General features: G+C 40.0%; 14 protein-coding genes, 1 long non-coding RNA gene and 5 pseudogenes across 42 annotated transcripts; 8 read left to right on the top strand and 12 right to left on the bottom strand.

Annotated features, from left to right (window-relative positions):
* Positions 1-12,470: 12,470 nt before the first annotated feature.
* On the bottom strand, positions 12,471-37,948 carry LOC309817258 (RE1-silencing transcription factor-like; the record flags this gene model as incomplete). Of its 4 annotated transcripts, XM_082645396.1 has the most annotated exons (5): positions 12,471-18,085; positions 23,880-23,963; positions 29,072-29,975; positions 36,617-36,819; positions 37,648-37,756. In XM_082645396.1, 3 exons carry the CDS (start codon positions 29,964-29,966, stop codon positions 16,131-16,133), a joined length of 2,934 nt encoding a protein of 977 aa, XP_082501522.1. In that variant the 3' UTR covers positions 12,471-16,130. The 4 variants fall into 4 exon arrangements, with proteins under 4 accessions (XP_082501522.1, XP_082501523.1, XP_082501521.1 ...); XM_082645397.1 differs by lacking the exon at positions 36,617-36,819 and having other exon boundaries at positions 37,648-37,948; XM_082645395.1 differs by lacking the exon at positions 37,648-37,756 and having other exon boundaries at positions 36,617-36,956.
* LOC309817279 (EKC/KEOPS complex subunit TPRKB-like) lies at positions 30,014-31,717 on the top strand (annotated as a pseudogene). Its single transcript has one exon. The product of its transcript is annotated as an EKC/KEOPS complex subunit TPRKB-like (transcript).
* Positions 37,949-79,340: 41,392 nt separating the features above from the next.
* Positions 79,341-79,680, bottom strand: LOC309815927 (acyl-CoA-binding domain-containing protein 6-like; annotated as a pseudogene). Its single transcript has one exon. The product of its transcript is annotated as an acyl-CoA-binding domain-containing protein 6-like (transcript).
* Positions 79,681-110,708: 31,028 nt separating this feature from the next.
* Positions 110,709-117,053, top strand: SPINK2 (serine peptidase inhibitor Kazal type 2; the record flags this gene model as incomplete). The annotated part of the gene is made up of 4 exons (XM_082642998.1): positions 110,709-110,773; positions 111,400-111,463; positions 116,123-116,232; positions 117,008-117,053. 4 exons carry the CDS (start codon positions 110,709-110,711, stop codon positions 117,051-117,053), a joined length of 285 nt encoding a protein of 94 aa, XP_082499124.1.
* Positions 117,054-177,813: 60,760 nt separating this feature from the next.
* LOC309795512 (high mobility group protein B3-like) lies at positions 177,814-178,488 on the bottom strand (annotated as a pseudogene). The gene has a single exon. The product of its transcript is annotated as a high mobility group protein B3-like (transcript).
* Positions 178,489-213,606: 35,118 nt separating this feature from the next.
* On the top strand, positions 213,607-235,193 carry HOPX (HOP homeobox). Of its 3 annotated transcripts, none has more exons than XM_082609362.1 (3): positions 213,607-213,739; positions 228,028-228,184; positions 234,395-235,193. In XM_082609362.1, exons 2-3 carry the CDS (start codon positions 228,041-228,043, stop codon positions 234,470-234,472), a joined length of 222 nt encoding a protein of 73 aa, XP_082465488.1. In that variant the 5' UTR covers positions 213,607-213,739; positions 228,028-228,040; the 3' UTR covers positions 234,473-235,193. The 3 variants fall into 3 exon arrangements, with proteins under 3 accessions (XP_082465488.1, XP_082465487.1, XP_082465486.1); XM_082609361.1 differs by lacking the exon at positions 213,607-213,739 and adding an exon at positions 227,477-227,556; XM_082609360.1 differs by lacking the exon at positions 213,607-213,739 and having other exon boundaries at positions 227,483-228,184.
* A 24,803-nt stretch (positions 235,194-259,996) lies between these two features.
* Positions 259,997-269,030, bottom strand: LOC309796352. The gene is made up of 3 exons (XR_014292430.1): positions 268,291-269,030; positions 261,771-261,935; positions 259,997-260,397 (listed from the first exon to the last, which is right to left on the bottom strand). It is a non-coding gene; the product is annotated as an uncharacterized lncRNA (long non-coding RNA).
* A 10,541-nt stretch (positions 269,031-279,571) lies between these two features.
* SPMAP2L (sperm microtubule associated protein 2 like) lies at positions 279,572-317,191 on the bottom strand (the record flags this gene model as incomplete). Its single annotated transcript, XM_082642993.1, has 6 exons — positions 279,572-279,975; positions 283,358-283,486; positions 285,587-285,652; positions 296,543-296,573; positions 316,408-317,099; positions 317,169-317,191. 6 exons carry the CDS (start codon positions 317,189-317,191, stop codon positions 279,834-279,836), a joined length of 1,083 nt encoding a protein of 360 aa, XP_082499119.1. The 3' UTR covers positions 279,572-279,833.
* On the top strand, positions 304,003-304,740 carry LOC309794719 (small ribosomal subunit protein uS17-like; annotated as a pseudogene). Its single transcript has one exon. The product of its transcript is annotated as a small ribosomal subunit protein uS17-like (transcript).
* A 4,672-nt stretch (positions 317,192-321,863) lies between the features above and the next one.
* Positions 321,864-337,091, bottom strand: ARL9 (ARF like GTPase 9). The gene is made up of 2 exons (XM_082608958.1): positions 336,811-337,091; positions 321,864-322,376 (listed from the first exon to the last, which is right to left on the bottom strand). The coding sequence occupies exons 1-2, from the start codon at positions 336,856-336,858 to the stop codon at positions 322,197-322,199; spliced, it is 228 nt and encodes a 75-aa protein (XP_082465084.1). The 5' UTR covers positions 336,859-337,091; the 3' UTR covers positions 321,864-322,196.
* A 4,938-nt stretch (positions 337,092-342,029) lies between these two features.
* SRP72 (signal recognition particle 72) lies at positions 342,030-369,006 on the bottom strand. Its single transcript, XM_082611047.1, has 19 exons — positions 368,694-369,006; positions 366,691-366,811; positions 364,321-364,444; positions 362,879-363,022; positions 362,688-362,799; positions 360,878-360,909; positions 359,491-359,615; positions 359,340-359,397; positions 356,919-357,050; positions 355,917-356,045; positions 354,677-354,749; positions 352,653-352,717; positions 351,274-351,369; positions 350,315-350,418; positions 350,110-350,187; positions 349,744-349,881; positions 346,993-347,030; positions 344,265-344,424; positions 342,030-343,448 (listed from the first exon to the last, which is right to left on the bottom strand). Exons 1-19 carry the CDS (start codon positions 368,800-368,802, stop codon positions 343,271-343,273), a joined length of 2,016 nt encoding a protein of 671 aa, XP_082467173.1. The 5' UTR covers positions 368,803-369,006; the 3' UTR covers positions 342,030-343,270.
* Positions 369,007-373,288: 4,282 nt separating this feature from the next.
* PAICS (phosphoribosylaminoimidazole carboxylase and phosphoribosylaminoimidazolesuccinocarboxamide synthase) lies at positions 373,289-423,808 on the bottom strand. 4 transcript variants are annotated; one of them, XM_082609322.1, is made up of 17 exons: positions 423,412-423,808; positions 418,323-418,409; positions 416,343-416,777; positions 415,115-415,204; positions 410,304-410,375; positions 409,107-409,478; positions 408,714-408,779; positions 406,511-406,647; positions 402,315-402,381; positions 397,621-397,818; positions 391,168-391,346; positions 385,025-385,204; positions 384,815-384,928; positions 383,881-383,964; positions 382,753-382,933; positions 380,838-380,996; positions 373,289-375,878 (listed from the first exon to the last, which is right to left on the bottom strand). In XM_082609322.1, the coding sequence occupies exons 1-17, from the start codon at positions 423,791-423,793 to the stop codon at positions 375,712-375,714; spliced, it is 2,970 nt and encodes a 989-aa protein (XP_082465448.1). In that variant the 5' UTR covers positions 423,794-423,808; the 3' UTR covers positions 373,289-375,711. The 4 variants fall into 4 exon arrangements, with proteins under 4 accessions (XP_082465448.1, XP_082465449.1, XP_082465450.1 ...); XM_082609323.1 differs by having other exon boundaries at positions 416,343-416,726; XM_082609324.1 differs by lacking the exon at positions 409,107-409,478.
* On the top strand, positions 403,026-440,694 carry PPAT (phosphoribosyl pyrophosphate amidotransferase). Of its 2 annotated transcripts, XM_082609347.1 has the most exons (12): positions 403,026-403,336; positions 425,631-425,697; positions 430,132-430,338; positions 431,348-431,460; positions 431,564-431,709; positions 432,237-432,309; positions 433,413-433,564; positions 434,033-434,160; positions 435,123-435,344; positions 436,546-436,666; positions 438,079-438,171; positions 440,101-440,694. In XM_082609347.1, exons 1-12 carry the CDS (start codon positions 403,209-403,211, stop codon positions 440,289-440,291), a joined length of 1,641 nt encoding a protein of 546 aa, XP_082465473.1. In that variant the 5' UTR covers positions 403,026-403,208; the 3' UTR covers positions 440,292-440,694. The 2 variants fall into 2 exon arrangements, with proteins under 2 accessions (XP_082465473.1, XP_082465472.1); XM_082609346.1 differs by lacking the exon at positions 440,101-440,694 and having other exon boundaries at positions 438,079-439,904.
* A 6,814-nt stretch (positions 440,695-447,508) lies between these two features.
* AASDH (aminoadipate-semialdehyde dehydrogenase) lies at positions 447,509-484,686 on the top strand. 3 transcript variants are annotated; one of them, XM_082609302.1, is made up of 15 exons: positions 447,509-447,752; positions 449,032-449,306; positions 449,398-449,518; positions 452,866-453,191; positions 462,470-462,662; positions 470,027-470,268; positions 470,639-470,745; positions 471,278-471,450; positions 471,870-472,062; positions 473,115-473,230; positions 474,745-475,093; positions 477,782-477,945; positions 479,151-479,273; positions 480,112-480,243; positions 481,927-484,686. In XM_082609302.1, the coding sequence occupies exons 1-15, from the start codon at positions 447,624-447,626 to the stop codon at positions 482,317-482,319; spliced, it is 3,036 nt and encodes a 1,011-aa protein (XP_082465428.1). In that variant the 5' UTR covers positions 447,509-447,623; the 3' UTR covers positions 482,320-484,686. The 3 variants fall into 3 exon arrangements, with proteins under 3 accessions (XP_082465428.1, XP_082465426.1, XP_082465427.1); XM_082609300.1 differs by having other exon boundaries at positions 474,301-475,093; XM_082609301.1 differs by having other exon boundaries at positions 447,512-447,561; positions 474,301-475,093.
* Positions 447,793-764,518, bottom strand: CRACD (capping protein inhibiting regulator of actin dynamics). 4 transcript variants are annotated; one of them, XM_082609279.1, is made up of 10 exons: positions 619,059-619,099; positions 548,855-549,026; positions 526,395-526,530; positions 518,486-518,650; positions 515,746-515,814; positions 513,335-513,517; positions 509,914-512,680; positions 493,920-494,110; positions 493,100-493,262; positions 447,793-448,346 (listed from the first exon to the last, which is right to left on the bottom strand). In XM_082609279.1, exons 3-10 carry the CDS (start codon positions 526,434-526,436, stop codon positions 448,249-448,251), a joined length of 3,678 nt encoding a protein of 1,225 aa, XP_082465405.1. In that variant the 5' UTR covers positions 526,437-526,530; positions 548,855-549,026; positions 619,059-619,099; the 3' UTR covers positions 447,793-448,248. The 4 variants fall into 4 exon arrangements, with proteins under 4 accessions (XP_082465405.1, XP_082465406.1, XP_082465407.1 ...); XM_082609280.1 differs by lacking the exons at positions 447,793-448,346; positions 526,395-526,530; positions 619,059-619,099 and adding exons at positions 484,774-491,102; positions 633,081-633,229; positions 764,094-764,518; XM_082609281.1 differs by lacking the exons at positions 447,793-448,346; positions 619,059-619,099 and adding exons at positions 484,774-491,102; positions 633,081-633,195.
* Positions 553,367-554,110, top strand: LOC309792722 (coiled-coil-helix-coiled-coil-helix domain-containing protein 2-like; annotated as a pseudogene). Its single transcript has one exon. The product of its transcript is annotated as a coiled-coil-helix-coiled-coil-helix domain-containing protein 2-like (transcript).
* An 8,807-nt stretch (positions 764,519-773,325) lies between the features above and the next one.
* On the bottom strand, positions 773,326-860,564 carry CEP135 (centrosomal protein 135). 7 transcript variants are annotated; one of them, XM_082609230.1, is made up of 26 exons: positions 860,337-860,563; positions 856,752-856,908; positions 854,658-854,848; positions 853,376-853,543; positions 851,020-851,161; positions 849,027-849,111; positions 839,357-839,485; positions 837,223-837,438; positions 834,538-834,603; positions 831,869-832,007; positions 828,445-828,668; positions 824,727-824,879; positions 823,672-823,824; positions 818,924-819,001; positions 812,172-812,323; positions 806,135-806,250; positions 805,906-806,060; positions 805,425-805,480; positions 803,101-803,269; positions 802,135-802,245; positions 801,666-801,851; positions 795,372-795,581; positions 794,035-794,237; positions 793,022-793,126; positions 790,636-790,746; positions 773,326-773,344 (listed from the first exon to the last, which is right to left on the bottom strand). In XM_082609230.1, the coding sequence occupies exons 2-25, from the start codon at positions 856,889-856,891 to the stop codon at positions 790,647-790,649; spliced, it is 3,447 nt and encodes a 1,148-aa protein (XP_082465356.1). In that variant the 5' UTR covers positions 856,892-856,908; positions 860,337-860,563; the 3' UTR covers positions 773,326-773,344; positions 790,636-790,646. The 7 variants fall into 7 exon arrangements, with proteins under 7 accessions (XP_082465356.1, XP_082465353.1, XP_082465351.1 ...); XM_082609227.1 differs by lacking the exon at positions 773,326-773,344 and adding an exon at positions 778,977-779,527; XM_082609225.1 differs by lacking the exon at positions 773,326-773,344 and adding an exon at positions 782,870-783,143.
* Positions 860,565-889,247: 28,683 nt separating this feature from the next.
* EXOC1 (exocyst complex component 1) lies at positions 889,248-954,816 on the bottom strand. The gene is made up of 18 exons (XM_082611694.1): positions 954,681-954,816; positions 949,106-949,239; positions 945,224-945,354; positions 937,772-937,931; positions 932,909-933,096; positions 930,631-930,858; positions 930,290-930,422; positions 929,337-929,446; positions 920,063-920,212; positions 914,716-914,821; positions 903,679-903,842; positions 902,927-903,034; positions 901,313-901,389; positions 900,554-900,782; positions 896,809-896,992; positions 894,729-894,928; positions 892,075-892,269; positions 889,248-890,414 (listed from the first exon to the last, which is right to left on the bottom strand). The coding sequence occupies exons 2-18, from the start codon at positions 949,227-949,229 to the stop codon at positions 890,262-890,264; spliced, it is 2,640 nt and encodes an 879-aa protein (XP_082467820.1). The 5' UTR covers positions 949,230-949,239; positions 954,681-954,816; the 3' UTR covers positions 889,248-890,261.
* Positions 954,817-979,345: 24,529 nt separating this feature from the next.
* EXOC1L (exocyst complex component 1 like) lies at positions 979,346-994,178 on the bottom strand (the record flags this gene model as incomplete). Its single annotated transcript, XM_082611097.1, has 3 exons — positions 979,346-979,612; positions 985,286-985,416; positions 994,058-994,178. The coding sequence occupies 3 exons, from the start codon at positions 994,176-994,178 to the stop codon at positions 979,346-979,348; spliced, it is 519 nt and encodes a 172-aa protein (XP_082467223.1).
* Positions 994,179-1,028,205: 34,027 nt separating this feature from the next.
* On the top strand, positions 1,028,206-1,084,157 carry LOC309793050 (uncharacterized protein). Of its 3 annotated transcripts, XR_014291857.1 has the most exons (5): positions 1,028,206-1,028,370; positions 1,032,765-1,032,813; positions 1,035,475-1,035,549; positions 1,061,913-1,062,001; positions 1,083,950-1,084,157. XR_014291857.1 is itself a non-coding variant. In XM_082603212.1 (4 exons), the coding sequence occupies exons 1-4, from the start codon at positions 1,028,249-1,028,251 to the stop codon at positions 1,084,073-1,084,075; spliced, it is 372 nt and encodes a 123-aa protein (XP_082459338.1). In that variant the 5' UTR covers positions 1,028,206-1,028,248; the 3' UTR covers positions 1,084,076-1,084,157. The 3 variants fall into 3 exon arrangements, 2 of the variants coding, with proteins under 2 accessions (XP_082459338.1, XP_082459339.1); XM_082603212.1 differs by lacking the exon at positions 1,061,913-1,062,001; XM_082603213.1 differs by lacking the exons at positions 1,061,913-1,062,001; positions 1,083,950-1,084,157 and adding an exon at positions 1,042,399-1,042,737.
* Positions 1,084,158-1,153,433: the final 69,276 nt, after the last annotated feature.

The following is a 1,153,433-nucleotide window of genomic DNA, read 5'->3' as shown; positions in this document are numbered from 1 at the left end:
TCACTGTCCATGCCCCCTTTCCGGAGACCCTGTGCAGCCCGTCACTGCCAGGGTCCCGGGATCCAGGGACGGCTTCCCTGCGAGAACGCACAGCGCGCCTCGGGCTGGTGCAACGTCACGCCGGCCTCGGCCGCTGCAGGCTCGCCCCGCACTCCGTGCCCCTCCCTCCCCCCCGGCCTGAGTGAGCCAGAGTCCCCGAAGCGGCTGCTCCTTTAACCCTGTCCTGTCTGAGCGAAGAACAGACGCCCTCCGGCGACCTACACGCAGAGGCGGGGCCAAATCCAAAGCTAAGACCCGGGAGCTGTGAGAACAAAGAAGAGAAAGGGAAATCTCTCCCAGCAGCCTCAGAAGCAGCGGATTAAAGCTCCACAATCACCTTGATGTACCCTGCATCTGTGGAATACATGAATAGACAACACATCATCCCAAATTGAGGAGCCCGGAGTCAGTGCTGTGCCTCTGAGGTGGGAGAGCCAACTTCAGGACACTGGTCCACAAGAGACCTCCCAGCTCCACATAATATCAAACGGCAAAAATCTTCCAGAGATCTCCATCTCAACACCAGCACCCAGCTTCACTCAACGACCAGCAAGCTACAGTGCTGGACACCCTATGCCAAACAACTAGCAAGACAGGAACACAACCCCACCCATTAGCAGAGAGGCTTCCTAAAATCATAAAAAGTCCGCAGACAACCCAAAACACACCACCAGACGTGGACCTGCCCACCAGAAAGACAAGATCCAGCCTCATCCACCAGAACACAGGCACTAGTCCCCTCCACCAGGAAGCCTACACAACCCACTAAACCAACCTTAGCCACTGGGGACAGACACTAAAAATAACGGGAACTACGAACCTGCAGCCTGCAAAAAGGAGACCCCAAACACAGTAACATAAGCAAAATGAGAAGACAGAAAAACACACAGCAGGAGAAGGAGCAAGATAAAAACCCACCAGACCTAACAAATGAAGAGGTAATAGGCAGTCTACCTGAAAAAGAATTCAGAATAATGATAGTAAAGATGATCCAAGATTCTATTTCCAAGATCCAAAATCTTGGAAATAGAATAGACAAAATGCAAGAAATAGTTAACAAGGACCTAGAGGAACTAAAGATGAATCAAGCATCGATTAAAAACACAATAAATGAAATGAAAAATACTCTAGATGGGATCAATAGCAGAATAACTGAGGCAGAAGAACGGATAAGTGAGGTGGAAGATAAAATAGTGGAAATAACTGATGCAGAGCAAAATAAAGAAAAAAGAATGAAAAGAACAGAGGACAGTCTCAGAGACCTCTGGGACAACATTAAACGCACCAACATTCGAATTATAGGGGTTCCAGAAGAAGAAGAGAAAAAGAAAGGGACTGAGAAAATATTTGAAGAGATTATAGTTGAAAACTTCCCTAATATGGGAAAGGAAATAGTTAATCAAGTCCAGGAGGCACAGAGAGTCCCATACAGAATAAATCCAAGGAGAAATGCGCCAAGACACATATTAATCAAACTGTCAAAAATTAAACACAAAGAAATCATATTAAAAGCAGCAAGGGAAAAACAACAAATAACACACAAGGGAATCCCCATCAGGATAACAGCTGATCTCTCAGCAGAAACTCTACAAGCCAGAAGGGAGTGGCAGGACATAATTAAAGTGATGAAGGAGAAAAACCTGGAACCAAGATTACTCTACCCAGCAAGGATCTCATTCAGATTTGATGGAGAAATTAAAACGTTTACAGACAAGTAAAAGCTGAGAGAGTTCAGCACCACCAAACCAGCTTTACAACAAATGCTAAAGGAACTGCTCTAGGCAAGAAACACAACAGAAGGAAAAGACCTACAATAACGAACCCAAAACAATTAAGAAAATGGGAATAGGAACATACATATCGTTAATTACCTTAAAGGGAAATGGACTAAATGCTCCCACCAAAAGACACAGATTGGCTGAATGGATACAAAAACAAGACCCATATATATGCTGTCTACAAGAGACCCACTTCAGACCTAGAGACACATACAGACTGAAAGTAAGGGGATGGAAAAAGATATTCCATGCAAATGGAAACCAAAAGAAAGCTGGAGTAGCAATTCTCATATCAGACAAAATAGACTTTAAAATAAAGACTACTAGAAGAGACAAAGAAGGACACTACATAATGATCAAGGGATCGATCCAAGAAGAAGATATAAAAATTGTAAATATTTATGCACCCAACATAGGAGCACCTCAATACATAAGGCAAATACTAACAGCCATAAAAGGAGAAATCGACAGTAACACAATCATAGTAGGGGACTTTAACACCCCACTGTCACCAATGGACAGATCATCCAAAATGAAAATAAATAAGGAAACACAAGCTTTAAATGATACATTAAACAAGATGGACTTAATTGATATTTATAGGACATTCCATTCAAAAACAACAGAATACACATTTTTCACAAGTGCTCATGGAACGTTCTCCAGGATAGATCATATCTTGGGTCACAAATCAAGCCTTGGTAAATTTAAGAAAATTGAAATTGTATCAAGTATCTTTTCTGACCACAATGCTATGAGATTAGAGATCAATTATAGGAAAAGAGCTGTAAAAAATACAAACACATGGAGGCTAAACAATACACTACTTAATAATGAAGTGATCACTGAAGAAATCAAAAATGAAATTAAAAAATACCTAGAAACAAATGACAATGGAGACACGATGACTCAAAACCTATGGGATGCAGCAAAAACAGTTCTAAGAGGGAAGTTTATAGCAATACAATCCTACCTTAAGAAACAGGAAACATCTCAAATAAACAACCTAACCTTGCACCTAAAGCAATTAGAGAAAGAAGAACAAAAACATCCCAAAGTTAGCAGAAGGAAAGAAATCATAAAAATCAGATCAGAAATAAATGAAAAAGAAATGAAGGAAACGATAGCAAAGATCAATAAAACTAAAAGCTGGTTCTTTGAGAAGATAAACAAAATTGATAAACCATTAGCCAGACTCATCAAGAAAAAAAGGGAGAAGACTCAAATCAATAGAATTAGAAATGAAAAAGGAGAAGTAACAACTGACACTGCAGAAATACAAAAGATCATGAGAGATTACTACAAGCAACTCTATGCCAATAAAATGGACCACCTCGAAGAAATGGACAAATTCTTAGAAATGCACAACCTGCCGAGACTGAATCAGGAAGAAATAGAAAATATGAACAGACCAATCACAAGCACTGAAATTGAAACTGTGATAAAAAATCTTCCAACAAACAAAAGCCCAGGACCAGATGGCTTCACAGGCGAATTCTATCAAGCATTTAGAGAAGAGCTAACACCTATCCTTCTCAAACTCTTCCAAAATATAGCAGAGGGAGGAACACTCCCAAACTCATTCTACGAGGCCACCATCACCTTGATACCAAAACCAGACAAGGATGTCACAAAGAAAGAAAACTACAGGCCAATATCACTGATGAACATAGATGCAAAAATTCTCAACAAAATACTAGCAAACAGAATCCAACAGCACATTAAAAGGATCAGACACCATGATCAAGTGGGGTTTATTCCAGGAATGCAAGGATTCTTCAATATACGCAAATCAATCAATGTGATACACCATATTAACAAGTTGAAGGAGAAAAACCATATGATCATCTCAATAGATGCAGAGAAAGCTTTCGACAAAATTCAACACCCATTTCTGATAAAAACCCTGCAGAAAGTAGGCATAGAGGGAACTTTCCTCAACATAATAAAGGCCGTATATGACAAACCCACAGCCAGCATCGTCCTCAATGGTGAAAAACTGAAACCATTTCCACTAAGATCAGGAACAAGACAAGGTTGCCCACTCTGACCACTCCTATTCAACATAGTTTTGGAAGTTTTAGCCACAGCAATCAGAGAAGAAAAGGAAATAAAAGGAATCCAAATCGGAAAAGAAGAAGTAAAGCTGTCACTGTTTGCAGATGACATGATACTATACATAGAGAATCCTAAAGATGCTACCAGAAAACTACTAGAGCTAATCAATGAATTTGGTAAAGTAGCAGGATACAAAATTAATGCACAGAAATCTCTGGCATTCCTATATACTAATGATGAAAAATCTGAAAGAGAAATCAAGGAAACACTCCCATTTACCATTGCAACAAAAAGAATAAAGTATCTAGGAATAAACCTACCTAAGGAGACAAAAGACCTGTATGCAGAAAATTATAAGACACTGATGAAAGAAATTAAAGATGATACAAATAGATGGAGAGATGTACCATGTTCTTGGATTGGAAGAATCAACATTGTGAAAATGACTCTACTACCCAAAGCAATCTACAGATTCAATGCAATCCCTATCAAACTACCCCTGGCAGTTTTCACAGAACTAGAACAAAAAATTTCACAATTTGTATAGAAACACAAGACACCCTGAATAGCCAAAGCAATCTTGAGAAAGAAAAACAGAGCAGAGGAATCAGGCTCCCTGACTTCAGACTATACTACAAAGCTACAGTAATCAAGGCAGTATGGTACTGGCACAAAAACAGAAAGATAGATCAATGGAACAGGATAGCAAGCCCAGAGATAAACCCACGCACATATGGTCACCGTATCTTTGATAAAGGAGGCAGGAATGTACAGTGGAGAAAGGACAGTCTCTTCAATAAGTGGTGCTGGTAAAACTGGACAGGGACATGTAAAAGTATGAGATTAGATCACTCCCTAACACCATACACAAAAATAAGCTCAAAATGGATTAAAGACCTAAATGTAAGGCCAGACACTATCAAACTCTTAGAGGAAAACATAGGCAGAACACTCTATGACATAAATCACAGCAAGATCCTTTTGGACCCACCTCCTAGAGTAATGGAAATAAAAACAAAGATAAACAAATGGGACCTAATGAAACTTCAAAGCTTTTGCACAGCAAAGGAAACCATAAACAAGACCAAAAGACAACCCTCAGAATGGGAGAAAATATTTGCAAATGAAGCAACTGACAAAGGATTAATCTCCAAAATTTATAAGCAGCTCATGCAGCTCAATAACAAAAAAACAAACAACCCAATCCAAAAATGGGTAGAAGATCTAAATAGGCATTTCTCCACAGAAGATATACAGACTGCCAACAAACACATGAAAGGGTGCTCAACATCTTTACTCATTAGAGAAATGCAAATCAAAACTACAATGAGATATCATCTCACACCAGTCAGAATGGCTATCATCAAAAAATCTAGAAACAATAAATGCTGGACAGGGTGTGGAAAAAAGGGAACACTCTTGCACTGCTGGTGGGAATGTGAATTTGTACAGCCACTATGGAGAACGGTACGGAGGTTCCTTAAAAAACTACAAATAGAACTACCATATGACCCAGCAATCCCACTACTGGGCATATACCCTGAGAAAACCATAATTCAAAAAGAGTTATGTACCAAACTGTTCATAGCAGCTCTATTCACAATAGCCCGGAGATGGAAACAACCTAAGAGTCCATCATCGGATGAATGGATAAAGAAGATGTGGCACATATATACAATGGAATATTCCTCAGCCATAAAAAGAAACGAAACTGAGCTATTTGTAATGAGGTGGATGGACCTAGAGTCTGTCATACAGAGTGTAGTATGTCAGAAAGAGAAAGACAAATACTGTATGCTGACACATATATATGGAATTTAAGAAAAAAATGTCATGAAGAACATAGGGGTAAGACAGGAATAGACACAGACCTACTAGAGAATGGACTTGATGATATGGGGAGGGGGAAGGGTAAGCTGTGACAAAGCGAAAGGGCGGCATGGACATATATACACTACCAAACGTAAGGTAGATAGCTAGTGGGAAGCAGCCCCATAGCACAGGGAGATCAGCTCGGTGCTTTGTGACCGCCTGGAGGGGTGGGATAGGGAGGGTGGGAGGGAGACGCAGAAGGGAGGGGATATGGGAACATATGTATATGTATAACTGATTAAATTTGTTATAAAGAAAAAAAAAGAACGAACTTAAAAGGTTAGGCAGAAGACAGACACGTTCTCAATACTGTCAGAAATCAAAGGCTCCTTTTCATAGTCTATGTCTTGTAACATCTCATTTACTGTCTTGCAATGAGATTCATATTTAATAAAATGTCCCCATACACCGAATTTAAAAAAAATAATGTAATGCCCTAACCAAAATATAAGAGAAATAAAAGAAATTTACAAAAAAACCACTACACTCCAATAAAAAATTTTAAAAATACTAATTATTTTTTAAAAAATAACTACCCACATAATATAGTCGCTTATCTAAAAATGCCAGCTTATGCTATCTCAGAACCAGGCATAAGTAGAATCAGGGAACAACTGCCTTACCCTACTTCACTTTCATCTCAAAAAGGTGAAGTTCATCTCACTACTGCTAGTAAACTTCTCATGATCATCAGTAAATATAAACTGGTTAGATGTTATGATAGAGAGAAGGCTGCTTAAAGAGTGACCTCTATATCATGTTAATATAATTAATACATTATCATAAATTGAGAACATTCAGATCAGGCTGAAATCCTTTTCACCACCACTCCTAATTGCTCCTTGCATTTATTACAGCACCTATTTCCCCACATAAAATTCTTCACTTAATCAGAAAAGCAGTGTAACAAAGACCTGCCACTTCCTACTTGTGTGCCTTCAGGCAATTGGCTTGTCTGTAGGAAGCAAAGTGGGAATAACAACCCACTTTTTAGGGATGTTGAGAGGATTCAGAGTTAATGGGATGTGCTTAGAAGAGTGCCTGGTACTTAGAAAAGGACTACTCCTAAATGCTAATGTGGGATCTCCAGTTCTGTGCAAAATGTTTCCCAATTTTTTCTGGTGTCCCCAGGGTTGGCTCCCATGGGTCGTGAATAAGGCCAGCCCGCTCTTACGTGAAATCAGCCATTTCCTTCCTCCCCAACAACAGCTCCCTTCAGTGGAAATTCATACTTGTGCACACAGGACACAGAGCAGAAACATGCAAGTCTCACCACTCCACTGTTGCTGCTACTAACCTACAGAAAAATCACGTTCATTAGTGTCCCTATCTCAGCACTTCTAACACACTAGTGCAGATTCCTGCCCTTGCCTCTCTCTGGTCCCTGGGTACTGCAATCACTACAGCTACCTCTGCTACTGTTAACTGCAAGGCCTCATGCTTACTACGAGGCAAACTTGCCTACCTCATTCTCAGTACCTGTAAGATGTGCTGTATCTCATCAGAAAAATCTTTGGTCTTAAATGAATTGAAAGGGAAAAAAAGAAAAATCTTTGTCCTGCCATGCAAATAAAACTCCTGCCGGGATCCCCACACTGGTCCACTAGACATGGCAAAATTCCAGCTACCATTGTAGCTCATGCTCAAGCAGGGACCTCTGTCTTATTAACTTGCAATTCCTTAATATACCATCATATGGAGAATTCATTTCCCCCCAGTAAAATTAGCTGAGTACCAAGGTGCTATTCTCCTATCATATCAATGGTGAATGTTAAATGAACATGTTACTCATCATTCTGTTACTTTAAGCAACACTAAATTAAACATCCATCTTCTGTATTAAAAAAAAAAAACCACCTTGAAATAGAGTGCAAGACTTGATTACTATTAGCAAATCTAAAAGTTGTTCTACTTTAAGAACATAAGCATAAACGTAACTTGTGGGCTTCCCTGGTGGCGCAGTGGTTGAGAGTCTGCCTGCCGATGTAGGGGACGCGGGTTTGTGTCCCGGTCCGGGAAGATCCCACATGCCGCGGAGCGGCTGGGCCCGTGAGCCATGGCCGCTGAGCCTGCGCGTCCAGAGCCTGTGCTCCGCAACGGGAGAGGCCACAACAGTGAGAGGCCCGCGTACCGCAAAAAAAAAAAAAAAAAAAAACCACATAACTTGTAAGGTTGTAAGATCCTTTGGATCCCCTGAACCACTCACTCCACTTGGTGTCCACTCTCAAAATACTTCCAGATGGTCAATTTTCGCTATAATCAGTGATTAAACCATGATACTATGAAATATTATGCAACAGTTGTAAAGAATAAGGAAGATCCTTAACTAGGACAAAGATCCTCAAATTCTACTCACTGCAGAATATCAATAATCTGAATTATGTAAAAAGTATAGAAATCAAGCATTTCAATATGCATACACATATGGAGGTTAAGAGTTAAGAGCAGATCATTAACAGTAGTTAATTCTAGAGGAGAAACAAATGAGAGTAAGAGGATTAGTAGGAAGAGAGCTAGTCGGGATGAATTTTAACTTGCTTGAATTTTGAGTATGTAGTTGTACTTGCATTATGTCTTTTAAAAATTAGAGCACACCAAAAAAGAAATGAAAGGTGTGGTATTTTAAAATCAATAAAAGAATTAAGACATCATTCTCTAAAATTGCCTTCTGGTGGTAGAATCTCTACCACTGGCAAATTTCTACTTGCAGTTTATCTCTTAAGGCATTCCATCAAGCTTTCATAACTTTTATTGTACTGTTACGACTTAAGCACAGAGAAATGTAGTATTTCTGAGTTTCAGTCGTTCAGTGTGATACTCAAACTGTAATAGTCTCGTTTAGCTTAAAAGGGCACCCCCCGGGCTTCCCTGGTGGCGCAGTGGTTGGGAGTCCGCCTGCCGATGCAGGGGACACGGGTTCGTGCCCCGATCCCGGAAGATCCCACATGCCGCGGAGCGGCTGGGCCCGCGAGCCATGGCCGCGGAGCCTGTGTGTCCGGAGCCTGTGCTCCGCAACGGGAGAGGCCACAGCAGTGAGAGGCCCGCGTACAGCAAAAAAAAAAAAAAAAAAAAGAAAGGGCACCCCCCACACACACTGAACTGGGGTAAAGTGAATAACTCAGCACATGAAACAAGAACCTAGGTCTACAGGGAAAAGAGAAAGCTGTTTTTGATAGAGAATACCAGTTACCATAGAAGATATATAATTGATTTAAGCAAAAATCAGTAGATGCTAAAATCAATGGCTGTGTTGAAGAATAAGATCGTTTCACTATATCATCCTACAGAATATTAATTATAAAGGGAAAAAAAACTTTCCGGTTGAGAAATGTGGTGGACAACACCTTAACCAAATAATAAAAGTTAACACAACCAATAATGGCATCATATGCGTTCTGATGTAATGCACCAGTACTTACTATTCCTGCAAAGATGCATAAGCTGAATTGAAGCATGAGGAAAACAATTAGAATAACCCAAATTAAGGAACATTCTTTAAACAGCTGGCAAACGCTCTTCAAACCCTTAATGTTGTAAAGGAGAAAAGCATAGAGTTGTTCCAAATTAAAGGAAACTGAAGAGATGTGACAACTAAATGCGATGAGGGATTAGGAACAGGGAGATTGTTGAAGGTTAATATTAAGACATTTGGCACACTTTGAATATAGACTGTGTATTAAAGACTACACCCATCTTTAAAGTCCTGAATTTCACCATTATAAGAGAATGCCCTAATCCTTAAGAGATAAACTGAAGTATTCAGAGATGAACAGGTATGCTTGCAACTTAATTTCTGGGGGTCCACCACATAATACATACATAATAAAAAGCAAATGTGAGTAGTGGATCACAATAAGGGGTACACAAGGGACTCCCCTGGTGCTGCGGTGGTTAAGACTCCGAGCTCCCGATGCAGGGGGCCCAGGTTCGATCCCTGGTCAGGGAACTAGATCCCACATGCATGCTGCAACTAAGAGTTCGCATGCTACAACTAAGGAGCCAGCGAGTTGCAACTAAGGAGCACACATGCTGCAACTAAGACCTGGCACAACCAAATAAATAAAATTAAATTAGAAATTTAAAAAATAATAAGGGGTACACAAGAATTCCGGGTACCATTTCTGTAACTTCTCTGTAAGTCTGAACCTTTCTCAAAATAAAGTTTCTTTTTTTTTTTTTTTTTTTTGCGGTACACGGGCCTCTCACTGTTGCGGCCTCTCCCGCTGCGGAGCACAGGCTCCGGACGCGCGGGCCTAGTGGCCATGGCTCACGGGCCCAGCCACTCCGTGGCATGTGGGATCTTCCTGGACTGGGGCACGAACCTGTGTCCCCTGCATCGGCAGGCGGACTCTCAACCACTGCGCCACCAGGGAAGCCCTAAAGTTTCTTTTTTAAACTTATTTATCTGGCTGCGCTGGGTCTTAGCTGCAGCACACGGGATCTTCATTGCAGCATGTGGGATCTAGTGCCCTGACCAGGGATCAAATCCAGGCCCCCTGCATTGGGAGCACAGTCTTAACCACTGGACCACCAGGGAAGTCCCAAAATAAAGTTTCTTCACTAAGTCTCTTTCTCAAAACTATTTCCTGTTACTTGGGTGAACTCTCCTTGACTTGTTAATGCATCCAGAAAAAAAAATCCTACTCTATGAACAGAGATTTCTGCATTATCAAAATCTTTAAATTACCACTACCATTGTATTATTAGTTGAAATCAAGGAAGCACACACACACCAAGACACCACACACATAATTATTCTTGGCCTGGGCAATTAAGAACTATTTGCCTTTGCATGGGCCAGATGCTGTTTTAGGTGCTTGAGGAAAGCAGTGAACACAAAAGCATTCTGACTCTTATGGAGATTTCAATATAGTTGAGTAAAGTAGTGGACACAAAAGTCCACATATAACATTAAAACTCCACTATTTTGCAAGACATGAAGACAAGCAGGTGGATTATACAATTTAATAATGTCAAATAGAAGCATACTGGGCCTCCCTGGTGGCGCAGTGGTTGAGAGTCCGCCTGCCGATGCAGGGGATACGGGTTCGTGCCCCGGTCTGGGAGGATCCCATATGCCGCGGAGCGGCTGGGCCCGTGAGCCATGGCCGCTGGGCCTGCGCATCCGGAGCCTGTGCTCCGCAACGGGAGAGGCCACAACAGTGAGAGGCCCGCATACCGCAAAAAAAAAAAAAAAAAAAAAAAAAATAGAAGCATACTATATATTTAAGGATACTTACTCTGTTATCTAGTGGAAAATGTCTTAATATTAAAACTACATGCCAAGCACTAGGCTAAGTGCTCAATAAAGATTTAACACGCAAAACCACTCTATGGACAGAAGTACCATATGCCCCCATTTTCTGGACGAAGGAAGAGGTTTAATAAAGTTAAAAATGATTTGCCCAGTTACAGTAGTAAGGAAGAGAGGTCCATTGTGAACCCAGCTCTAATTGCAAGGGCCACAGAGCACCTCATACAGCAAACATCGAAATCCCTTAAAAAGGCTATTTCGTAACACAAACTTTCCCTGATTACCAAACATTAGCACATTGTTTTAGCTGCTTCACCAACCTGCTTTTATGGAGCTGAGGATGAGAGCTGTAACGTACCCTAGAGATCATACTACTGTACCGTTAACTCTACCTACAAACTAGTGTCAAGCCCTGACTGAGACCATGGGCAGAATACAAAGAAAGGATGGCCAACGGTTAAGTGTAAACGGATGATACATATAAAAATCATAACAGGGTGAGCCTCTGAGAAAGGAGTAGCAAGGGACTGGAGAAACACACTAATAACCCTTCTTTCATTCCTTAAAATAACAAACCAAGTCACACATCAGTAACATTTATATATTCATGATAAATTCCCCATATATCCTTGCATTAGGCAGAAACTTTCATGCTCCTCATCACTGATTCTACCATGCCAATAAAACAAATGCTTTGAAACTCATTTTGCTTTGTTCATGATAAGGACTCTTGCAAGAGGGGGAAGCAAGAGGGGGAAGAGAGTGAATCACACTCATCGGTTCAACAAGAAATATCCTTTACTGACAGCTTCCAGGTCACTTGCTGCATCAGGACAGGCTGCAATCCGGTTGTTTTGATGCTTTGCATCACTTTCCCTTTTCCCTAAAGTCCACAAAAATACCGAAGCCTTCAACATACAGCACCACTGTTTATGTGAACTAACAAAGGAAAGAGAATCTTACTAGAATGTAGCTTATCACTTTTTCATGGGTTTCATATTCTTCTCAGACTTCCACTGAATACAGTAAAATCATTAAAATAGTGCCCGGGCTTTCAGTGAACATTCAGTGTAACTCATTTTATTTTCTCTTCAGTGCATCTTTTTCCAATTATGAGTCAAAATTTACTAATACCAGGCCTGCAACTGAGAAGGGACATGTACATTAAAACTGTTAAAGGGACCTGTACTTGGGAAGGAATTACTACGTAAAATCTCCTATAAATTGTCTGCAGGTTGTTTTTTCCCAACCTTCACCTCTGCCTCCCAAAAAGCAAATTATAGAAAGACAGGCTTTAGACTACTACCCACTGGGATTGTTAACTCAAACAAAAACATCTGCCACAACCTTTCTACCTACCATGGGTTATCCAGGGTAAAAGATTTTGAAAATTAATACACTTGCAATTCCAGCCAAATAAATTGAGTTCCTTGATACCTGATGTACCAATAATAAACAAAGGCATAAAATGCTTTTTAAAAGTTTATTTCAACATAACTATACTTACAGAAATACACTCATATTGGTTATTAGAACACAATTTAATTTAACCTACACAATTTGGACCAAAAAACTTGGTACATGGTTTGCTTTAAAAAAGAAAGAAAAAGCATTTGCAATCTGGTTTATTTTTCCATCTATTACAAATGTATATAAAAGATCCACCATCAAATGCTGCTAAAGCAAACAGCATGAACCTTGAGAAATTAAACTTTGGTTTGTCTCTGAAAAATAACACATATTGCACTGTAAAAGTTTATAAAACTGGTGCAACAAAACATTGTTGTAATGTTTCAATGCCAGTTCACAAAGTTCGATAACTAATGGATGTTGATGAGGGTGGGGAGAGCCTATGTATACATGTGAAAATATAAAAGGTATCCGATCTAGTTAATATTGCATGTAGATCACAAGTTTACTCAAATTAAGATTCAGATAATTTCTTAAATCTGAATTAACAAAACCAGTCCAGTTCATCTGCTGAGGTCAACAAGGAAACTGCACAGTAGCTGTTTTTCTGATTTGTGCAAAAAAGAAAATGAAGTTTCTTCCCCCAGGTTTTCAGTCTAGAACTGAAACTACAGGAAAGGTATTCCTTCCACTGTCAACATTCATGGGGTGATAGGCGATGACTCAAGCTTAAATCTGAATTAGCACTCAGATGAGAAATAGTTCCCAAAGTTAAAGACCACATGACTTTAGAAGTGGCTCTAGAGGGAATCTCAAGTCATGACAAAGATAAAATGGCCCTTCTTGGGAGACCAGAGTAAAACACCCATAGTTGTAAGAAACCTTAACAAAAAATGCAACCCTTTGTGAATGACACCTCAATTTAACTTTAAAAAAAAGGCAGCCCCATAGAAGCAGCTCTGAAAAGAGGAAGAAAATATAACTTAAAATACCTTGAAAACCAATGTGAATATAGGTTCAGAAGATAGTTAAAAGAGATATATTTTTATAAGACTACCAAGGATTAGGCTTATATTCTAATATTTCAACTTTTGCTCTAGTACTAAACATCAATCTACAAATAACATGTTCACTTTTCATTTCTTTATCAAAAGGGGAAATTCTAGCTTCAATCCTATCCAGTGGAGGGTACACTGAGAAAACAAAAAGATTCAAACAGTTCCATGCAAATATCACATTTTTCAAATGGAAGAACTCCCAGCTAGACCAGAAGTTCTTATTACTAATGCACTTTTCATTGAAACAATTTTTAATAAGAACAAATACATGGCATTAAGGTTCAGAACCTAATATAGGCCTGACAATCAAGTCCTTGTTTTCTGGAAGAAAGGCCTCAAGTCCACTCAATTTCCAGTAACAATGTTTTCACAGATCACTTTCATAATAAGGAGTTTTAGTTTCCTTCATACTTTTGTTTTTGGCATTCTAGTCTTAAAATCTAGATAAGAAAATTAGTCCAATTCCCCAGAAGTCAGATTTTTTTTTTGAAGTATCAAAGAATCCACAAAACCTCTTCCCAAAACTGATTCCCAATTTGTAATTTGTACTTAACATGAATCTTTTCATGTATACTGTAAAAGGTAACTTATATAAAATGTACCCATGAATATTAAAAAATAGTTGTTAGAAAGATTTAACTAGCCTTATAATTTAAGTTTTAAAACATAAATATTTGCAGCTTGATCTTCCATTGACAATGATTGTCGGAGCTTAGAATTCATCATTTACAAATCCCCAACGTGCACACAAAACACACACCATAACACAACTTACTCCTCATGTCTTGAGAGAATCTTCTGCTTCTTTAAATCTTTGGCCTCCCAGTCAATTCCAAGTTCAAATGTCTTTTAACTTGGACTTCACTCTCAGAATTTTAACAAGTTTTCCACCCATACTTCAATACTTTTTCTAATCTTTCCTGTTGCACTGCCAAACTCTGAAACCTGCCTCAGAGATCATCAGACAAAAGAAAATCAATGAAATATAAAGTGGTTATTTCAGAATAGAACATGGGAGAACTGGAATTGTTCAGGGTTCCCTATGGGGATCATACTTTATTGGACTACTATGAATAACTGCTGTCAACAAGAAAAATCCTTTACTGGATTCTTTCATATTCTTTGGTGACTGGCCAAAGAACCTACCAACAAAGTTTGGAAGTACATACTCTTCCATACAAAGTGCCCCACAGGAACATGAGAATAGCTGCAGCTCATTTGAGTCCTCGCCTGTAGAAAAAAGGCAGTCACAGGAACAGCTAGGACACCCACTAGTTGGTGGAGATCCCTGAGAAAGTGTGATTTTTTTTTTATCTGGACTGAATTTAACTTTCACCAGCCTTTTTCACTGTATTCACAGGAAGTAGCAGCTGGTCTACCAGCACTCATACTACCTTTCTCATCCTAGGTTTTCTGTATAATCACTATGGCTTTGGAATCTCACAAACTGATATCCTGTATAACTTGAAGGAGTAATTATGCCTCCTAATTCCAGATTTGCAGTTTCCAAATAAAAATTACAGTTCTTTATTCAGCGGAGTAGACATAAAAACACCAACCATCTATGAAAGAGGTTTTCCTCTAAGATATGATTTAACACCATACATTTAGGAAGTAGATGTACTAAGACAGGTCAAAAGTTTACTTATGGTTGGTATTTGAGATAAAAATCCATTCAGTATAGACCTAGTGGCTTATTTATTGTAAAGTTCAAACTGAGAGCTATGAATTCATTATACACATTTAAAATAAATAACTTATATGAAATGCAGAGTCTGGCATAGATATGAATATCAAAATCAATGAATTTAACCTGCATGTTTCATTTGCTCAGAAATTTGCACACACTAATATTCTGCAAAAAAGACAACTGCAGCAAAGGAAAAAAGAAAACTGCCCTTTGGCAAACAAGATTAAAAGCATCCCTCCAAAGAGGAAAAAATAAAATGCAAATATATGTATAAAGTGTTACTGTTCAACAAAAATGCTAGTTCTAGAAAAAAATGTAACTGCATAGATTAAAAAAAAAGTGCAACATCTTAAGCTATTAAAGCAACAAAATAAAAAAACACACCAAAATCAATGTTTTTACGACGATTAACATATACACAAATAAGAAATACGTATTGATCAAAACTCAGGAGGTAAATACCTGGGCTGATACACTGTCCATTGTTGTAAGAACTTCTCTTCAATTTAAATGTCTCTTTTCATCTCTAAAACAATTTTAAAGTGCTAACTTTATATAAAGCAGGCAAATTCTTCAAGTAAGTTGCTATTTAAGTATGCCAACTTTTACAGAGCTAAACAAGGAACTAAGAATAAACTAAAGTGAAACAGGAGTAGACATGGGGAAAAAACTCAAAAGTTATAGTTGAACAAATCAATAGAATGCTCTAATACCACCTTGGCCCTCTTGGTTCAATTAAAAGCAAAAGCTAACAGATTTAGCTGGTTTATTACATTAACTCCCTTGGATTTGCTAAAATTTGTACATCATTAGGTACACGGAGTCCTAGGGAAAAGAATGTCACTTAAAAATCAAGATTGGATACTAATTAAAGCAATTTTTTAAAAACAAAAGGTTGTCGATTACTACAAATGAATACAAAATGTCACAGACCTTACAAACTAAGAACTGAAGCCTTGCCCAACGTTTATTTACTCCTGCCCTTGAGCTGCCTCTTCAAGGAAGTATACATTAACCAAATGGCGATTGAGGTGTTTGCTGTAATCTTTTTCCTTTCTAAAAGAACGATCACAGAAGATACAAACAAAATCTCCCTCGGCCACTTTGACTGCCAAGGCTTCCTTTCCATTTTTTCTACTAGTCTCTTGTGGAACTGGCCGAGCCCCATTCAATCCAGAGTCATCACTATCCTCTGACATGTTGTCACTTAGGTCACTTCCATCATGACTGTGGATGCCTTCGTCTTCATCCATTTCCTGAGACTCATTTACTGCCACGGTGACAGGAGGTGATGCCACAGTAGCTGTGGACGCTGCTTCACATTTTTCTAGCGGTAGAGGAAGAAGTGGTGGTGAAGTTGGTTCTTCAACCGCCAAGTCTCTGCCAGGGGGATTCTCTGTTTTCTTCTCATCAGTGTCCATCTTCATTTCACAAAGCATAGTGTCAGCCTGATGTTTACCATCTAAAGTTTCAGCCTCTGGCATATTCAAGTTTTGTTCAGAGGATGAAATATTGGCAGATGCCTTGGTAACAGCAGCAAGACCAGCTAGACTCTTATCTGCCTCTTCTGCTTCCACTTTTTGAAGAGGAGCTTCTTTATGTCCTTCGTCTGAAGGCACTAATTTTTGGTCTTCTGACTCTTCCTCTTTTAAGTTTTCCTTTGGCAGAGGTGGTGATGGTGGTAAGAGATCCTGTGCACCGGCACTTTCCTTTAGAAGCTGCCTGTCTTTAACAGGCACTAAGCCAACTTCAGTAAGGACTTGCTCCTTCTGTGCCATTTCACTCTGCAGGTTGGACTGTTCCTTGCCATTATCTTTTTGAGGAGAACTTTTGGGGATCGGCTCCATGGGAGGAGGAGGAGGCTCCGCATGAAAAGGCCCCTTCTGAACGACCTCGACCTCAGCATGCCGCACAGGGGGAAGAGGTGGAGGAGGAGATGGGGGGGGAGGAGGGGGAGGAGGAGGCGGCAGCTCCGTCTCAACAACCTCGACCTCAGCATGCCGCTCGGGGGGAAGGGGAGGAGGAGGAGATGGGGGGGCAGTGGGAGGAGGCTCCGTCTGAACAGGCCCCCCCTCAGCAGACTCCATGGGAGGAGGAGGCTCTATCTGAGTGGGCCTCCTCTGAGCAGGCTTGCCGCTTTTTTTACATGATTTACTTCTCAGAGTTTTCTTCTTTGCACTGTTTTTCATGCAAATACTTTGCTTTTTATTCTCCTCTACTTTGCTGTCACCCTTTGGCACTTCCTGACTATTTCTGGATTTGCTTTCTGTCTTCTTTTTCTTTTTTGTCATAGGTTCCTCATCAACAGTTTCTTGTAAGGAACGGGCTTCAGCTTCTGTCTTCCTTTTGCTTTTCTTGCTTTTACAGCTTTTTTCGGCATTATTTCCTGGGTGCACGTCCATTTCTTTAGCTTCCAGTGCCGATTTGCGAGTTCTGGTAGTCACTTGGCTTGAGGCATTACTACAAGGCTTTTTCTCTTTTGAAACATTATCTTTTTTCTCCACTTTTACAGACCTCTCGTTTTTCTTCCCAGTCACATCCCCCTTCATTTTTGTCTGCTCTGTTTCTGTTTTCTCATTGGTGATTTTGTTATCAGGCAAGTCAGCCTCTCGCTTTTTGGTTTTCTTCAGTTTCACTTTTGAGACATCCATGGTCTTATTAGGACAAGTAGGATGCTTAGATTTGAAATGATACTGCAGATTACACTTCTTGGAAGCTGCGTAGTCGCATACAGGGCAGTTGAACTGCCGTGGATTAACATGTAGCTCCACGTGTTTTTTGAAGTTACTTCTATCTGCTGTTTTGTAGTCACAGTGTGGGCAGTTAAGAGGTTTAGGCCCATTGTGAACCTGTCTTGCGTGACGGGTTACTTCATGTTGATTAGAGGCCACATAACTGCACTGGTCACACTTAAATGGCTTCTCACCTGAAGGTAAACAAGAGATATTGCAGAAGGCATACATTAAGAAATGAATTCAAGATTTACTCAAGCATACTTATAAGGAATTGGATATATATTGAAAAACAAAAAACAAAAAAAACTCACAGAAACTATTTCTTGAAGACTTTATCATGCAACTCATATTTACCATATTTATTTGTATATCTTTTCTCCATCTCTTGACATAGATTCTCATATCAAATGGAGGAATAATTATCTCAGTTAATCATCATCTTCTAAAAAGTTCATCAAATACAGATTCATCAAGAAGCACACAACAGGACTTCCCTACCATTCCAGTGGTTAAGACTCCGCGCTCCCAATGCAGGGGGCACGGGTTCGATCCCTGGTCGGGGAAGATCCTGCATGCTGAGTGGCGTGGCCAGAAAAAAAAAAAAAAAAGAAGTACACAACAATTATTGGCAAAGTGACTTGCGCTCTTGATGTTAATTTTGGGACAAGGGCACTAAAAGAGAGAAGGTAATTTTAAAGGCTTTTGTTTAGTTAAAATGTATAATGGAGTAGAACATAAAACTCCCATACATTTCAGATAAACCTTGAGACTTCAAAAGAAATATTATACACTACAGGCTACACTCCCAGACCTTCCATGTGAAAGTTTTAAAACAATTCTTGGCCTCAGGGAGCAAAAGGCTTTTTTTTTTAATTTAACCCTTTTGTCCATCGTGGCAAGAGCTGAGTCAAGTTTCACTCAGCAAACTTTTCCAATGCCAGAGTTGCTATTCCACAGCAAAAATAAAACAAGTCAGAAATCTTTCCTTGATTTTCTCTCACTTCTTCTAAAGAATGGGCAAAGAAACTAGGTAAATGAAAAGGGGCATACAAATATATATGGTATATAAAATAAGCACAAAAAGTCATAATCACAGGTACATACAAGACCAGAAGCCCACCCCCAACCCCCAAATTAAAGGCATTAAGATTAACTCATTCTACCTGAATACATACCCATCTAGATCACACTCTAGCAAATATTACCAAATGGTATCCATACCCCACTGGTCCAATGGAATGCATAGCAGAAAAATGGAAATTGACATTTATGAAAATTCATCTCTCAAACATTCTCAAATTCACATCAAATCTTATTTAATTTTTTTCATAAAGCAAAACTACTCAGACATGAAGTAAAACCATATAAGTGGTAAGCTTTACATGATTAAAAAATGTCTGATGATAGAATACTCGATCACAAAAACAAAAACTTATCCGCGTATGTCAGATTGTAAATGTAGCTAACTGGACAACTCTTCTCCACATTAGTCCACTAACAGATTCATAAATGGAGGTTTCTAACAACATGCTGCATTAGTCTACACCTGGCCCTATCTTGTCCTCTCCATTGAATGACTTCAAAGGAGACAAACATTTGCTTAACATATATAGACACAGAATGGGGAAAAGATATGTGACATAACAGTTAAGAATTTGTTCTACAGTAAGAATACCTGGGGGGATCAAATATGAGCTCTGCAAATTACTGTGAAGTCTTGAGCAAGGTACTGAAAACTCTCTAAGCCTCAATTTCCTCATCTGTAAAGTATTCTTAAGTGTTGTGAGCTATAAATAATCTAATCCACATAGAGCTCTTAGCAAAGCACAGATAGCCAAGCAGTCAATACACATTACCTGTAATGCATCACTTTTGGAATGGCTGGTAAGTTTTAGAATGGGTAAACAAAAGGGAAGATTTCATGTGTTTATCCTGCCTTACCATATAAACCCTACCTCTCAGTAAACAAAGAGTCGATGAATGGAGCTGGCCTCTTTAGGAAAGTATTTGTGCTCATAAAATAATTAAAATGAAAATGGTCATTTTTAAGTCCTAAAGAATGAGGGTATTTACACAGCCAGCATCAAGCAAGGTGCAGACCTCCATGTGTGAAATGGTCAGGGAATGGGAGTTCGTAGGACTCTGTTTAAACAGTGATGGCATCACTTAGTTGCTTCATTCACCCTACCACATTTTTGCTTTGTTGCCGTTAACCTCTTTCTTGTATTGAAAGATCTATTCATCAAGTTTAGTTTATTAATATCTAGCTGAATGAAAATTCTTTTGCCCTGAACCAAGAGTAATATTTACCTGTTTTTGATCTTTATAAATGTGTCAGATATCTATTTTATTCTTCCTAAATTAATTTATAGAGATAAAGGAAATTCAAAAAGGGAGTTTTACAAGCTTTACACATTCTTATCAAGAAGAGCCCAGAAAGAGTAACAAGGGAACTTTTAATTAAAGAGTAATAGGGGGATATTACTCAGCAATAAACACAAAGTTCTGATAATACAACATGGAATGAATCTCAAAAATATTTTACAGAAGGATGTTACATTTAAGTCAGAGTATCAGTTGAGGGGGGGACTATGGGAGTACTGACTAGAAAGGGTAAGGAGGGAACTTTTCTGAAGGTGGTAAAACATTTCATGTCTTCACCTAGATGGTAGTCAAACAAGAGAAAACATACATAAGGTCACTGACCTGTATACCTAAGATGTGTGCATCTTCATGTGTATTAATTAAACCTTAATAAAATACTATTTTTAAAATTATTCTAAAATTCACAAAAAGACTCAAACCACAATATGTTTCAAATACTTGACGAAAGGAAAATAATTTGTGCTGAAAAAAATATTTTTCCATCTTAAAGAGTAGTCGATGGAGGTGGAACTTGGCAAGTTGTTAGTTTCCTTTAACAAACATCAATTATACTCATAATGGGAAAATATTCAAAATGAACTCCTATGCTGGCAGGACGGGAGAACTATCCAGTGTCATACCTACAAAAACATCATAAACTGGATGTATTTCCTCCAGGATGAAATGGTAGCATATCCACTCAGAATAGGAAATGGAGAGCTGTGGATTATGTCAGGATCTCTAGACTACCCAAGTGAGGATACTTCAAAACCATTAGTTACAAACACCAATAAAACGCAGAATAACACCAGATTAGGTTAGTGTGTCTGTATATTTCACCAAACCAATAATCTGATCCCTTCTTACTTTGGCCTCAGAAGACCTACCCTAATGGAAGTGCTCCAAGGAAATAACCAATGTGGTTTTGCTTTACAAACCAATTTGTCATTTTAGCTAAAATGTACCAACTCAGCAGAGCCTAGTCTCTTCCAGAAATAAGGGACTGAGCATACACTTCTCTTCCCTAAAATACATTCACATGAACAAGGAAGTGAATGCCCAAGGTGACCTATAAAGATCAGACTCAAGACCACAGAGAAAGCATCCAAGATATTCACTCCATGCAACCCAGTCAGAAAGACTACCTACTCAATTTGACCACACTTAGCCTCACTTAATTTGCAAGTGTTATTATCAGCAACTTCTAAGAGAAATACTAAAACATAGGATCGTCTGGAAATAATTCAGCACACTCATACACAAAACAAACTAACCATGTTTGTTTCCTGTTTGTGACTCACAAATTACTGGCATACAATAAAAGACAATGGTTCTGCTCTCTCCATACTCTGTGCTATGCTGTAGTTTCTTGAGCCATTTTCTGTGCCATAATATTCTTTAAACACTGCTGATGACTGAAAATGAGGGTAGGGGAGTCGCGGCCAAACCCGAGCTCTTCTAAATTGGAAGAATGACAATTAACCTTAGATAAAAAACTTATCTTCTCTAAGCCAGTGTCCTAATCTATAAACTGGGATTTAAGTATTCTAGAGGTACCAAGATTATAGATAACAAATTCCAACTTTTAGGTACCCAGCATGCATACAATAAACAGTAACTGCTACTCATTATTATAACACTTTTTAAATACTTGCTGTACTGTAACAGCAACTACTAAAAATCACCTTTAAAATATAGCAGACAAAAGATAACAGTAACCAATGCAAAATCATTCAGGCAATCATTATTGTCTGGTGTAAAACACCATAGATAAAAATTTATACAGTGACAAAAGTATTATAGATTCAATGAAAAAAATACAAGTGTGTTGTCATTCTGATCCAGTGACACAAATATTAGGTCAACCAGATATGACTTCAAGTGAGACACATTATTATCTACAATTCAAGCATTTAGATTTAATTTCCAGTGTACAAGTTATACAACACACAGGGACAGAGGAAAAGCTAAATGATACCATGAGAAAGCAAGTTAACACAAATCCAGAAGAGGGGACATTACAGAGGAAAAATGGCCATATTTCTCCAAGGCCTTAGTTTCCCCATTTGTAAAATGGGGACAGTAACAGAACTTACTCATCATGAGACAGTTATGAAAACAGAAATGATCCAACTCATGAAGAGCTCTTAAATATTTTATTTAAGGGCTAGAGCACAGGTATCAGTAGGATATGATGGCCTACCCTCAATAAAGCAACCATATTACCCACAGAAAATGAAACCAGGAAGCACCCAAAAGTAATACTAAAAACAGGTTTCTGGTTAAGTGACTCAATAGTTTAGGAGACTGAGAAGAAACATTCAAAGTATAAAACTTGACAAGCATGTAAGGTCAAGTTGAGCCAGTAAGCATGCTGTGAGCCCTCATAGCTGCTCAAATTAGAATTCATACTATAATCAAGTCTTACTCAATCACTGACTTAAAACAGCAATACCCAATAGAAATAAAATGCAAGCAACATAGGTAACTTTAAATTGTCTAGCAGTCACATTACAAAAGTAAAAAAGAGGTAACATTAACTTTACTACTTATTTATCCCAATATATTCAGTATCATGCCAACGTGTAATATTAAAAAATAGATATTTTACATAATTTTCTTCATACTGTTAAATTCAGGTGTGTTATTTATACATCTCAATTCAAACCAGCCACATTTCACATGTGGCTAGTGGCTATCCAATTAGACAGCACAAACTGTTAACCTAAGGTAATTGGTAATTGTTAACTTAAGGGAGTTGGGTCTACATACACTTTGGTAAACAGCAAGATTTTAGCATACCTCCCCCACAGGGGTATATATTCTAAATTTAGGAAGAGAGTACTCTGATCAGATGTGACTGTTCACCCAGGGTCAGTGTGGCCAAAATGAAATAATTAGCCATTCAAGACCACTATGCTTTTTAACTTTGCCATCTACCTACATATTTTGCTAATGGGGACCAATTCTGGTGGTGATCATGATAATTTCAGTCACTAGAGGGGATATAAATCTCCCACTTGTTATAGCCCTGCATTTTATCTATTATAGGTTAATAAAAGGGAATCCTGGATTATTTATCATTCTTTAAAGTTTGGCTTTTATAAATCAGTCCTCAGATGCCCTATCAACTGTCAAGAGAATGAAGCCAAATTTAAGGACCTGAGCAGGTAGCTAAGAAGGAACCCTTGGAACCTGGCAACCACACACTATGAAACTTGGTGTTATACTCTGTTGGGGATGCGGAGGGAGAGTTGGGAAGGAGTGTAAGAAGGCAGAGGTTGCTCAAAAAGGATAAACCAGCCTTGGTCTATGATAGCAGTTCAACTTTTATTACATCATGGAACTTGATGAAGGTCTGATGAAAATTAAGGACACTCCTCCCAGAAAAAGTACACACATACATTTATATTTAGTTTTGGACATTCCACCTATAGACTCCCTGGTTAGGAATCTCCATTTAAATACAGCTCCACACTAGTAGACCACGAATTTTTAACTCTAATTTCAAAACTATATTATAAATGAACTATAAATAAGGACTCAATTCCAAGTCTAGAAGAACTTTCTTATAACGGTAGTTAACCAAAGATGATAGAAACGTTCCCATTTCTTACCAACCTGAATGAGTACGCATATGTCTGGTTAAATGAGTCTTCTGAGAACTTGAGTAAGGACAAAGTTCACATTTATACGGACGTTCTCCTACAGAAATATAATGATTAGTGTTCAAATATGATAAAATAATGCAATTACAATTCTCACTAACAATATACACATCATTCAGTACTGAGCATTTTTTAACAAGGATTTCTTTTTTCCTGTCCCTGGCAAAATGATCAATTTTTATCATGTATTAGAAAGATTATTCAGAATACACCTAACTACATTATTTTAGCTTTGCTGACAAAAAAATACCATTGGCTTTCTGAATTCTCACAGCCCTTTTAATTTTCACAGTAATGCTACATGTTATTACATTAAATATTAAGAACTGAAAAAGTATCTTAGATCAGGTATAAAATTAGAATTATCCTTTTAAAAAAATCCATAACATTGTAAATCAACAATACTTCAATAAAATTAAAAAAAAAATCTACCCAAATTTTCTGATGCTATGACTTAGGTAACTTTTTTTTTTTTTTTTTGCGCGGTATGCAGGCCTCTCACTGTTGTGGCCTCTCCCATTGCAGAGCACAGGCTCCGGATGCGCAGGCTCGGTGGCCATGGCTCACGGGCCCAGCCGCTCCCGGCATGTGGGATCTTCCTGGACCAGGGCACGAACCCGTGTCCCCTGCATCGGCAGGCGGACTCTCAACCACTGCGCCACCAGGGAAGCCCAGGTAACTATTTTGATCCTTATAAATGATAAATCTACCATTTGAAATTGTTAGCTTAAAGCAATAACACTTTTGAGTGGGGAAGCTGTTGTTTTAAGCTAAAAATTTCAAGTGGTAGATAGAACTTTTATAAAATAGTCAGCCCAGTGTTAAAACAAGTTATAATCATAAGGCCACAGGGACTAAGAGCAACTGAAGATGAGAGGCCAGTGATTTACTAAAGAATTTAAGACTCAAAGGCAGGAAACGTGTATTTTTTAGAAACAAGTTGTCAACCACAAAACATATCAAAAAACCAGCTTGCTAATTTGTTTTCATATATTCTTTAGCCACAAGGTAATAATTATGACCTCAGGCAAGCTCCCTCATCTGTAAAAGTAATAGTACCTTCACTTCCTAGAATTGTGAGAATTTAAATCAAGATAATATATCCAGAGCATTTAACACGGTGCCTGGCACATAAAAGCCCTCAATAACCATCAGTTATTATTTTGTCTACACTATAAGTTACAGTAATAGATGTGTCTAAAAAAATGGGATAAGGAAAAGACGAGTACAAAAAAAAAAGAAAGAAAAAAGAGAGAATGCATTGATGATGGGACTTCCCTGGTGGCGCAGTGGTTAAGAATCCGCCTGCCAACGCAGGGGACACGGGTTCAAGCCCTGGTCCGAGAAGATCCCACATGCCGCGGAGCAACGAAGCCCGTGCGCCACAACTACTGAGCCTGTGCTCTAGAGCCTGCGAGCCACAGCTACTGAAGTCCGCGCGCCTAGAGCCCGTACTCCGCAATAAGAGAAGCCACTGCAATGAGAAGCCCGCGCACCGCAATGAAGAGTAGCCCCCATTCATTGCAACTAGAGAAAGATAGCGAGCAGCAACAAAGAAGCAACACAACCATAAATAAATAAATAAATAAACAAACAGAATGCATTGATGACTGTGAAATGTGTTCCTAGTAACTATTCAGCTGTTATTAGCCAGTAGCTATAGATTAGCTGTAAATACGTTATAGCAACAAAATGCCTACTTTGACCTAGAAGAATTTTAAAACAGCTTAAAAAATGTTGAATGTATTTCTGTAAAGAAGATACATACGGACTTCCCTGGTGGCACAGTGGTTAAGAATCTGTCTGCCAATGCAGGGAACACGGGTTCAATCCCTGGCCCAGGAAGATCTCATGTGCCGCAGAGCAGCTATCTAAGCCCCTGTACCACAATTACTGAGCCTGCACTCTACAGCCCGCGTGTCACAACTACTGAAGCCTTTGCACCCTACAGCCTGCGGGGCACAACTACTGAGCCCACATGCTGCAACTACTGAAGCCCAGGTGCCTAGAGACCGTGCTCCACAAGAGAAGCCACCGCAATGAGAAGCCTGCACACTGCAACAAAGAGTAGCCCCTGCTCGCTGCAACTAGAGAAAGCCCACGTGCAGCAACAAAGACCCAATGCAGCCAATAAATAAATAAATAAGTTAATGGAAGAAAAATTTAATACCCTTACAGATTAACATGAAGAATCCACTAAGGATAATTTACTTTAAAATTCTTCATAACAAAATAGATTTCTTCTATCTGTGCAACTCACCAAAAAAGGCATAAATACTCTAGAAACACTAGTAATTTTTCAGTCATACATATAGGCAAAAATGTCATTTTTTAAAGTAGAATTTGTGTACTCCAATAAAAATTAATTTTAAAAAAAGTAGAATTTGTGAACTGGTTAAATATCAAGTCTATAAAATGAAAAATCTTTTGACTGAAGACTCAAATGAAAATCCTCAGCTCCCTACCATGATAACTATCTATAGAAATGAGATTCGGAACTTTGAATCTTAGTTGTATGTGACAATGAGCACATCACTTTAGGCTTTCAGTAAACACTTACCCTGTTTTCCTCAGTAAATTGTTCTGAAGATAAGCAAAGAGTAGAAGAAAGCACCTAACACTGAGCCCTCAATACAGGAACATAAGAGACCCACTAAGTGAACTTGAAAAGCAGGCTACCTAAGTGAGAAATAAGAAACAAGCGATTCCTGTTGATGATCATTTCTTATCTCTGCTCTTCAGCACTAGCTGAATTTTTCCATAAATACAACTTCAGAACCATGCATTTAATACCACTGATACTCTCAGAATTTACATAATCAAAATACTATCCTTCTGTTATACACCAACAAACTGTTTTGAAATTTTTTTCTTTTAAATAAACCACAAATTAGGTAATACCGGGGGGAAAAGCTTTTTAAAAGTATTAAGACAGGGACTTCCCTGGTGGTCCAGTGGTTAAGAATCCACCTTCCAATGCAAGGGACATGGGTTCGATCCCTGGTCCAGGAACTAAGATCCCACATACCGCTGGGCAACTGAGGCTGAGCTCCACCAACTAATGAGCCCGTGTACCACAAATGCAGAGCCCACGTGCTCTGGACCCCTGCACCACAACTAGACAGAAGCCCATGCACGGCAACGAAAGATACCACATGCTGCAACTGAGACCCAACGCAGCCAAAAATAAGATAAATAAATAAATAACTTTTTTAAAAAATGTATTAAGTCTAAATAAGTTTACCACTAAAATGTGAAATGAGATATGCACAACCAATGTTAGCTATGTACATCATAACCTTATTGTGGAAATATCAACTTTAATGTGGAGAAAAAGTAATGAATGATGAAGTATATAAAATACAGCTATTAAAATTAGTCACCTGGACTGTAATTAAGTGAAAATAAACCACTATAAGAAAAAAAATTAAATGGCAAAAAGTAGAGATACTACTTTAAAAAAAAGTATACATAAAAAATCAGAAATATACAACAAAACTGAAATTTTTCCAGTTCTCTACATTTTCCTTTTTTTTTTAATTCTAAAAATGTCTTAAATCAACTAACTTAGACTCACTGTTGAAAACATTTTTAGATTTGGGGCATAGGTTTTAAATTGTTCAGTGACTCAACAATTTTGAAAGTATCAAAATATAACTGACACCAAAAAAATCAAAATTTAATAAGATAAAGACACTGGTCATATTCTTTTTTTTAATACTTTTAAAAAATATATTTATTATTTATTCAGTTGGCTGCACTGAGTCTTAGTTGCAGCATGCGGGATCCAGTTCCCTGACGAGGGATCGAACCCAGGCCCCCTGCATTGGGAGCAGAGTCTTAACCACTGGACCACCAGGGAAGTCCCAACAATGGTAATATTCTTTATGTTGACTTGCATGGTGGCTATGAGTATGTATATTTGTAAAACTTCATCATTGTCAATAATACCTCAATTAAAAAAAATTCATAAAGGTGTACACATAAAAGTCATGCACTTTTACCATATGTCACAGTTACTACCTGAAAGCTCTACAGATTATGGCCAATTCTAAATTAGGCCCCAAGGTTTTCACAAAACTGTGAAAGGACATAAAGTACTTATGGCTAAAGAATATATGGTATCTGGGATTTGTTTTATGATATTGCAGGTCAGGTCAGTTTAGTCTAACAGTTTGTTTAATTAAAACTGTTAAGTGATTAATGGTGTAGGATTCACAGGTAACTCTCATTTCCTATGCCATGTAATTGTGAAGTGTTTGTACTTTTTTACTTTTGAAATAAAATGGTTTTGAAGCCTGGAGACAATCAATCACAGGTTACAACAAATTCCAAAGAGATTGCAAATTCTTTTACATAACTAGATTTTAAAGTTTTAAATTACACAGAAGCCATCTACTAGGGCTTAGGAATCTTGCTACACATGGTCTTCCTTATAATGGAATTTCATCTGCAAGTTTTCTTGTTTATGTCTACCACTTAAGCAAAGCAACATCAATTCCTCTCCTCAGTCTCACTGACGCACTTCAGCATGGGGTTCAGTCCTGCAGAGTGACAACTACTGCAAAAGGGATCTGATGCAAACAGCATTCCACAGCCCCTTTTCACTTCTGATGCAGAGTGCTAGGTTACCCTATCCATTTTGTTCAGACCAGTAATCAGTCCTCAAAGGTACCAATTCGTATAAGGAAAATGTTAACATAACTATCAGTAGTTACAAAGACTGTTTTTAAAAAATGAAACCCCTTAATTACAAAGATTTGAAAGTCAATTTAAAAGTGAATAATTAAGGGGTGTTGGGGAGAAATGGGGAGCAACCACTGAGTGGGGTTCCTTTCGGGGTGAAGATGTCCTAAAATTGATTGTGGTGTTGGCTGCACAAGTCTGTGAACACACTAAAACCAATGCATTCTAACTTTCAATGGATGAATTGTGTGGGAGTGGAGTACATCTCAATAAAGCTGTTATTTAAAAAACCGAATTGCCAAATATGACAAAATATTAATAACTCTTGAGTATAGGTGATGGGGGCCCATGGGTGCAGCGGGGCATTCTCTTTACTTCTGAGATGTTTGAAATTTTTCATTTTTAAAGTGTTTCATTTGGGGGGTAGCGTACACTTATAAACGAGAAAGGTCCTCTTACCTGTATGAGTTCGAACATGCTGAACATAATTGTTTTTTCTGTCTGAAAAATAGTTGCATTTTCCACACGTGTATACTTTCCTTGGAAAATGGTTTCTCAAGTGTTTCCTCCAGTGATATTCGCTTACTGTGGTGTACGTGCAAATGATGCACTTGTAGACTCGCTCATTGTCCCCGGCTCGGGTGTGGTGTTTCAGGTGAGCAGTATAGTGATCATAGCGATTGGTATTGTAGCCACAGCGGTCACAGCGAATGGGGCCCTTGGAGAAATCTCCCTCTTCCCCAGTGGAAGAGCCGCATTCCCTGGCTTTGGCTTGCTTCTCTGCACTTTCCTCCACAAAAAATTTCTTGGCACTATGAACTCGGATGTGATGCACAAACTGTTCTTCAGATTCTGCTTCATACTGGCATGGTTTACAGCGAAAGGGCTTGGTCTTCAAGTTCTTGCATTTGTCCTCTGCTACAGGTGTTTCCCGAGGAAGATCTTTATTTGCGCTGTACGGTTCTGAGGCAGCTGACACCTCAAACACAGGCCGTGGTTGGACAACACTGAGTTCCAAACTCTCCAGTTCCACGTTTTCCAGCCCACTGGGCTCGCCTTTTACCTCAGGAGACTCCTCAAGTCCTTCTCCATCACTATCTGAAAAGTTGTTATCCCCAACAGGCATCAATTCTGCCATCTGTCTTTCTTCGCCAACCAGGTAATCACAGCAGCCGCCGTTTACTTCCCCAGTTAAGGCCACATTTGCCAACATGATGAGCTGAGGCGCAGCCAGTTCAGCTCTGGAGAGATCAGGCAAGTCATACATGTCGTTAGGCAAGGCCATGCCCATGGTGCCACTGCCGGTGAACAGACCTCCTCCTCCGGAAGACTGCCCCATTACCTGGGTGGCCATAACGGTGTTCTGCATTCAAAACAAAACAAATAACACGAAAGCACCAGTGTAAACACAACTTTTACTGGTCTAAAACCACAACATCACTGTAATTCTTCGTAACTTAAAAAAATACATTTTCCCATATAATCTTTAAACTCAATCAGTTTCATCAACTACTGAAAATAAGCCTTTAAAATATGTTTGTAATTCCAAATTCTCTTTACTGCAGTCATCAAAAAAATTTCTATGACCCTCTACAAAAAATTCTATCAAGCGTTTGACACAACTCATCCATCAACTAGGTCTACCACTGGCTTGCCTTCCCTCAAGCACTTTTAATTTCTCTGGTAGAAAAATATAAGTAACCTTCATTTTTAGTGTTAATTAAAATTATATTTTATATTCCATACATGAATTCCATACATAAATTCCAAACATGCTGTCCTCCCATCTCCTGCCTCAACAGCTTACTGGTCTGAATCAGAAAGGGGAAAAATTCAAAAGCCAACCATTAAGTATAGTCTGGAAAGTAGAAGCCTGTAATAATTGGCCAATGGATTAAATCTCATATGAACTCAACTACCTCCAAAAGAATAAACTACAGTTGACCCCTGAACAAGGGGCTAGGGGCACTAACTCCCTGGTATAGTCTTAAAATCTGAGTATAACTTTTGACTCCACAAAAACTTAACTACCAACAGCCTACTGTTGACCAGAAGTTTACCAATAACATAAAGAGTAGACTAACACATACTTTGCATGTCACATGTATTATATATATTGTATTCTTACATACTGTATTCTTATAATTAAGTGAGCTGAGAAAAGAAAATGTTATTAAGAAAATCATAAGAGGGGCCAGGCTGGGCTGGGCTGAGCGGGAACGGGAGACTCAACCCCAGCACCCACGACTGTGATTTTCCAGGTGATGCCTTCATTTATCCAACACCTTCCGAGGCCTGGTCCTGGGATGCAGCCTGGCAATAATCAGCTCAGTCTCTCCCTTTGAGGGCTGACAGCCTAGCAGCGATACATCATCCTGATAAGCCTGTTGACTCACCAAAGTTGTGACAAAGTAGCTTGCAGAATAGGGAGCTAGTCCTGGGGTTCTGGGCCCGCTGAATCCTGCTTATCTATGAAATGCAAGTTAACACATCAGCTAGACCTATTTCCCAAACACAGGGTGACCCTTCTGTTATTTAATGATGTAAAAAATGGTTGAGAATAAAGGCCATGGAAGGTGACATTGATGGCTGGTTAATAAACCCTACAGGACTGTCGATCCATTTCAGATACTTGTGGCAGCAAACAAAGCAGTTCACCTCTACAAACTGGGAAAAATGAAGACAAGAACTCTATCTATTGAAATTATTTTCAATCTTTCCCCAAATAACAATACTTCAGAGGCCTTGAAAAAATTTGGTACCTCGGCAAATGACACATCAATTCTAACTGCTTATATTGAAGAGGGAGAAAAACAAATAAATCAAGAAGACCTAACATCTCCGATAGAAGGTCAAAAGTTTCTCTGAAAAATCTCCCAGAAATAACACATATTACAGAAGTCAAAAAGATATATAAACTATCTTCACAGGAAGAAAGTATTGGGACATTATTGGATGGTATCATTTGTAGAACGTCAACAAAAGATGTTCTGTGAAATGGGGACTTCCCTGTCGGTCCAGTGGTTAGGACTCCGCGCTTCCAATGGCGGGGTGCAGAGGCGCGTGGGTTCAATCCCTGCTCAAGGAACTGAGATCCCACATGCTGTGCAGCGTGGCCAAAATATAAATTGGAAAAAAAAAAGATGTTTTGTGAAGTGACAGAGATATTAAAAATTTTTAGCACTTATAAAAAGAAAATCATAAGTGAAAATATATTTAAAGTACTGTATTTACTGATACCATAAGTTTGTGTACAACATGTGTATAAGACATCCATCTTGTCTTATATGATACAAAATACTGTTGATGGTAAACATATTACTAACACTAGACATCAAAAATGAAAATATGAAAAAGAAGTTCATACTTATTTACAGGTATAACATTTATGCACTGACAACAAAGAAGCAGCAATATGATTGCTTTACGGTAACCTAATATAATCAACACGATTGCATCCCGGTAGTGTACATGCAAATGAATCTTTATAAAAATTTTATGGCATATAGTATTACAGTTATATTCATCATACAGCATTGGAAATGTCACATTTTTTTTAAAAAGCCACTTACCTGAGATGACAGGCTGATACATAGTTTGACCAAGTAGGAGAGAGAAAGGCATACTGTATGGTACTATAATTTTTGAAAGCAAAGTTACAAGACAGTAGGAAAACTAACACATAAAATTAATTTTATATTAAATATCAGTCACCTTATACCAATGTAAGGATAGGCTATCCACTTCAATACAGGTTTTGCACACCATGTTCTACACAATGAACCTGTAGGCGATAAAGATGATGACACAATAACGTCTCAGGGTTCTTGCCATAAAGTTACTAGATTTTCACAAGACACTCACACACAACAGATTAGTTCATTAACTGTACAGTATGATGATTATTTACTATTCATTAAGTGGAAGTGGATCATCACAAAGGTCTTCATCCTACTAGTCGTCATTCACACTGAGTAGGCTGAGGGGAGGAAGAGGAGGGGTTGGCCTTGCTGTCTAAGGGGTGGAAGAAGTGAAGGAGATGAAGGGTAAGGCAGGAGAGCCAGGCATACTCATATAACTTGATGGAAATACATCCTAATTTTTCTGTCTGACTTTTTTGCTTTTTTTTATTTCTCCCAAAATGTTTCTATGTGGTACCAATCCTTCCACGCTTTGCTTTAGTTTTAGTGCCTGTATCACAGAAGGTCCATGCTGTGAAAGGAGTCAAAAACAGTCTTGAATAATCAGAACCCTTCTGCCAGATTGTCAGTTTGTTTCTGGCACTGCTTCTTCTGCATCTTATTCCTCATCATCTGGCGCTGGTTCGAAAGCACTCATCTCCATCAAGTCATCTTAATTCCTCTGATGTGTTTATTAGCTCTTGAATTTCTCCAAGATCCCTATCTTGAAACCCTTCACCCTCCACCTTTTTTCTTTTTCTTTTTGCCATATCCAGAATCTCATGATTTCCTTGGTTGGCTCTGTTGTAAATCCTGTAAGTCATGCACAACATCTGGACACAGTTTTCTCCAGCAGGAATTTACTGTTTGGGGCTTGACAGTCTTCACACTTTTCCTATAACAACAGCCAACTTCAATCATGTAATCCTTCCAGACTTTCATGATGTTCTGTCAGGGTTCCCCTTCCACAGCACTGACAATCTTTCCAATCTTTCCATAGACTACCACATGTAATGAGCTTTAAAGACTCCCTAATCTAGAGGCTGAATTAGAGACAGTTCTGTCTGGGGGAAAGCAGACCACTTCAACATCATTAATGTTGAACTCACGGGGTTCTGGGTGGCCAGAGGTATTGCCAAATCAAAACTACTTTAAAAGGCAGTCCCTTACTGGCAATGTATTTCCTGACTTCAGAGACAAAGTATCAATGGAATCAATGCAGAAGAAGGGTTCTCATTGTCCAAGCCTTCTTGTTGTACAACCAAAAGACTGGCAGCTGGGGACTTCCCTGGTGGCACAGTGGTTAAGAATCCACCTGCCAATACAGGGGACACGGGTTCGATCCCTGGTCTGGGAAGATCCCACATGCCACAGAGCAACTAAGCCCGTGCGCCACAACTACTGAGCCTGCGATCTAGAGCCCGCGCACCGCAACGAAGAGTAGCCCCCACTCACTGTAACTAGAGAAAGCTCACACGCAGCAACGAAGACCCAATGTAGTCAAAATATATATAAAATAAATTAATTAAAAAAAAAAAGACTGGTGGCTGGTTTTTATCCTTTCCCCTCAAGGCTCGGGGGTTAGCAGCTTTAACATATAAGGGCAGTTCTGATCCTAAACCCCTGCATTTGCACAGAAGAGTTAGCCTATCCCTTCCTGCCTTAAATCCTGGTGCTCATTCCTCTTCCTAATAAACGTCCTCTCATTTTTTTCCATAATAGGGCACTTTTGTCTGCATTAAAAACCTTGAAAGACTTGTGGTTGCCAAGGGGGAGGGAGGGTTGGGAGAGCGATAGAGTAGGAAGTTGGGGTTAGCAGATGTAAGCTATTATATATAGAATGGATAAACAAAGTCCTACTGTATAGCACAAAGAACTACATTCAATATCTTACGATAAACCATAAAAAGAATATTTTAAAAAAGCATTTATATATATGTATAACAATCACTTTGCTGTACAGCAGAAATTAATACAACATTGTAAATCAACTATACTTCAATTAAAAAAAAAGTCATTGAGGAAAAAGAATAGCAGCCTGAACAGGTTTTTTTTTTTTAACTGAAGTATAGTAGATTTACAATGTTGTGATCAATGACTTTCTTTTAATATTTATTTATTTATTGGTTGCGCCAGGTCTTAGTTTCAGCTCTCCAGCTCCTTAGTTGTGGCATACAAACTCTTAGTTGCGGCATGCATGTGGGATCTAGTTCCCTGACCAGGGATCAAACCTGGGCCCCCTGCAATGATCTTATCCACTGTGCCACCAGTGGATTGGGAATTTGTCTGCTGCGTCTTAATTGGCAGACACTACTTCGGTTATCTTGACATGTTTTAAGCTAAATCTCTTCCTAAAATTATCAAAACAACCTTTGCTGGCATAAAATTCTCCAGCTTTAGATCTTTTGCCTTCCTTTTGCTTTAAGTCATCATATAATGACTTTGCTTTTTCTCAAATCATATTTAGAGTCCATAGGTATGCCTTACTTATAGCAATCCTGCACCAACGTAAAAACTGAATTTTTAATTCGAGATAAAAAGGTATTTCCCAGGGCTTCCCTGGTGGTGCAGTGGTTGAGAGTCCGCCTGCCGATGCAGGGGACACGGGTTCGTGCCCCGGTCCGGGAAGATGCCACATGCCGCGGAGCGGCTAGGCCCGTGAGCCATGGCCGCTGAGCCTGCACGTCCAGAGCCTGTGCTCCGCAACGGGAGAGGTCACAACAGTGAGAGGCCCGCGTAACGCAAAAAAAAAAAAAAAAAGGTATTTTCCCAAACATGCAAGGTTTTCAGGCCTGCTGGTGTAGGTGCAGTGATGACCTCACAAATTTCCTTTTTTTTTTTAACCATTGGTCCTTAGGGTCAATTCATTTATCTTGAAATGGTGGGCAACCTCAAGTGCGGATATCAATCTACCCCAGTACACATCAAACAATTCAACTTTACTCTGCTTCTGGGGAGCACTTCCAGCATCAGAAGTGACACTATGGGGTCCATGATGTTATTCAAGGTTTCTGGTATTGCACTGAACAGGATGAAAAATATGCGAGAACCGTGAGTGGTGACTTTTTATTGTCACACAATTTACCGGAGAGACTGCTCACATGGAGATGATTACCTCACGTGGCATTTTAAGCAGATACTTGCAACACTTGAGCTCACCAAAATTAACAAGAGGTGACCACAAAATTATTACATTAGTACAGTATGTACTACAGTTAATTTTAAGCAATTATGATTTAATAATGAATCTTTATGTTTGCACTTCTGTGAATGGCACTCATGTGTGGTTGGTTATGAGTTTGTGTGCGTTGTCTTGATAAATTTTAACCTCTTATTAGATTTTTGTTATTTTATGGCAGCAAATGATAAGAGACTAGTATCTACATATATTTTACATATTAATAACATGTTTCCTAATTTTTTATATTAATAGGCTACATGGTTCATCTGTTAATTTTTTCAAAATATTGCAAATCTCCAAAAAATTTACAATATATTTCTTGAAAAGAAGCCACGTATAAGTGGACCCGCAGAATTCAATCATGTATTGTTCAAGGATCAACTATATTATTAAAAGTACCATTTAGTTTTTTTCCCTTTCTTTCTCTTTTTTTTTTTTTTTTTTTTTTTTGTGATGACGACCTGTTAAAAAATAAAAAAAAATGACGGACTTTTTCTCCTGTGAAAAGAGAAGTTTGGTGTATTTAAGAGATCACAAATCAAAGTAAAGAAACTTTCAAATCCCCATATAAAATAGCCGATCAAGTCATCTCCGCAATCAGCAACTTTCTTGCATTGCGCTTGACTTGGCCCACTTGCCTACCGGGGCCATTACAAGATCACCTTGAAAACATGTTGGGCTTTTTATAAACCGTCTTCACACTTTACTTTCCAATCTAAAAGGTGTTATTCACAAATTAGGTGTTCTCCTGCAAATTAGAAAAAGCAAAATAGGTGGCAAAGGCTAAAAAAAAAATGTTAAACCCAAAATACAAAAAGTAATCCTGTCTCACCCAAGTGCATAAACACAAACCCGTTGAGTCATAGGTACCAACAAAAGTTGGAATCAAATGCCATCACACAAAGCAAACGCTGTCCAAGGGTTTAACATAACAGCCCAGACTACTCGGTCATTTCTAATTCTTCCCAAACCCTAACTACCATCCCCAAAGGGATTTTAACGTTGGTCGGGAAGACTGTCCAAGCACAGTCCGAAAGCCCAACGTGCTGCGCGAATTCCTACGTGCTGCTGCCACCAGCTCCTGCCTCGGCGGCGGCATTCCTAACTGAAATAGGCATTCGGCCATTTTCTCAAAATACGTACCAAACACAAAGCAGCTCTTTGCAAACTCGGGAGCTCTCGCTTCCTCTCGGCTCGGCCCGCTCACTGCACCACTGACACACCAGTTGCCGCCACACTCGTCCTGAACCTTTCCCTGGGCTCCCCAACACTCAAGACTGCAAGACGGGCAAACTCGGGGTGCCGCTGGGCCAGGCCAAGTCTTCCCCAGTCCAGGCTGCCCCCTCCTGGCCCGCGCGCCCGAGTCCGGGAAGAGGGAGGAAAGTTACCGCGTCGCCGCCGTCCCGGCTGCTCGCCGGCCCCAGGCTCGCCCTCCGCAGGGGGCCGAGGAGCCGCCGCGAGCGCCCTCCCGAGGCGCCGGGCCCCGAGCGCCGGAGGGGGCCCCCCGCGCCCCGGAAGCTTGCGGGTTCACTCCCCCACGGCGCCCCGCGGGACGCGCGCCCCGGCCCCGCCGACGGCGGCGGCTAGGTGGCCCCGCGCAGAGGGCCCCGGCGGCGGGGCGGCCCGAGCGCAGAAATCGCTGTCCAGCCCCATTGGCAGAACCGCCCGAGCCCCAGGCTGACTCAACCCTCCCGGCCGCACTCAACGGCGCCTTCCGGCGAAAGGGAGAGGCCGCAGAGGGAGGGGGCGGGAGGGCCGCCGGCAGGCAAGGAGCTGCGGCGGGACCTGGAGCAGGAGCACGAGAGGAAGTTTCAGAACTAGGGCCCCAAGCAGCTCCGCTCCTGGCCTCAGGACAAGACTCCCAGGGACGCCCAGGCCCGCGCGGAGGCGACAGCCCGGCCTCAACGGGAGGGGGTCCCGGCGCCGCGCCGCTCCCCACCAACGCCCCCGGCCCAGCCCCCGGACCGCGACGATGTAACCCGATCCCGCTCAGCCGCCAGTCCCCGCCCGACGCGGCCGCCACCGCCGGAGCCACAGTATCTGCAAATCAGCCCTGGACAGCGCCTCGCTCCGCGTCCTTCCGCGCCCTCCCCCTCCCGCGGCCACCGCCGCCACGACCGCCCGGCCGGCCCGCCGCCCCCACCCGACCGTCTCCCAGACCGCGCCACGCTTACCGGCCTTCCTGGCGAGGAGGGGCGACGACCCGCGTCGCCGCTCCTTCTCGGACTACTTTTCTTTGTTGCTGGAGTTTCGGGGGAGGGGAGGAAGAGGGCGGAAAAGTTGGACGCTGGGGCAGTCGAGGCCCGCGAAGACCCAGGAGAGGGGCTGCAGAGAGTGTTCAGGCCTCCGGCTCTCGCCCTGCCGTCCCGGCCGCCGCCGCCGCCGCCGCCGCCGCCTGGGGCCCCGGGCCTCGGCGGCGCTTGCTCTGCTCCTGCGCCGTGAGCTCTCGGGAGCCGCACATTCCAACACAGAAGGCTGCGCCGCGAACCCAGCCCGCGCCGCCGCCGCCGCCACTCCCGGGACACGCCCCCTCCGCCTCCCGCGCGCGCCCGCGGGACACGCCCCCTCCACCGCCCCCGCGCGTGGCCGCCTGGTGCGCCCCGCCCCTGGACGAAGGAGGCTGCTCTGGGCCCCGGCTGTGCTGGGGGCGCGCCAAGAGGTGCCGGTCCGTAATCTCCCCAGACCCCCAACTCTGACCTTTAGGTCTAAAGAGAAGAGCGCTCCGCTCCCATTCTTGGTTTCCTTCATAAACTAACAACAGAAAAGTTATCCCCCAGCCCTGGAGTGCATGCACGAGGAAGGCGCTGTTAAAAGAAAAATCTACAGACTTTGACCATTCTCTTTAGAAGGACTGTCACCCGCCCTTTCAAGTCTAAAGCGCTCAAAAATACCTTTCAGAATCTCTTCAAGTCTCCACCCATAGCCACCCTTAACCAATTAAGCTTCGTTTTAAGCTTCTTTAGAAAAAAACAAAAAAACTATATATATATATGAACTGATTGAGGTTTTTTTTCTTACTGTTTAAAATTTGGAAGGCATATATATATATATATATATATATGTAAGGAAAAAAACCTCAATCAGTGAGTTGTAAGAAGAAAATGTTTCGGGAAGATCGTGGACCCAAAATTCACGAATGAGGACGGAGGGGACAAGTCCCTAGACACAAAATAGCAGGTCACTGCTGAACCTTCGAAGCACTATTTCAGTGTAGCAATTACCGTCAGATTACAGAGGGTAAAAAGGGTGTTAAACGCATGGCAGCTGCTTCGTGAGCAAGTGTCCCATAGTAACCTGCTTCCACGTTTATAAAGTGGGGTAACCATGCATGTTACCTGATACATAGTAGTATGCTAGAGAGAGAGGGAGAGAGAAAGTAGTTTCATGCACCCCTTCTTTTCTGTTTTCACCAGAAATGCTTTATTAGTTTGCCTCTGATACCTTAAATCACAGCTCTTCTCAGAAAATTAGTGGCTCCCTTTAAACCTCTTAGTGTAGCATTCAAGGCCCTGGCTAACCAGATCTAATTAAGTTGGACTATCACTAGTATTATAATAAAGGTAGCAGCAAGTGCTAGGAGGCTTCAGAGTCGGAAGATAGTTTCTAACCAAGAGGATCTAGAAACTTGTCACAGTAGGTGATTATCCAGTCTGGTCCTGGAGAATTAGAATTTCAACAGGTGGAAAACAGAGAAAGGAACATTTCACACGGTGAAAACAGCAAGCCTCAAAATCCATCCACTGAGGCTTCCCTAACTCTTTCTGGAGCTCCCCCAGTTCCTTCTCTTTTCAAGTTCCTTCATTTGTCTTGTCTAGCTTATGTGAGAGCTTCCAGACTCCCTACTCCCCTGGTCTACTCCTCAGTAGAAATGTTTCCCTAAATCTAGACAATATATTATTAATTTTGCAGTGTCAGATGCAAGATGGAATGAAGGCGCCAATGTGTTTTCCAAAGGTTTTGATTCTTAATATCAAATGCAAGCCCTCTCCATAAACCAAACTTGAGAACTATTCATTTTCATTGAACCAAAGAGAAAAAGAAATGCAGAAAGGAAGGAAAAAAGAAAGAAAAAGAGAAAGAAAAATGAAAGAGAGGAAGGAAGGAAACAAGGAAGGAAAGAAGGAGGGAAAAGAGGGAGAAAAAACTTTTGTAGGACTGGTACAAAATCTTCAACATTTATTCTTTTTTAAAAAATGTATTTTTTTTTTTTAACTAAAATCTAATTTGAGGTTGCATGGCTTTTTTAGATGCTATAGCCCAGGGAACAATTCTGGCCTCAATCAATACCTCAAAGATATATACTTTCTTTCCTTTTTTCATGTCCAAAAAGGCAAAAATGAAACACCTTTTTCTTTTCTTTGAAACATCTTTTTAAACTTACTAGGTAAATGTTCATTTCCTCAGTCTGACTGTTACTGGAAATGTTTTATTAATTGCAAATTTATTCCCACATATTGTGATGCAAATAAATGAATGGAAAATCAACAGCTGCATTCATTTAAAATTAGTAGAGGTCCTTGTTCAAGAGATGGCATATTCAGAGTGACCCAAATTATCCTGACATGAAGGTCACAGGTCAAATTCAAGGCCAAGTTACAAATCAATAGGAACTCTCCTTGGGGGAAACTAGTGTTATAAACTTGAATTCTTAATTGTTTTTCAAGAGGTTGTATTTTACTTTGCTTCAAGCAAAATTTAAGGTCTTCTGCACAATAAAGACTTTAAAATCTCAATGAGTTCTGGTTTTCTTATTTTGAGAATATGGATTTTTCCCATATATTTAATTCATCATTAAAAAAAATTTAGGGCTTCCCTGGTGTCGCAGTGGTTGAGAGTCCGCCTGCCGATGCAGGGGACACGGGTTCGTGCCCCGGTCCAGGAGGATCCCACATGCCGCGGAGCGGCTGGGCCCGTGAGCCATGGCCGCTGAGCCTGCGCATCCGGAGCCTGTGCTCCACAGCGGGAGAGGCCACAACAGTGAGAGGCCTGCGTACCGCAAAAATAAAAAATAAAAAATAAAATAAAATAAAATACTGAAGACCCAGGATTGACATTTTAATGTACAAAGCTCATCATCAGTTTAGGGGAAAGGGGACTTGACTCAAAATACAACTTCTCTCAGCCTTTCTCTTCCATTGAGAAACAGGCAAAATGCTTCTAGTCTGTGCTCCCAAAGTGCCATGGGAAATGTACTTGTGCACATACTTTCTTTCCCATGTCTTTCTGACATGACCATGAGGACCTTGAGACAAAGAACTGTGTTATACGTTCTCCACATGATCTTATTCCTGACAGTCAAGAAAATCAAACATCTGACAAAGTGTAGCAACCCAGCCAAAGTTAACTGGTTTTATCAATAAATGTTTCTTTGATGAGTGAACCTGTATGTTTTCCTTATTTGTCTTCAAATTATCACTTAACCTTCCAGAATGGCTGAAAGTAAAACAGCGGGCGATATAAAGTGCTGATGAGGATGCTAAGCAACTGGAACTTCATATATTAATGATGACAATGCAAACTGTTACAAATGAGACAGGAAGGGGACAGGGCACAACCTTTAAAAGAATGACACCCTGAGGACACGACAGAAACTGGTTAGAACCAGCTAGGTCCAAGATGGCAGACAAGTCAACTTCCACTAGACCTTGAGCCTCAGTATATGCTCACTGTAACACATCAGCATGCTAAATGACACACCCACAGGCACTATGACAGTTCCAAGGCTGACTAGAAAAGGTCATAAAGTGTGTGCTGGCCCAAATCCTGGAAATCCCCACCCCTTCCCCCAAATAGCTGGAAACTCCTCCCACTTATTAGCCTATGAGATTACCCACTCCTATAAAAACTGACAACCTCATACCCTGGAGCCGCTCTCCCCTTCTGAGATGCCCCACACTCTGTCTATGGAGTGTGCATCTCCCTGAATAACCTTCTTTCTCTTTACTATGGCTCACTCTTGATTTCTTTCCTGCACAAAGCCAAGAACCCACACTTGGTGGCCATCCCAGGGACTCGCCTGCAACCTGGAACATGACCATCCTCTCTTGCCTCACTCTCTTTTCCTGCAATACAACCATTTTGGAAAACAGTCTTGAAGTTTCCTACAGAGACATATAGCATATAATCTAGATATCCCATTTCAGAACAGAACTGAAATTTCATGCTATGCAAAGACCTGGTAGGGGAGTGTCCAAAAACTGGGAACAGCCCAAAAGTCCAACTGGTGAATGGATAAAACAACTTTAATACACTCACACAATGGAATAAAGTCTCAGGGAATTAAAACTTTTCCTGTACTCTCTTTAGTGATTGGGATCTTTCAAATTCAACTGATAAAAGACAGATTAGCAAAAGATAACATTCAATCACCGTATTTTTGTTAAGGTATGTAGAGGGTGCAGAGAAAAGGGTGACTCAAGGGGCAGTTAGAATTTGGGGCTTATATACCATCTTAATAGGGGAAGGGGAGGGAGAGAAAGACACTTATGGGGAAACAAATGAGTTCTCAATAAGGGAAAGGGAGGGAGAAAGGGCATTCATGGGAAAACAAATGACTTTCTGGAAAGATAAATGGGCCTCAGGAGAACAGATGGGAGATAGGATAGTTTTGTGACAATGTTTGTTTACATGTGGTGTGGAGACTTCTCATGGCTCTTGATAAGAGTCAATCATCCCTGGTGGATCCCAGGGATGGCCTCTAGTGGAGGGGATTTGAGTTCATGTTAGTTCTGTTTTTAGGAAGATAAGTAATTTCAGGAACTCAAATGCCTTCTGCTAAAAGTAATTTTTATATGCCACAGTGAGTGGGTATTACTGATCCTTTATATATCAATAAAAAGGAGCTAGCTACTAATAGAGGCAAACTACACAGATGAATCTCAAAAGCATTATGCTAAGTGAAAGAAGCCAGATACAAAAGGCTACTTATCTTATGATTTCATTTATACAGCATTCTGGGAAAGGCTCTAGAGATACAAATGAGATTAGTAATTGCCAGGAGCTGGTGGTGAGGCAAATGGATTGACTATAAAAGGGCACAAGGCAATTTGGGTGGGTGATGTAAATGATCTATATCTTGGCTGTAGTAATGGATACCTAACTGTAAAAATTACCCAAAATTCATAGATATGAACAACTTAAAAGGGTAAATTTTGCTAAATGCAAATTATACCTCAATAAACCTAACTTGAAAAATGTAACTATAAACAATAGAGACTCTTGATTTATTGGGGTGTTTTGGTTATTTGCATTATTTTGGTAAGTGTTCCAAATCTTTTCACAAAATATTGTATCCAAGGATGTTGATTTTCCTCCTGATAGAGTCTCTACTAATTTATACTATAAAGTCACTTCTTATCCTTAAAGCTGCTTTATTCAACAGGTATTTATCAAGCATCTTCTCTGTTTAAGGTAAAAAGTGGTATGGGGTGGAGGGCAAGTAAAGTATAAAATAGGTTTTGACATTCACCAAACTTATGATCTAGTTTGGGAAATAAAACATACCCTGCTTTAGTAAAAGCACAAACAGTAAGAGTTTTTAGAGTTTGGAGGAGAAATGGCTTCTAGCTAGGCAAAGGTTCAGAGGAGTATTTATTTCAGGAAAGTAAGCAACTCATGGGCAGTTTATAAGCAAAAACTCCAAAGTCTAGAGATCCGTTACCTTAAGGTCTTTTTTTTAAATAAATTTATTTATTTATATTTTTAAATTTTATTTTTGGCTGCATTGGTTCTTTGTTGCTGTGCGCGGGCTTTCTCTAGTTGCGGCGAGTGGGGGCTACTCTTCGCTGCAGTGCACGGGCTTCTCATTGCGGTGGCTTCTCTTGTTGCAGCGCACGGGCTCTAGGCACGTGGGCTTCAGTAGTTGTGGCTCACGGGCTTTAGAGCACAGGCTCAGTAGTTGTGGTGCACGGGCTTCGTTGCTCTGAGGCATGCGGGATCTTCCCAGACCAGGGCTCAAACCCATGTCCCCTGCACTGGCAGGCGGATTCTTAACCACTGTGCCACCAGGGAAGTCCCCTTAAGGTCATTCTTAATGTGTCATCCGAGAGGAAGGGAGACTGGTCCTCTGCTGAAAGATGAAGAGGCAGGAGAAGGGATGCAGGAAACTCAAGTAAACCAGAATGGCAAAGCAGCTGGAGTTGGAGCAAATCAGGACTGAAAATAAAGTGCATGGCATCAGTCTAGAACAGATACCATTTTAAGCATGGGCTTGGCTTGCTCCAAGGAAGTCTTAAATAAGCAGTGATGAAGTCTGTTTGGAAAACAAAACCAGACCACTGCAAGCCAATCACAGCTGTGGTTGTCAACCATGAAACCTTATCCGAATTCAGTATACTGATTTGGACAAAAATGAAATCTAAATTCCTGTGCTGTTGAAGATAGATAGATTCTATCATAAGATAGACTGTTTCCATAAGAAGCCAGTCTGCATATAACCTAGAAAAGAGGAAAACAAAGGGGGGAAAACTGGCACTGTTTACCTAACACTGTCCACAGAGCATTGAGATACTGAATCTGGCAGATAGAGGTGCATCATCCAGGTTTAGGACAAGCATAGTTCACTTGGTTTTTTTGGCTCCGAATAGATGTGAAGATTATCTCTCCTGACATTAAGTCCATACTCACAAAGTCACTTAATAGCTAATAACATATACTGTCCATACTTTGATTTCAAGCGACAATTATGTCAATAACAACTAGTATTCTCATTTTTGCATTTCCTCCTCCTACTCTCCCCCTAACGTCTCTTACTATATCTCTTCCTTTTCTCACTCTCACTCACTGGGCTCCAGCCACACATGCCTTGCATAGTGCTGTACTAAGGCCTTTGCAGATGTACTTAAATGAAGGATCTTGAAATGAGATCATTCTGGATTATCTGGTTGTGTCCTAAATCCAATGACAGGTGTCTTTATAAAGCACACACAGGGGAAAACAGAGAAGGCAATGTGAAGACTGAAGCAGAGATTGGAGTGATGTGGCCACAAGCCAAGGAATCTGGCAACCATCAGAATTTAGTAGAGGCTTGGAATGGATCCTCCCCTAGAGGCCATTCAGAGGCAGCATGGCTCTGCTGACACCTTGATTTTGGACTTCCAGCCTCAAAAACTGTGAGAGAATAAATTTCTCTTCAATTCTAAGCCAGATCAGCCAACCCTACAAAGGTTTATGCTCCAAGCTTTGAAAAATGAATTCTAAGACAAATTGACAATGGTTGAATGAAAAGACTATAAATACATTATGTCAACTTAATGCATAAATTTAGCATTTATTAAATGTCATTATATCTTTTAAAAAATTTATAGGCTAGATTTTCTTACTTTCCAAGAAACCCTGAGTATGCTGAATAATTATTGAAAAATCATAGCTGATAAATAAGTTACTTATAGTCAAGTAATTTTCAGAGAAAAAAATGTTAAATTATTACTCTTTTGTATTATATATATTTGATGTAGGTGCATTTGAAGTTGATTGGTAGGATGTAAGATAGGGTTTTGCTTTTCAAAATGCAAGTGTGCCTGAGGCCTCAGAGGTCTAGGCTGTTCTTTCCCAGAATTCCTTAGGAGTGACATAAGTTGTTTACATGTGCTGGAGGAAAAAGAAGAAAAAAAAAAACCTATAATTGACTTTGGGAGGTTACTACATTGACCATATTTTCATCTCATTGTAAAATAATTTCAAAAATTGGATAGAGGGTGAGAAATACTTTAATTTTCTACTTTCTATGCTCCCAAATTATTCAACTCTTCCCAAAGGATGTGTGTACTTTTATAATTTAGAAAATAAGAATATTTCAAGTAAAATAAATTCATCATGGAACATTTTACAACACTTTGTTTAGGGAAGTCAAAATTGTTACAACTTTTGGGGGAATAATTTGGCACTACCAAAATAAACACACACACACACACAGAAAAACCTTTTCACCCAACATAACCTCCTAAGTGCAAAGAGATTAATAAGAATGCTCAGTTCAGTGTCTTTAGTAAAACTAGGGTCAAGGGCTTCCCTGGTGGCGCAGCAGTTAAGAATCCGCCTGCCAGTGCAGGGGACACAGATTCGAGCCCTGGTCCGGGAAGGTCCCACATGCCGCAGAGCAACTAACTCCGTGCACCACAACTACTGAGCCTGTGCTCTGGAGCCCGTGCTCCACAAGAGAAGCTACCGCAATGAAGAGTAGCCCCCGCTCGCCACAACTAGAGAAAACCCGCCTGCAGCAACAAAGACCCAACGCAGCCAAAAATAAATAATTTAAAAAAACAAAAACTAGTGGTCAAAATATTAACCAGGATTATTTTGTGAAATGGGCTTATGGGAGGGTACTTTCAACAATATGCATTTCTATATTATGCAGCTTATAATGTTATATTCAAATTATAGGGTTCAAATTTGCTTATAAATTGCTTCATTCACTTAACAATTATTCGGTACTTACAGTGTGTCAGGTTTTACTCTTTTGAATCTTCCCTCACCAATCTAAGATTGGGATGAAAAAATAATTTGTAAAAGGAGAGAAAGTAAGATGACTAACTGAATGTTTTGTGGGTACCAAGGAATCTACAGGGTGCAGAAAGACAGGGTAGAAGATAAAATAGAGGGTGCTATTTGAAGAGTTCCTTGATCACAATCCTAAGGAAAGCCTGCCACACCAGCTTCTTCAGAAAAGAAACTGAAAGCTAAAGCTAATTCCTTTAACTGTCAACCACCACCTTCCAAGATCCAGAGATTTCAGACTGAAAGTCAATAGAATTACCTCACCACTCACTCACCTTCCATATAATTGTTTTAGTGAATATAAACTGTTATCTTTGCTTTCTATATTCGGAAGCTATTAAATGAGTAACAGTCCCCAGCTTAAATAGAACAAACCCGGAACTTCTTCAAGTTTAACATGTAATATAATTCAAAAATAGACAACTATGTGGTCACTCATGGTGGTTTATGCAGACAGCTGTGGTGACATTGATTACTCAATGTCAAGGAACAGTTAAGAAAAAATGACGTTCAGTGATTAGGGAATGTGGGACCAACACAGACTCACTTTGTTCTCACAAAATCCCCTGTATAAAAAGTATGGATAAAGATAATTCATGTATGGGGACCCAGAAAATGGAGGCCGCCCCAGCAGCCCGGCCCAGGTCACAAATCTAAACCTAAGTCAGCCTGCACTTCCAGGAAACGCCACACTCTCAAGGAAACTTAACACACACAGATCACAGTCCTCTAGCTGAGCTTTAGCTAGCTCACCTTACCCTGGAAAATAGGACCCTCTAGGCTTATAAAGAAATCGCTGACCTCCTAGGCAATCTTGTTCTGTTTCCTGTTGCCTCTTCTAAGCTCTGTAAAACTCACTGTAGCCCGAAATTCCTTGGGAAGAGTGCTCCACTGTCTGTGAGGCAGTGTACTCCCCAATCCAGGGATGGTTTTCCCTTGAATACCGTTCATCGAACTCATTACTAAATTGTATTATTTTTGTCATTTTGTTGCAGGAAGGGGGACCCCTTCTAGGGCCCAGGAGTGGGTTATTGTTTAATATTCAGAACTGAATTGTCCAAGGAGACACATGTGCTGGCAAAGCAAGAGACTTTATTGGGAAGGGAAGCCCGGGCGGAGAGCAGCAGGGTAAGGGAACCAGGAGAACTGCTCTGCCACGTGGCTCGCAGTCTCGGGTTTTATGGTGATGGGGTTAGTTTCCGGGTTATCTCTGGCCAATCACTCCCACTCAGGGTCCTTCTTGGTGGTGCGCATATCGCTCAGCCAAGATGGATTCCAGCCAGAAGGGTTCTGGGAGGTTGGTAGGACATATGGACTGGCGTCTCCTGTCTCCTTTTGACCTTTCCCAAATTCTCCTGGTTGATGGTAGCTGGTTAGTTCCGCATTCCTTACCAGGACCTCCTGTCATAAGATAAATAAAGCAACCTAGGGCTTCCCTGGTGGCGCAGTGGTTGAGAGTCCGCCTGCTAATGCAAGGGACACAGGTTCGTGCCCCGGTCCGGGAAGATCCCACATGCCGCGGAGCGGCTGGGCCTGTGAGCCATGGCCGCTGAGCCTGTGCACCCGGAGCCTGTGCTCTGCAACGGGAGAGGTCACAACAGTGAGAGGCCCGTGTACCGCAAAGAGAAAAAAAGAAAAAAAAGCAACCTCAATAAAAGATATGTGTCAATGGTATATGGTAGAAGGAATATGAGCTTTGGAATAAAAATCCCAGCTCTGTACATTTATTATAAACTGTGTGCTCAAGAAAAAGTGTGTAAAAATTCTGATACTTGTTAAGAAAAATTATCCAAAACATGGAAATAAGGCAAAAAGAAGGTTGTGTATCATTCCAATGTCACACTTCAGGTCTATCTTAACAGGCCCACCCGAGGATGATTTAATTCTCTAGGGAAATGACCAATTTTTGTCATGCTATTTCATTTTGATTAGGCCCAGGTTCTGGGAAATTACATGTTAATGTGAAGACTTTTGCCTGATAGAGGGGCAAATGATTCCTCTCCAGCTGAAACGATACCTCCAAATGGCTACAATTTTAGTGCCCTGTAGGACATTAACTAGTTGTGTCTCTCATCTAGCAAATTTATTTAGCATGTCTTTCCTGGCTGACTTAAATGGTCTTTGAAACAGCTTTATTGTCTGCCAGTTCCCTTGCTGATAAGTTAAACAAATCTCTCTCTCTCTCTCTCTCTCTCTCTCTCTCTCTCTCTCTCTCACACACACACACACACACACACACACACACACACATCTCTGGGAGTCATACTTTAAATTTGGGCAAGTAGCTAATAAACATCATTTTCCTTACCCCTTGGTCTCCTCTTTGTAGTCAATGTCATGTGAGAAAAGACCTTTTCTTTGGCTGAAGATTTGCCCACTCTCCACAGCTTATGGAGCTTATTTTTTCTGCTTATACGATACAATCAGGTTTAGTTTTGAACATGCGAGGTTTAAGATGCCCATGAAACACGCCAGTGGAGATGTTAAGGAAGTTCTAAGCTTAGAGTTCAGGGAAGAGGCCTGGGCTGACAATGTAAGTTTGAGAGTCATTTGCATCATCAGGAAGGTATTTACAGGGTTTCCCTAGTGGCGCAGTGGTTAAGAATCCACCTGCCAATGCAGGGAACATGGGTTCGAGCCCTGCTCCAGGAAGATCCCACATGCTGTGGAACGACTAAACCCAAGCGCCACAACTACTGAGCCTGTGTTCCAGAGCCCAGGAGCCACAACTCCTGAAGCCCGGGCGCCTACAGCCTGTGCTCTGCGACAAGAGAAGCCACTGCAACGGAAGCCCGCGCACCTCAACGAAGAGTAGCCCCCGCTCACTGCAACTAGAGAAAGCCTGCGCACAGCAACAAAGACCCAATGCAGCCAAAAATAAATAAATAAATAAAATAAATTATTTTTAAAAGAAGGTATTTACAGTCATGAGGATAAACAGAGAGGGATGAAGGAGTGGGGAAAAGAATGAGAGAAGGAATAAAGACTGACACAGAGTTGTTGACATGATACAATACCAAATTGGAACTACAATAATTTAGAGACCCACAGAGGATGAAGAGGTAGCAAAGGAGACTGGAGAGGGAACAGAGACATCAGAGAACAAAACAGTCTACTGTCAGAGAAAACAGAGGGCTGGGTCAAATGCTGCTGAGAGGCTGTGTCAGATAAGGAGTAGAATGCATGTATTAGATATGGCAACATGGAAGACAGCCAGGACTTTAAAAATGTTGCTTAGTGTGGAGTGATGACGACAGATGCCCGGCTGGATGTGAATGGGTTGAAGGGTAAATGGAAGCTGAAGATGTGGAGACAGTACAAGTAGAAAACTTATACTACAGACGTACCTGAGACTTCTGGAAGAGATTTAGACTCTACAAACATTAATTACTTTCCTAGCAGGTTCTTGATGATCTCACCAAAGTGAAATCCAACAAGATTAAATGCCTGGTACACACCACACTGTACTATGTTATAGAATTCTTGAGAGCAATACTTGAGGAAGTTTCTACTCAAGTAGAATGTGGGTTCTAGACCCTGACTATCTGGGCTCAAATCCTAGCCCTTTCACTAACTAGCTAAATGACTTTGGCAATTACTACAACTCTGAGTCTCAGTTTCTTCATCTATAAGTGGGCGTGGATAACAGCATCTACTTCATTAGCCTGTTGTAATGATAAAAAGTATTTAGAATATGCCTTCAAATAGTAAGTGATGAATAAAGGTTACCTTTATTATTATCTTTTCCAAGGAGACAGTTTAAGTAAGGAAATAGTTAAAGAGATTTATAAATACAAGGTATTAAGTGTCATGATCAAAGCAGGCATTTGGGCTTGCAGGATCTTAGTTTTCTGAACTGGGGTCAAACCTGTGCCCCCTGAAGTGGAAGCACAGAGTCCTAACCACTGGACCACCAGGGAATTCCCAAGGACTATATGGGTTTTTTCTCATGATGACCCTATGAGAATATACTGCAAAGATATCAAGGCTTAAAAAGAATCAGAGAAAAGATGTTGCAGTTTGTTATGGAATCCAGAAAGCTTCCTTAAATAATTTTTCTTGTATTTTACAAAACTGTAAAGCCCTGGGAGTTTGTAACTTTGAGATCATATGTATCTTGAGCAAAGTTTATTATCCTATGCTTGATGAAATTTCTCAACTTGCATATTACTGCCATGAGGGAGGGAGACAGAAAGAATTTGCTAGGGCCTTGTTGCAGTTTTCTGGCTACTTTCCCCAGTGGTGGCTTGTGTGTTGTTAGCATAGACTCCTACTTAGCAGTAAAGGAGTGATAGTAAACCAACCTAACCAAGTTCCTCCTTGTTTAAAGCCTATCATTGTTTCTCCACAGTAAAGCCCTCACTAAGTCCTGGTTTAAGATAGTTTCTATTCATATTCTTTTCATTCTTAAATGTCCGCTTATGAAAAGTCTTCCATTAAGTCCCTGCTTTTGAGAACTGGTCCCACCGAGTTTTAAGAATTCTGTGAACTAAAGTCTCACACAGAATGTATTTCATGGGCCAGCAGCACTGTTATCACCTGAGAGCTTGTTAAGAATGCGAAATCTGAAACCCAACCCAGACCTACTGAATCAGAAATTGCATTTTGACAAGCTGTCCATGCACATTAAAATTTAAGAGGCACTGTTATAAAAGAGGTAAAAGGAACTTAGGAAAACTTCAGGAGAATTTTTCTGTGCAAAATATCTTAAAGCAGGGCAAATTAAAACTAAATCTACCATAGAAATGTTTTCCAAAATCAGATTTTTTCAAAATCAGATTTTAAGTTCAAAACAGAAGTTGTGACATGTGGTATACTCATACCAGTGACTTGCTAAAGAGCTGAAGCTCCTTTTAAAGTATTCAACTTTTTTCAGAGAGCTGGACTTTCATATTGATAAGTAGGACTTAAATAATGACAATGGAAAGGACACATTCTTTATTTTAGACTCAGCCCTGGGAAAAAGTCATCTCCAAGAACACAATTCAAGTAGAAGAGTTGAAATGGCTTCTCTTGCCATATCTTCTTTTTTTCTTGCCAGAATCAATGGTAGCTACTTTTAAAACCGTTTTCTATTTCTAAAGAACTCATCTTTCACTGCTTGTAGACAACCTAGAATTCTCTATGACAATTTGTTCTTGTACTATTCCACACAATCAAGAGTTTGATAATTTTGTTTGTTTGGTTTTGGTTTTTTGGCCGTGCAGTATGGGGATCTTAGTTCCCCGACCAGGGATTGAACCCACGCCCCCTGCAGTGGAAGTGCGGGAGTCTTAACCACTGTACTGCCAGGGAAGTCTCAAGAGTTTGATAACTTTTAAATTTCCTTTCTATGAACTTCTTGGTTTCAAGGAATTCTTTGTATCCACTTCTACCTGCAACTCTATTCGTCAGGTTTGCAAGCACATTTTTTTTTCTTTTTTTATAAATTTTATTTATTTATTTATTTATTTATTTATTTATTTATTTATTTATTGGCTGCATTGGGTCTTCCATTGCTGTGCGCGGGCTTTCTCTAGTTGCAGCGAGCAGGGGCTACCCTTCGTTGTGGTGCGAGGGCTTCTCATTGCTGTGGCTTCTCTTGTTGCAGAGAACGGGCTCTAGGCACACAGGCTTCAGTAATTGTGGCGCAGGGGCTCAGTAGTTGTGGATCACAACTCTAGAGTACAAACTCTGTAGTTGTGGTGCACGGGCTTAGCTGTTCCACAGCATGTGGGATCTTCCCGGACCAGGGCTCGAACCTGTGTCCCCTGCATTGGCAGGTGGATTCTTAACCACTGTGCCACCAGGGAAGCCCACAAGCACATTTTAATTTCATGTCTAGGAAACAATTTGTCAATTTTAAATAATGTTAATGGTAGGCTCAGAAAGACATTGAGAAGTTCATGATGATGAGCGTAGCTTACACTAACATGGGCATATTTGAAAAGTGATGAATTAATGGAAGTCAGCAGGAGCCCAAAGTACAACTTTATCCCAGTATGGCTGGCATCTTCCTTTATCTTACTGGGATATGGCCAAGAGTGGAAACCTGGAGCGTTAGGATCTGAAAAAGGAGTCCTTGATCCTTGACTAATTGTAGAGGTGTGATGGGCTGGGGATCAGGACACCTATTAAACTGTTTAAAAATTCATAAAGAGGCACTATCAATTGTCTTAAAATTTCAGTTATTTTCCCCAAATCAGGATGCATTCAAGGTGAGTGTTTTATTCCAATATAATTAAACTAATATGTTGGATTAGACTACATTATGCTCATCCTTGTGAAGCACTGTCCTGGTGTCATTTACTGAGCATACTGCCCCAAACAAGCCAATAATCTTGACTCCCCATTCCCTACTCTCTCAAAGCTCCTTGTAAGTAGAATGAACATGATTTTTAGAGTCAAGAAATCTGAGTATACACCCTAAAGGAGCCTCGTTTTTCTCATTTGTAAAGTGGATTGATAATACCTCTTAAATAAGGTAGAATTAAGACTAATCCATACAGCCAACAGCCCATAATCATTACTCAGTAAATGTTAGTTCCTTTCTCTGGCAGTGGTAAAATATCTTAATCCTTCAAGAAAGATGCTAGGGGCTTCCCTGGTGGCGCAGTGGTTGAGAGTCCACCTGCTGATGCAGGGGACACAGGTTCGTGCCCCGGTCCAGGAAGATCCCACATGCCGCGGAGCGGCTGGGCCCGTGAGCCATGGCCGCTGAGCCTGCGCGTCCGGAGCCTGTGCTCCGCAACGGGAGAGGCCAGAACAGTGAGAGGCCCGGTTACCGCAATAAAAAATAATAATAAAAAAAGAAAGATGCTGGGTGTGGAAGGCGGAAATGGTTTATGAAAAACAGCCCCTGGGGCACTGTTAACACCCTAAGGATGATCTTTTTTCTCTACCTGCCCTCTGAATTCTCCAGATGCAGCCTTGCAATATTAAGAATCACTTTGCCCACAGCTTGTGAACAGTTGAGATGAAACTGCTACCCAAAACCATGAGACGATGGGCATAGGTTTTAGAAAGGAAAATCATATATTTCAGTGTAAGCAAACCCTTGGAAGTTCCCTTTGCTCTCAGTATAGCCTTCAGCAGTGCCTGCAGCCTCTGGCACCATGGATACCTCCTTTACTGAGGCAATAGTCTCCATTGTTATGCGCAGCATCCCACGGTAATTGACAGCTACACGGTTTAGGAGAAGGAGGAAGGCCACAGAACAGACATCAAAGGCAATTATCGCAAAACCCAGCTTGCTGTGAATGGAAGCGGTCACTCAGAATGTCATTTTGGAAATGAATTCCCTGGACAGATTAAAAATTTTAATAGTCACCAAAGTAAAAACTTGACCCAGGGCTTTCTATGAAGACGTTTTGACCAAAGGCATACTAGCACATGCTTCCTGGGGTTGAGTATTTCCTGATTTGCAAATATACTCCTTCCTGGTACCTCAAAAGCTGTTTGATTACATTTCCAAAATAGTGACATCTGTTTTTCATTCCATAGTAAGTTCATACATTCCTTCCTGCCAACTTGCAGCAAATAGCTATGAAGCACCTACTACGTGCAAAACATTTCTTCAGGTAATATGAAAATTTGACCATAGGGAATTCCCTGGTGGTCCAGTGGCTAGGGCTCTGTGCTTCCACTGCAGGGGCACAGGTTCAATCTCTGGTGGGGGAACTAAGATCCCACAAGCTGCACAGCACTGCTAAAAAAAAAAAAAAAAAAAAAAAATGACCATAGAGGTGGGCAGGGGAACAAATTAATGCAAACAAGAGATCTTAAATTAATTATCATCAGATCTTAAATTAATTATCACCCTGTCAATTATTTTTGTCAGTATGGCTCTAGACCATCAGGAAAAATTTCTCCCTAGGTGGCCATAAAATCTGATAGATGTTTTGAAGGTCCCAGAGAACTCAGCTCCTTCTATTTTCTTTGTTCCTAATATTGGGAAATAGATCCCTAATTCAAACAGTCTCTCTCTTTTTTTTTCAGTATCTTATATACTTATATATTAGTGTATATACTTCTCAACTTTTTCTGGTAAGACACCTACATATGCCTAAAACTGAGATCCCTATACCTCATTATTTTACAACTCCCATTTTTCATTTAACAATATACAGTTGATCCTTGAACAATGCTCAGGTTAGTGGTACCGACCCTCTGTGCAGTCCAAATCCGTGCATAACTTAAAGGCAGCTCTCTGTATCTATGGTTCCACATCCATAGATTCAACCAACCACAAGTTGTGTAGTACTGTAGTACACGTTCACTGAAAAACCCACACATAAGTGGACACGTTGTTTAAACCTGTGTTGTTCAAGGGTCAACTATACTCTAAAGATCTTTTCAAATCAATAAATATCCAAATTTGTATTTTTTCTTCATACTACATATCACTAGCTAAAATGAAACATTCTATTATGTTGCTTATCCATCCTCTCCCTATTTCTCTTGACTGTCATGTTCTCTCACCATAATGCAAGCAGAGAACTTGTCGGCTGCTCCCCAGGTCTGAAATACTGCCTGGCAAATAGTAGGAACTTCATAGATATTTGTTAAAGTAATGATTGAATAAATAACAAAAAATTCACTTTAAATGTTAAGGTATACACAACACTGTAAAGCAACTATACTCCAATAAAAATTAATTTTAAAAAAGTTAAGATATAACCACTTTATTTAAAGCAACTATACTCCAATAAAAATTAATTTTAAAAAAGTTAAGATATAACCACTTTATTTAAAGCAAATATACTCCAATAAAAATTAATTTTAAAAAAGTTAAGATATAACCACTTTATTTAAATTTTTTATTTTTCTGAACTTGTGGTTTACTCCATTTATTTTTATTTATTTATTTATTTATTTATTTATTTATTTATTTATTTATTTATTTATTTATTTATGGCTGTGTTTTGTCTTCATTTCCATGTGAGGGCTTTCTCTAGTTGCAGCGAGCAGGGGCCACTCTTCATCGCAGTGCACAGGCCTCTCACTGTCGCGGCCTCTCTTGTTGTGGAGCACAGGCTCCAGACGCGCAGGCTCAGTAGTTGTGGCTCACGGGCCTAGTTGCTCTGTGGCATGTGGGATCTTCCCAGACCAGGGCTCGAACCCATGTCCCCTGAATTGGCAGGCAGATTCTCAACCACTGCGCCATCAAGGAAGCCCTGGTTTACTCCATTTTAAAATAACATAGGGGAGGGGCTTCCCTTCTCTCGTGGCACAGTGGTTAAGAATCCACCTACCAATGCAGGGGACAGAGGTTCGATCCCTGGTCCGGGAAGATACCACATGCCACGGAACATCTAAGACTCTGAACCAAAACTACTGAGCCTATGCGCTAGAGCCCATGAGCCACAACTATTGAAGCCCGCACCTAGAGCCTGTCCTCCTCAACAAGAGCAGCCACTGCAACGATGAAACCCGCGCACCACAAGTAAGTGTAACCCCCACTCCGCCGCAACTAGAGAAAACCCGTGCGCAGCAACAAAAACCCAATGCAGCCATAAAAACATCATAAATTTAGAAAAATAAAGGAGGAGTCAAGATAGCAGTGTGCAGAGATGCAGAGTTAGCTCTCCCCACAACTAGGGCGCCTGCCGGCCGCTGGTGGGAAACTCTGACCCCCAAGAAGATGGGAGGAACCCCAGAGTGAACCGGTAAGATGTAGGGAGAAGTGGAGGCCAGACAGGATCGGCACCCCTGAGGCGGGGGAGATCAGGAGAGGCAGGTGGGAGGGGCTCTCTGGGAAGAGCAGGAAAGGAGCGGCAGGCGATCACCTGGCTCACTCGGGCTGGGGAGTCTGCTGAGCTCCCAAGCCGGTAGCCCCCATCCAAAGCCCCATCCAGGCTGCGTGGGCCCTGGGGGCATAGGAGGGAGGCTGGGGAGATCAGGAGAGGCAGGCTGGAGGGACCCTCTGAGAGGAGCGGAGGGCAGTTGCCCCACCCACTAGGGGCCCAGGGAGCCTACAGAGCTCCCAAGCCGATCCCCTGCCCTCCAAGCCCCCTCCAGACTGCATGGGTCCTTGGGGGCATAGGAGGGAGGCCGAGGGGATCAGGAGAGGCAGGTGGGAGGGGCCCTTGGGGAGGAGCAGGAGAGGAGTGGAGGGCGATTGCCCCGCCCCCTTGGGCGTGGGGAGCCTGCTGAGCTCCCAGGCCAGTACCCTGCCCTCCAAGGCTCCTCCTTCCCCTTCCCTCCCCCACATTGGTCCTGGAGGCATAGGAGGGAGGCTGGGGAGATCTGGAGAGGCAGGTGGGAGGGGCCTTCCCAGACCCCTGGCCAGAGGAGCAGGAGAGGAGAGGAGGGAGTTTGTCCTGCCCACTCGAGCCCAGGAAACCTGCTGGGCTCCCAGGTGAGGTCCCCTGCCCTCTGAGACCTGGGGTGGGGGCATGCCTGGGCCCCATCTGTTCCTTGAGCCTAAGTGCCAGCCCCCAGAGCCCCAGGGCCTTTTCCAGCCCTGTGCGTCCTGAGCACTGACCCTGGCAACGTCCAAACCTCACCCTTGCTTAGGCCCCGCTCTCCACAGCCAAGTCCCCCCGCCTTTTTTTCCTTTCCCTCCAACTCTTTTTTACTATTCTGGTACTGATGTACCTTCCGGTTGTTGATTCATCTATATTTTTATTTTTACATTCTTTCTAACATATCTTTAGTTTCCTAGTATAATTTTATTTTTTACTTTGTTATTGGGTTTTTTTTTGGTTTTTTGGCCACCCCGTGCAGCCTGCAGGATCTTGATTTGTGAGCCCGGGCTTGGGTGGAAACTCCTGCGATGGGAGCTCTGAGTCCAAACCACTGGACTAACAGAGAACCTCAGATCCCAGGAAATATTCATTGGAGTGAGGTCTCACAAAGTTCCTAATCTCAGCACCAAGACCCAGCTCTACCCAACAGCTTAAAACTCCAGTGTTGGAAGCCTCAGGCCAAACAACCAGTAAGAAAGGAACACAATCCCACTTATAAAAAAAACAAAAATATGAGAAAGCAAAAAAAATAGGTCACAGAAGAAGGAGCAAGGTAAAAACCTACAAAACCAAATAAATGAAGAGGAAATAGGCAATCTACCTGAAAAAGAATTCAGAGTAAGGATGATCCAGAATCTCGGAAATAGAATAGAAGCATGGATTGAGAAAATATAAGAAATGTTTAACAAAGATCTAGAAGAACTAAAGTACAAACAAACAGAGATGAACAACACAGTAACCAAAATGAAAAATACACTAGAAGGAATCAATAACAGAATAACTGAGGCAGAAGAACGAATAAGTGAGCTGGAGGACAAAATGGTGGAAATAACTGCCGAGGAGCGGAATAAAGAAAAAAGAAATAATTGAAAATAATTTAAGACGATCTCAGAGACCTCTGGGACAACAATAAATGCACCAACACTCGAATTATAGGGGTCCCAGAAGAAGAACAGAAAAAGAAAGGGTCTGAGAAAATATTCAAAGAGATTATAGGGGAAAACTTCCCTAACATGGGAATGGAAGTAGTCACCCAAGTCCAGGAAGCACAGAGAGTCCCAAATAGGATAAACCCTAGGAAAAACACACCAAGACACATATTAATCAAACTAACAAAAATTACATTCAGAGAAAAAATATTAAAAGCTACAAGGGAAAAACAAAAAATAACATACAAAGGAATCTCCATAAGGTTACCAGCTGATTTGTCAGTGGAAACTCTGCAGGCCAGAAGGGAGTGGCAGGATATACTTAAAGTGATGAAAGAGAAAAACCTGCAACCAAGATTACTCTAACCAGCAAGGATTTCATTCAGATTCAGTGGAGAAGTCAAAAGCTTTTCAGACAAACAAAACCTAAGAGAATTCAGCACCACCAAACAAGCTTTACAACAAATGCTAAAGAAAATTCTCTAAGTGGGAAACACAAGAGAAGAAAAAGACACACAAAAACAAACCCAAAACAATTAAGAAAATGGGGACATCCCCGGTGGCATGGTGGTTAAAAATCCACCTGCCAATGCATGGGACACAGGTTCAAGCCCTGGTCTGGGAAGACCCCACATGGCACAGAGCAACTAAGCCTGTGAGCCACAGCTACTGAGCCCATGTGCCGCAACTACTGAAGCCCACATACCTAGAGCCTGAGCTCTGAAACAAGAGAAGCTACAGCAATGAGAAGCCCGTGCACCACAACGAAGAGAAGCCCCCACTCACCACAACTAGAGAAAGCCTGTGTGCCGCAATGAAGACCCAACAACGAAGACCAAACGCCACCAAAAATAAATTAATTTATTTTTAAAAAAAGAAAAAAGAAAATGGTAATAGGAACATACATATCGATAATAACCTTGAATGTAAATGGATTAAATACCCCAACCAAAAGACACACACTGGCTGAATGGATACAAAAACAAGACCCATATATATGCTGTCTACAAGAGACCCACTTCAGACCTAGGGACACATACAGACTGAAGGTGAAGGGATGGAAAAAGATATTCCATGCAAATGGAAATCAAAAGAAAGCTGGAGTAGCAATACTCATATCAGATAAAATAGACTTCAAAATAAAGACTATTACAAGAGAAAAAGAAGGACACTACATAATGATCAAAGGATCAATCCAAGAAGAAGATATAACAATTATAAATGTTTATGCACCCAACACAGGAGCACCTCAATACATAAGGCAAATGTTAACAACCATGAAAGGAGAAATCGACAGTAACACAATAATAGCAGGGGACTTTAACACCCCACTTACACCAATGGACAGATCATCCAAACAGAAAATAAATAAAGAAACACAAGCTTTAAATGACACAATAGAGCAGATAGATCTGATTGATAATTATAGAACATCCCACCCAAAAGTGGCGGAATACACTTTCTTCTCAAGTGCACATGGAACATTCTTTAGGGTAGATCATATCTTGGGTCACAAATCAAGCCTTGGAAAATTTAAGAAAATTGATATCATATCAAGCATCTTTTCTAACCACAAAGCTATGAGATTGGAAATCAATTACAGAAAAAAACTGTAAAAAACACAAATATATGGAGGCTAAAGAGTGCACTACTAAGTAACCAAGAGATGACTGAAGAAATCAAAGAAGAAATAAAAAACTACATAGAAACAAATGACAATGAAAACAGAGATGATCCAAAACCCATGGGATGAGGCAAAAGCAGTTCTAAGAGGGAAGTTTATAGGAATTCAATCTCACTTCAAGAAACAAGAAAAATCTCAAATAAACAATCTAATGCTACACTTAAAACAAGTAGAGAAAGAAGAACAAAGAAAACCCAAAGTCAGTAGAAGGAAAGAAATCATAAAGATCAGAGCAGAAATAAATGAAATAGAAATGCAGAAAACAACAGCAAAGATCAGTAAAACTAAAAGCTGGTTATTTGAGAAGATAAACAAAATTGATATACCCTTAGCCAGATGCATCAAGAAAAAAAGGGAGAGGGTTCAAATCAATAAAATTAGAAATTAAAAAGGAGAAATCACAACTGACACTGCAGAAATACAAAGGATTATAAGAGACTACTACAAACAACTATATGCCAATAAAATGGACAACCACAAAGAAATAGACAAATTCTTGGAAAGGTACAATTTTCCAAGACTGAACCAGGAAGAATTAGAAAATATAAACAGACCAACCACAAGCACTGAAATTGAAACTGTAATCAAAAATTTTCCAACAAACAAAAGTGCAGGACCCGATGGCTTCACAGGCGAGTTCTATCAAACATTTAGAGAAGAGCTAACACCAATCCTTCTCAAACTCTTCCAAAAAATTGCTGAGGGAGAAACACTCTCAAATTCATTCTACAAGGCCACCATCACCCTGATACCAAAACCAGAAAATGATATCACAAAAAAAGAAAATTATAGACCAATATCACTGATGAACATAGATGGAAAAATCTTCAACAAAATACTAGCCAACAAAATCCAACAGCACATTAAAAGGATCATACACCATGATCAAGTGGGATTTATCTCAGGGATGCAAGGATTCTTCAATATATGTAAATCAATCAATGTGATACTCCACATTAACAAATTAAGGAATAAAAACCATGTGATCCTCTCAATAGATGCAGAAAAACCTTTTGACAAAATTCAACACCCATTTATGATAAAAACTCTCCAGAAAATGGGCACAGAGGGAAACTACCTCAACATAATAAAGGCCATATATGACAAACCCACAGCAAGCATCATACTCAGTAGTGAAAAACTGAAAGCATTTACACTAGGATCAAGAACAAGACAAGGATGTCCAATCTTGCCACTCTTATTCAGCATGGTTTTAGAAGTCCTAGCCACAGCAGTCAGAGAAGAAAAAGAAATAAAAGGAGTAGAAATTGGGAAAGAAGAGGTAAAACTGTCACTATTTGCCGATGACATGATACTGTACATAGAAAATCCTAAAGATGCCACCAGAGAACTACTAGAACTAATCAATGAATTTGGTAAAGTTGCAGGATACAAAACTAATGCACAGAAATCTCTGGCATTCCTATACACTAACAACGAAAATTCAGAAACAGAAATTAAGGAAACACTCCCATTTACCACTGCAACAAAAAGAATAAAATACCTAAGAATAAACCTGCCTAAGGAGGTGAAAGACTTTTACTCAGAAAACTATAAAACACTGATGAAAGAAATCAAAGCTGACATAAACAGATGGAAAAATATACCATGTTCTTGGACTGGAGGAATCAATATTGTGAAAATGACAATACTACCCAAAGCAATCTACAGATTCAATGCAAACCCTATCAAACTACCAATGACATTCTTCACAGAATTAGAAGAAAAAATCTTACAATTCGTATGGAAACACAAAAGACTCCGAATAGCCAAAGCAATCTTGAGAAAGAAAAATGGAGCTGGAGGAATCAGGCTCCCTGACTTCAAACTATACCACAAAGCTACAGTAATCAAGACAGTATGGTACTGGCACAAAAACAGAAATGTAGTTCAATGGTACAGGTTAGAATGCCCAGATATAAACCACACATATGTGGGTACCCAATTTATGACAAAGGAGGCAGGAACATACAATGGAGAAAAGACACCCTCTTCCATAAGTGGTGCTGGGAAAACTGGACAGCTACATGTAAAAGAAGAAAATTAGAACACTCCCTAACACCTTACACAAAAATAAACTCCAAATGGATTAAAGACTTAAATGTAAGACCAAACACTATAAAAGTTTTATAGGAAAAATACTCTTTGACATAAACCACAGCAAGATCTTTTTTGACCTTGAGTAACTGGAAATAAAAACAAAAATAAACAAATGGGACTTAATTAAACTTAAAACTTTTGCACAGCAAAGGAAACCATAAACAAGACAAAAAGACAACCCTCAGAATGGGAGAAAATATTTGCAAATGAAACGACAAAGGATTAATCTTCAAAATACACAAACAGCTAATGGAGCTCAATATCAAAAAAACAAACAATCCAGTTAAAAAATGGGCAGAAGACCTAAATAGTCATTTCACCAAGGAAAACATACACATGTCCAAGAGGCACATGAAAAGATGCTCAACATCACTAATTATTAGAGAAATTCAAATCAAAACTACAATGAGATATCACCTCACACTGGTCAGAATTGTCATTATCAAAAAAGCTAGAAACAATAATGCTAGAGAGGGTGTGGTGAAAAGGGAACCCTCCTACATTGTGGGTGGGAATGTAAATTGATACAACCACTATGGAAAACAGTATGGAGGTTCCTTAAAAAACTAAAAATAGTACTACCATATGACCCAGCAATCCCACTACTGGGCATATACCCTGAGAAAACCATAATTCAAAAAGAGACATGCACCACAATGTTCATTGCGGCACTATTTACAATAGCCAGGACATAGAAGCAACCTAAGTGTCCATCGACAGTTGAATGGATAAAGAAGATGTGGCACATATATAGAATGGAATATTACTCAGCTATAAAAAGAAACAAAATTGAGTTACTTGTAGTGAGGTGGATGGACCTAGAGTCTGTCATACAGAGTGAAGTAAGTCAGAAAGAGAAGAACAAATACTGTATGCTACCACATATATATGGAAGCTAAAAAAAAAAAAGAAAAAAGGTACTGATGAACCTAGTTTCAGGACAGGAATAAAGAGGTAGGCATAGAGAATGGACTTGATGACATGGGGTGGGAGGACGACGTGAGAATAGCATCGACATATATACACTACTGAATGTAAAATAGTTGGCTGGTGGGAAACAGCATAGCAAAGGGAGATTGCCTTGGTGCTCTGTGATGACCTAGAGGGGTGGGATAGGGAGGGGATATGGAGACATGTGTATGCATATGGCTGATTTACTTTGTTGTGCAACAGAAACTAACACGGTATTGTGAAGTAATTATACTACAATAAAGATCTATTAAAAATAAAATAATAAAATAAATAAATTAAATAAAATAGGGGAATTCCCTGCCATCCAGTGGTTAGGACTCTGTGTTTCCACTGCAGGGGCATGGGTTCAATCCCTGGTCAGGGAACTAAGATCCTGCGGGCCACACTGTGTGGCCAAAAAAATAAATAAAATAATATAGAAGATATACTCTTGGGACTTCCCTGATGGCGTGGTGGTTAAGAATCTGCCTGTCAATGCAGAGGACACAGGTTCGATCCCTGGTCCAGGAAGATCCCACATGCCTCGGAGCAACTAAGCCCGTGTGCTACAACTGCTGAGCCCACCCGCCACAACTAATGAAGCCTACGTGCTCTAGGGCCTGCATGCTGCAACTACTGAGCCTGTGTACTGCAACTACTGAAGCCCGCACACCTAGAACCTGTGCTCCTCAACAAGAGAAGCCACCACAATGTAAAGCCTGTGCACCGCAATGAAGAGTAGCCCCTGCTCGCCACAGCTAGAGAAAGCCCACGTGAAGCAATGAAGACCCAATGCAGCCAAAAAAAAAAAAAAACCACACTCTCAAAAGCATAAAATATTTAAGTAATAAAAATTAGAAGGCTTCCCTGGTGGTGCAGTGGTTGAGAGTCCACCTGCCGATGCAGGGGACATGGGTTCGTGCCCCGGTCCAGGAAGATCCCACATGCCGCGGAGCAGCTGGGCCCGTGAGCCATGGCCGCTGAGCCTGCGCGTCCAGAGCCTGTGCTCTGCAACGGGAGAGGCCACAACAGTGAGAGGCCCACGTACCACAAAAAGAAAAAAAAAATTGGAGAAAAAATTATTTTCACACGTAGGGGACACGGATTAGAGAAAGACCTGAATGATCTCCAAATATAAATTCGGAAAAGTAGAGAATTTGATTTTATATAAGCTGTTCTAAAAAGTTAACCAGAATAACCTGAAATCTAACTTTTTTTCCCAGGAAATTATGGTAAATCTTCCCAATGACTGAAATTCAAGGAACATCCAACACCTGAAATGACCAGAAGAATCACTGACTGACACATGGACAGATGAAAAAATTTGAATATCATAGTTCTAAGCTCCATTACATATTCACTCGTTCCTGTTGTCTGCTTGCCTGCAAATATGAACTTCATTATGCCTGACTCACAATCCTACTTTGAGTACAGATATTGTGGAAACATGGAACTTATAGGCTGCAAGGGGCTGAAGTTCTTTCTTCTTGAGAATGTGTTTATAGATCTCTGTAAATGAGAAACAGAGAACAGCATTCTTCTTTGTTCTTTGCCTGGAACAAATGAAGTTCAGAGTAGCATGCAAAAATCAGAGAGAAAATGGGACTCCACCACAATAATAAGAACTCTGGATTATTCTGTGCTTGTTGATCATCATTAAAGATATCTGTGTATGGCTGCACAAAACAAAACAAAAAGCAAAAAGCAAAAAAAGCCCTTCAGAGATAAGAAAATTTCCCTTCATATTAACAAACATTTACTGTGGGTATTCTCAAGGTGCTGTAAGGAATTCAAAGATGTCCATGACAATACTGCTGCCCTGGGCCCCTGTCTTTGTAATCTTGGGGAAGATAAATCTGAAAACCAGGCACATACGAAAGGAAAATGTGCGGCCCCTTGTTACAATATTTTTAAGAATTTCAAGTTAGTGACAACAGAGCATAAAATCAAGCTCAGGCCCTTCTAATTGCGGGGCCCCATGTGACTGCACTGGTCACACAACCATGAAGCTGTCCCTGAAGAAAACAACAAATCATTAAGACAAAATAGAATGAGAAATGCACAAGGTGCTGAGGAAATAAGAAGGGGATAAGCCATTAGGCACCCATGCTACCGAAAACAGGCTGAAAGATTATACACAAAAATGCCAGTACCTCCTCTAAGGGCAGTGGATGTGGGGCTGAGGAGGGTAGTGTCAAATGAAAAAAATGTGCAACCAAAAAGTTGAGAATTATGTTTTATTCGGTAAACTTGCTGAGGACTTAAGCCCAGGAGACAGCCTGTCAGATAGCTCAGAGGGACTGTTCCGAAGAGGTAAGGGAGGAGCCAGGATATACAGGAGTTTCTGCAAAAAAACCCAAAAACCAACCGACCAACCAAACAAAAAAACCCAGGTAGTTGGAACATCAAAAGATTACTGTTGGGCCTCCCTGGTGGCGCAGTGGTTGAGAGTCCACCTGCCGATGCAGGGGATACGGGTTCGTGCCCCGGTCTGGGAGGATCCCATATGCCGCGGAGCGGCTGGGCCCGTGAGCCATGGCCGCTGGGCCTGCGCGTCCGGAGCCTGTGCTCCGCAACGGGAGAGGCCACAACGGTGAGAGGCCCGCATACCGCAAAAAGAAAAAAAAAAAAAAAAAAGATTACTGTTAATTAGAGAAAACCTGACAACTCAAGTTAATGAATATGGTGCTTTTCTATGTATGGGAGGATGCAAGAGTCTGGGCTCATTGAAATCATTCCTTTGATATGCACCTGAACTATCTAGGGCCTGGATCCTGCTTTTCTCCAGGGTCCACAGTGGGAGGATGGCTGAAGTGGCTGATGGCTTGATGGCCCCAACATCCTTTGTTTACTGATATGACAGGTGAAATTCTTCATTCACAGTTGGGAGTTGATACAGAAGGCTTTACTTTTTGGTCTCTGTACTTCTGTACTGTTTGAATCTTTTACCATGAGTGTGTATTTATGTATTTGTAATTCAAATAAATGACTTAACTAAAGGCTACAGCCAGCCTGTTCCTTTTCTTTTCAATGAAGTATAGTTGATTTACAATGTTGTGCCAACAGCCTACTGTTTCTTTTTTTCTTTTTCTTTTTAATAAATTTATTCTTATTTTTTGGCTGCATTGGGTCTTCGTTGCTGAGCGCGGGCTTTCTCTAGTTGTGGCGAGCGGGGGCTACTCTTTGTGTGGTGCACAGGCTTCTCATTGCAGTGGCTTCTCGTTGTTGCGGAGCGTGGGCTCTAGGCACACAGGCTCAGTAGTTGTGGCTCGCGGGCTCTAGAGCTCAGGCTCAGTAATTGTGGCACACGGGTTTATTTGCTCCGCAGCATGTGGGACCTTCCTGGACCAGGACTTGAACCCATGTCCCCTGCATTGGCAGGCAGATGCTTAACCACTGTGCCACCAGGGAAGCCCAGCCTACTGTTTCTTAATGGTTATCTCAGGAGTCAGTAGGAGGACAAATCTTTGGTAATAGTTCTCTGTTTCTGCACGAAGTCAAACCTTAGTGCCTTAAAACAACAATAAATATGAACTAGTTCAGACAATGTCAGGAATTTGGGAGAGCTCTACCTGGTTGCTTCTGGCTTGGGGTCTCTCACGAAGTTGTGGTCAAATGTCAGCTGGGGCTGCAACCTCATCTGAAGGCTTGATGGAGCTGGAGGATCCACTTAGAAGATGGCCCACTCATATGAGTGGCCCACTTGGTACTGGCTGTTGGCAGATGCACTGGTTCCTCACCTACTCAAATGTCCTTATGACATGGCAATTGACTTCCCCCAGAGCAAGTGATCCAAGAGAGCAAGTCAAAAGCTACAATGTGTTTTATGACCTAGACCAGAAGTTGGCAAACTACAAGTGACGGATAAAGCCACCCTGCTACATTTTTGGAAATAAAGTTTTATTGGATCACAGCTGCAGTCATCATTTACTTATTGGTTGCTTTCATGCTACAGTGACAGAGGTGAGTAGTTACAATAGAAACGTTATAGCTTGTAAAGCTTAAAATATTTACGACATTTACTACCTTTTACAAAAATGTTTGTCAACTTTTGACCTAGCCTTGGAAGTCATGAACAATTACTTCCACGGTATTCTATTGGTTATAGAGATAAACCCTGATACAGTGTGGGAGAGGACTATACAGAGTATGAATAAGAGGAGGCAGGGATCATTGGGGACCATCCTGGAGGCTAGCTGCCACGTTCTTCCCCTCCTAGGGGCTCTCTAATAACTGTCATTGCAATTGCCACCTCATATGGTAACTATCTGTTTATGAGTCAGCTTCCCCCACTATGATACTAAAGCACCTGGAGGCCTGAGCTACGCCCTGTTCTGTCTTTGGGCCTCAGTGCTAGCACAACAGTGCTTAAGGTATAAGAGTAGCAAGAGCTCAATAATGTTTGTGGGCTGCATTCCTGTAAATTGGGAGTGTCAGGAAAGTTTGACTTCATTGGGCAGGGAGCATTCAAACAAATCTTGAAGGAGGGGTTTGATTTAAGTAGAGAAAAGAAGACAAAATAAGGAAGACAGATAAAGAGAAGACAGAAGAAAACATTAGATAGAAGCAGCAGTACAGCTATTGATTATTTGCCTGATGAATTATCATAATCTGCCCTTCTTAAAAGCCTGTGCACTAATCAGGATGCTTTTGGTTGCAAATGGCACAAGCCAAAGTGGAGGAGAATCAGGGAAGGGTAGAGGTGCAAATGTGTCTCAGGGCTGCCATGGAACCAAACTGTAATGTCACAGGAATCCCTTTCTCCATGTTTTTCCTGCTCTTCTCTCTTTATGTGGTCTATACAGCCTCTGGTTCAGTATTGTAGTGCAGAGGCTGACCCAGGAAAGACTTCTTCTCTAATGCTGAATAGAAAAATTCTGGGAAGGGATTCTGATTGGCCTGGATTAAGTCACAGACCCACTCCTGTGATGGTAGTTGAGAGTTGGCAGAGGATGGAGGTACTTAAATTGGATGTGCCTACAAGAACCCTCGACTTGAGTGAGAGGTGTACTACTTCCCCCAAAGAAGCAGGATGCTGTCAAAAAAGGAAAAGAGGAGTACTGGGTGGGCAAAACAGTAATATTTACTCTATCAGTGGCTTCCATTATCTTTTTGAGCCAGCAAGAAAAGGCATTTGATCATTAGGAAACACTACATGTATATAGTACTTTGGGTTCCCTGGGAAGCAGATTTTGGATCGAGAATTGCATGCAGCTTGTTTATTGGGGAGTGCTCTAGAAGCAGTACCTGTGAAAGAACAAGGGACACAGGACTGGGCAGAGGGAGAAATTGAACTGTGATGCTCCTGCAACCTAAGTGAAGCTTCAGTTGATTACACAGAGTTCTGAAGTTGGCTTGTCAGTGGTGTCCCAAATTGTGGCAAGAGTAGGGTGACCAACCATTCTAGTTTGTCCAGTATTGAGAGGTCTCCCAGGACACAGGACTTTCAGTTTCAAAATCCCCAGGCAAGCCAGAATACATCTAGGAAGGCTGGACCTCTGTACCTACCTCCCAAATTGATGAGTCATTGGATGTGGGCTTTCCTTGGGGAGGGACCTTAACCCTGGGTGACTCACCTTCCTCAGAACAAGGGAAATTTCTGGGGAAGGACTCAATTCTAAGCAGTTAGTCAGCAGCAGGCAACATTCCTGGTAACTGGGGAGTGTGTGCGTAATCACAGATGGAAAAATCTGGAGAGTACACTACAGCATCTACTACAATATATGAAACTAAAACTATGTTTCAGGAAAATATATCTACTCTTGCTATGTGTGATATATTCTGATATTTTCTATTCTATTCCATTAAAATATATACTGGCCCTCTGAACAGGCATTTCACAAAAGAAGATATTCAAATAGCCAATAAACATATGAAAAGGGCCTCAACTTCATTAGTCATCAGAGAAATGCAAATTTAAACCACAATGCAAATTCTACTGTATACCCAGCCAAATGGCTAAACTGAGAAAAACAATGCTAACTGGGCTCCCCTCGTGGTGCAGTGGTTGAGAATCCATCTGCCAATGCAGGGGACACAGGTTCAAGCCCTGGTCCGGGAAGATCCCACATGCTGCGGAGCAACTAAGCCTGTGCGCCCCAACTACTGAGCCTGTGCTCCAGAGCCCTCAAGACACAACTACTGAGCCCACGTGCCACAACTGCTGAAGCCCGTGTCCCACAACAAAGAGTAGCCTCTGCTCTCTGCAACTAGAGAAAGCCCGTGCACAGTAACAAATACCCAACACAGCCAAAAATAAAAATAAGTAAATAAATTTATTTTTAAAAAAACAAAAACAATGCCAATTGTTAGCAAAGATATGGAGCAACTGGAATTTTCATACATTATGGGAGTATAAATTGGCACAAGCCAAAAACAACTAGCATTATCTACTAAAGCTTAGTATACATATACACTTTGACTCAGCAATTGAGCTCCAAGGTACATACCCAACAGAAATGTACATATGGTTACAAAAAATATCCCAGAATGCTCATAGCAGCTGAGGCAGATCTTATTTTCCAAAGACGGCTGTAAAAATCTCTCCTGTTGCATATGCTTTCCTATATGTGACCTGGAGACTCTTCCCTAGGAGAGGTAGGGTCTCTGCCTCTTCCCTCTGAACCTAGGCAGGCTTGTGACTCATCTGGAACAATAGAGTGGTGTGTAGGTGATACCATGTGACTTCTAAAGTTAAGTGAATGGAGGGTAGAAGAATATGCCACCTAACAATGTATCACTGGACATTAGGATTCTTTGAGCTGAAAGTAATTGAGAAAAAAGAAAATATAAGAAAAGCTCTCTGCCTTTTACTTTCATAGGACACTAATTTGTTTTTGTTTTTTTTATAAATTTATTAATTTTTGGCTGAATTGAGTCTTTGTTGCTGAGTACGGGCTTTCTCTAGTTGTGGTACGCGGGCTTCTCATTGTGGTGGCTTCTCTTGCTGCAGAGCATGGGCTCTAGGTGTGCGGGCTTCAGCAGCTGTGGCTCGCGGGCTCTAGAGCACAGGCTCAGTAGTTGTGGTGCACAGGCTTAGTTGTTCTGTGGCATGTGGAATCTTCCTGAACCAGGGCTCGAACCCGTGTCCCCTGCATTGGCAGGGTGATTCTTAACCACTGTGTCACCAGGGAAGCCCAGGACATAAATTTGTAATGATGTCCTCTCTCTCCTCTCTACCAGGAAGAACAGAAGTTAATAATCACCAGAGACAATGGCAGACCTATCAGTCCAGCCCTTATCTCCCGTTAGTTCCCCCATATATTTACGTTCCCACAATGTGCTGTCCTAAAAACCTGAAGTCATTTTCATTTCTCTTGTCAGTTCTCTAAAAATTTATTGTTCTTTTGTTGAGATGCTATATAACCCAAGTTCCAACTGCCCTTTAAGTTGCTCTTCACGGAGTGTTCTCATGTGTATGTGCGCTGCACGTGATAATAAACTTTTGTTTTTCTCTGTTAATCTGTTTTTTGTCAGCCTAATTTACAGGGTTCCAGCCAATGAACCTAAGATGGGTAGAGGCAAAACAGTTTTTCCTCCCCTACATTAGAAAAAGCCACGCAGCTTCCTCCTTGTTCCTGGGGACGGTCATGCTTGGAATTCTGAGCCATTGTGTAAGAAGTCCAGCTGCTCTGAGGCCACCATGCTGTGTGGAAGCCAAACTACGAGGAGAGTCCACACATAGGTGACCCAATTGACTGTACTCAGTCTTAGAGTCCTCTTAGCCCCGGTGCCAGATGTGTGCTGGCGCCACCGTCAATTCACCCCCAACCATTGAGCCTTTACAGCTGAGACCCCAGACCTCACTGGAGCAGAGATAAGCCATCCTCAGAGTGTCCTTTCCAAATTCCTGATTCATAGAATCTGCAAACATGATAAGATGGTCCTTCTTTTACACCACTATCTGTAACGGTCCCAAACTGAAAACAATGCAAATGTTCATTAATAGTAGAACAGATAGTTGCAGTATATTCTTATAATGGAATACTCTATGGCAATGAGAACTACTGATACACACAACAACATGGATGAGTTTCACAAATATAAGGCTGAGTAAAAGTAGCCAAATAAAGAGAATATATACCATAAGGTTTTATTTATATGAAATTCCAAGAAGACAAAACATATGTTTAGTGCTAGAAATCAGGCTAGTGGTTAGCTTTGGAGGGAGGCAGTGACTGGCAGGACATGTGAAGAGGGTTTCTAAAATGCTAGCCATGTTCTGTTTTTTCACGTCAACTTGGCTACACGGGTGTGTCCATTCTGTAAAAACTTATTGAGTTCGACACTTTTTTTTTAAAATTCTGGCTATTTGTCTTTTTTTTTTTTAATTTGGCTCCTGCAGAGCCAACTGTTGGCTGCCTCCACTGACAAAGGCTCTGGGGAAGACTATCCTTTCCCTTCAAATCAGGATTGAATTGGAGTGTGACCCTAAAGAAGGCAGAAATATCTTGGTGTTTTAAGAATATGGACTCAAGTATTTGATAGACATGCATCAGGTTAAGTTAAAATTAATAAAAACATTTCTTTAGAACTTATGTTGTGCTAGCATTTTATGTGTACAGCCTCATCTATCATCAGAACAAACCTATGAAGTAACTTAGTTACTAGGACTATTTCCATTTTTAAAGAGGAGGGAATTAAGAACTGGAGAAGTTAAATAACGTGCTGGAGTTCCCAGTGTTTATAAATATCTAAGGATGGAGCCTGACATATTACTTTATTTTTTGAGTTGCCTGAATACATGGGAAAACATCATATTGAAGCCTGGGAGATATGAAACTAGTCAGCCAAGAATGAAAGAGTTTACTGACACTGCTAAGTTTCTTGGCCGAAGGCAAAGTTAGGTTAGGAATACATAAATCTGGGGTTTGAGTTTCACCTCTCTTTGACTCATCTTTGACTAAGTTATGTCATTTCAGTTTTTCCTTTTGTATTATTATGTCTGTTTTTCTCCTACAGATCACTGCTTTTACAGAAATGATTGAGTTCTTTGTCCTTTTAGATCTTTGTATGACTGGTTTCTTTGTATTATTTAGGTCTCTGGTCAAATGCTACCTCCTCAGAAAGCCCTTTCCTAACCACCTTGTCTAAAAGATCCTCCTTGTCACTCTCACTTTTTTTTAAAATTCTTTCTTAGTTTTCTTCTAAGCAATTTTCAACACTTGAAACCATATTACTTACTTATTTATTGCCTGTTTCATCCATTATAATGTGAGCTTCTCAAGGGCAAAGGTTTATCTGCTTTGTTCACCCAAATCCCCAGTGCCTAGAATAGTGCCTGGAAGGAATGTACCAGTTGCTCAATTAGTACTAGGGAAGGAAGGAAGGGAGGAAGGAAGGGAGGGAGGGATGGGAAGGAGGGAGGGAGGCAGGAAAGGAAGGAGGGAGGCAGGAAAGGAGGGAGGGAGGCAGGAAAGGAGGGAGGGAGGCAGGAAAGGAGAGAGGGAAGGAATCAAATTCCAAAGCTCCTTAATGTTGGTCTCTAGCTCAACACTACGTAAAAAAGGGACTGGTATAAAGACATTTGAGGACTTTGAGATGGTATTTTGTGTTTCAGACTGTATTGGTAATACTAGCTGCTATAAGAGATAAACCTCCCAAAATCTCAGTAGCTTGACACAAAGAACTTATTTCTCACTCACAAAATAGTCTAATGCAGATGTTCCTGGTTGGGCAGGTTTCCTCCAAGTATCGATTCAGGGACTCAGTCTCCTTCCATATGTGGCTCCTTCCACATTCCAAAATGTGGCTCCCAAAGTTGCCCTGGGAGTCATCTCCCTTCCCATCACCTGGGAGGGTTCAAAGGCAACACATGGAAGTTTTAATGGGCCAGGCCTGGAGGTGCTACATATCACTTTTGACCACATGCCACTTGGCATACCTAAGGGCAAGGGAGGTTTGGAAATATAGTTCAGGTGTGTATCTAGGTGGAGAAGGAAGCGGGTTTAGTAAGCAGCTAGCTGATCTTTGCCACTGTGGTTAAATAAGTTGGTCTCTGTTAGATATCTATAAATAAAGAGTTCAGAGTAAAATCATTCACTACTGTATATTTGTGTTTATAATATCTGGAAACCATTTATTTCAGAGAATTTCCAAAGTCTCCATCTATGACAAAACCATTCCCTATTCTCAAGATCTGCCTTTTATATTCTCTGGGGAGAGGAAAGAAAAGAGAAACTTGAATTTGATTTTTGTAAAAATTCCATTTGTATCTAAATTGCTTTACAAGATTGTGAAATGTTTACATATAAACTATAGCTTGACTTGATTACAAAACCTGCCAGAGTTGTCCCCAAAGGTGTGGATTTTGTAACAGTGTGGCAGTCAATAATGCAAAATGCATTTCTGAGGGTTTGAAACTTACCACCTAGAAAAGAATGGATATCTAAAAAATTTCTAAATTCTAAGTTAGGCCCAGGTAAAGCCTGGAGTTTTCACTCAGATTGTCTTACCATAACGTTTTTCTTTTCTTTCTTTTTTTTTTTATTATTAGGATATAGTTGTTTTACAATGTTGTGTTAGTTTCTACTGTACAGTGAAGTGGAGTTCCCAATAATGTTTCTTTTCTAATAATTGAATACTGGTTAAGACTATAAGCTGCAGAAGAATGAGTTTTAATCCATTGGTGAGAGGGGTAGAAAGGTGATACTAGGAAAAAAACTAATATTTACTGAGGCTAATTTGTCAGGACTGAGCTAGGCACTGTGCCCATACACTTGACTTCCTTTAATCCTCACATCAACACTGCAAGGAAGGTAGCGTGATCCCAGTTTTATCGGTGAGGACCCTTTGTCTCTGGGAGGCTAACTAGCTTACCTGTGGTCTCAAGCCAGCAAAGGACAAAGCTTGGATGTGAGCTGAGGTATATCTGCCACCAAAGCCCACACTCTTGACTAGAGCAGACTGGGAAAAAGAATGAAAATGAAGAACTTGGGAAATGAGCTAGAGACCAACACTAAGGAGCTTTGGAATTTGATTCCTCAGTCTTTTCTTTCCTAAGAAATCCCTGGAGGTGATTAATTCCTTTGTATCTCTGTTAGCCACTAGCTCTGTAGAAAGACTGAAGTCACATGCAAGGTTAGAACTTCAGATCCTAGTACCAGCTCTCTGATATTTCTGGTCACTTATTGAAATCACCTTGCAGGGAGTTTTTCCAAACGAGTTGTCTGTGGGGACAATCAAGTTCTAACTCAGATTCTGACTGGGAAGTTTTGGCCACCCTGATCACACCTCCATGGGAAAAAATGAAACTGACAGATTAAGGGAGCAATTCCAAGAATAATTTTGGCATTCAACTTAAGACTGGAAAACAATTTTCCTTCATATTTGGGCAGGGAAAATGCCTCAAGGACAGTAAAAGCCTGCAGGAGAAGCCAGCTGAGAGCCCTTTTTCCTCTTTCCCTCTGCCAGGGTTCATGTCTGTAAAACAGATGAACTATTTGTTACCTTCCTGAGCTTTTGCTCAGCTGTTTATAGCAGACCTGGAAATATGCACATCATAAAGTTAAAAATTAAGCCATTAGCAAGACTTCAGAGTGAGAGAAACAAGGAAATACTTGTACTTTACAAGTATAAGAAATAAACTAAAATTCCAACCTCAACTATAAGGTAAGTTTTTTGAACCCTAAGAAATATATTTTGCAATACTGAAGGTATCATTTTTGGAAAAGCCACACCTTTTGAGTCTACTTGGGTTAACACTATTTTCAAATTATCTTTCTTATAGCCATGATATAGAGTAAAAAGAAGATAAAGAAACAACTGTGCTAGGGACTTCCCTGGTGGTCCAGTGGTTAAGACTCTGCACTCACTCCCAAAGCAGGGGGCCTGGGTTCCATCCCTGGTCAGGAAACTAGATCCAGCATGCCGCAACTAAGAGTCCGCATGCCTCAACGAAGATCCCACGTGCCGCAACTAAGACACTAAGACACTTAGTTGAGTTCTCTCAACTAGGACACTAAGACCTGGTGCAGTCAAATACATAAATATTAAAAAAAAAAAAAGAAAGAAAGAAACAACTGTGCTAAAATGTATTCCCTGTAAATTGGTACAGTCTCTTTGAAATCTTGATGAAGTATATACACTGGAAACATTTATCAAAGTTATAATACAAAACTACAAACTTTTTGACTCAAATTTCAGATTCAGGAATTTATATTATAGACATACTTGCACATGTACTGATATATATACATGGTTATTCTGCACCATAGTTTATATAAAGGCAAAAGAATGGAAACAACCTGTGTCTATAGAGGACTAACTTAATAAATCACAGTATATGTGTACAATGGAATCGTAAGCAGCCATTGGAATGAATAAGGAAGCTAATATATAATGTACTGATATTAATGATCTCCAGGATATATAGTTAAATGAAAAAAGCCAAATGCAGAACAGTGTGGAAAGTATAGACAAAAGTCAACTTGTATGGGGTGGTGGTGGGGGGGGATATATAAGATTTTGCTTTATATGCAGAAACTATCTCTAGAAGGACACAGAGAAAATTACAATGTTGGCTACTTCAGAGAACTGAGTAGCTGGTGAGGAGACTTCTCAGTGTCTGCTCTTTTTATCTTTTGAGTTTTCAACTATGTTAACAATTTTAAACTTATTTATTTATTTTTGGCTGCGTTGGGTCTTGGTTGCTGCACGCAGGCTTTCTCTAGTTGCAGTGAGTTGGGGCTACTCTTTGTTGCGGTGCGCGGGCTTCTCATTGCGGTGGCTTCTCTTGTTGCAGAGCACAGGCCCTAGGTGTGTGGGCTTCTGTAGTTGTGACTTTCAGGCTCTAGAGCACAGGCTCAGTAGTTGTGGTGCATGGGCTTAGTTGCTCCGTGGCATGTGGGATCTTCTCAGACCAGGGCTTGAACCCGTGTCCCCTGCATTGGCAGGCGGATTCTTAACCACTGCACCACCAGGGAAGTCCCTATATCAACAATTTTAAAGGATTTTTGAAAATTGAAACTATTGAGAATTTTAACACATAACAAAATAGTCATAACCAATAGTTTCCTTAATAATATGATTTATATTTTCCTTTAAGGAAATAATAAGAATTGTGGAGTTATACATTTACCCTAACACCTGGACATTTTAAAGCTATCTTTACAACAACTTTGATTCAAAGAGAAATCCAAGACCAAACTGAAAAATGTACAGAACATAAATAAAATTTCTAGATATTTACATGGTCTCAAAGTGACTTTGCATGGATTGTTTATCTGTTGCCAAGGAGTAAAAGTATAATATCAAGTGGTGAAACTAAACAACACCTTGACTGGGTGATCAAAATTAAAATCACCAATGAGAGGCAGACAGACATATTTTGACACCATGAAAAGGACACAAATCACTTGTGGGAATGTAAAACCAGAATCTAATCATGAGGCAACCCAAACTGAAGAACATTTTCTAATAAGTGACTTGTATTCTTTAAAAACTTTCAAAGTTATGAAAGACAAAGAAAAGCTAAGGACTGTTCCACATTAAAAGAAATTAGAGGTGCCTTCAAGATGGTGGAGGAATAAGACGTGGAGATCACCTTCCTCCCCACAAATACATCAAAACTGCATCTACATGTGGAACAACTCCTACAGAACACCTACTGAACGCTGGCAGAAGACCTCAGACCTCCCAAAAGGCAAGAAACTCCCCACATACCTGGGTAGGGCAAAAGAAAAAAGGAAAAACAGAGACAAAAGAATAGGGACGGGACCTGCACCTCCTGGAGGGAGCTGTGAAGGAGGAAAAGTTTCCACACACTAGGAAGCCCCTTCACTGGCGGAGATGGGGGGATGGATGGGGGAGAAGCTTCAGAGCCACGGAGGAGAGCGCAGCAACAGGGTGCAGAGGACAAAGCGGAGAGATTCCCATACAGAGGATTGGTGCCGACCAGCACTCACCAGCCCGAGAGGCTTTTCTGCTCACCCGCTGGGACGGATGGGGGCTAGGAGCTGAGACTCAGGCTTTGGAGATCAGATCCCAGGGAGAGGACTGGGGTTGGCTGCGTGAACACAGCCTGATGGGCCTATTGTGCCACAGCTAGCCGGGAGGCAGTCCAGGAAAAAGTCTGGACCTGCCTAAGAGGCAAGAGACTATTGTTTCAGGGTGCACAAGGAGAGGCGATTCAGAGCACCGCCTAAACGAGCTCGAGACAGGTGTGAGCTGTGGCTATCAGCATGGACCCCAGAGACCGACATGAAATGCTAAGGCTGCTGAAGCCACCAAGAAGCCTGTGTGCATGCACAGGTCACTATCCACACCTCCCCTCCCGGGGCCTGTGCAGCCCACCACTGCCAGGGTCCCATGATCCAGGGACAACTTCCCCGGGAGAATGCACGGCGCACCTCAGGCTGGTGCAACGTCACGCCTGCCTCTGCCGCCTCAGGCTCACCCCACATTCTGCATCCCTCCCTCCACCCGGCCTGAGTGAGCCAGAGCCCCCTAATCAGCTGCTACTTTAACCCCGGCCTGTCTGGGTGGGGAACAGACGCCCTCAGGTGACCTACATGCAGAGGCGGGGCCACATCCAAAGCTGAACCCCGGGAGCTGTGCGAACAAAAAGAGAAAGGGGAATCTCTCCCAGCAGCCTCAGGAGCAGCGGATCAAATCTCCACAATCAACTTGATGTACCCTGCATCTGTGGAATAACTGACTAGACAATGAATCATCTCAAAATTGAGGCGGTGGACTTTGAGAGTAACTGCAGACTTGGGGTTTGCTTTCTGCACCTGATTTGTTTCTGGTTTTATGTTTATCTTAGTTTAGTATTTAGAGCTTATTATCTTTGTGTTTATTGCTTTGGTTGCTCTCTTCCTTTATATATATATATACTTTATATATTTTTTTTTCCTTTTTCTCTTTTTGTGAGTGTGTATGTGTATGCTTCTTTGTGTGATTTTGTCTCTATAGCTTTGCTTTTGCCATTTGTCCTAGGGTTCTGTCTTTCCTTTTTTTTTTTTTTTTTTGAAGTGACACAGAGGTTTAGGATGTTATTCACGTACATACATAAATATCAATAATGTTATATCACTACTTGGAAAAAAGTTCAACATCCATAATCATTTAAGAAAATGCAAATTAAAACAACAACGAGCAACAGATTTTAAACTAATTCCATTAGGGTAACAAAATTATCCAAATTGGTAAAACTGTAGTGAAACAGGCACTATACTAAGTTAATGGCCCTCATGGTCTTGTAAAATGGTATTACTTTATTTTGAGCCCTTTCTTTCTATTCATCAACATCCTATTTGATGAAACAAGAACAAATTCCTCCTTTTTTTTCAAGTGAAAAGCCACAGAATCCAGTAAAAGTTAAGAATATATCTGGAAAGCAATATTGCAATCCTACCAAGACCCATAAAAATATTAGCACACTTTCATTATTTTAACCATTAATACAGCTTCTGGATATTATAAGAAAAAAGATACAATTCTGAATTATAGTAACTTTGTATAGGTTTCAACCGTAATTCTTTTTCTGTTGCTCATCTTTACGTGAAATTAATGTTTTTGAATTTTTAAGATAGAAATGTGAATCAGGATATAGTTTCAGGTATATAAGTCCCTTTTCTGTTATTTTCATGAAGTAATTAAAAATCTGGCCCCTATGATACTTTCAAGATCACTTGGCTCTGGTCCCCTCTCCCATGTTTATCTGGTTTCTTTTTCATTTTGTCTTCATTGTCCTTGTCCTGCTTGACTTGTTCTGCAGATTCCTCTCAGTGTGAGGCTGTGTACTGGAAGGGAAGTTTTGGCTGCTTAATTCTGGAACTCTAGAGCTCCAGACAGCTCTAGAAAACCTTACCATGAACCCCCTGTACTCTTCACCTGTGGGCAAATATAGGCTTCTGCCATTCTCAGGCCAATTAGACTCTCTACTGTTTCCTTCTGCTTCCTCCTACAGAGATGCCAATGCTACACAAATCTTGGAGCTGTTGATAGTTTGTCCCTAGTTTCTCTGACCAACTAGGTTTTGTTACGGATATTGCCCAAGTGCTTTTGGTTATGCTATCCTAGTTATTCTGTTAAGGATTTGGGAAAATTCAAAAACTATGCTACAACCACTGTCATCATCCCCGAATTCCGATAACTCTGAATGATTTTTGACAGAATGCATGAATGGGAATACACAAATGAATAGGTTAGTATTGCTAAACTCTTTCTATTCCATTCTCTTTTCCATTACTTTTGCCTCCATTCAACCAACTATCTTAATAAAATGGATGATTTCATGAAAAAGAGGTGCAGAGACTGATGAGGCAAGACGTTTAATGAATAAGGACTATAAATTGGTAAAGGAGTGAACTACTCAGTTAACTGAAAGAAACAATTCCTATTCATTCCTCCTTGATGTTATTCTGCAATATCTGCATGGGTCAGAGACAGTTACTTAAGATACTTTTTTTTTTTTTTTTTTTGTGGTACACGGGCCTCTCACTGTTGTGGCCTCTCCCATTGTGGAGCACAGGCTCTGGACACACAGGCTCAGCGGCCATGGCTCATGGGCCCAGCCACTCCGCGGCATGTGGGATCTTCCCGGAACGGGGCACAAACCCTTGTCCCCTGCATCAGCAGGCAGACTCTCAACCACTGCGCCACCAGGGAAGCCCACTTAAGATACTTTTGATTATTGTCAGGGGTCTAAAATATACTTCCTGGGGAAATGCTACTTTATTTATCTTTCTATGCCCCATGTATTGCAGTCCTGAGATAAACTGCCTGTCAGTCTGTTTTTAGCTTATACTTAAATAAGATTAGCCTTACAGAGGCAAGGAAATTCTTATTTTGAGCCCTTTCTTTCTATTCATCAACATCCTGTTTGATGAAACAAGAACAAATTCCTCCTTTTTTTTCAAGTGAAAAGCCACAGAATCCAGTAAAAGTTAAGAATATATCTGGATATTTATCCTCAGGAAGTTTCTTCTTGAGTGGTTTTTTTTTTTTTTTTTGGCTGTTTGGTCTTCGTTGCTGCGCATGGGCTTCTCATTGCGGTGGTTTCTCTTGTTGTGGAGCACAGGCTCTAGGAGCGCGAGCTTCAGTAGCTGTGACACACAGGCTTCATCAGTTGTGGCTCACAGGCTCTAGAGCTTGGGCTCAGTGGTTGTGGCGCATGAGCTTAGTTTCTCTGAGGCATGTGGGATCTTCTCAGACCAGGGCTCGAACCCGTGTCCCCTGCATTGGCAGGCAGATTCTTAACCACTGTGCCACCAGGGAAGTCCTTGAGTGATTTTTAATTCCCAAAAGAACATAGTAATTTAAGTTTCCATTTCAAGAAGCTGAGGATTCCAACTTGGATCTAATTTTTTAACTACGGCAATATACTCCTGCATTGCTCAGCTGGGGCTTGAATCACCAAGTGCTTTCCATGCTTCCCTGCTTGTACCGGGCATACAGGTACAAGAGCTGCTCCCTGCTGGCCCCTTGAACCAGGCCTTGGAAGTGCACGGCAGCCTTCTCAAACAGCTCTGTCAGGCTCTTGGAGGCCTCGGTCTCCGGGCTCTGGAGGGATTCCACATCCCTGGAGTCATCCCCTGAGTTCAGGTCTCCATCGCTGTCACCCGTGGTGGCTCCTGCAGGCAGGAATGGCAAAGCCATGTGACCGCATGTCTTCTTCAGATGGGGTTTGATGCCAGCTTGGGGGCCTGGCCCACGAGTCTTGGTCTTGAGCCCGAGCTCAAGTCGGACCCAAGCTCACTTACTCGTGTTCCTCGCATAACTCTGCCTCCCTCTCTCCCCCTTCCCTCCCTGGGCATGTGAGGCGGGCTCCACCACCCTCTGCAGCTCTCCCCCACTGCCCGGTCTCTTCCAGCTACCCCTGGCTAACAGCGGACTCGGGATAGGATGGGTCCCTCCAGTGGCACGGCCTTGTTTTGTTTTTAGTATAGTTTTTATTGCTTGTTATCACTGGTGGATTTGTTTTTTGGTTTGGTTGCTCTCTTCTTCCTTTCTCTTTTTTTATTACCTTTTAATTTTTAATAATTTAAAAAATTTAATAACTTTATTTTATTTATTTGTTTTCATTCTTTCTTTTCTTTCCTCCCTTTTCTTCTGAGCCGTGTGGCTCACAGGGTCTTGGTGCTCTGGCCAGGTGTCAGTCCTGAGCCTCTGAGGTGGGAGAGCCGAGTTCAGGACATTGGTCCACCAGAGACCTCCTGGCCCCATGTAATATCAAACAGCGAAAGCTCTCCCAAAGATCTCCATCTCAATGATAAGACCAAGCTCCATTCTACGACCAGCAAGCTACAGTGCTGGACACCCTATGCCAAACAACTAGCAAGACAGGAACACAACCCACCCATTAGCAGAGAGGCTGCCTAAAATCTTAAGTTCACAGACACCAAAACACACAACAGGACATGGCCCTGCCCACCAGAAAGACAAGATCCAGCCTCATCCACCAGAACACAGGCACAAGTCCCCTCCACCAGGAAGCCTACACAACCCACTGAACTAACCTTACCCACTGGGAGCAGACACCAAAAACAATGGAAACTATGAACGTGCAGCCTGCAAAAGGAGACCCCAAAGACAGTAAGTTAAGCAAAATGAGAAGACAGATAACTACACAGCAGAGGAAGGAGCAAGGTAAAAACCCACCAGACCAAACAAATGAAGAGGAAATAGGAGGTCTACATGAAAAATAATTCAGAGTAATGACAGTAAAGATTATCCAAAATCTTGGAAATAGAATGGAGAATATACAAGAAACATTTAACAAGGACCTAGAAGAACTATGTCAAAGAGCAAACAAACAATGATGAACAACACAATAAATGAAATTAAAAATTTTCTAGAAGGAATCAATAGCAGAATAACTGAGGCAGAAGAATGGAAAAGTGACCTGGAAGATAAAATAGTGGAAATAACTACCACAGAGCAGAATAAAGAAAAAAGAATGAAAGGAATTAAGGACAATCACAGAGACCTCTGGGACAACATTAAACACATCAGCTTTCGAATTATAGGGGTCTCAGAAGAAGAAGAGAAAAAAAAGGGACTGAGAAAATATTTCAAGAGATTATAGTTGAAAACATCACTAATATGGGTAAGGAAATAGTCAATCAAGTCCAGGAAGTGCAGAGAGTCCCATACAGGATAAATCCAAGGAGAAACATGCCAAGACACATATTAATAATCAAACTATCAAAAATTAAATACAAAGAAAAAATATTAAAGGCAGCAAGGGAAAAGCAACAAATAACATACAAGGGAATCCCCATAAGGTTAACAGCTGATCTTTCAGCAGAAAATCTGCAAGCCAGAAGGGAGTGGCAGGACTTATTTAAAGTGATGAAAGGGAAACCTAGAACTAAGATTACTCTATCCAGCAAAGATCTCATTCAGATTCAGTGGAGAAATTAAAACCTTTACAGACAAGCAAAAGATAAGAGAATTCAGCACCACCAAACCAGTTTTACAACAAATGCTAAAGGAACTTCTCTATGCAGGAAACACAAGAGAAGGAAAAGACTTACAATAACAAACCCAAATCAATTAAGGAAATGGTAATAGGAACATACATATTGATAAATATCTTAAACGTAAATGGATTAAATGTTCCAACCCAAAGACATAGACTGGCTGAATGGATACAAAAACAAGGCCTGTATATATGCAGTCTACAAGAGACCCACTTCAGACCTAGAGACACATACAGACTGAAAGTGAGGGGGTGGAAAAAGATATTCTATGCAAATGGAAATCAAAAGAAAGCCAGAGTAGCAATTCTCATATCAGACAAAATAGACTTTAAAATAAAGACTATAACAAGAGACAAAGAAGGACACTACATAATAATCAAGGGATTGATCCAAGAAGAAGACATAACAATTGTAAATATTTATGCACCCAAAATAGGAGCACCTCAATACATAAGGCAAATGCTAACAGCCATAAAAGGGGAAATCGACAGTAACACAATAACATTAGGGGACTTTAACATGCCACTTCCACCAATGGACAGATCATCCAAAATGAAAATAAATAAGGAAACACAGCTTTAAATGACACATTAAACAAGATGAACTTAACTGATATTTATAGGGCATTCCATCCAAAAACAACAGAATACACTGTCTTCTCAAGGGCACATGGAACATTCTCCAGGATAGATTATATCTTGGGTCACAAATCAAGCCTCGGTAAATTTATGAAAATTGAAATCGTTACCAAGTACCTTTTCCGACCACAATGCTATGAGACTAGATATCAATTACAGGAAAAAAATCTGTAAAAAATACAAACTCATGGAGGCTAAACAATACTCAACTAAATAGCCAAGAGATCACTGAAGAAATCAAAGAGGAAATAAAAAAAATACCCAGAAACAAATGACAATGAAAAGACAACAACCCAAAACCTGTGGGATGCAGCAAAAGCAGTTCTAAGAGGGAACTTTATAGCAATACAATCCTACCTCAAGATACAAGAAACATCTCAAATAAGCAACCTAATTTTACACCTAAAGCAATTAGAGAAAGAAGAACAACCCCCCCCAAAGTTAGCAGAAGTAGAGAAATCATAAAGATCAGATCAGAAAAAAAGAGAAAAGAAATGAAGGAAATGACAACAAGATCAATAAAACTAAAAGCTGTTTCTTTGACAAGATAAACAAAATTTATAAACCATTAGCCAGACTCATCAAAAAAAAAAAAAAAAGAGAGAGAAGACTCAAATCAGTAGAATTAGAAATGAAAAAGAAGTAACAGCTGACACTGCAGAAATACAAAGGATCATGAGAGGTGACTACAAGCAGCTATATGCCAATAAAATGGATAACCTAGAAGAAATGGACAAATTCTTAGAAAAGCACAACTTTCCGAGGCTGAACCAGGAAAAAAATAGAAAATATAAACAGGCCAACCACAAGCAGTGAAATTGAAACTGTGATAAAAAATCTTCCAACAAACAAAAGCCCAGGACCATATGGCTTCACAGGCGAATTCTATCAAACATTCAGAGAAGAGCTAACACCTATCCTTCTCAAACTCTTCCAAAATATAGCAGAGGGAGGAACACTCTCAAACTCATTCTATGAGGCCACCATTACCCTGATAGAAAAACCAGACAAAGATGTCACAAAAAAAACTACAGGCCAATAGTACTGATGAACATAGATGCAAAAATCCTCAACAAGGGCTTCCCTGGTGGCAGGGTGGTTAAGAATCTGCCTGCCAATGCAGGGGACATGGGTTCGAACCCTGGTCTGGGAAGATCCCACATGCTGCGGAGCAACTAAGCCCATGTGCCACAACTACTGAGCCTGTGCTCTAGAGCCTGCAAGCCACAACTACTGAGCCTGCGTGACACAACTACTGAAGCCCATGTGTCTAGAGCCCATGCTCCACAACAAGAGAAGCCACCACAATGAGAAGCACACGCACTCCAACAAAGAGTAGTCCCCGCTCACCACAACTAGAGAAAGCCTGCACTCAACAAGGAAGACCCAACACATCCAAAAATAAATGATAATAATAATTAAAAAAAGTCCTCAACAAAATACTAGCAAACAGAATCCAACAGCACATTAAAAGGATCATACACCACGATCAAGTGGGGTTTATCCCAGGAATGCAAGGATTCTTCCATATACACAAACCAATCAATATGATAAACCATATTAACAAATTGAAGGAGAAAAACCATATGATCATCTCAATAGATGCAGAAAAAGGTTTTGACAAAATTCAACACCCATTTATGTTAAAATCCTTCCAGAAAGTAGGTATAGAGGGAACTTACCTCACACAATAAAGGCTATATATGACAAACCCACAGCCAACATCGTTCTCAATGGTGAAAAACTGAAACCATTTCCACTAAGATCAGGAACAAGACAAGGTTGCCCACTCTCACCACTACTAATCAACATAGTTTTGGAAGTTTTAGCCACAGCAGTTAGAGAAGAAAAAGAAATAAAAGGAATCCAAGTCAGAAAAGAAGGAAAATTGTCACTAGTTACAGATGATATGATACTATACATAGAGAATCCTAAAGATGTTACCAGAAAACTACTAGAGTTAATCAGTGAATTTGGTAAATTTAGTAGCAGGATACAAAATTAATGCACAGAAATCTCTTACATTCCTATACACTAATGATGAAAAATCTGAAAGAGAAATTAAGGAAACACTCCCATTTACCACTGCAACAAGAAGAATAAAATACCTAGGAATAAACCTACCTAAGGAGACAAAAGACCTGTTGGCAGAAAACTATAAGGCACTGACGAAAGAAATTTAAAATGATACAAACAGATGGAGAGATATACCATGCTCTTGAATTGGAAGAAGCAACATTGTGAAACCCACTATACTAGCCAAAGCCGTCTACAGATTCAATGCAATCCCTATCTAACTACCAATGGCATTTTTCACAGAACTAGAACAAAAAATTTCACAATTTGTATGGAAACACAAAAGACACCGAATAGCCAAAGCAATCTTGAGAAAGAAAAACGGAGCTGGAGGAATCAGGCTCCAAGACTTCAGACTATATTACAAAGCTACAGTAATCAAGAGAGTATGGTACTGGCACAAAAACAGAAATATAGATCAATGGAACAGGATAGAAAGCCCAGAGATAAACCCACACACAAATGGTCACCTTATCTTTGATAAAGGAGGCAAGAGTATAGAATGGAGAAAAGACAGCCTCTTCAATAAGTGGTGCTGTGAAAACTGGACAGCTACATGTAAAAGAATGAAATTAGAACACTCCCTAATACCATACACAAAAATAAACTCAAAATGGATTAAAGACCTAAATGTAGGGCCAGACACTACAAAATTCTTAGAGGAAAACATAAGCAGAACACTCCATGACATAAATCACAGCAAGATCCTTTTTGATCCACCTCCTAGAGTAATGGAAATAAAAACAAAAATAAACAAATGGGACCTAATGAAACTTCAAAGCTTTTTCACAGCAAAGGAAACAATAAACAAGATGGAAAGACAACCCTCAGAATGGGAGAAAATATTTGCAAACAAAGCAACTGACAAAGGATTAACCTCCAAAATATACAAGCAGCTCATGAAGCTCAATACCAAAAAAACAAACAACCCAATCCAAAAATGTGCAGAAGACCTAAATAGACATTTCTCCAAAGAAGATATACAGATTGCCAACAAACACATGAAAGGATGCTCAACATCACTAATCATTAGAGAAATGCAAATCAAAACTACAATGAAGTATCACCTCACACCAGTCAGAATGGCCATCATTTAAAAATCTACAAACAATAAACGCTGGAGAGGGTGTGGAGAAAAGGGAACCCTCTTGCACCATTGATGGGTGTCTAAATTGAAACAGCCACTATGGAGAGCAGTATGGAGTTTCCTTAAAAAACTAAAAATAGGGCCTCCCTGGTGGCGCAGTGGTTGAGAGTCCGCCTGCCGATGCAGGGGATACGGGTTCGTGCCCCGGTCTGGGAGGATCCCATATGCCGCGGAGCGGCTGGGCCCGTGAGCCATGGCCGCTGGGCCTGCGCATCCGGAGCCTGTGCTCCGCAACGGGAGAGGCCACAACAGTGAGAGGCCCGCATACCGCAAAAAAAAAAAAAAAAAAAAAAAAAAAAAACTAAAAATAGGGCTTCCCTGGTGGTGCAGTGGTTGAGAGTCCGCCTGCCGATGCAGGGGACGCGGGTTTGTGCCCCGGTCCGGGAGGATCCCATGTGCCTTGGAGCAGTTGGGCCTGTGAGCCATGGCTGCTGAGCCTGCGCGTCCGGAGCCTGTGCTCCGCAACGGGAGAGGCCAAGGCAGTGAGAGGCCCGAGTACCGCAAAAAACAAACAAACAAACAAACAAACTAACTAACTAAAAATAGAACTACCATACGACCCAGCAATCCCACTACTGGGCATGCACACTGAGAAAACCATAATTCAAAAAGAGTCATGTACCACAATGTTCACTGCAGCTCTATTTACAATAGCCAGGACATGGAAGCAACCTAAGTGTCCACTGACAGATGAATGGATAAAGAAAATGTGGCACATATATACAATGGAATATTACTCAGCCGTAAAAGGAAATGAAATTGAGTTATCTGCAGTGAGGTGGATGGATCTAGAGTCTGTCATACAGAGTGAAGTAAGTCAGAAAGAGAAAAACAAATGCCTTATGCTAACACATATATATGGAATCTAAAAGAAAACTGGTTCTGATGAACCTAGGGGCAGGACAGGAATAAGGACACAGATGTAGAGTATGGACTTTAGGACATGGGGAGGGGGAAGGGTAAGCTGGGATGAAGTGAGAGAGTGGCATGGACGTATATACACTACCAAATGTAAAATAGCTAGTGAGAAGCAGCTGCATAGCACAGGGAGAGCAGCTTGGTGCTTTGTGTCCACCTAGAGGGGTGGGATAGGGAAGAGATATGAGAATATATGTGTATGTATGGCTGATTCACTTTGTTATACAGCAGAAACTAACACACCATTTGTAAAGCAATCATACTCCAATAAAGATGTTAAAAAAATCAAAGAAAAAAAGAAAAAGTCACAGTTACTAATGGACATAACGGATTACAAATCACAACTGCAGTAATGGTAAAAAGGGAGCAAAAATTGCGTGCATCAAAAACTGAATTTTGCAACCCTACAAAAGGTGTACGTGTGCTTAAATAAAGACGTGAACCTTCAAAATAAATAAATAAATAAAATAAAAGAGACATAACAACTAAATTCAATGTGTCATCCTGGACTGTGTCCTGAACTAATGGGGAAAATAATATTGTAAAGGATGTTGCTGGGATATTTTGCAAAATTGTAATATGGATTATAGATTAAAGTAATGTACCAATGGTTATATACAAATATATTCTAAAGAAGTACGTGTAATTGTAGTAAGAGGTAAAGGAGTGTGATGTATGCAACTTATGAATGTTTCAGGAGAAATAATATTGTGCAAAATTATTCATCCATAATATGTGCTTTATAGAGATAATGAATTATAAAACAAATGTGGGAAAATGATAAAAGTTGATCGATTCATTTTATTGTACTAATTGCTACTGACTTGTTCACTTTAAAATGGTTACTTTTATATTATGAGTTTCACCTCAATGAAACAAAATGATGGATTTGAGTAAAGGGTATAAAGGGTATACAGAATTTTTCTGTACTATTCTGCAACTTTTCTGTAAGTATAAAATTATTTTAAAGTAAAAAGTTAAAGAAACCTGTATGTATCAATTAGGTTCCAAGAAAATTGAAACCATAGTAGGTAGCTCAACAGAGAGAATTTAACTTGGAAATTAAATTAGTTATACAGACCTTAAAGGTCTGAAAAAAAGCAAAGGGACACTGAGGTAACTCTGAGGTAAAGCCTGCAGGTAGCATCTGCCATGTTCTAGGAAGGGCTCCACAGAGCTGAGACTCAGGGCTCTGAGGGCTACAGTGGTTCAGAGAACCTGGAAAAATGTCTGGAGGCTGAAACTAGCTGCTGCTTCTGCCAGGGTAAAGGGGCATTGTGGACCAAAGTCCCTGCTTCCCCCTCCTGCCTTCAAGTCTCCCTATAGTGCCCCCTATTGGCAGAACCTAATAGCAGCCAGCTGACAAAGAATGAATGTAAGCTGTAGAGTTCTAGTCCCGCCATCACAAAGCCCAGCCTAGAGGTTTCAAAACCACTAACATATAGGACTCAAGCTAGTTGGAAAGCAATTCTTTCTGGGTTTGATAAAAGCTTAGCAACAGGCACACTCCACATATCAGAATTCTGAGATGCATAAAAAGCCCAGCTCACGGGCTTCCCTGGTGGTGCAGTGGTTGAGAGCCCGCCTGCCGATGTAGGGGACATGGGTTCGTGCCCCGGTCCGGGAAGATCCCACATGCCGCGGAGCGGCTGGGCCCGTGAGCCATGGCTGCTGAGCCTGCGCGTCCGGAGCCTGTGCTCCGCAATGGGAGATGACACAACAGTGAGAGGCCCGCATACCCCCCCCCCAAAAAAAAGCCCAGCTCAGAAGAAAATCATAGTCTTAAATATGAGTGTTATGAGTGTTAGACTCATAGAGCCTATTCACATTATTTATAGTAGTTATGTTCTATAAAGTGGCCACAAACGCTACATTAGTGAATACTGAACCATTGCTCTAGGGAAAATACAGGGCTAGTTTCCTATGAGCCTCTGGTCACAACATTTCTGTCAAACAATTAATACATAACCTAGTTTTATGGATATTTATGTTTAAAGACACCTTATTTAACATATACTTTTTTTGCGGGGGTGGGGCTGTGCAGCATGTGGGTTCTTAGTTCCCTGACCAGGGATCGAACCTGCACCCCCTGCAGTGGAAGCTCGGAGTCTTAACCACTGGACCACTAGGAAGTCCCCTAACATATACATTTTTTTTTTTTTTTTTTTTTTTTTGCGGTATGCGGGCCTCTCCGTTGTGGCCTCTCCCGTTGCGGAGCACAGGCTCCGGACTCGCAGGCCCAGCGGCCATGGCTCACGGGCCCAGCCGCCCCGCGGCATGTGGGATCCTCCCGGACCGGGGCACGAACCCACGTCCCCTGCATCGGCAGGCGGACTCTCAACCACTGTGCCACGAGGGAAGCCCACGTATACATTTTTGATTGATTAACATTGAACTCATGTTCAACAGCACTATAACTCATGCCTGAGTAAAGCTCATCTATCACATGTGTTTTCTCCTTAAGGCTCATCACAAGTTTCTTGTACTTGGGAATACTAGGCAATAGTTCAGTACTTAACCTGGGGGGGGTATAAATATGGAAATCATCACCAAAAAACACAAAAATGTGGCACTAGATAGACTGTGGAAGGGACACTTTATAGTATGAGAGCTAAAACAAGAAGGCAGAGTTTCACTTTGTTCAACCCCATCTGGGAACAAACATATCAGCTGACTGAAATTTTTTGCTGCTCTGCATGTCTGTGAATGATGTGCAGCCTTCTTGTATAGCCTCAGGCAAAAGTACCTGAGGATCAACTGTATATAAGTGCAGTAGAGAGTTCTGACATGAATCCTAGTGGTCCCTGCCTCCCAGAATTCACACCCTTGTGTAATCTTTTCCCCTGGAGTGTGGGCTACACGTAATGATTCCCTTTTAATGAACAGAACTTGGTGACAGAGATGGATTGAAGCTTCCTTTTGTCATTAGGTTTTTGTAGGGGAGGAAAAAAATCTTTTCCTTCTACCCTTCTAAATTCTAGCTGGAACCTCTGTACCAAAAGACAGATTAACAAGAGAAAAACTGAAGTTACTAACATATATATCTCATATATACATGGGAGAGACTCAGGGAAAGAGTAACTCCAAGAGGTGGCTTAGAAATGTGGCTTACACAGCATCTTCAACAAAGAACAATAAATTTGTAGAGAAATGACAGGACAAAGGAAAATGGTTTTAGACTTCCAAGGAAAGGTAAATATATGGGGAACCAAAGGCAGATAAAGGCTAGTTAGTAAAGTTGGTTATGTAGATTCCTCTGGTGACATTTTTCCAGGTTCTCTGAACCACTGTAGCCCTCAGAGCCCTGAGTCTCAGCTCTGTGGAGCCCTTCCTAGAACATGGCAGATGCTACCTGCAGGCTTTACCTCAGAGTTACCTCAGTGTCCCTTTGCTTTTTTTCAGACCTTTAAGGTCTGTATCAGAGATTCCTCTCTGATAATTTTTATCTTTCCTGGTAGAGAGAGGAGAGGGACACCTTTGAAAATTTATGTCCTGCTTTTAGGAAAATAAGGGAAGGGCAGAGAGCTTTTCCTGTATTTGCTTCTTCTCAATTGCCTTGAGCTCAAAATGATTTTTATATCAAAGAGGCAATATTTTGGGGTGACAAATTCTTGCTGTCTTCATTACAAAGGACTGACTTTCATCTTACTGGTGTTTTTGTCCCTGGCTTTTCTCCCATGCCTACCCTGATGGAGAAGGCTTCCTGTCAAGGAACTAAGGGCAACCTCAGACCAACAGCCAGAGAGGAACTGATTCCTACCAACAACCACTGGGTGAGCTTGGAAGTGGTTGTGTCCCAGCTGAGCTTGGAGATGACTGTGTCCTGGGCTGACACCTTGATTGCAGCCTCACAATAGACCCTGGAGCAAAGGGCAGGTGAAACCTGGATTTCTGACCCACAGAAACTGTGAGATAATAGATGTATGTTATTTTAAGTCACCATGTTTTAGGGTAATTTATTAGCAATAATTAGCAATAGATAACTCACACAAGAAAAATTAAATAAATTAGGCATTGAATTTTTCAAATTTAACAGAAAAACAGAATAAACCTAAGGAAAGCAAAAATAAAGGATGAATACAAATATTAACATATTAGAGAATTGAAAAATTGTAGAACTAATAAATAAACCCAAGAACTGAATTCTTTGAAAAGCAACAAACTGCTAACCAAAGAAAAAAGAAAACAAAATGATACACAAAATAAAAAATTAGAATGGGGAAATAAGCACAGATATAGAAAAACATTTTTAAGTACTTGGTTCAAATTTGTGCATTATTAAAAGATATTACTCAGTCATGAAAAACAATGAAATAATGCCATTTGGAGCAACATGGATGTACCTAGAGATTGTTATATTAAATGAAGTAAGTCAGACTAAGACAAATATTATAGCATATCACTTATATGTGGAATCTAAAAAAATAATATAAATGAACTTATTTACAAAACCGAAATAGACTCTGTGGAAAACAAACTTATGGTTACCAGAGGAGATAGCAGGGGGTGGGGGGGAAGTAAATTAGGAGTTTGTGATTAACATATACACAGTATTATGTGTAAAATAAACAACAAGGACCTACTGTATAGCACAAGGAACTATATTCAATGTCTTGTAACAACCTATAATGGAAAAGACTCTGAATTATATATATATTATATAATATATATAATGTATATATAATTGAATCACTTTGCTGTACACCTGAAGCTAAAATAACGTTGTAAAGTAACCATATTTCAATGAAAAATGGTAAAAAAAAATGAATAAAAATGAAAAAAATCTTTAAGATAAAATGTTTATTTCACACCTGATTTTCTTCCTTTTCCCTATGGGGTAGTCAGTTAATGTAAACTTGGGCTTTGTGGCTTTATCCTGACCATTCTCTATAATTCAGGATGAAACTGGCTAAAAGTCTCCCAAGAGTAGTATTCTTCAACCTGCATGTTTACAACCTATTAAAGGTTCATGAAATCTGTATAGTGGATCTTGACCAGAATTTTAAAATAGAATATAAAAATCTGAGCACATAATAAGGGTAAATATTGTTTTCATAAAACTTGTACTTCTGTTTTGTGTGTGTCACCAAGTTCAAGCTCGCTCTGCTTGCTGCACAACAGGCCAATAAATCGGAGACGAGGTGCTGAGGCAAGGAATACGACGACTTTATCCGGAAAGCCAGCAGACCGAGAAGATGGCAGACTAATGTCTCAAAATAACCATCTTATCGGGGTTTGGATGCCAGTTTCTTTTACAGCTCAGAGAGGGGGAGCAGATTAGGAAGTAAAGTAAAAAGGCCATACGTTTTGCAATATCCCCTGGAATGGCCAGCCTCGGGGAGGGGATGTGTTAATTTCTTCTTTCTTGCAGCCATCCACAGGTGGACAGGGTCTGGATGTTTCCCTGAACAAAGGCACTTTGGTTTAACATTCAGACAGAGGGGCAGGGTTCCCCGAGGCAGGCCATTATGTAGAGACAGTATCCTTTTCGTGAACAAAAGCAATGGGAAGCAAAGGTTAAAGTAAAAGAAACAGATCCAACATGTGGTCAGATTTGGCTCTTCCCTGTTACATGTGTGAGTGTGTGCACCTCAGTTGCTGTGTAAAGTGTATTTCTAACTCTTTGTCCACTTCAAAAGTGTTTGAAAGCCACTAGTGCACAGGACTCAGGGTACATGGAATGTAATCCTATACACACAAATGACTCCCGAGAGTATCTTTAATTGTGAACCCTAGCACCAAAACAGGAAGGTACAACTTTTCTCCATTAAAATGTATACCACAGCCTTACAGCCTTCAAATTCTGACTCATTTTTTCCAGGGGTTAACTTTCCTTTCTCCACCTGCTGCATAATGTCATTGATGATTTCCATCTGTTCCAATGGTCTTGTATTTCACAGCAACCCCTAGACTTCTTCAGTTTTATCCATTTAAAAATTATGCTTGCATGTTTTTCATATTGAGAATCTGTTCATTTCTTGCTACATGGTGGATTCCTGAACTTTGACTGTGCTATTTTTCCATTAGTTTTAAGTTATATAGTTTTTTCATATTGAGTCTGCCTAAAATACACAAAGACAAAAGAAAAATGTTGAGGATCAAGTCATCTCACCAGTCCTTTGGGTTGTCCTCGCCTCCTACCTTAATTCCTTCTGTCTGCTCTTCTCTACTCTCTTCCTAAGTATTGTACTGAGGAGGTGTTCACGTTCCTCTCTCTCAGCCTTTACTCTGGGGGAAGCCAGCAGCCATGGTGTAAGCAGCTCTATGGAAACACTTGCATGGCAAGGAACTGTTGACTTGGCTGACAGTCAGCAAAGACCAGAAGCCTAACAACAGCCACGAGTGAGCTTAGAAGTGGATCCTCACCTAGTCAAGACTTGAGATGACTATATTCCTGACAACATAATTGCTTCCTTGTGAGAGATCCTGAGCCAAAAGACCCAATGACACCGGATCCAGGTTCCTGACCCACAGAAACTGAAATGATGTTTGTTTTGTTGTTTTGACTTGCTATGATTTAGGGTAATTTGTTACACAGAAAAGGGAACTAATCCAGGGGCAATTCACCGATTATTTGAGCTTTGGTTGAAGGCGTGGCTCAGCCTCCATTAAGGCTACTGAAAAGAGCCAGACATGGTCTGCCCTCAGTTCCTCGAGAATATGGGCACGTGTGGGCTCAGCTTATTCAGAAACAGCCTGGGATTTAGTGACCTAAAGATGTAGGGATCGATCGTTGAGAAATGATTCTTCACAGTGGCTGCTCTGAGTATCCCACAATAGAGGGAGCTAAAGGCAGCTTTTTGGCCAGACTGTTCCTGCAGTGAATCTTGGTCTCTGGTCCTCAATTTTCCTAACTGTAAAATGGACATAACAGTTCCTATAACATATGGTTGTTTTGAGAATTACATGGATTCAAAATATTAAAAGTACTTAGGTTAGCACGTGGCATACATTTGTGTTGACTTTTATTATAGAAAGATTATCTGAAATGGGGAGATTCAATGGAGGAGTTCTGAGTAGCAATGTCCTGCTTCACCACCTCCAAGTCATTCAATCTCCCCAGCATAGGAGAGGCTTCAGATGCCCAGGGTAGTGTGCTTCTTCAGGGCTGAGTTGCTGACACACCTCACGCTGAGAAGTGGGATCAGGGCATCCCCAGGTTTTCCCTTTGTCTATCCCAAGTAGCCAATACTTCCTGAGGGCTTACTGTGTGACCAGCATTAGTCTACCTGCATGCCTTTTTTGTATTAACTCATCCCAGCAACCTTGTGTGGCAGCTATTCTCTATTTTACAGATGAGGAAACTGAGGTACAGAGAGGTTAAGTAACTTACCCAAGGTCACACAGCTAATGAGTAGCAGAGCTTTGAATCTGGGCAGTCTGGCTCCAGGCTGTGCTCCTAAACACTCTCAGGTGAAGAGGTTCCGTCCTACCAACCTCAATGGGGGCTCAACTCAAGCACCCAGTAACCACCTCATGTGCTGCTCAGTGTCATACGCTGATATAATGGCCCCCAATGATATCCACATCCTAATGTCCAGAACCTGTGAATGTCACCTTATATGGCAAAAGGGACTTTGCAGATGTGGCTAAATTGAAGACTTTGAAAGGCAGACACTACCCTGCATTATCCAGATGGGTCTGAACATAGTCAGGTGTCCCTATAAGAGGCGGGCATAAGGGGATTTGAGTACAAAATAGCAAGTAGGAGACCTGAGGATGGAAACAAGGGGTTGGATCGATTTGAGGAGGGTGCCAGGAGTCAAGGAATGCAGGCAGCCTCCAGAAATTAGAAAAGTTAGATTCTCCCCTACATCCCTAGAAAGAGCCAGACCTGCTAATACCTTGTGTTTGGCTCAGTCAAATTGATTTTGGACTTCTGACTTCCAGAAGTGGAAGAGAACAAATGTGTGTTGTTTTAAGCATGTGGTCATTTGTTACAGTAGCAATAGGAAACTAATAGTCGCCAACTCTGAGGGGGCCTCATTTCAGGGGTCATGGCATTGGGGCAGGGACTGCAGGCAGTCCTGTCTCCCTTCACCCCTCCCCCAACCCCAATCAGTCATCTGTCAAATCAACTGTCAGCTGCTTTCATTCCTTCATTCACCTATTTATTGAGTGCCTCTTAGGGTCGAGGTGCCATTGTAAGTCCTGGGCTTATAATAAGCAGTAAACAAGACAGAAATGCCATCTCAGGGCTTCCATTCCAATGAAGGAGAAACATACACACACGCATACACAAGTGAAGAAACAAATACTCTGAAGACAGTCATCTGTTGAGTTAGGCCTCAGTCATCTCTCATCTGGGTAACCTCACAGACTTCTAGCTGCCTCCTCGTGGAAGAAATACTCGTCTGGTTCCTATTTGTGTCAGATCCCATGTGATGCACCTTCATTCTTGCAGTCCCCTCACCCCAACCAATGCATTCAGCCCACCACAGAGGAATTTTCTTAAATGGCCCACATGCCTGAGGGATCAAGACCAAACTCCTGAACGTGGCTGAAAAGATCCTTCACCCTTTGGACCCTGCGTTCCACTTCAGCCTCATCCCACCCTCCCCTTGCCCTGCCTGACTTTGCCCTCCAGCCTAGCTGACCCAATGGTGTTCTTAGCTAGGCTAAGACCCCTCTGTAGGCCTTTGCCTGTCTACTTCCTGCCTGGGATGCCCTTCCCCATTCCCTTTCCAGAAAGCCTTTTTAGGATCCTCAAGGCTGGGATGGATTTTCATGGTACTTGGGGAATATCCCAAACATAGCACCTACCATACAGTAATATGTTTACTTGTCATTTTCCCTCACTGATCTTCAAGCTCCTTGGGAATAGGACTGACCACTTTATACATCTTGGAATTGTTAGCGCACCGTAAAAATCTCCAGGCATGCAGTAAGCCTTATATTTTCTTAATTAACCACTGTGAGTGTGGATGTTTTACAAAATAACCATAGGAGTGAAGAGAAAGAAGTCATTCATGAGGGCTAGGTGTGCCTTTTGGAGAATGTTGAAATTTCAGACACGCTTCATGGAAGCGCCAAGGCTTGGCAGGGCTTTTACATGCTGGCAAACTGGAGACTGGTTTTTGGAGATGAAGGTGTGCTTAGGAGGCTGGGGAGGAGGCTGAGGGGAGGAAGCTTAACCAGGGTGAGACAGTGGCTTTAAGCAGGAAAGTTTCAAGGAAACAGAAAGGTTTTTTAAAACCACCTTGGTGAGGTGCATGGGCCTTAATTATTAAGGTGTCAGAAAACTGCTGAAGGTGCATAAGTGGCTGGGCTTCTTTGGTGTATTGGACAGGTCATTACAGAAGTAGAAGATCATTCTCCAGAGACATGTTAAAAGAGACACTTTTAAACGCTCCATGTCTGCCTGTGTAAACACTCATCCTTGAGGGAAAGAACAGGAACAGCTCTTCCTTTATTTGAGCCAGGCTGCTTTAGAATGGCTCAGACTGTCTCAGGGAGGAAGAAGGACCCAGAGAGCTGGCAGAGAAGGGCTGGCCCAGGGCTAGGAGGCAGTTGAGCCCCCAGGAAGCCAAGATGCTGGAGGTGAACCTCCAAAGAGCTCCATGATTCTGTGCTCTTGTCAGAAAAACAAATATCGTATATTAATGCATATATGTGGAATCTGAAAAAAATTGGTATAGACGATCTTATTTACAAAGCAGAAATAGAGACACAGATGTAGAGAACAAATTTATGGATACCAAGGGGGAAGGGGCAGTGGGATGAATTGAGAGATTGGGATTGACATATAAACACTATCGATACTGTGTATAAAATAGATAACTAATGAGAACCCACTGTATAGCACAGGGAACTCTACTCAGTGCTCTGTGGTGACCTAAATGGGAAGGAAATCCAAAAAAGAGGGGATATATGTATCCGTATAGCTGATTCACTTTGCTGTACAGTAGAAACTAACACAGCATTGTAAAGCAACTATACTCCGATAAAAATTAAAAAAAAAATCCTGAACTGGGATGAGCATCTTCATTGTGTGTTTAAAGTTTGTTTACTCCCTGTGGCTGGTTCTTTGATTGCTGTGCTTCAGAATATTTGCATAAGAATGTGACATAATGGGACAATAGTTACACAAACCCCCAGGTGGGCTGGTTTCCAGACAGAATTGGAGGATTGACCTTTAACCCTTCTGGGAATCTCTACAGCAACTGAATGGACTGCAGAGCTTATTCAAAAGATGGGCTGGGGGGCTTCCCAGGTGGCGCAGTGGTTGAGAGTCTGACTGCCAATGCAGGGGATACGGGTTCGTGCCCCAATCTGGGAAGATCCCACATGCCGCGGAGTGGCTGGGCCAGTGAGCCATGGCCACTGAGCCTGAACGTCCGGAGCCTGTGCTCCGCAATGGGAGAGGCAACAACAGTGAGAGGCCCGCGTACAGCAAAAAAAAAAAAAAAGAAGATGGGCTGAGTGGGGCCTGATATGGGTTTCTCTTTTAATTGTTTTTAGGCTGACAAGGAGATAAGGGAGAGAGAAATCTCTCTTTTGCGCCTGCACCAGCATCCCCTCCCCCTCACTCTGGCCTGGCACACTGCCACTTCACTCCATACCCCCCAAGTGCTCCCACTAAAAGGACAAGATCCCCCCTCCTCCAGTTGCCATGAAAAGTAGCCTTTTCCCAGGGGCCAGAGGTTTTTGGTCGTTCCTGGTCTGTGACTGTATCCTGAAGCCAAATCTTTTCCCTGCCTCTATGTCATAACCTCACCAACCCCACGTGGTGTCACCTCACTCAACATTTCTTCAAAGACTTGGTGTTGTTGAAACAGAAGGGAAGGGGTCGGGGCACAACCTCTGAAAGAATGACATAGCGGGAGGACATGACAAACTGATTAGAACCAAATGGGTCCAAGATGGCGGACAAGCTGAATTCCAATAGACCTTGAGCCTCAGTATATGCTCACTATAACACATCAGCAAGCTAAATGACACACCATGGTGGGGGGGCGGCATGACAGTTCCAAGGCCGACCATAAGGATCAAAAAGTGGGAGGTGGTAGGCATAGAGGGAAATTTCCTCAACATAATAAAGGCCATATATGACAAACCCACAGCCAGCATCATCCTCAATGGTGAAACGCTGAAAGCATTTCCACTAAGATCAGGAACAAGACAAGGTTGTCCACTCTCACCACTCTTATTCAACATAGTTTTGGAAGTTTAGCCACAGCAATCAGCGAAGAAAAGGAAATAAAAGGAATCCAAATCAGAAAAGAAGAAGTAAAGCTGACACTGTTTGCAGATGACATGATACTATACATAGAGAATCCTAAAGATGCTACCAGAAAACTACTAGAGCTAATCAATGAATTTGGTAAAGTAGCAGGATACAAAATTAATGCACAGAAATCTCTGGCATTCCTGTACACTAATGATGAAAAATCTGAAAGTGAAATCAAGAAAACACTCCCATTTACCATTGCAACAAAAAGAATAAAATAACTAGGAATAAACCTACCTAAGGAGACAAAAGACCTGTATGCAGAAAAGTATAAGACACTGATGAAAGAAATTAAAGATGATACAAATAGATGGAGAGATATACCATGTTCTTGGATTGGAAGAACCAACATTGTGAAAATGACTCTACTACCCAAAGCAATCTACAGATTCAATGCAATCCTTATCAAACTACCACTGGCATTTTTCACAGAATTAGAACAAAAAATTTCACAATTTGTATGGAAACACAAAAGACCCCGAATAGCCAAAGCAATCTTGAGAACGAAAAATGGAGCTGGAGGAATCAGGCTCCCTGACTTCAGAGTATACTACAAAGCTACAGTAATCAAGACAGTATGGCACTGGCACAAAAACAGAAAGATAGATCAATGGAACAGGATAGGAAGCCCAGAGATAAACCCACATACATATGGTCACCTTATCTTTGATAAAGGAGGCAGGAATATACAGTGGAGAAAGGACAGCCTCTTCAATAAGCGGTGTTGGGAAAACTGGACAGCTACATGTAAAAGAATGAAATTAGTACACTCCCTAACACCATACACAAAAATAAACTGAAAATGGATTAAAGACCTAAATGTAAGGCCAGAAACGATCGAACTCCTAGAGGAAAACATAGGCAGAACACTCTATGACATAAATCACAGCAACATCCTTTTTGACCCACCTCCTAGAGAAATAGAAATAAAAACAAAAATAAACAAATGGGACCTAATGAAACTTAAAAGCTTTTGCACAGCAAAGGAAACCATAAACAAGACCAAAAGACAACCCTCAGAATGGAAGAAAATATTTGCAAATGAAGTAACTGACAAAGGATTAATCTCCAAAATTTATAAGCAGCTCATGAAGCTCAATAACAAAAAAACAAACAACCCAATCCAAAAATGGGCAGAAGACCTAAATAGACATTTCTCCAAAGAAGATATACAGACTGCCAACAAACACATGAAAGAATGCTCAACATCATTAATCATTAGAGAAATGCAAATCAAAACTACAATGAGATATCATCTCACACCAGTCAGAATGGCCATCATCAAAAAATCTAAAAACAATAAATGCTGGAGAGAGTGTGGAATAAAGGGAACACTCTTGCACTGCTGGTGGGAATGTGAATTGGTACAGCCACTATGGAGAATAGTATGGAGTTTCCTTAAAAAACTACAAATAGGGCCTCCCTGGTGGCGCAGTGGTTGAGAGTCCGCCTGCCGATGCAGGGGATACGGGTTCGTGCCCCGGTCTGGGAGGATCCCATATGCCGCGGAGCGGCTGGGCCCGTGAGCCATGGCCGCTGGGCCTGCGCATCCAGAGCCTGTGCTCCGCAACGGGAGAGGCCACAACAGTGAGAGGCCCGCATACCGCAAAAAGAAAAAAAAAAAAAAAAAAAAAAAAAAACTACAAATAGATCTACCATAAGACCTAGCAATCCCACTACTGGGCATATACCCTGAGAAAGCCATAATTCAAAAAGAGTCATGTACCAAAATGTTCATTGCAGCTCTATTTACAATAGCCAGGAGATGGAAACAACCTAAGTGTCCATCATCGGATGAATGGATAAAGAAGATGTGGCACATATATACAATGGAATATTCCTCAGCCATAAAAAGAAACGAAATTGAGTTATTTGTAGTGAGGTGGATGGACCTAGAGTCTGTCATACAGAGTGAAGTAAGTCAGAAAGAGAAATACAAATACCGTATGCTAACACATATATATGGAATTTAAGGGAAAAAATGTCATGAAGAACCTAGGGGTAAGACAGGAATAAAGACACAGACCTACTAGAGAATGGACTTGAGGATATGGGGAGGGGGAAGGGTAAGCTGTGACAAAGCAAGAGAGAGGCATGGACATATATACACTATCAAACGTAAGGTAGATAGCTAGTGGGAAGCAGCCGCATAGTACAGGGAGATCAGCTCGGTGCTTTGTGACTGCCTGGAGGGGTGGGATAGGGAGGGTGGGAGGGAGGGAGACACAAGAGGGAAGAGATATGGGAACATATGTATATGTATAACTGATTCACTTTGTTATAAAGCAGAAACTAACACACCATTGTAAAGCAATTATACTCCAATAAAGGTGTAAAAAATAAATAAATAAAATTTTGCAAACCTAAAAAAAAAAGTGGGAGGTGGCCCAATTCCTGGAAATCCCCACCCCTTCCCAAAATAGCTGGAATACTCCTCCCACTTATTAGCCTATGAAATTACCCACCCCTCTAAAAACTGACAACACCACACCCTGGTGTTTTTCTCACCTTCTGAGATGGCTCACATCTGTCTATGGGGTGTTTTTCTCCCCATGCTTTTCTCACCTTTTGAGATGGCCCACATTCTGTATGAGTGTGTTTCTCCCTAATAAATCCACCTCTTATCTATCACTTTGTCTCTCACTGAATTCTTTCTGTGATGAGACATCAGGAACCTGAGCTTCATTAAGTCCTGAAAACAGGTGTGTGATCTCACTTGGAAGACTGTGGGTTTTGGCTGGGTTGGAGTCCCAGCCACATGGGTTCAAGTCCCAGCTGCATGGGTTCGAGTCCCCATCTGAGTTTTGGGTGGGTTCAGGTTCAAGGGTTTTGACCAGGTTCGAGTACCGGCCACATGGGTTCAAGTCCCAATCTGAGGTGCACAGTTTCATTGTCACCAAGGTCACTGCAGTGGGTGTTACTAGTGAAGTTTTTTGTGAAATTTTAGCCTAAAAAATAAAACCCTTCATTTTGATGTGATGGAGAATGTTGGGCTGTACCCCACAGGCCTACAAGGCCTGTACTTGCCCAGCTTCTCTACCAAAGAAAGAGCCCGGAATCAGCGACAGACATCAATGATTTAATGGATGGGGGGAGCTTATGCATCTGAAGCAAGGTCCTGGAGTGAGCCCCCACCTTGTGTGTCCTACGGCGGGCAGGACGTGGTGACAGTCTGCGTGGGGAGGGGGAAAGGAGGTTACCAGTTACAGGGGTAATTAAGTCAGGTTGGCTCATCAGCAGGGAAACCAGCAGAGAGGCCCACCCCTCACCGCCCCTTTGATAAGAACAATCACTAGCTGGGGCTGCGGCAAGAACCTATGAAGGTCGGTCAGGTGAGTAGGGTATAGGTGAAGCAGGTACTGGTCATCAGGGGATGTATAGAGAGCAAGAGAACAGCCATCTTGGGTGGCCTGACCATACAAGAAATATAGAATGCTTAAATGTAACTGTGAGGAAAATTGGGGATCATATACATCTTTCCTGATTTGGGCCTCATGTAGAAGAGATTGCTCATCACTAATCCATGCGAGCTTTACTGCCTTCTCAGGGCTTCACGGAAGGGGCACACAGGTCTCTTAGTACTCGAGACTGTGAGATCCTCGAAGCTAGAGGCTGTGTCATATTTATTCCTGGCACGGCCTCACAGCTGACATTCAGTGAGGCTGTTCCTTTACTTAGGAGAGAAGTTGCCCATGTTCTCTGGGCCAACTTTTCCCTCACACCCTTCCCTTTCTGCATAAGTCATAGACTCAGGTCTCCCCCCTGCAAAATCAGACCAAACAAGTGTCCCCATAATCCACTACACTCCTCATCCCACTTTCTCTCACTTGCCCCTGACATCAGCCTTAGCTCCTGTTTTTTTTTTGTTGTTGTTGTTTTGCGGTACGCGGGCCTCTCACTGCCGTGACCTCTCCCGTTGCGGAGCACAGGCTCCGGATGCGCAGGCTCAGCGGACATGGCTCACGGGCCCAGCCTCTCAGCGGCACGTGGGATCTTCCCGGACCGGGGCACGAACCCGTGTCCCCTGCATCGGCAGGCAGACTCTCAACCACTGCGCCACCAGGGAAGCCCTTAGCTACTGTTTTTTCCCTGTCGTTCTAGGAAAAAAGAGAGCGACCAGGCCCACTTGTCCTATTTCCCAACATTCTGACATCTGCTTTCCATTTTCATTACTCACAGAAACTGTCCTCGCTGCATTCATCAGTAGCCTCTTCGTCGACAAACCAGCAAGGCCCCGATTAGTCTCTTCACAGGCGTTGCTGTTGATTATTTCGCCTTGACATGCTGCCACCCTGGCCTCCCCAACAACACACTGTCCTGGCTCTGCAAGGACCTTCTCAGGCCACCTCTCCCCTTCCCCGCGTCGGAGCCTCCCTTTAGTCCCCCAAACACAGGTGTTGCTAAGGGTTCTAATGCTGATCTCCCCCGCCTCCCTCCCATCTAGAGCCTTCCTTGCTCCTCAACGTGTTCCATCTGGACCAGCAGCATTGGTTTCATTGAGAGTGCTTAGAAACGCAGAATGTTAGGTCCTACCCTGGACTTCCTGCATCAGAATCTGTATTTTATTTTATTTATTTTTAAATTTATCGATTTATTGTTTTTTATTTTTTTGGCTGCGCTGCGTTGGATCTTCAGTTGCTGCGCACGGGCTTTCTCTAGTTGCAGTGAGCCCGGGCTACGCTTCATTGCCGTGCGCGGGCTTCTTGTTGCGGTGCTTCTCTTGCTGTGGAGCATGGGCTCTAGGCACGCGGGCTCCAGTAGCTGTGGCGCATGGGCTTAGATGCTCCGCGGCATGTGGGATCTTCTCGGACCAGGGCTTGAACCCGTGTCCCCTGCATTGGCAGGCGGATTCTTAACCACTGCGCCACCAGGGAAGCCCAGAATCTGTATTTTAATTCAGATCCCCAAGTGACTCATCTGCACATTAAAGTTTAAGAGGTGCTGGTCTATGGCAGCACTAAGCAATAGAAATATGTGTGCCACGTGTGTAATCTGAAATTTCTAGCAGCCACATTTAAAAGTGAAAAGAAACGTGAAATTAATTGTCATCATAGTTTATTGAACTCAATAAATACAAACTGTTATAATTTCAACGTGTAATCCATATAAAAATCATTGAAATAGGGCCTCCCTGGTGGCGCAGTGGTTGAGAGTCCGCCTGCCGATGCAGGGGATACGGGTTTGTGCCCCAGTCTGGGAGGATCCCATATGCCGCAGAGCGGCTGGGCCCGTGAGCCACGGCCGCTGGGCCTGCGCATCTGGAGCCTGTGCTCCGCAACAGGAGAGGCCACAACAGTGAGAGGCCCGCATACCGCAAAAAGAAAAAAAAAAAAATCATTGAAATATTTTACACTCCTTTTTCTGTTAAGTTTTTGAAATTCGATGTGTATTTTAACCTTACACCACATCTCACTTCACACCAGCCACATTTTCAAGTGTTCAATAGCCACATGGCTAATTCCTACAGTATGCAGCTCTAGAGTTTAGCTTGCAGATGAGAATTTAAGGTTAAAGTAAAAAAATCTGTGAGTGAACCCAGCTTCAGCACCTATTAGCTTTGTGATCTTGAGCAAATTACTCCTCTGGTTTCCTTTCCTCATCATATGAACAGGAAATAATGTTAACTATTTCACAAGGTCGCAGTGAAGATTAGAGATAACATATGTAAAAGTACATAGCTATTACTTGATAAATGGTGACTATTAATACTCTCCTCTATTTTCTGGGCTTTATCTAATTATATGCAAATTTTGCCTCTTTAATAAGTGACACATTAATCACCATCATTATTTTTTTCATAAATGTTTCTTACAATTTAATGGTAAAACTGTTAGTGCTTCTCCATGTGCTTTTTAGTAACTGATTCAAAATACAAACAATTTAAATCCTTGCCTCCTCAGTTAGATGATGGCATAGACTGTGGAGGTTCATATCCAAGCTGCATCACTTACCAGCTGTGTCTCAGTTTCCCCATCTAAATAGGGCTAAAAATACTCTCTATCTTATGAGGTTTGTTGTGAAGATGAAAGGAATAAATACATAGAAATTCCTTGCACCAGTACCTGACCCATAGAAGGCATTACACAAGTTATAATGTTAGTGAAGGACCTATTCACAGTAACAATTATGAAGAGTTTGGGGATATTGGAAATGCTTAAGTTAAAATATTAAATAAAAGAAACAACCCAAAATGGTTTTTATAGTACAATCACAGCTATATTAAAATCAAAGTAGCTTAGAATTATGGCTAGGAGTAAGACACCAAATATTAATTTTGATTGTGTTTGGGAGACAGAATTTTTTATTTTTTTAATATTTGTTTATTTGGCTGTGCCGGGTCTTAGTTGAGGCATGCGGGATCTTTGTTGCGGCATGCATGTGGGAATTAGTTCCCTGACCAGGGATCGAACCCGGGCCCCCTTCATTGGGAGTGAGCACAGAGTCTTAGCCACTGGTCCACCAGGGAAGTCCCGGGAGACAGAATTTTGAGTGATTTTTTTCTTTGTGCTTTTCTAAATATGTATTAATTTTATAATGAGGAGACAAATTAACTTTATTTCTGAAACTGCTTACTGTTGAGAGCATGGGGTCTGGCATAATATAATGCTCCCTGGTGTTCCCCTGAGGGCCCTGTGGTGTGGTGAGTGAAGCAAGTCAGACAGAGAAAGACAAACACTGTATGACCTCACTTACACATGGAATATAAAAGAAACCCAAACTCATAGAGATAGAGAATAAAAATGGTGGTTGCCAGGGGCTGTATGGGTGGGGAAATGGGGAGATGTTGGTCAAAGGGTACAAACTTCCAGTTATAAGATGAGAAAGCTCTGGGGATCTAACGTACAGCATGGTGACTACGATTAACAATACTGTATCATATACTTGAAAATTGCTGAGATTATAGATTTTAAATGTTCTCATCACACACACACACATGCAATTTGTGATTATGTGAGGTAATGGATGTGTTAACTATTTTGTGGTAATCATTTCACATATATTATGTGTATCAAATCATCACACTGTATACTTAAACTTGTACAATGTTATATGTCAGTGATAGCTCAATAAAGCTAGAAAACAAAATAAGAAATAAGGAAGAAAAGATTCACTTCATAGATTTCAGAGAAGCAAATGTTAACTTTATTTAAACTTTTAAAAATATTAAAACAGGGAATTCCCTGGTGGTCCAGTGGTTAGGACTTGGTACTTTCACTGCCAGAGCCCAGGTTAAATCCCTGGTCGGGGAACTAAGATCTCACAAGCTGTGCAGCATGGCCAAAAATAAATAAATAAAATAAAATAAATAAAAATAAAACCCAAAATTCTCTGGGTTCCAATTCTGGCTACGCTTTCACTAGCTGATGACCTCAGTTAACTTGCTTAACTGCTCTGTGCCTTGATTTCCTCATCTATGAAATGAGAATAATAATTATACTTAATTCATAAGAGTTGTTGTGAGGATTAAGTTATATAATACCTGTACAGGACTTAGGAAAATGCCTGGCACATAATCACAGTGTTTTCAATAATGAAGATGAAGATGAAGAAGGGGAAGGAGAAGAGGAGAAGAAAATGGAGGAGGAGGAAAGGGAAGAGGAGAAGGAGAAGGAGGGGGAGAAGGTTTGTATTAGTGATGTGTGCCTCCCCTGGGTTTGAATCCTGATTCCTACCGAGGTTTAAATCTAAGGCTTAAATTCTCTAAGCCTTAGATTTCTCATCTGTAAATGGGATAACAACACAGGCAATATGCACAGATCACACAAAATTGAAAAGGGGGGTGGGCTCCCTGGTGGCGCAGTAGTTAAGAATCGCCTGCCAAGTCAGGGGACACGGGTTCGAGCCCTGGTCCGGGAAGATCCCACATGCCACGGAGCAGCTAAGCCCGTGCGTCACAACTACTGAGCCCACGTGCCACAACTACTGAAGCTCGCACACCTAGAGCCTGTGCTCCGCAACAAGAGAAGCCACTGCAATGAGAAGCCTGCGCACCACAACAAAGAGTAGCCCCTGCTCGCTGCAACTAAAGAAAGCCTGCGCACAGCAACGAAGACCCAACGCAACCTAAAATAAATAAATTTTAAAAAATTGATACGGGGAATAAATAAGATCATTCCTGTATAGTGTCTGAAGCACAATAAGCTCAATAATATTAAGTGTTTCTAAAAAGTTAAAGCAAAATGGAATAACAATGTCTGCTTCATAGATTATTGTGAAGATAAAATGAGAGCTCTTCGAAAACTAAAGTACCCTAAAAATGAGGCATTAGTTAAAATGTCAATTCATTTCCACTAGATGGCAGTAGACATCACCAAATAGAGCTGAGCCCAACTAAACAAAGAGCTGAGGGAGAACACGAATACAGGATAGTTTTCATAGTTACTTACTTGGCCTAGTCCCACTTCTGTGATTATGCGGGAATGTGGATGAAGGGCATATGTTATTTCAAATGAGTGAACTACCTGCTTGGGCTTAGGAATCTTTTTGTTTGATGTAGACTGTATTTTCCAGACTAGACCTGGACTGAACCAGGGAGTATGTCACAGATCAACACTGACACACAGATAGAGGAGGCAGAAAAGAAACAGATCTGCCAGTGTACTAACTTGTTGTGCCTCTTTGGGCAAATTATTTCTCATCTCTAAACCTCTCATTAAGGTTTGCTGAATAGCCACAAAAATTTGTATGTATTGTAGAATCAGTCGATATGTCAAAGGGAGTTTCTCAAGGGAAAAAAAATAATCAGTAAATAAATGTTCTCTTACTATACGAGGTGCTGTTAGAGGTCATTGATGAATGAGTCTCAGAATAACCTTTCTTTTTTTTGCTAATTTCTTAAAATATTATTCTTGTAATACAAAATGATACTTTTAATTTTTTAAACACTGTACATGTTGTATTAGTTTGCTAGGGCTCTCCTAGCAAAATATCACAGACCAGGTAGCTTAAACAACAAAAATGTATTATCTTACAGTTCTGGAGGCTAGATGTCAAAGATCAAGGTTTGTTTCCTTCCGATGCCTCCGTCCTTGTCTTTCAGATGGCCATCTTCTCTCTGTGTCCTCACATGCTCATCCTTCTGTGTTGTCTGTGTCCTAATATCTTTTTATAAGGACACCAGTCATATTGGATTAGGGTCCACTCTAATGACCCCATTTTAACTTAATTAAATCCCCAAATATGGTCACATTCTGAGGTACTCGGTGTTAGGACTTCAACGTAACTTTGGGGCAGAGACCCAGTTCAGCCCATGACACATGCACTGTTTGTTAAGAAAGTAGCAGTGGGCTGCTCGTACTCCATCCCTCTTGCCTCATTTTCCAATTCCTGGAAGAATCCAGTTTGTACCCTTTTTTTTTTTTTTTTTTTTGCGGTACGCGGGCCTCTCACTGTTGTGGCCTCTCCCATTGCGGAGCACAGGCTCCAGACACGCAGGCTCAGCGGCCATGGCTCACAGGCCCAGCCGCTCCGCGGCATGTGGGATCTTCCCAGACCGGGGCACGAACCCGTGTCCCCTGCATCAGCAGGCGGACTCTCATCCACTGCGCCACCAGGGAAGCCCCAATTTGTACTCTTTTAACTAATTATTTGACCAGTTAACTTCCCATCTCTAAATAATATGTATATAATGCCTCTTCTTGGTTTTTCAGGTTTAGATTTCATCCCTTGATTTTTACTATGAAAGACGTAACTCTGTCATACCTCCCATCACTCGCATCACCCACATACACACATCCTCGCCTCCCATTCTCCCAAAATAGTGAATCATACTTTTGGATAGATCAATGACTGAACAACTTTGAACAACTTTGTTTATCCTGAAGCCAATTACTGTCTTTTTTATTTGCTTAGTTTTCTATGTACTTGTTGCACATCAATCCCTAAACTTTACCCCTTTGATGTCAATCTCATCTCAATTACTGTAAGACACATTTCTTATTCTATCTACTTCCTCCTCTAGAACCTGCCTCCAGGGGCCTCTTGCTTGTTCCATTCTGGATTGGCTGAACTCTAGGACTGCTATACTGCTGCCTAATAATTCCTTTGCTTCTCTCTTGGGTTGGAATTCCTGTTTCCTGGGTCCTATGTCTTCCTCTTTTTGGTCTACTTTCCTGTTGTGATGTCAGTTTAATATTTCAAAGATTTACTTATTCACCAAATATTTATTGAGCTTGTGTCAGGCACAGTGCTAGGCACTAGGGTTAGAGAAGTAAGAGAAATAGAAAATGTCACTGCCTGTAGGCTCGTGATGTCCAGCTCTGAAACAACACAGTGGCCAATGTGATGTGAGTTTGGGGCAGGTGCCTAATCACTTACAAACTGAATAACTGTCTTTGTTACAGATGCCATCATGGAGAAGATGGCAAGAGACAAAAATTTATTGAGTCCACTGTGTCCTAAGTTCTTTATGTACATTTTCTCATTTAATACTCCCAAGATTCTATTATTATAATACCCATTTTATAGAGGGAAGGCAAAAGTGGAAGCTCTGAGATTCAGAGCTTGTAAAGTAACTTGCAGAGCAAGTATCTGACTCCAAAACTCTTTACAGCCATGTTATACTAAGAAATGAATGCATGCAAAACGAGAAATCAAAGTTTAATTCCTTCTTAACCAAAGAGCCATTTTGTTTATGCATGCTGGTGGTTTGCTTTTTTTTCCTGTGGACCATACTTTTAGGTAAGCTAAGGTCCCGACTCCGTAGGAATCCATTTATTCATTTAACAAATATTTGTTGAGCAGTACTCTTCTAGGTGCTGGAAGTATGCCATGAACCAAAAAAGAATCACTCCCCTTTAGGAACTGACATGAGGATGTCATAAATAAATTTTTTTAAAAAGTCAAGTTGAGATAAACCCCATGGGGGAGGGAAAATAAGGCAGGCTAAGGAGAATAGAAAGGAGGGGCACTATGGTTTTATAGGATGGTCAGGAAAGGCACTTCTGATATGGGGACATGTGAGCTGCAACAGAAGGAAGGGAAGGAGGGAGCTCCATAGATATGTAAGCAGAGAGAAAGGCAAGTGCAAAGGCACTAGGCTGGGAACAGGGAGCCCGGTGGGGCTGGGGAAGAGTGAGTCAGGGGAGGGCAGTAAGAGACCAGCAGAGGCCTTGGCGGCCATAGTAAGAACTTTGGTTTCCTCCTAAGACAACGGAGGTGGGAGGATACTTGAGAGTTTTTGACATGATCCCCAGAAGACTCAGAAGTTTCATAGGCTACTAACTGCCCACCTCTGGCTCCCCTTTCATAGCAAAACTCACAAGGACTGTCTACACTCTCTGTCACCACTTTCTCACCTCATCCCTTCAACCAGGCCATTTGGGCTCTGGAACCCATCACTTCCCTGAAAAAGATTTTATCAGGGTCGTCAGTGACTACAATCTCGCCAAAGCTCACGACAATGCTCAGTCCTCCTAATTCCCAACCATGCAGCAGCAACTGACATGGTTGCAGTGCTGCTCCACAGTTCAGCAACCCCAGACTCTAGCTTGGTTTTCTTCCTCCTTCACTGGCTTGTTCCTTGTTCTCCATATCTGTCAGAGTTCTGCACATAGTAGTGCCCCAGGGCTCTGACCTCTGACCCATACGGTACTCTTCCCCTGGGCTTTGGGTCAGCATACCATTGATATGCTGATGACTTCTGCATTTATATCTCTAGCTCCAAATTTGTAATTCCAACTGCCTTGTCCACATGTCCACTTGGAGGTCTAATAAGCATCCTCTCCAAACGTTCTTCATCACAGAAATGGCATCACCACACATCCACCTGTTCAGGACAAAATCCCTGGAAGCATCCTTGATTCTTCTCTTCACTCCAATTGGTTCTGCCTCCAAAAGACGTCCTGTATCTGACCACATCTCACCAGTCCCCTGTTAGCCACCATCCCTTGCCTGGATTACTGTAAAAGCCACTGAATTTCTCCACCCACCCCCCGCCTCCACTCTTACCTATCTCCTCCATTCTTCATCCAATCTCTTAAGACTTAAGTCATATCAGGGCAATGCCCCTGCTTAAAATCCTCCACTGGCTTCCCACAGCAACAGGAACAAATCCAAACCCCTTATCATGGCCTACATGACCACACATGTTCATGACCTTGTGGTTCCATCTCCCTCCCCGTTCCCCCTCCCTCACCTAGGGCTCCAGCTGAACACACTGAGTTGGTTCCTGCCTCCAGTTTTCCACACTCACTTTTCCTTGAGCCTGGAATACTTGTCCCCAGGGTCTTCACCAGGCTTCCTTCTCATCCTTCAGCTTTCAGCTTAAATGCCACCTCTGAAAGGCCTTTCCTGACCTCCCAATGGCAAGTCTTCTCCTCCCCCCTCCCAACTCTCTAGCACCTAATTTTCGAAATTATTGTATTCACTTGTTTTGGAGTTCCCTCTGTTACCTCTCCCCCAACACCTACACTGGAAAGCTTCCAGACAGCAGGGACGCCTTTGAGTTCAGCCCCAAACACTGCTTGGTACAGAGCAGATGCTGAAGAAACTGAGGTTGACTGAGCGCCCACAAGCTTATCCAGGGCTCTTACAAGGTTCTTGTTTGATGCAGGGAGAGGTGGCCCCCTAACTGCTTACTCTCATCCTCAGCGGGGTGAGGAGATGGGGGGCTAGCCACCACCCCTCCTCTGCCTTCCCCTCCCCTCCCCCCACGCGTCCTTTCCTGCCCCTCCCCCCTCCTCCTACCTGCTCCGTTCCTCCTTCTCCTACCCGCCCCTCCTTCACCCCACCCTGTCGCGTGTCCGACCCGAGGGCGCTCTCCGTGTCGCGCGGGCGCTGGAGCGCAGGGACCCGACCGCCGGCCGCGGAGGGAGGATGGCGCTCGAAGCACTGCGCTTGGGGCTGTTGCTCCTGGTCTGCTGGGACTCGGCAGGTAACGCTCACCTGTGGGCCTGCTCCGCGGAGGACCGGCCAAGGAGTTACCGAGAGGGGGTCTCACTGGCGACTGCCCCTGCCCGGGTCCGGGCGGCCTTGGCGCCCCTCCGCGCACCCGTTACTGGCGGTTGCAGGCCCGCCCCGCGGTTGTCTAGGGACAGGAACTTGGGGGTGTGCGGGGCTGGCGTTGTGAAGCCAGCAACCCTCTTTAGTTCTTGCTTGGGCTTCGTTCCCAGCATCTTCTTAGCGACCCTGCTGTCTGCTCTTTCTCCCTTAAAGCAGATTACCTGGAGCCCAAGATTGGGAGTTGGGTTTTTATGTACCAGGGGCCCTACGGAACCTCAGCAGGAGATGTACAGGAATCAGGAATTGTGAATGCCAAGTGCGCCGGGCACTCTGGGGCTCATGAGAAAGAGCCCTTAGTCCAGCCAGACTTGATGCCCATTTAAAATGGAGTTAAGGGCTTCCCTGGTGGCGCAGTGGTTGAGAATCCGCCTGCCGATGCAGGGGACACGGGTTCGTGCCCCGGTCCGGGAGGATCCCACATGCCGCGGAGCGGCTGGGCCCGTGAGCCATGGCCGCTGAGCCTGTGCGTCCGGAGCCTGTGCTCCACAGCAAGACAGGCCACAACAGTGAGAGGCCCGCGTACCGCAAAAAAAATGGAGTTAAAGTAGTAACACCTAATGTCAAATTTTGCATTTATTACCTTGAGCCACACAGGAAACGAACATCGTGAATTATTGAGTTTCTTCTCTAACTTTTATTCGGTAGCTCCAAAGTTTCTCAAGCAATCCTATTAGCGTGGTCAGTTACGGAACCGGTACCAAATGTTCTCTGTGTGCCTGCTAGGAGAGGTGCCAGAACACAACTGAACATACTTCTTAGGGGGGGTTCAAAGAAGCTAGGCATCGGAGGGAAAGGGAGACACATGGCCCGTATAAATTACAAGCTGAATTTTAAAAACCCTTATGAACAAGAATTGACCTTAATTAACCCCATGCTTTAAAGTGTCTGTTTCCTTCTTGCAGCCTCTTTGAACACTCAGTTTGCTCACCCTTCAGAATACAGAACAGTAAGTAGGAAACCACTTGTATTGTTTCTACTGATAACAGTGAAGCCCTCAACAGTTTGGGTTGGGGGCTGGTTTTCAGGTCTGACCTGCCACTTTCGAAACAGTGGACTGCTTCTTTAGAAACCATATTCTCAGGCAGGCTTTTTGATACGGATCACAATGTAAAATTTGGTTGACAATAGCTCAGGCCTTGAAGGCCTCAGGGCTTTGTTTCCCTAATAGTTACACCTTGTACTAGACATTTTATGTATATTGTCAAATTAAATTCTGTGTAAGCAAGGGAAGGTCAACCAAATGAGAAGAAGCAAAAGCTTCTTATTCAGAGCTTGTTGAAGCAAGTGAATCAGGCATATCACCTGCATTTTTGTCAGAGACTCAAAGGCAGAGGAGTGGGAAAGCTTTAAAGTGGGAAAAAGGGAAAGCATCAGGTGTGCCCTGATCAAGGCTGTTGGCATGGGGAGGCTGTAAGTGGGTAACTAAAGGCAGGAATCCTATGTGATTGGTTAGGAGGGCATATTGGCTTTCTCTGATTGGTCCTAAGTTGGAAGCAGGAACAAAAATTTAGGGAAACTATCAGTTATTAATCAAGGCCTGGCCATTTTGGCCAATTGTTACAGAGCTTACTGTTTGGCTTATTGGACTGTCACTAGAGATTACCATCTGACTTCTGACAAGTCTAATTTATAGCAGGTTGGCTTCTTGGGTCGGTTATTCTAAGTAATGGGTTGGTTTCCTAGGCAAGTTGCTACAGGTTATGGGTCAGAGTTCTATTTTAATATCTGGCCTGACACTGTCCATTTGTATATGCAGTCTCTCAATTCTCACAATGACCTTGTAAGATAGATAGATATTATTATTTTACATATGGGTATATTGACCTCAGTGGGTTAGGTAACTTTGAGTATTCAATTCAGTGTAGACCTTTTCCAGGAAATCTTCCCACTCTGTTTTTTTTTCCTCCAAAGCAGATATAAATGCACTTTCTCCATGCTTCCATTCAAACTACACTGCATTATCATCACCACCATGCTAGTGTAGGGAGGAAAAAAATCTTTCCTCTACCCTTCTAAGTTCTCAGCTGGGGCCCCTATAACAAAGGACAGGTTAACAAGAGAAAAATAAACAAACGTTTATTAACAAGTGCATTGTGCATACACATGGGAGCACTCAAGAGATGAGTAACTCAAAGAGGTGGCTTAGAAATCTGCCTTATATAGCATCTTTACCAGAGAGCAATAAGTTTGTAGATAAATGACAGGACAAAGGAAAATGGTTTTAGGCTTCCAAGGGTGGCAAACAGTGGGAAGATAAATAGTGGGAGGGAACTAATGAAGTAAGGTTTGTTTGCAGATTCCTCAGGTGCCATTTCTGGACTGATAAGAGTCTAGAGTCATCTCCACTAAAGGAGAATTTATATCCTGCCTTTAGGCAGAAAAGGGGAAGAGAGAGAGAGCTGCATATTAACTGCCTTTAGCTCAAAATAATTTTTATGTCATAGAGCCATATTTTGGGGGTGACATATTCTGATTTTCTTCAACACTAAATGTTTAGATACCATTTACTATGTGCCAAGCACTGTTCTGAATTCTTTATATAGAATAAGTCATTTAATTTTTTTTTGGCCACACAGCAAGGCTTGTGGGATCTTAGTTCCCCAACCAGGGATTGAACGCAGGCCCTTGGCACTGAAAGTGCGGAGTCCTAACCACTGGACCACCAGGGAATTCCCTCATTTAACTTTTTACAGCGCTATGAAGTTGGTACCATTATTATCCCCTTGGTCAAGGTCACATGGAAATGGTGCAACTATGGGTCCAACTCAGGCATTCTGACTCCAGATTGGTGCTCTTCACTAGCCCATCATAGCACTGAATTGTAATTGCCTGTCTTCCCCTAGGAGGTGGTATACTCCTGTGGTCATGGATGATGTCTTATTTGTTATTTGGTACCCAGTCTTCAGCACTTAATGGGTGCCCAATATTACTTTTGATCAGATGACTCAGTTTTCTTGGGTTTGATTTTCTTTCAGAAAATGGGGGATAATAACAGTAAAAACTCAATCAGGCATCCTGCATTTAAGCAGACTCACATACGACCCTCTCCTTTCTCTCCAAACGATTCCCACAGCAGATCGATTACTCACTGGTTATAGATAGGTTACCTTCTTGCTTAACTACCCTCCTGTATGCCAGTAAAGTTTATTTTCCATCAGTAGTGTTATGTGCTGACCAAGACTCAGGTGTGTGTGTTCACAAGCCTATTATGCCAGTTGCCAGTCCTATTTTAATTAAAAATGTAAAGACAGCATAAACATAAGTGTAAAGAAATAAAGCTGTTTATATGAGAAATGTGTCAAATGCTTTTGAAAGACTTGCTGAAAGACAAAATGCTAAAAACAAATTGAATTAGGTATAGGTAAAACAACTGAAAATAATTGGGGAATTATTTTTTTAATTGTACATTACCTTGCTGTGCCAGTGTCTATAAAGTCTTACCATATTTAAAAAGGGGCAGTTTTACACCCCAGCAGACATTTAGACTGTCATTTTGATTGTTGTGACCAGGGAGTTGTCACTGGCATCTAGTGGATAGAGAACAGAGATGCTACTAAACATCCTACGGTGCACAGCCTCACACAGCAAAGAATTATCTGGTCCAAAATATGAATGGGGTTGAGAAATTCCATTTTAAAGAAATCAAAACAAGAAATCATAGGTGATTTATTGTGGGTATGACTTTTGCAGTGTTAGTGCACAGAACTCTAGTTGAAACATTCATAGGAAAAGTCTCATGTCTTGTGTCAGGTAGGATTAGATTCAGCTGCAAGAAACAACAACTCAAAATAACAGCTCGCAGAGATGCCATCTTAGGATGTGGCCTTTGTCTTCCTGGTCTGTAAGATAAAAAGTAGAGCTCCATGCACCCAGGAGCAGGATGGAGGAATGGACAAAGGAGAATAAAAATTGGGAGAAGCAGAGGACAGGTACCAACTTTCTTTTAAAGGAGGTTCCCAGACGCTACTACACAATAATTCCACTGGTATTCCATCAGCCAGATCTTGATCATGTGGTCATACCTAGCTGCAAGGGAGGTTATCTTAGTGTAGGTAGCATTACAGCTGGCCATGTGCCCTGTCATTGCCTTACATCAAAAGAGTGGCAATTTTATTTTAATTTACATGTTTTAAGATAAAATATTTAGGGTATGTTATATTTTTTGTACTGTTTACATGCTTTAATTGACTTTTTCAGTTAAATGACCAAGAACCACTTGTCCCAATCTCATTGGATAAGAGGGCATCTACTCTCCTGTGGAAGCCCTGGAAGGCATCATCTTAGTGAGCCTGGAGCTGCAAGAAACACATCAGGCTCCGAAATGGAGATAGAGGGCTGAACGGAGGATGGAAAGAGTCAAAAAATTCCTTTACTTCAGAGTTTGGTCCAAGGCCAGCCCTGCTTAGCACTTTATAAATCCAGATAATGTCAGTAGAAATGTGTAATTCAGTTATTAAGAGTGCTAAACAGTGTGACTTACTCTGAAGTGAGGAAAGGTAATCACTATTTACTAAAACATACACGCACACACAAAACAGAAATACAGCAGGCCATATATTTAACCTGTTATTAAAGTGAGACTCTGCACACCATGGTGTGACTATTGTGACCATTTCTAGTCCTGGCCCTGCTAGAGACTAGTGGCTGTGCACAAGACATTTTACCTATCTGGCCTCAATTCCATGAAATCTGAGGGTTGAGTTCCATGACCCCATATCGGTTTCTTAGGGCTGCCGTAATAAAGCCACAAACCGAGTATCTTACACAACAGAAATGGATTGTCTCACAGTTCTCAAGGCTAGAAGTCCAAACTCAGGGTGTTGGCAGGGTTGCTTCCTTCCGAGAGAGGAAGTTTTCTTCCTCTCGCCTAGTATCTGGTAGCCTCAGGCATTCCTTGGCTTGTAAATGACATTCTCTCCATGTCTTCACACAATCTTCCCTGTGTGTGTGACTCTGTGTCCAAATTTTCCCTTTTTATAAGGACACCAGTCATATTGGATTAAGGCCAATTCTACTAACCTTAAGTTGATTACCTATATAAAGACCCTATTTCCATATATGGTCACATTCTGAGGTACTGGGGGTTAGGACTTTAACATATCTTTCTGGGTGGACATAATTAAACCCATAACAACACCTGAGATCTAATTCTGAACCTACTGCTTTCTTTAATGCTGTTGCTTAAATGCCAATATCTTAAAAGTCCAGACAGGATTCCCGAGTGTGTCTGGGCATTATGCCCAGGGATTAGGTGGAATGTAACAGGACATTCTCATGGAGGTGGTAGTGAAGAGCAAATTATGAAGCTGGAGGATAGTAAAGTAGGTTTGGTGACATATCTTGGACATTCATTTAAAAATCAGCCAGACAGAACCTCCCTCTGAGGTCCTTTTCTTAACATAGCAGGTATTGACCCATTGCTTCAACACTGCATCTGATTTTTGCATTAGAAAAACTTTTTTGTGTGTGTAGAAAATAGAAATATTTCTGTAGGCTGTTTCTAGGAAATCTAGGGAAACTTGGGACTTTGTCCTCCCATCAGCTATTTTGTGATGAGAACGTCTCAAGTTATTCTCCAATTTCTGTCTTCCTTTCCCTTTTCTAGCCAAACTGCGATCAGTATGAATTACCAGGATGTCCCAGGGACTTTAACCCCGTGTGTGGAAGCGACATGTCCACGTATCCCAATGAATGTACTCTGTGCATGAAAATCAGGTAACAATTTTACAGTATAAACTAGCCAAGTTTTCTTTAGTTCTTATCTTGCATTTTGATTACTTAGGAAGTTGTGACTCTTGGACATAAGAATCAAATGAGACATAAGTAGTTCTATTTTAAGACTGACATTTTAAAAGACACAGACTCCTTCAGTACATTTTCTAGGTCAAGGTTAGAGAATGAGGTGAGTGATTAATCAATTATAGACCAAATAATGAAGTGATGTTACTATCCAGGGATGGGTAGTTTCCCAAAATTAAGAATATATTTAGTAGTTAAACTCTGTGGAGTAGTAAATGTTCTATTAAATTCAGAGGGCATGTACAGGCGACCTACACAGCCTCCCCTACTGGTCAGAAAACAGATCTTAATAACTCTACCTGTTAGAATGCTCAGTAATAAGTGTATTGATATTATACCTGATGCCCTTCATGTAACTTACCTGACCAGCTCAGCTGATCATGACTCCCCCTCCAGGTATGCTGCTTTGTATTTCAGGGGTCCATTCTCTGAACTCAGTCTTCAGGAAATTACTAGGTCTTCTCAGAGTGACTCTTTGGGGATAGTTCCTTGTGCCATTGGTTTAGGAAAAAAATGTCAGAGTTGGGCTTTCGCCCTCATAATTTCCTAGATTTAGCTTTAAAAATGACTAATTAAGTGTCATCCTGGAAAGAATCTAATGTATAATGAAATGGGTCTTTTTAATACAAAGAGGGGGACAGTTTCAATATGGTAGGTAATAAATGTGTTTTTATGGTTGTTCATTTTGCAGGGAAGATGGTCATGATATTAAAATAATCCGAAGTGAACCATGCTGATGGAAGAGTTCACAGAAGAGAAATTGGAGAAACCACCTTTAACTGCACACTAAATGAATTTCATCTTCCCTTTTTCTCTTTTCCTATGTTACTTTGTGTGAAATATGTTAACCCACATTTTCTGAGATGAGGTATGGAAGAGAGCCATGGACTGTGACTAATAATTAAAACAAACAAACAAAAATACTTGTTTCTTGGCTTTTGCCCCTTGAGTTAAGTTTATTGCCCAGATGACTTATGTGTTGCTTTATTTAGTTGGAATAAAATCAGCATCGTATTCAATTACCACTATTCCCTGTTGAATATCCATTCTCACTGAGCAGCCTCATGTGGCTCTTTCCCTCTGAGGCAAAAGTGAATTTCACTAAGGGAGAAGTGGAGTCATTTTTTTAGAGGGCAAAGTTTATTCTCCTTCACCATTTCCCTAAATCTTGAATATGTAATGTATGCGTAACTGGTACAGTGTTCTGCATGGAGCAAATAATGTGAGATGAGACACTGGAGCTGACTTTAGCCTGAGCTGGTAGAGTCCAAGAATCATGCAGGTAAAAATACTTATAAGATTCCATAACTCCTTTCAAAACAGTGTTCTTTCAGGGTTAATGCAGGAATTTGCCTTTTCCCTTTTTTTAGGACACTGATTCTCAACCCTGGGTGATTATCCCCCAGGGGACATTTGCGACTATGTCTGGAAGCATTTTTGGTGTCACAACTTGAAGGGTGGGTGCTCCTGACATATAGCGGGTAGAAGCCAGGGATGCTGCCAAACACATCCAGCTCCCAACAACCAGGAAATTTTCAGTCCAAAATGTCAGTAGTGCTGAGATTGAGACATCCTGTGTCAGAGTTTGATGTAACATAGAATAGACATAGGGACTTCCCTAGTGGTCCAGTAGCTAAGACTCTGCGCTCCCAAGGCAGGGGGCCCGGATTTGATCCCTGGTCAAGGAACTAGATCCCACATTCTGCAACTGAGAGATCCTGCATGCCACAACTAAGACCTGGCTCAGCCAAATAAATAAATAAAATATTTTTTAAAAAAAAGAACAGACATAGCAATAACAAAAGTGACCTAAGTTTAATTTAGAAAGATAGTGTTTTCCAGATAGAGGATTTTGAGTCATGTCCTGGGTTTAAGTGCATTCCAGGGCCAGGAAACTGTGAGACCGTGAGGCAAGAGGTGGCTGGGAGAGTGTGTAGTGAAAAGAACATGGCTTTGGGGGATGGGCTAAATGTGAATTTGAATTCTGATTCCAACACTTACTTGAGCTTCTGTTTTCTTATCTGGAAAAGGGGGATAATGCTCAACCCATGGAGCTGCTGTGAGGAAACTGCTCAGCACAGCACTTGGCACATGGAAACCACTGAAATAGTAGCTACTGTTACTTAAGTACCCCTCTTAGGGAGGAAGAAACTGAGGCCTGCAGAGGCAAACCAACTTGCCCAAGGTTATAGAATACATGCAAAACAGTCTGGACTAGAAGCCTGGTCTCCAAATTCCCAGACCTCTGTTCTTAAATGGAATAGAGGCAATGAAGTGGGAAGTTGTATAACATAAATGTGCCACAATTACATTATGTCCTGTAGTTATTTTTGGCTTAAAAGTTTTATAAAAGTGATGTATGATTTTCAGAAAGTTAAAAAAGTACACAGAGGGCTTCCCTGGTGGTAGAGTGGTTAAGACTCTGCCTGTCAATGCAGGAGACACGGGTTTGAGCCCTGGTCTGGGGAAATCTCGCATGCTGTGGAGCAGCTAAGCCCACGTGCCACAGCTACTGAACCCTGTGAGTCTAGAGCCCGTGCTCTGCAACAAGAAAAGCCACCGCAATGAGAAGCCCGCACACTGCAATGAAGAGTAGCCCCCACTCACCTCAAGCAGAGAAAGCCCACGCGCAGCAACGAAGACCCAACGCAGCCAAAAATAAATAAATTTATTTTTAAAAATACACAGAAATATATTTAAAAAGTGAAAGTCTTTCCCATACTAGCCTCCAGAGGTGACCAATATTAACCTTTTGGAACACAGTCTCCGTAAGTATGTGGTGTATGTAAAATCACACACACACACAGAAACACACCCCTGTCCTGTAAACTTGTTTCTCTCCTTATATTTGTTTTTTACGTCAATATACGTAGTTGTTCTTTTTAAAAGCTACACTTAAAAGTATTTTATTGTGCCATAAGTTACCCAGCTCTACTGATCTGTATTCAGATATTAGGAGTCTCATGGTTGAAACTGGAAGAATCCCAATTCAAACTAGCCTTAGGTAAGGAGGAAATTGGCCCATTTAGTCATATTTGCAGAAGAGTGGGGGGATGGGGGGCCGTTAGCCTCAGAGGGTGCCTGGGACTAGGGCCTCTAACCCATCAGGACTCCCTGTCTCCTCATGTCTCATCTCTGTTTATTTCAGCATAAACAGCTTCCTTCATAGACTAGCTTTACCCCCTGTGTGGGAGGCAGAATTGGCGGCTCCAGATCATATCCTAGCAGCTTCCTGACCTGACAGGAGATGAGTCTTTTGTAACAGCTCCAGGTGAAAACATCTGCCTGAGTCACAGCCCCACCGCCTCACTACCTGAAAAGAAAATGACCCTTTTCTGGGCCAAGACAGATCGGTTCACGCTGGATCACACACCCACCCTTCAGGCCAATTGCTGTAGTCACAGGAAGTAGGGTGATATGTGATTGGTTCAGCTGAGATGAGCACTTGGGTGCAATGTTCCCAGAGGGAAAAATTCAAGAAGAAAAAATATCAGTAGATGTTAACTATAGGTTGCTTACAGTTTTTAATGATTATAAAACTATTTCAGAGAATATCCTTATAAATACATTCTTGGCACTTGAATGTTTATATGTATATATACACATGATGAAAATAACAAAACTATTTAGAAGAAAATTATGCTCATGTAGCATACACTAATCATCTGTTTTGCCCAGCAACTCTTCCTTCTTCTGCTCCAAAAAAGCACTGTTTCTGCTTCCCACTCTCCTTCTCCACTCCACTCCAGACTTCTGGCTGAATGGAGCTGCTGCCTTCTTACAAGATCCTGTATCCCTGACCCTGGTGATAGGTTGAAGGGTGAGCACCTGGTCTAAATTAGACCAGTCATGACCAGTAATAATCCCCCCTACCCTGGTCACAGAGATTGGTCTGCAGTGGGTTTCTGACCATTCAGAGTTCTTCCTCAGAGAAGAGCCCTTTTCCTTTTAGGTGGTAGGATTGAGAGTCTTTGTCACTGAAAGCTGCTGGAAGCCATGATCCCTCACTACAAAGAAAGACTGCAGTAGGACAGCATGAAGCCAACATGCCACAGAAAGCAGAGACCTGAGATCCAGAGAGTCTTGGTGGAGCTCAACATTCTGGTTCCAACATAAAAGACCCAGAATTGCCCAACTAATACTGAGGAAAAAGAACAAAGCAGGAGGCATAACCCTCCTAGGCTTCAGACAATACTACAAAGCTAAAGTAATCAAAACATCATGGTAGGGCTTCCCTGGTGGCGCAGCAGTTGAGAGTCCACCTGCTGATGCAGGGGACACGGGTTCCTGCCCCAGTCCGGGAAGATCCCACATGCCGCGGAGCGGCTGGGCCCATGAGCCATGGCCGCTGAGCCTGCGCATCCGGAGCCTGTGCTCCGCAATGGGAGAGGCCACAACAGTGAGAGGCCCACGTACCGCAAAAAAAAAAAAAAAAAAAAAAAAAAAAAAAAAAAAAATCATGGTATTGGCACAAAAAGAGACATATGGATCAATGAAATAGAATAGAGATCCCAGAAATAAATCCACAAACTTAGGGTCAGTTAATCTTTGACAAAGGATGCAAGAATATATGATGGGGAAAAGATGGTCTCTTCAGTAAATGGTGCTGGGAAAGCGGGACAGCCACATGTAAATCACCCTCACACCATACACAAAAATAAACTCAAAATGGATTAAACACTTAAATATAAGACATGACACCGTAAAACTCCTAGAAGAGAACATAGGCAAAACATTCGATGACATAAATTGTATCAATGTTTTCTTAGGTCAGTCTCCCAAGGCAATAGAAATAAAAGCAAAAATAAACAAATGGGACCTAATCAAACTTACAAGCTTTTGCACAGCAAAGGAAACCATAAACAAAACGAAAAGACAAACTATGGACTGGGAGAAAATATTTGCAAATAATGCAACCAACAAGGGCTTAATTTCCAAAATATACAAACAGCACATACAATTCAATTACAAAAACCAAACAACCCAATCGAAAAATGGGCAGAAATCCTAAATAGACTTTTCTCCAAAGAAGATATACAGATGGCGAAGAGGCACATGAAAAGATGCTCATCATTGCTAATTATTAGAGAAATGCAAATCAAAACTACAATGAGGTACCACCTCACACCAGTCAGAATGTCCATCATTAAAAAGTCTGCAAATGGATTTCCCTGGTGGCACAGTGGTTAAGAATCCACCTACCAATGCAGGGGACATGGGTTTGATCCCTGGTCCAGGAAGATCCCACATGATGCAGAGCAATTAAGCCCGTACACCACAACTACTGAGCCTGTGCTCTAGAGCCTGGGAGCCACAACTACTGAGCCCATGTGCCACAACCACTGAAGCCCACGCACCTAGAGCCCGTGCTCCACAACAAGAGAAGCCACCACAATGAGAAGCCCACATCCTGCAATGAAGAGTAGCCCCCACTCGCTGCAACTAGGGAAAGTCCATGTGCAGCAACAAAGACCAAATGCAGCCAAAAATAAATAATATAATAAATAAATTTTTTAAAAGTCTTCAAATAATAAATGCTGGAGAGGGTGTGGAGAAAAGGGAATCCTCTTACACTGTTGGTGGGAATGTAAATTGTTGCAGCCACTATGGAGAACAGTATGGAGGTTCCTCTGAAAACAATAGAGTTGCCATGTGATCCAGCAATCCCACTCCTGGGCATATAACCAGACAAAACTCTAACTCAAAAAGATACATGCACCATTATATTCATAGCAGTACTATTCACAATAGCCAAGACATGGAAACAATCTAAATGTCCATCAACAGATGAATGGATAAAGAAGATGTGGCACATATATATGGAATATTACTCAGCCATAAAAAAGAATGAAACGATGCCATTTGCAGCAACACGGATGGACCTAGAGATTATCATATTAAGTGAAGTAAGTCAGAAAGAGAAATACAAATACCATATGATAACACTTATATGTGGCATCTGAAATACAACACAAATGAATATATCTATGAAACAGAAACAGACTCAGACATAGAGAACAGACTTGTGGTTGCCAAGGGGAAGGGGAAGTGGGGAGGGAAGGATTGGGAGTTTGGGGTTAGCAGATGCAAATTATTATATATAGGATGGATAACCAACAAGGACCTACTGTATAGCACAGGGAATTGTATTTAATATCCTGTGATAAACCATAATGGAAAAGAGGATGAAAAAGAATATATATACATATATGTATAACTGAATAACTTTGCTGTACAGCAGAAATGAACACAACACTGTAAATCAACTACACTTCAATAAAATTTTTTAAAATTTGGTTCCAGGGCTTCCCTGGTGGCACAGTGGTTGAGAGTCCGCCTGCCGATGCAGGGGATGCGGGTTCATGCCCCGGTCCGGGAAGATCCCACATGCCGCGGAGCGGCTGGGCCCGTGAGCCATGGCCGCTGAGCCTGCGCGTCCGGAGCCTGTGCTCCGCAACGGGAGAGGCCACAACAGTGAGAGGCCCGCGTAGCGCAAAAAAAAAAAAAAAAAAAAAAAAAAAAATTTGGTTCTAGGCATTAGGGTTCCTGGAGCACCCTTGTTTTCTACCTTGCCATAGCTCATTCTTAGTTGGTCAACTTTTCCTTTGAATCTGTGAGCTGGCCCCCTGCCCATTCAGGATCCCCCCACACCTTCCTTTTTATTTTTCTTCTCCTTCTTCTTCCTCTTTGTCCTCTTCCTCTTCTTCTTCTTCTTTTTTGCTTACAGCAGTTTGACTTGGGTTGTTAAAAGAAACTTGTCTACTAATAAATTCAAGCAATTCTTAAGTGTGTGAGGTGATAAAACAATTATTGCCCACTACAGTGAGCATGGAAGACTTTTATATTCAGGAAAAAAACTGATAATAATGGTATTTCAAAAAGAAACTCAAATGTGTAAACATGTGTTATAAAGATTTTGTTGCAGTGTTGTTTTTTTTAATATTTATTTATTTATTTGGTTACATGGGGTCTTATTTGTGGCAGGCAGGCTCCTTAGTTGCAGCACGTGTGCTCCTTGGTTGCAGCTCCAGGGCTTCTTAGTTGTGGCATGCGAACTCTTAGTTGTGGCATTCATGTGGGATCTAGTTCCCTGACCAGGGATTGAACCAGGGTCCCCTGCATTGGGAGCACAGAGTCTTATCCACTGTACCACCAAGGAAGTCCCTGCAGTATTGTTTTTATGACATTGAACTATCAATACTTCTGTGCTTTTCTGTACAACCTTCTATTATTATAAAACATCTATACATATACATCCTGTAAACTTGCTTTTCTCCCTTATATTAGGTTTTCATATTAATGTAGTTTCCTCTTTGTAAAAGCTACATAGTGTTCCGTTATATTATTGTGTCATAATTTATCCGGTCTCTGTTCTGTATTTGGATTGTTTATGAGAATTCTCTTGGTTGAGTATAGTTCCCTGTGCTATAAAGTAAGTCCTTGTTGGTTATCTATTTTATATATAGTAGTGTGTATATGTTACTACTTCATTTTTAAGAAGAACGTTATTGTATTCTATTATACAGACATACAATGATCTATTTATGCAGTTCCCTTGTGATGGACAGTTAGGTTATTTTTCATTTTCCACCATCACAAATAATGTTTCACATATATCCTCCTTTATTTTTGCAAGCAATCTGTAGGATAAATTCATAAGACTGGAATCACTTGGTTGGAAGACAAACAAATTTAAACTGTTGAAAGAGACTGCAAAATTTCTTTCTGAAAAGGTTGTGCCTATTTACATTTTCTCTGTGGTAAACTAGTGTGGTTTACTAGTGGTAAACTAGTGCCTTTCTTTTTGTGCAATGGAAGCATATTTACATATTCTCTGTGATAAACTAGTGCCTGGTCTTCTTTTCTTTTTGTGCAATGGAAGCTGCTCAAATATGCATACTCAGAGTTGTACTGAAAACTCAGATTTGTATCCACCCTTTGTTGAAGAAGTCTCTTTTTTTACCCTTTTAAAAATGTTCTCATTATAAAAGTGATACGTAATCATTAGAGTCACCCAAAGTAAGTGGAGAAAAGAAGAGCCCACCAGTCCATGAAGAGTTCAGAAATAGAAGCTCCCAGAGGACAGAGTTCTTGCCAGTCCTGCTCATCATGGTAACTTCAGTGCCTGGGACAATGCCTAGCACAGCACATATTTGTTGATTAAAGGAAGAAAAAAATAGCCCGGGAGGCTTCACAAAATAATGACAACAAAACCACTAACCTCCCTGAATTCCTTCCTTCCCCCGCAAACAGGCAAATAAATACACAACCCACACACCACAAAGGAAACAAGGTTCTGACTCTCGGCCAACAGTGAATTGCAATTTTTTCCTTCATTATTCTGAAAAAGAGAATGAGACTGAATATCCAGATGATCTTGAACAAACTCTTGGAGCATATCTCAAACTTGGTTTAGGTCTTTTGTTAAGTATCCAGTTTATATCTGATTATTCCCTCAATTATGCCATGAACATTTGTGGATATCTGTTATGTACTGAGCACTGGGTCTACAGTGATGAATGCAATGTAGCCCTGTTCATGCAGAGCCTATAGGATCATACTCTTAAGTTTCTCTGAAAAGCAAACAACTCTCATTTCTGGAAACTAAAAACCTGATGTCTGCTATAAACTATAAATTCCATGAGGCTAGAACACTTACCTGTCATCTTCTCTACTATATTCCTAGCTTGACATACAGCAGGTGTTTAATACCTATTTGTGGGCTGGCTACCTTAAGTCAGTTCCATTCTGTTGGCTCCAGTATTCTATGGCCAGATTTAGGAAGGTAAGAGTATTCTGAACAGCAGGAGAGTCTGAAATTCAGGCGGTAAAGCAGGTTGCAACAGTCAGAAAGAAATCACTCTCATTCAACCTCCAGGGACAGCCACTTCCTCACCAGGTGCAGGACGTGCACCAAGGCCATGAGCCTTGACATAAGTGATCTACGTCCTAGTTTACTGGAATATTTGATCAACAATATTTATTTTTAAGGAAGCACTTTGTTTTATTCGTTTTTTTTAAGTATTGGGGTGGCCAATATAAAGTTATTTTGACACACTCTTGTTGTTTCTTGGCTGAACCAAACACTTTTTCTGCCTGTGAAGCCCAAGTATAAAATACATATTCCTAGAGTTTGAACTGGTACAGACTTAGGTATAACCGGTCCAATGTCATTTACAGATGAGTAAACTGAGGAACAATTGGGTTGAGAGTTGCCCAAAATGGCATTGTCTCTCTGGATCTGATTGGTAGACATCACAGTGATAATGATCGCTAATCACTGGCTTGGCATTAGCTTTCAGTTTTGTAATTTCCCCTTCCCCCCCTTTAGGAGCAGGCAAGGATGGCAGAGAGCTAGAGGTGATAGATGGGAAGTACAACTGCAAAATTCCTTGGGGCATGAGGAATTCTTTCTAATAGTCTCTATCAGAATGAAATGCTCAACTGAGATGGCAAGAGAAACCACAAGCCAGAAGGATTAGAGCCATGAACCTGATACAGTTACTTGTGGCCTTGGTTGGCTTTCTGTGTCCTCAGCTCTGATGAGCTGCACTGTTGGGCTGCACCCTGCAGGCCTGTACCCTTGTAGTTGCCCAGCCTCGAGACTGAATAAAGAACCGGGAGACAGTGACGGAGCCATCAATCGTTTATCCCGTTTATCAGACAGGGGAGCTTACATGTCAGAAGCAAAAGGGTCCTGGAGTGACACCCTACGGTGGACGGCAGACTGCAGGCAAGACATGGCAGGAGAAGGAGGCTACCATTTATAGGGGGAATTGACATCGGTTTGGCTCGTCAGTTACCAGGGAAACCAGCGGTTGCCGCAGGGGCAAGCACACAATTAGTTACTGATTAAGCCCTGTAATTAAGAGGATCGGATAGTCCTGTGAGTGAAGCAGGGACCTGTTGAGCAGGGGATGTACAGAGGAAGAGAAGAGCCATCTTAAGTGGCCTGACCATACATGCATCTCGAGACATGTGGGCCTCATCTTTTACTCTGCCCTCGCATGCCCTAGAGTATAGCACCCTACTCCACTGGTGCTGGTCAAGCAGATCTCTCTGGACCCTTCAGATTATCTCCTCAGAGCAGTCTAAAATGCAAATCCCACTAAAATATACGGGATATATATTTTCCACCATCTTGATCTAGATTTGAATCTCATATATTTCAAAGAATACAAATGAATTTAAAAAGAAGAGCACCAGGGTTTCCCTGGTGGCATCCACTTGCCAATGCAGGGGACACGGGTTCGAGCCCTGGTCCGGGAAGATCCCACATGCCACAGAGCAACTAAGCCTGTGCACCACAACCACTGAGCCTGCACTCTAGAGCCCCGTGAGCCACAACTACTGAGCCCGCGTGCATATGCCTAGAGCCGGTGCTCTGCAACAAGAGAAGCCACAGCAATGAGAAGGAGCCCGTGCACCACGATGAAAAGTGGCCCCCGCTCACCGCACCTAGAGAAAGCCCACGCGTAGTGATGAAGACCCAATGCAGCCAAAAATAAATAAATAAGGAAATAAATGTAAAAAAAAAAAAAAAAAAAGAAGAGCACCACCCTAGGGGTTTAAAAGAAAATTGAACAGACATATGTTTCCATTACACGTTAAAGTTCTTTAAAATGAACATTTATTTCCTTTAACCGTATTTCAGTTCAACTTGGAGATTCTCTTCCTTCTAAAGGAGGGAAGGACCTCCTGCTTTCCCCATCACAGGGAGGGGGCGGAGCATCCTCTAAAAGCTTGGAAGTGAGCTGGCCCTGGCCAGTCTTGCGGGAGGAGTCACTTTACATACAGACTTCGGAAGCCTTCCCCGAAGAAAGAAGAGAAGAAGCTTGGAGCTTAGGTTAATATCAGAGATGCACATGACCTGGGGAATCTGCATGTGATGCCAGTTGAGCCTCAGAAAGTCAGCGCGACCACAGAAATGCCAAGCAGGGAGAAGGCTCTGCTGGACCAGCAGTTGGAGTGAGAATAAAAACAACCGGATCACAGGGCCAGACCCTGCACGATCCACGTGACATTGGTCTAATCCAGTTATCGCCCACTGAAAACGCTTTATTCAAGCTACTTTGTGAAGTTTCAGAGGATAAGAAGAGGCTACAGCAGTGTGTTCACCAGGAAGGACATAGATTGACACTCACTGGAGGTTACATTCACTAATTCCCCTACAATCTGAAGGTGAATGACATAATTCTTGGTTCTACTCAAGAGACAGGATTCCAAGCCCAGGAGGCAGTGCGTACTGGTGGAGAGAGAACACATCTTTTTTTGTTTGGGACTCTGATAAGACTTTGGCTTTGATTTTGTTTTGCCCTCTTCCCAGCTTTGTGACCTTGAATGTGATCAAGAGTGCCCATTTCCTCTCTCTTAACAACTCTCCATTGTATCATTTTTTGGCCTCATTATAAGTCAAATTAGGTAGAAAAAATTTAAAAATAAAATAAGTAAACAAGGGCTTCCCTGGTGGTGCAGTGGTTAAGAATCCACCTGCCAGTGCAGGAGACATGGGTTCAAGCCCTGGTCCGGGAAGATCCCACATGCAGCGGAGCAACTAAGCCCGTGCACCGCAACTCTCACTCTAGAGCCTGAGAGCCACAACTACTGAAGCTCGCGTGCCTAGAGCCCCTGCTCCGCAACAAGAGAAGCCACCGCAATGAGAAGCCCGTGCAACCGCAATGTAAAGTAGTCCCCCCAGCCCCCCCTCCCTCCAAGGGGCAAAGAAACAAAGACCCAATGCAGCCAAAAATAAATAATAAATTTATAAACATAAAAATAAATAAATAAAAGGAAGAGCACCAAAAATAGGGCACGGATTACAAGCATGTTAACATGTAGAAATGTGTAATAACAATAAGAGACTTTGAGGTATTATAATTAATAGCTTAATATTCAATAGACTTTTTGGTAAAGTTGTTTAAACTTATACAGCATTATTTTGTATATATGCATAGTAATAGCCATTTGCAGTTGCCAATAACTGGGTCATTTAAATGACCAAATTACATAATTCCCATAGGCTGTCTTTACAGAAAGAAGTTTTTTTTTAGGAAGTTTTATTTTTCTATGTTGAAAGTGATAAAATGTTCATATACGTTTTTTTAAAAGTGATATACAAGAAGTAGGTGGACTGTGGACATTTTTCCTGTAGAATTAAAATGATCTGTGGATCAAAAAGATTGAGAACTCTTGAGAAAATAAAGGATCAGATAAAGCAGCTAAAGATACAGTCAATTTCCTCCCAGCACATTCTAGGCCACAGACTCTCTTTGACACCATCACCCATATTTATATTGTGTTATATACACATGTGTTATATGACACATGCAACAAACGAGATATAGAAGGAAGGGTACTTGGAGACACAAATGACTCATTCTCAGCTCTCTTTTTTTAAAATTTATTTATTTTTGGCTGCATTGGGTCTTTGTTGCTGCACATGGGCTTTCTCTAGCTGCAGTGCGGAGGCTTCTCTTTGCAGTGGCTTCTCTTGTTGCGGAGCACGGTCTCTAGGCTCGCGGGCTTCAGTACTTGTGGCTCGAGTGCTCTAAAGTGCAGGCTCAGTAGTTGTGGCGCATGGGCTTAGTTGCTCTGCGGCATGTGGGATCTTCCCGGACAAGGGCTCAAACCCTTGTCCCCTGCATTGGCAGGTGGATTCTTAACCACTGTGCCACCAGGGAAGCCCCTCAACTCTTCTTATAATGCCTTTGTTTCTACATTCTCCATAGTTGGGGGGAAGCAACATATCTATACAGCATTTAGAAATATGACCAACATCTGAAGCATTTGCCAATGACTGGATCATTTACACTGCTAAATTACCATAACTCCCACAGTCCATCTTTAGAGCAAGAAGTTTTATTTTTCTGTCTTGAAAATGAGATAATATTTAATTTAATGTGTCTAATAGTTGCATTCACTACAGTATTCTTAATCCATAGAATTGAAATTACAAGCAAAGTTTATGAGATTCTATGATCTAAAATGCTATCCTTTACATTTAAAATTTTGTAGGAAAAAAGGTCAATTCTGTTTCATAGTACTCTATCATATTCAAAAGCCTATTTTCTTACTGTGGAGAAGAGATCATGTTTACATAACATTTATGATACAATTAGATTTCATAGTTCTGTTGCTTTCTTTTTCTGTCCTGAAGTAAAATTAGGTTTCCTTATATGGAAAAAGATTTTAAAAGTCAGGGAAGAAATACATCAAAACATTAACAAAATTAAATAATTTTACCCAAATTTTTCTTCAAGGAGTATACACTACTTTGATAATTATAATAAAATATTCCTTTTAAAATTTGTTTTTTTTAAAGAACAAAGAAAGGTTTTAATTTAAAAAGCCATGAGATGAAAGGAAAATTTATTTGAACCAACAAATCTAAGGGCCAGAAAGAGCCCACCAATAATCTTTCACAGACTTTTGCCAAGTGTTCTCCCCGTCACGGAATAATTCCTGGCCAGTGCTGAGCCACCAGGGGGCAGCGGCTCCCTGGGAACTGGCACTTGCTGGCAAATCATGCAGTTCAGCGTGAAACCAGCTCAGTCATGTGTCTCTAGTGCATTGCCACTGGCCTGGGAGAGTCACATTTCACTTGCAAACTGCTTTTAAAGACTCCTGCTTTGATTCTTTGAAGACACTGTTTCTATGAATAACACCGAAAGAATGGTCCAGTTGGAGCTCATGTGGGGTCAAGGACCTAGGTGAAATGCTGACAAATAAAAGGTTTTACCCTCTGGAGTAGGGGTTAGGCAAATGCTCTCAGATTGTGGCTGGAAAGGGTGGAATTTGAAAAGCTGCCAGAGGAGGAGGGTGCAAGCTTAGGTGACCTGAGCAAAAAAGCTCTGGCCCGACAGACCTAAGAGAAGACGGCTCTTCCGTGGTGGGCAGGTTTATGCAGAAGCTTCCAACCTTTCTTGTCTAGGTTTTCTGCCTCCTGTCCCTCTCTGGTTCAACGTCTTTCATGCTGACTAAAACTTCTGCCCTGGTGACCATATCCATTAATTCAGAAAATCTGTAATATCCAATATTAGCTTGACTATTTACAGTTTCCAAAGTCTTTCATAATTTATAAACCACTTTCATGTATGTTTATCACCCACCATTTGAAATGCTTTGACTTTTGACACCCACTTTAGTGAACTTTATTACTGGAAATAGACTCCATCATACTGACCAAGGCTAATACAAAAAAACCAATGAAAAGCTGGGAACCAAGTGCCAAGGACATCGCATTAGCCTGGCAACACAGACCAAGCTGCAGGGTAAACGGTGTGATGTGGGCAGAATGGAAGTGTTAGAATCTGGGTTATGGAGCTCAGGAATGAATTCCTTTCTGAAAAGGAAGGGCAAGATGGCACTGTAGAAGCATTTGCCACTCAAAGACTTTCAGAGGCATCCATGCGCATGGATCGACAATGAATATTTGTGAGACTGATGATCCTAACTTGCAATGTCCTTTGTTCGTCTTTGGAGGAGTAAAGAAATCCTTTGTTTGCCATAGGGTGATTTATTAGGGAAACTTGTCCTCCTAAACCATATATTTTGATAAATTGTAACAAGCCTAAGCTATGCAGAAGAATCTCACAAAAGAAGCATCTACTACATAGTTTTGAAGGCTGTGTGGCTTTATATATTTAATAAAGGCACATATATTTGGAGGCGGGTTTTTTGTTCTATTTTTGTGATCAATTTTATAATTTTTGTGATAGGAAACAGCATTGTGCTTATAGGAATTCAGGGTTAAATTCATGATGGCTTCTCTTTTGATTGTCAACCAGGAATGATTTGGTTGAAAGTTGGGGGTTGTTGTATTTCTATTCTATGGCTTAGGAGAAAATCTGAAACAGGTTAAGTGTCATGGTCAACCAAAGGGCACAGCAGATCTTTTGACTCTAAATCTGGGATTTTTTTTTTTTTTAATCACTGCGCTCTGAAAATATCTCACTCTGTTAAGGAAATCCTATCACCAGACCACTTTTGCTTCATCTCTCTGCAGTGGATTTGGTGGCTACTGTTTTCCAATTTTGAACCTAAAAAACCAAGGCTCCAAAAGCATTTGGTGTTTTCTTATTCTTTTTTTTTTTTTTTGGCCGCACCACATGGCTTGCAGGATCCCTGACCAGGGATCGAACCCGTGCCCCCTGCAATGGAAGTGCAGAGTCCTAACCATTGGGCCGCCAGGGAATTCCCAGCATTTGGTGTTGTCAGTGCTGCTGAGTGAGGAGTTTCTTACTTAGACCCTGTTGGGAAAAACGTTGGTCTCTAAGTAGGTGGCAGCACTTGGGTGGTTTATTATTTGTTGAGAATCAAGCATGTGCTCGGTCCAGTAAAATGACGCATGGTACAGTCTGTGCCTTCTATAAGCCACCTTCTCAGGCTCCTTGGCTCATATCATAGACAGAGAATAAAATAAGCAACAGACCAAGGGGTGTAATGTGACTCTTAGAAAGTTGTTGTTAAATAGAAATCACATTAGCAGCAAAGTAAATCAAAGCACCTTGGACACATTTTATACACTTAACCAAAACTTAGAGTTAATATTAGGTCCATAAAATAATAGTTGGTAAGGCTAGGATTAGCAACTTCTCTGTACCCTTTCAAACTGATTCTCTTTTGGGACAGATCTTCCTTTCACTTTCTTCAGCTCTCTTTCTAAGGACTCCCCAAAACATATACCCCACTGACCTTCTACAAGTGCCTGAACATCCACTTATCATCCATCTTAATAAACTGCTCTCTCTTTCACATTCTTCTTTTAATGTGCAAATATCCCATAGAAAGGTAATATATTAAATTCTTAACCCAGGGATGGCAAATTCTAGGCACACTCCCGGTCTATGGCAGACATGCACGCTTTCTCAAGGAGTCTGGAGTTACATTCTCAACACAGTGCTCCTGGCAGCCTATCCAGGCTAATCAAAGTTGGCAGATGATCTGAAGCCTCTTTGGCATCCCTGTTGTAGAAGTGTAAATTGAATGAATTGATAATACCATATCCCCTTGGTAGGTTCTAGAAGCAGGGAAACTGGATAATAAGGGCAAGAGAGGAGCTATTATGGTCAAGCTTGTTCTACATCACAATTTCACCCCAGGCTCTTTGCCCAATACTACTTTAATAGCAGAAATAAGAAATCAGGGTGGCTGATCTACAAAATAAAAGTTGTGGGACATTTACTTTATAATAGTGGAATACTGTCAGGCCTTCCTAAATGGGTAACTATACATCTCCAAACAGCTCATTCATCAAGACTTGCACACAGATATTCTTCTATCCCTAAGCCAAGTGAAGCTCACACATAGTGGGCCTGAAATTGAATGGAAAATCTTGAGCAGCTACTGCCAAGGGGAGTTTGATGGTGTCACCCAGAAATAAACAATGAGGTCAACATCTCCTGCACACTGGGGGAGATTTTCCAGGTGTTGTGTTGCTTGAACTACCTTGAATTTGTTCTCTTCCTACCAAAAGTCAGTCTCCATGACCCCCATAATATAAAAGCAGAGCAAAAATCATACAGAGAGCGAAGTCCTTTTAAGAGAGTGCCAGCTGCAGCTGGCACATTACAGAAAGCACCTTGAAAGTGAAGGAACCTCCTGATAAATAATAACAAAATAGTGAAGGCTGTGAAGGTACATTCAATTCTGTTCTTGGTCTAACATTTTGAATATTGCAGAGAGACCAAATATTCAGTGGTGAGCATAAAAGTCTTGCATTGTTCCTTCCAAAAAAGAATGGGGACTTCCCTGGTGGTACAGTGGTTAAGACCCTGCGCTTCCACTGCAGGGGGTGCGGGTTCAATCACTGGTCAGGGAACTAAGATCCCACATGCTGCACAACCAAAAATATTTTTTTTAAAAAAAGGTCTTCAAAAAAGAATGATGTAGCCACTGAAGAGTATTAGCAAAAAATATAGACTTAGTTGACAGAAAATGGGGTGGTGGGACTTCCCTGGTGGCACAGTGGTTAAGAATCCGCCTGCCAATGCAGGGGACATGGGTTCAAGCCCTGGCCTGGGAAGATCCCACATACTGTGGAACAACGAAGCCCGTGTGCCACAACTACTGAGCCGGCGTGCCACAACTACTGAAGCCTGCGCGCCTAGAGCCCGTGCTCCATGACACGAGAAGCCACCACGATGAGAAGCCCGTGCACTGCAACGACAAGTAGCCCCTGCTCGCCCCAACTAGAGAAAGCCCATGCACAAACGAAGACCCAATGCAGCCAAAAATAAACAAATTTATTTTTTAAAAATGGGGTGGAGGGTTTATATTGGACCAAGAAAGAAGAAATATTTACATTAGCTTCACCTAACTAAGGTTTCATCTGTTCCTTAGTGATAAGTAGTCATATTCTATACATAAAAATCATATTTTTTGAAAGTCATATTTTATAGTATTTTTGTGTTTTTCATTCTTAGACACATTTATTGATATGTGTATTTAAAAAATATGTTTTGTCTTTTTCTAGAAAGGACTTAAAGCACCGGATATGCATGTGCCTATGTGTGTTTTTGGATGGATGGACAAATGGACAGTTGATAGAGAGATGGATATGTCTGACAGGTCATTTAGGTAAGGTTAGTTGAGGCAACACTGTCCTGTACAAGACCTCTATGAGGTTTAGACAAGTCAGTCTCCTGAGTGTTAGAGAATATTCTGAGAGCTTTTAAACCATTTTGCCACACTCAGGGATATGAATTAACTTAAATACCCAAACATACCCCTCATTTCACATGGGGTCTAGAAACCCTGTGGGAAAGAAGTGGAACCCAGTAGAGTTGCAGTTCAGACATGTAGAAATTGTACCTATGGACTGTGACCCTAGAAGAAAGGACTAGAAGGAGAGAAAGTAGGACCTTCTAGTAGAGCCAGCTGGACTGAGCATCAGGACTTGAGACTGTCCCAAGGAAGCAGTGTTCTAGGGGCAGCTGGTCTTAACTACCTTAGCTGCCAGCTCCTTCAGGGACAGCACACCTGCCTAGGAAGAGGAAGTCATAGTGCAAAGGAAAGAAAAGAAAGAACCATGTCACAAGAAGCTGCAAGTTCAGTCCTGGGAACACTTTTCTGCTTGGTGGGGTGTCATGAAATAACAGGGCCACTGAAACAGATGGAAGGCTTTTGCTACGGACTCTGATTAAATGTGAGACGAATACCCCCTCAACCCTATGCGGCTTCTGAAACTTGGGTCACACTTGTCACCTATGGGTGTGTATATATATTTGTTTACATTACTAATTCAACAATTCTGTGTTTAGTTCACTTCAAAGACCAGTTCACTTATTTTCAACTCATTCCTCTTTTTGAAAGAATAAAGTTAAAAACAAACCAAATTTTGTTATTGTAGATCTGTGATTCTTATTTATTTATTTATTTTTGGCTGCGTTGGGTCTTCGTTGCTGCACGCGGTCTTTTCTCTAGTTGCAGTGAGCGGGGGGCTACTCTTTGTTGCAGTGCGTGGGCTTCTCATTGCAATGGCTTCTCTTGTTGCAGAGCACGGGGCTTCTAGGGGCTTCAGTAGTTGTGGCTTGCAGGCTCTAGAGCGCAGGCTCAGTAGTTGTGGTGCACGGGCTTAGTTGCTCCCCGGCACATGGGATCTTCCCAGACCAGGGCTCGAACTCGTGTCCCCTGCATTGGCAGGTGGATTCTTAACCACTGCACCACCAGGGGAGTCCAGATCTGTGACTCTTAAACTCTAGTTTGCATCAGAATCACCAGGAGGGCTTGTTAAAAAAACAGGTTGCTGGACCTCACCCCCAGAATTTCTGATTCTATAGGTCTAGGGTGGGCTCAAGAATTTGTGTTTCTAGTAAGTTCCTTGGAGATGCTGATGCTGCTGGTTAGGGAGAATACTTTGAGAATCACTGCTGTAGATAATCTTCTGGACCTGGGAGTCCTTAGCTGAAGTATTCTGGAGACCAGATTGACACTTGAGATAGCAGCCCCTTTTATAAGATAGTATCTTAACAAAGTGCATTCCTGGACAGGCAACCCTTCTAAGATTTTCCAAGTGTTTTTACATCTAATAATAACAGATCTAAGAAGACTCCTTCTTACATCCTCCCTCAAATCCTTTGCTTGACCCAAATCCTTGCAAAATCATATATAATGTATATTTTCATTACTGTTTCAGCTTCAAACTTGATCACAGCAAATAGGAATGAAGAACACTTGATATTTTTCCAACGTCTGGTATTTGAAACTTGTTATCCAGGGCATCACGATTTTTTGGACTAAGAATATCAGTTTGAACTTAGAATAAATGGAATTCATAAACTTATGGAAACTGTGCCACAGTTTCTGACCCCCAAATCTAGATGCATCATCTGATGCATGGTTTAGTATATGTGCTGTCAAAGCGAGCACCTGATGTATAGATTAAATACGTGTTTTGAAAATACAGTAGAATGTTTAAAATTAGAACTCTCCAAGAATATCCTGGACATATGATTGTCTTACATATGAGAGTTGTTCATTTATTAACTCCTTAGTACATACTTATTGAGTCCCATGCCAAGGATGGGGCTAGGTGCTGTGAATACAAAAATAAATAAGGACTAGACAGGACTGTGTCATAGTTGAAGCAATTCTGGAGCCAGATTGCCTGAATTCAAGTCTGAAATCTGTCACGTACTAGCTTGGCAAGTTACATAACTACTTTGTGCCTCAGTTACTTCACTTGTAAAATGAGAATAAAAATTGCACCTATCTTATAAGAGAGATATGAGAATTAAATGAGTTAACATTTGTAAAAAGCAGAGAATACTATCTGGCATATAATATATGTTTTATAAATATTGTCATATAAATACACCTGTCTGTGTCTTTAAGAAGCTCACAGTACTGAGGCATAAAGAGTGACATGGGAAGAAGCAAATACAATGTAATGTAATAAATGCTATAATGAAGGTATGAGTGAAGTCCTGGACTTTTCTGTACTGCCACATGGACTATGGTAAACTCTCTGGACTGCATATGCTTGTCATATTGCTTCCCTCTCTAGAACCACGCTGGAGAAAATTCAGCAAGTTTTTAACCTTCCTTTTTATAGCTGCTGCTATGAAAACAACCACCATTATGCTAACATATAATTACCAAGTAGTTTTCAAAAACCTCCTATCAAATGTAAATGATAGTGAAACTCAGTTAGGAGACCATCTCCTTGAACTTTATAGGGTGCAGTTTATGTGAAAATAGGATTGGGCAACTGTTCTGCAGTCGAAAATCTGGGTAGGACGCCAAATGAATTAGATGTGGCAATAACTTGTAGAAGGAGGGTAGCCAACCTACCCTGGTTTGCAAGAGACTTTCCCAGTTTTAATACTAAAGGTCCTACTTCCCAGGAATCTCCTCAGTCTCGGGCAAGAGTGTAAAATCACTACAACTGTTTTGATGGGAAATGGAACTTTAAAAAGAAAAGATAAAATTAATATAATGTTACAATAGAATACTAGTCAGCCATAAAAAAGAATGAAATAATGCCATTTGCAGTAACATGGATGGACCTAGAGATTATCATACTAAGTGAAGTAAGTCAGAGAAAGACAAATACCATATATCACTTACATGTGGAAACTAAAACACAATAAAAATAAACTTATTTATGAAACAGAGGCAGACTCACAGACATAGAAAATAAACTTATGGCTGCCAAAGGGGAATAGGGGTGGAGGAGAGTTAAATTAGGAGTTTGGGACAAACATGTACACACTACTATATATACAATAGATAAAAGACAAGGGCCTACTATAGAACACAGGGAACTATATTCAATATCCTGTAATAAACCATAATGGAAAAGAATATGAAAAAGAATATATACGTATGTGTATATATCTATATCTATATATATCACTTTGCTGTGCACACAACATTGTAAATCAACTATACGTCAAATAAAAACTAATATGATGTTATATGTCAATTATATCTCAATTAAAAAATAAATTAAAACCTGCATGTTGCAAAAGCACTATTTCAAGCCTCATACAAAAGAAAAAAAAAGTAAGAAAAAGAAAATACAACTGCTGGGTCCCTTGGATTGGGGATAACTGGAAAGTATAGTAGAAATCAATAGATATTTACTGACTATCCATTGAGGGGAGACACACATGTTCCTGTCTTGATAAGCTACAATCTGATTTGAGGAACAAGAAATGAACCAGTATAAAGTTAAATCAAATACATTTACATGTCAGTTCAAGATAATAAGAGAAATGATGGTACAAAATGACTAATGACCCATAAGTTTTCCATTTTAGAATTGCTCTGGGAATGGAGTTTAGAGGAAAGGAAGAGCCACTGGGAAACTCATAAAGTGGCCCAGCCTCACAATGGTTACAAGAACTGGTGGGACTTTGATACGCAGTGAGGAAGGGAGGAGCCGTTACAGGTGGATGGTACAGCACAGGCCAACCACAGGAGTGGGAGAAGCATAACACAAACTCAGGGGACAGGGAACGGCGTACTTAGAGGAGGTGGAGGAGGGAAGGAGATGAGCGGAGAGATGAACTTAGTATTCACACGAAGCTCTGCAGTAGCACACATTCTCTTAAGCTGGGGTTGGAAGACCGTTTGTCAAAAGACCACTCTCTTTCCCTTGAGTGAAGAAATACTACCTTTCCCTCTAAATCTTTCTATTTCTATTTTCTTTCTTTTCTTTTCTTTTCTTTTTTTTTTTTTTTTTGCGGTACACGGGCCTCTCACTGTTGTGGCCTCTCCCGTTGTGGAGCACGGGCTCCGGACGCGCAGGCTCAGTGGCCATGGCTCACGGGCCCAGCTGCTCCACGGCATGTGGGATCTTCCTGGACCGGGGCACGAACCCGTGTCCCCTGCATCGGCAGGCGGGCTCTCAACCACTGCGCCACCAGGGAAGCCCTCTATTTCTATTTTCTATAGAAAGATTTCCGAAGTCTTTCTAAGTTTAAACCCTAAATAGAATGGATATAGTAGCTCCTTGTTTTGGTCATCTCGTGTTGGGTGACAAACCACCCTAAAACCTGCTGGCTCCCTCCCAGCATGATGCTCTCAGGGTAATCAGCCCTCCTCCTTAGGAGCTGGCTTCCCCCAGAACACGGAGTGTCAGAGCAGAAGCTCCCAGGCTTTCTTTAGTTCTAGGCCCCAAACTGGCCCGGCATCACTTCTGCCTCATTTTTTGGGGTCAAGCACGTCACGGGGCCATCAAGAGTCAAGGAGAGGGGTCTACATGGGGTGTGAATGCCCAGAGGCCTGGTCCATCTGGGGTTACCCACATGGCAGCCTACTGCGCTCCTCCTGAGGCTTCTATTGCATGGCTCTTCTGTCAAATCTCTCTTTCACAACACAGATGTTTTACCTAACATTTAATTTTATGCACCTCTGCTTAGAGGAAGAAGGCAGCCAGCAATCTGCCCCCAGGGAGAACAGAACCTAAACAGGAAGTTAGGTCTACTGAGTCTTAAAAGGGACAGCTGTGTAAAGATTGATCCAGGCCCTGAAGCTAGCTGGGTGGAAGCCCAAGCCCAGGACAGAGGATCTGGAAAGGGAATCTAGTGTTTGGATTTGAGACATGAGGGCTGGTCAGCAGCCCATGTACTTCTGGCAGGAGCGCCATGGGGTTCTTGTTCACATCTGCAGGGAAAGGTACCGCAAGCAGAGGATTCGCCTTAGTCATCCCCAGGGCACTGGCTACCGTACTGTTGGACATTGGAGAGCGCCCCCCACCCCTGCCAAGTGAAGTCAGACTCTGGCAAGATGGGGAAGATTTGAGCCTAAGAGAGCTGTCATGGATTCCTGGGTCAGTTGATGCCAGATGAATTTTATCCATGTGTCATTCTGCAGAGTTTTGTAGGATTATTGACAGTAACTCTTTGCATTGCTTTCTTTTACCTTCCTCCTCTCCCCTCCTCACCCCCACCCGCTAATCTCTTTTCTTCAAGACACCAGGTGCAGAGTTGAGGTGAATAGGCACCTATCTCAGAACGCATTCGCATCGACAGACTGTGCAAGGCCCTTTTCTTCTGTAATATTTGCTTTCCTCCATTCACACCAGCCACCCATTCCCATTGCCTGCCCCCTGCAGACATTCCCCTTGGATGTGATCGAGATGTGCTGTTGGATGTATATACATCTTTGTAACATATGGAGTATTGTTGTGTGTTTGTGCTTAATATACATAAGCAAGAAAGGGGGAGGGGAAAGTATCAAGGGGCCTGCCAGGTGAGCTGTTTCCCCCTTTGGTGGAGCTTTGCAGATGCCCTGCTCAACAACTACTGCTCTCATCTCGGCAGCCAGAACAATTCACAGAAAACAGAAAGGCTGGAGAAAGGAGGCTGGCTCGGCTCCATCCCATCTGCATCTACTTCCTTAGGAGCTGAGATCATAAAAAGTAACCACAAGGGACATTCACTGTAAATGTGCTTTCACCCTAGAGGGAACATGGCCACATGATCTTGGGATAATTTTTATTTTTTTGGCCATGCCGCACAGCTTGCGGGATCTTAGTTCCCTGACCAGGGATGGAACCCATGCCCCCTGCAGTAGAAGTGCTGAGTCTTAACTTCTGGACTGCCAGGGAATTCCTGATCTTGGGATGATTTTAAAAGCAAGGGAAGAGCAGGGAAGGGGTAGGGATGGACGACTTGTGAACATGGACTACAAGTAAGGGGGAGGGGGGTTTCCCTTCACATTTCATTTCCTTCCCACCTTCCTTAAGGTATGCAACTTGCCATCACTTGAAAAATATCCTCAGAGTGTTGTTGGTAAATGAAAATGTTTATAAAGTAAATCCAAATTTAAAGATAAATTTTTGAGGAATACTTTGTATTCACCACATAAACCCCAGTGAAGGAGGAAATATTTCAAGGTGCTAAACTAAAAAAAATAACAGGAAACACTCTCTCCAAGTTTACCTCAGCTGTGCTTCTGTCCCAGTTATTGAACAAGTGTTGTACCCCTTGCTGTACCTTAGAAACAGATGTACAGTCACTGATTGTAACTTAGGTGTCTTTGGGAACAGTGCTAAACTGCACCACTAGCTTTCCTGGGTCTCCAGCCTAACAGACAGCAGATCTTCTCAGACTTTTCAGCCTTCGTAATCATGTGAGCCAATTCCTCATAAGAAATCCCCACAAATCTCTCTCTGTCTCTTTCTCTAACTCTGTCTTTATCTCTGTCTATCCTATTTATTCTGTCTCAGGAGAACCTTGGCTAATACAGTGGTCTTTGGGGGGAATTGCTAATATTTTCATTATCCTGATTCTAAGATGCCAATCCCAGCAATGCAAATTTCTCTTGATTTCTTTTCAATATTTTTTTCTGTCTAGATATTAGCGTGGATTTATTCTTACACACCCATTCATTCTTGTACCTGCAATTATCTCTCGAGCACAGTGAAGGGACATTTCACCCCCGTTGTTTCTCCCCCTGTGCAACCTGCAAGAGGAGTCCCTGGGGGCCTACTTACCCACTGCATTTGAAGCTCTAGTACTAAGGTCCTGCTAACCCTATACTGAACTGAACTAGTGATTGCATTGTTTTCCTGATGTAGAATCAACAAGCATTTCCTTGGCTCTTGGCAAGAGCTTACTTTACTATTTACCAACTCAGAGGCTGAGAAATTGGCAGAGCCATTGGCAGGAAAGGTGAAGAGCAAAGAGGTGTTAAGTTTCCAGAGACACCTAAGTTACAGTCAATGACTGTACAGTTGTTTCTAAGCAACAGCAAGGGGTACATCACTTGTTCAATAACTGGGACAGAAGCACAGCTGAGATGAACTTGGAGAGAAACAGATCTTTACCCCATTTGAGAAGACCCAGTGAAATAGGAGGACAATGGGCTGCTCTGACAGTCAATCTTTTTAGGAAATTCTGAGACACACCTTCAGGTCCTGCTTGTCATAGCCATACCACAGCCATGAATGTTTCTTTGCTTTGGAAATTGAGAGCTACTTCCTGCAGCAATTAGATTTAATTCAGCAGTATCTTCTCATCAGAAAACCCAAGCTTCCAAGGTCCTTGTCTCCACACCATTCACTTGGCTCCAACAAATCAATTTTTTCTCATTGCTCTTGGCAATTGGGTGTATATGTCTAATTTCTTCAAGCCAACATATATTTATTAGTCTCATAATTACATAGTTCTCTGCATCACAAGCTCAGGAAGCAATTTGGTGAGTTGGCGCATGCCCCAGTGTTTACATCTATTTAGTCCAATTCAGCTCTCTTCGTGCTTAGAAAAGCACCAACTGATCCAAGACAAAACTGCTGCCAAGCAGGCCAGGATAATTCCCACAGTGCCAATGACTACTGTCAGGAAGTGGCGGGAAGGGGAAAGCATCTCTGTCCTTTTGTCCCAGCCTTACCAGATCCAGAACCAAATCCTATCCATGCACAGGCACAGTAGCTCCAAGGCAGCACTGCAAAGTCCACCAAGAATCTGCACCCCACATTTCTCTATTCTTTTCTCTCTATTCATGGAGTCCCCTTCCCAATCTCCAGGTACCTGTTACTCTCTTCTTCTCCACCTTATCACCTCTTTTTTTTTTTTTCTTTTTTGCGCTATGTGAGCCTCTCACTGTTGTGGCCTCTCCCATTGCGTAGCACAGGCTCCGGACGCGCAGGCTCAGCGGCCATGGCTCACAGGCCTAACCGCTCCGCAGCACGTGGGATCTTCCCGGACCGGGGCACGAACCCGTGTCCCCTGCATCGGCAGGCGGACTCTCAACCACTGCGCCACCAGGGAAGCCCTTATCACCTCTTTTAAAAAAATTCCTCAACTCTTTTGGTCACCCCAAATATTGATAGCAACTCAAAATATTTTTTCTCCCAAATGTGCCTCCATTTTAGCAAGGATCAAAATCTCTGGTTAAGGGAATGGAGTATTGACAATGGAATTCCAGGCATCACCTAGAACGAGCAGGTAAGTAGGCTTTGTAGGGAGCTGCTCGGGTCCCTAAAATCATACTATGGAGGCAAAGGTACAATCCACCTGCCTTAACCCTGGGTGGGCTCTCAGATGGCTCCTGGATGAGGGCTGGTCTCCAGAAAGACCACGCCATACTTAGAAGCTTGGAATTTTCAGCCCTGCCCCTCATTCTCTTGAGAAGGGAGAAGGGCTGAAAATGGAGTTAATGATCAATCATGCCTACATGATGAAGCCTCCATAAAAATCCCAATAGTATGGGGTTCGACAGGCTTCCAGGTTGGTGAACACATCTACACACTGGGAGGGTGACACACCCCAAATTCACAGGGACAGAAGCTCCTGAGCTTGGGACCCTCCCAGACTTCGTTCTATATATCACTCTTCATCTTGGTGTCCAGCTTTATCTTTTATCATACCCTTTAATAAACTAGTACATATAAGTAAATATTTCCCTGAGTTCTATGAGCTGCTCTAGCAAATTAACTGAACCTGAAGAGGGGTCATGGGAACCCTTGCTTTGTAGGCAAATCGGGCAGAAGTTGTGGGTAACCTGGGGACCTACTACTTGTGATCGGCATCTAATGTAGGGTAGAAGCAGTCTTTTTTTTTTTTTTTTTTTTTGGTTTTCTGGTGATACATTATTTTAAACTTTTTATTTTATATTGGAGTGTAGTTGATTAAAAATATTGTGTTAGTTTCAGGTGTACAGCAAAGTGAATCAGTTATACATATACACGCATCTATTCTTTTTCAAATTCTTTTCCCATTTAGGTTGTTACATAATATTGAGCAGAGTTCCCTGTTGTTGATTATCCATTTTATTTTTTTTATTATTATTTTATTTTATTTTATTTTTTAACTAAAAAAATTTCTGGGGCTTCCCTGGTGGCGCAGTGGTTGAGAGTCCACCTGCCGATGCAGGGGACACAGGCTCGTGCCCCGGTCCAGGAAGATCCCACATGCCGCGGAGCGGCCGGGCCCATGAGCCATGGCCGCTGAGCCTGTGCGTCCGGAGCCTGTGCTCTGCAACAGGAGAGGCCACAACAGTGAGAAAAAAATTCTGGCCACACCGTGAGGCATGTGGGATCTTAGTTCCTTGACTGGGGATAGAACCCATGCCCTCTGCACTGGAAACGTGGAGTCTTAACCACTGGACCACCAGGGATGTCCCAGGTTATCCATTTTAAATATTGCAGTGTGTACATGTCGATCCCAAACTCCCTAACTACCCCTCCCCACACAAACTTCTCCCCTAGTCACCATAAGTTTGTTCTCTAAGTCTGTAAGTCTGTTTCTGTTTTGTAAATGAGTTCATTTATATCATTTTTAAAAGATTCCTCATGTAAGCAATATCATACGATATTTGTCTTTCTCTGTCTGAATTACTTCACTCAGTATGACAATCTCTAGGTCCATCCATGTTGCTGCAAATGGCATTATTTCATTCTTTTTTATGGCTGAGTAATATTCCATTGTGTATATGTACCACATCTTCTTTATCCATTCCTCTGTCGATGGACATTTAGGTTGCTTCCATGTCTTGGCTATTGTAAACAATACTGCAATGAACATTGGGGTGCATGTATCCTTTTGGACCATGTTTTTCTCCAGATACATGGCCAGGAGTGGGATTGCAGGATCCTATGGTAGTTCTATTTTTAGCTTTTTGAGGAACCTCCATACTGTTCTCCACAGTGGCTGTGTCAATTTACATTCCCAGGTTGGTAGCAGTCTTAATGGGACTGAGCACTTAACCTGTGGGATCTGACACTATCTCCACCTAGATAGTGTTAGAATTGGGTTAAATCGTAGGACACCTAGCTCACGTCAAAGAGGATTCCTTGGTGTGGTGGGGGAAAAACCAGCACACGTTTAGTAACGGGAAGTGAAGTGTTTTGTGATGGTAAAGGAGACACATAAGAGGGAAAGACTGAGTTCTTCCAATTCATTATATCGATAAAAGCATGCTCCTGCCTCACAATCTATGTTATGAATGCTCTAACAGTAGTGTGGCTGGTGCAGTTGTGGGAGAAAGGATAAAACCTGCCTTGGAGAGTCAGGGAAGGCTTTCACAGAGGAGGGAATGCTTGAACCAGGAAATGAAGGGCTTGTGCACTTTGCCAGCTAGACATCAGGGTAGGGCAGAGAGAAAAGGACATGCAAAGGCAGGGAGGTCTAGCACATTTGGGGAGTTACAAAGAGTTTGATATTCTTAGAGCATAAAATGCAACATGAAAGGATTTATGAAAGTATGAAATTGGTGTAAGAAAAGGAAGTTTAGATAGAGAGGGACCATGTTATGTTGTCCTGGATGAGGATTCACTGAAGGTTAACAGAGAATTAATATCTAGAGCTGCTTTGGAGGCACTATGGTGGATGGGGGGGCCAGGAAATGGGTCTGAAGTCAGGGAGACCAGTAAAGGAGGCTAGTGTTTCGTCCAAGCGAGAAGGGATGAAAACTTGAAAAAAAAAAAAAAAAAAAAAGGCAGCAACAATAGGAACACACAGGCAAAGGTAAACCTGAGAAAGATTTCGGGGGCTAGTGGTCAGGACTTGATTGTTTGGATGTAGAGTCTGTGGAAGAAAAGGGAATCTTGGACGATTCCCAGTTTTCTGGTTTCAACATTTAGTAGATGGTGTGACATCCACTGAGATGGGGGGAAATGAAGAAGAGCAGGTCTTCAGGGGAAGATGAAGATCTCAGCTTTGGATATGCTGAACTCCAGGAAACACTCAGTAGGCAGCTGGACAGATAGGCTTGGAGGTTAGGAGAAGTTGGTATTGGAGATTAAAGTTGAAACCCATCTGTATATGGTTGGTAGTTGAAGACATGGGAAAGAAAAATTTACCCAGGGAGAATGAATAACGTCAAAAGGAAAAAGGACCAAGGAAGGACCAATAGCTGCAAGATGTAGAAGGCACATGATAGAAGAGAAACCTACAGAAGACTGAGAAGTGACTAGAAAGATAGGAAGAGAAACAAAGTGGGTGAATGGTGACATGGAAACCAGGGAGGTGAAGAAGATACATTCCCACTAGGGAAGAGCTCACAATCCACTGAACCAGTTAGACCAAGAGGAAAATGCATCTCCATTTACATGGAGGGTTAGTCTGAGCCAAAAAGTTAGAAAATCTAGGGGCTTCATTCTGGTTTTTCCACTTTTGCACAACTCTTCTCACAAGGCGTGACTTCTCTTTCTATGAAACAGGCAACTATGAGATTAGCTTATTATATATAATAATATAATTACATATAATATAATTAGCAGGGTTGTTTTCTTACATGAATGAAGCTGTGTTTACAGGATTCTTTGAAGTCATAGGGAAACGGGATTCTCATTTTCCTTTCTCATCATTTTTCCATCATCTGTAAAATTAATAGCTTTCAACATTTGTTACCTTCACTCTGGACTGAAAAACAAAACTAGATCTTAAATTTCTTGATGCCTAGGTACAGCCTCTGAGAAACATGTTTCAAATGACCACTATTATTCAGCCACGCATATCAAGTGTGTTCAAATTATTTTTTATATATTGAAATAGACAACCAAATTTTAGCAAATACAATGTTAATGCCCACATTTTAAATCTAAGAAATCCATACTATCTTTTGAATAGTTTTGTTTTTTAGCCTGAAGATTCTAGAAATCACTTATTTTAAGAAAATGTTGCTACATGTTCAAAATGCTTTTCTTGCTACTAATAAAATATTTAATATTATCATTTGCTTGAGTTTATTCAATAATATATCAGGTCCACCTAAGGAAATTTGGACATTGTCCTAAGACATGGAGTTTAAAACTGTGTGCTCACCTTGTAAGGAAAATCCTGAGAAATACTCAGGAACCAGAGAGAGACACATGTGAGTGTAGCTTCCCCCAAACCCATTTTCCACCCAAGTTTAATATGATGTAAGTAGGTATTTATATAACACTTATTATCATAACACACTGCTCATTTATTTCTCTTTGTCTGCTTGCGTCATTTCTGTTTTTCAGAGTTGCACTTAGTTTTCAACTGCATTGAATTATTTATAAATGGTGATTTTATAATGACATCATCACCTAAATTTATGACCACTTATTGATAGAAACTTCTATTAGGCCTCTCTGTGCAGAGATGTCACTATCATTCTTTATGTCTGGAATAATTCAGGGCACTAGTAACCCTCATTAAATGGTGCTGAAGTTAGGCAAAAAAAATCCTACCAACTTAGAGATGGGTGGGTAGAATGAGCCTCATTTTGAGAGGTTTAAATGTTTGGTGACCAATTTAATAAAGCAGAGGAAGTAATGTGTTTGAATACACTTTGTAAACTACAAAATGTTCTGTAATTGTTGCAGCAGTGATAGGGCAGCTAGAACTTTTACCCTATTTTGAGTGTTTTGAAGGGTATCTATCCTATAGTAAGTACTCACTGAATATTTGTTGAATCAATGGATGATTGAATGAATAGATATAAATTGTCTTCCTATAGACCTTGTGGGCCAGGAGTAGAAGGCCATTACAAAGCCCAACATAATGGACTTGGGGATGACAAGAGGGAGCTAACTGGAAGAAGGAGACTTGTCAGCAACATATGATATTATACCCTTGATATTGCTTTTGGGTAATTGGGAATTGGCTATTTGAGTAAGTGGAGATAAAATAGAGTCCTCTTGCTCTATGTCGCAAGAACATATTTTAGGTAAGATGGCCACACAATTGACGGCCACACAAAATAACCATTGACTCAGTAGTGACTCCCTTAGGCAGTGGTAAAAATGGAATTGCCTTATACTAACTGTGATGTTGTAAGGTCAGTTTAGAATAAAATTTTAATTTTAATCTAGGTGTACAATATACTCCATTCTATTACATTTACCTTTCATTCCATCCCTATATCTCTAGCTTAATGTTTTTAAATTTCATGTGTATTTTTATACTTGTAAAACTTTTAATGCATGTTCTTTCAAAGTAGCTTTGTTTAATTTAACTAACTCACTTACTGTAATAGAGAAAGGCCATGACCTTTGGAGTTAAGCATGGAAGGAGGAAAGAGATCCTGTACCCTAATTTCAGCTTAAACTGACCTGTGAAAGCTATGAGCTACACTGAGACTGCTAAGGGGATAAGAAAGTGATGGTACTTTGAGCTCAAATCTTACATACTGTTCCTAAAATATTTGAAATATCAAAAGGGAAACAATTAAAATTTTACAACTTTAAGCAGATAAGAGATGACAGTTAAAGGGTTCACCTTTGGGATGGACCTAGAGATTATCATACTAAGTGAAGTAAATCAGAAAGAGAAAGACAGACACCATAGTTTATCACTTATATGTAGAATCTAAAATATGACATAAATGAAATTATATATGAAACAGAAACAGACTCACAGACATAGAGAACAAGCTTGTGGTTGCCAAAAGAAAGGGGAGGTCGGGGAGGGATGGATTGGGAGTTTGGGACTAACAGATGCAAACTATTTTATATAGAATGGATAAACAACAAGGTCCTACTGTATAGCACAGGGAACTATATTCAGTATCCTGTAATAAACCATAATGGAAAAGAATATGAAAAAGAATATATAGGTGTATGTATAACTGAATCACTTTGCTGTACAGCAGAAATTAACACAACATTGTAAATCAACTATTCTTCAATAAAATAAATTTTTTAAAAAGTTCACCTTTGGAGTAAACTACCTTTTTTTTTTTCCTGTGAATTTCTTGTATGACAACAGGTTAAGTCTCAATTATCTATAGTTGCATAACAATGCACTTCAGAACATAGTGATTTGGGGCCTCTCAACCAGCTGCAATGGTGGGAGAGTGGTAATGGCTGGAACCTTCAAGAAGGCGTCATTCATATGTCTGCAGCCTTGGCAGAGATGACTGGAAGGCTGGGACCTCTATCTACATGACCTCTCCCTCTACATGGTCTCTTCAGTAGGGTAGTCTGACTTATATGGTGATTCAGGGCTCCCAAAAGTTCAAACATAGAAGCTTCCTGGCCTTCTTTAGCCTTAGGCCTAGATCTGGCACAATGTCACTTCTGTCTCGTTCGATTGGATACGTGAATCATGAGGCTAGGCAAGATTTCGTGTTAGAGAGGATTTCACAAGGATTTCATACCAGGAGGTATGGTTTTTTGGGGGGTATATTCAGAGACTGGCTACCATATCTTCTAGAATGGATGGATTTGATATGTGTGGCTCCAAGAAGCTAAAATGCCCTGAATGATAATGTGTAAGGTATAGATAGTATATTATTTCTTATTTTTGGTAAAGGTATGCATGTGTGTTGCTGTGCAAACAGGAAATCAAGACAAAAGACTCTGAAAACAGCTGGAGCGTTATTCTCTTGAATTAAAGGAGATTCTAAAAAATAAATTTGATTGGACTAGCTGTGCCTGACCTGGCACTAGACTGTGATCCTATAAAGTACTGAATTAGCTGGACCTCTTGAGAAACTGCTTGTCCAGTTGGGGCAAGGTTAGCCCTGTTGGTTGGGAATGGGACATTTCTGCTGTCAATCATTCTGGGAAAATGTAGGTCCTAGAACATCATAAGGCTTCTGGAAGAAGGCTTTTACACAGGTGTGAGTGGGCAATTCCATCCTCTACTTGGACCTGAACTCTTGGAAGAGAAAATGTACCCAGTGACTCACTCATGGGTCTTCTCAGGAGAAAAGTGATGTTTAGTAGCCTCAGTATGTGACTGCAGGCTGGGGTTTAAGTAAACCTATGCTCCACGAGGGACACCTGTGAAGCATTCAAGGACTGTGAAGATTCTAGGCCTGTGTTATAATTCCCTCATGTTAGCCACCAGCTTCTAGAAAAATCTTTGTTAAACATTACAGCCTGGTTTCCACTAGTGCTCTGTAGAAATGAGGGAGAGGTCTGTGCCTGGTTGGGATGAAGCAGTAGAAGGGAAAGCAGCAGCAACCAGAGGGAGGGCATTTTAGGAACTTCCAGGGGAAGAATTTGGCAGAAGAAATGGTGGCCCAAGCTGGCTCAGAGGTGATTAGTCACTGCTGAGGAGGAAAGGGACAACCAAGATGAATTTCAGAAGTAAGTATTTTCCAGGAATTTCAGTGATACTTGGTGTGGAAAACAATTAAAAAAACACTAGATTTCCTAAAGGCAATTGAAAAGAGGGCTTAAGCTAATGTAATCTGGCAATGAGAGGAAAATGTGGCAGTATTTGTAGTCTCTGGTGGGAAAGGCCTAGGCCTACACATTTAGTTTAAAATCTATTTAAGATATACGTGTGTATCTGTCTTTCTATCTATCTATCTAATGTACATGCATGTTTGTGTGTGTGTGTATGTGTGTGTTAAAGGATTTAAGAATTCCTATATTTTCCCATAGCAATCATTCCTTGGCATGATTCTTTCAAACTAAATTCCCCATTCAACTATTTGAAACACCCCAACGTTCATTGCAGCACTGCTTACAATAGGCAGGTCATGGAAGCAACCTAAATGCCCACTGAGAGACAAATGGATAAGGAAGATGTGGTACATATATACAATGGAATATTACTCAGCCATAAAAAGGAATGAAATTGGGTCATTTGTAGAGACATGGATGGACCTAGAGACTGTCATACAGAGTGAAGTAAGTCAGAAAGAGAAAAACAAATATCGTATGTTAATGCATGTACATGGAATCTAGAAAAATGGTACAGATGAACTGGTTTGCAAGGCAGAAATAGAGATACAGATGTAGAGAACAAATGTATGGACACCAAGAGGGGAAAGCAGGAGTGCAGGGTGGTGGTGGTGGGATGAATTGGGAGATTGGGATTGACACATATACACTAATATGTATAAAGTAGATTAACTAATAAGAACCTGATGTATAAAAAATACATAAATAAAATAAAATTTTAAAAAAATAATAAAATTTAAAAAAAGAAAAAAAATTGACAGCTAAGAGAAACTTTGACACAATCTATTGATACTTAGTTTTTACCTTACATCTCCATGAATACATCATATCTGTTGAAAGTTGTAGTCAGAGTTAGCCCTAGAGCTGTACCAAAAACTATAACAGACCATCCTGGATTTCTGGAGGTGAGCTCATCTAGCCCCAAATTTCCCCTCCAATTATGCTCTGGTCATAAGAGAAACCTACCCCGTTTCCATTTGCTTTCATCATCCTTTTTGTGCTCTACTAGTGATGTATGTAGAAGAACAGGTGAGCTTTGTTACTGGGCTTGCGCTGACATCTGAGCTCTGCCAGTTCATTTTATCCCATCATCTCACTGTGTCCTTCCTGACCTTTGGCATTGTTTGCTTTGTGTGCTGGTCTCACACAGGCAATTGCTTCATTAAATTTTAAAAATTCATGATGAAATATTTGATCACAACTATTATCTGCTTCATAGCAACATACCAGGTTGTATTCTTTGTCTACTATGTGGTTTCCTACCCGTTTCCACTTTTTTTCTTATAGTATTTTTGTGTAGCTTCCTGTACTGGTTTCTTTTATATTATTCACCCTTGCAGGATAGGAGTTTTTCCTTGATGAGCTGTTTACAGAAGGTTTGTGTAGGAGAAGGGTCAGGCTAGCTGGAACTTTTCTTTATTTGGGGTTTTAAGTGAGTTTGTTTAGCTTTTGCATCTCCTAAGAAATGAAGATGAGCAGCTGTGAAGTTTTTACAACACAAAGACTCTTCTGTGCTGCCACAGAGACAGGGTTTCTCCCAAATGTGGCTAATCTCTGGTTCCTTGGAAGGCTTATCTTTGTCTTTTGATATCAAACAGGGTACAGGGAAATTCTTGATACCAGCAGACATGTGTTTACCCGAATATAGCAAACAAGAGAGTTAGGTTTTGCCCCTTGATTTGGAGAAGTGCATCCAGCTCTTTCTGAGATAAACAGCCACCGTGTCCCCTTGCTGTAGGTTTTTTCTCTTCTTGTTCCCACATGTCCCCTTGGTTTTTACTGGTTTTGGCAGCCCTTCCAAATAAATGGGGACCTGGGGTTTTAATTATCTCCTATGTTCTAAGAAAAAGAATTTTGTATCTTTGTTTCTCTATCTCTTTGTTGCTTTTGGCTGATTTCAATGAAGAGAAAAGAGAGATGCTACCTTTATACCACCATGTTCAAACCAGAAATTGAAATTCATGGGCTTTCAAGTCAGGTAGACCTGGATTTAAATCTTGGCTCCACTACTTGCTGTGTGACAAGCTATTTAACCTTTTTGCTCCTCAATTTCCTCATCTCTAAAGTGGGGCTTTAAAGGGCCATCTCTAAAAAAACTATTGAGAGAGTTAAAAGAGGTGATGCTTGTACAGCTCTCAGGACAATGCTTGGTACCCGACACATAAAGCAGGTTCCCTGCTGTTATTTGGGGAAAATGTCCTCCTAAATTAATAGAATCACCTGGAAGAAATCAGGGATTCCAAAAATGTGTCTCACAGGACACTATTCAAGAAATAATTCCTAGGTATGACTCAAAAACCAAGGGAGGGGGTGGATTTCATGGACAAATACACCTAAGAAACATTATGTACCCTTTCAAGGTTCACAAGGCACACACCTCTATGATGATGTTACAGTGGGTTCCATGGGGAATGTAATATGCATTATCATGAAGCACAGAGTATCTGTTGCATTTATAGGAAAGAGCCCCTCCCACATATGCAGGTAAATGTCTCAAGTGAAGATGAACGAATTGGCAACCCTCCTCCCACAGAGAGAAACTGCAGAACTTTAACCATTAAGTCTGAGAGTCATGGGATAACAAAGGGAGCTGTTATTCAAGATACTCTCATGTCTTTGTTATTCTGGTAAGCATAGCACTCACAACATGCTGGGCACGTATACTAACTCACTACTCTACAACGGTTTGAAGAGATTATTTATTCCCTTTTATAGATGAGGAAAGAATTCTTTTCCAAAGAATAGGGAAAGTGTTCCCCTCGTGAAAATAAGGACCGAAATGAGAATTGTTGAATATGTCCTTTCTAGTATGGCTGTACATTTTATTCGTTTAACTAAATGTATTCATTGGTAAAGAAACCAGTGTGTATGCAGCTCATACTGGTGAATTATTGAAAACAAATCCTATAAGAAGAACATAGGTCCTACTGACTGAGTCTAGAGGCCCCAGCTCCCTACCCCTTAATGCCCTTGATGTTTTGCAACAGGGACATGGAGCATCATATTATAAAGCCCATGTGGGGAGACTTCCCTGCTGGCCCAGTGGATAAGACTCCACACTCCCAATGCAGGGGGCCCGGGTTGATCCCTGATTGTGGAACTAGATCCCACATGCATACCACAACTAAGAATTCCGCATGCTGCAACTGAAAAAAAAGATCCCGTGTGCCGCAACTATGACCCGGCACAGCCTAAATAAATAAATAAATAAATATTGAAAGCCTACGTGGGGACTTCCCTGGTGGTCCAGTGGTTGACTCCATGCTTCCAGTGCAGGGGGCACAGGTTTGATCCCTGGTCAGGGAACTAAGATCCCACATGCCGCAAGGGGTGACCAAAAATAAATAAATAAATAAAGCCTCTGTGTGTGTGTGTGTGTGTGTGTGTGTGTGTGTGCGCGCGCACGCGTGTTCGTGTAGGGCATCACAGTGCTCTTGCAACCAACATCCATGAAAGGGAAGGAGAGGAAGCAGGATGGGGACAAAGGGAGAAGTTGAGTTGTGCTGCAGACCCAGCAAAGGGCTTTAACCAACCCCACAGGGAGATTCGGGTCTGAAATGGTCCTGCAGAGATACCCCAAGTCAGAGTGAGGGGGTTGGGCCTTTACATCCTTGTGTTGATTAGTCATTGCATGTGTGCTACCCTTGGAAAGAGGTTGACTTGGGACAAGGCAGTTTTTATCGTTAGAGGCAGTCTTCAAAGAGCGGGCTGACAGGCGAGAGCTGTCTTTTGGCCACATTTCCAGCAGCAGCAGGGGCAAGTCCTTCATTCCAGGAGGGGGCCCAGGGGCTACACTGCAGCATCCACACAAGGTGCATTTTGAGACAGAAAGTTTTTATACACTGAATGTGAACAGGTAAACTGCTCCAGGAGTGAGCTCCCTCCATGTAGTTAAAGCCTGAGTTTTCATAGGAATGAATAGAGCTTTTAGACAAAGAGTCTAAAACAAAGAGTTTTGAAGGAGATTCTTGGAGAAAGGCACATCCTTGTCAACATTTCTTATAGTATTTTAGATAATGATCATCCTAATGGGTGTGAAGTGGTATCTTATTGTGGTTTCGATTTATATTTTCCTAACAAGTAATGATGTTGAGCATCTTTTCGTGGGCTTGTTGGCCATTTTTGTATCTTTTTTGGAGAAATACGGGTCTTTTCTTTTTTTTTGCTGTACGCGGGTCTCTCACTGTTGTGGCCTCTCCCGTTGCGGAGCACAGGCTCTGGACACGCAGGCTCAGCGGCCATGGCTCACGGGCCCAGCCACTCCGTGGCATGTGGGATCTTCCCAGACCGGGGCACGAACCCGCGTCCCCTGCATCGGCAGGCGGACTCTCAACCACTGCGCCACCAGGGAAGCCCATGTGGGGTTTTTTAAAATAATTTTTTTGGCCGCACCTTGCAGCTTGCGGGATCTTAGTTCCCCAACCAGGGATTGAACCTGGGTCCTCGGCAGTGAGAGCTCAGAGTCCAAACCACCGGACCACCAGGGAATTCCCTGGAGAAATCTTTTGTTCACTTTATTCAAATCTTTTGTTCACTTTTAAGTTGATATATTCGTCTTTTTTGTTATTGAGTTGAAGAATTCCATATATATTCTAGATACAAGTCCCTTATTGGATATACAATTTGCAAATATTTTCTCCCATTCTGTGTGTTTTCTTTTTACTTTATTGGTAGTGTCCTTCAATTCATGAAAGTATTTAATTTTGAAGAAATCGAACTTATCTATTTTTTTCTTTCATCATTTGTGTTTTTTGATGCCATGTATAAGAAAGCATTGCCAAATCTTAGTTCATGAAGATTTGTTCATGTTTTCTTCTAAGAGTTTTATAGTTTTAGCTCTTACATTTAAGTCTTTGATCAATTTTGAATTAATATTTGTATACAGTGTGATTTTGGGGTCCAACTTAATTCTTTTGCATGTGGATATCTATTTGTCTCAGCACCATTTGTTGAAAAGACTATTCTATTCCCACTGAATTATCTTGGCACTCTTGTTGAAAATCAGTTGGTCATAAATGTAAGGGTTTATTTTTGGACTCCCAATTCAATTCCATTGATCTATAGACCTATCCTTATGTTAGTATTGCATTCTTTAGATAACTGTAGGTTCGTAATAAATTTTCAAATCAGGGACTCCTTCAAAGTCCTTTGTTCTTTTGCAAGGTTGTTTGCCTAGTCTGGGTTCCTTGAATTTCCATATGAATTTTAGGATAAGCTTGTCAATTTCTACAAGAGAGGTAGGATTCTGATAGGGAATGCATTGAATCTTCAGATCAATTCAGGGAATATTGCTGTCTTAATATTAAATGTTCATATCCATAAATACAGATGTCTTTCCATTTGTTTAGTTCTTTAATTTCTTTCCACAGATTTTTTTTTAGATTTTTTTGATGTGGACAATTTTTAAAGTCTTTATTGAATTTGTTACAATATTGCTTCTGTTTTCTGTTTTGGTTTTTTGGCTGCAAGGCATGTGGGATCTTATCTCCCTGACCAGGGATCAAACCCGCACCCCCTGCATTGGAAGGTGAAGTCTTAACCACTGGACCCTCAGGGAAGTCCCTCCACAATGTTTTATAATTTTCAATATACAAGTTTTGTACCTTTTTTGTTAAATTTATTCCTAGATATTTTATCCTTTTTCGTGTTATTGTAAATGTAATTGTTTTCTTAATTTCCTTTTTGGATTAGTCTTGCTAGTGCATAGAAATACAATTGATTTTTGTATATTGAGCTTGTATCCTCCAAGCTTTTTGAACTTATTAGTACTGTATGTGTGTGTATGCAAACATACTGAATAGAAATAGTGAGAGTGAACATCCTTGTTCCTGATCTTAGAGGGAAAGCAGTCAGTCTTTCATCATTAAATATGAGGTTAGCTATGGATTTTTTGTAGATACTGTTGAGTTATGTTACTTTTGACTGAACATAACAGAACACCCTGACTAAACTGATGCAAACCAAAAGGGATCTCACTGTATCACTATAGTGTAAGTCCAGAATTAGGATGGGTTGCAGTAACAGTGTGGATCAGTTTCTCAGTGACATCCTCAGAACTACAATGAGCTATCACCTCACACTGGTCAGAATGGCCATTGTCAGAAAATCTACAAACAATAAATGCTGGAGAGGGTGTGGAGAAACGGGAACCTCCTACACTGCTGATGGGAATGTAAATTGGTACAGCCATTATGGAGAACAGTATGGAGGTTCCTTAAAAAACTAAAAATAGGGGGGCTTCCCTGGTGGCGCAGTGGTTGAGAGTCCGCCTGCCGATGCAGGGGACACGGGTTCGTGCCCTGGTCCGGGAAGATCCCACATGCCGCCGAGCGGCTAGGCCCGTGAGCCATGGCCGCTGAGCCTGCGCATCCAGAGCCTGTGCTCCGCAACGGGAGAGGCCACACAGTGAGAGGCCCACGTACCGCCAAAAAAAAAAAAAAAAAAAAAAAAAAAAACTAAAAATAGAGCTACCATATGATCCATCAATCCCACTGCTGGGCATGTATCTGGAGAGATTCATAATTCAAAAAGATACATGCACCCCAATGCTCATTGCAGCACTATTTACAATAGCCAAGACATGGAAACAACCTAAATGTCCACTGACAGAGGAATGGATAAAGAAGATGTAGTACATATACACAATGGAATATTACTCAGCCATAAAAAAAGAAAGAAATAATGTCATTTGCAGCAACATGGATGGACCCAGAGATTATCATACTGAGTGAAGTAAGTCAGGCAGAGAAAGACAAATATCATATGATATCACTTATATGTGGAATCTAAAAAAATGATACAAATGAACTTATTTATAAAACAGAGTCACAGATTTAGAAAACAAACTTATGGTTACCAGGGGGGAAAGGGAAGGGAGGGATAAATTGGGAGATTGGGATTGACATATACATGCTGCTATATATAAAACAGATAACTAATAAGGGCCTACTGTATAGCACAGGGAAATCTACTCAATACTCTGTAATGACCTATAAGGAAAAAGAATCTAAAAAAGAGTAGATACGTGTATATGTATGACGATTCACTTTGCTGTACACCTGAAACTAGCACAACATTGTAAATCAGCTATACTCCAATAAAAATTAAAAAAAAAAAAAAACTCAGGCTCTTTCCACTCCTCCACTCCATTGTCCTTAGCTTCATCCTAAGGTTGATTTTCCTTAGAGTTGTAAGTTACCTGCCAAGTTATCAGGGCTGCAGTGCTTCCTTGTTGAGGCATACCTGGAGATAGAGGTGGTACAAAAGGGGATTGGGGATGTCCCGGGAACCATTAGGTATGAGACACCAAGTTAAAGGTACAGGAGGACGCAGATGGTACCTCAGTGAGTGCAGCAAAGTCCCTTGATCTTTTGGTATCATCTGTCATCCTCACAGAGATACAGAGCATTTTATCTGGGGCCTGAAATGTCTGCTCTTCCCAGTACTTTGGAACAAGGAAGAAAGCTTAATAGTAACACAATTGCTGGGGCTGTATTTATTTAAGCTGACTAAGGGCTGTCCCCTCTCAGTGGCAGGTGATTGGATGTCGTCCTTGGGAATGAGGTCAAGCTTCAAATTCTCGAATAAATATTTTAAATCCAAAGAGACAGAGATGATGCTAATGGGAATTCTCCATGCTTTAAACTTCCTGCAGCTCACTCATTCACAGGTGCACTTCACTGTGCACAGGATCTATAGCCAGGAAATGCCAGGCAGGACTGCTTTATTCTCTAAGGGGAAAGGCAACTGCCAGAGCCAAGGGTCCTGAGGCCTGGACTGTGCCCCACCTTTGCTGGGTGATAGGCACTTATGACTTACATCAGTCAGGGTCCTGCCACAGACAGATGCCACACAAGCAGAGGTCAATGGAGGAGAAGGGTTTAATATAAAGCTATTTACAAGGTGTGGGTAGGGTTAAGGAAACAAATGAGGAATGCTGAGACCCCTCAGGGCTAGAACACCCCCTACCCCAGGTCTAAAGAGACAGGGGGAGGGAGTAGTTACAAAGCTCAGAGACAACAACTGAGAAGAAGGACTGAACAGCTGGGTCCTTCAGTGGAGGAATGCAGCCAATCTGAAGCCCAGCTGGAAGGGAGCCAGGGCACTAAATACCCCAACCCTTCTCTTCTCCCTCCTCTATCTTCTGCTGTTGCCTCCCATTTTCCTAACCCAACTCAAAGACAGGGCACCAGGGATCCTTGCTGATACAGTTTATAAAGGCCATCCTACTTAAGCACAAAGTGGGGCAGAAAGTGGATCTGGTGGGAAGGAATGGAAAATACCTAGCACACGACCCTTTTATTCATCATTGCACAGTTGGTCTTCCAGGGCAGTAGTGTCTGCCCAAGGAGTGGACTTTCTACCCATTGGGCGAAAGGAAACAAAGAAAAAAGTAAATATCAGTGGTACTTCTTCAGAATGTCATCCCAGGCTCCCACATATAGTCAAAGTGGATTAAACCTCCTGTTTTCTTTTCTGTCTCTGCACCCCCCTGGGTCCCTGTAATGCTCATCACACGGTGATCCTGCATGTCAGTGGCCATGGCACACAGGCCCAGCTGCTCCGCGGCATGTGGGATCTTCCCGGACCGGGGCACGAACCCGAGTCCCCTGCATCGGCAGGCGGACTCTCAACCACTGCGCCACCAGGGAAGCCCCTGCACGTAGTTTTCACGAAACAATTCTACTCTATATCTGGTGGTTACTAGGATGCCACTGATCATCATCACTGTCATCCAGTCCATATGTCTAATCGTGAGGGTCACTGTCCACTGTAGACTTCAGCTGAAAGTCTATCTCAGGGAGGCTTTCAAATTAATCCAGGCAACACTGATAGAGATACTAAGAACATGTGATAAAATCCACATGCACAGTAATTGAATACATAAGCAGTCGTTAAGGTGTTTGCATTCAGTGGAGACAAAAGGATGGGGTCACTTTTAGCAAGGTAGTGAGTGATGAGGGTATCATGGGGGTTGACACCTGAAAATTTCTCTCCATCCCTCAATCAGAGAAGAAGTAACCTTATCCTCACCTGAAGCAATTGCAGGTGCTTGAAACCTCAGAGAAGAAAGTGTCACAAACACAATGTAATCACCCATGACTAGCCCTGGGTTCTGGACTAATATGAAACCTGGAATGGTAATAAATCTTTTTAACTTGCTGAAAAAAAAAAAAAAGAATCATGGACAGGACCTGTCTTCATTTAAAATTTTGATGATTTGTTCATCATGGATTTTTTGCCTTAATTTTGATTTGTTAGAATATTACATTAACATATTATTCATCTTGATTGCTAAGTTTTTGGCCACCCCTTACTTGCTTCACTCTAATCCTGGCCCTGCAAGAGCCTTGTTTTTATTTATTTATTTATTTGGCTGTGCCGGGTCTTATTTGAGGCACACAGGCTCTTAGTTGCATTATGTGGGATCTAGTTCCCTGACCAGGGGTCGAACCCGGGACCCCTGCATTGGGAGCATGGAGTCTTAGTCACTGGACCACCAGGGAAGTCCTGAGGCTTGCTCTATGAAACTTTCTGGTGAAGGTTCTTTGGAGAGCTCATCTATTGCACTATGAATAGGAGTCAGTTTAGAAATTTTTCATATAACTTTTCAGGAACATAGCTAGTTTATAACAAAAGGTACAACTCCTCTCTAATTTTATTCTTGGTGTTTTAAAGCCCGTAGATACAACCAAATGCCTGCAATACCATAGGGTGGGTCTCCAACTCCAGGGCTATAGCTTGTTTTTCCCCCAGCTCCGAAACTTCACCCAAGCCAATGGGCATTCTTTATTCTGAAGAGAAGTTTGTTTAACCCTGAGTGGGAATTAAATTCAAGTTATGTGAAAACAAAACATTTTTTTAAGTCTCCTTATTTGACTTTCATCCTGGTCCCTGGTATTTACTCAAAGTGCTTTTTCAACAAACTAGTCTGACAGAAACTGATACTGCAGGAAGCTGGAGATCAAAACAAACAACCATATTTTTTTTAAAAAAGCACCTAGGTTTAGCCCCTGCAGAGCTAAATAGGCTCCTAGTGGGTAAAACCCAGTTCTTTGCACTAAACCCACCCACATCCATGTCTTATCACTGAAAGTCAAATCCTGGCAGTTAGCCCCTGAACCCCCATCTCAGGCTTTCCACTGCAACAGTCTTTCCTAATTCAGTGCTAAACCCAAAGCTCCAGAGATGCCATATTTCATCCTTTGTCCCTCCAGCTTGACGGCCTGAGCAGGGGCTTCACACTAACAGGGCAGAATAGAAGGTTGGGTGCCAGGACACTCCCCAGCTACTTGAGTATTTGTGGGAGGTGCACTGGATTCTCTCAAGCAACAGATCAGTAGGCAGGCCATCAGGGAAAAAGACAATAACATAATTTGTACTTTCTTAAAAGCAAAACAAAAACAAAGTTCAGGTTCTGCTCGGACACCTCAAGACTTGCCCACATACACAACTAAGTGTTTAACAATGTCAAGCCCATCCAGCCCTACCAGCATCCCCTTTCTGCCCGTAGCGCTCAGATTGTTTGATACGCTGGTGCTGCCTGCAAGGCCTGGGTACAGAGGACCCCGCTGCACTATGGCTGAGTATTTTCCCACTGCATAAGCCCACAGACTGCCAGCATTTTGCCTCTGGCCTGGTGTACACCCTGGATCTTTGGCCATTTCCATCCTACATCTCCCAGAGCCCAAGCTGCTTTGAGATGGCACAGGGGTGACCTTTGAAACTGGCCCAGGCTGGGCCTGGAACACACCATCCAGACCCAGAATCAGCCTGAAGGACCAAGCTTCCTGGGGTTGGGCAGTGAAGCCTTGACAAGCACCAAGCTGGCTATTCCCCCAGAGGCAGAGCACGCTGCAGCCCTAGAGGCCAAGATTTGAGTCCCTTGGAACAGGTTGACCTGTCAGATTAACAGCTGCAAACTAGGGGTACAGGGAGCCTCTTCCAAGGACCTCCTCCAAGCCAGCCACAGGCTTTGTGTACTGGTCTTGGTACAAACTATTCAAATAGTAAAGTCTTAGGGTGTTCTTGCTTCTCCTGCTAATGCAGGATCCCAGCCCCCTGCAAAGTTCTCCCCTCTCCTCATCTTAAATACTTCTGGATGCCCACAGGGCACTTCTCCTGGGTCTTTAGTATTAAATCAGCTCAATTACAGTGTTATGTCCCTGGACTCTGCTGCCAGCATCCTGCACTGTCCCCTTGCACTACTGAAGTTCAGGGCAAAGCAGGGGGAGAGCACCTTGTCTCTTAGTTTAAATTTTACTCTGTTTTTAGGGTATTTAAGAGTCATGTAGTAAGCCAGAAAATAGCCCCCAAAAGATATCCACGTCAAATCCCTGGAATCCGTGAATGTTATCTTATTGGGGAGAAAAGGTCTTTGCCGACGTGATTAAATGACCCATCTTGAGAGGAGGTGCTTATCCTAATGGGCCCTAAATGCAACCATATGTATCCTTATAAGATAAATACACAGAGGAGAAGAGCCAGACATACAGAGGAGAAGGTAACATGAAGAGAGATTTGGAATGATGAGGCCACAAGCCCAGAAATGCTAAGGCAGCCATCAGAAGATGGAAGAGGCAGGAATGGATTGTTCCCTAGGGCCTCCAGTGGGAGTGCAGTCCTGCTGACATCTTTTTTTGTTTGTTTTTTTTGTGTGTTTTTTTGCAGTACGCAGGCCTCCCACTGTTGTGGCCTCTCCCGTTGCGGAGCACAGGCTCTGGACGCACAGGCCCAGCGGCCATGGCTCACGGGCCCAGCAGCTCCACGGCATGTGGGATCCTCCCAGACCGGGGCACGAACCCGCATCCCCTGCATCGGCAGGTGGACTCCCAACCACTGCGCCACCAGGGAAGCCCCACTTGAGCTGACCTCTTGAGCTGACCTCTTGATTTCAGACTTCTGGACTTCAGAATTGTGCCACAGTAAATTTCTCTTGTGTTCATCTACCCAGTAGTGGTAACTTTTTACAGCCGCCTTAGGAAATGAATACAAACAGCGTTGCTTATATTCTTTAACCATCTTACAGAGGTTTTTGGTTTTGTTTTAATTGAGTGAGTGTTCTTTAACTGAAAGCTCTTTTATCTGTTGCTCCCATAGCACTCAGACACGATTATATGGGAATCCCGGGCTGAGACACCAGGCTGAGTGGCAGCCATCAAACTCTACTTGACATCACATCTCTCTTCTGCACAAACTTGTCCTGTCTGGTTCCCTCTTCCTCTCCAAGGGCTTCCTCAGCCCCTCATGGCAGTCATGGGGACTTCAGATGGACCACCCAGCAACTCACATGGATGGCAGGTGAAGATCTTGATGATGGCGGGAGATTGAACTCAAACTGGAAATAACATGGGTCCACAGGCCTGCATATACACAGTGTAGAGAACTTGTCTGCCAGAGTTCCTAGCAGATACAAATGCACAAAGAGAGCAGGACAAGCTGATCTTTTGAGAGGACATAAGATGAAATCGCATTACAAACTATATTCCAATTGCCCTTCAGCTTCTTGAAATGGTCTTCATTGCCTAAAACATTCTCCTCCTCAGATTTCAACAAGATGTGAAGACTCCGAAAATCTTTTTTCTGTTGACAATTTGTACTCTAATATATCCTTCATCTGGAGAACCAGCTATCTAAGAGTGTAGCAATTTTTGAGGAAAGGTACCCTGAGCCACAGTTTACAAAATTCCTAATAAATTACAGTTTACAAAATAAATAAATTACAGTTTACAAAAGCCATAGTTTACAAAATTCCTAATAAATTTTGTACAGGAATAAATTCCTGTAGAAAATTCCTAAATAAAAGATTGTATTTAAAATAATATGATTGGATCAGTGGAACAGAATAGAGAGCCCAGAAATAACCCGCACACCTATGGTCTGCCTGCCAATGCAGGGGACACAGGTTTGAGCCCTGGTCTGGGAAGATCCCATATGCCACGGAGCAACTAAGCCCGTGCACCACAACTACTGAGTCTGGGCTCTAGAGCCTGTGCTCTGCAACAAGAGAGGCCACAACAGTGAGAGGCCAGTGCACCGCGATGAAGAGTGGCTCCCGCTCGCCACAACTAGAGAAAGCCCACGCACAGAAACGAAGACCCAACACAGCCATAAGTAAATTAATTAATAAAATTTAAAAAAATAAAGAAAGAAAGAAAGAACGTTTCCCTCTAGGGCAAAGATCAGGCAGGCTTCCTACCCGTTATAAAAGATTCAGGTTGCCAAAGCTCGGTAACAAGAGACTCAGGTTACCTCTCCTGTAACGCAACCTGCTGCCTATGCAGGTGTCACACCACCCTCTTCACAGAGCTCCATAGGAACTGGGGCTCAGGAAACCAAAGCCAGTGCTGACACGCTGACTATTGCTCTTGCCATGAGTAATGCATTCCATTGTCTCTGGCCCAAGAGTCTCCAGTCTTCTGCCAACACCCATGAAATTGTGGCTGGCTAACTTGTTAGTTTACAAATAGGATAAAACCTCAGACTCTTTACAGTTGTTGACACTCAGTGGTTAGGACATAAGTACTTGTTAGGTTGTTTGGACAAAACTACTTAAAATACAGAACTATTCTTTCTTTTGGCCCAGGAGCACCATGATAAAATTACTAAGACACTAGGGGGATGCTATGAACTGGAAAGTTTGGGAACTGGCTCAGTGCATTGTTCTCATCCACATGTTTAAATGTGAGACCTTGTCACTTTCCAGCTGGCAGGGAGGGGAGAGGAGAAAGTCCAGGGAAGCAATTTTTTTAAAAAAAGAAAACCAGGCATGACTTACACACATCTCTCCTGCTCATGTTCCACTGGTGAAGTTAGCCACAGGGCTACAGCCAGCTGCAAAGGAGGCTGGGAAGTGGAATCTCTACATAAGTGTCCCTATGCTTGGCCTAAAATCTATGTCTATGGAAGAGGGGGAGAGGGATTTTGGCAGACAACTAGCATGATACACCACAGAAATATTTCCCTATGGCTATCATTGCTTGAAATAGTAGTGCAGGGTGAGATGTGTAAACAATCTTTTAATATCTTTACTGTGAGATGGCTCTGTATGGCTTTTATCTGAGAGGCATTTGCCTTGGTAACCTCTGCAGATTTCTTCCTTCCTTAGCCTCTCTTGGCACCCTACCCTAACCCTTACTTTCAGGAGCTCGCTAATGAGAATCTTTTCGTTAGCAGATTCTGGGATGCTCTGCTTCTGGTCCTGGGTGGAAGGTCCTAGGATCAGCAATGTGTATGGCTGGGCTTGGAGCTCTTGGTGAAGGGGGAGCAGTGAGTAGGGAAGGGACACTGGACTCGTGTTTATGGCATGGTGGAGTAACCACATTTTGCACTGGTCAGGCAGGGTAGATCCAGGCTTTTATGTGCCTGAAGCTTATACAATTTGGGAGCCTTCTTTAAAAAAAAATAATACAAAGTTATGAATACAAAATTAACTATGTATCAAGAACACAAAATAAATATTTATTTAGAATGAGGAAAGAAATCATAGTAATAGTCAAAAAATACACAAAATTAATCTGAAATTAAGGTATACAGAAGAGCAGTTTAAAATTGCTTCTTGTATTGATCTCCATAATTATGTAATCAAATTATTTTTATATTACCTACGTTGACTTATTAATGGAATGTGTATGGGACTTTTGATACAGGAACACTTGCTTCTTCGGGCCATTTTTCTGTGTCTATGGTAATGTTGTGTTTGTTTTCATCAACTGATGGACTTTGTCAGCACAAGAGCATCAGACAGGCTAAGAGGTAATCTGATTTGATCTGATGCATAAAACATGAGTCTTCATATACAGATGTGCTTGCCATTGACAATACTGCTACAGGTATATGCCCTATAAACCTAGGAATTGTGATCAATTCTATTTTGCAAGATTTCCATCAAAAAAGAAACAATATATGATGCATTAATAATTGTGTACATTGTACCATCAAGTATATTTCTGAAGTAGCAAACTTTTAAGTAAGTTTCAATGAGAACTGAGCCTTCCACTTACAACTGTACACATCTGATGATTGGAAGAGCTTCCTGAAGACTAGCTTTTGGTCCCCTACTTTCCAAACCTTATTTCTCCTCCTCCATTACTTACATCTATTTCTGCTGTTGGGTACCTTGGGACATGTTCATACCACTATTTTTTCCTTGGCTCTGCAGTTTTATGTTATGGTGCCAGATGAGTTGGCATGGGAGGGTCAGGAGTATTCCTAGAAGCCATTTCTATACCAGGAGGCCCATGATGGTATACATGACCAAACCTGGAAGTGACTACAAATCACAGATATATATGCCAGTCAGCCCAAACTTCATGTATCCTCAACTCAACTTCTCTTTAGCCAGTTACCAAAAATGCCTACTGCCACACATCACTGTTCAGTAGGAAAAGATTGATGGTGAGAAAGTCGGAGAAGAAAGACACAGTCGTCTTAAACCATTGCTGTTAAATATCCTTATTCCCCAAACTTTATAAAGACATGAGACCATTGGAATACATTGTTAGGGCTGCTCAATGGGCCTTGGATGGGGCGTGTACAAGTGAAGCTTAACCTCCATGAGCTTCCCCTGGCTAGAGGTTGTAAGTGACCCTGAGGAGATCCATCTTAAAACAAATGCAATATCCTCAAAAACCAACTGCTATTTTGCAGTACTTTATAACTTACAGAGCTTTCATACTCATCACTATATTTGATCCTCAGAGCAGCCTTTAGGTTGCCAGAGCTGATACCAAAACTTTGGGAAGTAAAATGTTTTGCTCCAGGCAAGTGAAACCTCCTAGACTCAACAGTGAGGTCTTTTAACTTCAGAATTCATGCCCTTTCTACTGTATCATTCCAGAGAAGACTCATACAAGACATTTTTGCATGACATATATTAACTGCTCAATAAATATTCATGGGACAAATGAAAGAAAAGAAAGAAGTCAAGCAGGAGTCAGGAATCCTTTAAGGGGCCAAAGAAAGACAATCCGTCAGTAGGAAAGAAAACGGGCCAGAATCCCACCTTTCCAGCTGGGACAGATGCTTTCCCTACATTTCTTACAGATGTCAACCTGTTTTCCATGCTCCGTGGTCCAGGCCAGTGCTATATGGAACAAAACACAGATGATGACTGTAGGAGGGCTCTGGGTTCACATGCCCTCATAAAGCAGTTTCTATTTTTCTGGCTAAAAGGCGGGGAGTGGGTTGGGTTTTTCTCTGTGGGTGGGGTGGGGCAATGAGGAGAAGATGGATGAGCCTTAATTAGGGTTAATTGTAGCTTTGGTAAATAATGAAAATACGCCCAGGTAGATTTTTGATGAATGTGTCATTCACCAGTTCAATGTCTGTTGCTTAACTTTAGTTGTTAAATGAGAGGAGGCAGGAAGGGAAATCTGCACTTTGAATTTAAAGAGCAGCTGGCTTGATCTTTATTTCAGATGTAGTGAGATCAGTGATATGCTCTGTGCTTCTCTTCTGCTTTGTCAGGCCTCAGACAACAGGAGGCTTTTAATGCTGAATTTCAACACCTTAAAAGCAGACAAAGGGATGGAAACTTAGGAAAGTTGATTTAACATGGCCCAGGCCTTTCAGGAATCTCATGGGTCTCTGGAATTTCTGACAGCCCAGTTTCTACCCTTTATCATGAGAGCAGAGAAGGGCTTATTTAAAACTGGGGCCCAGGGCTTTCCTGGTGGTGCAGTGGTTAAGAATCCGCCTGCCAATGCAGGGGACACGGGTTCGAGCCCTGGTCCGGGAAGATCCCACATGCCGCGGAGCAACTAAGCCACAACTACTGAGCCTGTGCGCCACAACTACTGAAGCCCGCGTGCCTAGAGCCTGTGCTCCGCAACAAGAGAAGCCACCGCAATGAGAAGCCTGCGCACGGCAACAAAGTGTAGCCCCCACTCGCCACAACTAGAGAAAACCCGTACACAGCAACGAAGACCCAACACCACCAAAAATAAAATAAATAAATTTATAAAAAACAAAACAAAACTGGGGCCCAGTAATTTGGAGAGTTAAATGGTCAGGATAAGGAGGTCTCAGCCAAGGAGGTGAGGTCTGTTCACAACCAATTCCATCTATGTTTAAAACCTTCCGTGCATCCTTTGAGAGCTCAGCTGGTAGAGCGGAGGACTATAGACCTGACATGTGTGGATATCCATCTATGTTTAAACCTTCAAAGGCTTCCTTACTTCCCTTAGAATAAAAGCCAGACTCCTTACTGTAGCCCAGCAGGACTTGCATGTCCTGGTCTCTTATCTCTCTTCCACTCCCCGTCCTCCAGCCACACTGGTGACCCTTCTGGTCCTCACACATGCCACCCCCTTCCTTTCTTGTAGCCTTTGCATATGTTGCTCCTCTGGCTTTTCACAGATTCAGCTTCTTATTATGTTTCAGGTCTCAGCTTAGGGTCGCTTTCTCAGTGTGGCCTTCTCTAACCATCTCATGTAAAGTAACAGCATAACCTCTGCTCCTGCCACTTGTACCTGCCATCAATCTCACTGTTTCCTCCCTAGTACGTCTTAGTTTATAATGTTCTTATTTATTTAGTTGTTTCCTTACTTAGCTTCTGCTTCCTCGACTAGACCGTAGACTCCATGAAGGCAGAGGACTTATTTGTCTCATTCACCAGCATATACCAGCTCCTAAGACAATATCCAGTCCGTGGGAGGTGCTCAATACATATTTGGTGAGCAAAGACTGAAAGAATTGTTTCCCTTCAGGGCACTAGCTACTCTACTGGTGGAAGGTTCATCTTAGCTCTCAGAGTGGTTTTCAAACTCAACATGTTTTGTTGCCTTCCTGCCCTGGGCTAAGCCTTTCATCCATCCAAAGACCAAACAAAGTCTTGACTCAGGTCTATCTGAGGTCTCTCCCCTGGTACGCTGAGCGCTCTAAGGGAGCAGATGTTTTCTCAATGGGTGAAACAACCTGTTTCTCAAGGGTGTGCCCTCTCTCAGTCAGACACGATGTGCCCTCAGAGCTTGCCAGGGCACGCTTCTCCAGAAATGCAGGCTCTGCTCAAGCTCAACTGAGCCACCAGAGCGTGGCAGCCAGGAGCGTCCACAGGAGACGACCAGCAAGCTCAGGAGAGATGCACATAGAAAAATAAAACTCTTAACTTGGGAGCCAACCTGGGGCTGGAAAGTCCACTTTGAAAGAAATCCCAACAAGAGCCAAGAGAGTTGGAAAAAACAGGAAAACTCCCATCGACACATACATTTTCACTGGAGCCATTTCATCTGTGTTTGTTTCTCCAGGCCCTTGCTGTGAGGACCTTACTTGCATTGACCATCAAAAACATTCAGTTCAGGGACTTGCCTGGCAGTGTGGTGGTTAAGACTCCGTGCTCCCACTGCAGGGGCGGCAGGTTCCATCCCTGATGGGGAATTAGATCCCACAAGCTGTGCAGCAGAAAAAAAAGAACATTCAGTTCAGGGTGAAAAGGGAGAGGAGAGTAGAATGAAGATAGCAAGGCCACGGGCAAGGGAGAAGGGCTGCTGTGGAAACACTTCCTGGCTCTAGAGGGTGATCTCCAGAGGTTCCCTGGGGTCTCCTTTGGACCCCTCCTCTCGGAGAGGAGGGAGTAAGTTACAACAGGGAGAGCCTTGGCCTGACGGCCAGCAGCCCTGGGTTCTGCTGCTTTCAACTGTGCTTCTCGCTTTGCTGAGTGACCTTGGACAAGCCACTTCACCTTGAAATGTGGGTACTTCTTCTATTAAATGAGAAATTGAACTTTTTTTTTATTGAGGTATAGTCGATTTACAATATTATAGACATTTCATGTGTATAACATAGTGATTCACAATTTTTAAAGATTATACTCCATTTATAGTTATTATAAAATATTGGCTATATTACCTGTGTTGTACTATATATCCTTGTAGCTTATCTTATACCTAGTAGTTTGTACCTCTTACTCCCCACCCCCATCTTACCCCCTCCCCCATTCCCTCTCCCCAACTGGTAACCACTAGTTTGTTTTCTTTTCTTTCTTTTTTTTTTTTTTTTAAGGTACACGGGTCTCTCACTGTTGTGGCCTCTCCCGTTGCAGAGCACAGGCTCCGGACGCACAGGCTCAGTGGCCATGGCTCACGGGCCCAGCCGCTCCACGGCATGTGGGATCTTCCCGGACCAGGGCACGAACACGTGTCCCCTGCATCGGCAGGCGGACTCTCAACTGCTGCGCCACCAGGGAAGCCCCCACTAGTTTGTTTTCTATATCTGTGAGTCTGCTTCTTTTTTGCTATATTCACTAGTTTATTTTTTTTTAGATTCCACATACAGTATTTGTCTTTTTCTGTCTGACTTAGAATTTGAACTTTTAAAAAAACATCGTAGAATATATGTAACATAAAATTTATCACTTTCATCATTTTTAAGTGTATATAGTTCAGTGGCATTAAATATAATCACACTGTTGTGCAACCATCACCATCCATCTCTAGAATGTTTTCATCTTCCCAATTGAAATTTCATACCTGTTAAACAGAAACTCCTCATTCCTCCCTCTCCCCTACCCTGACCCTCACCATTCTACTTTCTGTCTCTATGAATTTGCCTATTCTATGTACCTCATATAAGTGGAATCATACAGTATTTGTTCTTTTGTGACTGACTTATTTCACTCACCATAATGTCTTTAAGGTTCATCTATGCTCAAGGTTCACATGTTGTAGCATGTGTCAGAATTTTACGTCTGAACAATATTCCGTTGTATATATATACCATATTTTGTTTACCCATTTATCCATTGACTGGGTTGCTTCCGCCTTTTGCCTATTGTGAATAATGCTACTTTGAACATGGGTGTGCAAGTATTTGTTTGAGTCCCTTCTTTTATTTCTTTGGCTATGTACCCAGAAATGGAAATGCTGGATCATACGATAATTCTATGTTTAATTCCTTGAGGAACCACCAAACTGTTTTCCATAGTGGCTGCACCATTTTACATTCCCATCAGCAATGCACAAGGGTGCCAATAAAACAGTGAACTTTTATTAGTCAGAGAATCCATTTTTCAGAAGAAATGTTCCAGGATGCTCTATATGCAAAAGACATTAGAGTGGAGTGCTCCAAAGCAGTGGGGGCAAGGAGCCCAGTATCCCCAAAAGTGTCTCTATGGAAAAAAATGAAAACTGGATAAGGCATTCTCTAAGGCAGGGGTCCCCAACACCTCAGGCCGCTGCAGACCAGTACCTGTTAGGTGATGGCAGGCAAGTGAGCAAAGCTTCATCTGCAGCTCCCCATGGCTCCCTATCGCTTGCATTACTGCCTGAACCACCCCGCTTCCCCACTCCGGCTGTGGAAAAATTGTCTTCCATGCAACTGGTCCCTGGTGCCAAAAAGGTTGGGGACTGCTGCTCTAAGGCTCCTTCACATGTCAAGCATCAATTAGTCTACATTCACATGACATATTGAGCAGCCAATAGGCATAAGGCATATTTGATTTACTTATACATTACCTGTTCCACAAAGGATTTGAGGAGATTTGCAAAAACCTATACAATAGAAAAGGATAAAATACATAGTCAAGAGTATCAGGGCAGAGAAAGGTGGGAGGGATACCTTTAAGGTATATGAGCAGACACTGCCTCTGCCCATGGTCTCTCTCAATCTGAGCATTGTAGGTGAAGGAATGTCAGAGAAATCTAGAGCAAGATTGCTCTATGAACATGTGGAAGCTCCAGAGGCGAAGGAAGACAAGACTGTTTATATTATACATTACTTCACCCAAAGCCACGTTGCAAGACTCAAAGAATGAAGAAAGAATCTATTTTGGGCCTAACAAAAGCATGCTGAGGAAGCAGAGTTAGTGCTTCTAAGAATGAACCTAAGTCATAAGCCCGAGGTTTACATCCTAGCTCCACTACCTGCTAACACAGGGCACAATACTTGACCTCTTTAAGCCTCCATTTTCCCATCTATAAATGAGGGTGATGCTAGGGATTGCTGTGAGGATTAAGTGAGACAATGCAAGTCCAGGGCCTGGTATAGTGAGCTATCAGTACATGGTAGCTGGAATTGTACCCCGGAGGGTCCCATACCATGTCTTTCTTGTTCATCCCTCTCTCCCCAGCACTTAGCAGAGTGCTGGTCTTAGTAGGTACAGAATGGATGCTTGCAGACTTGATTTGATATAGATGCTTTTCCTGTTTGACATGCCACACTCCCTCTGACACTGATGAGTGACAGGGTCACAAAGCATGAGGTCAGGCTAGTTAGAGGCGTTTTGTCCACTAGGTAACATCGAGACTAAATGCTCATGGAGTTTGATGAAATTCATGCTATGGAATGTATATGACCCAGGTCAAGGGCCTCTACTGTGCTTTTCCTCATGCCCTCCCTCTTCAAAGGAATGTGTTTTGTTTATTCCAGTGAAAGATGTAAAATGATAAATTGGATAATAAGTTAGGCCAGGAGAGATATCAGCCCTGCAAACTTCATTTCAATTCAAACTTCTACTATTTATTGAATGTTTAACATTTAAGACTCTTCGTTTGGGCACTGTTGGAAATTTGAAGATTAGCAAGAAAACATCTCTTCTCTCAAAGCATATACTTTCTAATAAATGGGTAGCGTATAGATATGCTACTATGAGAAAAATCTCATAAAGATGATCAAATGAACAATATGGGAAATGAAAGAAGGCAGAAATTACATTCAGTTGTAATTATCTGGTTGTGTTTCTCAAGGGAGGTACCTTTCCAGATGGTCTTTGCATTTGGTACCATGGGGTAGGGGAGGAAAGTAAATTAGAGGCAGGGGGAATGAGAGGAACAGAAAAGTGTAGCATGCTTGGCAATCAGTGAATCATCTATTTTAGGTGGATCATACAATACACGTAGAAGAATAAGTCTAGAAAGAGGGCTTTGAGGGTCTTGAGGTTCAGATGAAAATTTATAGGAAATGGAGAGCAACTGAGAGATTTTGAGCAGGAAACTGGTGTGATCAGACTGGTAATGGGGAACATTAAACTAGCAGTGTTATGTGAAAGGGATTGAGGTGGAGCAAGGCAGGAAGTGGGGGATGACTTAGGGAGCAGTTGAAGTGGATCTGGGAAGAAATTACGAACGAGGGTGTGGGCAGCAGGAATGGGCAAGAGGGGCCTATTGGAGAGGCTTTGTTGAGGTAGCTATGATAGGATTTAAGAGGCAGTTCCTGGGCTTCCCTGATGGCGCAGTGGTTGGGAGTCCGCCTGCCGATTCAGGGATGTGGGTTCGTGCCCCGGTCCGGGAAGATCCCACATGCCGCGGAGCGGCTGGGCCTGTGAGCCATGGCTGCTGAGCCTGCGCGTCCGGAGCCTGTGCTCCGCAACGGGAGAGAGGCCCGCATAACGCAAAAACAAACAAAAAAAAGAGTCAGTTTCCTTGTTTTACTTGGAGAGAAAATGAAGTTTGGATGCTTCATCTTTCCCAAATCAGCTCTCACCATCTTCTGGTGAAAAGACCCCAGGCTTGGAAGCAAAGTGTGGACCCGGGTCTATAGGTTGGGATAGGGGCTTGGAGAGCTGGAAGAATCTCTTATTCTCCCTGGTGCTCCATGTGCTTTAGCCCGGCCTCGGAGGAAAGAGCTAGAGGAGCGAGCTGTGAGAAGGAAGCTTCCTTGCCCCTCCCCAGGTTCTCAGTTCTGCTGGGACAGCCCTACATCACAGGATGAGGCTTGGCAACCTCGTTTGTGATAATAAAAACATAGCACAACAGTCATGTATCTCTTGGAATGTGACAACGACAAGATTATTAGCTTACATGTTCTTAGCCTACAGTCCGTTCTCCCCTCCACGCCCTCCACCAACTAAAGAGAGTTTTTTTTGTTTGTTTGTTTGTTTTTAACTGCTCAGCTTCCTCCCCTCCTCTACTCTCTAAGGAGAATTCCGTCTACTGATTCTGTTTTTCTTGTGATACAGAAACAGGGAGAGAGAAACCAGACTGGACAGTTAGGAAAAGGGATAAAATTCTGATGGCTTGGCCCAGTTCAGGGTTACTCTTCTCTCTGTAAAATTCACATCAAGGACTATATCGACTAGATACTAAAGAGTGAAGCCAGAAGATCAAGTCAACCCATATAATATGGACCTAAGAGAGAAGTAGGAAAAAAAAAAAAGAAAAATACTTTGGGCTGGGCTTTAGGGAACATTTGCAGGGGGAGTCTTGATAAATGAAAGGCTCCAAGACAGAAAATATGTTGTCGTATAGTATGGATTGAATTTCTTTTAATACTAATTAAATGTTGCAATTTCGGTTTTGGCTGCTCACAGTGTTTAATGTTTTATGTTTTTAATGTTTTGGTTTTATGTAATACCATGCTTAGACTAGACAATATTGTATTCCAGCTTAACAGCAGGAATTCTGGAACCAAACTCTTGGATCTCAAATCCCATTGCTACCACTTAATAGCTGTGTGACCTTTGGCAAGATACTTCATTCTCTGTGACTCAGTTGCTTTGTCTGCAAAATGAGTTAACAATAGTATCTACCTTCAGAGAACTGTTGTGAGGATTAAAGGAGTTGATATTTGTAAAGCTCATGTAAAGCCCAACATATAGTTAGCACTACATAAGCATTAGCTATTATTAGTACAGGAAAATTTGAGATCATGAGATTTTTCTGCCTTGGTTCAACCAAGATGGCGTAGATGACTGTCAGAGAAGAATTATTCTCAGTAAAACCGATCCTAACTTTTGGGAAAGAATGGAGGTTCTAGGCAGTTGTAATAGGCGGATTTCTAAAATGAACCCCAAAGATTCCCACCTCTGGGTTTTCACACCCTTGTGTAATCCACTTCCCACTGAGAGTGGGCTGGACCTGGTGACTTGTCTATAACTCACAGAATATGGCAATGATGGTAGGATATTTTCGCGATTAGGTTACAAAAGGTTGTGATTCTGGTCTTGCTAGCAGACTCTCTCTTGCTGGCTGTGATGATGCTAAAGCTGCCTTGGTGGAGAGGCCCTCATGGCAAAGAACTGGGGGAAGCCTGGGGCCAAACAGCCTGTAAAGAATTGAGACCATCAATCCAACAGCCCGTGAGGGACTGCCAACAACCACTGAGTGAGCTGGAAATGGATCCAGCCTCAGTTGAAACTTGATTGCAGCCTTTTGAGAGACTCAGGCAGAGATCCCAGTTAAGCCATGTCCAGATTCCTAACCCTAGAAACTGAGATAATTAATGTGTGTTGTTCTAAACCATTACATTTTAGAGTATTTTGATACATAGCAATAGATAACTAATTCAGCAATGTACCAAAGTAGGAACTTGGGAACCCAGCGACCCAGCTCTAGGATATGAGGGTGGAAGTTGGGGAGGCCTTGAGGGTGAGAGTCAGCATTGAAGGAGCACCCTACTGTCACACTGGGGAGACCACACCCTCGTCTACGTGGGGAGGAGAGCAACTCAGGCAGAGCCCTTCAGGATGAAGTGGTTGAGGCTATCCTAGGGCTTCCTGTTCAAGTGCCTATCAGCCTAGGAACACTTAGTTCTCATCTTGCATCATTGACCTCTTTGCAGCATTGGAGTGTGTACTCTTCTAGAAATGCCTCCTTATCTTTATGACACCACTCCATTCGATTGTTTATTCATTCAGGCAACAGCTACGAGCTGAACACTTCTATGAGGTCTGGATACATTATGAACAAGGAGAAATGGCCCTCACACAGTACAAATTTCTTCTGGCTTTATTCTATCTTTTTAACTGCTCCTCTGTCTTCTTCCCTGGGGCGACTTTTGTTCACATACCCCTTAAAGCCTAGTGTTCTCCATGGCACTGTCCTTGTCCCTCTTTCCTTTTTACCTTACACGTCCCCCTGCATGATTCCAGACTGTATCTATCACCTATCGCCATGTCCATGCTGACCTCTCCCATTTCTGAGTTCCTGTTGCCCTTAGGGTCAGGACCAAGCACTTAAGTTCAACCTCTAACTGTTGATCTATGGAACCTTTCCCATGCCAGGGAGTTTTAGTCCACTAGTGAATATCTGTTTCTCTTTGTATAATAGGAGGGTATTTGACAAATCAAGAAGAGTAGGTAATTACAAGGACTGGCAAAACCAAGAGCTGGCAAGACTGTGTAGCAACTGAAACTCTCATACTCTGCTGGTAGGAGTGAAAACTGTTTGGCAATACCTATTAAAGCTAAATATTTATATATACTTTGACCCAGCAACTCCATTCTTGGGTAAACACCCAAGAGAGACAAGTGCTTATGTCCACCAAAAGACATGTACAAGCATGTTCATGCCAGCTTTATCCATGATAGCCAAAAACTGGAAACAATTCAAATGTCCATCAATAGTAGATTGGATAGGGGCTTCCCTGGTAGCGCAGTGGTTGAGAATCCGTCTGCCAATGCAGAGGACACGGGTTTCAATCCCTAGTCCGGGAAGATCCTACATGCTGCGGAGCAACTAAGCTCGTGCACCACAACTACTGAGCCTGTGTTCTAGAGCCCGTGAGTCACAACTACTGAGCCCACATGCCACAACTACTGAAGCTCACGTGCCTAGAGCCTGTGCTCCACAACGAGAGAAGCCACCACAATGAGAAGCCCGTGCACTGCAACAAAGACCCAACACAGTCAAAAACAAATAAATAAAATAAATAAATTTATTTTTAAAAAATAGTAAATTTACTATTTAAAAAATAATATATTCTATATACAATAGAATATTACACAGCAATGAAAAAAATTAACTACTGCTATACATAATGACATGGATGAATCTCATAGACATAATATTGAGTGAAAGAAGACAAACACGAAAGAACATATACTGTATGATTCCACTTGTGTGAAGTTCAAGCACAGGCAAGATAATCTATGGTGTCTACACCCTTTTTGCAGAGTTATGACTGGGAAGGGACACAAGGGAAAATCTGAGGGTTCTGAAAATATCTAAATATTGATTTGGGTGGTGATTACCCAAGAGTATATGTAAAAAGTTATCCAGCTATACACTTAAGATTGGTACATTTCACTGTCTTTAACTTATACCTCAATAAAGAGTTAAAAAAAAAAAAGAAGAGTATGTTATAGATAGCTCTTGCTTTTGCTATCCAGCATTTTTTTGTCCTTTTCCTAAAGTAATTAACCCTGATTTACCACTGTCCTTTACCTTTAGGGGGTGTACACAATGCTCAGCTCATATATATGTCACATGATCCAGGACTGGCCATCAGAGTTTTCCACACCTTGGCCACAGGGATGGACCTGTGATTTAAACCAAAGCAATGAGATTCAAACCCAGAACTTTAAAACAAATCCTATGCTTATGTGTACATTTACAAGGAGGTGAGTGGTTCTATGGACATATGTCAACTATCTGTTGTTAGATATAGCTCCTCAGAAGGAAAAGGACAGAAAAATACCACCTAATCCTCACAATCCCCCTACTGAAGCTGTTGCCTGAGTCTGGGAAACAATTCCCTTCTATGTCCACCCCACACTTGCCTGGAGGTTATTGCCTCCCTGGTGAAGTGGACATGAGTAGAAAGAGTATGGTTCTGGGAATTCCCTGGTGGTCCAGTGGTTAGGACTCCATGCTTCCACTGCAAGGGGCCCGGGTTCAATTCCCGGTCAGGGAACTAAGATCCCGCAAGCTATGCAGTGCAGCCAAAAAAAGAATATGGTTCTGGGTTTGTCAGATATCTTCCATACAGACTCAAGGATCACATGATCACAACCTAGCTGCAAGAGAGGCTGGGCACTGTAAGAGTGTGGAAACAAACACATTTGGTGGTGGCCCACATCACATCCCCTTGGCCACCTCTGATATCAGCCACAGCTACAATGGTCAGTCGTCCTATGTGAGCCCAGGTGTTGTTCTGACAGCATTTCTCCTCCAGTGTGAGGTCTCATCCTTCCGTGTTCTGCCCCAGGGCCTTCTCCAATACCCTAGGACCCTGCTCAGCCTACAGGTAATAGTACCCCAAAGTACAGGGGTGTTAATGTCTCTCTTGGCAACGTCCAACCACTGCGGGATGGAAGCTAGTGGATAAATTCCCTCACTTTTAGGTGAATGGTTGTAGGAGGCCTTCTGTACTGTTCTCATCTTGATAACACACTTTCCTTCTTGACATCACTCTCCCTGCTCCCCCCATTCCTGTTTCAGGGGATCCCTCTTCAGTAAACTACCTGGACCAAGTCCTGCTGTCAGATTCTGTTTTGGGGGGAACTCAAGCTAAGACAAGGACTCATGGAAAATCTGGGGAGCACTAACTGTTCTCAGACAGCAGTTTGCAGGGCTTTATTTGCCAGCTTAAGGTAAGGTAAAGTTTGGAGACGTGAGAACTTATTGGAAAATTACAGGTTAAGGCCTCAGGGGTTTTGCAGAGCCCTTGGGAGAGGCAGCAGTATCAGAATATCTTTGCTTCACTCCTTCAGGGCTACGTCTTGGATTTTACTCCAAGTCATTTCCAACTCCCATTTATTATCTCACTGGTTTATGTTAGAGCAGAGTTTTGCTGAAAATATTGTTCAGGGCTTAGGTCCTTCACGTAAACCATGGTGGTATCTTATAATTCTGCTGCCTTTCTGATGAGATGATGTGATTGTGTGGCTTTGATTTTTTTTTTTTACAAATGTAATACTGTTTATTTAACTTCAAAAACATTTCAACATTCTAAACATACAAAAAAAAATAACAGAACATTGCAGAACGTGTTTAGTACAGAAGGTTCTTGAACTTTCATCAATGCAGTGGCTCTTGGCTTTGCTGACAATGAAGAGTTCTATGGTTTGTTTAAAAAACAAACAGTTTAAAACTACCACACTTCAACTAAAAAGGATCCAAAACACTTCTCATGCCAGCTGACCCCCCACCCCCTTTTCCACAGCTAAGAATGGCAACGGGATGCTATGTCTCTATATACAGAAACAAGACAACCTGAAGCTAAATGGATGCCCACTGCAGTGTCCACAGGTCCAGCCCCACAGTGCACACCCTGAGCTACGGCCCCTCCGGAAGGCATTGCTCCTACAGCCTCCACACCAAGCAAGGAGCGTCAAGAGTGTGTCTTGGTTGCTTTGTTCTTTTTACAAACTATAGATATGTACAGTTGAGAACTCAGGATTCCTAGCCAATGACCATAGAGTTAACACACCACCTCACAAATTAAAAAAAAAAAAAAGAAAATGCCAGAAACATCTTTAAATGTTTTGTCACACCAACAGCAAAGTGCACAGAGTGAGGAGAACACGAGAGCCTTTTCATTTTAAAAATGTTTGGAAATATGTACAACTTTGATACAGTTTCCGGGTGCTCCAGACACCCATAGCCACTCCATGTAAACCACTGACAATTGCTAGAGCACTTTGAGAGACTACGATATGATCGTGATCCAACTGGGTAATTAAACCTAACAAGGGCAACAGACACGTCCCGGGCAAGAGGTGTGTCAGTCAAGGTGCTCCCTACTCTAAGGTATTCACAAGGAGACACATCAACAGTTTTTTTTTATTCATCCTCCTCCTCCTCCTCCTCCTCCTCGTCTTCGTCCTCATCTTCTTCATCTTCCTCTTCCACCTTTTTCCGGGCAACTTTAGCAGGACCCTTGGCGCCATCAAACTTCCCTTTAGACTTATACTCTGCGACATCCTTCTCATATTTCTCCTTCAGCTTTGCTGCCTTGTTGATGTATGTCACTTAAGTTATTCCACATCTTACCCAGCTTCTTTGCCACATCTCCAATAGAGATGTCAGGGTTTGTAGATTTGATCTTGGGGCGGAATTCAGAAGAGAACAGGCAAAATCCATACGGTGGCCTCTTGGGGGCATTCAGGTCCTTCTTCTTTTGCCTCCCTTAGCTGGTCCGTAATCCTTCATTTCCCAATCATAGCGCACTTTATCTGCCTTTGTCATTTCGTCAAATTTAGACTTCTCTTTCCCAGACATTGTCTTCCACCTCTCAGAGCATTTCTTGGAAAATTCTGCAAAATTGACAGTGACCTCGGGGTTTTTCTTCTTATGTTCCTCTCTGCACGTCTGCACAAAGAAGGCATAAGCAGACATCTTGCCCTTTGGTTTCTTGGGATCACCTTTACCCATCTTGACTGTATTGTTCGCTAGTCTGGGCAGCGCAGGGCACGACGCGTGGCTCAGCGCTCCACAGCCTCGCACTAGCTGCCTCCATGAGAGCCACCTGGCTTTGATTTTTAAATAAGATTATACCCCAATTTCAGCCTTAATTGATGGCAAATCTAGCTGACACATATAAAGTTTAATAATTATTACTTAGGCAGTATCTAACTTTGCCAAGGTGTGCCTCAAAGGTAATACATATCCTGTAAGTGTCCGACTGGGCCTCGATGTTTCTGGGCTTCAGCAAATACATTTATAAATTTAAATCCCACCAACTCAGCAGTGGTCAAATAGCTACTTCTTAGTAGGGGTTTCAGAGTTTCTCTGGTTAAAAAAAAACAAAACATAGATTAGCTCTTACTCAGTGCCAGTCCCATTCACCATTGTTAATCCCTACAGTGCCCCGGCAAGGTGGTGGTCATGATTTCCCCTTTACAGCCAAGGAAGAAGGAAGCTTAGAGCCTTGGTGACATCATGGGCTCAAGGTCACACAACAGGTGCACTGGCAAAGCAGAGATTTGAATGTAGATCCAGCTGATTCCAGATTTCCTGCTCCTTCCTCAGTATGTCATACTGGTATATCTCTAAGTAGGAGAGTGTGTGGGAAGGAGAAAGGAAAGGAGATTCCCACAAATGAATGATAAGATCAGAGAGTCTCAGATTTGGAAGGATCCTTAGAGGCCATCTCGTCCACACCTGTGGGCACGGCACATACGTCCCTCCTGCAGAGGTGCAGCCAGGTCAAAGACCACGGGAAGGAGCCTGGACAGGGTGTGGAGTCAGGCCTGTGTGCCCGGCAGGGGTGGTGGCAGAAGTGGCGGAGCAACTGTGCAATAAAAGAAAACCCTGTGCCTGCTTTCCCTGCTTTTCACAGCCTTGAGTTGTGTGTGTGTGTTTACGTGTGTGGGCACACACATGCGTATATGCACACAATAAAATACACATAAAATTCACCATTTCAGCCATTTCAAAGTATACAATTCAGTGACATTTAGCACATTGACAATGTTGTGCAAACATCACCACTATCTAGTCCCAGAACATTTCCATCATCCCTAAAGGAAACCTTATACTCATTAAACGGTCATTGTCCATTCCCCTCTTCCCCCCAGCCCCTAGCAACCGCTGCTTTCTCTCTATGCATTTACCTGTCTGGACACTTCATGTAAGTGGAATCATATCATATGTGGCCATTTTTGCCTGGCTCTTTTCACTTGGAATAATATTTTTAAGATTCACTGATGTCATAGTATGTATCAGTAGTTCATTTCTTTTTATGTTCACAGCCTTGTCTTTATACTGCTTCCTTGAACATACTTTTATTATAGTCTTAAAATATTAACTAATGGTCACTTTAAATCTCTCTCTTTTTAAGAAAGTGATCAAAGGGCACAATTACTCCCCTGAGACCATATAGCCACCCTCCTCTTAGATATAAGGTCATCTAGTCCAGGCTCCATGACAGAAGGAAACATTCCATTCCATTACAAAAGTATATGCAAAGAAAACTGTCAAACTTTACTGGGAGTTGTAAAGGACTTGAGCAAATGGTAAGACAAAAATTTTTCCTGCATAGAAATATTAAAGATGTTAATTCTTCTTAAATAAATTTGTAAGTTTAATGCAATTCCAGTCAACATTACAATAAGAATTTTGTGGGGGGGAGGGGCAATATAGGGATAGGGGATTTTAAAAAAGGGCTATTATGGGATTATATGAAATCCTGGTGTGAAACTTCTGAAAATTGTAAAGCACTATAAAATTTAAAAACTTTCATTCAATAAGAAAAGATTTAAAAAAAGAACTGTTGTAATGACATTATTTTAAAATTAATCTGGAAGAGTAAACATTTTAGAATATCAAAGAAAGTTCTGGAAAAAGATAACACTGAAGGGGCTAGACATTTTAAAGGGTAAAACTATTTTAGACTTACAGTGATTAAAACAGTATATTAATAATTCTAGAATAAACAGGTAGTTCAGTAGAACCATCTAAAGTAGAAACAGTCAAACTCAATGGCCTTTTTCTCAGCACAATCTCCTCTCCTTCCATCAGCCTCCTTTAGTTGTCCCTGTAGACCTATTTCTTCAACCTTATTGAAATCTTGAATCCCTGGCCCCTCTGCTTCTTAGTATCCACCCCTACCTATTCGTCTCTTGTCTTCACTCCCTTCCCAACGTGATGGAGACTCCATGTTTCGTTTCAACAATTCTTTGCTCATACTTTCAACTTCCTTGCTCCATTTCCCTGCTATTATACCCTGTGGCAGAAACCCAAAACAAATAAAGATAAACAAACTTGGATCTAGTGACTGGAAAGAGACACAAAGTTGGTATACTAGTTTGAACAGTGTCTTCCCCAAATTCATATTCACCCAGCACCTCAAAATGTTCCTTATCTGGAAATAGGGTCTTTGTATACGTAATCAGTTAGAATGAGATTGTAGTGGATGAAGGTGGGTCCTAAATCCAAAGAGTGGTGTCCTTATAAGAAGGCTATGTGGAGACAGAGAGACACAGAGATGCAGACATACACCAAGGGAAGAAGGCCATGTGAAATGGAGGCAGAAATTGGAGTGGTGCATCTACAAGCCGAGGAGGCCCACAAATTGCTGGGGAACCCTGGAAGCCAGGAAGTGGCAAGGAAAGGTCCTTCCCTAGAGCTGACACTTTGATTTCACATTCTAGCCTCCAAACTGTGAGAGAATGGGTTTCTGTTGTTTTAAGCCACATTTGTTGTAATTTGTTACAGCAGCCCTAGGAAACTATTATAGGGGCTTCTGGGTTGCTGGATATACAAGTGCCTTCTCTGTGTGAATTCATCACGTTATATGTGATGTATGCACACTTCTATGTATATAGTATACTTCAATTAAAAGTAAAAAAGTAAAAAGAAAAAAATAAAGCATTGCTCTTCCTTATCCGAGCCCACATCTGTGCCATTCAGCTCTGCTGGAGAAAATCTCCCAACATCTGTGAGTGGTGCCTAGTCTCTGCGGGGCTCTTGTGCTGCCCACCGATCCCTCCATATGTCCCTGGGAAGGGCTTTCTCTCTTCTCAAAATTCATTCCACAAGAGCATTTCCTCCTTCACTCTCATCAAAGGATCCTGCTTCTAACTTGTCAGTGAAAAAGACACCACTTGCAGGCAACTCCAGAGTATCCAGCCATTCCTCCTACACACATCCCATTTTTCCTCTTCCCTTCTAGTTAAAAGAGAAGAACTTTCCCTCCTCCTGCCAAGAATCATTCTGGTCTCTGGATCCCATCTCTTCTCAGTCTCTGAAAAGATCTTACTCTTTTGCAATGTTCTCATATTTATAAATAAATCCACACTCCCTTTGGCTAAATAGAAAGATCTCACCAATCCCTTCTCACCCCATGCCCTGGAGATTCTGAAAGGTTTTCCCTAGCAAGGTGTGCTCTGGTGCCCTTTGAGAATCCCTCCATCTTCTCTGTGTCTTCACTGGGTAAGAAGAGTCTAGAGCATCACCTTCAGTCATTTGCATCATGGAAACATTAGGGGGACTTCCCTGGTAGCATCCACTTGCCAATGCAGGGGACACAGTTTCAAGCCCTGGTCCAGGAAGATTCCACGTGCCTCGGAGCAACTAAGCCCGTGTGCCACAACTACTGAGCCTGCGAGCCACAACCACTGAAGCCCGGGCGCCTAGAGCCCATGCTCCCCAGCAAGAGAAGCCACTGCAGTGAGAAGCCCGCGCACCGCAAGGAAGAGTAGCCCCCGCTCGCCGCTACTAGAGAAAGCCCGAGTGCAGCAACGAAGACCCAATGCAGCCAAAAATAAACAAATAAATAAATTTTATAAAAGAAAAGAAACATTAGGTACACGTTGTGTGTTGTTTTCTGAATGCTTTGTCCTGGTATTTCCTGTTTACCCTTTCCCTGACCCACATTTAGGAAGTTAGGCAATTTGTTTTGTTGTCTCAGGGATGGAGTGACACAGCAGAATGTGGATAACAAAAGAGGCTCGTTTGGGGCTTTGCACTTTCAAAATCCCAGGCCTCAGAGCAAACACAATGAATCAGGAAAAATATAAAAAAGCCAGGCTACCTCTGCAGACTAGATAATAATGAGTGAAAAGAGAGAGCAGCCAGGGGCACCCAATGAGATCAAAGGCCGGTTGGCCATGGTGAGGGTTGCCGTGGACGCTGCCCACGTCCCCCCTTTAGGACTGAACACTCACCCCTCCCCCAACTTCTGGGAGTGCTGACTGCTGTTGGCTCACACCTGAGTCCCTGCCCAGGTATGACAGAAGGCTGCCTTGCCCAAGATTATGTTCCCTCCCTAGGGACAACCAGTAATAAAGACTCTTCTATGTGGAAGAACAAAGGTCCAGCCCCCTTGCTTCAACTTAGGATAACTCTGAGAGGCCATCCAGTGTCAGAGCTTCCTGAGGCATTGGTAGGGGCCTCTGCGGCAACTGCACCCCAGTTCAATCTCTCCCTTGGCCCAAACGTAGCTGCTGTTCCCAAAAGTCTCCCCATTCCCACTCCTTAGAAGCTTCTTGCACTCAAATGTTCATCTACCTAAAGGTTCCTGGCACCTCCTGGGAAGACACCTGAAAACTGAGGAATGGAAGGCACCTAGAGAGGTCCCCAGGATCCCTGAAGCTTAGCCTAGTGCAGGACAGTAGAGGAGAAGTGACGTGCAGCTTGTGTCAGCTGAGAAGGCCCGAGCCAGTCAGTATTTCCCACAGGCCCGAGCTTCTTCCAGAACGGTACAGGATCACTGATCTGGTCAGGAGGGTCCCAGATGTGACACTGGCAGACAATGGACTTGAAGAGGCCTCAGGGCTAGGACCTGCATGGACCCACAACTGATGACCAGATGGTAATGAGGGCGCCTCAGAAGGCGCCACCATGATGGACTGTGATACTGAGAGCACAAAATTCCAGCCCCTCTCCTCAACTCTTGATACTATCCACATCCCCCTGAACTTCCTCAAGAAAAGGAAATCAGCCTGGGAGTGGGCAGAAATCTAGTTTACATAGGCTATGAAATCATGTTTATCAAACCTACATGTGACCTCCAAGCCAATAATCAAAACAAAAAATAAACAATAGATTGGGGGAAATATTTAGCAAACAGGAAGACAAAGGACTACTATTTTTATTTTTAAAATAAATTTCTTTATTATTTATTTATTACTTTTATGTTTTGGCTGTGCCGTGTGGCATGTGGGATCTTAGTTCCCTGACCAGGGATCAAACCCTTGTCCTCTAGCAGTGGAAGAGCAGAGTCTTAACCACTGAACCACCAGGGAAGTCCCCAGGACTACTTTTTTTTTTTTTTTTTGGCTGCGTTGGGTCTTCGTTGCTGTGCGTGGGCTTTCTCTAGTTGCGGCGAGAGGCGGCTACTCTTCGTTGCGGTGCGTGGGCTTCTCATTGCGGTGGCTTCTCTTGTTGTGGAGCACCGGCTCTAGGCGCGCGGGCTTCAGTAGTTGTGACTCGTGGGCTCTAGAGCGCAGGCTCAGTAGTTGTGGCGCACGGGCTTAGTTGCTCCGCGGCACGTGGGATCTTCCCGGACCAGGGCTCGAACCTGTGTCTCCCTCATTGGCAGGCGGATTCTTAACCACTGTGCCACCAGGGAAGCTCCAGGACTACTATTTTTAATATAAAGAATCTATACACATGGACAAGAAAAATGCAAAGACCCCAAATGACGGGGTGGGGGGGAGACACTATACTCTGTTTCCATTACCTCATTCAGCTATCTCAGTTGTCTTTTAAGCAAGTTCTATCATTTTCTCTGCCTGAGGAAAGTGAGGCACAGGAGAGGATGGGCATCACACAGTGGTGGAATTAGGATTCAAACGCAGAGCCTGACTCTGTAGCCATGGTCTTGACCAGTATGTTGTATATATACATATGGGTATACATATATTTATATTTTCTGTTAAAATATTTATAAGGACAATTACAAACATTTAAAATGCCAGTGAGATAATGTTACCTAAAAGGTGACCCCCACGAAATGTGTGTGCACGGTGATTTGTGATTTTCTACGTACATTAACGTGCACCTCTGAAGAAGCTGTAATAGTGGTATGCATGATGGTGTTTTTTTTATTTGTCAAAGTGCAAAAAAGTACGTAAGTATCAACCACAAGCCTAGGGTTGAACTCATTCATACGTAGTTCAGGTATCTGGGCTGGATCAGCTTCCTCTCCTTTCTACTCCACCACCCTGGCTTATTGTGCCAGGCTATCATTGTTGGTGTCATTGTTTGCCTCCCCAAAAAACACTATGAATTCACAGGAGAACTGGGGATCACAGCTGGGAAGAAGCCAAGCATAGACGTGAACCAAGGGTTTTCTAGATTTGACCCTGGTTTTTCTGACTTCTGTTATAGTTGCTATTTCCAGTCCATCATTCTACTTCCTTCTCTATCTAGGAATTGAAGGTTATTTTTTACAAAAAAATTTTTTGGAGTATAGTTGATTTACAGTGTTGTGTTCATTTCAGATGTATAGCAAAGTGAGTCAGTTAAAGCCTATTTTTAAAATACACTTTTTTGGGAGCTTCCCTGGTGGCGCAGTGGTTGAGAGTCCGCCTGCTGATGCAGGGGACACGGGTTCGTGCCCCGGTCCGGGAGGATCCCACATGCCGCAGAGCAGCTGGGCCCGTTAGCCATGGCCGCTGGGCCTGCGCGTCCGGAGCCTGTGCTCCGCAACAGGAGATGCCACAGCGGTGAGAGGCCTGTGTACCGCAAAAAATAAAAAAATTAAAATAAAATAAAATACACTTTTTATTTTGGAATAAGTTTAGACCTACGAAGAGTCGCAAAGATAGTACAGAGTTGTGTATGGTCTTCACCAGTTTGCCCCAATGTTAACATCTTTCAAACTTAACTTTGTCAAAGTTAAGAAATTGGTATTACTATTATTAACCAAACTCCAGACTTTATTCAGATTTCACCAATATCCTTTTTCTGTTCTAGGATCCAATCCGAGATACTACATTTAGTTGAAACCCATTTTTCTTTCATACACTAAAAACATCAAAACCCACTCTTTAATTCCAGTGGAAAGCACTGCATAATTCTGGCTGTGGTTTTCCAAGTCTGCTCAAATAACTTTTTGTTTTTTCAATAACCATCTTCAGGAATATACAGTCTAGTCAGTTTTGACTACAAGGAACAGAGAATCCCTCAAACTAGCTTAAATAAGGCCAAGGAGCAAGTCCATGGGTATTCATGGACAGGAAGCAAAGAATCAAGGACAGGAACCGGAACAGCTGTCAGGAACAGATGTTATTCTCTCAAGTTTGTCTCGTAGTTTCTCTCTCCTTTGCTTACCTCTGCACCTCTCTTTTCTCACCTCTGCACCTCTCCTTTCTCTCTCCTGATGTAGTTCCCCTGCTTACTTGTCCTACACATGCCCACGCTGGCCACTCTGGCCCACAATCCACATAGTTTAGCATGTGCCACCAAATGCAACTTCACTCTGCTTAAATCCCAGCTTGTATATTCCAGCCAACCCCCAAGTCTTACGGGTGTTAGTCAAGAGATGTTGGTAAAACTTGGGTCTATTTTTCATCCTAATCAACCTTGAAATATATCTTATATATTTACATATATACAATTGTATTAAATATATACAATTTTTTATTATTGCAGCAGAAAAATTAATTTATCTATGATGCAAGTTATCACTGATATTTGACAATAGCATTATTAGAATGCACTCATAAAAAATTGGAGGAAGGGGCTTCCCTGGTGGCGCAGTGGTTGAGAATCTGCCTGCTAATGCAGGGGACACAGGTTCAAGCCCTGGTCTGGGAGGATCCCACATACCACGGAGCAACTAGGCCCGTGTGCCACAACTACTGAGCCTGCGCGTCTGGAGCCTGTGCTCCGCAACAAGAGAGGCCGCGACGGTGAGAGGCCTGCGCACCGCGATGAAGAGTGGACCCCGCTTGCCACAACTAGAGAAAGCCCTCACACAGAAACGAAGACCCAACACAGCAAAAATTAATTAATTAATTTAAAAAATTGTAGGAAGGAGATCATCAAAGTTGAATTTTTATTTGAGGGGGCAACTAGAAGAGAATAAAATCTCTAGGCATTATTAAATACAGGGCTGCAGAGATTCTATCTCAAAGGACTTTGGACAAACTGTATGGGCTTCAAACATTTCCCAGAATCTCAGCTAAAATCCTAGAAAAGAAAGTCCACAGCAAACCTAAATCTGCTAATTAATCTAATAGAACACGTTGGCTTTTTTTGGCTTTCTCCTTTGGGAAAGGAAAATAATAGCTCTGCTTATAAATTGATGGTTTCTTAGACAGATTAAAACTTACTGCAGGTCCCTGGGCCGCGGCCCGGCCGCAGCCTCCGCCAGGGAGCGCGCCCGCCGGTGTCCCGGGAGCCCGACAAAGAGCGCGCCTGAGGCTCCAGCTACTCGGCGGGCGATGGGAGATGGAAGGAAGCGACGCTGCGGTTACCTCTAGTCCCCATGACAGCCCCATGTGGTCAGTACTGCCGTTATCTCCAGTCTGAAGTCTGGAGAGGTTAAGTAACACAGCTAATAAGGGGCAGAGTTGAGATTTAAACTTGGCGGTCCAGTGGTCTTAACCACCATTCTGCTTCTACGTACTCAAAGTTAGCATTGTGTCGGGGCTTCCCTGGTGGTGCAGTGGTTGAGAGTCTGCCTGCCAATGCAGGGGACACGGGTTTGATCCCTGGCCCGGGAAGATCCCACGTGCTGTGGAGCCACTAAGCCCGTGCGCCACAACGACTGAGCCTGCGTGCCACAACTACTGAAGCCTGCGCATCTAGAGACCGTGCTCCACAACAAGAGAAGCCACCGCAATGAGAAGCCCGCGCACTGCAACGAAGAGTAGCCCCCGCTCGCCGCAACTAGAGAAAGCCTGCACGCAGCAACGAAGACCCAGCCCAGCCAAAAAACAAACAAACAAACAAATACATTTATTTAAAAAAAACATTTAGAGGCACTAAGGTCATATTTCTGAGTGTCAAGCCTCACAGCCTGTAAATACTGAAACTACTGTATTTAAGAACCCTTTCATGGAATACTTTCATAGAATCAATGAGTTACCTCCAAATCAGTGTTGTTCAATAGAACTTTCTGCTGTGATGGAAATAGTTTATATCTGTGCTGTCTAATATGGCAGTCAGTAGCTGCATGTAGCCACTGAGAGCATTTGAAGTATGGCTAGTGAGATTTAGGAACTGAATTTTAAATTTTATTTAATTTCAGTGAACTTAAGTAGCCTCATATGGCTAATGGCTAATATATCGGGACAGCACAGCTCAAGACCAGAAATGCTCTACTAGATGGCATTGGGCATTGTCCTGGGCAGTCAGTTCCCCCTTGACCGTCTGGTTGCTTATGGTATGTTTACTGACTGGGCTTTGCTAAGTTTTTAGTTTTGTATGTGTTTACCTCATCATGTCTGATAAGTACAAAAGCAGTGAGAGTATATGGGGGCATGGGATTTTAATGGAAATGAAAGTGGAGATAGAATCATTGAAAGTGATGAGAAGAAGAAAAATGTATTCAAGAGTAAGAACTATACTAAAAAAAAAAAGAACAAATTGTGTAACAGGTAGTGTGCAGTTGACAGTACTCAGCAAGATGGAGGAAAAGCTTTTGATAAAATAGAAAAATGAGTGTCTGGCTGAGATCCACTATTATATTAATTCAAGAGCTGGCTGTGAGTTGTTTGAGAACTTACAGAGATGGTGGGAGCACTACCGTTGACTTTTTTTGTTGTTGCAAGCTGTGGATAGTTCAGTAGCTCCCAACCCCCTTTGAATCTGCATAGCATCACAGTCCGGGTGGGTAGTCCTGGATATTCAAGTGGCTAAGGTCTTTTCTGGGACCCCTCAAAGCTGTCTTGGAGGCCCAATAGATTTTCAAAGTAGATGAAGCTGAGCAGGGAAGATTTCTGTATTGCATGAATTTTGGCAAGGAGCATGCCTAGTTTTAAAACTACATGTTAGTAGAGGTGCTTCAGACCACAGAATGGAGAAAAAAATCTCTCTTTATCCCCAAATACTTTTCAGTCTGAGAGGTAGACAGCCACATTTGCGGACGCCAGGGTTTCTCCAGGGTCAGGCGTGTAGGAATAGCCTTGAGTATAACAGCATGTGTGAAATCATGAGAGAATTCTCATGGTTAGGCTTCTGTTGGAATACATGACTATTTTGAGTTTTCTAACTTGTGGTGAAAACACAATGATATCAAGGCATAACACTGCAAAAATGTGGGGATAGGAAGAGGAGAAAGAATAACATGTATTCTGTACTTACTGTGTGCCAGGCACTATGTGAAGCAGTGTGTGTATGTGTGTGTGTGTGTATGTGTGTACATGAATTTACATATTCTTTTTTTAATAAATTTATTTAATTTACTTAAAAAAAAAACTTACTGCAGTTCTTCAGGGATTTTAGGCTTCAATAAACCAATGTGAAAGTCTATCCTTGAATACACATACACACCTTGTTACCCAAATAACACTTCCTACCCTTCCTCTCTTCCTCTCCTTACCCCCCCTTCCCTTCCTTCATTCCTACTACAAATACTTATTGAACACCTATCACGTGCCACATACAGTTAGTCCTTGGTGAAACAGCAGTGAACAATAAGTAGGGAAGGGGTCTAGAATACAACATCCCAAAATATGCCACTTTGTCATAATGATTATTTCGAGCTAAAGGCACTTGAAAAACAGGTGCAAGAAGGGCACTCTGACCTCCCCTTTTCTTCCTGAAAGCAGGAGATGAAACTCTCATGTGAAAGATGCCCTCCCAATACCAGGAAGAAAAGAACATTCGTATCACTAGAGACAGAGGGAGTTGAGGCTGAGAGAAATCAATAGAAACCGACATTGTTAAAATAACTCTTATCTTCCTTTAGCCCCTTCATGTATTTTACTCACTTTTCCACAATCGTCCCTCTTTGTTCAACCTAGCATATAAACACTTAGGCCTATACATTTCTTTGGGTCTTCATTTTCCTGTGAGGACTCCCATGTACATGTAAAATTTTATTATAATGAAATTTTTATGCTTTCCTCCTCTTAGTTTGTTAAGATAGTCCCAGGTGGAAACCCTAAGAGGGTAAAGGAGAAATTTTACCTCCCTTATTGTAGAAAATAAATAAAATAGAATGTTAGATGTGTAATGTGCTTTGGGGAAGTATGAAGCAAAGGAGGGGTCAGGGAGAGTTGGTGAGGGGCACTACAATTTTAAAGGGTCAGGGAAGGCTCCTTATGAGGGTGATATTTGAGCAAAGGCCAAAGCAGGTAAGGGAGGACACTTTGCATATATATGGGGCAAAAGCAAGTGGAAAAGTGCTGCTGATGGAGTGTGCCCAGAAGTTTGAGAGCAATAAGGATCAGGGCTGGGATTAGGGGGAGGCAAATTGTGCAAATGCAGGGCCAGGTCCTGTCTTTCTTCTAACTTTTAATATTTTGTGCATCATGGATTTTTTTGCATTAATTTTGATATTAAACTAAAATATTTATCTTGATTACTGAGTTTTTTGGCATGTCGAGGCCTGTGCCTCGCGAACTTCACCTAGTTCAGACCCTGTAGTTGTTGGAGGGGTGAGGGGGGAAAGAAGAGAGTGTGAGGAAATGATGTCACAGCAAACGGCACAGGGATTTGGAGGGGCATGGCTTTTACCCTGAGTAGCATGAAGTCACTAGAGGGCTGAATTCATTTTCTATTGCTGCCATGACAAATTACCTCAAATCGAGTGGCTTAAACAACAGATATTTGTACCTTGCTGTTCCATCGATCAGAAGTCCAACACGGGTCTCACCAGGCTAAAATCAAGCGGTTGGCAGGGCAGCATTTTTTACCGGAAGCTCTAGGGGAGAATCTTTTTTCTTGCTCATTCAGTGTGTCGGCAGAATTCAGTTCCATGCCGGTGTAGGACCAAAGCCCGCCTCTCCTTGCTGTTGGCCGTGGCCCCTTCCTCCATTTTCAAAGCCAGTGGTGGAGGGTCAAGCCCTTCTCACAGCAGATGTCTCTGACCACTCTGAGGCCTCTCTCTTCCATTTTTAAGGACACGTGATTAGATTGCGCCCACCTGGTAATCCAGGATCATCTCCGTATCTCAAGGTCCATACCCTGAGCACATCCTTAAAAGTCCCTTTTGCCATGTCAGGTAACATAGTCACAGGTTCTAGGGATTAGGACACGGACATCTTTGGGGGACCATGATTCTGCCCACCATGAGGGCTTTGAGCAATGGAGTAATGATTACTCTAGCTGCTTTGTTGAAAACAGCTGTGGGGAGGGGCAGGGAGGCCAAGAAAAGAAACAGGGAAACTGGTAAAGAGGCTAAAGCAATAATTCAGGGGAGAAATGCTGGTGGCCTGGTTCAAGGGAGGGGGCTGTGGAGGGGAGAGTTGAAGTTGGATAAGTGACGGTAGGTTTTATGTGTCACCTTGACTAGGCTACAGTCCCCAGTTATTCAATCAAACACTGATCTGGGTGTTGCTGTGAAGATATTTTGTAGAAGTGTTAAAGTCTCTAATTAGTTGACTTTTTTTTTTTTTTGGCTGCATTGGGTCTTCATTGCTGTGCGCAGGCTTTCTCTAGTTGTGGTGAACGGGGGCTACTCTTCGTTGTGGTGTGCGGGTTTCAGTAGTTGTGGCTCGCAGGCTCTAGAGCGCAGGCTCAGTAGTTGTGGCACACGGGCTTAGATGCTCCGTGGCATGTGGGATCTTCCCAGACAAGAGCTCGAACCTGTGTCCCCTGCATTGGCAGGCGGATTCTTAACCACTGCGCCACCAGGGAAGTCCTAGTTAGTTGACTTTAAGTCAGGGAACTTATCCTAGATTCAGGGTGGGTCAGATTCAATCAGCTGAAAAGCCTGTGGGCAGAGCTAAGGGTTCCTCGATGAAAAAGAAGATTTACCTGTGGACAGCAGTTTCGGCTCATGCCTGAGAGTTCCCTCCTGCCCTTCCTGATGGCCCACCCTACAGATTTCAGACTCACCTAAACAGCCCCTGCAATTATCAAAGCTGGTTCCTGGCAATAAATCTCCTACTGGTTCTGTCTCTTGTGGAACCATATATAGATACAGATATTGAGTACATTTTGTGATTTAGATCTTTATAAATATGGACTAATTTTTGAATGGGGAGCCAACACGATATGCTGGTGGACTGCAAGTGGGACGTGAAGAAGAAAGGAGTTAAGGATGATTCCAAAATTTTCACCCTGAGCAGCTAGAAAGTGGTTCACTTGTCTCCTTCTAAGGTAGGAATCACTGTACCATGAAAGCCACCCCAAAAAAGCCCATTCAAATGACGTGAAGGCAGATGCCCCATTTCCCCCCAAGGAAGCCCCTTGCGAGGAAGGATGTCCCAGGCAGGAATGGGCAGGTGGGCAGTCTCCAATCCAAAGGGGAAAATAGGGAAGAGAGTCCCCACTGTGTTCCCTGCCACTCATCCAGAAATAATGTGGTTTTCCCCTGCATTCTGGAAGAGCAGATCTTTTTACTGTTCTCTGCTGCAAACCCCACTTCCCCCACTGGTGTGCACTGTGTGGGAACCAGTTAGCTGAACCCTGTGTCAAAAACAAGCAAGGAGAGCTGAATAGAGACTTTATGAGTAAATGTTGCTCTGTGGGCTCCTTTTTTCCTTGTGAAGGAACAGGGTGTGCTTGAAAGCAGAAAGTGACCTGGGCTTTTGCTTCTGTGGTTTTAAAAATTCTTCCTGGAAGGCAGAAAAAAAAAAAAGAAAAAAAGAAAGCACTGTATTTGTTTGTCACTTGTACTGCTCTGGTTAACACAGTGGTTGGGCCCCTGATCCCTCTCCAGGCCTCCCAACCTGGCACTGAATGAAACTGAAGAAATGACAGGAGCTTTTCCATGAGTCTGGCAGCTCAGACAGAGGCTGAGGTGGCAGAGCTGTGAGGTACCGGCTCGCACGCAGAGGCCTCCGTTTCCTTCCACCTTCCAGAATGCGGCAAGCGGAGCTCCACAGACCTGCAGTCCTGTTCGGGCAAACCTCGCCTGCACGTCAGCTCTTCACAGAGAATTGAAATCTCCAGTCCTGTGAGCACGGGGTGGACTCCTCAGTTTCTAGCCCAGTCGCTGCCAGTATAAACATTTGAGGGCCTCTCCAGTAAACAAAGCAATAGAGCATCTTTAATCTGAAGGGCCCGGATACTGTGCTTCTTCAGTCTCAAACAAATGGCTGAAGATTTCACGCCAGGAAGCACTTAGTTAAACCAGCTTAGATTCCAGAGCCTTCTTCCTCCCTCTCCTTCTATCTGCATTGGGCCTCCAGTGAGAAGTCAGAACCAGATCCTTTGACCCAGAGAAGTATCAGGTGTTTGTTTTTCCTTTAAAAGCCAGGTACTCAAGTTTCAGGTGGACTTTGAGTGATTTCTCCAGGGTCTTTGCTTTCTCTCCACCTGAAAGGCTCGCTGCTGAGGTAAAATTGGACGAGGTCCTAATCGCCTCAGGTCTGTATTGCAAAGAAAGTGAAATATTTTTGTCCTATCTCCCTCTGCCCTTGATCTCCACAGGAAAGGGGAAAAGCCCTGAGGAGTCTGGTTTGGAATAAAAACATGCACCATACAAGATTTTTGTGAGGATTAGACAACTTGGGCCACAGTATCTTGGAAGCTGCCAAGGGCTCTACAGATGAGATATACAGAAGTCTTGGCTGAAAGCCGACTTAGATTGGCAAGCATAATGCAGACCTAAGAAGCTGAAATGGCCTCTGCTGTCCCTGAGAGGGACAAGGACGGGAAAAGGAGTCTCCCAAGAGAAGACTAGAAGAATTCTTGGCCCAGGGAAAAAGATGACGAGGGGGAGAAATGGCAGGTAGCAAAGTAAAAAATGCTAGTGATATAAGAGGATCTGCGGTGTTTTCCCATTTCTAGTTTCTAGGACTTTAGTCGTATGAGGGACACAGTCATTGCCAAGGGCACAGCCCAGGGGTCTGTGGGAAAACCAGCCCTGGGAGTCCCTGCCATCTCTGTCTCAGCACACAGGGTGAAGGACATCCAGAGCGTGGGATCTGGGGAGCGTAGGGAATTTTGGCTCCTATATGGTGTTTCCAAACAAAATATTTGTTACTTTCTGTTCATGAAGCTTCTTTTCTGATGACCTTGTGGTATGCATGCTAGGATGAGGACTGAGCTGGCCATGTCTGTCCCACATCTCAGCTCTTCCCAGAAGTGCTTGGCAAAGGAAAATATGGGTGGAAAGTGTGACAGCAAAATGCCTTGGAAACATGCAGAAGGGCGCGCTGCTGCGGAGGATGAAAGCAAAGCTAATGTAAATTGATTGATGACTTGCTATGGGCCAGGCAACCTTCCCAGTATTGTGTTTGTATTAGCTCATTTGATCCTCAGTACAATCCTATCAGGCAGGACAATTCTTGTCGCCATTTGATGCATGAGGAAGCTGAGGTACAGAAAAGTTAATTTGCCGAAGGTCACACAGATAAAGCCAGATTTTGAACACAGATCACCTAGCTGCATAATCTTCCATTAAGTGGATATAGCGTGTTTCCCTAGCCTGTCTCCCATCAGAAAATGGGGAAATAACATGCCAGCAAAGGCAAGACCTAGGGTGGACTATAAAGATGTAGCATCACAGCTTAGAATGTTAAAATGTTTTTGGCCACTGCATCAGTAAGTTACTCTACAAATAACAATATCTAACCAAAATTAATTAAACAATAAGGACATTTATTCTTTCACATAGCAATAAGCCTGGATCCAGTCCAACTTTAAAAGATTGGATCAATAATGTCTTCAAGATCCAGATATGTTTCATCTCTTGGCTCTGCCTTTCTGGGTATCGCAACCATGTCTCCCTCCTACTAACAAGCTGGCTGCAGCAGTTCCGGGCACCACATGTCAACAAGATTATATCCAGTGAAGAAGGAGTTTCCCATAAGACCCTCAGAAGAGGTCACCAGTCAGTTGGACTAAACTGGGTCTCATGTCTGTGCCCAGCTACAATTCGCAGCTCTACTGAAGGACAAGCTCCTCTAGCAAGTCAGAATGAGGTGGGGTGAGGGGTGTTGTGTCACTGATTTGACCACCTACTTATTGTTTTTATGTTTTATGTTTCTTTTTAAATTTTATTTATTTATTTTTGGCTGCGTTGGGTCTTCATTGCTGCGCGTGGGCTTTCTGTAGTTGTGGCGTGCAGGCTTTACAGCGCAGGCTCAGTAGTTGTGGCGCACGGGCTTAGCTGCTCCGCGAAATGTGGGATCTTCCCAGACCAGGGCTTGAACCCTATGTCCTGCATTGGCAGGCGGATTCTTAACCACTGCGCCACCGGGGAAGCCCCTGTTTTACTTTTCTTTATCTCTAAGATGTAGATGCACAAAGGACAAATCAAGGTCATGACAATGCAAATCGCTAAACCATGACCCATAGCCAGCTCCAGGCACATTTTGATCTGAGGCTGGGCTTAAGATCTACACAGCCTGAAACATCCACTTCTGATGCTGTTACATGAGTCTCTGAAGGGACTGTGCCAACAGTGAAACGCTACCTGTCCCAGTGTCCCCAGGGTGTCATGGGCAGTGGCAGCCTAGAGTCCCCAATTTTAATGCTGTTCTGCCTCCTCCCATCTATTTAGAAAGACTCTATATCTGTTTCTCTCTCTCTTTTATTCCTCAATCTCATATTTTTCGGCTCACTTGGAAGAGAGAGCTGGACAGTGTGGGAAAGACTGAAATTAAGTCATTTCCTCTTACTAGAATTCTTTTTAAAATTTATTTATTTTATTTATTTTTTATTTTTGGCTGCGTTGGGTCTTCGTTGCTGCGTGCGGGCTTTCTTTAGTTGCAGTGAGTGGGGGGTACTCTTTGTTGTGGTGCGCAGGCTTCTCATTGCGGTGGCTTCTCTTGTTGCGGAGCACAGGCTCTAGGCACGTGGGCTTCAGTAGCTGTGGTGCGCAGGCTCAGTAGTTGTGGCACAGGGGCTTAGTTGCTCCGTGGCATGTGGGACCTTCCCGGACCAGGGCTTGAACCCATATCCCCTGCATTGGCAGGCGGATTCTTAACCTCTGGGCCACCAGGGAACCCCCTTTACTAGAATTTTTAATACAAGAAATGAAGTTCCTAATGGTCACCAGAGAGAAGTTCTGCTACACCCAGAACCAGAGAGACAGGAATCATGCCTGTTAGAATTAAGTTCACCTGCAACAGGGACACTAAGCATGGCCTAAATATGACTGGCGTGTATTTCCCTCTCATGTAAAAGCCCCAATTTAGCCATTCAGGGCTGATCCAAGGGCTCCACAGCTGGGCATAGCTAGAGCATGAACTTCTTGTCTCATAGGGTTGTCATACAAATTAAATAAGGTCATTTATACAGTGTCTAGTAGATCATAAACCATCTCTTGTTTGATAATGAAAGTAATAATAACTAATATTAATTGAGCTTTATCTGTGTGTCAGGCCCTGGCTAAGGGCTCTCTGCATATTAACTCATTTAATCCTCACAACAGCCCTATGAGGAAGGGATGGTCATTCTCCTCTTTTTACAGATGGGGACACTGAGAGATTAGGTGTCCTAATAAGACTGTCTCCTTAGTTAGTTGGTGCAGAGCTGTGGTTCAGACCCAGCTTGTCTGATTTCTGCACCCAAGAGCCTATAGCCACCAGCCCCACCACTTACCTCCCCAAGTCACAGCCCTCCCACCACCCCTCTCCTTTACTCCTCTGGCTGGAAGTCAGTCACAGTGTAACCGGGAAAGCAGAGCACGTGCTAATGAAAAGCTGATTCCTAATGCTGTAAGGCAGTAGGGGCTGAGTGCCTTGGGGTGGTATGATTCAGATAAGGGAGAGGCTCCTTCCCCTGGAGTGAGCAGGGAAGGGGTCACAGCGGGGAGGGGCTGAATTGGGTTGTGACAGACGGGATGGAGGAAGGTGTGCCAGGCATGGGGAATGGAGTGGGTAGAGTCTTGGAGGTGGGGAAGGAAATAGTGTGGTTAAGGAATAACAAGGAAACAGTCCTGGCGAAATCACAGGATTCTTAAGAGGAGTCCTGAGGGAGCGATTTGAAAGTGAAGATTGGAATTAGATTAAGAAGAAACTTGAGGGCTTCCCTGGTGGCACAGTGGTTGAGAGTCTGCCTGCCGATGGAGGGGACGCGGGTTCGTGTCCCGGTCCGGGAAGATCCCACATGCCGCGGAGCGGCTAGGCCCGTGAGCCATGGCCACTGAGCCTGCGCGTCCGGAGCCTGTGCTCCGCAACGGGAGAGGCCACAACGGTGAGAGGCTCGCGTACCGCAAAAAAAAGAGAAGAAACTTGAACGTTGTTCCAGAAAGCTGAACTGTATTCAGGAGACACTGGGTAGTCATGAGGGGGCAGGGTTTGACCCGCGAAATCACACGATGGAAGCAGTTTCTTTAGGGATAACATGGAGGTTGTGGGAAGGGAGCCTTAGAGACATGGAGGCTGGGAGAAGAGCTAAGAGGCTCTTGAAATGATCTAGACATGAGGTAATGAGAACTTGTAATGGAGTGTTAGCATGAGGCATGAACGGAATGAAAGGGATGTGAGAGGCGTCACTTTAGAGCAGAACAGAGGTGCTTGGGAGGAGGAAAAGGGAGGGGTGGGGATGACTGCCAGGTTTTAAGCCTGGGTGATGGGAGAGTACTGTGATAAACAGAAGCTCTGACTCTCCTAGTCAGAGGGGAACCCTGTTTTCCACCCATCATCTGTGAGGTCTCTGTATCCACTGACCATCTTCACATACTCAGCATTCCCCAAAGGTACCTGGACCAGCCAGTTGTCTCCTTTTTCTTCTTTGCTGCAAAGTACCACTTCCTCCAGAGAAGAATCTAGGGCACAAGGGAAAGCATGGAGTTAGGGTCAAAGATAGGAATTTAAATCTTCCTTCTCTGTCACCAGCATGGTAACCTCAGGCACATTTCTTAATTTCTCTGAGATTCAGTTCTCTTTAAATTAGGGATGATAATACCTACTTGATGGGGGATTTGGGGGATTTGATAACATAAAGCATTTAATACTGTGCCTGGCACAGAGTAGATGCTCAATAATAATGGCTAATGCATGGAGCTTATACAAGCACTGCTCTAACTGCTTTACATACATTCACTCATTCATTCCTCACAACAGTCCTGTGATGGTGAAAACACTAGTACCTCCAACTCAGAGAGGAAGAAATGAGGCACAGAGAAGATACAGGACTCACTAAGGTCACAGGGACAACGTGAGGCTTTACCAGGGCTTGAACCCAAGCAGTCCAGCTTGAGAGTCTGTATTCTCCATCACTATCCTGTCTTTATATTAATAAGCAGAGCTACTGTTTGCACTAAAAGGAGGCAAGGGGGTTATTAAAATACATCACCAGGGCTTCCCTGGTGGCGCAGTGGTTGAGAGTCCGTCTGCTGATGCAGGGGACACGGGTTCGTGCCCCGGTCCGGGAGGATCCCACATGCCACGGTGTGGCTGGGCCCGTGAGCCATGGCCGCTGAGCCTGCGTGTCCGGAGCCTATGCTCCGCAACGGGAGAGGCCACAGCAGTGAGAGGCCTGCGTACCACAAAAAACAAAACAAAACAAAACAAAACAAAATACATCACCAGAATGGCTAGACAACCAACTTGAGAGAATGGCTACAGGTCAGAGCTGGATCCTGGGGAAGGTGCAGGAGGGAGTGGTCCCAGGCAAGGGGCGGAGGTAAATTGCTGTGGCATGTCCTAAGGAGGCTCGGGGCAGTGTCTTTAAACAATTCATAGAGAGATGTCAACATCTTAACTTTCCAGTATGGCAGGATAGGTGTTTGCCAGCAAAATATCAGAACTGGTTATCTCTTACCAGTGTTCTCTAATCAACCTGTGCACAAAACAAATAATGACTTTCTAAGGACATTCTCAGTGTTGAATAGTATACTTTTTTTTAATGTATTTTATTTATTATTAATACCATGCTTAAATTATTAAGAAAAAAAGATTTGACATACCTTGTAGTAAAAATCTCTTTGAAAATAAAATCATTAAGACTGGATAAATAATAAACATTGTAAATATTTTATACCTGAAAACCTAAACTAAGAATATACAATGAAACTGAGCACTAAATTTGGCTCTGAGACTCTCAGCAGCCAATGTGAAATGAGAAATAGGATGAATTTCCTAGTATTGATTATGAAAACAGGCCTAAATGCTTCTATCCATATGCTTAGAATTTAGGTGTGCAGGACACAAAGTTAGCACTTTGATATGAAAACAAGAAGCCTCAATTTATATCTTTGCTCATAAAGAAGTCCAGGGCTTCCCTGGTGGCGCAGTGGTTGAGAGTCCGCCTGCCGATGCAGGGGACACGGCTTCCTGCCCCGGTCCAGGAGGATCCCACATGCCACGGAGCGGCTGGGCCCGTGAACCATGGCCGCTGAGCCTGCGCGTCTGGAGCCTGTGCTCTGCAACGGGTGAGGCCACAACAGTGAGAGGCCTGCGTACCACAAAAAAAAAAAAAAAAAAAGTCCATATCACGTGCTATTCCATGTAAGTATCATATAATCAAAGCGAAGCATACCTTACTAGATATACTTCTGCCCAGTAAAAAGCCAGTCACCGTTTTAAAGTAAATGACTAAAGAGAAAAGCAAGGAAAAGGTGTTTGGTAGCTCAGGAGAGGAGAATGTGATATGAGTTGGCCTCTTGCTTCTTGTTGGCCCGCCTAAGAGGAACATGCTCGCCTGGGTGGCATCTTGAATTACCTTAAGCAAGATAATGTGCATGCCATTGATTTCCCTCCACTCAAGTATAGGACCAGCCAATTATATGCAATCTTTCCTCACCAGATAAATAACAGAACTTTGCAAATACTAGAGGGCATCATGGTGCCTACCGACCTTTCTGGGGAGGCAACCACACAAGATGCCTGGGATTCTTTCCTGCAGACCTTCCTTGAATTAAGGGTAAAAGTTGCTATTGCCGTTTATTGGCATAAGACCAGACCAAAGTATTTTGGGGGGCCTGTTTCTAATAGAGTCTGTGATTAAGAAGATTACGGTTTTCTAGGATTAGAAGGAACACCTTCCATATCTTTTTCATTATTATCATATGACCTGAATTTCTCAGATCTCACCACCCAGCAAACGCAAAAGAGATTGCACTGGGATGCCCCCCTGCTGACTCAGGGCTTCATATTCCAAAGTTTCCCCTTAAGATTTCTGGGACTCTCCAGGTGGTGTTTTACAAACACTAATAACAAGCCTGCTCTCACTAAGTATCTGCTGGGCATCCTCCTTGTTTGCTGGGCATCTGCTAACTCCTGCCTTTCCTGCTGCCCCTCTAATGACTGCAGAGCAAAGGGGAAAGTGGGCATTTGGCTTCTGGGAAGAGAAGAAAAGGATGTGGTCATGAAAATCTACCCCTGGGCTTGCACAGGACAAAGTTTTAGTTCATAAAATGGTGGATACCTGGGTCTACTCCTCATTTGTTACTTCACCTTGCAAAGGTCACCTTGGTTCTTTTTGCTTCAACTTCCTCTACTAAAAATGGCAAGAATTCTCACATCTTACAAAGATGTAGTAGGAACTGGCTATTTAATGATTGGATGGTATTTTAAAAACATCAAGTGCAAGGTAAGTGCTAGGTTAGAAAAGCCAAAGACTTGTGGCTTCCCTAATGAGGTAGCGGGATGTGTCTGTTTTATTTTCCTTTTACTTTAGACATCCAAAGGAAATAAAATTTAAAATGTCTGCCTAATATTGAGAGAGAAAAATCTCGAATCCCCAAAATCAATAAATTGCTCTTTAAGCCTCCTTAAATGAACTAGGTTGTTGCATAGGTGAGACCCAGGTTACAAGGAGGATAAAGTCTTGAAAAATGCTATGCAATATGAAGTTACATAACTAGGGGCATTAAGACGATGGAAAATTTGGGAGGGAATGAGACCCCATAAGCAATATTTGATCACTACATTTTATTAACAAAAAGGACATTCAATCCTAAAATACTCTAATGGCATTAAAAGCCTTAATGAAAACCTTTACCTAAAATTTAAAGAAGGTGTTTAGGAGATACAAGAGAATGGCCAGGGCCATGGAAAGGAGAAGATAGATATAATATTTGAAAATTTTACCTGGGATTGGGCCCTGCTCTTCCATTCATACTTTCAGAAACCACGTCAAAAGAAGCTCCTTCTTTCAAAAAATGAGAGACATGTTATGGGTTGAACTGTGTCCCCCCCAAATTCATATGTTGAAGTCCTATCCCCCAGTACCTCAGAATGCGACCTTATATGTAAACAGGGTCATTTCAGATGAAATTAGTTAAGATGAAGTCTTACTGTAGTAGGGTGAGTCCCTAATCCAATATGACTGGTGTCCTTATAAAAAGGGGAAATTTGGACAAGATAGATGCACTCAGGGAGAATACCATGTGATGATGAAGGCAGAGGTTGGAGCAATGCTTCTACAAAACAAGGAATAGCAAAGATTACCAACCATCAGAAGCTAGGGGAGAGGCATGGAATGGTTTTTCTCTTATAGCCCTCAGGGAAAATCAACTTTGCCAAGACCTTAATCTCAGATTTTTAGCCTCCAGAACTGTGAGACAATACTCTTCTGTTGTTAAAGCCACTCAGTTTGTGGTACTTTGTTATGGCAGCCCTAGCGAATATAGCACATTACACCCAATCGTTCTACCCTAAATAGTCATAAGTAATGTGGAGAAGAAGAGATTAAAGGTAGTTAATGTAAGGTTCTTCAATACTTATTCCACTAATATAGAGATTTATTTGGACTAACATTATTTTCTTAAAATACAAAAACTTCTTTTAAAGGCTATGATCATCAGTTATTTATACCTTATGGCATATTATATTTTCCAAAGATGGTCACAATATCTCCCAGCCCACATTGCTCTTCGAGAACCTTGCCATTTCTCCACTGAGGAGTAAGTTTAATTCCTCCTTGAATCTAGGTGGGTTTGTGATTCACTTGTAAGCCATGGAATGTGGCAGAAGAGATGCTGCGTGACTTCTGAGGCCATGTCATGAAATTTGATGTGGCTGCTGTCTTGGAAGCAGAAATACTTGCACCGGAGCAGTTTTAACTGCCCTGAGCCTGCCATGTTGTGAGAAGGAAGCACAAACCAGTTCTTTTGAAGAGAGCACATAGAGAGGCCCCGAGACTGTATGAAGAAAGAGAGAGATACCCAGCAAGACTGCAGCTCCCCTAGCCCCTCTGCTGTTCCAGCTCCAGCCGCTATCTGATTGCAGCCACATGAGGGATCCCAGACCAGAATCTCCCCACCAAGCCCTCCCTGAATTCCTGACCACAGAAACTGGGGAAGGTAATAAAATAATTGTGGTTGATTTAAGTCGCTGAGCTTTGGGGTGATTTATTATGCCGTTAATGGGCATGCGTTAATGTGCTGTACTCTGATAATCAAATTTCTTGACTTTTTTTTTTTCTTTTTTGCGGTACTCGGGCCTCTCACTGTTGTGGCCTCTCCCGTTGCAGAGCACAGGCTCCGGACGCGCAGGCTCAGCGGCCATGGCTCACGGGCCCAGCCGCTCCGCGGCATGTGGGATCCTCCCGGACCGGGGCACGAACCCGTGTCCCCTGCATCGGCAGGCGGACTCTCAACCACTGTGCCACCAGGGAAGCCCAAATTTCTTGACTTTTAAACTAACTGTTCCAGAATTTAATTTTCTTTAGAAAAGGGTGGGAAGCACAGGAGAAAAGATGATCTGGTAACCTAGAAACATCTACTTTGCAGATTTCCCCAGAATCTGGTGGGCCATTTTGTGTGCCCCCGAAGCCAGCAATGTCGCTCTCCTTGGCATTCCGCCCCTTCGTTACTTTAGAACGTAAATGTGAAGGAGGTACTGTAGGCTTTGAAGCCACCGGTCACACTAAATGTTTATGTAAATCAGTAAATTCCTGATTGGAGAGCCCTTTTTTCTCTCTATTCCCATAGGTGTCCTAATTATGCAAAATTGTGCCATCAGTTGCCTTGGACACAAACTAGTTTGTTATCACTGCCAGAGTCTCGCATGTTGAATTTTCCAACGTTTGAAGACTTCTATTTTCAGTCAGAACCTGGCACTAATTCTAATGATTCTTACTTCATTTGCGATGGGGGTGTGAGAGGCCTGGGGTGGTGAAGATGTTTGCACTTTGAATAGTCCCCTGCCCTTGGCATCTTCATAATAAGAGGTCCCTCCTGTCATCAGCACTGACAGAGCTCTGCTCAATTAATGAAGGACCATTTCCCCCAGTCTTTTCCTTCCTTTCAGAAAAAGCCTGGATCCCTTTGACACCTTCATGTTCCAAACACTCCCTATCAGCCTGTGGCTTGTTTTCTATGGTGTCTTTGATTAAGGCCTTCTTTTATCTGGGCATTTGAATAATAATCCCCTCCGCCTCTCTTTTGTTATCTGAGTTCTTGCTCGATGCTTCTGGTCTCCAAGACAGCCCTCAGCCATCACTGCCAGGGATTAAGATGCTTGTGAAATCCACCCTTGTGCTGCAAATGCCTTGCAAGGGTGTCCTTTGAAAACATTGACTTCTTTTCCTTTTTCAGCCCTGAAACAGTACTTACTGGGAGATAGTCATTCAGGAAAAAAAAAAAAAAAAGAACAAAAGAACATGGCTATTGGTTTAGAACTTTGCAGATGATCATCAAGGGGCAGCAAAGAAACTGAAAAGAAAAGGCTTCATAATCCCTTATTTGTGACTCCCAAGTGGTAGCTCTAAAAGTGACTTCTGCAAGCAGGCATCTGCTTCTGCCATCACTTAATCAGGTAATCATAGGGCTGGGAGAGCCCCTTAATCCACCCTTCTGCATTAGCCAGGGCCTGCAAGGCTTTCTGAAGATGGTTCCAGAATCTTCAAGTGCTGTCCTCACACCTACACTGGGAAAATTAAAAACACCTGGGGAGAGGAGACAACTACTCCTTCTTGGAACAGAGGCAGAAAGACATAATTTTTGTCACTCAATCCTCTTTTCTTTCGGAACAATCTATGGATGGATATCAACCCTAGTCCTCTAATACCACATATTGTTATCATTATCCTCATTTCACCTATGGGGAAACTAAGGTTCAAAGAGTTTAAATTACTGGCTATGAAGTGAGAGAACTAGGATAGGGTGACCAACCATCCCAGTCTGCACAGGACTAGGGGGTTTTCTGGGGCATGGGACTTTCAGTGCTAAAACCAGGACAGTTCTGGGAAAACCAGGAAGCTTGTTCACCCTAGGTTTGAACCAGGTCTCCAAAGCCTTTCCTTTGAACCCTGGTACAACCCTGAATCATCCTCAGCCTGAGATCTGGCCCTGGGACAGATGGGGCATCCACTGACAGCACCATGACGAATGCAGAGTTCATTTCCCTCTGAGTCAGAGAACAAAGTCAGGGGTGTGAGCTTTGGGAGATCAACTCAGGACAGCAGGCCCTCTTGCAGGCTCCTCAGAACGCTAGAAAGACGGATCCGGGAGCTGACTCTCCAGAGAGGTGAAAACCAGACACAAGGGTGCACCCCACTGTTTATGCAATGCACCACATCACAAGACATTTTACAGGAGACCTCAAATCACTGCCCACTGCACTGTCAGGGCCTCATTACAGAGATCTCAGAGAAGGCCACAGAGGAGTCAGGGTTTTGCTGAAATGCATAGACCAGAATTGCACTGAATTAGTTAACAAAATCAGACCACAGTATATTTTTGCCAAAAGCAGAAATGAAGACCTTCAGACATTTTTTTCAGGGATGATCTATACTCCCTTCCCTCCTTCTTTCCCCACCTTTCCTGGGGTTTTCTCTCTCTCTCTCTCTCTCTCTCTCTTTTTTTAATAAATTAATTAATTTATTTATTTTTGGTTGCACTGGGTCTTTGTTGCTGCGCGGGCTTTCTCTAATTGTGGCGAGCGGGGGCTACTCTTCATTGTGGTGCGTGGGCTTCTCATTGCAGTGGCTTCTCTTCGTTGTGGAGCACAGGCTCTAGGCGCGTGGGCTTCAGTAGTTGTGGCTCGCAGGCTCTAGAGCGCGGGCTCAGTAGTTGTGGCGCATGGGCTTAGTTGCTCCGAGGCATGTGGGATCTTCCCAGACCAGGCCTCGAACCCATGTCCCCTGCGTTGGCAGGTGGATTCTAAACCACTGCACCACCAGGGAAACCCAGGTCTGCAGCTTCTAATGAAAACTCTTCTCTCCCTTCAACTGATCCACAATTTTAGCCCAAATTATTTTCAACCCTTTCTTTCTCCACTATATAAAGCATGCAAATTGTTTTGTTTTGTCTTCAAACTTTATCTTTTTATTAGCTCAGTCCTCCTTTCTTCTTCCTCTGTTCCCAAGTAAAAACATTCACAGACGTCAAGTGTCTTAAACAGAGCTCAGAGCTGGGGGGACCCATGGGGAGGAGGTGGGGCTGCTCTTCGTCTCCTGCCTGGGGCTCTGTGAGTCCCGCTGTTAGAAGCGGCTGTAAAGATCCCCCAGTGCAACAGTCAGAACAAGGACTGTGCCTGGCTTTGACACCCAGTCAAGCGAGTTTTTACCTAAGGATTTTGTTTTTTTCACTCCGGCTCCCCACCCCCTGCTTTCTAATAGCACAGGGCCCATCCCTGAAATTTCAGTAGTGGGTGTGGTGACTCTCTTTCCTCACCCGTGTGTTAGGGGATTACAAGCAGGCTGAGGTGGCCCCGACCTGCAACATCCTTCAATTATTCATGGAAGAGGAAGCCTCTCAGGTGAGGCTCCACTGTCCGCCCACCCCGTCCCGCCCCTTGAGAATGGCACACATTGCTTCTCTTACAGCTCCTGCCAGAGGCGTTCAGTCCTAGTGCTGAGGGAGTCATGGGTGAAACCAGTCATCCATGGGTGAAGAGAGATGCCTCCCTCCACCCTCTTTCCACAGATGGGGGGATGCTCCTCATTACCAAGGGCCTTCCCCTCCTCTGACCATTAGCATGAATGGGATTTCAAAGGAAAACAATGCTCATGCCCTCCCTGTTCATTAGACCCTGGGTGAAACGAAATGCATTGAGAAGAAAAGCCAGCATGGGCCACGCCAGAGGGAACAGCCTTGCCCAGGCCCACTCATTCATGGGTGCTGCTTATAGGCTGCAGCATCTTAACCCCCAATCATCAGCTGACTCAGGACTCCATGAGGACAACAGATGGATTAGGTAAGATGGTGGAATCCACACTTATAATGAAATACGCGCAGTTCACCGAGTGGATGACCTAATCATTACTAGGTATACAACAAACTACAATGAATACAGAGTGTGATTATGTCATAACTTCCAGTTCCTCTTCACCAGGGAACTTGTGAAACCCACTGCCGGGAGTAGCCAATGGAAACACCTCCAACCCAGGCCAGCTGGCATCTTTTTCCAGATCCAGGTTCTCTGTCGTCTGCTGATTCTCTTCTACTTCCCACCCTGTTCTGCAGCCCAGCCAGGCTGGACCAGGAAGGGCACTCTGAGAGTCAGAACTCCCACACCGGGCTTCCCTGGTGGCGCGGTGGTTGAGAGTCCGCCTGCCGATGCAGGGGACACGGGTTCGTGCCCCGGTCCGGGAAGATCCCACAAGCCACGGAGCGGCTGGGCCCGTGAGCCATGGCTGCTGAGCCTGCGTGTCCGGAGCCTGTGCTCCGCAACGGGAGAGGCCACGACAGTGAGAGGCCCAGGTACCGCAAAAAAAAAACAAAAAAACTCCCACACCATCTGTAGAGAATTCTCAGTCTCTCTGTCTGCAAGTTCATACCTGGTGGGGCAGAACTTTCAGCAAGTATGCTTCTATATTCTGGTTACCCCTTTTCCCTATTTGCTTCTGTACAAGTCAGATTTTGACCCTTGGGAGGTTTGTATCCTTCACAGTGAATTTTCTTAAATGGCTTTGGTAGTTTTCTGTCCCTCAAAGAATGACTTTTCTCTTTCTGCACTACTGCTTGGTTCCATATGTTCCATATTCATAATGTGGCTCTCTGCACTTCAGTGATCTCTAGCTTTGGGCAAGAAGAGAATAGCTGTCCAGATATCACTGCCTCCTATGTGGCTCTACCAATCACCTCTGTTTGCTATAGCACTTGGGGGTTTTAGGTTTAAATACTTTGTGCCCATCGTGTGTGGGCTTACAAAGAAGACTAAGGAAAATCTGGCATCCTGTTTTAAGTATTAGCAGTAGCTACTAATTTCTGATCATGTACTATGTTCTAGACACTATGCTAAGATAATTTACCTATATTATGTATAGTCCTTACAGCAAACCTGTGAGATAAGCGTCATTATTCCCATTTTACAGCTGGGGAAACTGAGTCTGAGAGAAGTTACACAACGTTCCCTGGATCACATGGATGGTAAATGTCAGGGGTGGGGCTTGAATCCAAATCTAAATGATTCAGAAGCCCATACTCTTTTCTTTCCACCATTCTTCCAGTCACTCGGCAAAAACTTATTTTTTTTTTACCAACCCCCAGACATTGTTCTTTCCTTGTGGAGCATAACATCTAGCTCACCTCATCCTTCATCCTAATTCTGTTGATTGTGACAATCGAGAAGAGAATTCTTGAAGCTCACAAGGAAAAGGTCTAGAACAGCAAAGAAAAGAAAGTACCTATCTGCATATATTAATTGGAAGTTTGTTAACCACCAGGAGAAAAAGAACTATGTGAGAATTACTGTATCAATCATATATTTCTAGTTCACACATCCCAGGCAGTAGCTGGAGCTCTGAGGCAGAGACAGATGCAAACATGTAGGATTATGTTATCCACCGAAATATAATAGACAAGAGGAGGAGCAGGAAAATGAACCTTAAACCCCTATATAGCCTATTTTGCAATCTTTTACAATTAGTTGCAGTATTAGACTTGACGTTTCTAAGAAGTCAACAGCATCATCAATCCCATCTGACACAGGAGAAGAGAGGCTGATAGATTGTGTGCTATTCCTTGGATATGCAGAAAATCAGTGGTCATATAAAGACCTCAGATCTAAACCTATAGAAAAAAATCACTGTGGCCAGCTACTTCCCTTATTTGTGGGTTGATGAAATAGTTTTAATTTTGCTGAGAGCCAAAGCGTTTTCTCACTTAAAAAAAAAAAAAGCACACAGAAATTGAGAACTGATATTGTGAAACCCAATTTTTGAGACCTGGATTGGTGCCTAAGCACTAAAGCTGTTTAGGTTATCATACTTTAAAGGATTTCTTGGATTGGCAGAACTGTTGGTAATACTTCTCAACTACCTCCCTATTCACTGAACCCTGATTTTGTTTAGATATCAGGGAAATTTGTCTGGGGAATGTGGAACCTTCTCCTGGGCCCATGAGATGATCAGTGTGATTCATTTCCTCTTTGCAGATGATGGATTTAGCCAATGTGGTGGTCATTTGATCCACTTCTCAGTAAGGAGACATAACTGGAAAACTGCTAATGTCTTCTGGATAGATTTTCCTCTCTAACAAAGAGAGATACTAAGGAGAAGGCCCACATCCCTTCCTACCTGTCTTTGAATGTTCCTGTTTAAGGATGTAATGTACTGAGCTACTGCAGCAACCTTGCCACCATGAGGAGAGGCAACACTGTCACACTGGGGGCTACAAAATGAAAGACAGAAAAAGCCTGGGTTCTTGGTGACCTCATTACACCACTGGACAACCTGAAACCACATACCTGCAGAGTTCTTAATTGATGTAAAACTGCTCTATGGTTTTAGCCACTTTTAGTTTCATATCCATGATACATGGATAAAGAGAAACAGCTTGAAGCCAATACATTATACAAGAGCAAAAGAAATGTGTCTGAAGCAAGATGTGACTCTGCTGATGTCAGACCCTCTGTCTGTTGCTTTGCACAGCCTTCAAAGGAATTTAGAAACCGAGCAAATAGCACGTATTTATTGAGCAAACCCGTACTATGTGCCATACACTGTGCTGGGTGCTGGGGTTACAAGAGTGGACAAGGAGGCAAGGTCATTAGGTCATGGAAATCACATTCTGGGAGACCGATGATAAACAGGTAAGCACAGAAGAATAGGTGAAAACATTCTTAGGCAACTTTCAAAATATTTCTTCAAATCAGTCCTGAGTATAAGAGAGATAGATCTGGATTCAAATTCTAACCCTACCACTTGCTGTGACCTTGGGAAAGTCATTTAATTTTTCTGAGTATCAGCTCCCTCATCTGTAAAACTAACTCATAGGGTTGTGAGGATTAAATAAGCAATAAGAAGCTAACTCATAGAGTTATGAGGATTAAATAAGCAAACTCTGTAAAGTGTTTTACACAGAACCTGGTGTGCAGTTAGTTTCTCTAGATTCTAGATCATCATTATCATTGCCATCCTCACCGTCATTGTCATAATAATTTGTGCCAGGCACTGTGGGTGTCAAAAGATGAACAAGACATAGACCCTGCATTCAGGAAGTCTGGGAGGCAAGAATCCAGATTTGGAAGTCAAAGTTAGGCAATGAATTAGGCAGAAACAAAAGAATTCCTCTGGTAACCAGGGTTGGGGTAGGCTAAGCCCCCTGTCTCTGCTTTTCTCCCACACATGTTTTATGACCATTATTCCCTTTTCCAAGAGAGAAAGAAATATTCTGAATGATTGCTGCTTTTTTTTCACATACAGCTGCTGTTCCCAAGAGAATCAAGTGGGCCTTTTCTAGCTCCAGTGAAGTGAAAAATATAGGATGTGTATATCTGGGTGGCACTTACCAGTTTGTGCTTTGTACCAGCAAACACACACAGATACTCCCATAAATGATCTCACCAAACCCTCTCTCCCTTCCTTCATCCTCTTAAAATCAAACCCACTTAATGTGTTTAGTGTCGTGCAACTGACTGGTGACTGCTGTATCTAGCTGTAAAATCCAGATAAACACTGACTAACCGGGTACCCACGCCCACACACATACCCTCACCCTTAGGAACACTTCCTTTAATGATCATACAAGCCACTGAACACTTACCCTGAGAGTGCATCTTCCCACAGCCTTGCTCACACACTGGCTTTTTATTTGAGCTCTCTTGGGGAATCTTGCAACTCTCAGATAGGAATTTCATTAACAAAGGAAGGGGAGGGGCAATTGGGAGGAAAGTCCAGATGCAGAGGGAAAGAAATTAAAATTGCTTTCTAAGGGGACCTAAAATTGTATCATCCTAGCCTGATCCTCCCTTATAACTATTACCTGTACATTCCGTGCCTGGAAAAAAAACAAAAAACAAAAAACTTTTCATTCATTGGGCAGTTGTCCAGGCTCTTAGCTTGGCATCCAGCCCGCAGAGCTGTGAAATCAACCTCACCAAGCCTATGCTTTGAAATGAGGCAACATCTAACTGGAAGCCCACTCCAAATAAGCAGCACAGCTCAAGGGTCCAGGGTCCGGTGTTTCTTCCTTCTCTTAGCCACACATCTCTCATCCGATCTTGGTGAAGAGATCTACTCGGCTAAGAAAGAGATCAGGGACAAGAAGGCAGTGCCGAGAAAGTTCCATGAGACTCTCAGAAGTCTCCGCCTGAATACTAAACCTGAATAACCAGGAGAGATGGAACTCTCAGGTGTTCTCCTCCTGCCCATGCTGCAGGTTCTTCAGGTCCCTGCCTAAGTGTGCACTCACAGGCATAAACAAACGTGCTACCCACAGCCTGCGTCAGCCAACCCAGCTATTTAAGGAGGCTGGCTTCAGCCAATTTAGCTTCCAAATCCAGGGCTTGCCATTGCCACTTCCACGTAAGTAACTTTCAGAGGTTTGTTTTCATGCAGAGGAATGAACTTACACAGAGATTGGACTGAAATGCTGTCATTACCATGTTTGCTATTCTGATGGGAAAAGGTAGAGGTGAAAGGGAGGATGAAAGTTAAGAGCCGGCCCCAAGCGGGGAGCCAGAGAATGCTGCGGGGTGTAAGGCATCAGGAGCTTGAGAATCTGCGTGGGGTAAAGGTGGATTTGGAGCCGCGGGTGGGGGGGTGGTCCACGTTGGCCTTTGGGCCAGCAGGTGAGATGTCTTTCTTGCTCTCTCCTATCTGAAAGACGCAATGAAACCAGCGCTTATATGACTGTGCCAGATGCATATGAATTTCTGTCATTTAGAAGTCCATATTGCTATTCTACTTCTTACTGTAAAATCAGACATAGTATCATTTTAAAATATTTTTTGACCCAAAAGGAGTCAAAACTCCCAGAAAGGGAGGTGTCTCTGGATTGATTAGAGGTGGCTCGGCTGAATTTGCCGTGCTATTTGTTGTTACTTCTGGTTCTCATAATGCTTAACAGTTATAACAACGAAAACATTGGTCTTGTTTAAGGTGAAAAGGAATCCCATGCTCTGGGGTTTTGAGGAAATATAGGTTTGTGATATTTGAGCACCAGGTATCCAGGTAAGTTGTTAAGTAAAGTGGAATAAGAATTAAAGGCACAACACACCACAAAGCTTAGGTGAGAACATCTAAAAGGTAAGAGGAATGCAAAAAATTCCCAGGTAGCCCTGACAATCAACAGGGCCCTGGAGTGTATCTAGTTAGTAGGGTTAAGCATAGCCAGAGCCCAGAGAACAAAACAAAGGTACTGGGGACTGAGGAAGGAAGGATTTGGGGGAGCAGATAGTAAAGGTTTATAATTAGATATCATATTCATAAAATGCATGTAGGACTAGAATAAGAAATAAAGCATGGCATGAATTCTATAGTTCCTCCCTTTGGGTCAAGAATCTGGCAATTAAGAATCTGGGGAGGGCTTCCCTGGTGGCGCAGTGGTTGAGAGTCCGCCTGCCGATGCAGGGAACACGGGTTCGTGCCCGATCCGGGAAGACCCCACATGCCACGGAGCGGCTGGGCCCGTGAGCCATGGCTGCTGAGCCTGAGCGTCCGGAGCCTGTGCTCCGCAACGGGAGAGGCCACGACAGTGAGAGGCCCGCGTACCGCAAAAAAAAAAAAAAAAAGAATCTGGGGAAATCCAAGAGCTTTTCCCAGGTTGCTCCCCCGCCCCCTGCCCCCAACACTCATGTTGATACTCATTTTCTGGACCCCTAACAGTCCATGACGCTAAATGAAGAACTCTGGTTTAAACAAATGCATTATGTTTTAACTGAGCTGAAACTGCTGACTAGGAAGCTACAGAGAAGTAGTGGGGAGTTGAGACCATTAACACAGGAGGCACTTCTTGCCACCAAACTGAAGCTCAGTTGTAAGGTCATAAAGGTCTGATTTCCATTAAGCAAATAATGATTAAGGGGCTTCTCTGAGCAAAGATAAATTGGGGGCCAGGAGGAAGAGAAAAGAAATAAAAGGTGGCTCTTTTTCTTAAAAAGCTTGAAATCTCAAGTACAAGGACATCAGTAATAAGAAGCCAGACAAAAAAATAGTACATACTGTATGGTATAAAATGATAGAAAATGCAAACTAATCTATAGTAACAGCAAGCGGGTCAGTGGTTACCTGGGGAAGGGGAGCCAGAGAAGAGGGTTATATGGATTAGGAGGGTTTGCAGGTGATGGGTATGTTCACAATCATGATTGGGCAACCATTTCTCATTTGTGAAAATTTATCAGATTGTACACTTTAAACGTGCAGTATTAGATGCCAATTATACTCAACAAGCAATACTTTAACAATCCATCTTTTTTAAACAATTAAAAGCATTTCTAAGAATTCGCCTATGCAACAGACTGAAAATGAAAAATAAGTATTTTTGGGGAAAAAAATCCATTCAAAAAATAAAGTGAAGGACCAGACCGTCAGGATTGTGGACTTTATAGAATTGGAAGGGTCCCAGAGATCATCTAATGCAGTGGTTGCACACCTGGAGAACTGTTTTTAAAAATACCTGGGACTGAGCTCTGCCCCAACTAATTAAATAAGAACGCCTGGGTGGGTGGCCCCCGCCACTGCTTTTTAAAGCTCCCCAGGTGATTCTAATGTTCAGCTGGGGATGAGAACCGGTGACAGCCAAACCCCTCACTTGACACAGAGAGAGGGCAGGGTCTGCCCTTAGCCACACGACCACACAACCCCCGACCACCCTGTCCCAGGGCCCAGGGAGGACAGCAACAGGACCTCAGAGGACGAGGGATCCCCAAGACCATTACTTCTAGGTCCTCAACACCACATTTCCAACTCTAGCTAGGATAGGGTATCCGGCGCATTTCCAGCAAATCCTTAGAACCCAGACATGCTCCCGGCGGCAGGCGGGAGGAATTAGAGCCTAAAAGGTACATTATATAAGGATTGTGCTAACGTGTGAGAAGGGATGTTTCAAAACTAAAGCTTCCTTTTGTTTCCTACATAATATCTGGTCTAAGCCGGAAGATTATAATCGTTGAAAAGAACCGCAGCAGACGCACCAGGCGCCCTGCTCCGGGGGACAGCCAGGTGGTTCTTTGCGGAGCCAGCCTGGGTTCTCAGTACTGGGATGGGTTGATTCGGCACCACAAGGTTTTTTCATCGTGATTTCCGGGTCAGCACAGGCAGAAGCGTGAGTGAAGCTTGTGGTTTCTGTTCTTCCTGCCTGTCCCTCACCTTGGCACCGTGTGCCCCTGTAGGGGTAGCTGTAGGGCTGCCCTTGGGGCCACAGCGCCTCACCTGCTCTGCCTGGGCCAGCTGGCCATGTTTCAAGTAACTTCCCATCTCTCCTCCAAGTCCAATAATTTCTAGTGTCTCATCCCCTTAGGGCTTTTCTTACCCAGCTCTGGAAAACTAATTAAAGTTTTAATAGACAATAATTGTTTAATGAGTTATGTCCCTCCCTGGTATGTTACATAGGTTCCAACAAGATGTTTATCTGGGAGTTCTTTGAAATGTTATATAAATATCATTACCATTTGGAGTAATCAGGAGAATCAAAGTTTTAGGCAAAATTTATAATCCCTACTGGTCAGAATCCCAAGCAGCTTGCTGGGGGAATATATACCAAAATTGGAAGTTTTCAATAGAAATCCTCAAATCACATCCCATAGGGAACTCCCTGCACACTGTGGGCCCTGAGAGATTTCTTTTTCTCAATCAGTCTATTCTTTGTTAAATGCATTCGTCCTCATCGGAGGTGGCTGCATTTCATTTATCTTTCTGAGAAATGGAAAGTCACATTAAGGTCACTACAGTAGAGATAAAAAGTCAATACATTCTGCCCACAGGGCTTTATAAATATTACCTGCTTCCTTCTCCAGGGCAGAAGGCTGGCACTGGCAGAACAGCTTGCCCAGGCTTCGTGACAAGGGGCTTCTTTCCTTGAGGACCCAGTCCTGCAGCTTGGGTCCCCTTAGTTCCTGTGACTCCAACGGCCCTTTCTTCCATACGGAAAGCTCAGATTGCTGCACCTCTCGTTGGCAAGTGGCAGCTGTACTAGGTAGGTCCAGGCTCTGAAGAGGGGTGTGTTCAGGGGTGTACTTAGCCTCCCTCTGGGGAAGTAGAGTCTGCAGGCTGCGGGGAGCCAGGTGGCACAGAGACCTCATTGGTGAGAACAGCAGCGAGGAGGGGAAGGGGAAGGTGAGCATTATCCTGGGTCCTGGGGGACCAGGAGATGAGGACCCAAGTTTTGGGGGAAAGGATTAGGCTGTTGCCACCAGGGCGACACCCCAAAATTGGTTTAATGCTGTTCAGAAGCCAAATGTTCCTTCTTCTTGCCATTCAGAGTTTCACCCCAAAAAATTAGTTTTTAATGAGTAAATTTAAAAAAAAATTTTTTTGCACCGCTGATGAAAAACGGTTGTAAAACAGCGACAGAATTTCTGCCTTCTTTGGATGACTTTTTAAAAAACATTTTCCCCTAATCTTTGTTTCCAAATTCTCTTAGTGTGGAATGGCTTATTTCCCTTGGGCACATTTTTTTAAGATTGTGTCATGACCTAACACGGATTAGTTTTTTGATGTTGATGGCTTCCTCCAACTTTAAAAAAGCCAGGTGAACAGGGCTATGCAATGATGAAATTGTTAGAACGGTGGCCTGTGGCCCAGAGTGATTTATAAAGTACTAACCTGCCGGTTAAAAACCAACACCTGAGGAGGGACTTCCCTGGCAGCCCAGCAGTTAAGACTCCACGATGCCACTGCAGGGGGTGAGGGTTCGATCCCTGGTCGGGGAACTAAGATCCCTCATGCCACGTGGTGAGGCCAAAAAAAAAAAAAAATTAAAAAAACCCAAAACCTGAGCATCCCAAGGCAGCCCCTGGATCACCCCATTCTGTCCACAGGCCTCGGGCCAGTGGAGAACAGGCTTGAGGCTGCAAATAAGAGGGGCTGTCCTGACACAGGGGCTGCCTGCATCTGCCCTCTTCCTGGCCCTGGCTCCCTTGGCCTCCCCTGCCTTTCAGTGACCTTGATGTGGATTTGGCATTCCATTGCTGTTGATTCTGAACACAGGTGGGGTTTGGGATGTATGAGGGCCTGACCAAGCAGGTGCAGGTCAGGCTGTCTTTTTTAATTGCTGGGAAAATGCCTTCATTGATCTTTAGGTGATATGGTGAACACTCTTCCACAGAACTCCAGTATAGACAGGTCCTGGCAGTGTAGACAGGTCTACAGTCCCATGTAGACAGCCTAGCCTGGGAAGCACAGTAGGAGTCTGGTGGTCAGGAACCCAGTCCTATTTTCAGCTCTACTTCAGTTATAATGGAATTTTAAAGCAGGAGGTAAAAGCCTAAAACATCACTTGTCCCAGTGGATTATTAATAGTGCCCCCTTTCATTGTAAACAATTCCTGGCCATGAGCAATATACTCTATGGTCACTTGTGAATACAGTATATGAAGGTACAAGAGAGTAAAGAGAGTTGCCCTGTATTTTAGGATTAGTTGGAGGCTGAGCTGACTGAACCCAGACCTCCCCATGCCTCATTCTGGCCTCTCTGCCGAGTCACTCACTCCTGCTGTGACTCAGGTTCCCTGTGGGAAGCACTGTATCCATCCTGCCCAGACAGAGAGCTGTTTATTTATATTGGCTCACCAAAAAGAAGTTCAGTATGAATGCTGGGCATTCAAGGAATCGTTAATCACAAGGTCAGCTTACTCTGATATTTGCTTTAGGCTCTTGTTAGCTTATGGCCATGTTTAGGTCATGATAGAAGCTCTTTTGAAAGTAGGGAAGTTAACTTTTACCCACCCTCATATAATTTCTTGTAATTTACTTCTGGTGGTTTTGATAAAATGTGACCAAACATAAAAATCCTGTCAGATCTTTCATGAATGAACTATTCTATCTTTACATGTTAAAACAAAAACAAAGTCATAAACAATGTAAGGCAGACATTGATCAGCTCTAATCTCTTAGAGTACACTGGGCAGAAAACTAATGGTGGTCATTCCAGCCATTAGATCTAGATGGATCATGATGGAAATTTCCTGTAATTCTTAAGGGCATGACAGATCTGCTTAGATAGTCTAGTCTTTGTTGATGTCTTTTCATTTCCTTCCTGTGAGGTTTCTCCCTTAGGAAATTTACATAAACAATTTTCCCTAGGGCTTATATTCCCTGGCTCCTTTCCAGATTTCTACTCTATTGGTTCAGGAGTAGAATCTGTTTTATAAAAATCTTTAATTCAATAATTTATGCCCAGAAATGTCTATCAGTTTATTGTGTACTCTTCACACTCTTTGTGGATAGTATTGGGTTGGCCAAAAAGTTCATTTGGGTTTTTCCATACGATCTTATGGAAAACCCCAAATGAACTTTTTGGCCAGCCCCAACAGACTAGCATCCTTTGGAAATGACTAAAACTGAGGTTTTTGAAGCAGGAGTGAAGAAAGAGGGAGGCCTCTTCTGCCTTCATTAGCATGGTACCGGTTCAGGGTTCCACAATTTAAAAGGGAGGAGAGTCCTTGGAACTAGCTAAAAAGAGCTCCTAGATGACTAAATAATTTTTTCAAAGTCTATAAAAAGTGGCAAAAGGACCTGGTGTTATTTAAATTGGATAAGAGAAGGCTAGAAAGCCATTTGATGATGGTGTTGAAAAACATGGAGTACTGTCCTGGAGGACAATGACCAGCTATTCACCTTGCCCTTCGGGGGAAAAACCAAGCCCAGGGATTGGTGTAGGCTGCAGCATGAAGGGTATTAGGTGAGCCATGAAGTATTCCCTCATTATGCAAAAAATACACTGGAAAGAATTACACAGACAAGCTCTGAAAGATGGGGCAGTCCAACAGTGTTCTAATTTTTCAAGTCCTTTTTTTTGGTCTTTAGGCTCACGTTGAGTTAACACATTCCTTAATTCATAGTTCACACAAGACCCTTCTTAGGTTTTACATCTCATTCTATTTCTTCTGCTCTCCCACTCTTCCTCTTCCTTGCTCTCTCTTTTAACCCAACACCATATTTTTATGGTCTACATACATTGCTGATTATATTTCTAATGTTTCCAATGCATTACTTCTAACTCCACATATATAGTAACTTTGCTACTTATATACACTATTGGCTTATCTAATCCTCTAGTGTTGGGCATTTTTTCTGCCCCCAGTTCTCACCAATGATGCCATAATGAATACACCCACACGTATACTCAACCACCCTTTAGATCTGGTTGGTGGGAGACAGGGGAAGGGAGAGGTGTGGGCTAGATGGCCTATGCTTTCTTTAAGCAATATGGAATATTGAACTGTCCATAAGAAATGGAGACACATGACATCATAAGTTCTAGTCTAGTATTTCAAACATTTAGGAGCTTCTCTGTGTTCCTTTACTAAGACTTTAAAAAGTGACCGAAATAATTTTCTGGAACTTAAAGAGTGTGATCTTCAGCAATCTCTCCTTCTCAATGTCATCTTCATAAACTTGGCTGGTCAGTTTTAGAAGCATTTAATTTCTCCGTATTGGTGACTGATTACTGGACAAAGCAAATGAAATGTTCTAAGAAATTTTTTTAGGCATAAGTTTGATGAAGTTTCTACAATGTTTTGCTACACTAATGGTTGCAAAACAGAATGTTATTAATTGCCCAACACTATATCCTGAATCACTGGGAAAGCTGGATTAGAACCTTAATAATGGTATCTTGTATCTATATACTGTTTATAATTTATAATGCTATTCATAAACTTAATCCATCTCACTGAATCCTACTACAACCCTGTGGGACAGGTGGAGTAGGATTACAGCTTCAGTTATAGATGAAGAAATGGAGATTCAAAGCAACTAAATGAGTTGTCCACAGTCACTTGGCGATTTAAGTGCTACTGCTGGAAGGAGAGTGTGGGTCTTTTGAGGCTCCATCCAGGCTCTTTCTGCAACATTATGTCTGATGCTCAGAGAAAGGATCTACTGTAGGTTCAGAGCTAGCTTTCTGGTGTTATCTGTCCTTTTCAATTATTTTGTGATGTTAATGATTAGGCTAGGGCAACACACCCTCTGTTTATCCCATCAGTTGAACACCTGTTCATAAAAACCACTCAATGGGGGAAAAAGTAAGGTCCATATAACTGAGTATCATGGCAACAAGCAGCATGCATGGCTGGACTTTGGCATAACTTGGAGCTCTACAAAGAACCAAGTGTGTGTTATTTTATCCATTACTTAAAGTACAGTCACAAAATAAGAATGGTAGTTGGACCATAAAAAATAATAATTGATTCAAGTGTATTTGTGCAAAGAGAGATTTCCATTCCATCAGAGAGTCTTTTCTGCAAATGCACAAACAACCCGAGCAAGTTATGCCTGCTTGCATTGGGCAGGTTTCAAAGACCTATGAGTGGGCACCCTAAATATCTACCGATCATGCACGTGCCATCCCATGAAGGTCCCCAACTACTGTTCCTTACTCGGTAATTAGGGCTCAGGCAAAAATATTGTAGCACCCAGAATACATTTTCAAAAACAATAAATCATGATGACATGTCCCCAGAATTACAAATGAACAGCCCTTTTCAGAGTCAGGCACTGGAATGAGAACATTTTCAGAAAGAAACTAATTTTTTAACATTCTGAAGTGACTGAATGGTCACAGAGAAATATCACAATTCTACTTGATTCTCAATTATCTATGTGTGGCTTATAGGGACTAAATTTTTAAAATATCAGACTGATTTCCATCATCAGCATTTAAGTTTTTGAGCATCCCTCCTTTTCTATGCAACAAACACACACACCTCCCTAATGACTTAATTAATATAATTAATGTTCTACTAAATAAAACATAATTAGGAAGCTAAATGGGTCGCACAAAAATTAATAACATACTCTAAAACATAAAAAGAATATTTATCTGCCATTTTGACTTATTTGTGCCAGTTTTCTTCTCCACAAACTCTTTAGAAATTTGATCTTTTTGTTACTTCCTTCTAGGTTTAGCAGTGCAAATTTCCCTTTATGTTTAATGGTTTTCTTTAGAAATATTGAGACACCCCCCCACCCCCCCCCATAACAGAACTCTGTCTAATTTCTTGGTGTATTAGGGAATCAGAGATTTTCAAAGAGGAGAGCTGATGATTCAATTTACTTCACAAGTCTCATGCTTCCTGTGTTATCTGGTTTGAAAAGCCCTGGCTCTGCACCATGGAAATCTCTAGTACAAGCCAGTTTTGTTCCTTTGTTTATATTTGATCATAGGACCAAACTCTGTTTGATATGTAATGGGTATTCACACTTACTAAGCATTAGTACAACTATACTAACAATACCCAAAGCAGGCAGAAGCCCAAGCATTATTCACCCTACCAGATAAATTTCTATTCTATGTATTCAAACTGCAATAAAAATGAAAGGTCAGGAAGTTTGAAGCTATAGTATATCCTCTTATCTTTAACCACAGAGCTGCAACAAGTATGCTTTCTTAAGAGCAAAAAGCAGCCTCCTGTTCATTACTTTGGATAGGTGTATGTGGTTCTGTCCTCTAAGATCCTAATAGACCTGCATCTTACTAACAGCAGCTCAGATGCCTAAATTCAACAGGTGCACTTTTACTCTCCCACACCTAAGTGAAAAATTTAACCTTTTACATATAATAAGAGGACCAGATATCCAGGTTTGCCTGGGACATTTCTGATGTATGCCTGTTGTTCTGGTGTAATTATTCACAGCACCCCTTTTACACTTAAGTGTCCTCACTTAAGTGATGACAAATTATATGTCATGTTAATTTAACAGATAGGCTGAATATTAAAAAGCACCTTGTTTCAAAATATTTCATGGGCCCCTCAGTTGTTCTTTGAAGTAGAAACTAGGCACAAAGTGTTCAGCAAATCAGGGACATAGGCTAAAAGGGGCCACTATACTCCCCTTTCTCAGGTCAATGACATCAGTAAACTGTTGATGAAGAATAACATGATGATTTGAAACTCAGACCATTCTGATCATCAGAATATTAAAAGAGAAGTGATCTCAGAGGTCATGTGGCCCAATAGCTTCACTCTTCTGGCTGAAGAAATAATCATAACACTTCTGGAAATGTGTATGTTATTTTACAGTTTTCTAAATTGTTTCATGAGCATAATAATCTCACTGGTTAGCAACTGGAGTAAATAGGCAAGGAAGGAAGTTTTTAGTCACACTTTACAGAGAAGAAAACTAAGCTGCAAATAAGTAAAAAACAAACCATGGATTGGTTCAAGATGGCGGAGTAGAAGGACATGCTCTCACTCCCTCTTTCGAGAACACTGGAATTACAACTAACTACTGACAACAATCATCGACAGGAAGTCATGCCAGATGCCACTGGTTACATTCAGTTCAACAGACATACAATGAGCACCTTTTTTTTTTTTTTTTTTTTTTTGCGGTACGTGGGCCTCGCACTGTTGTGGTCTCTCCCGTTGCGGAGCACAGGCTCCGGATGCACAGGCTCAGTGGCCATGTCTCACGGGCCCAGCTGCTCTGCGGCATGTGGGATCCTCCCGGACCGGGGCACGAACCCACGTCCCCTGCATCGGCAGGCGGACTCTCAACCACTGCGCCACCAGGGAAGCCCAATGAGCACCTATTAAGTGGTGGAACTCTTAATGAATGCTGGAGAGATGGAAACGTATAAGAGATGACACATCTACCACAGGAGAGCACATAATTTGGTAGGGAAGACAAGCCCGTGAACAAATTATTTCAGAACAATTAGGTCATTATTCTCATAGGCCAAGATGGCCTCAAAAAATCTACTCACCGATTCATAGAATAATTGTCCCTGCTTATTATTAACTTCCTCACTACTCATCTTCTCTCCTAGTGATGCTTCCTCAGTAGTAGATGAGAGGAAAGAATAAGTTAGGGAGTGGTGGTGAGGAGTGAGCAAAGAAACGAATATTTTAGTGAAAATGTCAACATCTAAGTTCAAATCAACTTACAATGTGTAGAATTTTGCTAATGAGAAAACCTGCCACACCCTTGTGTTAGGCTTGAGAAGCTCCATCCAGAGACACATCTTTCAATGAAGCAGTATATACAGCATTTGATTTTTTTAAAAAAGGTTCTGATTTCAACCATTGTGCGTTACTGTTCCAGAAAGATTAAAAAAGGGATTGAAACCCAGAAAGAGTGAAACTTACAAACGATTCTTACCAGTTTGCCACCCAGAAGATGCCCTACTGAACTCCTTGCTCATGGTCATTTAAAGAACAATAGTATCAGTATCTTCCACAAGCAAGCACTTTACAGTTTAGAAACACTTTCCCTACAATGATATCATATGAACTTTACAACAGAGCTGTGAGCTAGACTCAGGTGTGTATTATTATACCCCTTCTTCACATGAAAGAAATGGAGGCTCAGCAAAGTGATATTTCAAAGGATTAGTATTCAGGATTTCTAATTATTTGACCTTTTTACTACATTAACTCAAATTTCATCTTACTCTTAATTCTGCTGGGTTTCCTGAAACAGAGGGGCTTCTAAGCCAAGAGGAAAGCAAGTCTAAAGAGGAGGACCTGGAAAGTACTAAGTTGAATTGGCAATTACACAGAGCACACATAAAAGTGCATGTCAGATATGCAAAACTTAAAAGAAGGCAGCACTTCATATTTTTAAGCCTTGACTTAACTACTAAGAGATATGCAACCTCTGAGCAGGGCTGAAACACTGAAAACCAAATCTGATGACACCTGTGCCTGACAAAACTGGGGGAATGAGACGTACTTGGGATGGTATGGTCACTGGCGACCAGTTGGAATGGCATGAATTCAGGCACTAGTTGGCATCTCAGCCTTCCTGCCCCATGCAGTCAAGTGCAGCATGTTCTGGGAGAACAGCGTGCTTGTCATTGTGAGATGGCGGGTGGTTCTGTGTGTGCCTGTAGCTGTTACACTAGGTCAAAAGTTAGGAGCTCAGTTATAAAGCAGAAACTAAAAAAAAAAAAAAAAAAAAAAAAAAAAGTTAGGAGCTCAGGTCTTACCAAACTTGAACAAATTTCCCCAATGTATCTGCACCTCAAAATGTGGAGTCAGAACAAAACTTGAAAGGGGCGATCCCATTCTTTCTGTTGCCTTGGTGTCAAGTAGATACTAGGGCTTTCCCAGGAGATGTGAGGAGGTCTGCAAGAGTGCTGGGCTGTGGCAGCCACTAAGGGAATGAGGCTGGAGACCCCACAGTTGGTCAGCAATGGCCTGGCTGCCCCAGCCCCAGTTATTCACTAAAGTGACAGACTATGACTAAAATTAGAGCTCAAAGATCCAAGTAGGGGATTCAGTGATATCTTAGAATTTCTGACATCAAGAGAGTATAAGGAGACTACATTTTGGAAGTAGGCATCAATCTTGATGCTCAAGACATCAAGAGCTGCCTTTACAGCTGTGGTCAGAATCAAAGAATTCAGAGTCTTTCTTTGATGCTGTAGATAAGTTAGTTAACCTTTCTCCACCACAAAACAGGACTAATTCCATTCTGATTTCTAAGAGAGGACTGTGAGTGAAACTGAAAGAACAAATGGCGACCTGCTTTTGAACTAGAACTCAGCACCCCCATGGTCATGATATTGCAGTTCAAACACTGAGCGCATTATTTGACTTCACATGTTTATATCCTATTTTAAGCCCACAGCCAAATAATCTCTCTCTTTTACACTTCCTGTCTATCCCTACATTCTTTCTTCTTCCTTATTCAGTCATTTTAAATCCATCTTTGTGGTTTTCATCTGGAGACTTTGATATTTGCTTTAAGGGCGGGGGACAATAAATTAATAAGGTTACGCAGTTTTTAAGTGCAGAGTCAAGTCCTGACTCCCAAGAGCTCTGTAGAAGGGAAGATAGTAACATCTTTAGCATTATACAGACAAAAGATCTGCTGTAATTAGTTTTCCATATATCTTCCATATGGCTCTTGGTGACCAGTGGAGATAACAAGCTAGCCTGGAGACAGAGTCTAAACCCTCCAAAAACACCTCAAATCTCCTTCTGGGCTGGAACAGGAAATACGTTTTTACAGTAAATAGTAAACATATGGAACCTTTTAGCCTCAAGAAGTTAATCAGGATGGAAACATAAATAGCTTCAAGTAGGTTTAAATATTATTCATGGACAAAAAGAATACAAAACAATTTTGGAAAAAAATTCAGAAGTTTGACAATCCAAGCATTGAGGAGAATGTAGAGCAAAGGAAATGCTATATACTGCTGATAGGAGTATAGTTTTGTTCAACAGTTTTGGAAAAGAAGTTGGTATAATGTTGTAAAGCTACTAGTCACATACGTTATGACCAGTTCCACTCCCAGAGAAGCCTTCCTAGATGTGCTTCAGAGGATATATACAAAAATGTTCAGAGAAAATTGTTCATAATAGCAAAACACTGGAAACAACCCAAATATCTACCAACAGGAAAAGACATAAATCCATTGCAGTATTTTCACTAAATGGAAATAGCACAGCATATGAATGAAGTTCTCTGCATGCTGAGATATGAATGAATCTTGGAAACATGTTGATGAACAAAGCAATAACAAAAGAATTACATATAGTATGATATCATTTTTATGTATCTCAAAAATACAAAAACTAAAAGAAAAGGTCTTTTAGGGATCCATACATATGTGATGGAACTAATCTAAAAAAGGAATAATTTTTTAAGAAAAAAATTTTAATTTCTAATTTCAGGGTAGTAAATGTAAAAAAACAGAACAATAAAAGAAGAAAAATTTTAGGTCATCTGTAGTCTCACTGTCTAGATATAAACACTGTTAACATTTTGTTGTATTTTCCTCCAGTTTTTTTAATATGTAAAACTGGAATCAATAGAGCATTAAAAATGTTTTTTCCTATTTAAATTTGGAATCTTGTTTCTCTGAAGACAGCAATGACACTATGTGTATATGGTGCATTCATAATCTAATGTTCAGTTTTAAGTTGTATTATATAAATTGTCTATATAGATCATAACTTAAACTTTAGCATTTCCCTCACTGGAAAATTTAAGAATTTAGAGGACAATCATTTGTCAGGGTTGGCAAATCTCTTCCACTGTAAATTTTGGCTTCTAAATCAATTATGAAAATTTGTATGACAAGGTGGAAGAAATTTTTCTTTTGATGACCTGCTTTCTTAAACTCTGATCTCAACAAAAGAATGGGTTTTTCTGGAAAAAAATTTAAAGAGTTTTATATTATTTCTGAATTTTTGAAAGCTTGGGGAAATTTCTCTTAATAATTCATAATTTTAAAGACAACTTCCACATTCCTGACCATATATACAAAAGGTAAATAGCATAACGTCTAAATTTCCTCTCCAATGTATATTTTTAAAAGCTTATTCTTTTAAAACTACCTCAACATACTGTCTACTCAAGCGTTGAGATGATATACAGCATCAGAGTTAGAAGATTTTAAAGCATCTTAATGGTATAAGGTATAAGAAGCTCTAAACATTTATAGTTGATTTTAATGATTAAGTTGCAAACTCTTGTGAGAGCTGAGATACTTTTTGTGTCTCTCCCATGCTGGATTCCTACAATGTGGTTTTGGTTCAGGAGGTCAGCAGTGTGCCTGCACATTTCTACAGATGATTCTGAGGCCCAGACAGGCATGAGAACTATCCTAAGCTTAAGGATGTTAACCACCAGGTTCATATTTAAAGAACAAACAAAAACAAAAAAATCCTTTCTTTGAAAACCAGCCTTGTTGTTAACCTGGGGAAGCAGATCAGTATTCCACTCCCATCTGTCAATTTCTGAGAAACACTGACAGCTTGGGTGATCCCCCCTCAAACCCCATCCAGAGTAGTTCAGTAAGTGACAAGTGAGGAAACTCTATCCACTTCCAAAGACCCACCGCTTCTCTTGGGGAAATGGTGGTATATTATTTTTCTCACTTAAGAAAACACAGAATACTTCAAGAGCCCACTGCTTCCAGAAAGTCCACGGTGAGCATAAAGGAGATTCAGGCTAAAGTAAATTGGGAGACAACCCTAAAGAATGATCCATCTGCTTTCTTTGCTTTTGGTCAGCTCACCATGGGATTGTTTATGAGGAGTATCTGCCACTGATAATCTTCTTCTCTCGGTTTAGAATTAGCGGCATTACAAAGAGGTCAGAATGGCTGGGTTGGGGAGGAGAAGATGGTAAATGTGACCCTAAAGAGAGTTCTGCAGGTTCCAATTTGTAGCACTCTCCATGAGCTGGTTCATATAGGTAGATACTTTTAAAATAAATGACTACAGGATTAGGGGACAAAGGTAAAGCTGTCATATTGGCACACATTGTCTACCCAGGCATTGGAATTTAGAAAAAAGCCAGCAGTTTTCATTTAATCTCTTGAAAAGGTTTATGCATTGTCTTCCCCAATCACAAAAGAAAACACAACCACAGGACAAATTACTCTTTGAATGCTTCATATTAATAACTACAGCAACAATAGAACTTGTGCTCAGATTAAAGTTTAAGAAGCTTTAAAATATTTCTAGTTCTTTTCATCTGACATTGTTTAGACTACGTTCAGAGATACTTTTCAACAGTTTCCTTACTGGAAAGAGTTGAGAAGTTTTATAAGGCCAAGGTTACTAGGGTGATTTGATTTATAATTTTCCTTTGAAAGAAAGAGAGGGAGGAAGAAACGGAGCAGCAGCAGCAAACACATGTCAACCAAAGAGAGCTGAAATAAGAGACTGAGTTTTGTGGAGAAATAACAGGCAGATATCTCTATCGTGGTTAGATCTTCCATCCTCATTTCTAGAAGTCAAGTTTGTTTGTTTAGTGTACCTTAGAGAAGTAGGTACTTTCAAATGGTCCTCCCACAAGTCTCTTTAGCAGCCAACCAAGTCCAATGGCCCTCAGCCAACCCAAGGAGTACTTTAAAGTCAAGTGGACCTATCCATGAAGCCTCATACAAAGTCCTGTAACGGAGAGCTGCAAAAATGTACGAGAAAATGCACCTGATGAAATGTAAGAACATGAGTCACCCATGGATTATATAATAACAATTAAAAAACCGAAAGAGGGAAAGAAGTACATGTAGAACAGTCCTTGAATCTGAGTCCAGTTTAGAAATCTGTACATTTGATGAACACTTCTGAAGGACTGGGGAGTCTACAAAGCAGCAGCAAAAATTTTCCTGGAAGAGCCAGCATAACTGTGTAACTGGAATTAGATGGAACCTTTCTAGGGCAAGGAATAAAACCAGAGGCAGCAGTTTCCCCTCTCCTGTGTTTTTTCAGGCAAAATGTGCAGTGGTGGGTGGTTCCAGTGAGCAGCTTTGGCTGGAATTGGTATCCTACGAGGGCAGTCAAAGCCCATTCAAAACAGCAACAAGCCCCTGCCTGCATTTACATGGTTGCCCTCCTGATTTTCTTCTGCCAAACTAAAGACAGAATGGCCCGCTGAGAAGGGTCTAGAAGAGCACAGGACTGAAACTGAAGCCAAGGCTTTCCATTCTAGGCTGCTGGTCACCAAGTTTCTTTCCAGCTCTGAAGTTCTGTGTCAGAGAAAGGGGGAGATGGTGCCAACAGGAGAAGAGGCATTTACCACCTGGCTTGACCCCGTCCTTCCTCAGCACTGTGACAGGAATCACTGGGACAGATTAAGCGGGGGAGCACAGAACTCCCTAAAATCACGAAGATTTCACTATGACCTGACAACTGGCTTAAGCCCAGAATCTCTCACAGTAGAATGGCTTCTTGTCTCACCTGAGAAGCCTCTTCAGGTGACCAAGAGGAGAGGGAAAGACATTTATTCAGGGAGCCCAGGATGCAGGTCACATTTGAAAAGGTTGTCACAGCATCGGGGACATTATGCAGGCAGATCAGTGGAGTATGGCTCATCCCCAGGCACAGACCACAGCAAAACCTACTCAGGATTGTGCTGGATGATTTTGCATTCGTTTGTTAAAACAACAAACCAACGGGATTCCCACACTTGTGCTTGTCTTTTACTGTCAGCAATGGCAAGTGCTGACCTGTCTGTACCAAGTGCTCAGCCAAGAACTTGAAGATAGAGTCTAACTTCTATAGTTAGAAGTTAGAGTCTAACTTCCTATACCTCAATACATCTTAAATTGGGGGGAGGGGAGGGGTGCACATCTGCCATTTTTTGGTCCCATTTCAGAGGCTACTTAGGTATGAGAGATGTAGCAGGAATCATGTTGCCCCCGATCTGCTAGAGTAATGCTTGGCTCTAAAGTAAGGAAATACAAGAGACCTTGAAGCTGGTAACCGACCAATTCTCTTGACTTTACAGTTAATTTTAACACAATTACAAGGGATGCCTGATTTCAAAGACAGCTGCTGTAGATCCTCCTCAGTTGGGTTTTGGCTGTATCTTGGAAGGCCTCATCTAGGGAGGAACATAGTGAAGTGGACTCTGGGGGACCCTGTGGAACAATGTCCAGGTCACGCTGGGAAGTGAACAGCCGGGTTGACTGGAGGCCTCTGACTCATGGCTTTAGTTAGAAAAATTGGGGGTGAAGGGAAGGAGAAGGAGGTTGCAGATTGTAGAGTGACTCACACAAGCCCTCAGGTGAAGGGCTTTAGCGGCCAACCAAGTCCAGTGGCCCTCAGCCAATTCAAGGAGTACTTTAAAGTCAAGTGGACCTATCCATGAAACCTCATACAAAGTCCTGTAACTGGCCTTAGGAACTGCAGGGGTAAATCACTGCGGACCTACCTTCACCTCTGTAAAAGGAAGAGATTAAAAGCGCCGCCCCCATTTCCCCAACTTTGAGAAGTAACTTCTGTCCTGTGGGTCATTTCCCTGAAGGAGGTGTAGGGGTGTGCAGCCCTCCCTGGCGAGGGCTGCAAAGTGCTAAACTGCTTTAGAGGCGGCAGGGCGCGCACGGGTGAGGCGTCCCCGCCGCGGACTCGGGGCAGCCCAGCCACGCCATCTGTCAGGACTGTACCCAGGGCAGCTCCTTCTCCCAGGAGGAAGCTTTGAAGACGACTTTTCAAAATCACCGCCGCGCTTCCTCCACCCCTTCCTTAAAGGCTCAAGGCCGGGAGGGCGCGACGTCAGCTTCTTCCCACCACCCCAGACCACTGACCCCGGGGAAACTTGTAAAAATTCGGGGCAGGAGCGCAGCCCAAGGACGCGCAGCTCAGAGGCGGGACCCCTAGGCGCGCGCCCCTGGAAGGAGCCCGGGCAGGCTCCCGCAGCAGTCTGCAGCGCCGGGGACCCGTGCGCCGTGCGACCGCGGGCGGGGACAGACCCGGGGCTGAAGGTGCCCGGCAGCGCCCCGGATCGCCGTTCCTCCCTGCGTCCCGCCCGCCCGCCCGGGGCCTCGCTCACCCCGCCGCTTCTCCCTCTCCCGCAGCCGTGTCGGGACCATGTCTGCGGAGACCGCGAGCGGCCCCACTGAGGACCAGGTGGAGATCCTGGAGTACAACTTCAACAAGGTCAACAAGCACCCGGACCCCACCACGCTGTGCCTGATCGCGGCCGAGGCCGGCCTTTCCGAGGAGGAGACCCAGGTAAGCCCCCGCGCGCGCCCGACTCCTGCCCGCGGGGACCCGCCGCGCCCACCCTCGCCTGGGCGATCACGAGAAGGTGGGGGGTCGCCCTTGTCCTCAGCTCCCGCTTGGCCTCCTTCCCCCGGCTCTTTCGTCGCTTCTGCCCGCACCCCGGGAGCCCAGACCTGCATCGCTCCCACAGCAGCATCCCAGCTTCCCGGCTCCACGGGCGCCAGGTCTGTCCCTCCACCCCAACCCGGTGGCTCCCGCGGGAGCTGCTTAGAAGCCCCACGCCCACCCTCCCTTCTCCTTGCTTTTCCACTCTCCCCTACAGCACGGGATAAACGCTCTCTCCTCCCTCTGGGCTGGGAGAAGCGTCCCTTGGCCCACTTTTGTCTCGCTTTCCCGGGTTTATCTTCTCCTCTGGGCTGGAAGCGAAACCTTTAGGAGAGGTGCAGTGTGCGACCTCTGAGCCCAGCGCCCTCAAATCTATTCTCAGCGGGAGTGTCAGAGCTGGAAGGGATCTTAGTGATCAGCTATAAATTCAGTCCTCAGGTTTAGTAAACGAGGAAACTGAGGTTTAGAGGGAGAGACTTGCCGTGATGGCACAGGTCGTTAAGCATGCTCTTTGCATCACATCGCGCTGCAGCTTCCGGTTAGCTGCAGAGCTAAAATTGTACGGAGCCAGGGAGATTTGGTTCCGGTTTTTTAAAATTCCACGGGTCTAAGGTTTAGGGTCCTTTTCTGGAGTTTTCTGAGAAGGTAGACATCTGACATTACAACTGAAGGAACTGGAAAAAGATGTCACCGTAAGTGCATTGATTTATTTATCTATTTTAAAAGCTCCTCTATTATCCTGAAAATTGTTTAGGGTAGAGAATGCAACACTGCCCATGATTTTTAACCACTAGGTACAGTAGGTGCAGTATTGGCTCCTTCAACTGACTTTTTTTTTTTTTTTTTTAAACCCCTGTCTAAACTCTTCTATTTCCCCTTTGGTCATGGAAAGACAATTAGTTCTGCATGATGATACCACTTGGAACTCCTCTAGCACCTCTCCCATGGGAGCCAAAAGCAATTCACACCTCTAGTCACAGGTCTAAAGCAGACTTTCTTATTCTTCCCAACTTATAGACCAGAGCATTCAGACATTTTGTTCTCTCCTCACCATGAATCATACTTAGCTGAGGCTTAAAGGCTTGTAATGGGTGCTCCAGTGAATCCTAGAACCAAGACCCCAAGATCCATTTTGGATCCCAAGCCCAAAATGATTTTTACTAATTAAGCCTTTGGAGAACTTGCCCATAGAAAATCCTCCCTCTCCTAGGTCAAACAGGAAGTCCAGCATATCAGTCTTTTGCAAAGGGAACAGATATCTGGCTAGACAGAACCAGAACTTAATGGAAGGTGATGTACTGTTACCCAAGTCTAACAGCTCATGTTTCTCAGAACCCCAGCTCTCCCCAGGAGGCAGCCTGCTGAACTGTTGTCATTTACAATCCCACACTGTATTTAGAAAAGAGGAGTGATCACAGAGACAGTAACTCAACTTTAAGGCTGTGGGTTTACCATGGGCCCCGTATTAGCCTGATTCTCCCTTGGCAAGTGACTGTCATTCCCTTACCTGTAAAGCAGAATGATTATGCTGGCCTTTGTAACAGATGACACTTGCGGCCTATTGCCCCAGGTACTCTCCGAGTACTAAATCATTTATTTGCCGCAACAATGCTATGAGATGGGCACTCTTGGCCCCACTGTACAGAAAGTTTAAATAACTTGCTGAAGACCACCACTGGGGAGTAGCAGCGCTGGGATCTGAACCCTGGCAGTCTGGCCGTCTGGCCCAGATGCTTAACTACCATGCTGTTTTGTCTCCACAGAAAAGGAATGGAAACAACTGGGTGGGGTGGGAGGGAAGCACTGAAAATTCAATTTATGTTCTATTTCTTCCTGAAAAAAAATCCATGCAGTAAACGACAGTCATCTCAGGCTATATTCAATCTTTCCTCAAGATTCACCTTATACGAGAGAACTGAACTGAGATCAGGTCAGGGGCAGAAGGAAAGAGAGGGCACCCTCCTATAACTGAGGTCAGCTGATTCAGACCCCTACAGAGCAGGTTCCTCTGCCCCTTTCAGGCAGCCCTTCTCCCATTCCCCCCCCTCCCACTTCTCCCATCCTCAAATGAGCAAATGGTAGACTCAGCCCTGAAGTAAGCATTCAGGGCAATGAGTCAGCCTCATAGCAGGGCTCCTTGCTTCCTTTTCCTGCCACTGGGCTAACACCCTCTTCCTCCCTGAGATTGCCACGGCTCAGCTTGCCCCTCTGTCTTCTGGCATCAACCACAGGGAAGCATCTGAGACCCAAGAGCTCAGAGAGAGGCAAAATTTAGCAGTTTCAGGGAAAGAGGCTTCCTAGGTAACCCTCCGTCATCCCTTTACCAGATTGGATCTCATCTTCCAACTTCCCATCGTTCCCTCCCATCCCCTTAACCCCTTCCCAACCCTCTCACCCCCATGTCACTGGTGGGTGAGAATGGTTTCCCTGTAGGGACCCGTTAAATAACGGATGGAGGCCAGGTTTGTTGGGCCTAAACATAAGCAGTGTCTGGTATCAGCACTTCCCCTGTTTCTTCTATTTGTTCGCATTACCCTTTTCCATGAGAAAAGGTCATCAAAGACAAAATAATATTTATTTCATATGCTTGGTCCCTTAGGCCTAATACCACCCACTTCCAGAATTGGATTAATATTCATTTTCCTAGAACAAGTAACACTAGGAGAAGAAAAATAAGCATGTTATGCTCCTATGAGATAGTTAACTCAAGCTGATTCACACTGCTGATACTTTGGCAAAGGCAAGAGGGACTAAAATGTTGAAATATTCTCTGACTGGGGGCTTTGACCTCTTTATAACTGTCCCACTGTAGGACAATGTTCTTCACTTGGGGTGGGGTGGGGAGGGACACCTGTAGGAACCCAGAATGAGGTGAAGGATGCTCTAATGGAAATAACTTTTTATGGTGCATTTGCTGGGGTCCTAGAATGGGTTTTTTCTCATGACAGTAATTAGATATCTCCTATATTTAAATTAGAGAAACCTTACAGAATCCCGACCCCTGTGTCTTTCATTATTTTGAAGTCAATGTGAGAAGGGGCTGGGAAAGCTCTTATCAGCCCCTTGGGAGGTTAGAATGATCTTCCATTTTCTATTATCACTGATTCAATCCCAGTGTAGTTGGCGTTGGTTCTTAGATTGGTTTCCAGGATTTTTATCCCCTCTTGATGTCCTGGGACTCTTCCTAGAACCCTGGTTTTAGTTGTTAGATGTCTTATCAGTGGAATAAAGACCTCTAAAGGTCTCCTCCTAAAAAGAATGAAATGTTAGTTACTAGAGAAAAGGACAGGAACAATATTATTTTGCCTCACCCCTTCCCCATCACAGTGTCTAATTATCATCTGTTCTCTCAGAGTAAATAAATCTCCATCAATGGGCAAGGCTAATGAGGGCATCCATTCATAAGCAAGCAAGGGATGAATGTCTTTCCCAGGGGATGACTGAAACGAAGAAGAGAAGGAGAAAGCCAGGTGGAAAATTAGTATTGATGTGAGTGAGATGTGATAAGATTCAGCTCTGGAGGTGAAAAAAGCAAGCAAGGTGTTCAATGACTTTTGTTGGAGAGCAACTGGTTTGCTAAATTATTATATACATATGTGATTTAAAAAATATATATCTGTGGAAAACAGTTGAGCTTTTCTTGAACCTCCTCCCATCCCCCAATGCTAGGGTGCAATTTATTAAGCATTTGGATACCAACTCACCGATTCACAGATTTGGTCATTGCTGAAGTTATTTTCAGTAACTGTATGTTAATATTTTGCTTCATTACTAGTATAAAGATGTGGGTGGCTCTTCTGAATGAAGCCAGCTCAATCATTTTGTCTTAAATGAATCCTGATAGAAAATGAGCCTCTCCCCCTCCAAGTTTTAATTAGTCAGTCTGTAAAACTCTGCCATTTATTCAGCTCTAGAAACTGCAAATTCTGTTTAATCAGACCTTGTAGCCTTGAAACCCCTGCAGAGCTACCTCATTAATGAAACTGGAACTATGCTGCTCTCACACCAGATTCCAGAGTTAACTAAATACACACATGGATCACAGAAGCAAATATGCCCACCTTTAGCAGAATGTTGGTTAAAGCCACCAAAGATACATGAGCTCTCTATTCTCCTTAAGGCTGGAGATCCCCAGGAGTGAACTATGGCACCCAGAGAGCAACCCCCAAAGAGAAGGCTTCCCTATGAGTAGTCTGCTGCCCTTGGCTTTAGATTACTTTTCTCTGCTGCCACCCCACAGTACAAAGGTATATAAGACCACTGATCTCGACAGGTGTTAGGCACTTCAGTGTGTAAACTGTTGAACAGTTAGGGCGAGTTGTAGGCGTGGTGCCTTGCTGTTCAGCCAGGTGAGCATTGGTGCAGAGCCCTAGGCCTTGCTGTGGGCTCGCTCCCTTCTAGCTCTACAGACCTTGAGGCTTAGAAGCACTCCTTCCCCTGTGATTCTCGCCCTTTCTTCTCATCTTGGGCTTATGCTGAAATGCCTTTTGACTCCCTAGATCTCCGCAGAGATGAGGTCTTCCCACGCATGGCCCTAGAGCCCACCCTGTTTGTTCAGAGGTTGAATCTGCATCTGGCTGTGCCAAGTCAGAGCCCTCTAGGTGTTTCTCACCATACCATCTCCATCAGCACATTCCAGGTCTGGCATCCATCCCACAACTGTGTTCTTTTTGCTTCCTTTCTGTCCCCTCATCTACTGACCCCTAGAACAGGTAAATTTTAGAAACACTACAAGGGACAGTAGATAGCCCCTAAGTTTACCTCTTCATTTACAGTTGAGCTGACTGGCGCTCTAACTTCCTCAAGTTCTGAGCCAGTTGGTTACAACAGAGCTTCCTGTTGGCAGGGCCCAGGACTGCAGAGTCCCCAGTGGTCACCTACCCAAGCAGTATGACATGAAAATGTCTTCATTCTCAAAGTGTGCCATGATGTGTGAAGGGTTGGGAAGCACAGGAGAATAAAGCCTGGAGGTCCTGCCTGCCCACAGAGCCCTCTACTCATCCTCTCCCATGTGGATTAATGCTTGCTGCTTCTATTTCTTCACTATTGCCTCTTCAATGTTGTTGTTTAAAAATCCAGATTCCTCCTGGCCAACCTGGTTCATACCCCAGACTATTCCCCAGCATGGGTCTCCTTATCTCCACTTTGCAGAATCCCCCACCCTTCAGGGGTATAATAAAGGCAGATCTATATGCCTTTATATGCATTTTAAAATGCATAAAATATGTTTTAGCCCTCACATGGTACCTTGTCTAGAAGTATCCCATCTGGGGCTTTTCCTAAATCCATGGTCACTTTTGCGAGATGTGAATATTTGGGTCACACAGAGCTAGAAGATTTTGAGTAAACTGGGAATCCCACTTGCTCTTTTATCACTGTTCAGTGGCCCTGGAGCAGGAACGATTGGTCTAGACTACTCCATGGATCCTCAAAAAGGAGTGCCCCAAGGTTGTTCAGTGCTTAGTTTTTCATTCATTTTATTCAACAAATTCTTACTAAGTGCTACTGATGACCAAGGCCCTTGAGATCATTACACATTGATGAGGTATAGCAGCCATACAGATTTATCTGGGGCATCAAGGAGATGCTTCAATTTCTTTTATTCATTCAACAAACATTTATTAATGTCTGTTAAGCTCTTATGCTAGGGGCTAATGATGATAAGATGGATGCAGACGGCTTTCATGGATCTCATATTCTAGAAGGAAATGTAGATTAAAAACAAGTGAATACACAAATAAATTAATTACAGATATTAAAAGTTTTGTGAAGGTAACAAAGTATTAACATAGAGAATAGGAGATGGATGGAGAATCTACTTTAGATAAAGTGGTTAGGGAAGGCCTTATTGAGAAGGTTCTATTTAAGCTGAGCCCTGAGAATTATTTATCATCATATAAATAATGAAGGTCAGATATTCTAAGCATAGAAAACAGTATGTACAAAGGTCCTGAGGCAGAAATATAAGTATCACAATGAGAAGAACCACCCCCAGGGACTCAGTTCTTGCTTTCCTCTTTTCCAGCTGGGCCACAGAAGCTACTTTTAGAAAGGGAATGGACATTTCAGTTTTTCAGTATGTGACAGGTAATTTTGCACATTTCCCTCCTCCAGAAATGGTTCAAGCAGCGCCTGGCCCAGTGGCGGCTATCAGAAGGCCTACCCTCAGAGTGCAGATCCGTCACAGACTGAGGAGACGGTGGTCATTGGCGGCTTCCCTCCATGAAGACCATCTGCTGTTTCTCTCCTCGGCTTAATCAAGCTCTTCTGGTTTTTCAGTGTAGTGTCATATGCTCCTCTGTTAGCTGTCCTCCTATTTAACACAACGTTGTGGTTTTTTTTTTAATGTACATAACTAGAAAAGAAAATAACAATAGGAAGCTATGGGCAGCTTCTGTGTAAAGCAGTGTCTTGGCTGGAAGTGGTGTGGCTTGCATTTCCTTTGGGTCATGATGACAGATGGTGTGAAAACCATCTAAGTTTTTTTTTTTGACCATCACCTCCCAGTAACAATTTACTTTCACCATCCATTTCAGAGCAGACAAGGCCTCTGTTGAAAAGATAACATGACCAAGAGGGAGAAACATTTCCTTCTAATTCTACTTCCCTAAGTTATTTTCCTTGTGTTTCATTTAATACATTGAGACTGAGTGAGAATACAGAGGGAATTTGAGTTATTCAGATTCCATAAAGCAGTTCCTTGGATTATAGCTGAATTAACTTGGAAAGCACTCAGGCTGGAAGACAGAAACTTCCACTGGCAGAAAATCAAGTAACTAAGGAAAAAAATCCACAGAAGTCTTGAATTTACCTTATTTAAATGCATTTGTTAAATTCATTTTGCTAAACAAAATGAACTGCGTTTTGTCTCTAAAATGATTTTCTAAATAAAACCTTAACATTTTGTTGAAAATGCACTGAGTCCTCTGCAGATTTTTAACTGAATAATAAGCATATCAAAGAAAAACAGAATAGCTCAACACAGAAGCCGCCTGACAAAAGAGCTGTCATTTTCTAAATCCTTGCTACTCAAAGAGTCGTCCAGGACTGGCGTCATCAGCATTAGCTGCAAGCTTGTGAGAAGTGCAGAATCTCAGACTCCAATCCAGACCTACTGAATCAGAATCTGCATTTTCAGCAAGCTCTCCACGTGGTGCCTATGCACGTGAAAGCTTGAGCAGCACTGCTCTAAAGGACTCTACAGTGGATCTACATCCATTTTCTGTCAGAGCACATTAAACATCTTAGCAGTCCATTAGTTAAGATTGTGTTTGATTGCATGGAGCAGTAACTTGATTACAATGGATTAACCAAATAGGCTTTTTGTATGTTTGTTTAATCGATTAATTATTTTTACATAAGAAATCAGCAGGTAGGTTGCTCCCTAAGATTGCCAAGAACTTGCAGATATTTTATCTTCCTACTTTCCTATCTTTAGCATGTGGCTCTTGTGTTTATGGAGACAAGATGGATGCATTTCAAGTAAAAAAGGAAAAAGCAAAGGGAAATGCCAGCTAAGACTTTTCCCTGTAAAAAAGGTTCCTGGAGGCCCCCATCTAGGGACTTCCCCCTACATCTCATTGGCCAGAACTGGGTCACATGGCTACTCCCAACTGCAAGGGAATTGGGAAGGTGAGCCTTTTTAATTGGACATAGTACTGCCTTGAGAAAAATTAGGGTTCTGTTGGTAAGAAAGAAGGGGAGGATGGATATTGGAAAAGCCACTAGCAGTGTCTGCCAGCCCAGCCCAGAATGATGCCGGTGTGCACTTCTGAACTGTTACCTACAATGCAGGCACAGTCTTTTCAGTTCTTTAAAATAAAGAGCCCAGAATAAGAAATACTAGCAGTTATGCAGAATACAAATGTTTACAAGATTCTTCTCTAAACAATACACAGTGAACCAGGGTCTGAGCAGAAGAGCCTCATCTGGCTTGCTCCTCTGCAACCTAATTGATGGTGGTCTGAGAATCTGTCAGCACAGGGCTGGATACTGACATCACTTTCTGGAAAGAAAGAAGGGAGGAGGTGGGGACAATACAGGAATGTGAGCACATCATACATACCCGCATAGAGAGAGTATTCTTTACCTTTCAAAGCACTTTCATGGACACAGACTAACAGAGAGAAAAAAAGTGCTGTTAATATGACTGTGGGCAAAGCAGATCCAGACAGAGCATGGAGATTTGCCCATGTCAGGCAATGAGAGAGATGCTAAACCAGGTCTAAGCCCCAGCTCGGAAGTCTTTCCAGCACACCAGAGACATGATTCTAGAATAAGCCATCCAGGACAAGAAGAGTTAACCAGCTGGGCAAAGAGTGTGCCTTTAGCTGGGAGCTGAGAAGCATGTTTAGGACAGAAGGATCACTTCCTGTGTTTATCAGGCCCGAGAGTCAAGAGTCCTTAAACAGAAGGTGCTGGAAGGGAATGAGGATCAGGTATCCTTTAACTAATTAATTATTCAATTAATATATATAGTTAACTAGAGCCAAGTTTTTTATTTGTTCATTTCTTGCATTTGAAGTACTCCTTGATGATACCATAGTCCTTAACCACCACATAACTGCGACCAACCACTCTGCCAACTTTTCCTCTCTGTCAGTTTTTCAGAGGGCTACCCATTGCCTACTCATTGCCCTAGTTTCTCCTTGTCATCAGCCTTAATTAGGTTGATGTAGTGGTCAGCAAGTGGAGTGAAATCTTAAATGTACCTGAGCCTCCACCTCTGCACTGCTGGGCAGCCTCAGGGAAAGAGTCAGTGCCCTTTTAAATGTAAATTTGTTACCAATATTAACCTCCTTGAGTTTACTTTTTCAACTGTAATACAAAGATAGCAATACTCTACTAAAAGAAAAAAAGCACTTTGTAAATAGTAATAATAATTACTATTGCTAGTACTCTAGAGCTCTCTAAGTCTAGATCAAAATCTTTTTAGAGCTCCCTCTAACTCTAGATCAGCTCTCTTTAGAGCTTGCTGTACAGTCCAGTTTGGTAGCCACTAGCCACATGTGGCTATTGAACACTTGAAATGTGGCTAATCCAAATTGAGATGTGCTGTAAAGTGCACACCAGATATCAGAGCCTGAGTATGAAAAAAGAAAATGTAAAATATCTCATTAATAACTTCTCTTGGTTACATGTTGAAATCGTAGTGTTTGGGATATACTGGGTCAGATGAAATAAATTATTGAAATTTGAAAAAATAATAATAATTACTACTGCTACAAAGTACTAATGAGGACAGGGAAAGGTTCATTTTGATGCCTGAGATAAGTCTTAACCAGAACCCAGAAATCTAACTAACTTTTAATATCAGGAGTCTCTTCTGGACACCCAGGGTCACACACCAAAGTGGTAATACCCACCCCAGGCTGGGAAAAACTGCACAATCCCCTCTTTCTTCAGTGTGTGTCCTACTTCTGTTGCTGACACTGTTGGTTGCTTAGCCTGATAATTATTCCCAACCCCTCTCTCTGTTACCTCCTTTCTCTACCAAGGTTGCTGAGGCTGGAAAACCAAAATACAATACTACACCTCCTCACGCGGAGCTGTGGTCATGTGACACAGCCTGGCCAATGAGGTTTAGGCTTAAGCACACGGTGGCGGGGGGTGCGGTGTTAGAAGGCTTTGGGGAAGAGATTTTTTGGGGTTTTTTGGCTGTGTGGGTCTTTGTTGCTGCGCGCAGGCTTTCTCTAGTTGCGGCGAGCGGGGGCTGCTCTTCGTTGTGGTGTGTGTGCTTCTCATTGCAGAAGCGTGTGCTTCTTCTCATTGTGCTTCTCATGGCTTCTCTTGTCTCAGAGCACGGGCTCTAGGCGCGTGGGCTTCAGTAGTTGTGGTGCGTGGGCTCAATAGTTGTGGCTCGAGAGCGCAGGCTCAGAGGTTGTGGTGCACGGGCTTAGTTGCTCCGCGGCATGTGGGATCTTCCCAGACCAGGGCTCGAACCCGTGTCCCCTGCACTGGTAGGCGGATTCTTAACCACTGCGCCACCAGAGAAGTCCTGGGGAAGAGTTTTGTGTTGCTAAAAGGTACAGAAACAGCAGGCTCTGTGCTTTTCTCTTGTCTTGAATGGCACCAGTTTCATTTGTTAATTGTAGAAACAGATAAGCAAAACAAACCCCAAACAAACGTACAATAAAACAAACAAACCCATAAAAATTAACCATGATCTCACCGTGCAGAGGTAACCCTAATATTAACCTTAATATTCTTGAGGGTAGGCATGTTTTCAGTGCATAAATACACAGGAAGCTGGGAGAAGAAACCATTTTAGGAGGTAGCTGCTGTTTGAGCCACTGCTCTGAGAGGATGTATAAATGAAAAACTCTTGTTTTTCTCTGCTACAACACTCTACTCAGAATATTTCACTTCTGACACCAGATATGTGGGGTTTTTTCCCCCACATGCAGCAATTCTGTGACACCAGTTGGATGTCTTGCAATTCAATTCGGTCTGACACTGTCTACCTGGCGTTAGCATCAGATCCCACAGGTTAAGGGCTCAGTCCCACAAGACTGCCCCCACTTCAGATGCCAGTCACAAGCCCAGGTTGTTACCTGTGCTTCTGATCGACTGGCTGCAAATTGGAGGTTTCCAAGACCCCCTCCTCGGATTGGACTGATTTGCTAGAGCAGCTCACGGAACTCAGGAAAAGTTTTCTTACCATATTGCCAGTTTATTATAAAGGATATAACTCAGGAACAGCTAGATGGAAGAGATGCAAAGGGCAAGGTATTCGGGGGAAGGATGTGGAGCTCCCAAGCCCTCTCTGGGCACAGCACTCTCCCAGCACCTCCACCTATTCACCAACCCAGAAGCTCTCTGAACCCTGTACTTTAGGGGGTTTTTATGGAGGTTTCATTATGGAGCCGTGATTGATAAAATCATTGGCCATTCACAATTAGACTCAATTCCCAGCCCCTCTCCCCTCCCTGGAGGTCAGAGGTGGAGGGGTGGGGCTGAAAGTTCCAACCCTCTAATCACCTGATCGGTTCCCCCGGTGACCAGTCCCCATCCTGTGGTTATCCAAAAATCACCTGCATAACATAAATTCAGGTGTGGTTGAAAGGGGCTTGTTAATGAATAACAAGATGCTCCCTTCACCTTTCTCACTCTGGAGCTACTTCAGAAATTGGAACTATTTGAGGGCAAAAGACCAAATACTGTAACAAAAGATGCTCACATTACTCTTATCACTTAGGAAATTACAAGGGTTTTAGGAGCTGTGTGCCAGGAGTAAGATGAAGAGCAAACATATGTATTTCTTATTATGAATCACAATATCCTTAGAAAGATTCTTCCTAAGGGAGAATTTGCTCTTTTGTTTATGAAAGCGCCCTGATGAGTGTTTTTGGCAATAAAACATAGGTCTAGAAGGAGAAAAAAAAAATGAAGAATTCAGTGGTTGTGCACAATAAAGTAGCAGGAACTTGGGACTGTGTCCCATGGACGCTCAGGTAGGAGGCTAGCTGGGGCCCTCAGGCACTGAGAGGAAAGATGGAGAAGAATGATCTGGTATGGGAGTGCAGGCTCCAGCAACAAGTCGGCTGACCCAGAAGGCTGGTGAATTTGGCTCAGAGACTTCAACATGTCAAATATTCATTTAAAATTAACACCTGTATGATGCTGGTCCACTGTTGCCATTCTGTCACTGCTCTTTGTTACCTTCTACCTTTAGGAAAGCACTATTGCACAAAATAGCCTTGCATTGGTGATGCTTTGGGAGCCGGGGAAGGAGCTGCTTGGGCCACATTTGTGGCCCACAGTGGACAGCAGAAGCTCTGCTTCTGTCTGCTCTCTTCTTATAAAGGGGTAACAGCACCCCTTTACATTTGGGGTACACCTCCCACTTCATGTGGTCCTGGTAGAGCAGTTAATCACAGTGTCCCAGGTTCCCCACTCTACTCAGAATTAGACACATGACCCAGACTGGCCAATCACAAAGCCACCTCCCTTCACACACAGGTACTGAACCAAGGTATGGGCACTTGACCTAAGCTGAGCCAATCAAAATCCCTCACCAGAGTTTTCCCAATTGGACCGGGAGGGGCAGTTCTCTATTTTTTTTTTTTTTTTGCTGTACGCGGGCCTCTCACTGCTGTGGCCTCTCCCGTTGCGGAGCACAGGCTCCGGACACACAGGCTCCGCGGCCATGGCTCGCGGGCCCAGCCGCTCCGCGGCATGTGGGATCTTCCGGGATCGGGGCACGAACCCGTGTCCCCTGCATCGGCAGGCGGACTCTCAACCACTGCGCCACCAGGGAAGCCCAAGGGGCAGTTCTCTATTAACCTCATGCATGGAGAGTTGTGAGGGTGGAGGCCTGGGGTTGCAGGCAGCCATCTACCCAGCCACGTAGAGAAGGTTACACTGTAATGAGAGAGAATGGAGGCAAGCAGAGATGGACGTTAGAGAAAGAGAGAGACAGACAGACAGAAGCTAGGTCCACTCTTCCCTCAGACCATCCCAGCCTTCCTAGCTCTGTGAACTAGTGAATTCCCTTCTTGGTGTGTCTGTCATTTGCAGCAAAAAGAATCCTAACTAATGGGAGAGTGAAGAAAGGAAGATAGGAGTACGTGGAAGGAGGAATATTGGCCACTAGGGGAATTATGAATCCAGGAGAAGCAGGAACTTAGAGTAGAAGAGAGCCAGGAATACATAGGCCAACAAACCCTGAAAGTAACTGGACAGAGTACCAGACATTTCTCAATCGCTGGGGACTTGAGAAAAAAGATTATTTTTCCATATTAATGGAAAAGATGATTACTAACAGGTAGATAATATATGGATATTAAGTACATACTTTTTTGAATTAAGTGCAAATATATGGTAGATATGATTTTGTTACCTTCCTGGGGACATCTGGGTACTCTTCCTCAACCCTGGCCATCTCCATGTAGAAATCTTGTTCACATATTCCACTGTCCACTAAAGGGTCATTTTAAAACCTCACACTGTTTCAAATGTATCCCTACCCAAACTCAATGTTAAAGTAACTAGCAATAATAATGGTATAATTTAAAACTTCATATTCTCATCCCATGATGGAAGTACTAGGAGGTAGTGGAGCACACGTAAGTCAGGCAGGGATGCAGGACATGAGCCACTGTTTATGTTGACAAGGAAGGACAATAAGATTTCTTGGTTTTCAGAAGGCTGGTGCTTTGATGGTGTGGTCTCTATGAACAAGTATAGGCATGAAGAAGCAAAGATTTCTAGAGAGCCTCTCCCTTCAGCTTCACCATCAGCTGTATTCTGACAAATATTTCAGCACTGCTGCACTGGGGATTACTCCTGTAAACATAAATTTCAATGTGGCTTCTTGTAAGAGTTCACCACCTAAACTTAGAAAAATATGAGAAACATTGGACTTGAATCTCAATTTATGTAACTCATCCAACTACCTAGATACAATGACAAACTGACTCACAGTTCCTATGACTCATCCTTGGAGTTTCAGATGAGCAATGCAGAAGGATTTTCTTTCTCTTTCTCCCAGATGGAGGCTTCCTCTCCCCACCCTGTTTTTTTTTTTTTTTTTTTTTCCGGTACGTGGGCCTCTCACTGTTGTGGCCTCTCCCATTGCGGAGCAGAGGCTCCGGATGCGCAGGCTCAGCGGCCATGGCTCACGGGCCCAGCTGCTCTGTGGCATGTCCCCACCCCTTTTTTAAAAAAAAGGTTTCTACTTTGGAATTTGGCATTGCCTGGGAGTGAAGAAGGCAAGTTTCTGGGGATAGTGATGCTGAGGATAAGAATCCTCAGGGCGTAGCATAGGAACCATAATCCAGAAGCTTAGAATCTTTCCAAGATACAGAATGTGTGTTCATGTATGAGAAAAACTGTATATATATATGTATATATATATGTATACATATATATATATATATATATATATACATATATATATATATGTGTGTGTGGGGGTTTTTTTTGTCCCCTTTCTCCAGAGAGGGAGAGCTGAGGCAGAGAATTCTGGTTGTCCCCTTAGCCCTTCTCTCTTTCTTCCTGTAATTTTATCTGAGGAGAATGGCTGCCCAGCTAAAGACTAAATTTGCTCACTTCCCATATAGTTAGGTTTTATAGCCAGCCTCCAATGAGCTCTGCCTTCTGGTATTCACACATGTGCATAGGCCCTTCCCACACTGAACAGGGGTTGGTCTGTATGACCCAGTAAAAAAAAGCAGAAATGATGATGTGTCACTTCTGAGATTAGTTTCTAAAAGACACTGCAGCTTCTCTCTCTCTCTCTCTGGGATTAGTTGCTCCAGGGAAAGGCAGCTGCCATGTGGAGAGGTCCATGTGGCAGGAACTAAGGCCCCTGAAAACAGCCAGTGAGGAAAGAGGTCTGCCAAGAACCCTGTGAGTGAGCTTGGAAGTGCGTCCTCCAGCCCCTGTCTAGCTTTCAGACAACTGCAGCCCCTGAGCCACAACAACTCAGCTAAGCTGCTCCTGAAATGGTTTGATAGAATAAATGTCTGTTGTTGTAATCTGCTAAGCTTTGGGATAATGTGTTAGGCAGCAGTAGATAACTAAAGCTCTGGATGTGGTCAGTGAAGTGATGTGTGCTACTTCTGGGTCATGTCCCTAAAAAACTAAGTGTGTTCTCTTGTTTCTCCTTCCCACTTCCCATGAGCTAGAATGTGACTATGGTAATTGGCTGTCTCATATCATGCAGATGACCACAATCCCTTAGGTGCTGGAGGGCAACAAAACAGAAAGAGCCTGGGTCTCTGTATCAGTCAGGAAATAGCAGGTTTAGCTGCACTAACAACCAACTTCTGATCTCAGTGGCCTAAAAGCAATGCTTTATTTCTCACTTCCACAAATCTGCTGCAGCTCTGAAAAACTCTTCAGGATGGCTGTCCTTCACATCAGTAGTGCTTCCACAAATTTCAGTGAACAGGGAAAGGAGTGCGAAAGCCTTGCGTTGGCAACTAAGTGCTTCTCTGACACACCTCACACTCACATTTCACTGGCCAAAGCAAGTTGCATGACCACAACTAACCCCAAGGGGGCAGAAGAGCACATTTCTTCCTTATTTCCAGAGGGAGAAGACTGGAAATACTTTTTTCAGCAGAACTAATAATCTACCAAAGCACTCAGCACCATCAAGTCATTGCAACAACCCTGGACTTCTATATAGGACTATACCTGATAGAGAAATAAAGTTACATCTTGATTAAGTCACAGTGTTGGGGACCTCTTATTACAGAGCCTAGCCTTTACCCTAAGCAATAAAGGCATATAGATTAAAGAATGGGTCTAGGATCTGCCTACCTACTAACTGATTCTAAAGTTATTGACAAGGAAAATGAAGGCTCACAAATGGATAGTCCTATTTGTCCTTCCACATCCACTTGGCATCCTTCTCTACCCAACTCTGTGGCCAAGGAGGGTGACATTACAGATACCTCAACCAGGCTCCCTTGCCCCCTGACTTCTGCTGGGGTTTAGCCAATGATAGTCACTAGCAGATCAGAGGATAAGAGTAGAGTAAGATCAGGGTATTTTTTCCCGGTCTACGTCCGTCCAGAGTCATGGTTTGACAGTGACTATGTTCTTCTAGCCAAGGCCACAGCCTCTGTCAGGAGGCCCTTTCCACAGCTATAAGTCTCTCCAGCTTTCAGTAACCTCTTCCTCTCCTTGACCTATTCTAATCCTAGAGGTAGTAACACTTATTAGCCCCAGTGTTTCACTACCCTTCTTTTTTGTGTGTGTGTGTGGTACACAGGCCTCTCACTGTTGTGACCTCTCCCATTGCGGAGCACAGGCTTTGGACGCGCAGGCTCAGTGGCCATGGCTCACGGGCCCAGCCGCTCCGCGGCATGTGGGATCCTCCTGGACCGGGGCAAGAACCCGCGTCCCCTGCATTGGCAGGCGGACTCTCAACCACTGCGCCACCAGGGAAGCCCACACTACCCTTCTTGATTTCCCTTAAAACTCCTCAAATCTTTGTAGAGTCCTTTCATTAAATTGTCTTAATTACTTCTACCATCTATTTCCTGTCAGTACCCTAACCAATGCAACACTTCTCCCTTGACTTATAGCTATTAGTCAAAACAACCAATGACATAAGAAATGGGCAGACATGAAAATCCCAAAAGGGTGATGATGATCTTTTAGACCAACAATGTAATAATGAGATCAAATAGGCATTAGCACCCAAATCTCACAGTGCATGGGAAAGATATCCCCTGTACTGGCAACATCAAGACAGTGAGAAGCCAAGTGGCATCTTAAATATTTGCAACTTTATGCCAAATCGTTCCAGCAAAAGCTCTTTGACATACTTATTCCAAAATTAAAGCTTATCCCCAAATATCTCCATTATTCATTTCAAATATCATTGACTTACCAATTTAATTCCTTAGCTGGAGTTCCACTGAGTTCAGCCAGGAAGCTTTGAATTAGAACATGGAGTTTGCCAGGTTCATGTCTGAACAAAATTCAAGGAGCCTCCAAAAATCTCACAGGTCAAAGAGAGTACAGCTCACAGCCCAGCTCATCTGTGGTAAAAGAAAGAAAGAGAGAGAGAGAAGTGGGGTGGGGAGGAAGGGAGGGAGCACATTTAGGGAGGGAGGCAGGGAGGAACGAACCTGCCTATCAAGTTCACAGAAAGAAAGATGATTCTTCAAATGAGAAGATGCCTCTTCCACATTAAAAAACCCAAACACCCTCATATCGGAGTGCTCCCCAAGGGGCACACATCTAGGGGACCTAGAAGAGAATGTGGCTTTGCTGCCAAACACGTCAGTTTCCAGTGGGGGGGATCTGCAGTGGCCAAAGGAGGAGACAGATCAAGGAAAATGACTTTTATCCATAAAGATGTCTGGGATATAAAATCCTCCATGATCAAACAGGACAGCTGAGAGGAAAATAAAAAATATCAGTCTTCATCCATTTATTAAAATATTCACTCATTCTAATCCAAAACAAACAATGCCAACAAAACCATGCATATTTGTTAGGATGATTTTGGCTACAAGTGAGTGAATATCCAACTGAAAGTGTTATCAGGCTTTCTATTTTCTCACATAGGAAATGTAGGTGATTCCAGGTTTGGCTAATTTGACCACCTAACTAGGCCAGAGCTCTGTGTCATCCTCCCTGAGATTCTCTTCTCTTTCTCTTCGTGGTCGCAAGATTACTACTCCAGTTCCAAGCACCACATCCCACATAACACCGCCCACCATCCAGACACAGGAAGGAAAAGCCCTTTCTCTTCAGGCAACTCTCATTTTATTGTTTTAAGGAGGAAAAGCCTTTCCCAGAAGCCCCCCAGCAGTCTTCCCCTTGCCCCTCACTGTCTAGAATTGCACCACATGTCCACCCCATGCTTATAACTGGCAAAGATAGTCAGCACTTAGAACAGACTGGCACATAGCAGGAGCTCATTAAATATTTGCCAAATGAATGAAAGGTGAATTGGACTACCATGGTTGCCTTAGACTAATTCCAGCCCATTTCATAGAATCCATTTTCCTAGAACACACTGTTGTTTGACAGCTGAAGAAACTTTGCATTTTCTTTTCAAAGAAGAAGGAAGGAATAGCTTTTGAGTAGTCAGCCAACAGCATATACCACATGACGCCATTTCTTTTTTCTTTTTCCTTTTTGGCCAAGCTGTGCGGCTTGCGGGATCTTAGTTCCCTGACTCCCCGACCAGGTGAAAGCACCAAGTCCTAACCACTGGACCACCAGGGAATTCTCACACCATTTCTTTTTTTTTTTTTTTTGCTTTGTGTATTTCTGCATTATCTTTTTTTTTTTAACATCTTTATTGGAGTATAATTCCTTTACAATGGTGTGTTAGTTTCTGCTTTATAACAAAGTGAATCAGCTATATGCATACACATGTCCCCATATCCCCTCCCTCTTGCATCTCACTCCCACCCTCCCTATCCCACCCCTCTAGATGGTCGCAAAGCACTGAGCTGATCTCCCTGTGCTATGCAGCTGCTTCCCACTAGCTATCTGTTTTACATTTGGTAATGTATATATGTCCATGCCACTCTCTCACTTCGTCCCAGCTTATCCTTCCCCCTCCCCGTGTCCTCAAGTCCATTCTCTATGTCTGTGTCTTTATTCCTGTCCTGCCCCTAGGTTCATCATAACCAGTTATTTTTAGATTCCATATATATGTGTTAGCATACGGTATTTGTTTTCTCTTTCTGACTTACTTCACTCTGTATGACAGACTCTAGGTCCATCCACCTCACCTACAAATAACTCAATTTTATTTCTTTTTATGGCTGAGTAATATTCCATTGTATATATGTGCCACATCTTCTTTGTCCACTCATCTGCTGATGGACATTTAGGTTGCTTCCATGTCCTGGCTATTGTAAATAGTGCTGCAATGAACATTGTGGTGCATGACTCTTTTTGAATTATGGTTTTCTCAGGGTATATGCCCAGTAGTGGGATTGCTGGGTTGTATGGTAGTTCTATTTTTAGTTTTTTAAGGAACCTCTATATTGTTCTCCATAGTGGCTGTATCAATTTACATTCCCACCAACCGTGCAAGAGGGTTCCCTTTTCTCCACACCCTCTCCAGCATTTATTGTTTGTAGAGTTTTTGATGATGGCCATTCTGACTGGTGTGAGGTGATACCTCATTGTAGTTTTGATTTGCATTTCTCTAATGATTAGTGATGTTGAGCATCTCTTCATGTGTTTGTTGGCGATCTGTACATCTTCTTTGGAGAAACGTCTATTTAGGTCTTCTGCCCATTTCTGGATTGGGTTGTTTGTTTTTCTGATATTGAGCTGCATGAGCTGCTTGTAAATTTTGGAGATTAAACCTTTGCCAGTTGCTTTGTTTGCAAATATTTTCTCCCATTCTGAGGGTTGTCTTTTGGTCTTTTTTTATGGTTTCCTTTGCTGTGCAAAAGCTTTTAAGTTTCATTAGGTCCCATTTGTTTATTTTTGTTTTTATTTCCATTGCTCTAGGTGGGTCAAAAAAGATCTTGCTGTGATTTACATAATAAAGTTTCTGCCTATGTTTTCCTCTAAGAGTTTTATAGTGTCTGGCTGTATATTTAGATCTTTAATCCATTTTGAGTGTATTTTTGTGTATGGTGTTAGGGAGTGTTCTAGTTCAATTCTTTACATGTAGCTGTCCAGTTTTCCCAGCACCACTTATTGAAGAGGCTGTCTTTTCTCCATTGTATATTCTTGCCTCCTTTATCAAAAATAAGGTGACCATTTGTGTGTGGGTTTATCTCTGGGCTTTCTATCCTGTTCCATTGATCTATATTTTTGTTTTTGTGCCAGTACCATACTGTCTTGATTACTGTAGTACAGTCTGAAGTCCGGGAGCCTGATTCCTCCAGCTCTGTTTTTCTTTCTCAAGATTGCTTTGGCTCTTCAGGGTCTTTTGTGTTTCCATACAAATTGTGAAATTTTTTTGTTCTAGTTCTGTGAAAAATGCCATTGGTAGTTTGATAGGGATTGCACTGAATCTGTAGATTGCTTTGGGTAGTACAGTCATTTTCACAATGTTGATTCTTCCAATTCAAGAACATGGTATATCTTTCCATCTTGTTTGTATCATCTTTAATTTCTTTCATTGGTGTCTTATAGTTCTCTGCATACAGGTCTTTTGTCTCCTTAGGTAGGTTTACTCCTAGGTATTTTATTCTTTTTGTTGCAATGGTAAATGGGAGTGTTTTCTTCATTTCTCTTTCAGATTTTTCATCATTAGTGTATAGGAATGCAAGAGATTTCTGTGCATTAATTTTGTATCCTGCTACTCTACCAAATTCATTGATTAGCTCTAGTAGTTTTCTGGTGGCATCTTTAGGATTCTCTATGTATAGTATCATGTCATCTGCAAAGAGTGACAGTTTTACTTCTTCATTTCCTATTTGGATTCCTTTTATTTCTTTTTCTTCTCTGATTGCTGTGGCTAAAACTTCCAAAACTATGTTGAATAATAGTGGTGAGAGTGGGCAACCTTGTCTTGTTCCTGATCTTAGAGGAAATGTTTTCAGTTTTTCACCATTGAGTATGATGTTTGCTGTGGGTTTGTCATATATGCCCTGTATTATGTTGAAGTAGGTTCCCTCTATGCCCATTTTCTGGAGAGTTTTTATCACAAATGGTTGTTGAATTTTTTCAAAAGCTTTTTCTGCATCTATTGAGATTATCACATGGCTTTTATCCTTCAATTTGTTAACATGGTGTATCACATTGATTGATTTGCATATATTGAAGAATCCTTGCATTCCTGGGATAAACCGCACTTGATCATGGTGTATAATCCTTTTAATGTGCTGTTGGATTCTGTTTGCTAGTATTTTGTTGAGGATTTTTGCATCTGTGTTCATCAGAGATATTGGCCTATAGTTTTCCTTTTTTGTGACATCTTTATCTGGTATTGGTATCAGGGTGATGGTGGCCTCATAGAATGAGTTTGGGAGTGTTCCTCCCTCTGCTGTATTTTGGAAGAGTTTGAGAAGGATAGGTGTTAGCTCTTCTAAATATTTGACAGAATTCGCCTGTGAAGCCATCTGGTCCTGGGCTTTTGTTTGTTGGAAGATTTTTAATCACAGTTTCAATTTCAGTGCTTGTGGTTGGTCTGTTTATATTTTCTATTTCTTCCTGGTTCTGTCTTGGAAGGTTGTACTTTTCTAATAATTTGTCCATTTCTTCCAGGTTGTCCATTTTATTGGCATAGAGTTGCTTGTAGTAATCTCTCATGATCCTTTGTATTTCTGCAGTGTCAGTTGTTATGTCTTTTTCATTTCTAATTCTGTTGATTTGTCTTTTCCCTTTTTTTCTTGATGAGTCTGGCTAATGGTTTATCAATTTTGTTTATCTTCTCAAAGAACCAGCTTTTAGTTTTATTGATCTCTGCCACTGTTTCATTTCTTTTTCATTTATTTCTTATCTGATTTTTATGATTTCTTTCCTTCTGCTAACTTTGGGTTTTTTTGTTCTTTTTTCTCTAATTGCTTTAGGTGTAAGGTTAGGGTGTTTGAAATTATTCTTGTTTCTTGAGTTAGGATTGTATTGCTATAAACTTCCCTCTCAGAACTGCTTTTGCTGCATCCCATAGGTTTTGGGTCATCATGTTTTCAATGTCATTTGTTTCTAGGTTTTTGGGGGTTTTTTTGCGGTACATGGGTCTCTCACTGCTGTGGCCTCTCCCGTTGCGGAGCACAGGCTCCAGACGTGCAGGCTCAGCAGCCATGGCTCATGGGCCCAGCCACTCCGCGGCATGTGGGATCTTCCCGGACCAGGGCATGAACCCGTGTCCCCTGCATCGGCAGGTGGACTCTCAACCACTGCGCCACCAGGGAAGCCCCTCTAGGTATTTTTTGATTTCCTCTTTGATTTCTTTAGTGATCTCTTGGTTATTTAGTAGCATATTGTTTAGCTTCCATGTGTTTGTACTTTACAGTTTTTTTCCTGTAATTGGTATCTAGTCTCATAGTGTTGTGGTCAGAAAAGATACTTGATCTGATTTCAATTTTCTTAAATTTACCAAGGCTTGATTTGTGACCCAAGATATGGTCTATCCTGAAGAATGTACCATGAGCACTTGAGAAGAAAGTGTATTCTGTTGTTTCTGGATGGAATGTCCTGTAACTATCTATTAAGTACATCCTGTTTAACATGTCATTTAAAGCTTGTGTTTCCTTATTTATTTTCATTTTGGATGATCTGTCCATTGGTGGAAGTGCGGTGTTAAAGTCTCCTACTATTACTGTGTTACTGTCGATTTCCCCTTTTATGGCTGTTAGCATCTGCCTTATGTATTGAGGTGCTCCTATCTTGGGTGCATAAATATTTACAATTGTTATATCTTCTTCTTGGATTGATCCTTTGATCATTATGTAGTGTCCTTCTTTGCCTCTTGTAATAGTCTTTGTTTTAAAGTCTATTTTGTCTGATATGAGAATTGTTATACAGCTTTCTTTTGCTTTCCATTTGCATGGAATATCCTTTTCCATCCCCTCACTTTCAGTCTATATGTGTCCCTAGGTCTGAGGTGGGTCTCTTGTAGACAGCATATGTACAGGTCTTGTTTTTGTATCCATTCAGCCAGTCTATGTCTTTTGGTTGGAGCATTTAATCCATTTACTTTTAAGGTAATTATTGATATGTATGTCCCTATTACCATTTTCTTAATTGTTTTGGGTTTGTTTTTGTAGGTGTTTTCCTTCTCTTGTGTTTCCTGCCTCGAGAAATTCCTTTAGCATTTGTTGTAAAGCTGGTTTGGAGGTGCTGAATTCTCTTAACTTTTGCTTATCTGTAAAGGTTTTAATTTCTCCACTGACTCTGAATGAGATCCTTGCTGGGTAATCTTGGTTGTAGGTTTTCCGTTTCATCACTTTACATATGTCCCGCCACTCCCTTCTGGCTTGCAGAGTTTCTGCTGAAGGATCAGCTGTTGACCTTATGGGGATTCCCTTGTATGTTATTTATTGTTTTCCCTTCCTGCTTTTAATATTTTTCCTTTGTATTTAATTTTTGATAGTTTGATTAATATGTGTCTCGGCATGTTCCTCTTTGGGTTTATCCTGTATGGTACTCTCTGTGTTTCCTGGACTTGATTGACTATTTCCTTTCCCATGTTAGGGAAGTGTTCAACTATAATCTCTTCAAATATTTTCTCACACCCTTTCTTTTTCTCTTCTTCTGTGACCCCTATAATTCGAATGTTGGTGCATTTAATGTTGTCCCAGAGGTCTCTGAGACTGTCCTCAATTCTTTTCATTCTTTTTTCTTTATCCTGCTCCCTGCCTGGCAGTTATTTCCACCATTTTATCTTCCAGCTCACTTATCCGTTCTTCTGCTTCAGTTATTCTGCTATTGATTCCTTCTATTTTTAATTTCAGTAATTGTGTTGTTCATCACTGTTTGTTTGCCTTTAGTTCTTCTAGATCCTTGTTAAATATTTCTTGTATTTTCTCCATTCTGTTTCTGCGATTTTGTATCATCTTTACTATCTTTACTCTGAATTCTTTTTCAGGTAGGTTGCCTACTTCATCTTCATTTATTTGGTCTTGTAGGTTTTTACCTTGCTCCGTGGTCTGTAACATATTTTTTTGTCGTTTCTTCTTTTTTTTCTTTTTTGATGGGTGGGGCTGTATTCCTGTCTTACTGGTTGTTTGGCCTGAGGCGTCCAGCCCTGGAGTTTGCGGGCAGTTGGAAAGAGCCAGATCTTGGTGCTGAGATGAGGACCTCCTGGAGGCCTCACTCCAATTGATATTCCCTGGGGTTTGAGGTTCTCTGTTAGTCCAGTGGTTTGGACTCAGAGCTCCCACCACAGGAGCTTGGGTCTGACCTCCAGCCTGGGAACCAAGATCCCACAAGCTTCGTGGCACAGTAAAAAAAAAAAGAAAGAAAGCAGTACAATATCAAAGAATAATAGGAAAAATATAATTGAAACAACTGCAACAAGGTAAAATAAAACTACAACAGAAAAAAAGAAAAGAAAAAAAGCGGGGGGGGGGACAAGCCAAAAGGAGAGAATAGTAACAAAGTATAAAGAATAAAATTAGAAAAATAAAAGATTTATTAGGAAAAATAAAAATTTGAAAGAATCAACTACAGTGAATCAACAAGGTAAAAGAGAACCCCAATCTAAAAGAGAAAATAAAATAAAATAAAAAAAGCCTTGACTATGGGGGCAGAGTTTAGGAGGGGCGGGGTTTAGGGTGGGGCGGGCCCTAGGCGGGTGTGGGGGTGACGTTTGAGCATGGGGAGGGGCCAAGGCTCAGGACCCACGCAGCCAGAAAAGGCTTTGGGGGCCGGGCCTAGGCAGGGTGCCGTTTAAGCGTGGGGCAGGGCCTCTGCTTAGGACCTGCACAGAAGGGGAGAGGCAGCATGTGGAAAGGAGGGCCTTTGGAGTGTGAAGTTCTGGAGTTTGGAGGTAGGGCCCTGGGTGAGGGTGTGTGGGTGGGGTTTAGCCCCAGCACGTTGGAGGGGGTCTCAGAGGGGGTCACCGAGTGTAGAGGTGGGACCCTGGGTGGGGGTGTAGGGACGGGGCTTGGGCTCTGCGTGTTAGGAGGGAGGATCTGAGGCCCGGGAGCCCAACAGGCTCCCCAGTGCCTAAGTGGACAGGGAAAGCATGGGCACCGTTCCCTTCCGTTCCTTCGTGCCCCTCCTCCCCATCTCCCCCAAGGTCTCCCCCGTCACCGCTGGACCCCTCACCATGGGTGGGTCCCGCTGGGTGTAGGAACTCCTCCCCCACCCCAGCCACCCCTCAGGGGTGCTGGTCCCAGAGGTCCGGCCTTTACTTTTGTTCTGCCTTCCCCCCCTCCCACTCCCGCAGGACCCGCCCAGCTGGAGGGGGCCTCGGTGGGCAGAGGATCAGGCCCCGGATCTCAGCAGGCTCTGGGGGCCCAAGTAGGCAGGAGAAGCCTGGCCACGCTCCCTTTTGATCCTCCGCCCTCCCAACGGTCCCCCAATTTCCCTCTTCGGGTGTGGCATCCCTTCCCCTCCCCTAGACGCCCCTCAGGGGCACCAGTCCTGCCTGGCCTCCACTTCTCCCCCCCCTCACTCCCCCCATGCCTCACATCCTACCCGGTCACTGGAGGTTCCTCCCGTCCCCTTAGTCGTCCATGGTCCCCCACCAGTGCCTTGTAGGTGCCCTAGTTGTGAGGAGACACGAATTCTGCATCTTCCTAGTCCACCATCTTGACTCCGCCCTACCATTTCTTCTTAAAGCAGAGAACAAGAGGAACCCAAGAAAGGGCTTATTATTTTCTAATGGTTACTTTGGGGAAAAAAAGGGTTTTGGATTTAAACAAATTGTTCATGCAAGGGAGTAGTATCTCATTAGGGGACAAGTTACCATATTCTAGAGAGCAATGAACTTTTTTTCTGCCAGCTTAGGCATCAGTTCCTTCAGGATATTCTCTGCCCAAGCTCAGTATGGGTTAGGTGTCTCTCCTGTATATTATCAAGCACCCTTTACCTCCCCATAGTACAGCACTTACCACACCAGATTATACTTCCTTGTCTACCCCTTCAGTAGAGACTGTATGTGTTCACCAAACTCTTTCCTTTCTTTTCTGCGTACTCAGCTATGTTTCCTAACATCCTCTGCAGTTAGGTGTGGCCACATGACTCAGCCTGGTCAATGCAATGTGGGTAAAGTGATGTCTGCCACTTCCAGGCTTGGCCGTATCATGAAAACTACCCATGCAGTCTCCTAACTCTCTTTCCAATCTGCTGGCTGAATAGAGAGGGCTCTGTGGACATAAAAGAATGTGGAAGGAACCTGGGACCTCGAAGGTCTGCATGGAGCAGAACACCCATCCTCTCATCAGCCCAAATCAGACTGAGACGAAACGAGTGAAGAATCCATTTTTTATTGAGCTAATAAGCCACTGAGAATTAGGTGTCTGTGTGTTTTCGTTAGAGAAGTTATCCCACCCTGACTAATACAGTTCCCCATTAGAACGCAAACCTCTTCAAAATAGAAACCTTCTCTATCTTTTCCACCACGGTATTCCTTGCTTTGGCATAGTGCCTGTCACATAACAGGCACTTAATATATTTTTTAATGAAATAAATGTAATTCTCTCAACATGTGTCAAGTACCTACTATGTGCCAAAATAGCTTTAACTTTGCAATGATGTATCAGTAATTTTTGATATCTCCTCAGAGCTCTACACTGAGACTAACAGTAAATCTTTTTAAAAGGTGATTGGGGTCACCTAGGTTGATCATCCTCCTTGGCAACAAGGAAGGGAGGAAAGAAGCCGACTCTCACTTTTAAACCTTGCATTACTGAGACGAAGACCCCCAGGGGGCAAAGTGAAAGGTGGGAGCTTGCCCCCAATTTTTATGTGTTTAAAAGAATACTCAACAAAACATTTAATGGTCAAAAAGGTCAGTGTCAGTAAGGTGCTATGATGTAGAGTGAGATGGGAATATTCTTACTTTTATCCCCAGCACACATTATGTGCTAGCATTGCTGAACCTCTAAACAATGTTTTGGAGTAGTTTTTGAAACACCAGTGATATCACCTGGGATATCTCTTTAAAAATGCAAATTCTGTATTTTTAACCAGAATTCTCCTGCCCAGTAAAGTATGAGGAACATTGCTACCTACCTGTTTTTTTTTTTTTAATTACTGTTTTTCAACAGGTTAATTGGAAACAACTTTAGCATCTCCCTTTCTATCAAATCCCTTTCCCTTTTAACTAGCTAATGTCCCTGCTAGGAAACTATCCCAAAATAGCTGCAGGGTTTCCTTCCTGCTGGTACTGGTTGGGGTGGGACAGTTACAGGCCCCTCCCTGGCCTCTGTTTTTATTGTTTTTCTTTCATCACTCAACTGCAAAGCATGGATAGTTCATATCCCAAATTTTATGCTGCCAGGAACTTGGCCCAGGTTAAGGTATTTGCTGATTTTCTTTTCATCTCAAAAACAACCACTGGAGTTCTCACTGTTAGTGAAAGTGTGAAATGATACAACCACCTCTGAAAAACTGTTTGGCAGTATCTACTAAAGTTAAACATATACCTACTGTATGACCCAGAAATTCCACTCCTCGATATATCCTCAAGAAAAATGAATGTGTATGTCTATGAAAAGGCCTGTACCCCCAATGTTCATAGCAGCTTTATTCAGAATAGCCCCAAACTTTAAACAAGCCAAATGTCCATCAACAGAGGACTGGATAAGCAATATGGCATATTTATATCATGAAATACTATACAGCAATAATAAAAGAACAAACTATTGATACACATAACAATACGGGTAGATCTCAAAAACATGATGCCATGCAAGAGAAGCCATATACAAATGAAAGTATGCTATATGATTCCATTCATATGATGATCAAGAAAAGGCAAAGCTAATTTACAGTGATATGAATAAGAATAGAGGCTACTTCTGGGTGAGGAGAGGAGGCTACTGAGCTGGAGGGGGCATGAGAGAATTTTCTGGGAAGATAGGAATGTTCTAGATATTGATTTGGCTGGTGGTTTCATAGGTGTATATGTGTAAAAATTCACTGAGCTATATACTTAAGACTTGTGCACTCTATTTAATTCTAGAAAGATGGCTGATTTCTACTACCTTTAAGGGGCAGATCCACACGCTTCTGCTTGTTACTTCCCTGCCCTTTCTTGTCTGGGTTTCCTCCACTCCACAGGCCTCTGCAATTTTTTTATGTTCTTGCCAGAAGTTTTCGGCAGTTGCTAGTCTCTGATCAGTCTCCCTTCCAGAGTATTTCTCTCATTGTCCCTGTGAGTGGTGCCAGAGCTGATCCTGTGTACAGCTGTCCCTTGGGATCCTTGGGTGATTGGTTCCAGGACCCTCTGCAGATACCAAAATGCTTGGATGCTTAAGTCCCTCATATAAAATAGCATAGTATTTGCAAATAGTCTGTGTACTTCCTCCTGTATACTTTAAATCATTTCTAGACTACTTATGATACCTAATACAATGTAAATGCTATAGAGATAGTTGCAAATACAGTGTAAATGCTATGTAAATAGTTGCCTGCGCATGGCAAATTCAAGTTTTGCTTTTTGGAATTTTCTGGAATTTTTTTTTCAAATATGTTTTGTTCCATGGTTGGTGGAATCTGCAGATGTGGAACCCCGGGGTACGGAGGACCAACTATATTTACCCCCATCACCTACCACCAGGGTGGGTTACTAGCTAAAACCTCACTGGCCTAAAGTAGCTGTTGCTGACCCTTTCTTTATGGTTCTTTAAAATCATCTAACTTTTTTTTTTTTTTTAACCCATTTCCATCTTTTTCACAAATTGGCTTCAGCTTCTGGGGACAAATGAAAAAAAAAAGTTAGTACTTTGATTGGTGGATTTAACTAGGACCACTTGTGGTTTGGGACACAAGACCACATGGGTTTGCCAAACAGAATGAATACCGCGCAAAAGCAGCTTGCTGTGCTGCTGGCAACGGAGGATTTAGGACACTAAAGGCTAAGGCTCTGGGAGGCCAAGAAGATGGTTAAATAAACTAAAGTATTACAGTTAGATGATAAATACAAAAGAGACCACATAGGCTCAGTAAAAGTCCTCACATTTCTAGCTCATTTCATCTTAGTTTTTTGCTCAGAACTTCATAAACTATAAAATCCAGGTTTTTCAGGGCAAAAGTGCCAACCCATTTGGACAGAATTCAACTTTTGTTCCAAAGTGGAACAAATGATTCTCTGCCCACAGCTGAATCACAGCAACCTAATCCAAAATGAGAAAAAAACTGCAAAGCATAAAATATTCCCTCTTTAAATTACTGAACATTCTGGGTCACCCACAGAAAGGAAAATAGTGGTGAATTAGGAGAAACTAAGGGGCCGTCTTGACTTGGAAGAGGAGTCTGTCCTTGAGGACAAGCAGCTTTCTTTGCTGATTACTGTTAATGGAAAGAAGACAGGGTGTGAGAGTGGTCACTTCTTGAGGGAACCCAACTTGCTGAGGAGTCATGATGCTCTAGGCTGGCGGTTCTCAAACTTGGCCGCACAATGGAATTTCATGCGGCACCCTAAAAACCACTGAGGCCTGGATTCTACCCTAGAGATTCTGATTTAACTGGTCTGGGGTGTGGCCTGGGCATCAAAAATTTTAAAAGCTCCCACGTAATTTTAATGTGCCACTGAGGTTGAAAACCACTGACCTGGGTTCTAGAACCCAGACACAGCAGGGTACTTAGCAGGCTACCAAACATTCAGTAAATATTTGTTACCATTGGTCATAGTAACTTAAAAAAAAATTCTTATTGAGATAAAATTCACATAACATAAAATTCACCATTTTAAAGTGTACAATTCAGTGGATTTTAGTGTATTCTCAGAGTTGTGTGACCAGCACCACTATATAATTTCAGAACATTTCCACCACCTCAAAAAGAAACTCTGTACCTATTAGCAGGCAGTCCCTATTCCCCCTTCCTCCAAGCCCCTGGCAAACATTAATCTGTTTTCTGTCTTTACAGAGTTTCCTATTCTGGACACTTCACATAAATGGAATCATACACTATGTGGCCTTTGGTGTCAGGCTTTTTTCAGTTAGCATAATGTTTTCAAGGTTCATTCATGTTGTAGCATGTATCAGTGCTTCATTTCTTTTTATGGCTGAGTAACATTCCATGGATAGACTACATTTTGTTTTTACATTCATTAGTTGATGGACATTTGCATTATTTCCACTTCTTGGCTATTATGAATAATGCTGCTATGATCATTCATGTACAAGTTTTTTTGTGAATGTATATTTTCATGTCTCGTGGGTGTATACCTATGTAGGAGTAGCATTGCTGGGTCATGTGGTAATTCTATATTTAACTTTTGGAGGAACTGCCAAACTGTTTCCACAGTGGCTGCACCATTTTATACCTCAGTGTGTGAGGATTCCAGTTTTTCCATATTGTTGTCAATATTTGTTATTCTTCATTTAAAAAAAAATATAGAACATGAATGGACCTAGAGACTGTCATACTGAGTGAAAGAAGTCAGGCCGAGAAAGACAAATATATGATATCGCTTATATGTGGAATGTAAAAAACTGGTACAAACGAACTTATTTACAAAACAGAAATAGAGTCACAGATGTAGAAAACAAACTTATGGTTACCAGGGGGAAGGAGCAGGGAGAGATAAATTGGAAGATTGGGATTGACATGTACATACTACTCTATATAAAATAGGTAACTAATAAGAACCTACTGTATAGCACAGGGAACTCTACTCAGTACTCTCTAATGACCTATGTGGGAAAAGAATCTAAAAAAGAGTGGCTATATGTATAACTGATTCACTTTGCTGTATAGCAGAAACTAACACAACATTGTAAATCAACTATACTCCAGTAAAAAATTAATTAAAAAATAAAATAAAATAAAATATAGTGTGTATGAAGTGGTGCTCATTGTGATTTTGATTTGCATTTTCCTAGTGACTAATGATGCTGAGCATCTTTTCATGCACTTATTGGCCATTTGTATACCTTCTTTAGAGAAATGTCTATGTAAATCCTTTGCCTATTATTATTTTTTTTTTTGCGGTACATGGGCCTCTCACTGTTGTGGCCTCTCCCGTTGCGGAGCACAGGCTCCGGACGCGCAGTCTCAGTGGCCATGGCTCACGGGCCCAGCCGCTCTGTGGCATGTGGGATTCTCCCGGACCGGGGCACGAACCCGTGTCCCCTGCATCGGCAGGCGGACTCTCAACCACTGCTCCACCAGGGAAGCCCTCCTTTGCCTATTTTTAAATTGGGTTATTTGTCTTTTTATTGCTGAGCTGTAAGAGCTTTTTATGTATTTTGGATATTAGACCTTTATTCCATATGTGGTTTGCAAATATTTTCTCCCATTCTGTGGACTGTCTTTTCACTTTCTTGATAGTATCCTGTGATATGTAAGTCTTTAGATGAAGTCCAATTTACCTGTTTTTCTTTGGTTACTTGTGTATTTGGTGTCATATCTCGATGATAATTCATTTTGATAAGTAAAAAGTCACTTTTCTCTCTTTAGCTGGGGTAGGCAGCACCTAAGATGGCTTCAAATCCCTACATGCGATATTCATGCTCTTGTGGAATCCCCTCCCCTTGACTGGGCTGGACCCTGTGACAAAATTGACAGGGTGTCACTTCCAAGATTAGGTTACAGAAAGACAGGCTTCTGTTTGCTCTCTTTTGCTCACTGTTACTCACTCTGAGGATCCTGCTGCCATGCTGTGCACTGCCCTGTGGGGAGGCCCACATGTCAAAGAACTGAGGGAAGTTTCTAGTTGACAGCCAGCAAGGAGCTAAAGCAACCACCTAAGCTGCACCCAGATTCAAGGCCCACAGAAACTGAGATAATAAACACTTACAATTTTAAGCCACTGAGCTGTTGTAGGTTAGCTTGTTACACAGAAGTAGATAACTCATATGATGACTTTCTGCAAAGGCAAAATGAGGAAAAATGACAAACTAAACTAAAGCTTGGCAGTGAAGCACTCTCGCCTCTAAAGTAAGGCAACTGGAATTCAGGTGCTTAACCAAATAGTATTCTCTGAGCCATCACAGAACAAGTTGTTTTATTTACTAAAGGGACTTCCAATTAAATATATATAATTTATATTTAATATAACATACATTACATGTTATATATTAATATATCAAATGTAAAGTAATATATTTATCAATAAATTAAATATATGTTCATATTAATGCATTATATATTAATAGAATACATTAAATTTAATATAATGTATATACTTATATATTGTATCAATATATGCTATGTAATGGAATAATAAAATAAAATACAAATAACTAATTTTAGATCAGTAGCACCTATATCTCCAAAACATTCATTCAGAACACCTGAACCAGTTTGTCTCTTCCCGTCTTTCTCTTACCCACAACTGTTTGCTATACCTTCAAATTGGTGTGAGGTTACAGAATACAAGTAGTTATAATATCTGTCTAAGCAAAACAAGTTTAGGCAAATGACTTTGTTAACCAAGTAATATGCAATATACATAAAGTGACCATACAACTCACTCCCAGGACAGTTTTGATTTCAAATCTCCTTTCTTACATGTCCTGTATGGGGTTCAGAGAACAGTTTGCCATACATATACCACAAGGTCAAACAGCAACCATTTAAAATCTTTTGCAGGTTTAGATAATTCAGCTGCACTTCAACTAAGTTATTCCATTTGCACCAAGAGTTGGGAGCTGTGAGGGTTAATGAACCAAGAATTCGAGGTTCTGTAAGTAATAAATCAATCACAGACCATCTTCAAAGCCCAGAAAGTTTCAAAACAATAGCAGCAACCTAAGAGGTCCTGTTTATGAGTTTAGCTGAGTCTAAACAAGGATAATAAGCAGGGAACTTGCCTTACACAGTCTGGGGAAAAGCCACAGCAGGATCAGGTCTAACACAAATCCCAGACAGAAGGGTTGTTTTGCTCCACGGAGCTGAGCAGCTGGCCAGAGGGAAGAGAGGGCGGCCTTTGATATCCCCATCCTGGCCACGCGGTCATTCCTTTCATCTTCTCTCATCAGGAACCCACTTTGTTGTCCAGTCCTGGTACAAAATACTTATTCCACAAAAGCACATGAGAGTCTGGTCTGAAGATAAGAAGGGGTCTTTCCCTTCGCTTTCTACTCCTTTGCACTTTGCACTCCTTGATGCTTGCGGAGCACGGAGAACAATTAGAAAAGCAAAGACAAAGAATTAGAATCACCTGAGTCAATTAGTAAAATCAATTTATCTTTTTCAGAGCCTGAGACTTATTTGGGGATATTAAAAGGCTTGGGGAGGTAGACCCAAATTCCACAAATGTGGACTAAATGCAGCTCATTTCAGCACAGCAAACATTGCGGAAGTGGCCTTGAGGTGGCAGACACAGGGCTGGGCGCTGGGGTGCAGGGGTGAATGAGGCCTGGACCCACCCTCACCAGATCGGCTGCTCAGCACCCAGACTCAGCGTTCCATACAAATAGCGAGTCATTATGTTGCACACCTGAAACTAATATAATGTTAGATGTCAATTACATCTCAATAAAAATTCTTAGATTGATACAGCTGAAAAAAAAGTTAATGGCCTTGACAAGGTTCAGGGCTGTGAGGGGCAGCGGGGCATGGAGAACCCCATCAGCCCTGGGCAGCGGAAGCAGGCAAGGAGAAGTGCTTGGAGCAAAGAAGAGCTTATTCCCCCTTCTCCATCAGCGTGGTGCCCTCCCAGTGGTGAGCCACCAGGGCCCTGGGACTCCAGCCCACACAATGGAAACCCGGGGGGAGCTAAATACCACAGCTGCAGGCTCCCTGCGGAGTTGAGGGGAGAATGAATAAAGTGCTCATCGGACAACTCACAAAAAAGAAAGTTGATGGGCTCACACACCCCCTTACCACAGATGCAGGGCCTTACCCATCTTGGACAAAATTACAAACCTTTGGGTTGGTTTCTGAGACCCTTTCATATTCCATTTCTCACCCCAGTCTGCCATGGGAGGCTGTGGTCTTCTCCTTTCCCCCTCCCACCTTGTTTCATCAAAACTTACCTGTCCTGTGTCTCATTCCTTCAGGGTTTGCTCTTTACTGAGTAACCAAGGTCATCTACAAGCATCACCAAAGAGCACGTTTACTTTTTTTTTTTTTTTTTGCGGTACGCGGGCCTCCCACCGTTGTGGCGCACAGGCTCCGGACACGCAGGCACAGCGGCCATGGCTCACGGGCCCAGCCGCTCCGCGGCATATGGGATCCTCCCAGACCGGGGCACAAACCCGTGTCCCCTGCATCGGCAGGCGGACTCTCAAACCACTGCGCCACCAGGGAAGCCCACGTTTACATTTTAAGACAGGTCTTCAGTGCTTCAGCCTAGAGGAGCATCTGATGTGAGGATTCTGGAGAAGCACTGTGGCATTTTGGGGTAGGAGACTCAATGTATGAAGGTTTCTACCCTTTCCCTCCCCCTGCCATAGTAATATGGTTATAGCATTCACCATCCTCTTAATGATTTGGACCAAACCTTTTCTATTTGATGAAAAACAGTTTTAAATTTCACCTGTTCTGGTGAACTGTGTTCAGAGGTATCCAATGTCTCCAAAGGTGGCCAAAAATGTAATAGCCGGCAGCAACTAGGAAGGGAAGTCTTATGATGTAGTGGCAGGGATGTGACCATCACGACCCCACAGGAGCGCTCCAGAGCTGTCCTCAAAGCTGGTCAAGGCTAAAGGAAGAACAACCAGAGACTGTCAAGGGCACACCTTTTCACTCCACAAATGCTAGGGAGGACATGAGAAAACAACTCAGGCTATCAGACAGTCTAAAATATACTAAGGGAGATAAGGCCTCCATACAAATAAAATACATGGCCAAATAATACTCTGAAATATGGGTTTCTTCCTTTTTCTCTGTAGGGCTCCTTTCCCTTCCTTCCATCCCAGCAGGCTCTGGCCTCATTGCCTTAAGGAAGGGATGTACAAGGGAGAAAACATATAGTTTGAAAGTATTTTTGCTTCTTGTTCCAAAAACTTAAGCCCTTAGGGAATCCTAGGGGTGGGGTGTTGTGGAGAAGATTAAAGAAAGAGAACCTGTGTCATCCCCACACTGGAAAGTGTTTTTAACAGGTGGGAGTCTAGAGGGAAAAATGAGAGGTCGTGGATTCCAGGAGCAGAAAAGACCTGTGCCTGGCTTTGCAGCACAGTCACTACTAGTCACTACTAAGGGAAACAATCCCAGAGAGAAAATGGCTGTGTCGAGGCAGATAGGATCAAAGGCAGCCCTGCCAAAGACTCCCACGTGCCAGTCATGGAGGAAAGCAGCAGAAAGCGGGAGGACCTGCAGGGAACGTGTGGGGAGGGATGACATGTCTAAGCAGTGACCTGCATGGACCATGGTCCAGAGAATCTTCCCCCACAACCACTCAACATCTTGGCACTCGGAGGCTCCTGGAACCCCAGAAAGACGGAAGGCTGTTTTTCCACCAGCTAGGCGGAATAAAGCTTGAGGTCGGAAAGCAAGCTGAGTTGGAGAGAATAAAGACATGTTTTTTTCATAGACCTGAGTTTACACCCATGATTCAAGGCAGAGAAGGTGGTGAGTGGCCAGAGGAGGAAGGATGCAAGTGGCTCCAGGGCTGGAGGAGACTGGGGTCTGATTGTGAGAGCGAGTTTGAATTCTCTAGGATTACGGAACTTCCACTGCAGAGAGGGGCTTACAGACCTGGTTCACCGCCTGAGCAAAAGCTGTGTGTTCTGATGAAGATAAATGTGTGATTGCTGATCAACAAGATACTAACAATAAAGCATATATGTTTGTTGATGTGGTGAATCCTGTAGTGAGAATTTCTGAGATGCAGGGTTTACTTCCTAAATCAATTGAAGAAGATTTGGAACTTTTCCTATAAAGGGTGAAATTTATTCCTCTGAGTAGATTGATTTAAGGTTCATGATAGTCAACCAAATGGGAAAGCTTATTTTGGCAACGGGTGCAAGACAGTCTATTGCTCTCATTTTGTTCTTAATCCTTACGCCCTTGCAAAATAAACAATGCACCTTTAAGCAAAGTAAATAAAGAACCGAAAGCATGTTTTAGCCTGATTTGTGTTGGATGATTCAAGATTTTCCCAAGAATCAGCAATCTCTTTGTCCACCAATTTAGTTTTTTTCTTTAATTAATAGACTTTATTAATTGGGGGGCAGTTTTACGTTTTCAGACAAATTGAGTGGAAAGTACAGAGTTCCCATATACTTCCTCACCGCTACTCCCCACCCCCCAATTTCTCCTGCTACTAATATCTTGTATTAGTGTGGTACAATGGTTATAATTGATGAGCCAATACTGATAATTATTATTAACTAAAGTCCATTGTTTAAATTAGGTTTCACTCCTTGTGTTGTATAGTCTATGGATTTGACAAATGTACAGTGATATACATCACCATTACAATATCATGCAGAATAGTTTCATTCCCCTAAAGATCCCCTGTGCTCCATCAATTTATCCTCCCTCCCTTCCCCTCCCAAAGCTGGTGACCACTCCAATTTGCTTTTATCATTAACACAGACAACTCTGGAGAAAATGAGGACCCAATGAATATAGGTACTATTTACATAGGTTTAAATTAAGTCCCCATCTTTATCAGTAGACAAGCTTGTATTTTGTCCATAGCTAAAATAACTGTACTATTTTGAATTCTATCAATAATTGTTTTCAATCAACATTATTTCATAGATCTATTTCTATGTGAACTATTTCTATGTGAACTATTTCATAAATCTATTTCTATGTGGACTCAAGCAGAGTTCACATACTTATCATCTCTGATCTTGTCATAATTTTAAGGATGAATTACTTTATAGTTGCCATGAGTTTGCAGAATTAATTGCCCTACAGTTTTGAGATGTTTGTTCAACTTCTAGCTCTTCTACATAAACAACTGCCATTGAATTGCAATTTGATTCTTTACTCATGAACTAAATGATGTCTTAGCTTTTGTCCACCCTCTTATACAGAGGTCATATTTTACTCAAGGAACAAATTTTGGGAGATCTCTCATAAATCAAGCTCATTTTACCAAAGGAATAAAGAGTATGAGGAATGCATCTGTAGAGTACAAAAGTCTATAACTATTGGAGCACATTTTTACTTTAATGTTGCTTTTAATTTTTAAGCACTATTTAAAATTTTTCCTATAGGGCTATCTCTTAAATTAATAGCATAGTATTAATTTGGTTGATTGGCCTTATTCATACCATTTTATCTAACTTTTATTCTGAACTTTTTGATTTATGGTTGCGTTTTTCAAGCCCTGATTTTAGCAATATCATAACTTGAATAATATTTTTATAGGATTTATAAAATCTTTCAAATTATAGTAATAGCATATGTGAGAATAACAATGTAATAAATGCTAAATTTCAAAGAGAATTTCAGATGTCTTCAAATAACCATAGCTCTCCTGACATGGAGGATGAAGAGGATTACAGCTTGCCAGCTAAAGGGGCACTGCCAGGTGCTAGGCAGCAACAGAGAACAGTTTACAAGTCACTTCCTTATGCAGCAAGACAGTATTTCTGTCTCATACTACTATTGTGGGGACCTAGAGCTGATATGAAGATTATTTTAAGCTGAAGACATTTGAGATCCAACAGATGTGGAAAGAAGCCTTCTCAGAGCTTCCCTTATCTGACTAAAAGCAGCAACGTCTGGGAAATGAGGCTGCCATAAATCCCGTCTGGGGTAGTTTTTGGCTGCGCTGGGTCTTCGTTGCTGCGTGCGGGCTTTCTCTAGTTGCGGTGTGCGGGCTTCTCACTGCGGGGACTTCTCTTGTTGCGGAGCACGGGCTCTAGGTGCGCGGGCTTCAGTAGTTGTGGCGCACGGGCTTAGTTGCTCCGCAGCATGTGGGATCTTCCCGGACCAGGGCTCAAACCTGTGTGCCTTGCACTGACAAGTGGATTCTTAACCACTGCACCACCAGGGAAGCCCATCACCAACTTTCTTATCTCTCATTTGTTCTCCTAAAAATCCACTTGTCTTTCCTAAAGAAACCTATTTGTCTTCCCATAACACCTTTTTCTTCCCTCCCTTGTCCCTACTAAGTTAGTCTATAAACCTCTAAATTTAACTCTTTAAAGAGCCACTACTGCTTTTGTTGGTTTTCATATACATATGAATAAACCTTTTTCTCCTGTTAATCTCTTGTGTCAGTTTAACTCACAGGCCCACAGACACTAAACCCAACAGAGCAGAGGAAAAGTTTTTCCTTTCTAACATTTTAGATTCACGAAAGTCACATTTGCTTACAATGCATTTCCACAGCTAAATGCAGCCCTCAGCCTGCCCCGCTGAAAGTCATGTGCCTTAAAAACACGAGTTTATTTTGTCCCCTTAAAGCTGCAACTCATTTTATCTGATCATCAAAAAAAATTTTTTGTGTGTGTGTAATATAAGATGTGTTTTGTTCTTTTTGTTTTTTTTTTTTAGAAAATTGAGGTGTAGTTGACACACATTAGTTTAGGTGCACACATAATTATTTTATATTTGTATACATTGCAAAATGATCACAATAGGTCTAGTTAACATCCAAGTATTTTCTTTTTTTCAACATGAAAAACTTCCAAGGAGCTGGACAACAGCAACTAACTTAAAAAGGTTTCATCCTGGCTGTGCAAGAATCAGTCTGATTCTTGGGCTATGACTTTATTTTCCTTGAGAAGTTACTTTGCGTACATTGCAGGCAGGCTGTAGCTGTGGTCTGCCATTTCCCATGCAGGACTTACAACTCGCTGCTGCAGGAAGGCCCAGGGGGAGGCTTTGAAACAGCAGTTTTCCAGCTAACTTCTTACATTCATGTAGGTAAATGTAGATGCTGCAGAATCCCAGCCAGCCGGCCTTAGCTGTGACTCTGCAGTGTGTGCTAATGCTGCCTATGATTTTATTCTACAAGAGCCACTCCATGTGTATCAAACCTATGTAGACTAGCTTTTTTTTTTTTTTCTTTTTACAATGGAGTTGTAGGAGTTCTTTTTACATATTTTAGAGATTAACCCCTTATCAGCTTAACCCCTTTTCAGATACATGGCTTACAAATATTTTCTCCCATTCATTCTCTAGATTGCCTTTTCACTCAGCTGATTGTTTCCTTTATTGTGCAGAGGAATTTGAGGTTGAGGTCCTTCCACTTGTTTATTTTTGTTTTTGTTGCCTGTCATATAGCCAACATATGGAAAGAACATCAACAGATAAATGGATAAAGAAAATGTAGTATATTCATACAATGGAATACTCTTCAGCCTTTAAAAAAAGAAAAGGAAATCCTGCTATATGCAATAACATGGAGGAACCTTGAGGACATTATGCTAGGTGAAATAAGCCAGTTACAGAAAGAAAATTCTGCGTAATTCCACTTATATGGGGTATCTAAAACAGGCAAATTCATAGAATTAAAGAGTAGAATGACGGTATTAGGGGTTAGGGGGAGGGGGAAGTGGGGAGTTGCTAACCAACAGGCATAAATTTTCAGTCCAACAAGATGAATAAGCTCTGGAGACCTGGTGTACGTAACATTGTACCTGTAGTCAACAATGAGGTATTGTACATATAAAATTTGTTAAGAGGGTAGATCTCATGTTAAGTATTCTGACCACAATAAAAAATTTTCTTTAAAATGTTAACCTATTTTAAACTAAAACAGGGAAATGGGCAAAGGAAAACGCAGATACCTTGCCGTGGAACATCTCAGTTGGCTGACGAACGATGGTAAAGGAAGATCTTAATATATGAAGATCTCCCACAGCTTGGAATATTCAGCAGAAGGTCACAATATGGAGAGCCCTCATCTCCTTCTTCTGTGAAAAGACCTCATAATAGTCTACAAAGCCCTGGTTCCTGGCTATTTCTCTGACCTCAGACCTCTCTGTCTACCTCTCTACCCTTTGCTCACTTCACTCTAGAGGGAAGGGCAAAGAGAATTCAGAGATCTCATTAATATCAAAGGAATATATAAAAGAAGCCATTCCATTAGGGATCATATTTCTTACAAATGACTCTTAACTGGTGAACCCATACTGTCTCTTTGATCTGTGGAATCTAGAGCCTTCCTACTCAAAGTGGTGGGGTCCACACACCCAGAAGAAACCAACCTTGCTGAAACCTTGATCTTGGACTTCTAGACACCAGAATTGTGAGAAAATAAATTTCTGTTGTTTAAGCCACCCACGCTGTGGTCCTTTGTTATGGCAGCCCTCCGAAAACCAATACATAGCATCAATATCACCTGGGAGCATCTCAGAAGTACTGATTTTCAAGCCCTAACCCAGACCTACTGAATCAGAATCTCTGGGGAATGAAACCCCCAAATCTGTGTGTGAACAAGTCCTCTAAGTGACTCTTGTGCAGCTAAAGTTTGAATAGCACTGATCTGGAACAGTGCTTCTTCAAGCTGTGTATCAGCATCACCTGGGCAACTTTTGAAAAAGAGCAGTGCCTGGGCCTCACCTTAATATTTTGGTTCAGATGCTTGAGTGTTGGACGGTAAGGGTTTGCATGGGCAGACCTGGTTTAGGTATTTTCTTAAGCTGCCCCGGTTTAGGTATTTTCTTAAGCTGCCCTGTTGACTCTAAGGTATAGCCAGGGCTAAGCTCCCCAGGTCTAGAGCCTGTTGTCATGATGTGGGAACCTGCAGAAGAGATGACTGAGTGTAGGTACTTCGGGTAAAGTGGGGCAGCTTACTAACTGCCTAACCTAAGGAGCTTCACTGGTGGTGTGTGATTTCAAAAAGATACCTTATTCCTTCTCTAGAGATAATGACACATACCTCTTCCACCTGCAAATTCCCACCTCCTCTCTATGACTGGGTGAGACGGTTAGTTTTATATGTCAGCTTGACTGGCCATGGGTTGTCCAGACCCAACATTTTTTCTGGGTGTGTCAGTGAGGATGTTTTCAGATGAGATTAACCATTTGAATTGGTGGACTCAGTAGATGGCCCTCCTCCATGTGGATGAACTTCACCCAATCCACTGGGGACCTGAGTAGAACAAAAAGCAGAAACAGGTGGAATTTCCTTCTTTTTTTCTTACCTCACTGCTAGAGCTCGGACATCTCATCTCATCACGTCAAGCCCCCAGACTGGGATTTATATCATCAGCTCCCCTGGGTCTCAGGCCTTCAGACCCCAAATGAATTACACCACTGGCTTTGCTGGGTCTCCAGCTTGCAGACAGCAGATCATGGGTCTTTCTCAGCCTCCATAATCTTGTGAGCCGATTCCTCATAATAAATCCCATTTAGATAGATGGATAGGATGAAAGAAAAGAAAGAGATAAAAAGTGAGAGAGGAAGGAAGGAAGGAAGGAAGGAAGGGAAGGAGGGAGGGAGGGAGGGAGGGAGGGAGGGAGGAAGAAAATCCCCTACTGGTTCTGTTTCTCTGGAGAACCCTGGGCAAGCACAAATGCCAAGGAGGTAAGAGCATCTTACGAGATGGGAGCAGCCTGACACCAGACTGAAAGGGGGAAATTCAGATGTTCTGGACCTAGTGTTACTGTCCTTAGTCTTGCATGTAATTGGGCATGTGCAAGGCTCCTTAAGAACAGCTTAAGGATGTATGGGGCTATTTCTCCTAAGGGATTAGTAAAGCTTATATTCTAAGCTTCCAGGCTTCCTGTTTAGGATTTTATAAACTCCTCCATGCTGAGGTGTAAATGCCTGATTAGGTTTAGTGAGGTACCCTTTCTGCCTGTGTTTGCATTTTAAAAAAGGGATAAAGCCTTACGTTATGAGAAAACAATTCTGGAGGTGGAATTTTATGCACTAGCAAACTGGCAAGAGAAATGGGGGTTGGAATGGAAAATAATGCTACTAATAGCAATAATCACTGAATATTTATCAAGTGCTATGACTATACTTAGAGCACTTCATCCATTGTCTCATTTAATCCTCACAGCAATACTGGAGGTAAATGGGAGAACTTGAACCTAAATCATCTGTGCCTACACAGATCACTGTCTACATTAGCATGACTTTTACCCACTGCCTTCAGTAATAGGTCTTTGGAAACTCTTGCCCAGGAAGATGAAGTTACACACAACTTTTGTTATTGTCATGAAAGTACTCCACTGGTCTCATCAATTCTCAGACTCCTTTGGAAACCCTCACCCTGCTGTGTCTGTCAAGCCCTTGCTCAATCCTAAACAAGCCGAAAACCTATAAATACCCCACCACTGCCCTCTCTTTACTAGATGCTGCTAAAACTCTGTTGAGGTAGGGATCTTCCTTATCTCAGTAAGCTATTAACTCAGCTTTGCTTTGTCCACAAGCTCTTTGGTGGTGCTTTGGGGAGCAGCATTTGACAGCACTATTCTTAGCTCCATTTTGCAAGTGAGGAAATTGAGGCCCAGAGGAGTTAGTTAATTTATCCAAAGACACAGAGCTAGTAAGTGGTGGGTCCAGGGTTCAAATCCTGCCATTCTGATTCCAGAAAGCACATTCCCAGCCACATCTACACTGCCTCCCTGTATTATATGAAATCATATAATACAGTCACTTATTCTTTCTCTACCAGCGATCAACCAAGAAAAATCAACACAAACTGTGAAAGAACGTGTGCCTTCAGGCTACCTCTCCTTACTGCCTGTGCTATGTCTCTGCTGTCAAGGGTGGTCATAGGCCAGGACCTCCTCAGATAGGTCCTTAGTTCCTGGAAGGAGGAGGGGGGAGGTAGGTAAGGTGGGAGGCTCGGCTGTCAGCGAGCAATGTACTCCTCTGCCTCAATTCATGCAGCTTCTTACTAGACAATCACAGGTCACTTAAAAATCCCAGAGAAGCTAGAACTTAAAATGGCTCCCTGACCTAGGCCATGCTTTAAGCTTTGCTGAAGCCAGGAATGTGGTGCTTTTAAACTATCCAAGCCCCAGGGCACTCCTGCCTGCTTAGATCATTACAGGAAACGTGGTGTGTTACCTGGGGTCTGTTACTGCTTTCCTTTGATGTCCATCTGCCCAAGCCTGTCACCCTCTCCCTGTTCACAGAGCAGCTGCCCGCCCACTGCCTTCATGTCCCTGGTATCCTGGGGTGAATCTGCTCCCCACTTCACACTGAAGTCTAGCTGCTTCTTTCTGCTGCCCTGCTCCCCCAGCCCCCTTTCTCTGTCTCCAGCCTTCTGCCTGCCCTGTCTTGCAATCCAGCCTAGGATGCCCAACATCCTGGCAGTTCCAACAGACCACGCCCTGGCAACAGAGAGCAGGCAGGCAGGCAGGCAGATGCATGCTGCTATGGGTGGGGAAGTTTTCCCACCTGGCAGCACCTCCCAGACTGAGAAGAAAAACCAACACAAACTGTGAAAGAATGCATGCCTTCAGGCTCCCTCTTCTTACTGCCTGTGCTATGTCTCTAAGGGTGGTCATAGGCCAGGACCTCCTCAGATAGGTCCTCAGGAAGCAAAGCCCTCCGAAGGAGGAGGGGAGAGTTAGGGAAGGTGGGAGGCCCGGCTTTGTTAATGACCAGCCCACTCCTCTGCCTCAGTTCATGCAGTTTCTTACTGGCCAATCAGGGGTCACTTAAGTTCAGGTCTGCTGTAGGTTAGTTCACACAAGTTGATAAAGGCACTAAAAACAGCTGATTGAGGGAGAAGTGTGTGCCTGCTCCTTTAGCAGACCCTAACCAAGTACTCGCTCACAAACCCATGAAAATCAGCTGGCTGCAGTCCGAACCCCTTGCTGCCCTCCCTACCACCCACGGCTTCAGTCTCTTACTCCACCAGCTTGTTCACTGTTTCAGTTCCACACTGCTGAATAACAAACCAACCCCAAACAGGAGCTTAAAACCATCATTTTCCTTCCTGACCTTTCTGTGGGTTGGCCGGGCAGTCCTTCTGCTGGTCCTGCTGGTCCTGCTGGCTCCCTCACATGGATGCATTCAGCAGAGGGCGAGCTGGCCGCTGGGCTCAGAGGGGAGGTCTGGACTTCTCTTGCTATGAGGTCTCTCAGGGAGGCTGCGTTTCTTTCCATGCGGCTCTGGAGCAGCGTGCCAAGAAGGCAAGGCTGCTCGGGGCCTGGACTTGGAAGTCATACAATGTCACTTCTGCCACCTTCTGTTGGTCTAAGCAAGTCACAGGCACCCCAGACTCAAGGCATGGGGAAGTGGACTCCACTTCTTGACAGAAGGATTGTGTATTCATTGGGACTGCAATGGGTACCACCAGAGGAAGTAAACTCCATTATCCAAAAAGACGTGAGAAGCATCTTAATATCCACTAATACTAATGACTAAGAAAAGAAAACCTACTTACCATGTACTGGATACTGTGCTAAGTACAATACTTCACAAGAACCCAGTGAGGTAGGTGTTAGAGATGAACATTTATCTCCCAGTGCTCCCGTTTCCATGTGGAGAGGGAGAATTCCCCAGAGAAGAACTTCCTGGTTTTTGCCCTCACCACCCCTATTTCCTCCCATGGGACCAGTGACTCCTCTGCTGGTGAATCTAGGAGAAGGAGTGCATTTCTCCCTCCTTGAGATCCCAGAGTGTGTTCAGCCTGCTCCGGGGGCAGGTGTGCCTGGTGAATTGAGCCAGAGGCTCAGTTCAGTTCAGGAGGAGGGGGATATTAGAAATCCAATTGGTCCACCAAAGTCACCTTCTCCAAACAGCTTTACCAATTGTAAATGAGTTGTTTTGAACTCCATCTGCCTCAGTTTCTCAATTGTTTCTGAACTCAGGCAGGGAAAGAATGGGTATAATTTACTGGAAACTTCCAAATCTCGACAGCAAACACTATTAGCCCTTTTTCATTGAGAAGTTAAATAATTTGTACCCCCCCTCTCACCCCCTCTCTCCTAGACTGCAGGAAGCCATGTAATATTTATGCTCCAATTTTTCTTCCTTCAACCAAATCCAGGTTAACAAACAAGTCTTTAACACCTTCTCTGTTCCCACTTGTTCACATCTTGTGTGTCAAGCACTTGCAACCTAGAGGTCGACAGAGGTATCCTGACCTTTGAAAATTTAATTAGAGTTGACTCAAAATCCCTCCCCCACCAGAAGTGTGGGGAAAGTCCTGAGTCCCTCCCATTCCCCTGGATTTGGGGTGGTTTATCTCGTTTTACCTTATTTCTAGTGGGTTGTAAATCCACGATCCTATTTCCACCACATTATAAACTACCTCACCATCTTGTATGTGCTAGTTCTTCCCCCCACTGTCCCCAGCCATGGAATATGACACATTGCCTTGATTTCGCCCCTTAAACAGCCCTAACACCGAATGTGTGGGAGTGAAGCAGACCTGATTGGTGTGCGGTGTTGGGGGAGTTCTGAGTTGCTCAGGCCCCTCAAGCCTCTGCTGAGACCTGTAACTGTCCATCCTAGCTCCCCTCCTATCTTGCACTTTATTATGTAAAACTTCAAACATATCTAACAGAAGAGAGACTATTGAATGAATAGTCTAGACAATGAACCCTAGGATTCCAGCACTTAGTTTCAACAATCAGCAAATCACAACCAAGAGTCATTTCCTCTATACCCTCATCCATTCCCCTGCTGGAATTATTGCAAAGCAAACTCTAGATATCACTTTATTCACAATTGTCTCAGCTTGCATCTCTAGAAGAACTGCTTTTAAAAGCATAACCACCATACCAATACCCTTCTAAATATAATTAACAGCAATCCTTGAATATCAGCAAATATCAAGTCAGGATTCCCCCTCTCCTGGTCCTCCCCTTACCCCGTAGCTCCAACCACAGCTAACTGAGATGACTTGAACATGTACACCTGCAGCAGATCTCAGGTCTCGACGCTACAACACAGACCCATGTAAGGACTGCCTACCTGAACCCGGCCGACTGCTCCATTGGGCACAGTGGGCCCATTGCCTACAGACCATAACATTTTCAGGAGCTTACAAAAATGTTTTAGTTCTTTTTGGTTTTTTTTTTTTTTTTTTTTTTTTTGCGGTTTGCGGGCCTCTCACTGCTGTGGCCTCTCCCGTTGCGGAGCACAGGCTCCGGACACGCAGGCTCAGCGGCCATGGCTCACGGGCCCAGCCGCTCCGCGGCATGTGGGATCCTCCCAGGCCGGGGCACGAACCCTGCCTGCCTGCATCGGCAGGCAGACTCCCAACCACTGCGCCACCAGGGAAGCCCTAGTTCCTTTTATATAAGAAAAAAAGATGAACTTTTAATTTGAAAAAGTCTTAATATATAATATTTATATGTTCATCTTTATGCTAATGCAGTCATAAACTATAATTTTTAATATTATTTTAAGGAAGAAAGGACCCAGAAAAGCAAAAGTGCCTAGGGTCCCTGAAAGTCATAATACAGCCCTGCAGCTGCCATCTCCTTTTAGATGTCTCAAAGGTTTCCTCTAATCTAAGTGTCCTGAACTGAACTCATGCTTTTCCACTCTTTTCTTCTGGTCATCTCCCGGTGTTCCCTACGTCAGTGAAGGGCTCACTGTTGTGGAAAAGATCAGTCAAATGAGAACACACCCAGGCTATTTATTCAGAGCCTGCTATGGCCAGGGAGTCAGCCACCATCACTTGCAGTTGGCAGAGACTCAAAGGCAGAGGAGTGGGACAGCTTTAGAGTGGGGGGGGGGAAGGGGACAGGGGACGGAGGCTTTGGGAATACTCTGCTAGACCCTGTTGGCATGGGGAAGGTGGAGACCACCTAACTAGAAACACGGCATCCTATGTGATTGGCTTGGGGAATATATTTGGCTTTCTCTACTTGGGCCTGAGATGGAAGTGGGGGCAAAAAAATAGGTATCAGTTGGGACCACTGGCCAGATCCTGACCATTCTGGGCTGATTGCTGCAGAGGCTGTGGTTTGGATTCCTGACCTGGTTGCTGCACAGGTGGTGAGTCAGAGTTCTACTGTCATATGTGGCCTGGCCATTGTCCACTTGTATATCCAGATCCTCACTATCTATCTTGTTTCATAAGTTAGAAATCAAGGAATTATCTTGAATGCTTTTCTCTCCCCAACCCCATATCCAATCCATCACCAAATCCTGTGAAAATACACCTCCTCAAATATCTCTCAAGGCCTGTCTCTTCCTTGCATCTCCACCATGGTACCACCAAACTATTTTCATCTTTCATCTGATCTACTAAGTAGCCTCCTAACTTGGTCTATCTACCTCCAGTGCCCCCTCCCCAATTTATTTGTAGAAGTAATGTTTTCAAAAGGCAACCATGGTTACATTAACCTCATGCTTAAATTATTTCAACAGCTCCCACTGGTTTTAGTATAAAGACTAAAATCTTCAAGGTGGCCTCCAGGGCCCTGTACAGTCTGGCTTCCATCCGCTGCCTCCTCACTGATCACACAACCCCTTTTTTCTTCCCATCTGAGCCACGCTGGCCTTTCAGTCCCCAACACCTCTACCCATCTGCCACAGGGGATTTACTGCAAGGCTGTGCACAGCTCCTGAGGCAGATGAACAGGGGAGGGCTGTGGTGGGGGCCAGGGCAGCTCCAGGTATCAAAAGTAGGAGGAGAACAGTGAAGTCTCATCAGGGCACCACTACTGGGAACAACCGCCTCCAACTACCCCTGCCTCTGCACCACTCTGCCCATGATCCAAAGCCCCAGAGGACAGTTCAATGAGCTGGCTCAGGTCACATGCCCATCCCTTGGCCAGGGTACCTGGAATAAAAGTCTCAATAAACCTTTATCGATGAAGAGAAATCCCCCAAAGAAAATTGGGAGTTCTTACCAGAAGGAGGAGGAATGGGTGCAGGGTCGCCCCCAAATCAACAAATATCCACTAACCACATTTCCCACTACCTGGACTGATTTCCTGTCCTTTCTTTGTTAGTTAACACTACTTAATTTTTAGATTCCAGCCCAACATCCTTTCATTAAAGAATCCTTCCCTCACCTTCCCAAGGGAGTCAAAGTTCTCTATTCCATCATCTTATAGCACTATAACCTCTCCTTCATAGCACTTGCCATTGCTGTATTTTACATTTATTTGTGAATGTTTGAATAACCTCCATGTCTCTCAGTTGGCTAAATAGCCTATGAGAGCAGAGCCCATATATGTTTGGCTTACTATGATAGCTTCAGTGCCTAGCACAGTGCCTGGCAAAGCAAAGACATCAAACAAACATTCATTTAATGTATGAATCAAGCCATAAAGATATTTCTTTTCCCAGTGATATGAATTATGCCGCTCCCCCCTTAGAAGGCAAAAGGAGCTAAATTTTAAACAATTTTTTCCAATTCATACTTTATTACATAATGTTCTTATTTACTCTTTACAATAATGCCACAGGAGCTCACTTTATACATAAAGAAACTGAGGCACAGGGAGTTAGGGAATTTTTATGATCCACGTGGGATACAAACCAAGGTCTGATTCCAAAACTCAAGTTCAAATCTACCATATGGTGTCATATACCAATTTCACCTCAAAAAAAAAGGTGGTTGAGGTAAAAAATTATATATACTTTAAATTACATAATTATATAATCTATATAGTTATATAAAATTCTTCCTAGTTCCAAAAGAAGCTATTTAGAATTGCTACTAATTTTTTTTTAAATTTTTTTTGGCGGTACACGGGCCTCCCAGTGTTGTGGCCTCTCCCGTTGCGGAGCATAGGCTCCAGATGCGCAGGCTCAGTGGCCATGGCTCACGGGCCTAGCCACTCCGTGGCATGTGGGATCTTCCCAGACCGGGGCACGAACCCACGTCCCCTGCATCGGCAGGCGGACTCTCAACCACTGCGCCACCAGGGAAGCCCCTAGGAGTGTATTTAATTACACATATTTAAATTTTTTCTTCTGCTATTGGTTCCTAATTTCATCATTGTGGTCAGAGAACAGATTTTGTATGAATTCAATTCTTATAAATTTATTGACATTTGTTTTATGACCTAATATATGATCTATCCTAGAGAATATTCCATGTGTATTTGAGAAGAATGTGTGTTCTGCTTTTGTTGGGTATAGTGTCCTATAAATGTCAATTAGGTATTTTTGGTTTATAGTATTATTCAAGCCTTCTATTTCCTTGTTGATCTTCTGCTTGTTATTCTTTCTATTATTGAAAGTAGAGTATTGAAAAACTCAACTTGTTGAATTATCTATTTCTCTTTTCAATTCTACCAGGTTTTGCTTCATCTATTTTGGGTTCTTGTTGTTAGGTATATATATGTTTATAATTGTTGTAGTTCTCTAATGGATTGACCATTTCATTACTATAAAATGTCCTTCTTTGTCTTAAAATCTAATCGTCCAATATGAGTATATCCACTCACTTTAGTTAGTTTTCATAGTATATCTTTTTTCATCCTTTTCCTTTCAGCTTATATATTTCTTTGAATCTAAAGTATGTGTCTTATAGACAGCATACTACTGAGTACATTTTTTTTGTTTTTTTTTTTTTGCGGTACGCGGGCCTCTCACTGTTGTGGCCTCTCCCGTTGCGGAGCACAGGCTCCGGACGCGCAGGCTCAGTGGCCACAACTCACGGGCCCAGCCGCTCCGTGGCACGTGGGATCTTCCCGGACCAGGGCACGAACCAGTGTCCCCTGCATCGGCAGGTGGACTCTCAACGACTGCGCCACCTGGGAAGCCCTTGAGTACGTTTTTTTAATCCATTCTGTCAATCCCTGCCTTTTGATTGGACTGTTCAGTTCATTTGCATTTAATGCAATTACTCATAACATGAAATTTATGCTTGCCATTTTGCTTTTTTCACATGTTACATCTTTTTATTCCTCTATTCCTCCATTCCTCCCTTCTTCCATGTTAGATATTTTCTAGTGTACCCTTTAAATTCCTTGTTATTTCTTTTACTATATTTAAAAAATTATTTTCTTAGTTGTTGCCCTGTATATCTTAACTTATAACAATCTAATTCAGATTAATATCACTCCATTCCCTCCCCTCTTTGGGCTGTTTTTTAATACACTGTATGTCCATCAACACAGATTTATAATTATTGCTTTATGCAGTTGTCTTTTTTTTTGCCCATGCCACATGACATGTGGGATATTCATTCCCCGATCAGGTATTGAACCTGCGCCCCCTGCGTTGGGAGCATGGAGTCTTAACCACTGGACTGCCAGGGAAGTCCTATGTAGTTGTCTTTTAAATTAGGTAGGAGAATAAAAGGGTTACAAACAGAAAAATACATGTATACTATCTTTTATATTTACCTATGTAGTTAACTCAATTTTATTTCTTCATGTGGATTCAAGTTATTGTCTAGTGTCCTTTCATTTTAGCCTGAAGGACTCCCTTTAGTATTTACTGTAAAGCAGGTCTGCTGGTGATGAATTTTCTCAGTTTTTGTTTAAGTGGAAATGTCTTAATTTTATTTTTGAAGGATGTTTTGTTAGCTAGAGTATTCTTGGCTGACAGTACTTTTCTTTAGTGCTTTAAATATGTCATGCCACTGCCTTCTGGCCTCTCTGGTTTCTGATGAGAGGTCACCTGTTAATCTTATTGCAGATCCTTTGCATATGATGAGTCACTTCTCTTGCTGCTTTCAAGATTCTCTCTTTGTCTTTGATGGCGGACAGTTTGATTACGATGCGTCAGGTTGTAGATCTTTTTGAGTATATCACACTTGGAGTTTGTTGAGTTACCTGGATGTGAAGGTTGTTTTTCATCTAAGCTGGGAAGCTTTTGGCCATTGTTTCTTTAAATATTCCTTCTGCCCCTTTATCTCTCTACTCTATTTATGAAATTCCCATTATCAATATGTTAATACCCTTGATGCTGTCTTACAGGGCTTTGAGGCTTTGTTTATTTTATTTCATTCTTTTTTCTTTCTGTTCCTCAGACTTGATCATCTTCATTGACCTATCTTTAAGTTTGCTGATTCTTTCTTCTGACTGCTCAAATCTACTGTTGAGCCCCTCTAGTGAATCCGCTAAAATATATGTCACAAAGTCCAGGCTCATGTAGTACATTTATTGGACAATCCTGTGTGTTTTCATTAAGCACTTGCATTTTCCCCCTCATACAATTCTGAACAAGCTTGGTTATCTGTTTCCAGAGCACAAAAGATCAGAAAAGAGGCTACTTAGAGACTATTCTCCCAATAAAAAGAGAAATGACAGGAAAACTATGAAAAGTGGATATCATAATCTAAAGAGGTCAGACCACTTAGCCTAAGCAATGTGCTTCATACTTAAACACTTTCTGAGAGGTTTACCAAATTAAGTTATTATGTGATAGTTGATGTTCATAATAAATATCTCAAGCCAATGGAAAAAGGTTACATGTATGTTCAGTATCAAAAGAATCTCCTTAGGAAAGCAGGGAAACAAACTTTTAAAAATACAGGAAGTTTTAGCACTCAAGGGGGTTTCACTTATATGAAACGTTAATCTCAGGTGTCTCAAAAATTGGTAACAGATAATTAAAGTATTCTTCTAGTTTACAGATACAGATCTTTACCAGATTTACATGCATATTTTAACTAAATTAACAGATCTTGTTTAATAAACTGACAAATAAGCAAATTTTGTGGAGGAATTGGGCCACTTTTGCTGGATTCTATGATGGCAAAAGACTCAAGTTGTCCAGTTCAACCTATGCCTGAATACAGGAATCTTTTCTAAAATCCATGTATAGTCATCATTCCAGTTTGTGCTTGAACATTTTCAGGGATTTGGGTGGAGTTGGCAGTTGACCTTTCCAAATAAACGCCTCCATTACTGCATAGCTACCAGAAAGATTTTTCTACACTTAGCTGACATCGGCTGCTCTGTAAATTCCTTGTTCTACTTCTAGTTCTAAGTAATTTTACTTTGACTTCCCTTTCCTCTTTCAGATGCTGACCCTTGAAACATAGCTATCACTGCTACTTTAGTGTCTTCTCTAAGCTAAACATGTTATTTCTCTTAACTATTGTTCATATAACATAGCTTCCAGAAGAATCAACATCTCATTCATCACCTCTGAATAGTCTCAAATTTATTTTCAGTTTCTTCAGGTATAACATCGAGAAGTGGACACATATATCTAATGTGTTCTGATTAAAGTAGTGTACAGTAGTACTATCACACTCCACACTTGGTGGAACATGTACACTGTACATATTCCACTAATGCAACCTAATATTTTTTCCAATAATCTTATCACAATCTTAACTCCCATGTGGAAAGTAACACCTATGCTCTTTTTTTCTTTGGCCATGCTGCATGGCTTACGGCATTTTAGTGCCCCCAGCAGGGACTGAACCCAGGCCCTCGGCAGTGAGAGTGTGAAGTCCTAACCAGTGGACCACCAGGGAATTTCCTAATCTGTCTTTTAAAGACAAGGAGAATTTCAGAATTTAAAGCAGAAGGAAGAGCATTTGCAGTCACAGAGGAGTAAGAGAACATGAATTGAAAAAACCTGTAATGTTTCATTTGCATATTTTTTAATTGGCTGACAATGGTAAGTTTAGTGTGAATTTTAGCTTCACTACAATTTGAGTCAAATGTAATTACTGATGATGATCTTCTGATTACCCACAATTGCTGCAAATATTTGATTTTTCACCCTGATGCTTTGAAACACAAGTAGACTTCTATTTTATGAAATTGCATACACTAAAATTAGAACAGCAATATTGTGACTTTCACCAAATTAGATGAGAATTTATGGAGATTCTCAAGGTACTCTACCTATTTATTAGATACACTTTCTTGAATCTGTTGGGCTGTGCCAGCTTCTGGATCCTTTTGGAAGGTTGGCAAAACAGTGCAGGAGAAGGGATCTCCCAGATTACAGACTCTCTACCACAGCTGTAATAATACTGAATCCTGCAAGTTGTAAAAGAGAAAAGAAGTGAACGAAACAGGCATGAATTCAAATTACCATAGTAATTTCCAACACTGACCCCCACCCCCCAGGTGTAGGGGAGCGGGTATGACAGTTTATCCCTTCACTGCTGAACTATTTTCTACACAGGGAGAAATCAGAAACAGTTATAAGCCATCAAGTTTTCAGCTGCCTTCTAATATCCTATTCTAAAACCGACAATTTTCTGTAATAAATAAAGTTCATCTTCTAAATAGACCAAAAAATACCCTGATGAAGAGAAAATTTGCTGCTTTTTAAATAAAATATTTTCTTTAGCATCTATATAGACAATTTAAATATTTTTACTAAATTTTTAGTTAATAGGATAAATTACATGACGCTTTTCTTTATGTTAAAGACCTCTGAGCTTAGGAATAAATGCTACTTGATCATGGTTTGTAGATTATTTAATCATTATCAGGTTTTGTTTATTAAGATTTTATTTAAGATAATAATATTGTTCTTCTTATCACTCCTGCCCTTCAATCTTTCCATTATCAAAATATTATCATTAGTGGAAAAAGAAGTGATATTGACTACTTTAACCTGGCGTTAATTTAGATCACAGTCCCATTCCTGCTTCTATTATTTTCCAAAGGACCTCTGCTCCTTTAGGACATTCATAGACATGGCTCTGCATTCATCTGCCCAGGCTCTGTCTGCTGGTTGCTAATATAAGCCTTGGTCTGGGTTTAAGCCTGTATTTCCCTTGCTTTTGACCACTCAGACTTGAGACCCATCTATACCATCACACATATGCTTTTAAGGGGCTTGAGACTATGCAGCCCCGGCTCTACTGCCTGACAGAGCTGACTCAGCCACTGCCACCCACATACACAGCCAAGATCTGACAGGCAGAGAACCTCCAGCACTTACCTGGGATTTGCCTTTTGCAGGAACTGGCAGTTCAGTTTGGGAATTGGAGACAGAGAAGGAAGAGGTGATTTTGAACAGGGGGGCATTTGGAAGAGATCAGACCCAAGAAAGGAGGGCACAGTGGGTGGAAGGAAGGAGTGAGCAGCACAAAGGTAAGATGTTCTTGGAGAGTAGGGCAAAGGGTAGAAGTCCAAGAAGCAAATAAAACAAACAAAAAAAACAAAAGAAGAAGAAGAAGAAGAAAGATGGGATGACACCAGAGACATAACTCAGTTATTCAACATTCTCTGAGGTGGGAGTGGCTAACACCAAACCATAATACTTATGCCTTACTCTGCCAACAACCAGAAGTACCTGAGTGTTCTAGAAGATGGAGAAAATCATACATCTTATGGTGGTTATGAAGATTAAATAAGAGAATATAAGTCATTTTATTAAGTTACAAAGCACTATTCAAATAAAATTTTATTAACTAACTTGTATATTAATTCTAAATTTCATGTGTACATATCTTTTCTGCTTATAGATACTGTATATTAATAGAATGTAGAGCTGCTGCTTTTAGGTGCTTCTCCTGTCTTGTAGTCATTCACACACCCAAGTCTCACCATTCCATCAATGTAGTGGGTACTCAAGTATTATTTTAATATAGAGTACTCTGCATTTTTCTCATTGTAAAAGAGATAAATATTCATTATAGAAACTTTGTAAGAGCAAGAAAAGTTTAAGAGAGAAAAACAAAAAGCATATATTATCCTGCCATTCAGAGACAACAATACTTTGGAAAAATATTTCCTGACTCATACACTCAATACTTATTGAGCACCAGGCACTGTTAGGCACTAAGGAGAGAGCAGAAAGTAAGACAGACACAAGCACTGCTTTCTTGGAGCTTCTTCTCTATGTTGGGAGGAGAATAGCAAAAATTCGGTAGATAGTTGTGATAAGTGCTATGAAAGGCATTGGCTATGCAACAGAGATAGAGGCTTTCCGAGTAGGTTTGTGAGGAGGTGGAATGTTATGTGGAGAAGAGCAGTCAGGAAAGTCCCTCTGAAAAGCTGAGACCTATGCTGAGACTTAAGGACCAGAAAGTTTTAGTCATTGTAAGCATTGCAGGCAGAGGGAGAAATAAGACCTTGAATAAGGTCTTGAGATGGTAAAGATCACGACATGTTTGATGAATAAACATTATTAAAAATAAAAAGAGGATCATATCATAATACAGTTTCCTATTTAATTTTTTTCACTTAATATTATAGCATAAGCATTTCCAACATATAAAAGAAGCAGCAAACATATAAAAGCAGCAAATTATTACCAATAATGAGAAAAATCAATCCCTAGAAACAGACCCACAAATGACATAGTATAGAATTAGTAGGCAAGGAGATTAAAAAATTGAGCAAGTAGAGATAAGATATAAAAACTACCCAAATTGAACTTCTAGTGATAAAAACTATGACACATGAAATAAAAATTACCCTGGATAGGATTAATAGTATATTATACACTACAGAGAAAAAGGTTAGTGAAAACACAGAGAGAAATAAAACAGAAAGAGAGGGAAAGAGAACAGATTCAATGAGCTGTAGGACAAATCCAAGCATCCTAATGTGTAATTGGAGCCCACAGAGAAGAAGTAATAAATACCAATTCTATACATTTTCCAATTGATTCTATGAGGACAGCATTGCCATAAACAAAGACATTACAAAAAACAAAGATATTACAAGAAAACTACAGACCAATATCCCTCATGAACACAGATGCAAAAATTCTAAAATTTTGTTGGAACACAGGCATTCTCGGTTTACATATGTCTATAGCTGCTTTCCCAGAGTTAGGTAGTTGCTGCAGATATTTAATGGCCAACTTTATATCTGGCCCCTTCCAGAAAAAGTTTGCTGACTTTTGACTAAAGTTGTATATTGAAAGAGGAGAGAAATGGCTACCTCATTTATCATGGAAACCAAACTTCAGATAAATAATAGCATCTTCACTTTTTTCTTTACTTTAACCTCCCTCACTGCCTGTACCCATCTTCCCTACACCTCACCATCTTTCCTCAAAGAGCCAACCAGCAGAAAGTCCAGTCATTCAACAAACATGCACCAAAAACAAATTTGCAATGGGCGCCAAAAGTCTTAACATTATTACCTTTAGATGCCCTAATTAACTTACGGTAACCATGCCCATGGGTGGTATACAAAATTCACAGTTTCATGCACAAATAAGTTCATCCACAACAGTGTTATATATGGTATACATCCTTGCATAATACCCTTATTTTATTAAAAAATCAAAATCGTGATAAGCCAAGACACTATAAAATATAATACAAATCTACAACAGCTAAATATTAGATGTTGCTCTGGAAAAGTTTTACTGTAGCATCAGATTGGAAACAGATATAGAATCCCTAATCCTCAATAAATTTTGTGTTCCTGATAACACACAAATACTAACCTGTTAGGTACATATCCATGGGAGACTTCCTTAGGCTGGGCAAGGTTCTCAAGTCTTTTGGTCAGTTGAGCCTTCAAAGCATTCTGGGAAACAGGGCGAATAGGATCTTGATTTCCCCAAAACAGTTTTCTGTTAAAAAGCAGAAAAATATAATGGTAAGAAATTCACTGCTAATTGGCATCTTAGAAATGGCTCTTGATGTCTTCTCTACTAATTTTACTTCAAGAACTATCTCTATTACAAAATTTTACAGTTTCCAGACATCAGAAGCTGAATAAACTACTTATGGAAGTTAAAACAAGAACAAGACTGTTTTATCTACTGTCTTAAAATATGATGACCAAAATTGAACCTATTACAGATAGTTCTATTTCTGCCAACATGTAATTAACACCGTAATTTATAGTCAGGTCAGCAAAAAATGGGCATGCCACTTATCTACACTGTGCTCCCAGTTTGGGTAAAGCACTGTACCAGGTGGTCAGACCTAATCAACTCCCAAAGGCCCCACCTCCAAATACCATCAAACTGGGGGTTGGGATTTCAACATATAAATTTTAAGGGGACATAAACATTCAGTCTATATCATCTGATAAAGTACTGGTATTCAAAATATACAAAGAACTCTTAAAATTCAACAATAAGAAAACAACCCGATCAGTGGGCAAAAGATCTGAATAGACACTTTACAAAAGACAATATACAGATGGCAAATAAGCATATGTAATACGCTCATCATCATGTCATTACGGAACTGCAAATTAAAATAATGAGATACCACTGCACACCTATTAGAAGGGCTAAAATATAAACCACTGATAACACTGTGGAGCAACAGGAACTTTCATTCATTGCTGGTGGGAATGGTGCAGACACTCTGGAAGACAGTTTTGTAGTTTCTGACAAAGCTAAGATCATATTCTTACCATATGATCCAGTAATTGCACTCCTAGGTATTTACCCAAATGAGGTGAAAACTTGTATCTACACAAAACCTGCATATGAATATTTATAGCAACTTTATTCAAAACTGCCAAAAATCAGAACCAACCAACATGTCCTTCAGTAGGTGAACAGATAAACTATGGTACATCCAGACTACAGAATATTACTCAATGTTAAAAAGAAATTGCTACTGAAATGAAAGCCATGGAGGAACCCTAAATGCATATTTCTAAGTGAAAGAAGCCTGTCTGAAAAATTTACACGTTGTACAATTCCAACATTATATGGCATTCTGGAAAATTTAAAACTACAGATATAGTTAAAAGATCAGTGGTCACCAGGGGTCTGAAGAAGAGGGAGAGAGGGAAGGGATCTATAAGTGGAGCACAAGTAATTTTTAGGGCACTGAAACTATTCTGTTTAATAATGTAGTAATGAATATATGACATGCATTTGTCAAGACCCATAAAACTGTACAACACAAAAAGTGAACCATAATATAAACTACAGACTTTTGTTAATAATAATGTGTCAATATTCATTCATTAATTGTAACAAATGTATCACATTAATGCAAGATAATAATGTTAATAACAGGGGAAACTAGTGGGTGATAATATAGAAACTTTCTCTGTACTTCTCTGTACTTCTGTTGAGTTTTTCTATAAATCTAAAACTGCTTTAAAAAATAAAATCTATTAATTAAAAAAATAAAAAAGCAATAGGAGATCAAAAAAAAGAAAAAAAAAATCAGGCTTCACTCGGGAGCCAAAAAAGAAAAGGGGAAGCCCTGTGAGCAAAAGTGGAAAGACAGTGGGTCCAGCCTGCTGGAAATCTAGAAAACAGGTATGCTCTAGGCAGAGGCTTAGAGACAGCAGGACCAGCTGTTAGAAGCAACAAAGTTGAACTTGGAGGATGGACACAAGTGTTTCACATGAGTGTGGAATAATGCCCTGGGACAGTGGTTCTCAAACCTGTCTGCGTACTGGAATCATCTGGGGAGCTTTTAACACTCCTGAAGCCTATGCTGCACCCTAGGCCAAATGAGTCAGGATTTCTGGGAACGGGACTCAAGCAACAGTCAGTTTTAAAATTTTCCAGGTGATTCCAGTGTGCAGTCAAATTTGAGAATCACTGACCTAGGGTTTGCCTTCCATGTGTTGAATCAACTGAGGTGACAATATTGATTCAGTGGATCCAATTAGTGGACAGGTAAGAATAATACTTACCTATTTAATGTAAGGAATACATCATCACACACAAGACTACATAATATTGCCTTACCTATCTGGGGCTCCCCATTGTTTCTTAGGCCTAGAAAGATCTTGAATTCTCTTCCTAGAAAAAGAACTAACAAATATCAGCTGATTAATTCAAAGAGAATGTTTAACAAATATGATTACATTAGATGGCTCCTACTCAAACAAATCTCATTAGAGGGAGAAAGAAAAACCCATGTCCTATTTAATGTGATTTTTTTTAAATTTTCTTTTTTTTATGTAGCAGGTTCTTATTAGTTATCCATTTTATACATATTAGTGTATATATATCAATCCCAATATCAATGCCACTTTCCCCCCTCGGTGTCCCTAAGTTTGTTCTCTGCATCTGTGTCTCAATTTCTGCCCTGCAAACCAGTTCATCTGTACCATTTTTCTAGGTCCCACATATATACGTTAATATACAACATTTGTTTTTCTCCTTCTGACTTACTTCACTCTGTATGACACTCTCTAGATTCATCTACATGTATACAAATGACCCAACTTCGTTCCTTTTTATGGCTGAGTAATATTCCATTGTATACATGTACCACAACTTCTTTATCCATTCATTGTCGATGGGCATTTAGGTTGCTTCCATGACCTGGCTATTGTAAATAGTGCTGCAATGAACATTGTGGTGCATGACTCTTTGAATTATGGTTTTCTCTGGGTTGGGATTGCTAGGTCATATGGTAATTCTATTTTTAGTTTTTTAAGGAACCTCCATATTGTTCTCCATAGTGGCTGTATCAATTTATATTCCCACCAACAGTGCAAGAGGGTTCCCTTTTCTCCACATCCTCTCCAGCATTTGTTGTTTGTAGATTTTCTGATGATGCCCATTCTAATTGGTGTGAGGTGATACCACATTGTAGTTTTGATTTGCATTTCTCTAAAATTAGTGATGTTGAACAGCTTTTCATGTGCTTCTTGGCCATCTGTACATCTTCTTTGGAGAAATGTCTATTTAGGTCTTCTGCCCATTTGGGGATTGGGTTGTTTGTCTTTTTAATATTGAGCTGTGTGAGCTGTTTATATATTTCGGAGATTAATCCTTTGTTGATTCATTTGCAAATATTTTCTCCCATTCTGAGGGTTGTCTTTTCGTCTTGGTTGTAGTTTCCTTTGTTGTGCAAAAGCTTTGAAGTTTCATTAGGTCCCATTTGTTTATTTTTGTTTTTATTTCCATTACTCTAGAAGGTGGATCAAAAAAGATCTTGCAGTGATTTACGTCAAAGACTGTTCTTCCTATGTTTTCCTCTAAGAGTTTTATAGTGTCCAATCTTACAATTAGGTCTCTAATCCATTTTGAGTTTACTTTTGTGTATCGTGTTCCGGAGTGTTCTAATTTCATTCTTCTACATGTAGCTGTCCAGTTTTCCCAGCACCACTTATTGAAGAGACTGTCTTTTCTCCATTGTATATCCTTGCTTCCTTCGTCATAGATTAGTTGACCATAGGTGCATGGGTCTACCTCTGGGCTTTCTATCCTGTTCCATTGATCTATATCTCTGTTTTTGTGCCAGTACCATATTCTCTTGATTACTGTAACTTTGTAGTATAGTTTGAAGTCAGGGAGTCTGATTCCTCCAGCTCTGTATTTTTCCCTCAAGACTGCTTTGACTATTTGGGGTCTTTTATGTCTCCATACAAATTTTAAGATTTTTTGTTCCAGTTCTGTAAAAAATGCCATTGGTAATTTGATAGGGATTGCAGTGAAGCTGTAGATTGCTTTGGGTAGTATAGTCATTTTCACAATATTGATTCTTCTACTCCAAGAACATGGTATATCTCTCCATCTGTTTGTATCATGTTTAATTTCATTCAGCAGTGTCTTCTAGTTTTCTGCATACAGGTCTTTTGTCTCCTTAGGTAGGTTTATTCCTAGGTGTTTTATTCTTTTTGTTGCAATGGTGAATGGGATTGTTTCCTTAATTTCTCTTTCTGATCTTTCATTGTTACTGTATAGGAATGCAAGAGATTTCTGTGCATTAATTTTGTATCCTGAAACTTTACCAAATTCATTGATTAGCTCTAGTAGTTTTCTGGTGGCATCTTTAGTATTCTCTATGTATACTATAATAAAATCTGCAAACAGTGACAGTTTTACTTCTTCTTTTCCAATTTGTATTCCTTTTATTTCTTTTTCTTCTCTGATTGCTGTGGCTAGGACTTCCAAAACTATGCTGAGTAACAGTGGTGAGAGTGGACATCCTTGTCTTGTTCTGATCTTAAAGGAAATGCTTTCAGTTTTTCACCATTGAGAATGATGTTTGCTGTGGGTTTGTCATATATGGCCTTTATTAGGTTGAGGTAGATTCCCTCTATGCCCACTTTCTGGAGAGTTTTTATCATAAATGGGTGTTGAATTTTGTCAAAAGCTTTTTCTGCATCTATTGAGATGACCATATGGTTTTTCTTCAATTTGTTAATATGGTGTATCACATTGATTGATTTGTGTATATTGAAGAATCCTTGCATGCCTGGGATAAATCCCACTTTATCATGGTGTACAATCTTTTTCATGTGTTGTTGGATTCTGTTTGCTGGTATTTTGTTGAGGATTTTTGCATCTATATTCATCAATGATACTGGTCTGTAATTCTCTTTTTTTGTAGTATCTTTGTCTGGTTTTGGTATCAGGGTGATGGTGGCTTCATAGAATGAGATTGGGAATGTTCCTTCCTCTGTAATTTTTTGGAAGAGTTTGAGAAGGCTGGGTGTTAGCTCTTCTCTAAATGTTTGATAGAATTCACCTGTGAAGCCATCTGGTACAGGACTTTTGTTTGTTGGAAGATTTTAAATCATAGTTTCAATTTCATTACTTGTGATTGGTCTGTTCATATTTTCTATTTCTTCCTGGTTCAGTCTTGGAAGGTTATACCTGTCTAAGAATTTGTCCATTTCTTCCAGGTTGTCCATTTTATTGGCATAGAGTTGCTTGTAGTAGTCTCTTAGGATGCTTTGAATTTCTGTGGTGTCTGTTGTAACTTCTCCTTTTTCATTTGTATTTTTATTGATTTGAGTCCTCTCCTTTCTCTTGATGAGTCTGGCTAAAGGTTTATCAATTTTGTTTATCTTCTCAAAGAACCTGCTTTTAGTTTTATTGATCTTTGCTATTGTTTTCTTTGTTTCTATTTCATTTATTTCTGCTCTGATCTTTATGATTTCTTTCATTCTACTGACTTTGGGTTTTGTGTGTTCTTCTTTCTCTAGTTCCTTTAGGTGTAAGGTTAGATTGTTTATTTGAGATTTTTCTTGTTTCTTGAGGTAGGCTTATATAGCTATAAACTTCCCTCTTAGAACTGCTTTTGCTGCATCCCATAGGTTTTGGATTGTCGTGTTTTCATTGTCATTTGTCTCTAGGTATTTTTTTATTTCCTCTTTGATTTCTTCAGTGATCTCTTGGTTATTTAGTAACGTATTGTTTAGCCTCCATGTGTTTGTGTTTTTTCCGTTTTTTCCCCTGTAATTCATTTCTAATCTCATAGCGTTGTCGTCAGAAAAGATGCTTGATATGATTTCAATTTTCTTAAATTTACTGAGGCTTGATTTGTGACCAAAGATGTGATCTATCCTGGAGAATGTTCCATGCACACTTGAGAAGCGAGTGTAATCTGCTGTTTTTGGATGGAATGTCCTATAAATATCAATTAAATCTATCTGGTCTATTGTGTCATTTAAAGCTTGTGTTTCCTTAGTATTTCTGTTTGGATGATCTGTTCATTGGTGTAAAAGTCCCCCACTATACTGTGTTACTGTCTAAACCCTCTTTTAGAGCTGTTAGCAGTTGCCTTATGTATTGAGGTGGTCCTATGTTGGGTGCATATATAATTGTTATATCTTCTTCTTGGGTTGATCCCTTGATGATTACATGGTGTTCTTCCTTGTCTCTTGTAACATTCTTTATTTTAAAGTCTATTTTATCTGATATGATTATTGCTACTCCAGCTTTCTTTTGATTTCCATATGCATGGAATATCTTTTTCCATCCCCTCACTTTCAGTCTGTATGTGTCCCTAGGTCTGAAGTGGGTCACTTGTAGAGAGCATATATATGGGTCTTGTTTTTGTATCCATTCAGCAAGCCTCTGTCTTTTGGTTGGAGCATTTAATCCATTCATGTTTAAGGTAATTATTGATATGTATGTTCCTGTTACCATTTTTAAAATTGTTTTGGGTTTGTTTTTGTAGGTCCTTTTCTTCTCGTGTTTCCCACTTAGAGAAGTTCCCTTAGCATTTGTTGTAGAGCTGGTTTGGTGGTTCTGAATTCTCTTAGCTTTTGCTTGTCTGTAAAGCTTTTGATTTCTCCCTCGAATCTGAATGAGATCCTTGCTGGGTAGAGTAATCTTGGTTGTAGGTTCTTCCCTTTCATCACTTTAAATATGTCATGCTACTCCCTTCTGGCTTGTAGAGTTTCTGCTAAGAAACCAGCTGTTAACCTTACGGGAGTTCCTTTGTATGTTATTTGTTGTTTTTCCCTTGCTGCTTTCAATAATTTGTCTTTAATTTTTGCCATTTTGATTACTATGTGTCTTGGCGTGTTTCTCCTTGGCTTTATCCTGTATGGGACTCGCTGCGCTTCCTGGACTTGGGTGGCTATCTCCTTTCCCATGTTAGGGAAGTTTTCTACTATACTCTCTTCAAATATTTTCTCGGGTCCTTTCTCTCTCGCTTCTCCTTCTGGGACCCCATCATGCGAATATTGTTATGTTTAATGCTGTCACAGAGGTCCCTTAGGCTGTCTTCATTTCTTTTCATTCTTTTTTCTTTATTCTGTTCCGTGGCAGTGAATTCCACCATTATGTCTTCCAGGTCACTTATCCGTTCTTCTGCCTCCGTTATCCTGCTATTGATTCCTTCAAGTGTATTTTTCATTTCAGTTATTGTATTGTTCATCTCTGTTTGTTTGTTCTTTAATTCTTCTAGATCTTTGTTAAACATTTCTTGCATCTTCTCGATCTTTGCATCCATTCTTTATCCGAAGTCCTGGATCATCTTCACTATCATTATTCTGAATTCTTTTTCTGGAAGGTTGCCTATCTCCACTTCATTTAGTTGTTTTTCTGAGGTTTTATCTTGTTCCTTCATCTGGTACATTGCCCTCTGCCTTTTCATCTTGTCTATCTTTCTGTGAATGTGGTTTTTCTTCCACAGGCTGCAGGACTGTAGTTCTTCTTACTTCTGTTGTCTGCCCTCTGGTGGATGAGGCTATCTAAGAGGCTTGAGCAAGTTTCCTGATGGGAGGGCCTGGTCACCACTGTATTCTTCTTATTGGGCCACAGAACCACATCAAGTTATTTGATTCAAAGTAGATACTTTGTCCTAGAGTATGTAGGCACCATCCTCAAAAAGAATTATATCTGAGCTGTTGCTTCAGCTGTGCCTTCGGGAGGTTGTTCCAGCATTCAGTGAGGCCAGCAGCTTCTCCAAAGTCTGGAACTCCACACTCCAGAGGCCCTCCTTTCCACATGCTCTATTTTATGTGATTTGAAGAGTGCTAAAAAGTGCAAAGTATTCAAAAATATTGTGTACCCAAAATACTCACTTTTAAAATCATTAAAAATACAGTACATAATAAAATGAAGATACTATATATACAATATAACCAAGAGCATACTGTCTCCAGAAGAACCCAGGTAAAATGCGCACTTAACGGCAAAACCCCACAATTTTCCTATTAAGTAATTTAAGTAATTTTGGAAATGGCTTGATGGCATTGGATTCTGAAGAGATTGTATAGATAAATTTCAGACAGAATATCTGGCTTTGAGAAAACTATGAAAGAGGCAAAATATACTCTGGGTACTGCTCATCCCCTGTTCTGCCCTACTCTGCTCCCTTGGACCTTCCCTGACTATTCTGAATCCACCGATAGCAGACAGAGTTTGTGCTCCCCAAGTATCCATGTGATCCTTTACATTTCCCAGCCTCCTTTGCAGTTGTTTGAAGCCATGTGGCCAGTTATGTCTACATTCAGCAGAAGTGCTGGGTATCACTCCAGGGCAATGCACTTAAGAACTAGTGTCCTGGCGGGGGGGATGGGGAGGGATAAATTGGGAGATTGGGATTGACATATATACACTACTATATATAAAATAGATAACTAATAAGAACCTACTGTATAGCACAGGGAACTCTACTCAATACTCTGTAATGACCTACATGGGGAAAGATTCTTAAAACAAAAAAAGTTGATATGTGTGTATGTATAAGTGATTCACTTTGTTGTACAGCAGAAACTAACACAGCATTGTAAATCAACTACACTTAAATAAAAATTTTTTTTTTAAAGAGAGAGAACTAGTGTCCTCCTCCTCCCTCTCTCTTTTCCTGTTGCAGTGACCCTAGAAACTACATATTCTGTATGGCACAGCCAGCTAACTCACACTGGATTGTGACATGAGGGATAAATAAACTTTTATTGCATCTAGTCATTGAGAGTTTTGTACCTTGTTTGTTACTGCAGCATTGCCTATCCTATGCAGACTAATACACCACCTATTTTACTATAGCTCATGTTATAATTATTTATGTACTTGCTTGGAGTTTGAAGGACCCAATAAATAACAACGCTTTTTACCTACCACAATTAGGAACTAACTGAAAAATAGGCACAGAAGTCAGACAAGTAGAAAAAAAATACTTTCTCTGTTATTGATAAGATGATGTTGAAGAGAGTCCTGTGGATCCCTGACATCCCTGTATTGAACTTGTCCCCCAAGGCTGCAAGTCTCCCCCTTCAGAGGCTAAGTTTGCTATGTGACAGAAAGCAGATCACAAAGATCATTCAGTGTAGATAAGCAGGTCCCAGAGAGAGAGGACCCAGAAGTAACCAGTTCTCTCTCCCAATCCCATCAAACAAATGTCACTTCCACCCCCTTGGGAGTCTAATTATGGGATAAGGAAAGAGGCCAGAATTACTCAAGGAAAGTGCTTCTATGTACAAAAAGGCAGGTGAGAGGAAAAGCATTCTCCCTAACACTTGCCTGAGCTCTCTAATAGGCTCTAAACGCTTTATGTTAAAACAAGCCCTGGCCCTGCCTGGTGTCAGGTAGGATTCGTGCCTGACACAGCACAGGCAAACCCTTACATGAAGTCTTCCTAATTAAATGGTGATTGATGCATCATGAAGCTCCTTTTAGAAAGTGGGAGGAGGCAAGGAGGGATTAACAGGAATTCCCGAGGTTGCACAGTCACAAAACTGGGCCATCCATCCTGAAGATGAAGCTGAAATCTTTCAATCAGTTTATCTATTTCCATGTTACTCTCTGTTTAATTCAACAACTTTTGTTGTCCCTCAGCCTTTAGTAATGACTTATTTGCCCCTTAATGCCTTGCCTTAGCTGTGCTGGCAGAGAAATGCAAGTCAGGATTCTAGGTACACACCCAGGCCACGGTATTAACAATGGAACATTTCCCCTGAGGCCAGTGTGATGGTGGCAGCACTCAATCTTAGAAACATGGAACTTTTGATCCAACCATTCTTCTCATGTAAGAGATTATGATTCCAGTACCAACAATGGATATTCTGTGTTTTCTTATTTTTAAATGAAGTGCTGTTTTCTTATCCTGGAGCAAGTTACTTAATTCTCTCAGCTTTCATTCATTTGTTCAACAAATATTTATTGAGCACTTACTATGTAACAAGTAGTGTTCTAGGACTGAGAGTATATAGGGGAACAAAACAGACAAAATCTTTGCCCTCAAGTCAGGGCGGAAAGACAATAATGAAAAAATAAATACATAGTATATAAGACGGCAATAAGAGCTACAAAGAAAAATAAAGTCAGTAAGGGGATGAGAAGTATGTAGAGGGGAACGGGGTTGCAATTTTAAATACGGTGGTCAAAGAAGGCATCACTGATCAGCTTATATTTGAACAAGGATAAGGTATATAAACTTTTCAAGAAAAGATCATCCCATTGAAGCAGTGATAGCAAGTACAAACGCCCTGGGGCAGAAGCATGCCTATATGTCTGAAAAATAACAGGAGGCCAGTGCAGTTAGCCTCATTTGTAAATAAAAATAACTATATCCATCTCGGAGGGTTATGTACCTAGCACATTCTAACCATGGAATGAGTACTCAATAAATGTTAGTTCCTTTTCCCTTTCTCATTCACAGCACCTAGTATGATACCTTGCATGTATAATAGTAAATGCTTAGTAAATGCTAATTGAATTGAATTGAATTGGTATTTAATTGTTTAAAATATAAACTGAGTTTAAGCATCTTATAAGGGAAAATCATGGAACCATCAGTAAACCAGATAAAGTAATACATTTAAGATTGTTTAAACTGTGTTATCACTCAAAGAGTTTGCTAGGTAAAATACAGGTTTGAAGGCAGTAAGAACAGTATACCGTGTCTACACCCTTTTCCCCCAGTGTCATATTCTGGACTCTTCTCACTACCCCCTTTCCTATTGCAACTAACCTATCTGCATTTTGTCCCTCAGGACTACTCTGATGCTTACCTCAAGGGTTCCCAGCCTAAAGTTCCCAAAACCTTAGGAGATCTATGAAGACAATAATGGGAGTCCACAACCTTTAGAACATCGCAGAAAATCAAATGGAATCTGACACCACCCACTGGCAGGCTATTGAGGCTCCCCAAAACACAAAATTTGTTTCTGAACTATATCAACTCCATACATTACTTCACGCTGATAGAAGACTCTGATTAGTACTTTTGCTGTCCTTAATTTTAAAAATTAACAAATATAATGAACAATAACAACAACAAATATTTCCAAACATGAAATCGTGGTGGTGGATTGAGATAACCAAAAGATTCTTTCGTGGTGAAATGTTTGAGATCTGCTATGTAACTGATACAATGCACTCCCTAAGACATGTTACTGTCAGTAAACAATGAAGACACTGTCCATTGCCAGAAGGAAAAAACAAAAACAAATTACTCAATAAAAGAATGGTTTTGCCATGCAGGTACTGTTTGAGCCCTGCTGAGACAGCCTGAGCCAACTTTCCAGGGTGGGTGGCTAGGTAGAGGAAGAAAGCAAGCCTTAGTGCAGACAGAACATTTTATTATATATTAATTTTTGCAAGCAAGTCAGCTTCTGGCTCCCATCATCACCTCCAAGCCAAGATTTCCCTCCCTACCTTTTCATCAGCTAAACAATATTCTTTTAATGTATCATTTTACACAAGACAGTTGACAGTTTCCTGGTTTATTCCTATAGATACTTAAATTGGATTGTTACTTCAATTGGAAATTATCTCATTAACATCTGCTAATCCTATGTGGAGGTCTGACTAATATCTCTCCTTTTCATTCACTTATTGTGCATTATGTCACCATAGCTACATCTGCAATCTACATCTCTTCATCTTAAGGCAGGCTTCCCTTCTCTTCTCTCTCAGGTATTATATTACCTCACAATGTCTAGTCGTGATCCTGTGCAGAAACAAGAGAATGTGGTCGAAGGATTTTAACTCTTGAAGGCAAATTTTTTTTTAATGAGGATTCCCTTGCTGTTCCATGTCTTCATTGATAATTAGTCTCCTATTGTTTGACAACAGCTAAGAAAGTTTTGGAAATCCTTACCTTAGGTGCCGAGCAATAAATATATGTTTATATAGCAACAATTATGGAAATGATTTCAGGTCTGAATTGATTGGGTAACTCAAATAATTCTCTCTTTCAGTCAAAATGCTCTTTTACACCTGACTATTTTGCTTATATTCAGAAAATATTTTCTTTTATAACAATCAGGTACAGCACATTTGTTTAACAAGATTATTTGAGAGGACTGGGACAGGGATAGAAAATGGAGATAGAACAATTTTCTCACAGAATCAAACCAAATTAAGCAATAAAACAAAAGCAATAAGTAGTATAACAGCAAAAACAAAAACATTTTAAAAATACTCTCTTCACAGTCTTTTTTTAAGTATAAAAACTTACCAGGTGTAAATGACCTCACTATCTAGTAATTGGAGAGTCTGCTCACTCAGCAAACCTTTATTTGAAGTAATCTGGTATTTTAAGTGGATATTCAGTAATACTCAGTAAATGTTAGTTCTACCAGATCTTCTACTCAGCCATCATACAACCTTGGGAAAGTTACATAATTTCTCTTAATTTCATTTTCTCTCAGTAAAATCTAGTTGATTATATCCACCTTATCGACTTCTCAGGATTCTTGTGAGAAAAAAAATCTTTTTAAACATGAAAGTATTACATAAAAATAAGGTAGCAGTATTTAATACCTAAAAGAGGTGAGAAAAAACAACTAGAAAGCATAGTAAATAGAAAATGCAAAATAAGTCTAACTAATAACAATAAATGTAAATGTTAAAAAATAACAATACGAACGGTTTTAACTGACTTATTAAAGGAGTAGATAAAAATAAAATCTGATATTATTTACTTCTCATCTATATGAGCCATTGATATGAACCCTTGGTATTTTCTCTTTAATGATTCTATTCTGTTAACTCTTCTAAGTATATCTTAGCCAAACCAAGAGTAAGCATCTATTTTCAGGAGGCATCTAGTTTATACACTGTATGTACACACACACACATTTTTTTTTCATAGAGGTCACTTTCTTGAAATTTCATTAGCTACTGAATTTAAATTAGAGGCAAGAGGAGACTGGGATACATTAACTTGGAGCTTCACAAAATCTATGACATGAGATTGTCAGTGCAGAATCTCAAGTCCCTTAAACGTTCAGCCCTATTATGTGACACACATAGCATGGAGCAAACAAGTAAGCACTGAGTGAATATAAGAAGAGTTCTCCTAAATCTTCATCTTAATCACTTTATCTCTCTTCTTTCCTTTTTCCCACAGGAATTACCATGAGAAAAGGGCTTTATGACAAAGGGAAAGCACAGGAATCTTCTCAAAACCCCCAAGACAGGCTTTCACTTCAAATGCCCCAGATTGACTGCCCCATTCAGCTAGTAAAGTCTGGGAAAATGGTACTATATCTATAGTCTTACCATTTCCTTACAAAGTCACAGGGACCAGGATCTGCGAAAAGAAAAGTAAAAGCAAAAATTAGATTCAGTAAGAATCAAATAGCCATCACAAATCAATAAACAGAGGAGCTAGGAAAAGTAACTATTTAGGGGAAAGACCAAATTAAATATGTCACACTATTTTACCAAAGTAAACCACAGGTAAATCAAAGATTAAATTTAAAAAAAATTGAATTAGAGCAAAAATAAGAGAATACCTACTTAATCACTGGATTTTAATCTGCATTAAAGGTGACAAAAGAAAAAAAAAGGTGACAAAAGATACAGAGGAAACATACAGATTAAAATATTTAAAACTTAAAACTTCTGTGTGTCAAAAAATAAAACTTAGAGAGAATAAAAACTTGGAGAAATATTTGGTAAAATGATAAAGGCTTAATAGTCTTAATAACTGAAGAGTATAAAAGGATAGATAAATAAGGAAAACACTAAGGAAGGTGTCAAAAGTTAAATGGACAAAGAAGAAGAATTCATCTATGGAGACACAAAGGGCTAATAATCATAAGGAAAAGTTCAAACTTGCTTGTAATCAAAACAATGCAAATAAAAAATGAGATTTTTAGGGCTTCCCTGGTGGCGCAGTGGTTGAGAGTCCGCCTACCGATGAAGGGGACACGGGTTCATGCCCCAGTCCGGGAAGATCCCATATGCCGTGGAGCGGCTGGGCCCGTGAGCCATGGCCGCTGGGCCTGCACTCCGCAACGAGAGAGGCCACAACAGTGAGAGGCCCACGTATCGGAAAAAAAAAAAGAGAGAGATTTTAAAAAACTATCAAATGAGCAAAAATTTTTTACAAAGGATAACAATGCAGGGACTTCCCTGGTGGTCCAGTGGTTAAGACTTTGTGCTTCCACTGCAGGGGGCACAGGTTCAGGTTCAATCCCTGGTTGGGGAACTAAGATCCCACAGGCCACAAGGAGCAGCAAAAAAAAAAAACACAATGCTGGAAGGGTAAGATGAAATGAGTACTTGCATGCTGCTGGTGGATATTTAAATCAGTACACTTTGTGAAAAATAATTTGGTAGTACGAGTCAGCAATGCTTATACTCCTTAATCCGATTCTACTTCTAAATGTACCCTAAAGAAATAATTCCAACTGTGGGCAAAGATTTATGCACAAAAATGTTAATGGTGGTATCTTTAACAGTAGAAAGCTGGATACACCTGAACTATTCAAAACAGACAAAATGGAAGCAAATTAAAATTCATGTTTAGAGCAACTTCTCCAGTGGCACAGTGGACACGGGTTTGATCCCTGGTCCGGGAAGATCCCACATGCCGTGGAGCAACTAAGCCCACGTGCCACAACTACTGAGCCCGTGTGCCACAACTACTGAAGCCTGCGGGCCTAGAGCCCGTGCTCTGCAACAAGAGAAGCCACCGCGATGAGAAGCCCGCGCACAGCAGTGAAAAGTAGCCCCCACTTGCCGCAACTAGAGAAAGCCTGCGCACAGCAACGAAGACCCAGTGCAGCCAAAAATAAGTAAAATTAAATCTTAAAAAAAAAAAATTCATGTTTAGAAGTTTTTTTTTTTACTGTGGGAAAATATAGGCGATCATACAGGCCAAATTATCCAAAGGCCTATTATAACAGGCCTCATTACAACAAATTGTTCCAGACAGTTTCTCCTCGGGAGTTTTTTTTTTTTTTTTTTTTGCGGTACGCGGGTCTCTCACCGCTGTGGCCTCTCTCGTTGCGGAGCACAGGCTCCGGACACGCAGGCTCAGCGGCCATGGCTCACGGGCCCAGCCGCTCCGCAGCACGTGGGATCCTCCCAGACTGGGGCATGAACCCGCGTCCCCTGCATCGGCAGGCAGACTCTCAACCACTGCGCCACCAGGGAAGCCCTCCTCGGGAGTTTTTAATCATGTCTGGGAGTCTACCCTCTGGAGTGTTTGGGGTAAAGGAAAGTGGGTGTGCTCTGGCATTAGACAGACATGGCTCAAACCCCAGTTTTGTTACTCAGCTGTACAATCTTGGCCAAATTACTTAACTTCTCTGAGACTCAGTTTCCTCTCCTCAGATAGGAGGATAATGGGTAGGTGTGTGTAAAGATTAGTGACAAGTATGTAAAACACCCTGCATATAATAGATGCAGACAGTAGATGAATGGTAGAATTATTAGTTACAATTTTAGTGCATCAATGTAGGAGCACTGTAGGAAACACAGCAATCAGGTATTGATTGAGTTTCTAGTATGTGCAGCCTGGTGCCAAAGTTGAGAGAACAAAATTTATAAGATACAGTTTCTCTTTACGAGGAGTTTACAGCCCACTAGGAGATAGGCTATGACCTTAAAAAAAAAAAAAGTAAATGAAAATTTTGAATTCGGCTATTTTCTATTACTCTCCTTTTAAGGCTAAACTGACTCAGACCTAAGGAAGAGGGGAGAGTAGTTTACAAAAATGCCCTTGTACACAGTCATGCTGTCACTCATGAAAGATACAGCACTTGTTTTGTGGACTTTGATGCATCACCAAACTTGGTTTCCAGTTTTATATACACAAGTCAGAGTCAATATAACGCTGAGTCAATCCTAAAATAACTTCTACAAATGCTGGTAATATGAATGAATTATGCTGTTTCCTTTTGCCCTTTCATGCTACAATTTCTCCCACAGGTAGAGCTTTCATGCTTCATTTTAGAAACACATTTTTGATGTTATCTCATCAACTGGCAGGAAGGAATAGCTCTCAGGTGGCCATTGTGTTAGCTATGTCCCAAACAAAGCAGTATTACAATGGTTTCCAAACTTGTCTGCACATTAGAATCACCTGGAGATCTTTAAAAAATTTTGGGTCCTAGCCCAGTTAAGTCACAACCTCAGGGGGTGGGACAAGCACTGGTATTTTTTGAAGCAAACAGGTTTAGGGAATACTATAATATTGTTTAATGGATAGGATCACTGGCTCTGGAATCAGACTGCCTAGAACCAAATCCTGGCTCTAACCTCTGATCTTGGGCAAGTTTACTAAAGCTCTCCATACCTTAGTTTTCTCACGGACATGTACCACAAAAGGTTGTTGTCTGAAAGTTAAATAATACGTGTACAGCACTCTGCATAGTGCCCAAAACACAGTAAATACACAATAAATTGTAGCTATAATCCTAAAAATTTTAAAATTAAGATTAATTAATTTTAAATGCTTAAATTTCTGTAAACAAAAAAAAGTTTAAGTAACTGTTAAGTTTCAGTAATTGAAAAGTTTAAGTATTGGGTTGACCAAAAAGTTCATTTGGGTTTTTCTCCAACATCTTACAGTAAAACCCGAACGAACTTTTTGGCCAACCCAATAATTTACTATTAAAGATTCCACCTATAAAAATTAATATTAATGAAATGAGAACCTAATTGTGATCATGTACTCACATGTATTTTCATTGGTTTCCTTATGTATTTATACCCTCCCCTCATTTCTAAAAGAATTTTAGACTGCTTACATAAACACATACACTACAATAGGATATTATCTGTTTTAAGATGAAAAATTCAAGGAGAGATAGAAAAGTAGTGGAGGGAGAAGAGAAAGGAAAATAAAATGAAACAAAAGGAAGAATGTATAATTAAAGCCTTGTACAGTTATATCTGAGCATTCTAATTCTATCATTGAAAGCAAAAAACATCAACTTTTCCTAATATTGAAATCTGAAAGAAACTTCTCATGAGGTCTCAATGGTGTTATACACACATAAAATAAATTATAGAACTTGAGAATGAAAAGGTGAAGAGAATCCTATTTTCTTAGTTTTCTTCCTTCTTTAAACTTTACTCTTGATATATGCATTCCATGAAACCATGATAAATTAAAAAAAATAAGAAGTTTTCAGTAGAGCACCGTAAATGAGTATAAGGAAAGATTTTGTTCCCAAAAATTATTCCTCAGAAACGAGGTTACCTTGCATGCAAGTTCTTATAAAAACTCATCTTATGAGACACTTTCTCAATTACTTTATTTTCCCAACAAAGAAATGAGAAATGAAAACATATCAGCCTGAAACAACTTCAATTAATGCTAAAATAATTATAGAGCTCTCCCTACAATTTAAATTTAAATCAGTATTTAAAAAGAGAGACGAGGTAAAGAAATTTGAAACAGATTTAATAATTATTCTTGGGGATATGCTTTTGTAATCCTAAGCGTTTGGATGTTGCTCTAAATAATTTAACATCATTTTAAAAAGCTAAATAGAAATAAAAAACACAAAGAATGGGGGAGTTGTATTGTGCAGGTAAAAGTACAGCTACAGAATGAATTTTTTTAAAGTTCTGTTACATTACAGGAATGGGTTCTGATGGCTTGTTACATAATTTCTAGTGACAGCATCAAACACAGGTTCACAAGGTGCCTATCTTACCCCTAATGATATAATGGACTCTAGGCAAAGAACGAAACCATCTGGTGAAAGGTGGATGGGGAACTTTACCATGGAGGGGTTGAGCCAACCTCACCTGAACTCACTCATCAATCTTAGAACCACCACAAACGTCAGAGCCTGACACCTTATGCCCCCAAGCATGGCACCACCTGTGAAAAATTCTTGCTTGAAACTATTTTCAGTCTAAGCAAGCCTCTTAATCTATATGCTTTGCAAAAAATAGGGGAGCTAGAAGAGCAAGTTAAAGACATCACAGGGCTTCCCTGGTGGCGCAGTGGTGGAGAGTCCGCCTGCCGATGCAGGGGACACGGTTCGTGCCCTGGTCTGGGAAGATCCCACATGCCGCGGAGCGGCTGGGCCCGTGAGCCATGGCCGCTGAGCCTGCGCGTCCGGAGCTTGTGCTCCGCAACGGGAGAGGCCACAACAGTGAAAGACCCGCGTACCGCAAAAAAAAAAAAAGACGTCACAAAGAACAAATTAAATTCAGAATATGGTATATTTTACCTAAAGTTTCTAACAAATGTGCTTGAAAAAGGGAGAGAGGATTAGGGTTAGTGTTAAAGAGTAACAGAGAGACTTCCCTGGTGGTCCAGTGGTTAAGACTCTGTGCTTCCACTGCAGGGGATGCAGGTTCCATTCATGGTCTGGGAACTAAGATCCCAGGTGCCGCCCAGTGCGGCCAAAAAAAAAAAAAAAAAAAAGAGTAACAGAGAAGAGACAATGTGTGGCCCTTGTCTGAGGGCTAATTCAAACTAACCAACTGTAAAAATACACTTGTGAGACAATTAAGGAAGCTTAAATATTTAGCGGGTATTAGACGGTATTAAAGAATAATTGTAAATTTTAAGTGTAAATAATGGCATGATAATTATGGGATTTTTAAATTCCTTAGCAATGAGAAAGGCATATAAGATACTTATGGGCAAAATGAAATGGTGTCTAGTATGTTCTTTATAACAACTTGTCTGATGAGGCCCATAAGTGATGTTGCACAAACAGATGACAGGTTCCCCAGCAAAGGCAGAATCAGACTAACAAGGCAGCTGCTGGAACTGTGCTGTTAAGTACAATGCCTGGTACAATAAGTATTTGTTCAATAAATTAATAAATTTATCCTTCAAGAAAAAAGAATATTCAGCCATAAAAAGGAACAAAATTGGGTCATTTGTAGAGACGTGGATGGACCTAGAGACTGTCATACAGAGTGAAGTAAGTCAGAAAAACAAATATCATATATTAATGCATATATGTGGAAGCTAGAAAAATGGTACAGATGAACTGGTTTGCAAGGCAGAAATAGAGACAGAGATGTAGAGAACAAATGCATGGACACCAAGGGGGTAGAGCAGGGGGTAGGGGGAATGAATTGGGAGATTGGGACTGACATATATACAATAATATGTGTAAAATAGATAACTAATAAGAATCTGCTGTATGAAAAATAAATAAATTAAATTAAATTAAAAAGCCAACCAAATAAAAAAACTTGTCCTACAGGAGGCCCCAAAATGTGTGTGTGTGTGTGTGTGTGTATGTGTGTGTGTGGTAGGGAGGGTTGGTAAGAGAATACCGAGATGAAATGAGATTAACAAAATGTTAATAATTATTAAAACTAAGTGATGGGTATATGGGGGTACACTATAACATTCTCTATTTTGGGTGTGTTTGAAAATTTCTATAATAAAACTCTTAAATTTTATATCTCAAATAACTTAAGAAATAAAAATGATTTTCCTGGAAAAAGTGTTAAATTACTCAAAAGGTAACTAGTGATGTCAAGCATGCAAGTGAAAAAGTTGAATAAAACTGCTTTTCCATGAAATGTAATGTTAGAAATAAGAACTATTTCTAAATTATATCATTGATTTTTTTTTTTTTTTTTTTTTTTTTTGCGGTATGCGGGCCTCTCACTGTTGTGGTCTCTCCCGTTGCGGAGCACAGGCTCTGGACGCGCAGGCTCAGCGGCCATGGCTCACGGGCCCAGCTGCTCCGCTGCATGTGGGATCTTCCCGGACCGGGGCACAAACCCGTGTCTCCTGCATCAGCAGGCGGACTCTCAACCACTGCGCCACCAGGGAAGCCCTATCATTGATTTTAATGTTATTTTAATTTTATAGGTATAACTAAACACCTTTCTAAATAAACATTTGTCTATCTTTCTTTCTAAAAGTTTATCTACTCAAATTGGCTAGAGTTTTTCCAAATTTCCTTATATTCAAGAATATATAGTAATCTCATTTTGGCAACATCTTGCTGTATCAAATTAAGCAGCTGTATTAAAATCCAGATTCTCAGCACTAGAATTCTCATTTCACTAGGAAGGAAACAGACATGCAGCTATGACAAAACCAGAAGTAACCTCCTAGTTTAGTGCCCTTTCCAGTGGCATCAAGCTCCCTCTTCTACTAACTATGTGCTCACATTGAAATCCCCAGTATGTGGGTGGAGCCATGACTCAGGCACAGCAGTGTTCAAGCATCCACATTGCTTTGGGGGCAGGGGCAGGATTTCAAACATCCAATCCATCCTTGGGGCAGATCTTCCTGAGTACAACTCCAGTATCACTCCCTGTTCCTGAAATATTTCCCAGCTCCTTTTTCCTAGAGAGTAACAGCAGTGCTTCTTTTCTCCATTCTCCATTCTTGTCTCCTGTACAGCCACTGCAGTATTTCACATTCTTTGGATCAAACTAACAGGGCTTTGAATGCTGGTCCCACCACTACATGCCCACAGACAAATGCTGAGTCTCAGATTCCTCATCTGTAAATTGAGGACAAAAATACTTTGCAGAGGGCTTCCCTGGTGGCACAGTGGTTGGGAGTCCGCCTGCCGATGCGGAGGACGCGGGTTCGTGCCCCGGCCCGGGAGGATCCCACATGCCGTGGAGCTGCTGGGCCCGTGAGCCATGGCTGCTGGGCCTGCGCATCTGGAGCCTGTGCTCCGTGACGGGAGAGGCCACGGCGGTGAGAGGCCCACGTACCGCAAAACACCCCCACCCAAAACAAACAAACAAACAAACAAAAATACTTTGCAGAACCTTTTTTCAGTCAGCTTGGAAGATGGCGGACATTCAGACTGAGCGTGTCTACAGAAAGCAACTGATCATCTTTCAAAATAAGAAGAGGGTCCTGCTTGGAGAAACTGTCAAGGAGAAGCTCCCGCAATACAACAAGAACATCGGTCTGGGCTTCAAGACACCAAAGGAGGCCACTCAGGGCACTGACATTGACAAGAAATGCCCTTTTACTGGTAATTTCTCCATCTGAGGGAGGATCCTGTCTGGCTTGGTGACCAAGTTGAAGATGCAGAGGGCCACTGTCACCTGCCGAGACTACCTCCACTACACCCGGAAGTACAGCCACTTCGAGAAGCACCACAAGAACATGTCCACGCACCCTTCCCCCTGCTTCAGGGACATCCAGATCGGCGACATTTACACAGTGGGTGAGGGATGGCCCCTGAGTAAGACGGTATGCTTCAATGTGAAGGTCACCAAGGCTGCTGGCACCAAGATGCAATTCCAGAAGTTCTAAGACTGGACCCCTGGCCACTGTGCCAAACAAAATAAAATTATTTTCCCAGTCAAAAAGAAAAAAAAAAAAACTTTGCAGGGTGATACAAGAATGGGAGATAATTGTACGTAGAGGTAGAGGATCTGGTTATGGTTGGACTGAAGGCCACATCACTCATCTGGGCTCTAATTACATATTTTGTTATGTTTATGTCTATATTATTTCCCTAAGCTTGTAAACATGTGAGGAAAGACTGCTTTATTTTGTACTCCTCACAGCACATAACATACACAATTGAATAGATAGAATAGACAGGCCCACTATTTACAAAACACTATAATATCTATTGAGCACTTACAATGTGCCAAGCACTGTGCTGAGCTCCTTCTCCTCATTATCTTCCTTACTTCCCTTGTCACCCATAGCACCTAGCACAGGTAGAAGTGTGGTGGTGAAGTGGAGCAGGGTGTGGGATTGCCTGCCTGGGCCCAATCTCTGCTTTGTTACTGTGTGTGTGGCCTTTGGCAAGTCACTTACCTCCTCTCTGCCTCAGTTTCCTCATCTGCAAAGTGGGGACACAAATAGCACTTACTTCAAAGGGTTGTTTTAAAGATAAACTGAGATGGTGTTAAATACGTAGGACACTCAATGGACATAAGTCGCTGTGAGCTGAATAATGACTGGGTGAATCTAGACCACGTCCATATGAATGACTTTTATGCGGAATTCATCTCGACGTTCTAAGCTTTGGACTAGAGAAGGGTCAAGATGAAGTCCCTGTCCTACCCTCAAGCAGCTCGCCTTTCAGGTGGACAGACAGACAATAAGCAGGTGAACAATTTCAGACGGTGGTGAGTACTGGAAGAAGATAAACTAGCATGATGTTCACTGCGTGGAAGGAAGGGGGCACCTAGTTTAGGGAGACAGGGAAGCGTCTTCGGAGGAAGTGACACTCTACCTGTGGAAATGAAAGACAAGAAAGGGCCAGATATAGGAGAGGGGAGAAAGGGAAATGAGAGAGGAAGAGCATTTCAGACTGAGAAACAGCAAGTGTGAAAGCCCTGAGGTGAAATTAAGAGAAAGGCGCAGCAAGACAGCAGACAGGGTGGCTGGAGGGAAGGGAGCAAGGAAAAGGAGAGCAGGATTTGTGGTGAGGCCAGAACACAATGAGCCCTGGAGGAGTTTGGCTCTTATTATCAGGCCAACAGGAAGGAGCCTCTAAAGGATTCTGAGCAAAATGATGAATAGCATCTCCCTTTAAGAGATAATCAGAACGTTATGGCTGTGTTATGCCCTTCAGATGTTTGTATTTTATTCCGCAGCAAACAAACAACACTGCTCCTGTTGCCACTGGAGCCAACAGTGGGAGGATCTGGCTTGTGCTCCAAGCCATCTGATGGGGAAGGCTGCCATCTGCTGGGAGGAAGCATGATTAAAAAGCTGTTGTACCCTGATGGGGACTGAGGCACTCCTACACAGGGATTCCCGCTGCATGTAGAAGTAAAGCGTTTTGTAACACGATAAAGGATGAAGTATCAAAGTATAACTACTCTCCACTTGCCCTCTACCCTGCCTCCTTAAGGAGCCCATGTGTGAGCTGCTCAGCCTCAGGTACGAACGGGATACCACTGACCTATAAAGGAAAGGCAGGGAACACCTCTCAGGACAGAACTAGGGGGCACAGGCGGGCAAGAGAGAGGTAAGCTGCAGCTTGAGAGAAAGAGGAAAGGTATTTGTGGGGAACAGCTGTCATGGTAACTGGGACTTGGGAAGAGATGTGCCTCAAGAACATTTCAGCATGATTTGCTCTGTGTTACATGGTATAATTCCCTTGAAGGTACTTCGGTAAGATCTACATTATTTCTCAAAGCTTTCTGAAGTAAAATTTGTGCTTGTTTTAGGTGCACTATGGTTTTGAAGGCCAGTCTTAAAGCAGTCCAGGTCTATGCTGGGTATGACCATGTAAACAAACATTGGGATGTTCCTTTTTTTTTTTTTTTTTTTTTTTTGCGGTACACGGGCCTCTCACTGTTGTGGCCTCTCCCATTGCGGAGCACAGGCTCTGGAGGCGCAGGCTCAGTGGCCATGGCTCACGGGCCCAGCCGCTCCACGGCATGTGGGATCTTCCCGGACCGGGGCACGAACCCGTGTCCCCTGCATCGGCAGGCGGACTCTCAACCACTGTGCCACCAGGGAAGCCCTGGGATGTTCTTTGACATGACAGATTAAGCTATATAATCATTACTACTATTCATTCTTCCTCAATCCTCTCCTAGGCACAGCTCCCCACTGCCTTAGCTCAGGGTCATTTGGGCAAGAGATAGGAGAATGTAGGAAAGGGTTTTGCTTGAGGGTGAGAAGGCAGAGGCAGGAAGAGGGCAAGCCCTTCCATCTGGTTCAACAACAAAAACTGGGACCTCCATGCAAACTAGAGCTCAAAAATATCACATCACCAAGCTAACTATTAAGCTGTGTCTCCTCTCACACCCTCTCGGTCTGCACTTTTGTGACCTTTTTCTCTTGTTTCAAATATATGTTTCATGTTCATTTTCACCCGATTTCATCTGTGTCAAGATAGCACTGGCAACTGAGTAGGCACTAAGAAAGCTGGGTTTATAACTCATACCATACACCAGGATAAATTCTAAATGGATCAAAGATTTCAATGTTTAAGAAAAGAAAACCCATGGTGAATTCTTTCATCACCTAGAAGTAGAAAGAGACATTTCTAATTATGATTCAATACAGAAGCCATAAAAGAGGTCAGCACTGCCATTTAACTCAGAAAAATGAAGTGACGGTCCTATAGGATACTCCAGTCCACTTTACGTTCTATGCCATGGATGTGCTGAGGATGTGTTTGGCCTCCCCAACCACACTGACAGTCCAAGGATGGGATCCACGTCTTATTCATCTACAGCTCAGTGTCTATGCCCTGAACATAGTAAGTGCTCAGTAAAGTTTGACAGTGATGATTAGTGATGACACATTAGTAAGGTGTTAGAATGATGGAACTTACTCTACAATATACATTTTTTAAATGTGCACACAACCAAAACTGCCACGTCTCAGTCATCTCAACACTCTCACAGGACACAAAAGAGTGCCTTAGTATATTCTCAGTAAACATCTTTCATATGAAGGAATGTTTGAGTGAGAGGGGCATGGTGACATGCTGACTAAATATGGTCTAATGTTTACATTATTTTATGTAAATAATATATAAATATACTCGCTGCTTATTGAATTAACTTAAAAACTTACTGGAATTTTTAACAAGGAAAATCTAGAAGATAAATTCAGAAGATAGAAGCTTTAAAGTAGTCCTTTCTAAAGCAAAGTCTGAAAACTTTCTATACTGGGACTTCAGGGGGGCTACTGTGGGGCAGCACAGACAGGCAAGGCCCTCTAAAAGGTAGGCTTTCCCACCCTTTAAAAACATGGGCTGAGATCCGAACAGGAATTAACCATGAGATGATCCTAGGAAAACAATAAACATCTAGGGAGAGAAAACCACCCGTGCAGATTCTGAAGCAGGAGCAAGTGAGGGATTGGCTTTTTAGGGGAAAAGAAAAGAAGCCAGTGTGACTGAAGCAGAGTGAGCAGGAGGCAGAGTGGTAGGGAGTGAGGTCAGAGAGCCCGTGGAGCTCTAGAGACCCCTACAAAAGGTTTGGGTTTATCCTAAGAGCAATGGGACGCCACAGGAAGGATAATATAGTAAGGGAAAGATGTGATCCAATTTGGTTTTTAAAATATCCCCTCTGGCTAAGGTAGTAAAGACCTGAAAGGGGACAAGAACAGAAGCAGGGAGACTACTCAGGAGGAGAACGTAGAAATCCAGGTGAGAAATGACTGTAACCGGGATGAGTGGGATGATGACCGTCAATGACTGTAAGTAGCAGAGGAAATGAATGAATTCAGGAAATGGTCTGGAAAGAAAACAAACAGAACTTACATTGGATGCATTGGATTTGAGGGTGAAGAAAAAGGAATCAGGGAGAAATAGATTTTGGCGGGAGGGAAATCTTCAGTCTTCAGTTGGAAGACGGAAGGAGGAACAAGACTGGGAGGAAAATCAAGACTTCTGTCTCAAAGCATATTATATTTGAGGTGCCTATGATACATCCAAATGAAGATGTCCAGTAGGCAGTTGAATACAAAAGTGTGAGACTTTAAAAACATGAGCAGACCAAAGAGTGTATTTTTGGCAGAGTGATCTGGTACACCTTTATAAGGAGGTGACAAATACTTGAGGGAAGAGTGTCCTGGCAGAGGAAAAAGCAAGTGAAATGATCAAGGTGGGAGCAAGGAGGCCCACGAGGCTGGAGAGGCAGGTCAGATCATGTGGGCCTTGTAGGCTTACTTAGGACTTTAGACTACAAACTCTGCAAGATGAGAACCCCCTCTGGAGAGGTGAGAGCAGGAGAGTTGTGTGTAATTTATGTTCTAAGGGATCCCTGTGACTGCCACATGAACCATGAACTGGTGGAAATGATGTGGGGAAGGCATGAATGTGGCAAGAGTGGAAGCTACTGCAGCAGACCAAGCAAGAGAGGATAGTGGCTTACAAAGGTATTAGACGGTATTACAAAGGTGATGAAGGCTTGGATGTTAAGAATGGTCATTGTCAGGCTTCCCTGGTTGGGAATCCGCCTGCCAATGCAGGGGATGCGGGTTCATGCCGTGGTCCGGGAAGATCCCACATGCCGTGGAGCAGCTGGGCCCATGAGCCATGGCCGCTGAGCCTGCGCGTCCGGAGCCTGTGCTCCACAACACAAGAGGCCACAACAGTGAGAGGCCCTGCATACAAAAAAAAAAAAAGAATGGTCACTGTCATGACATATTTCAAAATTAGGGTTTGCTAATGGCTTGGAGGCAAAGTGTAAGGGAAAAACGGGTGTCAAGAATGACTCCAAGGTTTTTGACCTGAGCACCTGGATGAATGAATTGTGGTGCCATTTGCTAAAATGGGAAACAGTGGAGGAAGAGCAAGTTTGGGGGCAGAAGTAAGAGTTCAGTTATGGATATGTTACATTTTACATTTCTACTAGATATTCGAGTAGGGTTGTTAAAGAGACAATTGGTTACAAAACTCTGGAGCTCAAGAAAGAAATGGACGCTGGAGATAATTTGGGAAGTCATCAGCATACAATTAAAGCCACAGAACTGATGACATCATCCAGGGAGCAAGGAAAGTTCTAAAGAATCTGAGAGAACTGAGCCATCGCCCACTTCAACCTAGAGGCTGGGAAAAGACAGATGATCTAGCAAAGGAAACTAAGTCAGGAGCATTCAATGAGGTAGGATGACAATGAAGTGGTATCCCAGAAGTCAAGTAGAGAACGACTTCCAAGAAACAGGGAGTGAATGTGTCAAACAAGTAAGATGAGGATGAAGAATTAGCCATTGAATTTGGCAAGGCAGAGGTCATTGTGACTCAACAAGAGCAACTTCAGCTAAGTAGAGGGGATAAAAGCTTAAGTCGGTTCTCAAGAGAATGGGAAGAGAGGATGGAGACAATAACTCATAAACAACTATTTTGAGGAATTTTCCTCTAAAAAGGAGCAGAGTATAGGAGTGGTACCTGGAGGGGTACATGGGGTTAAGGGAAGGTTTGGCTTCTTCAAGATGGGAGTTATTGCTGCATGTTCATGTGCTCATGGGAATGATCCAGTGGAGAGGGAAATAAAATGATGTGGGAAGGAGAGGGGCTAATTTTAGGGGCAAAGAGCTTAAAGTTAGGTGGAATAGGATTCAACACACAGGTTGAGAGAATGGCCTCTGGTAAGAACAAAGACAGCTTGTCTATTATTATTATTATTTTTTATTTTTATTTTTTTTTGCGGTACGCAGGCCTCTCACTGCTGTGGCCTCTCCCGTTGTGGAGCACAGCCTCCGGACGCGCAGGCTCAGTGGCCATGGCTCACGGTCCCAGCTGCTCCACGGCATGTGGGATCTTCCCAGACCAGGGCACGAACCTGTGTCCCCTGCATCGGCAGGCGGACTCTCAACCACTGCGCCACCAGGGAAGCCCCAGCTTGTCTATTATTAACAGGAAAAAAGGTAGAGTATATATGTATAGATCCTGGTAGTTTGGTAGGTTCCATGTTAGCAAATGAATTGATTAGGGAAATGCAGTATGACTGCCATACAATCACTGACAGCAATGAAAACACACTTGAAGTTCAAGGTCATGGATTTAAAGATCAGTCAACATAGTTGTTTGTTTTCCCTTGTCATCATTTTTTTTTTTTGCATCTTTTCAAGTGCAGGCAAGAAGTGGATTTAACTAAGCAAGAATGATACAGGGAGAGACAAGGGAGCTAATACTTGCAAGGAAGTGATTCCATTGGTAGGCCATGGACTATAAGGTAAGGAGAGACAGAAGGACATAAGGTAGTAAGTGATATATAATGAACAGTTGATAGCATCAATGGATTAGAGGTCCCTTTGAAGCTGAAGAATTGAGAGGGTACAAGGAGGACTAAGTGAGCTGGAAAGATAGATGTGCTTAGAGATTAGAGTGCTTGAAACAGATTTTGGAAATGATACAGCAATCGACATTATCAAAGGCTAATGCAGTGGGTGTCTAAGATGCAGTGAAGGATCCCATCATTCAAAGTGAAGAGGTCAAAGAACTAAGAAGGGGCTTCCCTGGTGGCGCAGTGGTTGAGAGTCTGCCTGCCGATGCAGGGGACACGGGTTCGTGCCCCGGTCTGGGAAGATCCCACGTGCCACGGAGCGCCTGGACCCGTGAGCCATGGCCATTGAGCCTGCGCGTCCGGAGCCTGTGCTCCGCAGCGGGAGAGGCCACAACAGTGAGAGGCCCACATACCGCAAAAAAAAAAAAAAAAAAAGGAAAAGAAAAAAAAAAAGAAAAAAGAAAAAAAAAAGAACTAAGAAGGCAAATGGATCACCTATACTGAAATATCCACACAAAAAGGTGACAAAAGGGTTGGTGGTGGGAGAAAGACAGTAAACTAGAGCAGTTTCAGTGGAGTGGAGGAGAAAGACACCTAACTAGGTGGGTAGAGGAGAGAATGGCAAGCAAGAAAAAGGAGTCAGTGAGTACAGATAACTCTTTTGACAAGCTCTGCAGTGACCTGCAGAAAAATGGGGCTGATGGTGTGAGAAGGAAGGGTCTGAAGAAGACATGGGGTTAAGGGTTATTTCAAGATAGAAGATTCTGCTCAACATCATTAATCATTAGAGAAATGCAAATCAAAACTACAATGACATATCATCTCACACCAGTCAGAATGGCCATCATCAAAAAATCTACAAACAATACATGCTGGAGAGGGTGTGGAGAAAAGCGAACCCTCTTGCACTGTTGGTGGGAATGTAAATTGATACAGCCACTATGGAGAACAGTATGGAGGTTCCTTAAAAAACTGAAACTAGAACTACCATACGACCCAGCAATCTCACTACTGGGCATATACCCTGAGAAAACCATAATTCAAAAAGAGTCATGTGGGGCTTCCCTGGTGGCGCAGTGGTTGAGAGTCCGCCTGCCGATGCAGGGGACACGGGTTCATGCCCCGGTCTGGGAAGATCCCACATGCCGCGGAGCGGCTGGGCCCGTGAGCCATGGCCGCTGAGCCTGCGCCTCCGGAGCCTGTGCTCCGCAACGGGAGAGGCCACAACAGTGAGAGGCCCACATACCGCAAAAAAAAAAAAAAAAAAAAAAAAAAGAGTCATGTACCACAATGTTCATCGCAGCTCTATTTTCAATAGCCAGGACATGGAAGCAACCTAAGTGTCCATCAACAGATGAATGGATAAAGAAGATGTGGCACATATATATACAATGGAATATTACTCAGCCATAAAAAGAAACAAAATTGAATTATTTGTTGCGAGGTGGATGGACCTAGAGTCTGTCATACAAAGTGAAGTAAGTCAGAAAAAGAAAAATAAATACTGTATGCTAACACATATAATATGGAATCTAAAAAACAACAAAAAAAATGGTCATGAAGAACCTAGGGGCAAGATAGGAATAAAGAAGCAGACCTACTAGAGAATGGACTTGAGGATACGGGGAGGGGGAAGGGTAAGCTGGGACAAAGTGAGAGAGTGGCATGGACATATAGACACTACCAAATGTAAAATAGATAGCTAGCGGGAAGCAGCTGCATAGCACAGGGAGATCAGTTCGGTGCTTTGTGACCGCCTGGAGGGGTGGGATAGGGAGGGTGGGAGGGAGACGCAAAAGGGAGGGGATATGGAGATATATGTACATGTATAACTGATTCACTTTGTTATAAAGCAGAAACTAACACACTATTGTAAAGCAATTATACTCCAGTAAAGATGTTAAAAAAAAAAGAAAGAAGATTCTAGAGTATATGTGTATGCTCATGGGTCTGATTCATTAGAAAGAGAGAGACTGATGTTGTTAGGAGAAAGAGGGGATAACTGCAGGAACAAAGGTCTTCAGGAGACAAGAGTGGAATCCAAAGCACAAGTGGAGGCTTTTGCCTCTCATAGAAAGAGGCACAGTTCCCTGAAATATGAGAAAAGGCAGAATCCATGGGTGCAGGTTAGAGTAAGGCAATGGATTAGTGGTAAGAAAATAAGGGAGTTCATGACATCCCTTCTATTTTATCAAGTGTGAGGCAAAGTCTTCAGCTGTTTGGGGTCAAAGGTGTGAAGGCTGGAGTAAAGAAGGCATTTAGTCATCTCACAGATTAGGAGAACTAATTTATTAGGTGAATAAAGTGGGCTTGCTAGGCAGTGCCAAGTGACCATCTGAGATTTGTGGTCATGAAATTGAAATAAAAGCAGTCAGTATGATTGTGTGATTTCGTACAGGAAGAGTCAGCTGCTCAGGTGTAGGCAGAGGGTGGATGGGTGGGCTTAACCAGGGTTGAGGTTTTCCCAGGAGAAGTACGGTGAACAGCCAAAGAGCCAATGGGGAGGTGAAGATGTTGTAAGTAGGCAACTGACGTGACAGACCATAGAATCAAGGCTGATAAAGACAAGTCAAGGAGAAAATGAGATGAAACGTGGTCAGCTAAGGAACTGGAAGCCCAATGTGGACAAGGAATTGTTCTGGGTGGAGTCATCAATGAGAGGCCATAAGTGAGCTGTATGTTTATACCCAAGTCCCATCAGCCCTGTTAACTTGTGAACTTGGTGATGACTGAACATATAGTAAGCACTTAGTAAACATACTGTTTGAATTTTTGCTCAATGAGTGTTTTGTTACTACATCTTTAATAATGTAATAGCATTTATTGAGCACCACCATGTGCTAAACACTGAGAAAACTATCCTCCCTTCAAGGATCCCTCCCCTTAGCTGAGGAAAAAGATAGTGATATAACCCAAAATCTTAAGTGCTAAAATAGAGGTATGTTCAAAGTGGCAACCCAGAGGACTGCAATGACTAACTGTAGAGAAGCCTTAAGAAGGGCTTCAAAAAGAAGTGACAGTGATTAATCGAGGACAGCTAGTGACAGTGACTAATCAAGGACAGCTAGGAAGTCCCCCGGTGGACAGAGAGCAGAGTGAAGAGATTGTTTCATCACCAGAGTCTCAATTTCCTATCAGAGCATCTTGAGGTCCAAAGACAGGGCATTGCAAAACAGCAGGTAAATGACACAAGTGTTATCCTCCTTTAGAACAAAATGGGGTACTTCCTTGGTGGCACAGTGGTTAAGAATCCACCTGCCAATGCAGGGGACACGGGTTCAAGCCCTGGTCAGGGAAGATCCCACGTGCCGTGGAGCTACTAAGCCCGTGAGTCACAACTACTGAGCCTGCACTCTAGAGCCCGCGTGCCACAACTACTGAACCCTTGTGCTTAGAGCCGGTGCTCCACAACGAGAAGCCACCGCAGTGAGAAGCCCGCGCACAGCAATGAAGAGCAACCCAGCTCGCCGCAACTAGAGAAAGCTCGCGCAGCAGCAAAGACATTCTCCAGGATAGATCATATCTTGGGTCACAAATCAAGCCTTGGTAAATTTAAGAAAATTGAAATTGTATCAAGTATCTTTTCCGACCACAATGCTATGAGACTAGATATCAATTACAGGAAAAGATCTGTAAAAAATACAAACACATGGAGGCTAAACAATACACTACTGAATAACGAAGTGATCACTTTAGAAATCAAAGAGGAAATTAAAAAATACCTAGAAACAAATGACAATGGAGACACGACGACCCAAAACCTATGGGATGCAGCAAAAGCAGTTCTAAGAGGGAAGTTTATAGCAATACAATCCCACCTTAAGAAACAGGAAACATCTCGAATAAACAACCTAACCTTGCACCTAAAGCAATTAGAGAAAGAAGAACAAAAACATCCCAAAGTTAGCAGAAGGAAAGAAATCATAAAAATCAGATCAGAAATAAATGAAAAAGAAATGAAGGAAACGATAGCAAAGATCAATAAAACTAAAAGCTGGTTCTTTGAGAAGATAAACAAAATTGATAAACCATTAGCCAGACTCATCAAGAAAAAAAGGGAGAAGACTCAAATCAATAGAATTAGAAATGAAAAAGGAGAAGTAACAACTGACACTGCAGAAATACAAAAGATCATGAGAGATTACTACAAGCAACTCTATGCCAATAAAATGGACAACCTGGAAGAAATGGACAAATTCTTAGAAATGCACAACCTGCCGAGACTGAACCAGGAAGAAATAGAAAATATGAACAGACCAATCACAAGCACTGAAATTGAAACTGTGATAAAAAATCTTCCAACAAACAAAAGCCCAGGACCAGATGGCTTCACAGGCGAATTCTATCAAGCATTTAGAGAAGAGCTAACACCTATCCTTCTCAAACTCTTCCAAAATATAGCAGAGGGAGGAACACTCCCAAACTCATTCTACGAGGCCACCATCACCTTGATACCAAAACCAGACAAGGATGTCACAAAGAAAGAAAACTACAGGCCAATATCACTGATGAACATAGATGCAAAAATTCTCAACAAAATACTAGCAAACAGAATCCAACAGCACATTAAAAGGATCAGACACCATGATCAAGTGGGGTTTATTCCAGGAATGCAAGGATTCTTCAATATACGCAAATCAATCAACGTGATACACCATATTAACAAATTGAAGGAGAAAAACCATATGATCATCTCAATAGATGCAGAGAAAGCTTTCGACAAAATTCAACACCCATTTATGATAAAAACCCTGCAGAAAGTAGGTATAGAGGGAACTTTCCTCAACATAATAAAGGCCATATATGACAAACCCACAGCCAGCATCGTCCTCAGTGGTGAATAGCAGCCCTATTTACAATAGCCCGGAGATGGAAACAACCTAAGTGTCCATCATCGGATGAATGGATAAAGAAGATGTGGCACATATATACAATGGAATATTACTCAGCCATAAAAAGAAATGAAATTGAGCTATTTGTAATGAGGTGGATAGACCTAGAGTCTGTCATACAGAGTGAAGTAAGTCAGAAAGAGAAAGACAAATACTGTATGCTAACACATATATATGGAATTTAAGAAAAAAAAATGTCATGAAGAACATAGGGGTAAGACAGGAATAAAGACACAGACCTACTAGAGAATGGACTTGAGGATATGGGGAGGGGGAAGGGTAAGCTGTGACAAAGTGAAAGAGCGGCATGGACATATATACACTACCAAACGTAAGGTAGATAGCTAGTGGGAAGCAGCCGCATAGCACAGGGAGATCAGTTCGGTGCTTTGTGACCGCCTGGAGGGGTGGGATAGGGAGGGTGGGAGGGAGACGCAAAAGGGAGGGGATATGGAAACATATGTATATGTATAACTGATTAAATTTGTTATAAAGCAAAAAAAAAAAGACCCAGTACAGCCAAAAATAAATAAATAAATAAATAATATTAAAAAAAAAAAAAAAGGTTCCTTGCAGGCAAACCTTCCCATTAGAACCCCCAGAGGGACCCCCAACACCTACCTCTCAGGGAAGATGGCAGAAGCCGTGGTGGGAATCTGGTCAGCAGAGACGGGGAGATCATCACGCCAGCTCTGGGAAGCAACTCGACTTCGTGGGGCTTGTGGGGCTCGCGGGGAGCATGGGGCCCCTGGGGCTTATGGGGCTTGCGGGCCTCACGGGGTGGATGAGGCTCGTACGGTGCACGGGGTTTGGGGGGCCTGTGGGGCTCACAGGGTTGGTAGAGCTCATAGGGCTCGTGGGGCTTGGGGATCTCGTGGGACTCTGCACACCCCTCGGACTCGCCTGGCTGGTCTTGCTCGTCAGCCTCCTCGGCTAACCCCGGCTCCTCAGACTCCCCAGGCTGGTTGTGCATGTCAAATATCCTGACTACAAAGGGTTTCTGGAGGGCTTCGGAGCGAGCGGATACTTCTGCCGTGTCATGCCCGTCGGACAGCCCAGAAGAACCCGAAAACTCCTGGATCTCCACTGGCGGCCCAGAAGCTCCTGCTGGGTGACGGCCGGAGGCTGCTCGCCTTCTAGAAGTTGGGACAGGATGGGCTGGCGGCCCGCACTCCGCGCCCCGCCCCAGCGCGCCCAACCCTGACGCAACGTGGCAGCGGCGCGTCAAGCCCCGCCTCTGGGCCCCTCCCTGCACGTTCTCCCGTTGCCAAGAGGACGCGCCAAGCTGCGGGGGCCCACCTGGGGCCCCGCCCCTTAGAGAGGAGGCAGGTGGAAAAGAGAAAAGGAGAGGGCTCCTGATCAGCTGTTTTTGCTTCCCTTACTTTAAGTCTGTTTCTAAGCGCATACACTTGCATGTAGGATCATTATATCTTCTTGCAGAGTTGACCTCTTTATCATTACGTAATTCCCCTTTTAAAAAATTATTTTTCCAGTTTTATTGAGAAATAACTGACATACATCCCCGTATAAGTTTAAGGTGTACAGCATGATGGTGTGATTTACATGTATTATGAAATGATTACCATGATAAGTTTAGTTAACATCCATCCTCTCATATTGATACAATAAAAAAAAATTTTTTTTCTCCTTGTGATGAAAATTCTTAGGATCTACTCTCTTAGCAACTTTCCTATAATGCATACAGCAGTGTTAACTAGAGTCATCATGTTGTAGGTTCCATCCCTGGTGTTTATTTATCTTATAACTGGAAGTTTGTATCTTTTGACCACCTTCCTCTAACCGACCCCCTCCCCGCAATCCATATAACCACAAACCTGATTCCTTTTTCTGAGTTTGGTGTTTGTTTAAATTCCACATATCAGTGAGATCATATAGTATTTGTCTTTCTCTGTCTTATTTTGCTTAGCATAATGCCTTCAAGGTCCACCCATGTTGTTGCAAATGATAGGATTTCCTTGTTTTTTAATGGCTGAATAATATTCCATTGTATGCATGTATATACATATATATACATTACAAATTCTTTTATCCATTCACCCATCCATGGACACTTAGGTTGTTTCCATGTCTTCGCTACTGAAAATAATGCTGCTAGGAACATGGTGGTGCAGATATCTTTCTGAGTTAGTGTTTTCATTTCCTTTGGATATATTCTCAGAAGTGGAATTGCTGGATTATAGGGTAGTTCTATTTTTGAGGACCCTCCATACTGTCTTCCACAGTGGCTGTACCAATTTACAATCTCATCAATGGTACCAAAGATTCCCTTTTCTCTACATCCAAGCTGGCGTTTGTTATCTTGTCTTTTTTTTTTTTTTTTTTTTGTGGTACGCGGGCCTCTCACCGCTGTGGCCTCTCCCATTGCGGAGCACAGGCTCTGGACACGCAGGCTTAGCGGCCATGGCTCACGGGCCCAGCCGCTCCATGGCATGTGGGATCCTCCCAGACCAGGACACGAACCCATGTCCCCTGCATCGGCAAGTGGACTCTCAACCATTGCGCCACCAGGGAAGCCCTATCTTTTTTTTTTGATGATGGCCATTCAAATAGGCTTGGGGGATACTTCATTGTTTAACTGGCATTTCCCTAATGAGGAGTGATGTTGAGTATCTTTTCATGTACATGTTGGCCATTTATAGATCTTCTTCAGGAAAAATGTCTGTTCAGGTCCTTTGCCGTTTCTTATTTTATTTTTTCTGCTATTCAGTTGTATGAGTTCTTTATATATTTTGAATATTAACCCCTTATCAAATATATGGTTTGCAAATACTTGTCCCATTCCATTGGTTGTTTTCTCATTTTGTTGATGGTTTCTTTTGCTGTGTAGAAGCTTTTTAGTTTGATGTAGTCCCACTTATCTTTTATTTTGTTGCTTGTGCTTTAGCTATAATTCCCCTCTTTATCTTTGATAACTTTCATTATTCTCAAATCTTCTCTGAAATTAATATAGCTACTCCTGCTTTCTTTTGATTAGTGTTATATCTTTCTTCATTCACATAATTTTAATCTATATGTCTCTTTATATTCAAAGTGAGTTTCTTGTAAGCAAGAAGTGAGTTTATGGATCTTTTATTTTTTAATCCACTCTGAAATTTCTGTCTTTTAATTGGTGCATTTAGACCACTGACCTTCAAAGTGATTATTGATTTAGTTGGATTAATAGCTACCATATTTTTACTGTTTTCTATCTGTTGTCCTTGTTCTTTGTTTCTCTTTTTGTCTTCCATTCTGTTTCTACCTTTTGTGATTTTAATTGAGCATTTTATTTGATTTCATTTTCTCTCTTTTCTTGGCATATCAGTTATAACTTCTTTTATTTTTTTTTAGTGGTTGTCCTAGAGTTTGCAATATACATTAACAACAAATCCAAGTCTACTTTCAAATAACACTATACCACTTCACAGGTAATGTGAATACCTTATAATAACTAAATAATCCAAATTCCTCCCTCTCATCCCTTGTATCATTGCTGTCATTAACATTTATACACACATATAAGCATACATAGTCAAATATAATGTTGCTATTATTATTTTGAAGAAACTGTAATCTGTTAGATCAATTAAGAATAAGACAAATGAAAGTTTTAATTTTACCTTCACTTACTCTTTTCCAATATTCTTCCTTTCTTTATGTAGGTCCAAATACCTGACCTATATCATTTTCCTTCTGTCTAAAGAATTTCTTTTTAACATATCTTGCAACACAGAAGTACTGGCAAAAAATTCCCTCAATTTTTGTCTAAGAAATATTTCTCCTTCACTTTTGAAGGATTTCACAGGGTACAGAATTCTAGGCTAACAGTTTTTTTCTCTCAACACTGAATATTTTACTCCACTCTTTTCTTGTTTGCATGGTTTCTGAGAAACCTAATGTACTTCTTATCTTTGATCCTCTATAGGTAAGGTGTTTTTTCCTCTGGCTTCTTTCTAGATTTCTTCTTCATCTTTGATTTTCTGCAGCTTAAAAGTGACATGCCTATCTATATTTTTTTTTTGTTGTTCTTGTTGCTGTTGTTTTTTGTGGGGGAGGGCATTTGTCCTCCTTGGTGTTCTCTGAGCTTCTGGGATCTCTGGTTTGGTGTCCAACATTAAGTTGGAGAAATTCTTAGTCATTGTTTCAAATATTTATTCTGTTCCTTTCTTTTCTCTCTTTCTGGTTTCCCATTACACACATGTTGCAACTTTTGTAGTTGTCCCACAGTCCTTGTATATTCTGTTCTGTTTTTTCTAGTCTTTGTTCTTAGATTTTCAGTTTTGGAGGTTTCTATTGAGATATCCTCAAGCTCAGAGATTTGTTCCTCAGCTATGTTCAGTCTTTTTTTTTTTTTTTTTTTTCTTTTTGCGGTATGCGGGCCTCTCACTGTTGTGGCCTCTCCCGTTGCGGAGCACAGGCTCCGGACGCGCAGGCCCAGCGGCCATGGCTCACGGGCCCAGCCGCTCCGCAGCATATGGGATCCTCCCAGACCGGGGCACGAACCCGTATCCCCTGCATCGGCAGGCGGACTCTCAACCACTGCGCCACCAGGGAGGCCCTGTTCAGTCTTTTAACAAGCCCACCAAACACATTCTTCATTTCTGTATGGTGCTTGTGGTATCTCTTCTGTATGTTTTGCCTTTTAGTATGTCTTGTAGTTTTTCTTGATAGCCAGGCATGATGTACTGGGTAAAAGGAGCTGCTGTAAACAGGCCTTTAGTAATGTGGTGGTGAGGTGGTGGGGGGGGGGAGTGTTCTACAGTCCTATGATTAGGTCTTAGTCTTTTAGAGACTAAGTGCCTCTGGACTGCAAACTTAAGTCTTAGTTTTCTGCCCTTTTAGGTGGAACAGAATGTCTAGAGTAGGCTGGAGTTGGGTATTTCCCCCAGGTCAGTTAGGCTCTGGTAATAACCCAGCAGGCTAGGCTCTGGTTAACTAGTTTCCCCTGAGGGCAGGCCCTTGTTAAGAAGGACAGAGTGCTCTGGCATATTTCAAAAATTTTTCACCTCCCTTGGAAGTACCAGGGGATTTCTCTCCAATATTTATTATGGGAATCTGGTCAAGGTCCTGGAGGTAAATCTCAAATAATTGGGGGCCCCTCCAATGACTGGGTTCCCCTAGAGTTTTTTAACTTTCAGATTACTCCACTTTGAGCAACCAGCAATTCATCAGTCACCCTTCCGTTTTTTCTACCCTGGGGTTCCTACGGGGAGTTTCCCACTATAAGTCTCTGCTCTGGTAAATTGATAATCTCTGTATTCTCCTGTTGCTCCCTCCAATGCTGATTTTTTAGTCTGTTCAGCTTTTTAACTTAGAATGGAGTGGTGGCTTCCAAGCTTCTTACATGCTGGACTCAAAACTGGAAGTCCTTTTTTTTTAAAAAAAAAAAAAGATCAAGACAGGACACTAAGGTTTGAAGTTGGATTTATATCATGTCTGTAGGTAGAGTTATCACTCTTACAAAATATTTCTAGTAAAGAAAGCTTCTCTATATGAAAAAGCTAAATATCAAGAATTTAAAAAACAAATCCCCATGGTGTTCTTTTAGTGCAATAGTTTCTTAAAAAGAAGGCTTTCCTAAATCTTTCTGCATGCTGTTAATTTATATTTCTATGTGGGTTTGATAGTGCTTACTTTTCTTATTGCCCTATCCTGATATTTCTTTCCCTACAGTATTAAACGGATCCACTTAAAGGAAAGACACCTGGATTTTTACTTGAAAAGAGAAAAGTTATTAAAATATTTTAATGTAAATCTCATTTCATTGAGAAACTACAAATGGAATGAATGCTTGCTACTGTTCACTTTAATTTGGTTGATTAAAAATCCAAATCCTGGGAATTCTCTGGTGGAGCAGTGGTTAAGAATCCACCTGCCAATGCAGGGGACATGGGTTCAAGCCCTGGTCTGGGTAGATCCCACATGCCACGGAGCAATGAAGCCCCTGCACCACAACTACTGAGCCTGTGCTCTAGAGCCTGCGAGCCACAACTACTGAGCCAATGTGCCACAACTACTGAAGCCCGTGCACCTAGAGCCCATGCTCCGCAACAAGAGAAGCCACCGCAATGAGAAGCCCATGCACCACAATGAAAGTAGTCCCTGCTCACCGCAACTAGAGAAAGCCTGCATGCAGCAACAAAGACCCAACGCAGCCAAAAATAAATAAAAATTAAAAAAAATCAAAATCCCTCCAAATACATTGTTTTACCACGATTTTTAAAGTTCAAAATATAAATAGAGATCCTCTTAATCAATTAATATTATCTTATATGTGTGTATATGCCATGCATTGAGAACATAGGAAATGTCTTATTTTTTATTGGAAAGTGGAAACTTTTGGCTTCCAGCCTGACACTAAACATTCCCTGGTGACATTCAGATCATGAGCCTCACAGTGGGCCTAGGCCTGATCACTGCACGTCTGCAGCCAGCTGTGCAATCAGGTCTCTGGCATCTTGCATGATGGAGGGTATCTCTGAGCCATTCTCAGTCACCTGGGTTCCGAACAAGAACATCTTCCTGTCATTTCCCACCTCAGATAATGCCAAAGCTTCATGGATATCTGTAATGTGATAGGCTGCTTCAAGATCCTTCACCAAGAATGAAAAAAGAATTGAGAAAAAGTTGGTTATTTTGCAATCTTTTTGGACAGATACATTTATTACTCTCATTTATTGCTCTCAATGACCACACCTCCATTCTAATATGGAGGATACTGTAATCCCATTACTATGATCTTAATGATTGTTTGAATATAATGATTTTCATTGGAATTACATCAGCATTTATGAGTTATCATCAAAAAAGTATGTTCTGGAATGAAGTTAAGTCAATATAATACCTTAATCAATTTCCTAAACAGTGCAGTCAATCTGCTTCTAATTTTGTTTTTCCATTTTTATCTTTATTTTCCTAAGATTATTATTATTATTTTTTTTTCTTTGCGGTACGCGGGCCTCTCACCGCTGCGGCCTCTCCCGTTGCGGAGCACAGGCTCCGGACGCGCAGGCCCAGCGGCCATGGCTCACGGGCCCAGCCGCTCCACAGCACGCGGGATCCTCCCAGACCGGGGCACGAACCCGTGTTCCCTGCATCGGCAGGCGGACTCTCAACCACTGCGCCACCAGGGAAGCCCTAAGATTATTTTTAATTTGTCTTTAACAATAGAAACTTGATTCATTAATTGGTTTTTGTCCATATCATATTTTATTGATTAAGCATTTGCCAAATGTGAGTTTTCTTTTGCAACCATTATTTCTACTGAACAAAAAATTTGGGATCAAATTTGGGGGATGGAGGGAGACAGAGAAGGGATAAGGGAGGAAGTGAATTTAGAAAATGGCGTGGTGGGTAAAGGAGGCTGAGAGGTGAGGGACAGGTGGAGGGAAAGAGGACAAGATGGAGAAGTGGGGAAGGCTTAAAGGACGGAAACCCACTGGGAGAGGCAGAGAGAGGAGAGATTAAAACGAGGAGACAGAAAGCATGTGTTTATGCTGCATGCCAAGGTCAAAATCTCCTTGAGGTCAAAATGCCAAGGTCAAAACATATTTCTTTGCCTCTCACACATCAAGAATTATTTATGCAAATGACCTCTGACATTCCCTCCCCTAAATACATACACAGATTCAGTTATAGTTTTTAAGCCCTTTGCAAAAGTTTAAGTATTTTCACTCCTAAAATTGCATTTGTATTTGGCTTTTTGTTGTTTCACAGTGTTTTCCCATAGCTTTAGGGCATCATCTGGAAATAGTCCAATATTGTGTCATTTTTTTCTTGTACCAATGTGAACCTATCAAATTCCATAACTGGGAGTCTGTGAGACTTTTCCTGATGTGGTACGATTACCTTTCTGGTCCTCCCAATATATTACCTGTCTGAAACCTGAATTCACTTATTCCTAGAGCCCGCAGTGAATTTTGCAATTGTGTTAGTGAATCTAGTAACATGTGGACAATGTCTCAAGTTAAAAAAAAAAAGTCACTGATGGAATTGGAGAGGAAGAAAATAGGAGAAGGAGGGTGTTGCGTGGGAGGAGAGGCTCCTTGTAATGATAAAAGCACATCAGGGATAAATATCAGGTGCATTCAACACTTACATAACTGTGCCTTAATAGAGATCATCACTCAAAGAGTAAAGATAGTAAGTTGACGTTTTAAAAATACTTATGTAATTACTTGAACCAATGAGTCATACAAAAGAATAAATTACTTTGGCCAAGGAGTATCAACCAAGATGCATTAAACTTAAACTAGAATATCCAAACCTTTTATTATTAAATTCAGTAAAAGTTATAAATTTGACACCAAATGGCTCTGTTTATTCAATTTGATGAAGAGATATAAACCACAAAGGAGAGTATTGCTAAATTTGACTATTAAAAATGAAAACTTGGGACTTCCCTGGTGGCACAGTGGTTAAGAATCCGCCTGCCAATGCAGGGGACACAGGTTCGAGCCCTGGTCCAGGAAGATCCCACATGCCATGGAACAACTAAGCCCATGTGCCACAACTACTGAGCCTGCACTCTAGAGCCCATGAGTCACAACTACTGAGCCTGCGTGCCACAGCTACTGAAACCTGCATGCCTAGGGCCCGTGCTTCACAACAAGAGAAGCCACCACAATGAGAAATCCGAGCACTGCAACAAAGAGTAGCCCCCACTCACCACAACTAGAGAAAGCCTGCGCACAGCAACAAAGACCCAACACAGACAAAAATAAAAATAAATAAATTTATTTAAAAAAATGAAAACCTATGTATTAAAAAGAGAACCATAAACAAAGTAAAATGATAAGCTAATAGATTGCTGGAGAAGATATGTGTAATGCATGTAACAGACAAAAGTTTTTCCAAAGGACATGAAAGGCTCCTACAACACAGAGGAGAGAAGATGAACACCGTAACAGGAATTTGGGGAAAGATATTAAAAGATAATTTACAAATGTGAAACTTCATTTCAAAGAATGAAACTAATTTGAAACTGATAACCAGTGAACATCTGAAAAACTGTTCAAGCTCACTAGTAATTAAGGAAATGCAAATTAGAATAATAAGATAAAATTTCATCCCCATGAGACTGGCAAAAATGAAAGTCTGACAAACCAAGTATTGACAAGGATGTGGAGCTATAAAAACTGTCATATAGGGCTTCCCTGGTGGCGCAGTGATTGGGAGTCCGCCTGCCGATGCAGGGGACGCGAGCTCGTGCCCTGGTCCGGGAAGATCCCACATGCCGCGGAGCGGCTGGGCCCGTGAGCCATGGCCGCTGAGGCTGCGCGTCTGGAGCCTGTGCTCCGCGACGAGAGAGGCCACAACAGTAAGAGGCCTGCATACCACAAAAAAAAAAACAAACAAAAAAAACAACTGTCATATACTGCTGGTAGGAAAAATAAACTGGTTCAATACCTTTGGAAAGCAACTTGGTAATATCTAGCAAAATTGAATATGGACAAATCCAAAACCCAGCAATTCCTCATGCACTAGAGAAATATTGGTATACATCAACGAGGAGACACATACATGAAGATTCACTGTAGAACTGATTTTAGCAATAAAACATTGGAAATAAACCAAATATCCAACAAGAAAATGGTAAAGCTGTGGTATATTCATGCAATGGAATACTATACAGCTTACTTAAATGTACCAGGATCCTCTAAATCTTTACAGTTTGTGGTACTTAAGATGCTCATTAAAAAAAAATCTCCAGCTTTTCTTTTAGAAATAATCTGCTAGACTAGCATCTATGCTGGACTTTAATATAGGCTCCTACTTTTAGATAGTCATTTGTAATTATTTAGTTTACTTCCATAAATATTCACCCATAGAAGTAGTGGAAGAAATGGCAGGAACTGAGCTCTCTTATGACTGGCAAACCTAGCAATTAAGAGAGGGGTTTTAGCATTACAGGCATACCTCAGAGATATTTCAAATTTGGTTCCAGACTACTGCAATAAAATGAATACTGCAGGGCTTCCCTGGTGGCGCAGTGGTTGAGAGTCCGCCTGCCGATGCAAGGGACACGGGTTCGTGCCCCGGTCCGGGAAGATCCCACATGCCACAGAGCAGCTGGGCCTGTAAGCCATGGCCGCTGAGCCTGTGTGTCCGGAGCCTGTGCTCCGCAATGGGAGAGGCCACAACAGTGAGAGGCCCGCATACCGCAAAAAAAAAAAAAAAAAAAAAAAGAATACTGCAATAAAGCTAGTCACGTGAATTTTTTTGTCTCTCAGTGCATATAAAAGTTATGTTTACACTACTGTAGTCTATTAAGTGTGCAATAGCATTGTCTAAAAAAAGTACATACCTTAATTAAAAAATACCTTACTGCTAAAAAATGCTAACCATCATCGGAGCCTGCAGCAAGTTGTAATCTTTTTGCAATAGTAACATCAAAGATCACTGATCACAGATTATCATAACAAATATAATAATAATCTTAAAAGTTTGAAATATTGCAAGAATTACCAAAATGCTACACAGAGACATGAAGTGAGAAATGCTTTTGGGAAAATGGTACCTATAGACTTGCTCGATGCAGGGTTGCCACAAACCTTTGATTTGTAAAAAACACAATATCTGCAAAGTGCAATAAAATGAGGTATGCCTGTACAATGCTATAGATGTCTAATACCTTTTAAAACTTTCTTTATTGTAGTAAAATACACATAAAGAAATTTGCCATATTAACCAATTTTAAGTGTACAGGTAAGTACATTCACATTGTTGTACACCATCCATCTCCAGAACACTTTTCAACTTGTAAAACTGATACTCTGTACCCATTAAACAATAACTTCCTGTTTCTCCCTCCCCCAGGCCCAGGCAACCACTATTCTACTTTTGGTTTCTATGAATTTGACTACTCTAGGAACCTCATAAAAGTGTATTCAGGGATTTCACTGGTGGCACAGTGGTTAAGAATCCGCCTGCCAATGCAGGGGACATGGGTTTGAGCCCTGGCCCGGGAAGATCCCACATGCCATGGAGCAACTAAGCCCATGCGCCACAACTACTAAGCCTGTGCTCTAGAACCCGCGGGCCACAACTACTGAGCCCGTGTGCCACAACTACTGAATCCCACATGCCTAGAGCCTGTGGTCCGCAACAAGAGAAGCCACCGCAATGAGAAGCCCACACACTGCAACAAAGAGTAGCCCCCACTCGCCGCAACTAGAGAAAGCCTGCATGGAGCAACAAAGACCCAATGCAGCCAAAAACAAATAAATAAATAAATATTTTTTTTAAAAACAGTGTAATCATACAGTATTTGGCCTTTTGTGACTGGCTTATTTCACTTAGCATAATGTCTTCAAAGTTCATCTATTTTGTAGCATGTGTCAGAATTTCCTTTTTTAAGGCTGAATAATATCCATTGTATGTATATATCACATTTTGTTTATCCATTCATCTGTGGATGGACATTTGGGTTGCTTCTACCTTTTGGCTACTGTGAATAATTCTGCTATGAACATGGCTGTGCAAATATCTGTTTCAGTTCCTGCTTTCAATTCTATTGGTTATATACCCAGAAGTGTATTGCTGGACTATATGAAAACTCTATTTTTAATTTTTTAAGGAACTGCCATACTGTTTTTCACAGTGGCTCTACCATTTGACATCCCCACCAACACTGCACAAGGGTTCCAATTTCTTCATGAACATTTAATATTTTAATGCATGTGTGTGAAATAAATTCAGGTCAGGCTAATTGATCTAAAACCACTTCTTTATACATATTAAACATGCAAATATTTTGTAGAAATCGATTCAAAAGTCAATAAATGTTTACTGAATTAAATTCAACAGATAGATTGGTTCAAGATGGTGGAGTAGAAGGATGTGTGCTCACTCCTTGCAAGAGGACTGGAATCACAACTAACTGCTGAACAGTCATCGACAGGAAGACACTGGAACTCACCAAAAAAGATACCCCACATCTAAAGACAAAGGAGAAGCCGCAATGAGATGGTAGGAGGGCGTAATCACAATAAAATCAAATCCCATAACCGCTGCGTGGGTGACTCACAAACTAGAGAACACTTATACCACAGAAGTCCACCCACTGGAGTGAAGGTTCTGAGCCCCACATCAGGCTTCCCAACCTGGAGGTCTAGCAACAGCAGGAGGAATTCCTAGAGAATCAGAATTTGAAGGCTAGCGGGATTTGATTGCAGGACTTTGACAGGACAGGGGGGAAACAGAGACTCCACTCTTGGAGGGCACACTCAAAGTAGTGTGCGCATCAGGACCCACGGGAAGAAGCAGTGGCCCCATAGGAGACTGAACCAGACCTACCTGCTAGTGTTGGAGGGTCTGCGGCAGAAGCGGGGGGTGGCTGTGGCTCACCAAGGGACAAGGACACTGGCAGCAGAAGTTCTGGGAAGTACTACTTGGCGTGAGCCCTCCCAGAGTCTACCATTAGCCCCACCAAAGAGCTGGTAGGCTCCAGTGCTGGGTTGCCTCAGGGCAAAGAACCAACAGGGAGGGAACCCAACCCCACCCATCAGCAGACAAGCTGATTAAAGTTTTACTGAGCTCTGCCCACCACAGCAAGACCCAACCCTACCCACCACCAGTCCCTCCCATCAGGAAGCTTGCACAAACCTCTTAGATAGCCTCATCCATCAGAGGACAGACAGCAGAAGCAAGAGTAACTACAATTCTGCAGCCTGTGGAATGAAACCACATTCACAGAAAGATAGACAAAATGAAAAGGCAGAGGACTATGTCCCAGATGAAGGAACAAGATAAAACCCCAGTAAAACAACTAAAGGAAGTGGAGATAGGCAACCTTCCAGAAGAAGAATTGAGAGTAATGATAGTGAAGATGATCCAGGACCTCGGAAAAACAATGGAGGCAAGGATCGAGAAGATGCAAGAAATGTTTAACAAAGACCTAGAAGAATTAAAGAACAAACAAACAGAGATGACAATACAATAACTGAAATGAAAAATACACTAGAAGGAATCAATAGCAGCATAACTAAAGCAGAAGAATGGATAAGTGACCTGGAAGACAGAATGGTGGAATTCACTGCCATGGAACAGACAAAGAAAAAAGAATGAAAAGAAATGAAGACAGCCTAAGAGACCTCTGGGACAACATTAAATGCAACAACATTCTCATTATAGGGGTCCCAGAAGGAGAAGAAAGAGAGAAAGGACCTTAGAAAATATTTGAAGAGATTATAGACAAAAACTTCCCTAACATGGGAAAGGAAATAGACACCCAAGTCCAGAAAGTGAAGAGAGTCCCATGCAGGAAAAACCCAAGGAAAAACACACTGAGACACATAGTAATCAAATTGGCAAAAATTAAAGACAAAGAAAAATTATTGAAAGCAACAAGGAAAAAACAACAAATAACATACAAGGGAACTCCCATAAGGTTAACAGCTGATTTCTCAGAAGAAACTTTACAAGCCAGAAGGGAGTCACATGACATATTTAAAGTGATGAAAGGGAAGAACCTACAACCAAGATTACTCTACCCAGCAAGGATCTCATTCAGATTCGAGGGAGAAATCAAAAGCTTTACAGAGAAGCAAAAGCTAAGAGAATTCAGCACCACCAAACCAGCTCTACAACAAATGCTAAAGGAACTTCTCTAGGCAGGAAACAAAAGAGGAGAAAAGGACCTACAATAACAAACCTATAACAATAAAGAAAATGGTAATAGGAACATACATATCGATAATTACCTTAAACGTGAATGGATTAAATGCTCCAACCAAAAGACACAGGTTCGCTGAATGGATACAAAAACAAGACCCATATATATGCTGTCTACAAGAGACAAACTTCAGACCTAGGGACACATACAGACAGAGAGTGAGGGGATGGAAAAAGATTTTCCATGCGAAGGGAAATCAAAAGAAACCTGAAGTAGCAATACTCATATAAGATAAAATAGACTTTAAAATAAAGACTGTTACAAGAGACAAGGAAGGACACTACATAATGATCAAGGGATCAATCCAAGAAGAATATATAACAATTATAAATATATATGCACCCAACATAGGAGCACCTCAATACATAAGGCAACTGCTAACAGCCATAAAAGAAGAAATCGACAGTAACACAATAATAGTGGCAGACATTAACACCTCACTTACACCAATGGACAGATCATCCAGACAGAAAATTAATAAGGAAACAGAAGCTTTATATGACACAATAGTCCAGATAGATTTAATTGATATTTATAGGACATTCCATCCAAAAACAGCAGATTACATTTTCTTCTCAAGTGCCCACGGAACATTCTCCAGGATAGATCACATCTTGGGTCACAAATCAAACCTTGGTAAATTTAAGAAAACTGAAATCATATCAAGCATCTTTTCTGACCACAAAGGTAAGAGATTAGAAATGAATTACAGGGGAAAAAAAACCCTAAAAAACACAAACACATGGAGGCAAACAATACATTACTAAATAACCAAGAGATCACTAAAGAAAGCAAGGAGGAAATATAAAAAAAACCTAGAGACAAATGACAATGAAAACACGACGATCCAAAAACTATGGAATGCAGTAAAAGCAGTGCTAAGAGGGAAGTTTATAGAGATACAATCCTACCTCAAGAAACAAGAAAAATCTCAGATAAACAATCTAACCTTACACCTAAAGGAACTAGAGAAAGAAGAACAAACAAAACCCAGAGTTAGCAGAAGGAAAGAAATCATAAAGATCAGAGCAGAAATAAATGAAACAGAAACAAAGAAAACAATAGCAAAGATCAAGAAAACTAAAAGCTGGTTCTTTGATAAGATAAACAAATTTGATAAACCTTTAGCTAGACTCATCAAGAAAAAGAGGGAGAGGACTCAAATCAATAAAATTAGAAATGACAAAGAAGTTACAATGGACACTGCAGAAATACAAAGCATCATAAGAAACTACTAAAAGCAACTCTATGCCAATAAAATGGATAACCTGGAAGAAATGGACAAATTCTTAGAAAGGTATAATCTTCCAAGACTGAACCAGGAAGAAATAGAAAATATGAACAGACCAATCACAAGTAATGAAATTGAAACTGTGATTAAAAATCTTCCAACAAACAAAAGTCCTGTACCAGATGGCTTCACAGGTGAATTCTATCAAACATTCAGAGAAGAGCTAACACCCATCCTTCTCAAACTCTTCCAAAAATTGCAGAGGAAGGAACACTCCCAAACTCATTCTACGAGGCCACCATCAGCCTGACACCAACACCAGACAGAGATACTACAAGAAAGGAAAATTACAGACCAATATCACTGATGCAAAAAACAGAATATGGATGCAAAAATCCTCAACAAAATACTAGCAAACAGAATCCAACAACACATTAAAAGGATCATACACCATGATCAAGTGGGATTTATCGCAGGGATGCAAGGATTCTTCAATATATGCAAATCAATCAATGTGATACACCATATTAACAAACTGAAGGAGAAAAACCATATGGTCATCTCAATAGATGCAGAAAAAGCTTTTGACAAAATTCAATACCCATTTATGATAAAAACTCTCCAGAAAATGGGCATAGAGGGAAACTACCTCAACATAATAAAGGCCATATATGACAAATCCACAGCAAACATCATTCTGAATGGTGAAAAACTGAAAGCATTTCCTCTAAAATCAGGAACAAGACAAGGATGTCCACTCTCACCATTATTATTCAGCATAGTTTTGGAAGTCCTAGCCACAGCAATCAGAGAAGAAAAAGAAATAAAAGGAATACAAATTGGAAAAGAAGAAGTAAAACTGTCACTGTTTGCAGATGACATGACACTATACATTGAGAATCCTAAAGATGCCACCAGAAAACTACTAGAGCTAATCAATGAATTTGGTAAAGTTGCAGGATACAAAATTAATGCACAGAAATCTCTTGCATTCCTATACACTAATGATGAAAAATCTGAAAGAGAAATGAAGGAAACACTCTCATTTACCATTGCAACAAAAAGACAAAACACCTAGGAATAAACCTACCTAAGGAGACAAAAGACATGTATGCAGAACACTATAAGAGACTGATGAAAGAAATCAAAGATGACACAAACAGATGGAGAGATATACCATGTTCTTGGATTGGAAGAACCAATATTGTGAAAATGACTATAGTACACAAAGCAATCTACAGATTCAATGCAATCCCTATCAAATTACCAGTGGCATTTTTTTACAGAACTATAACAAAAAATCTTAAAATCTGTATGGAGACACAAAAGACCCCGAATAGCCAAAGCAGTCATGAGGGAAAAAAACAGAGCTGGAGGAATCAGACTCCCTGACTTCAGACTACACTACAAAGGTACAGTAATCATATAATATGGTACTGGCACAAAAACAGAAATATAGATCAATGGAACAGGATAGAAAGCCCAGAGATAAACCCATGCACCTATGGTCAACTAATCTATAACAAAGGAGGCAAGGATATACAATGGAGAAAAGACAGTCTCTTCAATAAGTGGTACTAGGAATACTGGACAGCTACATGTAAAAGAATGAAATTAGAACTCTCTCTAACACCATACAGAAAAATAAACTCAAAATGGATTAAAGACCTAAATATAAGACTGGACACTATAAAACTATTAGAGGAAAACATAGGAAGAACACTCTTTGACATAAATCACAGCAAGATCTTTTTTGACCCACCTCCTAGAGTAATGGAAATAAAAACAAAAATAAACAAATGGGACCTACTGAAACTTAAAAGCTTTTGCACAGCAAAGGAGACTATAAACAAAACGAAAAGACAACCCTCAGAATGGGAGAAAATATTTGCAAACGAATCAACGGACAAAGGATTAGTCTCCAAAATATATAAACAGCTCATGTAGCTCAATATTAAAAAAACAAACAACCCAATGCAAAAATGGGCAGAAGACCTAAATAGACATCTCTCCTAAGAGGACATACAGATGGCCAAGAGGCACATGAAAAGCTGCTCAACATCACTAATTATTAGAGAAATGCAAATCAAAACTACAGTGAGGTATCACCACACCAGTCAGAATGAGCATCATCAGAAAATCTACAAACAATAAATGCTGGAGAGGGTGTGGAGAAATGGGAACCCTCTTGCACTGTTGATAGGAATGTAAATTGATACAGCCACTATGGAGAACAATATGGAGGTTCCTTAAACTAAAAATAGAATTACCATATGACCTAGCAATCCCACTACTGGGCATATACCCAGAGAAATCCATAATTCAAAAAGACACATGCACCCCAATGTTCATTGCAGCACTATTTACGATAGCAGGTCATGGAAGCAACCTAAATGGTCATCGACAGATGAATTGATAAAGTAGATATGGTATATGTATACAATGGGATATTACTCAGCTATAAAAAGGAACGAAATTGGGTCACTTGTAGAGACGTGGATGGACCTAGAGACTGTCATACAGAGTGAACTAAGTCAGAAAGAGAAAAACAAATATCATATATTAATGCATATATGTGGAACCTAGAAAAACGGTACAGATGAACCGGTTTGCAGGGCAGAAGCTGAGACACAGATGTAGAGAACAAATATGTGGACACCAAGTCGGGAAAGTGTCGGGGTGGGGGGTGGGATGAATTGGGAGATCGGGATTGACATATATACACCAATATGTATAAAACAGATAACTAATAAGAACCTGCTCTGTAAAAAATAAATAGATAAAATTAAATTAAAAAAATAAATTCAACAGGTATTTGTTGAATTCCTACTATGTACAAGGTATTACGCTAGGTTTTACAAGGGACACAAAGGTGAATGATAGTCTCTGTTCTCAAGGAATTTACTGCTGGCCCTTGGTATCTGAGGGGGATTGGTTGCAAGACCCCAGCAGACACCAAAATCTGAGGATGCTCAAGCCCCTTACATAAAATGGCATAGTATTTGCAAATAACTTATGCACATCCTCCCATATACTTTAAATCATCTTTAGATTACTTATAATACCTAATACAATGTAAATGCTATGTAAATAGTTGCCTGTGTGTGGCAAATACAAGTTTTACTTTCTGGAGCTTTCCGGAATCTTTTTTTTTCCCTGATCCACAGGTGGTTGAATCCACGGATATGGAGGGCTGACTGTAGAATCCAATAGATCTAATACTATAAACCGAACTGAACATAGAACATATTATTGAATATCTTGCTATTAAAAGTAGACATTTCTACTTCTTGTATTAATAATAAAACTATTGAGTACAATTTATATTTGCACAAATTTTTACCTGTTTGCAAACACAACCAGAGGAAGGATTGGATTTGTCCCAATTAGTTGTTGAAGGTGCTTCTTGGCTTCAGGTAATCTGTTGTGATCTGCTGAATCTACCACAAAGATTAGCAGCAATCCCTTGGACAGGTACATTTCCCAACAGGAACAGAAAGGTTCGCTGCCACCAACTACAAAGAACAGTAGAGAAGGAAGACACACACACAAACCTCAGAAGAGTCCACTGAAGGGGGCAGGAAAGACACATTTTGAAAATTTCTGAACACTGGATACGTATTCTGATAAAAGACCTCTGTGAGACTCTACCCAATTCTTCGAACAACTTGAGCGATGTTACTGGGGAAATGATTGGTGGGAATATTTACCCTCCACAAGCGGGTCACTCATTCTGGAACACAAAGGACCAGCATAAAGATCTTAAATTTGTACTACAGTGGATGCCTCCTGATCTGTTATACACAGCAGCCACGATGGCCAGTGCCTATCTGTCAGGTATAACTCAGCGAATGGGAGTAGGATACTAAAATAATTCAGGGTGGTGGGTTAAAACACATATTTCTCTAAAATAAGTTTTAAATGGACTGATTTAAATGTCATTGGCTAGCCTCACTTGCACAACTTTTTTCCTTTGTCAAAATCCTAGAACTAATTTCCTCTCTTAATCTTGCACTAAGAGTTAATATGATCCTGTGGGCATTCAGGAATACTTGCTTCAGAAGAAATTCCTTTGGGTTATTTCATTCTGCTGATTCTTCCCAGAAGAAACTTTTTGGAATGATAATAATACATACACAATGAATTCAGTTTTTATTTTCCTCCTGGGACAGAATATGACAAACAATAGCCCACAGCCTAAATCTGGCTCATTGCCTATTTTTGTACAGCCCATGAACAAAAAATGGATTCTACCTTTTTAAATGTTTGGGGGAAAACAGAATACCATTTTGTAACACATGAACATCATATCACATTTGGATTTCAGTACAAATAAAGTTGTATGAGAACACAGGCACGTAGATTTGTGCACACATGGTCTCCGGCTGCTTTTGCAGTACAACTGCAGGGTTGAGTAGCTGCACAGAGTCCATGCGGCCACAAAGTCTACATTAGCTACTCTCGAGACCTCTGCAGAAAAAGTGTGCAGACTCCTGTTGTAGGGACTTAACAATACCATTTAAAAAACGGATAGGAAAGGGTGTTGATTTGTCTTTGTTTTCCTTTGTATGGAGAGCCAGGCTAGTCATTCTTTGAAGTATTTTGTGTTTTTAATTTTTTTAAAGAATGTGTATAATCCAAGTAATTCATATGTTTTTAACATATGTAGTTTAAAGATGAATGAACATGTCGTTCCCCATGTTTTTGGCAACACCATGACATTTCACCTACATAGGGATTGCTATCTTTTAGGTATTAACTTCTAACTTAACAGCAATGTAGTTGAGAACACAGTTTGTATGATGCATCCTCTTTGAAAACTTTGTTAAGACTTGCTGTATGGCCCAGTAAGCGGTCATTGCTGGTAACTGTTCTGTGAGTGTTTGAGAAGAATGTGAATTTTAACTTTTGTATGTGGCTAAAATTGTCTAATTGGACAATTTTATATTATTCACTAGATTGAACTTGTTGACTGTGTTCAAATTTTATATATCTCTGCAGATTTTTTTCTCCTTGACCTTATTAATAATTGACAAAGATATGTTGAAACCCCTCACTCCAATGGCAGATCTGTCCATTTCTCCCCCTAATTGGAGTTTTCTTTTTTCTTCCTATCTCCCTTTCCTTTTTTCCTTCCCTTTCCTTTCCTTCCCTTTTTTCTTTTCACTTTATATTTTGAGACTTTTGTTAGCCATCCATTTCATTAAAAATATTATTTCTTCCATAGCTTCTGGGGAAATTGAAAACTCTATTCTTAACAATGCTTTTATCATAAAGATTTTCCTGCAGATTTACCAATTTCTCTTCCCACCATTTTCTCTTCGCAACTGAATGAAAGCAAAAATTCATAGCATTTTACTTGCAGGCTGGAGGTGGGGTACAAAAGGGGGTACAGAAAACTGCCAGTTTTCTGGCTTGAGCATGTTGATGGGTGAGGAGACATTTACTGACCAGTTGGATTACAAGGGAAAGGAACAGATACGGAGATATATCAAACATTTTGTCTTGGCGATATTAGGCTTGAGAGGCCAGTGAGACAGGCTGGAGAGATGTTTGGCTGGAGAGATAAATTTGGGAGTCATTAGCATATAGATAGTATTTAATGTCAAGAGGAAAGGTGAAATCATCCTAGGAGAGACTGTAAAGAGGAGACAAGAGGATCTAATGCAACTTTGTGGTACAGCAATATTTTGAGAGGTGGTGACTCCAGAACTACCAGAGGAGGGGTTTCTGGGTTGCCATCTGGTTACAAGAGGTTTGGAGCTTACCTCTATTGGCATTTGCAGAGAAGGAAACACACTGTATTTACTTGGATTGCATTTATATTTGGGGTAGTAAGGGAGGAGGGAGGCTGTTATAGGAAGGGTGTGAAAGCCTTCCCCTCAACTCCCCTTTATCACCACCACTGCAAAAAGAAGAAAATGAAAAGAACAGAAAGTGATTCCCACACTGTACCCAAGCACTAAACTACACATGCATTCTGAAAGTCTAGGAAAATCTGACCCAGTGTTTCATTTCACAAGGACCCAATGTTGATAACATTAAATCTGGCTTAAGGTATAACGATAATGTGGCTATAGGCTATCGGTTATCCCCAGAACTACTGAGAAAGACAGCTTACTCTCCAGGAACTCCAACTGGCTGTCTTCAGTGCTGATGCACACTGCATTGAAACCTTGGGTTGGTGCCACGCTGTGCTGGACTCTGTTTAAAGCTAGAAAGTGGAGAACACTGGTCTTTCCTGCTCCATCCAGGCCCAGCACTAGGATCTGCTTATTTTTCTCCTGCGAAACAAAAGATAAGTCAATAAAGCTATGCTATCAGGGCCTGGTTTTCCTGGCTCCTGGCAGTGTGCCTGCCAATAATATTGTGGAATTGTAAACCAGAACAAAACTTCGCAAAACATTTAATAGGTCTAGAACAAACTGTACCAGTCAGTTTGTATTTTATATAATCAGCCATCAGTTATGTGATATTAATTGCATACCCCCTCTCCATCCCCCAACTCCTGGTCAATCTATCAAATAAATACTTTATATATATATATATATATATATATATATATATATATATATATATATATATATGTCAGGATTTATGGGAGGTGCCATATTTTCAGGGTGAATTTTCAGACTTCACTTTGCTTCCTGAGTTCACGTCTACTGGAGACTGCAACAGAATTCAATTTGTTGTATGGGGTCTTGGGGCCTACTTGTTCCATATATTGACTTTGCCACTCAGCATGTAAGCATCTAAGGTCTCATATTATTAATCTGTCTTGTCTTCCCAGTTGAATCGCTAGATTAAAAGCTCTTAGGGCAAGGTTACCCTCATAAATGAAAAGGCAAAGATTATAGAAACTGTTAAACCAGTTCCAATCATAATTGAGTATTTAAAAATCTGAGGCTAAAACCTGATGAACTAGATGTAGAACTTAGGAAGAAGCATTCTACCAACATACCAACCTCAGAAAATTTTATGACAAGTGATTGAGGGGCAAGAAAGGCAGGCTGGTATGAAGACAGAAATAGAAATTTCAGAGTGCTCAGAAAGGTGACTTTTAGGGTACAAACTTTAATGTAAACAGTAATAAATGAGCAACAATCCAGCCAGACTACTCACAGGAATTCTATTCTATTTCGCAAACAGCCTACTAAAGAGATTTCTCATGCATATAAAACACTAATAAATGTCTTCAGTGGCATTGGTTTAAAACTAATAATCTTATACATTTCTGCTTGAACACTAAATGTAGACATTAGACTTAGACTGGATTTCTGTTTAAAAAAAAAAAAAGTCATCCTAAACAGCACTAAATGTCTATCCCACCTCCCACCTCTTTTTTTTTTTTTTTTTTTAAATATATAAGATCTATGTAAAAATAAGATGGTTTAAGGTCTGGTCTAATAGGGTCTTGTGTACAGGGCAGCATTTAATAAACCTGTCTAGTGAATAACAGAATGTTTGTTTTTGGAGTGAATTCTTGATGGCTCTTAAAAGCAAAAGGTATTTCCATAGGTGTTTCCTTTCTCCATCCCCACTTCCTCCCTGTTCCCTCTTACCCACACCTAAATGTCATAGTGTCATTCTGAGAGAGTGATTGTAAGGAAGAGGGATTGATGCATGAAGGGGATGCTTTAAAGCAATGATGCCACCAAGAACTGGCTGCAAGATGTGGATTATGTCCCCCTCATTATCTCCACCAATGGCTCTACTCAGGCTATCCCAACATATTTCATCAGTTCCAAGATGCTGTTTGTTTTTTGGGTTTTTTTTTTTTTCTTCACATTTTAACATCTCTGAAATGAGGACTTTACAATCTATGGTATGTCACATTTTGGTTGGCAGCATTTTTTTTCTTTGTGTTACCTAAAATAATGGCACCTTAGATCCTATGAAATTTTGTGAATAAAAACAGTTCCCTACTCCCTTTCCAACCATATCGCTACTCCTAAACCCCTAGAAATTCTGCAGTCACTGATGCTTTACATTTTGCTTATTTTTTAGTCTAAAATACAAGCCTCCTCATGTTTATAATCTCTTAAGAAAAGCTGGGGTTACTGTAAACCAGGAGTTCAGACCTGAAATGTGATTCTCAACACCACTGTTCCTTGCAAAAGTTATTCATTTAACTATATGTGAACCTATGTAGTCTGTGTTTTACCAGAGATCAAATCTCCATTAATAATTCACATTGTTTAGAACCAGAAAGCAGCTCTGAGCTCAGGAACTCCAGGAGCACAGAGCCCACTGAGCTGATCCAAAAAATGCCTGTTTTTCCTTCTTCCCTCTCAATTTTTAAATCGTGGTAAAATACACAACATAAAATTTACCATCATAACCATTCTTAAACATATGGTGATACTAAATCCATTCATAATATTGTGCAACCATCACCACTATCCATCTCCAAAACTGTTCATCTTGTAAGGTTGAAACTGTACTCATTAAACTCGAACTCCGCACTCCCCGTCCCCCCAGGCCCCACCATTCTATTCTCTATAATTCTGACTACTCTAGGTACATCATATACGTGGAATCATAGGTATTTGTCCTTTCGTGACTGCAGTGCCTGGTTTCTGAGGCCTTTCAGTTAAACCTTTGTGCCCGTCCCTTCTGGGCGCTGGTGGTCTGAAAACAATGAAAGTAGTAACCTCAGCGCCCACAGAAAATGTCCAGAGGGACGTAACAGAAAAGACTGGGAGAGAGAGCGCATGTGTGGTGAGTGTTTGGGGCTGGTTTCAGTGTCCTGGGCGGACTGGGAGCTAGCATTGGGCGTCGGACAGAGATGGGGCTGGAAAGAGGGCTGTTCCCCGCGCTCCCGTGAACCCGACTAAGGCCTCCTCTTCAACACTAGACCTGACGAGACCTGACCTTCATCAACACTAGACCTAGACCTTGGACGCAGGGCCGGGGTTAGGGGTGAGAGTGGGCAAGGGGCTGGGGAGATGGTGTTCGCAGCTTGGCACACCCGTTCCATCCGTGGGTACAATGCCCGCACACGAGACCGGATTCCCTCCGACACGAGAGCCGGCGCTCCGGCCAGAACGCCGACAACGGCCTTGGGTGAGGGTCTGAGGCACCCGTCTCTTACCAGCAGCTCCAGCGGGGGCTTTGCCAACGTGCTGTTGTCCTTCTCTTTCTCCTCTTTTTCCGTAAACTGCTCCTTCCCCTTCTCCGTCTCCCGCCCTTTCCTCTTTTCCTCTTTACTCTTACTTTTCTCTTCCCTCCCCCTCTCCTTTTTTCCTTAATTTTCTCCTTCATCTCCTTTTTATCTTTCTCCTCCTTTCCGTTTCCCCGAATTTTCTCTTTCTCCGGCTCCTTTCCCTTCTCTCTCTTCACTTTCCCCCTCTCCACCCACCACCCTTGTTTCCGTCCCTCCTCCCACGCGCCGCGCGCTGGAGCTGCGGTGCGGGGGTCCCCGCAGGAGTGGCCCCTGCAGAACGGCGCAGGGAGGAGACGCAGGTCCACGCGGCGTACAGCGCCCCTGCGGTCACCGCGCGGCCGCCAAAACCCCCGCCCCGAGGGGCGACGGCTGCAGTCCGGCATCTCGCGCTCGCTCGCCGGTGGCTGCGCGCAGCAGACTCGCCGAACCCTGGGGCGGTAGAATTGGAGAGGTTAAGGCGCGGGTAGCTAGAGGAAAGGTCGAGCCCAGGCGAGGGAGTTCGGGAAGACCGGTCAAGCAGGAAAAGCGTCCCCAGGTGCCACTTCCTTGGGAGCGCGCGCTACAGCGAGATCCCCTCGGGCTGGGCAGGGTGTCTCAGAAAGGCCTTTCGAGATGCCCAGATCTTAGCCTCTCACCTCTCCCGCCTCCTCCCCGAGCCTGCCCAACCCTCCTATCTCCGACCCGGAGAACGCTTGAGGCGCACCAGAGGATGCCCCGCCTTCCCCTCGTCAGTAGTCACAAGCCTGGAGAGTGAAGTTAGGGATCTCTCCGCCCTCCGTCCTGTTTTAAGTCCACCAGCAGCGTCTAGAGACGCTATCCAGGATGCTTAAGGAAAAACAGGAATGTGAATGGTTCCCTTATTTTAAATTTGTTACATTTCGCTTTAAAAAATTTCTCTGGAGATTAGTCTGCCAGGATCACAGATACTGGTAATACCGGGTAAAGCGCAACTAAACAAAATAGCCTAGTCGCTCCCAATGATCTAATATGTAACAAATTAGGTACCCACGGGGCTTTGCAAAGGTGGTGTAATGTTGCTTACACTGCTTGAGAAGTATATGGATGGTTCTTTTTTTTATTATTTTGTTAAACTGGACCCTTTAGTATAGTTTACAATCTAACAAAATTATCTTAATGCAATAAACTGACTTACCTTTATCAGATCTACATTTCAAACAGGCTTAAAGGAAATAACGAATGAACTGCAGGTTTCAGGAAGCTTCAGTGATGCAACAGTTTTTAAGTAGTTCTTAAGGTTAGCAGTTTCCAAAGTCTTGAAAATGCTATGCTTAAAAACTGAAAAAATGTTTACTCCTCAATTTGTTTATATACAGATATCAACACTGATGAATTTTCAGTCAAGTTAAAACTGGGTTCTGTCAATCCCGTTAGTTTAGTTTTCCAGTTTTAGGGGGAGAGGCAGGGGATAATTTTAGATACTCAGCTTAAAAAATTCTTAGATATACTAACAGAAGTCCTCTGTAAAATGCCAACACCCCAGAACACCTTAATCCATACTCACCGCTAGATTATTTTATTTTAAAATGTGCTATAGTGAATGGATGTATCCATATTGGCTTTTATAAATGCACACACACAAAGACACACACATATATATACACACAAAGTATATAGGTCATTGGTTAAAGACCTGTCCAAAAGAAGAAATAATTACTAGAAAGTTAATGTAGTTGTTTACACTTCATTTGACAATTACAATTTATTTGAACTGAGGTTTCAGTTGCTTAATAATGACTGATAATAACGACTGGCAATTACAATGACTTAAATAGAGAACTATAAATTTCTCTGTGTGCCTTGGGTCAAAATTTTCATTGGCAGATAATTTTCACCAAAATTCTGTAGCTTAGTTAACCTAAAAAATGATTATCCTTCACCACAGAAATTTAATGGAATCCTAAAATCATAAATTTACTAACAATTATTTTTGTAATGGGGTTTATATTCAGAAGGAATAAATATCTGTCACTTACCAAAAGACTATTCTGAGAGCTCAAAAAGTATAATGCCATAATAAATCATTCATATATGAAGATCTCTTGTTTAGATGCTACCACAGTTTATGTTAAACAGAAAGGCAGCACCACATTCCCTACTCTTGTAAAGGAGAAAAGCCTTTAAAAATACTCTTTGAAGAAGTTTCAGTAGATATGTTCAGAGTCAAACACAGCAGCACTTTATTAACAAGGACAGAGCAATATGATCACAAGGAAATACTCATAAGTCTAAACTGAATGCTATCTTGGGCAGCATAAAAGGAATACTAACAAGTGTAGGCATCCCAGTGTGTCTGTCTCACACCTGTCAATGGGAAGGTGACTCGTAAGCAAGGCAAGAACAGAGCGACACTGATACCACACACTGACTACAATACTTCATTACTTTGAGAAGGGTAGTGAGTGGTCATACCCCCAACTAGAAAGAGGAGTCATTTGAGACCTATCAATTGGGCCAACAGTTCTGTTAAGCTTTAATACTGCTTATTCCTGCACTCTGGTATTGACTTCCTCTCTATGTAGGAAGTCAATGTTCATGCTCTTGATAGGGGCTGTTTAAATCTTTGATTTCTGTCAAATCCATCTGACCTCAGAACACTGGGTCTAAGAGTCAACTTCTTGCAACATCGATGTCTTTCCCTTGAGATCTTTAATAGTGCTAAATCAGCATAATGTTATCATAATTTGAAAATGACATGGGGGCACAAAAAAGTCCTAATTTATATACATGTGTATATATGTATATACATACACATACTTTTCATTACTATATATATATAGCATCCCATATTCCAGTATCACATGGCAGAGAGAATTTACAGTCAGAATAATCAAGACATTTAATTTAGTTTTCCTGTGGCCACTCATGTAGTGAACTGAAAAATACCAGTGTATTGATAAGGTCCCTTTTTATTACATGCTATTTCTAAGCAGATATTTGGAATGCTCAGAAGACTCCACTTTCAGTCTCCTAAGGCCTCCTAAGACATAATTTAAAGTGGGACTTGACAGAACAAATATCTTTGCACTCTAGTTGAAACAGAAGTAGTTTCTGTTTATATCCTAGGGAACCTTGGATAACATGCCTTGTTTGTGAAACTGAAAAAAACAGCAGATCAGCACACAAAGAGAAAGGATGCAACAGATATCAAAGTAGGTAAATGCCCAACTATTCTGAGCCCTCCTCATCTGTGCAAAGCAAGGTGGTACAAGTAGGCCAAGTCTGACTGGGCAGAGTTTGAAGAAGATGCTTTTCTGTTTGATGCACAAGAAAACAATTTTATGAAAATGTGGGGATGGGAGAGGGAGCAGCTCTGTGCTTCTTGCTGTGTTACCTTTATTATGTTCCCAGTGTCACTGAGACTAGTTTAAAAATAGCCTGCAAAAGAATGTCCTAATCACCAGCCACCTTTTCCACCTTTCTTCTTTTTCTGTTGCTGTTTCTTTTTTGTTGCTGGAGCCCCTGCAGGTTTCTGGTGTCTTGGGGGTATGATATTACTTGTAGATGTAGATGCTGTTGCTGCGCTGCCAGGTCGTGGGGAGGTGGGTGGGCTGCTCACAGTTTTACTGGCATCCCTGAAATCATCAGATCAGGAAAGTGTTGGTCATTCATATATTCAACAAAGGAAAAGGCTATAAAAATGTACGTACACGGATTTCACTTTCCACCTCTCACAATCTCCCACACACATTTTCTTTTTCTTCCTTTCTTTCTTTTTTGGCCGCGCCACACGGTATGCGGGATCTTGGTTCCCTGATCAGGGTTGGTATGCGGGATCTTGGTTCCCAGACCAGGGATGGAACCCGTGCCCCCTGCAGTGCCTCCGAGCTCGGAGTCTTAACCACTGGACTGTGTGGAAGTTCCCACACATATTTTCTTTTAAGGTGCGTTCCCCAACTCCCTATCCGTTTTTCTTTTGAATAAAATTTTTACTGTGTTCTAATTTTTAAAAATGTAATTGATGGTACATGTCAATTTTTAGAAAGCTTAGAAAATAAAGAAAAAAACTTTTAACGACCTATAATCCTACCATGTAGAAAGAACTGGTTTAGTAACATTTTAAATTCTGCTTTCTAGTCAAATTATTTATTTATATCTGTTTCTCTAGATATTTAGTTAGTTGAATTACTCAGTGTATATAGTTTCCTTTTGAAGGTACTGTAATCCTAACATCTGCAATATAATCCTACAATTCTAGTATTTACAATACAACCAAGCCAGAAACAGCACGTTTTCTTTCCTTTACATAAGCATATTACAAAACATTTATTAAAGATATCTGACTATACTTCTCATACTGAAAACATATTTCAAAAATTCTTAATGATGACCCTGAGTCAATCTCAGAAAGAAGCAACCTATGCTCTGAGGACTGGGAAGCAATGACTTACAGTTCAGATGAAGCTCCTGCAGTTGCTCCCTGGGTCCCTTTTCCAATCTGATCCTTCTTTTTACCCTTCTTTCTTCCTCGGTAGTAAGAACGTTCACGCATTGGTAGCCATCTTTCTGGATCTGGGGTCACTTTTGGGTCGTAATTTTTAGGCAGTTTTCCTGTGTAACAATTAATTGATAAAGAAATGAGAGATCTGTCCATAATGTTTTCGAGATAGTTTGTTTAAACACTGTGTCCAAACCTGGGAATAAATAACATTAAAACTGATATAAACTTATCTGAGAAAGTTTCATTTGTATAATCTAGCAGGGGAAAAAGGACTTATTTCTAAGCATGACACAAAATTCAGAAGGCATAAAAAGATTTCATAGATGTATCTGTATAAAAGAATTTAAATTTTCATTTGGTAAAAGATAATTTTTAAGAGAAATAACAAAACAAGAACACATTTGCGTACTATGTAACAGAGTGAATTAATATTCTTAATATAGAATGAGTTCTTGATAATCAGTAGGTAAATCATGTAAAGAAAATGCGCATAGCTGTAATTAGAGTAAGCCAAGAAAAATAAAAGTCATTAACCATGTGAAAAGATGCATGACCTCACTAATTAAAAATAATAAGGATAGGGCTTCCCTGGTGGTGCAGTGGTTGAGGGTCCGCCTGCCGATGCAGGGGATGCGGGCTTGTGCCCTGGTCCGGGAGGATCCTGCATGCCGCGGAGCAGCTGGGCCTGTGAACCATGGCCGCTGGGCCTGCGCGTCTGGAGCCTGTGCTCCGCAGCGGGAGGGGCCACAACAGTGAGAAGCACGCGTACCGTAAAAAAAAAAAATAAATAATAATAAGGATAGGGGAGTTCCCTGGTGGCCTAGTGGTTAGGATTCCAGGCTTTCACTGCCATGGCCCGGGTTCAATCCTTGGTCAGGGAACTGAGATCCCATAAGCTGTGCAGCATAGCGCCCCCCGCAAAAAAAAAAATTAAAAGATAAAAAATTCTATATTAAAAAGCGTAATATGCAGTGTTTGTGAGATAGTGGGCAACTCTCAAACACTATGGCAGAAGTATATACTAGTATAGCCTCTGTAGAGAGCAAATAATTGGCAGTACCAGTCAAAATTTATACTTTTAGAAATTTATCCTGCAGAAACTCCTAAGTCACAAAGCTATATATGTGTAAGAATACTCTCTGTGATATTCTTGAAAACAGCAAATTCTATACATATTTAATAATTTGGAAAAACATCTGCACAATATAGTCTAAAGTAGAAGATTAAAACAAATTATCTTGATTTGCTTATATCAGTTTTGCAAAAATATTAATTGAGCATGTAAATGTGTATGTGTTTCTATATACAAAAAAAGTTAAGTAATTATCTCTGGGAGAATGAATTTGGGGTAGGGAATTTTCCATTCTTCATGCCATTCTATAATGACAGAAGTCTGTTACCTTTATTTTGTTTTTATTTTCTTTTGTTTTTATAATGAGCATATCTCTTGTAAATTAAAAAAAATACTCATCTGGAAACCACGAAAATAGAAAAGAAACTGAAACTGGAGGTTACTGATACCTATAGTTATCAGCTATTTCCTTGCAGTATTACTAATAAATAAAACAACATGAAACAAATACTTTAGTTTTTACCAGTTTCCAAGTACAGTGATAAAAGTGAAGAACTAGTAAGACTTGTAGGTAAAGACAGTGGAGTGAATGCAACATTGGCTTCTGCACTATCCAAAACTCCACTAAAATAGTAATAAACCCATTAAAAGGAAGAATAGGAGAAAAGATATTTTCAGTAAAATTCTAGAAGCTGGAAAACAGATGGAGGAGTGGTAATAAATTTAGCAGATTTGGGAAACCTGAATCCTTGATTTTGCAGTAAGCAAAATCAAGAAGCAAACTGATTTATACCACAGATTTCCCAAAGACTTGGCAACAGGTAGGTGGTTCCAGGGATATCCTCTGACTAGTTGAAGCCAAGCATGGTAATTCCACCCTCTCTTGCCTTGGATTAAAATACGTAAGCCAATCAATGCATGGCATTCCTCTGGTTAATGGTTCAGGGCTCGACACTGACCTATATTGGCCCAATCAGGTTAATGGGAAAGACTTGCCAAATGCAGAGGCTCTCTTTACATCCTGCTGGATATAAATGACAAGTATATGGCTCTGTTTCCAACAAACATCTGATTACTCTAATGGGATTCATTTTTGTGTACAGGAGAACAAAGAGATACAACTACTGGATAAACTAACCCTGATACAACCTTCCTCTACACTGCCAGTTTCATAAACAGTAAATTTTCTTAAGCCAGTTTCACGGAGTTCTACGGTACTTGTAGCCAAAAGCACTCTAATGTAGAAGAGCTTACTGTGTGCCAGGCACTGTTCTAAGAGCTTTACATGTAGTATCTTATTTAATCCTATGAGGTATATACTATCATATTCCATCTTACAGATGAAAAACTCAGGAAGGTATGTTAACCTGTTCAGAGTCACAGTGAAAGAGCAATGTTACTAGAGCAACAATTTGAATTCAGGCACTCATAAACTTCAGAATTGCACTCTTTAAAGTTATAAATTTAAGTAAATGTTAGCTATAGTCAAGACAAAAACTCAGTTTCAAGAGATATGAGAGTTTATGTCTGAAGATTTCTATGTAAGGCCAAACTCAAGCTTTTACCTTATAGAAAGAAATCTAAAGATTAAAAAAAAAAGCCTTACCCTTCTTTTTTTTCTTCTTTTTTTTCAAATCTCCCTGTCTATAAAGAGAAGAAAAATCATTATCATCATTGTGATAAAATATTTATAGAGCATTAAGCATGTGCAAAAGAGTGAGCTGGGTACTTTGTCACAAAGGTGTTTAAGATTTGGCGTCACCTCACCAAAGCTAATAAACCAGTTGGGATATTAATTCAGGTTAAATTTAATCAAGCTTCAAACACCGTTACTTTTTGGAAGGTGCTTTAGAAAAGAGGGGTGACAACTGTTTTCAGAAAATAGATATCATTTACACTGGCACATATTAAGTCTATGTAAAAAGGTAAGAAATCTGTACAAGCACAAAAATCTATTATAGTTCTGTGCTAAGTTACCTTATACTTGGCAAAACTAGAAAACAGATAATTTAAACTCTTTGCCAGAAGAACATGTAAAGGTATCATACATGCAAAGAATATTTCTGGGAGGATACACAAGACAAGTAACATTGGTTGTGGCCTTGGGTGGGAAGAGGGCAGACAGGGGTGGGAGGAAGACCGTACTTTTTTAATCTTTCAGGCTTTGAACCTTGTGAGTTTATTGAATTTTTTAAGAAAGTAAAATCTTTATTAAGTACACTGACAAAAAATAAATAAAGGTATTGAAAGAGCATAAAAAGTCAGGGGAATACTTCAAAATAACTATTAAGTACTCTGACAGCTATACTCTGACAGCTACAGTAGAAAAGAGGAAGACATTTTAAAAATCCCTCTGGATATACTCATGTGATATACCTCTACGGGAACTATGAAACAGTGAACTAAAAAGATAAGACAGCAACAATGTCTGCCCAAATTTCATTCTACCAAGTCATTCAATTGTGAAGTTCTTTTAGGGTACCCTGAAAAATAAGAAATGCAACACACAGCATCTTACTTTAGAGCTTCATCTCTCACTCAGACTATGCAACAGTCTTCTGAATTGTCTCCCTACAAATCATACTACACAGCCATATCTGCAATTTCCCACAGACTCTCTGCCATTTCTTACTTCTTTGTCTTTGCTCACATTTTGCCCATCTCATCCTCATCTTCCTCCAGAGTCAACACCGTCTCCTCCTCCATGAAGCCTCTCCTAACCTCCCACCGTCCCCAGGAAGGACTGACTATTCCCTCTGGTGTACTCCTCTATGCTTGCACTATCACAGCACGTGCAACCTTTATTTCAAATACTGCTTAAGTATATTTCCTTCTGCTAGACTGAAGTTCTTTTCAGGGCAAGGACAATGATTTATTTTTGTCACCCACATAGTGTTAACTTCAAAAGAAACTACACCTTTTTATATATCCAAAAGTCAACATAAAATAAAAGGCATTAATAATGCCTAATGAAAATACTGTGCTGAAACTGAGAAGCTTTAAAGTCAATGTACATCTTAATAATTGTCTAATGGAAAAGATAAAGACGATTAAAAGATTAGAAGAGAACTGTATGTTCTTACTAATTACCCAGCCCTGTTTTGGAAAAGGAAAAAAAAATACTGAAAATATTTAAATACACATTGTATGAAAACCTCCTAAGACCTGGCTTGAATTCATTATTTTGGAGTTCTTGATAAGGCTTGAAATTGGGATCATGATAAAATGAAATGTGGAACAATGTAATATCTCTGAGACTCCAATTTCTTATTTAACTTTTAAAAATCTATTAAGAGGATGGTAATACCTTTTTAACAGAGTTCATAATGAAGTCAATCATATACTGTTGCTGATATATATGTATTTTTGATTATGAAAAATTAGATTTCAAAAGTCATTCAAAAAAAAGAGAAAACTGAAAAATTATGAAAATCACAAAACTGGGGAAGTGCTATATCTCTTCCATTCTCTATTCATCGAGTCAAAAATAGAATCTTAAAACAATTTATTTAGTAGGCCTCTGCTATTTTTGAGATGACAATGTACGAAAACAAGAAAAGAATTGGAATTTGACTTCTTATAAGTTATTGAAGCTGGCTAACTTTCCTCCAAATCAGCAAAATAAACCTTATCTGAAATTTGGTCTAGAATTCTAAATGATGTACTAAATGTACATCAATATCTCACAGGTAAATAAAGTAAGACACATCCAGCCTACGGAATACTACTCATAAAAGGAATAAAATATGTCTACATTGAGAATATGGAAAAATCTCTAAAAGACTTATTAGGGCCTCCCTGGTGGCGCAGTGGTTGAGAGTCCGCCTGCCGATGCAGGGGATACGGGTTCGTGCCCCGGTCTGGGAGGATCCCATATGCCGCGGAGCGGCTGGGCCCGTGAGCCACGGCCGCTGGGCCTGCGCATCCGGAGCCTGTGCTCCGCAACGGGAGAGGCCACAACAGTGAGAGGCCCGCATACCGCAAAAAGGAAAAAAAAAAAAAAAAAAAAAAAAAAGACTTATTAAATGAAAGAAAATTCAAAGACAGTTAAATACAATATAATCCCATTTCTATATAAAAAAAATCTAATCTAAGAAAAGTATTTCTACATCAACTCTGTATGCAAACACGAAGAAAAAGATCTGGAAGTAAACACACTAAATTAGTATCAGAGGTAAATTGTGGGTGGGGAGGAGGAGGGGAAACAAGGACAAAAAGCTGGGCACAGCACAAGAGAAGGGAAAAGAAACAAAGTGGACTTAAACTTTATTCACATGGAATTTTTACGAGAGTGCATTTTTTATTCCTTATATAACTTAAAATCAGCATTAGTGAATGTTACAATGAAAAACATTACCCTTGCTCCTTTGGTTGACTATCTCCAGCAACTTTTCCACCCTTCTTCCGAATGTACGTAGCACCAGGAGAATTTTCAAGAGCCTCCACATCTACTTTTAGAGACATACTATCTGATGAAGGCAAGTGTTTACTAAGGCTGGGATAGAACAAGAGTTCAGGAACACAATATATACACATACATATGTTTGGATCTATCACTGTATTTTTCAGGCACATTGATCAATAAATTCTCATTTTTGCTTTTACTAGTTAGAGGAGGGGTTTTGTTTGTTGAAATTTATAACAAAAAAGCCCTGGTCAAAACAGGTAAGGGAAGGGATTTATTGCACTACTTGGGAGCTGTCTAGAACAATCAAAAGGATACGCTTTTGCCTTCTCAGGATCTACAAGTGAGTAAGCAGAAATAAGCTGTGCCAGGGTGTGAATATCTTTTGGATTTTGTCTAAAAGAAGAAATAAGAAAGTCACTAAACAGTTTATAAAACTGGAGAAAGTAACATAAACAAGCAAAATAACTCTCTCATATCAAATAAAACTTGGATTTCTGCACCTCCACCTTTCAGAGCTTACTTCCATAGCTGTTCTAGGTCACTAATTGCCTCCTTCTTCCGTCCATATTTGAGTTTGAAGTTTGCAGCTTCTCTTATCAAGGACAAATGAGCAGGAGATTTGGGCTATAGGTTCAATAAAGAAAGAAAAAAGTTTTAAGCTAAATATCTAGCAAGTCAATGAAGTTATATTCATTAGATCTTTAAAATGGACCTATCTGTTAGATTTCTCATCTTAAGTTTTACTGAATGCATGAAACAACAAAAAGAAATTCACACACACACACACACACACACACACACACACACACACAGGGATAGACAAATTAGTACAAGTGAAGACCAATTTATGCATTTGGTATACAACCCATCTCTATTTAGATTGTCTTGTCTACAACTAGAAATATTGCATAACCAAATCTTAAAGTTACGTCACTATAGTTCTCAAACATTAATTTGACACGATACTTCCTAGAACACTGATATCTCTTCACTGCTAATAGTGCTAACAGTATTAATGCCCCCTGGTGTATGTATATCTGTAAGTTGGATATTGCCTATGCAAAGACCCATACTGGAAAAAACGAAGATGTTTCTATTAGATAGAGATATACAATTATTCTATGTACTGCCGTTCTACCAAGTACTACCATCCACAGGCTCTCTAGCCACTAAAGATGAGCTCTCTTATACACAAGCACGTACAATTAATATTCTTATTTCTTGAGATTACACACACAAACACACATACATACACTCAGGAAGGAGCTTCAGAAAATATAACTGATTTGGTAGCCATTTCTTTCTTCTAATAACTTTATTTGGATCTGGTATACTTAAAAACTGAGTGACAGTCTAACAGCATTCCATTTTTTAAACAGTGAGTTGAAGTGTTTCAATTCTTAATTTTGAGTTCACTGCTGCAGCTTTTTATTCTTATGCAAAAATGTACCCTCATAACATTTTACTCCATCTTTTTACCTGATGGTTTTGATACCACTGGATAGCTTGTGTGAAGACCTCAATGGCACTGTCAATATCCTCCTCATGGCTGTACATTGTCACTAATGCAGACACCTACCCAGCCAAAGGTATAAATTAGTGAACAGAATTCCTCCTTCCCTCTCAGAATAAACTTTTTGAAAATGAATAACGTTAAAGAAACAGCAAATAAAGATTGTTAGGCTCTGTGCTAGTACCTAATTCATCATAAAAATTGCTAATGCATAACTAGAAATACCATGAACAACAATGGTGTTTTCCAAACACAAAGGTGATTATCTGTAAAAAAAATACCTCCCCTAAAGCTCATTCACAAATGGTTTGTTACCAGTACACAACAAGGTAAATACAGAAATTGAGAAGAAGCACTTAGAAAATTAGTTTATATGATCACTGAGGTGCACACACAAGAGAGGCTCAACTTGCATGTGGCCTCCACTACATGAAGCCAGTGAAAGCTTGCCTAGTGTGCTGGAGGGACAGCAAAGAGGCCCATGTAACTGGAGTGGAGTGACAGGGGGAGGAGCCATAGCCAGATGAGAACAAAAAGGAAACAGAAACAAAAAGCCAGATCATTGAGAAAAATCAATAAAATTAACAAACCTCTGGCTAGACTAATTAGAAAAAAAAGATAATAGGGACAAAATGTCCTACAGATATTAAAAGGATAAACAGGGAATATCTGAACAACTTTCATGCCAATAAATCCAACAACCTAGATGAAAGATTATTGTTAGCCATATATTATATTTGATTCTAACATAATCACAGCCCGGTCTTAAAGTATGATTCTTCAAAAGAGAAAACACTACCATAATACTATTATACATTTATTGAGTGCCATTTGTAAACAAGCTGTGCTGGAAAATGAAACAGTCCCTGTACAATAATGTACATACCACCACTACAGAATGTCTTTACTTCGAAACAGATGTGCTCACAGCTATATTAGTGATCTAAACCTGTGATGCTTGAATAATCAGAGAACTAAAAACTAAATTCGTAGGCCATTATTACCAAATTGTTTTAACTCAAAGAAATCACACTGAAGACATGATAAAATAATAGGCTAAGAAATTCCCTATATATGTCTTAGGATATTTAAGGTTGGCTTTCAAGTGGTAATATAAGGCCTAAACAGTTCCTGACACATTTGACTAAATAATAAATCAATGCAAAGCAGAGCATAAAATGTAATTAAATTTACACCAGAAAGCTATTATTTTAACTACAACTTCTACATTTTGAATAAAGAAATAAGCAGAAATTAAAGTGAAAACAAAGAAATATCAGACATACCAATGAACTATTAATTCCATTACTTTTTCAGTCTTAAAATATTTTAGTTATAAACTCACCATGCCTGGTTTATGCTTTAACTCCTCTATGCTTCTCAATATCAAACATGCTTTGGAAATATTACCTTAATAGAATAAAAACAAAATCAGCATCACATTGAAGAAAGCATCTCACAGAGGAAAAAAAAAGATAAAAAATTTAAGAGTCATATTTGGTAACATCTCTAAACACTCAAGCTTTGGGATCTTGGGAATATGTATTCTATTTATTCATTTTACAAACAAAGGAAATTAAATCCTAAAGAAACAATGTATCTTGCTTATGCCCACAAAGTTAATGGCAGAGCTGCTACCAGAAAAGAAGTCTCCCAGCTTTCCAATCTTTTGAGTTCTGCTTCTCCCTTTTCAGAGTGTAACTTAAAGGTGGAGTCCTTCCCTAAAGGCCTTGAAATTGTTACTGTAGATATGAGTGCAATGGATAGTTTCCTACAATGTTAAAGTCTGATTTTCTACTCATTGCAAACCTCAATAACAAACCTTCCAAAGTCTTTAAAGACAAAACGAAACAATAACCATGACAGACTCATTCTCAGTAATATTAGTATGATAAATAATCCTCACAGAAATAAACTGAAAACTGGATGAGGAAACAAGATACAGAGGAAAGCAAGAAAAAGAAGAAAGAGAGATGGGAAAAGGAAAAAGAAACAAAGGAGGAAGATAAGAAATGTGAAAATAGGGTAGCTATCAGGTCTCAACCTGATTTTCATTACTATCCCACTGAGGTGCCTTTTTAGACATTGATTTTTCCTAATTGCCAACTCCTCTCCCCTCTACCCATGAACTTTTCATTTTAGCCATCACAATATCTAAGATTTTTTTCAATCCTGTGCACCAAACCAGTGATCACCCCCACTGAGAATGTATGGTCTACACCAGAGCTGTCTGATGGAACTTTCTGTGATGATGGAAACATCCTCTATCTATGCTGTCCAACTACCCACATGTGGCAATGAAACTTCTGAAATGTAGCCAGCACAACTGAGGAACTGAACTTTAAATTTAGTTTAATTTTGGGACTTCCCTAGTGGTCCAATGGTAAGGAATCCACCTTGCAATGCAGGGGACGCGGGTTCTATCCCTGGTCAGGGAACTAAGATCCCATACGCCACAGGGCATCTAAGCCCATGCGCCACAACTACTGAGCTCGTGCACCTCATCTGGAGAGCCTGCGTGCTGGAAACTACAGAGCCCACACCCTCTGGAACCCGCACACCACAACTCAGAGCCCACATGCATTGGAGCCTGTGTGCCACAACTAGAGAAGAGAAAAACCCCTCACGCCACAACTAGAGAAGCCTCTGTACCACAGCAAAGAGCCTGTGCACTGCAATGAAGGATCCCACATGCTGCAACTAAGACCCAACACAGCCAAAAAAAAAAATTAATTAATTAATAAAATAAATAATAAATAAATCTTTAAAAAATAAATTCCGTTTAATTTTAATTTAAAAATAGCTACATATGGATAGTGGCTACCAGATAGGGACAACACAGCTCTAGATACTCAACACTGGTTCAAAACTATAAACAAAAAATTGTCAGTTCTCTGTAAGATTCAAAAACACGAGTTCTCATTAAATTTCCTTGCTTCTTCTCTACCAAAGATATGGGTTATAGAGTATAAATGAAGAATGAAGGGCTAAGAAATTTTGAAAACTAGGAAGCAAAGTAACTCTTAATTCATGCAAATACTACCAAGTGACAGATATAAGCATTTCTACACATGACGTACACAGGAAATTCAAGTACAGAACAGAGGAATTCTATGCTTCTACAGACTTTCAAGGCATGGATTGAGAAACATTCTAACAATTTAGGAATTAATCCAAGAAAAGGCCTCCTAACTTATTACTAAATCTGTTGGAGTTCACACAATCTAGCTTAATATTTGAAACAGCATTATGCTTCACTATTATGCAAAAAGTTTTAAAAATCACATAGTCCACAACTACTTCAGAATCATTCCAATCATGTTTTCTTTAACAGGATTATTTTAATCATAATGAAATAATCATGAATACCTTGGGAAATTTTCAGCTGTGCCATGGTCAGCTTAATTTCAGCAGCGTTTTCTGGATGCTGATCTGCAAATTCCTAGAATTTTTTTAGTTGGGGAAAAAAAATCACATTTACACAACTAAGCGCACATATTCTAATTACTTATTTCAACCTCATTAAATTTTTTTTAATTAATTTATTTATTTATGACTGCATTGGGTCTTTGTTGCTGTGTGCAGGATCTCTCCATCACTGTGAGAGTCCATCACAGACTCTCAATCACTGCGCCACCAGGGAAGTCCCCTCATTAAATTTTTAAATCCAGTTTTGAAACATTAAACTTCTGGTTTCAGGTCAAAATTTTAAATTTGGAAAAATTTTATTCGACACCCACTTTGCTTAAAATTGTGCTCTGAGGGCTTCCCTGGTGGCACAGTGGTTGAGAGTCTGCCTGCCGATGCAGGGGACATGGGTTCGTGCCCCGGTCCGGGAAGATCCCACATGCCGCGGAGCGGCTAGGCCCGTGAACCATGACCGCTGAGCCTGCGCGTCCGGAGCCTGTGCTCTGCAACAGGAGAGACCACAACAGTGAGAGGCTCGCATACCGCCAAAAAAAAAAAAAAAAATTGTGCTCTGAAAGAAACTGCAATAATGTCAAGTCTCTAGGAAGTCGCCAGTAGAGAAATAATAATTAAAATTACTACATAGATTTTTCTTTTTCTTTTTTTTAAAGAAAGATACTCAAAAAAAAAAAATGACGACTCCTTACTGAGGATCCCTGCTTGGCAGCTTTGCCCCTCAGGATGGTCCTAATTTTATGCTGTCCAACTTCCCAATGTAGTCTACTTCAGGAAATTCGAATGTGATTTAATGTTTGGTTTAGCTTAATTAAAAACCAAGTCAGTATCTCTGTAATCGTTTGAGGTTTTGGATTGGGACTTACTAGAAAATACATTGTTGAAAAAGGGGCTAAGCATGTTCTGGTATTTTAAGTCTAAAACAAACCGTTAACTAGTGTTACATCTATCTCCAAATGAAAAGCATTCTTCGGAGTTTATAGCAAACATTTACTAATGCAAATTTATATAAAACAAAGCTGCTGCCCAAGAATTAACTAAAGTGACACTCTGGCATGTGTACAGTGGTATATTACCTATTAGTTTTCCCATGAAATTTACAAGCTTGTATATTATTATAATAATGAAAATAAAACAAGGCTACAACTACCTGACATCTCATTAAAAATGCAAGTAATTGTTTTACCTGAAGCAGCTCTATGGCTTTTGTGTGCTGCTTTTCACGGCAGAGCTGGGCAGCTTGGATTAACACAGGAAGGAGATGCTCAGGACTTTGGGACTGTAAACTGGCAGATATTTTGCGACATTGTTCTGCCTAAAAGACAGTATTTCCCCCCCACAAAAATAAGCTGGTTAATTAAATCAAACATTAAGTGAATGACCAAAAAGAAAAGAAGGATGGGGAGGTGGAAGGAAACCAGTTGAAACAAAACAGTAAGTGAAGAACTACCTAGGGTAAGAGAGGTTGTTTACAGTATCCTCAATTTTTTCCTGAAAGAAAAATATTTCCATTTACTGAATGTAAGCTATGAGTTCTTAAAGCATTTAGGAAAGAATAAGTCCTAAACATTCATTTGGATGCTTAAATTGCAGAATTTTGTTTAAAAAAAACCAGAACACATCAAGTGTCAGCCTTTGCTTCAAAGCAACAAAATGTACAGGTATTTCTTGCTACAGTATTTAGGAACAACTTGACTCAGTTCTAAATAATGAAAATGTTACTGCCTCTCAGTCCCCCACTGAAAACCTCTGCTCTAGAAGAGTATAAAATCATAATTTAATTAGAATTTACACATATTGGAGTCAGAATTGCCCTTCTTATTTATAACTTGATGTGATTACGCACAAACTAAAAAGATGGGTCTTAAGTGTATAATCATGATCAGCATCTTTGATGATTTTTCTTTTAATTCAGAGAAATTAGAAATAAGGTAATGAGAGAATTTTCTCATTTACAGCAGTGAATAGTGTTTTCTTCTTAAAAGCCACCACTGCAGACCTTTACAAAGAACTGGGCAAATTACTTACTTAACAGATAAAATCTATGATACATGACCTTCTGAAGACTACATGAGCCTAACACAAAATATAAGCAAAAACATAAACAGATTGGACTGATACACCCATTATGCCTCATGTGCCATACTCCAAAAGGTTTAGCCAGGGGAACCAGAGGTCTGTTGCCTACCTGGTTTGTGTACATAGCAAGTAAAGCTTTGTTAAATTCTATAGCTTGCAGTTGTTTCTTGGAAAGCTTAAACTCCACTCCTTCTGCATTGGTTAATTTCACCTTCTTCTTGGAGTCAAAGACGTTTTGGTCCTGACAAAGAAAAGTTCATTCACCATTAACAGCAATCTCAGACTTCAACTCTTTTAACACTCCAAGGCCTTATTCCTCTTTCATTTCGTTATTTTATGTAAACACAACAAGAGAGCTTGGAAGATAATACACCTACCTGGCTGGGGTGCCTATGCTCCTAAGGTACATATAAATTTGGCTTGCTTTCTTGGTTTGGTTTTATCTTTCTACTATTAATTGCTTTTTTTAGCTTTTTGATGAAAAGTACAAAGGGACTACACAAATCTTACAGTGGAAATTAGGACTACAACGATACCTAAATTTGTAATTTCTACAAACTATCTTTAGAATTTAGATGACAAATGAGGAAAGTAACTTATTCCTCTCTGACATATTGTCATACATAAGCAAATGGAATGGAATAAGAATGGAAGACAATTAAGTCACACTGCACCCTGAGAAGGACAAAAAGGGCATCTAAGTATCTACTATGTGCACAGTATTCTAACTTTGTTAAATATTATTTGCAAATATGTGTTACCACTGTGCTTTTTAAACCATGTCTTCTACTAGTTTAAAGACTAAAAGGAGGCAAAGAAGAAATCTAAAATAAATTCTACTTTTTACTGTGAAGCTCTAAACCAATGTGAAATTATTTTAAATGTACAGCAAGAAACTGGCTTTCATATAAATCAATCCTCAAGAAACCATATTTCTAGTTGGTACCCCTATGTCACTATTTTAGTACTTAAACTCACCATGCATGCCACTGTCAGACTTCTCTTAAACTTTACTACCATGACACTTATTAACATTTTTGATTTTTCAACATCTCCCACACCTTGATTATTACTCAATGTAACCTTTTTTTTTTTTCTTAACTAGCCAGCATGTATGTATCCTCATATCTTTTGCTCTCTCACTTTCCCTCCATAAGTCATTTGCTTATGCTGTTGCTTAACCTTCAAACCATATCCCTCCTTCATGGCTCTACTCAAATTAGCCAACCCAGATCTTCCTTCACCAAATACTGTAGTTACAAAGTATATAACAAGAAATTTAAATGTGCACAATTTTTTTCAACACTAGTTTTTTTTATACTATGTAATGATCAAGACCATGTTTCATATTTATTTTTGCATTTCCTATTGCATCCAGCACCATACTGAATAAAAAATTAGAAATAAATGTTAACTGAAGAAAAATTCAGTGTATAAATACATTTAGATTGAGATATTTAGTACTTCACATACTCTCCTCCCCACAATTATATATCAGATAAAAACAATTTGTCCTCACTGGCATTTCAAATTGTTCATACACATAGGCAGGTACATCTTGCTGCTAAGAGTCAAATGCCAGCATCAATTTTTGGAAACCTAAACCATGCCAATGGCCTACAACATCCTATATCTATTACCCCCCAATGCCATTATCCTATGTCTGAGAACCCTCTGAATTTCTGCTATAGGGGGAGAGAGATACCACACAGGCCTAAAAGGAGAGTGCATTGGAGTCAGAGACTAGAATCTGAATCCGAGTTCTACCTCTTAGTGGCTGTGATCTTATACAAATCACTTAACTCCTTTTAGCCTCAGATTACATTCCTATAAATTGGAGACATGTACTGCCACCTAAAAAGATAATTGTGAGGATGAAATAAGCTGGCACTTGGAAAATCACATAGCCTATCAAAAGAAACTAAATGTTACTTTTCTAATTTTCTGTTGACTTGAAGTTCAAATCTGAACTTGAAATATCTTCCTATTAGAACAATGTTCCAAAAGGTGGTTTATCTGACTAGTACAGTACTCTTTAGGATTGTTTATATACGTGCTTGTAATAGTTTACACAGGGCTTGCGGGCGGGGTGGCAGAGAAAGAGAGAGAACCTGTCCATGCCTCCTTTCCCCCAAAATAAAAACCACTGGAAAGAGAAAAACTATATACGGAAAACTCATATTCAGACTTACTAGATGAAGAAATCAAAGTCCAAACAACTTATTTCTCTAATAAGTATTCTCCATATAACGATAATAATGGGAAATAATATTATATTAATAATTATATAGAATAATAATTTTAAAAAACAATGGGAAAAGGGTAAGATTTTAAAGTCCAGGGTATGTAACTACAAAATAGTTTTATTATCTGAATATACCTTGCAGAATCATTACGAGAGTTAAATAAAACTCTCCACTGTGATTTTGCTGCAACTGGACTCTGTCATGGAAAAACTTATCCTAGAACAAGGCTGGGGTAATATGCTTCCAGCAAAAAACAGTGTAAGAAAACCATGGATATTCCTTACCTTGTTAATTGTAATGATGTTATTTGCAATCACAGCTAGCAATGCTACATCTGTTGGTCTGCGAACAAAAAGCAACAGTCAAAAAGGAATAAACCTTTAAAAAGAAAACTCATACCCTATAAAAGACGCTTCATTTTAATAACCCACTTACTTTAGTTTTATTATCTGATTGTAAAGTTGCAAAGCCTCCTCTGTATGACCCTGAAGCTGCATAATATAGGCCATCTGCCCGTGGATGATGGCCAGTTCTGCCTGTGGGTCTTCTTCAGTCCCATCCTAAGCAGAAAAAGAAATATTTTTTTTTCCTGTAAGTTCTCCAAATTGATCCACATATTAACCAAGTGATCCAAACATTCAGAAGATATATCATCCTAAAGAAGACATAGAATTTTCAGGAATTTTCTTGTAGAGTCAGCTTGTTAAAATTTAGGAATAGCTACCAAAAGAGGGAAGCTTAAATGAGAATGGCAAAAAGACAAATTCTGGAAGGACATGGCGACAAGCTCAGGAATACCATTCACTGATAATTTTTATTCTCTAAAAAGCTAAGACTTAAAAAAAAAAATGTGAAAAACAGCATACAACTTTTTACAATACCCCTAAATTCTGGAAACAATTTTCTCATAAGAAACACATTTTCAAAATGCTTCACTCTTCATTCTAAAATAATTCTAATCCAAAGACTACAAAATTCTAAGTAGTAACTATCACTGTACAAAGAACTTCAAAAGCTGAAACTAATTCTGTAATTAAAGTAGCAGCTCTCTTAACTGATAGCCCAGATCAATCTATATTTTCCATTCCTTTGGAGAGGTTGACTGACGCCCACGTAGAGTGAATGCTCAAGGCTAGGAGGCTGCTATTTTTTGCCATACCAGGCGCTCCTACTCTCACCTGGTAAGCATATGTTGACCAGGAGGTCAGACTTGTTTGTTTCCAATCCCATTATGCCAGTTGTGTTTGATAAAGAAATGATAAAACTTAAGTATTGTAGTAAGACAAGAACTATGCATGAGGAAAGAGACTTGCTTCGATGAAAACTATGCTGAATGCTCAGAAATATTTGACAAAGGTGAGTTCCTAAAGAAAATTACTATCTAATTAGGTATGAGCCAGAAAATGAAGAAAAAAAAAAAGGACTCTGTAATGAAACTAATTCACAACTGTCTTTAAAGTATTGTTACACTTAAGAAAAAAAACCTGGAGATCATGACTGTTGGATTATGTATAGTTTATGTAAGAAATATGCATGGAATTCCTATGAATAGGACCTTACTCAAAGACCTGAGCCCTACATCTAAAACAGGAGAATGAATTTATATGAATTTAAAATGAAATGCATAAGGCATATACAATTTTGTATTGTAATTTCTCACCCTAAGAGAGTCCATCAAATAACTGGTCAAGAGGGTTTCCGTGATTCTTATCTAATGAATCAATATCATTTCAAAAAGTCAATAAATACTACAAAGAAGGCTCCTACAAATTTATATTAGCAGAAGTGTAAAATCTGGGTTTAACCACAGTGGAATACTTACAGAGTCTTCTGATAATGAACGGCGGCAAAGATCTATAGGAGAAAATGGTTTTAAAATTAATATTGCTGGGTAACTCTCGTTTCTTTCATGTTCCAAAGAACAAGAACTAAATTCTTAGGCAGAAGATTTAAGATAATTTTAATAACAAGCAAATTTGGAATTTATCATTAACATCAAATATATTACATAACTATTATCAATCCTTGATTACTCTAGCTCTTTGGCATTTTCTTTCACTTGTAATCCCTATGTTAAAAAAATTTTTAAGGGAATTTAAAATATATAAATGTAACAAATGTTGATTGCAAAAAATCAATTATAGAAAAGTATAAAAATAAGGACAATAATCCTGCCACCCAAAGATAACCACTGAAGCATTTCAGCTATTTTTTTTTAATGTAAATGCACAGTTACATTTTTAAATGAAAGTGGGATAGTCTACTATTTTGAAACCTCCCTTCCCCCATTTAATATACTGTGGACATCTTTTTTTTTTTTTTTTTTTTTTTGCGGTATGCGGGCCTCTCACTGTTGTGGCCTCTCCCGTTGCGGAGCACAGGCTCCGGATGCGCAGGCCCAGCGGCCATGGCTCACGGGCCCAGCCGCTCCGCGGCATATGGGATCCTCCCAGACCGGGGCACGAACCCGTATCCCCTGCATCGGCAGGCGGACTCTCAACCACTGCGCCACCAGGGAGGCCCTACTGTGGACATCTTTATAACACATTTACATCTACATTATTATTTTTAACATGATTATTGTTAATGACTGCATGGTAATCTATTCTGTGATTATAATAAAGTCTTCTAATAGGACAGAAACTCATGTTTCTAAATTTTTGTCCTTATGAACAGCCCTTCAATTAAATTCATATATATATATATATATATATATGGATGGATGTTATCTAACTATTCCCTTATTTCCTTAAATTTCTAAAAATGAAATTCTTAGATCAAAGGGTATGAAAATTTCAAAATCTGCTATAGCACCAAACTGCCCACTGCAAAGCCTCTATTACTTTTACATTCATACCTGCAATATATGAGGATGTCCTCCCATACCACTGTCAATACTGGGTATGATCCAGAAATTATAATTCTTAAACATATTTTTCTCCTCATGATGCTCTAACCTCTGCCCTTATTTTAACCATCAATATTTAAGACTAAAACAGACCCTGTTTCACCATTTTTCCTTCCCACCATTCATTGCAGTCCCTACAACATCACTTTTATAGCTTCCAAGGGAAATGTATGGAGAAGAAAGTCAAAATGTTTCAGGAGTTGAGACCAGACATAAGTTCTCTAATAAATTATTTTCTTTTTCACTTAATTAAGAGCTTCAAAGCATGCAGATATTGTATATAGAAACATACTAAGTGGAGTTAAAATGTGCTTGAATAGTGTTATCAATGCATAAATGTGGCACACCATATTGTTAATATATTTGTGTACTTGTTTAATACCAATAATGATGATAATAATATTTACTGAATGCTTACTAACTCAGTTAATTTACATTTAACATTCACAGTAAGTTGTTCAAAAACCTACTCCTCAAAACTCAAACTTAAGGTTTGGTGTGGTTGAGAATGGACAAGTAGACTGGCTTAGGAATAACATAGTAACAGAGGAGAGATAAGAGTCAAGAACCCAAGAGAAAGGCTAGATGGATTCTGAGAAATTTCCACTGCACCAATAATTTCCATTTAAAAACTTCCCAAAGTTTTTAACTTTTTAACTTTTGGAAATACTTTGCAAAGTTATATGCACATTACATTTACATATCATTTTAACAAACTTCCAACCTTCAGCTTTTTGCAGGATTTTCATTGCCTGGTTCAGCTGGCCTTGTCCTATCAGCGCACATGCAGCATTGTAGCACAGTTCGTGTGTGCCTTCTTGGAGACCCAAGTTCTCCTGTCACAGAGCAAAATACCAGTCAAACACTAGACAGGAATATTATGTCATGGCTGTGTAAGTACACAGAGATACTCACTGGAACTACTTTCTCCCAGTTACTTTGAGCTGCAACAACTGCTGAAAGGTTTGTTTTTCTCTCCTCATCATAATCATCTTGAGAGTTTCGGACAAGATCTCTATACACAGCCAGGCATTCATCATAGCGTTCTAATCGGTACAACTGAAGAGATAAATAGCAAGTAAAAAATCAGAGAAGACAAATATTGTGTTGCATCCCTAACACCATATAAACCCTTTTTTGGAACCACCATGTAAGAAACCTAACTCAGCATAACGTGGGCAATTATTGTTTTTCCTTTACATTTTTTCAATTAGTTCTGTATGCTACTAATACTTCCCGAAAGTTACTTGCAATGAATCTCTACTATATTGCATATTTGTAGGCATGATTCAGTTAGAAAAGCCATTGTACTGACCCCCATCTTGAGGTGAGGTAAGTGTCTAAGTGGGTTGTGAAAGAAAACCATTCTGTAGAAATCAACCGTTACCTAAATCTGACTTACAATGAAAAAAATTTCCCACAAGTTTACTAAGCCCCAGTAAACAGGAACAAAATTAGATGTTAACAAAAGGACTTACTATTTCCTAGTTCATTATACTGAAACTTCATTCCTCTTTTCCAGAAACCAACTATTGTATAGGGTAGTATCAAGTATACACAACATAATTCTTGCTTATTTCATTCAAGTTGTTCTTAAAGGGTGATAAGAACTGCCACTCTGGGTAAATTAGTCTACATGTATGACAGAGATGGGTGCCCTTCATCAATATCAAAATGCTGGAATCTACCCTAAGCTAACCCAGTTTACATGAAAAGTTCGTTATAGACCTACAGTCCATGAACTTGCCCAAGTCTTTGTTAAACCAACACTACCTTTTGGGGACAATATATTCAATACATTATTTGCCCGAAACTAACATTTTAAAAAATTTTAAGAGGGTTTTGCTAGTTCTAATATAACATTTCTGTCCTCTTATCATAAATAACCCTATTTTACATTAGGCTTAATTGTATGTCTCAAAACTCTTTTAGAATAAGATATTTCCAGGGATTTCAAGAACCATCTGAATTCATCCAAATTCTTATTCATCACGATTTTCTTTATTTTACACTTAGAATAAAATATCAGTTAAAAACTAAAAAGACTGTTTCAAAACTGCGTAAGTATATAAGCTTACTGGCCTTCATCTTTCCAACTAAAAAGTCCAAATTTCATAGGATAGTTCTTAATTTTCCAATTACCCTTAGGAAGTCATTCGTTCATAGAACACTATACATGCAATTGTTCATATGAAGATCAAGGAGAGGGAATATGTTCAAACCTCAAGAACTGGTTTGGTGGCAAGTTTTATGGAGCATCAGGATGGGCTGGGGTTCCTCATCCCTGCTCCTTGCTATAGGTAGAATCACGTTCACGCAGGACGACTGTCAAACAGGGATTTTAAAGCAGTAATTACCACTTGTCCATAAAGCTCCTTTAGTTTGTCTGTCTGCTGGTTGGCACTTTCTATTGTCTTCAAGGCATTCTCAATTCTGTTCAGCCTGTACTCACAGTATGCCTTCTCGAAGGAAAGAGAGTTACTGAAAAAGGAAAAACCAATGTCTGATTATTAGCTAACACTGCAGAGCACCCACTATAAGCCAGCCACTGCTCTAAGCACACTTGATACATATTATTTAATCCCCATTAACAACAAATGACAAAGGTTAGCGACTTGTCTAAAATCAGACAGCTCATAAGTGGCAGAAAATATGACATCCATTTCCCTAGGCTTTCTTGCTTTCATGGATATTCTTATTAGAATCACTGGCCTTTGAAACGAAAATATAAGAATGAAATCCTGAATTAGCTAAAAACTGTTTCAGATATAAAGACAATCTGAACATTGTTTTAAATGGGTTGTTATAGAAGTTTCTTAAATCCATTTAAGAACCTATGATAAGCCATATAACGCTACCCTAACTTGTCAAGAAGCAAATAATTAGCAAAGAAAAAGTAACTAGAAATCTTAAAAGAACATAGCACTTGTAATCAAACAACTGGTAAACAGACAACTACAAAAACACTACTTACATACATAGACTTAAAAATTCATCTACATTAATGTCGCATATGAAACATTTTGAAGTTTCAACCATAATCTGTGAGGAAAAATAAACATCAAGCAAATGGCAACATCCTTTATTCACCTAACAAAAAATTATTTGAAAATTTCCCTCTCTCACAAAATGGCCAAAAATCAAAACACTGAATTTTAGCATAAACATGTTTACTAGTAGAAAGCAGTGCCCCTTTTATTACCCTTTTATTTTTAATAAAGTTTAAAAATTTGTTTTTAATCTGTAATACATGCAGTTGGCCCAAGTAAAAAAAACCAAAAAGGTATACACTGAAAGGGTTTTACTCCCACTGTTATTCAAATCTACTCTGTTCCCCTCACCTCCTACAAGTAACTATTTTTTTTTTTTTTTTTTGCTGTACGCGGGCCTCTCACTGCTGTGGCCTCTCCCGTTGCGGAGCACAGGCTCCGGACACACAGGCTCCGCGGCCATGGCTCGCGGGCCCAGCCGCTCCGCGGCATGTGGGATCTTCCGGGATCGGGGCACGAACCCGTGTCCCCTGCATCGGCAGGCGGACTCTCAACCACTGCGCCACCAGGGAAGCCCTAAGTAACTATTTTTATTCATTGTTTCTCCATTTATTGTTTGTCTTTGCAAATACAAAAAAATACACATGTAAATTCTTATATCCTCCTTTTCTTATACAAAAGGAAGTATACAATATACTGTTCTGTACCTTATAAACATTAAACAATAAATATGCTGCAACCTTCATTTCAACACACATTTCTTTTGGGGCTCAGGCATAACTGTAAAGAAAAATGAAATTACAGTACCAATTCAGATTATAAGTTCACGTTTCATAAAATGATAAATTAAATAAGTAAATGAAAAAGATTAAGAATAATAAAAAACTGCTGTAGGGCTTCACTGGTGGCACAGTGTTTAAGAATCCACCTGCCAATGCAGGGGACATGGGTTCGAGCCCTGGTCCAGGAAGATCCCACATGCCTCCGAGCAACTAAGCCGGTGCGCCACAACTACTGAGCCTGCGCTCTAGAGCCTGCGAGCCACAACTACTGAGTTCATGGGCCTAGAGCCTGTGCTCCATAACAAGACAAGCCACCGCAATGAGAAGCCGGCGCACTGCAACGAAGAGTAGCCCCCGCTCGCCGCAACTAGAGAAAGCCCACACGCAGCAATGAAGACCCAACGCAGCCAAAAATAAATAAATAAATAAATAAAAAGTAGACTGGAAAAAACTGCTATATATTCTAAAGGCTGCTAAAGAACTCTGACACTGAAAGATCATGGCCTAAAATCATACTCACCTAAACAATTCTCAAAGGAGGTAGGCACAGAGGTCAGCTAAGACTGCCATACCATCCTAGAGGCCTCGACTAATACATCCCTACCCTATATGTTCTGCCCTCTCTGCTCTTTTTTTAAAATTAAACTTCTGCTGAGTTGTTCTCCCTATGTCCTCCAAGAAATCTTGTGACTCTTGTTTACGCCCCACATCCCTCCAGTTTCCCTTCTTCTTAATGGTTCAAAGGGAAGACAGGGGTAAAGAAAAGGCTCCTTAAGGCAGAAAAGAACAAAAGTTACCATGGCTCTTTCCAGTTTCAGAAGCACCATTGTTAGGCAAAAGGAAAAAAGAGGGGAAGGAAAGAAAAAGGTCAAAAGTCATTGAATAGTGGGGGAAAAAACACGGAAATGGTTATAGCTATGGTAAACATGCACAAACAACTAATTAAATCACTTACTTGGCAAACACTTTGGTGTGAGTATTGATGACATTCAAGGCTTCCTTGAAACTTCCATTCTGGATAAGGCACACAACTTTACAGTGTAGGGCAGTTACATCATCCTTGTTGATCTGCAGTACTAGACAGCAATTTTAGGAAAGCAATTTTTAAATCCATCCCCTTTCCACATTTCCCATCTCAGGAAGCTACATTTCCAATTTTATTGCAGCAGAAATGATTAGTTAAAACATTTTTTAAAATGACTGATCTTTATTTTTAAGTTAAGAAGTGACAATAAGGAGAGTTAAGGTAGACTTTCCAGTGAGATAGCTTCCCAAGATGCATGTACCAAAAAAGTAAAGTGAGATAAAGAAGCAAGAATGAAGTTGTTTTCTACTGCTTTTTCATCTTGCAATGCATGCTATATCCTACATATTTCATTACTTCACAGGGAAAGAAAAAAGTTCACATAAAACTTGGCAGCAAATGACTTAGGTTTGAGTACAAGCTTGTCACTAAATGCCTTGAGGTCTTGGACAAATCATTTGATTGCCAAATCTCAACTTTCTGATCTGCAAAACGAGTATGAAAGCATTACCTATTTTACAAGGTTATTAAAAAAATTACATGAGAATATTTTGAAAAAAATCTATAAGCTGTAAAGTATACAAACATAATTTGTTTTGCTGGCAATATTTCCAAACACCATTCAAAATTTCCCTTTTCAGCTAATATAACTAAAGAGAAGTGCAAGGAAGGAGTCAGATGCCCAAATTTCAATGCTAAACATCTGTTCAGTGTCAAAATGGCTAGGATCACTCCCCTTGCACCTGGGCAACTATAGGAATTCAAATCTCAGTCTAAGAATCAGAGTAATTTCTATCAATTAAGAAAATATATATTGGAGAACTGACAGGCCTTGCTGATTAAACAATTCCTGCACAATACTTACTACATTGCTGATTAATATTGGTTGCAGGCCTACCAAAGGCCAAAGTTAATTCAAAACAAGTTTAACAATCAAATAATTATCATTAGTAGCTATTCTCCTCAATGTCTGAAATCACCAAAAGTTCACTGTGGGCACAATCATTTCTTTTCACATTAACCCAGCAATAGTTTGCTGAAAATTCACACTTGTACGTTACAGACATACCATGTATGTTATTACTTCTTTCAACAGTCAAACCCTGTCCTGGTAATTACATTTCCATATCTAACAAATACAGGCAACACCTTCAATAAAGAATTTAGCACGACAGAGAACATTAAAAAGCATGGCCGTATTACAGTTAGGCAGTAAAGGATAAAAGAATATAATGAGTTGAACCTCACACCGAAGACAGTTCACTCAAAATGATCAGTTACCGGGCAAAAAACAGGATTAACATTTGTCTTTGCAACGTTATTGCAAATGTTAGTGCTTTCACACACACATTTTCTGGTCTAAGGACGCTGGAGGGATTCTATCTGTGGGAATGACAGGCCTGACATCCAGATCCAGCCCTTCCCTCTACCCTGAGTCTGTACAGCTTCCACCTTGTCAGCGCCAGCTTCCAAATTACGTGTCCCAGGCAGGTTCCTCCCCCCCGCTGCGGCCCAAGAGAAAAAGCTCCCTCAGCAATACTGTCTTGATCACTCCGCTATAAGGAAAGCGAAAAGGAGGGAATGTGGAGGTTTTGCGAAATAAGGCGTGAAAACAACGGAGTAAAATAAGAAAGCAGTTTGGAAGAGACGTCGGGGGCTGCGGTCTCTTTAAATCCCTCCCTCGCTTTCTGCGTGTGTGTGTGGGGGGTAAAAACGGAAGTACACGTGGCTCTAAGCCACCCAGGACCCAGGGCTGGACGTGGGGAGCGGAGGCACAGCGACCCGCGCCCGCTGGGCGTTCGGGCCCTAGCGGCGGGCGGCTGGGGTCTCCCTTCCCGCTGTCTGCTCGGAGGTGGTCGAGCGCTACGGAAGGAGGCTGCATCCTCCCACCGGCCCGGGCCCGCCCCCGCCCCGGCGCCCGCCGGGACACTTACTCTTGTTGACGGTTTTGAGAGCGCGCGTGAAGTCGCCGTTTTGGCCATAACGGTTCACTTCACTCCAGAGCGCAGGCACCGAAACCCCCCCACTGCCGCCGCTCGCCATCTTGGAGGAGACGCGGGACGACCCCTTGCCCCGGAAGAGGATCTCGGAGGTGGCCAAGCGGAGAAGGAAGCCGGTGGTTGCTAAGCGTTTCGCAGTCGGAAGCGTCTTTATTACTGAGTTGGCGTCAAAGGCCGCAGTCTTCACTCTCGTACCTAGAAATTTGCGAAGATAGAGTCGATACACCTTTCTAGAAGCGGGTCTGGAGGAACGAGGCGTCGGACCCCAGGAAGGGGTTGAAAAGGATTCACCAAACAGATTTGGCTAAAAACAGCGTGCGTTTCCGGGGCGACCGCTGGGGGCGGAGAAGTGTCCAGGTCCCTAGAGGCGGAGCTGGGCGAAGGTCTATGGAAAATAAATAACAGGTCTATGGCGTGGTAAAATACCAACTAGAAACCGTAGGGGGTCATCTGAAGGAGGGGGAGAGAAGGGGAGGGGGAGAGACGGCTTCTTGCTGCCTGGGAATACTTCATAGAGGAATTGGTATTTGGCTGGGATTTTGAAAGGTGATTAGGAAAATCTGGGGTTGGTTCTGGGTAAAGTTCAGTCAGAGAAGCGAACATGAGGAAAGGCAAAGAAGAAGAAAAGAATCTCCAAGTGCAAAGCACGTTTGGTGAAAACCCCCTGGCTACCCTTTGGGCTGCATTTCAGGAGCAGTTGGCAATAAGGCTGGAAGGGTGATGTGTTTTGGTGTGAGAATACCCAGGTTCAGTTCCTGGCTTATGTGACGCTCTAGATGTCTGACTTGTGAACGTGTTATCAGAGTCCCAGTTTTCCCGGCTGTAAAATAGGGATAATATATAATTGTTATAGGGAAAAACGATACTTCCTCCACCCTGTCATAGTAAGCACTCAAGTAACACACAGATATAGGGGATTTAGAGTTTTTGTAAGACCTTAAATATCAAGATGTGCTTGTCCAAACCGAGTACCTACTGAGTAGTCTTGATGAGAACGACAGGACATTTTATTGAACGCCTACTCTGCAGGCTCATTTCTGGTCACGATCCTACCAGTTCCTGCCTCTTCCCCCCTCCTCTCTTTCTCAGCAAACTAGCTAATACCTTTTCATCCTTCAGTATTTCTGTATCCTTCTGGTTCCAGGTTAAAAGTTACCTCTTTGACTTTGCAGACTCTGACAGGTTCCCCATTACACTCTCTTATGGAGCTCTCTACTTCTGAGCACTGCTCATCGTTTAAGGCCTGTCTCTCTCCAGATGGACTGTAATTTCCATGAGGCCAAGGACTATATTTGCCTTGCTCACTGCAGCATCCCTAGGATCTAGCACACTCCCTGGCATATAGTTGGTACTCAACTTTTTAACTGAATGAGTTTTTGCTTATTTCTCCCTTAATATGTGAGTTCCTTGTGAGCAGAAACTATGTTCAGCTCATGGCTATATCCTATGGTGCCTGGCACATTTATGTCTGGTTAATATGTACAATGCAAAAACGGCACTAATGACCCAGTGAGCTCAGGAGGATATAATCTCTGTGAATTAGTAAAAATCATGAGAAGGGCTGTGGACTTCTACTAGCTGTGGAACTGTCATGTATTTCAAGCTAATTATGCCTGGATTTCAGAGGGTTTAAGGGAGTTCTGGAAGACATTTGGTATACCCAAAATTTTATTAGAATTTTTCTGAGGAAAGATTTTGTAGCTTCCATTGGATTCTCCAAAGGTGTTTATACCAACTCCCCTCTCCCCCTCCAAAAGCTAAGAACCACTGCCTTAGTAGTGCATTTCTCTTTTCAGAACACTGACTTTATGTAGGATTCAGTTTTGATTTCTATATCAGTCTGATCTCATATACTTTGTAGCTTCTAGAAATTTCCTCAGAATTCCTCTGCTGTGGATTCCTGTGTTTCTGTTTCTTCTGTCATTTTTAATGGGGTTTTGTGGCAAACAATATATAATTGTGTGGATTTAATTTGTCCCTTTTGAAACAGGAGTCTTCCAAACCAGAGTGATAAAAAAATAATTTATTTTACGCTGCGTTGGGTCTTTGTTGCTGCGCACGGGCTTTCTCTAGTCGCAGCGAGCGGGGGCTGCTCTTTGTTGCGGTGCGTGGGCTTCTCATTGCAGTGACTTTTCTTGTTGCGGAGCACAGGCTCTAGGCGCATGGGCTCCAGTAGTTGCAGCACGCCAGCTCAGCAGTCGTGGCTCACGGGCTTAGTTGCTCCACGGCATGTGGGATTTTCCTGGACCAGAGATCGAACCTGGGTCTCCTGCATTGGCAGGCAGATTCTTAACCAGTGCTCCACCAGGGAAGCCCCAGAGTGATGTTTTAAAGCATATACCTGATGTCACTCTTCTATCCTCAGGATAAAGTCCAAACTACAAAGCCTAGCATGTAAGGTCCTTTATGATCTTTTGTTACTGTCTACTCCCCTTGCATGTTATACTCCTCTAATATTTAGTTATGTATGGGTCCATGTTGCCATACCTATGGGAATTTGCACATATATTCATTCCACAAATATTTATTGAGTGCCTTCTAAATGCCAATGTCAGGCATTATATCAATACTAGTCTCTTGGGATACAATTAACAACAAAAAGACAACCTAGTGTACTCATGGAATGTGTTTTCTAGTTGGGAGAGAGGCAATAAACAAATATATACCATGTTTGGTGGTAATAAATTCTACGAAGAAAAGTAAGGAAAGGCAAGAGGGATTGAGGACGGAGTGCAAGGAGTTACTGAAGCTCAAAGAGAAATGTGCCCAAGGAAATCTTTTCATTCCCATTCTACTGCTATTTTCACTGTACCACAGTGCTGGGTTAACAACCCCACCCCAAGTGTTTGAGGTTGTGAGGAGTTAAATGCAAAAGGCACCATTAGGGCTTCCCTGGTGGCACAGTGGTTGAGAGTCCGCCTGCCGATGCAGGGGGCGTGGGTTCGTGCCTCGGTCCGGGAAGATCCCACATGCTGCGGAACGGCTGGGCCCGTGAGCTATGGCCGCTGAGCCTGCGCGTCTGGAGCCTGTGCTTCAAAACGGGAGAGGCCACAACAGAGAGAGGCCCACGTACCGCAAAAAAAAAAGAAAAGGCACCATTAAAAGTAAGCGTTTCCACTGGCTTTCCAAGGACTGCTGGGCTGAAGATGGCAGGGAGAAATTGTGGATGTTCTATGGCATGGCATGTTTTATTTAAGTCACATAATGCTGACTCTCTGCCCTTTTTTCCTCTTTTTAGAAATTAAATCAGCTGAAGGGAATATCAAATTCAAGGTAATTTTTATGGAATCAACTCCACTCATTCTATACAGTCAGCCAAACAGATTTTTACATAATGCATTCATGTGCTAGGATATACTTTACATATATTGACTCATTTAATTCTCATAATCACCTTGAGGTAGGTAGTATTAGTCCCACTTTACACACGAGGAAATTGAGGCACAAAAAATTTAATTAACTTGTTGAAGGTCACATCTTCTCTCAACTGGACTACAGTAGCTTCTTAACTAATCTCCTTGTTTCTCCTCTAATCCACACAACAGCCAGAGAATACTTTAAAACCTGTTGAATACATCATGTCAGCCCCTGCTCAAACTTACCAATGGTTTTTCCTGACACACTTCAGTGTGGTCTGTAGGCCCTAAGTTATCTAGCCTTTGCTTACATCAACATCTCCTTCCACTCTTACCATTGCTCACAGAGCTCCAGCAATATTAGCATGTTTGCAGGTCCTCAAAAAGGCAAAGCTGTTTTACTTTCTGTTTTTCGTCTGGGAAACTATTTCCCCATATCTTTGCATGGCTTCCTCTTTTACATCATTGCCCTGCTCTCCTTAAAAACCTTCCTTTTACCCCATCACTGTCCTCTCACCTTGGCTGTTCTTCATGTGCACTTATACTTCCCTGAATCTATCTGATTTATCTTTTATGGTTTGTTATCCCCAATAAAATGTAAATTTTGTGAGGGCGAGGGCCTTGTCTCTGTTCAGTGTTGCTTTCCTAGGCCTAGAATAAAATAAGGCAAAACATGTATTTCACACATGGATGAATGAATAAAGCTTCACACAAGAGCTTATCCTTGCCTTTTATTTGGCTGCTTTGTTTAAATTTCAGAAGGCATTAAAGCAATTCTAAGTGTGGCTTTAAGACATAATGTTTAAGTACAGCGTTATTCGGACACAATTTTTCTTCCTCTATTTAACTATAAGCCCACAGAAAGTATAAACACCCAAAGATGGCAAACCAGGTAGGTTTGTGTAAATTACTTTTTATAACAGTTAAAATACTTTCAAACAAGTATTTACTCTAGCACTGATGAACTATACTACTGAGGGTATATGTACTCTATTAAGAAACTAATAATGACCATTGATAAAGGTCAGTCCTATCTACGAGTCTCAATCAGTGTTTGAAATTTTTATGTACTGCACAGAAGCAGGTGGAGCTTTTGCTAGGTAGGGATAGAAGAGTTGAAATAGCAGCCAGTGACTATTCAGAGACTAAGTTCAAAGCCCAAGTTCAAAGATGTTAAAATCAAATCTTTTTAATTGTTCTTGTGATCTAACTTTAGAAAACAAAGCAGTACATGATCTTTATAATTCCCCCATTTCTAACAGACAGCTAGGCATTAGCACATCAGAGCATAAGACAATGTAAGGGAAATAAACTGTAGAATTACATTTTCTCCTCTTTGGGAGCTTACAATCCAACAGAGAAAGTACTTGTAGCCACTGTGGCTGGAAGGTTTATCAGGGAAGGTTTCATGGAGAAAGCAAAGATGAAGCTCTAGTAACTAACAAGTAGATTTTAATGACAAATGAGAACATTCTAAGAACTAAAGGTACAGATATGCAACAGTCTGAAAAGAGGAAAGCAAGTTCCCTTGATGGGTTACAACAGTAATTCTTAACCTACAGACTATGGATAGGCTTCAAGGAACCCAGGAACAAATGGAACCTGTTAGTAAACATACTGTGCAATTTTCTAGGGAGAGGGTCAACAGCATTCATATTTTCAAAGGAGTCTATGTTGCAAAAGAAATTTATTTAAGAGTTTTTGTTTTAAGTCCTTGGACAATCAACCTCAAAAAGGTTGGGTTAAGAATGAAGACCTAGGGCTTCCCTGGTGGCGCAGTGGTTGAGAGTCCGCCTGCCGATGCAGGGGACACGGGTTCATGCCCTGGTCCGGGAAGATCCCACATGCCGCGGAGCGGCTGGGCCCGTGAGCCATGGCCACTGAGCCTGTGCGTCCGGAGCCTGTGCTCTGCAACGGGAGAGGCCACAACAGTGAGAGGCCCGCGTACCACAAAAAAAAAAAAAAAAAAAATGAAGACCTATTATCAGGCTAATACAGAATTTGACCCTTGCTTGAGGTTTATGTACAGTGGATGGGTAAACGGTAAATTCAAGACTTGGTGATGAGTTAGAAATGAAAGGTCAGAGAAAAACATCAAGGATAAAATTAAGCTTCTGATTTGGGACAGTGAGTGCAGCCAGATATAGGCTTGGTGGAAGATGAGTTAAGTTTAGAGCATTCAGACAGAAATGGACAGCTGAAAATACAAGTCTACAGACATTCACTATAAAGAATTAAAATTATCCTACCATTATTTGTAAACAATGGACTCAATAGTAGGAAACATCAATACTTAAGGGAAAGAGTAAAATATGAGGAATGATTGAGGTTGGAACAACTTGGTGTATAGCCCAAGAAAGGAAGTTAGGTCAATCATACGCCACAGAGATCAGTGATGAGATGCCAGCTTGTTAACAGTTGAGAGGGAAGTGAAAAAGCATAGACCGGGTAGGCCAGTGGCAAAAGTTTTATCAAGATTTCATCTGTAGTAGAGATTCTTAACATTTTGGGGGGGACACATCTTTTTGGTAAAAATTGATTGCCCCCTTCTCATAGAAGTGAACATATACATAAAATTTTACATGTAAGCTTAAGGGGTTCATAGACACCTAGATTAAAGTTTAATGATCTATAAAATCCTCAAGGCTGCATAATGTAACACTGATATTTCCAAACATGGTTTATAGACTCATGATGAACTATCATACCTCTCAGTAACAACTGCTCCTTTAGAAGTGCATTTTGCTGGGTATACTACCTAGACTTAATACTAGAAAGAAACTAGTTATGGGTATTAACTGGGAGATTCCAATTTTTGAAAATGAGGGTAGGTTGGGGATTGTTAGTCTGGCTAAAATATGTGTTATCAGAATTAAAAGAATTTTATGACCTACAGAGCCAAGTAAGATTTACTAACTCATTTGCAATGGCAAAGGTGACTCTACTTTTTTTCCATGGGAAATTGCCCTGACCCTTAACAGAGAAGTTCTCACAAGTCTCTCCATGGTTTCCACAGTGGCCCTTCATCTTGTTTCATGTCTTTCTTACCCCAGCGTCAATCTCAGCTTTTCTTAAAAAAGGCAATATCAAACCCAAACATCATCTCTAGCTATAGCTAGAGATAAATACAACATCATTTTCTGACATACTGACTGCAAATAAAAAACCATGCCCTAGAGTTTTGTAAAGATCATAATGTGAAAGAGGACTACATTGCTCTTAACCACCCTAAGATACAACCATTTTAAGTTTCTAAAACTTACGGACTGAGATGTAGAAATTAGTAACTTTACAGCTCTATAATAGGACATTATTATCATTTAAGAAATATATTTAATTATACTGCCTACCTAACTGACCACATATGGGTAAGAGATTAATTTTAAATGTATAGTAATTTCACTACTTATAAAGAAATACTAATAAATATGGGCATTTATTCTACTAATTCATGAATCTAGAGAGGCGTTTATTCACTTATGAATTTTGTTTTCTCTGATTGATTTAAAATCTTTTCATCTTGCTTGATTTTTTTTTTCTGCAGCTAAAGTAGAAATTTATAGTTTTTCTCCTAAAAAATGCAATGATGTTCTTTCTTATAAATTGCCCTCTCTGATTTTCTTGTCAGCCTGCTTCAAGGAAATCCAGGTGTTCAATACACTTGCTCGCAGTTTGGCCCAAATCAAATGGTTGTTTAATCCAAATATCTGAGCAGCAAACTGAGCTGATCCTTCTGGAGAAAGTATGGTTGAACAGCCAAGACCTATTCATAAAAGAAAAGACAGAAAATTGAGCTGTAAATTAATAATGAAAATACCACTTACCCAACTATTTTATACTCTCAGAAGCCCTGCTAGCCACAGACAATACAGCTACAATATTATCCTTGTCTGAAGTAAGATCTGTGGAAGGAGTTTCCATCTTTACTCTTTAGAGTGATAAAGTGATTATAAGATGATAAGTAATATTTATCAGCCAGGAACAGATATTTTATATACAACTATCACTTTTCTCACTGAATCCACTTGCAAAGAAATTTACTTTTTTTCAAAGTTCTTTTCACATACATTATCCCTTTAAATCCCTGGTGAAATGAAATAGAAATAAAACAAGGAATGAGGTAGAATCATCTGTTCTTAGACAAACCTGAGGTATGTTAATTGTTTTGGTAATTTTCTAGTTATTCCTTTTTTTTTTTTTCTTGCGGTACGCGGGCCTCTCACTATTGTGGCCCCTCCCGTTGCGGAGCACAGGCTCTGGATGCGCAGGCCCAACGGCCATGGCTTACGGGCCCAGCCGCTCCGTGGCATGTGGGATCTTCCCAGACCGGGGCACGAACCCATGTCCCCTGCATCGGTAGGTGGACTCTCAACCACTGCGCCACCAGGGAAGCCCTCCTTTTGTTTTTTCACTTGAATTATTCTAACATTTTTAAGCAGTGGAAAAGTCAAATACATAAAATAATTTGAAGAAATATTATAAATAAATTCAATAGTAATAAGATCTAAAAGACAGTAGACTAAGAAAGTAACTTCCTCGGGGGCCACAGGTTTGCTCAGGCAGTTTCTTGAGGTGGTACTATTATGTCTGTGTCATTAGAGTCAAGGACTAAATATAGATTATAGATCCAAAAGCTCCAATTTCCCTAAATACTCTTGGAATTAATCAGGCTCTTTGACTCTCATTTTCCCCAATAAGAACAGGCTAAAGTATAAATCACAAGATTTAATTTGTATTAATAAATCAATTTACACAGCTCTGCTACTTACTACATAACCAACATCAGCCAAATTAATTTTAGTGTCCTTATCTGTAACATGGGAATGATAACTAGTAGCTACCTTATGTGAGGATTCAGTGCGTTAATAAGATAAAGTGCTTGGAGCAGTGCCTGACACATAGTAAATACTCAATGAATGTCAACCATTAGTAGTAGTAGTAGTAAACTAGGTAGAGCATTCCAGTCTAGTAACTGAAATACCTGTGCCTACTGCCCATGACTCACTTTCTGATGTCAAGAAAACCTAATTAGCAAAAAATTAAGTTACCTGGTGAGCATGCCATAAGAGCGAGAGGAACGGAGTTTTTAGGATCTTACACAGGCCACTGTGAAAACATTCCTCAAAAGATTCTCCCCAATTCTAATGATCAGAATCTAAAAATATTCTAGGTTCTGTCTCTCCTTGGATATTACTAGGTAAAAACTGCCACACATTTGCTCAAAATTCCCTTTTCTAAGCTCCATGGATAATAATATCTATACTATTCCTCTGGCATAAATTTGGGTATAGTTTCATCTATAGTTATAGATTTTTAACTTGGGAAGTTGATATAATCAGATCAGTCTAGCTAAAGATAGATTAGTCACAAGATGTATGTATCTCTGAAACCTATAAAAACAACAGTAAAGGGAATAAAGAAAATAAACATACACAAACAAAGAGATAACAGCAATAACATTTTGGCAAATGGAGTAGTAACTAACTTAGCAGACCAAGAAAATTTAATCCTAACTAGAAGCAGGGAAAGATGAGAAGCAACCTGACATTACAGAACCCACTCAAAGGTTGAGGAATTGGTGACACCAGATACCTTTTAGGGGAAGAATCGGGTTGAAAATGGGGCTAAAAAGAAGAAGACTGAGTGAAAGTCAAGAAGAAGTAAGGCCATCAGATCCTCCTCCCCACTCTATGTACCTGAACAATGGCCCCTTCTGCACCGTGGCAGAGTTTTAAATTCTTCTGGAGGCAAAACAGACTTTAGTCCAGACTTCTGTGCCAACCGGGCACAGGTGAAGCAAGGAATGCCACAGTGAAAACATGGGATTAAGTTTGCACACGTTAACAAACTCAGGCAGGCGACTGAGACTGAAAAGGTTCTCTGGGTAATTCTGGCCAACACATGAGAAAAGATCAAAGACACTGATGTGAGGGGTTAATTCAAAGAATGACCCTACAAGATCACTCACAGTGGAGGCCACTTTTGACAAGCCCTACCCACTTGCAGAGCTTCCAATTGGTTTTTTATGACACTTTAAAAAAAAATTTATATTTATTTATTTGGCCGTACCAGGTCTTAGTTACGGCGCACAGGATCTTCGTTGCCGTGTGCGGGATCTTCATTGCAGGATGTGGGATCTTTTAGTTGCAGCATGCATGTGGGATCTAGTTCCCTGACCAGGGATGGAACCTGTGCCCCCTGCATTGGGAGTGTGAAGTCTTAGCCACTGAACCACCAGGGAACTCCCTTCAATTGGTTTTTACAGTGCCATTCTTAAACAAGAGAAAACAGCCAAGGCTTATTAGCAAACAGCTATGGAAAGGAACTAATATGAAAGGGACAATAATAATCTCAGAGAGATAAAGGAGGTTATTGCAAAGATTAAACAAGAAAAGGATGTTTGGGGAGGTGGTAGGGGGAGACCAGAGAACAAAAAAGAGCTGTAAGAAATTCAAAATACCACGTTCAAAATGAAAAGCTCAACAGATGGGTTGAAATGTAAAGTTGAAGAGATCTTCCAGAACGTATGGCAACAAGAATAAGAAAACAGGGACTTCCCTGGTGGTGCAGTGGGTAAGACTCCATGCTCCCAATGCAGGGACCCCGGGTTTGATTCCCAGTCGGGGAACTAGATCCCACATGCATGCTGCAACTAAGAGTCCACATGTCACAATGAAGATCCTACGTGCCGCAACTATGAAGTCCGCATGCCACAACTAAGACCCAGCACAGCCAAAAATAAAATAAATATTAAAAAAAGAAAGAATAAGAAAATAAAATAGAAATCAAGGCAGTGAAAAGTAACTCCAAAAATGAAAGAGGAAAAACGGAGGCGGAAGGAAATTATTAAGTAATTCAAGAAAATTTCCCAGGACTAAAGAATCAAAGTTCCAGATTAAAAGAGCCCACTACAAGCTCAGGATGAAAACACTCACCAAGACGCATCTTCATGAAATTTAAGAATAATGGATTGATAAAAGATCCAAGAAGTTTCCAGAAAGAAACAAAATTCATAAATGACCTAGAACCAAAATGGTGGAAGGGCCCTGGAGTTCTCAATAACTTTGGAAGCTAGAAGACAGCAGAGTAATGACCTCAAAATTCTGACAGGGCTTCCCTGGTAGCGCAGTGGTTAAGAATCCACCTGCCAATGCAGGGAACACAGGTTTGAGCCCTGGTCCGGGAAGATCCCACATGCCACGGAGCAACTAAGCTCATGCACCACAACTACTGAGCGTGCGCTCTAAAGCCTGCGAGCCACAACTACTGAGCCTGCCCACCACAACTACTGAAGCCTGCACGCCTAGAGCCTGAGCTCTGCAACAAGAGAAGCCACCGCAATGAGAAGCCCGCACACTGCAACAAAGAGTAGTCCCTGCTCACTGCAACTAGAGAAAGCCCGCAAGCAGCAACAAAGACCCAATGCAGCCAAAAATAAATAAAATAAATAAATTTAAAAAAGAAAAAATTCTGACAGAAAATAGTTTTCAACCTTGAATTCTATTCCTAAATTATCAAATCAGACTGAGCTGCAATAAAAACGTTTTAGGTATACAAGGTCTCAAAAAGTTTATCTTCTGTACCCTTTCCTCAGGAAGTTCACTAGAATGCTCTCCAACAAAAAGTAAACCAAGAAGGTAAAGATATGGGACCTAGGAAACAGGAGATCTGAGATTAGAGAAAGGCAAAATGAATGTCCAGGATGCTGTAGAGAGAGATCCTAAGACGAGCAGTGCAGCAGGCCTAGAAAGAAGCCAGTCCATATGGGAACATGTCAGAGGGCACCCTTACTTAACACATATCAAGAGCGGATTTATACTTAACACGACTGTGAGAAAAATATGAGGTTTATTAAGTGATAAGCAAATCGACTCTTACTGAAACAGTATTGACACTTAGGCCTTATAGATCAGATCATTATCTTGGACCATGATGAGCACACAACAATACTTTTATTTTATGAGATCCTGCTCAGCCAGCCAACTGATGAAACTTCCTTGGTTTTAATTATTCTAATCCCTAATTTTTAAATATTTTATTTCCTCTACAGAAGTAACAATCACATTTACAAAAAACAAAACAAAACAAACAACAAAATACCATGAATGATGTATTCTTGGGTGGGGAAAAAAACAAAAACCAAAACCAAACCTGAACTTGATCTAATTACAGATTTTACCGCCACTTTACAGAAAATAGGGGATGGAAGAGCATGTTAAACAACACCCAGGAATGTAATCAGCTAAGTCCAGAATGCAGAAAATTCTATAGGAGAAATGAAAGAGGAAAAAAAAAAGGAAGATTAAAAGAGACTTAAGAGATATATCAACTAAATGCAATATAAGGGCTATGTTGGATCTTAATTTGAATAAACAAACTGTAAAAACAAATGAGACAACTGGAAAAATGAACACTAATTGGAAATTAGATTTTAAGAAATTACCATTAATTTTTCTTAGGTGTGAATATGGTATCATAATTATGATTTTAAAACTAGAGTCTTTATCATTTAGAAAGACATACATAAATATTGAAGTATAAAATGCCATAATCTCTCAGATCTGCTTTAAATAATCCAGCAGGAGAGGGCTATAGATGCAACAAGATGTTAATTTCTGAAGCTGGGTAACGGGTATGTGAGATTTCATTATGTTATTCTCTCTACTACAGTGCATATTTGAAACTTTTTAGTAAACGTTTTTTAAAAATTCAATTATCTTACCACTGGGTAATCGAAGAGAAGACCACACATCCTGAGCTCCCCAGTCTGGAGTGAGGGGAGGACAGCTGATAACTGGATATGCTGTGTTACCAGACATCACTGGTCCTAAACCATTGCTTCTGCCTGCCACTGCCACAAATACAGTAGGAATGCCATCCCCTAGGCAAATTATAAGTTTAAAATTAGGCTAAGCACTCAAGAGATTTAAAGATAGGTTTAAAAAAAAAAAAAAGGGCCCATGTGTAGTAACTCCTTGAGTTCTTTAACAGCAGTCTCCAGAAAAAGCACTATACTGACACTATTATTAAATATATATTCAAAATATAAGGTTCACTCTGCCACTTACTGTATATCAAGTAATGAAGTAGCAAGAAGAAGTTTGGCCATCTTTGAGATCTGTAGTATAAAGGAGGTATAACACCAGGGTGTGAGTGAGGGAATGGTTCAAAGGCCCCTTCCACTATTGCTGCTTTGGCTCGCTGAAGCAAAGGACGACACCACCTGAAGCGGCATCTGTCCTGGTGTCTTTCAACCAACAGGGTATGGGAGACACAATTAATAGAGACTAGAGGTTTAGTGACACTTTTTTTTTTTTTAATTTTTCAATTTTATCTTATTTATTTTTTTATACAGCAGGTCCTTATTAGTCATCAATTTTATACCCATCAGTGTATACGTGTCAATCCCAATTGCCCAATTCATCACACCACCGCCCCCACCCCCCGCGGCTTTCCCCCCTTGGTGGCCATACGTTTGTTCTCTACATCTGTGTCTCAATTTCTGCCCTGCAAACCGGTTCATCTGTACCATTTTTCTAGGTTCCACATATATGCGTTTAGTGACACTTCTTGAAATAAGAGTTGAGGAACTGAATTCAATAATATAGTACCCAAATATTTAAGACCCTTCAATATATATATATATATATATTTTTTTTTTTTTTTTTTTTTTTTGCAGTACGCGGGCTTCACACTGTTGTGGCCTCTCCCGTTGCGGCGCACAGGCTCCGGACGCGCAGGCTCAGCGGCCATGGCTCACGGGCGCAGCCGCTCCGCGGCATGTGGGATCCTCCCAGACTGGGGCACGAACCCGTGTTCCCTGCATTGGCAGGCGGACTCTCAACCACTTGCGCCACCAGGGAAGCCCTAGACCCTTCAATATATTTTTAAACATACCTCATAAATATTTTATTCTTTCATAAATTTATAAGTTATTCCTTTGTTTCCTACAACAGTGATTCCTAACTTAGAATCCAAAATTTTACATTTGCATTTTTCTGGAGAAAGAGATCTGGCTTTTATTAGCTTATCAAAGAGGTCTGAGACATTCCCACCCACCCCCTAAAAAAGAAAACCCTCCAAAATTCAGTAACTATGCTCCTATAGTAACTACCTTCAGAAGGAATACTCAACCAATATTTTTTCCAGTTGAGAAACATTCCAATCTACAGGGCTCCATATTTTAGATGCTATCCCATCAAGACATTTCTTTTATATACTAAATTCTGAAATTATTCCTTAATTTCATGTTTGAATGCCTCCCAGGAAATGCCTCCTTAAAGATACTTGAGAGGATCTGCTGCTTCAACCCTAGGCCCTCCTTCTGTAATTGACATGGGGCCTATCTTCTGTTGGAGCATATTAGAAATGATGCTTGAGGGGATTAGGTAAAGACTAACGCTAGTCTTCATTTTCCTCCCATGCTTGCATTTTCAGTTCTTTCTCCCTGGTCCATTCTTTTATAAGCTCCTAGAGCACCTTAAAACTTTTGGAGATAAACATCATGAAAGCCTAGAATATCACATTTTTTCCCTTGGAATGTGGTGAAACTATTTTTCAGCATTATTAGTCTAAACATAAAATTTGGGGCAAAATCAGGAGAACTTCCTGAAACGCTCTAGTTATTCTACATTTACCTTCATACTCAGCTTTAATCCTCAGAGTTTCATCTGGTCCTTTATGGGCAGATGTTACCCTAAGTTCACAGGGAATTCCAAAATTTCCACAAGCCTTCTTAATTTTTTCACAGTGACTAAGATCAGAGGTTGAGCCCATCAGTACTACAACCCTGCACTGACTTTCTGGTTTCAGAAGCAGCTGGAAAAGAAAAACATGAATATGCAAAAGAAGGCAAAGACAAAAATGAATAAATATAGGAATGAGTACTGTAAGAATAGTCAGTTTACAGAGCTATAGTTTATAGTAAAATTACAACCTGCCACAATATTTCCTTTAATAGACCAAATTTAAGACAGACAAGCAGAACAAAATGATAGAGGATTTATTTTTCAAAATAACCTCTCTATACAAAGGAAAGTGGTCTTCATAACTAAGACCTAATGAGTAAGATTTTTAATCAGATAAATTGTTTACTATTGTAATAAAAAGCAAGGATAAATACTCAAACCTTTTAATTAATATTCAGGAAGCTACAATATAAAATATGTCACTGAAGATTTTTAGTACATTCTGTTCAATGGGGGTTTTAAGGTATAATCAGCCATAATAGAAGTCATATTATAAATCTTTTTAAGTTAGTTGCTTGGAATTCAAAATGCATGTTCCTATGGAAATGATGTTCTAAAAAGTAGTTACTACCCTTGGATAACCATAAAACCCATTCAATTTCCATGGAATTATACTAATAATAATACCATAAATTTTAGAGTGACATTTTAATGTCACATGGAGTTCCAATTCTAAACTCTTGCTAGTGGAACTCTGAGTAGCAGTGGAGAGGTGGGTAGGAAATGTAAGGCTTCTCCTATAGGGGGCAGGGAGGAAAGGATTCCAGATTTCCCCAACAGGATTTGGGAGATGAGGACTGGCCAGTTTCATAGCAGGGAGTTCCAGTAAGCCAGTGAGGATAGTTCAGCTGGTACATTTTTTAAAGGTGCTCCTTTCTTTAAAGTCACTGGAAAAAAGAAAAGCACTGCACCCTCTCATTTTTTTCTTTTTCTTTTTGAAGCAAGATTTTCTTGGAGAAAAACATACAATAAAAAAAAAAACATAAAATCAATACTGATTTATTACAAAAGGTTTACCTCTACTCTTTCTGCAACCCACTCAAAATTTTTCTTTACCATCTGCAGCCCTTCAGGAGTTACTTCCTTGAGGTCACGATACGACTAGAAAATAAGATAGAAAGTTTAGAATACAACTACTAGATGTGCATGAACTCCCCCTACTCCCTCCTCCAAAAAACACCCAGCAACTAGCTCTAGTAAGCAGAGATGACTGATGTGAGCCACCATTATAGAGACTCACTACCTCTCACCCAATTCCCAGACCTAAGTCAATTCAAAGAGCCAGAGTTTTCTGATAGAAAAGACCGGGTAAAGTATTCCATTAGTAATATTCTTCCTATCTGAAATTATTTGGTTTCTGAGTTTTGGGTACAGATTATGAAGAGTTTGCATAGCAAAGGATATATCTGAGTCAACAAATTCAATTCCTGAATTAGACTAGAGAAAGTTCAGATAGTGATGTATACTTATATTTTCATTTGAGTTACTACACCAGCAACTACAATTAGCTGCCCTGACAATTCTTATGTATTAAGTATAGAGAGGGTCTTGCCCTAATTTTGTTTTTCATAGGAAAGAGCAGATATGGAGCCTGATAAGATCTGCAAGACCCGAGTTCCAGATCTGCCACTTACTCTTGTAACTGTGAAGATATCTATCATCTTAGAGCCTTAGTTTTCAATTAGCCAAACAAGGATAATACTTCCTCTGCATGAGTCTATTAAAATAATAAATGAGAAATCTGCTTCATAAATGTAAAGTATCACTCCTATCTTTTTTCCATGATATATGAAACAAGAGAGATTTATCTTTAAAAATAAATAGCAATCAACAACTCAGGTTCATATCATAAGTAACAATAACTGACTTTTCTTTTCCTCCCATCTTCCTTTTCTCCTCTATCCCAGCCTGATCTCGCAAAAGATTAAAGAAAACCTGAAGCATTACCTACCTGTTTGTCTTTTTGTTGGCTTCGATCTCCTGATGGCCAGAGTCTCCAGGAATCATTATCAATAACATCAGCAAGAACAATTTCTTTGGTGGTTACATCAACACCAAATTCAATCTAGAAATAGCATATCACCAAAGAGTTTTTCAAAATTACTACTAAAGACATTTCTCGGTTATAACCTTTACTTTCAAAACTCCATTTCATTTGTACCTTCATATCAACCAGTGTACAGTTCTGGGGCAACCAGGATTTCTCCAGTATTTCAAAAATAGCCTGTGTAGCATGACTCATGATATCCACTTCAGTTTGGCCTATAACAAGTCCAGCAAAGCAAAAATTTGCAGCAATTAGCTGTTCCTCAGACCACTGTGGATCATTATTAGCATCATCCTGAGAAAAAAGTATAGAAGTACAATTAAATACAAAAATTTTGAACTTTTCAGATAAACTAAAGTCCTTTTTCCCTTGAGCACGATAAATTCCTCAGAAATATTCATTTTCTCTAAAGATTTAATGTTTGTTTAAAATACCCTTTAATTCACAGCAATCATTTTAAACTCTTCTATTTTCAATAGCTACTTTAAAATTCAAAATTTTGGGGTAACTTATTCTATGTCATAAAGTATTTGTAAAGAATTTGCTTTCCATATATAAATAATTTAAATACAAGTTTCTGATTTTTATCTTTCCTTAATCAGAGGCAACAGAGATGGTAAGAAGGCCAAAACACATTTTAGTCCACCAAAATTTTTCCAGAATGCAACTTTCATAATCCCCTGACCTTACTTTTGACAAGAATTCATACAAGACTATAAGTTCTCAGGGACATTACTTGATAATTCAAGAGACTTCGTGCAAAGTAAAGAGATGCGTGAAAAAAAAATACTTTCATTTTATTCTAAGTAGTGTCCCAACTGAACATGAAATTTTTCTTTTATGGATTCTTGATTTGTATAATTATAAAACAATGCTTTAAGCTGTGCAGTTCACTGAATAAAAGTGCAACAGCAGGGAATTCCCTGGTGGTCCAGTGGTTAGGACTCTGTGCTTTTCTGCCGAAGGCCCGGGTTCAACCCCTGGTTGGAGAACTAAGATCCCACAAGTTGCACAGCGCAGCCAATAAACAAACAAACAAACAAACAAACAAAATAAAAAGCAACAATAACATCGCTTCTGAAATAGAAGAAATATACTTAACAGCATAAACAAAGATGAAAAGAAAAAAGCAGTTTCAATAAAGAAAACCAATAAAAATTCATGACTGTTGATTCCTACATCCTTTATTTTATGTTTCTGCTTATAAGAAACATCGAGAGTAACAGTTTTTCTGTATTAGAATATAAAAAGATCCCTTGGGAGTTCCTTGGTGCATATTGGTTAGGATTCCAGGCTTTCACTACTGTGGCCTGGGTCCAAATCCCTAGTCGGGGAACTGAGATCCTACAAGCCACATAGTGTGGCCAAAAAAAAAATATAAAAAGGCCCCCTTGGGCCTCCCTGGTGGCGCAGTGGTTGAGAGTCCGCCTGCCGATGCAGGGGATACGGGTTCGTGCCCCGGTCTGGGAGGATCCCATATGCCGTGGAGCGGCTGGGCCCGTGAGCCATGGCCGCTGAGCCTGTGCGTCCGGAGCCTGTGCTCCGCAACGGGAGAGGCCACAACAGTGAGAGGCCCGCGTACAGCAAAAAAAAAAAAAAAAAAAAAAACAAAAAAAAGGCCCCCTTATTAGCCTTTACTTCAAACTTTTCAATAATAGATTTAAAAATTTACTACATTGTTACTTTTCTTCCTAATAACTGCTGATTGTACTTTTTATTTACTTATTTTTTAACATCTTTATTGGAGTGTAATTGCTTTACACTGTTGTGTTAACTTCTGCTGTATAACAAAGTGAACCAGCTATATGTATACATATATCCCCATATCCCTTCCCTCTTGCGTCTCCCTCCCACCTCCCTATCCCACCCCTCTAGGTGGTCACAAAGCACCAAGCTGATCTCCCTATACTATGAGGCAGCTTCCCACTAGCTATCTATTTTACATTCGGTAGTGTATATATGTCAATGCCACTCTCTCACTTCGACCCAGCTTACCCTTCCCCGTCCCCGTGTCCTCAAGTCCAATCTCTACCTCTGTGTCTTTTTTCCTGTCCTGCCCCTAGGTTCTTCAGAACTTTTTTTTTTTTTTTAAGATTCCACATATGTGTAAGCATACAGTGTTTGTTCTTCTCTTTCTGACTTACTTGACTCTGTATGACAGATTCTAGGTCCAACCAACTCGCTACAACTAACTCAATTTCGTTTTTTTATGGCTGAGTAATATTCCACTGTATATATGTGCCACATCTTCTTTATCCATTCATCTGTTGTGGAAAGGGCTTCAGTTTTTCACCATTGAAAACGATGTTTGTTGTGGGTTTTTCATATATGGCCTTTATTATGTTGAGGAAAGTTCCCTCTATGCCTACTTTCTGCAGGGCTTTTATCATAAATGGGTGTTGAATTTTGTCAAAAACTTTTTCTCCATCTATTGAGATCATCACATAGTTTTCATACGTCAGTTTGTTAATATGGTGTATCACATTGATTGGTTTGCATATATTGAAGAAACCTTGCATTCCTGGGATAAACTCCACTTGATCATGGTGTATGATCCTTTTAATATGCTGTTGGATTTTGTTTGCTAGTACTTTGTTGAGGATTTTTGCATCTATGTTCATCAGTGATATTGGCTCGTAGTTTTTTTTGTGACATCTTTGTCTGGTTTTGGTATCAAGGTGATGGTAGCCCTGTAGAATGAGTTTGGGAGTGTTCCTCCCTTTGCTATATTTAGGAAGAGTCTGAGAAGGATAGGTGTAGCTCTTCTCTAAATGTTTGATGGTATTCACCTGTGAAGACATCTGGTCCTGGGCTTTTGTTTGTTGGAAGATTTTTAATAACAGTCTCAATTTCAGTGTCTGTTATTGGTCTGTTTATATTTTCTATTTCTTTCTGGTTCAGTCTTGGAAGGTTGTGTTTTTCTAAGTATTTCTCCATTTCTTCCAGATTGTCCATTTTATTGGCATATAGTTGCTTGTAGTAATCTCTTATGATCCTTTGTACTTCTGCAGTGTCAGTTGTTAGTTCTCCTTTTTCATTTCTAGTTCTGTTGATTTGAGTCTTCTCCATTTTTTTTTTTTTGATGAGTCTGGCTGAAGGTTTATCAATTTTGTTTATCTTCTCAAAGAACCAGGTTTTAGTTTTATTGATTTTTGTTATCATTTCCTCCATTTCTTTTCATTTATTTCTGATCTGATCTTTATGATTTCTTTCCTTCTGCTAACTTTGGAGTTTTTTTTATTCTTCTTTCTCTAATTGCTTTACGTGTAAGGTTAGGTTGTTTGAGATATTTCTTGTTTCTTCAGGTAGGATTGTATTGTTATAAACTTCCCTCTTAGAACTGCTTTTGCTGCATCCCATAGGTTTTGGGTTGTCGTGTTTTCATTATCATTTGTTTCTAGGTATTTTTTGATTTCCTCTGATTTCTGCAGTGAACTCTTGGTTATTTAGTAGTGTATTTTTTAGCCTCCATGTTCTTGTATTTTTTCACAGTTTTTTTCCTCTAATTGATATCTAGTCTCAGCATTGTGGTTGGAAAAGATACTTGATATGATTTCAATTTTCTTAATCTTACCAAGGCTTGATTTGTGACCCAAGATATCATCTATCCTGGAGAATGTTCCATAAGCACTTGAGAAGAAAGTGTATTCTGTTATTTTTGGATGGAATGTCCTGTAAATATCAACTAAGTCCATCCTGTTTAATGTGTCATTTAAAGCATGTGTTTCCTTATTTATTCTCATTTTGGTTGATCTGTCCATTGGTGAAAGTGGGGTGTTAAATTCCACTACTATTATTGTGTTACTGTCGATTTTCCCTTTTATGGCTGTTACCATTTGCCTCATGTATTGAGATGCTTATGTTGGGTGCATAAATATTTACAACTGTTATATCTTCTTCTTGGACTGATCCCTTGATCATTCTGTAGTGTCCTTCTTTGTCTCTTGTAATAGTCTTTAAAGTCTATTTTTGTCTGATATGAGATTTGCTACTCTAGCTTTCTTTTGATGTCCATTTGCATGGAATATCTTTTTCCATCCCCTCACTTTCAGTCTGTATGTGTCCATAGGTCTGAAGTGGGTCTCTTGTAGACAGCATAAATACGGGTCTTGTTTTTGTATCAATTCAGCCAGTCTATGTCTTTTGGTTGGACCATTTAATCCATTTACTTTTAAGGTAATTATTGATATGTATGTTCCTATTACTATTTTCTTAATGTTTTGGTTTTGTTATTGTAGGTCTTTTCCTTCTCTTGTGTTTCCTGTCTAGAGAAGTTCCTTTAGCATTTGTTGTAAAGCTGGTTTGGTGGTGCTGAATTCTCTTAGCTTTTGCTTGTCTGTAAAGGTTTCAATTTCTCCGTCAAATCTGAATGAGATCCTTGCCGGGTAGAGTAACCTTGGTTGTAGGTTTTTCCCTATCATCACTTTAAATATGTCCTGCTACTCCCTTCTGGCTTGCAGTTTCTGCTGAAAAATCAGCTGTTACCCTTATGGGGATTCCCTTGTATGTTATTTGTTGTTTTTCCCTTGCTGCTTTTAATATTTTTTCTTTGTATTTAATTTCTGATAGTTTGATTAATGTGTCTTGGCATGTTTCTCCTTGGATTTATCCTATATGGGACTCTGCACTTCCTAGACTTGATTGACTATTTCCTTTCCCATATTAGGGAAGTTTTCAACTATAATCGCTTCAAATATTTTTGCAGTCCCTTTTTTTCCCTATTCTTCTTCTGGTACCCCTGTAATTCGAATCTTGGTGCGTTTAATGTTGTTCCAGAGGTGTCTCAGATGGTCCTCAATTCTTTTCATTCTTTTTTCTTTATTCTGCCCTGCAGTAGTTATTTCCACTATTTTATCTTCCAGGTCACTTATCCCATCTTTTGCCTCAGTTATTTTGGTATTGATTCCTTCTAGAGAATTTTTAATTTCATTTACTGTGTTGTTCATCATTGTTTGTTTGCTGTTTAGTTCTTCTAGGTCCTTGTTAAACATTTCTTACATTTCCTCCATTCTATTTCCAAGATTTTAGATCATCTTTACAATCATTACTTTGTATTCTTTTTCAGGTAGACTGCCTATTTCCTCTTCATTTGTTTGGTCTGGTGGGTTTTACCTTGTTCCTTCATGTGCTGCATATTTCTCTGTCTTCTCATTTTGCTTAACTTACTGTGTTTGGGGTCTCCTTTTCGCAGGCTGCACATTCATAGTTCCTGTTGTTTTTGGTGTCTGCCCCCAGTGGGTAAGGTTTGTTCAGTGGGTTGTGTAGGCTTCCTGGTGGAGGGGACTGGTGCCTGTGTGCTGTTTGTTGGATGAGGCTGGATCTTGTTTTTCTAGTGGGCAGGACTGTGTCTGGTGTTGTGTTTTGGGGTGTCTGTGAACTTATTATGATTTTAGGCAGCCTCTCTGCTAATGGGTGGGGTTGTGTTCCTGTCTTGCTAGTTGTTTGGCATGGGCTGCCCAGCACTGGAGCTTGCTGGTCGTTGAGTGGAGCAGGGTCTTAGCACTGAGACAGGGATCTCTGGGAGAGCTCTCACCGATTGGTGGGGCCAGGAGGTCTCTGGTGGTCCAATGTCCTGAACTCGGCTCTCTTACCTCAGAGGCTCAGGCCTGACACCTGGCCGGAGCACCACGACCCTATCAGCTACACGACTGTAGAAAACAGTAATTTTTTCTTTAATCTTTCTATTGGTTTTCCTTTTAGAAAACAGGCAGTTCAATCTCGTTATGTGAAGGCCTCACTCTGGCTTCACCTAATAGGGTTCAAAGAGTACAGGTGATTTGAATCTGGTTCTTGTGTTCATCTTCTTTTTTTCACCCAGGCTTCCCACCAACCTGTTCCTGGGAATTCCCTGGCTGTCCAGTGGTTAGGACTCCAAGCTTTCACTGCCGAGGGCACACCGTCAATCCCTGGTTGGGGAACTAAGATCCCACAACCCGCCTCGAAAAACAATAAACACCTTTTCCTGAGGACAAAGTGTCACTCCATGCTTCTGGGAAAGGCTCTCCCAGTGACTCGTAACTGCTAATTTTAATCTGTTCATTTTGTTAGTCATGTTGGTCCAAAATAAGATAAGCAGATTTTCAAAGGTTTTCTTTTAAAAATCTGAATTATCATTGCTAATTAAAGTGTACATTTTGGACAAATATTTCTGGAATGACAACTGTAGTACCAAAAGATTTGACAATATTTAAATCTTTTGACTTTGTAATAAACTTGTTGCTATGTTATAGTAAGACAGGGAGGTATAAAATAATTACCTTGAAAAACATCTCTACTTTAGGTGGGTAGAACTTATATCCTTCCTTGACACCAGGATTTCTTTTGAGAAAAGAACCAGTTGCTATTCTTCTACAAACCCATTCAATTGGAATCATTTCACACTTAGGTGCAATGAAAGCTGTCTCTCCACATTTTCTGGCGAAAGCAGTTTTGATACCTACAGATTGATGACAAAAAGAAAAAAAAGCATTAAAATTGTATTTCAAAAGGGAGATCTGAGGCATAATAAAACTCTACCCTTTACAAAAAACAAAACAAAAAGCCTATGTAGCCAAATGCATTACCCTTAAATAGCACTATCAAAAACAAATGTAATTTTTTAAAAAAAAGGCAGACGTAGGAAAAAAAAGTATTAATATGGCTTTCTTCTGCTTATCAAAATATTCAGGCATATTTCATGTTAATGTTGCAAGGCAAGCTGGATCAAAAAATTTGAGTCCCAATGTTTTTACCATCATTCATCTGTTCAAAAAATACTATATCCTCTGCCACTGTGCACCTAACTTTGTACCAGGCACATGACTAAGTGGCACGAAATTATCTCTATATCAGATCTGGTGGCAGAATTCTCATTCTATGGTCTGGGATTATATGGACCTTGTAAAATATTAATCTATTTATCATAATCAGATACAGCCCTAAATTCTGGACAGCCTTTTTCTCTCAATATTTAAAGCAAAGAGTCCTTGAAAAAAGCATTCAACAGGTAGCAGCAGGAACATGGAGACCAATTTGGCCAAAAGCAAAGAAAATATTTGCCCGTCCTCTGTTTACTCTTTTGCAAGCTGTCACTGGAAAACTAAGATAAAGAGCTAGTTTATGTGGCGGCCTTGGAAAATAACCACCTCTCTTATAGTAGTTACAATGTATTATAAGCTCTATGATCCCGCAATTCCACTCTAAGTATATACACAAAAGAACTGAAAGCAAGGTCTCAAACAGATATTTGTACACCAATGTTCACAGTATCATTATTAAAAATAGCCAAAAAGGGGGAAATAACCCAAGTGTCTAACAACAGATGAATGCAGTGGACAAAATGTAGTTTACACACAATGAATTACTATTCAGTCACAAAAAGGAGGGAATTCTGATATATGCTACAGCATGATGAATGATTCATGAAAGCATTATGCTGAGTGAAATAAAGGTGAAAATTGTATAATTCCACTTACATGAGGTACCTAAAATAGGCAAATTCATAGCGACAGAAAGTAGAATAGAGGTTATCAGGGGAGAGTTATTGTTTAATGGGTCAGAGGTTCTGTCTGAAATGATGAAAAAGTTCCGGAAGTTGATAGTGGTGATGGTTGCACAACATTGTCAGTGTACCTGAACGCCACTGAATTGTACACTTAAAAATGGTTAACATGGTAAATTTTATGTGTGTATATTTTACCACAATTTTGCAAGACCTACTTTAGGTTAGGCATTATAAATTTATTTTCTTTTTGCTTAATCCTCATAGCACCTGATAAGGTATGATGTTCATCCAAAGAAACAGATAACAACACTGAGACACAGAGACACAGGATTTATGTCAGCTAGTACTAGGTAAAGCAGGGTTTCTAACCCACACTGTCTGAACTCTTTAAGCTGCTCACTTAACCACTATGCTATACTGCCTCTCCTAGACGTGTTATAACATCATAGCACTAACGTGAATTAAAGTATCTCCTGGAAACCTGCATGGGTTTAACATAATAATGCTCATCTTCGGGCTACAATATTAGTACCTCCAATCCCCATCTAAACCTCTAATAAGATCAAATTTTTCTTATCAGGAAAGGACTGAAGATCTTTGATCTTATGTATGTATCTATCTATCTATGTACATATGTATGTATCCATATGTAAAGGGAACCTACATTTATGGAAACCCTGCATCATGCTGAGTGTTTTATTTATTTATTTTAAAATATTTATTTTAAAATATTTATTTATTTATTTTGGCTGCACCAGGTCTTAGTTGCAGCACACGGGATCTTTAGCTGCGGCATGCAAACTCTTAGTTGCAGTATGCGTGTGGGATCTAGTTCCCTGACCAGGGATAGAACCCAGGTCACCTGCATTGGGAGCATGGAGTCTTAGCCACTGGACTACCAGGGAAGTCCCCGAAGTGTTTTACATATTATCTCATTTAACCATACATAAAATTTTTGAGGTAGCTGTTATTATTCACATTTTACAGTGAAAGAAGTAGAGGCTCACAGCAGTTAAGTAACTTAATAAGTTAGGTCATGCTGCCAATCCGTAATGGAGCCTGGACCTGAAATGCACTATCCAGTTTTTAAACCTGTACTGTTTTCTCCACATTCCCTCTGGGTTTGACCAGGAAGATGCAATTAAAACAGGGAAAAGAATAAATTGTGGACTTCCCTGGGGGCACAGTGGTTAAGAATCCAGCTGCCAATGCAGGGTACATGGGTTCAAGCCCTGGTCTGGGAAGATTCCACATGCCGCTGAGCAACTAAGCCCGTGCATCACAACTACTGAAGCCCACACACCTAGAGCTCGTGCTCCACAAGAGAAGCCACCGCAATGAGCAGCCTGCTCACCGCAACGAAGAGTAGCCCCCACTTGCCTCAACTAGAGAAAGCCCTTGGGCAGCAACGAAGACCCAATGCAGCCAAAAATAGATAAATTTATAAATAAATAACTAAATAAATAAATGGTATGCTGCACGAACAGCAACTCTGGGAAAGAATGTTAAAAGTGTCAATATTTAGGCCATTTTAACCTTTAATGAATAATTGGGCTCATGGGCAGGCAGATGATTTAAATCAATCCTTAACTTGAGGTGGTAAGTACATGTCTGGGTTTAAGAGCTCTTCTTTTTTAGGTTTGTTACCTAGTAGTCATATTTGCTCAGCTGTCTATCAAGCTTGATAGACTAGTAGCCAAATCTATTGTTCAAATATACACAAGTTATTGTTACTCAGAGGAAAGTCCTCCCCTATACCTAAGGGAATCAAAACCACAGAATCAACTTATGGTAATGATCTTGTACATTAAAAAAAAAATTGCTACTAAGAAAAAAGAGAGATTCAGTTTAGATGATATGATTGCTTCTAATATAGGTATTAATCATTAAAGCAAATTGCATGGCTTCATACGGTGAGAAAAAGAAATCCTCCCATTAGTCTCAGTTGTTTACAAAATTCAAAACTCCTATCAAGACTACCAAGAAAATGTAAATGTCATTTCACATTGTGAATTACAATGGCCAAGTATGACAGCACTGGAGCCATCCCTCTATTAAGGTTGCCCAGCTCCCCACCTGTGGTTTAACAACTGCCAAGACTGTTAGTCATATCACTACTATCACACCAAAACATAATCATAGTGCATTTCTGTGCAGGAGGGAACTGAAACTTAAAAGGTTAAATTTTGATATTTTAGTAATGAGACTAAATTCAGGAACTTTAGGTACAGCATGTATAATACAGTCTTTTATAGTTTGCTCATGAGTGACAAAGAGAAAACTAAAATTGTGATTTACTGATTCTCATTCTGGTGCTTTTTCCATTTGAATTTCTAAAAATATCTTAATTTGGAATATATGCCTGTTTATAAAGAAAGCAGTTTTATTTTACATTTTTAATAAACTTATTTATTATTTTTTAATTTTAATTTTAGTTTTGGCTGCATTGGGTCTTCGTTGCTGTACGCAGGCTTTCTCTAGTCGCAACGAGCAGGGGCTACTCTTCATTGTGGTGCACGGGCTTCTCATTGCGGTGGCTTCTCTTGTTGTGGAGCATGGGCTCTAGGTGAGTGGGTTTTAGTAGTTGTGGCTCACGGGCTCTAGAGCACAGGCTCAGTAGTTGTGGTGTACGGGCTTAGTTGCTCCATGGCATGTGGGATCTTCCCAGACCAGGACTCGAACCCATGTCCCCTGCATTGGCAGGTGGATTCTTAACCACTGCATCACCAGGGAAGCCCCAAGAAAGCAGTTTTAAATAGACCACTGATGGTCAACTAGACATAGCACTTAACTACTAGCAAGTAAAAATTATATAAGGCTTAACAGAACTCTTAATCCATACCCTAAAACTAATCATCTGTTTAAGAATTTTTAAAACCTTAGATTTTCCACAGTATATAAAACCTGGAAAACACCTTTCAGCATTTCTTGTGAACCAAGTTAAGTTTTAGCTATGTTAAGCGTGCCAAATAGATGATTGCTGGAGTACTTCACGTGGATGACCAACCTTCCCAGTTGCATGCAGGACTTTGAGAGTCAAAACTGGATCACCCTAATTCACCTGTCCTTAAACCCTGGCAAGTACACTGAATAGGTGCCTTATTAAATAAGCAAATAAAAACTTGGGCCTGTACTTATCCCCCATCACTTAAATGCATATATATAATCCCATAGATGGGTACAATTACTACGGGGACACAGAAGCTAGTTGTATTGTTAACAGCTTATAGTGTCTAGCAACTATAAACCATTTTAATGTGTATGGGGAGGAGATAACTTGTGAGGTTAAAAAAATGGGGTACTTGGGGCTTCCCTGGTGGCGCCAGTGGTTGAGCGTCCGCCTGCCGATGCAGGGGACACGGGTTCGTGCCCCAGTCTGGGAGGGTCCCACATGCCACGGAGCGGCTGGGCCTGTGAGCCATGGCTGCTGAGCCTGCGCATCCAGAGCCTGTGCTCCACAGCAGGAGAGGCCACAGCAGTGAGAGGCCGGTGTACCACAAAAAAAAAAAAAAAAAAAAAAAAATGGAGCACTTATTTGTACTGCAAAAGAAACCTAATATTAGTTTGATGCCGTCTCTAGAAATCTACTCAGTCATTGGGAAACCACCAATCAAGGAGGCCTTGAAGTAAAAATCCTGGGTTGTATTACTTATGAACTGAGGGAGGTGCTTTAAATTTACAGCAATATTTTCACCCTCAATGCATAGAGGGATTTATGATATGGATGACAATTTAGGTTGTCAAGTAAACGTATTTTTTACACATTAATTAAAAATGTGAAACAAGGTACTTTGGAAGAGGCAAAATTACTCAAGTACCTATTCTGTATTGACGGAATGGGTTTAACTTGAATTACCTTGTTATTTTGTGGAAGGCAGATCTATCTTCACTGGAAACAAAGGTATTAAATTCCCCTTTGGATTTAAGAAAGAGTAATTAATTAATTTTAATTACTAATAATTAAGATTAATGCTTACTGGAAAATCTAAGAAATGTGAGGGCAACTGGGAATATTGGAAGTAAAAGGAGACAATGATATTAAACTGTAAAATTAGAACTGGAATGAAAAAGAACAAAGCTTTTACTTTACAGATAAGGAAATGGAGGCTTCACACGTTGAATGATCCAAGGCACAGGGTCTCTTACACTGTAGGCAAAGAGCTCAAATCTTTTGCTGGCTGAGATTTTATACACTACAGACCAATCAGCTTTTGCCTGAATCCCTGCAGAAAAACCGTTATCCTAATTTCCCTTCTTTCACTCCAAACGCCCTCCACAGAATGTTTTGATCTGAATTTCATCTTTTGAATAGATTTCTCTATTGGAAATCATCTTCATTCAGTTTTAGAGCAGGAGGTAACCCTGCAGATCTTGATCTAGTCCAAATCTCTCACTTGGGGAATGGCAGGATGAGAAGGCATGGTTGCAGTCTTCAATTACTTTTTAGGGCTTTCAGGTAGAAGAGGGATTTGAAGTTCTGTATAATCTCCAATGGGTGGAGCAAATTTATATAGAATTTTAGGGACTAAATTTCAATTCATTAGAGCTGCCAAACACCAGAATGTGCTTCTTTCACAGGTTAAGTTCCTTAAGTTCCTTCATGCTTCATGTAAGCCTCTCCTAAGATTTCCTAGCAGAGGAAAGTTGCAGAAATACATGCCAAAGACTGTAGCAAACTGCTAAGATTCCTTTTTTTTTTTTTTGCGGTACGCGGGCCTCTAACTGTTGTGGAGCACAGGCTCCGGACACGCAGGCTCAGCTGCCATGGCTCACGGGCCTAGCCGCTCCGCGGCATGTGAGATCTTCCCAAACCGGGGCACGAACCCATGTCCCCTGCATCGGCAGGCGGACTCTCAACCACTGTGCCATCAGGGAAGCCCTAAGATTCCTTTTAACTTACTGAATGATACCACTTAAGTACTTCCAAACCAAGTAAAGTGTTACAGTGAAATTTAAGTTTCTGGTTTAATTTAAATAAGTTTAGCATGTGAGACATCCCCAAACATGTTGTTAAACCAGATAATGCCATCTCCCCATTAAAGAGATCAGAGTGGTACAGGAGGCTGTAGGGGGAGTCACTTACCTACTTCCTATAACAACTGAAAAAAAAAAATCAACTGGTTATCAACAATTATTTACCCAAATAATGTCATTTCCCAATGAAAAGGACCAGTATGTATACGTGAGAAAGAACATGAAGGGGGAGGCTACTGGGAGAGCCACTCACCTGCTTCCTGTAACAGCTGAAAAATACAACTGGTAATTTTATTTGAGATTGCAGCTTTTCCTTCAAGGTGATTCTTTCTGGCTGCATTTCCTGCTGTAATCTGGTCCTTGGACTGCAGGAGGACTTTTCCTGGACTATCCAACAATTCATAGACTTCTTTTGTTTTACCCTCATAGAGTTTTTTACCAATCTTCAGTACTGTGGAAATAAAACAGAAACATCGGATTTCAGGAAGTTTCGTAGAGAAGATAATTTAGAAGACTAAATTGTCTAGAACAATGAATCAGTGAACATAGCATAATTAAATAATTTTAATAAAAATGAACTCATCTGCATAGAACCTTACACTCTACAATTTTCAATGCATCATCACATCTCATTCATAAAATTTTGTGATGAATTTTAATTATGTAAATAATTATATAGATTAGGAAACTACGTATCAAAAAGTAGAGGTCACACAGTTAAGAAATAGCAGAGCCAGAAAAAACCATGTCTTCCAATATCTAATGCTGTGTCGTGCTCTTTTCGCTATCAACCTGCCTCTCTCACAGCAGAACTGAAGTAGAATTAGTTAAAATACATTAAAATTAATGCAACAACATGAGTAGTTTCATATATGTTCTCACAAAACAATAACTAAACTAGCTTGCAGGGAAAAAAATGCTGTATTTTTCCCATCTTCTGCTTTCCATGGCAGGCAAAATGGGAAAGTTCAGCCAGATATGTTTCTTGATTTCAAGTTAATGTGCAAGAGGGGGCACCTCCACCCACTGAAGTTAGCCCATTTGGAAGCATCCCCCATCCTTGATCCCCTCTCCTCACTAACAGCTACAGAAAACTGTGAAAAGTAAGGACAAGAGAATCCAATTTTGATCCAGGTCATCACACCTAAAGAAAAGTAGACTTGGGTCATTAGAAAGAATGATTTCGATGAAGATCAGAGATAATAGACATTTAAGGACTTAAAATTTCCAAGAGGAGAAATCACCTCTCATTCTCCCAGAACATCAACTCATTCTCAGTATCTGCATTTTTTAGTGTCCATGTGCCAGGTACTAGGGATGTACCAGTAAACCGAGTTCCTGCTCTCAAGTGACTGGAGTCTGAGGGAAGCTGAAATTAAACATCATAATAAGTATAATGTGAGAAATACAGACTATGGGATCACAGGTTCATAGCAGGATCACTTAACCTAACCTCTGATGTCTAGAGGTCAAAGAAGGAAGTCTAGAACAAAGTGAGGATTAGGCTGAGATCTGAGGAATAGTCAAAATTTAGCTGGAAGACGGCAAGGGGTCAAGACCAGGGGATGAAAGAGCACCTGGCAGAACTTCAGTATGTTTGGAGCACTGTGTGTGTGTACATTGCTGTTGGGTGTGAAGGGGTGGGGAGTGGGATGGGGTAGCAGCTAAGGAGTAGAAAGGGAAGGCAGGAGATAAGCCTGAGGAATTGGGCAGGGGTCACATCACCAATTAATGAAGGTATCGATTAAACAAAACAGATACAGTTCAGTTTAATAGTTGCCACTGCAGGGTACCTAATTCAGTTTAATAGTTGCCACTGCAGGGCACCTAATTCAGAGGATGAATTCCCATCCTCTAACTGTAATGTCTTGATTCACTGACAAGGCTTAAAAGGTCCTTCCAAGAATGGAGTCCCAGCTCAGGGCTCCAAATTCAGATTTCTCTATTCCCTTCCTTGAACTCCAACTTTGTAACTGCATCTCTATATCCTCCTCTCAGGCTTCTAACACGCTCTTCCCTAGGCCTGAAACACTGTTTCCTTCCCTTCCATTTCACTACCCACCCTTGGGGTCTCACAAGCCATGGTGATTGAGTTTACACTTTATCCTAGGAACAACTATAAAGCTTTTAAGTACTTCAGTAAAATGACAGAGTTTCTATATTAGAAAGACCATTATGGCTGCTGTGTGGAGAATGAAATGAGGAAGGGGTGGGTGGAAGAAAACTAGAGACTGAGAGACGACTTACAATGCTGTGGCAGCAATCCAGGCAAGAAATGTCCTGGTCTAAAGAAAAAGCAATTGAGTAAGACTCAAGATATTTAAAAGGTAAAAGTTTTTATAATAATTGATTCAATATGGGGGATAAAAGAAGGGAAAGTTAAGATGTTGCCTGGGTTAGATAATTTATACCTACTGCTCCTCTCTCTCAATTTATTTGAAGTGGTATGTACGTATGTATGTATTTATTTATTTACATATGGCCTCGCCGTGCGGCTTGTGGGATCTTAGTTCCCCAACCAGGGATCGAACCTGTGCCCCCTGCAATGGAAGCAAGGAGTCCTAACCACTGGACCGCCAGGGAATTCCCTGAATTGGTATTTATTACTTAATTTTTAAACAGGGTAGGAATTTCAACTAATGGATAGAAATAACATAACATTATAGGAGACATTTGCTGTAAGTGCCAAAATGCCTGCTACAAATTCATAGATGAATTCAGAAGATATCGATGAGGACTGAGAATAATTCATAGAGCTGACATTTAAGAGTATTGAAAAGTACAGAATTTCCACAAAGAGGTAAGAACATCTAGGACTGTGCTGTCCAATAAGGTAGTCACTAGCCACATGTGGCTATGAAACACTTGAAACGTGGCTACTCCAAATTGAGATGATGTAAGTTAAGCGTAAAATACACAGTGAATTTCAATATGAAAAAAAGGTTTGCAAAAATCACAATTTTTTATATTGATTACATGTTGAAATGATACTACTTTGGATATATTGGGTTAAATAATATATATTAAAAATCATTTCACCTGTTTCTTTTTACTTTTAAAAATGTGGCTACTAGAAAACAAAGTTACATATAGGGTCACATTATATTTTTCTTTTTTTTTTTTTTAGTTTCTGCTTTATAACAAAGTGAATCAGTTATACATATCCATCTGTTCCCATATGCCTTCCCTCTTGCGTTTCCCTCCCTCCCACCCTCCCTATCCCACCCCTCCAGGCGGTCCCAAAGCACCGAGCTGATCTCCCTGTGCTATGCGGCTGCTTCCCACTAGCTATCTACCTTACATTTGGTAGTGTATATATGTCCATGCCTCTCTCTCGCTTTGTCACATCTTACCCTTCCCCCTCCCCATATCCTCAAGTCCATTCTCAAGTAGGTCTGTGTCTTTATTCCTGTTTTACCCCTAGGTTCATGACATTTTTTTCTTAAATTCCATATATACGTGTTAGCATACGGTATTTGTCTTTCTCTTTCTGACTTACTTCACTCTGTATGACCGACTCTAGGTCTATCCACCTCATTACAAATAGCTCAATTTCGTTTCTTTTTATGGCTGAGTAATATTCCACTGTATATATGTGCCACATCTTCTTTATCCATTCATCCAATGATGGACACTTAGGTTGTTTCCATCTCCGGGCTATTGTGAATAGAGCTGCAAAGAACACTTTGGTACATGTCTCTTTTTGAATTATATATATAGTGTCACATTATATTTCTATTAGACAGCACTGTTCTAGAAGAAACAGCAAGAACAAACATAGAGAAGAGTAAACTTGGTGAATTAACCTGCCTGGAATGTAGGCTTAGGATTCATAAGAGAGAAAAACCTAAGTAAGGGTTGAAGAGGTAGGAAGGAAGCAGTATGCAGGATGTGAATGAAAGGTTCTTCAGAATGGATTTCAATAGCTTTCGCATTGCCAGAGAACATTTTTGGGCAATGAAGTGCCATTTAGAAACCATAAAAGTGAAAATTTGGAAAAATTAACCTGCCAAAAAAAAAATGCAAGATGGAAGGAAGTGGAAGAGCAAAGATTTTAGAGATCTGTCAGTTTAGAGGTATGGCAGGGAAAATTCTGGTCTAATGCATTGATTTTATGGAGTTGTTACTTGTTATCAGGACCATTTTGTTTAGTCTATAGTTTTTAACCTAAATTTAATTTTTCTATGTGGAAGAGAATGTAGTGACCGGACAACACAAGAAATTTGGTTCACCGTAAGTTTAGAAATAGAGTATGGGGGCTGGGGGACAACGTTTTACAGTAAAAATAGCACAAACAATCTTTCCTGAGGATCCTAATCACGAGTGGCCAAAATGATTATATAAATATGTAATATAATAAGTGCAAAGTGAAGGAAGGAAATTTTTCCCTGGTGTTTTTGTAACTCTTCAAAGCCATCACTGGCATAAAAAGGCTAAACACACACACAAAATCTGCACAGAAAATAGCAAATTTTTCAGAAGGTTCAATTATTAACTTTCTGGAATAGCAGGTTATTATTAGCCTCACAGGAAAAAGCAAGACTTTGGTTTCAAGAGTCAACACTAGATGCTCCTGCGATTGTTTTGCAACATCTACTGATTGCAAACGCGATTTCCAAGCACCTCTCCAACCCCTGGCCATTTCTCTTCCTAATGACCCTTTGCGCCTTTTCCCCATCCCAGAAGCAGTTCTGGATGTTTCAGAAAGTTCGGAGGCCTGGGAGTGCTTTGTTTCCGACGCACCGCTCGGAAGCGCCTGGGCCACATGCCCGCTAGCCCAGTGGCCTAGCGGGGCGGGTGCAGGGAGACCGGGTTCTGCCCGGGGAAGGCTGCCGTCGGGGCCGCGGAGCGCGCACGTGACGGCGTGAACCCTCGAGCTCAAGGCAGAGAGGCAGGAAGACCGTGGATGGCAGGGAGTCCCAAGTCCTGGGGACGCCTGTTACTCACCCTCGGCTGTCGCCATTATCCGGAGTGGTCTGGAAGCAGCAGCAGCTCTAGGAAGAGAGGCAGGAGTCTGGAAAAGAGGAGTGATCAGAGAGGCTCACGGGGCGGGGAAGGGAGGCACGGCCGATAGACACGCCCCCGCCAGGGCCGCGTAACCCAGAGTGCCCCCTCGCGGTCTCTTCGAGCACCACCGCGGTGACGGAACCTCGGGGGTCTCTGCGGATCGAGAGAACTTGGACTCTGGGAGCTAGCGCCTCCCGCAAGGCTTCCCGCCGCGCAGGCGCAGCGACGCGGATCGTACCCCGCCCTGCGCGGGCGCAGTTCCAGGAAAGAGGAAAAGTGGCGCGCACTGGCGGCCCCTCCCCACCCTACAGCAGCTCGCTGACTTGGCCCCCTCCTCGGCAGCGAGAGTGGCTCAGAGGTTGGAGCATACCAAGTAGTGACGGCCTGGGGGAAAGCATGTGGAGAGGGACATACAAAATTTACATCCTCTAGGACAGAAATGACGTTAACCCCGCTAGTCTCATCATCTCAGTCTCGGGTGTTGGAAAATAACGGAGATTTCCACGTGCAGAAAAATGATCTTCCCCCAAGCCTCCGGTGGAGGGCTAGCTCCACCCCCACAGGGCCTTTGACTCCGCCCCTCAGCCGCGGAGCCTCTCCCTCCGTCCTCGCTCATTGGTGGGCCTGTAGGGGCGGGGAAGGGTGGCGGTGGGCGAGCTAATCACTCTCACTTAGGGAAAGCACGCGCCGCCGCAGTAGCGAGGGTCGAGCCGCTGGTTAGGAAGCGGCTGCAGCTGGCCCGAGCTTTTGAGGCTTACAGGCCGAACGAACAACTGGTTGGTGCTTAGACCCCTGCCGCAGCGGCGGGTCCCTCCACGTGCTTTCGGCGGCGACATGGAGCTGGAGGAGTTGGGGATCCGAGAGGAATGTGGCGTGTTCGGATGCATCGCCTCAGGAGAGTGGCCCACGCAGCTAGATGTGCCGCATGTGATCACTCTGGGACTCGTGGGGCTGCAGCACCGGTGAGCGACTGGGTGAGGGGTGGGGATGGCGGCGCGTGTGCTTCTCCATCTGCCCGAGCCGCTTCCCGCGGCCGGAGTTGGCGATCTCGCTGGCGCTTGAGGACCGGAGGCCGGATCTCTCTCTTACCTGAACGGGTACCTGCCTGTGGCGTCCACCGATTGCTAAGGAGTGCGCGGGGGCTACCTTGCCTCCCTGGATTTCAGCCTGTTCCCCGCAACTCTTCGTGCTCTTTAGGGGCTCTCCCCTCTCTTCCGGTGTCGTGCACCCCTCCTTGGTCTGGCCAGTTTATAAGGCTCCGATTCGCTTGGACTAGCCCAGTCGGGGTTCTTTCTTGACTGCTTGCGGGTTTTAATCTCCCAGAGCCTGGAGCTGTTCTTGTGATAGGCTTGTGTGGGGTGACTGCTGGTCCAGGATCTACAATACACCTTGAGGTTTCGCGCGGAGCCTGCAGCCACCACAAGCTTTTGTTTGCAAGGGCAGAGCTACTGGGCAGATTGTGTATTTGAACGTAGGCATAGCTGTGGGAACTTAGGGATTCAAACCCGGGGAAGCTGAATTAGCTTGGTGTTCAAAAGGAACTACCGGTTCTAGATCTCATCTGAATTAACAGAAAATAACCCAATCGCAGGGAAGAGTGCATCTGCAAAAAATTCATTGGTAAACGTTTTAGATAACGAATGAAAAGGTTGGTAGTAAGGAAGTGCCAAAATAACTCCCCTCTTTAAAAGAGGGAGAGGAAAGTAGTTCCTGTCTGACAAGATACACATTGACTTTGAAAAACTGATAGATCCTTTGAGTTAAAAAATAACTGCTTCTGTGATCTTTCCATTACCTACTAACTGAACTAACTGGAAGTTGATATAAACAATTTCCTTAAGAAATATAAACCTAAGTTTGGCATTATCACTGAAAGTATTACAAAGTTTCCATAAGGCACTACCTCAGCAACAACTTCTAGAACAGTTAAGGAACTTGGCAATAACGCTTATGGGCAGTATGGGAGCATTATGTATAAATGCATTCCAAATGATTAGCTTTCCCTCACCAAACTTAAATTAGAAGTAGTCTCTTTGGTTTTTTCAGGGTCCTGAATACTTGAGTTTGAGTTTCACATCTTGTGTACTCCCTGTTTACTAAGAGCTGAGAGTAACTTAGAATCTGGGATGAATCAAAAAGAATATTTCTAGTTTGACTTACTCTAATCTTGGATAATTGTGGGTTAACCATAATAGAAATCTTATTTTAAAATACATTTACATTATTGAGAGGATTATATATAATCCAAGGAAAAACTAAAAGTTATTTCGTATGGTAGTCCAGAGCAACATTAGTTTATAACGTTCTTCGGAGAAGTTATTGTGGATATTCTGTCATGGGAAGAGGTATAAAAAACAAGGGATCTTTAGAGTTGCCTGGTGGTCTGTGAGAAAGAAATGAACTGACCTTGAATTTTTTTTTAACTATTTATTTTTTAGCTAAAATAACTCAGAAAGTTCATCCCAAGATCTCCTCTTTAAATGTGTGTGTAAAGAAGAGGGGGGTGATTTTTTTTTTTTAATGAATAACTTCATTCCTAACTACATGCACTTTTCTGTAGTGACTTTTAAGTGAAAGAATTATGAGATTAGATAATACAAGGTAAGGGCAATAAAAATGTGATTACTACATGATGATAGAGAAAATTAAATGGATTCTATCAGGCTGCTTATTTGATGGAGCAAGTATTTGTTAAACTGTAGTATTGAAAATTGACCTTGTGATATTTTCAATAACAGTGGCAAAAAAAACAGTAGCTTCTGGGGAAGAAAGATGTTAATGGAAAACTATTTAAATTTTCCCTGTGTAGGCATAGAATCATTAAGGTTCACTGAGAGGGCTGGTTCTTGCCCATAATCCTATCCAATTCAAAATTTTAAATTAGCAAAAGTCCTCACCCTTTAGGGAAACTGATTCTGATTCTAAGAATATGAAACTTCTTTATGCCTAGAAGATAAAATCTTCTGCTTCTCTAAGCTCTAAGTAGGGGTCGAAGGTTAAGAAATAATGTTTTTAATGGAATGGTTAAACAACAGGGTCTTACTGTATAGCACAGGGAACTATATTCCATATCCTGTGGTACCAATAATGGAAAAGAATATGAAAAAGAATGTATGTATATCTATAACTGAATCACTTTGCTGTACAGCAGAAGTTAACCCAACATTGTAAATCAACTATACTTCAATAAAATAAACTAACAAAAAATGTTTTTATATGGCATTGAATCAAGGAATGTCAAAATTAGAAGCCTAGATAGATTGTTATAGTTTAATATAGAGTTAGTTATATACAGTGTACACTGGCAAGTGGTGGTTTGTTGCAGAAGGCTCTGTCTACCTCCTCACCCTCCTCCACTCAATGGCTAGTTTTAAAACAACAGCAACAAGATTCAATTGATTTTTTTCCCCCATTTTGGATGAAGGGATTTATCCCTTACACGTTTTCTTCCTAAGACATGGAATCTAGAAGGTGAAATTTCTATCACTTTTGCATTGTATTTGGTTCTGTTTTTGTCTTAGGCATAGACATTTAGTGTCAGGGATAACAGAACACCTGAAAGTTGTAATGTTATGTATTTTATATATAAAAACAAATGGAGTATCAATTACTAGACAGTCATGTACTGGATGCTTAATTCAGATGGGTTTGTCCAGAAGTACTTCTTTTTAGTAGTCTGCTATTTGCAGGTTTATACCATAGCTCTACTTTCTGTCAGGGGGACTTTTCAATGTTAAACTAACTAGTTGTCCTCTTCAGCTGTAAAACTGTGTGTGCATGCTTGTTCATGCCAGATTCATATAATCACCAAGTGCTTTTTCAGCCCTAAAAATATTAGTTCAGTGGTTTGCACAGTTCTGGACAAATCACACACCCCCTCACAGATCAGAAATCTTCATCTTTAAACCACAGTCACATTTTATGGAGACTAGAATGACATGGACATATTTGAAGATTCCATAAAAGGAATTACTAAAATTTCATAGATTTACCCCATGAATCAACTAGTTAGCCTTTCCTTGGTTACTTAGGAGATGAAAATGCCTTTCAGTGAATTATCATTTCCCTGGGTTAGGAAATGAACCCTACAACTGATAAACATTTTCATACTTTTTCTAAAAATTTATGACATTTACCTGATGAAGTTGGGTCACGTAGGGGGTCTCCTGACTGCAAAAACATTCTGTACAACCTTTTGCTTCTGTTGTTCTTTGAGGAAACTGATTTGCAGTGATCTCAGGAGCAGTTTTCTTGAGAGATACTGCCACTGGTTCTGCAAACAGAGTACATAGCATATCACTAGAAAGGCACTTGCGAGATAGATGCACTCAGACCAACCTGGGGAATTAGTTCCCAGTTATCTTCATTTAGTTTGTTGGAGAACACAGGAGTAGATTATCAGAGAACTTGCTTTGAGTTGCATATTAAGGCTGGAGTTAACTTTTTTGATTTTTATCTCTTAGAAATAATGACCAAACATGTTACATTCCTATAGTGTTTTACACTCCCTTAGTTGGAAAAGTGACTTATCCCCAAAAGGGTCTTAAAGTACTACTGCTTTGTTATTCTAGTGAGTATTAGGAACAGCCTCTTTAACATAAGACTTGAAATCTAGTCCCAAGTTTGCTAGTAACAGTTTGATCTTGGTCACGTCTCCTTAATTTCTGAGTCTGGTTTCTTAACTGTTGGGCTAGACTTACGTATTTTAAAGGTCCAGTGCACAAATTCAGTGTATTGGGAATGATACTTTTGTGTGGTTAATCCTTAGCAGTTTCCCTTTTCAATAGCATATCCATTAAAGGGCATTAAGAGAAGGCAAACATGGGGCAACTCGTCTGATTTGTAATTTATGTCAAAAAATGGAGAATAAAATCTTCAGCTCACTTGAGGTATAAGCATTGTTGGCAGGGCTGGGGGGCAGTGGATTCCTGCTATTCTCTAATACTTCATTCAAAAAATATTTGTTGAGCTCTTCCTGTGTGTATGCAAGGCACTGTGATAGACACTAGGAATACCGTACTACACAGGGCTGATGTGGTCCCTGCCCCTGACAGAGAGGCGGTGGAGCAACAGCTCAGACTTCTTTATGCCTCCATTTCCTCCTCTGTAAATTGGGGATGATGCTAACACCAATACCTCATAGGTTTGTAGTAGGGATTAAATGCGTTAATATATAAAGTGCTTAGAACAGTGCCTGGATATATGCATATCCAGTGACCCTGCATCCCACTCTTGGGTGTATACTCCACAGAGGTGCATACACATGTTTATTGGGAGACATGCACAAGAATTTTTATAGCAGCATTATTCATAGTAGCCCCAATTTGGAAACATTGGATAAAGAATGTAGTGGGATGTATGTTCCTATAATGGAAAATTCTACAGCAATAAAAAAGAACAAACTCCTGCTACAAGTAAAATCATGGATGAATCTCACAAACAATGTTGTGTAAAAGAAGCTTGACATTAAAAAATACATACTAAAGAAAAAACATACTGTATGATTCTAAAACTAATCTGTGGTAATGGAAGTCAGAATATTGATAACCGTTATGGGGGCTAAGAGGATGATTAATGATGAAGGGGGGCCTCTAGGGTACTGGTAATGTTTTATATCTTGACTTGAGTAGTAGTTCCATAGATGTCTTCACTTTGTAAAAACTGAGCTCTTTAACTATTTTTGTGAACTCAAAACAATTCGATAAATTATAAATCTATATGCTAAAGTTGGATCATCTTAGAGATCCAGAGAGATGCAGTCATTTGCTCCGTGTTGAATTTTTCGAGTAAAGGGAGACTAGAACTCAGGTTTTCTGAGTCTCAGACCAGTGCTTTTTCTTATATTCTCTGTTTTTCTTCTCTATGCTATACTATATTATGTTACCTTTTCTGATACTTATAATGGGTCAGTTTGCAATTACAGCTCCATAATTAGCTGGCTTCTGCGTTTGGCTTATTTGTAGAATTATCAATACTAAAATGTTACAGCCACTGCCGGCTACCTTTGGAGGAAACCAAAATTCAGAACTTACTAGTTTGTAGGGGGTTTTCCTTTTACATCCTAGTCTTCTAATAGCAATCACTGGAAAGTGTAATTTAAAGGCTCATGATAAATGCATAGTTGTGCAGAAATTTCTGATCTGGGAAAGTTTCTGTTTACTTTCTTACTTTCACTCTTAATGAGCTATGAAAGAAACCATTTTTCAGCATTTTTTGCTCTCACACAGCTCATAAACAATATAGTCTAATTTGTCAAGGACAGGAATAAACATCTACAGAAAAAAAAGCTACAGAAGTTTTTCTCAGTGTGAAAAAAGTTGGCATTTCTCAGACTCTTACCGTCTTCATGTGCTTTTCTCTTGATTCTCAAAGTTCTTGGGTTTTTGGTATGACTTTCAAATAATTCTTAAACGAGAACATGGGAGAAGAATTATTATATGACATCGCCTAAAATACATTAGTCTTCAAGCATTCAAGTACACTAAAGTTAGAACATTTAAGCAGTTGGACAGATGAAGAATGAATTTAAGAATTAGGAATGTTTTAGTACAAGATTTGAGAAGACATTGAAATTCTTAATTTATATTAGGTATGTGATTTATAATAATTTAGGGGGTCATTTGAACATAAAATAGTGTTAGGAATTTATTATTGAAGAATTTCTTGCTAAGTTAAATGCAAAGAGGAAAGTTTATAGTATTTTCATTTTGAAAGTGTCAATTCCAAGGTTACCATGTTTCCATTTTGCAGTTCTGAGAGATGGTTGTCTTAGGAGACCATCAACTTCTTCATAAAATCTCATTTTCCCTTGAGGGTTGCCATTTTTCTTTTGTAAAACTCTGTATTCATATTTTAAATTTTTGTATTTGGTATGACATTGTTTCCAGTCTCTGTCTATTCCAAACTGCATTAGTCTTCTGGCAATTTCCTCAAATATTTCTTTGTTTCTTGTGGCCCCTTCAAGCATTTGCTTAATTTTTTCGTCAGACCATATGTTTATAAGTGCTCTGACCTCATTGTCACACCAGGGTTTTCCAGCCTCTGTGTTGCTCACTGTTATAATCTGTAAATGACTTTTAGCATCTTCTAAAGGAATATGATTACCTATGAATCGACATGAGTTACAATTATTCAAACTTTTAGATACATCCTGTATTTGAGTATCATTCATTTAAAACAACCTGGATTGATGTAAAGCACTGAGAATTTCAGTATAAGGATCATTTTTTTTTTCATATATTCATATGCAAACAAAATATTTTTTAAATTATAAGGCAGACTAATCCCCAATATTAGTGAGAATAATTTAGCTGCTTTTCATCAATAGGTATTCTTCATTGGATATTTATGAATATGGAGAGTCTCTGTATTTACAGATTTTTTTTAGTAAGAAGTGGGAATAGGGACTTCCCTGGTAGGAGAGTGGTTAAGAATATGCCTGCAGGGGACACGGGTTCGAGCCCTGGTCCGGGAAGATCCCACATGCCTCGGAGCAACTAAGCCCGTGCGCCACAACTACTGAGCATGAGTTCTAGAGCCTGCGAGCCACAACTACTGAAGCCCGCGTGCCACAACTACTGAAGGCCGCGCACCTAGAGCCTGTGCTCCGCAACAAGAGAAGCCACCGTGATGAGAAGCCCGCGCAGCGCAACGGAGAGTAGCCCCGGCTCGCCGCAACTAGAGAAAACCTGTGCACAGCAACGAAGACCCAACACAGCCAAAAATTAAATTAATTAATTAATTAACTTAAAAAAAGAAGTGGGAATAGGCATTTTCTTTACTCCCTACCATATTCTCTACCAACTCAGGTATAATGAGGCATTTGGGATAATACATAATAGAGATCTTCCCTGTAACTATTTAAACTGGTATATATTAGATTTTCAGTATCAAAAGAACATTTAAAATTCAACAATGTATATGCTGTACCTGACCCAGTGATACTGTGCAGTGCTGTGGGGCTGCCCACCTCTTCTGAGGCAGTACTTACAGTGTCTTCCCCTGTCAGAAAACAAACAGTAACAATTTAAATTTGTTGTTCACAGAACCCTAATCTCCTTTTGCAATTGAAGATTGTGCTGAAAAAGTAGTAAGACTGGATCCCAGCATCAACACTGTAACCTCAAAGCCAGAAACATTTGCCATCTGTAACCAAACTTTGAGATGCCCTTATAGGATTCACCACCAACACCAAAATGTTGCAAGTATTCTGCCTTAAAAGTCTCAAGGCGGTATGCTCTGTTTGGGAGTATGAAAGTGCTTTGTGATCCAATTTGGTAACATTTTTCATTGTTACATTTTAATGCCTGCCAAAGTGCTCTTACATCTCTTTTTCATTTGATCATCATTTTAACTGAGAATGATCCTTATTGCAATACATATAAAGGAATGAAAGACTCTAAGATTTTAAGTGGTTTTAGCAGTTTTCACATTCAGATGTTAACAGCAGACAAGTGATAAATATTTTAAGGAACTTAAAATGCTTAACCCGGTAAATATAACAGGGATTTATTCTAGTGGACCAGTCAGCATATGTTTAGGATGTTTACAAGTCAGATATTTGTAATTTGGGGACAGCTCCTCATATGGGTATGTTGGATTGCTATGTTGAAGTACAGCAATGCTGTGACAGTCTTCTTTTATCCCAGCTGTACTTTCCTATACACTGGGACATTTAAAAAGAAAATCTATATTACTATGATTAGGTGTCTAGTTGCTTGCAATGATTATTGTAAAATTAGACAAAGGTTTGTATTGGTAGATCTGCGAGGCAAAAATGTAGCTAAGAGGGCAGTAAGCATATGCAGCAATGGGTATGTGGAGATTTTATAAACCATAATATTCTGTTACTTCAAGAATACTGACATTGGTACAAGCTGCCACTATGATTCTGATTTCCCAGATCTTATTTGTACTCATTTGTGAATGTGTGCATGTGCACTTGCAGTGTGTATTAACTTCTATAATAATTTTATCACCTATGTAGCTTTGTGTCTTTACTATCAAGGTCAAGATACTCAACAGTTTCATCAAAAGGTTGCCCTTTTATAACTACACCTGCCACCTCCTTCCTTGCCCAGACCCTTCCTCTACCCTTGCCCCAGTGTAGGTATTATGGAGAAATTTTGAGTAATTAGTTCTAGACAGTAAAATGTCATATCTGGGGGGGAGAAAGGAATCCCTAAATTTAGTATCTTTTAAGGAAAGAGGAGCATTTAGTTTCTGTTATGTCCACCCCAACTGTGTGTACAGCAATTCAATTCTGACACTAACTGCCCAGAATTAGCATCAGACTCTGCAGTTTTAAGGACTCAAATCTTCCACAAGACTGCCTTTACTTCACATGTCGGCCACACTTCTGGCTGCCTGGCTATAAATTCAGGGGGTGCCATGACCTCCTCACGTTCGATAAATTTGCTAGAATGACTCTTGAACTTAGGAAAGTGCTATACTTAGGATTACAGTTTAATCGTAAAAGAACTCAGGAACAGCCAAATCAAGAGGCACGTAGGGCAAGACCTGAGAGGGTCCAGGATGTGTCACCCTCCCAGCGTATCAATGTGTTCATCCAAGAAGCTCACCTGAGCCAGAGTTTTCATCAACATGATTGATTTATGGCATGACCTACCTCCTAGAGGTCAGGCTGGGCCAAAATTCCAACTCTGATCACAAGGGTGGTTTTTCTGGTGACCATCCTGAAGCTATCTAGAAACCCACCCTGGATCACCTCATTAGAATTTAAAACAAAAACAACAAAAAACCCCAAAACACTTCTACCACTAGAAATTCCAAAGGTTTTTGAAACTCTGTGCTAGGAACTAGGGGCAAAGACCAGACATAAGCTTTATTTTGTCACAGCTTTTTAAAAGTTTATTAAAGTATAAACAGTAAGAATTAGAAAAACGACACCTTTTTAATTAACAAGTTGCCCGTGTTTAAATTTATCAGCTTACCTACGTCTTAGCTTTTTTTATATACTTATAATTTTTTAAAAGTTTTCAACACTGTTTCATATGACTAAAGCACATTAGAATATATAATAATTTTACTGCTAAGTTTATCCAAATTGTATACAAAATATACAGAAGTGTTTAAATATTCCATTTTAAAGAAAACTATAGACTTATCTTCAGTCTGTTAAAAGAAATAAATGAATTGGAGAAAACAAAATGCTTGGAATGCCTTCTGAGATACTAACAGTAGATACTTTAATGCCCTCTGCTGGCCATCACATTGCTAATTTTTGTGAAATTGCCAGGATAGTGAATATTTTAATTTTGGAAATACATTTTACTACAGCCAAAAGGAAAATAGTTTTAATATTATTCTTAAAAGAACCATGTAGTCTTTCACATGTGGTTTTTAGGCTGACGATAAGAGTGGCCTCTAATAGGATATATGTGCCGGTCTCTACCCCTCTGAGTTGATCTACCTGTGACTGTCCTATACTAGAAAGCAGTGACTTTGGCCAGAATGCCAAGGTATTGAGGTATTCTACCTCATTTAAATAGCAACTGATACGGAGATTCATTAAGGCAATTTAATTTCTCCATATTCAGAAGAGACAGGTAGCTAGCTGATAAGACTGTCAAACACAAATTTCCCTTCAGACAACCAGCCCTTTCGTAGCTTTCTGATTCCTTTTATCCTCTGTTGCCTATGCTCAGGCAGGGAGAAAAATAAATTTATTTTAGATCCAAAGAAGTAGTTATTCAGTTTTCATGGGCCATTTCTTTTTACTTATTTACTTAGGCATAGCCTAAGAGTTCTATGATTCTTCCCAGTGATTAACTTCTTCATATTTCGTTGGTCATACATTTTTTAAGTGCTAGTTTGCTGGAAGTAGCTGATTTTTCTACCCCAAGTGGAATCAAATTGGATTTTATGTATTACTGTCTTCAACCATCTGCTGGTATTATTCTCTAAAACCATGACAACCTGGCTGTGCTTGATGATCTTCTCTAAAAATACAGGTGCCTGAATCCACTCTACAACACACACTAAACCAAAATCTCCAGGAGTTCTAAGTTGGGAATTAATTAGTTATCCAGAATTCAGGGGTCCACAGCTCTAGCTGGATTTTTATTTGAAATACGAAAGAAGCTTATAGTATACTTTTAAGGTAGGAAAGTGTTACTTTTGGGAGATCGGTTTTATGACCAAGTGTCAACATTATCAATATGGAACAATGGCAACTCCAATAATAATATTTATTAGTAAAATGTATAAAAACAAAATGAGGTGACCTCTACCTATTGATGTGAACTTTTTTTCTAAAGATAAATATCCATGTCTTTAACCTCAACAGAACAATCTTCCAAATAGTGGACTGGCAACTTGTGCATCAAGAGGTATATATTGCAGGTGTGCCTAAAATTCTTGACTATTTAAATTGTTTTCATATGTATTTAGCTGCTGAGATCCATGTGGGTTTATACCTTTGCTTTTATTTTCATCTGAAAGTTTAAAATAGTATTTCTAGAATGACTGTAAACATCCTGTTTCATATTTTCTAAATATATTCCATACTAACATGTAAACATACCAAACAACTTTTTAAAACCTATCAGTTTACATTTGACTTAATATGTTCCTTTTACATATAAAAAATTATCTTGAGGTGTTGTACTTAAGTGAGTTTTCCAGAGGACTAACAAGCTTACATCTTCTGAATGCTAAAGTTTTTAACTTTTTTCATGGAAATCTTTCTGCCTTATTAAACAGTATACGTAGTAATCTGATTTTAACTCCATTGCAGTGATATCTTTAGAATCCTTAGGAGCACAGAGCTTTGTTTACGTTTGTTGTCTCACTCTAGTCAGCTGCACATTCCTGTCTAGTTAGTCTCCTTAATTTCTCTCCATTTATACCTGTCAGTGTTCTGGCAGCTATCCTTTCTCCCATCAAGCTTTTGATCTGAAGTTTGCCAAGACCGTGGGGCATCTGATTTTTTAATCAGCATTGGTCTTTATACTTTCCAAGGCTATATGAAGCTTTGGACTGAAAGACTACATACAAGGTCTGTGATGGCTAGGCTTCTGCTTGGGGGCTTAGTGATCCCCTCTTCCCCCAATTTTGGTTTGTGTAAAAGGCAAACCATCCGATAGGAAACACACAGTCTTCATCCCCTTACTACCCTATACCACAGGGCAGTGGTTCTCAAATTTGAACATATATCAGAATCACCTGAAGTACTTAACAGATTGCTGGGCCTCACCTTCAGAATTTCTGATTCTGGATGGGGCCCAAGAATTTGTGTTTTGAATAAGTTCCCAGATGATGCTGATGCTGCTACACTTTGAGAACAACAGCCTTAGGGAACTTTACTGTCATTAATAATTTCCACCTTCCATTTCTGTATTTTGGAAATGTATTATCCAACAGTACTTCATAATGTTATAACATTCTCGTATATGTTCTTTTTTTTAATAGATCTTTATTGGAGTATAATTACTTCACAATACTGTGTTAGTTTCTGTGGCACAACAAAGCGAATCAGCCATATGCATACACATGTCCCCATAAAACTCATCATGAAGGCCTCACCCTTATGACCTCATCTAAACCTAATTATCTCCCAACGGCCCCAGCTCCAAATGTAGTAACAGCGGGGGTTAGGGCTTCAACATATGAATTTGGGGGTGACACAGGTCAGTCTGTATGTAGCAGCATCTTATAATAACATCTTATGTATTTTGTCACAGACCAAAAAAGAAAAACAAAACTGAATACTGTTTTACCTGTGCCAGGGCTTTGTCTCATATCTGTCTCTCTTAGGTCTTCTGACATATTACTGACCAAGTCGTCTTCAGCTGCATCTCCAGCAGTGACTGTATGAACATAGTGGGATATATGGTGGTTTGTTTTTTATTCACTTTCAGATTTGTGTTTTGAGTTCTGATATATTATTTTCCCCTTTAGAGTGAACCTGATACTAAAAACTGTGGTTGTTTACTTTTCTGTAGCTTAGATTCCCCATCCTTAAACATATTTTTTAGTCTTAGGTCACTATAAATATCTGGTGTTACAAATCTCTTACTAGGTCTTCTGACATAAAACTGACAGTCACCTTCAGCTGCACCTCCAGCAATTACTGTATGAACATAATCAGGCCACTGCTGTTGGGCTACTTGATCACCAGCTATTTTACATTTTAATTTTAATGGGGGAGATGTATAGTTCTCCAGGAGACCAGTTTCTTTTCTTGTCCACCAGTGAAACATTTTAGGGCTTCTCACCACCATTTCCCAGTCCTTACTCTCTATCATTTCCCTCTCTTTCCCCTAGACACACACTCATACTCTTAAGAATTAGGACTGCATCATTTAATGATGTTAAGATCTAGAAACATTATGTTTGGTAGAGGTCTTTAAGAATGTCTTGTCCAGTCTGCCATTTTACATAGTCAGGTCGAGAGGAGAGACCTGTGAGTTCAAAGTTCCACAGAGACTGAGTTAGAACTTGGATTTCCTGACTCCTGGCCTAGAACTCATACCGTTTATTTCATGCTGTCTGTCATGTCTTTGTGTATATTGCATCTAAATCCTTTGGGTTAAACTTATTTTGAAGAACTTTATGATGTGTCCCAGGACAACTCAACTCACACTTACATTCTCACAGGTTTTGTATTTTTCTAAGTTTTTCAATGCCCCTTTTCTGTTTACTCATGATTTTACCACAACTAGTATGAAAATTTGCTTTAACTTCTGCCATCTGGAATTGCATTTTTGCTTTATTAAAATTGGTCTTTTTAAACTTCTAGAAATTCACATTTCTTTCCTCCTGTGTAACTCTGTACTGTTCTCTGTGTTCTAATCAAATATATGTGAAATCTGTTTCATGATAAATTGAGCAATTAGCTTGTTGAATAACATTTAATGAAACCTATTTAACTTAGACTGTATTCATGTATTGACATTTTTTTATATGGTAGCATGATGTTAAGATTACTTTTCTTTGACTTCCTACCTGTCTGATCCTCTTCCATTTTTACATTGGCACATCCTGTGGCTTCCTTTCCATCGTGGGATTCCTGTTCTTGTGAGTTTTCTGTTTTACTGTGTCCCAGAATAGCATCCAACTCAGTAAAAAATTTCATACTCTTAGTCATGCCTAGGTCTTGAGCCATTCTTACAATCTTGTATTCATGTTTTAAGTTTTTGTACTTTGTTCTGCACTGCTTCCAGTCTCTCTCTATTCCGAGTTTCTGAAGCTCGGCAGCAATTTGTTCAAATATCCTTTTATTTCTCACTGTTCCCTCTAGTTGTTGTTGTATGCCTTTATCAGACCAGATGCCTATTAGAGCCCTGACTTCTGGCACAGTCCAGTGTTTTCCTCCTTCATTTGCTACAGCTGGAATGAAAGTTGGATTATTAGGGGGTTCCATTATTGGTGTAGAGTTACCTGTACCGGGTGGGGAGGGAAAGAGATATATGGGTTACACACGTCAGCTAAGATAAATAATTGGATGCAACATTAGTAAAGGAAGTAATTTTCTCTGTAGGAGATGGAATGCAAATCGTAGCTTAGCTTTTCTCTTAAACTAGTTGGGAAATGGAAGTACAGAACCTGAATCTGTTCCTTACCGTGACAGTGACTGGCTTTAATAAAGCTGTGTTTTTAATTAGTTACATTTCGATCAACTTTCTTCTTTATCTTTTCTTTCTCTTCCATTCCTCTCCTTTAGTATGTGGGATGTATGTATATAGTGAAAGTTGAATATATAATTTTGTAATATTTATTTGTTTATTATTATAAACAAATAAATTATAAACAAATAAAACAAATAAATTATATTTATTTGTCAAAAGCAATAAATATAATTACATAAGAAAACAGCTTGTTGAAGACAACTTTTTCATGATAGGTGTGAGCAATTTATCTCCTTCCCATGCTTTTTCTTTATTTAATGTTTTCCATTTGCTACATATCAGAATCTCCTAGGGAGCTTTTATAAACCACTGCCCTCACCCCTCATCCCTGGATTGTGATTCTAGTGTGCAGTTCAGGGTTGAGAACCAAGACTATTCATGAATGAAGGGCTTGGAAGAGGCACATTAATAACTGGTGCTTCCTACTCTTTGTGAAAATAAACGATGTCCCATTGGTTAAAGACCAAATGCCAAAGTGAAATATTATATTCTTTTAATGCAAGGAAATGTGCCAGAAATTTCATAATGCATTAGGCAGAATGTCTCCACTTAGTTATAAATACTTTAATAACTTTGTATTACATCTCTGGTACAGTTTTGCAACTCGTTTTATGGTAATGGCATTACTTGACATTATATTGGTTATTTAACAACCCATTATCTTGTTTTTCTCAGATTTCATGTTTAATAAAAAGGTAGTTCGGACCTCAGCACCCATAACATTACTCATTAAAAAACACTATAGTATTTACTTGAGGTAGGGAGTTGTTTTTATTTTGTGGTGTATTTAATTTCTTTTCTTTAAGATGCTTTTCAGTATTTTTCCATACTTGGATTAACTTTCAATAAGAATTTAGAAGCAAGAAGGAGATTTATGTTGACTTTTTGGGTGAATAAAATCATCCTTGACTTCATTATGGATTTGATATTATTTACTTTCATATATAAAATTCTGTTTTTCTTAGACCCCAGGAATGCTGAAGTCATATGCTCATTAAATATTAAGCACTTACTATGTGTAATTTTGGCCATCAGATTCCTTACTATATTTAAAGAATAAAGATTGGAGGTTTGAAGGCTAATATTTTCAGGCAATTTACATTTTGTTAAGGAAATTATTTGTTTTAGAAATGATTTTTTTTTGTATAGGTTGGTAAAAAAGAGGGAAACATAAATTAATCTTAAGTGTTTCTACCAGGAAAACTCATCCATTTTCTCAGATTTGAAACCAATCTTACTTTCCAATTTGAAATTGGATCAGTTTCACTATATATTTGGCCCACCATACCATACCTACCTAGTTCCATTGGTCTGACATGAGAAACCAAAAGTAAAGGATTTCCTGGAATGTCTTCCTTGTCTACTGATGTAACTGACATTTTGCCTGGAAAGAGAGAATTCCCTTTAGAAATAAGTACGAAGGAAAATTAAAATTGGATTATAACTGATAATGCTAATAGTTTGAGTTGAATTTGTTCATATTCATGAAGGATTATAGATTTAGGGTAGATGCTTTTTGTAATAGTGGTATAATATGGTTTAAATATTTATGTCCATAAAGAGAAATCTAATTTCTTCCATCACATTGACATTTTGAACTTCCACTAGAATTGTTTGCTTATTTTGTAAGTTTCTAGAGATGGTTGTAGTTAGTTTTCAAATTAAATTACGTCTTTAAAATGAGGTATTTTCTTTTTTTTGTATTTTAGGTGCTTTAACATAGTCGGCCCTTTAAGTGATACTGGTAATGTGAAAGAGAAATCCTGCAATGAGATAATCAGAAAATCTTGTTTTATTAGCATATATGGTCAAATAGCTGAGTTTCTATGTATCTTATGTAACTAGTTGATTGATACATACTAAACTTTCCAGAAATTAATCTAAGTTTTGCTTAAATGGACCAAGGAATGTACCATTTAAAAGAACCATGCCAGCCTTGAAAAAATGAAGACATCCCTCCTTGATCTCCTTATATCATTTCCACATGTTTTTCTAATTTTGTTTTACTGAGTAACAGAAATAGCATTATATTTTACATTAGGAGATCAAATATTAGGTATGATTTTGATGGTGTAAACGTTCATTTTAAAATCACTATTCACCATTATAATTACAAGGCATTCCATTAAAGAATAAGAAAATGAATGCTGTTTATCATCTTAAACATTATACTGGGGATACTTATATTAAAAAAAAAACAAGTGAGGGCTTCCCTGGTGGTGCAGTGGTTGAGAGTCCGCCTGCCAATGCAGGGGACACGGGTTCGTGCCCCGGTCCGGGAAGATCCCGCATGCTGCGGAGCGGCTGGGCCTGTGAGCCATGGCCGCCGAGCCTGCACGTCTGGAGCTTGTGCTCCGCAACAGGAGAGGCCACAACAGTGAGAGGCCCGCGTACCGCAAAAAAAAAAACAAGTGAAAAATAAGGGAAGTATCAGTGTTTTCAAATGGCATAATTATATAAATTTAAAGCTCAAAATAAAAATTGTCAGTTTTTAAATCAAGTTTCATAATTATTTGAGGCTAACTTGCAGTTAGGGAATGTTTTGGATTTAGTTGGGAATATGGGAAATAAAAATCTGAAGTTACATAAGAATTCTCTTTAGAGAGAAGAACAAAAGATAATAATATCCCCAGGTGATTTAACAGCTGAGCTTGATGAGAACAGCAAGGAAAGGTAGGGTTTGCTATTCTGTTATCTGCTTTAGGGCCTACTTTTGTTTACTGAAAAGGTCCTGGAGCTGAACCTACAGGTGGGGGAAAAAAAAGAAAAGCTCCCTCCCCAACTTCTTCAGGGGATTTCTCTTTTTTTTCCCTTAGGTTGGTCATTCCTAGCATGAATCCTAAAACTGTATGTAGGGGCCCCATGCCATGGAGATTTTAAACTGAAACTCTTAAGTCATTATTCCTAATGCATTTGTATGTAGGAAGAGGAGGGAAAGAGAGCGGAAACTTTCTTTCAGTGAAGGAATATGATTTGGCTGCAGTCAGCCAAAGGTATTCTGAGGTTGAAGATAATTATAATTTCCGGAACATGAAGCGTCTTAGAATTTGTATTTGGGTCTTTTGCGAAGGCTCAGTCAGACTACCTGCTGCCTAACAGAGGGGACCAGATCCTCTGTCCTTACCCCTTGCATGAATGAGGTTGATCCCAACAGTAGAAAAGGCACATTCATTTCCTTCCCTTCCTCTTTTTACCCTACACCAATAAAAATTCTGCTGCTTCCACCAAAAACACCAGAAGACATTATAAATGAATTAGACCTGGAGAAAGGAGAGTTTTCTAAGCCTTAGAAAAGAAACTATGTGACTATGTTAAAACTTTCAAATTTTGTGGGTCGCATAAAAATCAGCCAAACTTGTAAGGCCAAAGAGGTCACGCAGATTTTTCGAAGACCTCAATTGACATGAACAGTCAATTTGTAAAACTGAATAAATATGTAGGAAAATGTTGCACAGCACTAGTAATTAAACAAATGCAAAGTAAAAGTTATTTATTGCATACACTGTTGTACTCAGTTCTTTATTAAATTAGCATACTCCATTATTTATTAAATTAGCGAAGTCTCTCCCCCTTTCAACCTCACTCCATAATCTTACTTGACAGGGTTCTATAAAAGGGATAGTCCCATTGTTAAATTACAATTCTTTTGGAAAGCAGTTATTTTAGCAATATGTTTCAAAGTAATTATACCCACCCCCCGACCAGAAATTGAATTCTGATAGTCTATCCTAAAGTAATAATTTTAAATATGGACAAAAGATAATTGATTGTAGGGAATTCCCTGGTGGTCCAGTGTTCAGGACGTGGCACTCTCACTGCTGGGACCCAGGTTCAATCCCTGGTCAGGGAACTAAGATCCTGGAAGTCGTGCGGTGTGGCCAAAAAAAAAGAAAGGTAATCGATTGCAGCATCCGTTATATAAGGGGGCAAAGACCCAAACTCTGGTATATGCACTCAGTTAAATATTATGGAACCATTAAGTAACATTTAACCCTAAATTATGGTCAATTCTGGGTATAATTAAAGATTATTTTAAATGTAAACAAAATGCTAATTTTTTTGTAATTTTATAATTTAAAAAATTGTATAAAAACAATCAGTGGCATTGTGGAAGATAATGTGAGAAGGGGCTGAAAATTAGAGAGGCCAGTTAAGAGGTTATCCTAATATTCCATGTGATGATGTGAAAATGGAGCAGAGAGATAAATTTATGAAACACGTCAGTAGATTTTTTTTTTAAGGACTTAGTGACTGACAAAAAATCAAGGTTGGGCTTCCCTGTTGGCGCAGTGGTTGAGAGTCCGCCTGCCGATGCAGGGGACACGGGTTCGTGCCCCGGTCCGGGAAGATCCCACATGCTGCGGAGTGGCTGGGCCCGTGAGCCATGGCCGCTGAGCCTGCGCGTCCGGAGCCTGTGCGCCACAATGGGAGAGGCCACAGCAGTGAGGCCCGCGTTCCGCAAAAAAAAAAAAAAAAAATCAAGGTTATCTCAAACATTTCTATTTAAGTGACCAGAAATACAGTGATAGTAAGGTGGAAGCAATTTGTAGGAGGATCAGTTTTAATGGGGGAAGAGAGTTGGTTTTAGAACTGGGTGTTTGACATACCCTAAACATACATGGTTAAGGTTTATTGTGGGCCCTCTGCTTATGAGTGAAATGGGGAGTTTGGAGCCATGCAAGTAGCTGAAAGGGCTAGAGGATCCCATTAAGAAGTGGAGATATTACCATCACATCTTCATTACACCAACCTGTGGCTAAATCAAGGTCTTTCAGAAAGCTCAGTGAGTGATTTACTTATTGTTAATCAATACTTAAAGCATTTAGATGATGATGAGTGCAGAGTGATTAACTGAATAAAATAATATAATTACTGTTTAACTTGGTAATGACTGCAAAGCTTTCTCAGAATTTGGTTTGGTATTAGAAGTGTAAAGGCAGTAAGTTGGGTGGATTTTTTACCAAAGGATTTTATTATTGAGCTTTAAACACGAAGTTCAGATAACCCAAGTTAACTCAACTGTAATCTCTCATCTTTAACCCCCTTTCTTATTTGGTACCTTTATTATACCACTTACCACTTTCTTTTGGGTTACATTTATTCACAGTTCCCTCCTTTCTGTGGTTACATCCATGAATGCATGTAACTCACTGCTTTGCACACGGTGTACACAGACAGTAGGTATTAAACAGATTTTGAATTGAATTGAACAACTCTGTTCTTAAAAATAGCTACTCTAAGATTTTGCCTATGGGAGAAATCTCATTACTGCCGTTGATTTTTCCCAGTTTGCCTAGTGATACGTTGGGCTTCCACAGTGAGCAAATTCTATGTAAATAGTGTTGGGTTTAACAACACAGCAGCTCAAGAACCTTGTTTTAATAAGGCATATATTACTTTGCAGATATTGTATTTTTTGCAGATTAAAGGTTTGTGGCAACCCTGTGTCAAGCAAGCCTGTTAGTGCCATTTTTCCAACAGCATGCTCGTTTTGGGTCTCTGTCACATTTTGGTAACTCTCAAGATATTTCAAACCGTTTAATTGTATTATGGTGATCTGTGATCAGTGATCTTTGATGTTACTGCTACAACTCACTGAAAGCTAAAATGATGGTTAGCATTTTTTTAGCAATGAAGTATTTTTTAATTAAGGTATATACATTGGGTTTTTTTTTAGACCTAATGCTGTTACACATTTAATAGACTACAGTATAGTGTAAACATACTGTATATGCACTGTGATACCAAAAAGTTTGTGTGACTCGCTTTGTTGGGATATTTGCTTTATTGCAGAGGTCTAGAGCTGAACCCACAATATCCCTAAGATATGCCAGTATTTAAATCATTTAATCATAAATCATTTAATCTATCAAATCTATTTGTTTTACTTACTGTTAAAATGGAGATGTTCTTCCAAACAAGTAATGAAGTTCTTTATCAGTTATTAGTATTTTAGTGCTTTTATTTATAAATTTAGGAAAATGGGAACATAATATAGAGCAGAAAGTTCTGTCTTATTTGGAGCTGTGGGAAAACAACAGTTGAGCAATTTTTTTTTTCACGACTCTTATAAAATTAAGACTTAAAATATTTTCAGAACCCAATCCATTTTCCAAAAACTGCATCAACATGGGTAAGGAGCAGTTGGCACTAGCAGTTGGTGTCATTTTAACGCGTTTTTTCTGTATTTTACAGATTTTTTAAATGGTTGGCATTAAACTCTTTTTTGAAATTAATTTTTACCTTGTGCAAAATAGCATATACATAACAGGTCAGTTATTTTTCTCAACCTTGATATTTCAGGCTATATTTATCATATGGACTCAAGTCTGGTTCTTTTACAGTTTGTTAGGTAAAAACAAAAGAATGGTACTTTTTCTTTTTACCTTCAGTGATCTCTGGGGCTGTACTTTGGCTCAGCGTTGCCAGGCACCTGTCATTTGCATCTTCCTCTGTTAATTGTGTGGCAGGTTCATACTGCAGGATCGCATCCAAATCATGGAAGAACTTCATAGTTTTACAGCTGTCTCCAGAGTTGTGGGCATATTTAACTGTTCTGTATTCATATTTGAGATTTTTGTACTTTGCCCGGCACTGTTTCCAATCTCTGCATACTCCTAGTGCTTGCAGCCTTTTAGCAATGTAGATAAATATTCCTTTATTTCTCAGTGTTCCATAAAGTTGTTTTCGTATATTTTTTTCTGCCCAGATACTTAGCAAAGCTTTAACCTCTTCTTCAGTCCAGTGCTTTCCTGCTCCACTCTCCATGTTGAAAGTGACCTGGAAATGATTCACTATTTCTAGCCAAGGTTTTGTTTCCTAGGAAACCAGACGGCTGGTTGTCAATAAGCTCTGAAGAGCTGAAAGGATCTAGTTTAACTGGTTCAAGCTGCCTGAGGGGAGTAACTTGAGAAACTGCCAAATAAGCAGGCTTTGTGATTAAAGAAGCCTGGACCTAAATGATTCCTAATGTTATTCATTTCAGCTTTAAAAGAAAAATTACCCTTGAGACAAAAGGGAAAGAAAACTTTTTTTGTGTTTATTTCTAGTTTACTATATGATTGTTGATTTTTTGTTTGTTTGTTTTGGAAATGGTTGGCAGAGGTTCTTTCTGCCCTGAGGTTTATGGCTAACATTTTTATTTCTCCTCTGATATGAATCACTTAGTCTTTGAACATTGGTTAACTACAAACCACATCATTTCACTAAATAAATAAATCCTAAGTCACAAATTATTCATTTATATCGGATGTATAGTATTATGCATGTCTGCTTTCAGCATAATAGTTCATAGTATTTAAAGCATTGGTAATTTAGTAAAATCACTTCAATTTTAATTTTTTAGATTTTTACTTTGCAAGTACATTTAATATTGTAGTTTTTCTTGCCATTAAAATGTCTAAACAATTACAATTTTGGAAAAGATCCTTTTTACCAAATAAATCATGTATTAGTTGTTAATGTATATATACATATTATGGTAGAGATTTACTTTTTATTTCTACCCTGATATATATTCTTTGGAACAAAAATTTGTTAATAAACATCTAGTATTTATAGCACTTGTTCAGAACTATTAAAAATTGTTGAGCACTTTGAACCTTTATTGTATCTTTTGAGTTTGTACTCCACTGTGGTGCAGGTCCTCTAAGTCTTACGAGTGTGTTACCCTACCTAGCTAGGAAGCCTAGCTTCTGGCTTTCTTTGTATCATCACCTAAAAATACTAATGCAGGAAATGAGATACAGAGTGCCTCATCAGCTTGGGGTTTTTTGAAGTAGCATTTATTTTCTGAAGACAAAAGTGATAGATATTTGACAGAAAAAAATTTGATGAGTGCAAAAAGCAAAACAAAACAAAAAAATAAATTTTGTTCATAATTCCAGTACTGCTATTTTATTTGGAGCTTTTTATTTATATCTACATACTCAACCTTATTTAGAGGTCACATAATACAGAGGTTAGAAGTACAAGTTTTGAAGTCAGATTGTCTGTGTTCTAATCCTGGCCATGCCACCATTCTCTGTGTGACATTAGACAAGTTACTTCTGTTTCTTTAGTGTTGTCCTTTTCTGTAAAATGTGAATGGTGGGCTTCCCTGGTGGCGCAGTGGTTGAGAGTCCGCCTGCCGATGCAGGGGACATGGGTTCGTGCCCCGGTCCGGGAAGATCCCACATGCCTTGAAGCAGCTGGGCCCGTGAGCCATGGGCGCTGAGCCTGCGCGTCCAGAGCCTGTGCTCCACAAGGGGAGAGGCCGCAGCGGTGAGAGGCCCGCGTACTGCAAAAAAAAAAAAAAAATGTGAGTGGTAATCATAGTACCTACTTCAGGGGATTGTTTTCAAAGCCTAATAAATTAGATCATTCATGTAAATGCTTAGGACAGTGCCGGGCATATTAGTTAGAACTCAGACAGTCTCATCTGCTGCTATTGCTAATTGTCGTCATTGTCATCATCGTGAGTGGAAGTGGCACTAGTGCTAGTAGCATTTAATGTGTTGTAAGACTGAGTTCATGGATGTTATTGAGAAACGTATGTTTCATAAAAGTTATTCAGAAGCTTATCAATGGGGTAAATTTAACAGCTGATACCTTTTTATATTCACAGGGGTCAGGAGAGTGCTGGTATTGTGACCAGTGATGGGAATTCGATACCAACATTCAAAACACACAAGGTATATTTAAGCATTAAAAAATGTTGGGTATAAAGGTAACAATAGCCCGAAGTTAACTAGTATATAGTGGTGAGGGGAGGAACTTTGAATAAAAATAATTTGTAATTAGAAGTATAGTTGACCCTTGAACAATGCAGGTTATGGACGCTGACCTTCGTTCAGTCCAGTATCCGCATATATCTTTTGACTCCCCCAAAACTTAACCACTAATAGCCTACTGTTGACAGGAAACCTTAACTGATAACATAAACAGTTGATTAACACATATTTTGTATATCATATGTATCATATACCGTTCTTACAATAAAGTAAGCTAGAGAAAAGAAAATATTATTAAAATCATAAAGGAGAGAAAATACATTTACAGTATAGTACTGCCTTTATTGATACAATAAGCTTATGTTGTCTTTTTACAAGATAAATTCTGTCGGTACCTATGTTAATGCAGTCTTAATACAGAACACTGTAGATGTTATATGTATTACTAACACGAGACCTCAAAAATGAGAAGATAATGTGAAAAAATTCATATTTATAGGTATAACAATTCATGCATTGGTAACAAAGAAGCAGCAATATGATTGCTTTATGGTTGCCTAGCCTATACACTAATAAATGAATCGTTATAAAATATCACTCACTTTATGCCTGTGTAAGGATGGGCTATCCACTTTAATACCGGTCTTGCACATGATGTTGTACACAATGACTACTTAGGCAATGGTGATGTTGGTGACACCAAAATGTCTCATACGGTTTTTGCTGTACAGTTACTAGATTTCACAAGAAGACTCTCACACATCCACAACAGATAAGTTTATTAACTGTACAGTATGTTGATGATTCACGCTTCATTAAGTGGAAGTGGGTCATCATAAAGGACTTCATCCTGGTAGTCTTCATTCCTAATGAGAGGCTGAGGAGGAGGAGGAAGAGGAGGGGTTGGTCTTGCTGTCTCAGGTGTGGAAGAGGTGAGAAGGGGAGGCAGGAGAGGCAGGTACACTGTATGTGACTTGATGGAAGTATGTCCTAATTTCTGTCTGACTTTTTTGCTTTTTTTATTTCTCCCAGAATGTTTCTATGTGGTACCAATCGTTCCACGGTTTGCTTTAGTTTCAGTGCCTGTATCATAGAAGGGTCCATGTAGTAAAGTCCAAAAAGAGTCTTGAATAATCGGAACCCTACTGCCAGAGTGTCAGTTTGTTTCTGGCACTGCTTCTTCTGTGTCTTATTCCTCATCATCTGGCACTGGTTCGAAAGCACTCATCTCCACCAAGTCATCTTCTGTTAATTTCTCCAGTATGGTGACTGTTAGCTCTTGAATTTCTCCAAGATCCCTATCTTGACCTTCAGCCCCCACCATTTTTATTTATTTATATATTTATTTTTATTTTTTATTTTTTTGCCATATCCACAATCTCTTTCATGATTTCTTTGACTGGTTCTGTTGTAAATCCTGTGAAGTCATGCACAACATCTGGACAGAGTTTTCTCCAGCAGGAATTTATTGTTCCAGGCCTGATGGCTTTTCCAGCTTTTTCTGTAACAACCGCAGCATCTTCAGTGGTGTAATCCTTCCAGGCTTTCATGATGTTCTTTCTGTTGGGTTTGTCTTCCATGGCGTAGACAGTCCTCTCCATAGAGTACCTTGTGTAATGAGCCTTGAAGGTCCTTATGATCCCCTGATAGGGAGGCTGAATTAGAGATATGTTTGGGGGCAAGCACACCACTTTGACCACTTGTGTCTGACCATGTTGAACTCATGGGGTTCTGGATGGCAGGGGCGTTGTCCAATATCAAAAGAACTTTAAAAGGCAATCCCTTACTAGCAAGGTACTTCCTGACTTCAGGGATAAAGCATTGATGGAACCAGTACAGAAAAAGTGTTCTTGTTGTTCAGGCTTTCTTGTTGTACAACCATGTGTTAAAAGACTAGTAGCCGGACTTCCCTGGTGGTGCAGTGGTTAAGAATACGCCTGTCAATGCAGGGGACATGGGTTCAAGCCCTGGGCCAGGAAGATCCCATATGCCGCAGAGCAACTAAGCCCGTGTGCCACAACTACTGAGCCTGCACTCTAGAGCCTGTGAGCCACAAGTACTGAGCCGGCATGCCACAACTACTGAAGCCCGCGTGCCTAGAGCCCGTGCACTGCAACAAGAGAAGCCACCGCAATGAGAAGCCTGCGCAACGCAACGAAGAGTAACCCCTGCTCGCCACAACTAGAGAAAGCCCGTGCACAGCAACAAAGACCCAACGCAGCCAAAAATTAAATAAATAAATAAATAAATTCATTTATTTAAAAAAAAAAAAGACTAGCAGCTGCTGTTTATCTTTTCCCCTCAAGGCTTGGGGTTAACAGCTTTATAGATAAGGGCAGCCCTGATCCTAAACCCGACTATTTGCACAAAACAGGAGAGTTAGCTTATCCCTTACTGCGTTAAATCCTGGTGCTTGCATTGCTTCACTTTCTTACTGATAAATGTCCTTTGTGGTATTTTATTTCCCACAATAGGTCACTTTTGCGTTAAAACCTGTTTTTTTTTGCGTTAAAAACCTGTTCAGGCAGATATCCTTTCCCTCAATGATTTTCTTAATGCTGTCTGGGAACTTGTCTGCTGCCCCTTGGTCTGCAGAAGTCACTTCTGTTATCTTGACATTTTATTTATTTATTTATTTTTAAATTTATTTGTTTGTTTGTTTGTTTTTGCGGTTTGCGGGCCTCTCACTGCTGTGGCCTCTCCCGCTGCGGAGCACAGGCTCCGGACGCGCAGGCTCAGCGGCCATGGCTCACGGGCCCAGCCGCTCTGCGGCATGTGGGATCTTCCCAGACCAGGGCACGAACCCGTGTCCCCTGCATCGGCAGGCGGACTCTCAACCACTGCGCCACCAGGGAAGCCCTATCCTGACCTTTTTTAAGCTAAATCTCTTCCTAAAAGTATCCAGCCATCTTTTGCTGGCATTTAATTCTGCAGCTTTAGATCCTTCACCTTCCATTTGCATTGCCATCATATAATGACTTCACTTTTTCTTGAATCATATTAGATAGGTATGCCTTTCTTATAGCAATCATGCACCCACATAAAAGCTGCATTTTCAATACGAGATAAAAGGGTATTTCACAAAAAGTGCAAGGTTTTTGTACCTGCTGGTATAGCTGCAGCAACGGCTTCACATATTTCCTTTTCTTTTTTTTATGGTCTTTATGCTGGATTCATTTATCTTGAAATGGTGGGGCAGCCGCAGCTGCAGATCTCAATCTACAGTAGACGTCAAGCAATTCAACTTTTTCTTGCAAAGTCGTGACTGCTTGGGAGCACTTTCAGCATCACTAGTGGCACTTTGAATGAGTCCCATGGTGTTACTCAAGGTTTACGGTATTGCAGTAAACACGAAGAAAAATATGCAGGAACTGGGAGAGGAGACTTTTTACTGCAATAGGCAACTTGAGGTAGAGGTGAGGGGCTCACCCGGAGAGGGCTAGTGTCACATGGCATTTTAAGTCCGTACTTGCAGCACTTGAGCTCCCTGCAATATTAACAGGAGGTGGCTCCGAAATGATTACAGTATTACAGTGCAGACTGTGGTTCATTTTATGCAGTTATGATGTAATACTGCACCTTTATGTTTGTTTACATTTCTCGAAACAGCAAATAGCACAGTTTATGGTTTGTGTTTGTTCTGTGCATAAGTTTTGATAAATGTTAACATTTTATAATAGGATTGTGTATATTTTGTGGTAGTAAATGATAAAATGGACTAGTATCTACATATATTTTATTCATGACATACCCATCTTTTTCTTAATTTTTTTCAGTTACTCTAGGCTACACGGTTCGTCTGCCAAGTATTTTTAAATTGTTGCAAATCTCCAAAAAATTTTTCTGATATATTTATTGAAAAAACTCCATGAAAAAGTGGACCTGTGCAGTCCAAGCCTATATTGTTCAAGGGTCAACCACTTCTATTTGTCATTTCTATTTTTATTTCTCTCCCAGTGATGGTTTGCTAGACTGACTCAGACAAGTCATTTATTTGAATACTTTAACATGCTTTAATTTAAAATTACAAATAATTTAGTTTATTGTATTTGACAAATGTTAACGCTTAGTACATCTGTTCTTCAATGTTTTATCAAAAAGTATCTTATAAAACAAGCACTTCAACATTGTGACTGCATTAAATACCACTGAAATGTTCACTTTAAAATGGTTAATTTTATGTTATGTGAATTTCACCTCAAATATATATTTTATTGCATCACAGTTCTTACAATTAGGTTAGTTCCCCCCCCCCTTTTTTTAAGATTAGAATTCTGAAGCACAGAGAAATTAAGTGAACTGCATTTTCTAATTTGGGATTGTCTGAGCAAAGGCATATAAAAATGCTACTAGTGTTTTTTTCCCTAAAATGAGCTCTTACTTTGACTTTGCAAGGGAATGGGTCTTGTAAATCACGTCTTTACTGAAGACAATTTGAAGAAATTATATACTTCAAATCTTGGAATTGGACACACGAGATACGCCACTACAGGAAACTGTGAATTAGAAAATTGCCAGCCCTTTGTTGTTGAAACACTTCATGGGAAAATAGCTGTGGCACATAATGGCGAATTGGTAAATGCTGCTCGCTTAAGGAAAAAGGTAAAGTTTTTTTTAATGCATTTTCATGGTTGTAATAAATTACTGAAAAGAAGTTATTGAGGAGCTTGGAAAAGGGTATTACCCTTTTGTTGCTATCTGTTATCTAACTGCAAAGAACAACTGTATCAGAATTAGCTGGAGTACTTGTTATGATTACAGATTCTAAGAGATTCCCCCGCCAGAGTCTGGGGAGGGGCCGGTTGCTGAGTCTGCATTTTAATATGCTCCTAAGGTGATTCTGATGCACTGCTTTGGAGTTGAGATCTGGAAAATTGATTTAAGTATTCCCAGAACTTTGTCCTGCCCTCTTCTTAGCCTCTGGCATTGTCATTACAATAATACAGTTTTTTTGCTCCGAAATGAAAAAAAAATTTTTTATTCAGACAATTTAAAAAATATAAATATGAAGTAAAAATTATTTTAAAACTCACTATTTAGAGGTACCACTGGAAGTTCCATTCTAAACAATACCCAGGTCATTATTTTTCACCTAACCCCTTACCCAGATGCTAGACTTCACCTCTACACATTTTGCTGCATCAGGGGTGATCAGTGAGGATGGGTAGCCACCATCACCACCACCAAGAAACCTGAGTTGAGAGTCTGCACTGCAGTGTGCCACTCTTACGGGAATGTGTCCTATCTGTCAGGAGTGTCGAGGGCTGAAAAAGTTAGAACCATAACCCCAAACCCTCATGCCTTCTCCATCCCGCTCCTCCAGACACCCACTGCAAGTCTACATTCCATCAAACTTAGTTTTCAAAAGCTTTCCTGTATACCTCCTAAAGCACTATTTTTTTTCCTGTTTGAAAAGATTCAGAGACTTCCCATTGCCTCCAGCAGCGATTCTCCGTTATTATGCATACATACCTACCATTGGTAGGATGCAGGATTCCGTAACTGAGCATCTACACGATGCCTGATCTCTTCCTGTGATGGCAGGCTATTGGGTGAGGGGTGAGTTAAAGCTTCCCCTCTAATGACTGCAACTTTTCTCCTTTCCAAATAGCTTCTGCGTCACGGTATTGGTCTGTCAACAAGTTCTGATAGCGAAATGATCACCCAGTTACTGGCGTATACCCCTCCTCAGGAACAAGATGACACCCCAGACTGGGTGGCAAGGTAATGGTAAAAGTAGGCTGAGTGTGCAGGTCTGGTAATGAGAGCTTGCTCTTGCATGTGTTTGTAACTAAAATTATTCATTCAATTATTTAATTGATTCCAGGATTAAAAACTTAATGAAGGAAGCACCCACGGCATACTCTCTGATTATAATGCACAGAGATGTGATTTATGCAGTACGAGATCCTTATGGAAATCGTCCTCTGTGCATTGGTCGTCTTATTCCTGTATCTGATATAAATGATAAAGGTAATGAACTTCAAAAGAAATATAATTTTATAATGCTTTCCCAAGTCATTGTCCTACTATTGGCACACCCTGAAATCTGTAGGTATAAGGAGCTTATTGAGTAAAAGCTAGGTAAAAAAGAAAAAAATGGCACTTAGTTTTCAAAGTTTCACATTTCCTTGAATATTTCTGAGCTGAGCCATTTTTAATATATTTAATGGACATTCCTGCTTTGTCCTGAGTGGCCTATTCATATCCTTTGCCCAGCTTTTTCATTTGTGCAGTATGATTTCAGCGATTTTCCTTTTGACTTATGAGATGTCTTATTCAAGCCATGAAACCATATTGTTTGAAGGAATCTTGGGATTATTAATTTTATCTTTGGTTCTAGTCAAATGAGGAACCATATGCTCTTAAAGTCATAGTAATGGATATTCTGTGAGCTCTTTTACTTATCTATTTGGTGTTTAACTGTTCTCTTGAAATACGTAGCCTCTTTTAAAATTTCTTGAATTCAGTAATTGAATCGATTGTCTTATGATTTACAGAAAAGAAATCTTCAGAAACAGAAGGATGGGTGGTGTCTTCAGAATCATGTAGCTTTTTATCTATTGGTGCAAGGTAAGTTTTATCTCACTCAACAGATCAACTTTTTCCACATCAATAAAAAAAATTTTTTTTGTTTCTGATGTCTGCAAGAATACATGTTTATAAATGCAGTTCCTTTTGTACATTGTGCTCAGCAGTTGCACTAACATTAATGTCCCAATAATACCTTCTAACCCAGGAACTGGCATCCTGTTTTCAAAATACCATGAGACTTATTTTAGAAAGGAAGAATCTCCTCAACAAGTAATAATTATGAGCAAAAAATTTAAGCCAGGATAAAAATGTTCTCTTTAGCCTTCATGCTTTTAAAAATCAATAAAATATAGGGCTTTTGGGCTTCCCTGGTGGCGCAGTGGTTGAGAGTCCGCCTGCCGATGCAGGAGACACGGGTTCGTGCCCCGGTCTGGGAAGATCCCACATGCTGCGGAGCAGCTGGGCCCGTGAGCCATGGCCGCTGAGCCTGCGCGTCCAGAGCCTGTGCCCCGCAACAGGAGAGGCCACAGCAATGAAAGGCCCGCGTACCACAAAAAAAATATATATAGGGCTTTTAATTTCTTAAATTCTAAATTTGAATTTAGGGGTAACAGATTTATGGAAATTACTGCTGGAGGAATACTACTTTTCTTTTTTTTAATAAATTTATTTATTTATTTGTTTTTATTTTTGGCTGCATTGGGTCTTCGTTGCTGTGCGTGGGCTTTCTCTGGTTGCAGCGAGCGGGGGCTACTCTTCGTTGCAGTGCGCGGGCTTCTCATTGTCATGGCTTGTCTTGTTGGGGAGCACGGGCTCTAGGTGCGGGCTTCAGTAGTTGTGGCTCACGGGCTCTAGAGCACAGGCTCAGTAGTTGTGGCTCACGGGCTTAGTTGCTCCGCGGCATGTGGGATCTTCCCGGGCCAGGGATCAAACCCGTGTCCCCTGCATTGGCAGGCGGATTCTTAACCACGGCGCCACCAGGGAAGCCCAGGAATACTACTTTTTAATTTTTTAAGCCAATATACTTTATATTAAATTGAGCCATTTTTCCTTTATAAGGGAAGGGACTCTGTGTGCTTTATAATAGATAATTTGCCTTAATTTGACTGGTTTATTTATAGTCTTTAATATTGTTTCCCAAGATATTACCGTGAAATCTTGCCTGGAGAAATTGTGGAAATATCCAGACATAATGTCCAAACTCTTGATATTATACCAAGGTCTGAAGGAAACCCAGTGGCTTTCTGTATCTTTGAATATGTTTATTTTGCAAGACCAGATAGTATATTTGAAGGTAAGTAAAATATCTCTAACTATTGATATAAATCTATTATTTACCTCATTGAAACATGGCAATTCTTGGGCCCAAAGGCTTACCTGGCTCTTTGAAGGCACATAGTTATATGTTGCGAATTTTGGGACTGAGCTTACAAGTCATAAGATCACAGTTTTTCCTTTTCATCTGACTCTTGGATTTTGTTTTCCTTTTAGGAGTAAGGATTATGATTTTCAGATATGTATTAAGGTTAATTCTTTTTTTAAAGAGTGAATTCCCCCAGTTTATGTGTTTCCACTTTAGCGTTTTTTTTGTCTTGCTTTTCTTTTTCTATTTATTTATTTATTTATTTTTGGCTGTGTTGAGTCTTCGTTGCTGCATGCTCAATTCTATAGAGTTCTAACAAGCTAGTTTCTTAGAATAGTGATATTATGCTGTGCTATATTATACTAAGTAAAAATTTATTTCCTTTTCCAAACATTCCAGACCAAATGGTTTACACAGTAAGATACCGTTGTGGTCAGCAGCTGGCAATTGAAGCCCCTGTGGATGCGGATTTAGTTAGCACTGTCCCGGAATCTGCTACGCCTGCTGCCCTTGGTTACGCAGCAAAGGTATTTTCTCTTAATTAACACACAGTGAATTGCTCATTTAGCACTGAGATTAGAAATCCATGTATATAAAGAGAAACTCATCAGTTTATTGTAAGGAAAAGGAAAGTGTTGGTTCCTTGGCAAGAGTTACTTATTTTCCAGCCTTTTCATCCAGTGGCACTATTTTTTAATGGGTCCACAAAAAGTTTACCCAAAGACTAGGAAAACGACCCCCTTCATTTTAAAAAAATAATATCATGACTATGTGTAGAATTTAGTGGTAATATTTGCTTATTATTAAGTACCCTCACAAGCCGCTGGTGTATTTATTCCCTACTGAGTGTGGGTGATAATAAAGTTGTTTATGTTAATTTTGTATAATGTTCTTAGTACTATGCTTAATTTCATTTTTCATAACCAGGTAGAATATGTAATTATAGTGATCCTGGTGTATAATACCGAACATTCACTACATTGGAAAGTTTAGTTTGTGAATTTTTAAAAGAAATAATATGCATTCATTTTAGAGAAGTATTACCTTGTTAGATGGATAAGTCACCTCCTGTCCCTCAGAAAGTATCTCCTTAGCCTATTGGTTTTAATTCATTTCCTGCTGACAATTTTTAAATATGTGAATTTTTCTGACAGTGATTTATTCTTTGTCATGTGTTCACATTCTTGGTATTCTTTTCCAAGACAGAGAAATAATATGTGTTTAAGAAAGAAGCATTACAAATTCTAATAAAATGAATTGTTTTTCCTACTAAGTAGAGGACTTTCAGTAATTTTTCTTTTTGCCTTTTCTTCCCTACAGTTTAAATAGTGGAGGAAAATTGTAATCTGATGATGGAGAGCTCAGAATAACAACCATATTTAAAACTTATTACATAGATGTTATAATGGAAGCATGACCTAGAGAAAACAGAACCCTAGAGTTCTCTGTATATGTACTGCTCATTGTCCTTTTATTCCTTCTCTGTCAGTGTGGGCTTCCATATGTGGAGGTGCTATGTAAAAACCGGTATGTAGGAAGAACATTCATTCAGCCAAACATGAGGTTAAGACAACTTGGTGTTGCGAAAAAATTTGGAGTATTGTCGGACAACTTTAAAGGCAAAAGAATTGTTCTTGTAGATGATTCAATTGTGAGAGGCAATACCATTTCACCCATAATCAAATTGCTCAAAGAATCTGGTGCAAAAGAGGTAAGTAATATTAAAACACCTATCCTAAAGCACCAATAATTACAACATGATAGTCATGAAAATTTTATGTTAAAATTTTTATAAACCTAATTTTAAAACTAATAAACCACAAAATAGAATACTTTTAAATTTGTAGAGTATTGATTACTTTTTCTTTTTGAAGATATGGAAGCAATCCTAGTGTAATAAATTTGACACATTAGGTTATACTTTCAAATCTCAAAGCTTATTCTAACTACATAGTTCAGTAATTCAAATTACTGAAATGAGATGTCATTTACAGCTAATAGTTGATCAGATTTAGAAATAAAATCTATCGTGGAGAAAATGGTATAGAAAGCAGTATGACAGTCTATTTAGAAAGCAAGTTCAGATCCATTACAATAGTAAAAAAGAATAGACACAAATAAACAAAAGAACTGGAAATAGCTCATATATCTACCAGCAGGAAATAATTTAGTAAATCAATATATCAGTATGATGAAATATGATGCAACCATTAAAAACTATAATTATGAAGACTGCAAAACATGGGAAAATCTTTGCTGTTACAAGAAAGGTAAAAAGTAAATGTGGACACTGATTACAGCTGTGTAAATGTTTCTGACAAAAGGCAGAAAATAATGATAGATAAAAAAATAGACAAACATAGTTCTTTGTAGTAGTAGTAAGGTTTTTATTATATCCTGGTAGATGTTATTTTTCTTTTTAAAAAGGTAAAATAAGAGGTAGGCAAAAGTGCCATTCAAGTGTTAGAGGAAAAAACTGAAGGTGGTCCTAGGAATATAATAAATGAGAAATGACAGATCAGAAGAAAGAAATGTCCTTGTTAGTAGGTGACAGAAGGAAACAATGGGGATCTCTGTAAAAAGAACCCTTTACAAGTGGCTAACATTTTGAAATTCTTGTCAGGACACTTTGGAGTCTAGGACAGGGCTGCTCAAGTAGGATTCTTGGTAATGAATTAATTCTAAAAGTAGTTCTGACTGAACACTGGAGTTCTATATATATATCACATGATTTTCTAAGATTCTTTTCCACCTATTAGAGTGAATAAATTTTTTAGTATGCTTTATTACCCGTATGTTGTTAAAGTATTCTGTAAAACAATTTTATGTTGTATTTGTGAATGACAGAATTTTGCATAATTGTTCACAGTGAATGTCAAACTAATTAATGTGTGAAATGATTTCTTTCCAAGGTACACATTCGCGTAGCTTCACCACCTATTAGATATCCATGCTTCATGGGAATAAACATACCAACAAAAGAAGAGCTTATTGCCAATAAACCAGAATTTGAGCATATCTCAGATCATCTAGGTAGGTATTACAATTTCTATAAACTTTTATCTTTATTCATTTATTAACAGAAAATCCAAGCTTGTCAATCTTTACACTTTTAATAAAAAATAGTGTTCAATATTTATTGAAAGTAAATGTTGTATGTGTTGAGCAGATCAATAGTGAGAGAGCCTGATATGTGTGGACACCGTAGTGAGTGCTGTGATGGAGAGCTAGGCTAAGGTGAGATCAGAGAAGAAGAAAGGCTTTCCTAGTAGAGAGAACTGCTAATCAGTTAAAGCCTCCCAAAGGTCAGATCAGAAGAAAAACAAAAGTAATTTCACCACAGATTCTAATAGAATAATTTGGCTGTGGGTACAAATCAAAAAGTGAAAAGCTTATATAGGCTTATCTTTAATAATGAGGTCAGAAGTCTTGGAGATGGAGGTTATCCTTGATAAGACATTTGCCTTTCAAATTCAGGTGAGGTATAAACTATAAATATCACATACATGTTCATCCATGTATGGTACCTCCACACTGATTGTTTACTCTCTAGCTGCGGCGAGCGGGGGCTACTCTTCGTTGCAGTGCGCGGGCTTCTCATTGTGGTGGCTTCTCTTGTTGCAGAGCACAGGCTCTAGGCGCACGGGCTTCAGTAGTTGTGACGCACGAGCTTAGTTGCTCCGCGGTATGTGGGATCTTCCTGGACCAGGGCTTGAACCTGTGTCCCCTGCATTGGCAGGCGGATTCTTAACCACTGTGCCACCAGGGAAGTCCCCAGTTAAATATTTTGAATGTCACCCAACTGATATATTGTGAGCACTCACTCTTTGCCAGGAACATATCTATATTATCATGATAACATCACAAAACTGCTACAATTAGGCAATATTTCCCTTATCTGATAGCTGAAAAAAAAAAGGCTTAGGAAAAGTAAGTGACCTTGAGCTTAAATTTGAACCCAGATCTTCCTGACTTCAAGGTCTGTTATTCAAGAAAATGACTCCTAAAGCCTTTTGAAGCCATTCTAGACTTGAATCCTCCACTGCTATTTTAAATTGTTATCCCTTAAATTCCAATTTAAAATTAAAAAAAAAAAATAAAGGCCCTGAGTTTTGATTCTCCAGCCACCACCACCACCACCCCGCCTTTTTTTTTAAGAGAGGCTAATGGAGAAAATTCCCTGGTGGTCCAGTGGTTAAGACTCCAGCTCTCACTGCCAAGGGCCTGGGTTCAGTCCCTGATCAGGGAACTAAGATCCCATAAGCCACACAGCCAAAAAATAAATAAATAAATTTAAAAAAATTTTTTAAAAAGAGAGAGACAGGGGCTAAAGGAGAAATTTTTATTTTGGCTTATGTTTTTCTGTTTGTAATTATTCTCTGTTAAGGCAATTCTTCCTTTCCAATGGAAGTCTCATGACCTTTTTCCCTGTCTTTCCCCCGTAGGAGCAAACAGTGTTGTGTATCTGTCAGTAGAAGGACTGGTTTCATCTGTACAAGAAGGGATAACATTTAAAAAACAGAAAGTGAAAAGGCAAGATATTATGGTTCAAGAAAATGGGAATGGTCTGGAATGTTTTGAAAAGAATAGTCATTGTACAAAGGAAGATGTTATGATTCAAGAAAATGGGAATGGTCTGGAATGTTTTGAAAAGAACAATCATTGTACAGCTTGTCTGACTGGAAAATACCCTGTGGAACTGGAATGGTAGCTGCTAGGGGCAGACATGATGTTTCAAAACACAAAGTTAGTGGAGAAGTTATAGTGGTTACACCTCCATTTACTGTTACTCGGTACAGTGTGAAATGCCACATGCTTGTGTTATAAGTTTTGAGATTTTTTTCTGAAAAGGGTACCAAAGTGCTATGATTTCTTTAGTAATCCTAGATAAATATTTTGGTATTATCTAGGAACTTGGATGATCCTTTCAGTTTTATTTAGTAGTTTAGTACTTTTATTTTTATAAATCGTATACATTTAACTTCAGATCATCAACAGTAATGCAACGAATCGGTAAATTTCTGTTTAAGAGAGGATTGCCAGGTACTCTGCTCTCCCACAGGTTCTTAGAGAATTTTGTGGAATGTTTGAGAGTTATGGAAATTCAGTTATGGAATATTTTCATAATTGAACCTTGCTAATTACATATAATACAACAATATGTGGTATTCTTTTTTTTCGCTCAAGCATTGGCTAGCCTTTTTCACCTGGTCAGAGAAGGCAGGCGGTCAGTGGCATTTGCCACGTCCATGCTTTAAAGAGTTTGCAAGAGGTTAGACTAAGGTGTTGTGATGCAAACAGGACATGTGAGTTAAGTATAACATTTCATGCAAACCTTGAATCCATTATACCCCAAAGTTACCTAGCATCAAGAGTTCTCTTTAAAAAAAACAAAAAACAGAAGAAACACCTTTTTGTGCCTCACTTTCCCCACCTGTGCAATGAGGTGCTTATATTACTAAATTAAATAACTTGCAGCAGTTATTTTGGTGGTTAGAGCCATCATTCCACCCCTCAGTTTTAAGACAGTGCATGATTATTAGCTTTTGAAATGTTTGCCGTTGGTCTGCAATTGAGATTTCAAGAGGGAGACATAGAGCAGTAATTTGCAACCTATCTTTGAGATGCTCTGAGAATGACTGTAAAAACATGGCTGTGCAAAGTATTTTCCTACATTTGACTAGAAAGTATGATCCATACTACTTAGTGCCCTTATAGTAGAAGCCCAGCAAGTAACCTGGTACATTTGAAGTAAAAAATAATTTTAGATTCTAACAAACCTTTTATCCTTAATTTGATTATATGCTTTTTTAATGAAGTGCTTGATCACTTGCAAATATACTGTGTATGCAATGAGATGATCAAGTAGAAACATTGTAGGGGCCAAGTTTACGGAACAAGGAGACAACAGCTTTTTTTAATTAGCATGCTCATCTAATTCCGAGCATCAACGTATCACTTTTTCTACTTTGTTTTATTGGGATCTAATGAATTAGATTTTTTATAAGGTTTTTGTTTGTTTTTTAACATCTGAGATTTAAAACTTTAAAATGACTTGCCCTCAACCCTTGTTTATGTAAGATTTTTAAAACATAAAAGTGTTTGTTTCTGTGTTATTACCATGATTGGGTGTACATAGTGTCCAAATCCACCTAGAATTGTAATATTTATTAATAACCATAATCTTTTGTCTTCATTTGGTATTTAGTCTCATGTGTTGTATCATGGCAGGCCAAGAGAAAACGTTGACAGCTCTTTTTTTTTTTTTTTTTTTTTTCTTTTTGCGGTACGCGGGCCTCTCACTGTTGTGGCCTCTCCCGCTGTGGAGCACAGGCTCCGGACGCGCAGGCCCAGAGGCCATGGCTCACGGGCCCAGCCGCTCCGCGGCATATGGGATCCTCCCAGACCGGGGCACGAACCCGTATCCCCTGCATCGGCAGGCGGACTCTCAACCACTGCGCCACCAGGGAGGCCCGTTGACAGCTCTTTAAGCCCATGTGCAGCAGGCAGCAGTGGGTCAGATAACCCTGTGGTGGTACCACAAGCAAACTGGCATCTGAATAAAGCCCTGGGACCATTTGTGTGTATAGCCTCTTGCCTTAAATGTATTCCTCATGGCAGCATATGGAGGAGGCAAGACCTTATGGGTCAGTTTTGAACCAGCCTTACTTTGATTTTTTTAAAAACAAGAGACTCAGGGAAAGTACTAAACCAAAATCTCTGATTTGACTTTTGTGTTTTCCATAGTTTTTATTTTGTTTTATTGAGATGCTTTTATAAAGGAAAAAGGTACTGTGACAGTTTGGTAATTCTACAAATTTCTTACTCTTTCCCCATCATGGCCTTTTATTTCACAAGTTTCTGAAGTGTGAATTACAATTTTATACCAGTGTAATCTCAAATGTTGTTTAACTGCTTTAAATTTTTATAGATATTGTAAACTGCAGAGCAAATGAGAAATGTGTTTTCACAGGATCTATATTGTGAACTAAACTAAGCCTACTTTTTGTGACTTCCTTGTGATGCGTTGGTGACAAATATATGTAATGAGTACATTTAAATATGTGTGTGTACTTTTTCTAAATAGTGACTTTCAGGTACTGCATTATGGTGAACAGCACAGTGACAGTCACATCCAGGATCCATTCTTGGCACCAGCTACTCATATCTTATTTCTCTGGTTCGGGCATTTCAGTAAATAGACCATCTCTTATGAACCAGGCAAAACTGCTGGTTGAGTAGGAGGGACAAATAAAGTAAATAGAAATGCAGTGCTAAGTAAGCGCTATGTTAGTGCCAAGTTCTGTGGAGACACTAGCAAGAATAGGGAAGGTGTCACAGAAGAGGAGGCTTAGATTCCCAAACTGCGTGTGTGTGTTGGGGAGGAGTACTTTTTAAAATAAAAATAAAGTAGGTACATGAATAAACTGTGGTACATCCAAACAATGGAATATTATTCAGTCTGAGAAGAAATGAGCTGTCAAGCCATGAAAAGATGTGGAGGGAACTTAAATGGATATTACCAAGTGAAAGAAGCCTATCTGAAAAGAGTACATACTGTATGATTCCAACTATATGACATTCTGGAAAAGGCAAAACTATGGAGAGAATAAAAAAGATCAGTGGTGGGCTTCCCTGGTGGCGCAGTGGTTGAGAGTCCGCCTGCCGACGCAGGGGACATGGGTTCGTGCCCCGGTCCGGGAAGATCCCACATGCCGCGGAGCAGCTGGGCCCGTGAGCCATGGCCACTGAGCCTGCGCATCCGGAGCCTGTGCTCCGCAACGGGAGAGGACACGGCAGTGAGAGGCCCGCGTACTGCAAAAAAAAAAAAAAATCAGTGGTTGCCAGGGGCTGGTGGGGAGAGAGGGATGAATAGGTGAAGCACAGGGAATTTTTAGGATAGTGAAACTATTTTGTATATTACTATGATGGTGGATACATGTCATTATATATTTGTCCAAATCTGTAGAATGTATGACACCAAGAATGAACCCTAATGTAAACTATAAATTTTGGGTGATAATGATGTATCAGTGTAATGATTACCTGTAACAAATGGACCACTTCCGGGGGGGATATTAATAACGGGGGAGATTATTCTATGCGGGGTGGGGGGGCATATGGGAACTCTGTACCTTCTGCTCAATTTCACTATGAACCTAAAACTACTTTAAAAAACAGTCTGTTTAAAAATAAAGATACCAGGGTCCTACCTCTAAAAAAAAAACTATCAAAATAATGCATGCATATAGTTAAAAATGAAGAAAATAAAGAGGTCACTGCCCTCTCCAGTCCTCTGTAGTGCATCCACATTTAAATTTTTTTCTGTTGTTAATCTCTATGTTTTAAACAATTAGCTCATACTATTTACTTCTTACTGTACCAACTTTAGATATTATCTCTATTTCTTCCCTGGAATCTAGGAAAGTTTGCTCTGACAGGTAGACTTAAGTTAATCATACTAATATGATTAACTCACTTGAGTTTCTGATGCCTTTCTTAGGGTTTCAAGTAGGGTGTAGTCAACTCCTCTAAGGAAAATTGCCTTCATGTTTCATAAAGAGGTCAAAAAGAAAATCCAGCCCTCTCAGAAAAAAACTGCTCACTCAGACATTTTAGAGAAAACTGCAAAAAATGCCATGTAAATTTATGTTTTTGTATGCAGAAATAGTCTTCTCATGTAGCTGAGAATTTGTTGGATGGCAGGAACCAATGCTTTTAACCTTTTTAGAATTTCTTTTTTTTTAACATCTTTATTGGAGTATAATTGCTTTACAATGGTGTGTTAATTTCTGCTTTATAACAAAGTGAATCAGAATTTCTCACTGCACTATGACAAACAGAAAATGATTACACAACAGAGACCCAAGTGGGTGCTTGCACTGTACCTCAATCATTGAAGATTGCTTGTTTGGCTCCACTGATGGGTATGTTAGATGTGATGGTTAATTTTATGTTTCAGTTTGACTAGGCTTTGGTGCCACGTTGTTCAAACACCAGTCTAGACGTTGCTTGGAAGGTATTTTTTTTTACCTGGGATGAACATGTAAATCAGTAGACTGTGAGTAAAGCAGATTACCCTCTGTAATGTGGGTGCGCCTCATCCAGTCAGTTGAAGGCCTTAAGAGTAAAGACTGAGGTTTCCAGAAGAAGATAGAATTCTCAAGACTGCACCCTAGAAACCCTGCCAGAGTCTCCAACTTGTTTTAAGACTGCAACATCAATTTTTTTTTTTTTTTTTTTGGCCACGGCACACAGGATCTTAGTTCCCCAACCAGGTATCGAACCCATGTCCTCTGCAGTGGCAGCGCAGAATCCTAACCACCAGACCGCCAGGGAATTCCCTCTAGAGAACTCTAACGGGCTCACTCTTGCAAAGAGCCTAACTTCCCTCATCCCTCCGTTCTTTCACAATCACCTGACAAAAATGCAAAACCTAAATGAACCCATGGGCAGCTGAGCTCCCTTAGAGTAAATCACACACCGCTGTCCCAACTGTGACGTGGGCTACAGTGCTACCAGAGCACATGACAGGGACCTAACCTTGTCTTGGTGTAGGGTCAAAGGTTTTCAAATATTTTGTTGTTGTTATTTAGAAATTTTTTAAGCGTATTTTTTTTTTTACATTTATTTATTTTGGCCGCGCTGCATGGCATGCGGGACCTTCCCTGACCAAAGATCGAATCCGTGCCCCTTGCGGTAGAAGCACAGAGGCTTAACCACAGGACCTCCAGGGAAGTCCCTCAAAATTACTTTTGAAATAATTTTTATTTTCAAAAGAAACAATGACATTGACAACTGAGAGATAAGTTGGGAAGTAGCTGAAGAGAAGCAGTGAAATGAGAATGTACCAATAAATGTGCAAAGGATCAGCAAGGTACTGGGGCAGGCATTTGATACTTGTTAGGAATTGGAATGATGTAGTAAATAGATGGGGAACAGTAAAAAGATAGTTCAGGAAACAGGTGCAAAACACATGAATCTGCTGTCAAGAAGGGATTAAATGAAGGCAGACTTGGAAATACTGCAGCTGTTACAGGTTCTATGAGAAGTGTAAGTCACCGTTTGGGAAGGCTTGTACCCTATTTAAAAGCTAATAAGCCAGTTTGTTACTGTTTCATGGTAGTGGACATGAGATTCCTGGGTCAAAGAGAACTTCATTACTCATGGCAAAAGCAGTAGCCGGAGCTTCATGTCTGTCAATTCTCCATGCCTCCTAAGTCCCCCTCGGGTAACTAAGGTAGACATAGATGGATGTCTGCACACACAGTGGGTTGCGTTACAGGAAAGGAATACTAAGTTTGGGGGGATTCATTCCTTTTACAGGAAGTGGAAGAAAGCTTGCTGCTTGGGGAAGACATTACCTCAGCTCTGAAGATTGATCACCCCGAACAACCCTGAAAAATGACCTGGGTAGAGAGCAGTCAGTACCTTGCATTCTTTGCGTACCCAGAAAAAATTTGCAGGGACACTTGGGGGCCCATGGCAAATTGCTCTTCCCAGCAGTATGCTAGGTTTATGGGATGGGGGTTGGAGGAGGATGGGTAAATTCTCATACAAGGCTTGAAGAAAGACATTGGAGGAGGTGATGTTAGAACTGTTTTCATAAGAGGAATAAATGTTCATCAAGCAGGTGTGGGGAGGGAAAGGGTTTTTTCAGCCTGTGACTCAGCCAAAGCACAGGTGTGGAAACTTGATAAGGGTTTGGTAGGCTCAGAAGACTTACTAGGGTCTTATTATAGCTGGATGTTACAGTACCAGGTGTGGGGAATGTGGAGCATGGGGTGAGAAAGCAGTAGCCAACTGTGAGAGATTAGGCTAGAAAGATAACGAACTATCTTGTTTACCTTGCTAGAGTCTGAGTGTCATGCAGGCAATGAGAGGCCACTGAAGCTTCTTAAGCAGCTTCTTAAGCTCTGGTGTATGTTTTAGAATGATCACTCTAGATTACCAGGTAAAAATGAACATAGTCTTCTACATTTGCTCCCTCTTAGGCCCCCTGAAAATGACAGTGAAGGGATTTTTACAGTCACAAACTCTTAAGGATAGAGGGAAAGAGATAACAGAAGCAAAAATTTTAAAGCAAAAGCAAAGGGCTTGGGCTTCCCTGGCGGTGCGGTGGTTGAGAGTCCGCCTGCCGATGCAGGGGACACAGGTTCGTGCCCCGGTCCGGGAAGATCCCACATGCCGCGGAGCGGCTGGGCCCGTGAGCCATGGCCGCTGAGCCTGTGCGTCCGGAGCCTGTGCTCTGCAACGGGAGAGGCCACAACGGTGAGAGGCCCGCGTACCGCAAAAAAAAAAAAAAAAAAAAAAAAGCAAAGGGCTCAGGGAATTCCTGGGCGGTCCAGTGGTTAGGACTCTGTGCTTCTACTGCAGGGGGCATGGGTTGAATCCCTGGTTGGGGAACTAAGATCCCGCACGCCGCATGGCGCGGCCAATAAATAAATAAACTCATTAAAAAAAAAAAAAAAGCAAAAAAGCAAAGGGCTCGGCTGATTTGGAAAAGCTAGACTAAACCAGCAGTGAGCAAAGCCAATAAGCAATCCTACTTACATCATAGAGCACCCTTAAAAACTGAGAAACTGGCTTTTGGAAGCAGGGGTAAAGATGGTAACTAAAAGGATTGGAAATTCGCTTAGGAATGAGTTATACCCTTATGCTACCTCCCATCACCCTTAAGCTTAACTCTGAAGGCCGTTTTGTTTGGGAGAGAGTAAAACAGGGGGTCTTTGTATTGGAGAACATCAGGCACCTGGAATAGAATTAAGTGCAAAATTTTATACTGAATTCTGAGACCCTCCTCCCTCCCCTGCAGCCCTTTTCTCTCACTTGATTTTCAAAAAACTTGCTCCACAGATTCAGAGCTTCCCATCAGCTTTTAAATGCCCACTTTTAAATATGATCAGATAATCAATGATTATTACCAGACACCCATGGAAGCCTCTAACATGAAAGAATCCGAAACCAACAGGAGAAATAGAGACTGCAAGGGGGGAAAAAACCTAAAAAAAGCTATCATTAACATCAGAATTGAAAAATGATATCTTCAATAATGAAACGGACATTATCCTGGCAGCAGTTCAGAGTCTACTGTAGCCCAGCAAGACTGGAAGGGCTTTAGGGAAACACTGACCAAGAAGCCCTGAACTAAGATAGCAGTAGTGGAGATGACGATGTTATCATTTAAAGAATGCAGGTCAGGGGGCAGGGGAGGAATGCAGATTGCAAGCCCCTCCGTCACTAGAAAATGAATTCAGAACCTCTTGGGATGGAGATCCAGGAATCTGGAATCTGTGTTGTTTAACATTACCACAAGTGATTCTGATATAGCCAGCTGGGCATTGGTCTAGAGATTAGGGAGTAGAGGGTGTAGGATCTAATTGCATACAGGAGGGTAAAAAAGAAGTTGGGTGGGATTGGATATCTAGGGTTTCACTGGGTGGATAATGGTGTCATTCCCAAATATAGAAACAAAGAGACACCTTTGAGTGGCCCCTCCCCAAATAAAAGACCCATAGTACAACCTGGTGAAAGTCTCATGGGCAAGTAAGTGGAGGTATCTCTTGCTTGGATTACTGCTACAGTTTCTTGCCACCAACACCTAAGGACACAAAAGCATCCTATGCCTTTTCATGTATCGTTTATTGATGCCCGGCTGCCTCCTCAGTCCTTCCCCTAGCCAAAACAAAACCAAAACCCTGATCACTTTGTAACTGAGCAAGGGATCCTGCGTGCCGGGTGCAGAAAGCCAAACTCTTTGACAGCAGGTGTTTGAAGCAAAGTACAGGTTTATTTGCAGGGTGCCAAGCAAGGAAGTGGGAGATAGATCTCAGATCCACCTCATCTTGGTCTTTGAGTTAGGGACGTTTTAAAGGGGAAGAACAAAGAAACTGGGGTTAATCACAGTCTTCTTACATTTCTTAATCATGGTTTTGTGAGTCAGGTTGTCTCCAGTTTATGATTCTGGCCAGGTGATACAGGTCTGTGAGCTCATCTTGCCTTGGAGAAACATCCTGAGTTTGTATGTTAATAATGATGCATATATCTATAACAGCAATTTTAGTACATTAACGATGTTATCAACAACAGCAGTCTTACTCATCTGACTTTGATTAGTGTTCAGTTAACACAGGATTGAGGTCAGAGGGGACAAGAAAGGGAATACAGCTGTGGAGGGAGAGATTAATCATAAACTCAGTAGGGAGGACTCGGTTTCAATTTCCTCTCTGCTACCGGCACAGTAGCTTTAAAAAATATCACTATTACTGCTGTTGACATTTTAGATAACTAACTTAAACGCCTCCAACTAAAATTCCCTTAAAAACAGATTTTTATTCAGCGTATAGCTTAAGTAACTCTCCTCAGACCTGTTTTCTTTATAGCTCCTGTTGAAAGTTGAAATATTCTTAGTTATCGTTTAAATTCATCTCTTCCAATTAAAATGTCAGCCTACTTATGGCAGGGACTTCGTTTGCAGGCTTTATTGTTGCACAGTTCCCCACAGTGTAGGGCAGATTATAAAAAAAAGTCCAACGCATGAAGTCCAGTCACTCTTATTTCACAATGATTTCATCGCTCTTCACGTTAACTCTACGTAATATCTTTATCCCCACTTTGTGAACGAGGAGACAGCTGCTTGGAATTAAAGTTTCTTGGCAAATATGAAAGGGTACGACTCCAACCGGGTCAACTTCAAAGTCCTTGCAAACCCTGTCCAAAACCCATCAAGACCAGACCAGAGACTTGAATGAGAGGAGAGATAGCAAAGCAGCCAACACTTCTCTCGCATTGGCTCCGCAGCTCCGGGAAGGGGCGGGGCAGCAGGACGTTGCCTGCCCCGGGTCGCTCGTGCTGACGTCAGCAAGGCGACGGGGAAGATTTCTAGGAAGCCGAGAGCTTTGAGGGCTGCGCGGTGGGCCGGCTTTAAGGTGTTGGTTTATTCGCTGTGTGTGAAGAAGTGTTGGGGTTGGATTGTCGGGAGAAGGTCCGGATGGGCTCGGACCTCCCCGCTACCCCCTCACCCCTACGCCTTCTTGAGTGGGTCTCGGCAGGAGGTGGTATCCACTGGGGACACGTGAGGGAGCGAAGTACGAAGACACCTGCGGCTGACTGCGCACAGGTTTGCTTAAAATCTTTAAAATTTATTTATTTATTTTATTTATTTATTTTTGGCTGTGTTGGGTCTTCGTTGCTGCGCGCGGGCTTTCTCTAGTTTCGGTGAGCAGGGGCTACTCTTTGATGTGGTGCTCGGGCTTCTCATTGCGGTGGCTTCTCGTTGCAGAGCATGGGCTCTAGGCATGCGGGCTTCAGTAGTTGTGGCGTGCGGGCTCAGTAGTTGTGACTCGTGGGCTCTAGAACGCAGGCTCAGTAGTTGTGGTGCACGGGCTTAGTTGCTCCGAGGCATGTGGGATCTTCCCGGACCAGGGCTCTAACCTGTGTCCCCTGCATTGGCAGGCAGATTCTTAACCACTGTGCTACCAGGGAAGCCCCAGATTTTCTTTTTATAGAATCTGCATTGAGAAGCCCAAAGAACATTGTATTGATACAATACTTTATTGAGTCATAATACTATATTTAGAGTCTAAATTTAAATGAATTTATTGACAATTTAAAAATCAAACTAGAGGGAATTTCCTGGTGGTCCAGTGGTTAGGACTTGGCGCTCTTGGGGCCCTGGGTTGGATCTCTGGTCGGGGAACTAAGATCCTGCAAGCTGCCAAACAAACAAACCAAACAAAAAAACAAATAAATAAATATCAAACTAGAGTATGAAGAGCTTACTTCTTAACAATTATAAAAGTGGCTTGCTGTGTTATAATAATAATAAACACAGTTTTTATATAGAGGACTAAAACTGGATGGATGTAAGGGTTTTTTCTCTTCTTTCTATCAGAGGTTGGTTTTGCTTTCACCTAAATTCAGTTCCTAAAAGCAGACTTCATTTGCATTAGTCTTTTCAAAGTTACCATACAGGATTGTAACCACTTTATTTTAATCAATCTGTAACAACTGAAGAAAAATGAAAAAATTAAGCATGTTGTACTTTAAATTTGGTTTTATTTTGGGTAATTATTATTATTCATTTCTTTTTTACTTTGTGTTCTGTTTTGAGAGAATTCTACATTTATGCTTGTTTCATCCTCATCTATGTATATACCATTCCCCTCTCAAATTTTCTTCCACCTCTGACAGGGAGTTAGGTTGCTTGTATCAAAATTTCAACCTCGCCGGTTCTCAGCAAAGTTACCATAGACAGTTGGTAGTTCAGAGATTCTTTAACTGTGTGTCTTTGATGTAGTTATTTTTGTGAGGAGTGATTGTATAGAATTTTTTCTCTACTCCCCGCCCCCCAGCAAACTCCCTAAAACTCCTTGTCCCCCTAACATTTCTGGAAATAGGTAGAACTCTCTGCTACCAGTGATGTTCAGATAAACTTCAGTGAAATGACTCTTCAGGAATTGGTGCATCAGGCTGCCTCCCGTTATTCGGATAAAATAGCTGTATGTTTTGATGAATGTAACAACCAACCTCCAGTTTATTACACCTACAAGACTGTGGTTAATGCTGCTTCAGAATTATCAAATTTTCTGCTGTTACATTGTGACTTTCAAGGAATTCGGGAAATTGGTCTCTACTGCCATCCTGGGATAAACTTACCCTCTTGGATTTTAGGGTAATATTTTTTAGAACTAAAAATTTGATATCTTAAAGTAAGATTATTTTCAACAGATATTCTGTGCTGACTCTGTGCTTTGTTTCTTTAGAATTCTCCAAGTCCCTGCTGCTTATGCACCTATTGATCCAGATTCACCACCAGCATTATCAATTCATTTTATGAAAAAATGTAATCTAAAGTATATCCTTGTTGAAAAACAGCAAATTAATGTAAGTGTGGATATCCAAGTTGTTTGTTTGTTTGTATTTTTATGTGTTACATTTACTTTTCAATTGAAGGGGTCCCATCCCCTGTCTTGATTTCTAAATTCACTAACTGAGCAAAATTTCTCAGCACTGTTGACATTTTGGGTTGGGTGTTTGTTGTGAGGAGTGTCCTGTACATTACAGGATGTTTAGTAACCCCCATAGCCTCATCTAATAATTGCCAGTAGCACCCCCTAGTTGCAACAACCAAAATTGTCTTCAGACATTGCCAAATGTCTCCTGGAGGCACCCTCCACCCCGCATGCTCCACTGAGAACCACTGCTCAATGGCATGGACATATCTTCTAGCCTCATAATAATGTATTGTGCATTGTTTTGAATTTACTTTCTCTTTCCAAAGTTGTTTTTATAGTAGGAAACTTTTATAATACTTGATACTTTTATCTTGGTGTATTTATGGCAACTTACAGTGGTCAGCAACATTAAAGAACTGTATCCAAGCTTAGATTTTGAAAAAGAGATTGGCACTTAACCCAGACCTTTCTGGAAAACTAAATTTATTAATTTTTTTTATTTTTAAGTGACTGCCAACCAGAGATCTAGCCAAGAAACACTGCTTTAGGGGCAAGAATTGGTATTATATGTTAAGCAGGGTACCCCATGTTTCATTATTATTTCTTCATTTCTTGTTTATAAAATATTGTTTTACCATGGAGAAAACATTATAGAAACTATATTCAATTTAGCCTATTATTACCGATTACCTATATGAACCATTTTATATTGGGGGTAACTTAAATGCATTTTACCTATTTGTGTATATGTGTGTGCATCTATATCTGTAATATATAGCAGTAAGACAATTCACAAGCTTCAGATATTATATGGAGGCCTTCCTAGAGAATAATGGGTATTAGAGTGAGGCCTCCAGAAAGAGACAATAAAGTATTAATTTAGTTAATAAATATTTTCTAAGTACACATATATCAGTGTCTGGCCACAGTTTTCTCTTCTGTTCCTCACATTGGTTATTTGTTGATAATAAGTTAACAAGACTAAAATGAGGATGTGATCCTCATTTTTTTAACAACCTTGGTGAAAGTTTTATAGACAAGGTGGGTGGGTGGGAGAATTAATTGTCAATATCAAGCTATTCTTCATAACTGCATATAGGAAGGAGTTGAGTACGTAGCAGGAAACCCCACAGAAATTACCTTGCTTCCTGTTCCATGATTTTGATGATGGTGTAAGTGTTCTTCCTTCACTTAACACAGGAGCAATCAGTGTATTTATTGAGCATCTACTGTATGCCCATGATCCACTAGAGTAGTGGTTTTCAGCTGGCCATGATTTTACCTGCCAGGAAACATTCTCCAATGTCTGGAGATATTTTTTTTTTTTTTTTTTTTGGCGATACGCGGGCTTCTCACTGTTGTGGCCTCTCCCGTTGCGGAGCACAGGCTCCGGACGCGCAGGCTCAGCGGCCGTGGCTCACAGGCCCAGCCGCTCCGCGGCATGTGGGATCCTCCCGGACCGGGGCACGAACCCGTGTCCCCCGCATTAGCAGGCGGACTCTCAACCACTGCGCCACCAGGGAAGCCCTGGAGATATTTTTTATTGTCATGATGGAAAGGGGGTGCCACTGGCTTCTAATGGGTAGAGGCCAGGGATGCTGCTAAAAACCCTACAATGCATAAGACAGTCCCCACAAAGATTTAACTGTTCCAGAATGTCAGTAGTGTTTAGATTGAGAAACTCTGCACTAGAGACTGGGTGTTTGGGAGGGCATTGGTATGTGAAAGCAGCCTAAGATATGATTCTTGCACGCCAGTTGCTTATATAGTTGGAGAGAAAAGGTTAGTACTTCCAAGGTCTGCATAGTGTGATATTGCCCTAAGCGAAGTATACGTAGCCCAGTAGGGATAGGACAGTTTTAATGGAGGAGGATGGTTTTTGAGCTAGGTCTTAAGATTATGTGGGCCTTAATTTTTTTTACATTACAGGATATACCACACCTTACACCTAAAACCACAACACAAACACAAACAGAAAACTCCTGGTCCTGGGTTGTGATCTTTTCCTCTCATTTAAATTGATTTCTTTATTGTGAAAACTTGTTATGCTTCATTAAGCTGCTGCTTATCAACCTAAAAAGATATACTCTAAGGAAACTTCTGAATTAATCTATTTCCATCTACCAAATAACTGAGCCAGAAACTCAGCAATCTTCTCAGGCTCACTCCCTATCCAGAAAGTCATCAAGTCCTATTGATTCTTTCTTCATAGACCCTTTCTGTCTACTTCTGCTGCAACAGACCATTCAGGCCCATACAGCATATCTGAATTGTTACGAGAGGTTCATTAAAGGCTCTCATTTATCAGAGTCTTGCATATCAGTCTCTCCTTGACAAGCAAAGTCTAGCCTGTGCTACTGCCACTTCCAGTTGGATCCCATCACAGGTTAAGGTCTAAACTCCTTGGTGTGGAGTATACAGTTATTAAGGATTAGCATCTCATCTCCTATCAACAGCACTACTCATCTTCTCCATCTCCCCCAATTCTGCAGCTTATTGGAATGTTTACTGTTCTCCATAACACCAGCTTTGTCAGCTCAGATACTGTGTATTGACTTGTTTGTTTAAAGTACCCCTCTGTATTTGGAGAATAGCTACTTATAACACAAATATTACATATGAAGAATCAATCTCTGACCTTCCAGGCAAGTTAAGTTCAGCCTTCTCTGTTCTCATTCATGGTTTTTTTTTTTTTTTTTTTGATTGATTGATTGATTTTGGCTGTGCCGTGGTATGTGGGATCTTAGTTCCCGGACCACAGATCGAACCTGTGCCCCCTGCAGTGGAAGCATGGAGTCTTAACCACTGGACCACCAGAGAAATCCCCTGTCCTCATTCACATTTAAAGCATATTTCATTATCACACCACATTGCACTGCAGTTGTGTGTTTTTATGTCTCTATTTTAAAGATGAGTTTGAAAGTAAGCACCTCACTTTACTCTCGGAGGTTTCTCATTTATCTTTTTATTCTTGGATATATAGCAAGTACAGTTGACCCTTGAACAACCCAGGGGTTAGGGGCACTGACTTCTGCACAGTGGAAAAGTCACCCATAACTTTACAGTTGTCCTTGGTACCCGCATCCGCAGATTCAACCAACCTCAGATATAAGTGGACCTGCGCAATTCAAACCCATGTTCAAAAGTCAGCTGTACTTAAAAAAAAAAAAGCTATGTTGAATGAGTAAATGAATACTTAATATTATATATACTATATAAAAGAGAATGCCTTTTAACATATCAATGTTGTAAAACTTTGTTCCCCATTTAATATAGAAATTCAAATCTTCCTATGAAACATTATTGAACTATGATATGTTTACAATAGAACATAATGACCTAGTACTCTTCAGACTTCACTGGAAACATGTTGAGGTGAGCTTGATGCTAAATAATAGCATAAGAAGAGAGACATATGAAAAAGAAAAAATGACAAAGAGTGTGAATTCTGAGAACAGCAGTGAAGAAAAGTCAGAAGAGCACATGGATGTGAGGCTAAAGCGTTGCTTGGCCTATGTTCTCCATACATCAGGCACCACGGGGATACCTAAGATTGTCAGAGTCCCTCATGCATGTATAGTGCCAAACATCCAGCACTTCCGGTAAGTTCTATCCTTAGAATCCTTCTTCAGAACTTGTATTTTAAAGGGAAAAATGAATTTTGAAATACCTGTTATTTATAACTCTTGTTCCTAAATGGACAGTCCTAAGTACTTGGGTCTCTTGTTTCAGCTATATCTGAACTTTAGTTCTCTGCAGAGTAGGGCTTTAGCTGTTTGATCCAGACTTGGAGCCAAACAACAATCAAATGATATGGCTGGAAGTTTTGCTTCTTAATTATTAGTAAGAAGAGAGGAAACATATTCCTGGCAGAGGTACCTACAGAGGTATGGGAGAAAGAAGGAGTTTGGCTTGCTAGAGTGCACTGGGCAGAGCTGAAGAGTGGGTGGGTAGGAGTCATATGACCTGAGGGGGCAGGCATCTGGTGTGCTCTGTTGGAGAAGTTTGAACTTAATCCAAGGAACCATTAAAAAATTTTACATTTCATTAAGTTTACTCTTGTAGCATCGTTGAGTTGGTTTTACTGTTACGGGAAATGAGAAATCTCAAAGTTGAGATTCTCAACTTTTTTCTTTTTTTTTTTTACGGTACGCAGGCCTCTCACTGTTGTGGCCTCTCCCGTCGCGGAGCACAGGCTCCGGATGTGCAGGCTCCGGATGCGCAGGCTCAGCGGCCATGGCTCACGGGCCCAGCCGCTCCATGGCATGTGGGATCTTCCCAGACCAGGGCATGAACCTGTGTCCCCTGCATTGGCAGGCGGACTCTCAACCACTGCGCCACCAGGGAAGCCCGAGATTCTCAGCTTTTGAAAAAAGGAGGAAATAGAGGAGGAAGGGAACCAGAGGGGAGTAGGCTTAGAAAATCAGGGGAGGAAATAGAAATAGAAATGGAAACCTCATGGGACACATCTGTAATTTTATGTCATTATAAGTTTATGTAATTAAAAATTTTTTAGTAACCACGTTTAAAAAGTAAAAAGTGGGGAGTTCCCTGGTGGCGCAGTGATTAAGAATCCGCCTGCCAATGCAGGAGACATGAGTTCGATCCCTGGTCCGGGAAGATCCCACATGCCGCGGAGCATCTAAGCCCGTGTGCCACAACTACTGGGCCTGCACTCTAGAGCCCTCGAGCCACAACTACCGAGCCCGCGTGCCTAGAGCCCATGCTCTGCAACAAGAGAAGCCACCACAATGAGAAGCCCGCACACCGCAACAAAGAGTAGCCCCTGCTCGTCACAGCTAGAGAAAGCCCATGTGCAGCAACGAAGACCCAATGCAGCCAAAAATAATTAATTAATTTAAAAAAAGTAAAAAGTGAAATTAATTTTAACAATATATCTTATTCAGTATACCCCAAATATCATTTTAATATGTAATCAATATAAAAATTTAGTGAGGTACTTTACATTCTTTTTTTTTTATTTTTTAAATTTTTGGCTGCATTGGGTCTTCGTTGCTGCACAAAGGCTTTCTCTAGTTGCAGTGAGCAGGGGCTACTCTTCGTTGCCGTGAGCGGGCTTCTCATTGCAGTGGCTTCTCTTGTCACAGAACGTGTGGGCTCAGTAGTTGTGGCTCGTGGGCTCTAGAGCGCAGGCTCAGTAGTTGTGGCACATGGGCTTGGTTGCTCTGCAGCATGTGGGATCTTCCTGGATCAGGGACCGAACTGGTGTCGACTGCATTGGCAGGCAGTTTCTTAACCACTGTGCCACCAGGGAAGTCCTACATTCTTTTTTATATACTAATTATTTTCAAAATCTAGAACGTATTTTATACTTAAACATCTCTATGTGGACCAGTCACATTGTTAGTGCTCAATAGGCACATGTATCTAGTGGTTACCATATTGGATGCCCAGGTCTAGAAGGAAGGAATGGTTAAATGCTACAGAGGTGTCTGTTGTAATTGGCAATCTGTTTTTTGTTTTTGTTTTTAATATTTTATTTATTTATTTATTTATTTAAATTTTTGGCTGCATTGGTTCTTAGTTGTGGCACGCACGATCTTCATTGTGGCACGTGAGATCTTTTGTTGTGGCGCATGGGCTCTTCGTGTGGCTTGTCTCTAGTTCTGGTGTGCAGGTTTTCTCTCTCTAGTTGTGTGTGGGCTCTGTAGTTTGCTGCACGCGGGCTTCTCTCTAGTTGAAGTGCGCAGGCTTAGTTCCCCCACCAGAGACTGAACCGGCATCCCCTGCATTAGAAGGCGGATTCTTTAACACTGGACCACCAGGGAGGTCCTGACAATCTGGTCTTTAGTGACTTCACTTCTCTAATTACCAGGGCTGAAGACAGTACAGGCTGGAGATAAGAGAATGAGAGATAAGGAAATGGAGACAACAAAAGTAAAGTGTTATTTTCTAGAAACTAGTTTTAATAGAAGAGAAAGGATTCTGGGAGGGTGTAGCTTTTTTATCTTTGTTTTTAGGTGGGGGAGACTTGTAGGCTGAGCATAAAGACCTGGTAGAGAGGTTTGGTTAGAAAAATCAAGTAGTAGGAATATGGTAAAGGAGTAGGATACTTTGAGATGGGAGGAGATGATATTTAAAATACTCTCTCTTCTTTAGAGAGCCTTAAAAGGATAAGAGGGATAATAAGTTACATAAATTCTTTATGTAATAAGGAATGTTAGAGGAAGTTGATGGATTGTAACTTTAGAAAGAAATAGGATGCAATGTCCTATGCTAACATTATGGGAAGTGAGGTGGGGATGGAGATATAGGCAACTTGAAGAGAGTGGAGCTGATTTGGAATCTAGGAGAGGTGGGAGAGACAGCTGACTAAGAGGCACTGGGCCTAACAGGCAGGAATTTTCTGTAAGGTGAGAGTAAATACGTGCTCAGTGAGGGATAAGGGGCTAATTTGTGAGTAGAGTGTACAAATTTCTTGATAGCTATTTTGTGCTTGAACTTAATGAAATCTATTTGCTTATTAAACCCTTTTTGGTTTACTTTTAGGTTCACAAGTAAGCAAAGTGCTAAATAATTGGATTCTGAAAGATGAAATGTTAAGATATCCAATTTAGAAATTGAAACAGTGATGTTAAATTTTCTATTTGATTTGGACTTAAATCACCAAGCTAGGGAGTACCAAATTTCAGCTGACTCCCCAAATATTATCAGAATAACCTGTTAGTAAGATAAAGCTGAGTTTATTGCTTATATTGGTAGGAGAGAATGCTGCCTACCTCCAAGAGTATGATGGTCTCAGAGGGAGAAGGGCAGGATCTGATTTACTGAGATTTTGAAGTAAGGTAGATCTTTTTTTTTTTAAGTAAGTAATTTATTTATTTTTGGCTTCATTGGGTCTTCGTTGCTGTGCAGAGGCTTTCTCTAGTTGCAGCGAAGCAGGGGCTGCTCTTCTTTGCAGTGCGTGGGCTTCTTGTTGCGGTGGCTTCTTTTGTTTCAGAGCACGGGCTCTAGGCTCGTGGCCTTCAGTAGCTGTGGCTCACGGGCTTCAGTAGTTGTGGCTCGCGGGCTTCAGTAGTTGTGGCTCGCAGGCTCTAGAGCACAGGCTCAGTAGTTGTGGTGCATGGGTTTAGTTGCTCCACAGCATTTATGTATTTATTTTATTTATTTTTGTCTGCATTGGGTCTTCGTTGCTGCGCGCAGGCTTTCTCTAGTTGCGACGAAGGGGGGCTACTCTTAGTTGCGGTTTGAGGGCTTCTCATTGCGGTGGCTTCTCTTATTGCAGAGCATGGGCTCTAGGTGCACAGGCTTCAGTAGTTGTGGCTCACGGGCTCTAGAGCGCAGGCTCAGTAGTTGTGCACGGGCTTAGTTGCTCCGCATCATGTGGGATGTTCCTGGACCAGGGATCAAACCCGTGTCCCCTGCATTGGCAGGCGGATTCTTAACCACTGCACCACCAGGGAGGTCCCTAGATCTTTCAATACAGGGACTTAATTTAAGGATTGGGTAAGGTTTGTGATATAATAATGATGGATTGGTGGAAATAGCAAAGGAACTTTTGAGAAAAGAGGTTCAGAGAGTCTTGGGTTGTAAACTGTTTTTGATGCTTTTGTTAAAGAGATGATTTGGTTTTCATTAATGAACAGTAAAGTTATATGTAACTTCTGTTTTCTTGGTTTAGAGTCTCCTACAATAATAAAACTGTGCTAATGAAGACAATGTAAATAGTAAGTCCTATTAATATAGGCAGTAAACTCAGTAAACTGTGTGAGGGTAATCCTTTTTTGTTTTGTTTTTTTTAGCTGTGACAGTACTACTCTCTGAAAGCAGATTATGGGACTTTGATTTGCTGTTTGTCTTTTGCTTTATTGTTTTAATAAGAACATGTGAGAAGAATTGTGTTGTTGATGCCCACAGGCATTTTACAAAGACAGATATGGTATCTTCTGTAGTGATAACATGGAATTGAACTTCCCTTAAAATATTTACTAATCTTTCTAGATTATGCCAAAAAAAGAAAAAAAAGCTGAATAGTTGCTCTTTGATAGCTGTGCATCAAATATGTAGTCTTTAGTTGTATAAGCATTTGTGAGCTTTTAGTTTTTAAGGAACTATTTTGTTTTTTGTGCACAATTACCTAGTTTGATTGCAGAGTCAGAAATGAAATGGAAATTTAAAACTCCTTTTGTTTCAGTCAACCAAGAAAAGTAGCTCAGTGAAGTTAAAAAAAAGTAAAAAAAAAAAAGAAAAAGAAGTAGAACTTTTCTATTATTTTAGTGTGGCTTTTTTTTAAAGCCCCCTTTTACTTCTGGAGCTTGATGACTTAAATATAGTACTCTGAAGGAATGCCCAACAAAACATATCCTTTTTATATATTTGTTTAGATTATTTATCTTGTTAAATATATTTTTGTAATCATATCTTAAAGAGAACTACATGGACTTCCCTGGTGGTGCAGTGGTTTAAACTCCACCTGCCAATGCAGGGGACATGGGTTCGAGCCCTAGCCCGGGAAGATCCCACATGCTGCGCAGCAACTAAGCCTGTGCACCACAACTACTGAGCCTGTGCTCTAGAGCTCACGAGCCACAACTGCTGAAGCCCTTGCACCTGGAGCCCATGCTCCGCAACAAGAGAAGCCACCACAGTGAGAAGCCCGCACACCACAACAAGGAGTAGCCTGCTCACTGCAACTAGAGAAAGCCCATGCACAGCAACGAAGACCCAATGCAACCAAAAAAATAAAGAGAACTATAGTTATTTTTCTTGCTGAATTATCTTCTCAGTTGACCTTCTTAAAATAAATTGTTGGACAGACATCTTTTCTAATATTACATATCTTGAATATTCTGTTGAATATTGAATACAGGAACATACAGTTGTAAAGTCTTTTAAAAATTATATTTAAGTCTATTTTTTTTTTTTTTTTTTTTTTTTTTTTTTGCGGTACGCGGGCCTCTCACTGTTGTGGCCTCTCCTGTTGCGGAGCACAGGCTCCGGACACACAGGCTCAGCGGCCATGGCTCACGGGCCCAGCCGCTCTGCGGCATGTGGGATCTTCCTGGACCAGGGCACGAACCCGTGTCCCCTGCATTGGCAGGTGGACTCTCAACCACTGCGCCACCAGGGAAGCCCCAGTACTATTTTTTTTTAGTTGATATTTATGACTTTGCACAAGTTACTTAACCTCCCTGAATTTCCTTTTCCTCCATTTTTAAATGGTGTTAATAACCATATCTGCATCATAGGGTGGTTGGGAAAATGAGAAACAATAAGTTAGATATACAGCACCTAAGCCTCAGAAGTAGTAAGCTCAACATATATTTGTTCCATTCTATCTCTTTTCTTCTTTAAAATCTATCTCTTTTAACTTTTCCTATACTGAATACTTCTTAAGCTACGTTCTTTAAATTAACTTCCAGATTCTCCATGAATGCTTAACACTGCCCACTTTTGTTCACAGAATTGAGACCAAAAAAAATGATTTTCAGGGCTCAAGCATTATTGAAAGCCTGTTATAAAATATGTTCTCCCCTGAATTCTAACTAGGAAACCAGACAATATTTGTGAAGAATAAGTCCATTAAAAACTGAAGTTTGAGTGTAGCTTTTATCATACATTGATTTTTTTTAGCTTACCTGAGACACAAATATATAATTAGATTAAATTATAATCAGATTTAGGGCTTCCCTGGTGGCACAGTGGTTAAGAATCCGCCTGCCAGTGCAAGGAACATGGGTTCGAGCCCTGATCTGGGAAGATCCCACATGCCATGGAGCAACTAAGCCCGTGCGCCACAACTACTGAGCCTGCACTCTAGAGCCTGCACGCCACAACTGCTGAGCCTGCGTGCCACAACTACCGAAGCCCCTGTGCCTAGAGCCCGTGCTCCACAACAAGAGAAGCCACCACAATGAGAAGCCCGTGCACCGCAACGAAGAGTAGCCCTCGCTTGCCACAACTAGAGAAAGCAGCACAGCAGTGAAGACCCAACGCAGTCAAAAATAAATAAAATAAATTTATTAAAAATATTATATATATGTATATATATATATATATATATATATATAAAATTAGATTTAAAAACCTATATTGTTGGGGAAGAAAAACTTTTCCTCTACCCTCTTAAGTTCAGTATCTGGGAACCTGTGAATTAGACTGACCAAAGACAGATTAACAAAGAAAAAATGTTTATTTATATACATATGGGAGCTAACAAAAGAAATAGCTCGTTCATTGTAGGGGAGACAAACCTCTACCTTTGTCAATGAAAATTCAATTAACAAATTAAGAAGAAAAAAGGGAATTTTATTTGAGCCAAACTGAGGATTATAACCCAAGAGAGTCTCAGAAAGCTCTGAGAACTGTTCTGCCTGTTAAAAGTCGAAGGCACACTCATACATTTTCCGGACAAATGATCATACACCAAAATGACATACTGATATTTTATATAAAGTTCTCCAAAGATATATATAGTCCAGGTAAGCATGTACAAAGGGAGTTGCAAGTCATTATGACCCCCTACAGTGTTGGGAAAGAATGCTGTTCTTTTAAGAAGTCACATTGCTAGCATCAGAAGAAAGGGGGGAGAAATGATCTTTTTCAGTGGAGGAGGCATTCACATCTTTGAGGAGGCTTGGTTAATGTGTAATGCAGATGCACGCTGCACAGTTGGGAAGGAGGTGGGGGAGACCCAAACACAGGGAATTTTATGTTTAAATTTTCTTGTCCCGCCTTAAAACGTAAATTTTATTTCATCACTTTTTACCCTCTTAGGGTTCTTTTTGGCTGGGTCTGAGAATTAGATTGACAAAAGAAAAGTCAACAGAAGAAAAGCATACATTTAAGTATAACAAGTTATATGTGACACAGGATCCTTCATAAGGAATGACCCAAAGAGATGACGAGACTATATTAGGTTAAACAAAGAGAGGCAGTTGTGGAAAAGTGACTAAACTGTGTGGGGAGGCTAAAGGAAGACAAGAATTATTTTAACCAGGTTTGTTTTGTATAGCGTTCTCTTGCTTTCAGCGTCTCATCCTTGATATTAAGAACATTACTTTCTTTCTGGTATAAGGAGGACATCTTTCATGTGGGAATTTCATCTGCCTTTATGAAAAACAGGAAGGTCAGAGTGTTTTTGTTTTGCTGTTTTTCAAGTGCCTTTAACTCAAAATGGTCAATATACCAGAGCTGCATATTTTGGGATAGCATGTTCTGAACTCCATCATTAAATGCTTAAAGTTGGGGCCTCCCTGGTGGCGCAGTGGTTGAGAGTCCGCCTGCCGATGCAGGGGATACGGGTTCGTGCCCCGGTCTGGGAGGATCCCATATGCCGCGGAGCGGCTGGGCCCGTGAGCCATGGCCGCTGGGCCTGCGCATCCGGAGCCTGTGCTCCGCAACGGGAGAGGCCACAACAGTGAGAGGCCCGCATACCGCAAAAAAAAAAAAAAAAAAAAAAAAAAAAAAAAAAAAATTAAAGTTGGGGCTTATCTACCTAACTTAGTAGGGGAAAGGGAGGGGAAGAAAGGCTTCTATGGGAAATACAAATTGGTTTGTTTAGGAAAGACAAAAGCAGATAAGAAACTTTGTGGTAATGTTGGCCTATGCGTATGAGGGTAGTTTCATCATGTCGTCAGGGCCATAAAACTCCCCAGTAGAGGGGGTTTATGGTGGGTTTACTCTTGGTGTACTTTTGGGAGTAAAAGTCACCCTGAAGATGGAATTTATGGTAGTCTCATTCCCCAGAAGTTTCTGCTATCAATCAGATAAGGGAAGCTCCAGGAAGGCTTCTTTCTGCATCTGTTGAATCCAAAATGTCTTCAGCTTAAAATAATCTTCATACCAACCCTGGGGTTCCAAGTGGGTGCCCACAATACCATACTTGAAGATATTTTGAACTTAAGGTAATCCCTGCTTTTACATAGAATGAGTTTTGTGTCTTTCAATTGAAGAGTGTTGTAGGCTCATCGCTGACCATCCATGCTCTATAATACCCTTACCACATATATTCTGTTCTGCTCTTTGTTGAGTTACTGAGAGGAAATGCCAAATAGTGGGAAAAGGGAGTCAGAGGTCTCTATTAATCATCATTCAATAAGTAGTATAGAATAAGTCAAGATTCTACCTGAAAAACAGAACTGGGAGTATATATCAGGGATCTATTACAAGGAATTGGCTTACATTTGTGGGGCTGGTAAGCAAGACTGAAGTCCATTGGGTAGACAATTAGGGGTGATTGTGAACAGACTGGAACCCCATGGGCATGTGCTTGTCCACAGGCAAGTCAGGAAAGAGGATCCAGGGGAAAGGGAGAGTAATTGCTGAACTAGCTAATTGCTGATCCAGCTGCTGTTTGGAGTCTCTTCAGAGAAGGCCTAAACACTCTCTTAAAGGCCTTCCAACTGAGTAAATCCAGCCAATGCAGGATAACCTCCTTTTTGATTAAAGTCACCTTATCAGGGACTTTAATCATATCTACAAAATCCCTTCACAGCAGCACCTAAGCTAGTGTTTGATTGAATAAATGGGAGAAGGTGTGTGTGCTATCAAATGACAGCTGTCCGCCTTCTGTCCTCCAACTGTCTAGAGAGAATACCCCTTGTCTTCTACCCTAACAGGAAACACACTGTCAATAGAAAGGGAATTCTGAGGACTGTAATTCAGTCCAGTCAAGTTGACGCATCAGAAGGCCATCACATACGATAAAACACGTCATGGTAAAAAGTGGCTTTGCTTTAAATGGCTTTTAATCCTTACATTTATAAAGACGAGTTCTAGAATTAATAGCACCATTTTGGTTAAGAGAAAAAAAAAATCTGGCCAACATCTGGAAACTTAATGGTTGTAAATACTTCTTTAGGATATGTGTTTACTAAATGTTAGGCATTTTTCATAATTACATTCTGTTTTGCCTTAGGGTGCTTTTTGAGATCACTCAGGAAGATGTTTTGTTTCTGGCTTCACCTCTGACCTTTGATCCTTCTGTTGTGGAAATATTTGTTGCTCTATCAAGTGGTGCCTCTCTGCTTATTGTACCAACTTCTGTCAAAGTGCTCCCGTCAAAATTAGCTGCTGTTCTCTTTTCCCATCACAGAGTGACCATTTTACAGGTACATTTTAGTAGCAAATGAAATGTTTTGTTTTTAATTATTCAATATTTTAAGTGTGTTAGAGAATATTTTATATTCCTATAGCTCTTTACAATGGATTAATGATAATCTAGTTAGATTATCAAGGGCTGTCTTCCTGATGATGTCGCTTTTTGTTCGTTTGAGAATGAAAAAAATCAGTTAATTCTGTCTAGAAAATTATTTTACTATGTACTTTGTACATACTATAATAACTAAAGGAACTTTTACTCAAATCTGTTGGGATATGCCTCTCTTGTCTTAAAGTTTTGAGTTTATTGTGTTTCCCACTAAAAGCTGCTTTAAGTAAGTTAAATTATAATTGACTTAGAAATTTAGATTTTCTGATTTTTACATCGGTATGTTTTATTTTAACCTAAAAAAATATATTTTTTAAGTTTGGCATTTTTGAAGATTTAAAAAATATATATGTGGAAGTATGTAACTTGTACTCTAGCCTTAAGATATAACATTGCAAGTGGTTAGTGAAACTAGAGAGAATTAATAAAATTATATGCATATCATGATAAATGAAAAATTTTTTAAATGAGACTTGAGAGGATGTTAAATTTCTCCCCAGAGACAAAATTTGATGCTGACTTTCTTTTTAGGAAATGTGTTTTTCATCCTATTAAAAAAACCATTATATATAAATGAAATGAGTATAGCAATGCAGTTTTGCTAGGTATCAGTGGTATAAATTCTCATCTGTTGGTGAATCATTCTATGAATCTGGGCAAGATTTTAATAATACAACTTTTATTTTCCTGTAAAATTCAAGGAGCATAATTTTTCAGGGAATATTTTTTAAGTACCTTAATAGTGTCTTATACCTCTTTAAATCTGACCCTGTTGCTTAATGTTAAAACACAATCTCAGATAAGTTTACTTTAGCAGTGGTTTTTAACTTTTCTGGGATCATAGATCCTTCTGAGAAATGGATACACATTTACTAACTCTGTTCCCAAAATACAGCAAATTTTGCATATAGTTTCATTGTGATTTTATATAACTCACAATACATATTTACTTGGAATATTATGAGCAGATCACATTTGACTTGGTTTGAGTAAAGAAGAGAAGCACAAAAGCTGACAGGCTAACCTTTCTTTTGTATAAGACACATGTCTTGTAGTGAATTTTAGCTTTATTTTATTATCAGCATTCACCTTTTCCCTCCAGAGTCAATTTCTTACCAAATAATATGTAAGTCATCAAGGAGATACATCAAGGAGATACATTTAAGAGCTCCTTGTACAGATTTTATTTACAAGTAACCTTGCCCAAACCTAATTGCATATTAAGCAAGGATCTTAAAAGCTCTCAAAGAGAATACATGCTGCTAAAGTTTTGAAAATTGGAAAAAATAGAATATCTTGAGTTATTGCAGGGGAGAAAGGCCCCAAAGTGAGATGGACTAAGCTTTTAAGGAAATTAAGAACCTCTTTATCTCAGGAGTAAGAGTTTTCTCTTGTGAAGAAAGGGCCAGTGTTTGGTTTCTTACAAACCTAAAGTATATTTGGGAATTTTTTGTATACTCTGGGAAACAAAGTTATATTATTTAAACTTGATGCCTTTTAAAAGTGAAACCTTTTAGTTAGATCAAAATCTTAGGTTGCTATCTACCAAAGTGTCAACATAAGTGTTTTTCATTTTTACATAAATTTTTACTTAGACAGTCTGGAATTAAACTATAACATTTTCTATCACTTTTTTCTGTTATTTGCTAAGTCCTGTTTCCCTATGCCTAAGATGATTTGGTAGCAAAGGATGTTGAGTTGTCCTGTGCCAGTAAATTGATCATTTCAGTTTATGAGTATCTGAAAAGTGTTACTATGCTTTACCTTGCTGAATATTCATAGTTGTGCATTCATTTATAGAGTTCAAAGTTGAAATTATCCTTAACACTAGAAATTAGGCCAGAATATTTCAGATTTGCTTTACCGAAAATGGAGAGCAGGACCATTCAGTTGTCATTTTGACAAGAGATTTTCCTTATGATAAAAGTCTTGGGGGCTTTCCTGGTGGCGCAGTGGTTAAGAATCTGCCAGCCAATGCAAGGGACATGGGTTCGAGCCCTGGCCCTGGAAGATCCCACATGCCGCAGAACAACTAAGCCCATGCACCACAACTACTGAGCCTGCACTCAAGAGCCCGCAAGCAACAACTACTGAGCCCACGTGCCACAACTACTGAAGCCTGTGCGCCTAGAGCCCATGCTCCGCAACAAGAGAAACCATGACAGTGAGAAGCCCATGCACCACAACGAAGAGTAGCCCCTGCTCACCGCAACTAGAGAGAGCGCGCGCACAGCAATGATGACCCAACACAGCCAAAAATAAAAACAAACAAATAAATAAATAAATTTGTTTAAAAAAAACCCCAAAAACTCTTGGTGGAACAGTTAAGAGCTTGATTTAGGATCATTTCAGGATAAATAGGGTGACCACTGTAATTTATTACCAAAAACTTGGAATCCTGAGAGTGAATGAAAGCACTAAATTCCCAGACAGTAATCTGGAACAGTAAGTACATACTGGGATATAGGGTCATCCTACTACTTAAATATTTTGACAAGCCATGACCTTAAATAATCTCCCCAAATTAAAATTCAGGTTGTCCTTTTAGCTTTTATTGAAAGAAGCCATTTTAAAATCTTCATTCACGTAACCTCTGGCTATAGCCAAGTGAGGAGATTGGCAGATATTCTCCCCAAAAAACAACTATAAACCTGGACAAAATTGACAAAAATAACCATTTCAACACTTTAGAAATCAACTAAAGGCATATAACTATCTGAAATATGTTTATTTTTTTGTTTTTTAACAGAAATATGTTTATGTTTTTAAAAACTGCTGAATTTTGCTTTAGAAAAGGGAATCTGTGGCATTCTAGCCAGCAAGAAGGGCCTACAGCTCCAATAGCCTGAGGTTGCTATGGTGAGGCGGGCAAGCACATTCCTGACTGACCTTGAGGCTATGTGCATGCACATAAGAGACACAAAAGAGCCCATGGAAAATAAAAGCTGGATCAGACTTGAAAATGACCTAACTTTGAATGAGCTCGCCTATCCACACACAGATCCACCTATACAGACAATCTGTCCAGTCACTGGTTGACAGCTGAGCTATGCAGACATGAGGCGACACTTAGGAAGTAAGACTTAAAAATGAAAACAAGGGGCTTCCCTGGTGGCGCAGTGGTTGAGAATCTGCCTGCTAATGCAGGGGACACGGGTTCGGGCCCTGGTCTGGGAGGATCCCGCATGCCACAGAGCGACTGGGCCCGTGAGCCACAACTGCTGACCCTGCGCGTCTGGAGCCTGTGCTCCGCAGCAGGAGAGGCCGCGATAGTGGGAGGCCCGCGCACCGCAATGAAGAGTGGCCCCCGCTTGCCACAGCTGGAGAGAGCCCTCGCACAGAGGCGAAGACCCAACACAGCCAAAAATAAATAAATTAATTAAAAAAAATGAAAACAAGAATATGTATTTTGGGATTTCCCTGGTGGTCCAGTGGTAAAGAATCCACCTACAATGCCGGGGACACAGGTTTGATCCCTGGTCAGGGAACTAAGATCTCACATGCCGCGGGACAACTAAGCCCGCACGCCACAACTACTGACCTCGCGCACTTCAACTAGAGAACCTGCGTGTCGCAAACCACAGAGCCCACGCACTCTGGAGCCTGCATGCCACAACTAGAGAGAGAAAAACCCTCATGCCAAAACTAGAGAGAAGCCTGCACACCACAATGAAAGATCCCGTGTGCCGCGACTAAGACCTGATGCAGCCAAAAAAAAAAGAATATGTATTTTAAGGAATTCCCTGGTGGTCCAGCGGTTAGGATTCCAAGCTCTCACTGCCAAGGGCCAAAAAAAATGTATTTAATTAATTTATTTTTTGGCCATACCATGCAGCTTGTGGGATCTTAGTTCCCCCACCAGGGATTGAACCTGGGCCACGGCAGTGAAGGTGCTGAGTCTTAACCATTGGATCGCCAGGGAGTTCCCAAATACCTATTTTAAAAGCCAACTGAGCAGTGACATCAGTGACCATACGGGGGAGACAATTCACATTTAACCCAGGCAAGTTACAAACAAAGAAATAAGCAAATAAAAAACCAGCAACAAAACATTTCATAATGATAAAATGGTCAGTACATCAAGAAGTACATTGTTGGGACTTCCCTCGTGGCACAGTGGTTAGGACTCTGTGCTCCCAATGCAGGGGACCTGGGTTCGATCCCCGGTCAGGGAACTAGATCCCACATGCATGCTGCAACTGAGAGTTCACATGTCACAACTAAGGAGTCCGCCTGCCGCAACTAAGGAGCCGGCAAGCAGCAACTAAGGAGCCTGCCTCCTGCAACTAAGACCTGGTGCAAAATTAATTAATTAATTAATTAATTTTAAAAAAAGAAGTATATTATATCAAGAACATGATATCTGCCTGAAAATAGAGATTCCAAATACATGAAGCAAAAATGGACAGAACTGAAAGGAGAAATAGACGACTCAATGGTTTGAAATTTTAGTACCCTACTTTCAGTAATTCATTGAAAAACTAGATAGAACTCAATATGTATATAATAAAGAAGACTTGAATAACATGATCAACCATATTCCATATGTAGAGCACTCCATCCACCAAAGGCAGAGCACACATTTCCTAGGATAGGTCATATTCCAGGCTACAAAATAAGTCTCAGGAAATGTAAAATGTGTTGATGAAAAATTAATTAGTCAATCTAATAAAGGAAGAAAGAATGTTCTGTGAGCCAAACTGAGGATTATAACCTGGCAGACAGTCTTTCAGAAAGATCTGAGGACCCTTCTGCCTGTTAGAAGTCAAAGCACAGTTATATACATTTTCGAGACAAAGAGTTATACATCAAAGTGACATATTGATAGTTTACATAGTCTAAATCTGCACATATAAGGCGAGTAGTGGGTCATTGTGATCCGTCACAGGATTAAGACAGGAATGTTATCTTCTAAGGAATTACCTTGTTGGTTCGAGGAGAAATTTGCTTTTTACAATGTAGCAGGTATTTCTGTATCTTCTAAGGTGGTCTGGTTAATGTATAATGCAGATGCACATTGCACTGTAAAGCGAGGGCAGTGGGGCCCAAATGGGCAGAGAGAGAATTTTTTTTTTTTTTTTTGCGGTATGCGGGCCTCTCACTGCCGTGGCCTCTCCCGCCGCGGAGCACAGGCTCCGGACGCGCAGGCCCAGCGGCCATGACTCAGGCTCAGTGGCCATAGCTCAGGAGCCCAGCCATTGCGCGGCATGTGGGATCCCTCCGGACCGGGGCGCGAACCCGTGTCCCCTGCATCGGCAAGCAGACGCCCAACCACTGTGCCACCAGGGAAGCCCAGAGAGAGAATTTTATGTTAAAAAAATTTTTTTTGTCCTGCCTTAAAAATAATTTTATTTCATCAAATATGACTAAGTGGGATTTGTCCCAGGAATGCACATTTGCTTTAACATCCAAAAATCCACTGGTGCTATATACTAGATAAAGAATAATGAACAAAAAGCACATAATTATGTCAGCAGATGCAGAAAAATTATTTGGCAAATCCAATGCCAATGATAAAAAAAGAAAGTCAACAAACTAGGAATAGAAGGGAACTTCCCCAACATGATAAAGGATGTCTACAAAAAGACTACAGCTAACATTATACTTGGATAAAAGACTGAATGCTTTCACCCTAAGATTGGGAACAAGGCAAGGATGTTTGCCTTTTCACTTCTCTTCAACATTATTCTGGTTGTTCTAGCCAGTGCAATAAAGCAAAAAGGAAGAAAGAAATTAAGCACCCACACTGGACAGGAAGAAGTAAAACTATTTGCAGACGACATGGGGGAACTACTAGAACTAATAAACAAGTTCAGCAAGGTTGGAGGGTACAAGATCAATATGCAAAATCAACTATATTTCTACATTATAGAAAAAAAAGCCCAAAAATGAAATTAAGAAAATAATTATATTCACAATAGCATCAAAAATAATAAAATAGGAATAAATTTAAAGAAGAGCAAGGCTTGTACAATGAAAACTATAGAACATTATTAATAGAAATTGAAGAGCTAAATAAATGAAGAGACATTTCATGTTTATGGATTGGATGTCTCAATATTGTCAAGATTGCAGTTCTCCCTATAAATTAAACCCAGTCCCTATCAAAATCCTGATGGACTTTTTTGGGGGAGAAATTGACAAGCTGATCCTAAATTTTATATGGAAATTCAAAAGCTAGTCCTGATCCATACAATAGAATAAAAAGTTCCTATGGTCTGAGTGTTTGTGTCCCCCAGAATTCAAATGGGGCCTTTGGGACTGCTTAGGTCATGAGGGTGAAGCCCTCATGAATGGGATTTAGTGCCCTTGTAAAAAAGACCCCACAGAGCTTCCTATCCCCTTCCACCATGTGAGGACACAGCAAGAAGTCTAACCTGGAAGACAGCTCTCACCAGAACCTGACCATGCTGGCACCCTGGTCTTGGACTTCTAGCCTCCAAGAACTGTGAGAAGTAAACTTCTGTTGTTTATAACCTACCCAGTCTACAGTATTTTGTTATAGCAGCCTGAACAGACTAAGACAAAAAAGAATGAATTATTGATATATACAACATGAATCACAAAGTATTTTCACTGAACATAGAGTAAAAGATGCTAGGTCAAAACAGAATACATGTTGTATGATTCCATTTTTATAAAATTCTAGAAAATGTCAGCTGATCATCAAGTGACAAAAAATAGATCAGTGGTTGTCTGGAGGAGAGGTCTAGTTGAAGGGAAGAATTACAGTGGTACATAAGTGATTTTAGGGTTGAAGGATATGTTCATTATCTGGATTGTGGTGATGGTTTCACCGATAATATATCTCAAAATTTGTGTTGTACACTTTAAATATGTATAGTTTATTGTATGTCAATTATATTATCTTAATAAAGTTGTTTTTTAAAATCTTTATTCATTGTTTTGCTTAGGCACTTCTTAACACTTTTATTTACTTTTTCTACATAGAAATAATGGGAAAGGAAATGTAAATTCATTTTATAGATTTTTGTCCTTTAAACCTTTTTGTCTAAACTGCATAATGAAACATAATTAATATTTGCTTTTTTTTACTGAAGCAAAATTTATGTCCACATTAAAAAGGTGATGCTGCTTCAGTGGTGTTCCAAATATGATTTGCCATTTAATAAACACAGCCTTAATTTCCTTGTGAGCTCCCAATGTTAAGCTTTGGACTAATCACTACAGTGTTTTTTTTTTTTTTTTTTTTTTTTTTTAAAGAAGTGAAGGGAAAGAAATAATTTATTTTTAATGTATCTACAGGCAACACCGACATTGCTTAGAAGATTTGGATCTCAGCTTATCAAGTCAACTGTTTTATCAACCAATTCTTCTCTTCGAGTATTGGCCCTTGGTGGCGAAGCATTTCCATCATTAACTGTTCTCAAAAGCTGGAGAGGAATAGGCAATAAAACACAAATATTTAATGTTTATGGTATCACAGAGGTATCAAGTTGGGCGACTTTTTACAGGATACCAGAGAAAATTCTTAACTCTACTTTGAAGTAAGGGTTTCAGTTACTTCAGGGTAGGGTAGAGAGAAACTTATTTTTCCAGTATCTTAACACAAATAGTATTTTTGGTAGGCACTGGAGTAATATTTTATAAGCACTATTTTATCTAGAATTTTAAGCTGGGAATCCAGAACCTTTCTTATTTTAACTGGTGCTACAGATCCTGCTAGAGGTTTTTGTAACTAAACAGCAATGAATAACATGATAACTTTTCCACCTAACCTTTTCCTCTTGTCAATCTTTGAATTATAACAAAAACTTTCTTTTTCTTTATTTGGTACAATGTGATTTAAATACACTGGTAAATATTCTATTCAAATGAAAATTTTTAAATTTGGTTTGGGTTGTTGTGTTTTCATAGATGTGAATTGCCTGTACAACTGGGATTTCCACTGCTTGGAACAGTAGTTGAAGTCAAAGATACTAATGGTTTCACAGTTCAAGAAGGCAATGGCCAAGTATTTTTAGGTTGTTTTACATTTGTTGATTGGGAATAATTTCTTTTTTTTTTTTTTCAAGAAAAAATACCTGATGTGTCAATTTTATTCTTTCCTCAATTATTAAGTCTAGTATTCTTTTCGGTGATGGTAATTTTTAATCTCATCCTCAGAGTCATGAAACATTTAATTAGTTACCATAATTATTTCAGATAACAATGTCTAATACTCTAAGAGAAGATATAAAAGTAATTTAGAAACTGTAAATTGGTTGTTTGTATTTCTGTTTATAGCCAAAATTCTATTTAATTAGTATTTTAAGAATGTTTTTAATCACATGTATTTTTAGAACTAGATTGTGTTTCATCCCTTTGCTTACTTTACTAAGGTTCTTATTGTATATAATTTTATCAGATAACATTTAAAAGTGAGTCCCCTTTTTTATATAAATATTCAAACTTTGAAACTTAGTAACTGAGCTTTTGGAGATGTTCTGATTTCATGGTTTGTAATATATTTTCCATGAATTTAAAAAATTACATTGTTGTTTATATCTTGTGAAGGTGGCAGAAATAGAGTATGTTTTCTTGATGATGAAGTGACAGTACCACTTGGCACAATGAGGGCCACAGGAGACTTTGTGACTATAAAAGATGGAGAGATATTTTTCTTGGGACGAAAGGACAGTCAGATCAAACGTCATGGCAAACGTCTTAACATTGAACTTGTGCAACAGGTAGAACTGTTTAAATATTAAATATCTATTAATATATGTAGGTATTAGAGGCAGCCATAACTACTTTTCTGTTCCAGGGTTCTCTGTCAGTATTATTTAAACCTAGAAGTATTATTTAAACAGTAGAAGATACGGATAATTCATTGTGCACTTTATTCTCAGCATGAAGAGTTGTTTTTTAAATAAGTGACAAAGTGGATTTTGATAACTGAAAATAAGTTGACTTATTTTGCTCTGGGAGCTATTATTTTTGGAAAACATTAAGAACCCTGTGTGTTGGTAATAGTGATAGTAGGAAACAATTTTTAAAAAATCTCTAGTGAATTCCGGATTTTAATTTGGCTGTATTGAATGCAGAGTATTTAGGAAGTTTGTTTTTAAATGTCCTTATTGGCAAATTGAGATAATCTCTCTCATAGGTTGCTGAAGGTCTTCAACAAGTGGAATCTTGTGCAGTTACATGGTATAATCAGGAAAAATTAATTTTGTTCATGGTGTCCAAAAATGATTTAGTAAAGGATTACATCTTTAAAGAACTGCAGAAACATCTTCCAAGTCATGCAATCCCGGATGAGCTTGTGTTGATTGATTCTCTACCATTTACATCTCATGGTAAAATAATTTGAAGCAGCTATGTTTCAGTGCCAAATGATACTAATTGTATTAACTAGTTTAAAGGCCACTTAAATCCTTATTATTATAAGTAATACTAATATATATTGTGGTAGACCCTCTGTTAAATACTTTGTATAATTAACTCATTTTATCTCCAGAAACTCCTGTGAGTATGTGGTATTATTCCCATTTACTGATGTGGAAAATAAGGCTTAAGAGGTTAAATAATTTCTCCAAAATCACATTGCTAGTTAGTAGTAGAGTTGAAATTCTGTAGGACTGTTTGACTTCAAAACATGTGCTCTTAATCACCATATTCTATTACTTTCCCAGTTTCATCTTTACTTAATATTTCAGAATGTGGTTATTGCTCAGTAAATAGTACCATTTCTTTAGCTTTTTAAATGAGAGCAACATGAGCCCCTCCTTTCTTTTTTTTTTCTTTTATTTAAAATTATTTATTTTTTGGCTGCCTTGGGTCTTTGCTGCTGCGTGTGGGCCTTCCTTTTATTTTTTCTTTTTTAAAAATTATTTATTTTTGGCTGCGTTGTGTCTTCGCTGCTGTGTGCAGGCTTTCTCTAGTTGCGGCGAGCAGGGGCTACTCTGTTGTGGTGCACTAGTGTTGCGGTGCACAGGCTTCTCATTGTGGTGTCTTCTCTTGTTGTGGAGCATGGGCTCTAGGCTCGCAGGCTCCAGTAGTTGTGGCTCGCAGGCTCCAAAGCACAGGCTCAGTAGTTGTGGCGCACGGGCTTAGTCGCTCCGCGGCAGGTGGGATCTTCCCAGACCAGGGATTGAACCAGTGTCCTCTGCGTTGGCAGGCATCCGATTCCTAACCACTGCGCCACCAGGGAAGTCCCTCCTTTCTTCTTATCTGCTACCCATTACATTCTGGGTAGCATGGGACTGTCTTCTTGATTATTGATTCTGCATGACAAACTATTATATAGGATTTCTAACCTTAACAATGAAAAATGTGTGTATTGTGACTAACAAAGACATGAAGGGGTCAAGCTGAAATTTAAAAATTGTTGTTTCTCTTTTATATTAAGGCAAAATTGATGTTTCTGAGTTAAATAAGATTTATTTAAACTCCATAGACTTGAGATCTGAGTGTAAACTCAATGGAAAAGAGGACCTTTGGGAAAAATTGCATCATTTGTGGAAGGTACAACTTTTAAGATACAAATTTGTTATTATCAGGAGGTTGTTGTATATCTTCAGGGAATGTAGCATCCTAATAAGTCTGATAAAATTTCCTAAGAATATTACTGCTGTGCAGATGTTAAGTAGTATAGCTTTGTTTTATTCAATTTGTATTCAAATAAGGGTTAGTTAGGTTCTCTACTGCAAGACTAGATTAAGCTCCCTATATAGAAATTTATTGGAAGTGAGGTAGTCATAAAAGGCACGAGTAAAAAAAAAAAAAAAAGGCACGAGTAGACAAAACCTCTCTTGACATAACTTTTCCCTAAGATGGTCAGTCAAGTGCAGTAACACTTGTCAGAGTTGAAAAAATAGCCGAATCTTGCTGTACCACAATCTGTGGTATAAAGGCTTAACATAATTACTCCAGAAGAACTTTCAGTAACAACATGTATGTTTCTGCTTAAGGGAATTTATTTATATATATATATATATATATATATATATATATATATATATATAAAACAATTAAAAACTTATTTTAAAATATATATTTTATTACCTGTGATTTACAGGTCAGTATAATTTTTCTTAGATAAAATTTGGAGTTTTCTAAAGGGTTCTAACAAGAGGATGTAACTGTATAGTCTTGTCTGAAAATAGATATCTAGATAAAAGTAATATCCACTTCGTTTTTAGATTCTTGGAAAATAATTTTGGTTTATGTGAAGTTAGTGAAAATAATTATTCCCATATTATAGAAATATCAGATATTGTTAATATCTGATATTAAATCAGGTGTTTTTATAATTCCATTCCCTATTGTATGGGTAGAAAAACTGCTCTAAAGGGAAGTATAATTTGCAGTTCTAGGGTAGTTCGTGACAAAATTGGTAGCATAATGATGGTCTCCTTTACTATACAGAAAATAATTTTAAAATTTATTTAAATTGTTAAAAAATTTATTTTGAGTGTGTTTTGTGTTCATCTCATTAATATAGTTACCATCATCTATATATTACCTTTAAATGCTGAATTCTTTTGGTTTTAGATCTTTAACTTCACCATATTTCTCATTTCTCTAATCTGTAGTCTGTTCTGAGTCTCTCAGAAGACCCTTTGAAGGTTCCTGATGAGTCACTCTTCTTAAATAGTGGAGGAGATTCTTTGAAGTCCATACGGCTCCTCAATGAGATTGAAAACTTTGTTGGCACGTCAGTACCTGGGCTTCTGGAAATTATTCTTAGCAGTTCTATTTTAGAGATTTACAATCACATCCTTCAAACAGTGTTTCCAGATGAAGATCTGACATTTAGCAAGAATTATGCCACAAAAAGAAAATCCAGCGATGTTAATCAAGAGGAAACCAGTGGAAAATCTTTACATCAGGAATCTGTCATGCCTTTAAATTGTGACGAGATCAATGCTTTTATTGCACTGAGCCGAGGGAGTCAGATTTTGTCTCTGAATACTACTAGGTTTTTAACTAAGTTGGAACATTGCCCTTCAGCCTATTCTTCTGATTTAATTTCACAGACTAACATTCAAAATATGAAAAGCTTAAATCCTCCAGCTCTTATTGGGAAGTCAAAAGATATGTCCTGTGTTGCAAAAGTTTCTGAAGAGGAAACATCTGTGATGGGGGCTGAGAAAATGGAGTTTCATGTGAGGTGGAGGTCAGACACAGGCAAATGTGTGGATGCTTCACCTCTGGTTGTAATACCAGCTGTTGATAAGTCATCTGCCACTGTGTACATTGGCTCGCATTCTCATAGAATGATGGCAGTTGATCTTTACTCTGGAAAGGTGAAATGGGAACAGATTTTGGGAGATCGCATTGAATCCTCAGCTTGTGTATCTAAGTGTGGAAACTTCATTGTAGTGGGTAAGTTTCTGAATTTGAGGTTTATAGAGTTAAATTTAATTACCATATGGTAATGCTAGTAGGGCCAAGTTAAATTTTAAAAACCTACGTATAGTAGGTTTGGTTGCTGTCAAAGAATAATAGTTAACTACATGCTGATTCACAGTGTGGGCCTTGGGTCAGAGTTTCTGGATTTGAAGCTAGCTCTAAAGCTGTTACCAGCTCTGTGACCTTCAACGAGTTGCTGAACTTCTTAGAACTTCAGTTTTCTTATGAGTATATGGGCATAATAAATAAAACATGGTGCTGCATCACAGATTATCCCCAGACTTAATGGTTTAGAATAATAAACATTTTTTTATTTTTTTATTGGGATATAGTTGCTTTAATAAACATTTATTATCTCACAGTTTTTATGGGTCAGGAATTTAGGAGGGGTTTAGCTGAAAGTTCTGGCTCAGTGTTTTTCCTGTGGCTGCAACCATCTGAAGCCTTGACGAGCTGGAAAAATCTGCTTCTAAGATGGCTTACTCACATTGCTGCAGACAGAAAACTTCAGTTTTTGCTGGTTTTTGGCAGGAAACTTCAGTTTCTTGCCACATGGGCTTCTCCATAGGCTGCTTGAATGCCCTCACAACATGGAAGCTAACTTCCCTCAGAGTGAGTGACCCAAGAGAGTGATTGAGGAGGAACGCAGTACTTCTAGTGTCTAAAGTTGTATACCATTATTTGTGCTTTATTCTGTTATTAGAAGAACGTCATTAAGTCTGGCCCACACTCAGAGGGAGGGGAATTAGCGTCACCTGTTGAATATCTCTTTGAGTATCACAGAATTTGTGGATATATTTTAAAACTACCACAATAATCATAGAGCTTTTGAGAGGATTAAATGAAATAATTGCTTGTGAATCCTTTAGTACATTGCTAGGGACAGGCTAAGTGCTCAAAGAATAATAGTTAACTACATGCTGATTCACAGTGTGGGCCTTAGGTTAGAGTTTCTGGATTTGAACCTAGCTCTAAAGCTATTACCAGCTCTGTGACCTTCAACAAGTGTTAGCTACTACCTTCTACTCAGTTTCATTAAGGTGTAGGTGACTTTTACTTTACAAAGATATGGGGGTCTAGGCGTAATGTCTCCTCAACTACCACTCTCTTTTTACCCCCCAAACTACCTCAAGTTTTACTTCAGTGCTCATGGCATCTGTTTACCAAAGCTTTTCAGACTAAGTGCTTAGGAATATATCTCCCTACTTATGTTAGCCTGGCTAGAATCTACTTGAATCTGAGTTTGATTCTTCTGTATTGAAAGCCTACATTTTGAAAATTATACTACAGGAAACTTTCAGTTATACATGTGAATGATCATGAGTATTCCCTATCCATGAAAGTCAGCTCATTGAGGTTACTGTTTGCATTCCAAGTGTCTAAACCCAAAGCCTCTGGCACATGATGGTCACTTAGTACTTTTTTTCTCTTTTTTAAAAAATTTCCAGTTTTATTGAGATGTAATTGACATATAACATTTTATTAGCTTAAGGTATACAGTATAATGTTTGATATGTGTATATTGCAAAATGATTACCACGGTAAATCTAGTTAGCATAGATCACCTCACAGTTACAATTTTTTTCTTGTGATGAGAACTTGTAAGATGCACTCTCAGCAATTTTCAAATATACAGTTCAGTGTTGTTAACGGAACTGTTAAATATACAGTTCAGTGTTGTTAAATATTTGTTATTAATATAATATACAGTAAAACCCTTTTTAGTATGCAGTTTTATATTTTGACAGATAACATGCTATCATGTAACCACTACCACAATCAAGAGTCCACTGCTCCAGGGACTTCCCTGGCGGTGCAGTGGTTAAGAATCTGCCTGCCAATGCAGGGGACACAGGTTTGATCCCTGGTCCAGGAAGATCCCACATGCAGTGGAGCAACTAAGCCCGTGCACCGTAACTACTGAGCCTGTGCTCTAGAGCCCATGCGCCACAACTACTGAATCCCGCATGCCTAGAGCCCATGCTTCACAACAAGAGAAGCCACTGCAGTGAGAAGCCTGTGCACTGCAACAAAGAGTAGCCCCTGCTCCCCGCAACTAGAGAAAGCCCGTGCGCAGCAACGAAGACCCAACACTGCCAAAATAAAAAATATATGTATATATGCATATAGTAGCACTTCACTGTGAGCATTACATGAGTTAATAGATATAAAATTCTTAGAGTAGTACCCTTCACAAGGTAAAAGGTCAATAAACATTTGATCATTGTTAATGTTAGCATTTCTGGAACACCTACTATGTACTGGGCATTTATCCTAATTATCACAGTAACCCTGATGTAGATGTATCCACACTCAGCAGAAAGATAATCTAGGCTCAGCGATGCTAGGTAATTTGCCCAAAGGATGGCCATGACAAGATCTGAATCCAGGTCTGTCAAAGCCTGTTTCTGCTGCAGCATGCTCATGTTCATTGTTTTCCTGGTAGTGAAGCACTTTATGGTACTTTTAAAATGTAAGGTGTACCTACTAAACAGATTTTTTATACGAATGGTTGCTGCTTTGCTGAAATGTAAATTGAGCCAAACATAGAGCCTAAGTACACATGAAGAACATCGAATATATATTGTCATGATTTAAGCCAAATAATTATTTTCCAGTGACATATCTAAATCTCATCTTTTGTATTTTGTTTCCCAACAGGCTGTTATAATGGGTTGGTTTATATTCTGAAGAGTAATAGTGGAGAAAAATACTGGATGTTTACTACTGAGGATGCTGTCAAAAGCTCAGCAACTGTGGATCCAACCACAGGACTTTTTTACATTGGCTCTCATGACCAGCATGCATATGCTTTAGATATATATGTAAGAATTCACTTCATCAATTTCATACCATAAGCATAGATAGAAGAGTGTGAAACTATCAGGTGGTGGTGACTAGGGGAGCAGGTATTAACTATTCCCAAGTTTGTGATCTGGGAAGATTAAGGGGTTAATTAACAGCCATAATATCTTAAGACAGTTTTAACTTCCTTACAGAATTTTCACAAATAAATTTGCTACTCAGGGTTTTGAAATATAAGGAGCTTAGAATGCCATCTTGACAATAGAGAAGAATCACAAAAATATCAATAAGACCTGATTACACAAAATTTTTAAATTTAAGAATTATAAAATTAAAAAGAAATAAGTTGGGAAAAGTTTTTGAAACAAGTGTGACAGCGTTAAAATATTTATAAGTATAAATTAAGAGCAAATACAAATTAATAAGAAAAATATAAAGTTCCAGATAGAAAAATAAACAAGGGATATAAATGCACAGGACCCCAAAGAAGAAATAGCTAGTAAATGTATTTAAATATTTCATATGTTTAAGAATCTAAGGAATGAAAATTTAAAACTTTGAGATAAAGAAGCAAATGTTATTAGAGGGTAGCATTAAATGCTGATGAGAATGGTGGGAGGTAAAGCCTTCGAGGAAAACAATTTGACCATAGGTAACAATTTCATATCCTTTGATTCAGTAAACTTCTTCTAGGAATCTGTCCTGGCAAAATAATCAGTAACATGGACAGATATATGCATGAAGATGTCTATTTCCAAATTGTTTATAACACCAAGCAATTAGTTCAAGACGATTTTCAATGATAAGGTAGAGAAATTATTTTGTGTTCATATGGGATATGATCCATTAAAGTTAATATTTAAAGAGTTTTACAAAATAAGTGAGCTAAATTAGATACAAAGTGTATGATATTCGGAATGATGATCTCAAGTATATTAAGCTGTGTGTGTGTATGCGTGTACCAAAAAGATCAAAAGGGAAAATGCTAAAATGTTAACAGTGGTAATCTCTGGGCATTGGCTTTTGTCATCTTTTTATACTAACTTGATTCTACACAGTGAGTATATATTATTTTTAAATGAAAAATAAAAATTATATTAACTAAGATAGACATAACATCAGGAGGGACAGGATATGTATATTTTGTTAATCACCAGCAGAAACCAATTAATTTGCTTTCTTTTTCTTTCTTCTTTTTTTTTTTAATTTGCTTTCTTATTTGCAGAAAAAGAAGTGTGTTTGGAAGTTGAAATGCGGAGGAACTGTTTTTTCTTCTCCTTGTTTGAGCCTGATTCCATATCACTTGTATTTTGCTACGCTGGGAGGACTTTTACTGGCTATAAATCCTGTAGGCATAAAAGAATATTTTTGATTTTATTACTTATTTTTCTTTAATATTTTTAATTTTTGCTTTGAATTCTGAAAATTTGAAGTAGATCTCAGATATAGTCCATACATTACTGAACCAGAATTCATTAAAAATGACTGACACGAAGTATAGAAAGATGAGAAAAATCTAAGTTCTGTGTATGTCTTTTATCAATTTTTTATTTTATTTTAATTTAATTTTATTTTTTTGGCTACGTTGGGTCTTCATTGCTGTGCATGGGCTTTCTCTAGTGGCAGAGAGCAGGGGCTACTCTTCATTGTGGTGCATGGGCTTCTTATTGCAGTGGCTTGTTGCGGAGCACAGGCTGTAGGTGCTCCGGCTTCAGTAGTTGCAGAGCCTGGGCTCTAGGCATGGGCTTCAGAAGTTGCGGCGTGCGGGCTTAGTTGCTCCGTGGCGTGGGGATCTTCCTGGACCAGGAATCGAACCCATGTCCCCTCCTTTGGCACGCGGATTCTTAACCATTGCGCCACCAGGGAAGTCCTATCAATTTTTTAAGTTGGCAGACTGTTCTCAGTCCTGTCAAGAACTTCATGTCCATTCTAAGGATGGAGTTTATGTGCTAGTTATTTCTTTCCTGGTTTTATTGCAAGTTTTTATCTTAGCATTCATAAGTAGCACTAATTAATTTTATAGCTGTGTATATGTGTACTAGCTTCATTTATAATGTCAGCATTCCATTATAGCATTTTCTGGTGTTTATAGCTTTACTTCTGGGAGATTTATGAGTTTATTTTATAAAGGGTAATTGATTAGTAGAGTGATTTAAATGCTGTGAATTGCTTTTTGCCCATGACAGGCCACTGGGAAGAGAGTTTGGAAATATTCCTGTGACAAGCCACTCTTTTCTTCTCCACGGTGTTGCCTACAGTATATTTGTATTGGCTGTGTAGATGGGAATTTTCTCTGCTTTACTCACTTTGGAGAACAGGTAAAAATTTCTAGTTCTGTTTTACTTACATTTCTCAAAGGCATAGTAGCTGGTGACAACTGAAGTAAAATTTTAAACATTATTCAACCCATTGTGTTGAAAACTAATTCTATTTTAATTGTCAAACCATGGGTTTTTTAATTTTTGAATGACGCTATAATAGATTTAAAAGATTCTATCCAAACATTGTTTTACTTTTGCCATTCTCCTCTCACAATTTAAAAAATGTTATCAGTTTTTTTTTTTGTTTTTTTTTTTGTGGTACGCGGGCCTCTCACCGTTGTGGCCTCTCCCGTTGCGGAGCACAGGCTCCGGACACGCAGGCCCAGTGGCCATGGCTCACGGGCCCAGCCGCTCCGTGGCATGTGGGATCTTCCCGGACCGGGGCACGAACCCGTGTCCCCTGCATCGGCAGGCGGACTCTCAACCACTGCGCCACCAGGGAAGCCCAGGTTATCAGTTTTTAGCCAACTTTATTATAACCTCTATTCCGATTGTGAACATTGAAATAAACTCCTGCTTCTTCTATGAAAACCTAAATCTGTTACATAACTCAATTTGCATTGTATGGAAGTTCCATCTTCAACTTCATGATCGGCAGGGTAGGCTCCTTCTGAGTTATAATAAGTCTTTCGTTGGGATAATAATCTCTACTTCTTTACCCGTAAGTGACTGTGGCACAACTTCTGTGTTTTTGATTTTAGGGATTATTTTGTGGACTTGAGAGTGTACTAGCTCCAACATAAGTTAGCCCATTGCTGGCTAGAGTTGACTCTGGGTGCTTTTTATTCTACATTCACCCCTCATAGCCTAGCAGTTTCTTTTGTTCTGTGTGACAATTACTTTGTGATGAAATCTTTTATTAAGTTCACTTAATATTTTTTATTTACAAAGTAATTTGAATATATTCTCACCTTTGGATTTCTAAAAAGAAGGAGCAAATGCTATTACCCCCCCCCTTTTTTTTTTACCTTTTCTGAATGAACCAAAAAGATTAAAGTGATTTTGTCCAAGTCAGGGACAGAATTGAGATTACAAATCATATTTCATGAATATACCCACTCTTTTTATTTTGCTTTCACTGTACTCCTATTACTGTGGATTTGTAAACACTATCTTAGACTTATGCTTTTTCTTCCTTGTGTGTTTTCTTTAAAATATGACTGACAGGTTAATCTATAGTAGCTTTGAAATAAGCAAACAGTGTATATATCTACAGGGTAGACACACAACTCATAGCTCTTTGTTTAAAGCTTTAACTTATTGCACATAAACTTTTCCTTTCAGCCTACTTACACCCTTATTCCTCCATTAGGAGACCAGAATAAGATACAGTTTTTAATAAGATACACTGAAAACTGTGTAGTTTTTTCTTTGAAATAAGTGTCTCTGAACATATTAGTAATAACTTTTGAATGGGGTTCGAAATGAATTTTACTTCATAATATTATGAATAGCGGTGATTTATGTAATAAGGACACTGGTGGGTTTTGTGCTAGATTTTACCATTGGGACAGAGGTCTAATCTGAGGGTGCTACTTTTGGGAGAAAGCCATTATTTTCTCTATGTATAGTTACCATTCAGTAGCCTGCGTCTCTCTCATTTTATTAAGAATTTTGAAAAGCTTTACAGAACTGTTGAAATGAGATGAATGAATTATTTTTGCCTTTATCACCCTTCAGATTTGGCAGTTCTCTACCAATGAACCAATCTTTTCATCCCCATGTACCTCAGCATCAGAGCAAGAAATATTTTTTGGTTCCCATGATTGCTTTATCTACTGTTGTAGTATGAAAGGTCACCTCCAATGGAAATTTGAAACTACTTCAAGGGTGTATTCAACACCATTTGCTTTCCATAACCACAACCGTGGCAATGAAATGTTGCTGGCAGCAGCATCTACTGATGGGAAGCTATGGATCTTGGAATCTAAGAGTGGAGAGTTGCAAAGTGTGTATCAGCTTCCTGGAGAAGTTTTCTCTTCTCCTGTGGTCTGGGAATCAATGCTTATTATTGGATGTAGAAATAATTATGTTTATTGTCTGGATTTATTGGGTGGCAATCAAAGATATTGAAGTACAGTCCTTGCTAGAATATATCTGTGAGATGTTTGAAAATATTTTACATTATGGAGCATGTGGATAGTCTTATTTTATGTTAAAGATTATATTTTGTTTAAGAAACTTGTCTATTACACTTTATTGGAAAACAACCGTATTTTACTTCCTATAGGAGTAACAAATGCTTTTAAAAGGAATTATAGAACAAAACACATCAATATGTTAAGTGACAGTTTCTTTTAATTAGGCTACAGATGTTCTACTTGGTTTTTTATAAAAGACTTCTGGAAAAAACTATCAGAATATACTTGGTGGGTTAAAAAATTAGTCTGTGATGTAATACACCATTCACTCATTTATACTGAGATTCATAACAAAAGATTTTCAAAGAAAGGATCTATTTATCAAATTAGTTTCCATAATTTAAAATTTTTTATTATTTTTTTAAATAGTTATTTATTTGGTTGCACCGGGTCCTAGTTGGGGCAGGTGGGCTCCTTTAGTTGTGGCTCGCGGGCTCCTTGGTTGTGGCATGTGGCCTCCATACATTGCTCCTTAGTTGCAGCACGTGGGCTCCTTAGTTGTGGCTCACGGGCTCCTTAGTTGTAGCATGCGAATTCTTAGTTGTGGCATGCATGTGGGATCTAGTTCCCTGACCAGGGATCGAACCCAGCCCCCTGCACTGGGAGCAGGGAGTCTTAACCATTGCGCTACCAGGGAAGTCCCTGTAGTAGTCTCTTACGATCTTTCATATTTCTGTGGTGTCAGTTGTAACTTCTTTTCCATTTCTGATTTTATTGATTTGGGCCCTCTCTCTTTTTTTAATTGATGAGTCTGGCTAAAGGTTTATCAGTTTTTTTTAAATCTTTTCAAAGAAGCAGCTTTTAGTTTCATTTTATTGTTTTTTAAGTCTCCTTCATTTATTTCTGCTCTGATCTTTATGATTTCTTTCCTTATACTAACTGGGTTTCGTTTGTTCTTTTTCTAGTTTAGATGTAAGGTTAGGTTGTTTGAGATTTTTCTCATTTCCTGAGGTAAGCTTGTATTGTCATAAACTTCTCTCTTAGAACTGCTTTTGCTGTGTCCCATAGATTTTGGATCGTTGTTTTTCATTTTCATTTGTCTCCAGGTATTTTTTAAAAATTTCCTCTTTGATTTCTTCAGTGATCCATTGGTTTTTTAATAGCATATTGTTCAGTCTCCACGTGTTTGTGTTTTTGCAATTTTTTTCTTGTAGTTGATTTCTGGTCTTCTAGCATTGTGGTCGGAAAAGATGCTTGATATGATTTCAATTTTCTTAAATTTACTGAGGCTTGTTTTGTGGCCTAGCATGTGATTTATCCTGGAGAGTGTTCTGTGTGCACTTGAAAAGAATGTATTCTGCTGCTATTGGATGGAATGTTCTAAATGTATTAAGTCTTATCTCGTCTAATGTGTCATTTAAGACACAGTGTTTCCTTACTGATTTTCTGTCTGGATGATCTGTCCATTGATATAATTGGGGTGTAAAACTTTCTTACTATTATTGTGTTACTATTGATCTCTCCCTTTATGTCTGCTGGTATTTGCTTTATGTATCTTGGTGTTCCTATGTTGGTGTTTATATATTTACAATTGTTATGTCTTCTTGAATTGATCCCTTGATCATTATGTAGTGTCCTTCTTTGTCTCTTCCAACAGTCTTTATTGTAACATCTATTTTATCATATATAAGTATTGCTACTTACCCTGGCTTTCTTTTGATTTCCATTTGTGTTCAATACCTTTTGCATCTCTTCACTTTCAATCTGTGTATGTCTTTAGATCTGAAGTGAGTCTCCTGTAGGCAGGAAGGCGGGATATATATGGGTCTTTTTTTTTTTTTTTAATCCATTCAGCCACTTTATGTCTTTTGATTGGAGCATTTAGTCCATTTACATTTACAGTAATTATATGTATGTTCTAATTGCCATTTTGTTAATTATTTTAGGGTTTTTGTTCCTTCTTTTGTTCTCTTGTGATTTGATGACTATCTTTAGTGTTATGTTTGGATTCCTTTTCTCTTCTTTTGTGTATCATAGATATTTGGCTTGTAGTTACCATGAGGTATTTATATAGTAATCTGTATTTATACATGATTGTTTTATGTTGTTTATCTCTTAATTTCAAATACATTTTAACAATCCTGCATTTGTATTCTCCTCCCCTCACAATTATTATTTTTGGTATCATATTTTACCTCTAATTGTTTTGTGTATCCCTTAACTGCTTATTTTAGATATAGATGATTTTACTACTCTTTTAACCTCCCTGCTAGCTTTGTGCATGGATGTTTTCCTACCTTTACTATATGTTTGCCTTTACCAACGAGTTTTTTCATTTCATAATTTTCATTTATCTAGTTGTGGCCGTTTCTTTTTCATTAAGAAAAGTTCCTTAAATATTTCTTGTAAGTTTGGTGGTGCTGAACTCTTTTAGCTTTTGCTTGTCTGTAAAGATTCTGATCTTTCCATCAAATCTGAATGAGAGCCTTGCTGGGAGTATTCCTGGTTGTGGGTTTTTTCCTTTCATCACTTTAAATATGTTGCCCTTCTGGCCTGCAGAGTTTCTGATGAAAAGTCAGCCGATAGCTTTATGGGAGTTCCCTTCTATGTTATTTGTTGTTTTTCCTTGGCTGCTTTTAATATTGTCTCTATCTTTAATTTTTGACATTTTAATTATAATGTGTTTTAGTGTATTCCTTTTTGGGTTAATCTTGTATGGGACTCTCTGTGCTTCCTGGACTTGGATGTCTGTTTCCTTTCCCAGTTTAGGGAAGTTTTCAGTTATTATGTCTCAGATATGTTCTCAGTCCCTTTCTGTCACTCTTCTCCTTGTGGGACCTCTATAATGAGAATATTAGTGCACTCAATGTTGTCCCAGAGGTCTCTTATACTGTCCTCATTTCTTTTCCTTTCTTTTTTCTGTTCAGCATCAATGACTTCCACTACTCTGTCTTCCAGCTCACTGATCTGTTCCTCTGTATTATTTAGTCTACTGTTGATCCTTCTAGTGTATTTTTAGTTTCAGTTATCATGTTCTTCATCTGTTTGGTTATTCTTTAGATTTTCTAGCTCTTTGTTAAAAACTTTTAATTTTCACTCTGTGTATCCATTCTTTTCCCATGTTCTCTGATCATCTTTACAATCACTGCCCTGACCTCTTTCTTGGGTATTTGCCTATCTCCACTTCATTTAGTTTTTCTTGTGGGGTTTTATCTTGTTCCTTCATCTAGAACATGTTCCTCTGTTGCCTCATTTTGCCTAAGTTGCTGTTTGCATTTTTATGTTTCTGGTAGGTTGGTTATGTTTTCTGACCTTGGAGAAGTGGCCTCTGTAGGCGACATCCTATGTGTCCCAGCAGTGCATTCCCCTCTTAACACCCAAGTTATATGCTCTGCTGGTTTTCTGCTATGAGGGCTGTGTGGGTCCTTCTGTTGTGGTGAGCTATGTGGGCCGTCTGGTAGGCTTGGTTGGCCCCTGTTCAGGTTGGTTGCTGAGCCCTGCCCTGTGCAGAGGCTGCTGGCCACTGGGTGGCATGACCAGGTCACAAGGTGGCTGACTGCAGAACCCCAGGGGTCCCAGGGCTAGTGCTGGCTCGCTGGTGGGTAGAGTCAGGGTCTAGAAAACACCGAGGCTGTTGCCCATCCTATGGTGGGTGAAGCCAAGTCCTGGGGTTAGTGCTGGTCTACTGGCAGGCACAGCCAGGTCCTGGAGTCTGGATGCAAGGCCAATGGTCCCAGAGCTGTTGTCAGATCATTGGGGGGAAGGGGGAGGGGCTGTTCCTGACACAGTTGGGTATGGGGTTTGGGATGTCCCAGAGCTTATGTTGGCCTGCTAGTGGCCAGGGCCAGGACCCAGGCCCAGATAGTCCCAGGACATGGTCTGGCCTACTGATGGGCTGGATGGGTCTGCAGCCTGTGGGATTGTGGTTTTCTTGCATCTGGTGTCTGCCCCCTGGTGGCTGAGGCTGGTCCAGAGGCTAGAACTGGCTGCCTGGACAGCACGGCCAGGGCAGGGCTGGGTCTTGGGGCTAAAAACCAGAGGGAGGATTCGACAATGGCCCTTGGCAACACCAATGTCCATGTGGTAGAAGGAACTCCCAAGAATGGCTGCCACCAGTGTCTATGTCCCCAGGGTGAGCTGCAGCTGCCTCCTGCCTCTTTAGAAGACTCTCCAAGATCAGCAGGTAGGTCTAACCCAGGCTTCTATCAAATGACTGCTTTTGCCCTGGGTCCTGGAGCATGTGAGATTTTTGTGTGTGCCCTTTAAGAGTGAAGTCTTTCTTTCCCCCAGCCCTCTGGGACTCCTGAAAGTAAACCTTACTGGCCTTCAAAGCAAAATGCTCTGGAGGCTTGTCTTGCTGGTGCAGGACCCCTGGGCTGGGGAGCCTGATGTGGGGCTCAGACCTCATAGTGCTTTGGGAGAACCTCTGCAATGTAGTTATTCTCCTATATCTGGGTCTTCCTTCCAGGGGTATGGGACTTGACTGTATCACAAATCCTACCCTTCTACCCAACTTGTTGTGTTTCCTTCTTTATGTCTTTAGTTGTAGAAGATCTTTTCTGGAAGGTTCTGGTCTTTTTCATCAAAGGTTATTCTGCAAATAGTTGTGATTTTGGTGTGCCCATGAAAGAAGGTGAGCTCAGGGTCTTTCTATTCCACTGTCTTGGCCAGTCCCTCCAGAATGAATTTTTAAAAGAATATTGAGTCTCTTGCAGAATTACAAAGAGGGCTGGAGCTATATACAGCCAGAAACAATGAATGCCTGAAATCATCATATCATTTTGGCCAGAAGACAGCTGCTGTCCTTGAGGCTCTAAATGCTTATTACCTTATGGCTGACCCCACTAATGCTGGACACTGTTTCCTACCACTGCCAGACTTCCTCACAGTCCCCCCATCTTTTGGTCAGTTGCTCCCAAACCACAGTCCCTTCCAATTTGAAGTGAAACATGTTGTTATGCCCACGAGAGAGTATAGGAAGGTACCTAACAGGCATTTCAACTGTGGTAGGAGGTGAGTGCTGCCCTCTACCAAGACCCATAAGGTAGAGATTTCCGCAAACACAGAAAGGGGATTGAGGCCATGGGTGGCCCAAAAGAACATATCTTCTGCCAGGTTTTAGACCCATGCGGATTCATCTTTAATGTATTAACCACCTGGAGCTCTTGCTAAATGCACATTCCAATTGAGAGGGCTGGAAGGAGCGGGGCTTGGCTTAGCCACACTGGAGACTGAGGCAAAAGGAAAAATCAGTAATACTGACCCTGTCTTTTTTTAAAATTTTGATATTTGTTCATCATGGGATTTGCATTAACCTTGATTTTTAAAATATTGCATTAAAATAGCATTCCTCTTGATTACTTGGTTTTTTGGCACCCAAGGCAAGTGCCTTGCTCACGTCACTCACTTTGCCCTTGTCTGGCCTCGTGAGTCAGTAGGTCTGGTCTGCGGCCCTAAGCTGCGTTTCTCACATGCTCTCGGCTTGTGCCCATGCTGTTGTTCCATGGCCCACGCTTTGAGTAAAGAGGTTGTAGGATCATTTTGTCTGAGATGCCAGACCATTCAATTCCAATTTAGGATTGAGATGATAAACATTTTATTTGTCCCTACTCATTATTTTTCTCCAAAAAGTATCTAGTTAAAAGTGTAATAAGGTACCATATAAAATGCCTTGAAATTTTTCTTTCTCAACAAAAGCTTTGTATAACTACAAGCTTTCTATAGATGGTCATTGAAATCAGTAAAAACTTCAGCTTGAAATTCCATCAGTGCCGAAGATCTTGTGGGTATTTTTTATTGAAAGATCTTTTTCCTTCAATAATGGACATTTTACATTAAAACTTTATACAACCAAAATCTCAAAATAATAATTAAATCACACTAAGGTATTTTTATTGTTAAGTCTCTACTTCATTTTATTGTTGATAAAAATATTGCAAGACACTTGTAACTCTAATGTTTCTGCTTTAAAATAAGCAATTAAAACTAAACATCACAAGAAGAGACAATGAATACATAGTACAATTTGCTAATAACTGGCTAAAATGATAATTTAATAGTAATTCATGTATAAGAAACAATTGCACTTGAAAAATTAAAAAAGTAAAGAAAAAACCTCTAGTTTTGTAATATGTCTTATGAACAGAGGTTAATCATCTATAACATTGCCAGGAGAAGTGTATGTTTGTTTAAATTAAAAAAAAAAAAGCTTGTGGATTTAACTAGCAATCATTCATTTCTTTTAAGTCTTGAATTTTTTATATGCTTTATAGAATTTCCCCCGTAGTTTGTTGTTGATCAGAAAAGACTGCAACACAGCTAAAGCAAAATAACACTTCATTGGTATTTAGTGCAAAGTAGGAGTAATTTTTACATGAAATATTAAACATGTAGCCTTTAGAAGTTGTTGGAAGTAAGTGCTATGACTTACTTCCAGTATACTTTCCTCAGTATACTCTTAAAAAGATTTTGATGGAAATTTTTTAACTGAGGTATTTCTCCTCCTTTGTATGGGATCAGTGGTAGGTAAGCCAGTACAGAGTTGACTTGTCTACCATTCTTTGTTAATGATCTGATTTATTCACCTGTTCTCTGCCATTACTGTGATATTATTCAAAGCTGACAGGATGACAGAAAAAGACAATGCAGAAGAATTAATGTAGCAGTATAATTCCAGGGCTCTAGGTGGAAAAATTCCTATTAAGAAGTGTTATATTAGTGAGGAAATCATTGAAACTAACAAATGTCTACATATTTGATTTAGAAATGAACATCACTGTGGAAAACATGCAGTGGAATATTAATTGCTTCTCATAGCCATAAAAAAAATTAACGTTCCATTGATTCTTAACATTCTGAAGGTCCACTATATATATTAACTCCAACTTGCAAAAGTACAACTATCCACTTCACCACACATGCCAGCTGCTACCATGAGGCTGAGCCATCGTTTCCAGAAAGAAAATGCCTTGTATATGGTAAATAACTTTGCTGTCATCCTTTCTTTAAGGTACATAATAGTGTAACAGCACACTGTCTATTGAGTAAGCATAGAGGAAAATGATACTAATAAAATACTAATGTGTTTTTGTAGGAGAGGAAAAAAGGATGTAATTCCTTCCCCTGCTGCACTAGGCAAAGGATTTGTACTTAGATTTTGAAGTCAGGATTGAAGAAAAAGGTAATATGCCAACACCACGAAATGTAGGTTAGTACCAGCAATGTGTGAGTTTGCTGTATGTCTGTGTGTCATGTAAAGCAAATTTAGGGAAATAAAAGTGAATATATGTGGCTTTTAAATTGCCAAGTCCTTTTTTTTTAATCACATGTATAACAACAAGGCCACTTAAAACTCTGAGATGTTTTTAAAGGTAGCAAGGTGAATGCTCTACATTATAAATGCTATTGAACATTTGACTCTAAATATGAATTACTTGATTATGGTAAAGAAAGAAACTTCCCACAGGAAGTCCTTTAGTACAAAGGCTTCAAATCTTGTCTTACTGTTAACTTTCCCTAAAGATTTAAAAGATTTTCAGAGACATGTAATGTCAATAGACTCTTAAACCCTGTAATAAATGGCTGGTTTGGGGGGTTTATTATTTTTCCTGTCTCACCTTTGCTGCTTTGGGTGATATGAGCCTCCCCTTCAGAGTTTTAAAAACTAGATTACACTAGAAGCAGTGTGTCCCACACTTCTCAACCTCTGTGATATACCGGAAGTCATCTGAAGAGTTTTTACCACAATATACACATCTGGCCCCATCCTCACAGGATCTCTGATGATTGAGTAGGTCTGGGATGGAGCCTGAACTTCTTAAGAACAACTGCACTAGACGGGGATTCTCAGAGACAGAGAATTTGTAGCTTTTTTTTTTTTTTTTTTAATCATTTTAAATAAAAATGTTCCCTAGGAGCCAACTGGGCCAAATGGTTAACGTGTCCTTGAGGAGAGTTGTGGTATAACGGGGCCTGTAGCTCAACAGTGCGGTAGAAGACTCAATGGACTCGCTATCTGTGTTACAGTTTCCTGTTGGGGCAAAATCATGAGAAGCAGACATGGGCAAAGAGTTGGGAGCCAGACTTTTACTTACAATTCCCAGTTACTCACTGCATTCAGGCGAATGGGCACTCTTGTTTATATAAGATCCTTTCACTATTACTATAGAAAAGGGTAGAAATCCCCAAGCACATGGTAAATGGTTTGGAACAAAGAAACAGGAGTACAGAATCAAGAAAACTATTACAAAGATTGGCAAAAGTACATGTTCTGAATGGTGTGTGGGTGTATGTGTGTGGAAGGGCCATGGAATGGGTGTGGCAGGCGCTCGTGAGAAGTTCTCAGTCTGGAGATTTTGCTTCATGTGGTCCCTAGGACAGAATTTTCTCTTTAGAATTAATTAGGAGGACCTCAAGGCACCAGGACCTAGGGCTGTGCAAATACACTCTACAAGGAACACCACCAGTTCAGTTTCTGAACATTATTTTAGAGCCTATAAAACATGCTGCTTTTCCCTAGCTTCGTTTCTTTCTTTACCTCATATAAAAAATAAATAAATAAAAAGGGCAAGAGAAAAGCCAATAACTGGCAGTAGGAATGGATAAGAGTCACTCTTTACTTAATAATCTGTGGACAGTCGCTCCAGGCCTTGGCTTTCCTTTTGGCCAAAGCCAGCCAGGCTGGTTCTGTTGACACGGGGGCAGCGTCTGGGGTAGAGAATCTCTTTGTGACTTCTTTCACCAGTGGTGCTGGGGGAGCCGAATCAGAGATCTCCACTAGATTGCATTTTGAAGGAAAAGGAGAGAGGAATAAGTCAGAGCCATATTTTGATTTAGCAGAAGTATGAGATTCAGAAAGGAAAACCCAGGGAAACACTGGGTATCTTTGGCGAGAAGAATTAGAGAAAGAAAGCTACGTGATCATAACTTACATACAGAATTACGGTGATCACAGTGCAGTCGATTCTAATTTCAGAGAATTTCTAGAAACCTAATTTTCTCTGTGCACAGAAGCTATGCCTGTGTGATAATAATAAGAGGTAAATTCTGTGATTCTAGGCATACAACCAGTCAATTTCATGAAGAAAAAGCTTAAACCAAGTAGTTTGAAGTTTGAACCTGCTAGCTGGTGAGGTTAAAAGCTACCTCCTCTACCAAGCATGCCCTGGGTCCCTCCTCCTTCTGAGGCCCATGGATCCCGCCAGCTCTTATCACTCAGACTCGTCTAACAATTCCTTTGCATCCTATCACTATTTATCAGACCTTAGAGGCTTTGTGTGGTGAGCATTCCCATCTTATCTTTGGGTCTTATTGTAGGCAATGGCCTACAAAATACTGAAAAGACAAAAACTTCAGAAGAAGGCTTGCTTTATTAAGGTGGAGCCAGCTCTGAATTGCATTAACCCTTTGGTGCTTCTAAGAAATCAGGCAGACAGGTTGATCTCTTTGACTTTGGAGCTTTCACTATTCTGCAAGAATTCTCTCTTGACACACACCAATATGATGTTTAGAATCCTTAATTCCTGGGTATAAGATCAAACGAAATAATGCCCTTGGAGGTTCTTGAGAAAATGCTCCAAAGTGGTTTTCAAATATAAAGTTTTTTTCTCCTCACCAAATAGTAAATATAGCTTTAATAGTGAGACCTCTTTACATTTTCAGACCTCAGCTAGCAGGTATCCAAGGCATAAAAAAATCTTGGGTCCGGAAGTTGGGTGTCCTCCGAGGAACAGGGCTGCCTAGTGGGAAAACAGATGCCCTAATAACCCCTGAGAGGAAGTTCTTTCAGACTCTCCATCCTCCAAGTGATATGTAACACGGAAATAGTTACAAACATTATTGGATCATTTTATCTTTTAACAGAATAAAGAGTTGTTTTTTTTAATGTGCATGTGTCTCCTATGTGTCATGAACATATAAACACTGCTGTTGTTAATTAACATCAAGGACTTAGAGCGCAACAACCTTGCTCTGTAAAGTCACACCTGGGTCAGAAATTTGCTGTCTGAAATCACATCCGTGAGAAGGGACCAGGGACCACCCCACTTTTGCCTGGAGCATCTGAGCCACTTAGATGACCATGATTCAGAGAAACAATTTCCATTTCCAACTGGAGCACAGCTCCAGGTAGGGGTTTTCCAATACAGCTTCCTCACATTTACCTTAAGTTTGTGGTGTCAAAGGAAACAGGCTCCTGAGTCCACTTTTCAGCTCAGGCTTGATATCAACTACTTTGCTTTGAGTCACTGCTTCATTTAAATTTTACCTAAAATTCACCCTTTCCCCTGAATCCTAATATAATCTTATCTCTTGTTTTGTTTAGAAGGTTCTTGTGGTGTGCAGTCTTCCTTGCTGCAGGAAGTTAATAAACCTAATTGTGTTGGACTACAGGCAGTGGAGTTGGAGAGGGCTCATATCACCTTGTTAAAGGTTCAGGAATTTAACGAGTCACTTGATATCACATTAGTAGCCTGAAATTAGCCATGGTTGGGAGTATTTACACCACAGCAAATACTACAAATCAGAGGTCTCTCCACTCCCTGAAGAACTGATTGTTAAAAGTTTATCATCACACCACTGATTGTGGGTGAGTTTCTGATGATCTTTATCAGGCGAGCTTTATCATTGTCAGAGTTGATGAATGGGGCTGTGAGACAGCTTGTGCTCTGAAATGCCTAAAATGCTGTGCTAGTTATGACACTAGAGGAAATAAAACACACCCTAAGAAGAAAAACCTTTAAGTACGGTTAAACAGAAATGGACCTGTTCTCTACCTGTCACAGATGTAGGAAGAGTGTTGGCCTTTTTCAGCTGTTCTCGGCGCTCGAGCCTGGACGCTGTTGTCTCTGGCTTCTTCTCTTCTGGCTGAGCGGTGGACTTGTGCAGGGAACCAGCTCTGCTGACACTGCTGCTTCCAGGCTGCGGGCTGACGCTGACCTGGGAGGACAGAGAAAGTCAGGGGGAGACTGACCATGCAAGGCAAGGCCTTGGAGGCTTCCATTGGCCAGCCCCCCGTTCTCTGCTCCCAGAGGAGGGGCCAGACTGCACGGGGGAGCAGTGTGTGCTCAAGCACGGAGCCGCTCAGTGCAAATGTCCCAAAGAGGGGATGCTACATACTTTCCCAGAAGAGCCCTTCAAATTAACTATACCGTCAGGGCCACAGAGCAAGATTCCTAATTTCCTCTCGACTCACTGCTCAAATAAAATGCTTTTTGTATTTCTCATATAACCTATGTGAGCGGATTCTGCCAAATCAGGCTAACCTAAGAGCATAAGGAAACCAAATTTCTAACCTAAAACACCTCCTTGTCTTAACAGTGGTCAGCTTATTTATTGCTCTACTGTCTTAAGTATTCTCCACCACTCTAAGCTAGCCTTGTTTTGTTATTGTTGTTGTCTTAAAGTCCTCTGAACTAAAAGAGCCAAGCTCAGGAATTCCCTGGCGGTCCAGTGATTAGGACTTGGCCCTTTCACTGCCGGGGCCCAGGTTCAGTCCATGGTTGGGGAACTAAGATCCCACAAGCTGTGCGGCGCAGCCAAAAAAAGAGCCAAGCTCAGGAAAACAAAGTTAAAGCTGAAGACTAAGCTACTTACGTTTTCTTTGGAGAGCTTTTCTGCCTGTTTGGCCTCCCTGGCTTGCTTCCTCTCCTCTCGAGTCGCTTGCTGCTCCCGAAACCCCTTCTGCTTTTGCAGTGCCAACGTTATCCACAGTGGCTGCGCGGTTTCAACTTTCTCCGCAAGTTTGGAGCCGTCTAAAGAGTGTCTGCTCTGAAGCGTCGGCTTTTCTGTGGGAAAAAAGACTGTGATATTGTGATGTACAGTAAGAAATACATATTTGGTCCTCGTCCCTGTTTCTGGCACAGAACTAAAACCCTTGCAGTTTCCTAAGTGATGAAAGCATAAAGGTGTCTTCTGTTCTGCTAATAAGGTAACTTTTGGAAAGCACCTAAAGATGGAGGTTGGTTGCCAATAGAACCAATCATGTGATTAGAGGGCTAGAACTTTTAGTCCCACCCCCAAGCTCTCGGGGAGGGGCGAAGGGTTGGAGGCTGAGTTCAATCACCCATGGCCAATGATTTAATTGATCACGACTATGTGATGAAGCCTCCATAAAAAGCCAAAAGGACTGGTAAGGAGAGCTTCTGAGTTGGGAACACATGGAGGTGCTGGGAGAGTGACTAGCTCCAAAAGCATGGAAGCTCTATGCCCCTTTCCCCATTCATCTCTTCCATCTGGCTGTTCCTGAGCTCTATTCTTTATATATAAACTTATTTATATATAAACTAGTAAGCAAAGTGGTTCCCTGAGCCCCTCTAGCAAATTAATTGAGCAACGTAAATTTGCAATTGACATTTAATTAGATGGGGGCAGTCTGGTAGGACTGAGCCCATAAACTGTGCAATCTGATGCTATCTCCAGGTAGAAAGTCAGGACTGAGAGAAGTGAGTTGAATTGACACCAGCTGGTGTCAGAGAATTGTTTGGAGGTGTGGGCATCCACCCCCCACATCTCCCCAACAGAGTCAGTAAAAAATCAGATGTGCATTGAAACTAACTACTCACTTGTCTCAGTCCCTCATCCCCTAAAACTTGTGACAGTCATCAGGCCAAGAAATAGTCAACTATCCCTTTCTAACACAAACACGGTGCCAATACCTGAGTGACTGCACTGGGTGGGAAAGTAATATCTTCGATCAGTGGAAAAAAAACAGGAGCATGTGTCTCCCCTCAAAATGGAAGAAAAAATAGTCTCAAGTGTCAAAAAACCTCAGGCCTACAGAGGACCCAGGTAGTTATTTGATTCATTGTCCTGTTTTTATCTATTGCTTTTTAAAATTTTTTTCAATGGAAACTTCTCCATGTCCCCACCCACCCCCCCTCCATCCAAACAAGTGGAATCCCAACGTATGAAAGAGGAAAAGGGGACACTGCAGCCTAGCGGGGCTGCTGAGGGCACCAGGACTCTGAGGAACACAGTGGGAAGCTGCGATTTTGGTCCAATGCCCTCATTTTTGTTGTTTTAATTTTTTATTTATTTACTTATTTACTGGCACACTGGGTGGCGTGTGAAACTTCCACAACCAGGGATGGAACCCGTGCCCCCTGCAGTGGAAGCACAGAGTCTTAACCACTGGACCGCCAGGGAAGTCCCCAATGCCCTCATTTGATAGATTTGAGTACTTGGGTCCATAACCATCAATTGCAGCGACCACGGTCACCCAGCAGTTAGCGCACGGGCTGAAGCCTGAGCCTAGGACTTCTGACTTCCAGTCTGTGCTTTTATTGTGGTGGACTGTCTTGCTTATGCAACTGGGGGCAACAAACTTCCCAGGTAGATGGGGTCAAACACTGAGTAGTAACTGGGCTCTGGAATTGAGCAGACCTGGGTTTGACCTTACGTGACCTTAGAAAAGCTACTTAACCTCTCCAAGCTTTCATTTTCTAATCCATAAAATGGAGATGAGAATGGCACATGCCTCATCAGGCTGATGTGAAGATTAAAAGAGGTCCTCGGTATGAAAACATTTAGAATAGTGCTTGGCATGTAGTAACCGCTCTACAAAAGTGAGTGTTCTTGTTACTCATGTCTGTGAGACAATGATCCCCACTCCCCTTCTACTCCCCAAGTAAAAATTACACGCTTTTAGAGATAACCATTCTGGCATTGGCATTGAATCCTTTACTATCTCCAAGGGAAAGGGCCCATTCTAGTCCTGTTCTTTGAAACCAAACAGAAGTCTACACTTTGATCCAGACCTTACCAAACAGGGCTTTCAGTTAAGTGAACTTCATATTGAGGAGAAAGAACCAAAATAAGTTCGAATTGGGAATTCAAGCACAAAAATTCAGGCAGATCCTTAATTTTCTACAACTCTTAGATCTATAATACTGTACAAAGAATTCATATAATGAGCCTTGCGAATTGTAATATTCCTAACCAAATAAGGATTCAGTTATGATCTAACATAGGAAAGAAAACTGACACATTTCAGAAGTATTTTTTTAAAAAACTAAAACTGAAACTGAATGGAGTTTTTGATTCGGTAACCAGAAAATCAAAAAATATTTACCACTTCGAGCATTCTACTTAACTGAGAAGCTTTACGTACATTGGAACGAAATGAGTTTCACCTTTTTACTCAAGGGCTGTGTAACACCTGTGTGTAAAATGGCTGAAAACCAAATTCCTCAGATCTAAGTGATTTCCATTTAAAGCAATTATGTAAAAGAGAGTCTCACCTGAACTTGCTTGGGAAGGTCATTCAAGCAACAGGCCAGTTTCCTGCCAACAACTTTGACTGGGTTTATCACAAGGGTTGAAATACCTTTAAAGCATAATTGCCTAAACTTACGGTTGACTAAAATAATTTGAAAAGATAAATCTCTAGCCAGATTTTTATCTTCTTAGATCTGTAGTTTGAATAGTACATCCTGGAGTTATGGACCAGACTCTTTGAAAGGCTGTAACATAATATGTATTAAGGGCCTAACAGGTCTGGATTGTAGTTGGGGATCAATAAACAGAAAACAGGATGTTAAAATGGGACTCATGCCTGAGTTTCAGCCAGGGATGCCCCAAAAGGTCATAACAAATAATTAATGGCACTTACTCCCGTGTTCAGAACTGATGTGCTTGATCACCTACTCAGGACTAGCCAACGAGGTGACCAGAACAGCCACCTCAAGGTCCTAGGAAAATCAGAGCTGAGGCAGAAGCAGCCAGAGTAGAGAATTTCTTTGAAAAACACTGTTGGAGCATGGTGTGTTCCCACGTCCTCTCCCCAGCAGAGAAAAAGGGGCTAAGCCAAGTGAGAGGATCTCTAATGAGACCACTCAGACAAACCCCTGGAGTCTGTGGGGCACAGACTTGAGGTTCTATTCACACCAGGAAAAGTCCAAAGGCAAGGACAGTGGCTGCCAGGTGCCTGGAGAAGAGGTGTTTGTGCTGGGAAGACATCTGTTACTGAGTGATGCTTGAGGTTCAGGTGCTAGTCATGTGGATGGGAGAGAGAGGGGCAGTCTGGAGGGGAACCAGGGACCCAGGGCTGCCTGGAGGAGGCACCACTGAAGTAAGGGAATTGCAGGAGGAAAAAGAGCCCAGGTGGCACACGAGGGGTCTGAGGAACACACAGAAGAATCAGTACTGAACATGCCCCAAGAGCAGTGAACGTTGCTGCCTCACCTCTCTCCCTTCCTTCGCTCCAGCTATGGAGCCTGTTTCTGGGCCAGGAGGAAGGGCAGAAGTCGACCATGCCTGCATCCCCACTTTAGGCGTTTCAGCCCAAAGCAGGCCAAATTAGGAGGGAGACACTTAGTTTGAAATACTGTTTGGAGTTTGATTATGACACTGGAGGCAGCATATTAATTACTAACATGAGATAGTTGTTACTAAAGGTGCCTAGAGGACTTTTTACTATCAAAAAGTAACTGAAAAGATAGAAAGAACTCCAACTCAACAACAACTAAAAAACCCAATTAAAAAATGGGCAAGGGACTTAAACGGACATTTCTCCTAAAAAGACAAATGACCAACAGCGTATGAAAAGGTGCTCATCATTCATCATCAGGGAAATGCAATCAAAACCACAATGAGGTATCACCTCACATCTGTGAGAATGGCACGTGTGTGTGTGTGTGTGTGTGTGTGTGTTTATCTCCCAGAAAATAACAAGCATTGATTAGAATGTGGAGAAATTAGAACGCTTGAGTGATGCTGGTGGGATATAAAATGGTGCAGCCACTATGGAAACAGTAGGGTGGTTCCTCAAACAATTAAAAATAGAATTACCATATGATCCAGCGATTCCACTTCTGGGTATTTATCCAAAAGAATTGAAAACAGGATCTAGAAAAGATATTTGCACATCCACGTTCATAGCAGTGCTATTCACGAAAACCAAGAGGTGGAAGCAACCCAAATGTCCATCAACAGATGAATGAGTAAACAAAATGTGGTGTATACATACAATGGGATATTATTCAGCCTTAAAAAGGAAGGAAATTCTAATAGATAACTAATGAGAACCTATTGTATAGCACAAGGAACTCTACTCAGTGCTCTGTGGTGCCCTAACTGGGAAGGAAACCCAAAAAAGAGGGGATACAGGTATACATATAGCTGATTCACTTTGCTGTACAGCAGAAACTAACACAACATTCTAAAGCAACTATATGCCAATAAAAATTAATTTAAAAAAGGAAATTCTGACACATGCTACAATATGGACAAACCTTAAAAACATTATGTTTAGTGGAAGAAGCCAGTCACAAAAGGACAAATACTGCATGATTCCACATATATGAGGTATCTAGAGTAGTCAGATTCATAGAGACAGAAAGTGAAACAGTGGCTGCCAGGGGCTGGGGGAGATGAAAACGGGAATTGATTAATGGATATAGAGTTTCAGTCTTGCAAGACGAAAAAGTTCTGGAAATTGGTTGTACAACAATGTGAATGTAGCATTACTGAACTATACACTGAGAAATGGTTAAGATAGTAAATTTTACATTATGTATTTTTCACCACAATAAAAAATACTTGTAAAAGTGACTGAAAGAATTATGCCCAAGATATTATCCAAGAGATGGGGGGAAAATGAGCAAAACAGCCAAATAAAAAAAATGTAAACAAAACAAGGTTTTGCTAAATTCTATGGAATTTTTGAACAATTTTTGAACAAATATATGACTATGGTCATTCAGTCCAAGAAGTAACATTAGGAACATTTATGTAAAAAGTGTTTCTAGAGGCTTAATTACAGCATTTTACAAATACCAGGTGAGAATTACAGCAAGAAGTCCTAGGGTAACAAATGGGAAGATCATTTAACCCGGGAAAGAACTCCTCATCCAGGTTTTACCACTGTGAGGAACAGGCAAGTCACCTAACTTTTTGGATGTTGATGTCCTCATCTGTAAAATGGAGCCAGGACAATCCACACGTGCTGTGCGATTAAATGAGATGGTGTAAACAAAAGCAGTTTGTAAGCGATTAAGCACAAAGGATGACTGTTGTTGCAATTTTCCAGAACAGTAAAATCCCTAACTTCAGTCAAGGTTTTAAAAGACAGAGAAGTTCTTTGTTAATTGCATAATTTTTTAATGGGGGAGTTCAAAGTGTCTAATTAAAATTTTATTTTGTGACAATGCTTAAACCTATTCTCTTTCATTCTAAACTCACTGGATGAGGAGAACCATAGCCAGCCCACTCAAGTTCCCCCCTCTAGGTTCTGGGGAGATGAGCAAGTGCCTCCTGGCATCTAATCACTGCTCCTGTAGGTCACTTCTTGGAGAAAGGACCACTTAGTATCTGTTCTACCCACTGGAAGGAGGTGAGAATCTCAGAATGAGATGATATCTGGCGGTATCTATAATCAAAGCATTGGAGGACAGACACTGGGGGATTATCATTGCTATTTCCATTCCCACTGGAGTGGGTTCAGTCAATGCCTTCCCAGGGCCTTGGCCCACGTATTGGTCCTTGCTGACCTCCACCTAGGGAACGGAGACCTCTTTCTAAATCGGTGTCTCCAAAAAAAAGTGTGTGTGTGCCTTAAAGGATGTGCAAGGCAATTCACTGAGAGTGAAGAAAGAAAAGATTAAAATTTCTATTTACCTATTTTAAAATCTAGAAATAATAGAATCGAACTTTTCTAATACTGAGTACCCAGATGCAGACAACCTCACTCAGCCCATGTATCAGAAGGCCGTGTATAACAAATGGTATGTTTAAGGACTCTGGAGGCAGGGAGGGATCGAGATGGCAGAGTAGGAAGATGTAGAGCTCTCACCTCCTGCCACAAACACATTAAAAATACATCTACATGCAGAACACTTTTCATGGAACACTAGCTGGAAACCGGCAGAAGAACTCCTATACAACCAAAGCTACAAGAAAGATTTCCACAGGACTGGGTAGGATGGACAAAAAGGCATAGGGTTGGGACTCCTGCCCCTGAGAGGGATCTGAAAGGAAGAGCAGGTCTGTATGGGCGGACCCTTGCCCTGGGGAGCCAGCAGGTTGAGCCACAGACTGGGCATCCCAATCCTAGTGTTGTACATGGAGGAGACAAGTCCCCTTGGCTGCCGGGAGAACCTCTGGGACAGACAGAAGGGCTGGAGAGGCCTAGACTCTACTCGTGAGGAGTGTGCATGCACTGGCTGGTCAACAATCATGGTGGAGAGAACTCTGCACTGGTGGCTGCCACCTTGCTGCACTCCCCAGTCTGAGCTGGGTGAACACCCCAGCCCCACTCACTCCACACCACCGCTTGGCGTGAAACCTGGGCCAACTGGCCCCCTGGGGAAAGACTCAGTCTGGCTACACAGAGACAGACTGGGGACCCTGGGTGTGATCCGGTGGGGTGGTGGTCACTGTCAGTGTGCGCTCAGGTGGCCCTACAGAAGCATGCCGCAGTTTGTCTCCCAGGCTAGCAAGAGCTCCCCACCCGCTCCACACTGCAGCTTGGCTCTGGATCTGGGGCAGACAGGTCCTAGGAGAAACCTGCCACAGAGGCAGCCCGGATTTCTGGTGGCAGCACAGCCATCTCAATTCCTGCAGCCACAACACCCGGGTCCCCAGCCCCAGCCTACTCCACACCACAGCCTTGCACCGGATCGAGGATGACCACAACAGGGGAAGGGATGTAACCCTGGGCTGCGTCTGAGCAGAGCCGTGGACGCCTACAGATGAGGTGCACAGGTCCTCTGGACGTGTGGGTCTCACTTGCTTCAGCAATCCCCTCCTTTGGGGAAGAGCATACACTAAAGGGGAACAGAGCCTGATCGAGCCCAACCCCACAAGGCTACTCCAACAACTGGGGAGCAGACCTCGCTGCTAACAGGGTGGCAAGAGCCACAGAGCAGAGAGGAAGTCCCATCTCACACCCTGCATAGGCTTTAGATCCCCCAACACCAACGACACCCTTTCTCAAGGTGATAACGGCCAGCACACCCTGAAGAAAGGCATGGCTGGCATCCATATCAAACCAGGCCTCATACCAAAGACACTGGACACACACAATCTACACAGGGGTGCTCCCATGTAAAAACACTCCTTCAAGACCACAACAGATAATGTTTCTCCTACATGCACAGAGAGAGAGAAAGTAAAATGAAAAGGCAGAGGAACTACTCCCAATTAAAAGAGCAAAAGAAACTCCATGAAAGAACAAATAATGAAACAGAGCTCACCAGTCTACCAGACCCCAGTTCAAAAAGGTGGTAATAAAAATGCTAACTGAATTAAGAAAGACTATTAATAGAAATGCAGATCACTTTAACAGGAACTAGAAATTACAAAGATGAACCAATGAAAAATAGATAATTCAACTGCCAAGATTAAAAAAAAAAAAGGTAATCTCGATGCAATGAATAGATGACCAAATGACACAGAAGAATAAGTGACCTGGAAGATAGAACAATGGAAATCACCCAATCAGAACATGAGACAGAAAAACAAATGAAAAAAAAAAAAAAAAGAAAGAAAGCAACTAGGATTTCCCTGGTGGTCCAGTGGTTAAGACTCTGCACTTCAAATGCGGTGGTGGGGGTGGGGGGCCTGGGTTCAATCCCTGGTTGGGGAACTAAGATGCCACATGCTGCGTGGTGTGGCAAAAAAGAAAAAAAGCAACATACAAGACCTATGGTATATATAAAACTTGCCAGCCTATGCGTAATAGGGGTTCTAAAAGGAGAAGTGGGAGAGAAGGGGATAAAATATGTATTTGAAAAAACTATGGCTGAAAACTTCCCAAAGTTAAAGAAGGAAACAGAAATCCAGGTACAAGAAGCTCAGAGGGTCCCAAGCACGATGAATCCAAACAGAACCACAAGAAGACATATCATAATTAAAATGGCAAAAGTTAAAGAGAGGATTCTAAAGGCAGCAAGAGAAAAACAGACTCATTTACAAGGGAATCACCATAAGGCTATGAGCTGATTTCTCTGCAGAAATTTTGCAGGCCAGAAGGGAGTGTAATAATATATTCAAAGTCCTGAAAGGGAAAAACTTGCAACCTAGGATACTCTTCCCAGTAAGATTATCATTTAGAATAGGAGGAGAGATAAAGAATTTCTCAGACAAGCAAAAACAAAGAATTCAGCAATACTAAACTTACTCTAACAGAAATATTGAAGGGTCTTCTCTAAATAGAAAAGAAGCAAGAATCTGTAGGAAAGGGAAAATCATGATAGGAAAGGTGAACCTAGAGTAAGGATTGAAGATTACCTAAATAATCCAGTACTTACTCTAACAAAGAAACAAAAATAACAAAGAAACAAAAAAAATTGTAAAAGCAATTATAACTACAATAAACAGTAAAAGGATAAGCATGAAGATGTAAAATAGGACAGCAAAATCACAAAATGTGAGGGAGGGGAGTATAAAACTAGATCTTTTAAAATGTATTTGAACTTGAATGACTATCAGTTTAAAGCACGCAGATACAGTTATGGGTCAACATATAGGAACTCCATCATAACCACATATCAAAAACATACCATAGATTCATGAAAACCAAAAATAAAGGAACTGAAGCATACTACAAAAGAAAATCATCAAACCACAAAAGGAAAAACAAAAAGAAGATGAATGAAAAAGAACTATAAAAACAATTGGGAAACAAAGATTAAAATGGTAATAAGTACATGCCTATCAATAATTACTTTATGTCAAATGTCAAAGGACTAAATGCTCTGATCAAAGACACAGAGTGGCTGATTGGATAAAAAAAATAAGAACCTACAATATGCTGCCTACAGGAGACCCCCTTCAGGGCAACAATCATACATAAAGTGAAGGGATGGAAAAAGATATGTCATGCAAGTGGAAACAACAAGAAAGGGGCGGGGGGCGGGGGGGGAAGGTGGGTCGGTAGCAATACTCATATCAGACAAAACAGACTTTAAAACAAAGTCCATAAAGAAAGACAAGGGCATTATATAATGATAAAGGGATCAATACAAGAAGAGGATAGTACACTTGTTAACATATACTCACCTAATATAGAAGCACCTAAATAAATAAAGCAAATACTAACAGACATAAGGGGAGAAATGGACAATAATACAATAATAGTAGGAAACTCACACCCCACTGACATCAGCTGTCAGACCTTCCAGACAGAAAATCAACACGGCAAGAGTTCCTAAATGACACACTAGACCAGTTGGACTTAAATGATATCTACAGGACACTATATCCAAAAAAAGCAGCATACACATTCTTTTCAAATGCATGTAGAAAGTTCTCTAGGAAATACCACATACTAGGTCACAAAACAAGCCTCAACAACTTCAAAAGGACAGAAATTACATCAAGCCTATTTTCTGACCACAGCAGTATGTAACTAGAAATCAATTACAGAAAGCAAAATGGGAAAAGAACAATGTGGAGACTAAACAACATGCTATTAAAAAACTAATGGGTCAATGATGAAATCAAAGAAGAAATCAGAAAATACCTCAAGACAAATGAAAATGAAAACACAACTTAACAAAATCTATGGGATGCAGAAAAGACGTTCTAACATGGATGTTGATAGCGATACAGGCCTTCCTCAATAAACAAGAAAAACCTCAAATAAACAACCTAACCTACCACCTACAAGAATTAGAAAAAGAACAAATAAAGCCCAAAGTCAGTGGAAGGAAGGAAATAATAAAGATTAGAGAGGAAGTAAATAAAATAGATTTATAAAAACTAGAAAAGATCAATAAAACCAAGAGCTTATTTTTTGAAAAGATAAACAAAAATTGACAAACCTCTAGCCAAGCTCAACAAGAAGAAAAGAGAGGACTCAAACAAAGTAAGAAATGAAAGAGGAGAAATAACCAATATCACAGAAACAAAAAATCATAAGAGAATACTATGAAAAGTTATATGCCAACTTAGAAGAAACTGGACAACTTAGAAGAAATAAAAAAATTTCTAGAAAAATTTCTCAGCCTGCTAAGACTGAGTCGAGAAGAAACAGACAATTTGAACAGACTGAACACTAGAAGTGAAATAAAATCTGTAATTTAAAAACAAAAACTCCCTACAAAAGTCAAGGACCAGATGCCTTCACTGGAGAATTCTACAAAACATATAAAGAACTTAAACTGATCCTTCTCAAACTATTCCCCCAAAATTGAAGAGGAGGGAACACTCCCAAATTCATTCTATGAGGCCACCGTTACCCTAATACCAAAACCAGACAAAGACACTACAAAAAAATTACAGTCCAATATCTTTGATGAATATAGATGCAAAAATCCTCAACGAAGTGTTAGCAAATGAATCCAATGATACATAAAAAGGATTGCACACCATGATCAAGTTGGATTCATTCCAGGGTCACAAGGATGATTCAACATACACAAAAATCAATGTGATACACCACATTAACAAAAGGAAAGACAAAAATCACATGATCATCTTAACAGACACAGAAAAAATATTTGACAAAATTCAACATCCATTCACATCAAAAACTCTCATCAAAGTGGGTATAGAGGGAACATACCTCAACGTAATAAAGGCCATTTACGACAAACCCACAACCAACATCATACTCAACAGTGAAAAGCTGAAAGCCTTCCCACTAAATTCAGGAACAAGACAAGACTCTCACCACTTCTATTCAACATAGCATTGGAAGTACCAGTCACAGTAATCAGACCAGAAAAAGAAGTAAAAGGTATCCAAATTGGAAGGGAAGAGGTAAAATTGTCACTATTTACAGATGACATGATACTCAATATAGAGAATCCTAAAGTCTCCATACAAAAAATATTAGAACTAATAAATGAATTCAGCAAGGTAGCAGGATACATGATTAATAAATAGAAATCTGTTGTGTTTCTATACACTAACAATAAACTATCAGAAAAAGTTTTTAAAAATCCTATTTAAAAATCACATCAAAAAAATAAAATATCTAGAAATAAACTTAACCAAAGAGATGAAAGACCTATATGTTGAAAAGTATAAAACATTGATAAAGGAAACTGAAGATGATTCAAAGAAATGGAAAGATATCTCACACTCTTCGAGTGGAAGAATTAATGTTGTTAAAAATGGCCACACTACCCAAAGCAATCTACAGTTTTAACGCAATCCCTATCAAAATACCCATGACATTTTTCACAGAACTAGAACAAATAATCCTAAAATTTATATGGAACCATAAAAGACCCAGAATTGCCAAAGCAATCCTGAGAAAAAAGAAGAAAGCTGGAGGTATAACCTTTCCAGACTTCAGACTATACTACAAAGCTACAGTAATCAAAACAACATATTAGCACAAAGAGAGAAAATAATCAATGGAACAGAATATAGAGAGCCCAGAAATAAACCCACACACCTACAGTCAATTAATCTACAACGAAGGAGGCAAGAATATACAACGAAGAAAAGACAGTCTCTTCAGCAAGTGGTGTTGGGAAAGGTGGACAGCTACATGTAAAGAAACTAGAACATTCCTTCACACCATCCACAAAAATAAACTCAAAATGGTTTAAAGATCTAAATATAAGAAATGACACCACAAAACTCCTAGAAGAGAACACAGGCGAAACATTCTTGACGTAAATTGTAGTAATATTTTCTTAGATCAGTCTCCTGATGCAAAAGATATAAAAGGAGAAATAAGCAAATGTAACCCAATCAAGCTTAAAAGCTTTTGCGCAGGGAAGGAAACCATCAACAAAATGAAAAGTCAGCCTACGGAATGGGAGAAAATATTTGCAAACAATGCAAACAATAAGGGGTTAATATGCAAAATATACAAACAGCTCATATGACTCAGTATCAAAAAGGCAAACAGGGACTTCTCTGGCTGTCCAGTGGTTAAGACGCCATGCTTCCACTGCAGGGGGTGCAGGTTCGATCCCTCGTCAGGGAACTAAGATCCTGCATGCCGCATGGTGCGGCCAAAAAATAGAAGGAAAAAAGAAAAGACAAACAACCCAATCAAAAAATGCGCAGAAGACCTAAATAGACATTTTTCCAAAGAAGATATACAGATGGCTAACGGGCACATGAAAAGATGCTCAATAATGCTAATTATTAGAGAAATGCAAATCAAAACCACAATGAGGTGTCACCTCACACAGGTTGGAACAGCTGTCATCAAAAAGTCTACAGATAATAAATACTGGAGAAGATGTGGAGAAAAGGGAACCTTCCTACACTGTTGGTGGGAATGTAAAATGGTGCAATCACAATGGAGAACAGTATGGAGGTTCCTTAAAAAACTAAACATAGAACTACCATGTGCTCCAGCAATTCCACTCCTGGATGTACATGTGGTGGAAAAAATGAAAACTCTGATTCAAAAAGATACATGTACCTCAGTGTTCACAGCAGCACTATTTACAACAGTCAAGACATGGAAGCAACCCAAATGCCCATCAACAGATAACTGACCGGGCTTCCCTGGTGGCGCAGTGGTTAAGAATCCGCCTGCCAATGCAGGGGACACAGGTTCGAGCCCTGGGCCGGGAAGATCCCACATGCCGCGGAGCAACTAAGCCCGTGCACCACAACTACTGAGCCTGCGCTCTAGAGCCTGCGAGCCACAACTACTGAAGCCCGTGAACCTAGAGCCCGGTGCTCTGCACCAAGAGAAGCCACTGCAGTGAGAAGCCCACACACCGCAACGAGGAGTAGCCCCCGCTCACCACAACTAGAGATAACCCGCGTGCAGCAACGAAGACCCAACACAGCCAAAAATAAAATAAGTAAAATAAAAATAAAGATTAAAAAAAACAAAAACCCCCCACAGATAATTGACTTAAGATGTGATATATATGAGTGTGTGTATACATAGTGGGATACTCAGCCATAAAAATGAATGAAATATTGCCTTTTGCAGCAACATGGATGGACCTAGAGAATATTATGCTTAGTGAAAAAAGTCAGAGAAAGACAAATACTATATGATATCACATGCGGAATCTAAAAAATAATACAAATGACTGTATACAAAACAGAAACAGATTCACAGACACAGAAAACAAACTTATGGTTACCAAAGAGGACAGGGAAGAGGGAGGGACAAATCAGGAGTAGGGGATTAACAGATACAAACTTCTATACATAAAATATATAAGCAACAAGGGAATTATACCCAATATCCTGTAACAACCTATAATGGAATATAACCTGCAAAAAAAAAAAAACGCACAAAAAAGGAATCACTATGCTGTACACCTGAAACTAACACAGTATTGTAAATCAACTACACTTCAATTTTTAAAAATTGGAAATAAAGACAGACAGACTCTGAGGGGAAGCTGGGAGTGCTGTGATGCGATGCAGGGAGAGGACTTGCATTCTTGTCCTCATTTGTTTTGCTTAATTGCATTGTGAGTTTCAGCAGTTCAGTGATTTTATGGCATATCATATCTTCTCTGAACCAGATGATCTGTTATGAAATGGACAAATGGTGTAAAGAAATTCCAGTAAACAAAGCACAGATTGGGATATACTACTAATAACGCAAGCATAACAACACAGCAGAGCTGTCACGCTCTTTGCCTGATACTTGGTGAAGAAGTCAGATCTGACAAGAAGGTGGCCAAAGAAAATAAAAAGCAGCACCATGATTTGCAATGTGGATTTACATCCATTGTTTTCTCAGTGAACCTCACCTTAAGTACATATGGTGCTCCACGGGTTTTAGCTAATGATGGTATTATATGTATACAGTTAACACATAAATTGGAGGTCCAGGCTTAACGTTTTTATCCTGATAAGCTGTTCAGTTAAACAAAGTTGGTCAGCCCAGGCCTGGAGTCACAGAGCGTGTAAAACCCCAATGGTCTTAGGTAGAGACTACCACATGGTCCTTGCTCTCATGCTTCTTTTCTACCAAATAAAGAAAAATTCAATTAGCAGAGACTGTTAGCCCAGAATCTGGATACTGAGAAAGAAAACAGGGGCAGCAACAGTTTTTGGTAGAAAACTGTAAGAATCTCTCTAAGAGAAAGAAGCGGTACAGAGCGTTATTTCTCTGGGAGAAGACAAGAGAGTGATAGAGCGGGTCAGGCTGTGAGAGAAACTCTGATGATACCACCAAAGCTAACAGCACAAAAGCTAATGTCAAAACTGAAAATGGGGGTTCCGGTTCAAGAGGGTGACATAGGAGGATCCCGAACTCCCCTCCTCCCAGACACACTGGGTTTACAGCCACATACAGAACAATTCCTTCTGAAAGAAATCCAGAAACTAGCTGAGTGACTTCAACACATCAGGGGAACAGACAAAAAAAAACCACATGGAAATGGGTAGGAGAGGCTGAGACACAGTCTCGCCATAAACCCCATCCCCAGCAGAGTGACCCACAACCAGGAAGGAATTCAGCACTCCCCGTTTCTCTCTGAGGAGCAAAGGGTTTGGACCCCACGTCTGGAACCTCATCTGTTAAGACTTCTACCTGAGTGACAGGCCCCCCAAAACATCTAGCTCTGAAAGCCAATGGGGCTTATGTCCACGAGACCCACAAGGCCATAGGGAAACTAAGGCACAGATCTTAACAGGCTTGTGGGGACTTACCGTGGCTGTCCCCCCAGAGCCCAGTGCAGAGGTAAAACAACAACAAAAACCTGAAAATGGGTTCCTCTTCGGCAGGACAAACAGAAACCAATAGGGAGATACGGTCTGGACACTGCTGATCAACATGCTGGTCCAGGAAACCAAGCAAGGCTTGGTTAAAAAGGACAATAGCGTCTTCCACAAGGCAAGTAGCCAAACCAACATCTCTGGGAAACAGCTCTTTTCTCTGCAAAAATCACCCCAAACCTAAACAATTACCTTAATCTTCCCTAAAAAACCTGAGGGGAGAATTTTTCTGAGAAATACGAGTAACTTCCTGGGCTATGAACCACACCTGACCACCTACTCTGCAAAACAGAAAAGAAAAAGTATCAGATGAAGGTTCTTGGGGCCCCAAAGCCAGTCCAAGTGATCACCATGCTGCCCCAAAGGTCCAGCATGAAGAAACACTAGGGACAGTCAGGAGTAACGGTCGCTCTAAAATTTCCGTATCAGAGGGCTTCTCAGTGGCAAGCTGGTGGGGTCAGGATGCATATGTGGGCATTGTGCATTAAACTGAGACAAACTTGATTATGCACACAGAGGCTCCTTAGGGGGGCTGTCCAAAGCCCCCTAACTTCCCGCCTGGGTGCCGCTAGTGCCCAGAGACAGAACACAGACACTGGTCTAGGAAACTCCAGTCTTCGCTGTCACTGCACAGGCCCCTCATAAAGATTAATGACATCTGCATTAACTTGGACCACGTTTCAATTTCCACTGCCAATCGAAAGCGAATCAGTCTGTGCCAGCACCTCCAACTTATTACTTGGGTAAATAAGGATCATTAATGGTGTGAACTGCAGACATGCAACGGTCAGTCCACATTTCCAAGACTGTAAAGAAAAGTAAAGAGCCTCGCTATGATCCATGAGTGAGGGCCCCTGGGGAACGGGGCACCAGCCTCTAATTAAGGAAGTGCTCCTACGCCAGCTCCGGGGGCTACTTCCGGCCCTGGGCACGGACAACAGGCTCGACAGAGGCAGAGGTTTTGCAACCTACGGTTACGCACCTTTCCTCCCCGCCTCGGGTGTCGCAGAAGGCTTTTCCTGCCGGGCGGCAGATGGCGCCGGGGAAGCTGGCTTCCTCTCTGTTTCCACCTCTTCCACCTCATCCCGCTTCTGGTCCTTCCTCTCCTCAGTCGGCGGGGGTGAGGGCGTCCGGGGGTACCCGTTGTCCCGGCCCTCCTTGCATGGCTCGCCGGGCTCCGGGTCAGGCTTCCCCACCCGGCGAGCCAACAACTCCACCAAGTAGGGCCTGCTCAGCTTGGAGATCGGGGAGGACGGCGGAGTCTGGCCCGCGGGCTTGGGAGCCAGGGCTGGCTTCTGGGCCAAGGGCGTTCTGTTTGCTGCCCTGTCCTGCTCTGGAGCCGGGGGCTGGCTGCTGGCTGCTGGGGGCCCAGGCTGGGCTGCAAGAGGAGAGTGGCTGGGAGCACTTTCAGCAGAGTCCTTCCAGGGGGCCGCGGCTTGCTTCCTCTCGTGGGGGAGGGAAGGGCCATGCTTGAGGGCCGCAGCCTCTGTCTCTCTCTCTCCAGCTGTGCTCCCCGGAGCTGACGGCGCCCCATTGATACTGTCCCCCGTGCTGCTGTGCCTTTTCTTCTTCTTTTGTTCTGTTTGTTGGTCGCAGTGGAAGCGCAAGGAGTAGTTGGTCCTTCTCAATTTTATTCCAAAAGGGGAAGCTTTATCCTCCCCACCTGGCATCACGGGCTCCGGCTTTCCTACTCCACCTGTGGTCTCACTGTCCGAAGCGACCATGGGTTCTGCTTGGGCCACTGCTTTCTGTGGAGGGTAAGGAAGGCTTGGAACAAGGAAAGATGGAAGGTCTTTGGCAAATTTGCACCCCTCCGTGGTGTCCATTGGCTTCTGGTGCGCCCCCGGTTTCTCTGCACCCTTCATGGGCTCTTTAGTATCGGCAGCAGGGAGCTGGGGCCGGGCCTCTTCGCTGGGGCCTGGCGGGGATCTTTTTCTAACGCTTTCCGCTTCCGTGTTCTGTTTGGAGGTCTCCCCGCCCCCATCAGAGAATTTCTGCCAGGCAGGCTTAATGGAGAACTTTGCATTTACCGGCGGGGTCCTCCGGAGGTTCCCCCGGGAATCACATCGGCCCCTGGGCGTGTGTTCATCACCTAGCCGAGACTGGTCTCTCTCGCCACGCTGGTCACTCTCTGCGTTCTTCAGGATTCTGGACCGAATGGAAGCCCATTCAGCGAGCGCGGCCACGCTGCTCGGAGACTCCTGTGAGGGCCTAGTCTTCCCACTGCCTGCCCGGGGGTCGCCTGGGGCTCGGGGTGGGTTCTCCAGGGCGGGCACATCCACGTGCTTCTTTTCTTCTGACAAGCCCAGGAGAGACTTGCACGCCGTGTCCTTGATCTGGCTCAAGTTGACGGCCGGGCCGCAGAGCTGGGCTCCCGTGACCAGAATGGCCGTGTGTGGTATGCTCAGGGACGAGGGCAGGGCGTGGGAGGCCGGGCTGGCTTTGGGGGCCTTTGGCTCTTGGGGACCAGAGGCAAGCCCCTCATCTTTCATGGGCTTCACGGGGCTCAGATTGACTTTGGGGAAGAGAATCTGTTTCCCTCCGGATGACACCTGGAAAGTGTAGGGTCTGGGCATGGTCTGCCTCTCATCTACCTCCTGCCATCTGAGCTCCTCCACCTTTCTGTCTGTTTCTGGAGCGGCAGCTTCTTTCTTCTCTCCTGGAGCCAACGCCTCTTCCACCTGGGCCTCTTGTTTCTGGGGCAGCTCTGCGTTGGTTTCTTCCCTCTTTTCCTGCCATCCACAAGGATGATCCCCGGGAACATCCCCCTGCTTTCCGGGCTGCTCGCCTGATGGCTCGGTGGCCTCTTGGTTCTGCTCCACCCAAACACTCGGTTCCTCAGAGTTTTCTCTTGGCTTCTCGGGTGTCAGGTGTTCTTGTTCTGCTTTCTCTGCAGTGTCACTCTGAAGTGGGCTCCTCAAGCCCCTTTTGTGGTCCAGCAGCGGCTGATTCTCCTCTTCCACTCTCGGTGCTTCCGGAAGCTTCTTTTCCGCTTCCTGCCTCCTTTTCACCTCCGCGTCCTCCTGCCGTCTCTGCGCCTCCAGCTCTTCCTGCTTTCTGGGCTCCTGCATCCGTTGTTCCTCCGCCTCCGCCTCCTCCTCTCGCCACCTCCGCGCCTCCAGCTCCTGCCGCCTCTCCTCCTCTTCCCGCCGCTGCTTCTCGGCCGCCCGCCGCCCCTGCTCCTCCAGCCTTCTGAGTTCCTCCAACACTCTTTCCTCCTCTTCCCGCCGCAGCTTCTCGGCCTCCTGCCGGCTCCGCGCCTCCAGCTCCTCCTGCTGCGCGCGTCTCTCCAGGCGCCCCGCCTCTTCCTGCAGGCGTCTGGGCTCCTCCGCTCCCAGGCGCCCTCCTTCGTCTTGCTCCCTCCGCGCTGGGCCTCGGAGGCCTGGCTCTTCCGGACTCTGCGCCTCCTCTTCACGCTGCCTCTTTGCTGCCTCTAGCTGGACTCCTTCCTCCTCTTCCTCCCCTTCCTCCTCCAAGAGCTCCTCCTGCCTTCTTTTCTCCTCCCAAAGCCTCCTCTCCAGGTCCTGGAGCCTCTGCTCTTCCAGGCGTCGCCTCTCTGCCGCTTCAGCCTTTTGCCGTTTGCACTTGGCCTCAAGTTCTTGCCAGTATTCTTCTTGGCGTCGCTTCTCTTCCTCCGAGTCCAGCGCCTCTGGCTCCTCTTCATGCCAGACTGGCTTGTCTTCTCCAGGGTGCCCATTCTGGTCTAGGGACAGCTGATGCGGGAAGCCACCTTGCTCGTTCTTTCGATCCTAACATTGGTAAGGGAAACAGAATTAGCTTTCCGTGTGCACAGGCTACCGTTACAATCCTATTCACAATGTGGGTCGCCCTCCTAATCTCAAATGTAGGGGCAACGTTCCCCTCTCTACGCACAGAGACAGGTAACCTCGGGTATCCCTCACACCAAGAGTAAACTGGGGGTGGGGCAAAGAATTTCATCTTTGTGTTTCCTCTCTACATGTCATCCTCAAATTCCTTTTTTTAAAAAAAATACACGTGAATAATCATAGGAAAACTGGTAGTCCAGCATTAGAAAGGTGAGGAAAAATGAGATTTGCGCTTCATCAATGTCCCCTGAAACTTGTGACTGAGAAGTCTCCTCTAATCAAACTGAAGAAGCTTTGGCTAAGCCGTGGCACAGGAAAGTGGGCCACCCGTCTGTTGCAAAGCACACAGTGTCCGGAGCCCCTCGGAAGGCAGCCTCTCTGAGGTCCACCAGCCACTGGCGGGCAACAAGTCAGAAAGGGTGGTGGAAAGGAAATGGGCCCCTTCACCCTTGTGCCTGAGACACAGCCATCCCCGACAGGGACAGACCGAGTTCCTTCCATAGGCCCCTCACAGCACCATCCTGCTAGGCAACATTAATGCCCAGCCAGCAAGGGTGTCTGCTAGGCCATACGTACCCCGACAAGTCGCCTGTGCTTCCTTGACACCCTCTGGTTTTTTGGCTTAATGGACAGTTTGTGCTTGGCGGCACTGTTGTCCAGGCGGGCGATGGCCAGGGGGATGGCATCTAGGTTGACACTTTCGATGGTGCCGGCAGAGGAGAAGTGCCTTTTTGGCCGAGACGTTTTAACTGGAGCAGCCTACAGTGGAGATTGAAATGTGAAGTCAGTCTGGATCAGAGAACAACCTGCAGGGAATCCCGGGATGGCAGCACTTGTTGGAGCCTGCACCTTGCCCAGCCTGGCCCAGGAGATGCTGGCAAGTGGACGGGGCTCGTGGGCACAGTGAAGTGAACACTGCTTTTATAATCAAAAGACGTTGAGTATTTGTTTTGCCAGTGATAATCTGTATTAACTTGTAAAGGTCATTTAATCTTTCAGGGACTAATTTTCCTACTCTGAATGGTATGGGGGTTAGATTAGATCAGGGGTCAGTAAGACACAGTCAAGGTGGTCCAGTCCTGCCTGAAAACTGTTTGGGTGAATAAGGTTTTCCTGGTACAGAGCCACACCATTGCCCTTGGCTGCCTTTGTGCTAAAAGGAAGAGCAGAACAAAGCAGAGTCTGGTAGTTGCAACTTATGGCCACAAGGCCTAAAATAAGTAGTAGTTTGCTAAGCCCTGGACTAGCTCATCTCTATGCTAAGAACTCTGTAATTCTAAGAACCTTCTACTACCACAGACATGGTGTGTACATACCTCAGCTCCTACTTTAGCCTCCTCAAACAGGGAATGTATCTTTCTGGGCTTTGTATCAATCCTCTTTATGCCCAAGTAGCAAATCTCATTTGGTAAGTGCTCAATAAATATTTGCTAAAAGAATGAAGGAACAATAAAGTATAATAACATCTCTGCCTAGGGCATAAAATTTCTAATCAGCAAAAATGTTTTAGCACGATCATGCCAAAGTCACCGAGCACTGGTGCACTGGAAGTGAAAAGGAGGAGGCCTGGGTGAGAAGGTGAAAGGCAGAAATGTGCTACACACAGGGGAAAGGCAATTCTGCAAAGGATGAACCGCAGAGCTGCTTGCGGCTCTGTAATACAGGTGTGGTCACTTACAAAGCGCAACCTCAGACCAACCGTATACATTTAGGTAGGTCAGAGAGACCGAGGCTCGGCTCACAGTCCACGCTGAATCACGTGCTAAGGAGCCACGCCTGTAAGTTCAGAGTATTCACAGGCAAGCAGCGAGGCAAGGGCTCCTGGCCACGGCACGCCACTGCACAGCAGAGGGCGCTCACGGCCCTAACTGCCTTCTCCAGCGGCTGAGATACAGGCTCAGCATCAGCGGAGGCCAGGGTTCCCCTGTTTTGACTCTGTCCGTGCACAGTAAGGGCAGAGTCAATGGGGTTTAGCTGGTGGCTTTGCTTTTTGCAATTATCTTCCATATTTATGCACAAAGATAAAGGAGTCAGCTAGCTCCAAGAGCAAAACGAACGCTCAGTAAATACTAATTTATGACAAGAAGCACGGAAGTAAGGAAAAATAATCCCAGCCTTTGGTCTCCTAAGCTTTTATTTATTTATGGCTATCTTTATAATAGGTGTCAAATTCTAAACTACTGTTGAAGAGAGATGAATTAAACATTTATTTCCATCCCCTAATGGATGCGTGAGTAAAAGGAGTTAAAGCCAAATGTGATAGACTGAAGACGCAGATAAAGCATTTCAAGTTGAGATTTAATGCCATGTTTCGTTTCTAGTTATTCAAGCTGGGCCTCTTCATCTGGGTGGTGGAACTGTCTTGAGTCATTCCCTTCAGAAGACTCAGGGACATGCCCTGTTCTCACCGTACTGTCTGCCAGACCCCGGGAAGACCCCTGGACCCCTGTGCAGGTGAAAGGTCCTCATGGGAGCGGACTGGCCTCTGTGGAAGTGGCGCACGTGATCTCCACAGGGCTCCCTAAGTTCCTGCAGGTAACGTCCCAGGTTTCAGTGGAACGTGTGTAAGTTAAAAACCAAAAATACACACAAGTAGAGAAGTGCTAAGGTCTTTTGTGGGGCATCTCTAAATAGGAGACTTTTCCTCACACACTCTTTACCTTCAGGTGTTTTTGAATGTTTTTCTCAATGGCTTACCGGTGTCTTAAAATCCATGCTACACCTAGGAAAACTACCAACACTTGAGACTCCAAACACAGGCGTGGCGGGAGCGTGGGTCTTTTTCAGAGCAGGGTTCAGTTCCAGCAGTTACATCACCATAGAAACAGATGCTCCAACATCTACCACTGGTTGCATTTTGAAGGAATTTAAAGTAATGGACAAAGGTAGCATTTATGAATGGAAAAGTGTGGCAGCAGATCGCCCAACAAAAGGAAGAATGGAAGTTAAAGTGAGGAAGCTGTATACACAAGTTCAAATCATACTACCTTCTCTTCCATCTCACTTCCGGCTCCAGGCAGATTCAGAGGACCCGGAGAACTTGGCGTCTCACTGGACTGGAACAGTAGAGAGAGTGCTCAAGTCAAACGCCAGCACAGGAAGTCCTGGGCAGACAACCAGACAGTGTCCGTGCAGGCAAGTGCCACCCCCTCCTCCACGCAGGGGCGCAGCTGGCTGCAGAGAGCCGGCAGGTTCACGGCGGGGACTCTGCTCATGTCCGGACTCCACCAGGGCTCCCGAGGCACGGTGTGTGCTCCCCTCTCCCCCGAGTTCAACACATCTCCCATCCGGGTGGTCTCCAACCTCAGTCCTTGATGTGTTTCCCCAATGATGAGAGAATCTCAGGTGCTGCCCTGATGCCACCCTACCTGGGAAGCAGGGCCCCAGCTTCAGAGCTCTCGGCTTTGCTGGCTGCCTTCCACCCCATGAAAAGGAAAGAGGGCCCTTCCAGGGGCACACAGGGGCTGGGCTGAGGAAATGGATGACCAGAGGAGGCAAGAAAACTTGGAAGGAAGGGAGGAAGGGAGGGAGGGAGGAAGGAAGGAGAAGAAAAAGGCTGATGATTCACATCCCAGTCGCCCTGCCTGCCCTGGGTACATGCACATCACGTCATCTGCACCAGGTATACCTTCTGTCTTGTATCGCCCATATTTACAAAAGGGTCTCATTGTCTCTTACAGAGCCATACCATCAGCTTGCCCCACCTCAGTCCCTTTTCTGTACCACACTTAGAAACACCTTTAGAAAACACAAATCAGATTATCACTGCTCTGCTTAAAACTACTCGGAGGCTTCCTATTACTTTTTGAACAAAATTCACCCCTTCTCCTGTGGTCTACATGATCCAGCCTCTATACTGTGCTCTACCTACCCTTTGCCCTCGTCCCCACTGGCCTGCTTTCTGTTCCTCCTTCAGGACAAGCTCAGTCCCACCTCTGAGCCTCTGTACTTGCTCTCCCTTCTTCCTAAAACACCCTTCACCCCTCCGGTTCTGCTCATGGCTATTCTGACCTCCTTATCTAAAGAAGCAACCTCTCTCCAACCATATTACTCACTTTTCCATCACCCTGTTTTATTTTCTGTGCAGCATTTTTATTAATCCAAAATTATGATATGTATCTATTTGTTGACTTGTTTGTTGTCTGACTCTCCTTTCATTAGAATGTAAACTACACAGAGGCAGCCCCTTGTCTAATCCAGCCCATCTCTGCGATGCCCACAGCTGGGGGAGCACCTGCTGAACGAATGACCCCCTTTCTGCCCCAGGCCACAGTGCCCTGCACTTATTAGATCTTTAGTAAGAGGGAAGACATTTGCTTTGGTCCATAGGAAATCCCTGAATCAAGGCTGATGACCCATGCAGCTGCCCAGCACTCAAGAGGCTGGAGAGAACATTGTTGGACCAGTGGGAGAGATGGGCCCCATGCCTGCTTCACCACCACCCACAACTGTGGGCGCCAGGAGTCATCAGGGCCAGGGCCAGGGCCAGGCAGAGATGGGCCACAGAGGAGACTGTCCACCTTTTCTTTCCTTCTTTCCTTTGCTCTACAAGTCACTTATCTTTTGTTCTACTCTTATGACATATTAGCTGATAACAAGCATGACTTCTTCCAGGGGCATCTTAATAACACCCAATGTCATTTCAGGCACCATGGTAGGCACAGCGCAGAGAATACTTTCTTTTTTCTTTCTTTTTTTTTTTTTTTGCTGTATGCGGGCCTCTCACTGTTGTGGCCTCTCCCGTTGCAGAGCACAGGCTCCGGACACGCAGGCTCAGTGACCATGGCTTACAGGCCCAGCCACTCCACGGCATGTGGGATCTTCCCGGACCGGGGCACGAACCTGTGTCCCCTGCATTGGCAGGCGGACTCTCAACCACTGCGCCACCAGGGAAGCCCGAGAATACTTTCTTTTAAGCATGGGAAGACTCAGAGCCTCAGCTAGAGAACAGTTTATCTAGCTACTGGTAGGACTTTTCTTCCTTTTCCCATAAGGGGCCTGAGGGTGTCCCTTCTGCTGCTAGAGGGACTCTCATTTCAGGATATGCTCAGAGTGTTTCTTTCAAAGTGTCAAGAGACCAAATTTAGATAGGACAGTGCTGGACCCGTGTGACTTTCTTTCCACACTAAGTAGACTTCAAGCTGGTCTGTTTGATATGTTCTGTCTTATTGAGCACCTATTTCTTTCCTCACTTCCCTTTAAATTAGTCCAATTCGACAAGTAATCATTCAGTGCTCGTAAGTAAGCAGTAACGATGTCCTAGGGAGACAGAGACATGTAAGATCCAGTCTGTCCTCAAGGAACTCAACGTTTAGAGATGCAGAGAAAATAGTTACGTGGACACAGATGCAGACGGAGTACAGATGTGTAAGAAGTACTAAGGATGCACAGTGACGACACAGAGGAGATAATGCAGCTTGGAGGTGAAGTTGGGCAAGGCTCCCAGAAGAGGTGGGTCGGCCCGAGTCTCTGAGAGTAAGTGGAAGACACTGGGAAGAGCTGGGGCAAGGGGCACGTCTCCCCTGCCTCCCCCTCTTCCAAGCTGGCCCCCCTGCAGATCAAGGCACTGGCCCGGGAGGTGCCCTCCAGCCCTGGGCTACTCATCAGGAAAGCTTCTCCCACCTTATTCCCTACACTGCAGACCCCAGGGTTACTGATGCCCCTGTCCACTTCCCAGCACCCTCCTGGGCTTATCAGCAATCAAGTCATTCCCTGGAGGAGCCTTACTTTGTTCTCGGTGTCTGAGAGGATGACGTCCTGCTGAGTCACAATTTCCATGGGACTGGTCAGGAACGGATCCTCTTCCAAGCGAGCCTCGCCACTGTCTGCCTTCTTCATGGGAATGGCATTGGGTGGTGGCTGCCCAAACTTGATGTTCTTGCCCAACTGTCGCTGGAGAGAAACAAAAGAAAGACGTTCTGAAGCAGTGAAGCGGGTCACAATAACCACAGCCAGATTCCCCATAGCTAGCAGGCACTGAGGCATATTCTGTACACGACTGGTTTCCAGACTAGACACCATGCCAGTAAACCCTGATGCAGTCCTGTAATAACTGAATCTGTTTCCCGGTATTTCTTTCCCACCTCCAAGCCGTGAGCTTTCTCATCCAGCCACCTCTTTCATGGAGATGCCAACATTTCCAGGGGGGTAGAGAGACCATATTTCTGATCCAAAAGTTGGGTATGACAAAAATTTTTTGATTAACCTATAAGTTTATTTATATAAAAGTCTTTTAAAGGTACAAAAATTGGACAGAAAATAGTTTCATGAGATGCAAAAACCACTGGGGGAAATCAAGACCCTTGTGGTTGCACAAAGAAGGGAACCCTTCAGCACTTTTGGACATACTCCCCTTGAATATTTATATTTCATCTACCTTCCTCACCAGCCCCTAGCTTGAACATCCTGTTCGGGTTACAGTGGGTACCACTGCCAAATGGAAGAAGGCCCCAGGGCCCACAAGTCTTTCCATGATTGATGCTGAGTTCACAGAAAAGATGGAAGCAATCTTGTCCTGCCAATAGGACGGCCTCTTCGCCTTGCTGCAGCTACCCACTGTGCCCTATGGGTCAGAAGGAACCAAGTGGGTAAGGGACAGAGAAGGAGGCCAGAGGAAGGGCCAAAGAGGGACTGATCACTGGTGGGAGGGAGCTGAATGGATGGGGAGAAGGAGGGAAAAACAGGGGATAGAAATTAGGAAGATAAATAGTATTCAGAATTAGAGAAAAGCCAGATTAAAAAAAGGAATTATATTCCCTGAAGAAAAATATATAAACGTAATAGTTGTTAATAAGAGGCAAAATATTTAATGGGCTAGATATATTAGATATAAAATATTGAATGGGTAGAGAAAGTGAATGACACTCAGGAAGGAAAAGAGGTAAGCCGTGGTCATCTGAAAGACTACTGTACTGAATCGAACATACTGTACAGACTACTGCCTTTAACTACATCAGGGATTCTCAAGCTCGGCGCTACTGACATTTGAGGCCAGATAATTCTTTGTTGTGGGAGCTGTCCTGTGCACTGTAGGACGTTTAGCATCACCCCAGGATAGCAGATGCTAGTAGCAACCCCTCTTCAACCTGTTTAGACAACGAAAAATGCCTCCAGGCTTTGTCCAATGTCCCCTGGGGACTAAAGTCACCTCCGGCTGAGAATTACTGCTCTAGATCTAGGTACTTGGGTTTCACAGTCTTTTTATGCTTCAAAGGAAAAAAAAAAAATAGAGACTACATTATCTGATATTTATCTCTAATGTGGCCAATATTTAATCCCACAAAGCTGCAAAAAGCCTTAGCAATCACATTATCCAACCCCCTCACTTTACAAAAAAAGTCAGAGGTCCAGTGGGGAGAGGTGACTGGCCCAAGCTTATGGAAAGAATGAGTGGCCCCAAAGGAACTTGAATCCATGTCTTCTAAACCACATTCAATGTTATTTTCATTGCACTCCACTGGTTCTCATAAATTTAACGTCGCACTTCCTTCTTCTTTTAGGGGCAGAAAGAAAGAGAGGATGCAGCATTTTTACTACCTCACTGAAGTTCCCCAGCAGAGGACTCCCTCGAGGGAAATACGCCCCTTCTCTCTCTGAACTCCAGGGTATCAAATCCACCCACCTTCACTCAGCTCCCCCTCGGCCTTGCATGGTGGATGGTGAGATTGCAGAGACATGAGAGCGATGAGCCCCAGGCCCCCCTCCCCACATCCCAGGGGTACGCCCCCCAGCATGCCAAGTCAGGAGCACAGAGAGACATGGACTCGTATTTGATCTGCTGGTATCCCAGCCTGAGCCTGGCTCCCCTGGCACCCCAGGGAGGGAGCACACATCAAAAGCCCGAGTTCAGCCAGTGAAGTACAGCTTGAGCAGCCTAAAAGGGTTTCGGGGAGGAGAAAGCTGAAAAAGGGTATCTTCTAAAAACAAGTTTAGCAGGAAGCGGCAGTTAGTATCTACTCTAAGCAGATCAATAAGCAGGCACAGTTAGAACAGCCGATGGTGTCAGACGAGAGGACATGGTGTAACAAAGCCACAGGCCCGTCTCACTTGCTACCCTGTGGGAGAGGGACGGGGATGTGGGCAGAAGTGGCCAGAGGGGTTCCAGCATCCTAGTGACAGCCTGAGCAGGGATTCATTCTGGGACTCCCAGCCCAGCCTTTGGTTGACCAGTTATCCCTTCTCTAGGAGTGCTGGCCAAGAGCTGGAAACTTTTCCCAATCACCTTAGACCGAGACCCCCTGCTGTCAGGGTGTGCCATCTACCAATGCTCTTGAATGTCTAAGATGAGGGTATTTCCTCTACTTATAATGGAAAGAATAACCCTTGAATGAGCTTCCAAGGAGAACCTGGCTTAATACCCTAAATGCCCTTTAGTTAGGATTTCTGCCACCATCACAGAAAAGAATGAATATGCTGATATTATTCTTCATTAGGGCACTTTTTAGAACACTGACGTTGGTCCACCCTGATGCTTAGGATAAAAAAAAATAAAAAAAAAAAAGAAAGAATATGGCCAAATGTAATCCCAGTCTGGATTGAAATAAACTCCAAAGATGGGATGGGTATCATGGCTGCCAATGGAAAATGAAAGAGAAAATGGGAAAAAATATTAGATGCAATAGGAACAGGTGAAATAAGGTACATGGGACAAAGCTGGGAAATGGAGAGAGTGATATTAAGAAATGAAGTAGAGAGTTAAAGAAAGAGGCAACTTGAGAGGAGGGTGCAGGAGGCAGAGAAGAGGCACAGGAAGAAGCTGCAGCCTTGGTGGCAGGTACAGCAGCTGAAGGAAGCAGGGTGGGGTGGGGAAGGTGGGTGGGAAAGAAGGAAGAGGAAGCGGGAGGGAGGGAGGGAGAATGTGTGTGTATACCAGAGGGTTGATTTATGTCACAGATATGGGCATCCTGGCAAAAGAAACACAATGCTGTCGCCTTTGAGAATAACGATGAGCATCTCCATAAAACAGCTGGATTTAAAATCCCTCTAGAGAAAACAAGTTTGGGCTGCTGGCTAGGGAGCTTGGGAGGAGGGCGTGGGATGGAGGAGGGGAGGACCCAGGTCATGAAAGAAATTGGGCTTCCCTGGTGGCGCAGTGGTTGAGAGTCCGCCTGCTGATGCAGGGGACACGGGTTCATGCCCCGGTCTGGGAAGATCCCACATGCCGCGGAGCGGCTGGGCCCGTGAGCCATGGCTGCTGAGACTGCGCGTCTGGAGCCTGTGCTCCGCAAGGGGAGAGGCCACAACAGTGAGAGGCCCGTGTACCGCAAAAAAAAAAAAAAAAGAAAGAAATGACGGCCATCGTCTAGGGAGAGGGCTGCAGCCTCTCTGTCCAGACAAAGGACTGTCTTCACAGACACACCCTGCAGTGGTTGGGGACGAGACAGTGGAACAGGCCAGGCCAGGGCTGAAGGTCCAAGGCCATGGTGACTGAGCCTTGGACTCTTAAGGCCAAGGCTCTTGCACCTGCCCTGTGGGGTTCCTACTCCAAATGCTTCCTTCAGTTGACTCGAAGGAGACTGGGCTGTTGGACACTTTGTGTGATTTACTGACAACTAAAAGGTGACTGCTGAAACCTATCTGGCAATCTCAGGTGTCGAGTGAATTGAATATGGGGATAAATGTGGCTTTTTGGTGACTTTTATTCTGCCCGCCATTCAGGCATTGTCATGGGAAGAACTGAAAACTGAAAACCAGTCTGTTGAGATGAGCTTGCCCTTAAGTTTTCAGGAAAATAAACTATTACCACTCCCTCCATATATAGATATATATTTTTTACATACTCATGGATTCTTTATGTGTACTGAGATAATAGCCAGAGGGGAGGGTGGAACTGCTGTGCCTAAACTGAGTCCATGTTACTTGTGGCTATGAATGGAGTTACTGTTAGACTGGAATGTGAGCTAAAAGGGGCGATATTTTATTCACTCAAATGGGGCCATTTTGTTGTAATATGGAATGTTGGAGAATGATGTTATAGGAATGCACATCCATATTTATGAGACTTTTCTCCTATGGTGTGGAAATTCCAAGCACATCATATTCTGCAGCTCTCACACTGCCAGTTTAGATTTCCCCAGACTTTTCACAGCCATCCTTCAGACCATGTCTGTAAGAACAAGGCAGAAGAAGAATAAAGTTGCTGTCCTCTTGAGCGAACTACGTATACTCCCATAGTTAAAATGAATTTAAAAGAACAAGCAAAATCAAAAGCTCACAGATTTAAGGACGTTCGCTCTGTGCAGAAGTGGCTAAGAGCAGCTATTTATTCTTTGTGTCCTCGACAGCTGCATGAGGTGCCCAAGTCCTCAAAGGTAAGACACTTTGGCATTTTAAAGTGAAATCCAGCTCAGCAGGAGATAGCAGCTACTGAATATGGAGGTTTTCCCTCCTGAGCTAAACAGTCCGTGGACTAATAGACTAAGCATTTTCTGACAAAGATCTGGTATAATTCTAAAAAATCACTTGCAGGCTTAGACTGTGATGTTCCTGAGTCTTATCATCGATAGGTGCATACATACTTCACAGCCTGGTTTGATCTGAAATAAACAGCCACCTCCCTATCTGTGCTCTGGGCAACTGTAGGGAACATCAAGGTCATTGTGGTCCAAATGCAGTGAAGTGCAAAGCTTACAAAGCCACTCTGTGCTATAGGAGGTGAACAGTGATTTTGTATAAATGGCAGATCTTAATAGCTGGAGGGGCCCTTCAGATCATCCATCACGTGCATCCTCTTATTTTTCAGATAGGGCACATGAAGGTCAGAGAGGTTAAATGACCTGCTCCAAGGCCGCACAGCTAGGTGGTGGCAGAGGCCTGGCAGGGGCTTTTTATTTCACCCACTGGCCATAGAACAACTGACTGTTATGGATAGGGTCCTCAAAAAGGACACCACTGTTGTTTCTGTCCCTGTAACTGTCCTATATATTAAAATCTGTTCTCACTCTGCACATGAATTATTTTTATACTCAGGGGAAAAAAGTAATTTTTCTTTTAAAGGTTCAGTTGCTTGCCACAGAAACTTTGGCAGGTGGTAGATTCACTTTGTTCAGAAAAGACGTTCAGAAAAGAGTAGGCTTATTTATGCTGTATTCAGTCATTCTGTACTCAGCATCAGCAGACAGATACTAACCATCACGGGTGCAACATAGGACAGTTCTGGCTGAGATGACTACGTGTGGACACTAGGGGGCAACCTTTCCAAGTGCAGTCATTACAGGCGTGGCTCCGGTTTCCAAGGACTAGGAAATTTCTTAAGCCAGAGAAAAATGGCATTTTTTTTTTTAATGACATTCCAGTAGAAATCTCATTTCAAAAGAATGTCTTAATAATGGTGGCAAATCAGCTTGCTAGGACATTTACTGTCAAATAGGTGTTAGCCATTACTTCTCTCTTTTTAAAATAAACATACACACATACACAAAGACAATTTCAGACATAAAAAACATACATGCCTCTGACGTAACTAAACACCCTCATTCCATGCTGGAGTCTACGAGGGGGCAGTCTTTTATGCTGCTTACTAAGCATCAATACCAGCATAACGTTTTTATGGAAAAATGCAAAGCATTCATGCAAGTTAATAAAGTTAACTACTATTTCTACGACTTACCAGGAACATACTGCTTAGTCGACTGAAAAATAAAGCACAGTCTTTTGGGGGTGATACAGTTATATCTTATGTCACTCCAAAAATCACATTTGCTATGATAATGGTCCCCATTTCCCTCTTCGAAGAGCAAAAGTCTCTTATTTTATTGTTTAAAAACATAACTTTAGAGCTGTAAGGAAGCTTGTGAATCCATGCAGCAGAAGCAAAATTAGGCAGACCTTGTATGAGTAGATAATGTCCAAAGGAGAGCACTTAAATTAGACAGCTATTCTGGTTTACTCACATTTCTTCTCCTGTTTTAACAGAATTGTTGCTTCAGGGAAGTTAGTTGTTTTACATTTTATTAGTTATGAGATCAGATACTTTAAACTTATGGCTTACATCATTAAGACAAACAACTGGCATTCACATATTTCTATTGAGTTTCTGTATTTTCAATACTGAGGAATTATCTATTTTTTACAACTCCAAACCCACTTCTTGGAGTGGCAGTGGCAGGTGGTGTGACATTACAAAGCTGATACCATTTAAGATGACAGACTATTATCGAATTTTTAAACAACTCCTTGAAAGCCCTTGTAAAATACAGTTGTTTTGTAGACTGAAACCTGTAAGTCATTCCCCTTAGAAAGGGAGTATTATGAGGGTTCATTACTTCATAGCAATAATACTCCAGGAAATAAAAGACTTCAAGAAGGAAAGGTAAGGAGGAAGGGGATCAAGGTTTCCTTTGGCCGTCACACCCTTCCCCCTTCTCCAGCTTATGAAAAGAGACAACTTACTTTTTCTTCTGAGTCTATAAAACGTGTAGCAGTACAATCAGCAAGAACCAAGAACGGGGGAGCTAGTTAGGAAAGCTGAACTTTGAAGGAAGTGCCTAGGTTAGTTCTGAGGGCAGGACTATGGCCTTGGGCAGTGGTGTGGTAGGTACAAAGATCTAGGCAAGTTTGGGTGTGGTTTCAGGGTGTTGGGAAAGGCTATTTCCCACCTCACCATATGCTATATTCAGCTGAGCGTGTGTGGAATATGTAACCAAACAGAGATCACAAAATACATAGCTAATAACCAGTAGAAACAAGAATATTTCAAGAAAATAGAAAAATCTGAGTGTCAGTAGCTATACAAGCCAGCTGTCCCCTTTATTTTTTATGTTTTTGCTGGTTCATTCACTCATTCATTTATTGGTTCATTCGTTGTTGTAGACTTAGATGGAAACCAGCAGACTAGAGCCCCCTGTTCATAGTCTGCATTGCCTCCAACCACCCCCAGCTCAGAGAAGTGCTTGCTTAGGCACTTCTGTCGGGTGAGTGAATTCTACTGAGCACTCGGGCAAACCTACTTGGTCAGATCCCAGGGGTCTTTGCTCCCCTTGCTTTTCCTGGATTTCCCGTTATTTCAATCTCATTTAGTAAAAAATTATTTTATTATATTTTCATTCTTAAGGAGTTACCATCTGAGTCAATTTTATGTAGGAAAACTGCCCAACTCTGCAGTGTGAACAGGAGCAAAGCTGAAGAGCTTCACAGCACCCCTCTGAGACAGGGTGGCTCAGGGCAGCCAGATTTACAAACACAACAGAATAATAAAGAGTCTCACCATTCACTGTCCAAGTATGGAGACTTGGAAAGGGAACACTTGCTGTGCATACCCTCAGCTGACAGTCAACCCTGTGCTCAGGGATTATGGCCAACACTTAATGGTTAGGAGCTCTTTCCTCTCACCCAAGTTCTGCAGCCTCTCTAGGGTACTTGTCCTCATTAAGTCCAGTTCAAAATGAGGGAACAACTTGAGAGAAAAGGAGAGGGGGTGTTATGTAGGTGGGTACAACGGTGATAGTGAACCTCTCACAGGTGGACAGAGGCTTCCAGAAAACGGAGTGAGGTTTGAGAAAGCAAACATTCTCCCCAAGAGCTACCCCCTGGACCTCCCAATCCACTACTCAAGGCCAAGTTAGGAACTTTCCCCACTTCCCTCCATAGCTGGGCCCCTTCCCTATGGCTCTGACCTTCCAATCTCAAGCTGTCTTACCTGAAGAGTTTTGACTTTGCCCAGGATGTTGTCCTGTGACATTGCTTGAACTGTCTGCTGACTTTCTGCTCCCCCATCAGGGATAAAAATACTGTCATGGGAAAACGCCCGGGTTCCCACAGAATAGTTGAAGGACCTGGAATGCAAATCATGTGCTTCATTTTATTAGGATGATAAGATTCCTTTTGGCAATTCAATTTCCTTTTCTTCCGGATTTAGGGGACTCCACGCACATCCCCTGTCTCATTCAGAAAGCACTTCCAGCATGGTGTCCTTTTCTGTGAGAGGTCAGCCAAGTAGCTGGGTAGACAGAAGGGTCCCACTGGAATAAGGGAGCATGTCTCCAACACAACAATGTTTCAGAGCCACTCAGTGGGAGAACTCAGACCGCTACTTGTTTGTAGAGAACCCAGGACAGAAGGCACTTCAGAAATGTTAACTGTAGGAGCCTTTCTCCTGATGAGCTGTCACTATCAGTTTTAGCCCAGTAAAGTCTTGTCAACAAGTACTTTTTAAGTAACATGCAGATCTAGAAGTAAGAGGCAAGAGTTTCTTTCTTTCAGATTGCAATCAGATTGGAAGAAAGATATATACATCTAAAACAAAGACTTGATGAGGACTGGAATTGCTATAGGGACGACAGGAATAAAGAGCCTCTCTGTCGAGACTCTAGGAATTCAGAGAAGAGGAGGAGAAATGTGTGTTAAGGAGATTCTAATGGGTGTCATGCATTGGGCAGCTTATAGGTGGTAGGTACCCAACAATAAACACTTTTCAGTTGAAAGGTTGGACTTCAAAGGAGTCTGGACGTCAAGGAAATCTGGACTTCTACCTGACTGTGAGGTATAGGCTGGGTGAACTGCAGGAAGAGGAAGCAGCAGACACCAACTGTTCCTTACTTGATCTTGGAAATTAAGTTACCTCTGGGAAGGAACACACAGGGGCAGAATCACACACTCCCCATAAGGCAAGACAGGCACATTTCCATGATGCCAGGCACACAGGCAGCTCTCTCAGGGGTGAGAGAGCCCCACTTCTCCCTCTCCCCTCCCCAGAAAGGGGTTTCACCTGGAGGTTTTATCAGTGACCTAGGGCAAGAAAGAAGAGGCAGTACTGGGGGAAATGGGCCTCCAGCTGTACCTCTGAACTGAATTACAGAAATGCAGCAGGCAGGGTCCTGACCAAGTTTAGACCTACTTGGAAAGACTGAGTACCAAATTTTTTCATCAAATTTGCCAAATTACGAGCAGCATGGTAACAAAGCATATGAGGTTTAGAAACAGAAGACTCGGATGTGAGCCTCCTGGCTATGTGATCTTCGGCAATAATAAGATATATATATTAACATTTATTTATTTATTTTTGGCTGTGTTGGGTCTTCGTTGCTGCACGTGGGCTTTCTCTAGTTGCCGGGAGCGGGGGCTACTCTTCGTTGTGGTGCGCAGGCTTCTCACTGCGGTGGCTTCTCTTGTTGCAGAGCATGGGCTCTAGGTGCGCAGGCTTCAGTAGTTGTGGCTCACAGGCTCTAGAGCACAGGCTCAGTAGTTGTGGCGCACGGGCTTAGTTGCTCCGCGGCATGTGGGATCTTCCCAGACCAGGGATCGAACCCGTGTCCCCCTGCATTGGCAGGCAGATTCTTAACTACTGCACCACCAGGGAAGCCCCTGGCAATAATAATAATAACCACCAATCCCTACTTTGATGAAAACACTGTGCTGAGAGTTTTACTTTCATTATCTCATCACCGATATTTTGTGGCAAATAAAACTTAGGGAGTAAATAACCTTATTTAAAGTCGCCTAAATAGAAGCTGTAGCATAAGAAACAATTCAGATCTGCTGAATACTATCCCAGGCCAGGCAGCTGAAGTGTTTTAAAGTGGTGGAAGGTCTCTAGTATTCCTTCCCATGAGTGAGATGGGGTTTGGGCGGATCAGTGGGAGAGGAAGACAGGATGCCAATGCCATGTGGGCTGGAATATGGGAGGGCTGGAGACACTAAATAGCTGGAATAATGGGTAAGCCTTCGGCTAAATAGCACAAGGCACTATATAGCAGCAACCCACTTTATGAAATATGAGGCATTGTTTTAGGATATGAATTTGAATATGAAAAGGAAATTAAATGTACCACTGTCTCCCTGTCCTCAGAGACTTTGTGACCTATGCTACAAAATGAACTTCCAAGTTCACCTAAAGATGCTATGAAATAAACTTTCCGTTCAAAGTTATGGATCAAACCTTTTAATATTGTGTCTAAACTTTTTTCTCAGATCCCTGGCTATGATTCAGATGAAAGAGGTAACCGACTTCATTTTCTACACAGTGTTTTTACAAATGGCTTATATACGCACGCAGGCTCTCAAATATTCTTATAAACACATATATGGACAAGTCCACTTTAGATGCTTAAGAAATGCTTACTAATGTCTCACAGTTGTATGTACATTATACACCAGAGCTAGGCCAAGTTCCCTTCCAGTTTCCAAGTCAATCTTTTGACTGATTCATGAAATTTAACTCTCTGCTCTAATTCTTTTTTCCAGGAAGGCTAAGAACTGACAGTTTCCTGCTCTTCTGTGTTGCCCCAAATATTCCTTGTTGCCAACCAGGATTTAATGTCCCCACATTCCCCACTTCCAGATGACCTTCTGAAAAATAGAGAAAATGAATAGTAATAGTAATAGTGATAATTATAATAACAGTGGTAGTCACAGTGGTAATATTAATACTGGCTAAATGTTACTGGGCACTTGCTATGTCCCCTCCATGTGTGCTAACTTCTTTAATATAACACCTAAATCCTTGTGATATATAATATTTAAACCTTATGTGGAAGGCACTATTATTAAGCCTATTTATAGATGAGGAAACTGACGCTTAAAGACAATGAGTGACTTGCCATAAATTGAATGACTGTATACGTGTGAACCTGTTTCTGGACTGTGTTCTACGGGTCTATTTGTCTGTTTTTACAGCAGTAATACCACACTGTCTTACTTACTATAGCTTTTTAATGAGTCTTGATATCTAGCAGTTTATGTTCTCCAGCTTTTTTTTTTTTTCCAGATGGCTACTCTTGTCTCTGCATTTCTACATAAACTCACACACACACACACTCACACACACACAGACTGTAATGCACTCCTAGGATTACTTTTGTGACGACATTGGATCTATAGATAAACTTTGGGATACCTGACATCTTTACAATAGTCAATCTTTTAATCCATGAACACTGGATATTCCTTCATTTATTAATATTTAGATCCTCTTTACTTACTCTCAATAATGTTTTGTAGTTCTCTGTATAGAGGTCTTTTACATATTTTGATAGATTTATTCCTACATATTTGATGTTTCTAAATCTACTGTAAATGGTATAGGCTAAAATTTTTATTTTTCTAATTGTTTATTGGCAGAATATTAAAGTATCACTTGGTTATTGATTACTGATGTTATAACTAGGCTTAGCTAAATTTATTTGTTAATCATAATAATATGACTGTTGATTCTTTTGGATTTTCTATGTATACAATCATGTTATCTATGACAAAAGAGTTTTATTTGTTCATTTTCAATCTCCTTCTCTCCTTCCTCCCTTCCTTCCTTTCTCCTTTCCTTCCATACTGCAATTAGCTAGGATCTTCATATGAATTTAAACAGAAGTGGTAATGGTGGACTTTGTCATATTCCCAAACTGAGCAAAAAAGTATTCAATATTTTACCTTAAGTTATGATGTTAGCTATAGAATTTCTATAGATGCACTTATATTACTGCTTCTTTGAAAAGACAAGCAGTCTGTCTCTTATAGCTGAGTTTAAGATTTTTCTTTGTCTTTGGTTTTCTCAGTTTTAGTCTGTTGTGGCTAGGTGTGAATTTCTTCTAATTTATCTAGCTTAGGGTACATAATACTCCTTAAACCTGTGGCTTGGTGTCTTTCATCAGTTTGGGAAAATTATCAGCCATTATTTCTTCAAATACTGCTTCTGCCCCATTTTTCTCTATTCTCCCTCTGATTCTCCAATGTTAGACCTTTTCAACATGAGCCACATGTCTTTCATGCTCTTTTCTGTATCTGTTGTTCTTTTTACTCAATATGATTCAGTCTGGATTTTACTACTGACCTAGCTTTTAGCTCATTAATCCTCTCTTTAGTGGTGTCCAGTCTGTTGTTAAAACTACCTACTGAGTTCTTACTATCAGTAGCATTTTTCAAATCAAGAATTTCCAACCAAATGTAAAATCGATAGCTCATGGGAAGCAGCCGCATAGCACACGGAGATCAGCTCCGTGCTCTGTGACCACCTAGAGGGGTGGGATAGGGAGGGTGGGAGGGAGACGCAAGAGGTAGGGGATATGGGGATATATGTATATGTATAGCTGATTCACTTTGTGATACAGCAGAAACTAACACACCACTGTAAAGCAATTATACTCCAATAAAGATGTTAAGAAAAAAAAAGAATTTCCATATGATCCTTTTTAACAGATTCTAGTTCTCTAGTGAAATTATCCACCTTGTCAACTATTTTGTTGAATATATTAACCACAATTGTTTAAAAGGCTCTGTCTGAAACTGCAATATCTTAGCCCCCTTTGGGTCTATTTCTATTATCTTGTTTTCCTCACAGTGTGATTCTTAACTGCCTGGTAATTTTTTAATTGAATTCTGCACATAATGCACAAAAAACTGTAGAGGCTGGGTTCTCTCCTTTCAGAGAGGACTTGCTCGCTCCTCTAGCAAGCAGCAAAGGAACAAAAACACCTCAATCCAATCAGAAACCAAGCTGATCTTGGCTGGTTAGCAATCTTTGTCAGGCTCAGACTACCTCTGCTTCATCCCCACTTGTAGGGTACAGGCCTCCTGGAGTCTTAACTAAGAATCTGTGTTATTTCCTAAGGCCCTTCTCCTTGGTGGATTCTCAAACTCCAGTTTTTGTCTTTCCAGCACCATAGACTGCCCTGTTTTTCAGCCTGCATTCCTGTGCAGCTGTATCAACAGATTCCTCAAAAGGAAAACTGTTGCCTAGGTTTAGGTTCATTCTGGGCTTCTCTTCTCTTGGGGGGAACTTAGTCCCTCAAGTCCTGGCTGTCATGGTAGCCTCAAACTCTAATTTTTGTGTTCCCAGCTCCATGAGATTGCCTACAGCTCTGCTGCCTTCTCCTCCTCTTGGCAGCTACCCTGAGCCTTTTTGGTCTCTTGACCTGCACCTGAGAGTCAACTAATGCCAACAGGAGAGAAGCAATATGCAGAAAGTTGGTCTCAACTCAGTGGGCCTCCCTTCTCTCCAGGATCTCACTGCTCAAGTCTGGTGCCTTAGCAGCAATCTGACACCTTCAAACAGATGTCTCTGTTTTAATATTTTATATGTATTTCCAGTTGTTCTTGGTGGGAGCACCGATTTGCTACAAGCTACTTCATCATAGTCAGAAGTGAAAGTAACTAAATAATGTTTTGATATTTATTAAGTCTCTACACATGACAGAACCTACTTTTTGATAAGGCCATTGTTCTTAAGAGGACTACTTTTCAAAGTGATAAAAAACATTTGTACCTTTTTCTTCCTATATTTGGTTTTTGTCCCTTTTTAAAGCTCTGAGAAGAAACAGTGCAGGAGAATGGTCATTGGTTTATTAGTTACACTAATGAACACTCTCTTCTAAATAATTCAGTTTACATAATGCAAGTTAACATTACATCCTTGGCACTTTGTGTAACTTTAGATCTTTGGTAATCATGGTTACCAATGTCGGCTCCAAACAACTCTACAATGTAGATTATTTCCTTTTCTCTGAAGAGGAAGCTGAGACAAAGAGTGGGTAAGAATGTTGCCCAAAGTTCCAGATTTTGAGGCAGGGTTGGAATGGAAACTGAATAGCCCACGTGTGGCGATCTCAGCTTGAAATTATGTTCTAATGAACAAAGAGTTTGGTGGGAATCTTTGTCCTTAACCAGCTGGGAACTATAAACTACATGATTAGGAGATGGAGGGGCAATTTACTACAAATTGTACCTTAGCCGAGTTCATCTGGACTTCTTTACTCTTGACACTTAAAGATCTTTCACAAGTGATTGCACAGTAGGCCAATTCTCCCCCCTTCCACTTATTATGAGTGGGTCAAGAGGCGAGGGGCCTCTGAGCCTCAGTGCCGCAACTTACCCTCAGACTATCTGCTCAGATGGAAGAAATGGGACTTGCTGTGTGGGAACCTTTTCTTGTGATGCTTAGAACACGGAGTAGCCTCTTGATCGATTGTGAGATATATAAAGACCTCTAAAATTCCCCCGATTTTTAACTTGTAACTGAAGGATTGTCAATACAGTCATTTAACAGACATCTTAATGTAAACAAGATCTGAGGTCAACTGTCAAGCACATGTGGGAAAAGCAAACTCTAGAAGGAGAGGAAAAGAGGCCCACTTGGGAAATTTGGGACAACACTGGGCTCTGAGGAACAGTTTTCATAAGCTTAGAGAAGAATCGCAGAGCCATGACTTACAGACACCAGAAAAATGGTCCATTAGGACTTAGAGGTCCAAAGAGCAGAAGTTCCTGGGGCCTTTATGCAAAGAAGGGTTTTGTTGTTGTTGTCATTGATGATACTGTTATAGGCAGAGAGGTTGGGATTCCAAACATCTAATCAGAGGCTTCTAATCAGCCCAGGGAGGCCAGCTTTTCATCTTCTCCTCAACTCTTCACTGACTTCCCTGGTTATCTTTCCAAAGGCAGAGATGGTAGAACAACCTGAGGCTACTCTTTGGGCTTTAACAATCACTTTCAATAACTGTCAATCTAACTCCAATACTACACTCTCTTCTACCCACGTGTCTCCAGCTACTTGGCTATCCCACTGTCTCTGCAAACTCAACATGAACAAAACCAAACTCATCAAACATTTCCCACAAAACTCCAATCTTTCCTACTTCTGTGTTACTAACATCCCTCAGCTTCTGTGCTATATTATTTTGTAAGTAAGGTCAGACCCAGGTTAGGGGAAAGGTATTGTGCAAAAGACCTTAGTGAGTAACAATTATTTGTCCTTTCACAGGCAGAAATCCTTCAAAAACAATACAGAAATCAATGAGTAGGACTGCAAATCCTGAGCTCCCAGACCCATTTTAGGCCTGCACTGGATTCTGCCTGCCACACTCCTCCACGACTGTGCTTGGAAGCCCGGAGAGCTGCTCGTCACATCTCTAGTGGGTCTCTAATGGAAATGAGCACCAAGAGAGGGAGCTGCGAATCCAGGGCAGCGGCAGCTCTGGCAGATGGCAGCCCTGGCACAGCCAGCAGTCTCTGCTGACTCTGTGATCACGGAGGCCACGACTGGAATCCTTTTGGTCAAAGAAGCTAAGGCCCTGGGAGGTGAAGGGAGAGACTTGATCAAGACAGAACTGATACCAGGGGGACAGTGACAGTAATACTCACTGGCCTTTCGACTGCCCTCAGAGGATCCTCTGCTTATTTCTGTAATATGATTGACACCTGTAAATGGTCTCCAACTGAAGTCCTCTCCAATTCCACTTCCTCTCAAATCCTACATCAATCTTCAAGCAATTACTTTGCCAGCTCAGAAACCTCTAGTGGTTCCTTTTTGCCAAAGTCCTACCAGATGAAGCTGTAATGGTTGCTTGGCATTTAATGCTCTTCATGTTTGGCATTTAAGGACACTGAACCACCCTGGCTCTACGAAACGGAGTCCATGCAGTGCAGGGATTTAGCGCTCAGACTCAGGCCAGTGTGCTTCCTGGTGAAACCTGGTTCTCCCACTTCTAGCTGTGTAGCCTTGGGCATGTCACTAAACCTCCAGGTGCCTCCGTTTCCTTATCTGTAAATGAGGATGATAATAGGACCTACCTCATGGAGCATTTGTTAGGATTAAATGAGTTAAATTCTTATAGAAGTGTTACCGATTATTATCAAATGTTACTCTACTTCAAACATCCTGTAAGGCAAACCCAACCATTCAGTTCCCCGAATACCCTCTCTGGGCTCTATCACTGCATGGGCTCTTCCTCCCCATGGATGGACGGCCCAATGCCAATCTCTCAGTTCAGGTCCTATCCATCCCTCAAGGTTCAGCTCACATCTTATCAACCCCACACAGCCTTTCCTATTTCCCTGGAAGAAGGGGATCTTTTCTCCCACTGAAAGCCCTATGCATGCATCTCTTGTTACATACATGTCTATGTTATGGTTACTATCATCATGCCTTAAATGAGAGGGAAAATAAAAGTGCTTTGCATATTGTAAAATGCTCCACAGATGTGATTCTAATAATGATAATGGTATCATCTTGTATCCACCACAGTACTAGGAGTTGCGTGAGGGCAGGGATCACATCTGTTATCTTTGTTTCTCCCACAGAACTTTACCAAATAAAGTTTGTGAATAAGTTTTCTTTCAATGGATGAGTAAAGGCTTAACACTGAAGGGTAGTTAACCGGATGTGTTTCCCATGGAGAGGTCACTGAGGGAGTGAAAGCATGATGCAAACATACTGATGGGAGGAGGGGGAACATTTTCTGATGGTGGGTATTGTTCAGGGAGGGCAGGCCTATGTAGGAGGCCATAAGAGAAAGTTCTGAGAAGCCAAAGGGTGGGCAAGTCAGGATGTTCAGCACCTTTAAAGGTTCCTTCCAGGCCTCCTTTTCAACTCAAACCAGGGAATTGCTCCAGGCTTTGTTTCCCACCTTCTATTTCATGCCTTCTCTCTCTCTCACCAAGTTTTTCAGGTTTCATTCTGTGTCAGTTATAGTTCTTTGTTGCAAGTTAACAGAAACTAACTTTGTCTCATTCAACCAAAAGAAAATCTAGTAGATGAACAGTGAGGGCTCAAAGGACAATGAAAGCTAGAGTCAAAGCTTGGAGAAAGACAGGGGTAAAGAGAGGTCTAGGCATCAGGAACCACAGCGGCCATCACACCGTGGGAAGAGCCCAGTTACAGGCTGCTCTCGTGGTTGTGTTCTTACTTCCCGGACCCACCTGCCAAGTCAAAGCCCTAGGAGACAAAGACTGATGGGCCAGGCTGGGTCACATGCTCATGCCAGGCTTCAGCAGGAGGGCATGTAAAAGATCTGGCCCTTTTGGCTTCTGTCATAGGAAGCAGGCACTATGTCCTGTCATAAGGGCACATAGTGAGGCAAAGTTGATTCCCTGAAAGGAAATGTGGGTGCTGTTGAGAAGAAGAACAGGATGCTAACAGCTGAATGACCAAAAACAGCCATCACACTATGCCTTTGGATCTCCTATTGATTCTCCTTTCCCACCTAGCCCATCTGCATGGACAGCTCATTTGAACATTTCTCTGGTGTTCTGATATCACTTCTCCCCCAAGAGGCTGCCTTTCTTTCTTGGTGGCACATGCTGCTGCCTGAGAGCAAAGGATGACACGCCCCATGCTCCTAGGATGTCCAAGCCCAGGTCCAGTGCTCTATGCCCATGCTTATCTGCAGAAGTGGTAGAGATCAGACGGAGGGTGTGTGATGGGCCTGTGGCCTGGAGCTTAGGCACTGGAAGGTGACAGTAAAGAGGGAAGGTGAGAAGGAAAGCAAAACAAAGTTATCCCTTAGACATGCTCTTCCATCCTTCACCCACTGCGCAGTTAGTGATAAGGAGTGCAGGGAGGAGTCAAGCAGAGCCATCTTCATTTTAAGTTCTGTTGTCTGGAACTACTGTTTGCAGTGGGGTCTGCTGTGAAAGGAACAATGAAAAGGGAGGGAAAGTTTGCTGGGGGAGGTGTTTCTGGGCAAGGTCTCCTCATGAATAAAATGTGACACAGACAGGGATGATCCCCTTTCCGTTCCTGGTCTGTGTCGTCTGCATGTGACACCTGGAACAGTGGCAGCCATCTTGGAGCTATGAGGAAACAAGCCTGAGGGCAAGAGCCTACTCCCTGAAAATACGAGAGAAAAAAAGGAATCAGACTGGATCTTGCTGATGTTGCTGGGTTGCTTCATTAATGGACCTTGGAACTTGCAAAGTCTTCCAGACTATCAGGAATCAGATAATATATTTCATTACTGTTGAAGAAAGATACCAGTAGAAGTGTTTTCTGTTACAACTGAAATCATCCTACCTGATACAGTCTTCTAGCCACTACTCTAAACTCTGGGCACATCTAAGACCCATTGACATCATCTAACCTTGGAGTATGGAGCCTACAGAGGGAAATTCTCCCCACCCAAAAAAGGAGAAGACTCTCTGCAGCTGCACAGTTAACACATGTCTCAGGCCAGCCCTCCTTTGTCTTTTTTGGACAAGAATCATGTAATTTGGGACCATAGATATTGGGTAATTACCATGGCAATGATTAGGGATTCACTTCAGGAATAAGGAAATATAATTATAGTCCAATTGCAGCTTGTTTCCATGACAACAAGGGCAATTGTAATTGATCAGCACTTTTCTTCCTAAGCAGATCCGTGAGTCTCATTCAAATGAAATGCTAAAGAGCAATTAACTATCCTCATCAAACAAACTAGAGTTGCTGGAAGAGCCTGAAGTCAGATTACACATTGTGTGGCGTCTTGGAGGTTCATCCTGGACTCTGGTAGTTTATGAAAATATTTGGTACTCAATAGGCTATAGAGTACCAAATCACCTAATAATTACAATAGAAACAGGATACGTCATAAAAAATTCAAGGGAGAGGAGGAAAGTTTGGAATCTTAAAACACAGATTCTCAGAACTGGAAGTCAAAGGATCATCTACTTCAGCCCCTTGGCTCAGTCCCATGCCTAGATCACGTAGGATGAGCAATCGTCTAGCCTGCCTCTAACATTCTGTAGGGCTTCCACGGGCTTCCACGCTATCTGTTCCACTCCTCAGATGCCCCACCTGGAGAAAGATCTTTTCATAACATCTCTAGCCAGGCTTCCCTGGTGGTGCAGTGGTTAAGAATCTGCCTGCCAATGCAGGGGACACGGGTTTGATCCCTGGTCCGGGAAGATCCCACATGCCCGCGGAGCAAGTAAGCCCGTGGGCCACAACTACTAAGCCTGTGCTCTAGAGCCCGCGAGCCACAACTACTGAAGCCCATGTGCTCTGCAAAAAGAGAAGCCACCACAATGAGAAGCCCGTACACTGCAACACCCGCGCACTGCAACAGAGTAGCGCCTGCTCGCTGCAACTAGAGAAAGCCGCGCACAGCAGCGAAGACCCAACACAGCCAAAAATAATAAATAAATAAATTTTAAAAAACACAAAAAAACCTCTCTAGCCACTGTTGGAATCAATTTAGTCTTGGTCTATGCTCTGGAAATAGAAAGCTAGTTATCAACAACCTCTTTATCTCAGTAGTAATATTATAAAAAGCTAGTTATCGACAACCTCTTTATCTCAGTAGTAATATTATGTCCTGCATTTGTAAAGTGCTTTTTTATAGCAGATAGTGTAATGTCACGTGCATTTTTTTGTCCTCATAATAATCCTTGAAGACAGCATATCTATTTAACAGATAAAGAGGCTGGCTTGGTTAAGGTCACACAGCTCATGAGTGAAAGCACCTGTATTCACAAGAGGACCCTAGCTCCTGATCTGCTGCTCTCCCACATCTTGTATCTCCAATAATTGCCGAAACTGATTCATCATCCTTCTTTCCCCCAGACTTACTCAGCCCAGCTCTATTTGTTCTCCTGCTTAGTCCTAATTTTCATGCATTTAATGCTTTTGTACCTCTTCTCTACTCCCTGTTCAATTTCAGCACATTCCAGGTTCCTATGGATAGACGATAAATGATCAAGTAAAATAATTCTTTTCTGACGTCATCTTCTGAAAAGCAGCAAGGCCAAGGGACCTAAGCACACACGGTAATCAGGGAGCCTGAGCTTCACTGTAATTTCACTGGTGACATGCTGTTTCACTACACCAACCGTGTAATTTTCCTTTTCCAGCAGGTCAGAGGGACAGCGATGCTCTTCATCATGATGGGAAACTGAAGGATGAATTAGACGAACACTGACTGGTACAGTGGGAAGAGTCAGTATGGTAACAAGGGCAGGATTCATGTACTCATTCATTCAGTGAATAATTACTGAATGCCTGCTATGTGCCAGGCACAGTGCTAGAGGCTGGAAATACGATGAAGGGCAAGGCATGCAGGCCTGCTTTTACGGAAGCTGTGTGAACATTGGCGGCAGGGGTCCTGATCTAGGCTCAGGGGGCCAGAGAAAGCTTGCTCCCTCGAGGAAGGTGCATTTGCGCAGAAAACTGAATGATGAAGAGGAATTAGCTGGGGGAAGGAGGTGGAGATAGGGGTGGGGTTGTTCTAGACAAAAGGATTACCATGTGCAAAATCAGCTGACCTGGAGTCCAGTCATATCTCTAATACTGACAGCACTTGTGAAGTGCAGGTACTGGATCAGCACTAAAAACGACCTGAAATTTCAACACTGGTGCGCGCGCGCGCGTGTGTTTGTCTGTATCTATGTGGGCTGGTGGCGGGGAGAGACTACTGAATAAGGGTCTCATACAATTTACATTATTGGGGGGACAGGGGTGTGGGGTCAGCCAGAGGCACATATTTCAAGTAGGCAGCCTCAAACATGACCTGTATCTTTCCCCAGGTCCTCTCTCTGCTATCAAGATGCCCATGGACCCCCAATGCAGGGCACAAAACCCTCAAGTAAATGGGAGCAGCTGCTTACCCTTCCAAGCTAGGCTGTTACACTCTGCACCTATGTCCTACTTCAAAATTATCCCTTTCTGTTCCACGTCAAATTCCTACCTCCTATTTTAGGGTTTCAGAGGAGGAAAATACGCCCCTTGTCTCTCCTGCCAACAGGAACTTAACCACCTCAGCCAGGTATAACCTCATCAAGGCTACATTTATTCCTTCCTTAAAAAAACATCTTAAACGGGTAGGGTCCGTGCAGTCCGCCCACCAGCGGCCCGGCGGATATTTCCTGCTCCCCGTTCCTCCTGACCGCTCCCCCTGCCCTCCCTCCGCCCCTCGCCTCTCCCCCCGCGTCTCCGCAGGCGGGTGCGGGTGGGGGAGGGGGGTCGCGGGGGGGTGCGCGGGGCCGGGGGTGGGCCCGGCGGGGGACTGACCCCTGGTTGGTGACCGGCCGACGCCAGGCGCATTTCCACTTCAGCGGTGCACTATGACCGGCTCCGGGACGGCTGTGAAGGCCGGCGGGGAAGGTTGTTAGGGGGGGGCTGTCGTCTCTGCGGCGGGCCCACTCTCCCCGACAGTTACAGCCCCCCGGCAGCAGGGTTATAAATATATATGCACACAACATAGGAGCACCTCAATACATAAGGCAACTGCTAACAGCTATAAAAGAGGAAATCAACAGTAACACAATAATAGTGGGGGACTTTAACACCTCACTTACACCAATGAACAGATCATCCAAAATGAAAATAAATAAGGAAACGGAAGCTTTAAATGACACAACAAACCAGATAGATTTAATTGATATTTATAGGACATTCCATCCAAAAACAGCAGATTACACTTTCTTCTCAAGTGTGCACAGAACATTCTCCAGGATATATCACACCTTGGGTCACAAATCAAGCCTCAGTAAATTGAATAAAACTGAAATCATATCAAGCATGTTTTCTGACCACAATGCTATGAGATTAGAAATGAATTACAGGAGGAAAAAACGTAAAAAACACAAACACATGGAGGCTAAACAAAATGTTGCTAAATAACCAAGAAATCACTGAAGAAATCAAAGAGGAAATCAGAAAATACCTAGAGACAAATGACAATGAAAACACGACAATCCAAAACTATGGGAAGCAGTTCTAAGAGGGAAGTTTATAGCTATACAAGTGTACCTCAAGAAACAAGAAAAATCTCAAATAAACAATCTAACCTTAAACCTAAAAGAACTAGAGAAAGAAGAGCAAACAAAACCCAAAGTTAGCAGAAGGAAAGAAATCATAAAGATCAGAGAAGAAATAAATGAAATAGAAACAAAGAAAACAATGGCAAAGATCAATAAAACTAGAAGCTGGTTCTTTGAGAAGATAAACAAAATTGATAAACCATTAGCCAGACTCATCAAGAAAAAGAGGGAGAGGACTCAAATCAATAAAATTAGAAATGGAAAAGGAGAAGTTACAACAGACACCACAGAAATACAAAGCATCCTAAGAGACTCCTACAAACAACTCTATGCCAATAAAATGGACAACCTGGAAGAAATGGACAAATTCTTAGAAAGGTATAACCTTCCAAAACTGAACCAGGAAGAAATAGAAAATATGAACAGACCAATCACAAGTGATGAAATGGAAACTGTGATTAAAAATCTTCCAACAGGGGCTTCCCTGGTGGCGTAGTGGTTGAGAGTCCGCCTGCTGATGCAGGGGACACGAGTTCGTGCCCCGGTCTGGGAAGATCCCACGTGCCGCGGAGTGGCTAGGCCCGTGAGCCATGGCCGCTGAGCCTGCGTGTCCAGAGCCTGTGCTCCGCAATGGGAGAGGCCACAACAGTGAGAGGCCCAGGTACCACAAAAAAAAAAAAAGAAAGAAAGAAAAATCTTCCAACAAACAAAAGTCCAGGACCAGATGGCTTTACAGGTGAATTCTATCAAACATTTAGAGAAGAGCTAACACCCATACTTCTCAAACTCTTCCAAAAAATTGCAGAGGAAGGAACACTCCCAAACTCATTCTATGAGGCCACCATCACCCTGATACCAAAACCAGACAAATATACTACAAAAACAAGAAAATTACAGACCAATATCACTGATGAATATAGATGCAAAAATCCTCAACAAAATACTAGCAAACAGAATCCAACAACACATTAAAAGGATCATACACCATGATCAAGTGGGATTTATCCCAGGGATGCAAGGATTCTTCAATATATGCAAATCAATCAATGTGATACACCATATTAACAAACTGAAGAATAAAAACCATATGAACATCTCAATAGATGCAGAAAAAGCTTTTGACAAAATTCAACACCCATTTATGATAAAAACTCTCCAGAAAGTGGGCATAGAGGGAAACTACCTCAACATAATAAAGGCCATATATGACAAACCCACAGCAAACATCATTCTGAATGGTGAAAAACTGAAAGCATTTTCTCTAAGATCAGGAACAAGACAAGGATGTCCACTCTCATCACTATTATTCAACATAGTTTTGCAAGTCCTAGCCACGGCAATCAGAGAAGAAAAAGAAATAAAAGGAATACAAATTGGAAAAGAAGAAGTAAAACTGTCACTCTTTGCAGATGACATGATACTATACATACAGAATCCTAAAAATGCCACCAGAAAACTACTAGAGCTAATCAATGAATTTGGTGAAGTTGCAGGATACAAAATTAATGCACAGAAATCTCTTGCATTTCTATACACTAATGATGAAAAATCTGAAAGAGAAATTAAGGAAACACTCCCATTTACCACTGCAACAAAAAGAATAAAATACCTAGGAATAAGCCTACCTAGGGAGACAAAAGACCTGTATGCAGAAAAGTATAAGACACTGATGAAAGAAATCAAAGATGATACCAACAGATGGAGAGATATACCATGTTCTTGAATTAGAAGAATCAATATTGTGAAAATGACTATACTACCCAAAGCAATCTACAGATTCAATGCAATCCATATCAAATTACCAATGGCATTTTTTATGGAACTAGAACAAATCATCTTAAAATTTGTATGGAGACACAAAAGACCCCGAATAGCCAAAGCAGTCTTGAGGGAAAAAAACAGAGCTGGAGGAATCAGACTCCCTGACTTCAGACTATACTACAAAGCTACAGTAAACAAGACAATATGGTACTGACACAAAAACAGAAACACAGATCAATGGAACAAGATAGAAAGCCCAGAGATAAACCCACACACCTATGGTCAACTAATCTATGACAAAGGAGGCAAGGATATACAATGGAGAAAAGACAGTCTTTTCAATAAGTGGTGCTGGGAAAACTGGACAGCTACGTGTAAAAGAATGAAATTAGAATACTCCCTAACACCATACACAAAAATAAACTCAAAATGGATTCGAGACCTAAATGTAAGACTGGACACTATAAAACTCGTAGAGGAAAACATAGGAAGAACACTCTTTGACATAAATCACAGCAAGATCTTTTTTGATCCACCTCCTAGAGTAGTGGAAATAAAAACAGAAATAAACAAATGGGACCTAATGAAACTTAAAAGCTTTTGTGCAGCAAAGGAAACCATAAACAAGATAAAAAGACAACCCTTAGAATGGGAGAAAATATTTGCAAACGAATCAACGGACAAAGGATTAATCTCTAAAATATATAAACAGCTCAAGCAGCTCAATATTAAAGAAACAAACAACCCAATCCCAAAATGGGCAGAAGACCTAAATAGACAGTTCTCCAAAGAAGACATACAGGTGGCCAAGAAGCACATGAAAAGCTGCTCAACATCACTAATTATTAGAGAAATGCAAATCAAAACTACAATGAGGTATCACCTCACACCAATTTGAATGGGCATCATCAGAAAATCTACAAACAACAAATGCTGGAGAGGGTGTGGAGAAAAGGGAACCCTCTTGCACTGTTGGTGGGAATGTAAATTGATACAGCCACTATGGAGAACAGTATGGAGGTTCCTTAAAAAACTAAAAATAGAATTACCATATGATCCAGCAATACCTCTACTGGGCATATACCAGAGAAAACCATAATTCAAAAAGACACATGCACCCCAATGTTTGTTGCAGCACTATTTACAATAGCCAGGTCATGGAAGCAACCTAAATGCCCATCGACAGACAAATGGATAAAGAAGTTGTGGTACATATATACAATGGAATATTACTCAGCCATAAAAAGGAACGAAATTGAGTCATTTGTACAGTCGTGGATGGATCTAGAGACTGTCACACAGAGTGAAGTAAGTCAGAAAGAGAAAAATAAATATCGTACATTTATGCATATATGTGGAACCTAGAAAAATGGTACAGATGAACCAGTTTGCAGGGCAGAAGTTGAGACACAGATGTAGAGAACAAACGTATGGACAACAAGGGGGGAAAGCGGCAGGGGGTGGAGATGGGGTGTGATGAATTGGGTGATTGGGATTGACATGTATACACTGATGTGTATAAAATTGACGACTAATAAGAACCTGCTGTATATAAAAAAAAACTAAAAAACAAACAAACAAACGAAATCTTTATTGAGACGCAATTCCAATACCATAAAATTCACCCTTTTGAAGGGTACATTTAAATGATTTTTAGTATATTCACAAAATTGGGCAACCATCACTGTCACCTAAGTTTAGAAGATTTTTATAACCCCAAAGAAACCACGTACCCATCAGCAGTCACCCCCACCCTACCATGCACCTGAGAACCACTAATCTTTCTGTCTCTGTGGATTTGCCTGTTTGGAACATTTCATATAAATGGAATCATATAATAGGTGGTATTTTTTTATTTGGCTTCTTTCACTTAACGTATTGTTTTCAAAGTTTATCCATGTTATACCATGTATCAGGATTTCATTCTTTTCTATTCCCAAATAATATTCCATTGTATGGATATGCACCACGTTGTATTTATCCATTCATCTTTTGATGGACATTTGGATGGTTTCCACTTTGGGTCTATTATGAATAATGTTGCTGTGAACATTTGTATACTAGTTTTTGTGTGGACATATATTTTCATTCCTCTTGGGTATATACCTAGGAGTGGAATTGCTGGGTCATATGGCAATACTATGTTTAACATTTTGAGGAGCTGTCAAAGTGTTTTCCAAAGTGGCTGCATCATTTTACATTACCAGCAATGTATGAGGGTTCCAATTTCTCCACATCCTCACCAACACGTATTGTCTGTCTTTTTTATTATAGCCTTCCTAATGGGTGTGAAGTGATCAGGTCAGAACCTATGTCCCAGGGAGGGGATTCAGAGGGAAAGGTAGATTATATGGGCAGAGATCCTCCCTGGGGAGTGAGGGGTTCAAGCCACATATTGGGTGCCCCTGTCCTGAGGTCCAACACAGGGGAGACGAGCTCCCTTGGCTGGTTGGAGGGCCAGGGGGACTACCAGGAGGGCTATGGGAAGCCTGGACTCTTCTCAGGAGGAGTAGGTACATTGAAATGCAAAAACCCTAATCTCGTATTTTGCAGTCTGTTTCAACCTTATTAGTCAAATGGTTTATTTGTGGATTCCTTAGGATTTTCTATATACAAGATCATGGTATCTGAAAATAGATAGCTTTTATTTCTTCCTTTCCAAAATTGATGCCTTTTATTTCTTTTTCTTGCCTAACTGTCCTAGCTATAACCTATGGTATAGTACAGTACAGTGTTGAATAGCCATTCTTGTCTTTTTCCTGATCTCAAGGGGAACACATTCATTCTTTCACCATTTAGTATAATATTAGCTGTGGATTTTCATAGGTGTCCTTTATCAAGTTGAAGAAATTCCTTTCCATTCCCAGTTTTGAGTGTTTTTATCATGTAAGGGTGTTGGATTTTGTCAAATGCTTTTTTCTACATCAACTGTGATGATCATGTGGTTCTTGTCTTTTTTTATTAACATGGTGTGTTATATTGATTGATTCTTGTATATAAAACGAACCTTATACTCCTGGCTTAGATCCCATTTGGTCATGGTGTAGAATCCTTTTTTATATGTTGTTGGATTCAGTTTGCTAGTATTTTGCCTGGGATTTTTTATGTCTTTATTCATAAGAGCTATTGGTCCGTAGTTTTCTTTTGTGTGTGACGTTTTGGTGTTAGGGTAACACTGGCCTCACACAATGAGTTGGAAAGTTTCCTCCTATTCTATTCGTGTCACACTCATTCTTGTGTGAAAGTCTCTGCTCATGCCATTCCTGATCTGAAACACCCGTGCCTTGCCTCTCAGCACTCCAAGTCCTGTCCCTTGTTGGGAGACAGCTCAAGTTCTCCTCATTCCTGAGCCCCTTCCTATCTGCTCCAGCCCCACAGTGAGCTCACCCTCCGTGGAGCCCCTTCGATTCTCACCATGCTTACAGCTGGCGCTTACTGTAAAGTGCTGTAGCTATTCCTAATCACAGTAAATGCCAGGTGTTAGGCAGAAATTGGAAGTAGGACAAGTGGTGTCCCAATAAGTAGCAGAGCCTCCATCAGGCAGCTGAAGGCAGGAAGACACCTGAGCCTGGTGACCCAGGACCAGCAGGACAACTCAGGGCCATATGACTAGCTCCCTAGTATGGCCGCAACAGAACACAGAGGCAGAATAGCAGCAATGCACTCATTACTGCTTGAATAGTGGCTCAGCAACTTACTAGCAAGTCATTCTCTAGCCCTAGTTTTCTCATCTTTGAAATGGGAATAATAATGTCAATCTCAGAGTCACGGTAAATATTACAGGAATTCACCTATGCAACACACATTGTATTAAGTTTAATATGTGGTAGCTTTAATATACACCAATGGATATTCTCTGTGAAACAAAAATTTGTGGTTAAATCTTGGAAATGCTGCAAACTACATCCCTCTTCTTGGAAATTCCCAGGGCACACTGGCATAGTAAAAGATCTTAAAAGTCCCACGTAAAGAATCCTATTTAATTCATTTTGGTCCAGGATTTCCCAGATCTCTTTGTTAAACTGACTCTCTCCTCCTTTCAAATTTAACATCTATTTAACACACTTTGGGAAACACAATATTAGCTGTATTTAGTTACTAAAGGAAGTCACATTCAATTGTTAAAAACTGATCACGTTTTACTGTTTTGCTTTTCCCATAGGCATGTATAATTTAAAAGTAGTAGCCTAGGAGAAATAAAGGCTTCTAACCTAGAGAGAACAGAATGCTTTGAAACCCAAAGGCAATGAGAAATTTCAGGCAGAAGGAGATCAATAAAGAGCTATTTTGGGCCATGGAGACATTTCTAGAATTACAGATTCTTAGAGTTTTATAGCATGTTAAAGTTCAGCTCCTTTAAATTCTCACCTAGTGCAGAAATTGCCCTTCATCAGTTCCAATGCCCCTGGCACATCCCCAGCCTCCTCATTTTTAAGCAGCTCTAGTAATTAAGAAATTTTCCCTCACACTGGGCTGAAATCTGCCTCCTTGGAACCTCCACCAGAGATCATGTTAATGGAATTTTGACTTTTGTGCTTTAGTGAGAGCTGCGCATTTTGGAAATAGCAAATAAAAGGCACAGACATTTTTTGAATCCTTACGCAATGTGAAGTAACATATCTGTTAATTGAACAGTGAACTGAAAATAAGAATTGTTGGAAGCAACATTTTTCACTTTCTCCATCTGTAAATAGGGTGAATAATCAGAAGTTCAGCTATACTGTAAGTGATGCATGTAATATTTACTTTGTGGGTGGAATTATTTTTCAATTGGAAGTTTCTGAGTAGAAAGAGGGAATATATATTTTCATCAACTTCTATTTTCCTATTTTTAAAATTTTAAAAACATTTAAAGAGCCTTTTTTAAACTCATCATCTCAAGTTTATCCTTCTAGCTTCCTGTATTATACAAATAAGTATTAAATAATTAAAATATAGCATATGTCTCATAAATATAGGTTTATCAATAAGAACAGGTAACATTACCTACATTTAATGGAAATGTAGCTGTTTGATCCAATGTAGATTTCCCCAAGGCAAATCTTAAAATCTTTAAATTTTAAAACTTAAAACCTTAAGGAAAACCCCAAGGGGTAAACAGAATACCACTTAAATGGGAAGAGAACAAGGGTCTAGGGTCTTCTAAGAGTCTAATAAAATTCAGCAAGAAATCAGAGACTTGAGAAAACCATAACCTGCTATAAAAAGGACAAGTTGTGCTTTCATAGGACACTCCTTCCAAAGGAGAACTTTCCAGACTTGATCTCAGATTTTGCATTAAACTGCTGCTTGGTCACATTTTAGTATCTGTACCTCATTCTGATGCTGTGAAGCAAAAAGGTTCACACTCCTGTTTTGCAAGGGAAGAAACCAAAGTAACGTCAAACCTGATTCGTGCTGGACAATACTCAATTCTATATTGATACTGACATACCAACAATTGGGTTAGTTTGGTGCTGGCTGTGTTCTCCTTTCAGTGAAATTGTTCTCTTTGGTTAAATTCAATAGTTTCCTTAATAAAGACAATGGAAAACCAATATAGGCCTGTGGAGGAAAAGAGTCAGCATTACTTAGGGCTAACAAATGCTGTTGTGGGCACTGTAATGCTTAATGTGCATGGCTTGCCTGAGGATTCTGTAACCTGGGCTCAACTGTAGTTGACAACACTATACTCACAGACAGACCACCGAGGCTGTTTTTGTCTTTGTCCTTCAAACACAGTGAGAATATCACAGGTTACATCATCTATGCCTTCGACACGTACTAGGGCAACTTAATGCAGTAACAGTCATTCATAGGAAACACTTTCTGAGTGCCTAAGGTGAGGCTGAATAAAACCTGGTCCCTGGCTTCATAGAACCGGCAGCTGAGAGAGACAGACTAGCCTATCAATCATTTCCAGAGAAAGTAACAAGTTCTTTGCGGGAGCCAGGCAGTCAAGGGCAAACAAATCAGAGCGGGTAGTGGGAAAGGGCTTCTCAGAGGAGCTGACTTCTGAGCTGTCAGTAGCAGAACGTAACTATCTCTGACTTCAATTCCCAGCACTCAGGTGAGAAAGTACCTCCTTACCCTGCTTGTCTGAGTTCTTGACACGGTAACAGCCAGATGTAGTGCCTGTGCTCTAAGAGGAAGAGAGAGAGAAAAGAGGAAAGAGCAACGAGAAGGAGAGAGAGAGAAGAAGGACGACGAGAGGGAGACGGGAGGGGAGGAGAGAGAGAACAAGAAGCAGAAACTAGGGCTTCCCTGGTGGCGCAGTGGTTGAGAGTCCGCCTGCCGATACAGGGGACACGGGTTCGTGCCCCGGTCCGGGAGGATCCCACATGCCGCGGAGCGGCTGGGCCCGTGAGCCATGGCCGCTGAGCCTGAGCTCCGCAACGGGAGAGGCCACAGCAGTGAGAGGCCCGCATACCGCAAAAAAAAAAAAAAAAAAAAGCAGAAACTAAAAGCCCCATTGTAGGCCGGTTTTGAAAGTTGCTAGACATGGCCAGGGGGGATGAAGGGTGACACCCTGTGCCCCAGCAGTTTGCATCCTCAACGCAGGTGTAAAACCTAATGTACGAACCACCCTTCCTCCTTGCCAGGCAATGGGACAGGGGAACATGGTCTCCTCCAACCCAAGGAGCTTGGGTTGAGCCAAGGCAGTGAGCTGCTGCCTTCCTCCCCCCGTGAGGGCAGCAAGATGAAGGCGCACATCTCTATGCTGTCCCACAAAGTGAGGCCAGACACGTATGCTAATTCCCCGAGGTAACGTCTCCGCACAGAGCGCACCACGCACCGCAGTCCTCCACCTTCCCAGAAGTGGAGCCCATGAGGATGCCGCTCTGTCTCCTTCGGGATCCCACTCCCCACCCCGGAACTCCGCTGAAGGTCAGAAAAAACAGTGCGAGTGATTACCTCAGGCTGTCCTCCAGGGTCTCCTCGTCCGAAGAGAAGGTCCCATTGCTGACACTCGGGGGAGAGCGACACTTGCGCCCTGCAGACGCCTCCCGGGCCGTCGGCGTGCCTTTCTTTTTCCTTTTGCCAAACAACTTCTTCAAAGGCTGGAATTTGCCTCCCTTCTTCTTGTCTGTGGATTACAAGATAAACACACGCTGCAGTTTGACAGCACCTAGAGCGAATTACCACCGGGCTGCGAGCCCGGGGCAAAGGGCGGCCCGGCTGTTGGAGCCAAGAGCCACCTGGCCGCAAGCCAACGCCGTCGTTGGGCAGCCGGTGCGTGCAGCAGCCGCAGCAGCGGGCGAGGCGGGCCCCGGGCATGGGTCCTACGCCCCCCCCCCACCCCCCGGCTCTCGACAAGCGCCCGCGGGCACCACGAAGGGCTTCCAAGCTTCATGGTGGTCGGCAGGGCATCCATCCCCTGCACGTGCCACCCAAAGCTGCTGCCTGCTTTCTTTTAACAAAGCAGATGGCCAGGGCCCCTTTCCACGAAAGAAGCTGAGAAAAACACCTATGTCAGACAGGTGGTTAAAAGATTTATATATCTAAGTATGTGACTTACATATATATATCATCTCCCCTGAGAATCACTCTCTTTCAGCCTTTGTTAGGTAACAGAAGATAACTGCTAACTCATGGCATAAGCTTTGTCCCCAATTCCCTCCATCCCCATGTATTTCCAGTTTATTCCTCTTGTCTCCTTTTAAGATCTACTATGAAGAGCCCCCAGAGGAGCTGCTATGAACATCTTTCCATATATTACTCGATCCAGTCAGGACCCAGGGTCACTGCCAGCACTTTCTACAGATATTTTAGGTAATACCTTTCAGTTCTGCTCCTTCAGATACAAGTCCCTCCAAATTACTCCATTCCTACCCCAGAAAAGAAAGTGTAAATCAGCCTCTACTAGGAGAAGTATCTTCTCAATTCTTTCCTTTTCTTTAAGAAGCTTAAAGAGTCATTTATCCAGTGGTCAACCTTTTTTTAAAATTATTTAACCCTTACTATGCACGACTGCTCTAAGACCTTTACAGATATTAACTCAGTTATCTTCAAAACAACCCTGGGAAGTAGATATTACTAACATCCCTATTTCACAGATGAGGAACCTGAGGCCCAGAGAGATGAAATTACTTGTGTGTGTCATGGGAGACATGTCTTAGAAGGTGAAGTCAGGAGCTTTGAGAGAAAAGGAGAGATGAACACTCACAATGTGTATAGAAAAGTACTTGCACAAAACACACAGGTACGAGCCCGCAGCTGGGTATCAGAGCCCCCAGATCTCTGCTGGCCAGAGTCTACAAAGAGATCTGGGTATAAAAATGAGGTTAATGATGTTCAAGGTAGTCATCTCATTTCCTCTGGTGATCTGCAGTTCTGGCCTTACTAAGAGTTCACAGAAAATCTGACGTGAGGAAGCAGAAAGTATAATCACCAATTACAGAAAGATAACAGTCTGGGGCTTCCCTGGTGGCGCAGTGGTTGAGAGTCCGCCTGCCGATTCAGGGGACACGGGTTCGTGCCCCGGTCCGGGAAGATCCCACATGCCGTGGAGCGGCTGGGCCCGTGAGCCATGGCCGCTGAGCCTGTGCGTCCGGAGCCTGTGCTCCACAGGCGGGAGAGGCCACAACAGTGAGAGGCCCGCGTACGGCAAAAAAAAAAAAAAAAAAAAAAAAAAGATAACAGTCTGGAATCCTTAGTATAAATACAAACACACCTTCAAACTTCATCGGTCCCTTAAATAACATACTGTATCACCCTTAAAAGGAAAGGAGATTTACAACATAGCAGATGCCCCCATACATAAGGCACTGTGCTAGGCATGTAGTCCTCAGAATTAAATTATTTAAAAGACAAGGAAATGTGCAATATAATTGAGATCATATCATTTAAAAATGGTAAAAAAAAAAAAACAAAATTGGAGGGTTTAATTTCAGAATGTCTGTATGTTTTCAAGTTGTTATTTATTCAGGAGTATAGGCCAGAGATTTTCATGAAACCTACTTTTGGTTCCCATCAGTAAAATCTCCAAAGGCTAACATAAAAAATTATAATCAGTAGTTTTTGAAGACCACCACAGAATATTAGTGAAATGTTAGAAGAATTGATTCTATATAAAATGAGTCAATTTAAAAAATTTAAATTAAAAGAATTCTATAAGGTGCCACAAGTATCATTACATTACTATAGAATTGGTCTTTGGCACTGCCTGATGAAATAAGTGAGTACTTTCTCTACAACTGTCAAAGGCTCAAAATATGTAAGTGACATCTGATTTCTAAGTTTGACAGCATCATGGTAAATGGTCAAACAGTAACTTATGCTACATTTCACTTATTTCTGAGGTAAAATTCTTTTTTTTTCCTTTTATATCAATTGCTTTTTTCCCACTGTAGAAATACCTAACCCCAAATTCTCTAATCAGAAATATTCTAAAAGACCATAGCAAAATTCTAAAAGTATCAGTTATGATAACATCATTACCTCCAGCCTGGGCCCACAAATTTAGCTTTTAAGCTAAGTAGAGAATTTTAGAATGTTAGAATTTATTGATGGGGGGAAAAAAGTCATCTTTTTCTCTAAAATCAAGGTGGATTTGGTGGGGTTCAGTTGAGCTGGAACCAAGAGAGTTAACTATAATTAAAGGCAAATTAAATTACAGTTTCTTGCATGGGTATTTAACTGATGGGTGACTTGGTCTACATGGTCAGCCAAGAAGGCTGATGAGGGCCTTTGTAATGCTCGGCGTCTTTTTTTTTTTTAATTGGGGTATATTTGATTTACAATGTTGTGTTAGTTTCTGCTGTACAGCAAAGTGAATCTGCTATGCAAATACATATATCCACTCTTTTTTAGATTCTTTTCCCATATAGGCCATTGCAGAGTATTAAGTAGAGTTCCCTGTGCTATACAGTCGGTCCTTATTAGTTATCTGTTTTATGTATAGTAGTGTGTATGTGTCAATCCCAATCTTCCAATTTATCCCTCCCCCCATTACCCCCTGGTAATCATAAGTTTATTTTCTACATCTGTAACTCTATTTCGGTTTTGTAGATAAGTTCATTTGTAGCCTTTTTTTTACATTCCACATATAAGCGATATCATATGATATTTGTCTTTCTCTGACTTACTTCACTCAGTATGAGAATCTCTAGGTCCATCCATGTTGCTGCAAGTGGCATTATTTTGTTCTTTTTTATGGCTGAGTAATGCCTCAGTCTTTTTTTTTTTTTTTTTTTTTTTTTTTGTCTGCCTTGAGTCTTTGTTGCTGCGCGTGGGCTTTTCTCTAGTTGCGGTGAGCGGGGGCTACTCTTCATTGCAGTGCGCGGGCTTGTCCTGTTGCAGAGCACGGGCTCTAGGCGTGTGGGCTTCAGTAGTTGTGGCACATGGGCTCAGTAGTTGTGGCTCATGGGCTGTAGAGCGCAGGTTCAGTACTTGTGCATGGGCTTAGTTGCTCCACAGCATGTGGGATCTTCCCGGACCAGGGCTTGAACCCATGTCCCCTGCATTAGCAGGCGGATGCTTAACCACTGCACCACCAGGGAAGTCCTGCCTCAAGTGTCTTGAATGGGGGCAGCCACCAGATAAAATATTTGCTGCACTGGTCATACTGGGGGGGGGCAGGGAAGAAAGTGAACAGACAGTCTGGGAGAGGACACCAGGGTGTGGAAGCCTCAGCTCGGAGAACTTGGTGGGCTTCATGCGAGTACAGAATGGCCTCCTTCAGGTGACCTATCTGTAGAGCTGGCCATTTGAGGACTGCTTGTAATCCAGGCAGCCTAGCACTTTGTGCTGCATGTTATATGGGCAATCACTTGGCATGAGTCCACACACATCATCCTGGAAGACGTGTCAAAGTCCAGATGTCAGATAGCGCCCGCCCTTCTCATAAATTACTTGGGAAAGGCTGCTTCATCAATGCCTTACTTATTACCCGGAAGGTAAAAGAACAGTAAAACCTACCTGAACTCTCCATCCAACAAACAATCCTCTTACCATGAGAAATAGAAAGATTCTAAGTCCTAAGAGCACCAATCTTTCTTCGGAGGAGTCAGAACACAGAAGCTTTTGTTAGAAGTCTGCTTCAAAGTCTTAGTGTTTGGTGACATCTCAGTTATAAAAAAAAAAATTTCCCCCATTCTCATTTCCTAAATTATACATTCCTGTCAGAAATATCTTTACATTTTAAATAAAATTTAAAAGTTTATTTTTATGATTATTTTATTACTGACTGTGGCAATTAATTATTTTTCCAGGATTAACTTTAGAAAAAACTCAGTAATTGCAACGAGGTCCACCCAACATTCGGACAGCAAACTGTGACTTAGCAACATTAATAGGGAATAACATTTTATAAATCAGGGAAGGAGTTATACTCTTATTTACTTGATTCCCCAATTTTCTTCTCAATGTTTAGGTCTAAGCTCTTTTATATCAAAAAAGTGAGTACTAAGAAGCAGCCCAGGTCTCCTCCGAGTCTCGCTCTTCTAGACCCCGCTTCGCCGCACATTTAAGATGCCTCGTGGAAGCCGAAGCCGCACTTCCAGCGTGGCCCCTCCGGCCAGCCGGGCACCTCAGATGAGAACTGCACCCAGGCCAGCGCCCGCCGCTCAGCCACCCGCAGTGGCTTCACCATCTGCTGTTGGCTCCCCTGCTGCTGCTTCCCAGCAGCCAGGTCTGATGGCCCAGATGGCAGCCACTGCAGCCGGCGTGGCTGTGGGTTCTGCCGTCGGCCACACTCTGGGTCATGCCCTCCCTGGTGGCTTCAGTGGAGGAAGTAATGCTGAGCCCTCAAGGCTTGACATCACTCACCAGGAGCCTCGGGGAACCTAGCCTGCACAGCAGCAGCAGAGTGGCCCATGCTTTTTTGAGATGAAACAGTTTTTGGAGTGTGCCCAGAACCAGGGTGACCTTAAATTGTGTGCAGGTTTCAGCGAGGTGCTGAAAACAGTGCAGATTGGCGAACGGGTTAGCTTCATCAAGAAGTTCCAGTCGGAGGTATGAAAAATCATCTCTCATGACTACGTTGGTTTAGCATTAAAAATATAATTGATAGTGAAGATATAAAGTGTGAAGCCACCAGTTAAACCTCTCCTTGATCATTAATAGCTTTTGTGCTTCAGGATTGCAGTGGAAGAGGGTATTCTCACCATATAGAAGCTCACGGAGATGGTATTAAGTTTGGGGCTGGGTGCGTGTTTGTGTGGCCTCTTAAACATGCTTTTGTTTGTGAATTAATTAGAATAAAGTGATTTTCTTTCCAAAAAAAAAAAAAAGCAAGTACCTAAATTTTATGAAGCACTCGCAATTCTATGCTACAACCACCATTATGAAAACTTGAGCATGTGTCTGCACATAGCCACTCGATAAACTATTTTATGATCAGTTTATGATTTTGGGGCTGTAATAACTGTCTGTCTCCCCGGAATCAACTGGATTAGGTGCATGGTCATCAACAGCAGCTATTTTTCTTGACAAATAACACCAATTGTCATTGTGAATATATTTGTACAGATGGGGCCTAAAAGATCAAAGCAATTTTCACAATGCAGTAAAACAGAGCTCTTCTGCAATGCTATTAATATTCCAAAATACAACGGTCATATAGAAGGAGTATGGCTTCGCAAAGTATTCTCTAACATTAAAGTATTTAGAATGGCATTTTAGAAGTTTACAACAGAAATTTACTTTTGTTGGCTGGTTGGGACAGTGGGGAGAGAAGGGGAGGGAGAAGAAAGAAATGTTATTTCTACTAAATTTGTTTTTTTAATGACTGCAGCTCTAGTTAGGGGTTAAGTATGTAGGCCCCAGAGGTGAGAGCAGTTGGCCTGAATCCTGATCCCATGTCTTACTAGCTATGAAACATCTGCTTACCAGCCTCTGTGGAAATTGACCATCTTAAATGGTAAGATTGAGTTTATAGGAGAAAAAACAGTGGGTATCACATTTTCTTAATATTTCAGCATTTCTCTGCCATAATTTTTCACATGAAAGAACCTATATCTGCACATACACTGCTTCAGGGATCACAGTAATTTTCATTCTTTAAGTACTGAATTGAATTAATTTATTTTCATCATCCAATAATTACTTTAGGGAATTTGTTTTCATTTTAAAAAATACTCAGTATCCATTATTTCATGGATATAATTACATACCATTTGATGGCTGCATCATCATAATTGCTAGTTTATATAGAAGATTCTAAAAATTAAAAATCACTGGGCAAGTCAAGCAAATCTGATTCATTTTCCATTTGTCATAAGAATGCACTTCTTACATTTTCATTTCTAAACCTAAAATAATAAAAGCATACAATTTCTCTGCATTGGATTTATATGCTACACTTCCAAATGAGAAACAGAATTTCCTCTCATAGTTCATCTGGAGCATCATAAACGTCTTAGTCTGGAGTTTCTCAGAATGTGCTCTGTGGGTCAGTACCAGGTTCTTATTCAAAGACCAGTACATTTGAGAATCCACGTAAAACAAAGTTAAACATGCTTCTTTACTATGGGACCTTTCAGAGTCTTTAATATGCTGATAGCATTATTGTGCTCCAGAAGAGCAGAGAATATGCAGTGCTGCCCAAACTTGACTTTCTGGACATCTATGATGACTAGTGTTCCTCTGAACACACTCAGGGAAACAATGTCTTCACTATTTCTTTCAAATACCTTTTAGTTTCTTTAGGTATCATATATTTTATACACACTAAATTCCTCCCCTAAATTCCGGAGCACACTGCTCAGTAAACATGAGTTTACATTACTAGACTGTATGTCTAGCAATCTTTTTTAACTGAACAGTTTCTTCTCTAAAGTATTCTGATGTTCCAGGGCTAAGAAAAGCACTGCAAAATTCCTCTTAAATTAGTAAAATTATAGGATTCAGGCAACTGCCGTGTACCATGTCCTAACACAATGCCTCACACAAAACAGACACTCAGTATACAGATGGACTGTTCCCTATTCCCTTAGAGCTAGACATGCTTTAGAAATCAGAAGTTTTCAGATTGTAGACAGGCATATTTAAACCCCAGTGGGGTCTGTGACAGCGCTTTACAATCAAATGCAGTGTTTCTGGAAAACATTTATATTCACCTTACTTTTTGCTAACAAATGAATTTGCGCCAAACTTACAAAGAACCTTTGGGAGTTTGAAAATACAGATAAAGAAAGGGTGGTGATCTCTTTAGGCAGCACCGTCAGCCCTGTAATCACACTTGTTCTGAAAATGCAAGCTTGTTCCAATGTGATTGACATATGTTATCCCATCCACGAGAAACACTGAGTGCGGAAAACTGCACTCAGCTGAATTGAGGTGTGTAGGAACACACAAACGCCCCCCACACATACACCTCAAATGTCTACCAGTTCCCGCAGATTGCCACCTGTGTTATGAGATAAACCCAAGCACATGTTGTATTACAGCTTTCTGTCCAATTTTGGGAAAAAAACCCTTCCACAGCCTCACGATAACTCACAAATTGCAGCCTTCCGATGCTCTAGTCCACAAGAAAACTTTGTCTTTTTCAAGGTAAAGTACATTGGAGTATTGTTTTAGTTCATCATCATTTAACATGTGTAACACTGTGCTACAATTTTTATTAAGTGCCTACCCTTTTAAATAAGTCACAATTTTTTGTGTTGTGCTGCTATCCCATTTTCCCATTAGCCCTTGGTTTTCACTTTGTGATTCTGCAGAGCTCACTGATTTTCAGCAATACATATGTCATGTTATAGCAAAACTGACTGTACATGCTAAGCAGAACCTACTGAAATAGGTTTGTACTGTACTTACTAGGTCTAAGCAAGGATCAATCGTTTCTTTGGCCCTTTGTTTCTCCAAACCACATTAATTGTTCATTTTTCTGGTTTTTCCCACTGGACTACCTCAGAACCCCATTTTACATGTTTCACAACAATTCACAAGAGAAACCAACTAATACTGAGAAGCAGTAACAGAGGCAGATACGATTTTTCATGTGAAGTCTCAGTGTTTGGCCACATTTCTCCCACATGCTAGAAGACGTGTGGGTGGTGGTTCTTTTCACTGCCAATTTCTGCCACTTGAGTTTCAGAGGGTGCTGTGAATCAATGCCCGACTCTGAGCAGAGAATACTGGCAGGGGAGCTGCCTGATACCTTGCCCTGCATATTTGGTGCAGCAGCCAACTACCTCAACAAAGGCTACCTCTACGCAAGGGCTGAACACCTTAAATTCACTTCAATTCAACACATACTGTTGAACACCCAGCACCTGTGGGATCGGTGCGGGGCCCAGCTGGAAGCACTAATGGGTAAAACAAAAGCTTTAGGGATATCTGAGGCTGTATCAGTCAGGGTTTAATCAGAGAAACAGAACCAGCAGGAGGTGTTTTTGCACGGGCATGTGTGCATGTGCATAAGTATGTGCATGTGTGTGTTTGTGTGTGTGTATAAAATACATTAAGAGATTTATTGCAAGAAATTGGCTTATGCCAGGTGGAGGCTGGCTAAGCAAGTTTGAAACCCATAGGGCAAGTCCTCAGGAAGGGCAGGTTGGAACTTGCTGCTGGTTCACAGGTGGAATTTCTTCTCCCAGGGAAGCCTCAGTCCTGTTTTTAAGGCTTTTCAATTTATAGACTCAGGCCCACCCAGATTATGCTGTATAATCTCCCTTGCTTAAAGTCAACTGATTATGGACTTTAATTACATACAAAACATCTGCACAGCAACAGCTCAATTAAACAATATTTGTGTTTGATTAAATAACTAGGGAGTATAGCCTAGTCAAGCTGACGCAGCAAGATGATCTCACACTCCACCCTCTGTCAACTTGGCACTTGTGCTCAGCTCCTCAAACCATGCTTCATTTCCACATAAATCCAATAACAAAGTCATACTTCCACTGACATGATACAACTATCCTACGTACATCTGAAAACACACTAACCCGTTCCCCAGAAGAAGATGTGAAGTCCTTGGGTGATGCTCACACTTCTCCTGTAACTTATGAGACATAGAGTTATTATTAATACATCTTATGTTAGATGATTAGGAGATAAGAAAAACATATTTGGTTAATATATATACACAAACATATTCATAACAAAATAAGGAAGAAATACTCATAGCTATCATGGGTTGTTTCTGCAATGGTCATGTGGTTGTACCTGGTCTTTATAGCTATCTTCTTCCACTACCCATTCCACATTTCTTTTGCTCTCGGCAAGGACCTCAGCTGGTTGTGGTTCTTTGCCTGGTGAGTTGACTCAAACCTGCATTCCTGAAGAACTTGGTCCATTAGCTGTCCTGAACTGGGTTGTTGTAGTTTTTGATTACTGCACAGGACATGGGAATGCTAGTATGCCCTAAGGGACCTCCTCTATTTCAGAAAAACTCTTCCTTACCTCCATTATATAGTAGCAGCAATTTTCCCTTGGTAATCAGAATCAATCACTCCAGCTCATACAGCAACCCTCTTCCTTGCCTGTTGATTGAGAGGCATGAGGAACCCAAAGGAGCCATGTGAGAGTCTCAATAACTAGTTCAGGTGAATCATTGTTGTGCCTCCTAGTGGAAGCATTCCACCTATTGGAACTAAGAACTCTAGACAAGCAGAACCTAAGGTCAAGGGAACAGAAAGAAAAATTTTCCTACTGGATCACTAGAGGTAAAAGAAAATGGAGTCACTCCCATTTCCACCCACTGATTCCTGGACCAATAAGCCTGGCTATGAGGGAAACAGCACCATATATTGGATACTGACTTAGGACATATACTGCATCCGAGAGGACATTCATTGTCCCAGCCCCACCAAGTATTGCTACCTCACTGGCACTGTAACTGAGTCTTCTAAAGGCTGTCCCACCACTATATCAAGCCAGCTGCTACAGGATGATGGGGAACATGGCAAGACTAGTGAATTCCATGAGCATGGGCTTATCAAGTTCCTTGATCAGAAGTGATGCCATGTGACCTACCATTATAGTAGATGAGATAGTATGTAACCGCATGGATGATAGTTTTGACAGAAGCATTGCATGCAGAGGAGGCAAAGCTGTATCCAGAATATCTGTTCTAGTAAGAACAAAGTGCTGCTCCTTCCATGATGGAAGCAGTCCAATTTAATGAACTTGTACCAGGTAGCCAGATGATTACCCCAGGGAACGATGTCATACTGGGGGACTCAGTGTTGGCTTCTGGCCCTGGTGAGTGGAAGTCAATAATGCTGCTGAGCTCATCCACATCCTCCATCCCTGACACCATGGCCATTTTGTTCATGAGCCCATTGGGCAATGACAGGGACGTGGCTGGGAAAGAGGCTGACAGGTATCCATAGAATGGGTCATCCTATCCCTTGACTATTAAAATCCCTCTCAGGTCACTTTTTGGAGAGCATCTGCATGAGACACAAATATCTTTTTTTAAAACTTTTTATTTTATATTGGAGTATAGTTGATTAACAATGTTGTGCTAGTTTCAGGTGTAAGTGATATCATACGATATTTCTCCTTCTCTGTCTGCTTACTTCACTCAGTATGACAATCTCTAGATTCACCCATGTTGCTGCAAATGGCATTATTTCATTCTTTTTAATGGCTGAGTAATATTCCATTGTATATATGTACCACATCTTCTTTATCCATTCCTCTGTCGATGGATATTTAGGTTGCTTCCATGTCTTGGCTACTGTAAATAGTGCTGCAATGAACACTGGGGTGCATGTATCCTTTCAGACCATGTTTTTCTCTGGATATATGCCCAGGAGTGGGATTGCAGGATCATATGGTAGTTCTATTTTTAGTGTTTTAAGGAACCTCCATACTGTTTTCCATAGTGGCTGTATCAATTTACATTCCCACCAACAGTGCAAGAGGGTTCCCTTTTCTCCACAACCTCTCCAGCATTTATTGTTTGTGGATTTTTTGATGATGGCCATTTTGACTGATGTGAGGTGATATCTCATTGTAGTTTTGATTTACATTTCTCTAATAATTACTGATGTTGAACATCTTTTCATGTCTTCTGTGGAGAAATGTCTATTTAGGTCTTCTGCCGATTTTTTGACTGGGTTGTTTGTTTTGATATTAAGCCGCATGAGCTGTTTGTAAATTTTGGAGACTAATCCCTTGTCGGTCACATCATTTGCAAATATTTTTTCTCCCAATCTGTGGGCTGTCTTATCATTTTGTTTATGGTTTCCTTTGCTGTGCAAAAGCTGAGTTTAATTAGGTCCCATTTGTTTATTTTTGTTTTTATTTCCATTACTCTGGGAGATGGACAGAAAAAGATATTGCTGAGATTTATGTCAGAGAGTGTTCTGCCTATGTTTTCACCTAAGAGTTTTATAGTGTCCAGTCTCACATTTAGGTCTTTAATCCATTGTGAGCTTATTTTTTTTTTTTTTTTTTTTTTTTTCCCGTACGCGGGCCTCTCACTGTTGTGGCCTCTCCCGTTGCGGAGCACAGGCTCCGGATGCGCAGGCTCAGCGGCCATGGCTCACGGGCCCAGCCGCTCCGCGGCATATGGGATCCTCCCAGACCGGGGCACGAACCCGTATCCCCTGCATCGGCAGGCGGACTCTCAACCACTGCGCCACCAGGGAGGCCCCATTGTGAGCTTATTTTTGTGTATGGTGTTAAAGAATGTTCTAATTTCATTTTTTTAACACATAGCTGTCTGGTTTTCCCAGCACCATTTATTGAAGAGACTGTCTTTCCACCATTGTATAGTCTTGCCTTGAGACACAAATATCTTAGAATCCTTCGCCCAATCAGGGAGGTCCATCAACATACTTCTTGCCCAGATCTCTCTGTCACCAATTTTCCAATCATATTCCTTCCAAGTCCCTGACCATCCTGCCGAACCACTGGCCACAGCCTATGGATTGTTATAGACTTATACCTTTGGCCATTTCTCCTCACAAAAAAACAAACAATCACATGCGCTGACTGACATTCTACCCACTGGAAGGATTTCCCTTCCCCACTGTCCTTCAGGGCTGCCCTAGGATGGGGCTAGAGCATTAAAACTTTCAAGTGGTACCTGAATATCATGCAAAACCATCAATAACGAGCCCCAATTTTTCTCTTCCTCAGTCAACTGGTCATAGGGAACTCCCCATGAGGCCATAGGTGCAAGCTGGGAGAGACAAGGCAGTGAGCAGGAGTAGGGACCATGGGCATTTGGGCCACTTCTTCATATGATTTACTTGTGCCTTCAGGGCCTGCTTGAACCTGATTTAGTATATAGCACTTCCTTTTGATGATGGAGTGCTGCCATGCATGCCCAGCTTTATGGCTTAGTGGGTCAGACAACACCCAGGTCATAAAGGGCAACTCAGGTCACATGGTAACTTGGTGGGCCATGGTTAAGCATTGAGTCTCTGCTAACACCCATGGGCAAGCCAAAAGCTGTTTCTCAAAAGGACAGAGTTATCTACAGAGGATGGTAGGGTTTTGCTCCAAAATCCTGAGGGTGTGTGCTGTGATTCACCTATAGGGACCACCAAAGGCTCCAAACACCATTCCTATCTGCCACTTAGACTTCAAGCAGCCCTGCATCTACTGGATCATATGGCCCAAAGAGCAGAGAAGCTTGCGCGGCAGCCTGGACCTGCTGCAGAACCTTCTCTTGTTCTAGGCCCTACTCAAATGAACAGCTTTCAGGTCCCTTGGTAAATGGGCCCGAGACCCAGGTGAGGAATATGTTGCCTCCAGCATCCAAAGAAGCCAACTGGGTGCTGGACCTCTTGCTGGTGGTGGGAGGGGCCAGATGCAACAACTTATCCGTCGCCTTAAAAGGGATATCATGACATGCCCCAGGCCACTGACCTCTAGAAATTGTATTAATATGAAAATCCCCTGAATTTCAGTGGGATTTATTTCCCATCCTCTGGGCATGAAAAGGCTTTACCAGTATGTCTAGAGTAATTGGTCTCTTCTGCTTACCATGTCCAATCATCATGTTTGCAAGGTTGTAGCCTCTGTGATATTATTATGCGTCACTTATTTCTTTAAGAAAAAAAAACGAGTTTTAAAAGATTCAGTGGTCTCAGTTTGCTATTCTTTCAATATTGAACTGTTAACAGTTCAAGTTCAAACTCTTTATGTCTTTACATTGGTACCTTCATTAAAGTGAGAGCAGGGTGGTACTCATAAACCAGAAAAGGGCCCTAAAGAATGTAATGCTTACTGAGTATTGATGAGTGGAGGATATTTAGTAACTCGTGTGACTATAATGGGTTTAACTGGAAATGAGCTAAGTGGTTAGGCAGCTGAAAATTCTGAGAAAAAAATGTAGTCATTATTGATAATAGAGATTCAATTAAGGTTAATTAATTAGTTACAGATTTCAGAATGATTTGACTAATAATTTTTTTTTTAATTTATTTATTTGGTTGCTTGGGGTCTTTAGTTGTGGCATGCGGGATTTTCATTGCGACATGTAGGATCTTTAGTTGCAGCATGCGGGATCAAGTTCCCTGACCAGGGATCAAACCCGGGCCCCCTGCATCAGGAGCGTGGAGTCTTAACCACTGGACCACGAGGGAAGGCCCTGACTAATAATTTTTTAAACTTAAGGGCAGGTGCAGTTTTAATCCCCACAGGATAAAAGGTGACTTGAGGGTCAAATTCTCAAACCTTGCCTGAGTATGTAAGATTCTTAGGGATGTAAGACAGAAGCCACTAGGTTCTACTATGTGAGCATCAATTCTTGATAAATTTAGCAGGCATTCTCAATGGTACTAGTGGGAAATGAACCAAGGTCAAAGTGACATTCATGGGTCTTGGAGCCACTGGGCTAAGTGCTTGTTGCTTACTGAGTCGATGACCTGTGAAATACAGACCCAAGTGGAAGCAGAATGAAACCGCTAGTGTTCAAATGGTCTAGGAAAGGAATACAACCTCACCTGGTCCTCTGTGCCTACCTATGGGTAGAGCTACTCTGATATCATTTCTGAAAACAGAAAAAAATACTGTTTTAAAAGATTTTCAGATGAAATTATATAGTCTGTCTCAGTACTCCAGGTTGGGTCAGACAGTCCGGTCAGGCTATTCTTCTTTGATCTGAACGCCATTCTTTTGCACTAATACCAAGTTTCTTTCTTTTGGCTCCTTACTCAGTTCTCACTGGAGAGCACTCTGTGGGGATGAGGCAGTCCCTTGAGAATCACTGCCCTCCCACCAGGTTTCTCACGCCCAGACTAAATCTTGGACAATAGCTCAGACAGGTAATAGATTAATTCTGGCAATGTCTTATTCTGGAGAGACAAAAAAGACACAACCAATACCTGTTTTGTAGAACCTTTCCATTAATTCGTGCACCAGATACTGGCAGAATAAATGACAACCTAATTCTGAGATTCCAAGGGTCAGTGATTTAAATTAACACCCGTATCTTGGATGTGTTACCTCTTTGACTAGTAACCACTGGGTTCGTGTCATGTGGAATCAGGGGGAAAAACCCAAAGCTGTCCTTTGCCTTTTATGGTTGGGAATCATTTTTGTGAGGAAATCTAGGTTCTGTGGTGACAAGTGTCTTAGAAATGCAAATATTTGCCAAACAACTCACTGTCCAAAGCCTTCAAGGAGAGTCACAGGAGCTCTACAACAAACATCAAGAAACCTCACAAAGGTCACTCCTGAACCACAAACATTATGGCTTTAATGTTATTACCTAAATGCAGCCCTCTGGGCAAATATTTCTGCTTTTTGGGTTGTCTGTTTAGCATCACCAAGTCCAACAGTGGCTAAAACTGTGATTTTTTTGTGTGTACTATTTCTCAACAATAAAGAGACATGCTCGTCATCTCAACAGGTCATGAGAATGTGGGGAAACAAGCCCCAGAATCTTGAAGATCTGGGTTTAGTCACCGCTACCATTTTCTTGCTTCTTGGGACCTCAGTTTCCACATCTGTAAAATAAAGAGACTAAACTATATACTATCTAAAGTCCCTCCCTGTTCTAAAATTCTATGAACCATTTCTTTAAAAAGTTAGGGAAGTTTAGAATGTATTCTGGCTCATAAAACCTGTAACTCTTTTCATAAATTATCTGTTAATTATATTCATTATATTTTCTCCATTCCTGGTTTGTCTCCTAATTACATGTGTTTTGTTACATCATGCTTATTTTGCAACATTAAGGACCTTCAGGGTTTGGAAGAGGCAATATCATAGTCTGTAAGTTGGCAAAGAGAGCCAAGTCATTCCATTTCTTTGTGTCAGAATCCAGGTTCCCAGTCCTAGGAATGACAGTGCTGATAGAGAAGGAATAGTGCCACAATCCTAGAACCCGAATCCCCAAACCTCATCACCCAGCTGCGTTCCTGGGTCGGACTCAGTGAGGTTTTCTAAGAAAAATGACTACTATGAGCCTCAACTCTGGGCAAAACATGTGGACCTGCCTTGAGACACACTTCTAAGATATCAGGGATTACATTAGCCACTCAGGGTTCTTTTTAAGTTCTGAAGGGCAAAGTCAGATGGGTCCCAAACAATCTCAGATTTATGGGTCAATGATACAAATGGAGACAGCTTTAGTCAATGACCAATTCTGCCCCAGTATATTCAGATTTTGCCAGCCTTGCATTTGCCTGTTTTTCTCAATTGTATATTAAGGAATGTACACCCTATCTGGATTCTCACTCTACCTAATAATCCCACAACTTTATGCCCTGTCTACCAAACTCAGTCCATCTATGGAGAAGCAGTGTTATTCTGTCTAGCACAGGTCAGCGCTACCTCTGCAAGAGCCCTGTTTCCATGGTGATCAGTGCAGATCTGGGATGACGACTAATCAACAAATATTGACTGCAGTCTGCCTGGGTACAGGGCACTGAGCTGGCATTGGCATAACACAGGAATTCTTGAGTTCCTCACACCAGCTAATACTCAAAATTTAGGAGGAGAATAATTTGTTTTTCAAAAGTCACAAAGTTTTCAAGATTCTGGCCTCCTATGAGAAAAAGTTGGAGTCTGGCTAGGGGAAAACCCCCTGATAGCAGTTGATAGGGTTTTCTCTATCCAACGATCCAAAGGTTTTAGTGGTAGTGGTGACGGCGGTATGTGTGTGTACTGGGCATTGAGCTGAAAAGAAGATGTAAAGTCTTCCCTCGAGGGCTTGTAAAGCCAGGGAGGTTTGGTCTAAGGGGAATCCTAAGGCCAGTGTCCTTCAAATAGTGGGTGACAGCCCATTTAGCAGACCCATTTAGTAGATCAATTTAGTGGGATTTAGAATGCTTTAAAACTCAGTAGAAAAGAAGAGAGTGGAGTAGAATACAAAACAGGGTGAGTACAATTTCATGAAACTTACGTTTCTAGTTTATATATGTGTGTTTATGTCTATGGGTATTTATGACTTTATACACACATATGTTCTGATATAAGATATATTTCTTGCTCTAGATCAAGTCATAAACACTTGAGAAATGCTAATAAAAAAATTAACACACTTCCCAGTAAGCTAGGCATGCATTTCGATGCAAGAGTCAACAACTATTTATCGACACAAGCCATTGCATGTGGCAGGCACTCTGGCTAAATGAGAGAACGTAATGTATGCAAAAACAAGCTAAGAGCTGCCAAAGTGATTAAATAAGCTCCCTGACACTGCCAAAGTCAGAGCTGATGTTCATACTGCTGAAATCTCTCCTCTGGCTTTGATCATTCTGCTTCTCAAGCAGCAAAACTCTATCTCAGAGTTGACCAAAATCTTCCACTTCTTAATTTAAAAAGGAAGAAAGCTTTATTAAACTTGAGTCTTTATGACTGTTGAGCTTGGTTTTGGAGCATAACTTTAAAACTCCTAATCTGGGGCCTAACTTTAAAAAAGGTATTATGCTTTACCTTTGGTATATGCTTTACCTTCAATATAAAATTCCTTCAATAAAAAATTTCACACAGGAAATCAACTCTGCTTGCACCACATTCATTGCTGCCAATTCACATCACTTTATTTTTCAAGCGCCTTTCACAGAACAATTTCAAGGAGTTGGGAGTGACGGTTAAGTCACTACTTGCTTTCCATGTCGGACTAGAGAAGCTAAGTTAGCTGAACAAGGTCAGATGCCAAGTGAGTGAAGAAAACAGGTCCCCAGACTCTGAGCCTGATCTCCAGCCACCTAGCCAGCCAGGCACTCAGATCAGAAGACAGCCTATTGAGGAATACTCTATTCCTCTCCATCACTTTCGTGAGGATTCCCTTCCTAGACCAATATCTATCCTTTCCTAGACCCATATGAAGCGCCAGGGTATTAGGCAAGACTGAAGAAGGTCCTTCTGGAACTGTTAAACAGAAGTGATGTATTAGGCTACAAATCATGTGGGAAATTTCAGAACTTGTTGCTCAGCCCGCCAACCACATAGGATGAAGATACGAATGGATTCAAGGAATCTTTAGATATACTCATGAATGATAAATTCCCAGCAGTTACAGGGGACACTTAAAAGATATTTCAAAATATGTTTGTAATGAAATGAAATGGCTAGCAGAGCGGGTAGATGCTATTTTTTTCCCATGAAGAATGAGACTAGTAAATTTTGTTAAACTTTGGCTATGTGCTAGGCTTAAAGTTTTACATGTAATATCACACAACCACTCTGTAAATTATTATTTTTCACATTTTATAAGTGAGGAAACTGAGGCTCAGAGAGGTGAAACGATTTGTCCAGTGCTACATGGCTAATAAGTGGCAGTGCTGAGATTCAAACCAAGTCTGTCTGATTCCAAATACCACGATCTTAACCATTTTGCTGCATTCCCAATGTGTGTCTTGGTGACACTACTTGACTGAGTGCTCACTCTACATGAGGCAGATGAGCTCCAGGGTCAGATACTGGGTTTGAGTCTCAATTCACTTACTAGCTATGAGACTCTGGGCAAGTTCCATAGTCTCCTAAATTTCTGTTCTATTGTCTGTAAAATACGAATAATAATACAAAGCTGACTGACTTCTAAGGATTAAATTAAATACTGCATATAAAGTATTTAGCAGAACGTCAGCATGCAGTAAGTACTCAAAAAACATTAGCAATTATAGCGCTAGTTAGTATTAAGAGATTCACTGAATTGATGAATGGGTATGTCTTGACCTTTATGTGGCATTTCTTAGTTATTACTAAAAAGAGAAAAGATGAGGAGAAGGAGAAAGGAGAGGAGAAGAGTGGGAAATAGGGGAGCCAAATGGGAGAAAGAAGAAAATAAAGAGGAAAAAAGAATGTTAAGAAGTACTTAATGAGAAAAAAAGTTAAAGAGCTTTAGATACTTTTCAGGGTAATTCAGATTTACTCAGAAAATGTAAATAAGGTTTCTTGATCCTGTTTCACCCCAATCCCAGAACACATTAAATCTCACTGGCACGTGGTAGTATCATAGATAGTGAAAGTAATGCTAACCCTCTTTCAAGGTGCCTACGATTCTAGACAAACATATAAACAAGTAATGTTTGTAACATACAGATATACAGGCAACAATAGACATATATACGGTTTACAATTAAAGTTCAAATAACCATGAGGTGAGGCATTCTCTTGTTTCCTAGGAGGGCTAGAAACCAACCTATATCCTAATAATAGCACTAACTCTGCAGGTCGTTGCCAGGCTCTGGGGTAAAAGGCAAACAGACACATTCCTATAGGAATCCTCCGCCCTCCAACACAATCCAAGAGGACTCTGGAAATGGAGGCTTTAGCAGACTCTGAAAGACAACTATCAAGATAGGGACCTGGTGTGTTTCAGTGAAATATTGTGCCTCTAAATAATGCACTGAGTCTTGACTGCATCTTAATTTTTAAAAATTCATGCTGATGTTTTCTCTCCAAGCAGACTGTAAGCTCCATGAGGGCAGTGTTCTCTGCTTCCTTGCACCCACCCCTTATGTGACCCACCTAATTGTGGTGGAAGCAAGAAGGCACTTAATAAATATTTCCTGGCTGAGCTGTACTTCTAGCTCACTGAAACTGAGCAGATTAATTACCAAAGGTTTAAAACACATAGTCTTTCATGCATGAGCAACACCAGGTCCCTCAAATGTGCATTTTTCCTAGTAAGGCGCCAGCTCTGACTCAGGATGAGTTATTTCGAGAAATATTTTCTAATGACTTGAATGAAGGAAGCTCTCTGAAAACAAATCGCACTGTGCCACCCTCTGTGACGCTCCTGACTTTTCAGTGGGAAACAAATCATGCTCCTGGTCTATCTGTAAGAAGAGCCTGCATGAGACCGATAAGCTGAGTATTCTCTAATGGGATCCCACAGCCCTGCCACTGGGAAGAAATCCCACGTCTGGGGCTGCTGGGATGTTTTATTCATTTACTTATTTATTTGGGGAAGGGAGTACCATATAGAATTATCCTCAGCCTCATGGAATCCACTCTCGCATATTATTTATCTTGATAAAGTACTGTGGGATGCTGAAAGCAGGAAGCAACACATGCAAAATCCCCTTCCAAATTTCACGACAGAACTCTCTGGTGAGAGTTCCTCTCCCAGTTATTGACTGGAAGGTCCCCAACTATGGGAAGAGAGGAAAGGAGTTGAGATCCCTCATGTAACTCTGAAAACCAAAATGGGCTTTTCTTTAGATGCCGGAGTCACCACGAGTCACCACCAGCTGCCACTCAATGACTGCCAGATCACACAGCTGGGAAAGTGGCTGATACATTATCACTCATTCACAACACGGAAGTAAAGCCAGGTGAGAAAAGACCATGAGGAGAACAGTGCTTCATTGTACAGGATGGATGTAGCAAGAGAGACTTAAGAGTTTCAAAAGATACTGACTACGTCTGGGCCCCGACTCTCAGCTGATGAGACAGAAACAGAGGAATAGTTTGCAAAAGGGTCTCAAGCCACAGTGGTTTTTAGGCTTTTAGTCTTTCCCACAACCCCCATGACAGGTGATGGTCACAGAGCACAGAGCTTGGATTATGGGTAACTCCCTGCCTTAGCAATAATGCATCCTTTTCCCTCACATACAACAAAACTTATTAAAATGAAGGTAAGTGGGAATGGTTTGCAGACGGCTAACTCTGAATGCCCTCAGACTTTTTTTGAGAACTTAAGTCCCTGACTAGTAATAACAGAGTGCTTAGGGGATACACCACTATAGAAAGCTGTTGGATGGAGGCCAGAAGATGGAGGCCATGCTCTGATGTCATTAAGGGTGACACTGGTGCCTATTTTTCCCCCCATTGCCCAATTTCAGACGGCAAGTCCAGGGCCCTTTCTTCACATTCCACGCACTTACCTTCTGGGCTGACTAAAGCCTGAAGTTTCCCAATGAAACGAATGAGGCTCTTCCAGCTGGCAAATTACCCCAGTCAGAAACACTGCAATATGGGGGGATGCATGGCCCGCCCAGTAGGGTATGTAGGGTAAAACCTTCCACAGCACGACTCAGGTTAGGTACAGGTACTGTGGAGCTGGCTTTTGACGTGTAAGGAGAAAACGGCCAGCGGAGGACTCAACTCAGGATTCTGTCACTGACAGTTACTCCAAGAAACACTGTGTGAAACGGCAGAGGTGCCCTCCACGCTACTGTGCCTGCTTTCCTTCCTGACCCTGAAGTTATCTGTACGCCGACTAACTTCACTTACCTTCACCTCCCACATGTGGCCCCAGGTGAAGATAGGTACATAGATATATAGATATAATCTTTTCATTAAAGTAAGGGAGTTGAGAGGGAAGAGATTAGATATTTTAGTTCCATTCAGCATTTCCTAGTTTTAGAGGATAGGAAAATGGTATCTCAAGGAAGTTTCACTTCCCCTATATCTGGCAAAATAAAGATCTTCTGAGCATTACAGACAGGAGATGCGGCCAGGCGCTCAGGCCGGCAGGTCGGGGCTGGATGTCATAGTCTTGAGTACCCACAGGGCTCTGCCAATGCCTCCTGCCCATCCTCCTCTCCATCATGTCTACCTAGAGCAAATGCCAGACACGGCCTCTGAGCAAAACAGACTGAGGCATCATATGAGAAGCACATCATAGTTTATCTTTTGCCTGAATCTTATTTAAAAGAAGAGAGGAAGAAAGGAATTAGATGTATGCTAAGATAACAATAACCTTCAGTGCAAATTATCTGCTACCTCCACCAAACATTGGAAGTTTGATTTTTATTTCACTTCAATGCAGGGCAATAGGCGAGTGAATGTTTCAGAGAGATTACAGGTAGCAAGGTATCATTAGGTATTCTGCTCTTGTATCTGACTTGAGGAAACACTCTCCCAGCCAAAGCAATGACTCATCTGCTGCCGCCATTGTTACAACAGGAGCTTGATTTGCTGCAGCAGGGTAAACAATGTCACACTCCTCAGAAGAAAAGCTCTGCTGTAGCATTTCTGAAAGATTAAAGTCAGTGCAGAAAATGGAAAAACACTAACACCCTTTTACATTAAAGAGAGATGACCACAACAGGACTTGAAAGTACCAAAAGCCTTAGTTCAGAAAATCAGCAAACATTTCTACATGTTTGTTTCTCATTGTTGCTGTTTTGTCTTATTTTGTTTTTTGGCATGTAATGAAATATTATATTATAGAAATCAGGCCCAGGGAGATTTGGGGAGAATCTGAGGTTATACTACATGGACATTCTAAAGAAATGATGAAACTGCTAGCAACTATATGCCAATGATAATTGGTAGAGAGTCTTTAAATTTAGATTCATATTCTCATTCACCCAACAATTATTGCCTATCCACTATGAAAAACTCTCTATAGAAAGGACAAAGATATCATCAATATAAGATAGGAAATGATATGCCACATGGGAAGGGGATGGTTATTTCAAGGAGGGAATGATCATTTCTAAGATAAGGAAGGCTTTCTGGTAGAAGAGGGAAAGGAACTGGCCTTGAGGATGAATAAAAACATGGAATGTTCAGAAATCGGGGTGAAGGCTTTACGAGTAATGAGCACAGAGATGAAGGTGAGAAAGTATAGGGAGTCAGGGAGCAGTGAATAGTTCAGATTGCCGGAGGCAGAGGAGACTTAGAGAGGAGAGCTACCAGATTGGGAGGCCAGATCCATGGAAGGTCATGACACAGACTAGACACACAGATACATGGAGAGTGGGTTCAGCCTTCCTGAGCTGTAAGCAGGAGTGAAATAAAAACTTTAACAGGACAGCTACAGGGCTGGGACAGCCCACTTCTGGGCCTGATATTAACTCTTTAGTTCCTGTAAAGGATTGAATGGGTTAGGATAGGAAGCGTTAGGACAGCTAGGGTATGGGGAGGGGTGGCGCTGGGGGGCTTGGAAGAGGTTACCATTTACCAACAAGTACAGAGTATTTCATAATTTTAGCAACTGATACAACCAGACCAATGTATGCCAGCTAAATTTCAGTTCTAAGGTAAGACAGATAGATAGATAAAGAGAGAGACAAATAAATAAATAAATACATGCCAAAAGCTAACTAAAGCTTCTGTTTTTCAGATCTGTGGACTGGATCTCTACTTGGATATCCCATAGATACCTCAAACTCAGTAAGTCTAAAACTAAACCCATCATAGTCTTTCCTAAGCAGGTAACATCTTATGATCACTTCAGGAAACAGCATCATAAACTACTCAGGCACTCATGTCATGATCTGGGAATCATTATCAGGCCTATAACATCATTGCCAGCATATGAACCCACTTCCTAGTTTGGGGGAACCATCATTGTGTGAATTTTGATGGAAGCCAGGTCTACTCTCTCTTTCACACTCTATGTCTGTCTTCAGAACCTTCTAAAGTTTCCAGAACATATCAATTATAAGGTGGTCCTGAATCTCAGGCATTCTCACATTTTTCCAGTAAGACCATCTTCCTATTCCCTGACTTCGATCACTTTACATACATAATATTTTAGGGATATAGTTGAAATACAGTGAAACATGTTCTTAAAATATTATATTAATTTAATTATGCCTATGTTAAATTAAGTAATATATTAATCTGGAAATACTCTATTATTCAACTATGACATTTTATAAATCAATAATAAACAAACTATTTTTGATAATTTCTTTAATAATCCTTCTCACTATTTCTCTTCCCACTCTTTCTGAAACTTATATTAATAATATGTTGGACTTACTGGAATATTCTCCAGTTTTCTCACTTTTTCTCACCATTGCCCATCCTTTTTTTTTTTTTTTAACTTTCTGGGAAATTTCTGCAATTTCATCTTCCAAACCTTTTACTGAACTATCTACTTTGTAAATGATTAATTTCCAAGAGTTCTTTCTTATCCTCTGAATGAATAGCATCCTACTCTTTTTTCTCATAGGCACTGTCTTTCTCTTATCTCTTTGAGGATTTAACTATGTTTTCTTTGAAGTTTTCTTCTGCTCCCTGCATTGCTTCTGATGCCTTTGAGTTCCTTTTTCCTGTTTCTTCACTCTGGTCTCTGCCTTTCATGCTGGATGCTTTAATCAAATGTCTAGTGATTCTTAGCTGTCTATTCATATTTCATAATGAAGCATGAAAAAGCTGTTTTGAAGCTAGCATATGATATGAACTGGTAGGCTTCACTATAAAGTATTTGAGCAAAAAGCCAGGTTGATTTTTTTTTCAATATATAGTATATAGGTTACAGGCTAAGTTGCTACAACAAAGAGGTCCCCAAATACAGTGGCTCGTACACATTAGGAGTTCACTTCTTTCTCTTTTAACATTCCATAGCCGATGGTTGGTGCTGGACAGGCTGCTGCTGGTCTATTCTTTCTATTTTGCTGTTCCACTGTCCCCTAGAGTCTTGCCCTTGTCCACATAGCTGAGGCTGTCTCACCAGCAACACATCCACATCCCACCCTTGAAGGGAGCAAGAGAAAGGGGAGGACAAGCAAGTTTAAGAGAGTGAAGCAGAAGCTGCTCACAGGGCTCAGAAGAATTTAGTCAGTGGTCGCACCTCGCTGCAAGGGAGCCTGGGAAATGTAGTCCCCGCCTAGGCAGCACTGTTCCTTACCAAAACTCAGAGGTATTCTGCTGGGAAAAAAGATAAAAGGGAGAATAGATACCGGGGGGCTTTAGAGTCTTTTACAAATCAGGGACTCCCAAATGTCAGGATCCCCAGGTATTTCTTCTAGAGGTGGATCGTCCAACCTCTTCCCTGTCATATCCAGGCTGCTGGCATTCACTGTCAAGTGTATAAACTAAGGTTCCTTACTCTATCTCCTCTGTGCCTGATATCTGAGTCCAGAGGTCCTCTGGTTTACTTCTTCCAGAGGATAAACTGCTGATTTTATGTGAGGGTGGAGGGGGAGGAGGCCTAGTTTCCTGTCCATTGGGAATGGGGGTGGGGAATTGGGGTACAATGGCTCCTTGGACACACTTTCTTCTAAAACCCCTATTCTCAGCCTCCCACCCCTCCCATTTCCTGTGGTCCCAGACGCCTTTATTTCTGAGCTTTTCAGGAGTTCTCTTTAAACATCTTTATTGGAGTATAATTGCTTTACAATGGTGTGTTAGTTTCTGCTTTATAACAAAGTGAATCAGCTATACATATACATATATCCCCATATCCCCTCCCTCTTGCGTCTCCCTCCTTCAGGGGTTCTTTGGATGCCTGAAAATGAGGGAACCTAAGTTTGACCTTCCTGTTCTCTTACCATTCCTCTGCCACTTTTCAGTCTTCAAAAATTCTAGTTCAAGGTTACATACATCTCCTAGCGTCATCAAAGGTGAAGTCTGAATTTCTGCTTCTTGTCCACTTTATTATTTCAGGGAATTGAAAAAGGAGAAGGAAATGAAAATGGCTTTCCTTTACTATCTTGAAACTGGAAATATTTTTTTCCTCTGTACATGATGTTATCACTGGAAATTTTATCTCAAGCCACAAATATCCATTTGCTTAAAATAAGAACAGTTTTATTTTTCCGTTCATCCTGTGGGTGTATACTCATGATCTCCACAAAGTAACCACTAATTGTATTTCATTTTAAAGTGATCTTTAAAAGGCTTATTTGCAATGATATCCAAGATGTGCAGTTGTGAAGTCATTCCCCACCCCTGCCTCCAAATACTTATTAAATCTATATTGAATTTCTTTGCTTCCTTTGTCAAATGACCTCTATAAGCATGCAAACCAGCAGTGACATAGGTAGTTCGGGGCTATTGTGTCTTTCCTAAACAATTCTTTGTGGTTCAAAATAAAGTAATTGCGAGAGTGTCTTATAATGTAAAATGGTTTTACAGACCTGAATATAAGGCAACTCTCTTTATCCTGAAAGATAATTTTTGCGAACAAAACTTTATATAAAAACTTTATAATCTGGCATGAAAGAACTGGACTTTTACTTTCCTATTTTTTGCCTATGTTAGATTATGTACACGGTACACAGTCTTCAGCTTCTTTCTCTGGCTAACTTGTACTCATCCTTCAAGACTCATTTCAGGTGTCAGCTCCTACAGAAAGTCTTCCTTGACTGCCTCCCAGATCTCTTCCAAAGGTGCTGCCCCTCTGTTTCCATATCACTCAGTGCTCCCCTAAATTGCATTTACTGTATTGTAATTCCTAGTTTGTCATTCTCCTCCACTAAACTGTGAGCTCCTGGAGGACAAGGTCCATGTCTTATTTATCTTCACATCCCCAGCACCTATAAACCATGCCTGGAACATAGCAGTTGCTGGTTATATATTCGCTTATTGAATGAACAAGAGAAGTGCTGGTTTCCAGTTGGAAATAAAAGTCTCTTGATGAAATGAGGGGAAGAGGAGTCAGGAGGGATCATTCCCTTTGGTTACTTCCATTCACTCCTTCCCTCAGTGGCTCAACAAAACTGAGCCAAGCATAGAAACCGTCTTCAGTAAGACTCAATTGAATGAAATTTCAGGAATAGAAATTTTCCTCGGAGAATTAAGCCAATGGATTGCTGGTCAGATAAAAAGATGCATAAACGTGGGGCTTTGAGTATTTGTTTTAGTCAAGGCCCTTTTGTTGCAATGGACGGAAACCCATCCAGGTTAAAAAGGGGGCGTGGGGCGAGGGGGAGATTGGGACTGCCCTGGCAGTCCAGTGGTTAAGACTCCACGCTTCCACTTCAGGGGGCGCAGGTTTGATCCCTAGTCAGGGAGTTAAGATCCCACACGTGGGATCCTGTGCAGTGTGGCCAAAAAATAAAAAATTTTAAAAAGGGGAATTAATGGACTCAGAAAACACAAAAGCCCTATAATGTGCAGCCATATTGGAGAGAAGAGCCACAGAGGGTAGGAAAATTTCGTGAGTACTGGGTTATAGTCTGCCCTTTTCTATATGTCAACCAGATACGTGGAAGAAAACGGCATCTGCTCTAGCATGGACTCTGACTCCTAGGCTGAACAGCGGACTGCAAGGTTGGAGCTCCTCTACTGCTTTCATCCACTGCAGCTGCCATGATGTGACCCATCCATCAGGCAGACAGTGTGGCGGGACGTCTCCCAAGCCATGGGCGATGTGCCTACGGACTTAATCACAGCTGCGTTAATGCAACCCTTGGGGGGTGGGGGGACATAAGTTTCTGAGATGTAGAGGAATGGGCTGGAGGAGCAGCAAATACAACCTACGAAACTTCTTTTTAATGGTCAGCCATGCAGCTGGCTAAATGCAAGAGCAACTCTGTGGCTGAGCCCAGCCACCCAGTCCCTGGCTTAAAGTCATGGTTGGTCTCCCAGGACCAAGCAAGCAAGGAAAGAAGCAAACAGAGCAAAACGTGAACCACATATACTCAGCAAGACGGTGTTGATGATATTTGTGTAGTTTACCTATCCCTCCAGGGACTGTCTCTTGGGGGTGCCCCACTCCCCTACCCCAGTCTGTGTTAGGTGCTCCCTCCCTAGCCACCGAGTGCTTTGTCAGATCTTTAGCGTATCTCTCTCAGGATATTTATCATCTGCATCCTTGTCAATCTTCCCCACTTCTTGAGGTTGGGAATGATAGCATATACCTTTTGGTAGGAGGAAGGGTATACTTTTTTTTTTTTTTTTTTTTTTTTTTTTTTTTTGCTGTACGCGGGCCTCTCACTGTTGTGGCCTCTCCCGCTGCGGAGCACAGGCTCCGGACGCACAGGCTCAGCGGCCATGGCTCACGGGCCCAGCCGCTCCGCGGCATATGGGATCCTCCCGGACCGGGGCACGAACCCGTATCCCCTGCATCGGCAGGCGGACTCTCAACCACTGCGCCACCAGGGAGGCCCGGAAGGGTATACTTTTAATAAGTGAATATTATGCCATATAGCTCTGTATTTCTTGGAGCCTAGTATAGACCTGGGTCATGTTAGATGAATGAACAGTAAAAAAAAAAAATCAAGAATGAAATGAAAACATCTGGAATGTAACTGTTTTTTAAAAAGTTCTATAGGATTAATAGTTTCTCATGACTTTCATCTGATTTCACACATTAATACCAGCAGAGCAGATGTCCATCTGTCCTTTAAAAAGTGTTTGTCTTCCAGAAGTCTGTAAGTTTTGAGGTAATTATAAGACAAAACTTTATTATGGTCTGGTGTCCTTAACACAGAGGAGACTGGGGCAGGGAGCGGGGGTGGGGTCCACGACATCCTCAAGCAGAGGGCTAATCAACTCTGATGGTGGCTGATTTTGTTTTCACAATGGTTGATTTAACCTGACAATAACCATCCTATTTCTAGATTTAGACACGTTTTTCCCGGGTGCAAAGATGACCTGAATTTGCTCCAGGTTCAGTTCTGCTTAAATGCATTTAGATGGCATGTAGGCCACTGCTCATTTCAGCTGAACTTCGGGGAAAGGGAAGTTTTGATGGTTCTCTTTATTATTCTTTGATGTCGATGTTTTACATTAAAGGTCAATTTCCACATCTGTTAATTGAACATGATGACATCCTTCTCCCAAAGCTACGGTGAGGGATAAATGAGACGACATCAGTTCACCACAGTACCTGGGACATGGCAGGATTTTGGTATATGTTTGCGGATCTGAATCCGTTTAATTAAATAAGGATTCTAGTCCAAAGATGTTTTATTTTTTTCCTCATGGAAGGCAACTTTCTTACAAAGAATTTCTTTCTTAGGGCGCTGCCACAGAGAAAATAGAACGTTTTGATAAAACAGTGGGGAATAAAAAGTCTGAAAAACAGAGGATCTGGAAGTTGTTCCCATTTCCCTCTAAGCTGCTCCACGCCACTCAATTCTCTTCTGTTGAGAAACCCGAGGCCTTCACTGTGCTATTTCTCCTCTGCTTCAGGAAGTGAGGAAAAGCCAAAGAGAAGTCAGAGAGCATGTCAGACGGCGTCTTTCCCTCCCTTGCCTGCTGGAGCATCAACTCAGAAAACCACAGTTCACTCCGGACAGCCTTGGCACCACAGGGCCACACTGAAGTCGCTCTGACATGTTAGGGACAGATTTAGAAGAGGACACCGTCAATAAGGGCAAAGCACTTCAGGGCCCTGGGATACAGGATGAATCAGACAGTACTGAAGTGTGAAGCAGAATGGCAGTAACCCCTACCTTAACATATTTGTCACATGTTTGCCTATCTACCTTCAGCACCCTTGTCCAAGACACTCTCATTTTTGCTTACCGACCCCAGCCCTTTCATAGTAGCCAAAGGATCTTTTAACAAGTAGATCAGATAAGGGCCAGCAACTTTATTGCTGGCTCACCTGCTCTGGCCTTGCCTGCCTCTCCAGCTTCATCTTTGCTCACTCCCCTCGGGGAACATGGATATCCTTTCAGTTCCCCCTTTCTTTGGGTCTTTGCCTTCCCCTAACTCTCGCTGCCTCGGTATCTCCTACTCTTCTTTCAGGTTTCAGCTGAAGTGTCACTCCCTCAATAGCATTTCAATAGACCCCCTACTTGGTGTTTCATGCACCCTGCACTTTTCCTTCACGACATTCATGGCAACTTACAATTTCATATTTGTTTTTGTGACTCTTTGTTTCTTGTCCATTGCTACTGGCAGAGGAAAAGCTCCTGAGGGCAGAGAGTCGGTTTTACAAACCACTGTGTATCCAGGACCCAACACAGTGCTTGACTCATTGTTGAGTAAATGGAAGCAAAAAGGCGTCTGTTAACCACATATTCTTTTGTTGGGGATGTATTCTGGAGTAGTACTGAAACCTTTTCTAAGAGATATTATATAGTTAGGATCCTCTTTATAGAGACAGGGCTCCTTTTCACAAAATTTCTACCAAGACATTATCTTCAACCCATCACAGTTCCATATAGTGGCTTATTTTCCATCACAGCCACACCCATCCAGTGTTTAGTATCAGTTCAAAGTGCTGAATTACCTGACATAAGCTTTACATTGAGTTCATGGAACTCTGACCTTGGGACTCTTTGTGACTCAGTTTCCCTATCAGTAAAAGGAGGGGGTTTGAAGAAACTGCCCTCTGGGACTTGAATTTAAAATTAAACTTATAAATAAGATATTATGACTATCTTATTATTTCTGGAAAATGTGAGAACAGGCAGCTCACAAGATAAATGAAAATGGCCAACAGTAACCAAAAAAGTAAATTAAAAAAATGAGGCATCATCTCTGCTGATCAGATTGGCAAAGATGAAAAATACTAATACTCTTGTTTAGCATTTCCTTTTTCAAAAAAATGATTTTCATCACTGTACAATATTTGAAGTGGCTGTTTGGCACTGTGTATAAAAAATCTTAAAAACATATGTAGCAGATTATATTTTCAAAAGATGGCCACACCAATATAGCCCATCGTCCCATTATGCTTTTCTGACAATGTGGTGCTGATGCCCCTCTGCTGAAAGGTGTCAGTCTATGTGCCCTCTGCAACCTGCATGGCCTGTACAATGGAAATGATGCTGCAGGATTCCAAGGCCAAGTTAGAAAAGGCCATACTGCTTCTACTGGTGCTCTACTGGGAAACAAGCCTTTGGAGCCCAAAGCTGCCATGTGAGAAGCCTAGCTACCCTAAAGCTGACATGCTAAAAAGACTACATACAGATGGAGAAAAATGCCCGGGGAGTCCCAGCTGTTCCAGCCCCCAGCTATTGAACTCTTCCCTGCCTAGTACCACACAGGTGAGTGAAAGCCTTCAGAAGATTCCAGCCTCCCTGGCCAATGTCAAAAGGAACAGAAATAGGCCATCCTAACAGAGCCCTGTCCAGACTGCAGATTCATGAGTAAAATAAATACTGTTTGAAGTACTAAGTTTTGGGTAGTTTGTTAAATAGCACTAGATAACTAAAACATTATATATACTGCTTGGTTAAAAGATATCTATATTCACATATATATATATACACACACACACAAATATAGAGTTCTGCAGTAGTTTGTTATATATTACTAGATAACTAGAACATTATATATTATATATAATATATCAGAATATATTATAGTATATATTGCTGCATTTAAAGATATTGATATAGGGCTTCCCTGGTGGCGCAGTGGTTGCGAGTCCGCCTGCCGATGCAGGGGACACGGGTTCGTGCCCCGGTCCGGGAAGATCCCACATGCCGCAGAGCAGCTGGGCCCGTGAGCCATGGCCGCTGAGCCTGCGTGTCTGGAGCCTGTGCTCCACAACGGGAGAGGTCACAACAGTGAGAGGCCCATGTACCGCAAAAAAAAAAAAAAAAAAAAAAAGGTATCGATATAATTTACACATCTGTATTTATGCATCAGTCTATCTATATACATACAGGTGTATAGATATAGGTATCTTTTAACCTAGCAATTTCAGTTCTAGAAATTTATGCTAAGAAAATACTTAGAAAATATACAAAAATAGCTCCATAGCATCATTTAGAAAACTAAATATTTTGAAGCCATCTAAAATGTTCAGCAATAGGCAAGTGATTAAATATAGTACTTTATACTCATATGATCAATTACTAAGCAGTCACCAAAAAAGTGATGATGTGAAGCTGCATTTGCTGACAAGACGGTGAGTCATGAATCAAAAATTATAATTAATCAAATTATTTGTGCCTAAGGTCCATTTTTCTTACCGGCTTTTTTTATAGGACCTTATGTGCAAGTAAATGGACCTTAGGTGTAAAAATCTAGATTAATCATATTCATCAGTGGCTCATGCGTGGCTCTTTTTAAGTTATTTATTCATACAAAGATATTAAAGCATATTTCCCTGCACCCTCACCAGCAACTAACTACCTCTCTCTCTCTCTCTCTCTGTAATGGGTAGAAAACAGTCTCAGTGCTATGCACTTTTTTATATATCTAAGATATAAACCACTTGTCCTATGTTGCAAATATTTTTCCTGTTTGCTTTTAAACTGTTTTCATGGCATATTTTGTAGCACAAACGTTATAATATGGTCAGATTTTATATGGTCAGATCTATCAATCTTTTCCTTTATAGTTGCTTAGACCTTTGTTTTAAAAGCTAAATACACTGTTAATGATTAGCATTAGTGGGTATGGGAATGGTTGAATAGATTCATCTGGACAGGATTGTCCTTTCTACACTGAGCACCTGAAGTATGACCTTCGGTTAATACTTTGCTGCCACTGTTAAGGAAGACTGTATACTTGTGTGATTATGAGTTCTAGATGAGTGGTTTGTCGATACCTTTGTTCAAAAGAGAGAAATTCCATTCCTCAGTGAACTTAGCTTTACTGACAGGGATGTGAGTTGGTATTTAATGAGTCTATAGCAATACAAAGCATGCTAATCTATTTCTTGTTCCTCCAAGGGAATAAAAATAACCTTCAAAATAAACTTTCCACAGACATCTCATAAAAGGCAAGTTTCTAAGTTCTATAATTTTTCACTGTTCCTAAACAGAATCCTTTAGTGGTTTATGCAAATCCAGGCAGCTCTAGCTTAGATGTCTTATCTGCTTTTGATGAAAGCCTTGACTTGACAAATACCCTAAGATTTATTGTTTTATGGCATCTGGTCAGATATGAGTTAGTAAGAGATTTTATAATTCTTCCCCCAATCCCACTGTACCTTTTCAAACACAGAATCTTGCATTTTTATCTATCAAATGAAAATAGGGTGAGGCACTTTAATTATTTTAAAATCCACAGTATGAAGACACCTTAAAAGTCAATTTTATCCTAAGTCTACAAATGTCAACGAATTGTTGAAAACATGATCTAAAACACAATAGGACGCTACCCTTGAATAAGATCAGAGGGTGGAGCGAGGGCAGTATGTGCTTAGTTCCTTATTAATGCTTGGGAAACATCAGAAAGCTCCCTTGGCTTGAACAGTACTGCCATGGTAATTTCTAAGTCTGTATTTTCAGCCTTAATCTTCCACCTAAGTTCGAACTGTCCACCAAAACTTTTCCACCTGTTGTGTTGTATACAGTGATGTCATGCAAAACCAAATCAGTCAGCATCCCTACCATTTCCCAGCTTCTGTCAATGGCACCACTAGTGCTTGAAATGCTGTAGTCACCTCTGCCCCTGCCTTTCCTTCACCCTATCAAACCTGTTGACTTTTAAACCATTTATTCATTCAACAAACATTTATTGCACATCTATTCTTTTTTATTGTAGTAAAATATACGTAACATAAAATTTACCATTTTAATCATTTCTAAGTATACAGTTCAGTGGCATTAAGCACATTTACACTGTTGTGCAACTATCACCACCAACCATTTTCAGAACTGTTCCACCACCCCAAACTGAAACTCTGTACCCATTAAATAACTCCCTATTCCCCTAGCCCTAGGCCCTGGCAACCACCATTCTTTCGGTCTTTATGAGTTTGAACACTCTAGGTATGTCATGTAAGTGGAATCATACAGTATTTGTCCTTTTGTGAGTGGCTTCTTTCACTTAACATTATGTTTTCAAGGTTCATTCACATTGTAGCATGTGTCAGCATTTCCTTCCTTTTAAAGACTAAATAATATACTACTGTATGTACATCCCACATTTTGTTTATCCATTCATCTGTCAATTGAGAGAAGCCTTCAGTTTTTGCATGTATTTTCCCAACATCGAAGACTGTCCTTTCTCCATGGAATGGACTCGGCACCACGGTTAAAAATCCTTTGACCATATATGCGAGGGTTTACTTCTGGGCTCTCCACCCTATTTTTTTTTTTGGCCATGGCACGTGGCCTGCGGGATCTAGTTCCCTGACCAGTGATTGAACCTGTGTCCCCTGCAATGGAAGCACGGATGCTTAACGACCGGACCGCCAGGAAAATCCCTCCATCCTATTTTATTGCTCTATATGTCTGTCTTTATGCCAGGACCACACTGCTTTGATTACTGTAACTTTGCAGTAAGTTTGGAAATCAGAAAGTATGAGACCTCCAACTTTGTTCTTTTTCAAGATTGTTTTGGCTATTCAGAGTAGTCTCTTGAGATCCCACAGAGCCTGTAGGATGGGTTTTTTTATTTCTTCAAAAAAAGTCATTGGGGTTACACATCTACCACATGTATGGCAGTGTTACTTGTATTTATTCCTTTCTTTCCACTTTCATCAGTCACCTTATGAATATGCTACGATTGCCTCCTTGTTGGTATTCCTCTCACAAACTCTCCACACTATAATACATTCTACAGGCTGCTACAGATAAATAGCCCTAAAACATCATATTTTTATATTATTCATTGGATTAAAGACCTATAGTGCTTCCTAGTGCCCGTTCATACACCTCTTCTTGGCATTTAAGACCCTGCATCATTTGTCCTTGATCTGCTTATAATCTTTATTTTCTACCACTTCCTGGCACCAAACCTTCACTCTCATCATTCTGTTTTCCTTTCCCCATGCTCTCCTATCATCTGAAATAACCTCACTCCCCCACTCCCCCATTCCACATTTTTATATAACCTCACCCATCCTATACGGCCCATTTCTAGCCCTGTATCCTTTATTAAACTTTTAGTGACAATACTGTCTCACCATGATCATTTCTTTTCTAAGCTTTTTGTCCTACAATTTTCCCTTTTTACAAAAATAATACTTTATTTGTAGCAAACTGAGTTTAAAATTGGTAGAATCACCACACAAAAACTTGTATACAAATGTTCACAGCAGCATTATGCATAATTCTTTAAAAGTAGAAACAATCTAAATGTCCAACAATTGATGAATGAATAAACAAAATGTAACAGATTTCCATACAATGAAATATTATTTAGCCATAAAAAGGAATTAAGTACTTATTCATGCTACAATATAGATGAATCTTGAAAACATTATGTTACATGAAAGATGCCAGTAACAAAAGGCCACATATTGTATAATCACAATTATATGACATTCTAGAAAAGACAAAAAGTAGAGGGACAGAAAACAGATCAGTGATTGCCAGGGGCTATCGGGAGGGGAGGAAATGGGGAGTGACTGCTAACGGGTATCGGTTTGTTCTTTGGGAGATGAAGATGTTCTAAAATTGATAGTGGTGATCACTGCATGACATTTTGAATGTGCTAAGAAACACTGAATTGTATAGTTTAAAAGAGTGAACTTTACAGCATGTGAATTATATCTCAATAAAACATAAAAATTATGGAATCTACAAATAAGTTACTGGAACTAGTAAATGAGCAGCAAGATTGCAGCATACAAGATCAATATATAAAAAATTGACGGTATTTCTATGTGACAACAATAAGCAATTAGAAATGAAAATTATGAAAACAATACCATTTGTAAAATATAACATACTTAGAATAAATCTGACAAAAGATGTGAAATCTGACAAAAGACTTGTACATGGAAAAAATACAAAACACTGATAAGAGAAATTAAAGATGACCTACATAATTGGTGAGATGTATCATAGCCACGAATTGGAAGACTCAGTATTATTGTCAATTCCTCCACAGATTGACCCACAAATTCAACATGATCCCAATCAAATTCTCTATGGGTTATTTTTGTTGAAACTGACTGATTCTAAAATTCATATGGAATGGCAAAGGATCTAGAAGATGAATAAAATGGGAGAAATAACACTGCCTGATTTCAAGTCATAAAGATGCAGTTAGCAAGACAGTGTGGTACTGGCAAAAACAAAGAAATAAAAGATAAACAAAAAAATAAATAGAACAGAGTCCAGCCCTCGTATACATTGTCAACTGATTTTTTTTTTTGCGGTATGTAGGCCTCTCACTGTTGTGGCCTCTCCCGCTGCGGAGCACAGGCTCTGGATGCGCAGGCTCAGCAGCCATGGCTCACGGGCTCAGCTGCTCTGTGGAATGTGGGATCTTCCCGGACCGGGGCACGAACCCGTGTCCCCTGCATCGGCAGGCAGACTCTCAACCACTGCGCCACCAGGGAAGCCCATGTCAACTGATTTTTGACAAAGGTATAAAGGCAATTTAGTGAAGAAATGTTAGTCCTTTCAACAAATGATGCTAGAAAGTTGGATATTTATATGTGAAAAAAGAACTTTGACTCACTCTCACACCATATACAAAAATGAACCAAAAATGTAATATAGACCCAACTATACAAGCTAAAACTATAAAACTTCTACAGAAAAACAGAGGAGAAAACCTTTGAGAACTTGGATTAAGCAAAGATGTCTTAGACTTGACATCAAAAGCATGATCTATAACAAACTCATAAACTGGACTTCATCAAAACTAAAAACTGTTCTTCAAAAGACACAGTTAAGAAAATAAAATGATAAGCCATAGACTGGGAGCAAATATGTACACATCATATATCTGATAAAGAACTTGAGTCCAAACTATATAAAAAATTCTTGCAACTAAATAACAAGAAAACCAGTTACCCAATGAAAAAATGGGGAAACATTTGAACAGACATTTCACCAAAACAGACATAAAATGGTAACTAAGCACACGAAAAGTTCAACAAAATTAGTTACTAGAGAAATGCATATTTTAAGCCACAGTGAGATACCACTACACACCTATTACATTAGCTAAAATTAAAAGGACTGAACATACCAATTGTTGGCAAGGATGTGGGGGAACTGTAACTCATATACTGCTAGTGGGAATACAACTCTGGAAAACACTTTGGCAGTTTCTTAAAAAGTTAAGCATACATCTACCAAACACTCCTGGGAATTTCCCCAAGAGAAATGAAAACATACCCAAGAGAAAAGAAAGACTTACACTAGAATATTCATTCATAGCAGCCCCAAACGGGAAACAACCTAAATGTCTATCAACAGACAAATGGATAAACAAAGTGTGACATATCCATACAATGGAATACTATTTGGCAATGAAAAGGAATGAACCATTTATACATGCTATAACATAGATGAATCTGAGTTGCTCAAAATAATTATCCTGAGTTAATAAGCTAGACAAAAAGGAGAACAAACATACTGTATGATTCCATTGTATAAAATTCTAAAAAATGTAAACTAATATAATGTGACAGAAAGCAGATTAGTGGTTGCCTGGTGGGTGGTGGGGGAACAGGAATGGGAATGGAGGAAAGGGGCAGGAAGGGGGAGGGTTACATATATCTCTGCTGTTGGAGATGGATTGTTTTCATTTTTCTCCATGTTTACAAATTTATCATAACTGCCATAAATAGCATTATTCACCTTTAGTATTCCTTTATGATGCATAGTATATATTCAATAAATGTTTTTTAGTGAATTAATCATTGGGTGATCAACTGTATAGCTGACTGATTGTAAAGTCTGAAAAACTAAATTGCTGGGTCAAAGAACAGCCAGATTTTAATGCTTTTTATACAATGGCAAATTTTATTCCAGAATGATGCCAATGGTTAAGCGGGTTTGTATTTACCTATTCCATACCATAATTTACCCATACAAACAAGCTGCTGATTTGTAGATGAAAATGCTCACTCTCCTTTTGATATACAATTACTTATCTATTAATGAGTTTGAATTTTTTATTGTTTATTTGCTTATTAGCCATTTTCACTCCTTCTTCTAGCTCTTTTTGCACCAAATTTGTATAGCACACAATTAGCACTATATTATATATTTTTATTTGTATTGAATAATTTGGTACTTTATCATCTTACCATACAATGTGGTTATATATGTTGCTGTTGTCCTTTGTGTATCTTAATGCAGAGGCATGACAGGGTCGCTTATGAGATGCCACTGTCGGTCTTATAATCCCAGCATGCAATATTATTATTCACTAAGTGTTTTTCCCATGCTGTATACAGAATATATTTGTCTTTTTTCCCTTTTCCTATATAGTTTTATTCAGATTTTAAATTAACTGACATAGGGACCATACTAATTATACATTACCAGTATAAAGGCAGATTATGTAACCCCGTTATATGTAATTAGTGGATGATCTGACTCAAAACATAAAAGATTATCAAAGGACAGGATGGAGTGTTGCTCTGATATGATTCCAACTGTGGTTCTTGCAGCACTATTTTTAAGTGAGTTAGAGCGCAATCCTTTATCATCAGTTTTCTCCCGTATAAAACGTGTGCAAAATCAGGATAAGGGCATCAACTTTGCGGAACATCATAAGTAAAACAGTAGAATGACTACCAAGAGCCCAGGACGGTGCCCCTATTCACAGATCCTCCTCGTGTGGACTATTCATTCTATCCTCTCAACAAGTGCTTGAGTCCTATCAGCTGCTGAGGACATAATAGTGATCAAGCTAGACAATGTTCCTGACCCCCAAAAACTTAAAATCTGCTGTGGAGAAAAGAAAAATAGACAATTATAATATAGTGTGATAAGTGCTATAACAGGAAACTATAGTGACATCAGAGTACATCCAAGGGGTACCTTAATCAATAGATGCATAAGAGATTCCATTCTACCTTTTTTTTTTTTTTTTTTTTTTTTTTTTTTGCGGTACACGGGCCTCTCACTGCTGTGGCCTCTCCTGCTGCAGTGCACCAGGCTCCTGACGCGCAGGCTCAGCGTCCATGGCTTACGGGCCCAGCCGCTCCGCGGAATGTGGGATCTTCCCCGACAGGGCCACGAACCCGCGTCCCCTGCATCGGCAGGCGGACTCTCAACCAGAGTGCCACCATTCTACCTTTTTAAGTGAAATATGATTAAATCCTTAAAGTACTTAACAGTGATTTACTATTATATTAGATGACCTATAATTTAGAAAACTACAGGAGATCTTTCAAATTTTTATATATAATATACATATGGAAAGATCATATATCGTAAGCGTACAGCTTGATTAGCTTTTGCAAACTGTTACAACCATGTAACCAGCCCCTAAATCAAGAAATCAAACAGTGCCAGCATCCAGAAGCCCTCCCCATGCTCCCTAAACTGGCTTCTAACAGCACAGATTGGTTCTTCCCGGAACTTTTAAATGGAATCATGTGGCACGCACTCTTTTGTGTCTGGCTTTGTGTCCCGTTGTGGATTGTGCATTATCATTGCTGTTTTGTATTCCTTGTGTGAATCCACAGATCTACCTCAACATATGTTGATAGGCTGCTGGGTAATTTCTACTGGGTTGGCCAAAAAGTTCATTCAGTTTTAAGTAAGAATAAAAGACACATTTTTCATTTTCATGAAGAACTTTATTGAACAACGTATTCACTAACTAAATGAACTTTTTGGCCAACCCAATAGTTTAGGGCTATTATTAGTATTGCTCCTACAACATTCCAAAACTTGTCGTTTGGTGAATATAAGTATGCATTTCTATTGGATATTCACTACAAGTGGAGCTGCTAGATCCTACCTTGTGCATATATTCAGCTTTAGAAAACAGGCAACAGGAGCTTTTAATATCACAGAACAGGCAGAAATATAACTTTTACATTTGCTTGGGATTAACTTAACAAATAACTTGATTAGTTACTATTTTCTGAGCACCTCCTGTTGGCCAGGCGTTGTGCTAAGTGTTTGTTATATACTGGCTTTTGCCTTGCAGCCCTTAGGAAAACATCTCTGCTCTAAGATTAAATAAAAAGCCAGGATATAAAACTGTGTGTGTATATATACTCAAAACTATGTTAAAATATCATGGTATACAGGAAAACAACCTGGAAGGAACATAAATCAGCAATGTAAGAATGATTGTCTTTATTAAGTAGATGATCTATTAGCAATATTTTTCTACTCTTCTGTATTTCTAGGACTACCAGCCATATAAAATTTCACATACGTTTTGATCCAAATCCATAGAATACCTAACTGAAGATAGTATGGTGTTCAGAAGCTACAATATTCTCCAACCTGCAAGGTGAAAGTTGAATGACTGATGGAGAATTCTATGTCACACGCTCAACATGTGCTTACATATGTTCTTACATTTTGTTGCAAAGTCGTAGGCTCACAAAAAATCAGAATTGGAAGAGATGGTTTCAAGTACTTTTAGCTCTGCAAGGCTTCATTTGAAAACTTACATGGAAATCTAATGTATAAAAGTGAGAGACTTGGAGCACTTGGAAGAAGTCTTGGGAGCCAGAGCCCACCCTGCTTATTTAGCACTCTAAGGAAGATGGTCTTAGGCGTCAAGAATCTTTGAGAGAGACTGTTTGAAACCACTGATCCAATTCAATCCATTCATTTTCTAGAAAAAGCTGAAACAAGGCCATAAAGCAAGATAGCTGCAGATCTTCTGACTTGGAGTCTAATATTTTCCAACACACCATTGCATTTCAAGCAGACTCTACACTCTCCAAATTGCAGGAGCAATGCCTTATACCTCCGTGTTTCCGATCCAGGCCAGCACAGACAGGCAGCAGCGCTTAGAACATCTTTTTTAATCAAACAATTGATATATACCTGCTATTCAACTAGAAAAGGCCAGATCACCACCCAAGGTGAATTATATACAGAAAAAGCCTACGCATACTTTTTACAAAGGAACTAAGGATCCTTTCAGTCTCCCTAACATGCTCAGCGGTACCAAGAACATTTCCCAATACTAATAAGAGGAAGATTAAGAAGTTAAACAATAAAGCAACTGGGGTTATGAAATGGACTTAAAATCAACAGCAGAAAGAAGACCTATATTGAAGAAACTCCTTCCAGCCCAGAGCAATTAATGTGGTGAACAGATGGGAAGGGAAGTGGACTATTTTCAAGCTTTAAAGATAAAAAAACACAAAGAAATAATAAGCAGTAAGCCCCACAGTGCAGGGGCAAACACTAAGGCATGTCTTTCTTTTTTTTCAAAAGATATTTGTATTGCTATAAAAATATTACTATACTTGCTCCAAGTTCTATCCTGTTAGTTGTTTTTCCATCAATAAAGGAACTGAGTACTGGAAAGACGGAATAACACAACTAGAGAGAAAGTGCAGAGCAGAGACATCAACGGAAGCAATGGGGATGAAAATGAGCTCCCGAATTCTGGTATGTGCCTTCCCCTAACTGAGTTTATGAAAGGGCAAGCTTCCCTTTATTTAGAAGATACCATGTAGTACTTTTAGAGTTGAAGCTTATAATGATGATCATGAGGTGGTGTTTGTATCGGCAAAGAAGTATCAGGGTACATGTTCAATGAAGTCTTACCGTGGATTCTTAAAATTGTGTTTGTGTTACTTCTCCATTGGTAATCCATACACAGCACAGTACAGGTTCTCTTCAGTGATTCACGTGCTACTGAAACAAGCTTGTCTCCTATGTCTCATTCATTACAAATCCCTTCGCTCATACCTACAAGTGCACTCCTCCTGGATCAACACTGTTGTAATATTATCGCAGTGTCTGGCATTTGTAGAGAATGTTATGACGTTCAAAACACTTCTCCCATCTATTTTTTTCATTTCACCCTCATGACATCTCTGTGTACTTGCCATTTGACAGATAAAGAAACTTAGGCTCAAGGACTGCAAGTAATGACTTCAAGGTCTCAGAGTTAGTAAGTGGCAGCATTGAAATAGGAACCTTGAACTTCTGATTTTTAGTCCATCATTCTTTAATAACAACTAACTTTCCACTAAACTACATTAAACACCATCAAATGTTCCCTACTGTCCTCTTGATAAACTCCTCAGCCTCAGCGTGGCTTTCCAGTTCCTCCCCACCCAGGTGCCTTGCCCTGGCTAACCTTCTCTCCCACTCCCCTCCGATACACTCTAGCTGCTTGCTCGTAACAATACCCTCCCTGGAATGTCCTCCTGTCTTCATTTCACCAAACTCTACATGGCTTTCAAGGCCCAGCACAAGTGTCTGGTAGAGATAATCTTCCACCAAAAGCAATTCACGTCTGAAATGCATATTTTAGCATTTCATTATATTCAATATAATTAGCAGTAAACCACAGTTATTAAATTATTTGTTACACCATATTAGTTAAATTATTTTATATTTAATTGTTTAACATGTCAAAGTCTTGTTTCTGTTAAAGACCAAATCCTTTGGCAGTAAAGGGAGGTATCACATGCTTTGATTCATGGACATGTACCAATGCCTAGCACAGGGTAGACACTCAATAACAAAAGTTGATTATTTGGGTTTTGTTTCAACAAAGTGCCTAGTGTTGTGTAAGGACATAGTCACTGCAATGACTGGGGTTAGGAGGATAAGTTAGAATTTCAGTCTTAGAGGAACTGAGGTACCAGGAAGCCTCCAAGGTAGAGATCCAAGCCCTGAAACTAAGTACACAGTGAAAGCAGAACAAGTAGCAAGGCTGACTTGATGCTCCTTATATATTTTCTGCTTAAGAAAGAAAATTAGCTTAAATACTGGGCTAGGACTGAACTATGGGTGGAGGTTAAGTAGCTCCTAAGAGACACAGAAGGAGAGGAAGACAGAAAAAGGGAAAGAGAAAAGGTGACAAGGTAGACCATTGGTGGGCTGTGTGCTATAAAATAGGTACCTTCTGTCGGACAGTTTGTATGATATATAACGCACCTGCTGCTATCATGGGAAGTAGCACTCACTTCAAGAATCCACGTAATTCTCTAAACAGACTTGTGGTTACCAAGGAGGAGGGGGAGAGGGAGAGGGATGGCCTGGGAGTTTGGGGTTGCTAGATGCAAACGATTACATTTAGAATGGGCAAACAACAAAATCCTAATGTACAGCACAGGGAACTATATTCAACATCCTGTGATAAACCATAATGGAAAAGAATATAAAAAAAGAATGTCTATATGTGTATAACTGAGTCACTCTGCTGTACAGCAGAGATTGGAGCAACACTGTAAATTAACCATACTTCAAAAAAAAAAATCTATTCTCTAAAACAAGGTCCAGCCCAAACTTGTTTTTGTAAATAAAATTTTATTGGAACGTAAACACACCTGTTTGTTTAAGCACCGTCTATGGCTACTTTTACACTATGAGGATTGAGCTGAGGAGGTGCAGCAGAGCTTAAAATATTTGCCATCTGGCCCTGTACAGAAGCTTGCCGACCTCTGCTGTAAAATCTGGTTCTGCTTTTTATAAGGAGATCACATAGCAATTTTTGACAAGGGAGACCCAGAAGTGTCAGTAGGTTCAGAAAGGCCAAAAAGTTTCCTTCCTTATGATCCATTGCTCTGGTCTATGACCCCATCACTCGACCACTCTGTCTTACTTTATCTATTTGTGAAGCTGAGGTTATTCTTCCCACTCTTGGGTCTTGGATCTGAAGTTTTCTGGCACGTGTGCACTGTGTCTAACTATGATTATTCCCTAATGCTCATGTTCACATGAAATGTTAGGGTAGACAAAGAATGAGTTGTTCATGCAATAGTCAGTAGAAGGAGTCAGAGCAACAACTTGCTTTATCTGACCATAAGGAAGTAGCATATTTTTTGAGTTAACAGAAGTATACCCTCATATTATGTTTACCACTTTTAATGGAATCTTAAAGTCTTAGCAACAGCCTATAGAAAACGTAATTTAACCTCTTTTTGCTGACTCAGACTCATCATAATGAAATTTGTTACACTGTAGGCCTCTGGGACCACCAAGGAAGGGCAGTTAATTGAGTTAACACAAAGAGCTGAGAAAATTGATTTTATAAGTTCTTGTATCTGCTTTTCTCCTTCCCTTATTCTCAGAAGTCATCCTGTGGATGCCAGGATTGGAAGGTGATCTAAATCAACCACCAATCTCATGCCAAAATTCCTAGATTTAAAAAAAAAGTGCCTATCTAATGGGATGGTCCGTGTCTTAGTCCATTTGGGCTGCTACAACAAAGTACCACAGACTGGGTTGGGGGGCTTATAAACAACAGAAATTTGATTCTCACAGTTCTAGAGGCTGGAAGTCTGAGATGAGGGTGCCAGCAGGCTCAGGTGAGGGCCCTCTTCGGGGCTGCAGACTTTTATATCCTTACGTGGCGAAGGGGCCAGGGAGCTCTCTGGAGTATCTTCCATGAAAGCTCTAATCCCATTCAGGAAGGCTCTGCCCTCATGACTGACCACTTCCCAAAGGCCCCACACCTCCTAATACCATCACACTGGGCATTAGGATTTCAACAAATGAATTTTGGGGGCACATAAACATTCAAACCATAGCCATCAGTCAAGTTCACCAAATCATCAAATATTTACAATATTCCTCCTCACAGTTTTAAATTCAAAGATAATTAAGACATAATTTCTGCCTTTATGAAACATAAGATTCCATCCTTGGTAGAAAGCCCAATGTTCTCATATAAGATTGTATGTGGATAAGAAGGCCCCATTTCACCTTTTCCTATTTTGCTCTTTCAATGATATCTGATAAAGTCAAATATCCTCTTTTAGGGCCCCCCACACACAGTTATTATATTTTCTGATGACAGTGAACAATGTCTAAATGGATAAGGAGAAAGTTCATGAACAGTCAGAACACTTGCTTTTCATGGTCAGGATTTTGCCTCACAACAAGAGCTTTAAGATGTGGTTTCCAAGAATAAATTCTATCTTAAAATGGAGATTTCTCTGTATTACACTGGAATATCTCAAAGAGTTGTTTTACAACTAATGTTCTGACCTTGAATTACTTCCTAAAGGTCCAAGAGACATTAGGGAGACTCCAAAATGAGGCTCCTGCTGCTCTAACCTGTCATTCCTGCCTCAGTTTCACAACGATGAGCTAAAAGAAAGTCCTAAATATTTCTACCTAATAAAGCATGGTTAGTCCAGCTATAAGATTATTTCTTTATAAAAAGAATTTAACAACCCCAAGACTCAAAATCAAATATAATACAAGGAATAAGGGGGAACCAGGAAAAGAGAAAAATGGAAGAGAGAGAAGAGAAAAATAAAAACAAAAGAGAGGTAAGAAGAAAAGGTTCCAGGGAGGCAGAGGGAAATGGAGGTGAAAGAAAAGAGTATCAAAAAGAGTAATACACACATCCACCTGAGACTGACACAACATTGTAAATCAACTATACTCCAATAAAATGCAAAAAAGGGTAATATACATGTCCACCTGAGACTGACACAACATTGTAAATTATCTATACTCCAGTAAAATGTAAAAAGGAGTAATACATAGATGGGCTTCCCTGGTGGCGCAGTGGCTAAGAATCTGCCTGCCAATGCAGGGGACACGGGTTCGAGCCCTGGTCTGGGAAGGTCCCACATGCCGCAGAGCAGCTAAGCCCATGCACTACAACTACTGAGCCTGTGCTCTAGAACCCACAAGCCCAAACTACCGAGCCTGCATGCCACAACTATTGAAGCACACGTGCCTAGAGCCCATGTTCCACAACAAGAGAAGCCAATGCAATGAAAAGTCTGCATACTGCAACAAAGAGTAGCCCCCACTCACCACAACTAGAGAAAGCCCGCACGCGGCAACAAAGACCCAACACAGCCAAAAATAATAAATAAATTAAATAAATAAATTTTAAAAAAAGAGAGTAATACATAGAAGGGTAAGATTCAATCAAGATGTCTATTCAAAAATTACAGTGTTGAGAGAAGATCACAAATGAAGAGCTATTTACCTATGTCCCTTAAAAGAATAAGAGTATGAGGAGCCTACTGTTTAGATGGAGAGGCATGGCCTAGCACATGTATCCTCTGACACCCAACTCTCCCTAGATCTGATACCAGTTGACCACAGCTGGCACCCAGCTCTAGGGCAAAGGAGGCAGTTGTGTCACCTGCTGCCAGGTAGTGCTGGAAAAGTCGGATTTAAGCCAAAGCAACTATGCAGTAAAATAGTACTAGCAGCTGAGAAAAAAACAGGTTTGAACCAGGATTAAGTAAGCGAAAGAGTTAGCCAACACAATAGAAAGGAATTAGATGAATAAAAGACTGGAATAGAGTGAGTTAAACCATACTATTTATAGACGATATGATGAAAAACCAAAGAAAGTCAACTGAAAAAGTACTAAAATAGAAGAGAATTTCTAAGTCTGATGGCGTATGGATCAATGGCTTCATAAACAACAAAGAGAAGATATAACGGATGAAAAGTCCTTAATTATAACAACAGCCAAAACAACAAAATACCTAGGAATAAACTTAATAAGAATTTGGAGGGATTGTATGAAGAAAACTTCAGGACACTTCTAAGGGACAGACAAGTGATCAAATGGAAAGGCATACCATGCTCGTGGGCAGGAAAACCTGACATCATGAAGACATCATTTTCCTTAAATTAACCTAAAAGAAGTCAAAGTCAATTCCTATAAAAAAGAATAATGAGCAAAGCTCTGAAAAAGAAGAGTAATAAAGGGAAACTAGCTCTACCAGATATCAAGATGTTTTATAGACCCTCAATAACTAAGACTGTATGAAACTATTGCATGAATACACAGATCAATGGAACAGAATAGAAACCCAGAAAATAGACCCAAATACATTTGGGAATTTAATATATGATAGAAGTGCCATCTTAAATCAGTGGGGAAAGATTGGTTCAAGATGGCGGAGAAGAAGGACATGCGCCCACTCCCTCTTGTGAGAACACCAGAATCACAACTAACTGCTGAACAATCATTGACAGAAAGACACTGGAACCAACCAAAGACACCCCACATACAAAGACAAAGGAGAAGCTGCAATTAGATGGTAGCAGGGGCGCAATCACAATAAAATCAAATCCCGTAACTGCTGAGTGGATGACTCACAAACTGGAGAACACTTATACCACAGAAGTGGACCCAATGGAGTGAAGGTTCTGAGCCCCACGTCAGGCTTCCCAACCTGGGGGTCCGGCAACGGGAGGAGGAATTCCTAGAGAATCAGACTTTAAAGTCTAGCGGTATTTGATTACAGGACTTTGACAGGACTGGGGGAAACAGAGATTCCACTCTTGGAGGGCACACACAAAGTAGTGTGCACATCGGGACCCAGGGGAAGGAGCAGTGACTCCAGGGGAGACTGAACCAGACCTACCTGCTAGTGTTGGAGGGTCTCCTGCAGAGGCAAGGGGTGGCTCTGTCTCACAGTGAGGACAAGGACGTTGGCAGCAGAAGTTCTGGGAAGTACTCCTTGGCATGAGCCCTCCCAGAGTCCGCCATTAGTCCCACCAAACAGCCTAGGTAGGCTCCAGTGTTGGGTTGCTTCAGGCCAAAAAACCAACAGGCAGGGAACCCATCCCCACCCATCAGCAGTCAAGCAGATTAAAGTTTTACTGAGCTTTGCCCACCAGAGCAACAGCCAGCTCTACCCACCACCAGTGCCTCCCATCAGGAAACTTGCACAAGCCTCTTAGACAGACTCATCCACCAGAGGGCAGATAGCAGAAGCAAGAAGAACAACAATCCTGCAGCCTGTGGAACAAAAACCACATTCGCAGAAAGATAGATAAGATGAAAACGCAGAGGGCTATGTATCAGATGAAGGAACAAGATAAAACCCCAGAAAAACAACTAAATGAAGTGGAGATAGGCAACCTTCCAGAAAAAGAATTCAGAATAATGATAGTGAAGATACTGAAGTACCTCGGAAAAACAATGGAAGCAAAGATCGAGAAGATGCAAGAAATGTTTAACAAAGACCTAGAAGAATTAAAGAACAAACAAACAGAGATGAACAATATAATAACTGAAATGAAGAATACACTTGAAGGAATCAATAGCAGATTAACTGAGGCAGAAGAACAGATAAGTGACCTGGAAAACAGAATGGTGGAATTCACTGCTGTGGAACAGGAAAAAGAAAAAAGAATGAAAAGAAATGAAGACAGCCTAAGAGACCTCTGGGACAACATTAAACGCAATAACATTAACATTATAGGGGTCCCAGAAGGAGAAGCGAGAGAGAAAGGACCCGAGAAAATATTTGAAGAGATTATAGTCGAAAACTTCCCTAACATGGGAAAGGAAATAGCCACCCAAGTCCAGGAAGCGCAGAGAGTCCCATACAGGATAAACCCAAGAAGAAACATGCCAATACACATAGTAATCAAACTGGCAAAAATTAAAGACAAAGAAAAATTATTGAAAGCAGCAATGGAAAAACGACAAATAACATACAAGGGAACTCCCATAAGGTTCACAGCTGATTTCTCAGCAGAAACTCCACAAGCCAGAAGGGAGTGGCATGATATACTTAAAGTGATGAAAGGGAAGAACCTACAACCAAGATTACTCTACGCGGCAAGGATCTCATTAAGATACAATGGAGAAATCAAAAGTTTTACAGACAAGCAAAAGCTAAGAGAATTCAGCACCACCAAACCAGCTCTACAACAAATGCTAAAGGAACTTCTCTAAGTGGGAAACACAAGAGAAGAAAAGGACCTACAAAAACAAACCCAAAACAATTAAGAAAACAGTCATAGGAACATACATATCGATAATTACCTTAAACGTGAATGGATTAAATGCTCCAACCAAGAGACACAGGCTTGCTGAATGGATACAAACACAAGACCTATATATATGCTGTCTACTAGAGACCCACTTCAGACCTAGGGACACATGCAGACTGAAAGTGAGGGGATGGAAAAAGATATTCCATGCAAATGGAAATCAAAAGAAAGCTGGAGTATCAATACTCATATCAGATAATATAGACTTTAAAATAAAGAATGTTAAAACAGACAAGGAAGGACACTACATAATGATCAAGGGATCAATCCAAGAAGAAGATATAACGATTATAAATATATATGCACCCAATGTAGGAGCACCTCAATACATAAGGCAACTGCTAACAGCTATAAAAGAGGAAATTGACAGTAACACAATAATAGTGGGGGACTTTTTAACACCTCACTTACACCATAGGACAGAACTTCCAGGCAGGAAATTAGTAAGGAAACACAAGCTTTAAATGACACAATAGACCAGATAGATTTAATTGATATTTATAGGACATTCCAACCAAAAACAGCAGATTACACTTTCTTCTCAAGTGCACACGGAACATTCTACAGGGTAGATCACATCTTGGGTCACAAATCAAGCCTCAGTAAACTTAAGAAAATTGAAATTATGTCAAGCATCTTTTCTGACCACAACGCTATGAGATTAGAAATCAATTACAGGGAATAAAACATAAAAAACACAAATACATGGAGGATAAACAATACGTTACTAAATAATGAAGAGATCACTGGAGAAATCAAAGAGGAAATCAAAAAATACCTAGAGACAAATGACTATGAAAACACGATGATCCAAAACCTATGGGATGCAGCAAAAGCAGTTCTAAGAAGGAAGTTTATAGCTATACAAGCCTACCTCAAGAAACAAGAAAAACCTCAAATAAACAATCTAACGTTACACCTAAAGGAACTAGAGAAAGAAGAACACACAAAACCCAAAGTTAGCAGAAGGAAAGAAATCATAAAGATCAGAGAATAAATAAATGAAATAGAAACAAAGAAAACACAGCAAAGATCAATAAAGCTAAAAGCTGGTTCTTTGAGAAGATAAACAAAATTGATAAGCCATTAGCCAGACTCATCAAGAAAAAGAGGGAGAGGATTCAAATCAATAAAATTAGAAATGAAAAAGGAGAAGTTACAACAGACACCACAGAAATACAAAGCATCCTAGGAGACTACTACAAGCAACTCTATGCCAATAAAATGGAGAACCTGGAAGAAATGGACAAATTCTTAGAAAGGTATAACCTTCCAAGACTGAACCAGGAAGAAATAGAAATTATGAACAGACCAATCACAAGTAATGAAATGGAAACTGTGATTAAAAATCTTCCAACAAACAAAAGTCCAGGACCAGATGACCTCACAGGTGAATTCTATCCAACATTTAGAGAAGAGCTAACACCCATACTTCTCAAACTCTTCCAAGTGTTGCAGAGGAAGGAACACTCCCAAACTCATTCTATGAGGCCACCATCACCCTGATACCAAAACCAGACAAAGATACTACAAAAAAAGAAAATTAAAGACCAATATCACGGATGAATATAGATGCAAAAATCCTCAACAAAATACTAGCAAACAGAATCCAACAACACATTAAAAGGATCATACACCATGATCAAGTGGGATTTATCCCAGGGATGCAAGAATTCTTCAATATAGGCAAATCAATCAATGTGATACCCCATGTTAACAAACTGAAAAATAAAAACCATATGATCATCATAATAGATGCAGAAAAAACTCCTGACAAAATTCAACACTTATTTATGATAAAAGCTCTCCAGAAAGTGGGCATAGAGGGAACCTACCTCAACATAATAAAGGCCATATACGACAAACCCACAGCAAACATCATTCTGAATGGTGAAAAACTGAAAGCATTTCCTCTATATCAAGAACAAGACAAGGATGTCCAATCTCACCACTATTATTCAACATAGTTTTGGAAGTCCTAGCCATGGCAATCAGAGAAGAGAAAGAAATAAGAGGAATACAAATTGCAAAAGAAGAAGTAAAACTGTCACTGTTTGCAGATGACATGATACTATTCATAGCAAATCCTAAAAATGACACCAGGAAACTGCTAGAGCTAATCAATGAATTTGGTAAAGCAGCAGTATACAAAATAAATGCCCAGAAATCTCCTGCATTCCTGTATACTAATAATGAAAAATCTGAAAGAGAAATTAAGGAAATACTCCTATTTGCCATTGTAACAAAAAGAATAAAATACCTAGGAATAAACCTTCCTAGGGAGACAAAAGACCTGTATGCACAAAAGTATAAGACACTGATGAAAGAAATTAAAGATGATACCAACAGATGGAGAGATATACCATGTTCTTGGATTGGAAGAACCAACACTGTGAAAATGACTATACTACCCAAAGCAATCTACAGGTACAATGCAATCCCTATCAAATTACCACTGGCATTTTTTACAGAACTGGAACAAAAAATCTTAAAATTTGTATGGAGACACAAAAAACCCCGAATAGCCAAAGCAGTCTTGAGGGAAAAAAACAGAGCTGGAGGAATCAGACTCCCTGACTTCAGACTATACTACAAAGCTACAGTAATCAAGACAATATGGTACTGGTACAAAAACAGAAATATGGATCAATGGAACAAGATAGAAAGCACAGAGATAAACCCACACACCTATGGTCAACTAATCTATGACAAAGGAGGCAAAGCTATAAAGTGGAGAAAAGACAATCTCTTCAATAAGTGGTGCTGGGAAAACTGGACAGCTACGTGTAAAAGAATGACATTAGAACACTCCCTAACACCATACACAAAAATAAACTCAAAATGGATTAAAGACCTAAATGTAAGATCGGACACTATAAAACTCTTAGCAGAAAACACAGGAAGAACACCTTTTGACATAAAGCACAGCAAGATCTTTTTTGATCCACCTCCTAGAGTAATGGAAATAAAAACAAAAATAAACAAATGGGACCTAATGAAACTTCAAAGCTTTTGCACAGCAAAGAAACTATAAACAAGAAGAAAAGACAACCCTCAGAGTGGGAGAAAATATTTGCAAACAAATCAATGGACAAAGGATTAATCTCCAAAATATATAAACAGCTCAAGCAGCTCAATATTAAAGAAACAAACAACCCAATCGAAAAATGCGCTGAAGACCTAAGTAGACATTGCTCCAAAGAAGACATAGAGATGGCGAAGAAACACATGAAAAGCTGCTCAACATCACTAATTATTAGAGAAATGCAAATCAAAACTACAATGAGGTATCACTTCACACCAGTTAGAATGGGCATCATCAGAAAATCTACAAACAACAAATGCTGGAGAGGGTGTGGAGAAAAGGGAACTCTCATGCACTGTTGGTGGGAATGTAAATTGATTCAGCCACTATGGACAGCAGTATGGAGGTTCCTTAAAAAACTAAAAATAGAATTATCATATGACCCAGCAATCCCACTTCTGGGCATATGCCCTGAGAAAATCGTAATTCAAAAAGAGACATGAACCCCAATGTTCATTGCAGCACTATTTACAATAGCCAGGTCATGGAAGCAACCTAAACGCCCATCGACAGACGAATGGATAAAGAAGAGGTGGTACATATATACCATGGAATATTACTCAGCCATAAAAAGGAATGAAATTAGGTCATTTGTAGAGACGTTGATGAATCTAGAGACTGTCACACAGAGTGAAGTAAGTCAGAAAGAGAAAAACAAATATCGTATATTAACGCATATATGTGCAACCCAGAAAAATGGTACAGATGAACCAGTTTGCAGGGCAGAAATTGAGACACAGATGTAGAGAACAAACGTATGGACACCAAGCGGGGAAAGTGGCGGGGAGTGGTGGTGGTGGTGGGATGAACTGGATGATTGGGATTGACATATATACACTAATATGTATAAAATAGATAACTAATAAGAAAAAAAAGATGCTTATCAAAAATAAATTAAAATAAAATGAATAAAAACATTCAGATAAAAAAAATCAGTGGGGAAAGATTGATCATTCCATAAATGTTGGAATTACTGGATAGCCAACTGGAAAAAGATAAATTTGTAACCATACTCACACCATACACCAAGAAAAACTCCAAGTGGGGCAAATATTAAAATGTTAAAAATGAAACCATAAAAGTACTAGAAGCCACAGAAAAAGAGGCAACCTGGTATTGTCTGCCCCTAGCTGGAAGAGCACACCACCTATGAAGCAGTCTTGGGAAAAAATCTAATCTAAATCTGACAGCGCTTTGATCCAACTACCAATTTACAAAAAACGCAGAGGACAGAGGAATATATAAACTCCACTGCAGGGATGCAATCAGCAAAATCCAGACTGTGGGAGACTCTACAGGACACTCACAGTGCAGAACTCCAGTGAAAACAGAAAGCACTGTGTGCCTGGCATACATATTTGTTATAAGGGGTGAAAGAATATAGATTAGTCTCTTCTTATATATACATGAAAAAATCTCTGGCGAGATTCACATAAAACTACAAACAGTGGTACCATGGTGGGGGGGAAATTGACATGAGAAATGGGGTGGGAAGAAGAGTTCACTTTATACTTTTTAAACTTTGGTATTTTTGATATATGTAAATTCATTACCTGTTTAAAAATTAAATTAAAGAAAGATTAAAAAACCCAATGAACTTCATAAAAAAAAGCAGCAGATCTTAACCTTGTAAAGACCATGATAAACGCTCCTGAGTAGAAGCTCCTGAAGAGGTTAACAGCAGGCAAGAGGAAATAAGCACCTGAACCAAGGAAATGTGTCTTGCTTTTCTCAATATGCTATTGTAATAGTTTCCAAATTCATTTTCCTGACCATGGTTTTGGGCCTTTCAATCCATACTCCATGTGGCTGTCAGAATGATCTTCCTAAACTGCAGATCTGTTCATGTTCAAAAACTTTCAGTGTCTCTCTTACCCCACAAGTTTAGCTCCCTAGCATGGCACAACATTGACATCTTTCATAATCTAGCCTTAATCTACTCCCTTTCCAGGGGTTTGCCCTGTCTCTTCTTACTACAAACCCTCAAACTCAAGCACGCTGGATTACTGGCTGCATTCTGAATACATCAAGCACTTTCTTCTTTGCCATGGTTATCCATCTGCCTGGAACTTCCTTTCACTTCTCCATCCAGTGAGTGTTTACTCTCTACCCCTCCTTTGAGACCTAACTAAAATGCTACATCTAGGAAGCCTGCCCTAACTTCCTCCAAGCAGGACTTTCAGGGACCGTGTTCCCCTTGCACTCATCTCCCCCCTTCCACTAGGCTCCCAGAGTCCTTTGTTCAAACCTCTAATAGAGTATGTGTCACTGCATTCTGTAACTATTGTTTCTTCTAGTCAATATTTAATAAATGAATAATCATGCCTTACAGCCAACCAAACTCCTTCTCCAAGAGTCCTAAGCTCAAAGAACAAATTCAAAAAAAAAAAAAATCAAAAGCCAGGCTTGCAAATAAATTACTAGGCCATTAAAATGAATTTATTGGCTTGTCCTCATTGCAGATGGTCCTGAAATCAACATCCTGTATTATTCACACAGCACACCAAGAACTGCAGTGAGGCTTGTGCCCTTCCTCCAACAGGCTCCAGCAGGCTATCCAACTCCTTCAAATAAGGGTAAGTTTCCCTTTGGCATAAACCAACTAAAACCCTACCATCTCATTTCTTAGGGAGAGGAGTGAAGTTCAAAGAGCTTGTTTATGGAGAGCCAAAAGTTGGTCACAAGAGCAGAGACTAGAAATCACAAGTCCTCCTAATTAGACTCCTGTGCTGATCTCCTAGAAAGAAAAGGAAGCCTGTGATCTGATTACTTTTTTCTTGCATGTTCAGGATATTTGAGATTATGGGGAAAGTAAATATTTGGCTTCAGAAATACACGTGAGTGGTAATAAAGATACAGGTGTGGCTACTGATCAAGGTACTGGAGGAGAGGGGGTAGCAGGTAGGTGCCTGCCTACCATAGCCATGGGTGGGTTTCTGAGAGCTTTTACTCCTCCTTTTCTTTCTTTCACTCAAATAAATCTTTTGGTCTCCTTTCTCATATTTCTTACAACCGAATTTCCCCAATTCGTTTCCTCATTTTACCTCCTTGCAGTGTAAGCCTCAGTGCACCTGATAATCATTTATGTTTTCACAGATTACGTTGAGTCTCTGACCCAACACCTTTTAAGACTTCCCCAAGCACAACATTTGGGCACTGACCTAAATCATTACTATCTGTCTCTTCTTGTGTAGCAGTGACTCTGGAATCACAGGACTTTAAGTTGGAAGGTCACCTAATGATCTAATGCCCACACCATACAGTCAGTAAACAGAAAGGTGAATTTACTTGTCCAAGGTCACATTAGTTAATTGCAGAATCTTGACCAGAGTCTGTTTCCCTAATATCCGGTTCACTGTTATTTCTATCACATCAAGCTATCTTCATTCCTTCCATTCTATTTCCTTAATCTTAGATATTATATTCAAATTTCTGTTTCATAACTGTGATTGAGCCCACCAGAATCTTCAAATGAAGGAATTTCCTGATACTAGAAACATCTTCCTGAATTATATTCAAACTCCTCTTATAACAGGGCATAGAAGTGGTGGGGAAGAGAAGAACTGGGGTTGGGGGAAGACTCATGTTATTCAGCTTCAACTAGAAGAACTCATCTTCAGTCACCTACCAGTTAGAAGGTTCTGAGGTGACCTGCTATTATCAATTCTTTTACAACATCTTGTATTCAGTAAGTTGTATTCAGGGCAGTGAAGGTCAAAAGGCAGCCCAGGCTCCACTGCAACTACTTGGCCAAATATCAGAAAGATAGTAGATTTAAATGCTCCATGTTACAGCCCCAAATAAATAAAAGGAACCATATCACTATAAAATAAATAATTCTTGTGATAGTCTTTCTGCAATCATCCAAAAGTCTTTTAGGGCACAAATTATTTATAGCTATTATAAGAAGAAAATTTCTGCATATTCAAGTAGACATCTGTTATGAGTTGAATGGAGTCCCCTCCAGAAAAGATTTGTTAAGAGTCCTAACCCCCAGTGACTCAGAATGTGACCTTATTTGGAGACAGGATCTTTACAGAAGCAATCAAGTTAAAATGAGGTCTTTAGGGTGGGTCCTAATCCATATGACTGATGTCCTTATAAAAAGGGGAGATTTGTACAGACACACATAGAGGGAAGAAAAGGGAAGACGATGTGAAGACACAGAGAGAACATCACGTACAAGCCAAGGAACACCTGAAGCTACCAGAAGCTGCGAGAGAGGAATAAACATTCTCTCTCACAGCACTCAGAAGGAATCCAACCTGCCAACACCTTGATTTTGGACTTCTAGCCTCCAGAACACAAAGAACAAAACAATCAATTTCTGTTATTTAAGCCACCCAGTCTGTGGTACTCTGTTATGCCAGCCCTAAGAAATAATAACAACATTTGAGGACCAGTGGGTTTCCAATGAACACCTGCCAGTGCTGGCAGGAATCAACTTCAGGTTGCCAGAGGGAATACCTCTGAATGTTAACAGAGGTATGTATATAGCTTAGCTTACTGCAGAAAATAAATCCAAGAGTTTTTCCACTTTAGAATATGTAATTTACATAGTTATGCAAAGGCCAATTTTAAATGATGCTTCTCTGTAAATATCACACTGCTACTTTTGCCAAACCAGGGTACAGAAAGAGGTCACACACACAGAACCCCCACACACAGAGTATATTCCTGTATTTGGCCTCGAATAGACTGAAAGTTCCCACAGTTGCTAGGACAATGATTCCAACAATTCCTGTCAGTTTAGCAGATAAGATTGGAACAGCTGCATCTTCAGTACACATCATTGTCTTAAAAAGATGCTCAGAGTGAATTACAATTAAATTACAGAGCTGTCAAAAAAGGGTTATAATTATAGCATTTATTCACCACATTTACAAGGCCAGACATACACAAAAGGAACTGAAAGCTCAAGAGAAAAACAAAAAACCCACTCCACATTCCTTACCTCAGCAGGAAATCTGGTTGAGGGGAGAGGGGAAGATGAGTTAGTTATCATGCAAAGAGCCCATTTACCGCGACAACAGTGCTTCCTGCTTCCAGAGGGTCTTCCATGCCAGAAGTCGGAGGCACTTTAAGACATCTGGTGGTAACACATATCTCTTTTACAATTGGAAAAAGGAGGGCAGCAAGGTTGCCATGACTCACCCACAGTTACAGACAGCAAGGGAGGAACTGGGACCAGAACCAAAAGGAAGGAGACTCCCGCCAGTGGGCTGCACAGGGAAAGCAAAATCAGGGCAGCCAGATCTGACCCCTTGTTTTGCTGTCATCTAGATGAGGATACTAATTTATCCAGCAATTATTTATCATGAAGCTTGGAGAGGCTTGAAAATTGTCCTTCACTTCTCCTGCCAAAACGACACAAGGTAAAAGACAGGAAGAAAATCCTCAACTGCCATTTATGCTAGGAGTCAATTCTGCTACTAATCAATAATGCATTCAGAACCACCGGAAGAATGGTAAAATTCACTTAGTCACCTTCAACCTCAGCGTCCAGAAGACAAATAGAGGTAGTAACGCTTATGCAGTGAGCAAACTCCTTGAATACACACAAAAAATTGCAAACTAGAACACCATGCATGGTTTCAATCCAGCAATCAACAAATATCTATTGCACTCTTTCTCTCTGTGTAAGAGGTTGTGTGTAGACTTTTTCTCAAGACCTCATACATAGCTAGCTGAAGAGACAAGACACATAAAAAGTTAAAGCAAAACAAGGCAGCACACACAGAATTTGAAACTACAAACTCAGTCATATAAACAATATCAGAGCAAGGAGAAAATTAACTGATTCTTACCAATCTGTTTCTCACCTTTTCTTTTCTGAATATGATCACATAATGGTGGCTCTCTTAGTGCCTTCAGGTTTTCTTGTGTGTTCTAAAAATTTATTTCACTTGGTCCTTCAACTGAACCTGCCTTTCCACTAGTCAGTGGTATTTCCCTTATATATAAAATCCCAATCGCATCCTCCAATTTAAATACTTGCTTGGTGGCAATGGAATGAATCATTGGGAAAAAAAGAAAACATCTCTTAACAGTGCTACTGACAAAAAAAAAATCTATGACTTTATAAGAGTTGTTCTCTGAATTAAGATGATGATAACAAATATATGATGTTATTTTCCTATCCTGGGCCCAGGGCAGGTACCACTTATTGATCATGTAATTATTTTCCTGTTCAGTGCAAATACAGAACTACAATCCTTCTTAACAAGCCACAGGCAGCCACTGGCATATAATCAGAATTGCCTAGTGATACGGAAGCCATTTGCAATTCATGTCAGATTTTGCACCTAACTTCTTTTTTTTGTTGTTTTTTTAAACATCTTTATTGGAGTATAATTGCTTTACAATGGTGTGTTAGTTTCTGCTTTATAACAAAGTGAATCAGCTATAAATATACATATATCCCCATATCTCCTACCTCTTGTGTCTCCCTCCCACCCTCCCTATACCACCCCTGTACGTGGTCACAAAGCACCGAGCTGATCTCCCCGTGCTATGCGGCTGCTTCCCACTAGCTATCTGTATTACGTTTGGTAGTGTATATATGTCCATGCCACTCTCTCACTTTGTCCCAGCTTACCCTTCCCCCTCCCCGTGTCCTCAAGTCCATTCTCTAGTGGGTCTGCATCTTCATTCCCGTCTTGCCCCTAGGTTCTTCAGACCATTTTTTTTCTTTTTCTTTTTCTTTTAAATTCCATATATATGTGTTAGCATATGGTATTTGTTTTTCTCTTTCTGACTTACTTCACTCTGTATGACAGTCTCTAGGTCCATCCACCTCACTACAAATAACTCAGCTTCGTTCCTTTTTATGGCTGAGTAATATTCCATTGTATATATGTGCCACGTCTTCTTTATCCATTCATCTGTTGATGGACACTTAGGTTGTTTCCATGTCATGGCTATTGTAAATAGAGCTGCAATGAACATTTTGGTACATGACTCTTTTTGAATTATGGTTTTCTCAGGGTATATGCCCAGTACTGGGATTGGTGGGTTGTATGGTAGTTCTATTTTTAGCTTTTTAAGGGACCACCATACTGTTCTCCATAGTGGCTGTATCAATTTACATTCCCACCAACAGTGCAAGGAGGGTTCCCTTTTCTCCACACCCTCTCCAGCATTTATTGTTTGTAGATTTTTTGATGATGGCCATTCTGACTGGTGTGAGATGATATGTCATTGTAGTTTTGATTTGCATTTCTCTAATGATTAATGATGTTGAGCATTCTTTCATGTGTTTGTTGGCAGTCTGTATATCTTCTTTGGAGAAATGTCTATTTAGGTCTTCTGCCCATTTTTGGATTGGGTTGTTTTTTTGATATTGAGCTGCATGAGTTGCTTGTATGTCTTGGAGATTAATCCTTTGTCAGTTGCTTCGTTTGCAAATATTTTTTCCCATTCTGAGGGTTGTCTTTTGGTCTTGTTTATGGTTTCCTTTGCTGTGCAAAAGCTTTGAAGTTTCATTAGGTCCCATTTGTTTATCTTTGTTTTTATTTCCATTTCTCTAGGAGGTGGGTCAAAAAGGATCTTGCTGTGATTTATGTCATAGAGTGTTCTACCTATGTTTTCCTCTAAGAGTTTGATGGTATCTGGCCTTACATTTAGGTCTTTAATCCATTTTGAGTTTATTTTTGTGCATGGTGTTAGGGAGTGTTCTAATTTCATTCTTTTACATGTAGCTGTCCAGTTTTCGCAACACCACTTTTTGAAGAGGCTGTCTTTTCTCCACTGTATATTCCTGCCTCCTTTATCAAAGATAAGGTGACCATATGTGCGTGGGTTTATCTCTGGGCTTTCTATCCTGTTTCATTGATCTATCTTTCTGTTTTTGTGCCAGTACCATACTGCCTTGATTACTGTAGCTTTGTAGTATAGTCTGAAGTCAGGCAGCCTGATTCCTCTGCTCTGTTTTTCTTTCTCAAGATTGCTTTGGCTATTCGGGGTGTCTTGTGTTTCTATACAAATTGTGAAATTTTTTGTTCTAGTTCTGTGAAAAATGCCAGTGGTAGTTTGATAGGGATTGCATTGAATCTGTAGATTGCTTTGGGTAGTAGAGTCATTTTCACAATGTTGATTCTTCCAATCCAAGAACATGGTATATCTCTCCATCTATTTGTATCATCTTTAATTTGTTTCATCAGTGTCTTATACTTTTCTGCATACAGGTCTTTTGTTTCCTTAGGTAGGTTTATTCCTAGATATTTTATTCTTTTTGTTGCAGTGGTAAATGGGAGGGTTTTCTTAATTTCACCTTCAGATTTTTCATCATTAGTGTATAGGAATGCAAGAGATTTCTGTGCATTAATTTTGTATCCTGCTACTTTACCAAATTCATTGATTAGCTCGAGTAGTTTTCTGGTAGTATCTTTAGGATTCTCTATGTATAGTATCATGTCACCTGCAAACAGTGACAGTTTCACTTCTTTTCCGATTTGGATTCCTTTTATTTCTTTTTCTTCTCTGATTGCTGTGGCTAAAACTTCCAAAACTATGTTGAATAATAGTGGTGAGAGTGGGCAACCTTGTCTTCTTCCTGATCTTAGTGGAAATGGTTTCAGTTTTTCACCATTGAGGACGATGTTGGCTGTGGGTTTGTCATATATGGCCTTTATTATGTTGAGGAAAGTTCCCTCTATGCCTACTTTCTGCAGGGTTTTTATCATAAATGGTTGTTGAATTTTGTTGAAAGCTTTCTCTGCATCTATTGAGATGATCATATGGTTTTCCTCCTTCAATTTGTTAATATGGTACATCACGTTGATTGATTTGCGTATATTGAAGAATCCTTGCATTCCTGGGATAAACCCCACTTGATCATAGTGTATGATCCTTGCACCTAACTTCTTAATAAGCTAATTATGTTATATAACATATAGTGCTCTGGGTTCAAAATGTGAGGAACAGAATGATCTCAGAGATGAGTATGACAGAGACTGACAGCTGTCAGTCCCCCAGTGTCCACTCTCCCTTTCTTCAATGACATTAAACTCCATGGTTTTCAGTGAGGTGCCTGGCTGTCCACTATGAAATTTATGGCTAAGGTCTGGCTAATGAGATATAGGCAACTCCCAGGATGTGTGCTTAAAGGGAAGGCATATGGTGTTTTTCTTCCCCTTCCTCCATCTTGGTCCCAAGAACATGGACATGGTAGCAAGCCACCTTGGTCCACATTGGTGAGGAACACACACTAGGGATGGCCGAGTAACAAGGGAGAAGGAACTTAGGTCCCAGAGTAGGGCCACCGTACTGTCCTGAACCATCTATCCCTGAGGTGTTACAAGAGACAGAAATACATTTCCATTGTATTCCTGTTATTTGGGGTCCTGCTCTTCATGGTCAAGCTTATATCCTAACTAGTAAAATAAACACATATTAATTCACACTAACCTAGAGATCCAATTCTTTTATCAGAAACAAAGCAGTACGGAAGAGTAAAAGGAAATTCTGCTTTCAAATAAAAATCAAAGAAAATATTCTCCTCGTCTGCCTTAAATACTTTTAATGGCAGGAATCTAATATTCCTATAAATTCCAGATCTATCTATAGGAAAGGTGAGCAAGAACACATGCACACATATTATGTATCTTTGTTTATAAATCTGTTCATATAGAATAACTCTAAATTCACAGTTACAATACTAAGCCACAGGAGTACCGAAATCTGTTTCAAAACCATAGACCCTGAATTTCTGCCATCAGAAATGGCAAACAAATCAGAAACAAATGTGAGGATCCAAGCAGGTAAATAAAAGAAAGTTTTTTTTTTCTGTAATAAGTACTGGACTTTTTTAGTTTCCATCCCTCTCCCCAACACACACAGACACATGTTCCCACACTCACACACACATATGCAGTCACACACACAAACATTTAAACAGGTTATAAAAGAGTTTAGCAAAGTTCATAGGGGCTTAGTCTGTTTTGGATGATTTTCCCCTGTGCCCCCTCAACCCATTCCTGGGCTTGACTGCAATCTGAATACCAGGCTGCATGGTCCGATAGCAACTCAGCATGGCCCTTCTGCTGCTTTACTGTGATTCCATGGGAGGAACATATGCAGGGTTTTAAACGGCCAACATGAACAGATTCCATCTCCCATAACTCTTTCTGCATGTATGCATTATTTACTTTTGGTGGGTGTGGAAAGAAGGGAATCTGACGTCCTTTTAATTTTTAACGTGTCAAAACCCAGTCTGAAAAGGCAGAGGCACCCAGGTGCCTCTCAAGCACCTGACTTCACTTGTTTTTCTCCTCTCTTACCTCAGTCCTCACGTTTCCCTGGCTTACTCTAAAGCAGAGCTAGCCAGGAATCACAAAACACTGTAAAGAGTATAATTCATGTTTCTTTTTATATTTCATTCATTTCTTTTGTTTAAACGCATACCATCTTAGGGGTGAGACTGAAAACCCCACCAACTTAAAACAGAACGAGGGGAGAAGAGTCTAATGGATCTGTACCTGCTACTAAAGAAACTCATGCAGCAAAGCTAAGTAGATGAATCCCAATAACACATGATTTGTAATAATAAAAAAGGAATTCTGGAAATAAGTGAGCAAAACCAACCAATAAAAAGGGCAAAGAAGTTTAGCCTAGAGTACAAATCCAAGAAGCCTCAAGTCAAGGGATTTGGATGGTCATGTGGGAACAATTAAGGAGAAAGGACATTCTAGCCTGTTGACCTTGCCATTCTGTGACAAGGGATCAGCCAGGTTTTTCCCTGGGCAAGGCGACTGTGTAGGATTATGCAGGCTATTCCCTGCATGAGGATGCCCAGTCAGGCATGCTGGAGGTGAATGAAATCCAGCTTGCCTGCCACTCACCAAGTGCTGAGCCCCAGCACAGGGCTGTGTCTGCAGGAAGGAAGTGCAGTCTTTTCTGAATGTGTACAAGGTGTCAGATGGGCTACGTGTGCCCAGAAAGGACACTGTAGGATAGCAGAAAAGGCCCCCCCAATGTATGCCACTCTACCATAAGGATTATTTTGAGCTGAAGGCAACTGAGAAAAAGCAGACACAAGAAAAGATCTCTGTGTCCCCCTATTTGCCTAAAAGCAGGACTTAATTTATAAAGGTGTCCCCCCTCTAACTCTCTACCAGAAAGGACAAAAGTTAACCACCAGAGACAACTGTAGACCTGTGTCAGCCCAGAGATGGCACCAGAGGAGTCTGTATAACAAACCTTACTGACTGGCTCTTATTCCTTATCCATTAGTTTCCCATATATTTGCTTTCTAACAATTTGCTGTCCCTAGACACTCAAAGTCCTTTTCCTTTCTCTTGTCACTTCTCTAAAAATGTATTGTTATTTTGCTAAGGTGCTATATAAGCCCAAGTTCTAACCATCCCTTGGAACTACTCAACTCTGGGCACTCCCATGTGTAAGTGTTTTGCACATGTTAATAAACGTTTGTTTGTTTTCCCCTTGTTAATCTGTCCTTGTCAGTACAATCTACAGGGCCCCGGGTGGAGAACCAAGGAGGGCAGTAGGAAAAAGAATGTGTTCCCCCACTACAATACCTGTTCTTATCAAAGAACAGTTTTGTTCCGAGGATCAGAAGGCCGGTAGCCCCGTACGATGTTAAGTACTACATGAACTGAAAAAAGGAAAGGAGGGGCTTCCCTGGTGGCGCGGTGGTTGAGGGTCCGCCTGCCGATGCAGGGGACGCGGGTTCGTGCCCCGGTCTGGGAAGATCCCACATGCCGCGGAGCGGCTGGGCCCGTGAGCCATGGCCGCTGAGCCTGCGTGTCCGGAGCCTGTGCTCCACAACGGGAGAGGCCACAACAGTGAGAGGCCCGTGTACCGCAAAAAAAAAAAAAAAAAAAAAAAAAGGAAAAGCCTCCTGTCAGTAATAGGAGACCTCTGGTCAGGAGGTGAGGCTAAGGTGAGCAGAGCCAGCTTCGTGGGCAGGCAAACTGCAGTTCCAAAAGGCCACCCCCCTAACCTGTTCTAATGCTTTGCCTACACTGTCTCAAAATTCTTAATTTTTGAACAAGGGGCCCACATTTTTGTTTTGTCCTGGACCCCACAAATTATGTGCCATTGTTAAGGTGAGGACGGCATAGTAAAGTGCTGAGGAGTCAGAAACTACTCAATGCTCTGAAACTAGTTAGAAACTACTCAGAGCCTGTGGGAGCACAGCTCACTATGCAATTTTGGACTTGGGGGTGAAGGGAGGAAGGAATCTCGAAAAACTACTGACCAGAACTGCCTGAGATATATGGGCTGATCATGAGGAAGGAATCGGGGTCTGGCATGGCAAAGGGGAAACTTAAGGAATACTACCGGGGTGAGAAGCTTAGGATAGTTAACTCTGTAATCCAATCTCTCCTCCTACAAGTATATCTTGAGGGTTTGAGTCCCTCAGAGAATTACTCTCCGGGTACCAAATAACACAAGGACTCAGGTCACTGATGGTTCTTTCCACTCTCGCCAGCTCCTCAATGATTGTTGGTTGGCTGCCAGCACTAACAGCAGGAGGGGAGAAACAAAGGGAAGTTTCTTTACTGCCTGGTTTGATCACAGCCACTTCTACTCTCTTCTTTAATAACGTGAAAATGTAGGACTTGCCTGTCACACTTGTCTGTCACCTGAGCTCCCTTCTTTTTTTACCTTTCAGCATTTCTATCCTACTCTTTTAATTCTGATTACAACATGCAATATTACCAAAGCTAATTTTCTACAGGAAACATTCAGGAAACTTCATTAAGATTGTATGCATCCCACCTCTAATTCAGCAATTAGACAAGGTGGTTAGGGTGATGCATACACTCCTTGTGAAAATAAAATCGTTTTGAAATTTCAAATTGATGGCATAGATGAGGTTTTAAGACTTATCCTACTATTATCTCTACGTGATACAATTACAGGTAATTTTTATTATCTTCTTTATATCCTTATTTTTTTCAAAGTGTTTTATAATATTTTACTTTTATGATTAGAAAAAACTAAAAATTATTTCAAAAGATTTAGCCTGAGTAGACACTATTTCCATCTACTTTAGAAACATCTTTTTCCATAAACTGCTGATATACTAATTAGAAATCAATGCTAGCTAGTCATTAAAGCTGGCTTCTTAAGGAGTTCCACCCGTCAATACTTCAACAGCCTGGCTCGAATTGTTGCATTCTTTCATCTGTGAGAGACTTAAGACTGTCACTTAATTTTCCAAATTTGGGGTTTGAAAAACGCAGGGGGAAAAAAAGTAAAAATCGCTCATAATCCAATCAATTGAAAAATCATATAAAACCAAAAGTAAAATATCCCTCAACCTGTTTTCCTACACATAAACAGACTTACCTACAAATGCATTTATTTTTTAAAAATTAAAAAAAATTTTTTTGTGTGTGTGTGGTACGCGGGCTCCTCACTGTTGTGGCCTCTCCCGTTGCGGAGCACAGGCTCCGGACGCGCAAGCTCGGCAGCCATGGCTCACGGGCCCAGCCGCTCCACGGCATGTGGGATCTTCCCGGACTGGGGCACGAACCCGTGTCCCCTGCTTCAGCAGGCGGACTCTCAACCACTACGCCACCAGGGAAGCCCAAATTTTTTTTAATTTTTAAAAATTAAAAAAAAAATTTATTTAAAAAAAAAATAAAAGGGGTGTTATAGTAGTTCCACTTTTTTTTTTTTTTTTTTTTTTTTTTTTGGTACGCGGGCCTCTCACTGTTGTGGCCTCTCCCGTTGCAGAGCACAGGCTCCGGACGCGCAGGCTCAGCGGCCATGGCTCACGGGCCCAGCCGCTCTGCGGCATGTGGGATCCTCCCGGATCGGGGCACAAACCCGTGTCCCCTGCATCGGCAGGCGGACTCTCAACCACTGCGCCACCAGGGAAGCCCAGTTCCACTTTTTTAAAAAAAAAACAAATTTATTTATTTTTGGCTGCATTGGGTCTTCATTGCTGCGCCTGGACTTTCCCTAGTTGTGGGGAGCGGGGGCTACTTTTCGTTGCAGTGCACGGGCTTCTCACTGCGGTGGCTTCTTTTGTTACAGAACACAGGCTGTAGGTGCGTGGGCTTCAGTAGTTGTGGCACACGGGCTCAATAGTTGTGGCACAAGGGCTTAGTTGCTCCGCGGCATGTGAGATCTTCCCGGACCAGGGCTCGAACCCGTGTCCCCTGCATTGGCAGGCGGATTCTTAACCACTGTGCCACCAGGGAAGTCCTAGTTCCACTTTTTCACATGTACATCTGAACTGGGAAATACATATATTATACCATTTCCATTTTATTGTCTGTCTGAACCATAATTTATTTAACCAATTTTCCTATTGCTGAGCCACAGACTGTTTCAAATTTCTTGTCATTGCAAGCATGGCTTCAATGGACATCTCTGTACATGTTTTTATATATAATGATATTACTTCTGCAAAATTCTTAAGAGTGCTATTCTTCAGTTAAAGATGATAGTCATTCTAAATAAATGCTATCAAATTAGCCTCTTAAAAGACTGAACCATTACACTCTCATAGTATAAGTGTCTCATTTCCCATGTCCTTTCCTGCATTTAACATAACCCATTGTTTTCAATTGTTCTTACTCTGATTCCAGAAAAAAAATGTTTTCATTCACATCCCCAGAGTATCTTTTCATATGTTTTTTGGCCATTTGTGTAACTTCTGTAAATGTGTTCAGATCCACTGTCTATGTTTCTACTGACTGTCTTTCTCCTATTGTTCACTCTTATATACTTATTGTCCGATGCTCATTGAAATCACTCCTTCACAATGCCTAGTACTGAATCTGCCCTTAGTTTAAGGGGACATCATCATCTAAGGACATTCCAGCTTTATTAAATAAGTTAAGCTTTTAATGTTTTCATACTGTAGCACAATGGAATAAAAGACATCTGTTCACTACTAGTGACCAAAAGTTTAAAGCTTTAACAGTGCATTGGATGCTCAAATACCCAGAGAAATAGCATCACACCACAGCATACACAGCCATGAAGTTATTTCTTCACTTGAATAATTTCATGTGTACACACAGCAGTAAGAATCACAGCACACTTCGTCACACTGGGAGCAGCTTAAAGAGACAAAGCCATCTACTCTCAAAAGAAAAATTTTGAATAATGACATAGAACACTCTCATCATTCTTCATAAAAATATCTCGATGCTAAAAAATCTAAAATAAAATGTACCAAAAATGACAAGAATTTAGTCAGAATGGGGAGTTTGAAGGATATTTTTTCTTTTTCTTTATATTCTCTAAATGATATTTTAATTTCATCATTTAAAAGTAAATTTTAATTATGAACTTAGAGTGGTGATGGTTGCGCAACTCCATGAATATACTGATAAACAGAATTCTACAATTTAAAAAGGTAAATTTTATGATATGTGTATAGTATCTCAATGAAGTTATTTTTATATAAGTAGAATTTTAAAGTTAAAATACTACACTGATTGATTTTTCTGTGAACCTAAAACTGCTCTAAACAATAAAATGTATTTAAAAAAAAATACCTAGAGTATCCTGTATTAAGTTCCCATTAATTTCATGTTGAAAACTCTGGAAGACAGTAGGATGCATAAAGCTATAGCATTACAAGCCTCTTTGCAACACCTTGTTCTTGGCAATGATATCTGATGAGCAGGTGGAGTGGCTTCTTAGAGAATCAGTGAAGGCAGTGTAAGCGTATCCAAAACTTCTGGGTGACTTTTATCCTAAGGCAACTTATAGAGCCTGCATAAGAGTGATCCACACTCCCATCATGCTTATTAGTATTAACACTGTTAATATTGGGAGAGAGGGACACACAGTTTTGAGGGCATTAGCCTGCTGTGGCCTCCTTTGCCTGGCAAAGCAATAAAGCTATTCTTTTCTATTTCACCCTCCCCCCCAAAAAATATTGGGAGAGACATAGCCATTCCTTCTCTTTCTATTCTGGCTCAGCTTCTGGGGTCCCAGCTGATGATTACTGAAAATTTCATTGAGTAGAACTATTTCACAGGGAAAAAAAAATAAGTTCTAGGTTAATTAAAAAGCAGCAGAGAATAAATTAATTCCATTTATCACTAGCACAACGTAATGGATGAGAGCACCCTGGGGCCTGGTTATTCTTTTAGAACGTCCTATATGAATGCTAAGCCAAAAAGAAAGGAGAACTTGCAACAAATATTGCATCTAGGATGCTAATCAAGAAGCCAGAGTAGTCATCAAGATACAAGTGAAACTGTTTTACTCAATGAATGTGATAAAAATAGACTTCTGCATGTTTTAAAGGTTCCACTCCTTGAAAGGAAATAATAAAATCCATTTTTATTCCCAAATCGAGAGTGGGGGACTTCCCTGGTGGTCCAGTGGTTAAGACTCCACGCTCCCAATGCAGGGGGCCTGGGTTCGATCCCTGGTCGAGGAACGAGATCCCCCATTCATGCCGCAACTAAAGATCCCACATGCCTCAACTAAGACCAGGCACAGCCCAATAAATAAATAAATATTGAAAAAAAGAATGGGAACAAAAGAATATTTCCACATTATGGCAGTCTGGTCAATGGACAGAGCCACTATCCTCACCCTGGGAGTCTAAAAGTCAGAAACTTCCATTAACTTTCAGTGATATGAAATCCGTTCTTGGAAGTTCAGGGAGGAGAATATTTCTTTCTGGAAGGAAACTCGAGGCGTTCTTAGGGAGTGAGGCATAAATCACGCCAGTATCGGTCAGACTTCGAACTAAGGGCATAAAGAAACGTTAGGTTCTCTCTAACCAAGCCTCTCCCTCATTTCCAAATTAACATACCACCAAAAAGCATGAAAAAGATTTAAACAATATTTGCCACAGAATTCCAGCACTTCTACTTTCAGTTTGGCACCTTGACAGTATTTTTGTGGGCCACACCTCATTCTAGTGGCTGTATTTTCCAGATCATCTTCCCAAGACAGTGTAACTTAGGAGGAGCATCTAGGACTGGACATAACTTCCTTTAGGATTTGTCTTTCCTGCTATGCCTCATGCTGAGGGGGCTGACCTCCCTAAAAGGTCACTCAGCTCTTGGAAGAGCTGAGAAGGAACCCAGCAAAACACAAACAAAAACCTGGGAGCTGATAAAATACAAGGAAATCCACTCGACGAAGGAAAACGGTGGGAAGATTTTGACTGAAGCTAAGTGATCTATGGCTGCTCAGGTTTTACTAAATTTGAATCACCAATCAGCAGCACAAAAATTAGTGCCCTAAGATAACACTTTGGTCTCATTTTAAAGTACTTTATCTTCTCTATGCCGTTTTATTTTCCCCTTCAACTTTAAGGACACCAATCTTCTATTCTGCCCTTTCTTTTTTTTAAGTCAGCATGGGAAAGGGACAAATTTTCTTTTTCTATCCTGTGTACAATATACCCATGGCTCTAAGAAAAAATGATCCCTGTGAAGTAAGGTGGAGTACAGTGCCCGGCACACAGGAGGTAATAAAAAAAAAAAAAAAGAAAAGAAAAGAAAAACCTCCTGAAGGTACAGAATGAGAGCATGTTTATGTAGGTTTCATGTATCTTCTTTGCCACAGGTACTAAGCAGCTCAGCAAATACTTTTTTTTCCCTTTCCTTTTCCTGTATTATATACTACCCCTACCCTGTGCAAGGAACAGATAGATAGAAATATCTTACAGTATTACAGGAGTGTAGGAATGAGATCATTATAGGTTTCTTTCCCAATTAAAGGCTAGAGTCAAAGACCTATGATATCACAAATTCCCTCAGGAAAAATTGCCTTCTCCCATCTTCTTATCGAGGTTCATGGTCAATGGGCTGAACAATTTCTTATATTTCAAAGAAATGATAGCTTAAAATAGATGGCAGGTGTACTGCCATTCTATATATGGCAGTATACATACATTTTTTTCTAATCCAAAAATGGAATCTGGTTTATTTGTCGGTAAGAGAAATTTAAGAGACCGACACTTTTATACCCCAGAAAACAACACATAATTGTAGAACTATGTAGATGAATCACACAGCAAAGTGAAATTGTGATTTCTAATGAGGTAAGATAAATAATGTTGTCAAGGCAGCCATCTGATCAAGAAAAATAAAATACATTTCCTAAGAAAAATTTACCCTGCACAATAAGGAAATAGGGAAGTCTAACAGACCTTGCAACCTCCCTAGAAACGTAGTAAAAGCTTCACAGTATGAGTCACAGGAAGTTACTCTCGGGACAGGCTTTCACAAACACACTGTAAAGTCATATTGGCCGGATGGGCTTGTATTGGGGGTAAAGAGGGAGAAGGGGAAGTTTAGTGCAGGCATCATGCAGAATGTCTTCCAAAGGTCTCACTTACCCCAACTGAGATTTCTACTGTCTCAAAGAGAAAAGTGTATAACATCCAAGTAAGCTATTTTTAACCTACTATTTTTTTTAAAGGGAGAGAAACTGCTCTGGATAAAATAAAACAAAATAAAAACATAGAACACCCAGGAAATTAACCAGCAAGAATGAACTAGTATACACATATCCTTTTTATCTCTGCCAAGGAAAGTAGGGTAAATCCAATTGTTGGCAGTTTCCATGTAATTCATTTGAAGGAATTTTGAGAAAAAAAAAAAAGAAATTGAAGGGGGAGTTGAGTCAAAATGTTCTGATTACTAGCAATAAAAATAGATGTATTTTAGGGCCTCCCTGGTGGCGCAGTGGTTGAGAGTCCGCCTGCCGATGCAGGGGATACGGGTTCATGCCCCGGTCTGGGAGGATCCCATATGCCGCGGAGCGGCTGGGCCCGTGAGCCATGGCCGCTGGGCCTGCGCATCCGGAGCCTGTGCTCCGCAACGGGAGAGGCCACAACAGTGAGAGGCCCGCATACCGCAAAAAGAAAAAAAAAAAAAAAAAAAAAAAAAAAAAAGATGTATTTTAGGGTTTATTCAATGAACTATATTATAATGCTTATTTATATGGTATTATTGAAGGAAGAGGTTAACTAAATGTTATCCCTATCAGTATCAAAATTTTTAAAAACTAAAATATTTTGAACAAAAATTTTTCTGTGAAAGATTATACATTGAATAGAATATAAACTGTTCTTGATGTCTCAGGGCTATTACTACTAAGCTTGGATGCAATAAAGTGATATCTTGAAGAGAAACTAAAGTAGACAGGATGGTCTATCCCTATCAATGGCCCATCTGCCTTAAAAAATGTTTGTGCCTGCTCTAAAATAAGTATTCTGCCTCCTTCTTTCACATGTTTAAATGTCACTCATTAGGTGGGTGAGTCTGATTATCATACTTCCTTCTCCTTTCTAATTTATTGCTTCTTGTGCCTGTGAGTTAGGAAGTTAGATCATGCACCATGATAGAATTATACGTAAAGAGAAAATCACTAGGTGCTGAGCGAAAGCCTAGGAAGCTCCCCCAAGAGTTTAGAGGATGAATTGGCAACTCTTTTAGCTGCCTTTGCTTTGCTTCCCTTACATCTGGGTGCTTCCCTCTCTCCAGACAGTTGAGATTATTACACGGGTTATTTGTGGTTAATCCACTAAAAACAATAGGGAAAAGATGGCTTCTGTCTCTTTAATTTGCAACTCAATAGTAGCCACTTTGTACCATACCTGAAACATCAGCACTCAGAGACTCAGCATGGACATTCTGTATAAGTTTAATTTCCTCCATGGCCATGATTTTGTTAAATGTTACTGAAATAAAAAGTACAGCATACAATCTATGAGCACAAAGCTTCTGAAAGTGGAAAAAAAAAAGTGGCCCACACTTACATTACCAATTCTGTTCTACATCTTCCACTTCAGCAAAAGAAAACACATTACCTTTCATCATGTTGATGCATATAATATGTAATAAAATGGAAGAGGTGGAGGAGACAAAGTGATACCTGTAATAAAACACTGAAATTATTTTTGCATTTCACAATCTACAAAACTGCCAATTCATTGAATTACAGTCTCCATCAAATTGCTGACCCCTGCCCCCAGGGAGAAATGTACTGTATTCCTCATACCTGAAAAGGAAAGGTAGGATTAGTTCAGGGATGCTTTCCTTTTTAGTAGTTATAGGGCCAATGTTTATGCTGGGTAAAACGACATACTTTCCAAACTATGCGTAAAAAAATATATCTTGCCAAATTTACAGCCTTATCATATCTCACCTCTTCTGTTTCAAAGTGCTCTTTAATACCCAAGATTTGTATTCTGTTATTACAGTCTGATTTCTCTTAATATTTTTAGGATAAGAGAAAGGGTTTAAAAAACACCATCATCATCATCATGATGTTTTCTTTTGTTCCTGCATTATTTTCCAAGTAACTCAAAATTGTTTGCAAATATTCATCCTCATAGAGGTATTGGAGAAAAAATTATCCTGGATTGACAAACTAAGGCAAAAATAACTTTTGAAACATTTACACACTTATACAAGGTCAATGTTTATCCTCCTGCTTTGCCAGATATAACACATTTCCATTTTAAGTTCTCTTTCTTTAGAAAAATTAAATTCCATGAGCTCTTCTAGCTTATGCCCACAGGTTCCTCTGGCCATCTTTCAACTTGGTATAAGTAATCTCCAAAATTGTCTTAATATCATAATGTCATATATATCTTTTTACCTTTATTAAACTTTTTCAAATACCAATCACATTTCTGAGGCATTCATTTATCTGCATTTCTATAAATTTTAAACTTTGGATCTTTGTAATTTGCATAGTTTTTATCAGCTGTTTCTTATAACATTTTGCCATGAAGCATTCGTGCATCTTTTTCCTACATATTTAGAGCCATCTTTTGACTATGCTCCCTTCTATGCCTTGAAACTCCCATATCCTGGCACAGTGGCTGCATTAAGCAAGTTATATATTCTACCTACTTCTCCATCACAGTATGAAGTATTTTCTTAAACTCAAAATACCCTTTTCATGACCCACATCACCCACAAAAAATCTCAAGTAGAAAGATGAAACTGAATATTTCTCTTACACCATTTTTTAAAATATTTATTTATTTATTTAATTTGGCTGTGCCGGGTCTTAGTTGCGGCACGTGGGATCTTTGTTGCGGCATGCGGGACCTTTAGTTGCAGCACGTGGACTATTAGTTGCAGCACGCATGTGGGATATAGTTCCTTGACCAGGAATCGAACCTGGGCCCCCTGCATTGGGAGTGCGGAGTCTTAACCACTGGACCACCAGTCACCTCTTACACCTTTTATCAACATTACAACACAAGTGTCTAAAGTTATTACTTCCATCCCTCTCTTATGGTTACTGAATTTACTGATATGACAATTAGTCTCAACTTAAATGTCATCTCTCTATTTAGACTTGTCTAGGTCTATCCAAGAGGGTCAAACCATAGGAGGAGGTCAAACCACTTTCAGAGAACTATCCCTATTTCGCATGGTTTTACTTTTCATTTTGCTTCTCTGAAACCTAAGCCATAATATTAACAGTTCTTTATTCAATTTTGATTCCTTTTATGTATCTCTTAGCTGCTTCCTTAGCTTCATTACTCTGTTAGTGGTAAACTTAAATTCCGTCATCACTGAAGAACTGGATTTTTGAAGCTTCACTACATTTTTCTTTGTTACCCCTGTCATATTGCTGTGAATGCCACAATATTGCTTTTTTTAAAAAAATTATTTATTTTATTTATTTTTGGCTGTGTTGGGTCTTCATTGGTGGGCACAGGCTTCTCACTGCAGTGGCTTCTCCTGTTGCGGAGCATGGGTTCCAGACGCGCGGGCTTCAGTAGTTGTGGCACGAGGGCTCAGTAGTTGTGGCTTGCAGGTACTAGAGTGCAGGCTCAGTAGTTGAGGTGCACGGGCTTAGTTGCTCCGCGGCATGTGGGATCTTCCCAGACCAGGGCTCAAACCCATGTCCCCTGCACTGGCAGGCGGATTCTTAACTGCTGCACCACCAGGGAAGTCCCCACAAGATTGCTTTTGAATTCAGTTTCCTGGGGCTGACTTATAAATGTCCTGTGTTCCACTGGCCCGGAATCAGATACATGTTTTCTTTTATAGGATCTATTGCCACTGCATACTGCAAATTACTGCCTGTGGATCTGTGTTTTACAATCTACCCAACCGAATGTGAAACTAGTGAAGAGTTGGGAAAATATATCAATATAGTTCACTGTATATGAAAATGTGTTTCTAATCATTTTATGCCTACCCACACTGACTTTTACAGTGCTCATATTGGTATATTTTCCCATTTAATCCAAGTCCTCTGCTACTTACTGAGGGCCCATGAAGCCCACACAATTGAACTACACAAATTGGGGATAGAAAAAAGAGGCATAAATCGTATTCTGTCCTCGGCAAATTTATAATCTCAACAGAGGCAGGATAGAGAATGCTCCAGTATTGGAATACAAACAAAAGAAAATTCTTCTTCCTAATCTTCTAAAAGTAGCCTATGAGCATTCTTTGATTAAGTACTTGCCAATTTGATTACCTGCAAGTGATTTTTGAGATTATGTATACAACAGTGGCATACAACAAGTAACAATATGCAATTTAGTTGAAAAATGATTCTATAACTTAGAATCAACATTGGAATCTCAATATACTTTTGTTGTTCTCTATTGATAGTGCATATGTTTTTTGATGGAAAATTTTAGTATAACTGTAGTGAAATTAACAGTTTGGGAGTGAAGAAAATCTCTAGACATGTCCTTTGAAAATCTCAACATACCATACTCTTTTTCTTTTCTCATACACCCCTTCTGTGTCAGTTTTTTAAAACATAATTTCCTCAAAATGAATCAATATGCAGGAAGGGACTAACTCTGCAACCGTTTTACTTGGTGAGCAACAAACATTATGACAGTATGCCACATTACGTGTGAGGGCTGGGGACTCGAAGATTAATCAGACATTGTCCCTGCCCTGGAGGAACTCACTGGCTTATGAGACAGTGTTGTCTGTGAGGGGTGAGGGGAGGCTGACATTAGTCAGCCTTACACTGCTCCCTTTTAATGACTGAGATTATAATTCTGTGTGGAATTTTGAAGACCTTTCATGCCTGTAGTTTGCAAGAAAAAGTTCATATTTTTGAGACTAGGCAAAAGTATTCTCATTCTACTTATTTGCAATCAAACATCTTCCTTTGATAACTTGGTTTCCTCTGCCCAGGACAACGTTTATGGATTTTTGTCCCCAAAGTCTTTTAAAGCATGACACATGTTAGACTTCAGTTCATAACTCTATCCCTTGGCCAGCTTTCTTGTCATCTCTAGTTTCATTTTTCCACTTGTCCTCATGGTCAACTCTTCCCACAAGTCTTCAAACATTCTTAACCTTCTCATAGACCATGTTTCTATTTTAACACTTGCATCATGCCCTACTTAGTGACTACAGTATTGGATAGACGTTGCTGAAGTCTACAGGGCAGTGGGCAGGACATAGCCTCCTGAACAAAGAGTAAACTCATTACAAATGATGTATAATAGGTTTGTATTTATATACAGTTTAAAAGGTCTTGAAAAACTCTGAAGTGAAAAATGATGCTAGTGGGCAGTTCTATCATAAAATTTGTCTGATGTACTCTGAAAACAAGGGCTATATACCTGGGACTGTGAGAGAAGAGTGTAACCAGATTTGGGTGCAGGAAGGCCATCAGTGATCTTTATTGTTATAACTGCTGAGGTTACTATGCAAAGAGTTCACAGTTTAATCCATGGTTGTGTATCGCAGATGTGAATTTGTTTTGTACCACAACTCAGAATTCACTTTCCCTTAGAAGTAATGTTATATGTGGTGGTGGGTATTCCACCCAGTTCTCTGTTGGGGAATGAAAGGCTTATTCCCCTAAGTGCTGCAGTGCTGCAGACACATGTCCCGGGGTAGGTAGAATAACGGCCCCCAGAGATGGTCACTTTCTAATCCCCGGAACCTGTGAATATGTTACCTTCCATGCAACGGAATTTTGCAGAGGTGATTAAGTTAAGGGTGTTGCAATGGGAAGATTATCCTGGATTTTCCAGGTGGGCCTAATGCAATCACAAGCACCCTTATAAGAAGGAGGCAAGAGTGTCAGGAGTCACAGGAAGAGATGTGATAACAGAAGCAGAGGTCAGAGAGGGAGAGAGATTGGAACATACTACTGAAGGCAAGCAGAATATGTCACCCTAAAATATGCCATTTTGACACAGTGATTATTTAGAATTAAAGTTACTTGGGAAACAGCCAGCGCAAGAAGGGCACTTTGACCCTCCTGTGTCTCCCCTAAAAGTGGGAAATAAATCTCCCATGTGAAAGGTACCTTCCCTGCACCAGAGGATGGAAGGCATCCTTATCACCAGATATAGGGAATTCAGGGCCAAGAAGGCTGTACAAACAAGCCTTGTGACTTCTTCACTAACTTACTATTCCAAGCCCAAACCACTTTGTTTTGTCAATTCTTCACAAATTTATTGTTTCTTTGTCTAAGAGGTATAAAAGCTTCCTACTTTGGTGACTTGAGTCTCATATTTTTATGGGACTCTCATATATACAAAATTAAATTTGTTTTTCTCCTGTTCATCTGTCTTATGGCAATTTAATTATTAGACTAGCCAAAGACCTAGAAGGGAAGAAGAGAAAAATTTTCCATCCCTATGCTACGTGGCCAGCTTTGAGGATGGAGGAAGGGGCCGCAAGCCAAGGAAGCCAGGAGGTCTCTAAAAGCTAGAAACGGCAAGGAAAGGGATTCTCCCCTCCAGCAGACAGAAGGAGCACAGCCCTGCTGCCTCACGTTCGACTTCTGAAACCAGAACTCCTCAATGCTTACAATTAGAGAAGTCTTACAACAGGAATCCTGTTTAACTTTGTTGAGAATTTCCCAAAGTATTTAACCATAGACATTTTAAGGATTATTTTTTAAACATTCTTGAAAATAACTGTTCACGGAACCTATTTTAGGAAATAATGGTTTAAGGATTTATGCTCTGGATGATGGCATCTGGAAGGGATGCAGACATTCTTGGATACATTTAGTGAGAGTGAAATTCCATCCACTGTCTCCATTCAGTGAATTATTACCAAGTGTCTGTTATGGCTTTACGTTGAGATACGTATTGGGATGAGGGAGGAAGGGATGAGATATAAAGACATAAAGAAAATATCACTGGGACTTCCCTGGTGGTCCAGTGGGTAAGATTCCATGCTCCCAATGCAGGGGGCCCGGGTTTGATCCCTGGTTGGGGAACTAGATCCCGCATGCATGCCGCAACTAGGAGTTCACATGCCGCAACTAAGAAGTCCACACACCACAACTAAGAAGCCCCCAGGCCTCAGTGAAGATCCCTTGTGCTGCAACTAAGACCCAGCACAGCCAAAATAAATAAATATTAAAAAAAAAAGAAAGAAAATATCACTGACTCCACAGTAAGTGTCATCTAGTAGGGGATATGAGATATTTACCAAAAAATTATAAACCAGGTAGAAGATGTTAGGTTTTGCGTGTGTATGGGTGGAGGAAGGGATGACGGTGCAGTGAGCTGCTGTGGATGTTTGGAGGACAAAAAAAAGAACCACTTCTGGAAAGAGGGGGAGCTGGCAGAGAATGAAGTATGGAAGATCTGGCATATGAATTTGAAGTCCTTTAAGGACAGCTAGGCTGATGACAGGAAGAGCAAGAGAGAAGAAGGGGAGCCGGGGTAAGCAACCTTAGCTGTTACAGGCACTACCCAACTCAAGAACGACATGGGGAAGGCAAGACAAACCTAGCTAAGCCACATCCTTATCTGTGCAATAATCAGAATTATAAATCGGGGTTCTAGGAAATTCTAAAGTCCCACAAAACACCAAAATTTATCACAAATAAATGAAAAAAAAGTGATAGAGGTTCTTAAAAGACTTGCGGGGCTTCCCTGGTGGCGCAGTGGTTGAGAACCTGCCTGCTAATGCAGGGGACACGGGTTCGAGCCCTGGTCTGGGAAGATCCCACATGCCGCGGAGCAACTAGGCCCATGAGCCACAACTACTGAGCCTGCACGTCTGGAGCCTGTGCTCCGCAACAAGAGAGGCCGCGATAGTGAGAGGCCCCCACTTGCCACAACTAGAGAAAGCCCTCGCACAGAAACGAAGACCCAACACAGCAAATAAATAAATTAATTAATTAAAAAAAAAAGACTTGAGTATATATAACCAAATGCTTAATATAAAATTTAAGTCTGTCTTAAATGTTCCTTTGGGGGGTATTTTTCCACATGGGAAGGGCTCTCTGAGGCTTCTTAAAATATATGCCAGTCAGGGCTTCCCTGGTGGCACAGTGGTTGAGAGTCCGCCTGCCGATGCAGGGGACACGGGTTCGCGCCCTGGTCCGGGAAGATCCCACGTGCTGTGGAGTGGCTGGGCCCATCAGCCATGGCCACTGAGCCTGTACGTCCGGAGCCTGTGCTCCGCAACGGGAGAGGCCACAACAGTGAGAGGCCCGCATACCACACACACACACACACACACACACAAAAATATATATATATATGCCAGTCAAGTTTAGACTAAAGGTGCTTTTTCCTTTTTCTGGTAAATCTTCTGGTGGTAAGTATAGCTCTCCTCAGTGTTCCCTGGGCCTGTAAACTTCTAAACTTCAGTTCAGGATTACAGTCATCTATTTCAAAAAGTTTCAATGTCAATTCTGCGTGCATGGAAGACTTTGCTTTAATAGTAAACGGTAGAGAAGGCGCATTTCTGTGCTGATGTTAGCTTCCTGTTTGGCGTGCATTTCAGGCTCTTTGGGAGCAGAAACTGTCTCCCCGTTGGTTCTTTGTAAGCCTCTGCTGCAGAGGAGTTGCAGCCATCCTGTACACGTTTGCTACAATGGTGAGAGGCTCATGGAAGTGAAATCTTGGCTCCAACTTGAACTCGTTTAAGGAAATGAAATTTTGAATTTTAAAAACTTATTTCAATAAGGAAAAGTAAGATTAAAGCAAGTGGCGTTTTAGGGGTGAGGAAGTCAGCAGAGCTTTATTTTGGTGGGGGAGGGGCTTTAGTCCCTAGAAGAAACAAGCCTGTCACTTTCTGGAAAGATGCCTATTCTGTCCCAGGGCTATATCCAAAGCAAATCAAGCAGAATCATTTATTTCCTGAAATTTCATTAAAGAAGGAAAGGGCAGGATTTAGAGGATCAAAGAGCCCCTCCCAAGAAACATATTCACATAGGTGTGACCTCTGGAGACTGTGTGCCCCCCTTGTTTGTCTGGCAAACACCTTCTCATCTTTCAAGACAGCTCCAATGACACCTCTGGGAGGCCCTCTGGTTCCCTTTGGCAGTTGTTTACTCTGCCCTTTGTGCTTCCAGGCACTCTGTGCAAAAACTCTCTCAAATATCACTCATAGCATTTTATCCGGTTATCTGTTTACATATCTGAAGTCAATTCAATAAAGTTCTGCTAGGGCAATGCTAGATTCAGAGGCTCAAAGGCAGGAAGGACTCTGGCCTTTAGAAGCTACTTCCTACCATAGGTGACAGACAAATATACAACTGCTTAGAGTTCTCTGTAATAGCAGAAGAACAGAAGGCAATGGAGAGAAAAGAGGAAGGAGGGGGTGACCAGGATCTCCCGGGTGGCAGGGTCTAATTTCATATCCTTAGCCCTTAGCACAAGGTCTGGTGCATAACAAGTTCCATACATGTTAATGAAGGGAGGGAGATGGGGAGAGAGGAGAGAAGGAGGGAGCAAGGGAGGGAGAGAGGGAGGGAGAGAAGGGAGGGGAATCAACAAAAATGCCCCACCGTATTCCAGTCACTGCTGTACACTGTCAAAGCCATCAGTTACTCTAAAGCGGTATTTTCAGGCTCCTGGAAGAGATATTTCAGAGCAGACAGTTGATGATTCAATTTTACCTAGCACAGAAAACAGTACATGATAATCACCAACTGAGGGAGACAAGTCATAATTTGTCCCATATTTAACTGTCATCCCACAGAGCATGTTAATAACCCTCCCAGGGGGTCTACGGAAAAGAAACTTGCATTCACTAAAAACCACTAGCACTACACCAATTATTTCTTGGATTCTGCATTATTAGATCAGCAGGCTCTTTTGCTCCCACAAAAGGATTTAGCTAGGATTTTCGTCCCCTTAGGACCTTGTTTGCCATCCAGTTCCCCATTTCTCTGCCAGCTTCATCTGTGCAACTCATCTTGGGTTACCTCTGGCAGATGGAGAGAGGAATCTAATTACAAGCCTCTGCTGTCTGCATCCCAAAGCCCTCCCCCAACAGCCTCTATTTCATCAGGAAGAGAAGGGAGGAGGGAGGATGAGCAGCCTCCCTAAGAGAGGAGAGTGTAAAGTATTTCTCAAATTTTCGTCTTCAACGGCTGGTATCATTTTACTCCCTGAGGGGAGACTATGCTTTGTTGTTTAGGCCAGCCATATAATCTCTAGTATCCCGATGCCACAATATCAATTACAGGTGCATTTGGATAATGGGATAAATTGGTGTCCAGACTGCTAGACAAGACATAAATTGGAGGTGGTGGGGCGCGGTGGAGGGGAGAGGATGCTGGAGGGGATTGAGGATATAAATGAAATAAGGTAAAGTCGAATTCTTCATATCCTTGCAAATTAAGTAGCTTAATTCTGAACTGTTACTTGTCTCACGAAGAGAAGCTCACCAGCAACCAAAGTGAAGCAGATATTCCTGAAGAGGTTTTCTTAGGTCCTAAGTAGAGAGAGGTGAATTCTCCCATAGCACCCCAGCTCTCCCAGTGTAATGCTAAGAGCAGACAGGAAAAATAAATGTCTTGTAATTTAAAATACATGTTTTACCAGACACAGAAAGTCATGTATCGTAAGATTCCATTTACATGAAATAGCTAGAATAGGTAAACTCATAGAAACAGAAAGGAGACTGGTGGTTTCCAAGGGTTGAGGAGAGGGAAAAACCTGGAGTAACTGCTTAATGGGTGTGGTGTGGTTTTTTTTTTTTCTGTCATGTGAGTTTATTTTTTTTTATTTTTTAATTTTTTAAATTAGTCTCTGCTTTATAACGAATTGAATCAGTTATAAATATACATCTGTTCCTGGGTGTGGTGTTTTATTTGGGGGTCATGAACACGTTTGGGGATGAGACAGAGGTGGTGGTGTACAATATGGTGAATGTACTAAGCGCCACTGAATAGTTCACTTGAAAGTGGTTAATTTTACATTGTGTGCATTTCACCTGAATAAAAAAAAATATTTTATAATGAGATGTTTTCTAATTAATGGCCTAACTATTTCTCATTGCTCAACAATCTACCTGGAAATAGGGAGGATTTTATTTCCTTCCATAGTGAAAAGAGGGATTAAATAGGTCTCTAGGTTCAAATATTTGTCACCTTTTGGTTTTTCTTACAGAAAGTCTAGTGTTTTCCCAGAATGTCTGTTGCACAGAAGTAATTCCAACCCACTACCCCTGACTTGCTTGGCCCTGTACCATCAGCAGCAGTGACCGGTGTGGCTGGAGAATCACAAGTGGATGGGGTGCACCTGTGTTCACTAGCCCCTGCGCCCCCTGCCGGCCCGTGTGACCCAGCCTTGCTCTGGGGAATGCCCTTCTGTGGTGGTGACATAAGACAAAGACTATGGGCCATTTCAATTCAGTACCAAATTACAAAGAACTTGCTCTCTCCACACACTTTTACAATCAAAGAAAATTGATTTTAACAAAGAACAGAAGCATCTTTGGAAGAAACGCAGTTTTTTTTCCCCTTCTTTTTGACACTAAGAACAACATATGCTTCCACACACAGATCAAAAGCGGTCAGCTGTTAAGTGGAAAGAAAAGCCCAAGAACTTAGGAGGAATAAAAATATTGAGAATAGAGGTAAATAGAAGGGAACTTGAAAAGAAACTGCAAGATTATGTAACAACAGCAACAAAAATGGCTAACAATCACATTTAGGAAAAGCAGGTATGGGACTGCCCAGTCTTACCCAACACCTTCTGCCTTGTGCCCTATGCCATGCAGTCAGGGCCACGGACTAACAGGCCTCCCAAACCGTCACCCAACCAATTTTCTAAACCACTCAATTGGTCTCCCGCTCTACTTCTTGATGTAGCTTTAATCTTTCTGGTTTTGCCCTTATGACATTTTTTTCCAACCATGGCTCGGTCTCATCTCCTAGACCTAACGCTTAGCTTTGAGCGTTTGGTTTCGTTGACCAAGGTTTAGACATTCTTCTGGGACTCCTGCCTTCGATAGCTTCATGCATTCAGCCTGGCCCAGGGATGTTGAAACAGAGTCCCCCTAAAACTCCTCTGCTGAGTTTATGATTAACCTCTCTATCCAAAACTTTACTTCCTGTCTTTTCCTGAACCTGTTCCCCTTAAGACTGAGGAGTATCAAAGAAAAGGGGAGACTGAAACTGTATACAAGCCCCCCTGTGTCTGTCCTTTGAAGTAAAAGGCTTTTGCTTTAGTCTTCCAGGCCTCCCTTGGGTCTCTAAAGGCTGGCTCAAGAGTTAATGATTATGAAATGTAAAGAGGCAGAAACAAATAATAGCTGTTGGGCCAGGAAACTGGTAACAATTTAGACTATAAATCCAACGTATCGCAGAATCACCAAACTCCCAGTTCCTTGAAAGATATAGATAAAGGCCTGACACACATTCCTAAGTTGTTTTTACAGGAAGCAGCCCCTACCAGATGAAAACTGTGACCACAAGCACATAGGCCCTAGACTGGTTGAAACCAGAAGGCTGATGAAGCTTGAAACTTCACCTTGATGCCAACCAATCTGAGAATTGTCCATGAGCTGATATGCACCCTGAAGCCCCCTCCCTCACACTGCCTTTAAAACCCCTTCCCTAAAAGCCATCAGGGATTTCGGGTCTTTGAAGCATGAGCTGCCTGTTCTCCTTGCCTGGTGCCCTGCAATAAATGCTGTACTTTCCTTCACCACAACCCAGTGTCAGTAGTTGACTTTGTTGTGGGAGGGTGAGTGGACCCTGGTTTGGTTCTGTAACAATGTCACTCCTCCCTGTGACTCACGGAAAAGTGTTCAGTTCTGTTTTGGTGTATCCTTCCTTTTCTTGGTGTATCCCTCAAGGCTAAGTCTAAAATAAGGTTCTAATATTGATTTCAGGCTCACAAATGGCTAGATAAGCTGCATATCAAGAAGAAATGTTTAAATATAATGAGAAAGCAAAATATATTAAATGCTTTCAAAATCCCCTAATTCTATTGCAATATGCCAACTGACTCAGAGAGTCTTATTTTTTCCCTATGTTGTGTGAGAAAAAAACATGTGGTCCTGTCACAAAATGTTCTACATGCCACAGAAGTTGTAGCATTATTTTTCTGGAAAAAATCCTAAAAGAGGGAAAAAGCATCTGTTTCCTATGTTTGTCATGCTATGAATGAAATGCAAAATGGGGAGTGGGTTATGCAGGGGCATCTACTTTCCCTTTGACAGCAATGCTGAGGTAGAGCGTCAATTTTGGGCTATCTTATGGTTAAGCAGCATGGATGAGGACTGCAATGTTGTATGTGTGTAACTCCTGTCTTAAGCTGAGCAATTCCCTGTCACCTCCATCCTGACATCACTGCCACACCATGATAAAATCGCACTGACCAGGCTCTTCTGCTTACTGACTCTGACCTTGGGCAAGTCATTTAAGCTTTTGAAGCCTGTTTCTCCACTTTCAAGATGGTAATAGTAATGCCTATTATTTATTATTTAAGGTGCCGTTATGGTTGAATGTGTCCCCCCAAAAGATGCATTGAATTCCTAACCCCCCAGTACCTCAGAATGTGACCTTACTTGGAAATAGGGTGATTGCAGATGTCATAGTTAAGATGAAGTCACACTGGAGTAGGTTAAACCCTTAATCCAGTATGTCTGGCGTCCTTATAAGAGGAAGGACAGCCAAGGGAAGACACAAACCATAGGGAGAATCTCACATAGGGAGACACAAACACATAGGGAGAATGACTGTGGACGGAGAGACTGGAGTGATGCAGCTGCAGGCCAAGGAATGGCAACCAATGCCAGCCATCACCACAAGCTCCAAAGAGGCCAGGAAGGATGCTCCCCTACATGTCTCTGAAGGAGCATGGCCCTACCGTGCTTTTGGACTTCTAGCCTGCAGAAATGTGAGACAATAAATTTCTGGTTTTTTAAGCCACCCGGTTTGTGGTATTTTGTTACAGCAACACTAGGAAAGTAATACAGTGGTGGAAGTGTAATTTACTTATTGTATGTGTGTGTATTTTAATTGCTGAGGAAAGACACTTAGAATAAACCAGATAGACAAGAAGAAAACAAGGTAACTTTTCTTATGTATCTAAACCAAGGAAATGACATTATTTCCTCTGGAGCTGACATTGCTACTCTCCTTCCCACACACTCTACTCTAGCTCACTGGCCTCCTGGCTGTGCCTGTAACATCTGACCATGTTCCCTCCTTAGGGGCTTTGCATCAGCTGCATCTCTGCTGGGAACACACCAGGGCTAACCCCCAAATTCCTGTCATTCCTCAATAAGGCAGACCCTGCCACTCCATTTAACCCTGCAATCTGTCCTCCCACACACCCAGCATATTCCCAATTCCCTTTACTTGGCTCTACTTTTTTCTTTTTTCCATATTCTTACTGACTTCTAATAGCCTAGTAATTTATTTAATTCTCTATCGCATGCATTATTTATTATCTTTCTCCCTCTGTGATAGAACAAGCTCCAGGAGGGCAGGGATCTTCACCCTGTTCTGTTCATTGATGAGAACAAGCATCTAGAACAGTACCTAGTTCATAAGAGGTGCTCAACAAAGATTTTTTTTAATCTATTATTTATTTTTAATTAGCCACTTTATAATTATAGAAGCTGTACGTGTGCATCAAAAAACATTAGAAAAAATTAAAAACTTCAAATTCCCTCCATCCAATAATATCTCCCCAATCACGATAAACCAAAACGGTTTTTATCTCCTTTTAAGTGATTCCCTAAGGAATCCTGTCTTTTGAGGAAAAATGTCATGATAGGAATAACACCCATTTTCCAAGGCTTGGTATGTGGATTAAACCAAACAATACTTAATACAATGCTTGTGGTAACAACTAACACAGGTAGTTGTTATTTTCTCTCCTTCGATCTTGTCTTTAATTTCCACCCTTCCCCCCCAACTTTCAAAAAGTAGGTGACAGATATCTGCAGCAAAAAGAATGGTGTGATGTTGTTCTTACAGGGGGGCAGGTGAGGAATGCCTTCCACTCCCGGCACTCAGGACAAAACCCCCAAATTCACAGTACTAAGCTCTACGGTCCAAACGCACCATGAGACACAAGGCCACCAACTATTCCATAGAATTTTACAACAGCAACCAATAACAGTCATTAACAATAAACAATAACAATTATACTTTTATATTGCACTCTCCCATTTGCAAAGCATTTTCATATGAAGTTTTCTTTTATAGATGAAAGAACTGGGGCTCTAAGAATTTACATGATTTGTCCAAGTTTACACAGCTGGTAAGTAAAAAGACTGGGAATTAAATCTAGAATTAGAAGATCATCAGTGACAAGGATCTTTTAACTTGCTATTTAGTAGTGAACGTACTATCCATTTTGAGTCCCATTCACAAAAAATGAAATATTATTTAGTATTTTCTTTGTAAGCTACTTCCTTCCCCATCCTCTAAACAAATGACTTACCTCTCTGAATAGCCACACGGCCTTTCCTTGTTAGAGAGCTCTCCTCCAAAATTTGCTTCTTGTAAAAAGGAGACTTCACCCTCAGTGGTACGTGTGCCAGGAAATAGAGTACATTGTTGAGAAAGCCTGGGAATCACTGCTCTTGTGAACTGTTGAGAAAAAAACAAAACATCAAGGGCTTTATATCATCAGTTCTCTCTGGGGACACCTTTAAAATAAATCTTATCCATTCTTTGGCAGAAGTCGTTACAAAAGAGGTTTTTTGTTTTTGGTTTTTTTTTTTGAGGTTTCCAATTAAGTTTAGTAATATATTTTAAAATGAATTTATTTATTATTTAATTATATTTGGCTGCATTGGGTCTTAGTTGCTGCGCACAGGCTTTCTCTACTTGCGGCGAGCGGGGGCTACTCTCTGTTGCGGTGCGCGGGCTTCTCACTGCGGTGGCTTCTCTTGTTGTGGAGCACGGGCTCTAGGTGCGCGGGCTTCAGAAGTTGCGGCAGGCGGGCTCAGTAGTTGTGGCTTGTGGGCTCTAGAGCGCAGACTCAGTAGTCATGGCGCACGGGCTTAGTTGCTCCACGGTATGTGGGATCTTCCCGGACCAGGGCTTGAACCCGTGTCCCCTGCAATGGCAGGCAGATTCTTAACCACTGCGCCACCAGGGAAGTCCTAGGTTTAGTAATATTAAATTTGCATTCCTTAGCCTAAGTTCATTCTAGGGCCTTTAAAGCATTTATTATAAACTGTTCCCACTTTTGAAGGGACTGAAAGAATCACATTCATGACTATTGAGGCTCCCATCCTTCCAATATACAGAATTCTCGCATTTATTTTTCATGGTAATTTAACTAAAATTCAAGGAGCTAGAAGACACAAAGTCAAACTAGCAGAGAAGTGAAGGCAGTAATCATTAGATTATTTCCTCCCCCAGAGGTAATAAAGCACCTTTTTATTCAAATACCAACCACTGTGTCAACTAGGTTGATGGGCTCCCCGTGGGCAGGGCACACACTATCCCTTCTAAACATATGGAATGAAAACCATGACGTAATGACTGTAAATTTTAACTGGAAAGGAGGTGGGAAGTGTCCAGGAAACAATCCCAGATTCAAATATGCCCTTTGCAAAGCCCAGGAAAAAAAGACAACATTCTGGGGCAATGATACAGGAAGAAATCACTTCAATTGTCAGGATGACAATGGCTGTTGGGCCCTTTTGAGGAGTTCACAGTGTGGGCTTAGAGAAGGATTCCCAGTCATGGCTATGAGGGACGAGCTTGTATCAGACCAACTTCCACTGAACACAGCTAGAAAAGCTAGATAAAATTATTTTTTAAATCTATTTGGGGCTTCCCTGGTGGCGCAGTGGTTGAGAGTCCGCCTGCTGATGCAGGGGACACGGGTTCGTGCCCTGGTCCAGGAAGATCCCACATGCCGTGGAGCGGCTGGGCCCGTGAGCCATGGCCTCTGAGCCTGCGCGTCCGGAGCCTGTGCTCCGCAACGGGAGAGGCCACAATAGTGAGAGGCCCGCGAACCCAAAAAACAAAACAAAACAAAAAAACCTATTTGAAGGTACTGGAGTGCTACAATGGCAGCCAGGACATGAGAGGATGTCCTGAGAGGACATGAGAGGACAAGATCTTGGGAGAAGGGAAATAAAAATCTGGTAAGTCATCATACTACTTTTCCTCTCAAGAAATCTACTGATCTTTAAGAGGCACGGGGCAAAACTGCTGAGAAGCCAAGCAGAAAGCAGCTGCTTAGAGGCCAGCTTTTGGCAGGTTCACAAGGCTGAGGAGACTCCAAAGAGAAGGGAAGTCCAGAGAAGCAAGCTCAACATTCTGCCCCTCTAAGCGTTCGCTCATTGATAAATGACATAACCCAAGCAGAAGACAGCAGCTAAGTGGCTGAGGAGTTAAGCAGAGCATTTGACAGTTTCATGATGCTGGAGGAATGAAAATTAGACTTCAGGGCCCACCAAAAAAGGAAGAGCCCAGGTAAATAACCCATGCTTTCAGTTAGGATCCCTTAAAGGGCTACATCCTAGGATGAAGTCCTTAAAAATACTGGAACTGAGCCTCAAATCAGTTCAGTCCCTCGGTAAAGAGGTCTGCCTTGCTCTAACTGCTTATCAGAAGCAAAAGCCAGCCTCTGGAGAAAGACACCATCATCCACAGTCTCTCTGATTCGTTATACATAATGTCCTGAGTTCAATCAACAATACTAGGCATACCAGGACATAGGCTTAAGAGAAAAAGAGACAATGAAACCAGACCCAGAGGTGACCCAGATAAAGTCATGGCATATGGTCTTTAAAATACCTATGATTCATATATTTAAAATTGTAAAGATTATAAAATATTTTAACACACATCTCTCAGTAACTCACAAAACAAGCAAAAAAAAAAGTAAGGACACAAAAGATCGGAACAACACAATTTACAAACTAAACCTTAGTAAGTTTATTTAGAATACTGCACTCAACAACTGATTACGTAGTGTTTAAGGTACACACGATAACATTTATGGAAATTAACCACATGGATCATAAAAAGTTTCAAGAAATTTCAGCAAATGGAAACCAGAGTACTTTTTTGAACCTATTATTTAGAAGTAATACAGATTCACAGGAAACTGCACAAACAGTATCATTTTTTAAATTGAAGTAAAATTTACACACAGTAAAATAAACTGGCTTTAAGTGTACAGTTTTATACATTTTGATAAAGAAATCCAACTGTGTAATCGCCAACGAAATACAAATATGGAACATTTCCATCACTCCAGAAAGCTCCCTCAGGTGCCTTTTAGTCGACCCCCACATCCCAGAGGCAAGCACTGTTCTCATTACTATTACCACAGATTAGTTTTGCCTGTTCTTGAACTTCATAAAAAAATGGGCTATAGTATGTACTCTTTTGTGTCTGGCTTTATTTACTCGGCATAATGTCTCTGAGATTCATCTACACTGCTGGGTGTCTCAAGAGTTCACTCTTCGTTATTGCTAAGCAATAAATAGCCCATTGTATGAAAATACCACAACTTTTTTTTTTTTTTTTTGCGGTACGCGGGCTTCTCACTGCTGTGGCCTCTCCCGTTGCGGAGCACAGGCTCCGGATGCGCAGGTCCAGCGGCCATGGCTCACGGGCCCAGCCGCTCCGCGGCACGTGGGATCCTCCCAGACCGGGGCACGAACCCACGTCCCCTGAATCGGCAGGCGGACCCTCAACCGCTGCGCCACCAGGGAAGCCCCCACAACTTTTTAATATGTTCCCTTATAGATGGATATTTGGTGGTTTCCATTTTAGGGTTATTATGAGTAAAGCTGTTATAAATATTCTTATACAAGTCTTTCTGTGAATATATATTTTCATTCCTCTTGGGTAAATACCTAGGAGTAGAACTGCTCGATTACAGAGTTGGTGAATATTTAACCTTACAAGAAACTGCCATTTTCCCAAAATAGCTGTATCATTTTATACTCCCATCAGTAACACATGAGAGTTCCAGTTTACACAGCCTCATCAACATTTGGTATTGGCAGACTTTTAGTTTGTGCCATTCCAAGTGCGAGGTTTTGATGTGCATATCTTTTTTTTTTTTTTTCCTGCGGTATGCGGGCCTCTCACTGTTGTGGCCTCTCCCGTTGCGGAGCACAGGCTCCGGACGCGCAGGCTCAGCGGCCATGGCTCACGGGCCTATCTGCTCCGCGGCATGTGGGATCTTCCCGGACCAGGGCACGAACCCGTGTCCCCTGCATCGGCAGGCGGACTCTCAACCACTGCGCCACCAGGGAAGCCCTGATGTGCATATCTTCTTTGTGCAGTGTCTGTTCAAGTCTTTAGTCCATTTTTTTCAAATTGTGTTTTTTTTTTAAATTACTGATTTATTAGAGTTCATTTGATATTCTGATGCCAGTCTGCATCAGGTATATGTATTACTTATATTTTCTCCCAGGCTGTGGTTTGCCTTTTCAATTTCTAACAGTCTTTTGATGAGCAGAAGCTTTTAATGCTGATGAATCTTATCATTTTTTTTCTTTACATTTAGTGCTTTTGGCATCCTTTAAGAAATCTTTGCCTACCTCAAAGCCTAAAAGATATTCACCTACTTTTTTTTCAAGAAGTTTTACAGTGTTAGCTTTATGTTTATGCCTCTGATATATCTCAAATTAATTTTTGTTTGTGGTGTAAGGAAGGGGTAAGAGGTTCATCCCCCCCCCACTTGTTCCCCTTCATCAAAGTTTAATTGACATATATTACAGTACATTTTCAATTAAGCTAGAAATCAACACAAAAACTTTAACCAGAGAAATCTCAAATGTTTGAAAATTAAGCAGTACACATCTAAATAGCATGCGTCAAAGAAGAAATCACAAGGGTAATTAGAAAAAAGTTTGACTTAAGTAATAATAAAATGATGACAAATAAAAAGCAGTGAAATGCAGCTAAGCTATATTTTAAAAGGTCAGAAACCAATAATTTGTATATCCATATCAAGGAAATAGAAAAAGAACATAGAAATAAATCCGAAGAAAGAGGAAATAAGCAATAACAATAAGAGCAGAAATAAATGAACTAGATAGAAAACAATCATGAGTAGAGAAAAATCAACAAAGGCAAAAAGTTGGTTCTTTGAAAAAGATAAACACTGATTAACCCTTTAGCCAGTCTTCAAAAAGCAGAGCCAAAGCTTCTCACCCCAACTCTATGACCTAAGAATCTTCTCCCTACAACACTGATTTCAGACAGAATAAGTCTCCTCATCTCCCTTATTGTTGGTCCCAAAGACACAAGGTCTATTTTACTTGTAAGAGTTTTGCTTTTATTCTTTACAGAGAAACAAATAGAGAAAAACAAAAATAAACACAAGGATGTTGCAAAGCTTCCAGAATTTCGAATATGAGCTCTGTCAACAACGTTATGAGGTGAAAACAACATTGACCTGATGTTTGATGAGACATCAGCCCCCAAGATGTGAAGCTGCCAATACGAGTATTTGAAATATTGATTTACATCCACTATCATTAGGAGTGAACTTTATTCTAAGTGCCTTAAAAGGGCAACTAACAAAACTGTATAGCCAGTGTGATTAGCAAGACATTTTACAATTAAGTCTACAAAATGTGAATACAAATCTATTTTTCACTGATGTTAAGTCACTATGATACTCAATACAACACTCAGTAATAATTATTTTTAAACAAAAGACAACAAGCCACACATCATCTGTGAAATATTTGTTCTCCCTGCCTCTGTAAAAAATGATTTAAATAATAAACAAAAATCAACCAATGGTATTAATAATTTACTAATTAAATAATGCACAGATGAAAATTGGCAATCAATCAAATTCACTCCATAGTCAATAGGTGAAGAAAACGTTGGTAGAGGTCTGAGGAAATAAATATTTAAAAATTACTTGACATGCAAAATTTATCATACTATTGGATGAAATACAGATGTTTGTCTCAATAATGAAATTCAGAAAGAACTATTTTTTTAGTAAGCCACTAAAGAAAGAAGTACAGCAGAAGAAATAAACGTTCTAATAATAAATGACTTCTTTAATAAAAACAACTGTTTTATGGAGAGCCTGTGACATAGATGGAGTGAAGAAAGGAGTCCAGGAAAAGATAATACCAGCTGTGAAAGGCATTTGTTGCATCATTCAGAGGCAAACTATTACATAAAGGAGGTTGACTCCGGAAAAGCACCAAGTTCGACGAATGTCAATGGCACGGTTAATTTAGTAGAATCATTGTAAAACCTTGTCATAACATGGGATTGAGCATGAAAATCTTTTATACTACACAGTGGTTCCTTGGTTATTTCACACCACTGCACCAAGAAGACTTGTCAAATTTTAAGTTGACTCACATTTGTTCTTTTCAAGTAGACGTGTTCTAAAATATCCTGACTGCTTCAGTGAAGGCAACTGTCAGCTGTATGCTTCAGAAGAGATGTGTTTTGGTGGGGAAAAAAAAAAGAGAACATGTTTATTCTTTTTTTTCCCTCCAGATTTTCTAAATAGAGTTCAGCCTGATAAGTTAGTTGTCATTTACTTTTCTGATAAAGTTGATGCTTTAATAATGAGCGATAAATAACCACTTTTCAAGGAAATTGACTCTAAAAAGAATACTTTGAAAATGGGTGTTTGGAGAGTTTTCCATCAGGTGATTTTGTTGTTGCTGAAAACCATGGAAGTCATCACCTTCAGGAATCATCCTTAAATGATGATTCACACTCTCTTTCTCATACTTCCCACAACGAATTGTCCCGAGCTTAATTTTCTTGTCCGACAACTAACTGATATACCTTTAAAATACATCAAGACCACAACCACTTCTCATCAGCTACGATGCTCCCAGGCTAGTCCCAGCTACCATCATCTCCCTCCCAGATTACAGCAGCAGCTTCCTCGTTGATCTGCCTGCATATACTCCCCCAACTCCTTCACTGCACCATTGCCCCCAGCAGCCAGAGTCATTCTATTAACAATCATCTGCTCAAAACCATCTAATGGTTTCTCATATGTCTCAGAGTAAAAGTCAAATTCCCTACAATGGCCTACAAGCCCCTATGTGATTGGTCCATTACACTATTACCTCACTGACAGCATTTCTTCTTCCCCTCTTCTTTACTTACCCCACTCCAGCCCCAACGGTGCTATGACTCAAAGAAGCCAGGCACAGGCTGCCTCAGGGCCTTTGCACTGGCCGCTCCCTTTGCCTGTAATATTTCCCCAGATACCTTCCTGCACCTCCTGCAGATTTTTACTGAAATATCACTTTCCCATGAGGCCTTCCCTGGCCCCCATCTAAAACGGCAACTACTCCCAACACTTCCCCCTTCATTGCTTTATTTTTCTCTTTAATGTTTATCATCATCTAACATATTTTAACTACACTTGTTTATCTGTTATTGTCCATCTCCCTCTCCCACTGAATGAGGGCAGGAATTTTGTCTGTTGTATGTCCACTGTTCTAGCTCCAAAGTCTAGGACAATGGCTAGCAATAATACTTAAATATGTGAATACTTGATGCTCAAAGAATGAGTAGCTTGTAAAGACCTTCATATGTACACACTTTTAAAAACTTGGAAACAGAATTTTCTAAATCTTTCAAATGAATTTTAATGAGTTTTAACTCTTTGTTAGAAATATAAAAATGTAATACCTTAATAATAATTTGTAAGAATAATTGTATGGCATGGGAAAATAACAATTATTAGCTGAATTGAAACAAAAATCTTGGCATAGTTGTTGAATGTGATTGAAAAAAATATATTTTGATTCACTAAGTGCAGCCAATGATGTCATTCTTCTATTTGGATCAATACCTCTTTATGAATTATCTTTTTTGGCTGTTAAAAACTCAATTATCAAAATAAAATGAACTCATAACCACACCATCAAATGTATCACACAGCGTTAAACCAAAACAAAACAAAGCAAAAAATGATATATATTCAGTTACTGTGCTCTCATAAAGCAAAGGGAATTTTTTGAAATGTTAATCAATAAAATAAAATTTAAAAATTTTATCTTTATCTCACCCTTTAAAAATTTCAATTTCATGAATGTTTTATGATATTCAATATATTCAACACTTATAAACAAACATTTTTTTGTTTGAAGGAAGCGAATCTTCATTTATAGCTTGGAAACCTCTGTGCTAGAGTTGGGAAAGAGGGAAGAGGCACATCTTGCCCTAGCTGAGAGAAACAGAAAAATCATCAAATAATTACCACCATGTTGTAAGTATCATAATAAAAGGTCCTTTATGACTTGGCCTCTGCCCTCCTCTATAGCTTTGTCCCTCACTACTCCCTAAATGACTCCAACTCTATAAAGTTTATGCTCCAGCAACACCTAATTTCTGGTAATTTCTCATGCACAGCTCTTGATCCTGGACTGCTTTGCATGGGTCTAGGGTTGCCAGGAAAATACAGGATGCCGCATTAAATTTGAACTTCAGATAAACAATAAATAATTTTTAGTGTAGGTATATCTGATGCAATATTGGCGTCTCCTGCATTTTATGTGGCAATTCTACGCCATGGAAACCCACAATTACGGCCCCTAACTCAGGCTGAATTGGAAATGTTTCCTCAAAAAGGTAATAACTTGAGATGATACTTGTCTTCCATTTCCTTTTCTTAGGGTGTACAAACCCTTAAAAGGATAAAACATTGATGGCAATTTAATATTAATAATCTTGGAGGATATCTTTGGCTACTTAATAAGATTTCAGATTAAAAGTGGAGTGAGGAATCTTAACATAATACAGTATCATATTGTATTTGTCAGGATTCATTTATTGCATGTAACAGAAACTGACTTAGGCAAGCTTGAGCGAAAAATTATAGTTATTATAAATATAATCTATTATAATTATACTTACATATTTACACAGAACTTTTGGGATAAGTGTACAGATTAGCTGTGGAAAAAAAGTTTAAAACTTGGACCTACAGACCATTTCTTGTATCTGCTTCTCTCCTTGTATCTACTATTTGTTTTTCTCTCTACAGGTCATTTTTGGTACTCTATAAGGCAGGCAGAAGATGGGTCATATCACCTTTTTTAGATCTCTTCTTTTTAACAGTACAGCCCAGATTAAGGTTAAAATCTCTTAATTCCAATTCAAATTGGACTCTGATTGGGCCCAACTGGGGTCAGTATAATTTACTATAACCTGAGAGTCAGAGTTAAACACTGTGTAAAAATGGGTGCCAGGGAGTCATCCCTGGAGAATGGAGGCCAAGGAGTTGTAATTCCCAAAGAAAAAGGAGTTGAAGGCATGGACATTTGGGAGAAACTACAAAAGGGCACCTAGCACATACATCCAATTGTGGGCTACACACAACACTCACGTCCACCACCATCACCCTCCCCATCATCACCTACTGCCATCTACAACTACGACCTCTACCACCTCTACCACCGCCTTCACATGGTGCATATCAATCTCCTCCTGTCAATCTCCACTCTTTTTATCAAGCAGGTAATCCTTTCCTGGCTTTAAGGAAGAGGTAAGGCAACTAAAGACTGGGGTCTTTGTACTGTATATGCCTCCCAGCAAGAGTTTGGCTCCACCGAACCAGCTTCATGGAAGCCCCTGTACTGTGTAGGCAGCAATTTAGAACTCATCTTTCATCCCACATTGAACACTTCGGTTTGAACCCCCTTCCCATCTCTATTTATTTCCTTTGTCACATCCTCAGGAGGACCTTTGCAGAACCCTTGAAATGTTAACAGTTTGTTTGCAATTCAAGAATGACTACATCTGGGTGTTTCCAGACACAAGAACAAAATCAGGAATAATGAGGCCATATATATTTGGTACCATACCCTAGGGCTTGACTGTGATCCTTCAGTGGACCCAGAGTATGTATCCCCAGGTAAACTCCTTTGAATAAACTGAAATGTGGACATTTGCCATTTGCCACGGCCATGTGTAGGATGTTTCACAGCCCCTGCTGGCTGTGCGGTCTGCCCCCAAAAAACAAGTGCTAAGAATCAGTTCCCTGTATTTCAAGCTCTCAGTCCAGCAGTCAGGAAGACTGGGTGTCAGGACCACATCTCCAGGATTCATTTACTTCTGCAAGTCATGATGCCTGTGACCCGCCACTTGAGAACAGATTGTAACAGAGAAACTGCAGCTGAATTTCTTGGAAGGTTTCTGCCTAGACTGGTAACCATGATGCTGGGTCTGGCCAGGTAGAATTAGGTTTCTGTCTGAGCGGCTTCAGCTTTGCAGGCAGACACAACTTCGAGCAGTGTATTCTCAGCCCATTCTCAATAGCAACTGGCAAGAGAAGTGGTGACACCAGTTTGGGTGACTCTTAGTGGACAGCAGGACCTGAGTAGTGATACCATCCTCCTTTTCCTCTGTAAGGCCCCCAACCTGACAGCAGGGTGCAGTAGAAATGATCTGGACTTCAGGCCAGGAGAGCCATATTCCAGTCTTGACTGGATGTGAAATTACATTGTGCAGTTCAAAAAAACTGATATAAATGACCTCCTTCCCTCTCTCCTCCATCTCCATGCACTAGCGGGGAGGAGAACAGAAATTCTGCTCCTTCATCTCTCGCTTTCCCAGTCTCTTACCCAACAGAACTTCTAGGAATTGCGCAGGTACAAAAGATACCCCTAAAGCTGTGTGGTTGGAGATATAAAAGGGAACAATCTAAAGCCATTAGCACATGGAAACATCTTCACAGATGTCCCATCCACAAGAGTCAGGCTCAAGGATTGAAATCCACCCTTTCCCCTTCCCAGATCTTATAATTTTCTACTATTCCTCTGCACAGAAAACACTTAGCTAAACTACAAGTTTGGGTGACCTGTAAGGTTGCTGCTACTATTAATGGTCATGAATTAATAGTTTCCCTTTCACTGTTAAACTTCAGAGGCAAGTGGTCTACATCTTTTATTTGTCTCAGCATTGTTCTCTCCTTAACCCCCTCCCGCAAATCACTCCTGATCTCACTGTTCTACTCAAATTGTACTTCTGAAAGTCACCAATGACCTCTGAGTCCCAAACAAGTCTGTGCTCAATTCACATTTGTCTCGACACTCACCACCCTCCCATCGACAGCCCTTAATATGTGATGCCGCCAACTGGACATCACTGCTTGAATTTGTCTGTTTCTTTAGGTTCCTTGAAAACTGTCTTCCTGATTGCTTTTAACCTTCTACATACTCTTTTTCCCTTCTGCTGATAAATCTTCAAAGCAAAGCAAATATTACACAGTTTTTCTAAGACTAACACCTGTCATTTTACTTTTTCATTTCCGTCATTCTCCATGCCTGGTTAGTTTTTTTTTTTAATCTTATTTGTTTCTTTCCTTGATGCCTCTTTAATCTGTTTTCTCTGTTAATCCAGGCTCTCATCTAGTCACGCCTGACTTGCTCAATATCCCATTATTCGGTTAGTCTGCCTCTGCTATGCCCTAAACATTACTGTCATATTAATTCAGGAAATTCCGCTTGCATTAAGTTACTCCCTTTCTACAAAACATGCAATGATTCCCCATTATTTATTTCAGAATAAATTTCTAGCTGAGTCTGGCATTCAAGACTCCCTCACCCAAAATCCTGGCCCCATTTAATCTACCCAAGCTATTTTTATTACCTAACATCTACCATCCCCCATCACAAATTATCTCTTGGACAAATCAGTGTCCTTGCATCTCACAAATATCTAGGATGAGTCTCAACTCTAAGCCTCCCTTACTTTCAATGAGCAGCAGAGAAAAACACTTGGTCTTTTCTGGACCTTCCATTTAACATTCTCACCACCACTGTGATTCATGGTCACCATTTCCAACAGAGCCACAGCACACGCATACCCCGCAGCAAAGAGCTTGCAATCTTCAGGGCTAACTGGATTCTACCAGGAAGTATTACTCCATGTGTATGGCAGGGAGTGGCAAGCCAAGTGTTGAAGAGTCCTCTGTGTTTGTAAAGCAAGTACAGACAGAACCTGGGCATCATAGACTGAACTCATTCAATTCTTTGAAGTAAAGTAGCTCCCCAGATAAATACCTCTGCTGGTTGTTTGAATTACAGATGAGTAAACTAATCTGTTTCTTTACCTGTAACTTCTAAAGGCAACTGTTCAAAAGCACATCTTAAGGAATAAACTGAAATCTCTCTGATATTTGGTTGGAGAATAAATGGCTATTTATTTCCTATATTCTTAAAGGAAATTCTAGTGTTCAGGCATGAGAGGATAGACTTAGCATGGGATCACAAACTTGTTCACCTGTTCACCAGGTATGGAAGGTAGAGGTTTGAGAGAGATGGCCAACAATCCTTTTGAGAGTACAGTACGTACTACTACTTAAGCTAATGCTAAGCAGCCGTGGTTCTTGATCAGATGATAAAAATGATTTATACTTTAGACATAATTCCAAGACAACAGTTCTCAAGTGTGTAACCATCTTGATGGCTCTCCAGAATTTCCAATTCTCCTATTTTCATTTTCCCATCTCTTTTTCACCTTGTTTTATCTTGTAAAGTCCTTTTTGACCCAACTCAGCTTTGGTCTCCTTTGATGGGATTTGAGAACACAGTAGAGAATCTTCCCTGATTTAGCTACAAAGAAACTTTCTCCCTATGTTTGCTCTCTAGCAGTGGGAATAGACTTCCAGTGATCCACCCACACCCCAGCCCCTGATGAATCTTACCCGTTTCAGTAATGCCTTTTTTTGTGGCATTAACATAGGTAGTCTTTAACCTCCCAAAATATGATTTTATATATTAGTTTGTAAAGCCAGTCTCTGTTTTATATGTTGGTTTTATATGTTGGCTTGTAAAGCCAGTTGTGAAAATGCTGATGGTCTTTTCCCTATAGAAACCATGTGATAAATGGTTGTTAGGCTCTCAGGCTGGTTTTGTGACTAATTATCCACACCACTGCAGTAGTATGAGAGGGATCCAAAGTCTTTCTGTTTCTGTGTTCCTGAATTCCGTTGGTCTCAAGGAAGGTGGGTAAGGATGGTTTCAGCTTCTTCTATGTCTTTCCAGGGCTTCTCTGTATATATAATATACATGTGTATGTCCTCAACTCTTTTTCCCTTTTTCTTAACACAAAAATTAGATATAATACATGCTGTCCTACATATTTCTATTTTCCCTTAACAACTGAGGCGATTGCATCAGTACAATGTAGGTTGGCGTGGTTTTTTTAAATAGCTCTATGGAAACAACATGGCTTACCAAAAAAAATTAAAATATAAAGGTATTAATAATTTAATAAACTGTATAAAGTAAATTTTAAATTCCATTTTTCACTGTAAAAGCCACCACAAAAGAAAAATCAAGGCATTAACAAATTATCCACAATCCCACAAAACTATGTTGGTTTAGTTCTTTTAAGATAGTGTTTTTAAAGTCTGGTGGGGCTTCCCTGGTGGCGCAGTGGTTAAGAATCTGCCTGCCAATGCAGGGGACACAGGTTTGAGCCCTGGTCTGGGAAGATCCCACATGCCATGGAGCAACTAAGCTCATGTGCCACAACTACTGAAGCCCACACACCTAGAGCCCGGGCTCCGCAACAAGAGAAGCCACCACAGTGAGAAGCCCGCGCACCGCAATGAAGAGTAGCCCCCGCTCGCCGCAACTAGACAAAGCCTGGGCGCAGCAACGAAGACCCAACGCAGCCAAAAATAAATAAATTTATTAAAAAAAAAAAAAAAAGTCTGGCGGATGGACTGTTCACACCAGAATCACGTCAGGTGCCTGTCAAATAGGCAGATTCCAGGGCACTCTCATACACTTATTAAATCAGAATTTCTGAGTATGGGGCCTTAGCCCTGCAAGATTTACAGTTCAAGTTTGAAAACTGGTACTTGAAGGCCTTTGCTCTGCCTTAAAAGAAAAGTTTTAATTATAGGTGACATGCAATTCTGTATTCCCACTTTTTTCAATATTTAAAGCTAATGTTTTATAATAAGCATTTTTCCATATTACTAAATTGTCTTCACTATCATCATTTTATTTGCTTGCTTACTACTCCATTTCTTAATTTACTTATCAGTTCATCTGTTGTTGGACTTTTAGGATCATTCAAATTTTACCTTCACATTTCTTGCTCTTTCATATTGTCCTCTGAAACAAGTAAGTAGTTGAAAGTCAAGACTGATACTTACAAACACATTATTCACATACAGCTCATCGAATACAATTTCGCATTTGAGACAAGTTTACTGAAGCCCGCCATGTCCACAGTACTGTGCATTTACACTGGGGGCCAACCAAGATGAGGAATTCAAGACTCTACCTATCAAGGAGTTTAAAATCTAGTAGAGGGCTTCCCAGGTGGCGCAGTGGTTGAGAGTCCGCCTGCCGATGCAGGGGACAGGGGTTCGTGCCCCGGTCCGGGAAGATCCCACATGCCGCGGAGCGGCTAGGCCCATGAGCCATGGCCGCTGAGCCTGCGCGTCCGGAGCCTGTGCTCTGCAACAGGAGAGGCCACAACAGTGAGAGTCCTGCATACCACACACACAAAAAATCTAGTAGATAGTTTACAATCTGGAAATAATCAGCCAAAGTTCTATTTAACGTCAGTCCTGGGAGGAAAGAGAAACAACTTAGGCAGTTGGAATGTCCTGACCCAGATGGCAGTTTTAATGCCTCCAAGGTAGCTACTCCTATGATCCCTAGTTTGCAGAGGAAGAAACTCCAGCTTAGATTAATCAAGCAGTTTGCGCAGCATCACGCAGTAAGTGGAAGAACTGAGATTTGAACCTGGACAGTATGACTGTAAGGCAAGGACTGGCAAACTTTTTCTGTAAAGGACCAAACAGTACATGTTTTAGGTTCTGGGGCCAGACGGTCCCCGATGCAAGTACTCAACTCAGCTGTCGCAGAGAAAAAGCATCCACAGAGGATACTTTAATGAACGGGTGTACCTAGGTTCCAATAACCTTACTTGCCAAAAACAGTCTCCTGTTCTAAGATATATAGTCTTTATTCCCAGGCTATTCTGCTTCCTCATTCAGTCAGTCTGATATATTGAGCATCTTCTCCATGCAAGGTAAACGCACAAATTAAGCCACAAATGAGGCTGCAAAATGAATAAAATGAGTCTCTGCCCTCCAAAACTCCAAGGTGAGAAAAAGATCATGTAACTTTGAGTAAGACATTTAACCTCTGTCAATGACTCCATTTTAAAACTATAAATATTGATAATATTTCCTTCATACAACACAGATGTTGTGAAGATTAATGAGACAGTTCACGTATTCTGATTTACTTAGCTGAATGATTTTTTCTTATGATAAATTGATCCTTGCTCTTTCACAGTCCTAAAGGAGACGAGTAAATAAACCAATCTATCCTTTGCTCACGTAGGAAGGAGTCCCCTTACGTTAGTAAACTAGCAATTTTTAGCTAGTATTGCAACACTTTATTTTTATGAAGCACTTTTAAATTTTATATGTAATTTTCTACTGGGACCAAATAGTTTTTTTTTTTTTTTTAAATAAATTTATTTATTTATTTTTGGCTGCCTTGGGTCTTTGTTGCTGCGCATGGGCTTTCTCTAGTTGCGGCGAGCAGGAGTTACTCTTTGTTGCGGTGCACAGGCTTCTCATTGTGGTGGCTTCCCTTGTTGCGGAGCACGGGCTCTAGGCATGTGGGCTTCAGTAGTTGTGGCTCACGGGCTCTAGAATGCAGGCTCAGTAGTTGTGGCGCACGGGCTTAGTTGCTCCACGGCATGTGGGATCTTCCCGGACCAGGGCTCGAACCCATGTCCCCTGCGTTGGCAGGTGGATTCTTAACCACTGTGTCACCAGGGAAGTCCCAACCAAATAGTTTTTAAACTTTTATTTCTTAACACAATAGAAAGGAACACAAAGGAAAAATGGAAAGGAACACAAAGGAAAAAAAATATGTGTAATTCAGAAACACTGTGATGTGTGCTCAAAGTTACACATCCACGATATCCTCCCGTTGTTTAGATTTTCTGAGTTATAAAAGTTCTTTGCTTGTACCTCACGGTCATTCTGACACTCATGGAGTCTGGGTAAAAACAGTCAGGAAGAGTCAGTCATTTACTCTCACAGGGTAATTTTTAAATTGCTCAAAAAAGTATACACCCAGAAATAAAAAGGGAGGTGACTCCCCTGGTGGTCCAGTGGCTAAGACTCCACGCTCCCAATGCAGGGGGCCTGGGGTTCAATCCCTGGTCAGGGAACTAGATCCCACATGCATGCCACAACTTAGAGTTCACATGCCACAACTAAAGATCCTGCGTGCTACATCTAAGACCCGGCACAGCCAAATAAATAAATAAATAAATATTTTTTAAAAAAAGATTAAAAGAAAAAAATAAAAAGGGAGGAAATACTGATACATGCAACAATGTGGATGAATCTCAAAAGCATTATGCTGAGTGAAGGAAGCCAGACACAAAAGACTGAGTACTGTATGATACCCTTACATGACACTTGGGAAAGGGCAAAACTATGTAGGCATATTTCAGATCAGTGGTTGCCCAGGCTGGGGACAAGAGGAGGGGACTAACGGTAAAGGGACATGAGGGGACTATCTGGAGTGATAGGAATGTTCTGTACTGATTGTGATATGGCCACATTGTTCAAAGTGCACCTGGAAAAGGCTGAAGTTCACTGTTTATAAACTAGACCTCAATAAACCTGTCCAGAACTGCTATAGAGAGTTCCTCGGGCAATGATAAATGCAGAACAGGCCCCAAAGCTTGCAGTCAATTGCTCTTCAGGTTAAATTCTGAACGGGAGCTAGCACTGGGATCTGGGCCAGAGGCACTGCATTTGCTTCCTCTCAAAGACAGCCCAGCACGCACCTGAGGCAGGGCCAATCTCCGAAAGCAACTGGGAGGAAAGAGAAGCAGCGTGGGCCGTTGGAAGGTCCTGACCCAGATGGCAGTTTCTGGCCATTCTTCACAGACTCCTGAGAAGCTCCTGTTTCCCTGTGTAACGGAGGCTGAGGTAAACTGTACCACTTTCTCCTATGTACAGACTGACCCACATCTCTACCTCAAACTGCCCGGGAAAAAGAAAAGTGCCAATTGCAGACACTTGTGTGGTCCTATTACTGCTCTCAATAATGTTTCTAGGACTAGTCATTTAAGGAACACCCACTGGGGATTCTGCTGAGCACCTGACATAGCAGCAAACCAGACTGAAGGCGCTGCTCTCAGGGAGCCTGCATTCTAAAGGATGGCGAACAGCTCACATTTATTGAGTGCTTGCTATGTGCCAGGTGCTATGGGGACTGACATTGAATTGATACAACTATGGAGTGCAGAGGCTATTATTACCACGCCTATTTAAAATTTAGGAGCCTGAAGCCCTGCAAGCAACGTAACTTGTCCTAAGGTGTGCAGTTAGAAGGTAGCAGAATCTGGCTTGAAACCCAGGCAGACTCACTCCCTCAGTCCATGCCCTTAGCTACACTGTCTCCCTGAGTGGTGGATAGGTCAGCCAAAAGACTGTCCTTATAGGGTCCCAGAATGTCTGTACTAGATGTCTTGGGAAATATCTGTAAACACTGAATAAAGCTATCTAATTTACATAGAAAGAGTGCTACCTCATGAGATAAAAGCTCAAATATCACTAATAGACAATTTACCAAAAAATTAATAAATAAATACTAATTAACATACCTACAGAAAAAATGATTACCTTACAATCAAAGGAATAAAGCAATAAAATGAGATGTATGTTTTGCTTATTAAATTAGCAAGCAAAGAGGTCAAATGCAGACAGCTAAGATGAATGCACTGCTAATGGAAATGTAAATTAATACAGTTTGGAAGGCAGTTTGCATTCTGAACCATAAACATATTAATTCCTCTTAACCAGTTTTTCCACTTTTATGACTTTATCTTTAGGAAATAATCCAAAGTATGGGAAAAGTTATGTGCAGCAAAGATATTTGTTGCAGTGAGTGGGATTTATAAATTTATGACAACATTTATTATTTATACAATATATTCTTTATATAATTTATTCAATTTAGCAATCCAATCATAAAAAGTAAAATAAAACCTACACATCTCTGATCCAAAACTGTGCTTTGCAACAAAGTAGGTCTCTATAGTTTCACCTGCCCTGGGTAGGCTGTGGTTAATATCAGCTAAAAGAATGCTTAAGCAGAAGTGTGTCAAAACACAAAGTATCAACAGTTTCAAAAGGAATATATTTCATTTGCCAGAAACGCAAAGAGTCTGGTGGGCATAGTGATAAAATCATTCTCGGGCCCCCAATCACATCAAACTGTGCGGCTCTTTTTTCTCATCCCCAACTTCCAGAAGAAAATAGAAAGAGTTTTGGGCTTCCCTGGTGGTGCAGTGGTTGAGAGTCCGCCTACCGATGCAGGGGACACGGGTTTGTGCCCCGGTCCGGGGGGATCCCACATGCCGCGGAGCGGCTGGGCCCGTGAGCCATGGCCACTGAGCCTGCGCATCCGGAGTCTGTGCTCCGCAACGGGAGAGGCCACAGCAGTGAGAGGCCCGCGTGCCACAAAAAAAAAGAAAATAGAAAGAGTTTTTTCTTTCCACAGTCTCTCCTAATTTTACACATTGCTTAAACATGTAAAGGTATGCAAAAGCAAAACACTATTTTAGTCCTTCCTGATAGAATCACTTTCATTAAGTGATCTTCCTATAAAACCAAACATCTCATGCTGTGTTACCCCTAGAAATCCAAAGGCTGAGAACTAGTTATTATAAATACCAGGAATAATGAACAATTCTCAGCTAATTATTTTCTTTATAGACATTAATAGTTTTTTATAAACTATAGATTTTATTTAGGATGAGGAATATCTCTGTAGTTATCTTACTATATCCACAACCCCCAGGTAAAGCCTTTGCCTGGAGCCCTTTATCTTCCTCTACATCTTCCTCCTGCACTAGTGAACAGCATCAGATGCAATGAGTAATGAGTAAATCTTCACAAGGTATTCTGGTCTAGTTGGTGAACTGCAGGAAGTTCAAATGGCAGAATCTCAGAGGGCAAAGGGCACTGACAGTGAAGCTCTACAGGTAGGTAAAGGCGAACAGACTAAAAACGTTATGTGATAGGTGTGCATATGCGCATCAAATCATTTCATTTTCTAAAAAATTTATTTATTTTATTTATTTATTTTTGGCTGCATTGGGTCTTTGTTGCTGGGCACGGGCTTTCTCTAGTTGCGGCAAGCGGGGGCTACTCTTCCTTGCGGTGCGCGGGCTTCTCATTGCGGTGGCTTCTCCTATTGCCGAGCACGGGCTCTAGGCATGTGGGCTTCAGTAGTTGTGGCATGTGGGCTCAGTAGTTGTGGCTCGCGGGCTCTAGAGCACAGGCTCAGTAGTTGTGGCGCATGGGCTTAGTTGCTCCGCAGCATGTGGGATCTTCTCAGATGAGGGCTCGAACCCGTGTCCCCTGTGTTGGCACGCGGATTCTTAACCACTGTGTCACCAGGGAAGCACAAATCATTTCATTTTTATAGCGCCTGGGAAAGGTAAGAATAACTGTCCTCATTTTACTGGTGAGGAAACCAAGGCTCCCAAGGTTTAAGCAGATTGCCCAAAGTCACATAGCTGACAGAGGGCAATTGCAGAATTCAAACCTGGATTCAGTGCACAGTCTCTCTCTATTTGGTGACCTTAATGATCTGTCATGCAGTACCTGTCTTCTGTAGAAGAGGGACACATCTTCTGTAGACTCTGCTCATATAAATATGAACTTTATAAGTAGCTTGGTTTAAAAATTGGGTAGCAAAACAGTATAAAACTTTTCCCTATTCAAAATATAGGATGGTTAAAAATATCGAAACACAGCAGTGACTTAGCTATGAGTTTTCTTGTATGGCTGCTTTTGCTAGATTTTCTATAATAAGCATTAATTTTTATACAAAGGTAAATTCGAATAAAAGTTATTTTTAATAGTTTAATTTTTTTTTTTTTTTTTTTTTTTTGCGGTACACGGGCCTCTCACTGTTGTGGCCTCTCCCGTTGTGGAGCACAGTCTCCGGACGCGCAGGCTCAGTGGCCATGGCTCACGGGCCCAGCTGCTCCACGGCATGTGGGATCTTCCCGGACCAGGGCATGAACTCGTGTCCCCTGCATCGGCAGGCGGACTCTCAACCACTGCGCCACCAGGGAAGCCCAATAGTTTAATATTTTTAAAGTCCAAGATAAGTGCACAGGTGCTAAGTAGCACGACACCTGGGAGGCGGGGGTTAGTTAACAATGGTGACACAGCATTTGGACAGCGTGACTACATTTAGAAAGATTTTGTATACCTTTACTAAAGAGACCCTCTCCCAAGAAATAGGAGAAAATGTACTAGAGATAACGGCAGTAAGTGCTAGAATATTTTTCCTCCACCGTGAATATTAATGACAATTTTCCTTCCTTTTTCATGATAATTTCGTAACAGGATTTTAAGAGTGAGTCTTCCCCTAGAGGGGTGAGCTATCATAAAACTAGAAAGTAATAACTGCTATCACATAACATACAACATGCAACTACTTCTGCATAGAGGAGGGGGCATCAGTCCACAGAGAAAATGACTTTGGGCTGAATATGAAGAACGAGTCAGAGTTTTGCCTGCTGGGAAAGCAAGAAAGGAGAAAAGAGCCTTTAAAGGTTCAGAGGAGCAAGAGTGCAAGCTTGTATTTCTCTGGAGTTCAAATGATATTACTGAAAAAGAAGCTGTGCTCTAAAATCTGTCCTGAAATGGTTCTCTATCTTTCATCAATATGCAAATTTAGAATTCAGCCAGAATCCTTAAAGAGCTCATTGATGGTGGTGCTAACTCAGTGACATCACCCTGATGGATGTAGCACTTTGCTGTCACCTTGTGACATACGTTCTTCTCTCCTGTTGACATATCATCACAAAGGTGACAGCCAGCCATAAAGATAAGGCATGATTTCCCCTTAAAACAAATATCAAGTAGACAAGCTGTAGGTCTTTATGCAGAGATTTATCCTGTTCTACAAACCACTAACAAAATAGTTGCCAACTGAGCTGAAATGGTCACAACTCCCCAAAATGTCCTTTTTTGAGAATAACAGGCAGAGCACAAACAAGGTCTACCTTTATCCAAGAAGGCAAGAACTTACTGGATGATCTCTGCTCTTTCCTTTGAGGAAGTTAGAAAAAAACATTAATTTATTTATAGGATGGGCCAAGAGACTTTCAGGAAAAAGCACTACTTTAGCAAACTGAAAGAACACAAAAGTAGGCCACTCATCTTCAGAAAGCTACACCTGCCTGAGCCATACACTTTGAAGAACTTATTTATACCATAGGAACCAAAGAGACAATGCAGAGAAACAGCATATGTTAGTTCTACTTGGTCTGTGGAAAAGAGATTCTTCCTACTAAGTGTCAGCAACCCAATTTAGATGCCTTTGTATAAGTAGTTGTTTTGGGACTATAAGAATGCACACATGTGTATTTATTTATAATTTACCTCATTCCATAGGGATTTGGCGTGGCTTTCAGCAAGTACATGTGTAACCAAATGACAGTAATATATTAATAGACATTTTAAAGTCCAGACAGGGAAAACATAAGTGAGAGCAGAAATTCAAGACCACTGAAATGAAAGACACAAATATACGTGCTATAATTATACTCCAAGTTTGACTCTGGGGCTCCAGGCAGTCAAAATGAAAGAAGGGGCACAATTAGCCACATCATTCTCATAAGCAGAAAGGAGGAGGCATGAAACACTTCAAGAAAGCAAAGTGTTCCTAGCCTGAGATTTTAAAAAGAAATTCTCGGGCTTCCCTGGTGGCGCAGTGGTTGAGAGTCCGCCTGCCGATGCAGGGGACATGGGTTCGTGCCCCGGTCTGGGAAGATCCCACATGCCGCGGAGCGGCTGGGCCCGTGCGCGTCCAGAGCCTGTGCTCCGCAACTGGAGAGGCCACAACAGTGAGAGGCCCGCGCACCGCAAAAAATATAAATTAAAAAAAATAATAATTAATTTTTTAAAAATAGAAAAAAAATAAAAAGAAATTCTCAAATGGAATGTTCTTTTGGGTGCGGGGGAGAAGGGACTGAACTGAGACACTAGACGCTGCCCTCAAAACTTCTGTAATAAAGGCAGTAACTGATTTTGTTTTTATTTCCTTGTATCATCCTTTGATTTTTTTTTTTTTAAAAAACACAGGACAAAACATTAAAACTTAACTCTGTGCAGGGGATTCTTTGTGACTAAGGTGATTTTGCTCATCAGTGTTATCTGCTAGCAGATTGAATGATAGGACTCAGGAGTTCAGAAAAAGAATGGATGGATGACATTTCTTCCCATCAATCTTTCAGAGAATAGACACTCATCCATCCATCATTTGTCCATTCATTTCCTGAGCTTCTCCTAAATGCTCGGAATCAAGCTAGGTGCATGGATTCAGAGGCACAGTAAGACACAGCCCCAGTTCTTGAAGAACTCATGGTTTGGTAAACTCTGATTTTCAAAAATATTTTTTGTCAGGGACCTTGTCTCCACAAGTTTTGCCTATAACTCTTCATGGCAACTTGGAAAGAATGAGACATAGAAGAGTATTTACCATGCTTCAGGAAAAGCATTCAAAAAAACCCCACATAATTTCAAGGTAATGCAAATAGACATCTAGTCAGAGTGTCATGAAAGAATGAAAAATAATTGTCTAAGAGTACTTGTAGCCTTAATTTAACATTAAAAGATACAGTCTTGATGGTTTATTTTTAAAACATTAACTCATTTTCCTACAGAAATCTCGAAGAATTTTTTTAAATAGAAAGAATGTTTTAATTCAATGATAATGAATGACTAATCATTATATGCCAATAAATGTATCTAATAATCAGCTAAAATTTAATCTCTGAATATTCAAAGATTAAAATAAAAGCAAAGATTTAAAAAAAGCACTTGCTACATGATTTCACCCTGCCCTTTAATTTTTTTCTTCCACGAGGCTTATCATATTCACTCATTCATTTAACAAATATTTATTGAGTACTTATTATTTGTAGGCACTGTTCTTGGCACTGGGTTATAGCCATGAAATCACTGCCTTTATGGAGAACATACATTCTAGCAGGTAATGATATATATCAGGCAGAGATCTAAACTTATTAGATATATTAATTAATTTAATCCCCACAATAAGCCAAGAGATAAAGGTATTACTGTTTCCATTTTAAAGATTAGAAAACTAAGGCAAAGTAAGGTTAAATACCAAACTGACACAGTGAATGCATGGTAGAGCAGGGATTTAAACTCAAGCAGTCTGGCCCCAGAGTCTGTGTCCCTAAACACTGCAGTGACTGTCCCTAACAGCAGGGGCTCAGGAAATATCTGTTGAGTGAATCAACAGAAGAGAGGGGGACAAAAAGGTCAGAGAAGAAGTCAGGAAGAATGTTATAAAGATTCATCAAATCCTTACAATTTTGCAGAAAACCTTAATGGTCACAAAGTACTTTCAAATGAAACGTTACTGAAGCTTCATGACCATTCTATGAGGTATATATTTTGATCCTTTTTACTCAGAGGAGACAGAGTCTGTCCCCAGGTCACATGGTTGGTAAGTGGTGATGTCTCCTGGGCTCTTTCTAATGCACCTCAGAGGCAGGAGTGGCAAACTCAGCTTGAGGTGCCAAGGAAGGTTTCCCAAGGGAAGAGACATTGAGCTGTGCCTTTAAGAGAACCAGTGGGATTTTAATGTCACACTTCTAGCAGATTAAGAAAACCAAGAAAACCAAAGTGCTAGGCAAATAGTATGAACTCAATAAATACATGAACCAAGTATATTTATTTCCATAGGTTCACATATCAGAATGCTGATATGAAAGACAAATTGGAATGGAGAGAATTCTCAGGTCCTTAAGAGATCAATGGATTGGTCCATCTAGTTATCACAGTTAGTATCCCTTTAAATTTTTAGTTCCTTGGAAATATACTATACCTAGGAGAATAACCACTAATTTAACATTAATCATTATGCAGCACAGTCCTCAAAAAGCACACACAAAATGTTTCAATCAACAACTTGTGCTCATTCTCAAATTTCCTAGAGTGAGGATGCCTTCAAACCTGGATGCCTGGGTTTGAAGTCTGGCTCTGGTAATTACCAGCTGTGTGGACTTGGGCCTCAGTTTCCACACCTGTAAAATGGGAGTAATTAATAATACCTATCTGATAGGATAATTTGGGGATCCAATGAGTTAATAAATGTAAGGCACATGAAAAATTACCTGGCAAATAGCATTTGGTAAATGTCTGCCAATGTGGTACACTGTACTACTGTTTCCAAATACTCAGTTCCTTTTCTGGTTCCTTAGGTATCCACAGGATGTGCCCTGGTATCTCCACTGGTTCCATGTGGTTCGCAGGATGCTATAGGTGGATTACTTATCCCCAAACCACTGACAATGGGCTTCGCCATGTGACTCACCTTGGCCACTAGCCTATGAGTAGACATGACATAAATAATGTCTGATCAGAAGTTTTAATGGGCAACACATGTTTCCACTGGCTCTCTCTCTTTGCCATGAGCACACCATGTCCCAGAGAGAGGCTGCTCCTTTGGCCTGGATCATGGAATGAAAAGACACAGGGCGCAGGAGCAGATTCAATGCCAATCTGCCAAAGACACGTAATGTGGGCAACAAATAATCCTCTGTCCTTGCAAGCCACTGAAATTTGGGGGCTATTTGTTACCACAGAACAGTTGACAAAAAAAGCTATTGTTATCATTATTATTGGATTAGATTTCTATTTTAACCAAAAAAATTAGCTTTGAAAAACTTTAAAAAATCAATAGGTAAAAATCTCAAATCTTCACAACAGATCTCAATGGGTCTAACTGTTACGAAAAGCTCTTAGAATAAAAGTGAGTAACTGAGTTCCTATTCTTTACTGCTGATTGTTTTCCCTTTACCTAGTAACCATGTCCCCTGACAAAACCTTATAGATAGTGAGGAGCATCTCTGCTGAGCTCAGTTTTCCACTCTGCATGTAAGTACAGTACATCCTTCTTGGAAGCCATGATTTACACAAAGAAAGTTGGGAGACTGGCTTTCAAAAGCCTCTCTTATAAGCTCTACAACCTTGTAAAAGAAGCTGTTTTTCATTTTAAAGGTAAGAGAACACATTGATGCAGATTTCATCATGGTTTATTAATAGATTCTCACTGATTCTGTTTTCCTGTCTCAGCCTTTTGTAGTTTTGGGAAAATTCGCTTCTAAAAATCATTTTATTCTCTTACATCAACAATAGCATTTAATCTTCTTCTCCATACCTCAAAAAGGGTGCATTTCCTCTTTTAGGCAGTTGCACTGTGTTCATTTCTGGTGGCACTGAGTACTGAACCACTGTTACTTTCTTCTAACACTCTGTTAGCACTTGGGCACAGGCTGCTATTCTCCTGAGCCTGCAGTCTAATGGGGAAAAGAAAACAACAAGCAAGTAAAGAACCAAATGCCTTCAGAGCGTGTTAAGTACTATGAAGAAAAGAGGGTGTTTAGTAGAGAATAATGAGGTATGGGGTGAGATGAACTTCAGTGATAATCCAGGAAGACCCATCTCAGGAGGGGACAGTTAAGGTGAGACCTGAAGGCTAAGAAAAGTGCAGCTGTGTGAAGGGCATGAGGACACATGTTCAGATGAGGCCTTGAGGTAGAAAAGAGCTTAGAAGGTTTAAGGAACTGAAAGAAGGGACTGTTTCCCTTGCTCTCCCCATTTCAGCAAGAGAAAGGAACATGAGATGGAGTTGAAGAACAAAGCAGAAGTAAGAGCATGTGGAGCTTCATGGGTTTGGACTGTATCCTGAGAGGGATGAGAAGACATTACAGTGTTTTAAGCAAGGAAGTGACCTGGTCTGATTTGCACTGATAAAAGGTGTGTGGAGGGCTTCCCTGGTGGCGCAGTGGTTGGGAGTCCGCCTGCCAATGCAGGGGACGTGGGTTCGTGCCCCGGTCCGGGAGGATCCCACATGCCGCGGAGCGGCTGGGCCCATGAGCCATGGCTGCTGAGCCTGCGCATTCGGAGCCTGTGCTCCGCAATGGGAGGGGCCACAGCAGTGAGAGGCCCGGGTACCGAAAAAAAAAAAAAAAAAGGTGTGTGGAAATGGACTTGAGTGAAGCAAGAATGAAAGTGGAGAAACCAGTAAAGAGGCTACTGTAAACATCCAAGAGGAAGGAAAGAGTGAGCCAGGAGGAACTGGAGAGAAGCGGACAGACATGAGGCATACACCTCCTAAAGAGGTATATGCACAAAACTTGCTGACAGTCTGAATCTGGGTGTGGTGGGGAAGAGAGCAAAGACTAAAGGCTGACATCTAGGTTTCTTGGGCCTGAGGAAGGAGGAAGATGACGATGCAACTGAATGAGATGGAGATGCCTAGGGGAGAAACCCATTTAATGGGTAATGTCGGGAACTGTATTCTGAACAAATAAAATTTAAGATGCCCATTAGCTACCCAACTGGAAATGCCAGATAGGCAATGGGATAGACAGGGATGAAATTCAAAGGGGAAATTTGAGCAAGCAATAAATTTGGGAGGGGTTACCTATAGGCAAGGAGGGCATTCCCATGGGAGGATGACTTAGCATGGAGAGTCGATGCCAGAAAGTAAGGAAGTAGTAATAGAGGGTGAATGGTCAAAAGACAAGCCAGCTTGAAGTGGCTCTCACTGGCCAAAAATACTTATTTATTACAAAAAGAGAAAAGAGTAATTGTATGATGGAGAAGCTCAGCAGTCACCACCTTAATCAAGTGTTTATTAGCTGCAGCAGTAATAAGATGAATCAAAATCATCTGCCACTGGATAGGATGCAATAAGAACATAGTAGACCATCTTCTGTGATACTCCTGGAAAGATATCTAACTTGAATTTAATCATGAGGTAACAACAGACAATCATAAACTGAGAGATATTCAACAAAATAACTGGACTATTATTTGCAAAAGTATCAAGGCCATGACAGTCAAGACAAGAGTGGTTCCAGATTGGAGACCAGAGGAATGTGGCAACTATACACAGTATGCGTTCTAAACTGGATCCTTTTACCATAAAGGACGTAAGTCAGACAGTTAGTGAAACCTGTAGGGGGTTTGTAGATTGGATGGTCACAATGTTATCAAGTAAGTTTTCTGATTTTGTTGGTTATATTATGGATACATAAAAGAATGTCCTTGTTTGTAGAACACACAAACTAAAGTATTCTGGGACATTACGGTATCATGTTAGTAAAGTATCCTCAAATGGTTCAAGAAAAAAGGTTACTTGTATTGTACTTGCAACTTTTCTGTAAGTTTGAGATTGTTTTTTAAAAAATTAGTTCCAGTAATATAATCTACATACCAGATTGTATACATTAAAAGTCTAACCTGGACTTCCCTGGTGGCTCAGTGCTTAAGAATCTGCCTGCCAATGCAGGGGACATGGGTTCGACCCTTGGTCTGGGAAGATCTCACATGCCTCAGAGCAACTAAGCCCATGTGCCACAACTACTGAAGCCCATGTGCCTAGAGCCTGTGCTCCACAACAAGGGAAGCCACCGCAATGAGAAGCCCATGCACCACAACGAAGAGTAGCCCCTGCTCACTGCAACTAGAGAAAGCCCACATACAGCAACAAAGATCCAATGTAGCCATAAATAAATAAATAAATAAATACATACATAACTTTATACTAAAAAAAGTCTAACCAATACCAGGTATTTGTGAGAATATGAAGTAACGGAAACCCTCATTCAGGGCTAATGAGACTAAAAACTGGAAGAACAATTTTAGAAAAATGTTTAGCTTTATCTCAGAAAATTGAAGATACATATCTTTTATGACTCAGCAACTGCATTCCTAGAGAATCTCTTGAATATGAGGACCAGGATGTTCATAGTGGCACTGTTTTTAAGAATCAAAAACTGAAAATAGCTTATATATCCATCAATAATAAAACAGACCAATAAATTGTTTATATATTTATATAGTGGAATACCATACAGTGATGAAAAGGAATGAATTAGAGCAACACTCATCCACAAGGATGGTTCTCAAGGACAGTGCTGAATGAAAGCAGCAAAATACAATCATTTAATAGAGTCCAAAACTAGACAAAACTAAAATATATTGTTTAGGTGGTAAAACTTTAAGTAAGAAAGTGATTATAACAGATGTCAAGATAGTGGAGGCAGGGAGGGAATGAGTTACGATGGGGAAGATGCAGCAGAGAGTTGGTTTCTAGAGGCTGGCACTGTTCCATTTCTTGCCACTGGAGTGATTCCATCAGAGCTCATTTTACTATGATTTGTTAATGTGTACATGTATGATTTGATCACTTTCTGGATGTATATAATTTTTAATAATTTTAAAATTACTAAAAACAACTGCTTACATTTACTGAATGCTTACTATGTATCAGCTACTATACTGAGCATATAAACATGTTTCATCCTATTTAAATTTTCCCAGCCTATGAGGCAGTACTATTACTATATTCTCCATCCTACATATGTTCAAACTGAAGCTGGCTTCATCAGCACTAACAAATGGGGATGTGAGGCTGACTTGGAGCTTGCAAATTTAACCACTAAGTTATGCTCTCAAGTACTGATTTGATTTTTCTCTATTTTTTGATATATGTTATTAGAATTTGGATTTATGAAGGATTTCTCTGTAAGTTTCCAATAGTATTTAGTACAGTGCTTTAAAACTGAGGCTTGGTAAGTATTGTTGACTAGCTGAGCCATTTGTTATTTCTAATAGAACCATAAACTATTGTGTAATGTGCTGAGATATTTTTTAGTCCTTCCATCAATGCTGAGAGCCTGAGTTTTAAATTATAAGGCAGAAGTCTTTAAAAGCTCATTGAAACTAGAAAAGCATTTACACTAAAGTAAAAGGCAAGAGGTTTACATGATTTTGACAGCAAGAATGCATGTAAGTACATTAAAACACTCTCAAAGAGACCAATGGGCATGAGATAGCATTCCACTACAGCCCATTTGAAGGAATTATGTGTAACCATAAAAATTCAAACTCACTCTGAAAACCAGGTTTTTATACTTGACAAAAATCTACTGAGCCAAATTCACTATATCATATTTTCAAAAGAAATCATAGCTTTTGATTTTCTTCACTGGCTTTGGATTTATGTAACGTCTTCCTCCCTAAAGAACTCCACATTTTGTTTGCCCAAACATTATCCCACTCACTTTCCATTTTTCAGGAGTTAACATTTCCAAAATTTACAGGTAAATAAATATAGAACTTTTAAAAAAATAACTATTTATTTTATTTTTGGCTGCGTTGGGTCTTCATTGCTGTGCGTGGGCTTTCTCTAGTTGTGGTGAGCGGGATCTACTCTTCGTTGCAGTGCACGGGCTTCTCATTATAGTGGCTTCTCTTGTTGCGGAGCACGGGCTCTAGGCGCACAGGCTTCAGTACTTGTGGCTCGCGGGTTCTAGAGTGCAGGCTCAGTAGTTGTGGCACACGGGCTTAGTTGCTCCACGGCATGTGGGATCTTCCCGGACCAGGGCTCAAACCCGTGTCCCCTGCATTGGCAGGCAGATTCGTAACCACTGCACCACCAGGGAATCCCAATATAGAACATTTAAAAGAAACTTTAAAAGGCAACGCCCAAAAATAAATCAATTTTTTTTTCTATTTGAAAGATTTACCAATCTCAAGCTGTAGGACTCGAGGAGTTTGAGAATTGTTATCTTTCTTCTTGAAAGGCTAGAACTTTGTACTGAACTTTCAGTACAGTTCAGCAATAGGTTTCATCCCTTATGTGACTCTTATTTGTTTTAAGATGACAAAGAAAACAGAGTTGAGATCAATAAGCAGAAGTGGTAGGGGATCAGGGAGAAGAGTTAGCAGTCATGGTACTGGTGAAGAGAAGAAAAAGATTGCTATGGGTTCTTGACATGGACAGAAAATATATGTTTAAATACATTCATAAAAACCTAAGGGTAGGGCTTCCCTGGTGGTGCAGTGGTTGAGAGTCCACCTGCCGATGCAGGGGACGCAGGTTCGTGCCCCGGTCTGGGAAGATCCCACATGCCAGAGCGGCTGGGCCCGTGAGCCATGGCCGCTGAGCCTGCGTGTCCCGAGCCTGTGCTCCGCAAAGGGAGAGGCCACAACAGTGAAAGGAACGCGTACCAAAAAAAAAAAAAAAAAAAAAAAAACCTAAGGGTAAACATTATTACAATTGAAGTAGGATTTTTAACTTATGAGTCTGATCAATTCAGCAAAAGATAGGAAAGAAAATTAAAGGAACAACATGAAATCATAATAAATAGAAGATATTAAAAAATGCAAGGGATAATAACAAATATAACCTTCCTACACTGTAAGATGATGTAACCACTTTGGAAAATAGTCTGTTAGTTCCTCAAAAGGTTAAACATAGGGTTCCATATTATCCAGCAACTCTACTCCTAAGCATATACTCAAAAGAAATGAAAGCATATGTCTACACAAAAACTTGTACATGAATGTTCATAGCGGTATCATTATAATAGCCTGAAGTGGAAACAACCAAACATCCATCAACTGATGAATGGTTAAATAAAATGTGAAATATCCATATAATGGAGTATTATATGGGAATAAAAAGGAATGAATTATTGATACATGTTATAACATGGATGAACTTTGAAAATATTATGCTAAATGAAAGAAGTGAATCACAAAAGGCTACATATTATATGATCCCATTTATACAAAATGTCCAGAACAGGCAAATCTATCAAGACAGAAAGTGGATTAGTGGTTGCCTAGGGCTAGAGATGGGAGAGAAGTTGGGGGAAAACAGTAGTGACTGCTAGTGGATACAGGGTTTCTTTTTGGGGTGATGAAAATTTTCTAAAATTGACTGTGATGATAGTTGCAAAAATCTATGAATATATTAAAAGCCACTGAATTAATATACTTTAAATAACTTAATTATATAGTATGTGAATTATATCTCAATAAAGCTGTTAGAAAAGAAGAAATACGTCATTGCCAAAATATATGTAAATGGATTAAATTCCTCTATTAAAAGGGCAGGACTCTCTGGGGACATAATGTACAGCACGGTGACTATAGTTATTAACACTAATATATTGTATATTTGAAAATTGCTAAGAGAGTAAATCTTAAAAGTTCTCATAGCAAAAAAAAAATCATAACTGAGTGGTGATGGATGTTAACTAGGCTTACTGTGGTGATCATTTTGCAATATGTACAAATATTGAATCATTATGTTATATACATGAAACGAATATAATGTTATATATCAATTATACCTCAATTTAAAAAAATAGTAAGCAGGACTCTCAGCATGGGTTAAAAATATCATATATTAGTGACAAGAAATACATAAAATAAAAATTGTAAAGAAATTTTGAAAATAAAGACTGAGCAAAATATATATCAGACAAATGTAAAAAGAAAAAAGGGTGGCAATATTACTATTAGATAAAATATTCTCTGATCATGCTTATAAAAATAATAAATTACTGAACACATTTATATTTAGTCAACTGTAAATTAAAATAACAAGCAAGAGACTTCCCTGGTGGTCCAGTGGTTAAGACTTTGCCTTCCAATGCAGGGGGTGTCGGTTCAATCCCTGATCTGGGAGCTAAGATCCCACATGCCTCGGGGTCAAAAAATCAAAACATAAAGCAGAAGCAATATTGCAACAAATTCAATAAAGACTTTAAAAATGGTCCACATCAAAAAAATTTTTTTTAATAAAATAAAATTACAAGCAAAATCTAATGAATCACTGGATACTAGAAAGCACTCTTTAGAATAATTCTTGGGTAAAAACAAAAGTCAAAACTGAAATGAGGGGCTTCCCTGGTGGCGCAGTGGTTGAGAGTCTGCCTGCTGGTGCAGGGGACACAGGTTCGAGCCCTGGTCTGGGAGGATCCCACATGCCACGGAGCAACTGGGCCCGTGAGCCACAGCTACTGAGCCTGCGCATCTGGAGCCTGTGCTCCAGCAACAAAAGAGGCCTCGATAGTGAGAGGCCCGCGCACCACGATGAAGAGTGACCCCCCGCTTGCCACAACTAGAGAAAGCCCTCGCACAGAAGTGAAGAACCAACATAGCCAAAAATAAATAAATAAACAAATGTGGGTTTAAAAAATAAATAAAAAATAAAAAGTGGAAATAAAAAAAAAAACTGAAATGACAGGTTATTCAGAAATTAATGACAAAGGATATATAAATAATAAAATCTATAGGATGTAGTCAAAGCTACATGCAGAGGAAAATTAATAGCCTTAAAATGTTCTTTATGATAACCTTGAAAGCTGCCAATGAAAACACTAGGCATTTAACTCTAGGGAAATAGAAAAAGAACAAGAAAATAAGCCCCAAAAAGTAAGAAAAAATAATATAGTTAATAAATTAGAAAACAAAGAGGGAATTAATAAATAAAACTAAGAGCTCATTCTTTGAAATCATCAAATTGTGTTTCACTGAATACCCATTCCAGGAGCTATTAATAGATGTTCTGTGGGGAGGAAAAGATTTTGTAGAAAAAATGTATGAAAAACACTGCTTAGTAAACCTTCCACTTAAGAATTCATAATGCAGATTAGCTTATTAAAGATTCTGAAAAATCCTAAAGCATGTAACTATTTCTAATAGTGGGATCCAGTCTCACAAAGTTATTTGAGCATGAATACTTTTACTCATCAGCATTCTTTGGAATAGTGCTCCATGGAATACCCATTTGGGAAATGATGATATAGGTAAATTTCTGATATGTATAATCAAAAATAAATGAGAAGATATGAATATGGAGCATCTGGAATGGAAATGAGATTTAACAGAGAAATGGATGAGATTAAAATAAAAGAACTGTATGTAAGCTTTATACCTAAAATTTTACAAATATATACAAAATGGACAATTTTCAAGAAAAATATGCATTACCAAAATTTACTCAGAAAGAGGTAGAAAAATGAATCATCTAATAAACATGTAAGGAATACAAAAGGTTATGATTAAACACAAGTACAGTCAAAATCAATTAACTCTTCTTGGAACAGAGGAACTTCCTAATTCTGTAGCATCCAGTTACCATACTTTTCACTACTGCCATCCCTCTCTATGATTACCACAACAGCTTTCCAACTGGTATCCTCCTTTTCTATCCAGCAAGTGAGATTCCTCCAATAAAGAAATTTGATCATACCACTTCTCTGCTTAAAATCCTTTAATGACTCCTCATTAATCTTGGGAAGAAAATCCAAACTTCTGGACATATTCTACAAAGTTCTGTAAGTTCTGATCTGTAGGAAGCACTCTAGCCTCATCTCTCAACTCTCCCCTTCCCCCACTTTTGCTCCAGTCCTATTGAACACTTTTCCTTTTTTCAGAAGCACCATGTTCTCCCTCACCTTCGGGTCTTCCCACAGGCTCCTCCATCTCCCAGGGACACTCTCCTCTCCACTCCACTACTCTTTTGAATGGACATTCTTACTTAAATTTTGTTTTAAATGCTGGAAAGCATCTTCCAATTTCCCTGAATATGGGATAGAGGCTCCTCCTATTTTTCCCATGTCCTTATTGTAGCATTTACACAACACTGTTTTAATATCCTGTTTTCTTAACCCCATTCCTCAATAGACTACAAGCTCCAAGATGGCAGAGATTTTACTATCTTGTGTACCACTTAATCCCCAGTACCTAACAACATTCCAGGCACATAACAGAAATCCAATGTAAGTTTATTGAGAGAATGAATGAAATTGAACATTGATACCAAAGATTAAAAAGATAGCATCCATAATAAAACTGTAGGTCAATCATATTTATGAATATAGATGTAAAATCTGAAATAAAATATTAGCAAGTCAAATCCAGCAGTCTAACAAAAGAATACTATATCATGGTCAAGATGCATTTACTCTAAGACTACAAGGATGACTCAACATTAGGAAACCTAAGAATAAAAACTATATAATTGTTTTGATAGATGATAAAGAACATTTGATGGATTTCAAAATTCATCATGATAAACATTCAATAAATTTAAAAGAGAAAGATATTTAACTTGACGTAAAGCATTTGTTGGGAGAGAACAGAAAATTCTATCTTAATGGTGAATCAACAGAGACAAAAACAAATAAGACAGGAGGCCTGTGAAAACTGCTATTATTGTTTTGAACATTTTAGCTGAAAGGCAGTAAGACAAAAAAGAAACAGTAAAAATACTGGAAAAGAGACAAAAGTCATTATTTTAGCTAATGACTATCTTATTACTACTTAGGACTAATTGGAAATTTTAATAAGTTTTCCAGTTACAAGATAACAACTTTCCCACATTAACTAGTTAGAAAGTATAATGGAGGGGGAAAAAAGGTATCATTCATGAAAACAGCAAAAATATTAAATTCCTGAGAATAAACATAACAAAAAAATACAGAACTTAAAGGAAGAAAAATTTCCCAAACTAATCCCTAATTTGTTAAATCAAGTCCAACCAAGTCAATGAAATTTTTATGTCTGGAATTGGATACTATAATCTAAAATTCTTCTGATAAAATAAATAACTGAAAATATGTAAAAAAAAATTGTGAGAAAGAAATTCAATGAAAAAATGCTTGCCTTGTAAAATGAAATACAACGCTGAAATTTAAATAATGTGCTACCAGACAGGAATATCGAAAATAATCATGGGACCAAGCTGGAAAATATATAAATAGATGTAAAAATTACTGGAATTCAATACAGGTGACATATGGACTTTTAAATTAGTGTGGAAAGAATGTATAGCTTAGTAAATTCTCTTCTGACAACCAAATAAACATTTGGGAAAAATTAAGATGGATGACTACTTTATAAGTTATACCTAAATATTATCCCAGGTAGATTAAGAGAGTAAATATTTTAAAAACTCATTAGAATACTAAAAGAAAATGTTAGAGTGTTGAAAGATGTAGGCTTTTAGAAGCATGAAAACAAAGCCAAACACATGAGAGGAAACACTGGTAGATATAATCACATGAGAATTTACATTTCAACTAGTATAAAATACTTAGCACAAAAGTATTCTTTAAAAAGGTAAATTGGGAAAAGAATTGATAATTCCACGATTTCTCAAGGATATGGAGAAATGGATATTTTTCTTACAAGGTTGATAGTACAAAATTGTATAAACTTTCAGGTGCACACTCTGGAAATATTTTCACAAAAAATAAAAATGAAGAAGTGGAATCAACCTACATGCCATCATTAGAGAAATGATTAATTAAATTGTGGCATACCCATGCAATATAATACTATGTAGCCATTAAATATATATAGATCTACATTTCTTTTTGGAAGAACACCCATAATATATTAAAAAGAAAAAAGGTTTAAGAAATAATCTGTGTAACAAACCCTTTTGTTGTAAAATACTTACATATATATTAAAATAGACAATAAAATGTTAACAATGGCTACTTCTGGGTTTAAAAAAATGGAAGATTTTAAATTTCTTCTTTAAAACTTTTCTTACATCTAATTGTTTTCTTTGAATACCTATTTCTTTCATAATTACTGAAGGGTATTAAAGCAAACAATCAAAACGAGAAATTGAAATTTTCTGAACAAGAATTATCTTTAAGGAAATTTTATTCGAAGTTCTAGGGTATCTCTTGAAAGCTTTCATGACAGGTAAATCACTGTTAGATGACAGGTAACTACAAGAAAATATTTCCAACAAGTTTTAAAATCCTCTGTCTAGTATTTCAAGACCTTCCAACAACTGGCCAAACTTTATCTTCCAGTTGCCCGTGACTCCTTATGTAAACGTTCTGTCAAGTCAGTTTATATTTCTTTAGTGGAAAATATACAAAAATCTGTTTGGTGTTTATCTCTGGTATGTAGATTTTAAACAACTTTAGTTTTGTCGTTAAATATTTGGGTTTGGCAATTCATAAAAATCTGATTGGTAGCAGTTACCAGAAGTAATGGCAGGAAACTGAAGAGAAGTTAAACCTCATCCCTTCTCTGATTATCCCAGTCCACAATGATCTCCTCTTTCTGTGACTTCTGGAACAATTACTGTGTGTCATCATAACTTTCTACTTGTTCATATACTTTGGACAGTACTTTTCTCTTGTTCATTCATTCATTTATGCTTGGTTGTATGATTTACTGTTTTCCAGATGAACTCAGCAGCCTGGGGCAGGCATGGAGAAAAGCAAGTATTTGGGATTCATTCAGGATTTGGCTTTTGCAGGGCTTGTATTATGGAAGGGCAAGAAAGTTCAGGATATTGCCAAGAGCATGGCTGATAGAATGGACTATGGACTCTTAATGTGGATGGGATAAAAATGAGGATGAGAGAGCTGACAGGGAGAAAGTGGATGTTTCAAAGATCTAGCCCTATGAAAGGCTCCCTAGGCTTTGCAGGATTGTTTTTCATTTACCTTTCATTATTTGAGACTATGACTACACATATTCAGAGAATAGTAATATTTGTATGCACCAGTAATTATATAACTTAGGAATATTTATGTCATTCTGCTAGGAATAAGAAATAGAAATTCAATAGTAGAGAGAAGTTCCATCAATCACACTTATTAAGGAAAGATTTTTCTCTTTTTTTAACGGTAAGTATAATGCATGCTTCCGAGACTGAGCTTATTAAAAGAGCAAAACAAACACAAATAACAAAGGGCAACTATAGTAGAAGGTGACAGGCCACCAAAAAGAGCATGTTAATAACTAAGCAGTATTTATTAGCCAATGTACCTTCCCCAAACCCATTCAAAATCATTTGTAGTCTCTGCTATGATCCAGAGCAAAGTCTAAAGAACAAGGTAAATGTGATGCATAGTGACAGTGCCTGAGAGACTTCCAGCCCTTCTAGATCTCAGTTAAAATGAACCTTGGAGAGGTTCTGTGGACAGAAGGGATAAAGGGCAGGACAGCTGAGGCATAAAATGCAAAAAGGGGTTAAAATACACATTTCCCCAAAGAAGAGATGAAAATTGATTTTGTCTTCTGGTGACCATACTTTTAAATTTACTTGTTTATTTATTTTTGGCTGCACTGGGTCTTTGTTGCTGCATGTGGGCCCTCTCCAGCTGTGGCGAGCAGGGGCTACTCTTCGTTGTGGTGCATGGGCTTCTCACCGCGGCGGCCTCCCCCAGTGCAGAGCACAGGCTCTAGGCACACAGGCTTCAGTAGTTGTGGCACTTGGGCTCAGCAGTTGTGGCTCACAGGCTCCAGAGGCAGGCCCAGCAGTTGTGGAGCCCGGGCTTAGTTACTCCGTGGCATGTGGGATCCTCCCAGACCAGGGCCCGAAACCATGTCCCCTGCATTGGCAGGCAGACTCCCAACCACTGCGCCACCAGGGAAGCCCTGGTGACCACACTTTTATAAATATACTTAATTACGCAAAACTAAATGACTTCCCAGAAATCCAGAAAAAAACTGTTGAAAGTGTGTAAAATTTGTACTATGTAAAGCTGACTTAAAAAACCTGAATATCAAGTTGTATTTATGATTTTTATTTCAAAATCTTTATGCAGGTGGGCAAATATTGAAAGGGAACAGAAAAGTTTAATTTGCGGGGATGGTTATGGACTTTTCCCCTTTATTTATATATACATATATATGTAATTATATTTGTACAAAAAAGGAAAATGCAAAAAGAAACCCACATTTTTTTCTCTTATGTAAGAATTTTCACATTCACTGTATTCCCAGGGACATAAACCCATGTTTTACCTATATGTCAATTACCTCAGCATACTGAAGCATTTCTCTTCCTCTCATACGCTCACTGTTTCATTTGCAAGCATTCCTTCTGAGGTAGGTTGGAGATTCAGGGACTGTGATATAAAATGAAAACTGAACAGACAATGCCTCAGCATTCATTTCAGAACCTCCTCTTTCTTTCATTATCTATTCAAAAACAAAGGAATCCATATATATGTGTTAGCATACGGTATTTGTTTTTCTCTTTCTGACTTAACTTCACTCTGTATGACACTCTATAAGTATAGCTGATTCACTTTGTTATACAGCAGCAACTAACACAACAATGTAAAGCAATTATACTCCAATAAAGCTGTTAAAAACAAAAAAAGGAATTGCTCTAAGCTTTCCAGTTACTACGAGGTTTTTCCTGTCTACATCCTTGCCTCTGGGGATAAAGTAAAAAGGAAAGAACAAGGCTCTTTGCCAAGCAATCATGAAAAAGAGAGAGACAGACACAGAGAGAGACAGACAAACAGAGAGACAACCCTACTTCAAGACTCAAAAAGAAGAGAAAGAGGTAAAGCAAGGTTTTTTCCCTTGCTCCTAAGAAAGCTTTAGAGGCATGACAGTAATATTATGACATACAATTACTATTAAATATTAAAGCAATTTCACAAGTCAAGTATCATAAGGAAAAGAGATTTGATCACTCAAAGATATTCGTAATTGAGTATATGGAAGAATCTTTTGGTGAAAACAAACTTCAAAATTACTTTTCTGGCTTAATTTGCACCCACTGATAAATAGACGCCATTGACAACTTCATTAGCACTTTTCTTTATGTCATCAGTAGTCTTTCCTTTCATTAGAAGTATTATACACACTGGCCTAATTTTGAAGTCTACTAAAGTTATGCTTATTATTGGAGGCACTGATAATCACAGCTTTTTGAAATCTGTTGAGAAAAAAAGAAGATATCTTCAGAAAAGTCTGAGAAACAGAAATCATCAAATGTGTTTTCTTTGTTGAATGAGAGACAAGTTATTTTCAGTCTTCTAGATCAAAAGATTTCAAATTAGAAGAGGACTTTCTTCTAGTCTTAGGTAGAGTCAAACCTTTTCAAATCTCATGTTTCAGACTCTTCTGATAGAGGATGATAAACTGTCCTTTTACACACAGGTAGTTCAAGTGCAGTCACATGGTACAGAATAGTTAATACTGATTCTGATTCTGAATTCAGAATCAGAGACTGAAGTGTTATCATTCCTTCATCACTCAATCTATCTCTTAAATCAATGATTTAAACCTTTAGATCATACAGGCTTCCATGGTGGCACAGTGGTTAAGGATCCGCCTGCCAATCCAGGGGACATGGGTTTGAATCCATGGGCCAATGCAGGACATGTCCTGGTCCAGGAAGATCCCACATGCCACGGAGCAACTGGACCCGTGCACCACATCTACTGAGCCTGCGCTCTAGAGCCCAAGAGCCACAACTACTGACCCCAAGTGCCACAACTACTGAAGCCCGCGCGCCTAGAGCCTGTGCTCCGCAACAAGAGAATGAGAAGCCCATGCACTGCAACGAAGAGTAGACCCCACTTGCCCCAGCTAGAGAAAGCCCACACACAGCAACGAAGACCCAATGCAGCCAAAAATAAATAAATAAATAAATAAATTTTTAAAAAAACCTTTCGATCATAATCTCAGAGAAAGTCATGAAGGTCAATGTAGAAAAATTAGGGGCCATTGTCACCCAAACCTGGACTAGAACATCTAATCCTCTGAAAGATATATTCAAAGGAAAGGCTTAATGAGCTAAACTAGGCTTCATGCAAAAGCTCTCCACTGAGTTCAGTGGAGAAAGAAGCCTTATCTAATTTTGCTACCCCCACGCTTAAATCAAAATGATCAGAACAAATGAGACCTAAGTGAACTCAGAAGATTTTGCACAGCAAAGGAAACCATCAACAAAACGAAAAGACAATCTACATATTGGGAGAAAATATTTGCAAACAATGGGACCAACAATGGCTTAAGTTCCAAAATATACAAACACCTCATACAACTCAATAACAAAAAAACAAACAATCCAATCGAAAAATGGGCAGAAGACCTAAACAGACAGGTCTCCAAAGAAGACATACAGATTGCCGATAGGCACATGAAAGATGCTCATCATCACAATTATTAGAGAAATGCAAATCAAAACAACAATGAGGTACCACCTCACACCGGTCAGAATGGCTGTATCATTAAAGAGTTTACAAATGACAAATGCTAGAGAGGGTGTGGAGAAAAGGGAACCCTCCTACACTGTTGATGGGAATGTAAATTGGTGCAGCCACTATGGAAAATAGTATGGAGATTCCTTAAAAAACTAAAAATAAAGTTGCTATATGATCCAGCAATCCCACTCCTGGGCATATATCCAGAAAAAGTGTAATTCAAAAAGATACATGGACCCCAGTGTTCATAGAAGCACTATTTATAAGACATGGAAGAAACCTAAATGTCCATTGATGGATGAATGGATAAAGATGTGATATATATACTCAGCCATTAAATAGAATGAAATAATGCCTTTTGCAGCAATATGGATGGACCTAGAGATTATCATACTAAGTGAAGTAAGTCAGAAAGAGAAAGACAAATACCATATGATATCGCTCATATGTGGAATCTAAAATATGATACAAATGAACTTATTTATGAAACAGAGGCAGACTCACAGACATAGAAAACAAACTTATGGTTACCAAAGGGGAAGGGAGGCGGGGTAAGGATAAATTAGGAGTTTGGGATTAGTAGACACAAACTATTATATATAAAATGGATAAACAACAAGGACCTGCTGTATAGCACAGGGAACTATATTCAATATCCTGTAATAAGCCATAATGGAAAAGAATATGAAAAATATGTGTATATATATATATATATATGCATAACTGAACCACTTTGCTGTACAGCAGAAATTAACACAACACTGTAAATCAACTATACTTCAATAAAAAAAAAGGTCTGAGTATCTGAAACAATACTCTTTAAATCCACACTCTTTCCATTTTTCTCATTCTTTAAAATGTTATCTGAATTGTGGCCATGATTAAGAGGGACCAGATTTTCCTTCTCAGCTTAAAACAGCTAAAAACTGGGCAAAATATATGAAGCAATGTTCTTCAGACACTAGATAACCGTCAGTGCAGGACAGCAGTCCCCAAGAGAAGGGAAATAAAAGAGGTCAGCCCTACAATTGCCCTAGTTTACTGATTGGAGAGAATCAGTAAACTACGGTGCAGGAGGAAGGAGACTGGGAGCAGCCCAGTGATATCTCTGAGTTGAGGAAATAGAGTTGAGAGTTAGGAAAACCAAGTCAGATGGCATTCAGGGACAGGGTAGTAATAAGGAGAAGGCTACAGAGAGAGAGGTCTGGAGATCTGTAGAGGATTACCCTGAGTCTTTAGCCGAGTACTGATTGGCACATGCATGGAAGAAACTACCTAAACCACGGATTAGAGGGCACAGTAAGTGGAATTCACACAGGACCATGAATAGTTCATGTTCCCCACGGCCTGAATGGAAAGACCTTCTAACATATGAGAAAGGAGTACAATCCTCAGAGGGTATTGCCTGAGTTGTGGAAACAATTGAGCACTAGACTAAAGGCTTTTATGAGCTCACATAACAAAGGCCAATAGGAAAATTTGAACAGATCAACTGTTTCTCAGAAGGTCAAACTGTTCCCCAGTTAGCTGCACCCTAGTACAAAGTCCAAAACTATTCTAAGGAATTAAAAAAAAACTATTCTAAGGAATTACAAAGTCCAGCACCCAACAACATCAAACTCACAATGCCCAGCATCCAATAAAAATTTCCAGACGTAGGATGTAGCAAAAAATATGACCAGTAATGAGAAGAAAAATCAATCAATAGAAACAGACTTGGAAATGACATGGACAAGAAGCTTAGTAGACAAGGGTGTTAAAATAGCTAGTAGCCTGAGGATTTGTTTATCGGACTCTAAGCATAAATAAAATATACTCAACATGTTTCAGAAAATACAGTCAAGTATGAGCATGATAGAGAGAGAAATAGAAGATATAAAGAAGACCAAATAAAACTTCTAGAGATAAAAAATACACTGGATGGGATTAACAGTAGATAAGATAGTGTAGAAGAAAAGATTAGCAAATGTGAAGACACAGCAATAAAAATTCTCCAAAATGAAATACAGAGAGCAAAATTACTGAAATAAAGGAAACAGACCAACAGTGAGCTGTGGGAAAGAGCAGTGGCCTAACATAAGTGTAACTGGAGTTTCAGAGGGGGAGAATAAAGGTAAGAAGAGAGAACATTTATTTGAAGAAATAATGGTGACCATTTCCTGAAAACTATATATTCAGATCCAGTAAGCTAAACAAATCCTCAGGCAGAAAAAATACAAAGAAAACCATACCAAGATACAACAAAACCAAATTATTGAAAACCAGTGGTAAAGAGAAAAATCATTAAGGAGCCAGGAAAAAAAAAAAAAGATAGAGTATACACAGAAGAATAAACAATGACAGTGGATTTCAATAGAGGCCAGATAATAGTAGTATGAAATTTGTAAAGTCTGAAAGGAAAAAAAACTTGTTAATACAGAATTCTCTATCCAGTGAAAATATCTTTCAAAAATAAAGGTGAAATAAAATTCATCACCAGCAGTACAACACTACAAGAAATTTTAGGTAGAAGAAAAGTGATACTAGATGGAAATCTGAACCAACACAAAAGCACCAAAAATGGTAAATTTGGGAGTAAATACAAATACCTGTTCTTCTTAAATTTAAAGTATCTTCAACAGATAATAAAATGTTTAAGGGCTTCCCCGGTGGCCCAGTGGTTAAGAATCTGCCTGCCAATGCAGGGGACACAGGTCTGAGCCCTGGTCCGGGAAGATCCCACATGCCACAGAGCAACTAAGCCTGTGTACCACAACTACTGAGCCTGTGCTCTAGAGCCCGCGAGCCACAACTACTGAGCCCATGTGCCACAACTACTGAAGCCCACATGTTTAGAGGCCGTGCTCCACAACAAAGAGAAGCCACCGCAATGAGAAGCCTGCACACTGCAACAAAGAGTAGCCCCCGCTCACCGCAACTAGAGAAAGCCCACGTGCAGCAACGAAGACCCAGTGCAGCCAAAAATAAAATAAGTAAAATAATTTTTTTTAAAAGATAGTTAAATGTTTAAAGCAAAAATAACAATAAATTACAGGGTTTATAATCCCAAATCATGTAGAAGTAAAACATACGATAACAATATACAAAAGTCAATGGGGGAAATAAAAGCATACTATTATAAAATTCTTATAGTATATGTGAGGTGATATACTATTACTTGGATATATAGTAAATTCTAGAGCAACCACAAAAGTATAACTAATAAGCCAATAAATGAAGATAATTAGAATCATAAAAAATACTAAATCCTGCCAAAAAAAATACTCAATGCCAAAAGAAGGCAGGAAAAGAAGAAAAGAGGACAAAGAACAACTGGAACAAATGAAAAACAAGTAGAAAGATGGTAGCTTCAACTGCAGTAACCAAAACAGCATAGTACTGGCACAAAAGCAGACATATATATCAATGGAACAGAACAGAGAGCCCAGAAATAAACCCACACACCTATGCTCAATTAATGTATGACAAAGGAGGCAAGAATATACAATGGAGAAAAGACAGTTACTTTAATAAGTGGTGTTGGGAAAGCTGGACAGCTACATGTAAATCAATGTAATTAGAACACTCCCTCATACCACATAAAAAAATAAACTCGAAATGGTTTAAAGACTTAAATTTTAAGACATGACACCATAAAACTCCTAGAAGAGAATGTAGACAAAACATCTCTGACATAAATCGTAGCAGTATGTTCTTAGACCAGTCTCCCAAAGCAAAAGAAAAGAAAGCAAAAATAAACAAATGGAACCTAATCAAACTTAAAAGCTTTTGCCCAACAAAAGAAACCATCAATGAAATGGAAAGACAACCTACGGAATGGGAGAAAATATTTGCAAAAGATGTGACCAACAAGCAGTTAATATCCAAAAAATACAAACAGCTCATACAACTCAGTATCAGAAAAACAAACAACCCAATCAAAAAATATGCAGAGAACCTAAATAGACATCTCTCCAAAGAATACATACAGATGGCCAACAGGCACATGAAAAGATGCTCAACACTACTAATTATTAGAGAAATGCAAATCAAAACCACAGTGAGGTATTACCTCACACCAATCAAGATGGCTATCATCAAACGGTCTACAAATAATAAATGCTGGAGAGGGTGTGGAGAAAAGAGAACTCTACTACACTGTTAGTGAGAATGTAAATCAATAAGATTGATAAAGCTCTACCCAGATTGATGAAGAAAAAATGAGAGAAGACATAAATTATCAATATCAAGAATGAGAAAAGAGATATAACTACATATTTTAAAAACATTAATAGAAAGGAAAAATTAAATAAAATGGACAAATTCCATAAAGACATAAGCTATAATAACTTCCTTGGAAATAAACAGATAACTTGAAAATCCCAATAGCTATTAAAGAAACTGAATTTTTAGTTAAAGACATTTCCACAAAAAGACCTCTAGGCTCAGCTGCCTTCACTTATTTTTTTCTTTCAGTTTTATTGAGATATAATTGACACACAGCATTGCATAAATTCAAGATGTACAATGACTTGACTTTTATTAGATGATTATTACAATAATTTTAATTAACAGCTATTATCTTCTTTAGATACAAAAAAGAAAAGAAAAAACATTTTTTTCCTTATGATGAGAACTTTTAGGATCTACTCTCTTAGTAACTTAGCACTTATTAATTCCACCTATCATTTAAAGAGGACATAATACTAATTCTACAAAACTTTTTCAGAAAATAAAAGATGAAGGAATACTCCCCAATTCATTCCATGAGGCCAACATTACCCTGACACCAAAACCAAAAACACTAAAAGCAAAAAACAAAAACAAAACAAAAACACCCTATCTACCTATCCCCTTCATGAATGTACACACAAAAATACTTATCAAATAAAATCTAACTATATAAAAAGGTTAATACAAAGACCAAGCGGGTTTCATTTCAGTACTGCAAAGTTGCTTTAACAATCAAAAATCAATCAATTTATTTTACCATATCAACAGACTAAAGTGGAAAATATACATCATCATTTCAATAAATAAAGTAGTTAACAAAATCCACATCTATCCATGATAAAAGCTCTCAGCATACTAGGAACAGAAGAATAAATAACATCTACAAAAAATCTATAGCTTACAACATATCTAATGGTGAAAGACAATGTTCTTACCCTAAGATCATGAACAAAGCAAGGACGTCTGCTCTCACCAATTCTATTGAACACTATTAAGAAAATCACAGCCAGTTCAATAAAACAAGAAAGAGAAATGGCATACAGTTTGAAAAGGAAATAGTAATGTTGTCTTGATTTGTAGATGACATTACATTAGCAGAAAATCCTAAGGAATTTATAAAAAACTATGAGCACTAATAAGTATGCATAACAATATTACATGATACAAGATCAATATAGAAATAAATTATATTTCTAGACACTAGCAACCCACAATTTGAAATTGAAATTTGAAAAACAATACCATAAACAGTACTATGAAAATATGAAACGCGGGGAAAATGTGACAGAAATATGCAAGATGTACACTGAAAACTCTGAAACATTGCTGAGAGAAATTAAAGAAGACCTAACAAACAGAGAGTAATCATTCATGCTCATGGATTGGAAGACTCAATATTGATAAGATGTCAATTCTCACCAAACTGATCTAAGTGATTTAATGTAATCCCAATCAAAACCCCAAACCCCTGCAAACATTTTTTTTCTTTGTAGAAAAGAGAAACTGATTCTAAAATGTCTATAGAAATACAAAGGACCTAGAAGGGCAAAAAATAATTTTGAAAAGGAACAAAGTTGGAGGACTTTATGTGTTTTCAAGACTTATTATAAAGCTACACTACTCGGGACAGTGTGGTATTGGTGTAAAGACAGACCTAAAGATGAACAAAACAGAACAGAGAATCCAGAAATAGACCCATACATATATGCCGACTGATTTTCAACAAAAGTGTGAGGGCAATTCAGGGATGATATGCATAAGCAAAAAAATAAATAAACCTTGCTCACTCCTTACTCACACCATAAACAAAAGTTAACATAAGACGGACAACAGACCTATGTAAGAACTAAAACTAAAACTTCTAGAGGAAAACATAAGATAAAATCTTTATTTTGGATTAGGCAAATATTTCTTAACAGGACACAAGCACAAACGAGAAAACAAACAATACAGTGGACTTCACCAAAACTAAAAACTGCTGCTCTTCAAAAGACACTGTTAAGAAAATGAAAAAGCAAGCCGTAAAGTGGGAGAAAATATTTGTAAAGTATCTATCCAACAAAATACTTGTATCCAGAATACGCAAAGAACTCTTATAACTCAATAACAAGAAAAAAAGCCCCCAGTAAGAAAATGGGCCAAATATTCGAATAGATACTTTACTAAAGAGGATACACAGATGGCAAACAAGCACATGAAATGTCATTCAACATTCAATGTTCAACGTCATTAGTCATTAAGCAAATGCAAATTAAAACCACAAATAGACACCATATCCAGTGGAATGGCTAAAATTAAAAAAGACTGACAATAGCAACTACTGTGGAGCAACTGGACCTCTCAAATACTGCTAGTGAGAATGCAAAATGGTACCGCCATTTTGGAAAACAGTTCATCAGTTCCTTACAAACTTAAACATATATGTACCATACAATCCAGCCATTTTACTTCTACATATTTTTACTCAAGAGAAATAAAAGCATACATCCATACAAAGAATGGCACGTGAATGTTCATGGCAGCTTTATTTTAAATTTCCATCAATGGGAACATAAACAAAATTATATACCCATACAATAGAATACTACTCAGCAATAAAAAGGAATAAGCTGATATATACAACATGGATGAATCTCAGAATTATTATGTTGAGACTAAAAAAAAGAGTACATACTGTATAATTTCATTTAGATAAAATTCTATAAAATGCAAATTAGGGGCTTCCCCTAGTGGCACAGTGGTTAAGAATCCGCCTGCCAATGCAGGGGACACGGGTTCGAGCCCTGGTCCAGGAAGATCCCACATGCCACGGAGCAACTAAGCCCGCGAGCCACAACTACTGAGCCTGCATGCCACAACTACTGAAGCCTGCGTGCCTACAGCCCATGCTCTGCAGCAAGAGAAGCCACCTCAGTGAGAAGCCCGCGCACCACAATGAAGAGTAGCCCCCGCTCGATGCAACTAGAGAAAGCCTGTGTGCAGCAACGGAGACCCGATGCAGCCAAAAATAAAATAAAATAAATAAATTTATTTTTTTTAAATGCAAATTAATTTATGGTGACAGAAAACATATAAGTTGTCTGGAACGGAGGTGGAAGGAAGGATGATTTCAAAGGAGTGTGAATATACTTTGCAGGATGAAATATTCTTAATTGTAGTGACAGTTTCCTCGTTATTTCCCTAAGAGAGTAGAATACAGTTCAGGTGTATTCATATGTCAAATTTCATCAAATTGCACACTTAAATATGTGCAGTTTATTGTATGCCGATCCCATCTCAATAAAACTGTTTTAAAAAACAAATACCCTGAGCATTCAACTGTTCACTGTTCCTTCAACAAGCAGTTTCACATTTCCTCATTCCCAACTCACTCAATAGCTTTTTAAGTGGCGTTGGCATCCATCCATGAAATACTATTTTAAATAAGATCCTATTTTCCTCTACTAGAAAGTGGAGGTGGAGGTGATGGCATCCAGAAACAATAGAGCAAACACCTGATCAACACTAAGGGAGAGTGGAGGGAGCACTGAAAGTGGACGCTGGATATTTCCTCGTTCCTTTCTATGCCATCTGCGTACCCCCTTAACCTGGAATTGCTTTGGACCTCTCAAAGTTAACCTGTCCTTCTTTGCCAAATAACACACTGTTCCAAGAAACTGCTTGAATTGCCACATGGCTTTTAGCAAAAACATAACTCAGCTTGTGTTCATAACTCAGCTATTACTACATGCTAGTCAGAAAGAAAAAAAAAAAAACAACTGTGTGAATCTGTTCTTTCCATCTGAATCACAGACACAGCTCAAGTTCCACCATCTCCAGGCAGTCAGCCTTCCCTGACCATTCTAGGACCCTCTGACATCCCTTCTCCCCGATCTCTGCTCTAGGTAGAATTCTCTGTTTGTGTCATGCAGTTTATCATTGCAGTTGTCCGTTTTCTTACCTAGTGTAGAGGGATTTCTTCTATTCCTCTCCCCAAGTTTCCAGCTTTGCCTATACCATGGGAACTTCTGCCCACAGTTTTGTTCTCTTAGGGAAGTAATGAGGAGGAAGTTTTCACTCTTACCATTTCTCATATTTCCTCCCCTTAATAGACATAAACCATCTAACTGGGGAGAAGGGCAGTGCTCAGGCATGACCGAGCTTCTGGTTGGCCCCTTTTCTCAGACAGAGCCTCTTGCACATAAGCAGAGCACATCCTCCTCTGGAAGGCAGCATGCAGTTTCGCAGCTCATGTGCCTCTGAACGAAGAAGACACATGAAATTGAGTAGGAAGGAAAAAACTTTGTAGGCCCCATGGGTCCCAGGCACATTCCTCAATCCAGCTTGATCAGCAATTCAGCTGATGAGATATTTTAATCTCTACCACCAACAGGCGTGGATGAGAGGTATGATTAATTAGCATTAACTACCACCAACAGGCGTGGATGAGAGGTATGATTAATTAATCTAGAATGCCTTTCCTTCTTTCATTTGATGGTCAGAATGTCTACCCTTCTAGACTAACTTCTTATTCATGGAGTCTTTTGCAGTTCCTGAGGTCTCGATTAATCATTTTCTAGTCTTTGCCCCAAAGTACAAGATTTATTCTGCCTGGCATTCTAGTAAGTTGTATATATCTTTTTCGACACTTAAAGTATAAGTTCCTTAAGAAGAGGGGCGGGCTTCCCTGGTAGCGCAGTGGTTGGGAGTCCGCCTGCCGATGCAGGGGACATGGGTTCGTGCCCCGATCCGGGAGGATCCCACATGCCGTGGAGCAGCTGGGCCGTGGGCCATGGCCGCTGGGCCTGCGCGTCCGGAGCCTGTGCTCCGCAGCGGGAGAGGCCACAGCGGTGAGAGGCCCGCGTACCGCACAAAAAAAAAAAAAAAGAAGAGGGGCTATGTCATAGTTATCTTTGTATCAATCCATGCAGTTTCATTTTATACACATTTAATCTAGGTCACCTTTGTAATTACCTGTTTACTGTTTGTTTTCAGGCAGATTATAAATTCAAAGAGGCAGGGAGTCAATTCTTGTTAACTGCTGTATCTCTTCCACTGGCACAGGGCTTGATACCGAATAAATTCTCTGTAAATACTTGTTGAATTGAATTACATTTTCTCTCACACATTTATAATCATGCCTAATAAATATTTGTTGATTGATTGCTTATTTGATGGAAGGGTGAGATGCAGCAGATCAATCTAAAATCAAAGTGCCATCTTTTAAAAATCCAGAGTAACTAAAATCAAAATATCAACAACAACAAATATGCACTTCCTTTGAAGATAATGTTGAAATGATGAAAATTATTCCCTTTCCCACACTACATACTGTCTTTTGGAGTTTTCATACCTATAAGTTACTCATCTATTAAGAGCACCCATTCAAAGGGTAAAATCCTTGCCTCATCACTGATTGTTCTCGTCTCTAAATGATCAATTTCTAACGAAATAAAGGTTTTTCACATTGCAGGTATAAGAAAATGCTGAAAATAGAATCCAGCCAATTTAACAGAGTTCTGAAATAGTGACTCAGCATACCAGTGCAAGCTACAAGGGCAATCAGACCTCCAACTGCTTTCTGCTGTGTTGTTTATATTGCAAAACTGTTCAGTATTAGAACTCTCTGCTCTCCACAGCCAGTGGCAATTGGTGCCTCTTGGCCTCACAGAGGTCCCTGGATGTTTCTCCAATAGCTCAGTAGCACTATATAGCATTTATTTTAGATGCTTGAATTTAGATGTATTAGTTAATTGATTAAAAGGCAAAAAGAGAAAAATAAAGCTCAAGAAAGTGCCTAATAACTTAAAGAAGTAAGTACATAGTAAATGACTACTGACCATCCAGTCTTATGATGGGTCCTCTGGGAAGAAAGTGTCTGTCCTCTAGAAGTCCACAGGATGTCTGATTTATACTGAAGCCATCATACAACAATATGAAGCAGAATATAAGGAAGTGTGAGTGACCGTGGTACAGCCAATCAGAGCAGAGGAGAAGGGTAAGGGGGGTGTTTCATTGATAAGCTGAGTCTTGAAAAAAATGTAGGATTTAAACTGGTAGAGGTGAATGCAAGAAAGGAGGTAAATCCCCAAAGTCACACTCTACTTGCAAGAATACTTTCAAAAGTTCTTCCTCAGAGCAGGTAACAGTCCATTGACAGATATGGGTTACAAAATCAAACCTGATTAAGACTCTCCTGAGTAGCTTCTGAGTGGGTCCCCGTTTTAGAAAAGCCCCTGAAATTGCTGCAATCACTTAGGCCAGGAAAAGGGCACCCCACAGTTGATACATACTCAACAGAGCATTTACTATGACCATTGAATGATTACTATTTTACAGCAGACTTTCTGGAAGATGTCGCCTACTAGTAAACTAGGTACACCTGGGTGACTTGTCTGTCTTTCTCTTTCTGACTTACTTTACTTAGTATGATAATCTCTAGGTCCACCTATGTTGCTGCAAATGGCATTATTTCATTCTTTTTCATGGTGAGTAGTATCCCATTTTATATATATATATAAATATAATATATATATCCATTATACACACACACACACACACACATACCACATCTTCTTTATCCATTCATTTGTCAATGGACATTCAGGTTGCTTCCATGTCTTGGCTATTGTAAATAGTGCTGCTATGAACATTGGGGTGCATGTCTTTTTGAATTATAGTTTTTGTCTGGATATATGCCCAGGAGTGGGATTGCTGGATTGTATGGTAACTCTGTTTTTAGTTTTTTAAGGAACCTCCATACTGTTCTCCATAGTGGCTGCACCAATTTACATTCCCACCAAGAGCATAAGAGGGTTCCCTTTTCTCCACACCCTCTCCAGCATTTGTTATTTGTAGACTTTTTAATGATGGTCATTCTGACCAGTGTGAGGTGGTACCTCACTGTAGTTTTTTTTTTTTTTTTCTTTTTTTTTTGCGGTACGCGGGCCTCTCACTGTTGTGGCCTCTCTCGTTGCGGAGCACAGGCTCCGGACACGCAGCCTCAGTGGCCATGGCTCACGGGCCCAGCCGCTCCACGGCATGTGGGATCCTCCCAGACTGGGGCACGAACCCATGTCCCCTGCATCGGCAGGCGGACTCTCAACCACTGCGCCACCAGGGAAGCCCCTCATTGTAGTTTTGATTTGTATTTCTCTAATAATTTGTGATGATGAGCATCTTTTCATGTGCTTATTGGCCATCTGTATGTCTTCTTTGGAAAGTGTCTATTTAGGTCTTCTGCCCATTTTCTGAACGGGTTGTTTGGATCCACTGAGTTTTGATATTAAAAAATTTAGGTAATTGTTTTTAATTAAAATTTTTTTTTAATTTAGGGTAATTTTAAGATGGTTTTAAACCAAGATTGGCATAAGAATTGGTTGTTAACAATGGGAGATTAACCAGATGATAATTAAATATATTAGGACCTTTATATTCTTTTAAATTTTGTTCCAAATAACTTTCCTACAGGTATTATATTAATTATTATTTTTAGTAATTGGAGACCTAGCGTTTTTGATTGGAGTTTATGCTTATAATTTTCCAGAAAAACACAACTTATATAAGTATGTTCTCTTGGAATCAGTTGTCTGCAAGACTATCCTCACTTTAACCTAACTCACAGTCACCCTCAAGGTGCGGCTCCATAGCAGGTCCCTTCAGGACATCTTCCATAAAATCAAGGTTAGCGATTTGTTTTCTCTTTGTCCTTCTGGAGCACTGTATGCATAATTCTACTGGTTTTGTGTCTGTCTCTTACAGGCAGGGATTCTGTCCTATTCATCTTTGTATTCCCAGCACCTAGCACAGTGCCTGACGCATAGGACGTTCAATAAACTCTTGTTAAATTGCTGAATCACTGCCCTCTAGTTTCCAGTTTGGATCCCGTAGCCATGGCTAGGCACCAGCATCCACCTGGTGGCAGCAGCCCCATGGTGCAGAATAGCGAGGAGGAAGTAAACAGCCTGTGGAGAATTACTCTTACAAGCCTAAAACATCTGCAAAGCAACAATAAATCTACATATACGCCAAATTCCCCACTTTCCCTCCACCTCCTCCCCCACCTAAATATCTAAATCCATACAACAAAAAGCCAGTTCATACAAAGTTTTAATGCTTATCTGTTTTCTCAGAATCAATCAGATGCTTGTGATGAACATTGCAAGAAAAAAGTTTTAGAAGTAGATAAAACAATTCAGCAGTACTGTTAGATTTTTTTAAAACAGATTCCCAAAATAACTATGCTTGACATATTTTCTACAGAAAAATAAATACTAGTGCAAGAAATTTTATCTCAGAAGTATTGTTGACTCAACGTTATTTATTTTAAAGTATCTTTAGCACTAGTCCAGTTATCACAGAATATGGTCTTTGATCGTTTTTCAATGCAGAAGAGGACATTTTACGTGGGAGGTTCAGCAACTTAAGAAATATTTGTATTTATATCTTATTTGAACTATTATTTTTATCTACATACTGCATAAAAATAAAAATTGAAACACCTTCCTAATTGCCTTACCAGTTTGTTTGCATCTCAAAGGAGCAGAAAACGATCCAGTCACCCTTGTCAAGAAGGATTTATGGGGATGGGATGAGGGATCTGCCCAGTAAACAAATCAATTACAATATCAGGCATCAGACTAAAGGATTCCAGAACCAGCAGTGACTAAGGATTCCCTTACACACAAGGAGAGAGAAACAGGAACTCCGTTGCACCCTGATAAAAGCTCTGTGATCAGTGTTCTCAAGGGTCTGCAAGTCATGCTTTGCAGACTATTTTATACTCTATGAAAAGCAGTAAATTAAAGTCATCTATTATTTTATAGACTCCCAGTGTAGCCTGTTTGGGTTAAAATCATTCCCTGGTTTGCCTACATTTTAAGAAGCCTGTATTTTTCCAGCATTATTTAACTTCCAGCCCTCTCTATACCACCATGGCCCCCTCTACACACACACAAACCAGAAAATATTGTTAAGATGGGACACTGTGACAACTTCCATCTTATTTTGATCAAATCCTACTGCCTGCTTGTACTTCAGTCAATCTTCCACTACAAGAAAACATCAGCGAGAAAGTGGTAACATTTCCCTCTTCCACCTATTGTGATACCAAGGACACTGTAATAGAAGTGTCCCTTTGTGCAAACAAAGCCTACAGACAGCCACAATCTGTGCTGCCCTGGAGCTGGCTTTGGCTCTCTGGAGCAAGGCCGAGATGTATTGAGGCTTTCCAGATAGAAGGTCACAACGGTGTGTTGAATAGCATGGTTTCTGCAGAAATCCTTAAAAACTACATTAATCCTAAAATACTGCATATGGCTCAGAGACAACTGAGACATGCTAATAGAAAATACCCGGTGATCAATGACAGCATTTCATAAAGCCAGCCACACGCACCCAGATACCTATCTTAGGAGACCCTTAGGTAACAGGTGCTGTACCAGAGGGAAAGCTCCCGTTCATAGGGAGAAGAGTTCCATCACCCATTCGTGTCCCAAAACGTTGTGTTGGCCTCTGCCTCCAAAGATATCAGCCACCTTTCACACTAATATTAGAGTGAAGAAAGCGGAATTATAGAAAACATAATTTCAGTAACAAAGAATTCTACTCTTTTGAAACTGGAAAACTCAGGTGCCCTGCTTCCATGGACTCTTGTCCTTAAAATAAAAACCCACTCCTCCTCTTTTCACTCTACAAGGCCACTCTTTTTATTTGAAGATCTTTTTCTCACTACATTCCAGAACTTTTTGTGAGATATAAGTGGGAGCAAACCAGCTGTTTTTCATGAGGATAAAAAACAAACAAGCAAAAACCTCTAGGCTCTGGTTTATTTCTGCTAGTGTATAACCTTAAGGAAGTCACCTAAACCTTCACAAACTCCAAGCTTCCTTATACGAACATAATAGGGCAGGGTTGGAACACAACCTAGGATCTTATACAAGGGAGGTTTCATTGAGATAACTGGGCTTTAGAAGTCTAAGAACCCAATAAAATTATATGTACAATGTTTGTGTATGAGCATTTTTCCTGGGTTAGCAGCCACTTTCATCAGATTTTCAAAATGGGCTGAGACTCAAAACTGGCAAAGACCCACTGGTTAAGACAGTTTCTAAGTAAAAAGTTGTAAAGTGAAGAGCCTATAACTCTGATTCTTCAGTAACAACAGAGCAGGTAAAATTTTAATTGGAAGAGAAAAGAGCCTACAAATTTTCATCCTTAGAGAATAAACAAATGTCAGTGGAAATCATACTCCACTGACAACGCTAAGGGATCTGTGATGAAGGGGTTGTCTCAGCACCTGGTATCTTCCCTGGTATCTCTAAGGGCCTGGTATCTTCCCTCCACCCTCAACAGAAGATTTAGGGCCACATCAAAAAGGACACGGAAAGAAGCAATGAGAACACCGAGTGCCCAGATCTTGGTTTTTAAATACCATTCCTCACTACAGAAATGGGAACCCTTGAAGAAATGGCTGAGTTCTAATCTGGGGAGGGGAAAGTATGAGGCGACCCTGAGATGTCTTGTGGGGCAAGGAAGTGCTGGAAGACTAATGGGTCATGTTAAAAGCTGACAGGAGCTGGTGTGAAGGGGATCCCATGGGCCAAATCTAGGCAATATGAACATCAAAAAGGATGACAGTAAAAGATTATAAACATTAAAACTTTTAATCCCACGAGTATAAAATGAGGAAATAAAAAGAGGGTGTGGAATCAGAGCATATCAAAGAGAAAAATAAGGAAAGTTTTTCTTTACAGAAGAATGTCAACTAACAAATGAAGAAGAAACAATAAAATTAGAAAAATCACCATTTTGCAACCCCCATGTAACCACTGATTTAGGCACAGATCATCAATGGATATAAAAATCACTGGGCAATAAGATATTTACATGGTCTCAAAGTATCACGCAACATATTCCTTAACACCAAAGTTTCCACTTCTTGAAACTAGACTTTAAGAATAAACACAGCATTGTATATTCTAATTAAACTGTATCCTAGTTAACAGAAATTAATGTTATTGAAATCTGTGAACTTATTAGTTTTCAAAGAATTAGAACATATCAGTTAATCTATACTCAGCATCATTTGATAATTATTTGAGGATTCAGAAGGCCTTCCTGTACCTTTCTGTGCCTCTTTATTATGAGTATGAACATAAAAGATAAAAGGATCACTGCTCAGAAAGAGGTCCCCAATAGCACACTGGGATCATCAAACTAGCTGTTGTCCCTCTCAGCTTCCCAGTGGCCAGTGGTTCCACTTAGGGATATCACAGTCCACACTGTTCTACTATCCTCTCCTACACTTCAGGGAAATGAAAAGCAACTCTTTCTCACCCAAAGGTAGAGAAAGACAACATAGAAAATTCTAAAGAACAAATGAATGGCCATCATCAAAAAATCTAGAAACAATAAATGCTGGAGAGGGTGTGGAGAAAAGGGAACACTCTTGCACTGCTGGCAGGAATGTGAATTGATACAGCCACTATGGAGAACAGTATGGAGTTTCCTTAAAAAACTAAAAATAGAACTACCATACGACCCAGCAATCCCACTACTGGGCATATACCCTGAGAAAACCATAATTCAAAAAGAGTCATGTACCAAAATGTTCATTGCAGCACTATTTACAATAGCCAGGAGATGGAAACAACCTAAGTGTCCATCGTCGGATGAATGGATAAAGAAGATGTGGCACATATATACAATGGAATATTACTCAGCCATAAAACGAAATGAAATTCAGTTATTTGTAGTGAGGTGGATGGACCTAGAGTCTGTCATACAGAGTGAAGTAAGTCAGAAAGAGAAAGACAAATACCGTATGCTAACACATATATATGGAATTAAAAAAAAATGTCATGAAGAACCTAGGGGTAAAATGGGAATAAAGACACAGACCTACTTGAGAATGGACTTGAGGATATGGGGAGGGGGAAGGGTAAGCTGTGACAAAGCGAAAGAGAGGCATGGACATATATACACTACCAAACGTAAGGTAGATAGATAGTGGGAAGCAGCCGCAGAGCACAGGGAGATCAGTTCAGTGCTTTGTGACCGCCTGGAGGGGTGGGATGGGGAGGGTGGGAGGGAGGGAGATGCATGAGGGAAGGGATGTGGGAACAGATGTATATGTATGACTGATTCACTTTGTTATAAAGCAGAAACTAATAAAAAATAAAAAATTTAAAAAATTTTAAAAATTAAAAAAAAACAGGCTGAAGAAGGAAAAAAAAAAAAAAGAAAGAACAAATGACCATGTTTCTTCAACAAGTTGTAAGAGGGGGGGAAAAAAAAGGAAGAGAGGGAATGTATTTGGATCCTGACTCAAACAGGAAAATTTGAACACTGCTAGATATTAGATATTAATTAATTAATTTTAATTTTTAGTTGATAATGTGATTGAGATCACACTTTTAAAAGAGTCCTTTTTGAAAAATAAATAAATAAAATAAGAGTCCTTTTTGGATAAGATACATACTGAAAACTTGCAGCTAATACGATGTCTGAAATTTGCTTTAAAATATTCCAGCGAGGGTGGCAGCAGGGTGGGGTGGGATATAGAGGGAACAAGAGTGGTCACTTGATAATTGTCAAATCTGGGTAATGTGTTTGCAAGGGTTCATTATACTATCCTCTCTACTTTTGCCTATGTTTGGAAATTTCCATCATTAAAAATCTTTTTTAAGTAAGGAAGCCCTATTAGTCATCGGTATGAACAAACTGTGGTTAGTCGGGATGTGTTCAGATTCTGGATTTATGTATAATTAATTTTACTTCAGTAACCATTTACTGACTGCCTGCTTGGTTCTGGCATTTCTAGAACTAGGTGATACTCAATGGTCCTTTTAAGTACCATCGAGAGTGTAATGCTTAATAGTGCAGTGTCTGGAGCCAGATGGCCCAGACTATAATCCCAGCTCTGGCACCTACTAGCTGTGTGATATGGATAAACTGCTTGATCTCCTTATGCCTCAGTTTCCTAATCTATAAAATGGGAATAACAAGAGTACCTGCCTCAGCAAACCTGTGTAAAGTACTCAGAACAGTGTACTTAGAACATAGTAAGCACTCAACAAATGTTAGCTATTAACAGCATTCACCAGATGATCATATTACAAGTAAATCTATGACTTCTACTCCACTGCCATAGAAAATCTCATATAAAACACTGTCTTACTTTGACAGCTATCAAACACTTTGATACCATTCCAGATTTCCTAAAATTTAATAGATGTGGCATTTGGTGGTGACACATCTATGCTTATAACAGTTTGAGGAAACATTATGTTCCTTCATATTAATTGACCAAAAAAGATATCAAGATGCAGAATAGCAAGAAGTCACCCCAGCTGCCCTTTAGTAAATCAATTTATTTGGAAATACATTTTGTCCTCAGGCAATACATCACTGAAACTCATCTGCACATATGAGGTCAGACCAGCATAAGCAGGGCTGGAAAATGCAAATCAAGATGATTCACCAATAACATTTTCTACTACTGAGATTTTGAAATATAATAAAACTAAAGCTTAATAAAAAGGGATGACCTCCCGCCTCTTCCCTGACAGCCAGTGTTTGATGAAACTGCTTATGTTACTGAGGATGAGGAATGAAGGTCAGGAGGGAAGATGTAGGAGATAATGCAGGCAACTGAATCCGGGACAACTGAATCCGGGATAGAGGTCAGGCTCCACCTGAGGAGAATGTATAATGCATGTTCATCAGCGTAGGTCGCAATAAATGGAGACATGAAAGAGAAATCAAAACAACTCAAGACTCTGATCAATGGTGTCCAAAGCGCAGGGCAGTGGGAGTGGTCTGCTCTAATATATAGAATTTAAAAACATGGATAAACTGATGAAAACCAAGTGCGTGTTTTATTATCATCATGCGCTGGCAAATCAAAACAGCGATGAAACATTCCTCCCCCAAAAAGTCTTTTGTTAGTCTAAATTCTAAACCACTACTGCAGTCACTGTCAAATTTTAATAAGATACATGTAATCTTCAAATTAGCACATTTTTCTAATTTTGTAACTCAAACATTTATTCAATATAGAAGTTAGGCAAATGCCCATTTATATGCCCGTGGAAACAGATTCAGCTACAAAGATTCATTTTCAGAGTAAATGAATTTGTAATGATTCAGAATTGTTCAATCTGGCTTCACAGTTCATGTAACCCCTGACATGCCACATATTCATGCACTGAAACAACAGATCCAAATAAACAGTGATAGTCCAGTGACTGTCATGAAGAAACAGAATTTTAGTTACTTCATTTCTGTCATTTAGGTGACCATCTGACATTGTTAATTTCATTTAAAACACTGAGACTTGAAAGATGCAATATTTTTGTTTGGTAAGTGTAAAGTTTATTTTATACAAGAAACACTTTAATGAATACAAATAATACCTTTATACTTGGAATTTATTATTGTTTATAACTGGTTTTTTAAAACTAAAGGATATAATAATTCTTTAATGAAATGATTATTTACTGATAATGGGCTTCCCTGGTGGCGCAGTGGTTAAGGATCCACCTGCCAATGCAGGGGACACAGGTTCGAGCCCTGGTCAGGGAAGATCCCACATGCCACAGAGCAACTAAGCTCGTGGGCCACAATTAGTGAGCCTGTGCTCTAGAGCCTGTGGGCCACAACTACTGAGCCCACGTGCCACAACTACTGAACCCCATGCACCTAGAGCCCATGCTCCATGACAAGAGAAGCCACCGCAATGAGAATCCCATGCACCACAACAAAGAGTAGCTCCTGCTCGCCATAACTAGAGAAAGCCCACGTGCAGCAACAAAGACACAACGCAGTGAAAAATTAATTTTTTAAAAAGGGCAGGACAACTCAAATCAGATTGATAATTGTCTTTCACAAAAGAAATATGAAACGAGACCCAAATTGCTAATTGCTGGAATTAATGCTACTGAATCATGATTCACAAATGAATATTTATAACTATTCTAGTTACTGTGGCATAATATCTACCTTATTTTCATATCAGATTTTAGGATCCTTCAGGCAGGAAATCAGAGATTGGAGCTTTATAATCAGAGTTGAAAGGACACTTGATTAATAGGTAATGAGCAGCTACTCAAGATTTTTAAGCAGAGACATTGTATATTCTGAGATTTAACCCTTTGTACTGTGTGAATTGATGTCAAAAAGGCTAAAAGTTTTCTAAAGTTATTTCATTGACTGCTTATTAATAGAGAACAATTTGATAATTTCTTAGAAAATTAAATATGCTTTCCTAGTCTATTTGTGGTTAATTTTCTTTTCTTTTCTTTTCTTTCTTTTTTTTTTTTTTTGCAGTACACGGGTCTCTCACTGTTGTGGCCTCACCCGTTGAGGAGCACAGGCTCTGGATGCGCAGGCTCAGTGGCCACGACTCACGGGCCCAGCCGCTCCGCGGCCTGTGGGATCCTCCCAGACCGGGGCACGAACCCGTGTCCCCTGCATCAGCAGGCAGACTCTCAACCACTGCGCAACCAGGGAAGCCTTAATTTTCATTTTTAAAATTACGGTGAATCAGTCCTTCAAACAGCAAACATAATTTAAATGTTTGCTCTGTGTCTGGCACTGTGCTTGCTGGTGGTGGTTGGGTCTTTCAAAGACATATAGGACCAAACTCTCTGGTATTCAACAGAATGGTAAACATAAACAAATAATTATGAAAATGTGACTAGTGAGATAAGAGAGATACGTACAAAATGCTACAGGGGGAAAAAGAATTAGCTCAGAGTAAGTTCTAAACCTAAACTACTTTGAAATCTAAACAGAATTCTGACAGGTATGTTGGAATTAAATATATAACCAGTGAAAATTGATTTTGCATGGACTTTCTCTTCACATTCAAGCAGTGTGATCATTTTGAACAGTTTCATCTTCATGAAACCTATTTAATAAATTAAGCCTATTTAATTAATTCACCACAAAATCCTGAAATAAATGTATTAAATAAATGGGCACAATGAAAATGGCAGATTAAAGTGAAGTCAGTGCAGAAGCAAGAAGAACTACAATTCTGCAGGCTGTGGAAGGAAAACCACATTCACAGAAAGATAAACAAAATGAAAAGGCAGAGCACCTTGTACCAGATGAAGGAACAAGATAAAACCCCAGAAACACAACTAAATGAAGTGGAGATAGGCAACCTTCCAGAAAAAGAATTCAGAATAAAGACAGTGAAGATGATCAAGGACCTCGGAAAAAGAATGGAGGCAAAGATTGAGAAGATGCAAAAAACTTTTAACAAAGACCTAGAAGAATTAAAGAACAAACAAACAGAGATGAACAATACAATAACTGAAATGAAAAATACACTAGAAGGAATCAGTAGCAGAATAACTGAGGCAGAAGAACAGATAAGTGACCTGGAAGACAGAATAGTGGAATTCACTGCCACAGAACAGAAAAGAGAAAAAAGAATGAAAACAAATAAAGACAGCCTAAGAGACCGCTGGGACATTAAACACAACAACATTCGCATTATAGGGGTCCCAGAAGGAGAAGAGAGAGAGAAAGGACCCAAGAAAATATTTGAAGAGATTACAGTCAAAAACTTCCCTAAGATGGGAACCCAATGTCCAGGAAGCACATAGAGTCCCAGGCAGGATAAACCCAAGGAGGAACACACGGAGACACATAGTAATCAAACTGACAAAAATTAAACACACAAAAAAATTACTAAAAGCAACAAGGGAAAAATGACAAATAACATACAAGGGAACTCCCATAATATTAACAGCTGATTTCTCAGCAGAAACTACAAGCCAGAAGGGAGTGGCACGATATATTTAAAGTGATGAAAGGGAAGAAACTAAAAACAAGATTACTCTACCTGGCAAGTATCTCATTCAGATTCGACAGAGAAATCAAAAGCTGTACAGACAAGCAAAAGTGAAGAGAATCCAACACCACCAAACCAGCTCTACAACAAATGCTAAAGGAACTTCTCTAAGTGGGAAACACAAGAGAAGAAAAGGACCTACAAAAACAAACCCATAACAATTCAGAAAGTGGTAATAGGAATATACATATCAATAATTACCTTAAACGTGAATGGATTAATGCTCCAACCAAAAGACACAGGCTCGCTGAATGGATACAAAAACAAGATCCATATATATGCTGTCTACAAGAGACCCACTTCAGACCTAGGAACACACACAGACTGAAAGTGAGGGGATGGAAAAAGATATTCCATGCAAATGGAAATCAAAGGAAAGCTAGAGTAGCATATTCATATAAGATAAAATAGACTTTAAAATAAAGCATCTTACAAGAGACAAGGAAGGACATTACATAATGATCAAGAGATCAATCCAAGAAGAAGATATAACAATTATAAATATATATGCATCCAACATAGGAGCACCTCAATACATAAGGCAACTGCTAACAGCTCTAAAAGAGGAAATTGACAGTAACACAATAATAGTGGGGGACTTTAACACCTCACTTACACCAGTGGACAGAACATCCAGGCAGAAAATTAATAAGGAAACACAAGCTTTAAATGACACAACAGATCAGATAGATTTAATTGATATTTATAGGACATGCCATCCAAAAACAGCAGATTACACTTTCTTCTCAAGTGCACACGGAACATTCTCCAGGATAGATCACATCTTGGGTCACAAATCAAGCCTCAGTAAATTTAAGAAAACTGAAATCGTATCAAGCATCTCTTCCAACCACAACGCCATGAGATTAGAAATCAATTACAGGGAGAAAAAAGTAAAAATCACAAACACAAGGAGGCTAAACAATACATGACTAAATAACCAAGAGATCACTGAAGAAATCAGAGGAAATCAAAAAATTCCTAGAGACAAATGACAATGAAAACAAGACAATCCAAAATTTATGGGATGCAGCAAAAGCAGTTCTAAGAGGAAAGTTTATAGCAATACAAGCTTACCTCAAGAAACAAGAAATATCTCAAATAAACAATGTAACCTTACACCTAAAGGAACAAGAGAAAGAAGAACAAACAAAACCCAAAGTTAGTAGAAGGAAAGAAATCATAAAGATCAGAGCAGAAATAAATGAAACAGACACAAAGAAAACAATAGCCAAGGTCAAGAAAACTAAAAGCTGGTTCTTTGAAAAGATAAACAAAATTGATAAACCTTTAGCCAGACTAATCAACAAAAAGAGGGAGAGGACTCAAATCAATAAAATTAGAAATGAAAAAAGAGAAGTTACAATGGACAATGCAGAAATACAAAGCATCCTAAGAGACTACTACAAACAACTCTATGCCAATAAAATGGACAACCTGGAAGAAATGGAAAAATTCTTAGAAATTCTTAGAAAGGTATAACCTTCCAAGACTGAACCAGGAAGAAACAGAAAATATGAACAGACCAATCACAAGTAATGAAATTGAAACAGTGATTAAAAATCTTCCAACAAACAAAAGTCCAGGACCAGATGACTTCACAGGTGAATTCTATCAAACATTTAGAGAAGAGCTAACACCCATCCTTCTCAAACTCTTCCAAAAAACTGCAGAGGAAGGAACACTCCCAAACTCATTCTATGAGACCACCATCACCCTGATACCAAAACCAGACAACGATACTACAAAAAAAGAAAATTACAGACCAGTATCACTAATGAATATAGATGCAAAAATCCTCAACAAAATACTAGCAAACAGAATCCAACAACACATTAAAAGGATCATACACCATGATCACCTGGAATTTTTCCCAGGGATGCAAGGATTCTTCAGTATATGAAAATCAATCAATGTGATACATCATATTAACGAACTGAAGAAGAAAAACCATATGATCATCTCAATAGATGCAGAAAAAGCTTCTGACAAATTCAACACCCGTTTATGATAAAAACTCTCCAGAAAGTGGGCACAGAGGGAACCTACCTCAACATAATAAAGGCCATATACGACATACCCACAGCAAACATCATTCTCAATGGTGAAAAACTGAAAGCATTTCCTCAGGAACAAGAAAAGGACGTCCACTCTCAACACTATTATTCAACATACTTTTGGAAATTCTAGCCATGGCAATCAGAGAAGAAAAATAAATAAAAGAAATACAAATTGGAATACAAAAGGAATACAAAAGGAATACAAATAAAAGGAATACAAATTTCTATGTACAAATACATAGAAAATCCTAAAGATGCCACCAGAAAACTACTAGAGCTAATCAATGAATTTGGTAAAGCTGCAGGATACAAAATTAATGCACAGAAATCTATTACATTCCAGTACACTAACAATGAAAGATCAGAAAGAGAAAGTAAGGAAACAATCCCATTCACTATTGCAAGAAAAAGAATAAATACCTAGGAATAAACCTACCTAAGGAGGTAAAAACCTGTACTCAGTATACTATAGGACACTGATGAAAGAAATCAAAGATGACACCAACAGATGGAGAGATATACCATGTCCTTGTATTGGAAGAATCAATATTGTGAAAATGACTATACTACCCAAAGCAACCTACAGATTCAATGCAATCTCTATCAAATTACCAGTGGCATTTTTTACCAAACTAGAAGAAAAAATCTTAAAATTTATACGGAGACACAAAATACCCCGAATAGCCAAAGCGGTATCGAGGGAAAAAACTGGAGCTGGAGGAACCAGACTCCCTGACTTCACACAATACTACAAAGCTACAGTAATCAAGACAATATGGTACTGGCACAAAAACAGAAAGATAGATCAATGGAACAAGAAAGAAATGCCAGAGATAAACCCACGCACCTATGGTCAACTAATCTATGAAAAGAGAGGCAAGGATATACAGTGGAGAAAAGACAGTCTCTTCAATAAGTGGTGCTGGGAAAACTGGACAGCTACATATGAAAGAATGAAATTAGATCACTCCCTAACACCATACACAAAAATAAACTCAAAATGGATTAGAGACCTAAATGTAAGACCGGACAGTATAAAACTCTTAGAGGAAGAACACTTCTTGACATAAATCACAGCAAGATCTTTTTTGATCCATCTCCTAGAGTAATGGAAATAAAAATAAAAATAAACAAATGGGACCTAATGAAACTTAAAAGCTTTTGCAAAGAAAGGAAACTACAAACAAGATGAAAAGACAACCCTTAGAATGGGAGAAAATATTTGCAGATGAATCAACAGACAAAGAATTAATCTCCAAAATATATAAACAGCTCATGCAGCTCAATATTAAAAAAAACAAACAACCCAATCAAAAAATGGGCAGAAGACCTAAATAGACAGTTCTCCAAAGGAGACATACAGATGGCCAAGAAGCACATGAAAAGCTGCTCAACATCACTAATTATTAGAGAAATACAAATCAAAACTACAATGAGGGATCACCTCACACCAGTTAGAATGGGCATCATCAGAAAATCTACAAACAACAAATTCTGGAGAGGATATGGAGAAAAGGGAACCCTCTTGCGCCATTGGTGGGAATGTAAACTGATACAGCCACTATTGAGAACAGTATGGAGGTTCCTTAAAAAACTAAAAATAGAATTACCATATGATCCAGCAATCCCACTACTGGGCATATACCCAGAGAAAACCATAATTCAAAAAGACACATGCACCCCAATGTTCATTGCAGCACTATTTACAATAGCCAGGTCAGGGAAGCAACCTAAATGCCCACCGACAGACGAATGGATAAAGAAGATATGGTACATATATACAATGGAATATTACTCAGCCATAATAAGGAACGAAATTGGGTCATGTGTAAAGACGTGGATGGATCTAGAGACTGTCATACAGAGTGAAGTAAGTCAGAAAGAGAAAAACAAATATGGTGTATTAACGCATATATGTGAACCTAGAGAAATGGTACAGATGAACCAGTTTGCAGGGCAGAAATTGAGACACAGATGTAGAGAACAAACGTATGGACACCAAGGGGGGAAAGCGGCGGTGTGTGTGTGTGTGTGTGGTGTGCTGAATTGGGCGATTGGGATTGACATGTATACACTGATGTGTATAAATTGATGACTAATAAGAATCTGCTGTATAAAAAATAAATAAAATATAATTCAAAAATTCAAAAAAAATTTAAATAAAATAAAATGAAGTCAGCTATAGGATGACGGGAAAAAAAGGGCATCATCTGGTTTCTTGTGCTTTGGAGAAGGGCATAGACAGCAATGCCATTAACAAATTCTGGAATAGAATGAGCAGATCGAATGAGCAGCTCATAAGTTTATTTTTAGACACAATGAGTATGAGATGTCTATGGGACAATAATATGCACAAGTCCAGCAGAAGTTGGAAGAGCAGGTCTGGAGTCGTAAGAGAGGCAGGGCTTGCTGATTTAGCTTCAGCACTCATCAGTTGAGAGATGGGAATTAGAATCAGCAGGTTGGATGAGATTGGCTAGAGGGAGTATGTGTAAGTGGAAGAGAAAAGACTAAGAATGGAATGTGTTTATACATGGTTTCATATTATTGCTTAAAATTTTACCTTGCCATAAAAAGCATAAACTTTCCTAATCTACAGGTCCCTATCTTTTACTTCTTTCATCCAGAGTAGCTGTTAAGAGCATGGGCTCTGAGAAAGGTAGTCCTAACTGCCACTAGGAGCTCAGTGATCATGGGTAAATTTTACAATCTCCCTGGGCCTCAGTTTCCTTATCTGTATAATAGGGATATCGCAATAGCCACCATGTATGGTTTTTGTGAGAATTAGATGAGGTGATGCGTGTAAAGTGCTTAGCACAGTGTCTGGCACAGAGAAAGCACTCAATAAATGTTAGCTACTATGACAGTGGCAATGAAGAATCCTCCACAGAACTTACTACAATTCTGGCCATATGACAGGAACTTAATAAATATTGGCTGTACTGTTCTATGTTTTTTAACATCTATTTTAATTTCTCAATGGGTGGCTCATATAAAGAGTATTTTGTTGATTTGAGTAAAACATAATTCACTATATAATAAATACAGACTCAGTGAGCACAGGGAACTGTATTCAGTACCCTGTAATAAACCACAATGGAAAAGAATATGAATATATATATGAATATGAATAAGAATATGAATATATATATATATAACTGAATCACTTTGCTGTATACCAGAAACTAACACAACATTGTAAATCAACTATACTTCAATTTTAAAAATATATAGACTGAGTATATTCTCTGATTATGTACATACAGTAACATACATTGTTACTATATAAAAAACTTGATTGAGAAGTTACTGCATTGAAAGAAATTGCATTCTTGTATTCTTTTCCTGTTGATATTAGTAACAACCTTCTGCCTCTGATCCTTTCCTACTTTAAACATTCCAAGAATCCATGAACAAAAATAAGTTTCCTAATCATCCACTACAAAAGGATGAAAATGTTAAGGTAGAAATAACCAATGGGTCCTCAAAACTTCCATAGTTTATGGCTCCATTACTCCACTTATAAACTGTACCACAGTTAGCCATATGCGAGTCTGTTTCTTCCCATAGATTTGTAGGCACCCTAAAGTCAAAGCATGTACTGTTTTCATCACTGTATCTTCAGGACCCAACCCAATACTTAGGATGCAGTAATGTTCTGAATGAATGAATATATGAATGAAGAAACAAACAAATGAACAAAAGAACTCAGGGGCATGCAGGACAGGAAAAGGGATAATTTAGACCGTACAAAATAAGGAGGGTGGGCCAGATGATCTCTGCTGTCCCTTCTGGTCCAGTTGATGCTGAGCCTATGGTTGATGGATCTTTTAATAATGGCATTACATATGTCCACTGTCATTAATGATGAAAATCTGTCAGTTGAATAGAATCAAATGATACAGAGGACAGGCTTTGTTTTAGTTGTTTCAATATTCAAAAAGTATTGCTGTTTTTATGAAAAAGCAATTTTAAAAATAAAAATCCAGTCACTTGGAAAAAGCCAAAAATATATGTTATGGCACATATTTTTTAATTGCTTAAGTTTACGTACAATAAGGAGACTAAAAAAGATAGGGCAGAGATTTGACAAACTTGGTGGTGAGAACAGAAATTACTGCAGCAGAGTCTATGAATATCCCAGCCTTTTAAGAAACCTACTATTAAGCAATCTCTTTCTATGTCCTATATCACCAATGTGCAGCACAGAGTGGAATTAGAAGGACCTGAGATTGGATTACAGCTCCATTACTCTGACCTTGTAAAATGAAGACAAGAACGTCTACCCCATAGATATGAAGACAATGATACCCACACTGGTTGTCTACAGGGTCTATCCTGCCACGTCTAGGCTCTAGATAAAATTGGTTCCATTTATTTTCTTCTTAGAAAGTTCCTTTTCCCCTATGCTATTATGAAACCAGAACATCAGTGTCAGGCTTCCTGAGTCAAGCAGCAGGAGTCACATCCTTTGTGCAACTGGATAATATCTATATACCCACCTGAGAAAGAAAATTTATTATAATCTCTGATAAGATAGAACTGGTACAACTTATCACCTTCCACACCAGACAGAGAAGATGACTAAGCTTGTTGGTTAAAGCAATTATTCAAGAGTGCAGGCAGAGGAAAACAAGGAGCGGCCAACACCTAACACTGACTGGCAAGGAGACAGATTAGCTGATGTTTTTGATTCTGAAAATGGGTCACTGTATCGCCAGCAGTAACCTCGGAATTCTAATGACTGCAGAACCCAGTCTGCGAAACAGAGAATGCTGACCAGAGAACAGAACAGTGCAGACGAAAACAATGAACTTTGGTAGTTCTGACTACATTAGTATCACATAATTTGCAAAGTGTGAAATCACTTTGTTTCTAGCAAGAATAGGTCTTTATTTTTAACATCTTTATCGGACTATAATTGCTTTACAATGGTGTGTTAGTTTCTGCTTTATATCAAAGTGATCACAGAATAGAAGACCTTAAAATAGCATTCTCCCAGGTTCTCACTTCCTCTTCTCTCTTAAAATTACTAACTGGAGATAGTAAAACATAGCAACAGACTGGGAAGTCAATGACCCAGGGGGGGGTTCCTGGTTTATGCTTCATTACTTTAACTTCTTTGAATCTTCATTTCCTCAGTATAAGTTAGGTGAGGTTGGACCACCTATCTCTGAAGGATTCTCCAACACTAAAACTCCAAGTCTAGGTGCACTCTGATTTTAAAACAAACTTTGTTTTATCTTACTAGCAACACCAATCTTATATTTCTATAATAGCTTTACCATTATCTCACTGGAAAAATAAATGAGCACATATATGATCCTATTTTTTCCCAGTAAGATAAGAACAGCAATTACTATCTGAGACCTGGAAGTAAAGATGATTTGTCCAAAAGTCACCCTAATATTCTGGGATTTAGAAAATGCAGTCATTTTTTTAAAAAGCCAAAATGAATAGGTCCAGAGTGAAGCAGTGAAATAAAGGTATTCTTAAAATTCTTACAATTCTAAAATATTTGGTTCTGAAATGGGCCCTATCAGCTCTAACACAGGTGTGAACAATGCCCAGTGCATTATGGGAGCAGGCAAAAAGGAGGACCCTCTGATCCATCAAGTCTCAGTTCAAATGCCACACTCCCTTCAAAGACCTTTCTGGACCCCTGCTTACCCCATCCCCTCTCCATTAGAATTACTATCAATCGAACTCCACTGACCTCACACAGCACTTTTTATCAGTATCTTTTATAGCACATACAGCTTTCTTCCTAGATTACAAATATTTATGCACATGTTTTATCTCCTCTATTTTAAGTTCATCACATTGCTTGTAATAATAAATAAATACTCGTAAGATCAATGATTCTCCAGAAAAATGGCTGTTTTTTTACTAGAATGCACAGGTAAGAAATATTTTACATTGTGACCCAGTACACATGTACTATGTATAAATATAAATATATAAATGAAACAATAGATAGCTAGTGGGAAGCAGCTGCATAGCACAGGGAGATCAGCTCAGTGCTTTGTGACCACCTAGAAGGGCAGGATAGGGAGGGTGGGAGGGAGGTGCAAGAGGGAGGTTATATGGGGATACATGTACACGTATAGCTGATTCACTTCGTTATACAGCAGAAACTAACACAACATTGTAAAGCAATTATACTCCAATAAAGATGTAAAAAAAAAAAAAAGGAAAAAGAAAAACCAAAAAAAAAATAAATGAAACAAGTATTTCACAAATACTTGCCCTAATCAAGTTAAGATACATTCTGGGGCTTCCCTGTTGGCGCAGTGGTTGAGAGTCCGCCTGCCGATGCAGGGGACACGGGTTCGTGCCCTGGTCTGGGAAGATCCCACATGCCACAGAGCGGCTGGGCCTGTGAGCCATGGCCGCTGGGCCTGCACGTCCAGAGCCTGTGCTCCACAATGGGAGAGGCCACAACAGTGAGAGGCCCGTGCGCGTACCACAAAAAAAATAAATAAATAAAATAAAAATAAAAAATGTTAAAAAAAAAAAAAAGATACATTCTGATATTCTCTATTCTTTTCTATTTTAGTCTGTTTCATTTTTTTAATCATGGTAGCAACTGACTAGATTTATGTTTATGAATCTCTAATGAATCTCACCCTACAATTTGAAAATTAGTGCTCTATGAGAGTTATTGAAAAAGAAAAAAAAATTAAAGGAATATCTATTTTCTGAAATTCATTTTTTTAACAAAATTATATCATCTTCATTCTTGGGCTCCCATCCTTTTTTCTTAGTTAGTTTTTACTGGAGTATAGTTGATTTATTAAAACTCATTTTATACTTGGACTACCCAGAAGTCATTCATGATTTACTTATTCCTCACCTTCCTACAGACGCTGAAAAGCTAAATACTTATCTTCCCAGGTTCCCTTGCAGCTATGCACAGTCATGACCCATTTCTGGCAAATGAAGCATAAGCAGAGTCACTGGAGTGCCTTTAGGAACGTTTTCTAAAGGAGCCAGATCCTCCGGCCATGCCCCTCAGCGCTTTGACCTTCTCCCCCTTCTTCTTGTCTGAAATGTGGAGACAACATGTGGAGGTGTGATGGGCACCTGACAAGCATGGGAACAAGACCTACAACGAGGAGTGGAAGAAGAGAAGGAACCCAAGTCCACGGTATCATCACAGAGCCACCAGATCAGCCATGGGCTGCCCACCCCAGACATTTTATTATGGCAGATAAACAACAACCTTACTTGCTTAAGCCACTGTTAGGTTTTTGGTTATTTATAGTTGAACATATTCCAAAAGATCCTACACTCAATAAACCTTTTTTGGATTCAATGATCCTCCATGGGAGGTAAATTTTTTAAAAGGGAAGGGTATCTTTTCTGAAATTTATTATGCAGGGCCTCCAATGCTTTTATTTATACAAGAAAGGCTTTGGAGACCTCCAGTATAGAAAATGCCTACAGTGATCAGCTCACAGAAAAGAATTCTTTTTTGTAAAAATTTTAATCATGTATTAGTTTAATTTCATCCCCAAGCACAGTGCTAGTCACTGAAGATACCACAAAGACTAGAACCCTAAGAGGCTTATAGTCTGGTGCAAGAAGCAAAGAGATAACAGGTCTGTACAATATCATGAGATAAATGCTGCGATAGGTGTCACCAGGGCACTGGGAGGGAACCAAGATGAGGCAGAAGGGATTCACATGCCATTCAAAGTGTCACAGGCAATAAAAACTAGCAAACTTTGTTCAATTGTCTCAGCAACTTCATTTCTCCTCTAAAAATGCACTGAACAGGATTATTTGTAAATGGAATAATGTGGAGAAATAGCTTCCCATTGCCCCCAGTGAAACCCTTCTATGATCGCTAAAAATGTCCCATGGAAAAGAACTTCATTTTTTCAATTAAATCTCCAAATAGCTTTTTGCAAACTAGGAAAAAGACTTAGTGCCTATCATCTCACATCACACTTATTTTGCATCTGTCAAATGACCAGTTAAACTGGTGCCATTGTGGGTGTCAAATGACTTCTATTTTAGCACTTTGAAAAGATCAACAATCAAAGATAACTGATATTTTTATTAATCATCACATCCTAGAACAACAGACAGCTGACTAACCAGAACAGTAAGACAGTAAATGTTGTCAAATTAAAAAGATAAAAATAAAAATTTAAAACAATGCATACTAGAAACAAGGATTTTTATTAATACAGCAACTTAGCTAATCGAATCAACCTATTAGAGCAAAGTCCACATTAAGATCACAGTGACCTCAATACAGTAGTTTCAACATTACAACAAGACTCTGGACAGACAGATCCATTTAAGTCTATCTATTTTTTCTCTTTTTTTTTTTTTTTTTTTTGTATTAGACCCAACACCTTTACTCACAGTGGCCGTTATTTTCAAACCAAAAATTAATTGAGCCTAATTACTAAGACTGAAACTAACCTAAAAAACCAGTGACAATACAAATAAACACCATGCCTGATCCCCAGCCAGCCAGAAGAAATGGGGGTGAGGGAGAGTAAGGACTGTATTAAACATAGATTTCAAGCAACATGGTTTAGGTGCAATATTAGCCCATAAGTGTCTTTTTTTCTGAAAGAAAACAGAAGGTTTTCAAGAAGGTTTAGGTAAGCAGGACAATTGGCAAATTGTCATGTACACAAAGTCAGTGCCTCCTCTAACTATAAATCCTTCAGCTGCTTTTTATCCCTCTTAAGGTTGCCATTCAGAACTATAAAAATTCACTTCTTAGGGCAAATTAAGTATTTTAAACTTTTTGAATAACTTACATCTGGAGGGTTAGTTTCCACTTCTATTCACTTGTTTTCCTTTTTTATATTTATGCTTCCTTGACTCCAAAGTTACACACACAGGTAGTTTACAAAATCAAATCATTCTGCATGGCCTATTACACAAGCCATGTCTTCCCATCCCATTTTTCCCACTTCCCAGAGGCAACCACATTCAAGTTTTTTAGTTGTTTCTTTTAGCACTGATCTCCGTATCTTCAAATGCAATGTTTCTACTCTTGGTTTTTTAGATATGAAAGTTTATTATCTTTTGCTTCCCCATTATGGAAACCAACCCTCCTCCCAATCCACATCCACACACCCCGCTACTTCCCATCCTCCCAATATAGTTATACCACCATTTTGAATGGTTCTGTATTCAATGTCTACATTATTACCGCGTAAACACTACTTACAGCTGAGCCAAATGGTACACTAATGATTATTCTTCTTTTCTTGAAAACCTCCTATTCCTAACCCCACCCTCAATGACTGTCTTATCTTTTAGTTTTCTTTATGTATTTAACACCAATTACTTTTGAAAATGCTCCACAAATTGTTAAGTCTTCCCTTAATGGGTTAAATCAAGATTTACATCAATTTCATCTTCTTGGAGACACGGCCCCTGAATATTTCTGACCTGCTCAAATTTGGACTACTTTGCTCTCAAGGCCTCCCACAAAGCTGTCATCTTGAGATTTTCCTTCATTGTCATCCTGAAGATTCCCTTTGCCTCACTTTTATGTTGAGTCTATTATTTCTTGCTTTTCATGTTTTTCTATCTTTTTTGACACCCTTACTTCTACAAAGCCTATCTTCTAGTAACTTCCTGGGAAGTAAAATTTTTGAGACCCTGAATACCTGAAAATGTATTTATTCCACCCTCATTTACTGTTTACCAAAAGACAGCATCCTAGGGTGAAAATACTTCACTGAATTTTGAAGGCTTTTGCTTCATATTCTTACTGTATTCTTTCCACTGCCTTATTATGTCCATGGGTTTCAACAGTGCTGTTGAGAAGTCTGATGCCATTTTGATTCTTACCTTTGGGTATGTATCATGTGTGCTCTCTTTTCTCTGAAAGCTTTTAAGACCTTCTCTTTATCCCCAATATTTTGCAATGTCACACCAGTATGCAGAGTAGGTCACTGGCAACTATTATGCTGAGTGCTCAATGAGCCTTCTCAGTATGGAAACTCATGTCCTCCAGGAAATTGTCCTGAAATACTTCCATGATGATGTTCTCCCTTCCATTTCTCCTTCTTTGTGGATTCCCTGGGATTGGGATGTTGGGCCTGCAGTACTGATACTCTAATTTTCTTCTATTTTCTGTCTCTTTTGTCTTTTTATTATATTTTTAAATTTACCTGTGGCATTTTAATTTCATCTTTTTCATATTTAATTTTGAAATAATTTTAAATTTAAATAAAAGTTGAAAAATTTTACAGAGTTTATACATACCTTTCGCTCAGCTTTCCCTAATGTCAACAATGTACACACCCACCTTAAAACTAGCAAAACCATAAAATTAACATTGGAATAATACAATTAACTAAAGTTCTAACCTTATTCAATTTTCACCAGTCTTTCCCCTAATGACCCTTTTCTGTTACAGGGTCCAATCCAGGATCCCACATTGTATTTAGTTGTTACGGCTCCTTAATCTCCTCTAATCTGTGACAGGTCCTTAGTCTTTCCTTATCTTTCATAACCTTGACACCTGGGATGAGTACTAGTCAGTTAATAGTATTTTGTATAATCTCTCAAGTTGAATTTGTTTGATATTTTCTCATGATTGGATTGAGGTTATGCATTTTTGGTAAAAATACCAGAGAAGTGATGTTGCATCCTTCAAAGGGCATTGTATCAGGGATACTTGCCTGATACAAAAATACATTGTATTTTCGGTGGTATTAATCTTGATCACTTAGTTAAGGTGGTGCCCGCCATGTTTCTCAACTGTAAATACAATAATTTCCCCTTTATAATTGGGAAAAGGTAGCAGGCAGGCAAGCAACTAACTAGCCCATTTTAACCAAAAGTAAGTGCTCTGGGTTAACTTGTTACTGTTTTTCCTGTATTCCATCGAAAACAAACAGAAAAGCGCTCTTTTCCTTCTGAAAACTTCAAAAATAAGTAGTTGTCCAGGGAAAGAGGACTCCCAGCATCCTTAGATCTAACATAGTCTGGGGATCTACAAACATAGTGTTTATGTTTATGTTATGGCTCCTTTTGTTAAATAAGACTAAAAATTTGGCAAGTAGCTAGAAATGGTCTAATGTTTGAATCTTAACTTGGACAAAAATGTAGGTACCTCCCGAAGGAGAAAAGGATTCACATACGGTGTGTCAGCTCTGTCACCCATAATGTCTTCTCCAGCTCAATCAACCCATTTTTGTCTTGCCTCCCAGCAGTAAATGCCCATCTCAGCTAGTACACCAGTTGTGTTCACCTTCTCTAAGGTAGAATGAATGTCTGGGTTCAATGATCTGAAGACGAAGCTCTAATTTGGAAACTCCATAAGTGAAAAGGACATCTCTTTCCACTACAAGAGGTGTCCCTGAATAGACCAAAGGAACTGCCAAGGGCTGGTGGTCCCTGTGGAGGTCAAAAACTAAAGACATGACAAGTTGGAAAACTGAAAAGAGGGAAAGAAGAGATGAAAAAAAGTGTCAGGTTTGAAACAAGAAGAGAGAAGAAAAGGAATAATAATACTAGTTAAATTTACTAAGTACATATGTGCCACTGTTCAAAGTGCATTATGAACACAGCAACAGCCCTTTAAGGTGGGTACTATCACTGCCTTCATTATACAGAGGGGAAAATGGAGGCAATAAGAGGGTAATAACCTGTCCAAGGTCATACAGTAAGTGGCCAGTCCAGGATATGATCCCAGGCCATTTAGCCACTATTGCTCTTCAAATATTATGTCCACAGCCTCCATTAGAAGTTCACGTACATGGTTGGCAAGTTCCACCAATTATCTCTGGTGCCACCCATGGCACTAATATCTTAAGTTGCACAGCCTTAGTGCGGAAACAGAGCTCGGCCTTACATACGCCTTGTGCTTTTCTAGTAGATATATTATTTGTGCTTTTCCACAAGGACAACCATCACAGTTCAATGGTGTTCATTAAATATTCTCAGGTTCTTGTACAACCCAAATGAGATCTGATTATTAAAGACCAAGCTATTACAGAGGAACCAAGAAAAAAGAGGAAAAAAGAATAATGATTTCCCTTACTGCACTCAGATAAGCCAGCCTGCTATTTGCTTTAGGGAACTATGTGACCTGCTCTGACTAGAAAACAGCTTTCTTATGGCTGCTGAGAAAACTTCCACACAGCTAACACTGAAAAGGTTTGCAGACTGGAATAAATCAATCTTGCCAGCCTAGGAACTTTCCAAATATACTATTCAGATTGACAGTGTCAGAAAGTCAAGATAAGTACAGATCTCCTTCGATAAGGATGTGTTTTTAAACACAAGCAGTCTTCAGGGTTTCGTTTTTATAATTCTGTAGAGTAGGATCCACTCTTGGGACGTGAACTTCATGTCTCCTCTCACTGTGCTTTTTGGCTGTTTACAGTTTATAATTCTGAGGATCCCATGGGCCTTTCCGGACTCCTGCAGAAGTCTAAAGGACAGAAAGGGTTTGGCTTAAAGATGTGTGGCCTGGGGACAAATGAGATTATAAAGAGCTTTAAAAAGACAAGAAGCCCAGACTTGCAGGGACAGCCTGACCCTGCATCCAGGCCCCCAACTGGGAGATCACGAAGGATGCTGCTGAGAAAAACACCCTACGTACCATTTCAGCCTGGCCTGAAAGTCCTTGAAGAGAGACCAAGCTCTAAAATAATAACTTCCACATACACCCAGAAACTTTCCAGAAAGCAGGTTTTAATGAGGACAAGAGCTTGGGGATGGAAAAAAGATTCTGAAGGAAGTCAGATGTCACAAGAAGGATTACTTGGAGGCACTAGCCCAAAGCTCAGAAAGAAAGAATTAGATTTTCCGGGGATGGATTTGCAGAGTTTCAGGAGTGGGAAGAAGAGAGTAGGATTAGATGTGATATATGTCCAACAAACATCACAGCTATTCCACATTCAGAATCGTATTCTAGCTAATGTTCAGACTCAATAAATTTTGATAGAAAACAAAGGTATTAACGGTTGGAAAGGACGCTGTCTCATCACTGAAAAATGACAACCTAGGTTTGCTATCGTGAAAGGCATCAGATAATAGTAATAACTATAAATAATTAATAACCAACACTTAATATAGAGCTTATTATGTGGGAGGCAAGCTCTAAATCTATAAACTCATTTCTATTACCCATTTGACACACAACCATATCAGATAGGTCCTTTAATGACAGATGAGTAGGTCCTATTATTTTATTAGAAATGAGAACAGATTTAAGTGTGTACTTTGCTCCTAACACATGAAACAACTCAAGCTCACTGCTCCAGTTATTTTTACTTTGTCAAAAATCAAAATAACTGGATATTCATGATAACTACCTTAAAGTGTCCTTTGAAAGGTCAGTGATATACGACAGGCAAATATCTTCTATTCTGTAGCAAAAGACATGACTTGGGGGCAGGTAGTTTTATTTAATTAGCTTTGATGTTCTTACTCTGCATTCTTGCAACATCTTAGTTGCTCTTTGCTTTTTTTTTTTTTTTTGCGGTACGCGGGCCCCTCACTGTTGTGGCCTCTCCCGTTGCGGAGCACAGGCTCCGGACACACAGGCCCAGCGGCCATGGTTCACAGGCCCAGCCACTCCGCGGCACGTGGGATCTTCCCGGACCGGGGCACGAACCTGTGTCCCCTGCATCGGCAGGCGGACTCTCAACCACTGCGCCACCAGGGAAGCCCTGCTCTTTGCTTTTAATGAAAACACAGAGCTCAAAGAATGTGTTCCACTGAGAGCCCTGAGTTCCCAAGGCTGTGAGCACAAAGTAAAGACTTGCAAAAGTTCTTAACTCCTTGCCTAAGAAATAGATACCAGAGCTAAATAGAAAATAAGACAATTCTTAAAAACATGTGTTTGCTACCAACTGCTAAGTGATCAATGCTAAGAGAATTTATTTCTTTTGATAATGAGTTAGGAATAACATAGAAGAATTATAGCTACTTAATGTTTTTAACAGAATTATGGACATGCCTACAAAAAGGTAGAGAGGTCTCCTCTCCTCTTCTATCTTAGGCAATGCTGAGTTTACAAAAGACAAAGAATAGAAAATCTAATAATAAAAGTAAGCTTTCTACTTGGATGTAGAATCTTACCACTTGGACTTTGCCAGGAGTTCCATTATTCTTTAAGAATTAATGTAATGAAATGATTAGTCATATATAGAAGCCACTTTCGTCTTGTGCAAGTAAAAGTAATCATTTGGGAGGAGGGGAACACAAAACGGCTTCTTATTCTTATACTCAACCAGCTGTACTGGAAACCCTCAAAGGGAGCTCAAATGGCCCACCCTAGGGGCTGCCTGATTAGGTACCTACTGATCTAGTGCTCCTTTTCCCAAGGACCAATTTGGTTTTTTTCCTTTTTCTCCTCTTCTGCCTATCCTCTTGCCATATCCTTTAAGCCATGAGTGTAAATCTTTAATACAGTCCATCTGGTTTTGCTCTCTTCCTAAAGAATAGGGTTTGGCGGCGTAGGGTGAGGCTGAGAAGGAAATGGGGGAGTCCCATTTTGCCTCCAGGGAGTTAGGTAAGATGAACTTCTTAAAGACTCTGAACATTTATTCATTCACTTATTCTACAAATAGTTATTAAGTTCCAACCATCTGTCAGGCACACTGCTAAAAGCTAGGGATAGAATGGTGAGTGAGCAGAAACAAATGCAGGCCCTGACTTCATGAGACTCAAGGACCGATGGGGAAAGAGACCTTCATAAACAATCATACATGTAAATGTAAACCTGCAGCTGTGGTGAGTGCTGTGAAAGGTACAAGGCCTTGAGAGCATAAAGGAGGGATGTGGTCTAGTAGGAAAGCTCAGGAAGGCTTCCCTGAGGAAGTGACAGCCGGAGCTGAGAGCTACAAGCAGAGAGAACCAAGGGCCCTGTTGAGGAAGGGGGCTGGCTGGGCAAGTGTGAAGCCAAAAGCAAGGCTTATGGCGAGAAGAAAGACAGTGAGGGATACAGGAGAGCTGGAAGAGGCAGTGGGGGCCCCATCCAGCAGACTGAGCTAAGCGGCTCTGACTTTCCAGCAAGCAGTGGGAAACCAGAAGGGTTTTCGACAAGGAGGTGATGACTCAGGTTTGCAGAAAATTCAGATACAACAAAATCCCATATGTAATCCACCCACAGTCACCAATTAAACTCTCCTGATCGGTCAGTTTAGACCTGGACCCTATTCGCAACAACACCAAAAAGGTCATTCATCCAAACACATGATGTGGCTATTTGGCATAACAGAAAGAACAGTCGACTGGGAGTTTTTGTCTGTTTGGGGGCAAAGAACTAGTCACTACATTTCTCTCGTGTATCCCTTTGTTTCTGCCTTTTTTTAATGAGGAGGTGGGCACAGGACCACTTAGTCCATTCTGGCCCTGGGACTCTGATTGGAAAAAGGAAAAAAAAAAGATATACTTTTAAAAACTCAAGTGGCCAATAAACATGGAAGAGGTGATAATATTCATACATAACTAGAGAAATTAAAATGCATTCGATCCTCACAAAAATCACTGCCAGCAAGGATGTGGAACAACAGGAACCCACACTATTAAACAGGAGTATAAATAGGTACAACCACTTCGCAGAACGACTGGGCGGTATCTTGAAAAGACTGAAAATGTACACAACCCATGACTTAGCAGTTCCACCCACAGATACCTGCCCTAAATAAACTTTCACACATGGGAAGTCTATGCACAAGGAAATATACACAAAAATAGTTATAGCAGCATCATTCCTGAACAAAGTAGAAACAGCCTAAATATTAGCAAGAGAATAGAGAAATGTAGTATACTCATAAAAGGGAAAACTCTACAGCAGTGGAAATGAATGAGATGGAGCAATGTATACAGCAACAAGGATAAATCTCATAGACAAAACTGAGTGGAATAAAAACAAATCGAGAAGTATACATTTAACATGATATCTTTACATAATGTTTAAGACATACACAATGATGCTATATATTGTTTAGTAATATAGTCATTTTTAGTAAAAGTACAAAGATACATGGTAAAACTAGTCACCTCTAGGGGAAGGGAGGGAAGTATGACCAGGGGAGGGCTCTAACTCCGTTTGTAATATTTTAACTGCTTCAAAGGGGCGGTGGATACACAAGGTAATTATTATGTTACCTTTATGCCTTTTTGTATATAGAAAGTATTCTTAACAACAACAACAGAAAGGATGGGAGGAAGGGAGGAAGAAAAACAGGTTGCTTTTCTAAATCAAATGTGTCAAAACAGTAGAACTTGATTACGTATATACATATACAGCCTTGAGAAGAAAAGGAGTTGGGCTCGGCTTTGAGCCAGAAAGTGAGAGACCTGGGCATGGAGGTGCCCATAGGTAATAGTGCTCCCCTGAATCAATCCTCTAAGCACTCCAGGTGGTAGTTCCCTCGTTTGTAAATCAGGAGGTTGCAACAGAGGATGCCTAAGGTCCTTCCTTTCCAGACCTAAAATCTCATGGTTTTCTACTATACTCCACCTCCACAAGCCCCATCTTAGCTGGGGCTCTGGCACTGGCAACAGAGAGGCTAAGCCCTGATTTTCCCCACTCAGATCATTTGTAATCTAAATTAAGGCTTTAAAACTTGCATTTAGCTTTTTTTTTTGGCAGTACACGGGCCTCTCACTGCTGTGGCCTCTGCCGTTGCGGAGCACAGGCTCCGGATGCGCAGGCTCAGTGGCCATGGCTCATGGGCCCAGCCGCTCCGCAGCGTGTGGGATCTTCCCGGACCGGGGCACGAACCCGCGTCCCCTGCATCAGCAGGCGGACGCTCAACCACTGCGCCACCAGGGAAGCCCCTAAAACTTGCATTTAGCTTTTTATCTATAAAATCATATGTTTTTATTCTCTTGCTCACACCTGATATGTGTATTAGTGTGCTAAGGCTGCTATAACAGAGTACCACAGACTGGGTGGCTTAAATAACGGAAATTTATTTTCTCACAGTTTTGGAGGCTGGAAGTCCATGATCAAGGCAGGGTTGGTTGCTTCTGAAGCCTTCTCCCCTTGGCTTGTAGATGGCTGCCTTTTCCCCATGTCTTCACATGGTACTTCCCTCTGTGTGTATCTGTGTCCAACTTCGCTCTTCTTATAAGGAAACCAATCATACTGGATTAGGGCCCACCCTCATTTTAACTTAATAACCTTGGTAAAGACTTTATCTCCAAATAGTCACATTCTGAAATACTAGGGGTTAGGACTTCACCATATGAATTTTGATGGGGGACATAATTCAACCCATAACAATAGGAAAGCCCTAAATCTTCCTACTGATAGGTTTGTGGGAAGAAGTAGCAAAAACTTACTAACTTACCACTAATTTAAATTTGTTAGCTACTCTAATTCTATAACTGTTTACTTCTTGTCACTAAAATGTCACACATTTATCTTAGTTGCGGCATGCATGTGGTAGTTCCCCAACCAGGGATTGAAGCCGGGCCCCCTGCATTGAGAGCATGGAGTCTTGCCCACTGGACCACCAGGGAAGTCCCACTATGTCTTTTCTTTTAAGAAAAACTCATTCATTTTCCAGAAATAATTTGGTTAGAAAAACACCACACAACTGGTTTCCAAGAACTAACGTCTGGTGCCAAAAATGACATATATATATATATATATATACACACATATATAAATGTGCCATATATGTCATTATACATATATGTGTGTGTGTGTGTGTGTGTGTGTGTGTATGCCATTTCTCCAGCATATCATTTCACTAGACTCTGCTAATGGAGACATGGTCATTTCAGAGTTAGTCCACAGCAATACATATGGCATTATATGATGTGTAGTTGGCCAGTTTGTCCCACTTCCAGCGTGCTGCTCACTTAATTTAGCCCAGTGAGTGACAAACTGAACTCTGTTGGCTTGGCATGCAGAAGTCTCAATGTCTGCTAACCCACACAGAGCCTCCTTTCTTGAGCCTGTAATCATAGGAAAGAGAGCCAGGTCTCATTAGGGCAAAACCATCAAAGGACACGGGGAGTCATGGAAACTGGCCATTCTGGAACAGTCAATATGCCAAAACCTTAAATGACCAGTGTGGGCAGCTGAAGGACACTATTCCTTAAGCCACAGACATGTCTATTTTTCACTTGGGGAAACTGTGGTTTTAGCCAAGACATACCTTACACCAAAGACAGGTGAGTACATCATCAAAGCATGTCCCCAGAGAGCAGGTACTTAGAAGATCCAACTTCATTTGGAACAACAAAGGAGCCAGAGGAAACAGAGAACATCAAATACTAATGTCAGATCCTGGTCCTAGAAATGGTACTTGAATAAGATAGTCACTAGCAGACAGATACAAATCCAGCAGAACCAGTCTTCTCATGGAAGATGAAGGTCCAAATTCTCAAAGGAGACTTTGATGATTCAGATAGAGGCCCAAGCTTACCTAAACCTTCAAGTGAAACTAAACAGCTACCTGTTCCTCAATAAATGGTCACCGAATCTATACGATCACTGTTTCTCATGTAATTAACAGGGCAGAAATTCAGCAGAGAGTTCATGCTGTTTACCTTGATAAAGAATAGCTAATGGTAAAAAAAAAAAAAAAAAAGCTAATGGTGGCAGCATTAAAGTTTAAATGTGGAGTCTCTTGGGAAACAAGCTGTTGACCCCTGGGAATTATCCTGTTGACACCTTAAATTCTCATTATAATTAAGTGCAAGAAGTGTTAACTATATCAGTTTTATTAAAAATGAAGCAACAGTGCTCTAAATCTGTGACAACTAAAATTATTCTTAAAGGGTGGGTCAGAATAAGCCTCAGTAATTCATGTTCTTTTTAAAGTTGATCACACTTTGTAGAATTTCCCAAAACCATAATAATATTTACTTACATTGTTACCAAAGCAGTATAAGTATATGCATACATAAAGAGTTAACATTGAACTTATGTCATCATATGTGAAAACAAAAAACTTCAAAAGTTTTTCAAAGTTTCATATATGAAAATAGGAAAAATCAAGGCAGATTTTGCAACCTGTCCATAGCAAAATCTATCACACTGCTCTACCAGAAAACCTTAAGTCCTTACTGTTTTTCACATTATGCTTTAAATGCCAGAAAATTTTACTACAATTTCAAAGAAACTTTACTCTACGTATGCTGCAGTAAAACATTTGTCAAGTAAATGTGCAAAGCTAGCTCAAAGCACCAGAACTTCAAACCAGAAAGTCTAAATTCATTGGATTTGCCAAAGGGCGTTTCGAAAGTATTTTAAAGAAGCAGTAAAAACCAGCAAAGCACTTAGGGCTTTAAAAACTTTTTTTTTGAAAACTAAACATACATACAAATGTTTTCATTTTAGTTCTTTCTTTTGAATTTTTTTTCATTTTAGGGTTCTTTTGGAGAAATTTAAGCATTGGTTTATAGAATGTTAACAACTGAGGGGAGAGTAGGTCAAAGAGATAATTGTTTTAAATAATTGCCAACTAAAAATCAGATCAAAAATGAAGATGCCACTTCTCTAAAATGATCAATAACAGCAACCCCTCCATCCAATTCTCTATCACTTCCTTTTTTCACTCCAAACATCTCTAAAAGTTTCTTGACCCCTCTGTACTTGCAAGTCGTTGACCCCATACCTTTTTCACCATCATTCACTGTTTTCTTGTCCTCAGATTTCATCTAAGCCAGTTTCAATCCGTGGTCTATCATAACCATCACTTCCCTGCACACACCTTTACCTCGCTAACTCCTCTTCTCATTTCATCCTATTCACATGTCAAAACACCAAACCCAGCGAAACCCAATCCTTACCTCTTCCACAACCGTGCCAGTGTTTTTGAACATGGCTAGAAAAATACAGTCAACTAGAATGACGGGTCAAATTTTCAATTCATGGTCATGAACCTCAAGCAGCAGAGCCCTTAGTGCGGTCAGAAAATCCTAGTATAGTACCATACCATCCATTCTTCCACTGTCATGGATAACCATTCCATACCTTTTCCCTTTCCTCCAACATCGAACAGGGCCTCCCCGCACCCTCACTCTCATCTGGTGGAATAGAGGCAACCAGAAGAGAACTTCCACAAGCTCTCAGCACTGAATCTACTTACCTGCCTGTAGCTGGGCCCGCTTATGGTATTCTCTCTTCTCTCCTATTACTATGGATGACATGTCCATTTCCCTAAGACCAACCCCTCCACTTTGTGCACTGGACCCCATTCACTCTCATCCACTCAAGGGGAAACAGCCAGCAATTCTCCCCCTTCTCCTACATCATTAATTTTCCCACTCTACTTGGACATCCACTGGCACATATGGGAGCACAGAAACATACTATATTTCCCATCTTAAAAAAAATAACTTTCTTGGGCTTCCCTGGTGGCACAGTGGTTGAGAGTCAGCCCGCCGATGTAGGGGACGCAGGTTCATGCCCTGGTCCGGGAGGATCCCACATGCCGTGGAGCGGCTGGGCCCATGAGCCATGGCCGCTGAGCCTGCACATCCGGAGCCTGTGCTCTGCAACGGGAGAGGCCACAACAGTGAGAGGCCCGCGTACCGCAAAAAAAAAAATTAAATTAAAAAAAAAAATAGCTTTCTTGACTCTTGTTTTCCTTTATAGCTTTGCTTCCATTTCTCTGTTCCACATGACAGTAACCTCAAAAAGTTGTCTCTATTTGCTGTCTTCAACTCCTTTTATCCCTTAAACCTATTCTAATCAATTTGTCGCCACCAACATTCCACTGAGCTGCTCCTGTCTGTGTCACCAATGATCTTCATACCACTAAATCCAATGGTCAGTTCACAGTCCTCATCATCCTTGACTTCTCAGCAGCACTGGAGACGGCGGGTCATTTCCTCCTTTCCTGAAACACTGTCTTCTTCAGAACTTCATCATCACTGGCTCACCAGAGGATTTCTCAGTTGAGTCACCCTCATATCCCAAGCCTTTAAACATTAAAGTGCTCGAGGGCTCAGTCCTTGAACCTCTTGCTTTCGTAATTTATACTCACTCTTTGGGTTACTTCATCCAGCCTCATAGCTTTAAATACCAATTATGTACTGATGCTTCCCAAATGTGTATCTCCACCCAGATCTCTCCCCTGAACGCAAGCCTCCTGTAGCCCTCTCTGCCTCTTCTACATCTCTACTTGAACGTCTAATACACATCTCAACTTACTTTGTCCAAAACTGAGCCTCTGGTCTTCCCCTCCAAACGTGCTCCTTCTACAACCTTCCTCATCTCAATAAATAGCAACTCCACCCTTCCAATGGCTCAGACGAGAAAACTCTGGTGTCACCCCTGACTCCTCTCTCTCACCTCCCACATCCAATGCATCATCAAATCCTGTTGGTTCTACCTCTGAAAAATATGAAAGATACAAAGACATATTTCAAATCCGACCATTTCTCACTACTCCATAGCTAACATCATCACACCTCCAACGGATGAACAAGAGCCTCTCACCTGGTCTCCCTGACCCCTCACTGTTACTCTCCACACAGATGTCAAAGTGACCCTGATAAGTCAGGTTCTATTCCCCTCTGTCAGAACCCTCCAATGACTTTCCACCCCTCTGAGGTAAAAGCCAAAGCTTCTGCAATGACCTACAAGGTATCAGGCAGGCATGAGGGTATCAGGCTACTTCATCTCCCACTACTCTTCCCCCAACTTACTCCATTCCACCCACATGATCTTGTTCCCTGAACAAGCCAGGCACACTCCCACCTCAGAGCCTTTCCACATGCTCTGTCCTCAGCTTGGTTCATTCTTTCCCATTATAACCACACGCTACCATCTCAATTCCTTCAGGTCTTTGCTCAAATGCCACCTCCTGACTGAGGCCTCCCTAATAATTCTACTTATAATTGTAACACCCCCTATTCCTTTTCCCTGATTTTTCTCTGTGGAAGTCATTGATATTTCTCCACTGCAGTACTGATAGTACTGATAAATTACATGTTCTTAATTTTTAGTTTATTATCTGTTTCTTCCACTAAAATGTAAGTGCAGGAGAGCAGGGATTCTTGTTCACAGTTATACCCTCAGAGCCCAGGAGAGTTCCTGGCATATTATAGGCAATAAGTATTTAGAATGAATGAAAGAATGAATGAACATATTAATATGATTTAAACTATATACTATAATATGTTTTAAATTTTGATATAGTCTAATTTATCAATCTTTTTCTTTATTACCTATGCATTTTAATGTCTTATTTAAGAAATCCTACTTGACTCAGATATAACTTTATGCCATTTCTTTAAAAAGAAACAAACAGGGACTTCCCTGGTGATCCAGTGGTTAAGACTCCACACTTCCAGTACAAGTGGTGCAGGTTCAATCCCTGGTTGGGGAACTAAGATCCCACATGCTGCATGGTGTGGCCAAGAAAATTAAAAAACAAAACAAAACATAACATAACATAAAATAAAATGAAACAGTACAAATTATAAAGGAGGGAATTGGTAAGTTGCTTTACTTCTTCCTAAGACAGCATAAATAAAGCTAAAAGACAACAAACAGATGGAGGTAAGATCCAAAATATATAAATACTTCCTTGAAACTAGAAAGAAAAAGACCATAAGAATTGAAAAATGGACAACACTGATGATGAGGCAATTCACAGAAAGAAGATTCAACAGGTCAATAATTCTAAGAAAAAATGCTCAGCCAGACTGCTGATCAGAAAATGCAGATTGAAACAACTGTGAAATACCATTTTATATTCATGAAATGAGGGGAGAAAATCAAGCTATCTGCTAATAGTAAGTGGTGGTAAGGATGCAAACAAATTGTAACTTTCACACTTTTCTGGTGGATGTATAAGTGGGTATACAAAATAAATTATATTTCTTTTATTACAGGAAATTTAAGTTTTAAGATTTCTAGTAGACAATTCTGTTAAATGTATATAGATAAATGTACATGGAGTTATGGAATACACATAAACGAATATACATAAAGTCACTATATAAATTCCTTCCATATTTTCCTATGCCTACATTTCCAACTAAAACATGTCAGTAGCCAATAGAGTCGAGTCGCAAACATTATTATGACTTGTTAGGGAAGAAGGAGAAAGTTCTTTGTGACACAAGGATTCAAAAGAAACAAGCAATTATTGGAAGAAAAGGTATATGTAAACCAACCCAGCTTTTACTGCATTTCAAACAGTTTCCTTCAAATACAATTTTAAAATCTCTCAGACATTTAATAAAACAGCAAACCAGTTTTCCAACATTATACTCAATAACTGTTACTTGAATTGAACTAAACTTTAAGGAAACCTTTCCATGTTATGCAATCAACTCCTGGTGACCATCTTTACAAAGAGGCAAATTCAGTCCTCCAAATGATACCATTTCAAGGTGTCCTTAATTCAAACCAAATTATCATGACTGGGTGTCCCAATCTGAAGCTTAGAAACTGCCAGCCATGGTGCATATATTACTGACAGGGAAGGAAAGACCTTTGTGTTTCTGCCAACAAAAAGAAAGAAAGGCATCAGCATTTTCTTCTAACCAATCACTATCTAAAATGGCATTAGGCCAGAAGGGCCTCTGATTACCTACCCTTCTTGAAGCATAAACAAGGTCTTCAGGATTCTGATATTGTCACTTTTGTAGAACAAGAGTATCAAAAACATTCAGAAGATAAGGCATCGCTGTGGCATGGAACCTGGCACCAGAATTCCTATTCAGGGCTTCCAGTGGAAGAACTTACCTACCTTGTGGAGAAAGACAAGAGCATTTAAGGGAAGGGAAGTTGGCCTGGTTGCAGGAAACATGAGGCCGGCCTCTAGGTGCCTAAGGAGCTCCAGAGGGCCACTCTGGATATAATGTAATCCCTTTGCTTGTAAAATGGGAATAATTATTTTCATCATACGATAAAGACCTCAGAAACCTCACGTGAAAAGAATAAGACAAAAATGCAAATTAAAATACTGTCATGAACTTTCTCAACACAGTCACTCTCTGAGTTCCAAACATATTCCCAAATACCCACAGGCAGGTATGACTAACTTATGTCACATCAGAAAGTGAGGGAAGGAACCAACATTTATAAATCAGAGGCTAGTGGGATTTCCCAGTGCCAAATACACAGTAGACACTTTACCAAAGCTGATTTAACCCTCAAAACAACCCCACAAGGTAGTATTTGCCCCATTTGATAGATGAAAAAGGACTGAGGAGAATCAAATAAATTGTCCATAGTAAAACAAACACAGAAACGACAACAAAATCCTTAAGTACTCAAACCCCCTTCAGTCTGAGTCCAAAGCACCGGCTAATTCATCTACACCAGTGCTGTCCACCGGAAACATAACACAAGCCACAGATGCATTTAAAAAAAAAAATGTGGATCTACTTCCTTTTTTATTTAATTTTTTTTTTTTTTACATATTTTTATTGAAGTATAGTTGATTTACAATGCTGTGTTAGTTTCAGGTGTACAGCACAGTGATTCAGTTATATATATAGACACATATTCTTTTTCAGATTCTTTTCTCTTATAGGTTATTACAAAATACTGAGAATAGTTCCCTGTGCTATACAGTAGTTCCTTGTTGGTTATCTATTTTATATATAGTAGTGTGTATATGTTAATCCCAACCTCCTAATTTATCCCTCCCCCACCCCTTTCCCCCTTGGTAACCATAAGTTTGTTTTCTCTGTCTGTGGGTCTATTTCTGTTTTGTAAATAAGTTCATTTATACACAGATGCCATTATTTATTTATTTATTTATTTTTGGAGCAGATGCAATTTTTAATCTTCTAGTAGTCTCATTAAAAAAGGTAAACAGAAATCAGTGAGATTTATTTTAATCACATATTTTATATACCCAATATGTCAAAATATTATCAATTCATTGTGTAATCAATATAAAAAATATTGGAAATGTTTACATTCTTTTTTTCATTCGAAGTCTTTGGAAGTCTGGTGTATATTTTACACTTATGGAACATTTTGGTTTGGACTAGCCACGTTTAGTGCTCAAGGGCCACTTGTGGCTAGTGGTCACGGTACTGGGACAGTCCATGTCTATACCCCACTGATTTCCACAAGCAAAGAAACTGTTCCTCAGGGCCCAAGACTGACAAGTGCTCTCCATCTCACAGCTGGTGGCATGAGGGGCGAGTTCCTGGAGGTATCATGTTCCCTTCTTTCCCTGGGTCAGGTGCCTCTCACCTGAAAACTTGCCTCTTTAGTGATGCCTTTCCTGACCCAAAGTCACTCTCCACCCCACCCTGGCCACCTTCTTCCACCACATCCTCTTTTACTTTTCTTCATGGCGCATATCACTAACTAAATTATCTGTTCATTTATTTGTTCACTGTTTATTGCCCATCTCCCCACCCTAAAATCTAAGCTCTGTGATAGCAGAGCCTTTTCCATATCTTTCATCACTGCTGCCAAAGCTTGGAGCAGTGCCCGACACATAGAAGGTATTCAAAAAATATTTGTTGCATTAATGAACTGTTAGAGCCAAAGGGCAGAAATTCTCCTTCCCACCAACTAGGAAAGGCATTTACCACAGAAACAATGTCATATGGAAGTCAGTTTCCCAGACTAGCCCACCAAAGTCTACTTAAGCCATAAAGTAACCAAAATCTAGGAGGAAATAACAGTACACGGGACAATGTCAGCAAGTGGCTTAGTAAAGAGCAAGTAAAAACCTCCAAGGCCCAGGTCATTGTAATCACTTTACTTTCCCAGATCCTGGTATAATCCCTGGGACCCAGCAGGCCTTCAATATGAATGAATGAATCCATTCGAAGAGGAAACAGTAATCAATTCCAGCTACACTATGGGTTAGATCATCATGTGTAGGTTATCCTGGGAATCTAACCAACAATTACAACACTGTGTAAAAATATGCTGTAAGTGGCTTTCCCTGATTCCTTGATTTGGGTTAGGTCCCCATGCTATACACGTCTGTATTACAAAAGTCTGCTCTGGTGTCATCCAACAGAAATTCAACCCAAACTACCTTAAGTAAAGAAGTGATATTTATTGTAAAGATTCTCATGGAGAACTCTAACCAGAAACCCAAACACTGCAAGAACTTTCTCTCCATCTCTGGTACCCACACCTCTGAGTATCAGGTTCATTTCCTTCCATTCTCTTCCTGTGGCTTCCTTCCCTCATCCAGGCCTTATGGTGACCCTAAAGGCTCCCATGCTTTCACATTCCTGTTTAGACACCCAGAAATTCCTTGGCCTTTCTGTCTCTGTTCCATCTTCCAACATTCCTGGGGAAGAATAGTTACTGGCCCAGTTTAAGAGGTGCTCACCTTTGAACCAATCAACTGTGACTCCCAGCATTGGTTCAACTTGTAATAACCATGTAGATGGTTGGGTATAAGAGGTGATTCCTAGAAAAGGGGTGCCAGGTAGACAAACCCACTGTAGTCCATTACAGTCCTCTAAACCCTGCATTTCCCCTTTCACTATATTCATCACACATAAGTACAACTATTGATTTAAAGTTTACCTTTCAGATTATGCCATAAGCTCAAGGAAGGCAGAATATGTCTCTCTCTTGGTCTCTATCCCCTCATCGGGAGTAGTTTTTGGCACGTAGATGCCCTTCAATATACTTCTGTTAAATAAATGAAACTATTTTAAAAGGAAAATTTAAGGTGAAGACATACAGGAAAGGTAAAACTCCTCATTGAGAAGTTTTTATATAAATTAATGATATCAACCCATGAAATAAATCCTCCTTTATAAGCAGACACCTGCAGCAATTCGACTGGGAATCCAGTGTTGCAGACCATAAAACCCTATAATACCCTCACCAAAACCACTTTGTCTGAATGACTCCTGTACACACTAGCTAGGTTCCCTACAGGAAGTAGTGCCCATAGGCGGCAACTTAACAGTAGACATTCTATCAAGAAAAGTGATAGGGCTCCGGAAAAAAAAGTCTGCAAAGCGAACCCTCAGGTAACAAAAGCAACAACAGAGCAGTTCGGGAGAGGGAAGCATCGTGTTTACAGCTTAACAAAAGGACGGATAAGCAGCCCTGTGTCTGGAGCAATACAAGCTCCTTTCACTTAGAAAGCGACCCAATTTAGCTGGCATTTGAAATCCTACTTTGGAGCGAAGGTATGAACTCTTCAAGACATGTACATTTGTACTCCCAGAGTTTTGTAGGGCATTCTAAATGTTGTACTTTACTGGTGATACTAAGTATTAACTCACTGACTCCTCAAAACTAAAGGAAAATATCTCTAATACTGCAAAGAAACTTACATAATTTGCCAGAATTTGGTCTCTGAGGTGTACCCACATGTGTAAACTCAAATGAAAAACTAAGTTACAAGTCCTATTTGCATAACCCTTACAAAGCACTCCCACATGCTGTATATGGTTTGAATAAAGGCTCAGGGGGAGGAAGTAACTTGGCATGAATCAGTTTGGCTAGAAATGCCTAAAACAATATTTCAAACTAGGCCTTTGATACCAAACCCATTGTTCTTCTTTTTCCTTCCAGTTTTATTGAGATATAATTGACATACAGCACTGTATAAGTCTAAGGTGCACAGCATAAAGATTTGACTTACATACATCATGAAATGATCACCACAGTAAGTGCAGTGAACATCCATCATCTCACACAGATACAACATTAAAGAAATAAAAAAAAGTATTTTTTTCCTTATGTGGAGAACTCTTGGGATTTACTCTCTTAACTTTCATATATAACATACAGCAGTGTTATATGTATCACGTGGTACACTCTATCCCTAGTACTTATCTTATAACTGGTAGTTGGTACCTTTTGACTGCCTTCATCCTATTCCCCCTCCCCCCACACTCCACTGTTCTGTCTACTGCCTCAAAAATCACAGGTAAATTCTAGTAAAGTGAGTATTTCTTAAATTTACGACTGCAGGTTATTTGTTTCACTCTGGATGCATAACTAGCATGTGTAAATACTAACAAAATCCCAGCTCTCCTGCTACACAGCTATGTGACATTGAGCAAGATGTTTATTTAACTTCTTTTGAGCTTTAGTTTCCTCATCCATAGAATGGGTATAATAATGTCAACTGCATGGGGTTATCATAAGTGTTAACTGAGAGGGAGGCTCTGGATTCAATGAGGAACAAACAAGATTCCTCTGTCTTGGAAGAGTGCACAGTCCGTGAGTAAGACATAGATACCAACAAATAACTTCACTAATAGTAGTAAGAGAGGGATGCACAATGTGTGGGATCAAATATGAGCTGAAGTCCATGAAAAGGAACAGTTGGGACTTCTCTTGTGGCACAGTGGATAAGAATCTGCCTGCAATGCAGGGGACACACGTTCAATCCCTGGTCCGGGAAGATCCCACATGCCGCGGAGCAACTAAGCCCGTGTGCCACAACTACTGAGCCTGCACGCCACAACTACCGAAGCCCGCATGCCTAGAGCCCGTGCTCCGCAACAAGACAAGCCACCACAATGAAAAGCATGCACACCGCAAGGAAGAGTAGCCCCCGCTCACCGCAACTAGAGAAAGCCTGCGTGCAGCAACGAAACCCAATGCAGCCAAAAATAAATAAATAAAATAAAATAAGTAAATTTATAAGAAAGAAAAGGAACAGCACAAGAAAGAGCATGGAAACATGAAGGAGTATAGAGCTCCCTGAACTCCGAGAAGGTGGTATTACTAGGCAGCAAAGGACAAAGAATGTCAGGAAACAGGTCTGGAGAGGTGGAGGTGCCAGATCTAAGGAGTTGGGTTTTATTCTGTAGATGATGGGTTGCCACTGAAGAATTTTAAGGAGTGTGACATGGTAACAGGTGTGAATTTTAGATATGGCTACAGAGGGAAGGATGGATTTATGGAGGACAAAACTAGAGAAAAAGATGGCAGAGAGAGGTGATGAGGGCCTGAATTAGTGATATGGTAGCAGAGAAGGAGGGATACAGAGGAGAGGCAGTGACGGGATAAAATCAGCAGAGCTTACTAAGTGACTGGAAGGGGAAGGGAACGGACAAAGGAGAAATGTCGAGATCTAGGAAGATGTTCGTGCTTCTGGCTTGGGAATGTTGGTTAATGGAGACAGGGAACAAAAGAAGAGCTTCGGGGGCTTCCCTGGTGGCGCAGTGGTTGAGGGTCCGCCTGCCGATGCAGGGAACACGGGTTCGTGCCCCGGTTCAGTAAGATCCCACATGCCGCGGAGCGGCTGGGCCCGTGAGCCATGGCCGCTGAGCCTGCGCGTCCGGAGCCTGTGCGCCGCAACGGGAGAGGCCACAACAGTGAGAGGCCCGCATACCGCAAAAAAAAAAAAAAGAGCTTCGGGTCTGGGGGAGAAGGTGCTGACGTTAGTTTTACACAGACTGAATTTTGTGATGCCCATGGGGAATCTAACTAGCGGTGTCCAAGAAGGCATCTGGATAAAGGAGTGTTACGTTTAGGAGGAAAGGCTGGGACGAAGATGCACATTTGGCAGAGCAATGCCTCAAGAATGAACGAAATCAGCTCAAGAAAGCACGTAGGAGAAGAGGATTTGGGAAAGCACCTGGGGAAGGGAAACTGCCACATTCAAGTGGTGGGCAGAGTGTGAGCCAAGAGAGGACACCATGGGAAAAGGAGCAGAGAAGCATGAGAAGAATCCAAGAAACCTGGTAAGAAGGCATCTCAAAGCGTCAATGGCTAACAATGTCTCTGTGACAAACATGCTCAGTTAGAGAAGGACTGAAAAGGCATCCATTCTATGTATCAATGCCCAAATCACTATCATCCTTCCGAAAGAAAAAAAAAAGGCAGAGTGCATTTGTGTGGAGTAGGGGGAACGATTACCAAATTACTAGGTGGAGGAGAGAACAGAAGGTGAAAAAGTGGAGTGCAGGCTTCTTTTTCAAATGTGCCTGCCTGAAAAAAGTGTTCACAGTGGTTCTGGAGTCAAGACCCTAAGGTCATAATCAGACCCCATGGTATTAATGGAGGCTGGGACAACTCACTAACTGTACCACCAAGAGCAACAGTGCAGAAAGTTGGAAGAAACTCACTGGGCCTTGCTGGGAGAGTGATATGGCTGGACAGTTCCTGACCACCATGGAAATCAGATAAGAGGGGCAGAGAAGAGGAGGAAACAGGAGTGGGCACTGGATTGGGGTGTACGGGTGGGGGAAGACGTGGAGTTTGGAGTGCACGGTCCAGAACGCCCACTTCTGGGTCTTGTCCTCCGGGAAACCAAAATGCCAGCACATCCCAGTATGGGTTAAGGGGTCTCTTTTTTTTTTTTCGGTCCGCGGGCCTCTCACTGTTGTGGCCTCTCCCGTTGCAGAGCACAGGCTCCGCATGCTCCGCGGCATGTGGGATCCTCCCGCACCGGGGCACGAACCCGCGTCCCCTACATCGGCAGGTGGACTCTCAACCACTGCGCCACCAGGGAAGCCCCTAAGAGGTCTCTTTAAATAGAACTTTGGACTGTTGGTTAAGTGTGAGCAACAGGATGCAACTCTATCAGAAAGGAAGGACTGGGTATTTCTTAACATTCATTCCCACCCCCATTGCCATCCCCTGCTCCCTCCCAGCCACTCTCTCCCAAAATTCAGAGCAGCTGCGGTCAGGCCTGTTTAATACTTATTTCTTTGCTTAGGCCTCCAGGGGCAATAAAATGGCTGCTTCCTTTTAGTAAGTGAAAGGTCACATCTCCATCTGCAAAGAAAGCTACTCCTCTAACTAGTTTGCTTCTCTGGGCAATTTGTATGCAATAAGAAATCTGTGGAGTGCTACAAAGGGTAAACAGCAATATGCTTGGAAAGTTGAAGAATAGGACTTAGGAGTGAAATCAAATTTAAAACAGAGAAAATTACAAAACGGAAACTGTATCATGAATAAATACATAATATTTAAAATAAAACAAAAAGCAAACAAGCAAACAAAAACCCTTGCCTCCAGAATCTCCTCTCTAGCCTGGTGTTCCTCAGAGCCTTACATCTAAAAACTGGCGGTTCAAACTCCTCCTTTTGACTTTCCCCTGTCCTTTTCTATTATATATTTGTATATCAATAGATTGGGGTGGGCAAACTAAGGCAAGGGAGCCAAAGTCAGCCCCCAACCTGCTTATGTGTGGGCCGGGAGCTAAGAATGGTTTTTATATTTTTTAAGGGTTATAACAAACAAATAAAACCAAAGTAGAATACTCAACGGAGACCATATGTGGCCTGGGAAGCCTGAAATATTTACTTTCTGGTCCATTACAGGAAAAGGTTGTCCCCTGAGTACTATGAAGACTTTGGTGCCCAGCAGGGCAGAGACTTTCCTGGAGCCACACAGCTGTTTAGCAGGAGAAGTTCCACAAGAATCCTTGGCTCCGAGCCCCGGGCACCGTCCCAACCACCGCACTGTAGAGCTGATAGGACTGTCAGCCAAACACAGACTTGCAGTAATTCCCACTTGAAAATAAAAAGGGGAGACTTTAAGGTTTCTGAGAGAGCCACATAAATAAACATGAGAGATTCTACTACTATTTTTTAAGGACCCCTGGTTGAGGGTATGAAACGGGAGGGAAATATTTAGTGATGGGCAACACACATCCCTCAGACTCTCCCTTTCTACACGCACCTTTTCCTCTAACGGTGCCTCCTGAAATCTAATCTCTGTCCCCTGGATAAGAATGTTTATAGAAAAGATATGTCAGGAAGTAGGATTTGTTCTTGGCCAAGCACCACTCCACTCAGACCTACCCGCACTCACGCATAAAACCACACTGTGAAGCTATGTGACAATCACACTGCCTGCAGTGAAGGCTATGCCCCAAGAGATTTTTCACGTGGCTTAAGTGGTAATCCAAGTCAAAATGTCTCTCTTTTAATATTTAAAACTGTGTCCTACGTAATTCATTTACCTAACTTTTGATGAAGTTATGTGTAATAATCAAACTCACCTTGAAACGGCCAAGGAAAATTCACATGGTACTGACCCCTGCATAAATCTTTCCATACTAACCAGACTATTTTCCGGTTTACCTCTCGGTCCTGAATGGCCATTCAGAAACAACTCATCTTGGGGCAGATATTTAATATCATTCACTAAGGGCTTCCCTGGTGGTGCAGTGGTTGAGAGTCCACCTGCTGATGCAGGGGACACGGGTTCGTGCCCCAGTCCGGGGAGATCCCACATGCCGTGGAGCGGCTGGGCCCATGAGCCATGGCCACTGAGCCTGCGCGTCCGGAGCCTGTGCCCCGCAATGGGAGAGGCCACAGCAGTGGGAGGCCCGCATACCGCAAAAAAAAAAAAAAAATATATATATATATATATATATATATATATCATTCACTAAGAAAGGGTGGTGATAATTTATCTGTCTTTCTAAATCACAACACATCCCCAGTCATCTCATTAGACATTTCTCAGTGCCCGTGGCCTCATTCTATCCTGGAGCTGGGCAGAGCTGACCCTGATGATAAGAATATTATGAACACCATCATAAAAAACCTAAAAGGCAAGAAGCTGGGACAAGAAGATAAATGCAGATTTCATACTGAGTATTATTTTCAAATGTTAAAGTAAATTTTAGAAATCTAGTCCAGTTTTTTCAAAAAGATACTAGGACATCATCATAAATAACAGAACCCAAGTATAATGTCTTAACTGAGTGTTCTTTCATGTCTCTTAAGAAAATATTAATAATTCAAAAGAAAAGAAAAAGGAAAGATGGAGGGAAGGAAAGGGGATGGATAAAAAGAAAAATCCTCAGCCCAATGTAGTTCCTGACTTTTCAGCCCAGTGTAGTTCCATGGCTTTTAAACTCTCTCAATTACTTTTATTATTTGTAATAGTTTCACTGGTCTTTTGGGGTGAAGCAGACTGGAGGTCCCAATAACATACCTCCTTTTACAGTACACCTAGCATGTTTCTTGGTCTTCTAATTACACATTTATCTAAAATCCCTGTTCCTCTTATTTCCTTGTTGAATTGATTCATTTGTAGGTCCTTACAGATTTCTAGTAAACACATTTTTAACCAATATCCAATTTTTAAGAAAATTAACAGTGAGTCTAGGATGGCTATAGATCCTACTTACAATAATCAAACAAAAAAAATCTCAAATTGTTTTTCTATTCTAAATGGAGACTATTTATTACGTCAAGAAATGTAGGTGGGTTTAGGGTATGGTATGGCATGGTATGGAATGTATGCATGTGTTTACTGTGTATTTGTTTATGTGTTTATTCCCGCAGCTCAGCTTAACCTGTTAATTGCTGGTTAATTTCTCACTTTTTCCACTAAGAGGAAGAACTCCTTCTGGGAGCCTCTTTTCTTTACAAAACAAATAATTGTGCATTGCTACTGATTTATTTTTCAGGTCATATTCAACCTGCTGCTTAGCTAATAACAAACTGTAAAAAACATTTTCATCCTGGAAACATTTCAGGGTACAAGATCCTTTCTAATAACAAAGAATGGAATCAAGGCAATTTCCTACTTTTGAAAACGATTTGGTCTCATTTGCTTTTGGTTGGTGTCTTGGTGTCACTTCCACAGTCAATTACAAGAAAGAAAAAATGTTGTGACCTCTTTACAAGCCTCCAGATCTGTCTTTGGCTCTAAGGGTAGAAAGCAGGAGAATGCAGAATCTGAGTGGGAATGTGTGTCCTTAGTGTCTCTAATTTTGAGCATCTGTCTCTTTTGTCTGTAAATTTTCTTTCTGTATCTTTCCATCTCTGTGTCTTTCTCTGACTTGCTTGTTGCTCTTGTTTCTATTTTCCACTTTTTTTTCTTTTTCCCAAACTTCCTGTTCCACTTCTGCTGACAGGCCAGCATGTAGAAAATACGATACATTTATAATGGTTTTTCTCTTTTTTTCAAATTTATTGAATAGAGTGTGATGTCTCTGTTCTTGGAAGCACTGGGAAAAATCTTTTGGTTTTTACCAAATCTTAAAAGCCTACCCCCTAAGCCCTATCTATTCCTACCTCTGTATCTGAAACTCTTGGCTCCTTTTCTCTAAATTCCATCCTTTCTTCAAAGTTCGCCATCATTTACCCAGTTGCTTAAGCCAGAAATCTAGAAGTCATCTTTGATTTCTAATTTCCTCATAACCCATTTCATTTTTTTAAAATTCTCGTATAGTTGATTTATAATGTTGTGTATTATATTGATTCAGTTATTAACTGAATATATATATATTCTTTTTCATATTCTTTTCCCATATAGGCTATTACAAAATATTAAGTATAGTTCCCCATGCTATACAGTAGGTCCGTGTTATTTATCTATTTTATATATAAAATATATAACATCCTGACATCCTGCTTCAAATCCATAAGCAGATGCTGCAGGCTCTACACCCAAAACACATGACAAATCTATCCACTTCACCCCATGCCCCCTACCACCCTCCTGTAGAAGACACTATAATCCCTCACTTGGACTTCTATAGTCTCCCCCTGTTTAGCACCTCTGCTTCTGCTCTTGCTTTCCTTAAATACATTCTTCACACAGTGTCCATAATGAAATTCTACAACAGAAACCAGCTCATGGCCCTGCTTTAAGGCCTCCCATTGTTTACCATTGCAATTAGCATTTCATCCAAACTTATCAAAAACCCCACAGGTCCATATGATCTGGGATCCCTACCAACCCTCCTGATCTCATCTTCTTGTTCCTCAAACATACCAAGCTCCTTCCTGCCTTGGGGCCTGGGCACCGGCTACCCTTCTGCCTGGAGGGCCCAAATGTTGCATGGCTGCTTCCTTCTTGTCATTCAAGTCTCAGTTAAAACATCACCACTTCCAAGCAGCCCATGTTGACCAGCAATCTAAAGTAATCTCCCAAGGTACTCTATCATACCACCCTATATTAAAGTTCTGCAAAACCATTATCAAATATTTCTTGTTAAATAGATTTTTTTTGTTTACTGTCTTGTTCTCCCACCAGAACATAAGCACTTTAAAAGCAGAGAACTGGTAAGTCTTGTCCTCTACTGTATGCCCAATATCTAGAGAGATCCCAGGAACTTAGTAAGATCTCAATAAACCTTTTTCTATTTTTATACAATTTTTAAAGGTTACTTTCCATTTACAGTTATTAGAAAATATTACTATATTTCCTGTGCTGTACAATAAATCCTTGAATCTATCTTACACCCAATAGTTTGTGCTTCCCACCTTCCACGACTCTTGACCACTAGTTTGTTCTCTATATCTGTGAGTTTACTTCTTTTTTGTTATATCCACTAGCTTGTTATATTATTTTAGATTCCACACATAAGCGATATCATATAGTATTTGTCTTCCTCTGACTTATTTCATGTGGCATAATGTCCTCCAAGTCCATCCATGTTGCTGCAAATGGCAACATTTTGTTCTTTTTTGTGGCTGAGTAGTATTCCATTGCATGTGTATGTGTATGTGTGTGTGTACACACACACATACACACACACATCTTCTTTATCCATTCACCTGTTGATGTACACTTAGGCTGCTTCCATATCTTGGCAATTGTAAATAATGCTGCTGTGAACATTGCTGTGCATGTATCTTTTCGAATTAGCGTTTTTGTTTCTTCCCAATATATGCCCAGGAGTGGAATTGCTGGGTCATATAGTAGTTCTACTTTTAATTTTTTGAGAAACCTCCCTACTGTCTTCCACAGTGGCTGCACCAATTTACATTCCCACCAACAATGTACAAGGGTTCCCTTTACTCCACGTTCTCGCCAACATTTGTTATTTGTGTTCTTTTTGCTGATAACCATCTGACAGGTGTGAGGTGATAACTTGTGGTTTTAATTTGCATTTCCCTGATGATTAGCGATATTGGGCATCTTTTCATGTGCCTGCTGGCCATCTGCATTTCCTTTTTGGAAGAATGTCTTTTCAGGTCTCCTGTCCATTTTTAATCAGGTTGTTTGGTTTTTCTAGGGGGGAGAGGTCTTTTTTTTTTTATTGAAGTATAGTTAATTTACAGTGTTGTGTTAGTTTAATCAGGTTGTTTTTTTGATGTTGAGTTGTATAAGCTATTTATAAATGTTGGATATTAACCCCTATGGGTCATATCATTTGCAAATATTTTCTCCCATTCAGTAGGTTGTCTTTTCATTTTGTCAATGGTTTCCTTTGCTGTGCAAAAGCTTTTAAGTTTATTTAGGTCCCATTTTTTATTTGTACTTTTATTCCCTTTACTTTGGGAGGCGGCTCCAAAAAATATTGCTGCAGTTTAAGTCAGTGTTCTGCTCTTGTTTTCCCCTAGGAGTTTTATAGTATCCGATCTTACATTTAGGTCTTTAATCCATTTTTAGTTTATTTTTGTTTATGGTGTTAGAGAATGTTCTAATTTCAGTCCAGTTTTCCCAGGACCACTTACTGAATAAATGAACAAAACCCCCCACAGTCTGCCCAAAGTTGCTCCTTACCACTCTAGCCCACAATGATAATTTTCCTTTACGACTTCAGAGCATTTATTTGACTCTTTGTGTCTTGCTACATCTCTTATACTGATGCTTTCAATAAATACATGATTTAACTTTTCATGATGTCACCATTATCAACCACAAATATTAATTAACTTAAATATTAAATATGTACCTCTTATAGTTGAATGAATAGAGGCAGGAAACAAAAACTATTTTGGTCAGAAAATTAATTAGCCTTTTTACCTGAGCATTCTACCTCAAGGAGATCTTTGAGTTTCTGGCAGTCATGCTGTACAGGTGCTCAGATCATTAAAAATAAAACTATACTTGATACATTCTCCATACACCATCCAGGTGGGTCTTAGGCAAAATAGTACTAAGTATAAAGGGGTGTTGATATGAAAGAATTTGAACAGAAGATGTCACATAGGTGTTTAATTTGATCTATGGTAACTAGATAATTGGGGCAAGAGAAAATAAGTGTACAGATCTAATATAGCTTGAGAAATGAGACATTTTCAGAATTTTGTTTTTAGAGAGAAGGGCATCGCTGCTCTAAACATATCATTTATCTTCGTTAATAAAGGTCTGGTGCACTGCTTGCTGGTCACAAAAGGGTGGATGCCTTTAAAGGCAATAAATATTTTAAGTCTTGTCACCTTGACTTTGCCACTGAAACTCTCTGTTGATGAGAGAGGGGCCTTTATTTTGTAACTACATCTTCTAGAAAACTGACCTTACTAATGAGTTGGCAAACTACCACCAGCTACCACAGTGTATTCCAGTTCAAAGGAGGTTCCATAAAAGTGGGAGCCACTCTTTAGTTTATAATCAGAGATTATCTGACAAACAAAACAAGACTTCTTTAATCACCCATGCAGTAACGCGTGTGTGTAACATCACTGTAAAAAAAAAAAAAAATGAAAACGTATGTAGGGCTTCTTACGCAGAGGTGACATCTGATCTCTAGATGCACACCACAACAGGTCCTGAATGCGAAGGAAAATCTGGTGCAATTTAATATCTGATCCAGCATATGTGGTCGCTTACAATGTAAGATGATTTATGGAAATCAAACTTAGAATTGTTTAAGCCATCGCTGAAAAAGAATACAGCATTCTATGGGCCAGAACGCAGGATCATATTTCCAGCAAATGCTACTATTTTAAAAGAATTCCTTCCAGTTTTCTTTTTGCCACCATTTCTTTTAACATCGTTCGGAAAAGTACATTTAAAATATTCAATACTCAGCTAATAACACAAATTATAAGCCATTAGAAAACAGTGCTTCTGAGTTGCAGTTTTCCTTATCCTGTCTCCTAATCCCCCTCTCATCTCACTCTTCTAGCGCTCATGTTCTGATCACTCAAATTATTAAACTGTTCAAATGGTAAACCGACACTTGCCTTCTGTTGCTGGGGAAAAGACAAATCTGTTATTGCACAAAGTTGCAGTTTTTTCATTTTAAGGAAGAGAAAGAAGATTAAAAGAAAAAGTTATTAGGGGGACATGAGAAATAAGTTTGGTTTGGACCCAGATGCAATCAACAATTACTAGACCAAAAAACCAAATCTTAAGCATCTAACCCATAAGCCATGTCTATTCCTACGTCCTCTGAAAGGGGTAAAAGAAACCAAAACAGTGTGACGATTCAAATATGGAGTAATTAAAAATCATTTTTTTAAAAATCTTCCTTCCAAAAATGAAATCAGAAAGGAGACATCTTTGCATATAGACCTTTAGAGTTGATGGTAACCTTCAGTATACACAGTGCACTGAAAAGTCTATTCAGCCTCGCTCTGAAGTTGTTTTGGGAAAACCTCCAGCGCCTGGTGACTGGGCCGGCATGGTGCCTTTAAATGGCTTCCCCTGCCCTGGCAAGACACGCTGGACTTCACATAAAAGGAGCCTTCTACCACCAGCCAAGTGTCTGCAGACTTCGTTTTCTGAACAGCCCAACTTCACCGGCCCAGTTTTTTCGCTCCATTCCCTGGACGGGCTGTGCCTCTGAGAGTTCCATCTGTGGATTCTTCCCTTGTAACTAACAGAACCCAGTCTCTCCCAGGTCTCTCGCAGCCACCCTGCTGTCTCACCTTCTTGGTTGAATGCATTCCATTAATTGCATCCGGGGTAAACTCTCTCCGCCAACCAGGCTAAAAGACACATTTTCCCCATGTACTTCAGCAAATAACCCCGCTCCAGGCCTATCGTGGCGGCCCAGATGAGAGCGAGACAATGAAAACTCAAGGGAAAAGGAAACTTGGGGTCTGTTTAGCAAAAAAGGAACCAAGTGGTACCCTGTTCTGTCTCTTCTCCTTAAAAACTTAATAACAATTTAGTCAAATGGGAAATACTAGGTTTTTAATCTGGATGTTAAATTAAGTACAAATACAGGGAATGACAAAGTAATTCGCTCTAATGCTCTCATGCAATCATCACAGGCTTTTCTTTCATTTTATTTTGAGTTATGAAAACACTAGAGCAACAATATTAAAGGAAATTCTGAAAAAGGAAAAAGAAACCTACTGATAATTCCACAACCATAAAACACCAACTATTTACTTAGGGATATTCTTTTTCAGTTTTTTTGCCACATACATATTCATCTTTGGACCAGATCTTTCCATAGGTTGGTGCCTTTGTGTATTTCTTTCCCACTTTTCATCTGGCAAATTCCCAGTCTCCTTTCAAACCCAGCTCATATATGATGTCCTCCCAAAATATCTCCAGGAAGAGCATCTGCTGGGCTCGTCAGGCCTCACAGCATCCTCTCCCTATCTCTGCTGTAGCACTAAACCTGCTGAATTCATCTGACCCTGCAGAATTCATCTGTTTTCATGACCAGTCGTGAACAAATTGCATGCTCCATGAGAACAGAGGCCTCCCTTAGTCAACTTTATATCCCAGGACCTAGCCCACCACTTGCAGGTGGTGCATGAAAAGAAGGAATGAAACAATTACAATTGTGTTGTACATACAATTTGGATTTACTTTGGTTAGCTTCATGTTGTATCATAAACATTGTCCAATACCCATCTCAAGCAACTGCTGAAGGAAGAAGGAATCTGTTTGTATCACAATCTCCAATAAGAAGTTACTAGGAAACTATAAAAGGACTAATAGGAGTCTTTTTTTTTTTTTTTTTGTGGTACGCAGGCCTCTCACTGTTGTGGCCTCTCCCATTGCGGAGCACAGGCTCCGGACACGCAGGCTCAGCGGCCATGGCTCACAGGCCCAGCCACTTCGTGGCATGTGGGATCTTCACGGACTGGGGCACGAACCCATGTCCCCTGCATCGGCAGGCAGACTCTCAACCACTGCACCACCAGGGAAGCCCTAGGAGTCTTTTTCAATGAGGTAGGTAGCATGAAATCCTCTGGGGAACAAGTCAAAGTTGAGTCCATTATACACATACACACACACATACATACATGCATGCACACCTATATGCCACACTGGCAGAATATGAAAGGGACCTACAGTACATGCAGAGCAGACCCCACTAGTATTCTTTTGTACTTAGAAACAAAACCACACCCATTATGACAAATAATTCAGATGAATTATTAGAGAAGCAGCATGGTATCGTTGAGAAAGAGCTGAATTTAGATGCTAAAAAACTAAGTTCAAATTATTAGCTATATGATCTGATACATCCATAAACAAAATATCCTGGCACTCTGCTGGATGCTGGAAATTCAGTGATGAGAGACAGAGTTCCCATTCACAGGGCTGCCAGTCTGATAAAGGAAACACAACAAACAGGCAACACAGTTCAGGTGGTTGGCACCATGGTGGGGCAATAGTACTAAGAAGGTTAGCAGGTCAGGAAAAGCTAGGTCCTGAAAGAGTTTAGCAGAGAAAAGAGGTGGTACGTAGGGAGGCAGGGAACGACGTGTATAAATGCCCACAGGCATCTATAAGATAGGAATCTGAATGCCAAAGCACTGCATGGAGCAATTCTGAGGTTCAAATTAGATACTGGTGTGGAAGGGTAAATTTCTTTGTGAATGGTACTTATTAAGATTATAAAACTGAAAAACAATTTTGCAATTTTTTAATAACATCGAGAACTGGAAAGAAATAGATGTGAATTTAAAAGAACATAAAATAGAGTAAGTTATTCTACATTGGTGTTTCTCAACGCTTTTGTCATGATTACCCCCCTTTATAAGTCTGCTGGGGATGCCATAACAAAGTACTGTGGCTTAAACAACAGAAATTTATTCTCTCACAGTTCTAGAGACTAGAAGTCCCAGATCAAAGTGTCAGCAGGGTTTTCTTCTAAGGCCTCCCTCCTTGGCTTGTAGATGGCCACCTTCTCCCTTCGTCTTCACATGGTCTTCCCTCTATGCTCAACTTTGTACTAATGTCCTCTTCTTTAAAAGACACCAGTCATATTGGATTAGGGCCCATCCTAATGACCTAATTTTACCTTAATTACCTCTATAAGGCCCTATCCCCAAATTAGTCACGTTCTGAGGTACAAGGGGTTAGGACTTCAACATATGGATTTGAGGGAGAAGCACCCCCCAAGGAACCTTTTAAGATATTTTCTTCCCTAATCACTCCCCTCACCCATGAAAGGTAAATATCTGCTTATATATTGTGGCATTTTGCAGGGTCACAAACCATTGTTATATCTAAGATTTTAGCCCCTCCAAGAACCAATTTTTGTGCCCTTGAAGGCAGTATCCTCCCTGTTGAGAACACATGCTCCTCATTAAAAAAACCAGATCAAGGGACTTCCCTGGTGGTCCAGTGGTTAAGACTCCCCGTTTCCAATGCAGGGGGTGCCAAGTTCATCCCCTGGTTGGGGAACTAAGATCCCAAATGTCACGCAGCACAGCCAAAAAACAAAACAAAACAACCAGATCAACATCCAGCCAAAGGGCATGAGATGGTGAATTATACTGAACTAAAATGCCATGTGACCCCAATGTGGCTAACAGGATGATTTTTACTTTTTTGTTAATACTTTTCTGAGTTTCATACATTTTTTACAATGATTATGTCACATTCTCTTTAATCAGGAAGCTAAGCAAACTATGTTTTTTTATTATCTATTTGGTGTCAAGACAATTCAATGGGGAAAAGAATGGACAATTCCACATCCACATGTAAAAGAATGAAGCTGGAGTCCTACCTTACACCATATACAAAAATTAACTAAAATGGATCAAAGACCTAAAGAGCTAAAACTATAAAGCTCATAGAAGAAAACATAAGCATAAATCTTCATGACCACTGATCAGGCAACAGTTTCTTATATTTGACATGAAAAGCACAAATGATAAAAGAAAAAATAGATAAACTGAACTATATCACAATGTAAAACTTTTGTGGTTCAAAGGACACCATCAAGAAAGTGCGAAGACAACCCACAGAACAGAAGAAAATATTTGCAAATCATATGTCTAGAATATATAAAGTACTCCTACAAAATAATTTTTAGAAAACCAACCCAATATAAAATTGGCAAAGAATCTCAGTAGACATTTCTCCAAAGAAGATATACTAATGGCCCGTAAGCATATCAAAAGAAGCTCTAAGTCATTAGCCATCAGGGAAGTGCAAATCAAAATCACACTGAGATACCACTTCATAGCCACTAGGACAGTTATAATCCAAAACACTCTCATAATAATAAGTGTTGCAAGGATATAGAGAAACTAGAACCTTCATACACTGCTGGTGGGAATGTAAAATGGTACAGTCACCTTGGAAATGTCTGGCAGTTCCTCAAAATATTAAACACAAGTTACCATATGATCCAGCAATTCCACTCCTAGAAATACACCCAAGAGATTGAAAATGTACATCCACTCAAAAACTTGTCCACAAATGTTCATTATGTACAAAGTATAGTATAAAATTACGTACCCAGATATAAAACCCAGATAAAACCCAGATATAAAAATAATTTATGAGAGTGAAAGGATAAACAGAAGCATAATTTGTGTCTCTTATAGTATGAACTTTAGCCAGAGTTTATACTTTATCTGAACCCAGATATTCCAATTTTGAAACTTTTATAAGAATTAAAGAAAAAAATAAATACAACCTTCACTAACAGTGATTGTTACCATCACAACATATTAAGGTAGAGAAAAACAACCTAGATCTTCTATTGACAAGGTAAATACAATTTACCTTGAGCAAAGGTAAATACAAGAGGACGGATCCTTCATTACTGTCACCAGGGAAGCTCTGGTATATCTCAGACCCTGAAGGAAGAAACTGTCTATCTGAAAAGATACCAGCTAGCATGGGTACACATCACTGTCACCAGTATCTTTCTTGCAAAGAATCAGTTTTCTCTTTTCCTTGGTTGTCCTAAGTTTATCCTAGTGCAAAAACTTTAGGGAAATGAAAGTCTTAACCAAAAGAAGTTAAGTATTTGATTCTTAGAAGTTGTCAGTACTAATAGGGTTCTTAACGCTAGCTATTTTAATCCAGATACTAATACGAGAGGGATCCAACTTTAAAGCCTTACAAAGTCTTTTTACAAGGTAATAAAGACTGGCAAAATGTTACACAGGTCATGCCAGACACAACACAAAACTTCTGCTAGGAGAGGCTCATCAGGGGAGCTGCCAAGCAGAGAAGACAGTTTTCTTCTCGCTGGGAGCCCAAAGGTACACCTGCCCATGGGGATGCCCTGTGCATGTGTGCTCATACGTACACACACACACACACACACACACATACCCAACGCACAGCCCCTGGGCTGCTTTCCTCCATATTTACCCAGCAGGTTCGGCTCTGAGGCACAGGCAGGAGGCATCTGCAGAAGAGGGGTGGGGGACTGGAAGCTAAAGTACTCTACTCCCCATTACCACCACCAGCATAGCTGCAGCACCCACATATTGTCCTGGGAATCATGCTAAAGAATTTCAAAGACGAAGAGAGAAATGTGACTAGACAGGTCAGGAAGGAATTCACAGGTGTTGTCAGAGCTGTGAAAATGGGCCAGGACCTAGACAGGGAGAGAGGAAGTGGGAGGGGCCACAGGCAAAGCACACAGGGGAAAAACATGGAATTGACAGGGACCAGTGGCAGTCGAGAAGGGGTGACTGGAGGCACTGAGCAGAGGGTCGAACAAGAGAGTGAGACGCAAGACACGGTGGGGGAGGAAGTGGAATGGAAATGGAGTTGGAACCAGAAAGCAGAGAGCCTCAGGTGCCAAGCGAATCACTTTTCACTGACTTCTCTTTTTGTGTAGCTTAAGGAAATCGTTGTTGGTGCCTGAACATCTGAGTCTCAGTCTCCTTATCTATAAAGTGACAGTTTAGGGTTAGAAAATAGCTATTAACTAATAATAATTACATAAGTTGCTCACCCATTACATGTAGAGCTGTGTGCTGCGCTTGTACACACACTATCACACTAATTAAGCCCCTTCCAGTCTCAACCTGCTACAACTCTTTGAAAGAGTCTATCTCTCTAATTGATTCTAATTCCTCCTTTGACCTGGCGTATTCTCTCTTTGGAGTGAGAAAAGAGAAAACAGCACACACAGCTTCTCTGCCACCCCAATTTATTCTGGCAGCTTTCTATGCAAGCTCATTCTTGAACTGGATAAAGGGTCCCCCATCCTTTCTTCCTTCTCTGATATAAAGTGTTCCCTGGTGGAACATATCTGAGATTAATACAGAACAAAAACTAGGGACTTTCCCTGGCGGTCCAGTGGTTAAGCCTTCTCACTCCCATTGCAGGGGGCGCGGGCTCCATCCCTGGTCGGGGAACTAAGATCCCACAAGCCATATGCCATGGCCAAAAACAAGAAAAAAAAAAGAAAAAAATTAGTGGGGAAAAGGAGATTATCTGAGAAGATGGGAGGTAATAAGGTCAAGAGAACAAACACAAAGTTTGACTTCAGAAAAAGAGAAGTTTTTCTTCTGGAACACTAAAGAAGAGAAGCTTGGGTAAAGATTAAGTGAGATTAATGTATATGCAAGCACCTTGTGAAGTGCTTGTGAAGTGCACCTTGTGAAGCTCTAAAGTTAGTTATTATGCAGCATCTACCAAATGCCAAAAGAGCAGGCATTCAAAACATGTCTTTAAAAACAAAAATGAAAACCATGTCTGTTAAAATAAATGAGATCTTGGGACTTCCCTGGTGGTGCAGTGGTTAAGAATCTGCCTGCCAATGCAGGGCACACGGGTTCAATCCCTGGTCCGGGAAGATTCCACATGCCGCGGAGCAACTAAGCCCGTGCGCCAAAACGACTGAGCCTGCGCTCTAGAGCCCGCGAGCCACAACTACTGAGCCCACATGCCACAACTACTGCGCCCACATGCCACAACTGCTGAAGCCTGGGAGCCTAGAGCCCGTGCTCCGCAACAAGAGAAGCCACCACAGTGAGAAGCCCACGCACCACAACGAAGAGTAGCCCCACTCGCTGCAACTAGAGAAAGCCCGCGTGCAGCAACAAAGATCCAATGCAGCCATAAATAAATAAATAAATAAATGAGATCTAGAGAAAACCAAAGATAGTGAAATAGTTATGGGAACTGAAATGCTTAAGAAAAAGAGAAGGGAATCAAGTTCATGCTGAATTTCCTGAGAAAAGCAAGAGGCTAAGTCACCCAAAATTGAAGGCAGATTTGAAATGTATAGAAAAGGTTTGAAATAGCTCCTTTGAAAACTGAGTGAAGCAAGAGGGAGGAGATATGGGGGATGTATGTGCATGTATAGCTGATTCACTTTGTTACAGAGCAGAAACTAACACACATAATTGTAAAGCAATTATACTCCAATAAAGATGTTAAAAATAAATTAAAATAGGGGCTTCCCTGGTGGTGCAGTGGTTGAGATGCATATGCCTGCCAATGCAGGGGACACGGGTTCATGCCCCGGTCTGGGAAGATCCCACATGCCGCGGAGTGGCTGGGCCCGTGAGCCATGGCCGCTGAGCCTGCACATCCGGAGCCTGTGCTCTGCCACGGGAGAGGCCACAACAGTGAGAGGCCCGCGTATCGCAAAAAAATAATAATAATAATTAATAAATAAATAAAAATTTAAAAAGAAAAAGAAAAATGCATGAAGGAGTCAAGGGCAGTAAAATAAGTCACTGAAAATTTTAATTAGTATTTTATTGGGAATCTTTTAGTCCTGACAAACAATGATGGCTCAGTCAAGGACTGGCAATATAAATGTGTAACTAACAGTGAAGAGGACTGGAGGCAGGGGTGCAACAGCTGAGGTTGGGGGTGTCTTTAGGGTGTTAGGAGGGAAGTACTGGTGCATATTGACACGTTTGCTCATGGAGCCCAGGCTGAGCATGAGGGTGAGTAAAACGAGGAGACTGATGCACTGGGCAAATGGGAGGGGGTAGAAAAGGGGAAAAACTCAGAATGAAGGCAGAAAAGAAAGACTATCACTATGAGGAAATGGTGGGACTGAAAGGCAAGAAGACTGTGGTCAGAGAAGGGGGCTCCATCCGCAGGGTTTGGAGCAAGAAGTCCAGAATGCTAGCAGGTGGGGATGAGCTCAACGTTCAATCCTGAATCCTAGCTGTCTCTACCCTTTAAACAGCACAGAGATATGCAGGGATATTGGACAAAATGAGATCCGCTAAGGCCAAGGTCCAAAAGTTCCAATCTACTCAGAATGAGAAAGTGTGTATTTATTTCTTCTCTTGTTGCAAGGTTGGTGAGTGGTATGGAATTTATATTAAACTATTCTTAGCTCTGGGACCGATGCTAACACATTCATCACAGCCGAAGGAAGGAGGTCAAAGAACACTGCGAGACTCTATAACCTGAGGCTAGGTACGGAAATGGCTCATTTCTTTTACATTGAAACATTACTTGGTGCAGTAAAACTCTGAAATATCCTCTAAGGAAATACTTCTTTCCTTATTACATTTTTAAAGATCCTGGCTCTCTAACCAATCAAAAACAAATACTCTATTTGGAGAAACTATTTTTTTTTTTTTTTTTTTTTTTTTTGCTGTACACGGGCCTCTCGCTGTTGTGGCCTCTCCCGTTGCGGACGGAGCACAGGCTCCAGACGCGCAGACTCAGCGGCCATGGCTCACGGGCCCAGCCGCTCCGCGGCATGTGGGATCTTCCCGGACCTGGGCACGAACCCACGTCCCCTGCATCGGCAAGCGGACTCTCAACCATTGTGCCACCAGGGAAGCCCTGGAGAAACTATTTTTAAACAAGTTTGCGTAAAAACAAAGTCGTACATATATATGTACACGCACGTTTATACACATAAAAAATTCCCTAACTGTAAAATTATTCCAGCAAAGCAGTTTTATGATGTTTCATAAAACTTTTTTAAAAAATAAAGATTCAACTGCATCTAACAATAACTCTTGTTATCTTACAAGAAGACAAAAATGCCCCCCCCAATTCTATACCGGCTGAAACTATTTGTGCAATACTGGGGACATGAAATTTACCCATTCTTGAGAACTGAGATGGCACCCTGGGATTGGAAAGAGGACATGATTAATAGCTCTATTCTTGTTTTTATATTAATCTATTCATCAATACCAATTTTACACTTGGCGTTGATCTCATGCACAAAAAGTGGGCTCTTCTATGCACCCCTCTTATCAATTAAAGATGGAACTATAGGGCTTCCCTGGTGGCACAGTGGTTAAGAATCCGCCTGCCAATGCAGGGGACATTGGTTCGAGCCCTGGTCCGGGAAGATCCCGCATGCTGCGGAGCAACTAAGCCCACGAGCCACAACTACTGAGCCCACGTGACACAACTACTGAAGCCCACACACCTAGAGCCTGTGCTCCACAAGAAAAGCCACCACAATGAGAAGCCCACGCACTGCAACGAAGAGTAGCCCCCCGCTCGCTGCAACTAGAGAAAGCCCATGCACAGCAACAAAGACCCAACGCAGACAAAAATAAATAAAAATAAAAACAAATAAATTTATTTCTAAAAAAAGATGGAACTATAGTGGTTAGCATCTTTGCATCTCTACAGACATGTCAGGAAACATCACTAATTCTAAACTTCTTAAAAACCCTCAATCTCCTAGAGAACTATTTCTGTTTTGTTTTGATTTTACATATTAGACTTAAAGACAAGGGACCACATACTGAAAACTTATGCTACCTCCTCATGCCGTTTCTCCATCTATCACACTGTAAAGACAATTTCCTGAAAATCTGTATTGCAAGTTTTTTGCTTACTTACTCAGCCTCATATACCACCACAAATTCTTCGCCAGCTTGAGAGAACCAGTAAGTACACAGTTGGGACTTCCCTCGTGGTGCAGTGGTTAAGAATCCTCCTGCCAATGCAGGGGACACAGATTCAATCCCTGGTCTGGGAAGATCCCACATGCTGTGAGGCAACTAAGCCCGTGCGCCACAAAGGCTGAGCCTGCGCCCGGGAGCCCACGAGCCACAACTACTGAACCTGTGTGCCACAACTGTTGAAGCCCACGTGCCTAGAGCCCATGCTCCACAACAGGCGAGGCCACTGCAATAAGAGGCTTGCACGCCACAGCAGAGAGTGGCCCCCACTCACCACAAATAGAGGAAGCCCGTGTGCAGCAACAAAGACCCAACGCAGCCAAAAATAAATGAAAAAAAGAAAAAAAAAGTACACAATTATGTTTTTTTCCCATTGTCCTAAGTATGAGTTTAGGGAGAGTAATAAAGGAAATTTTCTTCATTTTGACATTGAAAACCATAAGCACCACCACTGTAAGCTTCAGGTGGTAAACAAACAATGACTGTTCCAGTCAAAAAGGCAGATTGAGAAAGTTGGATACAGCAGTTACAAACAGAAGATTTATAATTTAAAAAATCTTGTAGGTGGAAATGTAATGGATAATCCTGTCCCCAAAAGAAATAACAAGAGTGAAAGTGTATCTGGTTACTCACTGAACTAGTGTATAGCTTTTCTCTCACCAACATAAGAGACACTAGGACAAACATACAATTAGCACAGAAGGAGATACAACAGGGAAAAGCAGGTGAGCACCACGGGCAGAATATCACTGCTGAATCAAAGTGGATCAAAATTTGCAAGAAAACCAGAAGAGGGGGTTATCAGCAAAGTTTTGGGAAGCAACATGGAGGAAAAATACATGAATGACCAATACTAAACTACACTCTATGTCAGATGCCCTGGCTGTACGAAGCCCTACATTTCTCAGTATTCACTCATGGCTTTGCCCACTGGCTTCGCAGAAGGAGCACTTGTAAACTCTCAGGGAACCTGAATCCAGATTGTGACTCAGAGACTTCATCGTGTCTTCTCCTGGAAGCTTTAATCAAACAGCATCAATATTACCATCTACTTGAAGAGCTGAGTTTGTGGCTTGCTTTTTAAGCCTCTTTCACATACATGTATTAACTTTTACAGTTAAGAAAACATGTAACCACCATCAAGAAAGTGAAAAGACAACACTTAGAATAAGAGAAAAGAGTTACAAATGATGTATCTGATAAGTGATTGATATCCAGAATATATAAAGAATTCCTACAACTCAACAACAAAAAAAGCAAACATCTCAATTCAAAAATGGGCAGGGCTTCCCTGGTGGCGCAGTGGTTGAGAGTCCGCCTGCTGATGCAGGGGACACGGGTTCATGCCCCGGTCTGGGAAGATCTCACATGCCGTGGAGCGGCTGGGCCTGTGAGCCATGGCCGCTGAGCCTGCACGTCCGGAGCCTGTGCTCCACAATGGGAGAGGCCATAACAGTGACAGGCCCGTGTACTGCAAAAAAAAAAAAGGGCAAAGGGGAGAGGGGTTCTGGGAAGATGGCAGAGAATCTGTCTCCCCACCTAGAAAACAACTGCACTGGCAGAATCTGTTAGATGTAACTATCTGGAATTCTGGAGTCTGTTGAAGGCTTGCAATTTCCAGGGGAAGACCTGGGCTGTAAGTTGTGGTTAATTTAAGTCAACTTCAGCTCTTAGCACCATGGCAGTTATCATCCCCCACCCCAGCCACATGGCAGGCAGCTGTGCATGGTTACTGGAGCACTTGCACACAGCCTGAGACAGCCAGGGTGGGCAAAAAGGAATCTGTCCTCCAAATACTTGGGAACTGTGCTGTGATTGTTGATTGCTGCCCCTCATCACAGAGGTGCAGACAAAGGGGCTGGCAGCCATTGTTGTATCTCTTCCCGTTGTTGTAAGTCCCTCTCCCTGTGGCTGAAGTGACTTATGGGAATTTACAAGGCCAGTGCCCTTCCCCCCCACCACCATTTTTCACTTTTTCCCCTTTTGGGAGCCAGATATTGAGGACTAGGACATTCAAAAACAACTGCATATATGGGGAAAATTAGAAAGTGGCCATACATACTCTGGGAAAGGTTCAGAAAAGATCTGAGAAGACATTAAGTTTACACTTCAGACTAATTCTCAGCACAGAGACAGCCTACAACAATCACAACAATACAAAGTAACAGAAAATAGCAAATCCCAGAGAAGGTAGAGAATCTGATTTCCAGAGTTAGATTCAAATGTCCAATGTTCAACAAAAAAATAACATGGCTTACAAAGAAACAAGAAAGCAAGGTCCATTCAAAAGAGAAAATAGGGCTTCCCTGGTGGTGCAGTGGTTGAGAGTCCGCCTGCCGATGCAGGGGACACGGGTTCGTGTCCCGGACTGGGAAGATCCCACATACCACGGATCAGCTGGGCCCGTGAGCCACGGCTGCTGAGCCTGTGTGTCCGGAGCCTGTGCTCCGCAACGGGAGAGGCCACAACAGTGAGAGGCCCGCGTACCACACACACAAAAAAAGACCTAATGGCATATATACTAGACAAAGACTCTAAAACAAAGACTCTAAAACAACTATCTTAAAGATACTCAAGGAACTAAAAGAAGATGTGGAGAAAGTCAAGAAAATGGAAATGTCAAAAAAGAAATATAAAACTTGAAAAGAAATTCTGGAGCTGAAAAGTATAACAGAAAGGAAAAATTCACTAGACAGATTCAAAGGCAGATTTAAGTAGGTAAAAGAATGAATCAGTGAACTTGAAGATAGAACAATGGAAATTAATGAGGCTGAGGAACAGAAAGAAAAAAGATTGAAGAAAAGCAAAAAGAGCCTAATGATGGGACACTATCAAGCTGACCAACATATGCATCATGGGAATCCTAGAGTGAGAAGAGAGGGAAAGGGACAGAGAGAATATTTGAAGAAATAATGGCTAAAACTGCCCAAGAGTGAGAAGAGAGGGAAAGGGACAGAGAGAATATTTGAAGAAATAATGGCTAAAACTGCCCAAATTTGATGAAAGACATGAATATACAAATCCAGAAAGTTCAATGAATTTCAAGTAAGATGAACTCAGAGAACCACACCAAGACACATTATAATCAAACTTTCAAAGCAGCAAGAGAGAAGCAAATCATCACATACAAGGAATTCTCAACAGAAAAAGACCTGAGATTACCAACAGATTTCTCATGGGAAACTTTGGAGGCCAGAAGGCAGTGGGCTGGTATATTCAGTGTGCCAAAAGAAAAACAGTGTCAACCAAGAATCCAACATCCACCAAAATGTCCTTCAAAAGTAAGGGAGAAATTAAGACATTCCCAGATAAACAAAAGTTGAAGGGGTTCATGATCACTAAACCTGACCTGCAAGAAATGCTCAAGAGAGTCCTGCAAGGTGAAATGAAAGGACACCAGACAGTAACTTAAAACCATATGGAGAAATAATGATCACAATAAAGGTAACCATATGGGCAATTATAAAAGCTAGTATTATTGTAACAATGGTTTGTAACTATGCGTTTTGTTTGCTTTCTATATGATTTAGGAGACTAATCCATTTATAGAAAAAAATAATTATTAATATAAAGCTAGTATTACTGTAACTTTGGTATGTAACTCCAAATCTTGATTTCTACATAAGTTAAGAGACTAATGCATTTAAAAGAATTAATAGAGTATGTACTTTGTCATACAATGTATATAAAGATATAATTTTGTGACAAAAACAACCAAAAGGGGTGGGGACAGAGCTATAAAGGAGCAGTTTTTGTGTGTTATTGAAGTTAAGCTTATATAAAGTCTAATTACAATATTATAAATTTAGGATGGTAAATGTAATCCCCATGGTAACCACAAAGAAAATAACTATAGAATATACACAAAAGGAAATGAAAAAGGAATTTGAACATTTCACTAAAAAAATCAACTAAACAAAGATGACAGTAATGCAGGAAATGAGGGATAAAAACGTCATAGGGCAAATAGAAGACAAACAGCACAATGACAGAAGTCCCTTCTTATCAGTAATCACTTTAAACGTAAATGAATTAAACACCCCAATCAAAAGACACAGACTGGCAGAGTAAATAAAAACACATGACCCAATAACAGGTCCCCTATTTATGAAGGCTCAGTTCATAATTCTTTGAATTTACAACAGTGCTAAAGCAATATGCATTCAGTAGAAACTGTACTTTGAATTTTGTTCTTTTCCTGAGCTAGTGATATGCAGTACAATACTCTCTGGTGATGATGGACAGCAGCAGCGAGCTGCAGATCCTAATCAGCCATACAATCACGAAAGTAAACAACCAATACACTTACAACCATTCTGTTTTTCACTTATAGTTCAATAGTCAATGAATTATATGAAATATTCAACACTTTATTATAAAATAGACTGTGTCACATGATTTTGCCCAACTGTAGGCTAATGTGAGTGACTGAGCACATTTAAGGTAGGCTAGGTATGATGTTCAGTAGGTTAGCTGTATTAAATGCATTTTTGACTTATTATAGTTTCAGCTTATGATGGGTTTACTGGGACATTACCCCACTGTAAGTCAAGGAAGATCTGTATATGTTGTCTATAAGAGACTCACTTGAGATCCAGAGATACGAACAGGTTAAAAGTGAAAGGATGGGAAAAAGATACTCCGTGCAAATAGTAACCAAAATAGAATATGGTGGCTATACTAACATCAGAAAAAATAGATTTTAAATCAGAAAAAGTTTACAAGGACATTATAAAGTAATAAAGGGTTTAATACATCAAGGAAATATAACAATTACATAAACACTTAGGCATTTAAAGACAGATCACCAAAATATATGAAGCTAAACTGACAGAATTGAAAGGAGAACTAGATAGTTTTAAAATAGCAGTTGGAGACTTCAATATCCCACTCACAATAATGGATAGAACAACCAGACAAAAGATAGATAAGGAAAGAGAGGACTTAAACAACTTAATAAACCAACTAGATCTAACAGACATACAGAACACTCTACCCAACAAGTGCATGTGGGATATTTTCCAGGATAAACCATCTGTTAGACCACAAATTAAGTCTCAAAAGATTTTAAAACACAGGTATCATACAAAGTATTTTCTCTTACCATAACAGAATAAAGTTAGAAATCAATAACAAAAGTAAAAGTGGAAAACTAACAAAATTGTGGAAATTAAACAATACACTTTTAAACAACCAATGGGTCAAAGAAGAAATCACAAGGGAAATTAGAAAATAGAGATGAATGAAAATGAAAACAACAACATACCAAAACATATGAGACACAGCAAAAGCAGCACTAAGAGGGAAATTTACAGCTACAAACACTTACATTAAAAAACAAGGGCTTCCCTGGTGGCGCAGTGGTTGAGAGTCCGCCTGCCGATGCAGGGGACACGGGTTCGTGTCCCGGTCCTGGAGGATCCCACATGCCGCGGAGCGGCTGGGCCCGTGAGCCATGGCCGCTGAGCCTGCGCGTCTGGAGCCTGTGCTCCGCAGCGGGAGAGGCCACAACAGTGAGAGGCCCGCGTACCGCAAAAAAAAAAAAAAAAAACCAAGAGCTCAGGGGCTTCCCTGGTGGCTCAGTGGTTAAGAATCCACTTGCCAATGCAGGGGACACGGGTTCGAGCCCTGGTCCGGGAAGATCCCACATGCCATGGAGCAACTAAGCCCATGAGCCACAGCTACTGAGCCTGCGCTCTAGAGCCCATAAGCCACAGCTACTGAAGCCCACATGCTACAACTACTGAAGCCTGCAAGCCTAGAGCCCGTGCTCCACAACAAGAGAAGCCACCGCAATGAGAAGCCCACGCACCGTGACGAAGAGTAGCCCCCGCTCAATGCAACTAGAGAAAAGCCTGCACACAGCAACGAAGACCCAATGCAGCCAAAAATAAATAAATAAAATGAATAAATTTTTAAAAAAGAAAAAAACAAGAGCTCAAATCAACAACCTAACTTTATAACTTAAGGAACTAGAAAAAGAACTAAGCCCAAAACTAGCAAAAGGAAGGAAATAATAAAGGTGAGAGCAGAGATAAACAAAATAGAGAACAGTAAAACAGCAGAGAACATCAATGGAACCAAAAGTTGGTTCTTTGAAAAAAATCTACAATATTGACAAGCCATTAGCTGGACTAAGAAAAAAAGAGAGAACACTCAAATTACTAAAATCAGAAATGAAAGTGGGGGTCATTAGTACTGATTTTATACATATAAAATATATTATAAGAAAGTAGTATGAACAATGGTATGCCAAAAGATTGAATAACCTAGATGAAATGGACAAACTCCTTGAAACAAAAAACTGACAGCTTCACTGGTGAATTCTACCAAACATTTAAAGAAGAACTAATACCAATCAAACCTCAAACTTTTCCAGAAAATTCAAGAGGAGGCAACACTTCCTAACCCATTCTATGAGGCCAACATAACCCTAATACCAAAGCCAAACATACTACAAGTAAATAAAACTATAGACCAGTATCTCTTAGGAACACTGATGCAAAAATCCACAATAAAATACTAGCAAGAAAAGAAAAATACCACATGATCATCTCAACTGATGCAGAAAAAACATTTGACAAAATCTAACACCCTTTCATGATTAAAAAAACACAACCAAATAGAAATAGAAGGAACAGAAGGAAACTACCTCAACATAATAAAAGCCATATAGTAAAAACCCGCAAACATCATATTCAATGGTAAAAGACTGAAAGTTTTCCTGCTAATATCAGCAAGAACATAAGGATGTCTGCTTTCACCACTTCTATTCAACATAGTACTGGAAGTTCTAGCCAGAGCAATTAAGCAAGAAAAAGAAAAAAAGGCATCCAAATTGGAAAGAAGGATGTAAAATTATCTCTGTTTACAAATGATAGATCTAGAAACTCATAAAGACTCCACAAAAAAAGCTGTTAGAACTAATAAATGAATTCAGCGAAGCAGCAAGATACAAAGTCAGCACACAAAAATCAGCTGTATTTCTACACACAAAAAATGAACAATCTGAAAAGGAAATTACAAAAACAATTCCATTTACATTAGCATCAAAAAGAATAAAATACTTCACAATTAACTTAACCAAAGAGGTGTAGACTTGTACAATGAAAACTGCAAAACACTGCTGGAAGAAATTAAAGAAGACATAAATAAATGGAAACACATCCCATGTTCATGGATTAGAAGACCTGATATTGTTAAAATGTTAATACTACTCAAAGCCATCTACAGACTCAGGGTAATCTCTATCAAAACCCCAATGATGTTTTTTGGCAGACATGGAAAACTCATCCTAAAATTCATATGGAATCTCTAGGAGCCCCAAGTAGCCAAAACGATCTTGAAAAAGAAGTACAAAACTGGGAGATTCACATTTCTGAATTTCAAAACTTACTACAAAGCTATAGTAATCCAAACAGTGTAGTATTGGCATTAAGTACAGACATATAGACCAATGGAATACAACAGAGAGCCCAGAAATAAACTCTTGCATATAGGGTCAAATGATTTTTGACAGGGGCACTAACACCATTCAATATGGAAAGAACAGTCTTTTCAACAAATGGTGCTAGAAAAACTTGATATCCACCTGCAGAAAAACGAAGTTGGAACCTTGCCTAACACCATATACAAAAATTAACTCAAAATGAATCAAGGATCAAAATGTAAGACCTAAAACAATAAAACTCTTAGAAGAAATCATAGGACAAAAGCTTCACAATATTGGATTTGGCAATGATTTCTTGGATATGAAACCAAAGACACAGGTAACAAAAGAAAAAATAGACAAATTGGACTTCATCAAAACTTTAAAATTTTGTGCATTAAAAGACACTACCCACTGAGTAAAAAGGCAACCACAGGATGGAAGAAAATATCTGCAAATCATATATCTGATAAGGGATTGATATCCAGAATATATAGAGAACTCCTAAAACTCAACAACAAAAAAAGCAAACAATCTGATTCAAAAGAGGGCAAAGGAATTGAATAGACATTTCTCCAAAGAAGATATAGGAATGGACAATAAGCACATGATAAGATGCTCAACGTAACTAATCCTTAGGGAAATGCAAGTCAAAACCACAGTGAGATATCACTTCACCCCTGTCAGGATGACTATTATGAAAAAACAAAAGACAATAAGTACTGGAGAGGATGTAGAGAAATTGGAACCCTTGTGCACTGTTGGTGGGAATGTAAAATGGTATAGCCAAACTGGAAAACAGTATGGTGGTTCCTCAAAAAATTAAAAATAGAATTACCATATGATCCAGCAATTCATTTCTGGGTATATATCTAAAAGAACTGAAAGCAGGTTCTCAAAGAGATATTTATACACCCTTGTTCATAGCAGCATTATTTACTATAGCTAAGACATGGAGGGAATTCCCTGGCAGTCCAGTGGTCAGGGCTTTGCACTTCCACTGCAGGGTGCACGGGTTCAATCCCTGGTAGGGGAACTAAGATCCCACATGTCACACGGCACAGCCAAAAACAAAAAAAACAAAAAAACCACCCATGGAAGTAACACAAGTTTTCACTGACAGATGAATGAATGAACAAAATGTGGTATATACATACAATGGAATATTAATTGTTATAACAAGCAATCACCAGTGAGGCTGTGGAGAAACTGAAACACTTGTACATTGCTGGTGGGAATTTAAAATGGTATAGTCACCATGGAAAACAATTTGGCAGGTCCTCAAAAGGTTAAACAAAGAATTACCATACGACCCAGCAATTCCACTCCTACCTGTATATCCAAAAGAATAGAAAGCAGGGACTCAATCAGATACCTATTTAACAATGTTCATAGCAGCATTATTCACAATAACCAAAAGGTGGAAACAACCCAAATGTCTATCAACAGATGAATGGATTTTTTTTAATGTATACACACACACACACACACACACACACACACACAACACACACACACAGTGGAATCTTATTCAACCATAAAAAGGAATAAAGGTCTGTTATTTGCTACAACATAAATGAACCTTGAAAACATTATTCTAAGTGAAATAAGTCAGCCACAAAAGGACAAATATTGTATGATCCCACTTCTATGAGGTACCTAGAATTCATAGAAAATTCATAGAGACAGAAGGAAGAATACAGGTTACCAGGGGATGGGGGGAATGAAGAGTTATTGTTTAACAGATACAGAGTTTCTGTTTGGAATGTGAAAAAGTTCTGGAAATGGATAAAGGTGATGGTTGCATGACTTTTTTTGTTTTTTGGCCACACAGTGCAGCTTGCAGGATCTTAGTTCCCCGACCAGGGATGGAACCTGGGCCCCGGGCAGTGGATGCACGGAGTCCTAACCACTGGAGGACCAGGGAATTCCCCCCAACCTTTTTTTTTTGCATAACATTTTGAATGTACTTAATGCTAATAAACTGTACACTTAAAAATGGTTAAGTTGGGACTTCCCTGGTGGCGCAGTGGTTGAGAGTCCACCTGACGATGCAGGGGACACGGGTTCGTGCCCCAGTCCAGGAGGATCCCACATGTTGCGGAGCGGCTGGGCCCGTGAGCCATGGCCGCTGAGCCTGCGCATCTGGAGCCTGTGCTCCGCAGTGGGAGAGGCCACAGCAGTGAGAGGCCCGTGTACCGCAAAAAAAAAAAAAAAGGTTAAATTGATACATTTTGTTATAAATATTTTACCATAATAAAAAATATTTTTAACATTTGAAGGAAAAAAAGCAGAATATTGTAAATTCATATATAATGAGCAAATCAAATACTAACATGACCTGTTAGTACAGTGTCCAAACAGAATTCCCTTTCTTCTTTCCCTCCTTTCCTTCCTTCCTTGCCTTCCTTTCTCTTTCTTAAGCTATACCAAACAACCAAACATTCTAAGGAAGACAGATGCATGAGGGAATTATAATGAAAATTTAATTTTAAAAAAAAATCATATTGCAACAGAGACTGGCAGAATGAGGTAATCCAGAGCAGGGATTATAAAAAACCAGCAGACAGAACCAAAGACCAGGAGGTACTTCTATCTTCGGTAAAAGTGAAAATGAAGAAAAGACAAAAATGTAGATGCAAGCCCCAAATTTGTAAGTCATTTAGTTCTAGAACAACTCCTTGTAATTATCTTAAAGGATAAGATGAGTTAAATAATTCAGGTGGGGCTAGTCTCACTGGCTGTGAACTACTAGGCAAGGAGACAAAGCAACAGCCTGGATTCCATGCCAGCGGAGGCCAGGGATCACATCTTACACCATCTCTGAAACTACAGTCTACCACTCTAGCTTCCCAACACTGCAGACATAATTTGTGGGAAATCAATTTAAAACTCTATGTGAGGAAAAAACAAAAACAAACCTCTATGTGATTGGTTCTCACTAAATAGTAAGTCCAGATTTCCCAAGCTCATAGCTCATGTTCAACAACAAGCCAGTTTTAAGCATGCTCTTCTGCGGATTACTGCTCAGCTGTTTCACATCTCCAAGAAAAAGGTTTAGGGCCAAAGAAGAACGTTTGCATTCTTCTGCCTTTCACTTGATTTGACAAGAATCATCTATAAAATAAACTTTAAGACCTCAGGAAAGACTCAGCTTATTAAGGATTCTTTTAAAAACTAATGCCACTGTTACAATTATAACTGGCAGAAATGGTCTCCTAAGACGCATTCCAACTCTAATTAAAACAGAGCTTTCCCAGGACTCCCACTTAATTTTAATTTATATTAAAATGGAAGAGCCATTCAATATACTGAACAACCACCCTAAATCTAGTGGCTTAAACAGGAGCATCTTCCCCTTTCATAAGCCATAAGCTTTGAGATGGGTAATGCGCTGAGGGATAACGTGCAGAATTACCCATGCAAGGGGCATATTTCCAAAACACTGAAGAAACTGTTTTCTAAACTGCGATTATGCTGTACTTAGTCAATTATGCTGTACTTTCAAAGATGGAGCACTAGGGCTTCCCTGGTAGCGCAGTGGTTGAGAGTCCGCCTGCTGATGCAGGGGACACGGGTTCGTGCCCCGGTCCGGGAAGACCCCACATGCCGCGGAGTGGCTGGGCCCGTGAACCATGGCCGCTGAGCCTGCGGGTCTGGAGCTTGTGCTCCGCAACGGGAGAGGCCACAACAGTGAGAGGCCCACGTAACGCCAAAAAAAAAAAAAAAAAAAAAAGATGGAGTACTAAAAAGAGTCTGTCCGTCGACAGCCATACCGGTGGACCTAATGGAAACTGTAAGAACAACATCTATTTGGAAACTGACTTTAATCAATATTGAAGAGATTGAATTCCCGTAGCTTTTCACTTAATTATACCTATGATTTGAGATCTGGAAGAGACTCCAAAGAGTCCCATGGCTTCTTCCACTTCATCCAAAGTGTTCTGGGCTGCTCTGTGGAAAGTTCTCACTCCACTCGCTCAGCTTGACTTTCCTTACAGCACTTATCACGACGTGACACTGTGCTGTATACTATTTGTGTACTGTTTCTTGTCCCTCTCTCCCACCAGAATATCATCTCCACAGTACAGGGGCCCTGGCTGTATGTCTGCTTTTGTATCTCAGCACCAAGCACAGACCAGGCCCTTGGTAAGTCCCGTCTTTCTTTACTGATTGACCGGATAACTCTTGCCCCGCCCTTTTGGGCTTTTTTGTTTGTTTTTGTTTTTTTGCAGTACGCGCAGGCCTCTCACTGCTGTGGCCTCTCCCATTGCGGAGCACAGGCTCCGGACGCGCAGGCTCAGCGGCCATGGCTCACGGGCCCAGCCGCTCCGGGGCATGTGGGATCTTCCCGAACTGGGGCACAAACCCTGAATCGGCAGGTGGACTCTCAACCACTGCGCCACCAGGGAAGCCCCCACCCTTTCGTTTTATACACGAGATTATTCGAGGCCCAGAGGAGTAAAGTGACTTGCCCATAGTCACTAGACTAATTAGAGGGAAAGTTGGCCTTAGAGCCAAGCTTAACTCCCAGTCATCCTTCCAAAGTAGATACAATTATGCCACGCCCTGCTTTTGATAGCTCCTAAAAATTGTCAGTATGCTTCAGCCTTTCAAATCTCTCCAAATTTTGCCTGATCCACTTCCTCTAGTCTTGTCTCCTGCCACTCCCTACCAAGCCTGAATGTTCCTGCCACCTCAGTATACCATGGCCTCATGCTTGCCATACCTTTGCTCACTGTTCCCTACCTCTGGAATACCTTTCCACCTCCTCTCCATCTGTCAAAATTCTACCCACCCTTCAAGACCCAGCTCAACTATCACAACCTCTGGAAGCAACCTCCTTATCTTTCTTCATTCTATCCTCCTTCCCCAGAACAGTCACCCCTTCTTCTGAGTCACCATAGCACTTGGACCTTCTATCACAGCACATTTTACATTCTTGTCTTTCTTCTTTACTAGACTGTGAATTCTTCATTTTTATATTCACTAGCAACTCCACAGTGCCTGGTATGAACAGCTGGATCAGGGAAAGAAAGAGAAATACAGGGGACATATGCTACCTTTCCATATTCAATATGATTCCCAACATGACAACAAGCCTCCCAGCACCCCCAACTGACTGTCCCAATGACCCAAATTAAAAAAAAAAAATTGGTTACAACAAGAAATGGGACGTGACAGTACATGAAATCAACTAGTGAATTGTATGACATAAATCATAATGCATTCATTCATTCTGCAGCAATGTAAAAATGCTACATTCTTTTCTCAAGCTAGAAACTACAAGAAAAGTTCTCATTCAAGTGACCAGTACTCCCCTAATCTTTGTTCTTTTCACGCTATGTCCATGGTGCCCAGCCCATGGTTCGCAGCACTCAACACACGTCTGCTGACGTGAGATAAACTGGATTTACGATGACTCAGGCTGCATGGGATGTGGATGGTCATGGTACTTTTCATTAAGCTTCATACCGCAGGACACAGTTACTTATTTCTGGCCTACTCCAAGGTAACCATTTAAGACTGCTATCTTGTTTTGTTCCTCTGATCAACTCCGGTTGTTTGCAACAGACGAAAAGCATAGAAAAATGATCATCTTGATATATTTTTATAAGCCACCCTTCTGGAAGTAATTGCCTATCTTCTCTCACCCTCCACACTGCCCCTAGTAAAAGGATAAGTTCCTGCACATTACTAGCTAGTATGGATGATGAGAGTAATTGAAGTGTCAAGAGGTTGCCTGACAAAGTTGCTGCTCATGAGTTGTCACTGATAACAAACTGATAGTGACTTACAACTCTGTGTGGGCAAGGGGGAGAAAAAGACAGACTAGATCTAAGCTGCATAATGTAAACATCTTTAAGATGTTAATCTGAGCTGCCTATGTTGATTAGTAAAACAAAAATCTCAACTAAAAATAACGAATTTTGTTCTGAGGTTTTCTTCCTTTCTATCTTTGCCAATTAAAGACTATTATGTCACAAAATTGACAGGAAGCCCCCACTGAGGGCCACGGCTTTCGCACCACCTGATCCTGGCTATTTCTTCTTTGACTGGAACATCAGTCACATCCATGGTTAAGAGATAGTCACTAACAGCTCATAAGCTCTTCCTGTGGAACACCAGCTAAGCAATCTCTCTTCACTTCAGCTCTCCTCCCTCCAAAAGGAATACAGCCTGAAAAGCTTGCTGCTTTGTCCTCAAGGATCATTCAGAACTGTCTGAAATCTTCACAAGATATATTAAAGTATTCACTCAATTGAGCACCATATTTATTCCAGAGTTACAACTGTTAATGTCTAATAATTTAATGTGCTTTTCTCATAATTAAATAAAGCCATAGGGCTTCTGGCCTATAATAGGAAGGTAAAACTGAGCCTAAAAATCAACACCATAAACAAAACAAAGCCCCCCTCCTACACACGCACGCACACGCGCACACACACACACCTGGCATAATACCTAATATGCAGTGACTCAGGCACAGATCTTGCAACATATGATAATTGCCATGCACTAAATGGTCTTTTAATGGTTCAAAGGGTTCCCATCTTCCTGAACACCTAACCTATTAGCAGGGAGAGATTACAGGCAATGGAAAGAACTCAGCTCAGTTACTTAACCTCTGAACTTAGCCTTCTCATCTGTAAAATGAAGGGTTGGTCTAGAACAACACCACCCAATAGAAATATAATGCAAGCCGCAAATGTAGCTTTTAATTTTCTAGTAGGTACATTTTTAAAAGTAAAAAAAAAAAAAAAAGTAAAATTAACTTTAATAATGTTTTAGTCAATCTAACATAGCTAAAACATTATTTCAACATGTTATATTTTTAAATTATCAATGATTTATTGTACATTTTTTTCATACCAAGTGTTTGAAATCCAGTGTGTATTTTAAACTTAGGGCTCCTCCCAGTTTGGACAGGCCACACTTCAAATGCTCAATAACCACATGGGGGACCAGTTACTGTACGAGACAGCACTGGTCTAGATGATCTTGGATATTTCTCTCGACACTAGAAGTAATTTTAACAAAGAGAATAAGAGATTTGGAGATGAAGGTATGCTTAGAAAAACTATAAAGTGTTTTCCGGATATTCTCAGTCTATTCATTCTCATTCAAAATGGTGTTTTGCTTTTTTTAACTTTTATTTTTTTAATTCAAATGGGGTTGGATCTGTAAACAACTGACTAGGTGGTCTAATCTATTACTGTCAGATTTACCCTGCTCTCACTAACAGAGCCACTGTCCTACAAACCTATAAGGAAAGCTAACATTCAAGACAATGTATAACTGCTAAATAAATGAGACTTCTAAAACCTCAGAACTAGAAAAAAACCACTGTTAAAAATGAGAGTTCAACAGAAATGACAAAGAAAATTATGGGACAACCATGTTATCGTCCACATATTAAGATAATGCTAGGAAACACAAATGTGCACGTGCTTTTGGAATTGATTCTCTAATTACTCAACATCCACTGAGGAAGATTCATGCTACTCCTCCCACACCGTCTTGCTTATTAGTCCCTTTGTGATCAATGATCTGCCTTCGCCAGATGGCTGGTCTGGGTTAAGAGCACAATATGAGATCAAAGAACAAAGCAAAGCTAACTGGCCTTCCCGGGAATTGAACCTGTGACCCTGACCTCATTAACTCTAGAAAACAGTTAACCCATCACAAACATGTCTGGGCAGCTGCACCCTAAGTAGTGCCAAGCAAGCCCACTGCATCTGTCACAATAATACTCTGGTAGAGAAAAAGTCACTCTACATTTATTAAGGACTTTTCAAAATGAAGAAAAGCTGGAATGCAATCATTGAGGGCAGCTGGAATTCATTGGCAGTGTCTTACCAGCTCTGCTGAACCTGTCGCAAGCTTCCCTAAGAACGACAGCAGTGGCCCTGGCCTGAGACCACAGATGGCTTTGACAATGGGGTCCTGATGTTTCCTCTTCCAAAAACCATGATCTTGGGGCCATGGACTTTCCTTTTTTTTCTCCCAAGTTGGGAAAGTGTGGGTTAACAATTACATACAAGAACTTTCACAGATTATTTGTTGACTCCGGCTTATCCCAGATTTAAACAATAACTGAGTTTCTCTGTTGCCCCCGCCTGCTCCCCTTCTCCCCTATTAGTGCCAGCCAATCCCTGACCAGGGGAGTGGAGACAGGCCAGTGGACCTCTGGGTGGCTTATTCCTACTCTCCCTGGTAAAAAGCCCAACACCTTTTTTACAAGTGCTCCCTCCTTTCTTGTTAATGAGAATAATTCTTAGCAGCTGGTATCAGCTCTAAATTCTACTCTAAAAACCTGTCTCTAGTGAGCTGAGTACTTACTTCCAATTTAAATATTTCCCAAAGTGTTTCAGGGATGCAGCTTCTGTATCTTTTCCTCAAAGACACATTTTTAAAATAGTACCAGTTTCAGAAGTAAGTTTATTAAAATTTCCACGCAAGCCTCAAAGAATACTATTTGAAAAATTCAACAAACATCTGGAAGAGCTGGTGAAGATTTTAAAATCTGAAAATATTTCTGCATTTCATTTTTGACATTTTAAATGGAATCATCTTTCCACATGCAAACTCACTAGAATATAAAAGCTATTACGTACAGTTGTTCTATTTGGCTTCTTAAATATTTCTGATAACATGTGACTAAAGCATTCAACATCTCTTAAATGTTTTGACTCAGTTTTTTCATTACCACAAAGTTATTTAAGATAATTTTTAAATTTATGGATTAAGAGCTTGTAATCTTGCACTTCTCATGTAACTGTGGAAATCATACATATAAGTAGATCCAAAATATGCCTATGTATCTGCCTCAAAGGCACTAATACAGGTACATATCTAAATTGATTTTGCTCTTTTTATCTCAAAGAATTTTCACATCAAGAATAAAAGTAGTACAAAATGTAATGGGAACCCAGTTTACTTGCCTGAATATAAAAACATTACAGTGACCATTCAATAGCTGTAATATTTCTTGATGCTCATAAAAACTATACCAATCCACTAAGGGTCAAGTGTTAGACAAAAGGAATAAATTAATAAAATAAGCATAAAACATAAGCTTATGACAACTGTACACAATTTCGTCAGGGGCAAAACAAGTTTTTGAGGGCTCATCTAAGGATAAAATCTGATGTCCAACAATAAATGAAACAATATACTCACTTTTATCTAATCTTAACAGAAATTGATGGTTTATGAAAAATATGTGGTTTCACATAAACCATGAAACTGCTGATCTTTGTCTAATATAGCATCATGATCTACACAAACTCTGATTTTAAAAAATTGTCAGTTTTGAAAATACCAACCTTAATTCAACAAATAAACTAGTTAAACATACCAGGGAAAGTTTAAAGCTCCATACACACGGAAGCTATAATGCAAAAGCAAGAGCGTATTTATATATTTTTAAGCACCTGGTATTTATCTTATTTATAAGATACACTCCTACGCGTTCAACCAGACACTGAAAAAGCCTGAATCTGTCAGACATAAGTGTGAAAGAAACAGTGAAATTTGCCTTTCCATTGTCATGTAAAATTATCTATTTGTGTTTTTAAAGTACTCTTTATAAAATATATTTCCTAAATTCTTTCTCACAATATTTTTAAAAGAGGAGGAAAGTTCCAGAACTACCAAAAAATTAAAATTAAAATACTGCTAAAAATTTAAGAAACATTTGCAAGGAAGTGAAACACAAAAACAAAAAATTAATAGTACGGTTAGTGGTGGTTTCTTACAAGTACTTTACAAAATAAATACTTTCACTGCCTGGTGAGTTTGAAACAAATCAATATACTATAAAGTACTCTTGTAGCTCTTAAGTCTTCATTTTGTGCCTTAACAAAAGCCAACATTCATTTGTAATGAAATCTTTTTATAGTGACACAGCTATTTCATGTCTCTTCTGAATCTATATTAAACCTTTGGGTGCACAATAAAACTAACCAATTGAGTGACTCTGTCATAAAAACCTGAGAAGTTATTCCAAAATGTTTACATCAAAGACCAGCCAAAGTCAAAATGAAATACTAGTCTATGCAGTATACTTTCTTACTTTACTAACTTGAAGATTTTCTTCAAATGTGTCCTTTCAAAGGAAACTACAAAAGATGCACCACAACCGGTAAGTTCTCAACATTACCATTCAAATTTATGCAAAAGAAGGAATGATATGTCTTCAGAAATCACTGTGAGAGAACCTCAGAACACAGTGTTGAGGCTGATAGAGCAGAGAGCTTTGGGATCAAACAGAACAATTCTTGCTTCAACTCTCACTAACTTTGTGACCTTGTGCAAGTTCCTAAAACCACTTTGAGTCAATTTCAATTACCAAATGGAAACAGAAGACCTTCTTACAAGGCTGTCATGAGCACTAAATTAGATAACATACAAAAACAGACTGCTTAGCACAGTACCTAGATGGTAATAAATACTCAATATATGGTTATAATTACTAAGAAATGTTTAAAAACCTATTTTCAGTGTAATTTAATACTTAAATTCCAAAAGATGCTGTAAATCATTAGAGGGAAAAACATAAAGATTCAATAACAGATTTTTCTTTAATGCACTCATTAACCTGATTATCCTTTACATTAGTGCTTTTCAAATTGCAGGTCCTGGTGCATTAACAGGATATGAAATTATGTAGTGTATCTCAACCAGCATTTCTAAATAAAACAGAATGAAAAATATAAGAATGCATTGCACAAGGAAGTCTGAGCACTGATTAGTGAATTTTTTTTAATTAAACACACCTGTAATGTATCTGTATACTGGATGGCAAAGTAAAACTCATCTCTTATTGTGCCAAAAAAAAAAAAGTTTAAAAGCCACTGCTTCATTACAATAATGAGAATAAAAGTAATTAGCTGACACTGAATGCTTAGTTTCTACTAGACACTGTGCTAAGCATTATGCTAAGCACATTGTTTCATTTGATCCTCCCCCAAATCCTGTAAGGTAGGTAGGTACTATTACTTTCACCATTTTACAGATGAGAAAACTGAGACTTAGAGAGATTAAGTCACTTGCCAAAGATGCAGAACTAGTGGCTGGTAAATCCAGAGTTCAAATTTAGTCATCTGTCTCCAGAACTCGCACATTTAACCACTTCACTAAGTAGTGGGTTATAAGATATAACTTTTCCTTATGTAAAAGTTATTCAAAAGGTAGACTTTAATAAGGCCTAATTCAAGAGAGATTTTCTGGAGGTGCAGCGTATCTTGGAGAAGACAGTGTGATTCAGAGATGAAAGCACCAGGCGTGAGGTCGAGCTTCTGTCCCTGGCATTGTTGCTTCAGTGGCGAGGAGTTGGCAAGTCATTTAATCTCGCTGTGTCTGGATTTCCTCACCTACAAAACGGGAATGATAGTATCTGCCCTGCCTCCCCACAGGCCATTGTGAGAAAGTATTTGTACATATAACAAGTGAAATGTGCTATTGTGCCACTCAGTTACATGAGATGATCATTAACATGACCCAAGGGGCCCCAGTCTTCATAGAAACATACATCACACATGATCAAAAAAGGAAGGTCAGCAGGCTTTTATTATAAACTGTGTGTGGAAACAGTCTGTACAGTTCTTGGTACACAGTAGGCCTTCAGTAAATGTTCATTAAACTAAAAGAAGTAAACCAATTCGACCTGTATGCATATTTTATCCATTTGCATTTTATTTTTCATTAATTCATTCTTTCCTCAACTATTTATTGAACACTTAGTATATACCAGACTGTCCCTTACCCTGGAGAATTTCGTGTTAATTTCAATTAATTTTCCCAAAATTGTGTAAGAGAAAACTGTAAAATACAGCTTCTTCACCTAGCAATAATAACTTACATTTATTACATTGCTTTATAGTTTTTGGAAAGAACTATGTGGAAGCTTTTGTTTCTCACACCAATTGCCTGTGTCAAGTCAGTATTATTATCTTCCTGACTCCAAATTCAGTGCTAAATGACTGCTAAGTCTTTAAATGAAAGTTTCCCCATTTCTGAGATGACTGTAAATATGGGATTTGAAGAAACTACCTTTTAATTCTGGAAAGGGGCAATCTAGTAGCCTGATTTTCCTCCCTTCACATGTCTGAGCTGAAGTAATGCAACCATATCGCCTACATAAGATGCATTTTTCAGAATGCTTCTTAAAAAACCTGCCTTTGAAATCTTTTTTTTTTACAGCTAATTTTCTGTTGAATATATTGAACTAGGATTCAGTTTTCTCATAGCATAAAGGAAGGAGTAGTGGAAGTGTCTTTCCTTTGTTGACTTTTTTAAATTACTCAAAATTGTTGTTTTCAGATTCCTGAGTCACATACAACACCAAATAATTGTTAGCCTTTTTATATATAATTCAACAACTACTACAGGTGATTTTTACAGGGAAACGATGATTTAAAGACAACTTGATGAACTGAAAATTTGCTACATGATACTAAGAAACCTTTACTAAAATTGCCTTATCCTTTGTATTCTAACCACTCCCTCTCCATCACCACCACCCCCAACACACACGCACTCCCTCACCTACACCAGATCAGTTTCCGGGCCATTATTCTTAAAACCATATTAAAATTTCACAACACACGGTGGTAGTTACTAGGTTTTCTGCCCCATGCCACCCCGCCCATCCACTGAATCAATGTCTTTAAATATATATATTTTCTCTGAAAATGCAAAATTCAGAAGATGATTACGATGCCTCTATTCTGAGACTATCTCAAATGTAGCCGTCTGCCCTTCTGTTTACTGATAAGCCGGAATAAAAGCCATACCCCACCCACCGTCTCGGTAGGGTTAGGAGGTCCAATCTCGCCACTAAAGAGCTCTGCAAGAAAGGAGGGTTATAGAACCAGAAAAACCTCTGGGAGGAGATAAGGAAAACACATTTTACACCACTGGCAGCGTGCAGTCTCCCGACTTAAGCCCTTGTAAACAGGGAAAACCTTTGTCTTGCCTCAGCCATCAAACTGGTGGCTCATCAGAATTGGAGCAACAAGAGTTTGTGCGAAATGGCTCGGCAGAGGTTAAACAAAGCAATGCAGCTCAGGCCCGGGGAGAGGGCTGAGCCGGGTCAGCGTCCGAGATCCCAGACGGCGAGGTCTCGCTTTGACCCCCGCCGCAGTCGGGACCCGAGCCGGGGACCCCGGGACAGGCTGCTGCGGCGCGGGAAGGACAGAGGGAATTAGAAGGTCCCACGCTCTCGGCAAGTTCCCTGGAGCACAGCCGGTCCGCAGGTTCCTCGAGTGGGATCCAAAGCGGCGCACACCACGCGCGGGTGCCTCAGGGAGGGTCCGCGCAGAACGCGCAGGGACACCGCCCCAAAGTCCACGGCCGGCCACGCCGAGCCCACGCCCCCAGGGCAGAGACAAGGTCGGGGATCCCGGGGCGCCGCGGGGGCCTGGCCCGCGGGTCGCGAGGGGAAAGGAGAAGCCCGCCCGCTGCACCCATTGTCTGGCTCTGGCCGCGGGCCGGGAGGGCGCTCACCTGAGGTCCCCGCCTGGAGCCGGGGCTGGCAGAGGGGCTGGACGGCGACGGGCGGTCCCGCGCGGGCGGCGGGCGCGGATGCACAGTCCGCGGCGCTGCCGCAGCACCAGCAGACTCCTCAGCAGCACCGGCAGCGCACCCGCCTCTCAGGCGGCCGCGGCCTCCATTGCTCTCCCCGCCGCCGCCAGCGCGCGGCACTGCGCTGCCGGCCCCGCGCGGCGTGGTCACATGCTCCGCCCGCGCCTCGGGCGCTCGGACCCGCGCCGCGGCCCCGCCTGGCTTCGCGCATGGACCGCTGGGCCCTGCTGCGGGGCGCGGGGAGCCCCGAGTTCCCTTTCGCGCCCTCCAGGAAAGACAGGCTCCGGACAGCTCCCTTCCCGGGGGAGTAGGGGGGGTGCCCAAAAACCGGAGCCGGGCACAGGGAAGGGCGTGGGATTGGTCAGTGCCCTCCCTACCACTGCAGGGATGTCCCGGCTGAACCCGTGGCGTCGGAGGTTACTGTGGTGAGCTCCCAGGGAGGCTCACGTGGGGCAAGAACTGGAGACCGTAAGTCACCACCCCACGGGATGCAAGTCTGGCCCCTGGTACCTGGATGAGCCAGAGACTCACGGGAACGACCTAGACTCCAGAAGGAGTTGCGCCCTTCAGAGCCCAGACAGTGAGAAATGGCATTGGACTCCTGAAAGTCAAGTTGAAAGATGCTACACAAATAGAAAGGCTCAAAATTGCTTTGCTGAGTCGCTGTACTTCTGAACAGACTGACACTGACATTGGGCATTATTATCCCTAGCATAATTAAATATTGACTTTGATATTTTAAGAAAACTATTTATCTTTTCCTTTTTTGGCCTAACTGGAAACACTAAGGTTTTTTCTCCATATGTTTTGCTATGACTATTTCGATGGAACTTGGAAATCCGTTTCTAGTGATCTTTTCCTTCTCTATGCATGCAAAGATGCTAAAAACAATTTTGTATCATTATTAATCAAGAAGTTGAAAACAAAGCAAAAAAAAATCTTCTGTGACAAAAGATGCAGAAGATGAAGGGTAACCCTAATAGGTGCTCCATCTTGAGTTGGATGTCCCAATGCCAAAACCAGGGCTACTAATTTAAATGCAGGTGCCTGACTTACAAGAGCAACTTTGATAGTGGGAGAATAGTGCATATTGCCTTATCCAACTGAGTTTTTCTAGATAAACAATTAACTACAGAATATGGTTGTGTATTTTTGTAAATACAGATATCATTGTTCAGGGCTTGCATATTCTAAATGATGTCTGCTTTATTCCAAATAAGCATAATGAAGAGTTTTATATAGGCTTGAGCAAGTTCTCTTTGATTTGATCTAGTAGCAGTAGAAATTCTCAGAAGCCAAAAATTAAATCTGTGTAGAACATATAACTGGGGTCTTTTTCTTGACATATTATAGTCTTGCCAAGGACATGAATACACACACTATAAATATTCAAATTTACATAAATCAAGTGTAGGTCTACTGTCTTTTAATTTTGCAGGGCAAGGAATACCAAATTATACACCCTTAAAATATTGAAAGAGTTCTAGAGAATCTATGCTTATGTTAGAGTTCTCTAGCTCTAATGGACTTTGTGTCTCATGGGCCTCAGAAATCAGCAGCTATCAGGCACCACTTTTGACGGGTGCTGTTTTTTCCCTCACTTTTCAAACACATTGGTTCCTAGTTACTACATTCAGGGCTATAATAACAATGTGGCACATCAAACCAGGTATCAGTCCACTATTCCACTTTTGACATGTAACACATGGATTTTCAGAGACCATAATACGATACAAAAGAAAGATGCAGGGCTTCCCTGGTGGCACAGTGGTTGAGAGTCCGCCTGGCGATGCAGGGGACACGGGTTCGTGCCCTGATCCGGGAAGATCCCACATGCCGCGGAGCGGCTGGGCCCGTGAGCCATGGCCGCTGAGCCTGCGTGTCTGGAGCCTGTGCTCTGCAACGGGAGAGGCCACAACGGTGAGAGGCCCGCGCACTGCAAAAATAGGTAATAAATAAATAAAGACAGGAAAAATCTAAAGTAGTAGAAATACTGTGGTGTAGGAAGTATCGTGATTATTCCTTGCAACTTCTTCAGAACCTTGCTGTGTTCCCAACAGCCTTAACCTCCAAAGTGAGAAAATTGAAGTATAACATCATTTTGAAAATTTCTATTAGTCAAGGATAAGGTTAGTAATTCCCTTCTGACCACTCCAGGGGATGGGCTGTTGTGAATATTCAGAGTTCAAGGTGAGTGAGGTGGACTTATTTAAAAGACTCAAAGGGCATGCAGTGGCTCTTTGGATGGGGTGACACTCAGAATAACACCTACCCTATCCATAGTACTGGCTTTGTGTTCTGTGCATGGGTTTTTGGATAATTCACTTAATTTCAGATGTTTCTTCAGGTCTGTAAAATGGGGGTAATTGTTGCATGTTACATATCTTACATCTAAATTACAAAGTTATTCCTGTCACAGACCATAATAGAAAAGAATATGAAAAAGAATGTATATACATGTATAACTGAATCAGTTTGCCATACAGTAGAAATTAAAACATTGTAAATCAACTATATTTCAATAAAATAAATTTTAAAAAATAAATTACAAAGTTATAATGGTGTCTAAAAATAAAGTAACAGCAAAGTATACTAGGCAAATACTAACAAAAAGAAAGCACATGGAGACAACTGGATATTAATATGCAAAAGGATGAAACACCATCTCACACCATATACAAAAATTAATTCAAAATAGATCATAGACCTAAAAGTAAAAGCTAAAACTATAAAACTCTTCAAACAAAATATAGGAGTAAATCTTCACATCCTTGGCTTAGACAATGGTTTCTTAGCTACAACACCAAAAGCACAAGCAACTAAAGAAAAAATAAATAAAACAAGACTACATCAAAATTCAAAACTTTTGTGCTGCAAGTAATATCATCAAGAGAGTGTTTGGGGCTTCCCTGGTGGTGCAGTGGTTGAGAGTCCGCCTGTCGATGCAGGGGATACGGGTTCGTGCCCCAGTCTGGGAAGATCCCACATGCCGCGGAGCGGCTGGGCCTGTGAGCCATGGCCGCTGAGCCTGCATGTCCGGAGCCTGTGCTCCGCAACGGGAGAGGTCACAACAGTGAGAGGCCCGCGTACCGCAAAAAAAAAAAAAAAAAAAAAAAAAAAGAGAGTGGGACTCCCCTGGTGGTGCAGTGGTTAGGAGTCCGCCTGCCAATGCAGGGGACGCGGGTTCGAGCCCTGGCCTGGGAGGATCCCACATGCCGCGGAGCAGCCTGGCCCGTGCGCCACAGCTACTGAGCCTGTGTGCTGCAACTGCTGAGGCCTGCGCGCCTGTAGCCTGTGCTCCGCAACGAGGAGTGGCCCTGGCTCACCGCAACTAGAGAAAAGCCAGTGCACAGCAATGAAGACCCGTTGCAGCCAAAAATAAATAAATTAACTAAAAAAAAGAGAGAGTGAAAATATGACCCACAGGGTGGGAAAATATACAGGTTTCCCCTGCTATCTGAAAGCAGAGCATTCTTATGAAGACTTTCATAATCCAAAGTGGTGTAAAGCAAAGAAGCAATTACCTTAGGACACAGCTTGCTAACAGATGCACAAAATAAATCAAGGTAAAGCACATAAACAATAAGGTTCTCCTGTATAGCACAGAGAATTATATTCAATATTCTATGACAAAACATAATGGAAAAGAATATTTTAAAAGATTGTATATATATGTATGACTGAATCACTTTGCTGTACAGCAGTAATCAACACAACATTGTAAATCAACTGTACTTCAATAAAAAAATAATAACACAATTTTTAAAAGATAAGGCACAGATACAGACACAGTTCAAACTATGGCAACTTGATGCTGAGATGCTAAGTGTAGTTTCTGGGGAAATAGCTTGGCAGTGCCACTCTCACTGCTTGGGATGCACATCTTTTCTATAACAGCTTGCTGTAAAACACTGACCACTATTTTTGCTTTTTGACTTTTTCTGTAAAAGAGAAAATCCTCTTTGGATTTCTTTCAGTTAGCAAAAACAGGTACTAATACAATGACGCGGCATAAAGCAAACTTTTGAAAATCCGGGGATACCTGTATTTGCAAATCATATATGTATCTGATAAGGGACTTGTATACAAAATATAAAAAGAACTTGTACAACTCAATAGTTTAAAAGACAAATATCCGGGCTTCCCTGGTGGCGCAGTGGTTGAGAGTCCGCCTGCCGATGCAGGGGACACGGGTTCGTGCCCCGGTCCGGGAAGATCCCACATGCCGCAGAGCGGCTGGGTCCGTGAGCCATGGCCGCTGAGCCTGCGTGTCCGGAGCCTGTGTTCTGCAACGAGAAAGGCCACAACAGTGAGAGGCCCGCGTACTGCAAAAAAAAAAAAAAAAAGAAAGAAATATCCTAATTTTTAAATGAGCAAAGGATCTCAATAGACATTTCTCTAGTAAAGGTATACAAACGGCCAATAAGCAAATTAAAAGATGCTCAACACCATTAACCAACAGGGAAACGCAAATCAAAGCCACAATGAAATACCACTTTACACCCACTAGGATAGCAATAATTTAAAAGATAGATAATAACAATTGTTGGTGAGGATGTAGAAACATTCAACCCTCACACATTACTGGTAGTAATGTGAAATGGTGCAGCCACTTTGGGAAATAGTTGGCAGTTCCGAAATATGTTAAATATGGAGCTACCTACCATATGACCCAGAAATTCCACTCCTAGGTACACACCTAAGAGAAATGAAAGATATGTGGCACAAACCATGTACAGGAATGTTTATGGTAGCATTACTTATAATGGCCAAAAGTGGAAATAATCAAAATGTCCATCGACTCATGAATGGATTAAACAAAAGGTGGTATTATCCATACAGTGGAATATTTGGCAATAAAAAAGGAGTGAAATACTGATACATGCTACCACACGGATGAACCTTGAAAACGTTATGCTAAATGGAAGAAGCTAGGCACAAAAGACCATATACCAAATGATTCCATTTATATCAAATGTCCAGACAGGCAAATCTATAGAGACAGTAGGAGATTCATGGCTGGGGGGAGAGGGAGCGGGGAGAATGGAGAGTGACTCTTAATAGGAATGAGGTTTCTTTTTAGGATGATAAAAATATTCTAAAATTGGTTGTGGTAATGGTTGTACAATGCTGTGAATGTACTAAAAATCATAAAATCATAGAATTTAAATGGGTGCATTTTATGGAGATATATAAAGTATATCTCAATAAAGCTGTTCAAAAAAGAGTAGAAAGCATAAGCAGCAATATTAATATTTGATAAAAGAGATTTTAAGGTAAAAAGTATCAAATGCTAAAAGGTACAAGTGAACAAAAAACAGTGTTGAAAATTTACGTATCTAACAATAGAAATATTGAATTATTTAAGCCAAAAACGGAAATAAAAGGAAAGGTTAAAAATCTGCTGTCATAGTGGGAGAGCTTTTAACTTTTCTTAGAAATTGACACATCACATAAACAAAGATAACTACACAGAAAATTAACAAGCTTGATCTAAAAGATGTCAAGAAACGTGTATCCAACAGAAAACATGCACATTCCGTACAGCACCATGTGGCACAGTCACAAAACTTTACCAAGTCTTAGCCCCACACACCCCCAAAAGCTCAATAAATTAAAAAAAAAAATCCTTGCAGACCACATTCTGTGATTAAAATTCAGTACATTAGAAAGTTGAAGAAGATCCTATGTCCTATGTGAAAATTTTAAACTTCCTTTTAAATAACTCATGTTAAAAATAGGGTGGTTCTCCAGAACCTTTCTGGTTCACCCAAAACAGTCCCAGCTTACACTTATTATCTGGACATAATATGCATATTTCACTCACGAAAGTATCCCAGTTTGGATGGTGAATTATATAGTGACCCCAGTTAATGAATAATCCAGAACTGAAATAGGAATCTATTTAGAAAGCAATGACAAAATACCTTTGGGGGTACAGCCCAAGGTCCTTAGAGGAAATTTAAGAAAGATTAAAAGTAAACTAAGTATATAACTCAAGAATGAAAACACATAAAGGCAAAGAAAGCAGAAAAGAGGAAATGAAAGCAGAAGTAATGAAATAAAAACAAACAGTAGATTTGATCAGCAAAATAAAATGTTGATTCTTAGGAAAAGGTCCGTCAGTGAAGAGACACAAAAAATAAGTGTTTCACAAGAGAAACAATTAAGGTATGGATTTTAAAAAATCTAGATGAAATAGATTTTCCAGAAAAGCTGAATTTCCAAAAGTGACTTGAGAAGAGGAAGAAAATCAGAATAGATGAATATTGTAGGAGAAATCAAAAAGGTGGTCAAATGTTTTCTTCTAAAAAAGACACCTACCCAGGTAATTTCATGAGTCAGCTCTAACAAACTTTCAAGGAGTCAACAATTCCCATGCAATGCAAAGGGTTCCAGGGCATGGGAAAGAGAAATTTCACTACCCATTGCAGGACATTATTGGCCAGAGACGTATTAATACGTCTTTTGTTACCCGAACGTTATTGATCAGAGACATATCAATACGTATTTTATAGAGTGATTAATTAACATCACCTTGCGAAGCTGTTAGAGCTTAAAATTGATCAAGAGTTCATTATACAACTTATGATTGTCGTTATCATTCATATTTTGCTCCGTTAGGTTTTTGTTCCAACCTTGTGTGTATTATAAATGCAAGTTTATTACCATAAAATTTTCAAAAATGACACCGTGAAATTTTGAGTGAAGAATTTTTGAGTGAATTTTATGTAGATAGTTTCTCTGATTGTCTGAGTGACATATATACAAATGTCTCAGAAGATGATAGTTCTTCAGACGATGTGAATATTAGACCAACAGAAAGACAAAAAACGTTAGTGATTGATTCTGATACAGAAAGTGAAAATGAAACTCATGGTGCTGGAGAATGCTCCTTTGCTTCTACAGAAGAATGTATTGAAGACAACATTTCACGAAAATTAGAAGACTTTACAGGTGTGTCAGGTGTAACTACTGAATGTAATAACCCGCAAAGTGTTAGTGAAATAACAGAATTAATTTTGGGTAACGACTTTTTTTTTTGGCTTCGTTGGGTCTTCATTGCTGCGTGCAGGCTTCCTCTAGTTGCAGTGAGCGGGGGCTACCGTTAGTTGTGCTGCACGGGCTTCTCATTGCGGTGGCTTCTCTTGTTGCAGAGCACAGGCTCTAGGCGCCTGGGCCTCAGTAGTTATGGCTCACGGGCTCAGTTGTTGTCGCTCGAGGGCTGTAGAGCGCAGGCTCAGTAGTTGTGGCGCACAGGCTTAGTTGCTCCACTTCAGGTGGGATCTTCCCGGACCAGGGCTCGAACCCATGTCCCCTGCATTGGCAGGTGGATTCTTAACCACTGCGCCACCAGGGAAGTCCCGGTAAGGACTTTTTTTGAGTTGGTTGCTTCTCAAACAAACTTGTATCGCCAACAGAATGAAGAATCATATAAAAAGTATGATAAGGCTTTAAAATGGACTGATGTAGCCAACAGTGACATGAAGAAGTTTCTTGGATTAATAATTTTGATGGAAAAAATAAGAAAGTCACATTGGAAAAATATTGGTCAACTGATCCCTTACTTGAAACACTTATCTTTCCAAAGATTATGACGAGAAGAAGGTTCAAACAAATAATTTCTTCACTTTAACGATAGCTCGGAAACTCCACTTCCTGTGGACAGAATTTCAAAAGTTAAACCTCTTTTGGATTATTTTCTACCAAAATTTCAATTGATCTATATACCCAAATAAGAGCTATCACTTGATGAGGCAATGATAAAGTGGAGAGGACAACTCAGATTCAAAACCTATAACCTCAGGGACTTCAGTGGTGGTCCAGTGGACTCCACGCTACAGAGCAGAGGGCCCGGATTCAATCCCTGATCAGGGAACTAGATTCCGCACGCCCCAGCAAAGGTCCTGCATGCTGCAACTAAGACCCGGCGCAGCCAAATAAATAAACAAATAAATATTTTTTTAAAAAATCCTATAATCCTGGAAAACTTATAAAATATGGAGCTTTGGCCAGGATGGTTAGCGAAAGTGAAACTGGATATATACGCAACCTTGAGATTTACACGGGTGAAGGAAAGAAACGGCAAGAAACAATATTATCAGTCCTACAACCTTATCTTGGTTCATGGCACCATAGTTACCAAAACAATTATTTCAGCAGTGTGTCCACATCTGAAATGTTGTTGAAAAATAAAACCAGAGTTTGTGGGATTATAAGAGAGAATAGTGGTCTACCAAACCAATTAAAGGAGAAATCTAAAAATCTACAGAGGGGAGAAATGACATTTTTACGGAAGGGAGAAGTGATTCTTTTCATGTGGAAAGACAAGAGGCTAGTCCACATGGTGACAACTATTCATGACACCTCCATAGCATCTACAGGAAAGGAAGACAGGAGGACTGGCCATCAGATAACTAAGCCCACTTGTATATTAGAGTATAATAAGTATATGGAAGGAGTTGCTTGATCCTATCAATATCTGGAAAACTTCAGTATCCTCTGGAAAACTCGGAAATGGTATAACAAAGTGGGTTTATATTTGAGTAATTGCAGTTTATTCAATGCGTTTAAAATTTATTGTAGCCTTAATGCACAGAATAAAATGACTTACAAGCAATTTTTGTTAGCACTAGCTAGAGAATGGGTAACTGACCATTCTGGTGAATGTAATGGTAGTCCAACACCTGGTCCTTCTTGTGGAGTTTCTAAAAGAGCCCCCTGCAAAGATTCACCTTGTCGACTATCAGGTAAAATAAAAGAACATATTCTAGAGGAAATAATACCCACAAGACTAAGAAAAAAAGTGCCGCCAGAAAGTGTAGTCTGCTCTTCCAGGGAAAGTGCAGTGAAACACGGTATAGTTGTAATAGATGTTCTGTTCCCCTGCACGAAGGTGCCTGTTATAATGTCTATCACACTCTAACAAAATATTAAAATGCCTTAGTATGACATGTACGAAGTTTCAAATAAACACATGAAGTGCAAAAAATGTTGATATTTACTCAAATGCAGGTGTTTTAATATTCACTTACATAACACATCACCGGACACAGGCATTAGTTTCTGCAGAAATCCCCTGGTCAATAATGTGCTGGGAAGCAAGGATGACTATGACATCAAAGCTAGACAACACTGCTTTCACACAAAAGATGACTATGGGCCAGTTCCACCTATGAGCACAGATAGAAAATTCAAATTAAACGCAAAACCAGCGGTGCATTAAAAATAATATTACAGTTCTGGAAATGGATAGTGGTGATAGTACTACAACATTGTGAATGTATTTAATGCCACTGAACTGTACACTTAAAAATTGTTAAAATGGTACATTTCATGTACATCTTACCAGAATTAAAAAAAGATAACATTATAGGTGTTGGAGATAACTCTACAGAGAGCTCTCATTTCTGCATGTTTTTTTCGCTGAGGCAGGGACAGTTTTTGTTCTGAACAATCTTTTCAAGGATGCTTGTAAAGCTTTGGGAGGTAGAGACAATGTCACCCCAGAGAACAAGGCAGCTTTGTTTTCTGTCCAATATAAGAAAGATAACATCTCCTTCCAGGGCAAAGGTTGTGCAGGTTTGCTTGAAGCCCCTTATTTGAGACTGAGTTTTCCTAAATTCCAATTCCTCAGTTGGGATATAAACGCTGCATGTGCAGCATCCATCTAGGTCTGCCTGAATGCCACCTGTGGGATATGGGGACAGAAGGAACTGGTGTAAAACTCACACTGCCTGCTGTGCAGTGATAAAGAGCTTCGTCCCTGACGCAGGAGTCTCTTGTCCTCTTCTGGTGCTCATGAACATGTGGCAGGCTACATGCCAGGCTGTGAGCAGAACAAAGTCTCAGACCACTCACAGTTCTCCAGTTTGGGCCACAAAAGGATGGGTGCTGACAGACATGGCTCTCTGAAGAGAAAGGATGAAGTTAGGGGACAGGAGAAGATTGTGCAGGAAATGATTGTAGTGAATGCTCTCACCCAAGTGTTGAGTGAAGGTGAGGAAATAGGGGTTATTTAGAAGCTGAGCAATGAGAGGTGGGATTGAAACAAGCTGTTGGAATGGTGTTCTCCTGCTCAGGTGGGACAGGAAAGAGATGTCATCGTGACAACGGGCAGCAAGCCCTACAGCCCCAGTCAAAAGGCAATACACTGTGGCTGCTGGAATAAATGGTGTCAGCAATAAGGACATAGAACTTTGGTTCAGCCACTTGAAATGAGAAGTCAGTGCAAAGCTTTGCTTATTGGGGATGTTAACTGAAAAAAAAAAGGTACAACCTAAAAGTTGGGAATTATGTTTTATTTGGTGGACCAAACTGAGGACTTATGCCTGGATGACAGCCTCTCAGATAGCTCTGAGGGACTGCTCCAAAGAGGTAAGGGAGGGGCCCGGGTACATAAGGGAGGGGCCGGTTTTCTTTGCAACAAAAACCAGGTGGTTGGAACATCAAAATATGACTGTTAATTAAAGAAAACAGACCTCTCAAGTTAATGAATTCGGTGCTTTTCTAGGTATGGGAGGATGCAAGGGTCTGGGCTCACTGAAATCATTCCTTTGATATGAACCTTAGCTATCCAGGGCCAGGATCCTGCTTTTGTCCATCCTGAAAGGCCCTCAGGGTGCAGTCACTGATGGCTTGATAGTCACAACATCATTTGCTTACTGATATGGCAGGAGACATTCTTCGTCCAAAGGGAGGAGCTGCTCTCTCTCTCTGCGCCCTCCAATCTCTCCCTCCTTCTTTTTTCTGACCTCAGGAAAGTCTTGTTACTCTAAGAAACCAAATGTTTGGGTCAAGGTCTCCTTGTCCCAAAGGAGGACTGAAGGCCATACACACTCTGTATAAATATACTTAGGAACCTCAGGGAGGGGAGGGACTCAAATTTCTATGGCTTCCTTGGATATAGGCACCCAAGTCACCATCCTACCTGGTCCATTGATGCTCAAATTTAATTGATGGGATTAGGACAGGGTTCTGAATGGGGAAGAGAAGCTAATTTGACCATATGAGTGGAACTAATTCAATGTGCTGCTTTTGCCTGTACATCTGAATAAATAGTAGGAATTGAGGTGCTATAGGCTTATACTCCCATCCTGTAAGTATCAGAGGGGATTATCCCAATCAGGGAAGTATAGAAAATAGAGATATGCTTGTGAGATGAACTCCCTGCCATTTGTCACTAGTGGGTGTGCCTTTACCCTCTGATTTCAAAGTTTTCACCCTATAGATGACATCCTATTGGTTGGCAAGTCAGAAGCCTCCATCTCAAGGCCCCTGACGATCACACCTACACTAGCGGGTGGCTGATAAACCCCAACAAAATTCAGAGGCTGGCTTTCCAAGTGAAGTTTCTTGGACTTAAATGGGCAGATTCACAACCCTCTATTTCTCTGGCACCCCAGGAAAAAGTGCTGTATATCTGCTCCGCCTACCATCTTCCTCCAACCAAACCTTTGAGGTTTAGCTTCTTGCTGGACTTTTGGGGAACTGGAGAGAGTATGTGCCCACTTGGGCTTTCTATTTGGTCCTTTATATCAGCTAACCCACAAATCAGCATTTTTTGAGCGGGGCCCAAACCAATAGCAATGAATGCTCTCTTTGTCCCCTACAAAGAGCCTACATTGCAGCCTGCAAAAAATCATACGGTCTGCCTGAATCAAGAAACTGCAGTGGCTGGCAATCTGACCTGCTGCTGTGTCTGTCATCCCGGTCCACATGCTATGAAAACAGAAAAACTCATCCACTCTTGAACCATTTATTTTGCTACGCCTAATGCCATCGATGGAAGCTCCCAGGCATGGACTCTGCCTTGTACATGTACAAACACACACACCAATACAATCTTTTAAAAATCTGATCGATACAAATTCATAAGCTTCTCCTGACTGCTGAGCAGCTTTGGGTTATGCCATGTACAACTCTCAAGGCTATCACTACCCAGTGACATAGCCCAGGTTTCTCAACCAAACCAATGTGATGATGATCCAAATCAAGTTTAACAAACCCCAAACTGGAGTGACTTGTGACCTTTGGGCTATCTGTTTGTATGTGGGGGAGAGATGGCCATGGACTCTCCATTGTGGATGAGGGTTGCTTTTTTGCTCATCTATTGCCCCATTGGCAATGACACCAGAGATTAGCCAGTCAATCTAAATTGCATGAGTCATAATGGATAACAGAATGACTTTAGACCACATCCTTCATGTCTAAAATAACACCCTCTGCTCCCCATGATAACTATAGTCGGCTATGTCTGGGATCCTGGAAGGCACAATTGAGATCAGTACAGCTGGTTAGCCTCTTCCTTCTGCTTTTGGAATCTTACTGGTATTAGCCTTAATTAATGCTATATGAGACACATTGAACAGGTTTGGTCCCAGCCCCTGTTGGGCATTTTAAGCAGGTGGTCAATGGAGTGGCATACTCAACTTCGGCCAAGAATGTATAGGATCAAGGGATAGAATATCCTTGGGAGAGGCAATGTGCCATACACCCCTGAGTATCCCTGTACATTCTTTCTTTTTTAAAATTTATTTATTTTATTATTGGCTGCATTGGGTCTTCGTTGCTGCATGCGGGCTTTTCTCTGGTAGCAGTGAGCGGGGGCTACTCTTTGTTGTGGTGCGCGGTCTTCTCATTGCAGTGGCTTCTCTTGTTGGGAGCACAGTCTCTAGGTGCACGGACTTCATTGGTTGTGGCACATGGGCTCAGTAGTTGTGGCTCAGGGGCTCTAGAGTGCAGGCTCAGTAGTTGTGGTGCACGGGCTTAGTTGCTCCACAGCATGTGGGATCTTCCCGGACCAGGGCTCAAACCCGTGTCTCCTGCGTTGGCAGGCAGATTCTTACCACTGTACCACCAGGGAAGCCCCTCCCTGTACATTCTTGTTGTGGGTATGCAAAGAATGCAAGGCCCTGATTAATCTTCATCCAGGCCATTTCTCAGCATTGTGTTTGCAGTGAGCAACCTTGGGGGATGAAGTGATGCATCCTTCTGGGACAAAGAGCAGGCTTACTAATTGCTTGCTATAAAAGAGATGGATTAACTAAGTTCAGTGTTCTAGGCTGCTATGTGAACCTCTGCATGCTTAGCATTCATCTGGGCCCCTCCACGTTGCCCCTGTGGGGATTGAGTAGGTAAGGAGAATCAGTGCAAACATGATGCTTATGCTGCTTGCTGTGCCATGAGTAATAAAGGCCTCTGTCTCTGATCCAGGAGTCTCCTATTTTATTCCTGCATCTAGAAAACAGTAATAGATTAACTTATTAGCTTGCAACTAAGGTAAAATAAAATCCCAACCATTATATTTGACTCTCAATTTCTTTAGTACATATTTTTCTCGTTGAGTTCTATTTTATTTCTTGTACCAAATTTCAGCATTTTAGTTTTCATTGCATTTATCCATTTCATATATTGGCATATGTTCACTCTTCATACTTTTATTTACTTAATATCTAAAATATTTGTAGTTATTACCCCTCCTGTGTTTTGACTATATATTTGTCTTGTTTCAAATAAAGTTCATTAATCAGTCCTTTTATAGATCCAGCTCTTAATTTGGTAAATCTCAATTTTTGTGGTTGATATTATTGTTCTCCAACTCATTGTTTTCTGTCCTTTATTATTTCTGTTATTTTTGGCAGGGGAGGAGCAGAGGTTACTGCTACTTTTTTCCAATCTCTTGATTTAAATGCTTGCTCATTTGTGAACAGTTTTATTTCCTGATTAACGTATTTAAAATTACAGGTTTTCCTCTAATTACTCATCTTTAGCTGTGTCCCATAATTTTGATTTTAGTAGTTTATTACTTGATTATCAGTCTAAATTATTTTACTTTCTTTATGATTTTCATCTTTATCAAAGAGTAATTTAGAAAGACATTTTTAGTTTCCAAACATTGAAGTTTTTTCTATCCTTTTGAAAAATTATTTTCTAATTTTATGCATTATGGTCAGAGAAATGATTTATATCATTTAATTCTTTTGAATCTGAGGCTTCCTTTAAGGGCTACTATATGGTCTATTTTTTCAAATGTAAGAGATATGCTTGAAAAATATGTATTCTCAGTTTATAGGGTGTGGAGTTTTATACATGTATGTACATATATAGCCATATGTTTATGTTGGCTATATCTTCTTGTTCTATTGCACTTGTTATTCTTCTTGTTGTTCACCACTATATCACACTTTTTTTCCACCCTAAGATTCTATCTTTTTAGATAATGAGGTTAGTACTCCAGCTTTCTTTTGGTTCCCATTTGCCTGGTGAATCTTTTTCTTTCCTTCTGTTTTCAAATTTTTAAAAGCATATCTCTCTTGTAACTCACAGTCTTTTTTAAAAATAAATTTATTTATTTTTTTATATTTATTTTTGGCTGTGTTAGGTCTTCGTTGCTGCGCGTGGGCTTTCTCTAGTTGCGGTGAGTGGGGGCTACTATTCGTTGCGGTGTGCAGGCTTCTCATTGCAGTGTCTTTTCTTGTTGTGGAGCACAGGCTCTAGGCACACGGGCTTCAGTAGTTGTGGCACACAGGCTCAGTAGTTGTGGCTCGTGGGCTCTAGAGTGCAGGCTCAGTAGTTGTGGCACACAGGCTTAGTTGCTACACGGCATGTGGGATCTTACTGGACCAGGGCTCGAATGAATGTCTCCTGCATTGGCAGGTGGATTCTTAACCAGTGTGCCACCAGGGAAGTCCCCTGTCTTTTAAATCTAATCTGATTTTTTTTTAATTAATTAATTTATTTTTGGCTGCATTGGGTCTTTGTTGCCACACGTGGGCTTTCTCTAGTTGCTGTGGGCAGGGGCTGCTCTTCGTTGCAGTGCATTGGCTTCTCATTGTGGTGGCTTCTCTTGCTGTGGAGCACAGGTTCGAGGTGTGCAGGCTTCAGTAGTTGTGGTGCGTGGGCTCAGTAGTTGTGGCTCGCAGGCTCTAGAGCACAGGCTCAGTAGCTGTGGCTCATGGGCTTAGTTGCTCCGCAGCATGTGGCACCTTCCCGGACCAGGGATCAAACACGTGTCCCCTGCACTGGCAGGTGGACTCTTAACCACTGCATCATCAGGGAAGCCCCTGATTCTGTTTATTAATGGATTTTATCCATCAATTTACAATTTATTGTGGTTACTCTTGCATAAGGATTTATTTCTGCCATTTTGTTTCATATTTTCCATCTACTGTACTTCAATTTCATTTATTTGTGTGTTTTTTTGTTTTGATTTTTTTTCTCTTTTCCTGCTTTCCACTGAAGAGGTCAAGTGTTCTTCTGCTGGTTTAAATATTAAATTACTTTTGAAAGCATCCCAAAATGACTTCGTCATTATTAGTTAAGTGGTCATGGGCCAGTCTTGCCTGTGCTTTCATCTGTAAAATGAGAATAAAGGAGAATATGGTTGTTGTGGGAATTAATTAATATATGTAAAACTCTTGAGAAAGTGCCTGGTAAGAATAAAGTTCTATGTGTTTACTGTTATATCATTTTGATAGTTGCTCTTAAGACACCTGTTTGTGTTACCCCTCCTTGTTGATTTCTGAAATATCGAGATTTGTAGGTTCTCCTGACAGGTATTTTACGTCTTCTCATGTGCCTTTCTTCTCTTTCTGTCCTCCTCCCCACTATCTAGCATGTTGGTATTATTCAGATTCTAAAATTTTTGGTCTTAATTTTTATAGATATATTTTCTTTTTTTTGTCCCTCCTCTTCTTTTTATTAATATGCTTTACCAAGCTATTTGATTATCTTTAATTATCACATCTCTTGCAGCATCTTCTATACCTACTTCTCTGATTACTTCCTTCAAGTTTTTTCAGTGTTGATCTTCACTTGACATTCTGAGACTCTGTATGCCTAAGAACATTTTTATTACACCTTCAGATTTGAATGACAGCATAGTTATAAAATAGGTTCAAAATTCATTTCTTTCAATATTCTAAAAATACTATGTTGCTCTTGTTTCCAGTGTAAGAAGGTTGATGTTGTCTCAGTCTGTTGGAATTGCTATAATAATTTACCATAGATTGGTAAACAATAACAATTTATTTCTCATGGTTTTGGAGGCTAGAAGTCCGAGATAAGGGTGCCAGCATGGTCAGGTTCTGGTGAGAGCCCTTTTCTGGGTTATAGACTGCTGACTTATTATTGTACCCTCATACAGCAGAGAGGGTGAGAGCTTTTTGGGATTCCTTTTACAAGGGTACTAATCCCATTCATAAGGGCTCCACCCTCATGACCTAATTACCTCCCAAAGGCCCCACCTCCTAATATCATCACATTAGAAAATAGGGTTTCCACATAGCAATTTTGGGAGACACATTCAGTCCATAACAGATATAAATCTGATCCTTGTTCCTTTTTAGGTGACCTGTTTTCTCTCTGAAGCTTTTATAATTTCTCTCCTGTCTTCAATATTGTGTCTAAATGGGGGTTTTTCCTTCTCTCCTACTTGGCTTTCTCTGAGCCCTTTTAATAAAGACCTCAGACTTTATTAAAGTATCCTTAATTTGGGGACATTTATCTCCATTATTTCTTAAACTATTTTCTACACTCCTTTCTAATATGTCTCATTTCTAAGGCTCATTATTACCTGGATGTTGGCACTCCTACACATATCCTCTATGATGCTCATCTTTTCTTTTACATTTTCGATCTCTTTTTCTGATGCCTTCTGGAAGAAGTCCTCAATCTTATCTTCAAATGCACTATTTTAAAGCTATATCTATATCTAATCCTCCCTCAAAGAAAAATAGGAGCAGTATCAAACAACAAAACATAACGAAAAAGCACTAAGTGGAAATATTAGGTATGAAAAAGGTAATAGTGAAAATAAAGAACACATGGGGGTTGTGCGTGCCTTGATAAGAATGGTTTGACTGGAGTAATGGGAATAAATTGTGATCAGAATAGTTCAAGAAGGAAAGGTGGCATGAAGTGAGTATGGATAACTCCTTTCAAGGAACTTTTGCTATAAAGAGTATGAAAAATGGAATGGTATGGTTCGAGAGGGTTTTAAAGTGGGAGATTAAAAATGGGAGGTATTTTTTGATGATGGCCATTCTGACTGGTGTGAGGTGATACCTCACTGTAGTCTTCACTTGCATTTCTCTAACGATTAGTGATGTTGAGCAACCTTTCATGTGTTTGTTGGCAATCTGTATATCTTCTTTGGAGAAATGTCTATTTAGGTCTTCTGCCCATTTTTGGATTGGGTTATTTGTTTTTCTGATGTTGAGCTGCATGAACTGCTTGTAAATTTTAGAGATTAATCCTTTGTCAGTTGCTTCGCTTGCAAATATTTTCTCCCATCCTGAGGGTTGTCTTTTCATCTTGTTTATGGTTTCCTTTGCTGTGCAAAAGCTTTTAAGTTTCATTAGGTCCCATTTGTCTATTTTTGTTTTTATTTCCATTTCTCTAGGAGGTGGGTCAAAAAGGATCTTGCTATGATTTATCTCATAGAGTGTTCTGCCTATGATTTCCTCTAAGAGTTTGATAGTGTCTGGCCTTACATTTGGGTCTTTAATCCATTTTTAGTTTATTTTTGTATATGGTGTTAGGGAGTGTTCTAATTTCATTCTTTTACATGTAGCTGTCCAGTTTTCCCAGAACCACTTATTGAAGAGGCTGTCTTTTCTCCATTGTATATTCTTGCCTCCTTTATCAAAGATAAGGTGACCATATGTGTGTGGGTTTATCTCTGGGGCTTCCTATCCTGTTCCATTGATCTGTATTTCTGTTTTTGTGCCAGTTGGCCATCATCAAAAAATCTACAAACAATAAATGCTGGAGAGGGTGTGGAGAAAAGGGAACCCTCTTGCACTGTTGGTGGGAATGTAAATTGATATAGCCACTATGGAGAACAGTATGGAGGTTCCTTAAAAAACTAAAAATAGAACTACCATACGACCCAACAATCCCACTACTCAGCATATACCCTGAGAAAACCATAATTCAAAAGGAGTCATGTACCACAATGTTCATTGCAGCTCTATTTACAATAGCCAGGACATGGAAGCAACCTAAGTATCCACTGACAGATGAATGGATAAAGAAGACGTGGCACATATATACAATGGAATATTACTCAGCCATAAAAAGAAACGAAATTGAGTTATCTGTATTAAGGTGGATGGACCTAGGGTCTCTCATACAGAGTGAAGTCAGAAAGAAAAAAACAAATACCGTTATGCTAACACATATATATGGAATCTGAAAAAAAGAAATGGTTCTGATGAACCTAGGGGCAGGACAGGAATAAAGATGCAGATATAGAGAATGGACTTGAGGACATGGGGAGGGGGAAGGGTAAGCTGGGATGAAGTGAGAGAGTGGCACTGACATATATACACTACCAAATGTAAAATAGATAGCTAGTGGGAAGCAGCCGCATAGCACCAGGAGATCAGCTCCGTGGTTTATGACCACCCAGAGGGGTGGGATAGGGAGGGTGGGAGGGAGATGCAAGAGGGAGGGAATATGTACACGTTTAGCTGATTCACTTTGTTATTCAGCAGAAACAAACACAACATTGTAAAGCAATTATACTCCAATAAAGATGTTAAAAAGAAAAAAAAAAGAAAGTGCCTGGAATCTGAGTTCAGAGACTTCTCCATATCCCACTATGATAAAATTTGATTTGAATAAATTATACTAAACTTTAGAATTAAGAATATTTCTACCATTATACAAAATTATTTGTAAGAAATAGAAAATAAATTGACTGGAAAGTTTATTGGAAAATCTATGTCAAGCTCTATAATTTAAAATTATTTAAAACAAATTAAAAACATCTATAAAAGGTCAGGGGGCTTCCCTGGTGGTGCAGTTGTTGAGAGTTCGCCTGCCGATGCAGGGGACATGGGTTCGTGCCCCGGTCCGGGAGGGTCCCACATGCCGCGGAGCGGCTGGGCCCGCGAGCCATGGCTGCTGAGCCTGTGCATCCGGAGCCTGTGCTCTGCAACGGGAGAGGCCACAGCAGTGAGAGGCCTGCATACCGCAAAAAAAAAAAAAAAAAAAAAAAAAAGTCAGAACATTCAGTATTTCAAGATAAAACTACTTTAAAAAACTGTATCATGGTTATGAAAATAACAATTATGGCAAACTATACATTTTTTAATTATAGAAACATTAAAAATAAAATATGTAACAAAATATGCCTTGCTGTTGCTTTGGGGAAAAGGTGGGGACAAATTTCTAAATTTTATTTACATATATTTATTAAAAGATTTTCCATATAACATTGTAAATAGTCCCATTTCTATTGTATTTTGCTGTAATACATGAATTCACACACAGGAGACAGAATACATAAAATTACATAGATGGTGAAAAAGTAAGCCACATCACACCAAATACACACTTAATTACTGCAAAGGGCATAATGAGAACATATAAGGAATATTAGTTTTAGAAAAAGAGTACTGCCCACCCCCAGGTACACATAAACACTCACACACAAACTCCACTTTATTAAACCACAGGAGGAAATAAAATGTATCATAAATAATTGGTCTTCCATTTTCCAATGCTAGTTTTTAAGTTCTTCTTTTTCGATCATAATGAAATCTATTAAGAACAGGATTTTCTTCAAATGTGTATGGCTTAAACACGATTAGTTTTTGTATGACAATCTATTTTGTACTTTGGTTCTTTTATTAATATCTGTATATATCTAAATCCTTTAAAGTTACAACTTTGAAAATTCACTGTAAAAAGCTGGTTTCTATCTAATATGCCACAACAGGTCAGTGTTTACATACTATTCTAGAAGACTGATAAATTACAACACACAGGTTTAGAAGCAAAAAACTGGATATTGGGGCTTCCCTGGTGGCACAGTGGTTGAGAGTCCGCCTACCGATGCAGGGGACACGGGTTCGTGCCCTGGTCCAGGAAGATCCCACATGCCGTGGAGCGGCTGCGCCCGTGAGCCATGGCCTCTGAGCCTGCGCGTCCGGAGCCTGTGCTCCGCAACGGGAGAGGCCACAACAGTGAGAGGCCCGCGTACCGCAAAAAACAAAACAAAACAAAAACAAAAAAAACTGGATATTATTGAATGTATAATGGAATTTTAACAAAATGTTTTACTGTATTTACCCCATATATTGATACTTTTGTATTCAAAATTTTAGATTAGTACAGTGAGAAATTTTATTTACTGAAAAAATCCCAAATTTCTGTTCTATCGTTTTATAAAATTCTAAATACAGCTTTTAGTTTAATTTTGATAGCGTTTATATTATGTGAAGAGTCCATGTGGTAGCCAAAATAGTATAATATTGTATATAATATATGAATGTATCTTTTCTATCACAGTTCTTCTAGTTGGCAATAACAAATTATATATGGTAACCATTATTTTATCAAGACCTTTGCTATTGTAAGAATAGACCTGAATATGGTCCCCTCAATGATAGACAGCATATTGGTACATAATTAATTTTACATTTAGAAGAAAAAAGTTAAACATGACAGCATAGCATCAAAGTTGATCATCCCTTGTGAATGTATTAACGATATGGGTTATAAACACAGGCATGGAAACTAGAATATTTATATACATATATCATGGCTCATTAAGAAAAAGATTATTAAAGCACAATGTGAATAATACATCATATTAATTCACAGTATAAACACACTTTGAGAAGTAATTTAAGTCAGGAATAATAAAAATACAGATATAACATTAGTACTATTCATATATATTCTGTTCTGTCATATATATGAAAATATACACATAGATATATCTCTTTTAAACCAAATTTTAACATAAATATTCACTGATTTAAATAAAAGTTGACAGAGGTAGAATTTGTTTAAATGTTCATAATTTTCAGGAACAAATGCTTCAAATATTTCATTACTGTTTGTCCTTTAAAAAAATCCATATAGCCAACTCATGAAAGCCATCATTCTGAAAAAGGGGGGAGGGGAAATGTGGATTAAGAAAAAAATGATAAAATTACTCAGTACTTTCACAAAAAACTGCAATTCAGTAATGTTTTAACTGAAATTATAATCTCTAATAAAACCTTTGCCCACAATCAAATTATAGTTAATAGTCAAGAAGTATTGTTCTATATTTCAAAAAGATATTCCCTTTAAACTATTATACAAAAGCACTTCAAAGTATATGAGTACTAAAAGAATGATACACAGTGAAAAGAATGGGGTAACAAAGAATGTTAATTGAGAAAAATCGCTCAAAAGAAGGGATACTATGATGTATAGGTTTCATAAAATTACAAACAAGTACTGTAAATTATGTTGTCTGAGTCTTAAAATAGCATGTTAGAGATAGTCAAATATTTTTCCAAGTATTTTGACCTTATGTGCTACCTAACCACCCTCCCAATTAAAAAACACAGACATTAAAATATAAAAAAATCACACAATGGAAACACTGAGAAAGTAATTATTTTTTTCTATACCGAGGAAGACATACTTAAGAAATTATCAGACAGGTTGTCAAATACTGATGTAAAACATTGTTTATAAGAAAAAAAAGTTGGAAACAAACTATCGATATATGTTCCATAAGAGGAGAATGATTAAATAATTCATGGAATATCCATGTGACCAACTGTTAAATCACTATTTTAAAATGGCATTTTTGAAAATGCTTTTAATGATAAGAATGCATGCAACTATATTAAGGGGAAAACCCCACAGAACAGAACAAAACAAAAAACTGATAAAAACTACTTTGAGTATGATTTCTATTAGAATTATACATATATGTCTATGCTTGTGTGTATATTTATTACAAATTAAACATAAGAAAGGAGTAGGCGCTTCCCTGGTGGTCCAGTGGTTAAGACCCCATGCTCCCCTCCCAATGCAGGGGTCACGGATTTGATCCCTTGTCGGGGAACTAAGATCCTGCAAAGATTCCGCATGCCGCATGTCATGGTCAAAATAAATAAATAAATAAAGTTAAAAAATAATAATAATAACCCTTTTTTTTTAAAAAAAAAAAGAAGGGAGTGTACCAAATGGCTAATTGCTATTTTCTCTGGGCTGTAGGATTAAAAGTGATTTTGATTTGTACATCCATGTTCACAGCAGCATTTTTACAATACCCAAAAGGTGGAAGCAACTCAAGTGATGAATGGATAAACAAAATGTGCTATATACATAGAATGGAATAATATTCAGCCTCAAAAAGGAAGGGAATTCTGACACATACTCCCTCCCTCATGGATAAAACTTGAAAACATTATAGTAAGTGAAATAAGTCAGTCACAAAAACACAAATACTGCATGATTCCACTTACTTAAGGTACAAAGAATAGTCAAATTCATAGAGACAAATTGTCATGGTGATTGCCAGAGGTTAGGGGAAGGGAAGAATGGGGAGTTAGTGCTTAATGGGTACAGAGTTTTAGCTGGGGAAGATGAAAAAGTTCTGGAGATTGATGGTGGAGACGATTTTTGCACAAGAGTGTGAATGTACTAACTGCCAGAGAAGTGTACACTTAAAAATGGTTAAAATGATAAATTTGACCTTATGTATATTTTACTCCAATAAAAAAAAATGTAAAAAGAAGTGATTTTGGTTATCTTCTTTATACTTTTGTATTTTATGTTTTCTCAGTGAGCATTTTTTAGATGCAATAATCAAAACAGTAAAAGCAAAACTGGATTATATATGTTAACTATTAGAGACACTGTAAATATGGCTTGATATGAATATTTCATATTCATTTCTGGGTACTTATGGGGAAATCCCTTAAAATTAGTTTTGGTGACAACGTTAGAAAATATGAATGGAAATGTGTTACCAATTAACAACATCATTAGGATACTCTGGGAATTTGTTAATGGTTGTAGACATTTTCTAATCTACATCTACTAGAATGGCTATAATAAAAAAATGGAAAATAACAAGTGTTGACAAGGATTGGAAAACTGGAACTCTTAGACTGCTGGTGAGAATGTAAAATGGTACAGTCATGTGGAAAAACTTTGGCAGGTATTCAAAAAGTTAAACATAGAATTACCTTATGACCCAGCAACTCTAGGTACTCCCAAAAGATATTAAAACAGACTAAAACAGATACTTGTACACCAATGTTCACAGCAGCATTATTCACAATAGCTAAGGATGAAAACAACCCAGGTGTCCATCAACTGATGAGCAAAAGAACAAAATGTGGTATAAACACAAAGGAATATCATTCAGGGATGAAAAGGAATGAAGTTCTGATACATGCTACAACAAAGATGAACCCTGAAGACATTATTCTAAATGAAATAAGCTAGATGCAAAAAGACAAATATTGTATAAATTCACTTATATGAAAATCTAGAGTAGGCTAATTTATAGAGATAGAAAGTAGATTAGAGGTTATCGGGGGCAGGGAAGTGAAGACAGGGGACTAGAGAGTTATTGCTTAATAGATACAGAGTTTCTGTTTGGGTGATAAAAAATTCTGGAAATAGTGGTGATGGTTGAACAACATTGTGAATTTAATGCCACTGAGTTGTACACTTTACAAAATAGTTAAGAAGGCAAAGTTCAGGGACTTCCCTGGTGGTCCAGTGGTTAAGACTTCGCCTTCCAATGCAGGGGGTGTGGGTTCCATCCCTGGTCAGGGAAATAAGATCCCACATGCCTCCTGGCCAGAAAAAAACCAAAACAAAAAATAAAACAGAAGCAATATTGTAACAAATTCAATAAAGACTTTAAAAATGGTCCACATCAAAAAAATCTTTAAAAAAAAGTAGGCAAAGTTCATGTTATATATATTTTATCATAATTTAAAAAAGTTTTCTAATTCATTACAGCTTTAGAGATTGCTGGAAAGCACTATGTTCTAGATCAGTGGTTCTTAAAGTATAGTTTGGGGATCCCTGGGAGTCAAGCCTCTTTTCATAAACTAAGGAATTACTTGCTTTTTCACTCTTATTATCTCACGAGTATACAGATAAGTTTTCCAGGGGCTATGTGAGGTGAAAGGCCAGTTAGTAAATAAATATTTCAGATTTGTGGGCCACAGGGTCACTGTCACAACTACCTAATTCTGCCACTGCAGAAAAGCAGTTTGAGACAATATGTAAACAAATGGGTGTGGCTTAATGAAGCTTAATTTACAAAAATAGGCAGTGGTGTGGATTTGGCCTATAGGGGCCTAGTTTACCAACCCTTGATCTAAAATGCAGCTGTGAATCAAGCATGAAAAAAATGCTTGTGTCACAACTGCCAAGAGGCTTTATAATGAGAAGCAGAACCTCCATCTAATCACATTCAAATTAATGCGGCAGCTTAGAAGTTGTGAGGACAAAGTGACTGCTGCCAGCACTAGGAAGTGGTCCTCAAAATGAAAGAGGAAAACAAATATTTTAATCAAATAAACAAACACAAAAGCAAAAGCACAGCAATCAGGAATCATTTAAACATAGGCCCTACAGAGATCAGCTTGGTGCTTTGTGACCGCCTGGAGGGGTGGGATAGGGAGGGTGGGAGGGAGACGCAAAAGGGAGGGGATATGGAAACATATGTATATGTATAACTGATTAAATTTGTTATAAGGCAAAAAATTAAAAATAAATAAATAAAAGAAAAACAAACAAACAAACAAAAAAAAACAAACAAAAAAAACATAGGCCCTACAAATACCAATAAACCCTGGGGCATCAGTATATTAAAGAATAGAACATAGCTAATACTTTTATGAGGATTCTGAAGTCACCAAGGAAATGCTTAATTATCTCCTATAAAATTCTATTGAGAGAGGCCAAAAAATGAATAATTTTTAAAAGGACTGACTTTACTATTTCTGTCAATAAGCCTGCATTTTTCAGTCATCTACTTTTCAAACCCTGGGTCTGACATGCTTCTTGCCCATTCACTCCCATCTCCAATGAATGAGCACATCACTTTGACCCTTCCTCAGCCAAATGTGTCCTAGCTCTTTACAATCACTCTGGAAAACTGACTTACCATAACTACTCAAGCTCAAACACATGCATGTCCAGTGACCTGACAATCTCACGGCTAAGTGTATACCCAAAAGAAACGCACACATCTGTTCGCCAACATAAGGTACTAGAATGTTCACCGTAATTCTATCTGTAGTAGCCCAAACTGGAAATTATCAAATGCCCAACAAAAACAGAATGAGTAAATGGACTGTGGTATGTTCACATAATGGAATACTATACAGCAACAAGACTGAACCATCTAAAGGTACACAGCAGTATGGATGAATGTCACAAAGGTACTATTGAGAAAAAAAGCCAGAAATATATGATTTCATTTATAAAATGTCCAGAAACAGACAAAAGAAATCTATGCTTTTAATAACCGAGACAGTTACTTTTAGAGTAAGGCTTATGACCAGAAGGACACCCAAGAGAGGTCATGTTTTGTTTCTTGATCCAGGTACAGGTTGCATAGGTGTGTTCAGTTTGTAAAAATTCATTGAGTTGTATATCTTATGATATAGTACTTTTCTGTATGTATGTAATAATTTATCTTAAAATATCTAGCTTTCAATATTAAATAATATTTTCTATGTCTTTGTTCATACTTTCACTATCTGTTATTTGTACCTTGAGTTTGGCACTTCATCAAATATTACCCTTTGATATCTCATATTGTCATTTAATTTTTGTTGTGGATGTCTTCTCTCTCTCTTTTTTTTAATCTGCATTGGGTCTTAGTTGCGGCGTGTGGGATCTTCATTGAGGCACGCGGGATCTTTCGTTGCGGCGTGCAGGCTCTTCCTTGCAGTGCATGGGCTTCTCTCTAGTTGTGGTGCGTGAGTTTCCTCTCTCTAGTTGCGGGCTCCAGAGCATGTGGGGTCTGTAGTTTGTGGCACCCAGGCTCTCACTGAGGCGCGTGAGCTCAGTAGTTGCGGTGCATGGGCTTAGTTGCCCCACTGCATGTGGGATCTTAGTTCCCCGATCAGGGATCAAACCCACGTCCCCTGCATTGGAAGGCAGATTCTTTTTTTTTTTTTCTTTTTTTTTTTTTTTTTGCGGTACGCGGGCCTCTCACCGCCGTGGCCTCTCCCGTTGCGGAGCACAGGCTCCGGATGCGCAGGCCCAGCGGCCATGGCTCACGGGCCCAGCCGCCCCGCGGCATATGGGATCCTCCCAGACCGGGGCACGAACCCGTATCCCCTGCATCGGCAGGCGGACTCTCAACCACTGCGCCACCAGGGAGGCCCTGGAAGGCAGATTCTTTACCACTGGACCACCAGGGAAGTCCCCAGATGTCTTCTCTTTTTTAATTAAGGTATAATTTATGTACAATAAAATACATGGACTGTAAACGTTCAGTTCAAAGAGTTTTTACAATTGTATACAGCCATGTAACCATCACCACCATGATACAGCACATTCCATTACCTCTGAAAGTTCCCTACCACCTTTATAGGCAATCTCCTCTCCCCCCACACAGAAAACAACTCTTGTAATTTTTATAACCAGAGATAAGTTTTGCTTGTACTTGGTGTTACATACATACCTTTCTGATAATCAGTTTACATGTTCAGGAGAATGTAAAGGAGACTTCAGAGTAGAACTAAGGGGTGGTGTGCGAAGACCGTGCCGACGCATCTCTTGGATTGCTCGTTCTCTGTCAACAAAGACAAAATAAGAGATTATACCAAAAAGTGGTAAACAAATAAAAGGTCCTGTTATTGTTATTAGTTAAGTAATTTCTACTCAATTGATTAATTAGTACTTCTACTAAATTTAAATCCTTTGTAGGGACTTCCCAGGTGGCACAGTGGTTAAGAATCCACCTGCCAATGCAGGGGACACAGGTTTGAGCCCTAGTCCAGGAAGATCCCACATGCCGCGGAGCAACTAAGCCTGTGTGCCACAACTACTGGGCCAGCGTTCTACAGCCCGTGAGCTACAACTACTGAGCCCACGTGCCACAACTACTGAAGCCCACGCGCCTAGAGCCCATGCTCTGCAACAAGAGAAGCCACCACATTGAGAAGCCTGCACACCTCAATGAAGAGTAGCCCCTGCTCGCCACCACAACTAGAGAAAGCCCACGCAGCTACAAAGACCCAACGCAGCCATAAACAAACAAGCAAACAAATAAATAAATCCTATGTCTTTATATCATTTCTAAGTTGAGGATAAAAGATGTCAATTAAAGGAATATGTACTTTAAGAGATTGTTCAAAGCCCCTCTGAATATAGATTTTCAAAGTTGGTTGGTTCCCCTCTCTGCCCCTACCTTTCTCATCTCTTCTTGCACATAAATCTAGTCCTCTTCCTTCTTCCTGTCTCAAATGCCCAAATGTTAGAAGTAAAATAATCTTTTTGTTATGTCTGGGTCTGCCCCACAAAGCATGATGACTGTGTTGCCACCTCTACTGTGGGCTATTCACAGTCCCTGGCCCAGACTTTCTGACTTGAGCTCTTCAGTACCTAGGATTTCTACCTAGATGGGTATTTCACAGACTTTTTTCATTATAATCCCCCTAAAAAAACTTTTTTAGATGCCCCTCCCCAAATTATTCTCCGTCAATTTTAATACATCAGATTTTAATACATAGATACACTTAATATACTGTGGCCCTTCGGAGGGCCATAAATCACTGTAGTATCTAAGGTTTCTTTGCCATTCCCTCTTCCCCAAGAATCCATATTGTTCCCTGCAGTGACAATATTGCCTCTTTAAAAATGCATGATCTAGTTGCATGGTAAAGAGAAGAAAAGACATGGTCATGTGGGTCAAGGTTTCTTTGGGGACCAGGGGCAAGGAAAAAGGAGAAGAATTAAGGGAGTCTATAACCCTAGGCAACAGAGAGCTTGGTTTAGGACCCTTGAATTGAAGAGAATTTCAGTTGTCATTAATAAATGAAAATCATTACACATATACAGTTTAGTACATTCAGAAAATAGATCTTCTAAATTACAAGAAATTAACAACACTGCTTTCATGACACTGATGCAACCTCAGGCTTCATTTCTCTTTGAAATCACAAATATTGATTTCCTAGCAAATTCCATCTATAATCCAAATTGCACATCACTTAAAAGTTTTGAAGGAAATGGTTAAGAATAAGATTAGAGAACTCAAAATACTGACCTAAATAAGCAATCTGACCACTATTTGAGAATGAAATCTTAGGAATGCTGATGCCTATGGTATTAATACAGTAGGAAAGAATAATGGAAGAAAAGTAAATTGACAAATTGATTCACAAATTAGACTTGGATTTTAACTGTTAAAGTAGGTCTCATTCCTGATTGTACACTTGGAGATTAAAATTTTCAACATAATAAAGCAAATGAACTGAAATATAAGTGACTATGAAAATTCCTAAGCTGTAGGGAATATATTGAAAAGATTAAGAGCACAGGCTTTAAAATTAGACAAACCTGTTTGGATTTTAGTCTTGGCTCTGCTATTTACTATTTGCGTGACCTTAGTTTCTAATAATAATATAGGCACAATAATAGATAGTTAATAGGATTAATCAGATACATACATAGTATCTGGCATATATTTGTTAAGTTCCCTTAAGATCATCAGCATCATCGTTTTTACGATGATTTGTATTTGGAATTTCCTATTGGACCATAATGTTTTGGGCTCTTGTAGAATCCTTACTAGCTTGCTGATTCCCTAACTATATCCTTTGAAATAATGCCCTAATTTTGCCCTGAGGAATGCTACAGCAAACATTTATACAATATTTGCTACTTTATTGTGGGGATATTATCTTCTACAACACTTGTTGCCTTTTTAGGAAGAATTACCAAAGAAATTTATTTTACATATTAATGCTAAGAAAAGTTTGCTATTTGTAAGCCATATTAAATCCTTTTGGAATAGAATAGGGAATAAATAAAAACGCTGTTCAACGCTAAAAATATATTCTTACCGTTCATATCTTTCAGTTGAACTCTGCCTTTTCAGAACATCAAGATCTGTTTGTAATTGTGCCATTTTAGCCCGAAGCATAGTGTTTTCCCGGCTCTGACTATTTCTTAAAAACAAATTTAGAAAATCAAATAAATAATAAATACTCTGTTTTATAGCATAAAGTGCTATGGAGTTTTGTTTTTGTTATTAATAAATACAAATGGAAGTGACACATAAGGATGAAAAAAAGAGAAGACTTTTCAACAATAATTCCATAAACGTCTGGAGCTTCTATCACAAAGTTTTCTTTTTCATTCATCTCATTTATTTAACGAACATTTGCTGGGCTTCTAGTATGTGCTAGGCACTGCAGCAATGCTGGAGATACAAATGTGAGAAGACATGAATTGTAACATCAAAAAGTAAAGTATATTTATTGGCTCTTTCTTGACTCCTACCTCAGAAAGAGATATATTTCTAATTCCTTTTAAAAGTTAATTATTCCACTCATACTATCTACTCTGTGTTTCCTCCCTTCTTCCAAAAAGATATCCAAACTTCTCCATTATCAATCTCCTAAAAGGTAATCAATATCCTTATGAAGGTCAAATTTCATGGCCTTTTCAAAGTCTTTTTCCTAATCCACAGCATGAAACACAGCCAACTCTCCCCATTCTGAAATGCTCTCCCCTTCGCTGACTTCTCTCTTCATTCCTCAAATTTAGGTATTTTTCTAAAGTCCACTCGTTCACTTCCACGGGTACCACCTCTGTGGAGAACATATACAAATTACACCCCCAAACACGATGTCTCTTCTGAGCTAAACCCCCTGAGTTTCCCAAAGCAGCAGCCATGTAATCAAAATACTTTGCTTTGCACTCCCATCCCCCAGTCCCCCAACACTTCGAAAAAAATTTTTTTGGTTCCTCCACTATTTTTCTATCATTTGTTTTATGCTACAAATCTATAAAAAATTATTCATATTGAAAAATTATTTGTGACAAGCTATTTTCCTTAATTCATGACGCTTACAATTTGCTTTCTGAAAGGGTTAACTTCTCTTTAAGTAGCTGAATTTCTGTATCCTTCTCATGGGAGGTTAAATGGGAATGAAATTCTTTATCTCTATTTGTAGCCAACAATGATTCAAGGTTTTTAATCGTATGTCTCTCACTTGACAGTTGTTTTTTTAACAGCTCTGATTCTGATTTTACATTTTCTAATTCCACTGCAACCTACAAGAAAAACAAAACAAGATTACTTCAGTATAATTTTAGACTTACTCTGAAAAATTATCTGCAGAGCTATACACACATCAGTTGCTTCATTTTGGGTACTGATTAAAGATTCTGTAGTACTTTTCACATATAAGAAAAACATCTTATTTTCAAAATAATCTTTGCTATTTTTAGCAAAGACCTACCCCAACCCTCAAATAGTTTTCTTTCATGTTATCTTGTCAAGAGAGGGTAATTAACATAAAATCCTAAAATGTGGCCACCCTATCAGTAAGGAGGCCCTTCTGGTTTATTAAATATGTATATTCTGATTACATAGTCAAACCAGTCTTGAAGCTTCTCAGTACCTGAAAATAAAGTTACTACTAAATGAGTGAAAACTGGAAACACCCATGTTTAAAAACACACACTGGGTTGTTTAAAGTAATGCTTCGGTTTGGGAATGGGATGTTCCAGTTAACTCAACTTTTAAAATTAAGTAAGATTTTTATCAGGAAAAATATTCCACTTAGAAAGGAATGAACTGCTCAATTCTTCATATATGTCTTACTTTTAAGCAGAGAAAGAATGTATTGAGATATGTTCCTGTTCTATAATTAGAAGAATTATATTCTCCTAAATACCCATCTGCTTCAAAACAGCACCTAATTTTATCATCATGCTTGCCAAAGAAACCTTGACAAAGAATGTAGTAATCAAATTAGAGTAGGGCTGAATAAAACAATATGCTACTGGGACTTCCTGGTGGTGCAGTGGTTAAGAATCTGCCTGCCAATGTAGGGGACACGGGTTCGAGCCCTGGTCCAGGAAGATCCCACATGCCGCGGAGCAACTAAGCCCATGCACCACGACTACTGAGCCTGCGCTCTAGAGCCCGTGAGCCACAACTACTGAAGCCCACATGCCACAGCTGCTGAAGCCAATGCGCCTAGAGCCCGTGCTCTGCAACAAGAGAAGCCACCGCAATGAGAAGCCCACGCACCGCAACGAAGAGTAGCCCCCGCTCGCCGCAACTAGAGAAAGCCCGTGTGCAGCAATGAAGACCCAATACAGCCAAAAATAAATAAATAAAATAAATAAATTTATATATAAAAAAACAATATGCTACAATATTATCTTTTAAGTTCTTACCCTCTCAAATTCAAGGTTTTTGGAATTCAATTGCTGGGTCATAATATCTTTGCCCGAATCAAGCTTAATGCAAAGTTCTCTAAGAGATGACATATCATTTAATACTGCTGCTTTCTCATCTTCTTGGTGTCTCAGCTCTTCTTCTAATCTAGATATGGCTTTTGCCATGGATGAGATCTGAGATTCATAAGCATGATGTGCATTTATGTGCTGAAAATAAGAAAACAGGTACAAAGTTAAAGTAACCCAGTAATATTAAAGGTTTGAATCTGTGTAGCTACAACGTCACTTTATATAACTATAAAAGCCAATTTTTGCAATTTAAAAAATTTTTCAATTTTAAGATACTCTCAGGAAGTTGTCTGCTATTTAAAGATGGCCTAATTAATGCTTAAAAAATAAACTGTGTTTAATTATTAATCATGGTAACTAAGTACCTCATGAATATATTTGGAAGATGCAAAGATGAAAATTACTGCTTTAGGGTTGTGAACATGAGAGATCTTTTAAGTCATAGTAAATTTTTCCTTTATAAACTCTCTTTGTTATAATAATGCTTTTTAAAGTAACATATATACTTATCACTCCTCAATTGCCTTTAAATTCTGAATTTCAAGAAGGAGTTTGCTTTAAAACTATATACCTAAACTCATATTTAAGTTTAATTCAACCTAATAATAGTATACAACTTTATAAGATTTTAATAACTGAAATAACGAGCAAAATTTGAAATACTGATAAACACTTCTTTCCTAAAGTAATATACATTTAAAAAAAAGAATTAATTAATTAATTAATTTTTGGTTGCTTTGGGTCTTCGTTGCTGCACACAGGCTTTCTCTAGTAGTGGTGAGCGGGGGCTACTCTTCGTTGCGGTGCACGGGCTTCTCATTGCGGTGGCTTCTCTTGTTGCAGAGCACGGGCTCTAGGCGTGCGGGCTTCAGTAGTTGCAGCGCGCAGGCTTCAGTAGTTGTGGCTCATGGCTCTAGCGCTCAGGCTCAGTAGTTGTGGTGCACGGGCTTCATTGCTCCGTGGCATGTGGGATCTTCCAGGACCAGGGCTCAAACCCATGTCCCCTGCACTGGCAAGGCAGATTCTTAACCACTGCGCCACCAGGGAAGTCCCAAGTAATGCACATTTAAAATTTTTCACAATTTAAAATATGAGTGATAGGGCTTCCCTGGTGGCGCAGTGGTTAAGAATCTGCCTGCCAATGCAGGGGACACAGGTTCGAGCCCTGGTCTGGGAAGATCCCACATGCCGCAGAGCAACTAAGCCCGTGAGCCACAACTACTGAGCCTGCGCGTCTGGAGCCTGTGCTCCACAACGGGAGAGGCCATGACAGTGAGAGGCCCGCGCACCGCGATGAAGAGTGTCCTCCGCTCGCTGCAACTGGAGAAAGCCCTCGCACAGAAACAAAGACCCAACACAGCCAAAAATAAATAAATAAATTTATAAAATATGAGTGATAAATACAAACAGATATAAAATCTACTTCTAGAATTTAGGAAGAATTCCACATTTGAAAATTAAATTATTAAACAAGCTTTACTAAAATGAATCAACATTAAAAATCTAATACACTGCTTTGAAGATTTAATAAATTTCAACAATTGTAGAAAAGTACTTGGATATTCCAAATATTAATGAATTAATTAATCAAAATTCCCCCAAAGAAATATAAATATGTAAGTCAATTTTATATACCACATAAGAACATGAACAATGACAAAGAACAAAAGAACTAAAGAATAGTTTCTCCTGAGAACTATTCTGAAGGTTGAAAAACATTCTTTTAGTTATTATACTCTTAACAGAAAAACTTACAGAAATAGTGTATTCGTTTCCTAGGACTGCTGTAACAAATTACTGCAAATTGCTGGGTGGCTTAAAACAACAGAAATTTATTCCCTCACAGTTCTGGAGGTTACAAGTCTGAAACTTAGATGCTGGCAGAGTTGGCTTCTTCTGGCGGTTCTGAGGGAGAATCTGTTCCACGCCTCTCTCCAAATTTCTGGTGATTGCTGGCAATCCTTGGTGTTCCTTGCCTTGTAGACACATAACTCCAATCTCTGCCTTCATCTTCACTTGACATTCTCCTTGTGTCTTCTGTGTCCAGATTTCTCTTATCTCATAAGGATACCAAACACTGGGTTATGGCCTGCCCTAGTCCAGTATGACCTCATCTTAAATTGATTACACCTGCAAAGGTCCTATTTCCAAAAAGGTCACATTCACAGGTTCTGGTGGTTAGCATTTCAATATATTTTGGGGGGGGCCATAATTCTATCAACTCTCTGGCTCCCCCAAATTCATGTCCTTCCCATGTGCAAAATACATTCATTCTATCCCAACATTCTAGCATCAACTCTAAGTCCAAAATCTTATCTAAATCAGAATGGGTAAGACTCTGGGTATGGTCCTTCCTGCGGCAAAATTCCTCTCCTTCCACACACCTGTGCTACTAGAAAACAAGTTACCTCCCTCTGAAATAAAATGGTGGAAAAGGCATAAAATGGTCCCATTCTGAAAGGGAGAAAATAGAAGGAATAAAGGAGTTACTAGTCCAAAGTAAGCTTGCAGCCAAGTAGGGCAAATTCCACTAGATTTCAAGGCCTAAAAATAATTATCTGTGTCTTGATACTCTGTCCTCTGGACCTGCTAGGGCAGCCCCACCTTCTCAGCCCTCAGGTACAGCCCCATCTCTTGGCTCACGGTGGCAGTGGCGCTGCTTTCTGGCATCAAGGAAGAAATAGCCCAGTCCCCTGGGTCTATGGTAGTGTAGCAGGTCCACCAGCTTTTGAGCTGCCCTTGGCAGCCCTGCTGATCTCTGAGCCACCTTCATTCTTCCCTTTTCTTGAAGGAGAACATATGTTCATAACTCTAGTGGCCTGTTTTCTGCTAGTAGGATCCAAGAAGTTTAGCCTTCTTTCCTTGTATCCTGTTTCTGGCCCTTTCAGCCCAAGCTGGCAGTGTTTCTGCTGAGGTGATTGGTTGGGTCTATGAGTCACTCACCTACTCTCTTTGTCTAGCCACACTCTCAGCCCTGCCTCCAGAACACGCTATCTGGGTAGGCTAAGACTTTTCCAAATCATCAAGTCCCAGCTCTTTTTTTGCTTAGCAATTCCTTCTTCAATCTATCTCTTTCCTTCACATCTTACCACAAGCAGCAAGGAGAAATCAGGTTGCACCTTTCATACTCTGATTGGAAACTTCCTCTGCTAAATATCCAAGTTCATAACTTGTAAGTTCTACTTTCCTAAGAGTATACCATAATTCAGCCAAGTCCTCTGCCATTTTATAATAAGAATTACCTTTTCTCCAGTGTCCAATAACATGTTCCTCAATTCCATCTGAGACCTCACTAGAAGAAACATTCTTATTTCTGGACAAATTCCATTCATGATGATTTATGTATTTTGTAAATAACAGAAGTTTTCTCTATAGCTTTCCTCTTTTTTCTGAGTTTTCACCAGAATTGCCTTTAATGTCCATTTTTCCACCTACAAACTTTTCAAGGTAGTCTAGACTTTTCTATCAGGCACCTCAAAACTCTTCCAGCCTGTACCCATTACTCTTCCAGCCTGTACCCAATTCCAAAGACCCTTTTAAGATTTGTTACAAAAGCATCCCACTTCCTGGTATCAAAATCTGTACTAGTTTCTTAACGCTGCCATAACCAATTACAAGAAACTAGATAGCTTAAACAACAGAAATGTATTCCCTCTCAGTTCTGGAGGCCACAAGTCTGAAATCCAGATGTCAGCAGGATTGGTTCCATCTGGAGGTTCTGAGCGAGAATCTTTTCCACACCTCTGTGCCAGCTCAAGTGATCGCTGGCAATCCTTGGGGTTCCTTGCCTTGGTAGACACATCATTTCAATCTCTGCCTCTATCCTCATATGGCATTCTCCTCTGTGTCTTCTGTGTCTGAATCTCCCTTATTTTACAAGGACACCAGTTATCAGATTAGGGTCCATCCTACCCAGTGTCACCTCATTTTAACCTTTTTAAAAATATTTATTTATTTATTTATTTATGGCTGCATTGGGTCTTCATTGCTGTGCGTGGGCTTTTCTCCAGTTGCGGTGAGCGGGGGCTACTCTTCGTTACGGTGCACAGGCTTCTCGTTGCGGTGGCTTTTCTTGTTGCGGAGCACAGGCTCTAGGTGCACGGGCTTCAGTAGTTGTGGCTCGTGGGCTCTAGAGTGCAGGCTCAGTAGTTGTGTGCACGGGCTTAGTTGCTCTGCGGTATGTGGGATCTTCCAAGACCAGGGCTTGAACCCGTGTCCCCTGCACTGGCAGGAGGATTCTCAACCACTGTGCCACCAGGGAAGCCCACCTCATTTTAACTTGATTAAATCTGCAAAGATGCTATTTCCAAATAAGGTCACATTCACGGGTACTGGGAGCTAGGACCTAAATATATTTTGGGGGGCGAGGGGTGCATAATTCTACGCACTACAGATAATCAATACTTCCTTCTAAAAAATAAAGACCGACTACAATACTATACCAACAAAACAAAACAAAAGTAGAACTAATAGCCAACTGTTCCTTATCAATCTAACTTATTTAGGGTCCCTATATTTTAACTAAACTCAAAATTTTATTAAGAGACTTTTATTAGACTGTCTTTATGACAAAAGCTTATTTAAATCCACATGCAAAAGAATGAAGTTGGAACCTTACCTTATATCATGCATAAAAATTAACTCAAAATGGATCAAAGACCTCAACATAAGAGCTAAAACTATAAAATGCATAGAAAAAACAGGGGAAAAGCTTCATTATGTTGGATTTAGCAACGATTTCTTAGATATGACACCAAAAAAACAGGCAAGAAGAAAAAAATAGATAAATTGGACTTCATCAAAATTTAAAACTCTTGTGCATCAAAGGATAAAACTGAGTGACAAGGTAAGCCATGAGATGGGAGAAAATATTCACAAATCACATATCTAATAAGGGATTGAAATCCAGAATATACAACCAATTCCTACAACTCAACAACAACAGAAAACAACCTGATTAAAAGCTAGGCAAAGGATGTGAATAGATATTTCTCCAAAGAAAATATACAAATGGCCAATAAATACACAAAATATGCTCAACATCACTAATCATTAAGAAAATACAAGTCAAAACCAAAATGAAATACCACTTCACTCCCATTGGGATGGCCATTATTAAAACAAAAAAACAAAACAAAAAACCCCAGAAAATAACAAGTGTTGGTGAAGATGTGGAGAAACTGGAAGCCTAACATTGCAGGTGGGAATGTAAAATGGTGCAGCCCCTGTGAAAAACTGTATGGTGGTTATTCAGAAAATTAAACATAAAATTACAATATGATCCAGTAATTCCATGTCTGGGTATATCCCAAAGAACTGAAAATAAAGACTCGAATAGATACTGTACATCCATGTTCATAGCAGCATTATTTTCAATAGCCAAAGATGGAAACAAACCAAATGTTCATTGACAGATGAATGTTTAGAATGTGGTATATGCATACAATGGGATATTATGCAGCCTTAAAAAGGAATGAAATTCTGACACATGCTACAACATGGATGAACCTTGAGATTTAAGTGAACCTTAGGCCTAAGTAAAATAATTCAGTCACAAAAAGACAAATATTGTATGACTCCACTTATAAGAGGGACATGGAGTAGTCAAATTCATAGAGAGAGAAAGTAGAATGGTGGTTGTCAGTGGGTGGGGGAGGGGAGAATGGGGAGCTAATTAGTATTTAATGGGTACAGAGTTGTTTTTTTTTTTTTTTTTTTTGGGGGGTATGTGGGCCTCTGACTGTCGTGGCCTCTCCCGTTGCGGAGCACAGGCTCCGGACGCGCAGGCTCAGCGGCCATGGCTCACGGGCCCAGCCACTCCGCGGCATGTGGGATCCTCCCAGACCGGGGCACGAACCCGTGTCCCCTGCATCAGCAGGCAGACTCTCAACCACTGCGCCACCAGGGAAGCCTGGTACAGAGTTTTAACTGGGGAAGATGAAAAAGTTCTGGAGAAGGATGGTGGTGATAGTTGCACAACAATATGCATGTACTAATTGCCACTGTATACTTAAAAATGGTTAAAATGGTAAATTCGATATTATGTATATTTTACTTACAATATAAAAGTAATGGGGCTCTCCTAAGCAAATTATCAGAATTAATGACAGATTACTATTGAACTTGATTTTTACCAATGCTTAAACCTCACTTCAATAAAGTGCCTTTGAATGTTTTCTGTTTTACTAAATTCTGTCTGTGCAAGACAAATGAATATATTACCTCCTGAATTTCTTTTTCTAGTAGCTCCACTCTTTCTCGAAGGTGTCTCCTCTCTGTGTCAATAGAAAGAAGTTCCAGTCGAACTGAGCTGCTTTCTCCCTCAGCTTGATGGGCTTTGACCTCCCAGTCTTCAGCACGGTCATGAAGCATCTGAAATCTATCTAACAAATCTTGATTTTCTCTTTCCTGGTTTAACCACAATTAAATTGTTTCTAAATTAGTCATCATCACTCACTGGAATACCCATGTCATAACATATACACACATTGGGATTTTTGTTTTAATTTAGGAAGCATAAGCTATCTGTGCAGACACTATACTAAGAAAGATCTGTATGAAAATATACAAAGACAGTAGGCAATATCTCCACTTTCATATGTTAATATCTAATAGAGGAGAGAGCATAAAGAAACATGAAAAAGTTAAAAAAAAATCAGTCTTAAATCCAACCTAAACAATGTTTTTTCACCTTAGCAGCCATTAAGGTCTCCCATCGTGACACTTCAGTTATGTAATTATGAACTCTACTCTTCATTTCTTCTTTTTCTTGCACTGCTGCTTCTAATTCCAGTGAAATTTGCTATAAATCAGAAAATTGAAGACAAATCTAAAAATGAATGTAGCACCTAATGAGTTCTATTTATGTTCAAATAGCTCTTTCTGAATTTGGGGAATAAGTGAGAGTAGGAAAAAAGGAAAACTGTTCCTGACTGTTATTTTCACATGTTTTTCTTGACTGATCTTGTCTTTTTAACCAGATATTACCATATATCTCCCACAATATATGTGACCACATATCTGGTATTTAAACTAAGGGCTAGCTACGCTCAGGGGCTGACATTTAAAAAAATTTATATATCAGCAATATGCTCTATAATGAATAATTTTTAAAAATAAAATATTTAAAATAAGAAAATCATTGGTTTTCTTGTTGTAATCCTTTAATAAACCAGCACAAACAAAACCAATACCTTTTAGTATTTGCCATTCTAAAATATTAATTAATTAACTTACAGGCATATCTCTAAGCCACTGGAAGTAAATACGAATAATTAAAATCTATCATGGGTCTTTAAAACACAGCAACTTTGCCCTGGGAGTGATGCTGAGGTCCTCACCCAGTAGGGTAACACCGATTTCTGCCATAGAGAACACCATGCTCCCAGCTTCAGGATTCCTTGCAACAAAGCCCACAATGGTGAGGGGACTACAGTTGTACCCATTAGACACTCCGTAATATACCGCAGTATTCTAAACCACATTTTAAAATAGCCTTATAAACACTATTCTCCTTAAAGAATTATTTTTTTGTTGTTGATATTTATATAATTAAAATTTAGAAAGCGTATTTAGAGCTTCAAAATTTAGCAAACAATGAATATATTGTATAACTGTATACTCTAAAACTATCAAAGTTTATGCATTGTGCTCATACCTGGTTTTCTCTTGCCACTGTAGCCAGATCATCCTGTAATCTTCTGTTCTCCTTAAAAGACATTTCTTTAGATCTTTCTACTTCATCAAGTTCCTTGTGAGCTGCATCAAGCTGGCGCCGGAGGCTGCTTATCTCACGGTCCCGATTAATCAATGTTTCCTTTAGGTGGCTGTTACATGGGTGGTGTAGCAATAATAAAGAAAGCTTTTTGGAAAATTTAGTTCATTTAAAAGAAAACTGTTGTACTCTGATTTAAGTATACTAGGAATGCAAGAAATTACAACTACTCAACCTATGGACTGGGAGAAAATATTTGTAAATGATGCAACCAACAAGGGTGTATACCAACAGCTCACACAACTCAATAACAAAAAAACAAACAACCCAAGCAAAAACTGGACAGAAGACCTAAATGGACATTTCTTCAAAGAAGAAATGCAGATGGCCAATAGGCACATGAAAAGATGCTCAACATTGCTAACTATTAGAGAAATGCAAATCAAAACTACAGTGAGGTACCACCTCACACCAGTCAGAATGGCAAATATTAAAAAGTCTACAAATAACAAATGCTGGAGAGGGTGTGGAGAAAAGGGAACCCTCCTACACTGTTGGTGGGAATGTAAATTGATACAGCCACTATGGAGAACAGTATGCAGGTTCCTTAAAAAACTAAAAAGAGAGTTTCCATATGATCCAGCAATCCCACTCCTGGGTCTATACCAAGACAAAACTATAATTTGAAAAGATACACACACCCCTATGTTCATAGCAGCATTATTTACAATAGCCAAGACATGGAAGCAACCTAAGTGTCCACTGACAGTGAAATCTATAAAGAAGATGTGGTACATATATACAATGGAATACTACTCAGCCATTAAAAAGAATGAAATAAAGCCATTTGCAGCAACATGGAGGGACCTAGAGATTATCATACTAAACAAATAAGTCAGAAAGAGAAAAACAAATACCATATGGTACCACTTATATGTGGAATCTAAAATATGACACAAATGAACATATCGAAGAAACAGAAACAGATTCACAGACAGGGATTGTGGGTGCCAATGGGGAGGGGGCTGGAGGAGGGAAGGATTGGGAGTTTGGGATTAGCAGATGCAAACTAGTATTATAGAATGGATAAACAACAAGTCCTACTATATAACACAGGGAACTATATTCAGTATCCTATAATAAACCATAATGGGAGACTTCCCTGGTGGTGCAGTGGTTAAGAATCCACCTGCCAATGCAGGGGACACAGGTTCAATCCCTGGTCCGGGAAGATCCCACATGCCTCAGAACAACTACGCTTGTGCCCCAAAACTAGTGAGCCTGCGCTATAGAGCCCACGTGTCACAACTACTGAAGCCCGCGTGCCCTAGAGCCCATGCACTGCAACTACTGAAGCCCGCGCACCTAGAGCCTGTGCTCCACAACAACAGAAGCCACCACAATGAGAAGCCTGCGCACCGCCAACGAAGAGTAGCCCGCGCTCACCGCAACTAGAGAAAGCCTGCGTGCAGCAACGAAGACCCAATGCAGCCAAAAAAACAAAAAAAAACATAATGGAAAAGAATATGATAAAGAATATATATATATAACTGAATCACTTTGCTGTATAGCAGAAATTAACACATTATAAATCAACCATACTGCAATAAAATTAGAAAAAATAAATTACAACTACGGCATTAAGATACTGATTAATTAGGTGAAGCAGATGTTTTAGATCTCTACCAATTATTATGTGCAAATAAAGTCATAAAATAAATTTATTATTCCAAAAGTCAAGTAAAAACAGAAGACTTTCAAGTGTTAGGAGCAGAACATAAACGATTCAATTGGCAAACACTTATTTAATGTTTAAGTCCCCACTATTATATAATATGTAAGGGTGTATAAAATAAATACAATTAGTGACTTTTGTCTTGAAGTAGAGACCAGTCATAAAATGTAAAGTCTTGTAACAATGTTCAAAAAGGTTTAGATGTGGAATATATTTAACACTGGCTACTAGGGTAATCTAAGTTTTAATAATTAGGGCCTGCACAGGGTAATTACAGTAGAAATAAGGAGCAAGTAGGTATGTAAAAGAATAATTAATAAGACATAATTGTTTAGATGTGGATGACAGAGGAGGGAAGAAAGTTAAAGAGGATAACATTTCCATGCAGGAGACTGAGAAAATAACTGCTACTGGTAAAAATAGGAAAATTGAAAAAGAAATTTTCCTATTGCCAGATTGCTATTCAAACAGATAAAGCTGCATTCACTGAAAATTCCTAAAAAAACTGGATGCCGGTCCATTGATTACTTACTTCATAGAAGATTCATACTCTGAGACTGTTATCTTCATCTGAGTAATAGCTTTTTCCTATAGAAATTATAAAAATATGTAAGATTCTAAACCATTCATATAGAAATGTCTTCATTTGAATTGATACAATGTCACATTTATATAGTTTAAATCCAATTACATAAATTATGTTATAAAAGAAACCTCCAAGTAAACATATTTCCATGTACCAATTATATTTCATATATTGGCATATTTCTACCCACTAAGAATTTGAATTGTTCCTTGAGTTTACTCTAATCATATATGATAAAACTGTATTCTAGAAATAGAACTTTTAAGATTCAAATTATTGGTATAAAATGAAATTTAAACACATTAGGAGATATGGCCTTGGGTCTTAGGAACTTGTACACAGGCAATAAGAACTGCATATCTAAAACAGAGAATAAAATACGCTTTTCTGTTCAGATTCTGGATAACATTACTTAACAGTCACATACTTTATTAGCTAGGTTTTCATGCAAGTTTGCAATCTTTTCTGTCTTCTCATCTACAGTCTCCTGAAGAATGTCTTTTTCTTTGTCAATAACACCAATGGTCTTTTTCATTACATGAGCCTCTTCATTCTGTGAAGTCATCTTGAAGTGTAGTTTATCTATAAATGAAAAAGAAATGTTTGTTAGACAAAGTAAATTAGGATTCGCAAAAACAAAATTTAAGAATACTTACCTATTTTTTCCTCCAGTATTTTAACTTGTGCTTGTGCTGATTCAAGTTCACTTCTTTTCATGGAAAGTTGGTGCTGATAGTCCTCAAGTGACCGCTGTAGCTGCTCATTTACTAGCCTAAAGAGTCAGTGGACAAAAACAAATGGTATTCTTTATCTCTGGTAGAAATAATTTTTTTTTAAATGAAAGATCTTAAAAAATATTTTTCTTATTTTTAAAGTTTCTTTTATTCCTTATTTTAAAGCTCTTCCAGTATAATCAATGGTATTATACTATATATATTATTCCTTTCTTCAAAACTGTTCCATCTTCCTCAAAATAATACGGTGTAAAAATCAAATTAATTGTATACTTTTTTCTAGAGGCTTCCTAGTAGTTTTAAAGCTTTTCTCAGTTTCCTAATATCAACCCTCTTTCTCTTAAAATCTATTTCCAATAGTCAAGGCAAAGGAAAAGTCTTGTTTTTACAGAATGGCCTAGCACTTCAACATCCTGACCATCCTGACCTGCAAGCTTTTAATTCTGCTTCCCATTCTGACTTTTTTTAATAGGTAGTCAACGGGAGGTCATAGTAAACAGGGGAATAGGTATTTACTGTAGTGCAATGAGGATTTAAGACTAAAGATTGGTTTCAGGGAGAAAAAAAAAAAAAAGGACATACAGCAAAAATAAAGACAATTTCAGACGAATCCCTTATTGATCAGTAAGATTAATTTTTTTTCAGAAGTAACAAGAATTTGCTCTCATGTCATCTAGGGTCTTTGGAAGCTTTTAGTCCTGGCCTAGGAATTCTTAGCCTGGCCTTGCTGGAAAAACATGGCTCTCACGTTAGGCTATTTATTGGGGACTTCCACAGGTTCCTTTTAGGGTTTGTTTGAAGATGAGATAGTAGAAGATACTGAAGGTGGCTTAGCTTAGAATTGCCTAATATGGAGGAGGCTGGATTCTGAAACCACTAGTAAGATGGGACATCTCCCACAGAAACGAAGAAGTTTTACATGCAACACTGAAATATTCTGAAACACAAAAGACATGACCCTGACTGCTCTAATAGCAAGTGAATGATGACCCAGAGGCAGGGAGGGAAGTCAAGGTGAGGCTGACTTCTTTAGAATTGCACAACCAAATAAAACCAAGTCAGAAAGACTCTCGGTTCAAGCAATTTTACTTCATAAAATCATCTGTGAGGTCCAGGTGACTCACTGTATTCAAGTTGCTTGTAAAAGCTACAGCTATTACTCTGAGGGATATAACTACACGGAGTGGAGAAAAAAGAAAGCTAATATTCACTGTACTGATAATTTACAGACATTACCTCATTTATTCCTAGGACAGTTCCATAATTAGAACCATTATCTCGATATTATAGAAACAAATAAAAACTTGTTCAAGATGGCAAAGCTATTAAGGCAAAGAAAATATATAAATCCAGTTTAGTCTTCCCTGATATCAATGTTTTTCTACTACATCACATTGCCTACTACGAAGAGCACAGGACATCTTCTATGTGGAAGGGAAAATGTCTGCCAGTAAGCTATAAAGAATCCTTTCAAAAACGGAATGGCTCCCAGAGTTCCTAATGAAGGACACTGAGTAATTGGCAGTGCTTGAAATCCTAAGTAGAAATGTAAAGATTTTTTTACATCTAAGTTCATTAGCAAAGTTAATTCCTAATCAAAGTAGCGTTGATAAATGAAGGCAGGATAAAATCTTGATTGATTATACATAGAAAGGAGGCCCTTAGTGAGTCTTAAAAATAGCTTTGCCTTTTCATATTCTAGTGTAGGCAGGCAAGGGAATAACAGAGATTCCACACAGACCTCGGTGGTAACTTTCTGACAGAAGGATTGCTGCTAAGATAAAGGTCTTCTTAACGAAAGAACTGAGGTATAAAGTTCATAGGAAAGAATAGTTGAGTGACTATCATATTATTTGTCATCATAGTGTTTGGAAAGGAAAATTTGAGAACCTGTTGAGAATTAAGTTGCTAGGATGAGCTAATTTCTTAGCTTCGAAAGTGCTGTAAGCAAAAAGCAAAGGGAAGTGATGACTTCCCACCAGAGAGTGAAGCAATAAAACTTAGAATCAAAATTCTAGCTCTCTACTTACCAGCCATGTGGCTGGATAAGACCATCTCTCTGAGCCTCAAATTCCTCAGTTTTATTACAGTACATGGATGTATACATGCTCTCATCTTAGGGGGCAAAAGTAATTACTTCTCTTCATGATGCAGTACATTTTAAACAAAGACAGCATCATAAAGGGTCCTTTATTCATAAGAAGTGTTCAAGTTGTAAAATGGAGCTGAAGATCCATCTAAGAGGCATAGGTTTGGAATTTTAATGGCCTCTTAGAAGAAAGAGAGATTGATATGGTATCACTGTTTTTTAAAATTAATTAATTAATTAATTAATTTTTGGCTGCGTTGGGTCTTTGCTGCTGCCCACGGGCTTTCTCTAGTTGCAGACAGCGGGGCTACTCTTCGTTGAGGTGTGCAGGCTGCTCATTGTAGTGTCTTCTCTTGTTGCGGAGCATGGGCTTTAGGTGCACGGGCTTCAGTAGTTGTGGCTCGCGGGCTCTAGAGTGCAGGCTCAGTAGTTGTGGTGCACGGGCTTAGTTGCTCTGCGGCATGTGGGATCTTCCCGGACCAGGGCTGTGTCTGCTGCATTGGCAGGCGGATTCTTAACCACTGCGCCACCAGGGAAGCCCAGTATCGCTGGGTTTTTTGTGGGGTTTTTTTGGTATCCCTGTTTTATTTCAGATGTCTCCAAGACTCTATGGTTATGACCCACCGCTAACTGAGAAAGTATCATCTCTTGATAACTGAGAGAGGGGGAAAGGGATCAGGACTGGCTTTTCTTTCACGTTTCTGCAAAAGGATGATGATTTATATCTGGTGGTCCTAGGTCCCTTGGCCCTTCTAAGTCCAGTTCCATGAGCTCAGCTGTCCTTACTTAGGGCCCTGGCTCCTCTTCCTGTCTTGGTAGAAAAAAATGTTAGGCATGCCTAGAAGATAATTCTTAGGCATGCTAAGGAATCTATGAGCCTTATCTAAAATGGTTCTCAATTAACAAATAAATACTTCTCAAAGGAGACCAGTTATATTTGGTTTTCTGAATATACAAACACACTCTACTATAAAAGCTGATACTTATTGCCATAATAATAACTCTAACTAGAGCTTATGGGCTCTTTCCAGGAAAATCAGCTAATGCATTTATTTGATCCTGGATAAGTACATAACCCTCTAGTTTTAAAGAAGGTACACAGAATAACTAAAGACTAAGGTGAAATGAAAACAGTCTGACGGTATTTTCAGCTGCAGGAATCTAAATGTTTAGAGCATCATAGCTAGCAGTGGTAAGGATTAAGGCTATTGTCCTCTGCTGCTGCACCATGAGACTAGACCAAAGATCCTCTATTTGGACAATTAGAGACTGTGCTTGATATAGAAAAGACTGTTTGGTGGCACTGAAATTTGATGAAAAATGCCTAACTCAGGAAGGGAAAGAGAAAATGGGCCCACCAGGTGGGTGAAAAGGAATATATGCTTTATCTATTTGAGTATCAGCTTCTTAAATGTCTTCATGTTAAGGGAAACAGAACTTGATGTGATTAAAGGGACAGCAAGATCTCTATTAAACATATCAAAAGTTGCATGAGGTTTGGACAAGGCGACTTTATTTCCATACAGTGCTTGGTATTATGTTTGTATTGGGTTCAGCTTTGGATGTGAACTTGACAGCTTCATCTCATGGTTCTAATGTTTACCGATGTATACTGATATGGAGAATGTGACTGACACACCTTCCTCAGAGACAAGTCTGATATTTGTCAGAGCAAAAAAATGTTATGGAATCCTGCAATCCCCCCATTATTACTTGTCTCTGTTTACAGACAAAGGTAAAGAGAAAATTCTCCACAACCCATTCCTATAACACAGTGACTGGATTATTCCTAGGTGAGGGAAGTAGCAGGCTGGGTAAGAGAAAAGGGTATTAGTATAGCAGAGAAAATGCCAAAGTAGCTGCATGGTAGGGGATCCAAGGGAGGGCACTGAAAGCTCTGTCTTATAAGACTGGAAAGGGCATCCTGTGAGGGAAGGAAAGGGGAGTTATAGCTACAGTTTGAAGGAAAAAGCAAAATGGACTAAATGCAGCTCCAATCATCTGGACACAAAGTGGAAAAGGATAGACTAGTAATTCTGGGTGATAGAAATATACCATGGTATTTGTACTTTGGAGTTGAACATAGACATGAACCAGAGGGGGAGAGGCCATTCCATTCAGGTAGCTCTCCTTCATAGGATATATGTAGTGCCTTGCAAGGAAAAAAGAAAAAAAACAGAAAAAGAAGCTTCTACCTTAGTTCTTCCTTAATTAAACAAACAGCTAGCTCTTGGTCTTATTACATAGTTTGTTTTGATTTTGTGTGACAAATGTTTCCTAAATCTGGCCACTGTTCCTCAAGTTCATTGCCACTGTTTCACTCCAGACACATTGTCTCCATTGTCTGCCATCAGTCTCTTAAGACTCCAAATTCACCTTCCCTATTTTTGTGACAGTTCACTTCCTAAGAGGCATGGTAGGAAGTCACCCCCTTGGTTAAAAATCTGTTTGTTCTCCATGTTTATAAGATAAAATCCAGACACTCTTGGTTATCATACCAAGTTCTTTATTACCTGACTTCAACCTGTAGATACAGCCTACTTGGGCCATACTGACTTTTTTTTACATTTTTCAGACACATCACCTTTTAGACTCTGTATATAAATATTCTGATTTTACATTTCTTTGAAAGAAGAACAAGAAGAACAATGACATAGGTAGCAAAAAACTCTGTAATTTCCAGCAATTCTACACTAAGGAGTACAAATAATCTGAAGTACAGGCATACCTTGGAGATATTGTGGGTTTGGTTCCAGACCACCACAGTAAAGAAAATATGGCAATAAAGTGAATCATGTGGATTATTTGGTTTCCCAGGGCATATAAAATTATGTTTAATACTCACAAACATAAAAAACAAACTTACGGTTAACAAAGGGGAAAGGGGAAGGGGGAAGGGGTAAATTAGGAGTTTGGGATTAGCAGATACAAACTACTATATATAAAATAAACAACAAGGTCCTACTGTATAGCACAGAGAACTATAATCAATATCTTGTTATAAACCATAATGGAAAGAATATGAAAAAGTATATATGTGTGTATATATAAAAATATATATATATATATGCACATATGTATAAATGAATCACTTTGCTGTACACCAGAAACTAACACAGCATTGTAAACAACTATACTTCAGTAAAAAAAAATACATTAAAAATTCAAAGCCATTAAAAAAATAAGTAAATAAAAGTTATGTCTGTACTATACTGTAGTCTATTAGGTGTGCAATAACATTATGTCTGAAAAAAACGATGCACATACCTTAATTTAAAAAACCTTATTTCTAAAAAATACTAACCATCATCTGAGCCTTCAGTGAGTTGTAGTAATAGTCAAAGCTCACTGATCACAGATCATAACAAATATAATAATTATGAAAAAGTTTGAAATATTGCAAGAATTACCAAAATGTGACACAGAAACACGAAATGAGCAAATGCTGTTGGAAATACAGCACCAATAAACTTGCTTGATGCAGGATTGCCAAAAACCTTCAATTTGTAAAAAACACAACATCTGCAAAGCACAATAAATTGAAGCACAATAAAACAAAGTACACTTGTATCTGTTAGGGAGATTTTAGAAAGAGGTAGGTACAAAAATTTGCCTGCAATCATATGAAGCTATGAAAGTCTTTAAAAGTACAGATACTCAAAACTTACACAGATTCACTCAGTGAACAGGAACCTCCAGAGATCAGTCCTTAAATCCATACTTTACAAAAGCTCCCCAAGTGATTCTGCTACAAAGCCAACTTTGAGAACTACTGCTTTTCAAAGGCCTAGTCCAAAATGCCACCATTATGAACCTTATATAGCAACAAGCTTGTTCCCAGAAGAGAAATGAAACTTTCAATAAACTTACCTAAGTGAGTTCATCTCTGTTTTCTGATGAGATGAGTCACCAGCCACATGGCTAAGTTTTTGAGCTTGGAGTTTTACTTTTTTCTCTAAAGACTCTATTGTTTCTTTCATTTTTAACATTTTAGACTTTAATTCACATTTTTCGTTTTCAAGCTATAATTAAATTTTAAAAATTAATAGGTATATGTCTCAGTTTCTTTTCCTTAAGCACTCTTTCATAATATTTCTGGAAGAAAACTAAGGAAATAAATTAGATTTATTTTAAAATACTTTAAAAGTCATGTGTACACTTCAGGTTCCAGATGTCAGAAGAGGCAAACACATTTTTCTCTCTCTCCTCTTCAATATCATTGAAATCAAAGAAAAGATACCAAAAAAGAAAGGCAAGAAAGGAAGAAAAGAATGTATCCATAACAGGAATGAAGGGAAACCATTAGCGGGCCAAAATTTTGAGAAATTTCTAAAAAAAAAAGTAGCTAGGACTGAACTGAAGAAAAATCAGAGCAGAAAATACCGTAACCCAAACACAAAATGGACAAGATTTATATGAGGAACCTGTAACATCTTCCTGAAGAGCGTAAAACACAACCTGACTTAATGTGAAGACACACCATGTTTCTGAATGGGAACACAATATTGGAAACAGATTAAAATTTCCTGAAATGATTGTAAATTCAATAAAATTTCAGTAAGAATTCTGACACAACCTTTTTAAAATTAGATGGGTGACTCAGATTTCATTCTAAAATTTATTTAGGAAAAAAGAAAGTTAAGAAAAAACAGTAAAAATGAGGGGCGGGAGGAAGACTGCAGCTAGACTTGCTTTATGAGATATCAAAGCAAATGAAAAAGCTACTATAATTAGGACAGTATGGATTTCACATATGGACAAGCAGATACATCACAGATGTTAAGTTTAGAAAAGGCAGCATTTTAAGAAAGTGGGAAAAGAATAAAGTCTTTAAAAATAGAGCTGGGATAGCCACTAATTGGAGACAAAACATTAGCTAGATTCTATTTTATTTTATGTACAAAAATAAATTCTAGATGCAATAATGATCTATATACAAAATTCAAAACCAAGAAACATTAGTGATAAATTTCAGTCTTCCAGTTGAAACTGTAGACTGACCACACACATTTTTAACACCACTTCTTCTGGAAACAGTGCTAAAATGACAGTAAAGAAATAAGAAGGTTATATACTCAAAAGGACAGAGAGAACAAGAGAGAAAACAAGGGTGAACAAGTGACTTCAAAAACTTGTGGAAGACAAAGAGCAGAGAGTGGTTCAGAGTGGAAGAAAGATATATACAATCTAAAGCAGGGTCTGAACCTAGGAACTAATGACCTTTGAGGCCAGATAATTCTTTGTTGTGAGGGCCGTCCTGTGCACCGTAGGACGTTTAGCAACATCCCTGCCCTCTGCTTACCAGACACAAGAAGTACTTTTTCCCCTAATTGTGACAGACAAAAATTCTCCAGATATTGCCAAATATCTCTTAGGAGGCAGAACTGACCCCAGTAGAGAATCACTGACCTAAAATGGCCACAGTAGGGAATATCAATGAGCGCAGCCAGTTGACTTAGCCTGAAGAAGCTCAACACATGGAGGCATGAAGCTGTGAGGTGGGGTCCCTCACAGGGAGAACTGAACAAGGAGATTGGCTGAAAGTCTATATACTGGGACACTCATACCCCAGTTATCTCTTTCTAGAAAGTTCTCTTGGAAATCAAATATATTAAAAAAGTCAATAGAAGGGCTAAAAGACAAAGTTGAGGCAATCTCCCAGAAAGTAGAACAAAAAGTCAAAGAGAAAATAAAGGAGAAAGGATAAGAACATTAGATCTCTTTAGGAAGTCTAAAACCAACAAATAAAGCTCCAGAGAAAACAGAAGAGTACAGTAAATTGAAGACACAAGATAAAGAGAAAACCCCAAATCCTTTCAGAAATAAAAACATGTCATGTACAGAGGACTCAGAAAAGAATAGCATCAGACATCTCAAAGAAAACTGAAAGACCAATGGAGAACAGTATTCAAAATTTTTAGTGAAAATAATTTTCCAATCTAGACTGCCATATGCTTAAGCCAAATCATAAATTATGAAAGTTCAATAAACACATTTTCAGACAAGTAGAGTACCAAAAAAATTTCCTCCCATGTATTCTTTTTCAGGAAACTGCTGGAGAAGATGCTATACCATAATGAAGGAGCAAACCAAGAAAAGAAGAAAACATGAGGTTCAACACAGGAGAGGGGGACAGGGAAAGTCTTATGAGGACAGCTATGGAGAGACACAGTCCATAATGAATCAAGATAGAAAGCTCAAAAAGGGAGGTATTCGGGGGCAAAAGACCAGAACTGGTAAGTTTGAAAACTCAAAAAATATTGAAAGGCATGTGGCAGAGATGGAGTTCTTAATAAAAATTAGCAATGAAAAACAGAAAAGTAACAAAAAACAAAATGAAACAAAACAAAACAAAAGCAATTATTAACTCCAGGAAAATGGTCTACAAGAAAAAAGGTAAGAGTAGTACTGTCCCACTTGGCTGAGCCGTAAACCACGAGAAGTCTTGGTAATATAAACAATAACTACTTAAGTGAGCAAAATATGTAATTAAACTATGTAATGGGGGAAGAAAAGTGGAGTGCTAATCCATCATCTACCATCACGGAGACTCACTAAATAACCTTAAATCAATAAAGATTAAACAGCACAAGCACATTATTTAGAAACAGGGAGGTAAACACCAGGAATGAGAGTTCTGGATGGTAATTTGTGGGATACGGAGGTGGGAAAGGAAAAAAAATTTTTTTGCACTAAAATCTTCCAGGATTCTTGTTCAAACAAGAGTAAATGTGTGGTATAAAGATTAAAAACAGGAACATTTGTGTACCCATCACCTGGCTTAAAAAATATTACCTGAACCTTTGACACTACTGTGAGCAGTCTCCAGTGACATCCCCTAACTCCTGCCCACAGTGTCCACTAACCTGAGTCTTCTGTTTCTCATTTCTTGCTTTTCCTTAGCACACCACATTTGTATGAATCTCCAAACAATTTACAGTTTAGGTTAGCATGTTTTTGAACTTTACATAAGCAGAATCATACTGCATGTTTTCTTCAACATCATATTTGCAAGATTCATGCATGTTGATGTTTGTAGCTATTATTCATTCATTTTTGTTGCTCTGTAACACACCACGTATGACTTACCACTGTTTATTTTCCTCACAATTGATCTCCAGATTGTTTTCTATTTCCTGTCAGAGAGTAAACATTTTAAGTTTTGTGAGCCATATGGTCCTTTGCCACTACTCTACTGTAACAAAGAAACAGCCATAAGCAATGTATTAATAAGCATGGCTGTGTTCCAATAAAAACTTTATTACAAAAACAGACTGGAGACCAGATTTGGTCTAGGGGCCATAGTTTATTGACTTTGATCCAGGGTTCATATCTAGAAATGGATTTGCTGGCTAATAGAGTATGCCTTTGCTAACCTAGAACAATGCCAAGTTATTTTCCAAAGAGGTACCACCAGTTTGCACTCCCAGAAGCTTCACAAAACTAATAATACTAGCTATAACTTGTTAATTTCTGATGACCTGATGGATGTGAAATGATTTTGCTGTGGTTGTAACTGGTATTTCCCCTATTATTGAGGTAGAACATCTCTTTATATTTATTAACCATTTATAATTTCTTCTGCCATGAAGTGTCAATTTACATCTTCTGTTGAGTTTTTTTTAGGTTAAATGTATGGTAAGTTGTTCTCTGCATTAGTGGCTTGTCTTTTCAATTTATGGCTATTTGATAAACAAAGATGTTCTTGTCAATGTGGTCCTATTTATCTATGTTTTCTTTAAAGGAATAAACTTATTTGTGTCTTGTTTAGGAGCAAACACTGGCACCTGACACCTGCTAGCTGTGTGATCTTGGGCAAGCTTCCCCTCTGTTTCCTTATCTGTGAAATAAGGATAATATTAGCATTTACTTCTTATGGTTGTTGTGAGAATTAAAATTATATACATGAATATATATAAAATGTTGAGAATAGTACCTGACACACAGTAAATACTATATAAATGATTACTATTATTATTATTTTGCCAAGGTAAAAAAGATTTTTCTCTTGTATTTTCTTCTAAAATTTGTAGCTATTTCTTGAACATTCAAGGCTGCAAATAACCTTGAACTGATTTTTTGGGTCTGGTATATTTTAGGTAGGATCCAATTCCTCTTTTATTTTATTTTTTATTTAAAAAAATATCTATCTATCTATCCATCCATCCATCCATCCATCCATCCATCCATCCATCCATCCAGACTGTGCTGGGTCTTAGTTGCGGCACATGAGATCTTCATTGCGGCATGTGGGATCTTTTAGTTGCAGCATGTGGACTCTTAGTTACGGCATGCGTGTGTGGATCTAGTTCCCTGACCAGGGATTGAACCTGGCCCCTCTTCATTGGGAGTGCAGAGTCTTTCCCACTGGACCACTAGGGAAGTCCCCAATTACTTTTTTATGTACATATATATGAACAATTGTCCCAGAAACAATAAATTACTGAATAATCCTCTCTTACCCCATTCATCTGAGTCCTCTACATATCAAATTTCCATATTTTGTGGATTTGCTCTCTACTGGGTTTTATCACTCTCTTAATCCCTGAGCACTACCACCCTATCTTAATTAATGACTCTAAAGCCTTCATATCTAGTAAGACAAGTTCCACACCACATTCTTCATTAAAATTTCTTTGTGATTCTTGGCTCTTTGCTTCCATGTAAATTTTAAAATCTATTGTCAGTGTTCACTCTCACACACATCCACCTACCCACCCATCTTCTTGGGATTTCAGCTGAAACTACATCAACTCTATAGATGAATTTGGGGAGAATTTACATTTTTCTATAAACATAATATCTGTCACCTTTTTAATAAATTAGATATATCTCTCCACTTATTTAGGTCTTCCTTAATGTCTTTAAGTAAGGATGCAAAATGTTTTCTATTAAGATCCTGCAAAATTATACATAGGTATCTTGTATTATTTATTGCTATAAAAATGGTATGGATTTACTTGGGATTTGTCATGCTACTGGAATTCACTGTACATCCTGAATCAGAGGATTCCTGTGTTTTCTATCATACCTAGAAAAGTATCAGTTATTACGTCCTCAAATACAGCCTTCTCCCATATTTTATTATATTCTCCTAGAATTTTGACTATATAAATGTTGGACCTTCTCACTTTATTCTCTAAGGCTTTAACTTATTTTATATTTTCTATCTCCTAGTCTCTTTCCAATGACTTCTAGTACTTCAGATATATTTTCCAGTTCATTAATTCTTGCTTTCAGATTCTGGGCAGGCTAGAGTGACAGGGACCCTTCTACCTGAAATAACTAAAATTTGGGCAAAGTATATGGAACAATGGTTTTCAAGACACTGGGCATTAGGCAATGATGGATAGTGACCCCTGAGAGATGAAACAAGTGAGATGAGCCCTATAATTGTTCCAGTTTATTGCCTGAAGAATTTCCAGGCTGTGGCACAGGGAAAGAAACCAGCTGGACCTGGTGATTCCCCTAAGTTCAGAATACAGGACTGAGAGTCAAGGGAGGCCAAATCAGTTAGAATTCACAGGGCGGATACTGGAGGAGAAGTGCACAGAGTAAGAGCACCAGAGATCTATAAAGGGTGCCCCTTGAATCTTCAGCTAAGTAGAGCACAGCTCACAGAGAGCTACCCAAGGCCAGGGAAAGAACCATCAAAGAATTAGAGGGAATAGTACTGAGGGCTCATGCAGGGCCAGGAATTGGTTCTTTTCCCATCAGTCATTTGAAAACCTCATAATTCATGAGGCAACTGGTAGTGAGTGTACTCAAAAAGATTTGGTTTCAATAGTAAAACAAAATTAGTCCGAAACTAAATGCCATTCTAGTCCCACCTAATTAAGCTTAAAAGCAAAACCAAAAAGTAACAAGCTACTTCCACCTGACTTAAGTGTATCCCAGAACAAACTTCAACAGTGTTTCTAGGAATACAAGCTCTCCAGCAACCAAGAAAATAAAATTCACAATGTCTGACATCCAATCTAAAGTTACCAGGCATACAAAGAAGCAGGAAAATACAACCTATGAGGAAGAGGAAAAAAAATCAACTGGCCCAAAGCTGACAGAAACAGATGATAGAATTAGTAGACAAATAAAAACAGTGAAGACAGGGAAAAGGAAACTAGTCAAAACAAAACACAGAAAGAAAAAAAGACTATCAGAACACATACCAATTAAAAGCCCTATCTCTAGTGAGAGCAATAAGGAATGAAAATGATTTTCACTTTTTACTCTAAGTCTGTATTACATGATTTTTTAAACAAGAGCAAAACAACAATAATCACAGCTAACACTTACTGAGTGCTTACGATATGTCAGTAACTATACTAAGTTCTTGATACCTATTAACTCATTTAATTTTCACAAAACTCTAAGTATTAGCACCATTTCTATCTTACAAATAAAGAAATTAAGGGATGAAAAGTTTAAGAAACTTGCCTACAGGTAATAGGTGACAAAGATGGATTTGAATCTAAGTAGTCAACCTTCAGAGTACATACTCCTAGTCACTGTTATACAGTTTCTCTAACATATTATTTTGTAATTTTAAAAACATACCGTAAAATTATAATTAAAATAGTCATTCATACAACAAAATACACCCCAAATTCAGTTTGATAAATTACCTGGTGATTAACACATGTCAAATGTTCAACAGTTTTCTCTAATTCTGATTTTCCAAAAATACTCATTTCATGGAGATGCTGTAAGAGAATTTTATAGAAGATGTTCATTCACATCAGATAATAAAACAAAATTACCAAAGTAAGCAATGCAAGTCTACAGTACTATTTTATGTCTTTTTATAACATAGAAATGTTTTAGAAAGAAAATCATTAGAAATTTTATAAAAACAATGCTTTTGGTTGAAAACAAAAACACAAGAGGTTCTCATCTTTTATGCTTTACCTCCATGTATGACTATAACAGAAGACACAGATTGGTATGGGTTCATTTATAAAGATTTACACAGATCAATCCATTAGCACAACTATAAAGGGAAAAACCCAGCAGGTTAAGTAAGCTCAGGAGAATGCCCTCATGAGAGGAGATGAAAGAGGAACAGAGTATAAAGGAAGAACAGATGGGATCAGAAAGACACAGGAAGCAGAATACTACAGGGTCATGCAAGCGATCAGAGTTTCAACAATGAGCTGGTCAACAGTGTAAACACGAGTGTTGTTATTTTTGGTTATATTACCTTATCCAACTTTTGCTGATGCTAAGTCTAGGACAAGTGATATGTTGGTGTTCTGTGAGAATTTTTCGTGCAAATTCTTACTTCCATCCATGTTATTCATTAAAAATAAGTAAAGACATCTGATGTTTGGATTATATATTTCATTGAAAAGGTCACTGTGCAGTATGCATTTTTTTGTTTATTAAATCATTCAACTGGTATTGAGTATATACTATATACCCAGCGCCAAGTAAGGTATTAGGAATACAGTAAAATGGATAAAGTCTCTGATGTCAGACATCATAGTCTATTAAAGACAAACCTTAAACAAGATATTAAAATAAAATCCATGAATATTCTGCTAGAAAAAGGAACTTTATGGCGACATATTGAAAGGGAGTCTAGGATCTAGGGTTCATTTCCTTTGTGAGGAAATGATGTTTAACTTGGCTATAAAGGATGAACAGGAATTAGCCAGGTGAGGGGACTGGAAGGGGTGAAGGATTTTTTCCTTAGAAAGTTGGGGGCAAGAAAAAGTCCATTAAGCCTGGCGTTGAGAAACTGAGGGGTGAGGAATGGGGGGGGATGAGCTTGGGGAAAAGAAGCTAGACCTTGAAGTAGGCAAGGGCCAATCATCAAAGTCCCTGAAAACAGTTAATGGATTTTAAATAGGAAGTGCTGTGATCGGATTTATATCTTTGAAAGATGACTCTGACTTCAGTGTGAAATACAGATTTGAGAGGCCGCTAATACACTAGTGCAGTTGAGAGAGAATAATGGCCAGAATAGGATGGTAGCAGGGGAACAGAAACAAGTAGGCTGATTGAAGAGAAACCAGTGTGAGCTGAGGAGCCAGATTCTTTGTGACTTCATTAACAGGTGATCTTGGACAAATTATTATTACTGTTTTTTTAAAATTAAGGTATAGTTGATTCACAATATTATATGTCTTAGATATACAACATAGTGATTCACAATTTTTAAAGATTATACTTCACTTATAGTTTTTATAAAATATTGGCTGTATTCCCTGTGCTGTACAATATACCCTTGTAGCTTATTTATTTTATACATAGTTGTTTGTACCTCTTAATCTCCTATCCCATTTTGCTCCTCTCCCCTTCCCTCTCCCCACTGGTCACCACTAGTTTATTCTCTATATCTGTGAGTCTGATTCTTTTTTGTTATATTCACTAGTTTGTTTTATTTAGATTCTATATATAAGTGATAACATACAGTATTTGTCTTCCTCTGACTTACCTAAGCATAATACCCTCCAAGTCCACCCACGTTGTTGCAAATGCCAAAGTTTAATTCTTTGTTATGGCTGAGTGGGTACTCCATTGTGTGTGTGTATGTATGTATGTATGTGTGTGTGTGTGTGTGTGTGTGTATATATATATATAGAAATATATATATATATATATATATACACACACACACATCTTCTTTATCCATTCATTTGTTGATGGACACTTAAGTTGTGTTCATATGTTGGCAACTATAAATAATGCTGCTATGAACATATATCTTTTCAAATTAGTGTTTTCATTTTCTTCAGATATATACCCAGGAGTGGAATTGCTGGATCATACAGTAGTTGCATTTTTAGGTTTCTGAGGAACCTGCATACTGCTTTCCACAGTGGCTGCACCAATTTACATTCCCACAAACAGTGTACAAGGGTTCCCTTTTCTCCACATCCTTGCCAACATTCGCTATTTGTGGTTTTTTTGACGACAGCCATTCTGACAGGTATAAGGTGATATCTCGTTGCGGTTTTGAATTTCATTTCTCTGATGATTAGTGATGTTGAGCATCTTTTCAAGTGTCTGTTGGTTGGGCAAATTATTTAAACTCACTGTAACTCAGAGACCGCATCTGTAAGCATTACCCGACTAAAAAGGCAATTGTGAAGATTTATTGAGATAGCTCTTGTAAAAAGCACTCAGAACAGAGCTTCCCACATGGAAAGCTGCTTAATAAATGTTAACTATTATTTAAGAGGTAGCATCAATAGGACTTTGTGATTAAATGAGAGATAGGAGCTTTCAGGGAAAGAGGACTCAGTGCCTGGGTTCAACAACTGGGTAGATAGATAGTGGAACAACAGGAAACTACTAGAGAAGACTTAAAGACTGAGAGGATTAGTTCAGTTTTTATGTAAAAGACCTATTGTAAACACATAAATCCTGGCTCTTGTAATCCAGAAAGATTCTGGTCATATGAATGTCACTTTTTCTGAGTTTTTGGTACAAGTGCATTTTTTTAATCCTGTTTTTACATTCCTTAGTCATTTCAATGATATGGAAAAGGCTAAACCAGTAGCTTGTAGTAAAAGTTGCCATATTGCACACGTTTTCCATTGGTAATTTTAACAATTATTTTTATAAAAAAAGTACTTTCTGGAAGGCAATATTCTAAAGGATCCCAATTAAAAGTATTTTGTAGGGGTAAAACTTTAACTGAAAATTTATGACATAAAGACTACCCTTATAATACTTAAATGTTTTTATTCTTAATCCTAGTAACTAATTTCTAAGCATTAATTCAATAATATTTATTGGAAGTAAACTATGGACTCTGTAATAGTAATAGTTAATATTGAGTTCTTATAATGTACTGAGCAGTATTAAGTGCTTTATGTATATTAAAATTTTGGGGGAGATTATGAAATATAAAATACTGCCCCTAGATATTATACCAAAAGCACAAGCAATAAAAGAAAAAATAGATAAATTGGACTTCATCAAAATTAAAAACTATCTGTGCTTCAAAGGACAATACTAAGAAAATGAAAAGACAACCCATTGAATGGGGGAAAGTATTTGCAAATCATATATCTGATAAGGGGGCTGTATTGAGAATATATTGATATAAAGTATTCTTACAATTCAATAATAATGAGACAACCCCATTTAAAAATGGGCAAAGGATCTGAATAGACACTAAAGAAGATACACAAGTGACCAAATAAGCACTGAAAATAAGCACATTAGCTAACAGAGAAATGCAAATGAAAACCCCAATGGATACTACTTCACACCCACCAGCATGATGATAATAAAAAAGATAGTAACAAGTATTGGTGAGGATGTAGAGAAATTAGAACTCTTGTACGCTGTTGGTGGGAATATAAATGGTAAAGCCACTTTGGAAAACAGCTTGGCAGTTGCTCAAATGGTTAGTTATAGTTATCATATAAATCTAGGTATATGTCCAAGATAAATGAAAACATATATCCACGCAAAAAGTTGTATACAAACGTTCATAGCACCATTATTCGTAACAGCCAAAAAGTAGAAACCACCCCAATGATAAATAAAATATTTTCTATCCATAAAATGGAATATTATTCCACAATAAAAAGGAATAAAGTATTGATACATACTACATAATGGATGAACCTTGAAAACATAATGCTAAGCTACAGAAGCCAGACATAAAGAAACACATACTGAATGATTCAATTTATATGAAATGTCCAGAGTAGGTAAATCTAGAGATAGAAAGTAGATTAGTGGTTGTCTAGGCCTGAGGAGGCTGGGGAAAATTAAGAGTGGCTGCTGTTGGGTACAGGGTTTCTTTTCGAGGTAATGAAAATCCTCTAAAATTGACTGTGGTGATGGTTGAACAAGGCTGTGAATATACTAAAACCAAAGAATTGTATACTTTAAATGGGTGAATTATATAGTAAAGTGAATATCTCAATGAAGTTGTTTTGCAAAAAAAGATAATGCCCCTCCACATGAAGGACTTCCTATTGAGATCAGAGGTTGGTTCTTTTCTATAAAGAACCAGAGGATAAATATTTCAGGCTTTGTGGACCATACAGTTTTTGTTGCAGTTACTCAACTCTGCCACTGCAGCACAAAAAAAGCTACACAAAACACATAAACGAATGAGTATTCCAATTAATGAGTATTATCAACGATGAAATCTGAGTTTCATAATTTTCATGTCTCATGAAATATTTTTCTTTTGATATTTTTTCAATGATTTTAAAATGTAAAAACCATTCTTAGCACACGGGCTATACAAAAACACAGCGTTCTGGATTTGGCTCATGTGCCATTGTTTGCCAACCCCTGATCTAGATTCAAAATAGTCATGTCACAGGAAAACATATAAAAAGAACTCCCCTTTTCTCAATAAATTATCTTTTAAAAATAAGTCAATTAAGTCAATACGTACTTTTAACTTTTCTTTTAAAGCTTCTTTTTCTGCCATAATCCTTCTTAAGTCAGATAATGCAAGTTCTTTTTCCTTTTCCATAAGACTAACAGTATTATGGGAGACTGTGGTTTGGGTAGATTCTTGTCTGAGTGCAGATAATTCTTCCTGAGCCTTAATGTATTAAAGATATAAATTAAAAAACATCGGACATGCTCCCAGTTAAAAAAAGGCAAACTAAACGTATGCTACTTTTGCTCTCTTCCCAAATGCCACCAAAATGAGAGTAAAAGGATTAATGTAATAATAGTAATAATAAAAACAAAGGACAAGGAGATTGAGGGAAGTGCCAGCCACAAAATTTGGGAAACCAAATAGCAGATGGACAACTAGTAATAAACTAAGCAGTCCCAAGAAAGCAGAAATCTAAGCCAACAGTGGGAAAAGCCCAGAAGTGGATCAATTTGTACTGCAGAATCCCAAAAAAGCACCAGAAGTGAAAACGGCTTTTTCAACTTGGCCTCTTAACCCGTATGTCCTTCTCTCCCTCTCAAAATAGCAATAGGATTTCATGGGAGATTGGTATGGGAACAAATTTTGGTGATAAACACCATGCTTTGCTCAGACTCACCTTGCCCTCTAACAACTGAGGCTTTATAATTAGCCCAAACTGTATTGAATCTCCCCTCCCTATCCCTAGAGGCTAAGTCCTTAATATCCAATTAGTGAGTGCTACCCACTGTTTCATAGACATATCCCAACATGTCTGAATCCGAAGGATACACTTGGCTCAGAGTCAAGCTGAGACCCATTCAGTAGTTTTAGAAATAGGGAATTATCCCTAATTGACCTGACCCATAGATAAGCTAGAAAAGAGGAAGAATAAATATGAAAAAGCAATAGAAATCTCTGCTTTGGGAACAGGATGATAGCAGAAACTATTACTTATTAATTCTAACTCTGAAGGAAAATCACTAAGGTCCATATATTACAGTAATTTAAAGGATATATACTGGTACCATTGCAGTTAACTGGTGCTATATAATCTATTGGCTTAATTATAATCAATATCTTACTTCATTATATAAGACACTTAGTTTATCTCTTTCTGCTGTCAATAATTTAACATTGGACTGTATATCCTCCATATGTTTTTCAAATCTTTCTAGCATATGCTGAAGTTCATCTCTTTCTCTTGTGATCAGATGAATTTCTGAGTTGTAATCACCCTGAAACATAATTCAAAAACAGAAGTTATCATTTGTTATAATTATCACCATTTGGTTGCCCCAAGGATGCTGATGATGAGACTGACTGAAAGATGCTAACAGACAAAAAGAACACAGCTTCCTTTAATGTAATTAAGGAACACAATTTTTAATCTATAAGGAGAGAAGGAGAGAGAGTGCTGGAACACTGGGGCAAATTTCCTGGCCTTCAAGTTCCCAGCAAGGGACCCAGTTGCCACTGATACTACTTGATCAGATTCCATGAGATGTTTCAACTGTCATTCTCCCCAAATTGTTTATACTGGTGGTAACTAAAGTATAATCCCCAGAGCAGAAGCATGTAGCATCTGGGAACTTGTTAGGCATGCAAGTTTTGGGGCCCACCCCAGACCTACTCAATCAGAAACTTTGGGGACAGGGCCCAGTAACTGGTTTATCAAGCCCTCCAGGTGATTCTGATTCATACTGATTGTTGGGAATCCCTAGTTTATAACCCTCTCCAGGGGAGGAATTAAGAGTGTATGTGTATAGCTGCTCATCCAGTACAAGTAACTGTACAGCCTAGCACATTCCTCAGTGTCTTCTGTGACTGAATGGTTAAACAAGCCAAATCAAGGCATAATGGATGAGATTAGCTATATGGACACAAAGGACAAGATGTATTATAGGACAAAAGCAATCAGGGTGAGGACTTAACGTTTAAATAACGATAAAAGAAAATCTGTAACTTAACAGTATCTAAATAAAAATATGTTACAGAAAGGAGGTGGGCTGCCTATGTTTTAGAAAAGGAGGGCTCAATGAATAAGGATTTGACAGTCTATTTTCATTACTGTCTAGATCTCAGCTTAAGCGTCACTTTCTCTAAGGAGTCCTTCAGGATTCTCCAACCTAATTCAGATCTCCCTCAATGTACTTTCATAGCATTCTGAATCTTTCCTGTATTCTTTCCTCATTAACACTTACTATACATGAGATTATAAAGTTATTTACATGATTGGGTGTCTAACGTGTCTTTACCACTAAAATGTAAGCTCTATCAGGGACACAGTAGGTATCTGGTCTTACCACATCTTCAGCACCTAGCATGGTACCCAGTAAAATGAATGAATTCCCTACTTTTCCAAATATATCTTGTATGTAGGTATTTATATTTGTGTTAATAATTCCCTTTTACCACTCCATTGTTCCTAACACACACACACACACGCACACACACAATGCTAAAGACTGTGAGGACAGGAAATAGGTCTTCTTTATCTCATATTCTGGGTGTCTCATTCATAGTACATTCTCAGTATATGTCTACTGAACTGAACCTAACTTTCTACCTAGACCTGATGTGCTTTGAACCAGCAAATAATAAGGAAATGAAACATTTACTAGGAACTAGGTGTTATGCTGAACCCTTCTACAAATTATCTCACGTAACCTTCACAAGAGGCTGTAGTTACTTTCCTCACTTTGCAAATGAGGAAACGTGAAGTTAGGTAACTTGTCTAAGGTCATAAAGCCAGTGTGCAGAGTTGAAACTTCTATCAGGTTTCCAACTCCAAAGCACTTTCCGCTACACTATACTCAAAACTCACATTTGGAACCCTAGTGAGTACAACGTGAAAGAGGACAGTGCCGTCCCTACACAGACAACAGAGAATCAATGGGTGTACTGTTGACAAAAATCATTGATATTAAAAATGTCAATATTTTTCTGAGTTGCTGCAATCCCAAGAAACTCTGCCTAACAATTTGCCATAAAGCAGGGGTTGAAAACTCACAGCCTGTACCTAATTCAGCTTTAGAGAGGTCTTTGTTGTCTGCCAACAAGTGTTTCTAAACACGTTTAAAATACCCAATTTTAGGTGGGAATTTACTCTAGTTCCCAGCACTCACAACTGTCTTACACTCCATCTATTTCACTCATGTACATCACCTATTATTCCCTACCATGCCTGAAATTTATTACTGGGACTTTAAAATGCTATCAATGTCCCAACTTTCTAAACTTTAGAAAGTGAATTCTTTATCTACGTCAGGTAACATTAGAATATTTCAAGAAGTAAATAAGTTGAAGGGGGGGGAAAGTCTCTCCTAATTTCACCAGTACCTTACCAGTATATCTCAATTTGTCTTTCAATTATGAATTCACACCAAGCAAACAAATCTAATATTTAAAAGCATTGAGGTACTTATCTACTCAGTTCTATTTAATAAATACTTGATTAAACTCATCAACCATCTTGTAGAAGATTGTCTGACACAATGAAGGTGATCAGTGATTTTTCCTGATCCCTAGGTATATATGGAGCTTGAAAAACAACTCAGTACACATAAATTAACTTGCACTGCATTTTCCACCAATTCATTGTGCTTGTAACAGATAACATAGCATAGTGTTTAAACTAAACTTTGTAAATCAAATTCAGCCACTAGCCAATGAGGTTAAAAAACAGTCTAATCAGAAAATAACTCAAGACCATTTGACAATGGACAGAGATCTTCAGGAAAAAGATGACATAACTGGTTAATAGAGCCAAGTCTGAAATCAAATGTTCTGAGTTTTAATGGTTTTACTCCCAACTTCCCCTAATTTTATCTAGTGTGTACACAATGTTAGGGTCACATAAGCCTCCAGGACTCCTATAGCTCCAAAGCTTAAAATAAAGAAAAATCTAAAGAACCCAAATGTTATTCATAAAATGTTGAAAATAATTAAGACCTAAAATAGAGACACATGCTTTTTTTTTTTTTTTTTTTTTTTTACCGTACGTGGGCCTCTCACTGTTGTGGCCTCTCCCGTTGCGGAGCACAGGCTCCGGACATGCAGGCTCAGCGGCCATGGCTCACGGGCCCAGCTGCTCTGCGGCATGTGGGATCTTCCCAGACTGGGGCACGAACCCGCATCCCCTGCATCGGTAGGCGGACTCTCAACCACTGCGCCACCCGGGAAGGCCCGAGACACATGCTTTTAATCTCTTATAAATCATGGTTAACTTTAAGTAATATATGTCTTTAGACCACCGAGTTGTAAATGTGATTGTAGTGGACAAATGGGATGATCTGTCCAGCACTCACTGACATTTTGTACCTTCCCCTGTTGCATAGTTATCATGGAAGATGACTGGTCTGTACAATGTGGCCTGGCTTTCTGACTGGTCCAAGGTTGGGAATGGCATGAAGCCATATAAACAAAGCCACTCTGCTTCAAGAGACAAAATGCATCTGATACAGAAAGTAAAGGATAGAAAGAGAGGAAATGTCCAATAGCATGAGTTCCTGGTTCCAGTTTCTGGAAGCTCAGATGCCCCTGCACTCCTCCCATATATATAATGAGCTATTCAATCTTTCCTTAATTTCCAGGAGTCAGTATGCTTTGCTTTGTTCTTAAGTAGTTTTCCTAATTAATGCAGTGTTCCTAAAGTACAGGTCATGGAAGAAAACAAAAATCAAAATCAAGAAAGACTTCTTAAAAGCAAGTAGAATAACGTTACATTTAATACAATAATAAACCATAAAAGTTTGCTCATACTTTCTTGCCTTATCAATTACTCTCATAAAGAGATATTACCTTTTCTAGTGTCTTAAATACTGGAATTTTTACACATGTAGAATGACTTCGAGAGCAAGATCTTCGCTGTATTAAATGCTGGAGTCTTTCTAGCTCTTTCTTATAAAAATCTCGTTCATCTTCTATACCTTTCAGAAACGTATCTAAACGGGAAGGTGACTTGTCTTGTCGTTTTATTCCATGTTCTAGCCTCATCCTCTCAACTTCCAAAGTAAGTTCTCTTTCTGCAAATTAAAGTATAAAATATTAAAACAATGTTGTATATAAAATGTATAATCAGCCAAATAAATTATATCAATAACTTTTACAATGTAAGTTACTAAAAATCATTAGCTATTTCGTATGTCACCTATAACTGCCAGATATCAAAGAGGTAAATGCTGAAAGGAGAAGAGGAAAGAAACAAAAGCAAAAATTAAAAGTTTAAATAAAATCCAATAAGTCAAAGTCCTCTGCTTTTGTCATATACAAGGATAGGTACTATTTAGTACTACACAGTGAAGCAGTAAATCACCACATGGTACATTCTGATGACCTGAAAATGCACTAAAAGAAAATTTACCTGTAAACAATTGATCATAATGTGGGCAATTTTACCATTAAGCTTGAATTTAATATAGTATATACACAAAGAGGTCAAAACAACTAGTCTTTCTTCAAATAAACACAATTATTAACTTTTACCATAGAAATCACCTTTTCAGGAGTCAAAAGTAGCCTAATACTGGCAATTTCATACAGTTCAATTTAACTGATATTCTTTACAACTCTAAAGCATGAAATGATTTTCAAGACATATTCTGATTCACTTCGCACTTCACTTTCTTTCATTCACTCCACAGATAATTATTGAGTATTTACTATATGCCCAGCATGAGCTAAGGATACAAGTATGAAAAACATAGCCAAGGTCAAATAATTATTCTAGTTGTAGTAGGACAAGAGCTACAAAAGAACAGCATGCAATGCAATCTGGAGGATGAATAGGGGAATTCATTCTGAGGAGTGACCAGAGAGGTAAGAAAGTATGAGAGTGGAAGGAACAGGCAAATGTGTTAAATGCTAAATCAAATAAATTGATGAATGGAAAAGTGTCTACTGCGTTTAGCATAATGGAGGTGAGTGGTGACCTTAACAAGCTGTTTTATTGGTGACGTGAGGACAGAGCCAACTGGAGTGGACTGAGGTGCTAAAGGGTAGTTGGTGATCAAGCAGAAAAGTATAGATGACTTTTTAAGACATTAAAGCTATGATGAGAAGGAAAGAGTGGCTGGATAGGAATGGGTACAATTTTTGCTTTTAGAATGGGAGAAGGGTAAGCATGTTTGAATACCAATGGGAAAAAACAGTACAAAGGCTAAAGTTAGGAAAGGAGATAATTAATATGAAAGCGTTTTAAAATTAGAGAGAATGGGATCTAGAGAACAGATGGAGGCAGTGGCCTTTCATAAGAGGTACAAGTAACAGGAGGGAAGATAAAGATGGACAGGTTCAAGATCTGCGGACAGGAAACCAACGGAATGCCTCCCTGACGGTTTCCATTTTCTTAGGGGAAACCAAAGGTTAAGATCATCCTCTCAGAATGCGTTTACTGAGAATGAAAAACACTTGAAAATGTTCCCTGCAGAGACTGGGCAACTAAGCAGTAAGGAGTATAGAGTAACAGCCATAAAAAGAAACGAAACTGAGCTATTTGTAATGAGGTGGATAGACCTAGAGTCTGTCATACAGAGTGAAGTAAGTCAGAAAGAGAAAGACAAATACCATATGCTAACACATATATATGGAATTTAAGAAAAAAAAGTCATGAAGAACCAAGGGGTAAAACAGGAATAAAGACACAGACCTACTTGAGAATGGACTTGAGGATATGGGGAGGGGGAAGGGGAAGCTGTGACAAAGCGAAAGAGAGGCATGGACATATATACACTACCAAACGTAAGGTAGATAGATAGTAGGAAGCAGCCGCAGAGCACAGGGAGATCAGCTCGGTGCTTTGTGACCGCCTGGAGGGGTGGGATAGGGAGGGTGGGAGGGAGGGAGACGCAAGAGGGAAGGGATGGGGCAACAGATGTATATGTATGACTGATTCACTTTGTTATAAAGCAGAAACTAATTTTTAAAAAAAGGAATTACACAAATAAATCTGTAAAAAAAAAAAAAAAAAAAGAAGTATAGAGTAAGATTTCCATACATCACTGAGGGGTGGGTGCTGTGGTTTGGGACCATACAAGTTACGGTGCCGTCGATACTGTCGGGTGCACACGCAAGGACTGCTTGGCTGCTAGTGTGTGAGTGCTTTGGTTGATCCATGGCTAGGTTTTGGGCAGGGGGATGTATTCAAAACACAAAGGAACGAGGGAGTTTCAGGTATTTGAAAAATTACACTGAAATGGCAGGATAGAGCTAGCATGAAAGGAAGTAAATTGCAAACTTTTATATGTAGGTCTAAGCACTTTAATAATATATTAACCCATTTAATCCTCACAACAACCTTTTGGGTTAGGTGCCATCATTAACCACATAGATATGGAAACTGAAGCACTGCTAAGTAACATGCTTAAGTCATACAGCTGGTAAGTAGAGAAGGTCAGACAGATTATCCACATGAATGCTGAAGAGCCTAGGATATTGCTTCTTCTTAAAATAGCACACTGGCTTTCTTTCACTACATGGAGTTTGATGGCACCAGGCTTCCACACGTGCCATCCCCTCTGCCTGGAAAACTGCCCCAGATCTTCATATGGCTGGTGTCCTGTCACTAAGCCCTTGGATCAGTCGATCTCTAGCATACCCTCCCATTGTACTTGAAAACCCTTATCACCTAAAACTAACTTCTTCACTTATGTGCTACTAGTTTGTCTCCCTAACTAGATTAAAGCCGCCACAAGAGCAGGGGCCTTTGTGTATCTCGTTTACCATTATGTACCCTGGCACCAAAACCGGTTCATAAACACTTGTCAAATGAATGAATGAACAAATGAATGAATTCTTACAAGTTCCTTAAACCAACTCATTTAGGATGGGGTACCTGGCAGAAAGCCTATTTCAAGTGTGTGTGTGTGTGTACTTTAAGGTGATAAAACTGCATTTACTTAAAAAGATTCTATACTTCAATTTTCCACTATTTCAGAATGGTCTTCCACGTAGTCTGAATTAATTCTCTTACTGCATGCCTCAAAGAAGGATATATGTACATTGAAAAATATTCAAATGGTAGTCAGAATGTAAAAGGCCCCCTGTAAGGTCCTTGAGGCAGAGAGGTTTTCTACTGTATCTCAGTGCCTACTGTGGTTTCTGATACACAGCAAGCACTCAACAAATACTTATTGAATGAATGAATGAAAGATCATCTACTACTAAAAATAATACATTAAGAAGACATCACAATCACTTTTTAAGTTATCAACATTTTATATTTTACCTGTAACTGCGAAACTTTCAATTTTTTTGTTAAGTCTTTGCTTTTCTTGTTCAAGCTGATGAACAACAGTTTCCAGGTCTGATTTTATAAGGAGTTCATCACTCAGCCTCTCCTTTTCTTTATGACATACGTTTAATTCCTGAAAATTTTAACACTATAATTAAGATTTCTAGCAACTTTATAAATATAGCACTTAAAATAGATATTTGTAAGCACATTTATTTAAGAGTAATTCACATACCCACTTTTAGTCAGTCAAATATATATGGTTTCAATGAAAGTTAATTATCAATTGTGGCTAAAAGCAACAATAAAACCCAAATTCAACAGTGCTCCTTTCTAAAGTAGTAGAACTATTGGATTTTATTTTCTTTTAATTTGCTTAGCATACTGTCTTTTTAAAAAATGAATATGTACTTGTGCAATAAAAAATTTTTAAGTTTTTTTTATGTTTAAAGGAAAGCAGAAGTTAAGACAGTGCTCTAAGACTACCATAGGTATACATAAGTACAAAGGTTTCTCTCTCAGCCTCATCTGCACAATGAGGATAAGACCAGTACCTGGACACTGAGGATTCATCTATGAATGGATGACTCTATGAATGTGAAGCACTCTGTACAGTGTCCAGCACATGGCAAGTACTTAATAAGTGTTAGCAAATAATATTATTAGTATTTACCTTAAAAATATGTAAAATGTAGTACCAATGGAAAAAATAAGAAGGTCAGAAAGTACAGCAACATCTTGCTGTCAGGCAACAATACTGAAACTTGGTCAGAGTTCTGAGACAAGCATTATGAATCACATAAACTGTATACAGTGTGCATACAAACAGCAGTGAACAAACAGCAAAAATCCCTGTCCTCACGGAGCTTACACTGTAGTGAAAACATCAAAACATCTACTTTACATTTATTGACCTCACTGGAGAATTTAAAAATATCTATGAAACTCAAGAGTAGACAACATTTAGCAGGTTTAGCTAATTCAATTATTCAATATTGAGCTGAACTGAATACCTGCAGTTGAATAAAACAGGAAGCAATTGCAATACACTGTTCATAGTGAGCATATAAAAATCAACAAGTATTTGAACACCTACTATGTGCCAGCATATCACAAATGTCTTTGTTTTTTTAATTTACCTTATGACTGCCATCAGAACATTACAGCTTGACTGTAAAAAGAGTATAAGTAATGAGAAAACTTGGAAATTAGTATTAGTCTTTTCAATATTAGTGGAAACTCATCCAATTTAACAGGCTATTAAAAAAAGTTCTTAACAATCTTTTGGATGACCACCTAGAAGTTTCTACCTGTAAGCAAGACATTCTTTCTGCCAGTTCTAGACTCTAAGACTATATGCTGTATCTAGGTTTATGCTGGGATGATTACTAGTTTTCTCATTTGAAGACCACCAGAACAAACAATATGACTAGTAAAATGGTTTGTAATGCCAAACAAAATTATTAAAAGACAACTGAGTGCTTTTAATAAAAGTCAACAAAATTTTACGAAGTAACTATCAATTTTTAGTTTAAATATTAGTAAACTGACAAGTCATGAAGTCATTTAAAGAATATAAAATTCCTAACAGGTTTTCCAAATTTAAGTGTAACTTGCTACCTATTATATATGATATTAAAGAATTATAAAAATATAAATGAAACTAAATATATACATACAATGGAATATTACTTAGCCATAAAAAGAAGTGACGATACATGCTATGACATGCTTGAACCTTGAAAACGTTGTGCTAAGTGAAAGCCAAACACAAAAGGTCACATATTATATAATTCCATTTATACAAAATATCCAGAATAGGCAAATCTATAGAAACAGAAAGCAGACCAGTGGTCGTCAGAGGCTGAGCAGAGGAAAATGAGGGGTGACTGCTAATGGATATGAAGTTTTTTCCTGGAGTGATAAAATGTTCTGGAATTAGATAGTAATGAAAAAAAACACTGCACCTCCTATCTTCCTCCTCACTCTTTTGCCCATGCCAGCCTTCCCAATGGCAAGTTAAAGACTGACCAGACAGCCCCTCAGGGAGTGGATACAAAACTGTGGAAACAGAGTAGCAATGAAACCCCTGAGAGATGAAGATCATTTTAATACTTTAAATTACTTTCCCACATTTTCCAAGAAACCAGTTCATTCATTTGAATCTCTGATGCCTTTATCTTACTCTGCTTACACTTCAGATGGCTTTCTATTGTCCACTAGAATAAAATCCAAACATCCTGCCATGGTTTAGAATGTCTTCCATAATTTGGACAAACTATGGTTGTGCTACTTTGTGCCTATACCAAAACCGCTGAATTGTTCACTTAAAAGAGTGAATATCATGATAGGTTAATTATATCTTAGTAAAAAAAAAAGTAAAATAAAACATAAAAATTTTCTTGATGAAAATGCTGGCAATTCAATATAATAGCAGTCCCCAACCTTTTTGGCACCAGGGACCAGTTTCATGGAAGACCATTTTTCCACGGATGGGGGTGGGGATGGCTCAGGCGGTAATGCGCGTGATGGGGAGCGGCAGATGAAGCTCTGCTCGCCCACCGCTCACCTCCTGCTGTGCGGCCCGGTTCCTAACAGGCCACGGACCGGTACCAGTCCACGGCCTGAGGGTTGGGGACCCCTGCAATATAACACCTACTTACCAGTTGAAGTTTTCCCATTGTTTCTTCAAGATTCCGCATTTCAGATAGCTTTTTTTTAATCTCTTTCTAGGAATAAAAAGCCTATTAGGTAAATACCTAAAAGTCAAGAATACTTATCACTAAGTCACAGTACAAATGAGACCAAGCCATTTTTTGAGCAGTTCATGTTCCCTCTCACCAGTGAGATCTGAGGCATTAGCCAGCCCTAGGCCTCAGGAGGAGGAGGCAAAGTTTAGGTTTCTCTTTAATTTCTTGGTATCTTGAATGCTTACAGGGACCTATCTGTAACATGAGAAATGAGAGGGCTACATGAAAATCTTTTTCTATCTGTATACTTGTAGGACTTTTCTTGACCCTTGATTTTTAGGATTCATCTTGTGGCCCTGTCATTTCCGGACTTTCCTATCTTATTTGCTTTCTCACCACCTGCTACTACCAACCTGGATCCTCTATACTGCAACTGAGAGTGCTGAATGCCAAGATTAAAATATTATAACCTAATAGGAATCTTTTACTGAGCCAAGTTGTCATTCTTGATTACTGCCAATGGGACACGTGAAGCTGTGTTCAATATGTTGTATGCACAGCACAGAATATGCAAAAGGAAGTGGAAAAGGAGAGGAATGAGATATAGGAGTGCTGCAATGAAACTAAAGCCGCAAAAGTAAAATTAAAACCTCAATAATTATGTTCTTCATTTTCAAGGCTGTCTTGACTATTCTGGGTCCCTTAAGATTCCACATGAATTTTAGGAATTTTTTTCCTATTTCTGTAAAAAATACCGTTGGGATTTGGAGAGGTATTACACTGAATCTGCACATTGTTTTGCGTAGTATGGACATTCGAGCAGTATGCAGTCTTCCAATCCGTGAACACAGGGTATCTTTCCATTTATTTCTGTCTTAATTTCTTTCAGCAGTGTTTTATAGCTGTCAGGGTACAAGTCTTTTGCCTCCTTGATTAAGTTTATCCCTAAGTACTTTCTTTTTTGATGCTATTGTAAATGGGATTATTTTCTTAATTTCCTTTTTGTATTTTAATTATTAGCATATAGAAATGCACCAGGTTTTTATGCAATGATTTTGTATCCTGCAAGTTTGCTGAATTTATTAGTTGTTGTTGTTTTTTTTTCTTTTTAATGGAATCTTTAGGGTTTTCTACACATAAGATCATCTCATCCGGAAACATAATTTTACTTCTTTCTTTTAATTTCGATGCCTTTTATTTCTTTTTCTTGCCTAATTCCTCTGGTTAGGACTGCCAGTACTATGTTGAATAGAAGTAGTGAGAATGGGCATCCTTCCCTTGCTCCTAACCTTAGAGGAAAAGTTTTCAGTCTTTTGTCACTGGGTATGATGTTAGCTGTGGGCTTTTCATAATATGGCCTTTATTATGTTGAGGTAGTTTCCTTCTATTCCCCTAATTAGTGGAAGTGATACTATAAAATTAACTCATATTATTCAACTGATGTAAAGTAGTGATCTTCAAACTAGGTTATACTCATTCCTGGGATAACATAAAGACTATCCAAGTATTATGTAAAACTATCATCTATCTATATATATATATATAAATAATATATTATTTACTATATATTATATATATATGTATATATAGTTTTAAGGAATTAATATCTGGATTCTTAATTTGCACATACAGTCCTTCTTAAAAATTATCTACCTGAGAACTTGCTTGTGCTCTAGGTATCATGTGAGTTCTTCTTTCCCACCTCCCCTTCCACAACTGCCTTTTCCCCACTTTTCAAAAGAAGGGCATGCATCTAATGTAATTCTATCTCTACTTATAAAAAACTTCCGAAGCACCAGACAAAAAGATAAGCTGAAATGTTGGAGCTGGTCAAAGCCTTTGATTAAGACACTATTTTCTCCCATTATATCTTACTAAGAGATGTATTTCCAATAAAATTTTACTTTTTAATTTAATAAGTATTTATCAACATTTGTACTACAGTTGTCACTTTGATCCACTGATTACTAATAATTATAATGATAACACTATTTAGAGGAAAATACTAAATACTAACACTCTGAACCTTACAGTCGCAGGACATTTTTTAAAATAAAAAATTTCAATTCATGTATTTTTTTAACTGCAGAGACATTTGATATGAGTTATTATAAAAAGATATTCAAGCATAAAATATGTTAAAATAGGATAAAATTTTGTGAGGATTTCAAGAAGGGTCATTTGGATTATACTGGCTATATTTAAAAGAATGATATGACAGTTTTAAGAGATCAATACTTACAACTGATTAGAAATTACATCCTTTGCATCTATTTAAACTTGAAGATGAAAAATGTTAGCTATCAACTTAAAAATGTGCAGGGACATACACAGTTTCAAAAAATACCTTTAAAGGTTCATGAGCACAAAATGACCTAGAGGACAAACTTCAGAAACCTGCTCACAATGCAGAGATAAAAGAACAGAGATGAAAATCTTGTAGGAAAAGAGGATAGAGTCTGGAGGGCTGTCCTAGGAAGAGATGTGCTTCAGAAAGACAAACAACTAGAAAAAGGGCAAGAATTTAGGGGATGTAAACAACACCTTAGAAAAACGTGAATTACAAAACAAACCAAAAGGCCCAAATAGGACATCAAAAGGTCTCAAGCTCACCATACTCTAGGAGAATTAATGAGCACCTCCACAACCTAGACACACCTTTGCTTCCTCAAGTTCTTTGTCGGCAGTCTCGAGCACTTCTTCTTTATGTCTTTCCAACTGCTGTGCTAACTGGTCTATTTCAGTTAATTCCTGGCAGAGTTTTTCATTTTTGTTACTTAAATTAACAACTTCAGTAGTTACTGTTTCCTTGGTTTCCATAAGCTCTTGTATATGCTTTTCCAGGTCTTTATTAGCTTGCTGAAGAAAGTCAACCTAAATTGAATTTGTAATTCATAAGGTATATAAATTGGAAAATTATTAAAATACTGAACTTCCAAAATATTTTAAAATACTATATTTTTTAAAAAACCGAAAGTTAAAACCCCAGCTATTTTACATTTGCAAACTTATACTGTTTCGATTTGCAAAACTGACAATGTGTGGTTTAGTAAAAATATATATCCACTGTCTTCAATTTTCGAGCATGGAAGGAAAGGATAAGTAAGAAATTTGTGGGAACTTTTTCCCAATACAGAGTTTTAAAAATATGACAAGATTATCACTACAATGATAATATTAGTCTAGAGTGCTGTCCAATATAGTAGCCACTAGCATCCACACATGGCTACTGAGCACTTAAAATGTGGCTAGTCCAAACAGAGATGTGCTATAAATGTAAAATAGAAACAGGATCCCAAAGACTTAGTACAAAAAAAAGTAAAGTGTTGCAATGATATTTGATAACATTGATTACATGTTGAAATGGTAATATTTTGGATATATTTAGGTAGATACATTATTAAAATTAATCTCATCTGTTTTCTTTTTACTTTTTAAATCAGGCTACTAGGAAGTTTTAAATAACGTATGTGGCTCATATCCTATTTCTACTGAACAGCACTGCTCGAGAGTTACTACTGATATTTGGGGCTTACTCTATTCTGGTTGCAGTCTAGGCAGCAGTGACACCTAAATTTCTGAAGGTCATGGAAACAACCTAAATGTCCATCAGATGAATGGATAAAGAAGTTGTGGTGTGTAAATATATATACACACACAATGGAATATTACCTAGCCATAAAAAAGAATGAAATAATGCCATTTACAGACACATGGATGGGCCTAGAGATTATCATACTAAATGAAGTAAGTCAGAAAGAGAAAGACAAATACCATAGGATACCACTTATATGTGGAATAAAATAAATAATACAAATGAACTTATCTACTAAACAGAAACAGACTCACAGACATAGAAAACAAACTTATGGTTACCAAAGGGGTAAGGGGACGGAGGACAGATAAATCAGAAGTTTGGAATTAGCAGATACAAACTACCATATATAAAATAAAGAACAAGGTCCTGCTGTATAGCACAGGGAACTATATTCAATATCATGTAATAAAACATAATGGAAAAGAATATGAAAAAGAATAACATATAATATGTATAACTGAATCACTTTGCTGTATACCAGAAACACACACATTATAACTCAACTATACTTCAATTAAAAAACAAATAAATAAATTCCTAAAGGTCATTTGTCATGCTTCATAGAAGTCTCTTGTTCTTTCACTCTTAGGTCAAATGCATTACAAGGGAAACCACTATATAGGTAAGTGAAAACTATATGTTTAATTTTTATATTTATTTTTAAGAATCATCTTTTTTATATTATAAAAGAAATACTGTCATAAAATTTTTGAAAATGGAGAAAATCATAAAGAAGACTATCCCATCACACAAAAATAAACTTTGTTAGTGTATTTTGGAGTATTCTCTTCTAGTGTTTTCTCTCTCTGAATGCATAAACACATTTTGTGTGTGTGTGTGTGTTCATCTAGTGTTTTTCTATTTTTTTATACAGCAGGTTCTTATTAGTCATCAATTCTATACACACACACATTTTTTTTAAAGCAAATTGAAGGTTACATTTTACCTATGGTTTATTCTCTTCTTTTAAATATTTGTCATTATAGTGTATATATTCCTACCTCATTAAATGTTCTTTAAAAACATGATTTTTCAATAGCTGCACCCACTTTTGGATACTTTGACTCTATCAAATTTTTTCCACCATAAATAATAGCCAAGCAAACAACCCTGTCACCTTCACAAACCCATAGACCATTAAAAACACTTATGATTTTATATGCTCAGTGAAATAATTGTAATAAAAGTCATTACCTGAATATTTAAATGAGCAATAAGCTTTTCGTTGGCTTTATTTCTAGTCTCCAGAGAAAGGATATCAGGGGAACGACCCTCATCCAATGCAACCGATAGTCGTTCTATCTCTCGTTCTCTTAGTTCAATCTGAAGACATAGAGTCATGCTATTATTTTAAAAACTTGAGTTCTGAACTGAAATGATTAACACCTGACAAACATTTATTTGGATATACTTCCATTTTTCTTAGGTCCCACAATATATACAAAAGATTAACATTCATATATATACCCACACATAAATGGGATTATGAAATGCATTTATGCAGAGCAAAAATATACACAGAAAATATCAACCTAAGAATTGTCAACATAGGTTTTATAAGTATTATTATTGAAGAGATTCTTCCTAATTTAATTTTTTTGTTTTGTTTTTTCCTCCTCTAAGAGTAGGCAATGTTTATATAAAAAGAAACTACTAACTACTGGAACTGAGTCTGAACTACTTCACTGCCTGGTGGAATAAATGTGGGATAAACAAATGAATGTAAAACACAAAGGAAAGTGATTTGCTACTGAAAGTCAATATTAAAAAGGATATGAGGCTGGAGTGAATTTAATTAATTATCTATTATTTAGAAAAGAACAGACTATGATTAAAAACATCACTACCAACCACAAATTCACATACAAGAATCTGGAAAAACCGGAACCTGAACCAAGATGGCAGAGTAGAATGACGTGCTCTCACTCCCTCGTGTGAGAACACAAGAATCACTACTAGCTGCTGGACAATCAGACAGGAAGACACTGGAACTCACCAAAAAAGATACTCCACATCCAAAGACAAAGGAGAAGCCACGTGAGATGGCAAGAGGGGCGCAATCACAGTAAAATCAAATCCCATAACTGCTGGGTGGGTGACTCACAGACTGGAGAACACATACCACAGGAGTCCACCCAGGGGAGTGAAGGTTCTGAGCCCCCACGTCAGGCTTCCCAACCTGGGGGTCTGGCAATGGGAGGAGGAATTCCTAGACTTACAGACTTTGAAAGCTAGTGGGATTTGACTACAGGACTTCGAAAGGACTGGGGGAAACAGAGACTCCACTCTAGGAGGGCACACACAAAGTGGTGAGCGCACTGGGACCCAGGGGAAGGAGCAGTGACCCCAGGGAAGACTGAACCAGACCTACCTGCTAGTGTTGGAGGGTCTCCTGCAGAGGCGGGGGCGTGGCTGTGGCTCACCGTGGGGACAAGGACACTGGCAGCAGAAGTTCTGGGAAGTACTCCTTGGCATGAGCCCTCCCAGAGTCTGTCATTAGCCCCACCAAAGAGCCCACCATAGGCTCCAGTGTTGGGTTGCCTCACGACAAACAACCAACAGGGAGGGAACCCAGCCCCACCCAACAACATTCAAGCAGATTAAAGTTTTACTGAGCTCTGCCCACCAGAGCAACAGTCAGCTCTACCCACCACAAGTCCCTCCCATCAGGAAACCTACACAAGCCTCTTATATAGCCTCATCCACCAGAGGGCAGACAGCAGAAGCAAGAAGAACTACAATCCTGCAGCCTGTGGATCAAAAATCACATTCACATAAGGATAGACAAGATGAAAAGGCAGAGGGCTATGTACCAGATGAAGGAACAAGATAAAACCCCAGAAAAACAACTAGATGAAGTGGAGATAGGAAACCTTCCAGAAAAACAATTCAGAATAATGATAGTGAAGATGATCCAGGACCTTGGAAAAAGAATGGAGGCAAAGATTGAGAAGATACAAGAAGTGTTTAACAAAGACCTAGAAGAATTAAAGAAGAAACGAACAGAGATGAACAATACAATAACTGAAATGAAAACTACACTAGAAGAAATCAATAGCAGAATAACTGAGGCAGAAGAACAGATAAGTGATCTGGAAGACAGAATGGTGGAATTCACTGTTGTGGAACGGAATCAAGAAAAGAGAATGAAAAGAAATGGAGACAGCCTAAGAGACCTCTGGGACAACAATAAACGCAACAACATTTGCATTATAGGGGTCTCAGAAGGAGAAGAGAGAGAGAAAGGACCCGAGAAAATATATGAAGAGATTATAGTCAAAAACTTCCCTAACATGGGAAAGGAAATAGCCACCCAAGTCCAGGAACTACAGCGAGTGCCACATAGAATAAACCCAAGGAGAAACACGCCAAGACACATAGTACTCAAATTGGCAAAAATTAAAGACAAAGAAAAATTATTGAAAGCAGCAAGGGAAAAATTACAAATAACATACAAGGGAAATCCCATAAAGTTAACAGCTGATTTCACCGCAGAAACTCTACAAGCAAGAAGGTAGTGGCATGATATACTTAAAATGATGAAAGGGAAGAAACTACAACCAAGATTACTCTACCCAACAAGGATCTCATTCAGATTCGATGGAGAAATCAAAAGCTTTACAGACACACAAAAGCTAAAAGAATTCAGCACCACCAAACCAGATCTACAACAAAAGCTAAAGGAACTTCTCTAAGTGGGAAACACAAGAGAAGAAAAGGACCTACAAAAACAAACCCAAAACAATTAAGAAAATGGTCATAGGAACATACATATCAATAATTACCTTAAACGTGAATGGATTAAATGCTCCAACCAAAAGACACAGGCTTGCTGAATGGATACAAAAACAAGACCTATATATATGCTGTCTACTAGAGACCCACTTCAGACCTAGGGACACATACAGACTGAAAATGAGGGGATGGAAAAAGATACTCCATGCAAATGGAAACCAAAAGAAAGTTGGAGTAGCAATATTCATATCTGATAAAACAGACTTTAAAATAAAGAATGTTACAAGAGACAAGGAAGGACACTACATAATGATCAAGGGATGAATCCAAGAAGAAGATATAACAATTATAAATATATATGCACCCAACATAGGAGCACCTCGATACATAAGGCAACTACTAACAGCTATAAAAGAGGAAATCGACAGTAACACAATAATAGTGGGGGACTCTAACACCTCACTTACACCAATGGACAGATTATCCAAAATGAAAATAGATAAGGAAACAGAAGCTTTAAATGACACAATAGATCAGATAGATTTAATTGATATTTATAGGACATTCCATCTGAAAACAGCAGATTACACTTTCTTCTCAAGTGCGTATGGAACATTCTCCAGGATAGATCACATCTTGGGTCACAAATCAAGCCTCAGTAAATTTAAGAATATTGAAATCATATCAAGCATCTTTTCTGACCACAGCGCTATGAGATTAGAAATGAATTACAGAGGAAAAAACGTAAAAAACACAAACACATGGAGGTTAAACAATACATTACTAAATAACCAAGAGATCACTGAAGAAATCAAAGAGGAAAACAAAAAATACCTAGAGACAAATGACAATGAAAACACGATGATCCAAAACCTATGGGATGCAGCAAAAGCAGTTCTAAGAGGGAAGTTTATAGCTATACGAGCCGACCTCAAGAAACGAAAAATCTCAAATAAGCAATCTAACCTTACACCTAAAGGAACTAGAGAAAGAAGACCACACAAAACCCTAAGTTAGCAGAAGGAAAGAAATCGTAAAGATCAGAGCAGAAATAAATGAAACAGAAACAAAGAAAACAATAGCAAAGATCAATAAAGCTAAAAGCTGGTTCTTTGAGAAGATAAACAAAATTGATAAACCATTAGGCAGACTCATCAAGAAAAAGAGGCAGCAGACTCAAATCAATAAAGTTAGAAATGAAAAAGGAGAAGTTACAACAGACACTGCAGAAATACAAAGAATCCTAAGAGACTACTGCAAGCAACACTATGCCAATAAAAGGGACAACCTGGAAGAAATGGACTAATTCTTAGAAAGGTATAACCTTCCAAGACTGAACCAGGAAGAAATAGAAAACATGAACAGACCAATCACAAGTAATGAAATGGAAACTGTGATTAAAAATCTTCCAACAGGGGCCTCCCTGGTGGCGCAGTGGTTGGGAGTCCGCCTGCCGATGCAGGGGATACGGGTTCGTGCCCCGGTCTGGGAGGATCCCATATGCCGCGGAGCGGCTGGGCCCGTGGGCCATGGCCGCTGGGCCTGCGCGTCCGGAGCCTGTGCTCCGCAACGGGAGAGGCCACAACAGTGAGAGGCCCGCATACCGCAAAAAAAAAAAAAAAAAAAAAATCTTCCAACAAACAAAAGCCCAGGACCAGATGGCTTCACAGGTGAATTCTATCAAACATTTAGAGAAGAGCTAACACCCATCCTTCTCAAACTCTTCAAAAAGTTGCAGAGGAAGGAACACTCCCAAACTCATTCTATGAGGCCACCATCACCCTGATACTAAAACCAGACAAAGATACAAAAAAAAAAAGAGAAAATTACAGACCAATATCACTGATGAACATAGATGCAAAAATCCCCATCAAAATACTAGCAAACCGAATCCAACAACACATTAAAAGGATCATACACCATGATCAAGTGGGATTTATCCCAGGGATGCAAGGATTCTTCACTATATACAAATCAATCAATGTGATACACCATATTAACAAATTGAAGAATAAAATCCATATGATCATCTTAATAGATGCAGAAAAAGCTTTTGACAAAATTCAACACCCATTTATGATAAAAACTCCCCAGAAAGTGGGCACAGAGGGAACCTACCTCAAGATAATAAAGGCCATATGTGACAAACCCACAGCAAACATCATTCTCAATGGTGAAAAACTGAGAGCATTTCCTCTAAGATCAGGTACAAGACAAGGATGTCCACTCTCACCACTATTATTCAACATAGTTTTGGAAGTCCTAGCCATGGCAATCAGAGAAGAAAAAGAAATAAAAGGAATACATATTGGAAAAGAAGAAGTAAAACTGTCACTGTTTGCAGATGACATGATACTATACATAGAGAATCCTAAATATGTCACCAGAAAACTACTAGAGCTAATCAATGAATTTGGTGAAGTTGCAGGATACAAAATTAATGCACAGAAATCTCTTGCATTCCTATACACTAATGATGAAAAATCTGAAAGAGAAATTAAGGAAACACTCCATTTACCACTGCAACAAATAGAATAAAATACCTAGGAATAAACCTACCTAGGGAGACAAAAGACCTGTATGCAGAAAAGTATAAGACACTGATGAAAGAAATTAAAGATGATACCAACAGATGGAGAGATACACCATGTTCTTGGATTGGAAGAATCAATATTGTGAAAATGACTATACTACTGAAAGCAATCTACATATTCAATGCAATCCCTATCAAATTACCAATGGCATTTTTTACAGAACTAGAACGAACAATCTTAAAATTTGTATTGAGACTCAAAAGACCCCCAATAACCAATGCAGTATTGAGGGAAAAAAACGGAGCTGCAGGAATCAGACTCCCTGACTTCAGACTATACTACAAAGCTACAGTAATCAAGACAATATGTTCCTGACACAAAAACAGAAGCATAGATCAATGGAACAAGATAGAAAGCCCAGAGGTAAACTCATGCACCTATGGTCAACTAATCTATGACAAAGGAGGCAAGGATATACAATGGAGAAAAGACAGTTTCTTCAATAAGTGGTGCTGGGAAAACTGGACAGCTACATGTAAAAGAATGAAATTAGAACACTCCCTAACACCATACACAAAAATAAACTCCAAATGTTTAATGTAAATTAAACCTAAATGTAAGAGCAGACACTATAAAAGTCTTAGAGAAAAACATAGGAAGAACACTCTGACATAAATCACAGCAAGATCTTTTTTGATCCACCTCCTAGAGTAATGGAAATAAAAACAAAAATAAACAAATGGGACCTAATGAAACTTCAAAGCTTTTGCACAGCAAAGGAACCCATAAACAAGAAAAGACAACCCTCAGAATGGGAAAAAATATTTGCAAACGAATCAACAGACAAAGGATTAATCTCCAAAATATATAAACAGCTCATGCAGCTCAATATTAAAGAAACAAACAACCCAATCCAAAAATGGGCAGAAGACCTAAATAGACAGTTCTCCAAAGAAGACATACAGATGGCCAAAAAGCACATGAAAAGCTGTTCAACATCACTGACTATTAGAGAAATGCAAATCAAAACTACAATGAGGTATCACCTCACACCAGTTAGAATGGGCATCATCAGAAAATCTACAAACAACAAATGCTGGAGAAGGTGTGGAGAAAAGGGAACCCTCTTGCACTGTTGGTGGGAATGTAAATTGATACAGCCACTATGGAGAACAGTATGGAGGTTCTTTAAAAAACTAAAAATAGAACTACCATATGACCCAGCAATCCCACTACTGGGCATATACCGAGGAAACCATAATTCAAAAAGACACCCCAATGTTCATTGCAGCACTATTTACAATAGCCAGGTCATGGAAGCAACCTAAATGCCCATCGACAATGAATGGATAAAGAAGTTGTGGAACATATATACAATGGAATATTACTCAGCCATAAAAAGGAACGAAATTGGGTCATTTGTTGAGACGTGGATGGATCTAAAGACTGTCATACAGAGTGAAGTAATCCAGAAAGAGAGAAACAAATATCGTATATTAACGCAAGTATGTGGAACCTAGAAAACCGGTTCATCTGTACCATTTTTCAGGGCAGAAGTTGAGAGACAGATGTAGAGAGAAAACGTATGGACACCAAGGGGGGAAAGCCGCGGGGGGTGGGGATTGTGGTGTGATGAATTGGGCGATTGGAATTGACATGTATACACTGATGTGTATAAAACTGATGACTAATAATAACCTGCTGTATAGAAAAATAAATAAAATAAAATTGAAATATTAAAAAAAAAGTACCTAGAAAAACCCACACACTTTCGATCTTTGGTTTTCTTTCCCAAAAAATTTGAAAACAAAAACCAAGTATTCAATTTAACAAACAATTATTGAGCTTTGTTCTAAGTATACAAAGATGAATAAAACACAGTCCCTTACTTTCAGGAACACACAGCTTTACAGGAAAAGCAAGCAAGCTAACCAATAATTGCTTTAATATGTTATTCAATGGTAGAAAAATAGAAATAGGTATATGGTACCAAAGTAGTCAAGGGAATAAAGTGATTTAGACTCCATAATATAGTCATGTCTATCGGAATTAATGAAGGGCTTATCAAATAAACAAGTCTAAAAAACTTATTAATGATGCTAGGTAGAGAAGAAAGGAGGGATGTTCCAGGCAGTGACAGAGAAGCATAAAGCAACACGATATGTTTGAGGGAGCAGAAATGACTCAGTATGACTGGACTGTAATGTGCGAGGAAACTAATAGGTGGAGATGAGTCTGAAGAATTAGGCAGGAACTAATTATGATAAGCACTGAATACTCCAGTGGGAGAAATATTACTCTGGACTAAAGGATGAATTTGATAAGAATAAGACCAGAGGCAGGAAGACCTCTTTCTTGTAGGAATATATGAGAGATGACTAGGGCCAGTGGGATAGGGCAGAGCAGAAGTAGTGAGTTTAAGAAGCACTCAGAACTGACAGAGCATGGTGAGTGGTGTGTGACAGGAGGAGAATGAGATCTAGAAAGACTACAGAATGTTGGCTTGGGCAAATGCTGATGCTTCCAACCAAAGTAGAGAATATAGGAGGAAAAAGAGATTTGAGACAGACGTTGGCAAGTTCAGTACTAGGCATATGTGTACAGAGAGCATTCAGCCAAGTGGAATTGCCCCATGTCAAGTTGGGTATATGGGTCTGGACCTCAGCAGAGAGGTTTGAGCCTGAGACACTGGGGAGTCATCAGTATTCAGGTAATAAACTAAGAGAATGGATGAGACTATTTGAGAAAACACAGAGGGAGAGGAGAAGGAGTCAAAGACAGAATCTTGAGAAACAGTGATATTTTAGGGAGCAGGCAAAGGAAAAAAGCAAAGAAGATATTGTAAGAGGTTAAAAAAAAAGCAAGAAAAGGAAAACCAAAAGAAAATGAAGCCATGGATGAGTTTCAAAGAAAAATTATGAATGATGTCAAATACTACAGAGTGGGTCACGAAAATGAAGACTTAAAGTATCCTTCTGGAGGTAGCAATTAATGTCAGTGGTATCAATTAGTAGATCAATTTATAAAGTGTGGGACAGAAGCCAGACTGCAAAAGGTTACGGAGTGAACAGGAGGTGAAGAAGCAGAGAAAGAAGAATAAGATACTCTTTAGAGAAGTACTTATGAGGGAGAAGACATTAATTAGCAAGAGGGAAAAGTAGTTAAAAGAGATTTTTAAAGGGATATTAGTGATGACACTAGTGCCTCCTCACCGGACTGTTAAGAAGACTAAAAAATTTATAATTGTAAAGCGGCCGTGTAAGCTTGTTAAAGAATAATTGATTAAAGCAATATCCTAAGGAGAAGAGAGGAAATGGGGCCAAGTGCACAGGCAGAAAGACTAAACCTTAAACAGGAAGAAGCACCACCCTGCCCACTAAGTCTTAAGGAAAGCCTGAGTGTGAATATTGCTCATTTTAAAGGGGTAGAGATAGGAAATTGAAAAAAAGTTGATATCCTGAGAAGGAGGGTCTTATAGGCCAGGGAAAGAGCTTGAAGAGAACAGTAAAATCTGGAATATATGCTGAGAAAAACAGAACAAGTCCAAGCAAAAAAAGAAAAAAAACTGATAGGGAACAGAGTGGACTCAATCAAGATTGATAACCACAATAAATTGGTGGTTTCTATCAGAATGGTCAGGTTATTTTCTCCAAACACCCCAGCCACCTCATGCAGAGATAGTAAAGATTGGTCAGTTTATGTTCATAAAGTACTTGGAAAAAAATATGATGAAAGAATGACTGAATATAAACTGAAAAATATCAATACAATTCATCTCATGTGCATATTTGATATCTTCAACATCTCTCCATGAAGTAAGTTTTTTGGTTGACATTATAACAATTCCTTTTAACTCCATTTTATCCAAGTAATCTTCAAAGTACTTTATAAACTTAACAGTTACACCAACACATAAGTCACATCTATATTTGTATGTGCAGATTTCTTCACTCCAAAAAAACGGAGTCATGTGCGGAAAATGAAAAACATGTTACCCAATTTAAACTTCAGTAAGCATGTTAAGAAAGAAAGCCTATAATTATCCAAGTCAGAATTTAGCCAAGACATCAACAGAAAGCACGAAAGAACAAAGCTTGTTAAAGTTATAATCTAACTCTGCATCTATTAATTCCCCTGCTTCTTCAGAACACTGTGTTATGGGGTACTAGTGCTTGTAGCAAAAACATGCAACAAATATGGCAACACAGAAAAGTAACTTTCAAAGAGTCTTATATTCAAAATGACAAAATCTATAGTAAGATTAAAAAATTATTTTAAATACCATTACAAAGCATAACACACTTTAACAAAATACCTCCTGAGATGCAAATAGTTAATATCATTATATTTGGGGAGACAGATGATTCACCTTAAAAAATCAAAACAAAACAAAAAACTACTATTCACCTCCATGCATAATGAAGGGAATGGACTGAATGCCCTGAAGCCATCTAAGCCATTCCATCTATTAATTCTAAATATTAACAAATTTATGAAAAAGAAGAACTGTATTAAAAACTCAGTATCGGTAATATCAAATATAACTTAATTTCACTTACAATCACACCTACTATGCAAATAAATAAAAATCCTACCTGCTTGTTATAATCTTTCAGTCCACTTTCCATCACTGCTGACTTTTCTTGTAACTGGTAGACTTCTTGCTGAAGTTCTTGAATTCTGAAACACATTTATAACTAATGTCAATATACTTTTGTTAAGAAATACAAAATAACAAGAAGTGAAACTTGAAACTAGATGCCTTCTCTTAAAAACCCTCTACTTTTTGTTTCTCAGTGAGGTTGGAGGTGCTGTGCCAAAGGGTTCCAAAGCCACAGCGTAGAGTACATCATCTTGCAGATTTAATTTTCCAAGAATAGATAAAAAATTGAGTGGTAAATAATTTGAAACTCAGATACATTATGCCTACTACTGCATTTTGATCCTCAGGACAACTCTTCCAGATACAGTTGCCAATTCTCAGGTTCAGGGAACTAAGCGTCTAGTCCAAAATTCACAATATTATAAAGTGAAATAAGGGATCCTACATGACCCTGTATTTTCTAATGAACTATCCTGCAATCCTAGAAAAAAGAAAAATATTGAGAAATACTACTATTTTCCAGGTAACTACAGCAAAAAACCTACTTCTTTCCAGAACTCGTTAATTCTAAGAGAAACAAGACTTGTCTAAATTATCTGAATTCTGCAACTGCCCAAATGTATTTGTTTTACATCAACCTTTGCCATGCATTAACATCAATATGACACAACCACCTGCATACTGGAAAAATAAAGCCTGAAGCCAGGTCTGCTTTTAAGAGAGATTTTCCATGCAGTAAGGTGAGTAAGGCTAAACACTGCTCGTCCCTGCCATTACTGGAACCAACATTTCCTACTAATCTAGGTGTAGGAGAGGAGTATGTATGCAACCACACTTATATATGCACAAATGACTCTGAATACAGTTAAATGTGCACATGCAAATTAAAACAAACAAGATAATCAAGAGACTAATGCTACCTATGATGGTTTGATAGAAAAGAGGAATGAAGAAGAATGTTAAGGTGAAAGAAAAAGACAGAAAATGATAACACATGTAGCCCCCGAAAACTTCTTGCATGATACTAACACACTGTCTAAGTCCCAGATTATAACTGTACCAGAAAAACGAAACACAAGATATTTCATGGGTAAGGTCAGATAACTATATAAATACAGGTACATAATACTGTGTGAGAAGAACTGAGCTAAAAGATCCTAATTAGTCCCTCAATCAATGTCTTTTTTTTTTTTTTGCTATATTGTGATTAATAAAGTAGAAAACTCCCCCATATTCTCTGCATAACCTACAAAATAAAAAGCTAACTGCACTAACCATTTCCACTAGTGTGTTCTGTATTTTAAACTGTTTCTGCAGCTAAGACCACAGAGGCTGTCACTAGTGCTCTCTCACTCCTCTGTACCTCTTACAATTTTCTTAATGGCATTTTGTGTATTTCCCTTGTCTCATCTTTATTATACTGGGTTATAAGCTTCTAAAAAGCTGCAACACCACCTTATTCATCTTTACATCCCCAGAACAGTTACATAGTGCCTTTTCCAGAGAGCTTAATGAAGTTTTAATTAAAACAATTTATATCTGATTCCAATTTAAGGAAATATCAACATATAGAGCTAGAGAATCATGAAGCAGAATTTCAAAGCCAGTTACAAGTCTACTCATGTCTACTGGTATTTGACAAAAATCTGAAGTAATAAAGAGTCTGTAAAAGATTTACTGGGTGATGAAACTAAATGTCAAAGCAACTCTACTGAAATAGGCTCTAGATGGCACTAAATTGTTTTAAATCAAATATGGACAGAAACATCAGATATATGATCTCTTTGAAATCAAAAGTTTCAAAACAAGTAAAAACCTTCTATATTCAGAATACACTCAGAAAGCATTTACTGAGTGCTTGTGCAAAGTTCTGTGCTAGGCACCAGAGATATGCTAGTTAAGAAGACAGAAGCCCTACTATGAAGAAACTGAAGGCGAACCAAGAGATCAATTAACTAAAGCCAACAAAGAATTATTTAATGCACCTGTTATCAGCCACTTGCAGGAGGTCTGCAATGTAAGGGTCATCTGGCTGAGGAACTGGATAAGAACTGACTTCAGAGGGAGGGACTGGTTCGTCAATTTGCATACGCTGGCGCCTGAAAGCAATACTTCTTTTCTTGCCACCTAAAAAAAGCAAATGTGTATTTCAAAAAAATGTAAAACAAAACAAAACACTGTCTTAGAATTAAATATTTCAGAAGGTTAGCCTTTTAGTTATAAAGTGTGTCTCTAGCTCATATTACATACTGATAAAATGTTTTCTCCCTTATATATAAATACCCACCTGATCTTTAAACAATGCATTCCTGAAAACCTCAACAAGATATGGTTATAAAACAAGCTCTATTTTCTGCATGCTTGGTACATATGCCCAGATTTAATCTGTTCCTCCAGGAGATGAGGACCAGACTTCGGCAAGATTAAAAGTTGAGTGTGCCTTGTGGTATTCGCTATTATGAGCTCAAGAAATCAGCAGCAGAAAACTGTCAAACGAGGAGCTTAATGTAGTGATAACTAAAATAAACATGCTTATTAAACAATGCCAAAGGAGAAGATAACTGAAACTTTAAGAAGCAAAATTAGTATATAGCGGAATGTATACCCTGAATTAGTATAATTTCTTAATTAGTAAATTGTCTCAATTATCCTTAAAACCAGCAGGAGTAATTTATTTTTATGGTTAGATATATCCTGCCTTGGTCCAAGCCACATGGATAATTTACCTTTTCCAGTATCTGGCCAAGATTAGACATGTACTTGAAAAACTAATTGACCCTCACAAAGAACAAACATAACTCTCAACTTTGTCTTCATTAGAATCCTAACAAATTTTTTATACTCCTAATCTTTTGTTTTGAGGATGAAGAAACTGGGTCAAAAGTATTTAAATTACCTGCTTGTATACACACCTGAACAGGTAAACCATTTTCTTCTTCCCTTATCTCCTGGTTTTCCTCCTTGGTTGCTCCTCAGTTTCTTTCAAAGACCCTCTTCTTCCACCTGTGCCTTAAATGCCCATTTTCCTAGGGTCTGTCTTTGGTTCTCTCTTTCCAGTCTACATAATCTTATTAGATAATTCCTACCACATTCAGAGCTTCAATTCTCATGATATTCCAATGATTCCCAAATGTGAATCTCCATCTGGGATCATACTGCTGAGAACAGATCTACATATCCCACTGTATACTAGAAATCTGTGTGAATGTCCTGTAGGTATAACATACTCAACACACCCTTTGTGGAGGGTGGACTCCTGTTCTGCTTTCCACATTCTCTATCTTAAGAAATACTACCATCATCCACCCACTCATTCCCTTCAAACAGAAATTTAGGAATTCCTCTACTTCCCAAGTCTACAACATTCAGTCACTAAATTTTAGAGGTTACACCTCCTAAATCTCTCTTGAATCTGTCCCACTCTTTTCTCAGAAAATCTATCCTCTTTTTTGTTCTCTTAATCTTCTAGGTACTTCTGAGATCTTCTCCCACATTTCTCCATCTTTTCTGCCTTTGGCTCATGGTCCTCCCTCTCCATCTCATTTCCTGCCATTTCAAGTCCCACTGATTCCTCCCCAACCCTGACCCCTCGGTTCACAATTCCTCAACTCTCATGAGTCTCCTCTTCACTCAGCTATAGGCACACAATAACATGATTACGCCTGGACTTTGTCACTGGTTAGAACTATGCCAGTGCCCAGCTCTTCAACTCTCTTCTGATGGCAATCTTCATTCTGACCAAATTACTTCAGTCTCTACCTAGTCTCATAATTCAGCCCTTTCCTACACCTCACTTACTTCCATAATCTTAATCCCATGGTTTAGACATCTCAATGATCTGGTTACTAGTACTGGAGATTGTTCCACTGACTTTATGCCCAGACAACCACCAACTCTGCATATACCCCAACATTTCTTTTTTCTTGCTTCAGAACTACTGAGCATAAAGCTAAAAAAGAGTAAAATAAACTAAGAAATAAGAAAGTACATCATTTCCAAATTCTTTAATGAGTATGAATTACTTTTATAACTGAAATAATAATAATGATAAAAATAATAGAAAAAAGAATTTAAATTAATGATTAAGGAAATAAAACTCTGGGCACTGAAGCCAGACTACTTGTATCTAAGAAGTTATTATTACATAAATTTCTAAGCACATGTATAGAATATAAGCTGGATCTTCAGAAATAAATTTAAAAGTTTTTGTGACTAGCCAAGTACATCTTTTCAAATACTAAAGTCTAAGCATGAAAATCCAAAGTCCCATTTCAGTCAACAGTTCTAGTATCTTTAAAATATTACATGCGTACAATTTGTTTTGAGAGGGAACAGACTCACCTGGAGTTTGTACTATAGCTTGCCAATTCTTTTCTTGAAGTTGTTGAATTTTTTCATTCTTAGCTTTACTCTCTTTCTCCAAAAGTTTGAGTTTATGAACATATTGATTATTTAGAAATTTCAGATCAGCTGTTTCACGTGCACACTTTTTCAATGTGGTTTTCAACTCTTAAAATGAAGAAGATTCAAAGAATATTTTACAATCTAGAAATTCTTCCATTTCACAAAATACAAAAAGTCATAGTAAATTGAAAGGCTCCACCTGATTCTCATGTATGCTTTGTTAGAAAGGCTATACCTTTTCTACCACTGTTAAAAAACTGCAAATAAGTCACTAAGCACAAAAAGGAATTATATTTTTCTTCTGTGGTATGAGCCTAATATAAATCATGGCTTTTGATCCAGTAAATTGAATATGAAGCTAAGGGAGTATGAATTCATGCCAGGTATCAGACAGGGCTTCCTTTGAATATAAGAAGATTTTATAATAAGTTAGCCATATAATTACCCTTTGCCCAGTACCTTTGAAATCATTCTAATTCTACCTTCCAGATCAAAGACGGGATATTAAAGAATCAGAACGACAGATACATGGCTTTCTCTCAGTAAGAGAAAAACAAAAGTTATTTCAAGAACATTTCTTCAGTACCAGCATTTAATATTTTTCTACAGCAATTTTTTAAAAAAATAAACTTATTTATTTATTTATTTATGGCTGCACTGGGTCTTTGTTGCTGCGTGCGGGCTTTTCTCTAGTTGCAGCGAGCGGGGGCTACTCTTTGTTGTGGTGTGTGGGCTTCTCTTGTTGCACAGCATGGGCTCTAGGCACAGAGGCTTCAGCAGTTGTGGCACGTGGCCTTCAGTAGTTGTGGCATATGGGCTCGGTAGTTGTGGCTCACGGGCTCTAGAGCACAGGCTCAGTAGTTGTGGTCCACGGGCTTAGTTGCTCTGTGGCATGTGGGATCTTCCCGGACCAGGGCTCAAACCCATGTCCCCTGTATTGGCAAGTGGATTCTTAACCACTGTGCCACCAGGGAGGGCCCTCTACAGCAATTTTAATTCTAAAAATTTAATCCACATAAAGTAAAAATGAATACAGTTATGGAATGCAAATTTACTTTCCTTCTTGGAAACTCTTCAACACACCCTACAATATTTCAAGAGGTGTCAATAGGATGACTATCACATTTTCTAATCAACAGTTTTAAAGGTGGACTAGGCTTTCTTACATATAAAATGAAAAGGGCAAAAATATTGCATTTTAAAAATCACAAAATTTTACCTTTAATGTGTTGGCCTGATTGTTCTCTCAGTTTCATTAATTCCAGGTATAATTCATTATTTTCCTTATTCAATCTTGCATTTTCAAGTTTATAAGGTTCCAATACAAAATCAGAATTGGCACTTTCTTTTTCAGCTTTCACAGAAGATAATTTTGATTTCCGAAGACTTTCTGTTGTATGAACTAGATCACTAATATTCAAGAACAGAAAATGTAAATACAAGGAAACATTCCATTAACTTTTAATAACTAAAAACATATTTGTAAAAAGATTTAAAATAAATGTTAATGTTAAGTGAGCTCAAATCTAAAAACAAACAAACAAAAACAAACACTAGGAGTCTTTCAAGGTACCAGGAAGTACTCAAAAATTTCTCAAGACAGGATTAAAGATTTTTTTTTAATATAAATTTATTTTATTTTTGGCTGCATTGGGTCTTCGTTGCTGTGCACAGGCTTTCACTAGTTGTGGCGAGCAGGGGCTACTCTTTGTTGTGGTGCACGGGCCCTAGGCACGTGGGCTTCAGTAGTTGTGGCACGTGGGCTCAGCAGTTATGGCCCGCGGGCTCTAGAGGGTGGGCTCAGTAGTTACGGCCCACGGGCTCAGTCACTCCGCGGCATGTGGGATCTTCCCAGACCAGGGATCGAACCTGTGTCCCCTGCATTGGCAGGCGGATCCTTAACCACTCAGCCACGAGTGAAGTCCCAAAACAGGATTAATTAAAAGTTATGAAACATATACACACAGGCAGAATCATCTTTCAATCTCCCCTCTAACTCACCCCCCCCATGTCTAATTAGTCACCTGATCCTGTGGAATCTGTGAAACTTATTTGTTCATTCAGCAAACATTTACTGAATGCCTGCTATATGCTGTGTCAGGGACGCAACAAATAATGAGTCAGTTCCCGACCTCTAAGAACACAGACCAGTGGAATATTCACTCCATCAACATTTACTGAGCAGGAGACATGGTAAAGAACCCACTATCACAGATCTTATATTCTACTAACAATTTATCAAAAGTTATAATACTATGTGATAACCTCAACAAATATTTCAGTGCCAACAATGTGTTCAGCCTGTTCTAGGTATGCCAGTTATAAAGTCAGTCTCTAGTGTCATGGAGTTTGCATTCTATCGGGAAGATAAAACAAGTTTCCAACAATGATAATAGCTAATAACATGCAGCAGATGTGACAGAGTCCTGCAGGCCATACGGCTAACTGAACATAAGGGCAAGGCAGGAGGGAGAGGAGAAAGGGACTTTATAGGCAGATAGAATAGCATATGGAGAGACCAAGGGAGAAAGTGAACACATGTTTAGGAGCTTCAGGTGGTTAATACATGGGAGATGAAGGTGTACGAGTATAAAATTACTGTGGAAAAAGTTTGTGTTTCCTGAAAAGTTAAATATACTTCTACCCTATAACTCCGAATTGACGATCTAGTACTAGATCATGAAGGATTCTGCAGGCCATGCTAAAGACCATAAAGTATCTTTCATCCATTCTCTCCTTTCCATCATCATCACTTATAGTCCTACTGCAAAAGCTTCCTAGGCCACTTCACTGCTCTAGTCTCAAATCACAGTAATAGAATTCATGCGGAAAAGAACAAAAATCACAAAGACTCTTTCAGTTAAAGTAACAGTTAAAGTAACAAGTAACAGCTAAAGTCATGGTCAACCACATTAGAGAAACATTATAAATGTAATAGTAATTAGAGACCAGTGACTAACATAATGTCAACTATATTTCAATAAAAAAATAAAGACCAGTGAATAAAGCAATTACACAACTCCCAACCAGATCAGAAAATCACATTAAAAATTGTACTTTTACTCACAGACAAAACCTGCAGAAACATTCACTCTGAATAGTATAGTGTGAATGGTGACCCTAGAGTTTTGCAATGTGGAGGCCCTGAATTGATGACAGCTGAGTAGAATCTAAGAAGAACAGAGAAACTTCAGATGACTTAAGGAGTTTAAAAATATCTACCCATTTCTCTACTGAAGGATGAAGTTCAATCAGAAACTAGATAAATGGGATTAAGGATCACACAGGTTTAGAACTGTATTTTCATCTTTACCTGAAAAGTTTTTCTACCAAAGGTAAACACTCCACTGTCAGAGTCTGGCGGTATCCCAACTGATCCAATCTTTTCCTAATATTAATATATTTTCTTTCTGCAGCTGTAGTCATCTTGTCTTCCAAACTAGTTTTATTCATTTCCAAAAATTAAAATCCTAAAAGAAAAGAATGAAACATCGTCATTCTATTATCAGCTATTATTACTGTTTCACATTAAGAAGAAAAGAATCTTTTAATATGAAGCAATTATTCTTTGTTTCTTTTCAGGTAGGCAGTCTTCTGGAATATTTAGATTGATTTAAATCCAATGTTTATGATATTCATGTTGCTGCATTAAAATAAACATCTCCTCATAAACCTACACGGAAAAGTTAAAACAGGGACTTCCCTGGTGGTGCAGTCGTTAAGAATCCGTCTGCCAATGCAGGGCCCATGGGTTCGAGCCCTGGCCCAGGAAGATCCCACATGCCGCGGAGCAACTAAACCTCTGTGCAACAACTACTGAGCCCACGCGCCACAACTACTGAAGCCTGTACGCCTAGAGCCCCTGCTTTGCAACAAAGAGAAACCACCGCAACGAGAAGCCCGCGCACCACAACGAAGAGTAGCCCCCACTTGCTGCAACTAGAGAAAGCCCGTGCGCAGCAACGAAGACCCAATGAAGCCAAAAATAAATAAATAATTTAAAAAAAAAAAGTTAAAACAATAAAGCTTCTAGGAAAAAAAAAAAAAATTCCCAAGCCTGAGACAGGCAGAGAATACTTAGAAAAGCCTCTTTTAACAGCACTAAATACAAAGGAAAAACTTGATAAATTGGATTTCTTTACATTAAAAAGTCTGCTCATCAAAATATGCCCTTTTATATGACAAACAAAAACAAAATAGTAGGAGAAAAATGTTCATAATATCTAACAAAGGATTTGTATATGGGATACAGAAAGAACTCTTACAATTCAATAATAAAGACAACCCAATAAGAAAATGGGCTAAGATTTGCAAAAGATATCTGAATGCGAATAATCATATGAAAAGTTGCTTAATACCATTAGACATCAGGGAAATTGAAACCATAATGAGATACAATTATGCCCATACTAGAATGGCTAAAATTAAAGGTACAATACCAAATGTCGTCAAGGACTTGGAGTAACAGGAATCTTCACATTGCTGATAGGAGTGTAAAATCTCTGTGGAAAAAGTCTGGTAGCTTCTTATAAAGTTAAACATACTTCTATCCTATGACTCTCTAATTCTATTCCAAGGTATTTACTCAAGGAAATGAAAATAAGCATCTACAAAGAGACTCTACAAGAATATTTGAAGCAGCTTTATTCATAATAGCCCCAAACTGGAAACAACCTATTTATCCATCAATAGAGGAACGGTAAGTTACATAAGATACATATACTGTATGATTCCATTTATATGAAGTTCAAGAACAGGCAAAATTAAACTATATGCACAGAAATTAGAACAGCAGTGGCCTAGGGCTATGGGGGTGCGGGTGGAGCCTGACTGGTAGGGTTACAAGGGAACTTTCTGGGGTAATGTAAATATTGTGTTGATGGGGACAGACATCACACCGGTGTATACATTTATCAAAGCTTTTCAAACAGCACACTTAAGATCTGTGCATTTCACCATGTAAATTTTACTTAGATTAGAAAAAAAAAAGACACAAACGCATAAGTATCTCTGTACATGTTTTTATCCTTGTCTTTTAAAATATTTATGAATATATTATCTATCAACCTGCCCTAAAATGGAGTCATCCAAAGATCACTTCTTTAGAAAAATGTGTTCTTTTCTAACTTGGCCAGGTAAATATGGTCCTAATACTCATATTTCTAAACCAAATAAAAACTTTGTTTTACATCTCTACTGTTCACAATTTATAAAACATGCAAGTATATGAATACATGCAAAATTTGATCCTCACAACTACCCTGTGAGGGAGACAGGGTGAAGGACACCCTCCCTGTTCAAAGATGAGGTAAGGCTGCCTCAAGAGAGTAACTTTTGGGACTTCCCTGGTGGCGCAGTGGTTAAGAATCCGCCTGCCAATGCAGGGGACACAGGTTCGAACCCCAGTCCGGGAAAATCCCACATGACGCAGAGCAACGAAGCCCGTGCGCCACAACTACTGAGCCTACGAGCCACAACTACTGAGCCCGTGCACCTAGAGCTCGTGCTCCGCAACAAGAGAAGCCCACGCACCACAACAAAGAGCAGCCCCCGCTCCGCAACTAGAGAAAGCCCGCGCGCAGCAATGAAGATCCAAGGCAGCCAATAAATAAATAAATAAATAAAGAGAGAGTAACTATTTTCCCAAACCACAAGGCCACGAAGTAGGTGGGCATTCAGGTCCCCTGAGTCCTGATCCAGCACTCTGGTTTCTGCACTATGCTGCCTCAACTTACCAAATCACTCCTAAATTAGTACCTCTCCTTGATTACTCCTTTCTACAAATCTTTCCTTCTCCACACTCTTGCTAGCCTTTTCTTTGAATGGCGTCCCCATTCTATACTAGGTTCTTTCTAGGTTCCTTCCACAAGAGGGACCTGACTGATGCAGGGTGCTCTAGAAAAAGTCCTGGAGACATCAGAAATGCACCTGTCAAATCAAGAACTAGTAGGGCCTCAACATTCAAACGTGTCTCCATTTTGTCTGGTACCCACTTTGGTTACCCAGAAATAATACTTCCTCACATCCTTCTGAGAGAGAGGGAGAATATGAATATGAATCAAAAAATCATCCACACACAGGACAGATGAAAACGATTAAAATCCTCCCAACAAGGACAAAAAACACGTATTAGGCCTTCCCCACCCATAGGCTGCTGTCCTCCACCACCACCCCAACCTCCATTATCCAAACACTGTGGCTATACTGAAAACTGCTAGCAAAACTACATAAAAGGTAAGGTTGGGAGGTCCTCCACGCATACGTGTTTAGAACCAGCCACTTGCTTAAGTCTGGGGGGTTGACGTCTGAAAGCCAGTACATCTTATTTTTACAAAAATATCCTGTGCGTACATATGCACAGGGGCCAAAAACAAAACAAAACAAACCCCAAAACCAACCTTAACTGAGCTTACCTCGGGAATCCTCACTGATTTCAGAGAGTGGAAGCAAGAGGGGATGTTTACTAAGGTGCCGGACAAGGGTTAATAAACGACTCTCGTCCTACGCTTTTGGGCACTTTTGTTTTTACAAAGAGCCTGTATGATTCTTATACGAAAAGAGCATTTTAACTTTTAAATCAACCCATCAGTCAGTAGGAGGCGGGTCCGCGGGGGCCGCACAGACGCTCGCGGCGAGAGGGGTAGGAGGAAACAGGGGGCTCCCGCGGCCCCAGGCCGACCTCCGGGCCGCAGCTCCGCAGTCGGGTGTTGAAGGGAAGGGGTGTCAGCAGCGGGGCGGCGGGGAGTCTCCGCGCCCTGTCCGCCAGCCTGCCCGGGCCCCACTTCCTCCCGAGGCCGCGCGGCCTCCCTCCCGGCAGCGCCCCGGCCCGGCCCGCCGGGACCGCCCGGGAGGCGGAGGCACCGCCCAGCCCGGCCCTCCCACCCCGCGCCGCGCTCACTCGCAGCCCCGGCCGCTGCTCCCTCCGCCTGCGGTCGCATTCTCCCTCGCGCCTCGCCTCCCTTGCTGGCTCCTTCCGCCACAGACACCGGTTCCGGCTCCAGGACAGTTTGAAAATGGCGCGGAGAGACTATCTGGGCCGGCGCGGAGGAGGCGCCGCGGTTGCCTCGGTAACGGGAGCGGCACTCGTTTCGCCGGGCGCGGCGGGGACGCGCCCGACAGCGATGGCGGCGCTAGGCCCGGCCCGGAAACGCAACGGCCCGCACGGCGCGAGGCCGCGGCACCCCCTAGCGGCCGGCGAACCTCGAACCTCAGCGGGCGCCAGAGACGGTGTCATCCTCTCCGTCGTGTGCCTTAACCTTCTGGACGCGGGGTTAAAACCCTGCCCAACCCTGGTCCCTGCTGCGGATTAGCCTTCACCCGCTAAGGGGACGCCTACTCACCACGTAAACTCCAGCTTAAATAGCCAGTTGTCTGTGCAACTTTCCCTGAGAACCACCCACACCTATGTCCCCGATGTGTAGACCCTTATATTATATTCATCCCATTATGATGAGTATAATATCACTATGTTTTGATCCAGTGAGTTATAACTCATCCCGTCAAAGTGTAATTATTTGTTTATATGTCTCTCCCTGCCTCCTCCAATTTTGAATTCCTTGAGTCAAGATTATTTTACTCAGCTAGTTTCTCTGGCACCGACCACAGTAAACATTTGTGAATGAAATTACATTTAAATCAACTGCTCATATATAGAAAACACATGGTCAAATCCTAGAATTCCACTTCTCACGTGAAAACTTCTAGATGATCAGAGAGGAGCTGATTTCCTCCTTTCTATTTACTACTCTCCCAAGTAGGACTTCCATTCTGAAAATGTACCTCATCTTTGGGTATCACCTAACTGCTCTGTGGGTTGTGAATACCTTGTACCCATTCATATATTGCTCTAACCGTTTTCACTGTGTGTGCCTTGTCTGTTTTCCCACGTGCTTTAATAAGTTGTTTTATGAATTGTGGGGCAATCCTGTTGGGGCCACTCTCAAAACTGATAACTGGGGGGATGGAGAGCCAGAAGCAGAGAGAAAAAAAAATAACCTTTCACTGAAAGTGCGCTTACAAACCAAAAACAATGAAGAAATCTAATGCTAATGTTGGCTAATAGCCAACAAAGTAAAACATCAAAACATGAATTCTCTCTAGATGAAATGAAAGAGTCTGATGAAGCCTTTAAAATGAATATGTGTAAGGTGATCTAGATCGAAATTTCTCGACATTGACACTTTTGACATTTTGGGCTGAATAATTCTTTGTTTTAGAGGGCTTGTCCTGTGTATTGTAGAATGTTTAATAACATTCTTGGCTTCTACCCACTAGATGCCAGTAGCATCCCCCAAGTTGTGACAACCAAAAATCTCTCCAGACATTGCCAGCTGTCCCTTGGGAGGATAAATCACTCCTGGTTGAGAACCACTGGTCTAGATAGATGGAAGGAATAACAACCATTAGAAAGAACAGGAATTGTTAAATGAAACAAGAACAGATGCATATGAAAGGGAGTCAATCAGAAAAATTGGAAATTAAAAATAGTCATCAAAAATTTTTTTTACATTACATGGGATGAACTGTAGATTAGATATAGTGAAAAGAATTAGAAAATTTACCTAGAACCTAGTGCAAAGAAATATATTTAGAAAGCAATTAAGAAATATAAATAATAGGGCTTCCCTGGTGGCACAGTGGTTGAGAGTCCGCCTGCCGATGCAGGGGACACGGGTTAGTGCCCTGGTCTGGGAAGATCCTACATGCCGCGGAGCGGCTGGGCCCGTGAGCCATGGCCGCTGGGCCTGCGCGTCCGGAGCCTGTGCTCCAGAACGGGAGAGGCCACAGCAGTGGCAGGGCCGTGTACCACAAAAAAAAAAAAAAAAAAAAAAAAGAAATACAAATAATAGCTTGAGAGACTCAAAGAAGGCCCCAGAGCTAGGAGAGGCAGATGCCCCCTGCAAAGGTGTCCACACCCCAATTTCTGGAACCTATGAATATGTTATATTACATGGCAAGAGGGATTTTGCAGATATAATTAAGGTCGTTAAAGGCCTTGAAACCAGGAGATTGTCCTGGATATTCCAGGTGGGCCCAATGCAGTTGCACAAACCCTTAAAAACAGACAAGTGTGAGCAGGACTTGACGGCTGTTGGGGGTTTGAAGATGGAGGGTGCGGTGTGATGAGGAATGCGGGGATCCTAGGACAGCTGAGGGAGGCTAAGAGCCCACAGAGAATCATGAACCTCAGCCGTCCAGGAACAAGGAACGGAATTCCTGCCAACAACCTAAGTGAATGTGGAAGCAGATTTCCTCCTTCATTCTCTTACCTTGAGATAAAAGCCAGGCTACTGACTCTTTGATTTTGGCAGCAGGGCCTACCTAGACTTCTGACCTACAGAACTATGAGATAATCAATTTGTATTGTCTTAAGCTGCTATGTTTATGGTGACTTGTTACAGTAGGAAGAGAAAAACTAATTCAGCAAAGAAGCAATGTTTAAAGAGATAATCGCTGAGAATTTTCCAGAACTGAATCAAGGTACAAATCTTCAGATAAAAATTTTGCATCATTCTAATTAAAGATGGCAGATTAAATGTACACATTAGCTTCAGCCTTCCTCTCGCCCTCCCTCCCTCCTTCATCCTTTTAAAATGACAGTAAAGGTACTTTCATTAATTAATTAATTTATTTTTGGCTGTGTTGGGTCTTCGTTGCTGCACATGGGCTTTCTCTATTGGCGGCGAGTGGGGGCTACTCTTCGTTGCAGTGTGCAAGCTTCTCATTGCGGTCGGAGCATGGGCTCTAGGTGCGCGGGCTTCAGTAGTTGTTGCACACGGGCTCAGCAGTTGTGGTGCATGAGCTCAGTTGCTCTGCGGCATGTGGGATCTTCCTGGACCAGGGCTCGAACCCGTGTCCCCGGCATTGGCAGGTGGATTCTTATTTATTTATTTATTTATTTATTGGCTACATTGGGTCTTCGTTGCTGTGCGCTGGCTTTCTCTAGTTGCAGCGAGTGTGGGCTACTCTTCGTTGTGGTGTGCGGGCTTCTCATTGCAGTGGTTTCTCTTGTGGAGCATGGGCTCTAGGCACATGGGCTTCAGTAGTTGTGGCACATGGGCTCAGTCATTGTGGCTCTTGGGCTCTAGAGCGCAGGCTCAGTAGTTGTGGCGCATGGGCTTAGTTGCTCCGTAGCATGTGGGTCTTCCTGGACCAGGGATCGAACCCTTGTCCCCTTCATTGGCAGGTGGATTCTTAACCACTGTGCCACCAGGGAAGTCCAAAAGTACTTTTTAAAAGGCTTTAGAACCAAGAGAATAGTGGAGGAGACAAGATCAGTAAAATTTGGGGACTGGCAAGCAGTTGGACAGCAGAAAACAGACTTCTCAGCCTTGAAAAATCTGAATCCCAAACAGCAGTGGTAAAAGCTAAGAAGTAAGCTAACTACTCTGCAGAAACCCCAAAGACCCAGGAACTGGTAATATCAGGTAGCCCTGAGGGGGCTAACAGCAGCAGAGTTGTAATGGGTAGTTTCCTACTGTCTTGCTCTGTAGGCAATCTGGAGCTAGTTCCATGTAGTTCTACCTTCAACAGGAGTAGATGCTTTGCCCCCTCACCTTCATTACTTCATTACAGGTCCCCCACCAGGATGGATCAGTTGCAGGCTGAGCAAACTCTGTGGGTACAGACAGGAATTATTCATGCCGGCCATCAGCAAGCTATTTGCTGGCTGCTATCAATGTGGGGTACTCTCCAGATAGTAATGAGAAAGACAACTTGAGAAAGCTCCTAGACACAGTGATATACATGCACAGACTAACCTGTCTCCCAGAAGCTCCTTGGCACTTGCTTGTTCAGTGTGTGGGGCTGTGGAAGGCAGGGATTTCCTAGGCTCTGGGCTTTGATATTGATTCTATTAAGTCCATCTGATCCCTCCCCTACTTTTACTCCCTGTATTAGTTTCCTCGGCTGACATTATAAGTGATCGCAAACTGGGTGGCTTACTGCAACAGAAACGTAACCTCTCATGGTTCTGGAGGCCAGAAGTCCATGTGTGTCTTTTATAAAGGCACTTATCATTGGATTTAGGGCCCACCCAGATAATCCAGATGATCTCTTCATCTCAAGGTCCTTAGCTTTTCACATCTGCTAAGATCATTTTTCCAAATAAGGTAACATTTGCTGGTTATGGGGATTAGGATGTAGACATGTCTCTTGGGGGGGCTACCATTCAACCCACCACACTCCCCTAGTTTTTGACATTTTTATTTAGCCTGGGTGAGCAGAAAGACAAAAGACCATGTCATGTATCCTACAGAGCCTCACACTTGCGTAAGGTTTTTCATCTTTTGTTTCCTTTCTTTCTTCCTCCCTCACTCCCTCCCTTTCTGTTTCACTTAAAAGCTGAGAACTTTCCATATTTGCTTATTTGTTTAGTTATGGCTGAGGTGGGAGAGGGATGGAGACGGCTGTCCAGGTAAAAGTGAAGAATTCAGCGAAGTGTAAAAGCATTATTCTGTCAGTGCTGTATAGTGAAATAGAGCAGCCCAGCAAAATAGGAGATAGCATCTCATTGGAAGTGAGATTATAAAGCCAGACTATAGGGCAAATATCACATATTATCAAATACATATTTTTAAACACTAGATCACATTCAGAGTGACTAGATGCTGAGTTTCCAAGAAGCAAAACGAAATTGCATCTGACTGAGTGAACAGCAGAATCTCATCTTGCATCTCAATTTCCCCTGGGGAGCATAAAATAAAATAGTGGGTAAAGCTGACTGGATTATTCAAATTGTGTTTTTCCTTTCTTCCTATTTTTATAAATCTTGGCTGAGAGCATTTTGCTGAATTTAAACGAGTGCTTTGTGTTAGAACTTTATATATTGTTATGGGTTGAATTGTGTCCTCCCCAAAATTCATATATTGAAGTCCTAACCCCCTCAGAATGTGACCTTATTTGGAAATTGGGTCATTGCAGATATAATTGATTAAGATGAATTCATATTGGTGTAGGATGGGCCCCTAATCCAATATGCCTGTTGTCCTTATAAAAAGAACACACTATGTAAAGAGAAAGAGACACATACAGAGAAAAGACAGTATGAAGACAGGGAGAATGCTGTCTACAAGGAATGCCGAATATTGCCAACAAACCACCACAAGTTAGGAGAGCAGCATGAAGCAGATCCTTCCTCACAGCCCTCAGAAGGAACCAGCCCTGCCAACACATTTATCTCAGATTTCTAGCTTCCAGACAATAAATTTCTGTTGTTTGAGCCACACAATTTGTGCTACTTTGTTACTGCAGTCTTAGAACACTAATACAAATATGTTTAACTACCAGTTGATGGCACAGAATAAGTGTCTCAGGAATTCATAAAAGAAAAAAAATCCTTTGAGGAAAAGAGCAACCAAAAGTTCATGGATCAGATGGAACTTGGAGTTGAACCTTGAAACAATTAGAACTTAGATGTATAGAGAAGAGGAACAGACCACTTCCAAGCCCTCTCTTTGTGGTTGTTGGCAGCATGGCTTAGTTTCTTCCCATGTGGGTCTCTCTGTAGGGCAGCAGGAGTGTCCTCACACCATGGCAGCTGGCTTTCCCCCAAGTGAGCGATCCCAGAGAGAGAGAGGTCAAGGAGGAATCTGCACTGTCTTTTATGACAGTCTCCGAAAGCACCCACAGTCACTTCTTCCATTTTCATCATCATCGTCACCATCATCATCGCCATCATCATCATCATCATCATCACCTCATCATCATCACATCATCAGTATTCCATGGTAGCAAGCCACTAAGCCAGCCTATACTCAAGAGGAGGGGAATTATACCTCACCTACTGAATGGAGCAGTGTCAAACAATTTGTGGATATATCTTAAAACCATCACATTCCCAATAGAGGATGAAACCAGGTCAACAGGGGTAGGTTTAAACCAGATGATACACTGAGAGATATGTTGGTACATCTGCCTGACTGCCAGCAGCCCGAAGATGCTTATTTGCTAGTCCTTGGCTTGGTGTCCCTGAGACTCAATTATTTGCTGTCTCCCTTAGAAGGAATTGACAAAGAAAGTGAATTGGATCCTTCTAGCTGAGCCACTAAAGCTGATTTAATTGGAGTAAGGATTTGTCAAGCAAAGGGAGCAAATGTGAATTAGATATTAGGTTACTGGGCTGAAGAAAAGTTCACAGTTCAGATTCAGGGTGAAATAGATGATAGTATCTGGAAGTCAGGTCCCCACCAGAATCAATGCTGTGTACTTAATCCCACCAACCACACTAGCTTAAACAGACTTGAGCAGGCTCTCCCATCCAAGAAGCCACTTCTCAATAAAGTAGGGAACATCTGGGAATTAGAAATGTCTGTCTGTGCTTGACTGCTCCTTTAAATCCAGTGTGCAGGTTAACTCTATGGGGTCCCCTTGTCCTGGGCTTCCTGGTGGAAATGTGTTCTTGAAGAGAACCAGTCCTGTCTTCACCCTCAAGAGAAACTTATATGAGGCTTGTCAGTTCAACACATTCTTAGTGAATGTCTACTGTATTTCTAGCACCCATGACCAACCAAGTTTTTAGAGATTTCAGACATCTTCAAGGTGCAAATTTCTGTTTAGATTTATGCTCTGCCTCTTCCTACCGTATTCTTATCTATAGCCTTGCTTACTTTAGACTATGCTTGAATAAGAAGCATTGCTGCTGAGGCAGCTTATTCAAAAAAAAAAAAAAAAAGTACTTCTTCCACAAGTCAGGAGCTCATCTTTAAAGCACCTTTAAATAAATTTTGTTTTTCCTTCTGATTTTGAGATGGAGTCAAAATAGATGGTCTTTCATTTATTTATTTATTTTAACTGTTTGGGTTACCAGCTTTTTGGGACTCTCAGAATTTACTATCTCAGTTCAAACATTTCCATTAGAATGCAGCCTGCTAGCACTGTTTACAACAGCCAAGACGTGGAAGCAACCTAAATGTCTACTGACAAATGAATGGATAAAGAAGATGTGGTACATATATACAATGGAATATTACTCAGCCATTAAAAAGAATGAAATAATGCCATTTGCAGTCACATGGATGGACCTAGAGATTGTCATACTGAGTGAAGTAAGTCAGACAGAGAAAGAAAAATATTGTATGATATTGCTTATATGCAGAATCTAAAAAAAAAAGATACAAATGAACATATTTACAAAATAGAAACAGACTCACAGACATAGAAAACTTATAGTTACCAAAGGGGAGGGTGCGGGGATAAATTGGGGGTATAGGATTAATAAATGCACACTACCATATATAAGATAAACAAGGATTTACTGTATAGCACAGGGAACTATATTAAATATCTTGTAATAAACTATAATGGAAAAGAATCAAAAATATAGATACATATATATGTATAACCGTATCACTTTGCTGTACACCTGAAACTAACACAATATTGTAAATCAACTATATTTCAATTAAAAAACAAAACAAAAACTCTCACCCTGCCACCTTTCTAAGAGTGGGAGGCTGGCAGAGAGGAGCTGAAATGCTTGATAGTCATTTGGCCACACTGAAATTTCCAAAGGGAGCACTTGCTAGTGCTTGAAACCAAAATCCCTGGACACTTCAAACTTAGAGAATCCCATGAATCTAGCACAGAATATCCATTCTTGCTCCAACGTACCCACTTACTCTCTATCTTAATGTTAAAACAAAACAAAACAAAGCGAAACCTCTAGCCCAGACCAAGGGTAATTTTACAGGAAACCAGAAGAGCTGGGGAGGGACACTGTAGAGATAAGGGGCAAGCAGTGCGGTGAGCCATCCTGCACCCATTGTCTGTATCCAAGTCACAGAGGACTGGGAGGCAGTGCCTCTCCTTCACCTGAAGATGGAGCCCATCTCTTTCCACTTGGGTGAGAAGACCCTCTGCTTCCCCAGGGATCAATCCGAAAGGTGTCCTGCAGAGCCTAGAGGACACTCTCATTTGCAGGTGTCCATTTAAAGCATCTTTTAAATATTTTATATATTTTTGAACACCTTTTCCTGTCTTAGTGCCACCAGTGGCCCAGTTCCATCCATTCTGAATGGAAAAGCAGAGACTGCCAGTACTTTCCTTGGTCTTCTCTTCATCTCTGTTGATCTGGAAGTTCCCCTGCCTGTCCCATTCATCTCTCTGTTGTGGATGGATAGCAGAGAGCACCAGGCAGTCCTGTGTGACTCCTCCATGATCAGTTTTTTTGTGTCTCATTTTTGTAACTGTCCTTCCGAACCAGCAGGTGTTTGGAAATTAGGGAAAAAATTAAATTCTCACCAGTGGTTGCTGTTATAGTTAAATCAATAAAGATCTTGAGTATTAAAAAAAGAAGAGCAGGAGAGAGAGATTTGGAGAGGGGAGAAAAGGAGGAGAGGAGATAACATGATGAGAAAGATACTTATGGGGAACATGATTGCTTCAGTAATAACAAAGGCAGCAAACTGATGGGGACAAGGACAAGCAGAGTGGCATAGAGACAACACTGGAAATGAAAAGTGATATCGGGGGGTGGGTGGTGATGGTGGGATGAATTGGGAGATTGGGACTGACATATATACACTAATATGTATAAAATAGATAACTATTAAGAACCTGCTGTATAAATAAATAAATAAAATAAAATTGAAAAAATTTAAAAAGACATGAAAATGAGCACTGAATTAAAAAAAAGTGATATCAAAAGACTAAAACAGTCACCGAATGTTAGATTTCAGAGCTTGAATTTTATCCAGTATATAATGGAGAATTACTGAACATCTTTTAAACTGGAAAATTGCACGATGAAATTAGTTTGGGGAAGGTTAATTTGGGTAGTAGAAGGATGGAATGGTGAATGGTGCAGAAGGCAATATTATCTAGGACAAGAGATTATTTTAACGATGAGATAAAGGCCTGAGGGAAATGTGAGAAATATTACAAAGGAAGAATGGGCAGGGCATAGTGAGGGGCCAGCCTCTAGAAGAGAAGGAGTGGAAGGAATCCAGGTAAATGTCAAGGTTTTGAGTCTCAGAGACTGAAGAATGTGCTGTCGTGCAGACCCCTGGGTATATAATCAGGAGGCCATCTTGAAGTGTGCTGGGGCAGGAAGGGGACAAGGGGTGGATGGTAAGCGTGGCCTGTAAGATAAGGGGCTTGAGGTGATATTGCTAAAGTGTCTTGGGGTGGCATTATAGGAGAGATGTTTGGTCTTTTTCCTCAGTCCTGGAACAGAGCATCTAAAGTCCTTGGAAATTCCTGAGTGACAAGGGTGAGAGGTACATCTTTTGTTCTAATGAGATGACTCTCAACAGGGCCCTGGGTAGCTTCAGGATGGGGCTGGTCACCAGAAAGACCAAGCCTTGATTAGAAGGAATTTTCAGCCCCACCCACAATCTCTAAAGAGGACAGAGGGACTGGACCTTGAGTTAATCACCAATGGCCAATGACTTAAACAATCATGCCTACCTACCAGAACTCTGTAAAAACCCTAAACTATGGGAATCAGAAAGCTTCCAGGTGGGTAAACACATCAGGTGTGTGGAAGGTGGAGCACCTGGTGAGGACTCGGAAGCTCTGTGCCCCTTCCCCACTTCCTTGCCCTGGGCATCTCTTCCATTTGGCTGCTCCTGAATTGTATCCTTTTTAATAAACTGGTAATAGTAAGTAAAGTGTCTTCCTGGGTTCTGTTCTAGTAAATTATCTAACCTGAGAGGGGGTTATGGGAATATCCAATGTATAGCTGGTCAGTCAGAAATATGGGAGGCCTGGGACTTGTGACTGGCATCTGAAATAGGGACAGTCTTGTGGGACTGAGCCCTTAACCTGTGGGGTCTCTACTAACACAGTAGTACGTAGTTAGTGTCAGAAATGAATTGAATTCTGGGGACTTCCCTGGTGGTCCAGTGGTAAAGCATCTGCCTTCCGACGCAGGGGACACGGGTTCAGTCCCTAGTCGGGGAACTAAGATCCCACATGCTGCGGGACAACTAAGCCCGCATGCCACAACTATTGAGCTTGCGTGCCCTGGAGCCCGCGTGCCACAACTAGAGAAGAGAAAACCCACACGCTACAACTAGGGAGAAGCCCGCATGCCACAGCCCAAGGGCCGCAGTGAAGAGACCGCGTGCTGTAATGGAAGATCCTGTATGCCTCAGTGAGGATCCCGCGTGCCGCAACTAAGACCTGCGTCAACCAAAAAAATAAGGAAAATAAAAAATAAATAAATATTTTTTAAAAAGGAAATGAATTGAATTCTGGACCAGTTGGTGTCCAAGAGAGTTGCAGAAGTGGTTTTGGAAAAGACACCATGTATTTTGGTGTCAGGAGGAAAAAACCCTCTCATTTGGTGTTTAAAGTGTTGTGAGTAAAGAAAATTCACCAGGAAACAGCTGGGTGTATGCAGATAACATCTAGGAGAAACTGAGAGATAACTTGAGGTTCCTTTTTCAGGTTTCTGCTCTGTATATTCAAAACATATTCTGTGTATCTGGATGTTGCTAACTCACTCTACTGTAGTCACAGATTATCCTGTTTCCCCTTTTAGACTGTGAGCTCCTGACAGTACACAGAAGACTAATGTGTTCTTTTTTGTGCCTATAACCCAGGCAGAGTGTCTGGCACTTAACAAAAGATTAGGATGTATGAGCTGAAATGAATTGAACAGAACTGAACTGAATGAACCAGGCCTTCTGATACAAGTCCAGTGTAGCAGAGCTGCCTCCTTTCAGTGACTGGCCTAAAGATGGGGCTGAAATATCAACATTACTGTCAACGAATTCAGGTCCTTTTATTTAAACAGCAGGGACTCAATTTCCCTATTGCCAGAGGTGTATAGTTTGGCTGGCAAGTTCATTATTTACTGGCAGATAAGGATAATGGTTATGATAGTTCCAGTCTGTCTGGAGCCTTGCAGTGGAGCCTCTGTAGTGACTTGGCTACAAAATAATCAGGTGCTATGAAAAGCTATTCTTTAGCAGCAGAGACACTGGAAAATTATTGACAAGAAAGGGCGAGTCCCTTTTAAAAGCACAGTGCTGAAGCATCTTGATGATGGAGTAGTTTATTTTTTGTGTCTACAAAGACATCAGAATGTTCATTTCATAATTTTAATGCAAGGAACTACACCTTTAATCACCTTTTGGAGTCAGTAAGCATAGAGATAAGAACGGGAGCTCTGCATGAATAAAAAGATTAATAAACACTAATATATATATTAAAAACCTTCTACATGCTCTAACCTTCAAAGGAACCTGCAAAAGTTCTATGGCCAAAAGACGAAGGATAAGCTGGGGCAAATGTTACAACTATTATCATAGACCTAATATATAAAAAGCTCCTACAAATTGCTAGTAAAATGACTAACACATGATAGAATATATCAGGAAATTAACTTTTAAACGAAAAAGGTATGAAAATGTAATTGCTCAAATAGCTCTTTATCATGTGACAAGAGACTCAAACTCACTGAAAATAAGAGACATATACATTAAAACCAACAGAGACTTGAAGGATGAGTAGGTAGCCAAGTGAAAGGTGGAGAAAGACAACAAGTGAAGATGCTAAAAAACTAATAACAACCATTGGGTACTGAGTGCTTGTTAGGTTCTATTTTAAGTGCTGTGTATGCTTTACAGGTACTATTTCATTTAATCACCATACTAACCCTATGAAGTAGGAAGTATTGGTATCCCCATTTTACAGATGAGATTAAGTAATTTACCAGGAGTCACAAAGTAAGTGATAGAGCCTTGACTTTAACTGTGGAAGTTAAAACAACTCTGAATTTGGCTGACTATCAAGGAAGGGAACGCTATAGGACAATGGCTAAAAGGAGAATATTCAGATGATGATCAGTTAAACTTGGTGGAGACAGAGTTGTCAGGGTCCTAAAATGTCAATTAGACCAACTTCCCACATCAAACACAGATTTCTTTTGCAACCCCACCAACAGATGGCCATCCCAGCTGCCACCTGACAATGACAAGAGGACTCACTACTTTTCAAAGCAGCTCATTTTTTTTTTTTTTTTTTTTTTTGCTGTATGCGGGCCTCTCACTGCCGTGCCTCTCCCGTTGCGGAGCACAGGCTCCGGACACACAGGCTCAGCGGCCATGGCTCACAGGCCTAGCCGTTCCGTGGCATGTGGGATCTTCCCGGACCGGGGCACGAACCCGTGTCCCCTGCATCGGCAGGCGGACTCTCAACAACTGCGCCACCAGGGAAGCCCAAAGCAGCTTATTTTATTGCTGAAATCTTTGTTAGAAAAATTCTTCTTTATACGATGCCAAAATCTGCCTCTCCTTGTGTGTGAGCAATTTGTTCTGAGCAATCAAAAGAAAGTGAATCTTTTCCCTCATACGTGGGATGACCTTTCAGAATACTCAGATCCTTCCACCTATGCTCACATGACAGGGTCTCCAAGCCCATCACTTATCTGGCCACTTCCTCTGGAGCAGAAACACTGTAGTTTCTCAGTTTTCTTATTGAGATTTATACCCAGAAATGGTTGCATCAGATTAGAACTGAAGCTTGGGATATATTTGTTTCCCTTGCGATATCTGTACAGTACTTTCAACGTATCCTAATACCGTCTGGTATCACATTAGTCTTTTTAGCAACTGAGTCACATTCTCCAGTGAAGAACCAGGCACGAGCCTCTTTCTACAGCTGACCGGTTTTTAATACCTATATTTATGTATATTATCCTGAATGCAAATATGAGGTTTCTGGTGCAGAGATCAGTTTTTATTACTTACATCAATAACTATCCTTGCCCAAACCCCAGGGCGAGGTGAAGGGAGTCAGATGCTGCCGTATATGTACTGGGTTCCGTACTACAGGAGAGGAACTCCCCCCACAAATAAGAATCTGAGAGTTTATGTATGAGAGGAATAGCTCTCTTCCTTCCTCTCTTGAGAAAGGGAAAGAAAGCTTTGCTGCCTAGTTAACACTAATTTTCCTTGGGAAGATAAGGGAAAGGTCCTGGGCTCTGACCTTCTGGAATACAAATAGATGTCTGGGGGAGGACAAGTGAAGCCTCTCCTGGTTTACATATCCTGGGAGGTCTCCTTAGTTCCAGGTTTTGCCCCCATTTGAAATGTAAACACATACCTCCAGGGAGGTAACCCTTTCCAGAGTTTTCTCACTATCTATTCTGTCATAGTCATAATTAAACTTCCAAGCCTTGTTCTTTAACCCAGGTTCTGGTAAATCTTACGCAGAAAGTCTTAACTGTGCAGAAACATGAAAATACTCACTTGCTGACTTGGGCTCCAAATCTCTCTCTCTCACTTATCATGGGTTCCAGTGATTCACCCTGAGTGTCAGTCAACATGCATTTGGCTGCAAGTATCAGAATGCCTGACTAAGAACTGGTTAAGTAATAAAAGCATTTCGTGGTCTCACTTGACAAAATACCTGACAGAAGCGAGTCCTGTCCTGGTTAGTCGTTCAATGGAGCCATCAAGGACCTGACCGCTTTTCATGCTTCCACTCTCTCCTCAGTGGGTGACTTTCATCCTCAGACCATTTGCCCCATGGTCACAGGATGGCTGCCACAAGTCTAAGTAACAGGTCCACATGCATCAGCACCCAAAACAAGAAGCGAGGGCAGGGAGCAGGGATTTCATGACAAGAAAATAAAAGGTTTTTCCTCATAGGCCTTTTTCTCATCAAAGAGAAATGTCTCCCAGAATCCACTGGTAAAGTTCCCTTTACTGGCCAGAACCGGGTTCCAGGGCCCCTCCTAGAGCAGTCACTGGCAAAGAAGGCCTAAATCAGTTATGACCTATTCTCATACCAAATTAGGGTTCTATTAACAAGTGTAACCAAATGTTAGAAGTGATCAGGAATTTCTGGAGGACTTCTCTCTTCATCTCAAATCAAGAGAGAGGGCACTTAAAGAGACCACTTAATTCGTGTCCCCTTGAACAAAGGAGAGAATCCTGCGTTAAGGGCACCTTCTCAGACTTTGCCGTATCTTTTCCACAATCAGGTATGAGCCTCATGTGAGAGATCACTGTTCCTGTACCAGATCCTGTGAATTGGGTCCCTTGGCATCAACTCCAGGCTCCTGGCATGCCTTCCTGTCTGAGAGGTTGGAAAGCTGAGTGTTGTTTTTCCTGGATTGCCTGCAGCTGAAATTCCACCATCATCTGCACTCATGTGAGACACATTAGGAGTGGGATAAAGGAAGGAGAGTGGGGGACCGGAGGCATCCACTTGGCTGGGATGGGTGGTGGAGCAGGTAGCTTCAGGAGCTGCTGGCAGCATTGGTGGAAGCTTTCCTGACCACAAAGGAGATGTGATCTTGGGAGTGGGAGCTGTTTCTAGAAGCTTTGCCTAGAGCCTGTTCCTCTATCCCTTCCAAACAATTCTGTAAGCCTCCTGCAACCTGGTTGTAAGTCCATTTCCATTGAAACAATCTAGAGGGGTTTCTCTGGTCTGCAACTAAACCCTAACAGAAGAAGGTCCTGTCTAGGAAGGCTGGCAGGAAAGACAAGGTGTCTTCTGCTGAGGGAAGCTGGGGCTGGTGCCAGTTCGGGAGGCAGAGAAGAAGTAAGAGCCTGCTGGGAATTGAGATGCACTGACTCTTGGCAAATGAGCTGTAGGTGAGAAACCCACAGAGCAGGGAGGAGGGTCTCCAAAGCATCTGCAACAACAAAGAAAGAGTCAGGTTTAAACACCTGAGAGCAGACGTTGGAGCACAGAAACACTGGTCAAGTAAGAACTTCCCTGCCTCTTCCCTCCTCTCCCTCCTGTAGCAATTTGGGTAGAGGAGCAATTGAAGTGGGAATGGGAAAAGAGGAAAACAAGGGACCACTTCCCTTTGTTTCTCTGCCAGCAGCGGACCCAAGCTGGAAAAGGGTGAGAACATTGACCACCAAGCCACGTTCAATGTTCTGCTTATGACAGGGAACTGTTGTAGTATTTTAATTACTAACCAAAGACTTCTTCTTCAGAGACATCAAAAAAGTCATGGGTTCTGCCTGAGTTATTATCCAGGGGCAAGAGGAAGAACTGGATGTGAAGAAATAAAACTTATGTTTTGAGCCATTCTGAGCAAACTATGCTTACTATCTAAACCTCAAACATAAATAAACATGGTGGCTTCCTTTTTTCTCAAAGTAGGGGAAAAACCATCTGAAGAGGAAGATGCTGATACACAGAGAACCTGCCTTGCCTCATTCTTCCTAACTCACCAAAATTGGGTGATGATGAACAGAACTTTCCGAAATAGCCTCTAAACGGAGATTTAAAGCCTCTAAGAAATGGTGCAGATGTATAAAAATGTTCAAGGAGAGTTGTCGAAATCACTGGATGCCAAACTGGTGATATTTTAAGGAATACCCTTAAGTTTCCAGTTAATGAAATGCCGAGTCAAAATCAACCATGCTCCCTCGCTTGGCCCCTCAGCACATGTGCGCTGGTTTCCCTGGGAGGACCAAATCCTGGGTGGGATGCTCTATGGGTCTGATCTAATACATTAATTACTTCTGCTGCACAGAGCTCCCATAGCATCTTCTTTTCATAGCATTTAATACCCTGAATTGTAATTGATTTTTAGACTGACTTAGCAGGATTGTGAATTTAATTCATACCACATCTCAGAAGTTTGGAGAAACTGTGGTCCCTTTGTTAACTGATCCAGCCTTCTTTCCCGGTCCCCACCTGCTGGTAAGGAGTAAAAACAATTAATGTTTAGATCTGACCCAGTAATTTAAACACTCCCTTTAAAGGGGGTTGTTAGTATGTCTAGGAAAATAAAAGCTCAGTCTGTCAGATTTCTCACCCTTTGGGCCAAGACGTGAACTGGGTGTATGCATGTGGGGAGGTGTGGAGTTGCCTCACCTTGTAGCTGAGGGAAGACTGTGGGCCTTGGGAACCTCTTCTACCCTTGTCTACCTGGTTGCATTTACCGTCGCCGGCATTGCAGCTGCCTCTGGCTGGTGTGAGGCATGGGTCTCTCTTTCTCTCCCTGGTGGCGCTCTCTCTCTGCCTCCCTGGGGCTCCTCCCAACATAACTTATTCCTCTGACTTCTGGCTGTGACTTGTCCCAGCCTATCTCACAGGCCCTCACCCACCTCACTGGCACTGAGTCCCCAGCCAGATTCTTGGAGAGTCTTGGTCACAGGGGCGCCATGAAGAGAGTATAGCTGACTCTAAAGTTAAACCTCATGCCCTCCCTCTGCCTGGTCATGCTGGCCCCACTAGGGTTGATATGAAGCAGGCTGGAATGAGGCCTCTTCTCCAAGTCTCAAATGGGGAGTGGAGATAAGCGCCCCCTTCCGCCTTTGACGTCTTCCCCAGCTCATACTACATGCCAGGATGCGTGTCTGACCACTCTGTTTCTATCTTGCTCTTTCCTTCCACAATCCTGGGGCTGAAGAGGAATGGCTCCCCTTCCTGTTCCTCTGTATCACACCTTCCTTCCACCATAGAGTAATCAGACCCTCTCTAAAGGGTGTTTTGTCTACCCCAGGTGAGAACTCTCTGAGCTAAGGCATCCAGGCTTAGTACCTAATGGATGGGGGCTGAAGGTGAATAAAAGAATTTAGAATATCCCCTCCCAATACAATAGCCTGGCTTTTGAACTACTGTTTGGCTGCACAATCTTATTTTGAAGGCCAGAAGCTGAGTATTAATTCTCTCTCCTTGCATTACATGTAAATTGCTTAGAGCAGTGCCTGGCTCCCAGTAAGCAATCAGTGCTCTCATTCTGTAACAGATCTCTTTGTCTCCTTCTGAGACTGGTTGATGTCTTGGGCCAACTAGAAAAATATGTGCTAGGAAAAGCAAAAGAGAGCAATTATGTTGATGATGTCTAAGATATTAACCTTATTAACATTTCATTTTACCATGTTTCAAATTTATCAACTAGTATATGTCTGTAGAGGAATTCAAGCCATACAGGAGATTACAAATCGAAAGTCACAAGAAACTTCTAATATTTTCCCTGTTCTGGTCCCCCATTTTACTCTTTTCTCTAAAGATAATGACTGTAAGCATTTGGGTTGGATATTTTTACTTGCCCATCTCTACCATTACACTATGCACTTTTTGATCTTGTCTCTGTAGCCCCACAGGCCATTAGTAAGTGTTTGATGAATGAATAAATGATTGAATAATGAATTATCAAATAATATAAGTAAATGAAATGTCTTAAAAATTTGCTGTTATGTAAACTTGTTAAGATGCTAGTTTAGTTACTTTTTGGGCTTTCTTCATAGGATTACATCTGATTAAAATAGAACAGCAATTCAATTATGATGCTTCATTTACAGTTTTCTTTTAAATGCTTCCCATTATACTAAAGGAACATTATACTGAGTAATAGAATGAGGAGTTTGGATGATGACAAGGCAAATTCAGAAAGGCTTTTGGGTTTTTGTGTGAATATCTGATACCATAGCAGTAATGTCCACAGCTTCATGGTTTATTTTATTTTTGATGTGTTATAAAGTATAGCCAATACATACTCTGCTATCTAATGTGCTCAAGTAAAATGAACTGTGGCGATTGATCAATTGCATTCATCAATGTTTTAAAAGGTAGTAATATGATTCCTTTTTAAATTAAAAAGGACATAACTTTGGTGGCCTGATTAAAATGGCAGAAGAGACATACCAATCTAGTGAATAGATTATTGGTGTATGAATAAGAAATAGGACCCAGTTCATATCTAGTTTCCAGAATCTGTGAATGAGCTTCTTTCCGATGTCATTTGGGGGAATTCGAAACCAACTTCTTGGAAGTCTGGTTGAAGCTAGAAACTTTCTTTGTATCACAGGTTTGTGAAAGGCTAATGAAATAACATTAGCAACTTACTAAAGACTTTGTGGGTAATGGCTTCACAGACAAAAGACTTGATGAGACTCCCTCTGTCCTGAGAACGTATGTGTGTGTGTGTGTATGTGTGTGTGTTGGTGGGTTGGGTTGGGGTGAGGAGTGGATCCCTGTTAGATGTTGTCATTTTTGGGGCCCAAGGATGTTGTTCCATTTCATCCACTCAACCTGGAGAGATGAGTCTGATTTCTCAACCATTGCAAAGAAATGCATGATTGATTTGCTTCTTTTTAAAATTGAATGCTTATTAGTACTGTGCTAAACATTTTACAAACATTATCTGGTTTAATCCTTACAATGAACCTATGAGAGGAGTACTACTCTTTCCATTTTACAAATAGGGATACTGAGGCACAAAGGCTGACTTACTTGAACAAGATCATACAGCCAGAGAGAGGAGGATTTGAGCCCAGTTCTCTCTGACTTCAGAGCCTGAGCTCTTAGCTCAATGTTACACTGCTATTTATCTTCATGGGTGCAGCCCAATGGGTGGGTGGCAGTAACTCAGTGATGCATATCCCAATTCCTTTATAAAGTCTTGACTTTATCAGACCACAGATACATCTAACTCCTCTGAGCTATTACAACACTTACTGTCTGTGTCATACATTTGGCATCTATCATTTATTGTCTTATATAGTTTTTTGATTTTGTGTACATACATGTTTCAGTCTGCATTAATTGGGGATCTTTGGTTGCGAGCTACAGAAACTAACTTCAGCTAACTTAAGGGCTCCCTACCACTCCCTGACTGCAATATGGGAAGAATACTGGGTGATTCACAGACTCAGAGGAAAACAGAACCACTTGATCTTGGGAGGAATAGAAACCAGGACAACTTTGGAGATCTTTATAGAAGACATCTATGGGTGGTCTCTTTTGGTGTGACCATTGGAATGATTCAACTCTAAGTGCCTTCATCCCACTCAGCGTCACTCTGCCCAAGATTCAGATTGCTGGCAGAGAAAGAGAGTCTGATTGGTCCAGCTAATATAGTCATCTGCCTAATCTTTGTAGAGCATGGAGACTGTGATGGATAGTCTTACCAGGATCCAGAATGATTCTGCTATGATATAGAAGGAGAAACAGTTCAATTCATTTCCAGATTATTTTGATAAATTTTATACCCCCTGATGAACAGCAATACTATAATTTTTCAGGCGGAAAAAGAAAAAAATCTGTGGTCCAAAGACAAGGCTAAGAGGCAGGAAATTATTTAAAAGACAAGGGACCCTGAGAATAAGAAGAGAAATCACAATTCTTAAGGTGATGCCCTAGGGAGAGGTGCATAATTTCAGGCTACATCAGTAAAGGTTAAAGTATTCATCTACTACACTCTCATTAACTGTTCCTCCTCTCTCTTCTACTTAGAGAACTGTTCACTGTGATAAATGTTATGGTTTGAGCAATCTTACAGCAGATTACTCCTCCTGAATAAACAACTATGGAAATGACTTTTTATAAGCACAAGTTAGATATAGTACATTTATAGCTGTAGTTAATTTAAAGTAAACTTGGCTTAAAAAAAGTAAGTAAAATTATAATGAGTAAATTTTAATACAAACCACTTCAAGACTTTTTGTTTTTTTCAAATTAAATTTAGGGCCTACAAACTGTCTTAGAAAAGCATGTGGTGTTTTGGATTAAATGTTGTATTATTCCACTACTTAGAAATCCTGTTAGAAAGTTCTCTTTCCCTAAGTGCTACAATATTGACTGTCAACCTGACCTCAAAGTAGTTGCAGAGAATCGATATTGGCTTAGTTACAGCTTGGCAAAGTCTGGGGGAGTAAAATAAGAGCTGTTGGTCCTGAAAAATATCCAAACATAAAGGGCTCTTTTAAACTATAGCAAATGAAAGAAATATTAAATTCTAATAAAACAACATAAAATTTCTTCCAAAGAACTCTCAGACCTGTTTGCAATACTATTATTTAAATCATCTACAAAGCTAAAAGGATCATGATTGTGCAGTGAAAACTAAATAGAAACCTCTAATGATTAATAGTAACATTCAGATAATCATTAAAGAAATTAAATTCAATACCCTAAAATTTCAAATAATTGTACCTACTCTCTCTACTCTTTATATACATATTATTTTTTGACATGTATCATTCCATGATTTACATTTTCTTTGATGGCTCAGGTAATTTTCCTACCTCATGATCCTACCTCATGGTCTCTTCATATCACAACGTACCAAGAAGGAAGAAGACATAGAGGATAAAGACCCTGCATATCTTATGAACTTCCTCTTATATTAGGGTGGAAAACCTTTTCTAGGACCCCTTAGCAGATTTTTCTCTTACATCTCACTGACCAGAACTGGGTCACATGGATGCATATTCCTAAATTAACTACAGGCAAAGGAGAGCTGGATAGTCATGGCGGGCTTAGACCAGGGCAAACATGCTGCCATTATAATCACCCGGGAGGTTTGTAAAAACTTGGGCTCCACCTTCAGAGATTCTTATTTATTTGGCTGGGGTGGGGTGCAGATATCAGTATTTTTAAACATTTCCCCAACAACTGTAATATGCAGCAGGTTGAGATCCAAGGGTTTATGCCAATCTTGATTTTTCACTTTTTCTGGCATGTCCCTACTCTGTAAAAAGCAGAGTTCTGTTAGCAAGGAAGAGTAGGCAGACGCCACAGCCCACAGTGTCTATCAGAGGAATTGAAAGTAGATCTAGAAAACCCTCCTCCCAAAACGAGCATATCTGAAATCTACAGAAGACATCGTTTATTTAGGTCCTCCATGAATTTAATTCAATTCATCAAGTCTTTGTTGAACGTATATCACTGTGCAAGACCCTGTATAAAAACAGGGAGTAGAGCAGGTTTTCTTTTTGCTTTATCTTGCGGCTCAATTTCCTTACAACAGTTCCTTCACTCAGCACCTAGAATGAACGTTATCTTCCACATCTAGTTACTGAGCACTGAAAGCAAGGGGGCACATTAAGCGCTGGGCTCAAGCAGTGAACAAAGCAGACAGAGCCTCTGCCCTGATGCAACTTACTTTCAAGAATATGGTCGTACTGTAGACATGGAAGAGAATCGTAAAGAAATACACGTGAAGGTTTCCTCCTTTCATGCATTAACGATTCAGGTCTCCCTGTTCACTTTTTACTTTTTACTTATTATTTTAAAAATATTTTTTATTTGGCTGCATGGGGTCTTAGTTGCAGCACATGGGATCTTCGTTGCCGCACGTGGGATCTTCCTTGTGGCCTGTGGGATCTTTTTAGTTGTGGTGTGCGGGCTCTTTTTTTAGTTGTGGAATGTGAACTCTTAGTTGCGGCATGCGGGATCTAGTTCCCTGATCAGAGATCAAACCCGGGCCCCCTGCATTGGGAGCTCAGAGTCTTAGCCACTGGACCACCAGGGAAGTCCCACTTTTTACTTTTTAAATTCAACATTTATTAAGTACTTACATGTGCTAGATAGATACTGGTAAACAGAACAGTCTTGATTCTAGTCATAAAGACTGCAGGCTGGGCTTCCCTGGTGGCGCAGTGGTTGAGAGTCCGCCTGCCAATGCAGGGGACACGGGTTCATGCCCCGTCCAGGAAGATCCCACATGCTGCGGAGCGGCTGGGCGCGTGAGCCATGGCCGCTGAGCCTGCGCGTCCGGAGCCTGTGCTCCGCAACGGGAGAGGCCACAACAGTGAGAGGCCCGCGTACCGCAAAAAAAAAAAAAAAAAGACTGCAGGCTATGTAGGGGAGATAAGACACTGAAGAAGCAGAAAGACAAATAAACATATTTCATATTATGGTAAGTGCCATGAAGTAAAAGAATAGGCTCTTACGAGAGAATTACAGGGCAATGTAATTTAAAGGAGATTCGGAAAGGCTAACTGTTTAAAATTAAATGGAGACAAGTATAAAATTCAGATTAGAGCACATTCCTTCAATTTCTTAATTTCTTTTCCACTACTTTCTCCTCTAGCTAACTAGGCTGGAACTTCTCGAAGGACTCACTATCTTGCAAGTGAAACTAATTGAGATGCTGATCTCACAGAAGCTGCTTTCTCAAGACTGTTGGGCAAGTGATTTGCTCATAGATCGTTGTTGCTTTGTCTTGCTTGCTGTATTCTCCATTGTTAGCACAGGCTTTCTCTGTCTTTTTTCATATATACCTCTCCCCGTTTCCATCTACCCCACTGTCTTTTGAATGCTCCCCCATCCTCTTTTGAAAACATGGATTACTCCTAAATGCATTTAGTACTATACTCAGTCAGGGATTAAGTGAGCATTATACCACGGTATCATGGTGCCACCAAATATTACAAACTGAGAACTCTTTTAAAACCACAAGCATAAATGTCAGCTATCTCCCAAAGGTGAAAAAACCCAAATTATCCTGATTTGTTCAGAGGTATGAATGATGTAACTCTACATCACTGTTAAGCTTTGCAACACAAACTGTGGGCTATAGACCAGCAGCGTTGATATTACCTGGGATCTTGCTAGAAATACAGAATCTTGGACCACACAAAATCTGCTGGATCAGAAACTACATTTCAACAAGATTCCTGGTTGTTCCCTATGTACATTAACATTTGAGAAGTGCCGATGTAGAGGATCCCAAAGCAGATAGTTATGAGAAAATAATCTTACTTCTTTTTTGTGTGTGTGTGGTACGCGGGCCTCTCACTGTTGTGGCCTCTCCCGTTGCGGAGCACAGGCTCCGGACGCGCAGGCTCAGCGGCCATGGCTCACGGGCCCAGCCGCTCCGCAGCATGTGGGATCTTCTCAGACCGGGGCACGAACCCGCGTCCCCTGCATCGGCAGGCGGACTCTCAACCACTGCGCCACCAGGGAAGCCCAATCTTACTTCTTTGACACCACTCTAATATTGCATATTTAACCTTCCTGGCATAGTCATTTTTACTTTCTCAGCACTTTTTCATTTATTTATATTCTCTAAGTCAGCAGTCTCCAACATTTTTGGCACCAGGGACCGGTTTCGTGGAAGACAATTCTTCCATGGACTGGGGTGTGGGGGGATGGTCCAGATGGTAATGCTAGTGATGGTTCAGGCAGTAATGTGAGCGACGGGGAGCGGCAGATGAAGCTTCGCTTGCTTGCCCGCCACTCACCTGCTGTGTGGCCTGGTTCCTAACAGGCCGTGGACTGGTACCGGTCCACAGCCTGGGCATTGGGGATCCCTGCTCTAAGTTATCATTTTCAGTAGTTTGTTTAAAAGTTCTCTGTTTCTCCTTCCCTATTCCATCTCTTTAAGATCCAGAAAACTATAGCTGATGGGAGTCATCCACTGCCTTTTCTTTTACCTGCCATACCACCTCAGGTAAAATTAACCTTTGCCTGTTAGTGGAGATATTAGATAGTGTTTGGTCCTTAGATGTAAATATATTTATATTTGTATCATTCCTGCTATCAACAGGGTAAAAGAAAGGCCAGCACTTTGAGAGGAAGGTTATTGTTGTGTGGAATATCAGCTCTGTTAATATTTGGCTTAGACCTTGAGCAAGTCACTCGATCTTTGGCTCCAGATCATCATCTATAAATGTTCAAGTTTTATTATATATCAATAAAGATATATACACACATATATGTGAGTTTGATTTTATGTTTTTAAATTAAATGTTGAACTAATATAAAATAAGATTTATAAGGTATATGTAAGGTATAAAGTGTCATGGTACAATGAAATCCGTGTAGCCACTACCCAGTTAAGTAAAAGAACATGACAATAGGCCTTTAAAATCCTGTCCCTGCCAGGTACCATAAACTTCCCTCTTGGTCCCTAATCACTCTCCAGAATTTTATGATCATTTCCTTGCTTTTCTTCAGTTTTACCACATTTGCAACTCTAAACAACATATAGTTTAATTTTGGGTTTTGAACTTTTATAATAATAGAATCATACAGTATGTATTCTGTGATTTTTTTTTTTACCTGACATTATTTTCCTGGCATTTATCTGCACTGTTGTATGTAGATAAAATTCACTAATTTTCACTACTGTATTGGCATATAATGAATATACCTTAATTTATCCATCTACTGTTAATGGACATTTGGGATATTTCCAATTTTTTGCTATTACAAACTGTACTGATAGGGTCTTTGTTAAGACTTCGTGCTAATGCCTAAGTACATGAGTCTCTTTATGGCAGTGATTCTCAATCCACACTGAGTACCAGAATCACTGGGGAGCTTTGAAAAACTGTAGATGCCTGCCCTCCACCCTGGCTCAGCTGAAATTTAATGTCCCAGGCATCCGTATTACACAAGCACACCAGGTGATTCTAACGTGTAGTTTGGATTCAGATTGACTGCGTTGGAGCACAGACTTAGCGGTGGAATTGCTGAGTCATGGGTTACACTCATCTTTACTAGACAGTGTTAAATTGTTTAAGTGATTATACCAACTTATGCTTCCTCCAGAAGCATTTGTGTTCTGTTGACCTCACATCCTTTTAAATTTAATTTAAATTCAATCAGGGAAAACATTTCCCTGATGTCAAGTGAACACTTCATGTGCTTATTAGTCATACTGTCACTTTCTTCTGTGAAATGCCTGTACGGTTTTTTTTTTGGTCCTTTTTGTCTATTGGTTTGTCTTTTTCTATTTTGGCTGCACCGTGTGGCTTGCAGGATCTTACTTCCCTGACCAGGGATGGAACCTTTCCCCCCTGCAGTGGAAGCTCGGAGTCCTAACTAGTAGACTGCCATGGAATTCCCTGGTTTGTCTTTTTTGTTTTAAACTGATTTTTAGGAGTTCCTTATAAGTTTTGGATGCTGATTGTCATATGTGTTGCAGTTATCATCTCTCAGTTTGTGGTCTGTTGTTTCATTTTCATGAAAGATGAACACAAGTTCCTAATTTGGACATAGTCAAATCTATCAACTTTTTTTTCCTTTATGATTTGCATTTTTGCATCTTGTTTAACAAAATCCTTCCCATTCCTGAGGTAAAAAGATACTCTCTTAATTTCTATAGTTTTACATTTCACAGTTAGGAATCCAGTCCATGTGGAATTCATTTTGTACATGGTGTGAGATAAGGGCTCGATTTTTACCTTTTCTCTTATGGACAACCTGTTCCAGCACTATTTATTCCAAGTCTATCTTTCCCCCACTGATTTGCCATGCCACATCTCTAATAAAGCAAGGGTCTCTATTTGTATGGGTCTGTTTCTGGACTCCTGGTTTTGTTCCACTTGTTTATTTATTTATCTTTGTACCAATACAATGCTGCTTTAATTATAATTCTTGATAAGGAAATTCCTTCTACCTCATTCTTCAGGAGTGTCTTAGCTATTAGCCTTTTGTTTCTCCGTATACATTTTAGAAACAGCTTGTTGGGTCCCATGAAAACCAACAGAACCAAAACAGTTGTGACTTTGACTGGAATTGCATTGAGTCTTTAATCTGCAAATATTTTGGGATTTTCCTGTTATCTTTCTGTTTTTGGTTTCTAGTTTAATTCCACTGTGATCTGAAAGCAGACATTAGATAACTTATATTCTTTTAAATTTATTCTGAACCATTTTTTATGGTCCAGAATGTGGTCTATCTTGGTGAATGTCCCATATGATCAGGAGAAGAATGTGTACTCTGCTGTTGTGGATGAAGTAGTCTATTGATGTCCATTATCTCCATTTGATTGATGGTACTGTTGAGTTCAGTTATGTCCTTACTGATTCTCTGCCTGTTGGACCTGTCCATTTCCGATAAAGGTATACTGAAATCTCCAACTATAATAGTGGATTCGTTTATTTCTCTTTGCAATTCTATTAGTATTCACCTCACATATTTCAATGCTCTGTTGTTAGGCATATACACATTAAGGATTGTTAGGTCTTGCTGGAGAATTGGCCTCTTTATCATTATATAATGCCCTTCTTTATCCCTGATAACTTTCTTTACTCTGCAGTCTGCTCTGCTGGAAATTAATATATCTACTCCTGCTTTCTTTCGATTAGTGTTAGCATGGTATATTTTTTTCCATTCATTTGCTTTTATTCTGTATATGTCTTTATATTTAAAGTAGATTTCTAGTAGACAACAAATGCTTGGTCTTGTTTTTTGATCCACTCTGACAATCTCTTTCAATTGGTGCATTTAGACCATTGACATTCAAAATAATTTTTGATATAGTTGGATTAATAGCTACCCATATATGTTAATGTTTTCTATTTGTTTCCCTTGTTCTTTGTTCCTAGCTTTGTCATTCTTTCTTTTTCTGTCTTTTGTAGTTTTAACTGAGCATTTGATATGATTCCACTTTCTCTCCTTTCTTAGCATATCAGTTATACTTCTTTTAAAACTTTTTTTTTATTGTTTGCCCTTGAGTTTGCAATATACATTTACAACTAATCCAAGTCTTTCAAATAACCCTACAATGTGTCATGGATAGTAAGAGAAGCTTATAGTGATAAAATAATCCTAATTCCTCCCTCTCATCCTTTTTTATCACTGCTATGATTCATTTCACTTATACATAAGCATATTTATATATGCATAAATAATTGAATACATTGTTGCTATTGTTATTTTGAACAAACTGTTATCTGTTAGATCAATTAAAAATAAGTTTTAATTTTCCCTTCACTTATTCCTTCTCTGATGTTCTTCCTTTCTTCATGCAGATCTGAGTTTCTGAACTGTGTCATTTTCCTTCTCTCTAAAGTTCTTTTAACATTTCTTGCAGGCAGTTCTACTGGCAGCAAATTCCCTTAATTTTTGTTTATCTGAGGAACTCTTTCTCTCTCCTTCACTTTTGAAGAATTTCACAGGTTACAGAATTCTAGATTTTTTTCTCTCAACACTTTAAATATTGCACTCCACTTTCTTCTTGCTTGCATGGTTTCTGAGAAGTGGGATGTAATTATCTTTGTTCCTCTATAGCTAAGATATTTTTTCCCCCTCTGGCTTCTTTCAGGAGTTTTTTTCTTTAATCTTTATCTTTGATTTTTCTGTAGCTTGAAAATGATATGCATAGGTATAGTTTTTCTTGCATTCATCCTGCTTGTAGTTCTCTGAGCTTCCTGGATCTGTGATTTGGTGTCAAACATTGATTTGGGGTTAATTCTAAGTCATGATTGTTTCAAAGATTTCTTCTGTTCCTTTCTGTCTTTTTTGTGCTTCTGGCATTCCCATTACAAGCACATTATACCCTTTGTAGTTGTCCCATAGTCCTTGGACATTATTATTATTTTAAAAAAATCTTTGTTCTCTTTGCTTTTCAGTTTTGGAGGTATCTATTGTGATATCCTTAAGATCAGAGATTCTATTCTCAGCTGTGTCCAGTCTGCCAGTAAGCCTATCAAAGGCCTTCTTCATTTCTGTTATAGAGGTTTATCTATAGCATTTTCTTTTGGTTCTTTGGATTTCCATCTCTCTGCTTACATTGCCCATCTGTTCTTGCATGCTTTCTACTTTATCCATTAGACCTCTTAGCATATTAATCAGTTATTTTGAATTCCTGATAATTCCAACATCCTTGCCGTATCTGAGTCTGTTCTAATGCTTGTTTTGTCTCTTCAAACTGTTTTTTTGCCTTTTAGTATGTCTTATAATTTTTTCTTGGTAGTCAAATAATGATGTACTGGGTAAAAAGAACTGTTGTAAATAGGTCTTAGTAATGTGATGGTGAGGTGTAGAGGGAGAGGAAGCACTCTATAGCCCTAAGATAAGGTCTCGGTCATTTAATGAGCCTGTACTCTTGACTGTGAACTTTACCTGTGCTTTTCAGTGCTCTCTCCCCCTTTAGGTGGAAAAGGATGACTAGAATGGGCTGAAGTTGGGTATTTCTCTTCCATTCCATGTGGAAGGATTGAGCCAACTGGAGTTGGATATTTCTCTTCTCCCAGATCAGTTAGGCTCTGGTTAAATAATTTCTCCTGACAGCAGACTTTGTTAAGAGTAGAATATTCTGGCATATTTCAAATTGGTTCCTTTTTCCCTCCCTTTGCTAGAAGCACAAGGGAATTTTTCTCCAATATTCAATGTGAGAACTTGGTAGAGCTATAGGAGGTAAAACTCACAAAAGTTTTACCCCCAAAGACTCTGTTCCCCCAGAGTTTTTCTCTGACTTATCCACACTCATCTCCAGCAATTTGTCAATTACAGTTGTTTTTCCTACTTTAGCACTGGTTCCTATGGAGGTTTCAATAAGTTGTAATTCTCCCTGTTCTCCTATCAATCTCTCCAATTATGGCAGTGGTTTGCCGTGACCTTGCTTCTTTTACAGATCTAAGAAGTTGCTTTTAAGTTTTTTCAGCTTTTTACTTGTTGTTAGGATGGAGAGGTGACTTTCAAGCTTCTTACTTGCTGGACTGGAAACTGGAAGTTTGCACTGAATTTTTAAATTTGGGAATAACTCATTTCTACCATGTTATGTGTTCTTATCTGGAAACATGAAATCATCCTCTACTTATTAGGCCTTTTAAAATATCTTTTAATAATTTTATAATTTTCTCCATAAAGGTCTTATACTCATCTTGTGTTAGTCAGCTCAGGCTAACTCACCAGAGACCAGGTGATTTAAACAACCGAAATTTATTTTCTCATGGTTTTGGAGGCTGGAAGTTTGACATCAGGGTGCCAGAATGGCTGTGTTCTGGTGTTATCTCTCTTTCTGCCTTGCAGACGGCTGCCTTCTTGCTGTGTCCTCACATTGTAGAGAGAGGGCTCTGGTATCTCTTAAGGGTACCAGTTCTACTGGATCAGGGTCCACCCTTATGACCTCATTTAACCTCAGTCACCCCCTTAAAGGCCTTATCTCTAATACAGTCACATGGCAGGGCATGGTTAGGGCTTCCATATAGTAATTTTGAGGGGACACAATTAAATCCATAGCACATGTTTCGTTAGATTTAGTCCTAAATGCTGTTTTTAATGCTATTATAAATGGTTTTTTATTCTTATTATACTTTTAAGTGGTTTATGGTAAATGAACATGTAATTCATTTTTATATACTGATTTTATAAGAACTTGCTTTCATACAAATGATAGCATGATAGATCTAAGAATAATACTACCAAATTTTAATTTGAAAACTTCTTTATTTTAGATTCATTGCTACAGAGAGTCACATAATCCTCAAATTCCAAGTTTACAATTGATCATCACAAGATCCCTATCCATATATAGTTAGAGGGAAAAAGTTCTATACAAAAGTTACATTTGTAAGCAATACTGCATTAGTGAAAGCTGAAAAACTCCCAATGCATTACACATAGGGTAACCACTCTTTTTTTTTTTTTTTTGCGGTACACGGGCCTCTCACTGTTGTGGCCTCTGCCGTTGCGGAGCACAGGCTAGACGCGCAGGCCCAGCGGCCATGGCTCACGGGCCCAGCTGCTCCGCGGCATGTGGGATCTTCCCGGACCGCACGAACCCGCATCCCCTGCATCGGCAGGCAGACTCTCAACCACTGCGCCACCAGGGAAGCCCAGGATAACCACTCTTAAATATGAGAAGCGAGGCAATACAGGAAAATTTCCTGGACAGTCTGGAAAAATGATAAAGGCATTTATGATGAGATTAATGCTTTATTTATTTATTTATTTTTGGCTGCATTGGGTCTTCGTTGCTGCACGTGGGCTTTCTCTAGTTGCGGTGAGCAGGGGCTACTCTTCATTGTGGTGCGCAGGCTTCTCATTTCAGTGGCTTCTCTTGTTGCAGACCATGGGCTCTAGGGTGTGCAGACTTCAGTAGTTGTGGGAAACGTGCTTAGTTGCTCCACGGCATGTGTGATCTTCCTAGACCAGGGCTTGAATCCGTGTCTCCTGCATTCGCAGGCGGATTTAACCACTGCACCACCACCAGGGAAGCCCGAGATAAATGCTTTTAGTACACAACCTATTGGGCAAATGAAACTGCCACATAGGTTGGTACTTTCGCTTTTGAATATTTGTGGTATGGTATTACCCATTTATCTGACATTCATACATAAAATTTCAAGTCTGGTTCTCAAAACGGTTGCTTGATGTTTTTGAATAGTGTCTGGTGTACTCAGAGTGCTTTTTCCATTTATCTTTTCTTCTTTTGTAAGGTTTAGTGGGACTGCGCAATGCTGGAGCAATAGTCCAGAATGTCCTGAATAGTGAATTCCATTGTAACACCAGATCCAGGATAACAGCGAGCTATCAAACCTTCAAAATGCTTGTACTGGCGTATAAATTCATCCTGCATGGAGTGCCACACCACCTATAATAAAAATGAAAATAAGAGTCATTAAACTATGAATGGAAATAATACACAGTCAAGTATGTAGAAATAATGTCAAGATATATTCTAAGGATTTAGAATAGCATAAGAGTTAAGAACATACATTCTGGAGCTAGAAACTAGCTCCTTCCACTTATAAGGTTTGTGACCTTGAGTACGTTTCATCATTGCTCTGTGCCTCAAGTTGCTTATCTGTAAACTGGGGTAATGATAATAATACCTTCCTCACAAGCTTCAGCTGAGGTTAAATGAGTTGATACACATAAAGTGCTCAGAACAGTGTGACACAGTAAGCACTCATTACATTTAGCTGTTATTGTATTTACTCCAATATCCAACACCAATGTGGATATGCACAACTATGTATGAAACTAAGACTAATGATTAATGAAATGCAGCACTGAATGCTTAAATTTCATTTCATATGAAAGTTTAACAATTTCTTTATCTAAAACTGATGATGCAAAACATTGCTTGATGCCATGGAGGATACCAAGATGAGTCAGACCAATCATCTGCAATCAAAGGAATTTATAATCTGGAAGTGGAAATCATGATGCAGACAACTATCAAGACAGAATCTGATACACACATTGACATATTAGCTAATATTAATAGGTTATATTTATTGTCTTATTTCATATCAGCACAGTACAAAGTGCTTTATGTATACATTATCTTTTTTAAGTCTCATGACAACCTGGTGAGGGTGGGTACTATGAAATCGCCCCTATCTGCCAGTTGAGGGGATTTTTCCTTATAAACCCTAAATCTCATAAACCCTAAATTCCTAATAGACAACTTAAGACTATTTACTAAACAGTTTTACTTACACTTTTTTGCTTCTCATCTTTTAGCTCATGGTATTTCACCCACCTGGAAGGCCACTTCTCCTACTTTATCTGTTAAGTTAGTATCTGACTTTCAGAGCCTAACACAAATGCTTTCCTTCATGAAGCCTTCCATGGTGTTAAAATCAGAATTATTCTCACTCATCTCTGGGCCTTTTAGTATGGCTTATAAAGAATGATGGCTCAGTTGGCAGTTTAAATCTGACTCTACCATTCATTAGCTATGGGATCATGGTCATATTACTCCACCTCTCTAAGCTTTGATTTTCTCATGTATAAAATGGCAATGACAGTAATAGTACTGCCCACTATACAGGATAGGTATTATTTCTACTTTTCAAATAAGGAAACTGAGGCTCAGAGAGGTGAAGTAATTTGCCCCAAACCATGAAGCTTTATCTGGAGCCAGATTATGAACCCATTTCCAGCTCCAATCCCCATGCTCAGAATCACTCCACTGTACTATACACCATTCCATTTCCTTGCCACCCTCAAAACTAAAACAAAACAAAAAAGCAATGAAAAAACCCATCCCCAAACAAAAGAAAGACAACTTAATGCCTCAAAACAATAAAAGAAATACAAAATAAACAGGAATAGCCATGTAAATTTATATAAATATTATTATTTTCTTCCCCTCACAATTCATTAATCTGGTCTGTACCTTGTGGAACTTTCCTCCTACACTAAAATTAGAAAACGCATAGTATTTCTAGAGGAATATTTTGGAGAAAAGCAATATATGTAAGGATGTGCAATCTAGGATGGTTCAAAGAAGTAAAGCATACCTGAAGTAAGTTCTCCTCTTCACATAAATGTTTGTCAACCTTCTTGTAGAGGTTATCTAGACCTTTTTTTACTTCCTTTCCAGGATACTCTTTAATAACTTTTCGGAGTTCTTGTTTGTTAAATGCAAGTTGATAGCTTACTTCCTCTTCTCTTATACCCTGTGCTACCCGAGCTTCAACGCCTTCAAAGAAATGCTTCGAGGAAATGGAAAGAAATAATGACTAAGAACTGCTTTCATTACCACTTAAATTAAAACATAATTGGATTATAAAATAGTATATATTCATTATGTAAAAATCAGACAATGTGTGAAAATATAAAGGATAAAATAATAATCAGCTATTATACCACTCAGAGATAACCACTGTCAACATTTTAGATTTCCTGCTAGTCTTTTGATGTGTGAGTACATAAATGAGATTATAATTTTGCATGCTGTTTTTCCACTTAATATTTTATATGTTTTCCCAAAGTATAAATTTTAATGGCTGCATAATGTTCCATCCAATGACTGAACTACAATTTGTTTATTCATTCCTCCAGTATTGGGTATTTAATATTTTTCACTCTTTTTTCTTGGAGTTGGCAAAATCTACTCATCAAAAAAAAAAAATCTCTTATAAATACAGTTGTCACAAATAACTTTCATATGTAAGTATTTACCCACATTATTGATTACTACCCAGCATAAATTTCTAGACTATAATTCCTCAGTTGAGGAGTATAACTGTTAAGCATTCTGAAGACTCTTCATATACACAAATTGCTTCCCAGAAAAGTTTATATTTATCTATCAATCAGTTTATATTTCTGTCAACAGTATATGAGACTTTTATCTTACCATACTATCTTACCATACTATCATCAGCATTAGCATAATTGAAAAACAAGTCTTTGCCACTTTAAAAAGTGAAAAAAGTTTGTCATTTTATTTCACAATTCTTTGGCTATAAATGAAGTTAACCTGCTTTTCAGATGCTTAGTGGTACATTCAGAACCCTTGCCCATTTATATGTTGAGGTCTTAGTGCTTTCCTCATTGATTTTAAAAAGATCTTTTAGATTAAATATACTGACATGGTGTTACAAATATTCTCCTCAGGTTGTCTTTTAAGTATAATTGGTCTTTTAATATGCATATTGATTGGCAAGTCTTTATTTGAGTACAATATGACTTAATACTGACAAGTCAAATCCAGTCATTACTTTTCTCTAAAATTTTCTTAGCAATTATTATTTATTTATTCTTATAAATTATTAATTTTTTGACAGTAATTTTTGGATAAGTCTATCCCTGGTAATTTTATAATTTTGTTTCTACAGAGACTTTTAATTGGTTATTATAACATACAGGAAATAAACTATTTTTTGATATATTTATCTTGAATCCTATTACCTTACCAGATAAAATAATTCCAACATATTATATATAGGTAATTATAACCCTGACTCTCCTTTGTATATCTTTATGTTTTGGTCTTATTGCATCGGCTAGATTTTCCATAACAATGTTAAATAATAAGGGGTCTATCAATGTTTTTGCTTTAAATTTGATTTCAAAGGAAGTGTGTCTGTGTTGCAGGTAAGTATCATGTAGGCTTTAGGTCTGAGACCAACCTTCTACCCTAAAGGAATATCTGTCTGTTCTTAAGTTTTAGAAAGAACTGGTTCTGCATTTGATTAAATGTCTTTTAATCAAAACAATTCTTTGAATTATTGACAACAGATACATAATTTTTATTTGACTCATTTCAAGTTAAAAACCTATAGAAGATGACTAATCATATTGTGGACAAAGTTAGTTAGAAGGGTCCATTTAAGCTTCTACTATGTTGCACAATCTCTAAAACTATCATTTCTCACTTTTTAAAAAAATATTTATTTTGTTTATTTATTATTTATTATTTTTTGGCTGTGTCGGGTCTTAGTTGTGATATGCGGGCTCTTTTGTTACGGCGCACAGGCTCCAGAGCACGTGGGCTCTGTAATTTGCGGCACTCGGGCTCTCTAGTTGAGGTGCACGAGGCTCAGTAGTTGTGGCACGCGGGCTTGGTTGCCCCGCGGCATGTGGGATCTTAGTTCCCCGATCCCGTGTCCCCTGCACTGGAAGGTGGATTCTTTACCACTGGACCACCAGGGAAGTCCCTCATTTCTCACTTTTAATGATCAGACTTGCTCTGGGGAATGAGAAGTCAAGAAAAGAAGGGAAAAGAAAAGGCAACGAACAAACCAATTTTTGGTTTTCCTCTTGATAAGGTTTTCAAAATCTTCATCTGAACTAGGGATAAAGGTTAGCCATTTATGAGGTAAGAAATAAGAGTCTGGTATAATGGAAAAGCCTAAATCTACGGTACACCCCCCAGCTTTGCTACTTTCCAGTTATTATAACTTTTCATTTACTTTCAGTTTCTTCGTTTGTAAAATGGGGGTAATACCATCTTACTCCACATCACTGTTTATAGGAATTAAAAGAAATAATGTATATAAAACATCTAGCAGTGTCTTGGCACACTGGCAGCTTAAGTATCTGAGTCTCTCCTTCCTTATCCTCCTGCATCAATATATGAGCAAATTTAAAACAAATGTGTATTGTGTTATTCATATGTACACAGGTTCAAAACCAGGAAAAATATACTTAATGAAAATACACTTACATTTAGTTTTTCAAGAGGTTGTCCTAAAGAGTAAATGACGTAAGACTGAAGGTGATCTGTGTATTTTTGTTTGGCTTCTTTTTTTTCAGCTTCTAGACATGAGATTTTCAAACGAGAAAGCGTTGCAAAAATATGGTGGAAGTTTTCCATCATGACTACATCCCTGGGTGTCTTCTGGCTTTCGTTAGCTACTTTCTCCACTAAAATGAAAACAGAAAAAACATAGTAACATCCTGATATAAGTATAACCATATTTGCTAGGAAAAATTTACATGATTTTTTTCATTTGTAAGTTTAAGAAGTAAGCACATTTCTGGACTCAATAAAATAAAATATTTTGTATTGAAGGATTTTCACATCTACCTAAACCTAATAAAAAATCATTCTGAAACTGTCCCAAATATATATATATATGGAAACTTAGTACAGAATAAAGGTGGCTTTTCAAATCAGTGGGGAAATGATGAATTATTCAAAATGTTTAGGACAACTAGCTGGTCCTTTTGAATACACTAAATTTGGATTCCTATTTCACATCTTTCAGACAAACAAATTCTAAATTGCTCAAGTACTTAAAATGTTAAAAGCAAATAAATAAATGAATACAATCGTAAGTACTAAGAAAAATAAAGCCAATTAAAGAAATAATTTTGTGATAGTACGAACTTTCTAAGAATGGCCCAAAACTTAGAATCATAAAGAGAAAGATGAATAAATATGATGAATAAATATTTCAAATAAAACTTGAAAGCTCTTGCGTGGTAAAACATACCATAAACAAAACTGATTTATAGTCTTTCAGGTTTACAAAGAATAAAAAGATTGATAATACCTAGTAATATTGGGCTTTGATGCAGATGTGATAGAAACTTTCACCAAATGCTCAAAGCACTAAACTGGTATAATCTTTCTGTGTGGCTATTTGGCAAAAGCCTCAACACAGACACAAAACTTTTGACCCAGTAATTCCATTTATAATAATTGATCCTAAGGAAATTATTGGACAAGTATACAAAAATATATGGAGGAAACTGGAAACAAACTAAATGTCTATTAACAAAAGATCTGGTAAATAAATAATGATACATGGAATACTATGCAATCATTAAAAATGATTATGGTTATCTATATTAATAGACAAGGAAAGACACTAGAAGTATAGAGACTAGTAGGTTCCAAAACAGTGTGTAAGGTATGATAAAACTTTTAAAATTAGAGAACACACACACACACACACAATATGTACATATACACCAGTGAGAGAGATATACTCAAAAGTTTAGCAGGGAAAAAATTAAATGTTATCTTTGCATGATTAGATTACAAATTATCCTTATTTTCTTCTTGATTTTTAAAATTAGTTTGCTGATTTTGGGGGTATGTAATGAGCACATATTACTTTACAATCAGAAAAAGCAAAGCTACTTTGAATTTTAAAAGAACTATCAACCATACAAACATTCAATCATATAATTTATCTATCTTTCCCCTAAACCTTTTTCCACTGAAAATGTTATCTATAAGTGGTAATTCCAATTCCTGTCAATTTTTTAGCTTTAAAAATTCCTGAATAGATGCAATCAGATCATTTATTTCCAATTAAACAACACATCCACAGTTTCTATAATTTAATTGTGTGATCTGACATAGGAAGACGGTGAATTATAGTATTTTAGCATTAATCTACCTTATGTGACACATATGAAAACAGGCCTAAAGAAGTGAATTGATTTGCTTAAGGTTACACAGACATCACTGCTGATCATCTCTGGAAGACTCTTGCTAAAAAGCAATGTAATCCGGGAGATCATGTTTTTGTGTTTTGTGTTTAAACAATGAATTTCAATTTTGCATAGTGATGAGCACATATGAACCCTAAAATATAAGTGGTTCCTGGTGAATAAAAATGGGTTTTATGTACTGCTTATTTTTCAAATTTAAGAAATCTTTAATTTCAGAAAACTTAAAAAAGACTATAGAACATGGAAAATAATGAACGCATCTGTCCCCAACTTCTAACTTACCAGAAATAATGAAAACAAACAACCAAAAAATTCTTTAGAATGTAACAAAAGCTTACCATTAACAAACACTCCTCTGATAAGTTTAGTATATGCTTTATCTAGATCTCCACGACGCTCAGCATTTTTAAAGATTGATTCTGCAAGTCCAGCAAATTCTTCAAATTCAGCAACAAATGGGAGAATTCCTACTTTACTCTTCTTTGAGATCTTTACTTCCTCCATTTGCCTTATTTGGTTACTCTAAAGATAGGCAGAACGCAAAGGAGAAAAATAGCCAAGCAACTTAGAAACAGCATATAATTTAAAGCAAATGTATATATCATAGAGACAGGACATAATTTAATACCTAGAACATTTTGAATGTTTACTAAATAAAGATTAATACAATATGGATAACTAAGAAAAACTATTTCTACAGATTAAAAAGTACATATATTTTACATAAGAAAATAAAGTCAAGAAAAAATATACAAATTATTTAAAACAAGATGCAATCAAAGCTTGTGAACCTCAGGTCTTTGTTTAAAGTAAAAACAACCAATAAACATTTTTATCATTTATGAAAGATAAGTATACAGTGATTGCCCATTCTGGGGCAGAGCAGATATCAGAGCACACACAGGATTTCTCAAGATTATTTCTGGTTGGTGGCTATGCGGTCAAGTTTGAGAATCATAGATTATTTCCAAATCACAGCAGCCTAAAACTTGTTTGGATAGAGAAGTTCTGTATTTTTGGGGTATGAGAACAGAGAAGGAGAACAGGCATTTCTACTATCGATTTGCATTATATAATTTTCCATGTATCTATTACTTATTCTAAATTTGTAAGCAAAGTGCTTCTGTATGATGGTGACAAAGTGCAAAAGGGGTGTTTCATATAGACAGAATCTAGACACTTGGGTTCAAAATGATCCGTGTGTTCAATTATGGTTCTGTGTACTTCTCAGGTTATCTAGATCTAGTCACAGTAAGAATTACATTGCCAAGTAGTGTTGGATCATTTTCAACTCTTACCTAAAATTTCATTGTGTTGAGGTTCTGGGGGTAAAACCTGAAAACCATATGACATGTGGATTAGAAAAGTAATTGTTCTTTTATTCAATATGTTATTGGAAGTCCCAGTCACAGCAATCAGGTAAGAAAAAGAAATAAAAGGAATCTAAATTGGAAAGGAAGATGTAAAACTCTCACTATTTGCAGATGACATGATAGTATACACAGAAAATCCTAAAGATGCCACCAAAAAACTATTAGAACTAATAAATGAATTCAGCAAGATTGCAGATAACAAAGTTAATATACAGACATCTGTTGTGTTTCTGTATACTAATAAGGAACCATCAGAAAGAGAAATTAAGAAAACAATCCCATTTACAATTGTAACAAAAAGAATAAAATACCTGGGAATAAATCTAACCATGGAGGTAAAAGACTTGTACTCTGAAAACTAAGACACTGGCGAAAAAAACTGAAGACAACACAAACAAATGGAAAGATAAACCGTGCTCAACGAGTGGAATAATTAATATTGTTAAAATGACCATACTTCCCAAGGCAATCAAGAGAGTCAATGCAATCCCAATCAAAATACCAATGGCATTTTTCACAGAACTAGGACAAATAATTCTAAAATTGGTATGGAAACACGAAAGACCATAATAGTCAAAGCAATCTGGAGAAAGAACAACAAAGCCAGAGGTATTATGCTCCTTGGTTTCAAACTATACCACAAAACTAGTCATCAAAACAGTATGGTACTGGCACAGAAACAGATACATAGATTTATGGCACAGAACAGAGAGCCCAGAAATAAACCAGTGCTTATATGGTTAATTAATCTACGACAAAGAAGGCAAGAATAAACAATGATGAGACAGCCAAATCTTATCATTTTCAAAGGTTTAAGAGTGCAAATCCATGTCACTATAGTGTGAGGAATCCTGAAAAGCAAACTAAATGCAGCTAAGAAATGTACCGGACTGCAGAGTCCAGCTTGGTAGTACTTGATGTGTCAGTTACTTTCTAATTTTATCTCTGGTTCTTGCTAGGCTAACATTTTTAGCACTGTTCCTTGAAGAATAGTTTGGGCTTGGCCACCAGATGAAAGTGCCAAACTCAGGTGCTATCTATTCCACTTTCTGCAGTCATCTGACATTCATGTTTCTGTCTTAATACACAAAGACCCATTCATTACCCATTCATTATGCCCTAGGTTCTGATCTTGTCCCATGTACCAAAACATATAACACTTACTGAGCAAACACAATCAACCAGACGCTGAGAAGACGTGATTTAAAATAAGAAACAGAGAGTGATGACAGCCAGCAGAAGGAACCATCCTTCTCCCTTTGGTGATAAGAGGTATATCCTTTAGAAATACACGTAATTTAGGAGAAAATGAGTTTATACGTTTGTCTAGGTTAATTTTGCTTAATTTCTTCACTTCCCAGTCTTGAGAGTAACATGAACATTCTTTAATAAACTATTATTAATTACTAGTACAATTATCACCACCACCACCAGTGCAAGTGATCCATTAGTAAGCTCTTATTCTGTGCCAGGCAAAGTGCTAAGCCCTTCATCTGAACCCATGTCTACATCTACCTGATACTACATCTTATGCTTTCAACAACTATGTTCTATTGAGTTGAGAGGTATTATATGAAGTTATATTTTCCTGATAAAAGCAACAGAACCTTCATATTCTGTAAATACATAGTGTCCTCATGATTCAGTGTTCCAGTTATGTTAAATGGGACTCATTATCTTAGCCTTTGGTAGTTCTTCCTTTTCCTTTTGGCTATCAGCTTGCAATCAGACCTTCCAGGTTTATCATCACCTCTGGAGAAGGCAGGGTAGGGAAGATGATAAGCCTTAAATGGTTAAATTTCATAATATTTCAAATGCCAAGTGAAATCACTTGGTAGGGATGGAGGATTAACAAGACTGTTGAGGTGACATTTAAGTTTCTACAGTGGACACAGACTGTTTTTAAACTTTTAGAATCTCAATAAATATTTTTAGAAAGTATAAAAAATGATATGGATTTTAATTGCCCTTAATATTTTTATTATTCTCCCATTATTCTATGGCTATTCAAAAGCTGGATTTAACTTAGAGGTTACATAGTAGAAAAATTCAGATGATAAATATTCACTTTTATATACTAAATATATTAATAAAATGAAACTTTTTTTTTAGAACCTGGCCCAGTTCAGTTCATACCTACAAGCTTACCAAAACCTAACAGAAAAAAAAAAAAGTTAATGATCTTTTTTCCCTATTAGAAGGAGGAAAATGGTGATTGCCAAAAGTTAACATAAGAACAACTTATTCTTAAAATAAAGCAATATGATTATTAATTAAAGCTATTAAACTAAAAAACTAATTTAAATAAGCAATTAAAATAATCCAGTTATTAATTATCTTATTGGAGTATATTAAAAGAAGCAAAACAATAAATTCAAGTGATAGTTTCAATTGTTTCATTAAATCTATGGTCATTAATAGTCAACTGAGATTTCAGTTACTTAGTGGATCTCTTATGCAGCTGCTGCCTCTATGCCACCTACTCCAGAACTTGCCAAAATTCACAGTGTAGATGGGAAACTAGCTGACACAGCACCATCCAACTAACTCTGTTCATGTAAATTGTAGCCAACACCCTGCTTCGAGGCTTTGGGCAGTAGATCCCACAGTGGAAAGCTGGAAATCTCTTGGTTTAAATACATTTTTTTTTGCAACGGTTAGAATTCTAAGTTATTAAAAAACAAAAACAAAACAAAAAAAACGAACTTACAATACATTTATCAAAGTTCCTTTTGACAGTCACCAAAACATTTCCCAATGTAGTACTTAGAAAAGAAGCAGGGTCCACATTTTGTGCAGTCCACACATGATGACTCATTTTGACTAGCATGTAAAGGGAGTTAAAGCTATCGATTTTGTCTCCTAATGCAATCAGGTTGTTCAGTTCTGGCTCAATGCAGCGAAATATTTTAATCATCATTTGGCGAATCATATCTTTCCTGTTCAGAAAACATACAAAATACAGAAAAGTTATTACAAGCTTCAGGGGTATTCATCTTCAACTTTATCCCTTGGGTATACACAAAATGACTAAAATTTGATATTTCAACTAACACTGTCCAAATATGATGAACTAATTATCCTATAGTGGTTTCCAATATAAACATATTTTTTTGAAGTTAAGTTTTATCACTCAAAGTAACTTGGTCATTTGTAAAACTGGGTCCTGAAATGTACTTTGTGATTTCTGAGAAATACACTGCAATTCAAATGCTACTTCCTACCAGCAAATATCAAAATTGATTGCATTTCTGTGATTGCTATAACAAAGAAGAGCTGAAGAGGCATAAACAGGACCAATTTTACTTCAGTAAGATGTTTGATAAGACACCAGGCACACAGGCTGATGCTCTGAGTGCTGTCAGTTATGGAGAGTCATGTGAACTCCTCACTGAGCAGCACTCCTTTCTGCTCAATTTAAAGTTTATTTTTTTTCCAAAATAAACAACAGATAGTAACAAACACATACTCAGATGAAACAGGCAGCGGTGTGCCAGCATTATGTTGCCGTGACGACGTTCCTCCATCTACCTCCTCTGCTTCAGTCTGCAAAAATTATTCAGGTACTTTACATGATAAAAAACCAACAATTTGACTAGTTTATATAGCAATAGCCTGCTCAGTCTTAAAATTCCTAGGAGAGAATATATTATGAGAAATAATGATTTTCAAAGGCAGTATTACAGACAAAACTATATAATTTAGTATGCTGTTTAAGAATGTTCAGGAAGTGCTTTGTTCTTAGATTTTATCTGAGAATTACTGTGGCATGAGAAGTTGTGTTTGTGTGTGTGCATTGAGGGGAAAGGAGGAGAGAGAAGGTTGAGGAGGCTCAGAGGAAGCATGGGAATGGAAAGGCAGCTCAACAAAAAGCTAAAAACATCCAGAAACAACTTTCAAGAGAGAATTTTAAAAATTAAAGAAATCTCAATGATCATTTTAATAAAATTTTGGTATTAAAAAAATGCTATCGAGGGCTTCCCTGGTGGCGCAGTGGTTGACAGTCCGCCTGCCGATGTAGGGGACACAGGTTCGTGCCCCAGTCTGGGAAGATCCCACATGTCGCGGAGCGGCTAGGCCCGTGAGCCATGGCCGCTGAGCCTGCGCGTCCGGAGCCTGTGCTCCGCAACGGGAGAGGCCACAACAGTGAGGGGCCTGCGTACCGCAAAAAAAAAAAAAAAAAAAAAAAAATGCTATAGAAAGTTCTTACAGAAGCTAACAAGTAAACATATTAACTACCTGGACCACCTACAACAATAAACCCCTAACCATTTAAAATAATTCATTTGTCATTCATATTAGGCCTGCTTTTGATATGTTGGTTCTCTTTTTTAAGATGACCTTAATCTAAAAAAAAATCACTCAATTTGCACTGTGCTTTTAAGTTCTTCAAAATATTCTTACAAATCTCTCATTTTACTTTCTTACACTTATGCCATCAGAGAGACATGATGAATAGGTACTATTATACCTATTGCATAGATGAGGAAAAACAGGGATTAAATAATTGCTTTAAGGACTCACAGCTAGTTAGTAACAAAGCCATAAGAAAAAGATTCAGATTTGAGGCCTCCCCATTTTTTTTCTTACTTTCTTTTTTATAAAAACCATGGTATATATACGCAAACATCTTTTTTATTTTTTTAATTCTATTTTTTCTTGATGATTACTAAAACTGTTTTTTAAATAATGTTTTTTGTGGGAACTGCCTAGCAGTCCAGTGGTTAGGACTCTGTGCTTCCACTGCACGGGGCCTGGGTTCCATCCCTGTTCCGGGAAGATCCCGCATGCCACACAGCATGGCCAAAAAAAAAACCCAAGTTTTTTTGCGAAGTAAATTCAGACATTTTCCCCCCTTACTAATTTAGACAATGTTCAGGCCTAAAATAGTCTGGAATATTAGATTAGATGCCCAAACTCTATCACTGTTTTTAGTATCTTGTATGACAAAATGTGTTTAAAAAATCCTTAATTACAAATTTCGTCTTTTTCTGTTCTAATATTGAAATTGTGGCAATATATTAATTAGGCTAATTATGCTACAGGTCATAAATACTAGCCAATAAATAAATGTGAGCCATACCATAGTTCCAGGCATGCTTTGATGTTGCTGTAGTTTGAAAAATTTACTTATGAAGTCCTGTTCTGCCAGACACAGGGGCTCCAGTTCACTTAGCACCTGTTCAAAGATCTGAAGAAAACCAAAATGATCCTACAAAGAACTGAACCAAAATGCTTAAAATAACATTCCACATTTAATTACTTTTCTGCAGGGACCAGGGATACTTCATCTATAATCTCAACAGAATCCCCAAAACAAACACTTTCAAGATTGAAAGGACAATACAGTATTATCAAGGCATAACAGGGCCAGAACATACTTAAAATAAAACTCACAACGATTATTTACTCAAAATCTGGAAAGAGGAACACAGAGATAAATTTTTATTTTTTAACATCTTTATTGGAGTATAATTGCTTTACGAGATAAACTTTTTAAACTTATTTAATGCATTGCAGAGAACAGTTTAGCTTCATAAAAGCTATTTCCTCTTTGCTCTGTAGTTGCTCAAATAACTGGATCTATGATTGCAAGCACTTTATGATTTATGACAAACTTTAATAAAACTGTTTAATAAAACTGTTACGTCATTTAATTGATAAATCACAGTTGACATTTGACAATATTTTTTTCAGATTCAGAACTGTAAAGTAAGATATGGTTAATTAAAAGACCCAACGGAGCCCAAATCTTTGAACACAATTAAAGGAATAACAAACTGATGCTAGAAAACTAATAGTAATGTTTAACAAGTACTTGTTATTTTATTTTACCTTATCAAATTTGGTTCTGTCGGCAACATCGAGATCAGAGGCTGACATGTTTCCCATATCCAACAAGGAAGATGACTGAGATCTGCGATTCCCTGAACTCTGAACACTGAGTTTATTTAGACTAGAAGTAGATCCAGTTAATTTCCCGGAACTTCCATGAAGACCTAAGAAATAATAAAACTTTAAAAGTTGTGACTTTCATGAATAAAAGATCCATAGCATAAATCAGGGCTATCTTCTACTGTCTTGGTCTTCTGGGGCTCATACTAGTTAGGGCACAAATCTACCACATGGGATAGACTGTAGGCTGTCCTTCTCTTTCATTAACATTTGTGTCCTAATCCTGAACATACTGTAAAGAGTAGTGAGACTATACAGAATCATAGAACAGGACTGAACAAGATCTTAAAGATCACATTATGCCCTGCCCAGTCTCACCATAAAGATTAAGCTGCCTGATGATTTCTCTAAAGTAGATGAGGATTTCTTTCCCACTCAAACGACATGACTATGGATGAAAGTCACTGACCCCCTAGTGTACTAGTTAACATGACAGTTATATTTCCAAAAAAAACTGCCATATCCCAATATTACTCACCTCCACATCAAATAAACACATTAGGTGGAACCATATCAAATTATTCTTGCCCTACCAAAAAAGTCAATTACACACGATACAACTTAACACACTCCTGAACCCAGAAACTCTGCTTTTACAGTAAGTGAACTGATTAAAGTTCTTTAAAAACTAAACAAAATGAAGAGAAAACAACAACACCCTGAAAATTTGTTATATTTAAAATACAACTAAAATATAATACATACATCATTAACTACAGATATATATTTTAATTTTTTAATTTTTTTATACAGCAGGTTCTTATTAGTCATCCATTTTATACACATCAGGGTATACATGTCAATCCCAATCGCCCAATTCATGACACCACCATCCCCGCCCTGCTGCAGCTTTCCCCCCTTGGTGTCCATATGTTTGTTCTCTACATCTGTGTCTCAATTTCTGCCCTGCAAACCAGTTCATTTGTACCATTTTTCTAGGTTCCACATATATGCATTAATATACGATATTTGTTTCTCTCTTTCTGACTTACTTCACTCTGTATGACAGTCTCTAGATCCATCCACGTCTCAACAAATGACCCCATTTCATTCCTTTTTATGGCTGAGTAATATTCCATTGGAATATATGTACCACATCTTCTTTATCCATTTGTCTGTTGATGGGCATTTAGGTTGCTTCCATGACCTGGCTATTGTAAATAGTGCTGCAATGAACATCGGGGTGCATGTGTCTTTTTGAATTATGGTTTTCTCTGGGTATATGCCCAGTAGTGGGATTGCTGGATCATATGGTAATTCTATTTTTAGTTTTTTAAGGAACCTCCATACTATTCTCCATAGTGGCTCTATCAGTTTACATTCCCACCAACAGTGCAAGAGGGTTCCCTTTTCTCCACACCTGCTCCAGCATTTGTTGTTTGTAGATTTTCTGACGATGCCCATTCTAACTGGTGTGAGGTGGTAACTCATTGTACTTTTGATTTGAATTTCCCTAATGATTAGTGATGCTGAGCAGCTTTTCATGTGCTTCTTGGCCAGCTGTATGTCTTCTTTGGAGAAATGTCTATATAGGTCTTCTGCCCATTTTTGGATGGGGTTGTTTGTTTTTTTAATATTGAGCTGCATGAGCTGTTTATATATTTTGGAGATTAATCCTTTGTCTGTTGATTTGTTTGCAAATATTTTCTCCCATTCTGAGGGTTGCCTTTTGGTCTTGATTATGGTTTCCTTTGCTGTGCAAAAGCTCTAAAGTTTCATTAGGTGCCATTTGTTTATGTTTTTATTTCCATTACTCTAGGAGGTGGATCAAAAAAGATCTTGCTGTGATTTATGTCAAGGAGTCTTCTTCCTATGTTTTCCTCTAAGAGTTTTATAGTGTCTGGTCTTACGTTTAGGTCTTTAATCTATTTTGAGTTTATTTTTGTGTATGGTGTTAGGGAGTATTCTAACTTCATTCTTTTACATATAGCTGTCCAGTTTTCCCAGTACCACTTATTGAACAGACTGTCTTCTTCCCTTCATTGCATATCCCTGCCTCCTTTGTCATTGATGAGTTGACCATAGGTGCATGGGTTTATCTCTGGGCTTTCTATCCTGTGCCATTGATCTATATTTCTGTTTTTGTGCCAGTATCATACTGTCTTGATTACTGTAGCTTTGTAGTATAGTCTGAAGTCAAGGAGTCTGATTCCTCCAGCTCCAGTTTTTGCCCTCAAGACTGCTTTGGCTATTCAGGGTCTTTTGTGTCTCCATACAAATTTTAAGATTTTTTTGTTCTAGTTCCGTAAAAAATGAAATTGGTAATTTGATAGGGATTGCGCTGAATCTGTAGATTGCTTTGGGTAGTATAGTCATTTTCACAATATTGATTCTTCCAATCCAAGAACATGGTATATCTCTCCATCTGTTGGTATCATCCTTAATTTCTTTCATCAGTGTCTTATAGTTTTCTGCATACAGGTCTTTTGCCTCCCTAGGAAGGTTTATTCCTAGGTATTTTATTCTTTGTGTTGCAGTGGTAAATGGGAGTGTTTCCTTAATTTCTCTTTCAGATTTTTCATCATTAGTGTATAGGAATGCAAGAGATTTCTGGGCATTAATTTTGTATCCTGCAACTTTACCAAATTCATTGATTAGCTCTGGTAGTTTTCTGGTGGCATCTTTAGGATTCTTTATGTATAGTATCATGTCATCTGCAAACAGTGACAGTTTTACTTCTTCTTTTCCAATTTGTATTCCTTTTATTTCTTTTTCTTCTCTGATTGTCATGGTTAGGACTTCCAAAACTATGTTAAATAATAGCGGTGAGAGTGGAGATCCTTGTCTTGTTCCTGATCTTAGAGGAAATGCTTTCAGTTTTTCACCATTGAGAATGATGTTTGCTGTGGGTTTGTTGTATATGGCCTTATGTTGAGGTAGGTTCCCTCTAGGCCCACCTTCTGGAGAGTTTTTATCATAAATGGGTGTTGAATTTTGTCAAAAGCTTTTTCTGCATCTACTGATCATATGGTTTTTATTCTTCAATTTGTTAATATGGTGTATCACACTGATTGATTTGCGTATATTGAAGAATCCTTGTATCCCTGGGATAAATCCCACTTGATCATGGTGTATGATCCTTTTAATGTGTTGCTGGATTCTGTTTCCTAGTATTTTGTTGAGGATTTTTGCATTTAAATTCATCAGTGATATTGGTTTGTAATTTTCTTTTTTTTGTAGTATCTTTGTCTGGTTTTCGTATCAGGGTGATGGTGGCCTCATAGAATGAGTTTGGGAGTGTTCCTTCCTCTGCAATTTTTGGAAGAGTTTGAGAAGGATGGATGTTAGCTCTTCTCTAAATGTTTGATAGAATTCACCTGTGAAGCCATCTGGTCCTGGACTTTTGTTTGTTGGAAGATTTTTAATCACAGTTTCAATTCCATTACTTGTGATTGGTGTGTTCATATTTTCTACTTCTTCCTGGTTCAGTCTTGGAAGGTTATACCTTTCTAAGAATTTGTCCATTTCTTCCAGGTTGTCCACTTTATTGGCATAGAGTAGCTGGTAGTAGTCTCTTAGGATGTTTTGTATTTCTGCGGTGTCTGTTGTAACTTCTCCTTTTTAATTTCTAATTTTATTTGATTTGAGTCCTCTCCCTCTTTTTCTTGATGAGTCTGGCTAATGGTTTATCAATTTTATCTTCTCAAAGAACCAGCTTCTAGTTTTACTGATCTTTGCCATTGTTTTCTTTGTTTCTATTTCATTTATTTCTGCTCTGACCTTTATGATTTCTTTCCTTCTGGTAACTTTGAGTTTTGTTTGCTCTTCTTTCTCTAGTTCCTTTAGGTTTAAGGTTACATTGTTTATTTGAGATTTTTCTTGTTTCTTGAGGTGCGCCTGTATAGCTATAAACTTTCCCCTTAGAACTGCTTTTGCTGAATCCCATAGGTTTTGGATTGTCGTGTTTTCATTGTCATTTGTCTCTAGGTATTTTTTGATTGCCTCTTTGATTTCTTCAGTGATCTCTTGGTTATTTAGTAACTTAGTGTCTAGCCTCCACGTGTTTGTGTTTTTCACTTTTTTTCCCCTGTAATTCATTTCTAATCTCATAGCGTTGTGATCAGAAAAGATGCTTGATGATTTCAATTTTCTTAAATTTACTGAGGTTTGATTTGTGACCCAAGATGTGATCTACCCTGGAGAATGTTCCATATGCACTTGAGAAGAAAGTGTAATCTGCTGTTTTCAGATGGTATGTCCTATAAATATCAATTAAATCTATCTGATCTATTGTGTCATTTAAAGCTTCTGTTTCCCTGTCTATTTTCATTTTGGATGATCTGACCATTGGTGTAAGTGAGGTGTTAAAGTCCCCCACTATTATTGTGTTACTGTCAATTTCCTCTTTTAGAGCTGTTAGTAGTTGCCTTATGTATCGAGGTGCTCCTGTGCTGGGTGCATATATAATTGTTATATCTTCTTCTTGGATTCATCCCTTGATCATTATGTAGTGTCCTTCCTTGTCTCTTGTAACATTCATTATTTTTAAAGTCTATTTCATCTGATATGAGTATTGCTACTCCAGCTTTCTTTTGATTTCCATTTGCATGGAATATCTTTTTCCATCCCCTCACTTTCAGTCTGTATGTGTCCCTAGGTCTGAAGTGGGTCTCTTGTAGACAGCATATATATGGGTCTTGTTTTTGTATCCATTTAGCAAGCCTGTGTCTTTTCGTTGGAGCATTTAATCCATTCACATTTAAGGTAATTATCGATATGTATGTTTCTATGACCAGTTTCTTAATTGTTTTGGGTTTGTTTTTGTAGGTCCTTTTCTTCTCTTGTGTTTCCCACTTAGAGAAGTTCCTTTAGCATTTGCTATATAGCTGGTTTGGTGGTGCTGAATTCTCTTAGCTTTTGTGTGTCTGTAAAGCTTTTGATTTCTCCATCGAATCTGAATGAGATCCTTGCCAGGTAGAGTAATCTTGGTTGTAGGTTCTTCCCTTTCATAACTTTATCATGCCACTCCCTTCTGGCTTGTAGAGTTTCTGCTGAGAAATCAGCTGTTAACCTTATGGGAGTTCCCTTGTATGTTATTTGTCATTTTTCCCTTGCTGCTTTCAATAATTTTTCTTTGTCTTTAATTTTTGTCAGTTTGATTACTATGTGTCTCAGCGTGTTTCTCCTTGGGTATATCCTGTATGGGACTCGCTGCGTTTCCTGGACTTGGGTTGGCCATTTCCTTTCCCATGTTAGGGAAGTTTTCGACTATAATCTCTTCAAATATTTTCTTGGGTCCTTTCTCTCTCTCTTCTCCTTCTGGAACCCCTGTAATGCGAATGTTGTTGTGTTTAATGTTGTCCCACAGGTCTCTTAGGCTGTCTTCATTTCTTTTCATTCTTTTTTCTTTATTCTGTTCTGCAGCAGTGAATTCCACCATTCTGTCTTCCAGGTCACTTATCTGTTCTTCTGCCTCAGTTATTCTGCTATTGATTCCTTCTAGTGTAGTTTTCATTTCAGTTATTGTATTGTTCATCTCTGTTTGTTTGTTCTTTAATTCTTCTACATCTTTGTTAAAGTTTTTTTTTTTTTTTGCAGTACGCGGGCCTCTCAGTGTTGTGGCCTCTCCCGTTGCGGAGCACAGGCTCCAGACGCACAGGCTCAGCGTCCATGGCTCACAGGCCCAGCCACTCCGCGGCATGTGGGATCTTCCCAGACTGGGGCACGAACCCGTGTCCCCTGCATCGGCAGGCAGACTCTCAACCACTGCGCCACCAGGGAAGGCCTGTTAAACATTTCTTGCATCTTCTCGATCTTTGCCTCCATTTTTTTTCCGAGGTCCTGGATTATCTTCACTGTCATTATTCTGAATTCTTTTTCTGGCATCTTCACTATCATTATTCTGAATTCTTTTTTTGGAAGGTTTCTTCTCTCTACTTCATTTAGTTGTTTTTCTGGTCTTTTATCTTGTTCCTTTATCTGGTACATAGCCCTCTACCTTTTCATCTTGTCTATCTTTCTGTGAATGTGGTTTTTGTTTCACAGGCTGTAGGACTGTAGTTCTTCTTGCTTCTGCTGTCTCCCCTCTGGTGGATGAGGCTACCTAAGAGGCTTGTGTAGGTTTCCTCCATCATTAACTATATTAATATGGGACATGTGAGTTTAGGTATAAACAAAGGTATCTATCGTACACTTGGGGAAAAATGAGAACAATATGTCTGGACAATATCCTACATACATAAAAGTATTAAAAGATTCCATTTACAAGAAAATGTGATATTTTTACCAGAATTAAATTTAAACAATAAAAACATTTTATTCTTCTTGAATATTTCTCAGCTAACCTGTATTATCTGCTCATGGTCAGGAGGGACAAATGATATAAGAAGTAATAAAAAGGTATAAGGACAATTAGAGATAAACTTTGGTTTCATTATGCAAAATCTGACCATATGTACAAGAATTTTTATAGTTTCTAAACAGAGCCTGAAAACAAAAGTATAATGGTTAAGACTTTTCATAAATTTCTGACTACGCACCACATATTTTTAACTATATTATGTATTTCTTGGATGTAGTCATACCACTACCGTCATGTTGCTTTTCTTTCACCAATACCTGGCAAGTCAGAGAAATCAGTATTTTTGGTGTAACTTTTTTCAAGAAAAATAACTAATTTCTAGACATTAAACAAACATGCATTGAGAATACCTACTAATACACTAAGCATACTCACTCTCTGTTTCCTGTTTGACAGCACTTTCTTTTCGAGGCAGTGTAGCTGTGATGGATTAGGTTGCAAGCATCAAAGACAAAGACAAGTTAATAAACTGCAATTTGCACAAACCATGCACAAGAGGAAGTTAAAGCTCTAGTTTAAAAGACACATGCAAAGAACCATGAGCATCAAGTAACGAGAGATGCAACATATGTTTAGTTGGTCAGCTATTGTTTGAAAAATTATGAGAGAAAAAACTTTACTAGTCTTTTAATGTACTGTTTTATGCAAATATTCAGGTAAAAATATCTACATCTGTAAGCCTCCCCCACACTTTTAAATGATTTTTTTTTAAGTTTATTGAGCTGATGTACTTAAATTTAAAGACTGTATTTTCAAGTTTTGTTTTTTGAAGAAAACAGAGTTCAAGTAAATAATTTAATACAGTGAAAATTTATCAGAATGAAGTTGTAGATTTAGACTTTAAATGCATTAACACTCTTGTATTCACTGAAAGCTCCTGAAAGGAATCTCCACTGTACTAAATAATTGTATACTCCATCTGACAGAACATTATATGAGTGGGGCTTTAAAACCATTTTAGAATAACAAGCTGAACTACTAAGAAACTTAAACTGGCTTTGTGAACACGTAGAATGAAAGGTATGTATAAAATACTAATTATTAGGAGACGGGTAGATGGAAGGGTAAAGCTGAGGGAACAGGTTTAATGCAGGAACTGGAGCTCTTTTAGGGTCATCTGGCATTTCTTTTCTCTAAAATCTCTCTCTAATATTTATTAGATCAATTGTAGAGGTCATCTTGTGAAACATTCTAAACCCAAATTAGAAGTTAATTTGAAAGGCAAAGAAAGAAATTACAGAATGAAACAGAAAATTAAAGAATATAACTCTAATCTAGAAATATTTAAAAAATAGAAAACAATGTGTCACTATTCCTGACAAACTTCAAGGCAAAATCCCAAGTATGAACTAGTAACTTGCCACACCAGAGACATGTGAATCTTCCCAGCCTTGGCTACCCGAAGCTCAAGGGAAAACGAAAAAATAAGGCTGGACATTAAAGTGGCAAGCAAGGAGGGATGTGTTGGAGCTACTAGCTGGCCATCCTGAATAGTACCTTCTGGTGGCCTTAAGGTGTCACTCTACTAAGTTCACCAATTCCAGAGCAAAGCCTAATGCTATATATATATATATATATATATACACACACACATACATATTTTAGTAGTCAATAAAGAATACAGAGTTACAAGTAGTGCCCCATTTGAGGCTCATAAAAAGTGTATATTATCACCAACAAGCAACAGTATGCTGGTAAACTTTTAAATATCTTTAAATAATTCCTGCTAGACTATAGCTTCAAGAGGGTAGGGTCTTTGCTCATTGCTGGATTCTCAGTACCTAGCAGTACTACTCAGTACCTGCTTATTATATAATAGGTAATTAATAAACATTTATTGAATGAATCTTCCAGTCAGGACTGAATTCAGTCTTGCATTCAAGACTCCCTTTGGAATCAACAAGATTTCTTAATTTAGTGGAGAAACAATGAAAAAATGTTTCAGGGATATCAATTTTAAATTACAAATATGAGGAAGTAATTATGTAAATATATTAAATAATATATGTATCTGTGTCTATCTCAGCTGCAGAAAGAAAAAAAAACAAGCAATTTAAAAAATAATTACTAAATTTCGTTTTCCTGCTTTTTCATTAAGTACATCTGTAGAATACAAAGGGAAAACAAAACACCAAAGTATCAGTCTTGGGGGGAGAATTTCACACCTTTGAGGATATCAAAGTAAACCTACAGATCAAAAAAGGCAGACCTACAAAAAGACCTTATCACAAAGAAAAAGTACTTTACTGGCATTTTAACATTATTTTAAATTATTTGAACTAAGTAGATGTTAAAGACTTGAGTCAAGAGTGATTGAAAAAGAGAGAATTCCCCTGAATCGCCATGACTATATATTGACTACACAATTTCCTTATGCAAAACACATTCAATCTGACTTCCTACTCTTATTAGTATCTGTGACCCAGCATTTTCACAGCAAGTCAAAAACAAATTAAAATTTTACTCATAATTACTTAATTTTAATTCATTGAAAAGTTATCTTCCTAAAATTTTAGGTGTCCCTTTTAATTATAATTACTACTAAAAACTAATTTAAACATAATTTAAATCACTGAAAAGATACCTTTAGAAAGTTTACATTCTACCTATTTAAGAACTTCTTAAGCCATTTGTATTTAACTTGAAATTTATTTTTAAATGTTGACTAACAAGTTAGATCTTCAAAGATGAACAAAACCGTTTTTATCTTCTGAATTATTATTTAGTTTTTCTTCTCTTGTAACTGATAATATCAAAATAGAAACTATAATTTTTCTATTACATCAACTGTTACAAATTACTCTCCTATTCCTTATTATTTAATAGATACACAGAAGAGATATAATTTTAACACTGTTTTAAAACTATAAAAGTATCTTCTCTATCTTGTATTAGGTTAATTAAAAAAATTTTTTTAACAAGATAATTAAAGAACTTCTCAAGGGGTAAGAAAAGAAAAAACTTAACATTTCAGTTTAATGCAATGATACCATTAAGATACTACTGTACTTGGTTTAAATTAGATTTCTATTATGTCATTTATCTCAATGAAAATCTTAGGCTTGATAAACTATTATGATATCGGCATTAATAACCTCCTGAGGAGATAATTTTAGAAAGATTTCTCTTTTACTTCAGTTTTCACTGTAGAAGAGTTCTCTCAAAATAAAATGGTTCACTAACAAGTGGTGACAAATATACTAAATGAAAACATTAAACATGTAACTGTATTAATATGTCATTTACTAAAAAAAAAAGTATAACATACCCATGGTGAAACATTAACAAGGATATAAACACACTGCTTTTTAAGAACAATTAACCTTTAGGATGAGTTAGCATTTCTGTTTCCAAAAGCCTATTGTCCCAAGATTCTTATCATTGTCTTTACCAAAGTAAAGACAAGTAATCAATATATTTGTACACAGATTCAAACCATTTTAAAAATCTGGACTAGTATCATCAATATATTAGTGTTGGATTTAAAAAACGAAACCACAAACCAGTGAATCATGGAAAAAATTACCCACTAAAGATAGTCTTCTTTGTCCTAAAGAAAAGAATGGAAAGATGAGCTATCAATTTCAATCCTATCTCCTGATTACGGAAGTTGCTTAGGGCATAGGCTCCTTTCAACAAGCAAATGCTAAACTCATGGTTCTAAAGGGGAGCTATGCAGACACACTGAGTACACACTGTAGCCATTTAAGGCCAGGTTTTGACTTGAGTAGGCACAGAACTCCATCCAAAAGGAAGTCCAGAGATGGGTACATGCAAGAGCAGAATGTGGCCTCGGCAAATCACTTCCTCACAACTTGATACTTTCACTGGTTATCCTTTTAAATCATGTTTTTGTCTGTTTTAACATATTTAGAAGCAACAAAAACCAACTTGTTTCAAAAATATCTCTTTGGAAAAATAAGGTATAATTACAGGAGAAATTTTGGTGACATTTTTATAGCCCCTTGGCAGGGGAGAAAACACTTAAAACCTTCTTTTTGATTCAAAATAGCCAGTGAGAAGTAAGAAGCCAGGAATCACTTTCACTTCCCTGTGGAGAGCAATGACTTAAGAGATCACAGACTTGCCTCCAACTGTTATGAAAGGTCTTTTAGGAAATCAGTAACTGAACTTTCAACATGTGTCTCTTAGTTTAGTTCTTTTCTCTACCAGACTGCACTTCGTTTTCTGGTCAACTGCTTCTCCTATGAATATACACAGCTGTCCCTCGGTTACTGTGCAGGGTTGGTTCTAGCACCCGTTGTGGATATCAAAATCCATGGATGCTCAAGTCCCATAGGCGGTCCTCCATATCTATGGGTTGCACAGCTGTGGATATGAGGCTAATTGTACTTTTAAACATAGCATGAATACACAATTGCTATCAGATTCACATACTGTAGAATTTTAACTAGTAAAAAAACGTATTTACTGACATAAATATTTTTTCTATGAAATACCTATAAATTAAACCAATGCATTAGATTTACTCTTTCATTAATTCTACTGTATCTCCTTCCACCTTGCCTAAAAAGTCTCAGAATTATCTGTCATAAATAAAAATAAAACCATTTTTAATAGAATAGAAAACAAGGGACTGAGGTGCCTAAGCTTACCAAACTTCTTGCTTTCTTTAGTTGTGCCAGTCATCTTGATCTTTGCAACTTCAAAGAAATCTTTAATTTCTCTCTCATAGAGTCGTGATAAATAATCCATGTAATTCTTAAAAAGAAAAGTAACACGTACTTCTTATTAATAAAACAAACATAACAATTTCCATTTTCCAACCTCCCCCCCCAAGTCCTTTGTGCTTGTTTTGAATTCTGTGGTCTTAAAATTTTTTTTTGAGTTTTATTTTATTTTTTTAAATATAGCAGGTTCTTAGTAATACGTATTAGTGTATATATGTCAATCCTGATCTCCCAATTCATACCCCCCCAACCCTGGCTTTCCCCACTTGGTGTCCCTACGTTTTTTCTCTACATGTGCTCTTAAAATTTTGATGCATTTCATAGGATATAAAAAGAAGGCTATTTTCCGTCCTTTAAAAAAATTAAACACATAACATTAAGAATTTACAAAAATACGAAGTTGAACATAATCACACTTACATTTTCATTTTTACGTATTACCTTTCACATATTTTAAATATAATTGTAATCATACTGTATAGGGTATTTGGGTTACAGCAATTATGTTTCTCCAGTCTCACACTCTAATGATTGCACAGTATTACGCTTTGTTGATGTGCCACAATTTAGTAAACCAATCTCCTAATACAGGCCACTTAAGTGGTTTCAATGTTTTGCTATGATAGACAATGTTACAATAAGCTCTTCATCTCTAATGAATTATTTCCTTGGAATAATTTCCTAAGGGTGGAATTACAGTGCCAAAGAATAAGGGAATCTTTATAACTCTTCCTCCATACTGCCATGTTGCTTTAAAAACGATTATACCAACAGACAGCGTCAATGGCAATGAAGGAGTACACTGAGTTTTACCATACCATACCATACCTTGCCAGCATGGGGTATTACATTACCCCCAAATAGGTTACTTTCAACAAGAATTTAATTAATACATCTTACAGTTTTCATAATTAAATAATTAAATTAAATAAATTAAATAATTTATTTTAAAAAAGAAAATTTAATTTATTCTAGTTCAAATGAAAAGAATTATTATTTAACATGCAAACTCATTTCTTCATCATATTTGCTTACGATCACGTAAAAACATCTTATACCCTTACGAAAGATTCTTCAACAGTGGGAGACCATGTATTTTTCCAAGTCCTAAGTTAAATGCCATATGTAGAGTTTCACTAAATTTAAATAAATCTACAGCAGAAAAACTGCTGTACCTAGCTATTCTTTTAAATTTATTATGGAATCTACGCTTCAACTTCCTTTATTATTTCAAATTAACATACCCAGTTTTAGAGAAGGTTTACTTTGCTTTAAACATCAGATGCACCTTTCAAAGGTATACATTATTTAAATATGTGTATACTGATTCATAGTCCACCACTGATTTTTTTTTTAGATATTTTATAGATATATCCTTATAAAACAATTTTTGGATAAAACATAATATAGATCCTGCTTTTTTCGATCTGTAGGCCATATACATTCCCACACAGTCTCTGTAAGAAAATTAGTCAAACAGGAAATTCTTTCCTGTGATCTTTGTGTAACTTTAAAAGGAAATATAAATTAAAATATACCCTAAAATTATTCCTATTTCATTGGGCTGTTTCACCTTTTCAGCATCTCATTTTTTCAAGTTTAAGTTCTCATAAAAATATTGAACGCTGCAAATCATTGTAAAGGACTGACAAATGGGAGATTAGCTTCTTACAATTCATAAAATCTTCATTAGTGGTTTCTACTCAAATCACTCAATATTACAGACTGCATTCCAATACCCAAATTGTTTAAAGAGCACATTATGACCCAAGCAATTTAAACAGTTTCAAAACAGCTATTTTGGTATTTTGAAAACAGTGATTTGAGCAGACTACTGAAAATCATCTTCGTTTTCAATGCAATTCAAATGACTGAATAGCTTCCCCCAGGTCCTCAACAGAATTCACTGGTGGGAAAGGCCACATCTCAGTTCATTCATTTACCAAATTCTGACAGACATCTCTCACTGTGGGTACGTATTCTTCTTAGCACCTTGTATACAGCACCTTACTTAAAATTTAACTATTATGAGTATAAATATTGTTATTTCAGGCAGTGTTTTCAACTTTATTTTGTGCTGACTGTAGAGCCTTACAGATATCTCCATGTTTTACTTTCTCTTTACACAAAAAGAAAATTCCACAAACGTAAAACTGAGGTTAAGAGAAGATGTCTGAGCAATCTTCAAGACTGACTGCCAACCTCAGGGGGCTATTAGGAGAGGAAAGCTCATTTCCTACCTAAGCATGGATGGACCATCTCCATTATGAATTGCCCTACATGCATAACCCAGGGCCACAGTTGGCGAGGAAGGACTCTGACAGCAGAGCTCATTACATGACCAAGGCACCTCTATTTTCCTTAAGCTCTAATTATGTATACCAAAAATCAGGGCTTTGCTTAGATTCAGCCATAAGTAGAGTTGGGGCAGGGTCTAGTGATTCTTATCCCTCAAGAATTTAAAACAGGCATCTCCTGGTCCTGCCAGAAAGTGTGAGCTGTGTACACCCAACCAAGTGCAAATAGTACCTGGATTTAATTATCATTTCTTACTAAAGAAACACTGGTTTAGTCTGTTTCCTTCTTTCATTCCTTTCTTCCTTCTTTTTAATAAAATCCTGTTTATGAAAACACTTCAGCTACCAAATTAGATTATGAGGCATAAAATACATGGTCTGTCAAAATTCAAAACACAGGATCAAGTAATATTCCTGGGAAATAAGTCAATTTCATTTAAAAAAGCACATTAATATTGTCAGTTGAAAATGTTGTGTGAGCAGAGAATGATTCCATAATTTAGTGCTAGATTGGCTATCGTCATGTTTCTTCACTTTAAATTACATTCATGAATACATTATATATAAAGATAGGGCAATAATACTCACTGAGAACACAATTAGGCAAAAAAGCTTATTGAGTATTTTACTCATTTGAATACTCACTAGGGGACAAAGCACTTGTTGGCACAGAACTCTTAAGGAGATGTAACCATGTTTAATTATCCAAAATATTAATCCTCTTAAAACTTCGAAAGGCAAAGATTCCAGTAATGCAAATATTTTTCTTTAAGCTATCTCCAAATCAGAATTCTGCTGAATCAAAACAAAACAACACACAACAGTAGAGTACTGAACCCACGGGTTCCTGCTACGATGGCCATGTATCTAAGTCAGATCGTGTCATTCCTCTACTCAAAGCCCACCAACACCACTCCCCCATCTCCCTCAAAGTAAAAGCCAAATCCTTACAATGGTGCAGTCTCTTCCAGATCTGCCCTGCCACACCCACCTTACCTCTCCCACCTGCCCTTCTAATCCTGAACCTGGCTTGCTGTGCTCCAACTACACGGGCCTCCTCGCACTCCTCAAGTGCTCCAGGTTGCTCTTGCCTTGGGGCACTTGCACTGTGGCAGGAAAGCTTTCCCTAGAAACTCCCGCTGCTCACCCCTCCTTATTTTTAAAATCTGTGCTCAAATGTCACCTTCTCATGACACCTTCTCTGACCATCCTTTTTGAAACTGCAAACCTTTCTGACGTCCTGGCATTCCCTGCTTTATTTTCTCTAGAGTCCTCAGGAGTACCTTCCAACAAGCTATACAACTGACCTTTGTGTCAGTCCTTCTCCACCAGCATATGCACTCCGAACAGGCAAGTGTTCACCTACTTCCTTCAGTGCTGCATCTCTAGCGCTTACCACAGTGTTAGCACATAACAGGTGCTCAATTCATTTGCTTAATGAATATATGAATGACTCTTGTCCACTTGCTGATATTCAGTCAGTGGTATATACCACTGTTCTTCTAATCTCCAAGTCTAGCAAGTTTGGCATCATCCTGTCCCTTGTCTTTGGGTTCTCTCTTTTGGTTTATATTCTCTATTCCTGTTATCATCTTTCTTTTTTTTTTTTCATATATTCACTTAGATATTATTATTTACAAGTTAAATTACACAGCAGCTTTACACAGCATGAGATGGAAAGTAAAGGAGGAGAGAGAAGAGGGGAGGAAGCTGGCTCCTGAGGTCTTTGGCCACCTCCACCTCCTCCTCTTGTGCGAGGCAAGTCTTCCGTGCTGCCTCTGCCCCAGTTCCTGATCAGCCCTTGGAACACAGGTGTAAGTTGGGTTCTGGCTCTGACAGCCCCAGAGCCACCAGGGCTCCCACTAGCAGCTTCTTCAGGGGCATTGGGGGTGAGTGTGAAGGCATCAGTTTGTCTAGGCGATGGCGACAAATGAGGCCGTTGGAATTCAGGTAGAAGGTAGAATAGGCATCATAGGTCCGGTAAAGCTCTTCCTTGTCACGCTTATAGAAACGCAGGAAGAGTAGGTGGATGGGCACCCCCACAAGCCGCCAGCGGGCTTGCAGGGTCCAATTCTCAGTTCAAGATTTCATTTCATTTCAGTTATTACATTAAGTTCTAAATTAGTTTCCCCCATCTAAGCTTTTCCCATGTGTGAAGAATGCTGTTAGGTCTCAAGGCTCAGCTTCTTTAACCTAACTTCTCACTCTTCCAGAATACGGAATTTCTGCTCTAATCAGGCTTGCCTTCTTATAGTCCTGGGAAAAGGGCATATTTTCCCACTTTTGTCTGCACATCTTGCTCCTCATCCCTGGAATGCCCTTCCTCTTATTTCTGGCTAATTTAATTCCACTCATTACTTAAAAGTCAATTCAAGTCCAATGTTTTCCATTAAGTTTTCCCCCGTGGCTTCCGGTCATGGATTTCCCTTCTCTAAACTGCCACATATTTAAACGCATTCCCAGTTTAGCACTTTATTTTTTGCTGATTGTTTTAATTATAATTGCTCTTCCCAGTTGTCCCACAACCAGGAACAGAAATACCCATGTTTCTGTGTGCCTAGAAGAGTGGAATGTTTGTTTAATAATGAGGCACACTGCACTTGCTTAAAAGAACAGATTATAGATTCTTAGAGGGCAAATGTCTCACTTACAGCATCTTCATACTCCCTAGTTTTTATATTGTATATAAAGAAACTCAGGAAATAATTATAGCATTTAACTAAACTGAATGATGCTTCAGGCTACAGTATGGCCTAAAACTACATTATATTGGAAGTTCAAAATCTAGCTCTTCTCCACCCAAGTAAATAAAATAAATGTTCTCCCTGGCTAATGAGCACTTAGAAATTCAATTATTTCCTACTTTGCTAAGAATATACAATATTATTTCAAATGTCACCTGGGGAACTGAACACATGGCCTCTTGATTCTAGAAGATTATGCTCTATACTCAGTAATTGGCATCAAATCCATACCTTTGTTAGTCCCTCATACTTTCCATAATCGGTACTCTTTAGCCACTCCATCAGCTTGGCATATCGGAGCAAGTCTCTATGAAATGGATGATGATTAGGTAAAGTCAGTTCAGCAGAGTGCTGAGCAAGAGTTGAACTCTGATCATGGCCCTAGAATGAGTAAGTAAGTAAATAAATATCATAAAGACAGTATAAAGAAACATTGTTGTAACTAAAAATTCTAAACAGTGATCAAATATGGCCAAGCAAAACCAACAGCACATAGAAAAATAAGAACTGAGTACTTACTTGGCTTCTTTTATCATCCTGTGTATGTGAACTGAACACCACCACCATAAAACAGTCATAAACACACAAGAATGGTTCTCTGATAAATCAACTACTTGTTTTATCTTCTAAAGGAGTTGAGAATGAATGTTTTAATCAAGCTTGCCTCTCCGTATCATTTTACAATTTACTAAGCAAATAAATATCATGATACAAACTGTATTAAGAAACACAGCAAATAAGGAAGTCATTCAAAACAAATTGTCTACATCTATGGTATTTCCATTGGAGTCTACAATATTTAAAGCAACAGAGGAAAATATATAGGATATAGAATTTCGGAACTAGGAAGGATTACAGATGACTATAACCTGGGCTTTCCAGGATAACCCCTACTAATAATGTAATTTTAATTTTCCCAATAATTTGTTAAGCAAATAAATATATGATTTTGTTTTTCATCCTTGACATTATAAATTAATAAGTTTTCAAACAGCCTGAGACAGATAATGCTTCCTGACTTTTGTTTTAGAGTATATAGAACTAGTAGATCATCTGATCCAATAGAAAAACTGAAGAACAAATTGAAACTCAAAGAGTTAAGTGATTTCCACAGGTCACACAGGAGGAAAGCTAGAATCTGAACCTTAGTCATCTGAGTCTCACTTCTGTTTTCTTTTAAAAACATGTCAAACAAATCATTTTAACCAGACTCAAAAATTGCCAAAGGTCAGGGCTTCCCTGGTGGCACAGTGGTTGAGAGTCCGCCTGCCAATGCAGGGGACGCAGGTTCGTGCCCCGGTCCGGGAGGATCCCACATGCCGCGGGGCGGCTGGGCCCGTGAGCCATGGCCGCTGGGCCTGCGCGCCCGGAACCTGTGCTCCGCAGCAGGAGAGGCCACAACAGTGAGAGGCCCGCATACCGCAAAAAAAAAAAAAAAAAAAAAAAATGCCAAAGGTCAATACAAACATTACATTACAGAAATGTTTTCTAATGGCCACATCAGAAGGATGACTGGGATTCCATTAAATCACAGATATTAGATACTAAGCATAAATAGATATTATAGTTTAAAGTCTGCTAAGGTCTCCAAATTGTCTTAACTAGTTACACTAAAAGCAAAGAACATTTGACAAAACTGTTATAGCTTATAAATGTTTTTCAAACATTCTGTCTTTATTAATAACAATACTAGATATTTTTTCATTATCCCAATCTTCCTCATTAATTTTTCTCAATGACTTAAGACTCAAAATCATTGTTTATGTTCTTCTACAACTGCGTACTCAGATCATTACATGTTAAGTTATATTATTTAATTTAATGCCAGGAAAGCTCTTCAATTAAAAACCTTCACTTCTCCTGCAAAATGGAAGAGTTAACATTTTTTTTTTTTTTTTTTTTTTTTGCGGTATGCGGGCCTCTCACTGTTGTGGCCTCCCCCGTTGCGGAGCACAGGCTCCGGACGCGCAGGCCCAGCGGCCATGGCTCACGGGCCCAGCCGCTCCGCGGCATATGGGATCCTCCCAGACCGGGGCACGAACCCGTATCCCCTGCATCGGCAGGCGGACTCTCAACCACTGCGCCACCAGGGAGGCCCGGAAGAGTTAACATTTATAGAGGATTTTACAGTTTACAAAGATCTTTCACATATATTATTATTCAAAGCTTTCTTTTGCAAACAGCATTTTAAAGATCACCATCATTTGAAAATTCACTCTGATATAAAGAACATCATTACCTTCAAACTATTACTATTAAGATAGATTAAATGTTATTAGTGTTAACAGAAAGATTTTAGAGAAAATGGTTCCAAAATACCTATAGGAAACAGGAAAATCAAATACTTAAATTGTTTAGTTCAATCAATAATATAGAGGGACTTCCCCCGTGGTCCAGTGGTAAAGAATCCACCTTCCAATGCAGGGGACGCGGGTTCAGTCCCTGGTAGGGAAACTAAGATCCCACACGCCGCTGGGCAACTAAGCCAGTGTGTCACAACTACTGAGCTTGTGCGCCTCAACAAGAGAGCCCGTGTGCCACAAACTACAGAGCCTGCACGCCACAACTACAGAGCCCGCACGCCACAACTACAGAGCCCATGTGCGCTGCCCGTGAGCCACAACTAGAGAGAGAAAACCCGCACGCCACAACTAGAGAGAAGCCTGCGTGACACAATGAAGAGACCGCATGCCTCAACAAAGACCTCACGTGCCGTAACTAAGACTTGACGCGTCCAAAAAAATAAATAATAAAATAAAATAAAAAAATATAGAAAACGATCACATCTAGAACATGTGCTAAGAATTTCATTCTTTATATATTTTTAAAATTAAGACATTGTTTAAAGTTTCTTATTATAGATAAGTAAATTAGTAACAATAACAATTTACTGAATGCCTACTACCATGCTAGGTTCTTTATATATATAAATTCTAATCCTTATAATAACTCTGCAGACTACTTTTCTCCTCATTTAAAAAATAGCAAAACCCTATTATTAATATAATTTTAAAATAATATACTAGATTTTCTCCAAATTAAGCTAAGACAAATACATTTTCTAAGAACTTAGTGAATTATAAATTTTCATTAGTGTGTGTATATATAATATATATTATTATAATATGTATTATTATATAATATGTAATGTATATATACAATATATACATATACATATACCTAGAATTTATAATAAAATTAGCTAATTTTGAACACTTTACTAAAACCAAGCACTGTTCTAAGTGCTGAGCATATAACAACACATTAATCCTCATACCAACCCTATGAAGTAGGTATTTTTATTACTCCCATTCATTTGATAGGGCAACTAAGATGGCACAAAGAGGTTCACTTGCCCAAGGTCACCCAGGCAGCAGAATCAGGATTTGGAATCCAGGAAACTTGGCTCCAGCATCCATACTCTTAATCACTTTGCTTTACTGACCTTCTAACATAAATGACACATTCATGTTAAATACTGAGCAAATTTTCAAGATCTGGGAACTCTTTCTATGTTATGGCATGTTTATTTTTATTTTCTTAAAGGAAAAAGAAAATATGAGCAAAGTTTCAACAAACATGAAAACCGATCTTAAGTAATCATAGTTCTTTCTAAGTTTTTAACCACATCAACCTATGTTTAGAAGATTGTGAAATATGCTTAAGGAAACAATTTTTGTGGCATGAACTGAATATTGTTGGTTTATTACACAGGTTTTATTTTGCTATATAATATTTCTGTAAATATATGTTGAAAGAAAAATTTCCAAATTTAAGCATATAGCAAAACCTCCCACAACTTCAGTTTTTTCCTGGCTGTACTTTTAGCTCAGTGCATAATTGGTCTTATCATGTTGCTAAAGGTGGAGCACAGAATCATGAGGTCTCTGTAGAACCAAAGGGGGAAAAGGGGCAGAGAACAGTTATCCTTTCAAGACAAATCTTTCAAAAAACCAAAAAATTTTTTACAATGACATCCCTTTTGCAAATATTTCCTCCATTTTATTAGCCTTAATTTGATTGCCTGCTTCCAATATCAGAATCCTAATTAGAGTAACTGGTCTGATTCCCCCAGATGAATATATTTCTAGATACATGAATCCCTAGTAGATATGTAAGTTATGGGTAAGAGTCTATCATTTCAATGGAAGCTGAGTATGTAAAAAGATCTAAAAGAGCCAAAAAAATTTGCCAATTGTTAAAAATATTACTCTTATATTACAGTAAGAAGTGAATATTAAAGACACATTTCAAGTTTCATTAAAATGTAGCTATGTGGAAGTATTACTGTGAAAGTTGCATCACAGAGAGTGTGCTCTGAATCAGTGATTCCCAAATGTGAAGATGTTCTCACTGGCCCGCAGCAATAAGGAAACAAGAAAAGGATGGGAGCCAGTTTCTCATTAAGGTAAATGTATTAATTTAGAAAATCTGAAATTATGTTCTTCCTTTTCTTTTAGTACCAAATGACATTTTAAAAATAAAACGATAGTGAAAGCAGATGGAGATATTTCTTTTTTAAGGTTTTTACTTGGTAAAATAAATTGGTGACTTGGTCTCCAAATTTAATTTTATTGATGTGTGAATTTTAAAAAGACCAGAAATCAGTGCCCTTAAATCACTGTTATGTTGTGGTCATTAGATTATTTCCACCGGATTCTTCTGTACAGTAGTTATAATATTATATCTATACATTTGCTATAAACTGCATTGCACGAACTCTGTTCAAGACCTGTCTTAATCTGTGATGCCATATCTGACTATTTAAATCCTCAGTAAACTCACTTTTGATTAAACCTCTTTAGCACTTATACATATGAATATTATGTATATGTGGCTATACAATTAGCAATTTAATATACAAGCGTATCTCATTTTATTGTGCTTTGCTTTTACTGCACTTTGCAGAAATTGCATGTTTTACAAATTGAAGGTTTATGGCAACGCTGTGTCAAGCAAGTGTACTGGCGCCATTTTTCTAAAAGCATTTACTCACTGCATGTCTCTGTGTCACATTTTGGTAATTCTTGCAAAATTTCAAACATTTTCATTATTATATTCGTTATGATGATCTGTGATCGGTGATCTTTGACGTTACTACTGTAATTGTTTTGGAGCACCATGAACTGTGTCCACATAAGATGGTGAACTTTAATTGATAAATGTTGTGTGTTCTGACTGCTCCATCAACTGGTCATTCCCCTATTTCTCTCCTCCGGCCTCCTTATTCCTTGAGACACAGCAATATTGAAATTATACCAGTTTATACTCTGATAATCGCCTCTAAGTGTTCAAGTGAAAGGAAGAGTCACACATCTCTCACTTTAAACCAGTGATTAAGTTTACTGAGGAAGGCATGTTGAAAGCCAAGATCAGCTGAAAGCTAGGCCTCTTGTATCAAACAGCCAAGCTGTGAGTGCAAAGGAAAAGTTCTTGAAGGAAATTAAAAGTGCTACTCGAGTGAACACTTGAATGATTAGAAAGCAAAACAACCTTATTGCTGATATGGAGAAAGTTTCAGGGGTCTGGAAAGAAAACCAAACCAGCCACAACATTCCCACAAGCCAAAGCCTAAACCAGAGCAAGGCCCTAACTCTCTTCAATTCTATGAAGGCTGAGAGAGGTGAGGAAACTGCAGAAGAAAAGTCTGAAGCTAGTAGAGGCTGGTTCATGAGGTTCAAGGAAAGAAGCCATCTCCATGACATAAAAGTGCAAGGTAAAGCACAACTGCTGATGTAGAAGCTGAAGTAAGTTATCCAGAAGATCTAGCTAAGATAATTTAAAAAGGTGGCTACACTAAACAACAGATTTTCCAAGTAGATGAAACAGCCTTCTATTAGAAGATGATATCTAAGACTTTCACAGCTAGAGAGGAGAAGTAAATGCCTGGCTTCAAAGCTTCAAAGCACAGGCTGACTCTCTTGTCAGGGGCTAATGCAGCTGGTGACTTTAAGTTGAAGCCAATGCTCATTTACCATTCTGAAAATCCTAGGGTCCTTAAGAAGTATGCTAAATCTACTCTACCTGTGCCCTAAAAATGGAACAACAAAATCTGGATGACAGCACATCTGCTCACAACATGAGTATTTTACTGAATATTTTGAGCTCACTGTTGAGACTTACTACTCCTTTTAAAATATTGCTGCTCACTGACAAGGCACCTGGTCACCCAAGAGCTCTGATGGAGATGTATGAAGAGATTAATGTTGTTTTCATGCCTGCTAACACAATTTCTATTCTGCAGCCCATGACTAAAGAGTCATTTCGACTTTCAAGTCTTTTTTTGCGGTACGCGGGCCTCTCACTGTTGCGGTCTCTCCCGTTGCGGAGCACAGGCTCCGGATGCGCAGGCTCAGCGGCCATGGCTCACAGGCCCAGCCGCTCTGCGGCATGTGGGATCCTCCTGGACAGGGGCACGAACCCGTGTCCCCTGCATCAGCAGGCGGACTCTCAACCACTGCGCCACCAGGCAAGCCCCTCAAGCCTTATTATTTAAGAGATAACATTTTGTAAGGCCACAGTTGCCATAGATAGTGATTCCTCTGATAGACCTGGGTAAAGACAACTGAAAACCTGTTGGAAAGGATTCACCACTCTAGATGCCATTAAGAACATTCGTGATTCATGAGATCAAAATATCAACATTAACAAGAGTTTTAGAAGAAGCTGATTCCAACCCTCATGAATGACTTTGAGGGGTTCAAGACTGCAGTAGAGGAAGTAACTACAGATGTAGTAGAAATAGCAAGAGAACTAGAATTATAAGCGGAGATTGAAGATGTGACTGAATTGCTATAATCTCACTTAATGGATTTTAACGGATGAGGAGCTGCTTCTTATGGCTGAGCAAAGAAAGTGGTTTCCTGAGATGGAATCTACTCCTGGTGAAGATGCTGTGAAGACCACTGAAATGACAACAACGGATTTAGGCTATTACATAAACTTAGTTGATAAAACAGCAGCAGGATTTCAGAGGACTGACTCCAGTTTTGAAAGAAGTTCTACTGTGGGTAAAATGCTATCACCAGCATTGCATGCCCCAGAGAAATTGTTTGGGAATGGAAAAGTCAATCATTACAGCAAACTTCATTGTCTTACTTTTAAAAATTGCCATAGCCACCCCACTCTTCAGCAACCACCACCTTGATCCCTCAGTGCCGTCAACATCGAGGAAAGACCCCTCACCAGCAAAAATATTATGACTCATTGAAGGCTCAGATGATGGTTAGCAATTTTTAGAAATAAAGTATTTTTTAAATTAAGGTGTGTACATTTTGTTAGACATAATGCTATTGTACACTTAATAGGCTACAATATAGTGTAAACATAAATTTTACATGCACTGGGGAACAAAAAAATTTGTGTGACTTGCTTTATTGACATATTCACTTTATTGTGGTGGTCTGGAACTGAACCTTCAATGTCTCCAAGGTACTCTGTATACACTGCTGTAGAGCTTTAACTACATTACTTTTAACACCTCCTCACAAGCATCTTGAGGGTGGGAGTCATTTCTTATTCTTATATATGGATGACAGTGAGTACAAAATAGGCATGCAATAAAAATCTGGTGACTGACAAAGAGATAAACCATAATGCGGTAAGCAAATTTTCCCAGCTAGTGTGTCCCACAACCAGGAATAGAAATACCCATGTTTCCCAACTCTTTTGCTAGGTGACAATGCATTAAATTTAACACACAGAAAATCTCTTTTCTATACTTGGGATGTCGTCCTCCACCTTCTTCAGCACATTCTAGGTTGTTGCAACATTCTGGTTTTCAACATGCATTACTCACGTGTAACAATACATTTTAGATTTTCAGAACTCGGAAGCATTCACTTAAAACAAAGCCATTAGTTTATAAGGCAAGGAAGCAAAATCATAAATAGTAGCATGTTACAACAAACAATTAAGGGTGCAGAAAGGATTATCGTTTACTGACTAGTAATTTCAGTACCATCTACAAGTGTGGCCTATATTACTGTTAACAGGATTATTTTTTAAAACTAGGGAACTGTGTAGAAATAGATATTATTGAAATAATACTGTAAGTAAAATGTGCATTAGTATTTCCTATGTGATTTCTAGGTTTACTTTTTTCTTGATGCTTTTCACGTCAAGTAAAATGTTAAGAGAGTCTTCCCCAATTTCCCCCTTGCATGCTTAGTTAGATGGTCTTCCTTTATGCTCCCACAGTACGTACCACTATCATAACATATACCCCCCTTAGTCCATCAGTCTATTATATCTCCCTTCTCTAGACTGTGAGTGACTTGAGGGCAGAATCAGCCTCTCATCTATTCCAAGTAAATGTCTGGTATGCATCTCTAATCACTTGGCAAATGATTTCTAAATATATGAAGGAGAAAGTGAGTGAGTGACAGAATGACAGGAAGAAAGGCAAGCAGAATGAGATTAAATGCTTTTTTGGCCTAAATAAACTTTTTGTTATGGGACATTAAAAAACTGCTATAAATATGGTTAACAGGTAGCTTAAATCAGTAAATTATAATCTATAAAGATTCTGCTGCTGTTAAGTTTAGTAAACTTTACAGAAAAAAGAAAAGAATCAAAGAAGCTGGAGCCAAAGTTGATGTACTCACAGGCACCGAAAGAAAGTAGGACCTGTTATAGAGTTGAAGGAGGGCCTGAGTAAACTAATCAGAAATAAAATATAGTAAATACAATTGTTTTAGAATACTACAAAGTGAAAACAAAATAAGAATCTAGTATTTCAGACAGCATTTCTTGATGAACAGAATTTCCCTCAATTTTTTTTTTTGCCCAATAACCCTATTAAAATAAAAGAGATGAAAAATATACGAAACCTAATGTATTAAAATGCCCAGATATTAAAATGCCTTCTATTCAGATCCCTCTAAGGTACCCTTAATAATATTATTAGCATTATTATCATTGCCACAACCTTAATTATAACATCCCTTTCCATATAAAAATGCAGGCAAAGGGTTTATATAAGATTAAATCAACTGGAATTTACAACTGAGTCATTTTTCTCATATATGTAAATACATGAAGCCAATGAAACACTTCAAACATGGAATCAAGTCCTAGTTCTCAATTCAAAACACTGAAAAATAAAACAAGCCAAACAGTAAACATGTACAGGTTTGGACTTATTTTTATAAATAAGAATGTCTAAATGGTATATGCAACATGTAAGCATAGTTATTTAAAACTCAGGGAGTTTTAGCTAAAAGGAACTAGACTGTCTTCCTAAGGAGGCCACTGAGGCCCCAAATACATCTACGAGCAAATATGCACATATTTGCTCGTAGATGTATTTACAAATATTAAAACTTAAAAATATTAAAATATTAAAATCAAAGAAATATGTGCAGGAATATACTGTGATCCCAATTAAACACACTAAAATTTTTTCTGGGAATTTAATTTTAAGCTAATATATATTAATTTTAAGTTAATATATATATAAACAGGTTACAAGAACATGTCAGTATTAATAATAAAATAAAATTACCTGTTGAACAAAAACATTGTTGAGGTGACTGGCTAGTCTCCGGGCAAAATGCTCTCGCAAATCACTGAAACGCTGCTGTTGCTGTTTGACTGCCAGAAGCATGTCATGGCCTGAAATCATAACATTTTTTGACTTATTTAATGCGTAAAAAGAGTTCCTCGATGTTTAATGAATACCTTTATAACAGTATCCATATTTCAGTTTTGAAGAACCCAAAGTTTTACTGGTTTATTCGTACGCTTTGTAAAAGAAAGGTAAGGGGAAAAAAACAGTATAGCACAGTGGTTCTCACAGTGTGGTCCTGCCTCAGCATCACCTGGGAACTGTTAGAAATATGGATTCCAAGGTCTCAGCCCAGATCTACTGATTCTGGAGGTGGCACCTGGCAATCTGTATTGTCGTAAGCCTTCTAGGTCAGTGGTCCCCAACCTTTTTGGCACCAGGGACCAGTTTCGTGGAAGACAATTTCTCCACAGATGGTGGTGGCGGGAATGGTTCAGGTGGTAATGCACGTGATGGGGAGCAGCAGATGAAGCTTCGCTCACTCGCCCGCTGCTCACCTCCTGCTGCGTAGCCCCATACCTAACAGGCCACGGACCAGTACCAGTCGCAGCCCCGGGTGTTGGGGACCCCTGCTCTAGGTGATTCTAATGCAAACTCAAGTTTTGGAACTGCTGGCATAGCAAAACCTTATGTCATCTACTTTGTGCTAGGTCCTATGGACAGTACTGAAGAAAAATCCTGGTGTTAACCAGTCATTGATGGTCAATCAGAAGGAACTGAAATGAACAATTTCTTAGTGCTAATATGAATTATGTTTGATAATAAGTGAAACTTGTTTTAATAGCTAAGAATGTAACCCTAAACCACTTGCCCCATGCACTTCTTGTCAAAAGCTTTATACTAGGTCACAGGCTTAGTCTCAGGTTCTTGGGCAGATCTTATTGTCACACCTGGTCGAAGAGCCACATTCATGCACTGCAGAAGGGCATCCGCGGCGTTGGTACAGGCCTCGATGCCCCTGGAGGAAGCAAGATCTCCTTCCTGAAGGGCCTTTATATGACCTTTGGCCAAGTCCATGTGGTTCTGGAATATATAAAAATACACTGTTTGTACATGTACCCTTCAGGAAATTTACAGGTAAGATGCTACTCAATCCTATTACTAGGTCTTTGGAATTTCAGTATTTTTAAATCTTGCTCTCCTAAAGAAATTAGAAAATGTTTACAAATGGGCTTTACATATTATCATTAGATTTTTTTTATTGTTGTTGGCAATTTATAATCATGCTTACCACAAGGAACTCTATCTCTGATAGGAGTTTTACATTATTAGTGTTACTAAGATGAATCAGGTGGTTGCTCTCAGAGATCTGATCCATTTGTTCTTTTACACTTTGGAGCATTTCCTCATAACTACTCAGTTTCAATTCAATCTGATCCACCTCCTTTAGAGCCTCATCCAGCAACTTCATTAGGATGTTTACTTGTTTTTCGGAGGCCATGATTGACTGGATGTTGGCCTACAAAGTTAAAAAGATAAGTAATACTTCGTATTCTTCAAATGTGTAAAAGAGGTATAAAAATGAAATATTGATAAATCTCTGACAGCAGAGTAACAAAGGTTGACATACACATTTAAACATCTAATTTATCACTTTGTGTTTACATTCCACTTTTTTACACAGTATTTCAGGAAAGTACACTTTCCTTTATATCAAGGTTAGGGACCATACCTCAGTATTCATATTTCTGCAGACTGAACAAGTAGGGCTCTGCCCCACGATGTATCATCAGTAATGGTATATTCTCATTTCTATAAATTAAGTGGCATTACACTATGCCATCTCTGATACTCCTTCCAACTCTATCAGCTATAAAAATTTTCTGTACTCTATAATATTTACATAAAACGCTAAACAAAAGCAGAATCATCTATGTTAATACCTTAGTCAAGAGGGTAACAGTAGTATGCCAGTCTTTGAAGAATTCATGGAACTAACTTATAACTGTTGTATGATTTGTACTAACAGGATGTGGAAGAGCCTGTTGCCATAAGATAGCTCCTTCCATGGTATTCTTTCTTTTCTCTTTCATTTGCGACTACTTTTTTTTTGAGGCAAAGCAGTAACAAACCACCATCCCTTTATTAATGTTTTCTAAATGATTCTGACTATTGATTCTGAATTCCCTGAAATATGGAAGCTTTCAAATCCAAAATTAAACTGCAAAGTAATATGATGACTTGCAACACAGATGTAATATTAACTAGAAAAGAAAATACAAATCACTAAGCCGCATTAAGAAGGCAGATAACAAATATGAGGAAAAAATTTGGACAAGGAATTAAAAGAGTATCATTGTACAGTTGATGCTATAATTTCACATGTGTTATATTATACACTATTCATAACTCAATTATAGGTGCAGCCCAACTGTAAAGGCAGCAGGGCTCAGACCCACTGACATCAAGCAGCAGAGGTGGGCTTGAACTGACCCAGGACAATTCCTACTTTAACATCTTGAAGTCTCTTCTAGGCTTTACTTCCAGAGGGTTTTATAGATTTGTAAGCTTGGACTGTTCGTGTAAACTCTGGGCCTCAGTTCAATCTCATAACTCTGTATCTTTCATGTACCTTAACATTCTTTAAGTCTTTAAATATTTTTTATTCTGAGGATTTTTTTTTTTTTTTTTTTTTGCGGTATGCGGGCCTCTACTGTCGTGGCCTCTCCCGTTGCGGAGCACAGGCTCCGGACGCGCAGGCTCAGCAGCCATGGCTCATGGGCCCAGCTGCCCCGCGGCACGTGGGATCCTCCCGGACCAGGGCACAAACCCGTGTCCCCTGCATCAGCAGGCAGACTCTCAACCACTGCGCCACCAGGGAAGCCCTGAGGATTTTTCTTAAATGCATACCTTGTCTAAACAAAACAAAAAAACCCCCAAATGTTCCCATTTTAGGTTTTTCTCACAACAGAGGTGCTACTTGCAGCTTTTTACTTTCTAAAAAAAAGTAAATAAAGATGTGCATTTAGATACAAACTTAGAAATGTGCGTACAAATGAATAGAGTCTATTCCAAAACATTTCAGCAGGGGAGTCAAACATCCTTTTCCCCTGGCTCTCTGTTTTCCCCACACTATCTTGCTCTCTTTGGGTACATGATTCACTTCTTTCGGCCCAATTTCTCTCTTTCTAACCTGTACCTATTTTTTTTTTTTCAAACCACAAAAACGCTATTCTTTTGCACTGAACTATTCTGAGGTGTTTCAGAGGCTAGGGGAATCAACCCTCAAGTTGGTTTCAGGTTGGCTACTTTTTACTTCCATCACTTCAAATCAAGAAGCTCCCCAATCCAGAACCTCAGCCAACTGCCTTCATTGGCCTATTAGGAATGGTTGTCTTTTGAACAAGAACAGTGAAAGACTGATGGCAGCTGGTAATGCACTTATAGAGAAAGACAGAAATAATCACACTACCCAGGCTTAAGTGCTCAGGAAGTAAAATATAAATATCACCAGTCTCCTCAATCTACTACACACACATCACTAATCATAGATTACAAGAAAGGCTTACCCCATCTAGCACCTGCAGCTCTCTGGACAACCTTTCTGCAAAGGCCTCGGCATTTGAAATTGCATACTCACAGCCTTCCATCATTATCTCAATATCCTGCTCTTCTCTTGCATTTAACTCTTGGTATTCATCCACTGCTTCTTCATCACCTCCTGTCACACTCTGATTTTCTCCACTTGGAACAGATTCTTAAAGAGGGTAAAAATTAAAAATAAAGTAGTCAAAAAAAGTAGGATGGACAATAGCACTGTACTTATAGGTAAGGTCAGTTATAATCACAGGTCACATTTAGTGGCTGAAAAATAGGAAAAAATGATTCAAAAATATGAAAAAAACCCTTATTATTATGAAGAACCGCATGTGTTAACATAATTATCTATTATAACAAAAGCATGCAGTCTAATTCATTGACTTGTGTTAAAATAGGCTTTAGTCACAGTTTCCCAAAACATAATCAAACTATAAAACAAATACAAAACCAGAAACAAAGCACGTGTGCAAGACTAACCTTTTCCCCCTACCTGAAGTGACTGTTGCTCTAACAAAACAATGATTATGAGTTCAGGACACATGAAAAACAATTAATTTGCTTCCCTTTTTTTCCCAGGTAACATTTTCTTCTGTTATCATTTTTCTTTTTGTCTTTGTTTTGTTTTTTCTCCAAATAACTTTCAATTGAAATTTTAAAAATGCATCTACAATTCACAATTTATTTTGGGCACTGAAAATATTAACTGAATTTTCCACTTCTTTGTTTAAAAAATTTTCACGTGTTAATAAAATTTCTAAAGATCAGCTAATAGAAACTTTCTCAGTAACTGTACACTGTAGTAAGAAGAGCAACAACTACACGGCTGAGTGAATTTACAAAAATTTAAACTTTTCCTGCTTCAAAACAAAAGACCACGAGGTCAAATCTGAGATGCTTTCTGGGTAAATGTCTCAGTTCAGTTTTTTGAGAGAATACACTCAGCATGTGGGATTTATATAAATCTTTAGGTTAAGAGAGGTAAAATGAAAAAAATAATTTTTACCCCTAAATAAACCTCGAAACAAAGTCACTGATTTTCATCAACTCATGTGACATGTTAAAATGACAAACACTGGATGTTTGAAATATTATTTTGTATGAAAATGAATACTTGCATTCAGCGTGACATGACATATGTTCATTTGTCCTAGAACAAAAAACACCTAATTCAAAGTAACGAACAGTTTACTCTTAAGAATGGCAATTAGGCCGATTTAGTTAATGTCCCAGAAAAAAAAGGAGGGGGATAAAACTTTTGGTACAGGCAATTACAGATTACAGTATATAAATATAAGTTCCTTCAGTAGCATCGCCAAGCTCCTAGTCCTTTGAAACAGTCACTGTGGAAATGTTAAACTGTCATGTGTGACAGCTTCTTAGCCGCTAGGGGGCAGGGAATGCCTAAACCATTCTGTACAGCTCCTTGCACAAGTAAATATTTAAAAATAAACAAATATTTTAAATGATCATAACTGCTTCAGAAGTATTTTCTCTTCCATAAAAGAGCCCTTTGTAAGTGAATAATGAATACTATCATCGATTTTTATTACCATATGGATTTTGTAGTAATATACTTTTCCCTGCACACAATTTCATAAAATATGCAACCAACAGTACATAACAACGTCAAGTAATAAATATCTATGGAATAGAATAAGAAGAAAAGGTGTTACGCACCTTCTGTAACTTTAGGCAGTTCTGGAGAGTAAAAAGGTATGAAAAAAGCAGAGGAAAGTAAGCAAAGAATATTAGCTGGCTAGAAACGTACACAGGTTTAAATTTTAAAAATACTACCCATATTTCATTCGAACTTCATGCTACATTAAAGCTTAAAAGACAATGTCAAATACAACTACAAACAGGAAATATCCACAAGAAGCTAAATTTCCAGTGTTCATTTTTTAAATTCATTTTCTGACAGTGACTAAAAATACATTTATCTTTCTATTTTCTCTTAGTCGTTTATGAAACAGTACTGCCCAGTCTTTGGAGGAGAAAACTGGGAAACAGATCACTTCCTGGGGATTGTTTATAGGTCAGTTGTGACTCATGCGTTCAGTCTAGTTATTTTCACTCAAGGTCCAAACCTTTACCCAGACACTCCCTCAGAATGGATTAGTCATAAAACATTGTTAGAAAGGACAAGATGGAAGCAGTTTAAAAAAACACACACAATTATCAGTTCAAGCTGGCTTTTAAGGATTCAAGTCAAAGATTTAAAAAAAAAAATCTGGCTGCAAGAATGAAAAAGAAAAGGCCAAACAAAAACTTCACTCTACTTCAACTGCTAACAAAGTCCTGTTTTAAGAACCTTATTCTACTAAAAAGCCCCAATTATTAGCACGAACATTCAATTGTCACCAATAAAAACTACTAAAGCTGCTACTGCTAACATTCCCAATGAACAGTCTTACTTACTTGAATGATTACTTAGCTCTTAAAAGGAGATGTTGATAATTTCTCATTTGTTTTCTAATTTCTCATTTGTTTTCTAACATAACCCAAAGCTTAGAGACTTTTTTTTAAAAATGGGAGTTAGTGGCCATGATTTTAAAGTCCAGTAAAACATTAAACAAGTTTATGGACATTAATAAAGCTACTGTATGAACTCCATTAAACCAAAGCAACAGTTACTGATTTATAGAAAGTGATTTTCAAAATGAGTTCCTTAAGGATCTCAGTATTCTTAAAATTGATCTCAATTAGGTAATATTTATAAAAATAAAAATGTCTACACCTTCGTTTAAGGCCCTGAAAAATTAAATGTCTTGTCTTTTTTTAAAGCTAGTCACCTCATTCTCAAAAAATAGCAATACTCTTCTCATTGATTTTGGTAATATTCCTTAATGAGGTAAATACAGGTAGGTATGTACTTGCCCATATTGTTGACTGAATGAAATATACTGGTTTAAAATACATCTTAGGCAATAAGTAACATCTGGAAACACATCATATTCAACAACAGAACAGAAAGCTTATGAATCATTCACTGATCAGAATGTTCAACCCTGAAATGGTTAAAAAAAAAAAATGAAAGCTACTCAGAACAAATTAAGCCACTATTCAAGGCATGGAAAATTACCATAAATTTCTTAAAGGTTATTTCCTCAACACACTCAACCACCAAGACACTGGAGGCTAATGTTGGCGAGATGGCAACCCTGAGGGCTCTGACACAAGGCCAGCCCCACTGCAGGGAGAAGCATGTGGCCTGAGAGATGTGACTTGCCTCTGCAAGTTCCAAGCATCAAGCCTGAAACCAGTAATGGCCTCACTAATTAGTAAGTGATGGACAAGAATACTACATTTAAGGATAGAAAGATAGATGACCAAACAGCAAAGGAATTAAGTAAAACAAAATGGAGAAAGGACAGAGGCAAGTGACTAAGTCAAGGAATAGTGTGAAGCATCTGAAATTGCCATTTTTATAGGTAAAAATGGTTGAATATTGGCAATTTCAGATGTTTCACTTGACAGAACAGAAGCTTCTATTTTGAAATGCTCATATACAACTTAGGACAAATCTAAGTTTTCTTTCTAATATATAATTTAGAACAAATCTACTTTTTTTTTTTCTCAATAAAGAGGGGCAGGGCTTCCCTGGTGGTGCAGTGGTTGGGGGTCCGCCTGCCGATGCAGGGGACACGGGTTCGTGCCCTGGTCCGGGAGGATCCTGCATGCCGCGGAGCGGCTGGGCCCGTGGGCCATGGCCGCTGAGCCTGCGCGTCCGGAGCCTGTTGCTCCGCAACAGGAGAGGCCACGGTGGTGAGAGGCCCGCGTACGGCAAAAAAAAAAAAAAAAAAAAAAAAAAAAAAGAGGGGCAACAACTCTGTCCACCTGCTGTTACTTCAATTGCTTTCTTTGAGATAAAGAATACAACACAAATTGCATCCGCAAGGCACACAGAACCCATCTTCTCACAATGTGTATGTCTTCATAAAAGAAATTTTAAAAGAGAAAAACCTCATTGTATGTTTTCAACAATTAACAGTAGAGTTTTTCTCTTATAACACAAAATAATCCCTAGTAATATTCCTGAAGACATACTGATCTAAAATACCCTAATTAACCTCATGTCTTAGGACTTTATCCTGATAATAGAATAATAATTGTTAATATATAATTGAGTTCTTACTATATATCTGGCATTGTTCTCATCATGTTCATGTATTAATTTAATCCTTAAAACAATCCTATGGAGTCGATACTATTATTATCTCTGTTTCTGACATATGAGAAACTGAAACATAGAGTAACCCAAGGTCACATAGCTATAGTAAGTGACAAAGCCAGTATTTGAACCCAGGCAGTCTGACTCCAGAGTTGTTTCTTAAACACTACACCTACACTCTACACAAAAATACAGCTACAAGGATATTCATCTCAGAGCTGTTTAAGATAAGCAAAGATTGGAAAAAATTTTTTAAGTGATTAGTTAAAAAATTATAGTATATCCAATACAATGGAATACTATGGTGCCATTAAAAATAATGTTGGGGTAAGTGTTTAATAACATGGAAAATGTTCATGAAACATTATATGAAAAGCCATGTTAGGTAGCAACATAAATTTCTTTATTTTAAAAAAAGCATTTCAGTATGCATAGAAATGCATAGTTATCTCCGAGGATTAAGTTTAAAAGTGATTTTCATTTAAGTTAATGAATCAGTTTTCTATAATGAACAAGCATCACTTCTGCAATAAGAAAAATTATCTTAAAATTCCTTTACAAAAAAGATAATTCAGAGTTTTAAATGCTTTGAGTAATGCCAAATTATATATTCACTTATAGATACACCTGATTTTACATATACATTTTTATTTAACTTTACCTTCCAAAAGCTGTGAGCTAACACTGACAAAATCAATTTTCTTCCGGAGATATCGCTGATTCAGTTTCCAAATGCATGAAATAAATGCATTCTTTTCAGCAGTGCTGCTGGCAACCCATTTATATATTTTTTCAAAATGTAAATCAAATTCAGGATTTTCCTGAAAGAAAAATATACAAAAAATATTGTTTTTGATCATATCCTCTTTTCATTATTGTAAAATATATATTTCAATAAAACAAAAAGAAGCTGAAGCTGTTGTTGGAAAAAAAATCACCATTACAAATCTACTAAAAGGGGGACTTCCCTGGTGGCACAGTGGTTAAGAATCCGCCTGCCAGTGCAGGGTACACAGGTTCGAGCCCTGGTCCAGGAAGATCCCACATGCCGCACAGCAACTAAGCCCGTGCACCACAGCTACTAAGCCTGTGCTCTAGAGCCCGTGAGCCACACCTACTGAGCCCGTGTGCCACAACTACTGAAGGCCGCATGCCTAGAGCCCGTGCTCCACAACAAGAGAAGCCACCGCAATGTGAAGCCCATGCACTGCAATGAAGACTAGCTCCCAATCGCTGCAACTAGAGAAAGCACGTGCGTAGCAACAGACCCAATGCAGCAAAAAAAAAAAAAAAAAAAAAAAAAAATCGACTAAAAGTTTTTTTCCCTCACTGAAACTGGTAATGTCAACACAAGCAAAACTAAGTTATGTTTATATAATGTCATACCTAAATATCTACACAAAGAGATACCCTCCAATAACTATAAATAAATCAAAATGAAATTCTACTCGAAATGGATGAGATGGAGAATAGATTAGTGGTTGTCAGGAGTCAGGGATTGTTGGGGGGAGGAAAAAGGATGGGTGTGCTATAAAGAGGTAGCTGGGGGAGCTCTTTAAGGTGTTGTAATACTTCTGTATCTTGATTGTAGCGGTGGTTACATGGACCCGCACATAATAAGATGGCAAAGAAGTGTGCACACATGCGCGCGCGCACACACACACACAAAATCGACTAAGTGACTTGCAGAGAATGGTTCGGAGAATTCAATTTATAGCACAAATTTTGTTTACCTCTCAATAGAAGCTGGATTAAAAACAACACAGTGTTCTGGTAATTTCCTTTCTATGCCCCTTAGGTCTATGAGTGAAAGTATAGGATGTCTACTTAATGGCCCGTGTCTCAGCTTCCTAGTTTATAAGATGACAACGGTTTCTGGTTTTGACGTGGACCTAATTTTTCTTTTAAAATTGCCTATGGGGTTTTAGAGTTATACTTTTTCTTTGATAATGTGCTATTATTCACAGCTGTGAACCTTCTCATTATAACATGTGAGAAAAAATACAATCTATACCCTAGTGTGATTTCCAAGAACAAATGAGGTGAAAAGCAGGGACTGCTCCTGTTTACAATTCTGAAAATACAGAACAATTAAAGGTGTCTCAAAAGTAAAAAATACTGGCCTTTTAAGGTCCTTTCAAATGAAAAAGAAGTTCAACTGGTGTGAGAGAACTGCACTATGCTCTCTACATGTCTCTTAAGCCACATTACAGAAATATTTTCATGCCTTGATATTCTCCCTTGAATTCAGAACTACTTGACTACTGTATAAAATATGAAAACATATGGATGTATACTTTCCCTCACATCCAAGGAATTAAAAATAGGCTCAAATGTTTTTAATGTTCTATAGAAGGCTAATCATGTATTCAATTAATTTAAGGTGTTATTTAGGGGGAATAAAATGTAATAAAGACCATAAGTAGGCAAGGAAAGTGATATGACTTTCACTGTGAAGATCTGGGATAATTTAGGGATCAAGACTTACCTATGGTACAATCATATTACAGTAGCATGGATGTACTAATGAATTTATAGCTCAATAAGCAGAATTAAAGTGACAAAAGATTAAAAACTTTCACTTACAACAAAAAGGTAATTGCACTATAAACTGGTGCAGCCACTATGGAAAACAGTATGGAGGTTCCTCAAAGAACTAAAAATAGAGTTGCCATATGATCCAGCAATCCCACTCCTGGGCATATACCTGGACAAAACTATAATTTGAAAAGATAAATGCACCCCAATGTTCACTGCAGCACTATTACCACAGCCACGACAGAAAAACAACCTATGTGTCCATTGACAGGTGAATGGATAAAGATGATGTGGTACATATATACAATGAAGTACTACTTAGCCATAAAAAAGAATGAAATAATGCCATTTGCAGCAACATGGATGCTACTGGAGAGTATCATACTAAGTGAAGTAAGTCAGACAGAGAACAAATACATATGATATCACTTATATGTGGAATCTAAAATGTGACACAAATGAACTTATCTGTGAAACAGAAAAAGACTCACTGACATAGAGACCAGACTTGTTATTGCCAAGGGGGAGGAGAGGTGGGAAAGGGATGTACTGGGAGTTTGGGATTAGCAGATCCAAACTATTATACATAGGAAAGATAAACAAGGTCTTACTGTATAGCACAGGGAACTATATTCAACATTCTGTGATAAACCATAATAGAAAAGAATATGAAAAAGAATATATATATGTATAACTAAATCACTTTTCTATACAGCAGAAATTAACACACATTGTAAATCAACTATACTTAATAAATTTCTTTTAAAAAAAGGTAACTGTGGACAAGGATGTCCACTCTCACCACTATTCAACATAGTTTTGGAAGTCCTAGCCACAGCAATCAGAGAACAAAAAGAAATAAGAGGAATATAAATTGGAAAAGAAGAAGTAAAACTGTCACTGTTTACAGATGACACGGTATGATACATAGAAAATCCTAAAGATGCTACCAGAAAACTACTAGAGCTAATCAATGACTTTGGTAAAGTTGCAGGATACAAAATTAATGCCCAGAAATCTCTTGCATTTCTATACACTAACAATGAAAGATCAGAAAGAGAAAGTAAGAAAACAATCCCATTCATTCACCACTGCAACAAAAAGAATAAAATACCTAGGAATAAACCTACCTAGGGAGACAAAAGACCTCTATGCAGAAAACTATAAGACACTGATGAAAGAAATTAAAGATGATACCAACAGATGGAGAGATACCATGTTCTTGGATTGGAAGGATCAATATTGTGAAAATGACTATACTACCCAAAGCAAACTACAGATTCAATGCAATCCCTATCAAATTACCAATGGCATTTTTTACAGAACTAGAACAAAAAAATCTTAAAATTTGTATGGAGACACAAAAGACACCGAATAGGCAAAGCAGTCTTGAGGGAAAAACACGGAGCTGGAAGAATCAGACTCCCTGACTTCAGACTATACTACAAAGCTACAGTAATCAAGACAATATGGTACTGGCACAAAAACAGAAATATAGATCAATGGAACAGGATAGAAAGCCCAGAGATAAACCCACACACCTATGGTCAACTAATCTATGACAAACGAAGCAAGGATATACAATGAAGACAGTCTCTTCAGTAAGTGGTGCTGGGAAAACTGGACAGCTACATGTAAAAGAATGAAATTAGAACACTTCCTAACACCATACACAAAAATAAACTCAAAATAGATTAGAGACCTAAATGTAAGACTGTAAGACTATTAGAGGAAAACATAGGAAGAACACTCTTTGACATAAATCACAGCAAGCTTTTTTCTTTTTTTTTTTTTTTTAACACAGGTATCTTAAAAATTTATTTCTACTTCAGTAAAGAAACAGCCCCAATTACAAAGTCTTAGCCAGTGGAAACCTTGAAATTGACACTCAAGAGTTAAGTAAGATTCAATTTTTTTTTTTTTTTTTGCAGAGCGGCCACATTTAACATTATTATTATTATTTTTTTTTTCTACATCTTCATTGGAGTATAATTGCTCCACAATGGTGCACCAGTCTCCGCTCCACAGCAAAGTGAATCAGTTATACATATACATATGTTCCCATATCTCTTCCCTCTTGCGTCTCCCTCCCTCCCACCCTCCCCATTCCACCCCTCTGGGCGGTCACAAAGCACTGAGCTGATCTCCCCATGCTACAGCAAGATTTTTTTGATCCACCTCCTAGAGTAATGGAAATAAAAACAAAAATAAACAAATGGGACCTAATGAAACTTCAAAGCTTTTGCACAGCAAAGGAAACTACAAACAAGATGAAAAGACAACCCTCAGAATGGGAGAAAATATTTGCAAACGAATCAACGGACAAAGGATTAATCTCCAAAATATATAAACAGCTCATGCAGCTCAATATTAAAAAAACAAACAACCCAATTCAAAAATGGGCAGAAGACCTAAATAGACATTTCTCTAAAGAAGACATACAGATGGCCAAGAAGCACATGAAAAGCTGCTCAACATCACTAATTATTAGAGAAACACAAATCAAAACTACAATGAGGTATCACCTCACACCAGTTAGAATGGGCATCATCAGAAAATCTACAAACAACAAATGCTGGAGAGGGTGTGGAGAAAAGGGAACCCTCTTGCACTGTTGGTGGGAATGTAAATTGATACAGCCACTATGGAGAACAGTATGGAGGTTCCTTAAAAAACTAAAAATAGAATTACCATATGACCCAACAATCCCACTACTGGGCATATACCCAGAGAAAACCATAATTCAAAAAGACATATGCACCCCAATGTTCATTGCAGCACTATTTACAATAGCCAGGTCATGGAAGCAACCTAAATGCCCATCGACAGACGAATGGTTAAAGAAGATGTGGTACATATATACAATGGAATATTACTCAGCCATAAAAAGGAACGAAATTGGGTCATTTGTAGAGACATGGATGGATCTCGAGACTGTCATACAGAGTGAAGTAAGTCAGAAAGAGAAAAACAAATATCGTATATTAACGCATGTATGTGGAACCTAGAAAAATGGTACAGCTGAACCAGTGTGCAGGGCAGAAATTGAGACACAGATGTAGAGAACAAACGTATGGACATCAAGGGGGAAAGCGGTGGAGGGGCGTGGTGGTGGTGTGATGAATTGGGAGATTGCGATTGACATGTATACCCTGATGTGTATTAAATGGATGACTAATAAGAATCTGCTGTATAAAAAATAAAATAAAATAAAATTCAAAAATTCAAAAAAAATAACTGCATTAGTATTTATAAAGAAATTTAAGAGTCTTGGCAACTCATATGAAGCTTGACGGGAAATGATCTCTTCCCTGGGAATATTTCACATAATGCCATAAAAGACACTGACTGCTCCAGCAGCAACACTCACACAAATCAATACGTGATGCAGGGACTTCCCTGGTGGCGTAGTGGTTAAGAATCCGCCTGCAAATGCAGGGGACACGGGTTCGAGCCCTGGTCTAGGAAGATGCCACATGCCGCGGAGCAACTAAGCCCAGGAGCCACGACTACTGAGCCCGTGTGCCACAACTACTAAAGCCCATGTGCCTAGATCCCATGCTTCGCAACAAGAGAAGCCACGACAATGAGAAGCCCGTGCACCGCAACGAAGAGTAGCCCCCGCTCACTGCAACTAGAGAAAGCCCACGCGCAGCAACAAAGACGCAACACAGCCATAAATAAATAAAAATTTTTAAAAAATTATTAATGTGGGCTTCCCTGGTGGCGCAGTGGTTGAGAGCCCGCCTGCCGATGCAGGGGACACGGGTTCGTGCCCCGGTCCGGGAAGATCCCACATGCCACGGAGTGGCTGGGCCCGTGAGCCATGGCCGTTGAGCCTCCGCGTCCAGAGCCTGTGCTCCGCAACGGGAGAGGCCACAACAGCGTGAGGCCCACATACCGCAAAAAAAAAAAAAAAAAAAAAAAAAATTATTAATGTGTGATGCAAAATGGCTAATATTAGGCTATGTATAAAAATTTTATGTTTTATATCCACATGTAGCATACACACACCAAGGTGCCTGCATAAAATGAAAAAAAATCCATTAAGCAAGTCAGCAATGAGGTGTCAGCTGAGGAAAGCATTCAAATAAGCATTCAGCAATGTTAGTGAATTACACAAGTCAATGGGGTTATGAAGTGTGGAACTAATGAAGAGAAAAAGGCTTTTTAATAAAGGTGAATTTCTAAAAAGCCTTTGAAGTATTTTGTCTTAACAGAAAATCTCTACTCTTGATCCTTCCCATAAAAGAAATTATTAAATAATTGAAGTGTTTTTTAAAATCTCGTTTTCATGTTCTTTCCAAATACATATACATGTACCCACATTCAAAGCACCTGTCAGACCCCGTTTTCCACATCCCACATTTTTCTAAAAACTGGGTGCTTTTTAGGAATAAAGCAAAGGCCCAGTTTGCCTAAAATATTTAAAGAAAAGGCATTCTCTACATTTTGGAAGAAATCTCAACTCTACAGATATGCAGGAGTCTCCTAAAGCTGTTTCTGCTTCATTAAAAAAATCTTCTTGCACCTGACTCAACTGCCTGTCACGCTGTCCAGCTTTTAGTTCCTCAGAGGTTTGTACCAGGTCAGCATAAAACCAGATTTTTATTTTATCAGACTGCTCTACAAAGGTAGTTCTCACTTCTCTGTGCCTTTTTCATCACTGTATGAGACTTGTAGAGTTCAGTCAATGGGCACATGTAGTTACAGTACTGTAAGCCTTGCTATCAGCCCCATCCACAGTACAGTAGATGCGGTGCAAGGCATTTGCTAGAGCTCTGGAGGTGCCTCTGGGCTGCAGAGGAAGATGAGGGGGAGGGTTAGAGAGGCTGAAGAGGAAGAAGCACCTACTTTAACCTGAGGGGCTCTACTTTATTTCTTTTTTTTTTTTAAAAAGGGTATTGCTGTGAAAAGCCTTGAACTGTCAGGAATAAAGGTGGCCCTTTATCACGATTATTGAATTTTCCTGGAGTTTGAGTGTGACTTAAGGTGTAAGGCATCTTATTCTTTAAATCTTGTTTAATACCTTATTTAATGTCTTATATCTTATTCTTCAAAGTCCTTAAAATAAGGGGTGAAACTCACTATCACTGCCATCACTTGAGCCACAATATTACCTAAGGAAGATTCACTTTGGTTATATTTTCTGTGATTTCTGAACTAGGTTTTACCAAAACAATGATTTTTTTAGAAAACTACTCACACAACACACCACTTTAAAATCCATACTAATTTATGGATTTTATACTAAGTATACCTCATCTAAATATAGAAATGTACAGTCAAGGTTATTTTGCTCTAGTTATGTAGCCTGTGAACAAACATAATTGTAGCTCAAAAAAAAAAAAAGCACAAACAATGAAACAAGCTTACATACATACTTATTTTAAGTAGCCTGCGAATGAGAAGTGAGAGAATGGAAGGTTGGATAATACATTTTAGACTAATTGCTGGTTAGGTGGTGAACTACTGGGTCACAAAACAAGTTTAGATCATCTTAGAAGACAACATACTATGTTATAAAATGAAAGACACTTTCTGAATTCATGTCAAAGAACTAACAAAAACATACTTTAATAGCATCCTTGGCATCTACCACAGCAAGGTCTCGAAGGGCCCAAGCAATCTGCCTTTTGTAGAAATCTCCTTTATCAGATTTCTTGACTTTGACCACCTTCACCTGCACGGGGCGTTCAGTTGTCACTGTTGAATAAAACACACACTTTCATTAGAGACATTATTCATTTCCTCATTCTTCATTAATTCATTGCAAACACAGCTGTCAGGTGCCTGTGCACAATACTAAAACAGGAATAGTATTTCATAACAAATGCTGTGACTGAGGAATACATGGAATACTAATGGAATAATCTAAATCGGACTAGAAGGTCAGAGGCAGATTACTTGAGAAGTAAAACTCTTGAAACTCAAAAATAAGAAAAAAAATTCAGATTAAAAAAATGGGCCAAAGACCTTGACAGACACCAGACCAAAGAAGATATATAGACCACAAATAAGCATATGAAAAGATGCTCCACAGCATATGTCATCAGGGAAACGTAAATCAAATGACAACGAGATACCACTACACACCTATTAGAATGGCCAAAATCCAGAGCACTGACAACACCAAATGCTGGTGAGGATGTGAAGCAACATGCACTGTCATTCACTGACGGTGGGAATTAAAAATGGTACAGTCACTTTGGAGGAGAGTTTGGCAGTTTCCTAACAAAACTAAACATATTCTTACCATATTATCCAGCAACTGCATTCCTTGGTATTTACCCAAAGGAGCTGAAAACATATGTCCACACAAAAACCTGCACACGGATGTTTATAGCTGCTTTATTTATAACTGCTAACTTGGAAGCAACCAAGATGTCCTTCAGTAGGTGAATGGATAAATAAACTGCGGTACATCTAGACAATGGAATGTTATGCAGCACTAAAAAGAAATGAGCTATAAGCCATGAAAACACATGGAGGAAAGTTAAATGCATATTACTAAGTGAAAGAAACCAATCTGAGAAGGTTACATACTATTTGATTCCAATTACTATATGACATTCTGGAAAAGGCAAAACTGTGGAGACAGTAAAAAGATCAATGGTTGCCAGGGATTGGGGAAGAGATGAACAGGCAGAGCACGGAGGATTTTTAGGGCAGTTAAAATACTCTATATGACATCCATTTGTCCAAACCCAACACCAAGAGTGAAACCTACAGTAAACTATGGACTTTGGGTGATTATGATTTGTTAACGTAGGTTCATTCTTGGTAACAAATGTACCACTGTGGTGAGTAGTGTTAACAAAGCGAAAGGCTATGCATGTGTGGGGAAAGGGGCATAAGGGAAATCTCTGTACCTACCTCTCAATTTTCTTATAAACCTAAAGCTGCTCTAAAAAAAATAAAGTCTTAAAAATGTATTAATGCTAACAGGAGTTATTATTTGCAATAGTATTAAAAATCTAGGAATAAACAAATACCTAGGGGTAAATATAACACATGTGCAAAGCCTTTAAAATTATAAAACTTGGGACTTCCCTGGTGGTCCAGTGGTTAAGACTCCATGCTCCCAATGCAGGGGGCCCAGGTTTGAGCCCTGGTCAGGTAACTAAATCCTGCATGCCGCAACTAAGAGCCCACATGTGGCAACAAAGATCCCTCGTGCTGCAACTAAGACCCGGCACAGCCAAATAAATAAATAAACATTAAAAAAATAATAATAAAATCATAAAACTTATTGAAAGTTTTTAAAACTATAAACCTTATTGCAAGGCATTAAAGAAGACCAAGATAAATGGAGAACCATACCATATTCATGAACAAGAAGACTTAATATCATAAAATGCAAGTTCTCTCCAAAGTGAACTACAGATTCAAAACAATTCCAATCAAACTCCCAACAAAATTTGGAACTTGATTCTAAAATTCAGATGAAAAACAAAATACCCACAAGACAACATAAAATCCAGATATAAGAAAGGACCCAGAAACAAACACACTCACACTCATCACTATAAACATGGACACAGGTAAAGCAAAGACTGAAATGCGAAAGGTAAAATTATAAAACTTTTAGAATGTAGTATAGGAGAATACTTTTATTACTCCAGGGTATGGAAGGATATCTTAAAGAAGACACAAAAAGGGGAAGCCATAAATGATCAGACTGATTAATCTGATTTCATTAAAAGGCATCACAAAAAGTGAAAAGATAAGCCATAAACTGGGATGCATACAATCAGTAAATTAGTATCCAAATTACATACAGAACTTAAAGAAATCGGTAAAAGGACAACCAACAGAATAGAAAAACGAGTAAAAGGCTTAAACAGGCAAATTTCTTAGGCAAGAAAATTAATGGCTAATAAATCCATGAAAAGAGGCTCAATCTCATTATTATTTAGGGACATGAAATTTAAAACCACAATGAGATTCTATTTCACACCCACCAGATTGGAAACAACAGTCTGTCAAAACCAAGTTTAGACTAGGATGTGGAGAACCCGAAACACACACTGCTTGTGGGAGTGAAAACCAGTACAACTACTTTTGAAAATAATCTATTAGGGTAGTGTTGACCATTCACTGCCTATGACCCAGCAATCTCACATTTAGGTGTCTACCCTAGAAGATTCTTGCCTGTGTACACTAGCAGACAAAGACAAACATGCTCACAGAAGTGCTGCCCGAATAGCAAAACCTGGAAACAAACCTCCTGGTCATCACTGGTAGGATGGGTAAGTAAACAGCAGTACTCTCAGAGTAGAATACTACACAGCAGTGGAAATGAAAGAATTACAGCTATGGGAGAAAAACAAGAGATAACACTCACAAACACAAACATACTGTTGAGTGGAAAAAGTCACAAATGAATACCTGTGCTATGATTCAATTTATGTAAAGTTCAAAGACACGCAAATATAACAATGTATATTCGAGATTACAAACACATATGGTAAAATGATAAAGAAAAGCAAGGAAAGAGTAAATCAAAACTCAGGATACTAGTTACCTCTTAATGAGGGAGGGAAGGGAATGGGAGCAGGGCAGGGCACACAGGAGACTTCAAAGGTAATGGTAAAATTCTTCTTATTCTGGATAGTGGTATATACAAGTGTTCACACCTTGTATGTATGTTACATAAATACTTTTGTGGGACTTCCCTGGTGGTGCAGTAGTTAAGAATCTGCCTGCCAGTGCAGGGGACACAAGTTTGATCCCTGGTCTGGGAAGATCCCACATGCCATGGAGCATCTAAGCCTGTGCACCACAACTACTGAGCCTGTGCTCTAGAGCCCTGAGCCACAACTGCTGAGCCCGTGTGCCGCAACTACTGAAGCCCAAGCACCTAGAGCCTGTGCTCCACAACAAGAGAAGCCACTGCAATGAGAAGTCTGCGCACGGCAACTAGAGAAAGCCTGCGCGCAGCAACGAAGACCCAACGCGGCCAAAAATAAATTTTTTTAAAAAAGGGATACTTTTGTATCTACTCAAGATTTAATTAAAGACAATTGAAAAAAAAACGAATTTGCTGGCCCAATTTTCCAATCACAGAAACAATGAGAATATTTTATTTATGAAATTGAATTTCTTTTTTTTTTAAAGTGATACATGGTCATTCTTTTATTTTTTCAATTTATTTATTTGGCTGCATCAGGTCTTAGTTGCAGTTCACAGGATCTTCTTTGTGGGATGCAGGATCTTTCATTGCAGCACACAGGCTTCTCTAGTTGTGGTGCGCAGGCTTAGCTGCCCCGTGGCACGTGGAATCTTAGTTCCCTGACCAGAGATGGAAAGCATGTCCCCTGCATTGGAAGGCAGATTCTTAACCACTGGACCACCAGGGAAGCCCGAGAATATATTAAACAATGAGGAAATGACCCCTAGGGAATAAAAGAATAAAAGAATGCCAAACAGGAACCTTGACTTACTAAATACCCACCTGTGGCGCACAAAAAACAGTTCTTTTTCTTTTTTCCTGCTTTGCAGACATTGACAATACTCAGCAGGCGTTCGTCATCTGGTGTAAAAATGTCTCTTTGTAATGCATGCTTGATTGCTGTCATCTTTACTCAACTGAAAAAATTCAGAGTACAGATATTATACTCATTCTCAAAATCATTCTATCTTACATTGTTCCATTTAGGATTAAAAATATGATCTTATTTATGGCAAATAAGTGTAGGTTGAATGATTTAATACATTAGTACACCTACATCATAAAAATAAAAAGTTGTATGTTTGGAAAAGAAATTAGAGAACCAGTGATATCAAACTCTAAAATCTTTGGAAGTGTTCACCAAATATTATAATATATTTAAAAAATTATTTAGGAAAAAATTAAAAAACCCATGCCCAATCTTCAAATATAAATTCCCTATATAAAGAACTCTTACAACTCAACAATAAAAAGACAAGTAACCCAGTTAAAAACTGAGCAAAGGATCTGAATAGACATTTCTCCAAGGAAGAGATACAAATGGCCAATAAGCACATGGAAAGATGCGCAACATCATTAGCCATTAGGGAAATGCAAATCAAACCCACATTGAGATACCTACCACTTTACACAGCTAGGATGGCTAAAAATTAAGAAGACAAGTGTTGGTAAAGGTGTGGAGAAAAAGGAAGTCTCATATATTGCTGGTGATTATAAAATGCTATAGCCACTTCAGAAAACAGCTTGGTGGTTCCTCAAAAAGTTAAACATGGTTTACCATATGACCCAGCAATTCCACTCCTAGGTATATACTCAAGAGAACTGCTAAACATATGTCCACACAAAATCGTGTATCTAAATGTCCATAGCAGTATTGTTCACCATAGTCAAAACGTGGAAACATCTCAAATGTCCTGATGAACAGCAAAATGAAATATATCCATACAGTAGAATATTATTTGGCCATAAAAAAGGAACAAAGTACTGATACATACTACAACATCAGTGAATCCTGAAAACATGATGCTAAGTGAAAGAAGACAGTTACAAAGAACCACATATTTTAGGATTCCATTTATGTGAAATGTCCAGAGTAGACAAATCCATACAGATGGATTGATTTGTGGTTGCCAGGGGCTGAGGGCAAGGAGGAATGGGGAGTGACTGCTAATGTGTATGGGGCTTCTTTTTGGGGTGATGAAAATGTCCTTGAATTAGATAGTAGTGATGTTTTTATAACCCTTTGAATATACTGGAAACCACTGAATTATATACTGAAAAAAGGTGAATTTTATGGTATATTAATCATCTTTTTTCAAATATAACTTAAGTTACATACTTCAAAAAAACTCACTGCAACTTTATTTTTTGAATATACTGTATATATATATTTGTGTGTATATACATTATTATTTCCAATACAGATGAATAGTATTTCATACGTGTGAGCTTGCTTAGGAAATTAACTCCTAGTTCTAACACTGCTTCTATGGGAAAATGAAGAAATTATGAGTTTTAAATAAATGACTTAAAGTGAATTTTTATAACACACGGACACTTCTGTAAACTATAGGTATCTCCTATATTTTACTCAATCTGTAAAACTTCTATCTCTGCTCCAACTCAAAAAATTGCTTTTCTCACAAAACTCACACTTCTATCCCTCTTTCACCTCATCTCTGCCTCTAGTCTCCTGACGGCCCCCTCCTTCCTGTTATCCTAGTCCATCTGGCCTCTCCAAGCTTAATTTCTTTTCCAACCTAGCCTAGAGGCAGTGTTCATTTCCCTACACCCACACTATCCCCTTCAATGATCTTGCTCCATTTGTAGACCAGTTCACTCTGTTCACCAATCTCCATAAACTAACTTTTTTCTCTACTTTTCTTGGCTACCATATGCCATTTAAGAAGGCCTCATATCCATGTTCACTGCACTCATTACAAATATTTAAATCCAATCAAAGCTAAACTTTCAAAGTTGCTCAGCAGTTCCTTAACACCTTCTTTGATGATTCCTCTTCCTACTCCCCATCAGTATTGCAAATCCTTATTTCTCTCCTTCAACCCCCAACTCTAGTGTCAGCCTCCTCCCTCTCTGCAAATGGCTTCACCGTCTACCCGGCAGAGAATATAGAAGCTATGAAGAGCAAGTTTCCCCAACTGCTTTCTTCTTCATCTCTCTACATTTTTACCCATCCTAACCTCCATTCCACCTATTATAAAATGTCCATGTTACTATCCCTTAATATGTTTTAGGGCCTACACACTGTGTTAAAAGCTCAACTCTATCCTACGCCCAAGCCACGCTGGATACTGGCCAGTTTGCTTTTCTGTCTCTAGGCTCTTGTTTGTGCAATTTCTTTTCCTGAAATTCTTTTCTCCCTGGGAAATTCCAATTCATCCTTAAGATCTTGCTGAAATGTCACCTCTTCTGTGAAGTAGTCACACACTCAAGGAAAAAAAGAAATTCCTTTCCTACTTCTCTAATATTTCCCCTCTATTCTGCTAACATAGCACTTACAAACCATATTGTCTAGCTAGTTGTATTCTCTCCCCCATTAAAAGTATCTCCTTGCAGGCAAGACCACGTCTTATCCATCTTTGTATTCCAAGAACTTGGCAAAGACATACCAGGCATTTAATAAATTAACCAAAATGACAGCACCAAATAACATGACAACTAAAGCATTCTGCTGATTTTCCTTCATCTACACGTAATTTATCCTTTCTGCTCCTGCTGCCAACACACTAACCCAGGTTCACATCAACCACCTCTATTAAACACCACAGCATCTGGTTATCTCTTTTGCAAGCTTCTACAACCCCAAAACTCTCGACAAATAATATTAAAACATAGCTTTCATCACAATATACCCTTGCTCAACATTTTCCTAATGTTCCAAAATACAAACCTTCCACTCCAAGCTCTCTGTTCATTCTGGTCTTTAAATCTTTGCTTAGGAGCTTTTCCATGCAGGGAGTATCATGTATCCAAACCCTAATTACACTCCATAATTTATATGAAGTTGATTCAATAAAGATTTTAATCCAAACTGATCTCTCCTCTCAACTGCTACAGCATTTATTGTATTTACTAAACAATCAAGCACTTGCTGTCCAACTGGTTTGTAAAATCACAAGCTCCTGGATCTCAACAACTCTCTTTAAAGAAAAGGGGGATGGGGGGTGTTTTAGCATAGTTTTGTGTCCTTTATTAGTGGGTACTCAACAAATATCTCTTGCGGTAACTTGAACTGAATAGTAAAAGCTGGTTAAATGAATGACTAATAGCGGTCAGCATCTACCACCCAGTCCCTGTTTGGTCAAAAGCAAAGGACTGACTGTATGGTAAGTGGTAAAACAAGACTGGACTGGGCAGAGTTCATAAAGGAGTTAGTAATAATGAAAACACTATGCGACTCTCATTCATTCGGCAAATATCGATGCCTGCGAAGTGCCAGGCAGAATTCTAGGTTACAGTGGTGTATATGACAGATATGTCCATGAAGACAGGAAGAGCCATGACTCCAATGGCATCTACATTCTCAGGGTGGAGTGATTAACTCTCCAGTCTTTACAGTACATTTTTTGTAAGTCAGTGAAGGAACCATTAGAGGTCCTCCAAAACTATTTCCCCCGTTTAAGAACCCATGTCTGACCATGCTCCAGTGGCAGTCAGCCACAATACTCTACATTGGTTCTTGTTTCCTTAAATTCAGCTGGATCATTACAGGGTGTGGCAGGTAACTTGTCTGTAGGAGTGCCATGTCAGTGAGTGAGTGTGGGCTGGGCCCTGTACGCTCTCGAGACATCTTAGCGCGTGGAGCACTGTCCTCCAGAAGAGAACACGGTGCCTGGAGCCAGGGAAATGCACTTAAAAGATTTAGAAGAGTATATGCCCAGTAGTGGGATTGCTGGGTCATATGGTAGTTCTATTTGTAGTTTTTTAAGGAACCTCCATAGTGTTCTCCATAGTGGCTGTACCAATCCACATTCCCACCAGCAGTGCAAGAGTGTTCCCTTTTCTCCACACCCTCTCCAGCATTTATTGTTTCTAGATTTCTTGATGATGGCCATTCTGACTGGTGTGAGATATCATCTCATTGTAGTTTTGATTTGCATTTCTCTAATGATTAATGATGTTGAGCATTCTTTCATGTGTTTGTTGGCAGTCTGTATATCTTCTTTGGAGAAATGCCTATTTAAGTCTTCTGCCCATTTTTGGATTGGGTTGTTTGTTTTTTTGCTATTGAGCTGCATGAGCTGTTTATAAATTTTGGAGATTAATCCTTTGTCAGTTGCTTCATTTGCAAATATTTTCTCCCATTCTGAGGGTTGTCTTTTGGTCTTGTGTATGGTTTCCTTTGCTGTGCAAAAGCTTTGAAGTTTCATTAGGTCCCATTTGTTTATCTTTGTTTTTATTTCCATTTCTCTAGGAGGTGGGTCCAAAAGGATCTTGCTGTCATTTATGTCATAGAGTGTTCTACCTATGTTTTCCTCTAAGAGTTTGATAGTTTCTGGCCTTACATTTAGGTCTTTAATCCATTTTGAGCTTATTTTTGTGTATGGTGTTAGGGAATGATCTAATCTCAAAACTTTTGCATATACCCTGAGAAAACCATAATTCAAAAAGAGACATGTACCAAAATGTTCATTGCAGCTCTATTCACAATAGCCCGGAGCTGGAAACAACCTAAGTGTCCATCATCGGATGAATGGATAAAGAAGATGTGGCACATATATACAATGGAATATTACTCAGCCATAAAAAGAAACGAAACTGAGCTATTTGTAATGAGGTGGATAGACCTAGAGTCTGTCATACAGAGTGAAGTAAGTCAGAAAGAGAAAGACAAATACCGTATGCTAACACATATGTATGGAATTAAAAAAAAAATGTCATGAAGAACCTAGGGGGTAAAACGGGAATAAAGACACAGACCTACTTGAGAATGGACTTGAGGATATGGGGAGGGGGAAGGGTAAGCTGTGACAAAGCGAAAGAGAGGCATGGACATATATACACTACCAAACGTAAGGTAGATAGATAGTGGGAAGCAGCCGCAGAGCACAGGGAGATCAGCTCGGTGCTTTGTGACCGCCTGGAGGGGTGGGATGGGGAGGGTGGGAGGGAGGGAGATGCATGAGGGAAGGGATGTGGGAACAGATGTATATGTATGACTGATTCACTTTGTTATAAAGCAGAAACTAATTTAAAAAAAATATATATATATATATAAAAAGATTTAGAAGAAAATGTGGATTTGGACCCCTGCTGCTTCACGCCAGAGAGCAAACGGATCAGGGCCCTTTTTACAGTGAAATCTGGTTTTCATGGGCGGAACCGGAAAGGGGTGTCAGGATTGCCCTCCCAGCCCCCCGGGGCGGGGGATGCTCCTACCGGACTCTGCGACAGGCAGGAAGAGAAGTGGGCCCTGACGGCGGAGGGAGCGGCACCCGACCCCCCGGTGCTGGGCCAGCGGCGGAACTGAGGAGCCGCCTCAGACCCTGGCGTCCACCCGTCCGCTCGTCGGTGCGCCGCCGCCAGGACCGCCCGGCAGCCGCGGCCGAAGGCTTACCGCAAGGCCGGACCGAGCCCGCCTGTGCCGAGGCGAGTCCTCCACGACAGAGATGGGACGGGGCTGGAGCGGCCACGGGTACGAAGACGCCCTCCTCACTCGAGCGGCCAACCGGAAGCGGCCGATCTGCCCCACCTCCGATATCCGGACACGTGACCAGCCTCCACGCCGGAAGTCGGTCGGGTAGAGCCGGAAGGAGTCGGCAGAGGCCTTGGCAAGGGGTGGGGGTCGGGTCTCGCCGTAGGGGAGTGTCTAAGACAAGCAGGGGCGGGACTCCGTCGCTCGGAGACTGACTCGGGAGCTGGGGCATTTGGTGTTGCGTGTTAGTTTCTCTTGAAGAGTTATTTATTTAGCTGTTTTCAGCCGTTCTTTTTTTTTTTTTTTTTTTTTTTTTTTTTTGCGATACGCGGGCCTCTCACTGCTGTGGCCTCTCCCGTTGCGGAGCACAGGCTCCGGACGCGCAGGCCCAGCGGCCACGGCTCACGGGCCCAGCCGCTCCGCGGCACGTGGGATCCTCCCAGACCGGGGCACGAACCCGCGCCCCCTGCATCGGCAGGCGGACTCTCAACCACTGCGCCACCAGGGAAGCCCTCAGCAGTTCATTTAAGAAGAGATGCGATTACATGTTTTCTTTCTTGCACACGTAAAGCTCTGTTAACTCTAGATACTTGCTGCTTATGGCATGGAGAGTTTAAATGAATTAAATCAGAATTGGGGGGGGACGCGGGGGACCAAGACACCAACACTTAAAAAAAATTTTTTTTAACTTTTTTAGGCGCGCAGCATATGTGATCTTAGTTCCCCCACCAGCAATCGCACTCGCACCCCCTGCAATGGAAGGGTGGAGTCTTAACCACTGGACCGCCAGGGAAGTTCCCAGTAGTACTTTTCACATCTTTGGGGAAAATTCTAATATGCAGCTATGGTGGAGAACCATTGATACAATGACGTTGGTATTTTAAAATGTGATCTGTGGACCAGCTGCTTGGGCATCATCTGGGGGTTCTTTAGAAAATGCAGCCTCTCAGGCTTACTTCAGATCTACTGAATGGTAATCTACATCTTAACGAGATGACGCCTGTTCACGTTTAAGTTTGAGAAGCACAGGTGATGCCAGTGTTGCTGGTTGCAAGGCAAGTGATTTATTTATTCCATATGTTTGGCACCTGTTTTATGCCAGGCACTTTGATCCAGGTGCAGAGGTGATTCAGACATGAATCTCACCCTGAAGACGTTCCCGGTATGGTAGGGCCAAACAAGGTATACATACAAATACATATAAAATAAGACAAAATAAATGACCAAAGAGAGATACAGGTCAGATAAATGTGCTGGTAATTCAGAGGAGCGACTTCTTTGCTCTAGCTCAATACCGTCCTTTGCAAGGGTTCTGCAGGGACCCATTCAATGCAAGCACTCGTTCATTTGAAAACAGAGCCACCTCAATGCTGGGCACTGTATTCGGTGCTGGAGATACAAAGACAGGGATCCCACTAAGAAGGGGACACACCGTCATTGGAGAGACAATTAAATAGAGGGATAAATTACAGTCTAGTGTGGTAAAGTAAACAACAAAAGTAGAAAAAAAGAGATGTAGCGCCATAGGAATGCAAAAGAAGGTGTAACTCACTCTGTCGAGATGGATTCACTGAGAAAGGGACAAATGAACTGTGCAAAGTATCTTTCAGTGTTTAGCTGAAGATATAATTTGGTAGAAAAATCAGCAGACACAGTAGGGACCTGTTTGCTCCTGAGATCAATATGCTGTAGTCAATACTACTTGAAATGCTTTTCAGTTTCATTGAATGACTTCCCTTTTAAGAGCAGGATCTGATCTGATCTTTAGAAAGACCTCTTGGGTCCTTCCTGCTCAGTCCCAGAATGCTTACTGTGGACACTCTTTATATGACAGTTGCATGTGCTATTTTGTCCTTTTTTTTCCTTTCTCTTTTCTTTTCTTCCTTTTTTTTTTTTTTTTTACCTGTATGTTTACAGCCCTCTTCAAAGTTGGGAAGTGAATTGCTTTTCAGAAGCCTGGACTTCTTCCCTGAACTCTAGATTTGTTGTTGTTGTTCTCTAGTTTTTTGGTTTTTTAAATTAATTTTTACTGCAGTATAGTTGCTTTACAACGTGAACTCCAGCTTTGTGTATCCACTGCCTCCCCAACATTTCCACTCGGATGTCCATTAGGCATCTCAAACTAAAATTTAAAAATTTCTAAAAATTAAATTCTCATTTCTCCCCTCCTCTCCTGGATTCCCCTCAAAGTAGAGGCTGAAACAAAGGCTTACGTGCAGTATTTTATTTGAGGCTTTGATAGCAGGGAGCAAGTGTGAGAGAAGAGGGAGGGGAAGTAAAACAAGGAAGAGGGAGAGGCATATAAGGATGTGTTATTGAGTTCGTCGTCACCATATCTGAATGTTTTCTTGATCCCTTAGGACTTTCTGGGAAGCTTCGTGAGACGATTCGCAAAACTGTCCACTGAAAGCCAGAATGGAAGAGGCATTTATCTGTCAGCTCCTGTCTCCCTTTGATCAAAGATTAATGCCCCTGGCCATTAACTACTCCACACTTCCCAAATGCACAATTGTGAATGCCAAGCTGACTTCCACATCAGAGAAGTCCTGAGGAAGAAGAGAGGTGTAGTCATGTCGTACTTGCCCAAAGTTCATCAAACTCTCTTCAGAAAAGTTTGCTGCAGCAGTGGTTGGAATAAGAGGCTGAAAGGATTTGAGGTGGTGACAGAAGATACACAGATGCTGTCCATTTCAGTCCACTCTTTGTACCACTCACATCCGCTTGGCCTTTCGTTACGTCTGGTCTTTTACAGAGTCCCCTTCAAGGTGATGGCCACCTACTATCTCTGCGAAGACTTAATATAAGAGAGTTGGTAGAATAATCTTCAGTCCCTGCTGCTACACTGATGCCAAGACCGTGCTTGTTTTCATTAACTCCCTCCTCTACTCTCCATCCTAACCTCCCTTCACCCTGGGCCAGCACGTCAGCTGATCTAGGTTGTTTCCTCAGCGAGGTAACTGGAACCTTCAGCCTTTGTTTACCTTGCTCTGGTTGGGCCATGATTGTGTAATTGCCTGTTCAACTTATCCCTGGGTACAGAAACACCAAGGTAAGCCTCAGTTGAATTCCTTCCAGATTTATTCCTCCCTACTGCTATTGTATAGCAACAATCCCAGATTTTTCTTCCAGTCACAGTTGAGTACTCCCACTACTGTAGTAACTCTTTCCGTTGCTACGTGACTACTGCCATGAGAAACCAAGTAACCAAATGATAGTGAGGGAGTTTCAAGTTCAGTGAAGCATCCTCCACCCAACTCGTGGAGAGCTAATTATTGTAATCTAGCAAAGCCTAAATTTGGGAGGCAGGAAACACAAATTCTGTGAGTGCATCACTGGAAGTGATGATAAAATGGGCCAATCCTGCTCCCATTCTGGGGTTTCCAGAGCTATGTCTTTAGCTGTTGGGGACAGCTGGCTACTTCTGAGTGATGAGGGATATGGCAATATCAGTGGAGTCTCTGGTCATGTGTATATTGTCACCTTTTTTTTAGGAGGATGCTGTAAAATGGATTCCTTGGTTAAAGGAGCATTGATCAGGATACTATAATTCTGGTGTTATGGATGTTGGCAGAGTCACTTCAGGCAGGAAAGACAAACCTAGGAGTCTGTAAATATTTGTACTTAGGGCCACTTCTCTCTATAAACAAAGCTAACAATAAAGAATACTGCTCCAAGCTCTACCAACTGGCAAGATTTCACTTCACCTTTGTTCTTTAAAGCCACCCCTGAGTGGGGCTATGTGCAACAGCAGTCCAGTTTTTCCTACACACCAACACAATGTGCCAACCCATCTGTGAACCAGGCTGAGATAGGTAGTCATAGGGAACTCCAAGAGGGCATAGGAGTGAGCTGAGGAAGAGATACCAGTGCTGTAGAAGTGCCATGGGAGTCTGAGTCACCCATTCATGTAATTTACAATACTTGTGTCTTCTGGACCTGCTCAGGCTCAGTCCTATACCATTTACAGACTTCATTGGATTGCTGCTGTACCCATGCACTTATAACTTAGTGGATCTGATAATATCCAGCTCTAATGTTCCCAAGGAGAATAGTTCTCTGCCTCAGGCATGGCCTTGCAGAACAGTAAGGCTCTGTGATGCAACTCTCTTACTGGGGGCTTTCCAGAGATTTCACACAGGGCTCTTATCCATCACAGATACCTCTAGCACCCTTAGATCTGTGGGAACAAATGGCCTGAGCGTTAGGCAACTAGCATCATAGCCCTTCTGTGCAACATATCCAACCGATAGGTACTTTAGTTTTACAATAAGTTTATTCCAACATCCTTCTGGGAAACATATTCTGGTGGTTCTCTCATCTAACATAATAAATTCGTTCTAACACTTCTGCTCCCCTGAGTCTTCTGATTCCTTTCTCAATACTCGTTCAGAATTGTTCTATGACATCTCATTTAGCACAGGCCATCAGCATAGCCAAGCTTTAAGGAGGTGTTGAGGCTTTGTATTAGGACTGGGTCTGGGTGTCCTTGCCAAAACATTAAATCCAGAATCACAGGTGAATGGCCCCATGTCATAAATTCTCCCATATCCAGCCTTATAACCTGATTTCTCTGGTTTAGTGCTCTAAATATTCACTCTTACAAATAACCCCCTGGTTTCTATTAGACAGTTTTGCAATTCTTTCTAAGTTCATCTATAGTTCAGTGGTTCTCACCTGGGATGATTTTGACTCCCAGGGGACTTTTGGTAATGTCTGGAGACATTTTTGGTTGTCATTACCAAGGGGGTTCTACTAACATCTAGTGAGTAGAGGCCAGGGATGCTGCTGAACAGCCTGCAATACACAGGCTGTTCAGCCTGCTCCCACAGCAAAGAATTATCCAGCCCCAAATGTCACTAGTGCCAAGGTTGAGGAACTCTGGTCTAGTTCTCCCTGGAGCAGGGATTGCAATCCCCACATAGGTTTGCTGAGCTCTGACCCTGGTTACAGGCTTGAGGCAGTGGTCGTTGGGGGAAGATATTGGGAAAATTAAGGTAATAAATTAGGCTCTTGCTTCAGATATATTCTTTGAAGTAGTTCCAGACAATAAGAGGCTGCTTTCCTTTATCAAGAGAAAGGAGTCTGTTGGCACAGAGGATGACAAAAAATCTGGGGGTTTAAGATTATAAGACAAAAAGCCAAAAAAAAAAAAAAGATTATAAGACATGTGCACACAAATGTCCCCATTCTAGATCTCAAAGTTTCATTATTTTCCTATCAGGGCCCTAGGTTTGACACGAGTAATATTTTAAGGCTGTGCATTTAGACTCCTTTGCCGCTCTGCCACCCTTTTGATTACATGTCGGAGCTGACTTTTAGCATAGTCGGCTCAGTGGCTACTCTGCCCTAGAGGCTTCTGGCTTTCACAGTGTGCCATGATTTGATTGTTGGCTGAACAGAGCCTGTCATTTTCTTTTGTTAAGATCTCCAAAGCAGTTAACAGAAGTTAGCCCACTTTATGACTATCATTGCTCATAATGCTCAAGTACCATAGCCACATGTAATTCAATGTTTCATCTTCTGTCTGCACCTCATTCTAATCTACAACAGTAGAGAGTCTTGGTAATTAGCAATGCTACTGTATGCCAGGGGTTGTCACCACTTGCAATTTACCACCAACTACTTAACCACCAGCAAGGGTCCTTATTGTCTTGTGATCAGTGCTGTAGGATCAGCCTCCAAAATCCCATACTGAGGCTTTACATTCTGGAGTCACTTTTTTTTTCTTAAATCAGATTATAGTTGCTTTACAATGTTGTGTTAGTTTCTGCTGTACAGCAAAGTGAATCAGCTATATGTATACATATATACCCTCTTTTTTGGATTTCCTTCCCATTTAGGTCACCACAGAGCACTGAGTAGAGTTCCCTGTGCTATACAGTAGGATCTCTGGAGGCAATTTTGATGCCCAGTGCTCCCCTGAAAGCAGAGCCCCAAACAAAGGCTTAGGTGCTAGTAGTTTATTTGAGAAAATGAGTTCAGGGAATAGACTAAGGGGCCCAGGGGAAACAAAATAGAGAAAGCGGAAAAGCCAATACAGGATGCATTATTGAGTTGACAAATGCAGTGGGCGATTTGTTGATTGATACTGTCGAAACTTCTGAGAAGACTTAGCGAAATGGGTCTCAGAATTCTGTACTGAAGTGAAGAAGAACAAAGAGAACGCACTTATCTATCAGCTGCTATCTGCCATTGGTTAAGCTTGCACCACATGCTTCTAATTGCGCGTGTGCACTGTGGGCTGGTTTCTGCAGTATCCCACGCTAGAAGCAGGGAGTGAGAGAAGCAAGGTGCTGGAATATTGTTCTTGGGAGATGATCTTGAGGTTGAGGCCTGCACAGAATTGGTCATTGCAGCAACACCTGGGATAAGAGGTGAGGCTGAAAGTATTTAAAATAATGCATGAAAGATTTCTAAACATGGCTTCTCCCTGAGTTTTCTCCATTTGAGTTAATGGTATCTCTATCTTCTCAGCTGCTCAGGTCCTTGACTTCTCTCTTTCTCTCATATTCTACATCCAATCTCTCAAGAAATCTTATGGGTTCTACCTCTAAAGTATTTCCAGAATCTGACCACTTCTCCCCATCTCCATTGCTACTCTTTCCTTGGTTATTGCTGTTATCTTGTCTCCTGAATTACTGTTTATCTCCCTACAGTGTATTATTAATGCAGCTGCCAGAGGGATCCTTTATAAAACATGAGCCATACATGTTACGCTTTGCTCAGAACCCTCCAGTAGCTTCAGAGTGAAAGTCAAAGTTCTTACAAGGACCTACAAGATCCTGCACAATCTCCCCATTTCCCCACCCACCAGGACTTCATCTTCTTCTATCCACCTTGGTCACTCTACTCCAGTTCCTTAGACCTCCTTGTTGTTCCTTGAAAAGTCTAGGCAAGCTGGACTTTTGCTCTTGCTTTTCCCTCTGCTTTTCCATTAAATATCTGCATGGCTCACTACTGCATCCTTGTCATGTCTTTGCTCAAAGGTTACCTCAATGAGGCCTTCCATGATAGCCCTATTTAAAATAGTGCCCCAACCTAGCATTCTTTATCTTTCATTTTTGCTTTGTTTTTCTTCATGGTTCTTATTACATTCTGCAATACTATGGCATTATATCTGATATATATATATCAGATATAATGCCATATATATATATATATATATATATATATATATAGTTAACATATGTTATTCATTTATTTATTTACTTATTCTTTCCCTTTCACCAGAATGAAGGCTTATGAAGACAAAGACTTCTGTTTTGCTCACTGATGTATTCCCAGTTCCTAGAACTCATATCAATTCACTTATTATGTTCTCTGTACTATCCTAAGCATTTTACATGTATTAACTACTTTGGTCCTATGAGGTGGGAATCTTTATTATCCTTATTCTAAAGATTAGAAAGCGGCACAGATTATTTAGCCCAAAGACATGTAGTAGGCACATAGTAGTATTTCAGTGAATATCTCTTTATATTACTATAGTTCTCTGCATAAAGTACACTTGGGAAGCAACATAAGACAGTGGAAAGAACATGGTTGCTGGGGTCGTGCAGACCTGGGTTCAAATCTGGTCTTTATTGGTTCAGTGATCACAGGACAGATTACTTAACTCTTCTGAGCTTGAGTTTCCTCATCTGTAAATTCAAAATTATAAATGTCATCTTTTGGGACTGTCCTGCAATTCGCTGAGATATATTTCTTGTAAAGCACTTGCACATTACTCGACACATAGTAAGCACTCAATAAATGGTAGCTATTATTTATATGCAGGTTGGTTAGAAGATTAAATTGGGTAGATTTATGTTCTCAAAAGACATGAAATAGTCACTCAAGCCCTGCAGTCCTGCTTCCCTTTCATAGGCAGAAGGCCACATATATTAACATATATCATATATGAGGCAATCTCATATTTGGATAGCATGGAATAAAGTTTTCATTGTTAATGAGCTCCAAGGGAAAAGTTTCTTCTAAATGGCCAGGAGTAGTGAGTATTGATGTTTGAACAATATTGGCAAAATTGAAATTGGTTCAAGATGGTGGAGTAGAAGGATGTGCCCTCACTCCCTCTTGCAAGAGCACCAGAATCACAACTAACCACTGAACAATCATCGACAGGAAGACCCTGGAACTCACCAAAAAAGATACCCCACCTCTAAAGACACAGGAGAAGCCGCAATGAAATGGTAGGAGGGGTGCAATCACCATAAAATCAAATCCCATAACTGCTGGGTGGGTGACTCCCAAACTGAAGAACAATTATACCACAGAAGTCCACACACTGGATTGAAGGTTCTGAGCCCCACGTCAGCCTTCCCAACCTGGGGTCTGGCAACAGGAGGAGGAATTCCCAGAGATTCAGACTTTGTCGGCTAGCAGGATTTGATTGCAGGACTTCAGCAGGACAGGGGGAAACAGAGACTCCACTCTTGGAGGGCACACTCAAAGTAGGGTGCACATCAGGACCCAAGGGGAAGAAGCAGTGATCCCATAGGAGACTGAACCAAACCTACCAGCTAGAGTGTTGGAGGGTCTCCTGCAGAGGTGGGGGCTGGCTGTGGCTCACCACAGGGACAAGGACACTGACAGCAGAAGCTCTGGGAAGTACTCCTTGGCATGTGCCCTCCTGTAGTCCACCATTAGTCCCACCAAAGAGCCTGGAGCCTCCAGTGCTGGGTTGCCTCAAGGCCAAACAACCAACAGGGAGGGAACTCAGCCCCACCCATCAGCAGAGAAGGGGATTAAAGTTTTACTGAGCTCTGCCCACCAGAGCAACACCCAACTCTACCCACCACCAGTCCCTCCCATCAGGAAGCTGGCACAACCTCTTAGATAGCCTCATCCACTAGAGAGAAGAAAGCAGAAACAAGAAGAACTACAATCCTGCAGCCTGTGGAACGAAAACCACAGTCACAGAAAGGTAGACAAAATGAAAAGGCAGAGGACTATGTACCAGATGAAGGAACAAGACAAAACCCCAGAAAAACAGCTAAATGAAGTGGATATAGGCAACCTTCCAGGAAAAGGATTCATTATAATGATAGTGAAGATGATCCAGGACCTCAGAAGAAGAATGGAAGAAAAGATTGAGAAGATGCAATAAATGTTTAACAAAGACCTAGAAGAATTAAAGAACATACACCTAGATAGGAATTAAAGAACATACACCTAGATAGGAATTAAAGAACAGACAGAGATGAGCAATACAATAACTGAAATGAAATATACACTAGAAGGAATCAATAGCAAATAACTGAGGCAGAAGAACAGATAAGTGACCTGGAAGACAGAATGGTGGAATTCACTACTGCGGAACAGAATAAAGAAAGAAAAATGAAAAGAAATGAAGACAGACTAAGAGACCTCTGGGACAACATTAAATGCACTAACATTCGCATTTTAGGGGTCCCAGAAGGAGAAGAGAGCAAGAAAGGACCTGAGAAAATATTTGAAGACATTATAGTCAAAAACTTCCCTAACATGGGAAGGGAAATAGCCACCCAAGTCCAGGAAGCACAGAGAGACCCAGGCAGGATAAACCCAAGGAGAAACACGCTGAGACACATTGTAATCAAACTGACAAAAATTAAAGACAAAGAAAAATTATTAAAAGCAACAAGGGAAAATGACAAATAACATACAAGGGAACTCCCATAAGGTTAACAGCTGATTTCTCAGCAGAAACTCTACGAGCCAGAAAGGAGTGGCATGATATATTTAAAGTGACAAAAGGGAAGAAACTACAACCAAGATTACTCTACTCAGCAAGAATCTCATTCAGATTTCATGGAGAAATCAAAAGCTATACAGATAAACAAAAGCTAAGAGAATTCAGCACCACCAAACCAGCTCTACAACAAATGCTAAAGGAACTTCTCTAAGTGGGAAACACAACAGAAGAAAAGGAGCTACAAAAACAAACCCAAAACTGTTCAGAAAATGGTAATAGGAACATACATATCGATAATTACCTTAAATGTGAATGGATTAAATGCTCCAACCAAAAGACACAGGCTCGCTGAATGGATACAAAAACAAGACTCATATATATGCTGTCTACAAGAGACCCACTTCAAACCTAGGGACACATACAGACTGAAAGTGAGAGGATAGAAAAAGATATTCCATGCAAGTGGAATTCAAAAGAAAGCTGGAATAGCAATACTCATATCAGAAAAAATAGACTTTAAAATAATGAATGTTATAAGAGACAAGGAAGGACACTACACAATGATCAAGGGATCAATCCAAGAAGAAGATATAACAATTATAAATATATATGCACCCAACATAGGAGCACCTCAATGCATAAGACAAATGCTAACAGCTATAAAAGAGGATATCGACAGTAACACAATAATAATGGGAGACGTTAACACCTCACTTACACCAATGGAGAGATCATCCAGACAGAAAATTAATAAGGAAACACAAGCTTTAAATAATGACACAATACCAGACAGATTTAATTGATATTTATAGGACATTTCATCCGAAAACAGCAGATTACACTTTCTTCTCAAGTGCACACGGAACATTCTCCAGGATAGATCACATCTAGGGTCACAAATCAAGCTTTGGTAAATTTAAGAAAATTGAAGTCATATCAAGCATCTTTTCTGACCACAACACTATGAGATTAGAAATGAATTACAGGAAAAAAAAGTAAAATACACAAACAAATGCAGTCTAAACAGTACATTGCTAAATAACCAAGAGATCACTGAAGAAATCAAAGAGGAAAACAAAAAATACCTAGAGACAAATGACAATGAAAACACGACGATCCAAAACCTATGGGATTCAGCAAAAGCAGTTCTAAGGGGAAAGTTTATAGCTATACAGGCGTACCTCAAGAAACAAGAAAAATCTCAAATAAACAATGTAACCTTAAACCTAAAGGAACTAGAGAAAGAAGAGCAAACAAAACCCAAAGTTACCAGAAGGAAAGAAATCATAAAGATCAGAGCAGAAATAAATGAAATAGAAACAAAGAAAACAATGGCAAAGTTCAATAAAACTAAAAGCTGGTTCTTTGAGAAGATAAACAAAATTGATAAACCATTAGCCAGACTCATCAAGAAAAAGAGGGAGAGAACTCAAATCAATAAAATTAGAAATGAAAAAGGAGAAGTTACAACAGACACTGCAGAAATACAAAGCATCCTAAGAGACTGTTACAAGCAACTCTATGCCAATAAACTGGACAACCTGGAAGAAATGGACAAATTCTTAGAAAGGTATAACCTTCCAAGACTGAACCAGGAAGAAACAGAAAATATGAACAGACCAATCACAAGTAATGGAATTGTAACTGTGATTAAAAATCTTCCAACAAACAAAAGTCCAGGACCAGATGGCTTCACAGGTGAATTCTATCAAACATTTAGAGAAAAGCTAACACCCATCCTTCTTAAACTCTTCCAAAAAATTGCAGAGGAAGGAACACTCCTAAACTCATTCTATGAGGCCATTGTCACCTTGATACCAAAACCAGACAAAGATACTACAAAAAACTAAAATTACAGGGGCTTCCCTGGTGGCGCAGTGGTTGGGAGTTCGCCTGCCAATGCGGGGGATATGGGCTCGTGCCCCGGTCCTGGGGGATCCCACATGCCACTGAGCAGCTGGGCCTGTGGGCCATGGCTGCTGGGCCTGCGCGTCCGGAGCCTGTGCTCTGCGGCAGGAGAGGACGTAGCGGTGGGGGGGCCCGTGTACCGCAAAACCAACAAAAAAATTTACAGACCAATATCACTGATGAATATAGAAGCAAAAATCCTCAACAAAATACTAGCAAACAGAATCCAACAACACATTAAAAGGATCATACACCATGATCAAGTGGGATTTATCTCAGGGATACAAGGATTCTTCAATATACGCAAATCAATCAATGTGATACACCATATTAAAAACTTGAAGAATAAAAACCATATGATTATCTCAACAGGTGCAGAAAAAGCTTTTGACAAAATTCAACACCGATTTATGATAAAAACTCTCCAGAAAGTGGGCTTAGAGGGAACCTACCTGAACATCATAAAGGCCATATATGACAAACCCAACAAACCCAACAACAAACATCATTCTCAATGGTGAAAAACTGAAAGCATTTCCTTTAAGATCAGGACCAAGACAAGAATGTCCACTCTTGCCACTATTATTCAACATAGTTTTGGAAGTCCTAACCATGGCAATCAGAGAAGAAAAATAAATAAATAAAAGGAATACAAATTGGAAAAGAAATAAAACTATCACTGTTTGCAGATGACATGATACTATACATAGATAATCTTAAAGATGCCACCAGAAAACTACTAGACCTAATGAATTTGGTAAAGTTGCAGGACACAAAATTAATGCATAGAAATCTCTTGCATTCTTATACACTAACAATGAAAGATCAGAAAGAGAAATTAAGGCAACAATACCATTCACCACTGCAACAAAAAGAATAAAGTACCTAGGAATAAACCTACCTAAGGAGGTAAAATACCTGTACTCAGAAAACTATAAGACACTGATGAAAGAAATTAAAGATGACACAGATGGAGAGATATATCATGTTCTTGGATTGGAAGAACCAATATTGTGAAAGTGACTATACTACCCAAAGCAATCTACAGAATCAGTGCAATCCTTATCAAATTACCAATGGCATTTTTACAGAACTAGAACAAAAAATCTTAAAATTTTGTATGGAGACATAAAGACCCCAAGTATCCAAAGCAGTCTTGAGGGAAAAAAACGGAGCTGGAGGAATCAGACTCCCTGACTTCAGACTATACTACAAAGCTACAGTAATCAAGACAATATGGTACTGGCACAAAAACAGAAATATAGATCAATGGCACAGGATAGAAAGCCCAGAGATAAACCCATGCACCTATGGTCAACTAATCTATGACAGAGGGGGCAAGGATATACAATGAAGAGAAGACAGTCTCTTCAGTAAGTGGTGCTGGGAAAACTGGACAGCTACATGTAAAAGAATGAAGTAAGAATACACCCTAACACCATACACAAAAATAAACTCAAAATGGATTAAAGACCTAAACGTAAGACAGGACACTGTAAAACTCTTAGAGGAAAACATAGGAAGAACACTCCTTGACATAAATCACAGCAAGATCTTTTTTGACCCACCTCCTAGAGTAATGGAAATGAAAACAAAAATAAACAAATGGGACCTAATGAAACTTCAAAGCTTTTGCAACAGCAAAGCTGTAAACTTAACATCACTATAAACAAGATGAAAAGACAACCTTCAGTATGGGAGAAAATATTTGCAAACGAATCAACAGACAAAGGATTAATCTCCAAAATATATAAACAGCTAATGCAGCTCAATATTGAAAAAACAAGCAACTCAATCCAAAAATGGGCAGAAGACCTAAATAGACATTTCTCCAAAGAAGACATACAGCTGGCCAAGAAGCACATGAAAAGCTGCTCAGCATCTCTAATCATTAGAGAAATGCAAATCAAAACTACAATGAGTTATCACCTCACACCAGTTAGAATGGGCATCATCAGAAAATCTACAAACAACAAATGCTGGAGCGGGTATGGAGAAAAGGGAACCCTCTTGGGCTGTTGGTGGGAATGTAAATTGATGCAGCCACTATGGAGAACAATATGGAGGTTCCTTAAAAAACTAAAAATAGAATTACCATATGACCCAGCAACCCCACTCCTGGGCATATACCCAGAGAAAACCATAATTCAGAAAGACACATGCACCCCAATGTTCATTGCAGCACTATTTACAATAGCCAGGTCATGGAAGCAACCTAAATGTCCATCAACAATGAATGGATAAAGATGTGGTACATATATACAATGGAATATTACTCAGCCATAAAAGGGAATGAAATTGGGTCATTTGTAGAGACGTGGATGGACCTAGAGACTGTCATACAGAGTGAAGTAAGTCAGAAAGAGGAAAACAAATATCGTATATTAATGCATGTATATGGAACCTAGAAAAATGGTACAGATGAACCGGTTTGCAGGGCAGAAATAGAGACACAGATGTAGAGAACAAACGTATGGACACCAAGGGGGGAAAGCGGTGTGGGTAGTGGTGGTGTGATGAATTGGGAGATTGGAATTGACATAAACACACTAATATGTATGAAATAGATAACTAATAAGAACCTGCTGTATAAAAAAATAATAATAAAATAAAATTTAAAAAAAGTATTGGCAAAATTACCTAACAATATTGGCAGGAAGTTGTCCTCATAGAATTCACTCTTGATACCTGCACCAATAAATCAGAGGTGTGAAGCTTGTGGAGACTTGATCTCAGAGCCCTCAGAGTAACCTGCACTCATTTCACCCATTTGAAGGGACAGGGGAGTCCCTTTTCCTCATTTTGAAAGCCCGGAAGGAGAAGGACAGAAGTGTCCTACTGAACACAGAACTCTGCCTGAAGAAGTACCAACAGCTGGGCAGCGCCACTGGCTTTGAGGACTTTGGTGAGAAACCCTGCAGATCTCACGGAAGTGGATTGAGGCGTAGCCCACTTTTACTGCAGTCCCAACTGTCCCTTAATTTAAGTCTAATTGACTTTAATTTGAGTCTGAGGCCAAGGGATCTCTATATTTTGAAGAAATCATATGGGTTTATTTAATCTCATTTTTTCCTTATCCCTAATTTTGGGAACTTTTTATTATGTCAGTTACTTTGGTATTTCTCTTTTCTATTTCTTAGCATTGTTTTCTTATAACTCAATTATGCACATTCCTGTCTAAGGAAGGAAGAACAATTTTTCAGAGACGTCAGACCATTAGTATCAACACAAAGAACGCCAGGAAAATTTTTTGGAACAATGAGGATTACAGAGCTCCACTTTCCAGATTCTTTCATTATAAATGGTTTTAACAGTGACTGGATGAGAGGAGAGCTTCTGCTATTATGCACATAAAGCAATCAGTGTTTGTTTTGGTTTTATTAGAAACAGATGTAAATATCCCCACAGAATACTTTCCATTTCTTTGCAGCTTTATAGAAGGAAGTCAGGAGACACTAAATGAGGATGGTAATTACCTGTATTGCTATTAATTAAATAAATACTAAAAATAGATGTTAACTAGATATAGATACACATCTGAAAAACATAGAAAAGTAATACAACAAGGCATACGAATACTATAAGGAAGGCAGAGGTTGGCTTGCAGAATCGCATTGCATCTCCAAGCTTTTTAAATGCAGTTGCCTTATTCAATGTACATATTGTAGGGTGATATTATAATAAAAGGCACAGTGCTAAGCTCCCTATTTACGTTTGGAGAGATTCTCTCAGAAGTGCAGAGATCATCTCTCACCTAATTCAGAATCTCTTCTGGGAATTGACTACCATGGACAAAAATACACCATATATTGTGGCTTGAAGTGGAGGTTAATGATTCTCAGGGTGACTTCTTTAATACACTCACATCAAGCCTTGGACACAATATTTTTCTCCTCTTTGAACTTGGGGAATTCAGGAGCAGTGCTGCTGGCAAGCCTAGACCTGCACCCTAGAAGTGTAAGCAAATCAAGATAAATATTAATGGCTTGACTGTGTTCATTTTTTAAAATAAATTTGTTTATTTTTTATGCATTTATTTTTGGCTGCGCTGGGTCTTCATTGCTGCAGAGGCTTTTTCTAGTTGCAGCAAGCAGGGGCTACTCTTCGTTGCGGTGTGTGGGCTTCTCATTGCGGTGGTTTCTCTTGCTGCGGAGCACGGGCTCTAGGCGCTCGGGCTCAGTAGTTGTGGCTTACAGGCTCTAGAGTGCAGGCTGTAGACTGCAGGCTCAGTAGTTGTGGTGCACGGGCTTCGTTGCTCTGCAGCATGTGGGATCTTCCTGGACCAGGACTCGAACCCGTGTCCCCTGCATTGGCAGGCTGATTCCCAACCACTGCGTCACCAGGGAAGTCCCTGACTGTGTTCATTTTTATGGAAAATCAGATTTAATGTTGACTATTCTAACTGCTTTAAACTTACATCCTTTCTTTGTCCCAAAGAGTTATTAAATTGTTTACCATTTGTATGGATAAAATTCAGTGGGACGATATATTGTCACATATACTAAGTCGTAAGTGTTTAAACAGTAGTCAGTAAGTAACTTTCTGGTAAGTGGCACTTAAACTGTACAAAGATAAGGTCTTGCTGTTGCCATTGTTACTTAGTGACAGGTAGTGTAGATCATTAATTTTTACCATTAATGATGGCCCTTGAGGGTCAAGGGCTTTCTATGAGAGTCCCCAAGACTGTTTTTTTCCCCTAGAATTGTGTATAAACTCTGGGACTTCTATAATAAGCTTGTTACCTATTTTACCACAGACTCTTCAGGCAAAATATTTAAAGTTGGTAGTGAGCAAAAAAGAGATAGTCAAACCATGAAATAGAAAAGCATGATTGTTAGGAGAAATTCAATAAAAGTGATCTGCTATAAGCTGTCCAGTCTGAAATGGTTATGTTAGAACAACTTACAAAAACTTGATATTAAGACTAGCTAGCCGTCACTAAAAAGTTAGTTTACCTGGAACAATTTCCATCAGCATGGTTAAAATAAAAGATTTCTTTCTGAAAGCTGTGGGTGTCTACAAAATTTATTTTATGTTTTCTTGACAGTGAAACATAAATGGGGCTTGTCAGTATTTACATTGGTGGAGAATTACAGTACAGGTATTTCTATTTGGCTTAACATCCTCAGCAGTGTTAATTTTGGGGATAGTTTATGGTTTTTAGGTTGATTTGTTTAAGGGTGGGAAATTTGAAAGCACAGTGGATTGTTCATTTTCTTTACATTTTCAATTATTTTTTTTAACTTAAAAAACTGTGGTAAAATACATATAACATAAAATGTACCATCTTAACTATTTTTGTTGTGGCCTCTCCTGTTGCGGAGCCCAGGATCCGGACACGCAGGCTCAGCGGCCATGGCTCACGGGCCCAGCGCATGTGGGATCTTCCCGGACTGGGGCACGAACCCGTATCCCCTGCATCGGCAGGTGGACTCTCAACCACTGCGCCACCAGGGAAGCCCCGAACTGCCTGCTTTGATAAAAGGTATTTTTACCTGTTGTCCTAACTATAGGACATTTCCCATTTTCAGCATAACTAGATAAAGCAGTGATTTGGTTTCCAGGAGGGAGATGCAGCTAACTCATTTTACCACAATTTGATACTATCTGTATAGATGGCCTTCTTCATCTTTTAACTGCTTCATAGAAATCAACTCAAATAGGTCTTAATTTTTTTAAAAAAATTTAATCTTACAGAGCAATTGCAAATATAGTAGTGAGAGCTCCCATACCCTCTTGGCCCAGCTTTTCCCAAAGCTAACATCTTGCATAACCATAGTCAAATTATCAAAACTAAGAAATTAACTTTAGTATAATATCACTAAGTAAATTACAGATCTTATTCAGATTTCTTCAGTTTCTCCACAATATCCTTTTTCTGTTGTAGGCTCCAAACCAGGACCCCACATTGCATTTAGTTGTCATGTCCCCTTAGGTGTCCTCCAATCTGTTTCTCAGTGTTATGGATTGAATTGTTACACCCCACCCCTCGCCTTCCCCAATTCATGTTTTGAAGTCCTAATCCCCAGTATCTCAGAATATGACCTTACTTGGACATAAGGTCTTCAGAGAGGTAATTAAAATGAGGTCATTAAAGTGGGTTCTAATGCAATATGTCTCTTTGCAACACGACTCTTCCTCATAAAAAGAGGAAATTTGGACACAGATACATGCACAGAGGGAAGATCATGTGAAGACACCAGGAGAAAATGGCCATTACAAGCCATCCTGTAGAGAGAGAGGTGCCTGGAATAGATTCTTTCCTCACAGCTCTGGCCAGATAATTGAAAAAAGTCAATTAAGTCAGGAAATTATACAGAATATACATACCTTATACTTTTGTTTCCTTTACTTTCCTTCCCTTTGCCTGGCTCAGAAAGCTGATCTTATTGTTTTTTCATTTTTATTTACTTTATTGTAATTATTTTTTCTTTTTACCTTTGACCGCCTTCACCCATTTCTCCCACCACCGCCCACCCCCTGCCACTGGCAACCACCAGTCTGTTTTCTGTATCTATGAGCTTTTTTCTTTCTTTCTTTTTTTAAGATTCCACATATAAGAGAGATCATCGGTATTTATCTTTCTCTGTCTGACCTATTTCACTTAGTATAATGCCCTCGAGATCCATCCATGTTGTAGCAAATGGCTAGATTTCACTCTTTTTTATGGCTGAATAATATTCCACTGTGTGTGTGTGTGTATGTGTGTGTGTGTGGTGTGTGTGCATGTATGTCACATTTTCTTTATCCATTCATCTATCTATGGCTGTTTCCATATCTTGATTATCTTGAATAATGCTGCAGTGAACATATGGGGTATATATATATCTCTTTGAGTTAGTGCTTTCATTTTCTGGGTATTTAAAAATACCCAGAAGTGGAATTGCTGGATCATATGTTAGTTATATTTTTAGTTTTTTGAGGAACTTCCATACTGTTTGCACCAATTTACATTCCTACCAACAGTGCATGAGAGTCTCCTTTTCTCCACATCCTCACCAACACTTGCTATTTCTTGTCTTTTTGGTAGTGGCCATCTTAACTGGTGGGAGGTGATATCTCACTGTGGTTTTGATTTGCATTTCCCTGATGATCAATGATGTTGAGCACCTTTTTATGTGCCTGTTGGCCATCTGGATGTCTTCCTTGGAAAAATGTCTATTCAGATCTTCTGCCCATTTTTTAATTGGATTGCTTAGTTTTTTGCTCTTGAAGTGTATGAGTTCTTTATGTATTTTGGATATTAGCCCCTTATCAGATCTAAGATTTGCAAATGTTTTCTACCATTCACTAGGTTGCCTTTTCATTTTGTTACAACAGCCATTTTGTTATGTTTCAAGAGTAGTAACTTACAGAACGTCCCTCAATTTGGATTTGTCTGATGTTTTCTCACAATTAGACAAAGTTTTGGATTTGGGGGAAGAATATAGCACAGAGGTGATGTGCCTTTCTTGAATAAAAGGATACTTTGAGGCTATGAAAATGTTCTATTTCTCCTTAAACTTTCATTCACTAATTTAACACACATTTATTTATCTTACCTGCAGCAATTATTACTGTGGTGTTTTGATGGTGACTCTCTATTTCCCTCATTTTTCTACACTTACTAGTTTTCCTCTTTCCTTCTACTTCTCTTATTTGGAATTATACCATAAGGAAGAATTATCCCTTCTTCCCTCATTCATTCATTTTTGTCAGTATGGACTCAGATATTTACTTTATTCTTGTTTTGTTGTTCAAATTGTTCCAGTGCTGGTCAGTGGGAGCTATTTAAAGTTCTCTCCTGTGTATTTTTGCTCTCATTCTTTTTATTTATTTATTTTTTTGAGCACTTTCTTATCCTCTGGCACCTAGATGTTCTGGGCTCATCTAGTATTTTCCTTGCCCCAGCCATTCTCAAGTAACTCTGCCTCCTTTTATAAGAGAATAGTATTTCAAAATGATCTTCAACCTTTGTTTCAGAATGATAGATGTAAGTATTTAAAAATGTTTTATCATGAAAAATTAAAAACATACACAAAGGTAGAGAGACTGGTATAATAAACTCCAATGGATTCATCACCCAGTTTCAATAATGACTATAACAATCCTATTTTACATTGTTCTCCATTTTTACTTCCTGCAACATTGGACAATAAATCCCCACTTCATGCCATATCACCAGTAAATATCATAGTATCTAACTGTCTTATCTAATTTATAAAGACTTTTATAAAACATACTCATCACAGCCTTGTAACACTTAAGAAAATTAACCATTGTTCCTTACTATCTAATACTCTCCAAATTCAAATTTCCCTGTTTCAGTCTTTTTATACTTGGGATATTCAAATCAGGGTCCACACCAGGTCCCTGGATAGCATCCAACATGCTATATTTGGATGTTATTTTCTTAAGTCTCTTTTATATTAAGAAATAAGATAATAATAGACAGTTTTCCTACCCCTTCCCCCAACACACTTAAAAAATTGATTTGTAGAGAAACTGAGTCATTGGTGCTATAGAATTTCACATTCTGTATTTGCATGCCATTTAGCTTATTCCTTCATTTCCCATATTTCTTAAAACTTAGTAACTAAACCTAGAAGACTGATTAGATTCACATTCATTTTTTAGATAAGACTCCTTCATTGATGGTGCTTATGTACTTCTTGCCACATCACATCATGAGCACTTCAGGCTGGCTGACCCACTTTTGGTGATACTAAGATTGCTCATTGGGTTCAGGTAGAGTCAGCCTGCTCCCTCCATTATAAAATTCCCCATAACCTTTCACCTAATGGTTTTTAACATTCATTTATAATTGTTGCCTAAATCCATTATTTCATTAGAGATTGAAAAATGGTAATTTTCTAGTTCTATCATTCCTACAGCACTCACTATTTGGAATTCTTCTTTAAAATTTCCCCTTATCGTGTGTCACCTGAAATACAGTTCCTATGGGAATGGCAAGATACATGCTTGAGTCTATCCTTTATTTGTCTATTTTCAGATATTTCAATGACAACAAATGATATATTTTTGTTAGTATTGTAAATTCATGAACTTAAATATATCTGTTGTGCTTCATTCTATTTTAGTCATTTTCCTGTTATGCTCAAGTTATGTTGTCTTAGGCCAGTGGGAGCTACTTCAAGTTGGCTCCTGTGTCCTTGGACTGACCCCAGTTGACTTTGATAGCCTCCTTTCTTCCTGGTACATCAAGATGTCCCATGTTCATCTTGTACATTTTCTGTCCCAGACCTGGAATCAGTAATTTCTTTAAATAGACTCCAGTCTTTTCAGTGGCAGATGGTATTTACAGAACATTCTTGCATGCTAAGATGCTCATGCCTCATGATGTCTTTGCTTCACGGTTTCAGTAGACAAATCTAGAAAATGCATGCTTTTTTTAAAAAAAAGAGGGGTTTATATTAGTAAGTTTATATTACCATTTCCAGTTAAATTTACTGTTACTGGGCTTTAATTTCTTTGATTTTTTACTTGTATATTCCCTCTGTTAGGCTTAAAAATCTCGGTTTCTAATGACATTAACGTGATAACATGTGTTTAATCTTACAGTACTCACACTCCTATGATACTGTCAAAATAACACTACCAATATTACTAACAATTAAGCTTCTGGATATGGTTTTAGGTTCGATGGATTTTGACAAGTGTATACAGTTATGTAACCATCATCATAAACAAGATATTTCTGAATATACAAATGGACAATGGCCAGATTATATATAAAAATAGAACTCTGCCCCACCACCTGCAGCCACCAGCTGAGGAAGCCAAACTAGTATGTTCAGTAACCAGTCCAGGAAGTCAAACTACTATCTGTAGCAACCAGTCTAGAAAGCCTAATAATAGCCCTGTAGTAATGGGCCCCAAACGACCAGGACTTGATTAATAACCCAGCTTCCCTAATTTTGGCCCCCACTTCTGACTTAGGACCAACTATAGAGAAAGCCATATACATACCTTTAACCAGTCACCTAGTATGCTCAGCTTCTTGTTAGCCGGCCAACACCTCCCCCATGCCAATGACCTCCAATCAGGCCTCTTCCTCTAAAGATGGATATTCGGACTATTTGAAATATTTCACTCTTGCAAACAATGTCACATGTCTTATGCATTTGTCATTCTGTATCTTTGCCAAAGTACCTTTGGGATGCCTCTGAGTCCTAGAAATAAAATAAAATTTCCATATCAAAGAGTAAATGTATACATAGTTCTGCAAGATATTCTCAAATTCCTCTCCTATCAGATTTGTACTCTCTTGCATTTCCAACAGCCGTGAACGAGGGGAACTGTTTTCCCATTCCCGATGGAATATTGTCAAAGTTTTGAATTTTTTCCAATAGAGAGATAAGAAACAGGATCACATTGTATATTTAATTTGTATTTTTCCTATTATGGGCAAGGTTAAACATCATATGTTTAAGTGTCATTTGCAATTCTTTTTCTATGTATGTATCTTTTACTAATTTTTCAGCAAATTGCAGTTAGTTTTTTTAACTCTTCAATTTTAGGAGCAATCTGTATATGAAAGATATAAGTGTATTGCTACATAACTTGCACTTTTTCGAGTTTGTCATTTGTCGTTTGATTGAATATAGTTTTTCTTTTCATGCAAAGTCTTCTTATATTGATGCAGTTAAATTAATCATTTTTCTTCATTGTTTCTAGATTTGAGTGATAGCTAGGAGTTGTCCCCACTCTCAGTTTATAAAAAAATTCACCCATGTTTTCTTCTAGTAGATTTAAAGTAGTCCTTTTCTTCTTTTTCTTTCTTTCTTTCTTTCTTTTTTTTTTTTGCGGTACACGGACCTCTCACTCTCATGGCCTCTCCCGTTGCGGAGTACAGGCTCCAGATGCTCAGGCTCAGCGGCCATGGCTCACGGGCCCAGCTGCTCCGCGGCATGTAGGATCTTCCTGGACTGGGGCAAGAACCCATGTCCCCTGCATCGGCAGGCGGACTCTCAACCACTGTGCCACCAGGGAAGCCCCCTTTTTTTCTTTTTAACATTTTTATTGATGTATAATTCACACACCATGCAATTCACCAATTTAAAGTGTACAATTCAATTATTTTTAACATATATTATTTTTAAAAATTATGGTATAATATATATAACATTAAATTTGCTATTTTAACCATTTAAAAATGTAAAATTCAGCAGCATTTATTACATTCACAGTGTTGTGCAACCATCACCACCATCTATTTCCAAAACTTTTTCATCACCCCAAACAGAAACTCTATAACCATTCAGTAATAACTCCCCATTTTTTCTTCCTCCCAGCCCCTGGTAACTGCTAATCTACTTTCTGTCTCTGACTTTGCTTCGTCTATATATTTCATATAAGTGAAAGCATACAGTATTTGTCCTTTTGTATCTGGTTTATTTTACTTCACGTATTTTCGATGTTCATCCATGTTGTAGCATGTATCAGAACTTCGTTGCTTTTTATGGCAGAATAATATTCCACTGTATGGATATATCACATTTTGTATATCCATTCATCTGTCAATGGACACTTGCATTGTTTCCATCTTTCAGCTGCTGGGAATAATGCTGCAATGAATATTGGTGTACAAACATCTATTCAACTCCTTGCTTTCAATTCCTCTGGGTATATACCTAGGAGTGAAATTGCTGGGTTGTTTGGTAATTCCATGTTTAGCTTTTTGAGGACAAGTCAAATTGTTTTCCACCATGGCTATACCATTTTACATTCCCATAAGCAATGTATGAGGGTTTCAATTTCTCCACATCTTTGCCAACACTTCTTGTTTTCAGTGTTTTTTAAAAATAGCCATCCTAGTAGATGTGAAGGGGGTTACAATTTGGTTTTGATTTGCATTTCCCTAATGACTACTGATGCTGAGTTTCTTTTCTTGTATACTTTGTATAGATGTCTATTCAAGTTTCTTGTCTATCTTTGAATTAGGTGTTTGTCTTTTTGTTACTGAGTTGTAGGAGTTCTTTACATTAAACCTTTATCAGATATACAATTTGCAAATGTTTTCTTTCATTCTGTAGGTTTGTTTTTCACTTTCTTGATAATGTTCTTTAATGCAAAAGTAACTCTGTTGAAGTCCAATTTACCTAATTTTTCTTTTGTTGCTCTTCCTTTTGATGTCATAAAAATCCATTGCCAAATATAAGGTTCTGAAGATTTACCCCTATGTTTTCTTCTAGGAGTTTAATGCTTTCAGGTTTTACATTCACATCTTTAATCCATTTTAAGGATATTTGTGTATGCTGTAAGAAAGGGGTCCAGTTTCTTTCTTTTGCGTGTAGATATCCAGTTGTCCCAGCACTATCTGTTGAAGAGATTATTTTTTCTCCTTTGAATGAACTTGGCATCCTTTCCAAAAATCAGTTGACCATAGATATATGAGTTTATTTCTGAACTCTCAATTCTATTCCATTCATCTGTATGTCTATCTTTATGCCAGTACTATACTGCTTTGATCACTATACCTTTGTAGTAAGTTTTGAAATTGGGAGGTGTGAGTCCTCCAACTTTGTACTTCTTTTTCAAGATCGTTTGTCTATGTGGGGTCCCTTGCAGCTCCATATGAATTTGACTATTGACTTTTCCATTCCTACAAAAAAAGCCATTGGAATTTTGATAGGGATTATATTGATCTGCAGATCACTTTGGGTAGTACTGACATCTTGACAATATTAAATCTTCCTGTCCGTGAAAACAGGATGTATTTCCACTTATTTAGACCTTTCAAGATAATTTTTGATACCCCTTAGTAGAATACTAGTTGAGTCAAAACAATCCAACTCCTTCCAAAGTTACGAAAGAACACATAGGCAAAAGTACAGAATATTGAATGAATGCATCAAAACACATTTCACTGCAATTCACAAAGCATCACTTTATTTTCATATGAATAGGAGTCACTGATAAAGGGAAAAAACAAAATCATGACTATCAATATTTACTTAGGGAACCATTTTCATAGAACACTGATGAAGGAACATGGTATACATATTCAGAGTGGCAGGGGACACAGGGACAAGCACACTAGATTGAAAGCATAAAAGCATATTCTCATAAGGACCAAGCAATCCTTGTTGTTGGAGGACCAAATGGAATCATCATTAATGTAAGTAGAATCAAAGTTCACAATCCGTAAGTTCTTCTTAAGGTATGCATGATTCAGCTTGTTTAGAGTTCGAACAAAGGCATATTTGGAAGCACAACTATATGCTTCCAAACTGTACACTTTCTTGAAGTGCAGATCAAAAAATGGATTGTCCTAGAAGAAAAAGAGAGACATGATTTTGTTTGTAGCCAGGAAAGTAGCTAGATTTCCTGGATTCTCTCATATTGATTGTTGTATTGATTGTAAAGTATCAGTATCAAACGTTTTCCCAAAATCTACAAATGAGCTTTCCAAAACTACCTGTTTCAAACATGTTGCTTCTAAAAAGAACAACAATAAGAAAGATTATTTTTGAAGCATCTGTGATTTTTCAATTATGCAAATAAATATGTGTCAAAATGCGCAGTTACCAAGTCTTCCCAGGGTAGTGAATTTGAGAGGATGGATGGGGATGGAAGAAAAGAATAAACCCAATTATAGGCTTCCACAGGAGAGAAAAGGTTTCTCCTTTTCTCTACTAGGAGGTTGGTCCCTTGTGCTATTTCAATAGTAGAAGGGGGAAATACAGAATGGCTAATCAGCCTTTGGCATACAACAGATCACCAACTTGCTGGCTTTGAAGTTAATAGCAAGGAATTACTTTTAAAGTTAATAGCAAGGATCATTAAATCATTTGACTGAAACTGACAATTTACTAAAGACTGACTCACTGGATTGCTCTAGGCTGTATACTTCTAGTGGAGATGTTTCAGGGAAAAGTAGGCATCAAACCTAATCTAGGTCCTACATGTTAAAATAATAATCATTGCTACTGTTACTAATAGCAGTAACAACTATGCCTTGCATTTATAAAGTGCTTTTCAGTTTACAAAATGCTTTTGCATTCATTATCTGCCTAACTCCTAACTCTCTTTGAGGGCAGAGGTTTTCAGTTATTTATCTTTTGTGTATCCACAGCAACTTCTAAGTTCTCAACAAATGTGTGTTGATCTGAAGTCATCCTATAAAAAGAGAAGTGGAGGTAAACATTGCCCTAAATGATAAAGAGGTAAAGAGAGACCAGACCAAGCAAAAGTATTAATGACTTGTTACCATGCAGTGTGTAAAGTTTGTATATAAGAACTTATGTATTTGCAATTTCTTTTTCAAATAGGAAAATTCTTAGAGGAGACAGGAAAAAGAACAAGGGTTTTGGAGTTAACCAACCATTTTGACTCTGATGTAACCATGGGCAGGGCACTTATTATATTTGGCCTTCACTTTTTAGATAGGGTTGCTATGAAGTTTGTATGAGATTAATCATTTAAACTTTGATACTAGTATGGAGCTTAATGAATGATAATTCCTTTTCCCAAATCTGTCCCCAAAGATTGTGATACTGGTGTTAATATCACCTTGCTTTATGCTATTAAAATTTTTAAAAAACAATACTTTAAAAAAAAGAATGTACAAGGGTGATGTGATTTTAAGTACAGTGTTCTCTAGTCACACCTTGCAAAATGTTTCCTAGCTGTCATGATTGCAGATTGAAGGACAGTTCTTTAGAGAATCTCAATGAAAGGAAATCACACCCATTCCATCACCAGATACTAATCATACTCCTTATGTAGTTTCCTCAGAGAAACATTTACTCCTTATCATGTAGAAAATATCCTTTGTTCTTTTGAGATACTTGGAGAGGATTAAGTTTTTCCATTAGCCTGATAATTGAAGCCTAAGCAGGCATGAACATAGAATACAAGTTCATCCATCTGTCCCTTCCTTCCTTCCTCCCTCCTGCCCTCCCTCCCTTCCTTCCTTCCTTCCTCTCTCCCTCTGTCTCCCCCTTCCTCTCTCTTTCTTTCTTTTGATAGAGCTAAAAGGGAATCTCATAGTTCATTCAGTAATCCCTTGTTTATAGTAGATTAACTATAATGTAATATAATGTAATGTAATAGTGAATAATAGTTTCCAGAGGGGTGAAGCCCAGGTCACACATGTAGTTATTGGCAGAGCCAAGACAAGGACTAAGCTCTCACTCAGCCCAACCCCATTTCCTGCTACATCATTCTCTCTTCTGTTGCACCACGTCAGTCTCCAAATCCCCAGTCATTCTGATTTCTGCTTTATAAATTGACTTCAATTTCAATTCCATTCCATTTTAAGGTTGACAACTTTTGGCTTGAAATAGCTCTATTTAAAACTGTATCATTGCTGTCGAGAAAAATATAATATATGCTGACTCCTGGGGATTCAATTACAAAAGGGAGGACAAGTGGAAATTCCCAGAACAACTGAGATATTTTTACTTCAACCACAGAAAAGAAATATTTAAAAGAACTACTCTTTGGATATTTTAGGTTTTCTTCTGGGAATTTAATATTTTAGACCCTAAAGTGATCAGAAAAATAGAAATACTCAATTTCCCTTTTGTATCTAGCTCACTATGAAAGATAACAATCTTTAAATGGGAAAGGGAATAATTAACAACATAGAGATGGAATTAAAGGCCAGAAAGGTGAGGAGAAAATAGAGCAGAGCTAGCTGCTTCCAATGAATCTAAGCTGACAGGCTTGATCCCCGGGCACTGACCAAGCTTATAGAAAATAATTATGACATTAGTAACATTTGGGGTATTACTCTTGGGGTGGGTATAAAAGATGGGGTCTGTAAAATCTTTCTTTCTTAGAAATTTATTTCCTAGTTCTGTAGAAATAGTTGTATTAGATGTTCTCTATCATTTAATAATATACTTGCAGACTAAAAGATATAAGTGCTGTATAATTGGCTGTATAAAATCAGCCAATTGTGTTAAACTAGCATATCTACCTTTATTGTGTTTGTCATTAGCCTGAATAGAAAGGCCTTTAAAATTGATTATTTTTAGAAAGCATTTGAATGCATTTTGTTTGGTATTATATTTATTCAATAAAGTATTTAATTAGGGCTAATTTGGACCCTGTTGCTAAGCCCCAGCAAGTAATCATCCTAGATAGGGTTAAACCCCCAATAAAATTGACATATTGCACATGTCTTAATGAAGTTTGAATGTTAAATAAATTGTATATTCACTTGAGGACTTGAGAAAAAAATAAGAAAATGGTCAAAAAAAGAGGTGGGCATGATTAATTCTTGAAACTACAGATTAGTCAACTTGACACTGACTTGTGATAAAATTCAATGCAGTATAGAAATTTTGGCAACTACCTAAAAGTATATAGAAGAAAATACTTTAAAAATTTGTACTCCTATGATACAGAGATAATTATTGTTAAAGTACTGGTTAGTTTCATATATACATTTACATACCCACATACATTTTTTTGTATTAAAATTTAAGGTTCAGCTTTCAATTTTCAGTACTATGATAAATTAAATATGTAAAATGAGATAATATTATAGAAAAGTTTTGTATTCAGCTGACTTTTAAAAAACTTATTAAATGGTGAACAATTGTGTTCTGAGGTATTCTTTTGGAAACATGACTTTTAATGACCATGTAATGTTTCAGCATATTGACATGAAAAAATATATTTAACTATTTCCTAAGTGTTGAACATTTAGGTAGAATATAATGTCAGAAAAATGCTATATGATTACTTAGGAAAGAAAGCAATGATTTCCAGCATGCCTTCACCAAGAAGTCATGCCAAACACACCAAATTTTAAAAATAGGGTTCCTAGGTGATAAGATAATAGCAGATAACATATATTGATTTCAGTAAAGATCTTAAGGGGAAAATTTAGATATTCAGACTAGATAATTAATAAGGCAGAATTAAGTGGCAGAATTAAGAGCTTATGTCCATCTAACTTAACACTGTATCCTCAGAGCCTAGCAGAGCCTGGTATACCATAAATTCTCAGTGAATGACTGAATAAAAAAATTTGTAGAGATGATAAACAACCAGTCCAAAGAAGACAAATTGATAGATTTGGAGGTAAAGTCTAGTTCCATCTCTAGAGTAGTTATTTGACCTTAGGCAAGTCAGTTAATCTCTTTATGTCTCATTTTCCTCATCTGTAAATCAGGAATAATGATAGAATCTAATTCATGGGATTTTTGTGACAATTATGTGAAGTTATATAGGGAAAGAGCTTTTTGTGGTTCCTGTCATCTGGTAAGAGTTTACTGGGTGTGAGATGGTAGCAGGTAGCAGTGCTGCTAGTAGTGGTAATAATAGTAGTAGTAATGATAGCCTATCAATTACCTAGAGGTGTGCACTTAGCCCTGCCTGCTTCATCAGTTTTGTTATTGACTTGAATGAAGTCCTAAATGCTGTGCGCATTAAATCTACATCATACTACAGTGAATATTAAAAAATCAAGATATTAGAAGATTTGATAGGTGGGAACAATGGGCCAACCTAAGAATATGGCATTTAATCAGTTTAAGAATAAATGAGCTTAAATTCTAATTCATCCAACAATAACAGAAATATTTATTGAGTCCCTGATAACTGCCAGGCAGAAGGCTACGATAAAAGATGAAAAGGAATGGTTACAGTTTTTTATCCAGAGGGGAGACAGAGTAAGTCAACAGTTGCAGTTTGTTGGATTATTTACATCCACTGTGCAATGGGGTTATAGGGCAGGGGGACATGAGTAGGACTTTACTCCATAGGCAATCTGAGAATGGGGTGAGGGATGGAGGTGACTGAGCTTTCTAAGCCCCGAGAGTATTAAAACACTTTTGCTGTATAAAGTTTTAGGGGAAATGACCAGATATAAAGAAGCCAGATCATGAAGGGCTTTTATTTAGATTTTATTCCATGTACGTAGAAGGTACGGCAGATCAGGTTAAATGGCAATTCATGCCCAAAAGACCTGAGGTCTCAGTTGAGTGTTTACTAGAAATAAGTATCCAGATCAAAGGAAATACAAACTGGTCATGCTAATTCTAAAGTATTGTATTTAATTCTGGAAAAACTGAAACATTCCAGAGGAGAAGAAATTGCATAGTGAAGGGTGTTGCAGCAATGTCATGGGAGAAAATAACAACAGCGTTATGACCTCTTAGTGTTTGTATAATCCTGTCCTGTTATCTTATTTGATCGTCATATGAGCATTATTTAAAGAATGGAATGGTTACATTTAACCCAGAAAAGAGAAAACTTGAGGGAAGATTATTAGTGTCTTCAAACATTGGAAAGGCTGCTATGTGAAAGGAGGATTGGGTTTATTCTGGTTGGTTCAAATGACAAAGCTAGGACTGATGGGTGAATGTTATAGTGAAGGAGATTTTAGTTAAACATAAGTGGGACATGTAAAAATAAAGGATGTTAATTTGGAAATAGAATGGATTTACTCATGTGGTAATGAGTTCTCCATCAGTAGAAGAGTTCAAGGAGAGACTGGGAAAACCACTTTCAAGTGGTCATACAAGAGATTAAAGTACACACCCTTTCCCCACTTTCAACACTGAGGTTGTAGGATTTCCAAGGGTTATTGATCCTTCCAGAGGATCAAGCAGCTAACTGACAGTAAAATCTGAAGAAGATGAGGGAAGGAATCTCCACAACTTATGGAGGAAACTGGGCTGGGGAGAGAGTGGTGGTGGAAGCATCAGATATTTAAAGTTTCAGAACTGACTGGAAGATTGTGTTTAACCTGTTAAAAAGACCTTAGAAAAGATGCTTTAAATCTAATTGACAAAATTCAAATTTAAACTCATAAAAACAGAACAAATAAACCAGTAGATCATCCCAGTAGATTAAACTGTACCACTTAAGAATAATATGTCATTTTAACACTCAGTACATGCCAAAAATATATGAAGTAAGATATTAACCATAAAGGTCTCCAGCATATTGATCCCACATCTCCCTTACAAAACATAACACTTACTGTATCTGCTTCTTTTCCATCGATCATCCGCAGATCGTTCAAAGACCACTTTTTGGTTACTTCATATTTTTCATCTAAACCTATTCTGTAGTGTTTCACCATAATTATTTTTACTTCTTCATTTTTGGTCACTGTAGGACAGAAAAACACTTCATTTACATAGACTCTTAGAAGATAATAAATTATTCATCGTCATACTTTTCAGTATTTATGAATCTCCTTTTCCTATAATAAGCTTGAACGTACATTGTATCTGCACCCCAGTTATGAACCCTGAGGTATCTGAAGCTTCATGAGTATGCCCTCAAATTTCCTCAGTGTGTTAACTTTATTTTTGCTGCAATTGTGGTCACATACAGCCGCGGTAATGTCTGTCAGATAGAACACCGAGCTCTGTGCTTTCAGCTCTGAGCTTTGTGGTGGAGGATAGAGTTCATCTCAGGGCAGGAAATAGGAGGCTTAGTGTGAGCATACAGTCAGTGCCAAAGTGTTTACCAGAACAAGTTGGAATTTTAATTGATGACAATATAAGAAAATGAGCACAGGAAAGTAAATGGTTCTGCTCACACAGCAACCCACTGTTGAAGACTGACCATGCAAATACTTGTGCACACTTTTTTTTAAAGTTGCTGTGAGATTTTTGATGTAAGAGTGCTTGCAAAACAGCAACTACTGACCTATTTGGTATCATTTGAGATTTTTAATCCTCTGTAGTATGTATCCAAAATCCTAGCATTCAAAATGTGCCATCAAGACAAAAAACTTTAGTACTATACTTTGAAAGGTATGGGAAAATCATTGCTTATTTTATGTGAACAACATGAGGGAAATAATTTCCTGGTCTTAAAATCATTGTGTTTGGTCTCATATGAACACATTAGAAGAATCAACATTTGATGTTAGAGTTCCTGGACTGAAAGTTATCAATGAGTTCCCAAGGGAGTATTTACTGGGTACCCACTATTTGCCTGATAGAACTATTACAAATGCCACAGGGGGTACAAGTATGAGACATGGTTCCTGCCCTCTGGAAACTTATGGTTTTGTTGAAGAGACAAGGCTAACACACATGTGTCCCATAAAATATATAATATGAAGGTATACAGGTATACTATAAAGAGGTGGCAGTGGGAATTGAATATCTTAAACTTTCAAGATGGATAATGTCACTTGGAGAGTTACAAGCTGGTTCTGTCTTCTAAGAATGAGACTGGAATTTGTCTTTGGGGAAGACTCTCTTCTGGTTCTGGAAAGCATCACTTTGGCATGACCTCTTAGTTAAGAAGATTAAAACAATATATTACAATATAATCATAGTGATAGATAAGCAATATGGAACAGACTATATGTTCAACAGAAGTTCTAAGAAGGGAGAGGATTCGAATAGTAAAGGAAATAATTATGGAAGAAATAGAATTGGAGATAGAGCTTTAAAATTAGTAAAGGCAAGGATGATACTGACGGCATTTCTAGGTGAAAGACAGTATGACAAAATGAGTAGACAATAGACCCTGAACTTCACCACGTAGGATTAGAGACAGTGGATTGTATAGATTGATTGGTGTTAGGATATGGTTGACAACAAGGTTAACCAGATTGTGAAAATGTTTTGAAAAGTGACAGAAACCACTGTGGACTCATGGTGTCTCAATCCCCCTCTGATGGGAGGGATTGGAATCTGGCCTGGACAGTGAGGGCTCCAGAGTTGGGACTGGTGAAGGGAGTAGTTATCCTCTGTAAGTGCAGGTGATACTGAAATTAAGGCAACCAGTTGAGCTTAGACTTCATGATGGAGCTGAACTCAGTCTCCCAGAGAAGGGAGTCTGAGCAGGTTGACAAATCTAAGGAGAGGGCACTATGTCAGTTCAGTGAAAGCTCATACTGTAATACATATTCAGTAAGTCTCTTTCCTCCTTGAACAAGAGACTAATACAGTGGTGCCCTGTTGAAGGAGTAGTTTTCTGGAATCAGTGATGCCCAGGATACACTGAAGAAGAAAAGAAAGAAGAACTGGAGGTCCCTAGAAGAGGTAGTGTGTCTTAGTGGGCTCTGGAATTAAACATTCCGGATTCAAATCATGACACCACTTCTTACAGTGTGGTCTGTAATCTCATTATTTAATCTCTAGAGAGATTAAACTTCAGTTTTCTCATGTTGTAAACTGGACATCAGAGTGATACAAACCCATAGGGTATAAAGATTAAAGTATATAAATGACTTAGGATAGTGCCTGGTTTATAGTAATTGTTTCCGTTTTTGTTCTGTTTTCTTTATGAGGCTGTTGTTGGAATCTAGGCATAGGATGTAGGCAATGGAAATAGAAGTGGTAAATCTAAGTTAGATTTTAAATGAGGCATTCACAACACTGGATGGAAACCAAATACATAAGCATGGTTGGGTGGAATAGTGAATTTAGTCTTTGATGTACAGATGAGCTCCATAAACTATCTCAGAAGAGAAGGAGATGATGGAAGTTTATAGTTTAGGAATGAAGATACAGACTTGGGATTTTTCCGTGTGGACAGGTTTCCAAAACTAGGTTTATAGGGAAAAGAGCAGAGGAAAGAGGTGAAACAGAGTAGAGAAAAAAAAGGTGCCAGCAGAGAGGTCTAAGAAGGGGCCAGCAGAAAAGAGACAAGCCCAACAGTGCAATGCTATGGAAATCAAGAGGACAGAGAATTTCAAGAGCTGGAGACAATCCCATGAAGTTACTTTGTTGGGTAACTTTGTTCAGTCCTGGCATTGAATCTGACTTGGGGAAGATCATTGATTTCTTCCCTGAGGGCAGTTTCTCTAGAATGGGGAGGGCATAAAACAGCTTGTAGAGGGCTCCTTCATGGACTAACTATACTGAGTGCATACTATGCACCAGTTCTTATGTTAGGTAGGGTTTAGAAAGAGAGATAAGAGAATAAAGGCTATGATTTAGATCACATATTCCAAGAATTTGGAAGAGGAGTGATTGCATATTTTGAGGACAAAAGGAGTGATTGAGGGGCATGTCCTGGAGGGGACCTAGTGTGGAAGATCTTAACCCTGGGTAAGAAAACTGGCTCAGAGACTGTGAGTCTCCTGAAACTGCAAAATTTGATGGGTTTCTGCCCGTGTACACTTCTCCAACCCTAAAAAAGGTCCACTTCCACTGGTCTAGATGTTAGCTTCGGGAAGAGGAAAGGAAAAGAGAAAAGAAGCCATTAGGCTGGTGTGTTGAAGTGGAAGCATGTCTGTCATACTTAACTAAGGACAAGATTTTGGAGGCAGTTCCTTCCACTAGGAGGTAATTGTCCAGACAAAGGCTCTACCTCAGAACCAAATAATAATGTTCTTGTTCTGACTAGCTATCTCACTGGCGACTTAGGATGTGGGAGAGGATGGGGATGGGGAGAAATAACTGGATACTGTATAAAAATATCATTTGAAGCAAATTCCACTGCCTCATCTACATGTTATGATAACCAGCTAATTGACTGTAGACCTACTGATTTGTTTCGTTAATTTGATAAGTATTTGAGTGCCCCTTTTGTACAAAGCCCTGGGCTAGGCATTGAAAAAGTGCATTCCCCTATGGCACCATTCCTGCTCTTGCTGAAATTCCAGAGAGTGAGGTTTCAGAGAGAAAACACACGATCAAGTGCTGTGAATGAGGCATGGACAGGGTCTTATAGGAACATGGAGAAGGGACATCTTCATCCCACTAGGGGTCAGAGAGAGCTTCTTGAAGGAGGTTATCTGAGTTGTAAAGGACCATGGGAGTTAGCAGAATGAAGAAAGGGGTAAAGGGAGTTCTGGAACAGCATGTGTACAAAAGCGTAAAATACTTGAATCTTTTGAGTCCTTACAGGCATTTAGTATTGCTGGCATGAAGGGTAGGGGTGAATAGGTGGTAGCAAGCAGGGTAGGCAGGAGCTGGTGCCTGAATGGTCTAGAATGCTATGCTAAGGAGTTCAAATATTATCCTGAAAGCTCTGTTTTTGGGGAGATTGGTGAGGGTGAGGTGTGTTGTCGCTGAAGGACTGTAAGTGAATGGCCAGGCTGAGCTTTACATTTTAGAAAGTTTTCTCGGGCAGTTCTGTAAAGGATGGGTGGGAGGGAGGGAATGAAGAAAGAGATGTTAAGAAGGTAGGACCTACCAGTCATCAAGTTTTCTTACATTAACGGTCACTGTCCCACTAATAAAAAACTAAGAAAATAAAATGCACGCTTTAAAAGTTAACCTTTTGATACAGTGATGCAGCACAGAGATGGTACAACCTCCTTAATTTGGCAAAATAGTCTCCTCTGTAGCCAAGGAGGTTCCAAGAGCTGTCTTTAGCCAAGAGTAAAAGTCTGCGCAGGCTGAAGTGGACCCGATCCCTAAGTTCCATACTTGAGTTCTGCTGCTAGCTAAAATTAAATGGCCGTATTCACATTAAGGCAGTGGCAAAGTGGAAACATCTCATTGTCTTAAAACAGAAATGTTTATATAGTCAAAATGTTAACAGAGATGGTTTCCGTAACATCAGATGTGCCGCTATCTAATTAAGATTTAGTGATATCTATAGACCCAGGGACTTTCAGAATGAACCTGCTCCAGTTTCACTATTTTAGTTAGCATTTTCAGAACAACCATCTTAACTTCACGATAACAACTTATCTTCACTTTTAATTTCAAAATAAACGTTGTTAATAACTGCCTTTATTATCACGGTGAAATAGTCACTATTATTCATGAGGCTAAGTGGAAAGAAGATTGGCCAAGTGAACCAATATAATTTGGCAGAGCAGGAAAAATAGTAGCTCACGAGTAAACTGCACAGAAAAACTTTAAATACATAAACCACTGTCATTTTACAATCCCAGTGTTACATAATTGTTTTCATCATTGAAATTAAGTAATAGGGAAAAACTACCATGAGATATCAAAGACAAGAAGCCTCAGTGAAAATGTTTCAATGTATTGGTGATGTCTTGGGGTTGTTGAGAATGCTATTACTGATTTCATCAAAAAAGTAACTTTCAAATAATTTTTCTAGAAATATTTTAATCAAATCGATTTGGGGGCAATACTGGATACTCTAGATTTAATGTTTGTCCCTCCTTCCCCTCAATTCCTATGTTGAAATCCTAACCCCCAAGGTTATGGTAGTAGGAGGTGGGGGTCTTTCAGAGGTGATTAGGACATGAGGGCAGAGGCCTCATGAATGGGATTAGTGTCCCTATAAAAAGACCCCAGAGAGCTCCCTTGCCCTTTCCACCCTGCAACGTTAGAGGGAGAAAAAGGTGGTCTATGAAGATGCAGATCCCCACCAGACACCGAATCTGCAGGCACCATGTTCTTGGACTTCCCAGCCTCCAGAACTGTGAGAAATAAATGTTTGTTGTTTATAAGCCCCCCAGTCTCTAGTATTTTGTTTCCTTTTCTTGTTAACTTATTTAACACTCTTATTACTGTGAACAGTATAAATGATTTCACAAAATTATTCAATTCTCCGGTTCACAGAGAAGTTCTTTTTTGGCATCAACATGTAATAGGTATGGAGAATTTATGCCTACTATCTTCATAATTCTAGCAAATGCCATTTATTTTCAAATTAATTACCTGTGAATGGAGAATGTTTTTCTAAATATATGTGAATACTTAAATCTGTATCTGAATATGTATACAATTTTTATTTATAAAATATAAATATACATACTTCCATATGTTTACTGTATATTTATTTTTATTATAAATATTTATTTACCACATATACTATTTATACATAAATATTTCAGCATATGTTTTCACAGTACATACATTCTTTTCTGTAATTTTAACAATATAACCCCACCTTCCAATTTGGAATAAAATTCTAGTCCTATTTGGAATAGAATTTATCATTTTCCCCACCAGTTAGGATTTAAGAGGAGAGCACTATGTGTAGATGTAAATGTTATTATTTCTGGTTCAGAGAGGTCAACACCGAGGCCAGAACGTTGCCCCATATATCACAGCTGGCAGGTGGGCAAAGCAGAGTCATGTTTCACACCAGCTGTGTCGGACTCCTAGCCTTCCAAGGTCCATTCCACCATGCCCTGCTACTTCCCATCCAATCAGCCATAATCACTTTACATGCGATTTCAAGTCCTTCAGAATTTCTTTAACTCATTTGCATTCTCATCACTGCACAACTGACTTGTCCCTTTCTTTTTCAGTACTTTATAGAGCTCCTCCCTCCTTCCTAAGAAGTTGCCGCTTTTAACAGCCAGGGATAATGATGTTCTAGGCTAGGGGAAGCTAATTTCAAGGGGAAATGACCATGTAAACCCTGATGTGGGAGGAGACAGAGGTGCCAGGAAATCCCCAACGTAAATCCTAGCAAACTTCAGAGAGGGAGACAGAATTTAAGACGTCTGCTTTTTGACCTTGACAAAGTAAGTTATAAAGGCAACAGTAAATCACAATCATCTGGTTGTGAGACCCCTGCAAAAGACAGACTCTGATTGGATAAATAGAAAGTTTAACTTATTTAAACATATCTTCTTAAATTTGAGAAATGCATGATGAGATTTAACTACTCTAGACTTGATTCTCACAAATTTAGAACTGCTGGATTGTAGGATATAAAGAGGAAATCATAACTATACGTCTCCCTACTCCCAGAAGGTGACCAGCATTCAAAACCTGGAGTTACCTGCCTCAACAGTTGAGATATGGCCTGCTTGATTCCTATCAATGGAGATTTTCTGAGTAAAGCGTCAAAGATTTAGGACTAGCAAGCATCACACTGACTTTATTTTAAATTACTGTTCCGTCTAATTGCATTTGAAATGGTCATAAAGAGATACCACATTTGGGGAAAGTGCTCTCAAGTTGATGGATGTGATATGTAGAAGAGTCATAAAGTTGGTGAATGAACATGACTTATAATGTTAACTTTTACCTGGAATATCACAATATTGTCTTCTCTTTCTCACATCTAAGAGAACCTTGTTTTTCCTTTGCTTCTAACATGACAGAATCATTGAATTTTACTAATGAAAGTGATCACCTACTTTATGTGGTCATTGTCCAGGTGAAAACATTGAACCCTAAAGAGGTTGCCTTCACACATGTTAACAATGCCAACCCCTTGTTGTTCCAATCCTGGTTAAAAGGATTCATGTCATTTATGAAAACAGACAGCAGGTGACCCCAGCCCACAGTGTCTTTCTCAGAACTTGAGGATACTGGGGAAAAAATTACATCCATTTCCAAAAATTTAATTCTAGGAGTGTTTTTTTTTTTTTCCCGTGCCAGATAGAACAAGTTAATTATATAGTTGGAGGTGGGCATTAAGATACATGTGGTAAATTAGATGTAAATAATGCCTGGTAAATAAATATGCATTATTGATTGTTCTATTTTTTATAAGTTTCTTAAAAAACACGTATACACTAATGTTATGTGATGAGTAATTAGCTTTATAAAGTAGGATTATAATAGGTATAAAATTATTATATTTTAATGTTGGAATAAGCATATTCTCTAATATATTAAGTCAAGATACTTTGAGATATAGTGATCTGATCGTTTGAATATAATACAGTTTCTAAAATTGTTTCATTTGACCTTTTTCCATTTGATTTCTTTCTTTTTCCTGGACTGATTTTAAGTTTTGTAACTTGCTGATATGCTAAGCCTTACACTTTTTATTTATTTGGCAAAATATGCTAGGTAAAGTATTAGATAAATGTTAATATTCTTATTATTAAGTAAATATTCGTATACTTATTAGGAATTACAGAATTTTAAAGAGTTCTTAGCACTTTCTTTAAAGATGTTCTACTTCCCTTATAGTACCCCCTCTTGACAACTTTTGAAAGTTCTTCTAAGCAAATTATCAGGAAAGGAATTATAACAAATTTTCTGAAAAAGCTGAACTGTGTGCCTTAAAAAGCAAAGTTTACAATGAAAACTTAGAGTTTCTAAGCTCTTTCCTCCGAAGCCCCTGAAAACTATTAAAAAGCATGGATTGGGAAAAGGAAATGCTTATATTAAATTCAATAATGGCACAAGAATTTCTGTCTAAATTCAGCACAAAAATTACAGGTTAGGTAAATCATAATTAAGTGCAAAAGCTTATTCCTACCTTTGGACAATTTTCATGAATTTTTAAAATATGAGGGAAAATATTTTAATTAGTTTAGAGAACATTTCCTTAAAGTTCCATCTTCATGAACTAATTTCTATCATTAAAATAGTGTTTCTGCGAGCATACTGTGAGAAAGAATTTTTAAAAGATCATTTCTCTTCTCAAAATAAGCCACCAGGAAGTCTAAATAAGCCTCAGAAGAAAATCTAAGGTCTTTTTTTTTTTCTTTCCTAGCATGAAAAGAGAGAACCCTAGTTGTCCAGATTGGTTGGAAGTAGAGCTATATAACTCAATTCTCCAATATGTTTAAAAATATATAGAGATCTCTCCATTGAATTTTTTAAAACAAGCTCTTACACAAGAAAACTGCATGCCATGCAAGTGAATTAAATAGAAGACTGGAGACTAAATAATCAAATCAGCAAAAGCACATACCCAGTTTCATTTCTGAACAATTAACCAAAATATTCTTAATACAATATTTTTTTGTCTTCCATTTTAGCACTTAAAAAAATTCTGTAGAATCTACATTCTTCATCTTCACATAGTTAAGTTCTATCACAAGAAGATACATCTGCTGTTATTGCATAGGAAAATAAACACCCAAAAATGTCCTTCTATCACCCAAGCATCTTGGGGTTATTTACGTTTTGAAATGATAACAGAAAGAACAGATTACCTGACACACAGAGGTAATACCTGTCCTGGACCGAGAACTCTATTTCAATAAACTCGTACAGATTCTGCGAGAGTGGCTTAAACAGTTTCTTCTCCAAGTCCTCCTTTACCAATGATGACATTTCCTCCAGTTCCACTTGGCCTGAGGTCTTGGCTCCAGCTCACTCTCTCTCCTTCTGCTCCCTAGATTTCTTGTTTTGGTTTGCAGCTCCTCGGTGAGTCCTGCCCACTTCCCAACCCTCACTTTCAACTTCTCATTCCTAGCCAGTCCCAGGCTCCTGAGAGCACTCAGCGCGATCAGACCCCTCACTGCGGTATCTGCCTGGTGGCAGCAGCGGCGGCAGCCAAAATACAGCAGCGGCATCAGCCCCGCTGTCACTCTCCAGCATCCAGGCTCAAGGAGGCTGCTCTCTGGAGCTCTCCTGTGGTTTGTGGATGGGCAACATATTTATGAACACCAGCAGATACACTTGTGGAGTCCCCTGGTCTCCCTAGTCTAGTAACCTTTTCCACTTTCACATCACTCTGCAGAAGAAGACCACTACTTCAGCTTGATTCCGTTACATAAATCTGTCTGGCTCTATCGATTGGGATCATCTTCCATTAAGAACTTTGCTGTCATCGGCAAGAGAAAAAGCACCCGTGCTTTCTCCTGACACTTCCAACAAGTCTCTTTCCCTCCTTTCTTTCCCCTCCTGCAATTCATTCAGACCTTTGTTTTCAAGAGAGTCAGCATCCATTCCTGCATCCAAATTATTTTTAAAATGGGCTTAATTTAATGTTATTCATTTCTTTACTCACAAAGAGAAATTTACTAGGTACCTACTGGAGCAAAGCATGGTATCTGTTTCTTGGGAGGGTGGATTTCCTATCCTCAAGAAGCTTATAATTTAATAGAGATGAGTACACCAAATAATTATCATAAATGTTTAAAAGTGATAAATGGCACAAGAGAAAGGAAATATAGAAAAGTTATTTGTACCTGGAGAGTATCAGAGACAGTGATATGGGGGAAGATCTGGAACTTGAAGAGTGAGAGGGAAGTATCCAAGTGGAGGAGGGGGAGATGCATATTCTGTGGAAGGAATGTTGGAATGAAAGCTCTGATCAGTAAGCCACAGGGGGTGCTTGGGAGGACAGGAAGCAGTCCGGTTTGCTGAAATTATATAATTTGTGGAAGTAAAAGATAAGGGTGGAAAGGTAAACTGAGTGGGACCAGCTCATGAAGGGCCTTGAATGCCAGAGTAATCCTTTGGATTTTATTCTAAGGAAGTAGAGAAGCAATGAAGATTTGGGGGCATTCATTCATTTGACAAATATTATTCAAGGGCTGATTTTTGTGCCAGGCTCTGCTCTAGGACTGGGAAATGGCAATGAAGAAAATAGGTCCATTCCTTGCTCTTCTGGAGCTTAGTGGGGTAGATGGAAAATAAATAAACAAAGCAGGAGTCCATCCAAGGTATACTCAGCTGCAAGTAACAGAATACATGACATCAAGTTGTAAATAGGAAAGATGTTAAACGATCTCTCATAATAAGAGGTCTGCAAGTAGACAGTCCCAAATTTAGCTCAGGACTCATAGGTGAGGGTCCCAGGTGCTTGCCATTTTCTGATCTTCTGTCTCAGAGGTTGGCTTTTTATCCTCAGGCCACTGTTGTTCAGCTCCAAAGACAGGAAGAAAGAGGAGGGGTTGTTGCTGTCCTTGATTTCTCTTTTTGTCAGAAGCAAACTTTCTCAGAAACCAGCCAACAGACTTTCTTTTACATCTTGGTGGCCATGACTGGGTCACATGGCCATCCCTAGGAAAGCCAGAATTTGTCATTTTTGGTTCCTATCATGGGAAGACAGAGTTTCTAGCAAGGGAGAAGGGCTGGGAATGACTGCAAGCAGGCAGCCAAAAATGTCATCCATGGCTCTCCTGAGAAACGTTAATGGCATGTGTGACTAGGCTGAATCGTGGGGTCCTGGGAGAGACATTTGCCGTTCTGAGCCTGTTTCCTTATCTGAAGAATGATCTCTAGGCTCTTTTCCTACTTTAATATCTCCTATTCTGTTTGTGATTCTGGGAATCTATTAAAATAATTTGGGTAAGAGGACCAGAGAACTGGTACTCTGCTTTTGGGTATGGAAAATGGAGAAGAAGGAATGAATATAAGATGTGTTTGGATGATAAAATCAATAAGCTGTGGCATCTAATTGGATGTGAAAGGAGGAAGGTGGAGTCAATATGACCCAACTACTTTCCACTTTCACCCAGACAATGAGTAAATGGGTTCACATCATGGGAGGTAGGTTTTCAGAGAATTATTTTCAGCTTTCACTTAAAAAATTATTTTCCTATGGAGGATAAAAAGACTGCTATGACAATCAGAACAACTCATCAGCAATACTGTCATAAATATTTGATTAGATACTTATTTATGTGATTCTTTGTTTTATGTTTTTCTCCCCTCCTAGACTGTAAGTTTCATGAGGGCAGGAACCCATGTTTTTCCCACTTGCTATACAACCAGGGTATGTGATACACAGTACCTAGCACATCATAGGCATTCTTGCATTCATTTATTCACTCAATTTATTTGTAACAATTTACTAAAAGAACAAATAAGAATCAAATAGTCTTCTAATGACTTAAATTTTTTTTTTTTGCAAAGTTGATTTTGCAGTGAAATATCTTCACAGCTGGAGCAGACAGCTGTTAGTGCTGGGGAGGGGGAAAATTTCCCTTTACCTCTCTTGAATTCTTTTGGCTGGTCTAATAATTAAATTGACGCTAGACAGATTAACAGGAGAAAAAAAAACCTATTTAATTCGTACACACAGAGGTCTCATAGAAATGGGACTCCTGAAGTGGCTGAAGCAGGCTGTATACATATCATTTTTAGATAAAGAAACAATTATTTGTGAAGATTTAACAAAACAAAGAGGATTGTGCTTGGGGTGGTGACTAATGGAGAAGTAATAGGGTTTTTCTATACAGCTTTCTTAACCTTGAATTCCCTAACAGTGATAAGGATGCTTTCTATCCTCCTGGTATAGGGAAAGTAACTTCACATGAGAGATTTATTTCCTGCTTTCAGGGGGAAAGAAAAGGGTCAGAGTTGGTTTTTTAACATCATTTTTTCCCACTGGCTGTTTCTCAAGTAACTTTAATTCAAAATAATCAATATGTCATTGAGGCACATTTGGGGGCAGCCTGCCTTGGGCTCCAACATTAGTCTTACCAATCACTTATCCTGTATCAATATGCATTTGCTCTTGTTTCCATGAACACATGGACTTTAGCTGTGAGACACAACTACACTTCTGAAGGAAATAAATGCTAAAACTTTCTCTGGACGTTCTTAAGAAAAGAGTGGCTGTGCCGAGATAAACCCATGCACCTATGGTCAACTAATCTATGACAAAGGAGGCAAGGATATACAATGGAGGAAAGACAGTCTCTTCAATAAGTGGTGCTGGGAAAACTGGACAGCTATATGTAAAAGAATGAAATTAGAACACTCCCTAACACCATACACAAAAATAAACTCAAAATGGATTAAAGACCTAAACGTAAGACCGGACACTACAAAACTCTTAGAGGAAACATAGGAAGAACACTCTTTGACATAAATCACAGCAAGATCTTTTTTGACCCACCTCCTAGAGTAATGGAAATAAAAACAAAAATAAACAAATGGGACCTAATGAAACTTCAAAGCTTTTGCACAGCAAAGGAAACTACAAACAAGACGAAAAGACAACCCTCAGAATGGGAGAAAGTATTTGCAAACAAATCAACGGACAAAGGATTAATCTCCAAAATATATAAACAGCTCATGCAGCTCAATATTAAAAAAACAAACAACCCAATCCAAAAATGGGCAGAAGACCTAAATAGATGTTTTTCCAAAGAAGACATACAGATTGCCAAGAAGCACATGAAAAGCTGCTCAACATCACTAATTATTAGAGAAATGCAAATCAAAACTACAATGAGGTATCACCTCACACCGGTCAGAATGGGCTTCATCAGAAAATCTACAAACAACAAATGCTGGAGAGGGTGTGGAGAAAAGGGAACCCTCTTGCACTGTTGGTGAGCATGTAAATTGATGCAGCCACTATGGAGAACAGTATGGAGGTTCCTTAAAAAACTAAAAATAGAATTACCATATGACCCAGCAATCCCACTCCTGGGCATATACCCAGAGAAAACCATAATTCAAAAACACACATGCACCCCAATGTTCATTGCAGCACTATTTACAATAGCCAGGTCATGGAAGCAACCTAAATGCTCATCAACAGACGAATGGATAAAGAAGATGTGGTACATATATACAGTGGGATATTAGCCATAGAAAGGAATGAAAATGGGTCATCTGTAGAGACGTGGATGGACCTAGAGACTGTCATACAGAGTGAAGTAAGTCAGAAAGAGAAAAACAAATATTGTATATTAACTCATATATGTGGAATCTAGAAAAATGGTACAGATGAAGGGGTTTGCAGGGCAGAAATAGAGACACAGATCTAGAGAACAAATGTATGGATGCCAAGCGGGGAAAGCGGGGTGGGTGGTGGTGGTGTGATGAATTGGGCGACTGGGATTGACATATATACAGTAATATGTATAAAATAGATAACTAATAAAAAAGAAAAAGAAAAGAGTGGCTGTGTATTCCAGTGTGGTCTCAAGTAACATTGAAATTAGAGGCTCAGGAACCGACAGAGTGAGCTTTCAGCTCCAAAATGAAATGTTTGCTCTCAACTAAGTGTGTTTGGAAATGATTTGCCAGTTGGTTTGAATATTCTTAAAGTATCAATTTGGTTGACAGGGGAAAATCGTGTTAAAATGATAATAAATGTCTTTTTTAAGGTTTTAAATAATTCTATAAGAACGATCTATCAAAGCATTATCTACATTATAAAGAATCAAAAGAGTCAACCTTAAAAGAAATGCAAATAACATTTCATTAAAAGTGGAAATAAGGAAGATCTTTAGAGACCCTAATTTCTTTGTCATTTAAGAGGAGTATAGTACTAACCCTTTGGAAACATCAACAGAAGAGGTAATAGAAAAAAACAAATAGACCCTCCCAAAAGTGTTCATTAAGATACTTAATAGAGATATTAAAACATTCTTTTCTCATAGCCAAAGATTATTCTAGTCTCTATATTTATTTTCTGAAATGCTATAGAATTGTCAATGAGATGAGGGGAAAACGATAACAAAATGGCATATTTTGGGAAACACTTATTTTTAAAACTCCAAAATTCCCTAAATATATTTCCAACCAGGAAAGAATTTTTAAAAATCCATTGATTCACTAATGAGGCCCTGATAGTCCACAATCCTGGGTAAAGTAATGAAGCTCATGTGTATGTAGATATAGCCCAGCTGGTGTACAGGGAGGCCAATTACTCAGAAGAATTTCCTTGCTTATAAGACTCATAGATTAATGAACTTTTGTGTTAACTGAGGAACTGAAGCCTGGATTCTAAAAGACCCACAACTACAAGAGTGGACTATAATTTCTAAGTCTATAAACAGTCCAGATCTATTTTATTCTTACTATTCTTTTTCAGAGACCAAGGAACTCTTTTTCTTTTAATTTTCAGTTTTGGAATCTTGCTTTAATCACTTTCCAACACAGTCTTTAAAAATTTTACATTCTCTTGCAACCACAGAATGATTTACTTGCTGAAGAAATTGGGGAGCAAATGTCCTACCTGTTCATAAGTAACAGGATCACAGGGTTCAAATGGTAATATGATTCTTCCTTTTGCACATTCACAAATTAAAGGAGGGTAGGTCTCCACAGAGCTCAAGGCTAAGGCAGCTCATTGGTCTTCAGGAATTACACATTTGGACTAGTTGGGAGTATGTTGACCAAAGTTCTGTTCTTCTCAGCGTGCCTGAGGAAGTAGTGGTAAACACTATAAATACAGGCTGGGCCCCAACTCTGTGTCTTCTTTCAGACTCACACCCCACATCCCTCTTGCTTCAGCAAAATATTTTGCTTGTGTCCACCCTCATGTGAGTAAGTCCTGGAGTGGCCTCCAGGAGAGGAGGGAAAATACTATTTGTCAGCAGGAATCATTGCCAGACTCTGTGTGTTGGCCTTTGCAATACATGTTGTTTAATCTTCCAGCAAAGCTAAGAGATAGATATGATTGTCCCCATTTTTCCTCTTAGGAAACAGAGTATTCTGTGGAAGCATGGTAGCCCTCCTTAAAGCTTGACGAGGAAGATGATGCACCTCTGTCCCACATTTATAGCTTCTACCTTTGGTAAGAATATCTTCAGTAGTAAAATGTTTTGTAAATCTTCATTCATAGATCGTGAACTTGATAACTTTTTATGTGTGATTCTATACCAGACTGAAAAACACCAGTTCTATGTTGTATCTGTTAAACTTTTATTGCAGGAATCAGGATCGTGTTGGTATCAAAACATTTAACCTTTTTCATACACAAAAAATTCTATTACTGTACCATATCATATTTTACTTAATCCAGCAAATATTTGTTCTTTAATCAAGGTATTCCTTGGTAATTCTAGTTTAGGGACATTGTGTGTGTGTGTGTGTGTGTGTGTGTGTGTGTACGTGAGTGTGTGCAATGGGCTGAATATTTATGCCCCCTCAAATTCACATGTTGAAACTCTAACCCCTAGTGTGATGGTATTAGGAGGTGAGGCCTTTGGGAGGTGATTAGGTCAAGAGGGTGGAGCCCTCATGAATGGGATTAGTGCCCTTATGAAAGAGACCCCAGAGAGCTCCCTTGCCCCTTCCATGAGGAGGACACAGGGAAAAGAAGCAGGAGGCAGGCCCTCACCAGAAACTGAATCTGTTTGCACCTTGAACTTAAACTTCCCAGCCTCCAGAACAATGAGAAATAAATTCTGTTGTTTAAGCCACTACTCAGTCTATAGTATTGTTATGGCTGCCCAAACAGACTAAGCATGAGTGTGTGTGTGTGTGTGTGTGTGTGTGTGTGTGTGTGTGTGTACACTTTGATGATTTAGGATAGATTCCAAATGGATGTACTTTGTAAGGTGTTTTCTCTTGTTTCTATTCGTTTTCTTCCAGATATGGATACTCTATATAGTCTCATAACTCTGACTGTTGTAAGAGTTATTAGAGAGCACAGCCCTATCCCTGAGAGGAGAAGGAATGCAGTTCCTTCTTTTCATGCCCATTCTTCCCTGACATCTTAACATTCACCGACGAGGCCTTGCTGAGAGACTCAGTATCTGAGACTTCAGTTTATCACTAATGTTGCAGAATGTGTCACTGTTGGAAGGCTTCAGTGGTTCACAGTCAGTGCCAGAGTCCTCATTAGGAAAGGGTTTCTCTGACTCAGCCAGAGAAGGAGTACATTTCTCGCTCGGAATACTCAGAGGCAGTTTCCTTTTAAAAACAAAAAAGAAGTTCTAAAAGTACTCTGTGAACAAATGTTCTTTTGACAAGATATATACACAAATCCATTTTCAGGGAAAAGTTTGTCTTTTCATACAATTTTATAAACATTTAAAGAGAGATGATAAAGGAAAGGTTTGTATTTTCTTTCATATGCTGTAGAATAACACGAAGAACCAGTTTTTGTTTGCTTTTACTTGGTTCCATGGGAAACATGATTTATGTTCATAAAGAGACAGAAGGTAGTGAAAAGAATAAAATTATTTTTATAGAATGGCCTCTTCTGTGGGTGCTAAAATATACATAGCAGTTAGATACTTCTAAACAAAAAATTTTTTTCTTTTCTTATTTTGAAGATAAAAGCATTTCAAATTAGTTAATGGAGAGAAAGTCGCATTACTTGATATCCAGCTAATAATGGCAAATTCATAATAAGTGCTAATGGTCATATAATACTTACTTACTATGTGACAAGAGTTATTCTAAGAGCTTTACAGATGTTAGCTTTTTAATCTTCCCAGCAATCCTAGGAGGTGGGTATTATTGTTATTCAAATTTTGTATGTGAGAAAACTTTCATACAAGTTACCACTTCCCTGCCCCATGTCACATTGTAGTGAGACTGGATTTGAGTTCCTGCATCCTGCTCTACAGTCTGTGCTCTCAACCATGCGGTCATACTGCCTTGTTCTCATTTGACCATGAGTAGTATTTTTTTTTTTTTTTTTTTTGTGTGTGTGGTACGCGGGCCTCTCACTGTTGTGGCCTCTCCCGTTGTGGAGCACAGGCTCTGGACGCGCAGGCTCAGCGGCCATGGCTCACGGGCCCAGCCGCTCCGCGGCATGTGGGATCCTCCCGGACTGGGGCACGAACCCGTGTCCCCTACATCGGCAGGCGGACTCTCAACCACTGCGCCACCAGGGAAGCCCCCATGAGTAGTATTTTAAAACTTTGCTACAAAGGTGTAGATACATCTCTTAGGACATTTAACCTGTAAATAAAGGTACCATTTTCTTGTCTCAGCCTTTTTTCCAACTGCCTTTTCATTTTTAGACCTTTTAATTCAGCCTGTGTCCACAACGATGTCAGCGGTCCAGGACTAGTGAGGATGAGCTCCTCTTATAGTAGGTGCTTAATAAACATCTCTTGAATGAATTAAAATGCAGTTATCATTCTTAAAGAAAGGCTTTAATTTTTCCTTTCCTGTATGAACAAATCCAAATAAAACCAGACGTTGACCAATATACAACATACAAAGGATAGCTATTGTTTTTATTTGCCTAGCACTCTCCTTTCTTCTGGTTGAAGAATCCACCTGTTCTATGGAGAAGCCACTCCATGCGTAGTGGTGGGGCTGCTCCTCCTACCACTTGGTTGGTCACAGCACAGGTATGAGCACATGACCCTGGCCTGCTGGTCACAGGGGAATCTATGACCTGAACCTGGTTGGTTCGGGACTGTGTGGTGATCCAAGTAGGATGGTGCCTAACCTATTGTCTCTCCAAATCCACCCTTCTTTGCCTTGCTTTTTGATCTTAAATTTGAGCCCTTTACCTGCTAATGGAATACTAAACTTCATCAATAGAAGGCAATAGAGTGACCTGCATGGCAATAGCATCAGGAAGATACTTCCCTTCCGGCTTCTGGTCCTCCATCATTACTACTATTTAGGATGGGAGCCTAGCAAGTGCACAGGAGAATTCTAGTTGTGCCCTCAGGCCATGCTCTCTTCAACAGCAGCCACCTATCCCCTCTGGCAACAATTGACTCTTGTACAGATCAGCTGCAGCCTGTCCACACCCTCTCTCAAGGGCAAGCTGCTTCTATAGCTTGGCCCTGGCTGGTGCCCTGTGACAAGTTTCTTGGCCAGCAGCAAGCTTCTGGCCCTTGTGTTAGTTCTGCCCTCTTCAAAGGGGCCTGAATCTCATCCTGGGTGGAGAGGGGGCTCCTTTGGTCCTTAGTCTTTTATTGTTCAGTCATCCTTAATCTAAAGTAAATAACTGCTGTTTTGTACCTGTTCCCTGATCCAATAACCAATGTGGTTTTTATCTCCAGACTGGATACTGACTGATATAAAGGTCCATCAGTTTCCTCTCTGAAATTTTACATAGGGAATCTAGGGGAAAAAAGATGGTTTCTCTCCTTACAGAATCGAGAGCTGTAAGTATAAAGTAAGCTGGAGCTGCTTGAGGCCATTGTCCCCAAACACAGAGAAGCTATTTGGAGTTAAAAAAAAAAAAAAGATGAGGTCATGAATAGAGATAAATAGATGTGAGAAACAAATGAAGATGGAGAGAATTCTGATGATATCATTTGACCCTGTAGATCCAGCCATGCCTGAAGACAGTTTTCCAGTCATATTATCAGTAAATTCTATTTAAAAAAACATTTTATTGGAGTATAGTTGATTTACAATGTTGTGTTAGTTTCTGCTGTACAGCAAAGTGAATCAGTTATACATACACATATATCTGCTCTTTTTTAGATCTTTTTTCCATATAGGTCGTTACAGAGTATTGAATAGAGTTCCCTGTGCTATACAGTAGGTCCTTATTAATTATCTATTTTATATATTCTAGTGTGTATATGTCAATCCCAATCTCCCAATTATCCCTCTCCTCACCTTTCCCCCTCCATTTTTTTTCTTAAGCAAGTCTGAGTTAGATTTCTGTCTCTTGAAATTGAAAGAACACTAATTATGATACAAAGTAGTTTTGCCATAAAAGAAGTAACCAGTCTTATTCATTTTTCATTTTTTGTTTTAATAGTATCTTTAATTTTTGAAAGGATCACTTATCTAATTTTTGTTCACAATCTCCCAAAGGCAGACTCAGAAGGCTGTCTGCTGTCAGCCCTCCTTCACTGAAGGGGGACTGGGGCCATGAGTTGCAGTGTCCACCTCAGGGATGCCTCCCTTAGTCTGAGGGCCTCCCTGAGAGAGTGACCACCACTGAGATGACACACAATCGTATATGAGAGTTGTCCAACTCCAGCAAAGTTTAAGAGTCAAAGAGAGGATGTATTTACCTGTCACTCAACAAACCTTTACTGAGTCTCTCCATATTATGTACAAAGGATCGTGGTGGGTGTTAGGGACACAAAACTAAATAAACTCCCTCCCATACTTTTAAGGAGATTGTATCAATATTAACCGTGTGTTTTATTTTCTGTACTCTGTTGGTTTGACATCTGTGGGCTTGCTGACCCTGGAAGGGTCACACCCACATCACCTTCTTTATCAGGTTCTCATACTCTGCGCCGCTTGTCATAATCACCGCAGAGCCATGTAGCAGAAATACAGGGACAGCCCCTAGCCCCAGAGCCTGCTGAAATTAATCAAGCTAGCCAATCCTAAGCCTGCTTACCCTACCTTGCTTTTTCCTTCCCTTTCCTTCTGGTGGAAACCACAGTAAAGACCCTTGCCCATGATTTCCCCCTCCCCCTCTGCCTCCTGACAGACCCCGGTGCTCCCCTTGTGGTCCCCTGTGGTGTGGCATGGCATGCCCCCTCCTCTTGGGATCTGTGAATTTAACAAACCATCTCTTCAGTGACAATTGTCTCCTGACCTTTTGATCTTATTGAACCTCCAATATCCTATTTCTATACTATATTTAAAAACAGAGACCATATTAGGGAAATTAAAAAAATTTTTTTCCTACTCCCAACTAATGTAAAGCTCACTGAAAACAGAGGCTGTGCCCACCTGTTCACCGTTGTATCCTTACCAGTAACTCAGTTACTATTATAATTATCAGCACTGAATTTCTAAGTGTTGTTCATCTCGTATCACTTATACTCATTTCTTCTGTCTGATTTCTACTAATTCCACTCCACTCCAGACTCTTATTGACAACTAACTAGGCTCACTCTTCTGGTCATTCCCTGCATCTTTCCTTCTTTCAGGTTTTTGTTCACTGTCAGTTCAAATAGCACTAGACCTACAAAGCCTCTTCTGACTCTCTCAACTACATGTATGCCTTGTGTTTCATTAACTGCCACGCTGATTTCTTTCAAATTTAACTGCACATTCTACCACTTGTTCTAGTTATCTGTGGCCTTGTTTTGACTCTCTATCAGATTATGAGCCCCTTGAGTGAGAGAGCCATATTTTAGATATCTCTGTATTCTTAACTCCTGGCACAGTGCCTGGAAGGAGGTGCTCCATAACTGTTGAATGCATAGAAAAATACTGGAGTATAAATTCCTTGAAGTCAGGGACCATGTTTTACTTCTCTTTGTATATCTTGGAATACCTACCTATAGGTGATCTATAAATACCTAGTGAATTGAGTAAGCCTGTAAGGTACATGGAATAAGTAATATTAATAATCCCATTTGACAGATAAGGAAACTGAGGCTCAGAGAAGTCAATGCTTTTCCCAAGGTCACCAAGTTAGTATGAAGTAGTATTGCTGGATTAGAACCCAGGTACTTTGCCATCTACCAGAGTATTCTCACTACCCACCATCACAGTAATAGCTGGCATACCTGAGTCATTCTTGCATACTAGAAGATAAGGATGTCCTCTCACAGGGCAAGATCTTGTTCTCTATTATACATGTTGTGGACTGAATGTTTATGTCTCCCCAAAATTCGTATGTTAAATCCTAACTCCCAATGTGATGGTATTATGAGGTGGGGCCTTTGAGAGGTAATTAGGTCAGGAGGGTAGAGCCCTCATGATGGGATTATAAGAAGAGGCTAACAGCTAGCTTACTCTCTTTCCTTCATATGAGTATACAAGGAGAAACCAGCTGTCTGCAACCCAGAAGAGGGTTCTCACTAGAACCCGACCATGCTGGCACTGATCTCAGACTGCCAGCCTACAGAACTATGAGAGATAAATGTTTGTTGATAAGCCACCCAGCTTATGGTACTTTGTTATAATGGCCCAAATTGACAATGACATAAGTTTTTGAAACCTTCTTGATTTTCATAAGATTAGAAATGTATCATGACCTTTATTGACAACAAATACTTGGATATGTCTCCAGTATTGATCTAATAAAATGTGAAGATGTAGAATAGCATTTCTGCATAAGATGAGGAATTGGCAGGTAGGAGGAATTTAGCATTATTTTCTCGAGAATGACACCTCATAAATTGATCTGAATCTCTTTGAGTTCCCAGAATTTTTACTGGCTGAGTTTATTCCACACACCACCCCTTCTACCTTGGCAATATCTCATGAGCTATTGATAAATTATTAAGCACTGATGCAAACCCAAGTGCCAGGATTAACCATAAAATTGTGTATTCATCAGGGTCTAGTCAAGAGGCAGAAAACAATGGTTATTTTGACAGAGAAAAATTAATATGAAGAAGATATAAAGAGTCTTTATTGAAAAGGTAAAAGGAGCACTCAGTGTCATGGATGTAGCAGGAAGCTACCACTGCCTTAGGACTAGGGAAACAAAGGAAAGAAGTTGAAATTATTAAGACTTAGAAACTAAGAGGAGAAGCCCCCTGGAGCTGAAAGTCAGGTCTCTGAGGAGGGGTGCTGTTAGGCTGGTGTGTTGAGAAATGTACTTGGGATTGTTTTTAATCAGGTATGGAGGGCTTCCCTGGTGGCACAGTGGTTAAGAATACACCTGCCAATGCAGGGGACACGGGTTCAAGACCTGGTCCAGGAAGATCCCACATGCCACAGAACAACTAAGCCCATGTGCCGCAACTACTGAGCCTGCGTTCTAGAGGCCACGAGCCACAACTACTGAGCCCGTGTGCCTAGAGCCCACGCTCTGCAACAAGAGAAGCCACCACAATGAGAAGCCTGTGCACCACAATGAAGGGTAGCCCCTGCTCACCGCAAATAGAGAAAGCCCATGCGCAGCAACGAAGAACCAAAACAGCCATAAATAAATAAATAAATAAATTTATTTTAAAAAATTAGGTGTGGTAAGACATGCAGACAGAAATGATTTTCATGCAGGAGGAAATTTATACTCGTAGATGTCTGGAAACAGGAGGTACAACATTCCATGCAGGGCTGCATAGGGAAGCACCAGGGTGGGTCAGGAGGCAGAAGGAAGAGGAGAAAGCATGGGCACAAGCTTTACTGTGATCTCTTCAGGAAAGGCAAAGCAGGGCACGTTAAACAGTTTAGGATTGGGTAGTTTGAATAATTTCTTCAGGTTCTGGGCTATAGTAGTGGTTCCTAGCTATCTAGTACCTGGCTCTCGAGTGATTTAGGGCAGGGGGAATATTGGCTTGGTGTGTGAGAGTTTGATAAAAGAGGTGGTTGGAGTATGGGCTCTGGGTTGGTTGATTTGCATATAAAGGCATGCTCATGGTAAGTTGTTTCCATCTCTAGAAATTAGCCAACCCTGGGAGGGGCAGCCCTCCAAGGTCTGCAAGGCCCCCACAATGTCAAAGTATCATAAAATATAGAAAATAAAAGCCATGATTAATAGAGCTGGGCTCGTGTTTCTAAGTTCCGAGGGCTGCCACGTGCTTTCCTAGGCCTCTCTTCCCATAACTTAAACCTCCTCCCTCCTTCAGTATCTGAGAGGGTAACTAACATATACCTTTCAAAGGGAAGAGAGTTTCTGCCCTAATCATTGAACTTAATGGCCATTCAAAGAGTCTATACTAGAAGTGACTACCTAAGTATTCTAGATATCCTAGAAGAATATACACACCCATCTCCTCACCTCACTTGAAGACTTTCTCTTCTAGATTCTATGTTCATTACTAAACATCAAATATCTGCAGAGAGCAGTGATGTTAAACTGCTTTCTAAACTGGAGACAAAAGTGGGGGCCTGTGATGAACATTACGTTACCTTCTATCTCTTCTGTGCTTCCTCCTGTATGTCCCATCTCCCCATTACCAGGACTCAGGAGATCTCAGGGAAAAAAATTTTTTTTTCTAAAATAATTGCCAGCTGAGTTTGTGAAAAGATATTTTTAATCTGTAAGAATTTTATTTCTCCAAAATGGACACTTTTATGGTATGAGTTGACTGAAAAACAGAGCCCAAGACAAAGCCTTCATTTGAATGTTTTATGGGGGATGCAATCCCAGGACAGCAAGAGTGAGGAGGAAGGGAGTGTGAGGCAGAGAAGGGTGGACCATTCCTGCACTGGCCACAGCTTCAAAAGAAAACACAGCTGGAACTTTGCTCACACAAGATGTCTCCAGATAGGCCTAATCATTGAACTTAATGGCCATTCAAAGAGTCTATACTAGAAGTATATGCAACCACTGCATGTTGAAGCAGTTCATTGCGGGAAAGAAACAAAATGAATTTACCTGTTGGTTCCCTCCTTATGACTCTCATCAGTCAAAATTTGCCCCATTTTTGTGGTGTTACTTGACCCCTTTGGACATCTGATGGGAAATTCATATCCCATGCTTTGCAGCCCAGAGTCTATGTGGGTCTGTAAGAGCTGCCATGGCTTCTGCTATGGTGGGCATGATGGAGGCCATGCCAGCCTCCAGTCTTCCCCCCGTAGAAGAAGGAGACTTCAACAGTGTTCGGTGGAGTGGCAATGGTTGCAGTAGCCAGAGCTCTCAAGTTGCAAGTGGCAAAGAGCCCATGTGAGGATGCACATAAATTGCATCTGATATAGATAGTAATGGGTAAGGAGTAAATCAGAGGTTGGAAATATCTGTAAATAAAAATGAAATTAATTGGAGAGATGAAAAGTCCCAGAACGATATGTCTGGAATATGGGTTTACAGAACATGGGAGCCAGAGGTCTCTATCAACGCATGGAACAAGCGCGTGTGTGGGGGTGGGGCAGCCCTGCCTCAGGAGGGCAGGAGACCTCGTCCCAGTTCCCTGTCTTCCCTTAGCTGTGGCAGAATCTTAAATTAGTTTCTTCTCTCTGAGCCTCTCTGCCTTATTTAAGAAATGAAAGAGAATCAAAGCTGACGTTTTTCCGTTCTAAGATACATGTTTCAGAGAAACAATTTTGCAGGAGTAATCTACATGTACAGTCTTTTCAAATTTCACTATATGAAAGTGAGGAATTATAATCAAGAGCATCACCAGACAGAAACCCATTTTTTAAAAAAATCTCTAATGGAGTGTAATTGCTTTATAATGGTGTGTTAGTTTCTGCTTTATAACAAAGTGAATCAGCTATACATATACATATATCCCCATACCTCCTACCTCTTGAGCCTCCCTCCCACCCGCCCAACCCCACCCCTCTAGGTGGTCACAGAGCACCGAGCTGATCTCCCTGTGCTATGCGGCTGCTTCCCACTAGCTATCTATTTTACATTTGGTAGTATATCTAAGTCCATGCCACTCTCTCACTTTGTCCCAGCTTACCCTTCCCCTCCCCATGTCCTCAAGTCCATTCTCTAGTAGGTCTGCATCTTTATTCCCGTCTTGCCCCTAGGTTTTTTTTTTACACATCTTTATTGGAGTATAATTGCTTAACAATGGTGTGTTAGTTTCTGCTTTATAACAAAATGAATCAGTTATACATACACATATGTTCCCATATCCCCTCCCTCTTGCGTCTCCCTCCCACCCTCCCTATCACACCCCTCCAGGCGGTCACCAAGCACCAAGCTGATCTCCCTGTGCTTTGCGGCTGCTTCCCACTAGCTATCTACCTTACGTTTGGTAGTGTATATATGTCCATGCTTCTCTTTCGCTTTGTCACAGCTTACCCTTCCCCCTCCCCATATCCTCAAGTCCATTCTCTAGTAGGTCTGTGTCTTTATTCCTGTCTTACCCCTATGTTCTTCATGACATTTTTTTTCTTAAATTCCATATATATGTGTCAGCATACAGTATTTGTCTTTCTCTTTCTGACTTACTTCACTCTGTATGACAGACTCTAGGTCCGTCCACCTCATTACAAATAGCTCAATTTCGTTTCTTTTTATGGCTGAGTAATATTCCATTGTATATATGTGCCACATCTTCTTTATCCATTCATCCGATGATGGACACTTAGGTTGTTTCCATCTCTGGGCTACTGTAAATAGGGCTGCTATGAACATTTTGGTACATGACTCTTTTTGAATCATGGTTTTCTCAGGGTATATGCCCAGTAGTGGGATTGCTGGGTCATATGGTAGTTCTATTTGTAGTTTTTTAAGGAACCTCCATACCGTTCTCCATAGTGGCTGTACCAATTCACATTCCCACCAGCAGTGCAAGAGTGTTCCCTTTTCTCCACACCCTCTCCAGCATTTATTGTTTCTAGATTTTTTGATGATGGCCATTCTGACTGGTGTGAGATGATATCTCATTGTAGTTTTGATTTGCATTTCTCTAATGAGTAAAGATGTTGAGCATCCTTTCATGTGTTTGTTGGCAGTCTGTATATCTTCTGTGGAGAAATGTCTATTTAGGTCTTCTGCCCATTTTTGGATTGGGTTGTTTGTTTTTTTGTTATTGAGCCGCATGAGCTGCTTATAAATTTTGGAGATTAATCCTTTGTCAGTTGCTTCATTTGCAAATATTTTCTCCCATTCTGAGGGTTGTCTTTTGGTCTTGTTTATGGTTTCCTTTGCTGTGCAAAAGCTTTGAAGTTTCATTAGGTCCCATGTGTTTATTTTTGTCTTTATTTCCATTTCTCTAGGAGGTGGGTCTAAAAGGATCTTGCTGTGATTTATGTCATAGAGTGTCCTGCCTATGTTTTCCCCTAAGAGTTTGATAGTGTCTGGCCTTACATTTAGGTCTTTAATCCATTTTGAGCTTATTTTTGTGTATGGTGTTAGGGAGTGAGCTAATCTCATACTTTTACATGTCCCTGTCCAGTTTTCCCAGCACCACTTATTGAAGAGACTGTCCTTTCTCCACTGTACATTCCTGCCTCCTTTATCAAAGATAAGGTGACCATATGTGCGTGGGTTTATCTCTGGGCTTTCTAACCTGTTCCATTGATCTATCTTTCTGTTTTTGTGCCAGTACCATACTGTCTTGATTACTGTAGCCTTGTAGTATAGTCTGAAGTCAGGGAGCCTGATTCCTCCAGCTCCATTTTTCGTTCTCAAGATTGCTTTCGCTATTCGGGGTCTTTTGTGTTTCCATACAAATTTTGAAATTTTTTGTTCTAGTTCTGTGAAAAATGCCAGTGGTAGTTTGATAGGGATTACATTGAATCTGTAGATTGCTTTTGGTAGTAGAGTCATTTTCACAATGTTGATTCTTCCCATCCAAGAATATGGTATATTTCTCCATCTGTTGGTATCATCTTTAATTTCTTTCAACAGTGTCTTATATTTTTCTGAAGACAGGTCTTTTGTCTCCTTGGGTAGGTTTACTCCTAGGTATCATATTCTTCTTGCTGCAGTGGTAAATGGGAGTGTTTCCTTAATTTCTCTTTCAGATTTTTCATCATTAGTGTATAGAAATGCAAGAGATTTCTGTGCATTAATTTTGTATCCTGCTACTTTACCAAAGTCATTGATTAGCTCTAGTAGTTTTCTCGTGGCATCTTTGGGATTCTCTATGTATAGTATCATGTCGTCTGCAAACAGTGACAGCTTAACTTCCTCTTTTCTGATTTGGATTCCTTTTATTTCTTTTTTTTCTCTGATTGCTGTGGCTAAAACTTTCAAAACTAGGTTGAATAATAGTGGTGAGAGTGGGAAACCTTGTCTTGTTCCTGATCTTAGTGGAAATGGTTTCAGTTTTTCACCATTGAGGACAATGTTGGCTGTGGGTTTGTCATATATGGCCTTTATTATGTTGAGGTAAGTTCCCTCTATACCTACTTTCTTGAGGGCTTTTATCATAAATTGGTGTTGACTTTTGTCGAAAGCTTTCTCTGCATCTATTGAAATGATCATATGGTTTTTCTCCTTCAATTTGTTAATATGGTGTATCACATTGATTGATTTGCATATATTGAAGAATCCTTGCATTCCTGGGAAAAACGCCACTTGATCATGGTGTATGATCCTTTTAATGTGCTGTTGGATCCTGTTTGCTAGTATTTTGTTGACGAGTTTTGCATCTATGTTCATCAGTGATATTGGCCTGTAGTTTTCTTTCTTTGTGACATCTTTGTCTGGTTTTGGTATCAGGGTGATGGTGGCCTCATAGAATGAGTTTGGGAGTGTTCCTCCCTCTGCTATATTTTGGAAGAGTTTGAGAAGGATAGGTGTTAAGTCTTCTCTAAATGTTTGATAGAATTTGCCTGTGAAGCCATCTGGTCCTGGGCTTTTTTTTATTGGAAGATTTTTAATCACAGTTTCAATTCCAGTGCTTGTGATTGGTCTGTTCATATTTTCTATTTCTCCCTGGTTCAGTCTCGGAAGGTTGTGCATTCCTCAGAATGTGTCCATTTCTTCCAGGTTGTCCATTTTATTGGCATATAGTTGCTTGTAGTAATTTCTCATGATCCTTTGTATTTCTGCAGTGTCAGTTGTTACTCTCCTTTTTCATTTTTAATTCTATTGATTTGAGTCTTCTCCCGTTTTTTTCTTCATGAGTCTGGCTAACGGTTTATCAATTTTGCTTATCTTTTCAAAGAACCAGCTTTTAGTTTTATTGATCTTTGCTATCGTTTCCTTCATTTCTTTTTTACTTATTTCTGATCTGTTCTTTATGATTTCTTTCCTTCTGCTAACTTTGGAGTTTTTTTGTTCTTCTTTCTCTAATTGCTTTAGGTGCAAGGTTAGGTTGTTTATTCAAGATGTTTCCTGTTTCTTAAGGTAGGATTGTATTGCTATAAACTTCCCTCTTAGAACTGCTTTTGCTGCATCCCATAGTTTTGGGTCATTGTGTTTTCATTGTCATTTGCTTCTAGGTATTTTTTGATTTCCTCTTTGATTTCTTCAGTGATCTCTTGGTTATTAAGTAGTGTATTGTTTAGTCTCCATGTGTTTGTATATTTTACAGATTTTTTCCTGTAATTGATATCTAGTCTCATAGCACTGTGGTCGGAAAAGATACTTGATACAATTTCAATTTTCTTAAATTTACCAAGGCTTGATTTGTGACCCAAGATATGATCTATCCTGGAGAATGTTCCATGAGCACTTGAGAAGAAACTGTATTCTGTTGTTTTTGGATGGAATGTCCTATAAATATCAATTAAGTCCAGCTTGTTTAATGTATCATTTAAAGCTTGTGTTTCCTTATTTATTTTCATTTTGGATGATCTGTCCATTGGTTAAAGTGGGGTGTTAAAGTCCCCTACTATGATTGTGTTACTGTCGATTTCCCCTTTTATGGCTGTTAGTATTTGCCTTATGTATTGAGGTGCTCCTATGTTGGGTGCATAAATATTTACAATTGTTATATCTTCTTCTTGGATTGATCCCTTGATCATTATGTAGTGTCCTTCTTTGTCTCTTGTAATAGTCTTTGTTTTGAAGTCTATTTTGTCTGATATGAGACTTGCTACTCCAGCTTTCTTTTGATTTCCATTTGCATGGAATATCTTTTTCCATCCCCTCACTTTCAGTCTGTATGTGTCCCTAGGTCTGAAGCGGGTCTCTTGTAGACAGCATATATATGGATCTTGTTTTTGTATCCATTCAGCCAGTCTGTGTCTTTTGGTTGGACCATTTAATCCATTTACATTTAAGGTAATTATCGAAATGTATGTTCCTATTCCCATTTTCTTAATTGTTTTGTGTTTGTTATTTTAGGTCTTTTCCTTCTCTTGTGTTTCCTGCCTAGAGAAGTTCCTTTAGCATTTGTTGTAAAGCTGGTTTGGTGGTGCTGAATTCTCTTAGCTTTTCCTTGTCTGTAAAGATTTTAATTTCTCTGTCAAATCTGAATGAGATCCTTACTGGGTAGAGTAATCTTGGTTGTAGGTTTTTTCCTTTCATCACTTTAAATATGTCCTGCCACTCCCTTCTGGCTTGCAGAGTTTCTGCTGAAAAATCAGCTGTTAACCTTATGGGGATTCCCTTGTATGTTATTTGTTGTTTTCCCTTGCTGCTTTTTTTTTTTTTTTTTTTTTTTTTTTTTTTGCTGTATGCAGGCCTCTCACTGTTGTGGCCTCTCCCGTTGTGGAGCACAGGCTCCAGATGCGCAGGCTCAGTGGCCATGGCTCATGGGCCTAGCCGCTCCACGGCATGTGGGATCTTCCCGGATGAGGGCACGAACCCGTGTCCCCTGCATCGGCAGGCGGACTCTCAACCACTGTGCCACCAGGGAAGCCCTTCCCTTGCTGCTTTTAATATTTCTTCTGTGTTTTTAATTTTTGATAGTTTGATTAATATGTGTCTTGGCATTTTTATCCTTGGATTTATCCTGTATGGGCCTCTCTGTGTTTCCTGGACTTGAGTAATATTTCCTTTCCCATATTAGGTAAGTTTTCAACTATAATCTCTTCAAATATTTTCTCAGTTGCTTTCTTTTTCTCTTCTTCTTATGGGACCCCTATAATTCGAGTTTTGGGGCATTTAATGTTGTCCCAGAGGTCTCTGAGACTGTCCTCAATTCTTTTCATTCTTTTTTCTTTATTCTGCTCTGCAGTAGTTATTTCTACTATTTTATTTCCCAGGTCACTTATCTGTCCTTCTGCCTCAGTTATTCTGCTATTGATCCTTCTAGAGAATTTTTAATTTCATTTATTGTTTTGTTCATCATTTTTTGTTTGCTCTTTAGTTCTTCTAGGTCCTTGTTAAACGTTTCTTGTATTTCCTCCATTCTATTTCCAAGATTTTGGATCATCTTTACTATCATTACTCTGAATTTTTTTTCAGGTAGACTGCCTATTTCCTCCTCATTTATTTGGTCTGGTGGGTTTTTACCTTGCTCCTTCATCTGCTGTGTGCTTCTCTGTCTTCTCATTTTGCTTAACTTACTGTGTTTGGGGTCTCCTTTTCGCAGGCTGCAGGTTCGTAGTTTCCGTTGTATTTGGTGTCTGCCCCAAGTGGCTAAGGTTGGTTCAGTGGGTTGTGTAGGCTTCCTCATGGAAGAGTGCCTGTGTTCTGGTGGATGAGGCTGGATCTTGTCTTTCTGGTGGGCAGGTCCACATCTGGTAGTGTGTTTTGGGGTGTCTGTGACCTTATTATGATTTTAGGCAGCCTCTCTGCTAATGGGTGGGTTTGTGTTCCTGTCTTGCTAGTTGTTTGGCATAGGGTGTCCAGCACTGTAGTTTGCTGGTCATTGAGTGGAGCTGGGTCTTGGCGTTGAGATGGAGATCTCTGGGAGATTTTCACCATTTGATGTTACGTGGAGCTGGGAGGTTTCTGGTGGACCAATGTCCTGAACTTGGCTCTCCCACCTCAGAGGCACATCCCTGACTCCTGGCCGGAGCACCAAGAGCGTGTTATCCACATGGCTCAGAATAAAAGGGAGAAAAAAAAGAAAGAATGAAAATAAAATAAAATGAAATAAAATAAAATAGTTATTAAAATAAAAAATAATTATTAAGATTTTTTAAGTAATAAAAAGAAAAAGAAAGAAAGAAGAGAGCAACTAAACCAAAAAAACAAATCCGCCAATGATAACAAGTGCTAAAAACTATACTAAAAAAAAGAAAAAAAAAAAAAAACGGACAGAGAGAACCCTAGGACTAATGGTAAAAGCAAAGCTATACAGACAAAATCACACACAGAGGTATACACATACACACTCACAAAAAGAGAAAAAGGGAAAAAAAATATATATCGTTGCTCCCAAAGTCCACCTCCTCAATTTGGGATGATTTGTTGTCTATTCAGGTATTCCAGAGATACAGGGTACATCAAGTTGATCGTGGAGATTTAATCCGCTGCTCCTGAGGCTGCTGGGGGAGATTTCCCTTTCTCTTTTTTGTTCGCACCACTCCTGGGGTTCAGCTTTGGATTTGGACCCACCTCTGTGTGTAGGTCGCCTGAGGGCATCTGTTCTTTGCTCAGACAGGACGGGGTTATAGGAGCCGCTGATTCGGGGGCTCTGGCTCACTCAGGCCGGGGGGAGGGAGGGGCACGGAGTGTGGGGCGAGCCTGTGCAGCCGAGGCCGGCATGACGTTGCACCAGCCTGAGGCGCGCCGTGCGTTCTCCCGGGTAAGTTGTCCCTGCATCACGGGACCCTGGCAGTGGGGGGCTGCACAGGCTCCTGGGAGGGGAGGTGTGGAGAGCGACCTGTGTTCACACACAGGCTTCTTGGTGGCGGCAGCAGCAGCCTTAGTGTCTCATGCCCGTCTCTGGGGTCCGCGCTCAGAGCTGCGGCTCGCGCCTGTCTCTGGAGCTCCTTTAAGCAGCGCTCTTAATGCCCTCTGTTCGCGCACCAGGAAACAAAGAGGGAAGAAAAAGTCTCTTGCCTCTTCAGCAGCTCCAGACCTTTTCCCGGACTCCCTCCCAGCTAGTGTTGGCTCACTAACCCCTTCAGGCTGTGTTCACGCCGCCAGCCCCAGTCCTCTCCCTACGCTCCGACCGAAGCCCGAGCCTCAGCTCCCAGCCCCGTCCGCCCCGGCGGGTGAGCAGACAAGCCTCTCAGGCTGGTGAGTGCTGGTCGGCACCGATCTTCTGTGCGGAAATCTCTCCGCTTTGCCCTCCGCACCCCTGTTGCTGCGCTCTCCACCGCGGCTTCGAAGCTTACCCGCTCCGCCACCCGCAGTCTCCGCCCGTGAAGGGACTTCATAGTGTGTGGAAACTTTCCTCCTTCACGGCTCCCTCCCACTGGTGCAGGTACCGTCCCTATTCTTTTGTCTCTGTTGTTTCTTTTTTCTTTTGCCCTACCCAGGTACGTGGGGGAGTTTCTTGCCTTTTGGGAAGTCTGAGGTCTTCTGCCAGCGTTCAGTAGGGGTTCTGTAGGAGTTGTTCCACATGTAGATGTATTTCGGATGTATTTGTGGGGAGGAAGGTGATCTCCGCGTCTTACTCTTCCATCATCTTCAGTCCCCTCCGAAACCCATTTTTAATATATGTGCTAATGGGTCTGACAATGAGCTACTGCCCTGGGCAGTCAGCCAGTCTGATTCTGAGCCTGACTCTGTCAGCAGCCAGCCATATGATCACATGTTAATCAGTAAACATCTGTCTCTGGGCTTCATCAAACACAAGGTCTGGTCTTCAATCACCTTGGTCAGAATCCCAGTGTTAGTACTGACTAGCTGTGTGACCTTGGGCATGTTACTGGACCTCTCTGATTCTTTTTCCTTATCTGTCTAGTGGGGCTGCCATGAGCAAATGCACAAGACATGTGTGACATAACTGTACACACTCAAATGTTCGTTAGTATTTCCTTAATTGTAAAAAGAGGAAGTTAGACCCGTAGATCCCTGGGACACATTTCAGCTTTAATGTTCCATGATTCCATAGTCTGATTCATTACTTAATCATTGCAAATGCTTAATGAGCATTTATTACGTATGCAGTCTGTGCTACCTTGCCTTCAGACAGCACAAAATCACATAAGATTAGAAACCGTACACAATAATTTACACTATCGTAATAAGGAGTGATATCTTAAAAGCACAATATATTTTATTTAGAGTTCTAAGACTGATGACCTATCAAGCACATTATTCTGGGAAAAGGTACTTTGTCAGTGTTGGAGGATATGCTTATGATAGGTCCTTAAAAATTATTTTATAGGTGCCCATTATTATGTGTTCAACTGATAACTAATGGAGTATTGTTAGAAGAAGCATTCACATGGAGTTTGATTCTAAAGTCTGAAGCCTGGTAAATTATATATCATTGCTTAGTGTAACTACTCTTTATAATAATATCATTTTTCTAATGGGAAAAATCAACATAAAATTAATATTAAACTGGTGACTTGAATTGAAATGGAAATGTTTTCTGTTGCCATACAGGTTACTATGGTTAGGTTTTAGACTCAGTAAAAAATACTCCACACAAGATAAAAAGGACTGTCAAATCACTATGTAGTACACCTGAAACTAACATAATATTGTACATCACCTGTATTTGAATTAAAAAAAAAAAGTAAAGGACAGTGGTTTTTACATCAATAGCAAAGCCTTTCTAGCCATTCAGAGCAACACTGCAGGACTCAAAAATCCTGTTCAATTTGAATTATGAAAATAGAGGAGCAAATTTGGAAAGCCATGTTATTTCAAAATTGTGTTCAGATTAGAAAAAAGTTCATTTTTAACAAATAATGCTAGGCAAAATGGGAAAATCTGTATTATTATTACATATTCAGTAAACCATGAAGAAAAGTAATTTAAGAAGGCTTTAGTCAGGACTCCCAAAAGTTTAAGATATTCAGGAAGATGCTGTTGTAAGGTACAATGTGTTGTGATGGTAAGATGCTGAACTTGATTTAGAGCAGGTTGGTTCAACTCCTTCATCTGCTACTCGCTGTTTTGGATTACCTTAGCCAAGGATTCTACTCTCTCGTGATTTGGTTATCTATAAAATTGAAGGATTAAAAAATTATTTCAAATTTGTTATGATTGTTCTTTATAGTATTATCAAAATTTTACGTGCACATAGTTTAAAGATAAATAGTTTTACAAAGCTTGTTTGAAAACAGCATCCCTTCCCCCACCACTTCCCATCCTCAGAGGGAAACACTTCCAACTCTTAGAGCTGTTTCTTTTAGTATTTGCCTCTGTGTCTCTAAGTTATATGCTTAAATTGCTTGTTTTTAAAATTGTGGTAAGGGCTTCCCTGGTGGTGCAGTGGTTGAGAGTCTGCCTGTCAATGCAGAGGACTTGGGTTCGTGCCCTGGTCCGTGAAGATCCCACATGCCGCGGAGCGGCTAGGCCCGTGAGCCATGGCCACTGAGCCTGCACGTCTGAAGCAAAATATACATAAGATTTACCATTTTAACCATTTTTAAGTATACAGTTAAATGGAATTAAGTATATTCACATTGTTGTACAATCATTAATATACATTTAAGTGGAATTAAGTATATTCACATTGTTGTACAATCATTTTCACTATCCATCTCCAAAATTTTTTTCGTCATCCCAGACTGAAAGTCTATACTCATTAAACAGTAAGTCTCCCTGACCCCCAGGCCTTAGCAATCTCCATTCCACTTTCTGTCTCTATGTATTTGACTATTCTGGGAACTTCATGTAAGTGGAACCATATAATATTTGTCCTTTAGTGTCTGGCTTATTTCACTTGGTGTCATGTCCTCAAGGTTTATCCATGTTGTAGTGTATGTCAGAATTTCTTTTCCTTTTCAAGGTTGAATAATATTCCACTGTTTGTATATACAACATTTTATTTGTCCATTCATCTGTCAATGAACATTTGGGTTGCTTCCACCTTTTGGCTATTGTGAATAATGCTGCTATGAACACACATGTTCAAATATCTGTTTGAGTCCCTACTCTCAATTCTTTTGAGTATGAACCCAAAGGTGGAATTGCTAGATCATATGGGAACTCTATGTTTAATGTTTTGAGGACCTGCCAGCCTGTTTTCCATAGTGGCTGTACTATTTTACATTCCTACCAACAACGCACAAGAATACCAATTTCTCCACATTCTTACTTGTTCTTTTCTTCCTTTCTTTTTTAAAAATATGGAAAGTTTCATCTATTTGTGTGTTGTCCTTGTGAGGGGCCGTGCTGATCTTCTATGTATCATTCCAATTTGATAAATATGCTTTGAAGTGAGCACTTTATGTGTTTTTGCTTTCTATTTTCTGGAAGATTTCCTTAATTTTATCTTCTAGCCCTTCTGTTGAGTTTTAATTTCTGCTATTATACATGTAATTTCCAAGAACTTTTGGTTTCCTGAATGTTTATTTTTTAAAAGGACATCTTCTTTTTTTTAAAACAGTGCCTTTTTTAGAAGACTTTTTTAGAGCAGTTTTAAGTTTACAACAAAATTAAGAGGGAGGTACAGAGATTTCCCATATACTCTCTGCACTCATACATGCATAGCCTTTCCCAATATCAATATCGCTTACCAGAGTGGTACTTTATTTTACTAAGGATAACCCTACATTGACATCAGAATCACTCAAAGTCCATAGTTTACATTGCAGTTTACTCTTGGTGTTGTACACCCTATGGTTGGACTAATGTATGATAACATGTACCCATCACTGTAATATCATCCAGAGTATTTTCACTGCCCTAAAAATCCTTTGTGTCCTGCTTATTCATCTCCCGTCCTACCCACCTACCCCAATCCCTGGCAACTGCTGATCTGTTTATTGTCTCCATATTTTTCTCTTTTCCTGAATATCATATAGTTCGTATCATATAGTATGTAGCCTTTTCAGATTGGCTTCTTTCACTTAGTAATATGCATTTTAAGATTACTCCATATCTTTTCATTGCTTGATAGCTCAGTTCTTTTTAGCACTGAATAATATTGCATTGCCTGGATGTACCACAATTCATTTATCTATTCACCTACTGAAGGATATTGCAGTTGCTTCCAACTTTTAACTTATGAGTAAAGCTGCTATAAACACCTTATGCAGGCTATTGTGTGGGCATAAGTTTTCAACTCCTTTGGGTAAATACTAAGCAGCATTATTGCTGGATTATATGGTAAGAATATGTTTAGTTTTGTAAGAAACCAAACTGTCTTTCAAAGTGGCTGTACCATTTTACATTCCCACCAGCAGTATATGAGAGTACCTGTTGTTCCACATTCTTGTTCATAATTGGTATTGTCAGTGTTCTAGATTTTGACCACAATAATAGGTGTATAATAGTATCTCATTGTTGTTTATTTGCATTTCCTTTATGACATATGACGTAGAGTATCCTTTCATACACTTATAGGTCACTTGTATATCTTCTTCAGTGAGGTGTCTGTTAAGGTCTTTGTTCCATTTTTTAATTGAGTTGTTTTTTTCTTACTGTTGAACTTTAAGAGTTTTTGTATATTTTGCATAACAGTCCTTTATCAGATGTCTTTTGCAAATATTTTCTCCCATTCTGTGGCTTGTCTTCTCATTCTCTTGATATTGTGATTCACAGAAGTTTTTAACTTTAATTAAGTCCAGCTTATCAATTCTTTCTTTCATGGGCCATGCCTTTGGTGTCATATCTAAAAGGGCATCACTGTATCCAAGGTCATTTAGGTTTTCTCCTATGTTATCCTCCATGAGTTTATAGTTTTGTGTTTTACATTTAAGTTATGATCCATTTTGAGTTAATTTTTGTGAAGGGTGTAAGGTCTGTGCCTAGATTCTTTTTTTGTTTGTTTGTTTGCATCTGGATGTCTAGTTGTTCCAGCACCATTTGTTGAGGAGACAATTTTTGCTCCATTATACCGTCTTTATTTCTTTGTCAGAGATCAGTTGACTATATTTATGGGGGTTTATTTCTGGACTGTCTATTCTGATCCATTGATCTATTTGTTTATTCTTTCACCTATATCTTACTGTCTTGATTACTGTAACTTTATAGTAAGTCTTGAAGTTGGATAGTGCCTTTTTCTTTTTCTATGGGTAAAATAGCTTTTCCTCTTTGAGCACTTTAATTACATTTATTTAAGGCATTATTTTGCCTATGTGGTCTCGTTTTTCCTAAGTTGGCTCCTCTGAACCCCCCGTCACCCATTCCTTTGTTTTAGTTTCTGTCTTTTGTGATACAGACTTTCCTTCAGATATCTGGTGATCTTTGGCCGTCTGCTTATATTTAAGGGCTCTGAGCTTATTGGAAGCTCTGGGCTTGTTGATGATAGGATTCACTGCAGGGTGACTTGGCCAGAAAATTTTGTCATATCTATAGATATTATTTTGGACTACTCATGTTCTCTAGAGAAATATTTTCCAATTTCCTGCTTCGAAGATATAGCCCTAGCTCCCTTCATTCTGGAGCTCATCAAGAAAAGAGATTGAGGAGGGGTGTGTGTAAGGTCTTCTCAACATTCATTATATAAATATTCTGCTAATACTTCTGGGTTCAGTACTCTCAACTGGGCCGAATGTCCATAAACTGTTTTCTATCTCCAGAGAGTAAACTTCCAGTATTTGGATGGGGTGGTAGAGAAACATTTGATCTGCTGCATGGAGTGGGAGAGAGTGATCTGAGGGTCTAACTGCTGCTTAAACAGAAATTAACTCAATCCCTCAGTAGGCCTATATTGGCCCTATTTCAGAGGTACTTGGTGCTGCCAACCCCAGACCTTCCTGGGCTTCTGTAGTGGAACTGGTTTGCTTCTTACCTTTCCCTCTGCAGGTTTAGGATTTAAATCTAAGTCAGCTATCTGAGTCAATTACCACTCATTCACTATTTTCCAGCTTACAATATTTTGTTGCTATGCTTCCTCTCTCATTCTTTTTATCTTGTGTGTTTTAACACAATCTTTTTACTGTCATTTTTGAAAAATTTGGAAGGAAGGAAATGAAATATATATGTGCTCAATCTTCTCTTTTTTTTTTCCAGAATGCTAATGTGTTTTTTAGTTCTAATAGTCTGTGAGTCTAAGATTGATGATAAATTGTAAAAAACTTAATCTCAATTATGCACGGATGTGTTGCCCAGAATATAGCTTTTCCTGACTACTAGGGCTTCCTCTGCTGGCCGCTCACTTGCTTAGTTCCACTACTGTCATAGTAGATGGGGGCAGAAAGTGTGGTGAAATTCCCAGCAACCTGTTTTACAACTTGTCTTTTCTGGTAAAAAGAATACAGAAAGGAAAATGTTACGGGTCATAACTAAAAGTGAGGGTTTACTGTTTTACATTATTTATGGTCTTTTAGCTTCCAATTAGTTTCAATATATATATATATAGTTTTTGTCTTTGATTAATTAATTAATTTATTTATTTTGGCTGTGTTGGGTCTCTGTTGCTGCACACGGGTTTTCTCTAGTTGTGGCGAGCGGGGGCTGCTCTTCTCTGTGGTGTGCGGGCTTCTCATTGTGGTGGCTTCTCTTGTTGGGGAGCACGGGCTCTAGGGCACATGGGCTTCAGTAGTTGTGGCACTCAGGCTCAGTAGTTGTGGCTCGCGGGCTCTAGAGTGCAGGCTCAGTAGTTGCGGCACATGGGCTTAGTTACTCTGTGGCATGTGAGATCTTCCTGGATCAGGGCTCAAACCCATGTCCCCTGCATTGGCAGGTGGATTCTTAAACACTGAGCCACCAGGGAAGTCCCTAGTTTCAATATTTTAATGTTTTAAAATCACATTTCTTTTGGGGGAATTCCCTGGTGGTCCAGTGGTTAGGACATGGAGCTTTCAATAAGGTGGCCTGGGTTCAATCCCTGGTCGGGGAACTAAGATCCTGTAAGCCGTGCAGCGCGGCCAAAAGAAAATCATATTTCTTTCAATAAATAATAAGCAAGGGGATGTATCATTTCAAGATGTTGTATTTGTTCAGAATACTTTCATGCCTATCCTATGATTATACTGATTACACATGGCATGTTCAGATAAAGAAACTGAGGCATGAAAGACCAGTCAGATAACCTCCTTTAAGTATATATAGCTAATGAGGATCTTTTGGAGGGGGTCAGAAAAATCACAGTTTTCTCTTTCATCTTTCTCTACTTGGTAGTGATAAGAAGGTGTTCACTCTCTTGAGGTCAGTCCAGTCTATGGAGGAGATTTGGGGGGCAGAAATGTTACCATTTGTAACTACTTTTTATTCAGCAGCTACTGAGTGCCCAGCTGTGTGCAAATACTTTACACGTTGTCTCATTAATCTTTATAATGGTCCTCTTTGTTTACAGATAGGAAACTGAGACCCAGGCTGATTACAAAACTTGCTGAAGCGCACACAACTTATACCTGCAGGAACTGGTCTCTCTGATTTGAAAGCTCAGACTCTTTCCACATGTAGCTTCCTTCAGGGCATGGTTTGGTAGCTTAGTGGAACTGAAGGAAAATGGGTGATTACAATACTGTGTGATCAGGACTGTGGTAGGGTTACAGTGTAGTGTTATGAGGGCCGGTGCGAGGGGAACCTGAGAGACTACTTGGAGGAAGTCATCTAATCAGAGACCTGATGGGACAGTAGGAGCTAGCCAGGGAAGAAAGGGCCAAAGAGCATTTCAGGCTGAGTGGGCCAAGAGACATTCCTGTACTTGGGGGAATTCAGAGTAACTGAGCAACGGCCATGGCAGAAGATGGAGAGGTGGGCTTGGCAAAAAGGGTAGAGGCTAAAGAGGAAGGCGAGGGTCGGCGGGTGGAAGGGAGGGAACTATAAAGAGCCTTGAAAGTCTACTGAGGGGGTTAGGAGTTTATCCTCAGGCCAGTAGGGAACGATTTAAGGGTTTTTAGCAAGAGAGGGACACATGTAAAAATTTGCATTGTATAAAGACTATTCTGGTAACTTCGGGGAGAATGGATCTGTGAGGGGCTGGAATGGGGGAGAAGTCGAGAATGATTCTCAGATCTCTTTCTCGGACAAGTGAACAGAGTGGTGCCATTCACTGAGACAGGGATCAGCCTCAGGAAAAAAGTCTATTACATTATCTAGGCGAGTAATCTGATTCATTAGAACCGATTTTGCACAAAAATTCAGTGTATGTTTAGAACTAACTGGATAGACCTATGTTCATAACCATTATCTACATCAGGTTCAGAATCAGGTTCAATCTTAAGAGATTTGGGTATCCTTGTACTCATCCCCGTATCCTCTCCCATTTAAAAAAATCTTGATGGTGTACATGGCTTTTTTAAAACATTAAATTGAATTATAGAAGCAACAGTGAATTTCATACATTTACTGTTTCAGGCAAGTTTCTTTATAAAAAGGAAATACCAACGTGGGATTTAAAAAAAATGTATTATATCATCAGATTTGCAATTTTTCTAGGTAGTGGTAACTACTAAAAATGCACAAGATTGAAGGAGTAGTGGAATTATACAATACAATTTTCAAAACAGGTATGGTTGCATGATATGGAAAAAGTTGCCCAATGTACTATGCTTGCTTACTGATTCCTTCCTCTAATATTTATGATCTTTAGAAAATGTTACTGTTGGTTGTTCTGGGCATTCTGTAGAACATACAATATTAAAAATAATAAAATTATAGAGCTGGAAAGAAGTTTAGATAATTCAGTTCTCTCATTTTACAGTTGAGGATAATGGGCATCAGAAAGTTCCTACAGTTGAGGAATCTGGGCAAAAGAAAATCCACTTCTGGGCTTCCCTGGTGGTGCAGTGGTTGAGAGTCCGCCTGCCGATGCAGGGGACACGGGTTCGTGCCCCGGTCTGGGAAGATCCCACATGCCGTGGAGCGGTTGGGCCCATGAGCCATGGCCACTGAGCTTGCGTGTCCGGAGCCTGTGCTCCGCAATGGGAGAGGCCTCGACAGCGAGAGGCCCGCGTACCGCAAAAAAAAAAAAGAAAATCCACTTCTTTGGTGGTGGAATGAAATCACTATGTATCCTTGGACGCTCATACAGGAAAGGAAACTGATAACTTCAGTCTTCATGTTCTTTCATTGTAATGAAAAGTGGGAAAAAATACAGTTTTGTGGAGAGGATTTGTATTGTTTCTTAAATACATCATTGGGTCTTAACATTTATTTTTAGATGGAATGAAACTTCTCCACAGCTGTTTTGGGAAAATATAATACAGATCAACTTCCCATTAAAGGTGCCAATAGCATATATGTATATAGGATATTGGCTTGTAAAATATGAAAATGGAAACCAACTAATAAAGGCTATAGTGTGCCAAAGAAATTGTTACCATTAAACATTTGTAGAGCTTAGAGTATTTGCAAAATATCTGTCATTTGCATAACCACAATTTCCCCACATTCTAACAATGAAATTTCTTCTTCTTGAAATTTCTTCTTGAAAGTTAATAAAAATATAAAGCACTTTTAAGAGCTATGTATTTCATGTACACTTAACATCATACATTCTAAACAGTTCATACTACTGTTATGGCAAAAGAGAATAAAAATTTATATTTCTATCAGGGACAAAATGAAGTAGGTGAAAAAGTTTAGTGAAATAGACTTCTGACAGATAAAACATTGTTTCTAACATGTTCAGCAACTGATCTGAGGCAACATAAAACTACAAATTAAATATTTAATTCTTCACTATTGGAAATGATAAAGCATAGTAGAAATTCCTCAATAAATGCAATGTAATATTTAGTGTATCAGATGCATCAAATATGGTACAGTCTAGAGTCTGCGTGTGAGATAATAGAAAATATATATATTGGTCTATGGTCTATGTCCCTGGTTCCTGACATAGTGCTCCCCAAACCTTTGTAAATTCTCAAGTGGCAAGAGCACTAGAAGCATCTTTTGTTCTATTGCAGTGACTCTGAGTGGGCTTCTGGTCACCAGAAAGACCACGCCATACTTAGAAGCTTGAAATTTTCAGGCCTGCTCCCCATTTCTCCAGAGAGGGCAGAGGGGATGGAAATGGAGTTAATAACTGATCGTGCCTACGTGAGGAAGCCTCCGTAATCCCAGTGGTACCCTTTGGAGAGCTTCCAGCCCAATGAATACATTCACCTTTGGAGGGGTGATGTACCCCAGCTCCACGGGGATGGGGGTTTCGACGGTGGCACCCTTTCAGACTATGTATGTTTTCATCTGGCTGTTCATCTGTATCCCTTACTTATCCTTTAACAAACTGATAAACATCAGTAAGTTTTTCCCTGAGTTCTGTAAGCTATTCTAGCAAATAATCGAATCAAAGGGGAAGTGGTGGTGGGAAATCAGACCGAAGTTGTGGGTAACCTGGGGACCTGCTACTTGGGATTGGTATCTGAAGTAGAGTGGGAGCAGTCTTGTAGGACTGAGCCCTTAACCTCTGGGATCTGACACTGTCTCCAGGTAGATAGTGTTAGATTTGAGTTAAATTGTGGGGTACCCAGCTGGTGCGGTAGGGAATTGCTTGGTGTGGGAAAAACCTCCATATACTTGGTGACCAGAGGTGAAGTGTTTTGTGTGAGTAGCAAGGGAGAAACACAGAAGGAAGACACAGCAGGAGAACTGTAGGTTAATTCCAATGCACTGTTTCTCTCCTAGGACCCTCCACTCTTGAGGGTCTCTGAAAAGACAATGTAAACTTGGTATTTTTTCTCTCCAAGAAAACATAAAAAGGCAACCTTCTTCTACATCTGTATTTTCTCCCAACTGAACATTGCTGTAGAGAGATTCCATATATTACTGGCATAATTCCGTTTGAGGCCTTTGTAATGGAAGGAACCTGTTACATGGCAGGTGTCTGACGAAATTGCAGGTGTTTGACGAAATTGTAAGTACTTGAAAACAACCAAAGTGCATTTAACTTCGTTTCCCAGGAAACTTAAAGCAAACGGGGCTATTCTGTTGTTAAGTTGCCCCACCCAAACGGGTAATCACATAAATCGGCCTAGTAAAAGACCTCCTAGGGCCCTTTAAGCCGTCAGTACCATCTACACTACAGCCAGTCTCTTGGCTTTCAATGCCCAAGTTCCCTCAAGTTCTGCTTGTGGCTATTTAAAGCCCGTCCTTACAGTTTTTGCCAAGAAGGTCCAGATGCAGCAGGTCTCACGATGTTTCAGTAAACGAGTTTGACCGGGGGGCGGGAGGTGGATTTGCGGTCCTCTTCTCAGAGGGGCTCGCCGCGGGGAAGCTCCACGCCCAGCGCGGGACAGGGCGTCTTCTGGATCCGAGCTCAGGGCGCGCATCGAGAGGCAAGAACTCGTTTGCAGAAAGAAGCATCCGCGTAGGTGACAGCGTTTCTCAACCTTGCCCTCGAGGGCGCCTCCCTCCAGATCGCTACCCCGAGGGTCTCCCTCCCCTTCGCTGAATTTATTTTAAAGTCATGTATTATTCTAAGAACGCACGCATATGTTACACTTACTTCCACAGCTTAGCCTCATTAGTTTCAATATAAAAATAAAAGTTCACTTTTCCCCACCTCCACGCACCCATTTCCGTTCCTGCCGCAGCGGAAGGTTTGCGTGCCCTCCCCGGACCCCGCCCCTCGCCGCCTCCCTGTAGGGAGCGAAGCTCACGGCGTCCAGGGGAAGGGGAGGCCAAAGGCTCTCCCGTGGCCATGGCCGGGCTTCCGAGCCCCGCCGACTCCTCCCGACCGCGCCCGGCGGGGGCTAGGGGAAGGCTCCTGCGGGCGGCCCGGATCCTGGCGCACGTCTGCGGACTCACCCAGAGCAAGAAAAGGTAACAGCCGCCCAGGGGCCTGTCCGCAGCGGCCAGGGCCTCCTCTCCCGCGAGGGGTTCCCTTGGTGTGCTTATTCCCAAAAGCCGCCGAGCCGAGGCGAGCCAGCCACCTCACAGCGAGGCCCGCCCCCTCCTCGAATTCGCTGGCATTCCTTCCCTCTCCTGGGAACCGAGTCTAGTCGCCACTGACCCATCCCACTTTCTTTAGTCATCTGTGAATAAGAGATGTAAATTTGGTTTCCAAAACTAGGAGAGAGAACGAGAGGAAGAGTCTAAATTTTCTCTGTATTAGCTTCTGGAGAATGCAAGAACCAGAGAATTAGCCCCTGGGACTTTAAGTGTTGCTCCAAACTCTGCTGCTTGAGGAAGACTGGTTTCATGATTGGGGTCACGCAGCATAGGTGAGAGAGGGGTTTTGTTTGTTTGTTTGTTTTTGCGGTACACGGGCCTCTCACTGCTGTGGCTTCTCCCTTTGTGGAGCCACAGGCTCCGGACGCGCAGGCCCAGCGGCCATGGCTCACGGGCCCAGCCGCTCCGCGGCATGTGAGATCTTCCCGGACCGGGGCACGAACCCTTGTTCCCTGCATCGGCAGGCGGACTCTCAACCACTGCGCCACCAGGGAAGCCCGGGGGGGGGGGGTGTTTTTGGTTTTGTTTTTCCTATCACACTCTAAATGAAGACCATTTACTGAGCATCTCCCACAGAAGTAAAAAGCAGCTGATGTGGGACTTCCCTGGTGGCACAGTGGTTAAGAATCCGCCTGCCAATTCAGGGGACACGGGTTGGAGCCCTGGTCTGGGAAGATCCCACGTGCCGCGGAGCAACTAAGGCCGTGCACCACAACTACTGAACCTGCTCTCTGGAGCCTGCGAGCCACAACTACTGAGCGCATGTGCCACAACTACTGAAGCCCGTGTGCCTAGAGCCAGTGCTCCGCAACAAGAGAAGCCACTGCAATGAGAAGCCCGCGCACCGCAACGAAGAGTAGCCCCCGCTCACCACAACTAGAGAAAGCCCGCATGCGCCCAGCAATGAAGACCCAATGCAGCCAAAAATAAATGAATAAAGACATAAATTATTTCCAAAAAAAGCAGCTGATATTGAGATAGCACCATTCCCACTCTTTAAAGATAAACAGAAAAGGTTATATCCTTGCTTGATTTTGAACTTGGGGAAAATGTCAGATAAAATGGATATGTTTATCTAGGCAGTCACCTAAATGTGAAATCTTTAGATTGCCCTTAAGTAATCTCTCCTGGGTGTGCAGCTGTGTAGGGCGTTTGGATTACACCTGGGCAGTGAGACGCCCAGTGTGGGCATCTCTGAAGACACAATAGCAACAATAACATATTTATTGAGCATGTGCTATGTGTGATTCTAAGCATATGAAGTAGCTGATGTCGTTAGTCCCATTTTACAGACGAGCAAACGGAAACACTGGGTTTTTCAGGTGGGTAGGTGACCTCATTCTCCAGCTGCTATGAGTATAGGCTGCCAACAGCTCACAGTTGTACCTTCTCTCAAGAACTGCCCTTGCTGATGGAAGCTGCCTTTCCAGAACATGCCCAGGTGGTTACACCCCAAGGCTTTCAGGTGTGGTCTGTAGCTAAAGGATGATTGCTAGGAGGGCTCCTTCCTGCTCCAGGGGGAACCAGTTGGCAGTGTCATTCCTGCTCCACAGTTGCTTGTGGGATCAGGCTGGGGTGGACTACAGCGGCACCCACATCTTTGCTTTGCTTCTTCCCTTTCCCTGTCTTGCACGCCCCATTTCCTTATAGTTTTCACCTGAGAACCTCAGATCACTAGCATAAGCATCCCCATCTCAGGCTTCTGTGAAACCCAACCTAAGACAGCTACTGTGCTCTACAGGCATACCTCAGGTTCGGTTCCAGACCACCGCAATAAATCGAATGTCACAATGAAGTGATTCACATGAATTTTTTTTTGTTTCCCAGTGCATGTAAGAGTTATGTTTACACTATACTGTTGTCTATTAAGTGTGCAATAACGTTATATCTAAAAAATGTACATACCTTAATTTAAAAGTACTTTATTGCTAAAAAATGCTAACCATCATCTGAGCCTTCAGTAAGTCGTGATCTTTTAGCTGATACACTTGCTCAATGCAGGGTTGACACAAGCCTTCAATTTATAAAAGCATAACAAAATGCAGTGTCTGCGATGCACAATAAAATGAGGTATGCCTGTACTGGATTGTGAAGTTTTCAGAGTTTTATTTTTAATTCCCTAGAGATAATTCTGTGGAAAGACACCCCACTAGTTTCGAACGTATTTCAGATGAGTTTTTCCTCTGGTTAACACAATGAAATACATTAAGGAAGCTATGCTGCTAAAATACTACTTTATTTGCGTAAAGGAAATAATAGAATGGCTTCTTTTAGATGCCGTTTGGCCAAGAAAACACTATTTCTACCAGGGATGGAGATAGCCAGAGTAGGTGATAGATAAGTATTTATTCATTAATTTCTTGATTGATGAAACTGATTATGAGAAGGAAACATGTTAATACTGTTTTTAACAGCTTTTTGGAGGTATAATTGATATAATGAAGGTGCATATTTTGATAATATGTGTATACCGATAAACCATCACCACAATCAAAATAGTGAAAATATGCGTCACTCCCCAAAGTTTCTTCAGCCCCTTTCTGGCTCCAGGCAACTGCTGCTTTTTGTTTTAGTAACATAAGGTTGAAAAAGGTCCTGAGCTTCAGGTGTTCAGTAGTTGGGCATGCCTGAGCACAAGGCATGCAAGGATTTCCGTGGGGTAAGAACATGAGTGAAGTTGAAGTAACTGGGGCCAGGCTGCCATCTGCTTATTGGAAAGGAGATGGATACAAAGCTGGATGCTGATGACAACTTTGGCATCCAAGGCACAGATTCCGTAGCATGTGGCAAATTCTTTATGAGGTTCAGGCAAACTTTGGGATTGGGACAGCCTGGGGTTTTGTTACAGGTTAAAAGAGGCTCCGTGAGGGAGTGATGCCATCTTTGAAATGCACAACCAAAGTAAAAACATACAAACAAAACTCCCCACCCAGACTCAGAACTCCCAGGCTGACCCTGGAAAAGGAATCTCCTGGGTGGTGGGGCATGGTTGGCGGGGGGAGTTGGACAGCTGATTTCTGTCCTTCCAGTTCATTGTCCTCTTGGTTCTCTTATTAGCAGCTCCTGGATACAGGAGACATACTTTCCCATTTTAACCCTTTGGCTCAAGCTTGCTACCTCGTGGTCCAGCTCAGACATGATTAGAGTGTTCTGAGGCACTGCTGAAGGCTCTGGCAGAAGCAGCAGAGAGATAACACAGTGAGAGCCATAGTTCTAGAAAATCTGGCATTTAGAACCTAGTTTTCTCATCTTTGCTTTATGGTCCTTTCTCCCATGCCTGGAAATCCCCTTCCTTGACTCCACAAAGTTCCAGCCAAACCCAGTTCACAGCTAGCTCCTTCCTCCTCTCACTTCTTTGCTCCTTTCTGGAATTCTTAGAGCACAACAACGGATGGTTAGCTTCATAATCTAGCCCTTGATCTCAGTGGTCTAGATCTCAATGGTGTAGGTCATTGCTGTCCAACAGAAATATAATAATGTGAACAATGTAATTTTAAATTTCCAGTGGCCAAATTTTTAAAAAAAGAGGAGGGGACAAACAGGTGAAATTATTTTTTAATAATATATTTTCAACTCAGTATTTCCAAAATATGATAATTTCAGCAAGTAATCTATATAAAAATTATAATGAGATATTTTACATCCTGTTTTATACTAAGTCTTTGAAGTCCAGTGAATACTTGCAGCACATCTCACTTTGTATGAGCCATATTTACGTATTGCACATTACAAGTCTAGATATAACATCATGGCCTGGATCCAAAATTAAGTGTTCTGCGGGGAAGAGAGGAAGAATATGAGTTTTCTTTTGGACACACTGAGTTTGGGGTACTGGTAAGCATTCTTGTGGACAGGACAATAAGCTTTTGGAAATGCAATTCTAGAACAGCAAGACAGCATCTTTTTTTTTTTTTTTTTTTTTTTTTTTTTTTTTTTTGCGGTACGTGGGCCTCGCGCTGTTGTGGCCTCTCCCGTTGCGGAGCACAGGCTCTGGACGCGCAGGCTCAACAGCCATGGCTCACGGGCCCAGCCGCTCCGCGGCATGTGGGATCTTCCCGGACCGGGGCACGAACCCGTGTCCCCTGCATCGGCAGGCGGGCTCTCAACCACTGCACCACCAGGGAAGCCCAAGACAGCATCTTTCAGCTTCATTTGTCAGAGCAACATATACACCTCCACATTAAGTTCCCAATTTCATCTTGTTTTTTGAATCTATACCTTAGAGTTTTTCCCCACATCCTAACTTGCACGTTAAACTACTCCAGTCAGTTCGTCTCCACGTTAGCTGGTTTTCCTGCACGTTTTCTCTATCAAGTAAGTACTTATCATATACATTTTCTGTATATTTATATCGTCTCTCCTTCAGGTACCTTGAAAAGAGTTGAGCAAAAGGATGGGCACTGTTTTACTTGAACATAAAGAACCGTTCGGCTAATGAACTTTTATTCAGCATGAGCAATTATCCTAAATATAACTTGGTTAGTATTTTTTAACTGCATCCTAATTAATAGCTATCTAGTTTTAAGAATAGCAAAACCTGTAATGTCTTAATTTTTTTTTCTAATTGTAAAAGCAACAAATGATAATGATATCACTCTGAAGGTTTAAAAAAGGGTGACATTACTCAGTATTTAAAAGATACAAAGAAATGGACACTTTTATCCATTGATGGTGGGAATGTAAATTTCTACAAGGATTTTGGAGGGCAATTTGGCAATTTTATTATAATTCAAAATGTGCATACCTCTGTCTCTGCAACTCCAGTTTTAGAAATTTATGCCATGGGAATAATAGGATAAGTGCACAAATTTGTGTGTGCAGGAATGTTGATTCTATTATTGTGTTTTTATTTAAAAAAAGGAAACAACTTATATTTCAACAGCTGTTTATTGGGCACTGTAGTAGGTATGGGGCTACAACATTTAATCAGACATAGACGGTCCCTTATGGTTTAGGAAAGAAGATAGTCAACTAGACATTCATTGAGTGCAGTGTTGACTGATAGATTGTGGTTGAAATGCATCTGAGGGGAGCTGAACCCAGACTTGGGAGGAAGTGAAAAGCTTCTTAAGTGATGTCTAAACTGGGTTCTGAGGGGTAATTGATAAATTATATAATGGAGTACAATGCAGCTATTAAAAGTAACTGTGTACATGTGGAAAGAAGTAAATAGTATATCACTGAAGAAAAAAAAATCAAGCCAAAAAACAGAATAGTATAATTTTATTTTTATAAAATTATGTATGTTTCTTTAGTGTGCAGATAAGTATATATGTAAATATATATTCATATACACACACAGAAACAGACACAGAGCTCTAGAATGCATCAAAATATAACTATGGTTGGTAGGATTTCAATAGATTTTCAGTTTTAAATGTAAATATATTATTTTCATAATCAGAAAAAAATTGAGCTATTTTTAAAAATTTGAAATAAAAGTAATACAGGTTAAGTGTAGGAAATTTGGGTTTTAAAAAGATGAAGAAGAAAATAAAAATGACTAAAAATTCTATACCCAGGGTGACAGATCATCAATTATGACATTCTGGTATATTTCCCTCCATTCTTCATATGCATGTGAATATATTAGCTCTTTTCATAATGATATGTGTTTTGTAGGCCAGCTTTAAATTTTAATATATTCCGTATTAAAAGTAATTTGAACTTATATGTATTCTATCTATCACAGAGTAAAAGTTAATTCCCCAAATTACAGTTTATTATGCTTAGTAGAGTTAAATTCTTATATATATTTGGGGAATATATTGACATCAAATGAAACAACTCCCTTGCCTCTGTTTTTAATTTGGCACAATTAAATTGTTATATGTTAATCCTATCAGTAATTTCTTCTTGTTGCTGGCATTTGTATGAGTACATTATGGGTAAAAATTCACTTTTCATGAGCACAGATGAATAATATTACTAGATCCCATTATAACAGTGCCAGCCATGATGGGAGTGTGTCACACTGTGCAGTGTAGTTTCCAGCGTAGGCAGGAGATGTAGTGAAGCACAGTTCCTTGATTTAAGGATTATGTGTTGCATCATCTCTGCTATATCGCTTGGGTAGACTGTGGTAGTGTTGTCATTCATTCCATTTTAAAAATAGCTACTACAAACCAGAAGAATTAAGTCAGCATATTCCCTGTGTCATTGACAGGCATGTTAAACGGCCAGAGAGTTTCTTCCTTATATAGGAAGTCAAAAAATATAATATGAGTTAATGGATGTAAAGTACTTGAAACAGTGCCTGATACATAATAAATGCTCAATAAATTGTTATTATTACTATTAATAAGAACAAACAAGCTATCAGAATACGTCTAGGAGTATCTTAGATCTATATTCAGTTTCTCATCATTGCCCATGGGATATGAAGAGTAAATTGATATCAAGATTTGGCTGGAGGTCATGCTTTTTCATGTTGATGCCTAAGACCTGGAATAAAAAGTTAAGGAAAGACGCTGTATTGGGATAAATAAACTTAACTAAACTGAGTTGTATTTCACCTTAGAGTGTAGCCCTCAGTCAGTAACACTGTTTTGAAACTGAATTCCCTAGATAAAAAGGAAACAGTTACTCTTGATACATTTGTGTAGGTTCATGGAGTCTGTTTGGTGAATGTGATCTCTATTCAACTGAGCTGACATGAGAGTAAGTTACATTCATGGGGTGACTTGTAACAAGCAAACAACTCTCAACTTGCTATAACGGTCCTGTTAGTTAGAATCAAACTCGTCTATCAATAACATGACCAGTGAATTCCATGCTTGGTGCTTTAGTTGTTTTAAGTAAATTTGTTTCTTAAAGTTATTTCAACAAAGTTTATGTGCAAAGTTAGAAGTCACTATTACATAAATATAACACTGTATGTTACCCAGGCTATAAATGCTTTCCAAATTTTTAGAAGAAGTTGTATCCTTGGGGACAAGTGGGATGCATTCAATGTAAATACATTTTGTTTTACAGAGCAAAGAATTTGGAAAGCTGAAAACATTGTTGTTCATTCAGCCTAAGCAAAGAAGCCAAGAAAATCTCAGAGAGGTAAAGAAGTTAAAAAAGTTTTTTTTTCGGATAATGATTATTCCAATGTTATTAATAGTGCTTTTCTTCTATAATTTTAAGCGAATACAGGTTAACACTATGAAAACATCATGCCAAATTATTTTTCTTACACATCTACTCTCCTAATCCTTGCCTTAATCTTACGGTTTTAAAAAACAAAATGGGATTAAATAAAAATGGTTGTAATATTTATATTTTCTTTTGGTCTAGTGAAGCAATCTTTCATTTATTTCATATATGAAAAGAAATACTGATCATTGAGTTCCTACTGTGTGTTATGTTTGAGGTATGTGTTTAAGATAAATCATTGTTTTTGAATATAAATAAATTTATTTAAGCCTATTAAAATGTTTTCTGTAATTTTAATTTACTATTCTTTGAACAAACTTCAAAGCAATCCATTATATAGCTATGAATTTCTGTTCCTAAGATATTAGGTGGACCTTCTCTACTTCTATTAAAATTTTAATATACTTAGGTAAATTGGATTTACATTTGTTGTTTTTTAGCCTCTAAAGGATGTTTTGTAAACCAGCTCTAAAGTAAAAAGAGATATTGATTTTAAACATTTTAAGGTATAAAGCATTTCAGAGTATCCTAAAAAATAAAGTGCTATATTACATGTATTCATCATCTTTGGCATCAGATGTTTCTAAAAGTCACTGTTTTCTGTGCCTATGACATTGTCTTGAATCCACCTATATCATTTTAGTCCAGGAGATTCCAACACTGGTATCATAGCCATGTAAGTTCTTGTAATAACGAACTGAAATCCTTGTCTGGTTACAGACAGTCCTCGACTTAGCAGTGAATTTACAATTTGGAAAAAGGAGTATAAACAAACATGATTTAAGTTCAATTTATCTTTCTTACAGAATCTAATTTAAATACAGAATTGTGTTCCTGAAGGTGTAAAAATAGATATTTACCCACTCTTTATGAATCATAGGCGTACTATGAGAGATTTTACTTTGGAAAACTTGGACATTCAGATTGCATGGATGAATAGTAATAACTGGATACAGCTGATTTGCTTTTATTTTGGGCTTCAGTTACCTGGGATTGAGACCCATTTATTTCAAATTACTGTGTTTAGCTGAAGCTAAAAAAATTTTTAACTTTTTATGTTGATAATTTTAGGCTTACAGAAGAATTGCAGAGATAGTACAGATAATTCTGGTATACTCTCTACCCAGTCTCCCCAGATGTTAACATCTGATGTAGCCATGGAACAATGACCAAAACTAAGAAATTAAGATTGGTTCAACAAATACTGTAAATTAAACTACAGACTATTTAGATTTCCCCAGTGCTTCCACTGTCTTTTTCTGTTCCAGGATTCAAGTCAGGAGACTACAGTGCTTTTAGTTTTCATGTCTCCTTACTCTCCTTCAATCTGTGACAGTTCCTCATTTTTTTCCATATCTCTCATTACATTGACAGTTTTGAGGTGTACTGGTTAGATGTTTTGTAGAATGTCCTTCAGTTTGTGTTTACTTTTTTTTCTCATGATCAGACTGAAGTTATAGATTTTGGGTGCATGACATTAATGTCTTATTACTGGTGATGTTATCCTTGATCAGTTGGCTAAGGTAGTATCTGCCAGGATTCTCCATGGAAAGTTACCATTTCCCTTTTCCATATTCTGTCCTTTGGAAGTGAGTTACTAAGTCCAGCCCAGTTCAGGGGAATTAAGGTCCATCTTCTGGAGGGAGGAATATTTAAGAAATTGTAGACATATGTTAAACCTCCACAGTTATTAATAAATATTTTATGGGAGATACTTGGAGGCAATGTGGATACCCTGTTTCTCTCACTAATTTTAGCATTCATCAGTGGATCTTCCCTGCAGCAGTTATTACTTTGGTACTCTAGTGGTGATGCTCGGTTTTCCTCATTCTTTTTGCATTTATAATTCTTCTGAAAGGAAGAATTGCCTCTTTTCATTTATTCATTCATTCATTTGCTTGTGTATTTATATCAGATGGTCTCATAGATATTTATTGCCATATGGATATTTATTTTATTCTTTGGGTTATAATTCTTTATTATCATTGTTTATTATATTGCTTAAATTATTCCAGCTCTGGGTATCAGGACCTCTTAAGCGTGGCTCATGTGTCCATTTGACAGACCCATGTCTTTTATTTATTTTATTTTTATTTCATTTATAATAATAATTATTATCACCAACTTACTTTCTGGCACTGTAAGATTCTCCAGGCTTATCTTGTATTTTCTATGCCCTGGCCCAAGAACCAGCCATTCTTTAAGAAGTATAGTTCCTTTTATTGGAGAATGGTATTTAGAAACCAAAACCTGTCCACTAGGTGTTCTTGTTACAACTGGAGAGTCATTACTTCTAGGCCCTCTCAGTGCATAGAGCTGGCAAGTGTTTGTAGTATATTAACCCATTTATCTATATTCATTTCTGTATATATCCATCTGTATATATATTAAAATAAACATTAGTTCAAATGGATGTCTCCAACTTCAGCCTGTTACCATAGGATTTATTCTAGCATTCCTCCTTTGCTTGTTTGAAATGTCTTTCTCCCACAGATACAGACCTGTCATTATCTGTTATACAGTACCATTTGTTGGAGAGACTGTCCTCTCCCCATTGTGCATTCTTGGCACCCTTGTTGAAGATCAGTTGACCATACATGTGTGGATTCATTTCTGGTCTCTCTATTTTGTTCAATTGATCTATATCTGTCTTTATGCCAGTACCATACTGTTTTAATTACTGTAACTTTGTAATATATTTTGAAATCAAGAAGTGTGATATTTCCTGCTTTGTTCTTCTTTCTCAAGATCGTTTTGGCAATTCACTGTCCTTTGTGGTTCCATATGAATTTTAGAATGTTTTTTCTGTTTCTGAAAAAAAGCTGTTGGAAGTTGATAGGGATTGATTGAATCTGTAGATTGTGTAGTATGGACATTTAAACAATATTAAGTCTTCCTATCCATGAACATGAGATGTCTTTCCATTTGTTTGTATCTTCTTTAATTCCTTTCATCAATGTTTTATAGTTTTTAGTGTACAGATCTTTTACCTCCCTAGTTAACTTTATTCCTAAATATCTTCTTTTTGATGCTATTGTGAAGGGGACATCCATTATGACAATGATCTTAGCAATTATTTCACTGATATGACAGAAGCTCAGGCAACAAAAGCAAAAATAGACAAGTGGGACTTGGAACTTCCCTGGCAGCCCAGTGGTTAGGACTCCACGCTTCCATTGCAGGGGGCACGGGTTATCCCTGGTTGGGGAACTAAGAGCCACATGTGGTGCAGTACAGCCAAAAAAAAAACATAGACAAGTGGGACTACATCAAACTAAAAGGCTTCTGCACATCAAAGGAAATAATCAACAAAATAAAAAGGCAACCAATGGAATGAGAGATAATATTTGCAAACCATTTATCTGATAAGGGCTTAATATCCAAAATATGTAAGAAACTGCAACAGCACAATAGCAAAAAAACAAATAACCAGATTAAAAAATGGGCAAAGGAACTAAACAGACATTTCTCCAAAGAAGACATACAAAAAACCAACAGACAAGTGAAAAGATGCTTAAGGTCAGGAAAATGCAAATTAAACCACAATAAGATATCACCTCACACCTGTTAGGATGGCTATTATCAAAAATTCAAAAGACAACAAGTGTTGGCAAGGATGTGGAAAAATTAGAATCCTTGTATACTGTTGGTGGGAATGTAAAATGGTGTAACCACTGTAGAAAACAGTATGGAGCTTCCTCAAAAATTAAAAATAGAACTACTCTATGATCAAACAGTCTCACTTCTGACATTTTTCCAAAAGAATTAAAATCAAGACCTCGAAGAGATATCAACACTCCTGGGTTCATTGCAGCATTATTTGCAATAGCCAAGATGTGGAAATAATCTAAATGTCCATTGACAAATGAGTGGATAAATAAGTTGTAGTATATCTGTCTAGTGAAAAGTTATTTAGCCTTCAAAAGTAATGACAGTTCTGATACACATAATCGTATGGATGACCTTGAGGACATTATGTTAAGTGAAATAAGCCAGTCACAGAATGACAAATACTACATGATTCCACTGACATGAGCTATCTAGAGTAGTCAGACTCAGAAGCAGAGAGTACCACAGTGTTTGCCAGGGGCTGGGGTGAGCAGGTTATGGAGAGTCATTACTTAATAGTTACAGAGTTTCTCTATGGGGTGATGGAAAAGGTTTGGAAACAGTGATGATGGTTGCACAACAGTGTGAATGTAATTAATGCCATTGAAATGCACACTTAAAAATGGTTAAAATGTCGTTAAAAATGTTAAAGATATGGTCATAACATGTAGAAGTTGATACTTAAGGTTTTTTTTTTTTTTTTGCGGTACGCGGGCTTCTCACTGTTGTGGCCTCTCCCATTGTGGAGCACAGGCTCCAGATGCGCAGACTCAGCGGCCATGGCTCACGGGCCCAGCCGCTCCGCGGCATGTGGGATCCTCCCAGACCGGGGCACGAACCCGTGTCCCCTGCATCGCCAGGCGGACTCTCAACCACTGCACCACCAGGGAAGCCTGATACTTAAGGTTTTAAGCACCCTAAAATTTCAAATTTTTTTATCAAATTGCCTTTGCAGAAAACTTACCTAGCAGGTCAGAAAATGAGGCCTTTTAGTTAGTCAAGTGTTTTTTTTTTTTTTTTTTTCTGTACGCGGGCCTCTCACTGTTGTGGCCTCTCCCATTGAGGAGCACAGGCTCCAGACGTGCAGGCTCAGCGGCCATGGCTCACGGGCCCAGCCACTCCGCGGTATGTGGGACCCTCCCGGACCGGGGCACAAACCCGTGTCACCTGTATCAGCAGGCAGACTCTCAACCACTGCGCCACCAGGGAAGCCCCAAGTGTTTTTATAAACAGTAAATTAAGTCTGTACATCATAAACACCAAATTTCAAAAAATTAAAATAAAATATTAACACAAAACTATACTCATTTAGGAATTAAATGGAATTTTAATTAGTAATGAAAAGGGAAATTTAAGGATCATCCTTATAAATATCCTTCAACAGGTGAATGGATAATCAAACTGATATAGCCATACAATGAAATACAACCGAACAATAAAAAGGAACAAACTGTTGATTCATACAAGACACAGATGATCTTAAATGCATTTTGCTAAGCCAGACACAAAAAGTAATGCATTGTATGATTCTATTTATATGATACTGTGGATGGTAAAACTGTAGGGAGAGAAAACAATTAGTGGTTGCCAGGAATTAGGTGTCAAGGAAGGGGTTACCTAAGAGTGGAACTGCTGGGTCGTATGATAATTCTGTAGCTTTTTGAGTAATTGCCATACTGCTTTCCACGGTAGCTGCACCGATTGCATTCCCACCAGCAACGCCCAGGGGTCCCAATGTCTTCACATCCTCATCGATACTTGTTAGTGTCTACTATTACCACTACTATTATTATTACTGCTGTGCTAGTAGGTGTGAAGTGGTGTCTCAGTCTGTGTTTGATTTGCATTTCCCAAGTGACTAAGGTGGTTAAGCATCTTTTCATGTACCATTTCATGGCCGTTTGTATATCTTCTTTGGAGAAACACCTATTCACATTCACTGCCCATTTTAAAATTGGCCTGTTTGTCTTTTAGTTACCGAGTTGGGAGTTCTTTATATATTCTGGGTATTAAACCCTTGTCAAATATGTGACTTGCAAATATTTTCTCCCATTCTATAGGTTGGTTTTCTTTTCATTTTCTTTGATAATGTCCTTTGATGCAAAAAGTTTTAAGTTTGGATAAAGTCCAGTTTATTTTTTCTATTGCTGCTTGTGTGTTATATCTAAGAATCTATTACCAAATCCAAGGTCATGAAGGTTTACCCCTACATTTTCCGGTTTAGTATTTTTGGATCTTATATTTACATCACTGATCCACTTTTTGAGTTAATCTTTGTATATAGTGTGAGGTAGGGGTTATGAACATATCTTTATTTTCAGACCGTTTAGAAATGCAAACATTTTAAAGATTTAGTAGCCACCGCACAGTTCTTTCTCAATGATAGCAGCCACATGCAATATTAATGCATATTAAAACCTAATACTTTGGGGCTTCCCTGGTGGCGCAGTGGTTGAGAGTCCTCCTGCCGATGCGGGGGACGCCGGTTCGTGCCCCGGTCTGGGAGGATCCCACATGCCACGGAGCGGTTGGGCCCGTGAGCCATGGCTGTTGAGCCTGCGCGTCCGGAGCCTGTGCTCCGCAACGGGAGAGGCCGCAACAGTGAGAGGCCCGCGTACCGCAAAAAAAAAAAAAAAAAAAAAAAAAAAAACCTAATACTTTGGAAAAGGAAAAAAAGTCATGCTTGAACTTTTTACCTCAAAGTCTTCCAGTAAAGGATTCCTGGACACCATCAGATTTTACTTTTCTGGTCCTTGGTTTGTCCTAACTGTTGCTGGGCAAGCTAGGTTCTGAAGGATTCCTTACCAACTTCTTCACAGAGGTTGAGGGCCAACACCATGGAACTTCATGAGTACTGGGGAAGACCATCTCCTCACTGTCTCAATGTCTCCTTCCCTTCCGTAGGAAAAGTTTTGCTCTGTTAGGATCATACCAAATTCTCATGAATCCAGATATGGAAGATTTTAATTACCAATGTCTATCACATAAAAAATGGCTGGACCTTGGGGAACACATAAAATCTACTCTTGTTTTGGTTATCAGAAATGTTGAAGGGATCTGAGCTAATTGCAGAGCATCATAATCTTTTTCCTTTAGCTCTTTTCTACGCTATTATTTATTTATTTTCTTTCTTCTTCTTTTTTTTAAAAGCTTCAACTATGTCTAAAGAAGAATAGGTCATTACACAGTTTGCCAAATGAAGTACAGCTTCAACTTTGCCAGACCACAATCTATCAAGAGTGAGTGACACGAAAATATTCCATTTGGGTCTTGGCAATTCCCTAAGAAAAGCAGTGACAGATGGTGAATAGAGTTTAACAAAACTTTGGAGACAAAAGACATGTTACAAATTGAATATTGATCAAAAGAAATGTGTAATAATTTGGGGTTTGTGCTTTGAACTCTGTAATGTAATGATGAATTTCCCAACCAACCTGAAGGAAACTAGAATTGAAAATAGGATGAAGATCAAAACTTATAAGCAAAATTCCAAAACAATAAAAAAATGACTGGACTACTATAACAGTCTACTTATTTGTCTAGAAAGAGGAAAAACATGCCAAATATATTAGATAAGGTACCCTGAATTTTATGATAAAGTTGAAGTTGACATTTGCAATCTGGGGTTACCCAAAATCTTTTGAAAAAGCTCTACATTTTTATATTTCCCCATAATGTAAACCCTGCCATCTCAGTATAGAATATTAACCAAAACAAAACAGAAATCTGCCTTTTCCAGCCCCTCCTCACTTTCTTTTAGTGTATCAGTACAAGGTTTAGATTCTGACAGATATATCTTCATGACATTTGGTTTGCAATTAATATATGGGGCGGGGAAGGGTAGGACATGGGACATCCGTTTTGCTGGTGCAGGAACTGGCAAAACCCACAGGATTCCTTGTTTGGGTGTGGTGGCCTCAGTTTCCTGACTGTGGTGGAGACAAAGTGGTTCTGGGATCTGCCCAGCATTTTCATCAAAGTTATTCCTGTAAGTTTGGCTTAGGAACTATTTCACTAACCTTTCCAAAGATTCTATAAGCTATCTAATACCTGTAGTAAATCCTTTCTTTCTTTAACCCCATCAGAGTGGATTCTTTTGTCTGGAACCCAGAACCCTGCTTAATACAAGATCCATTGTGTATGTGAGTCTTTCTTGGAAAAAGTTAAATAATGTAGTATTAACATGAAGTCTCATTTTAAAAATCATGGATATTTAGAAATTTTAATGGGGAGTTACTTTTATTAAGCACCAGGTCATTCAGTGAAGAGTGATATTAATATTTATTCAAATTTACCCTTTTAAATGGAGAATAAAACCAAAATGAATCAGTGTATCTATAAATAATAATATTCATAGGTTCTTCTTAGAGTTCAATATACATGTATAGCCATATGTATATTAATGAGGACATTTTAGTTTTTGATTGTGAGGGTATTAAGTCTTCCTTTTTCTGTTCCTAACAGAAGTACTCTGATTTCTATATTTGTCAGGTTGGAGCAGTTGTAGCTATATACTAAACAAGAAAACAATGCTGGAGGAAGATGATGATTCGAATCAAATTGTAAATATTCACAAGTGTGTCAAATGCTCCGGAAGTATAAAATTAAATGTTTAAGCCTGAGAAACCTATTTAGTATTGGCATTCCTTCACATCACTCATGTAGGCTATTGAAGAATCATTCCGGAGTTACAGTATAATACAAAAGTAGAGTACAGGCCCATGTGAATATTTTATGGTTTACTGTATGTGTGGCGTTCTTAAATTTTAATGCTGCAGAAGAAATGGGTAGCCCTGAAATCCTTGGGTCAACGAGATATAGAGGAAGCTGGTGATCCAATTAGTATAATGGGCATCTGGCAGCCAAATGATGCACTTCAAAACCTGGCTGGGAATGACTGGCTCTCATCTGCACTTGCACAGTATAACAGAGAGAAAACAGAATGTGGAATCCTCCTGCTCTTTCTGTGATGCTTTAAATCCAATTGAGTGTTGAATTCCAGACTTTTTTCATTAAAGTGCTTGTCCTAAATTTATTAGTTTTCAAATCCACACACCTTCTCCTTCCTTTTCCATCACATACTTATTACTGGCCTCATTCTCATGATTCCTCCGTGCTCCTACTGACTATTCTCCTATTCTTGGTTCATAGAAACTAATCATTATCTTGAGGATATTTCTGTGATGTGGCAGTTACTTCAGGAATTTTTGATATTTTGTTCAAGTCTACAGAGTTTGAGTAGTGGTTTTTAAAAATTGCTATTAACGTAATCGAAAGTCAGGAGTCTTCACATTGTAATCTCGTGATCCTTTGCTCAAAGGCAGTGAAAATAGCATTGTAAAACTTCTCCTTGTATTTTTTCCCTTTTGGAACTAGAATCATAATTCTTTAGGTAACCATCTAGCTTTATTTTAAAATTCCATTCATTTGTATTATTATGCCCTGTATGTTGAGATACAGTCTGCTTGGAGCTTCTTGTGTGCCTAAACTTCTTACTGAATGTGCCAAAATCCCAAGGCTTTGACTGTTCTTTTACCTGGGCCATTTCTCAGATTGTTTATGCAGCTGGCAGTCCTGAGAAAAGTAATGCATTGCTGTTCTTCATGGCACCTGGTTGTCTTCCAGACAAACCAGCTTGTTTACTGCCTGTTATAAAAGCAGCGGATTCCCTATGCACAGGATCCTCCCCTGTGATTCACCCCACTGCATATTCAGGCTCCACTGGGCCCTCCACATTGCCTTGAGGGATTTGGGGACTGGTGCAGCAATACCGATACTCTTGTTACTCCTTTTGCTGCAACTAGTAAAGTCCTTTGTCTCTGACTCAAGAGTCCCATGCCTTCTGTCAGCATCTATGGAACTGTGACAGGCTTAATTATCAGCTTGTATGGTTGTTTTGTTGGGAGTTTTCCTGCTTCTAACTCTCCTTCACAGCATCGAACTTATTGAAGTAGGGCAAAATCCCAATACTTTATAAAATATCTTCCTTTTGAATAATTAAAATCACTGCTATATATTCCATGTTTTTATGTCTATTAAAGTTTACCATGTATTAGTACTAGAGGTAGGTTGTTTCTAGAAATTAAGGGTGGACAAACTGCTATTTCTGGCTAAAGACCTATGAATAGGGGAAATAGCAGATTTTCAAAACTGACCTTGAATATAGTACTTAAAAAAAGTATTGATAAAAGGAATGCCAATCAACACCAAATTTATGTCTCCCAGAAAGTGAAAAATCTGGCTTTACCTCGTGAATTCAGCAGTAGTAGTTTTAAAAAATACCTATATTTTGTGAAGTAGCAGGGCTCATCTAATGAATTAATTTGTAGGGAGACCTTCTGTTCTGTGGTTGTGTGACACCCCTATTTTGCCTGTTCATAAATCTACTCAGTATATATTCATTGAGTGTCTACGTTCTGAGCCAAGCACCGTTCTAGGCTCTGATGCTACAGCTGGACAAGTTGGCTAGGGTCCCTGCTTCAAGGTCTTTACCAGAAGAGGATGATAATTGCTTCTTAATAAAAAGTAAAATTCTTTACAGATGAAGTTGACAGGATTTTGTTAGCCAATAATGACTTCAAACTTCTATTTTACAGAAGAGATGTTTTTAATATTCTTTCTACTCAGATTTGAAGCTGAAAGTATGATTCTAAGACAAGGATACATACCCTTAGAACACTACTTGCTTCTTGCTGGACATTTAAAGGTCATGTCAAGTAATACAAGCACAAACAAAAATACCAACTCTGAAATTTTAAGTGAGTTTGAAGAAGGTGACTTCATAGGGGTAACTACTATCTTAATTTCTCAGTCTCTCATTATAATATTTTAGATTAAATTTTTTAGTAAAAAAGTTATGTGTCATTGCATTAAAATAATTAACATAGTATGCTATAGTATTGTCCTTGAGTACTAAATTATTTCAGTAATTGAAGTACTTAGAAAAAACATGTTTCCTTAACATTGTAGAGCCAATATATAGCCTGTTATATAGTTTATCAATGTACAGGACACACAAGAAAATTCACAAATGATTGCTATATGAATGAATGACAAGTTAAATGAATAAGTTACAAACCATGTAGCTTGGGATGCAGGGTGGTATTAAAAAATAGAGAAATTATACCAAAACATTTATTGATTCAAGGAGCTCTTTTTGATTCTTTAAAGAAATTTATGCTTCCAAAAGATTTTATGCAAAAGGGATAAGATTTAGGCTAAGAAAAGACGCTTGTATGTAATGGTAAAACTTGCTTCATTTCTATATTTGGTCAAGGGCAGATTGGATTTAGAGATCCTTGAATCCAAAAGTCCCTAAGTGTAGAGATCTTGGGAGGTGAGAGCAGTTGCTGGGATTGAGGTCAGATACCACATTGGAAACAATGCTAAAGAGTCTGGACTTAATTGTACAGGCAGTGGAGCTCACTGAGGGTTTTTAATTAGGGAGGGAGATGGATCAGATTAACATTTAGATAGATGACTGGTAAGATGATGTGGGGCTGTATTATCAGAGAAGGGACAGCATGGAATTGGAGAACAGTTGGGATATCAGTGAGCAGACCCTGGACCAAGGCACTGATCGTGGGGAAACTAATTAGGAGATGAATTCAAGATATTTTATTGGTAACATTCAATGAGAAGGGCAGAGAAGAAATAAATCAAACCTGATTTTTCCATGGCATTCCCACTGTTAAATTAATTATGAATCATCATCGGTGAGTAAAAAATTTCTTGATAGGTTGAGCAGTGGTTAAGGGTTGGCCAGCCTGGGCCTGAATGGACCTTCTAGTGCTGGAGGCTCTTTGGAGGCACTCTTAGAACCTGATGATCCTCCGTGGACTCCAAGATCTTCCCCAGGATCAGCGACTGGTAGTGTTAGATGGAGCCTCACAAGTCAGCCACACAGAGCCTTTCACTTTACACCTTAGTGAATGGAGAACCAGGGTGGTTCACTGAATTGCTCACGTTGACACAGGTAGTGGCAGAAATGGGAGCAGAATCCTGAATTCAGTGCTCTGGTCACTCTGCCATGCTGCCCCAACTGTGTGCAGATTAAATAGAGCCATTGTTTTTTCAACTAAAGAGAGGAAACCTGGAGATCATCTGTACTGGTGTTTCTCAGCCAAAATCTCTACTAGTCAGCGTTTTCCAGAGAAACAGAACCAATAGAATATATTATATAGATATGTATAAGAGGAGATTTATTATAGGAATTGGCTCATACTTACATGGAGGCCGAGAAGTCCTATAATCTGCCGTCTGCAAACTGGAGGACTAGGAAAGCCAGTGGTGGAATATGGTCCGAGTCCAGAGGCCTGAGAACCAGGGGGACCAATGGTGTAAGTCCCAGCTGGATTCCAAAGGCCTGAGAATCAAAAGGCCAGTGTTATGAGGCCCAGTCCAAGTCTGAAGGCCTGGGAACTAGGAATGCCAATGTCCAAGGCAGGAGAAGAGGGATATTCCAGCTCAAGCAAAGAGATTTAAAATTCTTGCCACTCCCCTTTCTCTAGGATAATCCCACCTTGATTCTTTACTGCTAAATCTTTTCAATATTATAATCATTAAAGTGTTACAGTTTTTGTATACAGTTACACTAACATCATCCCCCCTAACTGAGCATCATGGATGCAGGTCAGCATCTCCACCCCAAGTTTGCTGTCTTCAGAACAAAGCACCCTCTTTTCTTAGTAGTAAAGTATTGAGTGGAGCTAGGATATAGCCTTGTGCACGTTTGTAGATCATGCTGTTGTTTTAGCACATAAATATTCCAAACTAAGAACTCATTCAGCTGGGCTTCTGTTTTTATAATGTAGTTTGGGGGCTACAAATTAATCCTGCTGGGGCTGATAGATCATGTGAAAGTCTAGGCCAGTCGTTACTTATTAATCCTATAAGCTCAAGTTTTATTTAAAAAATCATTTGCTTACAATGATGCATACTTATAATTTCACATGTTCCCAGAGTTTCATTGTAAAAATAATGTCAGAAATTATTCTACAAAATATGCATTTGTTTTTATTTTTCAGGAAATTTGCCTTTTAATGAATGCAAATTGACCTACTTCAATTTTATGTAGAACAGGTGTAAAACTTCTAGTAATAAGTAAAGAAGTATTTGATGATATTCATAAAAATGATTAATGTTTTTTTGAGTTTTTTGTTTAACATCTTTATTGGAGTATAATTGCTTTACAATGGTGGGTTAGTTTCTGCTTTATAACAAAGTAAATCAGCTATACATATACATATATCCCTATATCTCCTCCCTCTTGCATTTCCCTCCCACCCTCCCTAGCCCACCCCTCTAGGTGGTCACAAAGCACTGAGCTGATCTCCTTGTGCTATGTGGCTGCTTCCCACTAGCTATCTATTTTGCATTTGGTAGTATATATAAGTCCATGCCACTCTCTCACTTCGTCCCAGTTTACCCTTCCCCCTCCCCATGTCCTCAAGTCCATTCTCTACGTCTGTGTCTTTATTCCTGTCCTGCCCCTAGGTTCTTCAGAACCATTTCTTTTTTTTTTAGATTCCATATATATGTGTTAGCATATGGTATTTGTTTTTCTCTTTCTGACTTACTTCAGTCTGTATGACAGACTCTAGGTCCATCCACCTCACTACCTCACTACAAATAACTCAATTTCATTTCTTTTTATGGCTGAGTAATATTCCATTTTATATATGTGCCACATCTTCTTTATCCATTCATCTGTCAGTGGACACTTAGGTTGCTTCCATGTCCTGGCTATTGTAAATAGAGCTGCAATGAACATTGTGGTACATGACTCTTTTTGAATTATGGTTTTCTCAGGGTTTATGCCCAGTAGTGGGATTGCTGGGGCGTATGGTAGTTCTATTTGTAGTTTTTTAAGGAACCTCCATACTGTTCTCCATAGTGGCTGTATCGATCTACATTCCCACCCACAGTGCAAGAGGGTTCCCTTTTCTCCACACTCTCTCCAGCATTTACTGTTTGTAGATATTTTGATGATGGCAAAATGATTAATATTTTAAGGAAACTTTCTTGGGAAGCCTAGATAAATTTCAAAGCCAAAAATATTTACATTGAGAATGAATACTAAGGCAAATTAAGTGTCTATATTTTAAAAAAATGTTAGATCTTAATGCTTTGTGCTGATGGGTCAGTGGATTTAGTTAGGTAACAAACCATCACAGATGTAGGGGAGGCAAAATTTTCTCTCTATCCTCTTAGGGTTTTCGGCTAGGCCTGAAAATTAAACTAACATAAAACAGATGAACGGAAAAGCATACAAATTTCCATAAGGTTTACATGACACAGGAGCCCTCATAATGACATGAAAACACAAAGAAGTGACAAAATCTAAATACTTTATACGAGGCTGAACGAAGAGAGGCAATTGTGGGAAAGTAACTAAAATACATGGGGAGGCTGAAGGAAGATAAGAATTATTTTAACAAGGTCTGTTTGTGCAGAATTCTCTTGGCTTTGACTGCCCATGGAAGAATGTTTCTTTTCTCTTGGAACAAGGAGGGCATCTTTCACATGGGAATTTTTAATATTCTATTTTCAGGAAGAAAAGGGAGATTAGAATGCCCTTCTTAACATGTTGTTTTTTAAGTGTCTTTAGCTCTAAATAATTCTTATGCCAAACTGGTGTATTTTGGGGTGGTATATTCTGTCATCTATCACAGACCATAAAGGTTTTTCAGGGATTAAAGTAGATAATGCACATAAAATAATAGATCGGTGCCTGGCAGAACAACACTCCGTAAGTGGTAGTTGTTACTTTTGTTGTTACTAATTATAATAACAACAATCATGTGCTATTGATAGATACATGCCCTTCAAATTAACTTTAAAACAGCGTGCTGGGGCTTCCCTGGTGGCGCAGTGGTTGAGGGCCCACCTGCCGATGTAGGGGACGCGGGTTCGTGCCCCGGTCCGGGAGGATCCCACGTGCCATGGAGCGGCTGGGCCCATGCGGAGCTTGTACTCCGCAACGGGAGAGGCCACAGAAGTGAGAGGCCCGCGTACCGCAAAAAAAGAACAAAAACAAAAACAAAACAGTGTGCTTATAACTGCTGCATTGTTAATGAAGATGGTTGGCTGGTTCATTGCTAGGTTTATAATTTGAACTTAAAGTGCTTATTCACAGGGATGTGCTGTGATACTGCTGAAATTCTTGCTGAGACAGGAGTTGTGTGTGATTCTCTTGGTTGGCAGTTGAAGTGCATTTTGTTATACAAGCCTGTGTCAAGCGCAAAGCAGAGTTTTTCATTTTCATTATTTTTGGAAAGTGATTTACGAGTGTTTAACAGTTCTTAGAGCAGGCTTCGGGGTGTACTATCATTCCCTATTATTTAAAAAATATTTCTCAGATAAATCTCATGAGATGTTGCATTAGTTTCAGGGTGTTGGTAATCCAACAGCAGCTGCTATAAGTTGTGTGTTTTTTTTTTAGTATTCATTACTCAAGACAAATGGCTTTCTGAAACTATTTAGGCCATGTGTTCCTAATCTGCCTATAAATCTTGATGTGCCAGGTACTGGAGCGATTGCTTAGTTGATCCCTTGGGAAGCCTGAAGTGAAAGCATTGATTAGGCTTTTTTGGGCTGAGAGCCCTATTCAGCTCTTTAGCTGGCAGGAAAGTCTTCATTTCTTCATTAGAGAAGCTAGTGGCAGGAGAATCTTGCCTAGAGCCATTTATTACTTTTAGCATAGTCACAAGCACTGGCTACTGTGTACTCACAAGTTCTGTTGGTAAGCCATCTGGAAGCAAAGGAATGCTCTTGAATCTGTGTTTGTTTAGAATGTTTTAAATGGATATCTTTGTCAATACTTAGCAGATAAAGCTCATGAGATTTTCTGTATATTTGCTAGGATAAATCATTCTGTGATACACTCCTCGAACTCAGAGTGGAATGTACTATAATCTGATTTGAAAATGTCATAGGAAATTTTGTGAACATTTTAGTATTGATAAATATCAATTTAATAGACACATGCTGTGTACTTCTTTACTGAACCCGTGCTGTGGGAACTTGATGGACTGTAACAATTATGGCCATAGTAAGTGCCGGTACTCAAATATCTTATGAAAAAAGCATCAGAAATACAATGATGTGCAGGATGTGGTTTTCTTTTTAAATATTATATTTGATTTATTATTTATGGACTAAAAAAGGCAGGTGAGCTCCATTAACCCAGTGACCTTTATTTTTTCCCATACAGGATAATTGCATTATAATGGAAATATAGGAACAGTAGGTATTGTAAATACAACTCCCTGTACAAGTGGGCTGCTCACTTTAGCCTCTGAAAGCATCCAGTGGGTTTCAACATAAATTTATAAGCAACTCATATTCTTTACTACACAAAATAGAAAAATGATGCCAATGTGTTAGCATCAGGAAAATCTATTAATGTTCCTGGAGTTAATCTTATATTTTATTTAAGTGTATTATGTTCTCTTTAAAGTAATGGTCATCAGTTTCATTCAAGACTGAAATTACAGCCTTCAATGTCACTGTGGCGTATCTGAAAGATTGCAGTCATGTGCTCTTATTTGGGAGTGCTATGCACATCTTGTGTGAAAACCACAAATTTAGGGCTCCTATTCTGGCCACTCCTCACAGACTTCCTGTATTTTTTGATCTGATCACATCTTCCAAATCTTAAGAGACAATTTTGAGAACTTCCTGGAATCCAGCCAGGAGAAGGATGAAGTCTCAGTTCTGCTTTTGGGTCCTTGGTGTTCTGGGATCACAGAGAGATGCCCAGGGGAGGCTGTCAGTGGTTCTTAAATGCTAGTTCATGCATCATTGATATTTTCTGATATTTCTTCACCTGCCAGAGAGCAAATGAGAGAGATATGGACAAGGTATGCTTTTCAGAAAGCTGAATTTATTCAAAATTTAACAACAAGGTCCTGTTTTAGATTTTCTTTCTTTCTTTCCTTCTTCTTTCTTTTTCTTTCTTTCCTTTTCTTTCTTCCTTTCTTCCTTTCTTTCTTTCTTTCTTTCTTTCTTTCTTTCTTTCCTTTCTCTTCTATTTCGTGCTTAAGTATCATTTATTTTATGAAATAATGTTGACAGTCCTTGGTAGTTGTTGTTTTAATGTTCTTACTTGACACACACAAGCAAAACAGAGGTTGCCAGCTGTACATCGTATTCTCCCACTGCCAAAATTTAAAAAAAAAAAAAAAAGAACTGAACTGGGAAATCCCCAAATCTGGATGCTTGTGTACTTTGTTAAACTGTTTTGTCTTTATGAGGGCTCAGAGCTCAGTGTTGGGAAATGCATCCTCTAAACTGCTGGTTTGCTATTACTAGTTTTATGTTATCTATCAAAACAGCATTGCTTAGTCTTGAAGAGCCTGGGCTGTGAGCCCAGGCAATTATGGTTCCAATTTCATTACTGCCTCTGTGAGCACTGGGCCACTTAATTAATCTTTCAGAGCCTCAGGTTCTCGTCTGTGTAAACAGTGACAACAGACTCCTAATTCATAGAGGGTTGTGACCACTAAGTGAGTTAATACATGTAAAATGTTTAGAATAGTGGCTGGCATATATTAACATATAAGAATTTTGCAACTGATTGTATTTTCCTTCTTTGTTTTGGTAACAGAACATTTATAGCCAGACTTGTCCCTATTTAGCCCAAGATTATCTGGGACACAATCAAGTGAAATCATATGGCTGGCCTTGGTTTTTCCCTAGCTGTATTCTCTCCACCCTCTGATTCCCTCAACTGTTTATTTCCACCATTGATTATGTACATTTTAAAAACACCCCACCAATATTGGGATTGGGGTAAGATATAAATACGTTAAATAATTAACTTAAGGGACTTCCCTGGTGGTCCAGTGGTAAAGAATCTGCCTTGCAATACAGGGGACATGGGTTCCATCCCTGGTCAGGAAACTAAGATCCCACATGCCGCAGGGCAACTAAGCCCGCACGCGCCACAACTACTGAGCTCATGTGCCTCAGCTAGAGACCCCACATGCTTCAAACTACAGAGCCCATGTGCCCTGGAGCCTGCGTGCCACACCTAGAGAGAGAAACCCACACACCACAACTAGAGAGAAGTCTGTGTGCCACGACAAAAGATCCCGCATGCCTCAATGAAGATCCAGTGTGCCGCAACTAAGATCCGACACAGCCAAAAATAAATAAATTAAATAAATAAATAATAAATAAATCTTTAAAAAAAGTAATTAGCTTAAAAGTCCCATTCCCTGCACCAAGCCTTCACATGCCTCTTCAGGCTGGAGTGATTTCACCATCCTCTGACTTTAGAGCTGCTTTGATTATACAACTCACTTGGCCATCCATGGACTCTTAGAATATTAGAGCAGGAAATGTAAGTGAGTTGGCTATGGCCATGAGGCTCTGTGGGACCCCAGAGAGCCAGCTGCCAAGAAGAGGCCATTGATAGAACTGAGCCCAAGTAGGAGAGGACCAGAAGAACTGACACAGCTGTAACTCACAGCATCAAACACTACCATTTATTGGACACCTTTAAAAAAATTGGATTTGTGATAAGTATATTACTTGCAGTAATGTTTAATTCATTTAAGTCTCATGATAACTCTATTAGCTGTTATTCTTACTCCCTTTCACAGATTAAGGAAAAAAGCTAAAAGATCTTTTAAAAGTTGTTCCAGGGTCCAAGACTAATAAGCTGTAGGACTTATTAGCCTCACACTCAGAGTCCCTGACTCTAAAACTCTGCTCCTAACCCCTGTAGTTTGTCCATTAAGTTATTTCTAGGGAGTGAAGCAGTGAAAGATATAGGTCTCCCAGAAAGTTCCAAAAGATTGCCCTGGCAAGCTTGGAGAGATAGTTGTGAAACTTCCTGATTTCCAGGATAATTAAAAAGGCCTTTTACAGAAATATAGATCAATGGAACAGGATAGAAAGCCCAGAGATAAACCCATGCACATATGGTCACCTTATCTTTGATAAAGGAGGCAAGAGTACGCAATGGAGAAGAGACAGCCTCTTCAATAAGTGGTGCTGGGAAAACTGGACAGCTACATGTAAAAGAATGAAATTAGAACACTCCCTAACACCATACACAAAAATAAACTCAAAATGGATTAAAGACGTAAATATAAGGCCAGATACTATAAAAACTCTTAGAGGAAAACATAGGCAGAACACTCTATGACATAAATCACAGCAAGATCCTTCTTGACTCACTTCCTAGAGAAATAGAAATAAAAACGAAAGCAAATGGGACATAATGAAACTTAAAAGCTTTTGCTCAGCAAAGGAAACCATAAACAAGAGACGAAAAGACAGCCCTCAGAATGGGAGAAGATATTTGCAAACGAAGCAACTGACAAAGGATTAATCTCCAAACTATACAAGCAGCTCATGCAGCTCAATATCAAGAAAACAAACAATCCAAAAATGGGCAGAAGACCTAAATAGACATTTCTCCAACAAAGACATACAGATGGCCAACAAACACATGAAAAACTGCTCAATATCACTAATCATTAGAGAAATGCAAATCAAAACTACAATGAGGTATCACCTCACACAGTTCAGAATGGCCATCATCAAAAAATCTACAAACAATACATGCTGGAGAGGGTGTGGAGAAAAGGGAACCCTCTTGCACGGTTGGTGGGAATGTAAATTGATACAGCCACTATGGAGAACGGTATGGAGTTTCCTTAAAAAGCTAAAAATAGAACTACCATATGACCCAGCAATCCCACTACTGGGCATATACCCTGAGAAAACCATAATTCAAAAAGAGTCATGTACCACAATGTTCATTGCAGCTCTATTTACAATAGCCAGGACATGGAAGCAACCTAAGTGTCCACTGACAGATGAATGGATAAAGAAGATGTGGTACATATATGAAATTGAGTTATTTGTAGTGAGATGGATGGACCTAGAGTCTGTCATAAAGAGTGAAGTAAGTCAGAAAGAAACAAATACCGTATACTAACATATATATGGAATCTAAAAAAAAGGTGGTTCTGAAGAACCTAGGGGCAGGACAGGAATAAAGACACAGATGTAGAGAATGGACTTGAGGACATGGGGAGGGGGAAGGGTAAGCTGGGACGAAGTGAGAGAGTGGCATGGACATATATACACTACCAAATATAAAATAGATAGCTAGTGGGAAGCAGCCACATAACACAGGGAGATCAGCTCGGTGCTTTGTGACCACCTAGAGGGGTGGGCTAGGGAGGGTGGGAGGGAGGTGCAAGAGGGAGAGGATATGGGGATTTATGTATAGTATAACTTATTCACTTTGTTATACAGCAGAAACTAACACAACAATGTAAAGCAATTATACTCCAATAAAGATGTTAAAAAAATAAAAGGCCTTTTAATTCATTTGTGTCAAGATTTACTGTATAATGAGATATCATCTCACACCAGTCAGAATGGCCATCATCAAGAAATCTAGAAACAATAAATGCTGGAGAGGGTGTGGAGAAAAGGGAACACTCTTGCACTGCTGGTGGGAATGTGAATTGGTACAGCCACTATGGAGAACAGTATGGAGGTTCCTTAAAAAACTACAAATAGAACTACCATATGACCCAGCAATCCCACTACTAGGCATATACCCTGAGAAAACCATAATTCAAAAAGAGACATGTACCAAAATGTTCATTGCAGCTCTATTCACAATAGCCCGGAGCTGGAAACAACCTAAGTGTCCATCATCGGATGAATGGATAAAGAAGATGTGGCACATATATACAATGGAATATTACTCAGCCATAAAAAGAAAGGAAACTGAGCTATTTGTAATGAGGTGGATAGACCTAGAGTCTGTCATACAGAATGAAGTAAGTCAGAAAGAGAAAGACAAATACCGTATGCTAACACATATATACGGAATTAAAAAAAAAATGTCATGAAGAACCTAGGGGTAAAACGGGAATAAAGACACAGACCTACTTGAGAATGGACTTGAGGATATGGGGAGGGGGAAGGGTAAGCTGTGACAAAGCGAAAGAGAGGCATGGACATATATACACTACCAAACGTAAGGTAGATAGACAGTGGGAAGCAGCCACAGAGCACAGGGAGATCAGCTCGGTGCTTTGTGACCACCTGGAGGGGTGGGATGGGGAGGGTGGGAGGGAGGGAGATGCATGAGGGAAGGGATGTGGGAACAGATGTATATGTATGACTGATTCACTTTGTTATAAAGCAGAAACTAATAAAAAAAAAGATTTATTGTATAGCAGTCCATCCCATAACATGCCAGAACATATGTATGAACCTAGCTTTGTGGCCTGACTCACTGTCTTAGTCACAGATTTGTACACTCTATGCTTACCATCTGGTTGAATCACGGATAGAAATGTTTACTTACTATTGTATATACTTCCAATTTTCCCTAATTAAAGGTGATGCTGGGTACTGAGCAGTAAGCAGCTGGCACTCCTAGGCCACTTTGCGCTTGGCAGCCGAGCAGTCAGGGAAACCTGAGCAATGGAAATTCATCTCAGGACGTAAGCATGTCCCAGAAGTCAATGACTGCCCTGTATTTGGGATAAAAGTTTCATGCAGGTACATCTAGTACCATGCAAGTATTCTTTTCTTGTCAGGCAGTGGGGTGGTCTCAGCAGTGTTTACCTTTTGGGGAAAACAAATACTGTGCCAGAGACTGAGTAGCCACAGGAAACATGGAAGCCCTCATTTTATATTTTGAACACATGCATTACAGCTTGTACCTAAAATTGAGTGGGTGGTTATCAGCAGTACCTGGTGTGGTTGCCTAAGGAAGTTGTAGTGCACATTACAATCTCACAGTTTTCTTTTAGTAGTTTTGTTTTGTTTGTTGTTTGCTCAGAAACTCAGTGCATCAGAACTATTTCAGGTTTTATGGGATCTGGAGTCCTAGAAAAGAGAGTTCTAATTATTGAGAACTGAATATTCCTTTGGGAATGGCAATGAAGCCTCTTCAGCAGCATGCTGCTGATTGTTCAGCCAAGGTCCAGGTTATGTAAAAGCTTGTCCCCAACAACTTTAGTAAACTGAGTGATTTTTGCATGTATTTTACCCAGTTATTCACAGCACACTTATAGTTTCCAGTCTTGACTTTATTTCTAATTCAGTTGGAACAACTCATTTAGTATGAGCAACTTACTCAAGAAGTCTGAAAGCACTGTAGTGTAGTGAACAGAGTTTTGCAGTCAGAGAGAGTGAAGTTCTAATCCTGGCTCTGTCACTCGCTTGCTGTGTGACTTTGGGTAAATGACTTACCCTCTCTGAGCCTCAGAGATTTTAAATTGGGGTTGATAAGGCCTGTCATGCAGAGTGGGTGCAAAATGAATTCAGGAAAGCAACTCAAAGTAGTTACTGAGCACTTACTATGTGTCAGGGGCTGTTCCAGGCTTATGAATACAATGGTGAACTTGAACTTGCCTTCAAGGAGCTTGTGTTCAAAGGAGAGGGCCAAGCTAATGAGTGATTACAATAAAGCAAGATGCAGGCTAAGATAGTTTGAAGCATGAGGGGCCTCAGGTGCTCAGGGAAAATAAGTAACTCAGTTTAGCTCAGTGGTTCTCTGCCTTGACTGTTGATTAGAATTCCCTGGAGAGTTAAAAAAAAATACCAATACCCTGGACACACCATTGACCAGTTTAATCAGCTTTCTAGGCTGTAGCTTGGGGACCAATAATTTTCAAGTCCCCCCAGTGATTCTGATGTGGAGCCAGGTTTGAGAAACACTGGTTTAGGCTTTGATCCAGGGGGTTATCAGAGGAAGCTGAACTCTTGAGGCTGAAGCCTGCAGGATGATCCAGAAATGGCCAAATGTAGAGGGTGTGAACCATATGTAAAACAAGAAAAGCTCTGTGTGTGTGTGTGTGTGTGTGTGTGCGCGCGTGCACGTGTGTGTGTGTGTGTTTATAGAGCTGCAGGGGAAAGGCAAACGATTCTGTCTGGGTTGAGCACGGAGTCAGAGAAGAGTGGGGTGGGAGAGTTAACCTGGGGTTGGAACCCAAGGGTCTTGAATTACATTCTAATGAAATGCCTTGTGTAGAGGGCTTAGTGCTGGCTCATGGCAGGTCATCAGTAAATGATAACGATGGCTATTAAGTTCTTAGACTCATTTACATCTGGGGTGGGAGGGACATTCTAACTATGTCTGCTCAGGGGTCTTAATGGAAAATTAATTCTCAGGACATTTCAATATCTCAGCCCTGTGAGCGGGAAGAAGAGGTTACACTGTCTGGGTTGCTGGTTTCACTCCATTCACATTGTGCCTTCTGAGTCTAGTGAGTGACTAATTCCTCACTAGATTTTTTTTGTTTTTATTGTGGTAGGATACACTTAATGCAAAACTTACCATTTTAACCATTTTTGAGTGTACAGCTCAGTGGCATTAAGTATGTTCACATCTATCTCCAGAACCTTTTCATCATTCCCCAATGAAGCTCTGTACCCATTAAACAAGAACTCTCATTCCTCCTTCCCCTGGGCCCTCGTAACCTCTCTTCTGCTTTCTGTCTCTATGATTTGACTATTCTAAGTACCTTATATAAGTGGAATCATACAATATTAGTTCTTTTGTGTCTGGTGCTTTTCACTTAACACAATGTCCTCACTAGATTTTAATAGGTCTTTTGCTTGGACCTTTTTTTTGTAAATTTATTTATTTATTTACTTCTGGCTGCGTTGGGTCTTTGTTTCTGCGTGCGGGCTTTCTCTAGTTGCGGCGCGCGGAGGCTACTCTTCGTTGCGGTGCACGGGCTTCAATTGTTGCAGAGCATGGGCTCTAGGGCACGCGGGCTTCAAGAGTTGTGGCACGTGGGCTCCAATATTTGTGGCACGTGGGCTCAGTGGTTGTGGCTTGCAGGCTCTAGTGCACTGGCTCAGTAGTTGTGACACATGGACTTAGTTGCTCCATGACATGTGGGATCTTCCCGGTCCAGGGCTCGAACCCGTGTCCCCTGCATTGGCAGGCGGATTCTTAACCACTGCGCCACCAGGGAAGTCCCTGCTTGGGCCTTAAACTCCAGCCTTTTAACAGGGTAGGAGTAGCTTTTCAATGTTAGGGAGTTCATAACGTTTCAACCCAGCATAATATGACAAAGCAGTGTCTAGAGTGTGTGCAAAGTCCTGCTGAGTCTCCATGACAAACATATGAGCGTCCTGAATTACCTGCTATAGCTTATCTCTCTCTGTTTCCTCAGATGATATAAGGACAACGTACGGGTTGTTATTCTCTCTTTATTTTTCTGTCGATCATATTTTTTGGTTGTAACTCATCACTGTAGGCTATTTATACCTGAGTCAAGTACTAGACAAATACAGTGGACTTTCAGATGTCTCTTTTCTTCAAGCTGGATAATACATAGGAAATGGTTTTTAAATAATCTCAGTTTGTGTTTATATTAAAGCAGGAACAACTTGCATCTTCACAGCCTTGTGTTGTAATGAGTAGTCCAGTTACATGACTGATCTGTTTTCACAGTTTTCTCTGTCCTCCGAAAATGTTTATGAATAACTACTCAAAAGGATGGAAAGCACTTGGCCTAACAGTCAGCTTAACCTTCTGGAAAGAACCCGAATTCTTTCTCTTTTTTTCCTTATCTTACTTTTTCCTTTCTTAAAATTTTGTTTATTTAAAAATATTTCTTGGGGGCTTCCCTGGTGGCGCAGTGGTTGAGAGTCTGCCTGCTGATGCAGGGGACGCGGGTTGGTGCCCCGGTCTGGGAGGATCCCACATGCCGCAGAGCGGCTTGGCCCGTGAGCCATGGCTGCCGATCCTGCGTGTCCGGAGCCTGTGCTCTGCAACGGGAGAGGCCACAACAGTGAGAGGCCCGCATACCGCAAAAAAAAAAAAAAATATATATATATATATATTTCTTGGGTCCCTAATATATGTCAAGCACTTCATTAGGGCCCAAAACAAACAGAATAGATATGGTGTCTATTCTTGTACAATCTAATGGGGTTGATATCAGTTATTGATTTGTAGAGTTGATTTCTGATTCACCATCATCTAGTGCTAAGTTCACAGGATATTAAGTGGATCATGTATTCTTGCATGTTTCTTTTTTTGTAACATGAGAGGGTAGAGCCACTTAAGGGGGTCTAGCTGACTGGCTGCTAAGATGCCCCACAGGGTGGTGAAATTCCTGTCATGTGGGTCTGATGTTAGATTTGTAGTTCCAGAAGTTTATATGCCAGTGCCTCGTGAAATACCTCCTGATATAAGAGAAGACAGACTCATGTTAATGTATAAGAGAATGGTATAAATCCAAATGTTGATTTATTAATTTTGATGGAGAATATCTGTTTCCAGCCACAAAAATATTCATTTTTATCATTCTCTGAATCCTTTCTGCATCAGGGTACCTGAGGGGCTGAATTCATAGTCAAAGGGATACTTAAGTGAAGACAAAATTGAAGTGAAGTTATGTAGGTGGTCTCGAGGAATGTTTTATCCAGACCAAGGAGATGCCTGGTATAATCCAAACCCCGTAGCTGAGAGCACAGGGAGAGTGAACCGATTTATCCCCCCAAGTCGTGTCTGGCCAGCGATGGGTCCTTACTGCGCTTTCCTTTCTATGCCCTCTTTCCTTCTGGTTCTAGGCTGATTACTGTTCTGAGTGACACATTCCCTCATCACATATGCTAGCATCATCAAGATTGCGCTATAGTCAGATCAGACTCTTAATTTAGCTATTCCATCTCTTATCTTTGCTTAACTCTGATCTCATCCGTAATGGGTTATGATTGCCAGCCAAACTCTAAGAGTTCTAGGACTCTTCTTGTATCTCTGTCTAATTATATTGTTCTCTCCCTCCACTTATCACTGCATTCAAAAAAGTGCTGGATTTCTTTAGGACAGAAACATTATCCTTACATAATCCATGAGGTTTTTTTAAAAAAATTAATTAATTAATTTTATTTTTGGCTGCATTCGGTCCCCATTGCTGCACACAGGCTTTCTCCAGTTGCAGCGAGCAGGGGGCCACTCCCCATTGCAGTGCACAGGCTTCCCATTGCGGTGGCCCCCCTTGCTGCAGAGCATGGGCCCTGGGCGCGTGTGCTCAGTAGTTGTGGCACACGGGCCTAGCCACTCCACAGCATGTGGGATCCTCCCGGACCAGGGCTCGAACCCGTGTCCCCTGAATTGGCAGGTGGACTCCTAACCACTGCACCACCAGGGAAGCCCTGGTTAGGCCTTTCTATTCCTTCATCCATTGAATCCATTTCTACTGTATTTGCCTATTGACTAAATTTTAAGGAAGTGCTTTGAACTGAATTCAGACCCAAGCTTTCAGGGAAAGAAGATTTGGTTCTTCATCATGACCAAGGGTTTAGTTTGAAAATAGAAATACCCATTTTTCACTCTTTCATCACTTTCTCAGGGATCCCACTTTGCCCTGAGACTGGGTCAGTTTCCCTGCTTCGGGATGCCAGTCTCCTCCTTTTTCCTGTAGGCCCTTTCTAGACGGCAATGTCTTGACTGGACCTACTTGAGTTATAACCATTTTGGATTTATGTGCCATTTTTATGAGAGTCTTTGAAATGTGATAAGGTAAGCAGCCATCTGTTTTATATGTACTAAGTCTGGGCCTTTGTCCAGATGTCTTTATATTTTCAAAATAATACCTACTTAAATTTTATACTTTTATATTATATTCCTGACAATTTTACATTATCTTTCATAGCTGGAGAGAACTGAATTTCTTTTGTTCATGGACTTCTAACAGTGACTTCACGCCCCTGGACTTCATCATCCATCTGCAACCATCTGTTGGTAAATGCAAACTATAGAGTTTAACCCTTCACACTTCCCGCGTGGGAATCTAGTGCATTGATATCATCTTTGTCATCGCTTATGATATTGCTTACCTCTGGAAAATTAATGTGCTGGCTAGTGGCATTTTCACTACCCATTTTAGGACTTTTGGGTGTGATGCGTTTTTATGAACTGTCCAGTATATTAATAATGGATGAGCGATGGAGTTATACAAGCACACGGGGCCTTGGCGATTAAGGTCCCTGAGGATTCAGAAGAGCAAATTATAGAGCACATTTTATGTATTGGAAAGGGAGCAGATACTATAATGAATATTTAAGTTAGCATTTTGTTCAGTCTTCTGAGACCCTGGCAGCTTGCTGAGTTTACGGGGGTAAAAAGCACCTGCAGAGAGGAATTTCTCAGTCAGAACCGACATTTAAAGTAGTGGTGTGTTAATGCTGAGAAAGAAATCCTGCATGCATTTTTTAAAACTTCTAGCTTTTGCAGCTGGATCTAACGAATGATGCTCCAAGAGGTTGAGCCAGCTTGCCATTTTCCAGGCTCCAGTTCCATTATTTATGTCCTTTCCAATAAAGTCTATGGCACATACTTAAATTAAAGACTTAGCTTTGCTAAAAGTACAGCCCAGTACCTGAATGGAGGCCTGTGTAAATGCCATTGGACCTCCATGGTTTTCTTCTTAACCCTGCTATTCTTTTTTTTTTTTTTTTTTTTTTTTGCGGTACGTGGGCCTCTCACTGTTGTGGCCTCTCCCGCTGCGGAGCACAGGCTCCGGACGCGCAGGCTCAGCGGCCATGGCCCACAGGCCCAGCCACATCGCGGCATGTGGGTTCTTCCCGGACCGGGGCACGAACCCGTGTCCCCTGCATCGGCAGGCGGACTCTCAACCACTGCGCCACCAGGGAAGCCCGACCCTGCTATTCTTATGTAGGTATACTTAGCGATTTAACTTAAAATCAAGTATGTTTTCAAAGATTCTGAGTTCATGGGGCTCTTCTTTGAAGAACGAATCTTATGTGATTAGTGTTTGATTAAGTGTTCAAAGAGGACAGTTTTCATCACAATGTCAGGTGGAGATGTGTTCTGAAAAATCGGATCAGAACTCAAAGGTAAATTGAAGATTCCATGAATTTTTATGATATTAGCGCAGAGGAATTTGAGATTGAAAAGAGAAACCAAGTATTTTGGCAGTCTTCAGCAACAGGCTAAAGAAGTTATGACCTAAATTCAAATGTAATCCTATAGGCCACAGTTTTTTTAAGGGACCAAAACCATGGAAGTAAGGCATATATAATCTACTCCCCTGTCCACCCCCCATCAGAGCAGAAGCTATGGACCTTGACTCTTGGACAGGCTGACTAACTTCTGATACCGTGTTTGATAGTCCCATATGGGCCTTGAGTGCACATGTCCTATTGTTGTTGTCCAGATCATAGTAAGTCTTGGCCACCATTTTATCCTTTCCTTAAATGTCCCTCTGTATTTCAGGCATCCCCAAGGTGGTATCTGCTTGTGTTCCGGAACTTATGCACTGAAGTTCTTTTGCTGCCCTGGGAATGTTTCTGGTCACAGAGCCAATTCTATACTATGATCTTTCAGTCTGTTGCTGGATGGGGTGGGCTTCTTCTCCAGGGCCTTCAGTTTCATGGTTAAACCTTCTCTCCATCATGGTTCCGACCAAGGCCTTGGACGGTGAAGGGGAAGACTCCATCCTATTCCACCCATCCATCTACCTCTCTTTCTTCCTGCAGGCACCCCTGCTAACCCGGAAAAGAACTGATTCTTTTTTTTTTTTTGCAGTACGCAGGCCTCTCACTGTTGTGGCCTCTCCCACTGCGGAGCACAGGCTCCGGACACGCAGGCTCAGTGGCCATGGCTCATAGGCCTAGCTGCTCCACAGCATGCAGAATCTTCCCAGACTGGGGCACGAACCCATGTCCCCTGCATCGGCAGGCGGACTCTCAACCACTGCGCCACCAGGGAAGCCCCTGGTTCTTCAGTCAAAGAATGATCCCCTTTGATTACCAACTCAGGCTGATAGATTTCTCCAAGGATCACTAGGTCGTCAGTTCTGTAGACCACAATCAGTTTGGACACAGGACACCCTGCTGCAAATGCAGTTTACTTGAACAGCAGGAAATGAAGGAGCTGTAGAGATGCACTAGTCAGTGCAACAGTGAGTTTTCAGACAAGCTTAAAGGACAAACAGGATTCATCCAAGGAATGTTAATACCTTTTGATTGATCTTTGAGATTCTCTGCTGGCCATGATAAATAGAACCTTATTTATTTATCCCTCATTCCTCTGTGCTACAACTGGACACTAAAACAGATGTAAAAACTGTAGAAACTTCAAAATGGAAATCCAGTGTTTCTACGCTCAAGAAGTAACCCCTAAAAATGATCCATCATATATAACTCTCTTTTTCATGTGTGCATACTCTCTTTCTCCACATACACACATACATTCTGTATGTTATATCTTCTGTTTTTCTCCTTTATTGGCATATATAGATGTACTTCATTTTTATAAATTTATTTATTTATTTTTGGCGGCATTGGATCTTTGTTGCTGCACACGGACTTTCTCTAGTTGCGGTGAGCGGGGGCTATTCTTTGTTGTGGCGCGCGGACTTCTCGTTGCGGTGGCTTCTCTTGTTGCAGAGCGTGGGTTCTAGGTGCACAGGCTGCGGTAGTTGTGGCATGCGGGCTCAGTAGTTGTGACTTTTGGGTTCTAGAGCACTGGCTCAGTAGTTGTGGCACATGGGCTTAGTTGCTCCACGACATGTGGGATCTTCCCGGACCAGGGCTTGAACCCTTGTCCCCTGCATTGGCAGTCAGATTCTTAACCCCTGTGCCACCAGGGAAGCCCAAGATGTACTCCGTTTTTAATAGGTATATTGTATGGTATATTATGTAGAAAATTAGAATTTTATCAACTAGCCATTCATTCATGGACATTTGAATTATGAAATATTGTATTTAGAAACAAAGCAATATAGCAAGATTATCTGTCATAAATAACAATTGAGTGCCTGCCAGTGTCACAATGCATTTTTCAGCAGAATCAAGTCTGAAAACTTTCTGTTCTGATGATGCTAATCAATGTTCACAGCAGCAAAGAACTCTGAAGAAGGATCTTGTTTGTGCTTATTCCATCTAAGTAAATCAGTTGTGTGTTCAAATTATAGGTTTGCCAAATCATTAGTGTTACAAGTGTGGTCGAGACCATAAGTTTATTTCAAAAGCATGCTTGGAATTTTGTAGTTTCACAATTCACAGCAAGAACCAAACTGATTCAATTCTTTCTCATAAATAATATCTTTAATAACTGTCCTACTTAAGCAGGTAAATGATTATTCTTTATTGAACAATAGAACCAGAACTGTGATTAATTAATTTTCTGGTTCTTTCTTTCTGTTCTGTTGTGCCTGCACTGCCAGCCCTTCCCTGTGTACAGACAGGTGAAGGAGGCCCTCACCCCCTGGCTTCTTGCACAGGCCACCACACTGTCAAGGTCAGCGGGAGAGGACTGTTGCCCAGCGGCCCCGTGTTGTTCAGTTTGGCCTGGACACCCAGCCTCCCCAAGGGCTCATCAGAACTGATCCCCTCAGCCTCACATCCCACCTGAAGCCCACACCCCTCCAAGGCTTCCACCTTGTCTGTGCCCTCTGCTACTGCTCACCACCTCCACTCATCTGAGCCAATTTCCCGCTGTTCTCTAACCTCCCAAAACTCCCCTGTGCCATTTGAATTGATGGACTGCCAGGGCAAACTGGTGCTCTGAAGGCCCTTACCACCTGCCTGACCTAATCAAAGCCCAGGTGCTTCCTATGGACATGACTTCCCCTGCAGCCCTCTTCAGTGGAAGCGGCTTATTATCACTGTTCTATTATGATTATATTAGTAGTAGTAGTCGTCGTCGTTGTCACAGTGCAAGCACCACAGGCCCTTGAGCTTGAGGTGAGTGTCCTCCTAGCACCCCATTGCAGCTTCCAGACCGTGTCTCTTCTCTCTTCCTTAGAACACCCAGCTCCTTTGAATTTTGTGTCTTCAGACTTTACTTCCCATCTCTGTTGCTGTTATCTACAGCCCCTAGGTCCTCCGCATTCGTTGCTGACCAGACTGCTTCACTGTCTTCCTGTCACTAGATGCCTGGCATTGTTCTTAGAGATTTGCATCCAGCACCTCGCTTCTTTGATCCTCTCCCCCTCTGTCACTCCTACAGTCCTAACTTTGACCTTTCTGTCACCAGTAACTGGACTACCTCCCAGATCTTTACTGCGGGCATTCATCTCTTGACCGCTATCTTCTGTGCTTCCAGCTTGCCTCTTCTAGTCCTCACATTTCAGGTCATTTGGACCTTTACTCCATTGACCTTTCTTTCTCTTTGTTTTTCTTTTACTATCATTCTTCTGCTCCTATTGTTGGTTCACTCCATGTCCAGCTTAGATTCTTTGTTCTGTCACTGTGATCACACCCCAGCAAATATCCGTACCCTTTCTTGTCTCCCTCTCTCTCTTAAACCTGAAACTAAATAAATAATGTTAGCCAGCCTCTCTTTAAATTCTTGGCCACTGCACCTAATTCTACTTTATTTCCTTGATATATTAGCTTTCGCTTTCCCTAAAGTGACTATTTCAATTATTTTCTGCTCCTGAATTATTCTCCCCCCTTACATTGATCCAATGATCTTGCCTTTTTTTTTTTTTTTTGCGGTACGCGGGCCTCTCATGGTTGTGGCCTCTCCTGTTACGGAGCACAGGCTCCAGACGCACAGGCTCAGCGGCCATGGCTCATGGGCCCAGCCGCTCCGCAGCATATGGGATCTTCCCAGACCGGGGCACGAACCCATGTCCCCTGCATCAGCAGGCGGACTTTCAACCACTGCACCACCAGGGAAGCCCTGATCTTGCCTTTTATACTGCTTAATCAGATAAATAATAAAGCAGGAGCCCCCTTATCATTCTGTCATGGTTCCATCAAACAGCTTCTCTCTACCTGTAACCAGTCTTCAATTCACTCCTGTTACTGTGGATGAAGCTCTCCTGAGTGTATTTTTTATTTAAAAAAATTTTTAATTGAAGTCTAATTGGCTTACAATATTATATTAGTTTCAGGTATACAACATAGTAATTCAACATTTTAATACATTACAAAATGATCACCATGATAAGTCTAGTTACCATCTGTCACCATACAAGATTATTATAATATTATTGATCATATTCCCCGTGTTGGACATTCCTGAGCGTATTGAACATCAACCTCCTGTTGTGCCCTGGTCCTGTCATAGTGAGAGGTATGAGTTTCAGTTTTATTTGGGAACTTGCTGAGGACTATAGCCCGGGAGACAGCCTCTCAGTAGCTCTGAGGAACTGCTCTGAAGAGGTAGGGGAGGAACCAGGATGTATATATGAATTTTCCAGGCTGGGAAATACATGTAGTCAAGCATACATCTTGGCAAAAGCTTACTGCTAGCCACAAGGATCAGATATCTTAGTTAATGAATTTAGTGCTTTTCTATGTATGGGAAATGCAAGAGTCTGGGCTCATTGAAATTCTCCCTTAGATATGCATTTTAACTATCGAGGGGTCCATATATTCAAAACACAGAATGCTTCATCCTGAATTCCTCTCAGGGTGTCCTTGTAGGTCAGCGGCTGCAGTGGCCAATGACTTGACCTTTGTAGGACTGGAAAGGTGGGCAATATTCTTTGCTGACAGTCCCATATCCCCTCTCATTCATGTCTTGGGGTCTGGACTCCAGTGGTAATCGCTTGCCTTGGTGGCTAAGTATGCAGGCAAATCTCGTCTCTGCCACCTCCTAGGTGCATTTAGGAAAATTATGTAACTTTCCTGTGCCCCATCTGTGAGATGTGGTGTTCATGTTATATACTTCGCAGAGTTTTTAAGCAGATGAAAGGTGAATTTAGTGACGTGCATAGGACAGGCTGTGTCTGCCTTAGCTGTTCTTCACATGTCAGCCCTTCCCTTCAGCAGGCGGACTTGCTCTAGTAATTTCATCTTGAACCAATAGACCCTTCCCTTCTCTTTACATTTCCTTAGACCCCCAACTCCCACTTTGTTTCTCTGCTCCTCCAAACCACAAAGCTTCTTGTTTTCATCTGCTTCTCTTCACCTTCAATCTTCTCGCTTTAGTCCAAGCTTCTCTTGCCTGGATTGCTGCAGTGGTTTTATGATACCTTCATTGTTAATCAGATAATGTGACCGACTTTAAAAACCTCTCCCAGGAATAAAACCAACACTCTTATTCTGGCATACAGAGCCCCACAAGATTGGGACTGGTTAGATATTGCCTCAGTGATACTGAGAAGCAAACCACCCTAAAAACTCTGGCTTAAAACAACTCTCGTTCTCCTGGATCTGCTGATGTCAGCTAGTTTGCCCATGTGCCTGCAGGTTGGCGGGGAGGGCTGGGGTTGCTGGCTGACCTGGGCTCTGCAGACTGGGCAGCCCTGCTTCACGCTGCAGGTTTGCTCAGGGCCAGTCTGCTCCAGGTGTCTCTCATTCTCCTCTTGGCATCAGTCACCAGTGGGCGGTGGCAGAGCGCAAGAGGGCTACCTATGCACCTGAGCACAATTCTTGTGTCCTATCTGCTGACATCCCATCGACCAAAGAAAATGTCATGGCAAACCTGAAGTCCAGGGGTAGGGAAATACTTCCTCTTTTGTGAGAGGAGTTGCAAAGTGGCATGGCAAAAGGCATGGACACGTGTGTGTGTGTTTGTGTGTGCATGCACGTGAGAGAGAGAGGGAGAGAGAGATAGATTGGGTCTAATATTTCAATTTACCACACCGTCCTCTGACATCTCACACCAGTTGTTACCTCCTCGCCCACAATGCTCCAGCCATACGGGGCCTTTTCCCTGTTCCTTGAACACAACCGATTCCTTCCCGTTTCTAGGGCTGTTTGTACTACATTACACTATGCTATAAATTTACACATAGATTTAGCACTAGTTTGTTTTCCAGAGGATTCCAGTGACATGACAGCTATTCCTTTTCTCTCTTCACTGTTTTTAGCCCTTAAATTTTATTTTAGTTTTGATGATCTATTCCCTTAGAGTCTTCATTGACTTGAGGATAAATCTGAAAGCCTTTCAGATTCACCATCAAATCAACAAAACACTTTTATTTTCCTCTAATACTGTGAAACCTGCCAAAAGATGAAAAAGAAATTAATTTGCTCTACATTTGCTCAGTAGGATAATGGATAACAGGCAGAACACTATGAGGAAAAACCAAATTTAATGGAACTTTAGAATTTGGGAGTTGAGATGATTCGGATTTTGTGAACTTCTGCATTTAATAGATGTCATTTTCTAAGCATTTGTGAGCTCGTTTATTTTCTTTATTCACATTACAACATATTCAGTGGTCACTTGGGTGTTAATTTGCCAAGTGCATCCCAGGCAGCTTGTGGGGTATCCTGTGACTCTGGGGGAGCAGGGTTTGCAAAGATGGAAGGACCCAATATAAAGTGCAGGTTGGGGTTGGGGGTTGACCCAGGAGGCACTTCAGCAGCAGGTTCATGGATGAAAGGGACCAGTGGAGGGGGAATTCAAGGCATGGCACTTTTTGCTTCCAAGAGAGGAGTTTGGGACCTGGGAGACAAGGCATGCTGTTTTCTTATTCAGCAGGCGTAGGGAGAGCAGGCAGGAACCACTTTCCTGGTGGAGAAAAAGGGCAGTTTTACAGCAGTGCTTGGTGGCCCCAGGCCCAAAGTGGGGGAGGTGTGTGTGTGCGTGTGTGCGTGTGTCCTTCTGCACAGCTGAAAGGCACGTGTTTATCACGATTGTGATTAACGTAACAGCAGTAGCCAACATAAGTGAGGGCTTTCTGCAGGTCAGCTATTATGACAAATGCTTTACAACTGAACTCATTTAACCCCTGTAATAACCCTCAGCAGCTCTATTAGTGTCATTTCCATTTTAAAGATGAGTTAATAGAGGAGCAAAGAGTTTTCAGAGGACATTCAAGTGATAGAATCAGATTTGACCTCAGGTCTGTCTGATGGTAGCACCGTGTGCTTAACCGCTGTGTGACTCTGCCCCAAGCAGGGGGCTGCAGAGTCCAGGTGAGAAGCACCGGGACCCACTATAGCCTGCAAACCCCTCTTACTACACCCCCTCCAGGGAATGCAGTACATGCAGCACCTGGGGCTCCAGCAGTGGCAGCAGCCCAGCAGGGAACAAAGGGACTCAGTCTGCAAGCTGCTACTGCCTGCGTTTCAGCCACTCTGGGAGGGAAGGGTGCTGTGACTGCGGTGACCAGAGGTGAGGACTGTGGCAGAAGCAGTGAGCTTGTTGACATCTGGGTCAGGAACAATCTGTGGGGCACCGCGGGCCCCTTCTGGACACCAAAGGGCCTAACACCCCTAAGAGCCCTGGCTGAGTTGTATCAACTGGGAATTCACCTACCTTATTACCTATCCCATCATGTCATTTATTAACATTAATCCAACAAGGTACACCTGGAGCAGACACCCTGCCTTCTCATTATGAATATTTCTATCGCTCTTCAGGGATGCAGCTGCACGCTGGCACAGCTCCATGTCCTCAGATCTGATGACCAGGCTTCACTACCCTGGGGTAGGGGCGGGGGGGGGGTTCCTTGGGTCCCACTACAGCCCTGTCCTGTCACTCACCTCCCCTCTGGCCCCACCCACTCCACTCCTGGGATTATTCGCGAGGACAAGGAATTGGGAGCACTCAGAAGGCGGGAACTAGAATGGATGAAGCTGGTGGGCATGAGAGAAGCTTGGAAGGGGCCTTGGTCTTGGCTTGGTCCCTCCCCTTGTGTCAGTCTGATTGGCTGATGTGGAAGACCAGAAATAGCAGAAGCAGTGCACACTGATGAGTTCGTTCAGCTGAAACGCTCTGCAGCATATTCCCACTTTTCCTGTACCTTGTATCACCAGGGGCTGTTATCAGGATCAAATGAGATGATGTAGATAGCCTATTTCATGAACTATAATCCTAGGCATAGGGTACTTTCTGAGCTTGCAGAAGACTGTATTATTTATAAACATTTAATGTCTCTCTGTGGAAGGACTGTTCATCCCCACCCTGTTGCTATCAGGCTTGGTCATGTGACTTGCTTTGGCCAATAACCTGTGACTGGAAGTGATATATATGTCATTTCTGGGCAGAAGCTTAAAGACCCAGCCCATGTTTCTCCATGTTCTCTCTTCCCTGCCTCTGTCTTCATTAGGATGGAGCCTCTGTCAGCTTGGGCTCCCTTGTGATTCACTGAGCAAGCAAAGGCCATTGCTGACCCAGGATGGATATGCACATGAGTGAGAAATAAAGGTTGTTTTATATTGCTGAGAGTTTTCAGGTTGTTTGATCCTGCAGAATAGCCTAGCCTAGCCTGAATGATACACAGATAAACCCTGAACATCTTCACATATTTCTGGAAATTAGTGCTCACTTGTGAAATGCAAATGCTGCTATCAATAACCAAGTTTGAAACACTTAGGAAAAAAGCAGAGGAACAATCCTATCCTTGGTTTCAGTTTGAACAGAATAGAAAGATGCCTTTTTATTCATTGTTGTATTTTTTATTTTTCTCTGTATCTTGTGCTTTGGTCTTTAGTGGGAGTTTGGTTTTTAACTGGCATGTACACATCCCAGTGTGCAGAAAATGCAATACAGTGTATTTCTTTACCTTCACTGCACAAATTTTATATATATATATTTTTGTTTGTTTGTTTGTTTGTTTTTTGTTTTTTTTTTGTTTTTGGCGGTATGTGGGCCTCTCACTGTTGTGGCCTCTCCCACTGCGGAGCACAGGCTCCAGACGCACAGGCTAAGCAGCCATGGCTCACGGGCCCAGCCACTCCGTGGCATGGGGGATCCTCCCGGACCGGGGCACGAACCCGTGTCCCCTGCATCGGCAGGCGGACTCTCAACCACTGCGCCACCAGGGAAGCCCTATATATTTTTTATATTAGTGCTAGGGGATATGATAAAACTGATTATTGTCTTAAAAATTATTTTATACATTTGTACTCCATTATCTTTTTATGTAGTATTATGCACTTTGTGGAAAAATATCATCTATGACATAGATTAGCTTGTTTGAAGCAATTAATAATGTCACTACAATTTATATCATAAAAACTATGCAATTTAAAAATTAAGGAGAAGTTTATTTTAACAAATTTACTTTAGAAAAATTAAGGCTACCTGAAACTATCATGCATTTATTTTTAAGTGAAACTGGAAATACTTTAAAAATATTACTGTCATTGAAATATATTTCATGAAATAAATGATGAATTTTTTTTAACAAATCTGCACCCCAGGGGAGGTATATGAGATTTAAAAAAAATTCAAGTCTTGTGGCTTGACTGGAGGAAGATAGAGCAGATGACTTGACAAGGTTCCTTCATAGGTGTGTGTGTGTATATAGTTTTGTGTGTGTTTGTATATGTGTGTGTGTGTAGTATGTGTGTGTGGAGAGAGGGAGAAAGACTTATTCTTTTTAATTTTGGTTTTTAGGATTTTTATTGTATTCTTGCACAGAGAGTACAAGAACAATATCAAGAAACTTGCAGCTTTTTAAGGCATGCATTTCCTGTAGACAATTCTTACAATTTTAAAGGAAAGTCATTAACAGATTCATCTGATATTTTTGACTTGAAATTCAGGGCAATCTCCTATAAATGTTTACTGTGGTGGAAGGCAGCAAAGGGTATTGAAAAATACATGGGCCTTGAAGACACACAGACCTGGATCTGAATCCCAATGTTATCACTTCTTAGTTATGTGCCTTTGGGCAAGTAATATATCTTTTACCCTCAGTTTTTTTCATATATAAAATGGACATAATGGTACAGTTCTCTATGCTATAGATTAAGAAAATAAGACAGAATTCTTGTTTTGGATCTTTGTTTAAATCAGGATACCTAGAACAGTGCTTGACACATGTTCAATAAATATGTGTTGAATAAATGAATGATTGAATGAATGAATAGCATAGGTAAAAATACTAAAACAGTTCTATAAACCATATGAGTTTGTATCTATTTCTGGATCCCTTATTCTCTTCTACTGCTTGTCTATTCCTGGAACACCACCAAATCAGGCAGTGCAGTCATCTGTCAGAAACCAGTAGCGTATTTGTGTGTGTGTGTTCTTTAGAATACTGTTCATTTTAAGATTTCATGACATCAGTGCACCCAATGAGGTAAATACATTTTCATACTTTTAATTTACATATGATTTATGCATTTCCCACAACCGATATCAGACCAGCTGTATGTTACATTACCTATGAATAAGTGCATGAATTAAGACAAGACGAGTAGTGGAAACATTTTAAAAATCAACACTAATAATCACCAAGGAACTGAGAGCCACGAAGCTTAAAAGCAGCTCAATTGGTTTCTTATTTCATTTATTTTTGGTTTTGTTACAGCAGTATTCTTATAGCTCATTTATGCTCATGCCTCCTTCTTACAGCCTGGACTTTTACATGGGAATAATGGCTCAGAGAAAGGAAAGAACAAGAGACACAGGATACTTTTGTCAATAGGAAGTTTGTAATCTAAAAAGAGACAAGCCGCAAAAATGTGTCATTCAATCCAATAAGGTACCATGTAAGTGTACCAATAAGGTACTATGTAAAGTCTCAAAATGTGTAGCACAGACAATGGGAAAATCAGAGTAGATAATAGGGAACAAAATGTGTCTAACTACACCAAATTCAGAAATCAAGGTAGGGAGAATCAAGGTGAATGGGCATTTTCAAGAGAGGCTTCACCTATCAATCTTGAGGTAAGGGCTACTGATCCCACAGTCGCATATTCAGATCAGAGTCTTAATAGCATCTTAGAAATAGGAAAACCGCTATGTATCTTTGCACAAGATTAACCATACCATGATATGTAATATCAATTCTAAATGACAGGTAAGTGAAAAATTAGCCATTGATATTCTGGGTAGGTGTGAATTCTCTGTGTTATTGCTTGAAGGGAACAGCACTATTGTAGCTTGGGAGTTTGCTTCCAAAAGTGATATTTTCCCTTCCAAGAAGGATCAAAAAAATCTTTTTCATGGGGTTTTGCTTTTGCTATTGTGGAGTCTGAGTCCTACACCCCATATTATCCTACTAAGAGACTGGAGTCCCCGGACCAGCGGGAGGTTTGTGGAGGTACAATAGAAGTAGTGTGGCATGTTAGCAAGGAACTGGGCTTTTTAGTCCTGGTGTTGCCTCTGATTAGCTCTACAACTTTGGACAAGTTCCTGAACCTATTTTAGAGTATGTTTGGATATAAGTATGTTAACCATGCTTCTAGCTTTTATAAATTTGATGCTTTCACATCTGCCTTACATGCATATATCCCTTGTTCTGGGCAACCTAATAATATGCCTCAGTCACTTTTCTTGGCTTCCTGCCTCTCTCATTCCCTCCCGGCCCCCTCAGGAGGAGCCCTCTCACCAGGGGCACACTTCTGAAATGCACACCACCCAATCAAGAGTTCACACCACCGACCATCTCCTTTCTCAGGCTCTTACACTCTGGGCCATTGCACACTTGTTCTAGTGACCCCAGGGCCAGGCACCAAACAACTAGGGACAGCTCCTGTGCCCCAGAGCTTGCTGAAATTCTTCAAACTTGTCAATCCTAAACCTACTAACTCTGTCTCCCCTGTCCCTTTCAGTGGGAACCACAATAAAGGCTCTTGATCACTGTTCCCCTCTCCTTCTGCTTAATGAGCAACCCCGGTGCTTCCTCCTGTGGCCCACTGCTCTTGGGAACTGTCTTTGCATGGCAGTCATCTCCTGATCTGTTGGCCTAACTAGACCTCAACTTTTCTATTAATATACTCTATTTTAAGACCGTAAGGAACTGACTCCACTCTAAGTCCACTTAACTGTAGTGGAGGCTCAGAAGGATGAGAAGTGGGAACTGTGAGAAGGTTTTTCTAGGTTGCCAGGGCTGCTTCTCTTTGCTTTGCTTTGCACACCTGCTTCATTCCTCTTGCTTTCTGAGAGCTGGCTTCCTTTGCTGTCCTGGGCGTGACTCATCTGCACTGCCCTCAAATGGTGCCCTTGGCTGACAAGTCTGTTCAGACCCAGCGTTAATATCTTACTGCCTTAGGCTTTCTCCGTCCTTCTTCCAAATTCCTGTGAGAAAAAAAAATCTGATCAGGCCAGTCCAGCCTTGGGTCAGTTGTCCATTAATCAGCTGCTGCCAGGGGGTAGGCCAGACATGGCTTACAGAGGGGAAATGGGAGGAGCAAGACCTTTGACTAATGTCTAGTACCTGAGGGCATTTTGCAGTATTTTTTCAAAAAAGTATTTAAAGGGATTCTATTTTTAAAAATCATAAATAACTGAAAATATGACAAGTTATTATTCTTCAAAACCAGATTTGCTTGGTCAGGTAGCTCATTTCCCAAAGAACAAAGATAAAATTGAGAGGTCTAGAATGTTATTAAGTCCAGTCTTCTGATAGGAATTATAAATTGAAGACTTCCCAGAGTTCTAAAGCAAATTCTGAAAAAAAGTCATACCTATTGTTTACATTATAAGTAACAATAAAGTTTATTTTTTAGCCAGGAAAGCTAAAACTTGGAAATTATTTAGCAATAAAGGAAGGACTGTTTCAGAGACCAAGTTGAAACATTATGAAAGGCTAGCAAATATCTAAAGGTAACAGCAAATATACCTATTAGAGTTTGAAAAGATTGTAGGTCAGGGTAAAGAGATTTGAAAATAATTTGGCTAAAATAAAGAATCCAACATTAGAACTTATAATTTTAAAAAAGGAGATGATTTAATTATCAATATTTTGGTTTCAAGAGGAGTTCTGCAAATGATAAAGAAGTACAGTGCAGGGCTTTCCTGGTGGCGCAGCGGTTGAGAGTCCGCCTGCCGGTGCAGGGGACACGGGTTCGTGCCCCGGTCTGGGAAGGTCCCACATGCCACAGAGCGGCTGGGCCCGTGAGCCATGGCCGCTGAGCCTGCGCGTCCAGAGCCTGTGCTCCGCAACTGGAGGGGCCACAACAGTGAGAGGCCCGCGTACCGCAAAAAAAAAAAAAAAAAGTACAGTGCAGCTCCTTTGTTATGGGCTGAATGTTTGTGTCCCTCCCCCCACCCCCAAATTTGTATGTTGAAGCCCTAACACCCAGCACGGCTGTGTTTTGAGATGGGGTTCCATAGGAAGTAAAGTTAAATGAGGTCATAAGGGTGGTGCCTTCCTCTGATAGGTATAGTGTCTTATAAGAAAAGACACCAGAGGGTGCTCTCTCCATGTGCATGCAATGAGGAAAGGCCACGTGAGGACACAGCAAGAAGGTGGCTGTCTGCAAGCCAGGAAGAGGGTCCTCATCAGGAACTGAGTCAGCCATCACCTTGATCTTGGACTTCTAGCCTCCAGAACTATGAAGAAATAAGTTTCTGTTGTTTATGTCACCCAGTCTATGGTATTTGTCATGGCAGCCCAAGCAGACAGACATCCTTTGTCTTTTTTGCCATGATACTTTTTAAAATATCACGGTTTTAAAAATATCACAGTTGTGTCCTCTATAAGTTATTTCCATGCCAAACAAAGAACAAAAAATGCTGCACTGTTTCCTGGAGAACTCTGAGGAAGGAAGCTAATATTTTTCTCTTTAAAATGTGTAAATGGTGTCAACATCTTTCCTATGTCAATTAGCAATTGGTTGCCTCTTATTGCCCCAGTAGAGTGTATGGATGGGGAAGCTTAGTTGTAAGGTAAGATGGCCCAAATTTGAGTTAAGATATTTTTTGCTTAAATATATTTTAAAACTTGCACATTAATTTGTTTGGAAATGCAGTGCAAACTTCAAGCCCATGAGCTCCACAGCTGCTTTTCCCAGCTCTGCTAAACTGTTTCTAGTTGGAGCTGAAATCTGAACCTTGGATTATTTCAAGGCACATGGATAGTCACAGGGATAAAAGGCCACTGCCAGGACATCTTAACTCTCCATGATCCTGTATTAAGACTTTGTTAAGGAACAGGGGATAATGACACAGACTTGCTGATTGTGAAGTGGTAGAGGTTCTTGGGCATGGTAAAAGTGATCTGTTTAGGGATTGGATTGGGTTTTAGCTGCAGACTGCTTACTCATTCATAGTCTATCATCCAGTGAATGACGTCCAAATTCCCACAACTTCAAATTAGAGGTTGACCTATTGGCTATTTCTGGCCTGCAGGCATTTTTTTGGTAAATTCTCTCATAAAAATCAAGCTTTTCAGCTTCCCTTTATTTTTCTGTTAATTTTTATTATTTATTTATTTATTTATTTTTGGCTGCATCGGGTCTTAGTTGTAGAACACAGGATCTTTGTTGAGGCATGCGGGATCTTTCGTTGAGGTGCAGAGGCTTCTCTCTAGTTGTGGCGTGCAGGGTTTTCTTTCTCTAGTTGAGGCACACAGGCTCCAGGGCGCGTGGGCTCTGTAGTTGGCAGCACGCAGGCTCTCTAGTTGAGGCGTGCGAGCTCAGTAGTTGTGGCACGCCGGCTTAGTTGCCCCATGGCATGTGGGGTCCTAGTTCCCTGACCAGGGATTGAACCTGCATCCCTTGCACTGGAAGGTGGATTCTTTACCACTGGGCCACCAGGGAAGTCCCTTGGCTTCCCTTTAAAAACAGAAAGAGCTGGCAGGATCAGAGTAATGTATACCCCTGTGGACAAGACATGAGGTCTCTAGGTCCCCAGTCTCCACCACTCCCTAATGTCTTTGCTTGTCCCCTTCCACTCATTCATATTACTAGTGGGTCATTTGGGATCAGAGACTTTTAAGACGTTTGCTCCAAACCAACCTTCTCTTTCTCAAAAGTCAGTGGGCAACTAGATCAGGACAACTGGCTAAAACACTATAAGTTAGTCAACTTTAGTCATTATTTACAAATAAAATATGAAAGAGGGGTTCTAACAGGATGATGGTTTCTATCTGTAGAACAGATGAACAAAAACTCCTCCTTGGAAAACACAAACCTATCCTTGAGCAGAAAGATTCAGTCTCTGGAAGAAGACTGAATTTTGCAACTTCAAATATATTTGCCTTTATACTTGAAATTTAGAAACCCCTTAGATTTTGTGTGTGTGTGTGTGTGTGTGTGTGTGTGTGTGGTACACAGGCCTCTCACTGTTGTGGCCTCTCCTGTTGCAGAGCACAGGCTCCAGACGCGCAGGCTCAGCGGCCATGGCTCACGGGCCCAGCCGCTCCATGGCATGTGGGATCTTCCCAGACTGGGGCACGAACCCGTGTCCCCTGCACCGGCAGGCGGACTCTCAACCACTGCGCCACCAGGGAAGCCCCCCTTAGATTTTATGAAATTAGGCATAAGCGAGCTCCTTAGCCACTCTGAGGACTCAGCAGTACTCACAGAAGCTTAAAGTGTAAACAGAGGCAGGAGAGATTGGATAGGAAATGAAAAGAGGGAGAGGAAGAGAGAGAAAAAGAATGAGAGCCAAAGAGAGGAAAAAGAGAAGGGATGAGCCTCACAGGGTTCCATCACTTGTTTCAGAGCCATTTTGATTCACTTTTGTTCTGGGCTGTTATTGTTAACTAATCCACCAGGTGGTGCTCTGAAATACCAAATAAATTTTGGTCCTTAATTTTAAAAAATTACATTGCCTGGACTTTCCAGTGCGGATTGTTATCAAAACTGGAAAGGATACATGTCTGATTATTCTTTATTTGAAAATATTTATATTATAAAAATACATGAAGTATTTTTATAGAAGGGTGAAATTTAGGAGGAAAATCTGAAATCCATTTAAATTATGTTATTATCAGCACTATTAAAAATGTTGTTATAAATTACAATGAATATCTGTGCCCCCCAAATCAATATGTTAACATAGCCTCTTCTCAGTTTCTTAGGGCTGAAGCCAGCCCCCTGTTAGAGTCATCTGTCCCCACTACGTGCCTGTGGAGTGCTGAGAAAAGTTCACTGGAGGAGTCTAATTTTCTGTGTTCAGCCTGGGCTCACCAGTCACACCCCAGCTCCATTCTTCACGTTTTGGTCTCTGCTGTTGCTATAGCTGTATCCTCCGGGGACCCTCAGAAGCCTAGGTCTGGCTTGTTCATCCAGCATCCTGCTTTCCTCTTGGCTGTTTCCAAGCGCCATTCCAGGATAGGTCTGACTCCACTCCCCATCCCAGAGCCACTGGAAGTGAATTCAGACTATTTTAAAAGTCTCTAATTTATGGTACCATATAATTTAAGGAGGAAAAAACACATGACATGAGGAGAAATATGCTTCGGGCAAATATGCATTGGGGGCTGTGTTCTCAAAGATTTGGCGTTAAATAATCATAAATGTGATAAATGATAATGTGAATTTAGCAACAATATCTTTGGAGTTAGACTGTCCTGAGTTCAAATTCTGCTACCCCACATGTTACCTCTGTGATTATGGCAAAACTAGATAGCCTCTCTGAACTTCAGTTTTCTCTCCTGTGTAATGAGGATAATAATTCCTATTTTGCATGGTGGTTGCGGGGATTAAATGAGATCATGTGCTTAAAGCACCTAGGTTAGTCAGCTGCCTATCAATTTCAGTGCCCTTTCCTTTCCCTTCCTTACCTTATACCTGTGCTCCAACTCTAAATTTGTACTCCAGTGCCAGTAACAAGGACAGTTCTGTGCTCCCCGAAGCCTTACTCCTGCCGTGGCAATCTGCTTCCAAACTTTCCCGACCCTGCCCACTAGCTGCATCTCCACCATCTTGCTTCTTCTAGCTGCTCATTGCCCTGTGCTCTGTCCTGCTGGGATGACCACCTGGTGTGGTTTGTTGTACCTCTTTGTGGCCTGTTGTCTGCCTGCCTTCTGGAATGGCTACTATCTCTAACACCATGCCCTCTGGGTACATCTTCCACTCCCCTTCCCCCAATGAGATCCTCATTCCCGCTGCTGGGTTAACCCCCTAACTAGTTAACCCACTTTGAAGACCTCTTCTGAATCACTGGGCCTGATGCTTTAGGAAGAGAGCTGTCCAGCTGCACTGTGCATAGCATCTCTTGCACACCTGGACGTGTGCAGAAAAGTTAAGATTTTTAAGTTGGACTTGGAATTGGGTGGTCTGTATGTCCTGACAGAGACTGCTGGCCTCTGGTAGTACAGCTTGAGGATCTGCAAAGGGACCCCCTGGGTCCCTCATAAAACCTGTCTCCTCCCTCATAAAACCTGAATCCTTTCAAGGCAGGAGTCCACCTAGGGGAGCCCAAGGCAGCATTGCCAAGGTTGTAATAGGAAGTCTGAAAAGTGAGGGGAGGCTATCAACAGAAGACTGAATGAAGAGCTCAGAAGCTCTGTGTCCTCAGAGCAAGTGGTTCAGGCTCAAGGCCAAATACACTGACTGAAGTAGTTATAGGAACCTGGAAATGGAAAGCTGCCAGCTGGGAATACCCATTAGAGGCGTGTGACTGTTACAGTAGTGGTTTAGCTGGGCATTCCCATTTACATATATTTTAAAAACAATTTAATAGTTCCTGGATACAACTTGCTACCATATTTCTGAAACAGTTTTTATGCTACAAAGAGCCCTTTAGGAAGTCCACTTTTCTGAATTATTCTGTATTCTCCACAAATGCTCTTTCTGCCATGAAGGATTGACTCAACTTATTAAAATTTAGCCTCACACAGATTTTACATTAAAGTCTTAAAATAAAAGCATTTAAAATTCTGAGAGAAGTAGCAAACATATTTTAAAGACTCTGCAAATGTGCCACTTTGTTTATGATAGAAATGGTTGTGAAAATCTGCTTCTTTTCCTAGATAGTATTCCTGATTGCAGATACAGAAATAGTGCAGTAATTGGCATTTGATCAAGTTCAGGGTTCTGTTAAACTCGTTCTTTTTTTTTTTTTTTTTTTTGTGGCTGCGTTGGGTCTTCGTTGCTGCATGTGGGGCTTTCTCTGGTTGCAGCGAGTGGTGGCTACTGTTCGTTGCAGTGTGCAGCCTTCTCATTGCGGTGGCTTCTCTTGTTGTGGAGCACAGGCTTTAGGCGCTCGGGCTTCAGTAGTTGAAGCACGCGGGTTCAGTGGTTGTGGCATGCGGGTCCTAGAGTGCATGACCTTCAGTAGTTGTGGCACGCGGGCTCTGTAGTTGTGGCATGCGGGCTCCGTAGTTGTGGCTCGCGGGCTCTAGAGCGCAGGCTCGGTAGTTGTGGTGCAAGGGCTTAGTTGCTCTGCGACATGTGGGATCTTCCCAGACCAGGGATCAAACCCACGTCCCCTGCATTGGCAGGCGGATTCTTAACCACTGTGCCACTAGGGAAGTCCCTAAACTTGTTCTTAATGCAGATTTTATCTTCAAAACTTTAGTCTGCTCTCCACAAACAGTAACAACTATTTGAGCAACAAACCAAAATGCTTGTGGTTCCAATGACCCCAATGTCATAGTTTTAGGGAGGCCAAAATAAGATGCTTCAACTTGCCAAAGCCGTTTCTTCTTAACCTCCTCCAAAGAGTAATGCCATTAGCAGCTCTGCAGTTCATTCCAAATTGCACATGCAATCATTCTCTCTCTTTAAAAAAACAAAACACTAATTATTCTGAATTTTTTTCCCTGAATAGTGCAAGTGGAAAAAACTTAGATAAGTTCTGATCACAAGGTGTTTTTGGTTTTATCTTAAGTTTTGCTTAAGTGAACTTTAAAAATCAATGTAAAGGTTGGATCTTAAGGGCAAACACAAAAAGCCAATCTCAAAAGCTTATGTACTATATGATTATATATTATAACAGCCTCCAAATGACAAAGTTACAGTAATGGAGAATGGATGGGTGTTTGCCCGGGCCAGTGCTGGGGGAGGGGTGTGACAATTAAGGAATAACACTGGGGAGTTTCTTTGTGGTTATAGAACAGTTCTATATCCTGATTGAGGTGTTGGTTACTTGAATCTACACCTGTGGTAAAACTTCGTATAACAATAGACCAGAAAAAGAAAAGAAAAAAATGTATGTAAAATTTGTGAGATCCGAATAAGAACTACACGCTAATAATAAGGTGAGTTAATAATATTGAAAAACATCAATGTCCTGTCTTTGGCTATGTGCTAAGGCTGTGTAACATGTTATTATTGGGGAAGCTGGGTGAAGGGTACATGGGAACTCTACTATTTTTATAATTTCTTGTGTGCCTTAAATTACTTCAAAGATAAAGTTTATTTTTAAAAAAATATTTTAAAAAAATCAGTGGAAGGAAATAATTAGATATATGAAAGGTTTCTTTTTTCTTTTTAATGCCAGAGTGTATGTTCTTTGAGTACCTATGGAAATGATATTAAGTGTTTTAGGAAAAAAGGAAGGTTTGCAATAATCCGTAGCAATTTTCCAGTAATGATTTCCTAAATAATGTTTCCTTTTAGTCATAGTTTGTTTTTCCCTCGGTAATTTCCATTTATAGTTAAGAATTTGGTCCCTAGTCTGTGTGCATTTCTGTGTATTTCTGGAGAGAGGATGGGGTATTGGAAGAATCTTGACCAGCAGGTATAGGTGAGGCAGACAAGAGAAATTCTTATTTTTTATACATTACCAAGGGTAAGAGCCTCAGCATTTAAACCTGTGAATTATTCCTTTGCATGGCAAGAGTGCATTTAGATTGAAAAAAAAAAAACTACAAATGAATAAAGGTACCTCCAGTTGCCCTCAATCCCTAGATGGCTCACTTTTACAAGTGTTCTTCAGGAGACATTTGGGAAGGGACTGGAATAAACAAGAATAAGGTGGTAATATTTTCTGCAGTATTGGCCTTGGTCAAAGTGTTGGCAATATAAGAACATGCTTAAAATTGCTAAGTTTCTCATTCCAATGCAAGACCCCTTCGTACTACAGAGGTCAAAGTAAATTTTCCCAAAATTGTTTTAAGGTTGATGCTTACCCTGAATCTTTAGGTCAATATGGTACCAAATCTCAAGGCAATAATCCTGAGTTGATTTTTAGTCTATCCTTAAAAGGAAAAAAATATATCAATACAAAAGAAGATTTCTGTTTGATATTCAAGAATGATTCTATGTTGCTCAGTAATAAAAACAAACTTTCGAGATTCTTGGAAATGACTTGCTAAGTTTAATTTCCTTTGTAGTTTTGGCCACTCTAAACTCTTCTCCAAAGCCTTTGGACGTTTTGAGGTCAAGGGAGGCCACAATAGGAATTACAGTTGCAGCTACATGGAGTGTCTGCGTGGAATGCAGAATATGACTTCTTTTATTAAATATGACACAAATAACTACCAAAGTGGACCCTGGTACCTACGGCTATATAATACGGTTTGGTGCTGTAGAGTAGTAGTAGTTGCAGATGAATCATGAAATTAACATTTATGAGACATTAATTAGTCCCTTTCTAATATCATTCAGTGCCTGTATGTCTTCTCTGCCTTTCATTGATTTTGAAATAAAGAAAAAAGTTGCCCAGGTTCTAGTGAGCCTTATAGAAATGACGGCAGAATATCTCTGGATGGGGTTCTTGTTGATTTAGGACCCAGATAGCATCGTCATTCCTTTCTCAGTGTCTCTCCAGACATTTTAAAGATATCTTAAATATCCCGAATGATGATTTGAGAATCCCTAGAATATAGATTCATTGAAGGCAGGGGTTTTATCTGTGTTCCATGCAATACTCCTGATGTCAGAACAGGTACTGACACAAGTGCTCAATAGCTTTTTTGTTGACTTGAATTGGTCACTTGATGTTGGGAAAAGAACTTTATCTCTGGAGTCAGACCAACCTTGGTTAGTATCCTAACTCTGCCACTGGATGACAAGTTACTTCACTTCCCAGGAGCTTCAGTTTTCTCATGTATAAGCTGCTGTCCAGACTGAAATAGCATGAGCAAAGCACCATGCACAGAGCTTGGGAGGTACTGAAGGGCTTAGTGAGTGACCGACCATTCCTTCATTAACTCCCATCAATCCCATCCTTTTCCTGTTACAGCTTTCTATTTTTCAGAATGCCACTGATTTAAAAGGAAGCATTTCAGAGAAGGCTATCATGATATCTAAGAATTCCTGGGCAGTAGAACTAACTCCTTCTCGTATTCCTCAGCTTTACCAACCCTAAATCAACTTCCACATTGGATCTACACCAACATATACATGGAAAGCACCACTTTCTAGATTTCCACCAATGTTCACATTCATTATTTTCAGGTAGGAGGGGAAGTCTGGGTTTTGTTGTGTTTTTGTTTGTTCTATTTTATTTTCCACTTATCCAATACATTCATATTTGGCCCTCTTGGATGTCTAGGATGGCCCAAAGAGCTAAAAATGCAGACCTTTCTTCTTCCTTGACATTCATGGTTGATACATGAAATCCTCTAACAAATGATTTTTCAGGCATTCTAGTCTTTGCAGTTGATTGACGTTCTCACTATCACTCAGTTGTGATATAACTTAAGTCTCTCATTTATTTGATTCGTTAATGTTGTAGTCAGTTGTTGCGTGCTTACTGTGTATCTGTGCATTCTAGTGCTCTGAAGGATAAGTAGGAGTAAAAACATAGTTGAGGGGTCTTCCCTGGTGGCGCAGTGGTTGGGAGTCCGCCTGCTGATGTAGGGGCCGTGGGTTCGTGCCCCAGTCCGGGGGGATCCCATGTGCTGCGGAGCGGCTGGGCCCATGAGCCATGGCCGCTGGGCCTGCGCGTCCGGAGCCTGTGCTCCGTGGTGCGAGGGGCCGCAGCGGTGAGAGGCCCGTGTACCGCAAAAAAAAAAAAAAAAAAAAAGAAAAAGAAGAAGTTGAGAGTATGGGCTCATTCTCAGGCAGATAATAAATATAAAGAAAAAATTTAATATATTATTGTATTTATAAAATGGCTTGCATAAATAAAGGTGTTAAATAAGTGGTTAGTATAATTGCTGGTTTTATGGTTAAACTCTATAGACTAATTTTGTATGCATTAGACAACAAGGAAAAATTATTTGGGAATATAGGCATATGCATGACAGTGTGATTTATGCCATATTTATATGTTGTTTTGAGGAGCAAGAATGATCATAAATAGGCTGCTTACATCATAGGCTGTCCAACAAAGAGGAAGCTGCCAATAAGGACCAAGAGAAACTAATGGGTATAAAGAGCTGGTGCCCTTTCAGGAAGGCCCAGAGATTAAAATCACCATGTCCATGGAATGTAGAAAATTCCATTCTGGTATGGGCCTGCAATTATGTTCAAGGGAATGAATCCAAGAGGCTCAGCAGGTGGGGGTAGGAACTCTTAGGTAGAGATGGTTCTCTATAGGCAAATGACAAAATCATGGGTCAGGGAGGTCCTTCTGGGTAAAAGAAGTGTCATGGTCTGGGTGACCCTGTCTGTAAGACATGCTGGGAATGTGGAAGAGAGAAGGGCTGGATTAAGAGCTGGCCGGGGTTGGAACCAGGGGGAATTAACTGGGACAAAAGCGTTGACCTCCCCTTTAGAAAGGAACTAAAAGTCCAAATCACTAGGTCTAAGAAGGTATAGCAAACTCTAATTCACTTTTTCCCTAAGTGGCAAAAAGTCCTAGGGATGGATCATCTAGGGTACTTATTAAAAATACATTGTCAGGCCCTCCTCGGATATACTGAACCAGCACCTCTAGGAGAAGGGCTTGGGATTCTGTATTTTTCATGAGTGCACCTGACTTTTTATGGCAGTAAGTTTGGAAAATACTGCTTTAGTCCAATGCAGTCTGGCATCAGAATTCAAGTTCTGTTATCCAAGAGGCAGGACAAGGCTGGGAAGCAGGGCTTTTTGGATTCAGAGGGATATTGCAAAGAGTATGTCAGGAAGGGATCCTGGAAACAGGATGCAGTCCTGAGAAATAGGACTGTTACTTTCTGGGTGTTAGAATTAGGGCTCCAGTGAACTGATCTGCTTACATACGGCAGGGCTCTAGTGCTCATTGGAAACTAGAGGAGATCCTGAGAGACAAAATAGCAGTCCAGCATCCCAGCCACAGATGAGTGTGGTGGTAAAACTCCTCCAGCCCTCCTGATGCAAATGAAAGATTTAGGCTTGTGTGGTATTCCTGTCTGATGGCCTGTGGAGGCCATGGGGTAAAGCCACACACTTGTGGGCAAGCAGCAGGTGGTGTCTCTCTTGAAAAGGATCTTGTTCCTGGATGGCAGCCATTGGGGAAAATGGATAGTCCCTGACCAATTTATTTCAAGCCTTCATTCTTTGGGTCCAGATGTAAAAGGGTCTGGGTGTCCTTGAAGCTTCACCCTCTTGAGTTCATCAGGGTCATGTGTTAGATCTCCCTAAAGAGAAAGAAGGATATGAGAGGATCTGAATAGTGCTATGAAGCTGAGGAGACCCTTCCCACAAGAGAACCTAGTCTCCTGCAGCCTTGGAAGATGCTCTGGAGCTGGACATTACTCTCAGGTGAGACTAGAGCAGGCAGGTAGAGGTGAGCATGAGATGTAAGGAAATGATTAGTGGGTTCTATTGGGCCAAGAGTAGGACTTGTTAGCCTGGGAAGTAGTGCATTTTGACTTCGATCACTCCTAGAAACTGAATGTTTGTGTTCCCCACCCCCCCAAATTCACATGTTGAAACCTAATGCCCAGTGTGATGATGTTTAGAGGCATTTGGCAGGTGATTAGGTCATCAGGGTGGCGTTATCAAGGATGGGGTTAGTGCCCTTTATATAAGGGGATGAAGAGACCAGAATTCTCTCATTCCACTCTCTGAGGACATAGGAAAAACATGGCCTCTGTGAACCGGAAAGTGGACCCTCACCAGACTGAATCTGCTGGCCTCCTGATTGATCTTGGCCTTTCCAGCCTTTATAACTGAATATTAAATTTCTGATGTTTATAAACCACCCAGTCTATGATATTCTGTTATAGTAACCTGAATGGACTGAGACAATCATAGAATGAATAATAGACATTACAACTGCTTTAAAAAATTCAAATAGTAGCTTGGAGTATCCTTAATCCTAAATTCTGATAAATTTGTTTTCCCCTCTCAACTGGAATCTCCCATTATTCTTTTCATGGCCGAAAAAAAAGATAGACTTCCTGGTTCACTGTTCGTTACGCCGATACTACCAGTTATATTGTTATATTTTGTATCCTAAGCTTCTCTCTTAGAATCAGTAAATAAATATTTGGGTAAAATTTATTAAACGAATTAGAAGAGTAGGCTCTCTTCATCTATCAGAATCCTCTCTGCCAGTCACACTCCTATCTATGCTTATAGGAGTGTCAAAATCACCTCTTCTATGAAACCTCACTGGGCTTCTGTATCCATATGTGACTTCTCCATCCTTTGAAAGCCCATAGCACCTGGGTTTGTAAGTCTTTATGACACTCATTCACATGGCACTGTTTACATTCTTCCTTTTGCTCTTCAAGAACATTTCATTTACCTTTATATAGTATTTATTTATAACCCTTCTTGTTCCATGAAGGAAACCTGTGAAAGAAAATATAAATAAAATGGTAAGAAGGGAAAATAAAATAGGAATACGAGATAAAGCCAACTGTTACAAACATTTATTGGGTACTTGCCATGTCCTACATGCTAGACAGTCCCTGCTTTCCTGGAATGCAGAATTGAGTCAGGGCAGAGCTGTGACTAATAGACCAGTTCAACCCTAGGAAGCTCTCAGACACCAGCTTCAAACCATCACCAGAGGTTTTCTGTTAATAATTTAGCCCCTTACCTACCCAATTTCTCCCTGAAGCACCCACTTCTTACTATTGTTCGTCCCAGAAATCGGTCAACGTTGTATTCTCAATTGTGCTAGTATTTTTCAATAAAGGACTTATTTTCTAACTCCACGGATATCTTGGTAGCTCTTTCCTGAACCTTCTTCAAGGTTGAAGGGCTTGCATACCAGATTGTAAGACCATTCCTATAATTATGCTGGAGAGACAGGGTATCCCTCAATTTTTCTGGGGAATTTCCATTCCAGCTTGTAAGTACTTTAACATATAATACGTAGGAAAATGATTCCTTGTCAGTTTTTCATCAAGTTATAGCTGCCTTTGTAAAAGAAACCTCATTTGTATGTTGTTTTCTCCTCATTGGCTAAATGGCAGCAAATAAAATAAGGAAACAATTATCATTTTTTAAATGTTGTGAGAGCAACTGATGGCATGAATGTAGTCATTGTTGGCTCCAGAGCAAACTGTGAATGGAAAGTTATGACTATACAAATATGTGGAGATATCGATTATTACCATGGTAATGTAAAACGCTATAAATTTCCCCCAAATCACTACCTAATTTCTATATTTTGACCAAAATAATTCTGGAGGAAAGTCCCTACTAGGTCATTTTTAAAAGCAAAGCATTTGCACTGGGAACATTTGAAAAAATTATAAGAATATTTACTTTAATTTTCTATTTATATCTCTATGTATGAAGCAAGAATAAGAAAAGGTATGACTGCAGTATAATTGTCATTCTAATTGACCTTTAAAATAGTATTTTTATTATAATAACTATCACCTCAGACAATAACTAGTAATTAGAATTTTTTAATGCTGAATTTTTGCTGCTCTATTTTCAAAATTTAACTAAGTTGTTATTTTAAGATCATGGGTTTAATTATTCCTCCATGAATTGGAGTTTTACTCCTAGGGAGCACCAAGAAATGTTCCTCAGTCTTATTTTTCATTATATAATAAAGTCAGTTACTTTAACATGGAAAGAGGATATTAGACCCTCCTCCCTAAAAGAGCCAGCTGTGTGCATTTATGTATATCAGGAGCTTTGCCATCATCATCTCTGGGCTTTTTCTTGAGACAAGTTTGGATCTGGTATGACGTGAGAGAGAAGAGTGTAGAGACCAAGGCACACAGGGTCAAAGTGGATGGCGGCATGCAGGGGTCAGCCTGCGATCCACGGGGCAGGCAGGGTTTAATCTGGGAGGTCATTAAGTGATGCTTGGAGCCAACAGGGGTGACATCAAAAGCCAAAGGGAAATAAGCCAGGAGCCCAGGAGCAACGGCTAGGGGATCCAAATAAATGTGCAAAAGGTAGCTTTCTCACTTAGGATAAATATGTAGTCAATCTTTGGCCATATTTCTCAAGGTTTTCTGATCACAACTTAGTGAGAAATACATTTTATATCATGGTCTAAAGCACATTCACACAGAGCCCTGTGTCCGATTTTTAAAAATATCCTTGCCCTCACCATGGAAGAGGCGCTCTGAGGTACTATTCTATTTCATTTAAAAGTTGTTGGTAGGAGGCTTACAAATCTGATTTCATGATCTGATAATTGATAGAAATCCATAGCTTAAAATGTATTGTCTTGGAGACTGGGGAGATGGGATGAAAAGAGTACCAAAAAAAACCCAAAAACTAAAATAAACAAGCAAACCAAAAAACCAAGAAACAAAGACTGGAGGACATGGTATCTGATTTTAAGGAGATTGAAAGTTCTTTGGGAAGTTAGCATGTAACACGTGAAACAACAAAATAACATATTTGGAGTAGAATAAATCAAAATAAGCAAATTAATAAGCAAGTCACTATTAATACAAGTTAGTTCTAGAAGTGTCTGCTTGAGATGTGAATAGTTAAGGTCAGTGATCAGAGGTTTCCTGGAAAAGTAAGTGTAAAGCCTGCTTTTGAATGATACGGATTGAAGGAGGGTCCAGGGGAGTAAACAGCCCAGATAGCGTAACAGCAGGTTCCTACAGAGGACCCTGAAGTGTGGTTCTTGGTTGGAGTGGAGAGTGCATGTAGCACAGAAGGAGGATGAAAATAACTCAGGAGAGAGGAGGTAGGTGGAAGCTTGCAGTACTTTAGCCAACCTCAAAGGCAGTTGAAGAAAACTGCCTTTGCTTATAGAAATGACATGACGTAACTGTGTTTAAGCATTATTCTAGTGACCTTGCTGAGAGAGGATGCATTGCCATCAGATTTTATTGGAGACAAGGAAGACTGTTGTTGTAACCTAGGGAGTGTGAAAAACTTGATCTAATGTCACAGAAATGAAAATGTAAGAAGGGAGGATCCAGGAGGTGGGAACACATTTGCCTCTTGTAGATCAGCTTTGTGACTTGTCTTCTTAGTGTAAGACTCCAGTGCTGGGTGTGACTTGAGAGGTGATTAAAGGGGCTAGTTGTCCACAGTTATATCTTTGTTGATCTGGCAAGGCACTGTCTTTCCTCCAACCTGACCTGGAATTACCAGTGTTCATTGCTGGGTTAAACCATAAAGACAAAACTCATTTGAAAGTCTTTGTATCTGGTAGGGTGGGACAGTAACCTTTTATCAGCCTCCCTCCCATCTCTGAAAAGTATTGTTAGTATTTAAGGAAATCTGCCAGCTCTTTTGAAAAATCGGCCCTAGACCCTTCAAGGCAATGAAAGTGGCTGGACCTCAGACCCCAGGCTTCTCTTTCTAGAGGTTCATCTTTCCCTTGGAGATCTCACTGGTTCCTCCCGTTAGGGCTGGGATTGCCCTTCTCTACCTCTCCTACCTAGGAAGACCTAGGCTGGGCTTCATTAAAGGAGCTTGATGACAGGTTTAGCTGCAAGAACCTATTGACCTCAAGCAATGCTGTACCCCAGAACCTCAAAAGTTCGTAAGTGGCAGCCGGTGTGGGATGAAAGCTCAGTCCTCTCTTGGCCCTCATGCCCATGCCGTCCCCGCTGTTCACTGCTTTGGTTCAAGTTGCTCATGTATTGATCTCTCCTCCTTATAAGGTCCCTTATAAACAAGGTTAATGTCTTAATTCATCTTTGTAGCCCCTTACCATTGAACACACAGTACCTTGCATTGGTGCTTGTAAATACGTTAACAGCACAATGAGAATATATGGTATTGTTGTTATTCTAGGTTTATTTAGGAAAATAACCCTAAATTAATTAGTAGAAATCAGTTCATCAAATTAGTTAGTATAAACTAGTTTAGTAGATGCTTTAGTAGAAATTAGTTTGTCAAATTAGTTATTTGGCCTTGGATTAGCTTTGAGGCCGTGGATAGTGAACATCAAGGCCTTAGGAAAGTGCCAGGGAGCCTCAGAGACACCTAAAGAAAGGAAATATATAAAAACAGAAGCAGAGAACCAAAGTCAAACTTCACTTACTTAATAATCTTACCTCAAATTATTCTGCCTATACCATTGCACATTCACTTGAATGATATCTCCCCCTGCCCTTTTTTAATGGTGTATTTCCTCAGTATCTCCAAAGAGAGCACAAATAGAGCATAGTATTGCTTTTCAAGACTAGGCACTGTGGGCTGTCTCTCCCCCCAACCCCTCGCCCCAAATCTATAATATTGGCACACAGACGATGCTCAAGAATTGCTTGTGAGTGGAAAATACATAAAACTTCATACAGTGAGGCACTGTCTCTTTCTTGTTCCTTTTATCTTTAGCTTAGCACACAGTAGTTTCAATGAGTATTTTTGTATGAATAAATAAATTTTCTCGGTGGTCTTTGAATCCAGCCCCCCACCTTTTTCTTGCAGGGCTGGAACAGCCATTATCTCTGACAACTTAAACTCTCACTCCCTTGTATTGATCACATCTGTAAGTACACAATAGAAGCATTACACCCTTCAGTTAAAATTCCAGCAGGGAGCTATGACCAACAATTATTTCCCTTAAATGACTTTCATATCTGTGATCAGCTCTAGTGCTAAGGGGCTAGTTGAGCCTGACCACAGATGACATTAGATGATTTAATAGTATCAACTCGGTTTTGAAGTTAAATAACGTTCATATGTCAATATAGAAGATGACGCATTTAAGAACCCCAAGTTTCTTTCGTATTCAGTTATTCAGAGTCTTTTTCAGGGTCACTGTCAGATAATTGCTCAGATGAACTCTAAGGAAATACCTGTATGTTCCTGTGTAATGAAGACCGGTTCTTCCACCCTGAAAGAAGTCCACACCATTCCTCCACCAAGAGGAACTCTTGTTGTAACTGGAAGAATTTTAGAAAGTAAGAATATTTCTGTGTAATAATGTTGCACAAACACTGAAGTTTATTTCTGAGTTGCAGTTCATCATTTCTGGGTCCATATGCTTATTTATTTTAATTATATTTATTAATTTATGATATGAATTATATATGTAATTTGTATATTTTTATTATATTTTTATTACATGAAATATTTTTCAATATACCATAGAAAGAAGGAAAATTTTTAATGAACATTAACTTTTTCATTAAACTGTTCTATACTGCCATTTTAAGAAGTGCCTAGTATTCCACCTAATGAATGGATCATAATGTGAATAAGTTTAAAATAAAATTTACTAAAACAAAATATCTTCTCTTAGTCAACCATCCACAGTTTCTTCCAAGACTTCATTCTCAGCTGCTAGGGAGAAAACACTCAACACAAAAAAACCTCAGCTCCAGGTAAGATAAATGGTTTAAATTTCACTTAAAAAATTTTGAAATAGAGTTGATTTACAATGTTGTGTTAATTTCTGCTGTACAGAAAAGTGATTCAGTTATATACATATATATGTATATATATGTGTATATATACATATATATACACATTCTCTTTTTTAATATTCTTTTCCATTATGCCTTTTCACAGAATATTGAATATAGTTCCCTTTGCTATGCAGTAGGACCTTGTTGTTTATCCATTCTATATATAATAGTTTGCATGTGCTAACCCCAAACTCCCACTCTATCCCTTTCCTCCCCTCACCCTTGGCAACCACAAGTCTGTTCTTTATATCTGTGAGTCTGTTTCTGTTTCATAAAAGTTATTTGTGTCATATTTTAGATTCCACATAATAAGTGATATCATATGGTATTTGTCTTTCTCTTTCTGACTTAACTTCACTTAGTATGATAATCTCTAGTTCTATCCATGTTGCTGCAAATGACATTTCATTCTTTTTTATGGCTGAGTAGTATTCCATTGTATATATGTACCACATCTTCTTTATCCTAAATGGTTTAAATTTGATGTCTCATTGAAGATCTGGATCTTAGGTTCTTTCCTCTCTAAAATACAGGAGATTGGTCCCAGGACGCCCAGTAGATACTAAAATCCAGGGAGCTCAAGTCTCTTATGGCATAGTATTTGCATATAACCTACGCAATCCTCCTGTATACTCTAAATCATCTCTAGATGACTTATGATACCTAATATGATGTAAGTACTATGTAAATGGTTGTAAACACAGTGTAAATGCTATGTAAATAGTTGCCTCACATGGCAAATTCATGTTTGGCTTTTTGGAACTTTCTGGGTATTTTCAGTCTGTGGTTCGTTGAATGTGCAGATTTGGAACCGTGGATAAGGAGGGCTGACTGTATCAAGGATCTTTGTTCCAGGGGGTGCAGAGTAGACATAGAAAGATCCCTCTTGTCTTGGTACTCACCAAGGGAGCACCCCAAATTCCTGTGTTTGTTTCTTTAAGTCTTGGGTAGCACCTAGATGTCAAACTGATAATTTCTTTTTCAGGAAGTTTTCTGGATGGGAAATCCACTCCTTCTCTGTGATATAGGGTGGTCTAGCAAGCTAGGTAAAATAAATAGCAAGATTTTGTAGGATCTTCCTTGATTATACTTAAATCACGTTCTTGCTCATACTTAAAGTATAAATCCACAGTCATTTATAAAACAGCAACTCTTTGCTGAAATTGGGGCACAAGCATGAGTAAGACTGAATCTTTTTTTTTTTTTTTCTTTTTGCGGTATGCGGGCCTCTCACTGTTGTGGCCTCTCCTGTTGCGGAGCACAGGCTCCGGACGCGCCGGCCCAGCGGCCGTGGCTCACGGGCCCAGCCGCCCCGCGGCACATGGGATCCTCCCAGACCGGGGCACGAACCCGCATCCCCTGCATCGGCAGGCGGACTCTCAACCACTGCGCCACCAGGGAGGCCCAAGACTGAATCTTTTAAAGAAGAGAGCTTTCCATCTCTATTGGCAAAGTGAATTATTATTGTAAATGCTTCCGAAGAATGTAAATTATTGGTAAATAACATTTGTAGCATTTTTTAAAATGTAAAATTTGTTGTCATACATATATTTATGGCATAAATGGCCTGTCCTGCTTCTTTCAGAGTCTCATACTTCTTCTGTCTTGAGGCCCCATACCTGGGACTTTGGGTTGCTTCCATATTTACTAGTCCTTAGTAATAAATTACCAATAAAGAAATGTTTAATAACTAAAGACAGAAGTTGTATTTGATATCTACATTGATAATCTCAGCTTGATGCCATTCCTTAATGTCCCACAAAAACACATGTTCTTTCAGAGGAGGATCTAACCATTGCATCTTCCTCCATTTGGTGGATATCCTATCAGTTCTTCTTAAGGTTAATGGCTCCCTATTCAAAGAGGGATTTCTGTCCTCCTAGCAGCACTAGCTACGTCTTTTTTCTTTCATTGATTCATCAGGTATTTACTGAGCGCCTACTCTATGGTACTGCTCTCTGCTTATGATACCACGTCTTGGGCCCAAGGCATTTCCCTGCCTCTGTCAAAGTCACAGTTTTGATCATTGTTCCAGCACACGTCCTAGATACACTAGAGGTTTTCCCTGGGACTTGGACTAAAAGTAAGGTAACTCAGCTTTAATTGAATGTGCTCTGTCTTATTTGATGAAACTAATGAAAATTACAAGCATTTAAAAATATGAATTACTTTAATAAGGACAAAGTAATTTCATAAGTTAATTAATATATCATTTATTAACTGCCATTAAACCCTTGTTAATTAAGTAAAATGGTAAAGTTAAATAAAAAGATGGATGATTTCCTAAAGGAGATGAAATTGTGATTTAAACATCTTTTCTTAATTGGTTTAAGTGACAAGCACAGCATTATACAATATAATTCATCCAGGACTGGGAACTACAGGCTGACAAAAGACTTCACACAGATAGAGCATTTTGTGAGCAGGAAGCAGTGAGGATTATTTTCTAGAGAATGATCACATTCTATTTTACTCTACTCAAGTGGTTATTAACTTTGTCTTGGTTAAGAGTTCAATATACATAAGTCAACTAATGTTTATTGAGCATCTCTTATATGCCAGGCATTTAGGGCATAAGAGCTAAGGATTTATTTGAACAAAAATAGATCCTTTTGAGAATTTGGTGAAAGCTAAAGATTTCTTCCAACAGAACAAATAAAATATAAACATGCAACCTCACACCAGCTTTTACACGCAAACTCTCAGGAGGTATATAGACCCCTAAAGTTCATTCATGGAGACCCTCAGGTCTGTGGACTTAATTTAAGGACCCTCCCCTATTTGAAGTTATTCAAGCAAGGAATGATGTGTGTGTCTTAGGACCAGGCACTTCACCTCCCTAGGCTTCCATATTTTTGCCTATTAAATGAGAGCGGTAGATGAAAGCCTTCCATGTTTAAAAATCTGTAAATCTACGAATGGGTGTTATAAATATGCTTGTCTGTTTACATCATCTATCTCTCTGTTGCTCATATTTGTGTGTGGAGGTAGAAAAGAATAGCACAAAACAGAGCATAACAAAACAGAATAGGAATCAGAGAATCCTCTGGAGTTTAGATATCATATCAACTCATCCATGAGAAGAGACAGTGGCAATCCAGATGGTAAATGGTCCCACAGTGAGTGAGTGTCAGAGTCGGGACTTGGCTCTGCATTTCCTGACCTCCAGTCAGCTGACCACAGTGCCACAGTGTGTATGAAGATCTATCTCACACTAATGCCTATAAGTGATTACACTAGCTTAATAACATCTTTCAAAATGGATATCAAAATTCATACATTGAAGTTCCACCCCCCAGGACCTCAGAATAGGATCTTATTCTTTACCAAGGTAATCAAATTAAAATTAGATCATTAGAGTGGGCCCTAATCCAATATGTCTGTTGTCCTAATAAAAAGGAGAAATTTTGAGATGGGTGCTCACACAGGGAGAATGTCATGTGTAGATAAAGGCAAAGATCAGGTGATGCTTCTATAAACCAGGGAACACCAAATGTTGTTCACAAACCCCCAGAAGCTAGGAGAGTCTTGGAACACATTCTCTCTCACAGCTCTCAGAAGAAACAACCTTGATTTTGGACTTCCAGCCTCCAGAAATGTTGTTTAAGCCACCCAGTTTGTGGTACTTTGTTACAATAGGCCTAGGAGGTCAAATGGCCCTCTGGGCTTTGGTTTCCTCATCTGTCAAGTGAGGGGTAACCCAGATAGGTAAGTAGTTCTCAGATGGTGTTCTGGGAGCCCTTCAGGGGCCTGTGTGTTTGTGATACAAGAAAACTGTGAAGAAAAAAAATATATCTATGTATGTATATAAGTAAGTATCTCTGTTTGTTCAGGATTCCCCTCACCCCCTCCTCCTCTGTACCAGCTGCTTCCCCAGAAACATGTCCTCTCTATTTTCCTGTTAGGGGAAGATCTCTAAGATACTGTGTGGAAAAAGCAGTCATGCAGCAGTGTGCATGGTATGCTCTCTTATTTTGTGTTTAAAAATGGAGGTAATCAAAAAGACGAACAGTAACAACTGTTGGTGAGGATGTGGAGAAATTGGAACATGCATACCTTGTTGGTGGGAATGTAAAATGATGCAGCCCCTTTGGAAAATAGTCTGAAAGTTTCTCAAAAATTAAACATAGAGTTGCTATGTGACTAGCAGTTCTACTCCTAGGTATATCCCAAGAGAATTGAAAATATGCTTACACAAAAACTTGTATGCCACTGCTCTTAGCAGTATTACTCATAGTAGCCCAAAAAAGTGGAAACAACACAAAGGTCTATCAGCCAATGAATAGCTAAACAAAGTGGATTTAAAATTCCACTAATGTAATTAATTAATTAATATAAACTTCCATTTTGTATTCTTAAAATGGAATATTCAACCATAGAGAGGAAGGAAGTACTGATACATGTTACAACATAGATGAACCTTGAAAACATTATGCTAAGTGAGAGAAGCCAGTCATCAAAGGCCACCGATCATATGATTCCACATATATGAAATGTCCAGAATAGGCAAATCTGTGAACTCAGAAAGTAGATTAATAGTTTCTTAGGCATAGGGGAGTTGGTGGGGGTGGGTGATAGCTGATGGATATGGGCATTCTTTTTGGAGTAATGACAAAGTCCTTTAGTTAGATAGTGGTGATGGTTGTACAGCCTTGTGAATAAACCAAAACCCACTTAATTGTACACTTTAATTTGTACATTTTTGAATTTTATGGTATGTGAATTGTATTTTAATTTAAAAACCCTCTGGAAGGGAATAAAAAATTTTTAAAAGGAGGCAGATAGTTCATATTTTCTTGACTATGCACAAAGAAATTCTGTAAGGAGACATAAGACACTTATCAGTGGTTACCAAGATTGGGATGGGCTTCTGAGAGAGTGGGAACTGAGCAGATGCGAGACAGGTGAGAGAGAGAGATTTTTTAAAAACCACAGAATTGGGCTTCCCTGGTGGCACAGTGGCTAAGAATCCGCCTGCCAATGCAGGGGACACGGGTTCGAGCCCTGGTCTGGGAAGATCCCACATGCCACGGAGCAACTAAGCCCGTGCGCCACAACTACTGAGTCTGCCCTCTAGAGCCCATGAGCCACAACTGCTGAGCCTGCGTGCCACAACTACTGAAGCCCGTGCGCCCTAGAGCCTGTGCTCTGCAACAACAGAAGCCACCGCAATGAGAAGCCCGCGCGCAGTGACCAAGACCCAAGGCAGCCAAAAATAAATAAATAAATAAATTAAAAAAAAAAAAAAAAAAAAAAACCACAGAATTATATACACCTTTTTAAAATTTTTATTTAATTTTATGTATTTATTTATTTTTGGCTTTGTTGGGTCTTCATTGCTGCACGTGGGCTTTCTCTAGTTGTGGCGAACGGGAGCTACTCTTCGTTGCAGCGCACGGGCTTCTCATTGCGGTGGCTTCTCATTGCGGAGCACGGGCTCTAGACGCGCGGGCTTCAGTAGTTGTGGCACATGGGCTCAGTAGTTGTGGCTCGTGGGCTCTAGAGCGCAGGCTCAGTGGTTGTGGTGCCCGGGCTTAGTTGCTTCGCGGCATGTGGGATCTTCCCAGACCAGGGCTCGAACCCATGTTCCTTGCATTGGCAGGTGGATTCTTAACCACTGCGCCACCAGGTGAGTCCCAATACACCTATTAATATTTTATAATTTTATATTAAAATTTGAACCGTGTGAATAGATTGTCTTTTGAAATTTAGGTAAGAATAAAATTAATTAAAACTATATATGTTGTATTAGGGCTTCCCTGGTGGCACAGTGGTTGAGAGTCCGCCTGCCGATGCAGGGGACGCGGGTTTGTGCCCTGGTCTGGGAAGATCCCACATGCCGCGGAGCGGCTGGGCCTGTGAGCCATGGCCGTTGAGCCTGCGCGTCCGGAGCCTGTGCTCCACAACGGAAGAGGCCACAACAGTGAGAGGCCCACATACCGCAAAAAAAAAAAAAAAAAAAAAAAAAAAAAAATATATATATATATATATATATATATATATATATATATATATATGTTGTATTAGAGTTTTATTACGGTTAGTTTGGTATCATATAGGTTTCAATTCCTAGATATGAGAAATTGAGTACACATATTTAACTTTTGTTTTTATAACATTTGGTTAATCTATCATTAGGAAACGGGTTTGTTGGATCCCTTTTCTACTTGATTATGTTGTTTGATTACCCATGCTGGACAATCCTTTCTCTCTCTTTTTTAAAAAATTAATTAATTTATTTATTTATTTTTGGCTGTGTTGGGTCTTCGTTTCTGTGCGAGGGCTTTCTCTAGTTGTGGCAAGCGGGGGCCACTCTTCATCACAGTGTGCAGTCCTCTCACTGTCGCAGCCTCTCTTGTTGCGGAGCACAGGCTCCAGATGTGCACGCTCAGTAGTTGTGGTTCACGGGCCCAGTTGCTCTGTGGCATGTGGGATCTTCCCAGACCAGGGCTCAAACCTGTATCCCCTGCATTGGCAGGCAGATTCTCAACCACTGCGCCACTAGGGAAACCCTCCTTTCTCTTTTTGATGCAATTTCTTTTTAAATTATTATTTTTTTACTGAAACATAGTTGATTTACAATATCATGTTATTTTCAGATGTACAACGTAGTGATTCAAAAATTTTTAATAGACTGTACTCCTTTTAAAGTTATTATACAATATTGGCTGTATTCCCTGTGTTGTATAATATATTCTTGTAGCTTATTTATTTTATACATTGTGGTGTGTACTCTTAATCCTCTATCCTTGTCTTGACCCTCTCCCCTTCCCTCTCCCCACTGGTAACCACTAGTTTGTTCTGTATATCTGTGAGTCTGTTTCTGTTTTGTTATATCATTCATTTTATTTTTTAGATTCTACATATAGGTGATAACATACAGTATTTGTCTTTCTCTGTCTGACTTATTTCCCTAAGCATAATATCATCTAGGTCCATCCATGTTGTTGCAAATGGCAAAATTTCAATCTTTTTTATGGCTGAGTAGTATTCCTGTGTGTGTGTGTGTGTGTGTGTGTGTGTATGTGTATGTGTGTATCAGTCACATCTTTATCCATTCATCTGTTGATGGACACTTAGATTACTTCTGTATCTTGGCTATTGTAAACAATGCTGCTATGAACATTGGGGTGCATATATCTTTTCAAATGAGTGTTTTTGTTTTCTTTGGGTATATACTCAGGAGTGGAATTGCTGGATCATATGGTAGTTCTATTTTTAGTTTTTTGAGGACGCTCCATACAGTTTTTCACAGTGGCTGCACCAGTTAACATTCCCACCAACAGTATACAAGGGTTTCCTTTTCTCCACATCCTTGCCAACAGTTGTTATTTGTGGTCTTTTTGTTGATAACCATTCTGACAGGTGTGAGGTGATATCTCGTTGTGGTTTTGATTTGCATTCTCTGATGATTAGTGATGTTGAGCATCTTTTCATGTGCCTGTTGGCCATCTGTATACCTTCTTTGGAAGAATGTCTATTCAGGTCTTCTCCCCATTTTTAATTGGGTTGTTAAGGGTTTTTTTTGATATTGAGTTGTATGAGCTGTTTATATATTTTGGATAATAACCCCTTATTGGTCATATCATTTGCAAATATTTTCTCCCATTCAGTAGGTTGTCTTTTCATTTTGTTGACAGTTTCCTTTGCTGTGCAAAAGCTTTTAAGTTTAAGTAGGTCCCATTTGTTTATTTTTGCTTTTGTTTTGTTTGCCTTAGGAGACAGATCCAAAAAAATATTGCTATGATTTATGTTGAAGAGTGTTCTATGTTTTCTTCTACGAGTTTTATGGTTTCAGAGCTGAAATTTACATCTTTAATCCACTTTGAGTTTACTTTTGTATATGGTGTGAGAAAATGTGCTAATTTCATTTTTTTACATGTAGCTGTTCAGTTTCCCCAGCACTGCTTATTGAGGAGACTGTCTTTTTTCCATTGTATATTCTTGCCTCCTTTGTTGTAGATTAATTGACCATAGGTATGTGGGTTTACTTCTGGGCTTTCTATTCTGTTCCATTTATCCATGTGTCTGTTTTTGTGCTGGTACCATACTGTTTTGATGACTGTAGCTTTGTAGTATAGTCTGAAGTCAGGGACCATGATTCTTTTCTTGGTACAATTCTTATTTCTTCTAGGACTATTCAGTTTACCTTTTATTTCTCTGCATTTGTTCTTCTCAGCATACATAAAAGGAAATAAGTAATCATCTTGTATACATATACGCAGACATGTAATTAGTGAAACAAAATGCCTACATATAAGAATATTCCTACTTATCAAAACCTTAAAATCAGTAAAAGGGAACCTTATCCTTTTTCATTTCAACTAACTTTTTGTAATTTTAATCAGTGTTTTATAAACTATAGATTGCAACTAACTGTTTCTTTATGCAATTAGTTTCTTAAATTGATTAAAAAGTTGAATAAAATAGAAAGAAACAGTTCATGAGACATAAGAAGAGTGAGTAGAATTTTGTGTAGCATTTAAGGTGTGTGATGTGTATGTGTGTGTAGTGTAATTCTAGCTGTGGGCCTTGGTTTAAAAAAATATCTGGGGCTTCCCTGGTGGCTCAGTGGTTGAGAGTCTGCCTGCCGATGCAGACGACACGGGTTTGTGCCCCGGTCCGGGAAGATCCCACATGCCGTGGAGCGACTGGGCCCGTGGGCCATGGCTGCTGGGCCTGCGCGTCTGGAGCCTGTGCTCCGCAACGGGAGAGGCCACAACAGTGAGAGGCCCGCGTACCGCAAAAAAAAAAAAAAAAAAGTCTGAAAGTCACTGCTTTCTATTAATTCTTTTCTTTAGAGTGTTGTTATGAACTTTTGTCTTTTATAGACTTGATTTATTTCAATTAACCAAAATGATATGTAATTCTTATTACTCAGGTTAGTAATTACTAATTACTATTATTCATATTATTATAATTAATAATAATTATTATCATTTCCATGGATGGCCAAATTATGACAACTTGACCAGTGAGAGGTCTTTTACATTGGCTCCTGTGAGATTCATCAGTGGTAGTGTATCAGTAGTTTGTTCTTTTTTATCATACAGAATTTCATTGAATCAATATCCACAATTCGTTAGTCCATTTTCCTCTTGATGTATATTTGTGTTATTTCTGTTTTGAGGCTATTATTAATAAAACTGCTACAAACTTTCTTGTGTAAGTCTTTTTGTGGACATAAGCATTTCTTTCTCTTGGATATACTATATAAATATATGAGGGGTAGAATTGTAGGTCATTGGGCAGGCAGATGTCTGTTTAACTTTCAGAGAAATTGCCAAGCAGTTTTCCAGTGTGGTTGTACAGTTTTATACTTCCACCAGCAATGTATAAGAATTCTTATCACTCCATATCATTGCCAGCGTTTCATATTGTTAATCTTTTAATTTTAGCTACTCTGATAGGCATGTGGTGGCATCTCATTGAAGTTTTAATTTGCATTTTCCTGATGACTAAAGATATTGAGCACCTATTCGGCATGCTGATTGGTTATTTGGATATCTTCTTTTGTGAAGTGCCTGCTTAGCTCTTTTGCTCATTTTAAAAAAATTACTATTTTAAAAAAATCTTTTCTGTTAATCTGTGGCTTGCTTTTTCATCTTAATAATGAGTTCTTTTGGTGAACAGATATTTTTAAATTTGATGAGATCCCATTTATCTAATTTTTTTCTTTTAGGATTAATATCTTTTTTGTGTTAAGAAATCGTTGTCTACCCCAGTGTCTTGAATAGTGAGCTATTCTAAACAGAAACAGAGGAGAGGATTTTTAAAAATAAATTTATTTATTTATTTGTTTTTATTTTTGGCTGTCTTGGGTCTTTGTTCTGTGCGCGGGCTTTCTCTAGTTGCAGTGAGTGGTGCATGGGCTTCTCATTGTCATGGCTTCTCTTGTTGCAGAGCACGGGCTCTAGAGCACAGGCTCAGTAGTTGTGGCACATGGGCTTAGTTGCTCCGTGGCATGTGGGAATCTTCCCAGGCCAGGGATCGAACTCGTGTCCCCTGCATTGGCAGGCAGATTCCCACCCACTGTGCCACCAGGGAAGCCCAGAGGATGTATTTTTTTAAGGTTATGAGTTCACATCTATTTTTTAATTTCACCTATTGTTTCTTATTTGTTTCATGTTTATTTCTTATTTAGCTTATTATTCTCTGCTTTCCTCATAGTATTGATCACTAAGACTTTCTACTGCATTTATAACATAATCTTTTATTTGAAAAAAAAAAGGTGTTGAAACTTAAGAGAAAATATATGAAACCCCCTACCAGGCTACATGGTATTTAAAGTCAGTATCATCTTTTAGATATTATGATTCACTGTGTGAGGATAATCTAGGAAGAATTGCATACAAGGGACAAAGCCAGGTTTTGTGGGACTTGGAGCTTATATGAGTTAGAGATCGCTTTTTTTTTTTTTTTTAAAGAAGATGTTGGGGGTAGGCGTTTATTTATTTATTTATTTATTTTGGCTGTGTTGGGTCTTCATTTCTGTGCGAGGGCTTTCTCTAGTTGTGGCAAGCGGGGGCCACTCTTCATCGCAGTGCGTGGGCCTCTCACTATCGTGGCCTCTCTTGTTGCGGAGCACAGGCTCCAGATGCACAGGCTCAGTAGTTGTGGCTCATGGGCCTAGTTGCTCCGTGGCATGTGGGATCCTCCCAGACCAGGGCTAGAACCCGTGTCCCCTGCATTAGCAGGCAGATTCTCAACAGCTGTGCCACCAGGGAAGCTCCGAGATCGCTTTTTAAGAAACAGAATTTTACAGGCCATTTCTCCTGGGGTTGCCACATTTCAAGATGTGTCAGTCATGCCAAGATGTGATCTGATGTGTTGAGATGCATAGATATGTGAGTTTGCTCACAGAAACACTCATTGTTCCTGGTGTTACTGTAAATTTGTACCCTACATTCATAGGAATTGTAAAAATTTTTATAAGATTTCCATAAAAAATACATATGATGTGTTTATATTTGTATACATTGCAGTATAGGGCATATATATGAAAAAATAGAAATTCCATTTTGACTAGGAGACAATGAGGTCAAACCTTCAACTTACAATTTTATACATCTGATAATTGGAAGAATTCCTCACAGACTAGCTTTTGGCTGTTTTTCTCCAGTTTTCATAACACAGTATAGTCAGTGCCCTTCATCTTCATATCATGATGCAAGATGAGTCAGAGTGGACACTGGAATTGTTCTTGGAAGAAATTATATCCTAGGAGGCTAGCAGTACCTAATTATTTAGAAGAGTGACTGATAACTGCATCAGTTTATCCCACTAAATCCAAGTTAACTGTGTCTCCAGCTCAACTTCCACTTAGCTGGATCTTTAGAATACCTCTGGTCACTGCAATACCACCCAACAAGATGGAAAATGTGATTGTAGTGGAAAGAGAAAGCTACCTTAAACAGTTATAATTAAAATATTTTACTCCTACAAAATTTACAAAAATATGAGTTCATGTGAATATGTTGCTGGAACCTCTCCTAGACTTTGGAAGGGGAGTGGCTCTAAAGCTTAAGATTCATTATTTCATGGTAAATTTGCCTCTGCTTATTACTTAAAATTAGAAATATAAAAGAAGCATGATATACACATTATTTAATAATTACTCCCTGCTGTAAATATTAGATAATATTTAAATTTTAGCTTAGAGTATATTAGGTGCTGATACATATACACATATCCACCATGTGTTGTAGAAAACAACCCCTCAGTACCTGGTCCATATCATGTAGTCAAGAATGTTTTAGGAATAAGTATATGAATGAAAAAAATACTTAAAATATGTGATAGTGAGGACCATTACGAGAGACTAATGTAAAAGTAACATATCCCCATTTTTCATTAAATCTTATTATTGAAAATGTCATGTGATAATGTAATAAAAAAAGGTTCCATTTATTAAGTGTTACTCTGTGCCAAATATCATGAGACAGATAAATATACTATGTTACTTTATTTACAATAGTATATTTCTGAAATCTTTTTAATATTTCAATAATTATAAGGGCTATGCCTTTTTATTCCACTAAATGACTCATGCACTCACTGATGTCAACAATATTTGACTATTTGAGTTAAAATGTGGTTCCAACATTAAATAAATCTACCACATTTCACAATGGGTATTTTTAGAAAATATTTTCCAGTATCTATTTTAGTAGAAAAATAGTACATTTTTCCATTAACTGTTTGCCCTGATCTGAAAAATATTTCTGGCATCCACAGTTACATATTTTGACAGTCATGTGAATCTAATAAGAACAAAGCACAGGCTCCGGATGCGCAGGCTCAGCGGCCATGGCTCACGGGCCCAGCCACTCCGCGGCATGTGGAGGCACGAACCCCGTGTCCCCTGCATCAGCAGGCAGACTCCCGACCACTGCACCACCAGGGAAGCCCCTGTAAAGCATATTTTTAAAGCATGATTACTGCTATAAATTATTTGAGAATATGCTTTAAAATGTTATAAAGCATACTGAATATTTTAAGTTTGACATTTTCATGATGACGAGGTGGGTCAAGGCAGAAATTTAGGATTCTGAAGAATGATCTCTTGGGTAGCTAAATTAGTTTAACCAGCATTTTTAAGTTGATAAAAATAATATGTCTTGTTTATCCATCCTAAATGCATAATGTTTATGTGTGACTCACATTTTATTCCATTTAATTAAATAAAATTATTCATGCGAAGTACCAAGATCCTTGCCTGGAACAGAGAAAATTGTTAAGTACATTATTGCAACCCCTTATCTCTTAATTAAATTTAACAAATGTGTCAGTTGCATACTGTTGTGACCAGTTATGGTAGATTGTCTAATTAAGAAAATATATCTTTTGTTTAATTTATTTAAGATATAGTCATATATCTTTGAAATATAGTTTCAAAGTCTGAGTTACTTTGAAAAAATACTGTGAAGAGTAGCATTCAATCAAAAAAATGTTGATTTAGGGAATTTCCTGGTTGCCCAGTGGTTAGGACTCTGCACTTCCACTGTAAGGGGCACGGGTTCCATCCCTGGTGGGGGAACTAAGATGCCACATGGCACACTACCAAAAAGGAAAAACAAAAAACAAATAATATTGATTTAAGTTTCAAGCTATAACAGGTAGGAATTTTTTTTAAAGGATTCTGACATTGTCTCTACCCTTGAGGAGTTTATAGCTTTGCTGCCACAATTTGAGAATAAAACCATAAGCAAATAGATATTTCTCCAAAGAAGATATACAGATTGCCAACAAACACATGAAAGGATGCTCAACATCACTAACCATGAGAGAAATGCAAATCAAAACTACAATGAGGTATCACCTCACACTAGTCAGAATGGCCCTCGTCAAAAAATCTACAAACAATACATGCTGGAGAGGGTGTGGAGGAAAGGGAACCCTCTTGTACTGTTGGTGGGAATGTAAATTGATAGAGCCACTATGGAGAACAGTATGGAGGTTCCTTAAACAACTAAAAATAGAACTGCCATACAGCCCGGCCATCTCACTACTGGGCATATACACTGAGAAAACCATAATTCAAAAAGAGTCATGTACCACAATGTTCATTGCAGCTCTATTTACAATAGCCAGGACATGGAAGCAACCTAAGTGTCCACTGACAGATGAATGGATAAAGAAGATGTGGCACATATATACAATGGAATATTACTCAGCCATAAAAAGAAACGAAATTGAGTTATTTGTAGTGAGGTGGATGGACCTAGAGTCTGTCATACAGAGTGAAGTAAGTCAGAAAGAGAAAAACAAATACTGTATGCTAACACATATATATGGAATCTAAAAAAAAAAAAAAAAGAAAAGGTTCTGATGAACCTAGGGGCAGGACGGGAATAAAGACGCAGATGTAGAGAATGGACTTGAGGACACGGGGTGGGGGAAGGGTAAGCTGGGACAAAGTGAGAGAGGGCATGGACATATATATACTACCAAATGTAAAATAGATAGCTAGTGGGAAGCAGCTGCATACCTCAGGGAGATCAGCTCGGTGCTTTGCGACCATCTAGAGGGGTGGGATGGGAGGGTGGGAGGGAGACGCAAGAGGGAGGGGATCTGGAGATATATGTATAGGTACAGCTGATTCACTTTGTTATATGGCAGCAACTAACACAACATTGTAAAGCAATTATACTCCAATAAAGATGTTTAAAAAATCATATGCAAATAAGTGCTCAATTGTCTTATATAAATGGCAGGTAGGTAACCGTTTAGGGAAGGGCAGTTGCATGGCCTGGACTAGTCAGATAGAATGTGAACCGAATCTTAACGAATGGGAAAGGTTTGGCTAGGAGTTGAAGAAAGAGCTTCCTGGGAGAGTAAATGTTTTCTCATTCATAAGTAGAGCAGGTAGTTTTTTTAAACTGTTTTGAAATTTACTCTACAGATTGTGACATTTGTTGATGCCCTGTTAGATTTAAGGTTATAGGATCCTCCTTTAACAGGTGCTTTGCTTAGGTCATGTTCAAAATCTCCTTTAGAAATTCAAAGGACTCAGAATAACCAAGACAATCTTGAAAAAGAAGAGCAGAGTTGGTCAAGGTTGTGCTTAAACCTCCTTAGCCAGTTATTTTTACCTTTTACCATTGAATGTGTGTGCAGCTCAGAGGCTGCTACATAGTTCAGAGAGTTTACTTTTGTTGTGTTTGTTGTTGGACCTTTATAGCCAGAAGCAGGAGCTTGGAGCTTTCTTCTCTGATTGCTCCTGAGGTATGTTGGGAAAATATAATTATAAACAAAATCTCTCAACCCAGAGAACTTCTCCATAGAGATCATAGAGAAAGAAAACAGTTTTATTATCGATTAAGAATTAAACCACAATGTGATGTGCATTCCTGACAATCACTGAGAGATTGTAAAGATAGAAAGAAATCCTCACTCTTAGGCAGCCAAGCAGATACAACCCATCACGTGCATGTTTTCAAGATAAACAGTGACTAGTCAAGTAAGAGGTCTTGATGGCACATTTTGTCACACATAAGTTTGTACTAACTTTACCTGGTAATTGGGGTGACCATCTGTGTTGGATAATTGGCTTTATCCAGAAAAAAAAAAAAGCTAATTTCTCATGTTTTTATGACAGCTGGTAGTTTTGCAGCTTGGAACAAGGTCCCAGGCTCTGACCTTCCCACAGACACTGGGAGATAGAGGTGCTGTCTCCGCTGATCGCTGATCGTTACATTTCAAAGAGATGGCTCCCACGTCCTTGAAAAAGACAGTTCTGGGTCTTAAAGCTGAAAAAGGCTAATCTAGTCTTCGAAAGGACTTACATACATTTCAAAGAGAGGAGAAAGTACTTACCATTATAAGTTTTCTAAAGCAAATGACCTGAGAAAAAGGAAGGGAAGGCACACAGCTTTCTAGCCTGCCAGGGGTGACTGTGGTGTTCTTTTTAAGCCTGGCTTCCTAGGAGTTGCCCCGCAGTCAGAGCAGCTTATTGTCCAGTCAGCATTTGCTCAGAGGTTGTGTTTAAGCCCCTTGTGCCAGTGAGCCTTCTGCCCTGGGTTGATGGGTCTGTGTCCAGCTTGGAGAATGCTTTCCACTTTGCCCAGTGATTGCTTCTGAGTAGGGGCTGCCCAGGCTTCCTGACCCCTAGAGTTGACTCTGATCCCAGGATGCCTCTTCTTGGCTATCTCTTTCCTGTTTCTCTCTCTTAAACTTCTAGCTGCTTTACTGTTTGGCTAATTCAAGGAACTACTAGCCACCTCTTAATGGTTCTCCGCTGAGATGGGCATTATTTTTCAGCAATGCCTCTAGGCATGGAGTTCTTCATTCTTAGTTCCAAATAAAGTCATTCTTCTCAGGCAGAGCTACAAACCTTCATCATGTGGACTGCCTTTCATCTTGGGAAGAACCCCCTTTCCACTCTACCACCTTTGGCTGGGAGGACTCGCTTTCCCTGGAATGACACTCCTGCTCTATTAGTTTGCACTGAGGTGGGTGTGGGGAGGAGTTGGCAGCCCTTGGTCTTCTCAGCTTGCGCCTCCAAGTGGGAAACTTTTACCCCATGAATGAGCTGGGGTGGGGGTAACTGGAGCCCCAGGATATTTGACCTTCTGTACCTGGGGTATAGCTTCTGCCCTGTGAGTGGGGGGTTGGGTAGAGGATGAGAGACCTGGTTCTTAGCTGTGCCTGCCTATAGTAGAGCTTCCTAGAATAGATGAGAAATGTCAACAACCTGTCCTTCCTGGGATGAAACTGTAGCCCCAGACTGTAGCTGAGGGGAAGATGGAGCTCCCATTTTCTTGTCTGCACATGAATAGAGCTTCTATAATGAGGAGCTGGCGAGATAGTGGAGTGGGTTGTGGTTCAAATACTACTATTTTTACTGATATTTAGTAGATTTTCTTGAATGAGTATTTCTCTGTTTGCTGTATGCCCCTAGGACAATTTCCAGACTTTAAAAAAATAAAATTATTTTTTCACCTGTTAAATTATTTTGCTGGAAATTCAGTTGAGCTCCTTACTTCATCATTCCAGAAGTCCCACTTCTCACCTTCATTTTGAAATATATTTTCACTAGATACAGAATTCTTGAAATCTTGGTTGACTTTCTTTCTTTCTTTAAGTATTTTGAAGATGTTGCTGTATTGTATTTTGACTTGCATAGTTTCTAAGAGTCTGATGTCATTCATATCTTTGTTCTCTGCAAGAATTTTTCTTTGTCTTTGGCTTTCAGCAGTTTGACTATAATGTGGTCAGGTGTAAATTTTTTTTCTATTTTTCGTGCTTGGTGTTCTCTGAGCTTCTTGGATTTGTGTTTGTTGTCTACTACTAATTTTGGAAAAATTATCAGCCATTACCTCTTCAAATATTTCTGTTGATCTGTTCTCTCCTTCTGGTACTTCAACTATATCTATATTAGACCATTTGATATTGTCTGGTGTTCTAGTTTTGGTGTTATTGTTTGGGTTTTTTTCTCACTCTGTTTTTACTTTGTGTTTCAGTCTGGATAATTTCTGTTGGCTTTTCTTCAAGTTCATTGATTCTTTCCTCTGTTATGACCAGTTGCCTAATAAGCCCATTGAAAGAATTTTTCAACTCTTGTTGCTACAATTTTTTCAATTTCTAGAATTTCAATTTGACTGTTTTTTATATGTTCCATCTCTTTGTTAAAATTCTCCATTTGTCTGATGTTTCTACTAGAGACTTTAACATATTAATCATAATTATTTTAGTCTCTATCTTAACATCTGAGGCATATCTGGTTCTACTTCTGTGGGCTGCTTTAACTTGTGACAATGATTTGGCTTTATTTGCTTTTTGTGTCTTATAACTTTTAAAATTGAATGCTAGAAATGTGTAAAAGAACAGCAGAGGCTAAGGTAAAAGGTAATTACACCTGGAAATGGATGTGCTCTTTCTTCGGTCAGGTTAGTCAGTAGTTTAGCTAGGTTATTCGTTGCCATACTTGCCTTCAGTATAACATAGACTTCAAATTCCTCCATCAGTGGATTACTGATACCTGTACTTAGTGTGGAACTTGGAGTGAAAAAGAGTTTTTCTTAGTTTCCCTGCTCCACTTTCAGTCTTCAGTGGGCTCTGCATACTTGTATCACAAAGAGGTTCTCTTGTCCTCCCCCAACCCCTGCCCCACCAACAGTGGTATACTGTTATTGCTTGTTACTTGGTGCAGTAATTAGGGTGGGGACATGGGGTTTCTCAGTTCCCCTGCTCTGTTTTCAGCGATGGATAAGCCCTGTGTGCCTGGGCCTTAGAGCTAATGTCTTTCTCAGCCTTTCTGTCCTTTCATGTCAATGAGCTTTGCTTTGTTTTGGTGGGGGATCTTTGGCAGGAGCTAGTTTCACACCTCCCCTTCAATAGATGTGGGCCTTTGGTTTGTATTAGTGTGGGATCCTGGGCCTGAGTAGGTTTACTTCCCCTCTTCCAGTGTTTCTATCTCTTTCTCAGTGAAAAAGGGCATCCTGGGGCTTCTCTGGTGGTGCAGTGGTGAAGAATCCGCCTGCCAATGCAGGGGACATGGGTTCGAGCCCTGGTCCAGAAGATCCCACATGCTGCAGAGCAACTAAGCCTGTGGGCCACAACTACTGAGCCTGTGCTCTAGAGCCCGCATGCCACAACTACTGAAGCCCACACGCCTAGAACCCATGCTCCACAACAAGAGAAGCCATCACAATGAGAAGCCCACGCACTGCAACCAAGAGTAGCCCCTGCTCGCCACAACTAGAGAAAGCCTGCACGCAGCAGCGAAGACCCAACACAGCCAAAAATAAATAAATAAAATAAATAAATTTATAAAAACAAAAAAGAAAAAGGGCATCCTCCTAGAATGGGGGAAATTGGAGGATTTCCTACCCCTCCTCCAATGGTAGCATGTCTTTGTCTGGGACCATGGGGTGGGAGTGTTTCCTTTTCTTCTCCTGGAATCTAATATTTTTTGCTTTTTATGAGACAAGGGTCTTTGAAGCAACTGGGTTTCCATGTCAGTTACCTCGGTGGGGGGGGCTGGTTCTCTCAGTTTTCCTACCCTAACCCCAGTTCTTTTTGTGAGTACCCAGTGACTGCCCATGGAAATACCTGGTGAGAAAGTTCAGACTCCTTTTGTGTCTGGGGTTCCTAGAGATTCTAAAGTGTTATGCTATCCCACACTCAGCTTTTAAGAATTCTTTGGAATTTCAGTTATTTTCTGTTTGTCTGCTTTTGGGGCAGCCACCTCTTCTCTGTCAGCTCATCTCTCTTTGCAGGGGCTTGTTATCCTTTGGAATACTTTTGGCCTGGTTGCTTTATGACCTCAGTTCTCTGATAGTGGTGTGTCAGTCTATTACAATCATTATACTTTGCCTAAAGGCTAAATGTTTAGCCTTTTTTAAACATTTTTCCTCCTTCATTTTGATTCCTGTACCTTTGGGGATGACCCAGTACTCTTTGAGTGTTTCCTTCCTTTCTGACATAATAAGATAGCCCAGTCTCATCTTGTATGTTTCCTGCTCTATACCTGGAATTAGACGTTTCTTCAAGAAGATCTAGTTCCTTTTAGTGGGAAGTAATATTTAGAAATCACACTCTGGGGACTGTGGCTGTTTTTGACATTGAGTTGTCTTTGCTTCTACACTTTGTCTTTATAGTATATAGAGCTAGAAAATATGTGCTTTTCTTTAAGAGGAAAAAATCTTATGGTTTATACTGATATTTTTAGTTCATGTCTAAGATTATTTAATGTGTTTGATTTTATACTTGTATTGTTTTATGTTACAGTTAAAATCTTGGTTCCTAATGACTATAAGATACTTATGTGCTTTATCCTACAATATATATGGAATACTTTCAAAATAATGATACAACTATTAACAGTAAGATTCTTGAATGCAGTTTAAGATTTCTTTGCAATTCTTTTAGTCATTAAGATATATGCCAGTGAAGTACAAGTGTCCAACTCAAAATACACTTTCTCTCTGAGACCTTTGTGTTGGTCTACTCTACAATAGCTTTTTTCACCTCTGAACTTTCATAATTTTGATCTTAAATCTCATACTCGGCACCTGACTCAGAAGATCTTGAATTGCCTTTTACTTATTTAAATATCAAAGTTGAGTATAAGGCAATGAGAACAATCTTCCTAAGAGGCTTATGGAGTCAATCTAATTTATTATTGCCACAGTAAACTCTGAAGGGCAGGTGCATTTCTTCTTTTATATACCACAAGGAAATAGTCTCCCTAATTAAATTAAGTGTAATTAGATTCTTTTGAGAACTTGTCTCAGAATAACACAGACTGGACAGGTAGACCCTCTCCCATCCCAGGATCAGGAAATAGGAAGGATCCCCAAGATTTAATGCCAGATGACAGGTGGGACTAGGGTCAGAAAAAAGCAGGGCAAGATATTTGAGCATCTGTGCCAGTCCATTGAAGCTGGATAGTATGCAGATGAACGGATCTTGTGTTCAGAAACCTACACTTTGGAAAGCTACTTTCCCCTTCACATTTAGTAAATTTCTCCTTTAGAAATGTTTGCTCATCTCAGACAAGGACAGGATATTGCTTTGTCCTTGTATAGACCACCATACTTCAGGGACTTGGACGAGATGAAATCAATAGAAATCAAAGCACGAGAACCCCAAGAGGGAGCCACATCCAGGAAATGAGAATGAGAGATGGGGCATAGTCACTTTTTCCATTCCTTTCAGAGCTGGGCCAGCATGTGTTTTCTTTGGGTGAGTGGCTATTACCTCTCATGTTCCCCACTGAAGCAGAGTGTCAGGGGGAGAGCAAAGGGACCTCGAGCTGTAAATTAGAAGATTCAAGCTCTAGTCCTTATTGCTTATGCAGCATCAGAATAATCCCTAAAGCCCAGCATGATCTGACAGCTGCCTCCCGTGCTGACCTTAGCTCGTATCATCTCCCACCCTCTCGGCCCAGTCACTGTGCTCAGTGGCCAGCTTGACTCCAGGCCCGCTGCTTCCTGACTGACCACTACACTTACTGTTTGCTCTGCCCGGATGCTCTTTCCATGCACTTTCCTCTCATTGTTCCCATCTCAGGTTTACAAACCGCCTCTTCAGAGAGGTCCTCCCATAACATGACCTCTTCCCACCCAGTCTCTCTCACATCTTTATCAACTTTTCAGAGCTCTTACAAATTTCTGAAATCATCCTGTATTTCTGTTTGATCTCATGCTTATTGTCTATCTTCCTCCCTCTGAATGAGCAGTTTCACAAGGCACTTGGTAGGTACTCAATAAATATTTGTTGAATGAATTGAATAAATGATGGTGAAGTGATTTTGAGAAAAAGTTATATGTATGTGTATGGATGTGTGTGTGAGCATGCATTTATTTATGACTTGATTTATTTCACAAAAGGGTATGAGGTGGCTTATGAGAAATACCTGACCTTGAGTCTAGGGTTCAACTGATTTCTCACTTTATTGGTACTTATGCCATTTTCATTGTGATCTGCTATTCAACTGCAGTAAAGGGCATAGATTTTACTTTCTGGTTCTCACTGACAATATAAAATGGCTGCTTCTCTTCGTCCTGTCTATGACACTGTTATTAACCTGTTGCTACAGTTGCTAGTTATTTATCAAGTCACCACTAACAGTTTCAGGGTTTTTTTGTTTTTTTTTTTGTTTTTGGCTCTGATAGATACAGTATAAAAATCTAGGAGCAACTAAAACAAGTTATATATTTTATTGGCAAAAAGATCAATGAGTTTTCTTCAAATGTGAGAGTATTTGTCAGTATTTTGTTGACCTACCAGGTTTATTCCCATAAGACATGAAATTTTAGTAAATTTGCATCTCTATCATTATTCATGACCAGTGAAGACATGTAAAAAGAGAGGTCAGATTAAAATTTTTAAATGACATAATTATAAGGCAGAATGCCAGATCTCAAATTGCTTGCTGTCTCCTTGCAAGAATTAATTTTGCCATTCAGGCAATAGAAAAAGTGCATCTAATTGGTTTGTTTCTTGTATATAATTGGAGTATGGAAGGATAGCAATCCATCATTATAGTAGGAATTAAAGGAGTGAGACTATCATTTGAAGTAGAGTCCAGGGAAACCCCACGAAAGTGGTTTTCAGTGAGTTGCTTATGTTTTTGTTTATTATTCCTGCCTGTCTCCTCATCTGTAAGTCTAGAAGGTTAGACCCCCCTAAGCATCCACTTCTAGCTCTGGAATTCATTGATAGATCTGTCTTCTTTCCTCAGTCTCCTTTGGTTACATTTCATAGGACACCAGTAGGCATCCCCAAACTAATATAAATTTTCTAAAATGATCTCTTGTGAATTTGGGGAGAGCAGAGAAAAAGTTTCCAACTGAAGAGGTGATGAGCAATACTCCTACCTGCTGGGCATCTCTTCAAGTTCATGTCATAGTCACAGCCATCTTGGACCTCCAGTTTGGCCTGTGGCTTGTGGTCAGCTTGTGGGACATCGTGTTCAAAGGACAAACATTACAAACATTACAAGATACAAATTTTCCTTTTGTTGTTAAAAAGAATCTCCCAATTAGAATTCACCATTTATCAGCAGTATCTGGACATTCAAGCTGCATGTGGATTAGGCTGTTTTTATTTAATCATTTGCAGTGTAGTTTATTTCAAAGTATATGGTCTGTGGACCTCAAGCGTCTGAGATCTCCCCCACCCCACCCCTCCCTATGTGTGGCTAAAATACCCATTCCTTGGCCTCACCCCAGACCTGCTGAATCAGAATCTGGTGGAAGCAGATGGTGCCCAGGGATCTGCAAAGTTTCACAAATTCTCCAGGTGATTCTTACTCACACTTAGGTTTGAAAACCATCATGTTAATGAGCTGGAAATAATTCCTCTCTGACTATCCTGCTGAAAGCATAGAAGTAAGGCAGACCTACACAAACTTAGTAGGTGAATCCTACATCATTATACTGAAAGAAAATGAGCTTGACCTATATAACAGGTTGATTTGCCTTGTAATATGTAATTTATACAGCAACTTCATTTGAATATTGTCCTCTTTAATTTCTGTTCTTGAATTTATTTTTGAGTGATTGTAAACACAAAGAATTTGTGGTATTTCTGCTCTTTTAAGCTACTGTTTAATTAAAAGTAATAGAAAAAAATCATTTGATTCCCTTCTTAATATTCCAAAAGTATATACTAGTTTAATTTAGCATCAAGTGGGAGATACAGTGTATAATAATTTCTTTGACTATGAACCACTACCTCCCTCCAACAAAAAACAAAATAAGAAAAGAAACACCTCACACTTTTTTTAAAAGATTTATTATTTATTTATTTATTTTTGGCTGTGTCGGGTCTTAGTTGCGGCACTTGGGATATTCGTTGAGGCATGCAGGATCTTTCGTTGCAGTGCACAGGCTTCTCTCTAGTTGTGGCGTGCAGGTTTTCTGTTCTCTAGCTGTGGCGTGCAGGCTCCAGGGCGCATGGGCTCTGTAGTTTGCAGCACGCAGGCTCTCTAATTGAGGTGCAGGAGCTTAGTAGTTGTGGTGTGCAGGCTTAGTTGCCCCGTGGCATGTAGGGTCTTAGTTCCCTGACCAGGGATCAAACCCACATCCCCTGCATTGGAAGGCAGATTCTTTACCACTGGACCACCCGGGAAGTCCGCCCTCACACTTTAAATGTTTTGAAACTAACTCTTTTATATCATGTTCATTGTTCACAGAGCCCTTTAATGCAGTTTTTAATATATTAAAGATCATCAATATATCATCAGTATATTTTAAAGTCATGGCAAAATACACTTAACATAGAACTAACCATCTTAGCCAGTTCAAGGGTAAGCCTGTTCACTTGTGTTAAATATATTCACATTGTTATACAACCAATCTCCAGAAATTTTTTATCTTGTAAAACTGAAACTTTATAACCATTAAATAACAACTCCCCATTTTCTCCCTCTCCCAGCCCTTGGCAACCACCATTCTACTATCTGTTTCTATGGATTTGACTATTCTAGGGATCTCATATAAATGGAATCATAACAGTATTTGTCCTTCTATGACTGGCTTATTTCACTTAGTACAATGTCCTCAAGATTTATCCATGTTGTAGCATGTGTCAAAACTTCCTTTTTTTTTTTTAAAGGAAATGAATAATATTCCCTTGTATGTATGTACCACACTTTGTTGATCTAGTCATCCCTTGATGGATACTTGGGTAGCTTCCATCTTTTGGCTATTATGAATAATGCTGCTATAAACATGGGTGTACAAATATCTCTCTGAGACCCTGCTTTCAAATTTTTGAATACATACCCAGAAGTGGAATTGCTAGATCATATGGTAATTCTGTTTTTAATATTTTGAAGAACTCCCATACTCTTTTCCATACATTCCCATCAACATTGCACAAGGGTTTCATTTCTCCACATCCTCGCCAATACTTATTATTTTCAAAGATCATCAATATTTTAATTTTTTCTTTTTCGGGAACCTCACCAGCAATATGTTTTGTTGAGATAAGGGTTCTGGAACAAGGTGAAATTTTTTCAAGTCTCCTTAATTTATTATTACAATTCATTTCTGATTGAAAAAGTATTTTGTTTCATAGGTTTATTTATTTAAATAAGTACATAGAGTTCGATAGAATTCATATTTTATCAATCATGCATGGTCTATAATATAGCAGATCATGACTTATATTGAACTAAGTATAAAAGCAAACATTTATATAGTGATTTATATAGTGATCTGCAGTTTACAATGGGTCTTCTTGTTTTCTTATAACATTCTCATACTGATTCTCCACTCTATAACTGTAGTCTTTCTCAAATGCAGATCTGATCATTTCACTCTAACTTAGGGGTTTTTAAAGATTTCCCAATGCCTATAGAATAAAATGAAACCTCCTCAGCGTGGCAGACCATCCTCCCTAGCCTCATCTCTAGCTGCATCTTCCTTCCACCCTACGTTTCAGCCAAATCAGGCTGCATGTAGTTTGCTGGCTACCACACTATAGCATACCTTTGAGTATTTACTTATGTGGTTCCCTTCAGCTGGAACACCCTTTCCAATATCACACCCCAGATTCACTGGGAAAAATTACTTGTACTTTGCCAGCTCGTGTGTCACTTCGTGACACCTGTCTTACCCCTCGCATGGTGTCAGTGAGATGTCCTTCCAGCCACCTCTCACCAAGTAGAATTGATGTCTCCTTTCTGCCTGCTGTGGCCAAAACAGGTTTTCTTGACATCACCCACCACATTTTACTACACTCCTTTGTGCCTTCCTTTATATTCGTCTGTTTCTCTTCCTAGACTGTGGACTCCTTGAGGGGAAAGTATGAGTCTAGTTTAACTCTAAAATGTCTTCAGTGACTGGCGCTTAGTAAATGCTCAATAAATGTATGTTGAATGAATCATTGAATAAATGAATGGGTGGGTGGATGAGTAGGTAGGTGGGTAGGTGAGTAGATGGCTGGATGGAGTCGGATAGGTATTAATATTCCTACAAGTTTAAAAGCGATTAAATGAGCTGCCCAGGATCATACCACAGTAATTTGGGGGCTAAAAATCAAATCCAGATTTTCTAATCTAATGCTTTTTCCTCTCCAGAGTGTTGTCTTCTAAATTTAAAATGCCAACATTAAAAGCATTGCATAAGAGGACAGTAATACATTTATTTAAATTTTTGAGTCTTTTTAAATAGGTGGATAAAGCTAATCTGATTCTTTTTTTAATTTTAATTTTATTTATTTATTTATTTATATTTTTGGCTGTGTTGGGTCTTCATTGCTGCACATGGGCTTTCTCTAGTTGCGGTGAGTGGGAGCTACTCTTCGTTGCGGTGCACGGTCTTCTCTTGCGGTGGCTTCTTCTCACCAGCTCTAGGCGTGCGGACTTCAGTAGTTGTGGCTCGCGGGCTCTAGAGCGCAGGCTCAGTAGTTGTGGCGCACGGGCTCAGTTGCTCCGTGGCATGTGGGATCTTCTCAGACCAGGGCTCAAACCCGTGTCCCCTGCATTGGCAGGCAGATTCTTAACCACCGCGCCACCAGGAAAGTCCCACTGATCATTTTTATTAGGCATGTGTATTTATAAAATACTTCTCAGTAACTTTTAAGGATTATCATTCACTATGTACCTCAAGCAAAGAAATGACTTTTCTTGGAATTTCAGATGGTCACCAATGAAGTAGGGTGACTGATGATGGCCTTTGCATGTTGTCACCGTGCTACATGTTTATGGATGGGGCCCAGGCAGAGAATCAGAAACAAAGTTCATTTGGCCTTATATTATCTGGCTTTTTATACTGACTCCATTCCTGATGATCTCTGGAGGAAGGAGGCTTGAGATTAAATTACAGTCTTCTCAGAGTCTGCTATTGGAAATCTAATATATACAATATTTAATTTTTAGATTGCATAGATGTCATTAAAACAGTCATTTTCAAACTAATATTTATATATTCCCTCAGAGTCTAGACAACTATAATTTTTAGATTGAGGATGTCTGTGCTCCCTCATAGAAAGGGAAAAGTCTCTCATTTGCTGAATACCTAATACAGGAACCACTGCACTAGGGGTTTCATATATGTTCTCTCATTTGATCCTTACAAAAACCTTGTAAGTTAAATATTATCTCTGTTTTACAAATTAAAAAACAAAACAAAACTGGCCTCCATGAAGTTAAGGCTCCAGGGTCCCTTAGTTAATAAGTTGCAGGGCCAGGATTGATAATGGGGTCTATCTGTCTGATTCCCCAACTCCTACTCTTATAATTATAACCAGTATTTTCCAATGATGAGACAAAAGATATGGAAACATAAGCTGGAACAATGTTCACAAACTTAAGTAAGAACAAGGTTCACAGGTAGTAGAAAACATCACCAAACAAATTCAGACATATGTTCCAGAAAATTGTAATATTTTATGTGGAAAGAATTATTATAAAATTTTCTTTCTGGCAAAACCTATATTTGATCAGAAAAATATTTTAAAATAATTTTAAGTTGTTGAAGGCCAAAATATTTTAATTAATAACAGCTGTATTAGACTAGCCAAACTGTTTGTTACATAATCACATATGTGTACACTTTGAAACATTCTGTTTTTCCCTCCACAAACATTTGCTTCAGAGACATTAGAAACACCTAGCTTTGGGGTGCTGAATCCTCAGATTGGCTTGCAGGTTCCTTCTTATTTCCGGTTTTTACTTTCTTGTATGAAGTGCAAACTCAATGTTGATCAGCTGTTCACCAGTAAATGGTCCAGTTCTGGGTTCCATAACTTAAGAGAAATGTGTAAAAATCTCAAGAGTTAAGGAATGAGGATCATGTATGGGTCGGGTGGTAAATAAGACTCATTATATTGGTTACTAAGTAAATGGGAAGTAGTTTAGATCATGTGTCCTCCAGAGCGAAAACTATTCTGTCCTACAAGTTCCAGCTTAAGTCCCACTAACTCAAAAAGTAATAATCATTCATTTCTGCTGTTAGGAAGAATTTCTTAAAGCTTAATATAAATATAGACTATCTGCCTTGGATATGTTAAGTTTTAATTGGTGGTGTGGCTCAGTCTTTGTAAATATATGGTTCTTGGCTTTATATGGATTTTAGAGTACTGGAAACGTAGGTTAGATTCCCATTTTATTTGACTCCTGGAAAACCATGTGTAGGTCTATTGCTATAGTAGAAGTAATCAAAATCCATGTTTCTGCTTCGGCTCTTCTTGTATCTTGCTTAATTTAACTGATAAAGAGTTACCTTTGATTTTTAGTGACTTGAGTTCTCTTACAATTTTAGGGCTTGGTAGAAACAGTGGACAATTCATGTGATCTTTATTTGTGCCCAGTAAGAGCAGTCCTTTTTCCAAAGTGGTCTCTGAATCATTCTTAGCAAAGTCATGTGCTTTGTCCATCTGGTCAGCTCACAGGAGCTCACAGACAAGGCACAGGGTTTCTAGCAGCATTCCACAATGTAGAAATCCAAAGAGGAGGATGATCTCATGGGAATCAAAAACTTCAGGTTCAGAATTATTGAAACAATTTAAATAGAATTAAATTTTTTTTTTAATTTGCCTTGGTATTTTACTTGGTCTTACTGGTTTTTCTTTTTTCCCCCCAAGAGTAAATACCTTTCTTTGATCTGCCATTTTCCGTGTCATATGTATTCAGGATTTATCCTATATTAACTAAAACCTTATAGATTTTCCTAAGAGTAGATAGACTCTTAGGCTTTTTACTAACATTTTGAGATTCACAAAAGTTTTCAAACAATATAGAGTAAGAATATTCAAGGAAGTTTTGAAATTCATAACCAGTGCAGAGTTAGCCTGCAGAGCTGTTCACTATGAGGCCATCTCTGTCCTGTAGAACAGGCAGTTGCAATGGAAACATTTGTGTTGGAACAGAGGTACAACTCTAGAAGAAAAGCCACTTAAATAATAAGACTGCATTTCAGGCATATCCGACCTAGAAGATTCTCTTTTCCTCTTTTAAATTTTTAGAGGATTCCAATTCACTCCCATCCTGCTACAGAAAGTATTTAAGAGGCTTTAATTTCTGATACATTGGCATTGGGCAATAGCAATTTTAAAAAGAATGAAAATTGCAAAGCCAAAAGAAATAACCCTGCTGAACCTTGAGAGTGAAGATTTTTTGAATAATTGAAGAGAGAATGAAGCCTAATCTGAGAAGGTGATCAGTCTCTTATTCACGACTCTATCCCTGGCACATAGAGACCCATCTAGAACATAGAAGTGTATAGTAGAGGTCAGAAGCATAGAATCTGATCCAATAGAAGAAAAGAAAGATCTGGACTAGGACCAGAACAGAGGCACTTTGTCCTACAGAGGGAAGATTAATAATTAATATCAGACCCATACTCCATGCTACCTGCAAATTGTGCCTGCAAATGGGCCCACTTCAAATGTCTAACTTTTTATTTTGAAATAGCTTAAAACATAAAGTTGCAATAATACTGTAAAGAGCTCCCATATACCTCTACCCAGATTCACCAATTTTTAATGTTTTACCACATTTACTTTCATTCTCAAAGGCCTGGATTCTGAACCTAATTAAAATATCAAGTGTCATTCATGTTTTTCTGTTATTCTATATTCACAATATAATTTAGTTTGATTTCATTTTCATTGAATTTGCATTTATCTTTGGGAAGCCCCTCAACCTTTTTACACTTGCTTACTCATCTGAAATGTGAAGATATTTATGGTTTAGGGTTGTTACAAACATTAAATGAGACAGTGCATGCAAAGCATTTAGCACAGGGCCTGGCACACAGTAAGTGCTTAATAAATATTACCCTTTTGTTCATTGCATCAACAAATATTTATTGAGAAACTTGTGGATGTTGTTGTTGTTATTAAGTGTCTTTGATGACTGATAAATAAATCAATCCCAGGAAGTAAGCACTGATAATAATAGTTAGAATTGTAAGGGGCAGAGTCAAGATGATGACTTGGGAAGATGGAGAGTTCGCGTCTCCCCACAACTAGGGTGCCTGCCAGATGCTGGTGGGGGACCTCGACACCCAAGGAGTCGGGAGGGACCCCCCAAGCAAACTGGTAGGATGTGGGGGGACTGAAGTGGAGGCCAACAAGACCAGTTCCTCAGAGGGGTGGCTGGGAGTGGGAAGGGGTTCCCATGCCTGGAGGAACCCTCGGAGGCTCAGATCATGGGGGGAGTGAGCCCAGCGTTTCCCCTGAACAATTGGGAAGTCTGCCTGGCTCTCAGGCTGTGTCCTATACCCTCAGAGGCCCCCTCCAGGCCACGTTGGTCTTGGGGGCGTAGGAGGGAGGTGGGGGAGAAGAGGAGAGGCAGGCCAGAAGGGGCCCTCCAGGACCGGAGGAGCGAGAGGAGCAGAGGGCGTTTGCCCCACCCACTTGGGCAGGGAAGCCTGCTGGACTCCCAGGCCAGGTCCCTCGCCCTCTGAGACCAGAGGCACGCCTGCGCCCCTTCTGTTCTGTTGGGCCTAAGCTCCACCCCACACCACCCTGAAGGCCTTGTCCAGCTCTGTGGGTCCTGAGCATAGCCCCCACCACCTGCTGCCTAAACCCCTGCCTAAGCCCTGCCCCCACAACCAAGGCCTTTTCTTTTTCTTTTTTCCTTCTCTTTTTTACTATTGTGGCTCTGTTTTACCTTCCAGTTGTTGTTTCATCTATATTTTTATTTTTATATTCTAACATATCTGTTAGTTTCCTAATCTAATTTTATTTTTTACTCTTTATTATTGTTCTCTTTTTTTCTTTTTTTCTTTTTTTTTTTTTTTTGCCACCCCACGTGGCTTGCTGGATCTTGGTTCATGAGCCACAGGTCGGGCCGAACCTCCTGCAGTGGGAGCTCTGAGTCTGAACCACTGGACTAACAGAGAACCTCAGACCCCAGGGAATATTCATCAGAGTGAGGTCTCCTGGAGGTCCTCATCTCGGAACCAAGACCCAGCTGTACCCAACAGTCTACAAACTTCAGTGCTGGAAGCTTCAGGCCAAACAACCAGTAAGACAAGAACACAATCCCACTCATCAAAAAAAAAAGAAACGGCAAAAAAAATATGTCACAGATGAAGGAGCAAGGTAAAAACCTATAAGGCCAAATAAATGAAGAGGAAATAGGCAATCTACCTGGAAGAAAATTCAGAGTAGTGATAGTAAAGATGATCCAGAATCTCAGAAATAGAATGGAGACCCGGATTGAGAAAATACAAGAAATGTTTAACAAAGATCTAGAAGAACTAAAGAACAAACAAACAGAGATGAACAACACAATAACTGATATGAAAAATACACTAGAAGGAATCAATAACAGAATAACAGAGGCAGAAGAACGAGTAAGTGAGCTGGAAGACAAAATGGTCGAAGTATCTGCTGAGGAGCAGAATAAAGGAAAAAGAATGAAAAGAATTGAAGACAATCTCAGAGACCTCTGGGACAACACTAAACATACCAACATTCAAATTATATGGGTCCCAGAAGAAGAAGAGAAAAAGAAAGGGTCTGAGAAAATATTTGAAGAGATTACAGTGGAAAACTTCCCTAACATGGGAAAGGAAATAGTCGCCCAAGTGCAGGAAGTACAGAGAGTCCCAGACAGGATAAATCCAAGGAGAAACACACCAAGACACATATTAATCAAACTAACAAAAATTAAATTCAAAGAAAAAATATTAAAAGCAGCAAGGGAAAAGCAAAAAATAACATACAAAGGAATCCCCATAAGGTTATCAGCTGATTTTTCAGCAGAAACTCTTCAGGCCAGAAGGGAGTGACAGGATATACTTAAAGTGATGAAAGAGAAAAACCTGCAACCAAGATTACTCTACCCAGCAAGGATCTCATTCAGATTCAATGGAGAAATCAAAAGCTTTTCAGACAAGCATAAGCTAAGAGAATTCAGCACCACCAAACCAGCTTTACAAGAAATGCTAAAGAAACTCCTCTAGGCAGGAAACAGAAGAGAAGGAAAATACCCACAAATCAAACCCAAAACAATTAATAAAATGGTCATAGGAACATACATATCAATAATAACCTTGAATGTAAATTGATTAAATGCCCCAACCAAAACACACAGGCTGGCTGAATGGATACAAAAACAAGACCCATATATATGCTGTCTACAAGAGACCCACTTCAGACCTAGGGACACATGCAGACTGAAAGTGAGGGGATGGAAAAAGATATTCCATGCAAATGGAAATCCAAAGAAAACTGGAGTAGCTTTGATATCAAAACCAGAAAAAGATATCACACAAAAAAGAAAATTATAGCCAGTATGACTGATGAACATAGATGCAAAAATCCTGAACAAAATACTAGCAAACAGAATCCAACAACATATTAAAAGGATCATACACCATGATCAAGTGGGATTTATCCCAGGAATGCAAGGATCCTTCAATATACGCAAATCAATCAATGTGATACACCATATTAACAAATTAAGGAATAAAAACCATATGATCATCTCAATAGATGCAAAAAAAGCTTTTGACAAAATTCAACACCCATTTATGATAAAAACCCTGCAGAAAGTAGGAATAGAGGGAACTTTCCTCAACATAATAAAGGCCATATATGACAAACCCACAGCAAACATCATAAGCAATGGTGAAAAACTGAAAGCATTTCCACTAAGATCAGGAACAAGACAAGGATGTCCACCCTCGCGACTCTTATTCAACATAGTTTTGGAAGTCCTAGCCATGGCAATCAGAGAAGAAAAAGAAATAAAAGGAATACAAATTGGAAAAGAAGTAAAATTGTCACTGTGTGCAGATGACATGACACTATACATAGAAAATCCTAAAGATGCCACCAGGAAACTACTAGAAATAAATCAATGAATTTGGTAAGGTTGCAGGATACAAAATTAATGCACAGACATTTCTTGCATTCCTATACACTAACAATGAAAAATCAGAAAGAAAAATAAAGGAAAAAATCCCATTTACCATCACAACAAAAAGAATAAAATACCTAGGAATAAACCTACCTAAGGAGGTGAAAGACTTGTACTCAGAAAACTATAAAACACTGATGAAAGAAAACAAAGATGACATAAACAGATGGAGATATATACCATGTTCTAGGATTGAAAGAATCAGTATTGTGAAAGTGACTATACTACCCAAAGCAATCTACAGATTCAGTGCAATCCCTTTCAAACTACCAATGGCATTCTTCACAGACTTAGAACAAAAAATTTTGCAATTCGTATGGAAACACAAAAGACCCCGAATAGCCAAAGAAATCTTGAGAAAGAAAAACAGAGCTGGAAGAATCAGGCTCCCTGACTTCAGACAATACTACAAAGCTACAGTAATCAAGACAGTATGGTACTGGCACAAAAACAGAAATATATGTCAGTGGTACAGGATAGAAAGCCCAGAGCTAAACCCATGCACATATGGTCACCTAATTTATGACAAAGGAGGCAAGAACATAGAGTGAAGACAGCCTCTTCAATAAGTGGTGCTGGGAAAACTGGACAGTTACATGTAAAAGAAGAAATTAGAACACTCCCTAACACCATACCCAAAAATGAACTCAAAATGGATTAAAGACCTAAATGTAAGACCGCACACTATTAAACTCTTAGAGGAAAACATAAGAAAAACACTCTATGACATAAATCACAGCAAGATCTTTTCTGACCCACCTCCTAGAGTAATGGAAATAAAAACAAAAATAAACAAATGGGACCTAGTGAAACTTAAAAGCTTTTGCACAGCAAAGGAAAGCATAAACAAGATGAAAAGACAACCCTCAGAATGGGAGAAAATAGTTGCAGATGAAACAATGCACAAAGGATTAATCTCCAAAATATACAAATGGCTCATGGAGCTCAGTATTTAAAAAACAAACAACCCAATTGAAAAATGGGCAGAAGACCTAAATAAACATTTCACCAAGGAAGACATACACATGGCCAAGAGGCACATGAAAAGATGCTCAACATCACTAATTATTAGAGAAATGCAAATCAAAACTACAATGAGGTATCACCTCACACCAGTTAGAATGGGCATCATCAGAAAATCTCCAAACAACAAATGCTGGAGAGGGTCTGGTGAAAACGGAACCCTCCTGCACTGTTGGTGGGAATGTAAATTGATACAACCATTATGTAGAACAGTATGGCGGTTCCTTAAAAAACTAAAAATAGAGCTACCATATGACCCAGCAATCCCACTACTGGGCATATACCCTGAGAAAACCATAGTTCAAAAGGAGTCATGTACCACAATGTTAATTGCAACACTATCTACAATAGCCAGGACATGGAAGCAACCTAAGTGTCCATCGACAGATGAATGGATAAAGAAGATGTGGCACATATATACAATGGAATATTACTCAGCCATAAAAAGAAACGAAATTGAGTTATTTGTAGTGAGGTGGATGGACCTAGAGTCTATCATACAGAGCAAAGTAAGTCAGAAAGAGAAAAACAAATACTGTATGCTAATGCATATATATGGAATATAAAAAAAAATGGTACTGATGAACCTAGTGGCAGGGCAGGAATAAATACTCAAGACATAGAGAATGCACTTGAGCACATGTGGTGGGGAGAGGGGGATGCAACTCTGAAGTGAGAGAAGCATGGACATATATACACTACCACATGTAAAACAGATAGCTAGTGGGAAGCAGCCGCATAGCACAGGGAGATCAGCTTGGTGCTTTTTGACACCTAGAGGGGTGGGATAGGGAAGGTGAGAAGGAGACTCAAGAGGGAGAGGATATGGGGGTATATTTATGCATATGGCTGATTCACTTTGATGTACAATAGAAACTAATACAGCATTGTGAAGCAATTGTACTCCAATAAAGATGTATAAAAATATACATATATAAAATAATAGTTAGAATTGTAATACGTAGACACAGAGGAAATAAAATGACATCTGAACTTTGCTTCAAAATTATTTGCAGGGGGAATGGGTGATGGGTACATGAAGTTTCATTATACTGTCCTCTTTTTTGCATATGTTTAAAATTTTCCATAATACAAAGTTTGAAAAAAGCACAAAGATACACATACCAAATTAATCATTCTCAAATGCCTAGTAAATGTCACATTTTCCCAGAGTTGGGTCATTTAATTGGTTTGAAAAATATTAAAATGAGTCAATGAATCTTAACATTCCGATGGTCACAGAGGTGTACTTTCACCATTAATTTGACAGCCACTTTTCCGTGGTCTTTAAGCATTGAACCTTGACACTGTTGTGTCCAGGAAATTACCCATTGGCTATGGCTGAATAGTACATTGTTTATTTATATCTTGCTTATTCTGTTATATAGGCATTCAGAAAACTACATTTATAAATGTGATTCTTAAATCTACTAATCAATTCAGGCCTTAATTAATGGGAACTCAAACAGCTTCAGTGCCATGAAGCCAATACAGTTTAAATTTGTATTATGAATGGCAAAATTTTTTGAATTATTATTATTTTACTATATTACTTTGACAAGAAGAAACAAATATAAGCAGTAGGGGAGTTGTAAAGCTGAATAGTTTCCAATTTAGAGAACTCTGAGCTTTTGTAGCAGACCTCTGGAACTGAGTCTTAAAATGACTTTTCAGATGAATGAGCATTTGTTAGACCCCTCGCACCTCTTCCAAAATCTTGCTTCATTAATTATCTCCTTGCCAATTGTATCTTCAGTCTTTCTCCATGTTCTTACTTTTTTCAGTTTTGTCAACAAGTCTGATATGATATTTCTTATCTTAAAATACAACAAAACTCTTCCCAGGCACAAAACTCTTGTAGATGCACAAGACGGGAAGCAAGAGTACATACTCTAGGTGTTGAGACACCTGGACAGAGAAAGCAGTGACTGCTGAATGTCCCAGGGGCAGAGGCCATGGAGTGTGGCACTAATTTGTCTTCAAGCTGCTTCTCACATGGCCATCTCTGGGCAGCATGTTCCAGGAAAAATGAGAACAGATATATATTTAATAACAATGGATGAATCTCCCAAGACTTAAGCCAGAGAGTAAAGAATAAAATAAGTTGCACAGAGAAATTTAAATGAGTAAAGAGTTCATTTTGTTCTCCTTAAGGCCAGAATCAGCTCTGGGCTATTCCTTCATGAGCCTCTGTTCCTTCTATTTGTTCATGATCCCTTCTGCACACCTCTCCTGACAGCAGGAGCCCAAAGTCTGGCTTCAGTCTTCCATCAGAGGTACATGGTTTTAGAATGTGAAAGTTACATTTAAAAAAACAAGGAATTCTAGGGCTTCCCTGGTGGCTCAGTGGTTGAGAGTCCGCCTGCCGATGCAGGGGACACGGGTTCATGCCCCAGTCTGGGAAGATCCCACACGCCTCGGAGCAGCTGGGCCTGTGAGCCATGGTCGCTGAGCCTGTGCTTCCGGAGCTTGTGCTCCGCAACGGGAGAGGCCACAGCAGTGAGAGGCCCGCGTACTGCAAAAAAAACCAAACCAAAACCAAAAAAAAAACCCCCAAGGAAGTCTAAATGGAGGCTTTCACTGCTGGTGACATCCTGGTAAAAGGGAATTTGAATTTTTTCATCTCTGTCCTTACACATTTGAACTCTTGGGAAGGACTCGCTGGAAACAGACTCAGCTGGGCTTTGTTTAGTCTACTCTTAAGAAAGGCTAATCAGAATCACTGGGGTGGTTCCTTATTTTAGTTCTCACAGTTGCTTCCCACAAGATATTAACTTAATTCTCCCTCTCCCATTCTTTGTTAATTATAGCTATAGCTCATCAAAAAGGAGTAATTCCAATATTCAAAGTCCATAATATGTCTTCAATGAAGTTAGATATGACTGCAGTTTGGGATGGAAACCTGGTCCCGAATGTCATACATTTTCGTTTTTTCTTTTTCTGTATTATGGTATTAAACAGATTTGCTCCAGGTAATCACCAGCTCTTAGAATGGAAAATTCTCTTATACATCAGTGCAGGCATTGATTCAGAATGATACCTAGCTCCTGGAACACAGTACGTGCTTAGCAGATATTTGCTGACTGGCTTGAGCTGGTTCAATCGTTCCACCAGCACAGGAATATTTTCAACCCTTTGCTTGAAAGATGGTCCTTCATATCCTCTGCTTGAATCTTTCTAGTTCTGGGGAGTCCCTTCTTCCTCCTCCTCTGCCCCTCCCCTCCCCTCCTTGTTCAGGAGGTCTGTGCTGAGTAGATCTATGCAGGCACCTTGCTGGGCTCTGGGATACCGTGAGTAACGATACATTCCCTGCCCTTGTGGAATTCATGGGTTAGTAGGGGAGACAGACATTAATTAAAGGGCCAAAGAAGACAAGTAAAGCCACAACTCTGACAAGTACTAAGAAGGGGAGCACAGAGGGTGGAACGAGCTCCTCCAGGAGGTAGAAAGGACTCCATGAAGATGGGAAAACCGAGATCTGAAGGATGAACCGGAGTTGGTTTGGTATAGAAAAGAAGGAAGACCACACAGGCAGAGGGACCTGCACATTCAAGATGAAAGGTGGGAAGGAGCCTGCTGTGCTCCAGGGACTAAAGAAGGTCAGTGTGGCTGCAGCCAGTGGAGTGACAGGGAGTGGGTATGAGCTGGGGCTGGACACCAACTGAACGGCCCATCCACAAAGAACTCATAAACTCTACTAAGAACTTTGGACATTATCCTAAGAGGACTAGAAAACCATCCAGTGGTTTTTACAAGGGGGCAACATGATCAGATTTGCATCCTACTCACTGCTAGACGTGTGTGTGTGTGTGTGGGGGGTGTATGTGTGTATGTGTGCATATGTTAGAAAGTTCTTCCTTCCATTGACTTAAAACTGCCTCCATATGACTTTCTCTCACTGCTCTTGGTTCTGTCTTTTTTCTGGAGCTCTGCAGAAGCAAGTCCCCTCCCTATTCTCAGTGAGGACTTTCCAAATTCCAGTTCTGTTTCAGCTTCTTAGTATCCTGATCATATCTTTCTGTACTTCCTGCATCATCAATCTTCCTAATAAAATGTGGTTCATAGAGTTGAATACGATCCTCCAGAAAGTTTTGGAGAACAGATTAGTTGTTTTCTGTGATCTGGACCCCATATTTAAGCCACACACATGACCAGTAGTTTCATGCTAATTTTATAGTCTATGGAACAACCCCAAAGCCCAACTTTTCCAGGTGCAATGCTAATAAATCAGGAGGTCTCTCTTTTTCTGTTTTTGCTCTTGTTTTTTTAAAACACAGATAAATAAAACAGCTCTGGCTTTCAGCCCTGACACTGCCACCAATCCTGGAAAGTTCACATATTCTCTCTGGGCCTCCATGCTTTACAGAGGGGCAAACTTCTTTCCCCATTCCTGATGTCTCCTTCTGTGTGGTGGGAACCCCATTCCTGAACCAGGCCTGGGCTCTCTCCACTCCTCTCACTCAATCTTCCCAAAGGAGAAGTGGCTTCATCTGATGGAACGAGGAGTGACTTCATCTGTTGGAGAAAATGGACATCCTTAACTCAGTGCCTTTCTCTCTTCTCTTTCTTTGGGAGCAAACTGGCCCACAGAAAGCACGTGCTCTGGCCTGCTCTCCCCATGCTGTAAATTTTGCAAAGGGTTTTCATCCCAGGGAGCCGGCAATAGTCCAGTGGGGCTCTGTGAAGCCTACTTGTCTACAGATTTAAGTCAGTTTCTTCATTATCAACTTTATCAGTAATGAAGTAATAGTCTTGCCCAAATGGCCTTATGTCATTGTCTTGTTTCTCTATTGGTTCAGTACTCAGTGCTATTTATTGGGCTCTTCCGAACAATGAGAGGATAACCAATGATTGTTTTCCAAAATTCCTTGTCCCTAGGAATATGACTTTACATTTATCCCACTAAATGTCTTCAGGTTTGTTTCAGCCCATTCTTCATTATAGCCAAAATTAGCACTAATTGGTACCCAGTGGTCTGGAGGAATTTACTCATGTCCTTAACCAATTAGTTAACTCCGAGGAAGTAATGTTGGCCCTGGGATCCATTCTAGGTTGCAGTGTGCTGGGATGTTGCCATAGCTTTATTCGCAAAGCCATATTACAATCTTATGGGAGCCCCTATTAGTAAAATGTCATTTCAAAATCAGATCTGCTCTGTATTCAATTCCACCCTATTGTAGCTAATGTCACAGCAAGATCATATGCTTCACATTTGACATATCTTTGAAAAGTTTGTCCATGGTGCCTGTCATGTAACAAATGCAGAAGTAATCATAAACATTGATGATGGTGATGATTCAAAGTGTTAGTAATAGTTTATATTTGCCAAGTGCTTTGTGTGATTCAAAGAACTTTCAGATACCCTATCTCACTTGAGCTTCCCAGCTGCCCTGTGCAGCAGACAGGGCAAGAAGTATTGTCTTCATTTTACAAATGAGGAAACAGAGGGGTTCAATATGTCCCAAATCACATGGTGTATTTAGCAGTAGAGTCAGACCCAGAACACAAGCCTGCAAATATTGTCTAAAATTTGCCACTAAACCTGATATCCACTTCAGTAGTATTTATCTTCCACCTTGAATGGGTTCTTCTTCATGACCCTGATTTAGGTGTGAATATCACACATTCATCACTAGACTCAGCGATCCTAGTAAGTTGCATCTTCATGTGGTTCACTGGTGTCCATGGCACAGTGCCTGTCTTCATTAGACCCCAGGGTCCTCAAGACGGGGTCCTCAAGACGGCGGGGGGGGGGGCACGTGCATGCTGTTCTTTCAGCAGCCAGCTTAACGTATAATGGCAGAAGCATACTTGACTTTTTAAAGCGCTGGGAGAAAATGTGTTTGTTATCTGCCTTTTCTTTTTTCTCTTTTGGCTTGGTTTTACAGATATGTTAATGTTAACTCACAGTGGGGAATGTCTCTAAGACCACGGGTGTTGGAAACAGATGGTTTAGGTTCCAGTCCTGGCTCTGCCAATTGCTGTTTGGCTTAGGGCAAGTTACCTAATCTACTTGCCTTAGTTTGGGTTCTCCTGAGACAAGAACTTGGGTGAAGATAATTTACTTCCGAGGTGATCCCAGGAAGCAGAAGTGGGGAAAATAGGACTTGGAAGGAAGAAAAGCCAATAAAGCGTATATTAATGATTTGGTTGCTGTTGGGGGAACTGGACTCAGTTGTGCTGGGGACATTCTAAGGACTTGTGTAGAACTGTCTCATCACAAGATGGAAATCCTGGTGCATTTACCTGCTGACTCTTGCCCACATTGGTTGAGAGTGACTCTGAGAGTCATTAGTATTTCCCCACTCCCTTTCCAGATTTCTGCATAGCTGAGCAGCTTCCCAAGCCTTCAAAGAAACTTCTGGCAGCAAAGCAGGGAGATGCTGAGGCCCAGAATTGATGTGGGACACTGGCACATGCATGGAAATGTATATCCAAGACACGCTGAAATCAAGTGTACTAGGGCATGTTGCATGATCCTCCACAAAAATCTGCTACAGTCCTCAAGCTTTGGTTATTGCATCTGTTATAAGGAGTTGCAATATACCTCTTCACAGAGTAATAATGATGATTAAACGAGAGAGTATACAGTTCCTGGCATATTTGATAGACTTGATAAATATTAGTGATAATGATGATGGTGATGTTATTTATCTTATATTAAATCCGTAGTAATTCCAACTGAAATTAAGGCCAGCAAGCAGGTCATATTTTTGCCATTTCTGTGTGTTCATATTATTGGTCAGATTCTAACTAATCTGGAACTATTTATCTAGAACTGGCTATATGCTACATTGCTGCATTAAAGATTGTCTCTTAAGTTTAATAATCACTAACAAATTAAAAATAACAATTGATAATCCTGTGTGTATGTCACCATATAATTAAAAACAATAAATTTATAAGAGTACAGAAACCCAGGGATTGGGGTGTATGCCCATGTGCGTGCACATACATGTATGTGCCTAATTTTAATAATTCATGAAAGATTTAACCCATATGATCTTCATATTTCATATGTTTTATATTTTGGATCCCCAGTTTTGTTAGTTTTCAGTTTGGCATTTTCTTAAGATAAAATCTGATACTGTTATCTTTGTTCTCATAAGTACCGTATAAGTACCTTCTTCTTCCTTAAAAATCTTTAGTTCTTTAGGAAGCCCCATGGTCAGTTCAAGCTTCAGTTCTACTATTGTTTACCAGCTCTGTGACCCTTGGATCTGCTACTTGGCTTCATTTCCCTCATTCTAACACAATAAAAACTCAAAAATGTTAGTACTCTTATCTTTCACTTTCTTAGTAGGGAATCCCTCTCCTTTTCCATTGTACAGAGTGTCCCTAAGAACAAAATTAAAATTGGCAGGTGATTTTGTGGCTGTGATTCCTTCCACATACATTTGCTTAGTGTAGCAAAGGCAACTGGAAAGTACTCATATTAGGCTGAAGTTTGAAATGCACTTCAAACTCAGTTTTAAACAGGGATGGCCAGTGTAGCTATGACTTTCACTATATGATGACTTCCATTTAAAATATGACATTTATAGTGAAATTTTGGCATCTTAAGATTTTCCTTAGCAAGTGATTTAAAAGTTACAGGGTGAAAGCTGAGTCCAGGATTTATGATTTTGGGTCATCCCTCAATGAAGAACCATGAATAGCAGAGGTGGTTAAAGGAATATATCCCAGAGCGTTTCTGTCCTTTGGAGACATTCCCCACATTTCCAACCTTCCCTAAAAGAGGACGTATTTGGGACAAATATAACTTTCTTCAAGGTGACCAGTAGCCACTAAAAAACAATAAACAACTGCCTTATTCAAACATAGGACCTACACTTAGAATTTGGGGCTAAAATAATCACCCTTTGTCTTCAAGTCATAAGTCACTCCCAGATTCTATGGAAGTTCACAACTTTCTTAGAAACTATAACTAGAGTTTCAGGTATGGAGAACAACTTAAAACTAGGAGAATTTTGCCCTAATTTCAGTCCCCAAAAGCTTAATAAATTAATACAACTAAAACTTAGGATACTTTTTTAGGGATAATTATATCTGAACTACCTACCTAAAAGAGTTGGAAATATCCAATTAAATAACCGCTCAAATGCTTATTCTGTTTTTGCTGTTTTTGTATTATTTTGTTAAAATAATACAATTGCAGTTAATTTTTCAATTGTTTCAAAGATAAAATTTAACTCTGATGTTACTAATGGATATACTAAATATTTATTTTACTCAAAAGCAATGTAGAAGTGCTTTGATGCTAGCATCCTTTATTATTGTAATTGCTATCAATAGTGATAGTAATGTGTCACCTAAATAATTCAATCCAGTGGAGAAAAGTTCATCTTAATTTATCAAAAAGTATTTTCAAGTGCATACAGTTATCGGAGTTAGATAAAAGGTTCTGGAGACCTTTCATGAATGGATAGGAATCAGTGAAAATTTCCAAATAGTGGGTTGTGAGTGTATTCATAAGTCAACTCTTTGGAACTTTGTCACCTTTTCCCAAATAAATGGTATAAGAAGTGGAATTTAAGATGAAACCCATAATTCCGAACTATGACAGCATATGTAGATCATACTGTGCCCTGCATTGGTACTAATAGGATGCATCTCAATTTGGGTCCTGGTGTTATGGAACCAAACCTGGGTCCGCTCACCCGTGCACAGTAAAGCCAATCTACTGACATTGGGTTGTGGTGAAAGAAAGTGCAGCATTTACTGTTAAGGTGCCAGACAAGGAGGCCAGGACAGCTAATGCTCCAAAAGCCAGAACTGCCTGATGGGTTTCAGGAAAGCATTTTTAAAGGCATGGTGAGGGAGGGGAGTCACAGGGTATGTGATCAGCTCATGCACAATTCTCTGATTGGTTGATGGCGAGGTATCAGGGTAGCGTCACAGGGGTTAATGCTGTCATTCCTCAGGCTCCGGTAGGTCTGGGGGCTGCATGCTCATACTCACCAAGTAGTTAACATTGTCTTCCATTGGGTGGGGTTTTAGCATCTAGAAAACAACTCAGGAAATATGTATCAGATACTGTTATGGAGGTACTTCAGAGAGGAGCTACAACAGAGGACATGGGGGAGAGGTCTGTCCCGGGAAGTCCCCGTAGGGTCTTGCTCAAGGTTACACTGGGAACAGTAATGAGGTGCTGAAGTGAAGAAGGAGAGAAAAGGTGTTTCCTCTCTCTTATCTGTGTTATGAAGTACAAAGCTCTGGCCTCTCCCTCCTCCTATTTCCTAGGGTGTCTCCTCCCATTCCTATTATGTTCTACTTCTGCCCCGTTAAAGGGTCTGAGCCTAAATGCCCACCCTTCACAGTAATCTGAGGATGACTAACCTGACCATAACAGTCTCTGCAGTACTTGCAATTTTTTTTTTTTAAACCCCACATTTGTTTATTTATTTTTGGCTGTGTTGGGTCTTCGTTTCTGTGCAAGGGCTTTCTCTAGTTGCGGTGAGCTGGGGCCACTCTTCATCGCTGTGCACGGACCTCTCACTGCTGTGGCCTCTCCCGTTGCGGAGCACAGGCTCCGGACGCTCAGGCCCAGTGGCCATGGCTCACGGACCCAGCCACTCCGCGGCATGTGGGATCCTCCCAGACCGGGGCACGAACCCGTGTCCTCTGCATCGGCAGGCGGACTCTCAACCACTGCGCCACCAGGGAAGCCCAAGAGGAGCTTTTGAGTTTGGCTTGTAGAAAGACGTTGGTGATCTTTGATGAGGGTATTTAGTAAAGTAGAGGAACTGGAGGCCAGGTATCGGTGGTGAGTAATTATGCAGGAATGAAGAAGGAGAAATGCAAACTACTCTTTCTAGGGTTTGTGGCAGGGTAGAGAAATAGAGCTAGAGCTAGTGAAACAAAGTGCAGAGGCTGGTTGTGCTTCTGGGCTGCGGGAAAGGAGTCAGGAGCCGGGGAGTCTGAAGTTCACAGTTGTAAACTGACCAGGGTGTCATTCTCAGCATTGTATGATGGCCTAAGTGGGTGATTAGACCGGGAAAAGTTGTTTTTTGTTGGGAACTGAGGTTTGACCCTGGTAAATGAGACAGAGTTTGTTTTGTGGCCTGTAGAATGGCTCTGAGGGAAAATTCCAAGGTAAAGTTCCAAAAAAGCATTTTGAACAGTAACTTTTTTGCAAAGAACATAGAGGTGCTTAGGATGAATTTGGAAGACAGTAGTTATTTGTATATTTAAGTTCTGGTGCTCTGGCAGGAGCAGATGTTATAGTTATTTCCATTTTACAGATGAAGGTAGAGGTACAGAGTGTCCTGGTTATCCTCCCCCGCCAAAGTCTGGCCTCTTTGTGCTGTACTGGCCCTCTTTGCCCGTGTGTATTGAGAAAGTTCTCTTTTGGAGATGTTTTTCCACATTTACTACTAATGTGGGTAATACTATCCAGTTTGAAGGTACAGAGATCATCCGGGTGAGGATTGCTTCACTGGTTGTCTAGAAAGATGTCATAGATTAACCTTAACCTTGGTGAAGTCACTGGACTCCCAAGTCTGGTTCTTAGCTTTGTGACCCAGGAACTTCCCTTTCTCAGCCTACCAAAAAAGTCATCTGACTCAAGTGGTCTAACTTAAACTTAACAACACTTACCAAGCTATCGGTTTATGATGGGGGCTGTTCATTCACCATGACACGTGCGCATCTGCCCTCCAGGAAGCTCTTCCTGGTTTCACAATATCTTAAAACCTGTATGGACATAAATCAGGTGGTTGCTCTGTGAGCACAAAGACAGAGCAAAGGAGGTTGATTGTATAGCCGGAACTCTCAGGAAGCTAAGTGAGCTGTTTCTAACTCAGAGCACGGCACTGCCCTTTAGTAAGCATATTTATTTTCCTTAGGGTCAGTGTTTTTTCCCCTGAGCAATGTTACATGGATGAACTCTGCCAACTTTAGCTGTGCTGATCCCCATTTCTATATTTTCATGTAGACCACCCTCTCATATTGAAACATTCCTTATTAAGAGATATTAATATCACCCAGATAAATTCACTTTTTCTGTTTTTGAGCCAGAATCCGTTTTTAAAAAATTTTGGCTACCTTTGGCATATGTGTTGATTTTTTTCAGTCAAGTCCATTCTTTACCCCCTTTCCCTACCTACACTGTACTGTCTGCACAGACATGGCTTGATCTGAAGCGGGTAACTCACAGAACTCCTTGCAAGAAGTTACTTTTTAAAAATTGCATTTTGCTTACTAAGATAGCTGTAAAAACACTGCTTGGGGAAATTAAAGAAATAACATAGCACTACTCCCCATAAGCTATTATCAGAGATTCTAGCCATTTATATTTTTCTCCTATATTGGTTTGTTCTCCGTAAAACTCCCTTATGAAAACCCAGAGATCTTTGGACCACAAGCACAGTTGCCTTGTATGGCTATTCAGGTTCTTAATACCTTTTTTCCTTTGAGGTGTACTCTCCCAGATCCCATTTGCTGACTTCTTTATTAACTTGATCTTTAAATGTCTTTATATTTATTTGACTTCTCCATGACTGAAGGCCATGTTCTTCATTTGCAGTTTGTGCTCATCTTGTTTTGACTAAAACATTTTTTAAAATTTCTTGACGTATAGTGGATATTCAGCTATTCCTTGAAGTTATAACCTCATCTATAATGCAAACATAATCCTGGTACCAACTTATATTAGACTTTATCCATGGGTTCAATCTCATATTACTTTCAGGCTTCCAACCACCTATGTTCTTTAGTTCAAAGATAGGGAATTTGTGTTGTGTTCTAGGAGTTAAGAAACTACTATTGGGACTTCCCTAGTGGAGCAGGGGTTAAGCATCCACCTGCCAGTGCAGAGGACGTGAGTTCGAGCCTTGGTCCGGGAAGATCCCACATGCTGCGGAGCACCTAAGCCCATGCACCGCAACTACTGAGCCTGCGCTCTAGAGCCTGCGCGCCACAACTACTAAGCCCACATGCCACAACTACTGAAGCCCACGTGCCGAGAGCCTGTGCTCCACAACAAGAGAAGCCATCTTAATGAGAGGCCTGTGCACCAGAACAAAGAGTAGCCCCCGCTCGCCACAACTAAAAAGAAAACCTGCGTGCAGCAATGAAGACCCAACGCAGCCAAAAATAAATAAATTAATAAATTAATTAATTTTTAAAAAAAGAAAGAAAGAAAGAAACTACTATCAAGTGAGAATGACTGGAAACCTTCTAGAATTCTAACTCATGTTCCTCCTCCACAACCTTGGGGGGTTTCTTTTTTTTAATTTTTTAATACAATTTTTAAAGGTTATACTCCATTTATAGTTATTACAAAATATTGGCTATATTCCCCATGTTGTACGATATATCCTTGTAACCTATCTTACACCCAATAGTTTGTACCTCCCACTCCCCAACCCCTTCCTTCCCTCCACCACTGGTAACCACTAGTTTGTTCTCTAGTTTGTTTGAGTCTTTTTTTTTTTTAATTAATTAATTTATTTATTTATGGCTGTGTTGGGTCTTCGTTTCTGTGCGAGGGCTTTCTGTAGTTGTGGCAAGCGGGGGCCACTCTTCATCGCGGTGCACGGGCCTCTTACTATCGTGGCCTCTCTTGTTGCGGAGCACAGGCTCCAGACGCGCAGGCTCAGTAGTTGTGGCTCACGGGCCCAGTTGCTCCGCGGCATGTGGGATCTTCCCACCCCAGGACTTGAACCCGTGTCCCCTGCATTGACAGGCAGACTCTCAACCACTGCGCCACCAGGGAAGCCCTACTTCTTTTTTGTTATATTCACTAGTTTGTTGTTTTTAGATTCCACATATAAGTGATATCATACAGTATTTGTCTTTCTCTGTGTGACTTATTTCACTTAGCATAATAGCATCATGACCTCCAAGTCCATCCATGTTGCTGCAAACGGCAAAATTTTGTGCTTTTTTATGACTGAATAGTATTCTACACATAATGCGTCTTCTTTGTCCATTCATCTGTTGATGGACACAGGTTGCTGCCATATCTTGGCAATTGTAAATAATGCTGCTATGAACATTGGGGTGCATGTATCTTTTCGTATTAGTGTTCTTGTTTCAGATATATACCCAAGAGTGGAATTGCTGGGTCATATGGTAATTCTGTTTTTCATTTTCTGGACCTCCATACTGTTTTCCATAGTGGCTGCACCAATTTCCATTCCCACCAACAGTGTACAGGGTTTTCCTTTCTCCCAACCCTAGGGTGTTTTAGAGTGGCTTCCTAGCAGACACTGTCAGTGCCACACCTAGATTCCTCCCCTGCCACTGCGGCAGCTCTAGCCCATTCCAGATGCCAGGATCTGCACCTCTTTGACTAAGTGCTTTTCCAGAGCCACGTGCTTTTCTCAGTTATAAAGGGAGGGCTAGAAGAAAGGAGTAGGGAATTAATACCCCAAGCACCCTCAACCAAGGACTGATGGGATATGGTATACAAATACCCAACAACCCTTCCTCTAGGGTTTTTTTACTTTACTGCTTCCTTCCTTTCCCTTCCCTAGTTCCTCATCGCCTGCTGGTGCTTCCTGCACCTCCCAAACTGCTTTCACTGCAATCCTTATCTCAGGATTTGCTTCTGAGCCCAAACTGAGGCGTGATGTAATGGAGAAGAGGAAGCTCCCTAGCCAAAGGGCCAAACAAATCAATATCCAGAAGTTACAGCTGATGAACTATAGTAGACATAGAGCCTGGTACTGAATAATAATTGTTTTACGAATGCTTTCCAACTAATCATTGCTCGTGGTCCTCCTCTCAAGGAGTGCCCAATCCAGTGGGAGAGGTTGATATATAAACCATGAGACTTCAGTATTGTGTAGTTAGTGCTATAGGGAGGTATGAGAAACTTCCTGCAGGAGAAGATGTGAGGCAGCAGTTCCACAGGATGGGATTAGGAGTGAAAGAGGGGTTTAGGGAAAGCTTTATTGATGGAGTGGTATTAGGTACGGAAGTTGGAAGAGAGCGCTTCAGAAGGAGGAGCATGAACACACATACGGAGAGGGAGGGAGAGAGAGAGATTTGAACAAGCCAGGAATACTGCCGTGGTGAGTGGAACAATGGGCTGGAACAAGGGGTGTTGGGGAACAGTGGCTGGGATGAGATGGTAAGAAGCCTCAAATGCCATGCTAAGGAAAGTTGGCCTTATTCTACAAGTGATAAGTAACATGATCATATTTTTGTATTAGAATATCTTGTTTCTAGATATATATGGAGTAACCATGGGATACTTAAGGCTATTCTCAGAGCTCAGTTTACATAGAAGGGGCAGTAGAAGGTGAATGGTTAACGTGGGGGATGCCTTTATTTGAATCCCAACCCTGCTGCTTACTAATTGTGTGATTAAAATAACTAACATTTAAAAGATTTTTATTGAAGTATATTTGGCATACAATATTATATTAGTTTCAGGTATACAACATAATAATTCAGCATCTGTGTGCATTGCAAAATGATCATCACAATAAGTCTAGTTACCATCTGTCACCATACAAAGTTAATACAATATTATTGACTGTATTGCCCATATTGTACATTACATCCCCACGACTTATTTATAACTGGAAGTTTGTACCTCTTGATCCCCTTCACCCATTTGTTCCCTCTCACCTCCCCTCTGCACTAGCAACCACCAATCTGTGTTTTGTATTTATGAGTCTGGGTTATGTTTTGTTTTGTTTGTTTTGTTTTTTAGATTCCACATGTAAGTGAAATAATGTTGTATTTGTCTTTCTCTGTCTGGCCATTCACTTAGCATAATACCCACAAGGTTCATTCATGTTGCTGTAAATGGCAAGATTTCATTCTTTTTTATGGCTGAATAGTATTTCTCTCTCTCTTTCTCTCTTTCTCTATCATATTTTCTTTATTCATTCATCTGTCAGTGGATACTTTGGTTGTGGTCATATCTTGACGATTGTAAATAATGCTGTAATAAACATAGGGTTGCAGATATCTTTTCAAATTAGTGTTTTTGTTTTCTTCAAATAGATACCAAGAAGTGGAATTGCTGGATTGTATGGTAGTTATATTTTTAACTTTTTGAGGAAACTCCATACTGTTTTCCATAGTGGTTGCACCAAATTACTCTCCCACCAACAGTGCATGAAGGTTCCCTTTACTACCAACACTTGTTATTTCTTGTCTTTCTGATAATATCTATCCTGGAGAACATTGCATATGCATTCAAGAAGAATGTACATTCTGCTACTTTTGGATGGAATATTCTACATATATCTATTAAGTTCATTTGACCTAATGTGTTGTTTAAGGCCAATGTTTCCTTATTGATTTTCTGTCTGGATGATCTATCCATTGATGTAAGTGGGGTGTTAAAGTCCCCTACTATTATTGCTGCCAATTTCTCCCTTTAAGTCTGTTAATATTTGCTTTACATATTTTGGTGCTCCCATGTTGGGTGCATGTATATTTATAAGTGTTATATCTTCTTGCTGGATTGACCCCTTTATCATTATATAATACCCATTGTCTTTCATTACAGTCTTTGTTTTAAAGTCTGTTTTGTCTGATAAGTATATACTTACACCAGCTTTCTTTTTATTTCTATTTACATGGAATATCTTTCTCCATCCCTTCACTTTCAGTTTGTGTGTGTGTCTTTACTTTGGAAGTGAGTCTCTTGTAGGCAGCATATAGATGTTTTGTTTGTTTGTTTGTTTTTATCCATTCAGCCACTCTATGATTTTTGACTGGAGAATTTTATCTATTTACATTTAAAGTAATTATTGATAGATATGAACTTATTGCCATTTTATTAATTGTTTTCTGAATGTTTTTTGTAGTTCTTCTCTGTTCCTTTCTTCTTCCTTTCTCTCTTCCCTTGTGGTTTGATGACTTTCTTTAGTGAGAAATAAGTAGCATTTATTGAGTCTACTATGTGCCTGGCACAGTTTTAAGTCCTTTACATGTACTCAATTATTAAGTCACTTGCCCTTCAGATTCCTCATCTATACAATGGAGATAATGTTACTTTACATTAATACAATATTACTTTTGTGACAATATTTTATGTAGCTGCCTTGCAAAATAGTTTGTGTAAACTTCTTATAACAGTGCCTGCCTGGTACATAGCAGGTAACAGGTGCTGGGTAAGTGCTGTTGTTATTATTATACACCCCTCTGCTCTCAGAAGAGCTCATATGAAAGGGAATCTATGGCTTTGCCTAAGTTCCCCTACATCTGAGTTCAGACATTACCGAACAACATCTCTGGCAGGCACTTGCCCTAGTTGAAGGATAGGTAGGAGGCTGATATGGTGCAGTACTCCATAGCCTTACTTCCCTTAATCAGCTCTAAGAATTTTTGTCCACTGAGAAAGCTGTTCAACCTAGACCAGAGCCTGTGGAGAGCTGTCCTTTGGTGGAGGTGCTGAAGGAGTTAGGATAAGTTGTTCAGCTGTCAAGGCACCTGAGCAGTGTTCTAGGTCTTAGAACCTAGAAGGAAAAAAAAAAAAAAAAGGCATAAAACCAGCTGTGAGTTTCAGTATCAGGATTTGGAGCAGCATCTGTCTGATGTACCTGACTCCAAGGAAGTTCTGCTCTGCTGTCTATGGGGCTGTCTGTGGAGCCTCCAGTGAGCAAGTAAGAAGTGGCCCAGCCCAAGGAGAAGAGTCACACAGCTTTGATTGTCTGGGGAAAGAGCTGCTGAGTTTCCTTCTGGAAGGCCCTTACTCCTGAAGCTCCAAGTTCTAGTTCTGAATGTCCCAACTGAAGCTATGACATCTTGAGGGACAATGGGGACTGTGGAGTAAAAAGTTATTAACTTTCTTATCCAGACATCTGATGAAATTGCAGATTCAGGATTAGGAATGTGGGTTCTAGGCATCCATGACCATTTTGTATTAGAAATCAACTTTCAAATTTCCGGAAACAAATGAGGTCTGACAAGAGAGAAGTGCACTGATATTATGATTTACTTTTTATATTCATAATTTGAACTAATTGTAACTTTTTCAGAAAACCATTGCATGACTATACTGCTTGCTTCAATATATCCTTCCTGATTTTTGTCCTTTTCACTGAGTCTTCCACCCTGAGGCAAGCAGAAGAGGTGGAATTCAACTTTCTTAATAAAACATGATGAACTTGAGTCTTAAGAAGTTTCATGTTCACAAGGAGCTGCTGGGCCATTTTCTGGTATTGATAATCTCAGTACATTCTCTTGGCTCTTTCTTGAGTGTGTGTATGCGTGTTTATGTGTGTGAGTCTGTCTGTACTATTGACATCAAATTATATATGCTGGTCTGAAAACTGTGTACTTTCTTTTTTGAATAATACATCATATTACGCAAATATCTTTGACATTTGCCTCACTTTAAAATTTAAAAGGATAGGTGTGAGTTATCATTTTGCAATTTGTGCTCCCTTGTGCCATGTAGGCAATACATTTTTTTTTTTTTTTTTTGTGGTACGCGGGCCTCTCACTGTTGTGGCCTCTCCCGTTGCGGAGCACAGACTCCGGACGCGCAGGCTCAGCGGCCATGGCTCACTGGCCCAGCCGCTCCGCGGTATGTGGGATCTTCCCAGTCCCCGTGTCCCCTGCATCGGCAGGCGGACTCTCAACCACTGCGCCACCAGGGAAGCCCCGGCAATAAATATTTTTGATCTACATTCTGTAGCCCACTTTTTAAATTCAAACTTCAGCATCTTTTCAAAATAATATATATAAAACATTTTTATTGTTTGTTTCACTATGACAGAGTGCAATAAAAGAGAATTCACTTGTGTCTACAATCTGGAAATTAAATTACTATTTTTTGCTATCTATTTGGTTCATGTGTTTATTATTTTAGGTAAAATTTGAAACATTAAGCAGGTTAAGTATCAACTAAGGAAATAACATTAGCAACTAGTATCATCAGTGAGGTAAGAAACATACTTTAGAATACCTTTATGCTAAACATATCAGTGATACCAAATTACAAGAGTACAAAAATTCAGATTCTCACCACGGAGTATCAGAAACCGTTTGACTCTCCCTTTGCCCCTCTGCGGAGAATTTCTAAGTCCTACTAACAATTAGATTGGAACAACCTCACAGACTTGTAGGGTTAAATGCTTGCTACATAATCTATTTAGCAAGAGGTGAGACTGTGATTTTATGCATTAAAAATATATATTTATGCATCCTGTGGCCTCGCTACTCAAAGTGTGGACCCTGGACCAGCAACATTAACGTTAAGTTGGAGTTTATTAGAAATGCAAAATCTTGGGTCCTACTCTAGATATTCTGAGTCAGAATCTGCATTTTAAAAAAGATTCCTGACTCATTCATATGCCCATTAAAGTTTGAAAGGTGTTGCTTTGGAGAGATAAAATATTACTGAAGTAAGATTTTGAAGTCTGCATCTACCTAATTGTTTGTAGAACTTAGAAATACTCCCTAGATGAGCAAAAGAGAGAGTCCAATGGCCTCCTTCCCTTTTACTATATTGATTCTCCATATAGTAAGGTCTACTGCCTTGTGTTGGAGGTATCAGGCCACCTCGGTTTGAATCCTGCTTTACCATTTATATAACTTCTCTGTATCTCAGTTTCCCCACCTGTATAAGAGGAATAATAATAGTATCTCAAACAGTTGTGAAGATTAAATGAATTAATACTTTTAAGGCTCTTAGAACAATGCTTAGCACATAGTAAGTGCTCAAAAATGATTCATTACCATCATTTTCAAGGTCTGAGTTTTGTAAGCCATTATCTTAAAATCTCAAGTCTTCCTCTAAGGCTGTTGCTGGCAGAATGGTCCAGAGACAAGGCTGGTCAGCTCAGAGCACCTGGGGGTGGAAGGATTTGGCTGAAACTCCTTTAAGGCAGGTCTAGGCCTGGCATAGACTGCCATTTAGTAGCTTAGTGCCCAAGTGTAATGACCATGGGATGTTAATTACTGACTTCTCTTTTCCCAAATTTTACTCATTAAAAGTCACAGAAGATTTTTAGCCAATTCTCTGAAACCTTATTATCTTTACTTTGTAAAATAAGCCTCTTGAGTATAGTGGAAACCCACTGTGAACATAACTCCTAATTACATAAGCTGATATAATTGATGGACTAGCTTCTGGCATCTTCCCATTCTTCTCTTTACCCCCTGCAAATAACTCTAAGTAGAGTTAAGATGATAGACTGAATGAGATGGAAACAATAGGAACCTGATTCCATCCTTCACCAACCATCTACAAGAAGAAATGTGCCAGGGGCTTCCCTGGTGGCGCAGTGGTTGAGAGTCTGCCTGCCGATGCAGGGGATGCGGGTTCGTGCCCCGGTCTGGGAAGATCCCACATGCCGCGGAGCGGCTGGGCCCGTGAGCCATGGCTGCTGAGCCTGCGCCTCCGGAGCCTGTGCTCCACAATGGGAGAGGGCACAGCAGTGAGAGGCCTGCATACTGCAAAAAAAAAAAAAAAAAGAAGAAGAAGAAGAAGAAGAAGAAGAAATGTGCCAGACCAAGGAATACTTACCAGCTAGACATTTGGTCTCTAATTTCAATATGGAGCCCTGGGGTATAAGGAGGAGTCCTGTTGCCTAGGTCACCGCTTCTGAAATTTTAATATACAATAAATCACCTAAATATTTTGTTAAAATTCAGATTCTGACTTAATCTAGCTGGGTAGTGCCTAAGATTCTGCATTTCTAACAAGCTTCCAGGTGGAGTCAATGCTGCTGATCCATGGACCACATTTTAGTGAGGCCTAGACTGGAACCAGTCTAAGTAGGTTAGAAGGATTCTTCCACACCTGCCTGTCTGAGCCCTCACCTGAATCTTGGCCCTCTACATGACTGGTTCTCAGCCCTAGCTTCACATTACAATTGCCTGGGGTCCTGGTCCCAAATTCCAGATATTCTGATTTAATTGGTTTGGGGTTTATGGAAGAGAGCCAAAAAGGAAGAGTCAGAAAGACATGATTCTGGGAAAGCTTGGACTTTTCACTCCTCTGCATTAACAATGAAATTCCTTCTTGGCACTGTAATCCAATAAAATAATCTTGCCCTTTACCCTGATCCACATTTGGAGTAGAAAGTCAACAAGAGTGGGGATCCTTGAGCTTTTCATGGAGGTAAATAATAACTGCATGCAATCAACATGGGTGTCAAACCAGTTTCATAGAGCAGTTCCAGAGTATTTTTCAAAATGTAATACTGAAACATGTTCTTGGGAGAAAACTAAGTTCAGGAATTTTGAAATGCTGATTTGCTCTGATTCTGGCAAAGAGACAACCAAGTATGTATTCACTTCAGGTAAAACTGTGTAAATATATGATCCTTTTCTTTGAGGACCATGTGCTCTAGTTAGGAAGATAAAACCAATACATGTGTGCAGTAAAAGGTTAGCTTAGCAGGTCTAGGTTTCCCCAAACCTGTGCATTTCAAAGAAAACCTATCTCTGTAGGACTGACCCCTGACTAACTCCTAGGAGATAACCTCTGATCCCTTAGAATATACGCAATGAAAAGAGTATTTTTATATGCTTGAGGCCCGACCCTACATTGAGTCCAATCCAGAGCCCTCAAGATGGTGGCTGGCCACAATCCCTACAAAAGACTTAAGTCAGGACAGTTAATAGAACAAGCTACAGTCCCTACTGCTGCAAATGATCTCAAGGCTATAGTTGATATTTGTTATCTACCTCCTCTATCATCCATTCTAGATTCCCCTCACCCTAAGCCTGCAACCTAGGCTAGCAAAGTTCAAGCTATAAGAAGTGAGCATCTAGAACATGTAAAAGGAAATAAATGAAATGTATTGGATGTTTATTAAAACCCAAACTGATAAACTGTCTTGTTCTGTTGGTCTCCAGGCATAGGAATTGTTGCTGGCTGTGTAAATGATATTTTGCGAATTGCTGTTACTGAAGGGAATATGTTGTATCCCTCTGTGTTTTGAGGCAGAAAAAAGAAGATTGAAAACTACTGATCTAGAAAACCACTAATATTTGAAAACTTGATTTAAATTTAAAATTTTCTAGAGAGTAAAGAAATATCTTGATTAAATATGTACAACTGATCATCCATAATTTATGAGGCAAAGAAATATTTTTTATGCTTATATGAGAATTATATCCTGTCATTTTCTTAATATCTGGCAGAACTCTATTTCACAACACTGGTCACTAAAGCCCTAATTTGTTACTGTGGTCAAATTATATTAAGACAACTAAATAAAAATTTAGTGCCTTTCCTCTTTAAATCAAATCACCAGAGAGGCTTCTATTTATGAAAAACTTAGAAAAAAGAAACACACACACACACACACACACACACACACACACCAGCATTCTCTGTTTCTGATTTGAATTCATTTCTATTTTAAGAAGTTAAAAGCTAGGTCTTTTTTTTTTAATTGGAGTATAGTTGCTTTACAATGTTGTGTTAGTTTCTGCTGTACAGTAAAGTGACTCAGTTATACATATACACATATTCACTCTTTTTTAGATTTCCTTCCCATTTAGTTCACCACAGATCATGGAGCAGAGTTCCCTGTGCTAAACAGTAGGTTCTCATTAGTTACCTATTTTATACATAGTATCAATAGTGTATATATGTCAATCCCAATCTCCCATTTTATCCCACCCTCCCTTCCCCCCTTGGTAACTGTAAATGTGTTCTCTACATCTGTGACTCTTATTTCTGCTATGCCAATAAGTTCATCTGTACCATTTTTCTAGATTCCACATATAAGCGATATTATATGATGTTTGTTTTTCTCTTTCTGACTTCACTCTGTATGACAGTCTCTAGGTCCATCCACGTCTCTGCAAATGGCACTATTTCATTCCTTTTTATGACTGAGTAATATTCCATTGTGTGTATGTACCACATCTTCATTATAAAGCTCTCAGAGGAAAACATAGGCAGAATACTCTTTCACATAAATCACAGAAAAATCTTTTTTGATCCACCTGCTGGAGTAATGAAAACAAAAATAAACAAATGGGATTTAATTAAACTTAAAAGCTTTTGCACAGCAGAAGAAACCATAAAGAAAACAAAAAGACAATCCACAGAATGGGAGAAAATATTTTCAAATGAAGCAATCAACAAGGGATTAATCTCCAAAATGTACAACCAGCTCATGCAGCTCAATATCAAAAACACAAATAACCCAGTCAAAAAATGGTGTGTGTGGGGGAGATCTAAATAGACATTTCTCCAAAGAAGACATACAGATGGCCAAGAGGCACATGAAAAGATGCTCAACATCACTAATTATTAGAGAAATGCAAATCAAAACTACAATGAGGTATCACCTCACGCCAGCCAGAATGGCCATCATCAAAGAATTTATAAACAATAAATGCTGGAGAGGGTGTGGAGAAAAGGAAACCCTCATAAACTGTTGGTGGGAATGTAAATTGTTACAGCCACTATGGAGAACAGTATGGAGGTTCCTTAAACAACTAAAAATAGAGCTACCATATGACCCAGCAACCCCACTCCTAGGCATATATCCAGAGAAAACCATAATTCGAAAGGATGCATGCACCCTGATGTTCATTGCAGCTCTATTTACAGAAGCCAGGTCTTTTGATGTCAGGTTACATATGACCAAGAGACTTCATGGAGTCAAGAGCTGAGTCATGTTTTCTCTTCCCTCTAAATAGATAATCGGGACAAACCTATTCAAAGAAGTTAGGAAGTTTTCACATTATGATGACAAATGCAATAAAAATATATATGAGGGCTTCCCTGGTGGCACAGTGGTTGAGAATCTGCCTGCCAATGCAGGGGACACGGGTTCGAGCCCTGGTCTAGAAGATCCCACATGCCGTGGAGCAACTAGGCCCGTGAGCCACAACTACTGAGCCTGCGCGTCTGGAGCTTGTGCTCCACAACAAGAGAGGCCATGACAGTGAGAGGCCCGCACACCGTGATGAAGAGTGGCCCCCTCTCGCCGCAACTAGAGAAAACCCTCGCACAGAAACGAAGACCCAACACAGCCATAAATAAATAAATATATATATATATATATATATATATATGAGAAATTATTTTATAAAAAAATAAAGATGAGATAAAACTGTAAAATTCACCTTTTACTATCTGTGTTAATATTATTGTTGCTGTTGTTATTCAGATCTCTAATTCCTTGCCTAAAACCTTGGAGCAGATGTGTCAGAATTCAGAATTTTTTGGCTTTTGAAAAATAACATCATATGTTTACCATGAATTACAAAAAAACTCCCATTTGGTCTGGGGAAAGAATCCTGTAATGAACAGATAAATATCTCTGCTGCAAAATGTTGAATACTCAAAGTAAATGGTATAAATAAGGGCTATGAGTAGTCTTTACATTTCAGGCCAAGTTTTGCCACCAAATTAATTCAGGTCATGTCAGATTTCTCTGCCAAATGAGTTATAAAACCTAGTTTGGGCTTTTGTGACTTAAAAATTGCAGTTATGGGTTTGTGGACTCTATTATTATTATTATCATTACATAGCTCAAACTTGGATTTAAAGGGCAAATATCACCTGTACCCAGAATGTTTGCTCAGTGTCACTGCTTAGAAGGTCCTACTCATGGCGGAAGGAAATAGGCTTTCTTGTTAGACAGATCTGGGTATGAATCAGACTTGAGAAAGTCACTTACTGTCCATGAACTTTCTTTTTCTTATATATAAAATATGTATAGTAACTCTGTGGACCCTTGGCCTTCTCCCATGATATATCTTAAGAACTTATGAAACTACAAACCTGTGAATATCTCTAGATAATATAAATTCCCTCACAAAATTTAGTATATTGTTACTGAAACCAGTTGCTTATCCTCTAGCTAATCTGTTGATAGTTACAAGTAGTGGGGAGGTCTGGATGGTGGAGCTCATAAGAAATGATTATTCAAAAGGCAGTTGGAACAAAAATGACTGTTGTTGGTATGTTTAGCTGCCTCTAATGCAGCATCTCTTAGTCACTTATGGGGAGACACACTTTGTTCCTTATGTGCAGCTCTATCGTGCTTTGGGCATGACACATCCACGAGAAACATCCAAATATGAAAGAAAAATATGAGGCTTAGCTTGGACTTTTTATATCATGAAAGAAAATGCTGTTTGAAGGTCACTACTAGAAAAAAAATGTGCATGGAAAGTGTTGAAAAGAGTAGTCATTTACATCAAATAACTCAATAATTTGAAATGAAAATTTCTCCAAGAGACTGAGAAAAAATAGCAAATATATTTTCAATAATGGCTGCCAAAGCAAGGGCACTTTAAATACCTAAGTTGGCACAAGGTTTTGTTCATAAAACAAACTTTTATAAACTTTAAATTTTCACTTTTCTGTTACTTGTATTTCTGTACAAAAAAAGGCATTTGGAAATAGACATTCTGCTGATGTTATTTTTAATATAATTCATGACAGGCATATAATTTTCAGGTAGTTTTGTGATGTTTAAGGATCCTTCACTTGAGGAGATACAGGATTTAGGGCATCTCTAGAGCCATTTACATTTACCATAATCACAGTCCAGCTGAGCTTAGTTAAGTATGGTTCATGAATCTAGAGTTGTACAGGATAAAGTAAAATAATTCAGGATGGCTGGAGTGTGTCATTTTTTGGTGTATAAGATTCAAAAATGAGTCAAATGAATTTTAAGATTTCACAGTTAATAACAAAAAAAGTAACACTTCAGTTCTCTCTTGGGGAATTAAAACGACTCTCATGAAATCATATCCTCACAGAGTAGAAAGTCACAGAATGAAATCATCAATCAAACCTTGGAGAAGAAAGGAGACATTATCCACTTGATATCTTTATGTTTTAAATAAGTACAGTGTGTGCTTGGAAATGAAAGTCTGGCCGTCAAAGCTACTGGCAGGCAATGAGAGCCTTCTTTGCTTCTGTCCCAAGAGACTGTTAATAATGCTTAGGGATGATGTTTAGAATGAGCTGTGTTCTCTGAGTTGTCCTTTGACATAAGAGTGATCAGTTATCTTGTGTGACTGGGTCTAGATGGTGTCCTTTTTGAGTGTGTCCTTACTGATAGCAACCATTATAAATGAGAATGCTAATGTTTGGCAGTTTTGATATCACCAATAAATATTATAACTAACTTCTAACAAATAAGAACAAAAATAATACATTAGAAATCTATATCCAAAGATAATTTTCTTTCTCGTTTATTCATCTGTCATCTGGACAAGTTATTTATTCTCCTTAAGTTATTGAAAATAATGCTAATGATTTAATAATAATTTGATTACATGACTTTATTGTCTTTTTAGATTTCAATTTTCTTTTATTTTGACAGTTTTCTAATGTCTACACTTACACTTCTAAACATTTTCCTTAAAATGACAGATAACATTTAAAGAGAAAAATTTCTGACGTTTATTTTACCGGTTAATGCCTATCTTTTTATATCACAATATTGCGTTCCTGACATTTTTTAGTCTAATATACAGGAGTTTCAGGTGTGTAATGTCAGGATTATTATTATAAAATTCTGTTTAGTAGAAACATGAATAATCTTACAAAGAGATTTCAAAACAGGTAAGAAAACATATCCAATAGGAGGTTATAGATTTATGTAGTTGAAGTCAAAGGCAAGTGGTAGTACTTTTTACAATTTTTCTAGGAAGCATTTCCAAGATTTTTTTTCTTTGAAATATTGAGGAGAAAATCTTTTAAAGTAGTTTCTATATAATATAAATTACATGTAAACAATATTTCTGATAATTGATAAATTTTTGTTTATTTTTAGGAAACATAGTCCAACATTTACAGCCAATTTGCTTTTTGGAAAGTCTTACTGGAAGGAAGAGTTATACCTACCCAAAGCCTCACAACCTGTTTTACTCCTTTTAACCTTGAATATCACACTTTACAGACTGAAAACACTCCATCACTAAAAAGCTTAATTAAAAGATTTCCAAACTTTGCCAGAAAATCTAGGGAACCATGATTTCAAGTTAATATCTTTATAAATTTGGTGTTAAACTGTTACCCAAAAAAGTATGTATTGTATTGTAACTTCCCCTATATACAGAGACACAAAATAAAATTAAATCCATGATCCCTCACAGCCCTCTGAGATTATATTCACATCCCAGATTCACAGTAAACTATGGCACACAGGGTAACCATCCCCCAAAATGACAGACTCCAAGCTGACATACACAAAGCTCTAAAAGAAACTTCACTTGAAAAGCAGGTGTATCTAGGATCCCAACACCAGATCATTCAATTTAAGGCCTAAGGAAATTGAACTTTGGTCAGCAGGTTTTTGCTATACCTATCTTATTGTCCATCAGTCAATCATGGGTGGCACATCATTCAACAAATATTTATTGAGCACTTACTACATTGATTACAGCGACTTTAAATAGTTTTCCATGTTCCTAGGATAATCAAAGTGCTCAGAGAAAAAAAGTTATTATGAATGCTTCTATTTTCTCGCCAATAGATTTTTCTTAGATGGTACAACTGATACCATCAAGATTTCACAAGAATTAGCCTGTGTGAGAATCACCCATGTTAGTCAGAAAAGCTCTAAATAATAACATTTCCTCGTTATTAAGACTTGTTTCTCTCTGAAATAATCAAATCATGGGAAAATAGAGCTGTTATATTACTAAATGTAACAATGATATTCTTTTATACAAGAAGGGTAGTTTTTAAGGAGACGTTGTGTGTAAGGCACTTATACTCTATTAACTTTTAGTACTCTGAGGCAGTTAGTTGCTAAGTAACACCTAAGGAACAAATTTTAGATGTTCCCAAGTGAAATATTGTGGCTGGTTCAACAGTTTAAATACTTGGTTCATTTTTTAAAATGTATACATATACTTTAGATTTTTTTATTTTTTAAACATTTTATTAGGACTATTTCAGACCACATGATTAGAGAGAAAGCTTCAATGAACACCTAGGCATTCATTCCCCAGCTACAAAACCATCAAAACATGTTCCATCTAACTCAACCTCACTCCCTGCCCCTCCCCCCACTGGGTTATTATGAATCAAATTCCAGATAACATTTAATTTCATTTGTAAAAATTTGAGCATTATCACTAAAAAATAAGGCCACACAAAAAATTAACTCCAATCCTATCATCACCTTAAAAAGTAATAATATTAGGAAAGCTAAAATTAAAAATGATTGATATCAAAAGTTGGTGAGCATGTGGAGCAACTGGAACTCTCATACATTGGTGTTGGGAGTGTAAAATAGCACAATTACTTTACAACTTCTTATAAAATTAAATATACATCTACACTATCACCTAGCAATTTCACTCCTAGGAATTTACCCCCAAAGAAACAAAAACATATACAGAGGGTCCTGGCTTAGGACTTTTCAGCTTTACAGTGGTGTGAAGGTGATATACATTCAGTAGAAACCATACTTGGAACTTTGAATTTTGATGTTTTCCGGGCTGCAATATGTGGTACAATCCTCTCTCATGCTGCTGAGCCAAGCAGTGAGCCACATTTCCCAGTCAGCCATGTGATCACAAGAGTAAACCACCAATACACTAAAAGCATTCTGTACCCAGACAATCATTATGTTTTTCACTTTCAAAGCAGTGTTCAATACATTACATGAGGTATTAAGCAATTTATTATAAAATAGGCTTTGTGTTAGGTGATTTTGTCCAACTGTAGGTTAATGTAAGTGTTCTGAGCATGTTTAAGGTAGGCTAGGCTAAGCTATGATGTTTGGTAAGTTGGATGTATTAAATTCACTTTTGAATTATGATATATTCATACAATGGGTTTATTGGGAAGTAACCCCATCCTAAGTTAAGGAATATCTGAGTGCACAGAAAGACCTGTGCAAAAATGTTGATAATGTTTCACTCATAATACCCGAAACTGGAAACCACCCAAGTGTCCATGAACAGGAGAATGGATGGTTTTTAAAGTGGAATATTTATACAATGGAATGCTACTGAACAATAAATAGAAATTAACTACTAGTATATGCAAACAGCATGGATAGATCTCAAAAACATTATTTGATATATATTCGTTAGAATGGATGCAATCAAAAAGACAGTAACAGATGTTGGCAAGGATATGGAAAAACTAAAACTCTTATACTTTGCTGGTGGGAGAGTAAAATGACATAGCCACTTTGGAAAATAGTTTGACTGCTTCTTTACAAGTTAAACATAAATGTACCATATGACCCGGTAATACACCTACTTATCTACACAAGATAAATGAAAACATATAT

The sequence above is a fragment of the Mesoplodon mirus genome (genome assembly GCF_964341445.2).
Source record: "Mesoplodon mirus genome assembly, chromosome: 2".
Taxonomy (NCBI): Eukaryota; Metazoa; Chordata; class Mammalia; order Artiodactyla; family Ziphiidae; genus Mesoplodon; species Mesoplodon mirus.
The sequence above is the reverse complement of the archived record's forward strand: the minus strand, read 5'-3'. Positions and strand labels throughout refer to the sequence as shown.

Excerpts from the sequence above, each read along its gene's own strand:
- CEP135 (XM_082609230.1), bottom strand. The coding sequence starts at position 856,891 with ATGAATAAAACTAGTTTGGAAGACAAGATGACTACAGCTGCAGAAAGA. Across the intron at positions 828,669-831,868 it reads TGAAAGTTTCGCAGTTACAG|AAAGAGAACTTACTTTGGAA; the intron begins GTAAAATATAAA and ends TTTAATTTGCAG. Across the intron at positions 819,002-823,671 it reads CTTTAAAAGAAAAGTTAAAA|CATCTCCATGAAATGAGTAT; the intron begins GTACGTATTGAC and ends ATTCTCTTACAG.
- AASDH (XM_082609300.1), top strand. The coding sequence starts at position 447,624 with ATGGGCTCGGACCTCCCCGCTACCCCCTCACCCCTACGCCTTCTTGAG. Across the intron at positions 470,269-470,638 it reads ATTCTTAACTCTACTTTGAA|ATGTGAATTGCCTGTACAAC; the intron begins GTAAGGGTTTCA and ends GTGTTTTCATAG. Across the intron at positions 470,746-471,277 it reads CAATGGCCAAGTATTTTTAG|GTGGCAGAAATAGAGTATGT; the intron begins GTTGTTTTACAT and ends TATCTTGTGAAG.
- ARL9 (XM_082608958.1), bottom strand. The coding sequence starts at position 336,858 with ATGCAGTGTGCATCAGCACTGAAGACAGCCAGTTGGAGTTCCTGGAGA. Across the intron at positions 322,377-336,810 it reads CCAGTTGGAGTTCCTGGAGA|GATCTTGAAGCAGCCTATCA; the intron begins GTAAGCTGTCTT and ends TTCTTGGTGAAG.
- CRACD (XM_082609281.1), bottom strand. The coding sequence starts at position 526,436 with ATGTCACAGGACAACATCCTGGGCAAAGTCAAAACTCTTCAG. Across the intron at positions 512,681-513,334 it reads AGCACAGGCGACTTGTCGGG|GATCGAAAGAACGAGCAAGG; the intron begins GTACGTATGGCC and ends TACCAATGTTAG. Across the intron at positions 493,263-493,919 it reads AAAAGCTCTCCAAAGAAAAC|GTCAGCGTCAGCCCGCAGCC; the intron begins GTAAGTAGCTTA and ends CTGTCCTCCCAG.
- LOC309793050 (XM_082603212.1), top strand. The coding sequence starts at position 1,028,249 with ATGGCCGGGCTTCCGAGCCCCGCCGACTCCTCCCGACCGCGCCCGGCG. Across the intron at positions 1,028,371-1,032,764 it reads CTCACCCAGAGCAAGAAAAG|TCAGTTCGTCTCCACGTTAG; the intron begins GTAACAGCCGCC and ends AAACTACTCCAG. Across the intron at positions 1,035,550-1,083,949 it reads GCCAAGAAAATCTCAGAGAG|CTTTCTATTTTTCAGAATGC; the intron begins GTAAAGAAGTTA and ends TTCCTGTTACAG.
- PPAT (XM_082609347.1), top strand. The coding sequence starts at position 403,209 with ATGGAGCTGGAGGAGTTGGGGATCCGAGAGGAATGTGGCGTGTTCGGA. Across the intron at positions 430,339-431,347 it reads CTGCTCGCTTAAGGAAAAAG|CTTCTGCGTCACGGTATTGG; the intron begins GTAAAGTTTTTT and ends CTTTCCAAATAG. Across the intron at positions 435,345-436,545 it reads AAGAATCTGGTGCAAAAGAG|GTACACATTCGCGTAGCTTC; the intron begins GTAAGTAATATT and ends TTTCTTTCCAAG.
- SRP72 (XM_082611047.1), bottom strand. The coding sequence starts at position 368,802 with ATGGCGAGCGGCGGCAGTGGGGGGGTTTCGGTGCCTGCGCTCTGGAGT. Across the intron at positions 366,812-368,693 it reads TCTCAAAACCGTCAACAAGA|TACTGCAGATCAACAAGGAT; the intron begins GTAAGTGTCCCG and ends ATTGCTGTCTAG. Across the intron at positions 354,750-355,916 it reads AAGCCATAGAGCTGCTTCAG|GAATTTGCAGATCAGCATCC; the intron begins GTAAAACAATTA and ends AAAAAATTCTAG.
- PAICS (XM_082609322.1), bottom strand. The coding sequence starts at position 423,793 with ATGGAGAGTGGAGCAGGAAAGCACTGGACTGAAGAAGAGGTTAAAGCT. Across the intron at positions 415,205-416,342 it reads AATGGAAGAGGATCAGACAG|TCACTGCTGGAGATGCAGCT; the intron begins GTAGGAAGTCAA and ends ATGTTCATACAG. Across the intron at positions 384,929-385,024 it reads GTACACTGGTTGATATGAAG|ATTGAATTTGGTGTTGATGT; the intron begins GTACAAATGAAA and ends TGCTATTTCTAG.
- EXOC1 (XM_082611694.1), bottom strand. The coding sequence starts at position 949,229 with ATGACAGCAATCAAGCATGCATTACAAAGAGACATTTTTACACCAGAT. Across the intron at positions 930,859-932,908 it reads AGCTGCAGGTGCTAGATGGG|GCCAACATCCAGTCAATCAT; the intron begins GTAAGCCTTTCT and ends TTAACTTTGTAG. Across the intron at positions 914,822-920,062 it reads AGTATGAGGGACTAACAAAG|AATTACATGGATTATTTATC; the intron begins GTATGGATTTGA and ends TTTCTTTTTAAG.
- HOPX (XM_082609362.1), top strand. The coding sequence starts at position 228,041 with ATGTCTGCGGAGACCGCGAGCGGCCCCACTGAGGACCAGGTGGAGATC. Across the intron at positions 228,185-234,394 it reads TTTCCGAGGAGGAGACCCAG|AAATGGTTCAAGCAGCGCCT; the intron begins GTAAGCCCCCGC and ends TCCCTCCTCCAG.